General features: G+C 38.9%; 12 protein-coding genes, 2 long non-coding RNA genes and 3 pseudogenes across 58 annotated transcripts; 9 read left to right on the forward strand and 8 right to left on the reverse strand.

Annotated features, from left to right (window-relative positions):
- Positions 1-2,973: 2,973 nt before the first annotated feature.
- LOC112866347 (large ribosomal subunit protein eL30 pseudogene) lies at positions 2,974-3,407 on the forward strand (annotated as a pseudogene).
- Positions 3,408-72,709: 69,302 nt separating this feature from the next.
- AGPS (alkylglycerone phosphate synthase) lies at positions 72,710-217,856 on the forward strand. The gene is made up of 20 exons (XM_025935115.2): positions 72,710-73,085; positions 107,595-107,684; positions 116,757-116,847; positions 119,383-119,503; positions 119,595-119,669; positions 122,614-122,685; positions 124,037-124,116; positions 129,112-129,192; positions 144,341-144,466; positions 147,188-147,296; positions 158,257-158,384; positions 167,974-168,025; positions 172,977-173,053; positions 175,646-175,758; positions 183,184-183,253; positions 185,389-185,450; positions 190,338-190,427; positions 196,033-196,132; positions 198,358-198,415; positions 212,191-217,856. Exons 1-20 carry the CDS (start codon positions 72,733-72,735, stop codon positions 212,310-212,312), a joined length of 2,070 nt encoding a protein of 689 aa, XP_025790900.2. The 5' UTR covers positions 72,710-72,732; the 3' UTR covers positions 212,313-217,856.
- Positions 217,857-222,962: 5,106 nt separating this feature from the next.
- On the reverse strand, positions 222,963-226,037 carry IFT70B (intraflagellar transport 70B). The gene has a single exon (XM_086718965.1). The coding sequence runs from the start codon at positions 225,813-225,815 to the stop codon at positions 223,818-223,820; it is 1,998 nt and encodes a 665-aa protein (XP_086575091.1). The 5' UTR covers positions 225,816-226,037; the 3' UTR covers positions 222,963-223,817.
- Positions 226,038-233,747: 7,710 nt separating this feature from the next.
- LOC147578561 (uncharacterized) lies at positions 233,748-251,250 on the reverse strand. Of its 2 annotated transcripts, none has more exons than XM_086718962.1 (3): positions 251,169-251,244; positions 248,726-248,846; positions 233,748-233,941 (listed from the first exon to the last, which is right to left on the reverse strand). In XM_086718962.1, exons 1-3 carry the CDS (start codon positions 251,241-251,243, stop codon positions 233,811-233,813), a joined length of 327 nt encoding a protein of 108 aa, XP_086575088.1. In that variant the 5' UTR covers position 251,244; the 3' UTR covers positions 233,748-233,810. The 2 variants fall into 2 exon arrangements, 1 of the variants encoding a protein (XP_086575088.1); XR_015255342.1 differs by lacking the exon at positions 233,748-233,941 and adding an exon at positions 245,680-245,817 and having other exon boundaries at positions 251,169-251,250.
- Positions 251,251-262,561: 11,311 nt separating this feature from the next.
- On the forward strand, positions 262,562-290,321 carry LOC147578562 (uncharacterized). 6 transcript variants are annotated; one of them, XR_015255347.1, is made up of 5 exons: positions 262,562-262,662; positions 262,762-262,860; positions 264,352-264,436; positions 285,606-285,819; positions 290,111-290,321. It is a non-coding gene; the product is annotated as an uncharacterized LOC147578562 (long non-coding RNA). The 6 variants fall into 6 exon arrangements; XR_015255349.1 differs by lacking the exons at positions 262,562-262,662; positions 262,762-262,860 and adding exons at positions 262,937-263,121; positions 278,311-278,469; XR_015255350.1 differs by lacking the exons at positions 262,562-262,662; positions 262,762-262,860 and adding an exon at positions 263,106-263,121.
- LOC147578563 (intraflagellar transport protein 70B-like) lies at positions 281,090-283,804 on the reverse strand. Its single transcript, XM_086718964.1, has one exon. The coding sequence runs from the start codon at positions 283,580-283,582 to the stop codon at positions 281,585-281,587; it is 1,998 nt and encodes a 665-aa protein (XP_086575090.1). The 5' UTR covers positions 283,583-283,804; the 3' UTR covers positions 281,090-281,584.
- PDE11A (phosphodiesterase 11A) lies at positions 288,231-702,725 on the reverse strand. 3 transcript variants are annotated; one of them, XM_086718963.1, is made up of 20 exons: positions 702,550-702,725; positions 607,825-607,983; positions 522,074-522,163; positions 516,160-516,300; positions 498,392-498,456; positions 473,115-473,247; positions 457,015-457,090; positions 454,209-454,276; positions 453,374-453,466; positions 427,613-427,663; positions 382,066-382,212; positions 381,716-381,823; positions 367,299-367,408; positions 359,619-359,709; positions 356,144-356,244; positions 341,017-341,094; positions 335,746-335,809; positions 329,648-329,722; positions 324,200-324,283; positions 288,231-293,906 (listed from the first exon to the last, which is right to left on the reverse strand). In XM_086718963.1, the coding sequence occupies exons 2-20, from the start codon at positions 607,918-607,920 to the stop codon at positions 293,751-293,753; spliced, it is 1,827 nt and encodes a 608-aa protein (XP_086575089.1). In that variant the 5' UTR covers positions 607,921-607,983; positions 702,550-702,725; the 3' UTR covers positions 288,231-293,750. The 3 variants fall into 3 exon arrangements, 2 of the variants coding, with proteins under 2 accessions (XP_086575089.1, XP_025789326.1); XM_025933541.2 differs by lacking the exon at positions 702,550-702,725 and adding an exon at positions 662,809-664,065 and having other exon boundaries at positions 293,191-293,906; XR_015255343.1 differs by lacking the exons at positions 288,231-293,906; positions 324,200-324,283; positions 329,648-329,722; positions 702,550-702,725 and adding exons at positions 348,648-348,798; positions 662,809-664,065 and having other exon boundaries at positions 335,777-335,809.
- Positions 680,943-694,637, reverse strand: LOC112866368 (cytochrome c, testis-specific). Its single transcript, XM_025929300.1, has 3 exons — positions 694,608-694,637; positions 693,625-693,803; positions 680,943-681,093 (listed from the first exon to the last, which is right to left on the reverse strand). The coding sequence occupies exons 1-3, from the start codon at positions 694,635-694,637 to the stop codon at positions 680,943-680,945; spliced, it is 360 nt and encodes a 119-aa protein (XP_025785085.1).
- Positions 702,726-707,107: 4,382 nt separating the features above from the next.
- On the forward strand, positions 707,108-758,153 carry RBM45 (RNA binding motif protein 45). 9 transcript variants are annotated; one of them, XR_015255353.1, is made up of 12 exons: positions 707,108-707,555; positions 711,889-712,011; positions 714,354-714,480; positions 716,572-716,694; positions 717,471-717,650; positions 720,128-720,257; positions 720,424-720,508; positions 720,719-720,882; positions 722,376-722,576; positions 724,975-725,006; positions 729,226-729,265; positions 757,926-758,153. XR_015255353.1 is itself a non-coding variant. In XM_086718969.1 (11 exons), the coding sequence occupies exons 1-9, from the start codon at positions 707,250-707,252 to the stop codon at positions 722,566-722,568; spliced, it is 1,431 nt and encodes a 476-aa protein (XP_086575095.1). In that variant the 5' UTR covers positions 707,108-707,249; the 3' UTR covers positions 722,569-722,576; positions 729,226-729,265; positions 757,926-758,153. The 9 variants fall into 9 exon arrangements, 5 of the variants coding, with proteins under 5 accessions (XP_086575095.1, XP_086575093.1, XP_086575094.1 ...); XR_015255352.1 differs by lacking the exon at positions 757,926-758,153 and adding an exon at positions 747,575-747,649 and having other exon boundaries at positions 724,961-725,006; XR_015255351.1 differs by lacking the exon at positions 757,926-758,153 and adding an exon at positions 747,575-747,649.
- Positions 742,039-742,137, forward strand: LOC147578564 (U6 spliceosomal RNA; annotated as a pseudogene).
- Positions 758,154-779,055: 20,902 nt separating the features above from the next.
- OSBPL6 (oxysterol binding protein like 6) lies at positions 779,056-992,604 on the forward strand. Of its 18 annotated transcripts, none has more exons than XM_086718971.1 (28): positions 779,056-779,224; positions 875,331-875,522; positions 881,399-881,529; positions 900,697-900,955; positions 922,131-922,223; positions 927,892-928,014; positions 930,590-930,643; positions 931,940-932,053; positions 932,170-932,340; positions 935,402-935,534; positions 942,908-943,011; positions 943,587-943,679; positions 948,575-948,649; positions 953,930-954,095; positions 957,611-957,744; positions 958,594-958,617; positions 967,237-967,344; positions 969,289-969,426; positions 978,654-978,741; positions 979,236-979,489; positions 980,237-980,374; positions 980,739-980,802; positions 982,826-982,904; positions 984,741-984,885; positions 987,604-987,748; positions 989,154-989,280; positions 990,492-990,614; positions 991,665-992,604. In XM_086718971.1, the coding sequence occupies exons 4-28, from the start codon at positions 900,854-900,856 to the stop codon at positions 991,771-991,773; spliced, it is 2,904 nt and encodes a 967-aa protein (XP_086575097.1). In that variant the 5' UTR covers positions 779,056-779,224; positions 875,331-875,522; positions 881,399-881,529; positions 900,697-900,853; the 3' UTR covers positions 991,774-992,604. The 18 variants fall into 18 exon arrangements, with proteins under 18 accessions (XP_086575097.1, XP_086575098.1, XP_086575099.1 ...); XM_086718972.1 differs by having other exon boundaries at positions 900,737-900,955; XM_086718973.1 differs by lacking the exon at positions 881,399-881,529.
- Positions 893,515-893,619, forward strand: LOC112848996 (small nucleolar RNA U3; annotated as a pseudogene).
- Positions 992,605-1,005,813: 13,209 nt separating the features above from the next.
- On the reverse strand, positions 1,005,814-1,009,856 carry LOC147578565 (uncharacterized). The gene is made up of 2 exons (XR_015254308.1): positions 1,009,714-1,009,856; positions 1,005,814-1,006,019 (listed from the first exon to the last, which is right to left on the reverse strand). It is a non-coding gene; the product is annotated as an uncharacterized LOC147578565 (long non-coding RNA).
- Positions 1,009,857-1,029,802: 19,946 nt separating this feature from the next.
- Positions 1,029,803-1,053,340, reverse strand: PRKRA (protein activator of interferon induced protein kinase EIF2AK2). 8 transcript variants are annotated; one of them, XM_025934999.2, is made up of 8 exons: positions 1,053,122-1,053,338; positions 1,052,401-1,052,570; positions 1,048,770-1,048,851; positions 1,046,591-1,046,669; positions 1,045,415-1,045,532; positions 1,043,817-1,043,911; positions 1,034,122-1,034,296; positions 1,029,803-1,030,522 (listed from the first exon to the last, which is right to left on the reverse strand). In XM_025934999.2, the coding sequence occupies exons 1-8, from the start codon at positions 1,053,184-1,053,186 to the stop codon at positions 1,030,365-1,030,367; spliced, it is 942 nt and encodes a 313-aa protein (XP_025790784.1). In that variant the 5' UTR covers positions 1,053,187-1,053,338; the 3' UTR covers positions 1,029,803-1,030,364. The 8 variants fall into 8 exon arrangements, with proteins under 8 accessions (XP_025790784.1, XP_086575118.1, XP_086575120.1 ...); XM_086718992.1 differs by lacking the exons at positions 1,052,401-1,052,570; positions 1,053,122-1,053,338 and adding exons at positions 1,049,492-1,051,421; positions 1,051,653-1,052,382 and having other exon boundaries at positions 1,048,721-1,048,851; XM_086718994.1 differs by lacking the exons at positions 1,052,401-1,052,570; positions 1,053,122-1,053,338 and adding exons at positions 1,049,492-1,051,421; positions 1,051,653-1,052,379.
- Positions 1,053,341-1,053,709: 369 nt separating this feature from the next.
- PJVK (pejvakin) lies at positions 1,053,710-1,061,860 on the forward strand. 2 transcript variants are annotated; one of them, XM_025912213.2, is made up of 6 exons: positions 1,053,710-1,055,580; positions 1,056,434-1,056,629; positions 1,057,180-1,057,321; positions 1,059,213-1,059,330; positions 1,060,737-1,060,835; positions 1,061,053-1,061,860. In XM_025912213.2, exons 1-6 carry the CDS (start codon positions 1,055,370-1,055,372, stop codon positions 1,061,343-1,061,345), a joined length of 1,059 nt encoding a protein of 352 aa, XP_025767998.1. In that variant the 5' UTR covers positions 1,053,710-1,055,369; the 3' UTR covers positions 1,061,346-1,061,860. The 2 variants fall into 2 exon arrangements, with proteins under 2 accessions (XP_025767998.1, XP_086575115.1); XM_086718989.1 differs by having other exon boundaries at positions 1,053,711-1,054,972.
- A 2,404-nt stretch (positions 1,061,861-1,064,264) lies between these two features.
- FKBP7 (FKBP prolyl isomerase 7) lies at positions 1,064,265-1,076,411 on the reverse strand. 4 transcript variants are annotated; one of them, XM_025912449.2, is made up of 5 exons: positions 1,075,613-1,076,411; positions 1,074,368-1,074,910; positions 1,072,915-1,073,066; positions 1,068,258-1,068,391; positions 1,064,265-1,064,589 (listed from the first exon to the last, which is right to left on the reverse strand). In XM_025912449.2, exons 2-5 carry the CDS (start codon positions 1,074,574-1,074,576, stop codon positions 1,064,428-1,064,430), a joined length of 657 nt encoding a protein of 218 aa, XP_025768234.1. In that variant the 5' UTR covers positions 1,074,577-1,074,910; positions 1,075,613-1,076,411; the 3' UTR covers positions 1,064,265-1,064,427. The 4 variants fall into 4 exon arrangements, with proteins under 4 accessions (XP_025768234.1, XP_086575124.1, XP_086575125.1 ...); XM_086718998.1 differs by having other exon boundaries at positions 1,074,368-1,075,315; XM_086718999.1 differs by lacking the exon at positions 1,075,613-1,076,411 and having other exon boundaries at positions 1,068,258-1,068,388; positions 1,074,368-1,075,555.
- Positions 1,076,412-1,076,553: 142 nt separating this feature from the next.
- PLEKHA3 (pleckstrin homology domain containing A3) lies at positions 1,076,554-1,101,266 on the forward strand. The gene is made up of 8 exons (XM_086718997.1): positions 1,076,554-1,076,927; positions 1,080,952-1,081,068; positions 1,087,148-1,087,303; positions 1,089,450-1,089,586; positions 1,091,005-1,091,169; positions 1,094,179-1,094,222; positions 1,096,199-1,096,314; positions 1,099,229-1,101,266. Exons 1-8 carry the CDS (start codon positions 1,076,888-1,076,890, stop codon positions 1,099,354-1,099,356), a joined length of 903 nt encoding a protein of 300 aa, XP_086575123.1. The 5' UTR covers positions 1,076,554-1,076,887; the 3' UTR covers positions 1,099,357-1,101,266.
- The last annotated feature ends 16,874 nt before the right edge of the window (positions 1,101,267-1,118,140 follow it).

Genomic DNA, 1,118,140 nt, shown 5'->3' on the forward strand with positions numbered 1-1,118,140 from the left:
TGATTACTAATTTCTGCAGTAGCTTTCCATAGTTTTGGGAATTGACTTCTAAATTCAGGGAGGAATGATAATTATCCTTGAAAAATACCCTAAGTCGCTCAGTGATGGAACAGAATGTTGCTTCCTCAGTTGAGCAGCTAATGAAGTAGTTGTGTTTATAAGCCATGTTATTTAAATGCAAACAAACAAATATAAAAGGTTTTGTTAACACTAGAATCACACTCCGCATGACTAGATCCTCAACGCGTGAAAAGCACATGAGACCAGAAATGGATCAAATTCATATTACTTCCTTCATATTTACTTTGGGTTAAGTTTGAGCTAACTGAAAGGAAGGTAAGGCAGAAATCACCGTACCACTTAAAAGGTTCTCACTTACTCTCCCCTCCTCTTTTCCTTCTCTCCTTTCCCTCTTTCCTTTATTCTTTCTCTTTTACCACCAACTCTACTAAGGTTAGGTGAATCCTAGCTGAGGTAAATGCTAAATGTGATGCTACTGTATTAATACATTTGCATCTATCCTTCAGTAATTTTGAGTTATAAAAATACATACATATTAATGAAAACATTCAAATAGTACAGAAAGTACGAAATGAAAAGTAAGAATCTTTTTCCATCTTCTCGTCTCATTGCTTGGATTCTTTCCACTTTGAGAGAAGGAGTAAGCCCATTGGAAATGAAGCTGGGGGCAGGGGGTACTTTTTGCACTCTTATAAACTGTGTTCTTTGTGAATGTGTGTTTTAAAATTATTTTAATGGGGTGCGCGCTCTCTCTCTCTCAAAATACATAAATAAACTTAAAAAAAAAAGTGCACCTGGGTGGCTCAGTTGGTTAAGCATCCAACTTCAACTCAGGTCATGATCTTGCTGTTTGTAAATTTGAGCCCCTCAAGGAGAGAGGGATTCTCTCTCCCCCTCTCCTTCTGCCCCTCCCCTACTTGTACACGTGCTCTCTCTCTCTCTCTCTCTCTCAAAATAAATAAATAAGCTTAAAATAAAATAAAATAATTTTAGTGGGATTTGGAGAGCAAGAGGGGATTAAATGCATATTCTCAGTCTACTATCTTGAACCAGAAGCCCTTTAAGAGCTTTTAAAACCATACTTATATTCACACATTATTTATCTTATAAAATTGGAACCATTGAGTACATATTGGTTGTCACTTGTGTTTGTCTTTAAAAAATTTTAGAAATCTTTATCAAATTAATAAATATTTATCTATAACATTACATTAAATACAAATAGTACACATCATCTGGATGTATTTAGCTAAACTCTTATTATTGGATATGTAGTTGCTTTTACTATTCCTGTATGGTGCATATTGCTTCAATGTGTTCCAGGTAGTTTCACTATAAACATCTTTGCTGGAGACATCTTTGCATTACCACACACATTTTCACTGCATAACTAATGGACTATAAGGCAATTCTGTCATAAAATATAAAATAATGAAAAAGAAAAAAGGGATATTGAAAAGGACATAATGAGACAGGAAAAAACTAATAAAATTATGTATTAATTTCTTCCTTCTTTAAGAGAGGTATCGGTTTTCCAAACACTAAGATGTATATTTGTAACTGAGCTTTGTATTGGGTTGTGAAAGCCTTCTACATGGATGTTCATTCTTCACCTATTGTCACACGTCCCTTGATGGATGTTCCAAAGTTCCATGGGAAATGTGGAAGAAATGCTAACTCTGGGATGCATTTGTAACTGAACTTTGTTATCATTGTAACTGATATGTAATCATTTCCTAGTAGTGTAGCATGCAGTCTGGCTTTATACTCTCTTATTTCACACTTCTAGTAAGTTTTGTTACCATATTTTCTAATAAGGCGATGTATGTATTTATCATCTACTATCTTAAGACCACTATGTCTACCCATCACTCTTCAGACCATCATGAGAGCTAGCCAAGATTTATATAATATAAAAATGGAAACTTTGCCAATGGAGAAATGAAACCAAACTGTCAACCAGTTATTTTATTTTTCATGGCAAAATTGCCTTATAGCCAATTATTACAGGGCAAAAATGTTGGTGGCAAAGATGTCTTTGGCAAAGATGCTTATGGCAAAAAATACTGGACATAATTGAGATGATCTGCCTGGTAGTTCAATCTTTGCATATATGCTTAATTATTTCTTTTTCTTTTTCTCTTTCTTTCTTTCTTTCTTTCTTTCTTTCTTTCTTTCTTTCTTTCTTCTGAAAGAGAGAGAGAGAGCACGTGTGCGTGTGTGAGTGGGGAAGGAGCAAAGACAGAAGGAGAGAGAATCTTAAGCAAGCTCCAGGCCCAGTGCTGAGCCCAATGCAGGGCTCAAACTCACCAATGGTGAGATCATGACCTGAGCCGAAATCAAGAATCTGACACTTAACCGACTGAGCACCCCCCCAGCACCCCAATTTCTAAAGATAGAGTTCTGAAATTTAAATTGCTCCCCAAGAGATACATGCATTTCTAAAGCCTTTGAGTGTGCTGGGTATTTACTGTTTTTACATCTTAACTGTGTACTCTAAGAAGTTAATTTAGCTTATTTTCTAGGGTGGGACACTACTTCAAACTTTTTTCATGTCAAGATCTGCCTCATCTTCCAAAATGGGGAGTTCCCAGCACTGGCCTTGTGGGAGTGGAAGCATGATCTACCTCCTTCCAAAAACTGGAGGGAGTGATTTATCAGCTTTCTTTTCTCCACCTTTATATCCCCTCCTTTTTTTTTTTTTTTTTTTTTTTTAAGAGGTAGAATTCAGCCTAAGGGTTCCATTGGATTGGAATTGGAAAGATGTATCTGTTCTAGGTCACTCTTGGTTCCAGATTGGAACTTATCTCGTCTCTTAAAACAGCATTCTTAAGGTAAACTCTTATCTAATGGCTAATTTAAGATATCTTAACCAATTTAACAAAGCAAAATGAAATCTCCACAAGTCCATGAAACTATTAGCAATAAAAATGGCTATTTCAGAAAATAATAATGACCCTTTCTCACTCCCAGCCATCTTGGCTGCTGCTCTTGGTTGGGGCCATCCCACACCTAAAGCAGGAAGATGGTGGCCACCTAGAAGACAAAAAGTCAGTGGAGGTGATTAACTCTAGGCTTCAATTCATTATGGAAAGCGGAAAGTATGTGCTGGGGTACAAGCAGACTCTGAACAGTCAGACATGGCAAAGCAAAACTGGTCATCCTCACTAACAACTGCCCGGTCTTGAGGAAATCTGAAATAGAATATTATGCCATGTTGGCCACAAATACAGTGGGAATAATGTTGAATTGGGCACAACATGTGGGAAATACTACAGAGTATGCACACTGGCTATCATTGACCCAGGTGATTGTATTATCATTAGAAGCATGCCAGAACAGACTGGTGGAAAGTAAATCCTGTAAAATTTTTCTTTAATAAAACCAGCCAGAGCTTGTTTAAAAAAAAAAAAAAAGTGAACTGAACTTGCAATGGACAGTTATTTTGGTGGTAAGATTAATGTGAATTCTGATAGCTGGGTAGATTGCCCATCTAATTTGTGTTCATTTCCCTTTGAACACAGGACAGCTTTCACAGAAAGTCTTGCGACACAAAGAAAATCCAGCACAGGGGACAGCACACACACACTCCCCACCACTCATACTCCTCTTTCTGTTTTTCTTGCTATTGCTACTATCTCCCACTATCATCAAATTCTAGCAATGCTTTTTTTTTTTTTTTTAATTTTTTTTTTTTTCCAACGTTTATTTATTTTTGGGACAGAGAGAGACAGAGCATGAATGGGGGAGGGGCAGAGAGAGAGGGAGACACAGAATCGGAAACAGGCTCCAGGCTCCGAGCCATCAGCCCAGAGCCCGACGCGGGGCTCGAACTCACAGACCGCGAGATCGTGACCTGGCTGAAGTCGGACGCTTAACCGACTGCGCCACCCAGGCGCCCCGCAATGCTTTTAAAATAGGTAATGGGGTCATTATGGCTGGTCAGTGCATTTTCTAGGTTAAAAAGCAAAGGAAATATAAAAATGAATTTTCAAAATCTGTAGTGGTATATACTGTTTTAAATTTCATAGAGGAGTTTCACATAACTCTTTTGATCTTATAATATTCCTGTTAAATAGGTATCAAGACCCCCTTTCACAGATAACAAAACTGAGGTGGATGGAGACTTAAAAATTACTCAGGACAAAGTTGAAGGTTATCCTCCATTTCAGTACTCTCCCCTTCCTGCAGATTCTGTGCTCAGGGATCTCATCTTACTGAAATTGTTCTTCATCTGAGGAGGAAGCAATAAGATGAACTGATCACTCTCTGGGATCAGGAATTTTATGTTTCTTCTTATAAAACCCTGACATTCTGCTTTCCATCAGGATCATGGACTATTTGAGCAGGCTCCTGAACCAGACCTACATGACGGAGAGAAGCAAATGGTTCTGAGTTCCCTTTCCCTAGGACTAAACTCATGATCACAGAAATACAGAATAAAATGTTCCAGTAAAACTAGTTTCCACAGTAGGTCACCTTACATTCAGCTAATGGGGGATTACTTTTGAGATAAATAAGTGTAATAAGAACTCTGTAAAACACTTCTGTAAAGTCTTAAATGATTCCTACCAGAGAGCTCTGTTTTCCCTGAAGTAGCTAGAAGCACTAATTTGCTTAAGTTGAGAATTGGTGTCCAGAATAAAACATCTACTTCTGTCTAAGAATAGAGAAAATATCAGAAGTTTCCTTTTAAAGTGGCCAGGCTTCAGGGCACCTGGGTGGCTCAGTAGATTAAGTGTCCAACTTGAGCTCAGGTTGTGATGTTACGGTTCACGAGTTTGAGCTCTGCGCTGGGCTCTGTGCTGACAGCTCAGAGCCTGGAGGCTGCTTCAGATTCTGTCTCCCTCTCTCTCTAACCCTTGCCTGCTCACACTGTCTCTCTGTCTCTCAAAAATAAACAAACATTAAAAAAAACAATTAAAAAAAATAAAGTGACCAGGTTTACAACTTAAGGTATCCGAGAAATGCAAAGAATTTAACATGGTTTATAATCAAGGAGTGTAACCAGATTGGATTCCAAATTTGTTTTGGGGGAATATGTTCATATTTTCCCATAAAGAGCTTATATTTAGTGGTTAGGTTCCAGAGTCATCCCTAAAACCTATCAAAACTACATTGACTCTAAAATGGCACTTTGAATTTCTTAAAGATTTCATCCTCATTCTAATCCCTATGGAAACCTTGAGCATATTAGAGAGATGGAAAATTGAGACTTGAGACCCACTGGACCCTGAGGAGGACTGTGGGTGGAGGTGGGCCCTTTGGGGTTCAGTAGCTCTCAAATGAGCATAAGAGAGTTATGCTACATCTGGGACATGACCCAGAAGAAAGAACCATCAAAAACAACAATAGCTGTTTGTATGTTTGAGTCCCAAGTGTCAAATTAACAGTTAACGATTGAAGAGCTAAGGTTTCTTTCTAATTAAATTAAATTACAGTTGTATTTCCTATGAAAGGGACTCTTGTATTTCTTTTGCACATTAGTCATCAGAATTTATGTTGAACATATAGCTGCTGCCTAGAAATACTTGCTTCGTGAATTGAATAAGGAGATTAACTAAGATGACTGGCGTGTCTTGCTGTGCTGGGTCTTTGCAAAGATAAATTTGAAAGCAAGTGGAAATGATAGCAAGAGGTTTCTCTCAGATCTGAGAGGCAGAACAAGAGTGGGAAAATGAATTATTAATGAGAATTCACACAAAAGAGTAAAGAGAATCAATCCGCAGAGAAAGCTTTACCCCTAACAAGATAGGAGAGCTTTGAGCATATTACCTAACCTCAAAGTCCTCATCTATAAAATGTGGATAAAAATAGGTACTATCATATTAGATTATTATGAGGATTAAATAGGACAATGCATATAGTGTAATTAGAGGAGTGCCTGGCAAATGGGAATTGGAAGAACCTAGAATGGCTGTCAGGTGCATCTATGCAGTTGGTTAAAACTCTAGGGGACCCAGAAACAACAGAAGCTTCTTAGACATAAAGGGGCCATGGGACACCTACAACATATATCAGTCTTGGACATATCATTGTGAACTAATTAAGCACCAGCTAAGATACCCATCCCATTCTAGGGGCCATGGCACTATGTAAGATCTTGAAACTGTGTAGTCTGGTTTGGAAATGACCATTTCAGTGTGTTTTGAAATGACCAGTGTTAATTTTCCTAATGGTCCAGAGATATTAGGACATGAAATAGAAGTTGAGTTGAATAATAAAAGAGTCGTATTTCACAAGCCACTTCACCTGATATTATTAGGGAACAAAGGATATATACAAACGTCAAAGGGAAGAGCAGGGATTCAGGCACAAGGTAATTGAGAATTTTGCTTTAGACATATTTTATTGTTCTAGTGGCCACCCCATAATTTCCAGAGAAGGACCCCACGGGGAGAAGTCTGACTGTACGAAAGCTAGGGAATTGGTTTTAAAACCTCCTTTGTATAATACTGTATATCAGATTGAGACATCAATTGCTCTACATGAAAAAACAAACTTCAAGAGTGGTTGTGCCTATAAGCAGGGAGAGGTAATAGCATTAAGGAGCTTGTTTAACCCACTTGGAAGAACCCACTTTTCCTCAAGTCTTTTATTTATTTTTTCTCAGTATTTTTGAGATATAGTTGACATACATCATTGTTTAAGGTTTACAGCGTGATGGTTAGACTTACACACATTGTGAAATGATCACACAATAAGTTTAGTTAGCATTCATCATCTCATATAGATGTAATAAAAAGCAAAAATATAAAAATAAAAATATTTTTTCCTTGTGATGAGCCCTCTTAAGATTTACTCTCTTTAAAACTTTTATATGCATCATACAGGGTGTTAACTATAGTCATCATGTTGTGCATTACATTCCTAGTACTTATGATCTTATAACTGAAAGTTTCTACTTTTTGACCACCTTGCTCCAATTCCCCTCTCCTCCCTCTCTGCCTCTGGTAACCACAAGTCTGATCTCTTTTTCTTTTCTTTTCTTTTTTTTTTTTTAATTTTGTAATGTTTATTTTTGAGAGAGAGAGAGAGACAGAGAGCAAGGGAGGGGCAGAGAGAGAGGGAGACACAGAACCCAAAGCAGGCTCCAGGCTCTGAACTGTCAACACAGAGCCCAACGCGGGGCTGGAACCCACTAACTATGAGACCATGACCTGAGCCAAAGTTGGACACTTAACCAACTGAGCCACCCAGGTGCCCCCTCTGATCTCTTTTTCTATGAGGTCTTTTTTTTTTTTTTTAATGTTTATTTATTTATTTTGAGAGAGAAGGAGGGAGGGAGAACACAAGTGGGGGAGGAGCAGAGACAGAGGGAGAGAGGGAGAGAGAGAATCCCAAGCAGGCTCCGTGCTGTCTGTGCAAAGTCCAATATGGGGCTTGATCCCATGAACCGAGAGATCATGACCTGAGCCAAAATCAAGACCTGGATGTTTAACCAACTGAGCCACCCGGGCGCCCCCTGGCCTTTTTTTTAAAGATTGTACATGTGAGATCATACAGTGTTTGTCTTTCTCTGACTTTTTTATAAATGTTTTTATTTATTTTTGAGAGAGACAGAGACAGAGCGTGAGTGGGGGAGGGCAGGGAGAGAGGGAGACACAGAATCTGAAGCAGGCTCCAGGCTCTGAGCTGTCAGCACAGAGCCTGACATGGGGCTGGAACTCACGAACTATGATATCATGACTTGAGCTGAAGTTACACACTTAACTGACTGAGCCACCCAGGCTTCTCTCCGACTTATTTCACTTAGCATAATGCCCTCTAGGTCCATCTGTATCTGTCACAAATGGTAGGATTTCTCAGTTTTTATGGCTGAATAATATTCCATTGTATATTTATACCGCAACTTTTTTTTTATCTATTCATCTGTTCATGAACTCTTAAGTTGTTTCCATGTCCCCAAACCATTTAGGACAATGACCTGTACTTGACCACACTTTCTTAGAATGGCTAGTAAAACTACATTTCTTTACAAGTATACTGACATTCACATTTACCCACCAAGTCTAACTCTGGTCTTCTTTTCATTTATTTGAAAGCAGATCAAGTCTTGCTACAATTTCTGAAAAAGACCACAGTGCTCGACCACAGTAATGACATTCCAAGAGGCGGGGTAAGAAAGGAGAGGCAAAGCAACTGCCTGAGGTGGATCGCTAACATTGGGGAAGGGTGGAATGTGGGAAATCACTATCATAAAAGATCACATTTGAAAAGAGGTTCAGGAAAATTCACAGTCTGGAGCTACCTATTTTACAGTGTAAAAACTCACCAGCTCACTGTGTCAGACATGGTCTCTTGGCACTCATCATTTATTTTCACCACCTTCCATAGATACCCCATTCCCATTCTGCAATATTACAGGAGATGGAAGGCTTAAAACTATATTTCTTACTTTTCTTTTTTTTTTTTTTTAAGTTTTATTTATTCATTTTGAGAGAGAGAGAGAGAGACAGCAGGGCGCGGGGCAGAGAGAGGGAGACAGAGGATTCCAAGCAGGCCCTGAAACCAATGCGGGGCTTGATCTCATGAACCATGAGATCATGACCTGAGCTGAAATCAAGAGTCGGACACTTAACTGACTGAGACACCCAGGCACCCCTTCCTTTTCATCATACACAAAAATCAATACCAGATGAATTGTAAATCTAAATGTGAACAGTAAAACAATAAAGTTTTCACAAAAAAACATAGGAAAATACTAGAGTGATCTTGGAGTCAGCAAAGATTTCTTAAATTGGATACATACAAAATAAATGATCCATAAAAGAAAACATCTGATAAACTGAACTACATCAACATTATGAATGTCTTCATCAAAAGACACTACTGATGGGGTGCCTGGGTGGCGCAGTCGGTTAAGCGTCCGACTTCAGCCAGGTCACGATCTCGCAGTCCGTGAGTTCGAGCCCCGCGTTGGGCTCTGGGCTGATGGCTCAGAGCCTGGAGCCTGTTTCCGATTCTGTGTCTCCCTCTCTCTCTGCCCCTCCCCCGTTCATGCTCTGTCTCTCTCTGTCCCAAAAATAAATAAACGTTGAAAAAAAAAAATTAAAAGACACTACTGAAGGGATGGAAAAAACAAGCCATGGAGTGACAAAAGGAGTTCAACAAAGGACTCCTAGAATAAAGAACTAAAAAGAAGAAAAAGTCAGACAAGCCAATAAGAAATTGGGTGAAAAACAAGCATTTCATAGAAGAAGACACCCATATGGCCCATAAACATATGAAAAGGTGCTTCACTTGTTAGCCATCAAGAAAATAAAAACCAAAACCACAATACAATTTCAATCCATTGCATTAGACTTTCAACAGAATAGCTAAAATGTAAAAGAAGAATATACAAAGTTTTGGTAAGGATATGGCATATCCATCACTTTGGAAAATTGTTTGCCAGTGTCCAATCAAGCTAAACATACGCATCCCCTATAACCCAGAAATCCCACTTTTATATATCTACCTGAAGTGTATACATATATTCACCAGTGTCCATAACAACACTATTTGTAACAATCCGCAAATAGAAATGACCCAAATGTCCATGTGCAGTAAAATGTACAACCAATGTTATAGTTATCCAAAAGAATGCAATATAGCAATAAAAATGAAGATGCTATCACTATATACACTGTATGAATCACACAATTATAATGTTGAGTGAAAAGAGCCAGTCATAAAAGAGTACATACTGCATCATCCCATTTTGTCTAAGGCTCGAAAACAGGCAAAATTGCTCTATGGTGTGAGAGACCAAGATTGCAGCTACCTTCTGGAAATATAATGCCCAGAAACGAGTATGAGGAAGGCTTTCTGGTGTGTAAGTGATTTCTGTTGTCCAATCTGGGTTATAGTTACATGGGTACATCTGCTTTATAAAAATTCATCAAGCTGTACCTGATTGTGATTTGTGCATTTTTCTGTAATTATGTTATACTTCAATAAAAATTGACTTTGAAGGAGTGCTTGGGTGGCTCAGGCAGTTAGGCGTCTGACTCTCGATCTCAGCTCAGGTCTTGATCTTTGGGTCGTGAGTTCAAGTCCCACGTTGGACTCCATGCTGGGTGTAGAGCCTACTTTAAAAAATTGACTTTAGAAAACCCCAACAACGTTTCTTAGACTTCCCTGCTAATGGGATTCTGTTTACAATTTACATTTTGCCAATCAGGTATAATGATGTGAGACTGGAAGGTAAAAGCAAAATGGAAGCTATTTTCCCTGCCTGTTAGTTTTCCTTTGTTAGTTTTTGATGAGCATGCTACATGAGGCGTGATTTTCAATGATCAGACTTTCTGTGCCTCTGCAGTAACACCAATTCTATTGGTGAGAAGTGGCTGTGATGCCAGCTGTGTGGTCTCCATAGGTTCCTGATCTCTATCTAGGTTGTTGCTGTGTGGTCTGACTTGGAAGCGGAAAGGCAGCCCTCTTAGCCTCTGTTTTTCCAGACCATCTGTTTTGTAAGCATCTAATTCCTTGTATTCAATACCTAGAGTGGTGTCTGCGCCGAACCCCAGTTGATACATGAACTCATAACACAGCTGATAGGCAATGTAGGGTCCAGGTTGGTTTTAAAGATGTTTGAAAAACGAAATTTCCTTGGCAATCCTATCACCTAGGATCATCATTATCATAGGATCTGCTTTATTTTTTTAAGTGTTTGTTTATTTTTGAGAAAGAGAAAGAGTGTGAATGGGGGAGGGGTAAGAAAGAGTGGGGACAGAGGATCCGAAGCAGGCTCTGTGCTGAGAGCAGAAAGCCCAGTGTGGGGCTCAAATTCATGAATCATGTGATCATTACCTGAGCCGAAGTCAGACGCTTAACTGACTGAGCCACCCAGGCGCCCCATAAGATCTGCTTTAGAGCTAACCTAAATCCATTCTGATGCCTTGATATGCTGCTTTATGCTGCCATTCGAAAATGATTCTTAAGGTATCCTTTGTCCCCTTTGCACAAGCTAAATAATGCCAGTTCTTTGAACTTTTCTTTGTACATTCTGCAGCTCTTTCCAGTGGTGGCTATTTGAATTAAGTATTCATATAAGGACTGCCTATTCTGGTAGAATGAACTGTCGTTTTCTTTTTCTTTCTTTTTTAAAAATTGAAGTATAATTTATATACACTATATTAGTTTTAGGCATACAGTATAATGATTTACTAGTTGTATATATTGTGAAAGTGTCACCACAATAATTCTAGTTATCTGTCACCATACACAGTTACAGATTTTTTTTTCTTGTAATGAGAACTTTCAAGATTTACTCTCTTAGCAAATTTCAAATATGCAATAAAATATTAACTATAGATAATGCTGTACATTATATCCCCCTGATTTACTTATTTTATAGCTGGAAGTCTGTACCTTTTGATTCCCTTCACCTATTTCCCTTCTCATACCCCCCATCTCTGTGTTCTTCTATCTCAAGATTGCTTTGGCTATTCAGGGTCTTTCGTGTTTCCACACAAATTGGAGAATTGTTTGTCCTATTTCTGTGAAAAATGCCATGGGAATTTTGATAGGGATTGCATTGAATCTGTAGATTGCTTTGGGTAATATGGACATTTTAACAATATTAATCTTCTCATCCATAGGCATAGCATATCTTTCTATTTATTTGTGTCTTGTTAAATTTCTTTCATCAGTGTCTTATAGTTTTCAGTGTACAGGTCCTTCACCTCCTTGGTTAAATTTATCCCTAATTGTTTTCCTCTTTTTGATGCAATTGTAAATGGGATTGTTTTTTAAATTTCTCTTTCTGTTACTTTGTTATTAGCGTACATAAATGCAACAAATTTCTGGATACTGATTTTGTATCCTGAAACTTCAATGACTTCATTTATTAGCTCTAACAGGTTTTTTGGTGGCATCTTAGGGTTTTCTATATAGAGTATCATGTCATCTGCAAATAGTGATGGTTTTACTCTTCCTTTCCAACTTGGATGTCCTTTCTTCTTCTTGACTAATTACTCTGGTGAGGATTTCCAGTACTATGTTGAATGAAAGTGGTGAGAATGGGCATTCTTGTATTGTTCCTGATCTTAGAAAAAAAAACTTTCCTCTTTTCAGTGGTGAATATGATGTTAGCTGTGGGCTTGCCATGTATGACGCTTATCATGTTGAGGGATATTCCTTTATACTCACTTTACTGAGATTTTTTTTAGAATTTTTATCACAAATGGATGCTGAATTTTGCCAAATGCTTTTCTGCATATATTGACATGATCATATGATTTTTCCCTTCATTTTAAAAAAAGGTTTTATTTAAATTCCAGTTAGTTAACACACAGTGTAATATTAGTTTCAGGTGTATAATACAGTAATTCAATACTTCCATATAACATCTGGTGTTCATCGCAAACATGCTTTTTAATCCTCATCACCTATTTAACACATCCCCCCACCCACCTCCCCTCTGGTTCTCTATAATTAAGAGTCTATTTCTTCTTGGGCACCTGGGTGGCTCAGTCAGTTAAGCATCTGACTTAGGCTCAGATCACGACCTCACTGTTCGAGCCCCATGTTGGATTCTGTGCCAACATCTCAGAGCCAGCAGCTTGCTTCAGATTCTGTGTCTCCCTCTCTCTCTGCCCATCCCCCACTTATTCTCTTTCTGTCTCTCTCTCAAAAAATGAATAAATGTTCAAAAAAATAAAACAAAAAGTGTCTGTTTCTTCTCCTTCATTTTTTAAATGTAAGGTATCTTGCTGATTGATTTTGGGATGTTAAACCATCCTTGTATCCTGGAATAAATCTCACTTGATCATGGTGTATGATCCTTTTAATGTATTGTTGAATTTAATTTGTTAATATTTTCATAAAGATTTTTGCATTTATGTCCATCAGGGATATAGACCTCTAATTTTCCTTATGAGACCCAGGAATGTAAGCCCCCCTGGCATCTAGATCCAGACAATCAAAGGGTGTCCCCTGGGTGGTAGCTGCAAAAACCAGGTCACTGGATATAAAAACTGGGGCATCAGATGTGTGTAGTGTCTCCCTGCTGGGAGATACTGGCACTCTGGAGAATGGCCGAGGGAGAGTGCCAAGTGGTGCTCACTGGTTGGAGCAGGGCAGATGGAAAATGCAAAGATGGCACCTGCCAAAAAAAGGGCAAACAAAGAAAATAAAAAAGAAATAGAAAAAAAAAGTAAAGAAAAAAAAAAAGATGGCACCACTGGTTTTAGCAAGGTAGAGGGAGAGTGTGCAAGATGGCACTTGCCTCCAACCATGGAGAGTTACCCAGAAGGCCCCTGTCCCTTAGACCAGTGCTTTAAAATTAGGAAATAAGTCTCTTTCACATAAAGTCTGGGCCCTTTTTAACGGGCTGTTTCTGCCATGGGCCCTGGGCAGGGAAGCCTGCATGTAGGCCCTTTAATAGATGTTTCTTAGTTTACCACAGATCCATGGGCCTCCTGGGCATGAACCCCAGTGGTCTTCAAAGCCAGGTGTTTTGGACGCTCATCTCTCAGGTGCCGTCTAAAAGGTCGGAGTGCCTCTTGTGGGGTTTGAACTCTTTGCTCCTCAGGGAGAAGCTCTGGGTTTTAGTTCACTCCCAGTTGTGGGTTGCTATAGCAGGGATGGGGTTTATGGCAAGATTGTGTTTCAGCCCTTCCTAACCCCCTTTGATGTGGTTTCCTCTTGTTTGCCTGACGTGAAGGGATTGCTCTGCCAATTTTTCCATATACAGCTGTAGATTTGGTGTGTCCCTGGGAAGAGGTGGGTTCAGGATCTTCTTATGTCATCACCTGGAACTGGAACTAGCTGTCCCTTTCTTTTGGTTATACTCTCAGGTTCATTCTTGCTTATCGGACCAAAGTCTTACACTGCTGACTCAAGTTTAGGTTCTGGTCTGATAGTAAGTTACTGCTAGCCAAAATTTTTCATGGATTGATATAGACTTGTAGAAGGTTGAAAAATAAAACCTGTCAACCTTAAGCAAGAGTGTTTTTCTGGCTTTCCAATACAGAACAATATCCAACATAACCACTTATAAACAATGAGAATCAGGAGGCTAAAGAAAAATTAGCTAACAGGCAAAGACGGATTATTTAATTGTGGATTCATACATTTAGAAGGGACTTTAGAAATAGGCTGTATATACTAGGAAACTGAAGCTCAGATATGTATTCAGGCTTCTAGTCAGTGCTGAATACTTCTGAATACTCTTGTGACTCAGAGTGTAGTCCTCAGACCAGCAGCATCAGCACCATTTGGGAGCTTGTTAGAAATGCAGAATCTCAGGCCTCAAGCCCCACCAAATAAGAATCTGCATTTTAATAAGACCCCCATGTAATTTGTGTGCATGTGAGTATTTGAGAAGATACTGTATAGGCAAAGACGCCCCGGATTTTTGTCCTGCTATTTAAAATCTTGCCTAAATCACATTACATACAAAATGTGATCTCTTTTGGGCAAGACCTGTATTATTACAGGTCCTGGTCGAATACATTATTTGAAAAGCTGGATTAAATAAAAAGAAAAACTAATGATCTCTGGAAAAAGAGGCATCTATTTGAGCTGTGCTTGTTTTTAATGTACCCATTCAGATTTTAATTCCCTAGAAAAATTAATAGCCTATTTGGTGGTAGCATGTCCTGCAAAAAATAAGTGCAATAAAATGAAAGTATTTAAATGGATATTTAAACTATGCAGTCATCAGTGATTTAGTTTTCAATTACACAAAGGTAATTACGCTAGAATCCACCTCATTCACCCTTCCGTGAGAAAATGCTGGAGTGTTGTAATAAGCTGATGCTTTCAGGCAATGACTGATCTCCACTCCTTGTTGGCCAGGATCTGAATTCATTTACTTTAAACAGTTTAGGGTGTATGCTAGGAATATAAATGATGGAAACACCCTTTGTGACCCTTCTTACAAAGAAAGTCACATTACTAGTAAGGGGGCATGTGAGGCCACAGGCCCAGCCTCTCAGATTGGGAAGGGCTCACACAGCATGCAGACTGGGTCCACGAGAGAAAGGTGGGACTGTGGTAAAGAGGGCTGCATTGCTGGGCTTTTCTAACAGTGGTTCTGAAAGTTCATGTGTGGAGGAGGGTTTCTGGGGTGCTGGTAATGTTCTGTTTCTTTATCTGGGTGCTGGTTACATGGGTGTGTTCAGCTTATGAAAAGTTGCTGAGCTGTTCACTTGTAATAAAAATAATTTTCTAGGGGCGTCTGGGCCGGCTCAGTCGGTTGAGCGACCGACTTCGGTTCAGGTCATGGTCTCACGGTTTGTGAGTTCGAGCCCCACATCGGGCTCTGTGCTGACAGCTCAGAGCCTGGAGCCTGCTTTGGATTCTGTGTCTCCCTTTTTCTCTCTGCCCCTCCCCTGCTCATGCTCTGTCTCTCTATGTCTCAGAAATAAATAAACATTAAAAAAATTTTTGAAAAAAATAATAATTTTCTAAGTGTGTGTTATACTGCAATAAAAAATTTTAAAGAGCTGAAAGTTAGGGGCACCGAGGCAGCTCAGTTGGTTAAGCATCCAACTCTCAATTTTGGCTCAGGTTGCAGTCATGAAATGGAGCCCCACGTCGTCAAGTCCCATTGTCAGCACAGAGCCTGCTTGGGATTCTCTCTCCTCTTCCCTCTGCCCCTCCCCTCAAAAATAAATGAATAAATAAAGTGCAGAAAGTTAGAGTTGCATAAGAGTAACTTTCTGTCCTCTTTCCCTCCTATTCAGATGTAGCTAGTCTGTGTCCCTTACTTTGAGAAATACTGCTTAGAGCAATCTAGGGGGCTACAATCAGGGAAAACTAATGAGCAAGCTTCATTAAGCCACCATATTCATAGAGGGGGACAAGTAAAACCAAACAAATAATAATACATAACGCAAGGTGCACTATGTTCTAGGTGGTATGTAAATATATTCTTTTGGTCTTCATAACATCCTTGAGAAGATGATATTATCTTCATTTCACAGATGAGGCAAATGGTGTTCACAAGAGGCTAGGCCAAAAGTCCATGGCAGATTTATCAGGACCAAAGTTTATTATCTTATTTCCACTAATGCCACTACCAGGCAGCTTGAAGGAGCAAATAAGTCACAAGGACAGTCTGAGGGAAGTGAGAGTGGACAGAGAAGGAACACAGGACTCTTTGCCAAGGTAGGAGATAGTCATTAAGTAGGCATCCCTGATCATTTTAGAATCTTCTGGATAGGCATCCCTGATCATTTTAGAATCTTCTGGGAAGTAGATGGCTACCTCTCAGAGGCCAAACCCATGGGACCTCCAACCTCCTGGAGAGAATCCTGGACCGTATCCCAAAGTTGGTTGAATATCAGTATCACCTTGGTAAGGTTTGAAACATACAGATTCACCGGCTCTACCCTAAAGTTCCAGATTCAGTACCTCTGCGGTGAAGCCTGAAGACTCTTTAAAAACCACCCCAGGAAATTCTGATGATCAGCTAGGCTTAGGAACCACTACTACAGTTAATGCCGACTACATGAAAGAGTAGTAGTCAGACCTGGACTGACCTTGGTAGTTGTTCATCACAAGCCAACCAGGGGAGAGCAAAGGGCACATATGGGGCACCCTCAAATTGTGTGACTACAACCAGATGTCAGGCAGGAAACAAAGCAGAATAAAAGGAAACTTGCTATTGTGAGAGGGGAAAGTCGTGACTAGTTTACGTCTGCAAATAAAAAGCCTGTTCCTGTTGTGTCTTAGGCATTTACACTGAACTAGAGTTTTTCCTCTGTCTTGTTCATAAGGAGAGCATCTAAAGGGTTAACTTTAAAAAAAAAAATTTACCTGTTGAAAAATTAAGATATAATTGACATATAGCATTTAATAGTTTTTAAAAAGATTATATGAGGATTTTAAAAAGTATTATAAAAAGGAGTCAAAAGGTACGAACTTCCAGTTATAAAAAAAATTTGTCATGGGGATACAATGCACAGCATGGAGATTATAGTTAAAACTGTAAAAAAAATGTAAACAGTAAGGAAACTTAATATCTCACATCTCAATATGAAATCCTTGGTCTAGGCTGTTTTTATTTTAGAAGTTTGAGGAATTGAACAGAGCAAAAATGGACTTTGCAAAATTTAAGGAGACAGTATTGCAAAGGAAACAAGATCCAAGGGCACCCTCTTCCACCCCCATCAACCTGAACTGGTTTATTCTAGATTTAAACGAGGACCTTGAACAACCTAGACTTCCATTTGACCCCACTGTTAAGTGGTAAAAGTACAAGGTGATTATGTACAGTCAATAACTTCCCTATCTCATCTGTCAACTAGAATAAATAGCTAAAACTGATAAGTTGATAAAGTACTTTTTTTTTTATTGGAGAGTTAATAACTTACTCTGAAGTAGACTTTAATTACTGGACCTTGCTAACAACTGACATATGAATTAATTACCTTAAATCATCGCCAAGTTTAATCCCTAAGCAAGTTTAAAGGAGAACTTCACAGTACTCAAACCTAGAGGAAATATTTATGATATAAATGATAGAAAACAATTCAATCCATTATTCATCAGTATAAATGGGAACAAAATACAGTAAACAATAACATAAGCCTAGAATTGAAGCTAACTGGGTTTAAGAAAACCATCTCAATCCAAAAATGTTCTCATCCCAAACCCTGTCTCATTTGAGGAAACAACCCTAGTTCCTCATGTAGGAGAGTAGAGGCCCATGTTTAATTTCTTCCAACTGTGAAAGTGTGGGAAAGGGATGCCTGGGTGGCTCAGTTGGTTGAGCATCTGACTTTGGCTCAGGTCATGAGTTCAAGCCCCACATTGGGCTCTGTGCTGACAGCATGGAGCCTGGAACCTACTTCGAGTTCTGTGTCTCCCTCTCTCTCTCTCTGCCCCTACCCTGCTCTCTCTCTCTCTCCCTCTCTCTCTCTCTCTCTCTCTCTCTCTCTCTCACACACACACACACACACACACACAAATAAACATTAAAAAAAAAAGTGTGGGGAAGAGATCTTTGAGCCAAGAAATATATTCTGGCCCCAAATACTAGAGAGATGATCAATCTCCATGAATTTTGTAAATGGTTAATATTACTCTTCTGGATAAAAGAAAAACGAGGACAAAAAGGAGAAAATAAGATCCTTAGTGTGTCCTCAGTTTCCAGGTTTAAAAGATCTCTGTTTCCTCTCTGGGTAAAATGCCTCTAAAGAGAAAGAATGTTTTAGCTGCAAGTAGACTTTTCTAAATAGCTCTAGGGGAGCAAAAACAATTGTTAAAGTAGTTTCTTTCTTTCTTTTTAACGAGATTTTATTTTTAAGTAATCTCTACACCCAACATGGGGCTTGAACCCAGAACGCCAAGATCCAGAGTCACATGCTCCACCAACTGAGCCAGCCAGGCACCACCCAAGTAGTTTTTAGTGCAAACCTTCTGATGTAAAAGAGTCATAGAAATCTGAGATATGACCTATTGCATATATCTTTCAACGTTTTTTTTTTTTGTTTTTTTTTTTTTATTTTTGGGACAGAGAGAAACAGAGCATGAACGGGGGAGGGGCAGAGAGAGAGGGAGACACAGCATCGGAAACAGGCTCCAGGCTCCAAGCCATCAGCCCAGAGCCTGACGCGGGGCTCGAACTCACCGACCGCGAGATCGTGACCTGGCTGAAGTCGGAGGCTTAACCGACTGCGCCACCCAGGCGCCCCTGCATATATCTTTAGAAAAGAAATTATAGATCTCAGAAAAGGGGTATTTTAAAAACTCATACATCCTCATACTTAGGGTCAATTGATTTTTGTCAAGGGTTCCAAGATAATCCAATGGGTAAAGAACAGTCTTTTCAACAAATAGTTTGGGATAACTGAATATTATATGCAAAAAAAGAAAGTTGGACCTTTACCTCCTCTCAAATATGAAAATTAACACAAAATGGAGCAAAGATCAAAATGTAAGATCTAAAACTCTAAAACTTTAGCAGAAAGCACAGGTATAAATCTTTGCGACTTTAGTCAATAGTTGGTTAGATATGACACCAAAAGCACAAGCAACAAAAGAAAGCATAGATAAATTTGACTTTATCAAAATTAAAAAACTGTGTTTCAAGGGACACCAACAAGAAATTTACAGAATGGGAGAAAATATTTGTAAATCATGTATCTGACATGAGGTTTGTATCTAGAATACTTTAAGAATTTTTACAATTCAATAATAAGAAGACAAACCAATTTAAAAATGGGCAAAAGATGGGGCACCTGGGTGGCTCAGTATGTTAAGCATCTGACTCTTGATTTCAGCTCAGGTCATGATCTCATGGTTTGTGAGTTTGAGCCCCGCGTTGGGCTCTATGCTGACAGTGCAGAACCTGCTTGGGATTCTATCTCTCCCTCTCTCTTTGCTCCTCCCCTGCTCTCTCCCTCTCAAAATAAGTAAATACATAAACATTTAAAAAATGGGCAAAAGATTTGGATAGAAATTTGTCCAAAGAAGATATATAAATGGTCAATAAGCATATGAAAAGATGCACAATATCATTAACCTTCAGGAAAATGGCAGTAAAAATCACAATGAGATACCACTTCATACCCACTAAAATGGCTAGAATAAAAAAGACAGCTAATAACAAGTGTTGATGAGGAAGTACAGAATTTGGAACCTTCATACATTGCTAGAGGGAATGTAAAATGATGCAGCCACTTAGGAAAACAATCTGGCAGTTTCTCAAAAGGCTAAAACACTGAGTTGCCATATGATCCAGCAATTCCCTTTTTAGGCATATAACCCAACATAAATGATAACATATGTCCGTATGAAACTGGCCTACAAATGTTCACAGAAGCATTATTCATAACATCTAAAAAGTGGAAACGGCCCAAATTCCATCAGCTGATAAATGGAAAAACTAAATGTGTTATATCCATACAATGGAATATTATTTGGCAATAAAAAGGAAGTGTCGATACATGCTGAAGCACGGGTGCACCTTGAAAACATTATGCTAAGTGAAAGAAGCTAGTCATAAAGAACCACATATTATATAATTCCATTTATATGTAATGTCCAGAACTTGCAACTCTAAAGAGATAGGAAATAGATTAGTGGTTGCCTGAGGCTGGGGCAGCGGGTCTTAAACTAGGAGTTACTCCTAATGGGTACTTGTTTTCTTTTGGGTGTCAAGAGAATGTCCTAAAATTGACTGTGGTGATGACTGCACATACCTGTAAATATACTAAAAACATTCACTGATTCTTTTTACAAAATTTACCCTAAATATGGACATTAGCAAATCAGGGAAAGATACTCTATCAAATGACTTCACATGATACCAAAAATTGGGAAAAGTGCTTAGGGTACCAAAACTTTTTAGAAATCCAGACAGGATTTTTAATAGATTTCTATTTTTTACTATCTGGGATACATTTTGGACCTATCATGTCAAATAAACCTAGGATAATAATTTTGAAGAGCTATACTTCACAACAGGTACGTAATATATTGCAGGAGCCAGGACCGCCCCTAAAATTTGTGGGACCAAGGGCAAGAGTACAAATGGAGGTCCATATTCCATATGTCTAACTACATAAAAGTTATAAATAATTTATGTCCTGTTTTCCTAACTTGATAACTTTGTCTCCCTAATGACCTAAAGGCCAAGTGTGAATATATAATTCTTGGACACCTTGGAATTCTGCACCAGGACATGAGGGCATGGGAAGAGCTGAAGCTGCTCCCCTTTTCTTCCCAAACCCAGCTCTGACTGAGAAAGGCCTGCCAGGCATGTGTGCGTGCCCCGGCCCACATATCCACACTCTGTGCATATCCCTGAGGCTCTGCTTGGCCGCCTTCAGGCTGGGGAGTGCATACACTAGTGGTATCCCTGGGGAGGATAAGACTGGAGAAGAGTAGGCAAGCCTTGCAAGTGGACTTGGGGCATTGAGGCAAGGAATTCTAAGGTGGTCCAAGTTATCCAGACTGCGGTCTAGCAGTGATCAACACGAGTTCTGAGTGGGTACGTCCCCTTGGTCCTAGCCTCCTTGCTCTGTGGTGGGGGGCTCAGCCAGGAAGGGTCAGAGCAGGGCCCTCTAGAAGCTGAAAGGCAGTATCAGCAGGAGCTCCACATTGTGGAATGTGATAATTAGTCTAAGACACGGAATCCTGGCGCATACCTCAGGCCTGCTTCAGCAGGAGGAAGGAGGCCAGATCAAGCTTGTCCAGACAGGGAAGATGGATCATGCCTCACTCACCCTGGAGGGTTCGCAGAAGCTTATCAATTCTTGGCAAAACAGAACAACCCAACCTGGGAGAGTCTGCCCAGATTTGAATGCCAGTTTAGTTAATGATTCAAAGAGGCACTCACTTTTCATTTTATGGAGAAAATGTCTGGAAGATTCTGATGTTATTTTTGTAAGGGCCACTGAACTCTCTGTTTGTCCTTCTCCATGTTGTGACTTTTGCTCTCTCACCCACTACTGTTCTCATAGTGCCAAGAACCCATCAGCCCTTGTCTTCCTCTCAGCCCGATATTAGCTTTGATGATTTCTGCAGTGACCCTCATCCCTTTGGCCCTTCATTCATTCCTGTCTTCCTAATCCCTACCCTGGATGAAATCCACCATGTATTTTCTGTATTTGCTCCCAAGCAGAAGATATTACTGGAGAAAATTTAGAAATCTGATCCAGGCTATGTCAGGTGACTGCTCCCAGCTCAGCCCTTATAACTAACAGTGATTCTTTGAATTTTTAATCAAGGTGTGTGCCTTTCTACCACATTCTCCATTGCTCCTTTTCTAAAGCTTTCCTATTTCCCTCAAGTGGCAATCCTACCTCTTGCATATCACTCTCCCATCTTGCTTAATGGAAGAAATTAAGATTCTACAACATAAGCCTCCTCTTTCTGTTTCTCTTCCCCTCCCTACTCCCTTCCTCTCTTTCTGCCTTCCTCCTTTCCTCCCTTCCTCCCTCCCTTTTTTTCTCCTTCCTTCTTTCCTTCCTTCTTCCCTTCCTTCCTTTCTTCCTTCCCTTCTTTTGCATTCACCAAAATCTGGAATGCACTCTATATTCCTCTCTTTATTTTCTACCCCAATCAAATTAGTAACCACATTCTGTTGAGCTTCCCTCCTAAACATTTCCTAAACCCATAATCCCCTCCTCATTTTGTCATTTTCTTAATTCAGGCCTTCATCAATTCTTCCTGGCCTCCCTCAATTGTCTCCTAAATGGTATACTGATACTAACCTCATCTCTTTCCAATCCATCCTGTAAAATCTCCCCAGAGGGATATTTCCTTAGAGAAGGAAGTAGAGGCTGAGTTGGGGGTGATGGAGCAGGGCGGAAGGGAGAGTCAAAAGGGAGGAAGACCCAACATGTGGAAATCAAAGAGAGACATTGAGGGGACACTAGAAATGCCTGCCATTTAAACCCACTCTGTCTCTTTATAAAATCTTCAGTCAAATCTACATAAATCTACATTGCTCACCTCTGCTTTGTGGGGTTGGCTTATGTTTAGAGAAACACAATGAAGTACCGAGTCCTGCTTTAAGGTGAAAAACAGTACACATGAAGCCAGCTGTTATCTGGGTTGCAAGTTCAATTTATTCTTCATTCATTCATTCATTCGGTTGTTATTTAACAAATATTTAATGAGCACCTACCATGTATCAGACACATGTTAGGGGTTGGAGGGTGTACAGTGATCAAGATAGAAACAATCTTTCCCTGAAAGCATTTATAGTCTAGTCAGAGAGCAGAAACATTAAAAAAAAAAAATTAAAATATGATAAGTGCTATGACCTGACAAAGTTGTGGGAGTACACAGAAGTGACACATCAAAGTCAGGGGTGGGAGGAAGGTCAAGGAGGACTTCTGAGGAGCTGGCATTTAAGCAGAGGAATGCGTAGGAATTAACCAGGCATAGAGAAAAGTTGGAGAAAAACTTATAGAAATGTGAGAAAGTCCAGAGGCAAAAGAGAGCATGGTGAGCCCAGGGAACTGAAAGAAGAGGGAAAATTGTGGGAAATGAATTGGGAGAGGTAAGCTGGGAACGGATCTTAGCTTGTAAGTCAAGTTTAAAAGTTGAGATTTTATCCTTAAGGCAATGGGAAGGTACAGACAGGCTTTTAGCAAGTGAATGACCTGATCAGATTTATGATTTTGAAAGGACACGTGATAGGATGATATGTGAAGTATTAATGGAATGTGCTCTCTCTGCTCATCTTCTTGGGTGCTGGGCTGCCAACCTGTACCCTGACACAAAACCAACACTCACACAAACACACACACCACCACCACCACTACCACCACCAGACTCTTATTAGTAAATTAATTCTTGTGGAGATAATCTGATGCTGAGAGAGACCCAGACTCTACATAATAAAAATGAAATACAAAGGACTCTCCTCTTAAACTCCGAGATTAAACTGAACTTGAGAGAGCTTTAAATAATCTTCTATTATTTGAAATTAACGCAATTCACACATGTGAGTTAGTGAGATTAAACACTTTATACAAATGTATAATTATGAATCGATTTTTCTTATCTGTGCTATGAGTGGAGAAGAAGTAACCTGATATGGAAGGGGATACACTGGGCAAAAGGAAGAGATGTTTCTGAATTGCTTGCCGGGGTTCTGGGGAATGTGGCTGCCCCTCTGCAAGATGAAGCTACATGGGGCCTGTATGTACACCCCACCAGCCCATCACCATCCACCAGAGCCAACAGGGTCAAAAACCTAGAGGGGAGGCCACCTGGGTGGCTTAGTCGGTTAAGGGTCCAACTCTTGATCTCAGCTCAGGTCTTGATCTCACAGACATGAGTTCAAGCCCTGCAATGGGCACTGGATGTGAAGTCTACTTAAAAGAAAACCACTTGTATATATAAAACAAACAAAACACCCCCCCCCCCCACGCAAAAAACAAAAAAACAAAAAAACCCTAGAGGGCACACTGGGCCCTTCTGGTACTCACAGAGTAGGCAACAGTGGCATTAACAACTCATGCCAGCATTCGGACCACCCAGATGAGACTAGATGAAGAGCTTAGACTTCATGACAATATGCAGCCAATCATACATGGCCATCCATCCTCTTTCCACCAGTCAGGGATGATACACAAGTTTCTGGCTGCATCAGTGAGTCTGTGCTCACCACTCATAGGGGAAATTCAGGAAGAGGTACATGTTTGAAGAGAAAATGAATTCACTTTAAGATGCCAGTAGAACCTACAGGGTGAGCTGACTAAAAGGTAGCTCTTTGGGTTTGAAGCTCAAGGGAAAGGTCTGGGTTAAAGAGATATCCAGGAGCATGTAGGTGGTGTCACAGATGCCCAGGAAAGAGAAAGCACCAAGAACAAGAACATGTCAAATGCTGCATAGGGTCAAATAAAGAGAACTGACAAGTGTCCCTTGAGTTTAGCTACAGGGAGATCACTGGTTATCTTAGAGAAAGCAAATTGGGAGAGTGAATGGAAAGTAAGGAAGTTGAAACAGTGAGTGGAGATAACTTTTCCAAGAAGTTTAGCTGGCAAGGAGAGAGCAGGCTATAGATGGAGGAGAATGTGGCTTTTCTTTTTTAACCTGAGGAGGAAGGAACCAGTAGAGAGGAAGTAGAGAGGAAGTAGAGAGGAATATATAGAAAAGAGTGAGAAGGAATAACTAAGAAATCAGAAGGAGATGGGACCCAGAGCATGGGCCAAGAGATGGGCCCTAGAGGGGGGAGGGCACATCTTTCATAAAGAGGCAAGGTTGAGGAAAGAGGTGAAGTGGGCAAAGATGCAAGTTGATAGGTTGTCATGGTACACTGAGGCTGCTCCCATCTCATAACTTCTATTTCACCCCCTTGGTAAGTGGAAAACAAAATCACCTGCAGAGAATAGTAAAGAAGGCAAGCATGGGGGTTTGGAAAGAGAGAGGAATTCTCAAAATAGCTGCTCTGGTGACTCAGAAAGAGCGAGCAAGCAGGTCAGGGGAATGTGGTAGGATTGCAGGCAGTACTGAAGTCCCACTTAAGGTTGCTGAACATGAATTTAGGGCAGCCCGATCTGTGTGACCATGTGGTTTTCTCCAGCAGTGTCCAGCAGCCCAGGCAAAAGAATGGCCAAGGCAAACAACTAGATTCAAGTTTTGTCAGGAATATGAAACAAAAGAATAATGGAGTAATGGACTGAGGCCATAGGGCTAAGATTAGAAAGCATGGAATATTTTCTGGATAGAGAAGGAAAAGGAGACAGCAAATGGATGACAGATAAAGAGAAAACAGAGTTCTTAGTAAGTTTCAAAAAAAAAATCAATAGAGTAAAAATAACCAAAGGAGAAGAACTAGAGGAATAGAAAGTCATGGGTTCAGAGGTGCTATGGTTTCTTGATGACCAAGTCTGGAGTGGTCATGGGATTGGGTGACTGAAACAGAGTAGGGAAGGAAACCAGAGATGGAATCAAGGAATTGAAAGAGGTCAACTATGCCTCATGGACATACCAAATGTGCTACACTGTTAGCAGAATTTGGAATGAAAAGGGATACTGGGGTTCGTTGCTAACGTCTCTAACAAACATAGGGCATGGCTAGGCAGTCAGTAGATGACAGGTGGGGTAGAGAGTGTGACCTGATAGCTATGTGGTCTGGGTCTCAGAGGGCAGAGGACTGAGACCCCTGGAAATGACAGTGTGTGACAGAAAGAACCCAACTCAGCAGCCTCCACTTGTAAGGGCTGCAGGGGAAGCAGTGAGCTTGCAGGGAAAGCCAGGTTAGGGTTAGAAAGCTAAAGAATGTCCAGTGAAGAGGTTAGGAGTATCAGGGTTTTTGTTGATGATGAATGGGATTTCTGAGGTCACAGAAGAGAAGTTTAGGAGGAAAAGGAGGAGTTGGAAGCTGAATCAAGTATGAAGATGATGTTTCATAGAGGGTATAACTCCTTGAAAGGGCTTCCCTCTTGGGCACACATCAAGGATATCAAGGGTCTCAGGAATGGCGGGTTTGGCGGCTGTACAGATGCAACAGAATTAATGGGTCAGGACTCTCAGGATTCATCTTTGTGCTGGGTATGTGACACCTCCAAGAGTCCTGGGTCTCAGAAGGAGTAACCTGGGTCTTGGCTGCACGCAAACTCCCAGAGCTGAGGGCTGTTGGCCTGCAGCTCTGGATGGTGTGGGATGGTGTGGCCCTTGAGATGTATGCAGGCCAGTGACTGGGTCACACTCAATATGCCAACTTCCTTCACTCTCTCATGTTCTGCATTACCTCAGTACTTCTCCATCTAGTCATTTTAGGACTCAGTTTTGTCTCTAAACCTACAGCCCAGGGAAAAGCATTCAGCAACCTTAGAGCACCAGGAGACTCATCATAACTGATTATAACCTGAGGAATATTAAAAGGTATTCCTTCAAGGAAAGATGTGGTGTTCAGAGTAATTTTCTGGAATGTTTGCTTTCATTAAGAAAGAAGAAAAAGAAGGAGAAGGGGAAGGAGAAGAAGAAGGAGGAGGAGGAGGAGGAAGAGGAGGAGGAAGAATTTAAAAAGGACTCTGATACACTGCAAATAGATTTTTTTCTTGGATGTGAATGACAATCTACTTGGCCTCGGGTTGGTTTATTTATGTACTATAGTTATGTTCACTCTCCATGGTGAGAGTTTTTTGTTGTTGTTTAAATTTTTTTAAATGCTTATTTATTTATTTATTTATTTATTTATTTATTTATTTATTTTTGAGAGAGAGGGAGAGAGAGAGGGAGGGAGAGAGAGACAGAGCGTGAGCTGGGGAAGGGCCAAGAGAGAGGGAGACACAGAATCTGAAGCAGGCTCCAGGCTCTGAGCTGTTAGCACAGACCTCAACACGGGGCTTGAACTCGTGAACCATGAGATCACAACCTGGACCAAAGTCAGATGCTCAACCGACTGAGCCACCCAGGTGCCCCTGTTGTTGTTTGTTTAAAGGCACAGGTCACCTTTTAGCTTCTATCCAGGTCATTGCACATGAACAATTTAGTGTTCTTTAGTGTACTCTTGAGCCCTTGAAATGCCATGTGTTGAAGGGGCACCTTCCCTATGTTATGTTTTTTTGTTATCAACATCTTGCTGGTAGACCCCATTGTTAAAAAAAAGAAACAGCAAGCCCAAAATGGAGTCATTTGTGCTAAGCCTACATCACCAAACCAATACTTAATACCTAACCTAACTGCAGTTTCAGCCTCTCCCAGGAATGTAATCTTGAATCAATCAATCTGAAATTTCCTGGTTAGCAGTAGTGAGGTAATCCACCTGATAGACCCCTTCCACCCCGCCAAAGAAAGATAAGGTAATCTGCCTTTTCCTTTTCCCTGCCCCTACAAAAGCCTTCCATTTTGTATAGCTCCTCAGAGCTCCTCTCTATTTGCTTAAATGGGATGCTGCCCATTCATGAATTGTTGAATAAAGCTAGCTTGATCTTTAAATTTACTCAGTTGAATGTGAATGTTGTTTTTTTAACACCATGAGGAATAATGTTTCAAAAAACCTTAGTGGGGCTTTGATGTAAAGTATAAAGGTCTGTTCCACTTCTTTTCTCTTCCATTATTAATTCAACCATAAGTTGCATGCTTTTAATGAAGTGTTACCTTCTTGCTAACTTCTTAAGCTTCAGTGCAGCATCTGGTGACATGGTGATCACTTTACAGCAGATTCAAAGCATCGGTTGACAAAAGGGTCAGTAAATAGCACTGTTTATATCTTAAATGAATCCAGTACTCACAGCAAAGCAAGTGGCTTGGAGCTTGGCTGTATCAGATGCCCAGTGTCATGACACAAATGACCATGCTTATATGACATTCTCCATGACATAGGAACACTGATGACATTATTGCTGAGATACAGAAAATACAACTATATGGGAGAGACGTTGCTAAGTGGTCAGTTCCTCATTCACTGATATTAGTTTGTCATTAATTCTTTACATCCCCATGTCACTGATTATTTAAAAAGATTAAGTGTAATCATCATACCTTAGATTTCACTTTAAAAAAAAAAAGAAGGGTGAGCTGAGGGTAGGCAGTTGATAGCTGCTTGTTGCTCTGGAAGTCAGTTGGCTCCCAGCTTTTCTGGCATTTTTTCATCTGTGCTGCCATCTAGAGAGGAGAATTAGAAATACACAAAGGTAAACTGGAAGTCCCAAGATGGAGTTGTAGGAAAATGGATTCTGTGTATTAATTTGTAGAAAACTGTAAGAAACATCAGTGACATTTGGGGGTGATAATTATATGTTTTTTTCCCTCTTTCTCTGTCCCTCCCACATACAAAACAGGACTTGGATATCTGTTGATTGGTTTTTATGACAACATTCCAGGCATTGCTGGGGAACCACTTCCTGGATTCAAACTGACTTCTTACATAAGTAAAATTCAACTGTGTTAACTTTCTGGTACTTCCAGACTGGTGTCTTTAGTTAAAATATTCCCGAAAATGCCCACATTCTCAGTCCTGTGGGATTTAGAGATAAAATGCCAGGATTTTTGTATGTGTGTGAATCAACAAGGTAAGGAAGTCCTTTCAACACTGTGGGGCAGTTTCCTGAAGTCAGTGTGTTCCATAGAAACTACTAGTTCTGCTTATATGTGAAACGTTTGCCAGATAAATTCAGGGGAATGGTAGGTAAACAATTTTAAACACTTTTCTTTATTATAGGCAGGACTTCTGGTAAGCTTTAATTTACCAATGTACACTGTGAACTTTCAAGACAGGAAAATGCTGGGCAAAATTTCCCAAAGTTATTTGACCTTGAAACCCTGGGCTTTTCCTAGAACTGGCATTGTGTGGAGCAAACTTTAGGAAATATTCCAGCAGAGAAAGGAAGTTGGCCTGCTGCATGCACACCATTTACAAACATACCCATTCTCTCCTGATCTGCCTTATTCCTTTTCTCTATGTCTAAATACTCTTGAAGCTTTGCTTTGGCTTGAGTAGAGATTGGGGAATTTAACTTTTTTTTTTTTCCTAGCAGAAATGTTATAGGAGTAGAATTTGTTTGATAATTGCTATTTCTAGGTGAAACAAAGTAAGTTTACCTAGAATTTAGGCCAGAGTTTCTCTTGCAGCTTATATGTCAAATAGCACATAATAAGATATGGTCTTCTTAGCCACACTTAGCATGCTCTAAGTCTATGCAAAGTACCAGTGGGTGAAGAGAACAGGGAAAGCTGAGTTCAACATGATTCCTGTCTTTGTCAAACCATTACACAGGTGGAGTGATAAGGTTAGATACAATTTACTAAAAGATCCCTTATAAATAATGGTAATACCAGATTTATTCATCATAACTGAAATAACAGGGCTTTGTCTCTGTGGAACGAGGACATGTTCCCCCATAGAAGAAAAGAGCCTTAAAGAAATACTGTTATAGTAGCATCCACTGTTAGAGGATTTTGCCTTATTATTATTATTTATTATTATTTTAAGTTTATTTATTTATTTTGAGAGAGTGTGTGGGAAGGACAGAGAGAGAGGAAGAGAGAAAATCACAAGCAGGCTCTACACTGTTAGCACTGAGCCCGACGTGGGGCCTGAACTCACAGAGTTGTGAGATCATGACCTGAGCCAAAACCAGGAGTTGGATGCTTAACGAACTGAGTCACCCAGGTGCCCCTTTATTATTTTTTTTCAGTTAAAATGTCAGTGGCCATGAGTGTATTTCTGTATTAATTCTGAAAAGTGACATTCTTGGTGAAACTAAGTGAACAATATTAATGTTTCTCTTCCGATAATTTTTCTGCACTTTGGGAAAAGAAATATATAATTCATGCTTTTGACTTAAGAAGTAATGCCTCTGTTTAGGTATTAATAAGGATAATGATAAACTGTCATCATTCACAAGGGATACTTATTATTTCATTTAATAGAAGCAACTGGGCCCCAGAAATCAGTTTGTCTAATTGCTTATAAATTGTGGGGTTGAGGTTCAATTCCAGTCCTGTTTGCCCCAAATTCTAATTGTTTATGTCCCTTATGGTGGGGCAGAGTAATTTTAGAAAACGTTTACATACCCTGATTTCCATAACCTAAAAATATGGCTTGCCGGGGCACCTGGGTGGCGCAGTCGGTTAAGCGTCCGACTTCAGCCAGGTCACGATCTCGCGGTCCGTGAGTTCGAGCCCCGCGTCAGGCTCTGAGCTGATGGCTCAGAGCCTGGAGCCTGTTTCCGATTCTGTGTCTCCCTCTCTCTCTGCCCCTCCCCCGTTCATGTTCTGTCTCTCTCTGTCCCAAAAATAAATAAACGTTTAAAAAAAAAAATATGGCTTGCCAAACTTAAATGGGAAAAAGTTTTCCTGTGATTTTAAAAATTACACACATACATATGTATGACACTGTAGGCTTTATGAGAGCAGAAACCACGGAATCATATCTGTTCTCTTTACCATACTAAACCCAGTGCTCAGTACCTGCTTGGCCTATAGGTCCTCAATAAAGATTTGCTCAATGAAGTACACACAAATGATAACGTTTGGGATTGGGTGGTAGGCACACATGAACACCTTCAATATCCAATTGTCATTTTTTGCAAAAGAATTCACAGTGATGGGTCTGTAAAGTCTTCTCTTTTCATGGAATGATCTGAACCTGGTCAAGGGCAGTAAACACATTTGCAAATGTACTTTCCAATCAAATCTCAGTAATTGATTAATCACATTGTGAGTCAATTTGTGGATGACTGAGAACCTATCCTAGCATGGTTTACGGTCAGTCTAACAAATCCAGTCCCTGAAAATGGATAAAATTAGTGGGCTTGAAAGAAAACTAGATTTGAAGGCAAAGACTAAATATTTTTATATTTGTATTCTCAGTGCCCTGCTACATAATAGGTGTATAGCACATGTTGAAAAAGAAGGAAAAGAGCAAGCAAGCACGTGACCGCCTTGCGGTGGGGAGGGGATAAAAGGATGTTGAAGAGAAAGAAAAATGAGAGTTAGGAATCTTGGATTTAGGCCTTGGTTTGGCCATGTAAACTTGGGCCAATCATTTCTCCGTTTCGTTTCTCAGTTTGCTTATCTGGAAGCTAGAGTGTTTACCTAAGTTGATCACTAAAGCCTCTTCAGATTGTTTCCTGGTATAAGCAAGACCGTGTTTCTTTGTGTCCACTAGGGGGCACTGTAGTACTTGTGCAGTGGCCACCATCTTCCAATTTATCCAATTCTGGTAATTTTTTCTTGAATTTACTCCCCTTAGAAACATTCCTTACCTTTAACTTTCAAACTCAAATTTATACTACAAAGTGTATGATTGAATTCAGTAATAGATGCTGGATAAACCTGGGAAGGATTTAGCTCAATGGTTCGTAATTTTAGTAGGAAAATTGGAATTATAGAAGGATTTGCATCATAAAATTATGAGATGTTGAGATTTTGCTTGAGCCAAAAGAAGGGCCTCGAAACTCTTAAAGGAAAATTAAATGGAACAAAGTCTAGCCACCCTAACAACAAAGACATAAACTTAAGAATTGTGCCAAATCTGAGTTAAGACAGCTACATAATTATCCAGGAGTATAAAAGAAGGCTTAAGAAAATAGAGACATACCATGTTCTTGGATAAGAAGATTCAACAGTGTAAAAATTTTAAATTATTCCCCACATGTACTAAGAAAAATAATACAATTCCAATTCAAAATCCCAATGTGATATTCTTGGAAACTTGATAAAAGAGTTCCAAAATTCATTGAGAAATATTAAAATGAGAAGAGCCAAGAAAATTTTTCTAACCTTTTGAGTTATCAGATGTTAAAACATATTATACAATGTCTGCAATTAAAGCAGTTTCATAGTGGCAACAAAATAAACAGCTCAATAAAACAGAATAGGAAGTCCAGAAATAAACCCAAGTATGGTGGCCTGGCCGTGTGTGTGCGCGCCCGCGTCCGCGCGCCCGCACGCGCATGCGTGTGTCAGCTATCTACCATCCCAACACTTTTCCCAGTATGGAAACTGAAAAAGAGCAGATCTTTACTCTTCTAGACAGCAAAGGTATCAGGATGTAGCTGAGGTTTTTTGAATGGGATTCTGACACCGAATCCAAAAGGATTGATACAAAGGTTCAGGGACTAGCAAGTTATTTACAGAAATGATAGTGATCCCAATCATCCAGGAGAAGAGAGTGTCTGCCGGTGGCAGTGTCACTGAAAACATTCTGCCTAACCTCTTCCTGTAACAACTCTTGGCCAAGCTTTGGCAGCATTCTAACCAGACTGTTCCTAGAGGTTCTTGGCTGAGTTTTCTGTTGCCAGCCTCTTTTAGCTTCTATCTGTTTTCTGAGCCTGGTTTTTAACTTTCCCATAGATTTTGTGAGCCCATGGTACTCTTCCATCACATTCCATTCTGTTTAAGCTACCTAGAGTTGATTACTAATGCTTGCAAATATGAATCCTGACTTATAGAGAAACAGGTGATGGGGAGTTGGTTAAAAACAACAGACTCTTGAGGAAATGATGAGACACTAGTTATGCAGACTCATTATGTTTGAAGATAATAAAAACCCAATTAAAATTCAGAGATGGGATGCTGGAAGTCCATGTCTTGCTATAGTGAAACAGCTAAGGAAATTAATGTCTGTTGACATTAGGACTAAGGTGGGCATTGAAGACAAGACCATGGAAGACCTAACTGTTGTTGCCATAGAACAGCATGAAGAATATGAGGAATTCAAGAGCTGTGTGGTGAGGTTAGTTGTTTCCATTGAAGAGAATGACAAATGGAAACCTCAAGATGCTCATTTTTAAAACATGAACTGAGGGGCACCAAGCATCTGACTCTTGATTTCAGCTCAGGTCATGATCTCATGGTTCGTGAGTTCAAGCCCTGCATCAGGCTCTGCACTAATAGTGTGGATCCTGCTTGGAATTCTCTCTCTCCCTCTTTCTGCACCTCTCCTGCTTGTTCATGTGCTCTCTCTCTCTCTCTCAAAATAAAGAAATAAACATTAAAAAAAGAACATGAAATGAAACCCAAACTGTGAACTTGTTAAAGGAAATTCTTATAGCCCTAGGACTGAGATAGCTGTAAACCAATATTTGTTTTTGCTGATTGCTTACAAATCAGTTGAATTCACCTCCTTACCTGTGTTATATGAACATACACTAAGGTGCTGATCCAGAAAGAGTTACAGCTTTAAAGTTAAAATGCTACATAGGAGAGAATTCGGAGAACTTAGATAACTGTCACCCCTGAACTCCACTGAGGCTCCCTTGCTGGCTGAAGCAGTTATCTCCTTTTGCTTATGAGGCTGTTTGAACTTTGTCTGATGATACTAAAGCACTCTAGCTTGAGGGAGTTACCTTTTAAGAGGAGGCCAGTTCTCTTATGTCCTACTCTTACTCTGCATACCTGCAGATCTTTAATTCGAGTTGAATTTTAGTATGTTTCAAGAGGCCAATTACAAAGTGAAATTCAGGAAGAGGTAGCTCAAGCACCAAAGGAATTGGAAAAGTTTTGCTAATTAATCTGTGGAATGTGGATTAGAATAGATTTTAAGAATGCAGAATGAGGAAGAGGACACAATTGTAGCATGGATGGATTTTACAAATAGGGCTCACAAAAGACTCTGGATTAACTGTTTTAGCTTCAGAAGCTGGGGGTAATTCTATTTGTTCTGCTAAAGGTTAACTGAAATCTGGATATAAGGGTGACTCACGTAAAATGAAGTTGAGATGCAAATGTCTTCGATAAAATGTAAAAGAATGAGTTTAACAATTTCAGGAGACAGGAATGATGGCATGGATTGATCATTTCTGACCCAACCACTCACCTCACCTGTGTCTTTCAAAAAGGTCCAAAGCCATTCTTCACAAAGGCCTTTAGAAACAAATCTATAAGGGGAGGTCAGCATTGTTGAATGGGCTTTGGAAAATGTTCCCTGTAGACCAGGAATGATGGTGAAAGAGGCTAGAGCTGAATTTGGCTTACAGAGTTACATGGGACAGGAGGATCCCAGAGTGGCAGGGTCAAAGTAGCAGGATTTAATATTCGCATGTGGCTAACTTGAAAGTAGTAGAGTCAGTGTGAAAATCAGAATGATGTAAGCCATAGGTGACTAGCTGGTTATGGAGTCCCTAAGACGGAAGTAGATGGGCAGCCCACTAAGGTTCTTCTGGATTTATATATCAAAGAAGCAAACAAAACCCCTCAGGTCTAGAAAAGAGAGACAGTATCCAATTTCCAGACATAAATCCGTTCTCAGGCACAGCTTAAAAAAAATCTGAGTACCCTTGAAGTGCCTACTTGAATCTTCCTTCTGCCATGCAAAGGGACATGTGGCCGTTTATTATGGTAATTGTAAATGATAAGGCAGAAAAAGTTTGCTTTCATCTGATATGGGCAATAGTGTATGCAGTTTTACCTTCTTGCCACAGGATTATATCACCTTTGAGGCTATGGGCCACAATTAGACAGAAAGCTTGCTTATTTCCTCCTTACAGGACATCACACTGACTTACTACTAGATTGTTAATAGGCAGGCTGGGGGCAAAAGAGTAAAAGTATTATACATCTTTGAAATCTTGAAAAAACATGTAAGATCAAGAGAGTGGTAAATTTTCAAGGATCCAGTGGTATACAGAATATGTGTGGTTGTGATTCTAACGTGAGAGAGAGGGGTGCCTGGGTGGCTCGGTCGGTTGAGTGTCTGACTTCAACTCAGGTCCTGATCTCACAGTTCATGGGTTCGGGTCCTGCACTGGGCTCTCTGCTGACAGCCCAGAGCCTGGAGCCTGCTTGGATTCTTTGTCTCCTTCTTTCTCTGCCCTTCCTCTGCTCACACTCTCTCTTTCACTCTCAAAAATAAAAACATTAAAAAAATAAAAATAAAATGAGGGAGAAAGCATTGTATCTGAGCCCTTGACCAATATGAAGAAGCACTATTTTGGTGGACCTCTTTGGATTTTTAGAGGCTTGCTACTGGGTCCCTGTGCAACAATTAACCTTGAGACACCAAGTGACTGCAATCTGAATTGCTCATCATGATCCCGGTGTTATCTGAGACTCCTGGCCCAAGTTGAAAACATAAATATAGAACCAGGCCTGACTGGCCAGACTGACTCATGTCAGAATGCTGTCCCTTACATATATCACCTCATGGGAGTAGTCACAATGACCAATTAACTTAAGTGGAAAAAATTAAAACCATGGTTTACAAATGTTACTTACTGGCTTGAGGTGGATTACTCTAGCATTTACAGCTCACTCAGACACCAGAAGGATAAAGGAAAAGGATAATCCTCACAATGGGCAGAACTTGAACTAATATACTTCATTGTTCAATTTGCCTGGAATCATCAGTGGCTAACGATTTGGTCACCTGACCAGCAACTTGGGAGGAGTAAGAGTAAGACTGGTGACAAGGAAGTTTGAAAAAATGGTATGTGAAAGAACCTTTAGGAACGGACCAGGAGATGTGAATATATCCTATATAGTTGAAAAGAGAAGTAGAGATGACTAAATTCCCTGGTTATAATATGTAAAATTTTCATTAGCTTTGGAGCTTATACTGAAGATTGATAATTGAAACAAACTTGATCCGGCAGTAGTTGAGTGCGGCGGGGGGGGGGGGGGGGGGGGGGGGGCGCGGGGGAATGTGTATGTGTGTGGAAAATATCACTTATTTCCTCCTCACTCTTCTCTTATAATCCCCTAAACGAATCTAGTCCATCCTCATTGTAGAGATGAGAAAATGTCCAAAGAATTTGCTTGACCTGTCTCAGGCCATACATTAGTGGCATAGCCAAGATGAAACTCAGTCTGCCTTTTAAGTTAGTGCCTCTCCAGAACAGCATATTAATTCTGTAATTGGTAAAAGTCCCATTGGGTGGCTGCTCCATTCTTCCCTGTTACCTAATCTGTAACTCATCATGACAGAAAAGCACCACCATTTACCATTCTTTAAAAACTGGAAAACAGAATGGCAGGGGCAGAATAAAAAAGATGAAATATTTGAATGCATATTTGTAATATGTATGTAAGCTTTTCCCCTCAGACTTGAAATGGCCTTCCAGCTATAAGTGGCAAACACTGTGCGAAGCATGTTGTAGTCCTCATGTAATTTAAAGGGAAGGCAGATTAAGTCTTTTAAAAGATGCTGTCTCCAGTTGTAACTTTTCTCTTACCCAAGATTGTACTGTCCAATATGATAGCCAGTAGCCACATGAGGCTACTGAGCACTTGAAACTTGGCTAGTCTGAACTAAGATTTGCTGTAAATGTAAAACATACACCAGATTTTGAAGTATAAAAAAAAAGAATGTAACACATTTCACTAGTAATTTAAAAATACTAATTGTAGGGGTGCCTAGGTGGCTCAGTTGGTTAGGCATTGGACTTCGGCTCAGGTCATGATCTCGCGGTTCATGAGTTTGAGCCCCATGTTGGGCTCTGTGCTGATAGCTCAGAGCCTGGAGCCTGTTTCTGATTCTGTGTCTCCCTCTCTCTCTCTCTGCCCCTCCCTGCACATGCTCTGTCTCCCTCTCTCTCTCCCTTTCTCAAAAATAAATAAAAACATTAAAAAAAAATACTGATTGTATGTTCAAATGATAACATTTTGGGAAAATTGGTTAAATAAAATATATTATTAAAATTAATTTCACACATTTCTGTTTACTTTTTTCTTAATGTATCTACTAGAGAATTTAAAATTACATACATAGTTTGCTTTAATTTCTCTTGATCAATGTTGATATAAGGAAATTAAACCAAACCGAGGGGAATTTGCCCAAAGTTCCTGGTAGTTCATTAGACTTGTCAGAATTCTAAAGATATCAGTTTATTCCTGTGAGAAATAAGCCCACCGACCCAATCAAAGGAGAGACGTGGAGATTCAGAGCACAGTGAAACGAGGCTTGCTACTTGCAAGAGTGGGTGTCATAGCCGGCAATTTATCTCCTAGTGTGCAAGTCCCTCCCCTGATTCCTCATTGGCTAAGTACTGCAGAGGTTACAGCCTTACCTGGAAGTCGCCTATGCCCATGTAGGGCAAAAAGTACATTCATTGAGGTGATGCAGACTTCAGTTCTTTGGCTCATGCTCATTGGCAAGCTGGAGAAAATAAGCGCTCGAAAACAAGCCCGCGAAATGGAGAGGGGAAGAAGAACCAGGAACTGAAGTGTCTAAGGACTTGGGACTCCATTTTGGGGGGTGGTGGTTCATACATATTTCCAATAAGTTGTAAACCTATTGTTAACTAGACAGCACTGCTTTTATTTGTATTTCTGAAAATTAATCATCTCACTTACTTCTCACAATTCCCAAGTCTATGAGCTGCTGAGTTTTTACTGTTGACAAAATTGCCATTCACAGATTGGAATCCTGCACTTTTCAGAAAATATTGGAATGGCAGTGAGCAAGTCGGGGCAGTGTCTAATTCTGTTTTTAACACAGAACAGATTACATTGTTGGCATTTGATAATTTTGCTTTAGAAATCAGGTAGATAAGAGCTCTTTAGCTCTCCTGGGAAGGTATAGTGAAAATGTGCCTTCTGGTTAATTGCTTTGAACACAGAAATATTTACACTGAAAATTTGAGCCTCATATCAGTTTATTATATTCTTTCCAATTTTATTTCACTATAAAATTTTAATTTGTCTGCCTGTAACCATGAACGCAGAGTAGACAATCAATTTATGGGATTCTTTATGATGTGTGATATACAAATTTTAGGTTGGCTATAATTATTCTTTTAGTTATATTCACTAAATAAAACCAATAAATAAATAGAATATACTATCTTAGATATATTACATATAAAATATATTATTCAGGGGCGCCTGGGTGGCGCAGTCAGTTAAGCATCCGACTTCAGCCAGGTCACGATCTCGCGGTCCGTGAGTTCGAGCCCCGCGTCGGGCTCTGGGCTGATGGCTCAGAGCCTGGAGCCTGTTTCTGATTATGTGTCTCCCTCTCTCTCTGCCCCTCGCCCGTTCATGCTCTGTCTCTCTCTGTCCCAAAAATAAATAAACGTTGAAAAAAAAATTTTTTTTAAATATATTATTCCAATACACACCAGCATGACAAGACCACGGTTAATGCCTTCCTTATCAGAGACCAAATAGGAATCCTAAATTTCCAGAATTTAATGACTTTCTTGGCCTCCTACCTTGTGGAGGGATTCCAATAAAGTACAAACAACCTGCCAAGATATAATCATACTATGATTGTCTTTGAAATGAGAGAGATTGTGAGTGTTACATAGGGACAGATCAACCACATCTTCTAAAATGGACCATAAAGGTCAGTGGTGATGTTCTGTTAGATTAGTGTCTTCTCAAATCTGTTCCTCTGCCTTCTCCTGTGTTGATGGTATCTCCATTTACTCACAGTCCTTCTGTACTTCCTCACTTTCATTCCCTGTGTCCAACTGGTCCTTCAGTAGTGCCACGTCTACTCCTGAAATTTCTCTTGAATTCTTCCCTTTTTCAACCAGGTGAGTCCCTTATCAACTTGGCCTCAGATATCTGGAATACCCTTTAAGTGATTAGGTTTCCAGAATAAGGACCTAGAAAACTACTTTCCCGTTTTAAATGAAGTTGCACACTGCCACCAGGATACCCCAAAGATCCAAATGCATCACTTCCCTGCTTGAAAACCTTCCAATTAGACCTCTACTACTTACAAGTTGAAGTCCAAACTTCTTAGCATGACATTTAAGGCCCTACATGTCTAATTTCAGTCTCCTTTTCCAAACTTATGTCCTGCCTTTCTACCACATCCCAGACTAAGAAAACCCAAGTTTAAAAAAAAAAAATCACATAATCAAAAATCCATTAACATTCTGAATTTTTTAAATTGATGATAGTGGGGAACTGAGAGGATTTATATGTAGTGTAGTGAAACTGACATTACTCCAATATAAATCTATTACTTACAAAAAACTTATTCTATGTATTGCCTTTTGTCAAAGAAGTGAGAGTTCTTTTGATAGCAATTGACAGAAATCTAATTTCAATTAGCCTTGGTGAAAATTAGAAATAATTGGCTTATGGATGCCAAGGAAGCATTATGAAGCTAACCTAAGAGATGGGCAGGCTGCCGCTGGCCCCAGGAACAACTGCAGGAACTCCATTGCTGTCAGAATTCCTTTTCACAGTTGGTTCGGCTCTCCTCTGTGTGTCAGCTCCATCTGCTCTCATTGCAGACAGGATTTCCCCCCAAACCAGAAAACACAGACAACAGGTCTTTGGGCCAGTATCTTTTAAAAACCATATAACTGACTCTCTTTCTTGACTCCAGCTTGAAAAATCCGCAGGAAAGCTTCTGAATGTACTGGCTGAGGCCAGCTGCCTATCCCTGGACCCATCAAGTGTGCCCACGGGAGTGGTGTCAGGTAGCAAAAAAAACTTCTGCTTATAGCCATGTGATGGTAGTGGGGAAGGGGGATACCGGTTCTTAGGAAAGAACTTTTGGGGAAGGCAGCATCACTGACATCCACTATGGTAATTCTTCAGTGCTTTGAGTGGAATTAAATCAAAACAGCTGAAATCGTAGAATTAATTACATTGAACTTCAATTATAATTACTAACTGATCTAGGCCTGTAGCTGGCTCCACCATTTGTAGGCCTGCTTGCCTACAAATCTGTGTTCCTAATTTGCTTATTCTATCTAAGATTTTCTGTTTGTTTTGTTTAGGGTATCCAATCATAATGGTTTCAAATACTGTTCATTTTATTTCCTAATAGTTATAACTTGTGTTTCTGTTTTGTTGCTTCTTTTATAGGCCAGAGCTTCCAGAATCATATAAAATAATCATTTGTATAATCACTAAAAATTTGTAAAATTTTCAGATATATGTATAAAAGTCTAACAGGGTAAGGAACCAGGAAAAGGGTATCTCAATTGAGTGATGTATAGTTTCCTGTTGGAGCTAGAAGGGAACTCAGATACAAGATACCAAAGCTTAACACAAGCCAGGATGCAGAATATAGCATTCCCAGTTTTTAAAGTGTTGGAACAATTTTATATGGGTTGGTGAATGGCTCATGCCCTGAGATATTATCCCTTTACCACCTCTCCACAGTCCAACAACTAAAGGCTTATATCATGGTATAGTAGGTGGATGACTGGTTCCAGCTGGCTGTTTAATATTTTGAATACAGTGATATTAAAACACAGTGTTTAATATGACTCCTGGTGGGAATATAGTACCAAACCCCCCCACAAAACAACAACAACAACAACAAACACACCACCACAACAAAAAACCTACAAAAAAAAATTTCAAATTATCTTTAAAAACCAAATTATCCATAAAAATTCTGAAAGCATTAAAGTACTCTAAAAGGAGGGACCAACATTTTTAGAAAAAAGAAAGGAATACAACTGGAAAATCAAAGAAATAAAACTCTGTATTCCTAAATTTGAATTGAAAATATCAGTATGAACTCATAATGCATTTTCCTATTTCTGTTCACTGAAGAGGCCCAGAAGTGAACAACTCCATAGAAGTGAATACTATTACTGCCCAGATTGTGATCCTTAGGGATTCTTAGAGAAATGTATGATTTGAAATCTGGGGCAAGAAATGTATAAGATGAGGCTGGACATCTTGTCATACAAAAAGTGAAGAAGCTGTCAAAGACTACTCCAGGCCAAAGGACTCTGGAGCCAACTTGAGGAGGTTCCTATAATTTGAGCATCAGTAAGAATAACTGCAACTGATCGAACAGATCAAATGTGTTAAACTCCTGAGATCATAACGGTATTTAAAAAAATAGTTTCATCAGTCACCTTTGGAAGATGATAATGAACCAACTCATTATTCTGAAAATTGGTTAGTAAAGGGAGAGAATCAAGCATTTAACCTGACTTTCTTTTATAAACTGTATCTCATGTTTATAAATAGTAGAGTTCAGGAAAGGTATAGAAATAGATATTATAGAAATAGTATAGCTATTAAATGAAGAAGAAAAGATATAACTAGAACACTACTATTTTGCAAACCCCTGATGGAAATAGCGGAATTAGGCAATTAGCATCAAGGATTGTTAACAACAACAACAAAGACAATTAGACATCACTGTATCCTGATGGAGATACTCATAACCCTTGTGAAGCATTTTTGTAAAGAAAAAAAAAAATCTAGTCTGAACCAAATCAAGCCTCTAGACTGCACTAGAAGGTTACAGGTGAGAAAGGGAACAGAGAAACATGTTAATCAATGCCACAAGAATGCAATCATCTCCAGATGTGGAAACTCTTTAGGATGAATACCCAGTTTCTTCAACAAATATATTGCAAGGGTAACAAAGATGGGGGACATGAGGAAACCACAGATTAAAAGAGACTTAAAACACACAGCAGCCATATACAATATGAGGACTTCAGTTTCTGATTTAAACAAACCAATCATTAAAAAATCAGGGAAATTTAAACACTAGGTATTTATGATATTAAGAAATCATTGGAGGGGTGCCTGGGTGGCTCAGTCAGTTGAGCATCTGACTTGGGGTCAGGTCATGATCTGACACTCATGGGTTCAAGCCCCGTGTTGGGCTCTGCACTGATAGCTCAGAGCCTGGAGCCTGCTTCAGATTCTGTCTCCCTCTCTCTCTGCCCCTCCCCCACTCTCACTCTCTCTCCCTCTCTCTCTCTCAAAATAAATAAACATAATAATAAAAAAAATTTTTTTAAAAGAAATCATTGTAAATATCTTAGATGTGCTAATGGTATTGGGCTATGTTTTAAAAACTCTTTCTCTTTAGTGATAAATACTGAATGACTTACAGATCAAATAATATATTTAGACTGTTCCACAAGAATCCAGTGGGCACAGGGATGGGGGCGAAAGTGGGTAGAGAACAGATGAAGGGGAGGGGCTGAGAGGGGCTTACTATTGTGGCTGGGGGATGGGTCACTGGTCTCGACTCTTGGGCAAATTTGAAAATTTCCATAATGAAGAGTCAACAAATAAGTTAAATTATTTAATATTATCAATGGATGTCACATAATTCCCCAATTTTACAGATGGTACAAACTGAGGTCTAGAGAATTCAGTCAGTGGAAAAAACATCTCACTTACTCTACTAGCTGTGTGACCTGGGGTGAGTTACATAACTTCTCTGAATCTCAGTTTTGTCATCTGTATAAAAGGCTGATAAAATTTATCATGAAGGGTTTTGTGAGAATTACAGGAAATCATATCCGTAAAGTGCCTAGCACAGTGAGCAGAGAGTAGGTGCTCATAAGTGGCAACTGTCACTTACAGCACCTAAGATCACACAGCTTGTAGTGGCACAGTCAGATCTAGAGCACATGATTCCTAACTGATAGTTCTGCCATATTATGTTATTTCTTTTGAGTAACAGTCTTTTAATAAATACTAGTTGAACTGGCGGCACCTGGGAGGCTCAGTGGGTTAAGAGTCCGACTTCAGCTCAGGTCATGATTTCGCAGTCTGTGAGTTAGAGCTCCGCATTGGGCTCTGTGCTGACAGCTCAGAGCCTGAGGCCTGCTTCAGATTCTGTGTTTCCCTCTCTCTCTGCCCCTCCCCTGCTCACGCTCTGTCTCTCTCACTCTCAAAAATGAATAAATATTAAAAACAATTAAAAAAAAACCAAGCTGAACTGAAAAAAAACCCACCAAAATAGAAATTAATTGGGAATTGACAAGACGTTTTACCTGAAAAAGATTTATTTCTCCAGATATCATATCATATCATATCATATCATATCATATCATATCATATCATATCATATCATATCATATCATACCATACCATACCATACCATATCATATCATATCTTTGATAGTGGCAAAATGTAGTTTCTCACCTGACAGTCATGGCCTGACAGAGTCCTTCCACAAGTCCACACCTGATTCCATGAGGGCTGGTTTAAATAAAAGAAGTTCCTTTAGGAGGCTTTCTATTTTAAAACGTGTAGCATGGGGCAACTAACTATAGATGGTAATCTGACTTGCCCAAGTCACTGTGCTAGACAGGGGCAAAAGGGATTAGAATGTGTTCCAGGTCTATATGTTTGGTTTCAGTGAACATATCATTTTTAGATGTTGACACGTTAGGGAGGATGCCAGAAGCCGAGCTATCCAGCCAGCCTGATGGCAGGGCCTGGGTGTGGACGGATCAGGACTGCAGGGCGGCCCACCGACAGTGAAGCTTCTTGTACTCCTGCTTTTATGTAATTTGGCCTTAATAAAAGTACCTGGGGAATTGTCTGTTGGGAAACTGCCCTCGACAGGCCCCCTGGGAAAAGAACCATTGGGGAAGGAAATAAGGTTCCGCAAGGAAACTGTGCAGCCCTACATCTAGCCCTTGCCACCCCCTATAAAGACTCCTCTACCTAAAGGAAGGATAGCCCCATACATTTCCCAGCCAAGGAAGGAATAAATGGATTTAAAAGCCCCACTCCGGCAACTAAGGAGTGAATCTGTGGGCACAAGATACTCCAACCCCTAGGCCCACTTGGCCCCCAGGAGGCATTCCAGGTGATGACTGAACCTAGTCGGTTAAAGTACAGAATGGTTCATTAGTTCCTAGGTGCATTGTCTCTCTGAGAATGCATAAGGCGTGGGTTCCTAACGCCCTCTTGGCCTCCTCCTCACACTCGGACCAAGGCGAACACTTGTTCCTCAAACCACAAGTGGTTCAGGAAAACAACTAAGAGGTCATGTCCTGTAACTGTTCCACTTGAGGTGTTGAGAGATAGATGACCTTTCATGAAAACAGCAAAGCAAATGCTTTATAGATTATAGTTAAATGTAGATACATAATGAACATAATGAAAATAAAGTAAGAAATTAATCAATAAGCAAAGGGCAGGAGGGAATGTTATGAGAAAATAACCATGTTATTCCTTAAAGGGTGATTACACATAGGAACATTTTTAGAATTAGGTAATGCCAGAAAACATAGGTGACGCACGCTACAAAGAAATTGCTAACAAATATATAATGCCACGTTTGCCACAATAAAGTGGCCAGTCCAACACACTGCTGTTGTCTGTGTCCATTTTTTTCATTTTATTTTATTTTCACTTTGTTGCCGACGCCATTCATCCTTCAGGAACCCCTGGACCTGCTGGAGCGGGATTCCGGCAGGAGGATGATTTCCATTGCAAAGCATACCATGCACATTATTATCCTTCTAAGAATCAACAATAAGGCATGTTCAATTTATTGGCACACAGGTTACTTCTTTTCCTTCTTTTTTAAAGATATTAGTTTTAGCAGATGCCCCTGCTATTTTAAACTTATCACTTTTTTTTTTAATGTTTATTTATTTTTGAAAGAGAGACAGAGAGACAGAGAGTGAGCCAGGGAGGGATAGAGAGGGAGACACAGAATCCGAAGCAGGCTCCAGCCTCTCAACTGTCAGACCAGAGCCTGATGTGGGGCTCAAACTTATGAATTGTGAAATCATGACCTGACCTGAAGTCGGATGCTTAACCAACTGAGCTACCCAGGCACCCCAAAACTTCTTATCATCTGATTTGGGAAAGAACAATGGGACTTTAAATGTGCACTACACCCAATGTTATGTATTTATTGGCATACTTGGTTTGTTCTGTAGTTTTATAAACTTCTTCTTTCTTCTTACCTAGTGATTTTGGCAACCGTTTGTAAGAAGGGCAAAGAGGACAGGATGTCTCTATTCTCTGCAGTTCTTTGTGGTAGTGAAGGAGAACACATGATGAAATTGATGAACAGAACCGATAAGGCTAAAGAATTTTGCCCCAGTCTATCACAATGGAAAAGATCAATTTAGTTTAATAGACACCTAACATTGTGTTAGATAGATACTGAGATACAGAGAGGATTCAGACAATATTTTAGTTCAGTGTACCTGCCCTCAGCACAGAATTTAGAAGGTTAGGTAGATGGGGATCAAAACAACTGTGATTAAAAAACAAAACGAAACAAAACAAAACAAAACCAGAATATAACTGCCTAACAGGGGTAAATACAAAATGCTTTGGCAAGAAGAGAGAAGCTCTGACAAGATTAGGTGGGATTTCAGAGAGAAAGTGGCATGTGATTGGGACCGTGACAGACCTTGCTTCATCTGCCTGAGAATCAGAATTCAAGACCTGCCACCCAAAACTCTTAGTGATTTCAGTATATAAAGAACTGAGAAATGGCCGTGTGCGCTCTGAGAACACTGGTATCGCTGCAACTGCCAGCTGCAATTCCACCCGAGGGCTCTTTCTTGCCTTTTGGAAACAAAATATAAAGCACAGAGGATAAAAATTAGCAAGCCAAATCAAAATTAAGAGTAACAACACAGGGGCGCCTGGGCAACTCAGTTGGTTAAGTGTCCAAATCTTGATCTCAGCTCAGGTCTTGATCTCAGGGTCATGAGTTCAAGCCCCATATTGGGCTCTGTGCTGGGCGTGAAGACTTCTTGAAAACAAAAAAGTAATAACAACAGACGATACAATAAGAACAGGGTGGTTTCTCTCTGCTCAGAACTAGTGTGTCAGGAAAGGTGCTATGTCCATCTGTAGGACACAAGTGTGGCCATTCATTCAACAAATATTTAACAAGCCCCTCCTTGTGCTGGGCACTGTGATAGATACAGGGGATAGAGCAGTGAACAAGACCACCATGGTTTCTGACTTCACTAAGTTTATACTCTGACTAAGGAGACAGTCTTTAAACAACAGCTAAGTATAGAATTGCAACTGTAATAAGCATTGTGAAGGAGAAGTGCAAGATGTTAGGAGAGCTTCTGACCTCCTGTATTAGGGAAGTTGTCCTGAAGAAGTGACATTTGAGCTGAACCCTGAAGAAAAAGCAGGGTTGTGGGGGCAGGGGGAAACAAGACTGGTGGTAGCACCAGTGTGGGTGGCCCACAGTGAGAAGTCTAAGGAGGTGGGTGAAAGCCTCTTTGTGCATGGCACTGGGGGCCACACCATGATTTGGGTCATTACCCTTGCACACCAGGAAGCAATGCATTTTTGAAAGGTCGTTCTGAGTGCAGAATAGAGAAAGGACCAAAGTGAGACAGGTTATTGAGGCCTGCCTGCTAAAGTCCAGGCAAAGAAATGAGGGTGATTTGGACTAGGGTGAGAGACAGTGAGATGGAGAGAGAGTCCAGAAGAAAGGGAGGAGGATGGCACGATCTGAAGAGAGCATGGCTTGACAAGGTCAGATAGTGTATGTGTATAAGTCGGGACCAGATTTTATATCAAGTCTGCACTGTTTTTAGTTATACTCTCCTTCTCTTCATGCCAGAATCCCCACACTCCCCAAAGAGCCCCCAAGTCAGACCAGAACTTCAAGAATCAGTCATTCTTTTCCTAATCCCCATATACAGAAACTGTGCAAGATTTGGCTTGTGGGGTCACACCCTAGGCTTTCTCACTCCTTTCCCAGAATCTTGTGCTCAACTTTATTTATTTAATATAATTTATTGTCAAGTTGAAGAACATACAGTGTATATAGTGTGTTCTTGGTTTTCGGGGTAGATTTCTGTGATTCATCGCTTACATACAACACCCAGTGCTCATTCCAGCAAGTGCCCTCCTCAATGCCCATCACCCATTTTCCCCTCTTCCCTGCCCCCCTCATCAACCCTCAGTTTGTTTTCTGTATTTAAGAGTCTCTTGTGGTTTGTCTCCCTCCCTCTCTGTTTGTAGCTAATTTTTCCCCTTCCCTTCCCGCATGGTCTTCTGTTAAGTTTCTCAAGTTCCACATATGAGTGAACATATGATATCTTTCTCTGACTTATTTCAATTTTGTGCTCAACTTTAAACAGAAGCAATAGTCAAGGATGCTAGGAAGATATAAGAGGAAAAAGGAAACCTGCGATCAGCTAGAAAGAAAACAGAAGCTAAGTAAATGTGGGTAAACTGAATGCACTGAGTTGGAAAAATGTATTAATATGAGTTCCCCAGCCTCCCTGTCTTGAGCGGAGATGAAATCACCCTTTAGAGGGAATGTTAGCTGCAACCATGGTTGAGGCTCTTATCTGCTGGAGCAACACCTAGTACTAGGCTTGGACCTTGTAGTCACTTAGTTAATATTTGCTGAATGGAAGCATGATTACAACAAAGTGTAAAGGCTGCCCCAAGATCCTGAAGGCTATATATTCTCAGCACAATTTACAGTCCTCAACTCCTATCATTTTATGGTAGAAAGGAGAAGGAAATAGGGAACACATAGAAGCTTGGTTGCTGTTGTGGTAACAGGAACTTTGTGGCATATGAACTAAGTTTTGGGCCAGGAGTTCTAGTAATAACTAGCTGACCAACTCTGTGTCTTTGCTTTCTTAAAGTAAGGAGATTTTATCAAATGGGCTCTAAATGTAATGTTTAGTCTAATGTAGTACAGAAAAGAAGGCCCCAAAACTCACTATATTGGGGAGGGTAAAGAAAAGAAAGCAAACCAGTTACTGGAGGCAACTAGAGAGGTTTCCTTCCTATATTTCAAAATGCTCAAGTGAGTATTCTTTTTTTTTTTTTAATTTTTTAATGTTTATTCATATTTGAAAGACAGAGAGAGACAGAGCATAAGCAGGGGTGGGGCAGAGAGAGAGGGGGACACAGAATCTGAAGCAGGCTCCAGGCTCTGAGCTGTCAGCACAGAGGCTGATGCAGGGCTCAAACTCACAAGCTATGAGATCATGATCATGAGCCAAAGTCCAACACTTAACTGATTTTTTTAAATAGAAACTCTTATCTGAGGAGTCAGCAAGCATAATTCTCAAAAAGGGATTTTGACAAAAAGCCTTTAGGTAAAAATGTAATTATCATGGGGTGCTTCAGTGGCTCAATCGGTTAAGTATCCAACTCTAGGTTTTGGCTCAAGTTATGATCGCATGGGTTTTTGAGATCCAGCCCTGCCACAGGCTCCAGGCTAACAGCACAGAGCCTGTTTGGGATTCTCTCTCTCCCTCTCTTTCTGCCCCTTCCCAGCTCTCTCTCTCTCTCTCTCAAAATAAATAAATATGAACTTTAAAAAAAAAGAATAGACAATAGCCATAGTCTCCTCATTCCATTGGTCAGAAAAAATTATGATTGCAGGGCATCTTTGGTCATCAGAAATCCTTTCAAGATCTTCTGCAATGAGGGTTGACAACAGAAACATGAAAAACTCCCAGTAGACACAAATTTAAGAAACCAGAAAGCATTAAACTGGCTTTATTTGGATCAGGCCTATTGGAGTCTAGTTAAATAGCGATATACTGGTTTGCCCTAAGTTTTTCCAATTGGGTTTCCATGGCAATTCTGCAAATTTTCTGGTTTGTCAATAGCAACTGCCTTTGAGTTGACAATTAATGTAATTACAATGGACCTGAAATTCTAAAGACATATTCACCCTACTTGGATGAAGTTCTCTTGTCAGGGTCAGAATAGGGTATTTGGCACCAAACCAGCTTCCACAAAAAATCATCTAGAATTGTGCTAATATCATATCCATTAGCCAAATATAGCTTTTTAAATTAAATAAAAATTAAATAAAAATTAAAAATTTGGTTTCTGAATTTCAAGTGCCATATTTCAAGTGTCCAATAACCACATGGGGCTAGTAGCTAACTCCTGGGCAGTGTAGTTATAGAACATTTCCAACATCATAGAAGTTTTGTTGGATAGCACTGATCTAAAAGAATCCTTTATTTATAAATATATCAATTACTAATTCAACCTGTAATTCATTTAAATTTAGCCTCACTTTTAGCCTCACTACAAAAACTGAAAAAAGCACCTCTCCACCTCTTAAAAGGGTTCATTAATATTATATCTCTTCTAAGGCTTGTAGTAATTGGAATGGTCTTTCTGTAAGTTGTTAAAAAGTTAAAACTATATTCAAATGTAGCTCTAAGTAGAGAGAGAAGTAGTCCTTATTAGTGAAGGTTGGGGAATGCCCATATTAAAGACATAAACCACATTGTTCCTGAATTTGAAAGACTCCCAGACAAAGGCTCTCTGTACCTCGTATTAATTTAGGGAACTGCAGAAGATCATTTTGTCTTGCTTTAAATATGCCTTTTCTACCTACTTATTGATGTATGTTCCTTCAACAGGGAGAAAAAGCTTTTATTAAACAATTACATATAAAGATTTAGTACAAATATCCTTGGGAGAAATACTCTAAGCTGTAATGACTCCTATCTACCATTGGAAATGGAAGAGAAAATTCAAAGTTACTAAATTCCTAGATTGAGGTGGAACGATTGAGAAGAGAAGGATCAGAAGAATGGTATGGAGTAAGGATAGGTTTTTATTGCTCAATTTTGTGAAAGCTTGGCCTTTGACATTTAGGGAATATATAATGACAACTGAATTGACAGAGTATTCAGCTCTGGTTTCTGTTTGCTTTGAAAGTGGGGTCCTCTTAGACCCTCAAGAAATTTACTGATTGTTCTCAGCATGAGAATGGTCAACACTGGTTTAGGGTGGGATCTTAAAGATGCAGTTGGCTCTTGATGACATTATATTACAGAATTTCAGAATGAGGAATTTTGGGTAGCATCTGGTCTACTCCATTAAACCAAGAATTTGCAAATTCTATTCTTTTAAATCTCAGGAGGCATTTCAGGGATATCACAGAATTTTACCTGAATTTCATTTCTAAGTTGTAAAACCCAGAAGACTAGACTAGATACTTCCTACGTGTCATCTCTGGTCTCCACCACATGGCAAAACACCTACTAATGTTTGTGGAACTGCTGAGTTACAGTCCCCTACTTTAAAGATAAAGAAAATGAAGGCTAGGGAAATTAAATGCTACCCCTAAGGTCACAGAGTTAGGTAACAGTAAGACAGTAGTAGGACAAAATCTCCTGTGTGTACTTTCCACTCCACTCTGCTGATTGCTCACGACTGCTTTCTTTCTTCAAATACTTAGTTCTGGAGCCTGGTACAACTCCCCACACTTTAACTGGGTGCAATTATTGTTTCTCTTCTATTTTTGCATGTTTTATTCATTTCTTGTTCAGCAGTGTTGAAATTATCAAATGACACTGTTTTTCTTGTACTGAACAAACAGTGTAACATTAAAGAAAAAACAAATACTAGAAAGGAATACAACAAAATATTATCAGCATATCTTTCTGGATGGTGAAATTATAAATTATTTTTATTTTCTCCCTTGTCTTTTTTGGCACATTCCAATTTTTCTATACTGAACATTAATTTAACAACCTCTTCTGGAAGAATCTCTTCTGAAAGCCACTTCTTGGGGCGCCTGGGTGGCACAGTCGGTTAAGCGTCCGACTTCAGCCAGGTCACGATCTCGTGGTCCGTGAGTTCGAGCCCTGCGTCAGGCTCTGGGCTGATGGCTCAGAACCTGGAGCCTGTTTCCGATTCTGTGTCTCCCTCTCTCTCTAACCCCTCCCCCGTTCATGCTCTGTCTCTCTCTGTCCCAAAAATAAATAAACGTTGAAAAAAAAATTTAAAAAGAAATGAAAGCCACTTCTTAGTAACTCTAAGAAAGGGGGTTTCAGGAGGCCCAAAGCAGTCAGGGAAGGCTTTTCCTTCATGTCTCCCACTTCCCTGTGCCCCTGTCTCTCCATCTGTTGTCTCCATTTTTCTTTCTCTCTTCCTCCCCCTCTTCCTTCTCCTCTCCCTCTGCTCCTTTTATTTTTACCACCTTTTCTCCCTTTCTCCCTCCCTGCCTGCTATTGAATTTAGTGATGTAACAGATGGATGGGCCCTTTAATGTTAAGATCTTAGTATATAGCCCTCAGGGATTGTACCATGAGACTGTGGGAAAATAAACTCCTCACATTTACTACTGTTAATAACAATTTTTACCACTGCTACCAATAAAATTATTGTAACTATAACCATTCCTTATTTTCATATCATGATACTCATAAGATAATGTTTCCATCTGATATATATCTGGTTTGATGTAGGGCCACCTTATGAAGAAGGGGAGCAGGTATTATTTCTATTTTTCAGATGAAGAAATAAGACTCCAAGCGGTTGGCCTGCCTACAATAGCACAGGTAGCTAACAGTAAGTTTGGGACTAGGACCTGAATTCTGGTAGCTGTTTTCTTTTTTTTTTTTTTTTTTTTAATTTTTTTTTCAACGTTTATTTATTTTTGGGACAGAGAGAGACAGAGCATGAACGGGGGAGGGTCAGAGAGAGAGGGAGACACAGAATCGGAAACAGGCTCCAGGCTCTGAGCCATCAGCCCAGAGCCCGACGCGGGGCTCGAACTCACGGACCGTGAGATCGTGACCTGGCTGAAGTCGGACGCTCAACCGACTGCGCCACCCAGGCGCCCCTAGCTGTTTTCTTTTAGATGGAGTTGAAACTGGATTACTGTCATTTTAAGTTATGGTGAGCGGTGTCCAAGAAAAAAGGTTGTGTTTAAAAATAAGTGCAAATGTAGATAAAGGAAGTGGTGCCTAACCAACAATTCTTTATACACTTGGCAGATGTGGTTGACGTGGCTTTTGTCTCATCTCACCTCTATAGGCTATTCCTAAAGTAGTCTTTGGTTGCCTCTACACGTTTGAGGCTTTTTTTTTTTTTTTTTTTTAATTTTTAAAGAGAGACACAGCATGAGCAGGGGAGGGGCAGAGAGAGGGGGAGACATAGAATCTGAAGCAGGCTCCAGGCTCTGAGCTTGGTCAGTACAGAGCCTGACCCCATGAACTGTGAGATCATGACCTGAGCTGAGGTCAGACACTGGACTGAGCCACCCAGGCGTGCCACACATGTTCGAGTTTTAAGATGGAAGCCTGGGATTTAATCAGGCAAAAACATACACAGGGAATGGAGTTTACTATAAAACAATAAAAACAATAAAATATATATATATACATATATATATTTAATTATTTCACAAATTTGTTACTCTTGGGTTTCTTTATGTTAAAAATAGCCTTTTAGGGCAAAGAGGCATAAGTGAGGCAATGTCAGTGAGTGAAGGACAATGAAGATGGCAGAGGTTAGAAAAAGGAGACAGCATTGGTGCCTCAGGGCCTTGCCCAATCATCTTGGCCTTACTACTGTGTGGGGAAAAAAGCTTAGGAATTCCCTGAGCTTGCACCAATGGGTTAACAAGGCATAAAGAAATAGAAAGCCACAGGATGTACACATCCCAGATTAGGTAAAACAGATTAGGTGAATAGGGCAAAGGTCCCCAGTATAGGACAAAGGTATAGGAATAAGAAATCTCAGGATGGAAACATCCAAAATTAAGTAACCAAGATTAGGTACTAAGGGTGGAAGTACACCCCCCCTCCCCCCCCCCCCCCCACCAGCAACTTAGTACAATAGCAGAAAGCTGCTTTCACAGGAAGGAGGGACCAAAATAGGCAAACAGGTAAACAGGGCTATAGACCACAGAAGGGCAAAGTTGCCCAGAGCAGAGCTAATTAGCAAAAGAAAGGTGCTTTGTTGACCCTGAGGTAGCATGCTCTGTCTTGTCCCCTAGGCTAGCTAAAATAAAATGATGTGGCACCTCATGCCTGCAGTAAACAACCAGCTGCCTGGCACCAGGACTTTGTTTTGTATTGACCCAAACCCCTAACATTGCATATGTTAAAAATCCCCTTTCCCCCACGCGCATGAGTTAATGTTCACGATATCATTGTCTCTTTGTGCACATCCATCACACTTATAAGCCTTCTGATCCTAATAAAAACAGAGCAAGGACCCTTACTCGGGGCTCTTGTCTCCTCCTGGGTATTAGCCTCTCTTGCATTTCAATCCTGCGTCTGCTCTCTTGCTGGACAAGAGAGAACTCCAGACCCAGAGTCTACGACAGATATTGAACCTGGAATAATTTTGCTGTAATCTGTGAGGCTGGCTCCAGGCAAGTTTGAGAAAGAAGGAAACGTTTGTTATTTTGTAGTTTTTCCAGGTACTACCTCCCTCTATATAGCCAGAAATCCTTTCTAGACCCCTTATGCAATCTCCTAATCACTCCTAAGGGCTCTACCAGTAACCCTTTATCTACTCCATGCCCTGAAAGTATTTTAGGCCTTTTCTCCTTTTCCATCGTGGTTTCACTGCCAGAGAACTGAGCTCCAGTGCCCAGTGGTACCATTGTGTTACTCTGATTATACCTCAAGTGGCTGTGTTATCTTTATGCCCGTATTTGTAGGAAACTGTGAGATAGCTTTGTGTTCTCTTTCTACTTTCTCTGTGTGCCAGTAACTTGGTGTGTACAATCTTGAACGATTGCCTTCAGGTGGTAACTTTTAAGTCCAAAATCAACATGTCTGGAAATTAGACTTATGGTTTTCACCCAAACTTGATCTTCCTTTTGTGGTCTGTCAATTCATTTCTCAGTAGAGTAGGCTTGATATTTGCTCAATTTTATATAGCAAGAGCCATATTTCCAAAATTTCCCTCATATCCCTAGATTTCTCCAATTCCCTCAATTGGAATGAATCGCTCTCTTACCTCTGTACCTTGGAGCCCTTTGCTCAGATCTATAGGAGAGCAAACCGAATTGTATCTACTGGTGGTCACTTCTGAGGATGTGTGCATCTCTTCTCAAAGAGCCTGCAAGACATAACCTATCTTTTCTCTGCCCTGTTATCTAGGTCCTAGTATAGCAAGTGGGGGAGCTGGTAGGATGGGCTGGAGTGTCACAGGTTATAGGAATTAGTCTCTAGTAAAGCTTGTTCCTCAACTTAGCTAGGCTCTCAAATGTGTCCTTAGGAAGAACTCTCCCCCATTCTTCTCTGCAGGTATTCCGATTGTGAGTATGCTGTTCTTTAGACATCCCTACCTGCCACTCCCTGGCTTACTCTCAGGAAATAGCCTTGCCTTCATTCTGAAAATTGAGAACACTGAGGAAAAACTTCCTTCCTAGACAGTACTCATTAGGCCAGAGATTTTTTTTTTCTTTTTTTTTTTTTTTACCCAACTGTGCATCTTTACTATATGATGAGATGCCTTTTCTCTCTCTCTGTAATTTCTTCATCTGTAAAATTGAGATAATATTAGTGCCTTTTCTAAATGGTTATTTTAAGGATTGAATGAGACAACCTATCTAAACTACTTAGCACAGTGCCCGGCACAGTGAATATTAATTAATGTTGCTACTAATAACTTTCTTTCTTACCACCTACAACTTTTTCTCTTAGCCCATCTTTTCTTCTTTTTTTCTCTTTCTATCTGGGGCTAATTCCACCTCACCTGTGATTTGTTCCCTACTCTGTCTTCTCAGCTATGAAGCACCTCTCACCCCACTGCCCTGTTTCTTAATCTTTCCTCTCTATTGACTTCTCCCTCCACATACAAAAAGGTTCCAATTTCTTCATCATAAAATAACCCTCCTTCAATGCTGCAACTCTTTCCCCTCTCTGTATTACTCCCAACCTTTTCCAGCCAATTTTCTCAAAAGGCCAGTCTACACCTACTGTCTCTACTTCCTGACAGTCTCAATTCACTGCAATCCCAATTCCTTCCATTTCCTTGATAACACTCTTGCCAATGTCCCTAATAACCTCATGATTGCTAAATCTGGGGGCATTCTAATGTCTTCCTCTGGAGTTCTGATGTTTCTGGTCAACCCATCTTTGAAATTCTCTCTTCTACCTCTGCTTCTGTTTTTCCACTTTGTTTGGGGTTTGCACATCCCTGCCCAGTTCACCTTAGTCTCCCTGTGGGCCACTCTTTTTCTACTCCATGTTTAAATGGAGAATCTTCCTTGTTCTTGGTCCCCGTCCTCTGTTCTCCCTCCATTCCTCAGTGACCTCACCTATCTAGAGGTCTCAGCCACTACTTTTCTCCTGATGACTGGAACATCTCTATTTCACATCTGAGGTTCTCTACAGGTTTCTTTACCACACGACTCCTCTAAGACATCAGTGTGCTAATAAGCTTTGTGGCTCTTTGGCAGAGGGAATGACAGTGTCCAGGGTTTCTCATTTATTTGACCATGAAAACTTTTTTCTTTTTCTTTCTTTCTTTCTTTCTTTCTTTCTTTCTTTCTTTCTTTCTTTCTTTCTCTCTCTCTCTCTCTCTCTCTCTCTCTCTTTCTTTCTTCCTTCCTTTCTTTCTTGGAGAGTCTTGCAGACTAGTGCTCTGGGAAGCACACTTTGAATGATGTTCCATTCCTTACTATTCCCAGTCTGATTTATCGGTGTTTTCCTCTGGGTGCCCATAGGCATTTGCACACATTCTATTCTATCCTCACCACACTGTACTTCTTGGAATCTCCCACCAGCAACTTGAAGGCAAGACTTGTATCTCTTTGTATCCATTGCACAGTGCCTGGCACACAGTTTGCATGAAAATACCTGATGAGTGAATGATGCAGGAATGGATGGTAACATACTTCTTCCTCCTGTAGCACAGAATATTATACAGCACATTGAAGGTGGTACTAATTGGGCAGTACTTGATCCTGAGGGTTGGTCTTGGATGAGTCTTGTGTTAAAGGCTATAGCAGCTGAAAGAAAATATGAGACAAACTCTCTTTCCTCAAGGAAGGCAAAATAAATTCAAATAAAGCCATGTGAAAATATTTAAGGGTTAACCTGTATGGATGTAAGTATTATGGGTACTCTGAGTTTGTAGAGGTCACTGAAGTCTGGAGAAGTCAGAGTTGCTAAAGGGTTTTATATATGGCACCTTAGTAAGATTCTTCTGGCAGTAATGTAGGTAAGAATAATTAAAAAGTGGGCACCTGCAGAAAGTTATAATGACCAGGAGTGAGGAGATGTGGCCCAGCATAAACTGTGGTGGTGGGAATAGTGAAGAAAAGGCAATTCCTTTGCTGCTATAACTTGGTGATGGTTAGAATGGAAGTAGAAGGACTGGAGACAAGTAAAAGATGGTTTTCAGGTTTCTATCTGAGCCTGAAAAGAACAGTGGCAGCACCAGCAGATTTGAAGAAATTATTTATTGCGGGTGCAGCCAATGCATGCACTTGGAAGTTGCAACTCTAGAATATAGTGAGAAGATTGTAAAACTAATTACTATACAAGGTATAGACCATACAGAGATTGTAAATGTAACGAGTATATCCAAGAAGTGAGCTGACATCACTGACTTGATAAGGTCTGTAGAAAATAATGACTAATAGCTGGCATAAATTTCAGACCAGGCTTGCTAAAAATGTCATGCATGACAAACCATGAAAACAGTAATGAGAAAACAGTTCATGATTTCACATAAGCAAGCAGTAATCCATTTTGTGATCCACTAATCTTGCTGTTTGCTGCAAGTTCTCTGTCTCCCCAGCCAGGAGAGAGATTAATAGAACAAAACATGTCTTGACCGGATATGTCTTCAAAATACTTGGTATTTCCATGATAATTCAGTACAATGAAATCTGCTGGCACTGTAAGTTAATACTTAACAGAACTACTCGAGTAAATTAATGAAACAAAACCCAGTATGTTTTAAAGCCCAAGACACAGGTTAAAAGCAATGCAAGTGAGGTCTGGCTTTGCTGGAAACTCAGACTTTCAGAGTCCTGAATTGAACCTTATTAGCTCTGACTTTGCGCTTTTCATCTAAGCTTCTTTTTCATCGTTTGTTGAACACCCCCAGCATGCTTACACCCACTAAGAGCATGCCAAGGATGCAGTCTTAGAAGGTCACTTTCTAAAAAAAAAAAAATGGAAAAATGTACAAAGATGGTTCTTTCCTGGATTAAAAAAAAAGCTGAAAGAGGATAGTGAGGATTATTCATGAAATCTAGGGTGGGAAATTTATACCTAAACTCATAAAATTTACGTATAAAATCTGTCCATTTATACAAATATGACATTGTGTTCAATTTTGTCTATAATGTTGTTGCCGATTCAAGTAAAATATCAAGGGCAGAGCTGTTAATATCTCATCCTCCACCATATACAACTTTCCTATCATCTTCTCAAATGAGAAATACAGGAGTACCTTTGGAAGCATCGTGGTTCTTTCCATGTGCTGAGTTCCTTCCTTCCTTTCGCTTTTCCAACATTCTTATAAATCTGTACCCCTACCCTACCTTCATCCTAACCAAGAAGTAATGGACGCGTTGCTTCTTCTATTCTACCATTTGTATATCATCTTTAATTCTCGTTCTTTCATGCAGGGAATGAGCTCACAAACCTTGGTCACCCATCTTGATTATGGGTTCCACGTATAGAAACACTGAATTTATATGTGTACATTGAGTGTGTGCAGTAGGTTTTCTAGGTCTGTTTATAAGGGTCAGTTATGCACAACTGACTGAATTTATGGCTAAGAGAAAAAGGTTTGATTACACAGATTAAGCTTTAGTCTCATATTCAAATGTTAAGAATATGCTCCCATGACCTTCATCCAGGACATTAATAATTACACTTCAGATTGACCATTTTGGGCCACCATTCACCAAATTATTCATTAATGATCACTGTTCTTTGGGTGCTGGCCTTGGTTATTCATATCTTGAGCACTTACTCTATAGGACCTTAAAATAAAGTCAATGTATCCCAAAGGGATATAAGTAGGTGTCAGGGGAAATCATTCTATGGATGAACACACTGTATTATACAAAGTTGCAAAGAATTTCAGAACCTTTAATAAGTAAATGGGCAATGTGACTTTTCAAGGCAGCAGAATTATAGTGGGAAGTGTTTCCCAAATTTATGACAGGAGAACTATATAAACATGCTCTGTCCCCAGAAGAACTAGCATCCTACAGAATTTACACTGGGAAACCTCCAACTATCTAAATTTCCAAAGTGGCAGATCCCTGCAATCCATATTCTTTTCCCCTCTTCTGCCCAAGGGAAAAATGTAGAACATTCCATAGGCCTCTGGAAAATGCCAAATGGTTGTTTGGTGTTGGGCCAACTTTCAGTCAGGCACCAGAACCAGATGTGTAACTACCAAACTGGAATGGTCACCTATTTAATTAGTTCTAGGGGAGAATGAAGGAATCCAGACTCAATGTAGACAGTTTTATCAATACACTTGGGGTGTGTGTGTGTGTGTGTGTGTGTGTGTGTGTGTGTGTGTACTTTACAACTGTATGGAATCTTCAACTTAAAAAATATTTTATATTAAATTTCCCACTTAGGGGCGCCTGGGTGACTCACTCAGTTAAGTGTCCCGACTTCGGTTCAGGTCATGATCTCACGGTTCATGAGTTCAGCCCCACATCAGGCTCTGTGTTGACAGAGCCTGGAGCCTGCTTCTGATTCTGTCTCCCTCTCTCTGCCCCTCTCCCACTTGCACTCTCTCTCTGTCTCTCAAAAATAAATAAACATTAAAAAAAATTTTTTTTCCATTTAGCACTCTAGATACTTCAACACTCTAGCTTAAGGCTAAAGCCAAAAGCTTTGTCTAAACCAATTAGCAATTATTAGTCATAGGCTGAGAAAGGGAATGTGAAATAGAATATAAAGCTTTATTAGTTTTTCTACAATCATATTAAATATTTGTGAGCATTTGAACTGTGGCTGAAGCAGACTTACCTTTATTTTTCTCTTATTTGGATATCCTGTTATTATGTTATAAAATGAACCTACTTGGTGTCATTTCTCTTGAAGAAGCCATTTTAATTATTATCTTAGCAAGGAATTGGTACTTTCCTGATGGGTTAATATATTATTTTATTTTATTGATTTGTTTTAGTATTATCATTTTTTTTGAGAGAGAGAGGGAGCAAGTGAGAAAGGGACAGAGAGAGGGAGAGAGAGAGAGAATCTCACAAAGGGCGGGGGGGGTGGGGAAGTGGGGGAGAGGGAGAGAGAGAGAGAGAGAGAGAGAGAGAGAGAGAGAGCACGAGAAGTGGGGCTCGTGTTCACCAAAGCGGAGCTTGTACTCACCTGATGGGGGACTTGAACTCACAAACTGTGCATCGTGACCTGAGCCAAAGTCAAAGGCTTAATGGACTGAGCCACCCAGGCACTCAGTGTTAGTATTTTTATGTATATCAAAACTAAAATAAACTGGGATTGTCCTTTCTCTTCTTTTTAGCGTTAATAGCCTTTTGCTAGTTTTAGGAAGCCTTGTTTATCTTCCAAGGGGTAAAATAGAATGAACACAACATGTTCTTAGGAATACTGATATTTTTACAGGACTATTAACTTTGAACAGTACTTTCATTTGCACTACTTCAACCGAATTTAACAATAGCCCAACAGGGAAACAAGATTAAGATCTCTACCCAAAAGGTAAGTACTGTGAATAAAGGTAAGGAAAAGAAGAGAGCACAAGCAGTACTCGTGGAGCTTCAATCCAGGTCTTCTGACTCAGAGTTTTGAGTTATCTCTATAAAAACACGTTTCTTTCCCTCTCTAGTATTGCCAGCTGTATAACATCAGACCCTCATGCTAAATATAATCAGCAGTTAAAAATAGACATCAGCCATTGCCACCCCTGATCCAATGTTTGCTTTCTACTCTATTTCACCAAAGCCAACTGCTGTACCTAACTAAATTATTTTAAGATTTAGAGATAAAGCAACCACCACCTAGAAATCATTAAAAAAGAAAAACAACATGGTCAATTATAATCACTTTTCCTTCTTTGTTTTGGGGAGTATGTGTGAGATTTTCCTCTCTCTTCCTCTAATATATACAATTGAAGAATGCTTTTCCTCTTTATATCCATTTTAAATTGCATCTCATTTCTTACTTATCTTTCTCTCATTTTTTTTTTTTTAATAAAATGAAAACCATCCTTCATGTTACTCAGGCAGCTCAGCCTCAAGGAGTCTTGTCTAGGTATCAGAGAAAATTACCTAAAATATAACTGACTTTACAATTAGGTTTTATTAAATGAAAAAACAAGGAAAAGAGTTTTAATGGGTTGACAATAGTTTTGAAGTCATAAGATGAAGGAAAATTTGCATATATCCATTTCGATTCCTCTGGAAGTCTTTGGGGAGCTCTGTCCTTAGGCAGAACCTGGATAAGAGAACAGGACTGATCTTAGATGTAGGTATGTTCTACCTGAACTCTTAACACCCTCCTAGGTGTCTGTGTGCTTGTGGTATCTCTATTTCTGACCTATCAAAATTTGCTGTTAGGAAGAATCTGATATTAACCACTTATTCGCTGGTGAGATGTTACCTAGCTTATTCGAGGGTTCTCTTTCATGTTTGTTTAAAACAAGATTTGTTTCCTACGCTACCCTCATTGTCACTTCACACACACACACACACACACACACACACACACACACACACACACACAAATCATATAGAATAAACTTCTACCTATGGTTAAGGATAAGCCAGTCTGTGGGAGTTCTTCAAAAATAAACACATGAGAAAGGAATTGGACCTACTGCTATGATCAACAACACTGTTTTTCCCTGGGAAAAAGTGTCTGCTAAAGTGAACCTAAGAGGAAAACCCAAATAATTTGGCTGCATAAACATAGTTATGCATACAGTATAAATCAGAGAGGAGAGTCTTTTCATCCTAAACTATTTAATTCTCTGTTAAAGAATAAAAAGTATTTCATGGTGGGGGGGATGTAGTAAATACCTTATTCTTAGAGTGGTACCAAAAAACACCAAAAAAACAAAACAAACAACAACAGAAACCCCAAATCTCCTGTAAAGAGATACCAATGAATTACCCTGACGGGAAGAAAATATCTTCAATATACAACAATACACAACAATATAATTCCACATGTTCTGATAACATCAAGAGGACTCAAAAGGAATCTGTACCTCAGAATTGTAGGATATTGCGAGAACCATTGGACTGGGAGGAGATAATGATTAACAGTGACTATTAGATTCAGAATGAATAGTCATATGCATCAAACTCATTCCATTAAAAAGAGTTAATTATTCAAATGATTGTAAAAATGATTAAGTCTCTTTTACCAATGAGTAAAGTTATCATAAAACCTATTTCTTTCATGATAACTATTATGAAAGTGAGAAGATGTCACTCATCTGTCCATTTTTCTTCTACTATAGTTAAATAATCGTTCTTTGATTTGCACAGTTTATCAATTTTAGAGTTACTTTTGAGTATTAGTTTTTATTTTATTTTTTTTAAAGAAAGAGAGTGTGTGTGAGCAGGGAGAGGGGCAGAGGGAGAGAGAGAGAGAAACAGGGAGAGAGAATCTCAAGCAGGTTTCACCCGCAGTGCAGAGCCCAAGGCAGGGCTCGATCCCACAGTCCTGGGATCATGACCTGAGCCAAAATCAAAGTCGGATGCTCAACCAAATAAGCCACCCAGGAGCTCCTAGTTTGTTTGTTTGTTTTTAAAGATTTTTATTTTTTTAATGTTTGTTTATTTATTTTTGAGAGGGAGAGAGAGAGAGAGAGAGAGAGAATGAATCCCAAAGCAGGCTCTGCACTGTCAGTGCAGAGCCTGATGTGGGGCTTGAACTCACGAATAGCAAGATCATGACCTGAGCCAAAACCAAGAGTGGGACACTCAACCAACTGAGCCACTCAGGTGCCCCAAGACAAGGTAATTTTAATAATCCATTTCAAAGCTTGGAAGCAGAAATTTACCTGTTGTCCTTATGGACTGGTTCTAAGAAAAATGTGTTTTTATTTTAAAGCAAGTTATGTAACCTATATTTTATGAATTCCTGTAAGGCAAAATGAAATTTTCACATATTTTATGGTGGCTTTATGTATTCATATCTGTAATTCTGGGTTTCTGAAATTTTTTCCTGCATTTTAAGATCATAGATTGGTTATAATAAATAAACTCCCTCAATGATGGAGTAGTCTTTAGAAAATCACGGATAGAACTTGGGATGCTGACTACAAATGTACTTGTAGCTAAGTAGCCAAAGGGCAAATCAGTGGGCACGTCTTCAGATACTGAAGGCTGATTTCCCTGACCTGTTAAAATCACCATCCAAAACTAGCATACAAAGTAGCTCATTCACTGAAATATCTTCACCTCCCTTAGGCTGATGCAGGGCCTAGATGTCTTCATGATTATTATTACATCTGGTGTCATGTTTTTCCAGCTGGTGCACTGTCTCCCTATAGGAGGGTTCTTGATGTTCACTCCTCTACCAGCCTCCTGCTTGCTCTCTGGAGGCTCACCCTATGACCCTATTCTACATAGGCAACCTCTTCTAACCTCAACTGTGATTAAATAGATGGACTTAAAAGCTGCTTACGAACCATATGGCTCGCCATAAAAATAAAGGGCCAGAACTGACTACAATTAAAATTTCAGTTATGTGAGTTTCAACTCTACCCCATCCTCAACCACACATAAGCAATTACTTTTGATCCAGTAGCTTTGGCCATTTTCTTTCTTTTTCTTCCTATCCTTTTTCTTTTTTTTTTTTTTTTTAAGAAATAAGAAATGAATCACCATCTTCTGATATTTAAATCCCTTCAAAAGGAAAATGGGAAATTATCTAACATTTCAAATGCACCATTATTTTGCACACCAGCTTAAAACAAGCTGGATCAGAGGATACATTTGAGGACTATATTCAGAGGGTCAGACAATGTCCTTAAAGAGTGTATTTTAAAGAGGTTGCCCTTTAGGGGCGCCTGGGTGGCTCAGTCGGTTGAGTGTCTGACTCTGATCTCAGGCTCGGCGATTGTCATGATCTCATGGTTGCTGAGTTTGAGCCCTGTGCTGATAGCAGGCAGAGCCTGCTTGGGATTCTCTCTCTCTCTTTCTGCCCCTCCCTTGCATGAGTGTGCTCTCTCTCACAATAAATAAAGAAAACATTTTAAAAAGTCCTCCTTTAACAGAATTAGTTGGCCTCCAAACAACCATCCTCACATTTGTGCCTTGCAGTCTATTGGTGGTTCTACTGAGGGCTCTATTTTGAGGTGTGTTTCCTGACTTCATTTCTCTTAGGGGGATCTCTTGACATTAAATCCCTTCAAAAGGAAAATGGGAAATTATCTAACATTTCAAATGCACCATTATTTTGCACACCAGCTTAAAACAAGCTGGATCAGAGGATACATTTGAGGACTATATTCAGAGGGTCAGACAATGTCCTTAAAGAGTGTATTTTAAAGAGGTTGCCCTTTAGGGGCGCCTGGGTGGCTCAGTCGGTTGAGTGTCTGACTCTGATCTCAGGCTCGGCGATTGTCATGATCTCATGGTTGCTGAGTTTGAGCCCTGTGCTGATAGCAGGCAGAGCCTGCTTGGGATTCTCTCTCTCTCTTTCTGCCCCTCCCTTGCATGAGTGTGCTCTCTCTCACAATAAATAAAGAAAACATTTTAAAAAGTCCTCCTTTAACAGAATTAGTTGGCCTCCAAACAACCATCCTCACATTTGTGCCTTGCAGTCTATTGGTGGTTCTACTGAGGGCTCTATTTTGAGGTGTGTTTCCTGACTTCATTTCTCTTAGGGGGATCTCTTGACATTAGCTTTGGTTATCTTCCCATGACTTTTTCTCATTTTACTGGACCTGAATACTTTGTGTCCAAACTTCTTTTTAACTCTGATTATATTGACTTAAGTTGAAAAACAAAAGAGAAAAGATGGTTTTAAAAGAAAGAAAAAAATACAAAGAGGGTTGTTAAAAAATTAGGAACAAAAAATAAGAGCATGAAGAAGCTACCAAATATCTTTGTTTGAAAATACAGTCATTTAATATGTCAACATTTTAAAAAGCAGATTTCAAAAACAGATAGTGCTCTTTTAAAAGCATATTAGGGGTGCAGTGGAATCACCGCATGGGTAGTTAGAAGATCATTTTAAGTATTTGATTCAAAGTAGCTTCCATACCTCTTCAGGCTTCAAGGAGATGTGATTGCTGGTGTTGGGAGGTAGTGCCATGGTTCAGTAAGACTAGAGGGAAAACTTCTTTAACTGTAAAAGGGTAAGGAAAGGATGACCATTAGAGGTGTGTACATCCCTAATACACTCACAGTAGCTTTCTTACAGAATAACCTAAGGCAGTGGGGGGTAAAGATGGCTTCCCCTTTCAGGAAAGAAAATAATGGGACAGGGTTGAGTGGAGAGTGAGAGCTGAGGGACACATATAGAGGGGTAACCAGGACAATTATTTCCACTATAAGTTCTTCTGAATATGGAGTAGGGACTCCTAAAAAAGTATACAATCCTGAAGCAGCCAAAGGTAACTTAGCTGAGTTACAGGTGCCTGGAAACCACTGACTTTTGCCACAATAGCCTCAAACCTGGCTCTCTTTGGGGTTCTGGAGGAGTGTTAGTGCACTCAAAGACTTACTTCATTTCTTTATCCCCAAAGAATATATTTGAGCAATGCAAAAAAAACAATTCCCACCATACCTGAATTACAACAGAAAAGACTTTCCTTTGATAATGTCTCTTGCTCCTGGGTGCTTAACTGCTATTGTTCATACAAACAAATAGGCTAATGAGAAAGGCTTAAGAAACCTGCAAGTATGAAAAGGTCAAATGCTAGAATTTGCAAATCAACAATTTCCGATTTCCAAGCTATGATCTCTGCAGCTTTAGAAAAAAAATACCTTGGGAACAATAGGCCCAGGACACCCTTACTACTGATCTAAATGCAATGATCAAAATAACTGCATAAGCCTAAAATTAGGATTGAGCCTGAATTTACAAGGTAAATCAATAATTTAATTAATCAAATTAATGATTAACTAATAAATCACATTAGTCACAAAGTCACATTAAATTAATTTACCCCGGTTATAAGAATTAGGTTTCTTTTAAGTTTTATTTTTATTTATTTTTGAGAAAGATACAAAGAGCAAGTGGGGGAGGGGCAAAGGGAGAAGGAGACAGAATCCTAAGCAGGCTCCACACTATCAGCACAGAGCTGGATGTGAGGCTCAAACTCACGAACCATGAGATCATGACCTGAGCCCAAATCAAGAGTTGGACACTTAACTGACTGAGCCACCCAGGTGCCCCATAAGAAATAAGTTTCTGCTCACACATGAATTGGATGTCAAAATTTGATTTTAAAATGTAGGAATCACTTTCAAAATGTTATTGTATGAAATTTAAAAATATATATTTCATATGGAATGTATCAAAATATAAAATTATGACTTAAATATTTTTGACAACTTTGTTTTATCAACAGTGGCACTGCATATTACTTTATGGCAATAGAACTACTTCTCACATCCAGTTGTCTAGGGCTTACCCAGCAAAGATTTTAGCAGACATCTATAGAAATACTGTACTTCAGAACAGCAGTTCTTAAGATGTGGTCTGGAAACCCTTGTGAGTCCCTGAAACACTTGCAGGGCCAAAACTATTTTCATAGTAAGACTAAGATGTTATTTGTCTTTTTCACTCTCACTGTCTCACAACGGTAGAGTTTTCCAATAATTACATGGCATAGGATATCTCAATGGATAGAATTCAGAAGCAGATAGGAAAATCCAGCTGTCTTCTATTAAGCTAGATATTAAAGAAATTTGCAAAAATGTAAAGGAATGCCATTCTTCTCAGGTTTTTTTTCTGGGAAATACAGTTATTTTTAATAAAAGTATTTCATTTAGACTCATACATATTGGTTTATCATAAAATAATCAATATTTTAAATATTTTTTCAATTGTAATATCTAATATAGTATAAGTAGATAGGTAGGGAGATATAAATATAAACACAAGGGGCACCTGGGTAGCTCAGTTGGTTAAGTCCGACTTTGGCTCAGGTCATGATCTTACAGTTCATGAGTTCAAGCCTCACTTTAGGCTCTGTGCTGACAGTCTGGAGCCTGCTTCGGATTCTGAGTCTCCCTCTCTCTGTCTGCCCCTCCCCTGCTTGTGCTTGCTTGCTCTCTCTCTCTCTCAAAAATAAATAAACATTTAAAAATATACATATAAACAAAAACTCTTGGGGGGATATCAATTTTAAAGATCATAAAAAAATCCTAGATACTTTACTTAAAAACTTAAAATTTTAAAAGTTTACTGCTTTAGAGCATTAATTGATAACTATCAGATTTTAATTTTATATGTACCCAAGAAAATAATTATTTTATTCATTTACTTATGTTTTGCCAATTAAAAAAATTAAATCCAAGGTAGTTAATATATAGTATAATAATAATGGTTTCAGGAGTAGAATTTAGTGATTAATCCCTTATATATAATACCCAGTGCACATCCCAACAAGTGCCTTCCTTATTGCCTGTCACCCATTCAGCCAAAGAAAATAATTATTTTAAAGTGATTTTGACTTTGGTTTCCAAAATGTTTGCACACTTATTATTTTATAACAAATCTGAGAGGTAGGCAGGTTAAAAATTACTCCTACCTGTAATATGAAGAAATCAAGAAATAGAATTTTAGATTGCATAGTAAGATAAATAACTTCATTCATTCAGAGGAGTAAGAGAATATAAAGTACTTTCAACTCTACCCTAATGATTTGGCTAGTTAAGTCAGTTTCTCCTTAACCTGTTTAATGAGATTGTGACATCCTGAAAAGTATTGCAACATACATGCAACCACTGGAAGCCTATTTCACATTAAATATTGTCACTTCCTGAGCTAAGTCAGTCTCCTTTAATGGAGCAGACAGCTAACCATAGCCCAATGCTTTCCTGTCATTCAGAAACATTGTTAACCTCTTTTGTAGTTCTTTAGGTCTTCATCATTTGCTGGTACATTTCTTACAACTGCCAACAGGTCTTCAGGTATACCCAATAGGCTGACTTCCACTTGAGAATGAATTCCAAAGTAGTAGACTTTCCCATGCTAATCCCCTGTTCAAGAATTTATAATAGCTCTCACCATATCAAGTGTTTATCTTCCACTAAGTTTTATTTTCTTTTTTTAAATTTTTTTTAATGTTTTATTTATTTTTGAGAGAGACAGAGTGTGAGCCAGGGGAGGGGCAGAGAGAGAGGGAGACACAGAATCTGAAGCAGGCTACAGGCTCTGAGCTGTCAGCACAGAGCCCGACATGGGGCTCAAACTCGTGAGCCATGAGATCACAACCTGAGCTGAAGTCGGATGGTCAACTGACTGAGCCACCCAGGTGCCCCTCTTCCACTAAGTTTTCAATGCTCTGATGATTTGGTCTTATATTACCCATTCAACCTTATTTTTTCTTCCTCTCACACCTATTGTATTTTCTAGGAAGACTGTCATCCTTATACCAGCCTATCTTTCACTTCTATAATAACAATTAAAATTCACTATATTTTTGCTCATTAATCCTTTAATACCCCTGGGAAGTAGTCATTACCATTCCAGTTTTATTAGATGAGTAGCCAAGCCCAGAGATTTTAATATGACAAGCTCAAGACAACATATCTGCTCAATGATAGAGCCAATATTCAAATTCAAGTCTGTCTGGCAGTGAGGCTAGTGCTCTCAGCCATTATACCAAATATATTAGTAAGTCAATTAAACTTAAATAGGCTAAGTGACCCAATATTTTATACTCAGACTGCTTAAAAGAAATCACCTAAGCTGTTTACAGAAGACATATTTAAATATATATAGATACAGAAAGATTAAAAGTTAAAGGATAGGGGGGCACCTGGGTGGCTCAGTTCTTTAAGTGTCCGGCTTTTGGTTTTGGCTCAGGTCATGATCTCACAGTTTGTGGGTTCGAGCCCTGCATTGGGCTCCATGCTGACAGTGCGGGGCCTGCTTGGAATTCTCTCTTTCTGTCTTTCTGCCCCTCCTCCATTCATGCTCTCTCTCTCTCTGTCTCTCTCTCATGCACTCTGTCTCTCTCTCTCTCTCTCTCAAAATGAATAAATAAACTTTAAAAAAAGTTAAAGGATAGGACCACAACACATGCTAATGTAACTAAAGTTAAGACAAAAATCATTATTAGAAACAAAAAGGGATATCTGATAATTATAAAAGGTTCATCAGGAAAATATAATTTTGACATGTCTAACATATAGTTTTAAAGTACAGAAAGCAAAGATTAGCAGCAGTACAAGGATAATTAGATAAATCCATAATAATGGTGGAAGATTTTAACATACTTCAATAACTGATAAAAATAAGTAGACAAAATACCAGTTAGGATATCAAAGATTTGAACAAATGATTAGGTCAAATTTGTATTTGGGAAACAAGTACCCCAAAACAAGAGCAAATACAAATCATTCTTTTCAAAGACAAATAAAAACTACTTGAAACAAAATAATAATGAAAATACTGTTATCAAAATATGAATGAAATTAATTACTTAGAGAAAAATTCATAGCCCTAAACACATATATATCAGAAAACATACAAAAAAGGTGAAAAATCAAGGAGTAGGGCATTCATTTCAAGAAATTTAAAAAATAAAAGGTGGAGGATAGGAAACAAGAAGGAATATTTGCAGAAATTAATGAAAGAGAAAGCATACATATGATAGGATCAACAAAGTCAAAAGTTGGCCCCTTAAAAAAGTATTGGGAAAAATTTTCAATTAGCAATAATCACACAGTGGATAAACTTCATTGGCTACAATGCTGCCACCGTGTAAAACTGGTACTTTAAAAAGGTAATAAGGGGCGCCTGGGTGGCGCAGTCGGTTGAGCGTCCGACTTCAGCCAGGTCACGATCTCGCGGTCCGTGAGTTCGAGCCCCGCGTCGGGCTCTGGGCTGATGGCTCGGAGCCTGGAGCCTGTTTCCGATTCTGTGTCTCCCTCTCTCTCTGCCCCTCCCCCGTTCATGCTCTGTCTCTCTCTGTCCCAAAAATAAATAAACGTTGAAAAAAAATAAAAAGGTAATAAAACTGATAACTGTCTGGCAAACTGATAAAAAAAAAGAGTAGAATAACTAATGTTGGGAATGAAAAGTGGGACATTACTAAAGATCTTACAGCCATTAAAATGGTAATAGGACATTCTATAAAAACTTTATGTCAATACCTTTGAAAAAGTAAATGAAGCAGATAATTTCCTACAAAAACACTGTCAAAAACTGAAACAAGTAGAACCAGAAAATATGAATAACATTAAACTATTTAATCTATAAATAAAAACCTTCCCATAAAGAAAACTCTAGGTTCAGACCATTTCTTTGGTGAATTCTAATGAACATTTAAGAAAAATAATGACCAATTTTACACAAACTCTTCCTGAGACTTATAAAACAAAGGAGCCTGGTTTCACGAGGCCAGCAAAAGCTGACCTGTTCCTATTAGAAGAATAATAGACCAACCTTACTATATACAAAATTTCAACAAAATTGTATTCAGTATTCAGTAATATATAAAAAGCGCTATACTTCATGACTAGATTGGACTTATGCTAGCACTGCAAGGTTGGTTGACAGTGGAAACCTATCCATGTAATTTACTATACTAATGGAATAAAAGAGAAAAATCATTTGATCATCTCAACAGATGCAGAAAAAACGTCTGACAAAACTCAATATCCATCCATGATAAAAACTCGCAACAAAGTAGGATTTGAAAAGGAATTCCTTAATCTGCTAAAAGGTTAAAAAGAAAAAAAAGAAAAACCAGCAACCCGCTTTGAACAATAGTGAAATGTTAAGAGATTTTCCTTTGAAATGAGGAACAAGATAAGGATGCTACTTTCACAACTTCTATTCAACATTGTACTTGAGGTCCTAATCAGCTGGTGTAAGGCAAGACAAAGAAATAAAAGGTATGAGGATTGGAAATAAATCAACTATTGTCATTAACAAATGATATAATCTTATGCAGAAGATCTAAAAGAATATATGATAGTTAAGACAGTGTGATACTAGCATAAGATAAATACATCAATGGAATAAAATACAGAGCCCAGAAACAGACTAATGTTATATGGACATCTGACTTATGACAAAGATGGTTAATGTAGAACACTTTTCAACAAGTGGTGCTAAGCCAGTTGGCTACTCACATGGAGTATGAAACCTGATCTCTACCTCATAAATAAAAATCAATTCCAGGTAAACTATAGGCGTAAATGTGAAAGGAAAAATAATAAGGCTTCTAAAAGGCAACTTAGGAGATGTATCTTCATTACACATTCACAAACGATGATATCCAAATGGTCAACAAACATATAGAAAACACCCTTGATCTCATTAGTAATCAGGAAGATGTAAATCAGAACCACAATTAAGATAATACTATATAATAGCTAAAACTATACTGACAAGAGTATATAGTAGAAAATGGTAATTCTCATATGCTGCTGTGGTAGATTTTGTACAATCTCTTTGGAATACAGTTGTCATTTCATTATCTATTAAACAAATGTATACTTGGTGACCTAGTAATACTACTCTTAAATGGATACTTAACAGAAATTCATCTACATGTCCACCTAGAGACATATGCAAAAGTGTTCATAGCAACCTTATTCACAATAGTCCCAAACTGGAAACATCTTGAATGTCCATTAATTATAAACTCTGGTATATATATTTAAAGGAATACTATGTGGCAAAGAAAACGAATGCACTACAACTACACACAATGTGGATGAATATTACAAACAGAATGTTGAGTGAAAGAAACCAGACACAAGAGAACATACTGTAAGATTATACAAATTCAAAAAACAAGTAAGGGATGTATGCTTAATTGTTAGAACCATAAGAAAAACAAGGAAATGTATATTATAAAACTCAGGATGGTGCTTACCTCTGGCAGGTAGGGAGGGTAAAGAGATTGAGAGGGCATAGCAGGGATTTCCAGGATACTGGAAAAGTTCTGTTTCTTGAACTAGATGGAAGTTACATGGGTGATCAATCTGTGATAATTTATGCTTTGGTTCACTTGTCTGTTATATTTTGTAATAAAAATGTATACAAATGCAAGAATTCCTTAATTTGGGGATAACTTAGCAGCTCTGTAGGGAAGTAATGGGAATCAGTGCAGTAAAGAAATACGGTGCATGTGTCAGATACTAATCTGTCCTATTTAGACTTTTTTTCTTCCTCATATTGGAAGAGAAGTCATAAATGCAAATATAAGTCATTCCATTTAAAATTCCTCATGTTCTTGGGTTCACCATGCTCATGTGGTCTGCTCTCCATTGGGATCCATGTTATTAAGGACTAAGTCAGGACTCAGAAGGAACAGGTGTGTTGTGATGGCCCTCCTGAATGTTATACTCACTGAAGTTTTGCTTTATGTGGGAATCACAAACATCTCAATGGACCACACTTCATGTGAAGCATTCCTTCCTTAAAATAAATTTCAAGACACTCTGCTTGGCCTTTGCTCTTGTAAGGAGAGGGGGTGGGGGCGGGGGTAGGAAATACTTCACCAAGGTCACCCACATCACACTTATTTCATCCAACAGTATAATATAGTGCCCCCCCACACACACATATATCCCAACTCCTAATCAGCGTGGTTATGCCATGTAGATGAGGCATTGACTTACATACTTTCCATCTCATAGCACATAGTAATGAATTAGGTACATAATAGGCTCTTAACAAACGCTGTTACTGCCTGTATTTCATTACTGTATACATATTTGAAAAAAAAATCAGTTTTTCCACTGGTATATAATTTTGATTTACATCAACCTTTTCATCACCCAGGAGAACAGGCTTTTTGTTATTCTGTTGATATGTGCAAAATTTATAAATTTTGCCTCCTGAGAGTTGGTGAGAAGCATATTCATATTTTAATTTGGACAACACTGAAGAAGTCAGTTAACTATTCACTAGTGTTAGGCTAAGCTCTCTGGGAGTCAAGCAAAAATTAATAGACCAGTCTCATTCTAAAACAAGTCTGAGAAAGTTGTTGCTTATAATAGCATTTTGGCAAGAAAAATATGAATTTTGCAATTGCAAGCAAATGTGCTAGTTGGTATTTCAATGCTGTTCTAGTAACATCTAAAAAAGGTGTAAGAAGCTTGAGGATTAAAGTGGCTAAACTCTCAGACTTCAGGAGATTTTCTCTTTCAGGCACTCAGCAATTTACTCCTTTCTGTTTTCTTAGCTCCTAATCCAATCTGAAATAGCCAATGGAGAAAAGTAGCAGCTACACAAGAGTGGGGCTCAGTGATTCTAGAGCTAGACTGGATATTTAATGCTGAACTATCTCTTAAGATCTGGAAAGCTGGCATTCAAATCAAGTCCTTCTCATTGTTGCCTGAATTTTTCAGAACTATTAAATAGTTCTTTTGTATTAGTCCAATTAACTCCTGGAATGTCTTTCATAGAGTCTGTGTTATAAAGGTGATTATTTGGAAAGGTGACTTTATTGGGCTTGGAAAGCTTATGACAACCCTTTTTCTTACCGTTCCCAAGACTCATTTTTGAATTGCACATTATGCAATAAGGTATTTTATTTCTATGGTTAGGTCTTTAAGGTGCCTTATAAAAAGTCTACCTAATCCACTGGCTGAAGATGGTTGTGGAGCACTGCCTTTTGAGATCCTATTTTCACCAAGTGCCATTCTCCATAAAGTTAATTTGTAGACAAGCGAGAAGTTCTAAGAACAACTGTTAGGTAATTCTATCTGTAGCAATAAAAAACTTTGCCTCCAATAAGGTAAATAAGGGAGTAGCATTCAGTAATGAAAGAGAATCTCCGTTGCAACTCAGCTTTACGCCCTCAGGCAAGTTCATGTCTCTGAGCCTCAGTTTTTTCAACTGTAAAATGGAAATTACATGAGAATCTCCAGGCGCGAAGTAGGCGATGAGAAAATGATAGCTATTTTCTCAAATGGTTACAGACAACGAGTCAGTTTCAAGTTACTTTAGTGACGCTGCTGGGAGGGGAACATAGGGGAGCAGCAGGAGCTCCTTCAGGAAAAGGATGGCCCTGCTTAAGTTGTCAGGTCCAGCAGCACCCTGGTCCTAGGCGTCTGCCCCAGAAACCTACTCCAGAGGCCAAGGGGACACCCAACGACACCACCCAGGGTATTTGGACACCTCGCGGACACTTGTGGTTGGGATTCTGGTCCAGCCTAGCTAAGTCTGAGCCAATCCGGGTGCAGCTCAAACTCACCTGCTTGGCAGGTGCTCGCCGTCCGAGGCGTGACCGCGGAGGGCGGGCGGATGTGGTGGGCGGGAGCAGAGAATGTGAAGCTCCCGGCGCATGGCACCCGCCGCCCAGTCGCCGCGGTGGCTGCCGGGATGCGCCGCAGCGAATGGTCGCGCCGGGCCGCCGCTCTAACTGACCTTTCACCCGCGCCCAGCGGTCCCGGGCGGCGGCACAAGGCGGAAGCCATGGCGGAGGCGGCGGCTGCAGCGGGCGGGACGGGCGTGGGCACAGGCTGCTGTTCTGCAGCGGACCGGGACCGAGACCCGGACCCGGATCGAGACCGTGCCGGGCGGAGGCTCCGGGTTCTCTCCGGTCATCTGCTGGGCCGGCCCCAGGAGGCTGTGAGTACCAATGAGTGCAAAGCGCGGAGAGCCGCGTCGGCGGCCACGGCGGCTCCCACTGCCACTCCCGCCGCGCAGGAGTCGGGCACCATCCCCAAGAAACGGTGAGTAGCGGCTCTGTGGCGCTGGTTGGCGGCGGGGGACCAGGCCAGGCCTGTGCTGCGGGAGGACATGGGCAAGGTGGAAAGGGAAGTGACACGGGTGGGTGGAAGGCACCCTGTTCGCTGAAAGTGAAGACCCATCTCTGGAGGGAGTGGACGAGACCCTGGACCCTGGCAGGAAGGGGGAGGGATGGAATGGTGGGTTTTGGTCAGTATTTGAGAATAACAAATATGAAGAACTCTCACTGGGGAAGGCTTTAAGGGGACCATTTTTCTTGGATTCTTATTGAATGCTAGGAATTCATTATCTTGAATTAATACTTGGGAGATAAGGTCTTCCATTGGATAGAAAGGATTCTATTATGATCTTCCAAGAAGATTTGAGTTTGTACTAGATGATGAATTTCTTCTAATTTACGCGTCTCGATGCGGTGCGGGGAGAAGTGATGGTTTTTAGAAGAAGGTGCTGACCGGTTTGCAAGGGGCAGGTTTCCACTTGCTCAGGGGCATGGTCTTTGAGTTTGAGGGAGGAAAGGGATGGGCAAGAAGCAAAAGACTTGACACTAGTTAATGATTCTGCTTGCTCAGGGGCATGGTCTTTGACTTTGAGGGGGGAAAGGGATGGGTAAGAAACAAAAAACTTGGCACTAGTTACTGATTTAGGCGGTGGTGCTAGTTACTGAGCTCTGTTGTAACCAGAAGCTGAAAGACCCTTGCCTGTGGATGAGGATGTTTTTAGGAGATCTTGACTTCCTGTTTTTTGGAGAAATCTTAAGTGCTGATGGAAGCTACTAGGAAAAACTTTTCTGAGACGTGGCTTTGTCAGGTGGATGAACTTCGAGAGTGAAAAAAAGTGTTGCTAATGTTTAATGTGTTCTGTCAATGTGCCAGAAACCATGTTAAGTCAGTTATTTCTTTTACTCCTTTCCAAAGTCTGAGGTAGGTGCAGTTATCTACAGATGAAGAAATAAAACAGATTTAGAAGCCTGCTGCAGATGTACAGGTTAGAATTCCAAAGCACATCATATTAACTTTAGGGCTAAGTTCTTAACCTTCACTATGGTGAATTCATTCACTAATTCCACATTCATGAGCCCTTCCTCTGCTACATGCAAAATACAGTATTTAAGGAACTAATAGCCTGTGATAAGATATTTAGCTGATAACCATAGCAAATGGTCAGTTAACCCAGTTTTAGGTATGTATTTGTAAAGGGGAGGGGGCTTCCCAGAGTAAGAATTGAGTAAATCTTGAAGTTTGGGTTAGAAGTAACCTGCCAAAGGAGAAAAGTGTTCTTGGGAGAAAAATAGTGTGTTCACAGGTAAAGCAGTGAAAGACAGATTAGAAAACTGTTGGGAGTTCAGTATGGTGGGACGGGGTGGGAATGATAGAGGAAGAGGGCTGGTGGCCAGTCTTGTTTGCAGGATTTTATGTGGGGAAAACTTGAATGCATTTACCTTTTAGAAAGGTCACATTGGGGGCTGAATTGAAGAAGGTTAAGCAGTTTAGCATGTAATATCTGGAAAGGAAGACCTGAGTTTGAATTTCCACTACATAATTCCAGTTGCATGACATTGGACAAATCACTTCACCTTTCTTAGAGCATCAGTCCTTTGTGAAAATGAGGACAGTAATTCCTGTTTTGCACTATTGCTGTGAGAATTAAAAAATAGAGAGTTAAGTGATCAAGTGCTTAGTGCACTGTCGGTTATATAACCCTTCACCAAAATGAAATGGTAGATGCAATTTTCATGGAGTCCAAAGACAAGGAGACAAATTAGGAGACTATTATTCTGATGAGAATTACTGTGATTCTGAACTAAGGCATAATATTGGGAGTAGGCAAGCCTGTTAAAAAAATTTTAGGACGTAAGTTTTTTATAACTTGGTTACTGAATAGTGGGGGAAGGGAGGAATCAAGGATCCCATCTTGGCATCAGGCTTCACTTGATGTTGTATTAGCCGTCATTGGGTTTAAAACTTTTTTCTTCCTAAATGGCTTCATGTATGTAACAATGGCTTCCTTTGTATGTTTCTGTACATTGATATGATGTTCACATTCTTAGAACTAAGTAGGTAGGTCAGGTGTTCCTCATAGTTGGATTTAGGGGCCTTGGTCTGCAGCAGTCAGAGAAAAATAGTAGTGTTTATAAGGCACACTGGCCTAACAAATGAGGGTTCCCATGGCTAAAGGTGACTGGTCTGTGACTACTCCTTAGAAGACACACCTGTAACCTCTTGTTGGCATAGGTTTGGTTCAGACTTAGGTGTGGCTAGTGGTAAAATCTAGTCCTGTATAACTGTTTTGAAGTTTGACTCAATATATGAGGGAACATAAAAACTTTCATTAAATGCAACATCAAAAGCTCTACTTAACGTATTGTTAATGGGGAACCAAGGTCTCCCTTCTACTCCCTCCTGCTTAGGTGGGCCTCAGTTTGCCAGCAGCAAAGCTGAGTCTAAAGGGAAGATAAATGGAGCAAAGAGCCAGCATGTAAATCTAATAAAGTGTGAGTGTGACTGTATGTCACTTATTTTGGAAGCATTTGGTGATGCATATTATTTGTGTAACTCCTTCTCTCTGATTACCTTAGATGATGTCCTTGGTTGTAATTCTTCTATCTTATGACTGGTTGCCATTATGGAATTGGATGAGTGACTTCTTTTTTAAAAATTTTTTTTTTCAACGTTTTTTATTTATTTTTGGGACAGAGAGAGACAGAGCATGAATGGGGGAGGGGCAGAGAGAGAGGGAGACACAGAATCGGAAACAGGCTCCAGGCTCCGAGCCATCAGCCCAGAGCCCGACGCGGGGCTCGAACTCACGGACCGCGAGATCGTGACCTGGCTGAAGTCGGACGCTTAACCGACTGTGCCATCCAGGCGCCCCGGATGAGTGACTTCTTGAAACTTCATGTTTTCATTTCCTTTACAGGATACTCATGCATATGTTAATTTATTTAATGTTTATATAATACTTGCTTTATGACAAGTATTGTCCTAGACACTGAAAATAGAGAGATGAATAATAATCCTTGGCCTCAAAGAATTCACAATAGTAAGGGAGATACACATTCTAGTACATTTTGAATAGAGCTACTATAAATACAGGTACAGATATAGCACAAAGGAAAGAAAGAGCAACTATCCAGGGGGTCAGGGGAAGCTTTCTGGAGATGGTTTTAAAATACGGTTGAGAGTATAGCAGGTTGATTGGATGGTGAAGAGAATTCCAAGCAAAAGGAATAGCATATGGCAAAGCAAGGGGCATGAAAGTGCGTATTGTATTTAGGTAACTAAACAATTCATATTGTAGAGGTGGGAGTGAAGTAAACAGAGGAAGGCGCTGGCAGGTCATGGAAGCCTTTGGCCTGTAGGTCATCAGTCAGTTAATTCATTCACATATTCACTCATGTGTGAATATTTCAGTGCTTACTGTGCAACATAGCAGTGAACAAAAACTCTGCCCGTATGGACTTATATTTTAGTTGGAGCAGGGATAGCAAAACAAACAAGTAATATGGTATGTCAGATGGTGATAAATGTAATGAGGAAAAATGAAGCAGCGAAGGGGGTTTAGGTAATGGCAAACCCTTGAGGCAGTTAAGCTGGGAAGAGATTCAACTAGATTGGGTTTGGGTTTGCATCCAGCTGCAGTATTAAGAATGGATTGAAGAAAGATAAGGATGTACATAGGAAGACCAGTTAGGGAGCCGTTGTAGCAGTACAGATGAGAAATAATGAAGTATTAAACTGAGATGGTGGCCGTGAGAATAGAGAAGGGAGGATGGATCTGAGTTTTGGAAATTAGTGCATCAGGGGATACTTAACATTATGTGACTATGTGCCAGGGGAATTTGGAGACCATGAAGATTGAAAAAGGATGATAAGAGTCCTGACAAATGTGGATATTTAAGATCGCAACCTGTTGTACTTGTCACATTAGTCTCCTGCGAGTTGGTTCTGATTGCTTCTATCTGGGAACATATATGCTTATTATTTGAAATTACTGAGCAGAGTTTTGAGAGTGATGGTTTACTTTTGGACCTTCTGTTTTTAAGTGCACGCTACTCCATGAACAAATTCTTTTTGGTCTTGTTACTGGATGCAGTTTTAGATTCTTAAAAATCATTGTAAATACCAATTAAGTGTGTGACATTTTTATGCCTTGGTTTTGGATTTTTTTCAGTTTTTAAAAAAGCTATTGTAATGCTACGAAAAAGAGAAGAAAAAATCCCTTGTGACATCCGTTTGTCCTCACTGTTAACGGTTTTCCCAGTTGTGGTTTGGGTTAGTCAGAACTGTTGGCAATTTTTACAGAGGTTATAAATTCTTCTGTTCAGATCAAAAGAAGATCTGATTAAGAATGCTACTAATTGTTTAATTTACTTATACTGCCATTTATAAACACAGTTCTTTAAAAAATAATGTATATTTAACATCTACCAGAAGCCTTGGTAGGTGCTTTCCAGAAGGAAAAAGGCTGAGTTAACCTCTTCTAAATGTTTCCTAAGAACATTTTGTCATGCCAGGTTTCAGCCTTTTGTGATTAAAGAGATGATGATCAAATACAGTGTCATATAGTTAAGGCATTAGTTTATATTGTACTTAATGAATTATAAAATATTGATCCTATCAAAATGCAATTCATAATTTAAGAGAATGTAATGCATGGTTTAAAAAACAGACCAACCTATTTCCTTCTGTGAGTGAATTTTCCTGTTTGATTTGTAGGAGAAAACAATGTTGAGAATAAAAGAGAAACTTCTCTTAGGTGGCAAGTATAATTTTGGGATAGACCACATTTTCTGCAAATAGATTTCTTTATGTCAGGAAGTTACTTAGTATAAAGCCACCTACCCCAGTCACTTAATAAAAATATCTAGAGATAAAATAAGTGATCTATTTTTAGGCTGCAGAGAAATGGAGTGCTCTTGTAGTCAGAGGAGATATTTTATGGAACACTTTAAAAGCAAGTACTAAGCAAATATTACTCCTGTCAATTTTGTTTTCTTATTATTTTTTTTAAACATTTTTTTTATGTTTATTTATTTTTGAGACAGAGAGAGACAGAGCATGAACGGGGGAGGGGCAGAGAGAGAAGGAGACACAGAATCGGAAGCAGACTCCAGGCTCCGAGCCATCAGCCCAGAGCCTGAAGTGGGGCTCGAACTCACGGACCGCGAGATCGTGACCTGAGCTGAAGTCGGACGCTCAACCGACTGAGCCACCCAGGCGCCCCGTTTTCTTATTATTAAGAAGAGAATTTCTGTTGTTGGACAGATTAGTATGTTAATTCAACTCTAAACCAAAACAAAGTATCCTGAGTAGAGTTTATTCTTTTGACATAAAGTACTAATCACACTCGCCTCATTAGTACTCTCTTTATTTATTTGACTTTAGGAGTCATATTTAATTATGTCACTGTCTCACATCCAAATTCAGAATCTGTTGAGAAGACACAGAATATAGATAGATGGAGGTAAAAATGTCAGCTTTATTACAAATAAAGCTGGCTGAAGAATGTGGCTTAGATTTGAAGTACCTAATAATTACCCTGAATTGGATAGACTCAGTGACAGGTAGTGCTGAACCACAGAAGGCCTCCCCTGGGAGGGCAGAGCCAGCTCCAGTAAGCCTTATGCATGGCCCTGATAGAGACTGGAGTATAACCACTCTATAGATGGATTCTAAGGAGAGAGAAAAGGCTGATTCCAGATACTTGGTGCCTGTTCTCCGAAGTTACTAATGAGGTAAATCACTCCTCCCATGGGAAGGGATGACTGTGTGACGGTTGGGGAGAGGTGGCCAGGATAGTTACTCTTCTGAAGTCCCTCCAGATTGGAAACTGGATGTCAGAGAATGGAGGTATTGCTGGTATATTTTTGGAGAAATTAAGGGAAAGGGCTGAAAACTTTGTAGTAGGTAAAAAGTCTTCTACCTCTATCATTTGCATGTCTCATCCCCATTGTCTAACGTCCTCCAGGAGAGCAAATCAGGCTTTCTAGGCCCCTTATTTCCTTGATATCTACTATGTACTCTAGCTACACCCCGGAATTATTGCTATTCCTGGGACATGCCCTTCCTTTCCCCTCTTCTTTCTTTGATATGTTAGTGTTTGGAAAGCATAGTGTACATGGCACTGATAGTCCTGGGATAATTTGGGGTGGTACATGATTACAATCTCACTTGGGTAGTTATAAGTGTTTGTATACATACTCACTTTTTCAAAACTTTATTGAACTATTATATAATTTATTAAGAAAGTAAATGTGAAAATCATAAGTTTTCAGCTTACTTTCCACAAAGTGAACACATCCATCTTATCAGTATTTGGATTAAGAAACCACATTACCAGTCCCCAAAATACTTCTTCACGTGCCTTTCCAATGCCTCCTCCCACCAGGATAACCACTCCCTTGACTGAAGTTTATATTTGCTTGTTTTGAGCTTCATAGTAATGGGATCATGCAGTGTGTATTCTTTTGTGTATGTCTTCTTTCCCTCATCGTCATATTTGTAATACGCATCCATGTTATGTGTAGTTGTATTTTTTTCATCCTTCTTGCAGAATAGTATTTCATTGGGTGGATATATACCACAATTTATCCATTCTGTTAAGGATGAACATTTAGGTGGTTGCTAGTTTTAGGTCTGAACAGTTATTTATTGATTTTAATATGGAGTGCATATCTAACTAGTGTTTTTATAGATATTGCTGTACAGAAATAGGCTAAAATAATTAAAATAGCATTTAGTGTATAATATGTTCAATTTTCTTAAGTATTTCCCTTGTCTGAGGTAATAAAATGCTTCTAGGTACTAAATCATTCATGTGAACATTAAATTGACTTTTTAAATACCATGACGTGTAAGTCTTTGCAGTGTTCAAATATTATTTATGAACTTACAAGATTTCAGCTTAGGGGCACCTGGGTGGCTCAGTCGGTAAGGCGTCCAGTTCTTGATTTCAGCTCAGGTCATGATCTCATGGTTCATGAGTTTGAGTCCTGTGTCAGGCCCTGTGCTGATTGTGCAGAGCCTTCTTGGGATTCTCTCTCTGCCCCTCCCCTGCTTGTGTTCTCTCTTTTTCTCTTAAAATAAATAAATAAACTTAAAAAAAAAAAGATTTCAGCTTAAAATCACAAGTCTAAATCTGTAACTTAGTTACACATTTTAAATTTGTTACAAGCCAGTCATAAGACAGATCCTCTTAAATTTTGTAAGTATATAAAAGATCAATTTTTGCATAGCTTTCTTAAAACAAAAACATTAACATCTGACTTTGATTTCCTTCTTAAGAATTTGTATATTTAATTCTAGATCTTTTTATAGTTGAAATATGTGTACTCATTAAGGAAGTCCGCTACCATTCTAGCTAACTGCAGTTACTTTTGACAAGGAGTTTTGCTTCTTGGATGAGATTTGGAGCTCTGGGTATCTTATCACTCACTAAGAAAACTATTGTATTGCATGTAGTATTTGCCCTTGGTGGCATATCTGAATTTACTAACCAGAGATTTGAGCCAAGATGCTGACCAAATTCTTGTCGGCAACTTCATTGGGCCTCTCCAAACTCTATTTTTAGTTGCCATATCAGTGACCACATACCATCAACTGGGGAGTGTTCATGTATTCCAGGACCTTGTAATCAAATAATATGAATAATTTCATTTGTTATATTCACAGTTTACAATCCCTACTCAGATTATTTATGTGGTTGGTTTTGCACTTCTTCATCCTGAACTTTCCAGGAATTCAGAATCAGGAATATTAAAATGACACTCGCTTGAATTCTATTGTGTCAACTCAAAGTTTATAAATCAGCACTGCACTAGAGCTTTTTGTGATGATGGAAATCTTCTGTAAGCTGCTGTCCAATATTGGTAGCTACCAACCACATGTGGCCGTTAAGCACTTAAAATACGGCCATTTTGACCAAGTAGCTGAATTTTAAATTTTATTACATTTTAATTAAATTTAAATAGGCACATGTGACTAGTTATACCATGTTGAATAGCACAGCTGTAGATTGAAATCTAACTCATTATCTGCCCTTTCTCATTTCCAAATGAAGTTACTTTTCTGAGTTTTCTTACTTCTCTTAGTGTTGGTATTAGTCCCATGGTCACATTCTTCAGCCCTTGCTCTTGAACTTCTTTTCATTTTTTTCTTTGAAGATAGAACTCCCTTTTGAATTAGTTTGTTCAAGTAATTAATTCTGTAGTTACTTTGTTTCTGTGTATACTTATCTCATCTGATCTTCACAACCACTCATTTTACAGATTAGTAACTGAAGTTCGTAGATGTTTGCCAGAAAATAGTCACTTGCTAGCTAGCTAGTTAGTAAGTGGCAGAACCTAGATTTGAATCTAGATCTTTTATCTCAAGTCGAGAGCTTTTTCTTTGATACTGTGCTGATATCACCAATCCTGGTCATTTTTTCTTCACAATCTTTCTCAGATCCATTTTGTGCATTAAACAAATTTTTATTGGTTGCTGTATTCAAGGTGCTTTGGCTACTTCAGTTAACAAAATGAACAAAGATCTCTTCTCTCATAGAGCTTACATTCTAATAGGTGAAACGGATAATTAACTACCCATAATAAATAAGTCAATTATTAAGTGTTAGAAAATGATAAATGCTATGGAAAAAAGAAAAAGAACAGTAAAGAGGTAGGGTTCACATTTTAAGTAGAATATTACTGGAAAACATGACATTTAAACAAATATTTGAAGATGAGTGTTGAGCTGTATGGATACTAGTGGATGAGCATTCCAGGCACAGGGATAGTGTGTGCAAATACCCGAAGGGGAGGTACATGTTTGTTGTGTTAGGAGAGTGGCAAGTGTAGCTGGAGTCAATTCATAATCCCCCCCAGCCCCACAGTTTAAACTGTGTACCTTTGAAATCTCAGCTTCTCATTCACCTGTCTCATGTTTTAGTTAAGGTCTCTAATCCATGCTACATTTTCTAGCTTCCACAACTTTTCTTTTGCCACTCTCTGGAAGATCCTTGCTTGTTTGACACCAGGCTTCAGGGTCTGTGTGTTTTGGGGATCTTTTATTTTTATTTTTAAATAGTTTTTTCTTAATGTTTATTTATTTGAGAGAGAGTGCAAGTAGGGGAGGGGCAGAAAGAGAGGGAGACAGAGAATCCAAAGCAAGTTCTGTACTGTCAACCCAGAGCCTGACACAGGGCTTCAACTCACGAACTGTGAGATCATGACCCGAGCCCAAATCAGACATGTGAGCAATTGAACCTCCAAGGAGTCCCTCTTTTTATTTTTGAGAAGAGGTGATATTGGGCTATTGTCTGTTGCCTCTTCCCCATGATTTCTCATATTATGAATTGTAACTCTAAAATCATTAAGTTTCATGCAATATAGTATCTAGGCCTGGAGACTTTAATTCATTTAAATCAGCTAGATACCCTCTTGGCATCTTCTCTCCTGTTTGAAACTTCATCTACCCAAGTTTGTTGGCAATTTATTCAGTGTTTTCTTTGTGCTAAGCACTGGGGAGGATTAGCACATAGTTTTTGCCTTATGAGGCTTGTAGGTCTACTAAGGAAGACTGATTTGTCTTCTGTTACTGCAGGGTGCTAAGTGCTATACCAGAGGCATGGGAGGGGAATGAAGACAGGTACAGCAGTGGAAGGGCATTGTCATTTCAAAGAAACATAGATGAGAAGGGTTGAGGAGTACTATTCTATGTTACGATGCTATGTGAAAATTCTTACACCTCAAGGTAAAAACATTGATGAGAGCATTTGGATGAGAACTGAATCAGATGATTATAATAAGAGAATGTGGACAATAAAGTTTTGGCTGTAGTGATGATGGGGACCTTCAGCTACCTGGATAGCTTTTAAAAGTCTTACTCTGGTAGCAGGATATCTGGCAGTTATTTTACCATTAAAAAAAAATGGGAGGATAAATAATTGATGCTGAAATGTTATACATTTTTATTGAAGAAAAAACAGAAAATAATAATAAAAATGAAGATTTACATCAAAAGTAATTAAGAGGTAACCACTACAGCATCTTGGCATCTTTTAGATATGCTGTAATGATGTGTTGAAACTACCATTTTTCACTATCTCGTGAATAACTTTCTATGTCAAGAAATATTAATGGGCAACCTCATCTTTAGTGACTGCATGATATGTAGGTACTACAAGTTCAATCAGTACAGTATCACTTTTAATTGTTTCCAGTCTTTCCCTATTATAAGGAATACTATGATAAACTTTTTGCAGTTAAAAGCCTAAAAATTTCCTTAAGACATATGTTTAAAAAGGGCTTAATGAATTAAAGAGCATACTGGAATACATTATTCATTCATCTCAGTGGGCAGAGGCAGCAATAAAGGACAGCTGCTTGTTTGTATTTAATTTTGACCAAGAATAAAGAAATGGAAATTATTGGAATCCCAGGAGAAAGACTGCTATCATGTTTGAGCAGATTTATGTCTTACAATTTAGGAACACATCTTTTCAGAAATTCATATAAAAGGGAATGAGATGTTTTGGCCTGAGCTGTTAAGGGGAAACCAAAACATGACCACAGAGAGCCTACGAAATATTGCTTAACTTTGCCTGGGCCTTGGAGGTGATCAGGGGAGAGAGCTGAGGCAGCTGGTTTCGATGTTCCGTTCAAACCACTTACTGTTAAAAGTAGATACTGTACATTGCGTGCTTGTTCAGATGTTTTGTGCTGTTTGGTCATATCTTTCTACATGATGTGATGTACCTTGAGGATTATAATGTGAGTAGTTTTCTTTTTCTAACATACTATTTGGAAAAAATTTAAACATTACAAAGTTCAATTTTATAATAAACAATTTCATACCCACCACCTAGATTCTACTGTTAACGCCTTGCTATACTTGCTTATCACCTATCTGTCCATTAATTTGTCTTTTTCTCCATTCTATATTGTTCTGTCTTATTTTTGGTGCATTTTATTTTACGATTTTATTTTTTAAGTGTTTATTTATTTTGAGGGAGAGAATCTCAAGCAGATCCATGCAGAGCCTAACACGGGGCTCTGTGCACAACCATGAGATCGTGACCTGAGCTGGTATCGAGAGTCGGGCGTTCCAACAGACTGAGCCTTTTTGATGCATTTTAAAGAAAATTAATAGCTTCATTTTTGAAGTAAAATCTCCTGTATTAGCTTTCACTACTATTAGGGGAACTTTTAAGTTAATACCTCTAACTCTTCAGTCTCCATTTTCACATTTTCAATTATTTGGACATTTTTATCTGGGAATGTCTTGGTGTTTTGACATGGTGGTAATCTCTTCTTGAAGTAAAAATTTAAAAATCTATATTTTTGAAGCAAACGGTTCTACTTTTGTTCTTATATATTGGTCTTGCTTTCCGGATAGTATTTTGTTTGCTGTGTCTTCACAAAATATTTGTAGCTTCACAACATAATTATTAGACCGCTGGTCTGATTTTGGTTTTATTTCCAAGTTCTTACCTGCCATCTGCTACTATTTTCAGAAAGTACATTCTAGTTTGCTATGCCTATGTTTAGATTTTATACAAATGGTAACCTTTCTTAAGAATGAATTCTTGTTAGAATGTGTGTTAATTAGGACTTTTGTTTATAAGTATTAATTAATTTGAGCTTGGTGAAAACAGGGGGAATTTATTTTAAGAGTACAGGGGCACCAAAGAACTCCAGGGCAGGAGTGGAGCTTGGCCTCAGGATGAAATTAGAACTAAAAACCAGAAAGCCGTCAGGTTTCTTGCTAGCGTCACTTCTTGCTAGTGTCTGCTGCATGTTTCTTTAAGCAGACAAGCCTTTTTGGCTCTTCTGTCCAAATGGTAAAATATGGCAACCCCACTCCTCCAGGATACTCAACCAGTAGCAATGAATAGTTGAACCCTCTTGTTCCCAACAACTGGGGCACATGCCTACATTGTTCTAATCAGCTGTTGCTTGGAAAGGAGTGGTGGTGATCTTAGTACAAAAATAGCTGCCCAGGCAGTTAAATGAGCTGAACTAACTCTGGTTATCATGCTTTGAAAAATGTCTTGGGGCGCCTGGGTGGCGCAGTCGGTTAAGCGGCCGACTTCAGCCAGGTCACGATCTCGCGGTCCGTGAGTTCGAGCCCCGCGTCAGGCTCTGGGCTGATGGCTCAGAGCCTGGAGCCTGTTTCCGATTCTGTGTCTCCCTCTCTCTCTGCCCCTCCCCCGTTCATGCTCTGTCTCTCTCTGTCCCAAAAATAAATAAATGTTGAAAAAAAAAATTTAAAAAAAAAAAAAAAAAAGAAAAATGTCACAGCCAGATCATCTGCTCATCTTTTTTGATGCTTCCTTCCCCAGAATCTTACTCCATGAGTTATCCTTTTGCTTTCCCCCTGTGTCATCAGTTTTTTTTTTTCCTTTTCCTAGTTGATGAATATTTTTAAAATTAAAGTATAATTAACGCAGTGTTATATTAGTTTCAGGTGTACAATATAATGATTCAATTCTGTACGTTATTCAGTGCTCATCAAGATAAATATAAGCTTAAGCCCCTTTATTTTATCCATGCCTCTGCCCACCTCCCCTCTGGCAACCACCAGTTTGTCCTTTGTATTTAAGAGTCTGTTTTTGTTTGTTTGTCTCCTTTTTCTTTTGTTTGTTCATTTTATTTCTTAAATTCCACACATGAGTGAAATCATATGGTATTTGTCTTTCTCTGGTTTATTTCACTTAGCATTTTACCTTCTAGGTCCATCCATGTTGTTGCAAATAGCAAGATCTCATTCTTTTTTATGGCTGAGTAATATTCCATTGTAATAATATACCCCACATCTTCTTTATCCATTTATCTGTCGATGGACACTTGGGTTACTTCCATATCTTGGCTATTGTAAATAATACTTAAGTAAACAGGGGTGCATATATCTTTTAGAATTAGTGTTTTTGTTTCTTTAGGTTAATACACAGTAGTAGAATTACTGGATCATATGGAAATTCTATTTTAAAATTTTTGAAGACTCTCCATGCTGTTTTTCAAAGTGTGTGCTGCACCAATTTGCATTCCCACCAACAGTGCTCGAAGGTTCCTTTTCTGCCACATCCTTGCCAACACTGATTATTTTTGGTATTAATTGATTAATTCTTGGTATTTTGATTTTAGTTATTCTGACAGGTGTAAGGTGATATCTCATTGTGGTTTTGATTTGCATTTCCCTGATGATTAGTGATGATGAGCATGTTTTCATGTCTGTTTGCCATCTGTATGTCTTTGAAAAAATACTTATTCAGGTACACTGGCCATTTTTTAATTGGATTATTTGGGGCGGTGGGTTGATGTTGAATTGTATAAGTTCTTTATATATTTTGGATATTATTATTGGATATATTATTTGCAAATATCTTCAGTAGATGCCATTTTGTTTTGTTGATAGTTTGCTGTGCAAAAGCTTTTTACTTTGATGTAGTCACAATAGTTTAATTTTGCTTTTTTTTTCCTTTGCCTGAGGATACGTATCTACAAAAATGATTCTTGGGGCGCCTGGGTGGCGCAGTCGGTTAAGCGTCCGACTTCAGCCAGGTCACAATCTCACAGTCCGTGAGTTCGAGCCCCGCGTCAGGCTCTGGGCTGATGGCTCAGAGCCTGGAGCCTGCTTCCGATTCTGTGTCTCCCTCTCTCTCTGCGCCTCCCCCATTCATGCTCTGTCTCTCTCTGTCCCAAAAATAAATAAACGTTGAAAAAAAAATAAAAAAAAAATGATTCTATAGCCAATGACAAAGAGATTACTGCCTATGTTTTCTTCTAGAAGTTTTATGGTTTCAGGTCAGAATTTTAGGTCTTTAATCCATTTTGAGTTTATTTTTGTGTATGGTGTAAGAAAGTGGTCCAGATTCATTCTTTCACATGTAGCTGTTCAGTTTTCCTAGCACCATTTGTTGAAGAGACTGTCTTTTCTTCACTGTATATTCTTGCCCTTTTGTCATAGATTAATTAACCATATATGCATGGATTTATTTCTGGGCTCTCTATTCTGTCGATCTGTATGTCTCTTTTTGTGCCAGTACCATAGTGTTTTCATTACTACAACTTTGTAGTATATCTTGTAATCTGGGATTGTTATACCTCCAGCTTTGTTCTTCTTTCTTCATATTGCTTTGGCTATTCAGGGTCTTTGTGGTTCCATGCAAGTTTTAGTATTATTTGTTCTAGTTCTTTGTTGGTATTTGGGGGCAAGTGGTTCAGCTGGTTAAGCATCCGACTTCGGCTCTGGTCATGATCTCACGGTTTGTGAGTTCGAGCCCTGAGCCTGGAACCTGCTTCAGATTCTGTGTCTCCCTCTCTTTTTGCCCCTCCCCAACTTGTGCTCTGTCTCTCTTTCCCTCAAAAATAAATAAACATTAAAATTTTTTTAAAAAAGAGGAAAATGTTGGTATTTTGATAGAGATTGTATTGAATCTGTAGGTTGCTTTGGGTAGTATGGACATTTAAAAAATATTGGGTCTTTTGGGGCACCTGGGTGGCTCAGTCAGTTAGGCGTCCAACTTCGGCTCAGGTCATGATCTCACTGCTCATGGGTTTGAGCCCCACGTCAGGCTCTGTGCTGACTGCTCAGAGCCTGGAGCCGGCTTCAGATTCTGTGTCTCCCCCTCCCTCTGCCCCTCCCATGCTCATGCTCTGTCTCTCTCTATCTCTCAGTAATGAATAAATGTAAAAAAAAAATAAATATTGGGTCTTCCAATCCATGAACACGGAATATCTTTCCATTTGTTTGTGTCATCTTTAATTTTTTTTCCATCAGTGTTTTATAGTTTTAGGAGTACAGGTCTTTCACTTCCTTAGTTAAGTTTATTCCTAGGTATTTTATTGTTTTTAGTGCAATTATAAATAGGATTGTTTTCTTAATTTTTCTTTTTGTTACTTCGTTATTAGTCTATAGTGTAGAATTGCAAGTTTTTTGTTGTTTTGTTTTTGTATTCTGTGACTTGACTGAATTCATTTATTTTGGTGGAATCTTGAGTGTTTTTTTTTAATGTTATTATTTTTTTATTTTTGAGAGAGAGAGAGGATAAGAGAGAGAACGAATGAATAGGGGAGAGGCAGAGAGAAAGGGAGCCAGAGAATCCCAAGCAGGCTCTGCACTGTCAGTGCAGAGCTGCATGCAGAGCTCAAACCCATGAACCAGAGATCATGACCTGAGCTGAAATCAAGAGTCGGCCACTTAACCAAATGAGCCACCCAGGTGCTCCTTGAGTGTTTTCTATATATATTATCAGGTCATCTGCAAACAGTGGAAGTTTTACTTCTTCCTTACCAATGTGGATGCCTTTTATTTCTCTTTGTTGTCTGATTGCTGTGACTAGGGCTTCTAGTACTATGTAGAGTAAAAAAAATGGTAAGAGTGGACATGGATATCCTTGTCTTTTTCCTGATCTTAAAGGAAAAGCTCTCAATTTTTCCCCATGAGGATGATGTTAGTTGTGGGTTTTTCATATATGGCCTTTATAATGTTGAGGTATGTTTCCTCTAAACCTACTTTATTGAGAGCTTTTATCATGACTGGATGTTGTAATTTGTCAGATACTTTTATTTGCATCTATTGAGATGATCATATGATTTTTATTCTTTCTCTTGTTAATGTGATTGTGTCATGTTGATTGATTTGCAAATATTGGACCACCCCTGTATCCCTGGAATAAATCCCACTTGATCAGGGTGAATGATTTTTTTAATGTATTGTTGGATTTGATTTGATAATATTTTTGTTGAGTATTTTTGCATCTGTATTCATCAGAGATGTTGGCTGGTTTTTTTTTGTTTTTTTTTTTTTTGTTTTTTGTAGTGTCTTTATCTGGTTTTAGGGTAATGTGTCATTTGGAATGTTTCTTTCTTTTTTTTTTCTTATATTTTTTGGAATAGTTTGAGAAGAATACATATTACCTTTTCTTTAAATTTTTGGTAGAATTCACCTGTGAAGCCACCTGGTTTTAGACTTTTGTTTGTTGGAAGTTTTTTGATAACTGATTCCATTTCATTGCTGGTGATCATTCTGTTCAAATTTTCTTCTTTCTAATGCAGTATTGGAAGGTTATATATTTCTGGGATTTTATTCATATCTTCTAGGTTGTTCAATTTGTTGACATATAATTTTTGATAATATTCTTTTATAATCCCTTGTATTTCTGTGGTGTTGGTTGTTATTTCTTCTTCAGTTCTGGTTTTATTTGAGCACATGTGCATTCTCTCTCTCTCTCTCTCTGTCAATGAGTCCGGCTAAAGATTTATTAATTTTGTTTCTTTTTTCAGAGAAACAGCTCCTGGTTTCATTGATCTATTTTATGGCGTTTAAAATCTATGTTTCATTTATTTCTGCCTTTATTGTTATTATTTCTTTTTTTCTACTGGCTTTGGGCTTTGTTCTTTTTTCTAGCTCCTTTAGGTGTAAGTGTAGCCTGTTTATTTGAGATTTTTCTTGTTTTTTAAAAACATTTTTTAATGTTTATTTTTGAGAGAGAGAGAGAAAATGAATATGAATGAGTGGGGGAGGGGCAGAGAGAGAGGGAGACACAGAATCTGAAGCAGGCTCCAGGCTCTGAGCTGTCAGCACAGAGCATGATGCAGGGCTTGAAATCTGAACTATCCAGGTGCCCCAAGGTTTTTCTTGTTTCTTTCTTGAGGTAGACCTGTAATGCTGTAATCTTCCCTCTTTTTTTTTTTTAATTTTTGTTAATGTTTTTTATTTATTTTTGAGAGAGAGAGAGACAGAGCATGAGCATGAGCATGAGCAGGTGAGGGCCAGAGAGAGGAGGCACAGAATCTGAAGCAGGCTCCAGGCTCAGAGCTGTCAGCATAGAACCCAACATGGGGCTTGAACTCGTGAACTGCAAGAACATGACCTTAGCTGAAGTTGGATGCTTAACCAACTGAGCCATCCAGGTGCTCCTCTAATATTCCCTCTTAAAAACAGCTTTTGCTGTATCCCAAATACTTGGGACTGTTCTGTTTTCATTTTCATTTGTCTCTACGTATTTTTTAATTTCCTCTTTGATTTCTTGGTTGACCCATTCATTGTTTAGTAGCATGTGAATTTAGTCTCCATGTATTTGTGTTCTTTCCATATTTTTCTTGTGATTGATTTCTAGTTTCATACCATTGTGGTATGAAAATGCATTATATGCTTTCAGTCTTTTAAAATGTATTGAGTGGCACTTGGGCGGCTCATTCAGTTAAGCATCTGACTTTTGATTTTGGCTCAGGTCATGATCTCATGTTTCATAAATTCAAGCCCTGAATCAGGCTCTGCGCTGACAGCACAGAACCTGCTTGGGATTCTCTCTCTCCCTGTCTCTCTGCCCCTTCCCCACCTGCTTGCTCACTCGCTCTCTCTCAAAATAAAAAAAATAAACATTAAAAAAATTGAGACTTGGTTTGTGGCCTAATGTGATATGTTCTGAAGAATGTTTCATGTACATTCCGCTATTTTTGAATGGACTGTTCTGAATATATCTGTTAGGTCTAAGATGTCATTTAAAGCATTTCCTTGGTTTTCTGTTTGGATGATCTATCCCTTAATGTAAGTGGGTGTTAAAGTCCTCTACTATTATCTTATTACTGTCAATTTCTTCCTTTGTATCTGTGTCTGTTGATAGTTGCTTTATGTACTTAGGTGCTAGCATATTAGGTGCATAGATATATGTAATTGTTATATCCCTTTGTTGGATTGTTCTCTTGTTACGAAGTATCCTTTGTCTCTTTTTACAGTCTTTGTTTATTTATTTATCTATTTATTTATTTTACTTTTTTTTAATTTTTAAGTAGTCTCCACACTGGGATGAACACAGGGCTTGAACTCACAATCCTGAGATCAAGACCTGAGCTGAGATAGAGTCAGACACTTAACCAACTGAACCACCCAGACACCTCAATTACAGGCTTTATTTTAAAGTCTATTTTGTCTGATATAAATATTGCTACCCAGCTTTCACTTGCTTCCATTTGTATGCTGAATGTTTTTTCCATCCCTTCACTTTTGATCTGCATGTGCGTTTAGGTCTGAAGTAAGTCTCCTGTAGGTAGCATATAGATGGATCTTGCTTTTTTATCCATTTAACACTCTATGTCTTGCTTTTTTATAATTTAAAAAACTACAGCATACTTAACCCTGTGTCTTTTGATTGCAGCATTTAGTCCATTTACATTTAAAGTAATTTTTTTTTTTTTTTTTTTTTTTGAGAGAGAGAGAGAGAGAGAGAGAGAGAGAGAGAGAGATCATGCACATGCGCAAGTTGGGGAAGGGCAGAGGAAGAGGAAGAGAGAGAATCTCAAGCAGGCTCCATGCCCAGTGCAGAGCCCAAAGTGGGGCTCAATCTCATGACTAGGAGATCATGACCTGAGCTGAAATCAAGAGTCAGACATTTAACTGACTGAGCCATTCAGGTGCTCCTACATTTAAAGTAATTATTGATAAGTATGTACTTATTGCCATTTTATTACTTGTTTTATGGTTGTTTTGGTAGTTTTTCTCTCTCTCTCTCTCTCTCTCTTTCTTTCTTTCTTTCTTTCTTTCTTTCTTTCTTTCCTTCTTTCCTTCTTTCCTTCTTTTTTTAAAAATTTATATCCAAGTTAGTTAGCATATAGTGCAACAGTGATTTCAGGAGTAGATTCCTTAATGCCCCTTACCCATTTAACCTATCCCACCTTCCACAACCCCTCCAGTAACCCTCTTTTTGTTCTCCATATTTAAGAGTCTTTTATGTTTTGTCCTCCTCCCTATTTTTATATTATTTTTGCTTCCCTTCTCTTGTGTTCATCTGTTCCATGTCTTAAAGTCCTCATATGAATGAAGTCATATGATATTTGTCTTTCTTTGACTGACTAATTTCGCTTAGCATAATACCCTCTAGTTCCATCTGTGTAGTTGCAAATGGCAAGATTTTATGCTTTTTGATTGCCGAGTAATACTCCATTGTATATATATATACCATGTTTTCTTTATCCATTCATCCATCAATGGACATTTGGGCTCTTTTCCGTGCTTTAGCTATTGTTGATAGTGCTGCTCTAAACATTGGGGTGCATGTGCCCCTTCGAAACAGCATTCCTGTATCCCTTGGATAAATACCTAGTAGTGCAATTGCTGGGTCGTAGGGTAGTTCTATTTTTAATTTTTTGAGGAACCTTCATACTGTTTTCCAGAGTGGCTGCACCAGTTTGCATTTCTACCAGCAGTGCAAAAGAGATCCTCTTTGTGTTTATCCTCACCAACATCTGTTGTTGCCTGAGTTGTTAATGTTAGCCATTCTGACAGGTGTGAGGTAGTATCTCATTGTCGTTTTGATTTGTATTTCCCTGTTGATGAGTGATATTGAGCATTTTTTCCATGTGTCGGTTGGCCATCTGGATGTCTTCTTTGGAGAAGTGTCTATTCGTGTCTTTTGCCCATTTTTTCACTGGATGATTTGTTTTTTGAGTGTTGAGTTTGATAAGTTCTTTATAGATTTTGGATACTAGCCCTTTATCTGATACGTCGTTTGCAAGTATCTTCTCCCATTCTGTTGGTTGCCTTTTAGTTTTGCTGATTGTTTCCTTCGCTGTGCAGAAGCTTTTTATTTTGATGAGGTCCCAATAGTTCATTTTTGCTTTGGTTTCCCTTGCCTCTGGAGACGTGTTGAGTAAGAAGTTGCTGTGGCCAAGGTCATAAAGGTTTTTGCTTGCTTTCTCCTCGAGGATTTTGATGCTTTTCTGTCTTACATTTAGGTCTTTCATCCACTTTGAGTTTAGTATTGTGTATGGTGTAAGAAAGTGGTCCAGGTTCATTCTTCTGCATGTTGCTGTCCAGTTTTCCCAGCACCACTTGCTGAAGAGACTGTCTTTATTCCATTGGATAGTCTTTCCTGCTTTGTCAAAGATTATTTGGCCATATGTTTGTGTGTCCATTTCTGGGTTCTCTATTCTGTTCCATTAATCTGAGTGTCTGTTTTTGTGCCAGTATCATACTGTCTTGATGATTACAGCTTTGTAATACAGCTTGAAGTCCATCTGTTCCTTTCTTCTTTTACTCTCTTGTGTTTTGATAGCTTTCTTTTAGTTATGTTTGAATTCCTTTTTCTTTACTTTTTGTGTATGTATTAAAGGTTTTTGATTTGTGGTTACTATTTAGGTTTACATATAACATCTTATGTGTGTAGCAGTCTGTGTTAAGTTGATGGTCGTTTAAGTTTGAACCCATTCTAAAAGCAGTAAATTTTACTACCCCCCCCCCCCGCACATTTTACGTATATGATGCTATACATCCTTCTATTTTGTGAAGTCCTTGGTGGATTTATGTAGCTATAATTGACTTAACTGCTTTTGTGCTTTAACCTCCATAGTGATTTTATAAATTACTAATCTACTTTTATTGTATGTTATCATTTGCCTGTGAATTTTTTTCCATTTATAATTCTTACTACTCATTATGGCCATTTTTTTTTCCACTCAAAGAATTGCCTTTAACATTTCTTGTAAGGCTGGTTTAATGGTGATGAGCTCCTTTAACTTTTGTCTGTCTGGGAAGTTCTTTATCTCTCCTATTCTGAATGATAATCTTGTTGGGTAGGGTATTCTTGGTTGCAGGTTTTTTCCTTTCAGTACTTTGAATACATCATACCCTTCCCTTCTGGCCTACTAAGTTGCTGCTGAAAAATCAGCTCATAGCCTTAGGGGTTTCCCTTATATGTAACTTTTCTTTTGCTGCTTTTAAGATTCCCTCTTTATCATTACTTTTTTGCCAATTTAATTATGTGTGGACCTCCTTGGGTTCCCCTTTCTCTTTCTCTCTTCTCCTTCTGGGGTCCCTATACGGGAAAGGTTATTACATGTGATGATGTTGCTGAGTTCCCTTAACTTATTCTCAGTTTTTGCTATTCTTTTGTTATTCCACTTAGTGGCTTTCCATTACCCAGTCTCCCAGAATGCTGATTTGTTCTTCTGCCTGCTCTAATCTGCTGTTGATTCCTTTAGTGTATTTTTAAAATCAATTTATTTATTATTATCATTTTTTATGTTTATTTATTTTGAGAGAGATAGGCAGCATGAGTGGGGGAGGGGCAGAGAGAGAGGGAGAGAGAGAATCCCAAGCAGGCTCTGCACTGTCAGTCAGAGCCCACTGCGGGGCTCAAACTCGCAAAACCACGAGATCATGACCTGAACTAAAACCAAGAGTTGGATACTTAATCAACTGAGCCACCCAGGTGCCCCTAAGATTTTTTTTTTTTTAATTTTTAAGTAATCCCTATACCCAGTTTGGGGCTCAAACTCCCAATCCTGAGATCAGAAGTCACAGTTCCACTGACTGAACCAGCCAGAATACCCTCTCTTGGTATATTTTTAATTTCAGTTACTCAGTTCTTAATCTCTTTTTATCTATCTATCTATCTATCTATCTATTTTTGTTGAAGGTCTCACTGACTCTTTTCTTGAATCCAGTGAGTATCTTTATGACTGTTACTTTGAATTTTTTTTTTTCAGGCATATAATTTATCTACATTTCATTTAGCTCTTTTGTTGCAGTTTTGTCCTGTTCTTTCATTTGGGACATATTCTTCTGTCCCCTCATTTTATCTAATTCTCTGTGTTTGTTTCTGTGTATTAGGCAAGTCAGCTATGTCTCCTGATATTGAAAGTAGTGGCCTTATGAAGAAGAGGTCCTGTGGTGCCCTGCAGCTGAATGCCCCTTGTTCATCAGAACCAGACACTTCAGGTGTCTCCTGTGTGGGTTGTATGTGCCCTTTTGTGACTGATCCACATTTGCCTTCAGTTCAGCTGGCTGCAGTGGTCCACTTTGCCTGTTGTGGGTGCACTGGGCAGCGTTCGGCCCCTGTGCTGCTCAGGGGCCAATCTGGGGCCACTGTAGGCTTGTGGTGGGTAATGTCTACAGTCAAACCAGATGCCTGTCCTCAGCCCATCTGCTGGGGCTGCAGTCATACTGACCTGCAGGGTGTTTTCCCTGTATTCTCTCTTGAGAAGCTTTCATTTGTGCACAGGGTGGGCTGTCAGACCAAATGCCTGCTCCTAGTCCAGGACTAATTGGGAGGGCACATTCTCTGCACTGCCAGCTATAAGGTTTGCTGCTAGGACTGCAGGCACACAGGTATGTGATTATCTTCCCCTTTTCCCAGGGTAGGAGTCTCTTTGGAGTAACACTGGTCCCTGTTGGGGTTGCTTGTACGAAGACTTAGGGGAGGAGTGCTTTGAAGTGACACCTGCCAACTGGGTCCGGTTGGGTAGGGTGGATCTGAAGGAGAACATTTACACGGTGTCCAGTGCTAGCAGGATAGATGGAGAGTGTTCATGCTGGTTCCTGCAAGTGTCTGGCTATCTAGGTTTGCGCAGGGGGAGAGAAATGGTGCCTGCCAGCATTTTTGTTCTTAGAGAATTCTCCTAAGTATCCCTGTCTTTCCAGTGCACTTCAGAGATTAGCAAATAAAACCTCCTTCAGTATATGCCAGGTGCTTTTCAGGCTGCTGCTTCTATTGTATCTTGCTGGGTTATTTGTTATGCTGTCTCTTTAAGGGTGGGGACTATTTTTTAATCTCCCTCTGGGTGTCTCCTATAGCTAAACCCAGTTATTTTTAAAGTACCTGGAGTTAAGCCCTGCTGATTGCAAAAACTTCCTAAATTAAGCCCCACTGGTTTTCAAAGCCAAATGTTACAGGATTTGTCTCTTTAGGGCCAGGTGTGGTCTGATCCTTCCACTTCTCTGTGCTTGTGATGTCCCTCCTGTTTGTGGTTAGTCCTGTGGAGACATGGGTTGGTGGGGATGGTGGAGAGGATGAAGGGTCGAGGAGAAGGAGTGGGGATGGGGAGCAGAGTTTGGTTCCCAATCACATCTCTGCCTATCCTGCCCTTTTTGATGTGGCCTTCTCTTTACAATTAACAGTGGAAAGTCTGTTCTGCCAGTCTTTGGGTGATTTTCAGAGTTAGTTGCACTTTTGGTAGCTGTTATCTCAGTGTGTCCATGGGACTAGGTGAACTCAGGATCCTCCTACTTAGCCATTTTTTCCAGAACCTCATCAGTTTCTTTTCTTTGTTGACTTTGCCTGCTTCTTAAAAACACACTCAAATAACTTACTGAAATTGTTTTCAGCCTATAACACTCTTGTGAAACAGTTGTTTTAAAAGCCATCAATAATCTAGGTATAAAATCCTTAAGTCATTTTCTTGACCAGTTCCCAATACCTGGTACCTAATATTTCCTTCCTTAGCTCCCATGTCATACTATCTTGGTTTTCTTCCCACCCTACTGGCCATGATTTTGCTGACTTTTCTTCCTTCTGCTTCCTAAATTTACAAATTCTTAAGGTTAATTTTTAGTCCTTTTTTTTTTTTTTAACATTTTCTTCCTTAATAACTTCATCCACTCAGACTGTATTAGCTTTTACCACTGTTGGGGGAACTTCTAAGTTAATATTTCTAACTCTGTCAACTTCCATTTTCACATTTTAAATAATTGCACATTTCTATCTGACTATCTTGCTAAATTCTCCAATCTAGTATGCATGTATAAGGCTGTTATTTTAGCCCTCAATCCTACTACTCCATTATTTCTGTTTACTTCTACTGTTATTGAAATACACAAGCCCAATGTCTCAGTCATAAGGCCTTGCCGAACTCCATTCTCTCTCCCTCATCCACGCTGTTGACAGAGCAGATAGATTCTAAAAAAAAAATTTTTTAATGTTTATTTTTGAGAGACAGAGAGAGAGAATGAGGAGGGGAGGGGCAGAGAGAGAGGGAGACACAGAATCCGAAGCAGGCTCCAGGCTCTGAGCCGTCAGCACAGAGCCCGACGCAGGGCTCAAACTCACGAACCGCGAGATCATGACCTGAGCTGAACTTGGACGCCCAACCAACTGAGCCACCCAGGCGCCCCCAGATCAGGTAGATTCTATTACTTGTGATTGTCAAGACACTTTTGTTTTTCTCCCATAGATGCCAACGTAGATGAAATATATATTTTTTAATATTTATTTATTTTGAGAGAGAGAGAGCGTGTGTACATCTGTGCAAGTCAGGGGGGAGGGGCAGGGAGAGAGAGAATCTCAGGCAGGCTCCACACTATCAATGCAGAGCTCACAGACCGAGAGATCATGCCCTGAGCCAAAATCAAGAGTTGGACACTTAGCAGACTGAGCCACCCAGGCGCCCCTAGATGAAATCTTCAAATTGTCTCACATCTGTTCTGGTCTTCCTTTATTTTTTCCCCTTCAAATGATTCTCCATTCCATTACCAGACCAATCTTTGTTCAGAGAAAGTGTGAGTGCATGCTGCCTGCTAGTGCTGTGCTACATTCTGACACTGCAAAACTGATTGACAGTTCAGTAGAGATACATAGATAGATATATAGAAGGTATGACATAGTAAATGCTACAGTCAGTGTGTGCAGAAGGAACCATAAATTCTTTCTGAGGAAGATAGGAAGGCTTTATAGGAAGAGTAACTTTTGGAGTGGTTCTTGATGGATAAATAGGAGTTTTCTAGAGAGAGAAAGGCATTTCAGACAAGGGATATATGTATATATGCAAAGACAGGCAGACATAAAAGGTCATGGTGTGTATAAGGAATTGTGATAACTTTTAGTGTGGCTGGAAGAGTAGTTGTTAAGGAAGGTGAAAATGTAGTTTGGAGCCAGATTGTAAAGGACATTGTATGCTATGTTAAAGAATTAGAATTTCATCCACACTGGAGAGCAGCACAACTTTAAAGCAGATACTGTTAGATTTTTTACTTTTGGTGACGGCATGGTACATAGAAAATACTGTTTTGATGAAATAAGGCTTAATCCCTATAATTTGACAGCTCTGCTGTTCTCCATGACTTTCTTGCATATGTTCTATGCTTCAGCCAATTTGGGCTATTAGCATGGGAAAGTCCTTGTGCTTTTCTGCCTCTGCTTGATTATTGAATTTCTGTCATCTTCCAAAGCAACTAGAATGAAGCCTTCTTCTCTCAGCTAGAGATGAACACTATATTCTCTGGGTTCTTGTAATACTTCTTACTCCATGTGTGGCAATCAGCAAGTGTATTAAAATCATAGCTTAGTAGTTAAGGAGTGTTGGAGCCAGAAGAACAAGATTTAAATCCTAGTTGTGTCATGTACTGTTTGGACAAGCTACTGTTTATCTAAGCTTTTGTATGTTTAAATAGGAATAATAACACCTACATCATCAATCTCACAAACATTGATGTGAAAAGGAAATGAAGTAATGATTGTAAAATCATTAGCTTTATAGTATTATACAGTATATTCTATTGCAGTATACTGTATAGAAAGCATAAGGAAAATCCAGTGCTGAAATAGTGTCTGAAGGTGAAAGCATAAGAAGTTGGAGGTCCTCAATGACAGCCATGACATTTTAATATTGAGAACAGGTTTCTAATTAATACCACCTTATGCGTTAGGGAGAAAAGGAAGAATGCAAAGAATGAAGAGAATTAGCAATTGCTTGTACTGCAGGGTGCGCTGATTGTCAGTGTCTTGTACACAATAGTCACCATTGTGCCACTTGGCATTTGCACGCCTTCTTCAGTTCTACTTGGTGTGTGGCGTTGGTGAACACATGTATTGAAATTTGAATAAACATAATTGTGCTAGAGATAAATTATTCGATAAGCCATCGCCTTTTTAGTTTTGTTACCCTTTTAACATGTATAAACTAGGAACATTTCCATAACAGATTGACTTTCTACATTTTGGATCAGAAAGTATTATTTCTATATAGCCTTCATTCGCCCTTATTGGATAATCCTTTGTAAAATTGGGTACGCACCTGTCTACCTCTGCTCTCATGGAAAACGAATCTCCATTTCCTGTTACCCTCTTTCCCGTCTTCCACATTTCTCACTTTGCGCTCTTGCTGCCTTGTTTTGTCACAGAACTCCACACTGGTCCATCCTGTCCTATAGTGCAGTGAATTTAAAGTTATCGCCCTTTCCCTGCAGTTCCAGTCCCTTCTGATTTTCATAGAGTTTGGGTGAGAGCAATTTTATAAACCATTTACATTAATGCTTTGTATCTCTTTGTGGCTATTCAACAGATGAGGCTTCTGCTGTCAACTTTACCTCGTGCCTCAAGGCAGTGCTTACACAATTAGAGTCTGTGGATGACCTGCCCCACAATTTTCTGGCTGGGCTTGTTTAAAAGGTTTAGATTCTAAGGCCTCACTCTCAAAGATTCTAATCATTGGCTAGGTCTAGAGTGACATCCAGGACTCTGCTTTTAACATGAATTCCCGAGGTGATGTTTATACTCCCAAGACGATTGGGAATTTCAATTGTAATTGTGATTGGGCCTTGGTTTTAATATATATATTTTTTCCCCTCCGAACTTTGTGGGGTTCATTTTTTTCCTGTGGCTTTTTCAGAAGCAAAGGTGAAAACTCCAACAACCTGTTCATTTAAAGTAGAAGGGGCTGCTGCTTACTATTGTATTAAGTCAAAAAACAAACAGAAAACATTTGTTACAAGAATACTCTATATCAAGCAGATATGGATTTTAGTCTTGGCTTTTGTAGAGTCTTGTCAAGATTATTGGGTTGTACCCTGGAAGACAGCTGGAAAAGGGAACTCAGAAGCTTGGTTTCTGTTGAAAAATGGCATACAGACTTTTGGAGACATTCATGTTTCTTTGTTGTTTGCAGAAATGTAAGACTGTACCAGAAATGGTCTTTGGTCACTTACAGATTGGTCAATTCAACATGCTTGTGATACGATTCCTATTTCAATTACTAGCAAACAGGGAGGAAAACAATAAAAGTGAATTGGCATTTTCCAGCTGGTGGTAGACAGTCTGGAATTCTCTGCCTAAATCGCCATATTGATTAGATTTCAAGCGGACAGTAGAGGGAATAATTTAAAGTATAGATGAGGAAGCTCACGTGGTCAAGGGAAGTGTACATCCTTGTTCTTTGTCTTTTGCCAAGACAACTCCCTGATACTAATTAGTACTTTTGTACTTGTTACATAGACTAAGACATGAAGGTAAAAGACAGGAGGATAGTTGTGTCTTTCTAGGCCTTCAGAATGGCAGGTACCAGGCTTTTGGGAATATGTGCTTATATAACATGCCTGCCCTAGCATGAAATACTTGGAATTTCTTTTTTAAAGAGATTTTTCAAACAATAATGAATTTCCAGTTAGAATTTGGTGTGTGTGAAGAAAGATTGGGGCGTAAGGGAAGTCATCCCAGGAGCCTCAGTGAGTAGTGAGTGCCAGATTATTCTGTCAAGGTGTAAGACTGGCTTTGCCTTATTTGCCCCAGACCTCCCTTCTTTCCCTGCTTCTTTGTGCCTCTGTCTATAAGGTTCCTGCCCCTCTCCCCCATACTTATACATTCCTTTTTCTTCCATTCATTGATTCATAGCAAATGTAATAGGATTTCAACCTTGGGGACACATTTTTTGACCCTTGAATTCAGGTTTTGAAAAGTTTCTTCTGAGAAGTACCACTTTTTTATGAACTCTAAAGAGTTGACTGTAGCAAGTTAAATACATACTTGGTTTGCTGAATATTTGAAGCTGATTCATTCTGAATGGAATTCTATTATTTAAAAAAAAAATGTGGGGATTGCTAAGAAATCCAACAGTGGGTTTTATAATAAACCATCATGGAATATCTATGTATATGTGAAAGAAAGAATTGTTTTCTTGAAGAGAAACTGCACTGAGATTCAAGGGCTGAGCAACATATTTGCTTCAGATACAGAGTTGCGGTAATCATACCTTTTTAGTCCATGGTATTTGCAAATAGTATAATACTATTAATAAAATGCTAATAAAGTAGCATAACACTGTTTAATCAAATTAAAAATACATACACAAAGTAACACTGCATATTTTACAAAACACATACACATATACTCGAGAACATTTATGGATGCCCATGGAAGGGGGCAGATAGGATTAGAAATCAGAGATGGAGGAAAAGAAAAGAGAGGCCTCTTTTATCCATAGACAAATGCCATGAACTAAAAAAAATAGTATGTTGTAGATCTTTTACCTGTTTTCTCCTTTTGTGTTCTCTGCTGTTTAACCTTTCTATGTTTCTGTGTATGTATCTATTGCTTTTGATTGCTGCATATTCTTTCACAGAATTTACTTAACACTTATCCATTCCTTTAGTGATGCCTCTAGCTACTCTTACAAATAATGCTCCAGAGAATATATCAAAGCTATTCCCTTATGGAACTGTCTGTGAATTCCTCCTGAGTATAAACCCAGGAGTTGTATAGCTGGGTCATAGAAATGGCATTACCTATGAAAACTTAGCACATGATTGATCCATGGAGTAGTTTATAAGTAATGCATTTGGGTTTCCTTCTCCATGTTCTTGCTAACAATGTTCTCTGTCATAAATCTTATATTTAGTCCATTTTACACTATCACATTGGAAGAAATTAGAAAGTTGATTAATAATTTATCACGTGCAAGGACCAAATTTTTATTATGGCCACTAGAGATTTAAAACTTATAATGAGGATGTGGAAGGAAGATTGAAATTCATGTTGAAGTTTAAAGTGTCACAGAATCATGTCCATGTTTTGCAAGGAGAAGGTATACTGTCTAGAGGTAAGGGATATTATCTTGTTGAACTGTCCAGAAGCCTAATCTTGTCAGGATACTAGAGTCAGTCATATTCAGGTGGTCTGTCTTGTGTAAACTATCTTCATTAGTGACCAAAGTTAATTAGAATGCCAATAGACTAATTCATGGTGAAAAAGCAAAATTGTCAAACCTGGTAATTTATTTGGTTTATTTGGTTCAGTTGGCCACTTTTTCTTGGTAGAAAATAAAATATAATCAGAAGAGTTGGTTGGTGAGTTTTATATCAGGACAAAAGGAAGTATTCTGTGATTCAGATGTTTGATTGTATCAAGCTATCGAAGCCTGATGACATCTATTTTCTAAGTCAAATGTTTTAATAGTCTTGGAGTCATGAGATTTGTAGCAGTGTTAAGTGACAATAATTTATCCATACCTTTTAAAAATTTTTTTAAATTTATTCTGTGAGAGACGGGGGCGGGGGAGAAAGAGAGAGAAAGAGAGAGAGAGAGAGAGAGAGAGAGAGAGAGAGAAAGAGAAGCCGAAGCAGGCTCCACACTCTAAGTCCAGAGCCCAATGTGGGGCTTGAACTCACGAACCCTTGAGAGCATGATCTGAGACAAAATCAAAGGTTAATCATCTGAGCCACCCAGGTGGCCCTTCTATGTCTTTAAAAAAAAAATTTTTTTTTAATTCTTTTTTGTAAACGGGCTTTCTCTTATAGTATACATAAATTATTATACTTACAACTAAGTTACTTAGATTAACAAAAGAGAATTAGTTGCACTGTTAGATTGAGGCAGTAAGTATTGTAAATGGTTTTACATAGTTTTGCTATTGAATTTTTAGAAATAATTTTGTAGGAATTATAGAATAGACATGATATTTAAATTTATTTTAAAACATGTACATTTTAAATTAAATTTAGAATTAGTGTTCCATAGTTTTTCTCCCTCATTAGGCTTTTATATTTCTAATGGTAACTTAGCTTCATTTTTTTTTTTTAATTTTTTTTTTTTTTAACGTTTATTTTACTTTTGAGACAGAGACAGAGCATGAACAGGGGAGGGTCAGAGAGAAAGGGAGACACAGAATTGGAAGCAGGCTCCAGGCTCTGAGCCATCAGCCCAGAGCCCGACGCGGGGCTCGAACCCACAGACCGTGAGATCCTGACCTGGGCTGAAGTCGGACGCTTAACCGACTGAGCCACCCAGGCGCCCCGCTTCATTTTTTTTTAATAAAAGAAGTCAGGATTATTATTTCATTTATAGGGATATTTTTGTAAAAGATCTTTTTAGGGATATATTTGTTGATCAGTTCTTGGTATCTCAACTCTTTATTTACTTCACTTTCATGATTTCCTTTAGGTTATCTTGATCCTAAGGTAATTAAGCACACAACCTGATAGTAAGGATTTTTAATTAGTACAAAAAAAATCCTGAAAGTTTTTTTAATTTTTAACTTCTACATTTTGTACTACATATGGGATTAATTTGAATTTATCTGATGCTGAGCATGGTTTGTTAGAAATCCAGCATTGAGGCTTAAGTTTCATACTTCAGTTTTTATTTTCTAAAAGCTCTGAGATCATAGTACCTTTTTCTCATTGTTTGAATTAGAAATGATAGATAAAAATTTGATTTTCATCAGAACTAAGTAATGAAGTATCTTTTATTAGAATTTTGATTATTGGAATTATATGGAAAAAATTCTTTTTTTTTAGTTATCACTTAACTGAGTTTTTTACTGCTGAGCCAAAATAAAATTAGGTTAAAGCATGTTTTCCTTTTCCTTTTTTTCTAGTGAAAAGTATAATTAGAAATAGCAGTGGTAGAAACCATGCATTTATATCAGGATGCTTGAAATTTATTAGTATTAGAGGAGTAGTAATCTATGTGTATATAGAGACTTAAAAGTGGACATCTCCCAATTTAAGAAAAGATCTCTGGTTTTCATAATAATAGTGCTAAATCTAAATACTTCAGTTAAAAATTGTGCAAACCACAGCACTAGGAAATAATATATATATCATGGGAGAATACTGCCACCTTGTGTATACATGATGCTACATTATGTCTCCATTTTCTTTTGTTATGCCAGCTAAAACAAAGTGCTTCTTCACCATTTGGTACTGTGGTCAGATATGTAAATGGGTAAAACATTTGTTTTATTTTTTTCGTGTAACAAAATCAAACGGACTTATCTTTTTTCTTGGCAGGAGGAAGGGTCTTATATTTTGAAGACCTTAAATTTAGTGTAAAGTTAGCTCTAAGAATTGGAAAGTCTGAGGGATCAGTCTGGTTAATTGATCTTTGGGGTCAGTAGAAAATTGAATCTTTTTAATTGAATCTTATGGAATGTTGATATTTCTTTGATCATTCCTCATTTTAGTGCTTGCCATGGTTTTGGGATCATTATTCTGAATGCCAGAATTTATATACTATACATAAAGGAAGTGAGGGCACTGGGGTTCCTGACGTCACCATAGTCCTTGATTTTCAAATGTTTCGCTTAAGATCAAGTGCAGAAGAATGGCTATAATAATAACATGTAATAGTGCTTTGAAAAATATTGATGTCAAGGAAAAAGGGTTCCTTTAAATCATTTTGGTTACTTGAGGGCATGATTTGGTGGGTTTAAGACATTACCTTTCTAAAGAGGAAGAGTCACAAGACTGGGTGTTCACTTTCTGATGCTTACAACTAGCTTAGCTGTGTAATCATGAGAACTTCTCTGGGCACAAGTTTCTTCATTTGAAAAATGAGCAGTTGAACTAGGTGATTTCTCAGGATCTTTTTTTTTAGTTTTAGAATTCTGTGATTGTGTGAGGTTTTACTTTTAACTTTTTTAAAATGTTAATGCTATAATGCCCTTCAAGTTACTCATTATATTTTCTGTATAAGAAGTTATTTTGAAAGTTTAATGTAATCACATAGTTGTGTTTAACGGTCATAGAATATATTAGTAATTTGAAGGGATACCTGTGTACAAAAGTTTAAAACCAGAAGCCCGGGAAATTCACCTACTTTTTTATTTAACACATGGGGTACTTGAAGATATCAGAAGATTGATTTTGGGGTAACCTAGATTTTAAATATATACTATTTTAAGCAACATAACACTGTTTTGGGAGTGTGGGGGGTACAAATGGATTCCAAATGCTTACATTTCAACTTCTGGGATGGCTCTAAAAGTTGTTACAAATATGGTAAGCCCATATCATGGGCAGAATTTTCTAATTGAGACGAAAAGAGAGAAAAAAGTAGCTTTAGCCTATAGTTGAAAACTTGGGAATTCTTTAGGATATTACCCAACTGAAAATTTAAGGCCAGTGATTCTTCAGAATGTAAATCTTTTCATTTTTGAGTGCACAGCAGCAGATATTTCCTGCTTCCCTTGATTCATTTTTCTTGTGCAGTGCCAAGAGTGAACACATGTAGTCAGGTTTTGCTTTTTACTTTGAGGCCATATGGGAATAATTGTTTAAAATTCTACACATAATTTTAAGGCAAAGGATTCTCATTGTTAAGTTATGTAAACATGCCAAATTTAACATCTGTACTGGAATGATTTCCCAGTGCCTACTGATTGTAATACCAAAGCAAAAGAACTATATTGGTATTTTTGCATTTATTTTGTGTAACACCAAACTGTTGTTTTATAGAATACAGCCTTCATGACAAATGTTTAAATTCAGTATTAAAATGCATTTCAGAAATGAAAATTTGTGCACATATTATAAAACATTAAAGATATTACTTGGGTGCCTGTGTGGCTCAGTTGGTTAGGCCGCTGACTTCGGCTCAGGTCATGATCTCGCAGTTTGTGAGCTCGAGCCCCGCGTTGGGCTCTGTGCTGACAGCTCAGAGCCTGGAGCCTACTTCAGATTCTGTTCTCCCCCTCTCTCTACCCCTCCCTTGCTCACGCTCTGTGTCTCTCTGTCTCTCAATAATAAATAAATGTTTACAAAAATTACAAAAAAACATTAAAGATGTTAATTAAAATGTACATATATATCATCTTCATGTAAATTATTATGGAAATATAATAAAATATTAAGTGAATTATATTTCATAAAAGTGAAGAGAATTATGAAAAAAGTAAAGCAGATGATATCTTATTCAGTTTTTAGAAAATGTAATCTTAAGAAAATGGGTATGTTAGTGGTGATATTAGCCATGAGGTTTTTCTGTAGAGATTTTTCCAAAGCTTTCTTCCATAACCTCCCTCTACAATGAGGAATGTGAAATTAGAAGAAAATATTGGGCAACAGTTCATAACAGGCTCATCTACAAATCCAGTCTCTGGATTGATATTCTTGAGATATTTTTGAATAGTTTGTTTTTATATAGGGACTATAGTTTTTATTGATAGCAACTTTAGTTTTAACGAGATTATGCCTGGTCTCTAATTTTCTTAATCTTATGTATGACCTTTACTTGGTTCAGTTTTGTTATGTTGGTGTTCTACTTGTTTGAAAAGCCTTTGAATTGGATGAAGAATTATGATTGTAATAAAAAATTTGCTTGTCAGTTGTCATTTTCTTCTTCCTTGGGAATTATAGAGAATTAAAATGCTTTCTAATGAGTAAATCTTTGTTATTTTGACATTAAAAAAACTGAGATATAATTGACATGTAATTAATTTCAGGTATACCACATAATGACTCAAAATCTGTATATATTGTGAAATTATCACCACAGTAAGTCTGGTTAACATCCATCACCACACATATTTACAGGTTTTTTCTTGTGATGTAGTTTGAAATTTTATTTTTTTTTAATTAAAAAACATTTTTAATGTTTATTTATTTATTTATTTATTTTGTTTATTTTTGAGAGAGAGAAAAAGACAGTGCAAGTGAGGGAAGGGCAGAGAGAGAGGGACACAAAATCTGAAGCAAAATCTGAGCTCCAGGCTCTGAGCTGTCAGCACAGAGCCCGATGTGGGACTCAAACCCACGAACCGTGAGATCATGGCCTGAGCTGAAGTCAGACGCTTAAGGGACTGAGCCACCACCCAGGCACCCCTATTTTGAAATTTTAATGCAGCAAATAATTTCTGTGTAGAGAAGAGTTTTCTTTTCTTCATCATAGACTGCATAATTGAATTTGCAATAAGATTTGTTATCAGTTTTGAAATAACTGCCCAGATATACTAGGGCACCATGCTAAAACACAGCATTAATAATAAATGCTGACAGAGTACTTCAGTACTTCAGTGTGGTTGCTTATTGTGTTCTGCACAGGTCCAGATCTTATGTAATGTTCAGAATTGAATCAATTATTGATTTGGATGAAAATGCTTTTTAAGACAATGAAATTCAAAATACCATATTGTTTTGGAATACTAAAAACTGGTATAGTCATTAACTGTTAAATTAATATGTAGGTCAAGGTAGAGATTGGTGGTTACATGGAAATTGAAGGATTTAGAATGTTTGTAAACACATCTCAGATTTTTTTATATACTTTATTAAGTGTCTACTACTAGTAGTGCCATTACTAGTGAACTTATTCTGTAAATTGATCTTTTCAATATAGAAGATTAATAATTGTGATTTTTCTAATATGTGCAAAAATTTGTTTCCTATTCAAGTGAGTTTTATTTTAATTGCAGAATTTTTTAGACTGTCCTATTATGTAAACTAATAACATGTACAACATGAAGCATATTTGTACTCTAATTATATTTTTCTCCCTTGTTCCTTCTTTTTCCTTTGAATTCATTAAATTTAGTTGTTGCCCTTTGTGAAGCAGGTGCTGCTCATCAGAATGATTCTGTATTTGAAATATTAATACATGGACATTTTGATGCATATTCATTCTATTTAAACTGATATACTGTTAGTGGGATCAGGTCTTTTAAATGATTGTGAAAGTTAATATCAATGATATACTATTCAGTTTTGAGATATTTAATGTAGTCTAATTTATGGATTTTTTTTTATTATTAGGCAAGAAGTTATGAAATGGAATGGATGGGGATATAATGATTCCAAGTTCTTCTTCAATAAGAAAGGCCAAGTTGAGTTGACTGGGAAAAGGTAACTGGTTGGTTTATTCTTTTCCTTTTTTTCCTCTTTCTTTCTATAAAAAATTTTAAACATAAATAACAAATGTATGTCATGTTAAATAACATACATAGGATAATATAATGACTCCTCCCTCGATTTAAAGTTATCAACATTTTGGGGTGCTATCAACATGTTGACATAATTGCTCCTTCTTTTTTTGGTAGTAAATTCCGTTGTGTCACTTCTAAATATTTACATATGTCTCCTTTGAAAGTGTAAGGATCTAATATTAGCTAATCATAATAATATCATTATCATATTTCCCAAAATAAGACAATTTTATAATATCTGATTATCCAGTCCACATTTCCCCTGATATCTAAAAAAATGCCATTTTATAGGTAGGTAGTTTGAATCAGGATCCCAAAAATGACTATAATCATCCTACCACCCAATTTCCATGCCACTGACTTGTTCAAAGTAACTCCCAGTTTAAGACTGGGAATTTAGGGGCACCTGGGTGGCTCAGTCAGTTAAGTGTCTGACTCTTGGTTTCAGCTCAGGTCATGATCTCGTGGTTTTGTGAGTTCAAGCCTTATGTCAAGCTCTGGTTGGAATTCTCTCTCTCCCTCTCTCTCTGCCCCTCCCCCACTTGCACTGTCTCTGTCTCTCTCAAAATAAGTAAACTTAAAAAATTTTTTTAAAAAGACTGGGAATTTACTTTTGGGTGTGGGTTATTATGGATGGTGAACAATTTTAGGTCTTTGTGAGTATAAATTGTATTTTTAAAATTAATTTTCTGAGACACATTAGGGAAGAAGTGGTGAAGAAAGAACAATCATTTGTGTGATAACTTTCACATTTCTGAAATGTTTTTGGGAATGTGTTGATAAGAATTCTAAAGAATATTTGTATTGTTACTGTTCCAGATGCAGACAGAATTGTAAAGTAAGTTCTTAGTTGATTTTAAGAACCAATCCTGCCAAAGCTGGTATTTTGGGTTTGTCTGTTGAAATCGTTTTGGAAGGACAGTGAGTATAAACACGTAAGATTTGAATGCTGGCTCTATAAATTAAAAATTGAGAGTAGGTAAAAAATAGGATCAGATTTTTTTTAAATCTGTTCCAGGATTGTGTTTTGACTTAAAATCTATTGGGGATTAATATGATTAGGTTAATATTCTTAAAACTTACATGGTATGTCAATATATTGAAATACTAGTGAGAAATGTTTTATTCCTTTGGAGAAATTCTTTTTCTTTGCAACATAATCATTCCAGTTTTCTGACTTGAACATACTTTGTAACTGAACAAAACCTCGGGAGTAGTAATTAGGAACTAATTGTAATGAAGGTGTGAAATGTACATTTGACACTTGCTTTTTTTTTTTTTTTTTTTTTAAATTTTTTTTTTTTTCAACGTTTATTTATTTTTGGGACAGAGAGAGACAGAGCATGAACGGGGGAGGGTCAGAGAGAGAGGGAGACACAGAATCGGAAACAGGCTCCAGGCTCTGAGCCATCAGCCCAGAGCCCGACGCGGGGCTCAAACTCACGGAGTGCGAGATCGTGACCTGGCTGAAGTCGGATGCTTAACCGACTGCGCCACCCAGGCGCCCCGACACTTGCTTTTTAATAGGAAAAATAAATATTATACGTATTCTCATTCCCATCTTTAAGTTTGACTGGGAAGCATATTGGTGGAGGCTTAGTTAAGAAATTGTATAATTCGGGTAGGAGGAATTTCTGGTTAAAATTAAATTTACCAGTGTTCTAAATGTTGAACGTCCCACGTTTTAAATAGAATAATGTCTAATACAGAAACTTATCAGTGTAGAAGCTGGTTTTGCCAAATCTTCTGAGGAGAAAAGAAATCTTCTGAACTTAGAAAATCAACTTCCTCTCCTTTCAGATACTGTCCTCATTTCTTCCTTTCTTTGGATCTTGAGAGAATAGCATCTTTATTTTATGGGAGGGGGCAAATAGTCCCTTATGCACAGTGCTGTTGAAAGCATTAGACACTTACTTCTGTAGGGTACTGTAGGCCATTTAGTGGTTTGTGTTGGAAGCGTATGTGTTTGAAATGAATGATGAGTCACAGAAAATATCTCAAGTAATTACATTTTTGTAGTGCCATGGGTTCAGAATCTGGTTCTTATTTCTGGTGTTCTGACACTTGATTTGTCAGTTTTCACAGAGAGGATCAGGTTTTAGAGGTCTGACATGTGCCACACTCATGGTACACTCATTGAAAACATTAGAACCCAGTGTATTTATTCCTGGTTAGATTATTCCTTTTTCAGTGTGTAGAGCACTTGTTAATGCCCTTTCTGATTTTAAGATATATAGAATACAAAATTTGTAATTCAGATGTTGTTCAGAGAGCATAGATTAAGAGCAAAGGAGATTCAGTGGTCTTAAGAGAGATTTTTATCCAGGTTGTAATAGAACCGGAGAATTTTATATGTTTGGCTTGAGACTTTGGAAGATTGCTGCTGCTGCCATTCTAACCAGAATGAGTTCCTTAAAGGCCTCATTTCTTTGTATTAACTCCTGAGTTGGGTCCAGTGGGAGAAAGGGGAATAGAATGGGGTGCATCCAACTGGCAGAGCCTAGAAGGGAGACCAGTAAAGTAGATATCAGGTACATTTGCTTTAGTGGAAGGTAGCCTTTGCTCCTCACCACGACTCATCCGGAGGGTAGCTCTCCAAATACAGAAATGGAATTTAAATGCTCTAGGATTAAATATGTACTACATAAACTATTTAATAACTAAAGCCAATAACTAAATAATATTCAGTTCCCATTTTAGTGCTGCCAGAAGTACCATTACCACAGAGGATAATAACTGGATTGAATTGGATCATAGCTTTCTGTTAACCTAGTCTAGTTTCCTGGGGATAATGGTTGAATTAGTAGATTTCTCTGATTTGTATCAGAAAACATTTAAAAACATTCTTAAAGATAATAATAGCTATTTCTTAATTGAATGGCTACTGAATTATCTTAAAATAACCCTAAGATGGGTAGTCATATTTTCTTAAAAATAATTAGGGGATTGAGGGTGAGAGAGGTTAAATAGCTTACGTGAGGTCACCTGCTCAGTGGAAAGTTGTGAGTGATACCCAAATGTTTTTAAGCTTCATTCTTGTGCCGTTTCTGTTGTATTGTGCTTCTGCAGATAACCATACTCATTCATTGTATTGAGCTTGTTTTCTCTCCAAACTCTGGGAGCACTTTATGGTAGCCTTCTCTACCCCTATACAGTAGCACAGTAAAGCTAGTCATCTTGTAAAAAATTACCCTGTGACAAAAATTGCTGTTGTTCTAGTGGAAGTTGCTCTAGTGGAGCACTTTATGGTAGCCTTCTCTACCCCTATACAGTAGCACAGTAAGGCTAGTCATCTTGTAAAAAATTACCCTGTGACAAAAATTGCTGTTGTTCTAATGGAAGGCAAAAGAAGGTTGTGATATTCTTCAAAGAGAAAATGGAATTTGTGATTAGAAAGGATGAGTTATAAGAAAATACTGATTTGAACTGAACAAATCTTTGCTCTCTATAACTGCATAGAAAACATGAATAAAATACCCAAGAATGAAATAAAACAGAGCTGGGGAAAAAGAATTCTTAGGTGCCAGAAACCAAGAGTGAGTTTTAATGAAAATTTATGGGATTCCATTTCCATTATTTCTGATCCAAATAAATTTTTATAAGCAAATGTGGTTGATTGTATGTAGTTTGGGGAGGGCAACATTGACATTTCAAACCCAGCCAAAGAAGCAATTATTATAAGCTGTTCTAGATCTTTGGGAAATATCAGAAGTTTTTTCCTGAACACAGTCTTATCTTTTGAACATATTTGTAATTTGTCAGTTTATAAATCCTTAGGTTTTTTTTTTGTTTTTTTTTTTTTTTTTTTAAGTTTATTTATTTATGTGGCAGGGGGGTCAGAGAGAGAGGGAGAGAGAGGAAATCCCAAGCAGGCTTTGCGCTGTTAGCACAGAACTCCATGCGGGACTCGAACTCACTAACCATAAGGTCATGACCTGAGCCAAAATCAAGAGTCTGAGGCTTAACTGACTGAGCCACCCAGGCACCCCTAAATCCTTAGATTTATAATCTTGCTATTCTTACTCCTTCTAGATATAGATGAATTGAGTCCTCATGGGTTTAATCAGCAGAAGGCAATACTTAAGAGCTAATGCTGTAGCTTTCTACAAACTAAAATTTTTGAAAAGTGTCATTTTTCTTGGACTTTAAAGGTATTATACATTAATTGGTGCTTACAAAGCACAAGTTAGTGTTTAGATGGAGAGACTTTGTTTGGGTTTGTTGTACTTTATATTTTCAGTGGTATTAAAGTTTTATCTGATTATAAAATACTTTTAAATTGCTTAGCAATTGTGGAACTTACTCTGGGATAGATAGTTGTGTGTACTAATATTTTGCTGCCTCTGTGCACTGCCGCAGAGTGAGAGGACTTTGTCTTTAGTCACAGTAAATCTTGATGTGCACTTCATTCTTGGATATTTATGTTCACAGAATTTTCTTTCCACACAGTGATTTCTTTGGTCTTAAAAGCTTCCCCTGGTTCTATATCTTCTACAATATAGGTCAGTTCTGTCCTGAGGAAAGGTGGTGAGTTGATCTCACCTTATATTTTACAACAAGAACTATTTCTTTTTTTTTTTTTTAATTTTATTTTTAATGTTTATTTTTGAAACAGAGAGAGAGAGAGCATGAGCAGAGGAGGGGCAGAGAGAGAGGGAGACAGAATCTGAAGCAGCTTTCAGGCTCTGAGCTGTCAGCACGGAGCCCAACGCAGGGTTTGAACTCACAAGCCGTGAGATCATGACCTGAGTCGAAGTTGGGTGTTTAACCAACTGAGCCACCCACGTGCCCCAACAAGAACCATTTCATAAAGTTTTCAAACTAATCTTCAACCATGAGTAAAGATCCATTTAAGAGTCACCTGTTTCAGGGGCGCCTGGGTGGCGCAGTCGGTTAAGCGTCCGACTTCAGCCAGGTCACGATCTCGCGGTCCGCGAGTTCGAGCCCCGCGTCGGGCTCTGGGCTGATGGCTCAGAGCCTGGAGCCTGTTTCCGATCTGTGTCTCCCTCTCTCTCTGCCCCTCCCCCGTTCATGCTCTGTCTCTCTCTGTCCCAAAAATAAATAAACGTTGAAAAAAAAAAAAAATTAAAAAAAAAAAAAAAAAAAAAAAAAAAAAAAGAGTCACCTGTTTCAATAATTGGTACAGGCACCTTGCTTTCCTTTTATCACATTTCTGGCAAAATTTTCCTATTTTGTGCCTATATATTCATCCTATCAATTAAGTGTCTTTGTAGCTTTAACTAAACTAGATTGTAAGTTTCTTAAGAACTAAAGTTATAATATTAATTCTGTGTGTCCTACAGTGCTCAGTACAGTCTTATATGAATGTTATATGCTTTTTATAATTCTGGATATATATCTAAACTATTTACTGTAATAATCAAGTTGTTCCATAGCTGTTTCTTCAGTTAAATACTGCTGATTCCTTTAACTTTTCTTATAATGTTTCTTTTCAGTCAATTTACTTCTTTGATTTCAAAGTTTTAATTTTTACTTCATGATCTTTTGTGAGATTTTTGGAACCCTTGGCAGTATGCTAGGTTTATGATTATGAAGTCAGGTTTCTTTTACTGTTTTTCAAATCCTGGGGCATTAGATGCAAGAAAAAGTACAATTGAAAAATTTACATTCTGACACAGATATCTTGTATGTTTTGTGCTGGACTTGTAGTTAATGGAGCAAAATCTTAAATAGAATATTCTGTGCAAGATACTTCTTCAAAGTCTGAAATACTGTGCATTCAGATGTAGAAGTATATTGTGTTTATCTTAGTGGTAGAATGTAGTTTTAAATTTTACACGAAACAATAACACCAATTCTATCTGTTCATTCAAGTATCTTGAAGGTGGTCACCTTTTTATTTTATGGGTAATGTTATTTGTTAATTAAGGAATTCACAAAGGTCTGATTCTGTCATGAAAATCAAGGTTCTAATAACTTTTACAGGGACTCAAATTAATTGTACATTTAACATATAAAGATCCAGCATTAAAACCTAATAGTTAACTGGTCTTTTTGGGGAACATAACTAACACATAGCGGTGGCATATCTGTTATAACCAGCTTTCCAGAATTTGTACTGTTACCTCAGCTGAAATGAAGAAAATTTTATATGCTGAATGACTATCTTTAGTTGTTTTAGCTATGAGTCTTATACTTTCTTCCATTCCAATTTCTTTAGATTTATGAAAACATATTATAGTACCTCAAACATACCCGTTCAGTTTGATTTTTAGCACTTGTGATTTTTTTTAGCATGAAAAGAAACTTAACTAGTTAAAGCATATGTGTTCCTTATGTATTTTTTCTCCTTTCCACTGTCATTTTTGTTTTGTTAATGTTTATGTAAAGACTATTTGAACCCCTCTTACACTGTTGGTGGGAATGCAAACTTGTACAGCTACTCTGGAAAACAGTGTGGAGATTCCTCAGAACGTTAAAGATTGAACTGCCCTAAGACCCAGCAATTGTACTACTAGGTATTTATCCAAAGGATACAAAAATACTGATTGGAAGGGGGCACATGCACCCCAATGTCTATAACAGCACTATCAACAACAGCCAAATTATGGAAAGAGCCCAAATATCTATTGATTGATGAATGGATAAAGATGTGGTGTGTGTATATATGTATATACACATATACATACATATGATGGAATATTACTCAGCCATCAAAAAGAACGAAGGCTTGCTGTTTGCGACAATGTGGATGGAACTAGAGTGTATTATACTAAGCAAAATAAGTCAGAGAAAGATAAATATCATATGATTTCACTCCTATTTGATATTTAAAAAAACAGATGAATATAGAGGAAGGGAAGGAAAAATAAAATGAGATAAAAACAGAGAAGGGAGTACCTGGAGGGTCAGTAGGTTGAGTGTCCAGCTTTTCATTCGTCTTAGGTCATGATCCTTGGGTTGTGGGATGGAGCTCCATGTCAGGCTTGGTGCTGACCATGGAGGCTGCTTGGGATTCTCTCTCTTCCTCTGCCCCTACCCCTGCTTGTGTGCTCTCTCTCTTAAAAAAGAAATAATAAAAACACCATAGAGGGGGCAAACCATAAGACTATTAACTATAGAGAACAAACTGAGGGTTGCTGGAGGGGAGGTGGGTAGGGGGTGGGCTAAATGGGTAATGGGCATTAAGGAGGGTGCCTGTGATGAGCACTGGGTGTTATATGTAAGTGATGAATCACTAAATTCTACTCCTGAAACCAATATTATGCAATATGTTAACTAGCTTGAATTCAAATGAAATCTTGGAAAGAAACAAAAAGTAATAATATAAAAAGAAAGACTGATTTGAGAATTTTATTTTATTTTATTTTATTTTATTTTATTTTATTTTATTTTATTTTATTCTTTCTTCAAGAAAAATTTTTTTTAATGTTTATTTTTGAGACAGAGAGAGACAGAGCATGAATGGGGGAGGGTCAGAGAGGGAGACACAGAATCCGAAGCAGGCTCCAGGCTCCGAGCTGTCAGCACAGAGCCCGACGCGGGGCTTGAACTCACACCGTGAAATCATGACCTGAGCTAAAGTCGGATGCTTAACCTACTGAGCCACCCAGCAACCCCTCCTTACAGCTGTTTATTATTTCCAGGATTTCACTGTTTTTGATGAGAAGCCGGTCATAATTTTTATTGTTACTACACTGTATGTAATGTGTCATTTTTCTCTAGATGCTTTTAACATTTTTATCCTCCTTCTCTTTCTCTCTCTTTATATTGGAATTTGACCATGATGTGTGTAGTGTGTTTCTTGGCATTTATCTTCTCAGTGTTCTCTGGCCTTCTTGAATTTGTAAATTTATGTCTTTCATCAAATTTGGAAACTTTCTGCCATTAATTTCTTCAAATACTGTTCATTTCCTTTCCCTTTTTTTTCTTTTGCTTAGGACTCTATATGTATGTTATGTATATGTTATGTTTTATGTATGTTAGTCTTTTGCTATTGTTCCATAGGTCCTTGAAGCTCTGTTTATTTTTTCAATCTTTTTCTTTGCTCTTCAGATTGTATATGTTTTATTGCTCTGTCTGTAAGTTCACTGACATCTCCAATCTGCTCTTGTGTTCCTCCAATGAATTTTTCAGAGTTTTAATTATAGAATTTCTATTTTGTTCTTTTTATAGTTTCTGTTTCTCTGCTGAGATTTTTTTCTTTTACTCACTGGGAACATCGTTTCCCTTTTTCCCTTTAACATAGTTATAGCTGTTTTAAAATGCTTGTGTGCTAGTTCCAGTATCTTAGATCATCTTAGAGTCAGTCCCTATTAATTGCCCTTTTTCTTGATTATGGATCATACTTTCTTGTTTGTCTTTTGTCTAGTAACTTTGGAATACATCTTGGACATTGTTAATGGTATGTTGTAGAAACTCTGCATTCCATTATATTCTTCCGAAGAGGCTTTATTTTTTTAACATCAAGTAATTAACTTGACTGTTCCTCAGATTCCCATTTCTTTCCTTTTGTGGTGGTGAGCAGCTGGGTTCTTTTAAACTTAGTTGGACTGCCTCGAGTCTGCTCCATACGTCAGACATCTGGAGAAAGTTTATGCATACATCACTCTCTGACTCTCTCCTTCCCTGTGATTTCTCTATACTCTTCCCAGCTGTTGTGTTCACTGCAAACACTGCCTTCTGGTTCTTCAAGGCAGGAAGACTAGAGGTTTTCTGTATTTTTGTTTCCTGTTATGGCACCAGCGGGGGCTGTCCCTCAGGCTAAAACTTGTTTTAAAAATAAAAAACATCTGGAAGGTATACTTTTCTAAATGTATCACACCTCTTTATCCCCCATTGCCTGTTTTTGTCTGTCTGTACTGCCTTCAGAGTTGGGTTTTGTTTTTGTTTTTTTTGTCCAGAGTTTATAGTTATATGTGAGAGGGTCATTTTGGTAGGAACTACTTGACCATTACTAGAAGCCAATTTTAAGATTTAAATTTAAATGAAGATACCTTACTCCAATGTTTTATTTTCTTTGCAATCTTAGGTACCCTCTTAGTGGCATGATTTTACCAACTTTTAGAGACTGGATCCAAAATACCCTTGGAGTAAGCCTGGAGCATAGAACTACCTCTAAAGTAAGAAATAAGAATGATTACTAGCATACTTAACTCTGTGTTGTGTCTCTGTGTGTGTGCACGTGCATGTGTTTAATCCTAAATCAGTTAGAGTTATCTTTGTAATTTGTTATAATTGCTTTAATACATTTGTTGTAATTTTTTTGTTAAGAAGTTTACTGGTTTAATTGGCCTTGCTAGGTTTTCTAGAGATGGCTTTTCAGCATCACAGATATAGATCCTAATCTCAGAATTTATCTGAGAGTTGCCTGGCAAACTTTTTATGTTCTCTGAGGCTCAGTTACCTTAATTTGAGAAGTGAGAATAATAACTGTCTGTTCTATGTCTCTTAGGGTGGTAGTGAAGTGCAAATGAATGCATTCTGTGAGGGACTGCTACAAAAGGATAAGTTGCTATCATTTTTAGGATATTTAATGAACTGACAGTAATCCAGGATTAATATAGGATAATTTGAAATAAAAATGTAATGTTACTTTTAATATCAAAACATTCAGAATTTTAGAAGACTTACAAAGTAAAAATTTGATTAAGGTATGAGTGATAGAGAACTTTGGTCTGTTCATGTAGTTTCATTTTTCTGTAGTTGAGGTTAAAAAACTTTAAACTGTATTCATATCAAACTAATGAAGTAGCATTTCTCTATATTATTATGATTTTCATTATTTATTGTTGTTATTATTTCTATGGCATGGTATTCTGCATGTCCCTCTAAATTGGGTTTAAGTTCTATAAGTGCAGGGACTATGGCTTACACTGTATTCTTTTTTTTTTTTTTAAGTTTGTTTTATTTATTTTGAGAGAGAGTGTGCATGTGTGTGAATGGGGAGGGGAGAGAGGGAAAGAGAATCCCAAGCAGGCTCTGTGCTGTCAGCACAGAGCCTAATGTTGGGCTCAATCTCACAGCTGTGAGATTGTGACCTGAGCCAAAAATCAAGAGTCAGACACTTAACCGACTGAGCCACCCAGGTGCCTCTATGCTATATTCTCTGCTGTATCCAACACGCTATTGAGGGCTATAGGTATTTAGTGAGTACTTGTTTGCTTTATTTATAAATCCACTGTTACATGTCATTCTACTAAAGAAATTATGTGAACAGTTAATTCCTACCCCTCTGAAACCAAATTCTTTGAACTTTTCTTACAAGATTTCTTTTTTATTTCCTCAGTTCTTTCTTTTGGCTGTTTATAATTATCTTTTTTTACATTGATGTAATATGTATACCATTTTCAGAAATTTTACCAGTTTTCCATGTACTTTTTTCTGATTTTGAGCCCTTTTCAATTTTTAATAACTTAATAAAATCATAACAGTGTATCTTTTGTTGGGGTTCTCTGGTCATTTCCTCTCACTGTAATGTAAATTCCATGAGGCCAAGGATTTTTTTCCCTGATTATCTCAGTGCTATATCCCCAAGGCCTAGAATAGTGCCTAGTATATAGCACACACTCAATAAATATTTCTTATATAATTGGATATTAAATACAGACTCTTTAATAAGATACTAACACTACATAAATATGTATTTTTTACACATCTTTTAAATGTTATTATAAAATATTATTATCAAATGTTTATTTTGAGAGGGAGGGAGAGAGAGAGAGAGAGAGAGATAGCAGGAGAGGGGCAGAGAGAGAGGGAGAGAGAGAATCCCAAGCAGGCTCTGCACTGACAGCACAGATCAAGGTGGGGCTTGATCTCAGGAACTGCGAGACCATGACCTGAGCCGAAATCAGGAATCAGCTGCTTAACCATCTGAGCCACCCAGGTGCCTCTTTTACATATTCTTATTTTTTCTTTTTTCCAGATACTGTATCATAGCTTTTTTTAATAGCAGATTTTATTTGGCCAGCCTTTTCTCTGTCGTAGGCATGGTATTTGGTGCTTTTCACAAAAATTACCATCTTTTGACCTTTCTAATTCCTTATGGTAGCTGTATAAGTTTAGTGGTGATAATCTCACTTAACAGATGAAGAAGCCAAGGCTCAGAGAAGTTGGGTGATTTGCCCAGTGTCACATAGCTTTAAAGTTGAAGATTTATTTTTCAGGTTACCTGTTAGTTGAAACTAAGTTATCAAATTATAATATGTTGTGAGTTTTAAAGCAGTTCTATAAAAATAGACGAGGTTTCTTGTTGATCATTTTAAAATGGTAATTGAAATCTAAGAAATGGTAAATTTTATCTGCAGGTGAAAATGTAGATGATGCAAAAGTTAAGTAGCTTTTCCCCAGTTTCCTTGATCTAAAATGGAAGATTTGAGACTTTGCCATCTTCTTTGTTCTTGATTGCAGTCTTCAAAAATAATGAGAAGGTGGGCCAAAGATGTGAAAGAGGAAACATAAGGCATCTATTACTTATACAGAGTATGATTAACCAGACCATTTGTAATTTGTTATTGTCACAGAGTTCGTATCTGTATGGGTTGTTACTTTTCCATGCTTTTGTCTCAGTTACATTTTATGGTCACTGTCTCTAATCAGGTATTCAAAAGTTATGTTTCTAGAAATAAGTCAAAGAAACCAATTTTATTTTCTAGGCATCCTTAAATCCTAGTGATACACCTCCTTCTATTGTAAATGAAGATTTTCTTCATGACCTTAAAGAAACTAATATTTCATATTCACAAGAAGCAGATGATCGAGTATTTAGAGCTCATGGTAAGCAACTTTATATAAGCAGTGTTTTTAATTTTAAAATTTCTTATAAATTAAGATGTTTTTAACATGTTCTTTTTTAAATACAAAACAGGTCATTGTCTTCATGAGATATTTTTGCTCAGGGAAGGAATGTTTCAGCGAATTCCTGATATAGTTTTATGGCCAAGTAAGTTTTTTTTTTTTTCCTTTGCATCATTAATTTAGTATTGTGAAATCTTAAATAAATTTAGTTTTGGAAATACATACTTGTAAACATAGGAGTTGTAAAAAGTATAGGTAACTGTATTTTTAGTGTACCAAAAGTTGTGTAATTCTTGATCGGATCATCCTGAACTATTGGTTTTAATGATTGATTCTTTTGTTGCTGATTAAGTCTTCATTTTAAACATAAATATCATATTGGAAGGTGGGTAGCAAAATGTATTTTTGGTTAGTTTGAAAGCTTAATGAAATTAATATTGATCAATGATAAATATTCAGATATAAAGAAACTCTTAATTATTGATTACTATAAACTAGTAAGTAATTTGTTGATATCACTTCATGGGCTAACAAGCATTGTCTTCAAATGGTGAAACAAGTTGTTTAAGATACCCATTGTCTTTGATATAAACAGTTAAATTCTGAAACATTAATTTCATTCCTGATTTTGGCTTGAGATAGAAGAAGGATGAGCTTTGTGTTGTTATTTTGCTCTTGCTGATGATTAGGCAGTATATTTATATATATGATTTTTGTACCCATCTCTTTTAGTAGAAAATTTAAGGTAGAATTGGTATATTTGTACCTTACTGTCCATAATTACCTTTTACAAAAGTTCCAGTGATCTGATCCTTTTTCCTCTTCAAACTCCATAAAGGAGTATAGGGAGTATTTTATTTTTCAAAATATTGTCTCATCTGTTTTTAGTTGTGATCCCTCTACTTCACAGGGAATATCTGAGGGGAAAAAAAGCATACTTTAATATGGAGGTAGGAGGGAGGTGACATATGTAGGGGGAAAATGCAAGAGCCTGTGTAGCTGAGATTAAATTACTTTGTTGATACCTGTGGGGTATGTTCTTCTAGTGTTCTTTTAGTAGCTTTAGGCTACTTCATTACCAAGATTTGGGCAAGATTTATTCCATTTTTTTACTGGAAAAGAAAGCAAAATTTATCAATTTTTGCTTATCATAGGAAACCTTAATAGACAATCTTTTGATAAATCTTAAGTAGAACTTGGAGTGTGCTTTCTAGGTATGTTCTTCATGTGTCTGAATATTAAAGTACTGAGGATTTACCATAATGAAAATGTATGTCTTACTTTCGAAAATACAGATATTTCTAAAAATCCAGATTTAGGAAACATGCAGAGTTAGTTGTTGTACAAAAGTTTCTTTGTTCTATAAAATCCGTTCTGTATGGCAGTCCCTACCAACCTTGTCCTTCTATTTTTATTTTCCATGTTAGTTTTCAAACCAGGCCCTTATCAATGCATAGCTGAATTTTCGCAGCAGTCTATAATGTTCTCTCTCATACCTTGAGTTTCTTGTTCTTCCAGGTCACCCTATATATATTCTTGAGAGGTTAGTTTTTCTAAAATATTCCCTTTATCATCATGTTTCATACCTCAAGAATCTAGGTGAGCAGTGGGATGAAGGAGTGCCATGTCAGATAACGTGGTCAAAGAAACCTTTTGATTAGTTGACAATCCTAGAAGTAGTTTTGCCTTGTTAAAGGTTTTTGATAGTCATGTTTGGGTATTTTATTAGTTATTAATAAACTAGGATTCCATTTAATACATTTTTTACCACAAATAGTAAGTTTTATAAATTTAATCTGAAAGCTTGAAAGTGAATCTTCATTAAAAATTGGAATGATACAAATGACATATTCCTAGCTTTAAACAAACCTGAGAAATGATAACTTTTATAGACCAGTATTTTTACTTTCATAAATGGATATTCATTTGTATATTTTACATCCTTAAATTTCCCTTTCAATCCCTTAGCAAATAATACCTGATTTTTGCATAATTTCCTTGCCTCAAGTCTTTTTCTCTTCCTTGCCATTCCATGTTATCAGGAGATTAATCTTTCTCAGATAGTTTCTTTGCCATGCCAGCTCCCTGGCTTAATGCCCTCTTGCTAGCCAAATTGAGGTTTAGCATCTTATGCTTTGTATTTAAAGTCGCCTGCTGTCAGGTATTTGTTACTTGTATAGCTTACACTCTGATAAAGAGTACTCTGCCAGTTGTGTACAATAGAAAGGAATATATGTGGTGTATTATGTATAGTATTTTAAAATTTGTTTAAAAGCAGAATGAAACACCATCAGTGAATGCAAAAATAAGTGGGTGAAAGTATGATGAGAAATATTTATATAGATTAAGTGTCTCCCTACAAGATACTTACTAATTAAAGCATTCTTATAGTAGAGAAACCTGGCAGATTTCTTTATAACCAAATGATGAAAGTTAACATTACCAGAAATGAGACCTGTCTGTATCATGTGCCTCTAGATGTAGCTCTTAAGAAAGGCACAGCATCACTTCTGTGGAATTCCTGCCTAACTGTGTACCTGAATTTAACCATGAGGAGACATAGAAACCCAAATTGAGAGAGATTCTATGAAATAACTGACCTGTGCTTTTCAAAAGTGTCAAGGTCATGAGAACCAAAAAATAGACCAAGGAACTGTCTTAGATTAAAGAAGAGTAAGGAGATGTGGCAGCTAAATGCAGCGTGTGATTGGCAGTTCCAGAAAAGGGGGCATTAGTGAAACAATTGGCAAAATTTGAATAAGGTCTGTAAATTAGTTAATAGTATCGTGTAAGTGTAAATTGCTTGGTTTTGTTAATTGAACTATAGTTATGTAAGTATTAATATTTGTGGCTGCTGGGTGAAGGAAATTTTTTGTACCTTATTTGCAACTTTTTTGTAAGTATGAAATCATTTCAAAACAAGAAGTTAAAAAGATAAATAATAAACATTTTGTTTTAATGTAGCCACTTAATGAAGAGTACATAAATGATGAAAAAGACACTAAAGAACTTAATAGACCCTCATTTTGCAGGGTTACCTAGCGTTTACTCATGTCCCTGTGATTAATTTATTTCCCTTTTCTCAACAGCATGTCATGATGATGTAGTTAAGATTGTGAATCTAGCGTGCAAATATAACCTTTGTATCATACCAATTGGTGGTAGGTATTATGCCTTTTGAATTTTAATATTATGTAAATGTGTTGTTTTAAATTTAAGATATTTATATTCTAAATATTTGTGCCATCCCTTTGAAAGCAAACATTCTTGTAATTATGATATGTTTTTTCTGAAAAATTGGTTTATGTTGCTCATTTTATAGTAGGTCTGTTTACCTGAACTGTTTGAGCCATGTTGCTCATGGCTTCTTTCCCATGTGGATGCTAGTTGACACTGTGACTTAATGCTTAAACAAGAAAATGTTCCCACTTTAGCAATTACTTTATAACCTTTGTCTTTATGGAGTGAATGTTATTTTTCAAAGGCTAAATATACCCAGTGTATACTTTTGGGGAGGAATGCTATGCAGTGTGAAAGATCAACTAAGGCAATGATGATCAGATCACAATACCTTTTAATGTTGAAAAACAGCATTGCTTTGCATTTAAAGACAAATTTGATCTCTCTTGATCTTTTATGAACCACATTTTTTTAATAACTTACACAAGCCAAAGGAAATTGCCTTCACTAACTCAGTTAGCATTGATGGAATGGAAGTGGGACCCCAACAAATCAGGAGCTCCAGATTCCTTCTTCCGCTTATAAATTGGGTTGAATTAAATTCATGGAGAAAAGGCCCTACAGTGTCACTTTCAGGGAAATATTTTTCTGATATCAAAGGACTGTGATAAGCAAATAGTGTTTACTGAGAACACGGTATTATTTTGTACTGGTATTAAGAAAGCATTTTTCGTTTGATAACAAATGTTAATGTAAAACAGGAGTACTTTGTTTACATACTTCTATATATTATTTATTCTATATTAAAATCATCTTTTCACTATTGACACATAAATTTGTTTGAATATTGTGTAATCCAGGCAACTTTAACTTGTTTATATTCTAGTTTATTAAAGTCTTTTTGTATGAGAATATATTATTTCAAATGATAAATGAATCTCATAATTAAGGTAAGGTGTCTTTAGTTGAATTAGGAAGGGTATTTTTTCTTTTAAGCGATATCTCCACAGTAATCTTTAGCTTAGAACTTTTCTAATCATGTTTTTGGAGTTTCACAAATTGCTAGGGGCTTCACTTGAGTGTGCCCAGGGGATGGAGCCATATCCCATTGCTTTCAGCTCCATAATATTTCTTCATTTTGGCATGCAGCATAAAATAAAGGTGAGTTTGCTTTTAGTGTGTTAGCATTTGCAAATTACATTTTGCAAAGTAGAAATAGGTATTACTTTTCTAGTGGGCCTATTTGTATACTTTGTATTAGGAATTTGTCCTAGAAACTTAGCTTAAAAAATAGAATATTAAACATAGCGTTGTTGTTTCCTATTTTGGCAGGAGGAACAAGTGTATCATACGGCTTAATGTGTCCTGCAGATGAGACAAGAACAATTATTTCTTTGGACACTTCACAAATGGTATATGAAAATTTTAGACTTACTTGAAGATAATGTTTGGTTTAAAAAACTCCTTATGACTCAGTCTTAGTTGTCATTATAAAGGTATATTTTTCATTTTGTTTTAAATTTATTTCATCATTATATTTTACCCTTGTCTTCAGGTCCCAGAAAGCTTAGTTCACTCACTTTTAGGCACAGATATTGGTGGTTTCTACCAAATTAGCCTAAGAAATTGATAATTTGAGAGTCATGGATTGGACTATTGATATAGTAGATGACCTGATTTGTATTGTTAAAAGCAAAACACATAACATTGGTTAAAGTTAATTTGGAACACCAAAACTTGTCTCCCCAATTTGTTTTTAAAGTTTATTTTCTTTATTTATTTTGTGAGAGAAAGGGGGTAAGGGCAGAGAGAGAGAGGAAGAGAGAATCAGAATACCAAGCAGTCTCTCTACTCTCTCAGCACAGAGCCTGAGGCTAGGCACAGGGCTCGACCTCACAAACCATGAGTTCATGACTTGAGTCAAAATCAAGAGTTGGATTTTGACTGAGCCAACCAGGCACCCCTGTCCCCCCAATTTTTTAAAAATATTTTTAGATGTTTATTTATTTTTGACAGAGCATGAGCAGGGAGGGGCAGAGAGAGAGGGGAAACACAGAACAAAACAGGCTCCAGTCTCTGAGCTATCAGCACAGAAGAGTCCGATGCGGGACTCGAACTCACGAGCTGTGAGATCATGACCTGAGCTGAAGTCGGATGCTTAACTGACTGAGCCACCCAGGTGCCTCCTGTCCCCCCAAATTTTAATGCTGTTGCATTTTTGCTTGTGGAAGAATAAAGAGCTAATTTGAATGATAGGATTATTTTGTGACATGTTGGCTGATGGTGGTCCAAGAGTTGGACATTGTGCCATGTTAAAGCTTTAATTTGGCGGGGCGCCTGGGTGGTGCAGTCGGTTGAGCGTCCAACTTCAGCCAGGTCACGATCTCGCGGTCCGTGAGTTCGAGCCCCGCGTCAGGGTCTGGGCTGATGGCTCAGAGCCTGGAGCCTGTTTCCGCTTCTGTGTCTCCCTCTCTCTCTGCCCCTCCCCCGTTCATGCTCTGTCTCTCTCTGTCCCAAAAATAAATAAATGTTGAAAAAAAAAAAATTTAAAGCTTTAATTTGGGTATGAATTTAATCTTTATATGAACAACAATATTCATGGTTGCATATTCCTTCATTAGTATAAACAGGTTTTTAAAATGTAATTAATTAGAAATTTTTTTCAAATGGCAAAGTAAAATAGTATATCCATTTTCTAGATTAAGGAATTATTAACATTTTGTAATATTGGCTTTATCTTCCTTTGTTTCTCTACTATTTTATTTTATTATTTTTTCCCAACGTTTATTTATTTTTGAGAGACAGAAACAGAGTGTGAGTGGGGGAGGGGCAGAGGGAGAAGGAGACAGAATCTGGAGCAGGCCCCAGGCTCTGAGCTGTTAGCACAGAGCCTGACACTGGGCTTGAACCCAAGAGCCATGAGATCATGACCAGAGCCGAAGGTGGACGCTCAACTGACTGAGCCACCTAGGTGCCCCCGTTTTTCTACTATTTTAAAAGCAAATCCTGATATTATGCTACTTACAAGTAAATATTTCTGTGTATCTGTTTTTTTCCTTTCGTAACATTTTATTATGAAAATGTTTAACCACACAGAAAAGTTGAAAAAAATTACAATGAACAGTCATATACCCACCACCATCATTCTTTCCCTCTGTCCATCCATGAACCTATCTTATTGTTGGATATTTTTTTAAAGTAGTAGACATCACTACCATTCCCCCCAAATACTTTGGCTTGTATATCATTACTAGGATCGAAAGTTTATGATTTTTTATAATTCTTTTTTTTAGGTAAAAGACATGTTTACATAAAATACACACGTCTTAAGCGTACATTTCCGTGAGTTCTGACAAATGTCTACACCTGTGCTAGTCAAATCTCTATGACTTCAGAAAATTCCGAACAAATCCCCAGCCCTCTTCGATCACCCAGAGTAAATCACTTTTAGTTCTAGAACTTCATATAAACAGAATCATATACTACATACTCTTTGGTGTCAGGTTTTTTTCACACAGTATAATGTTTTTGAGATTACTCTGTTCCTGAGTTTATCACTAGTGCATTTCTATTTCCTGTTGAGTGATACTGTATTATATAACTATACCATAGTTTGTTTATCCATTTTTCTATGGATGGACACCTATGCTCTTTCCAGGTTTGGCTTTTATAAATGAAGTTATTATGAATATTCTTGAATAGGTGTTTTTGTAAACATAGGCTTTCATTTCTGTTAGGTCAATATGTAAGAGTGGAATTAAATCATAGTAGGTACATGTCAGTTTTACAAGCAATTTCCAGGTCTTTGTTCAGAGTAGTTGCACCATTTTACACCCCCACAAACAATGATAGTTTTAGTTATTCTGTGTATCTGTTTTTAAAAGAACATTTTCTCACTATATTATTGTTGCTCCTGTCAAACTTAAAAACAGTTCCTTGTGTCATTTAACATAGAGTTTCACATTCAGATTTTACAGTGGTTTCAAAATTGTTTTTATTTTATACTTCATCTGTTCATATGGGGATTGAGACAAGACCCACGTTAGCTTTTGGTTGTTTCCTTAAGTCCCATTTTATCTTTCTTCTTTTTTGAATATTGCTGACTTTTGGAGGAACTAGGTGATTTGTAGTATAAATTATATCATATTTTGAATTTGCCTGTCACTTCATCTTGGTATCATTTAACTCTTCCTCTAGGTTTTGTATGTCCTCTGACCTGGAAGTTAGATATAAAGTCTAGTTAGATTCAGGCATAGCTTTAAAAGTTTTTTTCAGCAAGGATATCTTGTAGATGATGACATATTTTTTTATGTCATGTCACATCACACATAATATCTGTTTGTCCACTTTAAGTATTGCTAAAATTAATCAGCAGGTTCAGATGGTGATAGGCTGATTATTCTGTAAAGTTTCCCATTAACCTTTGTCCTTATCTCTGAGTTTAAGAGAAGAATCTTCCTTAGAAGATTACCTAAGAGTAGCCTGTTCTGGAATAGACTTTGGAATGTTTTTGAATTTCTGTGTACTGTGTACAAATTTACCACTAAATCTGTTACTGAATTTGTAAAATAGTAATAATACAGAAAGTAATTTTGAAGATTAAATGAGATAAAAGTCTTTACATTGAGTAGATAGATGCTGAAAATTCTGTAGCAGAATTTTAAATGGCAGAATTTTAACCATTTATTTTGTAGAAAAACCTTGTGTATTCACTGCCTTTAATGTTAAACTCTCCTAAATATTGTAGTGGATGGATGGTACTTATAATTGTGATTTGCTTTGAAGTTGATAAGGTATGTGTGCAAGATTTTGCACGAGTACTTCTGGTACAATGTATACAAAATATGATAATTAGTAATGCCAGTTTTCTACTTAAATATCTACAATAATACTAAGACCTATTGATCTCAAAGTTTTTATTTTATCATTAACTTGTATTGGGTAGTGTATACTAGATATAATAGGGTATCCTATATATTTTCTATAGGTTTCTCTATGAGTGCCCATAAAGGTGTTTGTTTGTTTTTCTTTGCCTCCTTTCAGTTTCTTTGATCTACCAAAAATATGTTGGGACCACTGGTAGATACAAGGTGTATAATTACCACAAGCATGTAATCACTTTAACAACCAGTCTACTAGGGGAGAAGTGTATAAGTTATTCAGATTACTGGATTCTGTCTTTTTACCTTACAGTTTAGTATAGACCAAAAGACTCATTTGCCATAGTTATATTGAAATTACTATGTCTTATTGTGAGAGTATAATTAAAATGATAGCTTTACATAACATAAAACAAAAATTACATTCACATATGTCATCTTATTTAATGTTTATCATAATCCTGTGAATTAAACAGTGCAGTTATTTGTATGTGTTCAAATTTGGACTACAAGACAATTTTCATATTGTCTATTGCGTTCTTTCCTTTTTGTTATTAGCTAGACTTACCTGCATTAGTTATTGGCATGAAATTGAAAATATCAAAGTGCAAAGAAAGCTTCTGTGGGATCCAGAAGAAGGTCTATATGTTAATCTGTTTGCTCAGCCAAATAGAAGGGAAAAGAAGTCTGACTTTAATAGTACAAAGTAATTCATACATATAAAAAATTAGGTCAAATAAGAATGTCAAAAACATTCTGTAAACATTTTGTAAGTTGAGCCAGATGATATTCAGTTTCTTCTTTTCAAGTAGGAGGCAGGGGTGTGCTTTGTTTCCTACCCAGAGCCTCTGGCCCTATTTCGGATTAAAAATATAGTAGGAATGCCATTTACTATATGCACATGTCTTTTTTTAATCTCACAATGGCCATCTTCTGATATTCTTAAATTAGATATGATTTATAACTATTAATAGTAGTGCAGATGGTATTTACAGAATGCCAGGAACTTTGTATGCTAAGACTTTTTTTTTTTTTTTTTTTTGAGATTTTATTTTAAGTAATCTCTACACCCAGTGTGGAGTGCTCAAACCCACAACCCCAAGATCAAGAGCTGTACACTTCACAAACTATTCCAGCCAGGTGCCCCCATATGCTAAGCTTTTATGTGCAGCATCTCATTTAATCCTTACACCAACCTTATGAGTAGTATTACTATTCACACTGTACAATGAGGAAGCACTAAAAGTAGACAGTTAAATAATTTGCGTAAGGTAAGTACAGTTTAATTCAAATTGATAATGAATAAAGACAGAATCTATCTTTTAAACCAACTCTTGTGCAATATACTGCCTAAGTTGCTATGTCTGTCATGTTTTATAGTCTGGGATAAATGGAATTTTGTAGTGAGGGTAACCCTACTTGCTTATTTTCTGTCTTGTAACTTGCTACCTTGAATTAGGAAGCTATATTTCCTGAGAAAATGTCAATAGTTCATAGAGATGAGAATTTTTTCTTCATTTGCAACAGAATCGAATCCTCTGGGTTGATGAGAACAATCTGACAGCTCATGTAGAGGCTGGTATAACAGGACAGGATTTGGAAAGACAGGTATGTTACTTCCTTTAATTAACATTTTCAAAATTGCTATATGTCCTCTCTATGAATGGGGTACCTTTCACAGTACATTCACTGAGCAAATTTGTTCAGCTTTTATTGTGGGTCAGGCATTGAGCTAGATACTGAGGATACGGTAGTGAATAAGACACCATCCCTTACCTTTGGAAAGCTTACATTACAATAGAAAATTAGATAAATAGACACTTATGATTCAGAATGAGAATTGCAAGGTGAAGGCTGAATGCAAGGTATTATGGCTCATCAAATGGGGTTAGGAGGGAAGGAACTGGACAAAGAAGGTATTGCAGAGAATGCAGCTTTTAAAATGAGACTTCAGGATGAGTGAAAGCAAAAAAGTTAATGGGAGTGGAGAGAGCAATCCAGTCGGAGAAAGCAGCAGGTGCAGAGACTTTAAGGGCAGCTGTTGCTCTTGGGGACCTGCAGACAGCTGAGTGTGGCTGAGGTCTAGTGTGTGTGTGTGGGAGAACACACATTCTATATGTTGGGTGGGTGTATGTATAGCAGTGGTAGAGGATGAAGCCAGTTAAACATGAAGAGATCAGACTATAAAGGAGCCTTATAAAGCCCCTTCTAGAAGTTTGAACTTTACCTCTGTATTCAGGTAGTTCTGGCTAGCTCCTGTGTGGAGGATAGATGGAGGGGCACATGAAGGTGGGTAAGAGGCTCTGGCATAATTCAGGCAAGAACTGATAGTGACAATAAAAGAGTAGAAATGGAGCAAAGTGAAACATATTGGACATAGAATTCTCAGAAGTTGATGATAAATTGGATCAACTGGGTAGATGTTGGTATTTGCTATTAATTGAACTTTTTAGTGCCTAATTTCATTGAAAACTGCCCATCTCATGAATTAGTCAAACTCTTGGAGACTTTGTAACACTTTTTGGTATCCTGATGAATTTTTGGAAAGCTTGAGGTTCCTTTCATGGATTCTAAGCATGTAATTATTAAAATGTATTGATTTTCAACCTACGCAAACATGGTCAGGATGACTATAACTCAGCTGTTGTAAATAAAAATCAGAAAGTTTAATTTGTTGTTAATAATACTGACCACTTTGTTCTACTTGAGTTACAGAGACTCCTCCCTTCTACATTTTAATGGGACATGGAGATGAGATGGTTGTCGATCTTTTTTTAATTGTCTTTTTCCTTATTTCTTGGTAAAAAGTTGAATGAAATTGGTATGCCACTGACCATTTCTGGATGAAAGGCTTTGAAAAAAATATTAGATTATTATCTTTATTTTTGATTTAATGAACTAAGAACTGGATGAAATTGAACATATTGGTTGAGGCAGTGTTAAAGATCTTCAATAAGCCAAGGTTTTATAGAAGTCAAAGTAATTACCTTTGTTAATTACTATAGTTTATAATATAATGAACTTAACACACACACACACACACACACACACACACACACACACAAAATGAACTTAAGTGGGGCAGAATAATAGTATTTAATGAAAAAAAACCTGTAAAAAGTCCTGTATTAGTCTCCCATTATGTCTGAATGAGGCCCTAGCAACACAGCAATTTTTTTATAACAAAAAGTGGCCTTTCATGTCTCTAATTTTATGTCTTTGATTATAGCATTTGATGTAGTATTTTAACCTTTCCAAGTTTTTTTTTTAAAGGTTAGAATTAAAATTCAACGAACATATTTCCTTGAAATTTAAATGACATTTTCCTAGACTAGGAGCTTCTGATATTTTACCTACTAGGTCATTTCCCTAAATGCCAATATAGAACTTTCTTTTTTGCCTCCAGTAGACTGTAATGTAGTTTCTATAGCTGTTTCAATCCCAGTTCAACTTTTTCCTCATTAAACTTCTGTACCCTTCAGTTTCTTAATCAGCTGAGGTAACCAGCTTAAAACATCCTGCTTTTTCCTTCTAGAAATTCTTTTTTTTTTTTTTAATTTTTTTTTTTTTTCAACGTTTATTTATTTTTGAGACAGAGAGAGACAGAGCATGAACGGGGGAGGGGCAGAGAGAGAGGGAGACACAGAATCGGAAACCGGCTCCAGGCTCCGAGCCATCAGCCCAGAGCCTGACGCGGGGCTCGAACTCACGGACCACGAGATCGTGACCTGGCTGAAGTCGGACGCTTAACCGACTGCGCCACCCAGGCGCCCCTTTTTTTTTTTTTTTTTTTTAATTTTTTTTTTTTTTCAACGTTTATTTATTTTTGAGACAGAGAGCCTTCTAGAAATTCTTAAATGACACAAATGTATTAGCTGGGTAGCACAGGTTTTAATCTCTTCAGCTTATAGATTTACACTGATTTTAATATATATAAAATTTAAGAGAGGTCATTAATATGTCAATTGTGGATTTGGGAATTTGTTTCTAGGCTTATTAAAGTTTTGGCTACTGTATTTTATTAGTTAATAGTCTGGGGATGTGTGACTTACGTTTTTACTCCCAAGGACTCGTTTCCCTGTGCCTTAGTTTCTTTATCTATGAAATAGAGGTAATAATTCCTACTTTATATATATTTTAGGAAGAAATAAGTTAATCATGTAAAGTGCTTAGAACTTTTATTCATTTCACTAATTTTTATTGAGCACTATCTGTACTTCATTGAAGCACAGCTGACTTTAAATATTCCTTTTATGTGCCAAAGACTTCTATATTTATAACATCATCTTAGAGTTCTTTCTTGAACTCTATAGAGACTTATATTTTCAGTTGCCCTGTTGATGTCTCCACTTTGCATATATAATAGACATTTTAAACTCAATATTTTAAAAATTGAATTTCCGTTTTCCCTTCACAATTTGCTTATTCTTTATCCTTCTCATTCTCAGTTGATGGGAATTCAGTTCTTGTGCAGCTTGGGGCAATATCCTTGGAGTCATTTGTTCTTGTTTCACTTTATAATAATTTCACTGAGGTATAATTGGCATACAATAAATTCCACTTATTTAAAATGTACAACTTGATATGTTTTGGTACACAAGTATAACCATGAAACCATCACCACAATCAAGATAATGAACACATGTACCAAACCCAAAGATTTACTCTTGCTTCTTTATAATCCTCTCTATCCCAGTCTTACCCCCACCCCTGGCAGTCATTGATCTGCTTTCTATCACTGTAGATTTGTTCAAATGTGCTACAGTTGTACTAAATCTAATCATGCACTCTTTTTGAGGGTAGATTGAGGGTATGACTTCTTTCGCTAGGCATAATTGAGATTAATGAATATTGTTGCATGTATCAATTAGTTTATTCCTTTTTATTGCTCAGTAGTATTCCATCATATAGATATACCACTATTTATCCATTCACTTATTGTTGAATATTTGGATTATTTCCAGTTTGAGGCTGTTACAAATAAAGCTGCTATGAACATTCATGTACAAATCCTTGTATTGACGTATACTTTCATTTCTCTTGGGTAAAAAATCAAAAAATGAAATGGCTAAATCAAATGGTAGGTACATATTTACATTTTTGAAAAACTACCAAACATGTTCCCAGAGTGCATCATTTTATATTCCTACTAGCACTGTGTAAGAGTTCCAATTTCTCTACATCTTCTCCAATATTTGTTAATGTTTTAGGCATTCTAGTAGATGTGTTACAGTATCTCATTGTGGTTTTAATTTGTATTTTTCTAGTTAGTAGTGATGTTGAACATCTTTTCAAGTGCTATTTGCCATCCATATATCTTCTCTGGTGAGGTGTCTGTTCAAGTTATTTGCCCAATTTTTAAATTGGGTTGTTTGTTTTCTTACTGTTGAGTTTTGAGAATTCTTTACATATTCTGGATATAAGTCCTTTTGCAGGTATATACTTCAGAAATATTTTCTCCCAGTCTGTGGCTTGTCTTTTCATTCTCTTGACAGAGTCTTTTAAAGAAAAGATGTTTTTTATTTTGATGAGTTTCAAAACATATTTAAGTTTTTACTTTATATATCATGCTGTTGCTGTCATGCTTTGCTTTAGCTTAGGATACAAAGATTTTCTCCTATTTAAGTTTCATAGTTTTTATTTTACATTCAAGTTTCTGATGAGTTTTGAAGGTTTTTGAGTTAATGTTTATGTATGTTGCAAAGGATGGATTGAAGTTCTTTTTTTTTTTTTCTTTGCATATGGCTATCCAGTATTTTCAGCACCATTTGTTGAAAAGATTACCCTTTTTTCATTTGACTTAGCACCATCATAAAAAGTTTGTTGTCCATATATGCGTGCATCCTGGGCTCTATTTTGTTTCATTGATCTTTTGTATATCTTTATGCCAGTACCAGATAGTTTGGATCACTGCAGCTGTATCATAAATCTTTTTCAAAGTTGTTTTGGCTATTTTAGGTTATTTGTATTTCCCTATGAAATTTATAATCACCTGTGAACTTTTGTTTAAACAAAAAAAGCTTGTTGAGATTTGATTGAGATTGCATTGACTCTGTGTCAATTTGGGGAGAACTGACCTCTTAACAATATCGATTCTTTTGACCCATGAACATGGTATGTCCCTAGTTTTTTTTGTCTATAATTTCTCTTAGTAGTATCTTGTGTTTTTTTTGTAAAATCCTTCATGTTTTTTAAAATAAGCTTTATCCCTAAGTATTATATGTATTTTTTATGCTATAGTAAATGGTATTTAAAAAATTTGGCATGGGGGGGACACTTGGGTGGCTCTGTTGGTTAAGCGTTTGACTCTCGGTTTTCGCTCAGGTCATTATCTTGCGGCTTAATGGGTTCAAATCCTGCATTAGGCTCTGTGCTGGCAGTGTGGAGCCTGCTTGGGATATTCTGTCTCTCTCTCTCTCTCTCTCTCTTCTCCCCCCCACCTCCCGTTGCTCCCTCTGCCCCTTTCCCACTCGTGCTATCTCTGTCTCTCTCAAAATAAATGAATAAACCTAAAAAAATTTTTTTTCAGTTTCTGAATGTTCTTTACTAATATGTGTAAATACATTTGAGAGTCTAGAGATTACTAAAAAAGTACACAAGAAAAAAGTGTAGAAATACAATTGATTTTTGTGTACAGATCTTATATCTAACAACCTTGCTAAATTCATGAATTCTAAAAGTTTTCTTATAGCTCCTATTGGATTTTCTATATATATGATCATGTCCTTTCTTAATAAAGACAGTTTTACTTCTTTCCTTCCAATCTGTATGCCTTTATTCCCTTTTCTCACCTGATTGTGGTGGTTTGTGCTCTAATACAATGTTGAAAAGAAGTGAAAGTGGACATCCTTGCATTATTCCTGATTTAGGAGAAATGCATTTAGTCCTTTACCATTAAGTGTGATGTTAACTATAGGTTGTTGTTGTTGCTTTGGTTTTGTAGATACCCTTTATCAAGTTAAGGAAGTTTTTTCTGTTTTAGTTTTCAGAGTTTTTATTAGGAATGGATTTTGTATTTTGTCGAATTCTTTTTTGTGTGTTGGGGGGAAGATAAGGTAATTTGAGGCCATTCCTCTTTTTAAATAAAGCTGATTTTCATTACTTTAAATTTCCCCCAACTACTGCTGTAGTGGTATTCTACAAATTTTGATATGTCTATTCATTTTCATTCATTTCAAAGTACTGTATTTTTCTACTTCCTTTTTGATTTTTTTCTTTGACCATTGGATACTTACAAGTTATTTAATTTCTAATTATTGGGGGGATTTTTCCAGGCATCTTTCTGTTACTGATTTCCATGTTAATATCATTGTGTTCAGAAAACATTTATATGATACGAATCTTTTCAACTTAATTGATATTTCTTTTATGGCCCACAGTAAGGTCTGTCTTAAGAATGTTCTATCTATACTTGAAAAGAATTTGTCTTCTGATGCTATTGGTTGAGAGTAGTCTACAATTGTTGATTAGGTCAAATTGATTTACAGTGTTGTTTAGGTCTTTTATATTTTTTCTTATTTTCTGTCTACTTGTTCTATCATTTATTGAGAGAGGAGAATTAACCTATCACCTATCATTGTAGACCTGTCTTTTTTTTTTCCTTGCAGTTCTGTCAGTTTTCTTCTTTTCATCTTGATTAATGAACCATTTTCTTTCCTCTGAAATCTGCTTCATCTAATATTAAAATAGCCATTCCAGTTTTCTTTTGATGGTTGTTAACTTGGGATATCTTTTCCTTTTTCCATTCTTTTAACTGATTTTTATTTTTATATTTAAAAATTTTCTTGTAGACACCATAAAATTGGGTCTTTTCCTTTTTATCTAACCTGACAGTCTCTACCTTTAATTGGGATATTTAGACCATTTACCTTCAATGTAGTTTATTGATGTGGTTCAGTTTAAATTGTCATTTTGGTATTTGTTTTCTGTATTTTCCATCTGTTTTTTTTTCTTTTCCACTTTTACTAACTTTTTGGATTAAACATGTTTTTTGATACCATTTTATCTGTTTTGTTTCTTTTTTTTTTTTTTTTTTTTTAAATTTTTTTTCAACGTTTTTATTTATTTTTGGGACAGAGAGAGACAGAGCATGAACAGGGGAGGGGCAGAGAGAGAGGGAGACACAGAATCGGAAACAGGCTCCAGGCTCTGAGCCATCAGCCCAGAGCCCGACGCGGGGCTCGAACTCACAGACCGCGAGATCGTGACCTGGCTGAAGTCGGACGCTTAACCGACTGCGCCACCCAGGCGCCCCTGTTTTGTTTCTTTATTAGCTATAACGTTTTGTTTTGTTTTATTGTAAAGGTTGTTTTAGGGTTTATAGTATATGTCTTTAATTTAAAACAGTCTATCTTCAAGTGATAATACAACACCCCACTTCAGAGTTTAGTAGAAGAACCTTACAGTATTATATTCATTTTCCCTTCATCTACTTTGTGCTATTGTTGTCATATATTCTTCTTTTACATATGGTATAAAGCCTACAATATATTATTACTACTTTTGTTGAAATAATCAATTATCTTCTTTTAAAGATATTTAAATAACAAAAGAAAATATCTTATATATTTATCCATCTAGTTACCCTTTCCAATGTTTTTAATTCCATTTGATGTTATTTTCCTTCTGTTTGAAGGACTTCTTTTATTATTTTTTTGACAGCATTGTATTTATCTTTAAGTAAGCTCTACATGCAATATGGGTCTTAAGCTTATGACCCTGAGATCAAGAGTTGCATGCTCTACTGACTAAGCCAGCCAAGCGCTCCCTTCTTTTATTATTTATTATTTTTATTTTTTTAATGTTTATTTATTTGGGGGGGTGGGGAGGAGGAGTAGAGAGAGAGGAAAACACAGGATCTGAAGCAGTCTCCAGGCTCTGAACTGTCAGCACAGAGCCCAACGCGGGGCTTGAAGCCACAGACCACGAGATCATGACCTGAGCCAAAGTCGGACATAAACTGATTGAGCCACCCAGGTGCCCCTCTATTTTTATTGTTTTAAGTTTGTTTTAATTCCAGTATAGTTAATATGCAGTGTTATATTAGTTTCAGAGATGCAATACAGTGATTCAGCAGTTCTGTACATTAATCAGTGCTCATCATGATAAGAGTACTCTCAATACTCTTTACCTGTTTCACCCATTCCCTCACCAACCTCTCCTCTGGTAACCATTAGTTTGTTCTCTATAGTTAAGAATCTGTTTTTTGGTTCATTTCTGTTTTTCTTTGTTCCTTTGTTTTCTTTCTTAAATTTGAAGGATTTCTTTTAAATATTTTTAGTGTGAGTCTGCTGTTCATGAATTCTTTCTACTTTTGTTTGCTAAAAATCTTCATTTCATTTTTTTAACACTTTATGGTTTTTTAGAGAAGTTTTAGGTTTACAACAAAATTGAGAAGAAAGTACAGAGGTTTCCATATGTACCCTGTCCCCACCCGTAACATAGCCTTCCCCATTATCAACATCATTCACCAGAATGGTGGGGTTTTTTGTTTGTTTGTTTTACCAAGGATGAACCTATGTTGGCACATCATAATTACCCAAAGCTCATAGTTTATCTTAGGGTTCACTTTTGTGTTGTATATTCTATAGGTTTGGACAAATATACAATGACATAAGTATCCAACATTATAATATTATATAGAATATTTTCACTACCCTAAAAATCCTCAACTCATCTCTCTCCCTCCTACTCCTGGCAACTTCTGACCTTTCTATTATCTTCATAGTTTTGCTTTTTCCAGAATGTCTTATAGGTGGAATCATAGAGTATGTAGCCTTTTTAGATTGGCTGCCTTAATTTAGTAATAATTCATTTAAGGTTCCTTCATGTCTTTTCATGGCTTGATAGCTCATTTCTTTTTAGCACTGAATAATTTCCGTTGTCTGGATTTACCATAGCTTATTTATCTATTTACCTACTGAAGGACATCTTGGTTGCTTCCAAGTTTTGGCAATTTGTGAATAAGCTGCTATAAACATTTGTGTGCAGGTTTTTATGTGGACATAAGTTTTCAACTCCTTTGAGTAAATACCAAAGTGGAGAATTTCTGGGTGGTAAGAGTATGTTTAGTTTTGTAAGAAACCACCAGATAGTCTTCCATAGAGGCTCTGTGCCATTTTGCATTCCCACCACCATTATATGAGAGTTCCTGTTGCTCCATGTCCTCATCAGCATTTAGTGTTGTCAGTGTTCTGGATTTTGGCCGTTCACATAGGTGATATCTTGTTGTTTTAATTTTTGTTTCCCTGATGATATATGATGTGAAGCATCTTTTTTTATGGCTTATTTGCTATCTTTGGTGAGGTCTGTTAAGATCTTTGGCCCATGTTTAAATTGGATTGTTTTCTTATTGTTGAGTTTTAAGAGTTCTTTGTATTTGAGATAACCATCTTCTATCAGGTGGGTTTATTATTATTATTTTTTTTTTTTTAATTTTTTTTTTCAACGTTTATTTATTTTTGGGACAGAGAGAGACAGAGCATGAACGGGGGAGGGGCAAAGAGAGAGAGGGAGACACAGAATCGGAAACAGGCTCCAGGCTCTGAGCCATCAGCCCAGAGCCTGACGCGGGGCTCGAACTCATGGACCGCGAGATTGTGACCTGGCTGAAGTCGGACACTTAACCGACTGCGCCACCCAGGCGCCCCTGGGTTTATTATTTTTATCTTTGGCAATTTTTTTTTCCAAGCTTGTGGTTTGTCTTATAATTTCCTTATATTATTTTTGCAGAGCAGACATTTTTAATTTTAATGAAGTCTAGCTTATCAGTTATTTCTTTCACGGATTGTGTCTTTGGTGTTGTATCTAAACATCGTATCCAAGTTCATTGCACTTTTCTTCTTTGTTATCTTTTGGGAGTTTTATAATTTTGCATTTTACATTTAGATCTATGATCCACTTGAATTCATTTTTGTAATGGATGTTTTTATTTTATTTTATTTTATTTTTAATTTTTTTTTTCAACGTTTATTTATTTTTGGGACAGAGAGAGACAGAGCATGAACGGGGGAGGGGCAGAGAGAGGGAGACACAGAATCGGAAACAGGCTCCAGGCTCTGAGCCATCAGCCCAGAGCCTGACGCGGGGCTCGAACTCACAGACCGCGAGATCGTGACCTGGCTGAAGTCGGACGCTTAACCGACTGCGCCACCCAGGCGCCCCTGTAATGGATGTTTTTAGATTCATTTCTTTTTTTGCATGTGGATGTTTAGTTGTTTTAGCAATATTTATTGAAAGGCTATTTTGTTCCATTGTATTCCTTTGCTCTTTTTTTTATTAAAAAAAATTTTTTTAATGTTTTTATTTATTTTTGAGAGAGGGAGAGAGCATGAAGCAGAGGAGGGGCAGAGAGAGAGACACACAGAATCTGAAGCAGGCTCCAGGCTCTGAGCTGTCAGCACAGAGCCCAATGCGGGGCTTGAACTCATGAACTGTGAGATCATGACCTGAGCCGAAGTTGGACGCTCAACTGATTGAGCCACCCAGACACCCCTTGTCTTTGCTCTTTTATCTAAGATCAGTTAAGTATATCTCTGGGCTCTCTGTTCTGTTCCACTGATCTATTTTTTGGTTCTTTCCCCAAAACCACATTGTTTTGATTCCTTAGTTTTGTAGTAACTCTTGAAGTTGGGCAGTGTCAGTCTACTTCCTGGCTCTTAGTTCTCCTTCAAATTGTGTTGGCTATTCTGGGCTTTTTTGCCTTTCTATATAGACTTTAGGATTAGTTTGTCAATATCTATAAATAACTTGGGATTTTGGTTGGCATTGTTACACTGAATCTATAGATCAATTTGGGAAGAACTTACATCTTGATAATGTTGAATCTTCCATGAATATGAAATATCTCTTCATTTATTTAAACCTTTGATTTTATTCATCAGAATTTTCATCATAGATCTTGTACACATCTGTTAGATTTATACCTAAGTATTTCATTTTGGGGGCTCTAATATAAATGGTATTATGTTTTAAATTTTAAATTCCACTTGTTCCTTGTTGGTATATAGGAAAGCAATTGAATTTTGTGTATAAATCATGTATCCTGTAATCTTGCTTTAATTGCTTATTAGTTCGAGGTCACCACCTGTGTTTTCAAAGATATTTTAACTGAGTGTAGAATTGTAAGTTGACAGTGTTTTTCCTTCAGTAATATAAAGATGTTGCTTTGCTCTTGTCTCACTTTACTGTTTCTGACAAGAAATTAGATGTTACCCTTATCTTTGTTCATATGTACATTCTGTGTTTTTTTCCTCTGGTTGCTTTTAAGATTTTCTTATTTCTGGTTTGAATATTTTGATTGTGATGGACTTGGTGTAGTTTTTTGTGTGTTTCTTATATTGAAGATTTGTTGAGCTTCCTTTATTTTTTGGTTTATAGTTTTCATCACATTTGGAAAATTTTTGGCTATTATTTCTTCAAATATCTGTCCCTCCCTCCCTTACCTGACCTTTAGGGACTGTTTACTCATGCATTAGGCTGTTTGAAGTTCCACAGCTCACTGCTGCTCTTTTCAGTTTTTTCTTTAGTTTCTTTTGCTATGTCTTAGAGTTCACTAATCTTTTAGTTGCTGAGTATATTTTACTCTTAACCCCATCAAGTGTATTTTTTTTTTTTTTATCTCCAACATTGTATTTTTTACTTTTTTTAGATGTTTAATTTGGGTCTTTCTGTGTTTTCTGTGTCGACTCTTTGAACATATGGAATACAGTTAAATAACTATTCTGATGTCCTGGTCAGCTAATTATAACGTCTGTTAGTTCTAGGTTGGTTTTGATTATTCACCTCATAATGATTATTTTCCTCATTATAGGTTGTGTTTTCCTGCTTCTTTGTATGCTTAGTAATTTTTGTATTAAGTACCAGACATCATGAATATTATCTTACTAGGTCTTAGATATTTTTCAATTCTATAAAAAGTATTTTTTAGCTTTTTTCTGGGATGTAGTTATTTGGAAATAGTTTGATCCTTTAGTTATTGCTTCTATGATCTTTTAGGTGGATTCAGAGAAGTGCTCAATCTGAGACTAATCATTCCTCATTAGTGAGGAATGACCATCCTGGGTGTTCTACCTCATGTTCTGTGAAGGAAAAGTATTCCAAGTCAGGCTGGTGGAACAGGTTTCTGGCCCTGTATGAGTCCTGGTACTTTTCTGTAATCAGTTTGGATTATTTTTTCCTCGGGTCCTGGGTAGTTTCCTCACTTGTATGTGCTTTTCATTGCTCTGCTGACTACTTGAGGGGGACCATCTGCCAGTCTCCAGGGTTCTCTCTCTGTGCTGCTCTCTTCTCTTTGGTACTTTGTCTTGTGAATTCTAATGCTTTGGTTTTCCACAACTCCAAGCTCCCATCTCCTCACCTCACAGTGTTTTCCAGAGTTGTGCCTGGATTCCCTTTCTCTGCATTGCAGCCGGGAGTTAAGCCAGGGACAGTCATAGTGTTCGTTTCCTTTATTTGCTTTCTCATAAGCAGTCCTTTGTTACCTCATGTCCAGTGTTTAAAGACTTTTGTTTGGGGTTTTTTGTTTTTTTCATGTGAGAAGGTAAATCTAGTTCCTTTTTGCTTCAACTTGGGTAGAGGCAGATGTCCCTGCTGTACTTTTAGTTTTTTCATTACACTTCTAATTGTTCTGTCTTAATTTAATTATGTTTCTTGTTAACTTCAGTCCCTTCTTTGTATAATAACAAGCTCTACAATCTAGGATTTGCTCTTAGTAATATTTCTGAGGCTTAGAGCATAAGGAGTCAGTAAATATTTGTTGTCTTAATATTGAATGGGGTACAGAAGTAAGATAATATTCTTATTCCTTTTTATGGCATACAGATGGAGAGGAGAGGTGATTTTGTTCAAAAGGGATATTTGGTTAACTGTATGAGTTAAATCTGTAAATCTTTCTTCAGATTTTTCTTAGCAGCTAATGGCATTAACAAAGACATAGCAAAGGCACAGACTTTTAAAAGAAGTGGCTGAATGTATATGATCAGAGATACCATTAATTAAGCACTTAACTATATGCCAAAAATTGTTTCTTATTAGTGTAGTGTAGCATGCAAATTTTCTGGGAAGCATAATAATAAATGACAAGTTTCAAATTCAGCTTCTTAACCATTCACTTATTCACTTACCTAGTAGGCAGGTTGTTAGGTTTTAAAGAAGTAGATTTAAAATGGTGTGCTGGGTAGAGCTCCCTGAGCATAGAGACAGTCTTTTTTCTCCCTCCCTCCCTCCCTCCCTCCCTTTCTTTCTTTCTTTCTTTCTTTCTTTCTTTCTTTCTTGTATCCTCATTTCATAGCTTTACATGACTTTATAATTGGAGAAGGTAATGAACTAGCCTACCAGACATAAGAGGCATATTATTACATCTAATATTGATGTACTTACAGAGGCAGTATAGATTTAATTTGCTTTGGTGTAGGTAACATGGAGATTTTGTCATGAGAATATGTGAAAACTCCCTGTTTAGTGCTTAGGGCATCTAAGGGCTCTATTGCCGGAGTCCAGCTCCAGCAGGTTCCCGAAGGATGAACGGCGTTGGCGAAAAAGTGAAAATAAAACAAAACAAAAATAAAAGTGGACACAGACAACAGCAGTGTGTTGTTTATGAAAGCAGGCCACTTTATTGTGGCAAACGTGGCATTATATTTGTTAGCAATTTCCTTGTAGCATGCGCCATCTATGTTTTCTAGCATTATCTAATTCTAAAAATGTTCCTATGTGTAATCACCCTTTAAGGAATAACATGGTTATTTTCTCATAACATTCCCTCCTGCCCTTTGCTTATTGATTAATTTCTTACTTTATTTTCATTATGTATCTATGTTTATCTATAATCTATAGAGCATTTGCTTTGCTGTTTTCATGAAAGGTCATCTATCTCTCAACACCTCAAGTGGAACAGTTACAGGACATGACCTCTTAGTTGTTTTCCTGAACCACTTGTGGTTTGAGGAACAAGTGTTCACCTCGGTCCGAGTGTGAGGAGGAGGCCAAGAGGGCGTTAGGAACCCACGCCTTATGCATTCTCAGAGAGACAATGCACCTAGGAACTAATGAACCATTCTGTACTTTAACCGACTAGGTTCAGTCATCACCTGGAATGCCTCCTGGGGGCCAAGTGGGCCTAGGGGTTGGAGTATCTTGTGCCCACAGATTCACTCCTTAGTTGCCGGAGTGGGGCTTTTAAATCCATTTATTCCTTCCTTGGCTGGGAAATGTATGGGAAATGTATCCTTCCTTTAGGTAGAGGAGTCTTTATAGGGGGTGGCAAGGGCTAGATGTAGGGCCGCACAGTTTCCTTGCGGAACCTTATTTCCTTCCCCAATGGTTCTTTTCCCAGGGGGCCTGTCGAGGGCAGTTCCCCAACAGACAATTCCCCAGGTACTTTTATTAAGGCCAAATTACATAAAAGCAGGAGTATAAGAAGCTTCACTGTCGGTGGGCCGCCCTGCAGTCCCGATCCGTCCACACCCGGGCCCTGCAGTCAGGCTGGTTGGATAGCTCGGCTTCTGGCACTCTATGAATGTTTTTTCTTTTTCTTCTAATTTCAGAAAAATTGAGTAATAGTGGTCTTTTTTTTTTTTTTTTTTGAGAGTAAATAGTACAAATATAGATTGGGAACTAGAAAGAAATATAAAATAACAGTCTGATAATCTTCATTTTAAAATTGTTCATTCATGTATTTAAGCTCCTTATTTATGAGTAGTTAATAACCTCTTAAAATTAAATAAACATTTTGAATATTTAGTGAAAATAATCTATTAACAGTTGATGTCTTTCTAAATCTTTTTTTCCTAGCAAAACAATTAGAAAAGATAAATAATTTGCAACTTACCAGGTTCTCTCACATTAGATCACAACTTTTACACCATACTTAACAGATACAAACATAGCTGACATATTCTACATCTCTGCATGGCTTACTTGAAAAATAGAAGCAGTTGCTTAACTGGATGACTATCAAAACGGTCAATACAGATTGATGGGCTTGAGTGCAGTAGACAGTGGATGTGCAGATGGTGGTGTCTGTACCATTTGACATGAGATGGCTGAGTCTTTAAAATGATTTCAGTGGAATGGCTTTGGTGGTGTTGCAGTAAAGGGCATCCATTCAACTTCAGGTGCTGTGCAGATGGCAAAGCCAAGCTAATATAGAAAAATGAGAAACAAGTGACTATTTAATGTACAGGAATGCATGATCTGCATCACAAATAAATGATGGTATTGCATACAGGAAACCTAGCCAGATGGCTGTACATTAAAACACATGACTCCTTGAGAGAATTAAGTACAGGCAATTTGCTTAGATTTTGTGCAGGCCTGCTGCATATTATATTAGGGTAGGGAGATCAGGAGATTAAGTGCTTTATTTATTGAAAGTGTTTAGGTGAAGTTGGCAGTTACTTAAGCATTATCTGGTCTCCATAAGTACTTAAGTTGTGTCTTTGTGGTTAAAAACAAAGTAGGGAGAGTAGTTGGTATTTTAAAATAAAAGGATCTAATGAAGAAGATTGGCTAGCAAACCTGTGGAATTGTCTTTTGCTCCACATTTTTCAGTTTTGTAAGGTTTTCCACTAGGCAAAAGCTTAAAAATTGTTTTGGATGAGCATGACAAAAGTATTTCTTTTTCTATATAGGTTTTAATGAGTCCAAATACCAGTGACAAGTAGACATTTTAAAGTGTGAAGAGTTAATGTGTTGAGTGCTGTGTTAAATGGGATCATTTTCACTAGTAAAATATTACATTTTTTTTGTTTTTCAGCTTAAAGAAAGTGGTTATTGTACAGGTCATGAACCGGATTCCCTGGAATTCAGCACTGTGGGAGGATGGGTATCTACTCGGGCATCGGGCATGAAAAAGAATATCTATGGCAATATTGAGGACCTGGTAAATTTTTTTCTGGTTATTATGTAATAATTGATTAGTCTATTATTATAAAGTGATTAAAGCCTTTTTTTTAGAGTTGGATGGTAGAGCCCTACCAAAAGTATACCCTTTTTGATTATAGTAAAGTTGACTATGTATAATGGAGGCAGTTAAAAGATAAATGTGGTCATTATTTACGAGTGCTCCTTTTCAAGTGACTGATATTTAAGCTTTGTAGATGCTTCATAGTATCAGTTGTAAAATGTATAAATATTATATTATAAGCCTCATGGAGCCTCAGTCTTCAGCTACCAAGGTTTTAGTCTATTTAGGTGATCTCATCACTGCTACTCTTTTTGTGCTTTAGGAGAGTTTATACTTAATTTTCTTAAAAATTGTTTTCCGTATACAATTAAAGAGCCTGATTGAAAATGTCCTAGTAGGTGGCAGTATCACCAATAATGGTTTATGTGCACCCCATTTTATTTTAGCTCATCTGGTACCAGTGGTCTTGGAATTAGTGCGATAATAATTTAACTATGGGCATCCTGGCTAGGGATTAGGTATCATTTGTTCCATCTGTAGCTTTCCCAGTGAGTAGTTGTATGATCTTGTACAAATTGGATCACCTTTCTAAATTTCAGTTTCCTTTTCTGTAAAGTAGAATGACATTCACTGCACAGAATTATTTTAAGTGTGTATTATAAACACTTAAAATGTTTGCACTACCTTGTTTTTTTTAAATTGAGGATATTTTAGAAATCACTATTTTTTTTTTTTTTTTTTGCAAATTCAATTTCAGAGGAGAGAATTTAATCCTTTTGCTATTGGATTGTTAAAAACTTTATCATAGTTAAGCAAACATTTAGTACTGCTAAAGCATGTAATTTATTTTAATCCTTTTTTTGAAAATCCTTAAGATCACAAATTATAAGCACATATCCTAATGTGCTTATTTGCATGTGTATACCTAGCTTTTAATATAAAAAAGAATGATGCTGTGTTTGATCTAGTCTTTAAACTGTTATCAGTATGTTAACTTATAAATGAACATAGATGTACACATCATTTTTAGAATGCATATAATTCTTTTACCAATAATTCATAGTTTATTAAAGTAACTCCCTATTAATGAATGTTTAAATTATTCTTGATTTTAAAATTGTAGAAAATAAAGGGGAAAGTATCCTTTTTAGTAATTTCTTTAGTATACATCTTTTTAATCCCTTTCTTTGGCCAGGTTCCTAGAGCTTGATTTGTTGCATCAAGATGTTTATGTTTTTGTGTCTTTGGGTCTTTATAGCCAAGTTGCTTCATAGAAATTGTTAATCAACATTCCCACTAGCATTATGAGAATCTTTATTTTACTGGACCTTTTATTTATATTTTTGTCTTTTAATTTTTTATTTATTTAATTGCTTCTGAACGTAAACTTTTAAAGTGTGCTTATTGGTGATTTTTAGTTTTTGTTTTGTGAATTATTGATGTCCTCTGCTCAGTTCCTTAAATAATAAATAGACTATTTTTGTTTATCTGTCAAAAAGGCATTGCAAAAATGTGTTGGATTTTCACTTAACCATTTCCTGATTTGGATCTCTCAGGAACTATTTTTGAGTGACCCTTCAATATGCTTACTTCTTTAGTGGTGTGAGACCTATACTACACACATATCTCTTTTCTACTCTTTTTTTTTTTTTTTTTAATGTTTATTTTTGAGAGGGGGAGAGAGAGAGAGAGAGAGAGAGAGAGAGACACAGAGCATGAGTGGGGGAGGGGCAGAGAAGGGTGAGACACAGATTCTGAAGCAGGCTCCAGACTCTGAGCTGTCCTCACAGAGCCCCATGCAGGGCTTGAACTCATGAACTGTGAGATCATGACCTGAGCCGAAGTCAGATGGTTATCTGACTGTGCCACCCAAGCACCCCTCTTTTCTTCTCTTTAATTCAATCACATCATCTCCCTCTTCATCCCTTTTTACCTGATCATAATTAATATTTCATTCTTTTCACTCTTTTCTACTAAGTGGGCAAAGCAAATAAGTTGTGGGTGGGAATAAGGCAAGAATAAATTTTTTCTTAGAATTCTAAGCATCTGGATCAGTGCTTGATGTGAATAATAGTGCTTCATAAATATTGTTAAACAAGTGAAGGAATGAACCTGTTAAAATATGACCATTGCTTATTTTTTTTCATCCTTTAGTTCTTTAAACCAAACTAAATTTGGTTTAAAGAAAAGTGCTTTTTGGGGCGCCTGGGTGGCTTGGTCGGTTAAGCGTTCGACTTCGGCTCAGGTCATGATCTCACGGTCCGTGAGTTAGAGCCCCGCGTCGGGCTCTGTGCTGACGGCTTAGAGCCTGGAGCCTGTTTCTGATTCTGTGTCTCCCTCTCTCTCTGCCCCTCCCCTGTTCATGCTCTGTCTCTGTCTCAAAAATAAATAAACGTTAAAAAAAAAATTTTTTTTTTAAATTAAAAAAAGTGCTTTTCATTTTTTAAGATGATGAATATACCCAAACCATTAATATTATTAGAATGATTTCCCCCCCTTTTAAAGTTATATAAAACTTATTTTTAGTCTAAGAATTATTAGAAGGTACTAGAATTCTGAAGGGTGTCATCATTTATCACTTAATCCAATGTTTTTAAAAGTAGAGTTTTTTTTTAAATATATATGGACGTGTGTATACACACACACACCATTCACTGACAAATATGTAGAATTTATATCGTGCATTGTATTAAACAGGTGGTTCATATAAAAATGGTAACACCTAGAGGTATAATAGAAAAAAGCTGTCAAGGACCTCGTATGTCAACAGGCCCTGATATCCATCACTTCATCATGGGATCTGAAGGTAAATATAACTAAATTTATTATGAAAAAATAGAGGTTAGTGACTAGTTTTGTGAAAATCTGTGATATTGTGATATAAGATCTTTGAAAGAAAGGCATGTTTTATGTATTTAAAGGTGATTTTTTTTTTAGTTTTATTACTTTAATTTAGTACTTCATAGTAGTTTTTATTATGAGAACATCTTATTAAACATCCTTTTACATTTTGGTTGTTTATAGTTTTAGAGATAACTTAGTCTTTTTGGTATTTTATTTTTATTTTAGACGTTTCAGTCCATGATTTTAGGAAGAGTAGCTGTTAAGATTTAAAATGTTTGCTTTAAAATTTTATATTATTCTCTATTCTTGTCTGAATTAACAGGAGGGAAGGGACTGAGAAAGTATTGTGTTAGTATCTTGTCTTTCTGTAGTTGTATCTTTTGTTACTTGCTATTTGATTCTTTGAAGAAGTGGAATTTAAAATTCTGTTGATTTACATATCTTTTAAAACTTGTTTTTTTTGTTTGTTTGTTTTTTTTTTACTACTTAACTAGTATTCTTTGCTTGGTTACTTAATGCTGGGTGAACTAGAATGTAGTTCTTTATCTTATACAAAACATTTCATTCCTGTACTGATCAGGAAGAAACTAACCTTCCTTCTATATTGCAAACTAACTGTTATGTGGTGAATTTTATGGATAAGATGAACATAGTCTTTATTTTTCAATTTGTAGAATGGTAGAGAGGGATATCCCTTAAATTCGGAGAAATAAGATAAAACTAGTATTTCTAAATTAATGGAAGAACTCATTACTAATTTAGAAGGTGGTACAAGCTAAAAAAGAGATAGACTTTCAAAACATTTAGCTTATTCATGGATACGAGAGCAATTATAATAAACTAAGGTGAAAGGGCATAAATTTCATCTTTTGATAGTAATATCAAGGAGGGAAAAAATTAAACTGTGTCTCAGTGACATGGTAGAGGTCACCATTGATTTGATGACCAGTGGTACAGCTTAGATATTTTTTCATAATAATCAATGATAAACCTTTGTCAAGATGTCTCAACAGTTTACTCTCATTCCTTTTCTGATAAGTATACTCTTCTATGAAACAATAGAACTACATTTTTAATAAAAAATGTTAAATTCTCTTAAAATAATACAATTCTTTGATAAATATTCTATAACTTTTCATACTAACACATCTAAAAGTTAACTAAAATATGTAACTTTTTGCTATCAGGTGTCAAATTGAATAACAAATAGGTATTAAAACTGATAGGTATTTTTAAAAATATATTTTGTATAATTTTTTTGTTTAATTTCATTTTTGAGAGAGAGTGAGCTAGAGTGAGCAGGGAGGGACAGAGAAAGAGGGAGAGAGAGAATCCCAAGCGCTGACAGCACAGAGCCCGATGCAGGACTCCATCCCACGAACCATGAGATCATGGTTATGATCTTAACCGACTGAGCCATCCAGGCACCAAAAGTGATTGTTATTAATTATACTGTTGATGCAATTGGAGTCAACTTTATACATATATATTATCTTTTCAGGTAACCATATCAAACATTTTGTTTTTCTTCCATCACTTAGTATTTTAAAAATTTTGGGGGGCGCCTGGGTGGCGCAGTCGGTTAAGCGTCCGACTTCAGCCAGGTCACGATCTCGCGGTCCGTGAGTTCGAGCCCCGCGTCGGGCTCTGGGCTGATGGCTCAGAGCCTGGAGCCTGTTTCTGATTCTGTGTCTCCCTCTCTCTCTGCCCCTCGCCCGTTCATGCTCTGTCTCTCTCTGTCCCAAAAAATAAATAAACGTTGAAAAAAAAAAATTAAAAAAAAAAAAAAGTCAACAGGCCATGGGGAGCCTGGGTGGCTCAGTCGGTCAACAGCAAAACTCCCCAACTATATCTCATACATCCTATGAGTGTGCCTTCATTAAAGAAGTATTTTAGGGGCGCCTGGGTGGCGCAGTCAGTTAAGTGTCCGACTTCAGCCAGGTCACGATCTCGAGGTCCGTGAGTTCGAGCCCCGCGTCGGGCTCTGGGCTGATGGCTCAGAGCCTGGAGCCTGTTTCCGCTTCTGTGTCTCCCTCTCTCTCTGCCCCTCCCCCGTTCATGCTCTGTCTCTCTCTGTCCCCAAAATAAATAAACGTTGAAAAAAAAAAAAATTAAAAAAAAAAATTTTGGTTGCTAGGTATTATGCTGGCATACTAAAGGACACAGGTAATAATTGACCTTTATTATACAGTATGATAAATTGTGTGATAGAAGTAAATATAGGAGAAATATAGACAAAGTTTGCATTGATGGATGCTTAAGAAGACCTCTCCAGAGGGGCCTTACCTAAAGCGGTCCTTGAAGGTTGATAAGGAGTTGAGGGAATAAGGTGGGGAGGGAGTTGCCTACAGAGAGAACTGCATGGCAGACTTAAAAGTGAGAACAAGCTATGTCTGCCTTGTGAAGCTGTGAATTTTTCAATATAACTGGAACATAAGATCCAACTGTAGGGTGGAGTAGGCAGCAGGTCTAGGGGTAGAGTGGTAAGGATTATAGGGTGGCTGGAGAGATAATTTGGTCTTTCATGCCTTTTAAAATAGTTTAAACTGGATCTAAAAGACTGGACTACCTCTCTCAATAGTAAATTATCATATGAATTTAAGGAAGGTAAACTAATAAAGATAAGAAATATGATTTATTAAACATATATGCTAGGGTAAATTACTGTATTTAAATGAGATCTTATTATAAATATACATGTAAAATGCCACACTGATCTAAAAGCATAACATGAAATCTTTCAGATCTGGATTTCAGTCCTGGTTCCACCACTTACATTTCGTTGACTTTGTGTCAGTTAGGTAATTCTTTATGCTAGTGTCCTCAGCTATAAAATGGGGATAATAAAAGAATCCATCTTCATAAGCTTTTTGTGAGGATTAAATGAGATTATGATAAGCAGTCTATAAGCATTTAGTAAGTTAAATTTATTACTATTGTTATTGCTGTGTATTACTTTGGCATCAGTGATCTTTCCAATGTGTTTATAGTCCCTAATCTCCATCTCTGTTTGTATGTGGATATAGAGTCATCTTAATATAGGCCAGGAGACAGCATGATTGGGAAAGTAAATTTATGCAAAATCATTTTTTTTAAGTTTTATTTATTTATTTATTTTTGAATTTTATCTTTTTAATCTTTTTATTTAAATTCCAGTTAGTTAACATACAGTATAACATTAGTTTCAGGTGTACAATATAGTGATTCAACACTTCTTTGTATCACCCCGTGCTCATCACAAGTTCATATTCTTTTATAATATGTATTTTCATCTACTATTTTGAACTATCTAAATAATAACCTGCTGCCTTAAGCGTGTCATAAGTTTTTCCTCAAGCTTTAGAAACATTTTTTCTTGCTACAGTTAAATCATGTGATGACAGCCTTGAAAGTATTATCGTTCAAAAATGTATTTTCCTGATCCTACTAAGTTGTACATGTGACTAACCATGTTAAATTTAACGTTTTTGTCTTGTTTTGAGTTGTGAATTTTTCATAATGATTTTTTTCAACAAGCAGCTTCTTCCCATTTTAGATGCTAGAATGTGATCAATATAATGAAAATTATAATAAATAGTCAAAGCATCTGAAGTGCTTTGCATTTTTTTTCTGGTGTATGGAATTTACTAGTAACTTCAGATAGCTTGCTCTTTTATTTGGAAAATGGTTAAAAGTACATTTGTATTTTTTAACCCATGACGCACCCTTGTTTTAGCCTTTGCTCTGTGTTGAAATAAGTAAAATGCTTACTATCAGTCCTTTTATGTAATTTTACTAGTCACCTTTTGGTTAAATAAAGCTAACCCTTTACTAGATTCCTCCAGAAGGGCACATTGTGTATCTCGTGAGTTCTAGAATGTTTTAAACTGTTTTCCTCTGACCTGGATACCAGCAGGACAGCTTGGGTGGATATAACATCCATGGGTTGCACTTTCTTTCCTTGTTTCTTAAAAATGCTGCTCCAGTGCTGCCTGGTTTTATATGTTGTTTTAAAGAAATCTAATGCTAGCTCTTTTGCCTTGTAGCTTCTTTCCTTTTTTTTTTTTTTTTTTTTTTTTTTTGCCTGGGTGTCCTGAGGATTTTTTTCTTTATTATTGAAGTTTACTACTTTTATAGATCAGAGTTGATTGTCCTAGGTTGTTTCGCGTGGTACCCATTGGACCCTTTCTGTGTTTATATTTAGGTCTTCTTCTATTTTGGAAAGGTTTTTTTTATATTATAGTGTCAATGATTAGGGGTTTTCTCCCAGTGTTTTGATTTTTCTTCTTTAGGGCTATAAGTTCTATTTCAGCCCCTATTTCTCTGACCTTTTTTTTCAACTTTTTATTTCATTTTCTTTCTATTGGTTATTTTCTTGCTTTTCTTCAATGCCCTTTATTAAGTTTTCATTTGAATCTATTCTTTGTTCTCCTTTGAATATCTTATAACTTAGCCTTCATTTTTTATATGTTTTGTTGCTGTTGTTGCTGCTGTTCTATTTCTTCCCTGAGATCGGTCATCTCTTGTTTCATTGCTTCTTGCTTTTTGTCCATTTATGTTTTTAGTGTTTGTGTTTTTTTAAGTATATTATTTTGAGAGAGAGAGCATGCATGTGCACGAGCAGGGGAGGGACAGAGACAGGGAGAGAGAGAATCTCAAACAGGCTCTGCATCCTCAATGCAGAGCCCAACATGGGGCTTGATCTCATGAACTTTAGATCAAGTCCTGAGCCGAAATCAAGAGTTGGATACTTAACTGACTGAGCCATGTAGGCGCCCCTTTAATGTTGTATTTCTGATTCAAGTATTGTTTTTAATATCCCCAAATGCTTGCTTGACAATACTTAATTCAGTTTGAAATGTTGTTTGACATTTTTTTTTTTTTCTTCAGGATCGTGGTTGGTTTAGGGGAGAGACTTTTTATTAGCAGAAAAGCTTTTATTTATATTTTCTGACTTACTGCAGTAGTTTTTGTGGATTTGGTGTGCTTTTTTCTGTTGCTATTTATTACTTAGAAAGGGTTCCTAGTTTGGAAATGTCCTTTTCTGTCACTCCTCCTCTCTTTTGTGCTACTTGTTTTTGGATGGTGGTATTGTTGGTGGGAGAAGGCATGATGGCACGTCTTCTTTCTCTCTTATTTCTTTAGGATCTTTAATTTTTTCTATTATACTTTCCCTTCATTACCTTTTCTCCAAGGAATACCACACTTCTCTGAATATCATGCTCCCCTTGCTTCTCTAAGGCTGCCATTTCTGGTTCCTCCCATTTTCAATCCCCTCTCCACAGCCAGGGCCTGTATAGCATTTTGTCATTATTGTTGCACTTTTGCTTTCTGTAATTCTTTCTATGCTTTCTTCAGGTCCTCTGATACCCTCTTCCCTTTCTTATGAAATCTTTTAAGCCTCCCATTATTTTCTACCCTTACAAACTTGCAGCAAGTAGAAGGCCGTAGAAGGTCTTTTGGAATTTTTTCACTTTATTTCTACTTCACAGGTAATGTGAAGGTCAAAGTGTTTTTTGTCTCCTAGTAGTATTGAAGGTTTTATTTCAAGCCATACAGAGAAAGACAGATACCATATGTTTTCACTCTTATGTGGGTCCTGAGAAACTTAACAGGAACCCATGGGGGAGGGGAAGGGAAAAAAAAAAAAGAGAGAGAGAGAGGTTAGAGTGGGAGAGAGCCAAAGCATAAGAAACTCTTAAAAACTGAGAACAGGGGCGCCTGGGTGGCTCAGTCGGTTAAGCGGCCAACTTCGGCTCAGGTCATGATTTCGCGGTCCATGAGTTCGAGCCCCGCGTCGGGCTCTGTGCTGACAGCTCAGAGCCTGGAGCCTGTTTCAGATTCTGTGTCTCCCTCTCTCAGACCCTCCCCTGTTCATGCTCTCTCTCTCTCTCTCTCTCTCTCTCTGTCTCAAAAATAAATAAACGTTAAAAAAAAAAAACTGAGAACAAACTGAGGGCTGATGGGGGGTGGGAGGGAGGGGAGGGTGGGTGATGGGTATTGAAGAGGGCATCTTTTGGGATGAGCACTGGGTATTGTATGGAAACCAATTTGACAATAAATTTCATATATTTAAAAAAAATGATAGCCAAAAAAAATGAAGGTTTTATTTCAGCATTATTTGTGGTTTTGTTTTACTTGTTGATTTTTATGGGTTTTTTTTGGGGGGGCGGGGGAGTAGAGAGGGGAGAAGTTTCAGAATCAAATGACTGCCATTTTCTTAGTCCTGAAGTTACCTGAAAGTATATTTTCAAATTACAAAAGATTTTATTTACTTTAAGCAAATACTTGCATTTTATATCAAGTAGCAATTGAAGCTTTTAGTTTTCTTGAGAACAAACATTACATTTGAAAATTATAAAACAGAAGATATTTAAATTTATTGCAACATATTTTGGATAAAAGAGAAAGAAAAGTGAATGATATATAAACCTCTATGATGTCATCTTGCCATGGAGTTATCTATAAGTAATAATACTAAGTAGATATAAAATATGAAGTGTATAAAGTGGTATAATGTACATATAATCAAGTGATAAGTAGTCCAAGTCTTTCATATCACTCCATTGACAATACTCCCAAAACAAAAGAATCAATAAATACAATAAAACAGAACAGAAATGAGCCTTTTGATTAAGTGAATTTAGATATATCCATTTGTGATGGGCTAATTTGAATGTAAATCTGAATGGAAGCTGCCCTCCTTCAAACTGTGTCTGAGACCTAGATGATTTTGCTTTCACAGTGGGACCCCCTGTAGAGCTAATAGCTAGATAGTTGCAGAGACTCACCTTAGGCATTTCACTATCCTTACAATAATGCAAAGTCTCACTTTACTGATTATCATCTTTTTTAACCTAACTTATAATGTTATGGTGGATTTTACTACTTCAGAGTGCCTGCTCTACTACATACGAGGCAGTACAGGTATATAGGGGTTTAAGGCATAGTCACTTTTCACTGGTACCTTAGAATTTTGATGTAGAATTTTAAAGGAAGTTTGCTAATGTAAAGGTATATATATTTTAAAATCAACTTTTTGAATAATTACATGTACAAAATTAAAATATGGACAAATGTACAAAATTCAAAAGGTACTGAAGGATGTACAAGGGAAAATCTGCCTTCTATCCCTGTCTTCCAAGCATCTCCCTTGTTCAGAGTAAACACTTAACTGCTGTAGATCAGTATATATGTATACAGTTTTAAAAACACAAACAGGAGTTTACTACTCTTTGCTTTACACTTCATTTTATAAAGCTGAGTCCATGTAAGTATCATTACATTTAGAGCCACTTCATTCTTTTTGACAGCTACTTGAATGTATACCGATGTATTTAACCAGACCCTCATTGATTGGCATTTAAATGGTTTCTGGCTTTTTTTCCTGGGTTATATTTAGGTTACGTTTAGATTATATTCTATAATTCAAAGAAATATTTTCAAATGGCTTCACTTGTCAGATGTTAAGGAAATATTTCACAAAAACCTGGGAACTTGGAGTTTAGTTTTAAATAGATGTTTTCCTGTCTACAGTCAAGGCTTATATTAACCTTTTCCTTAATGAATTTCAATCTGGTGACTGTTGAGTTTCAGCAAGTATTTATTAAATTTTTCTGTAATCTGTGGTCAGATTAAATAGAGGAGATGATTCCTGTGTTTAGGAGTACATGCCTGTCAAATTTCAATTTATTTGTAGAAAGAACTTTTAGCATCAGATGTTAGTTCCAAGGCTATAGAAGCTTCTAAAAATGTTGAAAAGAGTTGAAAGAATTACAAATAAGTTTAGTGATGGTGTCACTGTAGTAGTAGGAAGATTAGCAACATTAAAAATTAAAGTAGTACTACTTGTATTGGTAAGAAAGAACAGGTGTGATAGAAAATTCTGTGCTGGTGGATGAGGAGACAGCATAGTATTAATAGTTTACCTGTCAGCCTTTTGCCTCTTTGGCAAAGGTTTAGAAGTTCTCTTAGACTCTTTCTATAGTCTAAGATATCTATTTCTTAAAATTTTTCTATTTGTAAAATGCATGATGGTTAGTTCCTTATTTAAGGAAATAACTCTGAAGTTTCATTTGTAATTCATTTGGAGAATTAAGTTATAATGGTTATTTTAAAATAGCTTTATTGAAATACAGTTCACAAACCATAAAATTCACCCATTTTAAAGTGTATCCCTTAGCAGGGATAGTTCCTGAGATTAGTGTTTGAGAGTCTTTTCTGAGCATGGTTGGGGTCCTTCCCACTGTTTCTATACAGGCAAATTAACTGGCCTACAGTCTTGCCTTTATTTTCAATAAATTAACCTATGTCCTCCCAGTTGCCTTTTACCAAATCCTCCACTGTTTTGAGAGTGTTTTAGGCTTGAACTTCTTCATGCTGTGTTGCAAACAAAGTAATTTTCTTTGGAAAGAGATTAGGAGCTATTTTTTGGTTTGTGTTCCCTTACCCCCTCCCTCCTCCACCCCTGTAAAATCTCTGAGCCTTGATCCTGGAGGCGAAGGGAGGAGAGAGGAGCAGCAGAGCAATGGCATGCTTTTCTCTGAGGACATCACTGCTTTAGTAGCTCAGTGCTAGGGAGAAGAGAGAAGGAAAACACATCTTCTTGGTTTGCTTCTCCTGGCAAGATACCAACTCTTTGCAAGCCAGGCCAAGGGTGATTGGGATCCCAGTATTAGTATAACACTCCAAGTAGAGCCTCTGCCCCACCAGCTAAGGTTGGGTACTAGAAGTGAGCCAATCTCTTCCCCACTTCTCCCACATCTTGGTGGTATGTGCCTGGAATGTAACTTTAGGAAAAGGTAGATGAGGGCAGTGTTGTTATATGGAAAAGGATCACAGGTTTTTCTGAAATGAAAAAAGTCTTCACGTATATATTTCAGAGAAAAGAGAACACACATCCACACAAAAATATGTGTGTAGATTTGTATATATATTCACAGTAGCATTATTTATAGCAGCCAAAATGTGGAAACCTATGGAACTTTCAGCTCTGCGAGGGGAGAGGGACTGAACATTGAATTAGTGGTTCAATCAGTCATGCCTCTGTGATGAAGCTTTCATAAAAATTACTAAAATGCAGGTTTTGGAGAGCTTCCATGTTGATTAACACATGGAAGTGCTGGGAGGGTGGTGCATCTGGAAAGGGCATGGAAACTCAGCCCCTTTCACCATACTTTGCCCTCTGCATCTCTCTTTTTTTTTTCATCTTAACTCTTCCTGAGTAGTATCATTTTATATTACATTGACAAGCTAGTAAAAAAAAAATGTGGAAACCCAAATGCCCATCAACTAACGATGGGTAAACAAAATGAGTTCTGTATACATTGGAGTAATAGTTCATAATTTTAAAAAAATGGAAGTACTAATACATGTTATAACAGGGATAAACCTTGAAAACATTATCTAAGTGAAGCCAGTCACAAAAAAACACATATTGTAAAATTCCATTTATATGAAATATTCAGAATAGACAAATTTGTAGAAGTTAGTGGTTGTCTAGGGCTGAGTATGTATGTGGGGATGGGGGGGTGATGGAGAATGACTGTTTCATGGATATGGGGTTTCTTTTTTGGGGTGAGGAAGATGTTCTAAACTTAGATTTAATGATAGTTGCATATATCTATGCACATACTGAAAAACATTGAGTTTTACACTTTAAATGGGTGAATTTTATGGTCTATGAATTATATCTCAATAAAGATGCTAAAATAAAAGATAAAGTCTAGTCACTTGTTATCTTTTAAAATTTACAAGATATATCTACTTTTTATTCAAATACTAATCAGGCCAAACTTGCAGAGTTTCTGTAATTTTACAAGTCATAATGGGGTCATATTTGCTATCTCCATAGGCAGTCATTTGTATATGTGAGGAACATATTGTGATCTAATGTAATTTACTTTTTACATAGTAAAAAGTTTCATAGTTTTCTATCTTGTATTCTATACTGACATTTTGAGTATATTATAAATTTATTGAACGCTTTTTTTGTGATACTATTTATTTATTTATTTATTTATTTATTTATTTCTAGTGTTGTCATTAAGTTCTCCAATTCAAAGCTTTCCGTCTTTATTCTTTTTTTTGTGATTCTCAGAAAATTTACTGCTAGTGTTAATAATTTCTAACATTTGTACATCAGAAATCACTGATTTGAAAAGTGTGACATTGTGAATATAATAATTTTTAACCATGTCTCTTCAAATATTTTAGTATAGTTATTTAAATCATGTAGAATATAGTTTATATTTAACTTGCTATTTTCCTCTTTGATTTTTCTCTCCTCTGTGTAATAAAGAAAAGAGCATTTGTTTCACTAGTGGTTCTCTTGTGCTAGATATTTATAGTAACTATTTTGTCTCTGAAATATCTGTTTTTTTTTTTCTTTTTGTTTTGTTTTTTGTTTTCTGTTTTACAAGGGCATCCCAGTGTTGCCTTTGTCATTGTATGAATTCTTAGGAAAAAAGGCGAGATAATAATAGTCCCTCTAATTTCTTCTATCATTTTAAATTCTCATAGAGGTTTCTTTTTGCCCCAGTAAATTGTTCTCACAGTAAAAGTAGGCACAAATATCAAAATATAGTTTTGTCTGAATGTATATGAGATATAAAAACCTGTTGTTTTAAAATTTGTTTTCTTTTAGTAGGTTGTAATGCTTTTCAAATGATTTAAAAGTAACCTTGGAGAAGGGTTACCTTAAAAATGTCTTAAAGTATTTATATATAACATAAGAAGAATGTATTCCAAAAACTTTTTTCAGAAATTATAAAATGTTTGTTTTTCTAAAAAGACTTGAGTAGCCATTATTCCCCACATAGAATAGATTAAATAGATTTAAATATGAATAGAATAAATTAATAGAATAAATAGATAAAATAGATTTAAATATGACTTAGAAAATTGGCATGTGATATATTGGATTATTCCCCCTTCTTTTTCAGGAACTCTTGGTGTGATAACAGAAGCTACAATAAAAATCAGACCAATCCCTGAATACCAAAAGTATGGCTCAGTAGCTTTCCCTAATTTTGAACAAGGAGTAGCCTGTTTAAGAGAAATTGCAAAACAGGTAAAAACAAACAAACAAAAAAGAACAAAAACCCACCCATATATATTTATAGTTTAAAAATTCTGCGTAACTGATTTTGTATGTCACATATAATCTTCATATTTAGTTGTGTTATATATGTGGTTTTTCCCCAGTTCTGTATGAAAAGGTAATGTAAAATCATCCCTGTAAGTGCAGTTGCTATTTCTTTATTTCTTGGTTTAAAGAGTGCTGTGTGATTTTAAGCCAAGGTAAGGTATATACTTGGGTTGATGGCTTTGAATGACTCTGCCTTTAATGAATGTTATGTTTTCTTAAATTATTTTTAGGTAAGATATTTTGTGATTAATTTGAAGTAATATATAATTTTTCTTAAACTAAGACATTTATTGAAATTAAAATAAATGGCTGATTGTCAGTGATCAAAAATATAGAAATTAAATATAGGTAATCAAACTTTATCAATACTTAGAATATGCTACTACTAGACCCTACTTTGTTTTATAATAGTACCTAGGCTATAGCTTAAGTTAAATAACATAATATAACATAATATATTTAGCTATAAGTTAAGAAGAATTCCCATTTTCTGTTCCCTTATTTAAAAAAAAAGATATAATATTAAGGATTTTTAAAAGACTAGGTAGTATCAAGTAATTTTATTTCTGTATTCTGTGTATCAGTGTAGAAATTCTTGCATTTCTTTAGGTATTTGGTTCATTATTTGAACTACGATGGTTTGTGAAAAATTCTCATTTCAGCATTTCACAGTGGGGAGGAAATCAAGGGAGTATACTGCAGCCTGTTTCTTCTTGCTTTCTCCAAACTCCTGGAGTTCTTTAGTACTTCCCATCAGCTGTATGCAACTAGAATCTTGAGGCAAGGGACCTTTCCAACCTGACCCATATAGGTCAGCCTCCAGGTATATCATGAGCAGAGTGAAGCGAGGATCTGCTGAGGCAAAGGAATGATATCCAGCAAATACTCCATATTCATTGTGGACTCTTTCAAGTACGGAAATGGAAAGTGGTCAAGAGTCTTATCTTCCCACCATTCTACGACATAAATGTCTTAAAGAAATTTAAAATAAGCAAAAATATTTCACAGTTACTCACATATTTACCATTTTTAGGGTTCTTTCTTTCATATATTCAGTTTTGCTTTCTGAGACATTCATTTTTTCCGTTAGTTTTCTGCTTGGAGGAGGTTCAGCTATATGGTCACTTAATCTAACAGTTGACAAGGATAATTTCTGTAATTTCCAGGTAGCTTCAGTTACTTATCAGTAAAATTGCTTCCTGCATTAAGATTTAACCATAGGCCCCTTAGTCTTGATTTCTTCCTGCTGGGTGGGAGAATAATTTAAAAAAGAAGTATAGTCCTAGAATGAACATTCTTAAACTACTGGCAGGTTACTTTGGTGGTGGTAAAGCAAAAACAAATGTTAATAGTTGAAACTTTTACAAGAAGAGCTCCTAATTCCTAGAACCTTGGGGATATTATGTTATGGTTAGGGTGCTAGAATATATAGTTAAGTATTATGCTATTTGCTAAAATAATGAGATGATATAATATTTAAATATTATTTTAATATATAAATATGTAATATACATTACATATTAAATATCAATATACATCATATATTTAATGTAATATTAAATATTATATTTAAAAGCAGGACTACTGAATAAAGGAGAAGTGGAAATAAGTTTCAGGAGTAAATACTATTTGTTATTCTGACATGATATCTGAGCACTGAGTAGTAAAGTTCAAGCGTGTTCTGATACTTGTCACTAAAACCTTCCACATTTAAAGGCAAAGGAAGAGAATTTCAAATTTAAGATAGCCTAGATGTTAAGGAATAAAAGAACTAATTGCAAAATGTTATGGTTTTGCCTGTGAGTTAAAACCTAGAAGAATGGAAAGCTAAGTTTTCATGTTGTTTTTTGTTTGTTTGTTTTGCTTTGTTTAGAAAATTACTGTAAGTAAGTTCACCTATTAAAAATCAAACCAAACATTTCCCATTATTAGATTGTATTTCTTATCAATTTCAGTCTCCCTTAATGATTTTTTTTAAGTGTTTTCACCTTGTATTATAATTTATTCTTGGTGTTAAGTACTTTTATTTGTTTCTGTCTTTGTTAAGCTTTATTATTTCCCCTCCCCAAAAAAGCTTTATCATAAAATTTATAGTTCGTAGTATCTCTCTTTTTCAAGTTTTGAATATGACATCTTTTTAATTGGCTATTGTTGTCTCCATTTTTTATGGCAAAATAAGCAAGAATGCCACATTGGATTTTTAAAAATAATTACAGAATCGATAAAACTATCTGATTTATATGTATTTTCAACAAAAGATCTTTGATGAGGTCACATTCAGTCTATGTTGGTCAAATCTGCCCCTTCACAAGCTCTCCACTCTGTAGAACACAGATTTAGTAGACTTGTGAAAAAATGTTGCTAGGTGATCTTGGAAGTAAAGGTAGACATATTTATGCTTTCCTCTTTTCTGCATTGTAAATATGTAAATATATCTTAGGTTTCATTAATGAGAAATGATGTACAAATGTATCAGAATCCTAAATTTATAATTTTATTAAAATGGAAATATTGGATTTAAACATAGTTGCTATAATCTGATGCAGTTTTTGTTACAATTTAATATATGCCCCTGATAGAAAGTAATAGAGAACTACTTGTGCTAATGAAAAGCAGGGGGTGAAATTTTCCTTCATCCTTGCATAAGTCAGTAAAAATTGCGCTTTTACTCGTTTTAAAAAATTCTTTGGATATTCACCAGTGACTGTAATCTAAATTGACTACACAAAACTGTATTGGGTATGTAGTTTGGAATAAACAAAGGTGATAGCTGATAGAAAGTGCTACCCTGTGGTTAAAGACCTTAAAGGAAAGCTCCCCTCTAATCTATAGTTTTAATAAATTGGTTCTGTGTACTTGGTAATAGACAGTTTTTAAAGGCATACATACCACGTGACTAGAAAGTTTGTCTTTCTTGAAACTGATTAAAAAGCCTAGATAGATACTATTTTATTTTCAAATATTACTTGTATGAATGAAACAATTGCTAAGAATAGTTACTGTGATTTGGAGATATTCCACTGTTTGAGGAACATATATATTTTACTTCTGCACAGATAGATAAGTATGAATGTTTACCTGCCCTGGAAATGGGCAAATGCTTGTATTATGGCTTAGAGACATTTACATATTAGTTTACAGAATGTACAAATCTCATATGTCAAGAATGGAACGACGTGTGCTGCCCTGCTTTGTAACAGTATTCTCAGGCAGAAAAATTGAGAAAATGATCAGATTTTGGCACTAGTTGTTCAATTTGCAATTTGGAATTTCAGCTGATAGGAAGAGAATTAAGATCCATTAAAATAGATGATACATGGTTTATGATTGTGCCAAATTCTTGATTGAATAATGAGTTGGCTGGTTGTAATTCCTCACTGTCACTTCATAGCACTTCCATTTTTACGGTATTTTCAGACTCAAGTTGCTTTTGAAATGGGAAACTGTATTTTGGATATATATCTTTTGGAAAGGAGTATACATGATTGTTTACAAATAGCAAAGTGGGCTCTTTGTATATTTTCATCACTGTTCTTACTGAAGGAAATAAATTAAGCAACTTTATACTGACAGCAGAAGGATTCTACTAAGGTCTCTCATCTAATCTTTGTCCACGTGAGGATTGTCCTCTTTCAATACTTCACTGCCTTGTGAGGAGCTAGAAAGGAAGATTTAGTAGAAGATTAATGTGATTCTATCTAATAAATGGCAGTCCAGTATAATCTCCAACTTAACTCAGTAGATGGGTAAGTAAGTGATTTTTAAGACTTTGAGAAAATAGATTTCTTACTGTAGCCTCTCAGGTGAGAGGAAATAGTGTTTTTTAATCAGAATATCAGTTTCAGGTATATTTTATTATTCTCTTATTGTTTGTTTAGAAATAACAATGATATTTTTATAAAGTTTTAAGGGAAAAAAGGTTGAAATAAGCTCAAATTGAGCAGTTTTTGAAGTCTGGGATTTTCCCTTCCCAGTAAAAACTTAAGAGTTATGCCCTGTAGTATTGAGGGAGGACCATATGTTCCATTAAGAGGAAACACTGTATGTGTGGCACATTTCCGTATGCATTCCTCCGAAAACTGTCTTTCTCAGTATCAGAACTAGGTTTGTAGAATTACAGATTGAAAAGGGAGGTTTTTCTCTCCCTGTCTTTTGGCAAGGTGTGGCCCATTCTACCTACCATCACTTTTATTTTAAACAGTTTTAAACTGATAGGGTGTTGTCGTTTTTTCTAGAGAGCTTAGACCATAATTTGGAAAGAAATACATAGTTCATATTTGACACCTCCTCAGACTATTATGTCTCAATTCTGAATTGTTCTGTCTTAAACTTGACTTATCCTGGAGGGGTTGAAATAAATTGAAAGGAGTTAGGTTTAGCAATTACATTATAAAATAATTAAAACTGCTTTATATTCAGTGATAATTCTTGGAAATAATAATTTGTTATGTGTAGAAAAAGGCATTGTTATTTTAAATCATTATGTGTGTGCATGCACGTGTGTGTGTGTGTGATGCTTTTCTCCCTCTGAGGCAGAGAAAATAACCTAGCCCCTAGGTAAAAGTTTGATTAATTGGATTCTTTACTATGTGATCCAGCAGAATGTGTTAAACTTGAGGACAGTTACAAGACATGCTTTTAAGCAGGAGCTACTCAGAACAAGTCATTATACATGTACAAAGTGAAAAATGAAAATGATGAACCAGAGACTGTTTGGCATTATTGGCTCTTCCCTTATATAAATGGAGGGAAATATCTACTGTATAATATGTAGCTGTAAGCCAGTATGTGACTTCCAGCAGGACTAACCAGTTATACGAATAGCCTTAAATACTGTCTGATTTTATCTGTGGTACCAGCTCTGAGGAAGAACCAATTATCTGTCTACATTTTAAGTTTTTATATATAGAAATTTGCAGTTAGCAGAATTCTTTTCACATATCCTTTTTTAAACATTTTTTTGTTTATCTGTATGTAAGATAGTGTGCTCTTAACTTTATATTCAACAAAGTATATTGGATATTGTGTAAGTTAAATAGACATGATTCCTGTCTTCTAGTAATCACTACAGATGTTGCATATCATGATAAATTTTATGTGTTTAAGCTTTTGTATGGCTAGGTACAAGGAGTTTGGTATTGGAGCTTTGGCTTCTGATATAGTGTGAGGTTACTAGACTATCTCCAAAATAGACTCAAGGTTTAGGAGTTTGGGCCATTCTAGAGTCTACACTGAATGTGTGATTTACTTCTTGAAGAAACAAGCCTTTTCAATTCAAAGGTGTTAAACAAGGCACCAAAGATATAGGACTACCATTCACTGCTTATATTTTATGTTTATGAAGTTGGAATAGTAGAAATCCCGATGCCTTTTGAGATATGTTAATATCGAATTTCTTTTGCTAGTATTTAGTAAACTAAGCGAAACCCTCACAAATAATGTGTCACATCTGCAGTGCAAGTTCTGGTTTTCTCTGTGATAAGAAAGAGATACGAATTAGGTCCATAAAAACAGATTTTGCAGAAATCTTTTGATGTGTTTCTTATAGGGACTTTTTTTTTTTTTTGGAGAAAATGGTTAGATTGAGAAATCTGTTGCTTTTTTTAAGTTGTTAGTAAAGAGAATTGTACTCAGAATTAAATAAGACTAATGAGAGTGGTTGTTATTTATTTTTCAGGTTTATATATTAAATTCCTGGTTGTAACATCATTAAAGGGAAGAAATTGTCAGCAGTTTGACTTAGTCAGTCTCGTACTAGTGCTTTGAGGTCAATGTGATTATTTATTTCTTCTTTGCTTGGGTAAAACAAAGATAATTGATATTTCCTTAAGGTCAATAATGAGTTTCTCATATCTTTGCAGACTACTTATTACATATAAAGTATACTTGGGTACAAGTCAGATGACATCAGATATTCTAGTAAAAATAAATTTATCATAGTAGGAAATAAATCAGTTATTTTATTAACTCCATTTTGAGTAAACAGTTTTTGTTTGATGTTCCTTAAATTCCCTGAATGTATTATTAACCCACCAAAAAAATTACTTGGTAAAACTATTCTCTCTCAGGTTATTTCTGGTCCCATACCACTAGGGGTCACTTTAACTCAAGAACCCTTTTCCCCCTTTCTTCATCTATGGAATACTCAGTATAATTGAAAAGCATGGGAGTGAATTTAGAGCTCAAATTCTCCGAATTTGTGATGTCTCTAACTTTTAAAGGAAATATTTTTAGGTTTTCAAATTAGTTTCATAGCAATTGAAACATAATGTAGTCTTAACCATAGGTAGTGTTACCCAGATTGAATGTTATTTTTTAAGAATAGAAACATTATTTTGGTCTTTCGATTATAGGAACTTACAATTAGTGATACTGGCAGGTTTTCATATAAAATTCTAAGAGACTTTTCTGCTTTTTTTTTTTTAGAATGATGCACAGTGATTTGCAAATAATCAATGGCCAGAGGATCATAAAACAATCTAGATACTGTTTTTTAATTTGGGTGCTTTACTTATGAGAATTTACTTGTGATGATAACTAAAATACTCATTTACTGACTTTTTAAAAAAAATGACACTATTAAAACATGAGACTTAATAAAGCTGTGGTTTCATTTTGATCATTTTTAAAAAGCCAGTATTGAAAACTAATATTTATTATCTACATACACCAAATTCTCTTTAGCTTTTTATTCTTTTTTGATAAGTGTTAGTAGTTATTCTCATTTGATAAGTGTCTGTAACCATCTACTCTGCCTCAGTACAAATAGGAATAGTCCATGACTGACTCAGCTTTATATGACTCAGCTGTCAAGTTAAAATCATATTCAATATTATTGAATATTGGTTGTTATGTGTACCACGTGTCCTGAAGCTTCCTTACTTATTTTTCCAACTTTTTAATTTGAAAGTTTTAAGCATACAGAAACTTTGAAAGAAGAGGATGGCGATCACTTGTATGTTTATCTTGTATATTCAACAATTGACTTTTTCTTATGTTGTTTTAAATGTTTCTGTATGTGTTTTCTGGGCCATTTAAAATTAAGTTGCAGACATCATGGCACTTGATCTCTAAGCATTTAAACATACATCTCCTAAAAATAAAGGTGTTTTTCTTCACAGCCACAGTACTATTATCATGTCGAAGAAAATCAACAGTAATTTCTTTAATGACATCCAGTGTTCATTCTATAAACAGATTATTTCAGTTACCCAAGATGTATTTTATGGATAGTCTTTTCAAACCAAGTTTTTATCAAGGCCTGCATATTTATTGTATTTTAGTTGTTTCAGAGATTGATTTCCACTACAGATTTATTGTACTAAACATACTTTCCCCCATTTTCTGATACATGTGTCTCTGTGCTGAATGTTTTCCCTAATAACACTTGATATAGGTACAGGGGTAGTAGAAACTAGGTGACTGTAGGAGATGGAATTTACAAGTTGGTACAAATTTAAAAGTTGTTTTTGGGGAGGGTAGGTGCTTGGCTGGCTCAGTCAGTAGAGTGAGGATTGTGAGTTCAAGCTCGACATTAGGTATAGAGAATTTAAAAATACAATCTTAAAAAAAAAGTTTCGTTTTTTGTTTTTTGTTTTTTTCTAAGAATGACAGAAGGGCTCTGAATTCTTTTGCATATGTTACTGGTGTGCTTAAGCCAAAACATATAAATATATATGTAATATGATATTGTTTATTTCATGCAGAAAAGAAACTTGGTCTAATTAGGCATCATATGTGTTATTAGAAGTTGATACGCCTGTTTGAATAAGAGCATTTTACGAAAATTGATTTTTCTGTAGTATTTTGGAAACTGGTTTGGCTTTTAGAAGCACAGCCTGATTACAAAGATACCCTTATACCAAGATTTGAAATTACTCAGGTTGTGTGTGTGTGTGTGTGTGTGTGTGTGTGTGTGTGTATAATAACTGTATAACACATAGTTTTCATGTAATTTTTGTTTCAGGTATGACTTTAAAGCTCTTTGTGTTGTGTGTGTGATGTATGTATGTGTGTGTTAGGTGATTTTTTGGGAGGCTTTGTGGTCTATTTGAAATATTCCTCATCCAGCAGTCAAGATATCTTGGTCCTAGTTTGTCTACTTAACAGTCATATGACCTCAGACGAGTCTTTTAATCTCTCTGGTTCTTATGTCCTCATCTGAAAAGTGGGGATAACACCAGTTCTGCTACCCTGATGGGGTTATTTCTTATATTAGAGATGTGAAAACAACCTGGACATCACAAGATTCTATAAAAGTAAGGCAATAGGTTATTGTTATGGTATATATGTAAAATTACCTAATACTGTTTTCTTTAGATTTGGCAGTGACTTTTTAAAATATAGATTGAATAATATCACCTTTAGTACCAAAGGTGAGTAAATTGTGTAGTGCTCAAAATAAGAATCTACTCGGTTATTTTGTTGGATGAAATAAAATGTGTATTGTGAGTGGTTTTATAAAATTAAGTATTTGTTCAATTAAAAGTAAATGATAGCAAAAATGTTGTAATGCGCAGTTATGTGTTAAGTTTTGTTCTTTTGAATGATCTGCATATATCTTAATGTTGTATGGATACAAATTTTATTTATAAATGTTATTAGCAGAAGATAAATGTTTAAAAAGTTTATGACAGTCAAAATTTTGTCATGTGAAAGCAACCTCTTGGTAGAAGTTTAACCATGTTAAAAATTTGCATAGAAAATAAAATTGTCGTTAGGATGCATCTCACTTTAATACTATGGAAAAGCTGTAGCTAACTTAAATCTTGCTAGTGTTTGTATTGTAGTATTTCAGCATACAAAATTTATATGACTATCTGTTCTCATTTTTCTTTCCTTGCAGCTTTTAGTGTGGTGACTAGATTAAATTTAACACTGGTGGAGTCCTAGATACATAATGTTACCCTTCAGAATTTTGTTGCTATTTTCATGCCTTGAAAGATTTTAGAATTCTGGTCACTGATAGTTTTTCTTTTTAAAATGGATTATTGAAAGGGATAAAAGGAAAACAACAGTTCTTAGAGTTATGTATGAAGACATCACAGATAATTTTTTGAGGTGTTTTTGCTCAGAAAAATTCTACCATCATCTTCTTCATTTTAAAAGTATATAAGAATCTGAAGATACATTATAATTCACAAATGGTGTAATGTTGATTGTAGTCTTTGCAATTTCTACTTTGTTCTAAACTAATCTACTTCAAGGCCCAATGTTTCTTTTAGGTATTTCCATAGATCTTTGCTAGGCATTGAGAAGATCTTGTTGCTGACAAAGATCTGGCAACATACATGTGTGTGTATTATATATATAGATTTCTCTTCCAAATATTTTATAGAAGTCAGTGATGTTTTATCATCTTAAAATTGTATAAAGTTAAGATTTTTTTTACTGTATATATTCTTAGGAACTAAGCTCTTGATGTCACATACAGAAAGATGGCATTTACATTCTACCTGTGTAGCTTCTTTACAGTATTAAATTTGTATCACATTTTTTCTTTTTAAAATAGAGATGTGCTCCTGCATCTATTCGCCTCATGGACAACCAACAGTTTCAGTTTGGTAAGTAAGGAATGGTCATTTTAAAATCTGCTCATGAAGCCCCAAAATTTGTGAAACAGCTGTTACATGCCAGGAAGAGTACTGAATACAGAGCTAGGAAGATGAATGTCATAGTTCCTGTCCTTCAGGAAGCCCTTAGTCTAATGGTGACAGACAATTACAGAAATGAATGAGTGCAGGATTGTTAGAGATGCTATGAAAGAAGAGTGCACTGGATACCCTGGGTGCAAATGAAGGAATGGTTGAACCTGCTGGATTTTGCTGGATGTCAATATGGGGATTCAGGAAAGATGCTTTTTTTTTTTTTTTAATGTTTATTTTTTAAGATAGAGACAGAGTGCAAGTGGGAGAGGGGCAGAGAGAGAGGGAGACACAGAATCTGAAGCAGCCTCCAGCCTCTGAGCTGTTAGCACAGAGCCTGATGCAGGGCTCGAACTCATAAACCACGAGATCATGACCTGGGCTGTAGTTGGATGCTTAAACGAACTGAGCCACTCAGGCTCCCCTAAGAAAGGCTTCTTAAAGGAGGGTAATGCTTACATTAAATCTTAAGGGGAATAGAAGTTTGCTTGGGATGTTTTCCTCTTCCCTCCTACCAAATTTGTTCACTCATCAGGAAAAAAATATGAAATTGTGAGACCTCAGTGGCATCTCTGCACTTCAAGTAGTTCGATGTGGCTCAAATAGAGGGTGGGTGAGAGTTGTTACAAGAGATGAAGCTGGATGGGTGGAGTAGGGCTTTGCAGGATTGACTTGGATTTTACCATGTCAGCAAAGGGATTTACATCTGAGAATGCTCCATTCTGCTAGCATTATGCAGGGTGGAGTAGAATGGTGCAGGTGGGGAAGAGGAGTGGAAATGGTTCAAGGGGCCAATTTTGGGGGCCTTGATCAAGGAAGCAGCGATGGAGATAGAGAGTAAGGCATAGATTTCCTAGAGCTCAGTTTGCCAACTAGATGTGGAAGGTTCCATAAACAGAAGGGTTGAGGGCAACTCCAAGATTGCTGATTTGACTGACTGGGCGGACTGATGAACAGTCTAGGAGAGAGATGATGATTTGGGGGAAAAGACATTACAATGGGTTGTTTTTAAGGTACTGTTGGAATATTCAGGTAGAGAATTGAGTACCAGGTAACCATGTTTCTTTTTCCCCCTTTTTGCATTAAAGTATTAAACTTTCTGACTCTGTTTATCATCTTTTCAATTCTCATTTTATTGCTTTTATATTTTTTTCCATATGCTGAAATTGAGTTTGGAACTTACGTTCATAGAATTTAAGTATCTTCAGAACAGTCCCTGAAATTATAGGAATGATTGCTCAGTAGTAAACACTAATGGCTAAGATAGGCAGACTTTTGTTTGTTCTATTTAAGAGTAGTTTAGGTTTTAATTTAGGGAAGAGTGATTATATAGTATAGAAGCTGAAAGAAGTCAGGGGTGCTTGGGTGACTCAGTTGATTAAGCGTTCCAACTTCGGCTCAGGTTGTGATCTCACGCCTTGTGAGTTCAAACTCCAGATTGGCCTCTGTGCTGACAGCTCAGAGCCTGGAGCCTGCTTCGGATTCTGTGTCTGCCTCTCTCTCTGCCCCTCCCCCTCTCACACTCTGTCTCTCTCAAAAATAAATAAACATTAAAAAATAATTTTTTTAAAGAAGCTTATGGAAGTCATGTTCATAATATATCAAGAGTTAGTTTTAAAATTTGATTCTTTTAAGTCATAGCTGTTATTTCTTTAAATTATTTTCAAAATACTATACTACTGGTAAAAGTTTAAGATAAGTACATCCTTTAAATAATTAAATAGTTAAATCAAATGGAAATCAAGCCTTCTGTGTTTTGGCCTGCATTTAGAGATCTAGGTCTTAAGAGAGCCATGTATCTGATTAATAATGCTTTTGCCCATTTATATGCTATTATTATAGTGTGTTATAGTCATAAACACCTTTGTAAAATTAACTATAATTTGACTAGATTTTATTTATAATTGGGATATATAGCAATTTAAGATGAAGGTTTAAAGAAAATGTCCTTCTGGCTATCTCTCATCCCTGTTCCACATTCTCATTGCTGTATCTAGGAACATGCTTTAAGGTAGGCTCTACCCTCTCCATCTTGACTATATCTTTTGTCTCCTTCCACCCTTTACTTGGCCGCCAAAGTCATTCTTTGGAAAGACAGATCTGTTCCTGCTTCTCAGCTATCTATAACCTTTTTGATTTCTCACTACCTGTTGAAGCCTTGCCATCTACATATCTTGCCATGGCTCCATGATCACGCAGCTAAACACAGCAAGGGATGTCCAGGACTTTGTACCAGCCATATGGCTTATTGGCAGTGTTTGTACCATACTCCTTAACAAATCACAAGCCTTATTATTAGATGTTAATATTTTTAATTTCATTCCTGCCTCTTGACACAACCCTTATTAGTTCATTATACTGAAATGATTTGTTTTCAGTGTATTGAAGTGATAGGTATCATTGAGTATATTGAAATGATCTGTAGAATTTCCTCTGAAACACTAAATTTTGTCAAATTTAGGGATGTTTTTTATTCATTTTTATATCCCCTGCACCTGTCATATGACAGGTACTGACATGTTGATTGACTTAATCATCTACTTAGCCAAAGAGGATGAATAAATCTTGGAGAGCACATAGTGTAGTCCTAAGCACAATGTCAATAGCACAATTTATCAAATACTCCTTACAGCTGTCCCTAAAAGTAATATTCTCAGTTTAGAGATGACTCAAAGGCTAGATATTTCAGCCCACAGGTCATATGTCGTAGAGCAGGAGTTGAATCCAAATCTGTCAGACTCCAAGGCCCAAAACTTTTGCCACTGTTTGAGATCATTTCTTTGAAATGTAGATATTTATTAAATAATTTAAATTAAAAAAAATTTTTAATGTTTATTTTTGAGAGAGAGAGACACAGAGTGTTGAGCAGGGGATTGGTCAGAGAGGGAGACACAGAATCCAAAACAAGCTCCAGGCTCTGAGCTGTCAGCACAGAGCCCAACGCGGGGCTCAAACTCACAAACTGTGAGATTATGACCTGAGCTGAACGGCCGCTCAACGGACTGAGCCACCCAGGCACCCCAATAATTTAAAATTTTAAAAGTAACACTGTAACAACACAGCATTTACTAATCATACTGTTTAGTAAATCTGAAAACTTAGTTCCTTCATTTACTATAAAAAATAAAACACAGTAGTCAGAATATATTTAGAACGTAATTAATTTGAAAGACAATGTTAATTTAATAAGTAAAAGATAATAATATTCCCTTAGGTTAATACTAATGCTGACCCACTTAAAGTTAGTATCACTTTTATAATATTATTCTTTAGAGCTAATTTGTCAACTCCATATTTGGGATACAGGTGACTAAGTCCCACTAGTGTTAATGGAAATTGTGCAAATGAATTTCCATGTGTTACGAACATTTACCCTTAAGGACTATTCCACATCAGTGTAGTAACATTTGGAGTCCTCATACATGGTGTAAAGATGTGTGGATCAGAAGGATCAATTGTGGATCAATTTCTTGCAAGAACACAACTCACACACTCATACATTTATGTTTATGTATTTCCAGTTGTTTAAGTAGGATGAATTCTATTTAGGACAGGAAGTGAATATTTTGATATGTTATTTCTAACTTTATACTTATTAGAAATGGTATCTCTTAAGGCACTGATTATGTTGGGAAAGCATTTTTTGACAGGTTACAGTAAAAGAAAAAAATTTTCCAAACATCTTGCTTGTGATCCAGGTACTCAAAAAGATTTCTGGGTTGATCTCTATCTAATCTGGCCTTCATTTGTCTTTTGTTTTTTGTTTTGTTCAGTTATAGCATGGATATCTAACTCTTAATCTCTGGTTAAGACTTATGTTACTTGGTCTTTTATATCACACAGTTTCCTGTTGTAGTCAGTAAAAATGCAATAAGTATTGCAGATTCAGAATCTAACTTAAAAAAAAAAAAAGAATGGGGGGGGAAGACTACATACAAATCATAGTCTTTTCCCCCTAGAAATCTACCCTCTCACCCCCAAAGAAACTAGTTTGCTATTTGCACCAATCTTAAAGAACAGATCTATACTTTAAAAACAAACAAAATCCCCAAATCTTAAAGCTTGTTAAAAAAATAAACTTTTTACTTGGAGATAATTTCAGATTTACTAGAGACTTTAAAATTCTTTATAAAAATTCTATATAAATGGTATGCCCCATTTTTCTGAATTGGCCTTATAGCACTAAAGCCAGATGTATCTGACTCTTAAATCTAACAGTCACGGGAGTTAAGAAGTTGCTCTGAAAACAATGAGAAAACAGTAAAAGACTTTCACTCAATTAAACTCAATCCGCAGGCAAAGATGTTAATTTAACAGACTCTGAGACACCGTTTATGTTATTCTGGCAATTTTAACTCTCTGGGTGTGATTAAGGAAGCAATTACTAGTTTTATGCCAAGAATTCTGGAAGAATTAGGAATTAATTAAGAAACAACCTTAAACTTGGCACTGACTCCATATTTGGTTATAGTTCTGAATGGTTTCTGCATAATTAAAAAAAATAAAAGTAAAACCAGCCACCATTGGGTGTTCTTAATGAAATAAAAATTAATGAAGTGATTTTACTATGTATAAACTATACCACTGAAAGATAACCTAAACTATATGTAGTATTAATTACATGTGGTAATTTGAGTTCAAAAAGAAATGAGAGGTTTAATAAACAAATAGTTGTGACTTTTGAAAGAAGATAAAGATGAAAGATGTAAATCTTAATATCAGTATGTTATACATAAAACATAGGAAGATTTTTAAAATTTGGAGTCATGAAACATTCACTTTTTTTAGGATACTAAATTAAACTAGCCTCTTAATCTTCTGAAAAACAGAATTTGCTATTAATTTAAAATATGAACTTTTCTCTTCTTAGGTCATGCTCTTAAACCTCAGGTTTCCTCTATTTTTACATCATTTTTGGATGGCTTAAAAAAGTTTTATATTACAAAGGTAAGAATTTTTATTAAATGCCAAAATTTTAAATGCTTATGATACTAATTTTGTCTCCTGCCTTCTTACCCTTCACATGTACCTATTATTATGTTTTTTCATGAATGTAAATTTCATAATAATTATTTTTCATGTTGGAATAAATATTTTATTGAGTAAATCAGTTATTCATTTAATTTCAGAAATTTTCATTTTTTCCCCAGATTTGAAGTTTCTAAAAATAACAGTACCTTAAACAGTTTCATGCATGTACAATTTTTTATAGTTTGATTTTTTTATAGCAGATGTCAATATCTAGTGTACTAAGAGTATGGATTTTTTTTTTTTAATTTTCACTGAATTCCTTTTCTAAAGGGTTATACCAGCTTACACTCTCATGATACACAGGTGCTGTTTCTTTGTTGCATCCTTGCTATTCATGTAGGAGTTTTGTTTTTGTTGTTTCAGATTTACTGAATCCAGGGGGAAAAGTGGTATTTTTAATGTTTCTCATTGAAACTCCAATGAGACTTAATCATTTCCTTGTATTTCCTGGATGTAGTTTTTGTGTGAAGTAGTTGAATGTGATTATTTTGCCAGGGGTGGCAGCTTCATGGTATTTTTTTCTTGGTGCTTTGCTGTGTACCCTTTGAATAATGGAATGACTAGATGCCTTTGTTACAAATGTTGTAAATAATTGAGTCAAGTGACTCCCTTTTTTAAAAATTTCGTTTAATATTTATTTATTTATTTTGAGAGAGAGAGAGAGAGAGAGAGAGAAAGAGAGAGTGAGCAAGTGCAGGCACAATCGGGGGAGGGACAGAGAGAGAGGGAGACACAGAATCCAAAGCAGGCTCCAGGCTCTGAGCTATCTGGACCGAGCCCATCGTAGGGCTCAAACTCATGAACTGTGCAATCATGACCTGAGCTGAAGTCGGACACTTAACCTACTGAGCCACCCAGGTGCCCCCAAAGTGACTCTGTTTTTAGTAAGAGTTTTTCTTTTTGGTTCAAAAGTTTCAAGTTTTTATATATTTTTCTGTGATTATTTAATCACTTCTTTTTTTTAATGTTTGTTTATTTTGAGAGAGAGAGAGGGAGAGAGAGTGAACTCACACATGCGGAGTGGAGGGCGGTTTGCAGAGAGAGGGAGAGACAGAATCCCAAGCAGGCTCCCCGTTGTCTGGGTGGTCAGTGCAGAGCTGGATGCAGATCTCATCCCATGAACCGCAAGATCATCACCGGAGCCGAAATCAAGAGTTTAGATGCTTACCTGACTGAGCCACCCAGGTGCCCCTATTTAATTACTTGTAAGCTTAGAAAAGTCTCCCTTTCTCCAGAGCTATAATTGGGACCGTTTCTTCTCTCTCTTGGGTTTTTCTTAAGTATGAATTTAAAATTTTTAATCTTTGTTACTATTTGAATTTATTTCAATTTTATGGTGTGAGATGAAGATCTGAATTAAACTTCACTTTCCGCTCCAGTTGCTAACCAGTTGTAACAGCACCATTAACTTCCTTACTTTGCTTACAATTGATTTGTCATGTCTAAGACATCTTCTTATATACTTACTCAAGAAGTGGACCCCATTTTAGTGTGTCAAATACTGTATGATCTCTTTTACATAAAATCTAGAAAAAAAATATTAAAAAAACTAAGTTCATAGATACAGAGAACAGACTGGTGATTGCCAGAGACGGGGTGAAGGGTAAGAGAAAAAGGCAAACTTTTTGTTTTCAGGGGTGGAGGGGTAGAAGGAGCGGGTGAACTGTTTTTGTTTTTGTTTTTAGTTTAAATAAATTGGATTTTAAAAAAGGTATCACTTTTTTAAAATGAGTTTTTATTCTTGAAAAATTAAGTGGATTTAATTACTATAAATCTACTTGGTTTTTAGAATTTTTCTTGTTACCCATCATTACCTACCTGTTTATCAACATAGAAAACTTTTAAAAACTCTTCACCATTTTAGGGAATCCGTTAAGGTTTCTATCAGAATTGGAGTAAATCTGTTATATTAGTTTGAGCAAGAATTCACAGATTTATTTACTTAGTTCAGGCATTCTAGAACATTTTAGACACATTTTCCTAATGAGGTTATGTATTTTCTTTTATGATTATTCTCAGATATTTTTCATTTTAATTTTATATGTAAGATCTCCTTTGAAAATGTTATTAAGAAGTTATAGTTGGTATGTAAGAGAAGAAATGGTCCCTGTTAGTTTTTACTTTTATCTACATCCTATATCTTGCTAATTCATTATGTTCTATTATTTTGGTATTTTTATTTGATTCTTTATTGCAGTTATGATTCTTACAAGTTATTTGCTCTATTACATATCAATATGTCATTTCTACTGACACCATGGCATACTTTGAAATTAGGTATTTTCTGTAGTTTTGTTTATAACAACCTGAACAGGTATATTAAACATTCTTTTTGATTGACATGTGAAGTTCCAAAGCTCGATTTTTAGAGTTGGTATGTTTGAGCCCAGGTCAGAAGGACAAAAAGAGCAAAATGTTTTTGATTTACTGTTTCGCAGGTAAAGATTTATCTATCTATCTATCTATCTATCTATCTAAGTATATGTCTTTTTTTTTTGTATTTTGTAGTTTAAAGGATTTGATCCAAATCAGTTAACTGTTGCTACATTACTATTTGAGGGGGACCGTGAGAAGGTTCTTCAACATGAAAAACAAGTGTATGACATTGCTGCAAAATTTGGGTATGGCTCTAAGTTCATAATGCCAAGAGAATGTTAATCGAAAATTCTGGTATCTGTAAGCAGTTGTTAATGCACCCCTAAAGGATTAAATTTGTAGCAATATATGATAGTCAACTTAAAATGTTGTGTTGGTTACTTCCAAAATTTGCAGAAAATTTGATTGGTATGTTGCTCTTACTTGTGTAAGCATATATATTAGGATATATTAAATATTTTATTACATTTTTCCATTAATTTTATAATATTTGCTTTTGTTATGCTAGAGTAAAATATGAAAAAATTCATAGTCATCTTACTATTTAACGGTAATAGTATATATATATAAAACATGTTATTAGTATGTTTGTGAAAGGAAATTTTTTAAACAAAAGAATTTGATAAATTATCTATACTCCACCCCTTGTCACTTACTGTTTTCTTCTGGTATAAAGAAACAGAAAACATTTCACATATATAACCAACTGAATAATGACTGGGTGGTTTCTGTCTGTCTGCTTGATGGATTATGAGATTGATCGATGAGAACTGTAGTGAAAATGCCATTTATCAGGACTACATTTTTCCCTTCCCTTTTTAAATACGTAAACTAAGTTTCCTGGATACAAGTCGTCGTCGTCGTCTTCTTCTTCTTCTTCTTCTTCTTCTTCTTCTTCTTCTTCTTCTTTTTCTTTTATTATAATTTCAGAGTTTAAAATATGTATGTATGCTTAATCTGAGTTCTTTGTAAATATTTACTTTAGTTTCCCTTTTTTGCTATTTATGAGAACAAATGAGCACTTAATTTGTAGCCTTGTGTTTTAGAATGCCTCACTTTTATATATTTTTCTCACTATGATATTCAGCTCTTTATTTTTAGGATTTTCTGAACTTTGTGTTTAAAGTACAGAATTCTTAGAAAAAGATCTAATCTTTGGCTTAAGTTTTGATTTACTTTGGTACTGTGTTTGAGTATTGCAAATCAGCCTCTCAGTTTTATTCTTACCTTATTCTGAAATTGGCAAGTCGAATTAGTAAAAGATGAAATTCACTAATCTTTTACTTTTCCTCTCTCAGAGTACCTTTTTTGGGAATTAACTGATTTTTTTAACTAAATTAATTAAGAGTAATTGTGCCATAAAAATTCATTTAATAGCCAGAAGACTTAGATTTCAGGTTAATCTCTGAATTTATTTTTGAAATATACATGTACCTATTTTTTAGTTTCTAAGTTATGTGAAGTATATATATAATTTGATTTTTAAAACATTTTTCTTAAAATCCATGGTATTAGAAATAATTAAGGGGATTTAAATTAAAATCTTTTATATATAAATTAAATCTTTTAGTTTCTGTTATAGCCTTAAATATTAGAGGCTGAAACTTTTAAAAATTGTTTTTTATATATTGAAATATTTAATTGGGACGTCAAAATTATTCAGGAGCACTTGTAGGGAAATGGATGCTATAATATTTGAATTACTTTATATGAGGTTAAATTTGCTTAGTTTCACCTCAGTCCCCCCAGTGACCCTTCCTGCCTCCAGCATACACACCAACACATGCATAGAGATGCAGAGAAATTCCACTTTGTAGTACCTCTAATTGTAATTAAAATTCAGAGTAGCCAACAAAATCATTACTAGTTAGTAATGTGCTACGTTTCCTCTTGGACTGGGGTAGGATGATGACAAAATGCCTTTTTGTGTGAGGTAAGACGTAATTCTTCAACTGTCTCTTCTTGGACATCACTGTTGATGCCTGGTATATACTAGACACTTAATTGAACATTTGTTGAAAGAATTAATGAAACTGAATGTCATTCCCTGACATTTTAAATTCTATTTCATTTATGTCTAACTGCTGTGCCACCCTTAAAAGAGCATATTTTAATCTTTAGGTATTTATTAGAGCCATTTTGTCAGTTTTAAGTTGAGCCACCAACTGTCATGAACTCCCTTGTCATGTAATGTAAGTCTTGTTTTTCTCAAGTGATTCCAGACATTTACAACTTAAAAGTAAGAATGAACTTCTTTAAGGTGAATCCAGGTCTTTCTGGATACGGATAGTGAAGCCCCAGAACTCTTGATTTAATTCCAGCAATTTGTTTATACCAAACAAAACTTATATCAAATTCATCCATTAAAAATAGGTTATAGTAAATGAGATACCTATTTAAAGCAGGGGCAAAGCATTAAAACTCAGACTCTGATTGAGGTCTCATTTTTTTTGCTGTTGTTATTTGCTACTTACTAGTTATGTTATAATTATAATTTCTTAATATGCTTTCATCCTGTCTTCCTTCATTTAGATTGCAGAAATCTTCTGTACTGATAATCCAGGCTGTAATTAGATGGCTTAGGGCTATTTTGATTTTGATTTGATACTTGGAAATATCTCCATGTAGTTTTCTAGCACTCTTGGTTTTCCTCATGTTTCTCTGTACACACTAGTTCTTGGTTCTAATCACTGAAATATTCAGAAATATTTTTCTTTTCTTTTTTTTTTAACTTTTTTTTTTAATCTTTATTTTTGAGAGAGAGAGAGAGCACGAGCATGGGAAGAACAGAGAGACAGGGAGACACAGAATCCGAAGCAGGCCCCAGGCTCTGAGCTGTCAGCACAGAGCCCAACGTGGGGCTCGAACTCATGAACCGCGAGTCCATGACCTGAACTGAAGTTGGACACTCAACCCGCTGAGCCACCCAGACACCCCTATTTAATTTATTTTTAAAATTTGCATCCAAGTTAGTTAGCGTATAGTGCAACAATGATTTCAGGAGTAGATTCCTTTAATGCCCCTTACCTATTTAGCCCATCCCCCTCCCACAACCCCTCCAGTAACCCTCTGTTCTCCATATTTAAGAGTCTCTTATGTTTTTGTCCCCCTCCCTGTTTTTATATTATTCTTGCTTCCCTTCCCTTGTGTTCATCTGTTTTGTATCTTAAAGTTCTCATATGAGTGTAGTCATACAATATTTGTCTTTTTGTGACTAATTTCACTTAGCATAATACTCTCTAGTTCCATCCACATAGTTGCAAATGGCAGGATTTCATTCTTTTTGATTGCCGAGTAAAACTCCATTGTATAGCTATACCACATCTTCTTTATTCATTCATCCATCGATGGACATTTGGGCTCTTTCCATATTTTGGCTATTGTTGATAGTGCTGCTCTAGACATTGGGGTGCATGTGCCCCTTCAAAACAGCATCCTTGTATCCTTTGGATAAATACCTAGTTGTGCAATTGCTGGGCCATAGGATAGTTCTATTTTTAATTTTTTGAGGAGCCTCCATACAGTTTTCCAGAGTGGCCACACCAGTTTGCATTCCCACCAGCAGTGCAAGAGAGATCCTCTTTCTCCACATCCTCGCCAATATCTGTTGTTGCCCGAGTCGTTAAGGTTAGCCATTCTGACAGGTGTGAGGTGATGTCTCATTGTGGTTTTGATTTGTATTTCCCTGATGATGAGTGAAATTGAGCATTTTTTCATGTGTCAGTTGGCCATCTGGATGTCTTCTTGGGAGAAGTGTCTATTCATGTCTTTTGCCCATTTCTGCACTAGATGTTTTGTTTTTGGGTGTTGAGTTGGATAAGTTCTTTATACATTTTGGATACTAACCCTTTATCTGATATGTCATTTGCAGATATCTTCTCCCATTCCGTTGGTTGCCTTTTAGTTTTGCTGATTGCTTCCTTCACCGTGCAGAAACTTTTTATTTTGATGAGGTCCCAGTAGTTCATTTTTGCTTTTGTTTCCCCTGCCTCTGGAGACATGCTGAGTAAGAAGTTGCTGTGGCCAAGGTCAAAGAGGATCTCCTTGAGGATTTTGGTGGCTTCCTGTCTGACATTTAGGTCTTTAATCCATTTTGAGTTTATTTTTGTGTATGGTGTAAGAAAGTGGTCCAGGTTCATTTTTCTGCATGTCACTGTCCAGTTTTCCCAGCACCACTTGCTGAAGAGACTGTGTTTATTCCATTGGATATTCTTTCCTGCTTTGTCAGAGATTAGTTGGCCATACGTTTGTGTGTCCATTTCTGGGTTCTCTATTCTGTTCCATTAATCTGAGTGTCAGTTTTTGTGCCAGTACCATATGGTCTTGATTATTACAGTTTTGTAATACGGCTTGGAAGTCCGTCAGACATATTTTTCTTACTTACGATGCCACTGGGCCAACCCTTGCTCCCCAATGATTTCTTCTACATAACTAGAAGGAGGAAAGTACCACTGAATTCCTTTCTGCTAAAGTTTCATAAGTTAGTTTAGCTCATGTATTTTATTTTGAATTAGGGCATTATTAATCTATCCTTTATTTTCTGTTCTTTAGTTTTATCCTCTGTTCTACCCCCTCATTAACTCTGAATTGATTGTTTTTAAATAAACTACTCCCAACAGTTTAGACATTTTTATGTGTCATTTCAGCCATTTTCCTCCTTGTCTTCCACCCCTACCCTAACACTGTTAAATACCTTTGAATACATATGATCCAGTGGAAAATAATAGGCAAATGTTGAGTAATCATACTTCGGTTGTTTATCTATGCTTGCTAGTAATATACTTTAACTTCTCTAAGAGCTAAACAGAATAAACATTCCCTGTCAGCAGTCATGACAGATGTACTGACATTTACCATAGAACTTAAGGTAATGTGTTATTGTTATTTTTAAAGTGTGTGCTTAAGTTGTTTAATGTAATTCAACATGAGAGTGATTAGGTTCACCAGATGGCTCTTTTATATAAAAAGATTGTCTCTCCTTCCTCTTTCATTAGTCTTCCCAGCCCTTTCTCATGAAACAGGTTTAAATTTAAGAATCTTGTTAATTGATGTTTGAAATTTGCGACGGGGAGCAGAACGTAGGGAATCGATGTTGCTACTTTAACATAAAGCAGTTTGAATCTTCGTATACCTTTTTGGAGTGGCTGCTATGTAATTGGCAACTTAGAAGCATTTAATTTCAATGCCCTACTATTGTTTACATGTTGTATTTTAAGGCAATCCTGTCTAGAAGATGGAGTTCTGAAAGTTAAAAATGTAAGACAGAGAATAAGTGAGAAAGAAGTTACAAAAAGCTAAATTTGCAGGGAAACCTATGATTCACAAAAGCAAGCCCAGAATGACTTTCCTTCTCCTTTGGGGTTTGTTTATTTATTTATTATTATTATTATTATTATTATTATTATTTTAATGTTTATTTATTTCTGAGACCGAGAGAGACAGAGCATGAGTGGGGGAGGGGCAGAGAGAGAGCGAGACACAGAATCCGAAGTAGGCTCCAGGCTCTGAGCTGTCAGCACAGAGCCTGACGTGGGGCTCGAACTCACAAACCGTGAGATCATGACCTGAGCCGAAGTCGGTCGCTCAACTGACTGAGCCACCCAGGCGCCCCTGGGGTTTATGAATTTAGAATGGACATCAATTTCTTCCTGTTTGGGATAAGAAAATGCATGTTTCTGTGTGGTTTGTCACGCTGAATTCCAAAGTGGAACTGATCCTCCTGACCCCTTTGCTCCACCCCTCCCTGCTCCAAGAGATTCTAGAAGAGTATCTAAAGAAAAATGGCTTGACCTGGAACTGCAAGAAGGACTTTTTCTCATCTGATATAAAAGAAGCCTACTAAAGGTTCATATCTGTTATTTCTCACCAAATATCCGCTTAGAATGCACCTTCTCAAGGATTTCCCAGCGCAGGTCTCTTGCACCATTTGCTGGTCTTCACTCTCTTTCTACCACTAGGCCCAGAATGAATTGTTCCTATTTCCCAGCTCAGTAGTGCTTTTTCTTTCTTGGACTCAGTATCTGACTGCTTCATATCTATGTGAGGTATAGGCTCAGATATTTTCCTCCCGGTTCTTGCCACAGCAATTTTCTGACTAGTTGCCTTTTTGTTTTGGAACTTTGACTTCCTACCTCTCACCTCAAATCCATTTGTATCCAACCCAGAATTATATTGTTGCTTCTTACTTTTCACTCGCAACTGCTTGACTAGGTTCTGTCTTCTTTGCTCATTAACATTCTAGTAATACGAACAACCCCTCTTGTTTCATCTCTTTGCACCCCATCTCCAAGTGGTTCTAGACTAGAGCCGCTTCCATCAAGTGTTTGCCACTTCTCTGGGTGATACTGATTCGTGTGTATGCAGCTATAAGGATATCTGATTTGGCCTATACATCCTAGCCTACAGTTGCCTTACATTATTTGTATAGCACAAGGGCACATCTATGTTGTTCACTTACTATGTTTACTTACTGCCAAATCCAAGCAAAACTTCAGGGGAAGGAAGAACTTCACCATAGGTGTTAACTGAAGTAATAAGAAAAATGATTTTTCCGGAAGAGGTGTAACTAACAGAGGCTCAAGACCCGAGTCTTGAGCAACACCATGGTTAAGGGTTCAGCATACTGAGGTGAAGGAGGAGCAATTAGGGTACTGAGGGGAGAGGCATGGAAGTTAACCATCCATTATGACCCAAGAAAGTCACAGTTTTCTATCTGGTTTTATTGAGGGATTTTTTTTTGGTAGATACTTTGGGAGTTTGTGGTAAGTTTTCTTTAGTTGACTAAGAATAGTTAAAATTTAATTTCTGCCTGATGATGAAAACAAGCAAAATTAAAAGCTCTTTACTGAAGGTAGTAAAATCAATAATCATTTTTAGTCTTTTAACATAAGAATGACTTTCACAAAGCAAAGTGCTTGGACTGAATTATATGTTATATGGGATTAGTTCTAATTAGATCACCAAATATAATTTCTGTGGATAAAACTACTTTCAAATTGAAATGGATAGTTGATGTGTTCATAGTAATAAAACCTTACCTCTTTGTCTGGTACTTATCTGTATGCTGCTTCATAAACTTTAATATTTCTGTGTAAGTATGTTTTGTCATACTTTTCATATTTTCATAAAATAAACAGTGTGTCTAATACTTCATATACTATGTACCCAGGTATTCAGAAAACTTCTTGGTATTTGGAAGATATAGTCAATCATTATACATCTTTAAATATGAATAGGGCTATAGTAACACATGAATATATGGATAAAATATATGAATAAAATAAGTATTTTAAGTATCTTGGTATGCTTGTAAAGATTATTAAAGTTTACTTAAGCTTGTTTCTCATGGCTAGTTCTCTGTACTTTTGTCAATGTTGGTAGAAGTAGTTGAGTTCATGAGTCAGTTTTATTAGTTTGATGGATGCAAGTTTGAAATTAATGACCAAACTGAAATATTAAAAGTATCTTTAGGTTTTTGTTCTCCAAGCTTATTCTTTTGACAACTCTTTGATATATATCTGATAAATTAGATTACAATAAGAATGAGATGCAGTATAATATATGTTAATCTGTTAAACAGTTACCTTGAGGTGTTATATTAGTTTGGTTATTTTTGTATATTTTTCATAAATACATATGAAATATATTAACAGTTTGTTCTTTAATTACAGTGGGTTGGCAATTGGAGAAGATAATGGACAGAGAGGTTATTTGCTGACCTATGTCATTGCGTATATTCGAGTAAGTTATCTCATATTTCCTTGTCAGTTTATATTGCAAATAATCCTTTTTCTTACTTTGAATGAATAAAATTATTTTCTTAAGTTTTAACCTAGTATGATGTAGCACATCATTTGACATGAATGTAGGACTAGCTACAAACCTTCAGAATCCCAATTAAATCTTCCATATATTGCTTTTGAGGAATTTGAAGATTATATAGATCATTCTCCTCTTTAAAAGAATGGTGACTTTCTCTGTCTGGAAGTTGAACATGCCATTCCTAACATTGCTTGGTTAGAATCGAGCTGTCTTATTTAGCACCATTTCTCACTTGATTCATAATCAAGTTTTAAATATGTATAATCTTTCTTTAACTCATTAAAAATTGGTATTTAACTTGATTCTAAGTAGTAGTTGGTTCACTGGTGATGATTACTATGTAGAATTAAAGAAATAATTTGTCTGTATTTGGGCTCTAAAATTTTTCTAATTCCACATTTTCTACTTGTGAGAAACTTTATTAGTCCAAGAGTCTACTATACTTGTTGATATGAAAGTATTCTTTCAAAAGTTTATTTACTTATTTTGTTTTTCTACCTTGGCTGTAATAAACTCAAGTTTCTTAGTTGTTTTCTGCTATTGTTAGGGTTATATTTTTTAAATATTGCTTGTTTATGTAATTTGAAAGGTCTTATTTTAAAACATCATTTCTCAGATATCCTATTGAGAATTTGACTTTCTCAAATACTGCATTTTCTAATTTTTCACTTGGAAATTGTTCTGAAGGAAATACTTACATAAACTTATATAAAACTTGTTTTTACTTCTCTAGAAAGCTTGAATTGTATTCTTATTTCAAAACTAATCTTAGGTAAGATCTAAATTTTAGGTTGCAGTGAATTTGAAGCATATGCATTTTTCTGGGCACTCCATTCCCCCACGCTGATAAGGGAAATTACATTTATTGCTTGTTTGCTATGTTAAAAATTGTAATTAAGAGATTTACAGATCATGAAAAGTAATAGATGATTTTAGGTCTTACAATAATGTTTACCTCCATAGACTGTTACTACCTCAGGGTCTCCCATAGTAAGCATTTTGGTTATCCACAAGTTTTTGTTTGTTGAGCATTTTCTAAGTATATTGACCATTTTCCCATATTACTAAATTCAGAATTCTAGAAAATGATGTGTTACTGTAACAAATACAGCTTACACACTGTTAAAACTGAATCAGAAGCAGTATTGAGATGGGAGGGATTGTTTTATTTTTTATTTTCCCAGTGCTTAATACCTTTGTCACCACATATGTGTTTACTGCGTAAATGAATGCACAAGAAAAAAGCGACACATTTTAGATCAGTAATTTGGGGATTTTTCCTGCCAACCAGTGGTAGAGTTGAAGTGAATCATCTTACTAGAAGTGAAAACTTAACATTTATTGATTTTTCTGCTTATAAAATATTCTTTCTATCTTTGCATCTCGGGTGGCTTATGAATTGCTCTTTCCAGTTTTGATATTAAAACAGAATTGTATTCTGGGTATTATAAGTTACTTATCATATAAGCATTATATCTTATGTGGTATAAAATATATTTTCCTAGCAGAAGTGCTTCCAGATATCCTATCTTATTTAGTTACTACAAAGAGAGGCACTATATTTTCTAATTTGTTTTTTAAAGAAAAGTTGATTTCAGGAAAGGGAGATCTACCTTCTTCCTTTAGTCCCCACTGCTCCTACTTTCCTGCTGCCCTGGTCCTTCCATCCTGATGACCACTTTTTAGTGTTGTTTAATTTACTATTTAGGCTCCAAAAAAAATCTGTTCTGCTAGTATCCTCTACATGTACATAGACAGTTCTCAGAGGCTCCATTCCTTGGAGAAATATTTGAGTTCCTGCCATGTATCAGGCACACTGCCTGGTGCCAGAGATACAAAAGAGAACAAGACAAAGTTCCTGTCCTCCTGGAGGTTGTAGCTCACACTCAAGGCCACTTACCATTGCTTTTATGGGGTGGAGAGTAAAGAACAGTGGAGGTTAAATTAGAAACATGTGATATTAACAATTACGTGAAATACTAACAATATGACAGTATTCTTGATTCTTCTGCATCTGTTGTAATTTCTTGATTTTTGTGTCTTTTTTTTAATAGGACTTGGGTTTGGAATACTATATATTAGGAGAGTCTTTTGAGACTTCTGCTCCTTGGGACAGGTAAAATATAATAAAATGTCTCATATTATGCTATAGGAGTTATTGAAATAATATATCTTTGTGCACAAATATACAAATTTTAAAATTTTTATAAAGAAACATTGAAACAAGGTGATCACTTTTATTTATATTAACACCTTCATCAGAATGTCATATTTGCCAGCTTTTTTTTTTTTATTTAGACAGATTTGTCCATGTCCCATAGAAGGAAGGTGTTATTGAAGTCTATATTTTAAAGAATCTTAGTGAGCACTTAAGTGTCAGTCTATAGTTTTACTAGCTTTGATTTAAATTCTTAAATGCTTAATATGCTTGAAGGTTCTCTAGAACATCCCCCAAATATAAACCCAGTGTTAAACTTCTTTTGTAATATATGATTTAGCTTTTGATTTTGGATGGTTACTATTAAGCAAGATCTTAACTTGCATTTAAGTGATTTCTAAAAGAAATCCAACTTAAGATATTATGTATAATTTCTATTTTTATGTTATGCACATACACATATACACAAATGTTGGTATACAAATATTGGTTAGGGAATTAATAATAAAAACCGATGAGGAAATGTGAAGTGGTTTTATTAAAAATGGACTCATAAGGGACGCCTGGGTGGCTCAGTCGGTAACGCATCCGACTTTAGCTCAGGGCGTGATCTTGCAGTCCCTGAGTTTGAGCCCCGCGTTGGGCTCTGTGCTGACAGCTCAGAGACTGGAGCCTGTTTCAGATTCTGTGTTTCCCTCTCTCTGACCCTCCCGCATTCGTGCTCTGTCTCTCTCTGTCTCAAAAATAAATAAACGTTAAAAAAAAAATTTTTTTTTTTTAAATGGACTCATAAGTTAACTCAGTAATAAAAGCTGTTAAGATTGTTAGTACATTTTTATTCTGGTATGCTTTACATTTTATGTTTTCTTTATAAAATTTACAAATTAGGGGCGCCTGAGTGGCGCAGTTGGTTAAGCGTCCGACTTCAGCCAGGTCATGATCTCGCGGTCCGGGAGTTCGAGCCCCACGTCAGGCTCTGGGCTGATGGCTCGGAGCCTGGAGCCTGTTTCCGATTCTGTGTCTCCCTCTCTCTCTGCCCCTCCCCCGTTCATGCTCTGTCTCTCTCTGTCCCAAAAATAAATAAACATTGAAAAAAAAAATTAAAAAAAAAAAAATTACAAATTAAATCAGTAATAAAGTACATGACAAATTCCCATGAATCTACCTTTTAGATATTACATATCTTAACATTTTTGTTCTACCCTAACTCTTTTTTTCCCTTCCCCAGAGGACTTTTTACTTTCTGCATTCATTCTTTGTCTACTATGGGTTATGACTTTTGGTGCATTGATGTTCATATTCCATGCATTGTAAAACAACAGTTTATAGTATCAATCTGTTATTCACAGTTTTTGATAACTAAATTTTAACAAGGGGATAAATCTTGTAAAGAAAAAAAATTATCAACTTACTGACATCTGACTGTTTTATACAGGTTATATATTTGGTTTCTTTTCAATTAAAACAACTTCATCAGCTAAATTTTTCATAAATAAAATGAATGGAAAGCAGCTACATTCCTGATAGAAACTTTACTTGTTACCCATTTAACAAATTGTTTTTTCTCTCTAACATTTACCTAGGTAGAGACCATGTTTAGCAGAAACCCATGGAGTCAGAGTCTTCAAGTCTCACACGTTATTAGGTTGCTTAGCCTTTTCATGTATAAATCTCTTAAGGGGTTATTTGCCTTACTAGTTTTTGTGTATTTCTCAGTAGTCCTACCAAAATAACTGTATCTGTTGAGTGCACAATGAATATTCTGAATAGACTCCTATGAATGAACTTGGGAATAATGTAAGAATGTAGCCTATAAAATTAGCTGTCTAAACAGTCTGAGTTGGAGATTTAAAGATTTTGGAGACATTAGCATGAGGCTTGTGATTAAAACCAAGGGAGTAGATACAAACCCTTATAGCTAGTATGGATGAAGAAAAAAAAGAGGACCTAAGAAGGAAGTCCAGGGAACCCCAAAATTTATTTTGTTTGGATATACAAACAAGAGCTAGCAAAAGAGAATAATATCTCGAGGATTTGGAGGAAAACCAGTGATGTGAAAGAAGCCCAGGAAAATTTTTTTCAAGTAGGGAATTGTCAACAGGGTTAAATTTGCCAATAGGTCAGGTGAAAAGTTAAATGTATACACAGTTATGTTTATCTTACATAGAATGGTCCAAGTGGACTGTGTTGGCTTTTGTACAAGTTCTATGCCAGAATACTTCAAGAACTCCCCTCTGGGGGCACCTGGGTGTCTGAAGTCAGTTAAGCATTCAGCTCTTGATTTCGGCTCAAGTCATGATCCCATGACCATGACCAGAGCCCTGCATTGGGCTCTGTGCTGAGCATAGAGACTACTTAAGATTCTCTCTCCTTCTGCCCCTCTCCCCCAGTCTCTCTCTCTCTCTCTCTCTCTCTCTCTCTCTCTCTGAAGTAAAAAAAAAATTAAGAGAAAAAGAACATCCTCTGTACAAATCATTTCTAGAAAGTATCCTATTAAGGGTTTTAACCATTTGGTCATGTTATTTGTTCCATCTCCTCCTCATTATTATTGTAAATTATCATATATTATTATGTAGCACTTAAATTCCACTTTCTAGAGTCATGATAAAGAACTTATTTATAAATTTATAATATTCATTAATCCCTGTAGCTATTAAAGCTTACTTAGTAGGTTTTATTTATGTTTGAAGTATTTGTTTTACAAGTTGGATTTTCAAAATAAAGACACAATAAATTCCAATAATCTAAATACTTTAGTAGGAGATATTTTAAAAGCATGCATCCTTACCATTCCATAGGTGAGGCATAAATAACACTGATAAATTGTATTTGTCTACACTCTCATAGAATTAAGCACAATTTAACTGAAGAGAATTGTTTTGTAAAATTAGAATTTATAAAACTTTCAGACACATATATTAAAAAAATAAAATTTGACATGCTAATAAAATAGCTAACAAACCATTAAACCCCTTTCCATATTTATATTTTAACCATATATTCTTTGTTCTTATTGGAAATATGGATAACTTTAATGTGTCTTATAAAGCATAATCCATGTAAATGTTATGGTTTTTATCAAATTGGCTCTCACACAGTCAAATCAGTCTTTAGACTAGAGATGGCCCAGTCTTTTGTGCTTCTTTGTTACCTTTTCCATTCTCCTGATTCTAAACAGACTAAGATTTGAAACACAGAATCAGCGTCAGTATGTTGTCAGGATGTTTATTGAAGAATTAGATGGCTTATATGTACCTTAGGAGTTTTATTTTCCAAATGAAACAATATATAGTAATAACAAAATATTACAGCTCACATTAAAAAATAGATTAATCTTTTGTCAGCCAAATCTTTTGTCTCTGCATCTCCAACCTAGAAGCTGTGATTGACATCTGTTTTCCATTTTAGAACTTTTTCCTGAGCATGTTCCCAAAGTATGAATGCATCACTATTAGCTCTCTTGCACTCCAAAATAGGGCCTTAAAAATTATATCAAAAACTAAACAACAAAAGAAATCAGATGCCTTTATATTTTAAAACAGTGGTATCTTGGAGTCAAAATTAAATGGTGAAATATAAATAAAGTGTTCTAGTTAATAGTGATGTCCTGAAGTCAGTTTCTTAGTTTTGACAAATCTGTCATGGTTATATATTAACATTAGAGGAAACCAGGGAAAGAGGAACACTGTCTGTCTTTGTGACTTTCTGTATCTAAAATTATTTCAAGGGGAGCCTGGGTGGCTCAGTCGGTTGAGCGTCTGACTTTGGCTCAGGTCATGATCTTGCAGTCTGTGAGTTGGAGCCCTGCGTCAGGCTCTGTGCTGACAGCTCAGAACCTGGAGCCTGGTTCAGATTCTGTGTCTTCCTCTGTCTTTGCCCCTCCCCCACTCATGCTCTTTCTCAAAAAAATAAATAAACGTTAAAAAATTTAAAAAATAATAAAATTATTTCAAATAAAAATTTATTTAAAAGATAGAAAAAGGGGGCGCCTGGGTGGCGCAGTCGGTTAAGCGTCCGACTTCAGCCAGGTCACGGTCTCGCGGTCCGTGAGTTCGAGCCCCGCGTCAGGCTCTGGGCTGATGGCTCAGAGCCTGGAGCCTGTTTCCGATTCTGTGTCTCCCTCTCTCTCTGCCCCTCCCCCATTCATGCTCTGTCTCTCTCTGTCCCAAAAATAAATAAACGTTGAAAAAAAAAAAAAAAGATAGAAAAAGGATTAATATTATTAAATATTATCAATCCCCCCATTCCCTTTATGAACTATTTCTTACTTATCTGTTTTCACTGACTCTTAATACCAGTCTAGCACAGCTTTTTACATTGCTGACATCCAGTTAACATCCAGTAAGTCTTTGTTAAAGTAGATTTTAGCTCAGAGCTTGACAAAAGGCTATTGAACATTTGGTATAACCTCACGATTATTGACTAAATTATTTTTATATTAAGGGAAATATCTTAGACATGGACACAGATTGGTATTCCTGTAAACCCAAAATTGAATTTTCATTAACATGTTCATTATAGCTTTTTAAAAAAGCTTTTAAAATCTTGTGATTAAATTAATTGTGAAATTGGGTTTACCTAAGTGTAGGAAACTGCCTTCAGGAAGCTTGAGTGTGCTCTTCTGACTTCTGTCTTTTCTATGGCAAAAAAAGGGAGAACTTTGCCCCTTTGAAGCTATGAATGGAAGACTCAATTTGAATGATCAACGCTCTTGTTCATTCTTGACGGAATAAGTATGAAAGTTTCTTAGAATTTCTGACTTGAAAGATGCCAGATAAACTAACATTTGTTAGAATTTTGTAATTTATTTGAAAACTTAATGTTGTATTCAATTTTGTTTTCTAGGGTTGTGGATCTCTGTAGAAATGTAAAAGAGCGAATAACAAGGGAATGCAAAGAGAAGGGTGTTCAGTTTGCTCCTCTTTCTACATGCAGGTGAAGTTTTTTGTTGTTGTTACTCTTTTACTGCTTATTCTGGGGGGAAAACATATTTTAATTAATGGAGAAATGTAATTCACGCCACCAGAAGAATAGCTTCAGTCTGTTCCATTTAGCAAGCTTTCCTTTCCTAAACTTCACTTTTGCCACCTTCTTAGGGTTGTGCCACTAGGGTTTTAGAGCAGTCCTGAGCCCTTTAGGAGTAGAATACCCTTCCATAAGTGAGCCTTCTACCCCTTCAGGACAGCAGGACAGTGAAAAGCCAAACCTTGGAGCCCCAGGAATAAGTAAAGGAGTGCCTTTTAATTCACTGAAATTATAAATCATGTATATATTCAGGAAACTATAATTTAATACATAATCAACGTAGCCTTTTCTTCAATAGACAAAAAGCACTTTAACCACTTTATTAGTTACTGATTCAATGAATGGGCATGGAGTAAAGGAATGAGTAGAGCAAAATATGCAAATGAAGATTAACTCTTTGCTTTCAATAGATCTTTCTGCAGTAATGGAAATACTCTTTATTTGTCCTGTCTGGTATTGGTGCCACAAGCCACATGTGGCTGTGGGGCTGTCGAAATGTGGCTAGTGTGACCGTGGCACTGAATTGTAAATTTTATTTAATTTCTAATAATTTAAATTTAAAACACTGCATGTAGCTGGTATCTTCCATAGTGGACAGTTAAACTGCAAATCTTGTCCTCTTTGTTAAATGGCAGCAGTCCAAAAGGAGGTTTTCTTGCGAAGGAGCACTTTGTATTCAATCACCTGATAATTAAAAGACCTGTATAAACACAAGAAGATTAAATGTATCAAGATTAAATCAAACATATGACTTATCTATAAAGTTATAGAATTAATTGGAATGGAGAATAAAGGGAAATCAGGACAGATTATGTGAAGGGGATCTTTAAAGTAGATGGTTCAGTCATAATCTAGCACTTTAAAATTTATTAAACATTCTGTGTTGTATAACTGCTTTTTTTTTTTTTCCCATGTGTCAGGGAAGGGGGTTTCAAGAATATAACTCAATTAATTTGTAGAAACAAAAAATTTTCAGTATAAGCACAAATGCAAATTAAGTAATTTGGGAAATAATATAATATCTTTATTGTTAAGTGCACCAGATGCTGACTCTGAAACAGCAGATATGCCTCACCAAAATGGCATTTCTACGTATTTCTGTTCATGATGCTTGTTCTGATTTGCCTGGGATCACTTAATCTCAGCCTAAGAGGGCAGACTTGGGCCTCTTTCAGCCCAAGAACCAGGCCTTGCTGGCCTACTGTATTACAGTGGCAACTGCCTGCTTAGTTTTTGAATTTCTTTGTTTTGTAATACTATATGTGTCTGAAAAGTGAAAGCACTGTTTTGCTGTTTATTAAGAATTTAATCCCTTTGCGCTCTAAGTTGATTATTAGTAAAGCAGTGGTAATACCATCTACTTGATGAGACTCTTGTGAGAATGAATTGAGAAAGCATATGAAGGGCTGTATGAATGTCATTTTATTATTGTGAGGTCATTACATTAAACTTGAGGTAGACAACCTATACTAGAGCTAGTAAAGGAAATCTCAATATTTTTCTTCTCCAATGACAAATCCTCATGAAGGTATCCAATTCTTAAGTCTTTGATATTTTCATATAGCATGATAATTTGCATGTATTTGCTTTGCAAGACCAGAAATGTTTCTATATTCTTCAAACTACTGTCTCTTCTGATTTTTTTTTTTTCTTCTATCTTTTACACCCTCATCTTGTACTTCCCTGGTACCATATTGTGTTTCTTAGTTCTACTTATTGCCCCCATTGGGACAGATACCTTTTAGAATTTGCTAAATTTTTGTGCTTCCATTGGAGTAAGAGAGCAAAACTCTAACAAATGTGAGGAAATCATCTTTCGTATACATTAACTGTTCATGTCAACCAGAAGGATCTCTTTGAAATTGTGTTTTTTGCTTCTGTGTGGGAGAGACAGTCAGGGTTTAAAGAAGTATATTTGAGGTTGAATCTGAGAATATGTAAGCTAAAAATGTGGACTTAGAGATTATTGACTGGTCATTTGATATATCTGAAGGATGAGAAAATAGGGGTCTTTTTTTATGCTAAGTGAAATTAGTCAGAGAAAGACAAAAATCATATGACTTCACTCATATGAGGACTTTAAGAGACAAAACAGATGAATATAAGGAAGGGAAACAAAAATAACATAAAAACAGGGAGTGGGACAAAAACATAAGAGACTCATAAATACGGAGAACAAACTGAGGGTTACTGGAGGGGTTGTGGGAGGGGGGATGGGCTAAATGGGTAAGGGGCACTAAGGAATCTACTCTTGAAATCATTGTTGCACTATATGCTAATTTGGATGTAAATTAAAAAAATAAAAAATAAAGCCAGTTAAAAAGAAAAAAAAAAGAAAAGAAAATAGGGGTCTTGTTCTGTACAACGAAAAGCTTATAACTTGGTAAACCTACTAGTGGCTTAGGACTAATCTTGGAGAGAACCTTTCCAAATAAAGGTGTAAGAATGTACATGTTCTTTGTTTTTTTGTTCCTTTCTTTTTTAATTTGGAGATATATTTAAAAATAAACCTTTTATTTTAAAGTCTAAGAAAAAATTTTGTGTTTGTTTATTATGAACCCAAATTGATACTTAATTCTTCTTTTGACAGTCTAGTCTGTCAGGCCTCTTTACTATAGTTCAGAAAACAGATCAGGCCTAATAATCCAAGTCATTTGTTACAAGTAAAATTTGAAACGTTTTAAATAGTAGAATCTATTTTTGTGTAGCTGAGGATTTTTTTATTTTTTATTAAATAGCAATTTAACAGATTTTATCCCCACTTTCTCTTTCTGCCCTATCTCCCTGTTTATCTCTCCAGACTCCCCCCCCTTCCATTATCAGAATATCATTGTGATAAACCAGTACTTATTGAACATTATTGGGAAGTAAAATATTCTGCCTCAGGACACCTTCTATAACAACACAAGTCTTGGTTTTTCAGAAGGAGCTCATAAAGTCTAAAATAAGGATCTTCATTATGTATTATAGGTAGATGGACTTAGAGTAAATTTGAGATATGTCTTTTATTCAGTAGCTATTTTTTAAGAATGATTTTCTGATAAAAACTTATATACTCAGCTTTTATGATCATTTTATAAAACCAAAATTTTGAATGTACACGGTCTAGTTATTTGAATGGTTTTAATAAATGGGAGCTTTAAATATAGTTCTTACATCTCATACTTGATAAAAACTAGCATTTCACCAGAGTTTGATTTTAGTTTAGTTTGATTTGAGCTGCTTAATAGTGTGGCCAAGGAGGTTATTGTGTGTTGAGTATAAATGTTGAATATGTGAAATCCATTTTGTAAACTAGTTTTTAAAAAGTTATTCCAAAACTGACTTGAAATAATTCTAACTCTCATTGAAATTGAAGATCCCAAGGAAAATAACTAGCTGTAGGGTGCATTTATTGAGTTCATTTATTTCATTTTCATTTATTAAAATGTATTTTGTATATTGGAAGATAAATTCTAACCCAAATTTTCCGAAGAAGTTTTATGGGAAGGAATTCCTAGCTAGTGTGTCTAACATAAGTAAAGTACTCCAACAACCTGTTAGAAATTAAAGAATAATACTATGACTTTCGTAGCCATGCTATCACTTGTCCAGATGATTTTTGGAAGAGGTTGGTGTTAAGGGTCTTAAATGATAAAACTGATCTATTGAAAGGTGTTGGATTTGAGTCACTTTCTGAAGTACACCCAAATTGAGGTTTTCCCAAAAATGTTTTTGTATTATTTTTACTTTATCTTTTCTTGAGATACTGATCACTGAAGCTTTGTTGTAACTTTTAAAAGCCTGCTTATCGGGGGGCACCTGGGTGGCTCAGTCAGTTAAGCGGCCAACTTCGGCTCAGGTCATGATCTTGCAGTCCGTGAGTTTGAGCCCCGCGTCGGGCTGTGTGCTGACAGCTCAGAGCCTGGAGCCTGTTTCCGATTCTGTGTCTCCCTCTCTCTGACCCTCCCCTGTTCATGCTCTGTCTCTCCCTATCTCAAAAATAAATAAAACGTTAAAAAAATAAAAAAATAAATAAAAGCCTGCTTATCTATTGAAAACTGAACTCTTTGGTATACATCCTGGATTTGTTGGAAGGTAGCAATGCTTTCTTAATATTGACTGCATTTTCTGTTTATTGATATTGATTCAAATATAAGTGATATATATTTTACTACTTGCTATAAATTTGTTTCATTCAGGTATCCTTTCAATTTATTTATATTTGGTTATTCCTAAATGATAGTGCCCGCATAGTTAGGATGGTTCTCCAGTTTTTCTTAAACTTTGTAAATCTGGTACTTAAAATGTAAACATTCAAGGGATCTTTTTTATGAGTGTGAATTAACACTAGAAGAAAAACACAGCTGGCAAATTGACAGTAGCATTGTTAAACAGTTCATTTCTTCTGTTCTGAGGCACCTAACATTTGGCCTAAAAGGCCATTAAAATTTTAAATTAGATTCTATTTGTATTGTTGTAGTAAAAAGAGTATTTCCTCTGTATTCTCTCCTTCTGTTAAATTAAATTCTTCGTAGGAACCTCTGTAAATTGCATTCACAGATTTGACTATGATTATTTTGGCACTCTTCTCCATTTTTTCTCGAATGTTTATTTATTTATTTTGACAGAGAGAGCATGTGCACAAGCTGGGGAGGGACAGAGAAAGGGGGAGAGAGAATCCCAAACAGGCTCTGTGCTGACAGTGCAGAGCCCTACATGGGGCTTGATCTCATGAACTGTGAGATCATGACCTCGGCCAATATCAAAAGTCAGACACTTAACTGACTGAGCCACCCAGATGCCCCTGAGGCTCTCTTAAATGCTTCACCTAATTGCATTTGGAAAGCCCAAGTATATATCATATATATGATTTAATAATCTAATGTTCTTGATGTCTTTTGTAAACACACATACAACATGCACACATATGGGGCCCAGAGTGTAAAACCTTCAGAGACAGTACTTTAAAGCCATATTGCTGCATTTAATATGATCATTAAATTTGTTTCCAAAGTCCTTAGTAATTATTAGTGTGAAGTTGGAGAAGATGCTTTATTTATTTTACCGAGCCTGATCATTTTTGATATTTGAACATTTCTCTTGTTTCTGAGTTTGAAGTTCTCATGCCTATTTCTGTTGACTCAACGAAGTTTAGAAGACTTATAATGTCCCATCTAGTCTGTTTGGGGCTTCTTTAACTTTGCTATCTATTTCATTTAAAAAAAAAAAAAAATCCTCTGAGGAGGTTGGTTGTTTCAGGCCAATTAGAGAAACATTTACATTGTTTTTAAAACTTTAAACTCTTTGGGTAATAATCCAGACTTACCTCAAAAAAGTTGTTAAAAACAGTACAAATAGTTCCTGTATTTCTTTCAGCCAGCCAATCTACATTCCTTCCATGGAATTAAGAAGGTGGGTAGAGAATGAGATTACGGTTTAAGCAAATCAGATGATTTTGCCTTTAAAGTTCTAGATGTTAAATCTGATTTCACTTAACTTAAAGCCTTCTGGGGATTGTCTGTTTGTTTTTTAGGGTGACGCAGACTTATGATGCAGGTGCATGTATCTATTTCTACTTTGCCTTTAACTACAGGGGAATAAGTGACCCACTGACTGTGTTTGAACAAACCGAGGTAATTTTGCATACATAAATATATTCTTACATTCTTTTATTAATTTAAATAAACTTTCCTATCAATTTATGAATTTTAGTTCAACTCTGTTTAATCACTCCATGACTTACCTGGTTGATAGTCAATAGAAATTAGAAACATATTTGTTGCATTGAGTCGTATATTGACTTGTGAGTCTAAAATTAATATTATCTGTAGATATTAGATTTAATATTCTAAAATTAATATTCTGTAACCTGTGATTCTTTGGTTGTTACTTACAATTTATAAGACCGTATTAAATAACAAAGGACTATAGGAATTCTTGATATCACTTTGGCAGTTCACCCATTTCCAGATGCTCGCTGCAGTTGAGGTCAGCAGCCCTAATGTTCTTGGTCTGTGTTGCTGTAATATCCTTATTCTGGGTTCATAATTGTTTGATTGTTATAGCTATACATAGACTATAGAGGTTCATTTGCTACTAGTTTCGTTACATTCCTTAACTGGCCTTAAGATTCCAGTTTTTATAAAGCCTTCTGTTTGCTGGTATTTCTTGTAAGTATGCCTAAAGTTGAAGAGACAGACTGGACTGGAGGAACTGGGAGGAGACTGAGGTTTGTTAAAACCTCAGGTGTCCTAGTGTTTAAACTAGTGTTTAAAACCTAGTGTCTTAATGTTATTGCATGCCTGCCAAAGGCAGCACCATGTGGTGATTTCTTTTTTTTTTTTTCATGTGGTGATTTCAATGGCACACTTTTAGACTCAAAGCACAGACAGGGTTTGGTTGGCTCCCTCCTATGCCTCATCACCCCCCCTTTTTTTTTTACAGCTTTTTTGAGGTATATTTGCAATACAAGTAACTGCACATATTTAAAGTGTACAATTTAATGAGTTTTGCATATGTATACACCCAAGTCAAATATCACTCCAATTGAAATAATGAACATATCTGTCACCCTCAAAAGTTGGAGTACTTACTTCCCCATCAGCTTAGCCTTTCAGTGTTTTGGTTGACCTCTGGCTACTCAAAGGGCTGTATTCAAAGGCCCTGTACTACTATAAGAGTGAGATTATTCCTTTTTCCCCAATCCAAACTGCCATTCTCTAAGTACTACTAATTTCAAGTAATTGTTGCTTTGTTTAAAATCATTTGTTTAATTCAGTAATTTATTAAATTTAAAATAATGTTATTTAAAATAATTTGTTAGAAGGTACAACGCTGGCATATATTTGATTCATTTGAAAAACCCTAAATCCTAAGTGATGAATGTTCATATAAGTTACTTTGCTGTGAGATGTGGTCCATCTGTCCTGCCTGAGCCCTGTTACCCTGGTCTAACTCCTGTATATACACCTGAGTAATTGAGAGGTTCTAGGCACTCTAGATACTTCACCTCATGGCTGATATATACTCATGAACTGAATGTAATTCTACTTCTGTTCCCCTTTTTTTTCCACTCTGCACTTTAGTCATTCTCTGTTTTGCTGTAAGTGTTTATTTTTCTAACCTTAGTTGCTCTATAAGGAGCTTAGGACCTAACATGTTAGGAGGAGAAAATAAGGTTTGTTTGTTTTTTTACACTTCGATATCCATCGGTCTGACAAGTAACTTGTTCCAAGACATTGACCTAAGAAATGGTCTCCATAAGGGTTTTTATGGTTGATCTCTGATAGCTTTGCAAGGAATTTTGGGTCCAATACCCACTTTATGATATTTAGGGAGTAATTTAAACATCTAAGCCTCATTTTCTTTGTGAAATAAGGATAATTGCAATTATTACACAAGGCTATAGTATAAAATAAATAAGTTACTACAGGTAAATTGCTTAGTACTTTTCTGCATATAAAATAAGCAGTCAGTACATGTTAGTTACTAACATTTGTTGGTGTAGAGAGGTGTTTACTTCAGAGTAAGACATGACTATCTTCACAAAACTTACTATTAACGATTCTGTGCTGCAGAATAGAATAAATTTGATCATTTTATCTTCTTTTTCTTTTCTAGAATCTTGAAGTGACTGTTGTAGACATTGTGACCATTCACTAGAAAAAATGTATAAAACTAGGCTGCATATTTTAATTGCGTTTTAAATGTACTTAACCAAAGGAAGATAAAGGAAAATTAGAAATCCAGTTTGTAATTTAACCTAGGAAGGACATGCCTCCTTGGGGGCTTGGTCTTAACTTTCACTTCAGAGTGAAACCTAAGTAGCAACTATTTGTTGTGTTGTTTCCAAATACAGGCAGCTGCTAGAGAAGAAATCCTTGCTAATGGAGGGAGCCTCTCACATCACCACGGAGGTATTCTTTTTGGGGGTAGAATTTCTACTGTACCTACTATTAAAAAATAATTGGTTTGATAAAATGTTGGGGAGAGCCATAGTACATAATTTGAAGGCACTTGATATTTCTTGAGAGTTTTTATGTCTGTTACTGAGGTAGACTAAGTTGTGGTAGTAACCAACAGAAGAAATACTAAACATTACCATTTTTATTTTCAAGTATAAAACCTCTGTTTCTTTAATTTAGAAACGAAGTTAATTATTTGCCCTGCTTTAGATGGTAAAACAGAAATGAGTCAACATTTTAATTTTTGCATCACAGACCTTTCCTTTTTTTCTGTCTTGCATGTAAATCAGTTTGACTTTCTGGTGGTTTTTATACTCCCTGGTTGTAAGTTTCTAACATGTTGGCAGTATCAGGTAATAAAACAAATATAGGTCAGATCATGTTATGATAAGACTTCTAAAACTTATGTGCATTTTCAGGTTCTAGGCCTATTGGTCTTTATTTGTTGAAGACTCCAAGTTTGATGAAATGATATATTTTTAGAAATTATTGGCTTGAACTTGAATGTATCTAGGTTTGATTGCATATTAATTTATTAAGAAATTCTGCCTCATTTAAATAGAAATCTTTTACTTCTGTTGTATTTCTCATATTTTTATTTTCTATGTGGTCAGAAATATAACTGCATAGAAACGAACTCTAAACTACCTGGTTTCCTCCATTGCCTAGAAAAAGAAACTAGGTAAGCCTAAATACAAAATATATTTCATGTGTGCTGGTAAAATGAAGATGCTTTCCCTTTGCCAGCTTGTCCTCTTCTAAACTGGTAAATATTGGTGGGCTCCGGGGCTTGGCGCTGAGCCAGTCTGTTCTTCTGTGTTCACTCCCTCAGTGATTACCTCATTCCCAGGTTTAAAACACCAAGTATATCCTGATGACTTTCAAATACCAGAAAGCATCACCACCATGACATTCTAGGTCAAATCACTATTTCTTCCTGCTGAGTCTTCTGCAATAGCATCTTAACTGCTCTGTCTGCTTTCGTTCTTGCTCCCCTCAGGCCATTTCTGTTACTGCTAGAGTAATCTTTTTTATAAAACTCAGTGTTTTCTCCTCACAAGGCAGAATAAAATCCAAACTCCTTATCAGGACCTTCAAGGATATACATGTGTCTATCCGTCTGTATCTCTTACTACTTTTTTACTCTAGCGGCATTGGCCGCCTTGCTATTCCTCAGACATACCAACCACCTTTCCTCTGTAAGGCCTTTGGTGTTTGTTCCCTCTTTTTCTGATGTTCGTTCTCTTGTCCCCCCACCCCGCCCCCCAGATATTTGTATGGCTCACTTTCGCCATGATTTAGTTCCCTGATAAAAATGTCACCTTCTTTGAGATGTCTTCCCTGTTCTCTTGTTTAGTTTCTGTGTTTCTCATTTGAATAAGTTCGATGAGGTTACTGACTTTATCTTATTTGTCACTGTGTTTCCCAGTCCCTAGAACAGTGACTGTCTCTTTCTATATAGGAAATGCTCAATGAATATGTTAAGTGAGTGGGTAAGGGCCCAGGTGTTCACAGAATTTGGGGCAGTTTTGCAAATTCTTAAGCAGCTCTGAGTCTTTCATATTGGAATGGCTGTAGTCTCATTACTAATTTAGCTTCAAACATTTAATAATCAGGCCTTGTTTGAATATAGGGTCATGTTTAATCGTGGAAAGGCTCAGTTTGTCCCATAATATTTCTGAGAAAGTATATTAGAGCCAGTTATTCAGTAGAAAAGTAGGGTAAAATAATGTGCATTTCTCTACAACTGCACAACAGCAGCCATTTTAGTGTTCTTCCATAGATGCATTATGTATGTAAGATCCCGTTCAGACTTTGTCTTAAAGCAAATAAAAGGTCAAGAGGCTTATACACAAAGGGGAAAGAACATAGGCTGTGGAATCATATCTGTATTTGACTCCTGTGTCTTCACTTAACTAGCTCTGTGACCTTAAGGAAATAACTTCTCTGAGCTGGTGTTCTCTTCTGCAAAATAGGAATAATAGTACCTACCTTGTATATTATTATAAGAATTAAATGTAATAGTGTACGTAGAGCATCTAAAGTGCCTTGCATGTTGTAGGTACTCAAACAAAACAAAACAAAACAAAACAAAACAAAAAACACAGTAGCTTAAAAAAAATAACAATAGACAACTCCAGGTGGAAACTCTGGCTTGTATTCTTAACCATTGAAGAAAAGGTTACTGTTTATATGAAAAAGATTCATACATTCAAGGGATATGATACAATTGTCTTAACATGTTTTCAACTGTAACCTGCAGTTGGTCTCGTTCTATAGGAAGTTCTATTATATATATGAAAGAGAAATAAATTTCCTTCACACTCTTGGCTACAAAATATACTATAGAAAAATGTCTATTTTCATAAATGCCTCTCTGCTTAAAGTTAATCATCTAATTTGTAAATGTCAAATACCCTGTGCTATTCAGTATAGTTTCATAAAGCAGAAACCTTTCTATATAAATTTGAAATAGAATGGATTTAATTGTCCTGCTAAACTTAACTAATGATAGAGCTTTTGAGAGATCACTTCTTTTTATGTGAAGAAAAGATTTTCCTTGATTTGCATCCGGAACTGAAAACTCAAGTTGACCTCTTAGTGTCATCTTTATTTACTGACCTTCAGGCAGTGTCATGACATTCTCAGTACCATTTTTGAGTTTGAGAGTAGAAGGGCTGGGGGTTGGGAGAATATTGATGCAATTTCTCTTAGAGGGTTTGGCCTGTAATTGTGATTAATAACAGTTGCTTTCACTATCTGGAAACAGACAGGCTGGTTTGTCTGCCTACAATCATGCTGTGATAAATGGAGCTATTTTAACTCTGGTTTTGTGTATCAAAGAAAACAGATGTAGTCTGGAACTGGAGGCTATAGGAAATATAAAGCCTGTTTAACTTAATCTTCGTAGTGCTTGTTTATGTAACTGACGAGCTGGTCAGTTTAAAGAGCAGAGTTTATATCAGCCACGTATTTAATTTCAATTTATGACTTTTTTAAGTTGTTCATTGGCTAAATTTATACCTAAGTCCTTGTCAGAAAGTAAAATTCTTTGATTGGATATAACCAGCCCTAGTTTAAATATTGGTGTCTTTGCCTAACCAAAATTATTTTTTATTGTTCAGAGAATAATTATAGGCTACCTCTCCAAAATTTTTTGTAATATTAACAGAAAGCCAGTAGTATCAGAAACTTTAAAAGTAAAAAGAGACTTCTCAAAAGAATGAGGAAAATATTGGCTTTGAAGCCATTTGTTAAAACCTGTAGTGTGAAATAAAAGATATATATTGGAAAAGAAGAAATAAAATTGTTGCTACTTATAGATGACATGATTGTCTATGTAGAAATCCCAAAGAATCTACAAAAACAAAATTAGCAAGATTGCAGAGTTTAAGAGCACACACAAAAATCAGTCACATTTCTATTATTAAGAACAAACCTATAGAAACTGAAATTTAAAATACAATACCATTTCCAGTTGCTCCAAAGAAAATGAAATGAGCATATATCTAGCAAAGTGTGCACATACTTAGGCATAAATATAACAAAATATATACAGGATCTGTGCTCTGAAAATTATAGAATGCTGATGAAAAAAGTCAAAAAAGAGACCTGAATACATGAAGAGATGGTACTGTGTTCATGGACTGATAAAAAACTAGACATGGTGAAGATGGTCATTTCTCTCCAGATTGATTTATTTATTTAATACAATTCCTATTAAAATGTCAGCAATAATGTTAGTAGGCATAGAAAAGATGATTCTAAAATTTATATGGTGAGGCAAAGGAACTTGATAGCCAAAATAATTATGAAAAAAAAAAAGGCTAAAGTCATAGGAATGTATCTACCTGATTTTAAGACATTATATAGCTCCAATAATCATTACTGTGCTATTGGAAGAGAGAGACATCAGTCAATGGAATAGCATAGAAAACCCCCACAAAGAAGTCCAACTGATTTTGACAACAATACAGAAACAATCCAATGGAGGAAGTGTGTGTGTGTGTGTGTGTGTGTGTGTGTGTGTGTGTGTGTGTGTGTGTGTGTGTGTTAACAAGCAGTGCTGGAGTAAACAGACATCCATAGACTCAAAAAACCAAAAACAAACAAACAAAAAAATCCTTGACCTAAATCTCAAATCTTCTATCAAAATTAAAGTAGATAATGGGCTTAAATGTAAAACATAAAATAATTAAACTTTTAGAAGAAAACAGGAAAAAATCTTCAGGGTCTAGAGCTAGGCTAGGCAAAGAGTTCTTAGACTGGTCACCAAAAGTACAGCCCATTAAAGGAAAATTGATAAGTTGGATCTCATCAAAATTAAAGACGTTTATTCTGTGAAGGATTCTGTTAAGTGGATGAAAAGGTAAACTACAGAGTTGTAGAAAATATGTGCAGGCCACATATCCAACAAAAGGCTGATATATAATATATATATAAAGAATTCTCAAAACTCAAGAGTAAGATACAAAACAGTCCAATTAGAAAGTGGGCAAAAGATATGAAGAGTCATTTCACTGAAGAGGATATACAGATGGTAAATAATCACTTGAAAAGAGGTTCAACATCATTAGCTATTAAGAAAATGCAAATTGGGGCGCCTGGGTGGCGCAGTCGGTTAAGCGTCCGACTTCAGCCAGGTCACGATCTCGTGGTCCGGGAGTTCGAGCCCCGCGTCGGGCTCTGGGCTGATGGCTCAGAGCCTGAAGCCTGTTTCCGATTCTGTGTCTCCCTCTCTCTCTGCTCCTCCCCCGTTCATGCTCTGTCTCTCTCTGTCCCAAAAATAAATAAACGTTGAAAAAAAAAAAAAAAAATTTAAAAAAAAAAAAAAAAAAAAGAAAATGCAAATTAAAACCACAAGGAAAATCACTACACATCTATCAGAAAACTAAAATTAAAAAATGACAATATCAAATGCTGATTGAGGATATGAAGAAACTAGATTAGTGATACATTGCTGGTGGGAATGTAAAGTGGTACAGCCACTCTGTGGAGGCTTTGGCAGTGTTTTATAAAATCAAACATGCAGCTACCATTCAACCCAACAATTGTACTCCCGTGTATACCAGAGAATTGAATACCAGAGAATTGAAAGCTTGTGTTCACACAAAAACCTGTGCATGAATAATCAGAGCAGCTTTACCTGTAATATCCCCAAACTGGAAACAGCCCAGATATCCTTCAACTAGTAAGTGGCTAGACAAACCGTGGTACATCTATACCATGGACAACTCATCAGCAATAAGAAAGAACCAGCAATCAGTGCATGAAACAACTTGGATGACTCTTCAGGTAATTGTGATGAGTAAAAGAAAGCCAATCCCAAAAAAGCACATACAGTGTGATTCTATTTCTGTGACATTTTTGAAATGATTTACAGAATTACAGAAATAGAGAACACAATGTTTCCAGGAGTCCCTTGTGGAGAAGAGGTGACTGTAAAACAGGCAACACAGGAACCCTTGTGGTGATGGAATTGTTCTGTATTTGACTATGTCAATATCAGTATCCTGGTTGTGATTTTGATCTTTTGATGCCTACCAGATGAGTATAGCCTTTCCAATATTGAATATCAGATTACCATATTATAGCAGAAAGTTTGTTTTGTCCTTTAAATTAATTTTTTTCCTTTGGTTTCTTCTTTGTGGCTGGCTTTTTCTCACGAAACGTATTAGTTGATTATATTTTTCCACTGAAGCAGTGTTGTAAATAGATTCCAAGACCAGACTGTAAAAGCCAATTTATCCCATAATTTAGCTTAACATTTAACTATTAAAGCTATATCCTCGGATTAACAGATTTGAAAACTGACAGAAAATCTGTTTTTAAAAATGTATTAATCCCTGCACATTTCCACATATGCAATTACAGTTGTCCATGTGCTATACTTGTAGTAGCCTCCAGCCTCAGGTGTGTCACTGGAGTAGAAGAAGTGGCTTAGATACTAATACTTCTCTTTGGTTTTTTTGTTTTTTGTTTTTTTGTTTTTTAAATATGAAATTTATTGTCAAATTGGTTTCCATACAACACCCAGTGCTCATCCCAAAAGGTGCCCTCCTCAATACCCATCACCCATCCTCCCCTCCCTCCCACCCCCCATCAACCCTCAGTTTGTTCTCAGTTTTTAAGAGTCTCTTATGCTTTGGCTCTCTCCCTCTCTAACCTTTTTTTTTTTTTCTTCCCCTTCCCCATAGACTTATGTTAAGTTTCTCAGGATCCACATAAGAGTGAAAACATATGGTATCTGTCTTTCTCTGTATGACTTACTTCACTTAACACTCTCCAGTTCCATCCACGTTGCTACAAAGGGCCATATTTCATTCTTTCTCATTGCCACATGGTATTCCATTATGTATATAAACCACAATTTTTTTATCCATTCATCAGTTGATGGACATTTAGGCTCTTTCCATAATTTGGCTATTGTTGAGAGTACTGCTATAAAATTGGGGTACAAGTGCCCCTATGCATCAGCACCCTGCATCCCTTGGGTAAATTCCTAGCAGTGCTATTGCTGGTCATAGGATAGATCTATTTTTAATTTTTTTTTTCAACGTTTTTTTATTTTATTTTATTTTTGGGACAGAGAGAGACAGAGCATGAACGGGGGAGGGGCAGAGAGAGAGGGAGACACAGAATTGGAAACAGGCTCCAGGCTCTGAGCCATCAGCCCAGAGCCTGACGCGGGGCTCGAACTCACAGACCGCGAGATCGTGACCTGGCTGAAGTCGGACGCTTAACCGACTGCGCCACCCAGGCGCCCCTATTTTTAATTTTTTGAGGAACCTCCACACTGTTTTCCAGAGCGGCTGCACCAGTTTGCATTCCCACCAACAGTGCAAGAGGGTTCCCATTTCTCCACATCCTCTCCAGCAACTATAGTCTCCTGATTTGTTCATTTTAGCCACTCTCACTGGCGTGAGGTGATATCTGAGTGTGGTTTTGATTTGTATTTCCCTGATAAGGAGTGATGTTGAGCATCTTGGACCTCTAAAGAGAACTTTTCTTCCCAGCAATTTTATGTCCAAGACTCTTTTCAATAAGATGTTTGTTTACTCTAAGAATGTCTGTACTACATTATTATATTGTTAGAGAATAATTAGTAAACAGATAATGCTAATTAGCAAACAGATAATGCTAATAGATATTTTCAGGTGTGAATCTATAAAAAGTGACTTTAGTTACAATTTATTTATTTCAAAATTTATTTTTAATGTTGTTCTGTGTTACCTAATACAAAAGCCACTAGGCTACCTGTGGCTATTTAAATTTAAGTCAGTTAAAATTAATTAAAATTTAAAATTTATTTTCTCACTTGCACTAGCCACATTTCAAGTGCTCATATCCTCATGCAGCTAGAGGCTACTGTGTTGAATAGTGCAGATAAAGAACATTTCTGTCATCATAGAGATTTATATTGGATAGTGCTGTGAAGCTTTATTTCACATATATTTATGTGAACATATATATTCATATTCATATTTATATTCACCCATTGTCTAGAAAAATGGCCCAAAAAATGACCTATAAGTTTTTTTCAGTAGATACTAAATTCAAGTTTTTAGGAATTAACTTTTATTTTATTTGTTTTGAGAGAGAGAGCACATTTGCAAGCAAGCAGGGGAGGAGCAGAGAGAAAGGAAAAGAGAGAATCCCAAGCTTGACGTAGCAACATAGGGCTTGAGCTCACAAACCATGAGATCATGACCCAAGCCAAAAATCAAGAGTTGGACGCTCAACTGCCTGAGCCACCCAGGCTCCCAGGAGTTAACTTTTAAAATAAAGTAGCATTTGAAAAAAATAAAGTAGCATTTGTCGTTAATGGAATGGTTGATGTTCTCAGATATAACTCCTATCTACTCTACCACTTTCTCCAGAATTCCCCTCTTTGGTCAGTAGCCTCGATTTAGAGCAAGTTCACCTTGCAAATGGCAGTCAGCCATTTGCTGCTAATTTAGTTGGTTGTAGCAGTGAAGTGAAGGTATGTTGCCTTTATGGAAATTGTTTGGGCTTCTAAGAGATAGCCCTTTGGAAGCACATAGGCCAGGATTCCTTCATCTTAGCACTGTTGACATTTTGGGTCAGGTAATTCTTTGTTGTGGATGTTTACAGCATCCCTGGCTTCTTCTACCCATTAAATGCTGGTAACATCATCCCAGTTATAAACAACCAAAATCGTCTCTAGACATTACTAAATGTCCTCTGGAGGGCAAAATTGCCCCCATTGAGAACGACTGATACAGCCCAAAGAGTCCTAGAGATTTGAAGGAAAGAGTTTTAGGTTCTGTGCCATACCTTCTGTTTTAGCTACTGTAAAATAGCTCTGATTATATCCAACAGATAATGTCAGAATACAGGGAGTACAAGGCAAATAGAAGCAAAGGAATTAAGGAAACCCACATTGCTTTTCCTAGATATTTGAATTTTGCTCCTTACCTAACATGACTTCTACATAACCATGGCTCAATATTTTTTAGTTCAACTAACATTTATTGAATTCTTACTGTGTGGCATACTGTCTTGAAATTGAAATGCAAGAATGAGTGAAACATGGCTCTAGGCTTCAGGGAGCATATGATATTGTCTATCCTTTTCTGACCTTATCTATCGCATGTTATTTCACCTGTTTACTTGCTTTTTACTTTACTCTGTTGTATATGCAGTAATTGCCACTTGGGTTTAAATATCAAGTGTGTCAAGCCATCTTTTGGGGCGTGTAGCAGAATTAGCACTTCATTGTGTTCTGATGACAGATCTCCTGTGATTGCCCTAGTAATTCAAATTTTTATTCTGTTTCATAATCATTAAAGACCTATTCAAAGATCTATAAGATCTTAGAGCTATTATGTGAACTGCACGGGTGAAATTTTAGCATGAAGAAAGTTGACATTTTAAGTTATTTAATAAGATAAAAATCCCATTAGATTTTAATTGTTAAAGTCTGTTGTAGCCATGAATTTGTCATCTCAATATCAGAAATTTCATTTGTAGAAAATAAGTCAAATGACTTAGTAAAGGAATGGAAACATGACTTTAAGCATCCACGAAGCACTAAATTAAACTCTTAGGTAGGTATAGTCCCAACTCATATGCCTTTAAAGCCTGGATGTTAGCATTCCTGAGTTGGTGATCTGTTGGCCAACATTCAGCATGTACCCCTACCAGAACCAAACATACAAAAATGTGCTGTAGAGCACAAACACATGGACAGCTACATCCTCTTTTCAGCTTGAAACCTCCCTCTGAAGAAGCATCATTGCAGTCAGATCACCTCAAAGAGTGGAAACTACCCATGCTCTCTGTTCTTACCACTACCTAACAAGTATCATGGAGCCAGAACCTCATCTGGCAAGAGGTTGTTGGGTGTCCTTCCAACTTTAATTGGTTGGATCAATTAAATCTTGAAATACAAAGTTAATGCTCAGATCACTCATACAAGCAGCTAAGTCTAGATTGTCTTTTTAAAATCTGACCAATAGAGGTGCACCTATTGAGAAGGTGGCTCAGTTGGTTAGGCATCCAACTTCGATTCCGGTCATGATCTCATGATTTGTGGATTCGACCCCTGCGTCAGGCTCTGTGCTGACAGCTCAGAGCCTGGAGCCTGCTTCAGATTCTGTGTCTCCCTCCCTCTCCCTCCCTCCCCTCCCCCCGAAATAAATAAACATTAAAAAAAATTGAAAAAAATAAAATCTGACCGATAAAATAGTGCTAAAGTGATATCCAGGATACTCAAACTAGAACTTTCAAACTGTAGTTGTTATAATATTGGTTAGGTGCTTTTTGCTTTGGCTAAATTCTGCTTTTGAGCTCCAACTTTGGTAATCAAAATATATAATCTGTTTCATAGTTTGTTTTTTAAATAAGCATATAATCTTTTCAACCTTATAATTAAATTCATAATTCAAATTCAAAGGTTTTTAATTTATCTAGCTAAAAAGAACTCTGGCTAGCAGACCCCAGATTTTTCCCTTTTAAAACAGGACTCTTTGGTAGCTTCTGCTAAGTTTTCAGTCCCTTAGACCACAAAGAGTAGCTCCAGATAATTCTTGGTGACTAGGTTGGCTACCATGTCCACATATCTCGCACCCAACACTCCCATCACTGCCCGTACACATCTGTTCATTCGTACCACAAAATGCATACATGTAACACACATGTGCACAACTATATTGTAGCTCCAGAGCTACACAAAGTTAAGATAGGGATCTTGTATTCCACAATTCACAATTATTCTAAATATATGATGCCCAAAGTACTTAAGCCAGGTGTTCTTTCTTGAAGCCGTTAGCATCCAAAGGGGACTGTTGAACCTGTGATTTCAAAGACTATCCCTGAAGCATCCATTTCCTCTGTTCGAAAAGTAATTTTTTTTAATGTACTGTATGTTGTGGAGGAACACAAAATATTTGTCTAATATGTATATATATTGTTAGATATTAAATTGTAAAAAGGTGAATTCTACTTTTAATTTAAGCAGAGAAAGAACTTTTCCCCCTGTTAGTTTCTGTAATGTTCAGTATTTGGTCTATATTTTTTGTATCTCTAAAAATATATCTGACGCTCTTAAATATCTGGCTTACGTACTTTGGGCATCATATATTTAGAATAATTGTGAATTGTGGAATACAAGATCCCTGTCTTAACTTTTTGTAGCTCTGGAGCTACAATATAGTTGTACACACATGTGTGTTACACGTATCTAGATCAGTATAGTCAGCTAATGTCTAAATGCCTATAAGTGCAAATAAGGATTGTACAAAGGGCATTATTATTGTTATTTAGCTCTAGAATAAAGGTCTTCTACTTTGAAGTGGGATTCTCTCTTTGAGATTAGGGTCTTTGGTATTTTGTTGCTGTTGTTACAGTTTATTGATTCATCAGAGACAGCCACCAAAGGTTCTTTAGCATTTTATGAAGACTCTTTCTTTCTTTTTCTTTCTTTCTTTCTTTCTTTCTTTCTTTCTTTCTTTCTTTCTTTCTTTCTTTCTTTCTTTCTTTCTTTCTTTCTTTCTTTCTTTCTTTCTTTCTTTCTTTCTTTCTTTCTTTCTCTCTCTCTCTCTCTCTCTTTCTTTCTTTCTTTCTTTCTTTCTTTCTTTCTTTCTTTCTTTCTTTCTTTCAAGTTTATTTACCCACTTAGAGCACAAGTGAGGAGGGAGAGAGAGAAGGACAGACAGAATCCCAAGCAGACTCTGCACTATTAGTGCAGAGCTCAACATGGGGCTCAAACTCACAAACTATGAAATCATGACCTGAGCTGAGATCAAGAGATGCTTAACTGACTGAGCCACCCAGGCACCCTTGTGAAGACTATTTCTGATAATCATCTTAAAGGCTTAAAAGCCTCATTGAAGCATTTTTACTTAAATTGTGTTTTCTGTCTGCACTTCTGTAGTTGACTTAAATTGTCAAGCAAAACCGAAAAGATTCCTAGTTGCTTTATTAAATAGGCCATGATTTCTGACCTCAGTTATCACTGATGGAAGCTCACAAACCTCTGCCATCAAGGGGTTAAATTCTTCCATTAAATATGTTTATGAGGGGCCACAGCCATGCTGCCTATACTGTCTTGTCTTTTTTTTTTTTTTTTTTTACTTTCTAGTTCACTAATCAAATGTATGTTAGATTGATTATTGTAAAAGTATAAACCATAGAAAATTTGACAAGATAGATGTGTAAATTATCCTTCTGACAGAACTAATGATGCACTCCAAGCACCTTCTGTTTTCCAGCGCTTGGTGAGCAACTTCATTAAATATGCAATGGCTGTTGGGTGGCTTCTCAGCCGATGGTTCAGTTCCTTGTGGAATTGCATTATTACTAGAGGTGTAAAACCAGTCAGACAAGCTAGCTGTTGGGCATCCTGCTGAGGTTCTAATGTGCTCCATCTTGTTGGAGCAGTTGTTTGCAGTCTTTTCAGGACAATTACATCCATAACAACAGGACACATTCAGTGAAACTATATTACAGATAACAGTGGAGACTAGCATTGACTGCTCTTCACCCCTGTCTCTTGAGCTACCTCATTGTGGGTAGCTAGTAATAATGCCACTTCTGTCACTCAGAGAGTAGTTGCTTTTTTTTTTTTTTTAATCCCTTGGAGCAAATCTGGAAATAACTGATTTGCAGCTTTTTTGAGTGCTTAAAATCATAGGCTATTTGAGGTGAAAGACTTCATAGACTCCAGTCCCTTTGAAGATGAGAAAACCAAGGCTAGAGCATTGTGGTGAGTTGTCCTTTTGAGAGACAGGAGGAGGACCAGGTAGAACATCTTGTAGGTAGTAGAGATTGCATGAGTAAGAATTTGTTCTGGTTGGCTTCCAGTTTGAGCGCTCTTTTAAACGTTACTTTCTTTTTGAATTTAAGATTTTTTTCTTCTGTACATCATTCCCCCCCCCCCCAATATTAACACAGCAAACTCTTTTATTTCTAGAAGCCAAGCAGAAATATCTTGCTTTCTAAGGATTTCATGCTATAATTTTAATGACAATTTGATGGCTTCCTGGAGAACTGGACACAAAAGATGATTTGAGTTGAGCCTGAAATGGTATTTAACGTTCCAGATGGCAGGTGCTACAGTGTATCACTGCAGCTTGATAAATGGCAGTGCGTTTTAGAATGACAGGCAGAATACTTTAATGAAAGAAGGTTTCCCATTTCGGTTGTCCAATTAAATCACTGTTGATGACTTTGGATCATTAATGAACATTTGTGGAAAATGACCACTTGAATTCAATTATTACAATATGTTTGAAAAGTAGTAGCCACAAAGAATCCTATCTGTAAATTAAAAGATTTATCCATTTTGCCACAGATAAATTAGCACATTGCTTTGCATACTGCCAAAGCAGGTTAACATTTCACTTTTTTTTTTTTTTTTTACAGGTTAAGTACATATCCTTTCTTATGAAAGTTCTACTTAGAAAAGTTTGTTTTTTATTGGGTGCCTTTTAAAATATAATTTATGCTACGGACCATTATATTCTCAATAAAATATTAATTTATTCTCAATAAATTAGCAAGAGCTAGGAACAACGAAGAAGAACATTATACAGTGTATAAAAGTATAAGATTAAGTTTAAGATGGATTAGGTGTTTGATTTATTTAGTGCCTAGGAAGAATCTCTAATTCTAGAAAAATAATAGGAAGAATTATTTGGGAGCATGCAAATTTATTTAAAAGTAATATGAAAGTAAAATGCAAATAAAAGTTTTATAACCAGGTTTTTTTCTTAAACCCATTAAAGGTTCAGATTTTCTTAATTATTTTAAGCTTTAAAATATTTTGTGGATGTATATCCTGCCATTTTTGCTATAGTATACCCAACAAATTCATCTGGATATGTTTTTCTTTAGTTAACTTCATTTTCTCTGAAACTTTGGCACGTTTTGGTAGTTCAGACAGGGGGTGGGTTCTTTTCAAATGCATGTTTTTCTCATTTTGTTATTTGTAAAATGGGCTGCAATCTCAACCCAAGCTTCCTTCATCTCCATTTCATAGTTTCTAGAGAAAGGAGACACTGGAGCACAGGCTTCCCCTGGGAATACATTGGGCTTAATGAGCTTGATAGTCTGGTGGGCTCAATAAATCAAATAAAGCAAAACATTTCTCATTTTTGAATAAAAGCATTTATCACACAGTGTTTGTTCATTCATGGTCACAAGATTGATTGGTTCCCAGCATCATAGTGTATATTGAAGCATTTTTTATTTTGTTTTTCCAGTGGGCAAGTTACGGAAGCAGTGGCTAAAGGAAAGTATCTCTGATGTCGGCTTTGGGATGCTGAAGTCTGTCAAGGAATATGTGGACCCCAATAACATCTTTGGAAACAAAAACCTTTTATAAATCCATTACTGTTGTTACAAAAAAAATGTCACTTTTTTTTTTTTAAGTCTTCAACTATGGTTATACCAGTAATCAAATATATCATGGATTGTATTTCAGCAAAATTTTTTTGTTGGTTTTAAATAAGTTGTTTCTGTATTTGTTTTGTTTCTACATCTATGGATTGACAGATGGTATTCCTAAATCTCTCTCATTGTAGGTGCATCAGTTTACAGCCAACTGGTTGTCATTTCAAATTTTAGTTGGGTGGCACAGGGCTGCTAGTTGTTATTTCAGAGGAAGATGCTGCCAGCTGTTTCGTGTTGATGCTTCCCCTTGGGAACAAAGGGAGATTTTGATGTCATCCACTACTTATCTAGCCTCCCTTTTAAGGACGTTTCTGGAAAGCAGTTATCTGGGGAAGGATGCCACTGAGGAGTGATAACACATGTATGTTTTTTAAGAGTGCATTCTAGTGTGAGTAGGTCATTAAGAAGAATACTAATGAAAGAATATAGGCAACCTGTTATTTAGGATGCCTTCAGTTCGGTGAGATGCTTGGCCTACATTTTTCTTTGAAATTAGTATACGTTTATAAAACCTGAGATGAGCAAAAAGTTATTGTTAGGGGACATGTTTCTATTCTCCACGTTTCTGTTTCTACTGGGGTATGAGTTGAATGTGTATCACCGAGATAGATAACTTCTTGTTATATCCTAGTTCCTTCGTAGTATGTTTTGTAAGAAAGCTGACTTATCACTCATTGTATGTGAACAGCAGGTTTACCATGAAATGAATGCCTTTATTTAGCTTAGAATCCTAATGTTTCTGATTTCACATTCTTGTTGCTGAGATGCAGAAGAAACTGCAACCGGAGTAGAAGAAGGAAGACTCCTTACACTTAATGTCTCCAGTTTGAAGAATTGTTTGACTAATGAAACACACTTACCATTTAGCTGTTGAATTTGAAAGCCTCAAGAGTTTCAATGACAATTTTTTTTTTAATTAACCCAAACAACCTGATAAATTGTCATATAAAAGTAAAGTTTCAATTTAGTTTTTAATAGTGGTTTAATGCCTTTTTTGAATTACTGGTTTAACCTAAATTTTGAAAATATGTAATGTATTAATACACAAACCATAATCAAAAGTTTGAAATATCATATTTCTTAAGTAATAGGGAGAACATTAATCACATTTCACAAACATTTTTACATTCAAGCCTGGATGTTACAAGAAGTGAAATGATTACTTTGAATCACTGTCTGTCAAGGTTCATGATTCACATTTCGGGATGGATTCTTTTCTTAATGCAATACCTAACTTTTGATAATTTTTTTAAATTAATATTTGATCAGATAATGTACGTCAAGATGAAGACGATCCTTTAAAAGGACACACTGTCTGTCTATGTAGCAACAGCTCCAAAGTATTTTGGGGCAGTTTGATACCTTTTATATCTGAAGTATACTTAACCAGAAAAGTAAAAATTTAAATTGACAAAACAGTATTTTTAAGACTTCAAAATGATAAGCAATTTTTAATAAAATTGGCCTCAAACTAATAAACTTAAAATCTGTAAGCAAATCAAAATTAAATACTAGTTTAACAACAAAAACTAAATATTTGTTAGAAGCTGCCTCTCTTCATTGGTGATTTATTTTTAGTTATAAAAATTCCAGCAAATCTTAGCATTAAAAGCCCTTGATATTTGAAATAGTTGGATGCTTGATGAGGAAATTACACTTGCCTCTAGAATTATAAAAAAAAATATCAGCTTTATAAAATGGATCTATTCATGAAGGTAATTTCTCTAACTGGTGATCAAAATGTAAAATTTAATACAGTACTAATATCTCACTGGAGTGTATACTTGTTTCTGAGTAATTTTTTTTAAATAAAATTTACAGATTCATAAGCAGATCCATTCCTTTGCAAGTGATTGTTATAACATTCTTTCCCAGGGAGTTCAGATTTCAACAACCTCAGAAATCTGTATTTGGTATTAGGAAACTATAAATGTCACAGCTGAAAGTTGTGTTCACTGTTCTACATGAACCTTACGGAAATTAGTGATTTATGTCTTTGTTTTTCTTCTTCCATGTATGCAGAACTCCCCAATCTTGATTTTATAGTGATGACTACATTCTGTTGTTGGAATCATTTCTACAGGGATCATTTTGAAACACACAAACACTCACCAGTGCTGTTTCCCTCTGATTTAGTAAACCAGAAGGCCTTTTCCCCACTTCTCACACCTGCATCTGAGAGGTACCTCGGCATGTACTTAGTTTCCGTGGAGAACTGAGTTCTTGAATATGCACAGAAGCACTTAAACCTTGCCTCGTATTTCTGAAATATCTGAAAATGGCTTCATAAAAGTTAAAGCCTGGAGAACATTGTTTATGTGAGGCTTTTAAACTCATTTTGAATAAGTTTGTTTAAAATTTTAAAAGCTCATATCCTATCTGGTTTTTAGTACTGCATAAACGTTGACTTGTCTTTCTTAAATCAGTCATATTTCTAATAATTCTTTGATGTCACATTTGGGTTGAGGTTTTAGTGGGACTAGGAACTTGCTGCTAGTGAGAAGTGGCATTGCATACTAAAGACTCAGTATGAACAGGCTTTATTGACCCTTAGAGAAACTGTTGCCTTAATGTGTGGTGCACAAGTACAGGCATAAGTGAATTTTGTCTTATAATGAGTAACTTGAGCTTTTTTAGTTTCATAAGAATTGTAGAAGCCACATGTTTATTGTGCCCAGCATTTTACCACAGAGAAAGAGGATTGAATTCTTTCCTCTTCGGAGGAATTGGGAGTTTGCTTCCTAACTGCTTACAGATTACACTATTACTTAAGAGTTATTTATGAAGCTGGAAGCTTTCTAGTGCACATAGTTGTGTTGACATATTTTGGAAAACAAAAGTGCAATAAAGGATGAGCTTCCATCAGTATGTGTACTGTGTCAGATACAGATGGTTGCAAGGAAACCTGTGTTTCAGAGTATTTCCTTAGTAACTGCTAAGTCCTAGCTTGCATTTTTGAAAATGCCTTTCTGCATGTTGGCTCCAGAGATATTTCTTCGTCATTTTCTTTCATAGCTACAACTTCTTAACCATAGCTAATCAAAGAAGTCCTGTAGTCTCAAGCTGAAGTGTGTAACCTCAGCTGTTAAAAATGGGACTGGGTTTGGTTGAACATCTATTCTATTATAAATGTAGAAACACAAATAGTTATTTATTATGGATTGATTCACAAACTGCATGTGCTTGGTATGTGAAGCAGCCAAAATGGAATGCTGTGGAAAGTGTTCTCTACATTTTAAGAAATACTGAGATGGGCATTAAGGACAGCTTTAATAGCTTTTCATTTACCACTTGATCTTTGGTAACTTTGATTTTAATTACGGCTTAGCTCATGGTGGGAGAAAAGCTGAAAACAAGTGCCAGTTTCAGATTGAAGAATACAGAATCACCGTTGGCTTTACAAGTTAGGGAAGCGAGGCTTTGCTCAAGGCTCCAAATGAGCCATATGTCAATATATTCATTGAATTCTTATTAATTTCAGTGTCCTGAATTAATGTATACATTGATGCTAAAATTCAGAAAATGTAAGTCTTTTTCTTAACTATTGAATAGGGTGTCTACTATGAAGGATGTAAGTTACTCGGCTTTCTGCTTCCTAAGCCACAGTGTTTGTCTTTAGCTTGGAATTTGTAAAAACTACTTGTAACGTCAACAGGTTATATTAACGTATATTATTAATAAAATGCACCCGGGTCTAAGAGATTTTGTTTTCTTCAAAGGGAGTGGGAAGCTCACTGTTCTGTTTGCATATGGGTTTTTCTTTCAATTTTCATTTTTCATCTTCATATTTCTGATTTGAAAACAAAATTTTTATAATTTTATTGATGAAGCATAATCAAGTCCCTTTAGAGTATATTGTTAGCTAGGTTTTATCACTCTAATTATTTTTTAAATCAGTGTTCTATTTCTTGGAGGTGTTTAGTCTCCTGTGAACCTGAAGCATTCCAGTTTGAACCTAGAAAGCTCCTCAGAGAATGAGCACTGTGCTCTTCTGACCACAATAATTCCTTAACAAATGTCAATGAGGACCACTGACAGATGGAACACTCAAGCCAAAGAACATCACAGAATGAAAGTAACTTTAGTTCAGTGAACATAAAAAGATTTCTTCTTTGGTTCCCAAAGGAGATTGTCTTACACGTTTTTTTTTTTTTCACAAGGAAGAAAATAATATATTAAGCATCATTAAGAACATTTTTCAGAGACTGAACTTCCAAATCTAAGAGGGAAAGAGGAAAGAGAAGGGAAGAAAATGCTTTAGTGTGGATTTCTAAGCAGCATGCATACCTGTTTTTCAGGCATCTTATTGTTAGCAGTGTTTTTCATGAACATGAGCACCCTTGAAAACATGTTGTGTAATCCTTAAAGTAACCTTGTTCACATATCCATGAAGGACATGAAATTCTTCTACTGGTATACGGCTTCTAAAATTATTTTTTGGGCTACTTAAAGAATATCCCCAAAAGTTCACAGTGCCTTGTTGGGATTTTTTTTTTTTTCCGTGAAATAGCCATTATTTAAAATGGGTGGGAGAGGATAAGTGTTTAAAGACTGAGATTGTTTAGTAGTTCAGGGCTGTTCCTCTTCAAGAATATGTCAGGAATTAAGTAGTTACATGTAGAAACACTGAAAATCCTTTCCACAGTGTGGGTTTGGATCACCTATTCTAGTATGTTTCACTAGTTATATGGTGAACCTGTACTCTCATATATCTGTTCAGTCAATGGGATTTATATGTACTTTCATTCTTAGATTTTCATTCCTACTGTCCCAACTTCGTAGCCCTAAGATGTGGCTTAGTGGATGTGGCATACTCACTCAGTCCCTGAGACACCCACTATATGCTTCTGGATGTTTGCTCACACAGCTCCTGTGGAGCAGAGCCTGTGGGGGGAGGGGGGGTTCTATTCCTTATGTTGTGTGTCAGTCCTTTTTTCTGTGATGGTGCCTTCAGAAAAATGAGTATCTCTGTTCCTGGACAATGATAAATCTTATGAGAAATATGTGTAGATTATATTTCTTAATTTTTGTCCTTTTTAGCTAAGCCTGTGGAATACTTTGGCTCTGATACAACTTGACTTGAATATCTTATCCTGAGTCTTCCTCCAAGGCAGTACATATTCCTGCCAGTACTGTAGTAATCTTTTGGGAACTACATGTGGGTAAGCTCTTGTATGTAAGCCATTATACTGCTGTAACTAATGCATACAAACAGTTCTTCTCTTTACATTTATGGTTTAAACATTGGTATGTAGTGGAAAGGGAAATTCCTGAGAGATCTCAACATAGTTTTGTCAGTTCAGACTGAGCCATGTTGTTTTCCACAAGAGCTCAACACATGGTCTATATACTGTGCTTTTGGTGTATGTTTGGATTCTCCTTTTATTGCTTTTCCTAGACTGTACTGTTCTATAAGCAAATGCCCATGTGTGATTTTTAAGACGTGCTGGGAAGAAATAAAACAATACCAAAACCACTCATTGTTACAGAAATTGTTGCTTATTTCATGTTAATTCCATGTAACCTTTGTTGGCAGCATCATGCTATACTGACAGAGAATGGATAGAATATAATCTGTACCCATGAGTAGCCTCTCTGTTAGTGAAGGACATGTGCACAGATACTGGTTTTGTCCCTGCCTGTGGCTCCTACGCTAGAGGGCGGGTTGTAGTTTTCTGGGCTCTGAAATGACTGAACTTTGTATTGAACCTAGTCTTACTTGGTACATTGAAATAATCACTTGTGTCACTAAGATTTTGGCTCTTACAGTAATTAATTAAAGAAATTTTCTTCCTGGCTCATATAAACTTGGACTGAAAAAACCTTAGAAATCATCTCATCTTATCTTTTCCCAAACATAATTGACTACTTTCTCCTATCCCCCAGGCCACAGATAACTAGTCTTCCTGAACATTTGTTGTGACCAAATGGGAGTGTATTGCTTATCTGGGAAGGCTTTTCCAACTTGAAATCTTAAGAGGTTTTAAGGTATTAAAGAGGTGTTAAGAGGTTTTTGTTTATTGGATTGAAATCTGTTTCCTCTATCCATTGATGTAACTTTTGTCTTCTGTAGTCATAAGTTACTGTCCAGTTGCTCTAATGAAAGGCGGCTCTTCCAGTGTTTAAAGGCAGCTCATGTTCCCCCACATTTCCAGCCTTTGCTCCTATGAGTTCTAGATCCTTCACCATCCCAATCGCTCTTTGTATGTGCCTCTTTGATGTTCTTAAAGTGAGGTATCTAGGCCTGAATGTGCCAGAGTAGAGCCAATGATTCCCTTTTTCTGTCACTAATAAACGCATTTTTGATGGACACATTGCACTATCACCTCACACTGAACTTGAATTTCACAAAGCTTGTCTTTTCTGCATATGCCGTTTTGGCCACACCTCCCTGGAAGCTGATTTTTCTTTTTATTTTTTATTTTTTATTTTTTTTTAATGTTTATTTATTTTTGAGACTCAGAGAGACAGAGCATGAATGGGGGAGGGGCAGAGAGAGGGAGACACAGAATCGGAAGCATGCTCCAGGCTCTGAGCCATCAGCCCAGAGCCCGACGCGGGGCTCGAACTCACAGACCGTGAGACCGTGACCTGAGCTGAAGTCGGATGCTTAACCGACTGAGCCACCCAGGCGCCCCTGGAAGCTGATTTTTCAAAGCCCCCTTACCTATATCCTTACTAAAATTTGTATCTTACTGGATTTATTTCCAGATTTTCAAAACTCTAGATTCTTGACTCTTCTCCAGAATATTTTTTGTCCCATCCAGTTTTAGGTCCATGGAAGTGAGACATATTATGTCTGGATTCCCTTGCCAGTAATGGCAGATAGCTATGGTACACAAGGGCCTGCCCAACAACACATCCGTGAGAGAGCATTCAGGGCTCAGGCAGCTACTCTTCCACTTGACATGCTGTTGTCTACCTTACTTACATGTTTACATTTTGTCCACAAATAAGCCCTTTTTTCTCAATGATGAGTCAACTATTAAGATAACATTAAACATGCAGTTTCACTTAACACTGTCAGCTGCCAGAGTGAAATACTTTGGTAAAGCTTGCTGGTCCAGCTTCTTACCCTATCGGGAAAGCAAATGAGGTCTTACTGCCAATCACATTTACTTTTGCCTGTGTTTGGCCTCAGGGATATGTCTCTTTCTTTGCAATAGTACTCATAAACCCATTTTCTGATGTGATTTGTTGATTGGGTCTAGTGTTGGCTGATGGACAAGCTCTTTAATTCATTCTTACACAATTCTGTCACATCTTTGGTATCTCACTGCGTCCGTATTACACCTGGGAAGGTACTTCTTAAAAACAAATTTTGTCACAATAAAGCTGTAAAATAAGCGAAGATGGAGTTCTAAAGTCTAAGAACACAATGGAAAGAGTTCTAGAATTTTGGGTGTACTCCATTTTTCTCTTTTGGACCTGATTTCTTTTTTATAATGAAAATCTCTAAGGTTCCTTCTAATTTGGTCTCAGTGATTCTGATTAAGTTTAGATATTTTTGCTGAATACTACCCTAAAATGACTATTGCATTAATAATCTTTTTAATTCATTCTTTATTAGCTAGACACTGTGCTGAGCATTTAACCCTAGACAGGAGGTCATGTCACAAAATGTGCTGTTTGACTAATACTATGGGTACAGCCCAATAAGTGAATACAAAAAAGCCCAGATGTCACTTTAGTCCCAGTGATAGGTCAACAAAAGCTAAAGGCAGTTAGGGAATGGTAGATAGCTGTAAGTCACACCATTTCTAGGAAGCTACTCCGTGTGTCAGAGAATACCATCACGAAACCACAGTCTCCCACATGTTTCCAGATCATCCATAGCCATTAAGAAAAGGACGAGGGAACCTAAGACAAAAACTTACATTCAAAAATGCTGGTGTTCACCTGAAGTGAAAGATTTCACTTTCAGAAAGTTATTCCTTTAAAGCTTCCCCTCCAAGCCATTTACCTTTTCTTATCTCACATTTCCTAGTAAGCTGATTTATTTGGGCATCACCCCACACCCCCATAGCCCTACATACACAAACAAACAAATTGTTATAATCTTGGGCCACGCCTATCACTGGCAGTTCTACATGAATTCCATCTGAGGTGCTCTTCTGAGGTCTGAGAGGCCATACCTATATATTCCTATTTCACCCTGCAGGAAGGGAGTATCATCTAGGATTTCATTGCCCAATGACCCCACCCTTTCAGTCCCCACACTCCCAGTTCCCAGTTGTCTGCTTCTTATGAATGGATCAGAGATGGCCACTGTACACCTGACCTCACAGATGGAGTTAGGGTGAACGTTCGTGCCACAGCTGAGGCCAAATTCAAAGAAGGGCTGGCTGGAGGAATAGGAATCCTTTGACAGTCTTGTTACTGATCACAGGAGTCTCTGCTCGTCGTCCTGGGAAGATCAAATTGTTACTCATGTCTGAGAAAATGGAAATAACTACTTGTTTACAAACATATGCTTATATTCTGGACATGTGTGAAGATGGGGGTTTGACTAAGATCACGAGATACTAGATTTAATATTTGATCCCTTTGAAATACACAGTGCAGGGGTGCCTGGATGGCTCAGTTGGTTAAGCGTCCCACTTCAGCTCAGGTCATGATCCCGTGGTTCATGGGTTTGAGCCCTGCGTCGGGCTCTGTGCTGACAGCTCAGAGCCTGGAGCCTGCTTCAGATTCTGTGTCTCTTTCCGTCCCTCCCCCACTTTTGTGTGCTCTCTCTCTCTCTCTAAAAAATAAACATTAAATAAAAATAAAAGACACCATGCAGATAGAATGAAAAAGGAGTAAAAGCTTTAGAAATACACAGAAATCTTTTTTTTTTTTTTTTTTTGTCAAGAACAGTGCCTTAGCACTGAACACATAATGTTCTAGGAGCATAGAAAAAAGCTTTTCATCAGAACTTTAGGGATGAAAGCCTTTGGTTAAATGGCAAAATATAGAGTCTGTTAGTATCATAGTATCAAAAAGCAGAGCTAAGTACTTCTGAAGGTGAGTTTAAAAGAACTATATCCTAAAAATAAAGGACAATAAGTTTCTGGAGAGTTAGGAATGTCCTCACCCTTCAGTCTCCTCAAGGACTCAGAAGGCTAGGCAGCTTCGTAGGTGTGGTTCAGGAGTCTTTGCTGTTGCTAGGCAACAGTCAGTCTGTCACTCTGAGGGGGTGCCTCTCCAGAGAGCATGGGTAAGGAAGGGGACAAATGCCTTGATTGACCTTTATTCCTGTACTCAGTGTTAGGAGCAGTCAGGATTTCCTGATTCATTGCTAACCAGGAAATCCCAGCTGCCCAGCGGCAAGGGGTTAAAAAACAGTTCTGAAAAGCTTTTTATGTTCTGGAGAGCAAAATTACACATACATGCAAACCACAAACACATAGCACCTGGGTAAATAAAATGTGGCTGAATAAAGGCCAGGCTATTTGCAAAAGGGAATCTGGAAAACATTTGCTTTTGGGTGGTTAACATTACTTACACTTTATGCATTTTTTTAAGAAAAAAAATAGAGGAAATGTGCAAAAAAAAAAAATCAGAATTTTAACATGGCTGTTGAAAATGAGATTTCAGTTCATTACTTTCCAAATCCTAAGGAGTGATGGAGATTGAGAGGGGCATAGAGCTACTACTGCACAAAGAAGTAGCAACACTTTTAGCACAAAAGTTGTTGAACAAAGACCATTTCCCAGAGATAGAATTGTGCTATGGGATACACTGAAGAGGTCATTAAACACTGTCCTCCAAACCTGGGATCAAACGTCAATAGTAAATAGCAGTAAATAGTAAATAGTGAATGGTATCAGTGTACATAATAAAGACTAAAAATGCTTAGAAATTCAAAACCATTGGACTTCATGATAAGTCAGATTTTCTGGTATGACAGAATTTGAGCACCCAGGAGTTCATGCTAGAGGATTTATGTTGAGCATAACTTGTCTGGGAACCTACATGCCTAAGTGATTTCTCCTTGAAGGAAAAAATCATCATCTCCTTGTGGGAGGGGTTCACTATCAGTAGAAAGCTATTAGACTGAACCATAAGAAATTGCTAGTTTTGTAGGTCGGTAACTTTCAAGATCAGCAATTTCACATACTTCAACCTAAAACTTTTGTTTTTTTCTAAGCCATGTCAAGTTGGGGTTCACAGTTACATTTATGGAGAGAAAGGGGGTAGGTGAGCAAATAGTTTTTATATAGTTCAGAAAATAAAATGCCTAAGCAGAATGAGCGGAGTTCTAATTGGGAATGTTGCAGGTGTGAAACCAGCATTCTGAATCTACCAGAGAAGGTTTCAGAACTTTTCATCTGTAATAGAGGTAGAAGTTTGGTGGCGTCATGGGAATAAGGTAGATTTTTCCATAACAGAGCGGTGACAACACAGAAATAACTCCAGCATTAACCTATCCTAAGTGGCAAACACAAAAGTAGGAATTAAGAACTAAGTTCTCAGGTTACCTCTGCTATTAGTTGCTATTTGGAGATAAATGAGAGCAGAGTTACAAAAAATAGTAACAGTACATCTTGTTCATATGTACAAATTATTAACAATTGGAACAAAAGAAAACTACATAAAGTTGTTTCTTAAACAATTGTTTATTGCCTTTATACCATAGCACCATAATTTTGTTAAGGGCACAAGACTGCCCACTGAATCTTGCATTTTAAAAAAACAAAACAAGGAACCCAAACATTTACCACCTAAGGAATTTGGGGTTACATTAAGTGTTACCTCTATGTAGAAAAACCCTGCTAAAACATCTTACACTCTATGCAAAATGTGTACATTCCAAATAAATAGTGAGAATAGAGCACAATCTCTAAACCTCTTAAATGCCTAGAAATCCTATATGTTAACTACTCTGTTCTGGACTTGATAGTGCCAAGTCCCTGTAAATTGTAATCCGTGTGCAAGGGACTCTCCAAATACAACCAAGCACAAGTGATAACAAAGGAGAGGGAACATAGGCACTACAAGTTCTAATAAACAGAGAGTCCCAATTCAGCTTTGAATTTTTCGTATCTTTCTAGGTTTCAAATTTTCAGTATTTGTGATGATTTTAAAAATAAGGTTTATGATTTGCAAATGTACAAAGTTTAACATATGACAAATGTAAAAATGCCAATGGCTACATGTATTTATTTATTTTTATTACTGTTTTTTATTTTTGAGAGAGAAACAGAGCATGAGCAGGGGAGGGGCAGAGAGAGAGGGAGACACAGAATCCAAAGCAGGCTCCAGGCTCCAAGCTGTCAGCACAGAGCCCAATGCAGGGCTTGAACTCTGGAACCTCGAGATCATGACCTGAGCTGAAGCCGGACACTTAACCAACTGAGCCACCCAGGTGCCCCGCCAATGGCTAAATATAGATAAAACAATACCAAATATAGATATATAAAGCTATTATGATAAAAGATATTATCAGGCATCTCTATATATTCCACCCTATAATCTCATAAATCAAAGCTTTTAGCTGTCTGGATTCATATGTGACTGTATTCTTTCCAGTATGCATTCTTTCTTCTTCCAGAGGTTGTTCAATCACGGCAGGTATGTTCCTGCCATAAAGTTCACATTGTTCTAGAAACTGGACACATTCTTGAATAACACTGTCACGAAGGACGATCGTGTGTTTCGACATGTTTTCTAATAAGGACAGGAAGCATCTTTTGGCATAATACCAGGTATCAGTTCCCAGTTTCTTATGATAAGGCTCCAGGCTTTTGATCACCCGAGAAATACCAAAGTCATAATTTCCTTTGGCACAATAAAGTGTGCCTATCACCAAATTCACAATGCAGAGGTGGTAGATTTTCTTATTGGGGTCATCATAGGACAGCTGCTCTTCCTCCTTTTCAATCTTCCTCATCAACTCCTCAGCTTCTTCATTCTGACTGGTCATAATATATGAAACACACAGGTTAGCCAGCACAACAGCACTGACATTCAGGATGTGGTCATAATGCTTCTTGACTATGGGTTCATAGAAACCTATAGCTTCTTTGTATTTGTTTTCCTGCATGAACAGGACATGAGCCACGTTCAACTTCCACACATCATGGTCATTACAGAATTCCACAGATTTGCGGAAGATCTTTTCCACCATTGGATAATTCTCAAGGTTCCAGTAGATTTTGGCCTGGGCCATCAACACAGGAATGTACTTCTCCAGAGTGTCATCATATTCATTCACTGCCTTTTTGACAGCTTCGTCGTCTCTATGGTGTCTTGCTTCCTGTACTTGTTTGGTGAGTCTCCGGAGCTGTTCAGTCAGCATCCCTGCTAGCCCATCAAGCTTAATGAAAGCCTCTTCAGGGGCTGTCTGGCAGGTGATCAAGGCATCCAAGAAGTCATAGAGATAGGGTGTGAGGAACTTGTAAGTCAAGTGGGCATTCTCGGCCAGGACATCTGCTGCCAGGTCGAAATACTCATACTTACAGTAGAGCAGCAGCAGGTTGCCAAAGGTCTCCGGGGGAAAGGGGTTCTGTTGGAGCAAAAACTGTAGCTTTTCAAACCCTTCTGTAGGCCTGGCATCCATGTTCATTAGCGCCTGGTTGTGCAGGGTCACGGGGTCTAACTCTTCTTCTGCCCTAGGTGGCATGTCAGTGAGGGCTTCCTGGGCCGCCTCATAGTTTCTCAGTTGGTATTCTATGGCTGCTTTGAGGTTGAAGGCTTCCACCAGGGCAGTCTGGTGAAGGACTAAGGTGTTGCCAACACTTCGAACATCGATGCCCTCAGTGGTCATGCCCACACCTAGCTCCGGGTGCTGGCGGATGCCACGCTCAATAATGTCTGCGATGTGCTTCAGGGCCGGGGCATAGTGCCGGCTACTGTAATAGGCCAAAGCCAGGTTGTAGGAAAGGTCAGGCCGGTAGCCCGAAGCCTGGAGGGCCGCAAAGAACTTGGAACACGCGGCCTCATACTGTCCCTCCTTGTAGAGCAAACACCCCAGGTTGACCTGACCATCGGGCTCGTTCTCGCCCCCACTGTCCTCTCCCCCTTCCCCGCCCAGTAGCTGCTCCACCAGGCTCTTGGCCCCGGGCAGGTCGCCCTCGCTGTACTTGATCGCGGCTTGCAGGCGGAGGACGCGGTTGTGGTAGGCGGGGTTGTCCAGGAGGAGGAAGGCGACCCGGGTGGCCTCTGGATAAAGGCAGGCCTTGTACAGGGCCTGGGCCTGGTACAGGCGGTACTGCTCCAGTTCCGGGTGCAGCTGGCCCAGCTGCTCATAGCACTCGGCCGCCAGCGCGAACTCCTGCAGGCGGTAGTAGCAGTAGCCCAGCAGCGACAGGCCGGCGCGGCTCCTCGGGCTCCGCTGGAGCTCGCCGCCCAGCAGCTGCACGGCCTCGGCGTAGCGCGAATCCCGGATGAGCCGGTACACGACGGCAGTGAACTCCCCATCGGGGATCTGCGCGCCGCTCAGCCCGGCCATAACCGCCAAGCTGGTGGTGCGTGCTGGTTACCATGGCAACAAGCCCACCGGAAACGGAAGACACAAAGATTATTCCGGGTTTATATTTGTTGGTTTGCGTGCTCCCAAAGTTACTTTGCTGGGGGAAGACCCGACTAGGGTTGGAAAGGAATCACTAATGTGAGGGTCTCATATATGGATTCGTCCCCGAAGACTCCAGAGTGTGAGCGGCGTTAGCAAAGAGGAAATTCCTCCGGTTATTCAGTGACCGAAACTCCACTTCCCGGCATGCACCGGCCAATCGCGCAGCTGCCCAGGACGCTGCCGCTCTGCATGCTGGGAGGCGTAGTCTCTGCCGGAAGGATCTGCGGTCGTCAGAAGGTGAGAGTTCAGGGACCTTTTCTTTTTACAGACAGCAGGATTACTGGCTCCCTGTTCTGTCACTTAGGTCTCTGGCGCGGAGAGGAAGGTTTAAGGGCTGAAGTCCCTTGCGTTTATGAGCCTTTATAGACTATGTGGTGTATATCAGTAGTTTCGTTGCAGGTTGTTTTAGTGAAAGAAACGGGAACTGAAAAGGCGGAATGTCAACTTGGCATTCTCCAAATAGAGAAGGTTCAGTTTTCAGGCCTCATTGAGGACATAATAAGAGCAAAATAGTGCAGCGACCAGGAGTCCTTATTTTGTTATTTCCAGAGGTTCACAGAAGGAAAGAGTGCTGTGGATCTTATCTGGTACTGGGGAGGATTGCCTTTAGTTCCAGGTGTCTCCCTCTTAACGCTACTCCCCCTTTTACACGACGACAAACATTATTAAGCACATATTGGCGTTTAAACCTGGCCCTACACCTTGCCTTACTCCAAATTTCACTACCAGATGGAGACAATGGAAAAATCCATGACCTAGTCTTTTCCAAGGTGGAGTGGGAATAAAAGCACGACCAAAAGTATTCTCTTCTAACTCTCCAAACCTTAGTTTGTGTGTGCTTGTGTATGTGTGATAGAGGGGGGAGAGAGAGAGAGAGAGAGAGAGAGAGAGAGAGAGAGAGAGATCGATCCAGCCTGTACTTGTCAGGCTTTAATGATGTTTGGGATATCACTGAACTGATAAAAATTGGATTTTCTTTTAGTAAAAAGAAAAAGAAAATTTCCTACACTTTAATTTTTGCCCCTCAGATTCTTAGTTTGAAGATCTCTGGAAATTTGCTACTGCACACACACACACACACACACACACAAATTCTGAATTTCCTTTTGTTACTTTGTCTATTTGGAATAGATGCTCTAGATTCCGTGTTACAACCTCAGAGCTATTTTGTATAAATCCTTTTGAATTTAATAGTGCACCTCATAGAACAGTGGAAAACTAGGGACTTAGTTATTCTATAAAGTTATAATGGATTACTAATAAAAAACATACCCATAATTTAGATGTGGAGACTCTAAAATTTGTGGGGGATGAACACAATTTTATCAGTCAAGAATTAGAAAAGTAGACAAGAGGGGCGCCTGGGTGGCGCAGTCGGTTAAGCGTCCAACTTCAGCCAGGTCACGATCTCGCGGTCCGTGAGTTTGAGCCCCGCGTCAGGCTCTGGGCTGATGGCTCGGAGCCTGGAGCCTGTTTCCGATTCTGTGTCTCCCTCTCTCTGTGCCCCTCCCCCGTTCATGCTCTGTCTCTCTCTGTCCCAAAGATAAAAAAAAAAAAAAAAAAAAAAAGTTGAAAAAAAAAAAAAGAAAAGTAGACAAGATAGCAGAAGACAAAACTGGCTTATCCCATTGAGGTAGTGGCAGTTCTTAAGATAATAAAATTAGCTATAACTTATGAATATAATAGGCAGTACCTCTGCTGGTGGCCTAAGGTAAGGGGGTTTTCTTTCATAGCCTTCCACAGTCTTTCAGATTTCCATTGGCCTTGGTACAATCCAAGATAAACATAGTCCAGGTAAAAGCGTGTCTTTGCTATATAATTCAAGAATTCAATGCAAATCTCTTATTGCCTCAATAGTGTTGCAGCCCGTAAGTCTTCTCTATAAATAAATTTTGGTGCCAATATCAACCATATTATAGGGCACTCTATTAGACTATTTACATATATTTTTTCTAAGCTTAATAAGAACCTGTATTCTGCTTAGTAGATAGAGAAAAGAAACAACTGGACCATGATATCCAAAAGCTAAGTTATTAGGAAAGAGTGACTGTTGAATTAATTCAATATATGTTTATTAGCTAAGGTCTTAGTTTTTCTTTTTTTAATTTTGTTAATGTTTTTATTTTATTTTTGAGAGAGAGGGACAGAGTGTGAGTAGGAAGAGGGGCAGAGAGAGAAGGAGACATAGAATCTGAAGCAGGCTCTGGGCTCTGAGCTGTCAGCAGAGAGCCTGATGCAAGGCTCATACTCACGGACTGTGAGATCGTGACCTGAGCCAAAGTTGGACACCCAACTAACTGAGCCACCCAGGTTCCCCTTTAAGGGCTTAGTTTTAAGGGAATACTAGTACGTTGGTTTTTTGGTTGTTATTTTCCCATTACAACAACCACCTTGGGGTTCCTGAGTGGCTCAGTTGGTTAAGTGTCCAACTTCGGCTCAAGTTATGATGTCATGGTCTGTGATTTCCAGCCCCGCATCAGGCTCTGTGCTGACAGCTCAGAGCCTGGAGCCTGCTTCAGATTCTGTGTCTCCCTCTCTCTCTGCCCCTCCCCCCACTTACACTCTCTCTCTCAAAAATAAATAAACATTTTAAAAAAAACCCAAAAAACAAGCCACCTTGGTTAGAGCAGTAAAGTGTGAACTTCCTGGCCTGAGATGCATCTGTAAGTAGATGTTAAGAAGTGATTGGTGGATGGCAGCATAGTTTCTAGTCACCTATTATAGCTAAAAAGAGATTTCAATAAGGCATCTGGATGCTATACTATCAAGAAACTGATTTCATCTATTTATACATTATTCTCCCTTGCTGAGAAGTTTGTCAAACTTGTGTTCTTCTAGATGGGACCGGATGAGGAGCCTTCTGCATGAGTACTGACAAAAGGACAAACTCCACCCATTTCAGAGGAATTGAGGGGGACTCTGGGCCACTCAAGATTTCCAGAGAAAGCAGCTGAGGAAGACCAGTATAACCCTACTCAAAGACTTCTTCCAACCCAATCTCTGGCTGCAGTCTTTTCTGGTCTTCAGCTAAAGGAGGTACATGATTTGAGGGATGCTAGCTAGTGTGCCTGAGTAATCAGGAAATAGGGTGCCTTCTCTTTTATGACTGCCTGATTGACACCTCTTGGGAAAAAAAATTAACATCCACAAGACTCAATATTTAAAAATCCTAATGTAGTTTAAATTCTTATGTATTAAGCTGTTACCTTTGGTAATTTGCTATTAAATCAAGGTAAAATGACAGAACATGGAAATTGGAAATTGCCTTTTATCTCTTTAGTCTGTTTCAGAGTTGTATCATGAAAGCATTCACCTTCAAATGGTTTCTTGGAAATGTATGAAAAACTGAAGAACTGTCTTCCCCAAATTTCTCTGATCCCTTCAGGCATCAGTTGGGGTCCCCTCTTTGTGTCAGTATCTATCTGTGAGTGTGGCAGCTAGTGGGGGCAAGAGGGATGCCATCCTATGTTTTCCCCCTTATTTCATGTGCTGCTGTTCCCGAGGCCTGGCTTGAAAAAAGGAGGACATTCGGCTTAGACAGATGGAGGGCAGGGTCATTTTCAAAATGAAATGAGTGCACAAATCACACTGTGAAATTGGCATGACCATCACTGCTGCTGTGATAGACTGACTTTTATTTAGTCTATGATGGGCAGTTGGGGAATAGATTAGTTTGGGGGGAGGGGCAGCAGTGAAAGAAGGCCCTTTAATTAATGAAAGAAATTCTGGAAAGCAATAAATGGGGTGGAATATTATAAAATGTCATAAAGGACCGTTTTGTTTCCAACAAAATCTTGAAAAATTGGAGCATGTATCAAAAAGTAAGTGTATCGTACCATTCCTAGCAATAAGAAAGCATTTGGTGGTTACAATGAAATGATTTAGTGCCTTATTGAAAGGATTTAGGCTTTGACTCAGGGTGGATTTTGCTACATAAAGGGCAGCATGTTCACCATATAGAAGAATTCCATTCAGGCAAAATGTGTAGGAGCTAAAAGCATGATGTTTGGTTCTTCATATGCTTATGTTTCTCCCTGCCAAAACAAGAGGTGATCAGATCCCATCTCTATTGGCATTCTCTTGTAAAGCTAATTGGAAATGATTGTTTCTTACTTATCCTGTAAAAATAGCCACTTCCTCTTAGTAAACACTTTATTTATAAGTGTTTCAACCTTAGCTCTGATTAAACATTTTCCTTAATAAAGGAAAACCATCTGCAAAACCATTTGCCAAGTTATTATTTCTGTTTCCCGTCCATTCCAGGCCATTTTCTGCAGGATGGCCAGATTGAGAGGCTCAGATTCCTTGCTTCCTCTAGAGTCCAGCTTGATTTTTTTGTTCCTCTGTGTCTATTGATGATGATAGAACTGACCCTCTTTCTACCACCTCTCACCTCTTATCTGTAAATAGGGAAGAAAAGAATAAATTACTGCCAAATTTGCAATGTAGTTCACTGACCTTTAGGGGCATCTGTTCAATCTTTTAAGACGTTTGGAAAAGATTGTATGCTGAATCCACACCGGGGAACATACACGCTCAGATGGTGAGAAATTTAACCTCAGTGAGACTTAATCTTTTTTCTCTGGTAGCTCCAGCTCTATTAATATTTTATATAGTAATTAATATGTTTTCTTCTTCATATATCTTGCTTTTCATCGAATAGTTTCTATTTTGAGGTTTATGGTGTTATTATCCAAACTAATTTATTAGGCAGAACTCAAATAACACGGTTTATAAAAAGGAATTAGTGGAGTAGACACAGTTGTGGTACTGCCATTGAAAAATGTATTCCCCACAGCTGGAGTGAGATGTGGAATGCACTGCTGGGGCTGGTGCCCACATCACTTCATTTGAGCATTTAAACTGAATGGGAAAGGTCTGTGAAGTCAATGGTCAGAGGAGGATATTCTTTTTTTTTTCAATTTTTTTTTAATGTTTTATTTATTTTTGAGAGAGGAGAGAGAGAGAGAGGAAGCATGGGAGGGACAGAGAGAGAGAGGGAGACACAGAATCCAAAGACAGGCTCCAGGCTCTGAGCTGTCAGCACAGAGCCCGGCGCGGGGCTCGAACCCACGAACCGCGAGATTATGACCTGAGCTAAAGTTGGACGCTTAACCAACTGAGCCACCCACGTGCCCCTCAAAGGATGATATTCTTAAAGTTGTTATCAGCCTCAGAACACATTTTCTGACTTGCAAAGCCCCCAAACTGTTTTTCTACCAGGAGCCATCCATGATGGTTTTGACAACCAGCCATCCAATTGTCTCAAAAGTACAGTACTCTTTTTTAAGGCTTTCTCTGCAGAAAGTTGTGGAATGTACTCCTAGGTCCTGTGCTGGTGGACTAGGAGACCCAACTCAGAAACGCAGCCTCTCCTTCAAGCCACCTGCTCCCAAACTCCCCATATCCAATAAGTACACATCTGACAGTCTGCCTTTGAAATATATTAACTCTGTATATTTCTCTCCAAATTCCATTACTTGCCCTGCTTTCTGCCACCACCATTTCTCTTCCAGATCTGCAAGAAGTCTCCTAAATGACTTCCCCTCATCTCTTCCTAGGGCCCTTACAAAGATTTCAAGGCACTTTATCTCCCTTCTTTATTAAGGGTTTTACTCTGGGGATCTCCTTGTGCAAAACAGAATTCCCACTGGCTTTGCTTCCTCAGTCAGAGTTTCTGTCTCAGGTGTGTAATTGTTGTCATTCATTTTAGTGATTCTTGCTGCCTGAATGTAGGGGAATGTCTTGGGACTGAGACTCCAAATGGTTTTGAAGGGATGGTTGCTATATGTGGTAGTAGAAGTTGGGAATGATGTAGAACTTCAATTGATTTAATCACCTTCTCCTACTGAATAATTTAATAACATTATTTTGTTTTATAAGCACATCAAATGCTTTTCTTACCTCTGGACTTCTGTGCATAGAGTGGTTCTTTGCCTTTTCTGTGACTATAGAAATGATTTTATTCTTCTCTAGCCTCAGCAAATGGAACCCTGCAGACCTTGCCTTTTATCTGTAAAGTACCCTTAAAAACAACAACAGCAACAAAGAAATAAAAAACTGAATGAAGACATAAATAGGTCCCCAGGTGGCATAACACAGTTGAAAGAGGCTACTAGTTCAGCATAAAACCGTCTGAAGTCAAATACCTGTCCTTCCATGGTCAACAGTATAGCCATGGAAAAGATTCTTAACCTCACTAAGTTGCAGTTCCCTTATTGGCAATACAGGGACCAAAATAATTTCTTTGTTCAAGATAATACAAAGCATCTGGCTCATAGTAGGTACTTAATACATTTTAACAGTTTTTGTTACATAAATGGAGATATTGAGATTCCTTGGGATTCTTATTAGAGTATCTTAAGCTTAAATAACTATAGGTCAAAACTATTAAGTTGAACGTTTGCATCCAGGAGTGGACATTCTCCTGACATTTCAGATGCTGTATTCCTAAGAGTGCCTGATAAACTCCAGAAAGTGGAGGAGCTATTATCTGTTGTTCTTCACTAAACCTGCTTCTCTAAGAAATTAAAGCATCAAATTTAATAGTACAATTTGTTCATTCATCAAATTAGTGAGTGTTTACTTTACCCAAGGCGCTGTGCATTGTGGAGAATCCAGAACCTTCAAGAAACTTACAGTCTAGGGGAGATACTATAAGTACATTAAAAATTTGCAACCCAGACAATATGTGCAGTGCCTCATGAGTGGTAAAACATGACATAGAGGTTCAGAGTTTATAGTAAAAACAAACCAGCATTTGGCTAGGGCAGCAGTTTATAACTGTATTAGGTACTTTGCTTCTCCCTTTTATAGCAAATATTTTCCAAGGCCCTCTTTATTGTTTTGAAATGAAATTTATATACGATATATAGCATCCTATGCACATAATTTCTCTTCCTTCTTTCCTTCCCTTTTTTCTTCTTTTTATTTTTTTAATGTTTATTTATTTTGAGAGAGAGAGAGAAAGCACATGCGTGGGAGGGTCAAGGGGGGGGGCGTGTAGAGAGAGAAGGAGAGAGAGAATCCCGAGCAATCTCCATGCTGTCAGCACAGAGCCCAATGCGGGGCTCAATCTCAGGAACTATGAGATCATGTTCCGAGCTGGAATCAAGAGTCGGACACTCGACTGAGCCACCCAAGCACCCCGTGTTTTTTCTTCTTTTAAGGAAAAAAAAACCTTAGGTTCATGAACTGATCAGTCATAATCCTTGATCACCCACACAATCTCCATTATTGGTCCATGCATGGTCCTCTTCTAGTCTTCTGCTTATTTAGCTATTTTTTTTTTTTTAATTTTTTTTTTTTCAATGTTTATTTATTTTTGGGACAGAGAGAGACAGAGCATGAACGGGGGAGGGGCAGAGAGAGGGAGACACAGAATCGGAAACAGGCTCCAGGCTCCGAGCCATCAGCCCAGAGCCTGACGCGGGGCTCGAACTCACGGACCGCGAGATCGTGACCTGGCTGAAGTCGGACGCTCAACCGACTGCGCCACCCAGGCGCCCCTAGCTATTTTTAATAAAGTAAAAACCACCAGTGGTGCCACCACTCAAAATAAAAGGTAGGACCTTTACCATAATCTACATCTGACTCTGGAGAGGTTTTCCAAACCATCCTCCTGTCTCTCATCCTGATTAACCAAAACCTGAATCCCATGTTTGGTGTTGTCTTGCTTCCATTTTTATACAGTTTCATTGAATCTATATGAGTTTCTTGAACACATTTTTATTTTAGCTTTATGAAAAAGATTCACATGTATCTCTTTTGTAATGTTATAATTCTAAGATTCATCCATATTGTTGCACGTGTCACTGTGGTTCACTGGTTTCAACTACATTGTTGTATGCCATTGTGTGAACATTCCATGGCTTACTCATTTACTGTCCTATTGATGGGCATTTGGGTTGTTTCTCGATATTTGCTGTTTCGAAAAGTGCTGCTGTGACATTTTGATGCATACTCCTTGGTGTAGGTGTCCAAGACTTCTTCTGTATATATGCCTAGAAGTGGAATTGTTGTGTTGTTAGAGTATTTGGATATTTAATGTTAGTATATAAGCCAAACTGTTTTCTACAATAGTTGGTCTTATTTATATTCCCACAACAGCATATAAGAGATTCTAGAAATCTACATTATTTCTAATACTTCATATTGTCAGAATTCATATTTATTGGCCATTTATAGTTTCTCTTGTGGAAAGCCCAGTCTTACATTTTGCTCATTTTTTAAATTAGCTTATTAGTGTTTTTCTTATGATTTTTAGGAGTTCTTTGTATACCTATGATAGTAATCCTTTATCAGTTATATGAGTTGCAAGCCTCTTCTCCCAGTTTGTAACTTTTCACTTTCTTTAAGATAAAGTACTTAGGGGTGACTGGGTGGCTCAGTTAGTTAAGCGTCTGACTTCAGTTTAAATCATAATCTCACAGTCAGTGAGTTCAAGCCCCCCATCAGGCACTGTGCTAACAGCTCAGAGCCTGGAGCCTGCTCTGCATTCTGTGTGTGTGTCTTTCTCTCTCTTCTCCTCCCCTGCTCACACTCTGTCTCTCTCTCTCAAAACTAAACATCAAAAAAAAAAATTTTAAAAAGATATAGTACTTAAGTTTAATGTAGTCAGATTTATTAATCTTTTATAGTCAATGCTTTTTATGACTTCTTTTTAAAGCTTCTTTATTTCATGGCTACATTATATTCACGTGTATTTTTTTTTAAGTTTATTTATTTTGAAAGAGAAAGAAAAAGCACAAGTACAGTAGGGGCAGAGAGTGAGGGAGAGAGAATCCAAAGCAGGTTCCACACTGTCAGTGCAGAGACTAATGCGGGGCTCAAGCCCATGAACTGTGAGATCATGACCTGAGCCAAAGTCAGACACATAACTGCCCCTATTCATATATATTTTTTAAAGTTTTGTTTCTTTATTTAAAATTTTAATGCATCTGGAATTGATTTTTGTATATTATGTGAGGTAGAAACTCAGATTTTTTTCCAAATGGAAACCTTTTGGTCTCAGCTCCATTTATTGAACACTCTCTCCATTTACCTCAATTTGACATGCCTTCTCTGTAGTATACAAAGTTCCATATGTATACAGGCCCATTTTGGGGCTCTCTATTCTATTCCATTGTTAGTTTATCAAGTTTTGGACTGATGCATCATTGTCTACAGTTCCATCATAAATCCAAATATGGCTGGGTAAATACCCTTTCTGTACTTTCCATTTTCAGAAGTGAAGTGTCATGGCTACTCTTGGTCCTTTACTTTTTTCTTATATGTCTAATTTTTAAATCAACACTACCAACATAATGTTCCTGCTATAATATGAAGAAGACATAAAAGGAAAATTATTTCTATAAAACAGTATGTAGTTTAATATACATATAAATGCTAGGACATGACGACACCAGAAAAACATCCCCACAGATATTCAAAATGCCCCCTTAGAGTAGTGCAGCCCCCACTGAGGGCTGACAGGCTAGGGAAGTGGGGTGATGCCATCAAGGAGCCTTCAAGGACGGGTAGGATTTAAGTTTGCAAATATGAGAGAGAGAAAGGTAGGGTTCCAATGCAAAGGTAAAAAGCACAGGTATGTTTATAAAAAGCTCATCCTGATGAAGTTGGGAGTGAGTTGGAAAGATTTTTTGGAATGCGTTTTGTTTGGGAGTGGCTGGCGTGGGCCAGAGGTAGTACCTATATCACAACCCCTTGGCTAGTATAGTCTAACGCCCAGCTGACCCATCTGCTTTACCTTTGGGCAAATCATCTAGAGACTAAATTAAATTCTGGGAACATAAACCAATAAACCAAAGCAATAAATCCAGCTTTAATAAAAATGAAATAGGTTCCCCACATTTCACTTTAAGCTATGAATTTAAGTGCATTTACCTTGTATTTTATTAAGCACCTTTGTAATAACCTTTTTTTAATTGGAAAATATTTCCTATTGTTTCACTTTGCCTCTGTGGATGGCTTAGATCTTTTTTAAAACAAAATTTGTACATTTTAATAGTGTGATGATTGTTGCCTGATAAGGCTAGGTAGTAGGAGAGTGGGGAGAGGGCCTCCAACTTGGTTATTTGGTGACTAAGCTAGTTGAGAATTGCAGTCTTCGGTAGGTAGGGTCCCCAGGCTGCATTTCATTCTGTTGATCCTAAAGGTAGGAAGTCAAAGGAGAGGCTATTGACTTGCCTCTCTAGGAATTGGTTTTTCTTTAAGCTTAAGGGTCTAAGTAGCAATTCCCTTGAAAGATAAAATAGCTGTTTTTTAGACATATCAGTAAGACAGTCATGTTAGGACCTCCTTGATGGTCTCATAGCTGGTGTTGATGTTGCAAGGATATATTCAGATTATGTGTTTCATAGTGAAAGGGCTTTGAACCTGATTCTAAATACAGTACCTTTGAAACTATACAATATTATTTAACCCAGATGTTCACTGTACCCAAATCATACTCTTCTGTGCCATTTAAAATGGTTTTTCCTGCTAACATATTCAGCATCCCCCTACTCTAGGTTTGCCAGCTTTTGCAAATAAAACTGCAAGACATCTAGTATAAGGAGAAGTATATTTGGGATATATATTGAAAAGTCACCTGTTTATTTGAAGTTCAAATTTAACTGGGCATTCTGGATTTCAACTGACTAACCCACCCCCAATGTTTCATACTCAGATTTTTCACTCCCACTGACTTTGAATTATTGCTTTTCATTGCATATCCTCTCTTTAAATCTAATAGCTATACAAATATGGAAGCCACTCATTTTCTTTCCCCTCTCCCCCGTACCATTCCCACTAGGTACTGAGTAGGAGTAACATTGGCTAAGGCGATGTATGTGAGAACGATTGTGTTAAAGAGAAGCAGTTAAACCCTATTTCTTACCCCAGGTACAATATATAGCTGTGTATAAAAAAGAATTTCAGTTTATTTGGGTGCCTATATATATGACATGTTTTGATATATTGAGCTAATTAAAATGGTCTTCATTAATTAGTAATGATCTTCATTATTTTTAAACCTACTGCTTGTTTCATTGAATGGATTTAATTCAGCTCCTTTTAATATAAGACTGGTGTCCATGACAGAATAAACAACTTTATATTGAAAAGATTAGCTATTCCTATTCTAAAAAGTCCATCTGTCATATTCTGCACTGGGGGTTTCTCACTCACTTTGGCTTCTCTTGAGTCACAGACTCCCTGCTCTCTTCCTGGGTCATCTCTTCACATCACCTCTTCTCATTTCTCCTAGTTCTCCCCTTTCTCAGGCCCCATCTTCTTCCAGCACTGCTCCTAGAAACTCAAAACTTCTTCTCACTTTATACACCTTCTTGTCTCATTCAGCTCATCTCCTATGGACCATCTGTAGCCTATCTGCTACAGCCAAAGTGGCTCATCCAGATGTTTTGGTATACAAAAAATAAGTCTCCACCAGATGAATTCTGCTACTAGCTCCTAAAACAATATTCCTCTCTCTGATGCTGTTACTAAAGGGGAAAGAGGAGGGGATTTAAAAAAAATGTCTGTTGGGCCAGGAGGATAAAGAAAGGAAAGATCCTCTGTGGTCCTTTGGATTAATTTTGAGATCAGAAGCTGATGGAGTCGCCCAAGAGAGACTTCACTGGGCCTGAAACAGGTGATAAGGTGAGGGTCTGAGGGGATAGGACAGGAGGAGGTCTTGCTTGATCTTCCCCAACTTTCTTCTCATACCTGGAGCTTAAGAAATCTTGCTGGCACCCAGGGACATACAATGGCATTCCTCTGATGGGCAGTGTCCTCTTCAGCCTGGGTCATAGGCAGCTGAAGGGGGTACCATGACTGAAGAAGGATGGGGGACTGCTGTTAACAGGCTTGTTGTAGGACTTCTATGAAGATGCCTTTTGGATTGCCCAGTAATAACTAGGAGACACTATGGCAAGTGACAAGACAGGTCAAGGGAGAAATCATACCTGGTTATTGGGTCTGTAGAGGAACATTAATTAACTAGAAGGAATTCCCAGAAGGCAGCCTTACTCTAAGAAGTAGCATCTGTTATGTAAAGAGAAGTGCATCCATGGTTTTTTTTTTTTTTTTTTTAAGTTTATTTATTTATTTTGAGAGAGAGCACACTCAAGCACATGCACACATGCGCATGAGCGGTGGAGAGGCAGAGGGAGAGGGAGAGGGAGAGGGAGACAATCCCAAGCAGGCTTTGTGCTGGCAGCATGGATCTCAGGAACCTTGAGATCATGACCTGAGCTGAAATCAAGAGTTGGATGCTCAACTGACTGAGCCACCCAGCCGCCCCGCATCCATGGTTTTTTTTTTTAGTATTGTTGTTACTAGCTAATGGGATGTGACTTCCTACTAAGAAAATGATTGCATTACTTTTAGTAGATTATGATAGATTTCTTCCTCTATGTTTTTAACAGATAGGTTAGTAATGTTGCTGGCATACAAATGAAAACACTTGGGAGAATATGATGGACTAGCCCACTAAGACAGTGACCATGGGCCCTTTTAGATTATTCTATGTTCATGGAATCAAGGAGTATACAAACTTTTGATGTTCCACAGAGAATATTCTTTTTTTTTCAATTTATTTATTTAAATTCAAGTTAGTTAACATACAGTATAGTATTGGTTTCCAGAGTAGAACCCAGTGATTCATCACTTACATACAATACCCAGTGCTCATCCCAACAAGTGCCCTCCTTAATACCCATCACCTATTTAGCCCATCCCCCTACGCACCTTCCCAGAATGTTCTTTAAAAAGTCACCTCCCAAAGAGGAAACACAAGCAAACAAAACTCCCACCAGCATAGAAAAAGACAAATGACAACCAAGACATGTCTCTGAGGGTCATAGGAGCAGGGAGTCTGTCTCCTCTCTTTTGAGAGCCACATTCATTACAGCTCCTCGGGTGACTCTAACCCTGTTGCTTAGAACCTTAGTGAGGTGTGTGGAGGAAAAGCTGCCAGCGCTGGGTGGCCGCATGGAAAGCAAATCCATTTGGCGGGCGGACATTTTTAAAACCTGCCACATATGTTAGCTATTTTTTATGGCAATTAAATTGTTGGGGGGATCTGTGAGGTGAATGTGCAATAAAACCCTTCACAATAAACCATGTGGAAAATCGTCTAATCCAACCCCTGGAGGTCAAAAGCCACAGTAACATGTTGCTTTATTCCATGAAGAAGAATTAAGACTCTTTAGACAGCTTTCTTTTCCCTTTCTTCTTTATAGATCAGTGCTCCAGATTTGGGGTGGAAGGTACATTGTGTGAAATGGCAGTGGTGGGGCTGGGGGAAGGTGGGGAGGCCTCCCTTGTGAAGTTGAGCCTCGGAAGTGCTTTGCCGGAAACCCTCAAAGCAGCATAATTTCTATGCTACCCTTTTGCCAACCTCAGGAAGGGGATATTCTTCCCAAGGGATATATGGAGGGTAATAAGACAGGAGGTAAGGCATATAAGTCAGAACAGGATTTCACAGTGAGAGGACCTGGAGTTTGGCAGGTATAAAGGAGGCTGTGATCATGTTTATTGAGTCATATGCATGGGAATACAAAGTTTCAGAACTTTGGGGATGCCTTTTATTTTCCCCGGAGGCAATGTAATAGTCTAAACGAAAATAAAAACTTGTAAGAGTTCTAGGACACTTTCTTACTGATTTGCACTTTGAGAATTTAAGCCTAAGTCATTTAGCTACATGAGAGTCTAGGAAGTCATTATAGCTAAAAGGAAGTCTTGGGGCTAAGAAACATTTGAAGTTTCACAGTAACTTCTCAGAAATGATTAGTTGAGTTTATTTATCCCCATTTGAACTTCATTTTGAAAACTGTCATTCAAGTTTATTATTTTTATTTCCTAAAATAGGCTCCTAATGAAGTTAGCATGCTTTTCAGTCCTCTTTTATCTTTTCTACCCAGTTGTTTTAAAATTTGAGATTTAGAGCACATCTGAATAGCATGAAATGCATGGTTAGAAATGTTTACAAAGAAAGAACACGATTGCTGTTAAGAATCAGAATACCATGGGGCGCCTGGGTGGCGCAGTCGGTTGAGCGTCCGACTTCAGCCAGGTCACGATCTCGCGGTCCGTGAGTTCGAGCCCCGCGTCAGGCTCTGGGCTGATGGCTCAGAGCCTGGAGCCTGTTTCCGATTCTGTGTCTTCCTCTCTCTCTGCCCCTCCCCCGTTCATGCTCTGTCTCTCTCTGTCCCAAAAATAAATAAACGTTGAAAAAAAAATTTAATAAAAAAAAAGAATCAGAATACCATCAGATGTCAAATTCTCATCTCAAATAACTGAGAAACAGTCTCACTCTCATTCTCACTGTGTGATGGTCTAAGGTCTGCCTGAGGAGTGGCACAGACCTTCAGGCCATGCTCAACTGACCTCAGGTGCAAATCCAGGCTAATTATGGATGAATAAAGGTATGAGGATAGTGTTCTGTCACCCTGTTCTAAATACCTTCACAATGTAGTTCATTTCATTGAAGGATTATTTCTGATCAACAGAGGATATTCAGTCAAACAACCAATCAACAGATCACATTTTTACTTCTTGGCTGTCAAGTGTGATCCCAGAGACCTGAACTATACCATTCTCAGAACAAACCTTCAAGATCTTGGTTGTGGCCTCTTTTCTGGACTGGATCTTAGGAAGCATTTAGCACGATACTATTTTACAGATGACAAAGCTGAAGTTCAGAGAGGTGGGGGGTGGGGGAGGGTGGCTTTTCCATTCAATAAACTAGGGCAAGAACCAAGATTACCTGAATTCAAACCCCAGGTCTTCCACTAAACAGTTTGGGGCCAGTCATTTCCTCTGAGTCTCTTGCTTCTCCTATAAAATCAGGTTGTTGGATGATTTAATATATTGCCTCCTGGTCCCAACATTCATGTGTTCTTTCCATTGTACTGTGTCTTTGATGTCATTCATTTGTTTGTTCATTTATTCATTCATTCCGTAATAAGGAGTGATTGTTTGGAAGCAACTGCCCATCAGAGACCATATTTATCAGTCTGCTCCCCTTGCTCTCTCCCCTCTTGTATATGGCTGGAGCCACTTGTTACCAACGGGATGTGATTGGAAGAGAAGCATGTCACTTCCAGGCAGAAGTGATTAGGCAAGAGGTATGTTGTTTCCATCCTTTCTTTCCCATCTGCTGACTAGAATAGCACTCTAAAGCCTTAGTTAGGGGTTGGTGGAGCCACAGGTGGAAGGAGCCTGAGTTCCTGAATCACCCCATGGAATGCTTCTTGCCAAACAACTGCACTGGACTGTTATATGTACGAGGAATACACTTCTTTGTCCTACATTTTATTGTTGTTTGAAACAATTAGTATGATCCTGACTAATGCAGTCAGGCAACAGGTGTTAAAATGCTTACTGTATGCATGTTATTATGTTGAGTAGTAGGGATCCATCAGTGAATAATACTCAGTTTCTGCCCTCAAGGAGTTCAGCCTGGCAGGAGAAGACCTATAGGTATACCAGTTGCCTTACAGTGTAAGAAGTACCATGATAAACACAGGATGATGTACGAGAATATAGCCTTGGGCATTTTGGGAAATACTCCCAGCAGAGGTAGCATTTAAGTGAAGTCCTGAAGCAAAGCCTATTTGATAGTGGAATGGTGTTAGGAACTGAATGTTTGTGTCCCTGCAACACTCATAAGTTGAAGCCCTAAGACCCAACGTGAAGGTATTTGGAGACAGAGCCTTTGGGAGGTAGAGTTGGATGAGGTAATGAGGGGAGGACCCTCCGGGTGGGATTACTTTCCTTATAAGAGGAGGAGAAAGCGATTTCTCTACACCTTGTAAGGACATAGTGAGAAGGCAGCCGTCTGCAAGCCAAGAAAAGAGTCCTTATCAGAACTTGACCATGCTGGCACCCTGATCATGAACTTCCAGCCTCCAGAACTGTGAGATATAAATGTCTGTTTAAGCTGCCCAGTCTATGGTATTTGGTTATGATAGCCCTTGCTGACCTTAACATATGGGTATTTCTTCCCAAGTGACCAGTCTTTGCAAAGGCCCAGAAATAAGGTAGAGCATGACTTGTTCAAGGAGTTTGGTGGCTGCCGATGAGGATTGAGAGATAAGCTAAGGTTGGATCTGCAAGGAGAGAGCCTCCCATTACACTGAAGCCTTTGAATAAGGTTTCTGGGAAGATGGCTTCTGTCAGGCACATGCCTTGCAGTAGCACCCAAGGATGATGGGAAGATCAGAGAGGAACCTGGGAGCATGCTCTAAAGGTTAAGGAGGCAGAGAGAAGAAAAGGATTGGCCTAGAAATGGTACTAGTGGCATCTATAACATCTTTCATGAAGAAAACATCCAAATGCTATTGGCTTGCAGGTCAGTTGGATTTGACACAGTTTGGCAGCAAAGAGAAAAGATAAGCATCTCCAAAAAATACAGTTCACTTATCAGTAATGTCATTAAACAGACACGGGCTTCAACTCTCAAATTCATGGAATGGAATACTGTGTGGCCTGTAAGGTTGGCTGTGAAAGCAAGTGCTTCAGGGCCCCAGCAGGACTTTAGGTCTAACACTAATGAATTCCTCACTCCAGAGAGAGAAGTCATTATTTGCATCATGATTTCTGACTTGGCAAATCACCAGAGGGAATCAATCTGAAATCTCCCAACCCATTTTCCAATGAGCATCATCTGGTGGGCTTTTTTTTATTATCTTTATTCTAGGCTTTTCCTCACCCTCAAATCTTCACAAAAGAGGGAAGAAAAACAACAGAGCCTCCCTTCTCTCAAACCTTGTCTAATCCTTTCATAATTCAAGATCACAGAGCTGCTGTAAAAACCCAGCCTCACTGCTGTGCTTATTCCCTGTGTGCTTGGCAGAGCAAGCAATTCCATTTACCAGCACTCCAGTGAGCATGTGGTGATAAATAAAGCTGCCACCCTCCGCTTTGCCCACTGTGTTTAAAATGACACATTGGACAAGTGGGTCTCTATTGCCTCCACTTTTTTCATAAAAAGGCTAAAAATGGTCTGCAGATGCAGTAAATCTTAATTTCTAATATAAACTCCAAACACAGAAAAAAATCATAGACCCGTTTACACTGCAATGAATTTGATGATCAGATAGTGGGGATTTGAATACTAAAGACATAAAGCAATCTGAAAACTAGTTCCAGTAGCCTCTTGAATGTGTGGGGTTTCTCCTTTTCTCTCCTTGAAGCAAGCTTGCCTTCTCCCCCTGCAACTTTATTGGAAACTAAAAACACAAATGCAGGGAGAACAAAGTCAACATGAAAAAAGCTAAGTTTCTAACTGCATAATCCCAGAATTTCAAAATGACCTCTTCTTGTGGTTATGCATACTAATAATTAACCTTTAGTTGAACACTTACTGCATGTTAAGTGATTCCATGCATATCTCACAGAACTTCTGATTCTGTGAAGTTTCTTTTCCAATCTTCCAATCTGGTATCAAAGGCATTCTTTTTCCTTTATTACCATTAACAGGAGAATTGACTTTGAGTTACCCATTTAGCACTAAGTCCCGGAAAGATGATATCTAACATGAATGGGTCAACATGAAACCATCTTGTTGATCTACAATAGTAGATCCCTTTCTCTTTCAGTCAAAGCCTTCCTCAGTCTTGTCCAAACCTACCTGGGAATCTTATTTCCAGCCCCTCTGTTTCATCTCCTCTGTGCTCTAAGCTCATTGTACAATGTTCTCTTTCCCCACGCACAATCCATGCTTTTCCAGCTCTCTGCCTTTGCCCTAGGTCAGTCGTCTACTTGGATTGCCTTTTTCCCCATCCTCACCTCATAAGTTTTATCTGACCACCAAGTCCAGCTCAAATTCCATATGTGCCAGGAAGCCTGGAACATAATCTTCCTCCCCAGGCTGAAAGTCACCTTTTCTCTTTTGACCATCCAATCCTCTTTATTAAGTTCAGAAACTATCTTTGCAAGGATGTTCACGGCAACATGGTTATAGTAGCAAAAAATGGAAGTAACATAAATGACCATCAATGGAGTGTCAGTTAAATAAGGTATTGTGTTCTTTCTTGTACATTGTGGAGAACAATACAACTGTTAACCATGGTGATAAAGATCTATATACTTATTGATTTACAGAAATATCTACTCTAGATTGATAAGTTCAAAAACAGGTATGATCTTATCTTTAAACACAAAATAATTTAAATGTCACCTGCTTCAGTCTTCAGTAGCTGAAAGATTGGACCTTAGAAGTGGCCCAAAAATTGTTTCTGAAAGTCTGCAGAGGTCAGGGAGGGAGGTTCACAGATGCCCAGAGCTGCAGTCACTATACCATGTCTACTCTTAGAGGTGCTCTAAGAAGTTTCATTGCTTTCCCTTCTGATGAAGCCCATCATGAGACACCGAATTGCCCAAAGCCATCAGTCTCTGAACTGGCCCTGAGTCCCTCTGGGTGCCTCAAATCTTCCTGACTGCTCTTCCTCTGTCAGGGCATGATCCCTGTTCTGGAAGGGCTCTCAGATTGTCCAGGCTCCTATTCCAAGTCCTGCTTGGAAGTTCTTTTGTAGTCCTCTGCTAGCTGCTGTAGGGTAGGCAGAGTGGACAGTGCTGAGAGAGCAGATCTGGGTTCAAATCTAGATCTGCCATTTACTAGCTTACCATCTTGGGCAAGGCATTTTCTCTGAGGCTTAGTTTCTTCATATAAAATGGTAATGACAATATTACTTACCATATAGCTTTGTTGTGAAGGATAATGGAAATGTGAATATCAATGTTATTCATACATCATAAAAATCTAGAAAGGCCACTTAATGTTTTATAACACATACTTAATCCTAACCCTACTTCTCTAATCCCTAATGAGGTATCTATCAATTCATAATACTTCTGAGAATTTTTCAACTCTAATTTTTTTTTAAGGCCCAGGTTCGGAATGACACCTGCTTGACTTTGCAGATCTGACCTTCAGCTGAGCCCCTGACCTCCGCTGTGACCTTGATTCAGGATGTTTCTTATTATGTTAAAGGTACCCAAGGTGACAGCACCTCAGTGGCCCAGCAGCTCTTGGTAGGAACTCACAGCCCATCCTCAAGTTCTCATCTAGCCTCCCAGGTGGGATTTAGAAACCCACTATCTCACATATCAAAGAGGAGCTCTTCACTGAAATACAAAAATGTGCATTCCCAGGATTTGAATGGACAAATCACACCCAGGAATGTTGAGGGACATTAAAAAAATGTCCCTGTATTCTTTTACTTCTTCACTGCTGAGCCTTTCTGGGAAGAATTGTCTGTTCTGCTCCAGAGACTGCGATCACTTCTGGGTGTGTGGATTATCATATGTTCCCGCTGTGGAAGGGTCTCTTTTGTGGGTGTCAGTTAAGTTATGAGGTGTTAACAGGCTCCTGGAAGAGCCATCACATCAAGTAGAAGGTGTTGGGTTTGATTTCTGGCTGTGGTTCAGGTTTATTTAATTTCTGTCTCCTTTCCCCACCTCCCTACTCTCAACCTATTAAGATTTGAACCCTCAGGCCCATGACTCCAGTTGTCTTATTTATATCTGTTTTAGGGCTGCAGACACTACCATGCTTGCCCTTTACAGGTTTGGAAAGAGCCTTTTCTTTCCATGCATGAAGAGGTTGAGCCTTGATGGGAAAACCTGCCATGTTCAAATACTTGTGCTCTTTTGATTCTTTTCTCCTGGGAGTGGACGAGAACTGAGCAGATCCTTAGTGCTAAGGCCCAAGTGATTGACTTAAAAACAACTTGAAAACAGCACATGGTTTTATGTTCTCATGTGCACAGTTTTAATTTTAACCCAGATGTCCCCCAACCACTCTTCAGAAGCTCACTCTGGGTCAGATGTTAGGGAGGTTTACCAGCTGGTCATTTTTCATCTTGATAAACCCAGACCTTCGATGGCAACTCTGTTGATGGAAGATCATTCTCTCTTACGTCTTTGATTTAAAAATAATACATCTCTATTATAGAAAATTTAGAATATAGAGATACATAAAGCAGAACATAAAATTATCACACATTAGCTTGTCATCCTGAGACAACTACTGTTAATAGCTGGTATGTCTTTTGTCTAAGATTGAATAGAATTGGGACCATCCCATTTATGCTCTTTTGCAAAATACTTTTTTTTCACTTAATATATCACAGCCATGTTACTGTTCCTGTGCTTGGTCAAGCATCACTTACTCTCTTTTTTAAAGATTTTTAAAAATGTTTATTTATTTATTTTGAGACAGAGCATGAGTGTGAGTGTAAGCAGGGGAGATGAAGGGAGAGAGAGAAGGAGAAAGAGAATCCCAAGCAGGCTCCACACTCAGCACAGAGCCCGACACAGGGCTCAATCTCAGGACTGTGAGATCATGACCTGAACTGAAATCAAGAGTCCAGTGCTTAACCGACTGAGCTACCCAGGTGCCACAAGCATTCTCACTCTTAGACATAATTCTTCATGGCAGTGGAACACTGGGAGCTCTTGTCTGCACCAGCTCCCTGTGTAGACTTCCTCTGGCTCCTGGGTTGGAAGTAATGGCCCAACTCCTAGGGCTGGATACAAGTTCATTGGAGCCACTGTCCCAGTTCTAAATATGGCTATATACTCACATACAGAATAAATAATAGCATAAAAATGTAAAATATTTCTGGGGCACCTGGGTGGCTCAGTTAGTTAAGCGTTCAGCTTGTGATTTTAGCTCGGGTCATGACCTCATGGTTTGTGGGTTTGAGGCCCAAATCAGGCTCTGTGCTGACAGCGCAGAGCCTGTTTGAGATTCTCTGTCTCCCTCTCTCTTTATCCCTCCCTCTGTTCATTCTCACTTGCTCTCTCTCTCTTTCAGAATAAATAAATAAACTTCTAAAAATGTACAATATTTCCATGTCAAAAAGAACCTAAGAAATCTGATCAGGGCCTTAGCTGAGAAACTTACCTATCAGATCCACTCCTTTCTTCAAGTGTTCACAGGTTGGAATGCCATTTTCTCTTATTTATTCATTTGTTTGTGGCTTTATTCTTTAGAGTTTTAGGTTCACAAAAATTGAGCAAAATTGAATAGAAAGTATAGAGAGTTCTCATTTACTCCCTTCCCTGCCGACCACCAGCCTCCCCCACCACAAACATCTCTCAGCAGAATGGTACATTTGTTACAGTCAGTGAACCAACATTGGCATATCGTTATCAATCAAAGCTCGTAGTTTACATTAGAATTCACTCTTGGTGTTGTACCTTCTATGGCTTTTGACAAATGTATGAAGACATGTATCCACCATTATGATATTGTACAGAATAATTTCACTGCCCTAAAAATCTCTTGTTACACATATTCATCCCTCCCTTCCCCTGAGCCCTTGACAGCCACTGATCTTTTTACTGCCCCCATAATTTTACCTTTTACAGAATGTCGTATAGTTGGAATCATATAACATGTAGCCTTTTCAGATTGGCTTCTTTCACTTAGTAATATGAATTTAAGTTTCTTCCATGTCTTTTTTATGGCTTGATAGCTCATTTCTTTTTACTGCTGAATAATATTTCTCTTGCCTGGATGTACCACAGTTTATTTATCCATTCACCTACTGAAGGACATCTTGGTTGCTTCTAAGTTTTGGCAATTATTAATAAAGCTGCCTTAAAAACATCTGTGTTCAGGTTTTTGTTTTCAACTCCTCTGGGTAAATACCAAGAATACTGGAATATATATTCCAAATACTGGAATGTATAGTAAGAGTATGGTTAGTTTTATAAGAAACCGTCTTCCAGAGTGGCTGTACCATTTTGCATCCCCAGCAACAGTGTATGAGAATTCCTGCTGCTCCATTTCCTTGGTGTTGTCAGTATTTTGGATTTTAGCCATTCTGATATGTAGTGGTAACCTTTATTCTTTTTCTTTTTTTGTTAAAGATAAAAGCCTTTCCTGCTTGGAATAGCCTAAAAATGAGTGTGTGAATATCAGTCTAAGTTCTCTCCTCTCTATTTTTAAGCACATGTACACTAACTTCTGAGAGCCACGCAGTTTGCCCTTTAGCCCCTCTGTTTCAGCTTGGCACCCTTTATGTGTTTAGAAAGTGTTTGCTGATTGCATAGCTCTCAATGACCTGGCTACCTCTGCTTTGTAGAACCATAGGGGTCTATTTTTTTAAATTTTTTTTTTCAACGTTTATTTATTTTTGGGACAGAGAGAGACAGAGCATGAACGGGGGAGGGGCAGAGAGAGAGGGAGACACAGAATCGGAAACAGGCTCCAGGCTCCGAGCCATCAGCCCAGAGCCTGACGCGGGGCTCGAACTCACGGACCGCGAGATCGTGACCTGGCTGAAGTTGGACGCTTAACCGACTGCGCCACCCAGGCGCCCCAATAGGGGTCTATTTGGAGAGATTCAGACCAGCATGTGGGCATATGCACACATGTGCACATGCATACACACACACAAAAACCCCAGGTACTCTTCTATACCAGCTTGGGACCACATTGCCTGGGCTTTCAAATCCTAGACTCTGAGGACCTCCAAGTGTTGGCCTTGGTCTATAAGTGATAATAAATGACGAATATTTTTGGTTATGTTTTATTTTGGTCAATAATCAGGCCCATTATTGTCTTTGGGTCTCAGACAGTGAACGAATTACTCTTGCTATTGCAGCCCACATGAATCAGTCCCAAACCTGCATCTGTGAACACTCCAATCCTGAGGTGATAGGAGCAAAGGCTGATGACAACTGTGTTCATTATCCTTCCTTTTTTTCCTTCCTTCATTGTTCCTCCATGAGGGTTCTTGGAAGCAAGGAGACCTAACATTTATTGAGTCCCCTGGAGGTAAACTTACCTCCATTTCTTGTGCTTCCATTGTGCTGATTCTTCACTACTTGCCTGGCACATGATAGGTGGTGATTAATGTTTCTTGAATAAGTAATGACCTTTGGTCTGATGCAGAAGTCTAGAGTTTGCTAGTAGAGAACCACATAACATTGTTAAATTCATTGTTGGAACTACTATTGCAGTTCCTTTGCAATAGCAGAAGTCACTACACATTTGCCCTCATGTGCCCATGTCCTTGGCCAAATGTGGAGCCAGTACTCCCAACTCCCCACCTCCTGCTTATTGTCAAAAACACACCACACATTGTAGCAATCATATTGCCAAAGCTTTATGGCATCCATAAATTGAAAATTACTGCCTCTGACAGTTATGGGCCTGTGTCAACACCAGATCATGTTGACTCTCCTGGAATGTGTTTGTGAATGCACCATGCCAGCCTTGGAAGCTGTTGACATCAGAGGCTCTAAGTTAATTGGATGTGGCCCCAGAGCACTGTGGGCTTTGCTGTCTAGGAGGATTTTAACTTTTTTTCTTAAATTCCTCTCTTCTTTGGTTTGGTCTCAGTGCAGGAGCTATCTTGGCTGCCATGTTTGGCAGACAAGAAAGCCAGTTTAGAGGAGGAGTCCACATTGCTGAGCAAGTGATAATGATGTCAGTGAACTGCTTCCCTTTCTTCCCCTCTGGCAGATTGCGGTATGAATGGCTACAGATAGTGAGAAATGGTGCTGGTCATGACTTCTGCTGTGAAGGAGAGACACAACCTGCACAGTCTGTGTGTTCTGAGCAGGTTTTGTCTGATTCTGCTCTGCCAGGGAAGCCATCTGGACATGATGTTCATGAGACCTATGTTGTGACTCCACTCTAGTGGCGGTGCATACTGTGGGCTCCCTGGCCTGTGTGCCTCTGTGCGTGTGTGTGCATACATGTGCACACATGTATATGTAATGCAGTTCCTGAGAGGACACCCAGCTCTTTGGAGGTCCTCTTGCTGTTTTATTTTTCCTCTCGGCTCTAACATCCTTGTCACTCACAAAAATAAAAAGAATCCCCACTAGTTAGAATATGTTTCAGAGTATGTGTATGTTGTGTGTGTGTAGAAACTGTATATACTATGTACACTGAATATACATACATATGTATATGATAAACTATATATATACATATACATATATATGTATATGTGCATATATATGTATATATACATATATATATACATATACATGTATACATATACATATATATGTAGTATATATATTATATATGTATAATATATACATACATATATATGTAGCATATATACATATATATGTATGTATACATATGTATATATACATATGTATACATACATATATATGTTTCTCTATTCTGGAGAAATCAAGAAAGAAAGAAAGACCTAGCCAGTTCTATCAAGCTTCAAAGAAAATGGCTGCCTTCTGACACCTTCAAGACTTGGGTCCTTCCCCCATCACCCTGGTGCAGGGCATCATCCTAAACTGACAGATCAGCACAAGTGCCTCAGCCTGCAGGACCCAGACAGAGGCACAGAAAGAAGTGGGGATCTTGGGAAGTGGGAAATGAAGCCAGCAAGGTCAGGGAGAGCCCCACAAAGCTGTTCCCTGCCAACTAACTTCCTTGCTTTGGTCAGTATTCCTTGAGTTCCCTGTGCAGAGCACTGAGCAAGACCCAGTAGGAGACAGAAACCCATTTTGGCCTTCAGGTAGTACATTCTAGTAGTGGAAAATATACACTCCTATGCAAAGGCAAGGAAATGGGAATGAAGAGGTATGTTCAGGTAATGGGGAGCAGGTGAGGAAGGAAGGTGAAGGGAGGTGGGGTAGATAAGGCTACAAGGATAAAAAGTCCCTGAGGGCCGGGAATTTCATCCCTTGAATTCACTCCTGGGAATACCTAGAACCAGTTCACTTTGTTGACTATTACGGAGAAATAAATTGAGGCTGGAAACCAGAAAAGCTTAAATTCCTCCGACCTAGTTCTCCACATATGTGGAGGATTGGGGTAGCATTGTGGGTGGAGTGAATACCCCTGGCATTGCTATGCAGAGTGATTAAAGAGGGGCTTGCTTTTAGGCCACTGTCCTAATTAAATAAATGATAATTCAAGCATGAGAAACTAAGGGGCTCTTCTACGTTAGAGAGAGCTCAGAAAGGGGGTTTAGTGGGAGAGGCAACAAGGGTTTAGGGAGCAGGCTCACCGATGCAAGTTGCAGAAATCTCAGGAGACCCTCTGAGCCATCCCCCCACTTCTGTGAAGCAGCTCAGTTGCTGCTGTCACCTTTAGCCACAGAGACTTCACGTTTCATCTTTGTGAGACATTTCACATTTTTTCACTATCCCTAAGAATATCCCACAGAAATAACTGCTGCTTTATAAACTCATTTGTGAGTTCATTCATTCATTCATTCATTCACTCATTCATTCTTCCACATTTACCAAGCATGTACTTTGTGCTTCTCCATCTTCTAGGCCCTGGGGACATGCCAATAAATCAGACCTCCTCCCTGCCATCAAGGACCTTACAATTATGTAGGGTCAAACATAAACATGCGTGCGAGTAATAAAGGGCTGTACATCTGCAGAAGGCATAGTGAGCACACAAAGGAAGATGTCCACGTTGAGGTGTGATGCCAGGAATATTTTAAAAGCAGAAGCAACAACTAAATTTTGCTTTAAAGAGTTCACCAGTTGGGCAAAAGAGAGTGGGGAGAGCATGTTCTAGCAGAAAACAAAGTGTGCAAAAGCTTTGAGGAGAACAGCTGATGTGGGCTTTGAAACTGCTGGTGGAATGGGGTGTGGTGGGCTGGGGATACTAGAAGTCAGCAGATCACTATGGCCTGATTCACTGCATATGTCTTAAAACTATATATATATGTATATTATATATATATAATATATAATGTGTATATGTGTGTGTATATATATATATATATATATATATATCAAAATAAATATGACTATTATGAGACAGAATGCAAGAATACCAAAACTTATTCTAAAAAAAAAAACAAGACTTCAAAGAGATGTCAAGGTTTACATGGATTCTTTCACAATTTGCCCCTTAGCTTTGGCTGCCATGACAAAATCTCACAGACTGGGTGGCTAAAATAACAGAAATTTCTTTCTCACAATTCTGGAGGCTAGAAGTCCCAGATCAAAGTCTGGCAGGGTCAATTTGTGATGAGAGCTTTCTTCCTGGCTTGCAGACTGCCTCCTTCTTACTGTGTTCTCGCATGACAGAGAGAGTTCTGGCCCCCCTCATCTTATAAGGACACAAATCCTATTATTTTAGGGTCTTACCCTTATGATCTCACTTAATCTTTATTACCTCCTTATAGGCCCTTTCTTCAAATACAGTCACACAGGGGATTGGGGCTTCAGCATATGAATTTGGAGGGACACAATTCAGTCCCTTAAAATCTAGGCAATGTGAAAAGAGAACTCTTTTATCCACCTCTTCAATGCAAACAATTAGCCAGCACTAATAGTGCTTCAAGAAACTTCATGTGAAAGTTGTGAAGAAAGGAGAAACTTACAAGAAGGCTGAAGAAGTAAGCTGGAGACTAATCAAGGGACCCTGTGTGTGTGCCAAGTCTTTCCTGAATGCAATGGAAGCCCCTGAGAAGGAGAGACATGATCAGATTTGGGTTCCCAAGAGATCTCTCTGGCTGCAGCATGAGAGAGTATTAGAGGAAGCATCCTGCAGGCAAGGTGATGGATTAGGAGGCTCTGGCCCTGGGCAGATGAGAGGCTGGAGGCCTGAAGAGTTGTGTAGAGATGAGAAATGTTCAGGGCATAAAGTGAAAGAACTTGGTACCCAATTTGATTTGGAGGGAAGAGGAAAGAAGATGGAAGCATCTGGGTTTCCCCCAAGTTTCTGGCTTGGATGAATGAACTTTGATTCAGGTTTTCAAGGAAGTAGAAACAGTTCCAAGACTCCCCTGTCAAAGTTTATTGGACTTGCCAACAGTAATGGGTGCTTTCCTGTCCTTGACTCCCTTACCTCCTCCACCATATTTCTCACAGTAAAATCCATTTGGTGGCAAGTTAGAGCAAATGTGGGAGTGAAAGAAAGGGATTCTTTGGGTTTGAGTGATGGACACCTGTTGCTTTGGGCCACCCAGTAGTTGACCAACTTTCTCCTGGAAAAGCTCTTATTTCCCTTTGAGGACAAGCCCTCCCCTGTGCTCTGTGAGGTCTTGGTAGGTCTCTTCATTACTGTGTCTCTCACAAGTGAGCTCCTTGTCAATCAAAGTAGGCCAACCTGATTGGCTTTGTTTAGGTCACTTGATCCAAGGAAAGCCGATAAGATTCACCAGTAAAGTTGAACAGCTTGCAGCTGGTACAAAAATGTTCTGAAGGGATTAATATGTGCTTATGTCTTGTTACCTTGATCCCAAGACCTTACCTTTTTCTGTCCTTTCTAAGACTAAGCTAATCAACCTCTTCTGCTTTGTGAGCTACCCTGTACCCTTTCAGCAAATCCCTTTTTTAAAACTTAACATACTTTGTTTCTGTTGCTTGCGACTAAAGAACTGCAGCTGACGCCCAGAGGGTAACAAGAGAGGCCCTATATGGCACAACTATCTCTGTTCAGTCTGCCTTGGACTACAGAAGAGACCTGAGATCACTCCTGCTGCCCCGTTGTGAACATCTCATGTTCTGCCCAGGCCCCTCTACCCATCTGTGGTAGGGAGTTTGGTATGTGCACTGCATTCTAAACCATTTCCTCTCCACTCCAGTCTTAGCTGACAACCCTTATGGGAATTACTTCAGCTGTCTTGCCCAGCTGTCAAACTGTAAGGAGGAGGGAGTCATAAACCAGGAGACAGTAGGAGACCATCCACAGACCTCTCCCCAGTGAGGGCATGGAACGGACAACAGAGGCTTGGACCACTAAAGAGAAAGTAAAATGGAGAGCCATAAAGAGAGGGGCTGACAGATGGAGGTGGCCCCAGGTGAGCTTTGCCAGTGCGACATTAGCTTTCTCCACAATTTTTAAAGTTACTATTTCGCAGGTTCTGCTGCCAGAACTTTCTGAAATGCCAGGCCTGAGTGCCAGGGCAAGCTAGAAAGCCAGCCAGCATGGGCTACAAGTGCCAGAAGATCACAAACACAGACACTAATAGCAGCTTGCCTGATATCTCAGTGCCTTTTTGTTTCTGCCAAATTGATGTGGCCATCAAGGTAATCTTCCAGGCCTCATGGCCCAGGTGGTGTACCCAGAAAGGCAGCCCCAGCCCGGAACCCTGAAACTGGCTTCTGGTAATGGTTTGGGGGATCTAATGAATGGCCTTCCTGGTCACATTCAGGCAGGTTTGCACCCACCTGGGAACTTCAGCTCCCAGAGTCTTCAGCAGCCAAGAGCGATTGCAGAACATCTGTCGGTAGTTGGATCAGGACTCACTTCTATCTCTATAAGCCTTTGAGTTTCCTTTACAAAGAGGCCTCCCCCACTTCTGTCCCCATCCACACCCTGCCAGATGTTTGTGTTGTATTTCTACAAAGAAATATCAAAGGGAGCAATAACAATAGCCTTAGAATTGCCCAGAGCAGCTCTGCACTGACAGTACAGAGCCTGCTTGGGATTTTCTCATTCTCTCTCTCTCTCTCTATCTCTCTCTCTCTCTTTCTCTGTCTCTCTGCCCCTCCCCCTACCCTCTCAATAAATAAATAAACTTAAAAAAAAACAAAAAAAGGATTGCCCAGAGCAGGCACCTGCTACCTATCCCAATATGCATGCCTGGTCTAAAAATCAGACAATTTATAGCCTGAAGTGTGAATTTGTTTTATCATTAATTGAGCATGTACTATGTTCCAAATATTATGATAGGTGCCATCAGGAAAGCTTTTGAGGAACTTGGTTGTCTTTGTAGTGAGGGGCAAGATTATAAATAGACAAGGTTATAAATAACTGACCTCAAGGTCTAAAACTCAGCTCAAGTTCAGCTCAAAACATAGAAGTTGTGGTGGGGAAGGGCCGATTTTAAAATCTCTGTGCTTGGTAGTAAGATGTTCAGCTCATACTATCAGAGTATTGCCTGTGCCACTCTTTGGCACTTATCACACACCTCCTTGGATGGTCAGTTCCCTTTGTAGGTATGTGGGTATCTTTCTGTTTACAAGGGAGAGAACAGGGAGACTAACCTTTAATCTCATGCCTTGAAAAGTGCATCATGATTGATGGAGTAGTTAGCTGAGGCAAACTCAGGCATCACCAGGAGTCACTTTAGGGCTCTTTATCCATTTCAAAGTTCAAGGCAATGGCTTGGTCAACTGTCACATCATTTAACATGTGGGGTTACCCAAACCCTGCTGTTTTAATCCATAGTGCTTAAGCATGTTTGCACAAGACAAAAACCATATGAAACTCCAACTAGCCTTGTCTTGTATTTTATACAAAGAAGAACCAAACATGCCCCCAGTTGGAGTACAAACAGTATATCTTCTCCTTACTTGATACACATACATTATAAGAGTGATTCTTATCAGTGGGGAGAGACTTGGTTAACCAAGGTTAGGGGTCCTATTATAAAGATGAAGGCCAAGCTGCAAAAGTGGATATTAGCATTATGGTCTATCACTGGGAACCACCAGGCTATATGTAGCTTAGTTCTTACAACAGTCCCGTAAAATAGGTGATGTCCTTCCCATTCTGTTGTTTGTGAAACTGAGGCTGAGAGAAGTCAAGGAGCCTCATCAGCTGTAAGTCTATTGGGTGAAAGAATCAGGATATTAATGCTTATGTGTCTGACTCCTTTGTGGAGAAAAGGTGAGCTCTCCTATATTCACACTCCCACAGATCTCAGTTGGGTAGGGAAGAACCTTCCAGATACCAGTTTCCATCCCCCCACCCCCGGACCTTTGAGTTGGTTAAGATCTTTGTCCCTTTGTGGTATGGGGTGGTAAAGATTGGCATCCTGGGGTACTCTCTGGAATGGGAGGTACAGAGGGCCACCCCTGATGGGAACCTTAGCTGCTTGGCCAGCAGGATGTCATGGTAGGGACTGAGGAGGGAGTCAGGCAGGAGTCAGGAGCTTGCCTGTGGGAAGGGTGAAGATGAGGAGACCATGAAGTCAGCCTTGGTTGGGCTTCCCACTGTGAGGTCCCAGAGGCAGGTTGAGATTCTAGGGATTTCCATGGCTCATTGCAACCTGGAAGCACTGGTTGCAGGTCAGCACCCTCCCTAGATTAGCACTTCCTGCAGCTCCTCCAAATGCACCACCCTCCCCCCAGTGTGGAATTTGGTGGAGAGACTAGAGCAGAGAAGTACAGAGGCTCCAGACCCTGAGAGCTGTAGTTCAGGAATGTGGTCAGATTTCATTCCTTTACACTAACAGGCTTGGAATGAAGGTAGTCTTTGTTTTGGCAGCCCAGGTGTTTGCTAAGGTAATTAATAGGAATCTGATGTCAAGTCTTCAGAATATCTATAGGTTGATATGCACAGGACTGAATAAGTGGCATAGGAATCTTGCTTTTTCCTTAATTAAGAACCTGGCCTGAACTTTATTCAGAAAAAAAATGTTTTTAGTATCAGTGACAGTCTATGTATAGAATTATCCTGTAGGAGTGCCTGAGTGGTTCAGTCCGTTAAGCGTCAGACTCTTGACTCTTGATTTCAGCTCAGATCATTATCTCTTGGTTCATGAGTTTGAGTCCATTGTTGGGCTCTGCACTCACAGCAGGGAGCCTGCTTGGGATTGTATGTTTCCCTCCCTCTCTGCTGCTCCTCTGCTTGCTCATGAGTGCATGCACTCTCTCTCTCTCAAAATAAATAAACATTAAAAAATAAAAAAAAAAATTAGCCTGTAACTCAGACTCGTTTCAAGTAAATTAGTGAGATTTTAGAGATATATGCTTAGGTTGTCAATGAAAAACCAAACCTGCTTCTTCTCTTTCCTAGACCCATTTGTTTGGGATTTCTGGATGAAGAAGTGGGGTGGAAGTCAATGCTCACATGCTCCTACTTGACTGACAGGGCAGGCACCTTTCAAAAACCAGAAAGTGGGACTGATTGGGAAATAAGAGCAAGGTCTGTGTATAGTTTATAGCTAGATGATCATTTTAGCACCATATCAAAGCATACAGTATGTGTCATTCATTTATTCATTCATAATTCATTTATTATTTCATTCAAAACTGTTTAATAATGAATAGTTTACATTGTTTATAGCGTGTATTTTGTGGATATATCAAAGTACAAAAGTGCATCTATAATATGAACTCTTTATTTTTTTTTTAAAAAGGATATACATATTCTAAACAAGCTTATATGGACATGGAAACATTTCTGGAAGGATACATAAGAAACTGTCAAAGTGCCCTTCTGTGGGGGGGAGTGGGATGGGTGGCCAAATGGATATCCGTTCAGGAAGGACACATTTGCATTTTATACATTTTACATTTTATACCCTTTTTTACATTGACATTCTATACTCTTCTGTAATCTCTGAGTTTAGTTAAATACCCTTTAATCTCTAGTGCCTGGTACCACTTGATTCAGTAAAATTGTCACTGGTTTGTATGATGAAATTTACAATGAGAGGGAGCAATTTTTTTTTTTTTTAATTTTTTTTTCAACATTTATTTATTTTTGGGACAGAGAGAGACAGAGCATGAACGGGGGAGGGGCAGAGAGAGAGGGAGACACAGAATCGGAAACAGGCTCCAGGCTCTGAGCCATCAGCCCAGAGCCTGACGCGGGGCTCGAACTCACGGACCGCGAGATCGTGACCTGGCTGAAGTCGGACGCTTAACCGACTGCGCCACCCAGGCGCCCCAAGAGGGAGCAATTTTTAATGGTGTTCTATAAGTAGAACTATGAATTCTGGGTACCCTATTAGAAGAACATATTTGAGCATCAGTGTATTAGCGGGACCAGGCAGCTCAGATGTGCTTCTGATATGTGAACAAAACAAAACAGGGACATGACAGATAAGACTAGTTTGGTTTCCTTACCAATAACAAGCAGCCTTTAAAAACTGTGCATTCTAGACTAGTAGTGGTACCAGAAACCTCCTTTCCTATGCAGACAATCTTTGCTAGCCACCTTCCTAGCTGACAGCTGTAGAGTCCTGTCCCTTGCCATTCTCTCCATGTTTTTCTTGTCCCCAAACAGGGAAGACCCCACAGGACAAGGTGGGGCGTTCCAGGTTTCCTCAAGTTCAGTACAGTGCACACTTCCCTTAGTTTTGTTTAAAAGTTTGTATCAGGCTTTATCCTTGAGAATCTTGGCCCAGAAGAAGCTGCTCATTCTCAGAAGACGACTTATAAACTCAGTCCTTCCCATGGTCTTCACGATAGTGCCTCACTCCCAGCGGACCTTTCACTTCTCCCCAAAGAAAATGTATGTCCAACCAAGGCCAGTACAGGGTTGGATAGGAGTTCAGCAGCTAGAAAATGAATGCAAAATCACAAGGACACACCCCCTCCAGAGCTGTTATTATTAGCTGGGCACTGAGGAAACAGGCAGAGGTGGTGTGGGCTCGAGAGCAGGCCGTTTGAATCCAGACTGTACCAGCTGTGGGACTTAGGGTAACTTATTTACTTAACCTCTAAGTCTTAGTTTCTTCCTCTGCAAAATGGGAGTGAAAATACCTGCCTTGCAAGATTATTGTGATGATTTGCAATAATTCATCCACAGTGATCTGATTAATCATTCATTCATCCTTCAAACACTGCATTAAGCAGGGTGCTAGGCACCAAGAGAGATTTCAAGTATTAATAAAACATGGCCCTTGCCCTGTAGGGATTCAAGTCTAGAAGAGAAGATGTAAAATTTAACAAATACACTAAATCAGGGTGATAAATGCAATAATAAAACACATTCCAAACTCATTGGTGTTACAAAAGGAGTGAAATTCAGAATTTAGAAATTACTGTAACAGGTAGTGTTTTGATAAGTAAGATGGTTTCTTTCTTTCTTTTTTTTTAAAGTTTATTTATTTATTTTAGAGAGAGAGTGAGAATGAGCAGGGGAGGGACAAAGAGGGAATCCCAAGCAGGCTCCACACTGCCAGCTTGGAGCCCAATGAGGGGCTTGAACTCACAAACCATGAGATCATGACCTGAGCTGAAATCAAGAGTTGGATGCTTAACTGACGGAGTCACCCAGGCGCCCCAGTAAAATGGTTTCATTACAAAGGATTGCTGATTATGCTTCATTTATTTATTGATTTATTAAACAACTTAGATGCTCCTTATGGGCAGGAAATTAAGGGAGAGATCCTGCCCCCTTTCAGATTCCCATTACTTCTGCCTTGGCTCAAGTTAGTGTTGCTTAGAGGTGGCGACCTGCAGCCTCCTAACTGACCTTTTTACCTCCAGATTTTCCTACCACCAGTCCATGTTTTATTAATTGCTTGGTGATGCTAGTGAATAATCTCTCATACCCGTGTTTCACCCATTTACAAACTCTTTTCATAAATGTCGACTAAAGTGGTCTTCCCTACAAATGAGGTATGGGGAGGACAGAAGGGATTATCTTTATCTTAAAGCAAAAGGAGGGCCTTACAGGTCAAGTGACTTGTTCCAGGTCAAACTCAAACTCAAACTCACCTTCTGGGTGTACATCCAGTACCTTGCAATCCATATCTCTCTGACAAGGGCACTGGACTGTTAAATAATTTTATGGCTTCTTGTTCCTTAACATAGTTGACCACTTTGTTAGTTGTTAGAGCTCAGGAGAAGCATCTGGTTGATGACAGACTTTTGATGCTCTCAGCTACTCTTGTCAAACCCAAGATTAATTAGAGAGTACAATTAAAGTCCTCTCCTATTCCAGAGGCCTTTTGGGTCAAACCCCTGTCATTGACATGGGGGTAGTTTTCATCGCCAGAGGAAGGTTCTGGGTGAAACACCTGGCACACAGGGTTTTCCTTGCTCACTTTCCAAGAAGGCAGCCTGCAAGGGGAGGGTCTGGAGGCCAGGAACACAAGATTGTGCCAGGAACAGCTCTGGTCCTAGAGGGCTGCTGAGTGGTGTCCCAATTCCTTCTTGTCCTGGTGTTAGACTAATTGTCTTCTGAATAGCACTTGCTTCTGCTTCATTAATTTCATTTATTGCCTCACATGTTCATTCATGCAATTTATCCATTCATCAAACATATATGTAGCACCATATAAGCATTGGGGATGCAAGTAAGAGTAAGATATGGTCCTTGCTTCTTCTTTCTTTCTATCTTCAGAACTGTACTGGACATATTAGTCCTGTGCCTACTTCACTGATCCCCACCATCATCCCCCAAGGAAATACCATGATCACAGTCCTCCTGTCAAGGTGCCCAAATGTGGTACCACCAGTTTCATTGATCCAAGAGGCAAGTTATCATTTAAAAATCTCATGGAAGGATTCCAGTTAGTCCCAGTTGGATTATCTGTCCACATCTTGAAAGTAAGTGTATATGTTGCTATGATTAGGCCAAACATGTTCCCACTCTTGTGGCCGTTGGAGTTTAACTCTTTCCAGAAGGCAGGGTATATTTGGGGAGAAAAGTACTGAGTAGATAAGTATTTAAAAGATAAAAACAGTGGACCCCTATGGCTTTCCACAGCATAGGGTAGCTGGCATGACTGCATATCCACCACTGTGTATCCCCTCATCTTGAGGCGACACAGTCCTTCAGTTAACCTTAGAAACATTTCAGCTTGAAACCATTCTCCTGGTCTGGTATATGATCCAGTTCTTTCATACCCATACATCTCATGAGCTTCGTCTTTCCTCAAGGCAGCTTTAGACCTTATCCTCAAAATCAGTTCCCCCCATAAAGAATCTAACATTAATCCATGGATGTGGAATTAATGCATGCAAAGGAATAGTCAGGCACTGCAAGATGGTAGGTTTCTAACAGGAATGTTTCCAATTAATCATCCTCATGTCTCAGATGGGGAGAGGGCAAAGAGCCACTGAGAGCATGTCAGCACAGGCTTGCTACATGGCTTCCAGTTAATGGCAGGTGCTGTTATGTGAATAGCCTGCAACCAGGATTCCACCTGCTTGTCAGTGAGTGTGCAACTGAGTTGAGTGTTTCTGGGTGTGAGAGTTCATAGGGTCATGAACTGCCATTCACTCAGGCTGCCATCCAGGGATCAGTGGATCTGTGTGACAGCCTGAAGCTGGGCCTCAGTAGGATTTTACTGGAGTACAGATTTGTGTTTAGGCAAAGCCGAAAACTTAGACGCAGAGGCAAACAATTTAGGCTGGCTTCTGAGCTGACTGCACTCACTGCAATCCAGGCAAATGTGGAAGCAGGTGTGGAAACATTTGCCTTTTGAGCCAGAGTTTTTTTTTATCAACTAGCTGAGGGGCACTGGTGATGGTGGACAGAGGAGATGCAGCCTGCTCAGAGCTGTTAGCTAGCTGAGTGAGGCTTAAGCAAATGGGTAGGAACCTTTCAGCTCTTCATTGATCTTGAAAGAAGATTCCATTACCAGGCTACTGGCTGAGTAGAAGTGATCGTCCAAGACATCCTAGCTCTCAGAGCTGCCTGTGCTTTGGGACTGGCCCCATTAAAATTATGTTTCTTCTTTCCAGGCCACACACTTATTTCAGGGCCACATCTACCACCAAACTGCTGGGAACCACCATTTGGGCCTGGATGTCTTTTGTTATAGAGGGAACCATATTGATGAACTGTGTTTGTCAGAAAATGCAGAGCTTTTCTTCCAATATTAGCAAATGATTCTAGTTTTTCTTATTCTGCACCCACACGGCGGTGAGTACTTTACCTGAATCTCACTTCTTTAGAGCACCTTAGTTCTAAGTTCTAGATGGTCAGTTCTGCCAGATTCTGTACAGGTCATTTGTAAAACACTCTAAGCAATTCATCAGATGTGGACCTTTGCTCAGCCTTTGTTATAATCAGACATTCAATTCTCTTTAGCTACTCAAGTTTGACCAAGATCTTATTTTTATTCCCTATAACTTTCCTTTTTCACTTTCATTAATTTCTAAACTTTAAGCTTCAAATATTTGTTTGAAGAGTGTCTGGGTGGCTCAGGCGGTTAAGCGTCCGACTTCAGCTCAGGTCATGATCTCATGGCTCGTGAGTTTGAGCCTTGTGTCGGGTTCTGTGCTGACAGCTGAGGATCCTGGAGCCTGCTTCGGATTCTGTGTCTCCCTCTCTTTCTGCACCTCCCCCGCTCGTGCTCCCTCTCTCTCTCTCTTTCAAAAATAAACATTAAAAACATTTTTTTAAATGTGTTTGATAATTGGAGTATGACTGCAATATTGTAATATTGTTCAAAATACCTCGCTGCTTCTCTTTGGGGCAGAATTATACTTCTTCACCCTATTGATATCAGACCTGGTCATATAACTTTCTTTGGCTAATGAAATATGACCGGCGTGACACATGCTACTTCTGAGCAGAAGGTCACAAGGACATTTGCGTGGCTTCGCCATGTTCTCTTTCTTCTTTTTCAGGGAAAAACTGAAAACTAGTATTGTAATCACTGAATAGATCCCTTATGATGATTATTTTTAAATGGCATATCCAGGATTTTATATAGTGGGATAAGCTCTCAAAACCTAATCTAGTTCTGGTTCCTGTTTTCCTCCCGCTTTGTCCCAAAGGCTCCTAATCCAGATGCCATCCTGAAATGAGATAAGCTAATTGTGGGAAGAGGGGAGAGGGAAGCAAGTAGGGGAGGTCTTAGTAAAGATGTCGCTCCAGAGGACCGGAAGTGAGAGCAGCTGATTACATTACAGCATGTAGGTTTCCCAAGTGCTGTGTCTGGCAGCCCTCTTGTGCCAGCACAGAAGTAAAATCTGGTTAAAGGGGGAGCAGGGAACTTTTATGATGCCCAAAGATTTCCCCAAGGCAGATGTTTCTGCTTTTGGCAGCCTATTCCTGGAGGGGAAAGCAGAGAGATGGACTTGCTGTCATTTGGAATGACTCTGTCCCTGTGGTGAAGTTGGCCAGCCAGGACTGGTAATGTATTGAGGGGGCTTCCTAGTTTGGTTAGGTTCCTGGAAGTTGAAAGCTTCATTTGTCTGAGAATGTTTCTCTTTTATTATTGTGCTTTTCCAGTGCCCCAGTCTTTGGTTTTATCCAGCACAGAACAATTTGGGTACCAGCCCCAAAGAGGACTCCCAACAGTGTGTATAAGGACTCCAGTTCCTGAAATTGGTATGTTTCTCTTCCTATCACCTCTATACCCACACATTCATATGACATGAATTTGAAATGTCCTATTCATATAAAGACTGCACACTGTTTCAAGCCATCCCAACAATGGGTGAAACGCATTTAAGCTGTCCCTTTTAGTGCAAAAGACAGGGCCTTGCTAAGCCATGCTGTAATTAGCTTTGTATGTTTCTTGTCACAACCACAGTCTGCCCACAGTGAGACCAAGATGAAACGCCATTCCTGCTGACTTTGTGACTGTCTGTGAGTATGTGTGTGTAGGCACTTATTTAAAACATAACCACAGGCCAACGTGCCTTTATTGAAGCACATGGAGATCATTACTGCACTTGCATTTTGGGTTGTAAGGAAATACAGCAGTTAACTACCTGAAATCTCAATAGTAAAAGAACACCATAAAGTCCTGCAACTGTGGGACAAAAGATTGCAAAATGGAGGTTTCATTAAAAAAATTAGGAAGTAAGTTATGTTACAAACTTGAGCACTTTTGCCACGGTAATTAGAGCTTATTATGTGTGACTAGAAGATACCATTTCCACAAAGCAATGAAGAATTAGAAAAATACCAGTTGGTATATCTTTGATCCCAATTTTTTAGTTTATTTATGTATGTAAATTTTTTTAATGTTTATTTTTTAGAGAGAGAGACAGAATATGAGCAGGGGAGGGGCAGAGAGAGAGAGGGATACACAGTATCCAAAGCAGGCTCCAGGCTCTGAGCTGTCAGCACAGAGCCTGACAGGGAGCTTGAACTCACGAACCGTGAGATCATGACCTGAGCCAAAGGCCAACGCTCAACAGCTCAACCGACTGAGCCACCCAGGCACCCCATAAGTTGATTTATTTTTGAGAGAGAGAGCACAAGTTGGGGAGGGGGAGAGAGAGAGAGAGGAGACAGAGAATCCCAAGCAGGCTCTGCACTATCGGTGTAGAGCTGGACTTGGGATCTAATTCATGAGTGGTGAGATCATGACCTGAGTCGAAGTCAAGAGTCAGATGCTTGACCGACTGAGTCACCCAGATGCCCCATTATTACTAATATTTTGAATTTGTGTTGCTAGTCTTTTGCCAGCAGCAAAGATGACCACCATTAAGAGTTGTGTCCAAAGTCTTCCTCTTGATTAGGTGCTCCACCAGACTCATTTTCATGGAGAAAATCTCATTCAGGTCCTGGAAAGATTAAAGCACCTTAAACTTTAGTTCTAAATTTAGCTCCTCTGAGAAGCAGGTTGAGATCCAGAAGTCCTGAAGGAAGCCAAATGCTTTGGGAGACAGCTTGAGTTGGCTTAAATTAAAGCTTGCTCTCTTGAGGGCTGTAGACACCACAAACAAAGCTTTCTCTACTGTGTTCCGCTACTGTATTAATGTTCCTAGGGTTTCCTAAATGGCCTAGAAATAAAGCTAACAGAAGAGGGCAATATATTTCACTTAACTAACTTTAACAATATAACCAAAGTTATTTCTTTTCAAATAGCTCATGAAAGGCCTTGGTCAGAATTTTGGTGGCAATAGAAATACTGGAACATTAATCCATCAGCTGTCTTCTAGATCACCAGACTGTGAGTACATTAAGAATGATACACCACCCTGGATGCTACAACCTTTATAGGCCTGTATTTCTTTTCCAAAAAAATAGAAAGAACAAAGTCGCCACTCTCACAACAACTGGAAGAAAACTCCATAGAAACTCAACACTTTTTTTAATGAGAAATACCTGATGTCATATATTTTGTTTAATAAAAACGGAGCTGGTTGTACACTAAGCCAATTTAAGAATGTGATCTGTAACTCACAGTCTTAATTACATGGAGCAAAAGTGAATGGGTTCATTAATGCTGTGAAAAGGAACAGTGACCTATCTGCCAAGTGGCAAGGTGGAAATAATTAATCTGGTCAATTAAAAAGAAACAGATAATTTAAAATGCAAAGCCTTCAAGGTGGTGCATTGAATTCTGCTATCTGGAGTTGCAAATTCTTACTGTCAGTTTTTGGCTTTCTCTGTAGACTTTCCTTGTCCTTTTTCTTTTTTTACCATGGCTCAAATCTAACAGAAAAATCTTTGTAAGCTATAAATCATGACCTGCTTCTTTATGTCTTATGTTCTAAAATATTTATTTATACTAAAATGTACTGTAGAAATGCTCCAGGGGGTTAACAAGTCCTTAGTACCATCTCCAGGATTCTTTTGTCTCCCTGTTGAGGGTCTGTTATGTCTTACTTTCCCTTCAAAATTGTTTGCCCTTGTTCTGGGGTTTTAATAATATTTTAAAAGTGCTAGAGCGTGAGCCACACTGTCTGGGTTATCTAATCCCATTTATGATCCTATAACCTTGAAGCTTGCCACAGCCTGGCTGTCAGCACCAGATTCTAAATGCATAGGGTAGTGCATTTGCTCCATGGAACCGGAAATTAGTCAAACAGTTACTTTTCTACAAAGGTTCATAATTCCTCTTGACATTTACAAGCAAGTACTAGTTCTTAGACCTCAGGTTGCAGCGAGTGGCTACCTGCAACAAAGCACCAGGGCAGGTATTTGTGCAGAGCAGCTGGGCACGCCGCTACCTCGGCTCCCTGCCTACCACCGCCCTCCCCTAACCCACCCCCCGCCCCCCGCCCCCCGCCTCCCGCCTATCAGTCGCTGGAGAGACTCGGAAAAAGGACCCTGTTCGTAGCTTAATCCTTTTCAGCTGGTCCAAACCCAGTCCCAGGACAAATATTAATATCATGTTCATTTTAACCAAGGCAAAAGCTTTATAAAAGCAGCATCAAACAGCTCAGGGGAACGCTATTTTTATGGTGAGAGTCGCCTGTAAATTTCTGGTTGCTACGGAGGAAAAAAAAATCTCATCTAAAAAAACCAAATGCTGCTGTGGTGAAGTGCGACTTGAAAGTCTCTATTTCCTAGGTGTTAGACTTGGCAAGTTGGAAATATCGAGGGAGGCGAAAAGACGCTTTTCCTTGATGTGCCCAAACAAAGCAGTACATATTGTCAGCTCCGCAGGAGGCGCGTGGCGGCCATATGTGCGTCGCCCAGCGAAATGGAATAAACAGCTGCTGCCAGGAATCCAATTCCTGGCAAGGAAGCAAACCCAAGTCCTCCTGTTTCCAAAATAAAAATCACCAGAGGGATTCCCCTTCCTGCAGTTCCAGCCAGTAGTTTTATAAAAACATAAAACATCGCTGTATTGTGGTTTATAATAATCCCTTACATTTGTAGAGCATTTTACAGTTTACAAAGCGCTTTACATACATTATCTCATTTGAGCTTCGTAATAGCCCTGGAGAGTACAAAGCACAGATATTGTGATTCACTTTTCACAGATGGAAAAAGGAAGGTTCTGCGTGTGATGATGAGGTGAGCTGGGTGCCTTGCCAAGGTCTCCTCCCACCTGGCCCGGGGTGGGCCATGCAGAGACCTCCTGGGGCTCCACAGAGGTCCTCAGGGAGTCAGCAAGGCAACGTTTTTGTGCAGTTGAAGTGAAGCTACAACTTCACTTGGCTTTATTTCCTTTGTGCAAGCAAGCATCCATTCACTCTTCCCGAGGTAGTCTTCTCTTGCACTTTTTGAAGCAGCAAGGGAGGCAAGTAGGTTGCAAGGAAACAAAGGGGAGAAGGGAAAAGCTACTCTGCTTGCTGAATGTGAATGTGGTCTGCCCTTACTGGCCGTCAAAGCCACTATTTCATTTTAAACATATACTGCAGAGATCACCCGAGGTCTTTCTGAGCTTCAGAACTGCAGGGAGGAAAAAACTCAGGTACTGTTCAATTGTTCTCAGACACTCCCACCTCTGTACAACTCTTTGCAGAAAAACAGGCTTTTCTCCTGGAACTGCCTGGCATATGCTCAGTGTGAAAGTAGATTTACAGAAAGGATTTACAGAGCTTTTTATATAGGAATGCCCTCTAACCTTATACTGGTGCAGAATAGCATGTCCTATAGGATAGGGGACATGGTGGGTGGATGCTGTATGGGTCGTCACAGGCTACTTTCCTTCCGAAATAGAGGACTGCTTTCTGGTAGAAACTTGGAGACTTCTTTAAAATAGACCTGGTTTCCCGGTCAGGTCTCACGGGGCCTACTACCATGCCTTGGGATTTTGTGCTCCTTGGTTCTAGCTGCAGAATTTGGCATTAAAACATAGCTGCTGGAACCAAATGCCAGGCTTATCGGCTTGCCAACTGTGTGAGCTTGAATGAGTTTCCTTGTGGTGGCAGAGATGTGCCTTACTTGAAAACATGGGGCTATTAATAAAATCTGCTTCGTGGGGTTATTGTAAGAATTAAATGATTATTATTTGTAGTGCCTGGAGCTGTACCTGGTGTGAGGTGAGGTGAGTGTTCCATCAGGCCTTGTTGAATCTAGGAAGGCTGTGCTTTGGGCAGCAGACCAGTTCCAGCCGACCCCCTTTTGCTCCCTGAAGATGTCCTGGTTACGAAGAGTGGTTGGTGATGTCCTTCCTTCCTGTGTTGGCTTTGACCCAGATGTGCCTTCCCGGGATCCTCCACAGAGATACACAAACCAAGAGACACTTTACCTCATTGATCTTTCATCTGCAAAGCAGTCAGGGTTTGCAGGAACACAACACATTTTGGTTGACAGTATTTACACAGTTGGTGTCAAAGCAAACATCATGTGGGCCCAAGTTAAACACCTGAGGAAGACTTTATTCAAGGCTGTTACAATAGGAGAGAGAGGCCAGAACTCAGTCTGAGCTCAACTTCACTGAAACAAAGGGTGGTAGACTTTTCAAGCATTGAAAAGAAGACAATGGGCCATCCGTGTTTGCTAACTGGCTTGCCCTAAGAAAAAGTAAATTTTCATATCTTTACAACAAGTTGTAGTTTTACGACTTGGAGCATGGTTTCCACAGCAGTTGGGCTTTCACTCTCCCACAGGAACCAGGGGACTGGGGTGCTATCTCCTTTGATGATTACATTTCCAAAGGTTGGTCAAGCTGAGGGAAATGCTAAGGTCATCTTTATCATGTGTGTTTTAGAAATTGGATGGCGATTTGATGCAGAATACTCCTCCCACAGAATTCATTTTGAAAGTGAACAGAAGCAGTGCAGTTTCCCTGTTAGGCCTGGACAGTGGGCCAGTTTCTTTGGGTTACCTGAGTGTCCAATCTCAGCACTTCTCTCTTTCAGAGGGCACTGATGGGGGAAGGAGAGAGCCTCATTTTACCTGCTATTTTTAGCCCTCTGTGTCTTGGGCTACTTGATAGGGTGATGTCCCTCCCTTGGGCCAGATATTGACACTCTGTCCTTGAATCCATCCAAGGTTCTATGGTTTTGAAAAGAACCACATGTTGAAGGGGAGCTGAATATGCCATCCCAAAATGTGTCACTTTGGCATGTGGATTATTTTGAGCCAAAAGCAATGAAGACCCAACAGACTCAGGAAGAACTTTTGCCTCTCCCTTAACTGCCTAAAGGAGTTAAGATAGGGGGCCTGGCTGGCCCAGAAAGAGAGCTTTACTGGAGATAACTTTATCTGGCCTATCTGTACGGTCATGGCAAACACCTAATTACCACACATCTGCTCTTTTTATCTTCCTGAGAATTGCCCTCATCCTCTCTCAAGCCCCAGGCCCCTGTCCAGCTCCTTAGCTCAGGATGGCATATAAGCCTCAATTGGCTGACCTGCCTTTGAGTTTCATATTTTTATGGGGCTTCCCCATACACACAATTAATTTTTTTTCCTGTTAATCTATTGTCAATTTAATTATTAGACCAGTCAAAGAACCCAGGAGAGATAAAGGGAAAACTTTTCCAGCCTTTCAACAGCAGAAGAAATGGCAGGACTTTACCTAATTTGGACTTTGCCCTGAATCTCAAAGGGGATGTACTTCAAAGATGAAGGCCTTCTCACAGGAAGAAAACCCCTTATAGATTCGTACTCCCAACCTGGGTCACAAGTAGCTCACTGGCCCTCAGGTGCACACCCATTTCCTTTGGGAAAACTCCATTCCCATCCACACCCTCCCATTTGGTCTACAGAAACCATCTGGGTCTTCACAAAATGGTTAGCGACTCCGGTTGCTGTTTAAGCCTCACAAAACAGCCAGAAAGGAGGGCTCCTTGTTGTGTGGAGAAGGGTAGTAGACCTGAAGTCAACTGGTCAGATTCATTTTCCATTATTTCTACCATGGTGAGCTACAAGAATGCTCATTCCTTCACCTCTTACATTGTGTTTGCCAGTGTTACCCAATGGCCACATTAATTTCTGGGATGACACAATGTAAATTGATATTGAGAAGTGTTTCCCAAATTTGCAAGATGTGTTTCTTCCTGTCTTCCACTTTCTCCCACTTCTCCCCTTCCCCTTGAGGCAGTAAGCCCCATTTCTGTGCACAGTGGTGTTTTGTTTCTTTCCGGCTCTGCCCTCAGTTGTAGGAGGAGAAGACTGCCGGAATAGTAAAGGAGCTATATTACCCCAGGGCTATTCCCATCCCCCTCAGGCCTTTTGTATGTGGATGGGGTGGGGAGGTTGCCAGTTCCTGCAGTAGCCCATAGATTTTTGGCTGCAGAATAGTCCAGAGTTATCATTAAATCATTGTATTTTAGCCACTTGAAGGAACCACTTAAAGCAGATTCTGACGTGCAGAAGACCAAGTGTTAAGGATCAACAGAAGTGTGAGCAAGATTCAGTAGCACACTGGGCCTTTTTGTTGTTTGCCACATACAGGCCTGATTAAGGACAACATGAAGCATTCAGAGCAGCAGTTTACACTAATCTTTGCCCCTGTGCAAAATCTTAAAAAACACCCAACCGTTTTTAATGTTGGTTCTAGGAGGGTAGTGTATTCATAGAGCACCCACATAGAAAGAGCATTAGACTCTGGAAGGTTGGGGAAGAGATGAAAGGCATGCTGGATGGTGTGACAAGGAACAGGCTCTGACCTGGATATTTTGAGGACGAGAGGATGAATCCCCATGGAAAAGGCCCACAGGCTGTATATGGAACATGCAGGAAGACATAGGCTCTCAAAGTCCATTAGGTCATGATTAAGCATGTCAAACATTTTGATCCTGGAGCAGCAACCCAAGAAAAGAATGTAGTAGTATGAACAGCCTCATAAAGATGCCCAGCCAAAAACCACCTACATCCGTTTTGAAGCCCAGTGCACAATGAAAATGTGGGGGTCCTTTGTTCATAAATTATTAAGAATTTGAAAACAGTGACAGCAGAGGATTAAACCAAGCACCGGGACCCTTCTGTGTGCAGAGCCTTGTGTGACCACATAGCTGCCTATGAAGTTGGCCCTGTGTCTCCAGTAGAGTTAATCCAAATGTATAGGGTGCTGAATCATCAGAACTCTGCTCATTCATTTTACGTAGCAGTCAGACAGAGGATTTTGCCTTCTCCACAGAGCAGCATGGCAGCAGGAGAAAAGGGTGGGCTGGACCTCCCTTGGGTCCACTCTGAACAAAGATGTCTTCACTCTGTGGTGGAGACTATTTTCCTGTTCCTCTTCCTTCCTCTCCTTCAGGGGTGGAGTCCCTATTTTAAGCTATCTGCTAGTATCTATGCCTGGTCTGGAGCTGCCTTGGTTCTGTGAAAAGGTTTCCCTTACACATGATTTCTTTCCCGCCTCCCTTCTTCCTAGCAAACACATAGCTCTTTAAAAGATTCTGATTTTTTTTTCTTTTGGCAAGTTCTGTGGGCTTTTATTAGATATACACTGTAATTCCAAACTGTGATTACATGATGTCTGGCTTTCCCTGAACTCAAATTTAATATCCTGAAAAATGGGAAGCTTTATTGCAAGGCTGAGGTATACCAGGAGTGGGGGACCCGGGGGTGAGTGCTTGAGGGTCTGCTGATTGCTTTCAGTTCACCTCCTAAAATCACTAGCTGGCTGTGGTTTGATACTTGTTAACCTCAACTTTGCCTTTTAGATGGACTTTTTCATCCTCTTGAGTTTATTATACAATGGTTGTAAACATTTTTCTAAAAAGACAAATTATTCATAGCTCTACAACTTTAATACTCCAACTGTTTTCACTTTTCTGTGTTCTCTTATTGTCTGGGATTATATTTTTGATTGTTACATTCACAGTGGAGTTTTAACTTTTTGTTCTGTAGTTGAGTTTTAATTCCTTTTACACTCATAAAGGTAAAACACATTTATAAACTTAATGAAGATGAATGAACAATAAAGCACACAAGAAGCCTTAGAATTGCCTGCAAATGGAAACCAAAGCAATAATCATTTAGAGGCAGAGAGCCTAATAAAATAGAGCTGAAGTGATCTTAGCTGTTACCTGGTTCTGTGCCTTTATTTTACAGAAAAGGAAACTGAGACACAAAGGTTAAATGACCTGCCACACAGCTCCTAGGGACAGCCAGGACTAAACAGTCGGCAAATGACTGTCTTTTCGTTTGTTTGTCTTGTTTTGTTTTTTTACATACGCTGAAGAGTCCTATTTCTGCACTAGTGTGGGACGTAAGTTCTCTGAGTGTCTGTCCTTCATTTGTGATATGAGGGAGTTGCAAGAGATGCTCTTAAAAATTCTTCCAACTCAAAACTTTGAATTCAGCTCGAAATGAACACAATTGGACCCCTGCTTAGTCAGCCCAGAACTGCTATTACACACATCATGAAAAATGTGGTACCAGTTATAACAGTCACTATTTTAGCTAGATGTGTTGTACAGTGGCTCACCAGATCCTTAGGAGAACTTAAGACTGGATCTGAGACAAACGTGCCAGCACGTCTGCTGCCAGACTGCTCCATGAGCCAGTGGCGTCGTTTTAAAATTATTTACTCAGAGAAAAGCCACAGTCTTAAGCAAACAAATGGAGGGATGATCCTGTTCTGAGTGGAGCAATCATCCCCTTTGGCCTTGCAGAGCACTTTTGTTTGAATATAACTTACTGTCAAGTTAGCTAACACACAGAGTATACAGTGTGCACTTAGATACAACACGCAGTGCTCATCCCAACAAGTGCCCTCCTCGATGCCCATCTCCCATTCCCCGCCCCCTCCTCATCGATCCTGTTTGTTCTCTTATGGTTTGACTCCCTCTGTAACTATTCAGAGCACTTTTCAAGCGGAGAGAGGCCCCCTCTACTGGTGAGATTCATCATCCACCAAAAAGTCAGAATTTGTTAAGTTTATGAGAGATGGTGGCGGGACAAATCAGAGGATCAGAACAGATTAGAGTTGTAAGGAAATGTGAATACCTAGTCTAAATTCTCAACTTTTCAACCAAGGAAACAGAGATCTAGAACGTTTAAACTTCTCATAAATGTGTTAGGCAACATTCTACTGAGGAAATTTTCACAGTAGGTAGCAAAAATCTCTGCATTCAAGTGTGAAGTTAGGTTTCTGAAAATAGAAGCCCTTGACAAATACTACTGAATCAATTATAGGTAAAAATCCCACTTTTTAGAGGGAAGAGGGGAGTTCTTCCACACCCTCACATGGAGTTCTGTGCTCCATTTGTCTAAACTAGGTATCTTAAAACTCTCGTCATTCAAGTACTACTGACATATTCTTGCCACAGCCAACTCCGTGCTGTGTCTTATTTAATATTTTTCTTTCAATTAAGTTGTTTTTTATTTTAGCCTCATCTCATGCAGAATTCATGAAATTTTGATGTTTGTGTGTGTGTACACGAATGCAATAAAATAAATATATGGCTATTAAAAATATTCTTCTGTGTGCCAACTAAATTCATCTCCTCATTTAATTATTGTGTGTGTTTACCACGCTTTACGAAATACTGAGATAAATCTACTTCATGTTTAAGTCATGTAAATACAGTAGTCATAATTTCATGTTTTCATTAAAGGCAACTTTTTTATTTTCTTTCTTCGCCAGGTCTTTCCTTCATGCTTTACCCTCTGTCATGAATCTTCCTTCATTCCCATTTCCATTCTCTCAAAGTCCTTTGGTTCAATATTCATATTTCCTCTTCCCCAGTGAGGTGAGGAAAACTTTCCCTCTGTATTGCCCACTGGGGACCCTGCTTCATTTGATACGAACTCCAGGAAACCGTATTGAAACAAACTGGTAATTGACAGAAGTAATAAAAAGACCTTTGTATTCTTGTCTTTTTCTAGGAATTGGGACTTGAGGAATATTGAAAAGTGATGTTATTTCTATTTCATCCTTAGAGTCAGTCTTCTCTGAGGAAATGGCACATAAACACAGAAAGTCCAATTTATAAAAACACATTTAATAAATTATTCCTTGAGGAATATAATGGAGAGTCTGTTTTTGTTTCGGGCACTGCGAAAGCTGTAATACCTGTAGGGGAGAAGGAAGATGAGAAAAAGGCTGATCTTCATGAAATCTTTTCCCTTATTAAACATTCCTGTGTTATTAATTCAAGCTTTGTTTCTTCAGTAATAAAGGCGACCATTATACATTTATTGCTGAGTGAATACACTCAATTCCCAGCTAGTTATAGCTTGGTACCATTGTGAACCTCCTGTTATTTACAGTGGATTATTTGTATTGAAGGTGATCCGTATAAGATCTCGATTGAAACCTCTTGTCATTGTAATCATTTTCTTTGCTTTAACTTATTATATCGTTTCTGTTGGCCCTTATTGAAAAGTGAATAAATAGCCTTTTGACACATAATTTAAATTTTGGGGCAACGTTATCCCTAAAGATCTCAGAAAGAGTTGCCTCAAATGTAAGCTGTTTTATAAGGATTTCACTACATAAAGTTATAAAAAAAAGTCTTCTTCCAAAGGAATGGATTTCAGTGACTGAATTCTCCTTTTGGTAACATTTGCAAAGTAGTTTCAGAATCATATAGAAAATTTATACAAAATAGCCTGTGAGAACCCACAAAAATGAAAACTAAAGTTACAGCAATGTAATTCTATATACCTTCTTATTCTGGGAAAATTTAAGCACTATTCAATCCTAACAACAATTGATCTTAAAAACATTAAGACTCCAGAACCCATAGGGAGGAATGGGTGCTCTGCATTTACTGTGGCTCCCCAAAAGGTTCTTTCTGATGGCAAACAGATGGGAACCCCACAGAGAGTCAGATTTCCGCTGCAACTATCACAGGGCTATACCATGCCTTTGAAATGACATCAGCCAGGAAAACAGTGACTAGAGTTTCAGATTTCATAGAAGGATTTTGCCTTGCTCTGTGTAGGCCCAAAGATAGCAGGAGGGGGCAATAAATTCTGTCTGAGAACCTCTCCTGGTAGATGTTTAAAGAGATTATATGAGTAAATCAACTGTCTCAATCCCCCAATGTGATATGGACCATCCGATTTGAATTTGAATTTTCTCCGTCTTCCTTCTAGAGAACTGATGTAAGCCAACAACTCAGGATAAGTTGGGCCTGATGGGTGGAATGCTGTGCTGTGGAGATTATAAAAAACTAAAGTATTTATTTTTTATGAAGCTTTTCCTATAACGAGGTTTATGACTGGAAAGGGCCAAAGCTGAAATAGTGCAGTACCTGGATTAGCATTTCTCACTGGAAAAAAGATTAGGTTGCCTCACTTTAACACTTAGGTTTACTATATATGAATAAATGCTGCCATTGTTTTCATTTTCATTTTTATTCTATTATTATTGACCTTTTCCTGAAACAACTTACATGGATGTGGAGGAAATTCTAAAATTGAGGAATATATTTTCTGTATGAGTCACGATATGCATTGGTGTTTATCTTGTGGTTCTGCCAAGAAACAGTGAGCAAGCCTTGGACTTAGGGCAGCTCATTTGGGTAGAGCAATGTAATTCTCCATTTACTTCTACCTAAGTGAATGCTCTCCCAAGAATAGCACACCCAATCTCATGAGTAGCTGCTACAATTTTCAAAAGACTGCATGAGCATTTAATACTAATGAAGGCAAGTTTTCAGGCAATTCTTTACAAATGTTGACTAACTTTGTCCCATTCACTTGAATCTAAGGAGGGATGTTGGGTCTCAAGGAAGACTCGATGACTAAAGTGTTGGCAATAAGCATAAAAATTCATCACCCCCTGAATAACACTCAAATTTGTATGACCTAAGTATAGGGAGTATGGTCTGGGTGCCCTTAGGCAACAGTAACAACAACAACAACAAAAATCGGACTCAAGTTTAAACGAGAAGATAATCTATTTTCCATTCTATATGAGACCCAGAGGTACTTCAGGTTCTAGGGGAGGTAACATAGTGGCTCAAAGATATAATCAAGGACTGCAGTTCTTTTCTTTTTCCTTGATATCTTCAAAGTCCCCTTCATCCTTAAGTTAGTTTCTGTCATGGTCATAAGATAGTGGCAGCAGATTCAGATTAACAATGCCCAGAGGAAGAGAGAATCCTTCTTGTATCATTTTTTTTAAGGTGAAGGAAGCTTTCTCAGCAGCCCTTCATGAGACTTCTGTTGCCTTGATAAAGACTGGACCACATGCTTACCCTTAAATTAATCATGGCAATGGGGAGTTATAACAATGGGCTTAGACCAGGGATTTTCAACCTTGGATGCATTTTGAAAGTTGAGAAAAAACTGATACCTGGGTCTTACCTCTAGAGATCCTGGGATGCAGCCGGGGGCACTGAGAGTTCTAAAAACTTCCAGGTGACTCTAATGTGCAGCAAAGCATTTGAGAACCATAAATTTAGACCAAATGTCCGGGGAGTGGAGACAGAGTAGGGGTAGGAATGGATAGTGGATTATAAATTACTATAGCCACTACATATTGTTGTATTTTTAATGTAAATTTTGCACACATGGGATTGGAGTCAGGTTTGGAGGAATCCATGTCTATAGGGAGACCAAATGAATGTGGTCTATATTAGAAGGGCAAATTTGGATGCATCCAAAGCCAATCAAAACCACTTCTGAGCATGGTTTTGATAATGCACTTAAAGAGTGATTTTTGACTTCTGTAAAGTATAGTAAACTAAGAAGTGATGACAGTAAATGATATGAATCTTTCAAGAAAAAAAGTATGAGAATACTCTTAAATTCTGGTCACCCACTTAAAAAAATATCCATTACCAAATAGTTCTAGAAACTTCAGTATTTTTCACATTCCCTCTTTGAAAGCCAAATATTTCTTAAGAATTTTTGAATGCATGATACTAAAATTCTTTTCTTTTATTTTTTGAGAGAGAGCACATAAGTGGGAGAGAGGCAGAAAGAGAGGGAGACAGAGGATCTGAAGTGGGCTCTGTGCTAACAGCAGAGATGTGAGGCTTGAACTCACAAGCAGTGAGATCATAATCTGAGCTGAAGTCAGATGCTCAACCAGCTGAGCCACCCAGGTGCCCCCTAAATTTTTTTTTTTAAGTTTCACTACAATATGGAGGGATCTAGAGGGTATAATGCAAGGTGAAATAACAGAGAAAGACAAATATCATATAATTTCACTCATATGTGGAATTTAAGAAGCAAAACAAATGAACAAAGAAAAAAAGAGACAAAAAAGCCCCAGACTTTTAAATACAGGGAACAAACTGGTGGTTGCCCGAAGAAGGGAGGGTGGACGATGGGTAGGACAGGTGGTGGGGATTAAGAGTACACCTATCATGGTGGGCACTGAGTAATGTAAAGAATTGTTGAATCACTATACTGTCCACCTGAAACTAATATAACACTGTACATTACTTATATAGGGATTAAAAAAATAAAACTAAAAAAGTTTTCATTGGTTTAAAAGCTGCATGCAAATAAACCAGAATATCCCAGACTGAATGCCTTAAAAAAATTCAGATGCTCTTTTTCCAGTTATCCACTTTATATAATCTCTTTAGGTTGCATATCCAGATCATTTTATTCTCATACAGACTGTACCCCACTCCCCCCACCCCCATATGTCCAGCATGTGGCATCCACGTGGTCACTGTTATGTTTGTACATGTGGAACAGTGGTCCTCCACCTTGGCTACATATTAGAATCATATGGGAAGACTTTTAAAAAACTGACCCCTCCCTTCCATTCCCATCCCCATAAGTTGAAACCAAACCTTTAGGGGTTAGAGGGCCTAGGCATCTCTATTTTTGAAAAGTTTACCAGCTAATTCTGATACGGAGTGAGGACTAAGAGGTATTAGTGTAAAGGGGAAAAGGAGGTAGATAACAGTTCTCTTGTTCTTAGCTTGCTTTTAATTTTTCCTCCCCCAAAACTAAGCTAACCCGAGTAAGCAATCTTGTGGGAGAGTGTAAGCCTTTAAGGTCTTGGCTCAAATGGATTTTGCAAGTAAAGGTAAAGCTTTATGGAGCCTCGAAAGTCTCTGGTAACACTCTGTAAATACCTGTGGAAGCAGCTGGCCCTTTACTGTGATTTCTGAATAAGTACCTCATACGTAGCCCTTTGCACTTGAGGTGCAGGGAAGCCTTCTGACAGCTGTTTTTACTGTGGTTGGTGGCTAGAGACCATAATGGAGAGAAGAAAATCACTACCTTGGAGAAGGATCATAAAAAGTGACTTTTTAAAGAGCTGATGAAACAACAGGTGGGTCAATAATCTTTGTGCCCAACCCAGATTGTACCACAGCTAGATTGTACCACAGCTAAATCTGTGCCTGCTGCAAACAATATGTGGTGCCCACCCATGTCCCCTGTGGCACACATTTGGAAACCATAATTTAGGCTGACGCTGGAATGTGCTCACTGAGAGTTCTTTGGGAAAAGCTTATTCTACCACCCATTAAATAATCAGCAACATAAGTAATGAAAGTCATAGCTCTGGAAAAAGAAATGCTTCGCATTGATAGTGTCAGAATAATTTGGAAAATAAACCCTAAGAGGTGGAATGTGGTAAAGTAGAAAGAGCACTGGAATTGAGCCAGTAGCTGTGGATTCGGATCCTGGTTTTCCACTATTTGGCTGTGACCTTGGGCAAGACCTATTATGGTCTGCGAGCCCTGGGCTCATTGTTGCGGATGCATTCCAAATTTTTATCATAATACCCAATTTGTAATTTAAAAAATCTATTAAGTCATGTCTACAATATCATAGAAGAGTCCATTTATGATTTTCCATTTTATATTTCACATGATTATTTCTAGAATAATTTTAAAATTTTGCCAATCATCTCATTATAAATCTTACATTGTCAGAAAAATAGTTCTCCTTAGTTTCTGAAAAGGGTTAGTAACTACTTTCAGTGTCTTCGTCAGATTATGGATAGCTCACTTTTGTTTTCCGGCAGGTTGTCAAAACAGTTTAAATGTAATGAATAAGTACAAAAACAAAAGGCCAGGAAACAAAAATGCTGTATTAAATATAGAAAAAGTTTTGCCTTTCTAATAAACACACAAAGAAAGGCACTCCTTAACATATGTGGGCATGTGGTTTTAGCTTATTATAGAATCTTTTTTGGAGAAGTGTTTGTTATGATTTAATTCCTGAAGCTTTCTTTTGCTTTACAGTGTTAGGGTGTGATAATCTCTTGCTATAAGTATAGTATTTCCTGACTTAAAGATGAACTAAACATCTTATCTTCCTCAGAGTATATATTCTCCTTTCCATATATGAAGTGCATAAACCCTAGGACATGGCTTTGTCAAATTGTGAGTAACTAAGACCAAGAGGTTGAGTCTTCACAGAATAATAGCCTCTGACCTTATGCAGCACAGACAGAAACACCAACCAGCCAATAATTTCCTGGTGAGTCTTGACAATCTCTTCAAGAGTCTGTGGACACTTTGTGGACATACATTTTACAGCAGTTGCCATGAGTGCTGGGAAAACTTTTAGTGATGTGTCTTTTATCTTAAGCATTTGCCTCTTGCACTAAAATAACTGGAAACATAATAGCAATAAATGTTTTTTCATGCACCTTATTAAGGTCCTGTTTGAACAGTACAATTTTAGTCATTTGTTATTTTGAACTGAGGGATCCAGTCATTGGCAATGATGTGTTTAATTTCACAAATGTGCAAATTCACTCTTAACAAGGACTTGGATTCAGTTTATATGTCCACCCAATGATATTTACAATCAAGTTATTGGCAGGTCCTATTTAAACTAATAAATGCATATCTTTCATTCTAGAAATGTATACAGAACTCTATTTTCTAAAAGTTTTTCCCTATGAAGGCAATTCCTTTTCTAATATATACACATTAGGAAGTTGTAGACAGGATTTCAATATGTGATAGGTCAATCTTGGCCAATATCCAAGGGAGCTGATTTTATTAAATAACCAAAAGAACCTCAATTTCTTTTGGATTCAAGTGTAAAGCAATCACCTTGTAAAGACTCATACCCTCCCCTCCCCCTTGCAAGGAGAATATTAAAACAAGACCACACTATGCCTATGACCAATTAATTACCTTCTGGCTAATGCCTGGCTCTGTTTTTCAATATAAAATGAGTATGGCTACAGAAAAGTAAGTTTCCTTTAGAGTTAAGAATCTATTTAATTCCCAATTGTCACAGAACATTTTTTAGAAAATACTGCACTCTTTAAAATTTCTGTCACTGTGTTTCTATTGCTGTCAAGGAGAAAAAGGTAACGATTACTGCAAGTGTACAAATAAAGCTCATTGCGTTCTGCAAATTATACAGATCCAGTGTTTTTGGTGAGTCCTCTTAAAATTTTCTCTGGCTTTATCAATTTGAGAGTCACTCTTTATAGATAAGTGTTGTCTCAGTTTGCAAAAAGGCGTGGTTATGGTTTCCAAAGTCACTTGGATAATCACAGTGCTACCTACCTGACACTTAGTGCTAAAGGTTGGTAATCTGCTTGTGGCTTCAGCTGCCAGCTATCAGAGAAGTGTTCCTGTAATTGACAAAAGGGAGAAAATAAAAGATAAAATAGGGAAAGAAAAGGAGGGCAGGAAGGTAGATAGATTTTTCATTTCTTATCTTGTGATACATTCTGTGGCAGTAAACACAACTATCTCTTAAATAGACCTTTTGAAGGCAGAACAAGAAAATACTCCAAGAGAAAGGATTAAAAACTGGAGGTTGTCTTCCTTTTCATTGTGGCTTTGTCCTTTTGGAAAGTCTGCATGACCTCTCCTCCTAGTATTAAATAAAACACGGGTGTGAGGACTGATGATTCAATTTGGTGAGTTAGTTACAGAAGTAGCTCTGGCATCTGTTACTTCCACTCTGTTATCCATTACTTCTGTTTTCTTAATGGCAGCAGACATTTGATTAACTACTGAGATTTGGACACGAAGGGGATCCAAGGTGGGTTGTGAAGTAAGTCACATAGCTGCATCTCTGTTTCCTCTTTACCTCACCTGGCCCTCTGGCTCCAGAGCTCTGGCAGACTGGCAGCTGGAGGCATTCACCTCGGGCTGGAGAAGCTCTAATTATTTCAAGAATAATTGATTAAAAAATACATAATAGCCTGATAATAAAACTCCTGGAATATGTATCATTTATACATCATTTTTGGTATAGTGGTTTTGGGAAGAATGAAAAGCAAATCTCCCCTTTCCTGCCAAATATATAAATTAGTGGGTAAAACTAAAAGGGTAGGGAATTAAGTAATGCCTAAATATTTACAAAATTCTTAATTTATGCACAACCATAGCAGAGAACAAGGACTGCCTTTTATACATTCATAGTTAAGCGTTATAAGAAAAAGCTCCAAGTAGAAAAAAGGCAAAAATCCAAATTTCTTAGCAGTAATCAATATTTTATAGCATCCAACAAAAAGTAACAACAAACATTTACCTTATGGATTAAAATTACTGTAAGCCAAAATACCAGAAAACATTCACTTAAAATAAGTATTTTTTTTCCCAACTCACTTAAGTATCTATAGCAGTCAACTTTCTTCTGTATGGCTGTACAGAATCAGATGTTACACCCAGAAGTAATTGTGAAAAAGCATCTAGTAGTTCAAATGATTGTGGGGCCTCAAGGGGTAAATGAATTTCTGAAGGTAAAACTTGACTGTGGAAAGTCTGGAACTCATACCTTAGTCTTTTCATTGTCAGTTCACTGCTTACTTTTTCCTATGCTGAACACATTAGAAAGATTTACATTTGATTATTTGTCACTATTCACAAGGAGGCACAATCAGTCCTGGAAAATAAATAATAGAAAGCAAGGGGAAATAGTGTATAAAATTTAAGACCAACCAATCAACCAAATTATGGAAGAAAATTTAAGCCACAGACCAAACCTTGTAACCTGAAAAGAACCAAGAAAATAATTCTCACCCATTTAGTACCTGTTCTTTTACAAGACCTTAGGCCAAGGTCCAATTTGACTCTGTTGAGACCCAGAGGTTATAGGACTAAAAAAATGGAGTGGAAGTATACAGTTAAGGTCAGATTTGGTTTTATTGGATAGCACAATCTATCCTGGGATGGCACAATGGACCTGTCTTTATTTGCTGATTGAAAAAGTCCAGCCATGGCCTAGCAATCATTTATATAGCAGTCACCAGAGGAAAGCAAACATACCCACTCTAACAATTCATTGGCTCTTGCCACCTTTTCTACAGCCTAAAATTACGATATAAACTGCTATTGAGGGTTACTTGCTTATACAAAGATGTTACTCTAGCAATTGTTGCTTGAGGGCAAACCTGGTGACTACTGGCAGAGGGAATACAAAAGTGAGCTAGCTTATACATGGGCTCCATACTTTTCTTAATTAACTGGAAAAGTCCCTCCAGCAGAATATTTGTTATTATAATTTTAAGTGTTCAAGGCTCAGTGTGTAACATGTGAAGATGCCAAAGATAAATACTGATAAACTGGAAACCAAATCTAAATAAAGGCCATTTTTTGATAAAAGACATTATCAGACATCACTATATATTCCACCCAATAATCTCATAAATCAAAGCTTTTAGCTGTCTGGATTCATATGTGACTGTATTCTTTCCAGTATGCATTCTTTCTTCTTCCAGAGGTTGTTCAATAATGGCAGGTATGTTCCTGCCATAAAGTTCACATTGTTCTAGAAACTGGACACATTCTTGAATAACACTGTCACGAAGCACGATCATGTGTTTCGACATGTTTTCTAATAAGGACAGGAAGCATCTTTTGGCATAATACCAGGTATCAGTTCCCAGTTTCTTATGATAAGGCTCCAGGCTTTTGATCACCCGAGAAATACCAAAGTCATAATTTCCTTTGGCACAATAAAGTGTGCCTATCACCAAATTCACAATGCAGAGGTGGTAGATTTTCTTATCGGGGTCATCATAGGACAGCTGCTCTTCCTCCTTTTCAATCTTCCTCATCAACTCCTCAGCTTCTTCATTCTGACTGGTCATAATATATGAAACACACAGGTTAGCCAGCACAACAGCACTGACATTCAGGATGTGGTCATAATGCTTCTTGACTATGGGTTCATAGAAACCTATAGCTTCTTTGTATTTGTTTTCCTGCATGAACAGGACATGAGCCACGTTCAACTTCCACACATCATGGTCATTACAGAATTCCACAGATTTGCGGAAGATCTTTTCCACCATTGGATAATTCTCAAGGTTCCAGTAGATTTTGGCCTGGGCCATCAACACAGGAATGTACTTCTCCAGAGTGTCATCATATTCATTCACTGCCTTTTTGACAGCTTCGTCGTCTCTATGGTGTCTTGCTTCCTGTACTTGTTTGGTGAGTCTCCGGAGCTGTTCAGTCAGCATCCCTGCTAGCCCATCAAGCTTAATGAAAGCCTCTTCAGGGGCTGTCTGGCAGGTGATCAAGGCATCCAAGAAGTCATAGAGATAGGGTGTGAGGAACTTGTAAGTCAAGTGGGCATTCTCGGCCAGGACATCTGCTGCCAGGTCGAAATACTCATACTTACAGTAGAGCAGCAGCAGGTTGCCAAAGGTCTCCGGGGGAAAGGGGTTCTGTTGGAGCAAAAACTGTAGCTTTTCAAACCCTTCTGTAGGCCTGGCATCCATGTTCATTAGCGCCTGGTTGTGCAGGGTCACGGGGTCTAACTCTTCTTCTGCCCTAGGTGGCATGTCAGTGAGGGTTTCCTGGGCCACTTCATAGTTTCTCAGTTGGTATTCTATGGCTGCTTTCAGGTTGAAGGCTTCCACCAGGGCAGTCTGGTGAAGGACTAAGGTGTTGCCAACACTTCGAACATCGATGCCCTCAGTGGTCATGCCCACACCTAGCTCCGGGTGCTGGCGGATGCCACGCTCAATAATGTCGGCGATATGCTTTAGAGCCGAGGCATAGTGCCGGCTACTGTAATAGGCCAAAGCCAGGTTGTAGGAAAGGTCAGGCCGGTAGCCCGAAGCCTGGAGGGCCGCAAAGAACTTGGAACACGCGGCCTCATACTGTCCCTCCTTGTAGAGCAAACACCCCAGGTTGACCTGACCATCGGGCTCGTTCTCGCCCCCACTGTCCTCTCCCCCTTCCCCGCCCAGTAGCTGCTCCACCAGGCTCTTGGCTCCGGGCAGGTCGCCCTCGCTGTACTTGATCGCTGCTTGCAGGCGGAGGACGCGGTTGTGGTAGGCGGGGTTGTCCAGGAGGAGGAAGGCGACCCGGGTGGCCTCTGGATAAAGGCAGGCCTTGTACAGGGCCTGGGCCTGGTACAGGCGGTACTGCTCCAGTTCCGGGTGCAGCTGGCCCAGCTGCTCATAGCACTCGGCCGCCAGCGCGAACTCCTGCAGGCGGTAGTAGCAGTAGCCCAGCAGCGACAGGCCGGCGCGGCTCCTCGGGCTCCGCTGGAGCTCGCCGCCCAGCAGCTGCACGGCCTCGGCGTAGCGCGAATCCCGGATGAGCCGGTACACGACGGCAGTGAACTCCCCATCGGGGATCTGCGCGCCGCTCAGCTCGGCCATAACCGCCAAGCTGGTGGTGCGTGCTGGTTACCACGGCAACAAGCCCACCGGAAACGGAAAGCTGCTCGTTCTGGGATTACTTTGTAATGGAATAAGCTCAATGGGAATAAAAAGTCATCACTGAAATTCCCGTTACTAATTTCGTTCTTGAATACTTTAGGCTTCTAAGACCGGGAGTCCTGCAAGACCAAACAAACGCTTCGATGCAGTTGAGATACGAAAACTCCACTTCCCGGCATGCACCACTGCAGTCGCGCCGCAGTCGGGAACGTGCCCGCTCTGCCTGCTGGGAGTTTAGTCTCGCGAGACCGATTCATAAGCATTGGGAGAGGGAGTTTCACAGCCCTGTTGTTTGTATGTTAGTGGGGTTTGCTTGGTGTCGTTTGCATCGTTTCGGTGTCTGACTCGGGAGAGGAAAGTTTATCGTCTGAAATCCCATGCTTGTCTTAGCTGTTTACGGTGCAGTATATACAAACAGTGTCGGTTCCTGTTTTGTGCTTGTAAATTAGTAGGAAGGAAAAGGTGGACTGAATCCTTGGTAGTGCCCTGAAATTAGAGTAGGTTCTTTTTTGAAGCCGCCCTGAGGGCATATTTCTAGGAAGTAATATGAAGAAACCAAAAGTCTATTTTTGTCGTTTCCACAGGTGGTGTAGCATAGGTTTTGTGAATCATAAATGGTACTGTGAGATCCTCAATTTTATTTTTGTTTATTTATTTTTCATTTGCTAGATTTAATTTAATTTTTTTTTTTTTTTGAGATCCTCAGTTTTAGATCCAAGGGTCTCCAATCCTCTCTTTTCATGAACAATTATTACTGAATAGATGGTGGCATTTAAACTGGGACTCCTGCCCTGGTCCTCTAACTTTCAGTACAAAGAAGAGACCATTCTTTCTTGATCTGCCTAGATCTCCATTGGTCGTCTTCTTTTTTTAATGTTTATTTTTTTTTAGAGCGAGAGAGCATGAGTGGGGGAGGAGCAGATAGAGAGGGAGACACAGAATCCGAAGCAGCCTCCAGGCTCTGAGATGTCAGCACAGAGCAGATGTGGGGCTCAAACACACCCTGAGCTCAAGTCGGACACTTAACTGACTCAGCCACTCAGACGCCCTTCCACTCCTCTTCTACCATTTGCATTGGCCTGCCTAGTCCTTAAGATAAACTGTCAAAAGCATATCTTTGCTATATACTTAAAGACTTCCATGCAAGTCCTTTATCACCCTCCTTTATACTTTTGCTGGCCATGCATCTTTTCTATATATAAATTTTAGACCCAACACCAGCGATATTGTATGCCATATTAGACCATTTATGCACATTTTTTCTAATCTTAATAACCACCCCTATATTCTATGTATTACATGTAAGGTAAGTTTTGCGTACTGGAAAGTTTTATGTTATTTGCCTAAGACCACAGAGCTAGGTAGTTAGCAGCTGTGCCAGGATATCCAACATCTATTTTCAGTAGGAAATAGCGACTGATAAATAACTCATTCCATATATCCCTTATAGATGAGTTTCAACGTTTTTATTTTATTTTTGGGACAGAGAGAGACAGAGCATGAACGGGGGAGGGGCAGAGAGAGAGAGGGAGACACAGAATCGGAAACAGGCTCCAGGCTCTGAGCCATCAGCCCAGAGCCCGACGCGGGGCTCGAACTCACGGAGCGCGAGATCGTGACCTGGCTGAAGTCGGACGCTTAACCGACTGCGCCACCCAGGCGCCCCTATAGATGAGTTTCTAAGAGCCTAGTGTTTGGGGCCAAGTTGTATAATGGAAGATTAGTTTCCTTTCTCCATTCAACCAACCAACCAACCAACTTGGTGTGGTCAGTAGAAATTTGAACTTCCAGATCTAAATTTTAGCTGTGAGCAGATGTTAGGAAGTAATTAGTGGGGGTGGTATAGCATCTAGTCGTCTGATAGATCTAGGCGGAGACTTCTGTAGGTGTGTGATTGTTCATAGCAGAAAACAACTGACTTTATGTACTCATTCAGTCTTCTCTCTTGCTGAAAAATTGGCAGCGCTGTGAACTTCCGAGTGGGACCAGAAGAGGAACTTGCCACTACATGAATAGCAAGAAAGGAACAAACTGCGCACATTTCAGAGTGTTGAGTGGGCCTCTGGTCCACCTAAGATACCCTGAGAACATAGCCAATGAGGATCACTCTAATTCTCCTCTAACACTTCTTCAACCCAATGTCTTGGTGCACCCTTTTAGGGCCTTCAACTCAGCAGGTATGTGGGTTGACAGAGGTTGGTTAGTGCTGCTCAGTAATTGAGGGTTGGGTGTGGGAGGATTTTCACCCTTATGGCTGCCTGACTACATTTGTCCCTTGGAAACTCAGGCTCAGTATTTAAAGACCCTTATGTATGAACCGTTACTTTGGGTAAGTTACTGTTAAATCAAGATAAGACAACAGAACTTAGAAATGGGAAGTTACCTTTTTATCTTTCGTCTGTCAGTTTTTCTTTCAGAGTTATATTTGTATCATGAAAGCGTTCACCTGCAAATGGTTTCTTGAAAAAATGTATGAAAAATAGAAGGACTATCTGCTCTCCTCCAAATTTCTTGGATCCCTTCAGGCATCAGTTGGGGTCCCCTGTTTGTGTTAGTACCTGTCTGTGAGTGTGGCAGCTGACGAGGGCAGGAGGGAGGCCGCTCTGTGTCTTCCCCCTTATTTCATGTGCTGCTGTTCCCGAGGCCTGGCTTGAAAAAAGGAGGACATTCGGCTTAGACAGATGGAGGGCAGGGTCATTTTCAAAATGAAATGAGTGCACAAATCACACTGTGAAATTGGCATGACCATCACTGCTGCTGTGATAGACTGACTTTTATTTAGTTATGATGGGCAGTTGGGGAATAGATTAGGTTTTTGGAGGGGGGAGGGGCCGCAGTGAAAGAAGGCCCTTTAATTAATGAGAGAAATTCTGGAAAGCAATAAATGGGGTGGAATATTATAAAATGTCATAAAAGACCATTTTGTTTCCAACAGAATCTTGAAAACTGGAGCATGTATCAAAAAGTAAATGTATCGTACCATTGCTAGCCATAAGAAAGCATTTGGTGGTTGCAATAAAATGATTTAGTGCCTTATTGAAAGAAACTAGGCTTTGAGAAAATGGAGTTGGACTCGGTGGATTTTGCTGCAAAAAGGAAGGCATGTTCACCATGTAGAAGAATTCCATTCAGGCAAAATGTGTAGGAGCTAAAAGCATGATGTTTGGTTCTTCATATGCTTATGTTTCTGCCTGCCAAAGCATGAGATGATCAAATCCTATTCTATTTGTACATATAATCTGTCTGGCATTCTCTTGTAAAACAGTTGGAAGGTATGATTTCTTATTTATCCTTTACGTGTGATCATGTCCTGTTGGTAAACCGGTCATTTCTGAACATCCCAACTACCACAGCTGTGGTCAGACATCTTTCTTGATAAAGGAAGACCTTCTGAAAAAACCACTTTTCAGTTGTTATTTTTTTTCCCTTCTCATTTCAGGCTATTTTCTTCAGGATGGCCAGTTTCAGGGGCTCAGTTACCTTGCTTCCTCTCAACAGTAAACAGGGAAAAATAATAAATTAGTACCAAATTGGTAATGTAATTGACTTTTAGAAGCATCCCTTCCATCTTTTAATACTTTTGGAAAGGTTGTATACCACATCAATACTTGGGGACATGTATGCTCAGACATTTAACCTCATTATGAACTCTCTTTTTGCTGGTGGTTTCAGCTCTATTATTTTCATTAGATTTCTTTCTTGGATATACCTTATTTTTTTTATCAAGTAGCTTATATTTAGGTGCTTACAGTGTTAGCACTGTTACCTAAACTTGTCAGGGAGAACACAATAGCATTATAGTTTATAAATGGAGTTAGTAGGGAAGGCACAACTGTGGATACTGGTATTTGAAGAAAGCGATCCGCCATCCAAACAAAGAGCTACTCTAAGCCTTGTGTTTATACAGTACTTTCTGTACCAGGACCAGGTCCTGCTTTGCCTAACTTCCCTCATTAATCCTCACAGCCCTTCTGTGAATTAGGTGACTCTTATTTTTGGCCCCACTGGAAAACCACGGACTGCAAAGCACAAAAGGAAGCCTGTGGTTGCAGCAGCCCGCCCGCGGGGGCTGGCGATTGCTTAAGCTGGCCAGTAGGGGCCACACTGCACCTCTTCCCTCTCTCCCCCTGGGTACCTCCTCTCCAGTCCTTTGAATTGGCTTTGGATCATTTGCTGCAGTTTGTTCTAATAGAACAGGCACAATGGTGTAAGAATTTTAAAGTTTAAGCACCGAAGCCGTTGTGTAATTGTATGGCGTCAGTGTGGCCGGCAGCCCTGCATTGATGCGATCCCCCTGTGTAATTGCCCATGCAAATTCGAGCGGTCTGTAAGGGACGCAGAAACCCGCGTTTGGCTACAGATTCTTCTCCCCCAGAAAATCTAATAACTCGAAGAACCTTTTGTCATCTTTAAAATGCACCATGGACAGGGATGTCTCAGTATCCCTCTCATAGGGGCAGACATCACAGATCAAGGTTAATGGGCTAAATTCACAGCCAAAATTTAAATTGTAGGTAATCAGATGCATGCTTTCCTCTTTCAGACTTTAAATCACCCTTCACAAGAGAAATAAAGATTATTCCAGAGGTTTAGTAAAACTTTAAGCATTTTATTAAAAACCAAGATAGTTAGGTCTCTTAAAGCAGACTGTTTCAAACTCATGAATTAGTTGCCTGTGAAATTGCTTGCAATCCGTAATGTAGTATTACAATGAAACATCAGCCTGACAAATCTGTACAAAGCCAGTGACTTCAAACAATTCAGCTGAAGACATATTTCCCTCCTTTTGTGTAAAACAATAGTAATTAGGAAGCACATCCAGAGGGGATCCTTTTTAGATTATTGTATATCAAAATGAAATGGCAAAAGCAATTTTCTCTCATGGGAATGAGACTTAACAAAACCTCATCTCTTATTTCCGTACTATGCCCTTCCTTCCTCGTTCCCTCCCTTCTTTCCTCTCTCCTTTTTTTCCTTCCTTCCTCCCTTCCTCCCTCCCTTCCTTCCTTCCTTCCTTCAATTCATGTAAACATGATTTAATATAAATCTAAAGAAAACAAATTGAGGTTCTAATACACACATATATACATATAGAAAATGAACACAAAGATAAATCATGGCCTCAAATAGCACATTTTTATCACAGAAAATACTTCATTTACCTAATAAACATATTTCTGTACCAGTGTATACATTGAACAACATTGGTATAGATACGCTGCACAGAAACAATTAATCTTTAGCCCTGTTGAGAGATGTGCCAAATATGCAAGAACATTCATAATTAAATTAGGGAAGATGTAACCCAAAATTGATAGCTGAGGAAAAGGTAGTAACGCAAACAATGTAAGCAGGACACCGGGCATTGCTGAACCTGTGCTCATCGTGACATTCCCTGGACACGCTTCATCTTGTTTCTGTCCTCCCTGTGTTTTAATCTATTACTGCTCACTTATGAAACTTATGAAATTCTGGCTTTCTTGTAGCCAGACCCAACTTTTAAATTTCCTGCTACATTTGAGTTTTGGGAGTTCTTTACAGCAAGTGGCAGAACAGCTGTTTCAGAGACTGTTATTCTGAAGCAGACAGTGAGACTTCACGGCACTGGCATTGCCGGAGTTTTTAGGGTCCTAAATTAGGTTTTGTTCTGTTGTTTAATGAATTCTCTTGGAGTTTTTATTTTTTCTCGGCCAGAAATTTTTCTTTAGATTTAAATCTTCCCTAAGATGTTTAGATTTCTGTCTTGCTTGAAGGGAGTTTTTCCCACTATTACTGGGGGTGAGATGTATTTTACCTTTCTGCAATTCATTAAGAGTCAGCAGGAGAAATGGATTTTAAAATAATTGTACTGCAAAGCAAATTGAGCAGACTCTGTTTAATGACCTAAGGTAAGTGGATAAAGTATGATAAATTTTGATACATGAAAAAAGCAACTGAATTCCTGTAGCATTAATATTAGATGATATGCTATTGCCCTAACAAAAATTTAAAGATTATTTCTAACCCAACCCAACGTGTATGCAAATATAAAATACCTGGAAATGTATAGACATCTCAGATTTTAGAAATAAAAAACACATGCAATTTTAATTTCACTTGATTCACTTTATAAATTGACTTCTAAATTAAACCAACTGCCATTTATGGGATATCTAGCTATGAGATAATCTAAAGTTGTCCCTTATGAAGTAAAAGGTACATTTTTAAAAAGCTGTACTGACAACCATATCTTTCATGATCACTAGAGGCAGGCTCAGACATATATGTGGTAGGGGCGTTTTATATCTACCTCATATATGTAACTTTTTATTTTGTCTTTGGAGAGAAGATGACCTCTTTAGGTTTGTTCCTATTGTGTTTGAGAAGAGTAAGTAAGACAATTATGTGGAAAATATTTTAAAAATTAAATACAGGTTGGTCCTCTGTTGTAGAAGTGAACCGAATAAAGCCAGTGCTTTTATTTTACAGGTGCAAAACCCAAGACCTGGAGGGTCCCAAGAGAACAGGTCAAACTGGTGGCCAAGTCGGGGGCCAGGGCCCGTCTACTGTGCATCCTGTGGTGACCTTTGTAGTTTGCACGTGTTCTCTCCTGGCCAGTATCATAAGCTACATTGTGGGTTGTGCATGTGTTGTCTACATATCGACTACTAAGAAAATAAATAACATGTCTGGAAAAACATATCATGTGGAGAAGGTAGGATGAAGTCCTTTCAGCCATTAATGCCAGGAGCCCCAAGGAAGCAAACATAGTCTGGTCAGCTGAAGGTTTTATAAGAAGGCTCACATTTCAAATCCCTTCCTCCAGTAGGAAACAACCATTAATGATAAAGACTGAGAAAATGTCTCTTTATTGTAGGAAAGCAAAATATATAGATAATCACACATACCTCTCAGTCTTGGAAAATCATGCCTTATTTAGAAAAGGGCTTGAAAATATCTCAAACACCCAAGTGTTCAGCCTCTCACCCCTGGGGTTGCACAGGGAGGGTGCTGCTGTCCTTTTCCACTGCTTCATGGTCTCCGAGGAATGGACCCATGGCATTAGTCAGCAGTTTCTGAATTTTGACCCACAATAGGAAAGATACCTTAAGACAGGAAAAATAGATGGAGGCAATTACAAACAGCTACTTGATTGATGGTTGACATTGTCAGGGCTCCAGTGTATGGCAGATTGCAATGGTGTTGAACTCCCCTTGCTACCAGTGGATGTTGCTATTGGCAACCGTGCAGTGAAGCCAATAAAAAGGCAAGAGAATGAGACGAAAGCTCAACCTTAGTGGAAGCCGTAGGGTTTGTGCTATAAATTATGTTCCCCTTAGCAATGTGTAGCATCAACGTTCAGGGCGGCTCGGGTGCTCATAGCTGCCTGCAGTCTCCATCGGACCCTGGGTCTAGTTTTATCATAAAGCACATGCTTTAAAATTTTGCTCTAGATAGACTGGCATCCGTCTGTCTGGGCTATTTATTTATTTATTTATTGTTGGGGAGGATAACAGATGTGGGTTCATCTCTGCCTCACATGGGCTGATTTTCAATTCCCGTTTGTGATATAAACATGGTGTGCCATAATAGCTGGAAACACCTGCAGTGCTTCTGAGCTGCAGACACATGACCCAGGTCTGTCCCCAACTCCACCCCCTCTTTGTTCCTCACCTGAAGGAGGGGAGACAGCCGGGCAGAAGCTATTTTCCTTTAGAGCAGAGCGATTCAGAAAACTGGCTTAATAAAATCCATAAATCTGAGCAGCCTCCTCTTACCTGCTCTGTGAAGGCACTTTTTCCTACACTCGTTTTTTTCCTCTAGATTCTCCAGTCTTCGCTGCAGAGACAGCTGTAAATGGTGGCCAGGAACATGAATTTTTAGGTTCCCACTCCCTCCTCTCTTTTGTCAAACCCCTCCCTGCTCAAATAACTCTCTTTTCTAAGCAATTGATGACAGGATTCTGTATCCTCCTTTTTGGGGTTAGAAGCACCATTTTTCTTTGTTTGGATTGATGTTTACCTGGCCTTTGGCAGTTCTCTTACCATCTGCCTCAGTCTCTGTCTTTTCTTTTTTGGGTGTCTTTTGCTTCTCATCCTCATCTTCCTCTTTTTCCCCCACTCTTTGCCTGGTTTATAATTTTCTTTGACTTTGTTTCTTGCCGCATGAAATCTTATGTCTTCCCTACAGATAGATACCTGTTCTTCCCTCTCTTTGGTTTTGGAACCTTCCTTTGCCCATTCTTTTTTTTTTTTTTTTTTAATTTTTTAAAAACCTTTATTCACTTTTGAGAGACAGAGAGGGGCACAGAGAGAGGGGAGACACAGAATCCGAAGCGGGCTCCAGGCTCTGAGCTGTCAGCACAGAGCCCAACGTGAGGCTCGAACCCACAAACCGTGAGATTGTGTCCTGAGCCGAAGTTGGATGCTCAACCGACTGAGCCACCCAGGCGCCCCTTTCATTTACCCATTCTTAAAACATTTTTGGAATGTCTACTATGTGCCAGGGAAGCAATACTCCTTGTGTAACTTGGCCCCTATTTCCTTAATATTTGAGTAGTCAAGTTAATAACTGATACTGACTAGTAACCATAAGAACAAAAATGATTTGTGAACTTTAGATTTTTCAGAGCTGGAATGGACTTCACCGTTCATCTAGTCCAGGGATGTCCAACTCCTTGGAGCTCCTTTACGGACCACCATGTCTGTAACCAAAGAGGAGAATTTGCAGGTTCTGGGTCTCCCAACCTGGCTTCAAACAGAGAATTTCAGCTCTTAGATGTTTTATATCTCGGAGATTCCTTGTAAGATTTTTTTGAACAAAGAGTTCTAAGGTTAAACATGTTTGCAAATCACTTCTAATGTAATCTCATTCAGCAAATGAGGAAACGGGCTGGGACAAGTTAGGTGTTTTGTCCAAAGTCACCCAATGACTGGTGCCAAAGCCAGAGTCGTAGGTCTAGCTTCTAGTCCAGCATTCTTTGGACAAGTCAAACCATGTCCTCAATCTCTCAGGTCAAATGGGGAGCAAAGCAGTTTTCTAGTCATTGCATCGATTTAATATAGTTTATTATTATAAACCTAGCCTCCTAGAGCGTATTTGTCCCCTGGCCAGACTGTTATTTCTTTCTTATACTTAAGGAAAAATAAAAAATTTGGCAACCACCACGTTTGGCTTTAGGTTGGTATCAGTAGGAGCTTTCGATGGTGTATAAAAACCAATCCCTAAGAAAACTCAAGGTAGTCTGTGATTATTCTCCGCGGCTCTGCTGTGGCCTGTAAAATGTCTTCGCGGTTGGAAATAGTTCCTAAGTGTTCATGGGTCACTTGTGGTGAATCCAGCTGTGGACTTCCTTTCATCCCTCCTTTAATTAAAGCCTATTAATCCATTCCTTCTGGGAGAAGACTTGGTCTACAACAAAGGGTGAATTTTTAAAAAGTGGAAAAGGGGGCCGCAATCCCAATGCAGTGTTACGAATCTTGTATAAATACCAGTCACACAAACAAATGCATTTGTTATCTTCCTACTATGGGCCTTTTTAGGGGAAAACTAGGACTGACCAGTATTGGTAAGGATGCTATGGTTTATTTTTTAGGTAGGCAATTCTAAAGGCTCTAATCCATCATTAAGAAGCTTTAGGATAAAAATAAAATACCTCTACAGGATACAAACTGCGCTTCTTGGAACAGTGTGGCACAAAAGGGCACTCAGGAGAGGATGCAAAGGCAGGCATTGCTTGGCTTGTAACAAATAGAAGAGCTGGATACAAAGTGAAGCAGCGCTAATGGCGCGTTCCCTGCTCTGGGCTCCGTCGGCCACTGGGCTCGGCATGAGCAGGGCCGGGTGTCCTCTGGTGTGGGGTCCTCTGCCCAGCACCTCTCCCACGTGTGCTCGTGCGCTTGTCAGGGGAAGCTGAGCGCCCTGGGCCGGGCTCCCTCCCCACCTCCTCTGTCCTTCCCGTCGCACTCTCCTCCGCGGACCACACTTAAAGGTGGAAGCCCAGGCCGTGCTTCCCGGTGCAAACCAAGAGACTCTGCCAGAGCTTAAAGGAACAAAAGGATGACGTGGGCTGGCCCGAAGCTGGCCCTTCAGGATGCAGTCATTTTGCAGCGGCAGCTAAGCTGGAGGGTTAGTTCCTGTCTTCCCCAGCGGCCACGAGGCTGGCAGACGAGGGTGAGGCGGCTGGCACCAGCAGCCTTTTCTGGTGCAGCTCTTCCCACTTACTTCTGTTCGCTGCCACCGAGTCCAGCATGGGCTTCAGTTTCACGTTGACCTTCACCAACGCCTGAAATAAAACAAAAAAAAAAAAAGGTGGAGGAGAGAGGAACCCGAGTCACTGACATGGTTTTCTAGCTTTCCCTTGTGAGGAGAACGGACACTGGCTGCAAGAAATGAAATGTGATGATTATTTTGGTAAACCCGAGCTATTGGCAAGAAGTAAACGCATGTAACACCATCGTGCTGCATTAATAGAGCCTGTGCAGAAAATGAAAAAAATAAGACAGGGTGGCTGTGTACTACTCCCAGGGTGCTAGCCCATTAGATTATGATCCTGTTCTAAATCTATATCCAGACAAGACAGGACACAAAATACTCGGCTCACACATGCCTACTTATGTATATTGTTGCCTGCTCTGGACACTCCAGATCTCAACAGACCATGAACTTAAAGCTTTACTAAGCTACACCTACCATTGGCTCCACCACGGAGGAGGGGAGGGTTCTGGGTGGACTCATCTGAATAAGAAAGGCCAGATAACATCCCAAGAGAAGAGAAGGTGCTCATTTTTCAAGCTAAGGATCTGGGAGCTGTGCTAAATGAACAGACTGGCATGTGAACATGTATGAAGATGGACGCGAGACAAGAGAAAAAGGAGTGGGGAAGAGAGGGGTTGGGCTGCAGCGAGGGGATGGAGGGGGACACACAGGCAGAGGCCAGAGGCCAAGAATCCAGGGGCTTATTTGCAGGAGACTCTCCTAAATGTTTTCTTTTTTACTTAATTTTGTTGTCTTTGAAAAAGCGTCCCCTACTCCCTAATAGTATAATTTTCCAACCGCTGTCGTGGAACAGAGCAATGAATAAAGCAAGGGTCATGGAGTTGTGCCGGTATTAGCCCATGGAAAGGGAATGCTCCCACTTAGTGCCTTGGGTCTGTGTTCTGTGGCCACAGATCATAAACACTTGGTCCTTGTAAACACTTGCAGGTGTGGCGCATTCATCCCAAGGGGAACAAATCCACTGCAATGTCAGCACACCTCCTGAACAATCTTCTCCAAGCAGGGCCTGTGGTTAGGGGGTGGTTGATAGCAAAGCCTCCCAACAAAGAACAGCCCTTCATGTTGAGGGCGTCACTAGAGGTGACCAGGGACGCTACTGAGCTGTGAGCCCTCCAACCTGGCCGAAGTGGTGACCCTTCACACTGATGTCTCTTAGAGCATATTCCTCAAGAGTGACATTTATCTCACCAACCAACATTTAATTTCAAATCAGATGTATTAGTGAAATATGAAAATATTTCATATATGAAAATAAAATTCAGGTAGTGATCAAAATCCTCTTTATTGAGAAAAATGCAGGTGACTGTTTTCTATTCATTGCACAGTGTTTTTATTTGGATGATAGTGTAGGGTAGCAACGAATGCCATGGTTTTATTTAGTATAGTTTGGCACTGGCTCCTCGTCACTCTGATCGAGCCTTTTAATTAAACTGACTACTATAATTCCTATGGAAATTAGTGTTTATATTATTTTCCTGCTACAAAAGCTTTTCTCTAGAACTTATTTTTTTTTTAATCCCAGGAGCACAAATTGGAATTTTTTTCTGCCTGAAATGTAATTAAAAACTCATTTGATTACTATATTTCTGGCTCTGTTTTACTTATTAAATTCCTGTAATCAGTTTTCTTTTATGAAGCTGCTGGGAAATGATCTCAAAAGCAACACATTTTTCTCTTCCTTGGCAGGTTCCCGAGCATTTACTAAATTACATTCATAGCACCTGCCCATGATTCGAATTACTCCACCAATTTATTCCTTAAACCATTTAAGTTTATTTGGCTTAGCCCCAAACAGACATTTCTTTCCTTTATCTAGCTCTTTGTTCTCCCTCTTGCTTCCTTTGTGGTGAATACAAACAAAACAAAACAAAACAAAAAACTCCAAACTTTTGGGGAGGTACATATTTCTCAGAATTCTTCCTTCCCTTTATTTCATATTCTCTTTAATTAAACACAGAATTGCTATACTAGAATATCATTTTCCTCTGGCAGGTGCTGGGTCTAGGCAAAAGTAGCAAAAATCCCATCCTGTGCCATCAGTAAGATAATTGCTCCCACTATTTAGAAAGATATGGATATTCCTACAAACTTCTCATCAGCAAGTGACACCTGATGAGTTCTGTGCAAATGCTAACATCTGTCTCGTCTGACTTCCTCATCACTTAGCAAAAGAGAAAGGGGACACTTATCACCTGTCTGCTCAGTCTCCATATACATGCAGAGCAACTAGAAAGGTTATGTACATTAGTTATGTAGATGTACATGGTGCCATCAGCCGGGGATGCTGAATCTCTCCTGTGGCATTCCTGCAGTGTGACCATTGCAGTGTTTAAACATGCCCACAGGCAGTGAACTAACTACCTCCCAGGTTGTTCTGATTTTGGAATGTTGTTCTTATATTGAAGTGAAATCTATATCCCTGTAACTTCTATCTAATGGTCCTTGAAGCCAGAATGTACTTGAGCAGGGTAGGACTGATGACTCATGTGCTGCTCCAAGTGTAGGTCAGCGTTGAGACCGACCTAAAAACCCAATTTGGGATGTGCTGCTTATTATCCTTGGGGCAACTATATGGCTATCACGGGGGCTCCCAAACTCACGTCCACTCTGCCTGGCCCACCACAGACACCTTGGGTACTTACTTGCCTGCTCTGGGACAGCCCTGGGCATCTAGTCACCTAAGTGACTGAGGGACCCCACTTTCTTCATGATTCCATTCACACTCATGTAGGGTGCCCAGCATGTAGGGTTTATTCCACATTTTATTTATGTTTTGAGTAAGTGATATGTTCACATAGTCCAATGGATACAAAGGGTACAAAAGGTACAGTGTAAAATATCCCTTCATCCCCTGCCCCCAGACATTTAGTTTCTTTCCCTAGAGACAACCAAACTTAGTGTATTCTTCAAGAACCATTTTATGTGGAAGCCATATATGAAAGGCCCACAGCTAGTATCATCCTCAATGGGGAAAAATGAAGAATTTTCCCCTAAGGTCAGGAACACGACAGGGATGTCCACTCTCACCACAATTGTCTACATAGTGTTGGAAGTCTTAGCCTCAGCAGACAAGCAAATGAAATGAAAGGCATCCAAATTGGCAAAGAAGTAGTCAAACTTTCACTCCTCGCAGATGACATGATACTCTACATGGAAAACCCAACAGACTCCACCAAAAAACCGCTCGAGCTGATAAACGAATTCAGCAAAGTCACAGGATATAAAATCAATATACAGGCATTGGGTGTATTTCTATACACTGATAATGAGTCAGCAGAAAAAGAAAACAAGGGATCAATCCTATTTATAATTGCACCCAAACCCATAAAATACCTAGGAATAAACCTAACCAAAGACATAAAAGATCTGTATGCTGAAAACTATAGAGAGCTTATGAAAGAAATTGAAGAAGCCACAAAGAAATGGGAAAACATTCCATGCTCATGGATTGGAAGAACAAATATTGTCAAAATGTTGATAATACCCAAAGCAATCTACACATTCAATGCAAACACTATCAAAGTAACACCAGCATTCTTCTCAAAGCTAGAATAAACAATCCTAAAATTTGTATGAAACCACAAAAGCCCCTGGGTAACCAAAGTAATGTTGAAAAAGAAAACCAATGGGGCATCTGGGTAGCTCAGTTGGTTAAGCGTCCGACTTCAGCTTAGGTCATGATCTCACACACTCCATGAGTTTGAGCCCCATGTTGGGTTCTGTGCTGACAGCTCAGAGCCTGGAGACTGCTTCAGATTCTGTGTCTCCCTCTCTCTCAGCTCCTCCCCCACTCATGCTCTGTCTCTCTCTCTCAAAAATAAACATTAAAAAAGAAAAAGAAAACCAAAGCTGGAGGCATCACAATCCCAGACTTTAGCCTGTACTACAAAGCTGTAATCATCAAGACAGTATGGTATTGGCACAAAAACAGGCACATAGATCAATGGAATAGAATAGAGAACCCAGAAATGGACCCATAAATATATGGCCGACTTATCTTCGACAAAGCAGGAAAGAGTATCCAATGGAAAAAAAGATAGTCACTTTAGCAAATGGTGCTGGGAGAACTGGACAGCAACATGCAGAAGAATGAAACTGGACCACTTTCTTACACCATACACAAAAAGAAATTAAAGATGGATGAAAGATGTAAATGTGAGACAGGAAACCATCAAAATCCTACAGGAGAAAACAGGCAGCAACTTTTGACCTCAGCTGCAGCAACTTCTTACTTGACATGTCTCCGGAGGCAAGGGAAACAAAAGCAAAACTGAACTATTGGGACCTCATCAAGACAAAAAGCTTCTGCACAGCATAGGAAACAATCAACAAAACTAAAAGGCAACCGACAGAATGGAAGAAGATATTTGCAAACGGCATATCAGATAAAGGGTTGGTATCCAAAATCTATAAAGAACTTAAATCAAACTCAACACCCCAAAAAACAAATAATCCAGTGAAGAAATGGGCAGAAGACATGACATTTTTTAAAGAAAATATCCAGCTGGCAAACAGACACATGAAAAGATGCTCAACATCACTCATCATCAGGGAAATACAAATCAAAACCACAATGAGATACCACCTCACACCTGTCAGAATGGCTAACATTAACAACTCAGGCCACAACAGATGTTGGCGAGGATGTGGAGAAAGGGGAACCTTTTTGCAGTGTTGGTGGGAATGCAAGCTGGTGTAGCCACTCTGGAAAACTGTATGGAGGTTCCTCAAAAAATTAAAAATAGAACTATCCTATGACCCAGCAATTACATTACTAGGAATTTATCCAAAGGATATAACAATGATGATTTGAATGCTGACTTGAAGGGGCATACACACCCCAATGTTTGTAGCAGCACTATCAACAATAGCCAAATTGTGGAAAGAGCCCAAATATCCATCAACTGATGAATGGATTAAGAAGATGTGGTACACACACACACACACACACACACACAGGAATACTACTCTGTGATGAAAAAGAATGAAATCTTGCCATTTGTAATAATGTGGATGGTACTGGAGGGTATTATGCTATGGGAAATAAGTCAGGCAGAGAAAGACAATACTCATGTCAAATTTGAGAAACTCAACAGATGAACATAGGGGAAGGGAAGAATAAGTTACAAACAGAGAGGGAGGCAAAACATAAGAGATTCTTAAATACAGAGAACAAACTGAGAGTTGCTGGAGGAGAGGTGGGTGGTGGGATGGGTTAAATGGGCGATGGGCATTAAGGAGGACACTTTTCGGGATGAGCACTGGGTGTCATATATAAGAGATGAATCACTGGGTTCTACTCCTGAAGCTAAGACTACACTGTATGTTAACTAACTTGAACAAAAAAAAAAAAAAAAAAAAAAAAAAGAAAAAAAAAAAGGAAAAGAAATGTTTTATGCGGTTGCCTGAGTGGGTCAGTTGCATCCAACTCTTGATTTCGGCTCAGGTCAAGATCTTGCACTCTCTGAGTTTGAGCCCCACGTTGGGCTCTGTGCCAACAGTGTGGAGCCTGCTTGGGATTCTCTCTCTCTCTTTCTCTCTCTGCCCCTTCCCAATGTGTACACAGGCACTCTCTCTCTCTCTCTCTCAAAATAAATAAACATTAAAAGTGAAACATTTTATGTATATGTAAGCACATATAAAAAATATATACATATGCATATGTATATATGTATACATATGATACTTTATACATATGTATAATGTATATGTGTGTATGTGTATAATTAAGTTGATTTTCCTATCATTTCAGATGTTTCTTTCAGAGACAGAGTGAAATAAAAACTTTGTGGAAAATTATTATGATGCTTGAGTGAGCACAAGGGTACTGTGTAGAAATTAGTACCTGGAGTATAGAGAGGAGAGGGACCAAATTCTAATTTTCTATTGTTATGACACTGAATGTTTCTTCTGCAGAACTTAATCTGCTGTGAATCCCATTTCTTGTAGTTTTCCTCTGAAAAACTGTAGTTTTCATTTCTAGAAGTTTGAGTTAGGCATTTTTTATATCTTCCATGACTGTGATTATCATGCTTGGTCTTTCCTCTACCCTTTGAACATATAAAACATAATAAGTGTCTTAATGTCCTTCTCTATCAATTCTATGATCTGTATCATTTCTGAGTCTGTATGGATTGGTTTCTCTCATTATTACAGGCCAAGTTTTCTTGCTTCTTTGCATGCCTGGTAATCTTGATTGGATATTAGGCATGGTGAATTTTATGTTGTTGGGTGATGGATTTTTATTTGCTTATCTATTTATTTATGTTTGCATTTCTTTAAACATTTTTCAGTTTTGTTCTGGAATGCAGTTAGGTTACTTGGAAATTATTTGGTCCTCTGAGGTTTGCTTTTAAGCATTGCTAGGTAGGTCCAGAGCAGCCTTTAGTCGGGTTAATTTGGGTCCACTACTGAGACAATAACCTTCTGAGAACCGGACCCAGTACCTCATATATTTCAATGTTTTTCTTTAATATTCTGCCTGGGGGAGCATGGACGATTCCCCAGCCTGTGGGAGCTCTGAGGATTATTCCATTTGCTCCCTTTTGCTGTTCTTTCCTCAGCCTCAGCAGTTTCCCCGCATGCATGTAGTGAACAGCACTGAAGACTCATAGGGGTGCTCTGCAGATCTCTGGAACTCTCTCTCGTGTGACTATCTCTTCTCTTGTCCTCTTCCCTGGGAACTCCAGCCCCTGGGGCTCCACAGGCCCCTGACTCTGCCTCCTCAACTCCTTGAGCCCACTGGGCCCTGGCTGGGATTCTCTCCCTGTGCTGTTGCCTGGAAGCTGTCTCCAGTAGTAAGGAGTAAGCTAAGATCATCGTAGGGCTCACTCCATTCGTTCCCCTCTCTCAGGAATCTCCATATTGTGCTGCATGCTGCCTGTTTCCACTGTCTGTAGAACTTAATCTGCTCCATGGTTTCCCCCCTATCACTCTATCATGGCCAGCGGTGGAAATCCCTTATCACTGGTTTTAAATAGCTGTTTTGAGTACTCTCCCATGACCTCCCATGGAGAGTGGAAATAAGGCCTTTTATCTTTGTAACTCTAGTTCCTACCACAGTGACTCCAGGGAACAAGAGTCTTCCCTCTCTGCCCACAGAGCAGTGGCAGGAAGAAGGGGTGAGTCTAGGAGAGCGGCCAGTGGCTGAGAGCAGGGTCAGGACATTCTGACCTGATACAGAATCCTGCTGTAAAAACAAACCCAGAATGACCCTCTTGGGAAATGAATATAGTATTTTCTCTTATTACCATTATCCCTGGGACCATGTTTTTATCAGCTTGCCAAGTTGCTGGGAGTCAGATTCTGGCCCTGTTTTCCCTCAGCCATCATGATCCACGTCTGCTATCATCTGGCCCAGTGTGTGCTTACTCTTGACCACAATCCCTTCTTAGAACCCAACTGCTGGATAGGTGGGGCACATGGGGGACAAGGGAATAAACAAAGAGAAAGCCACATTCTTAGAACAGGTCACTACTCCTATACTCTGTTACTGGAAGGGGGCGGGGAGCATAAAGGAACACCAGCAAATTAAAACCACATTTGTCTTTGAATTTGAAAATGTCCAACTATGTCATTAGTACCTTTTCAAAACTTTGAGGGAGTTACCTGAGCTGACTCTTCATTTATTTTTTTGAAAGGCCAAAGAGAGATGTTTTCATGTCCTGTGGTCAAATTGTATATATTCAGAGTGCTGGCACTAAGAGTTAGTATTTTCTGCCTTCCCCCATCTCCACCTTACCCAAGAGAAATATTCGGAAACTAAGGAGTACAATACATGGTAGAAAACAATGAATTTAAAGGATTTCTTTAATATCAATTTTTGATAAAATATAAAATTAGACTTGGAGCCCATCTTGACTACCTGAGGTGATATCCCTGTCATGAAGATATGATCACTTTACTACCATGATTATTTACTTTCTGAGTGAAAATGTCCAAAAGCCCATTTGGGGTTGGTGTTTTGAAATGGAAAACCACTGGTGATATGACCAGTTGGTGCCATCTCTGCTCAGACCTTCTCAACAGGAAGGGCAAGAGAGCACGCAAGTGGTGGCAGGCCCTCAGACTCCCTTGAATTCACGTGCCTGGATGGTCACACGTGCAAAGAGCGTCTCAGGAGGAACAAAGGAGGCTTCTCCTTAAGGTATGTGACTTCGGAAAGAAGTGGCCAATTGTGGGAGCAAATCCACACTCTTCAATTGTTCAGCCGCTACCTTTCTGGGCCCCCAAAGGTTAAGATTATTCATGATTTAACCTGACACATTCCTGAATTTTACATGCCGGGCTGCACTGTGGCAGTTGGCTAAGAATCGTCTTTGGCTTTGCCAGCCTCCTACTCTTCTATCATGTTGCAAGGGTCAGAGGCAGTGAACTCTTTGTCCAGAACTGAACTCATCGCCTTCCTCCAAACCTTCCTTTGCTGTTCGGTTTACTGTGTCAGAGAGCTGAGCATCATCACCTCCACCTAACTGCTCAAGATGGAAATCTATGGGTCATCCATGACATCTCCCTCTTCCCCCCACATCCAAATGGTCACCGAGTCCTGTCAACCCTGTGCCCAAAGTGTCGTTGTGTGTCAGTCTCTTGCCATGTCTACAACCCTGGTTTAGATCACCATCATCTTCTCAACGGCTCTAACCTGGCTGCCTGCCCTCCCCTTCCTCCTGTCCAATTAACTGCCCACATTGTAGCCCCAGATCCCAGCTCATCACTCTCTACCCTGAGCCTTTCAGTGGCTTCCATTTGATTTGACTGTGCTGGAAGGACCCTACCTGAAAAGAGAATTATGGTATTAGAAGAGAATAAAATCTAGGAACAAAACAGAAGAGAGAGAGAGAAAAAAAAAAAAAAAAAACTTCATAAAACCCAAGGAAAAGCTTGGGTTATGCTACGAAAGCAGAGTTTTGAAATGCCAAAATAAGCCCATCAAGTTTTCTAGAAAACCTGCAGTTCACATCTATGCATTTTAACGTTTTCCTGAGTAGAAAATCGTAAGCCGAACTCCGCATGGTATGTTTGGCAGGGGAGTCGCCGAAGTGTTAGTTACTACATGTGAGAGCAGATGGAGCTGGCTGTGGGGTCCAGATGGGAGGCAGCAAACAGATTCCTCCTAAACCCCACTCCTTCCCTCCCAGTTCAATGGCCTCTGAAACTCAAGGTTGTGTAAAAATTAATTTGCATTAAATTGCTTAAGATAATGTATTAACTGCCAAAGGAGGCTTCCAGCAGTTTTTAAAACTTGCTTTGAAAAACAAATAATCAAACAATGATGGTGAACACAGAAGCAAGCCAGGACTACTTTGAATAAATGTTTTTAAACCTTCACATTAAAGACACCAGCTTTAGGGGCGCCTGGGTGGCTCAGTCGGTTAATCGACCGACTTCGGCTCAGGTCATGATCTCACGGTTTGTGAGTTCGAGCCCCGCGTCGGGCTCTGTGCTGACAGCTCACAGCCTGGAGCCTGTTTCAGATTCTGTGCCTCCCTCTCTCTCTGGCTCCCCCCACCCTCTCATGCTCTGTCTCTCTCTTTCTCTCAAAAATAAATAAACATTAAAAAAAATGATACCAGCTTTAAAATAAATCTTTAGTGTGTAATTTGCTCAAGTCAGAAAGTTAATAATAACCATGTACATATGTTATACACATACCTATGCCAGGCACTGTGTCCTACTGGGTTCTTCCCAGGCTAGAATGCAATGGTCTTCAAAGGGCTCTAGCCTTATGACTTTTGCCCCCAGAAATAACCTGAGATTGAAACCCCCTATCAGACTTTGAACTGATGGCTGGCATAAGGAAGTCTCAGCTTCCTCAGCACACAAAGTTGCTGCTGACACTCACTGGGCAGTACTCTTTACCCAAATTAATGAGGGCCAGAGATCAGCTAGCAGTCATCTCCATTCTCTTTGAACGCCCAGAGTCTGCCAAAGAGACTCTTTAAAAGGTTGGTCATTCTTAGCCTGCCATGTTATGGGGACTCAGAGAATGCTAACAGTAGATGCCAACTCTCTCTGGTGGCAAAGTCAGCAGGCCTATGGAATTTCAGCTTCCAAGAAAGGAATACTCAAAGGAATTGGGAGGCGGCATCCAGACAGCCTGCATTTTCCCTGTGGACCAGGTAAGCTCTGACAGAAAGGACAAACAGCAACTAACTGTTACTCCCTCCTTAATGGAAGTTCAATATTACTCCATGTTTGTCATGTTGGGTGAGATGTTTTTTCCATTTGGAAAATCTTTTTCTATATATGTGATACCTACTCTGTAGATTTGTTATTATTCAGCAGTAACAGATTGGCTGTGTCCAAATTTTGCAAATGCCAAAAAATATTGTCAGATCTTTCTGAAAAATTTTTAGTGATATTTGAGATCTTAAAACCTAAATAATGTGAGGCAGTTACCCGAATAGCAGTAAAGATGATAGACCCACAGAGGTAATGCTTAGTATGAGGGCATGCGAGCTCATTAGAATCCAATGTAAGAATGATTCAGATCTGTAATCAGAATCCTAAGGGCACAGTCTGGCCAAGTGATAACACTGATGTTTGTAGCATTGACGTCTAATATCCTGAGAGCTAATTACAGTACTAGTAATAACTTAGAAAGAGATCCTTTTCTTTCCAAGGTGTGAGGCAGGTACCTGTAAAAATGACAATGCAAAAATGCGTGATGCAATTTTCTCTCTCTCTTTTCTTCCCTTTTCTGTCGTTTCCTTCCTGACCTCTCAGGTTACTTGTTTTGCTTATTTTACTTATATGCTCAAGGGATTCCTTTGTGGAAAATGATATTTACAAATGACATTAACATTCTGAATTAATGAGGCAGGAATTTTAGTCTCCTTGGACTAACAGCATTGTTATTTCCATTATATAGGGCAAGAGTCTTTTTTTTTTTTTTTTCCAACGTTTATTTATTTTTGGGACAGAGAGAGACAGAGCATGAACGGGGGAGGGGCAGAGAGAGAGGGAGACACAGAATCGGAAACAGGCTCCAGGCTCTGAGCCATCAGCACAGAGCCCGACGCGGGGCTCGAACTCCCGGACCGCGAGATCGTGACCTGGCTGAAGTCGGACGCTCAACCGACTGCGCCACCCAGGTGCCCCATAGGGCAAGAGTCTTAAACATCTACAGGGCCAGGCCAGGACTGTTAATGAGAGAAATGGGCTTCACGAGACAGTTGGAGGGTGAGGCCAATGGCAAATGGGATGTTTTCCAGTTTTTAAAAAAATTTTTTTACGTTTGTTTATTTTTGAGAGAGAGAGACAGACAGAGTGCAAGTGGGGGAGGGGCAGAGAGAGAGGGAGACACAGAACCAGAAGCAGGCTCCAGGCCCTGAGCTGTCAGCACAGAGCCCAACGCAGGGCTCGAACCCACGAACCACAAGATCACGACCTGAGCCTAAGTCGGACGCTTAACCGACTGAGCCACCCAGGCACCCCAACATTTTATAGTTTTAAAAACAGTGTTCAACTGAATGAAACATGTCTGCGGGCTGAATATATTCTGTGTGCTGTCCATCTGCCTGCTGGGACAGACAGTAAGACCATCTTGCCAAAATGAACAAACCCCTGGGTACTGAATGTGTCCCATGCTCCAGGCTCCACACGAGGACTTCCCCATACGTGGGCTGATTAAATGTCACAACAGCACTGTGAGATTGGTGTTGTGGATCCTGTTTTGACAGATGAGGAACCTTTGACTGGGGAAATTAAAGGAGCCAAAGTGTACATGGTGAAAATACAGCAGAGCTGGGATGTCAGTAGTGGCCTGCTTGAGGACAAAGTCCACGGTATCTTCCCACGAGGGACCTCACTGGGACGCTGGTATTGACAAGTGTCTCTTTCACCTAACTGCAGTGTCAGGAGAGTGGAGTGACTCTTGTTCTGGTGTTCGGGACACTGTCTCAGGACCAATCCACAGGAGGGAGACAGCTTCACTGGGGAATGAAGAAACACCACCTCCCAAACATTAAGTGTAGACAGTGAATCTTTTATCTGTGACTCATCTACTCTGCCCTGCCCTGGGAAAATAAAACAAGGGTTTTAAGTAGTAAATAACAGGCAGGCTCAAAGACAGCTTGCGTAAATGGGAGCAAGGAGAACCCGTCTCTTCTGTTATAATGAGCCCCTCTAGGATACTGTCCTAGGTTATCCTGTTGGTTGAGTTTTCAGAGCACATTGGTAGCTAATCAATCATGTTTACTGTGTAGGCAACATCTGACTTGGAAGGAACAGCTGCTGACCCAGAAGCCACAGCCTTTGATGAATGGGGCTTCATATAAGAGGTGGTTGGAACGTGTAACTAAAACACAGCCACATGGTAACAATCCACCTCTCCAGGCACCAGAATGTTTTCTGGTAAAACCGTGCCACCTGAGATTTTACAGAAATATATAAAGTCTATTAATTTTTTTTTTTGCTAAGTTCAATGTGTAAGAAAGATCATTTAAACATTTTTAGTTTCTTGAGCTACAAGCATTTGTTTACTACACATTTTGTGTAGGCTTCTCATGTACCTTGAGTCCTAGAGTTCTCCAAACATAATGGATGGGGTGCCTGCGTGGGAGAGGGTTGTACAAATACAGAATTGCAATTCCATGCCCTTGGTGTGAATGGTGTTCTGAGAAAGGTACTATGGGGCCTTCAAGAATGGATTCTAGAATACTCTAGTAATATTTGCTCTTCTATTTTTTAGCTCATATTTAGGAGTCTTAAAAGATTCAAAACACTAATTATCAGTACTGATGAACTGCTTAGTGAGCATCATGCAGATGAATATGGGACATTTCTTGTGAGGCTTTAAAGGTGGTTCTCATGCCCAGTACCACATAAACTCAGGTTTGAGACAGGGAGGAGCTCTCAAAGCCTGTGCACCCCAGTGTCCTAGATCTACAGAGGACCGGATCCACAGCATCCGTGAGAAATGCAAGATCATTGGACCAAAAATCCTCTATTACTTTGGTGGTCTCTCTCCATACAGTAAGAGAATCTTCTTTTTCTTAATTTTATAAGATAATAAAGAAAGTGAGATTTCTGGAGAGAAAGAATAGGAAGACAAGAAAAGGAGTATTTTACACACACCACTGAGTGTAGGAGGAGAATGGTGTTTCACTAGCTGGCCTTCTCCTTGTCCAAAGAAAGAGGCCAATCTGTCCACTTAAAGGCCTGGTTGAGGGTATGTTATTGTGGCTCTTCTTTAATTACATTGTTCAGTTTCCAAAAAGCTAACATATGGAAAAAGTCTGTATGTGTGGGGATGGCAGGACCAAAACCCTGAATATTTTTTATTACATTATTAAGGTACAGTTTAAGGATGGGAACATTAGAATTTTATAAATAGAAACTTTCTAATGAGCAACAATTTTTTATCTTTTCAATGTTAGTGAGTTTTACAGTAATCTACCTTTCAAACATTGAGCATTTAAAATTAAATAAGCATCCCAGGGGCACCTGGGTGGCTCAGTTGATTAATGCGTCCGATTCGGCTCAGGTCATGATCTCATAGCTCGTGAGTTCGAGCCCCGCATCGGGCTCTGTGCTGACAGCTCAGAGCCTAGAGCCTGCTTCAGATTCTGTGTCTCCCTCTCTCTCTGCCCTTCCCCTGCTTGTTCTCTGTCTCTCTCTCAAAATAAATAAACATTAAAAATAAATTAAAAATAAATAGAATTAAATAAGCATCCCAAATAAAAAGACAAACTAAATTTGTTTTTGAACTAAATTCTAAAGCTTCTATGGAAAGATAAATAAAAATGCTTAGAAAATACTGAAAGATTAATGCTGAAGGTGACACTCGGCTTATCATTAAAACATTTAATTAAAGTAGTATGACTAGGTGACAGATTGATAGAACAGAATGGAAAGACTAAGAATAGAATTAAATTCAAAGGAATTTAGTATATGATAGAGGTGACCTTTTATTATTATTTTTATTGATGTTTTTATTTACCTTTGAGACAAAGAGAAAGCAGGAGCTGGGGAGGGGCAGAGAGAGAGGGAGGCAGGAACTGAAGCAGGCTCCAGGCTGAGAGCAGAGAACCCGATGTGGGACTCGAACTCACAGGCAGTGAGATCATGACCTAAGCCAAAGTCAGAGGCTTAGCTGACTGAGCCACCCAGGTACCCGTAGGTGACCTTTTAAATCCTAAGGAAAAAGACTAGTCAAAGCTGATGGGAAAACTGGGGGGCCATCTGAAAACCTAAAGTTGGATCCTGAGCTCAAACTTTACATCCAACAAAATAAAATACAACCAGATGAATCAGAGATACAAATATATATATATAGACACACACACACACAAATATATATATATATATATATATATATATATATATATATATATACACACACACACAGACACACATAAAACATACATAAAATACTAAAAGACGGCCTGAGAAAAGTTTTTAAATTTTCTCATTTTACAATGAGAAAATAATGCTACATAAGACATAAAATCCAGAAGCCATAAAAGAAAAGATTCATGAATTTGGCTGCACAAAATCAATGTATTTCTTTATCGCATAAATAAAGTGAAAAGGTAAATGACAACCTGGGGAAAATATTTGCCACTTTGGCTACAGATAAAGGTATATTTCTCTAATACATAGTGAACCCTTACAAATGAAAAAGAAATGACCATCAGCTTACAAGAAAACAGAAAAATATGAAGAGATTACAGAAAAAAATACAAATGGCTCCTAAGTAAGTCTATACTAAAGATATGATGAGACTCATTTATGAGACGGAAAATGCAAATAAAAACTACAATGAGATAGGATTTACAGTATCAAATTGGCAAAATTCCAGAAGTTTGAAAACACAGTGTATTGGTAAGGGTGTGGAGAGAGAGGCATCTCACATATTGGTGGTGGGAATGTAAATTGGTTTGTTCACACTCTCCAGAGGAAAAGTTGGAAGCATCGATCAAAATTTCAAATGCCTGTATACCAAATGGCCAGTAATTCTACTTCTGAGTATGTATCCTACAAATAAAGTGTGAAGATGTTGCATTCACAAGGATATTTATTGCACAATGAACTATTAGAAACTATTAGGAATGACATCAGTGTCCTTAAATAATTAAGTAATTATTGGCCAAATATTTTATTCTCCATCTTTAAAACCTAATACTCTGTGACCATCAAAAAGATGGAGGCAGCTGCTGTATGGGCACCGAAAAGGAAAATCTCAAAAATATATATTAAGTGTGAAAAACGAGATACGGAGCAAGACATACTTATGCTCACATATATGTACACATGCATATATACACATGTACACACACATGTATATACATATATATGAGCAGAGTGTGTGTGCATACATACTGTATTAGAAAGCACGGTGTATGAGCATTACGTATAAAAACAGTGTAGTTTGAAAAAAAAAAAAAATTTAAAAACAGTGTAAAGCCCACTGTACTTATGCTTTCCTACAGATTGATTTAGATGCATATACGGGAAAGTTGGTTAAAGGTGGTGGCCCTGAGGGAGGTGACTGGGAGACAGAAGTGTGAGGAAGGATCACTTTTCTCTAATACGTCTGTGCCTTTTGAATTCTGTTCACTGGATGTGTATAAACTCTTTGGCAGTAAAATATTTTATTCAAAAATTTTATCATGAACCGATAAAGGGAGCAGCAACCTTTGATCATGTGTTGGAATTATTAAATAATAGGTCATCCACCTGACGGTTAATGGTGAAAGAAGGCCTATAAGTACAAAGATAAAGAAGAGAAATGCTTACATGAAGATCAAAATAATTCAGTGTTTCACCACCACACTTCAGAAATTATTTCAGTACCTTAATTATACGTCACCCTAGTGTCATGTGTCTATTATTCGACAGTGTGATAACCCCTCCCCCACCCCACTCACCAGTCCACATCACAGATAAGGGCCGACTACCTCATTGATCCCAAACATTTCCTCTGAGAAGCGATCAATGTCCCCTGCCAGGCCATTAAATAGATTTTGAAAAACTCTTCAATCCGTATCAGTCTCATATCCTTATTTAGTTGCTCAAATTTGCCCTCAGCTGGGAATTGTCCAGGCAACTGTGATTCTGTTGTGTTCGCCACTCATTTGAAGGGCCCCATCCATCATCATTTCTAGGCCTTTTCTGATGCAATGTAGCTTGTTCTTTGTCTTTCTTAAAAACTGAATGGCTGTTAAATTATCCATTTATCTTCCTTCAGATTTTCTGTTCAGTTTCTCAGGCCCTCTCAGGGCTGTCTTTTCTACCTTGTTTGCTGACTTTTCATTCCATTTCCCCCGTTCTCCCAGGCATCTTGCTTCACCATGCTGTCCTTCCAAACAAACTCCCTGGTTTGATCTGCTTTCTGCTTGTTTGCAATCTGCATCACTACTCAGGTGGACTTCCTTTTCAACTTTTGTCCCTTCAGGATAGCTTTGAGAACTTTGAGATAATATGTTTCCAGTTTTCCCCGTAGATGGCAGGGTGTATTGGACAAACCATAATCGAAGGGAAAAGTCTAAACCAGCTTTGCCACTGTTAAGTTGGGTCACAAGGGACCTTTCAGGGTTTCACCTTCCCGACCTGTAGATGATCTGCAAGCTCACTTCTAGTCAAGTGTCTTCGGATCACAACAGCATCTCCTTTCTGTGTAGGTAAGGTGGACCCACTAAGGACGTGAGGTTTGTGTAATGTTAAGGCTCACACACACACTCCTCAGGGGCAGCGAGTGGGAACCCAGATTTGGAAGCAGAAAGAATCTAAGCTCTGTCACTTAATATCTGTGTCTTTTCTCCAGCCTCAGCTTCCACATCTGAAAAGAGGACAATAGTAGTATCTGGCTTGATATCACTAAGAGGATTAAATCAGGTGATGCTGGGAAAGTCTGGTGCCTGGCACACAGTAAGTGCTCAGGAATGTTGTTAGTGAGCTAGGCAGTTTGGCTGTTATCATCCAAATTTACAACACAGGCCACTGAAGCTTAGAGGTGATATTAATGGCAGTAACAATGTATGGAGTGCTTTAACGTTTGATGTTTACTCTTCCCAAAGCATTTCCACATGCCTCAGCTCCTTTGGTTCGGACTCTTGGAAAGGGTGATGTTAACTATCACCAATTCCCTTTGCTCCAAGAAGAGAGTTACTTTGCAAGGCCAAAGACGTTTAAAAAGTAGAGAGTGGAGTTACTCTCAGTCAAACCTACAAACCTGTGGAGATCACCATAAAAAGAAGTCTGAGGATAGCAAGCTTTAGGTTTTATGAGTGTAGAGGGCAGATTTGAAAGAGGATGGTTATAAAAACACTCAGCATCTCCTGCCTCGTCTTAGGTCTCATTTCTGTTTCCCTCCGTCTCTTACTTCTCTGTAGGTCTCTGTGGCTCTTTCTCCTTTCCTGTTTAGTTTTTGTTTGGTCAGGGCATCTGTCGCACTAAGATTACAGACGACGTATTAAGTCAAGGACGTGGAGAATTACTCTTCCTTTTCCATTATTTTATGGTTCTATAGTTTATCCCTCCCTTTGCTTGTAGGAGGCAGCCGCTCATACGCTGAAACTCCCCCTAATTCACTGGGGCGATTGCGAACAGCAAGTATAACCTCCCTAGTTTCTCAGGCGTGAAATAAAGACAGAAATGCTAACGCCCGCCACAGGGCAACTCCGGAATGGCGGGTTATTTCAGGGTACGCCGAAAGCACCAGATGCGGAGGGAACGCAAGATCTTCCTAGCGGAACCCACTCTTTCCCATTTCCCCGTACCCTGGATGTGTTGCTCAGGCCGTCCCGTGGGGGCTCCAAGCAGCTGAGTAACAGCTTGCACCAGAGCGGAGGTGGGTGGCACTGAACATGCGCTGGGCACGACTGCTGAGTAACAGAGACAATGAACGCAAGTAAGTCTAATGTGCCAATAAAGGAAAATGCAAAGGGTCCTCCGGAGCTGCGGTATCTACCTCCTGGGAGTAAAGAGGGGTTTACCGGGAGCCTGTCATCCGAGCAGCTTCCTAAAGTAACAGTAGGGTTTTCTGGGGGAGAAGACGGAAAGGTACATGTGGCAGTGATAGCTGTGCGAGCAAAGGCACAGGGTGCGAGCGTGCATGCACGTGCGCGCGCGCATGTGTAACGTCAGTGGAGAAGCACTTTGGGAAATGGCTGGTGGCCAGTTACATCCAGAGCACAGGGAGTGAGAGGTGAGCACAGGGAGGTCAAAGGTACCAGCTTAGAGTTTTTCCTCCAGTGATGGGGAGGGAGGGTCTGAAGGACCCACAGCCAAAGCTGCTTTAGGAAGGTAAATCCAGTGTTTATTTGGAACATCGGACCAAGGGGGTGAAGCGGGAGAGCGGCTGCTGAGCCTGACAAGGTCTGAGTGGTGGCAGCTGGCAGTGGGGACAGTTTGGAGAACCCTTCTTAGTAGAGGGTCCAGGGGAGGGAGAAAAATCATGATGTGGCAACTGGAAAATAATAACCCGCATTTGGTTTCGTTTTAGAACATATTTCTTGTCTTATTGAGATATTAGGGTTTTTTGAAGTTGGCTTTTTTTTTTTTTTGTATTTACTGTTTATTCTGAATTCCTTTTTGCCTTCGTGTTTCTTGATTTGCTTCCATTCCATCACAGTGGAGGCTTTCCTGAAACGTACTGTGGCCCTTACCTGTTTGCATACTTCAGAGCAAGGCACTGAGACCATCCACGGCATTGTGCCCAGTGGGGAGGAGAGGCAGGAGAGGCTGTCGCTGACCGGTGGGCTTCATTTGAAGGGCATCGTATGGGGGGAGTTGACTCTTTCACTGAGAGCATCCCAGGTGCAAGTACATGAGGATCTTTTCTCTGAGGCCACCGTTTCCCTAAAAAGGAATCCTACTTTGCTGCTTCTGGACATGTTTGGCCGCTGGTGTCCTGGGTACAGGGGATGGGGTCCAGCCAGTCATTCAATAGGCTTTTAATTTGAGCCACGAATTCTCCAAATGAGGGCTCTGTGGGAAGAGCTCTCTGGCCTCCTGACTTGACAGCAGTTGCATGGGTGGTTTGCCTGGCTGTGAAGGTAATGAGAGGTTCCTGAGACTCCATTTGCCAACTTCTAACCTTTCTGCTTATTTCTAGGCTCATGCCTCAACCTCACTGCTGTGGATCAGATTGTATCCCCCTAAAAGACACTCTGGTACCTGGAGATGTGACCTTTTTTGGAAATAAAGTCTTCACAGATGGAATCAAGTTAAGATGAAGTTATATTGGATTGGATGAGCTCTAAATCCAATGGCTGGTGTCCTTTCAGAAGGTCATGTGAAGACACAGGGACACGGAGACACAGGAGAATGTCACGTGAAGACAGAGGCAGAAACTGGAGTGATGTATTCAGAAGCTAAGGAATGCCAAGGATTTCTGGCAACCACCAGAAGCTAGGAGAGAGGCATGGAACAGATTTTCTCTCAGAGCCTCCAGAAGGAATCAACCCTGCCACACCTTGATTTCGGACTTCTCACTTTCAGAACTGTGATATTTACTGCTGTTGGATGCCCCCCAATTCGTTATACTTTGTTAGACAACACTAGGAAACTAATGTATCTTCTCTTGACTTTCCTTGGCCCCTTTGAGTCCTGAGTCTCTCAGGAGCTTCTTCTTTTTTTAAATTTTTTTTTTTCAACATTTATTTATTTTTGGGACAGAGAGAGACAGAGCATGAACGGGGGAGGGGCAGAGAGAGAGGGAGACACAGAATCGGAAACAGGCTCCAGGCTCCGAGCCATCAGCCCAGAGCCTGACGCGGGGCTCGAACTCACGGACCGCGAGATCATGACCTGGCTGAAGTCGGACGCTTAACCGACTGCGCCACCCAGGCGCCCCTCTCAGGAGCTTCTTCTGAAAGACAGATCAGCTCACTTCTGTCTGCAGACATTCTGGGATGTTACTGCCTTTCCAGCTTTCGATATTTGAAGAGATCTTATTTCCTCTCACATTCTGTTGTCCTTGGGAATTTTTTTTTTTAAGAAGTACAACTTCATTATTTCTAATCCCGCTTGGTAGTATCAAATAAGTCAATAAAATATTGAACAAAGGTGCTCATTTCAGAATTATCTCTTTTAGCAAAAAGAAAAAAATTAGGTAATGACTGAATAAATTATGACAAGTCAATTGATTGGAATTCTAGGCTGCTGTTTCAAAGGATGGCATGAAAATTACGGTTGGAATGAACCTCACGTTAAGTCACCACATCACAATACTCTAGTATCTCTGGGTAAATTTGTGTTTATGTGTGGATAATAGTGTAGAGGGGCATCACAGGAAGAAGAGAGTGTGAGGTCCTTATTTCTACTAACAACCTGCTCTTGACGATTCAAGTATTCTGTAAGGCAATGTGTTTTCTCTCCTGTGTTCCTTCTTTCCTCCTGAGTCTTCACTAGCAGAGTCCTTAACATACCTACTTACATGAACAGTCTGTTCAAAATCTAGGTTTTTTTTCTATCATGTTCCTCAAAAGTTTTTCACCCTCTTCTCATTACCCAAGAATGTTTATATCTTTAAAAAAGTTCCTCTATTATTATATTAATAGAATTCTCTGAAGGATGAGGAGATAAACTAATGAGGCCAGTCTGCCACATTTTATTGACAATGTCAACCCACTTTGCCAGTGAAAGTGTCAGATCAAGGACAGCTTGACATAACATACTTCTGAGAGAGTTTTCTGTAGTAACCAGTGAAACAGAATCCATTAGCCCATTTGGTCTTCTAGGAATTGCTCTCCCTGGAATGTCTACTCTGGCCCCTATATCCTTCCTTATGAAAGATTCAGGGTTTTATTTCGTAAAGGGGAAGTTTACAAAGGTAGAGCACTCCTGGGCAGAATGGAATTGCCTTTTACCTCCTCAGAGCAGTGCAGTGAGAAAAAGCCATAGATGAAGGCAGAGAGGACTTGGACTCAAATTTCTGGCTCTACCCTGTAAAAAACTGCTTCATTCGGATTAAGTCCATTAGCTTCTCTAGCTTTCACTTTCCTCACATGTTAACCTAGACCATTAGATATTATAGGATCCAGAATGAAGTTTTTTCTTCTTTCACAGTTAGGATCAAATTCAACTGTATATGTAAAAGCACCTTGTAAACACAGTATCCAATAAATGTCTGCCTTCTGAAAAAATGTGCATAAGGATACCCCCATCCATGTCTGTCAGGACTCTAATACTGAACTTCTTTTCCAAGTGCTCAGTCTGGTAGAAGTCTTTAACTTCATTTTAGATCATGGCTAACAGAGTCAACTGTTGGGACGCCATATTGGTTGGTGCATGAGGTTGAGAGCCTGGCCCTCTCTGGTCACATTGCCATAGACCATCTGCTTGCTAGATAAGGCAATGTGCTCTGAGTGACTTAATATTTTTATGGCTGCAGCTCAGATAATTAAATATAGGAGTGGTGATGGCTGAGCATCCAGATAGTCCTCCTTGAATTCTCTTAGGAAACATTTAGAGTAGTACAGAAGACTCTGTTTGGCAATCGCATAATAAGAATGCTTTATGTTTATCTCATGCCTCACTTCCCAGGAGCTCAGGCAATGCTGACCTTCCAAATGCACATTAAATTGCAGAAATTTCGGAGAGGCACTTACAGTGCAAAAAACAATCTTTAAAAGAGGCCTTGATTCATCTCCTGGTAGAAGAATGCAATTTCTCTCTCTCTCTCTCTCTCTCTCTCTCTCTCTCTCTCTCTCTCTCTCTCTCTTCCTCCTTCCCTCTCTCCCTCTCTCTTCCTCTTTTTTTGAAGAGATCCAAAGCAGAAAGAGCCATGAAAAGGAGGTAAATCAGCTTTTAAAATATGTTTTGTAGAGGAGCTGAGAAGCAAGGTAAGACAGCATTCCAGGCCTTGTGTGGACTTGTGGCTAAGTCATTTTCAGCTTCACGATTCCAGAACAGAAATACTTTTAAAAAGAGTTATTTATGCTGGCCAGCCAGATAAGGAGAAGTAGATCTTATCTTAAATTCTACCTTCAAAAGCCTTACTAGGTAATATATTATCTATTTTTTTTTTTTGCCAGATTCCAGCATTTTAATATGGATTCATGATGGCAGTTTTGAGTTTACCTGACACCTGTCATGCTCAATGCAAGCAGTGACATGAACTTGAATGCTCTTCTACCAGTAAGCCCTCTCTGCTGTTCAGCACATGATGATGTGATGCTTGTAGTGGTAACTGTTTGGAGATGTAGGATCTAAAAACTCTTCTAAGTCAAAGAAAGATTACATTTTAATCATAATAAAGTTACCATGTTTTATTATAATTTCATGAAATCACATTAAAGTACACTATAAGTTCTTGAAATCCATGTACATGTGCTAGCTCTATTAAGGGTGAATATTAAAATAACTAGGGGCATCTGGGTGGCTCAGTTGATTAAACATCGTACTCTTGGTTTCAGCTCAGGTCATGATCTCATGGTTTGTGGGATTGACCTCCACATCGATCTGTGCTGTCAACACAGAGCCTGCTTGGGATTCTCTCTCTCTCTCCTCTCTCTCTCCTCTCTCTCTGACTCTTCCCCCGACTCATGCGTGCGCGCTCTCTCAAAATAAACATTTTAAAAAAATAAAATAACTAGAGGACTATATTTTCTGCCAATGCAGGGTAAGAGAAACTTTCACGTATTTCCTAGTTGAAAAAGTCGAAGCCCTGAAAAATTCATGGCTATAAACTAGCCTTTTTATATTAGAATTAAGGGCCAATTCAACCATGATGAGAACTAACGACTTTCTAAAAAGATATCATAGGCCATATACTTCAGGTTATGGGCAGGGATAGAACGGTGCACACTCGGATGAGAGGTTTTATATATTTATGGATGATAATGTAACATGACGTTGTAACTCTCCTTCACACATTCCACTGCTTATAATTGATTCTGTGGTGCTGCGCTCATCATTCACTCGGTTTCTTCATTCACTTGTTCCGCAAACGTTTACGGAACAGTTCTGGTAAACTCTGTGCTAGGCACTGCGCTGGGTACGAGGAATAGGGTGTCCCAAGAAACTCGTGTAACGGGGGGAGGGAGCCAGCCAGTCAGCCAATCACAATACGAGTGTTACGTGTGATTATGAGAAGACAGAGCTCCGCAGAAATGTCGAGGTGGGGGAGGGGTTAGGTTTTCCAGGCAGAAAGGAGCAGAAGGGTAGCCAAAGGCAAGGGAAGAGAGACAAAAGGGCTGTGAGTCCTGTGCTTTGGGGCAAAGGCAGCCTGCGTGAGGAAGAGGGTAGGGTGACAGCAGATGAAGCCAAGAGGCAGGGGGCCTCAGCGAAGGTGGCCCTGAAATACCAAAGTGAGAAATCCGGAAGGGATCTTATAGATGCTGGTAGTACCTGAGGTTTATAATCAGGGGTGCCATGGTCCAATATTTATTTATTTATTTTACAATTTATTTTAGGGGCGCCTGGGTGGCTCAGTGGGTTAAGCATCTGACTTCAGCTCAGGTCAGGATCTTGCAGTCTGTGGGTTTGAGCCCCATGTTGGGCCCTGTGCTGACAACTCAGAGCCCGGAGCCTGCTTCGGATTCTGTGTCTCCCTCTCTCTCTGCCCCTCCCCTGATCGTTCTCGCTCTCTCTCTCTCTCTCTCTCTCTCAAAAATGAATAAATGTTATAAAAAATTAAAAAAATAATAAAATCTATTTTATTTATTTTGAGAGTGTGTGTGAAAGCGAGCAGGGGAGGCGCAGAGAGAGGGAGAGAGAGAATCCCAAGCAGTCTCCGTGCACTTAGCGCAGAGCCCATTGTGCGGCTCAAACTCACAAACCGTGAGATCGTGATCTGAGCTGAGATCAGGAGCCAGATGCTTAACTGGCTGAGCCACCCAGGCACCCCCATGATCCAATTTTTTTTTAAAAGGAAGTTCACTTTGCCAAAAGTTTGGAGGACAGGCCATAGTGAAGGGGCTTAGAAACTACATAAAACTGACACTTTCAAATGTTTACATTTCTCTTCCATTCATATCTGACTAATAGTACATGGAAAATGTTGAAGTAAACAGGTTTTACTATCAGCACTCAGATTTGGGAATGGTGTATGTGACAAGGACAATATTTTGAACATATTAAACCAATGTATATTTGTTCTGCTTGAATCGTCACGCCTATGGTTCCCCGCCCATCAACTCAGTAGGCTTCCCTCCTGCAGGCAAATGGTGGATCCCGTTAGAAACAGCAAGCTGTGATCATTCAGCGTTGAGAGAGAATAACCCTGAATGCCAACTTCGTATGGTGAGAAAGGGGGTTTCTAAATTCCAGAATTCTCCTTTACCTATTAAGAACCAAATCTGGCCAAGTCAGATCATCACATCTGGCCACAAAGCTCTAGTGCGGACAGCACAGGGGACACCATATAAGGATAGTTCCCATTAGACAAGGAAAAGGAAATTAAAACACTTTCCACTGTGGGGGTGAGGGATGGGGACGGGGGAAGAGAGAAAAGAGAGAGAGATAATGGACAGAGACAGAAAGGGAGGGTGGGGAGAAAGGGAAAATGAGAAGTGAGTTCCTTGTTCCTTCCCTGTTCGTTGGGAGATGAAGCCTGGCGGGGGGTCAGGGGAGGGCTTGTCTCTTGAATCTCAGAGCCTAATTCCGAAAAGCGATAGAATTTACTAGAACAAGTTGGCACTACCCAGGAGGCTTATTAGAAAGTGCCAAGGAAATTGTGTGGACAGCACGGCGAGGAGAAAGTAGCTGGGAGTTCACCGGTGGCCCACAGGAGCTGAGCACTCAGGTGAGAAAAGCAGGTGACTAGATCTGACCAGAAAGCTGCTAGGGGCTTGCCACGAGAGTTTCCTACCAGGACCACAGACTTCAGCAGCCAGAGCAAGTGGCCAGGCCCTGGGCGGAGTGCATATCACACCCATGGTCACCTAGAGGCCAGCATGGCATCACACCGAGCCCTGACCACCAGCTCTCCATGAAGCCGGTGAGACCTAACAGGCAGTATGTGTGTTTGGGCCTTTCTCCCCAACGCTTACAGAGTGTTCACAAGGATAGGGGAGGGAGCCCCACCCCCACCCCCGATGCCTGGATGGCAGCTGGGGAGAAGACATAGCTCTGATTTGGAACTGTTCACATTTCAGTCCTCCCAAAGATCTGTTCCAACAAGAAAAAACTGTGATACCTTAATTGTCAAGTTTAAGCGCAGTCCCTGCATGCCTCTCCTCCCCACATCACCAGGAAAACGTGGAGCCAGATAGATAAATTATAAAGAATATAGGGACTTATTTCCCTCGCTTTCCTTGAGGCTTCTTGAGTTATACATGATGTCATTCCTTGTAAAGACAAGAAATTAGCCCCAACTATTTCTTCCTCTCATCCATAAGAATGCTAAATATTGTAGAGAAAGCATTGATAGAAAACCTATTTGGGTGGTATCCTTTTTAAAAAAAAGTATCTGATGCAATTGTTCTTCTCTGGATCCACATTCTATCCCTTGTAGGTTTTTAAGAGAAGATGATGTTATATTCTAACTAGTGACTCAGTAGGTCATTACTTATTCTTTTTTAAAAAACTGGACACAAAGCATGAGCCATTTGGGGAATATTAAGTTGTGTTTAAAGAACTTCTACTGGTGTCCAGAAAAATTGTCTTAGCACTTTACATCCTCTTTTCCAATTTACCAATTCTAATTCCCAGTCTTCACAATCTCAATTATAAAGATTCTTTTCTCTCTCCCTTCAGAGAGCTTATTAATTGCATCAGGTGAAGGTATTTTTCAAAACGACTATTACAACTGAAGGCAGAAAAAAGGTCAAAAGTTACTGTAATCAAAACATCAGAAGCCCTGCCTGTTGCAGAAACTCCTTGGCATTTTAATAAAGAGGCAATACGCTTGCAGAACTAGACAGGGAATTGTTCCAGCTAGATCCTGTCCAGGTCAAGCCTTTTTGAAATATCTGTGGAAAAAATCCACCTCCAAGTCAAGAACCTGTTTGGGATGGGCTGCAAATGCGATTATGTTCATAATAACAATTAAATCCCTCAATCCTTAACAACAGAAGATTTATAATGCCTCTATGCATCATTGAAATTCTAGGTACACTGAGGTTTGATTAAGTCAAGAATGAAAACAAAGGGCAAAAACTGAGCTCGCTATTGCAAGAGAAGCTCAGTGTGATGCTGTCACATCAGGCTTTCTGTTTATCCCTAAGGCTGGTACAGCAGTGGCTTCAAAGTTTGATGGTGTCTTTTTTTCTTTTTCTTCTTTCTTTCTTTATATTTTTTTCTCCCTCCAAAGATGTTGAGCAGCAGGCTAATGGATCCCAGCAGGGTGCAAAGACAGCAGAAAGCATGGGAATCAGATGTCAATGTGTTCCTCCAAGATACCCTGCTAGGACGGAGCTAACTAACTGGGCTCTCGTCTTCTCTTGGGGCACACGCTCTGATGGGTCCCTGCCCACTCTTGACTTCCTATATGCTTCCTGATTGAAATGCTGTCACAGATAAATCATGACTTCTGCCTGTTAGGACCATTTTCTATTTTTTTCAAAGAAAAGTTTGGAGCCATCAGATTAAAAAGACAAGCAAGTTCTGGAGAATTATATACTCACACGTAAATATTAGTGTTGCATCTCTCTACAATATAACTATCTGTCAATCTGGGAGTGTTCTGGGCATGCTCCTTCTCCACGCACCACTTTGTTTATATATTTTTATGTATTTTCTGGCAGTCACTTCCAATCAATCACTAGATTACTTAGGTAACTTCCTAACGAATAGATTTTAGGAGGATTGGAGGAGTTGGCCTGCTTCTCCTTCAACATTGGCCCTACCTGGAAGTTGAAGTTGTCTCAGAGATAAGAGTTTCAGTTTTAAATGCAGTGGGCATCCAAAATGTAGTTTGTGTGAGTTCCCACCTAGCACACAAGTAAGTAGCCCTTCAGGCACCCAAGACTATCGATAATCTACCCTTGGCTTGGAGGAAGGACAAAACTCCGCAAACTGGAGTGAAAGAGGAAAGTGCCTGATCTATTTTGAAGTTTGACGTATGCACAAGCTTTTCAACACCATGAAGGGAAACCACTTCACCCAGTGAAAGTCAATGAAGTCAAAAAGCTGTACTAAAACCAAATTTGTATCCACCACTCAGCTCCCTCTCTACCCTGCTACTAAACTCCTTCCGCATTCCACCTTCAGGCCATCAGCCCAGTGCTTCGGTGAGCTTCCACCCTCGCTAGAGGGCGCTCTCCACACTGCTCCCCTGCACGAGATCCCAGCTCTCTCCATGAGTATCTATCTGCCTCAGGTTCTACATGAGGTTTCCAGCCACCCAACCCGCTCCACCTTGGGGGCAGGGTCCTGGCCATGAAAAGGAACAGTCTTTGTCTCATCTGTACTATTCTGTATCCTCTTCCCCTGCGCCCAGACTGACCTAGCAAGGCCACCCTGGATTTCTACACTCTACATAATTCAGACCATGGCATTTCAGATAATCCCTTTTTGAGATTCTGGCCACCTGCATACTTTCCCATCTGCTTTCTATTTTCTCAGGCTCTTTATGACTGCACTTTCATGTTTGAAACCTCAATCTTCCCTTTTGGCAACAACCTGAGTTCCTGCAGACTTTTGCAGGAACTAGTGTCATACCAGTGACTGCTCTTGCTTGGTGAGTTACTTCCTCAACGTTTTGTATCTTTGCACTAATGGTGATTCCTGCCCACTGACTGATTCCATTTCAGCTCCAGGGCGCAACAGTGAATGTCAGATTGCCCATTTAAATAACGGACAATCCCCTTCTCCCCCAACTGTGTGAGATGGAACAAAACAGGGACTCTCAGAGAGGACACTTAAAATCATTCAGCAAAGTTTCAGTTTGAGGGCTTTTTGAAATACTGGTTTCAAAGACTTATAAAGAATTTACAAATAAAATCTGTGTTATTTTTAAAAATAAGTGATGATAAGACATTTAAAATGAACATGATTTTCATACTTTGCTAGCTGAGAAGACATAGCAGCAGAAATGAACATACTTAAAAAAATCTTTTTAATTAATTAATTTTGAGAGAGACAGAGACAGCATGAAGGGGGAGAGGCAGAGAGAGGGAGAAACAGAATCCCAAGCAGGCTCTGCACTGTCAGCACAGAGCCTGATGTAGGGCTCAAACCCATGAAACCACGAGATCATGACATGAGTTGAAACCAAGAGTCGGACGCTTAACCAACTGAGCCACCCAGGTGCCCCTGAACAAGAACTTTTATAAACAACTCCTTCTACACTCCTCTTTACAATGCCATGATTCTCTCGTTAGTTTAATAAGAAAAGATTGTGGAAGAAATACCCAGCAGAGGTGGAATGGGTGGTAGAAAGACCACTACACCAAAACCAAGGCCACGGATATGTGGGACACAACTCTAACTTGGTGGGAATGTCACTTAAAACTGCTCTATGTTAATTTTCTGTGGATAAAAATAGCAGGTGTATCTAACCTCACAGACAGGGAGTAAAGTAAAACAGATGTGGAAAATCAAGAATGATAGATAATGTGATGTGGTATTACTCCCTAAATTCTGGAAAGTGCTAGTTTCGATTTCAATTTCAAGTAGTTTCCTTTTTAACCTGAAGATTTCAAAGTACTTAATAGAAAGTATAAGATAAGCCCAAAGAATTGAGAATCAGACGCAAAACAATGAAATTAGCACGGAAAAGCCCATGAGAATCCTTGCCAGCATTTATTATAACCAATCACATAGGAAGGATATGTGGACTTTGGGTCCATTCCAAAGAAGCTTTGCAAACTAATACGGAAAATTTATCAGTCCCACAATTACAAGTCTTCGTCCTCCTAAGCTTTACCCACCGTAAAAGGAATTTACTAATTGCAAAAATTCATCCCATTTATTGCCTCAGTGGGCACAGGAAACTGAATAAATTATAAATAATTCAACATGGGTAGTCAAGGCGAATTTAGCAAAACAAGATATATCTGACCCAACGGCTGTGGGCTTTGTACCTGGGCACCCAGCTTATGCAGAGATACCAGAGAAGCAAGGGTGGGAGAAGCAGACAGGAAGAAAAGAAAGTCAAGAAGCCTCTTATAATAAAGTGTACGTTACTCTTGATTTTTTCACCCAAGTTTTCATTATTAAACAAGAGCATTATGTGCCATTTATAGCTAAAATAATGTACTTAAGATTATTTTAAAACTTTGATTTTATGCTATCATGTATTGAATGGTTCATGTAAAACAAAGATATGAATTTTGGTGTTTTTTGCTGTTGATAGTCATTAAAAAGTTTCATTTCTATCTTCAAGATAGTATTCTAGGATTTTTTTTTTTTTTTTTTTTTTTTTTAGTGTAATGTGACAGGGCTCAGCAGCTCCTAAAAGTGTTGAAAACGAAGTGGTAGATAAGCCTGAAACTTAATGGTTGTGAGGTCCTTAAAAACCAATACTGTGTTTTTAATGGAGTTACACAGAGTGAGAAACTAACGCGGTTTTGCTTTCCCTGCATGTGTTTCTCACTTTGAAGTTGGAAAAGCAGCTCAGTCTGATTGAGCGAGGTAGGGGGTAAAGAACTCGACAGGTTTTACACATGAAAGCAAATGCTTAGTAGCAGAATTAAAAGCCAGTGAACACTAAACCCTTAGTGTTAACTGGTGCCGATCCTAATCTGTACTCAAAAAGTGGAGTGTGAACATTCAAAGCCCATGACACTTGTCTCCTTGCCAGAAGCAGGGTCCCGACCACCAGGCAGCGGCATTTGTCACATGCGTCTCAGAGAGAGGCAGAGCTTTCCCATGGAAGGTTCTTTCAAAACTCTGTGGCCCAGACCATGCGATCAGGACAGAAGGCCAGGTGTCATGGTTTCATGGAACTCTTGTGTCTCGTAGGATATTAGTAAAAGTGAAAGAAAACTTGTAAAACAAAAATGAAGTCAAATGTTTGAGAAATTTGGCATTGATCAAAGTTGAACATGTTTCTTTCCTGAAGGACTCCTCTGAGCCTTCAGGTTCCCTAGTTGTTGGGCCTGAGAGCTCTTTTTGAAGAGATATCTTTTAGGCTATGGCTGGATACTTGTGTTCCACAGGGCACAGCTTGGGAAATACTGAGGTAAAATATTTTTAATCCTGGTTTATAGATGGGGGCATCAAGGCCCATGGAGATTATGTCCTAGAAGGAGAACTCAGGTCTCTGGCCTCCTAGCACTAACTTTTCCTAGGAGACAGTCAGAAATCTGAGAAAAGATTGACCACAGCCAAAGTTCTTAGCAATACACTTACCCTGGAAAGGTCTCCTAAAACTAACGTTTCTGAGAGTACATACACTCTTCTTTCCTGGCTCAGTCAGGACATGCACCGCCAACTCCTTCCCCCCACCTCCCAAATCCTGAGTACCTGATACAAAGGCATACAGATGCTATCAATCCACTCCAATTGTAACCGAGGCAGTTCATCTTTCCGGTTCCGGTCAAAGATAGCCTAGAATGGGGGAGGAGAAGCTTGTCTTTATTACTCTGGAGTATTTTACAGGTGCTTTGTCAACACTTTGCCACAGTGATCCAATTTTTACCAACCGAACACTTCACAAATCACAATCAATCTTTACATGTACTTTCTTTTCCTTTATCTGTGATGAGAAAGAAAGTATTTTCACCTCTTTTTATGAGATTTGTAAGCGAATTTATCTGAACTTTATAGCACGCAACTCCTTGGGGCCAAAATCTGTCTTCAGATACAGATAATGGCCACTAAATCAAGTCATCAGTTCACTGGGAATTGGGTATGAGTCAAGGGGAAGGGGATATGTTTCATTGCCAAAAAATAATGCAGGCTTTTATTTTTATAGTGAAAGAAGGTGGGATAGATGAGAAAAGATCTTTAAAAGCAGTTTCATTTTAAACAGAAACTATTTGTATTCATTTTTCAGGGTGGGGTGTGGGTTTGACAACTGTGTTTTTCTTTTTTTTTTTTTTTAATTTTTTTTTCAACATTTATTTATTTTTGGGACAGAGAGAGACAGAGCATGAACGGGGGAGGGGCAGAGAGAGAGGGAGACACAGAATCGGAAACAGGCTCCAGGCTCTGAGCCATCAGCCCAGAGCCCGACGCGGGGCTCGAACTCACGGACCACGAGATCGTGACCTGGCTGAAGTCGGACGCTTAACCGACTGCGCCACCCAGGCGCCCCGACAACTGTGTTTTTCGATAAGCTTCTGTCATTAATAGATTCTAAATTTTTATCTATCATTGGATGGATGATGGTGGCAGGTACCCATTCTCTCCTCACTCCCAGGCTTTAAACTTCATGATATTACAATGTTTAGAAATTTTAGGTATACTTTTTTGAGAAAAAGAAGGGACATATATCTGTTGGGCAGACATAAAAAGGGAAACAATCAGTTGGAATTGGGGGCTAAGGGGGATTCTCGAACAAACACTGCCAGTTCTACTCCCTTAAGAATGTCCCTGTCTTTGCTATCAAAGAATAAGGCCAGGGTCTGAGAAGCGACCTTTCCCTGCATTCCTGTCTTAGAGTAGGTTTGGTCTTTACAGAGATAGTGGGTGACATCCACATCATCTCAGCATTCACACAGGTCATGAAGGAAGATCCAGGACTTTCCCTTCGTCTGGAGATGTTGCACAATCCAGCACCCTTCAGACTTATCAAGGAGGGTGGGAGTGGGCAGGACAGAAATCACCAGCTGCCAGGGCTCACAAGAAGACATAAGAGTGCTGCTGAGGGAAATATCTCCAAAAAAATCTCCAGTCAGAGAAGGTCACTGACTCCCGCAGGCTCTTCTCATCCTTGTCTTGCAACATGAAATGTGAAATACCAGGAAAGAGGACTAGGGTCTGCTGGGGGAAGGAGTGGTTCTTGTGAACTGCACGAGTCTTTGTCCAAAATGTTCCTTTAAAAATATTATTCTAGGGACGCCTGGGTGGCTCAGTCGGTCAGGTCATGAGCTCACAGTTCATGGGTTCAAGCTCTGCATTGGGCTCTGTGCTGACAACTCGGAGCCTGGAGCCTGCTTTGGATTCTGTGTCTCCCTCTCTCTCTCTCTCTGCCCCTACCCCTGCTCATGCTGTCTCTCAATTTCAAAAATAAATAAATAAATATTAAAAAATAATATTCTGTTATCTACTCTTCAGTGCTCATTGCTATCTGAAATTTCCTTATTTACTTAATTACTGTTTCTGGTGTATAGAATTGTGTTTTTTTTTTTTTTTTAATTCAGTGTCAGTGGTTTTTAGTATATTCACAATTAGTTGTGCAACCATTACTATAGTCAATTTTAGCACATTTTTATCACCCCAAAAAGAAATCTCGTATCAGTTAGCAGTCACTCCTCAACTCCCCCAAGGCTCTACCCTTAGGCAACCAGTGATCTGTTTTCTGTTTGTATAGATTTGGTTATTCTGCACATTCACATAAATGGAATCGTATGATACGTGGTCTTTTGTGACAGGCTTCTTTCACCACGCATGATGTTCTCAAGGTTCATTCCTGTAACATGCATCAGCACTTCATCCCTTTTATGGCCAAATGATATTACATTTGGTATGTACATTTGGTATGTATGGTATAGATCACCATATTTTATTTATCCATTCATCAGGTGATGGGCATTTGGGTTGTTCCCACTTATCGGCTATTATGAATAATGTGAACATTCACATACAAGTTTCTATGCAAGTGTATGTTTTCATTTCTCTTGGGGATATACCTAGAGGCAGAATTGCTGGGCCATGTGCTGAAGCCAATGTTTAATGTTTTCGTTAATTGTCAAACTGTTTTCCAAAGCAGCTGCATGACTTTATGTTCCCATCAGCAGTGTGGGAAGTTCCAGTTTCTCCACATCCTCACCAACACTTGTTTTTGTCTATCTTTTTAATTGTAGCTAGTCCCTGTGAAAGTGGTGTCTCATTGTGGTTCTGATTTGCATTTCCCTGATGACTAATGATTTTGAGCATCTTTTCATGTGCTTATTGGCCATGTATGTATCTATATATACATATATAGATATTCATTGGAGAAATATGTATTCAGATCATTTTCCCTTTTAAAAAATTGGGTTGTCTTTCTATGAATTGTAATAGTTCTCTATATATTCTAGATACCAGGCCCATATCAGATAGATGATCTGCAAATAATTTCTCTATACTGTAGGCTGTCTTTTCATTTTCTTGATAGTGTCCTTTAAGATGCGAAGTTTCACAGAGGGCAACGGCTCCTGCATCTCCTCCTTTTTGTGTACTCCACTCAGTTCCTACAGAAAACGGACACCCAGACAACTCCCACCCCTGGCCTGGCATCAAGAGACCGCCAACAAGAGTTGTGGCATAGGGCAGTGGTTCTGGTTTAAGGAGACTGGCCAGGGCCCTTCCTTGCTCCCCCACCCCCCTCAGTCTCCCCCCACTCCCACCTTGTCATGCATTGTGCGCTTGTCTTCCTACACTCTACTCAGCGGTCATTGAAGGCAAACACTCCCCCCACCCTCCATTTTCCCCACTACTGCAGCCACCTCCCAGCCTGTTGCTATAGAGCCTACCTGTGTCAATAAACAACAGCTGAAGTAAAAAAAAAAAAAAAAAAGATGCAAAGTTTTAAATTTTAATGAAGTCCAATGTATCTATTTTATTTTTCAGAAGATTTATACCTTGTTTTCTTCTAAGAGTCTCATATAGTTTTAGCCCTCACATTTAGGTCTATGATCCACTTTGAGATTATTTTGAGGTTTGGTGACAGGGATCTAGCGTCATTCATTTGCATGTGGATATCCTGCTGTCCCTGCACTATTTGAGAAGACAGAAGACTGACCCCATTGAATTGTCTTAGCATTCTGTTGACAGTTGGCCATACTGTAAAAGTTTATTTCTAGACTAGTCACTTCTCAATAAATGTTTTTGAGTGCAAGTGTGAGATAGCACATTGATTGTCCTGTGCTTTCCTTTTACAGCCTTTTGCATCTTGTAGTTGATTATAAGTGATTATTTATATAATGTCTATCTTTCCCTCAGTTGACAGCTTTGCTCATGGCTGGATGCACAGTGCCCAGCTTCACGCTCGCTACCCAGAGGTGCTCGAGCATGTTTTACTAACTGACTCACTGCTTCTACTATTAACCCTTGGCTGTGGTCTAGATTAGCCGTTGTCTTCAGAAAGTTACCCTGATGACCTCTAGGACCGTGACACCAGATGGAGGGATTCCCAGACAATTTTCTCCCTAAACATCAAAGAATAAAAGACACACAACTGGTGTCACCTCTGCGTGCATGCATTTCCAGACATCTTTGGGAAAGGACTAATGAGAAATACCCCTGCCACAGCAGCCAGGAGACTGTCATTGGCCATGTTGAGTAGCCTTTTGCGAGGAGAGAGTAGCATTTAGTGCTATGTTTCCACCGCAAAATTAATTTCATTTATGTGTTCAGCGAACGCCTTACCTGAGTGTACAAAGCCTCCTTAGTGCTGCGTCACTGCACTTGCCAAGTCGCCAATGCTGGCAACCGACTCATTTTTTTTCCCACTTAATTAAATGACCTGTGGTATTGCTACATTATAAACCCTTCAGACAAAGCCCCTGAAACAATTTTTAAGTGGAAGAAAGCTTTCATTTGAAAATAAACATGTAGCTGAGAGGAATTTGGGTTGTCACTAGGGTTTTACACATTAACTATGTACCCCAAACTGGTATCACAGCCAAATCTGCTGATACCACCAAAAAAGAATAAAGGGATGTTCTGGAAACAGTATAAGTAGATACTGCTTTGGAAACTAAAATACAGGGTGAGTGTTTTAGCCTATGGAGTCTTCTGACCTTTTATAGGTAGGCAACAAATTAAGAATAGTTAAAATTAGTTAAGGCTGTGAGGTCTGACTTCAGACAGGTGAAGCTCTTTGACTAAGAGCTAGCTCTCTGGCTTTTCCTTACTTTTAAATGCTCGCAAAGAAAGGCGTCCTAAAACTTGAAGATCTTACAAGTAACCTCCAAATGTTCAGAACTCGGTTGACTTGAATCCTCATAAACAGACATTCCTGACAATTCAAACATTCCTTAAGCCTAATGAATCTATTAATGAGCCTAACTGTATCTACTGTGCTGTACCAGCTTCACAGTACTTTGTACCATTCTTTGAGTTGTGAGGTGACAATTTGTAGCTAACCATTCCTTAAGAATAGAGGCCACCCCCTCCTTGTGGATGAGGCATTTATGTCTTTTGTCTTGTTTGAATAAAAACAGCATCATCCTGAGCCTACGGTAAGCATTCTCAAATAATAATTGAATGGGTGAATCCAACAAAAATAGCATTTCAGTCAACAGAACCTAGTTCCCCAAGTGAGACTTTTCATTTTGCAAACAAAGGAAAGAAACAGAGACTTGAAATGATCTGGGTTTGGGATTTTAGAAAGCCCCAAACAGGAAAATAAAACCCAGAACGACCATTATTTACTGCAGTTGTCTGTTCTAAGCTCCTCAAGGCTGGACAGCCTGCCTTTGACTTTTGTCTGTATTTCTCTTCCAAGGTAGGTACAGACCACTCACTTATGTAATGCCAGCACTGGGCTTTGAGCTACTCCAGTGCCACTTGGTACATCCTCCCTTGTGCCTACTTGTCTTACCATGTGAGCTCAGGAAGTGCTTGTTAAGTAGCTCACCACTCTTAATCAGAAACCTGGGAATAGGAGTGTTTAGCGTCTAAGTTTAATTAAAGTGTTAAACTTTCAGGAGTGCTTTCTTAAATCCACTCTCAGTCTTTCCCACTTTCAGGGTGTGATTTGGAGTTGCTTCTGAAAATGTCATTCCAAAGGCTAACTGTGTCATAATAAAAGGATGGGCTTACTGAAGGAGTGAGTTTGAGTTCTGATCTCTCCCGATCTCCTTGTTCAAAGAACTCACTGGTTACAAGTTCAGCCACCTGGAACATATAAATATGTAATTTATGGTTATGTGTAATTTATCATAAGACTCAGAAGTTATTTCTGCCTTACATGTATGGTGATTATCTTCAACATAGATAATAATTTAAAAAGCTTTTGAAGGAGTACATTAACCTTTTCTGTTTCAACATATTATAGAACTTAATCAATGAAACTGATTTCCTTTTAATCAGAAGAACTTGTGCAGGGTATCTTCAGATGCCTGCCAGTAGATGATCTCTGACCGTGCAGATTCCATATTCCCAATGAGGCATGGGGTTGCCAGCTTCAAAGTAGGAAATGTTCTTATTATAGAAAAATGAGGCAAATAATCCCTAATCATAATTTCTGTTTCCGTATTATAATATACTTGCAATATTTTTGCTAACCTTTGGTTGTGTCAACCCAGATTCTTTACTTTGTTGCACACTTTTATCTTAGCTTGGCTTCATTGGCCATCCCCCAAACTCCTTAACTGACTCACCCTATCAATAATTGTGTGGACTCTGGAGAGGATAACCCCAGGGCACACCTCTGCTTCTTACTGTAGCAATTAGTTAAGGGGCAGGACTAATGCTAGATTCACTGTTCATACCAGTTTTTTTGTTTTGTTTTGTTTTGTTTTTTACAGTGTGCCATGATACAGTTTGAAGAATGTTGATTTGGTCTTCAGCTGTCTTAATCTATGTACTAAAAGTATTGATTTATGGTAGGTTCTAGTTGGTACAAGCAAATGGTAGAGATTTTTCCAGAGTAAGGACTTCTATTTTTTTTCACTTTTCATCTATTAGCATGGATGATCAGAAGTTGATGATTGATCATTGTTAAGCTACAGAGAAGCTTCTCCAAGCCCTGTGCTTCTAATGATAGCTTATGGGAAGCATAATGATATAACAGGTAAGTGTTAAACAGGTATTTTCAACAATACTAAGGAACAAGATCTAGGAAATCTCTCAGATGAACTGGCTGGATTTACAAAATTTGGACGAGCAGAAAACAAAATTTCAGAAAAGTTGAAGGCAAGAAGGTCTAGATCCCCCGACCAGTTTTTCCTCTATTCCAGGATCTTATGAAGATGAGATTCATGGTCTGGAAAAGGCTAGAATGGTTTAATTTTTGGTCAAGTGGATATAATCAACATAATTTACCTAAGTGTATCTCTCAAGAGATTTTGTCCACCATAAATCATAACCATTGATAAAACATAAAAACATCTCTATCTCTTACACACACACACACACACACACACACACACACACCCTGAGAATAGCAAGTATGTAGCTCATATGTAAAGAAATAGAATATCTAGTCAGTCCAGATTTTAAACATTTCTTATAAGGAATATGGGTACCTTTAAAAAATTCAATAGCATAAAAGTAGTTGGAGCTGGCTCAATTTTTCTAGGGCCTGATTCACTTCTCTCTCTAGTCTCTGCCACATTAGCACTCCAGGCCTCTCTTTCTGTCTCTGGCCTTCCTTTAAAAAAGAAATGGTCCCCTAAGGGCCTGGCCTCATTTATTCAGTCCCCAGAACACTCCCTCAGATTGCTCTGAGGTGGGTCTTTTGCACTAAAGAATACAAATGTGCACATCAGGTCACCCCCAGGTAGGAGTCCTACACAGGTCTATCACCCCTGGAAAGCAAAGAAATTAAAACACAATCCTGTCCTTGATCTTTCTAAAGTGGTCCTGAGTATCTCCCCTGAGCTTCTTTCACAGTTCAACTTGTATCACTGTTTCATTTGTACTTAAAAACCCAATCAGGAACATTAAGTGGCTCCTAATTGAATTTTTTATTAAAGAAGGAAATTGAGATGCTAATCAGGCCTGGGGGGGGGTCACTGGGGAAACCCACATGCTTAGAGTCATGTTTGTGAGGAAGTAAAACTGGAATAGACACCAGTAAAAAAACCCATTTTGCAAGGAAATTTAAAAATATCAACCTCTAAGAAATTAGAAATATATTTATATTTTTAAAAGAAGGTTCTATTGGTTTTGTCCAAATGTTTCCTAAAATCATAGAAGTATGTTTTTGAAAATGTTTTAACCTATTCAATTTGGAGACAAACACAAATGAGATCTCCAGTTTAGAGCTGTGGCATGATTTCTGATGCAAGTGTTTGGAAAAACATGGTTTTGTGCTTTATTTCCCCAAACTCTTGAGTTTTTTTCTGCACTGATCAGCAGAACTTCACATCCTAAAAATAAAATACTATTTACATCAATGACCAAGAGACCGGCCAATAGGCCTCCCAAGTTGGTCTACAACATCAATGCAGAACCTTTTTTTCTTGTTAAGTACTTTGTCCTGTCCCTTTCCCACTCCCAAGTGGGCTACTGCTCCTTTAGTTGTTGACATGCATTTCACTGGGGTTTCTGAAAGTCCCGGCATATCATACCTCATCCCACTCTCTTTCCAATCTTCTCTATTTTCCCCCTGGTCCCCTGAATTTTCTTCTGCTCTCTACCCCTCCACTTCTTTCCATCCCAATTCAGGAGGCCACCCCACTACTACAGTTTTTCCTGATACCTGGAAGATACCTATCTCTTCTCTGGTCCAGACTTTACTATAGGGGAGGCTTCCCACACTGGGGAAGTGAAGGGTGGGCAGAGATATAGAAATACGCTACTCAACCAAGCAAATTCCTCCCTGTTTTAATGTAACTTCAAGTGTGAAGTTGAAAACCAAAATGAAAACCAAAGTTCAATTGGAGGAGAGCTGTTTATTGGAGAACTTTATAGGAAATCTGCATTGGACTGTGATAGGAACAAGAAATAAACTTTTCTTTGAGTAAAGAAACTGAAATTTGAGAATATATTTGTTATTGCAGCAAAGCCTAGCCTAGTTTTGACTCACACAAAAAAATGGTATGGAAATGAGGTGCGTTCTTTTTAGAAAGAAAGAAAAAGAAGGAAGAAAAATAAAAAGACCCTAAAATATGTAGCATCAGCTTAGGGGGCATGTGTAAAACAGTGAGGAAACGGCTGTTGGAGGCTGTACCAAGGATGACACCCATGGTACACAGTAGCAAAATATTTTGTACAATTCTCTTTGAAATAAAGCAAATAATATATCTAATGAATTTATAGCCTTAGGGGACGATACTGGAAAACAAAATGTTGGTAGCATGTGAGAATTGCTATTGACTGTGTTTTGCTAAGTATTGTAAGAAGTGAGCTCCGAAAAGGATTGGCAGGTTTACAACCAGGAATGAAAGGGAAAGGAGAGAGTCACAAATTCAGAGTCTTCATCTTCAGGGATGGAAGACAGAGCTGCTTTTTAACCCCAAAGTGTAAAAATAAAAATTGAGATATGTTTTGAATGACAAAGGCTGATCAAGACCCAGCCTTACAACTAGAATCAAAGGTATGGCCAGTGCATCCACAGTTAAAAACTGAATGAATTAGGCGGTACACAGGATATCCCTTCAATTGGACAAATGGCCCAGAAAAATCATTAGGCCCTGAATACTAGGAACTGGATCATGAAAGAGGAAGAAAGAAGTACATATGCTAATTTTCTTTGTTCTTTAATACAAGGAAGCAAAGAGATAGAGCAGATCTAAGAAGTCTGTCTAGAATGGAACTGTGGATGTGGTTATTGGCAAATGGAAGTGACTAGGAACAAAGACATAAGAAGCTGACTAAATGTTTAAGAGAGTTTGGTGCCAAAACCCCCCTAAGACTGTGACTACTTAAAACTTGAAACAAGCCTTGGGTCCTCAATCTTCTTTAGGTGGGAAACAGGCTGAGAAAACTGCCTGGCCATTGGATACAGCCAAGGAAGGCAATGGAAAAGGAATAATGTCCCAGGGTGGATCTAAGGGCCATGGACAATGATGACTGGGGAGCGTCTCCCAGAGAATCAGGGTCTACCACAGAGTGGATGGCCTTCCAGTGAATGCCCAGTGGGATTTTGGAATTGCCATGGCCTCCTAACTGCCAAATATTGGTCATCTCTTCCCCTTCTGAATGGGAGTGTTGTAATGAGTGTTTTGTGGTTTGAGTGTAAGTCAAATGCTGTGTTTGGGGTGTGTGTAGGTCTTTAATTTGCATCCAGACCTGATGTGGAGACTGGCATAGATCACCCAGAGATCCTGGACTTGAGCTTGATACCATGACTCTTGGGACATTTGGGTCATCTCCCTTGGGGACAGGATGAGTATATTTTGCCTGAGGAAGGAGAGTGAATCACATTTTTGGTGATTAGAAGGGCAAACTGTGGTAGTCACGTTTTCATCAACTATTTCTGGCTTTCTACGTTCTGGGCACAGGAAAGGATTTTACTTCCTGGTTAGGTGGGGTCTTGTGACAAGTTCTGGCCAATGAATTTCTGGGGATTTATTTGCATTTATTTGCCAGTGCAAGACATGCTAGGGCCTCTGTCGGAATGATCCAAATGGTAGCTGCTCCCTCAGTCGCAGTCCAAAATGAGGAATGGTACCAAGCTGGTCCTGGATGCACATGTTCATAAGCAGTGTGTTGTGTTAAGCCACTGAGGCTGAGGGATAACAGCCCATTCTGCTGACACACTGGCATCATTTAAAAATGCCAACTGGTATATCTGGTATAAGAAAGAGTAGAAGTGCTGTAAAGAACGAAGGCTTTGGAGACTACTCTGTTGGGATTTGAATACCTAGCTCTATCAACTTACTAGGTGTATCACCTCAAGCTACTTATCTTTTCTAGGCTTCATTTTCCCCATTTGTGAAATAGGGGTAATAACTGTATAAGTTTCCCAGCGTTGCCAGAAATGACCACAACTTGGTGGCTTAAAGCAATAACGAATCTGTTCTCTCATAGTTCTGGAGGTTGGCAGGTCAACATCAGTTCACTGGACAGCAATCAAGGTTTTGCCAAGGCCGAGCTTGCTCTGGAGCCTCTAAGGGAGAATCTGTCCTTTGCCTCTTCTACTTTCTGGCAGTTACCAGCTTTCTCTTGTTTGTGGCCACATCACTCTACTTTCTGCCTTCTCTTCACATCCTCTTCCCCTATTCTGAATGTGTAATCTCCCAGTGTCTCTCTCTCTCTCTTTTAGGAGGACACCTGTCATTGAATTTAGGTCTCACCTGGATAATCCAGGATAATGATGGCCCTTAACTTAATCACATCAGCAAATACCCTTTTTCCTTCTAAGGCAATGTTTACAGGTTCCAGAAATTAGCATCCAATATCTTTCAGTTGCCATTATTCAGCCTACTAGACTAACTATACCTAAATCAAAGTTGGAGGATTAAATGATATAATACATATAAAGGAGTCATTTAAAATTAGATATTTAGTCAATAAATATTAGTTATTTATTGTTATATGAGTCTACTTTATTTTCCTTAAAATGGTGAGACTTAAGATACCAAGTTACTATTTTAGACCCCACACAGTAGGTGTGCCACATGAAAATTAAAAAAGAGTTTAATCTCCAAATACTATCAGTAATCAAGGATCTTAAATTGTGTGGTTACTGGCTTGAAACCTGTTCTTGCTCTAAACTAACACTTTTAGCAGTAAGACCAGATAGATGGTAAAGGCACCATTTTTGGGGGGTACAAATTAAATTTGGATATTACACACTTTGGCCACCGTGATTTCATCTCCAAATAGTCTTTAAATAAAAAGAAAATTTCCTTTTGACCTCCTTGGTTTGTTTTTTTCTTTTTTTTCTTTTTTTTTTTTTTCCAGATGAGAAAAAAGTGGACCTTGTGCTAAAACACGATTACCTATTTAAAAACACTATTTTTGAAACTCTTGCCTTAGGAAATGGTCAATGCGTTATTTGGATTTAGAGTGTTAACAAAATCTTACAGAGTCAGAAATACTATTATTCAGTGGAAGCACGTTAAAGAAAGGCTGTGCAATAAACTATGTCGTGCCCAAGCCTCCCGCTATTTTTTACACCATGTTAATACTGATGCAAATTGACTAGGGTTTCAGTGCCTGGGAGTCTGGGCTCTGGGAATATTGTTCCCCCCGCCCCCCTCCCGCAGTTCCTCCTCTGCTGAGCCCTGCCATTAATCACCACTTGCCTGTCTCGAGATCTCCCATGGTTTGGTCACGGCTCCAAGGTCACAGGCTGTCATTAACATTGATCTGAAAAACAGAACCAAACAAAACAGGCTGAATAATCTTTTGTTGCATTCCGAAACAATCCCATCCTGGATACATAAATAAATAAAATGGGACTAAGGCCAACTCACATGTCTTTCCCTCAACAAGGGAAGCACTGTTTACCGTCCCCATGTTTAGCATCTCCGTCTTGTGGCCACACTGCTTAGGAAGACAAAGCTCACACACACCCTCCGGTGCCCTTTTGTTATGTCTGCAGCAGATCAAGGAAGGCAAAGCACTACTTTCTCTGTACCTGAGCTAAGCAAGTTCTGCGTAAACTAATCTCTAATGGACGGATGGACAATGCTTTTTATTCTTAACTATCAGCAAGGGAATCAGTATATAATGCCACATACACAGCTGATAAATCTCTTTACCAACTTATCACTGATTGATGGGAATGGACGGAAACCTATAGCAGAAGGCAAGGCGCTTGCCACCATAGGAGCTCCTTCATTGTCACCTGCCTTACAGAGCTCAGATTTACTGGGAGAGCCACAGTGTTTCACTCCAGTTTATTACCTGGCTGCAGCCCTGTTTTGTCAGCATTATGAAGAAGAAACATATTCAGCTAAGCTTTCATTAATTTGAGCACATAAGAAAGCACAGGAACATCTGAACCAGATTTTTGGGGGACAGATTTCTACTGGGTTTAACTAGAATCCATCTAACCATGGATATAAGAACACAGGGAACAATTGAAATTGTGGATAACTCTGGTGCTTATAATTTGATGTGGTGGGAAGCAGGAAAAACAAGGCACACTCCTTGTCCAAAATTTGCTTTCTTTGTGCTAAAGCCAGCAGTATGTGATGAAAAGCAATGAAGGATTGGAATTGGGAGACCACATCTTGATTGGCTCCTTTTGGAAGAAAGGGGTGTGCTGTTGGAGGTCAGAGGGCTGTCCTGATGTCGGGTGTCAACATTTCATACTCGAATGCCTTGGAAACATGTCTGCTTCCCAGATGGCAGAGCATGCCTAGATGCTAGTGGGGTTTGTGTCACTTCCCCGGGCAACTCCTCCAGGGAACAGGGCAGGGTAGCCGGTAACAATAGGTCATTCAGAGCCACCAGGCACAATGGTGTCAGAACCCCCCTCCAGGAGTCACGTAACATCTAATCCCAAGCATCCCTGTGTTAAGCACTATGCGGAACAACAAATCAGAGCATTCTTCATATTTGATCTTTTGTAACAAGCAGTCTAGTGTTTTCCTCCCTCTGTACAAAGTGCTTTACCAACTAACTACTAACTCAATGAATCATCTGAACCCACTGGTAGGGGTCATTATTCCTATTTTTTAATGTGTTTTCTTATTTATGTAATATTTATTTATTTTGAGAGAGAGAAAGAGTGTGCAAGAGAGTGAGGCAGGGACGGGGAAGGGGCAGAGAGAGAGGGAAAGAGAGAATCCCAAGCAGGCTCCACACTGTCAGCACAGACCTGATATGGGGCTCGAACCCACAAACTGTGAGATCATGACCTGAGCCCAAATCAAGAGTTGGATGCTTAACTGACTGAGCCACCCAGGTGCCCCAAGTAGGGGCCATCATTCCTATTTCATGGAGAGGTAAATGATTAAAGATTAAGTAACTTTCCCAAAGTGAGTAAGTATTCAGGATTCTGTGATTATCAAAAAGATACCATGGGGCACCTGGGTGGCTCAGTCGGTTGAGCTTCTGACTTTGGCTCAGGTCATGATCTTGCAGCTGGTGGGTTCAAGCCCCCTGTCGGGCTCTGTGCTGACAGCTCAGAGCCTGGAGCCTGCTTCGTATTCTGTGTCTCCCTCTCTCTCTGCCCCTCCCTTGCTCATGCTCTGTGTCTCTCTCTGCCAAAAATAAATAAACATTAAAAAAAATCCAAATAAATAATAATAATAAAAAAAAGACACCAGACCCCCTCTTGTTACACCCTGATGCTTCTCACTTTACATTCTGCTGGTACCAGAGTGAGACAAAGCATTGGACTTTTCAGTCTCTCTCCAGAGTATCTGATACTTGCACCATTTTTTTATTCATACTTCTCCTCCATATGCCAAATTATTTCAACAATAATCTTGTGTTAATCATTATTTTCTCAATTTGTTTTCTAATTTTAAAACAATTAGCAGGGGCGCCTGGGTGGCTCAGTTGGTTAAGCGTCTGACTATTGATTTCAGCTCAGGTCATGATCTCACGGGTTGTGAGTTTGAGCCCCATGTCAGGCTCTGCACTGACAGTGTGGAGCTTGCTTGGGATTCTCTCTCTCCCTCTCTCTCTCTCTGCCTCTCCCCCACTCACGCTTTCTTTCTGAAAATAAATAAACTTTAAAAAAAGAAAAAAGAAGACAACGAATAAATTTTAATTTAAAAATATTCATATTCAGTAAAATAGTTCACATATGAACTGAATTTTGCATTTACCAAACAAAAATCACACTTCGCACTTCGCCCTCCGTTTCACTATTTTAAATTTGAAACACAAATAAAAAGTCCAAATAGTCAACGTAAAATAACAGAAGTGAAGTAACTCCAGTTGTTTTTTATCCTTGCCATTACTGTGCTACCCTTGTCGGATATGCTGTTTAAAAGCAGGACTGTGAAACTCTGCAGGGTCAGAAACATGAACTATCTCCAGAGCAAGGGCAAAAGGCTCTGAAGCATCAGGAACTTGCACTAAGGTGTGGACTGCGTCCACCTGTGTCAGGGGCTGGTTAGATAATGGGGCACTTTTACACTTAGCTTACATGTACGAGATATGTACGACTATAGGTAAGTAATAATGTGCCAATTGGGAGCTTTCATAGCAATTATTCTGATACTCAGCAGTAGTCTCAGCAACTGTTTAGAGCCTATGCCAACAAAAGATTTTTCTCAGGGAGAAGTAGCTTATCATTGACATTGTTTAGACTGCAGGCACATGGTGGTGATAAAAAGCAGGCCAACTTTTAGTTGGTTTTATTACTATTTTGAAATTCTCTAAGACAGTGTTCCCCTAGAGCCCCCCGGCCCTTTCTGCACACAGAGTCTAACCATGAAATGGGGTGGGGGGGGAGGCAACGATGGGGGCCAGTGGAGAGCTCCTGGAGCACCTGTTCCACATACTGAGCTTCCAAATAAGATTTTTCTTACATTGGGGATTCCCAACCAAAAAAAGTTTGAAAACCTCTGCAGGATAACACCCAGGTGGAGATGTGGAATGGGCACTGGCATTTTAGGAGTTGTGCTCAAAAGAGAGGCCAGGCTCCAGACATGGGGTGGGAGTCATTTGAGCAGAGATGGTACTTAAAGCCACAAGCATGCATGCTGAGGAAAGTAAAAACAGGTCCTTGGAGGTCCTTACATTTTAGGGGGACGGGGGAGGAGGAAGGGCTGAAGAAGAACAAAGAGGAGAAGCAGGAGTCAGAAGAAAGCAGAAAATCTGGAAGAGCTTGGCTTTGCAGAATCCAAGGCAGGAGAGAGATTTAAGAAAGGAAAGGCCAGGGCAATTAGGGGTGTGACGAGATCAAGGAAGAGAACAAAGACCCTACGATTTGATCCTTGGGAGGTGACTGGTGACTTTCAAAAGGAGCAAAAATCACATTTCATAGACCCAATTCCTCAGTAGAAGAATGGCTAACTACTCTGTGGTAAATCCATACTTTGGAGAAGTATGCAACAGTAAAAGATAATGACATTTGGACATGGAAGAAATTCCAAGGCATATAGTTGAGTGAACAAGCAAGTTCAGACTGAGATATAAATATATAACTTACGTTAAAACAAACAAATCCACACTACACAGTATTTTTCCTTAGAATATACACATATATAAATGCTTTGGAAATGTTGGAAAGGATACAACAAATTGTGTAGCTATATGTCAGTATGGGACATGGGAGTGAAGCCCAGGGGGGGTCTGGGGGCCTGTCATATTTTGTTACAGAAAAATATATCCCTGTAATTACTTGTGGAACTAAAAATTATTTAAAAAGAAAAACACTGCCTTCTGAGAAGTTAGGAGGAGTGTGAATCAAGTGTGCAATTGAAGGGAAGAAGGGGGCATTGATTGGACTTTGAGAAGAAGGAAGATTTCAGGGATGAATTTTTTTTTCCCCCTGAGGAGTTAGAAGAATATCTTTAGGCCTAGAATGATCATGACGGAAAAACAGATTCTGAAAATGCAAGCAATTAAATGCAATGTAAATGAGTATAATCGATATAGCAAGTTCAGGAGGGGGGGGCAGGCAGGAGGAGGCAGAGGCAACAGAGTTAGGACACAAGGGAAGAGCTAGCTTAGGACACAAGGGAGGGTCCCCCTGCTTCTCTGTACAGGAAGAAGAAAAAGGTCTGTAAAGATAGCAGAAAGAAATATCACTGTGGGAGGGGAGAAGTCCTCTGGAAAGTATGAAGCGTGGTCTTGGGCAGAGGGAGGGGCAGGCAGCCCTGTGTTCTGAAGCTGGAGGGGGCTGGGGGCAGGGCTTGCATGGCAGGTATGGGGCAGCCACGACCGGGGTGGTGCTCTGGGTGATTCTAGCAGTTGTGGAGCAGATACAGCGAGCCCACAGTCCTGGCCTCACGAAATTTTCCAGAAATACAAGCTTGGCACAGGAATAAGACAGCAGAAGTCTCGGGGTGAGTGAGGCAGGGACAGTGGAGGGACAGGATATGAGAAAAAGAGTAGTGCCTAGCTGTCTGGATGGCTACAGTCAGGGGGTTCAAATGTGCCACGTAAGGATAGTGGTTTGCTGCTGTCTTTTCTAAACAATTAGGAAGAAGTCCAGTGAAAAGTGTAGAACAGACTCCTTATTTCTGCCACCAACATGGTTCCAACTGGTTTTCTGTGTATAACATCTGTTGTCTCTAAAGAAAAACAAAAGTTCATTCGCCATTTTGTTTTTGGTAATGATGTTTTCTAAGGTTCAAAAATCCTCTCTCTCCTCAACTTACATACTCTGCTTCCCCAGGAAAAACAGGAAGTCACAGCTTGCTGAAACTGAATCAATTTGAACACCATTTTCTAATTCTGAAGGCAAATTTATGGTGAGGGGGCAAAAATATAATGAATTAGAAGATGGAAAGACACCCTACCTTTTCTCTAATTATTCAACTACTCTCTGAATGTAAGCTAAGATTTGTTACTTCAAGAATCATTGTGTGCCCTTAGCACTGTCAGAAAAGCATGACTAAATCTTCAGATAATGAAAAAACACATAAACAAGAGCTGCTTCTTACCGAAATATATCACGATGGTTTTTGATGTTCCAATCATATTCTCCTTTACTGACAAGTTCAAAGAATTCAGTTCTCCTCCTGCACGAAATCAAATGAAGGAAGAAAGAAAAAAATCTGGAATGAAATTTCTCAGTCTGCGGGGTGACATAAACACATTTATGGGAAAATATAAGATCACCTGAACCAAGTAACTTAATATTTGAAATCATGAGGCTAAAGCACTATCAAAATAAATCACTTTTTAAAAAATGTTGAGGCTTCAAGAAAAAGCCACAATCATTTCTGAATGCATTTACAACACAGGAAATCATTGAGCCATAAAACAGAAAACAATGTGGCCCGGCATTTAGGATTACTTGCTGTGAAGTCCTTGTGACACTTACCCGAAGTCAGAGGAGGGAGGCAAGGACAAATAAAAAGCAGGAACAATTTTGGAATACCCTTTTATCATTCAACATGGAACTGAGCTGTATGAGGATCTCAGATAAGATAAACTCCCTGGTAGTAAATTCAGGGCAAATACTTTTTTTCTAGGGTAGAAAATAACTATTTCAGCATTTCAGTGCTTAAATACATAGTCTGTGGAGTCAGAAATACCTGTGTTTAAACAGTGGCTCAGTCACCTACTTGCTGTGCAAATTGGTAAGTTACTTAAACCCTCTGAGCCTCAATTTCCAAATCTCTAACATGGGAATCATATTTGTTAACTCACAGGGTTATTGTGTGGGTTAAATGCAAAGCAGTTAGCATAGTGTCTGCACGTGCTAAGTCTGGATGCACACACACACACACACACACACACACACACACATATGGATACACATTTGGAGTTATATAGATACGGAAAAGACAAGAACAGGATATTCTCAAGTTGTGAAAATAAGGGTGATTTATTTTTATTTTCACAACTTTCCTTTAATCTAGTTTTAGAACTTTTCTTTTTTATAGTGAAAAAGGAAAAAAAGGAAGACATTAACATTTTGATTCCTTAAGAATAATTTCCCAAGGTTTCACCTTCTTGGCACTTTCTCCTGAAATACTGTCTAAAAGATCCTGACACACAGCTTCCCAGAGTCCATCCCATGTGGAGGTACTCCACATAAAGGGATTCCCTGGCCAACTGGGTTGGAGAAATGCTGCCTATAATCTACTTCCCTTGGAGATTCACCACCCAGAGCTTTTGAAACCTCTGAGAAATACTGACAGAAAATCCTGTCGGGGCACCCCAACCGACTGTTGGCTCAGTTGATTAAGCATCAGATTTCGGCTCAGGTCATGATCTCACCGTTTGTGAGTTTGAGCCCTGCATCAGGCTCTGTGCTGGTAGCTCAGAGCCTGGAGCCTGCTTCAGATTCTGTGTCTCCCTCTTTCTCTGCCTCTCTTCTATTCGCTCTCTCTCTCTCTCTCTTTCGAAATTAAAAATAAACATTAAAAAAATAATAATAATAAAAGAAAATCCTGCTTAAGCTTCCTTGACCACAGAATTCTATCGTACTGACGTTTCAAGAAGTACACTTTGGAAAATACAACCATGTCTCTCATGGTAGAAATCAGAGTAGGATCTTAGACATTTAGCACTGACCCATTATATTCTGGGGACAAAGAACATAATGCTGGATGCAGTTGGTTCCTTGTTTCTGATGTGGGGTGCCTATCACCAGCTGCCCAACTGTATAGACTTCTTGTCATCTGGTCAGACTTAACTACTCAATTTACCCGAAAGGAGGCAGGTCAGGAAGACAAACATGTGGCTCTCTTATTTGAGACACACAGACAGGTCTTCGATTTACCCCTTCAAGTGGATACAGGTCAGGGCCACACCACAGTGTAGGATAATCTCCACAACAACCTCATAGCAATGGTCAGAGATGGCATTGCACAGTGATATGGAAGGGCCCGGCCACTCCCCTCCCCTTTGGGTGTTCAGTGTGTGTCTATCTTTTCTTTGTATAACTTCACCATCTTCTTCATTTGCCTGCTCCCTTCTCTATGGCCACAGTCATGCCACAGTCTGTTCAGTGACAGACTATACACTGAAAGAGAAAGGGAGGTGGTAGAATGCAAAGAACCCAAGTCTGTACTCACACTGACCTGGGTCTAATGCTGACTGTCACTTACTAGCTGTGTGGCCCAGGGCAAGTGATTCCACATTGCTGAGCCTCAGTTTCCAGCTTTGTGGTGAGAATTTGAGATGAGGTGTGTTAAGCATTTGACTCTAGTAGATACCCAATACCTGACGGCTGTGGTTAATATGTAAATAATATTAATAGTATTACTGACAATAATAAAATACAATGGACTAATCGTACTACATGAAACTGAAGAGGTCAGCTAGTTCTCTTTTCTCACTGAATGAAGACTAGTCTTCCTTTGAATTATTGTGGAGCAGAAAGTTTGGTTCAGCCACTATTTCTTGAACACCTGCTCTGTGCCAACTCTTAAGGCTTTAGAGACACAAGACATAGATGGAATCTTTAGACATCTCTGAATTCAGCAGGGGCAATCAACAAATAAATAGGAACTTCCCTTCTAATGTGATACCAATACTACTAATGATGCTGGGACTAGAGTGAGGTAAGAGAGGCACTCACTGTGGGCGCAAAATTTAAGTGGGTGCCCAAAAGCTCAGTTATCAAGCTAAACAATATTTTAATACAATATTTAAAACAACATAAATGCAGGAAAAATCCATGATGAATAAAGTATTAGGATTTTAAATTTTTTAACATTTATTTATTATTGAGATACAGAGAGAGACAGAGCATGAGCAGGGAAGGGGCCGAGAGATGGGGAGACACAGAATCCGAAGCAGGCTCCAGACTCTGAGCTGTCAGCACAGAGCCCAACGCAGGGCTCGAACTCACAAACCGCGAAATCATGACCTGAGCTGAAGTCAGACACTTAACGACGGAACCACCCAGGCGCCCCTAAAGTATCAGGATTTTAAATAGGCTCTGACACTGCATGTGCATGACCTGCTCCCACTCCTGGTCCCCCCACCCCCACCCCCACAGCGTGAGGTTAACATTTATTGGGCCCTTACTACTATGGTCACTTACTACCCACATGACTGACCTCAAGTAGGTTACTTAGCCTCTCTGGGTTTCAATTTTCTTATTAGTAGGAGGAATAGTAACGGGATCTGTCTTGTAGGGTTGGTATAAGGATTAGATAAAATGATTTATGTAAAACACTTAGCAGAGAGCCTGGCACATAGTAGATACCCAATAAAGATTAGCTAGTTATTAAGCTCGAAAGGGTTGAGTTAACTGGTCCAAGGTTGCACAACTGGTGAGTGGCACTGCTGGGATACAAAAGCAATCTGTTGAAAATATCAGTTTCCCTGAGTGACAAGGGTGTCCTGGGGCACAGAGGAAGGCACTGAGCTTTGCTTGGAGGGTTGTGGAAAATCATGAAAGTCTTTCTGAAAGAGCTTGCCTATCATCATCCTTGTTGTCATGTGTACCTGATGTCACTTCAATCCGCTGAGTTATTCTAAGAAATCACTAGAAGGCAGACTCTGTGAGGACAAGGGCCTGGCCTCTTTTCTTCACTCCTGGATCCCTGGTGTTTACAACAATGCCTGATGTGTAGGAGTAAGTAGCTCAATAAATATTTGTTGAAGTGATGAATGAATGAAAATGATTCCCTCAGAAACCTATTCATTTTATAAAATAACTCTCCAGCCACTGGTTTCACCTCGATTCTAATGGTATAGGACTATTCACAGTTGCCATTTGGAGAGATTGAGATAAGAGAGCAACATAAAATCGATCCAAGGAAAGCTCTGTTAGATTCTTGAGGACTAGATTCCTACCAGACCAAGAGGCCAACAAAACACGTTGTGGGAAATTTAAGAACATCATTCCAATCTGATGTCTGACCCTCCTGCCACTGATACTGTTTTATCTGCTGAGAGTATGCTCAGTATATGATACATAACATCTCTGATGCAAAATGGAGACATATTACCTAGGCGGCTAACTCAATGCAGAAAAGAATTTTTTTAAAATGCAAATCTGTGACAGAGCAACTGAACAAAACTGTAAGGGTAAATTTCCCAGCTATGGAAACCATAATAGCCACAGTTGCTGGTGTGAAAGCCTTAAATCAACTGAACCCAAAATAGGTTATAGGCTTCACATCACATTATAACAAAATTAGATTCCATTGCATCAGGACAAAAGGGATTATCCACGATCCCTGGGGGATGGTGGGTAGAGGAGAGGTGGGAAGAATCTGTAGGGCAAGGAAAAATGTGGCATACTAATTTTATTTTTCCTCCACTGCCTAAAGTATGGCTATTTCTTGATTATTTATTCTGGCCTCCCAAGGTTTGACTATGACCTCAGAAGGTAATAGGACTTTCTGCACACCATAGTTTTGTTAAGTTTAGTCACTGGTGGAACCATGTATATCATACATCGGGTAATATGTTTGGTTACACAAATAGTCATATGCTTTAAAGTTGAAAACAAAATACATTTAGAAAATTTTTAAGTTTCTGAAAATTAACTAGTTTGAAAGATCAGGAGATCGGTTAAATCATTTTCCTAAGGCTGCAAAAAGGATTTTGAAGTAATGATATGCAAAGATGATATGTGACAAGTTTATTATTCATGCTTAAAATGTTTTAAGAGGTATGAAAATTTCACACCAGAGATAGAAAATGTATCCACCTCTCCACCATCCAGCCCCAAAATAAAGATTTCCTCGTCCCGTCGAGGCCCCTGAGCATCTCTGTACTCTTGCTTTTGCCTCCCTCCCTCCCGCCACAAGATGGCTATTTTCTAAATTTTGTATGAATCATCTTCACATACATCCTTATAATTTTACTAGGTAAACTATCCAAAGTATTGCTCTGTGTATTTTAAAACTGTATAAATGGTATCATTGTAATCTATGTATTCTTCAGCAACTTGCTTTTCTTGATCAATGTTTGTGACATTCACCCATGTTGTTATGTAGAGTTTTAGGCCATTCCTTTTTAATCCTATGTGGTTATTCCATGTATTATTAAACCACTATTTATTTATGTATTTCCTGATGATGAAGGTTTAGATTGTTTCCTTTTTTTTTTTTTTTTGCTATTACATAGTCCATATACTGCTGCTATGAACATCCTTATACATGTCTCCTTGTGAATTTGTGTGCATTTTCTCTCTCTCTGCCTCTCTCTATGTGTGTGCACACACACACAAACATGCATATATATACTTGCTGGGTCATAGAGTGACTTTGTTTTCTATATGTGAGTTTTCACTATAATTATAGACTGTTAGAGGTATACAGGTACCTTTGAGAAACGTGCTGTTTCTCTCATGTTTTATGTGAGCAAACTATAAGGTGAAGGAAGGTGATTCTGGTGAAGGAAGGTGATTTTTCCAGGGTCCCATGGCAGTTATGGGCAGGTCTAGGTAGATTCTAAGCCCCCAGCCTCCCAGTTCTGGCCTCTGAGATCATCTTTGTAAACTGGGTGACGCATGAGCCCTGTGGACCAGATAGTCTTGCATGCTGAGACAGCCCTCATGAGATGTAATGGCCTTGCAGCCTGCTGTGCCAAGGAAGTGCCAAATACCAAGCACCAAGCCAGGCACCAGACAGAGATCCTTCCATCATCAACAAGGGGATGCTCCACAGAAAAGCTGCAAATGGCCCAGGCCAAGTTGGTGGTTCACACTCCAGGTGGGGTGTATTTCTGACCTTCTCCTTAGCGATGATCATTACAAAGCAACAATGTGAAATCCACTGACTGTGCTTTTGAGAAATGAATTTGCCCACACAGCTGCTCCTTTCAGCATCTATATGTGTGTGAGTATATAGATTATACAGACTCAGCAGCATGAGTATATGTGAAACTGTTAGAAATATGAGCACTTTTAAAAACATAGGACTCCTAAAACGAACATTTGAAAATCTACAAAGTTATATAATACTCCCTGGATCCAGACTCTTCTGTCATGAGGAGCGATATCATTAACTTCTCAAGCAGATCATTGGGAACCTTGGTTTTCAAGGACAATGGCAAATACCTCAGCTAGTGAAAAGCAACTTACTGGAAAATCTCATTTATAATCAGATATGTTTTTATTAGGCTTTTATCCTGCTCTCCTGACATATGCTCCACTTAGAAAAATAGCGGTCTTTAAAAAAGCATCATTTGAACAGAACTGCTAAAATTACCCTCAAAAATAATTCTAAAGATCGGTTACCGGTCACCCATCACTACACTGAAAATCTTTCCGGTTTGTAATTTATCTGCAAGACACCTTTTATTTATAAAGTGAGAAATCACCATTTCTGTGTATATGCTAATCAAATAACTTTGGGGTAAGTTTATATATCTGTACATGTATATATGTACACATATTCTTCATCTATCTATTCATCTCACTGTTCTGAATCTACTAAAAGTGCATGAAAGTTAGGAAGGTTTTACTCCCAAAATGGCAAATCGTCATTGTGATCTTCTGTAATTCCAGCCCCAGAATTATCAGGCAGGGGTGGTAAGAGTGTGGGGGCCTGGTGGGGGGGGAGTGCAGGGGGGAAGAGATTTGTTCCTTCAGTGTTCTTTAAAAACTTTTTTTAATGTTTATTTATTTTTGAGACACAGAGCGTGAGCGAGGAAAGGACAGAGACAGACAGAGACACAGAATCTGAAACAGGCTCCAGACTCTGAGCTCTCAGCACAGAGCCCAATGTGGGGCTCGAAATCGTGAACTGGGAGATCATGACCTGAGCTGATGTTGGTCGCTGAACTGACTGAGCCACCCAGGCACCCCTCCTTCAGTGTTCTTAATATTCACTCAACAGGCAAATCATATGTCTACAGTTGATTGCTAAATGTAAACTCTGGAGAGATTTCTGGAATCTGGGTGTTAAAGCATCAGAGAGGAATAGAAAATTAATATTCAGATGTTAACTCTAGTAATTATGACTGATGGACAAAAGTCATATATTCAATTTTGAAGCTGCATTGTCTCCCGGCTTTAGACTAGCACTGATAACACACATGCCAGCTAAGAACCTGAATGAAATTGTTTGTCTGATGCTGTGCTTCTGTTGCAATGAATAAAACTGGCAAAATGCAGGAAATAGACTAGAATGACTGAATGTTGAGAAGTGCAGAAGATGAGATAACATAGGTCCTAACAGTCGGTTGAGTCCAAGCAGAATTGCCAGGCCACGAGGTGGTTTAGGTGTTGCTGGATGGCACCCTCCCTAGTTGCTCCTGTATTTCTTTGGCTATAGCACTCCTCACGCTGCGGCATTACTGTTTTTCTCTCTTTCTTATGGGCACAGAGCCCCTGGGGTAAGAATTCTGAGGTGCATCCCCAGAAACCAGAACAGTGCCTGGAGAAGTACATAAAGAAGGCAACAATACGTGCTAGTAGATGAATTTCTCATGTTTTATTTAGTTGCAATATCTGTGGATGGGGACACGGGGATGAACCTATGTAAAAGTGTTTCAAAATGCATCAAGAGATGCCAAAATATTTCTTTCATCAACCTGCTGTGGTGCCTGTTCTAGCAGTAGAATAATTTCAGTGGGTCAGTTCACTAGGCTCTGTTCAAGTGTAAGAATAGGTTAAGCCTTATAAGTCATTACACCTTACTGTGCGTTCATTTACCTTTTTTCTTTCCAACATGGTGGCTAAGTTGAGTGCAGGCAACTGTGGAAGTTGCAAACACCAAACATAGTGGGCTCTTAATAAACATCTGTTGAATGATGAATGAGTGAATATTCCTGTCCGCATAGTAGCAGAAACATTTGTTCAGTTCCTATTGTATTTAAAAAATGAATTGTTGTAGATATTAATCTAATTTTAAAAGGATGGTCAAACTAGAACTCCTCTAACAATCTAAGATAATTTAGTACATTTTGCTGTCATTATCAGATGCTTTTGAAAAATGTTACTTATTGCCTCCCTTTGGAAAGACAAAGACAGAGATACCATTAGATTGGGCATTTTCCATAATTGCTGATGAATGTTTGTAGAGCACAAAGGGATGGGGAGATTTTTCAATTTGAAGATCAGTCTGATTAATTTAGAGAGCCAACTGGAAAAGCACTGAGCATCCAAATGGATTTATAAAATCTGAATTGTTGGATAATTCTTGGTTTAAATAGTGGTTGAGGCAATGTGGCACGGAGATATGAGCGCAGACAACTTGATGACTTTGGGCAAATTACTTACCCTCTCTAAGCCCACGCACCCTTATCTATAAGATGCAGATAATAATATCCACTTAGGAGGTTGATACGAGAATTCAGTATCAAAAAGTTCCTATTTTGAGACATCGTTGTGTCAGGCGGTGTGTCAGGTTTGGGGGCTCTAAGAGTGAGATGTCTGCATTCACGAGGCTCCCATTCTGGAGGCAATACAGGGAGATACTATAAGGCTGCGAAGGTGCTGGGCACGGAGCAGGCCCTGCTGGATGACAGATAAGAGTGTTATGTGATCACAGCCTTTTGGGCACGGCCGCCACACTGCTATTGCCGCCCAACAGCAACGCCCTCCATAACCGTATTAAAGCTAAAGAAAGAGTTGCCAACTTCTGATGCCCCAGCTTAGCTCAGGTGCAAACAAGGAGCCTCTCAATGAAGTCTCAGCCCCACCAGACAGGCTCCTGTGCAGCTCTAACCTGAAGCCTCTACTCCACTTGTAACCGGCTTGTGTGCTTGTAACCGGCCTCAGGCATGGGCGTACTCAAGATACTGCTGCCCCTAATGTCTGCGTGTTCCCAGGACTGGCCTCAGTTCCAATGGTTCTATAACCGCAGAGAGAATGCCACAGTACTTACAAACAGTTTGGAGTCCAACTTCTTGGTTCAGATCTCAGCTTTCCATTTGGCATTGTGAGGAATTTACTGAATCTCCCCAAACATCAGTTTCCTCCTGTGTATTAGGAGGTCAACAATAGTGCCTATTCTAATAGGACTGCTCTAAGTATCAAATGGGATAATGTGTACATAAAGCTCCTAAGGAAGCACTCAGGAAACTTTAGTCATTGTTTTTATTAATAATCATCTCTTTTGACTTACATGCAGACAAAAGGAAAGGGCATTACGTGACTTCTCTTTGAAGTTTCAACACTTATAATTTTGGACCTCTTCCTCTGCTCCCCTCCCCTGCCCCAAAGCATCATCTTTTATGGTGAAACTTTTATTTAAGTGTTCTGGCTGAGTGATTCTTTTATCAGTTACTTTAAGTCATCAAAGTTATCAAATTTCAATTATTTAAATTTACATTATTTAGATTATTGAAATCTTAATTATTTAAAATACAAAATTATCTTTCAAATAGGTAATCTCCTTTGACCACCACAAGGACCTTAGGGGTTTGATATGGGTAATATGTCTGTCCCCATGTTGCTAACAAGAAACCAAGGCAAAGAGAGATTAAGTGACTCCCTCAAAGTCGCATGGCTGGTTACTGATAGGGTACGTCTAGGTCCTGCTTGAGATGCTGAAATTACTATTTAATTATCAAAGCCTTATTTACTGGAGGGACTCAGAAATAGGCACAGAAATCAATTTCTGAAAATCACTCAGCAGAAACTGGAAAATGTTTCAATGAGTTGGAAAATGAGACTGAACAATTAACCCCCAGGCTTGGGTTGTGAAGCCTAGAAATTCACACTAAGGTTTTTTTGTTTGTTTTATTTTTGTTTTTTAAATCTGTGAATTCTGCTTTTATCTGTCACTTATAGTATGGAATCCCAAGAATACCTAAAACCATTAGAAATTAAATTTACAAGTTTTTGTGGTCATTTTTAAAGGGGTTCCACATTTCTAGGAATCTTTTTTTCCTCTTTTTGGCGCATGGCAGGAGATCTCGCCTGTAGGAATGGATCATAAACTTCCCTTCAAAAGGTCCAGAAGAGCATCTCCGTGCCTGCACTGGCTCTTTCCAGAGTGCTTTCCCTTTCCTAGGGGAGGAAGGCAGTGAGTCTCTTTTTTGATTGACCTCAATAGTATCATGACTTTCAATTTGAGTAGCTATGGCAGAAGAACCAGTGATGCCCCAGAGTCTTGGAGAGAAGTTGTGCCAGGCCACCCCACACCCTCTTGGCCCACATTTCTCTAGCCATTGCTGCACCAAGTTCCTGCCCAGGCTCCTGGTGCATTGCTTACTTTCTGCCGGGGTGCTGCTCACTCCACGTGTGGGATGAGGACTGCTGGAGAATCCCCAGCTCTCAGGCGTGCACATCCTGAAAGTCCCAAGTCCTAGGAGTTAACACCCATGGAATAACCTTTGCTGATAAAGAATGGAGGTGGGTGGATAATTTTGAGGTGCAGCATCTGAGACTTTTCAGACAGTCCCTGCAGGATCAAGCCCAGGTGACCACTGTAACTACCAACAAGGAAACCCGTCCTGGCAATAGCTTTCCTACCTCCCTAGTCACTGTCCCAGAGCCCTGCTCCTATTCCTGACGCCACTTCCAAAACTATGCTACCTGCACGCAAGCCCTTGACTCTAGCTCTGCTTTGGGAGAGGGCGCAGGCAACCCATGCTGGTTTGCAAATTAAACTGATTGACATACACCCGGGAAGGTCAATATTCCATAAAAAGTATCTCCAACTCGAATGATGACTATTTCTTGATTCTTCCATTAGAGGAGGAATACAGTGATTGTGGAAAAAGCCCTGAAAGAGGAGTGGTTTTCAGTTTAGCCATTAATTAGTTATGTGACCCAAGCTACACTATTTAACCTTTTGGAGCTCAGTACCTGATCTACAAAATAAAGGAGATGAATTGGATTACATCATTTCTAACATCCCTTCTAGTCCCACCATTGTATATCTGTGAAATAAATGCATCTGGGTGACAGTCTATAGTGGCTGCTGTTCTCCTCATTAACCCTAGGGATTGTTTTGGCTAAAAATATGGCAACGCTTTAATGCAACTTTAAACAGGCAAGTGAATCAGCCTCCTGAAGGTCTAGATTAGGGAATGAGCAAGCTATTCGGAACCTCAGAAGACAATAATGCTGACAAAAAGAGAACAAGCCGACTTCTTTGGGAGTCAGCAAACAGCAGGGGCTGCAGCGTTAAGATAAGAACAGAGTAATGAGAAAAGGAGTTGCAACCAACTTACTTGGCCGCATCCCAGCGGTCACTCAGTGATTCGACACGTCCCTAACAGGCCTTGATAAATGGACTCCAAGTGTGAGATTTTTTTTTCCCCCTTAGAAGTTACTTGGAAACTTGGCTTGGGAAAATGTTTCTACTTTGAGAAAAATAACACAAAATCCTTAAGTGCCAGAGACAGGAAATAAAAACATTAAAGGGGTATAGGCCTCCATAAATCCCAAATCAAGGAGCATCATTTCAGAAAAAGATCAGCATAGTTAAGTCAATCATGAGGGTCAGAAAACATGCAAAATAAACGGGCTATAAAGCAATGAGATTGTATACCACCACTTATAAGATATACAAGGCATTTATGAGATGTAAGATGTTTATAAGACAGATAACATAGGTATTGTTATCTCTATTTTACGTATGAAGAAAAGAGGCTTGGAGAGGTGAATAATTTGTCTGATAACACACAGCCAGGTAGTGGCAGAGCTGGGATTTTTGTTTTGAAACTATATATTAAAATTAATTAAAATTTATATTTATCAAGGTATTCCATGCACATAGTTAACAAATCAAACAATCCTAAAAAGCACATAATGAAACAAAACAATATTTTCCATATTGCTGCCTGTTTGTCCTTTGACTGTATTCCCCAATGCCTTAATTTTATTTATTTTGGCTATCCTATTTTTATTTTTTTTCTTTTAATTTTTTTTTCCAACGTTTATTTTATTTTTGGGACAGAGAGAGACAGAGCATGAACGGGGGAGGCGCAGAGAGAGAGGGAGACACAGAATCGGAAACAGGCTCCAGGCTCCGAGCCATCAGCCCAGAGCCCGACGCGGGGCTCGAACTCACGGACTGTGAGATCGTGACCTGGCTGGTGTCGGGCGCTTAACCGACTGCGCCACCCAGGCGCCCCTTGGCTATCCTATTTTTAGTATCAAGAGCTTTTTCTTCTGTGGTTGTTCCTATTATTTTTTAAAGCATCCTGTTCTTGTTTCATGGATGCAATACATTAGCTGTCTAAAGATATTAATAATCGCTTTGGGGTTTTGTTTTCTTTCTCTCCCTGCTTTCTCTGAATTTCATTTTTTCCCATTTGCTTTCCCATTTCATATGGGAGTCTTTCACAAAGTGTTCTGTGAGCCTTGGTATCTCTTTGTATGTAATGGTCAGGCATTAAAAGGCTGAGCAGCAGTTGTATGTATGTGTCCTCCACACACATTACATGGGACATAGCTATACTAAAAATTGTTCCTTGTTTATATGAAATTCAAATTTAACTAGGATTCTTGTATTTCTATTTGCTAAATCTGACAACCCTGGATTTATGGCATATGAACTCCTAACTTCTGGGTGACTGGGCTATGGGTTTTCAATCCAGAGACTTGTTCCATTTCTTTTTATCCCCTGTTCTGGCTCTGTATCTCATTTCTACCTTGTATTTCCCTCAGTCCAGAGTTTGGTCTTTTATTTCTCTAGGGAATAAACCTCTGACTATCTCCAGGGGTAGAGGAAAAAAGCTAACTGACTATGTTGGGGAAGGACTTTGTGGGCTCTGAGTGTTACATAAACTGACTTTCTATCAATCTTCTTGTCTTAAGCTTTGAGAGTCATATCCCCTTTTCATGGCATTTTTTTTGTCCCTGGGCTCCTAAGAAAGGTCTTACAGGGCAAACTATCTTGCTTCTCAGAGATGTTTTCCTCTGTGGGTCCTACTTTTCACTTCTGCTCTGCTAAATCAGTTACCATTTGTTGGTCAGTCTTCCGTTTTCCACTTATGTATTGACATCTCTTTTCAGTTGTTGGCGTGCCCTCTCTCTTGCAGATTTATGCTTTTATTTTTCTTGAAATTTATTTGGTGTCATTTCAGTGGAGTTTCAGGAGGGAAAGGACACAGACACTTGGGCTCAGTCTACCAGGTTTAAGCAGAATGCCAGAACGTGATTTAAATCCAGACCAGTATACTTCCAAAGCCTTTACTCTTTCCACAATACCATGCACTAACTCATTCAGCAGAATCCAACAATAAATACCTAGGGCACAGATTGTTAGTTGTCTACTCCAATATCCCTCCTTCCTTTATTAATAATAGAGCCCCTACTTTTCAGCAGGGCACACAGCTACCCAAAGTAAAGACTTCCTTTCCCAACCTTCCTTCAACCTAGGTTTGGCCAAATGACTAAATTCTGACCATTGAAATGTAAGTGCAAGAATTATGTGGAGTTTCCAAAAAACTCTCCTAAAAGATAGCTTGCATCACCTTTTGGCCCCTTTCTTTCTTGTCCCTTCTTTCTTTCTGCTTGTTGAAATGTGGACATTCTGGTTGGAGCTTAAGCAGCTATCTTGGACTAAGGTCAAAACCATGTGCTGAAGGTGGCAGCTCGGAAAGATAAAAAGAGCACTGAGTCCCTGATGACTTCATATAGCTACTCTACCAGCTCCAGATGGTGGATCTCCAGATTTCTTCTACGTGACAGAGATGTAGTCCACTATTGTTTTGGGTTTTGTGCCCCTTACAATTGATTCTAATTCTAACTGACACAATAACAAAGGGCAGTTAAGATTTCAAAGGGAGTGAAACAAGCTTCCTAGAAAAGGTGATGGAGGAAATGGACCTTAAAGGAAAATTCAGCTGATGAGGAAGGGCAGGGACAGGATTTCATGCAGAAACAGTATGATTCGGGCATCAGGGCACTGTGCGAGATGTTTTCAAAGTGTAATATGTAGACCAGTCTGGTTAGAGAAGACAAATCATGTAGGAGAGAAGTGGAAGATAAGAAGGAAAAAAGGTTAGGGGCAGATTATGGAGGTCCTTGAAACTTGAACTAAGCTTCCAGGTTGCTTTGAAAGCAATGAAATCAGTGAAGGTTTTTGAGATGGAAGTTGGAGATATGTGATTAGAATGTGATGGTTAGACTGAAGAATTCCAGGGCCTTCTACATACCTATACAGGTTATATGGAGATGAGGCTAAGGGAATAAATCTGATTTGAGAAAGAATATGGGTTCAAGAACTCATATGTAGGAACAAGGAGAAAAGAAACCTACAAAGAATCCAGAAAAAGAGGGAGAAAAGCAGCTGGATTTGGGGAAGAGAAGAGGGTAGAAATTGACAATAAGAAGACTGTAAACCTTCAGAGGTCTCAAAGAAGCTAGACAATATCAGAAATGGGTAAAGGAGGACCCTGAATTTGAGGACAAGGAAGTTTCTGGTGACCTGTGAAAGAACAATTTTTGTAGAATATGAAGGTGCACATTGGTCTTCAAAGCGTAAGCAGGTGTTAGGAAAATGTGTTCCATTTATTTATTTTTTTAAATTTTTTTATTTTTCTGTGTTCCATTTATTTTGAAAGGTAGGCAGTAAAAGAAAGGTAAGTTGAAAAGCAATTAAAGATCTCCATCAGATCAAGTGGAAGAATTTTTTAAGGAAGGGAAACCGGTCTTTAAGAGGAAACTATGCATATTGGCAAAGGAAAAGACTTTCAGGCTGCCAAAAGAGGTGGTTTTGCTCTGGTGGAGCAGGTATCAGGGGAAATAAGAGGGATGGAATTTCTAGCTCAGATGGAGGCTTGAACTTTGGGAAAAAGGAGGACAGCTCTTCTGAGAAAGAGAGATAGAGTAGAGGCAAGAAATGAAGACTTGGATTTCAAGTCAACCTTTCAGCAACAAATCTTTCATTAGCATCATCAACACCATTTTGGATTTCACCAGAAATAAAATAACCAAAAATAGCAATCTTAGCAAGTGTCTAAAATAAAAATGGCCATCACCTAGTTTCAGAGTCAAAAGTTTCAGACAAAGTTCATTCAACAGAAGACAGCTATAAATCACGTGATGGTAGCCCTGATTTTCTTGTCTTACAGATACCACCTTAATGAAGTTCATTTAGATAAGGGAAAATAACAAAAAGTTTAGCTCATTTACACATTGATACCAGTGGTAGAATAACAGGCGACCCCCAATATGGACTTGAAAATTAATTACAAGATGAAATTTTAGATATCCATTTGTCAAATAGATCAAATGCCAATACCTACTCAAAGTACAGCGTGAGGTCTGTTGCTAATATTGACTGCTTCAAAAGCTGCATAAGGTCACTATATTCCTTGGAGGACAAATTAGCAAAGATGTTGTGACCCTGTAATGAGAAAGTAAAAAGTCACAAAAGACAACATTAAATCTGAGGTTGTCAATTACACGTCTCCTATATTTAAAAAAAAAAAAAGTATGGGAACATGATAAAAAACATTTTCTTAAAAAATTAATGAAATTTTGTGCAAATACAAACAGACCCTCTGGAAAACAGCAAAGCCAGAGAGTGCAACCATTTTTGAGGACAACCACCAAGAGGCACTTTATTATTCTTCATTAGTCCTAAATAGAAGACTCTGAAAATGTTTAAACTTGTGTTACTATGGATATGTTTGTGCCAATAACTCCATTTGGCTGCCATTTCCTGTGGAATTGTTGAGCGTAGAAATTGACAAAATATTTGAGAATCTTTCTGACCCTAAAATGAATACTAGTTTCACTAATAAAGACTTAAGTTGGCATTTTGGAAGCACTTGCTATGACAACAAATTACTTCACGGAGGAGAAAGAAACCTTAGACCAGTGGTTTTTAACTGAGAGTGATTTTGGCAATATTTAGAGACTTTTTTATCATCACTCTGGTTGGGCATGCTATCAGCATCTGGTGGGTAGAGGCCTGGGATGCCACTGAATCTCTGACAATGCATAGGCTAGCCCCCACAATGAAGGTATACCGGCCCAGTGTGTCAACACTGACGAGTTTGAGAAACCCCGAGTTAAATTGTGAAGATACATCCTAATGAAGTGTGTGGTAGATTAAATTCAGTATGTAATTACTGAGTCGCTAGAATGTATAAGATAGTGTTATTGGCATAGTTCTTGGGACTGCTAAGATGACTTTTACCTAGGAAAATTTGTACCTGTATCTCCATACCTTTGGAAAGCACACTTCTTTTCATCAAAATTTGTTTTAGCTATATTAGACAGCTCTGCGATATTTTTAGTAAAGTGAAACAATCCTGTAAATTCACTTAACTTGCTTTGAAAGTCAGGGGCTTTTCATTTATCAAGTTTTCTTAGCATGGGTTATGAACTCAAAAACATGTGGCCTGGGAACCGGAGGGGTTTTAAAGTGGGTGCTGAGAGCCAGAAGATAGTATGGAAGGAAGGGGCAGATGACTGCCTGAGAATAAACTATTTTCCACTAAGAGGTAAATTAATTCTTTCAGGGAACCAGAATATCAATTAGCAAATTACTTCTTACCAGCTACCAGATGATAATCTCCTTCCCTGAGTTAATTTATCTCATTGGGTGAACCCTCCACTCCTTTGAGACTAGAGTATATTGGTTCCACCTGGGACCAGGTCCAATATTAATAATAATTTTCAAATGAACTCTTCCAGACCCTTAATTCAGCCATTAAGAAGAAGACAAGTAAGTAAAGGTAGACCAAGCCATAATTCTGCCCAGGTTTCTTCGCCTGAGCCTTCCCCCATGGATCAATCATAGGTTGGTGCTCTGGGGCCTGGAAGAAAGTGGTTGGAAGCTGTGGAAAAGTCATCACCTGGATCCAGACAATGGCTAGCATCTTCCAGTGAAAGAAAATAGCTTTATGAGTAAATTACAGTCAAAACTATGTGGAGTTCAGGAGAAAGCTGGTCTGAATTTGAGGATCTTGATCTTTTTGTGAGAGAGTGCGTTTTAACAATTTTAAAGAACATCTAGTAACTGACACAATTTACAGCTAACAGAGTGATAAAGCTAGCCAGATAGGCTTTGATAAAACAAAACAGTTAATTTGCAGTCAGTGTATTGTTTACATGCAAATTGGCCTTCTACAGTGCCTCAAGGGTTAGGTCCCTGAAACAGATTTGTGTCCCTGAAATACTGCTTCTACTGTCATTTACATTTATGGAGGAGTGGTACTGATGAAAAGAAAACCAAGTGTGGAGGGAGAAAGGTCTGGAGTAGCTTGCCTCAGGCCTCTGCCTCATTTAAAAAGCAGGGTGGATTTTTGCCTTTCTGATGCGCAGGGCAGGGGTGTCTGTGGGATAATAGCCAGACCAGAACCCACACAACAGTTGCTCAGGATGAATTTCCATTGTCATTATTCTGTGTTCTTTACAGAGAACCCCGGAGTGAAGGCCAGCCAATGTGTTTTATTTGTATGAAGACAAATTCTGAGTTAGTGGGGTTTGTTTTTCCCAAGGAGACAAACAAATGACCTTCCAAGAAAACCCTAACATCCTGTTTATAATCCCTGTTATTACAAAGGTGAGAGTTTCTGGGGTCTGAGGTGTAAACTCATCATATTGCCAGTACAGAAAAGACAGTCTGCACCCAAGCTCCAAGCTCCTCCTAACCCTCCCTCCCTCTTCCATAGCGCTCAGCTCAAACATGGCTTCCATAGGAAAATTCCAGAGCTGCAGAGGCTGGGATGATGGTTTCTGTCAGAGTTACTGAGAGGCTAACTCTTGATGTTTCATTCCCAACTGAAAATACATCTCCCTCAGCGGGTTTGCCCTTCCCCAGTTGCATTCGGGTTCCGGAGTGCTGACTCTCCTTTATGGGGTCGAAGAAGGCTTTTGTGATATTGCAAAAGACATGCTTTCTCAAGATAGGCTGGAGGGAAAAAAACCCTCCATATTTAATGATGCTATTCCAGCGAAGCAGGGCCTTAATGATGATAATAATAATAATTAATGGCACAGCTAGAGAACTGACAAATAATGGGGAACAGATGATCCCTTCTTGGCCTCAAAAAAAAAAAAAAAAAAGTCTGTACGCCTGCAGAAAATTAAACAGATCCTTTCCTGGCAATTTAAAACTCAGATGCCTCAGCCGGAGTCAGTTAGTGGTTTTTCTTTTTCTCTGTGGAGAGCTAAAAGTACACAAGTCCAACTATGTCTAACTCCTGCATTGCGACATGAAGCAAAATAAGGCATATGGCTTTAGCCTTGGGTCTCAAGTTTAGCAGCAATTCTCACTTTCAGACTGCTCCGACCAGCAATTTTGGGTTCTTTTTATCTTTCATAGCTTTCTCAATTGTGCTAATAAAGTGTAATTTTCTCACCCTGTTTCTATTTCTACCATCTTGTAAAATGGCTTCGACTTTTGCAAAATGGGAATGTGGGCCACTCACTACTTGGGTCAAGTCACTCTGCCAGTGGCTTCTGTGCTCCTTAAAGAAAATAAGCCCATGCTCTGGTGACAAGCTATAAGCCGTCTTTTCTGCTAAGTGAATCTGAAAAGTCTCCTTACCAATCATGAAACCCAAATGAATCAGCTCAGGAAGAACTGAATAAGGTTCTTGGTCAGGCATCTGAAAGGATTTTAAAAAGCCGCCAAGAAAAGCAATAGTTTCGCCTAAAAAAACTTGTCTCTTTTCTCTGTATCTATGTGTGGCACTACAAAGAAAGATGTAGCAAACATTGTTGTATTGGTTTTCTGAGAAGGGGAGCAGAGTATTAGGCCTGTACCTCACTTTGAAGGATCATCACAGCATGGTTAAAATGGTGATGCTCCAGGGTAGCAGAAGTTCCATACAGTTGGGCCAGGGCAGAGCCGCTCCTGAAAGAGGAGAGAAGCGTGAGTGACCAGGGCCCTCTACCCGCCAACGATTCTCCCATGCCATTTCTTTGGATCAGACTGCTTTTCCTGCTTTGGCAAAGGAACACGAGCATATATATTCTTAGGAAACCGGGTACTTCACTCATCCACGAAGTAAACTTTTCGAAAACCTTCTATGTGTTAGGCTAGATCCCGTGGATGATAAAATAGATAAGACACAGGCCATGTGGCTAAGAAATTCAGATGAGATGTGGTCATAAGATAAATAATGCACATAACACAAATACCATAGAAAGCGTTCCATGTCCAATCGAAGTGCTTCAGATGTTCCAAGGACAAAAGACAGAATTTGTAGCTTAGGGGATCAGGGTGCACTTCATGAACTAAACTGTATGTAGCTTCCGAGTGTTCACAACAACTAACTGTCCTATACCCAATGTATTTGCCTTTCCAGGGGAAAAGCCCTTGGGAATATTATGCAGAGTCCATTGAACCACTTTACAGGTAAGGCTGACAAGCTTCTCCTATGATTTCCCAGCTCACAGTCCCACTGTATCTCAGAGTAGAACTGGAAAGTTCCCTGGATTTGGAATCAGACCCTAGCTCTTGGAAAAAGCTTTGGACAGTTACTTGGGTGCTTTAAGGCTCAGTTTCTTGGTCTCTAAAATTGTGAAAATGCTATCTACCTCCTGTTATTTATGAAAATGTAATAAAATACTTGGAAGTGCTTATCATAATACATGACATGTAGTAGACTGCAGTCTATTAAATCAATTAAAACCCATATCAATTTCCATTTTAAATACTTGAAAAAGTTACTTTGAATTATCTGTAAATTCTGCTTATGCAGAACCAGTTAATTCTCAATAATATCAGTTCAGCAAAGTGTTCATTGGACATGTTCAAGTGTGTTCATTTCCAGCTTTTGTGGAAGGATTAGGATTTAGAGCATCTTAAGAGTCAAGAGAGATCCAGAGAATCCTATGGTGTAAAGGGCAATCACGGCAATCAGAGTCCCTGTGTTCTTTCCTGCTCATTCCAGGGAGTTTGGACATCAAAAGGGCAATTTGGCCTTTTCTTGGAAATGCCGGAGACTGACAGCTCACAGTCTGCACTGCTAATGAGAGGAGCCAAGAACTGCATATACGTGCAACGTGAAGGATTTTGGTCCTAAGCTGCCCTCCATCTCCACTGTGAAGCAGCCCAAGATCACAGCCAGATCAGGGGCCCAGGGGCCCATAATCTTGGAGAGACTCAGAGCTGACGACATGCTGGAGAAACACAGGGTTAGGTTCCATAGGTATCATCATGAATAGAGTTGCTAAGGGGGAGGGTGGTAACTACATTTTAATCAGGTATGTGTTGTTTCTTTAAATCTTACCTTCATCTATACCATTTAATAAGTGCAAAATTGTTAGGCTAATCTTAGTAACCAGTGATCAATTAATATTTAATTTTAGTTAACTATTTTCTATCAGAGTTCCTTTTTATGAAAATACATTTTTCAAAATGCACACTGGGTGCCTTTGTTTTGGATTTTGAAATTCCAGGATGTTTTATGTGCATATCATAGCTGATTGCCTGGCATGGAATAGGTGCTTAAAAAAATATTAGCTACTTGGTGGGGCGCCTGGGTGGCTCAGTCAGTTAGGCATCTGACTTGGGCTCTGGTCATGAACTCATGGTTAGTGAGTTTGAATCCTGCATCAGGTTCACTGCTGTCAGCGCAGAGCCACTTTGGGATCCTCTGTCCCCCCTCCTTTTTTTCTGCCCCTCCCCCACTCTCTCTCAAAAATAAATAATAAATTTAAAAAATATTAGCTGCTTGGCTAATAAGCTTACAGTAGTATGGCTAGAGATTATAGTTCAAACTTGAAGGTTGGCAGCAAAAAGTATGTTACCATATATATATATATATACATATATATATATGGTATATATATATATAATATATACAAATTGTATATATATATGTGTGTGTATATATATATATACAAACTGTCGATACATATATATCTCCAAATTGTGGATATCCATATTATATATCTGAATTTCATGAGCACAGGAATATTTATACATGTGATTGTTTATGAAGCTCATTGTTGATTAGGTCATCCCAACATACTGAAGACTTTCATTTGTGGACAGGTGACACACCGAGAAGAGACTTATTAAAAAGAAAAGTCAAAGTGAAAATTCTTTCTGTACAGGCACTTTGCTCAGGCACCAAGAAATAAATGTGCAAAAACATGCATAAGTTCTCCAGATATGGCTTATGGGAAAGTTTTAAAAGGAAAACTATGAAAGGTAATTAGGAAATTGAGAATTGCTGGGAGGTGGTGAGGAATGGGATTAGGCTGTCATGGCAGATTAATGTGCCCCAGGATTTCACTTCTGGGACCTGGCCGAAAGCGACAAGATGGGTTTTCATTCCCAATAAATGAGTATAAGAGATTATGCTAGAAATGAATAGAAGAAGTCTCCTAGGAGAATATACTACAAAGCTGCTTGGTACTGATATTTAATCATCGGGGGCAGCTGTAATGGAGACGGGGGGGATGAGTGGGAAATGCTGTCCCTGGAGAAAACGGGAGAGAGGTGTTCACAGAGCAATTGCTAAGCATGGTGGTATGGTGGCCCTCTCTACCTATTGATCATTCATTGCACGTGCTCCAATACTTAAAAATTAAGAATAAAATATGAAAATGCAAAGGTTCACTCATCAGAAAGGCTAAGAGAATAAATCATATTGTGCTATAACTAAAGTCACAACTTTTTATTATAGAGGCATTTTGCATTTTATATAGTAATTTGTCCCTTGCTAAATGTCTCTTGTTTCTTTATAGCCTTATATATGAATAAAAGGTACTGTATGCTTTGCCACGTAATAACTGGTGCATTTAAATCTATTTCCAAATCACTTGAAAGGTTGGAATTATACTGTGACTACTTTTAGGGAAGGGACTGTTTGTTATGCTCCTTTATTTCTCCCACAATGCCTAGCACAGAGCCTTGCACAAAAACAGCACTCAATGATTGTGGAATAACAAAGGAAATAAGGACTAGATTTCTTCCTATGGCTTTTCTAAACAATGGCACGCTTACTGAATAAGTGTTATTCTAATCAATAAAAAGGTAACCCCTTCACCATGATTTAAAAGGTCTCTTTCAGTATTCGCTGTTGAAGGACATTTTAACAAGAGGGTGGGTGGTGGTGATGTTTGGTATCCTAAGTTCAAAAGGAACTCTCTTAGGTAGAAGCAGGGCTGATAGACATCCCGTGAGCTGGTTAAGTTGTGTACGGGATTAATCGTCTTGAGGAAACATGTCAGACTGTCTTGGAACAGTAGATTTTGATCATGTGGTATAAGGATGCCAAAAAAAACCCCCAAAACCCAAAACCCCCGAACTTTGAATTCTAATATCAGCAATCAGCAACTTAACCCTTATCTCATATGTTGAAAGTTGTTTAATCTTACACCAGTCACTTGAGACTTGGGAACTGTGGTGTTCCCACATAGACATGGGGTGTCTATCCGATCAGATGGGGCCCCCAGATGTGGGGGGATGAAAGGTGGAAGCCAATGGCGTTGGTGGTGAAAGAATTCACCTGAGGCTGAAGAAAGGATAGAAGTTTGTTGGATACACTGCAAGACAGCAGAGGGAGAGGCTGTCTGCAAGGAGGCAGTGGGTGGGGGCTGTTTTTAAAGGGGGAAGATGAGGAATAATGGTAAAGTATGGAATTCTCCCTTTTTTGGCAACGGTGCCTGGTTGTAAGTAGCCCATTGGTCAGTTAGGATATTTGCAGGTGGGTCGATCACCTGATGGGATGGTTTGCATTCAGCCGGGTGGTCACTATGGGCACTTCCTACATTCCATTGCTCAAGCCTGTTTGCCTACAAGTGGCCTCTACAGGGACCCCCCAGTTTCCATTTTTGTAAAGTTAAGGTGTTGAAAAATATGACTACCAAGGTCTAGTTCATTTCTAGGATTTTTTATGGCTCTGTGTCTTGATTTGCTGGATGTCAAAATATATTGTAGTTTTCCAGAGCTCACATATATGGCAAGTCAGCTAATAACCTGGAAGCTTAAAGGCCCCAAATAAATAATACAAAGTCATGAAAGGGAATATGATGCGGTGGCTAAGCAATGGCTTTTGGAATCAGATAGCCTGGGTCCAAACACTGTTGTGCCACATTCTGGATGCATGAATCTAGGCAAGTTACTTCCCTGAGGCTCAGGCCCTCCCGGTTAAATGGAGACAAAGATATCTACCCTACAAGTATGTTGGTGAGCACTGGAGGTAGGATACAACAAGTACATTGTAGTACTTCTCATTGTCTCAGGCACTGTCAGTTGCAAAAAACAGAAATCAATTAGAAGCAGCTTCATTAAAGAGGTTGATTAAATGATAAAAGGAACTTTGAGGGAACCCAGTTATCACAAGTGTGGCTGGGTCTCCTGGCAATGGAGTAGAGATGTGGAAAGCCAGGGATCAAGTCTGCTTTTTCTGTCTCCAGGGTTGTATAACCTTTTTTTTCTGTTTCTCTATGAATATTTACTTTCTTCTTCTCTTCTCTCTGCAGACTCACTTTCTTGTTTCTCTTATCTATTTCTGTCATCACGGCTTTCCCAAAATGGCAGCCTACAGCTCCCAAGTCTCTGTGATCCACAGCTTGGATCTCAACAGATAACTGAGTCAGTATCATGGTAATCCAACTCTGAATTCCTGGTATATGAAATATGATTAGCTGGTTTTAATCAGGTGTATATTCTTGGTCCAAAGACCTGAGAGGTCAATTAGCAAAAAGGGCCGCCTTTCTCAGGGTGACACACAGGGTCTCTCTGGAAGGGGATGTTGGTATCTGAGAACAAGTATTGTGCACTTGACTCTTAAAAGAACCCACAAGGTGCTCAGTCTGGCTTTATGAACATAATTCTAACACATTTATCTCCTCTTTATGCATAAGTGGCAGAAAGGTAGGGGGCTGGAGACAGGGGGCTAAAGGAAGAGACACTGACTATGATGGTACCTCAGAGATAAAACCCAGGGGGTGATGCTTTCGGAGGAGTTTGGGGCAAGAAGGAGAAGAAGGGCATTCCAGGATAGAGAAGCAGCATACCCCGGAGCAGAGAGAGGTGAACTAACATGACCCCATTGAGGACACCAATAGCCCCTGTGTCTGGGACACTGATGCATTGATGGGGGGTGGGGGTGGGAGGAGTGGGTGCTGGGCCAGGAAAATGGGCAGGAGCCCAACTGAAAAGGGCCTTCAGGGGGGCTAAACCAAGTAATTTGAACATTATCCTGAAAGTCACAGGAGGCCAGTGAATGTTTTTTAAGCAGGAGAGTGACTTAGTCAGCTTTGTGAATTACAAAGATTATTCTTGAGTGCCAAGGGGGTAGGGGGGAGACTGGAGGAGGGAATATGGGTTGCTTGCTGTAGCAACCCAGGATGGGTGCAAAGAAGCAGTAGTTACCCAACAATGCAGATATGTCAGTTTTGGGGTGCTAAGGAGAGAATCTGGGTGACTGGTGGGTTTCTGGCCCTGCTATTCACTAGGATAGAGGAAAAGAGAGACGTGTAGAGGCAAAGACTGAGACTGAGATGGCTGTGGGGCTCCAATAGGAAGACAGAGTTCCTGGAAGGAGGGAGTGACAAAATGTGGCTCATGGCAAGAAATGTCAAGAAAGAAGGCCAAAAAGAGTGTCCATCAGCTTTGGGAACAGGGGCCATTGGTGGGCTCCCCTGGGAAGGTGGAACTGGACGGCCATGTAGGAGGCGGGGGTTGAGGAAGTGAAGACAACAACAGACAACCCTCCAAGAAGACTGACTAGAAAGTAAGGGAGAGAGAGAGAACCGAAGCCGGAGGGAGAAGTAGGGTTGGAGGCAGGCTTCTTCAAGATGGTGGAGAATTGCTGACATTAACAGGATGCTGAGCACTAGTAGGAATGGAAAAGAGACACAAGGCAGAGGGAGGAAGATTGATGGAGCAGGGTCCCACGGGAGGGGGCAAGGAAAGCCCCCAAAGCTGAGGTGGAGGGATTAGTCTCAGACAGGAGACAGCACAGCCCTTTGGTTGAGATAGGACAGAAGGGTGAAAGGATGGGGCCAGACAGATAAGTTTCTACATGGCAGGGGAGGAAATTGAGGGAGGGCTCAATTGATGGCCTCAATTTTCTCGGTGAAGGAGGAGGCAAGGTGATCTGCTGAGTGGTGTGGGGGCAGTGGTAGACAGGAGGTGGTTTAGGAAGGGAGAACAGTTTGGTCCACATAACTGCTAAAAGCAAGTGGGGACGGAGCTGGCTAGGGACACAGAAAGATCTGTGGGGAGTATAGAGCCTCCAGCTGAGCTGGGACAATACATATTTGGCATATCTCAGACTCTCGCAATTGTGACATTTTCTCCCAAAGCCTGTAAAAGTCTAGGTAGAGTAGCAAGAAACTGAATTGTTTGATTGTATTGGTGCCGAGCTTTTGCACAGTGGATGTCACAGAAGGTTAAGAGGGTCAAGAAATGGTAGGATATTGAGAAAAGAGGGTTAAAGTGAGGGGTTATAATAGGATCCAGGATGCAGAGAGAAGTTTATAAAATCAAAATTCATTTGATTGGGAGGATATGCAAAGAGCCAGGAGTCCAAGGCCCCAATAGGTCAATGCTTGGGGAACAAAGGGAGTGATGCTGTTGACACACAGTGGGCTATTGATGTTCACGTTATGGAGGCAGACCTGTTCGGGGGCTTGGAAATCAGTTACCTGACAGTTAATCTTACCTCTTTGCTGAAGCCTTTCTTAACTTCTCCATCCCCAAACGTTTTGCTCCAGCCCCTGAACCCACGTGTCATTTTGTTTGCAAACAGATAGTAAAACGAACACTAAAACTGGACCTTCAATATAAGTCAGGAGACTGGGGTTTTGGTCTTATTTCCAAATAAGACCACAGTGTGAGCCACCAAGTAACGGCTGGTTATTTCGACCAGTCCAACTTGCTTAGGGGCACATTATTCTGTCTGTGCACATTAGGTGCTCACACGTTCCCAGGATTGATGCAATTCCTTTGTTTGCTTCCCACCTTTCTGTGGGCGGAGGGATGGGAACAGCAGAGACCGTATTCCTGCGTTGCTTTAGTTCACTGCAGTTTATACAACACCCACCATTAAAGAACCTGCAAGAGAGTCTATTGGGAGAAGAAACATATTCTGCTTCATAAAATTTCCGAAGGCCACTTTTATTTTAATAGTCTCAAAACCTGATTTTGAGAGTAGCAAGTCCAAGATGCTTATAATGCCATGAAGGCAAATACTCCGGAAGGAAAAAAAAATAGGCCTTTTAAAATCTGAGCTTTGTTATCTGACTGAGGTCAACAGAGACAGACCAAATCAACAAGCATGACATGAAGGGCAAATTTGCAATTAAAAGAAGAATAGGGAATTATAAAGATGGATGAGCCCCATGACATGCACACCCAAGCCTGCATGGCCTTGGCCTCAGATGCCAGAAATTAATGCTTTACTCTTTAGCACTCGTCACCTTTGGCTCTGAATAGAAAGGCAAATGCATTAAAATAACAACAATTAGAACACTTACTTAGCTTGGAAGGCATTGTTGGTTCCCCTGTGGTCGAGGTCATGACACAGGCATCCCACAATCACTGCTAAAATTTCCACCTCGGTCAGAATCTCTTGAAACCCTGCGGTCTGGGAAGAAGGGGAAATGGCCACAGTCACTACTCAGGGCAGGGAGAATGGATAAGGTTCGTCTGCTGAGCAACAATCAGCTGTTTCCATACTCACATCATTTAAGGAAATGATTAACTGCCACCCCCCTTTGACGGCAGTCAGTTGGGTGGTCAGTTGCACAGCCTAAGGTCCCCACAGTGATGGATTAGCTGGCTGTCATGGTGGCCCACACTGGCACACCAGGACAAAGTTCAGATTATTTTGTTCCCTTTTTAGAGAGGAGATTGCACTATCCAGATACAGTGACAGTTTGGCAGAGGCCCAGAGCAAAATGTGTTTTGTGATTCTACATTGCAGTGAGGAGTGTCTAGTGGTAGGAGGAGAAAGGGGGGCTGTGAATTTAGAAGCGGATGCTATACCCACCAGCTACTACTTAAATGAGGGCAGGCAAAAGAGAACACCTTAAAATATATATATACACACATATATATATTTATTTAAAGAAGCAACTTAAAAGTACTCAAATTGTTACATGATAGTATTCTAGAAGTTGTCTTATGAATACCTTAATTCATATTAGCTTGGAGGACAGATTAAATTTATACAGATAATAAGGCAGGTTATATCTTGAAAACTAGGGTTTGGGAGAGGATTTGGCAACCCAGGTTGAGAATCAGGTAGAGTATCTTATTACACAGAATCCTTTTTTTTTTTTTTTTAATTTATTTATTTTTGAGAGGGAGAGAGGAGAGAGAGAGAGGGAGAACCTGTGAAGGAGCAGGGGAGGGGCAGAGAGAGAAAATCGCAAGAAGGCACTGTGCTGTCAGCTTGAACTCACGAACCGTGAGAACATGACCTGAGCCGAAATCAAGAGTCCGACACTTAACTGACTGAGCCACCCAGGTGACCCTAGAATCCGTTTTTATTGGCCTCTGGTAGCATGCTTATGAAATGCCTAGGCTCAGTGTGAGATATTTGGGGAGTAGTGGGATATAATTACAGAACCAGGATTCTTTGGTTCCTGCTGTCCTTTGGTTAGTTTGGAAGAGACAGTAAGCCTCTGGAAACACAAATCTATGCATTTTCTTGACCCAAAGCCTTTATGTCTTCCCCCTTGTACTTAGTTAAGTCTCCCATTTCATTATTTATTAAAATCTTTATCAGAGGGCAAGAGGAAGGGAAAGTAGGGTTCAAACTGCTTCCTTTCTCATGTATATTTTTTCCCCAAACTCAGGACCACTAGATAGTATCTCTTCTCTTAGAGCAATAAAAACTTTGTTTTTTAATTAATTATGATTTTATTGCAGAAATAACTGAATAAGTTTCTGTGTTGACAGTTTTATTTTTAAAAATTAAGTTGGGTTCTCTGCTACATTCAGAAATACACGTAATTTCACTAGCATAGCAAATAGGAATGTTAGTAAATTGTTGATGGGGGGAATGAAGTAGTCCATATCAAAGCTGTGTGTGCCCCTTCATTTTAAAATTTGGAGTTGGCTGTTGGTTTTAAGTTAATTTTATTTTACTTTAATGTATTGCCTGAATAGTTAAAAAAAAAATAAAATCATAGTAAGAGACTTAGGATCAAAAACAGTAGTCCCTCATCCTTCCCCTTTCCTGATTCCCAAAGGCACCTAATCTTTTCCTAATTTGGTAATTATTTTCTACCATATTTCTATATAGTATGTACATATTATTAGCACTTGGTTAGTCATTAAGTGCCTATACAGTCCTTCCTATGTGCCGACACTCTCCTAAGAACTCTACAACTGTTTAACTGACTAAATTCGCATCACAGCCGTGTGAGGTAGAAACCACAGTTATCCCCAGGTAAGAAGAAACAGAGGCACAGAGAAGCTACGTAATGTGCCTAGGGACTTAGAGCTAGTACGTGGCAGAGGCGGGTCAACTCCCAGCATACAGGTGCCAGAGTTTGCTCTTAAACACTGATGTCTTGTGATGGGTGAGAATTATCTTCACACGTACTCTCTTCCCTCCCCCACACTCACAATGCAATCCAGATACAGCGCTTTCCTGATCTGCACTCTATTCATAGACACTGCTGAGCCAACTAGGATCTGGGGCTTGTTTCCCTTCTGATGTGAATGTTTTTATTTCCTGGAGTGAAGATTTCTTTGAACATCTGAGTCTTCTCACATCCTACACAGCTCTCCAAAGGGGCACACCATTTCTTAGATGCCTTCCCATCCTGGGGACACCCTGTGGTGGCCTGGTCCTGCTCTGTGGTCTGGATTCTCTGTCTGCTGCCAGCTTTTCTCTCCCAGGGTTGACCTCCAGGCTCTTGCATCCCACATCTCTGTCCTTCATTTCCCCCCTCATTTCGCAGGAGCACATCTGCCAGTGGCGTCGTGAGAAAGGGTATTAACTTTTCAACACTGGGGGAGTGAATTAACTTTTGAGGCTTTGCAGGACTGAAAATGTCTTCATTCAGTTGTTAGCCTCCCCTACGATTCTGGGTTGCAACATTTCCACTCAGAATGTTGAAAGACTGCTCTATGTTTTCTAACTTCTGAAGCCGTTTCTGAGAAGTATATGCAGTTCTTATTCCTAACACTGTATGCTATTTGATTTCCTCTCTCTTAGAATCCTCTGTCTATCCCTAGGGTTTGGCAATTTCTCAAAGATATGCTTTGGTTTGGGACTTTTCCCCCATCATTTGGCTTGGTAAGGCTTTTCCAACATGGAGGCTCAGTTTCTTCAGTACAATATTTTTGTAATCTTTCTAAAAAATAGTTTTCTTTTTACTGTTGTGCCCTCTTGAATGGAACTCCAATTGAATATTGGACTTCCTGTATTGATTCTTTTATTTTCTTGCCTCTTCTTTCCCACATTTCCCCCCTCTTTCCAGGAATAATAATATTTTTAATTTGTAAGCATTTTCTTGCCTGTTGCTCCTTTTCTCATAGCATGCTATTCTTTTCTCATTACAGTCTTTTATCTCTTTGAAGGTAATTATAATTCCTCTGAAATTCTCTTCTGCTCCTTGTTACCTGTTTCCTCTAAACTCCTTTTCCTCTCTGTTTGCTGGTTTCCCTCAAACACCTGATATCCTTGAGTGTCTACTAATCTAAAAGTATTATAATGTTTGCCACACACCAGTGTTTGGGGGTGGTGTCTGTAGATTTCTGGGCCTTCCCACAAGGTGAGCAGATGGCCAGCTGGTCTTTTGTTGGGAGCCTCAATTGTCAGTATCTAAACTCCTGTTCTGTGGACTTCCCAATCTCTTGCTTGGAAATGGTGTAAACATGGATGTTGACATTATGAGAAAAGAGACTTGTATCTTCTCATCTTTGAGAATGTAGACTTTCACTTAATTCTCTCATTTTTGGGATGTACTTCACCTTAACTTTTCTTTTGCTGGTGTCCCCAAGTCTGGGGTTTAGTTTCTGCAGCAAATATTCTATCTCCTGCATAGGTGAGAAGAGTAGGCCTCCGATTATATGGAGAAGGGGTGGGGACTTAGTGTTTTCATCACCCCCTCCCTCCACTTCACCCCATTTTTGTGTTCTCTAATGCCTCTGGATCCTAAACCTTGATAGGTTCTGGAGGGGATGTTTCTCACGTGTACCACTTCCTCCATCCCCTCACCCCAAAGGCACTTGGGTTAGATCTTCCTTTTCTCTACTAAACTATGAACATCCTCCCTCCATTTTCTGCCCTCATACATTATGGTTCCATGAAAGGTGGGATGTGTATCCATTTCTTGTTCCCTTCCTATTTTGGTGTGATTTTGAAGGGAGAAGGGATATAAAGGTCTTTGTCTGTCATCTCTGTCATCTTGAAACTATAAGTCAGTTTTGCTGGGTTTGGATCTTGCTAATAATAAGCCCTGAAAGTCTATCAAATATGAAATAATTATCCACAATACTGTGGAAATCAGTGCTGTAAACAATAGAACTGCACTAAAATTTAGAGAGGTTTGCCTGTGAAAATGTTATTGATTAGAATGAGCTGATGAATTAGAACAGTAAGAATAGGGATAATGTTAAAATAAGGTAATTAGATTAGATATTTAATTGGGAGTTGAAACCAAATGCCTCTAATAGGCTCCAGATCAAAACCCTGAGTCATTTTTAAGCCATCAGTTATCACCCATTATATAAAATGATGGGATATATTTTACTGTGATTTTCTATGCAGCCACTTTCCTCCCCGCCCCTTCCTAGGAATCCACATTGAGCTGTTAAACTATTTGGATCATGGATACTTCTGAGAATTTGATAAAAGTCATGGCCCCTCTTCCCAGAAATTATTCTATAATGTTATGGTATTCAAAGACCATGAAACCCAACTCTAGATCATCAGAGTAAAGAATCCCTGAAGTACAGCACACACACAGTCACACAGAACATATTTACCTCTCTCAACTGTGATACCTGAGTTACTGAAGCAGCACCTATCTCTTGACTGTGATTTAAAGCTGCCTGGTAAATGGTTTCTAGAGAATCATCAGGCTTGAAACGTGTCCACCTGCCAGTAAATGTCCGTTTGCCCCTCCCCCACCCCATCCATCTTCCTTCAAACCGTCTTCATTCAGACCTACACTTACCCGTGTCGAGGAGAAAAAGTCAACTGCCTGCTGAGGACGATATACTATCAAAAGAACACAGTGGCAGTGGAAAGTATTATTTAATGTATTTATCCCATGCCTGACTCTATTTTATTCTTTTATTTTCAAATACAATGATATCTTTTCTCTTCCTGACCCAATAATTCTGGGTTTTATTGACCTTTAAATTAATCTATTTTCTTACCTATATTTCTTCACAGTCCATATAAAAACTGTAAGGCAATGGGTACAATACATCTAAGTAAATTGACGGTCAATTCATATAGACTTAGTTCTCACATCACCCTTTCCAGAAAAGTCTGTGGCTACTCTCTGAGCAGGCTTCCAATAATAGTCCTCTCTTGGCTTAAAACGTATGCGGAGATAATCCTGCTTCTGGCCACCAAAGCATATAATCAATGGGATCCAAAGAACCCAGAAAATTAGATTGATTCACGGGGTACCCTAGGCTATCCAGTAATTTCCTTTCATCTGGTCACCGTAAAATTTAAACCAGCTAGGATATATGACCATTTCAAAGCTGATCCCATACAACACTAGTGAATGGAGGAATATCATGGGCAGAGAAAAATGACTGTTGCTTTGTGGCTCCGCAGAATCCAAAAAGGCTTAAAAAACAATAGCCATAATATCAACACAATATAGATGGTGCTACAGAGGCTTCATTCATTTAACAAATGTTATTAAGTGCTTATTATGTATCAAGCAACTGGTATATCTGAGAAAAGGCTTGGGGTATTATTAACAACAGCTAACACTTCCATAGTGCAGTGTATGCCAGGCACTGTTCTAAATACTTCAAACACATTAACTCATTTAATCCTTCTAAGAACCGTCTAAGGGAAACACTGTTCTTATCTCCCTCATTTTACAGATGAGGATATTGAGGCACTAAACTACACTGTTAGAATGTAACAGAGGTGGATGAGAGCTCAGGCAACCTGGCTCCCGAGTGTGTTCTCACCCACTGTACTATTCCAGCCACTAGGGTGAGGGTGTGGGTACAGTTATGCAGCTTTTATATATTCTTGTGATGATAGAGTGCTAGGTGACATGGCTCTAAAGAATCAGTTGGTGTGTGCTTTATACCATGAAGGATGTTATTCTTGAATAGTAATAGGTTGATATTGCAGAACCACTGGACATCTTGAGCCTAACATAAGCTCTGGTGCATGAAGATATAACTGATAATAAATAGTGATTTACAAACGAGGGTTGGAGAGAAAAGAGATATAATGGTTTATATGTAACATCCCAACTTTATAAAAATTCTCAATATACGCATAAAAAAAGATTGTAAGTATGTACATCAAAACGTTACCAGTAATGGGATCACAGGTGACTTAAAAATTTTCCTTTGCATCCAAAATTTCCATAAAGAACGTGTGTGTGTGTGTGTGTGTGTGTGTGTGTGTGTGTGTAGGTAAAAATATATATATAACAGTGTGCTCAGCCACCCTGCTGTTTTTCTGGAGAAGGTAGATTACGGACTGCATGCTCCTTGTCATATGTGTGAACTGGCATGGGAATCTGAGAAAGTGATGCCAGAAATTCTGCCTTCACATTTGTTTTTGAACCTTGGGTGTCAGAGATACTGAATGATGAGGGATTTCTTGAGTTCATCCTGTTGGTTTCAAGATCTGCCACGTGGCAGACTAAGGAGGGAGGGAGTCCAACGATCTACTAGAAATTCCTAATGGTCACAGAAATTCCAAAGTGAAGGTTCTTGGTTCTGAATGTTCCTCCGTGGATGCTGACAGCCAGGCACAGAAGCAGAGTCCTCAGTGGATTGGCTAAGGTTGAGGGAGAGTGTGATGGGTTTTTGTAGAGTCTTTCTTCTCCCCTTCATCGTTGTCTCTTCGGGGTAAGAAGAGCAATGAGGCCTGCTCAGACCATTCCAAGGGGTTTTGACGAACATGGTTTTTCAAGGAAGTGCCCTTCTCGAAGGGATATCTGCACACCATATCCCTAATTTGTGTCATGTCTCAACGGACCTACAGATGACTTCAACTTGGAAGTGATGTGAGCTTAGGACTGAAACGCAGCATTTAAAGAAACAACATTTAATTTCTGGTTTTCTTAATTTCTGGTGTGCAGAGTGTTGCAGGGTCACTGTCTGGGGTCTTCGTTTGGTACAGTATTAAAATCAAATTTGTTTTAGCCAAAGAGCACTCTTTGAGGGCTTCATTGTAAATGCCACATCCAGGATGCTCATGTCTATCTGTGAAACTTAGATCTGCGAACAAGAATCAGAGGTGCTATGAGAAGGGTGGCTTCAGTCACCCTCCCAACTGAGCACACACCCCAGTGTGGGTGGAACAGCGTCGTGAGAGTTGTTAAGGCACATGTTTGGGCTCCATGGGCATGCACAGCAAACCCAGCATGTTTCCCTTTGGGGCTCTGTTTTGTTTGCTTCAAGAAGGAATGGCTACCTCTCAACATACAAATCCAAGGGGCAGGCTGATGGGCATCAACCTATTCAGTTGCTCCAAAGCAATGAGTTTAGGCAGAGGACTTTCTCAAGCTTTAAGGTGGAAGCAGATTTCAATTACTTACCAAGAGCGCTTACAAACTAACGGATGCTACTTGATGCCATATCCTACCTTCTTTTAAAAATAGAATCCTATTGGGGTGCCTGGGTGGCTCAGTCGGTTAAGCATCCGACTTTGGCTCTGGTCATGATCTCGCAGTTTGTGAGTTCGAGCCCTGCATGGGGCTCTGTGTTGACAGCTCAGAGCCTGGAGCCTGTTTCAGATTCTGTGTCTCCCTCTCTCTCTGCCCCTCCCCTGCTTGCACTCTGTCTCTCTCAAAAATATATAAACGTAAAAAAAAAAATTAAAAAAAAAAAAGAATCCTACCTTTGTCAAACAGGGAGAGAAGAGGTGTTAATAGCCACAATCCTCTACTAGGGAAAAAACCCTACTTCACAAACCAGAGCATCTAGATTTAATGGTTATACCCCTCTGGTATTTACAGTAATATTTACCATAATATTTACAGTGTGCTGAGCTGAAAAAGAGGCACTTCAGTCCTATTTTTGAGGTCCAGAGACCAGAACCTTTCCAGCTGTTAGGGGACCAACATCCAGCACTATGTTTATGTGTCTCTTTAACCAAAGCATGTAATGTTACACAAACCAGTTGTAGTTTGTCTAATTATCCATGGGAGTGGGGTAGTTTGATCAAATTTGCTTCTCTTTTTCCTCAAGATGAATGCAGCCAAATACTGATTAAGTCTACAATGACCCTTCCCTTACCAAGCTAAGAGTTGGGAAAACCTTACAGTCTATATTTAAATACTTTCTGTTAAATACTTTCTGTTACAAGCAGAAGCCTCTGAAGGCACTTTTCATCAAACTGTAAAGCCTAAGTCATGTTTTGGACATACTGTGACTCTTAACCTAAAATAATGTGGCAAATGTTTGCTCATGTAAGTCTGAGAAAGGCAAAACTTAGTGGTCTGTCTGGTGTAATTACGTGTGTTGAGAAAAACGCTTGGTGCATGAAAAAAAACTGGGTTGATTTTAATAAATTTTTTTGGGTTATTTTTTAACCACTCCCAAGACTTAATTTTTAATCTACTTACCACCATAATTTAAATAATTTATTTTGGCAAGTTAAAAGCATACACAGACTAGAATACTATAATGACCCCCACATATTCATTATCTAACTTCAACAGGATCCATGGTTTGCTGGTCTTGTTTCACCTCCGTGTTCACATGTATTGTTTTGTTGGTTTGTGTGCTAGAGTCTTTTAAAGCAAACCTCCAGCATGTGTCAACACACTTTGTTTCATTCTCAAGAAGATCTGATGTAGTCAAAAACTGGCCAAACACCTCTGCTCTCATACTTTGATAAAATGTGTAAAAAGATATACAAATGGTATAATTATGGGAATTTTCAGGTAGGTATCTTAACAAGGCTTGAAAAAAAAAACCCAGTTTCTACTTCAATTTAGATAATATAAGAAATACATCTGCATGCATGCAGCACACATTGTATTTCAAGAAGAAACAAGAAAAAGCATATTTGATTCTTAAGGACTTAGCTTTCAACACTAAAAATATATGTGCTTTGCAATATTTTGAGGGCAGAAATTTTTTTTTGTTCCTGTTTGGGAAGATAGTTTATAGTTTATGATAAATTACTACTGAACTGAATATAATACAACATGTGGTTTGTGAGTACAGAAAATGAGGCCGATTACTTGGCAAACATTAATTGTGCAGAGATAGACCTTTCCGAGTACAAGAGGCCAGGCTGATGAATTTCAAGAATATGATGGCTCTTCAAAGATTACCCAAATTTGTATTAGCCATCACTGAGCCAAAATTGAACACGGGACTCATGAAGAATTAAAACTTTTTAAAGCTCCCAACTTGACACCCTGAAGTGCCAGTTTTCAGCCCCAAGAAAGTGCCATCACTAAGTTATAAACCGTGGAAAATGGAGGCTGTGATAAACGATCCTGGCTCTGCTGCTGGGTCTCCCTGACCTGGAGGACGCGGCTGGTGTCATAAAACACAAAGCGACAGATTAAGCAGTTTACCAACACCGTAAAAATCTCAAGAATAAATTCCCTTTAATCAAAAATCCTATATTGTAACTAGGCAGCCCCAACCCTGAAACCACATTCATTTCCTTACCAGCCTGTGTCCATAAGCAAGAGCTTATATGTTCCCCGAAATGCCGGACGTGATTATGTTCATACACTTTTACAATTTACATGTCCTAAGAAAAATACCCAGCTCTGGCTGATGGTGCGGGAGAATTTATTTTCACTAGAAAGGGAATGACCCATAACTCATGAATGGCAGCGCTTAAAGTGAGTTATGGAGGTTACTCTCCTGTGTGAGGAAATGGATTGGATTATCCTTCTGCCCAATTGTATGTTTGGTTATTAGCACACAGGTTCTTAATTATGTGTAGCTTTGCCTTTTCCCTTTTATAAAATAAATGTGGATAAAGGGAATGTCAACTAGAAGCATGGAGTGCCTAATTGGGGCTCTCAGAGGTGGCCAGAGAGAATGAAAATAGAAATGTTCTTAAATGATTAAAAAGCAGGAGTCATAAATGTAATTTAAACAGTATTCAAATTGATTAGCTCCATAGTTAATTTATAGTGCCCAGTACTGATAATCTGCAAATACATTGAAAATCACTCTTTTCTTAAATTAAATATTTACCATCTTTTAAAGTTACACTGGAAGTCAAGACATACCTACATGAAGATTAAAGAACTGGCTTTTCTAACATGCAGATTTTATTGCATTATTATGATAATGCTACCATTTATTTTAAGGTAGGTAGAGTAGTTACTACTTACATTGAAAAGGAAATACAATGATGTTTGATAATTATAAACATGATTATTGTTTGTCACTTTATTATACACAGTTACAGAACAAAACAGGTCTTTGTACCTCACAATGTTACGATTTACAAAGAAATTAGATTCCTGTTGAGATTGGGATTCTGGTTACTTAGTGAAAACAATTTTATTCAAAAATTAAATTGGTTCTAAAAAAATTTAATTGGTTCTGTCCTTCTTGGGAGGTTGGGGGTGGTGGGGTGGTGGGGAGGAGAGTTCTAATTGTGCTTCTCAGATCTCCTTCCAGAATAAATTTTCTATCTCAAAAATCAAGGACTTCTCTGAAAATGGCAGACAGCAGACAGCACATTATCCTCAAGCTGGTGAATAGGACGGATTTTTCTCCCTAAACGTCCCTTCTGCTTTCTAGTTTGAATGATCAATAAAATGCCTTGGCTTATCTCTGAAAATAACCTTGTTGACAACACAAATATGGACTTAAACACGCTACCTCCACATTTAAGATTTAAGAAGCCCCCAGTAAATGTCAGGGGGTGTCAATGTGTTTGCTGTGATACTTGGTTATTATTAGTGTTTAACTGCAATCCCCCACCAGCGCCACACTGCCAGCAGCACCATAAATTTTAATGTGAAGATGTGCTCTTCTCTTTTCATATCCAGTGAATTCTGCAGGATCATAATATTCTATATGAACCCTAGCTGAACCTTAGTGTGATATGAAGGAAAAACAAGATTTCTAACAGTGATAGTTGTTCATCGTTTTATAGTTTTTTAAAAAACTGGACACTAAGCAACATGAATAATATCACTCTCAACTAAATCCACTCATTCAAATGAATCTCTATTGAGCCCTACAGGATGCAGGGCATGGCCCAAAGTGCTAATGAGTACATTTATGGGATAGTAAAGAACACTGACTCTTGAGGAAACCTTTTTCTCCCCCCGCCCCTGGAGAATCTGTCAGAACTCATACATCATTTATAAAACCAAAAAATGTCTCTGCAACCTTAGCACCACCACATACCTTTTATTTTACAGAATACAAACAAAAGCACAGCCATTTTCTTTATCTGGTCTGCATGTTAATATAAGAAATGCATTCTCATCTTTCATTATGTATGTGCTTAATGGAATATTTATTCTACAAGCTTCCACAAACAAAGAGAATTTGTATAATTATTCTTGATCTGCAGGTTTTTATTCCTTGTTTTAACCACAAATATTAGCTGGCACTACATGCTGTATTTATTCAAGGAATCCAAAATATTTGGTAAATTTTAACTATATAAACATCTCTTTAGAAGCAAAGAATAATATTGAAGCTTTCATTTCAAAATTTGGAATTTCAGGCCAGAGGCATGGAATAAATTAGGAAATCATTAGTAGGGTTCCCAGTGAGCTAAATTTCCACCCTTTTACATCAAATCGCCTATTCTTCAAAGTGGTCCATTCTTTTTTTTCTCCCCTGCCAAAGGAACAAAACCTATTCGTTACCTAGACATGCGGTTGAATACTTTTGCAAAATGTAATTCTGAGTCAGTAAGTTTATTTTTCATATTCAAAATGACTTCAGGGTTAAAGGTTTGGAAGCTGCTGCGTATATTTACAATTTGCTTGTCCTGTTGTACATGGTGTCATAATTTGCTCAGCAATGATACAGGACTATGCATCTTCCCACTCTCAGAGACAATGGGCTTAGAAAAATACACACACACCCACAGATGTAAGGTCGCATGTATTATTCCTGCTAACAGCTGGGTGGGCAAGGCAGTCAGAATACAGCTCATCCTGATAGGAGGGGCTCTTTTTGGACACACTGGTTCTGTTGGTGCCTCTTTAAAGAAAAGAGTGCTGCAGTGTGTGCCTTATTATCTCTTGTCCTAGAAGAAAAGAAATACTTTGAGGGAAGGTTGGGAAGGTTTTTTCCCTCTTCTTTCCTGGCAACTGGCTGGGAAACTTTGCCTTGGAGCGCCATCTAGAGGAAAACTTAGCATATGTGCGCCATGCTCTTCTGGCTTTGGGACTCAGGCCAAATCCAGTGGTGGGTGCGTGGTGATTTTTTTTTTTTTTTTTTTTTATATTAAGAGAGTATCTTGTTTCTAATTCAACACATGGAAATGCAATATGAGATAACTCAAATGCAAATACAATCACTGATGAGAACAAAACAGCGAAAGCTCCTAACGGTCTTCAGGAGTGTGAGGAGGTTATCATTTTGCCATAGGCTGAGGTTGTATTACAGAAATTAGAATTGATGAGTAAATTAAATTCACCCTTTTCGTCACTGACCAAGTAATCTTTTTTTCATCTCTATAATTATTTTCTTAGTTAAAAAATTCTCATTAACCAGGCTGCCCATGGTCAAGTTGAAGAGACGGCTTGTGTTAGGGACAGAAGTTGACATTTTCAACCTATTGTAACCCCTAGTCAAGTTCAGCAAAATTTAATGAGCAGGAAATAATATCTTTTCCAGATGTGGCTTCTCAATTCAACGTGAGGGAGAAAAACTAACATTCACCAATGTATTCTTTTCAAAGTCAGGGTGGGAACGTTAACAGAGAATGCTCCTCTTTTTGAGCTAGCATTAATACAAAAACAAAACTGAAAACCTCTCACACAGTGCTACTCTTCAAGGTTGCTGAGCAGGCTTGCAAAAATAACTATACCCTTGGAATATTCTGGAAGTATGAATACCCCCATTGTAGAGACAGAGTTTGAGAGTTCTGCTTTCTTCAAGTTGTTGAAAAGGATCCAGATTGTCTGTATTTTGGAAACATTTACTGAAGAAAACTTGTATGTATTTCCTTCTACTCCTAAGTGTCCTCCTCGACGCCATTGCTCTTGCTAACTTCCCCCATCCCAACTATTTTAAGGCTTGTCATAGAAGTCTGTTTCTATCTTTGACATCTCTAACTCACAGTATCAAGGTCATTCCTTTTTTCCTTCATTGAACAAGGCTCCTGCTTACTTATTTTTGGCAATCCACCATAAATCCAGAGGTTCTCCAAAATAACACGTTAATTTCTTTATTGGATGTCTTCTGTGAGCTAGACACATAAACTCTGCACACAGAAAATTATTCTTTGTCTATCGAGATCTGATACGGAAAAACAAGATGAAAGTGGTTAATTTATTTTTCTTAAAGCAACATTGGTCCTCAAGCAATTAAGGCTAATAGTTCAAAGCATCTTCCTCCCTCATTTGACTGACCAACTGCTTTTATGGGGTACATTACAGAAGAACAGGGCCAGTCCAGTTTTTCTAGGCCAATCTGCTAGTCCTTAAGCAGTTGAGGACCCCAAAACAAGTTCTCAAGTATAAAAGTGAAGACATTTTGGTCCCATCTTTTCATGCTATATGCACACTTGAGTTCAAGTTGATCTAACACACATCTGTTGAAAACGTTCCAAGTGCATGATTGCATGCAAAATGCTGGTGAGGCCCTCAATAAACAAATGTTGGGCAAGCAAGTAAATGTTGAAAGAATAAGAAATTGTCTCTTTAGTTTCAAGCTGCTGATTCTATAGCATGAGAATGAGAGATCTGTGACTTAAAACACACAGCAGAAAGACATGTTGTACTAGACAAAGTGCAGAGACAGAAGTAATTATTGATGTTTGGGGAGAAAGGGGAAGACTTTGGGAAAAAACTGGCATTAGATCAATGCCTTAGCGGAGGAGTAAAATTTTAATAGGCAGAGAACGGGGCAGAGCACTTCATAAGGAAGGTGCAGATGGTCCTTATTCATCTGGCCAAAGGAAAATGTATGTCATTTGGAGTTCCCTATCTTGGGTTTCAATTTTAGTGTGGTTACAAAGATGGAAGCTACTTAAATTTATGTTATAATAATCTGAAACTTGTGTTCTATTTTATACGGTAAATATGTTAATACACATACACATATAGAGTCAGCAGCTTGAAAGTAAACATATATGTTTACATGTAAATACTTATGTTTTGCCATCTTCCCTGGCATTCTCTCAGGACTTCCATGTGCCTGTGGGTAATGCTCACACACCCCTACTATGGCTTTCCACCAGCCTAGAGAGTCTTACCTAGTGATCTCTTTGTTCTGTTACTCATACCCATATCCTCTGCAAAAAGATTACTTTGAAAATCCAAGCATTTCTTTTGTAAAAAGAACCAGTTTCCCGAGATAAAACATTGAAAAGAGACTCAAGCAATCATTCCAAGACTACACCTGCTTCAAGGTGTCAGTGATTTTACAGTTTTAAAGTTCAGAAATTGTTGTGAAATATATACTCCCATAACCAGGGCAGGTAAGTTCTAGTGTAAAATAAATCATATGGCAATTTGTCAGAGAAATTGAAATATGAAGGAGAAGGCTGTAGGTCCATACAAATGACAGACGACCTTCCACCACCACTGAACACACTTACTGTTAACATTGCAAACATCAGCTGGCACACATTGAAGGCGTGTCTCCAGTTGTGGTACAGAACCATTCGATAATTTTTCCTCACTGTCAAGAGCCACCTACATAGTGTCTGAAATGAGAAGGGAGAGGTTGTATCAGGCAGTTGTATGTGTCTCCAGTGGGCTGTCATCAAAACGATGCCTTCTGTCTGAGTGATCTTCAACAACCAAAGTCCTCCCACAAAGCTCCCATGATTCTCATGGCAATCCCATGAGGTGTGCAGGCTGAGTATTATCACACTCAGTTTGGGAAACCTGGCTACCATGTTGTCCCATGTACACTCCTGGGGTCACCCAACATGGAACATCTTACCTCATAGTCAATTTTAAATTTCTGTACCATCCCCAGCTCCATGAACATCCGCAGGGCAGCTGTGATCATGGCGTCAACATCAAGAGAAAAGTCATCAAAATGTATGTCATCGATGGCAAGTTCTGACACCAGAGGGATGTTGGCTGCCTACAAAACAGAAGACATAAGTCAAGCCAAGTTCACCAGCTTTTCCAAAACCCTCATCTTGTTCTCCTTTCCTGCTTATCAGACATGCGACATAAATCAGACCTGACCTGCACTTACACTCTGATACAGCTAAACTCTGAGCTGGAAATGTCTTTTGTTTCTGAACTGCAAATGCCCCAAGCAAATGAAGAGGGTGGGAGGGGGGAAGGAAGCTAATCTGAAGAAAAAATATACACACTGGATCTAGTCTGCAGAATTTAGAATACAAAGCTGCCTAGTTTACTGAAACTGCAGCCATACAATATATACTGATGCATATTACAAAGCACTAAATGCAAGAAACATCTGGGCAGCCAGCAGCTGTGAATTTTAATTGCTGCTATTCAGAGGAGGACATGGGAATACACTGCTTTGCCTTGTTTCTTGTATTCTTAAATCCTTGTTTCTTGTATCCTTATATCCTGTAGCTGTGCACATGCACTTTGTTACCATGTGTTCTGTATATTCAGAAGGATGAAAAGGATCAGACATCACATCTCTGGCACAAAATGTTCTCTTAATAAAATATAATTGTTTGGAGGATCAGCACAAGCATATGTTTCATCAAAAGAATAAATTTACAATATCATTTAGTTTCATTCTATATCAACATCACAACGTTAATTACAATACTGGTCATACGTATTCAGGGTTTTCAAAACACTCACATTAGGCAGCTGTCAATCAGTTGCTCCACACAAATTTAAAGGGAAGAAAAAATCCTTGGGGATCATTTTCATGCTGATTTCATTGAGTTTAACCATATCCTTTGGGCCACTCTTGGTAAGGGAATCATTTCCACCTTTTCAGGTTATCAGAGACATTCTGGATTCATATTTCTAGTCTAATTTCTGGGTATAAATTATGCAAGGGGTAATCTGTACCCTGGGATTATTTTGGCTGAGCAATGAAATCCAACTCTGGACATTCTAAACATTCTGGAACTTCCTTCCCAACTGCATGCTCCTCCATAACAGCTTACATTTCTAGATTAAAATCTAAACACTGGTTATTCCCCACAACACAGAAGAACAATAATAAATACAGTACAGTATTATCTATATGCACATGGTTGTACGATAGGCATCTAGAACTTTTTCATCTTGTGTGATTGAAACTCTGCACCCAATAAACAACTCCCCATCTTCTCTCCTCTCAGGCCTCTGGCAGTCACCATTTTATTTTCTGTTTCTATGAGTTTGATTACTATAGATACCTCATATAAGTGGGATCATGTAGTATTTGTCTTTCAGTGATTGGCTTATTTCACTTAAGCATAATTTCTTCAAAGTTCATTCATGCTGTACCATATGACAGCATCTCCTTCTTTTTTACGGCTAATATTCCACAGTATGTGTATGCAGCTGACCCTTAAACAACATGGGTTTGAGCTGTATGAGTCCATTTATATGTGTCTTTTTTAAAAAAAAGATTTGTAAATGTTTATTTATTTTTGAGAGAGAGACACACACACACAGAGTGCGAGTTAGGGAGGGGCAGAGAGAGAGGGAGACACAGAATCTGAAGCAGGCTCCAGGCTCCAAGCTGTCAGCACAGAGCCTGACATGGAGCTCGAACCCATGAATCATGAGATCATGACTTGAGCCAAAGCCGGACGCTTAACTGACTGAGCCATCCAGGCACCCCTGTATGTGTCTTTTTTCAATAAGTAAGGCATAGTACTGTAAATGTATTTTCTCTTTCTTTGATCCTCTTTAAAAAAATTATTATTTTTTAGTTTATTTATTTTTAGAGAGAGAGAGTGTGTGTGCAAACAGGGGAAGGACAGAGAGAGAGGGCCAGAAAGAATCCCAAGTAGGCTCCACGCTGTCAGCACAGAGCCTGATACAGGTATGATCTGAGCCAAGATCAAGACTCGGATGCCCCTTTCTTATGATTTTCTTAACAAAATTGTAAGAATACAGTACCTAATAAATACAATATACAAAGTATGTTTAACCAACTCTTTATGGTCAACAATAGGCTATTAGCAGTTATGTTTTTGGGAAGTCAAAAGTTTCATGCATTATTTTGACTGCATGGGGGTTGGTGCCCCTAACCCCCATGTTATTCAAGGTTCAACTGTAATACATTTTCTTTATCCATTTATTTGCTGATGGTTTAGTCTCTGTCTCAATCAGCTTATCTTTTGAGCAATCATTTTCATATATTAGAGGCTTTAGAGTGTTAGAGGTTTTCCTTAGCTATGTGGTCATCTTTGAATTTCAGTTTACAAGTCAGGCTCTATAGCTCCTGTTAGAGCTTCTGCTGCCTTCTCTGGAGGGGGAGTCTAACTGACCTGTTTCCTTGGGAAAGCCACCAAATGCGGGTACCTTTAGAGCTTTGCTCTTTAGCTACTCAGATTCCCCAGAGAAGAATCTTGTGGGTGGAGCCTGGCTGGGAAGGGGGTTGGGGGAAGAGCCTCAGCATGGGTTCCTAGCTTTTCATTCAACAGTGTCTTCAGCATGCACTCTTACCCTCAAGTTCCATGCTGGTGTCTTCCGAACCCCAAGAGCAGCTATTATACCATCTTAAGCCAACACAGCTCCCAGTGTTTATGAAGTGGGGTGTGAGGCAAAGGATCTGGAGATGTCACTGCTTCTTAGATTCCCTGTTTTCCTGTACATAGCCCCACCTTCATCCCCACTTCCAAAGGCACTTAATTAGCCAGTTGTGGAGCTATCTAAGAGGGGCTCTGTGGTATAAATTGGTTTGCTTCTCAGCTTTTCCCATTGCTGGTTTATTTTGGCTTTCTTGGGTTTGCTAAATTACTTAATACTCATCCATCTTTTTTCTAGCTTTCGAAATTTTGGTATTGTCCAGTCCTCTCCTAATTTCTTTGCTTTTGAGAATTTATGCCTTAAAAAAAAATCCCTTTATTGTTTTTTAGTGGGGCCCGAGGAAGGAACAGAAGAAAATGAGTTTATTCTACCATTGTCCAAAAATTATTGGAATTATGTTTATTAAATGATGCCTTAAATGATCAGCCTGGAGAACTCAGAAGTAGGCCAACCTCTGGTTTTTAGAAACCTTTGTTTCTCTGTGCATGGGCCTGGCGGCAACCATGCACACCTTTCTCTTATTCTGTACCCCTGTGTGCTCACGTGTGTCAATCCTGACCTTGCCTTTTAGGCTGTAACAATCTTAGAGGTGGCTGCCGTGTTTCTTTCTTGAGGGAAACGCCAGAAGGATGCTCTGCTTCCACCACATGTTTCATGGATGTCTATGTACTTAGAGTATCTGTGCTTGTTGTAGTTTGTTCAAGTTCAAACCCTAATACAACTGGAAAACCACTTCCCAAGAGGGTCGAAGCCTTGTCCCAAAAGACACAAGTTTTTCTGCTCCCAGGGGAAGAGTCTGGTTCTGAGTTGGCAAAGGAAGTCTAACCCCCCCCCCCCCACCCCTTGCAGTTGGTTGCTGAGGAGCATAAATGGCAATGGAGCCTGTGCTGCTTTCCAGGTGGCCTCTGTCTTGTAGATTATTAATAGTATATTCCCTGACGCCATTATAAATCCTCTACACTTCAAAGGCACTAAATTCACTTAATTATCTTAAAAATTAAAGAATATAGGCATTTTTTCATTATGAAATGTTAATGGAAAGGAAATAAGAACATTAGGTTGAAAAATGTAGGGTGACCTCTGGTTCACCAAGACCCATACTTATTGACCTTGTCTTTTTTCCCCTAATAGGTTGATTGATCCACAGTTAAATCATACCAGTCTATAGATCACCCTGAGCCCTGTCGTAAACCCTTGCTGGCACTTGTAGATGCAGAGAAAGTCCCAAGCCTTTTAGAAATGACCAGTTGCAGCTATTTTGAGAAGTACAGATAGTTTTCATCCACATTCCTGGTTTCAAGAGCAGCTTCTGGAGGAAATCATGAAGAATTAAGAGTAGTGTGTGTCCTGAGCAGGTGTGCATGGAGATCTAGTTTGCAAAAGATTTGGGAAGAGCCTTCGGTTGCCAAATTTCCTTGTTATAGAAACACAAGCTCTGCATGTCTTTTGATAAGTTGAGAACGGGACCACATCTTCCAAACCTATAATTACTGTAGACACGGGATATTAACAAAACAAATCAAAGTCAATTTCTCCAAGTGTCAGTCTTCAACTTTTAAATATTTATAAGGCACCATATCCCTAAATCAAAGAGGAGTGCTACAATCCAAAATAACTACTGAATTAATAGCCAGGAAATAACATTTGGATAAAAGAACCATTTACTTTACTGCAGCAATAAATGAAAACACAGAATTATGAGTCCTGGAGCTAATTTGAATAATGTTCAAGAAGTGGGACTCTAGCTGGCTGGGAGTACCTGATATCCTTTGACCATTCCTCTTCTTTGTTTGGGTCTTAATAGTTAAGTGGTTATCAAAGGGACTCATAAAACTGCCTCCTCTAAAATTGAAAAGGTAGCTTTACAAAGAGGCTGTAAAATGTTAAAATACAATCCTGGATCCCCTGACACATGAATATTACATTTTGTGATGCTCAGAAAATGGGAAGAAACAACAAAGTGGGTGGTGGTCCAGCCCAAGCATTTCAAAGGAAAAATGACTTGTTGCCAATCCAGCCCACTCACTCACTGCCCCCTATGGACAAGAGCAGAAGGTGGGGGCTTTAGGATCCTGGGATTAATGAAGACAGGAGACTGAGCTGTGGTGATGTGGAACGGATCACAAAGCTCTTATATTGCCACACTTTTATAGCTCTTACTACATTCCAGGCACTGTTCTAGCACCTTACGCATATTAACTCATTTGCTCCTCACAAGCGTCCTAAGAAGGAAGGAATATTTTTAATCCCATGTTATAGATGAGGCAACTGGAACAGACGATAGGCAATCTGTTCAAATTCACACAGTTGTGATTGGCAGAGGCAGATTTGAACCCGGGGCATCTGGTTCTAGAGACTGGCTCCTAACCACTACACTGCCTCTAAAAAATGGGCTGATATCAAGCCAAGAGGGTCCCCCATCCCTGTTCTATGCAAGCTAATTTGGATGTACCAGGGTAGTGTTTGGGATTTAGATCCAGATAGCTATCAATCCATTTTTCATGATGAACAGCCTTGATCCCCTTGAGGGGACCATGTTTCAGACATATGAACTCGTTTGGGAAGTCTCTAAGCTCACAGCTGCCTTAGGAATAGCCTCAGTTGTTAGCTTTGTTTTGATTAGAGGGAACACAGAGTCAGCTCAATACTCACAAGACCATCCTGAAAACAAAAACTAATCTTCTGAAGGAGCAGAAGAAGACTTCAGGCAAATGACTTTAGCTTCCGACTGGTCAGCAGAGCATTCATGGGGCTGATACTACCCTTGACCAGGCAAGGTAAGTGTAGAGTAAGGGAAGCAGCAAACAGGGGAGATGTTGGGTATAGAGTAGGAAGATGAGGGATCCTTCTATCTAGATGGGATCCTTTCTGTCAGAAATTTGGGAAGGTTTCTCTGACATTTGGGACACAGGTGAGAAATGCTTAAAACACACACAGATGCACTCAGGCTTTAGAGGGATTAACGGTACTAGAAGTAACTAGTTGTTTCCATAGTATATAGTCACATTTCCAGCGGTGAAGAGTGACATTTTAACGAATTTCTGTTTTTGTTCGGGGGTGGGGGAGTGGGGGGAAGAGGACACAATTTCTTATTAGTACAGAATAGTGTTACTTTCCTAAATCAACTTCTAAACAGGGAGGCTGGGATATTTGGGAACCCACAACACGTGAACCATGTGGGGAAAGATGCAGAGTTCAAAGGAAAGAGGGCTACAAAGCCCCAACAGCGTGCGGCCCACAGAGAAGGTGCCGGCCTAGCACATTGGCAGGTAACACCCACTCACTTGTCTGCAAAAACACCACCAGAAGCCACAAAGTCTGTGAGCCAGCTGGTAGCCTGTGCGGCAGTGATGTGAAGATCTGAGTCCTGTTCTTGGGGCCAGACAAACAATAGTGAGATGATCAAACACTGCAGCTGATGGGCTCAGTTTATATGCGGAACAGAAGAACGAATATAAATGCCTAAGAATTGTCCAGAAATATTTTTAAAAGAATTGTAAGGTCCTATCTTATCTCAGATTAAAATATAAACATATTTTAACATGTTTATGTATTAAAACATAGGCTTTATCCCTTTAACTCAGCCTACACCATTTTTATCATGTAACTCCCTCTTCAAATAACTGTAAGTGTTCAATGTGGCCTGCTGAATGAAGTGAAATTCCTTAGCTCAGCATTCAAGGCTCTTCATAAACATTGCCCATCCAGTGTTACAATCTTCTAGCCTTGTATGTAAGCATCAGGTTGGGCATTTCATCATCCTTATTCTCATCTTTCCCTCCACATTTCAGATTATTCTACCCCTACTCCCCCATTAGGTTTGACTTCTTTCTTACTCTGTGCCAACAGAAATTCAAACCTCAACTTCTTTACAAGTTCAGTCCCATTCATTCATTCCTATCTCATCCTATAGCAATGATTTCCTTCTCTGCACTGATATAAATCACTGTAATATTTACAATCACTTTATCTTCTAGAGTTTTTAAGTATATACATTAAAGCAGTAAGTAGGTCCCTGAAGCATGTGTGCAACTGGTTTGAATGTGATTATTTGTGATTTGCGGAGGAGGGTCCATAGCTTTCTTCTAACTCCTCTGTAGTTTAACATGGGTTCTGTAGCTTGGCAAACTCACCAGGTGATCCTTACGTACATTCAAAATCTGTTATGTACATGCTGGCAGCTGTTTCCTCCCAGAATCTTGGTACACATGAATACCTAAGCTTCACCTAAAGAGGGCCAAAGCTTCCCATTACATAGTAAGTCAAAGGGCATCTTATGTACTTGTCTTTATTAAGTGCATAAAAGCAAGGAAAATTGGTAGTCAAAAATCACTGTCTTGAAAAAGAGAGGAAAGTTTAAAGAAATACTAGCTCCTAGGTACAAAATATGTCCCTTTTCTTACTAATATTTAATTATCCTCAATTATTGCTTAATTCACTTTGGTTTTCTAGACTCGAGTAGACCTATAACTTTGAATCTCTTAATAGGAGAATGAAACTTTTATCATCTCTTAACATGAGATTTTCAGAAATTTCACCAGAAGTTAAAAATCTTATGGCTTTTCTTTTATTTCTGTTTGAGCAGTCCTAGTTAAACAATCTTAGCTATACCTGTTTTCTATTGATCTCAGGAAAGATCTTTGTTTTCTTTCATGCAACAACATAAGCCTTAGAAGGCATGGTTCCTACAAATTTTTCTTGTCATGGTGAGAACCAAAAGTAAAAGAAACATCAGAGTGACCGTTACCTTTTGAAATAGAGAAACTTTCTTTTATGTGACTGTCTTTTTAACACTGGCTTTTCATATTTCTAATGTGCCCTTATTATTTATGTTTGTGAATTAAACAGTCTCCATTGCAGCACTGAACATTTAAACACTGCATTTCAAAGAAACTTGTCATTTTAAAGGAGATTTTATTTTTTTGTAGTATGTGGCATTTAAGAAAAAAGATAAGTTTTTTTTTTTTAAAAAGGTATCAAGTATTTCTTCTTAAACACATACAGATATCTCATGTCAGTTGGCACAGTATTTGTTTATATATTACTATGTTTTCTGTAGTTTCTTTACTAAAGAAAATTTTTTAAAAGTAAGAGTACAAGATTAATCCATCTTGCATCAAGTACATTACAATGGTCTTAAAGGCAGGGGGTAAGGTGAAATAGAATTAGCACTGAGAGATGATGATGTGTTCAGTCTTTAATATAAAATCAAGCCTGTGGTCCCTAAGTGAGGTGAGCACTCTGAGGCAATTTTTCTTAAAAATTTTTTTTCTGTTAGAAAAGTTTACTACTTTCTTAATAAAGTTTAGTCAATGTGGTATATCAAAGTGTTGTTTTGTTGTTGCTAGTGGTAGTGGTATATACATAAACTTTATTCCAAAAAAGGTTTAATGTGGATTACAAAAATCTATGCAACAACAAAGCATAAGGAAAAATAAAAATAGGCCAGAAGGACAAATCAAAGGGAAGCTAAGGATAGGAATATAAATCACGATCAGAAGTGAAGTTACTAGACAAAATGCATGCCCTAGCATCAAGACATTTGTAAGAATAGTCAGAAATTTGTCTGTAAGCATCCCAGCAACCACTACAAAGAGAATCTGGTATGTTAGATAATTTACAGAGTTCACAAGATTTTTTAAAAAGACAAGGGCTAAGGAAACCCATGGAGACACAGCTATGTTATCTCTGAGTCTAGAGAGAAACATCTCTTGTGGTTTTCAGGGAAAATTTCCCCAAGCCAGTAATTCTCAAAGTGTGGACTCCAGACCAGCTACATCATCACCTAGGAGCTTGTTAGAAATGCAAATTCTGGGGGTGCCTGGGTGGCTCAGTTGGTAAAGCATAGACTTTGGCTCAGGTCATGATCTCACAGTTCATGAGTTCAAGCCCCGCATCAGGCTCTGTGCTGACAGCTCAGAGACTGGAGCCTGCTTCAGATTCTGTGTCTCCCTCTCTCTCTGCCCCCTCCCCCACTCACACTCTGTCTCTCTCTCCTTCAAAAATAAATAAACATTAAAAAAAATGAATGCAAATTCTGAATCAGAAACTCTATTTGTGTTTAACAAGCCCTCCAGGTGATTCTGATGCTTGCTAACATTTGAGAACCATTGTTTTTTTTTTTTTAACAATTTTTTTAATGTTTATTTATTTTTGAGAGACAGAGAATGAGCAGGGGAGGGACAGAGAGAGAGGGAGACACAGAATCCGAAGCAGGCTCCAGGCTCTAAGCTATCAGCACAGAACCCGACGCGGGGCTTGAACTCACGAACTGTGAGATCATGACCCGAGCTGTAGTCAGTCACCTAACTGACTGAGCCACCCAGATGCCCCGAGAACCATTGTTGTAAACATTATCCCTTCAATAAGTACAGCAGTGATTTACTCAGAGATGGAGTGGCTCTGGGTGGTGAGCAAATTTGGGGGATGGAAGGCAGAATACAAGGGTTGCCCAATTAAGTGAAAAGCCACTGATTGATGAGGGTTTGCTATGCAATTCTTTTGACTTTTTCTATGTTTGAAAATTTTCATAATAAAATGTTGGGAAAAAATAATTCACTGCCAACAACTGATAGGACATCAACCTAACAATGCTATCCTTTAAGAAAAAGGTTTGACTCAATCAGGGTGTTGTACAGTGATGTTTCCAAAAAAGTGTGGTTTAGATTCTAGTAATTGTTTTTTCTTGAAGCTACTTATTCAATTTATCTGGTAGCTGCCTAGAACCCTCTTCACAGCAGATATGGGCTCTAATCCTATCCCCGACCCTACTTGTTAAGTGGTCATGGGCAAGAAGCTGAAGTAAGCCTGAAATTGAGCATCCTCCATGAAGACATAATAATAAACCTATGTTGTGCAGTTGCTGTGAGGAGTAAATGAAATAACATCCATGAAGAGTCTAGCACAGTGCTTGAAAATAAGAAACACTAAGTAATAGTGACTGTTATAACTATGGTTGTTGTTGGCATGTTGCTGTTATACTTGTTATTATTATTATTTTTTAAAGTTTTTATTTATTTTTGAGACAGGGAGAGACAGAGCATGAACGGGGGAGGGTCAGAGAGAGAGGGAGACACAGAATCCGAAACAGGCTCCAGGCTCTGAGCTGTCAGCACAGAGCCTGACGCGGGGCTTGAACCCACGGACCGCGAGATCATGACCTGAGCCAAAGTCGGAAGCTTAACTGACTGAGCCACCCAGGCGCCCCAATTTTTTTATACTGATATTAGCCTCAAAGAAGGAAGGAGTGGACATAAAGGATTTTGGTGACTAGACCCTGAAAAATCAACTCTACCTGCTCCCTTAGGAGACCTCTGAATTTAGTTCAGTTTCATTCAACACACCTGTACTGGGTGCCTAAGCCTACGACAGGCGCTGCACTGTGCTACAGATACAGTTATGAAATCAATGTGGTCCCTGTGCTCACAGTCTGTCAGGGGACACAACGAAGCAAACAGGCAATGACAATACAGTGTGGTAAGTGCTGTGATGGGGGAAATACAGGGCACTATAGGAATCCCTGGGAGAGTTTGATGAAATATGTCTAGTTTAGTACCACTGCCTTAATTTTAAATCATCGTGAAACTTCAGCTTTATAAAGTATATTTAGAATAATTTAAAATGTTAAAACTATTTACTATGATTAAAAGGTTCTCAAGGTCATAAAGCTTGTATTGAAACCTAAGAAAAGATGAAGACTCCATTCCTGAGATGCCCATGGTCTATGCAGGGAGGAAGAAGAGTGAACAGAATAATTAGTGAAAAATTAGAAGCATCAAGTTCAGAGGCAACAAGAGGAGGGAGCATATAGGAGGCCTCCACTCAGTGGAAGAGGATCAGTTGATGTAGGCACTGAAGGAGGAATACAAATTCACCAGGAGCATTAGGAAACATGGACTATTCCAGGCAGAGCACAGCATGGGCAGAGTAGAGTTCCCATCTCGCCTGAAGATGGCATAATACCAGGACGCACAGACCTGCAGGACCCCAGGTTGATGAAAATGGCTTGAGTCAGGACTTGCCTAATCAGCCTTTAGAGCCTGTGAGGTACCAGCTTGGCCAAGCTCCCACTGGAGTCTTGGACCACAGCCCAGGAGCCTGCCTTGCCTGTAATTCCAGGACTGACTCCTCCTCACTGTCCACCAGCCTGCTCTTGTACCTGGGCGGTAACCATGCTCTGTCCTTTGTGGTCAGAGCTCCCAGAAGCCCTCTTTCAAAGCTCTGGTCACAGTTTTTGTGGTGGCAGGTGATAGATAGAGACTCTTCATATGGAAAAACACTGTCTTTGTTTTTCCCTTTCTTTGCTTCACTCAGCAGCAAACCCTTCCCTTTCTCTTCTGGGGAATATGTGATTGTCAAGCAGCCCTCTGTGTTCTCCAAGAAAAGGCACTTGTTCTCAGTGGAGTGGGGCTCTGATTCAATGGGCCATCAGGATCTATTTTGAAAGAACCAAAGGAGCTCCTGGGGGAGAAAAGAAAGGGGGAAGGAAGAATGTCACCACCTCACAGAGGTCACGGAATGGGGTAAGAGAGGAAGGAGAGAGTGTCTGGGAGCCTGGCAGCTGATCCCAGTGCACTTGCCTAGGATGTAGATGCATCTAGCACAGGACCGCCATGGAAGCATCATTTGAGCTCCCAGGAGCACCTAGTAGCTGAATCAGGTTCTACACATGGACTGTGCTGCCTTTGCTCAAGTGGAAACCTCCCATTGTTTGCACTCAAGGACTGACCAGCTACTCCTCCCATGGGGGACTGGTGAAGACTTTAGCTCATCAATGTCAGCACCTAACCCACTGATCACTCAATGGGAGTGACACTTCTCTGGGCAGCAACACCTCTGCTCAGTCCCCAAATACATAATATCTAAGGATACCAATAAAGCCAAGAAAATGGGGTAGGGTCCTACATACTTACAGAAGTGCTGGTGGGGGAGCCGCACACCTGAACTTAGGTGGGAAGCTCCAGCTTACGGCTCCCTGAGAGAGTTGGGGCAGTGAATAATGACATCCCTGCATCATCAGTAATACATTATGTAATTATTTGTTAAATGTCTGATACAGGAAGGTAGGGATTGTGTCTGTCTTCTTTACTTTTGTGTCCTAGGTGTCCAGCATAGTTTTTACTATTGTGGGCTGTGCCTGGCACCTGGAAGAAACTCACGAAACATTTATTGAATGAGTGGATGGAGACCTGATAATCTCATGGAAAGTTACTTTACTAGTTCGCTCCAAGCCATGCCACAACATCCTCTGGTGGATTTGAGCTTGTGGGACTTTCTGCCAACCACTCTTGTGACTCCTCCACACATAGACACACATGTATGCAGAAATCCAAGATCAGGCAACATATGTGAGTCAAGTAGCCTTCTAATTTTGAGTGAACCTAATGCACTATTTGTTTGTACCATCACCAGAGCTATTTGTAGACGGAGACACATAGAGAGGCCCCTGACCCCTCCAGAGAGGTCCTGGAGTTGAGGCTCCAATCTGAGCTCATTGGCCCTGTGACTCTGAGTGGCAAGATAGCCTGCTTCATCCCTCTAAGGAGGAAGTAAGTCCCTAAAGCAAGTGCTGCCCATCCAGCATGGTCTTTCTAGCCAGCAAATTGCTGCCTTTCTCCTTGGCCCTGCCAGAACCACCTATCCCCTCTGTACGGTGCTTCTCTGATTCACATACTTGGTTGGAACTTAATAGCCTCTTGCTCACCTCAACCACAACTTACTGCACTGTGAGTGTTGCCTGAGTCCTTGCTGCCCCTCTCTGCTGCAGTATTACCCAAAAGAAGGAAGGCACAGCCACTGAGACTTCTTCCACACTCCACGGTGCCCGGCAGCTTGTAGGACACATAGCAGGGACTCTGTAATTGTGTGGTGAGTGATGATAAACTCTACATTCACTGGCAGTTCATCCAAGTCCCTAAGTCCACCTGATGAGTACTCAAAGATGAATATGGAATTAGACAATATTACAAAAGAGATATATAGAGGATAACCTAGGAAATAATAATAATAACCTTTAGGAAATAATAGAGATCCTATATCAAATAAAGTAGATTTGATCAACATTGTTTCTACCTAAAAGAAAAGGACACTTCAAATGTCAGCTTCTTATAGCTTAAACACCATCTACTCTAACCAGTACCCACTCTGTATTAATTTTTGGAACAACCCAGGCATCTTAGAAAATAAACAAAACAACTTCATCTGACACTGTTAACTTTTCTGCTGTTAGCCTTGGCATGCTATAATTTTTTCAAAGGTTTGGATTTAGTAAGGTGTTTGGGTGGTTCAGTCGGTTAAGCATCTGACTCTTGATTTTGGCTCAGGTCATGATCTGCTGGTGGTGGGATCGAGCCACGTGTTGGACTCTGCACTGACAGTGTGGAGCCTGCTTGGGATTCTCTCTCCCTTCCTCTCTCTGCCCCTCCCCCACTCTCTCTCTCTCTCTCTCTCTCTCTCTCACACACACACACACACACACACACACACAATAAATAAATAAACTTAAAAAAAAGGTTTGGATTTAGTGAGCAGACTTAGATGTTAATTTCACAAACAAATTTGCAAAAGACCGTCAGAGATTCCTAACTCTTGGGGCACCTGGGTGGTTCAGTCGGTTGAGTGTCTGACTTTGGCTCAGGTCATGATCTCATGATTTGTGGGTTTGAGCCCCAAATCAGGCTCTGTGCTGACAGCTCAGGGCCTGGAGCCTGCTTCAGGTTCTGTGTGTGTGTGTCTTTCTCTGCCCCTCCCTCACTCATGCTCTGTCTCTCTGTCTCTCTCTCAAAAAATAAAATTAGAAAAAAAGAAATTCCTAACTCTTGGCAAGAATAATGCAAAGAAAAAAAATGCAACTTCATGCACAAATATGATCTCAACATGGATTTAATGGATAACTGCATACATGCCAGGATGTGGGGGTAGATCTACAATTCCAGGTGAGCTCTCTCTCCTGCTTGCCTGAAATATCACCATGATGTGATATTTCAAGAGGCAAGGCTGTCTGGGACATCAGCTCCTGATGATGGATCAGGGTTTAGAAACCAGCAATAGGGACCAGGTGGGTTGGTTCTGCACTTTATTAACAAACCACTAAAGTCTAAGGAACATCATCCTCCCTTGTTTCTGTAGCTTGAAATTACGGCTTATCAAAGGATTTCCACTAATAACAATTCATAGAAATAAACAAACACTAATGCTGAACCATGACGCCTAAGGCACCTGGAGGTCTGTGAATGATAGAGAAGGATAATGTTGGGGGATCAAAGAGAAATGGAAGCTCAACTTCCAGTTTTGGTAAAAGTCCACCTGCCCCTGCCTTATGTGTGCTGGGATGATGGGTCCCAGTTATAAAGTTCCACACTCCCTCATGAGAAGAGAGTCAGGGAGAGGAAAACCTGAACACTGGCATTAAAATTAGAAGCTAAGGGCAACAGTGGGCCATACTGGGGGTGAAGAGGATGGTGTGAGCCACTGACCAGGACATGGTTCGGTTTGGGTTTTCCATTCATGTTACTGGCCTGATCCCATGTTCTCTCCCTTTGTTCCATACTCTTCTTGGCTTGCTAATTGGAGTTAGGAATGTAATCTGTCACCATGGGCATATATGTGGCTAACCACCCAATCATCACTTTCCAGTGAGCTGATCAGAATAAATATTTCAGTATTCATGCATTCAATAGAAACTATTTCCCATCCTGTGCACCCAAAAGTATAGTAGGGCCTCTTTGTCACTTCTGAAACTTAAGCATTTCTCTGCTCTTGCCTCAGCATGTCGTTGGGTAGCTTCTTGGAGAAAAACAGACTCAACTTTCCATGTTTTTCATGGCTCCTCTATGTGGCAAGATAAATAAGAATTTATATACTTTTACTTATAGATCCAGTAAATATTTTTATTGGTTTGTGCCATAAAAGCACATGAAGCATTCTAAAAAAGTTTCTACTCTTAGGGCTGAATAAAGCAATCACCTGCAGTAAAGAAGCAATCTATCAAGTGAGGCAGAGACGGATGTGGGGCCAATTCCTCAGCCCCAATTCCATGTCTTGAATCATACCTGGATTTAGTCTCAGATGGACAGAGGTGTTCCTGAAAACACATTCACATCCATGCACACAGTGTCCTGTGCATGCATGCGCGTGCAACACACACACACACAACACTTCACTTTTAATTTGCTTTTTGACTTCTATCAGATATCTTATTAATTTTTGTCCTGCCTTTCTGTCAGACCTTCCCCCTACATTGGTGAACGTCTTCATTTGCCCAGTTGTGGTGTTGGTGGTGTGCGCTGCTATCTGACTCAAGCTAAGCATACTGGAGGACAAAAACACTTTGGAAAAAGGGGCCTCTGAGTGGCTCAGTCAGTTAAGCATCTGACTTTGGCTCAGGTCATGGTCTCGCACTTTGTGAGTTCAAGCCCCGCGTTGGGCTTGTGCTGACAGCACAGAGTCTGGAGCTTGCTTTGAATTCTGTGTCTCCCTCTCTCTCTCTCTCTGCCCTTCCCCCATTCGTGCTGTCTCTCTCTCTCTCTCTCAAAAAAAAAAAAAAAAAAAAAAAAAAAAAGCTTGGGGCACCTGGGTGGCTCAGTCAGTTGAGCGTCTGACTTCAGCTCAGGTCATGCTCTCGCAGTTCGTGAGTTCGAGCCCCGCATTGGGCTCTGTGCTGACAGCGCAGAGCCAGGAGCCTGCTTCAGATTCTGTGTTTCCCTCTCTCTGCCCCTTCCCTGCTCATGCTTTGTCTCTCTCTGTCTCTCAAAAATGAATAAACATTAAAAAAATATTTTGGAAATGAAATTGTATTTAGAAACCCACATATAAGGGTCAGTGAAAATATTAATAAATTTAATAACAATAATTTTCATTTAAACTATTAAGAACTCAACCATGTTCAAACAGATTGGCTATTTTTGTTAGTACTTAGTAGCATACACATTAGAAGAATTATTTTTTTTTATCACCATGATGTACTTATCAAGATGTACTGTGTACCAAATATCATGCAAAGTGTCTTATGGTATCTCATTTATCCTCCAACAACCCGATGGGTAATGTTCTATATTAATCCTATTTAGCCTCACCTAACGTTAATGAGGACACTGAAGTTAAGAATGTAAGGAACTCCCCCGAGTTCATATAACTAGGAAACTGCGGAATCTGTCCCCTGTCCCCTGTGTGATCATTACCCTATGTTATCTTCACAATCTTCTGAATGCTTTCCTAGCTTACATTCACAGTGACATTGCCATGGCATTATTAATTCCAGATGTTCTCATCCATGCAGTATGTATGTATGTATTTATCTTTGTAAGTCTGTCTCTTATCATTTATAAGTTCCATAGGGAAAAGATTAAGATTCTCAAAGGCTAGCAATCATTATAGTCTAGTACTTCTTTCATGGCTAGTACTTACTAAATGTGGGTTGCTGGTATGTTATGTGCACAATGTCAAAGCCAACAGTTATGTCTTTGAATTTGAGTTTCACCACTTACTAGAGCTATGGCTTCGGGCATCTACTCTCTCTTCTGAAAAAAAAAAAGAACGTAAAAATAACTCTCATAGCATTGAAAGTGTTAAGTGAAAGCACAGTGCTGGGCTCACAGTAGACCCTCAGTAGATGACAGTGTATTAGTTTGCTAAAGCTTCCACAACACGTGGAACAGAAATATATTTCTTTATGGTACTAGAGGCTGCAAGTCCAAGATTAAGGTGTTGGCAAGTTTGGTTTCTCCTGGGCCTCTATCCTTGCCTTGCAGATGGCTGCCTACTTGCTGTGTCCTCACATGCCTTTCCTGGGTGTGGGCATCCCTTGTGACCCTTCCTTCTTTTCTTTAAGGACACCAGTCATTTTGGATTAGGGCCCCTCTTAGGATCTCACTTAGCCTCAATCACTTCTTTAGAGGCCCTGTCTCTAAACACAGTCACATTCTAAGGTACTGGGTGTTGAATTTCAACATATGAATTTCAGGGGGGGTGTGAATGGGGTGGGATACAATTCCATTCATAACAGATGATTATCATTTTGCAGATGAATTGAATACTAAATTTCCAGAAATTCAAAACAAATTATTTCTGTCAGACTCAAGTGTGGTAGTCCCCTTCAAAAGTATCCTGAATACAACCCCAGTCCTTCCTTTGCCTGGTTTCTTAGAGAAGACAACCTCGAGAGGCTTTCTCTCTCTAGCAAACTGTACCATATTCGCTCTTGGAAAGAAATATATTCAGTGCTGGGGTATCCAAGATACACTGGAGGAAAATATGATTCATCAAGTTCAAGCTAAACATCTCAAAAAGTAAAGATCAGGGGAACTGTAAACTTGTGGACTGTGAAATCAGCTTGCCTTTTCTGCTAGGGAAGGTGATCCTCTTGTGGAGAGCCGGCAACCTGGTCATTCTTTAGCCTAGTATCTTGTTGAACAAGCCCTCACCATCCCTGTGTTCCTATCATTTTACCTCCCTCATGTAGAAAATTACTGCATGGCGGTGCCATTGAGAAAAAGTCAGGAGAGATTTTTCATCCCCAGAAAGCCTTAGTGCACCAACCTCAATCTGTCTCACCCCGCGGGACCCCGTTTCTTATCTGTCTCCCCTTATGAAGCCGTCCCCACTGTCTCTAAACACTGGCAGCCTCTCCCAACAATTCTCTCAGGATATTTTGTTCTCTTCTCTTCTGTAGCATTTACCATAGCCTGCTCTCCATGAAAGTTACTGTGTACTCACTCTTTTGCTCATTCATTCAAGAAATCCTTAGTGAGGGCTTACTGTGTGCCAGGTACTTTACAGAATGCTGTGTCTGAGTTCATTTATCCTATCAGACAGGGACTCTCTGAGGGGCGGGACAGAACAGAATCTGTGTCTGCTTCATTTCTGTACCACCCAGAGGGCAGCCAGTTGGCAGGCTTTCTGCAAATGTTAGCTAAATTCGATGGACAGATGTAAGAGGATACTTTCTCTGAGAACACTCTCCACAGAAGGAAGAGGTGGTTAAGAAAGTAAGAGGTGGCAGTTTCTTGAGGTTTGAAGAACAGCTCCATTTCCAAAAGACAATAGGAATAATAGAGGTTTCAACTCTCAACCTCTACCCTGAGAGAGAGGCCCCCAGGTGAAAGGGATCATGGTAGAGCCAGCATGATGGGAGGGCTAGGGACCAACCTTATCACAGGGGAATTACCAGGGAGCTCAGTATCAGTTGCTCTTCACTCCTTGCCAGCTTCTGGAATTTGTGGACAACATGTTTTTGAATTCATGTCCTGCTTCTACATAAACAGCAGGTTTACATAAACAGATTTAATGATGTGAAGAGTCGTTTGATGAAGCTGTTTATAATTGTTTTTCTTTCATTCTCCTTGGAACAAGGAGAGGGACAGAGGAATCAAAGCTTAATACAGAGGCTTGGTTACAGACACCAGAAGTAGAACTTAACTTTTAAACAATGGTCCTTTGCTATTTTCCTTATTTCCTGTTAAACTCTCATAGTCTCTGATCATTGGGATCATTGATTGTTAGCCACACACAAGAGCTGAGCATGCAAATACTGCTCTCTTGGTTTCAGCTGTGCAGGAAAGGAGATTAGAATAGGACATGTGTGGAGGGCATGGGGATGACAAGGTGGGGGGCAGAGAAGAAGGGACGAGGGAAGGAAACTGGGCCACCATGTGCTCACTGTACTCTTTGAATTGAGCAAATATCGGAGAAGAGCGCTCAGTGTAGAAATGCCTCCCAAATCAACCCCACCTGACTTAGGTTGGCCAAGGAAGAGTTCTCTCAGATCCTTTGAAGAGAAATAAAAAGAAAGGAGCTAGCATCTTCTGAGTGGATCCCACCACAGCTAGTTTCTCTTTGAATATTCATGCTTCTGTGAGGCTCAGAGACGTTGACCAACTTGCTGGTAAGAAGCCAGAGTAAGTTCAGAAACATGAGAGCTCTGAAGGAAGAAGGGAAGGGAGGGGTGCAGTAAGAACTCAACCAACTTTATCACTCTAACACCCAGGAATCAGGGAAGGGTTGCTGAAGAGGCCCTATGCATGAAATTCAAGTTGGAAATGAGAGAACATGTGAACAGGAGAGACTAAATCTATGTCAGCCTTGTCCGTGTGAGATGGCTTGTACTTTTCAGGCATCTGGATGATTCAGAAAGAAAACTAAGTAGCTTCCATGTGGGGTCCAGCCCACCATGGGGCTTCCGCCTTCCCCACCTCCTCTCCTGCCCCTGCCCAGCACTGAAACCAGGCAAGAGAGGCTGGAGACTTAAACATTTCTAAGACTAACGTGGGGCTCCAGCTCAGGAAACACAGGGAAGAAGGAACCTTGAAGGGCTAGAAATGGAAAAAAGCAGAGATCCTAGGGGAGGAAAGGAAAAGAGTATGTGGGAGAGCTCTGAGACAAGGGTAGGAGGAGAGATATACTCTGGTGACCTGGCAGGACCCTCCTGAGGTCTGCCGGTGGTCCTCTGTGCTGGTGGAGACTGCCGAGGAGCAGGACCACTCCGAATGTTCCAAGCTTTTTTTTTGACTATGTAACATTGCATAGACTGGTATGAACCTAAAGTGCGTTCAAACCTTCTTCAAATTCCTTTTTGCACATTCACACTGTGGGAAGCAGGAGAAGAAAGAACATCCCTGTTTCCAGAATCACGGAGTACCAGAGATCAGCCAGCCGGAAAGTGCAGTGGGCCAGTGGTCCAGATTACGTTATTCAGTCACTGTCTACCAGGTGATTTTCCTGATTGGGCCTCTTTATGGGGATAACTTCTGAAAGGGATGCTCAGTGACTGTGATGAATGGAATTATTATTCTTTATTATTTGCTTCTCTCCATGTGAGAAGATTCTATGTGATCCTATGCCTCCTGTGGAATGGCAATATTTCCCTGTCCACTGACTTCAGGCTTGGCCATGACTTGCTTCGGACCATGGAATGTGAGTGGGGATGACTGTACACCATCCCATCCCAGCTACACATATGGGGAGCAAATCTACAGGGCCCATCCTGTGGTTGGCCAGCTCTCTAGCTCACTTCCTAGAATTAAGAAGATGTGTAGAGGGAACCACAGAGCCATAGCTGAACTATAGCTGACATATATTGAGATCTAGAAACGTCAGTTGTGGTTTTTTTCCCAACATAACCTAATAAAAGTTGCTATAACGACCCTTTCCTTTGTACACTCTCTTTATTTTATATTGTTCTGACTTTTTAGGTCTAGTGTCCACAGGAAAGGATAAGTGTTCCCTTTCATAAATACATTTCCTTCTTATCCTAAACTCTAGCAGACTTTGTTTTTGTTTTTTATTTTTTTTTAATGTTTATTTTTGAGAGAGAGAGAGAGAGAGAGAGAGAGAGAGAGAGCACAAGTGGGGGAGGGGCAGAGAGAGAGGGAGACACAGAATCTGAAACAGGCTCCAGGCTCTGAGCTGTCAGTACAGAGCCCCACGTTGCTCAAACCCATGAACCGTGAGATCATGACCTGAGCTGAAGTCGGATGCTTAACCAACTGAGCCACCCAGGCACCCCTGTTTTTTTTTTTTAAGTTTATTTATTTTGAAAGAGAGCAAGTGTGAGAGGGGGAGGGACAGAGAGAGAGGGAGACAGAATCAGAAGCAGGCTCTGTACACTATCAGCATGGAGCTTGATGTGGGGCTCGAACTCACAAACTACAAGATCATGACCTGAGCTGAAATCAAAATCTACCTCTTAACCAACTGAGCCACTTCAGGCGCCCCTAGCATACTTTGTATGTGACAGAAATATCATGGTATAAGAAAAGGAGAAAAATCATGGTATAAGGAGAGGGAGGAAAAATAAAAAAAAAAAAAAAGAAGAAGAGGGAGAAGAACTTGCCAGAAAAAGAGACTAAATGTATCTCAGGTCTTTGGGAGACTTGGCACCCTTGGATATAAAAGCACGATGGCCAGAACTCTCCCCAGAGCACACAGCCCCTATCAACACTAGAATGGGCTCCAGCTTCCACCTTCAGTCGGTGGTTTTGATACTCAGTTCTGTTCCAGATCAGATGGGTAGGTTATAAATCCAGATTTCCAGGCCCTACCTTGAAATTCGCCATCAGTATGTCTAGGATGCAGGCTCTGGAGTCTTTATTTTCTAAGCATTCCCCAAGTGATGCTGATGAGATGCCATGTTGGGAAGTCACTGGCAGTTTTGCAGGACTGTGAGGGTACCAGAGAAATCTAGACTCTGCCAGTTTTCTGGTCAGAAGGCTACTGGTGAATACTGGCCTCTCTGGGCCCAGTAAGACCCTGGGTACAGCACTGGATATCTCTGGGATTTTAAGGAACACTTAGCCCCCAATAGTCCTTCTTGGAGGGGGCGGCAATGGCATAAGTGACTGTATATGTTCTCGTTGGTACCTCCTTAGCCTTTCTCTGGCAAGCTTATCAGGTGAGCTGAGTTCTCCTCCACTAGTGAGAAGCAGCAAGTTGAGCAAACCAGAAGCCAAGGTGTCTTCTGCTGTAGTCTGTGTAGAGGTTAACAACCTACCTGTTGGCTCACTGCTTACTCAGGGGGGCTTCTGTGTCTTTTCATGTTCCTTGGACCACTACCACTGAAGTCTCCTAGGAATTCGACCTGACCTCAATGAGCAAAGGAAAATAACAATGCATAGGAAGGGATCCAGCCACCAGAGAGAAATAGAGCTGCTAAAGGAGACAGAAGAAAATTTGCAAATCAGCATCATCTAAGGATTATAGCAGGAAAAGGGGACAAAAAATGTGATTTTTCTTTTAAAAAAAATCAGTAGAGGGGGGCGCTGGGTGGCTCAGTCAGTTAAGGGTCCGACTTTGGCTCAGGTCATGACCTTGCAGTTTATGGGTTCAAGCCCCATGTTGGGCTCTGTACTGACAGCTCACAGCCTGGAGCCTGCTACATATTCTGTGTCTCCTTCTCTCTCTGCCCCGCCCCTGCTTGTGCTCTGTGTCTCTTTTAAAAATAAATAACTGTTAAAAATTATTAAAAAATTAAAAAAAAATCAGTGGCTAAACTGAAGAAGATAGATTTTGTTTAGATCCAAAGTAGTGAGTCAGAAGATCAAGTGAAAGAAATATTTTGAAACACAAAGAAAAACATAAATATTTGGAAATCTAGGAATCTGGAAAGAAATCTAGAAATCTGGGAAGAAAAGACAAAATACATGGAGGATAGATCCAGGAGGAAAATGAGCAAACACCACGAATTGCAGGAGGGGAAAAAGTAACTTACTGAAGAGAGGGAAATAATTAACCAAAATATGCCATTTCCCTAAAGTGAAGAAAGACTGAAGTCTGAAGAACAATGAAAAATACCCCACATCCAGGCACATTCTGATACAATTCCTGAAATCTAAGGTAGAAGGAAAGAAAATCTACAAGTTGCTAAACAGAAATAATGAGAAACTTAAAAAGGGAAAGGAATCAGGCTGATATTTGATTTCTCAATGCAACCTTGAAAGCAAAAGGTAACATCTTTGCACATGTGAGAAGTACTGGAGCCCTAGATTCCAATGCCCAGCAAAGACAGGCTTCACTTGCCAGTGTGAAGGAAAAATATTTGTGGCTAGGTAAGGATTCAGAGCTTGTCACCAAATGAGCAAGCTTGGACAGAGATTTTAAGAGAATGGAAGATGAAGAGGACAGGGAAAAAGTGGGGGATGAGGAAACTTACAATATAGAGGGCTAAGTAAATCTAAATGGAAATAGCAAGAGATAGACTGGAATTATCTAATATGAGTGTCAAATAAAGACTACTGAAATAAGAGAGATATTGACTGCCAAGGGGAGCCTCATAATCATCTAGAAGAAAAAGTATTAGACTTTGGCAGCAAGACTGAGGGTTGGGGGGTAGACATGAGGTGAGTGAGCACATGAGAGGAGAAAAGAAGGGAAGGAAAACACTCCATGATCTCAGCTCGTTAGAGATGGAAGTAGAAATGTTCTAAAGGTGCAAGAGAAAGTGGGGAAATGGTTGACTCATTGCCTCCATATAACAGCAGGGTGCTCTGTGGGAAGAATTCTCACCCGTGGAGGTAGAAGAGCAGCTGGGGAAGCTGGAGAAGCACCAAAGACTTTGTCAGGGATCTGCTTCACTGATCCTGAAATAGTACCTGATGTTCCCTCAGCTGCACTCTGTTCTGACAACTTGGCTCCCATTTCTAACCTTGTCCCCGCTCTGGGAACTAACCTGCTCTGACCTTGTGGAGTGCTCCAATTCTTAATCATTTACTTTGGGGCCTGAGCTCCTGGAAACCCAGGCTCCAGCCCTTCACGGACGTAAGTCACCACACTTCATTGCTACATGGGCTGAAGGCAGCACTAAGGAGTTTAGGCAGCTCATAGGAAGTTTGCTAAGGAGGGTCTGGGTGGAGCCCCAGATGGCTCAGGATCTCTGAGCTCTGGAAAGAAAGAATGGAGGTTGACTCTGGAGGTGTTCTAGCATAGTATTTTAAATAGCTTCTTGGACCAGTTTAAATCCTTTGAGAGTGCTGGAACTATTCTACTCACCTTTCTTCTTTCCTGTCTCACCCAGACTCTTTCTAATTCTGAACTCCATTTTGAATCGTTGGGCTTTTGTGTCTTTCATTGGATTGCCTGTAGCATTCAGGGACTTCAGGAAAGCATTTGAGAGACCTTTGTCTTATCCTCAGCTCAACTCATTAGAAACAAAGGAGAATAGGTCTGGGCCCTGTGGGTATCACTTGGAAAGTCCAAAAATGATTGAAGGCTAACACCTTCTAATCTAATGCCAGAGAGGTTGAATAACTTGGCCATGGTTAGAACACCTGTTAGTGTCAGAGCCAGGATCAGGATCTCATGATTCCTGGTCCAGGGCTTTCTCTAACAAACCCTGCTGCCCCTTCCAAGTCCCCCTTCCAGTTTGAGGCAGAATTTACCAACATTCAGGTAATGCATTCAGATGATGCATTTTAACGTAATGATCATATTTTTACTTCTGTACCAAGAAAATTCTAGCACATGGAAGCATTTTTTAATAAATCTAACAAATGATAAATGATATAATTTATTCAAGAGACAATGTTCTTAAAATTGTAATTACCACTGAGAGGAAATAGCTTTCCTTTCTGATGATTTGATTAAATGGAAATTTTAGATTGAGTGCATTTTATGGACTCATATAGTAGAACTGTCTGCTAAACAATCTAAGAAAGAGAGGGGACAAGATTATAAATTTCTATTCTGAAAATGAATCAAGTCATATTTCTCATCATTCCAGTTACTTTTATAAAGATAACACCAGGTAAATAAAGCCCTTTTTCTGTCTTACCTATTCATGTCTTATTAAATACTAAGTTCAGCAGTGTCCTCTTCCTTGTCACAACAGTATACGCATAATTCTTGGAAGAGTCATGAACCACAGGGTGCAAGGAAAAAGCTTCTTGCTCTTGCCTAGTGTTGCTGGATATAAACTATGGGCATGAGACAGTAGTTATTTTATTATTCCTCTTAAAGGTCACAAAGGATAAATGATTACAATAACATTTCACCCACTGACTCTAGGTTTTTACTAGTAAACCCTGATATTGATTTTAAAGGCTGCAAATCTCTTTATTCAAATATTTCTGATCGGGCCATAAATCCTCTAAATTCAAATCTTTTTCTGAATGAAAGAGCTATGAAAAGAGATAATGGATTTCATGGGCTGTCAAAGCACAAAACATTGCATTTCATAGTTTGTCATTGAGAATATGATATAAAACGCCTGAAGGTAGATTATTTATATTGATAAAATCATTCTTTGACATTGGAAACTGTTTTCTGGGGAGTAAAATAAAATGTCGAAATAGCTTTTTTTCTTTTTTGCCAGAACTAAAAATGTTCTGCCTTTGAATTAGGCAGTAAAAAATAATGTGAATAAATGTCAAAAGCTATTTTCTTTGAGTCAAATGCAGAGTATACTATTGCAAATATAGGCCAGAGTGGACTACCTTCCCATTAGACACAATATATTTTAGCAACCATCTAAGATGATTTTTACTGGATATATAGGAGTTCACTTTTAACTGCCCTTTGTTTTGTCTTGCTTGTTTGTTTTTGGTTGTTATTTTATTTTTTTTACACTTCATTCCCAGAGGTCACCAAACATTAGAGTCATAGTTCAGACAAATTTAGTACGTCAGAATTATTCTTTGCTTTCTGGGTGATGATTGTGGGATTTGAGAAGCCAGTTAGCTTTGTTATTTTCTGTGGCTACAGACAGTGGTCCTTACCCCAGCCATCTATCTTATCAATAAATGTGTCGTGAAGGGGCTCATTAAAGGAATGTGGCCAGGTAAAGCAAATCCAATTCTTATATCTCCCCAAAGAATTAGGAGTTGATGTGTCACAGAGATGGGTCTGGAAAGTCATCTTTCCATTATAAAGACATCAAAGGATGCTCACTAGACAAAATAAAAACTGGCATATGTGTATGTACATCTATGTATCTAAATATAAATATATACATGTCCACTCATCTGCTCTTTTAAGCCTCATAAATCATTTTGCAAATGAGGACTGCAGTTATAGGATACCAACTTTTAAAAGTTGAAAAATGCTACAAAAATATTTATATTTCGAGACTGAAGTCTCAATATAGTGAAATTGTTCACATATAAAGTTATAAACGTGTAGCATTTTCTGTATTGTCATTTCCCTTAACTAATGGAACAAAGTATACCATACATTTAAGAGAACGGCTTACTACAAAAAGAATTTATAGACAGTAGTTTCATCCTAGCTTCGTGCTGACTTGAGCAAGTGATTTTATGCCTCTGAGCTGCAGCTCCCCATCAGGTCAAGGAGGCCCAAATCACTAATCTCAAAGAGTTATTCTGATGATTAAATTAAGATAACACATGTAAGGTGCCTGGTACATAGTAGGTCCTCAATAGATGATAGCTAGAATAATAGTAGTAGTAATAATAATAATAATTGTCATTACTATTATTTTCATTACGCCTAATTTGAATAAATTCTACGGCTCTTGGCCATTTGGCATGGACTATGGTCACTATTTTACTGTGACTTAGAAACTGCTGATGGTTACAGATTCCCGACTACAAATGGAAAAATGATGAAGTAGCTGGGAAAAGGAATAGGTCAGATAATTCAAAGAATGTCCTGGGCAGAAGGTAAGATGCAGGCTTACAGAGCTCCCTTCTCCGATCCTGAAAACTGGAGTTTAGGTTTCATTTACAACAGTACATATAATCTCAGCCGCACATAAGAAACCTTGCCACCTCTGCCCAGTAAAACACAAATCACTGACTCCCCATTTTTATTTTAGGCAGTTAGATAGTTAGTACATCGTTAATTCCTGCACATTCTCAAGCTCAATATCATTGTCAGTTCCATTTTATTTCCACCTCCTTTCTCAGATCCCTGGTTGGAGGTAAAGACCTGCTCTCTGAGTGTCTTTGGGTATTCTAAGGCAATATGAATCTTTAGGAGCGCCCCTTCTTTGAGGCAATTTACAACTCAAAACAGCAACACATTTTCTTTTCAGGGTGGAAATACCGACAATAAAAATGGAGCAGCTTTGAAATATACATTACTGTAATTAAAGTAACTTGATCTTCGGAAATTTCTGAGAGAAGTCTTTATGGCAACTATTATTTAATGATGAGCATGGTAATTAAAGGCTCAATCTCAGAATACTATCAATGCCAGGATCTGGATGTCCTGCAGCATTTCAGATCACAGAACGTGGCCGCTGGCAGATGCCTCTGCTTGTCCTTTTTTTTGTCTGTGCCTTTCCTTTGAGGACAGCATGTGCTGAGAATGGTGTTCCCTGTTACAGAAGCCATTCACAGATGGGCTTTGAAAAAGGTGTGGTCAAAAGTGGCTGGGCAAAGCTGACACTCTACCATATGAGGCACAATGCCCATAAAGGCATAGGGTCTCAGAAATGGTGCAGTAAAGTCAGCTTTTTAGCATTATTTAATCGAGTAGTTACCAGAACACTTCGTGTGGGTGTGTGGAACATTATTAACATTTTGTGGAAAGGTGTTCTAATGAGACACCAGTTTGGAAAACATTAGTTACAGGTATGGTTTTCATTCCTAGCTCCATAATAGAATCACCTGGGAGCTTAAAAACACACACACACACACACACACACACACACACACACACACACCCCAATGCCAGCCCTTTGCCCGCTTCTTTTCAACCAGTCTGGGGGTGATACTCAGATATTGGTATTGTTTTTAAAGGCTCTCTTTCCTGGGTACGTCTAATATCCAGCCAGGGCTAAGAATCTCTGATATAGGCCTACCACTTATGTCCCCTGGTTGTCCCCTTTCTGGTGCACAGAACCATAGTGAGTATGAGGGAAAAAAAAAGAAAAAAAAACCTCCAAAGCTCTAATGTGTGAGAGAAAGAAGTTTTCTCTGGGATCAGATCTGGATCACTAATTGACTTTGAAGTTTTAGCTGATATGTTGATTTGCTGGTTTCACTGGCCCACTCCCTATCACACTTCCTTCTCCTTGGTAGTTGCCATTTTCAGCGGGAAGGAACAAGCTGCCTGTTTTATCCAGAACTTTCTCTGAAAACCTGTATCTGCTAATATCATGACTTCAGGTTAAGTGAGGAATTGCTCTTCCTCACCAAAAATGGTGAGAACCTCTGTCGTAGGTAAACCTTTTAAGACTTCTCTATGACTTACAGTAGCCTGTCTCCCACTTGAGCTAGTAAGTGATAGAAACCCCCAAAATGTCCACCATTAGTGCAGTATACTTGGGAAATGAAAGCCAGTGCAATAGCCTGGTGCCTGGAGCCTTGGAAAGCCTTGTCTAACATAAATTTCTAGCTCAAATTTTCACCTTGTCTCTGAGCTTTTCTAAAGTCTTACTGGAATAGAAAATAATTCTATTCTTACCGGAATAGAAATGGTTAAATAAGGAGCCAACATTTGCTGATTAAAAAGTCCAGAGAGAAAAACTGGATAATTTTATTGACTCCTTTTATAATCCACTACACAAATGTGATTCTTCAACTTTTTTGTTTAAGGGTATAAGAGAACGAGAGAAGAGATTTAATATTTATCAAGCTCTGCGATGTGCTAGGATAAATACAGTTCTCTCCATATTGTCATCTCATTTCATCTTCACACTACCACTTAGGATGGTTCCTGTTAGCCCACTTTTCTGACAGTGGAAAGGGGGGTTCGAGGGGTTTAACTCCTTTGTGGGCACTGCCCACAGTTCCACGAGCTGTGCCTTGAACCCAGGTCTCGTGATGGTGTTGGTGATGGTGACGGTGACAGCAAAAGTGGCCCAGACCAACATTTCCCCACCTCTGCAGAGCCCCCCACCCCCCCACAAGAAATAGGCTGGGACTCCAATCTGAGCTGGATGAGCTGTTTAGCACTCAGAAACTTCCAGGTTTTTCATTCATCCTGCATCTTGACTCTCAGTTTATTGTGTGTCATCTCAAAACTGGTATTTTAATCTCATAAGTCTTTTTCCTTCAATGTTCTACTCTGCACTTTGAAACAGGAGAAGCAGCTATGCGGTACAGAGGGACAGCATGTCCTGTCCATGGGTTCATATTTCAATACTTAAAAAACACACAGGTGTGTAGGCAGCCTTGCATAATGGTAAGAACATGAACCTTGTATTAGACTCAGGTTCAAATCTTACTCTTGTGATCTACTAACTCTGTGACCTTAGGAGAGTCACATTACCTCTTATCCCTCAGTCCTTCCTCTATAAAATGAGGTAATGATAAAATCTATCTCATAAACTCATTACAGAACAAGATTACAACTCAGGTCTCCTAGTTTAGTTTCCATTAGATGCATAAATCCAAACATTTAAAAGATAGAAATGTTTCACAACATTCCAAGGCAAGAGATATTTTTGACCGCCTACCATATACCAGGCATTGTGTTAGGCACTGAAGATATAGCAGTTTTCAAGTAGCTTAGAGTCTAGCTAAGGCAAATTTGCCTGCATCATTTTTTATACCCATTAGAGATACACAGAGATGATATTCACATACTAATTTATTAATAGGAGTCTACAGAATTAACATGCATGTAGTAGTATTGGATCTACAGTTAATATGTTGCCCACTGTTAATTATAATTACCATTAATTATGGTTAATTTCCAACCTGACTTAACTCTTGGCAAAGCGGACAGACAGCACCTTCCTTCCATTTTCCTGCTTTAAGCAGGCAAGAGCAGCAGCTCAGTGAATCGGCAGGGAAGTCTACACTGAATGCTCTTCAAGTAAACGGCCTCTTCTGCATTAGACCAGTGACAGGATAAGTATGTGCTCCTGGCATCGAATCCTTGAGTTTAACTGTTTGTAATTATTGAGAGTGTATGCCCTCCCATCATACAGCTTAAAGTGACAAGAGGCTGGGTTCTCAGCAAGGACTGGGCACCACCAGTTTAAGTATTTTTTTTCCCCTTGTCCGGCTTACAATTCCCCAATTGCTTTGATTTCACATACGCACCCAGTCAATATTAATTTTCTGCTCTATAGAACAATAAAAGAGTAAAATCAGAACGAGGAAACCCTGTTTTCCTCTATAGATAGATTGCATGGGAACAGTCAAAGGAGAAGTCAGAGGACGTGGTGAGATAGCCTGTTATTCAAAAACTGGGCTACCTTGACTTATTCCTGGGTTTTCTTGGAGAGTGGGGCAGGGATCAGCCTGAAGAATTTAGGTAGAACTTTTTTTTTTAATTTTATTAAATGTTTATTTATTTACTTTTGAGAAACAGAGAGAGAGAGAGAGAGTGAGCACATGTGGGGGAGTGGCAGAGAAAGAGAGAGAGAGAGAGAGAGGGAGAGAGAGAATCTCAAGCAGACTCCACACTGTCAGCCCAGAGTCCTATGTGAGGCTCGAACTCACAAACCATGAGATCACTACCTGAGCCAGAACCAAGAGTCAGACGCTCAACCGAGCCACCCAGGTGTTCCTTAGGTAGAACTTTTTAAGCGCAAGATAATTCACAAGATCAGCTATTGATAAAGTAGCTCGTGGGATTGATTTGCATTTAGAATATGCACTATACATGGCATCCTCCCTCTAATAGAGGAACGCTTAATTGTTTCCGCAAAAAAAGCTCTAATTTATTTCTCACTGGGACTCCAAATTCAGCAGCACTTCCTTTGATCAGGCAGATAAAACTGGGAGCCAAGATTGATCTTTTATGCATCCTATGACACTGCAGATGAAAGCTACCTGCCCTGTTACAGCGCTATTCTTTAACATTTTATTTTTTTATTTTGGGGGGGATGAAATATCATGCTTTACACAATACTTACAAAATATCACATTGGCCACTGAGAGGCTCCTGTGTTCAAACATCTAGCCTCCCCTCCCCGCTGGTTCCTGCCCCTCTTCCAGTGTCCCATCTTGATCTTCACAGCTGAAGTCCATCCGGATTGTCCTCCTTTCTAGCTGACAGCAAGAGAGCCAATGAAAAATGCCTTTTCCTGTTGCTGGGTGACTATGAACATTTTGAAAATATGCCCCATAAATGCAGCAACTTACAAGCTTGCCATTGGCTGGCTGGGGACCCTGTGCAATGCTGACGCATGAGGCGGGCAAAAGAATGACAGGTGGGAAGGGCTATGCAAATATATTACCAGCCTGATGTTCCACTGGAGAGGAAAACTATTTCAAGGCTGAGTGACAACTATAACATACCCTGTTAGAAGAAAAATAAATCTCCCTGCGTCTACATTTAGGCATCTGAAGAACAGTTATGGGAATATGGCAGAAAAAAAGAAAAAAAACTCAAGGTTGTCTTACCCTCACATATCCGTTTCATGGTCTGATTAGCAGTTCTACCTGTCCTAGAAATATATGTGTATTTCTACACACCTTTTGCAGTTATGTATTGACGCATTTTAGAGTCCAAACTTGTTTATCCAGGGAAATAATTTTAAACAATGTCAAGGAAGCCTTTAAAATTTTTCTTTGTCTCCTTGTCTCTAGTGTCCTCTCCTTCACCTTCCTCCCCTGACCTCCAAGTCCCAACACCCAGCAGCCGCAGGATGTGGTCAGTGTCAGCGCAGTACTGACTGCATTTTATCTCACTCTGTCCACTTAAAATATTTGCATCCTGGTGGGAGGATAAGAAAAGTCTTGTCTAAACAGCTTTGGGATTCTTTTGGCAGCCGGAGAAAGCTGTTTGGATACAAGTAACTGCTTTTGCTAACACCAGGGTTAACTGTTCATACACAAATCTGCCAGAGAGCCTCTAGGAAAGAATGCCCTTCTCCTAACTGAATTCTAATGAGGCCAGGAAGTAGACTAGGACTTGAGCTCTTACTGTGAGTTTCAAACATCAGATCTAGGGATGTTTGGCCTCTCGATCTGCTCGATTCTCCAGTAAATCCTATCTAGTTCATGAAGAAATGGCCACTTGAGAATGAATCTGTGGGTTATTGGTTGATCTAGTTGAAAGGGGCTTTCCTGGTTCTACATTAGCACCTCCAGGGCAGAAAAGCGATAGAAAGATGTGACTGTCATGTGATCAGGTGAGATAATTGTTAATGAGGAGTTCGTGGGCCGATTTATATTTATTTGCCTTACAAAATTCGGGTGAGTTTGAGAGCCAAATCAGGGTGACCATCAGTGGGGATTAGCTGTGGAAATAGAAATGCCTTAAGGATATAATAATACATTCTTTTCAATAATGCGATCCAGACAAAGTCACTTAGGAAACCCCTATGGCAGATAGGTCAGATAGACACTGGTGTCACTTAGTGTCTACATTAATGAATTATGAAGGGGGAGTTGTGAGCATCTCACCTGTGCTCCAGGAATTGTGTGCTTTCCACAAGAGAGGCCACAATAGGTTGGATAAGGACCAAAAGTCACATCTTAAAGTTCTGTGCATGTATACCTCATCTGTGAAGGACAGCTATAAGACTATCTACCTATATCCCTCTCCTTTCAAGGAGACCATGCATTCTACTCCAGCCAGGTGTTTCCACTCTGGACCTGACATATTGTTCTAGGACTATGCCCCTGTCACAGTTGGTTGTCACAGTTGGTTGGTCCAGGGATCAGCACTTGACCCAAACTGGACCCACTGGCAAACTTCCCTGAGATTCTCCAAACTGCAACTTAGAAATAGTTCTTTCTGGAAGGGATTGCTGAAAGATGAGAAACTTAGGCCTTGACACAGGCCACGTTTAAACCCTTTGTAAGGAAAGCCAGACTGCACTGAGCATACCCAGGGGTTCCATGCTACATGCATGTATATGGCTCTGCACATTTGGCTCAAGGGGCCCCCGGGTGCTTGTTGCTGCCAGCTCTAGGAGTGGCCAGGAGAATCTGCCTGCAGTGGTTGGCTTTGCAGGAGTGCAATCGGTGGGGCAGGTTGTCCTGCATTCTGGGACCTGGCAACCACTCAGCCCTGCCTTCTCATGAGTGAATCACGATGCAGTGGGAGCAAGAGCTCACAGAGAGAGAGACGCCTGATCACAGCCTAGTGCAGACAGGGACATTCCTAACAACAGCATACTTGGACCTTTGGTTTTTTAAGGGGGTTATCAAAATAATCAGCCTTTGCTCTCACACATAACTCTTCAGAGAACCAGAGGAACGCTGTTTTCAAAGGGATCACTGATGGTTTGAAAGATATTCTAAGCAGAAAAATAAGTTTCTCTCTGGTTTTAAAGGGAGGGTGAGTTCTATGATTTTTCATATTAGAGCAAAGTAGTCATAGGGAGCCTCTCTCCCTCTTGTCTTTCTTGTCTAAATTCTAGGGCTTTCCTGCTGGTGGTGAGGGGGAGAGTGCAAAGTGTCCTTCTTTAAAATCCAGCTTAACATTTCATGTTTGACAAATTTAAGCCAGTGGTGAGGATGGCCACCTGTTCCTGCAGAAACCACCACAAAACTTGATTTTCACAGAACTCCCTTCTGTCTCTGGAAAGGCCCAAGATTAATTATAATGTATGTTAGGAAAGTGAACCTAGTATACAGAAGAATGGGATCATTCAGTACGAGAACTGTTTGGGATTTACCCTTTGAGGGGAAAGATCACTTTTAGATCCTACAACCTGTCCCTTGATGTTGATATTCCAGAATGCTGAAGTCTGAGAATACACATCTGCTTAAGCAGTAGTCCTGGATTGTCTCACCACTATGTAACCTTGAACACACACACACACACACACACCCTTAGTACAGTCTGTTGAAATCTGAACTTGTCTATTAAGAACCTAAGCCTTAGAATTCAGAAGGGCTCATAACCAGACCAAACCAGGACCAGAAGAATGTAAAGCAGGAAGGATTCCATGTCTGTTATCACAGAAAGGGGATATCACAAATTCAGCATGCTTATCCCTATCTCGATTTCTTAATTTGTAATATAGGGAAGGCACTGAAAACACACCTGGCACCTGGTAAAATGTTCATTAAATGTTTGTTATTTTCCAGGTGACCGTCACACCGAGTGAACTGAGCACATACTGGGTAGGAGAGTCCCAAAAAAGGACCTCAGCAGCAGGAAGTGAGGTCTCCAAACTGGCAGTATGCAATGTCCCTCAGCTGCCTGGTCCATAAACGGGATAAAGTCACTGATGCCTCCTTTAAAGGCTTCTGTTAACATCCAATGAAATAAGAGCTGTGAAAGCACACTGAATCAGAAGGAACGCTGTGGCTATAAAACACTACTCTTAGCGAGTAGCAATATTTAAAAGTATATAATGATTGGTATCATGTTATCCTACAGTAAGCCCAGAAAATGTATTTGAAAGTCCATCCACCTGTAGATGGTTAACTGTGGAATAGTGTTTAAGCCTTTTATCCCTGGATAGGTTGAAAAAAGCCTACCCTTTTTAAAGTCTCACCAGCCCTTCTTACAATCTCCTCTTTCATGGGTGTGTGGGTTTGATTACAATGAGACTAAAGGAAGTGCCTGTAGGCCCTGCTATGGGCCAGCTTCTAGGGCCAGCTATGAGGCCATTCTACACAGCCCCCAACCTGGGGGTAGGAGATAAAATCTATTTTGAGCTTGGAACCCTTCTACAATGTGGTCTTGTAGAAAGGACTGTAGAATTTTCTTTTATGGTGTGACTATAACAGATTTTCAACTTTTATTGAAATTCTTACTTCTTTACTAATTTCTTTCAGTCCCAATCATATATTTGAGGTCCTGGATAGAAACATCAGCCTGTATTGCCTGACAGCCTTAGAATAGTCTCTGTGGCTATTCTTGTTCATAATGCTGAGTTTAATTTCTCAGGTTTATGTATATTGGCATCAAATCCAAAGATAGCAAAATCCTGCACAGATACTGTGTCATTGACTATGGACGTTCTAGTGCCTGGGTAAGGTGTTGTTTTTGCAAACTCCATGAATTGCTTCTAGGGTAACAAAAGGAACCCCAAACAGAGTTAGTATTCCTCCGGCACCCATCACCAGCATTCCTGCTGAAGGGGAGAGTGCTGAATGGCTCCACCAGCTCTAGCAATGACAGGAATGCATTCAAAGGCACAGGGCACAGCCACACAGATGGCTGGGTTCAAGTCCTGTTTATACACATACCGCAGTACACGCAGCAATAAAAATAATTAATGGCGCATCCGACCTCTGGATACCCACCACACCACGTTGTCATCAGCTCCCAGCGCCTCCACAGCGGCTCCCCTGTACCCGCTAGCTGGTTCCTTGGGATCCAGCCAGCAAGAGGGCTTTGCTCAGGCTTTGTTGATAAGGCTGAACCAGAGGGGAGATTTCCCCAGTCCTTGCACCTCGTGCCTCGGCAAATGAATAAGCTGCCTGTGTCATTAACATATTCTAGGTCATGTGCGCACACAAACATTATTATATCTTGAAATTACTTTTAAATTACTGTCTTTTGGGTTTTAAACATTTTTCCTAGAACTGTGGCTCAGTAAATCCTTACGTGGAGCAAGGATGGCACCCAGTGGCCAAAACGTTTCATCTCAGATCTTGTTTTCTCACAGATTTTCCATTGCTTGTCTCTTTGGAGATAACGAACTGCCATAAGATCTTTTTTCCAAAGCCAGAGTTGAAACTCTACATCACTTGACTATCCCTTTAAGCTAAAGCACATGCAAGCACACGCGCACGCACACACACACACACACACACACACACACACACCATACATATTCACATATACAAACTGAGGCAATATACAGAGGTTAATTCAGAATCATAACTTTCAAAAATCCTTAAAAAGACCTTAGAGTCTTATGTTAAAGTCGTCATATTTCAGATATGCAGATTACTGCCCATGATGTCCCTAATAGCATGTATTGCTATAGGAAATATTATACAAATATAAACCCAATCTCACATTCTTCACTTCATATCTTTCCCAAAATAGTCTCTAGTTCATGAGTTCTCATGCCTTAAACATAAGACTTTATCTCCTGACAAGTGCTTTATCCTTAAACGGATGTTCACAATCTCACATCCTTGTTATCTGTCTTACAAGGTACTGGGCAGGCCTGGAGAATACAGAATAATAAAGTGGGACTGCTCTCTTTCCTTTGAGCTTTCCAGATGTCGAGAGATTTCTATATAGCTAGATAGCCAATCAGACTATAAGGAAGACAAGCAAGATGTCAGAATAATGGATCATATACCTACTTGCTAAGAATGATGCAATATCTCCATAATGTTTGCTGTTTCCAATTTCCTTAGGTTTCTAAGCAGTCTGAAAGCCCAGGGCGAGAAGTCACATGGATAGCACAACCATAATACAAAAAGAAGTTTCTAATAAAATAGCATTATGTATCAGTTGCCCAAAGAGTACCACAAAAAGCCTCTTTTTAAATGTCTATGTTAAAGTTCAGCCTCAAATTCCGTTTTTCTCAGACATCAACCCCATTCAGGCTTATTTGGCCCCACAAACTGTCAAAATGCCACAGTTTCCAAGAATAACAGTTACGTCAAAAGAAATGACTTCAGGATAAAATTCCATGCTATTGCTTACATTTTCCTCTTCAGTACTTGAAATGAAGCATTGTCTTCAAGGTCAAAACAAAACACTAGAGAGAAAACAAAGCCAAATACACGCATTTTTCTTGCTGGTTCTTTGGTTCTTGGTCACCTTGTATGTAAATTGGAGCTATAATGACCCTGCCCTCAACAAGAGGTTGTGAGGCTCCAGTGAGATAACTGGTAGGAGAACGTTTTTTATGCTCCGCTAAGTAGTATCATTTAAGGCATTATAATTATTTAAACATTTATAGGTAGCCTTAGTGTATAGTTTCTATACTGATGAGATTCAGATCCTTGTTCTACCTAAAATAATCGCTTATCTTTCTCATGAGTATCACTGTAAAATGTTACCTTCAAATATAATGTAGCCACGGTGGGTTTCGGAAATCACTTATTATATGTAATGACATCAAACTGAGCCAAGTCTTCCACCAAATACTCCAATTTTTTAAATAGAGCTTAAATTTAAAAGCTTTGGGTATTCAGAAATTATAAGAGCCCCAAGATATTTTGTCAACTTTATGTTGCTTTATGTTTTATTTTCCCCTTCCCTCCTGGAGATAAATTTTATAGGCTCATAAAATTATAGCATTTTATAGCTGAAAATGGCTTTGTTGTGAAGATGAGGAAACCGGAGGTCTAGGAATTTTATTACTTTTTTCTTTTTTTCCTTTTTTTTAGAAATTTTAAATGAACTGAGAAGTCTGGTGGCTGTTTTGTCTACTTCCATGTTTGCTCTCTCTTGTCTTACTGTGTCTGTGGCCTTCCAAAGGCTGCTTAAAAACAGACAGCTCTGGCAACAAAGACGTTGTCTCCTAACTTGGCATTTCATATTGTGCCCTGAGATCAGTAGAATCATGATTTATGCACATTTTTAAGATTTTGGATGGATCCACTGTCAACTGAGAGAAAACACGCAAAACTACCAAAGCAGCACACAATTTCAAAAATAGGTAGAAAGGACAGGAAATGGGACCATACAAATGAAAAAAATTAGAAAGACATCCTGAGATTCAAGAAAATAATGGTTTCGACAAACGTAGTCATCAGGATGGTGGTAGCAGGACACATGAGTGAAGAATCACATCTAATAGAGGCATGCCTCATTTTATCGCACTTTGGTTTATTGCACTTCGCAGGTACTTCGGTTTTTGCAAAATGAAAGTTTGCGGCAGCCCTGTGTTGAGGGAGTCTATCAGTGCCATTCTTCCAAAAGCGTTTGCTCACATAATGTTTCTGTGTCACATTTTCCTAATTCTCAATCCACTACAAACTTTTACATTATTAAATTTGTTATGGCGATCAGTGATCAGTGATTATGACTTGCTCAAAGCTCAGAAGATGGTTAGCCACTTTTAGCAATAAAATATTTTTTAATTAAGATAGGCACATTGTTAGACATCATGCTATTGCACAGTGAATAGATATAGCAGAGTGTCAACAAAACTATTACATACGCTGGGAAACCAAAAAATTCATTTGACTTGCTTTATTGTGGTATTTGCTTTATTGCTGGAACCAAACCCTCAGTGTTTCTGAGGTATGCCTGTATTAAAGAAATTGCTGAATCAACTAAGAATGACAAGGGGCCTTTGCCCAAACTAGGGAAGGACAGATATTGACATTACTGAACACTCCAAAGAGAATATGCTAAACAAAGAAAATGAATCCCTTTCTTTTCATATAGTTCAGGCTTCTTAGGAGACTAGTAAACAAGAACCTAAAACAGGTGTTGAGAAAGAATTTGCGACACTCTTAATGTCATAAATCCTTACTCCAAAATTGACTCACATGTTGTAAACACCTCTGCCATCAAAACTGCAAACAGTTCAATGAATTTGGTAGAAATTTCTCCAGCACCCAGGTGCAAGCGGCACTTTAGGAAATATAAGGGTTACAAAAATGACTAAGACAAGGATTCACTCCTAAAAATGCTCCTGGTTTAACCAGGTGATTGGGCAGGTGCATAAAGATTTACATCGCAAGGTAGAGACTGATATGTATAATGAAAAAATGGCAAACGAGCAGATCACTTCTGCCTGAATTACAGTGAGAACGACTTCATGGAGGGGGCGGAACTGAGCAGAAGCAGATTGTCAGGCCTCTATGCAAAGATAGAAGCAGGAATGGGAGCAGAGATAGAGAAGGGCAGAGAATGGACAGAAAATATCTAACATAGCTCGTGGGAAGGGTCGGTCAGGGGGAGTATGGGAAGCCAGATGGAGTAGTGAACTGGAGGTGAGAGTTCAGAGCAGTTTTTAAAAGTATCATTATAATGAATTTGGTTATTTAGTTAAACATTTTTTATTTGAGTATAGCTGACATTCAGTGTTAGATCAGTTTCAGGTGTACAACACAGTGACTCAACTTCTCTATACGTTACGCTGTGCTCACCATGAGTGTAGCTACCATCTGTCACCATACGCTAGAAATGTGTCATTGACTATATTCCCTGTGCTGTACCTTTTATTCCCATGACTCATTCATTCCATAACTGAAGCCTGTGTTTTCCACTCCCTTTCACTCATTTTAATGTCCAACTGAAGAATTTGAAATGATGGAATCATAGATGTTGAGCTCTTTGAGAAGGAAGACTGGCACCAACAGAAGAGTACTGTTAATCTGTCCACTATGCACAGGATGAATTTGGGAATAGGTCTTAAGAACTTACTTTAAAAAGGGAGGGATGGGGCACATGGGTGGCTCAGTCAGTTAAGTGTCCGACTTCGGCTCAGGTCATGACCTCAACAGTTTTTGAATTTGAACCCTGCATCGGGCTCTGTGCCGACAGAGAGAGAAAAGGTGGCAGGGAGACCAGGTAGGGGGGCATGCAAACAACTGTCTGAATGAGAAAGAATGAGAGTCTGAGCTGGTGGTAACTGTGAGGATGGTGGTGGCATGGGAGACATTCTCAAGTCCTCTGTTCCATGAGGGAACAGCACACGGGATTGACACATATGAGGACACAAAGGTGACTGGGTAATTATGTCAAGTGTGCCCCTGGAGAGGAGGGGGAGGGAAGCTCCTATGTATACTGAAGGAAATGCAGAAGAAAACCAACCATTATGACTGCCAAACCAAACCCACATCATTGAGGTGAGGGAGCATCAATTTCCCAGTTCTGTACCTACAGTCATAGATGGCTTTAACTAGAGGAAAACCAGAGAGAGGGGAGAGTGAGATAGTCCGAGCTGCCCCAGGGTTCTGGAAAGGTCTGATCCCTCTGGCCTCTATAGTTGCCTTCATTGTTCAGGCATCAGTGCTCCAACAGGGCCACACTATTGCCCTCCACTCCTGTCTTCCCTGGGCCTTCATGACTCATCACTGCTCCGAAACCAAAAATGAACTGCCTTTTATTTCATTCCCTCAGGGTCAGACTCCCTGGGCCTTCATGTGTGCCACTCAAGGAGTGCAGGGGACCAGCTGTGTTAATGTGTGGAAGCAAGAAAGCCTTCCAGGCGCATCCTTCCTCCCAGGGAAAGTAAACATCCACTGTGACCTTTTGGAGACAGTGTCCCTATTTTGTTTCCAAATGGAAAGAAGTGATCAATAATGTTGTTTACGCTGACCTGAAAGGAGGTCAGGGTCACCACAGGAGGGCCTGGTGGGTTCTTGAAGAGCCCTCAACTCATAGCCACGTAGTTCAGCAGTAGAAAAGGCCAGCCTGGACTTGCAGCCCCAGTTCTCCTCACACCACTCCCCTCCCCACTACTTTCCATACTCAAGAGTGAGAAAGTGTAACCATCTTTTTTTTCTGAGCTAACATTTCATTAAGACACTACTCATAAAGAGAAACCCATATGATCACACGGACATTTGGACACAGAGCACTCCACATATTTATGGGCATGTCCCAAGTGGTGCTGGCTGCACGGCTCAGTCTGCTGCCTTAGGAGCAGGAGATGCCCTTTAGGATGCTGATCCAGCTGTTTCCCCTGCAGCCAATTTCCCACTGAAGGTTCAATAACTTTCCCTGATTAAAAAAAAAAAAAATCTTAGAAATTAAACTCAGCATAGCTACTATTTAAAGTAAAAACAACCCCCTAAAGTTAAGAGGTGAGGACAGGAGAGGAGACAGAGTAGGTTAGGTGTAAGATGAGTCCCAAATTCCATTTATACTGCTGCGAGGTCATCTTTTTAAACAACCTTAGAAGTATGCCAAGGTGAACTGGAAAGTTGTTGGTTGTTGAGATTTCCAAAGGTAGCATTTCAGAAGACTGTGAGGGCTGAGGCTAGAGAAACAAGAGAAAGCTCTCCTTCCTCCCGGGCACCCTGAGGTCCTGAATCACCCCCTGGACTCTGGGGGTGTCTCTGTGGGAGCACCCGGCCTGTAGGATAGGAGCTAGAAGGTGCTTCCTACTGACCGCGGTCGGGAACATGGGCTCCCCAAACCTCTGCCCTACCTTGCTCCTCCCTGCCTTGGCAGTTGCCTCATTACTTGGGTTTGGGTAAGTGCCGTGGTGTTGTCCTCTGTCTACCCAGGACACTTTTCCTCTGCAAGAAGCTGCTGCAAGGACTGGACTTTTCCACGGCTTTGCAAATAGAGTTGGCAGGGCAGTGGCCAGCAGATGTCCTGTCTTTGTGCAATCAGAAAAAGGTGCATCCTTTGGGAGGTCAGTTACTAAAAGGTATGCCATCACTTGACCAGCCAAGCAGGGGTGAGCCCCACCTCCTGCCTCCTCAGGGACACCCCTCGTGCAGGGACTCTTGTGCAGGACCTGTGACAAACACATCGACCGGCACGACTGCCACGGTGGTTCTGAGTGAGGAAGCTTCTTATGATAACATTTGAATATTTCATGGATCAAAGATGTCTACTCAAACTTAATTACTTAAAAAAAAAGCCTAGTATATCCCATCTTATTGCCCTGCCTGTCCCCTGCCCTCCATCTCACAGAGGAGACCATAAGGTCCTATTTTTGATGTAGCTATGTAAAGGCCACAAGGAGTACCTATTCCTTGGCACTTTATTTTATTTTATTTACTTTACCGGGATGTTAATTTGTGGCCCAGGCATTAACATTGATAACTTGAAATATGCAAGAGGTAGTCCAAACCCAAACACCCAACATGAGTTATTGGTGTTTAATTACTGAGGCAGTTAAATAGTGCTGTAAACGAGTTCATCTCTGATTGCAGCCATAACCCATGCAGTTTGGAATTGAAAGAAGAGATGATAAAAGGTGGCAATATAACATGAGAACGTCCATGAGTTGATTTTAATTGGTAAACTGGCATATATAGTGATAACTGTTTGGTCTGTCCACCGCATTGGAATCTTAGGGAAGTGCATAAAATTACAGGAGCATATAATTGGTGCACTAAACTCATTTTCTTATGTTATCACAGCTGGCATCTTCAGGTTATTAAAAGCCTTTAAACCAGTCATCTTCAAAGAGATCTAATTGTCAATATGGTCTTTATCCATTATTCCTGTTAGCACCAAGCAGAAGAAATATAAACAGGCACTAAAATCTGCACAAATTTTCTGTGCACGCCTTTCTTATTTCAAGTTCAAGGAAGATCAGTAAATGTTAATGAGGATAAAAACCATTCTTTAAATCCTTCTTTCTTCATTCAATGCACAAGGCAATCAGCCCGTAAAGGATAAATTATTAATATTATAGCCTCAACCAGACTTTTAAAAAGTTAATTCATTAGTTCCAGGAAGTTCTGTGATCATTTTGTGTATAAGTGGTTCTCCAAAATCCCAAGGTATAAATAATATGTCAGAACCATAAAAATAAGCTTAGGTTCTGACATTCTTTGCTGAGCAGTTATATGTTGTTTCATCTACTTACTCTGGCTAGATAATCCAGGAATTCTTCTAGAATGGTTTTCACATTCTGAGCACCATTCACCTACCTACCACCACACACCCACGGAGGAAATTTTCCCAACTGGAGAAATAGAGTTAATAGAACAAAGCAAAACAAAAGTAAAAGCATCTTCTCCCTCTCCTATGGTATTTCACAATAGGAAAAGAAATCCCCAAGCATGGACAGGTGTGAAATAGGAAGATAAGATATGAAAAAAGGTAAGAAGCTACCAGCCTAGCATTAATGATGATTAAAGATTGACTACAGGTTTATCATATATGAAATCTGTGTTCCTTTAAACCATCCCGCCTAGGAGTACAAATGGTAGTGAATTGAAAACAATTAATGGTATGTATTATCCTCTCCAATAGGATCTCCCTCTCTTCTACTTATTTCTGAGACATCCCTGGGTATATCTTATTTGTCCTTAAAATGTGACCACTCAGCCTGAATTCATCCCTTTAGCCTTTGCTGGCCATTTTGGTAGAAGGTGCCTTGTTTCTGGTCTATCTGAGGCTTCCTTCCATTGGGCTGCTGCTTTCTTGCATTCTACTGGCACTCTGGAACCCTCATGCTCTTGGAGTCATTTATTGTACTGAAACTGTACTAAGGGCCATACCTTTTGTGTCTACTCATGTTTTTAGCTGAGAAGATGAATCCATAGGAGGCTGTGGTAAGGGACAGATTCAAGAGACAAACCCCATGCTGAACTTGGAACCATCCAGAGGCCTCAATTTCCACCAAGAAAAGTTCTTGCCTAGGAGGCCTCCTAGTCTCTTGCGTAAACAACCACATCCCACTGGCGTTCTCAGCATATCTGAATCCCAAATGCAGTGTAGTTTCGGCTGTAACTGGAGTCTGACCTGTATTTGACCTCCAGATCCTTCTCAGTACTAGCTGATGACATTTCTTCCAAACCCTGACTTAATCTCTGAATCACTGATCACTAGCTTGGTTCCAGCTGCACATAATCCATCAACTCAGCAATCCTTGCACTGATGAAATCTCATAGATAACTCTGAATCCAGATTTCAAATCTCTCTCTCTCTTTTTTCTTTAATATCTCTGCTAAAAATTACGGTAGGTAGCAAAGTTTATTACATATATACATTTTTTACATACTTATTTTGAGAAAGAGTGAGAGAGAGAGCAAGAGCACCTCAAGTGGGGTAAGGGAAGAGAGAGAAGGAGAGAGAGAATCCCAAACAGGCTCAGTGCTGACAGCAAGGAGCCCAACACAGGGCTTGATCTCACGACCCATTGAGGTCATGACCTGAGCCAAAATCAAGAGTCGGGATGCTTAACCCACTAAGCCACTCAGGTGCCCCTACAGTATATTTGAATGTATGCATGGTTTAGTTGTACATATTCGTCAAAACAAAGCATTTATTTATTGCTATTTAGTTACAATGTTAGGAAACTGCCATTGCACATATTCCAGTGTGAAATTTTAGTAAATACTTTTCAGTGTCTATGTGCAGGATTATTTTAAGCTCACTACATTTTAATCTTATTGCTGCAGTTACAAGACATCAGCTACCAATTATGATAATGTTTTGTTTACTTTATATATCAAGAAAAAAAGCCATTAGGTTAAAATTATCTACTATATCTCAATTACATTGTAATAAGATACTTACCAATATCTTTCAGGATAAAATCTGGAATAAATTAGCTAAGTTAATACTCTTGATAATTTTAAGATGAAATAACCCTTTGTTCTCAAATTTAAATACTTCATATTTTTAGTATGTTTGTGAGCTAACAATAGAAAAGCAAATTCCAAGACAATAGTGTTTTCCTTACTCTAAGGAATTAAGAATTAAGGCCGAACAAAGGGCAATACCTTCAGAGAGTACAGAGCTATTGATTTTGGCCTGCTGTGATTCTGGACATGTCCCATCAAATAGCTCCTGCAGTCATATTTAGTCCCACTGTGAGCTTTGCTGTCTTTCTTCCTGCCTGTCCCTTCCTTCTTTTAGAAATGATGATAGTTATAATAGCAGTAAAAATATAAAGTATAAAACAGTAAGAACAGTAAAATATTTGTGGCAAGTTATTTCCATAAATAGGATTTCTAGGTAACTAAATTTCATTAAAGTACAAACACTTTAAATATTTTTGATGGACATATTTATAAAATATAAGACATAAAAAATAATTATATGTAACCATGGTTTTAACATTTTCTTAGTGAATAACTGTTTTGAGTTACAGAACACTGATGCTTTTTGGATTCATTCATTCATTCATTCATTCATTCATTCATCCATCCATTCAACAAATCATTACTGAATACTACTGTGTCCCCAGAGCTGTAGAGATAGAGCACTGAACACAACATACAAAAAGTGCTACCCTGGGGCCCCTGGGTGGCTCAATTGGTTAAGCATTCAACTTTTGATTTTGGCTTGCTTTGTCATGATCTCATGGGTTCATGGGATGGAGCTCCGCATTGGGCTCTGTGCTGACAGTGCAGAGCTTGCTTCGGATTCTTTCTTTTTCCTCCCTCTCTGCCTCTCCCCTGCTTGTGCTCTCTCCCTCTCTCTCTCAAAATAAATAAATAAACTTAAAAAAAAAGTGTTGCCCTAATGGCACTCACATTCTAGCTGGTATGTAGGATGCTTCTCTCTATAACAAGAAGGCCCTGACTGCCATGGTTTGGGTTGTTTTGTCTCCTTCCTCTGCTGTCAGCTGTCACCTCCTGCTGGCAACATATCTCTTCCTGATCTGGGTTACCACTGCATGTCTTTTCCTAAGCCTCTCATCAAGCCAATAGGACCATATCCCTGGATGGAGCCCATGCAGCTTACTTTATGCCCACACTAGATGGGCTGCTCCCTGCCCTTCTGAGCAGTTCCCTCATCCCTACTCTGAATTTGGAGTCTTCCCTTGTTTCCTTTCTTTATCAGTGTGACTCAACTCTAATGATCTGATTCAACGATCAGGTACAAAGGTCTCTGTGCCATTCTTCCATGAATGCATGTATGTGTAAATGAAACTCCTAATTAGAAGACTAGCCATCATCAGTGTTATTACATACTAATGTGTATTGGTACAGCACAAAACACTATCTTTCTTATGGTTGTGGTGGTTAACCCAATAATTCTCTGAACCTCCACAAAAACAAAAAGGCAGACATCATAGCCTTCATAAGGGAGCAAAATCAGGTTTCCCACGCTCTCATATATTGACCATGGCTGGTTAGAAGTGCGGGGAAAGGAACAAGAATTCTGGGCTGCCTTTAAGGGAACAGTGGTGACTGAGGTGAAAAAGAATATCTAGGGGCACCTGGCTGGCTCAGTTGGCACAGCATGTGACTCTTGATCTCAGGGTTGTGAGTCTGAGCCCCACATTGGGTGTGGAGATTACTTAAAAATAAAATCTTAAAAAAAAAAAAAGAAAGAAAAAGAATATCTAAGACTCATTCACAGACTTATCCAATGTTGGAGCTGGAAGAAGGTCCCACTGAACAGCAGTGAACATGGTAGTTAAGAACTCCAGTTCTGGGGCTGCATTGCCTGGCTATAACCCTTACAATCATTTGATCTTGGCCTATATACTTAACATCTCCATGCCTCAACTTATTCATCTGTAAAACAGTATACTTCACAGGATTATGAGATTCAAATGAATTAATGCAGGTAAAATGCTTTGTGTTGTGCCTGGTCCATAGTAAGTATTTGACAAGTGTTAGCTAGTATTGTCCTATTTTTTGCAGATGAAAATACACAGATTTTAAGTGAACAGAAAGTTGGAGGAAAAACCAATGCCAAAGCCAGGTGTTCTGATTCTTACCATATTACACAGATTTTTTTTCCCTAATATCCCACCTACTTGGCAAACGGAAAGAAAGAAATAAATGATCATGAAGAGGCTGCTCTATTATATTTAAATCCCCTTTACCCTCTAAGACTGAAATATCCAAGCACACCTAGGCCCAGTTCTATTCCTTAACACCTAATGGGCGGGAGTGATTCTACAGAGGCAAATGACGAAGGATCAGAAAGCTGCGTAACATTATGTACTGGCAAGGCACTCTTTGCTTCCTTACCTTAAACTTGTCAACTTCAGCTTTTGAACATGTTGCATGGTATGACAGCACCTGATTCAGAAGAAAAGGAAAAAAAAACCCTTTAATAACTAGACGTGACTCTATTTTCTGAAATTCTCCTGGCTTAAAAAGAAACTCAGCTCATTATATCACCATAATAGTGAATTTTTTTATTGAAGAATAATTGACATACACTATCCTACTAATTTCAGGTATACATCACCATGATCCGATATTTTCATACATTACAAAATGAGCCTCATGCTAAGTTTAGTTATCATCTGTCACCATAGTTATTACAACATTATTGACTGTATTTCCTATGCTGTACATTATATCCCCAATGACTTATTTATCTTATAACTGGAAGTTTGTGCTTCTTAATCCCCCTCACCTATTTCATCTCCACTCCACCCACACCTCCCCTCTCTGCTGACTAACAGTTTGTTTCTTACATCTATGAATCTGCTTCTGTTTTGTTTTATTTGTTCTGTTTTTGTTTTTAGATTCCATTTATGAGTGAAATCATACAGTATTTGTCTTCCTCTGCCTGGCTTATCCCATTTAGCATAATACCTTCTAGGTCCACCCATGTTGTTGCAAATGGCAAGAATTCATTCTTCTTTTTAATGGCTGAGTAATATTCCATTATATATATATATATGTATGTGCATATATATATATATATGTATGTGCATACATATATATATATATTTATCACATCTTCTTTATCCATTCATCTACTAATGGACACTTAGGTTGCTTTCATATCTTGGCTATTTTAAATAATGCTGCATAGAGGTGCCTGGCTGGATCAGTTGGTTAAGTTTAACTCTTGATTTCAGCTCAGGTCATGATCCCACGGTTCACAGAATTAAGCCTTGCAGTGGGTGCTGCACTAACAGCTTGGCGTCTGCTTGGGATTCTCTCTCTCCGCTCGCTCTGTCCCTGCCCAGCTTATGGGCTTTCTCCCTCTCCCTCTAAATAAATAAATAAATAAATAAATAAATAAATAAATAATGCTGCAATAAACATATGGGTGCACATATCTCTTTGAATTAGCATTTTCATTTTCTTCAGATAAATACACAGAGGTGGAATTGCTGGATAACATAGTAGTTTTATTTTTAATTTCTTGAGGAACTTCCATACTGTTTTCTGTAGTAGCTGTACCAATCAATGTACATTCCCACCAAAGCATACGACGGTTCCCTTTTCTCCACATCCCCCCAACACTTGTTACTTTTTGTTTTTGTTTTTGTTTTTGTTTTGATAATAGGCAATCTGACTGGTGTGAGGTGGTATCTCATTGTGGTCTTCATTTGCATTTCCCTGATGATGAGTAATGTCAAACATCTTTTCATGTGTCTATTGGTCATCTGTAGGTCTTCTTTAGAAAAATTTCCATTCAAGTCCTCTGGTTGGTTGTTCTTTTGATATTAAATGGTATAAGTTCTTTATATATTTTGGATATTAACCCCTTATCAGATGTATGATTTGCAAATATCTTCTTCCATTCAGTAGGTGGCCTTTTTATTTTGTCTATGGTTTCCTTTGTTGTGCAGAAGCTTTTTAGCTTGATGTAGTCCTATTTGTTTATTTTAGCTTTTGTTGCCCTTGCCTGAGGAGACTCTTCCAAAAAGAAATATCGCTAAGACTGATGTCAAAGAGCTTCCTGCCTCTGTTTTCTTCTAGGAGTTTTATGGCTTCAGGTCTTACATTAAAATCTTTAATCCCATTTGAACTTATTTTTGCATATGGTGTAAGACAGTACTCCAATTTCACTCTTTTGCGTGTAGCTGTCCAGTTTTCCCAACATCATTTATTGAAGAGACTGTGTTTTCAATGGTGGATTTTAATGGACACGAAATTTCCCATAACTGTGACACAGACTGTTATCCATGCAATTGCAGTGGAATCTATTATAATGCTAAATGGAGCTGCAGTCCACATGAAAGGCTAAGTATTTTATACCAGGATGTTTTTATAGTTATTTCATCAAAGGGACATGATGTGGCTGGCTCAAGATCACAGCTCCCAAAGGACATGAATATTTGTCCTGTGAAATGCTCTGGAACATAAATAAATAAAAAGGCCGTGGGTGGTGTAGGTCTCTGTGTGTGTTTGTGTGAACTGTGGCAGACACTGTATATTGCTGACTCAACTTTAATTTCTGGTCTATTCTCACTTGCCTGCTTTTATTATGTAGGAAAGATTGTGCTGATATGCCCAACCATCTGCAATGTCTTTTGTAAGAGGATTATATTTCCCTGCCTTACTGACAGCCTTAGTATATGACTGGCATTAGACAATGCAGTGCGGCAGGGGTGGGGGGGGGGCAACAGATACCATCCTGAAGCACTCTTCAAGAGCCTTATACGGTTCTGCCATCCCCTGTTTCCTTCCACCATGGGAAGTGTGTAGCCCAAGAAGGGCTGCTCTCTCAGCCTGGACCCCAAAATGAAACAGGTACATTAGGCACAGCCACAGCCACCCCACAGCTGTTGGTGTGTCCTGTGAGCATGAAATCAAGCTTTGTGGTTTATCACTGCATTGCAACTTACTGAATCAGAGGCTTAAAAGTCAAAAGTCCAATTCACAGGCTCCCTGTATCTGGGAGAAGTCCTGTGGAGTGGATGTGTGATGCTCCTCTGGTCAGTGAAATGTAAGTGGGAGTGCTGGGGCTGCCTCTTGACCTTTTCTTTGGCCTCAGAAACAGCTATAAGGCTTGGATAGTCTGTGCAGCAGATATACGCAGCAAAATCTGTGCAGCAAAGTCTGGTGTCTATGAGGTGAAAACTATGAATGACTGCTTGTTATGGCTGGTAGAGCAGAATGGGAAGGAGAAATGAATCTGGCCCTGGACTGCCCTGCCTCAGACTTTTTGTTTCGCAAGACAAATAAACACACATTTGCTTAAGTCAGTATTGGAATGTTACAAGGTGTAACTATATATGTCTCTCTAGATCTACACACACACACACACACACACACACACACACACACACACACAACTTGCAAGTTACATATTTTATACTACCAATCCCATGCTTAATCTATACAAACTTCAAACAAATAAATCTAGGAAATGCTAAATCATTTCAACTACCAATCTTAGAGAACTGCATTATACATTTGGTTCTGAAAAGTAAAGTAACACATTTTCTTTTGTTAAATGCAGCATTTCCCAAATCTAATTAGCCACAGAACTCCCTTTTAGATGATACTGTATATTAATCTAGTAACATTCCAACCTAATAGCCTATTGGCCAAAAACTCTGAGAAATGTTGATGAGAAATATACACCATCTGTAGCAGGGCCACAATGGAGACAGTGTCACAGGGGGCAGATCACAGCCTCTGGAGCCAGCTTCCCAGGTATGGGAGTTTGGGCAAGTGTCTTAGTCTTCTCTACACCATTTTGTAAAATGGTATAATACTAACACTAAACAGGTATCTCCTGCTTAACATCAGTAAGCTATTGCTGAAAATCAGGTTCCACCTGAAAATGCCAACAGGGAGCCTGTTTTCCATTATTTTTAATTGAAAAAAATTATAATGCATTATAAAACATGCAATGACATCCTGCAACTTAATGAAAACACAGTAAAATTAATATGTATGTATGCAACAAGAAAATGTGAGGTTAAAAATGGCTTCAAGTGTTTATTTTCTGATAATAACCAAAACAGTCTTAACAAAAAGTTGCTTTATATTCAGTGGTGTCTTCTCTCCCATCATAAACACCTTGATCTGTTAAGTTTCTCAGGATCCACATAAGAGTGAAACCATATGGTATCTGTCTTTCTCTGTATGGCTTATTTCACTTAGCATCACACTCTCCAGTTCCATCCATGTTGCTAACAAAGGGCCATATTTCATTCTTTCTCATTGCCATGTAGTACTCCATTATGTATATAAACCACAATTTCCCATGGGGGAGGGGAAGGAAAAAAAAAAAAAAAGAGGTTAGAGTGGGAGAGAGCCAAAGCCTAAGAGACTCTTAAAAACAGAGAACAAACTGAGGGTTGATGGGGGGTGGGAGGGAGGGGAGGTGGGTGATGAGTATTGAGGAGGGCACCTTTTGGGATGAGCACTGGGTGTTGTATGGAAACCAATTTGACAATAAACTTCATATATTGAAAAAAAAATAAACACCTTGATCACTCACTTCTTTTCCCATAGTTTTCTCAATGTCTTTTCATCTTTGGGAGGGACTCTTTGTCAAACACTACTAAGCAAAAGCCAGAGCTAAATGTTAGAGGCTTGGTGGTGACGCATCGGGAGAAATTGCATCTCAGTAGCAGCAACAACCAAGATGCACAGCCTCATTGTTAAATTCTGCGTGGTTCTCAACGTGTCTACAAATGATTTGGACGTTCTTTAGACCAATTCTATCTAGAGTATAAATCAAAATTTTTCCCACACCTCATTTTGTTTTTTAAAAAGTTATACAGAGTTTTGTGGACAAAAGTATATTTTCCCCCCAGTATAAACAAAGGCACAAAAATGCTGTACTGAGAAAGAAATATGTTCTATGAGATTTGGTCATAAAAAACCAAGAGATTTTCTACTGGGGAGATTCTGTGGTGTGGGCCTGTACTTCACACAGTTCTTGGGAAGGTTAATGGGATAAAACATGTCAAAGACTTGGCACTCAAGTCATCAATTTATAGTTCTTACATTAATATTTGGCAGAATATTGTGTCATCATATATTAGCATCATTGGCTCATAATTATTTATAGGTATTTTCAATGCCTATAGTATTGGTTTAAGGAGTAGAACCCAGTGACTCATTACTTACATATAACACCCAGTGCTCATCCAAACAAGTGCCCTCCTTAATGCCCATCACGCATTTAGCCTATCTCCCCACCCACCTCCCCTCCAGCAACCCTCAGTTTGCTCTTCGTATTTAAGAGTCTCTTATGGCTTGCCTTCCTCTCTATTTTTATCTTATTTTGCCTTCCTTTCTCCTATGTTCATCGGTTAGATTTCTTAAATTCCACATGAGTGAAATCATATGGTATTTGTCTTTCTGACTGACTTATTTCGCTTAGCATAATACATTTTAGTTCCATCCACAATGTGGCAAATGACAAAATTTCATTCTTTTTGATTGCAAAGTAATATTCCATTGTATATGTATACCACATCTTTATCCATTCACCAGTTGATAAACATTTGGATTTTTTCCATAATTTGGCTATTGTTGATAGTGCTGCTATAAACATTGGAGTGCATGCGACCCTTCGAATCAGCATTTTTATATCGTTTGGATAAATACCTAGTAGTGCAATTGCTGAGTCGTAGGGTAGTTCTATGTTTAATTTTTTGAGAAACATCCATACTGTTTTCCAGAGTGGCTGCACCAGTTTGCATTCCCACCAACAGTGCAAAAGTGTTCTCCTTTCTCCGCATCCTTGCCAACATCTGCTGTATCCTGAGTTGTTCATTTTAGCCAATCTGACAGGTGTGAGGTGGCACCTCTTTGTTGTTTTGATTTGTATTTCTTTGACAATGAGTGATGTTGAGCATCTTTTCATGTGCCTGTTAGCTATCTGGATGTCTTCTTTGGAAAAGTGTCTATTCATGTCTTCTGCCCATTTCTTGACTGGATTATTTGTTTTTTGGGGAGTTGAGTTTGATAAGTTCTTTATAGATTTTGGATACTAACCCTTTACCCAATATGTCATTTGCAAATATCTTATCCCATTCCATTAGTTGCCTTTTAGTTTTTTTGATTATTTCCTTCGTTGTGCAGAAGGCTTTTAACTTGATGAAGTCCCAATAGTTCATTTTGCTTTTGTTTCCCTTGCCTCCAGAGACATGTCTAGTAAGAAGTCACTGTGGCAGAGGTCAAAGAGGTTGCTGCCTGTTTTCTTCTGTAGGATTGTAATGGTTTTCTGTCACATTTAGGTCTTTCATCCATTTTTAATTCATTTTTGTGTATAATGTAAGAAAGCAGCCTAGTTTCATTCTTCTGCATGTCACTGCCCAGTTTTCCCAGCATCATTTGCTGAAGAGACTGTCTTTTTTCTATTTGATATTCTTTCCTGCTTTGTCAAATATTAGCTGGCCATACATTTGTGGGTCAATGAGGTGAGGACTTCTGAGTTTTCTATTCTGTTCCATTGATCTATATGTCTGTTTTTGTGCCAGTACCACACTTTCTTGATGATTTCAGCTTTGTAATGTAGCTTGAAGTCCAGAATTGTGATGCTTCCAGGTTTGCTTTTCTTTTTCAACATTACTTAGGCTATTCAATCTTTTCTGGTTCCATACAAATTTTAGAATTATTTGTTCTAGCTCTGTGAAAAATACTGATGTTATTTTGATAGGGATTGCATTGAATGTGTAAATTGCTTTGGGTAGTGTCAACATTTTAACAATATTTGTTCTCCCAATCCATGAGCATGGAACATTTCTCCATTTCTTTGTGTCTTCTTCAATTTCTTTCATAATCTTTCTATAGTTTTCAGCATACAGATCTTTTACTTTTTGGTTAGTTTTATTCCTAGGTATCTTATGGCTTTTGGTGTAATTGTAAATGGGATCAATTCCTTGATTTCTCTTTCTGCTGCTTCGTTATTGGTGTATATAAATGCAACTGATTCCTATACATTGGTTTTATATCCTGTTACTTTGCTGAAGTCATGTATCTGTTCTAGCAGTTTTTTGGTGGAGTCTTTTGCGTTTTCTATGTTGAGTGCCATGTCGTCTGCAAAGAGTGAGCATTTGATTTCTTCCTTGCCCATTTGGATGCCTTTTATTTCTTTTTGTTGTTGGATTGCTGAGGCTAGGACTTCCAGTATTATGTTGAACAACAGTGGTAAGAGTGGACATCCCTGTCATGTTCCTGACCTTAGGGGGAAAACTCTCAGTTTTTCCCCATTGAGGATGATATTAGCTGTGGGTCTTTCACATATGGCCTTAATGATGTTGAGGTATGTCCCTTCTACCCCTACTTTCTTGATTAAGTTTGTTTTTTGAGAGAGAATGGGAGAGAGAGACAGAGAGGACAGGGGAGGGGCAGAGACAGAGGGAGAGACAGAATATGAAGCAGGCTCTGTGCTGTCATCAGAGCCTGACGTGGGGCTCCATCTCATGACCCTGAGATCATGACCTGAGCTGAAATCAAGAGTCAGACGCTTAACTGATTGAGCCACCCAGGCGACGCCCCCCACCGCTAAAATTTATCTTTACTTAAAAAATAAAATAAAATCCCACAAAAATTCAAGCTGAAATTCAAAAGCTCTGCCACTAGGTTGTGCTTAGCAGGCTTTTACTATTTCAGGCATACTACCCACTCGACTTGTTATAATCAAATTTTCCCACATCCTTTACCATTTGTTTAAAAAAGGAGCTATTTAATTGCAACTATTTGAATCAGTGAAGCAGACAATTATTACAATTAGAACGTTTTGTCCACTTTACACCACTTACCACAGTTGGAGTAATTAGTTTGCATCACCTACCTTCCCCACTAGACTGTAAGCACTATGAAGATCAGATCTGGTTTTGGTCACCAATGTATACCCCATTCCTAGGAGTGTGCTTGATACTTAGTTCACACTCATTTGATGAATTAAGGAATAAAAAATAAAATGATCTTTAAAAAAAAGACTCTCTCCATTTCCCATATGCTTCATTGCTTGTATTATTAGTGGCCTTAATTGGTATCTTTTCCTCAGAGAAATCATAATATGTCTTAGAGCATAAACTGAACAATGTAGTAGGGTTGCCAGATTTAGCAAATAAAAATATAGGCTACCCGGTTAAATATGAATTTCAGGTCAACAATCAATATTTGCAAAATTGGGAACATACTTATTCTAAAAATATTATTTGTTGTTGATACGAAATTCAAATTTAACTGGGTATCTTGTGTTTTTACCTAGAAACCTTACTTCTACTCTCTCTAAATTAAAAAGTCTAGAAACAAATATGGAAAACTCTAGGCCACATCTCAAAATATTCATGTTCCTTCCCTACCTTCACCCTACAACATCTCCCAGTGATCTTTTCCTAACAATATTTTATCTGCAAACCTACCAAATGCCTTGAGTCTGGAATCTTTCAGCAATGCTAAATAACCTCATTAATTTATGATCTGTGACAAATCTATGGATGGATGCCACTGAAAGAAATAAAACAAAAGTAATTCCTGATTACTTTTAGCAAAGCAAGTATTAAAGAGAGAATCATTATAGTTATATATATATATATATATAATATATATATGTTTTACATATATATTATATATATATATCCTCTTAAAAAAAGGAAAAACCTCTAGGTCATGCCATATATATGTTATATATGGCATGACCTAGAGGTTTTTCCTTTTTTTAAAAAAAAAAATTTACTATTGAAGTATAATGACATACAATGTTATATTAGTTTCAGGTGTCCAACGTATTGATTCAACAATTCTACACATTACTCAGTGCTCACCATGGTAGGTATAGTCACCATACAATCCTATTACAATTTTATTGACTATACTCCTTATATTGTATTTTCCATCTCTGTGACTTACTTTTTTTATAACTTGAAGTTTCTACCTCTTAATCCCTTTCACCTATTTTGCCCATCCCCCCCACTCCTTCCACTCTGACAACCACCAATTTGTTCTCAACATTTAAGAGTGTGGGGTTTTTTTGTTCATTTCTTTTGTTTATATTCCATATGTAAGTGAAATCATATGGTATTTGTCTCTATGTGACTTCTTTCACTTAGCATAATGCCCTCAAGGCCCATCCATGTTGTTGCAAATACAGAATTTTATTTTCTTTAACTACTATTGTGAGACCCTCTTGGATAAGTGAACACTTCCTCCATGATTCCAGACTATGTTAATTTTATAAGAATTCCATAAACTGTACATTTCATACCAAGAATTTAGGTATCCATTTTTGAGTAATAATACCTTTGAGTAAACATGCTTTAATTCAATGCACTGTAATAGTTTCAAGAAAGAAGCATTTGCAAATGTTAATTATATAAACGTCTTCCCTATGAGGAATATTGTTAGGTTATGAGTTTAGCCATAATAAACACACTCATCAATTTTTTTTGACAGCTAAATAAAATTTGTATGAAGCTTACATACAAAAGTAAACAACTGATCCACAGAACACTTAACAAATATTAAACTTTCACAAGAAAATTTTTATCTCTGATGGCTTTATCTTCTGTGTCTATGAAGTTAGAAAATAGTTAAAAGTAAAAACTAGTGACTCAGTTTTGTTGGTGAACTCTAACTTGAGAAATCTTAATAGTTTCAAAAATAAATTACTATTTGCAAAACCCTACCAACTTCAATTAACTTTTGGATTGAACTTTCTCCTAGCAAAACAAAAAAGAGCAAGAAAAGCAAGATAAAGCAATTATCAGACCCATGAACAACACAGTAAAGAGCTCCTGTTTTTGTGTCGAGTTTCTACAGTAGGAAAAAAAAAACAACTGCATTTCAAAGGAAAAACAATGAGCAGAGCTATGAAACAGGACAGCCCAGCAAGCTTTACTCTCTGCCACATGCGGTTCAAGACCAGAGCCAAATGCTTGCTTTCAGTTCCCAGGAACTGCCCCTCACTAGTTTACTGTAAATCTCTCATATCAATAGTTTTCAATATTAATTTATTGTAGATCTGGGCAGCCATTTGCTCCTGAAATGAGAAATGGGCCATTACAGATACTGGCTGAGAAGAGCATGCATGTAAAGAACTACTTAACAGGGAAGAGGAACACAGACTTCACGGAAGCCGCAGACTGGTTGTCTTGGGCAGGAAACGACTGCGTAAATATTTACTGATATGTTTATGGCTCTGGCGGCAAAGTCGCACTTCGTGGCACTTGGAATCTAAACTGATATCAAAGTTAAGTTAAGCTGATGCAAAGTAAAATCCCAAATAAATTATGGGCATTTCACTTGACCATTAACCTCCTAAATTTCAGCCTCTCTTCATTTTACTGGCTACTCTCCAATGTATCCTTCCCGTTTACCTTTTCTCCCTTCTCCCTCCATTTCAAATGTTAATTAAGAAAATTCTCTCCCTTTCTCACACAGAATAGTTTTTCACACCCTCTAGTTGCTGGTGGCAGTCAAAATCTATTCCCTCACGTCTTTACTACCCCTAAGGGGGCTTATCAAGGGTTTTCCCATGAAATGCTGGCACCTATAGTTAGATAATACTTCATCCATGTTGTTAGACATCATGGATCCTCATACACATCCTATGTCATGCATTAGCTCAGTGGTTCTCAAACTCTTGCATGCATCAGAGCACAGATGGCTGTGCCCTGCTTCCAGAGTTCCTGGGGCAGCAGGTCTGGGGTGGGGCCAGAGTATTTGTATTTCTAACAAGTTCCCAGGTGATAGAGACCCTAGAATTGGACCCACAAATGTATGGCCAACTAATCTCTGACAAATTAGGAAAGAGTATCCAATGGAGGGAAGACAATCTCTTTAACAAATGGTGCTGGGAGAACTGGACAGCAACATGCAGAAGAATGAAACTAGACTTCTTACACCATTCACAAAAATAAACTTATAATGGATGAAGGACCTGAATGTGAGACAGGAAACCATTAAAACCCTAGAGGAGAAAGCAGGAAAAAACCTCTTTGACCTCAGCCACAGCAATTTCTTACTCCAAAGGCAAGGGAATTAAAAGCAAAAGTGAACTATCAGTACCTCATCAAGATAAAAAGCTTCTGCACTGCAAAGGAAACAATCAACAAAACTAAAAGGCAACCAAAGGAATGGGAAAAGATATTTGCAAATGACATATCAGACAAAGGGCTAGTATCCAAAATCTATAAAGAACTCACCAAACTCCACACCCCAAAAAACAAATAATCCCATGGAGAAATGGGCAGAAGACATGAATAGACACTTTTCTAAAGAAGACATCCAGATGGCCAACAGGCACATGAAAAGATGCTCAACATCACTCCTCATCAGGGAAATACAAATGAAAACCACACTGAGATACCACCTCCTGCAGGTCAGAGTGGCTAAAATGAACAAATCAGGAGACTATAGATGCTGGCGAGGCTGTGGAGAAACGGGAACCCTCTTGCATTGTTGGTGAGAATGCAAACTGGTGCAGCTGCTCTGGAAGACAGTGGGAGGTTCCTCAAAACATTAAAAATAGGTCTACCCTATGATGGGCACAGCAATATCACTGCTAGGAATTTACCCAAGGGATTCAGGAGTGCTGATGCCTAGGGGCATTTGTACCCCAATGTTTATAGCAGCACTTTCAACAATAGCCAAATTATTGCCCATCAACTGACGAATGGATAAAGAAGATGTGGTTTACATATACAATGGAATACTACTTGGCAATGAGGAAGAATGATATCTGGCCATTTGCAGCAACATGGATGGAACTGGAAGGTATTAGGCTAAGTGAAATAAGTCAGGCAGAAAAAGACAGATACCATATGTTTTCACTCATATATGGATCCTAAGAAACTTAACAGAAGACCATGGGGGAAGGGAAGGGGAAAAAAAAGTTACAGAGAGGGAGGGAGGCAAACCATAAGAGACTCTTAAATACTGAGAACAAACTGAGGGTTGATGGGGGGTGGGGGAGAGGGGAAAGTGGGTGATGGGCATTGAGGAGGGCACCCGTGGGATGAGCACTGGGTGATGTATAGAAACAATTTGACAATAAATTATATTTAATATTAAAAACAAAACAAAATAAAATGCAAAAAAAAAAAGAATTGTGTTTGAAATTGGAGATGAGTCTGATGTATGAATTCTAGCATATGAATTTTATGGTGTCTATTCAACTTTTGCTTATTTCCTGATTCTCTTCTGTGTTTCAAAGAGCTGTATTTGGTAGGCAGGATCTTCAAATAATGGCATTACAGTATATGCTAATTAAATATCCTTTATATTTAACATATATAGTACATGTAGTATATGCTCATTACATATTTTTGATTTGACTAAACATATTCTGATACCTATAGAAGAAAATTATTTGTAAGGGAATGATTATGACTGGCATTTTTTGGTTGTTATATAGCTTTAAGGAATTGCTTAGTTACTAATTTCAATCATTTCAACGACCGTAGTGTGAAATGATATAGGAACACCCTAGGTCTTTTGAAAAGTTATATGTGGTAATAATTATTCCAAGTTTTAAAATTTTTTTAGTAGTCTCTCATTAAAGATCTCAGTCATTAATACTTAAATTAAAAAGATTTCTTTTGGACTAATTCTTAGTGTGATTAAATATGATTCGATATATACACATAAAGGACTATAATTTATAACTGCTTCAAAATAAGTGTTCCTTTCCCACAATCACATTTCTCCCCACATTATGTTTTGACGTGAGGCTGCTTTTCTTAATCACATAGGTTATTATATGTATTAATGTTTCACAAATCCTTTTCTAATGAACTCCTTCTTACTTGTTTTTCTTTTGTTAATTCGAATTTCTTTTGTTAATTCGAACAGAGGAGAACATAACATTTTTCTAGACTAACTGAGCAATTTGGATTGGTTATTATTGTGTCTGAAACAACTATAGTATGTGCCAGTGGTTTTTCAAATCTATAATTTACATGTCTGGAACTATTAGTAGTCTGATTTCACTTACTGGAATATTTTTAAGTAGCCCTTTATTGGGGCTACTTTATTGGGTATTTATTGGGTAGCCCTTTATTGGGTATTTATATATATTCATTTTCTATCTCCCTCACTTCATGGTTTTTGCATAATCAAAAAGACCACTGTGGTTAGTGATTTGAGAGAAATATATGTTGCTTATTTTTGGTGGTTATGCAAGAGCCATGGAGACTTTATATTTGATGCAGCATGGTTTTGCTAGGAGCTCCCTCTGGAGTAAAAGGAGTAAAGCACAGTTTGAGACACTGTTAACCTGATTGGGGTCACAGGGATAACTGGCTGCCATGGAGGAAAGAGAAGTCCAAAAGTAAGACTAAAAAGGACGGTTTTTAATCTGACTCAGATAAGGTTGGTGGTGGCCATTGAGATCAGATTAGATTTTCAGGAGTAAGTCAGAGAACAGCATTAATGTAGTTGGGATGTCTAAATCATTAGTCATTCATTCAACCAAGAAATATCTATTGAGGATGTAATTTGTGCCAAGCTCTGTGCACATGGTCCCTGTCTTAATGCAACTTCTGTTTCAGCAGTAAGGAGTTACTAAATAGGCAAATATATTCATTGAAATAATTGCTACAAAGTCAATTGGCAAGATGCTGAAAGACAGTGAGGGTGGGTCAGGTATGGGAGGTGACAGGAAAATTGGTTAGAGACAGCCTTGCTGAGATGATATTTAAGGTGAGACCTAAAAAACAAAAAGGAGCTAGCAAAGCCAAGGGGTGGAGGGAAGATGTTTTGGGCAGAAGGTGAAGGTGCTTCTCAGGCTAATGTGAGTAAGGCAGGGATGGCCTGAGATGAGGTGGAAGTGCTGGGCAGAGGCCAGGCCATCCAGGGCCTTGTAGGCCAATAAAGGATTTTATTATAATCAGTGGGAAGACACTGAGGGGTTTTAGGCAAGAGACTGACATAATCTGGTTAGCTTTTACATCACTGTGATTTTGGAAGCCCTTTGTGTACTTCTCAATTATACCCCTTTCTAGAAGTGACCACCACTCTGACTTCTGAAGCATTCATCCTCTTGGTATATTATGTAGCTTTGCCTGTTCTTGAACTTACAAAAAGGGATCCTCATCACATGTTGAACATGATCCTTGTTGCTGCATAGAGGATGGACTGGAGGTGAGCAAGAGTGGATATGGAAGAGAGAACAGTGGCTGGCCTAAGACAGTGGAATTGGAGACCGAGATCTGTGAAGACAATGCACAGGGATCTGGAAAGAAGAGCCCTGCCCAGGGAGAAAAGGACCAGAACCACCAAATTCTCAGCATTTGTCTGTATTGCTTGAGACCCTGGCAACCCAAGTCCCCAGCCTGGGCCCCACACCTTGAAGGGCTCCACTTTGGCCCTTTTGAGGGATTCAATAGTATGTAAGTAGTCAGTGAGGGAGGCTCAAGGCCAATCACAAAACCTTGCCAGTTGGTAAACACTGAAGTCCAAGGGAAAGGGGACATTCTGAGAACTCAGAGAGAATATACCTCGGGTAGCATTTCATGCAAGGGCCATTACCTATCAGAAATCTTATGCTTTGTGTCTTCAATAAAATATAAGAAGAAAGAGCCTCACTGAAACTAGACCAGAAAACCAAATAGATAAGATAGGCCCGGATGAAATATTAAAAACAAACAAGCAAAGAAACAAAGAATGAGATAACAAAGATCAACTGTCACTTTCTTAAGGTGGGGCTCTCCCCCAATTGCGGGGCATCTGCAATAGCCCCAATTTCTGGTCACTCTTCATTACAGCATCTTCCTTTGTTTTCTTTATGATACATCATCATGAATTTATCTTGCTAATTTATTTGTTTATTTGTCTATGGCTTGTTTTTTCCCAGTAGAATATAAGGTCCATGAGAATATGATTATTTCTTCTTTGCTCACCCCTGAATCCTCGGCACCTAGAATAGTGTCCACCACAAAGTAGCTCAATGAATACTTGTTCAGTGACTGAATACAATGCCAACAACATGCAAATGGGATTGGCTAACATGGGAAAATTTCAAGGGAATCCAAATTATAATAGCAGAATTGAAATGCTTATTTGAGTTAATAAATACGTATTTTTTTAATACAAGAGTTCAGGATTGACAAATCACTGGAAAAGAATAGACCGGCCATAAGTGGACCAACACTTACACAGTTATTTGTTTTTCAACAAAGGTGCCAAAGTGATCCAAGGAGAAAAAAGAACTTTTTAATAGATGGGACGATGATAAAATGAACTTCAACTGCTACCACATACGAAAATCATTGAGCTAGATCACAGAGCCAAATGTAAACACTAAAACGCTACAGCTTTTAGATGAAAACATAGGGGGATATATTCCTGATTTGTGGGTAGGCAGAGGTTTCTTATATCACAGAAAGAAGTAACCTTAAAACTAAAAGAAATGACAAATAAGACTTCATCAAAACTAAAAACAACTGCTCATCAAAAGACATCATAAAGAAAATGAGTAAGCAAGGTACAGATTTGGAGAAAACATTTACAATACATATATCTTACCAGGATCAGTATCCAGGCTATGTGAAGAGAACTCCTACCACTCAATAATAAAAAGGCAAGCAATCCAATTAAAAGAGGGCAGAAATTTGGACAGCTCACAAAAGATATACAAATAGTAAATAAACACATGCAAAAATATACATTATTAGTCATCAAGGAAATTCAAATTAAAACCACAACGTAATATTTACCAAAATGGCTAATGTTGAAAACAGTGATGGCATCAAGTATCGATGAGACTGTGAAACAACTATAACTTTAATAATTACTTGGTAGGAGAGTACAATGGGACACCACATTGGAAGGAAAACATATTTGGCAATTTCTTATAAAACTAAATACACACTGATCTTTTAAAAAATGATTATTTATTTATTTTGAGAGAGAGAGAATGTGTGAGCATATGCACGCTTGCAACACGTGCATGAACAGAAGATGGGCAGACAGACAGGAAGAGACAGAGAATCTCAGGAAGGCTCTGCATTGATGTAGGGTTCGGTCCCACCAACTGTGAGATCATGACCTGAGCCAATATCAAGAGCCGAATGCTTAAGTAACTAGCCACCCAGGCACCCCTGCACACTGACCTTTTGATTTAGTAATTCTAATACGAGGTACTAACCCCAGAGAAATAAAAGCATACGTTTATAAAAATACTTGTACAAAAATGTTCATAGCAGCCTTATTCATATAGCCCCAAACCGGAAATAGCCTACATATTGATCAATGGGAGGATAGGTAAACAAACAAATCGTGGTATAATCCCACAATGAAACACTAATCATCAATTAAAAGGAACAAACTTATATACCCAATACGGGTAACCGTCAAATGGATCGTGTGGGTTGAAAGAAGACTTAAACAAAAGAGTTCATACTGTGTAATTTAATTTATATGAAATTCTAGAATGGGTAAAACTAATCTATGGTGGAAAAGTCAGACCAATGGTTATCTCTAAGGGTGGTGGTGGGTGACTCTGGGAAGAGGCAGGCGGGAACCTTCCTGCAGTGTCAAGGTGTATTAGTGAAAAATAACAAAATTGTTGTTTTAAAACTATTAAGTTTTGGGGCGCCTGGGTGGCGCAGTCGGTTAAGCGTCCGACTTCAGCCAGGTCACGATCTCGCGGTCCGTGAGTTCGAGCCCCGCGTCAGGCTCTGGGCTGATGGCTCCGAGCCTGGAGCCTGTTTCCGATTCTGTGTCTCCCTCTCTCTCTGTCCCTCCCCCGTTCATCCTCTGTCTCTCTTTGTCCCAAAAATAAATAAAAACGTTGAAAAAAAAAATTTAAAACTATTAAGTTTTGAGGTGGTTTGATGGACATGATTAGGGTACCAAAACAAAAACTATGTCTAAATAAGTATTAAAAATACAGTTATATTAGTACTGAAAAATATGAGTAGTACTTTTAAATACTAACTGCACTGTATAAATTTGACAGTTTGCTCATGATAATGTAATTAAAATCTTATAATGCATAAACAAAACCAGGCAACTGAGGGTTAAGTGCACACAATTCATTTTCCTGCATAGTAAGGAGTTAAAAGATACTGGCTCATTTTTGTTTTTAATAATTATAGAAATCTTGACTAAAAAATGCTTTTGTGAAAGAAGCATAATAAATAACTTCCACTTCGTTGGAGTCCAAAATCAAGCCAAATAGAATCCACATAGTAAAACTCAGAAAAAAGCAAAACATAAAAAAGTATAAACTCAGGACAAATAAAGTAACATATGTAAAATCAAATCCTTCATCAAAAACAAAGATTCTCATACTGAATTTAAACATTAAATTCAGATGTATGTAGTTTACAAGAAATATATCGAAAACAAAATAACCCAGAAGTAATAAGAAGTTGTTAAGAGCAGTGAGAAATAGAGACACGTTACATTTAAGGGAACAAGAAGAACGATGGCAGGTTTTTCATTAGTAATAGTGAAAGCCAGAAGACAGTGATCTCTTAAAAGTGTTGAAAGAAAAATGAAAATTGTCAACCCAAATGATAAGGTGCTTAGTTCTAAGCACTGGTTACCACTGATTTTTCAATTTCTTCTCATAAAAACATTCTGCATCTTCCATAACAATAATACTTTGATTTAATAACATTAAATAGCATCTTTTTAAAAAACATTTAAAAAAGAACAAGTAAAAAAATATTATCTTATATGGGTCATACTTAGTATAGAAAAATCATAAGAAAACTATTGGACTAATCTTTATCTTCATATAAGCTACCTACATTATCAGTACCATGTTTTTACTAGTCTTTGTAAAATATTTATACTTGAAGATCAACTAACACAACAGCGATTTTATGCAAAATAACCTTTTGTAGAGATTAAAAGGAAGGAACCATCACATCTGTTGGGAGCAGATCAGGAAACATATATGGAAAAGATGAAATTTGATGTTTGTTAGAAGGTACTTTAAGCAAATGGAGAAAATACCCAGAGTGGGAGTCTTGGGATATTTTTGAGAAACACAAAATAACAGACTTTTTTCTAGAAGATGGAAGTGAGAGCTGAAGCAAAAAGATTGCTGTCAATAGTGGAAAATTTTGAAAGCTCTAATTTGCAGGCAGTAGGGAGCCACTGATGGTTTCAGAGCACAGATATGATCAGTATTGCATTTTAGGAAAATAAATCTGTATGTTGAGTGTACCATGGGTCAGGAAAGAAGAAACCCGAGCCAGGATCCTCAGCTTGGGTGTGCAGAATTAAACCAGGGAAGAGGAAATAAAGACCTGAACCATGAACACAGAGGCACAGCAAGAACAAAACTGACTGGGACTGGTAAGTGTCTGGATGTGAAAAGCCATGGAGAGAAGTTAAAGATAAACCACGATATATGAAAACATCATATCAGTATTCTGTTAATAACATATATTTGTTTTTTAATGGAGATTGTAATTGCTAGATATGTTAAGTCTAAACTTTTGTAGGTACACAGAAGAACCAAGAATTAGCTGGAATAAAAGTCTGCTACCAAAAGTAGCCAGTGGAAAAGTGGAAGCACACACTATCCACTTAATTGGTCTTTACTGTGCTACACATCCAAAGAAGAAGTTCAAGAAAGTTGGCATGATTGTTCTCTTAAGCCCCTTTTGACAGCCACAATTATTTGATCGTAATTTATAAACTAGCTCAGTAGGAGCCCAGAATTCTCACAGAGAACAGCTTCCAAAGTGTTGTTTGTTTTTAAAGTTACTTAAAATGTAGTAGTGGCTACAATGGGGAACTAATAACCACATAACCATTTGAGGGAAGTAGTTCATTTGGGTTTCCTTTTTCTCCTTTCTTCAAAAGAAGTGTTTACATAATGCAACGTATTTTCAGTAAAGAAGAATTTACATATGGGAACAATTCCACTTCTGCTGATGTTTTGAATTTGGTCTTGTAATTGATAACCTATATCCGTTGAACCTGCAAATAAACAAGGATTTTCCAAGGGTAGACATTTATCATTTGGACAATCACTGGATCACGTTCTGACAGTAACTTGGTCTGGAAAGCCATTTTGGTATATAACAGCATGTTTACTTTTTAATTATTTGTTTAAAAAATGTTTATTTATTCATTTGAGAGGGAGAGCACAAGTCGGGGAGGGGCAGAGAGAGAGAATCCCATGGGACTTGATCTCACGAACCATGAGATCATGACCTGAGCTGAAATCGAGAGTCAGATGCTTAACTGATTGAGCCACCTAGGTGCCCCGATAACAGCATGTTTAAATGGGACTCTTTCTGTCTGACTTTATAGTTGAGAACAACAGATACTACATTCTAAAAGGAGGGGCTAGACCATCTAGGCTACCAATACAGGACTTGGAAAGAAGATGTCCCAAGCTAGTTCTGCTACCTTCAAGCTAAGGTGCTTTGTTGCCCATCTCTGCATTGTGTGAGACAAGGGAGACAATTCAGGAGAGAACACAATATTAAAAATTAGAGTTTTTTGAGGGTTCTTTCCAGAAAACCACTTATAGAACTTAATATGTATTTCCCCAGAGTGTGGTGTGGGACCAGTTACTGATTCATGCCTAAAAATTCTAAAGGTTAGTGGGCAGGAAGAGAGGGCTGCTTCGTGCAACCTAATGGTCCAACACATGTGGCTGTCCATGGGCCAAATGGATCTGTGAAAGATGCACAGGCTTAAAAAGACTCAGATCAGGAAGCAATGAGTGGATGAACAAAATATGGTATATTCTTACAGTGGAATATTATTCAGTCCTAAAAAAAAAAAAAGGGAAATTCTGACACAAACTACAACATGAATGACGCTTGAAGACATTATGGTAAGTGAAATAAGTCAGTCACAAAAGGACAAATACTGTCCTTACATGATACTGATTCCACTTACATGAGGTATGTAGAGGAGTCAAGTTCATAGACATAAAGTGGCTGCCAGGGCTAGAGAGGGGAATGAGGAGTTAGTGTCTCATGGGCACAGAGTTTTAGTTTGGGAAGATGAAATCGTTCCAGAGATGGGTGGTAGTGATGATTGTTCAACATTGTGAATGTTATTTAGTGCCACTGAACTGTACACTTAAAAATGGTAAATTTTATGTTGCGTTTATTTGACCACAATAAATAAAAGAGAAAAACGTGGGCCACCAGAAGCCAGGGCCCGAGAGACAATTATAACCTGTCAGTCAGGAGGGGTAAACCCACATCAGGGACTGACAACGGGAGATTTCTAGGCTCCAGAATTCTCTGAAGAATTTATGAAAGCAACTCACAATTTAAAAAAATGTTGGTGCTTGACACAGAGGGCCTTGAAACCAGGTTAAAGTATGAGTTTGCTCTTTATCCTACTTCCATCTTGCTCTCTACGCCTGTCTTGGGGAGGAGGTAAAGTGAAGAAGAATAAGGAAGCCCACTATGACCTTTTCCTGATCATAGCTTCTAATCTCAGGGAAGGAGAGGAGCTCGGAGGCTATTTAACACCTGAGTGTGTCACAAGAGCCATGTAACGTACCAGAGAGTTCATCCAAGAGTAGGGAGGTTTGATTCTAGAGAGTAGGTCTAAAGGAAGAGGGATGAAAAATAATGGAGTGACATTCTGTTGGCATCCTGAGTCTAGCTGTGTCAATCACCCAGTTAGAGAAAATTTTCCCCTTGGAGCTTAGGAAATTACACACGGTAGAATCATGTCTTTCACTTCTCTCTTTTTTCCTTATCTTCAGGAAGCCAGGTTGGCTCCTTAATCATCATCGAAAGGAATACCTGAGGGGAGGTGATACCTTGGAAGAGATCCCCCCTAAAATAAGTAAACAGAAAAGATTGGTCCTTATGACCTATAAAGGAGAAAGGGAATACAGAGGTGTGCTATGCAAGTCTGTGGTCAGCAAGACTGCCAATAAGGTGACTGCCACCTTTTCCATCACAGCCTAAGCTTTTCCCTTTTGGAAAGCTGATACGGCAGCCCAGAAACATTATTTGTGGCTGTAAGCATTCACTTATTCAATATACTTTTGGTTTTATAGGCAAACCACCGAAAGGAATAAAGAATAGATAGCAGAGAATAGATAGCATGTTCTAGCAGAGGAAAACATACAAAGTCACAATTAACGATAACATAGGATGAAGTCAGGAGCAAGTAAGCATGGGATTAGAAGATTTATAGAAAAGATTACATTTAAGTTGAGCTTTGAATGACAGAACAACTTTGAGGGGAGGCAGCATAATTGGAACAGAGAAAAACTGAAGCAGGGAAGGTGTTAGAGATCAGATGGCAGAGAAGCAGGTGGCTGATCTGTGGACTATGATGTAGGTGAGTTTGTAAGTAGCACAGAATGCTCTGAAAAGAGAAATGAGAGCCGGGGGCAGGAAGACAGTTTGATATGAAATTTCAAAGGGCCCCGAGGGCCAGGAAGTTGGTACTCTGATAGATAATGGGGGAATAATTTAGGATCCATGAGTGGGTGAGTGATGCAATGTGAAATACGCTTTAGGAAGAACAGACAGGTGGGTATTACGATTGTTCCGTCAAGAGGTAAGGAAGCCCTTAAGTAGGATGGCTGCTATGGCCATTGGAAAGGAGGAAATGGATGGGAGAGGCTTTGGGGAGGTAGAATAAATGGGGCTTGACTTCTGACTACATATGCCCTTTCTACACCCTCTGTCTGACCCTCGTCCCTTTCCTCATCTGGTCATAGAGGGGTATTAGGTGTCCCTTAATACACTGACTTATATTTTCCGGAAAATTTCTCATCAGCATCCAGCAAGGCGTCATTTGCAATATCTATAAAAGACACCCCAAAGCACAATTCTTGGTGTGCAAAATGAAGAAGTAATATTCTGATTTCCATTCATGTTGTATTTGCTCTGTATTCTGGAATTTCAGGTGAAATTTCCCTCTTTTATCATGGGATTCTTACACTCAGAAAATGTGAACATACATTAGTATACTTCCCGTGAAGCTCTTGGCACTCAGACAGAATAGAAATCAGGATAAAACAATTAAAGTTATGAAAAATGATAGTAAATTCCCCTCTTTGTTCCATTATTCAGCTTTAAGAGCATCTCAGCTCTCTAAGAGTCTTAGAGTATTAGTTTTATATACTTAGGAAACAGACTTTTAAATACAATTACGTAACTAAATTATAAGAACTTAAGAAAAGCAATAATCAAAATAATAGTGCTTTATAATTCAATTGTTAAACAAAATCCAGACAATGTATTAGTCACTTCATTTTTTAAAGGCCAAAAAAGTAGAAAGCATATTTATGTTTATATTTTTATTTTTCACCATTTGTGGATTAGGTTAAAATGAGCTGAAGTTGCCAGTATGTGGCAACGGGTAAGAGACCCCATAGCATGGGAGGTCTTCTGGGGAGGCTTTGCCCTTGGGGATGTACAGCTTTTGAAGACCTGCATAGCTATTTTTAACATGGGAAATTCTGTATTTACAGTGCCTGGTCTTTTCTGTAGAAACATATAGGGCAGTGGGAAGCAGAGGCAAGCAGTAGGGCAAGGAGTAGGGGGCAATGGCGAGCAGCGGCTCACTGCAGGCCAGCAGCTATAGCTCCAATGCTGCTGGGATGCTCAGTGGTGGAACACAGGATGTGCCCAGGATCTGGGAAATTGGGGATCTGTCTTCAGCTCAAACTTTAAGCAGGAAACGATCTTCCTCATAAAACGGGCAAAAAATTACACCTCCTCCCCAGCCCCTCAATCAGAGCAGTTTTATAAGCAATTCTTGGGCAGAGCATTCAGAACTCAGTGCAGATTAAGGGCAGCAAGCGCTCTGGTTAATAGAACAGCCAGCTTTTATTACGTGCTAACTGTAACTAAACACTCTCTAAATACTTTTCCTGCAACTGTTTTATCACCCTGTTAAAACACCTTTCTTACCAAACCCATCTAACACGTGCAACAACTGAGATTGCGAAGTTAAGTAGCTTCCCTAAGATCCACAGCTACTGAACACAGATTCAGTCCTAACTAGACTGATCAGACTAATGTAAAAGACAAGGCTCTAAATCTTTTCCTCGCATTGCCTCTCGCTCAGATAAAGCCAGCAGCTTCCTACAGGGGATACTGATACACAGCAAGATGTGCCTTAGAAGTGCACTTCCTGTGAACCCTGGACACTTCGGCAAGTATCCGTAAGACGTAAACTTCCCAGAGAACAGGGGAAATACTTCCAGAGAACGCACCAAGGTAGTATTTTTATTAAAAATGCCTGAGAGAAAGGATTCTTAAAAGACAAGAGAATGCTGTGCTATCTCTCAAGAGTCTCCTGAACACACAGGAAAAAAATGTACTCACATTACCTCTCCAGGCCATGAAATATGTGTGCTCGCTTTCTGGGGAGGGAAAGCCTTCTGGGGTGGTTATTGTCACTGGGGGCTGTGGGATGGATTACTTCCCCTCACTCTTGTTGCCAGCTGAAAAAAACACACTGCAAAAAGATTATGGGGATGGTAAAGCTACACTTAGACAAAGATCTTATGCAAGATCAAGCAGAAAACAACCTGAAGAGAGTAAGTAAAAATGAGACAACACGAGTGGAAGAGGAGCCTGCCCAGATCCAAGTGAGGAATCTTCCCTTAGCCACAATGGAAAAAAAGGGGAAGGTCACCCTACGTTCTTGGGGAGAAGGAGGAGATGATATAAGGATAGCACTGTGTGTGGTTCTGTCCCCTCTGGTTAGTGTGTTCTCTCTCTCTCTCTCTCTCCCCTCTGTTATTGTTGCTGTTGTTATTATTATCATCATCATCATCATTACTTTACCTTAAAACATTTGTTGGATCATTTACATTCCTATCAAGTAGCTTAAATCCTTTATTGGAATAGGCTGGTTATAAATACATACTTTTAATAGAAATATGCACCTTAAATTATATTATTCACATGCATCTATAATATTTATAAATACATAAATTTTAAAAATATATAATCATTCAGAAGCTAATGTATACTATAGTATAAGAAGATGTCACTCCTGAGTTTGGGTTTAGTAGTTCTCAACAAATCATTTTTTGTCTTTGTAAAGCCCTGAGATAAGAAATCCTTCCAGATATTCTTGCATATGCATTCCTGGATGAGGGAGTGGGGTGGATGCCACCCGATCATTAGAGATGGGAATGTGGTATCTGGTGGGGTAGGGGTTGAGTGGAGCAGGGAGGGAGGAAACCAAGATGGCAACACCAGAATTCTGATCGGGAAAGCACACAGAACATGTAAGTCCACACATACAAGCAACTTCTGAAAGGGTGAGACTACCACAATACTTGGGCTGGAAATTTGGGAGTGTCAGTAATAATTTTTGTATGTCAGGGCAGAAGGTGTTAGAGTGGTCTATGAACCCAAATGAGCAATTCATGGGTGAGGACACTGTGGCTGTATTAGAACTTTCTAGGTTGAGGACTAGCGGTGGTGCCAGTCAGAGAGTGGCCTCTCCTTGGTGAATGGCAATTCCTGCTTCAACCCACTGATTCCACCCCCTTCCCAACAGGATGGAGACCCACCAGGAGGTGGGCGAGGAGTGCGTATGTGGGTATATATGAGATGCTCTGTATGTGTGAAGTCCAACACGACAACATGAGGTAGAGTTTGTGTGGGACTAGTGTATAGTGTGTCCTTTTTTACAGATGCAGAAACTAAAGTTTTTAAAGAAACAAAAGCTGAGTGAGGCAACCCTGTGGAGGTCAAAATTTGAAGATGGTGGAGTCATGACAACATTTGCTGTTCCAAATCCCTGTCCTTTGTTCTTTCTCACAGTCTATGGTGATTTCTCAGTAATAAACACATTACTGCAAGTAATAATATAGCAATTTTGTCATTACTGTAATTTTGTTGATGGAGTATTAAAATCTTCTCTTATCTCATTTAATTCTCACACTTGAGGTAGGTGACGGAGTCAGGATGTGAAAATACTTCTGCACATAGACCTAATGGTCTATTAGTGATTCTTATTCGTTGCATATCCACAGTTCATTTACTTATTAATTCATCCTGGATGTATTATTTTTATTCCTTGTTGTAAAGATATTACATATAAACAAAGCAGGACTCCGAGGGAGAGCCAAAAAAAAAAAATCCTTTTCGTTGGGCAGGGGAATCTCTTTCTTCCATCCTTTCCTTCCTCTTTCTGTCTCTTCCTCCCCTCCTCCATCGATCCCCAAACCATTAAATAAAAGCATTCTCTGTGCTAAGTGCCCTGCTAGGCACTAGGGAATAAGATTATAAAAAAGATAAAATCCCTGTGCTTCCACGGTTCATGGCCTAATTAAGGGTAGAAAAGTATATCGGTAAATAACTAATTTTAGGTCTTTTAAATCTTAAATCAGAGTACTTCAGGTACCACTGTGTTGCTTACTTATCCTCTCCCTCGGTTTTATCTTTCTACCAATATCTCACTTGTTACACAGAATACTTTGAAGACTGTACATGTATTATATTATCATGTTCTAGATAATGTCACATATCATTGATATTTTATCTGCCCTAGTTAAGAAGTATTTCACAGATAGAAAAAAAAATCTTTGATAATGGCTATAGACTAGAAGTTGGGACAATAGGTCTTGGGTCAAAACAAGGAGATTCAGGGGAGAGCACTATAGTCTTAGAACCTAGTCTGAGAGGAGATGCAGGTCAGGCCTGGGAAACAGGTCGGAGCTCTCGGTGGGATGTATACATGTGTAGTGGGGGAGCTAGATAATACCCGGAACAGCCTGTCCCCACCTGGGTCACATGTCTTTCTAGTGAAGTTTTCTTCTGTGGTATGAGAAGTTGTGCATTTCCAGACTATCTATACATATTCAAAATAAGTTCATAATGCATTTAACATCCTGACAATTTATTTTTTGGATCATCCCTTTTAATAAACCTAACACATAAAATCTGTATCTAACTGTACAACGTATATGGATGGCCTTCAAGGAATCTGTGCACTCCCTAAAATTGCATGCAAAATTGTGAGCATATGAGCATTGTTAAGAGTGGGTCTGGCTTTCATCAGAGCCAAACCCATGACTCTAGAATAATTAAAGCCCAATGAATAGGTAATTAAAAATTGAGAAATTAAGGCCCATAATAAGGGCTTTTTTTCTCTCATAAAATTAGGGCTTTTTAGCATGTGATTCGGACATAAATACTGACTTACATCAAGAGCCACAGACTGTTTGGCCCAGGACTTCTTCACTTGATCATACATAATTGTGTTGTTGATGCCAAGGCCACAGAAGATGACAAAAGCCTAGGAAAGAGAAAGCCCACTAATTAAAAACTGCAATAACTCACTGGCATAATCTAATATGAAAGCAGGCATTCATCAGAAATGGGTCTGAAAATATAATTTTATTGTACACAGAGGTAGGCCTTGGGGAAATATGCACATTAAAATTCTTAATTACTATTGTCATGTAACAGCTTTATAGCTCACATTGCACATGAGAAAAAATTGTTAATTTCATGTCATTGTGGAAAAAATGACTTTGTAAATTTAAAAACATACTTACAGTCTTACCAAATGTGTTCTTAATTCATTTAGATCGTGGACTGATTTTAGTAATTCCATTCCATTTAACTAAAGCAACCTCTTTTTAGTGGCTAGGGTGTAAAATATTTTGATGAGGAAACCAAGTGACAATACCCATGAGGTAAACGTGAAAAGGAAGGAAGGTAGATTTAGAACCAGTTAGTAAAGAAGCTGTGAGATGTTCTTGGCTAGAGAAAAATAATCGTGGGAGTTTCATGTTGGTTATTTGTTAGTGCAAAGTTTATAGGGAAGCCTGTTCCAGGCCAACCTTTCCAGGTAGAGGGCAGATGGGAATATATGGAAGCTTGAAAACCCAAGGAAGGTGATGGCCATACAGCCGGCAGAGCTGGCTCAAGGTCTCACGACTATATATAAATGCTTGACAAATTTTGGCAAATTGCTACCAGGAGACTATAGATGACTCAGCTATAACCTTTGGTTCACAAATTTATTTTCTTACCTCAAAAAGTCGTTGATCTGCGTCATCAAAAGCTTTCCCATCAAGTCTATTTAACACCTGAGCCACTCCTGTGGGAAGAGTTTGGTTTATGTGGTCAGTTTCAGCACTGCTCACTGTGTTACCACAATATAATAAGCCCCGGCTGACTCCATACCTCCCCTAGGTAACTTCAGACACTCAGTTTAATCTCTGGTCTCCCTAGTGCCTGCTGTCTTTAGGAGAGGGGATCTGAGGTATACAGCAATGCAGTCGATCTTCAAGGTTGTGATATCCAAACTGGCTCACAGTGAAGCCTAAAGCTCTACCAGGCATCAGTCTGAATCCTTGAAAATGTTTTTCAAGATGACTGTGCACAATCACTCTGATCTATCGGACACATATATACACATGGACATACATATACATGCAATTAGATACATAATTGAGCTTAACTGTGTAAATACACATGTGTGTGCATGTATATATATAATTTTTTTTATTTTTTCAATCCCCTGGAACACAGTGCTTGAGTGAGGCAGGGTAGCATAGTGATTAAGAACATGGGCTCTGGTGTCACACTGTCTCAGCTCACATTTCAACTCCACCACAGCTGTTACCTTAAACAAGTTACCTAACTTTTTTAGCACTAAAATTCTTCATCTGTAAAGTGGGAATTAAAACGTTAACTATCTCAGAGGGTTAGGAAGATTAAATGAGATAATGTTTGGGGGCGCCTGGGTGGGCTCAGTCAATGAAGCATCTGACTTCAGCTCAGGTCATGATCTCACGGTTCGTGGGTTCAGGCCCCGCATCAGGTTCCCTGCTGACAGTGTGGAACCCGCTTGGGATTCTCTCCCTCTCTCTCTGCCACCCCTGACTCGTGCTTTCTCTCTCTCTTAAAATAAATAAATAAACTTTAAAGAAAAAAATAAATGAGATAATGTTGGAATGTTTTAAAGTGAACATTAAAGAAGTTGGGAATTAGGACACCGTCAATCTTCAAAGCAAGGTTAGTTCTGCTTCTGCTACCAATGAGGTACATACAGTTCTAACAAACTTAATTTACGTACACTTCCTCTTTCCAAAGTTCATTTCCAGCACTGTGCCAGATGTCTCAAAACATACAGCTCTAACCAGAAAAACTGAACAATCTTGAAAAACATTCTCCTGTGTCCCCATTTAGTACAAACAAAAAAATAGCTATAATTCTAAAGCATGGTTGTGTTTTTTAAAATACCTAACTTCTCACTAGGGAGGTAAGTCATCATATGCTAGAAGACATATGTAATGAAACACAAATCTTTTAGCATGTAGTAGGCAAACTGCAGTCTTAGTTTTGAAAGTATAACAGATGTTTACTGTTACAAATGAAAGCTATGGGGCACCTGGGTGGCTTAGTGGTTAAGCGTCTGACTCTTGATTTTGGCTCAGATCATGATCTCTCCTGGTTCGTGAGTTCGAGCCCTGAGTTGGGCTCTGTGCTGTCAGCTCAGAGCCTGCCTGGGATTCTCTCTCTCCCACTCTTTCTGTCCCTTCCCCACTTGCCACCCCTCCTCAAAATAAATAAAAAATAAAAATAAAAGTTAAAAAGAAAGGAATGAAAAGCTAGGATTAGATTTGAGATTGCCATTGGACACTAATCTTAGAATATTCTGTGTTCATTAATATATCAATATTTTTCTATAAATTAAGCAAATGGATGAAAAAATTCTGTTATGGCTCAAGTCTTGACAATATTGACAGAATACTAAGTTCTTGATAAGCAGCAGTGTCTTTCAGTTTAACAGGCAATGTCAGGGGGAAGCGAAGAGAGGCAAATAGATGCACTAGTAACTAGTCCCCTAGGAAAAAAAATCATGTTTTAATTGTGTTTCAATAATTTTAACTAACTCCTTCACTCTTTATGACTTCTCTAACCACTGACTTCTTCCTTAGGTTTGATACTTTCCTGACTGAGGTTTTGAGGGGAGGGAAAGAAGAACAGGAGGTAGAGAAAACTTAGAAGCTCCTTTGGACCACAGTTCCATATTCCGGGTCAAGTACAGCCTATTTTAGAATCATCCAAACAGAAAGATGCATGCTCAGTATATGTCTAATACTACATGTTTTGGGGGTGCCTAGGTGGCCCTGTCAGTTGAACATTTGACTTCGGCTCAGGTCATGATCTCGCCAGAGATGAGTTCGAGCCCCGGGTCAGGCTCTGTGCTGACAGCTCAGATTCTGGAGCCTGCTTTAGATTCTGTGTCTTCCTCTCTCTCTGACCCTCCCCTGCTTGCATTTTGTCTCTCTCTCAAAAATAAATAAACATTAAAAAATAAAAAAAAAATACATGTTCTTTTTCCTTTGCACGTACTTTGTGTGTAAAAGCATAGATGTAAACATAAAGATGTAATGGAAAGTCTGTATAGGAGTTAGGAGCCCTGACTTTTAATCTCTACCCTGCTACCGACTCCCTCTGTGATTTTATTCTGGCCTTTGCATGATACCCCCACCTCAATTTCTACAAGGTAAGATACGAAAGTCCTATTAGTTGATTTCTGAGATCTCCTCCAACTTCAAAATTATTGGTCCTTGGTTAAAAGAATAAATATTTGGTCATTGTTCGGATTAATGTTGATTCACTAGGAGTCTGCACTTATGAGATTAAACAAAAGAATGAAACATAGGCTGACGAGTCCTGGACATAAAAGAGGGGAGCAGGTATCAATCCTTGGTCTTTTCAGTAAGATCAAGTGTAAAAGGGGCGAGCAGGTAAAAAAGATAAGGTGTATTGTAATGTAAATTTGTCTTTATAAAAGAAGTTTGAACTACTTAGGTAATGTCTTACCAATTATTTGGTGGTTGCTATTCCAAATAGGGACACAGAGAACAGATCTTATGTGAAAACCAGATATCTGGTCAGCCTAGGATATAAGAAAATAGTTAATTAAAATTAAGCAACATTTACCCATTTCTGACTTACAGCTTACCAATCTTCATAATAGACATTTTAAGATCACTTTTAAAAAGATACATTATAATCTATTTTTTAATGCATACACTCGCCTGTCTCTTTTAATTTAAAACATCACTATGAACATCCTAAGGGGATCAAGTCCCTACCAAATATGAATCAACCGAATGACCCCATGTCAACACCACCTCCCCCAATCCCTGCAGCCACAGAGAACTGAGTGTAAAACTCTTGATCATGATCATACTACCAGACAAAAATTCTGGCAACTGTTTCCGCCCTGAGTATAAAGCATTTTAATTAAACCAGTGGTCAATGGGCACATCTGTTAGTAAAAGTGTTTTGAGCCTATAATGCTGCCATATGTATAATTAGTTTTAATACTCTATATTTTTAACATCACTAATTTACTATGTATAAAATAATATACAAAAAATTGAAGTTGCAAAAATATACAATAAATGTAGAGGTTCAGAGATCTTCTTTCTTCTAGAAGGCTGTCAGATGACATATTTAAAATATGAAGGTATAGAAACCAGGATCAACAAACGTCATTCAGTAAAAGCTCCATGTAATATTAAAACTGATGGTCCACATCTAAACTGTTAGATAAGAGCTACTAAAGACTGACAGGGCATTGGTGAGTTCATATGACCTTGAGTTCTAGTGAGAAAGGTCATCCTGCCATCCCAGTACTATAGGAAAAACAATAAGATATCAAGGTTTTAGATCATGATTATTGGGGTAAAAAGGTACTGTAATATTTTAAAATATTCATTGTAACACATAAGAGCTACACATTTAAAACATTTGAAATTGGAAGTTAATTTACACACCTAAATTTTATGTTTGGATTGTTTTGGTTTTCCTCTGAGAAAATAATCTTCCAGATGTCTTCTATTCTTGATACCAATATGTAAGTTTCTTTTTTTAAAGTACTTTTTTTTTTTGTTTTGTTTTGTTTTGTTCAGGAAATCTTCCTCTGCTCCTGGACCATGAAGATATTCTCCTATTCTTTTCCTAGAATCTTTATAGTTTTACCTTTCACATTTAGATCTGCAATCAAACTGGAAATGATTCTCGAGAATAGTGTGAGCTAAGAGTCAAGATTCTTCCAGTATCTATTTATCTACCACCTCCTATGCACCAGACACATTGCTGGTGTGGATATAAAAATGAAGTTGAGGATATAAAAATGAAGTTAAACAGTTGCTTGAGGAGCTCACAATGTAGAGTGAAGATAGAAATAGTTAAGATAAAATAAGTGTCCAAGTAACGAATGTTCAGAATACTATAGAAAAACCAGCAACTGACTCTGTTTAGAGAAATCAAGAGCAGCTTTAGATCCTTACAGGTGAGTCTTCAGTGACAGGGATGACAGTGACGATGATGAGCTAACATTTGCTGGGTGTTTGCTTCATGTCCGGCACCCTATTCGGCACCTTCTCGTGCATTATCTCATTTACTTATTAAAACAACCTTACAGGTAGGTACTGTTAACATCCTCCCTTTCAGATAAGACTCTGATATCTGCCTTGAAACTGGAGAGACTGGTTCAAAGGAAATCAAACAATAAAAACACATCCATCAAAGTTACCCTCCAAAAGAAACAAAGTGGTTTTCCTCCTCTCCCTGAGGCTAAAAGTCTGAATTACAGCGATGCTAGTGAGCAGGAGGAGATTGAAGTCGATTTTCGAGGTCTAGGAGGTATAAGCTACAGACTTGGACTGGCCAGAGCAGCACTGGAATGTGTGGGTCTGTTTTGCTAATGGACACACAATTGTCGGGTGTCCTGAACCGGTGCTGAGAAGGAGGCACGATTGCTCTGCCAGCTCTGGGACCACCATGGCCCCACTCTAACCCTTCCTAGGAGATCTGAAGCAGCTGAGGAGAGAGGTCATGGTGCAAGAAGACAAGGAACATGCAGTGAGTGAAAGAAACCAGGACAGAGACGGCTTGAGAGGCTGGTGGGGAGAAAAACAAACCCTAGGCTGTTTGCCAGTGAAATAAGCAAGAATTCTGTTTACCAAAAATTATTGTAGTTCCCCAAAAGAAGTTTTTATTCTGGGGAGCTGAGAGTATGTGTTCTTCCATCCCTCCTGAGGATAGCATGGAAGTCTCTGGTTTGAGTAAGAGTGGCTGGAGTCCCTTGATGTGGGGAATACAGGAAGTTTGAGTAAGATGATCCTGAGTTCAAGTTATAATTGAGATGGCAGGGGAGAGGGCGGTTAGGGACTCATCCTGATGTCATCAGCCTCTGGTTCTAATTGATTGAGTAAAATCACCAGGGAAGAACTTGTTCAAGGAAGACACAAAAGGGCTGAAAACTGAGACATGATATTTTGGGCAGAAAGATGAACACAGGGTCAGTGACAGGGAGGAAAAAGAACTCCAAAGCTCATACTCTTAATCTCCATGCTTTGTAGCATTTCTAACGTGTGAATACATTGCTACAACTTTTCTGGAAATAGATTTACTGATGTGTATCCAGAGTCCAAAATGTATAAATACCCTTGACCAATTCCTAGGTCTAGAAATTTATTCTATGGTAATTATCATAGCTATACACAAAAGTTTACATATAAACGTGTAAATCATACCATTACCAATGATAGTGATATATTAGAAATAACCTGAATACTCAACTAGAGGGAGTAGGTTGAGTAAACCATAGCACATCTACACAGTGGAATATTATCCATCTAATTTAAATCATGCTATAGAAGAATATTTGTTAATGTGGAAAATTTTAACATATTAAGTGACAAGAGTGTGGGTGTCTGTGGGTGTACAAACACTTACTATATACATTGGAAAATCCTAGAAAAATTATAACCAAAGTAGTCCTCTCTGAATTGTTTGCCTATGGGAGTTTTTGTTTCTTTACTTTAAAAATAATCTTTACTTTTTAGAACAGTTTCAAGTTCACAGCAAAATGAATGCAAGTACAGAGAGTTCCCATACATCTCTTGCCCCCACACATGCACCTCAACATCTCTCAGGACCAACATCACTCACCAGAGTAGTACTTTTGTTCGTACTGATGAAACCACACTGATACATCATTATCATCCCAAGTCCACAGTTTACATTAGGTTCACTCGTGATGCTGTACATTCTATGGGTTTTGACAACGGGGTCATGACATGTATCCACCATTAGAGTATCATACAGAGTAGTTTCAGTGCCTCTCAAATCCTTTGTGCTCCACCTGTTCATTCCTCCATCCATGTTCAGATCTGGCAACTACTGATCTTCCCCCCGCCCCAGCTTTACTGAGGTAAAACTGACAAATTTATAACATGCTTAATGTGTACATCATGATGATTTGATATATGTATACACTGTGAAAGTATTCTTTCTTTTTTTTTTATTTTTTAAGTTTATTTATTTTGAGAGAGACAGAGTCAGCACGAGTGGGGGAGGGGCTGTGGAGAGGGAGAGAGAGAAAATCCCAAGCAGGCTCTGTGCTGCCAGCACAGAGCCCGATGTGGGGCTCAAACCTACAAAGTTGCGAGATCATGACCTGAGCTGAAACCAAGAGTCGGACACTTAATTGACTGAGCCACCCAGGCGCCCCTGTCTTTGGGAGTTTTTAAATTACTATGTGCGGGTGCCTGGGTGGCTCAGTCAGTTAAGCGTCTGACTTCAGCTCAGGTCATGGTCTCACAGTTCATGGGTTCGAGCCCCACAACGGGTTCTGTGCTGACAGCTCAGAGCCTGCAGCTTCCTTCAGATTCTGTCTCCCTCTCTCTCTGCCCCTCTCCTGCTTGTGCTCTGTTTCTCTGTCTCCCAAATAAATAAACATTAAAAACATTAAATAAATAAATAAATTACTACTTGTGTTTTCTAAATTTTGGATAATGAATTACTTTCCCATAAGGGAACAAGTTATTTTCTAAATAGAACTAGAGTGGAACAATAGTGTCAAATTTTGCAGAATAGTCAAACAGGATAAGCACCGAAAATGGGTTCTTGGATTTAGTAGCACAGAAGGATAACTGAAGGCAAATATAGTCAGGGCAAGAAGGGATGGGATGAGGATCAGAAGTCAAGTGGTTAGTTCTGAAGGAGAGGGAGGCCACAATGAGAGTGCAGAGCTGCATGGATCCAACATTAGAGGCTTGCATGGGCTGAGCACAACAGGAGAGGAGAGGCAACAGAGGATGTTGAAGACGTCTTTTTTTTTTTTAATGTTTATTTTTGTGTGTAAGAGAGAGTGTATGTAGGGGAAAAGCAGAGAGAGAGAGAAAGAGGGATACAATGATCGGAAGTGAGCTCTGTGTGGACAGCAGCGAGCCCAATGCAGGGCTTGAACTCACAAACTGTGAAATCATGACCTGAGCCCAAGTCAGATGCTCAACTGACTGAGCCATTCAGGTGCCCTGAGAATGTCTTTAAATCGTTCTCACTGTGGCTGAGGGAAGGAAGTGAAGCTGGGACTAATTGGCTATGAAAATAAGGAAGAGAAAGCAGTAATGATCAGCATGCTTGAAGAGCCCAGCAAGATGGGAGAGAGGGAGGGGAATGGCAGAGTATGATGAGGGTGAACTTTCCAAATTGAAGATCATTAAGGCAATCCCCCCACTTGTCTATCTGTAGCAATGCTGTTGTTTCTAGAAAGTTCAACTAATCCAGGTTGATTATATAACCATATGAAATGGCAAGGACTGGGAGCACATATCATCCCCTGCAGGGACTGCAGGAGAAGAGCACAAAATGTCTGAAGAATGAATACCAAACAAGGATGAAGAGGAATAAGAAAGTATGAAGGAAAGAATCATCTCTGTTCATCAAAGAATCCCAGGTCTCCAGATCATATCAGTCAATGGCGCTCAGAAATATTTACTGGCCTCTCAACCCCGACCAAGGCACTAGAACTCTCTGTCTCAATTTTGTCATCAATATTGATCTTGTGCACACCAAAATGTCAACATTGGCTATCTCCAGATTTTGGTATTGTAGCTGATTCTCATCTTTTTTCCTTTGTGCTTTTTCTTATTTTCCAAGTTGTTTTATAAGAATATGAGCATGAAAGGGTTTCAAAATTTGTAAGGTGTCTTACAAATGTAAATATTACTAATACTGAGAGGAATACCTGCCCCCAAATATCCACCCCACTATTCTACAAGGTCCCCACTCCATCATTCTCAGTTTAAAACTCACATCATTTGAGTCCTAATTGTTAGACCATATGAGACTAAGCAGCCTTTCTAGAAGGTTACAATTAAAATAAACATACTATCTGGTAGTGCCTACTTCTTTCCAATTAAAGATCTGCATACCTAAAAATTTTGTCTAGTCTGTGTCCTGATTTGGTTTTTCCAGTTGATGGATCTACTCAGAGCCATAAAAACACACTTGTTACATTTTCCAGCCTCTCAAAGGTGGTCAAAGGAAATGCTAAATGAATCGGTGATAATGTAACACTATTCTTTAATATGTTTCCTTTCCCTATAAGGATATGTACAAGTTAAGCTATAATCTAAAGCAATACTTTATCCCTCAAACATCAATCTACCAGAAATTCTGGTATTAGGACAAGCTGAGGGAGACGTTCTGAAGTCAGTCCCTTCATTTTCCCAAAACTAAGTAGAGAGGCAGTTTCTTTTTGTCTACCTTACCTACACATAGGATCAGTCCTAATGGCTTCTAGAACATACCTACAAATGATTCCTTAAATTTCTGACAAAAGTACTCCTAAAGAAATAACTGACCTTTGGGCTTAGAACTGAGGCATTGTCTTCATCACCTATGTAGCAAAGTCTGTTGTACTCTTACAACCATGGGACCCCTATACTGGTCTTCATTCAGCAAAGCTACCCCATTCTATACCTTAATTCAAGTCTTTGTAATCCTCCTGACCTTTTTGCTTTCCTGGTCATCTGGAATTCTTATATCCCACCATCCAATCTTCCCTAGCAAACCTTACTCCCAGGAAAGGATCTCAAACTGGCTTACACTGAGTATCAGCACTTGAGAGGTTATTGGTAGCAAATGCATTTCAGCAGGTCCACAGAGCTCTATCTCTTAATGGTTTCAATTTTGCACATTTCCCTTTGTCAGGAGTAGCAGAGCTGATAGACCATAAGGCGTTATAGAGAATAGACAATGAACTGTCCTCCTGGGCTAGCACTCAGCATTTCGGATTGTGGGGGTGCTTTGCTATGAAGATCTGACAGGCAAAATGGGCTTTAAGGCTTTAAGTCAAAGGATCTTAGAGCCCAGAGTCCCATTATCCTTAAGTGCTACATGACGAGGGCAAGAACTATTGAGTTGTCTTCAACAGGCTTTGATAAGAAAAAGAAAACAAAACAAAACAGAGAAAGAACCTCATGTGGGAAAACTCATGGGATTGAAGCGTGACGGACTTAGGGCCATGACACCTTAGATTTAACTGTGTAACTGGGCATCAGCCACCATGGTAGAGGAGATCTGGGTGCTGATGGGTTTCCTACTGCTCTTAAATTTGTAACAAATACATTTGCCACCAAATCATCCATGCAGAAGGCGTGTCCTACATTGTAGTTATTTTCTGCCATCTCCCCCGTGCCAAACCTTTTCTATTCAGATGTTGGGTCCAATTGTTCATTCCTGCTGCAGGCAGAGGACAAACTTTGCATGTAATGGCTCTGAAAATTCTCCCCATAACAATAGAAATGGGAGGAAATACTAAATTAAGCAATAGAATATTATATCTTATAATGACTAAATAACGGCTTGTTGTGCATTAGTGTATTTGTTTTAGGGTATTCTTTTGAATCTAGTATGAAAAGAAGGGCAGAAAGCTTCGCAGATAATGCACTAGAGTGCAACTAATTATTGGAGGATGAATTCATAAGCACAATGCCAGCTAAAAGCAAGACCAGAATAACTGTTTCAGGGTATTTGTAAATAGAGTATGCGCTCTAAGAAGCCACCTGATACAACAGCAGGTCATCTGAAAACGCACTTTATGTACATGCTGTTGGCACAGTCTCAAACGAGTATCTTAGGATAAAATCCAAGCAACACTCCATGCTGACCAGGGCAATAGAAAATAATCCATCTAAATTCCCCAAAGATACAGTAAGACAAGTTAATTTACTTAGATCTTACATTATTTCAATTCTGGTTTTGAGTAATAGTGTATAGTTTTTAGAGGGCTCACAATAGCCTGGAAAAATATAATTTCACATCAGATATAAAGGGTCTAAAATTTTAAAATATCTCTATAATTTTGCCTGATTACAAAAACAATACAAACCCTTGGGAAATTTTTAAGTAAAAATAAAATCAAAAGCTCTAATCTTTCCATCTCTATCATGGCAACTATTGACAGTTTAGTATAAGTTCTTGCTGATCTTTTCCTACAAATATACAACATGCTTATGCATCAATTTATGATATATTCAATAACATATCATATATTCATAAATAAAATAGATAAAATGTTCCACAACACAATAATAATGACTATTTTTTTTTACTTCTTGTGTGTCTATTTATTTATTTATTTATTTATTTTAATATGAAATTTATTGTCAAATTCATTTCCATACAACACCCAGTGCTCATCCCAACAGGTGCCCTCCTCAATGCCCATCACCCAATTTCCCCTTAAGTACTAAACATTGTTCCAGTTGTTGGGGAGATATCAGTGAACAAAACCAACAAAATTCTCACCTTCATTGTGGTTACATTCTAGTGAGACAAGACAGATGGCAAACAATACAAAAAAATACAGAAATAGATTACATGTTAGGAGGTGTTAGGAATTACAGAGAAAACATAGAGCAGGATGAAGGGGACTTAATATCAAGGCTGCCAGGCTTTACTAACAGGTAACATTTGAAAGATGATTTTAAAGAAGTGAGGATGGGAGCACGCAGATCCTGGGGGAAGAGAATTTCAGATGAGGGAATAGCCAGTGCAAAGGCCCTGAGATAGGTGTGTGAGTAGCATGTTCTAGAAATAACAAAAAGACCAGTATGGCTGGAGAAGCAGGAGTAAGGGCTGGGGCTAGATAAGAGGTGCTAGATTGTGTAAGGGCATTGTAAACATCTGAAAGAATTCTGAGTTTGGCTTTTACTCTAGTGGCATACGGAGACTTTGAAGAGTTTGTGAGCAGACTTTTGATACGCTATGATTTGAAATTTAAAAGCATCTGGTTATCTGGCTATTGTAATGAGAACAGAGTGCAAAGGAGAAGAGTGGAAGCAGAGATTAAGAGGCGATGGCCATGAAATAGTCCAGAGATGAGGGTGGCTTGGACCTGGGAAGTAGCAGTTGAGTGGTGAGAAGTGGTCAGATTCTGGATAAATTTTGCAAATAGAGCCAATTGGACTTCCTGATGAGTTACATGTGCCAAATGAGAGAATCATGCCTATAAAATTTTTATCGTAAGCGTCAGGAAGGATTGAGTTGCCTTAATAGAGACAGGGAAACAGAGAGAGGAGTAGACTTGGAAGAAAAAAGGTTGTGGGCTCTGTTTTGGACATGTTAGGTTTGAGGGGTCTGATTGAAAAATATGTGTATATATGTGTATGTATATATGCACATATATCATTCTATACATTATTCTATACACACTTCTTTGTGTTTTTTTTTTTTTTACTTGTGGACATTTTTCCATATCAGGACATAGGGAAGATCTTATGGGATAGAGAGATTTTGTGTGGGTGCAATTTTCATCATTATTATAGTGTGGTAGGCAGAATGCTAAAGATGACCTCTAAGATTCTCACCTGCCACCTTCCACTGTGTACATATCTGGCATAATCCTCTCCACTTGAGTGTGAGCAGGACTTGTAAATATGACAGGATAATCACTTCCTTGATTAGGTTATGTTATGTGGCAGAGGTGATGGGACAGCCACTCTGGTGATTATGTAAGTCACCCCCGACATTATGTAAGCCTCTGTCACAGCCAACTGGAGTGAGATTCTCCTGTTGGCTTTGAGCAGGTGAGCCGCCATGTTGTGAGAGGGCCATATGGCTAGTACCTAAGAGCAATCTCCAGGAGCTGAGAGAGACTTTTTACCAGCAACCAGTAAGAAAATGGAAACCTCAGTCTGCAACTGCAAGGAACTCAATTTTACCAACAACCTGAATAAACTCTGAAAAGTGCCAAAGTACAAACGAGAATGTCACCTGACTAACACCTTATTTTTAGCCTGTGAGACCCTGGAGCAGAGAACCCAGCTATGTCACGCCCAGATTTCTCACCTACAGAAGCTGTGAGATAATAAGTAGGCATTTGTTTTAAGCTGCTGAATTTGTGCTGACTTGTTATGTGGCAACAGAACATTAATATACATGGTATTCTGTCCAATATCTTTAGGAGCCAAGCATGGGTACCGCCTCGCAAGGAGAAAATGACTGGGAAAACTACAAAGCCCACCTACATGATAACCCATGAACATGAGTGTTTCTTCAGGCACTATAAATAAATATAATTAGGTATATATACATATTGGTCTTCCATTCTTTTCATGGAGGATGTAACAGAGTCTCGTAACAGGATAAACATATCACAGTCTTCATAAGGTGGCAGAATTTAAAGCTCAGAAATTTAGTTCTGGCTCTGTGAGTATCTTATATAACCATTCTGTCATAAATTTCCACCCATAAACCAAAGAGTCTGGCCTTACAATCATGCATGCTATCAAGCACAGCAGGCGCTACTCCTAAGAGTCAACTCAAACAGGCAGACAGAAGGCAAATAATCACTGTGGCTTGCCCTCTAAGTTGCTCTGTTTCCCACAAGGAGGGAACTCCATTAAATATTTAATACAATCACAAAGAGAACACCCAGCAGGTGGACAACTATGATTATTTGCCCCATCGCCTTCACAGCAAGCTGCTGCGGCACCTGGGATGGGCTTTATATCACATTAAAGATCCCTTTGTAGTTTCTATTAAAAGGAAGACCAACAGTTTCGAAACTGAGGTTTCAAAATAAAGATCATTCTCTTGCTGTCTACCTTTGGGCAGAGTTTGTGAGGACTTCCCAGAAGTTATTATAAGGCATGAAAGACACCAAGATTGGAAATCTAGTTTCCACTTTAGCTGTACAGCTAAGGCAAAGCTTGGTAGAATAAATTCTCTTATTAACAGGAAATAGCCACTGGCGTCATGAATCTCCAAACTGACAAGCTTCCCATGTTAGTCTAAATTGGAGAAGAAACTACCAAATGCACACAAGAGGACGTGCTGCAGTTGGCACCCAGTTAGAGATCTGAAGAATCCACAAGATGGTTCCCGGGGAGAGTCATTCATCAGTGCTCTGGACAGTTTCATTCAGGGAGTAGGGAACACTTCCCTAGCCAGTGTCAATGATCAGGAGCATCCATTTGGGCTTAACATGAACAAAAACTAAACTCCTATTGTATTATGCCATGGAGATTTTGGAGTTTATCTATTGCCTTAACTGATACAGTGGTTTGAACATAGGTAACAGGGCTATGTTTGAAATATACCAGTGTAATTGGCTTTTTAGCTATGTGTTTTAAAGATTGGTGGGTTGTTGGGGATTGGACTGTGTGGGGAGCCCCTGAAATTTGATCATCCTTAATGTGCCTTGCAAATCTGGCCTCAGGATGTCTGGCCATTCTTTTGAAGAGCCGTCTTCATATTGCTGGCTCCTTTAGGGGAAGAGATGATGACCATCTCCCAAGAGGCATCTCACAAGACATGCATCTAGCCGTCACCACTTTGTAACTAATGCCTATTATTGTTCCTCCTCTGAGAAGACAAGAAAAGACCTGGCTGTCTTGAAGACCTACAGGTTGTCAGATTAGTGCCACCATCTCTTCTTCACAGTCAACAAACAATCACCCTTAACTCTCCTCTTTGGCTACAGACTTTCATCTTCCTTCCCCACTGTGCCTCCAGATGAAGAGGATTGAAGTTGGCTTGTCTTTATTCAAAGTCTGCTGGTCTGCAGCTCTGTGTAAAGGCACCCTCATTTAGAGAAAAAGACCTGCTACTAGCACCCCACCCCCACCTCCAAATAAGAAACGAGTCCTTAATCACATGAGTATCTTCACTGACATTACAAAATATTGATATAGAATTTTGCATGTTACAATATATACTCAAGTAGTATGCCCAAGATGGCTCAGCTGGTGAGGGGAGCTTACAGGACAAAAAGTTAAGTCTGCTGGCCAACATTCATGTACCTCTGTAGATAGAAGAAAGATGGAGTGGTGATTCCATTGCCCAGGCAGCCCCTTACCAGCTTAGGGAATTGAAGTTCCTGTCGGTTTTGTGCCCTGCCTTGAGGAAGGTGTGTGGCCTTAGGTAAGTCACTTTAGCCCTCTGAGTCTGCTTCCTCAAGTGTAAATTAAAGAAACCTCAAAGATTCCTATTAACTGAAAGCTGACACATCTACAGTATGAAACCTCAGGATAAGGCCAATCCAATTTTCAGTGTTCTATCCCAGGACATTATATTGTCTGATGAATTGGGTCCTTCTTCATGTTCAGTGAAGAGATTTCAGGTTGCCAGAATTAGCCACTGAGCCACTGAGAACTTTAGGATAGATAAATGTGTTTCTGGCAAATTTAAGTTCATTATATAGACTTATGTTGAGAAAATATGTAGGAAAAATAGGAAATGCTTTGAAAAAGATTACCCATGCTACCTCTCTGCAAAGTATCATTCTTGTTAACCAGCTTCAAACTACTCAGGGAAGTCAGTGAATATAGAGAACCAAAAAGCAAGCACTTTTTCCAGTGAAGAAAACTCTGGGAGATGCTCCCTTAATCCTGGCTTAAAAAAATCATTTCCTTATATCCTATCAGTGATAAGTAACTACTCAATTATGATTACTGGTAAAAATTATGGATCCACATGCTAGCAGACCAAGAAGAGAGGACTCAAACCTTTGCAGGAAGACAATGCAATTCTAAAAGTTACCCTCTACCTCTTTGATGATTACAGAATTACTGTTAGTGCAAGAATGAAGCATATTCATTTTGTCATGGTAATTTTTTATCTTGAGGAAAATACTTAAAACATTAATAAAAAATATTTATCTGAAATGGTTGTCTTTATCTTATGATCTACACCATCTTACATCAGGCTTCATGGGGAGAAGGTTGGGGCCTCTTAGCCTCTTGGCACTGTGGCTGCGTCTGGAGTCTCATTCATTATTAACATAAACAGTTGACACCTGTCACTGAGGCAAAATATACTTGAGAAAGGAGGAAGCCTAAGCAGATAAATAATGTTGCTTTTCTTGGTATGATACATAACACACACATGCATACACACATGTGCCTACATACACACACACACACAACACAACATACACACAAATTTGTAGGACATATCTACTAAATGCCTCTCTCTCTCTCTCTTACCTCCAACTGCATTAATTCCTTTCTATCTTTTTCCTTAGCATGAGAAGGGAAACATAACTTTAAATTCCAGTACCATACAAAGAGACCATATAAATATCATATATAATGCATCTCCAGATTTGCATTTGAAATTTGGTTATTAGGTGTGTGACAGACTGAAAGCATTTTAGGTGTAAGGACAAGAAATAATGATGGTCTAAGTACATGCTTTATTTTATCAGAGGGAAGAATGTGATTTTACTAAATAGTCACTGCTTAACCTACCACAGTTTACTGCCTTCAGACATCATTGCTTCTAACTACTGGATAAAAGCATGATATTTTTGGGGCGCCTGGGTGGCTCAGTCAGTTGAGCCTCCGACTTCGGCTCATGATCTTACAGTCCGTGAGTTCGAGCCCCGGGTCAGGCTCTGTGGGACAGCTCAGAGCCTGGAGCCTGCTTCGGATTCTGTGTCTCCCTCTCTCTCTGACCCTCCCCCATTCATGCTCTGTCTCTCTCTGTCTCAAAAATAAATAAACATTAAAAAAATTTTTTTAAAAAGCATGATATTTTTTTATGCCAAATCTCACAGAACTAACTGTTGCATTTTTGCTCAAGAGTCCACCTTGTTCTTTTTATAGATCAGTGGAGTAGGCTGCCTTATTGGAATGGACTATAAGCACAGAGAAAAATGTAAAATGGCTGTATCACTAATCAGGAAGAGTTCTGGTAAGAGTCTGACTGTAGACATAAGAATATGGTCTATCCAAGATCACTATTTTATATAAGCAAGAAGTTTTCTTAAGATAGTAAATGTGCTTGCTACATGTGCTGTTTTTGTAAGAAAAAAAAAAGGGCAAGGGCACCTCTGTGGCTCAGTTGGTGAAGTATCCAACTTCGGCTCAGGTCATGATCTCATGGTCTGTGGGTTCGAGCCCTGTGTGGGGATCTGTGCTGACAGCTTGGAGCCTGGAGCCTGTTTCAGAGTCTGTGTCTCCCTCTCTCTCTGACCCTCCCCTGTTCATACTCTCTCTCTCTCTCTCTCTCAAAAATAAATAAACATTAAAAAAAAAAAAGAGCAATGATTGGACAAGAATTTTTCCTTCCCTGATAGAGGTGAAGATAGCCTATGACCCAGCATATCATTCTCAAGATATAGACACTACAAAAACTCCTGTATGTGTGCACTAGAGACATGTACGAGAATGTCCCTGGCAGTTACGTATGTAAAAGCAAAACACGGAACCCAAATGTCCATCAACACTATAGTGGATAAGTAAAGTGAGGTTTATTCATACAGTGGAATACTTGGCAGCAGTGAAACTAAATGAATGAATTACAAACTCCTATGACTCAGGAACATACGTTGAATGAAAAAACAAGCCACAGAAGAATACATACAATATAATTTAATTTCTATAAATTTCAGAGAAACACAAGACATAATGACATATTTGGCATGGAGTCAAACATATGCAATGAACCTACACAGAAAAGCAAAAGAGTGTTAAATTCAAATTAGGACAGTGGTTACCTCAGCAGGGAAAGTAAAGGAGAAAGTACTAGAGAAGATCAGTACAAGGATTCAAAAGTAATCATCCTGTTCTTTTCTTAAACTGGGTAGTGGGTGTTCACTGCATCATGTTTTGTTATACCTTAACATACGGCTAATGAACCAGCTTTTTAAAATGGTGTAAAAAAAATAAAATGGTGTAATTTTTTGATTCCTTTTGCTTCCTCAGAATTTGACTTCACGGTTCAAAGCTAAGAGCAGAATAACATAAATCCATACCAAATTTAGTACTATGATTTGGGGTAGGAACCAACCCATCACCCCTTGACATCTAATCTCACATGATGGCTTGGTAACAAAGGATTGGTAATGAATGATTTTTCTGCATAGCAAGGCTTGTAGTTTGTTCAACTATTACTGATGTCAATAAGAGGCTACTGAGAGCATTCCTTCATAAAATTGTGTTTAGACATCTGTTCTTCAGTATTTTCTCTCTAAAAGCAAGGAAGAAAGAAACATGGCCAAAGGCAAAACTTCATCGAATTAGTCCTAGCCCAATCATAATGCTAAAGTATACAAATATTGAGCTCTATCAATCATTTCTGCTCTGCTAATCACAGAACCAAGGTGGTGTTATTCTCCCTCAAAGGAGGACAACTAAAGGAGCTTTGGGCTGTGTACTTCCCCGAGGAAGGTAACTCAAAGCTCAGAAATAACGCATCAGAACTGAAGAGACCTAGAGGGTGGTCAGCATGGGGACAGCTCAGGGGGAGCATGCTGCAGAGACACCCAACCCAGACTGGGAGTTCATGAAAGGATTTGCAAGGTAGGAGCAGCTGAACTCTATGCTTAAGAATTAATAGACACTACTAGAGGACATAGCCTGGGGGAAGAAAGCTCCAGGCAGCTACAGAGAGGTGCTGAGTTTTGGGGAATCTAAAATCTCCCTGCAGAGATCTGAAAAGATGACATGACTAAAGTTCTAAGTTTGGTTTAGACTGAAGCCCCCTGCCACATCGTGACCCACCCCAGATGTGGGACAGCACAGGGCAAGGCTGAGGGGGAGGGCTCTGGAGTCCAGAGACTGAGACTGAATCCCTGTCTGTCTCCAGAGTCATCAACCAGCTCTCATTTCAGCTAAATGTTCAGTTCTTATTGCTAATGTATCCTCCGTGCTGTAGCCACCGAAGTGGTGTGATCTTCCTAAAATACAACTCCTGTGTCTCCCTGATTAAAAACTCAACTACTGATTCCCCGTTGCCCAGGATAAATACTCAAACTTCTTAATGCAGCTTTCAGATTGGAGCAATCTGGCCCCTGCTTCCCTCTCCAGCCTCATCTACCTGGTGCTTCAGCAGCATTAACCCGCCTCAGCCCCCAGCCCCCAACCCCCCAGCACCCCCATCCCCCGGGCCCCATGCTCTCTCAGCTTTGCCTAGAACACATCTCCACCTAAAACTCCTGCTACTCTTTAGATCTTCACTTGGCAATATAGAATAGGAAACGTGTAATTTATTGAATACACACACACACGCACACACAAAGATATTTTATAAGTTCGTGTAAATTTGTCTGTATGATACTGTAGATACTTAGAATTTAAACACCTGCAAGTCTAGGTTGCTTTAATATATTCTGTATATAGCAAAATGTGCCTTCAAAATTAACATTAAACAATAACAAACCAATTTACCATTTCTTGGGAGCAATTTTTTAAAACATGGTAATTGTTCTAGCATCTGTTGGGAAATAACTATGTTATATCCACATTTTTATTAATAACTATTTCATAGTTTAATATAAACTATCTTTAATATAAAGTGTTCATGAATTAATGCATGGGTACATGCAATATAATATGTACCCAATTGTAAAGAGCATCAAAGTAATACATAATAGATAGCCATTTTGCCACAAATCAGAGTAGAGAGAGATTTTTCTGTTACTCAACAGTAGACAATGCTAAAAATCTGATCACAGGGGAAAGACGCAAAAAAAAAAAAAAAAAAAAAAACCTGCCAGTAAACTCAGGGGTGACTGTGATGTATACAATGTCCCTTTTTTGCTTCAACCAGCAAACCATCACCAGTGTGACAACTGAACCTTAAGAGTGCAACCAGAGAATTCCTCTTACCTCGGCATCAAAGCGAGGATCCTGGTAGGCATCGCTGATGTTCACCGGGAGGCCTGTGGAAGCCACTAGCTCAGCAACACTGTTATTTATAAGCCAGTCGGAATATGAGGATTTCTCCATGCTCTCTTTGAAACTATCAAAACCAAAGAAGGCAGTAAGAAAACAGAGAAACATAAGTTTGTTTGAAAGCAAATCTTATAAAACTATACTCATAGTAGGATTATCTATCCTCCTTAAGAAGGGATAAGTGACTTCAGTCACAGAATAGCAGGGTAATTATCAGTAGCTACTTCAAAGAACCTTGCCCGGGATGAACACTGGGTGTTGTATGGAAACCAATTTGACAATAAATTTCATATATTAAAAAAAAAACAACCTTGCCCACTGTAATGTAAAATAATCAAATCCATGGGAAGACATAATAGATTCTCCATGACCCAGAAGAACAACTCTAGGCTTTATTTAGGCCAAAGCAGACAGACATAAAGTAAATAGTCAAGTAAGGACCAAACCTGACTTGAGGATGCAAAAACCCTGGAATAATAAATTCCCCTGCCCTCCCCGGCCCACACCCCTTAACTAAGTGGACTGGACGTGTGATATCAGGAAAAATTAAATCCCAGAATGGAGAAAAATCAGGAAATAAGTTGAGAATTTACAAAATTGTAAGTGCAGCAAAAGAGCAGGTCTAGACCATGGGTAATCTTAGTACTTATGTAAAGGTTTTTGTAGCATGTCTCAGAGTTTCTTAACAAAAGCACATTTCTACTTAACAAAATCTTGCTGGAAAACCTGTTTTAATTCTACTGACCCCTAACAGGAATAATTTAAATTATATCCATATTTGATTTCAACAGGAATTTTATGCTAAATGATTTTGTGAACTTTCCCTTGTATCACTTTCACTATAATTGCCAAATTTACAGAAATGCCATAAGAATTAGTAAGATTCCCTACTCCCTCTCTCCTGTCCATCATTTCTTCCCCCAAATACATACTGAGCACTTCCAGGAGCTATGGAATTGCAAAACTGAGTACTGTTCAAATTAGCAATATCAAGGAAAATTTGCACGGAGAATATTAGATTTGTGGCTTTGCAGGTGATAACTGAAATTACATAAATGAATGCCGGTATACCAGGGCAATGTTTTCCCAGCTTGGTTCTGTGGAACCCTGGGTTCCAGGATATGTGAGTGAGTGTACCACAATGAGAATAATAAGAATTCTACTGACTTTTTAATCTAAACTACCTTATATGGAAGGAAAACACTAAGCCCTGTAAATAGTCATTGTTACTATGCAGTAATGTGCCTGCATGGAATTTGGGCCCTACCAAGAATTTGTGGCATGGAGAGGCCACCAGATGCTTGAGGAAGTGGCAAGCACAGAAGTTCTTTAGCAACATTAATAGGTGCCATCTGTGATGACGGCTGGTCTGTGTCTGATAAATGTAACATGTATTTGTGATGATATTCATCCCTTATTGCATATCAAACATTACTAACACACACGTTTATTCCCTGTGAATCTCTGGCTGTGAGAAGTGGAAGTTTTAATGAAAAGCTGGGTCTTATATTTCTCATATGGTGCCTAAATCAAAGAAACGAAAAGACTGAGGACTTCAAAGATAAGATGAAGCCCTTATTTCCTAAAACAAACAAAGGAGCATCAACAAAGTCCATGTTTTATTTTCTTTGCTCTATTATACCTGTGAGAAGGGAAATTTTATGTTGTGCTGCAATGAAAACAAAATATAGGAGGAAACATGATAATGTACCTGATATGAGGTTCCAACTTAATGAAGCCATTTCTAAGTTTATAAAAGTGTGTGACTGAATGCTTCTCATTTCTTACAGCGATTAGTTGGTCTATGAACTCACTCTGAACTATCTGGGTACTTTATTCCATTCTACAGTTTTTAAAAGCGTTCTGTGATAAAATAGTGTGGAAAGTGCTGACCTGGAGTGCCCTGGGCAGAAGGGGTGCAATGGGACCCTGGGGATGAGCCACAGAAGAACCAGAAAGAAGAATGGTTGGGGCAGGCAAAGGGGCCAGTGGTGAATGCTCTAAGGAAGGAACCAGTTTCATCAAGTGTGAAAACCTGTAAGCTGGGTCTTCCAGGATGAGGAGGAAAGCGCCCGAGGAGGAGGAAACAGCAAGAAGAAAGATACGAAGGGAAAAGAGTACAGTAAGTACAGTAACACTGAGTAATCCCTTAAATGAATAGGTCAGGGCTTAAAGGTGGAGGCTTTGACCAACGGGCTTCAAACTTAGTCACAGGCAATGGCAAGCTGTTGGAGAGTACTGAGCAGGGAAGTGACATGATTTGAGATGTGACTTCAGAAAGCTTCAGGAAGCTTAATCCAGGAAGCTTAAACAAGGAGCAAGAAAAACTGACTGAGAGAGATGGAAGGTAGACCAGCGAAGTTGTGCCGATGGGAGGTGATGATGCTGGCCCCTCAGGAGATCCTGCAGAAGACTCCGCAGGGCTTGGTGGGCAGACAGCTTGGCTTACGTTCTGCTTGTGTGTGTCTGTGGCACTATTAGAAGTGAGTTGGTTTGAGAAGTGGGAGATGGGGAACAATAACAGACCTTTTGTGAACCTGCAACATGTTACTCATTGTTGAAACTCCAGGAACAAAACCCATATAAGATCCTCAGGACTGGAAATACTATAGAGTTGGGATTATCTTCGAGGAGAATACAATGGATGAGATTGACCAGGGAGAGAATATGCGGGAAAATCTGTATCTAGGGGAAGGAAGAAGAAGAAAGGCAGTAATAAAAGTGGAGGGGAGAGAGAAGAAAGAAAAAGGAGGAAAGCAAATTTATCATCACCCGAGTAGGCTAACGGCCTTGCTGGATGCTTTACCTAATTAATTTGTTTTGTTTTCACATAAATCTATGAGATGGGTACAATTCTCTACATTTTACAGATCAGAAAACTGAGGTTCAGAGATGCTAAATCATTTTCCTAAGTGGAGATAGAATTTTCAGCTAAGCATGACTACAGAGCCTCAGATTATTCTGTTTATCCTGTCGCCTCTCAGGGAAGGAGTCAATGGGTAGGAGTTGAGCAAGAATAGTAGGTTGTCACCTAAAGAAAAGAAGGGGGTGGCAGTCAGCATCACGGGGAGTTTAAAGGAGACACTGCAGATCATAAACACTTGAGTCTGAGACTACATGCAGTCAAAGGAAGAGGGAGGAAAAGACATTGGCTTTGATCATCCAGAGCTGTAGGTCACTGCTTAACAAAATTCCCAAGGAAGATGTTGAAAACTTACTGAGCAGGGGCTCCTGAAAGACTCATCCTAAACCTAAAACATGCTTAGAACTGGGGTTAGTTTGGGCTGCATATGTATTGCAATCACTCTAAAATTATAGGACAACATGGGGTGTCTGGGTGGCTCAGTTGGTTCAGCATCTGACTCTGGATTTTGGCTCAGGTCGTGATCTCATGGTTTGTGAGATCAAGCCCCAGGCATGGAGCTTGTTTGGGATTCTCTCCCCCTTTCTCTGCTCCTCTACCACTCATGCTTTCCCTCTCTAAATAAATAAATACATACATAAATAAATAAACAAACAAACATTTAAAATTGTAGGTCAGGGGCGCCTGGGTAGCTCAGTTGGTTAAGCATCCGACTTTGGCTCAGATCATAATCTCATGGTTCATGAGTTGGAGTCCCTCATCGGACTTTCTGCTGTCAGCACAGCAGACTCTCTCCGCCCTTCCCCACTCTCTCTCTCTCAAAAATAAATAAACATTTTAAAGAATAAAATAAAATTGTAGGACAATGTAAATGGGTCAATTCTGTGCAAGGCACTCTGCATAAACAAAGTTGAGGTGGTTTCTAGAAAATATAAACTATGGTCTCTGGCCTTACAGAGGTTGCCATCTACTTGGGGAAATGAGAAATAAACATACTGACATTTGCACAATGCACAATTTAAATGCCCAGTTCAAATTTCAAATGACAGGGGCGCCTGGGTGTCTCAGCTGGTTAAGTGTCTGACTTTGGCTCCGCTCATCTCATGGATCCTGGGTTCAAGGCCCACGTTGGGCTCTGTGCTGACAGCTCAGAGCCTGGAGCCCACTTCGGATTCTGTGTCTCACTCTCTCTGATCCTCCCACACTCACACTCTCTCTCTCTTTCTCTCTCTCTCAAATATAAATAAACATTTAAAAAAATTTGTTTTAAACCCACAAATTTCTTTTTTTTAATTTATTTTTTATTTTTTTTTTAACGTTTATTTATTTTTGAGACAGAGAGAGACAGAGCATGAACGGGGCAGGGGCAGAGAGAGAGGGAGACACAGAATCAGAAGCAGGCTCCAGGCTCTGAGCCATCAGCTCAGAGCCCGATGCGGGGCTCGAACCCACGGACCGCGAGATCGTGACCTGAGCTGAAGTCGGACGCTTAACCGACTGAGCCACCCAGGTGCCCCTAAACCCACAAATTTCAAATGACAAATTTGTCACATGGCTGTGTCGACTAGTTGCCAAGTCAACTGTACCAGTCATAAATGCAAACGAAATGCAAAAGAAGTGAAGGGAGGAAGAAACCACCTCAGCCGCTATAATCGAACTAAGGCTCCAGAGGGGAGGGGAGATTTTAATCAACCTATAGCTGCAACAGTGCGAACAGATTTTCTGAAAACCACCTCTCCATTTCTTCAGTTTAATGTTACACAGGTACATAAACTGAGGTGCAGGGCGACAGAATAAACTAAGGTGCAGGGCTCAGAGAGACAGTCAGGAAGGATGATTGTCACTCAGTAATTATATCACATTCTGGCTTTTACACCAATTCAACCTTCCAAATCAACCTTCCAAATCTTAAGTTTTTACTGTAATACAGAATCATGATGTTGAGTTAGAGCTCTCAAAACCTTGCTTTTTAAGATTTATTAAAAACATTTTTTTAATGTTTATTTATTTTTGAGAGAGAGATTGAGACAGAGCATGGGCAGGAGAGGGGCAGAGACAAAGGAGACACAGAATCTGAAGCAGGCTCCAGGCTCTGAACTGTCAGCACAGAGACCAACACGGGGCTCTAACTCATGAACCGTGAGATTATGACCTAACTCATGAACCGAAGTCTGACACTTAACTGACTGAGCCACCCAGGTGCCCCAAACTTGCTTTTTTTTAAAAGATGATTTCTGTTTTATGAGTAAGACCATGAATTTTAGATCAGATATATCTAATTTTAGATTAGGTATGTCTGATACCTGATTTTAGATTAGATGTATCTGATACCTATTTTGTTACTTCCTAGGCAGTGATCTCAGACAAGTTACTTACACTTCATCTGTTAAATGGGTATAATACTCCTACTTAGTTATTGCTCAGATTAAGGTAATAATTTATACAAGTGTTTAACATACTATCTAGCCCATAGTAAACAGTCTTTTTAAAGTATCAACTTTTTAGCAACTTCTAGAGTAAATTCTGCATGTGACAGTACCCTTTGTACACTTCAGCAACTAGGTATTGTGAATTTAATCATAAAGGAAAGGGCTCAAGTTGTTTCTTTTTCTTGAGGGACACATTTAGCTTAGAGGATCAGTTCTTTCATAAAGGTCCTGTGGGTCAACTCCTTCTGATTTATGCAGGTCCTTTTATTTTGTGTGGTTTCCTTTCCTTTGATTGATTTCTGTTGGAGCAGAACATGGTAAGATGGACACAGCCATGTGTGCTAATGCAGGTTCTGCCCTGCATGGGGGTGCCCTGTACAAGGAATGAAGGGAGAGTGCCATCTAGCCTAGTTGTGCATGTTGGCTTTGAACTGCATCCATCTAAAGGAAGTACTTTTTCTATTTTCACAGAGATGCTGTATGGGCTGACAATGGTCTCATTTCAATCTCTCTGACAAATGGACAGCTAATATTAAATTGATTACCTTTCATGACCGGGAACTCATTACCTATAAAAATATTCCATTCCATTTTGTGGCAGCTCAATTTACTTTCTAATAATCATCCTTTGTTCCCAGTCCCATGGTTTGTAGATCATGGATCTCATTACCTGACAGCCCTTGAAATATCTGGCAATAATAACATGTTCCCCACAGTCTTCCACCTAAGATCATTCTTTTCCAACCAGCTCCAATTCCTTCAGGTACTCCTGCTCTGGCATGCCTTCCTTATTCTCACTATCCCAGCCCTAGGTGTATCCCTGCAGATTAATTGCCCTTTGGAGTATGAAATACAGTCTAGAATAGTCTTATACATGGGATCTGAGTAGGATAGAGGTGGGATGACCATCACCTTTGTTCCAGATCCTGTTCCCCCCAAGAAGAGTCAAGGTTGGTAGTTTCTAACAGGTCTTATTTTTTTTTTAATTTTTAAATTCATTTTCTTTATTTTTGAGGGGCAGAGAGAGACAGAGCACGTGTCGGGGAGGAGCAGAGACAGAGGGAGACACAGAGCCGGAAGCAGGCTCCAGGCTCTGAGCTGTCAGCACAGAGCCCGATGTGGGGTCCGAACTCACGAACCATGAGATCATGACCTGAACTGAAGTCGGACGCTCAACCGACTGAGCCACCCAGGCGTCCGTAACAGGTCTTATTTTTTTAATAGGTTGTTGGAAGCTTAAATTAATATCCAAAATTGAATTGACCAATTTTATAGGGCCCCCTGATGTGACCAGAGATATCAAAGGCCAACAAATCCAGCACTAAGATTTTCAATTTGGTCCAGGACCAAGATAAGGAGAATTACTGCAGTTTACAAATACATCAATAATTTGATTACTCTGTAGTTTGTGGGTGCAAATGAGATCATGCCAGTTCAGTGGATCTTAGCTGCCATGTGAGTAACTGTAAGACCACAGACACCTCCTAGTCCTCTCCCTACTCCTAGTCTCTAAGGAGACTTATTCTTTCACTCAAGGCCCCTTGTCAAAGCCTTGGAAGCCACTTAAGGGAAGCCAGACACTTGAGGGTACTAAAGCTTCATGGAGTGAAGAAGGAATCCTCTCCCCCAAGCTCTGATAGCATTTAGGCCCCTAGGTCCTAAAGCCATACTGCTTATGTCTACACTGTCACAAGTTTTCTCATTGGACAGTCCCTTTAGTTTCTGCCCATACCTTTCTCTGTATAGGCAGGGAATAGGGCTGGGATGACCCTTCTTTTGGCAAAAAGAAAAAGACACTTATTGATCATCTTATGCAAGTGGATGTCTGGTGTGACTGTCGGTGGATTTGCAAATATTTTGCCAAGACATTTACTGTGCACCAACCAGTGCACCACAGAGAGAGGAAAAATGTCTTAAAATTCTATATGACATTCATTTGTTCTTGAAAAATCAAAAGTTTTGATAGACCATTAAAATATTTACAAAGTTTGTTTGTTTTAATATCTGTCCGTGTTTAATAGCTTCTGGTATGCAAGTCATAACACTAGTTTGACTCCTTTGGTGGGGATGTTAAAATAAATTCTGACTTAAAGAAAAAAAAACAGCAGACAAAACAAGTCTTTGAAATAAGAGTCTTAGAAAAGAAAATAAATACCTAGGTTATCACCTAACTTCAGTGAAACTTCCTTAAAAGGTAAAAATTAACCACTAAGCTCATTTTAGCTCTTTAAAAAAGTAGACCTCCCTAAGATCAAAATTTGTTTAAAATAACAGGAAAATTGTAAAGAGGTCCTTTACTTGTATTTTTCTAGAACCAGGTGCATAGGAAGATGCAGGCTTTTAAGTGAGTTTCCTGCCAAGGGATGCAGTTTAGTCTTCTTGCCCAGTGGTATCTTGCTTCCAAATATGAGACTCCCACTGACTTCAAAGAGAGCTTCATGAGCTCAAATATTGACTACGGAAGGATAAAAGAGAACTGCCCTATTATAGAAAACACATAATTCCTGAAATGCGGCTGCTCCTAAGTGAGGGCCAGTGAGGTAGATATAAACCTCAGGATAACAGGTTGAAGGGTAGTGGAGGAGGCAAATCAATACAAGTAAAACAAAACAAGACAAAATAAAATACCCCTAGACAAGTAACTTCACCATCTTCACTTGTCTAAAAAACCTATCTTGGCCAAAGATTCAAACACGGAAAATTATATGAAAATAACTCAAGACTATTTTTCAGAATTAATTCTCAAAAGGAGTCTCTAAAGTAGAAGACAAAATATCTGAATAAAATAATGTTAATCATTAGACTGTATCTGTATTGACATTTTTGTTCTCAACACTAGAGTTTAACCTTCACTAGAGACTCCCAAGACTTTGCTCTTTCAAGAATGACCATGGGCTGGGCCCCTACTAAGTGCTGGACAATTCTGGGGCAAGTCTGGCATGAACATACCCATAAGAGTCTTTTCCTTTTTGCTTAAAGAAGTTGGCAGTGGGAACCCATCTGCATATGGATGGTCAGCTCAGTACTGCCCCTACATAAACAGAAAGAGGTTATAGGAAGAAGCTAAAGGGGTCACACCTTTGGGGAGCTCACAAACAATGACAATGGTTTGTGATAAATGCCCCAAAGGAAAAATACACAAAACATTACCAGACCTGAGAAAAGAAGGATCAGTTTTGTTTGCGTTGGGAATGGTATTTGGAAAATCACTTCCCAAAAGGAAGTTGGTCTAAGCTAGTTTTTGAAGTAAAAGGTCATCTGGAAGAGGAAGAGGGTAAAAAGAATCCAGACAAAACCATAGCATGAGGAAAGCTTTAGAAGTGTGAGGTTTTCTGTATTGATATGATAAATATTAGAGCTAAAACTTAGGATACATGGCGGAAGTGATCACCAAGGCTACAGTGGCAGAGGCCAACACATATACTGTGTGGTTCCATGCACATACTTTGTATCCACAACCAAATATATACTGATGATCTTCGAATCTACACCAGCAGCCCAATGAATCCTGACATCCCTACATACATATCCAAGCATTTTCTGGACACTTCTTCAAGGTCATCTCCAGGCACCTCAAATTTAACATTTTCAAGACTACACTAATACATTCTCCTTGACGTGCTATCAATGATTAATGAAAACTGTGACCATTAACTAAAAATATATCACTAAATATATAACTAAAAATATATATTAGGAGCAGAATGTTTCAACATAGACACAGTCTATTTTCTCATTGTCAAGGGATTGTCAATTGCCCTCTGATACCTTGAGTATTATCCAGTGGGGGCAGGATTCAGAAAGGCGGAGAGGCAGGAATTCCAAGAACTCTTTAGGACAGATATTTCTTTTTTATGCTTTGCAAACAAAAATTGATTTTTGATCTGTAGGTCATGCCTGGTACTATTTGCCATTTTGCTTCACAGGCTAGAGGTCGTTCTGAACTTTGGATCTCAAAGAGAAACTCCATTCCTTACTTTTTCTTTTCAGGTAAATCTATCTAACCCTGGGTCCTTCCTGAAGCCTCGAGCTCTGCAACATTATTTGAAGTTGTCTTTCAATTAGGAGATTAAGGAACTAAGTCAATACCAGTGGGACTCAAAGCTAGCACCCCAGCAGGAGAGTCTTGAAAACCCAGAACTGGGACATGAATAATCCCCTACTGGCTTCAGTGTATCTTTGAAGGTTACCAAACAAACCTTTTAGTCACAAAAAGTAGTGGGGGAGAGTGTAATTAGCAAGCAGAGTTAGCCTGTCAATTCTCGCAGTGTGGCAGGAGAGGAAGATGCTCTAAGTTGCAGAAGTCCCTGAAGCTTATCGTGACCTGCTAATGGACTTACATTTATGGTCTTGCCTAAGGACACTTCATCACACTCCCATTTCTCTCATTTTAGGCATTCCCCAGTTATTAGAAATTAAGACATGGTAACCAAAGAGTACATTTTCTTTCATTTCTTCAAGTTGTACAATTAGAATGATGAAATTTATCACCCCCAGGAGTTGGTGTCACTTTGGGGAAGAGTCTTGTGACTCTTGGATGGGTGTCAGATGGCATCACTGTGAGTGGCTGATGTCTACAATTTAGCATCGTATAGTGACAACTGCTTGGTTTCACAGCCAAGCAAATCTGGAGGGGGGTTTTCATATCTTGGTCTAACATTTCGTAGTTGTAAGACTACAGATAAAATTTTAATGACTCTTAGTTTCCATAATGGAAAATAGAGGAAATAAAACTCATTTTACAGAGATGGTTTAAGGATACAATAATGTAATGTTGAAGAATGCATGGCACACAAAAAGCTCTCAATAAATATCAATTCCTTCTCTCACATAGATTTTTCTTTGTGATAGTGTTTTATTAAATACATCAAGGTGAGACATGCCCTGTTTATTTAACTGCTTCTTTCCTGGGTCAGGGGAGATGTTAACTGTTTTTGACTGTGTCATCATTGTCATATATGGAGACTTGCTGAAGAGAAAACAGCAAAATTGTTGATAATAGAACTAACAGTTAACAATCCTATCCAGCTAGATGTTTCAAGTAGCCCCATCACATTTCTCTGTAGGGGAGCTGTGGCCAACTCCATCTATCTGCTCTTCCATCTTTGAGGGCATACCTTCCCAACAAGTCCCGGGCAAATGTCTGCATGGCAAGAAAGGAGAAGTGGACTCAATGTGTTAAAATATTAACTCAAGAACGTTAAATAACAGACATACAAAAGTAAGTGAGTCAAACATAAAAACCAATAATTAAGGCTTTCAAGTTGCCAAAATTCTGTTTACTGCATAGCATCAATCTAAGAGACAGCTGACCTACATAAGTTACTTTATTATGCTTGATCTCAGTACTTATTCATGTGCCTTGTTGTTCATGGAACATTTGTATAGCTTTCATTCTCCTCTGTGACAGTTTTACTAGAGTGACAAGCCCATTGGTCCAAAATAAACAGGGGTAATGATAGGGTTTGTCTTTTATTTGAATCTTCATGTTCGAAGGCAGGAAAAAGAAAAGACAGAAATTACATATGTTTAAGAGGTAAAGGCTAGATACTTGAGAAATATGTGTCCTTGACTTTCTTAAGATTTTGGAAGATACACAACTTCATTACAAATGTTTCCTCTCTTTCACTGATACTTAATTCTTATAATTAGCATCATGCAAATGGTGCATGGACACATACAAGACTAGGGTCATGGAGGGTATTTATAAAATAGGATTTTTGAGGGGGAAACATGCAAGCCCAGAGGTATCAAAGTGACATGGCTCCCTGAGAGGTATGCTGAGGTCAGGCATAAAGTGTTTCAGAGGAAACACTTTAATCTCATAACACTCTGCTTATTTTTAGAGAAAGGAAGCAGGAAATATATAGCTGATTCTGTAATAATAGAACTTCATGGTAAAGAACTGGTCTTGATACCAAGAGAGAGCCTCAGAGTTCAGTCTCTGGTACCAGTCTTGTCTTCAACTGAGCTTAACTCAGATATGCTGAGACATATCCTCACTAAACAACAGAAAGGGGATAAAAATGAGCCTCCTGGGTTATCTGCATCTTTCTTCTTCAATTAGCAACATTAAATATTGGCATGATGAGGTTCAGCAGCCCTGAATTTGCTAGACAGTAGATATTAAAGAAGAATGCCCTAAGGTTCTTATATTAAAGGAAGTTAGTTATACAGCAAGAACAATCAAACCAAATCTTGCTTCTGTTCCAGGATGACTGGTGGTTCTGTTTTAGTTTTTAACATTTTAAATGTTAAAATTTAACATTTTAATTTTTCTTCATTTTCTTGAATTCAGAATAGGTATCATATTCTTATTTATGCAAAACACCTATTACAGGCTTCCTGGCACATGCTTTCTAGCAGAGAAGAAGGAAAATCCATAAAGAAGAAAGCAGGAAAACAATATATTCATATTCATCACATACTATGGAAATGTTCTGTCTTACACCATTGTGTGAATTTCTCTACCATTCCCTATCACTGTAGGTAACAGAGATTTAAAAGAAGGTAAAAAGAAGAGGACAGCCTTCCAAATTGGCAGATTAAGGACCACTGACAATTTGTTCCTCCACATAAAAGCAGTGAGAACACTAGCAAACATTGTCAAAATAAACATTTTGAGAACTCTGGCAATTAAGGAAAAGACTTGCAAAAATCTGAGGAGTGTTTATTCAAGAAAAACAGTTGAACCTCTGTAAGGACAGCAAGTTTTGGGGCATTTTAACTGACTTTGCTCCCATCTTCCACTCCCCAACTCTAGGGTAGCCAGGAAAACCAACAGTCACATTATCACGTGAGTTGTGAGAGTCAGAATCCTAGCACCGGCTGGCAGAGAAGGAAGTTTGAGAGCTCCCTAAAAGTCCTATCCTCAGAGAATTGTCATTATTTGACCTGTTTGGCAGCTCCATTGGAAACCTTCACTCACAGAGTTTGTCTTTATTTGAACTGACTTGGGGCTTGCTCACTGAGAACAGCCTTCACCTCTGGGGCATTTGTGGAAAAAACCCAGCAGCAATTGTTTAACACTGCAACTGCTGTAGGCAGGGATAACAGTTGCAGCTAACAAGAAGTGGACCAGAAAACTTAAAAGAAGCATGGATAGAGTGCCTGGGTGGCTCAGTCAGTTGAGTGTCCGACTTTGGCTCAGGTCATGATCTCACAGTTCATGAGTTCGAGCCCCATGTCGGGCTCTGTGCTGACAGCTTAGAGCCTGGAGCCTGCTTCAGATTCTGTGTCTCCCTCTCTCTGCCCCTTCCCTGCTCATGCTTTGCCTGTCTCTCAAAAATGAATAAACGTTAAAAAAAAATTAAGAAAAAAAGAAGCATGGAAATGAGATATTCCTAGAGGGGTTTTGAAAAGCTCTGACATATTCCTCAAAATCTAGAAGGGCACACTCATTTGCAGAGTTGTATGTGTGCCCAGGAAAGACCCCAAGAAGGCCCAAGGTTATCTCTGGCTGACCTTGAAGCTCTGTGTAAGCAGAAAGTGAAAGCTACATAAACTTCCTGTCAGAAAATTGAAGATATCACCCACATGCATACAGATCTCCTCAGCGAGGCTGGAAGATTTACTGGTTCAAGGCTTTTAAGGAAATCTGTGTCTAGTCATGAGTTCACAACAAGCTAACCAAGCAGAGAATTCAGTTGCCAAACATAACAAAAAATAGTTCAGGAAAGTCACTAAACAACAAATAGCAGCAGCGACAGTAAGAGCAACAAATAGAAACAACAAAGTGAATGGTAAGTGGATCTGATCTCCAGAGTTTCCACACCATATTATTTAAAATATTAAGTTTTCAACAACAACAAAAAACTTGAGACATACAAAGAAACAGGGAAGTACGCAGGAAAAAAGCAATCAACAGAAACTGTCCCTGAGTAAGCCCAGATGATGGACTTACTAGACAAAGACTTTAATTGAGCTATTATAAATATATTCAAAATAACAAAGAGAACTAAATCTAAAGAACTAAAGGAAAATATGAGAACAATGTCTCACCAAATACAGAATATCAAAAAATAGTTGGAAATTATTAAAAAGAACCAAAAATTTAAGTTCTAGAACTGAAAACTACAATAACTGGAATGAAAAATTCTCTAAGAGGGTTCAACAGAGGGGTTGAGAAGCCAGGAGAAATAATTACCAAACTGGAAGATAGGTTAATCAAGAATATCTGATTTGAGAAACAGAAAGACAAAGAATGAAAGAAATTGAATGTCTCGGAGACGTGTGAGACACCATCAAGCATATGGACATATACATAATGGGAGTGTCCAAAAGACAGGAGAGAGGAAAAGGGGCAGAAAGAATATTTGAAGAAATAATGGCTAAAAACTTCCCACATTTGATTAAAACAAATATTAATGTATACATTCCAGAAGTTCAACAAATTCTAAGCAGGATAAACTCAAAGGGACCCACACATAGACACATCCTGACTAAACTGTTGAAAGCCAATGACAAAGAAAGCATCTTGAAAGCAACAAAAGAGATGTGATTCATCACATACAAGTGATTTTCAATATGATTAATAGCTTCTGTTCAGAAACCATGGAGGCCAGAAGGCTGTTGAATAACATATTCAAAGTGCTCAATGATGGTCAACCTTATCAACAGATTATGTAACACATTTCATTCACTTGCCCTAAATAGTGGTATAAAAAACTTACACAAACATAACACTCCCCAAGGTGCCAAATTTGAAGCACAACATATATTTGAGTGAAAAAGTTCTGGAATGTTTGGGAAATATATTTCATACAACCACCATATTAAAAAGTAACAAATATAGGCATTGACTGAGGCCACACACACTACATGTATAAATCAGACAAGGCTTATGAGTCTAAAACTGTTTCTCAAACTGTGGGTCACAACAAAGTAGTGAATCATGAAATTGATTTTGTACATTAGGACAGCAGTTTTTTTGTTTTTTGTTTTTTAAAGATTAGAATATATCAGAATATACATACATAGTAAAGGTAAGTATAGTTTCATAAAACTTGCTTTTAATAAGCATGTGTGCATTTTTTTGTGTATATTTATATACATTAAGTAGATCTGGCTATCTTTTGTTGTCAAAAAAGGTTGAAAGTCACCATCTAAAGGATACCCAAAGAAACTCACACAGTTAGGATTCATGGTGAAGACATTTAGCAACTTTCTCCAAGGTAGGGACAGAATTTCTGATTCCCAAATGGCTCATCAGGGCTGAGTGGCAATGTCCAAATGAAGGTGACTTACATCATACTTTCTGGAAGCATAAGCCCAGAATCATATTCATAATCTGGTTAGGTGCTAGAGATCATCTTGCCTGGGCCAAGTACATCTCAGGGTTATAACATGTACAATATGATTGCAGGGTGTAATCACAATAAAGTGAATAAACAAAATCCTCCCTCATCATACTTTAGTCTCTCCAGGCTAATATGGTCTATTCCACATTTATTCCTGAATATACCATTGTTGCTGGACAAAAGTAAAGAACATCTCTGGGAATCTTATTTACAGACTCATGAAGCAATTTGAGAGCTCATCTGGTACTTTTGTCTCATTACAGTCACATATCATAGAAGTCCGTTCCCCTTTAAAAAATGCCCAAATTTGGGCCATAGGGGCTAGAAGCCTAAAGGAAAGACTTACAGAGAGATGAGGAATGGTTACAAACCACTGCTGGAAAGAGTAATTTGTTGGCAAAACTAGATTCCACACAGAATTGCAAGGAAAGGAAAAAAAATCAATAAGGCATTGAAACGTAAGTTTCAACATTCTGACCTAAAAAATGCAATACAGAAAACTAACTTTGAGAAGAATCATAGGGCTGTCCAATCTAAAAACTGAAAGAAACCCTAAAGGTCCCCTAAGGTGCTTCTCAAAGTTGAGATATATGTACCCTCAGGGGAAAGAAGGTGTAAATGAGCTGACAGGTGGAAAAGCCACAGGAGAAACAATGTGTGGAAGGGTCATATTATTTCATGGACTCTACAATACCATGGAATGTAACATGCACTATTATTTTTGAACAGCGAAGAAAGAGAAAAAAAATGCTGAGGCAATTTGTTCTTATCACTTGCAATATTTGAACCTTATTTTAAAATTATTTATTTCAGATTAGACATAAATTTTATCATATACCATTTGTGAAGGAAAATTTAAACTATACAAATTGATTATGTATAAAAGGAAAATTTGTAAGCAAAATAAATTGCCTAAGACATTTCTAAAATTTCTTCAAACTCAGTGTCACTCTTCTGAATCACTTTTCAATATGGAGTCATCGGTGTTTGCAGTTATCATCCTCTGAGCTATCAGGATACTGAGGATGCAGCATCTACTAGAAGAGTGCTCTACTACTATCTCCAGGACTCTCTTCCAAACTGCCAGCACCCTCCTACAAGTTTTGCTGCTGCTGTTCTATTGAACTTAGTAAGAAGTGTCCCTGGGAAAGTTTTTAGCCAAACCAGACTGATATTCTTTCCTGAAGTGATCTCTAGTTGGTGTGTAGACAGAAATTTTAAGGGGTTGTTGTTGTCCAGCCATACCACCAGCACTTCTTTAACTGTGCGCCCACATGTCTAAAACAGCATCAAGGGGCGCCTGGGTGGCTCAGTCAGTTAAATGTCTGACTCTAGGTTTTGGCTCAGGTCATGCATGATCTTATGGTTCGTGAGTTTGAGCCCCACATTGGGCTCTGCACTGACAGTGCAGAGCATGCTTGGGATTCTCTCTCTCCCTCTCTCTGTCTCTCTCAAGATAAATAAATAAATTTTAAAAAATAAATTAAATTAAATTAAAAAATAAAACTGCATCAAGACCTAACATAACTTGGAAGGTTATTTGGGCTCCTGGTCTTCTATTGTACATGGCTGTACGTTGCTCATTCATATGCTCAGCTGCCATATGGCCCCTTCTATAATTAAGCCAGCAATATGTGTCAACCCCTACTTGTGCTTTAAACCTCTGACTTTCCCTATCTGCTACATCTCTCTGACTTCCCTTTCTGTCCTCAACTGGGAGAAAGCTCTTAAGTTTTTAAGAGCTCACAAGCGTGAGGAGACTGGGCCAGCTAGATAATCCAGAATAAGCTCCCCATTTTAATGTCAATTGATTACAAATGCAAGTTTCTTTGGCCACGTAATGTAACATATTCATGGATATGACAACTGAAGGTGAGGGCCCGGGAATTCTGTTTCCCACATTTAGTTTGATTTTATTGTTTAAAATTAAATACGGTGGCAAGTTTTAACCATTTGACATTACACATGGCATCATGTTGAAATGCTATATTTTATAATATATGTACTTTTTAAAAAAAGTTTTTTATTTATTTTGAGAGAGAGACAGAGAGATAAACAGAGATAGAGGCAGAGAGAAAGAGAGAGAGAGAGAGAGAGAGAGAGTGGGGGAAGGGCAGAGAGAGAATCTTAAGTAGGCTCTGTGTTCTCAGCACACAGCCTGACGTGGGGCTCAATCTCACAAACCATGAGATTATGACCTCAGCCTAAATCAAGGGTTGGATGCTTAACCAACAGGGCCACCCAGGCACCCCTGTAATCTTTGTTCTTCATGTTGATTATTTTAGCACTGTTGGCATTGACAGGCATGTCAAATGACACAGGGATTTTCTTAGCATTTTCTATTTGACTAAGTTCATAGTTTCCTTTTTTCTTTAATTGAATCACTTGTCCCTGGAAATTCAACAGCTTCCAAAACATTGCAAGCTTTTAATAAAGAACAGCCTCACATCATTCATGAAGTTGGTTACACCAGCCTCTTATTGTATTAATTTATTGTGAATGCTTTGGCAGTTTTTCTTGTCTTCAGTTGCATGACTTGGCATTGATAAGTGATCCTTCAGTATGCATTTCAGTAACAAAACATAGCTTCACTTCACCTCCTTATGAGTTTCTTCAGTTGTTGCTTTGCAAGAACATCTAGACTTGTGTCCAGTTTCCCAACAATAAACATTTTCATCACTAATATCAAATTTACACTCCATTTCTTGTTTCCTTGTTTTTCTTTGAAACAGTAACTGTTTATTTCAATGCCAGATCATAGTATAATCTTGTTAAAGATATATTAAACAACATCTAAACCCAATTAGGGCCTTGGTCTTAGTAGAGTGAGCATTAGATGGCCAAGAGAATTTCTTCCAGACAGAAGCCTGCAGGAAGGCAGGGAGCACTGCCAGTAGCATTACTCTCACACTAAAAAATCCAACACTTAGTAACCTGCAAATGTGTGCAAATTACTTAACCTCTCTGAGCCTTAGGTTCCTCATTTGTAAAATGAGAACAATAAAGTCTAATTCATTGGGCATTCATGAAATTAACTTAAACAACACAAATGTGACATATGAGTCTTTCAATAAGTTAGTTCTCTTTCCTTAATTGATAAAAAAAAATCACTATAATGCACAACAGTTGATTCATAGACTCATAGCCTCCCAGAACTTTGTTACTAGAGACATTTACTAGCCATTATTTCATCTTCCTCATTTAATGAGTGTATTAGGGCTGCCATAACAGATTGTTACAAACTTGATGGTTTCCAACAGAAGTTTATTCTCTCACAATTCTGGAGGCCAGAAGACCCAAATCAAGGTATTGGCAGGGTCATCTTCCCTCCAAAGGCTCAAGGGGAGAATCTTTCCTTGCTTTTTCCAGGAACAAGTGTTCCTAGACTTGTATATATCATTCCAGTCTCAGCTTCTGTCTTCACATGGATTTCTCTCCTTTGTCCCTTTATGTCTTCATCAGTCATTGGATTTACTGCCCACCCCATATCCAGCAAAATTCCACTTCAAGATCCTTAATCAACCCATTCTAAGGTTCCAGATGGACACAAATTTTGAGGCAACACTATTCAACCCACTGCATTAGGGAAACAAGTTTTACTGAAATTACATTTAAAAGAGAGCAAATTTCTAACCTTAAATATTTCTGAGTGTTCAAAGATCTCTTATTTTTTCTATCTTTACATATTCAGAAGTGGTCTATAAAAGTATAACTTTTTAATTTTGTAGGGTAAGAGTGACTGAACATAAGAGACTTTGGATTAGACACCAGAGTTCCAGTAACAACTGAAGACAGTAAGCAAAGGACAAAGTGGGTGTAATATTTTAAAAATGAGCACAACATATAGACAAATCTTTTACCTGTCCCATACTTGGGAATTCCTCACTGGCCATGTTTTCCCCACAAGTTTCAGCCTCTGCCCATGTTTCTCAGTCTCCTTAATTCTTGAAGACATGGTTCGCCTCTCCTTACTCCTTCATTTTTTTCCTGAAATTTCTTCTTCTTGGACTCTCTTTAAATTCAACCCTCTATATTGGTTTCCTATTGATATTATAACACATTCCCACAAACTTAAGTGCCTTAAATAGCACAAAGTTATTATCCTACAATTTGTACCATTCTCTAGGGGAGAATCCATTTCCTTGCCTTTTCCAACTATACACCTTGCCCACATCCTCCATGTCTCATGGCCCCATTCTTCCATCTTCAAAGCCAGCAATGGCAGGTCAAGTCTTTCTCAGACCACATCACTCTGACCTCTGCTTCTGTTTTCACATCTCCTCCATTTATAAGGACCCTTTGGATCACACTGGGCCATTCAGATAATCCAGGATAATTCTCCCCATCTCAAGAGTCTTAATCAGACTTGCAAAATCCATTTTGCTGTGTAATATCCACAGGTTCCATGGATTAGGAACTGGATATCTTTGTGGAGCCATTATTCTGCCTGCCATTTGTCCCATCTTTTCAAACAGAACATTTTAGCTCTCCACTCTCCAGGCTGACCTGCAATGCTGAAAGGCTCCTTAAACCAAAGATCTTGCCCTTTAGCTGTTCCAAGACTTCTAGCTTTATTTTTCTTCTCTCCTTCCAGTCACAACAAATGAAAAAATACAGCATAAAGATTAAATTGAAAAAAAAAAAGGATTGCTTCCCACTAAAATACATTTTGTCCCCGCAACTCCCCTATTCTCAGAAGGCAAAAGTGGCTACAGACCTTCAGTTTTAAATAACAATATTTCCACTATACTCCATTAAATGTGAAAAATTCCCCTGTAGTCAGTTGTTACCTTCTAGAAATTTTAGACATTGACTTTTTGGGTTTTTTAAATACCTTAAGTAGCATAGCTGTGAAAGTGCAATTTCCAAAGCAGCATCCATATTTATACCTAGGAAAACATCAACAGGATCCAGCCAAATATATTTCAAACTAAATACAAACTAAATACAAATATGGTTAAGATGACCATAAATGTTCTTTTCCATTTCTTTTTATTTATTTATTTATCTCAAAGTAAATAATAAAATAAAAGACAGAAACAGCATGAGTGAGGGGAGGGGCAAGAGAGAGAGAGAGAGAGAGAATCCCTAGCAGGCTCTCTGCTATCACTCTCAAAATAAATAAATAAAAAATAAAAGACAGAAACAGCGTGAGTGAGGGGAGGGGCGAGAGAGAGAGAGAGAGAGAGAGAGAGAGAGAGAGAGAATCCCTAGCAGGCTCTCTGCTGCCAACACAGAGCTCAATTGCAGGGCTCGAACTCACAAAGCCATGAGATGATGACCTAAGCTGAAACCAAGAGTCGGATGCTTAGTCGAATGAGCCTCCCAGGCACCCCTCTTTTTCTATTTCTATGGTACACATGATCATTCACACTACGTGTTCCCACTGAGGATAGAAAAGAGGTTTTTAAAGGTTGGATAAGAGATTCAAGAAAGTTTATTCAGGTTGATTCACTAAATCTTCTTAAATTAGGCTTCATAGGAAAGGTTCTAATAGTGAGATCTGAGGAAGAGGAGCATCGAATGGATCAGATAGGATCTTTTTTTTTTTTTTTTTTAAGTCAGCATTGACAACATCAGTGATTGGAAATAATCAATGCATTAACAGTATTGTATTGTGAAAAAGCCAGGTACATATCTCTTTCTGATCTGTTCTGATTCTGGAAAAAACTGGAAAGTCATGTCCCATTCTGGGAAACAACATGTTAAGAAGGACTCTGGCAAGATGGGGCACATACAAGGGAGAATAAAAAGGGTGGCAAAGAGTCTGGGGACCATGAAATAGAAAAATTGTCTAAGATTAGCAATTTCTAACATGGAAAAGATAAGGGCAGCAGATCCGTGACAGTCTTCCAGTACTGAACCATTGCCACTGTGGTGAGGTAGTAGATTTAATCCCCTGGTGGCTTTAGTTTACCATTCCTCTAGTCCTTCATCCACTCTACTGCCCAGATGATTTTTCAAGACACAAATCTCAATGTCACTGTCTGTGATTACTCCCCTATGAGTAAGCATGTAGCCAATCTCCAGGCCAAGTAAAAGGGTTTGAGCATTTCAGAAGGATCTGATAAGACTCTTGCCCCAAACAGACGGCATTCTGGGCAGCTGGATGCCCTTACAAGGAGTTAAGGGCCATCACCATCAATTATGATGACCTTTAGGACAACAGCTCACAGCCCAAATTAAAGATCCTGTGCTTTTGTTTACAATGTTTCCTCCTCCTGGAAGTTAGTTGTGTCACTAACTTACCATTACTCTACAGGACCTAATTGAAGATTCACCACATCCAAGAACTTTCCCTGAACATCAGCTTCCATTTTTACCCAGATGAGTTGGGTGTCCCTCCTCTATATTAAAATGCCACCTTACACAAACCTTTTACAGAAAGCACTGAATTGCTTTGCAGTCACCAAGTCTACTTGATAGTAGAACATAAGAACCTAAACTGAGATACATCTGCATATGAAAATGCATTTATTTGCACAAAATAATGTGCACGGAGAGAAAGGGACTGTGAGGGGGAGGTTTTGAGCATCTAAACCTGGTGGCCAACATGGAAGAAAGGTGGGGAAACCAAGAGAGCAACTTAGTGGCTGGCCCTCAGTCTGGGTTCCAATTCCTAAACCTGGCCCCATGGACTAAGTCCAAGTCCTATGGAGAAATAAGGGCTACACACAAAAGCTTTAGTAACTGAAAGATTTGGAAAAAATGAGGTACATGCAAGACTGTTTGGAGCCAAACCACAAACTATAACACATGGTAGGGAAAGTGAGCCCTCTTCCCACTTTTACACTCATTACCCAGATTTGCTCAGGTTTGAAAAGGCCACTGGTGCATCTGAGACAGTGCAATGAATTCTGGAGGGGGCAAGGAAGCCCCTGCCCAGAAGATGCTGCTCTGTTATGTCTATTTAGGAGTGGACACTTGGGAAAATGATGCAATAAAATTGTTTTGTTTTTGTTTGTTTAAATCTCGGGGACTTCCAGAACTACTTCAAGAGTGGCTTTTGCAAGGGGCTGGGTCTTACACTCAAGGGAAAAATGACCAAGCAGGCAAGTAAAAATTATCACTGTTAATGTGACTCTATTTACAGCTATGGTATGGAGGCCTGATGAAATCTATTTATGGTTATATTAAATTCTTAAGCTACTCTTACACCCATTCATTGGCCTTGAGATCCTTGAAGGCAGAGACTGCTGGTTTTTAAAAAACTCCTGTAGCCCCACTATCTATCTGAGTTCCCACCACAGGGTAGGTATTCAACATACGGCTACTGAATGAAGAAATAAAACTAGTGAAAGAAGAACTATCTCTAATGGACAAATTTAGGACACATAGGTAGAAATCACAGGAATGCAAAGTGCCTTTGTAACAATTAGAAATCTCTATCAATCAATCAATCAATCAAATTAAAAAAAAATCTATCAGTGGGGGGCACCTGGGTGGCTCAGTCAGTTGAACATCCGACTCTTGATTTTGGCTCAGGTCATGATCTCATGGTGCAGACTCAGCATGGAGCATGGAACCTGCTTGGAATTCTCTCTCTCCCCCCACCTCTCTCTCTGCCCCTTCCTTACTTGTACTCTCTCTCTCAAAATAAATATATAAACTTAAAAAAAAAAAAAAAGAAATCTCAATAAGCTTAAAAAGCTCAAGGTGACAGAGTGTGAATTTTATCACTGGAGGAGTTGTCAAGGATGCCCCTAGACGAGGTACATGCCTCATGGAGAGAAATGGATCAAATCATTTCTAACTCTGAAACTACTTGGTATTAGTTACATGAAGACAAAGAGGAGTGGGGCCATGACAAAGGAGGTAGCCCTACAGGGCAATATGTAAAAATGATGAGTCAGCAACAAAATTGGTTTTTAAAAGAAGTCATCAAGGACTGTCTATAAAAATCAGCAAGCCTTAAGCCAGAATTCATCAGAATTAAACAAGTATCCTGAAACACTGTTGCATTGTGTCATAGACATTATCTTCAAAAGTTATTCTATTATAACTCTGAATGATGTCCAGAGGACTAAGGTGTCTAATGGACATTATCTATAGTGAAGACGCTAAGTGATGAAAGGTTAAAGGAAAGATTTACAACGTATTGAGAGCAGGCTGTGATTTGTAGACTCATAGCCTGTTTCAATGACTCTTCTACAGCCTCTGGCAAAGTAAATGCTAGAGCCACTTGTCTTTATACCTTTAACTTCCAATAAATGACCGAAGGATCCCACATCTACAAGAGGGAAATTACTAGACAATGCAGAAAAGGTCTTCAGAGATAAATGAAGATTCTACAGTAATTTAAAGGCCACAAATAGAATGATGGAGAGTACTATTTCATAATGTCAAAGTTCAAAGGCACTTTTCAAATGTCTTTTTAAAGAAAATCTGACCTTTCTTTCTCCACTTCTTTCTTTCTTTATTATCAGAAAGTTAGCCAAGGGCAGTCTGGGCCTTGGGTCATTTCATTTTGACATGGAAATTCTTTCAGCATTAAAAATAATCAGAAGATCAGAAATATTTAACTCTGCAGTGGCCAAGAGGACACATTCAGTAGCATAAAAAAGAACAACATCGAAGCACTAGGATTTCAAAGCTTGTGTTTTAATAACTCCATAAACCTCCCCCCACCCCGCATATATATGAGGGAGAATTTAATGAGGCCATTACTAGCTAAAGGAGTAAGTATGAATACACATTTTTTTTCTAATGTATTTCATGTTATTTTACATGAAAATTTTAAGAAAACTGCTCAGGGGCGCCTGGGTGGCTCAGTCGGTTAAGCGTCCGACTTTGGCTCAGGTCATTTTCTCGCAGTTTGTGAGTTCGAGCCACGTGTTGGGGGCTCTGTGCTGACAGCTCAGCCTGGTTCAGATTCTGTGTCTCCCTCTCTCTCTGCCTCTTCCTTGCTCTATCTCTCTCTGTCTCTCAATAATAAATTAACGTTAAAAAATTAAAAAAGAAAGAAAGAAAACTGCTCAGTACACCATTAGTAACTCTATCTTTTTTAGATGTAGATTAGATGACATGAGATATAGATGCAGACATAAATATGTTTTCATGAAAACAAAAACCTATTACAAAAGGCCCCCTTTCCCCCTTTTTAAGGTATAGTTTACAGACAGTAAAATTAAGTGTACAGTTCTACAAATTTTGATGAATGCAGTCATAAACCACCACCACAGCAAGATATAGAATAATTCCATCACATCCCCAAATTCCCCTTTGTCCCTTTGTAGTAAACCCCTCTCTCCGTCTCCAGCTCTTGGAAACTACTGGTCTGCTTTCTGTTTCTATAATATTGTCTTTTCAAGAGCGCCCTATAAATGGAATTATATAGTATGTAGCAAAGACCTCTTTTAAATTTCATGCACTGAATAAAAATTAAAGTAACTAAATGAAGTGTCGATTTTAATGTACTGATTTCTATTTCCCAAACTTAAGGCAATAATAGATATATAAAATCAAATTACCCTTGAATATTACATCTTGAAGCAGGTAGTACCCAGGGAACCTTTTGAATACATCTAAAGATCTTTAGGACTTCAAATGTGACATATTGAATCAAATCTCTCAGTGAGGGTTCTGAGAATTGTTTTTATCAAGTTCTCCAAGCTTCATTCTGACTGATCAGCCAGATTTGGGAAACATTAACCCAACAGACATTCACTATATGAGATTAAGTACCAGGCAGTAAATTATGTGTGGCAATGGGGTTAAAGTTCAGAGGCTAGGAGAGGTTTATCTAGGTGACCTTGTCCTTGGATGTGGCTACCACTTATTGCCTACAGAACCTTTAATAAGTCACTTAAACTTGCTGAACCTTAGTTTTCTCCTCTGTCATGCAGGAGCAATGATGCTGACTTCATAGAATTATTTTGGGGGATTAAATGCATATAAAACTTTTAGATAGAACCTGGCATACTTAGTACTCAGTGAATGGAAGTGATTCAGTGATGCACATAGCATTGTATCAGTATTAACATCATCATTATCATCATCATGCTGTCATATAAATGCTTTACTTGTCTTTCTCCACATTTCTGCATTTTGGTCAATTTCACTATTGTTTAGCCCTTCGTCTAGAAGTGACCAAAGTAAACAGAATCCTCTTTTGTAGCAGCCCAACTAGTGTTCAGGGGAGTTCAAAGCTAACAGAAATTCACTGACTGTCCCCACCCCTCACTTTTACCTCAGAGATACCAATGGGAACAAAAATGAATTACGGGATTCACTCTCCTAAGGGTATATTATTGGCCAAATATAAGCAAACAAAAGGGAAGGAGAGAAAGCAAAGGGCCAGAATAAAGCAGAAAATTAGGCTGCCTTTGTAATTAGGAAATATCTAAAACTTGACTTCATTTGTTTGCAGTTTTATACTGCAGTGTATACACATGTATTTTTCAGCCATAGTTTCTTAAAAATTTTTACTATTGAAGAATAGTTGACATACATAGGCAACAGTTTTTATTTAAGCCATGAAATATAGAAGAGTGATGATATTTGGCTGCATTTGCTGATCTAAAGAAACAACTCCTATCCTCACAGGATTACACAATGCTGCCAACACCAAGGACCAAAGACCCGGGGGCAAAAGACAAACCTGAAACTCACAAGCCCTACCTGTTCTCAGCATCAGCGCTGCACTTTGGGGACATCAGTTCAAAGGATTTGGTAAACTTCACCACCTGCCACACAAAAAGACATAAATCCAAGTCAATTAAAGCTTTCTTACAGCTTAAAATAATTCAATAAGCAGTTTTCATCTTTATAATGATGATTACAATAATTGGAGATTAAAGAGCAATTTTAAGTAGAGAAATCCCAAGGGACAGAAGAACAAAATTCTATCTTACATTTTGTATTGTATGTCTAACATGGCTTACATTGACAGAGTTTTATACAATTTACTAAATATGTGTATCTGTTTTTTCAAGTTTTTATCTAAATTCCAGTTAGTTAGCATACAGTGTAGTATTAGTTTCAGGTGTAGAATTTATTAAAAACTTCCATATAAACACCAAACACAAGTGCACTCTTTAATTCCCATAACCTGTTTAACCCCCACCCCTCTGCCACCTCCCTTCTGGTAACCATCAATTTGTTCTCTGTAGTTAAGAGTCTGTTCTTGGTTTTCCTCTTTTTTTTCTTCCCAATGATATGTGGAATTTAAGAAACAAAACAAATGAACATAAGAGAAAAAATTATATGTATGCATATTTTTTTTTAATTTATTTTTGAGAGAGAGAGAACAAGTGGGGTAGAGGCAGAGAGAGAGACACACACACACACAGAATCTAAAGCAGGATCCAGGCTCTGAGCTGTCAGCACAGAGCCCAATGCAGGGCTTGAACTCGTGAACTGTGAGATCATGACCTGAGCTAAAGTTGAACACTTAACGGACTGAGCCTTCAGGCACCCCTACTATGTATATATTTTTACAATGAGGTGTATACTATCTTGTGGCAGTCCTGCCAAGGGATATCTCAATTGAAAACATTAAAAAATTTTTATTGCCCTTTGAACAATCCAATCACTATCCATAGAGGAGAAAGAGGAGACAAAATACCACTCGAAAAGGATGGCCTCCATCAACCCCAGGCTCCCAAAGTTGCCTTCCCTGGTTTACCATTGTTCTCAGGTGAACATTTTGTTGCCACCAACCCCCGCCACCTCTGCTCCAAGGCTAAAGAAGAGAAAGCTATCTTCTTCAAAGATCATTCCTAGTGTGGACACTTCCTCCTTCACCTGTCTCATGAAATTGGCATACTCGGTGCAAGAACCTGGTCAAGACTTATTACATTGAAAGAAAATTATGAACACAGAAAAAGTAAAGGTAGTTTTTCTTATTATTAGCTACTATTGACTTCTTACTATAAACCAGGCTGTACATCAGAAACTTCTTGGACTATTTAAGTTCCTTATTACGATTCTAGAAAGCAGAGACTTTTATCGTCAGTATATAGAGGAGGAAACCTCCCCATAATTTTTTTTTTGAACGTTTATTTATTTTTGGGACAGAGAGAGACAGAGCATGAACGGGGGAGGGGCAGAGAGAGAGGGAGACACAGAATCGGAAACAGGCTCCAGGCTCTGAGTCATCAGTCCAGAGCCTGACGCGGGGCTCGAACTCACGGACTGCGAGATCGTGACCTGGCTGAAGTCGGACGCTTAACCGACTGCGCCACCCAGGCGCCCCGTCCTCCCCATAATTTTTAAGAAACTTTCTGAATTTCACACAACTACCTGGGGCACCTGGGATTAAAGCAAGTCTGCGTGATTCTAGAGTGCCAGCTCTTTCAACAGCACTAAAAATTTTGGGTGGGAAAAGCACCATTTCTGGCCTTCTTTTGACAAGCTATACCACATGATAGAAAAATGAGTCTCTTACACTGAGAGGAGTCATCTGAATGTCACTGGATGCTTCCAAGGTTGACATTTAGACTTGCCTTAGCTAGATGCAGTCATGCTTCAAAGGCCTTTTAAATTAGCCACTTATGAGGAATTGATGGGCACCTGAGAAAATGATTTGGAAACTGGGAATAGATTAAATATTAAAATAGCTTTATCAGTGAGGTAATGAACCCAAACTAAGAAAATGCAACATTAGGGAAAAGATAAAAGAAAAGCCCATCACAAAGAAAATTGTGTGTGATTCATTGAATGCAGGGCAGTGACAATAGAACAACTACAAGCAAATACCCTTGATAACTACAGAACACATTTCTTTTCATATACTAATGTGAATTGGGCCTCTACAAAATCATTCATTGCGACCAATTTTATTTTCTAAAGATGGCCACAACAATACCTTTTATCCCACACTCTGCTACGATATGACCCTGCCACCCTCTTAACCAAGTGGTAGGGTCTATGTTCTTTCCCCTTGAATCTAAGTGGGCTTCTGACCACTTTGACCACTAGAGTATATAGGATGGATGTGGTGTGGTCTCTAAGACTGTCATAAAAGCCAATATGGCTTCTGCATTATCTGATGGAATACTTAGGCCGAGAGGCCTGAGGTACCATGTAAGAAGTTCAGCTACCCTAAGGCCACTATGCTGAAAGGGAGCCAAAAACCACATAGAGAGGTATGATATAGATGTTCTGGCAAGAAGCTCCAGTCTTCAAGTCATGCCAGCCTAGGAATAAGACATATGAGTGAATAAACCAGATGATTTCAGTTCCCTGCTATGAAGTCACCCCTGATCTCCATGTTTTCCCAACTGTGGCCCCAGACAACCTGAAAAGAGGCAGGCCATCCTTGTGATGTCCTCTCCAGATTCCTGATCCATGGGACCTTTGAGCATAACATGATTGGTTTAAGCCTCTAAATTCTGGGTTTATTTGTTACACGGCAAAAATAACCAGAACATTTATCTGAATTAAGGACTTAAACAGAAACCAATCACTTAGAAATCACCATCCAGTTGCAATACTCTTGGGTTTCAAAAGTTAGCAAGCTACAAAGAAACTATTTCCTATCACCAAATAATAAATCCCTCAAACTATACCCCAAATAATTTTTAAAGTTAAAACAATAATAAGGTAAATAATAGTAACATTTCATTTCTGTTTGCCTAATGGAAAATTGTCACAGATTTTAAAAGGAGAAGTTAGTCCTCTGTCTCTGCTTTGATCTCTCATCATATGTGATTTCTTTCCATTATTTTGTTAGATGATAGAAAATTCATGTCCTATTTTTATCATGTTTATGGACTGTATGTTTGTGTCCCCTAAAATTCATAGGTTGAAGCCCTAATCCTCACTGTGATGGCATTTGGAGATGGGGCCTTTGGGAGGTGATCAAGTCAACAGGTGAAGCCTCATAGGCATTAGTGCTTTTATTAGAAGAGGCAAACACAGCTTGCTTCTCATTTTCTCTGCTGTGAGAATACTATGAGAAGGTGACCATCTACAAACCAAGAAAACTGACCTCACCAGACACAAGATCTGCTAGTACCTTGATCTTGGACTTCCCAGCTTCCAGCACTGTGAGAAATACATGTTTGTTCTTTAAGCCACCCATTCCATAATAATTTGTTATAGCAGCCTGAACTAAGACAACTATATTTTACCTTTTTGCTGCAAATGTGTATAAGGCAATTTGCCCAATTATGACCAATCCTTTATGTAGGTATCAATGTTTACAACATACTGGTAAGGTATATATTATTATCCTCACTTTATTTAAAGGAAATTAAGGCTCAGAGAAGTTAAGTGGTTTCCTGGAAACCATATAACCAATACCCTGCAGAATTGGGATTTGAATTGTATCAGTCTGATTCTACAGCCCCACTCTCCCCACTACTCACTGCTTTTGTAAACATGAGCAAGTGGTATTGTGGGGGCACTTGGGTGGCTCAGTCAAGCATCTGACTCTTGATTTTGGCTCAGGTCATGATCTCATGGTTAGTTTCATGAGTTCAAGCCCCATGTGGGGCTCTGCACTGACAGTGTGGGGCCTGCTTGGCATAGTGTCTCTCCTTCCCTCTCCCCCTCCTGTGCTTATTTTCTCTGTTTCTCTATTTCTCTCTCAAAATAAATAAATAAACATTAAAAAAAGTGGTATTGCAACACCACATTATTGGGACATGCCTCCTTCAGAGCCAGAATACTTAGATAAACTCTGCCTTTATTTATCAATTCTATAAATATATTTTGAGTATCTATTAAATGCCTGAATTTGAATAAACAGACTTAAAGTAGCTTGAAGTAAAATACTTGGCCTAATATACAACCAATCAAATTACCAATAAACTATTAACCGTTTCTGCATTTGGAAATCAAAAAGGAGATACCTTTTAATTCCCTGACCTGACAGATGAGATTAAACTCTCCAACATTACTAGGAATACTTCATTTGGCTTCCTTTTTACTATTGATTAGAATACTCTGCAACTCTAAAAGGATAGATATTAATTTCTGAAAAAGTGACAGCAATGCAAATTGGGTTGTAATGGGGAGTAAGTCCCCCTTGTGGGGTTATTAAGGATCACTCTGACAAAGCCACAGAAATTATACTTGGAAAGGCATGAGAAATTAAAGAGTTTATCACAGGTCCTAGAGAGCGTGGTATGCTCAGAGGGTCACATAAAGTCACCCAAAGCTAAAAGTTTGGTCACTGCATGCAGAGAAAGAACACAGCAAGGACTCGTGGGTCCGTGCCTTCATTGGAGTCAGAGATAAAGTAGCTTGTGGCACTTGGGAAACCTTTGGATAATTTGAATGTAACTGGGTCAACATGGAGAGGAGGGAAGGGGTAAATTGGGAAAGTCATCAGGAGGCTTACCACTGAAACACACAAGGTAAGGATGGGCACCCAGAAATGGGCAATAACTAGGTAAAAGTTAAAAACAAGCAGGGTGAGTGCAGGCACTCAGGGAGTCATTGAGGCCACAAAGAACAGCTTGACAGTACACGAATGAATTTTCTCCGGGTAGAAATACAAATGATTTCTGTGCAGTAGAAAAGCCCATAGTTACAATTTTATTGTCCTGGATGATAGTAACCATTTTAGAAATCTAACCTAATAATCTTACCCCAGCAATTTTTCAGTGCCTATTTTAGGGCTAACTTTACTATCTCACTTGGTTTCTCTCTTTAATGAGTGAACAAATCTTTGATACATGCTTGCTTTAGATTTATGCAAGAGTTAGGTTTTTAACTTTTTAAAAACTGTTCTTTGACACAACAGATATATACCGAGTATATGTATGTGTCAAATAAAGCAAGGCACTGGGGGCACATGTGGGAAAGTAAAACAAAAAAATCTCTGCATGCATGGAGTTTACTTTACAGTAGGGAGCTTAATTTACCCTGGGCTCCTCGAAACTAGTGCTTCCTGGAATAAGAAGTGAACTTCTGCTTTCCACATCTTAAGAAAACAAACCTGGGGGATGTTCAGAGATTAAAAGAGAATAAAGATCTTTAAAAAATGTTGTTGTTTTTTTAAAAAAAAACCCCACTGAAAGATAGCACTTAAAAGAAATGGAATAGAATATCTTGGAATTTTAAAGCTATAAAACTTAGAGATCTAGAATGACAAAGAGAATGGCTAAAACAAACAAATACCTCTAGATGAAATGTCCGTGTTTGAACTCCTGAAATGTATAGGACTTTTTAAAGCTGCCAAAAGGAAGAAACGCTTTTTTCTAAAATGTTGAAACTTTTTATTTCAATATAAATCATATGCTATAAAGAAGAACAGGGTCAAACATTTTGTTTTATTTTATTTTATTGGTTTTATTTTCTAAATTAATGTTTAATGAATAAAGGGAAAGTCAAGGATTATCTTTCAAATTTAGCACTCCATATCATGGAGAGTACTAGTTGTGTCCCCCAATAAACCAGTCCGTGGCATCCTGATCAAAGCAGACACTGGATTCATGAACCATAGTGTTGACCGTGTGTAATAAAGAATTAACCTTACCCAAAGAAACTTCTTGCTTTTGTCCTCAATTGCTGGGAGATAACTGCTAAGCCCTTGGAATGTCCAGCCTTTATAAAAGTGTCTCTGTTTACCTGGACACCTTAGACCAGCCAGTTAGTAACAATGTAATTGACCCACACAAAGTGGTGGTAGTGGGGGGGGGTCGCTTTGGGTCATGTGGTATTAGCTCACCTCTGGAGGGAATGGAGACTGAGGTCAGTTATGTAGGTTGTCAAATATGTTTTGGTGATTAAGCCCCAATAAATACCTCTGGATACCAAGGCTTGGGTCACCATCCTGGTTGGCAATACTTCATGATGTACATTGTCACATATTATTACCGAGGTAAGGTAATGATATCCATGACTCCATGGAGAGAGGACAACTAGAAGCTCCACATTTAGAACCTTCCTGGACTCTGCCTATGCATCTCTCCTTTGGCTAATTTTAATCTGTATCTTTCCCCATAATAAATCATAACCATGAATGTAACAGCTTTCAAGGAGTTCTAGGAGCCCTTCTAGCAAATTGTTGAGCCTGAGTATTGGGAACCCTTGAACTTATAATTGGTATCAGAAGTTAGGGCAGCATTATAGATTATGTTCCCTTACTTTGTACCTTATATGATAATTCATAGGTTCTCATGTCTGTAGGAGAAAAATGAGAATAATATCGACTGGTCTTCGGTTAAATATTGATTACCTAATACATATCGATGTGTACTGGATGACAAACAGATATGAAAAATAGTAAATAAGGTCTCTAACCTTTAAATAATATGTTAAAGGGGTAAAAATTTTAAACTTAAGGGTCAGGAAAATTTCCTTGATCAGTTGACATGATTCCTTCTGCTAAACAAACAGAATTATAAAATGTATTAAGTTTTTTGTTTTTTTTTTTTACCTTAGCTATTAGGAAGCTCAGAGCAAAGCTTTAGTTTCAAAGTTTTATCTTTTTGCAGCATAATTTGGTTTTGAGTTTGTTGATTTTGTTTGTTTTTGCTTATAACATCTACTTTCTCTTTCTCCCTTTTTATTTGAAATTTTGCATTTCATTTTGTCATGTGTCTGGTACCTAATAAGCACTCAGAAAATATCTGCTCACTATGAATTTTCGCATTTTTGCTGAAAGGTGGCTTAAGTGCTCTTCATAATTAATTGAGTAAAAGTATAAACAGACAGGAGATAAAGTACTTACATACTTGAAAAATGTATACAGTGTATAAAAATATTTTACACATGAAATAACATAAACTTGCTTATGTAAAACTAATTACATTTGAACATTAGTATAAGAGAGGATTTTTCAGAGGCATAGGAAGGGATTCTGGAATGGTGGGTAAGAGAAATACAATATTTAAGGGCCTCCAGCTGATAGCAAACAACGCAAGAAAAAAAGAGAAGGAGGCTTGGATCACATCCAGACAGTGGTCAAATATGAACAGAGCACTGAAACTGTGAGGACAAACCCACTAATCACTGTAAGCCAGATAAGATCAAGAAAGTAGTGAAGCCCCAGACCCAGTTCCATAAGGTGTATAAAGTTAGTCTGGTTCCAGGTGACCTGACTATAAAGGGCTCCAAGTCCATTTTAGAATGGATTTACCTCAGAAATCCTAGTCTAGACCAAACTGTCGGGAACCTAGGGCTGCCGGTGGAATCTCCTTACAGATTTTCTAAATTTAGGTCAATTTGAGATTAGACTCACCCATCCATGAACCCTCAAAGTCATCAGAATAGTGGGTCCTTATTAAGGCGACATGCACATGCACCTTGGTCCATGCTGAGGACAGCAAGATGAAGAGCAGGCAAGTGATACAATTCTGGAGATGCCGACTGATCAGCGTGCTTCTCATTCCTCTAGGGCAGGAGTGGGCAAGGGAGTCTGTGGGCCAAATCTGCCCCACCATCTGTTTTTATAAATAAAGTTTCATTTTAACAGAGCCCATCCATTAATTTAAATGTTATCCATGGCTGCCTTTTGCTCTAACAGTGTAGTTGACTGCTTACAACAGAGACCATATAGGCCACGAGGCCTAAAATATTTACTTAGCTGGTCTTTCATTGAAGAGTTTGCTGACTCCTGGTCTAGAGCCATGTCTGGACCAGGTCACCTAGTTATATTTTGGTACACTGTTAATGGCTGGTGATAGATTAATGTATTTATATTCCTATATAATTTATCCATAATTTAGAATGTGGGTCCCTGGAGTCAGAATCTTCACATCTGAAATAAGACCGTAATGATGGAAATTTTAGACACCATGGTAAGTGGTGGGGGATATACTTGAGGACATGCATATGTGCCAGTTATCATGAACTGCCCACTTTTATAAAGCTTATTGTCCTGATACAATTATTAAAAGTGCCTCCTTTTACTCTCAAAAAGTATCTTTGTTTGAAAAGCAAAACTCTAGGCAGGCATGCCTCAAACAACTTCTATATTTAAAACATATTTATTAAAAATATAATACATTCAAGTAGAAAACAATTTATGGTCAGTCACCTGGATTTAAAAATGAAGCAGTGGGGCGCCTGGGTGGCTCAGTCGGTTAAGCGTCCGACTTCGGCTCAGGTCACGATCTCGCGGTTCGTGAGTTCAAGCCCCGCGTCAGGCTCTGTGCTGACCACTCAGAGCCTAGAGCCTGTTTCAGATTCTGTGTCTCCCTCTCTCTCTGACCCTCCCCCGTTCATGCTCTGTCTCTCTCTGTCTCAAAAATAAATAAACGTTAAAAAAAAAATTAAAAAAAAAATGAAGCAGCAAAAAAACAGCCAAAATATTTCAAAGCAATTTAATGGGATATACAGTGCCACTGTGGAGATTATGACCAATAAAAAAAAACAGACAAAAGCATAAAAGGAGACAATAAAACCCATGCTTTATTCTTGACTTGGACCAATGGTATAGTTCTCAGTTTCATTAATTTTTTAAAATTTATTCTCCAAATCCAAGTCTGATTTTATAATAGATGTATTAAATGAACCTAGGTTAAATAAATAAATACACACATTCACATCCACTAAGCAAAAAGTGAGTCTTACAAGAGAAATATCAGAAGCGGTTTATAGGTCAATGAAACTGAACAAGTGGTTCCAAGCTCTGCTGGCTGTTGATCAGCCCTGATTATCACACCCTGGGGAAGGCAGTACCCATGCCACAGTGAAGTAAACAAAATATCCCCAAGCATCTCTGCCTGTTCTTTGGAAACACTCCACGGACAGAAGACTTTTTGATTTGGATATTTATCAAGCACTAGTTGGTCTGGTTTCTCTCTGTTTTTTTTTTTTTTTTTAATTTAAAAACAACTTAAAAAATAAATACTGTGCTCAAATAGATATTCCTGCCACCAAAAAGAAAATGGGAATGATCTAATAATCACCATTTTTTCATTAGTTTTCTTAATCCATATTTTTTCCACAAGAAGACTATTCTATAGGGCAAAAGACTGTAAATGATCATCCACTGCCATCCTTCTTGATAAATTTCTCACTTATGCTGAAGAGTAATTTACTCTAATCACTTATTCACTCAATCAATATTTATCAAATACTTAGTGTACAGGCACTCTTATGGGCTTGGAAACACCAAGGGGCATAAATCATGTCTTGTCTTTTGATGGACCAACAACATAGTACAGAGGAGGAAATAGTTCACAAAGGTATAATTTCATCACAATATATGTTCAAATTTCTACAAGCGCCCAGAAGAAGATGTAGAAGAAGACTTTGCGTGAACTATGTCTTAAAGGGTTGGCAGGCATGCCCTAGGCAGAGTAGCGGGGGAAGCTTTCCAGGCTGAAGGACTAAACAGGTCAGAGTTTGAGCTGAAAACAGAGAGAACACTCAAACGGGTTTAACTGAACCTAATTCAATAAAGGGACTAGTTACAGAAGTGTGGGCAGGGTTAAAAGAAACCAATAAGAAATTGTGACGTTCCCAGGAACTAGAAAATTTGGAAAGCAGTTAACATCTCTAGGTCTAAAGGAGCAGTAAACACCCATAGGTCACAGGGATTAAGGGAGAGAAGGAAGATGGCAGGAGGGAGGGAACAGTGTTATTGCTGTTCTGAAGACGTTAGAGCTATGGAGAGGGTTCTTGGAAGAATCAAGCCACCTCTACAACTGGCAGAGAAAGAACAAGAGGAATAATTATTTCTCTCTCCTCCAGCCTTTATACCTTCTGCTGATCCCTCTTGTTTGTCAAACTCAACTGGAAGCCAGTGGACAAGAAAGCCCACTGCCTTCAAGGGCACTGAGCTAAAGACAGAAAGATCAATAATAGATGGAGGGACAGGCATTTGCAGAGAATATTATAGAGTTGACAATGTTGAACTTCACCTGAGCCCTGCTTCCCAAAACACAGTAATAGTAAAGAAATCCTCCCTACCACTTTGTCTTCCAAAATTGGCTAACCTCAAAGGACCACCCTGCCCTAGCATATTCCAAAATAACACCTGTCTCCATCCTTCCTTCCTTTTCTTTGAGATGTTCCTCAGAAATGAATGCTCTCCCTATTGCAATACCTGGATGAAATTATCTCCCTAAATTGTCTGGTGCATTTTCTCTTCCACAAGAACGATATGTACAAAGACACAGAGACAAATGTAAGCATAGGCTGACCATGGAGGGGGGTGGTGATAGAGAAGGAAGAAAGGGATAGGGTGAGGCTGAGGACCAGAAAGGACCTCCAAAAGGTAAGTTGGGGAGCAGAGGAGATGAACTTGTTATGTTGGGCAGTTTGAACTTTATTGGGTAGGGGGTACCCGGGCGATTCAGTTGGTTAAGTGTCTGACTTTTGATTTCGGTTCAGGTTATGATCTCGAGGTTTGTGAGACTGAGTCCCATGTTGCACTCTGCACTGGCAGCTTGGGAGTCTCTCTCCTTCTGCCCCTTTCCAACCCATGAGCACATGTGCGCACTCTCTCTTTCTCTCTAAATAAATAAATAAATAAATAAATAAATAAATAAATACTTAAAGAAAACACAAAGCTTTTGAACTTTATTGTGTAGGCAAAGTTACCAAATGTTCTGAAGCATGTAGAGGCAGATGCATGTTTCAGAAAGAGAACTGGAAGGAGTATGAAGAATTGATGGAAAGGAAGACTACCCTATTTACAAGTGAAGAAATGAGTCAAGAGGAAAATGTGGAGGTAAGAGATTAGTAAAGACAGAGTAAAGCCAGTGGTTGAAGAGGTGGGAGGAAGGGGCTAGAAACAGGGTTTCAACATAAAAGCAACAGAACTTACAAATGGTTGAATATAAATGGTAAGAAATACTTAGAGGCCACTGTGTGGTTTTTAGCTTGAGTTACTTACTACATGATGATGATTCTATTAACTGAAATAGGAAATCTCAGAAGTGTTAATGATTTGGGACAGGATGTGGTAGACATGGTCAGTGAGGATTGAAGTTCAGAAGTTGGATGGGGCGCCTGGGTGGCTTGGTCGGTTAAGCATCTGACTTCGGCTCAGGTCATGATCTCACGGCCCATGAGTTGGAGCCCCGCGTCGGGCTCTGTGCTGACCGCTCAGGGCCTGCGGCCTGTTTCAGATTCTGTGTCTCCCTCTCTCTCTGCCTCCACTGTTCATGCTCTGTCTCTCTCTGTCTCAAAAACAAATAAACGTTGAAAAAAAAAAAAAGAAGTTGGATACACACACACACATTTAACACATATAAATGATTAATGATTTGAGTTAATACATTGATATAAAATTATTAATAAAGTGAGTTAATATAACAAATATATAATGATATATTAATGATTAGTGATGTAAGTATATATATGTATACATATATACATACACATATACATATACATAAAACAATGATTCTTTGGATAATCATCAGAGTTTTTTAGTTACTTCCTATTTTGCACTCTTGAAAAAGCACTTGGTACAAAAATCAAAAAGAATTTACATTGGCTTCCTTATAGGGAAAAGGAAAGTTAAAGAAAGGTGGGGAAAATGGAAAGAAAGTGAAATAGAAAGGAAAGCCTGAAGCAATTTTTGCCATCCACTTCAAATGGAGGGGATTGAATTAATTATAGGCTGTTCCAGAGCAATCAGATAATGATTACCTCCATCTCTTTCTCTCAAGTGTTGGATTCAGGAAGATCATTTAGTTCAATGGCTTAATTGTGCATGTATTTACATAAGAACCAAGAAGTTAAGGAACATGTTAAAAAATAAGGATAGCTTATGCTTCATGGTTTAGGAAGTGAACTCCAGAAACGAGCATCATAGTTACAAGCTCAGTTATAAAGTACTTGATGGAGTTCTGCTTGTGCAATAGTTGAGCCATCAGGATGATCCATGAAAGAACACTTGTAAATACTAGTGCTGAGACAGTGCCTTAGGACTTTACGATTAAAATGTCTGTTTCTTGCTTTCCTTGACTAAGCACAGAAAGAAATAGAGATAATAGTAAATATATGAGCTAGAAAGAAACTAACAGAAGGGATAGGAATTGCTTAGCCAGGTTCATGGAATGGAATAACATTACGCACAGAATATTCAGTTCGAGGGACTAAATGTTTCCTAATGTCGACAGTAGCTAGAACAATCTTTCTGTTTTGCAGTCTAATGGAAAATACCATTGACAAACTCACTTAAAACTGATTGACTAAAACACTTAAGGGAAGCAAAAGAGGGTAAAATATTAATTTTGGCAGGAGAAGAGGCTGGAAAGGCATTCCTTGTTTCTATTTTTGGCATCCACTGAGTGAACTGGCCAGTTAACACCTGCCTACCCAGTTTAAAGACCATGAAGGCAGGGGCTCCTGGGTAGCTCAGTCAGTTAAGCATCTGAGTTCACAAGTTTGAGCCCCACATGGGGCTCTGTGCTGTCAGCATGGAGCCCGCTTTGGATCCCCTGTCCCTCTCTCCCTCTCTCTCCCTCCCCTGCTGATGTTCTCTCTCTCTCAAAAATAAATAAACATTTAAAAAAAAAACACACAATGAAGGCATCTCTAAACATTGAGTTAAAAGCTTGATGAATCAAAGCATCTATAACTAGATTTCAATTTTCTTTCTTCCTCTTTCCCGCAAATGAAGAAAAGGCCAGGAAGTAGCATACATCTGCAATAACCAGCTTTTTAAATATTCAAATCCCAAGTCAACAATTAGAAGCTTTGTTTCCAGGAATGATTCTAATAAAATAGAGAAAAGCAAAATTTATTTTTAGACAAAGGAAACTTTAAGCAGAATTTTTTTTTTCCTGAAATGATGCATTTTTCCCCCGATTGTAAAAGTAGTATATGGACTGCCAGTAGAGATGTCTAGAAGTTAAATGTTTTGACACATCTGTTCTCTTCCCAAAACAGAGCAAAGATTGATAAAATACAGAAAGAGAAAACAAGAAAGACATGTAGAGGTTAAAAAGCAGAAAAAAAGAGAAGGGCAGGACGGCAGAGTATAAGGAAAAGAAAAGATCTCTAAAGGGCCAAGCCCGAAGACAGGCCTACTGCACCCCAAATCCAGACACAGGCAGGCAGCAATGATCGGAATTTCAGCTTCTACTGGGGTTGGGGAACTAAAAAGGTTCCCTTGAACCAGGTGACCTATCTTTACCCCCAGAAAATGAACCACGTTGCTTCTGGCTTAGTGTGATATTACCACACAGCAGGAGACCCGACATAAGGCCTGGTTCTTGACTAGAGGCCAAGGAACTGCACAGACTATTAGACATGGAGGGAAGAGTATAAGAGAGAACCAAAGAAAACAATGGCACAAACAAACAAACAAAACACCCTCTCATCAAAATGAGCTCCAATCCCAAATTCAAAAACACATGAACGGTTCCTATTAATCGACAACCTACAGAATCAGACAAGAAGATGCTGATAAATCCCAGTTATGCCGAATATTTGAACACACCTGTATCAGAGAATGAAAGGGGAAGAACAGAAAAATATTAAGAATATGAATGATTTGTTCTCAACCAATGGATCTCGAGGGAAAGTCAGCTGGAGAAACCTCTTCTGGAAAAGACTTTCTTCCCTGAGAAAAAGAAACATGAACAGAAGTTTTCCTTTTCTCTTCTCCTGGGACACAGTTACATGAAGACATACTGCCTGGAGCTGGGCCAGCCTCCTGGATCATGAGGATGAAAGCCAGTCGAGCACTGAGACATCCACAGGAAAGTGGACAGAGCTACCTTGCTGATTAGATCATCAGGCTACTGCACCACCCGCAGCCACCTCCTGCAGACTTCTCATATAAGACACAGACGTTCTCATTGTTTAAGCCATTTTCCCCTTATATATTGTATTACTTGCAGAAATCGCCCAAACTGGTATGTAAATTAAAGCAATTTCAATCAGTCTATAAAGAATTTCTCACAGAACTTGATAACCTGCTCTTAAAATTTATATTAAGGAGCAACAGGCCAAGAATAAGCAGGCCGATTTTAAAGAGAACAGCACTGAGGACTTGTTCTCAGATATCAAAGTGTATTACGAAATTACAGAAACCGAGACAGTATGATACTGGTGCAGAAATAGACTAGTGAGCTCAGAAACAGACCCAGGTATATATGGAAACTTTATATAATACAGAAGTGTCATTACAGAGTGTGTGTGTGTGGGGGGGGGGGGTGACACAATGGGTTATACATATAGGGCCTTACACTATACACAAAAAATAAATTCTAGATGGATATGAAGACCATAAATACCAGATGGGTTAAAGAAAATATAAGACAATGTTATTATAACATGGAGGCAGATAATTTTTTTAAACAAAACTCTTAAAGCACAAATCAAAAAGGAAATTGATAAACTTGACACATTAAAGTTAAAATATTCCTGGGGTGCCTGGGTGGCTCAGTCAGTTAAGCATCTGACTTCAGCTCAGGTTGCGGTCTCACTGTTCCCAAGTTTGAGCCCCGAGTCGGGCTCTGTGTGACAGCTGGGAGCCTGAAGCCTGCTTCGCTTTCTGTGTGTGTGTGTGTCTCTCTCTCTGCCCCTCCCCACTCAAAAATAAATAAACATTAAAAAAAATTTAAGGTTAAAATGTTCTTCACAACCAAGATACCTGTTGGGAGAGGCCAGCCTCGTGAGCCCTGAGTGCACAGTCTTGCTTTTGTTTGCTGAATTGTGCAGCATCAGATTTTGGCACCTGGTACCAGTTCGGTCTGGCTTCTCCTTCTGTACTTGGCATGACCGTGTCTGGCGTCCTTCCCGTAACTGCTATCACACAACCAGGGGGAGTCTGACGTTTTGAGAAGTCTTTGGTGGGAAGTGTGCTAAAGAAGAGCATGGCACTGATGGGGTTTCTACCTGGTGACCCACATGTATATAACCTCACTCCTGCCTTCACCCCTCCCACAGCAACCCAGGCAGTCCCTTGTCAAAAACTCTTTATAGCTTTTAAAACAGTACCAAGCAGATTAGTCTCCTCTTTTTGCACATAGCTGACTTTTACCTCTAGACCTTGGCCCTCTAGATTAGAGGAGCTCATCCTCACTTTCAAGGGGAGGGGATGGGCAAAGAGAAGAAATCGTGTAGAGTGGCCTGGAATTTTCTGCTCTAATCCCACCATTACAGTCTGAGAATTTTCAGCTGTGGTAGCAAAAAAGTCTTTTTAACTTTCAGTAATATATCAACACCTTTAATGCTGACACCATCTACTATAGATAGTTGGGATTTTTATGTTTATTTATTTATTTTGAGAGAGAAAGAGAGAGAGCGAGCATGCAAGCAGGGAGGGGCAGAGGGGAAGAGAGAGAGAGAGAGAGAGGGAGAGAGAACTCCAAGCAGGCTCTGTGCTGTTAGTGCAGAACCCAATGGGGACTGAAACTCACGAACTGTGAGATCATGATCTCAGCTGCAATCAAGAGTCAGATGTTTGACCGACTGAGCCACACAGGCGCCCCACAGAGTGGTTTTTGACACCCACCCCCTACACTGTTCCTACTCTTCCTTCCAGCTCTATCCCCACCTTCCATATCCACTTCTGTCATCTGTACTTTTTCATCTGATGTGCTGAAGAGCAAGGCCACAGCACAAAAACCAGTCTCTGTTAAAAGATTAGCAAGAGTGGCCACCCTCAGCTGGTTTTAGATTACTTGCAGGTCTGTTTACAACTGAACTAGCAAACAGTGAGCTTGTCCTTGTCCAGATTCCACCTGGCCCTCCAGCCACTTGCCCTCACAGGGACCCAGGGGGTGGTTCAGGGAATCCTGGCAGCCGAAGCCCCAACAGCTGTCTCTTCCTGCCTTTGTTTAGTGACAGCCTACAGCCTGCCTGCACCAACAAGCACCACCAGCCCCCCACCCCCATTCCTTTCTGAGGCTTCAGAGTCAGGGGGTGGGGTGGGGAGGGAGGACTCCAGCAAGCCACTCAACCGTCTGAGCCTTATTTCCTGCTCAATAAACTGAGATGATAATAATGCCTGTTTCATAAGGATGAAGGGGAAGTAAGTGAACTCAAGTGATTCACAAAAGCATCTGGAAGCATTCCATATAGGTTATTGGGTCGTGTGTGTGTGTGTGTGTGTGTGGTGTGTGTCCCCTCCCAAAGTTCCACTGAGTTTTACACAATCACAGGATAATGGCAAGGTTATTGTTTGTTTAATCCACACTTGCTAAAATAGAAATAACCCCCAGCTCTGCTAAATTATAGGCAAACACCCCTAAACATTTTATTTTTTTTTAAATTTTTTTTTTAACGTTTATTTATTTTTGAGACAGAGAGAGGCAGAGCATGAACGGGAGAGGGTCAGAGAGAGAGGGAGACACAGAATCGGAAGCAGGCTCCAGGCTCTGGGCCATCATCGCCCAGAGCCCGACGCGGGGCTCGAACTCACGGACCGTGAGATCGTGACCTGAGCTGAAGTCGGACGCTTAACCCACTGAGCCACCCAGGCGCCCCACACCCCTAAACATTTTAAACAAATATAGATTTTTTTTCACACTTCATGTTGAAATTTTACAATACTTATTATTAAATCTCCCAGATTTACCCTAAGGTTCTTATTCTTTGAAGAAAACAAACCTAAAGGCAAAGATAATAACCTCTTCTAAGTACAGTAAAATATCATCCTCTGAGGTATTAAAACAGCACTTAAATAGCTAGACAATTCCTGGTCTTGGAAGACAGTTCACAGTAAAGATATTAAATTGCTGCTAAGGGTTTAGACATTTAACTTTCAAGAAGTTAGATTGATGATGATCATTATTTTCAATACTGTTGTGTGTTTACCCAGTGGATTTTCCCCCAAAGAGCCAAAGGGCTCAACAGAAACCTGACAGCTGAGGTGCTGCAGACCTGAGGCCTTGAACTAGCTTGCCACTTGCCTTTGGAGTACCAGGACCCCCTGCGGTGAAGAGCAGGGAGCCTCCTCCACCTGCCCCATGTTCTGTGCAAGTGTCCCCAGCTCCAAAGCAACTGTAAGAGAACTTGGAGACTGCAGTTCAGACCTTTGCTGCAGAGCACAGCCCAACTGAGGCTTGTCACTCCACTCAGCTCAAGTACAATCTGCCCGAGCTCCAAAAGCAAAGGCACTGCTTCTCCAGCATTTTTTTTGCTTCCTCCTCCTGATAAGAGGACTGTGGAGCATCATCTGGACTGCAATCCACACCCATAGATGCCAAGGGCCTTCTTCGCACTGGGTGAATACGATAGGAGCCTGGCACCTAAGCTAATGTCTATGCATCTGGGAGGGACAGGGCAAACCATCCAACCCCTCAGTTCCCTCATCTGTAAATACTCGGGACTGGGATAGACCTCTAAGGGCCCCACCAACCTAAGAGTCCATGTTTCTAAGATGATGCAACACAAGACTGAAAATACATGTAAAAGAAATTAAAAAATTTTAATTTTATAAAAAGCCATCTCATGGTTAGAAGAGTCATGAAGGGAGTGGTTCGAGTCATGATTTCACAAGCTGAATTACAAACAAACTACACTTTATTCCATTAATGCAGTCTGCAACTCTAGGTGACAGATAAAAAATGACTTACTGGTGATTCAATGTCCTCCAGGAGTAAAACAGAACAGCGTTCACATTTCAACAGAGTTTGGGCCCGATGCATTATTTTCTTGACAATTTTCTCCAGGTCAGTCTGTTCTTCAAATAGGTCATTAACAACCTCTAGCAAAGCCTAGGAAAGATGAAATGGATATATCTAGGTGGGTATAGGACTGAATAAAAATGTTTTTTTTTCTCTCAAAATTCCATTTTGTCTTTGCTATAATAAAATATAAATATATTTGTGTGGCTAATTAAAAACATGTTTTAATGTTTATTTATTTTTGAGAGAGAGATAGCACAAGCAGGGGAGGGACAGAGAGAGAGGGAAACACAGAATCCAAAGGACAGTCTGGGCTCCGAGGTGTCAGCACAGAGCCTGAACGTGGGACTTGAACGTGGGACTTGAACCGCGAGATCATGACTTGAGCTGAAGTCAGCCACTTATCCAACTGAGCCACCCAGGTGCCCGTGTGGCTAATTTTTAAAGCATTCATGATTGTTTTGAAATATTCCATCATTTTGTTTTATCACAGAGTTTTGAGCTGGAAAACACAACTTGAAAATAGTGCCAATCCATATAATCCCATATGAATCCTACATATAGCTATAGAACTATTTCCCAAGTAGCTAATGACTACACAGTCCCATTTAGTCCTTAGCTCTCAGCTTTCCTCCATGCCCCACTCCCACCCTCTCCTGCAGTTTTTCTGCAATGTGACTAGGTATAAACTCAACATTTTATGTTATATCAATACCTGATTCTCTCTAAAGCACATTTATTTCAGAAAATTACAAAGCAGCTCTTCCTCACCATCAGGAAGAAATGGGTTCATGGTCAAACTTGAGACATATTTTCCCTAGTATATACTTCTCACAGAATTCTGAAGGAATTATAGTGGTGAATGCTAATTAAGCTTCAGAGCCATATATATATATATATATACACATATATCCCCCACTAATCCATATATATATGGATTAATATATATTACACATATATATTTTATGTATATAAAAATATATATTATTAATTATTATATATATATATATATATATATATATATATATATATATATATATATATATAAAACCCTCATTAATCCCTCTACACAAGAAGTATTGTTTCATTCCACCTGCACAGGAAAACATTTAAATACTATTATATATCTCAGGAAAGAAAGTACCATTAAAATTTCTGTTAAAACAACAGAATGAGGGGCGCCTGGGTGGCGCAGTCGGTTAAGCGTCCGACTTCAGCCAGGTCACGATCTCGCTGTCCGTGAGTTCGAGCCCCGCGTCGGGCTCTGGGCTGATGGCTCAGAGCCTGGAGCCTGTTTCCGATTCTGTGTCTCCCTCTCTCTCTGCCCCTCCCCCGTTCATGCTCTGTCTCTCTCTGTCCCAAAAATAAATAAACGTTGAAAAAAAAATTTTTTAAAAAAAAAAACAAAAAAAACACAACAGAATGAAAAGCACACAAACTAAAGAAAAAAAACCTTAAAATTCTAACTTGAAAACTGCATACTCATTTAAAATCAAATTGCAATAACCTGTTATTTTATCCAGCTAAGTTAACTTGCAATTTTTGCATTGAAATAATATTTATTTGGACTTTTTAATTACATGGCTCTTTCCAGAGATTTCAGAAAAGTGGGCTATGTACAGGTAATAGATATTATGCTTCTATCAGAGAGCAATAAGAAAATTACACAGCCAGTGAATTGTCCAGAGGGTGCTTTGTTCAGTAGAACTTAATGAGATGTACACTCTCAGGTCTGACCTCTCACAAAAGGATTTTGTGGGTTTTCAAATTAACATCTATTCAGGTAGATGGTGTTGATGATCATCCCAGGGATATGACCAATTGTCAACTTTAGTAATGAATTTGATTTGTCCTGAAACCATTGGAAACATGTGAAAATTTCTTCTCTGAGTCTGTTCAGGTAGAAAAGCATTTGAATGAGTTAAGAGATCCATGAAATGAGTCTAGTTCACTGAGCATCTAAAAGAGGATCAAATATCCTTGGTAGCATTTTCTCTAAAGAGAGCTTGTGAATGTGGCTAAAGGCCCTGGGTAGCTCTATGATCCTGATGTGGAGAAACACCAGGAGGTGAAAAAAGTTTTGAGTGTATCCTGACTGTTTGGCATTTGGACAGCAAATTGCTGTTAAGAAGGCAATGTGCAATAATTTCATACTTAAATATAACATTAAAAATGAGGCAATTGTCTAAATAATTACCAACACAATTCCCTGTTATTAAGGGGGAAACCATTATTTCCTTAATCATCTAGACTATTTCTTCAGATGGATCATATTAACTGAACAATTATTTAACTTTTCAATTTGTTGTGACTGCGTGGATAGGGCCTCTGGGACCCATATACAAAAACATTTATCTCAGAGGAAAAACTAATTGTGCCTTGAGTCTTGCACTGACAAAGCACATCATAGTAATTTTACTGTTTCTAATTAAAAATTGCTGCTTTACTAACAAGTGATAAAAGTTTCACAAATAACAATACAGACTAGTTCCACGATGGGAGAAAAAGAGAAGGAAATCTAGGATGATAGGCAATTCAATAGACATTAAAGGCCATTCATACAGCTGAACACTCCCCATTTCTTTATTTCACTTGTATTTCCCCCTCCCGCTCCTTCTAGTGCCTTCTTTTGTTCCTGGGCTCATCCTTGGACCTCTTCCCTTCTCTTATCCACATATTCTCCTCCAGATTACCCAAACTGGTACCCTCCTTTTAAATGCCATCTATATATACTGATAGTTCTTAAATATGAATCTTGAGTCCTGACATCTCACCAGACCTTTAGACTCCTGTACCCAGCTGTTTACTTGCCATCTGTACAAGCCAAAAGTCATTTTCACTCATTTCCCACATCAGTAAGCTTTGTACATTTCACTGCCAATTTTGGGAGGAATCTCTCACTTTTCACTGCCCTAATTCCAGCCACATTATTTCTTTTTATCCCTAGCTCTATTAAGATATAATTGAAATATAACTTTATGTAAGTTTAAGGTGTACAATATGATGGTTTGATACAGGTACATATTGTGAAATGATGACTACAATAAAGTTAGTTAACACGTCCATCACCTCACATAATTACAATTTGCAAGTATTCTCTCCCATTCCATAGGCTGCTTCTTCATTTTGTCGATGGTTTCTTTTGCTGTGCAGAAGCTTTTCAGTTTGATGCGGTCCCACTAGTTTATTCTTGTTTTTTTTGTTTTGTTTTTGCTTGTGCTTTTGCATTAGAGTCAAAAAATTGATGGAGTTTTTCTCCTATGTTTCTTCTAGAAGTTTTAGTTTCATGTCCTACACTTATATCTTTAATTCAAGTTAATTTTTGTGAGTGGTGTAAGGCAGGGGTCTGATTTCATTTTTTCCATGTGACTATCTAGTTTTCTCATCACCATTTATTAGAAAAACTATCTCTTCCCCATTAAGTATTCTTGCCTCTTTATCCTATATATGTTAACTTATAAGCATGGGTTCATTTTGGGGCTCTCAATTCTATCCCACTGGTCTTGTGTCTGTTTTTAGTGCCAGTACCATATTGTTTTGATTACAATAGCTTTGTATTATAGTTTGAAATCAGGAAGTGTGATGCCTCCAGCTTTGTTCTTCTTTCTCAGGATTGCTTTGGTTATTTGAGTCCTTCCTCTCTACTCTCCAGATGCATGGATCAAGCTTTCACCTGCCGCGGTGCCTTTCCACTTGATATTTCCACCATCTGGAATGCTCTTCCCTGATCTTTGTGTGGTTTTGCTCCTTCATTTCATTTAGGTCTCTGTTCAAATAACATCTTATAGAGAACTTCTTGATCATGATCTGAAATAAACATCCTCCCAAACTATCCTTCAGTGACCAATCCTATCCCTTTATCTCATTTCACTTGTTATAGCACTTATCACTACCTGATACTATATTATTTTGTATTTGTTTGCTTGCCTACTATCGTTTCCACTAGAATAGTAAGTTCTGAGGGCAGGGACTTCGGACACACAGTGTCTGAAGAACGTCACACAATAAATGTGCTGAACAGGTAAATAAATTGTGCCAAACGTGAGGATGTAAAGATCAATAATACATGAAGCGTCCCTTAGAAACTTCAAAATGTAGGTGGAGAAGAATGCTACCAATAAATATTATACAGTGTGATAAGTGTCCACAAGTAGAATAATGGCGATATATACAAGGAATGACGAGAAGAAAGGAAGGGAGGATTAACTAGAAGGCTGAGCTGGGTCCTGAAGGATCTGTAAGGCAGGTGGTGGTGGGAGGAAAAGGTGGACATGATGCACTGAAGGCAGAGGGAGGAATGTGGCTAAAGGTATAAGAAAGTAAAGTAACAGGCTGTATTCTGGCAACAGGGGACTATTGCTGGAGTGCCAAATGAAAGGAGGAAAATGGTAAGCCATGGGGCTGATGACAAAAACAGGATCCAAGTCAGAGAAATGGTGTGGTATGCTATGTTAAAGAAGATGGCTATAGTAATCTGTTGTGTGCATCTGTTGGCTGTGAAATATTCATAAATCATAATGCTTAGCCAATGAAACTTTTAGTCAATTTGATTACTAATTAGCTGAGGATTTCTAACTTTTTGAAACCTTGTTAAATAAATTTCTAAGTTGTGGCAGTAATCTCCATGTATTTAAACGTATAACAATGGGGCACCTGGGTGACTCAGTTGGTTGAGTGTTAGACTTCTACTCAGGTCATGATCTCACAGCTCATGGGTTCGAAACCTGTGTCAGGTTCTGTGCTGACAGCTCAGAGCCTGGAGCCTGCTTCAGATTCTGTGTCTCCCTTTCTGCCCCTCCCCTGCTCACACTCTGGTTCTCTCTCTCTCATAAAAATAAAAAAACATTAAAAAAGTTATAAATAAATAAAATAAAATAAAATAAAATAAAATGAAATAAAATAAAATAAAATAAAAGTATAACAAGTCCCTGGTCAGTGGCACGGACATCTCTTCATCTCTCAAGTCATAAGTTTGAGTCTCACATTGGGTGGAAAGATTACTTAAAAATAAAAAATAAAAATTAAAAAAAAGGTATAATAAGCTTAATATAATTTAATCTCTATTTGATAGTTTAGAATTTTTTTTGAGTATCGGCCCACCTGCTATTCCTCTTTCTCTCCTCCTTCTTTCCTCTCTAACTCTAAAGCTGGTGAAGGTATAGGAGATCAATCCCTCCTTGTGTGTGTCTTTATAATCCTATAAAAGTGTTTGCATTATTGTCCAGCCATCTTGTGATGCTCTTCCAGAAAAACTTTGAATTCAAAAGCAAAATTTATGAGATGGAGTGAAGTCATTTGTAACATACCTTGCTTCTTAAAGGAACTAAATTGTACAATTTAGTGTGTTATTGTCTCAAAGCCATAAGTAAGAATATATCTGCTGCCTTACAGTATAGATGTGAATTAATTTCATTTTTTTTTAAAGATTATTTATATATGTTGAGAGAGTATGCGAATGCAGGAGGGGCAGAGAGAGGGAGAGAGAGAGAATTCCAAGCAGGCCCCATGCTGTCAGCAGAGCCTGATGCAGGGTTCGATCTCAGGACCCGTAAGATCATGACGTGAGCTGAGATCAAGAGTTGGACACTTAACCAACTGAGCCACCCGGGCTCCCTGAAATTAATTTCATTTTTAAAAGAAGCTGGTACTATTTCCCCAAACAACAACAGAAAATATGTATCCACTTCCATTTGGACTTAATGCTTATAGGTATCTTCAACCATAAATTTGAAGGATTAAACAAATTAAAAGGATTCCTGGACTATTCAAAGATCATCTGCTGTTTTTAAAAGACATGATGACTCACAGACACTTGAAAGTCAGAGAGCTTTGAGGATTGTCAACAGTGTTTCTTTCCACTCACCCTGCTTCTTTCATACTCTTTCCTTGAGGCAGCAAATAGCTGAGCATTAGATATGGCAATTCCACAAAATGGAAGATACATCTGCATAACCTGGGGGCAAAGAGAGTGTTAAAAACATTAAAACATCACTGCACCAAATTCCACATTCCCTGCATTGGCCTGATCATAATACTTTGTTTTCAATCAAAGAAATTGAGTATGGAATTGTTGATACTAGTATTTTAACTTTGGAAAGGATATTTTTCAGAGTTAACTATAACATCGTCTCAGTGAAGCTTTAACCATGGACAGTCACATCTATGAGCATATAAAGTGAAGCAACAGGCTATGATGACTATGATACAGGAACTGTATCTACATCATCTGTACATTCCTTCTCTGATCAATGAAAAAAGAATAAATGAATAAATTTATATATCTAGAATCTAAGGCAAGTGCCCACATTCACATTTGGAGGCAAGCAGGCTGTGAGTCAATTTCTTTGCACATAAGTTATCTGTAGTGGGGATCTCAGCTTGACCCTGGCAATGTCAGCTACAGATTGAAGTTTGCAAGGGCCCAGTAGGAATTTAGCAACCTGAGGGCCTAGTAGCCTGAAGCAAAAGAGCTCAAAATGTGCCCACCGTTCTGTTGACATAACTGGATTGAATGCAAATTTGTGGGATGTCCTACTGAAGCCTGTTTGAGGAAAGGCTGGGGATTCTTTAAGAGAACACTTCTCTGATGGGAAGAAACAGCTAGGTGTGGTGGGCTCGATCCCAACAAAGACTTTCTCATCATTTCAGTATCACTGATTTTCAGTACTGCCTGGCACTCTCACTCAAATTCATTCCAGAATCTCTGATTCCAAAGGGAGAGAAAATACCCCAAGTAAAAACCAAAAGAACTATTTCCCTAAACTCTTTACAACATAGCACATTGGGACAAGTAATATTGCTTTGGGACTCCTCTAAAGCAGATAGAAAAGTGCATGTTTCTTCCTCCCTCTGTCTCCTTGTTTGTCTGTCTCTCTTTCTCTCTCTCAATCTCTCTCTCTCTCTCTCTCTCTCTCTCTCTCACACACACACACACACACACACACACACACACTACAAGGTCCTGTGAAGGGGTACTCTAGAGCAGTGACAAAACAGAGCAGCTCCCAATTCCTAGAAGAGTTTACCACAGGCGAGGGATAAGAATGGCAGGAACAGTGTGAGACACCCCGGGGACACCCAGAAAAGAATTACCCAGAGTGGGAGGTGTTTTTGCAGCAGGCTTGAGAAAGACAAAAGATGAAGAACAATCCACATTCCTTATCATTGCTTTCCTATTAGATCTTGCTTTGGCTACCTGGGCATATTCAGCTGTGACCTCAGGTCCCAGAAAGTATTTCACAAGGCCGTAGAAGCCAATGCTGTGACACCACTCTTACAGAAAACAGAGAAATGATGGAATTGGTATTAACCAGAAGTACAAAATCAGTGAGCTGGCTGATTTTTACAGATCTTTCCTGGATAAATTCCTTCAATGAATTTGATTCCAACTTCTATTTAATGAGGACCTTCTATTTAATGAGGTGCCAAACACTCTCACTTCATTTCTTTATTTGAATGGCACATCAACTTGTCATGGAAAAATTTTAAGTACATTTTAGAGATCAGGAAATTCAGTAACTTGCTCAAACTCACACAGGAACTCAGGTCATCTTATGCTACACCTCATGATCATGTCCTACAACATGGTGCCTCCTAGAACTGGATGCTATTTCTGTCGCCCCCTCATTCCTCTTCATTACTACTCCCCCTCATGCCTTAGGAAGTTTGTTGGTAAGCCAGGATAAAGCTGTTGACATAAAGCTGCCAGATATTCTGCCAGAATTTCCCTGCCTTTAGCCAGAATGGGACCACTTTCAACATCACCTACACACACAGCACTTTTCTTGTAGTTTCCTGTTGTTGTTGTTGTTGTTGTTGTTGTTGTTGTTGTTGTTGTTTTGACTCTGCTCTGGAGACAGTGACTATGATGGAGGTGGAGGGAAGGAGGGGATACAGGTTATTTTATTTTTCTCCTTTTCTTTCTTTCTCTTTCTCTCTTTCTTTTTTCTTTCTTTTTCTTTCTCTTTCTTTTTTTCTTCCTTCCTCTCTCCCTCCCTCCCTTCCTTCCTCCTTCTCTTTCTTTCCTTTTCTTTTTTTCTTTCCTTCCTTTCTTCCTTCCTTCCTTCCTCTTTCCTTCCTTCTTCTCTCTCTCTTTCCTTCTTGACTTCCTGACTTCCTTTCTCCTTTCCTCTCTTTCTTCCTGTATTTATCTGCCTTCAGGGGCCAAGTTTAAGGTGGTTCAGAGGTCAAGCAAGTATGTAGAAGAGAATGACCAAATAAATATGTGAAATGTTTTCTAATATATCATAGGCTTGCTTCAATTCCTTTGTAATGCCAATATTTATTGAGCTCCAAGCACTGGGTCTCATTAAAAATTATGTGACTATTAAATTAGATGACCATTGTCCTTTATATGGCTGTTCTGTGTGAAAGCCAACAAGTCACTTAACCTTTCTGAACCTATTTCCTTATCTGTAAAATGCCTGGTTTCGCTGGGTAATCTTCCTAATCCTTTTTAATTCTAATACTTGGTGATAAGTAGAAACATCTATGAGCTGTAATATTCTACTTGCTGGAGAAAACAAAGAATTCAATAAACATGCTCACATTTTACTCAAGAAATAATCATTTATAGTAGTAATCGATATTGACAAAGTCCTTGGATATGACATTAAGCATTTTATACATACTATATCATCTGATCCTTGTAACTACATATGCTATACCATTCATTTTATTTTTCAGATAAGAAAACTGGGCTTTACAAACTTATCCAAACTTTTTGGGAGATATCTCTCCATGGATCTCTCACATTTCTGCACAATGTAAAAACAAAGGCACTGCTCTATATTTCAAAGGTGTTTGTATAATGAATGGCCTTGGAAAAAAAGTGTCTTCTTCCAGAGCAAAGAGCAGACTTGTTTAATATAAAGCATAATTAAGATAATATTCTCTGGAGTAGAGGTCAGGCAAGCTTACTGTCCATTATGAAAGATCTGTGTTCTCTATATTTGAGGTTCCTCTGCTATAATCCATGTCCTGTGTTATCAAAATGATGCTGTTACTGAACACTTTATCCCAAGCCAGAAATAGCTGTTCACATATCAGTAAGACTATTTTATTTTTCATTTGTCCTGTTGGTATATTGATATGAACTCTACAACATAGTTACTTAGTAGTTGTAATTGTAAAGTAAGAGCCCAGGAGAAATTACTAAGATCCATGGTAAATTTATTTATTCCCTTTTTATTGAGCCAGTTGCTATCGATTTTATTTTCTCATTCCATTGATTCCCCTCCCCCACTACATTACATTTCTTTTATTTTAGTGATTAAAACTAGAAAGTCTATGTGCATACTTAATAAAATCTAATTTTAATATCTTTAGCCTCCTTCCAAATAAGATAAGAAGGTTGAATACTTTAACTTTCCTGTTATACATGTTACTTTTTTGCTTTTTTTACTTATACCTTGTTTTGTTACTGCAAATTGGACATTATTATTATTACCTAATGCTTTTTTAGATTTACCCACATGGTTCCCAATTTTTTCCTCTTTGTTCCTTCTAGCCTCTTCTTGTTTCCTTCTAAAATAATTTTCTCTTTTCGAATCCTTTAGAACATCCTTTAGTATTCGTGGTAAATGTGTTTTGTTTGTATAGAAAGGTCTTTATTTATGATCAATCTTAAAAGGTAATTTAGTTTGGTATACAATTCTAGATTGACCACTGTCTGTCATATTATTCCCCCATCATGTGCAGCTGATGCTGCTAAAATGTCCACTGTCAATCTAATTCATTGTACATTATCCATCTTTGTCCCTGGCTTCTCTTAGAAACTCTTTATATCTTTGGTGGCCAGTCTGTACTTTTCCAGCCTCAGTCACAGGCTTAACTAAATCATATAGAACTCTAAATATATTGAGCAAATATTACTGAGGATGGAGACAATATTACACCTTTTTGACACATTGCAAACCGAGAGGGGAATCTTTATTTACAAAGGGAATGCTCTACCTACCCTGTGTCATTTATCAGTACAACAATTCAGCGCTCTGAGGCCAGAATCAGTTCCACTATGGATACCTACATGACAATATAATCATAGAGTTTCTAAACAAATGTGCAGAAGAATCAGATAAACACATTTTGAAAGGAGGAAGTAAGAAGAAGCAGAAGCAGTATGGATATAGGAGATGATGAAAAATCTTAATCTTTTTTCCAGTCCCAGTGCAACAGATGTCTTTTTTTTCAAAAAAGAAAGAGGGATACTATTCTATTCTGCTCTTTTTTAGGTCCCCCTCCTCCAAGAAAAAATACGAATTTGGCCTTCACTGTCTAGTTTCTGAATGCCAAAAGGTCTAAAAAGCCTTAATGACTAAGAAGCTAATGAGTCTGCACACCCTTGTGCAGTACTTTTCAGCTTGAAAGCACTTTATGAACACTGGCTAATTAATCTTTACAACATCCCACTCAGAAAGAGAGTTAAACTGAAAATCATTAAATAGCGTGGAAAAGTCCCTCTAGCCCTGGAAACTCATGAAAAGTATCACTAATAAGCATAAAATGTGAGCACTGGGACCTTCCATCAATGTCCTAAAGAAAGACAGTAGATACTGAGCCTTTCAAAACTTACAGATCACAGAGGAAGGCTGTTAAAGCCTCCAGAGCTGGTCCCGTCCAATAATACATCATTAAAGGACACTGGAGGTCTACATTGGAGATTCTGTGAGGGGCCTGGGGCCACCCCTTTATGGACTCCACTCCTGAAGGCAAATAGCTTGAAGAGCCACATCACTATCAGCTAAGGTCACGGGTGAGACAAGGTCTTCCCACCATCATGTAGCATCTCCTTTCTCTGTGCAGACCCTGTAAGTTGCACTAGCAGGTCCCTTCCGCCCCCTCTGGCAGTGACTATAAGGCAAAACTTCACTGAGCTGGGTGGGGCCACCTGATTGGAAACCGGGAGTGTTGTAACTCAAACACGAAATAAGCTCTTCAAGTAATTTGGAAAATAAGGTATCAAAATATGGATGTGGTCACATTATTCTCACATTATGAAATACTTTCCATATATTTTAGGAAGATAATATTTAAAAGAGTAAAAAAATGAGTTTGAAGTTTTCTAGAGTCTCCAGAGGAAATTCCTGCTTCCAGAGGTATAGTTTGGTTCACTGCAATTTTGTTTCTAAGCAAATTCAATAAAAGCAATAGGTCAGGTGTTTATTTCAAGAATAAGAATCCTGCATGAATCTTGTCACCTCACATCAAAGTATACACACTTGGCTGAAGCATGCCTTTCTCTTATCATGCTGTGCCCTCTTTGAAGAAAAGAGCCTCCCCAAAATAAATAGAGACATACATAAAGTACCAACTTTTTAAAAAATGTTTTAATGTTTATTTATTTTTGAGAGAGAGTTGAGTGGGGAAGGGGCAGAGAGAGAGGGAGACACAGAATCCAAAGCAGGCTCCAGACTCCGAGCTGTCAGCACAGAGCTTGATGTGGGACTTGAACTCATGAACAGCGAGATTCTGACCTGAGCCAAAGTTGGACACTTTACCAACTGGGCCACCCAGGCACCCCAAGTACCAACTTGGTTTAAAAGAACATTGGCATGGAATAGACAATCCAACACATACTTTTGGAAACTGTTCGCTTTAAGTATAAACACTCTAGGGACACCTGGGTGGCTCAGTCAGTTAGGCATCCGACTTTGGCTCAGGTCATGATCTCACCATTCCAGAGTTTGAGCCCCATATCGGGATCTGTGCTGACAGCTCAGAGCCTAGAGTCTCTTTCAGATCCTGTGTCTCCCTCTCTCTCTCTGCCCTCCCCCACACTCGTGCTCTGTTTCTCTCTCAAAAATAAATAAAAATAAACAATAAAAACAATTAAAAAAAAGAACACTAAAGAGAATGTGGGGTGCATTTTATTCACAAAAGATGAGGAAGAGCAAGGCAGCAAATAAAGGAAAAGGAGAAACTTACTCTTCTGCTTTCCATTCTTAGGAGAGGGGGACATAGGTGTTTCTGCTTCTGCCCTGGTGGGTATCAAAGTGGGGGACCCCAGGGGAACTGGAATGAGTACCCTTCAGCTATCTTACCTCTCTTTCTGAGGCTAGTATTGGCTAAAATATCCCTAAGAGGCCAAGTTCATCCAAGGGTAGACAGGCTGAGGCCAATTCCTGGTAGGCAGCCTGGTAGGCATACCTGGGGGTATGTACTAAAACTGATTTATGCTGATGGTTGCACTACTCATGAAGTTACTAAAAATCACTGAATCGCTCTTTGAAATGGGTGCATTTTATAACATGTAAAATATACCTCCATATAGCTGTTAAAAATTATCATTCAAAAATCCCACTCATTGTGTGAATTAATATTTTTTAGTCAATCATCTGCTGGGCATTTAGGTCATTTCTAACTTTAATAATCTTAGAGTTAAACATTCTAGAAATTAAATGTTTGCACATCCCATAATTATTTTCTCAGGATAAAGCCCTAACATTTGAACTAATTTATTTAATTTAACACACACTTACATAGCACTTTCTCTGCACCAGGAAATATTCTCAGTGCTTTACTAATATTAATTCATTAATATGTATGTACATTTTTAAATAACTCCTAACATTACACAAATTTTTAGTTTTTGTTTAAAAAATCAAACAGTATAGGGGCTCCTGGGTGGCTCCGTTGGTTGAGCATTTGACTCTTGATTTCGGCTTGGGTCATGATTTCACGGTTTGTCGTACTGAGCCCTGCATCCAGCTCTGCACTGACAGCTCAGAGCCTGCTTGGGATTCTCTCTCTTGCTCTCTCTCTGTCTCTCAAAAATAAATAAATAAACTTAAAAAAAATCAAACAGTATAAAAGTGTATACAATAAAATAACTACAGATGCCTCTTCATTTCCTATTCTGCCCTACTCCTCCCCCAAGGAACAACCCTAAGAGGCATTCACAGTGCATTCTTCTAGACCTTTTTTAATTAACTGCCAACTTAACAATATTTAGTTCTGGGGGTGTTTGTAAACATAAGTGGGATCACACTGTAAGTTATGTTTTATACCTTCCGTATCACTTGGCAATATCTCTTGGAAAACTTTACGTGTCAGTTCAAAGAAATCTACTTAACTCTTTTTCATCTCTGTGGAATATTCTATGAGGAGACATTCATGTTGCTTCCAATTCTTCTCTATTACAAATAACACTGCCATGAACTTTCTTGTAAACACATCTTTGTGCACTTGGACAATACTTCTGTTGGACAGATTCCTAGAAGTGAAATTTTGGTTGAAGAAAATTTGCATTAAAAAAACATCTTAGGGGCGCCTGGGTGGCGCAGTCGGTTAAGCGTCCGACTTCAGCCAGGTCACGATCTCGCGCTCCGTGAGTTCGAGCCCCGCGTCGGGCTCTGGGCTGATGGCTCGGAGCCTGGAGCCTGTTTCCGATTCTGTGTCTCCCTCTCTCTCTGCCCCTCCCCCGTTCATGCTCTGTCTCTCTCTGTCCCAAAAATAAATAAACGTTGAAAAAAAAAAAAAATTAAAAAAAAAAAAAAAAAACATCTTAGGGGCGCCTGGGTGGCGCAGTCGGTTAAGCGTCTGACTTCAGCCAGGTCACGATCTCGCGGTCCGGGAGTTTGAGCCCCGCGTCAGGCTCTGGGCGGATGGCTCAGAGCCTGGAGCCTGTTTCCGATTCTGTGTCTCCCTCTCTCTCTGCCCCTCCCCCGTTCATGCTCTGTCTCTCTCTATCCCAAAAATAAATAAACATTGAAAAATAAAAAATAAAAAAAAAAAAAAAAAAAAAAAAAAAACCCAAAACATCTTAACAGCAACTGCCAACTCCTCCTCCAAAAATTCTCTACCAATTAATACTCCCACTAACAGTCATCAGAGAATTCATTTACCTCTACTCATACAACATTGGATATTATTATTCTTTTTAAATCTTGTCTGACAGATTAAATCAGCATTTACTTTTGCATTAACTTACATTTGTTTGATTATTAGTGATACTGATAATAATTTCATAATATAATATTTGTTGGTTATAATTTCCATAATTTCTTAGCTATCTGTTTTTAACATAGCCTCTTTGTGTCTTTCACTTATCTTTTACTGGACATTCTACTTCTTACGGCTTAGTACGCACTCTTTTTATTCTAAAAATAATAATCATCTTCCATTTTCGCAAATCATGAATCTTACTCGATAATTAACAATTGGCATCTCTGTGATACAGTCCAACAGCCCTACAAGCTATGATTGCTTCATCAAAGATAAGTAGATATTACGGCTCAGTAAACTTGGCCTACTCCCTCTCACTGTATAAAGAAATTTTACAACAATATCTATCTGTATAACTCTGTCAAGGTTATTTTTATACACAGGTTGACCTACATATTTCATCCTGGCTATTTGTTCCATCCATTTTTGTAACTTAGAGTTTGTGTAAGAAGTCAATTTGAGCTACAGTTTGATCCAGGCATTCTTGAGTTTTAGCTTTTAAGGTCGTTATGATTTCCCCAATTACCAAGCACAGGTATAATTGCAGAAAGCTGTACTGCCTAGTAATTTAGTGTTGGTATCAACACCTCGATGCTGGAAAAATCCTATTATATCATAATAAATGTATGAACAGAAAAATTCTCTAAGGCTATTTTCTGATGAGAAATACATTAGTCTTTCTTTGAATTTGAAACATATTCACACTATGTCCTCCTATCAGTAGCAGGATCCTTCTTTCACCATCTTATTTATCTAGCTCTTTCTTTTGTATAACTCCTGGTTCTTAAAGTAGTAGACATTTCATATAAATGGACTCATATAATATGTGGCCTTTTGTGTCTGTCTGCTTTCACTTATAATATTGTTTTCAAGGCTTTTCAGTCTTTTTTTTTAATTAATAGACTTTATTTTTTAGAGCAGTTTTAGGTCACAGAAAAATTGAGTGGAAGGTACAGAGATTTCCCATAGACTTCCTTTCCTCCCCCCAAAACACACAGTTTTCCCTAGTATTAACATCTTACATTAGTATGGTACATTTGTTATAATTAATGAGCCAATATTGATATATTATCACTAACTACAGTCCATAGTCTCATTAAGTCCAAACCTACATTAGGGTTTACTCTCTGTGTTGCATAGTCCAAGGGTTTTGACAAATATATGATGACATGTATCTACCATTACAGTATCACACAGAATCATTTCAGTGACCTAAAAATTCTCTGTGTTCTGCCTATTCGTCCCTCTCTCTATCTCCCCAAACCTTTGGTAGCCAGTGATCTTTTTATTGATTCCATAGTTTTATCTTTTCAGGAATGTCATATAGTCAGAATCATACGGTATGTAGTCTTCAGATTGGCTTCTGTCACATAGCAATATCCACTTAAGGTGACTTCATGTCTTTTCATGACTTGACAGCTTTTCATTTATTTTTATTACTGAAAATATTTCATTATATGGATGTACCACAGTTTGTTTATCCATTCACCTATTGAAGGACATCTTGGTTGCTTCCATGTTTTGGCAATGATGAATAAAGCTGCTGTAAACAGTCACATGCAGGTTTTTGTGTGGATGTAAGTTAACAATTCATCTGGCTTAATACCCAGGAGTATGATTGCTGGATTGTATGAAATGAGTATTTTAGTTTTATAAGAAACTGCCAAACTGTCTTCCAAAGTGGCTGTACAATTTTGCATTTGCACCAGCAACGAATGGAAGTTCCTGGCGCTCCACATCCTTGTCAGTGTTTGCTGTTGTCAGTGTCTTGAATTTTAAACATTCTAATAGGTGTTTCATGATATCTCATCATTGTTTAAATTTGCAGTTGCCTGATGACATGGGATGTTGAGCATCTTTTAATATATTTATTTGCCATTGGTGAGCTATCTGTTCAGATCTTTTGCCATTTTTAAATCAAGTAGCTTGTGGCTTATTGTGTTTTAGGAGTTCTTTACATATTTTGGATACCAGCCCTTTATCAGATATATATGTTTTGCAGAGATTTTCTCCAGTACGTGGATTGTCTGTTCATTACATGTTATTTTTGTGTAAAGCTTAACTAGACTTTTTACTTGTTTCTGTTCTGATTTCAGAGAACTTTAAGATAAATCAAAGATTTTAATACATTTCCTCATCTATTTTCAATCTTAGCTCAATATCAGTGTACCTAGGACAGTATCCTTTTGTCCAGGCTCAAGGAAAAAAGCATGTTTTTTCTGTGGAGGTAAACCCTGTACTAGGGTTTTTCATTTGTGTCATTTCTGTGGGATCGTGGGGCTCTTCCTGTCCACCATCATTGTTTCTATCTCCTGTGTCTGGATCTTCTCTTCTCCACCAGAGGAGAATGTTTTCCCTTTCATTTGGTATTGCTGTTTCCATCTTCACCTGCATCTGCTTACCTTCAGGTCCTCACCCCCTGTCATTTGGATTACAACCTGCAATCTACAAGAATGGCTCACCGGAAGCTTGTCTATGACTTCCCGATCAAAAAATCACAAAATCAACCAACTAATCTAAGTCCTTGTCCTTTTTAAAGCCTTTAACACTTAATCACCAGCTGGATATTAAATATTTGGCTAACATACACTATACATTCCTATCTCTCCTTCTGTGTTTCTGACACCCCTATTCAAGTTAATATTCCCAGATTCAGTCTTTGGCCTTCTAGCCTTCTCTTTCCACATTCTCCATCTAAGGATGTATTTATTCTCATAATACAAGAACCCTACAAAATAAAGCAGGTTGGCCATCTAAGAATTAACCTTTGAGCAAAAGTCACCTAGAAAAGAGAGCAAATTTCGTAGGGCCAGATATTTAAGCAGCCAAGAAACTTCCTTCTTCTGCTTACTCACTCCTCCTGCCTCACTCTTGAATGTTGGTCCATCTTTAATTCCCTTTGGCTCTGAATTCACACTTCTATGTCCCTAACCACACTTCTTCTCAGCCACCCTCTGCTATTTTTCACATTCAGGTTTTAGAGTTTCTCATCCTAATCCATCAAGTTGAGCTCTGGAAACATTTGCTTCCTCTATCTTACAGTCCAAGTTTCTCATTTCCAGTACTAAATTGAACTTGAACTCTGAATTCAACTATTAACTAGACAGTTACCAAAATCTCTTCCTTTTATCTGTGTAACTTCTGGGACGATTCTCAGAGATGGCTCTCTGGTGCTGACTTTTCTCTGTGCTCTAGCTCCACATTGGAGCTGCCTAGAGGACACTTCAACTCGGAGGTCTATATACTACCTCAAACTCAGCATTCCAGAACCAAGTTTATCATTTCAATCCCCTTCTCCTCCTGAAGAAAGAGAGCTTCTACTAACTAATTTGGATGTAAATTTTAAAAAATAAAAAATAAAATAATAATAAATCTCCAATCCACCAAGGGGAAAAAAAAAGAGAGAGAGAGCTTCTAAAATGCTCTATATGTGCCAAATGGATAATTTATGTTCTATTCACCCAGTTCCAAACTCTTAAAGCCATCTTTGATTGCTGTCCATATACTCGCTAAGCACATCAAAGCAATTCAGTAGCTTTGAGGTCTCCATCCCCATACCGCTGAGTTTCTGTGGCCTAGCATATTCATTCCCCACTATCTCTAGATTATTATAACAATAATCAAGACATTCTCATCCTCACAATGTCTCAAGAACTCATTAATTTTTGCTTTCCCATCCAGTATAAATTTAAACATACTGACTATCCCAATGTGCCCTGTTGTCACAGTTAAAGAATGTAAGAAATATTATAAATGCCTTACACATAATGAAAACTGTTTTTGCAAACTACTATTATCTGAGTATTTTTACACCACATACAGTATTTTTTAAAAATCTCATTAGAGGCTCATCAGAAAGTATCTCCAATATTTAAGACTATGGCTTGGTATTTTATAGATGCTTGTGGAAGATACGTAATAATCCTAGGAAAAATAGTGAGGAAATATAAAATTGCTATTCAGAGGAATACACGAGACCCAGAGGGGATTCTTCTACTTATATATCTTTTTTTCATTTTCCAAAAATAATTTATCATCAAAATGCAACACCAATGACATGGATAATAAACCATACTATTTTTTAATTTCCAGCAATATTCTCCAGTGGAGAAGAAACAGAGAAGGCTATGAAAAATATGCTTAGAGCATTAATATTTAATTAATGTAATAGGACCCTAAAATGAATATTATAAATGTAAAAGCCTTGATCAAATCCATAAGTTTTGTCTATGCAAGTAAAACACTGAATTGGTACCTACTAAATTTAAGACATTCTTAACAGACAACCTGGAAGGCTGAGCTTAAAGTTTTGCATAAAAACAAATAGAACTTTGTGAAGGGCTAATCATTCACAGGCACACCTCACTGTATTGTGCCTCACTTGTTGTATTTTGCAGATATTGTGCTTTTTAAAACTCAGGATTTGTGGCAACTCTGCATCCAGCAAGTCTCTCAGTACTATTTTTCCAGCGGCATTTGCTCACTTCACGTCTCTGTGTCACACTTTGGTCATTCTCTCAATATTTCAATTTTTTTCATTCTTATTATATTTGTTATATGATCTGTGATCAGTGATCTTTGATGTTATTATTATAATTGTTTTGGGGTGCTGCAAACCATGCCCATATAAGACAACAAACTTGATCAGTAAATGTGTGTTCTGACTGGTCTACCAATGAGCCAGTCCTCCCCAGACTCTCTCCTCTCCTTGGGCCTCCCTGTTCCCTGGGACACAACACTGTTGATATTGGGCCAATAAATGACCCTACAATGGCCTCTAAGTGTTCAAGTGAAAGGAGGAGTTGCACGTCTCTCACTTTAAATCAAAAGCTAGAAACGGCTAAGCTCAGTAAGGGAAGGCATGTTGAAAGCTGAGATAGCCAAAAGCTATGCTTTCTGCACCAAACATTTAGCCAAGTTGTAAATGCAAAGGAAACGTTCTTAAAGGAAATTAAAAGTGCTACTCCAGTGAACATACAAATGATAAGAAAGCAAAACAGCCTTATTGCTGATATGGAGAAAGATTTAGTGGTCTGGCTCAAGTTCTAACCAGCTGCAAGTCTCCCTTAAGCCCAAGCCTAATCCAGAGCAGGCCCTAGCTCTCTCTGATACCATTAAGGCTGACAGAGGTAAGGAAGCTGCAGAAGAAAAGTTGGAAGCTAGCAGAGGTTGGTTCATGAGGCTTAAGGAAAAATCTGTCTCCACAACATAAAAGGACAAGGTGAAGCAGTTAAGTCCTGATGTAGAAACTGCAGCAAGTTCTCCAGAACATCTAGCTAAGATCGTTAACGAAGGTGGCTACACTAAACAACAGATTTTCAATGTAGATTAAACAGCCTTCTATTGGAAGAAGATGCCATCTAGAACTTTTATACCTAGAAAGGAGAAGTCAATGCCTGGCTACAAAGCTTCAAGGTACAGGCTGACTCTCTTGCTAGAGGCTAATGCACTTGGTGACTTTAAGTTGAAGCCAGTGCTTGCTCACTAACCATTCCAAATATCCTAGGGCCATTAAAAGTATGTTAAATCTATTGTTTGTGCCCTATCAGTGGGACAACAAAGCCTGGATGACAGCGCATCTGTTTATAACATGGTTTACTGAATATTTTAAGCCCACTATTGAGGCCTGCTGCTCAGAGAAAAAGATTCTTTTCGAAATATTACTGTTCATTGACAGTGTACCCAATCACGCAAAAGCTCTGATAGAGGTGTACAATGAGAGTAATGTTGTTTTCATGCCTGCTAACACAACATCCATTCTGCAGCCCATGGACCAAGGAGTCATTTCAACTTTCAAATCTTATCACTTAAGAAATATATATTATAAGTCTAGAAGCTGTCATAGATAGTGATTCCTTTGATGGATCTAGAGAAAGTAAACTGAAAACTTTCTGGAAAGGATTCACCATTTTAGATTCTGTTAAGAACATCTGTGTTCATGGGAATAGGTAAAAATATCAACATTAGCAGGAGTTTGAAAGAAGTTGATTCCAACTCTCGTGGGTGACTTTGAGGAGTTCAAGACGTCAGTTGAGGAAGTAGCTTCAGATGTGGTGGAAATAGCTAAGGAACTAGAATTAAAAGGTGGGGGTGCTGAAGATGTGACTGAACTGCTGCAATCTCAGCATAAAACTTGAATGGATGAGGAGTTGCTTCTTATGAATGAGTAGAGAACGTGGTTTCTTGAGATGGAATCTACTGGTGAAGATGCTGTGAAGATTGTTGAAACGACAACAATTTAGATAGAATGTTACATAAACTTAGTTGATAAACCAGCAGCAGGGTTTGAGAGCACTGATTCAAATTTTGAAAGAAGCTCTACCATGGGTAAAATGCTATCAAACAGCATCACATGCTACAGAGAGTTTGTGAAAGGAAGAGTCAACTGATGTGTCCAACTTCATTGTTGTCTTATTTTTAAAAATCGCCACAACCACCCCAACCTTCAGCAACCAGCACCCAGATTAGTCAGCAGCCATCAACATGGAGGCAAGACCCTCCACCAGAAAAAAAGATTAGGACTTGTTGAAAGCTCACATGATAGTTAGCATTTTTTTAAACAATAAAGTATTTGTTAGTTAAGGTATGTACATTATTTTTTAAGACATAATGCTATTGCATATTTAACAGTCTGCGGTATAGTATAAACATAACTTTTATATGCACCGAGAAACCAAAAAATTCATTTCGCTTGCTTTATGGCAGTATTTGCCTTATTGCGATGGTTTGAAACCAAACCCACAATATCTCCGAGGTTTACTTGTATTACCAGCGTCGGGTAGAAATCCAAAGAGGTGAGGGGAAAGTTTCCTATGGGGTTCATTGGTGATTCAGCAAGTTTCCTCCTTATGTATCTTAGAACAGTCTAACTAACAAGCTAGGAAGCTATCTTCAAAGCCAAAATGCTTTATTGCCCGCATCCACACTTTTCATTCTCCGGCCAGATTCAGTCTGTCAGCAGTATAGTCTCATCAATTGCTTTAGGTGTTGTTTCTTTTCATAGTTCAAATATTTATTTTAAGGGCTAAATTACATATACAGTAAGAAAAAAGAATAAAAATACAGGCTCAAAGAAAGCAGAAGGAGGTATTAATAAAAATAAAAGTTTAAAATAATAAATGAGAAAACAACCAGTAAAAATGATAAATTACTCCAGAAAGAGTTCTTGTAGGGAAAATCAATAAGACGAATAAATCACTGGCTAGTTTAATCAGAGGGAAAAAAACCCACAAATGAACTAAAACAGAAGTGATCAAGAAAATATAATCACAGCCACAGAAAAAAAAATTTAAAGAATTATAACAGACTTCTTTGCACAACCTTAAGCTTATATTTTTGAAAATCTGATGGAAATTTGTGCATTTTAAGGAAAATATAAATTAATGAAGTTGAATCAATAAGAAAGAAAATTTAAGTAAACCTATCACCACAGAAATAAATAATGAGAGTTGTAATAGAATCATTCTCAGAAAAGGTGCCAGGTCTAAATGATTTCAGAGGCAAATTTTTTCAAAGCTTCAAAATCAAGGTAATTTCTATGTTATTCAAACTATACTCAAATCCAGAGAAAGATGGAAAACCTTCAAATATTTTTTGAAGGCACAATAATACTCACAGCACAGCCTAATAAAATAGTATAAAAATTAAGTCTAGAAAATAAGTCCCTTATGAAAACAGATGAGAAAGATCCTAAACAAAAACATTAGAAAATCAAGTACATATATTTGTACATGGGAAATTGAGTTTATCCAAATAATAAAAAATGGACATGACCAAGAACTTCTGTTCATTGAACTGGTGATTTAATATTGCAGAATCAATTATTCCAAACATTCATATTAACTTGTAAAGGAAAATATATGATCACAATATTCTAAAAAGTCATTTGATAAATCCACTACCTATTGGCTTAGAATTTTTTAATAAGCTAGGAGGATATTAAAAAGTATTTTAAAAATGGAGGAACATGTCATATTTCTAAATGAAAGGACCCAACATTAAAAAGAGATCAATTATCTTTCTAAATGACTCTATAAATTTTATTCTAGTGAAAAAAGAAATGATACATTTGGAATTTGAAAAAAAAAAAAAGGTAATTCTAAAATTCAAATGAAATGTACAATACTAACCAGCATTGAAAGGAATATAGAAATAAGGAGTAAGTAAAGCTATGATGACCAAAATAGAGTAGTACTGGGGACATAATAATCACACAACATAATGGAAAAGAGGTCCAGAACCAGTGTGTGTAACAAATTAGCATTGACAAAGGTGATTTCAAATCAGTGGGAAAATATGGTTTACAACAAATCACACTGGGATAAATATTTCACCATTTGAAAAAAAGAAAACAACTAAAACTTAGAAAATCTTTTTTTTTAAAAAATCCCAGAGAGATTAAAGATAGGCTAAAAAATAAAATTGCAAATTTTCCACCAAATGTGGAAATCATATGAGAGACCCTGGATTCGTAGGCAGATGAAAACATTTGTATCTCAAGATATAAATTGATACGAGGAGACAAATTGAACTGGGAAAAACGATTTGCAATGTTTATGATAATTGTGAATATTCTAAATAGGAAAAGAATTCTCTCAAAAGAATCAGAAAAGAAAACATCATAAAAAGGATTTTAAAAACCCCAGAAACAGGGGTGCCTGGGTAGCTCAGTCAGTTAAGTGTCCAACTTTGGCTCAGGTCATGATCTCACAGTTCATGAGTTCAAGCCCTGTGTCTGGCTCTGTGCTGACAGCTCAGAGCCTGGAGCCTGCTTCAGATTCTGTGTCTTCCTCTCTCTCTGCCCTTTCCCCACTCGTGTTCTCTCTTCTCTCTCTCTCTCTCAAAAATAAATAAACATTAAAAAATTTTTTTTAACCAGAAACAACTAAAAAATATATGATAAATGTTTAGTATACCAACTACTAAATGAATATAAATTAAGATAACAATAATCATGTTTTTCCTAGTATAGCAACAAATTTGATACAATAATATTACAATTAAAGTTAATATCGAGGGCTAATAATAATGTGGGAAATAGGCATATCCTGAAGGAGATGAACTAGTGTAACATTTCTGAAGAACAGTTTTGCAAAATATAGCAAATGCTTTTAAAAAGAACAGGCCCTTTGTGCTTACATTTCCATTCTTAGAAATTTATCCTAAAAGAATAATCTGACAGGTTTACCCAAATGTGCTCATGTCTTAATCAGGAGAAAATTCACATTTTGTAAGACCTGAAACTTGCACATTTGGGAAGGGAGTTCTTTAATACAAAAATGCAAAATTATGAAAACAAAATTAGTTATAAAATGAATATTTATTTAGAATGAGAAAAGCATAATATATTACAAATTTTTTAAAGTTGACAAATATCCCCCCAAAATAGTATAATGTTTATATTCATTTTTCTAAATTTTTGACAGCATGCTTTTTGATTGCTTCTGCATGTGATTACAATTTTTAATTTATTTTTCTATAGGCATACAGAAAAAACAGTTGTCTGCCCTAGCATGATCAATCAAAATTTGTTTTATATCATTGATGGTTAAAATGCCTAATACAACTAACTCCACCGAGAGACATATTTCTTATTTGCAGTGCTAGTACAGGTTTGTGTCATACAAATGCATGAATTCTGGTCAATTCAATTTTGCATAATTCCCACCTAACAGTAATAAAAAAGAAAAAAAAGAAAGCCTGATGTGTTTATCACTGTAGATGCTGCATTACTGAATATGCTCCTGACAGGAGAGAACTTCTGCTTTCACTAGGCATCTATGAAAACCAAACTTTACGTATCTGATGATTAAAATTTTCCATAGGCTAGCATCTGGCTCCATACATTTCACACTTTACTTCTCCTCCACTGGGCATACTTCTAAGGCCACATACTATAGAAAGAATTCATATTATAGTGTGTCCTCTGGCCTTGAACATTTGTGTCAAGATGCTGAGTAAGCTGGGATAGTGGGTGAAAGAGTATTTAGGGAAGCCATTCTTATAAGCCTAGCAACAACTTAACTCTTCACAAAAGGGATTGAAAACCATATAAATGTATCTTACTAAAATCAAACTAAATGCATCCTCAACTTGACTTCTTCTCTGGGTCCCAAAAATGTGGCCCCTCTAGCAACACTTGACAAATGGGTAAGTGTGGGAGATGCAGGGGAGAAGCATCAAAGGAAAAGACTTCAAAAGGGAAGGGCTGGAGAAGGTGCAAGGCCTTAGGACATGTTTACATAGATGAAGGCAGCTGTGGCTCGTAGCTGTGGCTGGTAAGGAACGGAAGCCTAGAGCCATTAACATTGTCCAAGGCCGGATCCTCCTTCGTATGTGACCTTTCCTAGTGTTGTAGAAACCAATTAACTCAAAATTCAACCTTGGAAAGCTAAACCATTAGATTGATTAACACACTTGCTTAGCTGACTTTATGCACATAGTCTTTAGCAATTATCCTAATAAAAAGAAGCTTCATTCTGGGGGGCCTCATTTTGACTGAGTATAAGGACCTTCACTTAACTGTACTTTGTTTGTGGACTCATCTTTTGCAACTCCAGCCATACTCCCTGCAACAAGTGAGTGTGACAGATAGGAAGTTGGAATGGAAAAAGAAAGTTGTCTCAAGTGAGCACTATGAAAATATTTTACATTTTCTACCCTTAGAAGACTTTGTTCCTTCTCATTTTCTTTTGCAATTTTTTTTTTTTCCATCTGACCCTTACTTGTTATAGTTCCTTAAGACCTGATCCTGGGACTTCCTATCCCACTCACTTCTTTCTAGGAAATCTTATCTGCAACACCGGGTCAAATTACTATCTGCTTACCTATGACCTCCAAACTTGTACTTCTAATCCAGAATTTCCTTTGAGTCCTAGATCCAACTGCTAACTCAACATTTTCACTTAGATTATCTCAAAAACACGTCAAATGCCTTATCCAAGATAGAACTCACAACTGAGCACCCTTGACAACTTATTTCTTTTCGAGAGGAATGTGGTGTCCTAGCAAAGGCACCACCTTACAAACAAGGGTTGAATACAAAAGCCTAGGAGTTTTGAATACAAAAACCCAACACATCACCAAGTCTTATTGATTTTACCTGTTAGTTCTCTCTCAACATTGTCTGTCTCCCTTCATCATCACATCACTTCCAACTCTCTCACCTGCACCCCAATCCAAGCTACCCTCATAGCACTTCAATGTCTTCCTACTGCCTAGAGGACCTGGCATTCAGACCCCTTCACAATCTGGCCCCAACATATTTTTTCTAGACTTATCTTCCATATTCCTTGTATGCTAGCCACAGTAGATTACTCATTCCTATGCATAATAAAGTTTTATACTTTGTCCCTTCCCATTATTATTCCCTCATTCTAGAATGCTCTTGCCCACTTTGTCCATGTGTTAAACTCTACTTATTTCACAAGACCCAGATCAGATACCATCTGGATGAAATCTTCCTGGACCTTTCCTTTTGCTCTACCATTTTCTGCCCCTCTTTCCAAACAATCAGTACTCCATCATGCTTTTATAGATCTTTGTAAATACCGTTAGTACAGCACTTTTATACTGTAGTTCATTTGTACCAATATCTATAATGGATAGATTATGAATTGCTTGAGTGCAGAGAAAATGGCTTACTCATCTTTGTGTCCTTCTGCCACTTGGCATAGGGCCTAGACACAAGGTAGGACCTCAATGTATGTTTCCACAGCATATCTTCAAATCCTTCTGTTACAAATCAACAGGGTCCCAACTGATCTGGCATAAGCAGAAATAAGACATGTATCTGCTCATGTAATAAAAAGTGCAGGGGTAAAACTAGTTCCAGCAGGTGCTGAAATAACCCTCAAATGAGGTCATAAAATGCTGTCCCTACTCACCTCTTATCTCTGTTCTCCTTCATGTGGGCTTTATTTTTAAGCACCATAGTAACTCTAGACCATTATTCAAGATGAAATTTGAGCAGTATAGTGAGAGCGTCTTTTCCCTGACAGTTTGCCCAAAAATGCTGAGCCTGGCCCTCGTTTACCTAATTGGATTATGTGATCATCACTGAACCAATCCTGGAGGCCAAAGAAAACTAATCATCTCATAGGTGAGATCTGAGCCATATGTCCATCACTGAGCTTGGTGTGGAAACAAAGACTAAGAATAGGGTAGCTCTCTAGGGGAAAATCAAGGCCCTGCTACCAAGACGTTGAGGGTTCAAAGTAAGTGTACACAAGTAGTTTATAAAATTCTTGGAAAAATTATCATTAACCTTTCTTTCAGACAGAATTCTCAGTGCTACATCATTTATTTGAAATTTCATAAAATTTGAAATCTATCCTTAAAAATATTTCTAGGTTCTTAAGAGCATTACGTTGATGTTTTTGAACATCTGGCATAATACCTAGCATAGCATATATGTTATGTGCTAGGACATGTATGTTAAAAAATAAAAGAATGACTTAATAAATACACAGTCTGTAGAAGAATGTATATAATATATAGAAAATGTCATACACAAATGCATACATTAACCAGGACAAGAAATAGAGATCTACTTTACCCTAAAGTATAATTCATTATTTCACAAGTGACCAAATAAAAACCCCCCTTCTTTTTCTTTTCTCTTCCTTTGAAAGAAAAGTTCAGAAAATGGGCCATTGGTTTAAATTCTTGTCTTTGGTCACTGAAATCAACTGTTACAAGATCATGTATGAACCCAAATTGTATTTTGGATTTATATCTATATGTTAAGGCATCCATGACAACAATCAAATCAGAGTCTTGTTCAGGCAGATACTACAGAAATGCTAACTACCAAGTAGAGTTCTGCCTGAGCTAAAAGCAATAATGCTATTTGTTTTGGTCTTAAAGCACAGAAATATATTTCCTTATAAATATATCTAGCAGACCTACTCTACCAAGTAAGATTGATTTCGTGACTGCTCTAATCCTTACCCATTGACCATGAGAGCTAGACGTGGCTGTCAGCTCAAGGAATTTATAAGATCCAACGTCAAATCCACAGAGAGTGAACCCCTTCATGTCAGTCAATATTTTATTCATTTTGCTATTCCTCTGAAACAGGGCACAAAGTATGACACAAAATTTTCTCAAAAAATAATTCATGAATTGATGTAAGCATACATACACACACAAATATATGTTTCTTTATGGTTTAATGTGTTTTTTTTCATTTCAATCTACTGTCAAGCTTCCTTTTAGATACATTTCTTTACCAAGAGAGGCTGGAACGCCATTCTTCTCATGATATACAACAAGCAGGAAGCTTGGTGGGGCGGGGGGGGGGGGAATGTGTTGGAAGGGATGAAGAACCAACTTTTAGATCATACCAGCTTTTCTTGCTTTGAGAAAGAATAGGGGGACAGCAAAAATTCTTTTTTCCCCAAATTTTTAAGTTTTTAGTTAACATACAGTATAATATTGTTTTCAGTATAGTATAATATTGGTTAGTGATTCATCACTTACATATAATACCCAGGGCTCATTACAACAAGTGCCCTCCTTAATGCCCATCACCCATTTAGTGCATTCCCCCCCCCTCCACTTCCCTCCATCAACTCCTCAGTCTGTTCTCTGTATTTAAGAGTCTCTTATGGTTTGCTTCTCTCTCTCTCTGTCTCTCTCTCTTTCCTTTCCCCCTTCCCATATGTTCATCTGTTTTGTTTCCTAAATTCCACCTATGAGTGAAATGATAGAACAGCAAAAATTCTTTCTAAGTCTCTATCAATTTACAAAGTTAATGAAGATAATAGAAACCAAAACAAACAAATCATCTCTATCACTGGAAGCACTATTTGTGTGAATCATATGTTACGTAGCACTAATTTCATTTTGCCTACATATAGAACACAGCATTAATAAATAGCTTCAAGCTAACTTCAGAGTATCTTTTTCATTTTCTAAGGGAAAAAAAAGAATGCTTGATTTATCACCTGTACTTCTACTAAATATTTTTTAAAAGTTAAAAGGAACTCAAACATTCTTTTCTTCTTGGTTTCATGACACTTTAGGGAAAAGTTTGTAGCAAAATATTAGCTTCATATTTTCTTGTTAGAAACCCTCTTACGGTCTAAGAAGTAAACTGTATATCTAAGAGAATCAATTTAAGGCTACAGTAAGAGCAACATTTTGATTCATTGATATATAATTTAATATCTCCTCAGTGTTTGCATTGTAATTTTAATGACTACAACCCCAACAAGCAAGTAGGAAATTAAGGTACTGAGAGTGAACAACTTCAGGCAGTAAAGTGTGGTGCCCACGAAATAGGAGACACACCAAGTTCCAGTTTTTGATGTCTGAGCAGTTTGAAGAAGAGTAGTGGCTCTCAGAAATATTCCAAAAGAGAGCTGACAATTTTGGAGTATTCTATGGCTTCTTATCGATTTTTCTAAGTCCATGATGTAGTGGGGACAACATCTTATTCATTATTTATCAGCTCTCCTTTAGAGTTTGTTCCTCTACTCAGTCTACCCATCCTCACATATGTTTGGACCTTTCTACTCAGAACTGCCCACTATGAGGACATATAGGGCTGGAACCTTTTGGTAGCTTTTTTACTCCAAGTCTCCAAGTCCTAATCAACTTTCACCTGCATCACCAGGAAAATCTCTTCATGGATTCATGTCTCTCCACTGACATTTCCCCCCTCTCTGCCAACATTTATTCTCCGGATCTGATTATGTACTCTCCTGCTTCAATGACCTCAGTGGCACCTAATGCCACCAGGTCCAGGTGCTCCTGGCCATTAGCAGTCTGGCCCCAACATTTACATATCCCACTCCAATCTTCTACTGGCCCTCATACAACTGTCCCCGATCCACACCTATGAAATATAAAGCCAGACAATATCTCCCTTCCTGTTAATAATCTTTAAAAAGGCAATGACATGATAGCTAATGGAACTTTTCAGGCCATCCTTTGCATTTGAAATGTTTTTTCTTTCTTGGTTATTTATATTCATATTAGAAAATTTTGCCTTCATGCATAACCTGTCACTTCTGACACTTAAGTCAAATTAGCAAATATTTCTTAAATACCTAATCTTCAGCATTGATTTTTTTTTCTATGAAAATGTGAAGAGGATGAAAATGTGCCTCTTAACCATTGAGATTATGGATGAGAACAAGATCCTCCAGAGTACCACCAGATTGTTGGTTCACACTGTCAAAGGTGAAATTGCTCTACAGGTAGCTAGTAAGTAATAAAAGCATTGAGGGACACCTGGTTGGTTCAGTTAGTAGAGCATGCAACTCTTGATCTTGGGGTTGTAAGTTCAAGCTCCACGTTGGGTATAGAGATTACTTAAAAATAAAATCTTTACAAAAATTGAAAGTTACATGTTTAGACAGAGGAGTTCTAGAAAAACACATTTTCCATATTCTAATAAGTCCTTTGCTGATAATATATCAGATTAATGATAAAAATGGAACAATAAAATAACTATTTCAGTATCTCAATCTTTGCATTAGTCTCTTCACCTTTGAAAGAGAAATACTAATAGTAACTAATTTCTTAAATTAAAGGAATAACTTAAAGCTCTGGAGTTATGATTTAAAATGCTATAATACCAGGTTCATCATATATTATTATGGTGGGTTTTAAAAGAATATAAGAACTCTTACCATATGATCCAGCAATTACACTCCTTGGTATCTGCTCAGATTAAATGAAAACATGTCCACCCAAAAAACCTTAACATGGATGTTTATGGCAGCTTTATTTGTAACCGCCAAAACTCGGAAGCAATCAAGATGCACTTCAAAAAGTGAATGGATAAGCAAACTGTGGTACATTCAGACAATGGAATGTTATTTAGTGATAAAAAGAAATGAGCTATCAGGCCATGAAAAGACATGGAGGAACTTTTACATGCATATTGCTAGGTAAAAGTAGCCATTCTGAAAGGCCATTTATTGTACGATTTCAACTACATAGCATTTTAGAAAAGGTGAAATTATGGGGAAAGTAAAAAGATCATGGTTGCCAGGGGTTGGGAGAAGAAGGGATGGACAGGTGGAGCACAGGGGATTTTCAGGGCAGCAAAACTATTGTGTATAATACTACAGCGGTGGAAACATGCCATTGTACATTTGTCAAAATCCATAGAATGCATGACACCAAGAGTGAACCCTAAGGTAAACTATAGACTCTACATGAAATGATGTGCCAATTTATGTTTACCAGTTGTAACAAATGTAACATTCCAGTGCCAAGTGTTGATAATGGGGATAATGCATGTGTGGGGATAGGGGGATATGGGAACTCCTTGTACTTTTCACTTGGTTTTGCTGTGAACAGAAAACTGCTCTAAAAACTAAAGTTGATTAATTTTTTAAAAGAACATTAAGATAGAGGAGATACCATTTAGTAAATCTCATCTAATGAATACTTACAAAGCTACATGACAATCACTTGACAGAATGTCGAGATTTTATTTTCTGTGATCCTAAGAATAAATTGTAGAAAATTATAATATAGGTTCAATATCTTCTGTTCCTGTATAAGTTCTTATCCTGACTAAAACCAAAGAATTAACTTTGTTCAAATAACAGAATAATCTAGAAATAATTTTGAAGTTATGTTTTCAACTTGTTGTTTCTCAAAATAAAGGCATTTGAGAGCATTGAAAACCTAAGCTGTGTTCCTTTAGGTCAATGTGGAGGGATGAATAGAAAAAAAAAAAAATAGCCTAGAGCAAAAGGAAATCTTTTTTTTCTTCAGGACACTTGCTGGCGTTTTCAAGGAAATCTGACTGCTGAAGATGGGGAAGACTAAGGTGACCCAACTGCTCTTAGTGTCACCAACCTGGGTTCTCATGGCCATCATCTTCTCCATTCTCTCCCCAAGAACAGTGGCCCCAGCCCACACATCTCAGCTCCCTATCTTGCTTTCCTGCTCACCCTCCATGAGGACTGCATACTCTCTGCGGTTTGGAGACCATATGTGAAGAGACCATTCTTTAGTTCACTGAGACTCTTGATTTGCTGGACAAGATGTTCAGGAACACTGATTAGAGGTCAGTAAGATCAAAACAAAATGGATATTTAGTAACTACATTAACCTTGAGAACTGAAGACTGCTATACTTTAAATAACCTTATCTTAAAGTTGTATTTCAAAGATGGCATCAGTATTTTAAAGCCTGCTAGGATGAACTTGAAGCTTCATTTGTTCAAGGACAAGACTCTTGTTTCAGTTCATAATTCCTATGAGCAGCTTCTGTGGCGTGCTTTCTCTTTAATTTAACATACGTATGCTTGATGTTCTTGGGTTTCTTTTACATTTAATCTCAAATTACTTCAAGAGGTTGTATGTGGGTGGATATGGGGGTGTTGGGAGAGACAGTTAATTCTGTAGTCGAATAAATTCCGTTTAGAATTGCATAAAGCTTCCCCCCATCTCCCATCAAACTCTCAGCACAGAAATCACAGTGTAAAGTGTTCCTTTTCCTCCAGCCTGCTTTTATGTGGGAATCTAAAGACAGCAATAAGATTTGTAAATAGATAATTGCTATTTGAACAATAATCCCACTTTTGTACAAGTTATTTACTTAAAAAACCAAAGTTCTAGGATAAATATGATTATAATAAACAAAATAGACCCCCTGATAAGAAACAGGAATGAATCACCATTTACAAGTTTGATAGAATAAGAGTGGGCTGTTCACTTTGTCAGTCGATGTATGTGGCTTGGCAGTTAATACTTTAGATTTCTCTTTGCTCAGTTTGAAGCTTATTCTTTGAGGTTTAAATCGATCAATTAATTATGTGCAATTCAATAGCTATCTCACAAAATTATTATATATTTGTACTGCTAGTCATAAAATGACTAGTGTTTCTGAAGCCAATTTTTCTGATAAATTTGAGGTGTATTAGAGGCAAATTTACTGTTTAAACAAGTTCCTCAGTGCATGCAGTAGACAAATCACATATGCTTCCAGAGTGAAAAGTTTGCATCCAAGCAGGAGGCCAAGCTTGTATTAGCAGCTGCACAATGCCTACCTTACAGGTAATCAGCAGCCATATCCAATACCTGGGTGAGTAGTCAATGAACTAAAACCAGATCAGGAAAGACAAAAAGCAGGCATGAGCCCCAGTATCTGTCCTAGGGAAGCCCAGGTCAAAGGCAGAAGCACCAATCAAGTTAAAAGTAGAATACTGAATAACTACCGAACTCTGGGGTCCAACCCTTTCTCTACCTGGAAATGAGATGCAAAGAAGAGTAGAAAGGGTAGGGAATCTCATTCCACAAGTATTCATAGGGAAGCTTCTACAGGCACATCGACCAATACAAAGCCCAAAATCACTTTGGGAAGACTGAATAAAACACAAACATTGGTCCCTCTGATTACTTGACCTAAATCCTAAGGAGGATCCATGAACCAGCGGGGACCTTGTAAGGATCCACAGAGGGCTGGATTCTTAATTGGTCCATGAAACTTAACTGAAAAAGTTCCAGAACTTGAACATCAAAGAGAGCCCTGCACTGTGGCTTCTTAGCTGGGCTTATCTCCCTGTGGGACTCATAGTCAGCCATGGGCTAATCCCCCGACTCCCATGCTCTTCACCATCAGGAACACCTTTAGTTATTTTTTCTGATGATGGGCACCAGCTGCTAAAATCTTCATCTTTCTCTAAAATTGCTATTATTAATAAAACTTTGTTTCTCATTGTCTTATTCATCAGACATACATATTTAAGTGCAAATCAGGTCTTCTGATAAGAATATTGATGAAATTCCCACCAAAAGACATTTTAAAATCTTGTTTTGTTTAATCTGTGTAGACTTCTGGTTAATTAAGCATGTTGTCTCTGTGAGTCTTTCTGCATTATTTAAATTATTCACGGATTCTGCTTCTTACCAACCACTTCCCACTGCCCCAACTCTTACGACCACTACTTACTTCTTAGACAGCTAGAGGTCAGGAGTCCCTATTGTTGGCAATCACAGGCTAGAACAGCTACAAATGTACTCAGGTTTAGAACACCAGAGTAGCTCGGATGTAGTGAATGAATGGTGTTGTGAGGCACTGTTTTACTATGTTGATCTAGGTATGATATTTTTGAGGTAATGCTTTTGCTTTTGGTATCACCAAAATGGATCACCTCGAACTGGCATCTGAGCCCATGGCAAGTACACAGTTGCATGTGTCCACAGGCATAGCACAACAAATGAACAGACAGTACCCAAGAGATCTCCTGAGTCAACTGCTCCTCCCCTCTTTCCACATTCAAGGCAGGGCCCCTCCCTCATCCCCTACCAGCCTGAGGCCAGGTCCTCAGACCCCCAGAAGAAGGGGCAACCAGAGGCAGATCTGTTGTGGGGTGGGGCGGCGGGAGGGGGTGGGGCGCTGTTCAGGGGCATGCTGATGGAATGAGCTGGAGGTGTAAAGCCAGAAGATCTGGGTTTGAGTTCCGGCCCTGAGCATAACACTTACCAGAAATGTGACATTTAGTAAGACTATTAACATCGGCTTAGTGGAGTAATAAGTATCTCAGTCCCACCTCCCTAATCTCAAGCAGGTGTCAAAAAGACCAAAATGCCTAATTAGCTATCAATCTTCTCCGTTTTGTGTCTTGGAATGTAAAATACTTGTCCATATGTTGTCTTACCTTTATATAATTTTCTTTTATTTTCTCCTAGCACGCTTTGGTCAATTCAGTTTCTTCTGTAGATATCCATGTATGGATCTTCCTACTATCATAGGAAACCACAGAATAAAGATGGATGGGGTGTCATTTGAGGAGTGTGAGGTTTTGACAGAAAAAAAGGCAAGTGCGCATTTTCTTAGGCAGATTGAAGTTTGAAAAATATTAGTGAGTCTCAAGCCATAATAAAGAATATTCTTTTACCGGTTGTTTTTCCCTTGCTCTTCCAGAACATACTGTTAATGTTTTCTAAGGCTGGTCTATTTTGAGCTTGGTTGTATTTTGGCATTTGTGTGACAATGTCAGAGCCACAGCCTGTCATTTCACATTCTGCTAGTGACACTTGGATCTGTTTTTTGTTAAGTTTCTAGAAAAAAAACTGTCGCTCTACCTCCGTGGTTTGAAGCCAGGAGCAGAAAGCCATCCACGTGCCCTTGGTGCAACCTAAACAAAGCATTTTGTAACTCACTCCTTACTCATTTCTCTACTGCTCACAGATCTCCCCTACTGTGGAAACATGCTGACAAGAACATGTTCCTAAAGTTGTTCCATCTCAAGTGCCCTCTCATGGGTTAGGGAATATTTGAAAAGTGACTTGGATTGGAAATTTATTTATTTATTTATTTTTATTTTTATTTTTTCCAATATATGAAGTTTATTGTCAAATTGGTTTCCATACAACACCCAGTGCTCATCCCAACAGGTGCCCTCCTCAATACCCATCACCCACCCTCCCCTCCCTCCCACCCCCCATCAACCCTCAGTTTGTTCTCAGTTTTTAAGAGTCTCTTATGCTTTGGCTCTCTCCCACTCTAACCTCTGTTTTGTTTTTCCTTTCCCTCCCCCATGGGTTTCTGTTAAGTTTCTCAGGATCCACATAAGAGTGAAACCATATGGTATCTGTCTTTCTCTGTATGACTTATTTCACTTAGCATCACACTCTCCAGTTCCATCCATGTTGCTACAAAGGGCCATATTTCATTCTTTCTCATTGCCACGTAGTACTCCATTGTGTATATAAACCACAATTTCTTTATCCATTCATCAGTTGATGGACATTTAGGCTCTTTCCATAATTTGGCTATTGTTGAGAGTGCTGCTATAAACATTGGGGTACAAGTGTCCCTATGCATCAGTACTCCTGTGTCCCTTGGGTAAATTCCTAGCAGTGCTGGAAATTTATTTATTTATGCCCCGGGTTTTGAAATTAAGGAATACCTTTATTAGACTGTTTTGTATTTTGAACACCTCTCTGATATTCCTAGGAGCTGCAACTTTCTGAGAGTTTGGACTTCTGGAGGGACCATTAGCGCTAATTTTCATGTCCCTAAAATACTTGTGAGGCATCTCTTTACACATTTCTACAGAGGGAAATGGTGAATGCCTTCACAGTACTCTAATTGGAGTGAACGTACATCACAGGTGGCCTGGGAGATCTGGCTTATGCCTGTGGACCCATTTCCTTTGATTTGCAGAAGTGTCCCAATTTGGATGATAAGTTATACGGTCACCCTACCTCTTATGCACTTGGTTATAGAAGTCAACCCTGAGAGAGACATAAAAGACAAATGATTGATTAAACACAGAAAAATAATAAAGCAAAAATTTAATTGGCAAGAAGGTGTGGCTCTTTTCTTATAAAATTTACCTATAAAAAGATCTAAAGTTGCTTTCCATCTTTTCTTTCCAAAAAGCTGTAATGGAGCAAGCAAAAATAACACTTTAACTTTGCCTTGAGCTCCGAGACGAAGAGAAGATTCTGTCTAGCACAGACAGGAAGCTGATTCACCTCTCCCATGGTATAAGGGGTGCATCTAGGAAATAGAGAGAGTACTATACATTTTTTTTCTGAAGAGCACCCCAACCACCCAAAGGACTTTAGCATTATCACTAGGTGCAATGAAAAAGAGAAAAGTACATATATGAAGACAGGCAACAATTACAAATTGTTAGCATTCACAGTCTTTTTCTTTAGCCTACAACCATAGGGGGAAATAGGAGAGGAGTAACTGGAAAGGTTGGAAAATTTAGAGTCGAAAGGAAAAAAAAAAATCCCTATAAGGATGAAAAGAAAGGGAAGAGGAGGTTTGGAGGGGAGGAGTGAAGACTAACATGAGCCGGGTCTGGAGTGGTTGAATGTGTGGGAGACAATTCAGGGACATGTCACTGAGGATGCCTGCAAAATCAGGAACAGAAATCCAAGCTAAAAGTGCCCTTTAAACTAAGGGAAGATTTATCATCACACATAAAAATTACAAAGCAAGGAAGCAGAGTTGATTAATTCAGATTCCACAGTCTCTTCCAGGACTTCCATCCTTGTGCTCTGCCCTCCATGTCAATTTAAATGTTTTGTCAACTAGCCAGTTCAGCCTGCTTCCCCCATGTTTCAGTAGAAGAAGCTCTGTTTCTTCTCATGTGTCATCTTTTTAATCAGTGAGGAAAACCCTTGTCAGAAGATTCCCAGCTGACTCTCTCACATCTCACTGCCAGAACGGCGTGTTATAACCATGCTAAGATCATTCCCTGGCAAGGAAAATAGGACCAACATATGGCTTCGATCAATCATATTTCACCCTCCTGTGCTCAGGATGAAGCTTCCTTTCCCTGAACCTCATGGTAGTCAGGCATAGAGGGGAATTACTGTTAGAAAGGACAAAGAGAAATAAGCAGGATTTGGTATGTGCTATGAGCTAAATTTTGTTCCCCCCAAATTTATATGTTGAAGTCCTAACCCCCAATACCTGAGAAAGCAACCATATTTAGTCTTTAAAGAGGTAATTAACATAAAATGAGGTCAATGGGTGGGCTCTAATCCAATGACTGGTGTCCTTAGAAGAAGAGATGAGGACACAGACAAATAGAAAGGGAAGACGATAAGGAGATGCAGGAAGAAGATGGCCTTTTACACACCAAGGAAAGCAACCCCAGAAGAAAAAACCCTGTCACCATCTTGATGTCAGACTTCTAGCCTCCAGAACTGTGAGAAAAGAAATTTCTATCTTTTAAGGCATGCAGTCCGAAAAATTTGGTATGGCAGCCTGAGTCTAAGAGAGTATGCAACCAAGAACATCTGCAACAGGGGAAGAAATAAGAGAAGGGAAGGAATTTTAAAGACATTTTGCTAATCTAGACATTGTCAACAACTGCTAACATCACAAAGGATAGAGAAACAGACATTATGTACCTCCTGATGTAAATGTTCGACACTGTAACCAAAAGGGCAATCTTGCCAAGGAAGGAAGGAAGGAAGGAAGGAAGGAAGGAAGGAAGGAAGGAAGACTGAACCTGAATTTAATCAAAACACTAGACTACCAATTCACAAAAATAGAGAGGACAGAGGGAACATGTTGTCATGGGGATGCAATCAGTAAAATCCATATTGTGGGGACCTTTGTAGAATAAATAATCCCAGCTTGAAGGACTTCCCAGAACACGAGATTTTCAGTGCTAACATAGGGAAAGTTATGGGCAAACCAGGACAAGTTGGTCACCCTAGCCATCACTTCAGCAAAAAAACTACAAGAGGGAAAAAGGAAATGGAGAGGAAATCCATACTTGAAAAATATTTAAAAACATATCAGCCAATCATAATATGTGGACCTTAATTTGAACAAATTAATGAACTGGTAAAAAACTTTTTTAGGCAAATGAATACTGTTAATTTTTTAGTATGATAATTAGTATGTTATGTTTTTTTATTTTTATTTATTTATTAAAGTATAATTAACATATAGTGTTATATTAATCTCAGGTGTACAATATAATGATTCAATAATTCTATACATTACTCAGTGCTCATCATGATAAGTGTACTCTAAATCTCCTTCACCTATTTCACCCATCCCTCCACCCACTTTCCCTCCAGCAACTATCAGGTTGTTCTCTATAGTTCAAATCTGTTGTTTTGTTTGTCTCTTCTTTTCTTTGTTCATTTGTTTTGTTTCTTAAATTCCACACATGAGTGAAATCATATGGTATTTGCCCTTCTCTGACTAACTTATTTCCCTTAGCATTACACTCTCTAATTCCATCCATATGTTATAAATGGCAAGATTTCATTCTGTTGTATGGCTAAGTAATACTCCATTGAATATATATACCACATCTTTATCCATTCATCTATTGATGGGACGCTTGGGTTGCTTCCATAATTTGGCTATTGTAAATAATGCTGTAATAAACATAAGGATGCACATATCTCTCCGAATTAGTGTTTCCACTTTTGTTGGGTAAATAACCAGAAGTGGAATTACTGGTTCATATGATAATTCTATTTTTAATTTTTTGAGGAACCTTCATACTGTATTCCACAGTGGCTGCACCAGCTTGCATACCCACCAACAGTGCACAAGAATTCCTTTTTCTCCACATCTTTGCCAACACTTGTTGTTTGCTCTGTTTTTCATTTTAGACATTCTGATAGATGTGAAGTGATACCTCATTGTGGTTTTGATTTGTACTTCCCTGATGATGAGGGATGTTGAGCACTTCCTTATGTATCTCTGTTGGCCATCTGTATGTCTTCTTTGGAAAAATGTCTAATCATGTCTTCTGCTCATATTTAATTGGATTATTTGGGGTATTTTTGGTAAGTTCTTTATATATTTTGGTTATTACCCCTTATCAGACATGGAATTTGCAAATATCTTCTCCACAAAATACCCTGAATAGCCAAAGCAATCTTGAAAAAGAGGGGTGGCTGGGTGGCTCAGTTGGATGAGCGTCTGACTTCAGCTCAGGTCATGATCTCACAGTTCCTGGGTTCGAGTCCCGCATCGGGCTCTGTGCTGACAGCTCAGAGCCTGGATCCTGCCTCAGATTCTGTGTCTCCCTCTCTCTCTGCCCCTCTCTTGCTCACACTCTGTCTCTCTCTCTCTCAAAAGTAAATAAACATTTTTAAAAAATTTTTTAAGAAAAAGAAGAACAAAACTAGAGGTATCACAATCCCAGATTTCAAGGTATACTACAAAGCTGCAGTAATCAAAACAATATGATGCTGGCACAAAAACATACACATAGATCCATGGAACAGGATAGAGAACCCAGAAATAAACCCATGCTTATATGGTCAATTAATTCACAACAAAGGAGGTAAAAATATACAATTGGGAAAAAAAACAGTCTCTTCAACAAATGGTGCTGGGAAAACTGGACAGCCACATAGCAAAGAATGAAACTGGACAACTTTCTCATGCCATACACAAAAATAAACTCAAAATGGATAGACTTAAATGTGAGACTTGAAACCATAAAATTCCTAGAAGAAAACATAGGCCATAATCTCTTTGATATCATCAATAGACACATTTTTCTAGGTATGTCTCCTTTGGCAATGAAAACAAAAGCAAAATTAAACTATCAAGACTACACCAAAATAAAAAGCTTTTTCACAGTGAAGGAAGCCATCAGCAAAACAAAAAGGCAACCTACTAAATAGTAGAAGAAATTCCTCAGTGATACTGTTATGCTTTTTAAAAGAATGAATCTTTCTCCTTTAGAGAGCTATGACTGAAATATTTATAGATAAAATTGAATGGTGTTAGAAGTGTGCCTCAGAATAAGATGGGAGGAGGGGCGCCTGGGTGGCGCAGTCGGTTAAGCGTCCGACTTCAGCCAGGTCACGATCTCACCGTCTGTGAGTTCGAGCCCCGCGTCGGGCTCTGGGCTGATGGCTCAGAGCCTGGAGCCTGTTTCTGATTCTGTGTCTCCCTCTCTCTCTGCCCCTCCCCCGTTCATGCTCTGTCTCTCTCTGTCCCAAAAATAAATAAACGTTGAAAAAAAAAATTTAAAAAAAAAGAATAAGATGGGAGGAGGGGATGAGTGTTGCTGGGTGAGAATGGTGTAAAGGTACAATTGGCCAAGAGTAGTTAAAACACTTGCGATTACTATACCATTCTGTCTAATCTGTACAAGCTTTAAGTTGTCCGTAATAAAAACAGTGTTTTTTTTTTTTAAAGAAAGATCTTTTTTCTACATATTAAAAATATATTCTCCAATTTAGTGTTTTCTTCAGAGATATAATAATACCTGAATCAACTGAAATCACCTATTCATTGTTAAGCTATGTTTCCTCAAAAGCATCTGGTCCAAAAAGCAACCTTGGTTAGACTGGAACTGTACTTGAAAAAGTACATGAAATGATAATCAGGACATAATGGGGTCCTGGGAATTTATGCTATTTTATTTATTCCAAAAAAGCTTTCTAAAGGAGGTGAGACTTCAGCAGCTGCTTGAATGAAGGATGCAGGTCCTATTTATAATCATTTGCCTTATTAGCCCGCTGTGCTTGTAGCTAATACCATTATCAATTTCATTGAGATAGTACACATTATGGCACATTAAAAATTATTTTTTAAACATGAGCAATTCTCTTTGCAAATAAGAATCATCAAGAAATTACCCTAAAATGTCTTCTGAGTGATATTAATAAGGGTTCTGCCAGACAAGTTAGGAATCACTTAATTAAACAGAATGCCCAGAATGCTGGGCAGGACTTCTCATACCTTGCATTGTGCATCTCTAACGAGAGCACACAGGGAGTCAATCCTCCACCCTCCAGATTCTAAAGTGAATGATGTTTCATGGCACACCCCCAAACTTTCTATCTAGTAAGGGGCAACGGTGAGATTCTACCGGATCCAACTCCATGTGTTTTTCTAACCCTCCTACCAAAGGATTCTCCCACCAGTTAAATTCCTAAAACCCTTGAACACTTTTCTTGATGCATGTGTTTTATAGCCTCAGGGTAATTTTTCCTCGAATGTTTCAGGTACAGAAATCCAGATTTTTTCCCCCAAAACACTGAGTGCTCTAAATCATATTATACCTGCCCCCACCTGACCATGATAATTTTAAAAAGCACCATAGAACACACACATAAAATTTGCCACCTTCACCATTTTTAATTGTATAGATCAGCACTGTTAAGCATATTCACTTTGTTGTAAAACAGATCTTCAGAATCTCTTCATCTTGCAAACCTGAAATTAACTACTCCATTAAACAACTCCTCTTTTCTTCCTCCTCCCTCCACCCCAGCTGCTTGCAACTACCATTCTACTTTCTGTCTCTATGAAATCTGACTACTCTAGTTACTTCATATAAGTGGAATCATACACCGTTTGTCTTTTTGTAACTGGATTATTTCACTAATTAAAAAGTCTTCAAGGTGTATCTATGTTGTAGCATGTGTTAGGATTTCCTTCCTCTTTAAGGTTGAATAATATTCCATGTATATCTTCATTTTGTTTTTCCATTCATTTGTTGGTGGACGTTTGGATTGTTTCCCTTTCTTGGCTAACTGTGATAATGCTGCTGTGAACAGGTGTACACATATCTCTGCAAAACTATGCTTTTGATTATTTTGGATATATACCCAGATGTGGAAACGCTGAATCATATAGTAGTCCTATTTAAAAATTTTTGAGGAATCACCATAATGTTTTCCAGAGTGGTTGTACCATTTTAGATTCCTACAACAATACACAAGAGTTCCAGTTTCTGCATATCTTCACAAATACTTGTTATTTTCTGGTTTGATTTTGTTTGCTTTGGTCTGGTTTTGTTTGTGATGGTAGCCATCCTAGTGGGTATGAGGTTTTATCTCATGGTGGTTTGGATTTGCAATTCTCTAATGATTAGGGATGTTGAACATCTTTTTATATGCTTCTTGGCCATTTATATGTCATCTTCAGAGAAATGTCTATTCAAGTCGTATGCCCATTTTTTAATCAGGTTATTTTGTTGTTGAGTTGTAAAGTTATTTCTATATTCTAGTATTAACCTGTTATGAGATCTATGATTTTTAAATATTTTCTACCATTCTGTAGGTTGCCTCTTCACTCTGTTGGTTGTGTACTTGATGCACATATGTTTTTTTTTTTTTTAAGTATGCTGTAGTCCCATTTGTCTATTTCTGCTTTTGCTGCCTGTGCTTTTAGTGTCTTGTCCAAGAAATCATTGTCAAATCCAATGCCATGACTTTTTCTATGTTTTCTTCTTTTTTTTTTTTTTTCAACGTTTATTTATTTTTGGGACAGAGAGAGACAGAGCATGAACAGGGGAGGGGCAGAGAGAGAGAGGGAGACACAGAATCGGAAACAGGCTCCAGGCTCTGAGCCATCAGCCCAGAGCCCGACGCGGGGCTCGAACTCACGGACCGCGAGATCGTGACCTGGCTGAAGTCGGAGGCTTAACCGACTGCGCCACGCAGGCGCCCCCTATGTTTTCTTCTAAAGAGCTTTATAGTTTGGATCTTTACTCCATTTTGAATTAATTTTGGTATACAATGTAACGTAAGGGCCCAACTTTATTTTTTTGCATGTGAATATCCAGTTTCCCACCACCATTTGTTGAGAGCCATTTTTAAGTGGTCTCCTGTACACATTTAGAAGTTAGTATTGTTTGTTCCTTACATGTATTTAGGGTATGTTGTCAGATGTTCTCAAGGAAATGCTCAGAAGATGGGACTTCCCTTGCCAGTTCTAAGGCATGAATTAGCCTAGACTTTAAAGGACAGAAGATGGTATGGAAAATAAAAGCAGGCTGCTAGTACACAAAGGATTAAAATAAATATTGAGCCCCATCTCTTCCTCACAACCTTTAGACAGAGACAGGCAAAAAGTTTTTTACCTGAGGGCAGGAGAAACTTTGGATTAGAGGATATGAAAAATATACCCAAATTGTCACAAATGTGTAACTGAAACAACCTTCATCACATCTTTATGAAAGACAGAGTGCCCTCTAACTTGAGGTAATGACAAAGCAGATGACCACACTAAGAATTCCTGTTTATGTGAAGTTACTTTTCAAGATTCTATGTCAAATACTGACAATAAGCAAAGTTTTATTAGATCCATGCATTGCTTGACTTTTTATACAACCACCTCTATAAATATATCTTCACTTCAAAAGTCTTCATCTTATTTTTTTACATTTATTTTAAATTTTTTAGAGAGAAAGAGCATGAGTGGGAGAGGGGCAGAGGGAGAGGGAGAGAGAGAGAATCCCAAGCAGGCTTTGTGCTCAGGGCAGAGGCTGATGCTGGCCTCCATCTCTCATGAGATCATGACCGAAGTGGAAATCAAGGGTCTGACGCTTAACTGACTGAGCCACCCTATATACTACTTTTTTGCTTAATATATCATCAGCATCCTGCAGTGTTACTATAAATTCTTTGAAAACATGGCTAATGTCTGAATTGGGATATATAATTTATATGATTCTTTTCTAGTATTGATTATCTAGGAAATTCCCAGTTTTTTGGTTTTATAAAACACTGTTGTCGTTAAACCTTAATATTTGCATCTAATGTTGCCTTAATGCAAAATCCTAGAAACAGAATTTTTAGAGCAGAAAATGGGGGAATTTTAAGGATCTGATATACTTTATCAAATCCTTATCTAGGAAAATTACACTTATTCCAATTTATACTTTCACCTATAGTATCCATTCCAGCTCTCCCTCTCAAACTCTAGGTATACTTATTATTTTGAAATCTTTGTTAATTTAATAGGAAGAAAATAGTGTCAATTTATATTTTCTTTCATACGTATATTAGTCATCTAAATTTCTTCTTCTGCCAATTCTCTACCCGTACTTTTGTCTATTTTTCTATGGATTTGAATTATTTAAAAAATTAATAATAAAACATGATTACCTATGGGATTGAGTGCTAACCTTTTCACATGACCTATGGAAATCTTTCCTTATTTCATGTCACTTCTTAACACTCAGACTTCCTCATTACACAGTTTATTTCCACCATACTAAATTTCTTGTCATTATACGACAAGGTCCTCTTCCATGACTCTGTCTTTGTTTATTCTATGGCCTCTATTTAGAATAACATTCCTCCATTTTCTTCCTAAGAGAATCTTACTCCTCCAAGGATTAAATATCCCTTCCTGGAGTAGACCTCTGTTATTTTGCTTAACAGCATCTATCCCATCTTCTTTCAATAGCAGCACCTTGATTTTCTTTTGGGAATTCCTCTTCTCCCATTGCACACAGCCTTGACTGCACTGTCAATCAGTGTCTTGTCCTGCTCCAGCTAAGGAATAGGCACTTTGCCTGCACTGGGCCAATTAGACATTCATTCTCTTGGGAATTGTGTGTGTGTGTGTGTGTGTGTGTGTGTGTGTGTGTGTGTGTGGCATTGTTGAGATTCGGAGGGGGTTTTAAATTACGTTTTTAAATTTTAATTCCAGTATAGTTAACATACAGTGTTATATTAGCTTCAGGTGCACAATATAGTGATTCAACAATTCTATACATTACTCAATGCTGAAGATAAGAGTGCTCTTAATCCCCATCACTTATTTCACCCATCCTCCTCACCTGCCTCCCTTCAGGTAACCACCAGTTTGTTCTCTAAGAGTTAAGGGTCTGTTTTTCTGTTTGTCTTTTTTCTTTGCTTGTTTTGTTTTTTAAATTCCACATACAAGTGAAATTATGTGGTATTTGTCTTTCTCTGACTGACTTATTCCACTTAGCTTTATACTCTCTAGTTCCATTCATGTCACTGCAAATGGCAAGATTTTATTCTTTTCTATGGTAAATTCCATATGAGTAATAGTCCATTGTATGTATATATAAATGTACACCATATCTTCTTTCTCCATTCATCAATCAATGGACACTTGTGCTGCTTCTATAATTTGGCCATTGTAAATAATGCTTCATCTCTTGGAAATCTTGAGAGGAGTGACACAGAGACAGAAAATATCCGGAGTTGACTCATCCCTCAGCAACTCCCTTTAGCAACTGTCCTTCAGTTTCTTCCACTTAGAAGCTCAGAACTCTTTAATTTAGGTCCTTTTTGAGGCCTGTTCTTTCATGCTCCCCACCCCCGTCTCTCTTTTAATCCATCAGAAATGCATTTCTTTCTAATAACTTGATCTCTGTCTCTTCTCTTTTGGCTTGATCCTGAATCAGTTTCTATTACTTGTAACTGCCCTCTCTGACTTTTACAGAGATTTTTGTCATCTCTCTGTGGTCTCACCCTGCATATTATGCATACAGCATTATACCATAGTTATTTGTGTTCTATTCTCCCCTCATATGTGATTCGCTGGCAGGCGTTCACTGTTAACCCTGGAATGCCTAGCACAGAACCTGGAACATTTTAGGCACTCATGCGCTCAGGCTGAATTAGAATGACTAGGAAACCTTCACAACCCAGGGAGTCATTTGTCTTCTCCAAAAGAGAAAAAAATATTTTGAACTTTTGGTAAATGTACTTGATTATGTTGGTTTGGCTTAAAGTAAGAGTGAAGTCAGGGGTGCCTGGGTGGCTCAGTCGGTTAAGTGTCCGACTTTGGCTCAGGTCATGATCTCGCAGTTTGTGAGGTAGAGCCCCACACCGGGCTCTGTGCTGACAGCTCAGAGCCTGGAGCCTGCTTTGGATTCTGTGTGTATCTCTCTCTCTGCCCCTCTCCTGCTTATACTCTGTCTCTGTCTCTCTCTTTCTCTCTCTCTCAAAAATGAATAAATGTAAAAAAATTTAAAAAAAAAGAGCAAAGTCTATCAAAATGACTTAAATGGGCAAATCATTCATGAACTCAGATGTGGGACTTCTTTTTGCAAGCCAGAGAAAGAAGGAAATATCAGACAAAGGTGTGAACTGTCACAAAACTGTAGCCTCCACCAGGAAAAAAAAAATTCAGTGCCAAAGAACATCAGGAAAAAGAGCAATTTTATCACAGAGCCTCCTGTTGAGGGTCTTCCAATTAAGCAATCTTTTGTAAAGATTAAAAGCATTAATATAACCTACATGCATTTTCCATTTCAAACAGTAAATCACTGTTTATATATATTTACTAGGAGACAACTGAGAAATCTCTTAGCTAGAAAAGGTTAGAAAAGTTAGTATCATACAAGTTATATTACATCCTTCTGAATATTTATAGAGAACATTGAAGCATTAATACTAGGAAAATAAACAGTTCCAATTTTTTTTCATTAGTGTTGAGTGCAAGCTGCTACTTCAAAAATATCTTCATCAGATTTAAATTATTCTGTAATTCCATTCCCATCCCCCCAAATGATGTTAAAGCTAATTTATCATTTTCTAGAATGCATTCTCATGATCTTGAAGGAAACTGTGATTAAATTAACCTTTGGTGAATTCATTCCAGAGAGGTAAATAGGAACCGAACACAAATCCCACTAATTCTCATGGAAATCCCCAAAATGAGATGAGTGCTCACATTGCCAGAAATCTCCTTTACAAAAGGACAATACACAAGTAAACTCTTAGGCTATTTTTCAAGGGACTGGCTGCAAAATCTAATGCGCTAGGAATGATTCAAATACAAAATGGAAAAATGTGAATATATAAAATTCTGCATCAATTTGTGAATATGAATTAGGAGAATTCTTTATAAAGCGGAACTTTATCATAGATTTCACTTTCTTTGTTTGATGAAAGGCATTACTAGTGACTGTAAATTATGCTCAGTCTACATACTCTTTCCTCTTCTCTTTGGAGTCCTGAATCCTACGGATTCTTATTTGTCCTTAAGCTTTCAAAATGAGCCTCATAAAGGAGACCAAGAGAGAGGTCCCTTTCAGATCTTTTGTATTTGGAAAATCATTTATAATATAAAAACTCAGGAAACTTTTCTGAGATGGATCGGTAATTAGAGCAACAGATAAAAACTGGAAGATGCGATAGTTCTTGAAATCATTTCCAGATCTGAACAACTTCTTTACACATCAGCCTCTGTTTGACATGATGAAGGAAGATAGCATAGAGGACACATATATAATGATATTCCAATAGAAAAAGGGACTTCAGAGGCACCTGGGTGGCTCAGTTGGTTAAGTGTCCAACTCTCGATTTCGGCTCAGGTCATGAGCACATGGTTTGTGAGATCCAGCCTTGTTTGGGGCTCTGCACTGACAGCACGAAGACTGTTTAGAATATTCTCTCCCTCTCTCTGCCCCTCCCCTGCTTGTGCACTCTCTCTCTCTTAAAATAAATAAGTAAACACTAAAATAAATAAATGAATGAATGAATAAAACTATCCAAAAAGAATTAAAACAAAATGAAGAAGTAAACAAAAACAAAACCCAGTAAGCCTGGTTCTCACTCCAGACAGAGGTTGTGAAATTCTGATACAATTGGTCTAGCGTGGGATGAATCTAATATGCAGCTAGGGCTAAGGAGCACTGACCTAGGAATTTGAAATAATCAAAAAGATAGAATTAAGGAACACAATTCATACATGGAAAAAGTTTATCTTCTCTAATTACCTTAAAGTATGCAGGACCTGTGGGAACCAAACAGGCAATTTTCTCTGAACCTAAACACATCAAGACCAGTGGAGTGGAATTCAGTTTTGGGGAACTAGGAAGCTGCTTCCAAAAATTTCTCATCTCTGCAATCAACTTTCTGATTAGTTTGATTCTTTTTATTAAAACAATAGGAAAGACTTATTGGTGTTTTCTCCTAGGTTTTTCCCAGGAAAGGATAATAATTCTGTAATTCTCCTCCACCTTTCAGGGCAGAGCATGGTATCTACATGGTTGGCTTTTTTTTTTTTTTTTTTAATTCATGGGCATTTAATGAAAGCTGAATATGCATATTCACACATAATTTTTATGTGGAATTTCAGTGGGTTCACAAATAACCACCTATAACTAACTTTCTTCCTTCCTTCCTTCCTTCCTTCCTTCCTTCCTTCCTTCCTTCCCCTACAACTCTTCATAAGAATCTACAGATCCCTGCTTAAGAACTCCTGCTTTACAGTCTTCTCTATGAGGCAGGGGTTGGGGAGAAGAGAATGAGGAAGGGCAGTAAATGAAGCAATCTGGACCTGGAAACTCCCAGGTATACGAAGATGCTTGTCAATTTCTGTGTGTAAGAATGGCCTGGGGATCTGTTAAACTGCAGGTTCTGATTCAGTAGGGCTGCGCTGGGCCTAAGAGTCTGCATTTCTTTCTAACAAGCTGCTGTTTCATACATCAGATCTGAAGGAGCAAGGTACTTGGAAGTATGTCATCAACCTCACCAGCTTTTCCTAGCACCTAAAAACATAAATGTACAAATATTTCCTCCTTTCTTGAAAACCCAATATTGTATGTAACATATGCTATCTGTCCCCCCCCCAAAAAAGGATAAAAGAAGATGGCAAACTTAATTCTTTATTTTCAATGGTCTCAGATCTCCAATTGTTAAAACTGTTAAATTCAATACTGTTTCCTTTCATGGAACCAAATATCGTCAATTCAGTGGAAGTAATTTTTTTAATCCTAAAAACAAAACAAAACAAAACAAAACAGAAAAACTTCCCCTGGGTGATGTTGCTCAGGAAGAAATGAAATTCCATTATGTAGTACAATGTGGTTTTTATACCAGTTTTGTCTGGAAAAGAATTATACCTCAAAACAGGTATGACACTGAAACCAGCTTTCCTGAGCCAGAAAAATAACACAAAGCCCGCTGAGCTGCGTGATCCTCCAGGTTATTAGCGATAAGATTTGGAAGCTCAGTGACATACACAGAGAGGTCACGTGACCAGAGGCCTGGGTGCTCACAGCCCACCTGGGGGTTTTAGCTCCAATAATCTTTCTTTTAAAGAATATTCTTTTTTTCTGATTATGAGAGGAATAAAAATAATAACCAAAAGTAATACATGTTATATTAAAACTTAGAAAATACTAAAAGATACAAAGAAAACAAAAATATCCATAATCCCAAAACTATTTATTGAGGACCTGTGTATTGTAGTTTTCCCTTCCTGTTTTTTTCAACGCATTTTATTTTTTATTTTTTTAATATATGAAATTTATTGTCAAATTGGTTTCCATACAACACCCAGTGCTCATCCCAAAAGAGGCCCTCTTCAATGCCCATCACCTACCCTCTTCAATGCATTTTAATAATAATTAGAAGCCTACAGTACATACAGTATTACAGTATGCTTTTTTCCCCCTGGTAATACATGCAAGGGTTTGGTTAATAGGTTTGGTTAAATGGAAGGAGGAGTGGAAGTGTGCAGCACAAAGGCATCCCCAAATCAACCTAAGCCCTCTTTGAAACTACTATCATTCTATCTTTATTTACTTTAAATTTTTGTGCAACTTTACCTAGTTGTTGAATAAATGTATCTTATTTTGGATGTGGAGAGAAAAGTCAGACTAACAAATCTTTCTACAAGAGAAGGAAGATAAGGTTGAGAGGGGTAAATGATTCCCTTGTAATTTTAAAGAGGCAACCATGAATACCATTCTTGTACACACTGGGAATGATTAATCTCCCTCTTCTGATTTCTGTCTCATGAAAGAAGTGGAAAGAACAGCTACCAAAGGAGAAATGTTCAAACCTCTGGTGAATTTCAACAGAATCAAGCCATTAAGAAAGGACATAATTCCCCCAACTGAGCAACTCTCAAAGCTGGGTTTAGGAGAACAAAGAGCTATATTTTTCCTGTTTCCATATAATTTCATTCTACAGTTAAATAGAAACTGATGCAATAGTAAGGGCAAACAGAATCTCAGAGAAAGAGCTAAAAGTTTCTCTCCTTAAATTTACTAAATGAAAGGAAGGAAAAATACTGAATTCATAAACTGGCTAACTGAACAAAATTTATTGAGTCTCTATTATGTTCCAGACCCTGTGCTATTTACTGGGAATGAGTGGCTCCTATGAAGGTAAGTTTGCTGTTCTCATGTAGCTTATATTCCAGAAGAGAGGAGGTGGAGACAGACAATAAACAAACAGCGAAGTGAATGAAATAATTTTTTGTTCCCTGATAAGAGTGACTTGAGAGTGGTGAAACTAATATAATGGAAGGGGCATCTGATTGACAAGAAGCTGATCAGGAGACTGAGGTTCTCAAGAAGAAGGATGAGGAGGTGTAATATCCTCCTGGATTTGGAATGAGGTTGGCACAGGCCAGGAAAAGAAAAATCCCTGTGATTGGAGAGTATTGAATATGGAGGGCAGCAGTAGAAGCATCTCAAAAGGAAGACTGGACCCAGATTGTATATGACCTTGTAAGCCACAGCTGAGAATCTGGATAGAGTGAGAAGACAAAGGATTTTACTAGAAGGGTGCCATGACCTGATACACATTTCTAACTGATCTCTTTGGCTACTGTATGGATAACAGATTGCTATGCAGCATTAGCAGATCAGGAGGACCTGCTATGAAGCTATCTCAGTACTCTGGGCGAAAAACGATGGTGGCTTGGATCAGGACCAGGATGGTAACTGTAAAGATGGAGAGAAAGAAGAGATGGGTTGTTTTGAGCCAACAGGACTTGCCTACAGATTGACTGAATTTGAGCAGTGAGAAAGAGGTTTAGGGGTTGAATAACTAGCTGGATGGTAGGGTCATTTATTGAAATAGGGAAGACTTAGGGAGAAATAGGTTGTAAAGAGAATAAAAATTTTGGTTTGGGCCATATTAAATTTGATGTATCAATTAGAATCGCTTCTCAGCCTTTTGGCTAAGATCAAGTGATATATCAATTAGATATCCAAGAGTCAAATCAAGTAGGTAGTTGGATTTAGGTAGGTAGAAGTAAAGATACAAGTTTATCAAGTATTGACAAGAAGGTTAAATATATATTTTATTTCTCTAAATTGTATTTAGTTATAATGCCTTTAAGTTTTTAGGTATTAGGAATACTAATTGATGTTTATGATTAGAATAAATCATTATAACTGATGATGGTAACATACTTTGAATAGAGTAATTGAGTAAAAACTCTCTTCTTTTTCTAAGTAGCCAATTCTTGACCCCCACCAAAGAGTGACGGCCTTGCTTATCTTATATCACAAAAGGTTTAGTAATTATCCCAACACCTCCTGACAGGGGTAATGAGCAATTACTGTCATTACTGCTTTGATCTCTGGACCACTGGAGAAGTACCCCATAAGCTTATAGTTTTCATGATCTTTTTCATCTTTATTTTACACTTTCAAAGTAGAGAACAGATATAAAAAATAAAGCAGATTTGCTGTAGTTGAAGATCAGAACCCAAAGTTCTCCTTCTCACCCACCCTATAGGACAGAAAACAATTTGCAAATAGTTCCACTTTGATACCAAAGTGGTATCTAAGAAGCTAAAGATACCCTTTTGGAACTCATTTGGAATGAAAAAAACTTCAACAGAATAGCAAATTTAGTAATGTTTTTCATTATTTATGAATTTGTCCCCAAGCTGAATTTCATTACAAAACATTAAAGTCATTTCATGCTTATTTTTTAAAGCTAAAATTTTATTAAATATACTATAGAATAAACTTACGAGAATTTTCAGGTTGTTGAAAATGAACCCAAAGCCTGCTCCAAAGTAAAATCACCTGAGAGAACTAAAGGAAATTATGTAAAGGAGAACTTGAGATGTGCCACAGTTATGTATAACTGCCTAAAACAGAAAAGCTGCCAAGTGTAAAAGAAAAGAAGGAAACACATAATGGTAAATCCAGTAACATGCTTTTGCAACTCTTTTACCTGTACCACACTGCCACACAGAGAAGACAGGTCAGCCCTAAGCAAAAATACTGAGATAAAGCTATCTTGGGCTGCCCAGCATTCCATATTTTGATGCCATTCTACCTTTAAATGGATCCATATCTTAATGTTGCCTTCTGACTAGAGGCTTTTCAAGCTACTGATTGCTATAGAACCATAATCATTGGTAAAGGAGACATTACCCCTGGACAGCAAATCCTTCAGTAAAGACAATGCTGAGAATCTCATGCTGGGAGATATATATGTGATCCAGAAGGCTTTTCAGAACCTTCCTGATCATCCCTCCTGGATGGTGGCTCCACGTGGAACAAAATGCTTCCCCTTACATATAAACAGCAAGTACAGTCTACATTTCTCAGCAGAACATTTCAACGCCCTGTACCATCTTCTTCCATCCAGCCCTCATTTTTAGACTCACATCCCATCCTCCCCTACACAGCAACTCCACTCTTTCCCTGCCCCGCAGTATAATGTGAATTCTGGCCTCTATGTTCTTTTATCACTGTGAGAGCCTTGACCCTGTTCTCCCTCTTCTCTATCCAGTCTTAAATCCTTCCTTCTCCCAGATGCCTTCACTCCCCTCCAGCCTGTGGGGACCTTGCCTCCCTCCAGGACATGGGCCGCATTGATGCTAATACACCTTGTTACAAAATCACTGTACACATTTCTGTTACCAGTCTCCCAAATCTCAGTATTCATGTATCCTTCACTATTTTTCCATACCCACATACCACCTGTTATGTTTTCATCTGCAACATTTTCTTAAAACAAACTGCCATATTTTTACTCAATATATTTAATTTTATAGGATATTTTAGATCATAACCATAATGGAAAGCCAATAACACTTTACATAAATTGAAGATAATTGTAAATAGATATACAATAAAAATATAACCATTAATGTAAAAAATGTTTGTCTGTGTCTGCTACCTAAAATTATCTCACATAACACAATTTGGGAGATGCTACTTTATGCTGTTGTCTCATGTTGAAATTTGTCTCATATCATGTAACTCTTTATGTGTTTATATCTATTTGCCCTAATAAATTGTGAGTTCCTAATGGAGATCATTTATTATACTTTACATTCCCTAGTGTTTTTAGCCCAGTGTCTGGCACATGGTAGGCATTAAATATTTGTTCAGTGAGTAAATGACCACAAATATATCAATACCCTCTAGTCATAGCTTGTAGACATAAAATCAGTAAAATGAAGATACTCAATCCTTCAGTTAAACTTAACGAGGCCATTTAATTATATACAGAATTTATATGTATATCTAGTACACTATCTTGGATATAAAATACATTGTAAATAAAGAAAAACTCTACATTGCTGTTAGTAGTAACTTATGCTAACCACAGGAGATTCTGGATTTTAAAATTTTAAACTGATAGCTCCAGATTTTATGAGAGCAATAAACAGGAATAGATCCAATGGTTAATTGATGTGCCTTGATTTAGACAGACCTAATAGATAAAAATCCAAGCATACATCAAAGATAAATTAAGGTCAAATAGCTTACAGTGCAAAATAAATTTACAATAGAAGCTATTTAAGCAGCAAATCCTTACTACATCTTAAATACGGTTTGATTCCTATTTTAGAAACATATTTATTAGATAAACTAGGGTGTGCTTTATCATAAAAATAAACACAAATAGATGCAAGGTAGAGAAAAGGCTGAAAAATAAAATCCCAGAAATTTTCAGATTTGAACGGAGATTTAGTTAATATTGTATCTATTTTTTTTTTTTTTAAGTTTTGAACTGTTACTTCCCAAGGGGCAAGGTTTTAGTTTTCAAAAAGAAAAAAGCTGCTTACAGGAATTTTAAAAACTAAATAGAGAAACTGTCTCAGGGTCTTGGGAATTATTCCAGTTTCCTATGCCTTATGTGGGAAAAATAAATAAAATTTAACAACCAGCTTTCTGTATCTATGCCCTTTAATTATCTCAAATACAAAAGAATAAAGTAAAATCTACTGCCTTGAAATTATCAAATAATCTTCTGCTAAATTTATAAGGGTTCCTGTTCAATTTCATCAATTGTTCCCTGGCCACGCCACTCACTATTTCTGCCATTTCAGGATAAGCTCTATATGGAGGGGAACCAACAGGAAATGTGCATGGGCATGTGCAGCTGTAACCTTGCATTCCAAATGTCCACAAATACATATTATTATATAGTGACCTACCTCCTCCTGCATGGAGAATCATGAAATGTCAGAATAGGAACAGATCTTGAAAATCCTCCAGTACAACTCTTTCAAATATGAAAATTGATCCCAAAGAAAGGAAGTTATTTCCCCAACTTTGAAAGATGAGCTCAAGTTGAGTGAAGTTAAGAGGCCCACTCAGACCACAGTCCAGCTACCCAAAGTGTCCATCTCCCCTTGTCTACCTACAAGGGTCCAGAGAAATATCTAATGCCTTATTGCCCTTTTCTCTGCTCCTCTCTCAGAATCTGTTTTCAGAAATACGATATTTAAAGTAGCTCTTACTATAAAGCACAAGCATAGGGTAACTTTCAAGAGACTACCTAGCCAGCCACAAATACAACTTATTGATAGGACGGGGGGCTGGTTGGAAACGGGAGCCATTCTGCAATCCAAGCTTCAGAGGTTTCCAATGGCCTCCGCCATGCAGCCCTATCCCTTCATACTGGTTAGGTGCGAGGGAAGTACCTGCCTCAGGATTGTTTTAAGTTAGAAGCACCTAGCACAGGGTCTGACAGAGAGCAAGTGTTCAATAAACCTCAGCCTCTACAACCTGATCCCAACCCACCCTCTCTCCAGGCTACACACACCATTCCAGCACCTCTTCTGAATGCCTGCCAAACCAGACCAGTCACTTTCCCCAGCTTACTAGATACATTAGGTGTTGGGCTTTGTGCTTAGCAGTATACTTGCATTGTATCAGCTAATTCTCACTGTTATGACTGTCTTACTACAAGTAAATTCAATGAAGGTCAAGATTTTTGCCTGTTGTGTTCACCGTTATTTCCCAGATTCCTAGAGCATGAGTTTGCACATAATACTTGCTCAATAAATATTTTTTGAATGAATGAGTGCATATTTTATGGATGAGGAAAGTGAGGCTGAGAGAAACGAAGCCATTTGCCCAACATCAGAATCACTATACGGTGAAACCAGGATTCAAACCCCAGGCTGGCTGATGCCATGCCCATGGTCTTCAACCACTCTACCACATCTTCTCAAATGGGATAGTGGTGATTGAGTCAGACAAGGTGCTAATTTTGACTCATCCCACTTAGACTTGCCACTGCAGACTAAAAAGGCAGAGAGACCACATTTGTTCTAATGCTTAGCTGTAAGAGATTATTTTGTCTCCTAAAAAAAGTCAAGGCTTATCAATGTATACGTTTACTTTTATACCAATACTAATGAAATGTCCTTGTGATTTTTAAAACAATAAAATAATTCACTCAGGCAAACCCACTTAAGAAGACAAATATTTCTCTCATTTGGTAGATTTACTTTGATCGACAACAATTTAATCTGTATCATGGAATTATTCTAAGAAAGAAATTGTTTTTTCTATAGCAAACTGAAAAAGATTTAGAATTTTGGTGCTCTCCTAATCAATGCTGACTGGTTGAGGTCAAAAGAATTATTACATACAAAGCTAAATAAACTGAAGCTTCAGGATATAGCTGTTTCAAAAAACAAATTATTCAGGTAGAAATACTTTATTCATCCACAGTCAAGTAAATTCTTATAGGATGAAACAACTTTTCAGCTATTAAAGACTCTCTAGTGTTTGTATCATAGCCTTAATTTCATTGTTAATTATGATATAGATTTAAGCCCCAGTGTTTTGTGTGCATTATATTGGGAATCTTTGCTACCAGAGAGCAAGGAACAGATATGTTACCTGTAATATATGATACTAAAACTTGAGGGTCCTCTATGTATAAAAGCTCATGTGGAGAAAAGTTATAAGCAAGCTCATTACTATAAACATTCAATCAGATCTTAGTGACTACTAGAGTAGTTTGCAACTATTTATGTCAGCACCAATCTTGTAAATAGCTATTCTCCCCCCAGTGAATAACAATTCATGCTGGTGGGTAGTAAAGAATGCTGATTTGATTTCTTTAACTGGTTATTTCACTACTTTGTGTTTCCTAGGAAAAATATAGATATTAAAAATACATATAACAATGCAGCCTCTTAATTCTTTAATTTTGTTTCAAAGTAGATATTTCTTGAGTACCTAGGATACTTCTGGCATTCTGCCAATTGCTGGAAACATAATGAAAAAGATTTGATCTCAAATTTTTAATAAATGTTAGTGACTTTAACTGAATTCTGGACTGAAGGAATGGAAAAAGCAAGGATCAGGAGACAGGAAGATGCATTGCGGATCCTGTAAATGGCAAGAGTTCCAGTGTGACTTAAGTGTGAACAATGTTTGGGCTATGTGTTTAGAAATGAGACTCAAGAACTGGGTTGAGACTCAATCCTGAAATGATTCAAATGCCATCCTAAAGAGTTTGCTTTTTATGCTGGAAGCAATAGAGAGTTGTCAAAGACTTGAAGTGAGTGAGGACTGTCACATGAGGACCGTAAAAACCTAACCTCAGCAAGAGTACTCCAGAGAAAGAGCAAGAATCAAGAATGTGGAGATATAAACTATCACTTTTATTTTTTTAAGTTTATTTATTTATTTTGAGAGAGAGGTAGCATGAGTGGGGTAGGGACAAAGAGAGAGGGTGACAGAGAATCTCAAGCAGGCTACACACTCTCAGTGTGGAGGCCAACTTGGGGCTTGAACTCACAAAACCATGAGATCATGACTTGAGCCAAAACCAAGAGTCAGATGCTAAACTGAGTAAGCTACCCAGGTATCCCTAAACTATCACTTTTAAAGGTTACAGATCCCAAAGTCTTTTGTAAGTAAAACTGATAGAATTTTACAACCAATTGGATATTGGACATGAAATTAAGGGGAGGCATACAACCAAGGATGATGGCAAGGTCTCTAGCCTGGTTGCTAAAAGAATGGTGATTTCATTGAATAACTCAGACAACTCAGAAGGAAGACTAAAGTCAGGGCACCAGTGCAAGATGGTAGTGGGTTTGGTGTAGAATATGTAGCATTTGAGACCCCAACAAAAGATACAAGTAGAAATGACCTGTGGAACCTTGGAGCTTCAGGTTCAAGAAGTTTAGTGACCTATACTCAACATGAGGGTAAGAATGCTCTAATGAGATTCCAAAGGGATAGAGTGAAAAACAGAACACAGAGCAGAAGATAGCACCTTTGGAGAGGACACCACTCCAAGACCAAGAAAGGAGATGAGGCACAGCGGGCACAAGGGAAACTGAGGCAGCCTTACAGCATGGAGTCATGACCGCCAAGGGAAGAGCTTCAAGCAGGCAGGGATGGTAGACCCTGTCAGCTGCTTCAGGGAGATTTAAAAGGATGACTAAGAGACTTGATACTTAGAGTATCAGTATTTATTGAAGCAAATGTTTTTCCTGTTGTTTGATCGAATGGTCATCTAGGGAATATCCAGTCATGCACGAGTAATAAAGCTGTCAGAGGGATAAAAGTCACTAGATTCTATAAGATTGGTCAGCTGAATACCAAAAAAAACCCTACTGCTTGGTGGGTGTTGCATGCTCCAACAAACATTCATTGCTGGACACACAAACCATCCATTAGCGAGGCTTTAGGCAACTCACAAAACAGCAGCTATGCATGCTGAGTATTGAGCCGGCTATCTTACAACACTACAAGAATAGCAACCCTCTGCAGTATATTTCCTTTCACTTTTTCATTTAAAATTTTTTTTTCTCCTCTTTTCTCTAATGCAGTGTCTATAAAGTAGGGAGGAAGAGTCAGGACTCTTACATATTTGGAGAGCAGAACTCATACAGGTTTGGTGACTTGCCTAGGGCCCCATAGCTAGTAAATGGCTATAACGGTGAGGCTAGGTAGGAAAGCTCCAGAGTCACAGCAATGATTGTGCCCCCGCTGGTCCTTTCTGTGTTAGGAGGATTTCACAAAGCCCTGGATTTCCATCCTGCTATCTTGCCTGGCTACATTAAATTAAACTTAAACTAAATTAAACTAAATGGCTAAAACACAGAGCTGTCCTGAGTTGAGGAATGTCAGGTAGGGACATCCTTTACTGACCAGTTATCAGCAGCCCAGCACGCACTGGCATTTATAACTGAAACGTCACAAAATAGTACTTCCCCTTACTATGGTCAAAGCACTCTGATATTTTTTTGCTCCATTTTTAATTCATTTATAAAAATGCTCTGTTCAAATCTCAATAGACTTTGCAGCCCAACTAGTGGGTCAGGACCTGAAGTTTGAGAACCACTGCCTTTGGGCCCTCCTTGAGTGTTCCAAATCACAGTATGCACATCTGATGGACCCGCAGAACCTGTCTGCTCTACCTGATACCTATCCTCCTAAACCATCTTCTCCTCTCTGGCTCTATCCTGTCACTACCTGAGCTGAAGCTTTTCTCATCTGTCATCCAAACTATTACAATACATACACCGCGTACCCTCTCTCTGACCACAGTAACAATCCAAAGCTTTTCTTGTCTCTGTAAGGCCCTCACTAACCTCTACCTTAGTCATGTTCAGTGATAACTGGCTCCTCAGTCAGAGAGAAAGTATCTGGCAGGAGCTCTCACCTCTAAAATTACCTGCTGTGATGCTGGTCCTTACTTCTTACTTCTATCCCAGAGATGTCCCTCCTCATCTATGCTGGACCCTTTGCCCACCCACCTTCCCTTTGCTCACTTTTCCCCTTTATAAAATAGACTTCTTTCAATTCAGCTTTTCTTTTTCACTCCTCTCTCTCTTCCTTCCTGTCAGGAACAAGCATTTTAAAAGATGGCTCTACCCTGATGTGGCCACTCCATTCATTTCTACTTTCTCTTCACCCTAATTTAATTTGGCTGTCTCCTCACCACTTCACTGAAAGCTTTCCCTGAGGTTGAGGGAAAAAGCTCTCTGCCAAAACCCAAGGCATATTTTGAATCATCAGTGCTTGATGTCAGAGCAGTAGCTGATAGCTTTGATTCTTTCTGCTTTCCTTCTCTCCTTGTTCTCTTGCCATCTCTCAGACCATCCTTTCTTTGGCTCTTCTTTTTCTACATATGCCTTCAGCATCAGAATTCTTTACATAATCATCTTCTAATCTTGGTCTACAAACAATTTTTAAAATTATCTTTTCCATTTCAGTGGCATTGCCTACCGCTTTTACCTTAAGATTCCTAAATTGTCTCTTTGAGAAAGAGAGAGATAAAGAGCATGCAGGCAAGCAAGGGAGGGGAAAGAGAGAGGGAATCCCAAGCAGGCTCTTCGCTCAGCACAAAGCCTGACTCAGGGCTCAATCTCACCACTGCGAGATCATGACCTGAGCCTAAATCAAGAGTCCAAGGCTTAACCGACTGAGCCACCCAGGTGCCCCCTAAATCTCTCTTTAGGGCTCTGTTCAGCTATGATGGAAACCTGGTTTTGATGGATTTAGTTTTTACATCCTACTGCTAATATTGCTTTTAACTAAATTATAAATTAGGAAGACATGCAACAAAGTGATGTATGTTACTTGCTTTCCTGTGAGAATCTCGGCATGTAGATGGTCCTAGTGTCAGCAATCCACAATGGAAAGTTATTACTCAATAGTCACATGGCCTCTTTTACAACTGATTTTTTTTTTTTGGTCTTTCTTAGACGTTCCTGTTTTCTAGAATTTTCTCTTTGAATTGTCCAAGTGTGACCTACCAGCTCTGAAATAAATTGAATGACTGGCATTATTGTCATTTTTCCTGCCATTTTACTAATAGGCAAAAAGAGAAATATCCTGGTGACCTTAAATAATGAGATTTATAAAATCTCGGTCTCTTTTCCCCCTACCCTCTCTCTTTTTCTCTTTTATTTTCTATTTAAAATTTTTTTTCTTAACATGTATTCATTTTTGAGACACAGAGAGAGACAGAGCATGAGTGGGGGAGGTGCAGAAAGACAGGGAGACACAGAATTCAAAGTAGACTCCAGGCTCAGAGCTGTCAGCATGGAGCCCGAGGTGGGGCTCAAACCCATGAACTATTTAACCTGAGCCAAAGTCAGACACTGAACTGACTAATCCACCCAGGTGCCCCTCTCTTTCTTTATAGATAGTTGATGACCAATCAATAAAGGATGTCCCTACCTGACATTCCTCAACTCAGGACAGCTCTGTGTTTTAGCCATTTAGTTTAATTTAGTTTAAGTTTAATTTAATGTAGCCAGGCAAGATAGCAGGATGGAAATCCAGGGCTTTGTGAAATCCTCCTAACACAGAAAGGACCAGCGGGGGCACAATCATTGCTGTGACTCTGGAGCTTTCCTACCTAGCCTCACCGTTATAGCCATTTACTAGCTATGGGGCCCTAGGCAAGTCACCAAACCTGTATGAGTTCTGCTCTCCAAATATGTAAGAGTCCTGACTCTTCCTCCCTACTTTATAGACACTGCATTAGAGAAAAGAGGAGAAAAAAAAATTTTAAATGAAAAAGTGAAAGGAAATATACTGCAGAGGGTTGCTATTCTTGTAGTGTTGTAAGATAGCCGGCTCAATACTCAGCATGCATAGCTGCTGTTTTGTGAGTTGCCTAAAGCCTCGCTAATGGATGGTTTGTGTGTCCAGCAATGAATGTTTGTTGGAGCATGCAACACCCACCAAGCAGTAGGGTTTTTTTTGGTATTCAGCTGACCAATCTTATAGAATCTAGTGACTTTTATCCCTCTGACAGCTTTATTACTCGTGCATGACTGGATATTCCCTAGATGACCATTCGATCAAACAACAGGAAAAACATTTGCTTCAATAAATACTGATACTCTAAGTATCAAGTCTCTTAGTCATCCTAAGCCCAATGTCTACGATCCCTGCCTCCTTAAAACTCTTCCCCTGGCTGTTGTGGCTATGGGCTAGAGTCCAAAACTTTAAAACCTACAGCTTTAATGTGGAAGACTGAGTGGAAGTTGACCCCCTAAGTCAACAATAAGAGTACCAGACAATACAAAGAGACAATACAGACAAGGAGAAATTTTAGGGATTAACAGTCAAATATAACCTGAGATTTCTAATTCTCTTTGTATATCTAATGAGCTAATAGAAATCTAATTTGATGGCTTTAGCTTTGATATCATATGACTAAGGTATAATTAACTGTCTGTTTTGCTTAACTATTGGTCTAACTAGAATTCCTTTTTAACTGCATCAATCCACGGCACTGCTATAAATTAAACTTATTTCTTGTTTTCCTTTGGATCAATGAGTGGAATTAAACTGTAACAGAAATAATTATTAACCAAAAAGGTACTCGTTCTGATATTTCAAAAAACAATTCTGTTCTCAGAATGACAGGATTAGTTTCACTGATGACATTTTGGGTTTTAAGTGTTAGCCCAGTTTTGAGTATCTCTGATATACACAGTTCAATGCAGGTTTATTTAGTCTTTGACAAAGACATTGGTTGGATTTTTTTAAAGAAATTCTTTTGAAGCAGAAAATTGACTCAATGTAGATTTTTCACTCCGTTACACATATTAAACTACATTGATTTGGGTGATGGAAAGAGGTGGAAAGAAATGGAGAGGTGTGGGAGAAGAGGCCAATAAGGTTATAAATTTCAAATTACAAAGAGACAAGAGACTATTCCCAACCTTTTATTGTCAGAGAAATGGTGTCTTACTCATGCCCTTGAAAGCAGAGTGTTGGGTTGTCAGTGAATGCCAAGAGTAATCCTGTTACAAATGGAGGTGACTGGTTCTAGATGAGACATGAGGATGGTGTGAAAGTGGCTGCAGCCCTAAACAACCCAGTAAGGAGAACCAGATTCCTGAACACACACACACACACACACACACACACACACACACACTCACACGCACACGCACACACGGCAAACTCTAGAGTTAAACCGACCTGGCTTCAAATTCCAGTTCACTCACTTATTAACCATCATCTTGGGCAAATCATTTAACCTCAGTAAGTTAGTATCTTTATCTGTTAGCATCTTGGGAAGATAATAATAGACATCTGAAGGTTATTATTAGGTGTAAATAAAGCAATTCCTGTAAAGTGCTTACAGGACAATGCAGTAAGTACTAGTTCAATATTATGAGTGCATTAGTTTCCTCAGGCTGCTGTAAGAAAGCACCACAAATTGGGTGGCTTAGAAAAACAGAAATGTATTATCTCACAGTTCTGGAGGCTAGAAATCTAAAATCAAGGTGTTTGAAAGGCCATATCCCTGTGAAACCTATAAGGGAAGGATCTTTTGTCTTCTAGTTTCTGGGAGCCCCAGACATTCTTTGACTTATATCAACATGGCTCCTGTTTTCACATAGCATTTTCTCTGTGTCTCTTCACATAGTCTTTCCTCTGGGCATGTCTGTTTCTGTGTACAAATTTCCCCTTTTTATAAGGACACCAGTCATATTGGATTAGGGTCCACCCTAATGATCTCATTTTAAACTGATTACATCTGTGAAGACCCTATTTCCAAATAAGATCACATCCTAAGGTACTGGAGGTTAGGAATTTAACTTAATCTTTTGAAAAGACTACCAACCCATAACAATTATTTACAGATATTTTGCTAGAGATATTTTGCAAGAAATAGGTTAGTAAATAAAGTACTTTAAAATTGTAGAATATCCTTCTCTAGTGATTCATTTTCTGTTTCTTTTTCTTTTTAAAGTAAGGAATACTTGTTTGTTTTCGTTTTTTGTTTTTTTTTTTCATGTAGTGACTTTGATATAAAGAAGTGAGTTTCCTGCTCTTAGCTGAATCTGGAATAACTGGGTGTTGACTGCTCTGTCATCCTATGGTTTCCTGGTCTTGAGGAAAGGAAAATTGCCACAGGCGTCCGCAGCTAGGCCTGCAAAAGTATATCCCACAGAAAAAGGGCATGTACTTCTGTTCTGAACCATTTGTTAATCATATAACAACCTCAATTATGCTCATCACAACTGGAAGAGAATCGCTCTTCAGTAGAATTTAAATGAGTATAAATTACACACTTATTAATCAAAATGAATTCTTTTCAACCAATGTCTTTTTTTTTTCCTCTTTAATATGGACTTTTTGTGGTGCAGTTTTCTCTGCCATAACCCTCATTCTAAGACCATTTTCATCATGAAAAATAATACCCAAACATTACACATTCATCTCTACCTCTTCATGTGCTTTACAAAATGATACCTATTTTTGGGGCGCCTGGGTGGCGCAGTCGGTTAAGCGTCCGACTTCAGCCAGGTCACGATCTCGCGGTCCGTGAGTTCGAGCCCCGCGTCGGGCTCTGGGCTGATGGCTCAGAGCCTGGAGCCTGTTTCCGATTCTGTGTCTCCCTCTCTCTCTGCCCCTCCCCCATTCATGCTCTGTCTCTCTCTGTCCCAAAAAATAAATAAATATTGAAAAAAAAAAATCAAAATGATACCTATTTTTGCCCCAAACTAGAATGTACTATGAACGTTTGATCTCCTAACATGGCAGTCATGGGTACACCTATAAAAGGTTCCAACAAGGCAACAAAAGAAATAAAAATAGGAATATTTGAGGACACAGTGAAGGCTAGTAGAACATACAGCACCTTTGTTTTTTTATTCAGGCCCATATTGATCCACATTCATTCAAATGTATCAATGACTTCCTCTCACAGAATGTGTAGCAGAGAAAAAAAGATTCATATGCCAATGTGAAGACAAGAATGCAAATAGAGAAGAGAAATTAGTTAATTATATTACAATTTAACAAGATGAAATTTCAAGCACCAAAAGTTTTTGCCCTCTAAAAAGTACTAGCCAAACATAACTTAATAGTGCCCCTGACAAAAAAAGATGAAAGAATCCAAGTGTAGACGTACCTCTATTTGTACCATGCAAGTGATCATGAAAATGAAATTATCAATCAAAACTTCATACAGCAAATCACATTTTCCCTTTGATTCCATCAAATAATTCAGAGATTATTTGTTTTAATTTTTTAAAATAATTTTTTAATGTTTATTTTATTTTTGAGAGAGAGACAGAGTGTGAGCAGGGGAGGTGCAGAGAGTGAGGGAGACACAGAATCCCAAGCAGGCTCCAGGCTCTGAGCTGTCAGCAGAGAGCCTGACGCCAGGCTCAAACCCACAAACTGTGAGATCATGACCTGAGCCGAATTTGGACACTCACCCGACTGAGCCACCCAGCTGCCCCTGTTTTAATTTTTAATTTGTCTTCAATGATAGTCAATTCTCACTTTAACTATGGTTTGTCTTTACCTCAAAGACAAGTAGTTAACTGAAAATAACATAATCCCTATATGCACTAGGGATACATTTGGCCCCAACTGGGCCTGCAGTTATTGCTAATGGCACAGTAATGGATCAAGGCCACAAGATGGCACTATAAGCAATGGGCTATTGGCGGTTATTTTAATCTGCATCTACTCTAAAAACTGATCCTGTCTAAGGGGCTCTAAAGTAAACTGAAAACCTCTGAGACTGCAATGCAGAATAAATATGAGTACATATTACATAAATGGAAAGAAAGTAGCTAAAATGATTACATAGAAAACACTCCACATCTTCTACTACACATAAGAAGCCACTTTAAAGACTCCTATTATTTACTGTGATGAATTAGTTACTTGAAAAATGAAACATGAATTCATAAGGGTTTATTATTTTATGGGCTAAAGAAAACTTTTCCATGTGTTCTAATTTCCTTAGTCTTTCTTATTTTTAAATACATGGCACCAGTAAATTTATAATTGAAGCACAGACAGAAAACTAAAAATTATTAGTTCACTGGTTATAGCCATAACATAAACAAGTTTAGTCATTAAGTCTGTGTAATCTGATTGTTTCAGTCAACTAAGCAAGGCAACTGACATTGACAGCTTAGAAAAGTGACCTTCAGATAAAGAATTCTGAAGCTGAAGAGGGGCTCTTATGGAAGTGGAAGTGCGTGACAAAGCCAACTCCCAAAGTAGCACCAATTAGTGAAACAAATTAGCAACATATCTTCTCTTTAAGACACTGGCACTCATCTTTCCTTCTCTGGAATTCTTTTACTTAGCAGCTGTGCAATTGTTGGAGGGCTTGGAGGGGCGGGGGGTGGGGGAGCAGTTTACATAAAAATTTGAAATGTGCCCATCACTGGGAAAGATCTACTGTAATTGAGAGTGTCTTAATACTATGCTGATTTTAGATTGGTGCTGAATGAAAGAGCTAAAAATGATGCATAGCAAAAAACACATGAAACTGGTTGCTAATCTGAACAGATTACAACAGCAGGGCAAATGAAAAGCTAGATAGTCCACATATAAAAATCTCGAATTAATGATCTTGTGAAATCAATAGCATACTGCTGCAGGTATGGACAAACAGCATATATACATGTTTAAAATTTGGATGTAATTAAGTTATAACATTATATTAGTTACAAGTGACAACATAATGATTCCATATTTGTATATATTGCATGTACACTTTTAACTGAGCCAAAGCGAACCCAGAAAGAAAGCAAATCAAAGTTATACCAGTAACTCCTTTGAGCATTTTCAAATTATGGAGTTTTTTTCTTTATGCTTTTATTGCTGATTCTACATTAATTTACACCTATTTATATGTTTCAGTCCCTAATTAAAATCAAAAGCTCCTTGGACTTAGTAATGTATCTTCTAATTCTTAAGTCCCCCACAATAATAATAATAATAATAATAATAATAAAGCCTACCATTTTTTAATTTCTTATTAGGTTCTAGGTATTGTGATAAACAGACATCACTTCACATAAGCCTTGCCCAAAAATCCTGTGAGATTAGTACTAATGCTCTCCCTGTTCATAAAGAGGAAACAAAAGTATAAGTTCATTTGCCAAGTTTACGTAACTACTGAGTCATAGAGCCAAGCTCTGAATCCAAGTATACTTTATGCCAAAGCCCCTGGCTTGCCTTGTGGAGTGGACGTAGAGGCATGATGGTTGGCAATGCATTGCCTGAGGTCTACCTGGCACCTAAGCTGACCGGCTCTATGGTCTTGGCACATTACTTCGGCATTCTGTGTCCCAATTTAGTTGTTATTATACTACCCTGAAGCTCATATAGTAGAAAGTCAAAAACTCTTCTTAAGAGCCTTCAACTTCCCTCAGGTACCTCCATACTGCAAGTAAACCCTTTTGTGAAACACACTCCAGTTGCTCTAATAAATTCATAAAGGTACTGGCATTTGATATAACTGAAATAAAGTGCATATCTGATTTTCAGTAGTGGTCCTCCCTGGCTTCTGATAGGTGCCACTGTGCTGTGCTCATTAGCATTTCAGGCTATAATAGCTAAAGTAGTGCTTTCTTTCTTCAGCAAATCTACTAAAATGTCTGCATGTCAACCAGGGTTGGTAATTGAAATGGACAGTGTAGATGAATAGTAAACCTTTTTGGGAAAACAATCATTTTGAGTACTGAATTTTAACATTACTAAATCTTATTAATGGATTGCCACAGTTTGTTCCCAAACCTGTTTATGTTACATGGCTAAGAAGAAGGGAAGGGAATTAAGAGTGGATTAGCTCAATGGTAGGAGCTTGAATTCCCACTTCCCTGAATGTCTCAACGTGGAAGATGACACAGACATACCTATGGCATGCTGCAAGGCTGTGGCCAGGAACCCAATACTCCCGCATACACCGGCTCCCACTAGCTGTGTTTGCTTATCAAGTGTCAACTGTATTTGTTCTCAAACCTGTTTAGGTCTGTTGCTCTTGTTATTGTAAGTTCAAATATGTTTTTACTACATAAACAAAAAAACTAATTAAAATATTTTTAAATATGAATACAAAATTTAAAAATAAATATAATATAAAATATAAAATGTAAATATAAAAATTTTAAATATAAATATTTAAAAAATAAAAAATAATTATTTTTTTCTAAGAAAATTAAGTTGAAATCCAGAGAGTTTGATAAGAGCTCTCAAGTTACATGTGGATAAAACAGTTGTAAAAAATTAGAGAAAAATCATAAAAGTCTACAAGGATTCTACATCTCTTAAGATTTCTTCACAAGTTCCTCTTAACTCTAGCTCCATTTGAAATCAAACTAAATGGTCAATCATAGATAATGCATTATGGGTGTGGTTTATCTAAGGAAAACAAAGTGATTTTCTAGTTAGTGGATCCACAAAGAAAATGCTTGTCCAACAAGATAAGATTATCCAATGAATATGCATTAATTTTAAATTAAAATAAAATGTTTAAGAGGTATATAATTACATCAATGAACTTTGGGTGTGACTAACCAATTACCAGTCCTGACTGTATCAGGTAAGAAGCCTTCTTCTATATTATGGTGATCCTGTTTTTTACCTAATCTAATATAGTCCTATCTTTCAGATTTTACAGAGTACACAAGCACTTTAATTTTACTGAAGAACTGTAGTTTGATAACTGATTCAAATCTTGGAAATTAAAATGTTAACTTTGAAAACTGAAAATAATACTTAGTGTCCAGTTTTTTTCAATAAACATTCCTAAAATTACATCCTTCTGAGTATATTTGCAAACAAAGGCAAATTTACCCGTTGATATCTGCTTACATAGTAAAATCTCAAGGATTCCACGAAAATCCTCTGTCCCCTAAGTATATCCCCACCAGCTTGCAGATGTCTATGCTCCTACAGTTGATTCAATTTTCTTTATTATTTCTGACAGCAGCTTTTCCTACAGTCAGTACTGAGGGCCACAGAACCTTCTAACTCTCATGGGGAGGAAGAGTGGAAAGGGCAAAGAAAAATTATATACTCCAAGTTTTCTCATCTTCCCTAATGCTTGATAAAATCAAGCGTTTCCCCAAGTATTCGACTATCACAGAACAACTTACAGAATCACTATTCTGAAGAACATTCGGTAGTAAAATGTTTACTGTTTGAACCAAATTTTCCTTACCTCTAAGTGCAACAATGAACAAACTGGGTAGTTGCGTAAAATAGAAATGCTACATACAAAGGTGTCTAACACAGTGAGTCATTCCATAAATGTTAGTTTCATATCCCTGCATGAGCTATTTTTTTCTCATCAGAAATAAATAGGTGTTTTATGTAACTGTTAGATAAATAGAAAATGAAGGGGAAAAGAAAGAAAATAGACTATTGTCTCTAGAATTATTTTGTTTGGAAACAAATATTCTATGTGTAACTATTGCATTAAAAAGATAAGGTCTATTTTCTTCTTATGGAACTTTAGAAGAAATTTCTCTGCTGTGTTTTAATTTTTATCATTTATTTTATGTTTTTATTTTTTGCTTAATACTTTGTATTACTGCAAAAAGAACCGGGCAATATTCTTTTACTAGCTTTTCAATGGCTCTAGAACATTCCCTCAGAGAAGTTAATGCTTTTTCCTCCTTTGTCACAGTCCACCCATTAAAAACTGACTGGCTGTGTAAAATTAATCACTAGTGAGAAGAGTAACTAAAACATGATTCCTAGTGAGTTTAAGCATGAGAAGTCACTGGGTGCCACCACTGACACACACCAAATCTTGTGAGGCAATGTTTTCTCATCTCTTCTAAGTTTTGTGAGAATCTTCACTCTAGGGACGTCTGGGTGGCTCAGCTGGTTAAGCATCCAACTTGGGCTCAGGTCATGAGCTGCTGGTTCATTAGTTCAAGCCCCACTTCGGGCTCTGTGTGGACAGCTCAGAGCCTGGAGCCTGCTTAGGATTCTGTGTCTCCCTCTCTCTGCCCCTCCCCCACTTGTGCTCTGTCTCTCTCAAATAAATAAATAAATAAATAAATAAATAAATAAATAAGAATCTTCACTCTAGGGGCGCCTGGGTGGCTCAGTTGGTTGAGCGTCCAACTTAGGCTCAGGTCTTGTGAGTTCCAGCCCTGCGTCGGGCTCTGTGCTGACAGCTCAGAGCCTGGAGCCTGCTTCAGATTCTGTGTCTTCCTCTCTCTCTGCCCATCCCCCGCTTGTGCTCTGTCTCTCTCTTTCAAAAATAAATAAATAAATGTAAAAAAAAAAAAAAAGAATCTTCACTCTAAAGCCCTAATGAAAGCAAATCAGCCATAAACAAAACATTGACCTTCAGCCTTCTATGATTATCCCAGGAATTTGAGAACGTCACCTATTCTCAAACTGAGCCTCAGGGAGTCACCTCTCAATGCCTCCATGGCCCTGCCTGACCTGGAGGCTGGCACAAATAAGAAATAATTCGATCTATCCTGCAAAACTTCTCAGAAAACAAGAGTTTGCTTCTACTACATAAAGGAGTGCAAATCACCATCATCCACCTTGGAAATTCAGTCATTTCCTTAAGTTTAATATTCTGAGGGAAGCCTGGGTGGCTCAGTCAGTTGAGCATCTGACTTCGGCTCAGGTCATGATCTCGTGGTCCGTGAGTTCGAGCCCCACATCGGGCTCTGTGCTGACAGCTCAGAGCCTGGAGCCTACTTCAGATTCTGTGTCTCCCTCTCTCTCTGACCCTCCCCCGTTTATGCTCTGTCTCTCTCTATCTCAAAAAATAAAATAAAAACATTACAAAAAATTTTTTTAAAAAGTTTAATATTCTGAGATGCCATAAACAAAATGTATCCATTCTATTATTGCTTCCTAAACTCTGTAAACTGAAAGCAAATCCCTTTCTGTCTGTATTTCCAGACCAATGAGCTAGGCCAGCTTCCCGGACATGCAACCGGTGCAGTTGCATAGCACCGCATGCTTACATGAGTCCTAAGCTTGGTTTAATGCTCTATTGTCACATTACTAAGAATTCTTCATAAAATTATTAATAATGTTTTTAACAAGAGGCCAATCATTTTCATTCTGCACTGAGCCCTACAAATTCTGTTTGGCCTTGCCACAGAGTCTGAACTGTCTAGGCCTCATGCGGGAGTCCATGCTCTCTTCACGGTCTGTGGCTCTAGGATTAAGACAAGAATTAGTGCTAGAAGTCAAAGGGCTAGCTGGTCAAGCTGAAGTTCACAGAGAGCAGCTGTGGAGAAAGCCTGTTCTTACAACAAGCGTGCGGGCAAGAAATGTAATGAAGTTAGAGTCTCTGAAATCTTTTTGATTTCCGTAGCCCCATCATTTTTCCCTTGCTCAAAACTAACCAAAGTCTTCCAGATACACCAGGGTTAGTGCGTTCTCTGTACATATAAATGCATCACTTCTGCTTGCAAAATTTCAGTATGATATCTCAGGGAGGATGGCAAAACAGGCTTGCCCACTGAACTTTGGTGCGCTCAGAGTCTGATTCAGTTGTTCTGCACAGCGCACTGTTCAATGGTCCTCAGTATCCATCAGACAGTCTAAGGCAGTCAATAGCCTTAGCACCTCTATTACATCAGAAAATACATAAAAAAGACAGTAAGATCAATTCACTCTGCTTCAAGAAAGATAAGCAGTTCACTAGAGATGTGGAATGCTGTTTCCTAAAGCAGTATCAATTCTTGATGTGGTTATGAGAAAAAGCTATTAGTCATAGCACAGAATGAATGAATTTCAGAGGAATACTCTGCCCAGGGCTAAATCTTCTTATCACACCCCAAGGTAAGCTATGAATAAGAAAGGAAATGAAAGCTCATTTCCTCTGTAAAACAGAGGATTTCTTTCTCTGAATTCCTTCATGCATAAATCAGGGACTTACACATTTACACAGTGTGGAAATGGATCCACTAACTGACCCACTAGGGCCAAACTCCTAACAGTAATACTTACACATTAGCAAGGCTCTTCATTATAGTTGATGGATTTTCCCACTTTGAGAAAGTAGCTTTCCTGGTTGGCAGATCACAAAACGTTTTATCTCTTTGAATAGTGTTATTTGTTCTCTGCATTCTCAGTAAGTCACTGCCTCTGGTCCAAAGTTCCTTCAACCTGAGAACAGGTTGCATCTATCTCAATACTAGCAGTTCACTAGAATTCTCCAGTCCCATATCATGTCAGAAAGATGGTGGAACAATGACACATTTTGGTCAAGACCGAATGTAGTCAGAAATTACTATAACATCCAAGCAGCTTGAGACCTTATGTTTCCCAAAATCTGCATTGAAAAAAGAGCCCTAGAGAATTTCCAGCTCATTACCTCATCTGGCAATGAGACTTTTATTCACATCCCACTATTTCCCATCAGTTGTCTCAAGTCCTTTAAGGAACAAGATGCAGAAGGAGGGAGGGAGGAGAGAGACAAAATCAACTGTGTGACATTTTGATCCAACCTAAAACACACTAGTAGAGTTTCAGGTTTAAAAAAATTAAATATATCATATATAATGTAAGATATAATAATTATTATATATATAATATTTATAAACAAAATATTTTTTCTCAGGTGAACTTCATCCCAGCACCAGTGGAGACAGGTGAGGCTGGGGGTAAACTTAAACTACAACAAACTACATATGGTTAGTAATCATGCACTCATCTCAGAAGGAAACATGAACTATTCCAATCAAATAACTATTCAGTCAATGAGAATTCACTTGTATGTTGAGTTTTCTGCATCTCAGACGTTGTGATTCCACCTTTAAAGTCACAAAAGTGACACTTTTGCCTTTTAAGTCATGGAGTTGATGAACAACACAACTTACGATTTTTACTATAAAAATTTACAGTGGTAATTTTCAGAGTTTAAGCTTCTGAGAGAATAGTTTGAAAAAACATTTAAAATATAATATAGTTTTATATTTGGAAATGAAAATATATGTACTGTTTCCATAAAACAAACTGTAGAAATGCTCATCCAGCATTATCTTCCTGGCCAGTCAAGTAGGATTCTTGTAGATTCTTAGTAAGGCATGAGTTTTTTTAAATGCTGCAAAACATCTACCTAAAGGAAAAGGATCATCTTCTTCCTGTAAGTTTCAGGAGTTTCTTTTTCAATTGAGTATTTATTAGAGAGATGGGGGAAGGACATTTGGGTTATAATAAAATCTCTTATTCTCAACTTCAGACTGCACAGGAGACCCTAATCAAATTTCTAACTCTTCTGTAAATAACACCTTACACTTAGAATAAAACTCATTTATAATAATGCTTTTGGGGACATATCTGACAACCCGTTGGAGGCTTCCCAGTTATAATACACTAAATAATATTTTACTGCTTTTCCCCTAATTTTAAAATAATATGCTTGAATAATCTTTTTTTTTTTTTAATTTTTGAGACAGAGAGAGACAGAGCATGAGCAGGGGAGGGGCAGAGAGAGAGGGAGACACAGAATCTGAAGTAGGCTCCAGGCTCTGAGCTGTCAACACAGAGCCCGACACAGGGCTTGAACTCACGGACTGCAAGATCATGACCTGAGCTGAAGTCGGACACCCAACTGACTGAGCCACCCAGGCGCCCCTTTTTTTGTTTTTTGTAAATAATATGCTTAAATAATCTTAATAACAATAGTAGAGTTAGAAATAGTATGAAAAAGCTATACATCAATTCCATTTATCAAGTGCTAACTAAACCTAGCAATATATCAAAACAATAATACACACCCAAGCAAGATTCATTCCAAAAATAAAAGTAATACAAAGTTTAAAAGTTTCCAAATAGTATAAAAATTAATAAAGTGGAAAACAAAAATTTCCCAGAATTGGGATGGGGGCTAAGGGTAGAACAAGATTCCAGGGTGTCTTCTGGCTTTAATTCTCCCAAAATGCCTGCAGAAAAAACACTTGAAACAAAATGTTTTATGTAGTGAAATGATAAAGAGAAGTTACTAAAATATTCTTAACATTAATACTATTTGCCTTTCCAATAAACATGTGCCTCCTACTTATCCATAGCCCATTTTCACCAATACTTCTGTTTCTTATAGTTCTTAAGAGTACGTTCCACATAGAGTTTTATTCCAGAGGTTCCTTTTACTCTTAAATACATTGTGTTAACTATCAAAAATCAATGTTCACAGTAGATAGTTAAATAGTTGCAGCACCCTTTTGAGGTTAAGCCAAGCAGACTACTGATTTACATACCAATTTTTTGAGGATTCCTTACTTTGACACAATATAACCTTGCTCTATCCAAATATCATCTTAAGAGTGTCAAAAAGGGGCGCCTGGGTGGCGCAGTCGGTTAAGCGTCCGACTTCAGCCAGGTCACGATCTCGCGGTCCGTGAGTTCGAGCCCCGCGTCGGGCTCTGGGCTGATGGCTCAGAGCCTGGAGCCTGTTTCCGATTCTGTGTGTCTCTCTCTCTCTCTGCCCCTCCCCCGTTCATGCTCTGTCTCTCTCTGTCCCAAAAATAAATAAACATTAAAAAAAAAAAAAAGAGTGTCAAAAGTATGCCAGTCTAAAATCTCACCTAAGTATTTTGATGTGATTCCAGCATGACTGAGATTGTTATAGAACATGACAATATGTACTTTACTTCATTATTGACTGGAGAACGGAGATTCTTTTTTTTTCTTCACCTTTTTTTTTTTTCATTCTCAGCTCTTGGGGCTGAAATATATAGATGATTCTCCACAAATCTTTTCTATTGTGGAAGCAGAAATACTGTAGGCTCCTACATCTGTGAGAAGACAGGCAAGGAGCACCTGGGAGACATTATGCCACTGATATACTAATTGTTTCTGGGGACACTCTTCAATAAAAATTTTCCTACCCATAAAATAAAGCTACCCATGTGGTATTGCCCACCAGGGTACCAGAGTTGAATGGGACCACCAGTGTTGTCTGACCCTCTCCCCACAGACAGCCAAACAACAGTATGGCATAGAGTAAAGCCCAGAAACATCAGAGTTTGAAGATACAGATTCAGCTCTTAGCTCTGTCATTTTCTAATCATGTAACCTGGAGCAAATAATTTAAAATCTCCGAATTTCTCTCTCTTTCTCCCTCTTTATCTCTGTCTCTCGCTCTTAGATGTAAAATGAAAGTTTGAACAAAATAATTTCTCAAGTATCTTTGCTCTCTAAGATTTTCACACATTCAGAGCAGATGGTTCTTAGCAATTTTCCATGAGGATTAATCAGGTAAGATTCTTATGTCACCTTTATGTCTTTAACAACTCATTGTTCATCATACATGAAGAACTGTGATTTCATTTTTATGATCTTCCATTTCCTACTGATTAGTTAGGTATACATTGTGGCATATTAAATATCATAATTTCTACAATTAACCCAACAGGAACTCTTTGCTTTGAGCTGTCCTCTATAAATAGTGAGAATAGTCAATGCACTGTTTACAAAAAATGATAAGCCAGGCAGAAGGAGAGAAAAGCACATTAACGTCCCAATTCCACTATTAATTTCTTGCTAGATGGGACAGGCTGCAGTCACCTCATCTGTAACAAAAACTTTTTAAGTTTATTTATTTACTTTTGAGACAGAGAGAGTGAGTAAGCAGGGGTAGGGCAGAGAGAGAAGGAGACAGAGAATCTCAAGCAGGTTCTGCACTGTCAGCACAGAGCCCAACGCAGTGCTGGGATCCATGAACCGTGAGATCATGACCTGAGCTCAACCAACTGAGCCACCCAGCAGCCCTCATCTGTAATAAAAAATTTAACAACTGTCTTACCTATCTCATAAGAATACTGACAGAACCATATGGGTTAAAGTCTCTGCAAATGTAAATTTTGATGTTACTATAACGATTGATGTTGCCAACAGCTTCTAAGATACTAAACGGAATGAAGTGGCATGTATCTTATCAACTTCCAGTTGACTGTCTTGCTAAATATAGCACCAGACCACAGGTCTGTCTGTTGGATAAGCTCCCTGGCTTTAGTGCCCATAACAAGTTCAGTATAAACATTGTACATCGTTGAACCATGAAGAGCAGAGAGAATTTTTCCAAAGTATTTTTCTGGGAATAATGTGAAGGATCATCTTCTATGTGAATGGCTGTGACCTTGTACTTCCAGCACAAATAGAACTATGTTTTCTATACTGGTCCTAGTGAAGATGTAATTTCAAGGAGAATGACTTATTACTTCTGTGCATGGTAGGGGGAACAATAACCCTTGCTTAACCCAGTGATCTGTGCATAATCTTCCCCCTGGCAACAATTTAAAGACATGAAAGGAAGAAGCAGTTTGGATTCCAGTTTTCATCTAGTTAAGAAATCCATGCTGCAGACCAGAAGTTTGCCATAATTTACACAGTTTTGTTTTCAACTGGATGGGTCTTTAAAGCTAAAGCAACAGAAATTCCCATGGCAACAAACCACAAGTATCAGAATCAAATCTTGAAACAGTGGTCATTCTGGATCTAGAATAAAATGAATTTATTGCCAGTCTTAAAAAGACAATAATAATTCTATCACCCTGTCTCAGAGGTTAATAGAAGAGTAACAGCAAACTCCCATCAGGTCTCATGACTATCCAAATCATGAAAGCATCACGTCAAATTGCTAAACTGAGGCTTTAAAATAAATTTAGAGTCAAACACTGAAAAGGAGCAATGGACACTTAAAGGTTCATCCAAGGATTGTGATTCTCTGTCTTCACAACAGGAGAGAATAATTCACAGCTTGTTTTCAAACCTCATTCTGTGTTTGGAAATAGAAAGTTGGACAAAATGCCTTGAACAAATTTCAGTTACCTTAAACTACAAGCACCATTTAGAGACCATGACAAACAAAATTAATGTCAGTATTAAAGGATTTGCAAAATTAATTAGAAATGCATTTTGGGGTGCCTGGGTGGCTCAGTCAGTTAAGCGTCCAACTTCGGCTCAGGTCTTGATCTCGTGGTTCTTGAGATCAAGCCTTGTGTCGGATTCTGTGCTGACAGCTCAGAGCCTGGAGCCTGCTTCGGATTCTGTGTCCCCCCGCCCCCTCTCTCTATCTCTCTCTCTATACCCCTCCCCCACTCGTGTTCTGTCTCTCTCTCTCTCCCTCTCTCTCTCAAAAATAAACATAAAAAATTTTTTTAAAGGTATACTTTTTTTTTTTTTAAGAGACAGAAAGAGGGGCGCCTGGGTGGCTCAGTCAGTAAAGCGTCTGACTTCGGCTCAGGTCATGATCTCGCGGCTTGTGAGTTCAAGCCCCATGTCGGGTTCTGTGCTGACAGCTTAGAGCCTGGAGCCTGTTTCAGATTCTGTGTCTCCCCCTCTCTCTGCCCACCCCATGCTCATGCTCTGTCTCTGGCTGTCAATAATAAATAAATGTTAAAAAAAAATTAAAGAGACAGAAAGACAACTGATATGGACAGGTTTTTGGAAATGAAGTATACCAAATAGTCAAGCACTGAAAATGGAACTAAGACTTCCCAGAATGCCATGGTGGACATAATTACCCAGTGCTACAAACTAGGTGGCAGCTTTAAAGAAAAGGTATTGATTTCCCAGTCACTTATTATATGCCACAGACAGTAATTCTTCCAAAACACCAAACACTTTTCAGACAGACAAGCATGTTCCAGCTTTCTGATAGTGTCAATTAATTCTGAGGAATCATTTTAAATTCTCTCCAGTGAGAGACTTTTGTTATTGCATTTTAGTTTCATTTAAACCCCTTTTCAAGAACTGTGTCTAATAGACCTTCAGAGCATCTCTGGGCAGCTCTAACTTACATAACCTCATTTTTCAAAAGTGTTCATTACTTTCTCCCCCTCTTAACATGCTCTCACTCCAGCTCAGGGCCTCCCCGGGGGGAATTTGCTGCCTGCTTTGGTAATATAGTAGTGCCTACCTTTGAGACTTTTTCTCATTTCTAAATGGAGTGTGCAGAATATGAAGGGGGTGGGGACAATGCTCCTATTGTTGCTGATTGGCAATGGAATCAGAATCTGCCAGTGAAAATAGCCTACAATCATATCTAGCCAGGATATTATCCAGGGCACATGTGGGAGAAATAAAAGGAAATAATGGAAAATGACAAAAAGAAATGGCTTCATTTCTACTTCCAATACAGAAAAAAAAAGAAAGAGAAAAGAAAGGAAAAAATAAATATCCAAGTATATTTTAAAAATTAATACATTATTTAAAGTAAAAATTATGAAGTGTGCTACAGAGTCATCTTATATTCCATTTGAAATTCTGCAAGAATATAGTGTAGCTTCATTTAAACAGCATACTCCACAATTTTGCTAAACATTAAAAAAAAAACCCTCTCAGCTAGAGATAATTCACTGGAACACCTCACTTTGCTGCTCAGTGAAATTGAACACTATTTGCAAATTCTCACTTGCAAAAAGCAAAAGAAAGCTATAGTCATACTTATCCTCACCTCTTTTTCATCCTGAGGAGGGAAAAAAGTACATTAAAAACCATAAATGTAAAATGTTTTCTTTATCAGTGAAACAGCAAACTGGAGTAAAAGGAAAATATTAAAGTATCTACTTCATAGTTGTATGTGTACAAAGTCACCACTATTTTTTAATAATTCTCAACTCATTAGCCTGTTAGTGTTTTTATTTTTCTTCCAGACATAAAGCTTAAACTTGGTCACAGATATTTATGAAAGGCCAGAATGCCTCCAGCACTGTAATTTAGAAATCATGTTTTCCTCAGTCACACACTCTCCCTGAAATCTATTAAATATGTAGAATTTCACATTGATTTAACCACCTATGCATGTACATCAAGTACAGCTCTATCTATGCATTCATGAGTCTCCAATGCAAGGATGCCGTAATACAAAAATAATAAGGGTCCTCCAAGCATTCCAATGTGCCATAAGAAGATGGACAGGCAGAGACAATGCCCACTTCTACTACTTACAAACCAAGTGATCCTGGACACATTATTAAAATCTCTCACATTTCATTTTTCCATCCATAAAATGAAGATGATAACCACTACCCACAGGATTGTTGGAGATTAAATGAGATAATGTATGCAAAGCACTAATCACAGAGTAGGCACTTAATAAATGGTTTTATTTCCTTGTTCTCTTTCTGAGGGAAAAAAAACAAACAAACACTGAGAGATACTCCATGCTGTTTTGATGTCTAAAATGTGCTTTTCCTTTAGCAAAGATAATGTGAAATTATGTGCATGTGGAAGGGAACAGGTTTGATATGCCATTGAAGAAGAGACAGTTGCCCCATCAAGAATTCACCCTCCAAGGTAATCAGAAAGCCATACTCCAAATGTGTCTATTACAGGTGCTCCAGAGAGCTTTACCTGCCATTAATAGCATGGTGCTTTGCCAATGTTAAAAATGGAATTTTACTGGTGAAATTAGAAATTAGCACAACATATATAAATATGGATGATAATTACTGAAATGAGTGGTATGCAGGATGTGTGTATTGGTAATAATATTCTAGAGACATCCCTCCAACTCTTTTATTAATAAGGTATAAAAATCTAGAAAATTCCAAACTTGTATTCATTGGGATGGACCCTGAGGCTATCCAGTCCTGCCATCCATCTGGTCAAAGGATTCTGGTTGCCTGATGTCCACCACAAAAGCAACTGGATTCTGCTTTTGAAACTTGCAAGTGGTGTTTTGATCACCTAAAATGAAGAGAACGTGGACTTCATAAAGCTTACTGAACAGTGTCTGAACTATGTGACCTGACTTGTAATAAATTTTTTGTTTAAATAAATGTCTTGATATGCAGCAGAATTTCGTCTGAGATCTGCTTTCATTAAAACCAAGCAGCAAATTTGCAAAGTTATTTGACAGTTAGTAGTCAACTCCAACTCCTACTTACTGCAAACTTTTTGGCAACTATTATGATGTACCTAGGTGCTATTATGAACAACCTAATAGTTGTGTGTGACCAAACAAACTTGGGCCAGTTTGCTTCATGCTAGCTTTTTTTTCTAATTAAAAAAATATATTAACTTAGATCAATGGCTAATTAGTTTATTGTGGAATGCAAACACAGAATAAATCAAAGGAGTGGAAATAAAGTGAAATTAGAAATCAAAAGAAACTACTGGCACCTCATCAAGATAAAAAGCTTCTGCACAGCAAAGCAAACAACCAACAAAACTAAAAGGCAACCAATGGAATGGGAGAAGATATTTGCAAATGACATATCAGATAAAGGGTTAGTATCAAAAATCTATAAAGAACTGAGCAAACTCAACATCCAAAAAACAAATAATCCGGTGAAGAAATGAGCAAAAGACATGAACAGACATTTTTCCAAAGAAGACATCCAGATGGCTAACATACACCTGAAAATCAGGGAAATACAAATCAAAACCACAATGAGATACCCCCTCACACCTGTCAGAATGGCTAAAATTAATAACTCAGGAAACAACCGACGTTGGCAAGGATGTGGAGAAAGGGGAACACTTTTGCACTGTTGGTGGGAATGCAAACTGGTGCGGCTACTTGAAAACACTTCAGAGGTTCCTCAAAAAATTAAAAATTGAGCTACCCTATGACCCAGCAATTGCACTACTAGGTATTTACAAAATGCTGATAGGAAGGGGTACATGCAGCCCAATGTTTACAGCCACACTATCAACAACAGCCAAATTATGGAAAGAGCCTAAATGTCTATAGACTGACAAATGGAGAAAGAAGATGTGGTATATATACATACACACACATACATGGGAATATTACTTGGTGATGGCGATCAAAAAAGAATGAAATCTTGCCATTTGCAACAACATGGATGGAACTAGAATGTATTATGCTAAGCAAAATAAGTCATTCAGAAAGACCATTGCCGTATTTCACTCATATGTGGAATTTAAGAAACAAAACAGATGAACATAGAGAAAGGGAAGGAAAAACAAGATAAAAACAGAAAATGAGGCAAACCATAAGAGGCTCTTAAATACAGAGAACAAACTAAGGATTGCTGGAGGGTGTTGGATGGGAGGATGGGCTAAATGGGTGATGGGCATTAAGGAGGGCACTTGGTGGGATGAGCACTGGGTGTTATAATGTAAGTGATTAATCACTAAATTCTACTCCTGAAACAATCATTACACTCTATGTTAACTAACATGGATTTAACTACAATGAAAAAAAAAGAAATCAAAAGAATGTAATTTGTAAAAATTATAATGTCGAAGCTGGTAAAGTTTCAGTGAGTTGACATTTGGCTATTGGCATCATAAAGTAACTCCATTTTCTGGAGAGAAAAATGGGTGACATTTATCATGAACCTTAAAAATAAATGTTCTACCAATGACCACATTAAAAGATGCTCAACATCACTAGCTATCAGGATAAGGCAAATCAAAACCACAATGAAATACCACTTCATACCCACTAGGATGGCTCTAATCAAAAACACCAATAATAATAAATACAGGCAAGGATGTGGAGAAATTAGAACACTCATACATTGCTGGTGGAAATGTAAAATAGTGCATCCATTTTTGAAAACAGTCAGTTCCCCAAAAGGTTAAATATCAGAGTTGCCATGTGACCCAGCAATTCCACTCCTAGGTACATTCTCCAAGAAAAATGAAAACTAGCATGCAAACGTTCACAGCAGTATTATTCATAATAGTTGAGAAGGAGAAACAAATGTCCGTCAACTCAGGAATGGATAAATAAAATGCATATATCCATGTAACGGAATATTATTCAGTCACAAAAAGAAATGAAGTAGCACTGATATATGCTGCAACGTGGATAAATCTGAAAACGTTATGCTAAATGAAAGAAGCCTGTCACTGAGGACCACATATTGTATGATTCCTTTTTACAAATTGTCAAAAATAGGCAAATCCATAAAGCCAGGAAGTATATTGATAGTTGTCTAAGACAGAGAGCTGGGGGCAAATGAAAACGACTACTAATGGGTACAGGGTTTCTTTTGGAGTAATAAAAATTTTCACAAATTGAGTGTGGTGATGGTTATACATCTCTACAAATATTGCATGCTTTAAATAAATGAATTGTATGGTATGGAATTATCCCACAATAAGGTTGTTGTAAAAAATTATTAATGTTCAAACTCCTTGACCCTGTAACCCTAAGCATCAGTTTGAACCATAGAAAATTACCAATATTTTTGGCCTACAAAACAGCAATCCTAAGATGGAGTCCAAGATTTATTTATAAAGAAGTTCATTAGCTGCAATTTTATTATAACATAATTTTGGAAACAATCTAAACGTCGAGGGGGAAAAAAAGATTAAACTATTGTATAGGGGCACCTGGGTGGCTCAGTCAGTTAAGCGTCCGACTACGGCTCAGATCATGATCTCACAGCCCATGAGTTCGAGCCCCGCATGGGACTCTGTGCCAACAGTTCAGAGCCTAGAGCCTGCTTTGGATTCTGTGTTTCTCTCTCCCTCTCCCTCTCCCTCTCTCCCTCTCCCTCTCCCTTTTCCTCTCCCTCTCCCTCTCCCCTGCTGGTATTCTGTCTCTGTCTCACTCAAAAATAAATAAACATTAAAAAAAAGGCATTTTAAAAAATTAAACTCTTGTACAATTACATGGTAGAACATAATGCAGACACATAAATTACCTTCTTAAAGAATTGTTTAAAGCATGATAAAATACCATTATACCCCATGATGCAAATTTGGAATTATATCTTTATTTATAGGCAAAGACAAGTAAATATAAGGAAATACACCAAGAATATTAACAGAATTATGTGTAAAAGTTAAGATTTTGGGTGATTTTAGTTTTCCCTTTATTTTTGTACTTTGCAAATTTTCTATGATAAGCTTGCATTACTCTTACAATTAGAAAATAATCTTTCATCAAGAAAGTAGGGATGGAAGGATCATACCTCAAGTTCATAAAAGCCATATATGAAAGATCCAATGCTAATATCATCCTCAATGGGGAAAAACTGAGAGCTTTCCCCCTAAGGTCAGGAACAAGACAGGGATGTCCACTCTCGCCACTGTTATTCAACATCATATTGGAAGTCTTCGCCTCAGCAATCAGACAACACAAAGAAATAAAAGGCATCCAAATTGGCCAGGAGGAGATCAAACTTTCAGTCTTTGCAAATGACATGATACTTTATATGGAAAATCCAAAGGATTCCACCAAAAAATTGCCAGAACTGACCCAGGAAGTCAGCAAAGTTGTAGGATATAAAATCAATGCACAGAAATCAGCTGCATTCCTATACACCAACAATGAAGTGACAGAAAGAGAAATTAAGGAATAGATCCAATTTACAGTACACCAAAAACCATAAAATACCTAGGAATAAATCTAACCAAAGAGGTAAAAAATCTATACACTGAAAATTATAGAAAGCTTACAAAAGAAATTGAAGAAGACACAAAAAAAAAAATGGAAAAGTATTCCATGCTCCTGGATAGGAAGAACAAACATTGTCAAAATGTCAATACTACCCAAAGCAATCTACATATTCAATGCAATATCTATCAAAATAACACCAGCATTCTTCACAGAGCTACAACCAAACAATCCTAAAATTTGTATGGAACCAGAAAAGACCCCAAATAGCTAAAGCAATCTTGAAAAAGAAAACCAAAGCAGGAGGCATCACAATCCCAGACTTCAAGCTGTATTACAAAGCTGTAATCATCAAGACAGTATGGTATGGGGACAAAAACAGACACTCAGATCAATGGAACAGAATAGAGAATCCAGAAGTGGACCCACAAACATGTGGCCAATTAATCTTTGACAAAGCAGGAAAGAATATCCAATGGAATAAAGAAAGTCTCTTCAGCAAGTGGAGCTGGGAAAACTGGACAGTGACATGCAGAAGAATGAACCTGGACCACTTTCTTCCACCATACACAAAAATAAACTCAAAATGGATGAAAGACCTCCATGTAAGACAGGAAGCCATCAAAATCCTCGAGGAGAAAGCAGGCAAAAACCTCTTTGACCTTGGCCGCAGCAACTTCTTACTCAACACATCTCCAGAGGAAAGGGAAACAAAAGCAAAGATGAACTATTGGGACCTCATCAAAATAAAAAGCTTCTGCACAGAGAAGGAAACAATCAGCAAAACTAAAAGGCAGCCGACAGAATGGGAGAAGATATTTGCAAACAACAGATCAGATAAAGGATTACTATCCAAAATCTATAAAGAACTGAGCAAACTCAACACCCAAAAACCAAATCATCCAGTGAAGAAATGGGCAAAAGACATGAATAGACACTTCTCCAAAGAAGACATCCAGATGGCCAACCGACACATGAAAAAATGCTCAACTTCACTCATCATCAGGGAAATACAAATCAAAACCACAATGAGATACCCCCTCACACCTGTCAGAATGGCTAACATTAACAACTCAGGCAACAATAGATGCTGGCAAAGACCCAGAGAAAGAGAATCTCTTTTGCACTGCCGGTGGGAATGCAAACTGTTGCAGCCACTCTGGAAAACAGTATGGAGGTTCCTCAAAAAACTAAAAATAGAACTACCCTACAACCCAGTAATTGCACTACTAGGTATTTATCCAAGGGATACAGATTTGCTGTTTCGAAGGGGCATATGCACCCCAATGTTTATAGCAGCACTACCAACAATAGCCAAAGTATGGAAAGAGCCCAAATGTCCATCAATGGATGAATGGATAAAGAAGATGTGGTATATATATACAATGGACTATTACTCAGCAATCAAAAAGAATGAAATCTTGCCATTTGCAACCATGTAGATGGAACTAAGCGAAATTAGTCAGTCAGAGAAAGACAAAAATCATATGACTTCCCTCATATGAGGACTTTAAGAGACAAAACAGATGAACATAAGGGAAGGGAATCAAAAATAATATAAAAACAGGGAGGGGGACAAAACATAAGAGACTCTTAAATATGGAGAACAGAGAGTTACTAGAGGGGTTGTGGGAGGGGGGATGGGCTAAATGGGTAAGGGGCATTAAGAAATCCACTCCTGAAATCATTATTTCACTATATGCTAACTTGGATGTGAATTTTAAAAAACAAATAAAATGGTGAAAAAAATAAATAAAAATAAAAATTTTTTACTTTAAAAAAATGAAAAGAGGGCCGCCTGGGTGGCGCAGTCAGTTAAGCGTCCGACTTCAGCCAGGTCACGATCTCGCGGTCCGTGAGTTCGAGCCCCGCGTCGGGCTCTGGGCTGACAGCTCAGAGCCTGGAGCCTGTTTCGGATTCTGTGTCTCCCTCTCTCTCTGCCCCTCCCCCGTTCATGCTCCGTCTCTCTCTGTCCCAAAAATAAATAAATGTTGAAAAAAAAAATTAAAAAAAAAAATGAAAAGAATCTTTCATAAAAAGAAAGGAAAATAAAACAAGAAAGACCAAGATGCTTAATGTACTTGGAATTCAACTAAATTTCACTTTTACTCAAAAAAGAATTTAAGTTTTCAAAATTCCAATTCAAGTATTTCAGCCTTAAGGTGAAAAGAAGAAACCTTGCTGTTTTATTCAGACAATAACACTAGAATAGTTATTCAAAGAAGACAGTTATCTGTCTTAATTTGAAATCTTCACTGAACAAGAATCCACAACACCCTGTTCTTGTTCTTTAGTAATCATTCTTCCTGCCACCAAGTGCTTATTTATTTCTGATCTGTGATTGTGTATCATCCTCCCTTGTCCAAGCCATGTATAAATCATAGATAGAGTTTATAAGACAGTTTTCTGTCATTTTCCACTTTTATAAGTGGCTTGACTAGTAAGAGTACTTCATGTTCTGCCAGCTAATAGAAGCCATGGATGTACTGGTCCCTGAAAACCAAAATGCACTAAACTCCTTCACCCCTGACCTTTCCCTCCCAGATGCCCCTAGAGTCTTGTCCGTCCAGCCCTATATATCTCCAGCCTGGTGGGGTCAGATTTAAGGTCGTCAAGTCTCTTAATGTCCCCAGTTCAGGTGATGGTAGATAACAAGATTACAGCCTGATACTCATGAGCAGATGCAGCACAATGATACTTGAGGCGAGCACAATAAAAAGACAATGGTGTCTTGTACTTCAAGGTTAGCACCTAAGGCAGCCTAGAGGAACTCACACCTTATGTGAACACCTGGAGTTCAGAGGAGAAAAGATAGATTCAATTGAAGAGTCCATCACAATTTATCATAGTTATTTGAGAAGAAGCTTTGGATGAAATCTTGCGCTCTACTAAAAGCCATTATTTTGGGGCGCCTGGGTGGCGCAGTCGGTTAAGCGTCCGACTTCAGCCAGGTCACGATCTCGCGGTCCGGGAGTTCGAGCCCCGCGTCGGGCTCTGGGCTGATGGCTCAGAGCCTGGAGCCTCTTTGATTCTGTGTCTCCCTCTCTCTCTGCCCCTCCCCCGTTCATGCTCTGTCTCTCTCTGTCCCAAAAATGAATAAACGTTGAAAAAAAAAGCCATTATTTTATCATAAGCCCTTGTGATATGTAAGCCCTTACTCATGTAAGCCCTTGTGATATGTAGCCCTTACTCATGTAAGTAAAAGGTACAGGAAAAAATTGTCGAATTATCTAAATCATAAAAATTATACATCTAATCACTACTTAAAGCTACATTATATACCTACATATATATTTCGCTTATTGTCTGTCTCTACCACAAGAATTAAGCTTGGAGAGAGAAGAAATCTTTGTCCGTCTTAATCAGTTTAACCCCAGTACTGGGAACAGTGCCTCAAACATAGTAGTGTTCTACTAAGTAGAAACTCAGTAAGTAGCAAATGAGTGAATAGTTCCTCCACATGGTGAACACTATTCAGCTGGTAAGAATAATGTTTGGATCAATGATCACTCAAAATTCTCTCCATTCTGCATTGGAACAGTGATAGCCCTCTGAATTATCTAGTTCATTTATTTTGTGTCCCTGCTATTTCATGTTCCTGCTAAATGCAAACTACCTTACAATGTTTTGCAAAGTATATGGAAAGACATAGAAGGATGTCACATCCAAGCACGTACCATTTCCTTGGTAACTCTCAGAAATTGAGAAACCAAGAAAGTAAGAAATTACAAATGCTGGGATTATCTGAAGACATCAGAATTTTGCAAGAGGCTTATAAATTTGCAAGCATGCCAAGCATTATTTGCATCTGAAATGCAAAATGCACCATGTAGTCACTGTCCTTCATTTTGTCAATTGTTGTATTACTAATTTTTTTTTTACTTCCTGATAATCTGATCACTGCATATTCTCTAAATTAATTGTTAGTCAAATCCAACTGCAATCATTGAGGACATCTGAAAAAATGTTAAACTATAAAATATTAGGAACCACTATTAAGGACAAACGATAATCACTTTTGGAGTAGTGCCTACTTAAATCAGAGATGTCAGAATAGGACTTAAACCTCAGAAAAGTATTAAGAAGATGAGACCTTTTGCAATTAGATATGAATATAAGTAAAGCACAAGGCCAAATCCGGAATAGAGTGACCATTTTCTATTGAATGCGAACCCTTAAACAGGTCCCCGACAAGTAGACCTGACTTCTTACCCCAAAGTTAGACTGCCTATGCAAGAGGCAGAGAATAGAGCCAGAAGTCCACAACAATATTTCTCCAACCGAAAAAATTCCCTGAAGTTTAACCTGAGTTCTGACAAGGACTGTGTTGGTAATGGTTTTCATGCAGATCTTGCTTGTTTCTGAAACTCTCAGTCAGATATAGTCCAGGGAACACTTAGAACATGAACAAATGAGTCTCTGAAGCTCTGGTAGTTTCACAGTGATCATATGGGACCTGGGTAATAGCTGTTAAAAGGCAAACAGTGCAATGACTAGGCAGTTGAAATGTAGATAAAGTATTGCAATCAACAAATTATGAGATTTAATCTAAACTTTTCTAGGACTGAAATCTTATTGATCAAATATAACTTGAAATCATGAGCCATCTGCCAGGAATTCTAAAATCTTTTTGCTAGGCACTGATTTTTAACTATAATTTTATTGCAACAGGTTTGAAAATCTAACTTAACTGGAGTGGAATATAGGTAGAAAAGGGGCAAAATGAGGTAAGAACACAAAGGCCACTTCTTATAATTAGTTAATTCACTGTTTGTTTAGCATTTGAGTGTCCAAAAGACAATAGAACATTAATAGAAAACACATAAACCTGCCTGGCAGAATTGCAATACCACTAGCCATGTATACCAGGAGATTTTAAAAAAATGTTAACTTTTTGAAAAGTACCTTTGTGTAGAAACTAACTCTTCAGAAGACGACAGAAAAAATCTGTCCATCTTGCTTCCATTAAGTCGATTTTATTAAACTCACTAGTTGTTTGGGGATTAGCTATTTTGGCAGAACTAAAGCTTGTGGCCATGTCTACAGACTTCCAAAAAAAATCAATTTTATGCCAGTCAAATTCCATGCAAGTCACACATCTGTGAGCTGCATTCATTCTTCTGGGACCCCCAGTTTTTCACTCCTATCAGCACAATGTATTCAACATCTCTCTTACTACAGTGAACTGTAATACCTTTTGCACCCTTGACATCGCACCATGATCTTAAACATTAGCCTTTGCACAATCAAGAATAGCTAAAAAATGTAAAGCCAAGAGCTTATCAAATCCTTCCCATTATTTGGCTGTGAGGCTCAAGCCTGTTGCAAGTAACAAAGCTCCAGCTTCTGCAAGTCTTATTAGCATCATCTGTGCACCATCCTCAACACCAATTGGTAGGGCAGCATCACCCATAACGGATTCCTGGAATGTGGCCAGTCCCAGCAGCCAAGTTCAGTTGGCTGCATCCCAGTTCTGCAGGGTGTCTGAACATGCTGGCACAAAGAAGAGCAGCAGGGTAGCTGAACACTCTGAATCATGAGTTGGAGAGAGGTGACCATACGCTGAAGAAACCCTGTAGAGATTAGCCAAAGAACTTCAAGCCACAACTGCTTATATGTCAGCTGTTGGAAAGTAAATGCAATGGACATATTCTTTATGCAACATTGCAGTAAGAATGGCTCCTTTGGGGACCAGGTATAGGCAAGCTGGGAAGGACAGAGAAGAGCCCATGTTCATTTTCATACCCCAGGTTTCATCAGGCCTGCCCTTACATCTTGATAGATCACCAATGTTTGCTCCCATCCAACTATCATTATTTTATTCTGCAAAATAATGCCTGTCTTTACTCACCCAAGAATAACAAAGTGATAAATTAATTAGATGCAAGGAGTGTAGTCATACCATTTAAATCAGCTGGCTTATACACATCACTGAAAAACAGGGACATTTGCTAGAAACCCATGAAGTGAACCAAGAAATTCCAATCCTCTCATTTGTATGATCTGCCTTTGTGTGCACTTCCAACGTGAATTACCAAACTAGTAATTTGTCAGTATGTAATTTAAATTATTAATATGTTCTTATGGTAGACTATTATTTCACTTAAACTCTAACCACTGCTGATAAAATTATTGCTAATTATGCAAGCACTTTAAAGAGTATGATGATTTTAAAGTCATTGAAAGGGAAGTTTTTAGGCAGAGTCTGGATGACCACCTGTCAGGTAAAGATTCCTAAGGATGAGGGCAAGGTTGGTGGGAAATGATCTTGATGACCTTTCCAGCCTTTTCCATGAATATGATACAGCACAGCCATTGAAATACAGGCATAGAATTTTCAAGAGACACAATATGATCCTATGCACAATTATGTTAGATACATAAATAGTCCAGAAATGAATATCCCACATTTAATTTTCAATTTATCCCAGGCAAATAATTTACTGATTCTCATATCACAAAATGTTTGGAATTACACCAAACACAACACAACTGATAGTCTCCAGAAGTTGACATTTTAAGAAATCAGGAGATACAAATCATATTAGGCTAAATATGCAACAAATTTACCATGACCTATATGAACAATGACATAGCAGTTATGTGTATAAATAAAATAACAAATAGATTCAAATTATTTGTTTGGCTTTGAAATAGATGACGAGATTTCATGAAGTTCATTTGCTGTAAGTGCTACCTTAAGCGCTTTACACCAATAATCTATTTTACCCTTCACAACAACGCTATTATGGAGGTTCTGAGGCCAAGAAAAATTGAGCAACTTGCTGAAGGTCACTCAGCTAGTAAGCAGCAGGGCAAAGACTTGAACCTGCCTCAAATGCTATCGTATCAGGAGCCCCCTACCCAGCACTGAGCACTGGGCTTCCTTGTTTCCTTACTTGCAGGCAATACTGAAACTAAGTTTATACCGGTGAATATGGGAGGAGGTTGTCTGAAGCCTGCCTAACAGACCAAAGAAAACTAATTTGAGTTTTAAAATGTGAATTGCACAAAGTTGGTAGGGCTCTGCAAGCAAAGGTATATGCATGCTACTACTATTATAAATAGGTTCAATATTCCTGAAAGCTATCTGTATCTTGGAATGAGAGCTATAAAACTTTTCTTGCCCTTTGACTCAGTAACTTCAGTCTTTGGAATATACCCCAAGGAAATAACACAGAAGAAAAAGGTAATTTGTTCAAGATGCTCATTCAGGAGCTCTTTGAATTAGTGAAAAACCAGAAACAACCCAAATTTCCAGTAATGGGACAATGATTAAGCAAACTATGCTATGTAGAAAAAGAAAAAAAAAACCTCATAATCCCTAAAAATGGCAAATATAGACTACATTCACATGTGGACATATATGTAAGAAATAATTCTACATTAAAAAGTAGACTACAAATTAGTAGAAGCATTGTCTTGTGCCAAGACTTTTTTTTTTTTACTTGTGCCAAGTAAAATACTATGTGCATTAACAATCCCACAAGACAAATGTGAATTTATAAAGAAGTAGATTCTTCATTTCATTGTTGTAACTCCAAGAGTGGAACTGGCATATAGGCTATCCATAATAAAAACTTCTAGACAATTTATATGGAACTAAATTTTTAACTGAGACCAGACTGTATCTCACATGTATTAATGTGTTGTCAGTAAGAGCTAATTTTTTTTATGAGGGCTCACTATGTGCTGAGCACTCTTCCAAGTTCTATCCCTGTATTCTCTCATATAATCCCTCTATAGCCTCATGAGATAAGTATTATTATTATCATCTCTCTTCCTAGAGGAGGAAATTGGAGCACAGAAAAGCAAAACAACTTGCCCAAGGTTACACAGGCTATGGCGGAGTTGGAGTTTCAACCAGGGTAGGCTGTTGCCAGGCTTATCTGCAGCCATTATGCCACAATGTCTTCTCTTATTTGAAAGAAGTATCTAGATCTTGTTCTTTCCCATTAATCACTTATAGATTTTTTCTGCTTTTTTCATGTATAGAATCCTTGTAGGGAAGAACAATATCCAGACACACAAGTTGAGATAAAATATTCTCCATCTAGTGTCACCTGTATGAACATAATTAACTCGCTCAAACTGGTAAGACTTCTTCCAAGAAATAAGACTAGAGTGGGGTTTTTAGCTTTAACTTTTGTAATTTTTTTTATTTTTAAAAAATTTTTTTTTTCAACGTTTATTTATTTTTGGGACAGAGAGAGACAGAGCATGAACGGGGGAGGGGCAGAGAGAGAGGGAGACACAGAATCGGAAACAGGCTCCAGGCTCTGAGCCATCAGCCCAGAGCCTGACGCGGGGCTCGAACTCACGGACCGCGAGATCGTGACCTGGCTGAAGTCGGATGCTTAACCGACTGCGCCACCCAGGCGCCCCTGTAATTTTTTTTAATGTAGGGTTTTTAAATCAGGTGAGGGAATTATAGAGACTAAAAAATAAAATGCTATTCTGGACACATAGGAAAATTGCAAAGGATAAAAACCTAACACATGGAGCAAATGTAATATTCAGTTGAGGTTGAATCTAAGAGATAAGTTGCCCGGGAATAAGTGACAAATACAGAAGAACATTTAAAGTTCTTGGAAAAATGATAATTTAGAAATAAGAATTTATGTTTTATATTTACCTAGTTTCTTATATTACAAAGTATTTGTTATTTACGATCTTATTGAATTCTCATGCTGTAAATGGTGAATAGTATAGTTGACAGAGGAGAGAACTGAGAGTCAAAGATTAAGTGTCTCACCCAAAGCAGGGCACTGTCCTTAGCGGGGCTGGAACTCCATCCCAGCCCTCATTCTCAGTAGAGCTAAACGCGGATGCTCTTCAACACAAAGCCCTGGGCAGACCTTCCCTCTAAATCATTCAGAGCTCATGAAGCCTTAGGCCGTAAGTATAAATCCACTGAGAGAAGTCCAGAAAACAAATCTGACAGAAGTGCAATCAGAGATGAGAATGAAATATACAAGAGGATCCTTTCAAGTGAAGGAGGCAGAGTGAAGGCAGGAATACCATCCATAATCTAAACCATTTGCGAGATGTCGTGGGCAGGTAGTGGGATGTTTGAAAAAACACAAAACTCTAATCCTTTTGTCTGAATCCTTATAAGAGGCACATGATTATAAGATTCTGTCACCGTTGGTGCAAATGCACAAAGTAACATTTTTGCTTTATCTGTACATTCCATGGAAACATTTGCTTAGTGAATGAGGTAGGCTACATTTTATACATCCCTAAATGCCCTCACCTTCTCACCTGACTCTGTCTTATGAAAACCTATGCTTTCTTGAGAGGTCAGATCAAATGCCACCTCTTCCAGAAGCATGTTATAGATCATCTTACTGATAATCTTGCTTTCTGCCTTGTTCACTCCAGGATGGCATTACATATTTGGGATTTATCTTTGTGCTTCCTACAGTCCCAACACAAGTGCCCCCACACTGTAGTTTTTCACTGAATCAGTAGGAAATTATCTGAGGTCCTATCATACTCTCAGGGTTTATAAACCTTTTCTTGGATATGGGTTATTCAAATTCAACTACAGATATGACCTCAGTAAAGGACCCTCTTCACTTAAAAATCTTGTCTCCTTATAATCATATTTTATGCTGGCCTTTTATACCAGAACATTTGCATTAATGTAATGCATTACTAATTAGTACTAGCAAATAGCAACTTCCCATCTTGAAGGCTAAATTATATAAAGTGTCTTTTTAATCAAATACATGTATGGCAGTCATCAAACTTAAACTAATTTGAAGTTTGCTTTTACCACAAATATTATAAATATTCCACCAGATTCTATTCAATATGAAGGTAATAAGAGCTTCAAAGCCAGAAAGAACTTCAGCTTTTTGAAGAGTCTCCTTTTTAATATGAGCTGGTGAATAAGCTACTGGTGAAAAACTTAAAAATTTCAGAACAAAAATACATTACTTCTACAAAAGTCAACTGCTCTTCAGGGACAAAAATAATGTTCTTTTTATTAGCAATTTGGAATAACAATTAAGTAACATTCATTTTATTGAGATTTTTATATAAGAACTGAGAAAACAATTCTTTGCAGTAGTTATGAAAACACAAGAGGAAGTGCTGAGTTTCCAAAACACAGTTTTGTTTCCCATCATCCCTATCTTCCCTTGGGTCATATGTGGTGGCAGTGTGACCCTCAATTAAAAAAGCTTACGTGTAAGTAAGATAAAGACCAGGGAAGGATACTACTGAAGCTTGCAATGCTTCACATTCTATGTACCACATTCAATGTACCACATTCTATGAAATATTCAAAACATCTGCTACATTTTGTAGAACACAAGAAAGGTTCTTTGATCCATGAATGGGTTAATCCAACAGCTATTCATGCAAGTCCTGTCCTTTTCAGGGAGAAGAGCAATCGATGATCAAGAAGGAGAGTACAAGTCACAAAAGCATGAAAACTTACTTTTTCATCATCTTCTGTAAATGGAGCACCTTCAGGAATCTTATTTATCGCCTGGGCCACACCAATAATCTCACCATCGCTGCTTCGGATAGGCATGCACAAGAGTGATTTTGTCTTGTATCCAGTTAGTTTATCAATTTCATCATTGAATCTTCGATCCTAAAATAAGACAGAGAAGGCATTAAATGCATGTGCATTGTTATCAGGAAGAAAGGGAGATAAGTATATTTCTGTGTATGATATTTTATCACTAGGAACTTTACCCAACGAATTTTTTTTTTTTAATTTTTTTTTTTTTCAACGATTATTTATTTTTGGGACAGAGAGAGACAGAGCATGAACGGGGGACGGGCAGAGAGAGAGAGGGAGACACAGAATCGGAAACAGGCTCCAGGCTCTGAGCCATCAGCCCAGAGCCCGACGCGGGGCTCGAACTCCCGGACCGCGAGATCGTGACCTGGCTGAAGTCGGACGCTTAACCGACTGCGCCACCCAGGCGCCCCTACCCAACGAATTTTTAATAACAATACCAGATTCAATTTCATGCTGAAGTCACCAAAAGAACATAAATGAAAATAAATCATGGCCGTAGTTGTTAACCATGGTAAATGAAGAAAGAAGCTTTAAACCTGACTACAACAACATCTCAAAGTTGGTGAAGGGGCAAGTGTTTTTAATGGAATTCTATACTGTGGTATTTATTAAAATATTTTATTTAACATAGACAACAGATTATGAAGTATCATATAAGAAAAATACATAATAAATATATATTAGCCACTTTGAAAAATATGCAGAAAAGCACCACTTTACTTCTGGTCAAAATGTCCTATGAAAAAAGAACCTATGAGCCCATAATGATACTTTTAAAATATTAAAGCAAACGAACAAAAAAAGCAGGCTTCTTTATAGCATGTCAGCTTAAAAAATGTAGAAGTAGGGCACTTGGGCGGCTCAGTCAGTTGAGCATCTGACTCTTGTTTTCAGCTCAGGTCATGATCCCAGGGTCTAGGGATCAAGCCCTGTGTCAGGCTCTCTCTTTCTCCCTCTGCCCCTCTCTCCTGCTTGTGTTCTCTCGCTCTCTACCAAAAAAAAAAATAATAATAATATATATGTGTGTGTGTGTGTGTGCGCGCGCGCATGCGCGCGTGCATGCGTGTAGAAGGAGTGGTAAATTATATAATATCTATTTTGCAACTACCAATATAATAACATATACAAGGATCACCAACAGATGTTAATACCACCAGGTAAAAGGTTGTTGTTAAACAGAATATTCACATAGTCTCAGACTGCCACCCCAAAGATTCCCTATTAAATTCAAAGAGAAAAAGATATCTTTATCATGAAAATGTCTAGTGGAGATCACCTTAAACAAGTAAGCAAACTTAGCATTACCACTAATGAGACAAAATAATATCATGTGCCTTCTGATGGGATGCAATGTGATGAGGACACAATATCATCAAAAACATGTTGTGTTCTTGTCAAATGTGTAACATAAATATGATCATTCAGGAAAAAGTAAAATTTTTAAAAATGCAGATTATTGGTCATTCTATCAGAAGCCTGACCTGAACCCTTCAAAAATGTCAATATCATGAGAGACAAAAAATTTTTAAATAAAAATAAATAGGGCCATGGGAGCTGTACTGGTTTAAAGAAGACTTAAGAAACTCAAAATCTAATGTGCGATCCTTCATTGAAAATTGTTATGCAATTTTTAAGGGGGATGACAGAGAAAGTTGAACATGGACATTATATTAGGTAATATCATTCTATTAACATAAAATTTCATAGGTGTGATAGTGGTTATTATAATTTTGTAGGAGAATGTTCTTTTTTTTAATGTTTATTTATTTTTGAGAGACAGAGGACTAATGGGGAAGGAGCAGAGAGAGAGGGAGACACAGAATCTGAAGCAGGCTCCAGGCTCTGAGCCGTCAGCACAGAGCCTGATGCAGGGCTCGAACTCATGAGCCATGAGATCATGACCCGAGCCAAGTAGGACTCTCAACCGACTGAGCCACCCAGGCACCCTGAGAATATTCTTTTATTAGGATATACATACTACAGTATTTGGGTGTGAAATGTCATAACACCTTCAACCTACTTTCAATGATAAGAAAGAGAAGGAAGGAAGGAAGGAAGGAAGGAAGGAAGGAAGGAAGGAAGGAGGGAGGGAGGGAGGGAGGGAGGGAGGGAGGGAGGGAGGAGAGAGAGAGAGAAAGAGAAAAGAGACTGGCTCCTGAAAAGGTAACAGGGACTAAAAATGTTCCAAGGAAGATGATAAACTAGATCCAGGCTCAATGCTTCCAGCAAGGGCCTGAGTGAAATGAAGCTTCTCCCAATGACCTCAATATTCTTTCTTAAAAGATGCTTAAAATACAAAAAAGCCCTGCTGTCTACCACCATCTAGAGCTATGAATTTCACCTGCCTAAGAGCCAAGGGAGACTAGCTGTGGACAGGGTGATAGCCTCAAGACCAAACATTGTTAGCTTTCTGATGAGGTCTGTGTTATCTTCAGTATCACAAGGACAGAGCCTTTAAAATCCATAATAAGGCCTGGTTCTGGTCTGGGACTCATGTAGGCTAACCTAAACCCTTAGGAAAGAAAGAGCCCTGAAGGAGAGAGGGAAATCAAAACCCAAACAAAATCAAATCACCTGCTCAAAATGAGCCTGCAACCAAACTTTCAGAAAAACACTAAATTTGTATTAATTTTTTTTTAATTCACCAAGATTACGACCCAGCAATGGCACTACTAGGTATTTATCTAAAGGATACAAAAAAGCTGATTTGAAGGTGCACATGCACCCCAGTGTTTATAGCAATACTATCAACAACAGCCAAACTATGAAAAGAGTCCAAATGAATTAAGAATGAATAAAGAAGATGTTGTATATATATACAAGGGAATATAACTCAGTGAACGAAAAGAATGAAATCTTGCAATCTGTAACAACTTGGATGGAATTAGAGTGTATTATGCTAAGTGAAATACATCAGTCAGAGAAAGACAAATATATGATTTTACTCATATATGAAATTTAAGAAACACAACAGATGAAACATAGGGGAAGTGAAGGGAAAATAATATAAAAACAGATAGGGAGGAAAAACCATAAGAAACCCTTAAATACAGAGAACAAACTGAGGGTTGCTTAGAGGGGTAGTGGGTGGGGGGATGGGCTAAATGGGTGGTGGGCATTTGTTGGGATGAGCACTGGGTGTTGTATGTAAGTGATGAATCACTGAAACCAACACTACACTTGAATTTAAATAAATAAACTTAAAAATAAATAAATTAATTAATTAATTAAAATAAAAAATTCACCAAGGACCCATTCCGTGTCAAGCTGTGAGCTAGAAGATACAGCAGGAAGCAAAAGAGGCACCATCCCTGCCTTCACAGAACTTGTAACGTAATGTAATGCAGGTGAGGCAGATGACATTTAAATGTATCACCATATACTGTAGTAAGTAATACTAGGAAAAGAGCAGAATGCCATGAGAAAGACTTAACAGGAGGGACCTATTTCTATGGGGATCAAGAAAGGTCTACCTGAAACCAGGACAAGTAACCTGTGGCTTGCATCAGGAGTAAGAGTTAGCCAGTCAAAGAAAACTGGGAAGAACTTAACAGGAAGCTAGAACAAGGCATGTGAAAAGTCCTGACGCAGGAAAATGCTTAGTAAGTTCCCCAAACTCCAAGGTCAGTGTGGCAAAAGCACAGGGAGCCCCAAAGAGAAAGGAGGAGGAAGGCAGGGGTCAGATGGTGCCAAGTCTTACAGGCTTGGAAAGAAGTTATTACATTAACCCTAAACGCAGTGGAATATGATTGAAGATCTTGAAGCAGAAGGATATGACTCATTATCCAGCACTTAGCATTCACTGAAATCATCTTATTAGTTTACTTGTTTTCCGTCCAGTAGTACATAAGATCTAAGACAGCAGACATTTGGACTCTCCTATTGACTGCTTCATACTGGCATATTGTAGGTGATCCATAATTGTTTTTTTGAGTGATCAGATTATTTTTTTAAGATTCCTAAATAAATAAATAAATAAATAAATAAATAAATAAATAAATAAAAGATTGTAATGCAACTATGTAAAACAGAAAAGTTAGAAAGGCCCTAAGGGCCCATATTTTACTCCTTGGCATATGTTTAGAGATACTTTTGCACAAGTACAGAAGAGAGATATACAAATGTAGACTATCGGATCAATTATGAAAAAAAAATTAAAAACCATTTCAATATCAGTCAATAGAAAAATAAACAAATTATGATCTCTTGTCCTGATAACATACTGTACAACAATTTTAATGAATAAACTAAAGCTACTTGTATTAACATAAACAAATATCAAAAACGTTAAGTAAAACAAATAACCTATAATCTGATATCATCTATACAATACTACTAATATTTAAAAACAATACTGGGGGCGCCTGGGTGGCGCAGTCGGTTAGGCGTCCAACTTCAGCCAGGTCACGATCTCGCGGTCCGTGAGTTCGAGCCCCACGTCGGGCTCTGGGCTGATGGCTCAGAGCCTGGAGCCTGTTTTCGATTCTGTCTCCCCCTCTCTCTCTGTCCCTCCCCCGTTCATGCTCTGTCTCTCTCTGTCCCAAAAATAAATAAACGTTGAAAAAAAAAATTTTAAAAACAATACTAAACACTATGTATGAATTCAAATACGTATCAAAAGTATAAAGCATAATGGGAATAATAAACTCTAAATTTATGTAAGTGGTTACCTCCGGGGAGGAAGGGAGGAAATGGCATCAGGGAGAGGTATGGAGGAAGCTTCAACTCTACCAATAGGTTTCTTTCTTTAAAAAAACAAACAAAACTGTGAAGCAAAATAGTACAATGTTAAGATTTTATAAACCTTAAGGGCATATTTACATCTAAATGTTTGAAGTATTTTATAATAAAAAGTTTAAAACCATTTTTTTAAAAAATTAATAACTTTGTGCAAGATGATACAGGATTGGAATATGATAAACCAATTAGGAAATTTCAATGATTGAGACAAGGTAAGAGGACGGTCTGGGTTGACAGAAAGGCAATGAAGGTAAGACAGATATGCTGGAAGTTGAATCTACAGTACTTCCTGATGGATTGGTTGAGGATGGGGGACTAGAGAGAGAAGAGTATGGGTGGCTCAGTCAGTTAAGCGTCTGACTCTTGATTTCGGCTCAGGTCATGATCTCACAATTCATGAGTTCGAGCTCCACATCTGTTTCTGCACTGACAGCATGGAGTCCGCTTGGGATTCTCTCCCTCTCTGCCCTTCTCCTGCTATCTCTCTCCCAAAATAAATAATTAAACATTAAAAAATTATTAAGAGTATATCTCAGGCTTTAATTGGAGAATCTATGTCACTCATATGTGGAATTTAAGAAATGAAACAGGGGTGCCTGGGAAGCTCAGTCAGTTAAGCATCCAACTCTTGACTTTGGCTTAGGTCATGATCTCATAGTTTGTGAGATTGAATCCCACTTTAAGAACAGCACAGAGCCTACTTGGAATTCTCTCTCCCTCTCACTCTGCCCTTCTCTCACTCTCTCTCTCTCTCTCTATCAAAATAAATAAATAAACTTAAAAAAAGTATTTAAAAATAAAGAAATGAAACAAATGAACATTGGGGGAAAAAAGAGAGAGGCAAACCATAAAAGAGCCTCTTAACTATAGAGAACCAAGGGTTGTTGGAAGGGGACGTGGGCAGGGGATGGGCTAGATGGCTGGTGGGTATTAAGGAGGCACTTGTTGGCACAAAAACAGACACTCAGATCAATGGAACAGAATAGAGAATCCAGAAATGGACCCACAAACATATGGCCAATAATCTTTGACAAAGCAGGAAAGAATATCCAATGGAATAAAGAGAGTCTCTTCAGCAAGTGGTGCTGGGAAAACTGGACAGCAACATGCAGAAGAATGAACCTGGACCACTTTCTTCCACCATACACAAAAATAAACTCAAAATGGATGAAAGACCTCAACGTAAGACAGGAAGCCATCAAAGTCCTTGAGAAGAAAGCAGGCAAAAACCTCTTTGACCTTGGCCGCAGCAACTTCTTACTCAACACATCTCCAGAGGAAAGGGAAACAAAAACAAAAATGAACTATTGGGACCTCATCAAAATAAAAAGCTTCTGCACAGAGAAGGAAACAATCAGCAAAACTAAAAGGCAGCCGACAGAATGGGAGAAGATATTTGCAAACAACATATCAGACAAAGGATTACTATCCAAAATCTATAAAGAACTGAGCAAACTCAACACCCAAAAACCAAATCATCCAGTGAAGAAATGGGCAAAAGACATGAATAGACACTTCTCCAAAGAAGACATCCAGATGGCCAACCGACACATGAAAAAATGCTCAACTTCACTCATCATCAGGGAAATACAAATCAAAACCACAATGAGATACCCCCTCACACCTGTCAGAATGGCTAACATTAACAACTCAGGCAACAACAGATGTTGGCGAGGATGCGGAGAAAGAGGATCTCTTTTGCATTGTTGGTAGGAATGCAAGCTGGTGCAGCCACTCTGGAAAACAGTATGGAGGTTCCTCAAAAAACTAAAAATAGAACTACCCTACAACCCAGCTATAAACAATAGCTAAAGCATGGAAAGAGCCCAAACGTCCATCAATGGACAAATGGATAAAGAGATGTGGTATATATATATATATATATATATATATATATATATATATATATGTGTGTATATGTATGTGTACATATATATGTATATATATGTGTATATATGTATATATGTGTGTATATACACACACACACACACACACACACACACACACACAATGGAGTATTACTCAGCAATCAAAAAGAATGAAATCTTGCCATTTGCAACTACATGGATGGAACTAGAGGGAATTATGCTAAGCAAAATTAGTCAGAGAAAGACAAAAATCATATGACTTCACTCATATGAGGACTTTAAGAGACAAAACAGATGAACATAAGGGAAGGGAAGCAAAAATAATATAAAAACAGGGAGGGGGACAAAACATAAGAGACTCTTAAATATGGAGAACAGAGGGTTACTGGAGGGGTTGTTGGAGGAGGAATGGGCTAAATGGGTAAGGGGCATTAAGGAATCCACTCGTGAAATCATTGTTGCACTATATGCTAATTTGGGTGTAAATTAAAAAAAAAAGAAAATAATTTGGACTGTGAACTTTGCAAAAAACTTTTTCAATAAATACCAAGGTAAAAATGTTAAAAAAAAAAAAAAAAAGGTGGCACTTGTGATGACCACTGGGTATTATTATATGTTAAGTGATGAATTGCTAAATTCTACTCCTCAAACTAATACTACATTACATGGTAACTACAATGTAAATACAAAAATTGAAAAAATAATTTGAGAAACTGTGGATGGAAGTGCCATTTACTGAAATGGAAGAGATTCAGATGAAGGTGAAAGTCTGCAAATAAAGAAAGTCAAGAAGATTAATAAATGAGGTTTTCAAGGTTCCACCTCAAATAGAATCAATTCATATTAGGCATTGGTATTTCTTAAATGCTCATAGGTGATTCTCATATGACAACAACTGTCCTAAATGATGAAGAGATTAGTCAGTAGTGAGATCCATAAAATTCATTGATAGGGAGAGCCTTAAGATGGGAAGGAATAGGGAGAGTGACACATATTCTAGTGGTTACATATCAGTGGGGTGGACCCTGTTTGATTGGACTTGAAAATCCACTCTGGAGTAGACATGGCCCATCTGCTCTTATTTTTGTGGTAGTTTGCATTTCTTCACCAAAGTCCAACCCCTAAGACTGAGGGGTGTTTATTATCAAACTATCCAAAGCCACATGAGAACAATAGACAAAGGGATGCTTCAGCATGACCTGGGGCACAAAAGTGTTATAAACCCTCCCACTATCTCTGCAACTCTCTGCACTCATCTGATAAACTTATAACTCGAGGAGAAAAAATACTTATGTTCATACATGTGGTAAATGTTAATTTTCCAATGTAAAAGCTTCAAAGAAAGATTTATTTCATTAAGTTTTAGTGTTTTTTTTTAAATAATTCATCTTAAAATATGCTTTGTCCAAGTCTTCATTACAGTACTTATGGGATAATTCTCACAAACTAACTCAAAAACTTGATATAATCCATGTAATGGGAGGTCAGAAGAGCTGATATAATGGCACACTTTCCTAATGTACACTAAACTCTAGATTAATTATCCAATTTTATTAATTTTTTTCAACGTTTTTAATTTATTTTTGGGACAGAGAGAGACAGAGCATGAACGGGGGAGGGGCAGAGAGAGAGGGAGACACAGAATCGGAAACAGGCTCCAGGCTCCGAGCCATCAGCCCAGAGCCTGACGCGGGGCTTGAACTCACGGACCGCGAGATCGTGACCTGGCTGAAGTCGGACGCCCAACTGACTGCGCCACCCAGGCGCCCCTAATTATCCAATTTTAAAAAAATGAAGAAAGTTGAGCTTAAAACTGAGGTATAAGTTAATTATAGGAGATGAAGAAAACTATGGAAATACTTATATAAAGAAACATCTTACTCTGCTATTTTACAGGGAAGAAAAGTTTAAGAACAGAAGAGAGCAAAAAATAAATTTCACTTGCCAAGCAATGATCACAAATAAGTGTAGTAGTAGGAAAAACATAGGTCACTGTGGAACGCATAGCTGGAGGCCACATCCAATGTAAGGTCAGAAAAATATCCCAAAGAAAGTGAAATGTTTAAGCTGACACCCAAAGGATCAATGTCTCAGGAAGAGAAAATTGTATCCAAAACCCAAAGGCAGTAGAAAGCTGGAAAGTTTGAGTAACTGAAAGAAGTTGAAGGTAGCTCTCAAGGGAAGAGACGGGACAGGAAAGACCAGTTGGAGGTTAACGAAGGGGTGCCTAATGACCAAGTTTAGAATTATAAATTTATCGCAGGAAGGGGAGAGCACTAGAAGGTTTTAAGGTGGGTGGAAGTAGGGGTGCCTGGGTGGCTCAGTGGTTTAAGCATCTAACTTCGGTTCAGGTCATGATCTCACGGCTGGTGAGTTCAAGCCTCACGTCTCAAGCCCCACATCTCAAGCCCTACATCGGGCTAGGTGCTGACGGCTGGGAGCCTGAAGCCTGCTTCAGATTCTGTATCTCCCTCTCTCTCTCTGATCCTCCCGTGATCACACTCCATCTCTCTCTCTCAAGAATAAATAAATATTTAAAAAGATGTTTTTTAAAAAGAAGGTGGGTGGAAGTAATCTAAATGATTCTTCACTTTAGAAATACCACCCTGGCTTACATGTAAAAAAAAAAAAAATGGATTGAAAACAAGAGATCCAGATGAGAGATAAACCATCTCTGGACTGAGATGGTGGTTAGTGATGGTGAGGGTGACGGGAATGGACTGAGTTAAAAGATATTGAGGAAGTAGAATCAACAGGGCTAACTGATTAATTTGATGACAGGTTGTTAAAACTAGAGGAATAAAAAATGACTCCATATATCGGATCCAGATATCTGGGTGAGTGGTGGAGTGATTCATGGAGTGAGAAACATAGGGAGGGAGGGATTCGGAAGTGGGAATATGAGTTCCCCTGTATACATTCTGTATACATTTTGAGGTTTAGTTGACTATGGGCCACCCACATGGTGGTATCGCCTCCAAAGAAGTGTGAGAGATATAATTATATATATATATATATATATATATATATATATATATATATATATATATACAGAAAAAGTACTTGGCATGGAAAATAGAGACTTTTTAGGTAAGAATGAGAAACTCTGATCAATTACTTTTAACCTGAAGTCTTCAGAAGTTCATCACACTCACTAGAAAATCTTCACAGAAGTCTAAGGAAGGAGGAAACAGAACCAATAAGAGAAACATTGGGTCTATTTGTCACTGAAAATGGCAACTTGAATAGGAAACTAACAAATGCCTCTAGGTCTATAATGAAATATCACATGGAGAATGATGTCCAATTTTTACTCATCTCCCTTAGGACAAAAGAACAAGAAATGATCTACAACAGGAGATATTTCTAATAAATTAAAGTAAGGGCTTCTTTAATAAGGCTGTTAAAATCTGGAATGAGTTTCTTAAGATTGTGGTAGACTTTTCTCGCTTCAAGTATTTTTATGTCATAATATTTTTTCTATTTCAAATATTTGAAGTATAAATGCTCTTATAAAAAGAAACACAGGGATCTCCTCAGTGCCTTTTTGTGCAGACTTATTTTTTGCATGTGACAGTCAGCTATGATTTTTAATATTTAAAGAGACAAAATCTTAAGGTCAAAAGCAATTTTTACATTTTAGCAATGGAAGTGAACTGTGCTCGCTACATAGAGAACAGTAATTTGATACATTTCTAACTCGGGATCCTTACAGTTGGAGCCTATTCTGCAAAGTTCCTCAGTTGAATATGATGCCACATAGCACACCCAGAAAATGCGTCCTACCTACAAGACCCGCTAAGGCTGTAGAAGGAATGAACTTCTGTAGTCTGAGTTTTCAGGTCCTTGAGAAAAGAGCTATGCTATGTTCACTGCACTCAAGAATCCCAGCCAGTCCCAAAGACACCTAATTTAGAGACCCATAAGGAGCCTCAAAGGAAAAGGGAGTCCATCCCTTCCTTAAATTTTCTCAGAGAAGTCACTCAAGGCTCTTCAAGTCAGGACCCAGAGCTAAGAATATTCAGGTCTTAGATTCATGACAAGGATGGGTTACATAAGATCTCTTTTATCCTCTCTGTATTTAAGGCTTCTCTCCCCAAAACTTCATAATAAAATTTTCCAGGGCTCACGATTAATTCAAGAACTGGTCTTGACCACCATTTAACCCATAAAGGTGATTGTTTTAACCACAATCTCAATCCTACCTTAGGTTCTTCATAGCCAAAATGATCAAACTCTCCACATGATGGTAATCTTGTTTTCATAACATACATATGAGGAAACATGTAAATGCAAAAAGCCCCTATTAATTCCATGAAATGTTTAATAAAATTTTATCTGACTTATCGTGTACATAAATTATAGAGAAAAGGTGATACAAGATGTGTGTATATATGGCATTTCTTTCTTCTACAGACACTATTATGTATTCATAGGAATAGAACATTGTTAACATTGGAATCACTTGGGAGCTTTAGGGCTGATGCCCTAACCCCACTCTGACCAATGAAATCATATGGGTGAGAGAAATCATATGGCTGGACAGAAGATATGACTTTTTAAGTCAGGGTTAAGAACCACTAAATTAGATGTCCTTTAATAGATCCAAGGCCTCCAGGGGTCTGAGGGGAATATACTGTAACCCTCAGCATATTAGATTTATTAGAGTTTTCAGGACAAGTATATTTGTTAGCTTTTGTTCTGTTTTGTTATGTTATGTTTTCCATACGCTTTCTCCAGCACCCTACTATCTCACTTTTGCAAAGTTAAGTCCCGCAATTCATCTACATCTTTTAAAAATGCCTTATGGAGTTACAATGTAGAGAAGCTAATGGAGATACAAAGTATAAAAGGAAAAAGCCATAGAAACTCAAACTGATAGACTGCCAAACTGTCTGAGGCTTTAAAAAATTGCTTTTATTGGTACATCGATTAGTAACACTCATTTAATTCTAATCCATAAAAGCATCTTCTTACATTTGTGACATCATCAACATCACTTATTTTCCAGAAAATTCTTTAAAGGCTAAGCTCTTGAAAACTTTGATTTGTCTCTAAAGATTTCAAATGTACTATTCTGCTTTTCTCCATACCAAGAATGATAATTGTTCGGAATTGATGCAAGGCTTGAGATTATATTGCATAAAAACAAAGCCATGGTAACTGAGAGCTAATGCTTTGGCCCTAATTCAATGCTTGCTGAGAAAAGTACAAAATTTTCACTGTAGTTCTTAATATGTATTCACAGAATGTCATTACTCTACAGTAAACAACAATCTTGTCTCTGAATTCTTTCACAAAAAGTCTCTTAGAGTTTTGAATAATACAAAATATTACAAAAAATATGTATGTTTTTGAGGTTTTATTCTTTTATGGACCTTAAGTGGTATGGTGGGTAGTGAAGCAGTTTGTAAATTCATACAGGTCAGCTCTCTTTGGGAAATGTTTAATGGGCACACTTTCATTTGAATTGTCCAAACTTAATTAGTAGTTAACAGATGCCATAAAGAATTTAATATGAGGTTTCAAAACCACTGTTATTATCATTTGAACTACTATTATTCAATGTCATTGTTATTACCAAGTTGCTTGGGAGGTTATCCATTTTAAAGTTTATTTATTTATTTTTTAGTAATCTCCACACCCAACGTGGGGCTCGAACTCATGACCTTGAGACCAAAAGTCACATGCTCTTCTGGCTGACTCAGCCAGGTGCCCAGGAGGTAATCCACTTTAGTTATGTTACTAAACTAAACTTGGTTTGCTGGTGTTATTTCTTTGTTCTTCCCTTCTTAGTTGGCACTTTTCTTTGGCCCTTATTGTAGTCATCATGGCTATTTTTGCTTATCTTTCTTACAATAAATACAAATATATCTCAAGACAAATGACACAGGAAAATGGAAGAGCTACAGCACAGTTGAAACCAAAACTGCAGGTAATGTGGTACAAAAGAAAACGATGAATTCTTAAACTTCTTTAATATCCCTATTACAAATATATTGTGAATGTGCAGATACATTGTAAGTGGAATTAAAATGCAACTCCATGGTCTATAAGCTTTATTGTGTGTAATTAAAATGTCTGAGAAAAGACCAGTACATGAAGAGCAAGCTATGGAAAGAGTGGTTTAGCCAGGGACACCTTCCTTCCTATCACAGAGTGGACATCTAAGAACTGCAGTGAATCAGGGAGGCGAGGCTATAAGGTAGAACCAGGAGGGTCAAGAAGTCTGTAAATATGAAGAAGGGATGGTCAGCATAGAGTTGTGGTTCAGACACCACACAGGAACCAGGAATACAGGGAAAGCCAAGGTCAAGACGGTGAGGTATGAAAATCCAGGTCTGGGTCAGGAGTACAAATGTAACAGTGATACAGTAGGAGACTTGGTTTCACCATTTGTTCGTTGAAAACGAACAAAGACTACTTCCAACAGAAACCCTCCTGCACTCTTCAAGCCGTGGCCAATTGAGACAGCCTGAAAAGTGGCCCCAGAATGTAACTCATTTGTTAGCAGCTATATCAGTCAGGTCCCAACCTTTCCCATATTTATAGCAAATACTGTAATCTCTAGTAGCATAGCAAATATATATTAATTGCATATTTTATTTAAGTTTTATCATTAATATGTGGAAATTACTGTTTCTGTTTGACAAAAGTTTAATGTTAAAAAGTAATTTTAAAATTTGCTTTAAAAAGTTCTAAAAATTTTTAAACATTTTAAAACACATTTTAAAATGAATGTTTTTTAAAATATTTAAATCATTCTTTCTTGTGAGAACATGATGATAAAAATACAGTGACTACCTGATATTAAAATATACCTCAAAGCTATCATAATTAAAATAGTAAGACAGTGTTCTAAAAACAGAAAATTTAGGAAAGAGAATAGAAAATGTGTATATGTGTGTGTGAATAAATGCATTTAGTTAATAAGAGTAGCATTTCAAATCAATTGGAAAATCAATTGGAAAAGTATAGGCTATTCAATTAGTTAAATGTTTTGAAAAAATTAAATTCTTAAGTCATAAGTCAAAATTAAATTCTGAATAAGAAGTTAAATATACTCATCTTCTGGTGAATTGCAAAAGTAGGACAGATTTACTCAAATCCATCCAAAACACATTTCTTATGTTAATGTGAAATTCTAGGAGAAAAAAATTGAGTATTAATTATCCTAGTCAATATTATGAGAATGCACATATTCTACATATTATCAAGTGAATCTTTTTTTTAATATTTATTTATTTTTGAGAGAGAGAGACAGAGTGTAAGCAGGGGAGGGGCAGAGAGAGAAGGAGACACAGGACCGAAGCAGGCTCCACGCTCTGAGCTGTCAGCACAGAGCCTGACACAGGACCCGAACCCACGAACTGTGAGATCATAACCTGAGCCAAAGTCGGACGCTAAACCAACTGAGCCTCAAGTGAATCTTAAGTTTGCACTCAGAAAAGTCAATGGCCTTATGTTCAGATATCAGCCTTTTCCCCCAAACCGTTAACCAAAGGAGGCAATAAAAGTAAGATCAATTCCCTCAAAAATAAATAAAACATTTTTAAAAATTAAAAAAAAAGGGGGGGGGCGGCCCTGGGTGGCTCAGTTGGTTAAGCATCCGACTTCGGCTCAGGTCATGGTCTCGCAATTTGTGAGTTTGAGCCCTGTGTCAAGCTCTGTGCTGACAGCTCAGAGCCTGGTCGGATTCTGTGTCTCCCTCTCTCTCTGCCCCTCCCCTGCTCATCCTCTGTCTCTCTCTGTCTCAAAAATAAATAAAACATTAAAAGAAAATTTTTTTTAAAAAAGTAAGATCAATTCAATTGCTTTCATTTATTCTATTTCAGTTATAATTCTTATCAAAGGGCAAATGGTCAAAAGCTTTCAGTCAGAATGAACAATGACATGACAAAAAAAAAACTAAATCATCATTTACTTTACTTGAAAATCATATTAAAACATTTATATTATTTAAAAATTTAAATATCAAAAATAAAATAATAAAAGAGTAGAAGAAATATAACTGAACATTTGTCTGATCTCAGGAAGAGAAAATCTTCCAATGCATAAGTACAAAAGAAGGAAGCACAAAAGAAAAGATGGATAATTTGATTAATAGAAATTTTAAATTTCAGTACCTGAAAAATAATACAAACAGAATTAAAAGTAAAATAAAGTTGGAAAAATATTTTTAAACGTAGATGGTTGACAAAGTGTTAAATTCTTCACACACAGAATTCTGGCAAATCAATGAGAAAAAAAGCAATAGGTAGGAATAAGAAATTAACAGAAGAAAAATTCTTGATGGGCTATAAATATGTGAAAACTGTCAAATTACAACAACAGTTATAATTTTTTCTATAAAATTGGCAAAGATTAAAAATTTAAGATGTCAAAATACAAGGTACTTTACTGAAAGTTTTTATGAAAAGTCTACTTTTATCATTGCTGGTGAGAATACAAAGTAGTGTAATATACATGGGGGACAATTTGGAAATAAATAACAAAAACCTTTACAATGTTCATACTTTTCAATAGAGTAATTTCATTTCTAGAAATTTATGATAAGGAAAAATTAAAAAGTATCTAAATATTCAATAAGAACTTTATTATATTAAGGTGCATCCACGCTACCACTAAAAAAGTGTTATAGATTATTATTACACATGAGTGCTTTTATTACATGAGAAAACGACATGAAGAAAAAAAGTTTATAAAAGCAGTACTACTTAGCAGTTACCTCGGGGTGATGGGATTACCATCAAGGACAGCACTATAGCTTCAAAAGTGCTTTCCAAAAAGATAGAAATCATCATACTAACTGATTGCTAGTAAAATAGATAGGCAAGATACACCAAATGACAGCTATCAAAATGGAAAGGGGTCAATTCTCATAAATAATATAAATATGTGAAAAATAGTATAGCAGTCTTCACTTTTAGCAAGTTATAGTACTAGTCTACCTTGTGCCGTTATTTTTTTAAGCCATTATCATCCTCCCTATAAAATCTGTAACCATAAAAATTCAGCCCAATTGAACTGCTACACAGAATGCCAAAGGGATTTGATATTTTCTGAAAATCCCAGAGAACTAAGAACAAAAGAATCACCAAGATATTGTAGTTGGGCAATGTTCTGATATAGATGGAGTCTTCAACTCTTTTAGACTCTGACCATCTCCATATTTATTTGTTAAACACTGCAACATCTTTGTGGCACAGGATATATAAAATATAATATATATTATATATAGTACATATAATGCTGAAATTATATGTTATATATATATAATTTACATATATAATATATATTATATATATAATGCTGAAAAACATCTTGATTTTCCAAAAGGATAAATATTAGAAACCAAAAAATTATTAGCCTGATATTGGTTCACAAAACAAAATTCTCAAACTATTAAACTAGTAGATGTTAAGTTTGAAAGAAAATTATAAGAATAAATCTTCCACCCACAGGAGTGTGTTCAACTTTGAAAGTCCAGATTAGAAAAGATCAGGCATCATCCACTGGGAAGAGGACTTAGAAGCAGCATGTCACTATTTCCCAATGACTTCCAGGTGGATCTCAGGGGCTGGTTGGTTCCATATACATTCCATTCCTTCTGTAAGCCACTGTGCCCCTGAAACCCTTTTTTCCCATCCCTAGGCCAGGCTCTCTATTTCGCTGGTGCTCATCGTAGCTTGGCTACAAATTAACAGCATTGCTGAGAGTACTTGGACCCCCTCCAGAAGTTCTATGGCCATGTGCTCCACAAAACAGTGGGGCATGAATCTCCAGCCCTCCAATATGAGACAAAGAGCCACGTATTAAGCTGAAGTTGTCAATATGTGCTTAGGTCTTTCAGGGGTCTGTCTCCATCAGCACAAATCATTCATAGTCTGAATAGACATGGTCGTGGGCTCAGCACTCAGGGTATCTTTTCCTGGATAAAGCACCAACATGCTTTCTAAGAAATGCTTATAAGAAGGAGCCTTCTAGACAGACACACTGGATTTTTGGCAGTCTTGTCTAAGCTATTCCACCTTGGATAGGGTTAGTTAGCCCCTCCAGAAACTGGTGTTCTGCCTTGTTCCAGATATCTCCTTGGCCAGCTGGCAGAACACTGCAATGGCCTTTTTACAAACTAGATCAAGCCCTTGGCAGAGTCAAGCATTTACACTATTCATCATATTTTTAAGGCCTGGGTTTGGCCAGGTTAAAAGATTGGACCTAATCAGTTAGCAATCACTCTCATAGAAGCAATAGGGTCAGGAACCATTCTATAACTCTCAACTCACTTCTGTGATGCTTTAATAAAACAAGCAATCAATTTAACCAACTATAGTTCTTTGCCGGTTTAGGATACACATAGAGTGGAACAACAGAAGCATAAACTACAAAAACCCTGGGTTGCTCAAATCTATAAGACTCCCACATGCTCCTTTGGACAGAGCAATAATAAACTTCTGATATTAATGGAAAGTCCAACTTTAAAGCTTCATAGTGTCCCAGTCCCTCTGTTGACTTAAAAAGAAAGAATATCTTGGGGCGCCTGGGTGGCGCAGTCAGTTAAGCATCCGACTTCAGCCAGGTCACGATCTCGCGGTCCGTGAGTTCGAGCCCCGCGTCGGGCTCTGGGCTGATGGCTCGGAGCCTGGAGCCTGTTTCCGATTCTGTGTCTCCCTCTCTCTCTGCCCCTCCCCCGTTCATGCTCTGTCTCTCTCTGTCCCAAAAATAAATAAAAACGTTGAAAAAAAAATTTAAAAAAAAGAAAGAATATCTTGTAAGCATGTTCCCCCACCAAAACTCAGCCACCAACATGTTCATATACAAGCACAACTGATACATCTGGCTACACACTACACCAACCACAGGACACGTCATACCATTGGTGAAGTTGACATCAAGCATTTAGGAAAACTGACAAAAAGCTAGGTCATCAAGCCAATCGATTTGAAATCACCAAGTCTAATCCCTGGTATCATGCAGAACATATCACTTAACCACAATGCACTTTAGTTAGAAAAAAATAACATAGAGAAACAAAATATTTGAAAATTTAAAATACATTTCTGAACAACTTATCAACCAAAAAAAATCAAAATGGAGGGGCGCCTGGGTGGCTCAGTCGGTTAAGCATCCGACGTCTGACAGTTGGTGAGTTCAAGCCCCGCATCAGGCTCCCTGCTGTCAGTTCAGAGCCTGGAGCCTGCTTCGGATTGTGTCTCCTTCTCTCTCCACCCCTTCCCCACTCGTGCTCTGTCTCTCTCTCTCTCTCTCAAAAAAAATTGAATAAATGTAAAAAAAAAAAAATTATAAAAAAAATCAAAATGGATATTATAAACTTTTTATAAAATATTTAAATAACAATATAATGATATAAACATTATGTACCAAACCTGTAGGACACAGTTATAGAGGTTCCTAAAGTTTTAGTCTTAAACGTTCACATTAGAAAAGAATGAAAAGTTCAACTTAATGAAGAGAATGTCCCAACACAAGGAATTAGAAAAAAAGAACAGCAAACTAAACTCAAGAAAATGAGAGAAAATAATAAAAATAAGAGAAGTGAATGAAAAAGAAAATAAACATCTAATGAAGAGAAGTCAACAAAGGTCAAAAAAAGGAATAAAATATACAAATGTAGAGAAAATAATCAAGGGGGGAAGAGAAAGGCATTAAAATTTTTTAAATCAGGAATAAAAACAGGTGAAGCTACAGTTGCTATAGAGATTAAACAAATAAAATGTTATAAACAACTTTATGCCTACAAACTTGAAAACTTAGATGAAATAAACAGATAAATAAGGTTAATAAAAACCATCTCTTTAAAAAAAGAGAGAACATACAGAAGTGCTAATGCATAGGGGCACATGTACCCCAATGTTTACAGCAGCACTTTCAACAATAACCAAATTATGGAAAGAGACTAAATGTCCATCAACTGATGAATGGGTAAAGATGTGGTTAATATATAGAATATATATTTATGTGGTTTATATATAGAATACTACTTGACAATGAGAAAGAATGAAATCATGTCATTTGCAACAACGTGGATGGAACTTGAAGGTATTATGCTAAGTGAAATAAGTCAGTCAGAGAAGGACAGATATCATATGTTTTCACTCATATGTAGATCTTGAGAAACTTAACAGAAGACCATGGGGGAAGGGAAGGGGGAAAAAATAGTTACAAACAGAGAGGGAGGGAGGCAAACCACAAGAGACTCTTAAATACAGAGAACAAACTGAAGGTGGATGGGAGGATGGGGAGGGGGGAAATGGGTGATGGGCATTGAGGGTGAGGGCACTTAGGATGAGCACTGCGTCACTGGGTGTTGTATGTATGCCAATTTGACAATAAATTACATTAATAAGAGAAAGAAAGAAAGAAAGAAAGAAAGAAAGAAAGAAAGAAAGAAAGAAAGAAAGAAAGAAAGAAAGAAAGAGAAAGAAAGAACACAAAGAGTCTTATAAGCTTTAAAGAAATTGAATCAGTAGTTTAAAATAGTCCCATTATCAGGAAACCATCAAAACCCTAGAGGAGAAAGCAGGAAAAAACCTCTATGACCTCAGCAGTAGCAATTTCTTACTGGACACATCCCCAAAGGCAAGGGAATTAAAAGCAAAAATGAACTACTGGGACCTTATGAAGATAAAAAGCTTCTGCACTGCAAGGAAACAACCACCAAAACTAAAAGGCAACCGATGGAATGGGAAAAGATATTTGCAAATGACATATCGGACAAAGGGCTAGTATCCAAAATCTATAAAGAACTCACCAAACTTGACACCCCAAAAAACAAATAATCCAGTGAAGAAATGGGCAGAAACATGAATAGACACTTCTCTAAAGAAGACATCCAGATGGCAAACAGGTACGTGAAAAGATGCTCAACATCACTCCTCATCAGGGAAATACAAATCAGAACCACACTCAGATATCACCTCATGCCAGTCAGAGTGGCTAAAATGAACAAATCAGGAGACTACAGATGCTGGAGAGGATGTGAAGAAACAGGAACCCTCTTGCACCGCTGGTGGGAATGCAAACTGGTGCAGCCGCTCTGGAAAACAGTGTGAAGGTTCCTCAAAAAATTAAAAATAGATCTACCCTATGACCCAGAAATAGCACTGCTAGGAATTTGCCCAAGGGATACAGGAGTGCTGAATGAAATATGGCCTTTTGTAGCAACGTGGATGGAACTGGAGAGTGTTATGCTAAGTGAAATAAGTCATACAGAGAAAGACAGATACCACATGTTTTCACTCTTATGTGGTTCCTGAGAAACTTAACAAAAGACCATGGGGGAGGGGACGGAAAAAAAACAGTTAAGAGAGGGAGGGAGCCAAACCACAAGAGACTCTTAAAAACTGAGAATAAACTGAGGGTTGATGGGGGGTGGGAGGGAGGGGAAAGTGGGTGATGGGCACTGAGGAGGGCACCTGTTGGGATGAGACCGGGTATTGTATGGAAACCAATTTGACAATAAATTTCATATAAACAAACAAACAAACAAACAAACAAAATAGTCCCATTAAGTGCATGCCACAGCACACACAGAAAGATAGATGGATGAATTTCTAGAAAATTCTACCATTCAAGTATTAAGCAATTCTAATCTTACAAAAACTATTCCATACAAGGGAAAAGATTCATTTGTACCTTTCTAAATCTGACAGGGGTATTATTAGAAATGAAAAATATATCCCAATCTTACTTAATGAGTGAATATAGATACAAACCCTGAAAATAAACATTTTTATAAAACGAATCACAGTGTATATAAATAGGATAACTTATTAAGACTAAGTTGGTATTTACTAGGAATTCTACATTGCTTTATCATGAGAAGATCAATTAAAGTCATTCAACACATTAACAATTTAAGGTGAAAAATATTATATCTAGACAGAGGCAAAAAAAATGGATAAACTACTACATCCATTTGTGATTTAAAGAAAAGAAGAAAGGGGCGCCTGGGTGGCGCAGTTGGTTAAGCGTCCGACTTCAGCCGGGTCACGATCTCGCGGTCCGTGAGTTCGAGCCCCGCGTCAGGCTCCGCGGTCCGTGAGTTCGAGCCCCGCGTCAGGCTCTGGGCTGATGGCTCGGAGCCTGGAGCCTGTTTCTGATTCTGTGCCTCCCTCTCTCTCTGCCCCTCCCCCGTTCATGCTCTGTCTCTCTCTGTCCCAAAAATAAATAAAAACGTTGAAAAAAAAATTTTTTTTTAAAAATAAAGAAAAGAAGAAAAATAATCTCCTTAACAAACTGGGAATTGAAGGCACTTTCTTCACCCAAAAAAGGGCATTTCAAAAGATGCACAGAAACCTCATACCTAACAATGAAACTTTGAAAGCATCCTCTATAAAGCTCAGGTTCTAGGATGCCTATTTTCATCAATCTTATTCTACATTGTACTGGAGGTCCTTGCACGGTAAAGCAAGAAAAAGTAATAAAAGGTAAAGGATTGGAAAGAAACAAAAACCTTTAGTAGTTGTAGATTATATGATTTTTTAGAAAATCTAAAAAAAAAAATCTTAACACATAGGGATTACTTAATAAATGTTTGCTGAGGAAATAAGCAATAAAATAGTTATGAGGATTAAGTGAAATAAACTGTTGATTATTGGGCACGTAGAAGAAATTTAAAAAAATTCTAATTTCCTTTCCCTTAAAATTTACTTTTTAGGTATCTATGCCATGTGGGAAAAAATTTTTTAAGTAAAAATGTAAATTAATAAGAGAAATGTTAGAGTCAAATCAATACAGGGAAGTAAATTATATTTCTACATACCCACAACAATTAGTTAAAATGTAAATTTTTCAAACATGCAATTTAAAATAGTGATAAACATGGGGCACCTAGGTGCTCATTCAGTTAAGTGTCCGACTTTGGCTCAGGTCATGATCTCACAGTTTGTGAGGATTCAAGCCCCGCATTAGGCTCTATGCTGACAGCTCAGAACCAGGAGCCTGCTTCGGATTCTGTGTCTCCCAATCTCTCTGCCTCTCTCTCTCCCTTCCTCAAAAATAAATAAACATTAAAAATAAATAAACAAATAAGTAAATAACATAGCAATAAACATTTTTAAATATGTAGGATAAAGAAAAGAATATTAAGCCTTCCATAGAGAAAACTAAGACATTAAAGAAGATTAAATAGGAAGATCTATCATATTATCAAGGAGGAAGACTAAATATTATAAAGCATATCATAATTCTCTCCAAATTGATCTATAACTTCACCACAATCCTAACAGAAACTCATCAAGTTGATTACAGAATATACAGGAAAGAAAGAGGGCCAAGAAAAGACAAGATACTCCTGAAGAACAAGGTTGGGGGTGGGATTGGAAGATTCTCTCTACCAGAAATCAAGACTCACCATAGCCCATGGAAATTAGGGCAGCGTGATACTGGTGCAGGCATAGACTAATAGAGCAGAGGAAGAATAAATAGCCTAGTAATTAAACCCGTGTTTATATGGAAAATGAATTTATGACAAAGCAAACATTACAAATCATGAGAAAATGTGATCTAATCAATAGATGACACAAGGTCAATTGTTTATCCAAATAGCAAAAAAAAAAAAAATTTGTATCCCTGTTTTACACTGTAACACATAAACTAATTGAAATTAAATACTTGACAAAAAAAAGTTATAAAATTTGCCAAAGATGATACTGAATATTTTACTTTATAACCTTTTGTTTCTTAAACAAGAAGCAAACAATGAAACATTTCATAAGAAGATTGATAAATTATATTAAATTAAGAATTCGAGCTCACCATTAGAAATGAAAACCAAGCCACAGAGAAGAAAAAGATATTTAAAATACATATAACTGTTAAGAAGGTTTGTGCTCAGAAGAGAGAGAGAAAGAGAGAGAGAGACAGAGAGAACTCTTACAAATCAGTAAGAAAAAGATACTCAGTAAGAAAAATGGGCAACCGACATGGACAAGTATTTCACAAAAAAGGTGCCCCAATTTTCCTCTTTAATGACCAGGAAAATAAAAATTGAAACCACAATGAGATACAATATTCAACACACCAGACTGGCAAAAACAAAAAATTCTAGGGGCACCTGGGTGGCTCAGTTGGCTGAGCATCCAACTTCAGCTCAGGTCACGATCTCATGGTTCATGAGCTCGAGCCCCGCATCGGACTCTGTGCTGACAGCTCAGAGCCTGGAGCCTGCTTGGAATCCTGTGTCTCCCTCTCTCTCTGCTCCTCCCCTGCTCGTGCTCTGTCTCTCTTTCTCTGTCTCAAAAATAAACATTAGAAAAAAAAATTTTTTTTTTAATTCTAATAATATCATGTGTTAGCAAGAATGTGGAGCAACAGAAACCAATACACATTGCTAGAGGGAGTTTAACTGGTGCTACCCTACTTGGGAAAAAAGTTTGTCATTAATAGTAAATTTGACATGTGCATTAACTATTACCCAGCAATTCTACTTCTACAATTCTCTTACACAAGTGTATTAGTTTCCTATTGCTACTGTGTAACAAATTACCACAAATTCAGTGGCCTAAAACAACACAAATTTATTCTCTCGAAGTTCGGGAGGTCAAAAGTTCTAAAATCAAGGTCAGCAGGGCTGTGTTCCTTCTGGAGTCTCTAGGGGAGAATTCATTTCCATATCTTTTGTAGGCTGTCTACATTCCTTGGTTCATGGCCTAATCCCCATCTTCAAATGCACTTCCAAGGAGCACACCATTTTCCAATCTCTCACTAATTCTACCACTCCTGCTTCCTTTATTACTGTGTATTGGGCCCACCCAGATAACCCAGAATAATCTCCCCGTATTGAGATCCTTAACTTAATCACACTTGAAAGTCCCTCTTGTCACATAAGGTTACATAGTCACAGGCACTGAGGATGAAGATGTGGACATCTTTGGGAAGCCATTATTCAACATATCACACAAGTAAACCAGGGGACATGTACAAATGTTTATAGCAGGAAAAAAAAAAAACAACAACAACCTAGAAGCAACTCAAAAGTCTATCAATGGTAGAATAGAAAAAGTGTGATGTATTTATTCAAAGGGATATTATACAGTGGTGCATATTATTACTATGCATCTTAACATGAATTAGTCTTAAAAATATACTGTTGGGTAGAAAAAGCAAGAAACAGAAGAATATACATAGAATGATTCTATTTATACAAAGTTAAAAAGCAGATAAAACAAAATTGCATCTGTATAGGAAAACACACATAGGTGGCAGGGTGCCTGGGTGGCTCAGTCGGTTGAGCGTCTGACTTTGACTCAGATCATGAGCTCGCTTTCGTGGGTTCGAGCGCCGTGTGGGGGCTCTGTGCTGACAGCTCAGAGCCTGGAGCCTGCTTTGGATTCTGTGTCTCCTTCCCTCTCTGCCCCTCCCCTGCTTGCACTCTGTCTCTCTCTCTCAAAAATAAATAAAAATTAAAATAAATAAATAAACATACATAGATGGCAAAGCCATAAAAACAAAACAAAACAAACAAACAAAACCAAGGAAATAATAGATCACACAATACCCAGGGAGGTTCAGGAGGCATAGCGATATAATTATGAAGGGACAGCAGAAGACTTCAGTACTAATTACTATGTTTTCTGTTTTAACCTGGTATAAGTAGAAGAATGTCTAATTTATAATTATTCTTTATGCTAGACATATACATTTTCTTCTCCCCCTTGGATAGATAATATATTTCACAGTCTTCAAAAAAGGCAAAGGACAATACAGTGAAAACTGAAAGGCCAGAGCTCTTGTCACTGCCAGTATGTTCAGCACACATTCTGTTTTTCCTTTCATTTTCAGAGTTCTAAAGGGTATGCTTTGGCAACGTACATGAGCAGTGAACAACCCAATTCTCACTATGTTAATGGGAACACTGTGGTTAAACCACTAAACTAAAACTTTACTCTATGGGATTACTGGTACTAAAACAGAATGTTTACTCCAAGAACTATACACTTCAGTTTGTTAACTTTTTCATCCTTGTATAGTGTGTTGACATTACCGTGTATTAAAGATAAACTGCTAAAAAGGATTACCTTCCTTCTCTACCGTCCTTTCCACAGTGTTTTGTCAACATAACTTTTATGACTTTGATACTGCTGACATTTACTTTTTTTTAAATTTAAATTCAAGTTAGTTAACATATAGTATAGTAATGGTTTCAGGAATAGAATTTAGTGATTCATCACTTACATATAATACCCAATGCCCTGTTTGTTCTCTGCATTTAAAACTCTCTTATGGTTTGCCTCCCTGTCTGTTTTTATCTTATTTTATTTTCCCTTCTCTTCCCCTATGTTCATCTGTTTTGTTTATTAAACTCCACATATAAGTGAAATCATATGATATTTATCTTTGACTGACTTATTTCGCTTAGCATAATACACTTCAGTTCCATCCACATTGTTGCAAATGGCAAGATTTCATTCTTTTTGATCACCAAGTAGTATTCCCTTGTATATCTACATCACATCTTCTTTATTCATTTGTCAGTCGATAGACATTTGGGCTGTTTCCATAATTTGGCTATTGTTGATAATACTGCTATAAACATTGGGATGCATGTATCCCACTGAATCAGCATTTTTGTGTCCTTTGGATAAATACTAGTAGTGCAGTTGCTGAGTTCTAGGGTAGTTCTATTTTTAACTTTTTAAGGAACCTCCATACTGTTTTCCACAGTGGCCGTACCAGTTCGCATTCCCACCAGCAGTGTAAAAGTTTCCCTCTCTCTGCATCCTCGCCAACATCTGCTGCATCCTAGTTGTCCATTTTAGTTGTTCTGACATGTGTAAAGTGGTATCTCAGGGTGGTTTTGGTTTGTATTTCCCTGATGATGAGTGGTGTTGAGCATCCTTTCATGTGTCTGTTAGCCATCTAGATATCTTCTTTGGAAAAGTGACTGTTCATGTCTTTCGCCAATTTCTTCACTGAATTATTTGTTTTGTGAGGGTTGAGTTTGCTCAGTTCTTTATAGATTTTGGATACTAACCCTTTATCTAATATGTCATTTGCAAATATCTTCTCCCATTTCATCAGTTGCCTTTTAGTTTTATTGATTGTTTCTTTTGCTGTACAGAAACTTTTTATCTTCATGTGGTCCCAATAGTTCATTTATGCTTTTGTTTCCCTTGCCTCCAGAGAGAGACATGTCTAGTGAGAAGTTGCTGTGACTGAGGTCAAAGAGGTTGCTGCCTGTTTTCTCCTCTGGGATTTTGGTGGTTTCCTATCTCACATTTAGATCTTTCATCCATTTTGAATTTATTTTTGTGTATGGTGTAAGAAAGTGATCCAGGTTCATTCTTCTGCATGCTACTATCCAGTTTTCCCAACACCATTTGCTGAAGAGACTATCTTTTTTCCATTGGATATTCTTTCTTACTTTGTTGAAGATTAGTTGACCACATAGTTGTGTGTCCATTTCTGGTTCTCTACTCTGTTCCATTGATCTCTGTGTCTGTTTTTGTTAGTACCATACTGTCTTGATGATTACAGCTTAGTAATACTGCTTGAAGTCCAGAATTGTGATGCCTTCAGCTTTGGTTTTCTTTGTCAATGTTACTTTGGCTATTCAGGGTCTTTTCTGGTTCCATACAAATTTTACAATTGCTTATCCTAGACCACAAAGCTATGAAACTTGAAGTTAACCACAAGAAAATATTTGAAAAGACTACAAATACTTGGAGGTTAAAGAACACCCTACTAAAGAATTGCTGACATGTAATTTTAAGTTAAAAAACTAATCAGCAAATATAGATTGATAATAATGAGCAGTCAGGCATATTTTTTAACTATGTCATTTCTCCAAAGAAGTATTAACCTCTACATGAATAAAACCTACAATGAGCTCTTTTTACATGGAAAAAAATTTTTTTCAAAAATAGCAGAATCCAATATTTACTTTAAGTCCATGTGCCAATAGTTCTCCAGTTTTTCCATAATACTTTATATGACAGATGTCATTGTCAAGATACCAAAACACTTAAGTCCCCTTTTGAAGTACTATCTGTCCAGTTTCACACCTTCCCCATATCCTTTCTGTAAGAAAAGACAGTATTTAAAGCATTATCCCCCTAAATGTTACATTATATTTAGCTGAACCTGTCTGTGAATTCAAGGACTCCCTTGAGCATAAGTTTGTCATAAGATTTATATTTATTATCTGATAGAAACTTCAGATGATCACAAAAATAACTTTCCCACATTAAGGTTTTCCTGGGGTGCCTGGATGTCTCAGTCAATAGAGTACCCAACTCTTGATCTCAGGGTCATGTGTCCAAGCTACATGGATGTAGAGATTGTTAAAAAAAAAAAGTAATTTAATTTTTTTAAAAGAGCACCTGTATCCCTGTTAAAAAAAGTTTTTCCTTTCTTTTCAAAAAACTTTAAAGAAATTGTATAAATCTTACTATTCCTTTTACCTATTTCTGTACGGGTCTAAGTGATGAGCATGCTGTCTTGTATGAGCAAAGGAGATTATTAGTAAATGGGGTCATTTTCTGACATAGGCTCAGCTGGCTTCACATACCACATAAATAGTGTCTGTGCAAGAATTCTAAAGATACATATCATTAATAAAATCCATATTAGTTATATATTTATCTATTTTTATATTATAAAACATCTAACTTTCACTTATATATACAATTTTAAAGGGTAAGTGGCTAACCAAAATTAGCAAACTTGTATGAATACTGGAAGAAATTAAAGTGTCGGTAATCAGTTTTACATTATACACCTTCCATTCTCTCTGAAATGGGCCTGAGTATGTGATTTTGTTAAGTAATATTAAGAATTGTAAGACTGATTTTAAGATCCTGAAAATATAGGATATTCTGCAATGAAATCTCAAAAATTACTATCACACATAGAAGTTTTTAAAAAAACAACAGTTAGGGGAAAGAGGACTGTAACCAAAGCATTGCTTCTTGTTACAAAACTGCTTTGTATCAACATCGTACTAAGTCACTGTAGCAGGCAACAAGAGATTTAAAAATTCCAAATAATTCACCAACATTGAACCACAAAGTTTTCAAGCAAGTATAACACCCATCTCCCCCTTGGCTGACATAATATTTTGACCAGGAATGAGGTATCCTTTTGACTCCACTTTTTGTTATTAAAGATGTATTTTGTGGGCTTAATTGCAACGCAACTTTGACAGTAGGGGCTAACAAAGGATTTAGGCTGCCTCTATTTTGTGGTTCAGGGTACTAAAGAAATATATCCAAAACACCAATGACAGAAGATTCTAATGCCTCCAATGGCTCTGCTCTTGTCAACTGGGAAGAACACCTTGGGAACTGCACAGTAAGTATTTTACATATATGCAAATTAAGGTAATGAGTAGTTAAGCAATGCACCCAAGGCCATGGGCAATAAGTGACTCGGTCTGGGTATTAACAGAAGGCTGCTTGATTTTTCAAATCCATACAACACACTATGAACTCAGGTTTCATATGCCACCTCATCTGATCCTTAATTATAAAAATTGGAACCAACTTTGGTCCAGATCCACAAAGGGTAGTAAAGACTTACAATCAGAATAAAAATTTCCCTTATTTCACCCTGTGCTTCTGAATTTGATCTCGATTGAGGTCTTATGGATGTTAAGGCCCTTAGTAATTTATCACAATTGACTCCAATTGTAAGATATAGAGTGACATGTTGAGGAACAAAAATCGGCCTTATTTCCTTGACCTGTCTTCTTGGACCACCCACCAATAGGGCATCTGACACCATCTTTTCAGATTGGCCTCTTCCATGAAACAGGATCATGGAAATTCTTTAAACTCAACTTCTTTAAAAAAATTCTTTAAACTCAACTGAGATAAAAGCAGATGAGAAATAATCCTGATAATCCATATTTTTGCAAATAACTGATTTAGAGGTATACCTGCTGCAGTAGTGATCTGAGATAAAACAATCTCCTTAAAACCATCATGAGAAGTAATTACCACAACTAAAATATTCTTCTATGATCCTGCAAAAATCAGTACGTCTTGGTCAAGGTTTCTTAATAAATTTCCAAGGAAAGATAAGTACTTTTGATAGGTCTTGACAGGGACCCTAAGCCCTATTTCTGTCTCCTCTAACAGTCAACTAAAGGCTCAGGACACTGGATCTAAATCATTGTGTGGTACATCAGATGCCTTAGTTAGGTGTAAGGATGTGCTATTCATGAGGTCAAAATGTGGAAGACAATAGCAAACATAGGTAGCATTTGAAGAGAAGACCAAATCAGAAAACAGAGAAGAGTATGTTTAAAAAAAAAAAAAAAAAAAAAAGTCAATCAGAGGAGCAAGGAAGAGAGAAACAATCAAAGTATAATGTTTGAAACAAAAAGACTGGGAAGTTCTGAGTGCTTGGTGGGAGGCAATGCCTGAAACAATTTCCTGACATGAAAGGATAAGGGCCCCCTTGTGTGTGGGTAGTAAGGAACCCATTTAAGATGCTGAAGGGGAAGATTTTATGGTTTATTTTTTCCTTTTACAGCATACAGATGAATTATAAGCCTTTAGACACAGATTGTAACCAACACTGTCATAAAGACCATTTCTGGTTATGGTTCATGCAATGTGGCCTTACTATTACAATCATACCTAGCTGATTTTAGGTATATTAGGTATTACACATTTCTGAAGCAGAATTTAATAAATGACTTTTTGATGAGAACCAAAGCTATTTTCCTCACAAACAGTATCCATCATGGCAGATGATTCACACTGATGCCTTATAAATAGCATGAATTCCTTAAGAAATTTCTCCATTGGGCCCTCCTTTCATACTAATTTCAAGATATTAGCCAAACCCAGCTGGGTTTGGGTGGCTCAGATGGTTAAGTATCAGGCTTCGGCTCAGATCATGATCTCCCAGTCTATGAGATCAAGCCCCATGTCTGGCTCTGTGGCAACAGCTCAGAACCTGGAGCCTGCTTTGAATTCTGTGTCTCCCTCTCTCTCTCACCCTCCCCAACTTGTGCTCTGTCTCTCTCTCTCTCAAAAATAAACAAACATTTAAAAAAAAAAACTTAAAAAAAAAAAGATATTAGCCAAACCCTGCAGTGCTAAGTGTGTGTGTGTATGTATGTACATATGTATGTATGTATGTATATGAAGAAAGGTCAGGGTTCTACTGACATTAACATTTGCCTTGAAAAGGGCCACCTGGGTGGCTCAGTTGGTTGAGCGTTCTAACTCTTGATTTAGGTTCAGGTCATGATCCCAGGGTCGTAGGACTGAGCCTCATGTCAGGCTCCACACTGAGCATGGAATCTGCTTATTCCCTCTCTCTCCTTCTGCCCTTCCCCTCACTCTCTCTCCCTCTCTCTCTCTCTCTCTAAAATTAAAAAAACAAAACAAAACAAAAAGTAAAAACCTTGCCTTGAAGACAGAGAAGCTACATAATACACAATCAGGCTTTGCGGCAGCAGACCAGCAAATAGTCCATGACTTTGGTCTTCAAAGCCAGTAGACAAGCATCAAGTAGACAAAGTATACCAATTACTCCAGCATTGCATGTGTAAGTTAGTCTTTAAAAGAGATACTAAATGAGGCTTGTGATCTGTTGAAATTATAAAGGAATTAAGGTAATTATGAAACTGATTCATCAGATAATAAAAATGATGGTGATCATGTACCAAGAGCCTACCATGGACCTAGTATCTGTCCCAGATGTTTTAGACACATATAACATTCACAACAGCCATGCAAAGTGAGTATTATGAGTATTATTGGCCCCAGTATGAACATGAGGAACCTGAGGCTAAAAGAAGGTAAGTAACTGGGGCACCTGGGTGGCTCAGTCAGCTAAGCATCTTACTCTTGGTTTCAGCTCAGGTCATGATCTCACAGTTCATGGGATCAAGCCCCTCACTGGGCTCTGTACTGACAGCGTGAAGCCTTCTTGGGATTCTCTCTCTCTCTCTCTCTCTAATAAATAAACATAAAAAAAAAGGAGGTAAGTAATTTACATGATGTAAGTAATCTACCAATAACTGAGCTAGAGTGCTGACTCAGAGATGCCTAGGTCTAAAGTATGGGCTCTTTTCATCATACTATGCTAATTTGAAGAGTTAGCTAGTTGTGCTTATGGCCACTGCCCATGTTGTTGTTAAATGCAGCTCCACAAAAATAGAGAGATCTGTCAGTGGTAATAAACAGTAGTTTATATTCAACTTAATGTACTAGGACAGAGTCAGAGTTAACACTGCCATTCTTCTTTTTCACAAATTCAACAGGGTGGTCACTTTTTTCTCAGCCTATGTTTAAATATATTAGCAAAGGTTGACTTCTGTAGAAGGAAAGCACAGAATAAATCAAGTATGCTTCCCAAAAGCTTAAAGCTCATGCTTTGTGAAGAGCAGGCACATCATGAATTGTAAATATCTGTTCCCAGATGCAACCTATTTCATAGAAATGATGAAATGACCCAAGAAAGTGAAGCTAGAATCCTGAGTTTATTTTCCAAAATCTGAAAGTTGATATGCAAGTACAATGTATGATTTCCTGATATATTCCCTTGAGTTAAACCTGTTGTGATCATGATCATGATCATAAAGGAAGTTTGTGGAAGTACAAAAAATGCTGGATATGATGCCAAAGTCCTGAATTCCCTGTCCCAGTTCTGTTACTATTTAGCTCCAAAATTCTGGGCCATTTAACTTCTCTAAGCCTCAATTTCTTCATCTTCTAAATGGGGGTAATGATTTCTACCTTTCACAGAAGTGAGAATGAACTGAAATAGTATAGACTAAAGCATTGTATAAATCATAAAATGCTACACAAATATGCCACCACATTCAGAATACAGAACAGGATTCAGACTAGGAGCATTAGGAACTCTCCATTTGAAAAATCTTGTCCCCACAAGGCTTGCTTAACTTCCTGTCTCAAGTTCTGTGAGATTTCCCTAGATGTTATTTCCGGGATGTTATCCCTCATCCCACTTATTATATTTGATTGCTTCAGTGGGTGTCTGTCCCCAGCAATCAAACCAATCCATGACTAAAGCAAAGAACTTCCCCTCTGGCCCAACAGAAAAGAGCTGTTGGACCAATAAATCACTGTCATGGCTATTACTTCAGTGCCTTATTTGCAGTTCACCTACAGCTTCCAAAAGTTTCACAGTAAAGAGAAATGCATAATTTATTCTAGGATAATTTTTTTGCTTATATACTCTGGAGCTCCAGGTCTTTTCTCAGAGATGTGTACATGTCCTACTTTAAAATGACAAGGGGTGCCTGGGTGGCTCAGTTGGTTAAGCATCCGACTTCTGCTCAGGTCATGATCTCATGGTTCGTAAGTTCAAGTCCCGCATCGGGCTCTGTGCCGACAGCTCAGAGCCTGGAGCCTGCTTCCGATTCTGTGTGTGTCTCTTTCTCTGCTCCTCCCCAGCTTGCACTCTGTCTCTCAGAAATAAATAAATGTTAAAAAAAATTCTTTTAAATGACATATGCAATGATAAAGAACAACTTTATCTATGAAAAACAACTCTATCTCTTCATCTACAAAAAACAACTCTATCTCTTCCTTGCAGATTATGTCTAAAATAGTGTGGGGAAATTTGTTGACAATTTCCTCCTGTTAATTCCTAATGACACAAACAGATTTTCTTAACAGGTTTTGATACTGACTAGTTATGATGAAAAGTGAAAGGTTTTCATTTTTAAAGGAACTATCGGTGTTGCACACTCACAACTCAGCTTCTAGAAATATCAACTGTTTAGTCCATGTCAAAGTTGTATCACAACTTCAGTAAAGGGCATTGTGAAAAGATGCTGCTAAATAGTTCATTGCTCATTGTTTATACAGCACAACAGGGGCAGCAGGTCGTTGTGCTGAAGAATACAAATTGTGGGGGCACCTGGGTGGCTGAGTCAGTTGAGCGTCTGACTCTTGATTTTGGCTCTGGTCATGATCTCACAGTCATGAGAAAAGGCCGATACACACAATCTCACTCTCTCTCTCTCTCTCTCTCTCTCTCAAAACAAAACAAAACAAAACAAAACAAAACAAAACAAAACAAAAAACAAATTGTGGCTCCAAACAGCCTGGGTTCAAACACTAGCTCTCCAACTTATTAGCTATGTAATCTTAGGAAGTTACTTAAACTTTTGATACCTCAGTTTCTTCAATTATACGATGGATTGATAATTAACCCATCACATAAAATTGCTGTGTGTAATAAATGAGTTAATATATGTAAAATGCTTAAGACAATGCCTGGAACACACTAAGGTCCTTTTAAATGTTAGCTATTACTACTATTATTATTTTGCCTGCACTGGCATTAAGGGGTTATATTGCATGCAGTGAAGTTTCCTGAGGTATCTTGTCCCAAACTCTCCAAACATGATGCAAGTGCTGGAATCACTACATGTAAATAATCGATATCATCTGACATCAGCAGGTGTGAACTGCTAACACAGCTTCTGCAAGGCATTATAACATTTCCAAATTTCCAAATGTCAAGGAGCTGCCTCCTTTCACAGACAGGACTGATACAACCTCGAATATGTGATCAGAACATGAGTATAATCCCTAATATCTCCCATAGTAGTAAAAGTATAGAGTCTAGACAAAGTCAGACAACATGGATTTGCATCCTGGCTCTGTCACTTACTAGCTGTGAAAACTTGGACAAGTTACTAACTCTCTCAAAGTCCAGTTTCTTCATATGTAAAATGTGGAAAGTAATAGTAACTATCTCATAGAACTCTGTGAGGGTTAAATAAGATAAATACATCTTAGCACAGTGCCTAGTACATATACTCAATAAATGTTATCTATTGCTATTATATTTTCTTTGGTTTGGTTAGTCTAGTTGATATAAGTTCTTGGCCTATATGTTAATCAAAAAACAAATTATAGGGGCCACTGATGCTGTAAGGCTTATAAAATGTAAGGATGAAATTTTACCGGCAGAAGTTTTTTCTTGTGCCATTATAATGTTGAATTTAGTTCACTTAAAGATGCATTTTTGGGGGCGCCTGGGTGGCTCAGTCGGTTAAGCGGCTGACTTTGGCTCAGGTCATGATCTCACGGTCCATGAGTTCGAGCCCCGCGTCGGGCTCTGTGCTGACAGCTCAGAGCCTGGAGTCGGTTTCAGATTCTGTGTCTCCCTCTCTCTGACCCTCCCCTGTTCATGCTCTGTCTCTCACTGTCTCAAAAATAAATAAAACATTAAAAAATTTTTAAAAAAAGATGCATTTTTGGAAGATTTTATTATAAACCTTACAATATCGAGCAATCCTATAGTTGTCGTCTAAGTAATTTATGGAACTATGTGGAGAAAGTAGTTGACCTCTGTAATATTATCATCAATGCTTCCTTTCTACTGAAGCTTTTTGTTTGTATAATTTAAGAATTCAGATCAGAACTTCAAAATAATAAAATCAAAGAGTTAAGTCAGAGGATATCTAACCCATCAAAGTCAGGCAGACATGACTTAAACCTGGTTAGCCTTTGGCAAACCTGAGCTAGTCAGTTCATCTTTGGTTCCCTTGTAGCTTTCCTTTACTCTTCTCAATTCATGAACCTTTCCTGGTCCCATTATTGTTCTTACCATGTGGTAGTTTACCTCTGCTAGTGTTTATTAACTAACTTATTCGCTGATGGACTTTCAAAGATATTTGGAGATTCTTAAAGTTGGAAAAGTCAGAAATACTGAGGGAAATGAAGCTACAATAGTAGAATTATAGATTGTAAAGTTGTTAGTGTGCGGCAGAGAACACTGCCTGATATCTTTTTGCCCACTATTCCTATGTCTAAGGCCTCTCTTGTTCATGTGGACTCATTTGTGTTCTTAGATTGGAATAATTATGCTGAAAACTTTCTTTTTGACTTGAAGACAAAGAGGTTCAGATCCTAAGACATAATAGTTGGCTATATCCTCTACTGCAATTGATGGGAAGACCCAAAAGCAAACCTGAACCCAAATCATTTCTTTCTTAAAGATATCACCCAATGGCTATACCAAGGAATGGCTTATCCCCAACTTTCCCACAGATATATAAAGACATGTTGCTACTCAAATACAGCTCTATTACAAGTCCCCTAGTCTACACCTCCAGTCAGATGGCAGCGTTGAGCCACTCCCTATAACATACTGGAGCGGCCACTGGTAATAGTTGAGTGACTTGGACATGAAGCTCATTCAGCACTAAGCATACCTTGCTAAAAAAGGTACTAATTTTACAACTCTTGGGAAGAAGTATTTTGTAAGGTTTTTCCTCTTCCTTTCCACAATTAACATGAAATTTTAGAACTGAAAATCTTAGAAATCATTTTCCTAGCCCTCTCATGTTACATATGAAGATTCAAGCTCCACAGAGAGCAGGTTATCTGCCCAAGTTCTCATGGGTGATGAGTGCAGAGCAGACCACATCTGTGTCCCTCTCCTGCTCACAGGCCTTCCATGGTCCATTGTCTTCAAAATGGCTCTTGCCCCATCCTCCTATCTACTGCTATCCAGGATGAACTCCTTGTTGCCTTGTAAACATTCTATGTGGAAATGATTAAGAGCAGAATTAGATAGTTTAGAAGACAGATTCAATAATGTAGGTGAAATATAATGGTGACTTGGACTGGTGATGTGGCAGTAAGGTAGAAAAAAGTAGAAAGACTTGAGATGGCTTTTACAAAGTAAATCAAAAGAACTTTCTGATGGATTTAATATGGTGGGTGAAGAAAAGGTAGGAATCAAAGAGGATGCCTAGATTTCTGGCTTGGGTAACTAGGCTAAGGAAGATTAGACAGGGGAAGGAGAGTGTTGGGGGATGAGGCAGTAAAAGAATTCCTTCAATGTTTCAGGTAAAATAATCTATTTGAGAGGTGGCATGGCCTATGTGAGAGAGGGAAAAACTCCTCCCCCTTCTCTTGATTCCATGAGGACAGACTTCCCTTAACCTTCCAGACTTTGGACCCACTCCTTGCTCTTCCCTATAGAGGCAGGGTAGAGATTGGCAGGTATTGAGGCAGGTATAGAGGCAGAGGATGGTAGAGACACTAATTGGGTAAACACAGCCTCACCCCTTGTTCCCCTTAATCTTCTGGAGTCAGGCTGCCCACAGAAAGTATTCCCCTGCTCTGTTTCTCAATGCTCTAAGTTCCAAAAGGACAGGCCCTTATGTGGTGAGGACTGTGGGCATCTAGCATTGTTGCATCTGGGAGAATAGGTCTACTTAATTCTGGAGGTATTATAAGCCTATAAATACAAGCCCATACCCCAGTATCTGCTCAACAAGTTACAAATGTGATATTTTGATGTCCCGCTTCCTTTTTTGTCGTATCTCTCATCTCAGCCAGCACAGGGCAGGAAAGAGAGATGTTGTTTACTGGGTCTTAACAGATCCCAAGAGTGGGAGAAACAGTGATAGAGGAACATAATCACCCTGACTCTGACACTTATGGCCCTGTGGCCTCAGGAGAAGGCCTCAGGGCTTGCTTCTTAATCTACAAAAAGAGGGATAATAACATAATTCATGAGATATTCTGTAAAAGTGCCAGGTTCAAATTAATATTTAAATAGAGGAATCATTAATTTTAGTTCCAAATGCACCAACAAACGTAAGGATGGAATTTCTACAGAGAAAACAAAAATAACAGACACACTAATATTTCTATTGTAATAATAATTATTATAGCTATTTTACAATACACGTCTCCTTTGGCAAATGGTGGTTTATCAAAGGTGACAGCCAACCAAGAAAAGAAAGAGAAAAAAAAGTAGTCTAATAATCATTTATTCAAGTTTTCTTATTTCAAATCTTGAAAAACTGACCTATTCTTTAGCTTTGTACATTTACAGAGAATTTGAGAATTAGAAATGCATTCATAATAAATGGAAGGGAAAAAATATCTTTTATAAAGCTGGAGTGATTAAAAAGAAATACACTTCCGCACACAAGCCAGGCATTACATTCTGCTAAAAATAATGAAGCAAGATGCAGATGTTAAGGTTCAATGTGGTTTTCAGTCAAGAGAAAACCTCAGCTCTAGGAAACAGGGCCACACAGCTTATAAAGTTTGGTTAACTTTCCCTTTGATGGATTGTCACGGAAGGGCAGCAAGTCCTGTGGCTGAATTTTACAAGTGACTAAGCAAGTTTCAGAGCGTTGATACATTGGGGGGAGAAGCAATATAATAACAGAGGTGATTAAATCCCACATGCTTCCTGGTGGATTCAGAAGGATGGAAAATATTTCTTTTCTGTGTACAAAAGGGAAAAAAAGAACCCTGCAGGAGACTTTCACATCAGGAACTTCAGGTTAACAGAGACAGGACCTCAAACAAGCAATCAGCCTGAGAAGTGCTAGCATGGGAACTTCCGTGTTGCCATTGCAAAAAATTCCTGCTGGATACTAAACTAAGAGATACACCAAAGAAATAATATTTATCATTGTTCTGATTTTAATAAAAGCCTGGAAGCTATATACCAAATATTTAAATACCAATTTCCCTGTCACTTGTTCTACTTAGAATGCACTCAACGGGCAAGGTCTTTTTCATATTGCAAGGCATTGACCCTCATGAAATAAATTACGACCAAGGACCACATGGGGTAGCAGTTTGAAATGTAATTAAAATTGTGTGTTTTAAAAAAATATATTTCATATATGTGATTTTAAAATTACAAAGAAAGATACAGTCACAGGCCACATGGAAGTAAAAAAGGAAACCTGGTTGTTTTCTGAGGGAGTCCTATGAGATTTAAAAATTTGATTTGATGGGGTGCCTGGGTGGCTCAGTGGGTTAGGCATCTGACTTCGGCTTAGGTTATGATCTCTGGGTTCATGGGTTCAAGCCCCACATCGGTCTCTTTGCTGACAGCTCAGACCCTGGAGCCTGCTTGGGATTCTGTCTCCCTCTCTCTCTGCCCCTCCCCTGCTCATGCTCTGTCTCTCAAAAATTAAAAAAACATTAAAAAATTTTTTTTCAATTTGATTTGGAAATTAAAAACCAGAACAAATACAGTAAAACCTTGGTTTGTGAGCATAATTCATTCTGGAAACATGCTTGTAATCCAAAGCACTTGTATATCAAAGCAGACTTCCCCACAAGAAATAATGGAAACTCAGAGGATTTGTTCCATAACCCAAAAATATTCATGTAAAAATGATTACAATACTGTAATATAATACAAAATAATAAAGAAAATATAAAATATAAAGAAAAATAAACAAATTAACCTGCACTTTCCTTTGAAAACCTTCACGACTGGTGTGAGGGAGAAAAGAGAAAGGAGGGTTATTGTGTAGGACAACTTTCACTATCACTAATGAATCACTGCAATCCCTTGACTCAGTGGAATCTTTTTCTGCATGGGGGTCATTGTATATGCTCACATGGATGTTGACTACAGTACAATATTAATAAACTCTTGTCATATACTACATTTAACATAACTGGCAATAAGGCAGCAGAGGAAAGGGTCAATATCTGCAGGCAGCCTGACCTAAAATGAAGCAAAGCATTCCTAAGCTTACTCTTGTATGGAAAAGCAAAGGACTATCCATAGGTGCTTTGAAGTGACAAAAATACACTAGTGCCAGTTGTGGACACTTTCCAACATTCTGAGAAATCACTGATTTCTGCCAACCCTGTGGCCTGAGACCGAGCATCTGAGCCTGGGAAAGGATCACCCACAATCCCAAGTAGGTTTGAGACAGAGAGAGAGAGAGAGAGAGAGAGAGAGAGAGAGAGAGAGAGAAGAAGGATTGGCTCAGTTGTGATCATGTGACATTCAGCATCACGTACTACTTGTATTGCAAGACATCACTCGTTTATCAAGTTAAAATTTATTAGAAATGTTTGCTTGTCTTGCAGAACAGTCACAGAACAAGTTACTCTCAATCCAAGGTTTAACTGTATTTATTTTCATGTTCTATCCATTTTATGTTAAGGTCAGTAATGCCAGTGAAGGCCAGAAGACAGGAAAAAGAGAAAAAGAATAAGGAAAAGGGGGACAGGCAGGATGAAGGTCAGGGTGGGGGCTGGGGGGAGACAGAAAAGGGAGGAGGAAAAGAGAGGGAAGTTGGGAGGAGCAAGGGGAAGCAATTATTCAAAAAGAAGACAGGAGTGGAATGCCAGAAAAGAACAAATGGAAAGCATAAGAAAGAAATGGAGAGAGGAAAGGAAAGCCAATGGTTAAGAGGACTCTGAAATATGCTAGGTAAACTTGTTTGTTGATACTATTGTTCCAATGAGCTTCAGAGCAGTAACAATTATGACTGTGATCTCTGTCTTTAGAAATGTCATTTAACTATTTAGCACAACTAGTCACAGATGACTTTAGAAGAACTGCACACTTCTCAAAGGACTCTTTTCTAGGGTAACAATAGATAATCCAAATAAAAATATCTAGAGTTTAAAAAAGAATCTGACAATCTCAGAGGATGCTCCCTGGAAACAAGTACAGACTAGAGAAACATGAATACTTGTGGTTCTTTGGGGGGAAATAGAAATGATAGTGGTATTGGTGCATATGCTTTCATCAAAGGCTTGGTGCTGGGCTCTCCATATACATTAATTTGGTTTAAACGACCATCCCTATATCAGAGAGCTCCCAGTGTGACCTTTTACACTCTCCCTAGTGAATCAATCTACCTTGCCTAAAAGACATCATTACTGCCATTTATATAGCCACATGAAAAGAAGAATACATCTCCTTTGCTAATCACTATTTTCCCAAAGCCCCAGGCCTATTATACTAGTCATAGTTGATACCTTTTTTTTCTCTTGCTCTCACCATCCCAACTTTGCTAAGTCCTCTTCTCTATTGGCAATAGACAAATTGCTTGGTTCCCTGTGCCTTCACATCTCTAACATTCACAGCCTGGACCACAATGGCCTTGTACCTGACTGCCTGGCCTGGAAACCCAACCCATACCTATGTACAAGAAAATGAAAGGACCCTTGGCCTATATATTGGCTTAGCTCAGCATTATCAGCTAAACCCCTGTTCTTAATATAACCTTACAACCTAGTACTAGTACCTAGGCAACTTACCCTAGTGACCAAATTCTCGATGACCATCCTTTTCCTCACTTATTCACATAACAAGCATTTATGGAGCACCTAACTACTACATGCTAGGCACTGTGCCACACACAGGGAGTGGTATAAAGTCATAGCATCTGGCCTCCAAGAGCTCACAGTTTAATGGAGAGAAAGACAGGTGAGCCAAAATTTAAATTACCAAAAATGGAATAAATAGCAAGAGTCATATGGGTAGTGTTATGAAGGCAGGTTGAAAAATAATAAATTTCCATGGAGAGTTTGCAATCCTCATTATTCTTACAGATTAAACCATAGTATAGACATCACCCTGGAATGGCTTTATGGGTATGCATCCAGTACAGTCACACTGAGCCTCACGCTAAAAAGGGCCCGCTACACACACACTTGAAGTTTACGTTGAATTTGTGTTTTGTTCATGAAGTCTGATGGAGCATGCCCCAGGGGCTCATACAGTCCAGCTTCCTGATGGGTTCTCAGACTCCTGCTCCCTGCCCTGGCCCCATGACCTCTACCTCTTTCCACCCAGGGTTATAACAGGGTCAGGTAGATGGGGTTTGCGATGGGAAGGTATCCACATTCTGCTGTTGCCCTCCATTCCCAGTGAGGCGTGGGCATGGGGATGATGAGAATCAGAAGCCCGCTCTGTCTCGGGGTGGAGCAAGACTCTGGCTGTGTCCGCTGCAGGCTGACAGTACCATAACATGTTCATTCAGCAGCTCGGTGTTGGCCTCTCACCCACCCCTGATCCAGGTATGATGTATGTTCTGGCACAGAGGTTGCAGTCCTTTGGGGTTGTCCATTCATTGTGGGTGGGGGCTGGCTAGCCTGGAGGGATGACTTCCTGACCTCTGTCAAGAACCCCGTTTTGATTTCTCACTGGGTCCACAAATTATACAGCCAGGTCTAGTCCCATCCCTTATAACCCTCAGACCTTTAAGCTTAGAGGCAACAATCTCTTTAGCAAATTTCCTGTCTATAGAGTCCTATTCTCCAACCCATTCTCAACAATGGAAACTAAAACAGCAATGATCCTCTCCCATGTCTTCCAGGTCCCTTCTCCAAAGCCCAGCTAATTTTTCCTCTCAAATCTTGTTGTGGGAAATTAATCATGCACATGAGCTCCAGCCTGTGAACACCAGGGGGACCTGCGGGAGAGGACGGGAGGAGGTCTTACGCTTCAAGCCGCATGCCATGACTGGTTGGCTCTTGGGCTGGGATCCACTCCGGGGTGGGGCTGAGTTATACCTCCCTGCAGATAGGTATGGCCACAAACCCAAGTTCTAGAGTCTAGAATGACAACAAAATCGCAGCAGGAAATAATGTGTGCCACTTCCAGACCTGACCCACAAATTCTCCCCAGTCATCTGTCCATTTCTCTCTCCCCTCATCTGCCGACCACATGTTGGAAGCCCTGTGCTGCAGGTATGGAGGCACAGGCAGGCAAGACTGACCTCTTGGAGGAAAGCTACCCATCAATCAGCAAGAGCTGTGCTGAGCTTCCCAAGAGTTAGAAATAAGTTCCTGTTGTGTTTCCATTGAGTTTGTGAGGCGTATCCATTAAAGCAACTATAGTTACTCTCTTCATAAATACATGTGTGGAAGGTTTTGAAAAATACATAAAAGAAAACACAAAAGAGAAGAGAAAAACAAGCCCACCTCTATTAATGTTCTGGCAAATCATCTGCCAGCTTTTTCCCTGTGCGTTATGCCAAGAACTTTTTACTGAGTCCTCACAATGTAACAAACAGCATGTTAAACACTTTGCATATATAACATCACTTAATTGTTGTCAGGATTAACCTTTTAAGATAGTTATCATTATCTCCATTGTAGGGTGGCAGAAACTAAAAATTGCAGAAGTAAAATATGGTAACTCTCAAGGGGTTCGGACTGGGAATCACATTCAGTCTGTTTCATTCTGAATTCAACCCTCATTCAACCTCATGCTTTTGTTGTTGTTATTATTTCAAGAAAACTGAGATGCTGTTGTTTTATAAATATGCTTTGCTTTGTCCACTTAATATTTTGTGGGCAACTTCCTCTAATTAAATATTCCATTTTATGATGTAAATAATTTATTTATCCAAACATTTAGTTGGATGCTTGGGTTAATAAGCTTACACTATTATAAATAACACTACCATGAGTATTCATATACACAAATACCCATAAAAATTTCCTTGGAATGATCTGGAATTGCTAAATCTGAGGTTATGACTATTTTTTTAATTTTTAATTTTTAATTTTATTTTGAGAGGTAGGGGAGGGAGAGAGAGAGAGAGAGAGAGAGAGAGAGAGAGAGAGAGAATCCCAAGCAGCCTCTGTGCTGTCAGTGCAGAGCCCAGTGAGGGGTGCAAACTCACAAACCATAAGATCATGACCTGAGCCAAAATCAAGAGTCAGAGGCAGTACATGTTTATTTCCAAACTGTCCTAAATCAATGATTTCCAAAAGGGAGGGGGAGGATTTTGCCTCCAGGCGACATTTGGCTATATCTAAAGACATTATTAATTGTCACACCCGAGCAAGCATCTGGTGTCTAGAGGCCAGGGATTCCAAAGTGTCCAAAATGTCAACAGTGCTGATGTTGAAACACTCATACTACATAATGGTCTCATTAGGGTGTGTCACTCTTGAGACAAAATAAAGGCTACAATAAGGGCTCTTCTATTCATTCAAACATGATTCACCAAGTACCTACTTGGTGAATATGCCAGATACTGTAGTAGGTGCTAAGGTAGCATTCAGGGAGGAGGGTCAGAGCAACAGTCAAGAATAAAAGGAGGAGGTGGAAGTAAACTGTAGCTTCACTTGATGGAGAGAAAGCACATCTATTTCATTTTATACCTTCATATGTTTCCATATCATTCTCATCAAACGACTTCCATATCATTTTGCATTAAATTATATGGTGTCACAAAGCTGCTACAAGAAGTGTTGTTATATTGCTACATACATAGCGATAATAATATTGCTATATTGCTACATACGTAAATGCTTGATCCTTCAAGGTTATCTCTAAGAATAAAATGGTTGTTTCTTCAACAAAAATCCCAAGGTCGTAAGTATAAAACACCCTTACGATGACAGTGGCTCCGCTTTTCCCAGCTGACCTTTTTGTTCTTTAATTTAACAGAGCAGATCATCTCAATTTGGTTAATTCAGAGGTGGAAAAATGTTGTCCTGCCCTTTCCATTTGAAATTAGTAGGCACTCCCTGAGCGCCAATTCATTTCTGGCTATTCAATGGGAGTCACAGCAGGCATGGAAAAAATAAAGGGACCAGATCAGAAGCTGCTCCTCTGTTTCCTCATTTAAGAAATAGACGGCAGAGAGAGAGAGGGGAAAGATGCCTTGGATCCCAGCTGAGCTATCAGCCTCCTGGCCAGAGGTTCTGGGTTCCTCAGCCTGTTTGGTCAGTGCTGGACACATTCACTGCCACTGACTCCTCTCCCTAGCTTCTGTGACAACTGATCTCTGGGCTAGGATAAAAAGGAGATGCCATGACTGTCTTGGGCTTTCAGAGCCAGTGCTCAAAGAGAGGAAGTATAAGGTGAATCCGACCCCAGTCTCACGTACCTGAAGACAGAAAAAGGAACGAGCCTTAACAGTTGCATAAAGCATATACCCTGTCACTAAGCAGTTCTCCAAAAGCAAAAAGCAGCAGCAGCTAAGGGGGAAATGCGGATTCTCCATAAAAGTGGCCATTAGAGATGGGATTATAGCTTCACCTTTCCAGAAGAATTTATGCAGAAAAACCTAGACTGGTTTCCTTAGCAACCCTGGAATAATCTTTCCACAATGTCCCAAGCCTACAGTTCTTAATTCCATTACAGCTGTTATTAAAACTTTAAATATGTAATCATGCACATTAAGTTGCCAAATACCCATAAAAACTATTAGCTCACTAAACTGTATACAGCCATTTAAATGAAAAAGGAGCAACATCTAATTTCTTTAAATTGAAAAAAGTAAAGGTTAGACATTCCAACAATCTGATAAATATAGGGGGCATGAGTGCAAGGACAATGCATAGTATAAAATTAACAACACATCCCAAGAGAAAAACATAAAATAAGGAAAGCTTATCTTTTATTTGGTGAATAGTCAACACATTTAAAACAAAACTGTGTCATAGATTCCTCCTAGCCTAATAAATTATTAGAGCCTGATTACAAGCACCATGATTTAGTGTTCATTTACCCTGTAATGGCAGCTGTGACAATTTTTTTCAGTTTACAAATACTAGACCCAAATACTGTCATTTAAAAAAATCTTTAGGATTTCAAGAATAGAAGTACGAATGGTCAATCTGGAGACTTTATGGGAGAATTTATAGCACAGAAACCCAATTCATACTTTTGGGATTACATATTATACTAGAAAAATAGGCATATTCGTCAGTTGTAAAAAAAAAATTATGCTCGTCAAATGAAGAATATGTATTATGACAAGTAAATCCTGACAGTCTAAAGTAAATTTAATGCATTTGATTACCTTACATTTTAAGTTAATCATTACCTATGCATAAGGCATTATATACATACGGTACTATCCTAAAATACACCTGTGATTTGTTTTAATCCAGTAGAATACTTAGACATGGAAATGGTTGTCTTGAAGGAGGAAGGTTATGCTCACAGATCCCTAAACACAGGTGGCACGGCACACCATGCAGAGACACATGGGGACAGACCAGGGTCAGGCAGGAGGCAGAAAGGGAGAGGGCAGAACATGGTCCAAAGCCTTTATTGGGGTTCCCTCAGGAAGGAATGGAGGAGGCAGGGTAGGTTCCCTGGGTCAGTTTAGGATTGGACAGTTTGAATAATTTTGGTAGGCTCTGGACTATGGCGGGGGGGCGGGGAGGGGAGGGGTGGTAAGGTGTCCAGTACCTAGCCCTGTCCAGTACTTTGGCCTAAGCAGAGGAATTTTGGCTTGGCCTGTGAGAGTTTTTTTTTTTTTTCAACGTTTATTTATTTATTTATTTATTTTTTGGGGGGGACAGAGAGAGAGACAGAGCATGAACGGGGGAGGGGCAGAGAGAGAGGGAGACACAGAATCGGAAACAGGCTCCAGGCTCCGAGCCATCAGCCCAGAGCCCGACGCGGGGCTCGAACTCACGGACCGCGAGATCGTGACCTGGCTGAAGTCGGACGCTCAACCGACTGCGCCACCCAGGCGCCCCATGTGAGAGTTTGATTAAGGAGATTGTTGGGAAAGTACATTCTGGGTTGGTTGGTTTGCACATCACAGGTGCACTTGCAGGGGCGTCCTTTGCTCTATGAATTAGTTACCCCTGAGAGGAGCAGTATCTGAGCCCCCAAAACCAGAACATCAAAAATATGGAAAATAAGAAAATACAGTCAATATAGGTACTACCATATTTTAAATCAAAGTTCTCCTTTCATGCACAAGGACATTTCCAGAGCCAGGCCCTGTGATTAAAGCCTGCTGGACTCTGCATTTAAAAAGGTGAATACAGTCTTACATTTCTGACTTTATCCTTTTGAATATTCTTTCCCGTTATCTCATTAGAATCTAATGTTTGATTTAATAATTAGATCCTTTTGAAATACTATGGGGCCGATATGTCTGGACATATTATCCCTATGTTACAGCTGAAAACACTAAGGTAGAACTGGGAATAGAACCCAAGATTCCTATCTCGAAGTCTGGAGCATGTTCTATTACAGGCTGATGGCTTTCACAGTTTCCACAAGATAATTAGTAATTGATGAGTTCAATTCTCAAATAAATGGGCCTCATCAGATTGTTTATGGGGAAAAGTCCCATCAACTAGACCAGTGTCTCTCTTTCCTGTTAGAGGTGTGTTTGGTCCAGGCTGTCTCCTATGGAGTTTCTTCTGGAAAATAGCATATTGGGAATAAACAAAATTACTTGGACAGAACAAGACAGTCAAATACCAATATGGCATTCTGAACTCATTTCCAACAGATTTCAATCACCATTTTCTATATACTGGTGAAATTCAGTGTTCAAATAAAGATGGATACTCCTACTTGACTTGGTCTCTACACACACTTACATTCCTGGTGAGTAAACTAATATCCTGTTGACTCTGGATATCCCCATTTGGCTCTCCAAATGCTCTTGCTCTGCGCTACTCTGTTCTGTGCCAGGAGGCTGACTCCAATGAACTGCTCTGCCAGGGAAGGCTTCCTTTGCCTTCTTGGTTTCAACCAACCCTGGGTTCAACCAATGAGTGACGTTGACAGGAGAAGAGGGTGTGAAGAGGGTAACATTTCCTGGCTCCCTCTCATCCAGGTCATGTTCATCAGTGGCTGAGTTCCTCTCCCTCAGGCCATAGCTCTGGCTGGGCGGCCCCTCTCCCATAGCTTTAACTCTCTCTCAGGTTCTGGTAGTTGCACCCCCTTCAGATGTAGGTTCATTTCTACATAACGAGAGTAGTTGTATTGTTTACCATTAGAGACCTCATCACTTCAGCTGGGAGGAGGCATGGGGGAGAGGTGTAGCAACCAGCCCCGCTTACAGGGGATAACTATAGGGAACAGAAGGGAAAGAGATGGCTCTCACTTGGACATGCCACATGGACATCTAATAGCTACATCTTGGAATGAGTAGTTCATAAATGTAACCATCTCAGAAACTGAATTTTTTGAGATCTTTTGAGAGTATGTGAAACGTAAGAAATGTAATCAATAAACTTGAAAGTGCAATGTTCCTGAAAAATAAATAATTGCAAGGTTGGCCAATGTAATCTCTCATGTCTGAAAAGATCTTCAGAGAAAAATTCTAACATTTGCAAGACCTTATGCTGGAAGGAGTGTTTTACCTTCAAGAAGTTACACTGCATCAATGGGGTAATCATGAGAAAACTAGAAAATTCAGTTAGCCAGAACAGTCATGCTCCATCCTCTGCTTTTGCCTAGAAGAAGCTGGCAGTGGGCTGTTGCTAGTTTAAGTGTTTGGTTAGTGGCAGTCTGCTTTCTCCATAGTTTCCACATGGAATAAAGTAAAATTTTTAAAATGAACAAACAAAAACAAAGAGGGTGGGGAGACAGGGGTGCAGCAATTAATATGAAGATTTGATTAATGCAGACAAGCAATTCAAATAATTAACCAGTTATCTGGGCTTCACAAGCCTTATTTTTAAAAAATCTACAAAACAAGGTCTAAAGAGTAAAAGATGTGCTCAGAGGATGTACTCCTGGTTTAGCTATATATATGGCCTGCACAGGCTGAACTCTGTGCTTAGAGGTGGTTGAACTGACCACATGAAGGGTATAATTACTCAGTTGAACAGATTTGCATTAATTCCTATGTGATCTACCATAGCAAATGTGAAATGAAGAAGTTATGATCTTGATCTTGAGGAGTTCACAGTCAAGACGTCACATGGTATCCAAATGGTTCTAATAGTATGAAAATAAAAAGAAGCACATTAAAGCATTACAGAAGATCAAAGGAGGGAGAAATCATGTCAGTTTGGGTGGGATGGGGCAGGGATTAGCAAGAGCTTCGTGAAGAGGGGCCTAGAGGGCTGAGAAGACTTCAACTGACAGAGAAAAGGAGAAGGCAAAGGGACAGATGTGAGTGTGCATACAACAGTTAGTGGTCTGTAGAGGTCACATGGAGGGGTGGTGGGTGGGCATAAGGCTCTCCAAAGATCTCCATTTGAACCCTAGCTCTCACATTTGCCAGCTGGGTAACTCTGAGCAAACTACTCAACTCTTTCAAGCCTCAGTTTCTCCTTTTGTAAAATGGTGTTGGTAATAGCTACCTCTGGGGATTGTTGAGAGGTGTCAAAGAGACAATGCTTGCTAATGACCTAATGCCTGGCTCATAATTAGTGCTCCATTAATAATAGAGTTATTGTTAATCCACAGAAGAGCATCCCTTTCCCTTCTATCATTATGTTTAAATTCTTAAAATCTGACACCCTTAAAAAGCTCAAAGCTTCCTCATTTTTTTCATTTAGATAACAAAGATTTCTTGTACTAAATTTGCAACAGCCTAAAGCTATATTTTATGATAGGAAATATAATTTATCATTAACGTATAAACCACACTGTTCAGTCGTTGAAACCAACCAATTAATAAGAAACCATTGGAATTATAGAAAATACACCTTTTTTAATACCAGGAAACCTTCTTTACTATTTTAATCCCCAAAATAAATAAAAATAAATTTAGCCTGAATGCCTATAAATTCCCAGGAACCAAAGTTTCTCCTAAAATATTAGAAGCCCAACCCACTCTCTTATGACTAAACAGCTTCTTTTATGATTCAAATTCCACTTTCCAAAAGAATGTGGTTATACTGCAAAACACCACCCTTAAAATAAGTAACTAAAGTAGCAAGTAGTGGACGTCAAGGATCTTATTGACTTTCCTGTAAAACAACTCAAAGCTATTTCAGAGGAAAGCTTCATATGACTTTTCAACACTATATTAAACATGGAACACTAACTTCCAAATTAAGCCAGCCTTGTAAATAAACAGGTGACCCAAACCTCAGGAACCAAAATAAATTGGTCAGATTAGTAAACATTTAGCTTATGGGCTGGGAAAAAATTAAGTTAACCTTAAATTACCTCCCCATGATTCTGTAGGAACTGTACTTCTCTGTAATCTATCCTCATGTAAGAGCAGCAAATGCAATTTGTCACTCTGTTTATCATGATCATGTGTCTGTCAGGAAAAGGGGCTGAAACAGCAAATGTTTCCTGCTTCAAGAGCAAAATCAATTCTGGTTCTGGGCTAGTGAACATGTTTGTGGGCTTAGGGGAATTTTTAAAACACTGTGCAAGGCTGAAATAAGAATTCATAAAACTCCTTTTAAGACTAGTGGTGGGGTGGGATCAACATCTGCCTTTTAAGCAAATCTCAGCAATTTAATCACAGGACCATAGACCCATGTCTGTCAGCACTGGCTCATCAGGGAAGGAAGCATATTCCTCACTGAGTTTTCCAGACACATGAAATTAATCCCTTCTGAAGCCAAACACATTTAAATGTAGTTATTTCAGTGGAGATTATTCTAAAATGAAATTCAATGAAAGTGAATTTTAAAAAATCATTATTTATATTCTTATTTAATATATATATGTATATATACATATATATATAACAAATATACCCATATAGTAGAATGCATTCTTAAATAGAACTTTGTGTATAATTTTTATTTGTTTTCCATCTCTTCTCTTCAAGGATAAGCAATCAGCTCTCCCTTCTTATGTTATGAGAAAGCACAGCAAGAGTTGAATGACAAAATATGGAGAAAGAGTAGTCCTGGCAGAAAGGATGAAAAGCCCGGAAATAGAAAAGCACAATCCAGGCAATGAAAACAGCACATAATTTAATTAGGATGGAGCTGAAAGGAAGCAGTAGACACTAGCTGGAATAAAATTCAACTTCTCCACCTAATACACAAAATGACTCCGACTCAGGACCAGTTTCATGGACATGTGACTGGTGCAGTTGCATACGGGCCCCCGGCTTCAGGTTTAATGCTGTGCTGTACGAAACTCTTAATCTTTACCTTTGAATTTGTGCTAACTGAAGTCCAATGGAACAGTGGCATATGAGCTCAGACCTTGGAGTCTTGGCTCACACTCAGTCTTCCCTCCCACTGCCTTCCCAGGACTGGTGCTTGGTCATATATCCATGCTCTGTATGTCCCGGGCCTCATCTGGCCTACCGCCTACCACCTACTCACCCCTCCCTTGACACCAGGGGTTACAACCAGGTCACATTAGTTGAGTGAGGAGCCCACACCCTACATCTGCCATGCCCTACAACTGCCCTCTGCTCCTCGTTGGGGTCTGGGTGGGAGCATGGGGAGGGTCAGGTGCACGCCTCATGCCACATTGGGAGGAGCAAGGCTGTGGTCATCCCCACCCAAAGCTGGCAGCATTATGACCAAGTGGCAGGCAACTCAATGAAGAGCTCTTACCTACCCCCAATCCAGGTACAGGGTTTTTCAACATGGAGCTTGAAATCACTAGGGGGTTGCATGGCTGCTGTGGGATAAAGCAGCAGGTCCTTTAGAAGAGAAGATTAACTTCTCCACCTCCAACTAGGCTCCTGCTTTACCTACCACTTTGCACCACACTCCACAAATTATGTAGCTGGCTCTACTTAGAATCTTTACTCACCAAGCTTTTTTTCTTGTTACTGATAACAGAGTTAAGCTTCTCCACATCACCCAGGTTATTATCAACTCCCTCCCTTCTAGCCCAAATCCACCCTTGCAGTACATCTTCCATCTGTCCCCTGCTGCCCATTCCCACGGTTCCTGCTTTAGTTCAGCTGTTCATCATGGCTCTACTAGACCATCATAATAGACTCCTAATTATTATTATTTTTTTCCTAGAGAGAGCAAGAGCAGGGGAGGGGCAGAAAGAGAGGGTGAGAGAAAATCCCAAACAGGCTCTGCACTAATACCACAGTGGGCTTTGATCCCACAAACTGCAAGATCATGACCTAAGCCGAAATCAAGAGTCAGACGCTTAACCGATTGAGCCACCCAGGCACCCCACAGCTTTGAGCCTCCCCCTGTTCAATCCATTCAGCCACTGACACCAAGGTACCAAAAACACCACTCTGATCCTACTAAAATGTCTTTAAGGGCTCCCTGTAACTGTTAGTCACTGACTAACCGACTGTTAATGAAATTCAAATTCTTTAGTCAGGCATTCAAGGTTCTTTCTTCTTTTGCCCTCATGCTACTTTTGCGTATTCAATCTACAGCATGGGCAATACTTTGTCCAAATTAAAGCACTCACTGTCCCCTGTACACATTTTGTGCTCGCTCATTACTGTGTCTCTGATGCCATTTTGCTACACCTGGATCACTCCCGCCAAACCCACAACCATCTCCAATGGTGAAATCTAACCCCTTTTTCAGCTTGAATGGCATCTCCTCCATGAAGTCTTCCATCATGAGCCCAATCATAATGTGAATCCATTGTCTACTGAGACTAGTCATTTAGTTTGTAACATTTATTAAGTATAGTGCTTGGTATTTATTTGTGTATAGTATATGCCTCTCAACTATAAGCATTGGGAGGGCAAAAAACATGTTCTCTCACCTCTGTATGCTCGCAGTCCCCCTACCCAGGCTTTAGGTATAATGGAGCTCAGTGTATGTTTGCTGGAACTAACAAATAAGTAAATCTGTTGTGTAAACAGATCAGGTTTTCTGAAAGCCTGGCACACCTGTAACCCTGCTGTGTCATCCCCTTTCCTCCTCCCAGTTCACCTAACAAAACATCCTGGCTGCTTTTCAGATCCAAAGCCCATCAAACACCTGTATCATCATTATCAACACCAACAAAAATATCATCTCACACTTTTTATTAATGTTTAAAGTGCTATATTCTGAATGCTTAGAATAATCTCAAAGAGAACACCTGTTACTTGAGTGCTCTTATTTTCAACCTCTTGAGGGCAAGTTTTTCATTACTATATTAAAGTGGGCTGTTTAATAACTTATAACTGTCAGGGAAAAAAGGTAAATTGTAGTCACTATGATCCATACTGGATACTTAAAATGAATTTTTTTCCACTTGCAATTTTTTCTTCTAATTTCAAGTCTGTTTTTCTAAATGTTTGTTTATTTATTTATTTATTTATTTATTTATTTATTTATTTATTTATTTATTTATTTATTGAGACACACACACAGAGTGGGGGAAGGACAGAGGGAGACAGGGAAAGAGAGAATCCCAAGCAGGCTCTGCACTGTTAGCATGGAGCCCAACGCAGGGCTCAATCTCACAAACCATGAGATCATGACCTGAGCCAAAATCCAGAGTCAGACACTCAACCAACTGAGCCATCCAGTGCCCCAAGTCTTTTTTTTAGGACTAATTGAAGAAGTAATGAAAAATAATGAAATAAACTAAGGAGGGTATTTTTGCTGTCAAAACTTTTATTCAACGTTAGTTTTCATTAGTCTATTCTTGACTCCAGAATTCTATGCTTATTACCATGATTTCATTAGTATCTTTAATGCCTTTCTCTCACCCATATTGTGAACCCAAGAGGATCATCAGTCTAATTTTCAAATGATTAAATTTTTAAACTCTGTATGATAAAAAATTTTTACTTCCTGAAAAATAAAAAGAACACTAGTTGAATCTGAGCAAGAAACACCTTAAAAACATACTAGGTAATAAAATATCAGAGGGAATGGTTATATTTTTACAAAGAAACTTCAGAATGTTCATGTATTATCAGAATTACAACAACATCATGATAAAAGAACATGCATTTGAAAGGTTGTCAGTTTCCATTCATAGAAAAATCTGTAAGAGTCAGAAATGGAAAGGATGGGGAAAAATGCTAAAATGTAGGAAGGAGGCAACATTAATACAACTCCATAAAAAATCTATATAGTGTGAGTTCCTTAAAGGCACAAAGTATAATACTCTTGATAGGATAGGATAGGGTCAATCATGTGTTATCAATCACATTTAGAGAAATGTAGAAGGGTAGATATTTCTATATTCCTCAAATGTAAAGACAGTTCTAAAATACTTAATTTAAGAATAGAACATGGCTCAGGGAAAGAGTAGGTTGGTCAAAATGTGCTGAGTCCACATCTCAGTCCCAGATAAGGAGAAAAACAACTGAAAATGAGATAAAGAAAAAGAATTCTAGTAGACTTGTGTCATCATTATCATCATAAATTGATACCATTTCCTGAGTAATTGCAATGTGGCAGGTACTGTTTTAGGGGCTGTAATGCAATATTCATTTTATTTTCCAAATAATTATCTTATCTTTGTCACATACATGTTCTTATTCCCATTTTGCAGGTAAGAAAACTGAGACTCAGAGATTAAGAAGTTCTCCCAAAGGGGCACCTGGGTGGCTCAGTTGGTTGAGTGTCTGACTCTTGATTTTGGCTCAGGTCATCATCTCCCAGTTGTGAGATCAAGCCCAGCATCCAGCTCCATGCTGACAGTTGTAGAGCCTGCTTAGGATTCTCCCTCCCTCTCTCTCTCTCCCTCTCTCTCTCTCTCTGTGTGCCCCTCTCCCTCAAAACAAATAAATAAACATTAAAAAAAAAAAAAAAAGAAATTCTCCCAAGGTCACACTAATGGTGACTGTAGTGTATCATAATAAAGCAAAAAAAAAAAAAAAAAAAAAAGTAGTTTTTCTGAAGAAAAGTGGCATTAAAAAAATGAAAACACACACCAGGTTAAAAATACAGAAATATACAGTAGAAGCCAATGGTGAAATAAAAGAGAAACTCTCTGTCCAGGATGAAATGAAGACCAGGCATAACCCAGATCTCCAACTCAGCCTATATAATACCTTCCCTTATGTTCCCTTTGCCAGTCCTCCCAACAACCTGGTCCTCTTTACAGCTATTGCTACCACCCTGGGGACTTTCCCACTGTCAGTTTCCAAATATCAAAGGCAACTTTGCTTTACACTCTGCCTTCAGAGTACAAATAGGGCCCAGAAGAAATATCAGCTGTTGAAAATCTGATTTTCTGTAACTCTGACAACACCTCTAGCCACAATTCTAGGCAGCAGGAAGACAAGTAAACTGCTGAGGAAGCTGGAATTCTGCTCCTGAAGAAAAGGCAGTTATGTGAACAGTCTTAAATACAAGTTAGGAGTTGAAGGAGAGCAAGAAATAAAAGCTACAGAAATGGGAAAATATCAACTGGGGAAGAATAAGAAAAGTAAAGGCAATGAAGAGAATAGACTGCAATTCCAAGCTCTAACAAGTGTCATCCAACTAGGAAGGGATTTTTTTCTTTTTTCTTTTTTTTTTAGCCCAAGCTCACAAGAAGAATGTGGAAGTAATGGGAAACAAAAGACTGTGATTGTTCAACTTCTTACAGAATCTTCACCATAAAGATTGTTAAATGTTTTCACTTCTTTCTATTGCTTTCCAAGATTATAGAGAAACAGACACTTGCGAAAGTTCATTCATTGGTTGCTTGACCTAAAACTATCTCTTCAAGAAGGATATAATGAATAACACACCTAATCAATAACAAAAGGTGAATGAAAATGGTTATTTTGACTGGCATCCCTTACTATGAAAGTGTTATACTGACAGACATCACAAAAAATGTGAAACTCGGTTTTAGTACAAGCTAGTCAATTTTCTATGTAAAATGGTCAACTTTCAGATAAAATAAAGAAAGTTTTACCCTCAGTGCCCCTCCCACCACTTTTGCTATTCGATCAACAGCAACCAAACTCTCGAGAAACAGGTGGCTCTATTAGATGCTGGAAGACGTGCTCATCAAATGACCACAAAATTTTCATAACCAAGGCTAAGAACTTTCAATTCTTATGAACCCCGAAAAGTCTCATAGAAAGTACATCCAGTCTATCACGTTCAGTGAATAGATACTGAAGAATCAGAACTGACTAGCTTTCAGATCTGGTACCTAGTATCACGTTCAAATCACTATGAAAATGAAACGCTTAGAAATACCAGCAAACAGCATGTTGTGTTTCCTTTTCCACTTGAAACTAGCATGTGTACCCTACTGACTGCCTTTGGAATTGCTAAAAAATTATCAATTTTTGTTCATTTCACAAACTAAAAGCCTACTTGTTCAGTCCTATCAAAAGCTGGCTGCAGATAATGCTGTATTCAAACCCAAAGATAAATAATCCCTCTATTTTGTCCAGCCTCTCTAAACTCAGTAACAGAAACAATTAAAAAGCCACAAATAAGCCAGAGGCCCATTCTTCCCCTGATTTTCTTCCTCTTTTCCTCTTCCTCCCTACCTTGAAATGCATGCAACTTTAAGCTAGGTAAAGGGATGTGAAAGTAGTTCAGTACTCTGTTCCCTGTCCAACCCTGAAAGAGAATGAAATTTATTACAGTCCCAAAAGACATCAGAGACACCAACATGCCATTTTCTTCAGACTAACACTACTATTCTGGAGTAGACACTTTTTCCTAGCACCTCACAAATCCGTTCTAAAACCATACACTGATATTCTTAAGGACAAGGAATCTTGACAGAGAAACATGTGATATTACTGACTGCAAAATGTAGTCCTTGTGATATATGAAATGTTTACAAGCCCTGTGGGTTAGGAAAAGACCATTATATCAACGATGGTGTAGTAACATTCTAACTGGTCTAAACTCAGAAGGAATTTAAAAGTAGCAAGATTAGTGCTGTAAAGAGTCTAAATTAATGTGTTCCTGGATGCCAAGGGGTAACAGAAGGTTTAGCTTCCAAGCCAGTGGGGCTCTGGAAGGGGGACAATGCAAAGTCCTACCTGGTAGGCATCAGGAATGTTGACCGTTTCTCCATGCTCCCCGACATAGCCAATAATGCCTTTGCCCCAGGGGACCTGCACTTCGTTTGAGTTCTCTGTGCTGCTGCAGGGCAGCAGTGGGGTTCCTGCATGCACATCAAAGAATTTGGAGACCAAGCTCTTCTTGCCAGCAGCTGCCCCTTCCACCAGGAAGAGAGAGCAGCGGTCAGCGTCCACCATGAGGCAGACAAAGATGAGGATCTTGTAGCTCAGGCTGGTAAGGTCAAGGTCATTGGAGATATCCTTGACCAGTTCCAGGAAGAACTGACGCTCATTATGCTTTTTGAGGTGGCACTTGTAGTCCATGGCCGTAGGGGGGTACTGAGGCAGATTCACCCTGGATTCCAGCAGGGCACTGAGAATGTGGGCTGTGGTGGGGGGCAGGGAGCTGGCCTTCCGGAGAAGTGCCCTCCGCCGCACACTGCTCAGGGGCTCCTGGGCCCGGGAGGTCACCTGTTCATCGTAGGTCCTGTTCACGTGGATGGCCTTGGAGCGAGCAAAACTCTTCCTTAGCTCTTTCTGAGAAGCTCTCCGCTGCAGGCTCCCATCGCCCCCGCTGCCACTGGCCCAGCTGGGACTCAGGGGAACCCCACCACAGTCCCCGCCGCCCAGAGTGGGCTGGCTGTTGGCAGAGCTATTTGGTCCAGGGCCAACACCAACACTGCCGCTGCGTCTGCCACCGCTGTGAGCCAAGCTGTTGGTGCTGGCCACTGCGGGCCTCGGGCCTACAGCCCCCTGACTCTCACTGTGTCTCTGCAGCCACTTCTCCACCATCTCCTGCTTCCCCTTCCGCATCAGGTAATCTTCAAATAACTCTGGGTGTCTGTCCAGGAAAGTTTCCACTTCCCCAAAGTCCAGGTGTGAGGCCGTCATGGTCCCAGACACAGCTTCACTGCCACTCTACGCTTGGACCTAATGTTTACCTACCCCAGCCCTCTAGCTGGTCCAGCACATGTCTGTCCCCACCAGTATTCCCAGTTCGGTGAGAGATTCTGCTGAGCACTGGAATCTCAGCTGGGAGGTGCCCCTTCCTTCGGGCTCAGAGAGTGGCTGGCAAGAACCCCACCCCCTCGCCCTGCTACTCCTGCTTCGCACAGGTGCCCCCCACTGAGCTGTTGCCGTGGCCACAGTTCCCGTCTGGAAACCCGGAGCTATCGCTGTTCGTGCTCAGGCTGCTGCTGCTGCCGCTGCCGCTGTAACCGGATGAGTGGACCACTGTGAAAGGGAGGTAGGGCAGGACACGCCCCTGAGTGAGGCACGGAGCCCGGAGGGAGGGAAGAGGTGGGAGGAGGGAGGCTCCGGCGCCCGGACCAGCCAAACTCCACCGCCCAGGATGCCAGGCGGTTCCTGGAATATTCTCTGGACCGCCGGAATCGGAGTCCGGGAAAAGGGCCGACTCCTGATTGGAACACGATTAAAGGGGGAAATGCACCTTGTTCCTTCCCCCTCCTCCCTTCCTTACCTCCCTAGCCCTCCCAATTCCCCACCCCTTAATCCTCCCGGCGTTTCCAGGAGGCCCCAGGGGAGCCCAGTGGGAGCCCAAGTACAGGGAAAGTGTTGGTGTTTTGCAGGGATCAGACCCAGAAGCTGACTCCAAGGAAATGAGGATGCTCAGAGACAGGGAAGATTATTTTCCTGTGATGCGACTGTGCACTGTTGGTTCCTAGGATTCCTGGGACTGCCCACTAATACTGCCCAGCTCCTTGTGGGCGTTCAGTAAATATTAATGGAACTGGATTTCCCCGAAATTAGCAAGTGAAGTTTCCCATCTGACTTACGACTTTAACCAAATTCATGGACCTGACTGAGGAAGTGGAGAAAGGTGGTACATGCAGGGAGGGTGTAAAAATACAGCCCCTTGGATTAGGCGGACCCTGCCTAGCAGGGGGCACATAGCAAGGTGGGCTTCAGGGCCTCAGGGGGCTTCTTTCCAAGCCAGTCCTGCATACTGGGTGGTTTCTCTTCTTTTCACGAATGACCTACCATCTCTTCCTTCTTTCTCCACTCAGTCTGGCAAAGCCACCAATGCTTCCTTTACTCCCAACATCCTAGGTCTTGTGGGCAAGGATTTCTCTTCTGTGAGAGGCTTTTCTTTCTACAGACCCAGGGATGTTCCAGATATGGCTTGTCTCTGCTAGCTAGACTGAGAATAACATCAAGTTTCCCTTGGGGCTTTTCTAAACCTAGTGGTTAAATATAGGTGATTTCCCAGGAAAGAATGGCAGGCTGATTACACTTTCTTGATGCTCAGAGGTCTCCTCTTTTGTGAGAAGCAAAAGCAGACTAGGAACTATCCAGTTCCCTCTGACAGCAGGACAATCTAGATGTGCTCTTACAGAATGCTAGCAATTAGGGTAATAGAATAAAGAGCTAAGTAGTGACTTTTTACAGTTTTCCACATGGCAGGCTTATACGGGTGACTTACACGATAAGTAAAGATTACTGCCAGAAGATGTCCTCAGAGCTAAGAAGACAAAGTGTATCAAGCACTTACTATGTATTGATCACTTTATTATTTTTTTCTTAAGTAGGCTCCACACCCAACATGGGGCTTGAACTTATGACCCTGAGATCAGCATGCTGTACCTACTGAGCCATCCAGATGTCCCAGCACTGATCAGTTTATTTTATTATTTTTTTAATGTTTATTTTTGAGAGGGAGAGTACAAGCAAGGGAGGGGCAGAGAGAAAGGGAGAGAGAGAATCCCAAGCAGGTTCCACAGTGTCAGTGCAGAGCCTGATGTAGGGCTCAAACTCACAACTGTGAGATCATGACCTAAGCCGAAGTCAGACACTTATCTGACTGAGCCACCCAGGTGCCCCAATCACTTTAAATTAAGAGATTAATTTAATCCTCAAAACAGACTTATGAGATGGGGAATCTTCTCCCATTTTAAAGATGGAAAAACTCTGAGAAGTTGGGTATTAAACCCAAGGTGCACAGATAGTGGGTGCCAAAACTGGGATGCAAATCCATTTAGTTTGGCTCCAGAGTAAGGCACACTCTTAGCCACATCACTGGATTGTCTTCTACCTGTGCCAGCTGAGTCTCATCTATGGCAGGATTTGGACTAGTAACAGAGATGCAGGGACTAGGGCAGAATGTTCTCTAAACATTCCTCTGATAGCACCAGGAGGAGCAGACAGGGGGAAGAGAGGCCCTTGTGCACAAATTCCACACTTCCCAGCTTAGTCAGCATGATTAAGAACATGGCCTTGGCATTTAAAATGCAACAGTAAACAAAACAAAGACCCTGTCTTCATGGAGCTGACATTATGGTGGGGAGACAGCCAATAAACAAATAGGAAAATAAATATAGAGAATAAGAGAACATTGGCACCAAGCACTGTGAAGAAAAACAAAACTTGGCAAAGGATTAGATAAGGGATGAGGTAGTGGAAAGACCTTTCTGAGGAGGGGACACCTGAGTGGAGATCTGGTGGAAATGAGGCAAGGAGCTATGTTGATATCTAGGGAAAAGAATGTACCAGGTAGAGGAGGCAAGTGCAAGAATTGTGAGATGCGATGCATTTGGAGTAATTAAGAAGACAGTGAATCAAGCACAGAATATTGGTAGTTTGGAGATGCAGGCTACTAAGGAAATAGTGATGGTCAGGAATTAAATTTTAAAAAATGATTAGCACTGTACCTGATACATAGGAAGTGCTCAATAAATGTTGGCTGTTGTATTACTTTTATATAATCATTGTTATTATCCTAAAGTAATAGTGTATGGAAACCTCACTGCATGTGATCCCATCTCTGGTAACTTGAGTGAAATATCAGTAAAGATGGTCAAGGTAGTATGCTGGAACTGGCTTGCAGGGGCTCACAAGAGCCTATTTTATTTTAGCAGCTCTTTCCAACTCTATGTTCAGTGACATTATGTAGCTTGCAATCAGCCATGAAGGGCTTATTTACATGATGGAAATCAACAAGTGCTACACATCAGGATTTTTTTTTCCAGATTCCTAGCTGTTAAACATTTACCAACATTCAGTGAAAACAAATTTTGTCCATTAACTGATGAATGGATAAATAAAATGTGTTATATCCATAAAATGGAGTATTATTTGGCCATAATAAGGAAGTATACATGTTCTGATATGCTACAACTTAGATGAACCTTAAAAATGTTAAGCAAAGTGAAAGCAGCTACTCACAAAGGACCACATATTGTGTGATTTCATTTATAGGAAATGTCCACAATAGGGGCGCCTGGGTGGCGCAGTCCGTTAAGCGTCCGACTTCAGCCAGGTCACGATCTCGCGGTCCGTGAGTTCGAGCCCCGCGTCAGGCTCTGGGCTGATGGCTCAGAGCCTGGAGCCTGTTTCCGATTCTGTGTCTCCCTCTCTCTCTGCCCCTCCCCCGCTCATGCTCTGTCTCTCTCTGTCCCAAAAATAAATAAACGTTGAAAAAAAAAAAAAAAAGAAATGTCCACAATAAACAAATCCAAAGAGATAGAAAGTAGATTAGTGGTTGCCAGAAGGTGAGGGGAGAGAAGACAGAGAAGAAACAGATGACCACTAACCGGGAGAGTTTCTTTTTGAGATAATGAAAATAATGTTCTAAAACTGATTGTGGTGCTGATTACAAAATTCTGTGACTATACTTAAGTCCACTGAATTGTAAACTTTAAATAGGTGAATTATGTGATATGTGAATTATATCTCAATAAAACTTACAAAACAACAACAACAAAAACCATTTACCAACACATGACTGGCTATAATACAGCAGCAATGTTGTACATGGAAGTAAGAAAAGCACTGAGCATCCTCAAAGAAGGAAGAGAAGTAGACCAGTCCTGGTCTGTCTGGAAATAGAAGGTTTAATAAGCAGTCATCTCCTTAATTCTATCTTCTATGTTTTCATTATAAAAGCAGTTACTTAGCATTTATCATATTCCAGGCTCTGGGGACAAAAGAAGACTAAGACAAAACCTCTGCCTTTGAGGATTCCATGGTCTACAGTACCAAGAGGAGTGGCAGTAGAGAAAGAATACTGGGAAGAGTGGGAAAATTAATTGAGCATATCAAGCTTGGTTTTGAATTGGCTGCAGCCTTATTCCCTGCTTGATTTATGGGATCAATGAAGGAGTCAATGGTTGAGGAAAGAAGCGAGAAGGTGACCAAAAATACTCGTAAGGTAGTCCAGAAGGCTGCAATGGAGGGCTGCACGATAAGATGTGTGTTGATGTGGCCCCAGTTGCCATTTCCTTTTCATTCTCAGTTCGTAGAATAGTATGTGTATTAGTCATGGTCCCAAGAGAAAAACAGAGCACAAAGTAATTTCAAGAGGGTTAATTTACAAGGAGAATGATTACCAAGGTAGAATATAGACAAACCACTGGGACAGTGAATAAACTTGGGACTTGCAGCAAAAGAGAAGTCACCATCCCCAGACCTAATGGGAGAAGGAAGAGGAAGTTCACCAGGACCCAAAGGACAGGGGGCTTATATAGTAGCAACTGCCTTCAGAGGAGTAGTGACAGCTTGTCAAAGGACATCAACAGCTCAAGTTGACCTCAAATACCTTGAACTCGTTTTCCCTCCCTCCTAGCATGACCAGACCCAACTACGAGCTAGAGGGTGCTAGAGCTTGTTGATAGAATCCATATAGGTCATCCTTTCTAGGCAGAGAATAGCAGGGACAAAGAAGGATCTGTATAAGCTATGGGGAGACAAGTAGAGAATATTTGGCCCAGTATGGAACCTTGAAGAAGTCCCCTTATCAAATTCTGGATGCTATAGCTCCAAAGAATCTTCTGTAATTCTGCCCTGTTTTCTGTGTAAGTCTGCTAATTCCATCAAAACTGTCTATAATAGATTCTACAACAACATTTGCAGTCAACAGAACCCTGAAGGGCACTAACCCTGAAAAGGTATGATATTGTGATGATAAGTCAATCAGTTCAAGAAAGATGCTCTGTTGACTCCCTCTCTAGCCACCCCTTCTCTTTCTACCAAGCTGTATATATTGACCAAGTAGCCTCTCATTGGAGAATGGAAAATATAAAAGGGCCTTCCTATTTGTAGTTTTCAAGAACAAGGGCTTCTTTTTTGATCCAACTATTCATTACTTTATCACTGCCATTGTCAATTAGCATTTATTGATCACTCATTGGCTTCCATACAAGATAACTTCTGTTATTCCAAAGGGAACTGTTATATTTTAGCATTAGGTGGAACTGTAGAGATCATCTAATACTCCACTTTCATTTTCCACATGTGGAAACTGAGATCTAGAGCAGACACATAACTCCTCCAGTCATCTGCTAAGCACAACCTCTGATGTGCTCCTGGTTCCATCCCACCCTTACCAACATCCCAGAACTTGAAACCAATCTCTTGACCCAATGAACTTCTGTTTCTTAAGTGTGTCTCCTAATCATTCCATCTCCTAAAACAGACTTTCACTGTGTGATCAATAGGCATCATCAGATAGGTTGAAGCAATTTCCAAAATAAAACACTCACTTCAAAAAAGTTAAAATTGGCATATTATTATTTTAGGAGATAGAGGTCCACAGGATCAAACAAAAGAAGGGTTATTCCAATTCCAAAGATTAAAAGTCTCTAAACTGTAAGTTCCACAGAGATATTTATATTTATCTTTATAGGAATTTAACATCAGAAGTTGGTCATGTTCTATGTCAAATCCAAAACCCAAGGAGCTGTATTTGGGATTTTCTAGAGAAACAGAACCAATAAAACCAAAAAGTAATATATCCGTATCCATCCATCTATCCATCCAGAGAGAGAGAGAGGGAGATTTATTATGATGGACTGGCTCACATGATTATGGAGGCTGAATCCCATGATCTGCTGTCTGCAAACTAGAAATCCAGGAAAGCCAGGGCGCCTGGGTGGCTCAGTCAGTTGAGCATCCGACTTCCGCTCAGGTCATGATCTCATGGCTCGTGAGTTCGAGCCCTGTGTCAAGCTCTGTGCTGACAGCTCAGAGCCTGGAGCCTGCTTCTGATTCTGTGTCTCCCTCTCTCTCTGCCCCTGACCCACTCGCATTCTGTCTCTGTCTCTCTCAAAAATAAATAAACATTTTAAAAAATGTAAAAAAAAAAAAAAAAAAGAAAGAAAGAAATCCAGGAAAGCCAAGTGATGTAATTCAGTCCAAGTCTAAAGACCTGAGAACAAGGGGACTAAATAAGGTAAATCCCAGTCCAAGGGCAGGAGGGGATGAGATGTTCCATCTCAAGCAGTAAGGCAGGAAAAGAGTTGAGTTCCCTTTTTTTCACCTCTTGTTCTATTCAGGCCTTCAATAGAATGAATGGATGGTGCCCAATCACACTGGAGAGAGCAATCTACTGAGTCCTTCAGTTCAGATGCTAATCTCATCTAGAGATGAGATACCCAAAACAATGTTTAATCTTAGTACTCTGATCCCTACTCAAGTTGACACATAAAATTAACCACTGCAGGTGCCTTACCTGGTTTTAAATTTTGTAAGCACCTTCTTCCCCCATTCTATTTGTGTAGAATTTCAACATTTATCTATGTTTAAGTTGTTATTCCTTATCCTAGTAGTGATTTCACGTTAGTCCAGTATAATTTTATAACCCACAGTAACTCACAAGAGAATAATAAATTTATAAAGTAACTGTGTGGATGCCTATATGCCACACGGGGTAAATTACATTAGCAAAATGGTGAAAGTTACTTTCTCCTTCATATAAAAAGTGCTGCTGCCACATTGCCCTTCTGTACAAAGGCTTATCAAACTTGCATCATACTTGGTAATGTTCCATTGGCCAAAGCCAATCATATAGCCAAGTACAGAGTCAGAGGAGTGACAAGAATGTGAATACTCACAGGTGTGGTTTATTGGACACCACTGATTTAACAGTTAACCACCCAAGCTCCCTCCTAAATCCCCAACCTACATTTCCAACTGCTACAAAGCACTTGCTCTTATATGTCTCACAGACAACCCAAATTTATCATTCCCAAGATCACTCTCATTCTTCCCCATCTTACACACTCAATCTGAGGTATACTTACCTCAGAAATTTCTTTTTGAATCTAGCCTCTCTTCTCTAAACTCACTTGACTTAATTCAAGTCTTCATCATTTGTCCATTTTCTACCAGTGTCATCTTCCACATAATAAGTGTAATAATGGCACAGCCTTGCCTATAAACTTTTATTTATAGGATTAAGTCCTTGTCAAAGACATGTAGTGGGTTGAGTGATAACCCTCCAAAACATGTATCCTCCCAGAATCTGTGAATGTGATCTTATTGGGAAAGAGGATTTTTGTAGATATAACCAAGGATCTCAAGATTATCCTATAATCAGGAATCCAATGACACTTTTCCTTATAAGATATAGAAGAGAAGACTGAGACACACAGAGAAGGCAATGTGAAGACAGAAGTAGAGGTTGGAGTGAGGAATATCAAGGATTGCTGGCAACTACAAGCTAGGAAAGAAGCATGGAATAGATTCTCCCTCAGAGCATCCAGAAAAAAAAAAAAAAATCAACTTTCCCAACATCTTGAATTTGGAGTTCTGGCCTCTGGAACTGCCAGAGAATAAATTTCTGTTGCTTTAAGCCACCAAGTTTGTGGTAATTTGTTACAACAGCCCTGAGAAACTAATGTAAGTTCCTTCATCACTGTACCTCTATTGTCCATCTCTCTTCTTTTCCTTCTCATCTTCTGCTATTCCCTGCTGTATACTCTCCAAGCATGCAGATCCCTTCTCTCTTCTGGGCTTTCTCCTGAAATGCCCTTCTCCCCTTTCCTGCCTCTCAAACTTCTTTTCTCCAATAAAACCTATTTGAAGTGTCACACCCTCTATGAAGTTTTATCTGCTTTCATAGAATGAAGCTGTGTTCTGTCTTCCAGTGTGATCTGTCCTCCTGCTTCCACACATTTTGGTCAAATATCTACTATAAATCATTTAATACTTGGTGTTTACTCAACCCAACATGATGTATTTCATTCTCCATTAAAAAAATTTTTTTACAGGGGCGCCTGGATGGCTCAGTTGGTTAAGTGTCCGACTTCGGCTCAGGTCATGATCTCGCGGTTCGTGAGTTCAAGCCCCGTGTCAGGCTCTGTGCTGATGGCTCAGAGCCTGGAGCCTGTTTCAGATCCTGTGTCTCCCTCTCTCTCTGCCCCTCCCCCGTTCATGATCTGTCTCTCTCTGTCTCAAAAATAAATAAACGTTAAAAAAAATTTTTGAAAAAAAAATTTTTTTTTACATTAAAGCACATTTCCTTATTCTTTATCTCTTCATCTTTTTTTCAATTTAGAAATTGAAACCACTCAGAGCTATAAGCCCAGTTGCATTCATTGTATTAAAGAATAATAAGTACCTATAAGGTAAATTTTTTAAATTTCAAAGATACCTAGGTGAACAGTAATGACCAATGAAGGTAGAAAAATAAGCTTCATATGATAAATTAGACAAGTACTGCATGATATCGCTTATATGTAGAATCTAAAAAAGTCAGACATATATCAAAAAAAAAAAAGAAAGAAAGAAACAAAGAGAGAGAGTGTGTATGTAAAACAGTGGTTACCAGTGGTAACAGGGGAGGGATAAGATTGATGGTGTTAAAGGGTACAAACTTATAAGAAGTACTAAAATAGCCACAGATGTAATGCAGTTTACTGAATAGACAATAATATTGTACTGTAAGTATGTAATATGATAAATATCATTACAACTACAACCATATTATAATATATAAATATATCAAAGTAACATGACGTACCCCTTGAATTTACACAATGTTAGATGTCAAATTTACTCAAAAAAAGTAAAAAATATGCTACAATATCATGCCATAAGTGTTTTAGATATTATTCTTCTTAAAATCAATAGATACTTTATCTGAGAAGAAAAACTAGCAATAATCAAAGTATCTTGCTGAAGAATGATTTGTTGATAAAATAAACTGATTGGCTTTTAACTGTTTCAAACTATTTTCTCTACATTGAGAAACTCAAACTTAGAAGAATATGAGCAGATTCAATATTTTAAAACCATCTTGAATCTTTATAAAGTAACTTACCTACAAGTATCTTAAACAGCCAATAGCTGAGTTAGACACTGAAGTTATAAAATAACGGAAGGACATCCCTTTCGTCAAAGAATATTTACAGTCTAGCTAGGGAGACAGAATATTTATACTAAAATACAGATGACAATACAAGATGCTATTTCTTGAGTATAAAAAACAAAAAAATCTATACAAGAAATCACAAATGTTCTTAAATGCCACATGATATTGTTTGCATTCAATAATAATTCACAATTAGTATTAATATTGAAAGTGTAGATCTAATATCAGAACAAAAGGAGGGAAAAAATTGAAGGAAAATTTCACAATGAGTGATTTGGTTTTCATGCAAAGAACTAAAATAAAAGGAGGGTGCAAATCAAATTCAGCAATACATTGAGAAGATCATAAACCATGATCAGGTAGGACTTATTTCAGGGATGCAAGAATGGTTCAACATCCACAAAGTAGTCGATGTGATATACCACATTAATAAAATGAAGGATAAAAATCATACAATCATCTAAACAGATGCAGAAAAAAGCGCTTAACAAAATTCAACATCCATTTATGACAAAAACTTTCAACAAAGTAGGGACAGAGGGAATGTACCTCAACATAACAAAGGCCATACATATATGACAAGTCCACAGCTAACATAATATTCAATGGTGAAAAGCTGAAAACTTTTCCTCTAAGATCAGGAATAAGACAAGGACGCCCACTCACTCTTGCCACAGTATTCTGGAAGTCCTAACCAAAGCAATGAGGCAAGAAAAAGAAATAAAATATATCCAAATTAGAAAGAAAGAAGTAAAACTGCCACTATTTGCACATACAATGATATTATATATAAAACCCTAAATATTTCATCAAAAAACTGTTACAACTAATAAATATAATAAAGTTGCAGGATACAAAGTTGGTGCACAAACATCTTCTGTAGTTAAATACTCTAATAATGAATTATCAGAAAGAGAAATGAAGAAAACAATTGCATTTACAATTGCATCAAAAAGAATAAAATACCTAGGAATTAATTTAACCAAAAAGGTGAAAGACCTATATGTTGAAAGCCACAAGACGTTAATGACAAAAATTAAAGAAGATATAAATAAACGGAAAGATAGTCCATGCTCAAGGATTGAAAGAATCAGTATTTTTAAAAGATCCATACTATACAAAGTAATCTACAAATTCAATGCACTATCAAAATTCCTATGGCATTTTCATCCTAAAATTTGTGTGGAATCACAAAAGACCCTGAACAGCCAAAGCAATCTTGAGAAAGAAGAACAAAGCTGGAGGAATCATGCTCCCTGATTTCAAACTGTATTCCAAAGCTGTAGTAATTAAAACAGTATGACACTGGCATAAAAACAGACATATAGATCAACAGAACAAAATAGAGAGATGAGAAATAAACCCATGCATATATGGTCAATTAATTTATGACAAATGAGCCAAGGGAAGGACAGTCTCTTTAATAAACAGTGTTGGGAAAATTGAACAGCCACATATAAAAGAGTAAAACCTGACAACTATTTTACACCATACACAAAAATTAACTAAAAATGGATTAAAGACTTAAATGTGAGACCTGAAACCATCAAACTCCGAGAAGAAAATATAGATGGTAGGCTCCTATCATCTCTAAGACATATTTTAATATGACATGAAAAGCAAAGCAAGAAAAGCAGAAATAAACAAGTGAGGGGCACCTGGGTGGCTCAATTGGTTAAGCATCTGACTCCTGGTTTTGGCTCAGGTCATGATTTCATGGTTTGTGAGTTCGAGCCCTGCATCTGGCTCTGTGTTGACAGTGCAGAGCATGCTTGGGATTCTCTCTCTGTCTCTCTCTCAAAATAAATAAATTTAAAAAAATAATAAATAAATAAATAAGTAGGACTATATCAAACTAAAGAGCTTCTGCACAGCAAAAGAAATCATTAAGAAAATGAAAAAGCAACTTACTGAGTGGGAGAAAATTTTCGCAAATCATATAACCAATAAAGAGCTAATAATCAAAATTTCTAAAGGATTTGTATAACTCAATAGCAAAAAAACAAAAACAAAAACAAGAAAACCCACAAACAATCCAATTTTTAAAAATGGGTAGAAGATATTTTTCCAAAAAAGACATACAGATGGCCAACAGGTACATAAAAAGGTGTTCAACATCATTAATCATCAAGGAAATGCAATTCAAAACCATAATTAGATATCACCTGACACCTGTTAGAATGGCTATTATCAAAAAGACAAGAAATAACAAATGCTGGCGAGGATGTGAAGAAAAGGGAACTCTCATGTACTCTTAGTATAGCCACTATGGAAAAGAGTATGGAAGTTCCTTAAAAATTAAAAACAGAACTATCATATCATCCAGCAACACCACTTCTGGGTACTTAGCCAAAGAAAACAAAAACAAGAACTTGAAAAGTTGCACCCCCATTTCATTGCAGCATTATTCACAATAGCCAAGATACATAAACAACTGAAGTGTCCAGTGATGAATGAATGGATAAAGAAAATGTGGTATATACATACAATGGAATATTATATAGCCATAGAAAAGAATGAAATCATGCCATTTGCAACAACATAGATGGACCTTGCGGGCATTATGCTAACTGAAATAAATCAGACAATGACAGTACGATCTCACTTACATGTAGAATCTTAAAAAACAAAACCAAAAAAACCAAGCTCATAGATACAGGGAACAGGCTGGTGGTTGCCAGAGGCAGGGGGAATGTATGAACTGGGTCAAAAGATACAAACTTCCAGTTTTAAAATAAGTCATGGGGATGAAATGTATAGCATGGTGACTATAGTTAATAATACTGCACTGTACACTTGAAAGTTGTCAAGAGAGTAAACTTAAATATTCTCATCACAAAAAAAAAAAAAGTGTAACCATGTGTGGTGATGGATGTTAACTAGGCTTGCTATAGTGACCATCTGCAATATATACATATAGTTGAATCATTGCATTTTACTCCTGAAACTGACATAGTATCAATTATACCTCAACAAAGATAATTTTTAAAAAATAGAGCAAAGCTAGCACCAAGGGTGTGATTGGCCCAGGCAACAGGTAAATAAAAGAGCAAAGAGGCTGGGCCAAGAGAGCGACTGTTTGAAGTGAAAATATGAGAAAAGGAAATGCTTACACATACTTATGGTAGGTGGTATCTTGTTTGCCATTATTCACTACCTCTTCCTTCTAACAGTATGACATACTACTGTTATGTGACTTGACATTCCTCCTGCAGGGAGAGTATACCTCCTCACCTCACTGGCTTTGGGCTTGGCCACTTACATGTTTTGGTCATTAGAATGTGAACACACGTAATATATGCCACAGCTGAGCAGAAGCTTTATGAAGAAGCTTCTTCCAGGGCTTTAGATCTTTCCCTCTGTCACAAGAATGGGAATGTCCCATATAGGTACTTCCCCTTTAACCTGGGTCCCAGAATGTGAAGACACTTAGAACAAAGCCACAGCTGACCACAGGCTACACTTCCTGTGAATGAGAAATACATGTTTTGTTGTTGCAAGACCATAAGGTTTTGTTACGATAGCAAAGTTGACTAATACAGAAAATGAGACTAGAAGTAGGGTGCTGCTCTGTAGACCTATCTTCAGCACCACAGAGTTGGTGGAATGGAAACTAAACTGTTATTTGGAGCTAGAAAAAAGTGACCTATGTTACATAGGGATCAAACACTTGGGGAAATTGTCACCTGCAATTACTTGAACATCAGGTAATAAACCTAATGAATTTGACTTTGGGTAAAGTGAAATAAATGGTTCTGCAAATAAACTATACTGAAAGTGAGAGATCTGCCCCCCCCCCAATTTTATAAATAGTGCCCCTTTCTGCACTCCTTCCTCTGCCTTCTTAGTGCCTGTCATCAGCTCTTGTGCCCTTATGCAACACCCCACCCCTACAGTGGGTGTGCCCCACTCACACCTGCCTCTACTACCATAATATTCTGTGCTTCAATGAGTCCCCAGTTTGTGGAGAAGGAGGAATTAAAGCTGAAGAACTGCATGAAACTGTGATTTCAAACTCAAAAGTAGATGGTAATGATCACTGAGTGACAAATATAGAGAAGGAAATTTGATTCTAAATTCTTCCCCATGTTAATATTTTAGAAGAATGTGACGATGAGGGAGAATAAGCAAATGCTCTCAAAATCATGCTGTATTATACACAACATCGTGTGAGACACAAGGGCTTAATTTAAAAAATTACTCTTCTTGAAAACTAAATGGTATGTTGTTTTCCAAAAGAACCACTGACTAGAGGTTTTCATCTAGAAAGTACTTTACTAGCTAGTATAAAAAATTTTAAGAACAAAGCAACTAACAATGTTCCCTGCTTTCTGAAGAGTTCCCTCTGTTCTATCTGAAACATGCAAACAATTGCCAAGTTAACTGATCTAACATTTTTACTTTAATTAAATGAAACCATACTTTATTCTTCCAGATCCTTATCAAGATATATATTAGAACTGTCTATGCTGAAAGTGATAAATATACATCTTATATAATCATCCAACTACCTGTAATACTTCTCAAATATATTTTTGTTGATATGCGATCAGCATAACATTTCCTTTCTACTGATGTTTCCTGGTTCCTGTTAATGGCCCTATAAAACAAGGATACTTACTTCTTTCAGATTACATAAACATAGTAATCTGTTCTCTAATTAACATGAATCTTTTTTTCTATTGAATCTTTAATTCAAGTTTAGGAGACAATAGCAGACTTCAGTAACCTGACAACCTTAGATGGTTGTAAAGTTCATTATTCTTTCCTTTGCTTTGTCAAGGCACCCCAAATTTAGGTTGGAGAGTACCTAGAGAGTAATTCCCTTTGAGGTTCCTGTTATTCATAAGGAGGTATGTTGCACTGATATAGTATCTGTATCAGTTAGGATTTGACCAAGGATTCAGGGCCACTGTGAGTGATGTGAATAAGGGAGTTACTAAAGGAGACCTTACACAATTTGGGAAGAAGCAGAGGAATACAGGTCCAGAAGGGAGCATCTAAAGGATTAGAGCAAAGTCTCTAAGATCACAAAGGAGAGTTGGGGAAGGCTATGGAAGTTTGTGGGCTCTGATTTCATGATGGGCTTACAGTTACTGTAGGTTAGCAGGGCAGATAGTGAGGAAGGAGAGCGGGAGCAAAGTAGGTAGAAGAAGGACAAACTCGGTGAGGCAGTGAGGACAGACTGGTACTGTTTTGTCTATTTCTCATCTATTCCAAACCTTTATTATGTGGATGGCCCAAGGCTCAAACTGAAAGAGATCTGGTAGGAGCTGGGAGAAGCTGAGTCCACTTGCTGCCCCACCACATGAAGGCTGCAGTCAACAGATTAGCGACAAGTATAAGTTGCACCTGGGGCCCTGCAGCAACCTGACAAATGTAAAGGCTTTTGCCTAACTCTGCCCCTTTCCAAATCTCAGGCAGGTTTCTCACATGACCAGCCTTAACCAGGAACCACACAGAGAAGAGAACTCTGGCAAACACAGCTGATAGAGAATAAAACGGCATAGTGCCCAGACATCCCTTCATGTAAACTGACCCTAAGATGGAGTTAAGCCTCTCAAAGACAACATATATTCATTTGATAATAAAGCCTATCATAGTACAGAATTTTAATGACTGCATTTATTTGCAAATTTTCCTCCAAACTTTTTTCTAATACCAGAAACATCACTACCAGCAAAGAGGTATTTATTTTGCTCTTACCAAGATAAACATAAATGTAAAACAACATTCAACATCTTATCACTGTTTGATTTTTTAAATGGAAGAAATCTACTTAATACTTCTCTATTCCCACCGAACTGCCCTTTACCACCTCAGCTCTTCTCATACTATCTTCTTTCTGCTTCTCCTAGGTCAAAAGTATTTAAACTCCAAACATAGGGCCTTCCTTCTTGTTCCTCCCTGCAATGTGGCCTTTTGTCAAAACCACCAAGGCCATCTGTCAGAGTCGTATAAATCTAAGCTATAATTATGAGTATGAATTTAAGTTCAAGTCTTTCTTACAGAGTTTTCTGTCCCATATAAATTAAAATATGAAGTATGTCACCAAATTCTATATCCTTGCAAACCCAACTCAGCTCTGAGACTGGTAACATCCCTAATACACTCTTGGAGTCCCTACAGATGTCTCTGCCCTCATCAAAGAATTTCTCCAGGGAGAGTAACAAGCTCAACTTCGTCTGAAGTCTTGGTCCCCAGGGACACATTCTTCCATACAGTAGTGGCACTGAACTCCCACTTGCCAGAAGCATTAAAATTGGGCCCAAGCACTTAGTTGACTTAATAGAACCTTCTGGAGATCACAGCTTTTTCAATAATGTTCCCCTCACTTTGGGAATTTTCAGGTAGGGTAACTTCTCAATAGAAGCATTTGCTAATAAGTTAACTCATTAACATATTATCCCTATGATATGGTAAAAAGTCACCAGGAATTGGGGCAGAAGATCCAAAGGTTGGTTCTAGCACAAGTCCCAAGGAGAAGGTAAAATCCACCTTCTTTTTCCCTGATGTTTATTTTTGAGAGAGAGAGACAGAGAGAGAGAGCATGAGCAGGGGAAGAGGCAGAGAGAGAGGGAGACAATCCGAAGCAGGTTCCAGGCTCTGAGCTATCAGCACAGAGCCCAACATGGGGCTCAAACTCATAAACCATGAAATCATGGCGGAAGTTGGATGCTTAACCGACTGAGTCATCCAGGCAGCCCTGAGAAGGTAAAATCCATCTTACAGGGGTGTTGTTGTGAAGTGGAAATTAGAGAATGGATATCCTATTCTCACCCATAATGACCCCTGACCGACTAAGTCCATTACCCACCTTTTTGGTAAGGAAATACCTTCCCTTTCCTGCATTGGGCCCTACATTTGGGTAATGGAGTGTTTATAGGACTGCATAGCCAATTCAGGGGCCACTTCACACCACACAGAGCCACCATTCCCTTGTATACAGGCCCTGTGGTGGACCTGCTCCACCATGACTCATAGCCAATTCCTGTGAGGTGGGAGGCCTTTCCACACTAATGGTGAGGGTTGTCTTTTTTCTTCATCCTCTTTCTCAAAAGGGTACATGCTATCCCTCCCTTCAGTCCAGCCTCACATTACTCAGGATTAAAAAGGTACCCTAAAAAGATTAATGCAAACATATTACATGTTATGTGACATAAATGCTTATTAACATAGAACATGCTTTTCTCCTTCTCTCTAGGTTTTATTTTATGTCACACATGGTCAACAATTTGCTTTTTGTTCCAATAATATTCCTAAGATAAGACCAAATATTTGACTTCAATTTCCTTATTTTTTCTTAAAGTTACTTATAATGAAGTTATAGCTATAAATATAATAAAGATATAATAAAAAGCAAACAAATAACCAAACATAGCTTAATGAAAACTAAAGCTAATGTCTGCTACATTTACATTTAAATGATAGAGAAGTAAGTATGTGGAAATTATCTCCATCATCAATAGCAGTTGCTAGGCTTATAAAATATTTTGTGCATGTAGAGACTACTGAAGCACAATAGATTTCAGTTCTCTTCTCTCTCTTCCTCATGCTGGCCTTATCAACATCCCTAGTCTGCAGACGAAAGTCAGTTCTGACTCTGAAGGGCATTTGATCATAGATTACACACAATCAAAAATTTCAACTTTTATTTATTTTTTTTAAATGTTTATTTATTTTTGAGACAGAGAGAGACAGAGCATGAACGGGGGAGGAGCAGAGAGAGAGGGAGACAACAGAATCCGAAGCAGGCTCCAGGCTCTGAGCTGTCAGCACAGAGCCCGACACGGGGCTCGAACTCATGGACCATGAGATCGTGACCTGAGCTGGAGTCGGACGCTTAACCGACAGAGCCACCCAGGCGTTCCATCAACTTTTATTTTTAAATGTTAAACTTACTACAGGCTGATCAAAAAAGATCAAATATGACTTCCTTAAACATGCAATATTTGAAACTGGAACTATTGGTTTATAACTAGTATTTTTAAGGTGCAAGAGCATTTCATGAAGATGTTGCCTGTTTCAAATACTGAATAAGATCATCTCTCTCACTCTTCTTTTTAAGACCAGCAAAGACCATTTTAGTTCCAGGGATATATTCCTTTGGGTTCTCTAAATATTCTATCAGAGTTTCCTCTCCCCAGATAATACCTACAAAGGTGAAAATAAGTTTTAAGTTTGTGTAGTTAAATTTGTAAGGTTTCCTTTCTGATGTGACCCACATATTTGAACAGAAGATTATTCCTGGATTCAATAGGAAAACTATTACAACTGGGAATACTTACAGTTTCTGATCTACAAGAAAATTCCAAAGTTAGTCTTTGGTGTTCTAGTCTTAGGGTTCCCTATAGAAATCTAATACTCACATGCTATTTAGCATGGCCCAAGGTACAGGAATAAACTTCCAACCCCAGACATGTTGGACATAAGCAGTACCCTATTCTCCTAGAATCAAAGTTCCTTCTAGAAGAGGCCTTAGAAATTAATCCAACCCCTCATTTTGAAGATGAATAAATGACCCAAAGAGAGAAGAAGAACTTGCCCTAAGATACAGACTATTTAGAGTTAAGAATGGTGACTGCTAACTCATTTTCATGTTTTTTCTTCCAATCATAACAAGTTGCCTCTGTCCAAATCTCTATCAAAAACCTATGGTTTCAGGAATCCAGTTTTATAATGAGACTGAAAGGCTGTCTCTTCTTTTTTTCCTTTCTAAAACCAGTCAAAAAGAATATGGACAAAGAGAGACAGAAATACTAACTCCACTTTTGATAAAATTTATCAAACTTAATATAATTAGAAGACTACCAAAAATACAAAACCTGGACGGAGTTAAGAGGACATCTGTCACTAATGATCTCAAAAGAAGAGTTCTCCAAAGTAGGTGGTAAATCCTAAGGGGTAAGTCATAGTCCTCTATGAAGCTGGATGTGAAAATCTTCCTAAATTCAATTTGACACCACGAAGGGTCGGTCAGAGGAGCCAGGATTAAAGAAGAAAACACAGTCTGCCTTTTGATTTCCATTTGCATGGAATATCTTTGTCCAACCCTCCACTTTCAGTCTGTGTATGTCCTTACATTTAAAGTGAGTATCTCTTGGGGCACGCGGGTGGCTCAGTCGGTTGGGCGTCCAACTTTGGCTCAGGTCATGATCTTGCAGTTTGTGAGTTCAAGCCCCGCTTGGGGCCCTGTGCTGACAGCTCAGAGCCTGGAGCCTGCTTCAGATTCTGTGTCTCCCCCTCTCTCTGCCCCTCCCATGTTCATGCTCTGTCTCTCTGTCTCTCAATAATAAATAAACATTTTTTTAAAAAAATGTTTTTAAATAAAGTATCTGTTGTAGGCAACATATAAGTGGGTCTTAATTTTTTTTATCCATTCAGTCACTGTATGCCTTTTGATTGCAGCAGTTGGTTCACTAACATTTGAAGTAATTACTGATTGGCTGCATACTTATTGCCATTCTGTTCATTGTTTTCTGGTTGTTTTTACAGGTCTTCTCTATTCCTTTCTTGTTTGCTCTCTTCCCTTGTAGTTCGATGGCTTTCTTTAGTGTTACATTTAGATTCTTTTCTCTTTATTATTTTGTGCATTATTACAGGTTTTTAATTTGTGGTTACCACAAATTCAGACAGAACATTAGATTCACACAGAACAGCTTATGTGTATAGCAGTCTATATTAAGTTGATGGTCCCTTAAGTCTAAACACATTCTAAAAGCATTAAATTTTTACTCTCTCCTCCATGTTTTTACATATATGATGTCATATTATTTTTGTTTTGTGTATTTCTTGGCTAGTTTTTGTAGATATAATTTATTTTTACTACTTTTGTGTTTTTTTTTTTAATTTTTTTTCAACGTTTTTTATTTATTTTTGGGACAGAGAGAGACAGAGCATGAACGGGGGAGGGGCAGAGAGAGAGGGAGACACAGAATCGGAAACAGGCTCCAGGCTCCGAGCCATCAGCCCAGAGCCTGACGCGGGGCTCGAACTCACGGACCGCGAGATCGTGACCTGGCTGAAGTCGGACGCTTAACCGACTGCGCCACCCAGGCGCCCCACTACTTTTGTGTTTTAAACTCCATACTGGCTTTGCAAGTGATTAATCTACTACCTCAACTATATGTTTCCTTTTACCTCTGAAATTTTTTCCTGTCATAATTTTTAGTTATGATATTTTCAATTAAAGAATTCTCTTTAATACTTCTTATAAGGCTTGTTTAGTGCTGATGAACTCCTTTAACTTTTTTTTTTTTTTTTCAGTCTAGAGTTTGTCTGGGAAACTATCTCTCCTTCTGTTCTGAATGATAACCTTACTGGGTAAAATATTCTTAGTTGTAGGTTTTTTCCTCTCAGCATTTTGAATACATCATGCTACTCCCTTCTGGCCTAAAAAGTTTATGCTGAAAAAAATCAGCTGATAGCTTTATGAGGTTTCCCTTATATGTAACTGTTTTTCTTTTCTTTTGCTGCTTTTAAAATTCTGTTTATCAGCACTTGTCTCCATTTTAATTATTTTGTGTCTTGGTGTGGACCTCCTTGGGTTCATCTTGTTAGGGGCCCTCTGTGCTTCTTGAATCTGGATGTTTGTTTCCTTCCCCAGGTTAGGGAAGTTTTCAGCTATTATTTCTTCAAATAAGTTTTCTACCCCTTTCTCTCTCCTCCTTTTGCAATCCCTATAATGTGAATGTTATTATTCTTGATGATGTTGCAGAGGTTTTTTAACCTATTCTCCTTTTTTATTATTCTTTTGCCTTTTTGCTATTCAGCTTAGTGGCTTTCCATCACCCTGTCTTCCAGATGGCTGATAGTTCCTTTGCCTCCTCTAATCTGCTCTTGATTCCCTCCGGTGCATTTTTTTAATCTCAATTATTGAATTCTCAGCTCTGACTGCTTCTTTTATGTTTTAAACATCTTTGTTGAAGTTGAAGTTCCTGGAGTTAAGCCACTGATTTTCAAACCCAGATATTATGGGGATTTGTCTTCCAGTTCAAGTCCTCTGTGCCAGGAGTGCCTGGTGTGGAGTCTGATCCTCTCACATCTCTGTGTTTGTGATGTCTCACCTATTGTGTGCTGGGTGTTTAGTTCCCAATTGTGTTTCCACTCCTCTTAACCTTTTTGATGTGGCCTTCTCTCTATGATTAGCTGTGGAAGGTCTGTTCTGCCAATCTTCAGGTTGTTTTCAGAGTTATTTGCATAGATATAGCTGTTATCTCAGTGTATCCATGGGATGAGGTGAGCTCAGGATCTTCTCACTCTGCCATTTTCCTAAAACTCCCTGGGTTTGACTTTTTAAGATTCCACACATAATTGATATTAAACAGTATTTTTTCCTGTAACTTATTTCATTCAGCATAATGCCTTGAAGGTTCATCTAAGCTTTTGTAAATGGCAGGAGTTCCTTCTTTCTCATGGCTGAATATTCCAATGTATACATTTACCACAATCTTTTTTCTCTATTCATCTGATGATAAACACTTAGGTTGTTAACCAGTATTATTGTGGATAATGCTGCAGTGAACGTGGGGGGCAGATACCTCTTCCAGATCCTATTTCATTTCCTTTGGATACATACCAAGAGATGAGATTACTAGATCATATGGTAGTTCTATTTTTAATCTTTGAGGAATCTCCACACTGTTTTCCATAATGGCTGCACCAATTTATACTTTCACCACCAATGCACAAGTGTTTCCTGTTCTCCACACCTTTGCCAACACTTGTTATTTCTTGTCTTTTTTGATGATACCAATTCTAACAGGCATGAGGTGATATCTCACTGTGGTTTTCACTTGCATGTCCCTGATAATTAGTGACGTTGAACACCTTTTCATGTACCTGTTGTCCATTTATATGCCTTCTTTGGGAAAATGTCTATTCAGTTCCTCTGCCCATTTTTTTATTTGGGTTGTTTGCTTTTTCACTACTGAGTTGCATCAGTTCTTTATAGATTTTGAATATCAATCCCTGCCCATTGTGTGCTGGGGTTTAGTTCCCAATTGTGTACATATAACTTACAAAGACTTTCAGATAAATAATTTACAAATATTTTCTTCCATTACATAGGTTGCTGTTCATTTTGTTGACTGTTTCTTTTGCTGTGCAGGAGCTTTTTAGTTTGACACAGTCCCACTTAATGATTATTGTTCTTGTTGTTTGTGCTTTTGGTGTCATATCCAGAAGATCATTACAAAGATCAATGCCAAGAAGATTTTTCCTGGAGCACCTGGGTGGCTCAGTCGGTTAGGCATCCGACATCGGCTCAGGTCATGATCTCACGGTTTGTGGGTTCAAGCCCCGCATTGGGCTCTGTGCTGACAGCTCAGAGCCTGGAACCTACTTCGGATCCTGTGTCTCCCTCTCTCTCTGCTCCTCCCCCACTCATGCTTGCTCTCCCTCTCTCTCTCTCTCTCTCTCTCTCTCTCTCAAAAATAAATAAAGCTTTAAAAAATTTTTAAAAATAAGATGTTTTCTTCTAGGAGTTTTATAATTTCAAGACTTAAATTTAATTAAGTCTTTTACCCATTTCAAGTTAATTTTTATAAGTGGTTTAACATAGGAATCCAATTTGATTCTGCTACTTATTATTCTTATGTAACCAGTAAAACAAATAGGAATATTATATCCCCAAATAAGTCACAAATATTACTTAACTGATCTGACTTAGGGAAATTTTATTTCTAATTCTTAAATAATGTTAAAGCCAAACCTTCTTTTTTTTTTTTTTAAATGTTTATTTATTTTTGAAGGAGAGAGAGACAGAGTGTGAGTGGGGTAGGGGCAGAGAGGGAGGGAGACACAGAATCCAAAGCAGGCTCCAGGCTCCGAGCTGTCAGCACAGAGCCCGACGCGGGGCTCGAACTCACAAACCGCGAGATCGTGACCTGAGCCAAAGTCGGCTGCTCAACCGACTGAGCCACCCAGGCGCCCCAAAGCCAAACCTTCTATGCAGCTTTTAATCTTTGACAACAATCTATAATAGATATATTTGTAGTAAGTTTTAATATTATTTGTAATCAATGCTAACAAGCAATAAAATTGGCAGCTAGAGAAATAAATGTTAGGTTATAACTAGTCTACAAGTTAGGACTCAAAAGTTGAGTGCTCTTATAATGTGATAATAAAATAATAAAATGACACTATAGGAAGATGTTACTTTAAAAACTAAAGAACCACATTCAAATAATAAATCTAAGTTTCAGACTTATTTATTCAACAGTCTATCAATGAGAAATCCTATTGCAATAAATGCAATTCAACTCTGACACTTATTGCCTGGAATTAAAACTGACTCCAGAGTCCCCAGCAATTCTGCCCTCACTTCAGACACCACGTACAAGTTTGGGGTCCCAGGCCACCCAAAATTCTAATCAACTGGCTATAAATTAGAGGGTTCTCAGGATCCTCTCAAGTTTGATAACTTGGTAGAACAATTTTCCAGAACTCAGGAAAACACTATACTTTTAATTACAGGTTTAACATAAAGGATGCAAATCAGGACCAGCAAGATAAAGAGATCCATATAATGAAGTCTGGGAAAGTCTCAAACACAGAGCTTCTGGGTCCTGTCTCTAGAGAATCAAGACTCATCACTCTTCTACGACACTGATATGCTCACCAATCAGGAACCTCAACCAGAGCTTCCAATTAAAGTGTCCAGAGCTTTTATGGGGGTTTTATTATGTAAGAATACCTATTGAGGGGTGCTTAAGTAGCTTGGTCGGTTAAGTGTCCAACTCCTGATTTCATGATCTCATGGTTTGTGGGATTAAGCTCCAGATCAGGCTCCACTCTGACAGTGCAGGGCCTACTTGGGATTCTCTCTCCCTCTCTCTCTCCCATGCTCACACTCTCTCCCTCTCTCTCTTAAAATAAATAAACATTTAAAAAAAAACAAAGAATACCTAGTGAAACATTAGCCATGTGACAGAACTCAATTTGCAGCAACTATCCCCTAACCCTGGAAGTTAGACTGATATCACCTAGCCCAAAGCTTCAACTCTCTAATCACATAGCTGGTCTTTCAAGTTTGGCCACCCCCATCCAGAAACTCTCCAGGAGCCTACCATAAGTCCCCTCATTAGCATAAACTCAGGTGGTGGTCCCAGGGCCCAAACTTGCATAAAAGAAACACTCCTATCACTTGGGAAACTCTAAGGTTTTCAGATTCCCATCTAGGAACCTGGAACAAAGACCAGACAAATTCTTTATTATAGAATACCTATTAACCAGTATTTTTGCACAACAAACACAATGATATTGTGTTAAAAACAATTACAATGATGTTTAAAAAGATTCTAAAGCACCCTTGACCAAAGATTAAGTTTTATTCTATTTTGTTTTAATATAAATTTTTATCATTATCTATGTATTTATTTTATATGTATATATGGGTGTTCTCTGAATAAAGATACGCTGAGGTCCTAACCCCTACTACCTCAGAATATGGCTTTGTTTGGAAATATGGTCACTGCAGCTGTGATTAGGTAACTTGAAATGAGGTCATACTGCAGTAGGATGAACTCCCAACCTAATATGATTGGTATCCTTATAAGATAGCCATGTGAAGACAGAGACACACAGGGATCATGAAACGACAGACATTGGAGTTATGCAGCTGTAGACCCAAAACACCAAGATAAATGACAAATTACCAGAAACTAGGAAGAAACAAGGAAGGATTGTCTTACAGGTTTCAGAGAGAGTATGGCCCTGCAAACATTTTGTACTTCTAGCCTTTTGATTTTGTACTTTTGATTTTGTACTTCTAGCCTCCAGAACTGTGAGAACATAAGTTTCTGCTATTTTAAGCCACCCAGTTTATGGTACTTTGGTACAGCAGCCCTAAGAAACCAATATAGTCCTCAAGTGTTTACCATATATTCTCCACCCCACTTTACCCTGGCTTGCTTGGAAACCCAAGAGAAGTCTGGGACCAAGGGTTTTGCTAGCTCTCCATCCTACTAAACTGTATTGCTCCCAACATTTCAGAAAGACAAAAAAAAAATATCTTGTTTTCACCAAAAAAGCTGTGAAAACCCTGCATGTGCTAATTTTGTTTTAACCAAACCATTTGAGTATCCACAGGTCCCTTTTCCCAATATTCTAGATAACAAAAATTTCACTGTATCTCACCTATCTGCAGTGTAAGCACCTGACAATTAGCTTTTTTGACTATAATATAAATGCCTGACATTAAACTTTTGTTTACCATGGCATCCACTTCAAAAACATCCAGTTTGAGTAAACACATTGCCAGTTACGTGAGTACATAAAGAGCCAGGGTCCTCCACCCATGAAGTTAACCCCCCTTTTTATTTTTATTTTTTTTATTTTTTTTAAATTTATTTTTTTTTTCAACGTTTATTTATTTTTGGGACAGAGAGAGACGGAGCATGAACGGGGGAGGGGCAGAGAGAGAGAGGGAGACACAGAATCGGAAATAGGCTCCAGGCTCTGAGCCATCAGCCCGGAGCCCGACGCGGGGCTCGAACTCACGGACCACGAGATCGTGACCTGGCTGAAGTCAGACGCTTAACCGACTGCGCCACCCAGGCGCCCCAACCCCCCTTTTTAGAAAGCTCTGGTAGACTTAGATAACTGCATTTGAGGACTGCTTGTTTTTCCCTTCCCATGCTTTAATTCCCACCCTTATGTTTTAAATTCACCAATAGTGAGCCTTCAAAACCCTAGGCACCCCACCCTTGACTCCAATAAAAGCAGAACGCTAGACCTGCTCACTAGCTTGCTCTCACTCTGTTTCTCTCGCGTGCTCTCTCTCCTCTCAACCTCACTGGGTGGTCCCAGGCATCCAATCCAACCTCCAGGACTTGTGAGTAATAAATCTTGTCTTTTCAAAGTTCCCTGATAGTTGCTAATGAGGTGTGTCTTGCCATCATAATAAGAACCACAAGGCCTGGTCCAGCCACATTACCAACTTTGGCTGGGGAGATGTCTGTAGGGGCTCACTACAAGTAGTATGGGCCCAGGTGAGTGTCCCCAGGCATTTCTAGTCAATAACATCACTATAGATAGGCTAAGACCAACCCAAGACACTATCTTACTAGAAATATTAACATAGGTTAAAATAAGCAAAATCCCTCTTTTGACAAAATTAAGCTATTACATGTGCAAACAAAAAACATTGTGCACAAAACGCCAACTCCTCTCTTTAAACCCTTCTCCTACAATATAGTCCACAAAGCTCAATCAAATAAGCACAATACAAGCACTATAAAACCCATTAAGAAATTTTAAAATACCAAATTCAAATCATGTACGAAGAGTACTTACAGTTGCAATAATCTGTATTTTATTTTATTTTTTTTTAATTTTTTTTCTCCGTTTTTATTTATTTATGGGACAGACAGAGACAGAGCATGAACGGGGGAGGGGCAGAGAGAGAGGGGAGACACAGAATCGGAAACAGGCTCCAGGCTCCGAGCCACCAGCCCAGAGCCTGACGCGGGGCTCGAACTCGTGGACCGCGAGATCGTGACCTGGCTGAAGTCGGACGCTTAACCGACTGCGCCACCCAGGCGCCCCGCAATAATCTGTATTTTAAACTTCTCCAAACACCAAAGCCAGACAAAGACACCACAAGAAAACTACAAACCAGTAACTCTTATCACTAATGCAAAAATCCTCAACAAAATACTAGGAAACTAAATCCACCTCACATTAAAAGAATTATACACTATGGCCAAATGGGATTTATCCCAGGAATGCAAGGATGATTCAATATAAGAAAATCAATTACCTTAGCATAACACATTAATAGAGCAAAAGGAAAAAGAATAGATGATTGTTTCAATACCTGCAGAAAAAAAAATTGACAAACTCTAATATTCTTTCATGACATAAACACTCTGTAAACTAAGAATAAAAGATAACTTGCCTAACATGAAAACAGGGATTTTTGGAAACCCCCAGATAATATCATACCCAAGGTGAAAAGCTAAAAACTTTCCCTCTAAGATCAGGAACAGTTTTACCAGTTCTACTCAGAATTCCACTAGAAGTCCTAGCCTGAGCAATTAGGGAATAATAAGAAATAACAGCCATCCAAATTGGAAAGGAAGAAGTAAAACCACTTCTATTCACAGATGATATGATTCTAAATATAGAAAATCCCAAAGGAGCCACAAATTCAGCAAAGCAGGGTGCAAGGTCAACATACAAAGGTCAGTTGTGTTTTATATACAAGCAATGAACAATTCAAAAAGAAAATTAAGAAAACAATGTTATTTATAATAGTTTCTAAAATGATAAAATACTTAGGAAAAATTTAACCCAGGAAGTGAAAGACTCATACACTGAAAATTACAAAACATTGCTTAAAGAAATGAAAGGAGACCTAAATAAATGGAAAGTCATCCCATGTTCATACATTGGAACATTAGTGTTGCTAAAATGGCAATACCCCCAAAACAATCTATAGACACAATGCAATCTCTATCAAAAATTCCAAAATTTTTGCAGAAAGGAGGAAGGTGATCTGCAAATTCACAGAATTGCAAAAGGCCCTGAACAGTTAAAATAATATCAAAAAAGAAAAACACAGCTGGAGGGCTCAACACTTCCTAATTTCAAAACTTACTACAAAACTACAGTAATAAAAACAGTAATAAAAATAGAATTGAATATGCAGCAGCAAGCCCCAACATATATGGCCAGTCTGTTTTTCAACAAGGGTATCAAGACCACTCAACTGGGAAATAATCATCTTTCAAGAAATGGAGTTGGGATAACTAGATAATCACATGAAAAAGAAAGAAATTGAACTATTTCCTCACTATCAAAAATCAAATGAATATGGGTCAACAATCTAAATATATGAGCCAAAACTATAAAAGTATTTGAAGAATACACAAGGGTAAATCTTTAGTAGGACCTTAGATTTGGTGATAGATTCGTAGATTTGGTACCAAGAAAATACCAACAAAAAAATAGATAAATGGACTTTATGCAAATTAAAAACTTCTGTGCATCAAAGGACCTTATCAACCAAATGAAAACAAACTACAGAATAAAAGAAAATATTTGAAAATCTCCTATTCGATGAGGGTTTAGTATCCAGAATACATAAAGAACTCTTACAAGAAAAAAGACAAACACTTCAAATAAAAAATAGGCAGAGGACATGAATACACATTTTTCCAAATATACAAATGGCCAACAAGTTGTTAAACAGAAAAATTTCAACTGAGTGAATTTAAGGATCAAATTGGCTTTTATTCAATGATTTATGAATCAGGCAGCATGTAGAAAGGAGTACAAAGGGCAACAGAAAGGGAAAGGTTTTTAAAGGCAGGAAAAGGAAGTCATAACAACAACAAGGAAGAATTATTTCAGGCAAGGTCACCTCCTTTTGGGGAACAAACCAGGTGGATTACCTTACCAGTGCCCACCAGGAAATTCCAGACTAACTGGTTAAGATTACATTCTGGCAAAGGTTGAAACTACAATTAGGTTAGGTACTAAGCCATGGTTTGGTGTCCTGTGCCTACCACAAGTGACTCCATTTTGGGTCTGTGGTTTTCTTTTTAACAAAGCACGTTAACACATGTTCAACATCATCATTCATTAACAAAATGCAAAGCAAAATTGTGAGATACCACTTCACACCCACTAGGATGGCAATTTTATTTATTTTTTTTCATTTTACTTATTTTTTATAGACAGAGAGAGACAGAGCACAGTGGGGAGGGGTAGAGAGAGATGGAGACTCAGAATCCAAAGCAGGCTCCAGGCTCCAAGCTGTCAGCACAGAGCCCGACGTGGGGCTCGAACTCACAAACCACGAGATCATGACCTGAGCCAAGCTGAAAGCTTAACCAACTGAGCCACCCAGGTGCCCCTAAGATGGCAATTTTAAAAAGAAAAGAAAAGAACAAGCATTGGAGAGGATATAGAGAAACAGGAATCCTACATTACTGATGGGAATGTAAAAATGGCAAAGCTACTGTGGAAAACAATTTGGTATTTCCTCAAAAAGTTAAATATAGATTTAACAAATGACCCACCATATACATATACATATACATATACATATACATATACATATCCAAAAGAACTGAAAACAGGGACTCAAACAAATGCTTATTCACAAATATTCATAGCAACACTATCACAATAGGCAAAAGGTGGAAACAATCCAAATGTTCATCAACTGATACATGGATAAACAAATTGTGATATATACATTCAATGGAATATGATTAGCCACAGAAAGGAATGAAGCACTGATACATGCTACAACTTCAATGAACCTTGAAAACATGCCAAGTGAAAGAAGCCAGATACAAAAGCTCATATTTTATGATTTCTTTTTTAAGACTATGCAGAATAGGCAAATCCATACAAATAGGAGGCAGATTAGAGGTTGATTAAGGGTAGGAGAAAATGGGGAGTGATTAATGGGTACAGGAGCTCTTCTGAAGTAATGAAAAAGTTTTGAAACTACAAAGAGGTGTTGATTACACAATATTGTGATACCCTAAATGTTACTGACTTGTACACTTTAAAATAGCTAATGTTGGGGCGTCTCGTGACTCAGTCAGTTAAGTGTCTGACTTCGGCTCAGGTCATGATCTCGCAGTTTGTAAGTTTGAGCCCTGCATCTGGCTCACTGCTATCAGCACTACTATAGTGCCCACCTTGGATCCTCTGTCTCCCTCTCTCTCTGTCCCTCCCCACTCACGTTCTATCTCTCCCTCTCTCGCAAAAAATAAACAAACATAAATTAATTAATTAATTAAAAGACTAATGTTGGGGCACCTGGGTGGCTCAGTTGGTTGAGGATTTGACTCTTGATGTTGGCTAAGGTCGTGATCCCATGGTCATGGGATTGAGCCTGGGGTCAGGCTCTGTGCTGAGCATGGAGCCTGCTTAAGATTCTCTCTCTCACCTTCTGCCCCTCTCCCTGACTTGTGCAAGCTCTCTCTCTAAAATAAAAATAAATAAATTTTAAAAATGGCTAATGTTATGTGAATTTCACCTCAATAAAAATAATAAAAAGGAACAAAAACAAAATAAAATAAAAACCTTTCCAAATAGTAGTGTTGTACTGATCTGAAATTTGGGCCAGTAAGAAATTGCAAGCCTCCAAGAACAATTCAAAAAAGAGTTACAGTCTATTTCGAGTTATACCCTATTTTTGAGGTGAATGTTAATGATATGTATGTATGTACACATATATCTGGGAATAACAAATTTCTTTGCAAAGATATTATAGTCTTTTCTAACCATTTTTAATTTTAACCCTAAAATGCTTTCTCATGTTAACTGCCATCCACCCACTTTCCACCAACAAAGAAATCACGGAATATACTTTTTCAAACTATTTTATAACATCCTCCCACTACTACAAATAGAAATCACTACTACAAATAGAAAACTACCATTATGCCATTAAAATATGGTTTGATCTTTTTAATTTAGCTCATGCTTTTCAACATGGATGTACTGCATAAAATGAAATACCTTGTATAGGTAAAAACCTGTGTGATCAAAAAGAAACCAGGTATCTAAACACAGATCTTATGATATAAACCAGTATTTCAGTAATATAAACATGATGATTTTATTTTTAATGCAGCAAACTAGAGAATTCTATCAAATCATGTCTTTTCTCTTTGCTACAAAGTTTCTAGTTCTCTGCCACAACTGCCTAGTTTTTCTCTCTGTTTTTGTTAGCATCGGAAAAAGAAAATCCTGGTGCTTGTCCTGTTTTTCGTCCAGGGCCAGAAAAGCCCCAGAGATTTGGACCAGTCTTGTGTTTTCCACCTTTTTCCACTGTGTGGCACTGAGCACATTTCTGAATAAAGATCTTCTCACCTGCTTTAGCATCTCCCCTTCTATACTGCAATGAAACATTAAACCACACACCAACGTGTGTGTGTGTGTGTGTGTGTGTATGTATGTATATATACATGTATGTATATATATATGTATATATATGTATATATATATATACGTATATATATATACATATATATATATACGTATATATATATATACGTATATATATATACGTATATATATATATACGTATATATATATACGTATATATATACGTATATATATATGTATATATATACGTATATATATATATGTATATATATACGTATATATATATATATATATACACACACACCAGATTTGCAAAACTGGGAAAAAAAATTCCACCATTTTAAAATGAATACTAATTATATTAAAAAAGGTAATTTAAAGTATGCATCATTTAAAGTCTGACTGCTCAAAACCAAATATACTCTAGCACCTAATTTTATAAAGACATCATCTCACGTAACAGGTTTATTTTAAATTTCTAGCTATAGCTACTTCAGGAACTTATACTATGGTATAAGCCTGGTTTTACTTCAGCCTTCACACAACTATAGTGATTTATGTAGGTCAATTATATTCTATTTTTTTCTTTTCACTTCCAAAAAGGGCATGTGCAAAAAATGATGCAAAGCATATATTTCTAATTTGGTATTCCCCTCATTTAAAAATAAGGATAGAACAAAGTGGAAAGGTGTTTAATTGTGATATTATAAGCACTTATATGCCTGCAATAATAGATAAAACTGTAAAATTAAAAATCATACAGAAAAGAATGAGGCCACAGCAGGCTATATGTAACACATAATTTCTCATTTACTTTACTCTCAGCTATAAACACATCTACCATGTTAGACCAAGCATTATCTCAAAGCAATCAAGTAATATTGAGTTCAGTCAGCATTTGTATGTGTTTAACACCAAATGCAGTGCAAAATATACAGTTGCAAATAGGGAAGATTTTATTTTATTATACAGTGATAGACACATACAATAAAATTTGTACAAAGATATTTTGGTTAAAAGTACCCAAAACTTTGTTACATAACTAAATAAATGCCTCCTCTAACTACAATTATGTAAAAATTGAAATAATTTCAACTTGAAAAAAATATGGAGAGGAGCCAAGATGGCAGAACAGCATGGAAGTTTTTTGTGTGTCTCGCATCCATGAAATACAGCCAGAACAACACTAAACCATCCGACACACCTAGAAAACTGATTGGAGGATTAACACAACAATCGGCACAACCTGAACTACAGAAGTCAGCAGGAATTCATCCCAAAAGAAAGAGCATGAAGAAACGACAGCCAAGGATTTAACCAACACAGATACAAGCAAGATGTCTGAACCAGAATTTAGAATCACGATAAGAATACTAGCTGGAGTCGAAAATAGATTAGAATCCCTTTCTGCAGAGATAAAAGAAGTAAAAAATAGCCAGAATGAAATTAAAAATGCTATAACTGAGCTGCAATCACGGATGGATGCAGCGGTGGCAAGGATCGATGAGGCAGAACAGAGAATCAGTGATATAGAGGACAAACTTATAGAGAATAATGAAGCAGAAAAAAAGAGGGAGATTAAGGCAGAAGAGCACGATTTAAGTATTAGAGAAATCAGTGACTCATTAAAAAGGAACATCAGAATCATAGGGGTCCCAGAAGAGAAAGAGAAAAAGATAGGGGTAGAAGGGTCATGTGAGCAAATCATAGTGGAAAACTCCTAACCTGGGGAAAGACACAGACATCAAAATCCAGGAAGCACAGAGGACCCCCATTAGATTCAACAAAAACCTACCATCAACAAGGCATATCATAGTCAAATTCACAAAATACTCAGGCAAGGAGAGAATCATGAAAGCAGCAAGGGAAAAAAAGTCCCTAACATACAAGGGAAGACAGATCAGGTTTGCAGCAGACCTATCCACAGAAACTTGGCAGACCAGAAAGGAGTGGCAGGATATATTCAGTGTGTTGAATCAGAAAAACATGCTGCCAAGAATTCTTTATCCAGCAAGGCTATCATTCAAAATAGCAAGAGAGATAAAAAGTTCCCCAGACAAACAAAAATTAAAGGAGTTTGTGACCACTAAACCAGCCCTACAAGAAATTTTAAGAGGGACTCTGAGGGGAGAAAAGATGAAAATACATATATATAAATAAAAAAATACCAAAAGCAACAAAGATTAGAAAGGACCAGAGAACCCACTAGAAACTCCAACTCTACAAGCATCATAATAGCAATAAATTCATATCTTTCAGTACTCATTCTAAACATCAATGGACTCAATGCTCCAATCAAAAGACATAGGGTAACATAATGGATAAGAAAACAAGATCCATCTATATGCTGTTTACAAGAGACCGACTTTAGACCTAAAGACACCTTCAGATTGAAAATAAGGGGATGGAGAACCATCTATCATGCTAATGGTCAACAAAAGAAAGCCGGAGTAGCCATACTTACATCAGACAATCTAGACTTTAAAATAAATACTGTATCAAGAGATGCAGAAGGGCATTATATCATAATCAAGGGGTCTATAGACCAAGAAGACCTAACAATTGTAAAATTTATGTGCCAAATGTGGAAGCACCCAAATATATAAATCAATTAATCACAAACATAAAGAAACTCATAGATAGTAATACCATAATAGTAGAAGACTTCAACACCCCACTCACAGCAATGGACAGATCATCTAATCAAAAAGTCAACAAGGAAACAATGGCTTTGAATGACACACTGGACCAGATGGACTTAAAAGATATATTCAGAACATTTCATCCTAAAGCAGCAGAATATACATTCTTCTCCAGTGCACATGGAATGTTCTCCAGAATAGACCATATACTGGGACACAAATCAGCCCTAAGTAAGTACAAAAAGATCGAGATCATACCGTGCATATTTTCAGACCACAATGCTATGAAACTCGAAATCAACCACAAGAAAAAATTTAGAAAGGTAACAAATACTTAGAGACTGAAAACCATCCTACTAAAGAATGAATGGGATAAACAAAAAGTTAAAGAGGAAATTAAAAAGTATATGGAAGTCAATGAAAATGATAACACCACAACCCAAAACATCTGGGACGCAGCAAAGGAGGTCATAAGAAGAAACTATATAGCAATCCAGGCCTTCCTAAAGAAAGAAGAAAGATCTCAGGTACACAACCTAACCTTACACCTTAAGGAGCTGGAAAAAGAACAGCAAATAAAACCCAAAACCAGCAGAAGACAGGAAATAATAAAGATTAGAGCAGAAATTAACACTATCGAAACCAAAAAAAACCCAGTAGAACAGATCAATGAAACCAGAAGCTGGTTCTTTGGAAGAATTAACAAAATTGATAAACCACTAGCCAGTTTGATCAAAAAGAAAAAGGAAAGGACCCAAATAAATAAAATCAAGAATGAAAGAGGAGAGATCACAACCAACACAGCAGAAATAAAAACAATAATAAGACAATATTATGAGCAATTATATGCCAATAAAATGGGCAATCTGGAAGAAATGGACAAATTCCTAGAAACATATACACTACCCAAACTGAAACAGGAAGAAATAGAAAATTTGAACAGACCCATAACCAGTAAGGAAATCGAATTAATAATAAAAAATCTGCCAAAAACCAAGAGTCCAGGGCCAGATGGCTTTCCAGGGGAATTCTACCAAACATTTAAGGAAGAGTTAACGCCTATTCTCTTGAAACTGTTCCAAAAAATAGGAATGGAAGGAAAACTTCCAAACTCTTTCTATGAAGCCAGCATTACCTTGGTTCCAAAACCAGACAGAGACCCCACTAAAAAGGAGAACTATAGGCCAATTTCCCAGATGAACATGGATGTAAAAATCCTCAAGATATTAGCCAACCGGATCCAACAATACATTAAAAAAACTATTCACCACGACCAAGTGGGATTTATACCTGGGATGCAGGGCTGGTTCAATACCCACAAAACAATTAACGTGATTCATCACATCAATAAAAGAAAGGACAAGAACCATATGATCCTCTCAATAGATGCAGAGAAAGCATTTGACAAAATACAGCATCCTTTCATGATAAAAACCCTCAAGAAAGTAGGGATAGAAGGAGCATACCTCAAGATCATAAAAGCCATATATGAATGACCCAACGCTAATATCCTCCCCAATGGGGAAAAACTGAGAGCTTTCCCCCTAAGGTCAGGAACAAGACAGGGATGTCCACTCTCACCACTGCTATTCAACACCGTATTGGTAGTCTTAGCCTCTGCAATCAGACAACACAAAGAAATAAAAGGCATCCAAATCAGCCAGGAGGAGGTCAAAACTTCACTCTTCGCAGATGACATGATACTCTATATGGAAAATCCAAAAGATTCCACCAAAAAACTGTTAGAATTGATTCATGAATCCAGCAAAGTTGCAGGATATAAAATCAACGCACAGAAATCAGCTGCATTCCTATACACCAACCATGAAGTGACAGAAAGAGAAATCAAGGAACTGATCCCATTTACAGTTGCACCAAAAACCATAAAATACCTAGGAATAAATCTAACCAAAGAGGTGAAAAATCTATACACTGAAAACTATAGAAAGCTTATGAAAGAAATTGAAGAAGACACAAAAAAAATGGAAAAAGATTCCATGCTCCTGGATAGGAAGAACAAATATTGTTAAAATGTCGATACTACCCAAAGCAATCTACATATTCAATGCAATACCTATCAAAGTAACACCAGCAGTCTTCAAAGAGCTAGAACAAATAATCTTAAAATTTGTTTGGAACCAGAAAAGACCCCCGAAGAGCCAAAGCGTTCTTGAAAAAGAAAACCAAAGCAGGAGGCATCACAATCCCAGACTTCAAGCTATACTACAAAGCTGTAATCATCAAGACAGTATGGTACTGGCACAAGAACAGACACTCAGATCAATGAAACAGAATAGAGAACGCAGAAATGGACCCACAAACGTATGGCCAACTAATCTTTAACAAAGCAGAAAATATCCAATGGGATAAAGACAGTCTCTTCAGCAAGTGGTGCTGGGAAAACTGGACAGTGACATGCAGAAAAATGAACCTGGACCATTTTCTTATACCATACACAAAAATAAACTGAAAATGGATGAAAGACCTTAATGTAAGACAAGAAGCCATCAAAATCCTTGAGGAGAAAGCAGGCAAAACCACTTTGATCTTGGCCACAGCAACTTCCTACTCAACATGTCTTCAGAGGCAAGGGAAAGAAAAGCAAAAATGAACTACTGGGAGCTCATCAAAATAAAAAGCTTTTGTACAGCTAAGGAAACAATCAGCAAAACTAAAAGGCAACCAACAGAATGGGAGAAGATATTTGCAAATGACATATTAGATAAAGGGTTAGTATCCAAAATCTATAAAGAACTTATCAAACTCAACACCCAAAAAACAAATAATCCAGTGAAGAAATGGGCAAAAGACATGAATAGACACTTCTCCAAAGAAGACATCCAGATGGCCAGCTGACACATGAAAAAATGCTCAACATCACTCATCATCAGGGAAATACAAATCAAAACCATGATGAGATACCCCTTCACACCTGTCAGAATGGCTAACATTAACAATTCAGGCGACAACAGATGTTGGCGAGGATGTGAAGAGGATCTCTTTTGCATTGTTGTAGGGAATGCAAGCTGGTGCAGCCACTCTGGAAAACAGTATGGAGGTTCCTCACAAAACTAAAAATAGAACTACCCTACGACCCAGCAATTGCACTACTAGGCATTTATCCAAGGGACACAGGTGTGCTGTTTCAAAGGGACACGTGCACCCCAATGTTTATTGCAGCACTATCAACAATAGCCAAAGTATGGAAAAAGCCCAAATGTCCAACGATGGATGAATGGATAAAGAAGATGTGGTAGGGGCGCCTGGGTGGCGCAGTCAGTTAAGCGTCCGACTTCAGCCAGGTCACGATCTCGCGGTCCGTGAGTTCGAGCCCCGCGTCAGGCTCTGGGCTGATGGCTCGGAGCCTGGAGCCTGTTTCGGATTCTGTGTCTCCCTCTCTCTCTGCCCCTCCCCCATTCATGCTCTGTCTCTCTCTGTCCCAAAAATAAATAAAAAACGTTGAAGAAGATGTGGTATATATATACAATGGAGTATTAGTCGGCAATCAAAAAGAATGAAATCTTGCCATTTGCAACTACATGTATGCAACTGGAGGGTATTATGCTAAGTGAAATTAGTCAGAGAAAGACAAAAATCATATGACTTCGCTCATATGAGGACTTTAAGAGACAAAACAGATGGACATAAGGGAAAGGAAACAAAAATAATATAAAAACAGGCAGAGGAACAAAACAGAAGAGACTCATAAATACTGAGAATAAACTGAGGGTTACGGGAGGGGTTGTGGAAGGGGGATGGGCTAAATGGGTAAGGGGCACTAAGGAATCTACTCCTGAAATCATTGTTGTGCTATATGCTAACTAATTCAGATGTAAAATTTAAAAAATCAAAAATAAAATCAAAAAAATAAAAATAAAAATAAAACAAAAACAACAAAAAAGGAAAAAATGTAGTTTGAAATGCTAATGAATGCAGTACCCAGGTTTTATTTACCTGCTCTTTGAAGAATGGGTGCAAGAGAGGTGAGGGATGGAGTTTAAAATGAGTGTTACTATTAAAGAAATCATGAAAATACCTAATTCTCTGCCAGTACAGTTTTAATCACATTTTCTCTTTATAACTCTACTGAGAAATTGAAAATGTTTGTGTCATTCTGATGTTGAAAAATACAGTATTGTTTAAGTAAAGTTAGCTATTACTCAGAGAGAGACTAGTACTTCCCATACAGTAACCTGCAAAGTTGGTATCTCCCTAATTTTTTTAAATCTATGTGGAAACCCCAAACAATGTCAATAATACACCTAAAGGGAAAACAAAAATTTTCTTTGGGTCAACTAACAACTAAGCTATTAATAAGTGTTTTCGATCTGATATAAAGCAGAGTAAGGAAACTCACTTTATCCAGGAGAAGCTTACTTTTAAATTCCAAACTTCACTCAAAACACTGCATTCAATTTCTACTTATATGAGTTCTATCAAGTCTCTGTATAGTCACAGAATTCAGTGAGCCTTTAAACAGGGTCCATAGAGAAAAGAACTTTAGTCACAAATACAAACTTACAGACTTTTAGCAAAATGCATTCACAATAATCATAAAGCTCATTTTTAAATACAAAATGTCATCTATGTACTAGCTAAAGAATCATTTCCAATTTTTATATAAAGTAGAAAAATCAGGTTGATTCTTATTAAATGTTACTGATAACTCAGGAAATCAGACATTTTTCTTAAAAAGGAAAAAAAAAAACACTCTTTCCTCAAATAGATTTCACATGCAAGTCACTTATAAGAAAATTTCCATTGTCACTGCTCAAACTACCAATATTTACTACAGTTAAGACATTCACTGCTGCCATCTTCAATCACTGGTGGGCCAGTACCTTCAAAGTGTCTTGAAACCAATAGATTCCACAACAGTAGTAAGGGAGGGGCAGGAAGACTAGGAAGGATATCAAGGGAATCCATTTTGCATCTAGTAACATTTAGTTACTAAGAAGAAATATAATGTTGTACACTTGAAACTTTTATAATGTTACACGCTAATTTTACTGAAATGGGCAGAGATGTGACACCTGGTATGAGAATGATCGCTCTTCCAAGAATGAAGTCATTCTAATGATAAATAGGATTAGAGTAACAAACTCATACATGCTTCTGTGGGCCAGGCATAGTTAAGTGCTTTATATATTATTAATATTTTTATAATGTGAGAAAGATACCGTTAATATCTATTCTTGCAGATGAGGAAAATGAGGCAGACAGAAGTTAAGTGGCTTATTTGAAGTCACAAGTTGGTAAGAAGTGGAGAGAGATAGTGAAAGAAGAAGAGCAATTTTAATTCTCTTTTAACAATTCTCTTTTAAGAACATCTAAGCAACCCTGTGTTGAACAAAATGTATGATACAGTGAAGATGCTTAAAGAGGAGTAAGTAAAATGCTTTTAAATACTGGTATTTACCATTTAAATACTGGTATTTGCCATTTCCAATTTTGCCCATAAAAATAGGGATGTGGTAAGAACAATCAAGGCACGGATAAAGCTTTCCAGATTTACAAAACCCACATAACTGAAGCAATAAAGCAGGAGGAGGAACTCATTAGAATATTTGGAGCATGAGTACTACACAGACTAAAAGATAAAGTGGGATTCTGCTGCTGTAGCGGAAAAAGTACCGCAGTGGAACGTATCAAGATGAAGTGATCCTGGGTAAATCACTACAGGTCTATGAACCCATCCCCCCACCCCCACCCCCAGATGTCTATGGCCTTTCCCTCTTTGAATCTGCCATGCCTGAATCCCTAAACTCGAGTAAGAATCCAGCTTTCCAAACTGCCAATCTGGGCTCTTCCATGCCACCACGCCCATTTTGAGGCTGACTTCTGCCAAACGTGGGTGGGAGGCTCGGGTCAGAATCTGTTCCACACAGAAATCACAGAAGCTGCAGAGAGGCCCCTCACTAGAAACAGTCTTACGCAGCACTTAAGGGACCTAGACGCCACCAGGGTAGGGCTAAGGGGAGCCTCTTACTAGCAGCACGGTTGGCTACTCCTCTTTGGGTGAACCCTAGCCCAAACTGCATCCGCCCGTAACCAGTGAGCGCTCGGATTACAAGACTGCGGTGCCCACTCCTTCTCAGCCAGTCTCATACCTACCACAGGGTCAGCGGCTCCGCCTACTACCTCCCTGGCGAACGCTTGGCAGTCATTCAGGCCGCTGCTGGGCCAGAACCCGCCCCGCACGTTTAAGGCTGACCGTCCCACAGTAGTGCCTCAAACACCTGAGCTAGAAGGCTAGCGGGCATGTGCTTCCGGTGGGCGCCAACCAATGGCAAGCCAGGCTCCATCCGCACTGCTGATTGGCTCCCATATCCCGCAAGGTGGCAACTCTCGCAGGAGTTTAAACACTGGTACATGCTGTGCCGTTACTGACTGAATCAAAGTGGGACAAGAGTGAACGTTCCTTAAGCACAGATATGCCAAGCCCATTTTTTTGTTTAACTTTTGCCTAATCGAAGAGCTAAATTATCTATGTATATTGACAATGTGTCCCAGTTCTTGTTTGAAATAGGAACTCAATGTTTTATGAATGGTCCATTAGCATTTGATTGCAGGAATCCTATCGCGTCAACAAAAGAATAAAACAAGTGCTTACTATGGGCAAAGCACTGTGCCAAGCACCTTGGACAAAAACTGAACTGCAGCTCCAATTTTCTGAGTTACAATTCAACTGGGAGAAGATTTAAATACATTAAAAGTTAAATCATTATAGGGGCACCTGGATGGCTCAGTCGGTTAAGCCTCCAACTTCCATTCAGGTCACAATCTGCCAGTTGGTGGATATGAGCCCCACATTGGGCTCTGTGGTTACAGTTCAGAGCCTGGAGCCTGCCTGGGATACTGTGTCTCCCTCTCTCTCTGTCCCTCTCTGCTTGCACTCTTTCTCTCTCTCAAAAATAAATAAACATTAAAAAAATATTTTAAGTTAAATAAATGAGCTACATTTTAAAAAATACAATAATGTAAGAACTGACAGCAAGGTTGCAAGTTCTTTGCTAATTGCCAAAAATGCGGAACAAAGTATGAATAGAAACAGAGAGAATGAGAAATGAAGGGGCCAGGAAGGGAAATATGGAAGGAAGGACTGAAAAAGCTACAAGATGACGAGGGTATTGAAGGCAGAAAGGTGTGAAAGTGAAAATTGTATTTACGAAAATGTGAGAAGGGAAAGTAGCTTACCTGTGGTTATGCAATTACGTCTGTGAGACATGAGTGGTAAGGAGACAGAGAAATAGGAATATTAAAATAATTTTTAAATTGTTCAACAATAAAAATACTTGTAATAGTGAAAATTCTGTGTATTAGATAAGTGGGAGGTTTACCCACAGTCTTATTCTTCAGAACTCTGTACAATACACCTTTCTGCCATGATTAAAGTGTTCTGGGGGCGCCTGGGTGGCGTAGTCGGTTAAGCGTCCGGCTTCAGCCAGGTCACGATCTCGCGGTCCGGTCCGTGAGTTCGAGCCCCGCGTCAGGCTCTGGGCTGATGGCTCAGAGCCTGGAGCCTGTTTCCGATTCTATGTCTCCCTCTCTCTGCCCCTCCCCTGTTCATGCTCTGTCTCTCTCTGTCCCAAAAATAAATAAACGTTGAAAAAAAAAAAAAAAAAAAAGTGTTCTGTGTGGGCACCGTCCACTAGCCACAAGCAGCTTTGAGCACTTCAAGTATGGCTAATGCAACTGAGTAACTGACTTTTTATTATTTTAATTATAGTTAATTTAATTAACTCAATGGATTTTTATTTTAATTTAAATAGTTGCAATTACCAGATGGTTGAATGAAACTATTCTAAGTGGTACCTATGAGTCTGTTCTACAATCAACATATTTAAAAGATGTAGGTCATCAAGTTGAATGAAAAGGACCAGGTCTACAGCAGGGCAGGAGGGAATATCAGGTGTTACATATTATTCTAAAACTCAAACAAAGACACACAAACTCAAGAAAAAGAAGGAGTATACCATTTCTCAAGTACCTACCACATACAGGCTAGGTGCATGAATACACTATCAGTAGCCAGTAGCCTTACAGCTGGGAAAAATGGAGACTCTGGACCTTTATCACCAATAAATATCAGTGATAAAACCTATTTAAAAATTTCAAATAAGGCAAAACATTTTTACTTATATAATGTATGAAGACTAATATTGATAATCAGTAAATATTGTAATTATATCACAGTTTTAGAAATTTTGGAAAACAACGACAAGAATTTACTATTTTCTCCTTGCATTTCAAAAGTAAATTACAATATCATCTCTTGTTTTTTAAAAAAAGAAATTTATAAGAATTTTGGAAGAAAAACTTAGGGGAAAACTGGATTTCATGTGAGATAAACATAAATGTTTATCATTCTAATAATTGTGCATTAAAGGTTACATGTTTTAAAGCCTTGAAAATTTAAAAATTTTTTAATGTTTATTTTTTGAGAGAGAGAGACTGAGTGTGAGCCAGGGAGGGGCAGAAAGACAGGGAGACACAGAATCTGAAGCAGGCTCCAGGCTCCGTACTGTCAGCACAGAGCCCAATACCAGGTTAGAACCCACAAACCATGAGATCATGACCTGAGCCAAAGTCAAATGCTTAACCAACTGAGTCACCCAGGTGCCCCTAAAGACTTGAAAAATTTAATCTGCAAATGCACAGCACATCTTTTCTCTAATATTATACCCATTAATATCATTCTTTCAAACCTCAGAATTTTAGTTGTTTTAGCTACATGTGACTCATGTTCAAATATGATTTTATATGACTTGAAATACGGCAAAACTGTTATTGTTGAGTGATAAAAAACATCTACGGTTGGTTGTGGTGATGGTTGCACAATGCTGTGAACATACTAAGAACCATTTAATTGAACATTTTAAATGGGTGAATTGTATGATGTATGAATTATATCTCAAGGAGGCTGCTTAAAATGATAAGACATAAAGAAACTAAATTTCAGGACACCTGGCTGGCTTGTTCAGAAGTGCATGTGACCCTTGATTTAGCCCCATGCTGGGGTTTGAGCCCCATGCTGGGTGCAGAGATTACTAAAAAAAATCAAACTTAAATTAAAAAAAATAAAGAAAGTAAATTTCTTATTTTGCTTACATATGTGGTATTTCATTTGATTGAGTGATAAAGAAATTTTGCTTTCTTAGCATTTCCCAATATTTCTGTTCCTGGTTTTGTTTTATGCAATCTTTTATCTCTTCTTTAAGAAAAAAATGAACTACTCTAATTATCAGCTTCAAATTTTCAGTATATCAATCAGTAATTTGTATTACAAATTACTCTGTTATTTGTATTACAAAGAATAAAAATTGCCCAGTCAATGCAGTTCAAAAAAATTATACATTTTCCACTAGATGGCACTGGTGTGCAAATAGCGTTGCTAGAATCTGCAGATTCATCTATTATTATTACTACATTGTTTTCATTCACTTTGATTGGTCTGGGTAAGATAAAGAGACGTGGAAAGTTAAAACAAGAGACTTCCTTTGCTTACTAAGCTCCTGGGTAAACAAAGTCCCCATTTTAAAGATACAAGATGTAACACAAGGAGAAATTGTCATAATCTTGTGCTAAAGCTAGAGTAAGAACCCACAATCCCTGACTCTTAATTGCTATCATACAAGTATACAATATCAAGAGTGGGGAAGTGGAAACGCTAGTCAAAAGGAACAAAAAACTTTATTATCTCATTTTATCCCTAACTATAAAATCCTAACTATACAAGACCAATCTGTAAACTTCATAAAGGAAGAAGAGTGATCATTTTGTTTAATATTATATCACTTGAGTATAGCACAGTGCCCAACACATAGTAGACAGTCAAAAAACATTCGGTGTTTAAATAAATGGATAAATTAATTAAGGTTAACAACAACCCCATGTAGTAGGTAATATTATTTCTACTTGCAATTGAGGAACTGAAGTTGGAAATATGAAGTAACTCATATTCACAATTCAGTGGCAAAAGCATTTTGCATTCTTGAACATTCAAAGAGGTCTGCTCCTGGACCACCTCTGGTTCATTCTTTTTACTTCATTCCAACTCCACTACGAAATCCTGATCTTGTTTCCGAATTTCTTCTAGCTTTCCGATGACCTCTTGTCAAGTCCCTTCAACAAGAAGTCTTAGAAGTCAGTATGCATTCCCACTTTGTTTGCCATTAAGACTTTTCCTAGTGCTACAGTTGAACAGTCCACCTTTTCAGCCCTCAAATCCCCAAGGTTTGTGGGAGTCGAGCAGATCAGCAGATAGATTCTGGTTTGGGCTGTGTTATTTGTATCTCTATAGTCTCTGGCATTCCAAGGGCCTCAATTTCCTCATCTCAATTTTCTCAACAAATGAGGCTGGAATTGGATGATCTCAAAGGTTCTTTTTAGCTCTGAGACTATATGGTTTTTAACTTTATCCTAGAGTGGTCCTCTATTGAGTTTATGACTAAGATGGCAAGTTTTAGAGGAAGAATGCTTGGGCTCTAGGGTTGGGAAGGCTGTGCGCCAGACGGGCCTGTTCTGGCCACAGAGAATGAGGATTGCACACCCGGCGTTTGTTTCAGCGGACTGCTAGACTGACTGGGTCGGCCTACCCCACCCCGAGCCGCTAGGGGGCGCTGGAGGCCGTTCCCCGGAAGCTGGCACTCTGCGCGGCCGCACAGCGCCCGGCGCGAGACCCTTGCGTCTTCCGGAAGCGGAGCCCTGGACGCGCAACGGCTGGGTGTGCGACCACGGTGGTGGCTGGCGCGCCTGAGAAGACAAGAACTGAAGGGGACCTGGGCCTGCCTCCCGCGCCGGGCTGGAACACCATGGACGAAGCAGGCAGCTGTGCGAGCGGCGGAGGGTTCCGCCCGGGCGTGGATAGCCTGGACGAGCCCCCCAACAGCCGCATCTTCCTGGTGATCAGCAAGTACACGCCCGAGTCGGTGCTGAGGGAGCGCTTCTCGCCCTTCGGCGAGATCCAGGACATCTGGGTGGTGCGGGACAAGCACACCAAGGAGTCCAAGGGCATCGCCTTCGTCAAGTTTGCCCGTAGCTCGCAGGCCTGCAGGGCCATGGAGGAGATGCACGGCCAGTGCCTCAGCCCCAACGACACCAAGCCCATCAAGGTGCAGGTGCCCGGGTTGGGATGCCCGCGGGAGCGGGAGGGGATGGGCCTTCCTGCACCCGAAGCTGTGTCAGGTGGGGTCGAGGTAGTACATCCGCTCCCTGGAGCGGAGTGGGCGGCGCCTGGCATTCCGGGGGCGGGAGGAGGGGCGGGAGGAGGGGCGGATGGTGTTCCGCACAGGGTTTCTCGGGCCGCCCGGCCCGCGAGGCAGCCCAGAGGTGCGGCAAGAATATCGGCCCCGACTTGGGCCGCGGAGCTATAGTGACTGAGCCTCTCCCCTACTCCCGCCATCTCTAGTCCAGAGCTCTGGCTTCCACGACCCACCTCTGGCCCTCCTCTCTCATAACCCCGTTTACCATGTATGAAAATAGATTAGTTTGCTTTTCCTCAGGGTGGTACGGAGCTTAGCAACTTGATAAACATACGTTAAGTGTGGCCTCTCTGGTGTTGGGCGCTTTCCCAGTGCCACACGAAAGTATGCATGTATATAATATTTGAGTGGAGGTGACTCAGACTGCTGCTGTTGTAGATTTGTCACACCGTTGTGATTTTTTAAAATCATTTTAATTAAGCCCTCTTTGCGAAACTATAATTGGCAAACGTTTTGTTACTGCCACTTTTCTTTGAAAGCAACCCAAAATAAACTGCCTTAAGAAGAGCCAAATCATTGTGATGGTAGTGTAGTTGTGCTATTATTGTTTCTTTGCGTACTCATAGTTCACCCTGGAGGTCTTTATATTGAGTTTCCAGACTTGTGTAAAAGTAACAAAACTGACACGTGGCAGGAAGGGTGATTTTGACGGTTATTCGTTTTAACCTATGCTTTTAGCACAGTGCTCGTCACATGGTAGACCCCGCGCATAGATCTTGGTGGTCATTAGTAGCCAAAATGTCCTTCCTTACTGGCTGTGGACTGTGTTCAGGACCCAGTCCTGAGGACCTGACAGTTGCTTAAACTGTACCCCCGCCCGTCGTGTAGAAATAGTTGCTGTATATGTAACTCTGTTGGAGCCTTCCACAAAATTCTTTTCCCTCAACTTTTTCCTTCTTGTTTTCTTCCACTTACAACAGAGAACTGATAAGAATACTACTAATACTGACTTTTATAAATGAAAGACGGAGAGAGAGTTCAGTCTCTGGAGGTCTTCCCTATGCCTCCATCCACAAAAGAGAAGGAACATAGGAATATACCAACAACACAGTAGACCATAGACATGCCCTTTACTTCCATCCCCAACCTTCTGAAATGGAGCAGAACAGATCATCAATAAGATGAATTGTAAGGCCACGGCATATACTAGATCAATGGCTGACAAACTTTTTCTGTAAAAGGACAAATAGTAAATATTTTAGGCTTTGTGAACCACATACTGTCTCTGTCACATATTTTCTTTCTTTTTTTTTTTTTTTTTTTAAATTTTTTTAATGTTTATTTATTTTTGAGACAGAGACAGAGCATGAACGGGGGAGGGTCAGAGAGAGGGAGACACAGAATCTGAAACAGGCTCCAGGCTCTGAGCTATCAGCACAGAGCCCGACGCGGGGCTCGAACTCACGGACCGCGAGATCATGACCTGAGCCGAGGTCGGCCGCCTAACCGACTGAGCCACCCAGGCACCCCTTTCTTTCTTTTTAACAGCCCTTTAAAAATGTAAAAACAATTCCTAGATCATGGGCTATTGAAAAAGAGTAAGCTGTGGTTTGTTGATTCCCTAGATTGATTTAATTTTTATCTCCTTCCAATTAAATTAACAGAGAAGGTTTTTATACTTTCTGAATATAACCACAGAGATCTGTTGGTAACCCAAAGAAATGCTCCAGATCTGAAACCTATAGAATCCCCTTTCCTTGATTAAATTCCTACAAGAGAAGTAAAAGCCCCAATACTGGGACCCTCCTTTTTAATCACAGAAAAGTTATTCCCCAAAATAAAGTTGAAGTTCTGTTTTTCATATTTTGGTTCACTCAGTTTCAGACAGAGGATTGTTAGACTACAAGGCCTAGCTAGACCAAGTTCATTCTTCAGCAGGTTCAGCTCTGTCTGTCTTCCACTAGAATGTGGTTTTTTGTTTGTTTGTTGTTACTGTGGTTATTGTTTTTAGTATTTCCAGTTAAATTAACACAGCTTCAACTTTTCTCATGTAGTTTGCTTTCGCAAAGTTCCGTAGTATCTATGAGACAAATAAGAAAATTATAGGCCTAGAGCCAGAAAAGATTGACTAGGTAAGAATTATTTTGTGACCAGCTACATTACCTGGAGGAAAGGGGTAAACCTAAAATGTAGAAAAGTCTTGTTTTCTAGCTTTTCAAGAATGCCTCTTTAGAGCCTGTAGTCTGAACATAAATCTCAGGAGAAATCATCCATTAGGTGGCTAATTATTATACATGTGTTCTGCTCAGACACTGCTTGCCTTATTGGAAATTTGAAACACTCCGGTCTTCTAAAATTTAGAAATTTGTGATTTGATGACACCTACAACCTCAAATCTTACTTGAGATTCTTTTTGCCCCCCAGTGTCTTCCCATATTCTTAAATGTTTCCTATTTTATTTTTCTATTGATCATCCATTACCGATACATAGACTTTCTAGTGGGTCATTTCTGTATTACTCAATATTCTATTACTAATACCTCATACATTGTTTGGCAGGTAGTGTAAGTTTATTGAAGGAGTAACAGTGGACTCTGTTAGGAGACATAGGAATATGTCTCCAGCTATATCTTGTAAACAAGGCCCTACACCTCTATGACAGCTGTTTTCCAAGCGAACATAATGACTTTATGTTTTACTACTTCTAAAATCCCCTGGCTTTATAGGTTTTCTATCCTTTTGGTTGCTGCCTCCTACTCTAGAAATCCATAAGTTCAGGTTTTCTCATACTCAAATGGTATACAGCTCCCCCTTTAAAGTAGAAGAAAAAAGAAGCCTTAAGGGCTTGTGGTGATTTATATTAATTTTATTACATGTCTTCAAATTATAAAAAACAAACCTAGCCATTAAAGTTCTTATCCTTATGGCTCTATAAAAAAATCCACAATCCTAGTTAGAGATTTTAAGATTCCTCTAGAACAATATAAAACCAAAACAATTTATATTATAAAGTAATAATCTAATGTCATAATCCAAGTAATGATAATCTAAGTAGTCCAATGTCACAGATGATGTTTTCAGTAAAACTAAATAGTAGAAAATGCTAACAGTAGAAAATGGAGCCTCAGGTAGTGCTATGCATTTTCTTACATAAATCATTTGGGTGGTCACTGAGACAATCCAGTAATTATGGTTGTGTTACCTTTTCTTAAAGGTACATATTAGAAAGAAAACAATTAAAAATATGACATCCTAGACTTAAACCCAACTGTGTCAATATTACATTAAATATTAGTAGGCTAGACATGCCAATTAAAAGGCAGAGATTATCAGGATTTGTAAAAAAAAAAAAAGCTAAATACTATGTACAAGGGATACAAAGCAGTTGAAAGTAAAAGGATAAGAAAAGCTGGTGTGATGTTGTACAAAATGGTCATCAACACAAGGAGTATTAACAGATAGGGTAATTTCATAGGAATAAAAATATCAATCAAAAAGTACATAACAATCCCAAATGTTTATGCAGCCAATAATACAGCTTCAAAATACGTGAAGCATGATTGGTAGAACCTGAAGGAGAAAGATAAATTCACAATCAGGTATTTAAACTCCTTTCTTAGTATCTGATAGAACAACTAGACAAAATTTGCAAAGATAAGGAATATTTTAATAACACCGTTAATCAGCCATGAAACTGACATCTATTGAACGCTGTACCCAGCAGCTGCAGAGTACTTATTCTTTTTCAGTGCACTGGCTTGCCCTTGGTAAACAAAAATGCAAAAGTAAAAATGTATTTGGGGGGGCGCCTGGGTGGCCCAGTGGTTAAGCGTCTGACTTCGGCTCAGGTCATGATCTCGCGGTTTGTGGGTTCAAGCCCTGCATCAGGCTCTGTGCTGACAGCTCAGAGCCTGGAGCCTGCTTTGGATTCTGTGTCTCCCTCTCTCTCTGCCCCTCCCCTGCTCACACTCTGTCTCTGTCTCTCTCAAAAATAAACATTAAAAAAAATATCTATATACCTATATAGATATAGGTATAGATTTGGAAAAACAGTGCAGAGATTGTTATTATCTCATATAAAAAGTCATTGTAGTAAAAATTGCTTTAAAAAAACTTTTTGATAAGACCCTATTACATTGTGTTTAACCTAACATGCATCTCATACTAATAATGAAGTAAATGTACTTAAGGAATAGGAAAACAGTTAACTGATTTTTCACATTATTTTTGGATTATGTTTGTTGCTTAGGTTTTCATTGCTCAGTCCAGATCATCTGGAAGCCACCGAGATGTTGAAGATGAAGAACTTACAAGAATATTTGTCATGATACCAAAGTCCTACACAGAAGAAGATTTGCGGGAAAAATTTAAGGTACTTATGTTTTTTAATCAGCCAGCATCTATGATAATTTACAATCCTAAATCGGTTGTATGGTTACTAAATCTTGTTCGAGTTAGATCGTTAGGTTGGTGGTGGTGGTGAATTAAATAATTGTTTCTAAGTCATCTATTTCAATCTAGTTTTAAAATAGTAAACCTAGAATAAACTAACTTTTTAAAAAACATGAAAATGATGAAAAACATATTAATGATGATGTTTTCTGCCATGTAAGAAACATAATGATGATATTTTCTGCCAGATTCAGGAAAATGAAGTCTAAAGCCCAGAATTTTAAATTAGGTCACATACATAGTAGGTGGTGGACCAAGATTTAAACCCAGGCTGCCTGAATCCAGAACCTGCTCTTGGTCTTTACAATTTCAAAGCACCCTCTTACCACTCTGTTGCTTTCATGTAGAGGTAAATGAAGCAAGCCTAAGTGTGTGAACTATATTATCTATTTATATACAAAGCCTATGGCATGTTGATCTTGTACTTATTCACAGAAAGGCTCATCCTTTACAGAATTTTTGTTCTAAAGTTAAGGACTTATATTTAAAGAAAAAATCTACAGCTCTGAACTATATATATAGCAAGAGCTATGGTAATGACTGATAGTGAAATTTGAAGATCATTTTAAATCTCTTTATAGACAATGACTTTTATATGCAATGATATACTTTCACTAAAAATTACTAAAAAGCAATTCTCAAATTGTTATGAGTTGTAACTTTTTATCCATTATCTACTAATTTTCCCAATACTATGAATTAGGTGGGCAACAAATAAGAAAGAAAATAGTCAAAAGTAATTTTCAGACTTTCTCTCTCTGAAAATTCAATTGAGAATTGAATAAAATACCTCAAAAATTGGGGCGCCTGGGTGGCGCAGTCGGTTAAGCGTCCGACTTCAGCCAGGTCACGATCTCGCGGTCCGTGAGTTCGAGCCCCGCGTCGGGCTCTGGGCTGATGGCTCAGAGCCTGGAGCCTGTTTCCGATTCTGTGTCTCCCTCTCTCTCTGCCCCTCCCCCGTTCATGCTCTGTCTCTCTCTGTCCCAAAAATAAATAAACGTTGAAAAAAAAAAAATTTTTAAAAAAATACCTCAAAAATAACAAATACCAAAAATACATAGTCCATACTTCCTCCAAAAGTAAGAAAAAAGTTGTTACCTTATATATTTATAAATTCTTATCTTTTTCTGAGCAAACAAATATGACATTTTTATCCAAATGTACAATAATTAAGTTGCTAATTGGGTGCATGAGAATTTTATGAAATAAATAATAAACGGGGCACCTGAGTGGCTCAGTTGCTTAAGCATCCTGCTCTTGATTTAGCCTCAGGTCATGATCTCATGGTTGGTGGTATTCAAACCCTGCCTGGGGCTCTCTGCTGACAGTGCAGAGCCTGTTTAGGATTGAAATTGTCTCTGCCCCTCCCCTGCTCATGTACTTTCTTTCTCTCTCAATAACTATTAAAACAAAATAAGCCCTAAGAATTTATATCCCATATTTCTCCCAACATTAAAAATAAACTTTTACCCATATTTTTCATGTGGAGAATTGACTGAGTAAACCTGTGTGTTTTAGTTATATATTTTGTGAGGCTTCTCTTCAAAAGAATACACAGTTATGTTCTGTTAGAAGGCAGACGACTATAACTATAACTAATGTTTAGTGTGTCCCAAACTCTATATAAGCACTTTAGGTGTATTAGTTCATTTAACTCTTAAAATAACCCTATGAAGTAGGTATAGCTATTAGCCCCATTTAACAGATAAGGAGACAGGCTCAGAGAGGATAAATAAACTGCCCAGTTAATAAGGGACTGAGCCAGGTTCGAATATGGAAGGTTCGATTCCAGCTTGTAATCACCACTAAGACTTTGGAGCTTTCCAAACCATGTACACATTCTTACTCTCCCTCCATGACTTAGACAAGTTATTTGATTTCCTCTCTAAGACCCAGTTTCCTTGTCTGTGAAATAACTTATATATTATACACACACACACACACACACACACACACACACACACACACACCTTGAAGGATTGTTTTAACAGTAAGGAAATATATGTAAAGCAAATGCTCAGAAAATGAAAATCATCATGATTTTGATTATGTTATTTGCTTATATCATTATTATGGTTTTTTTCTAGTGCCTCATTAGTTTGTGACATTTTGATTCGATTATTAAAAATGGCTATATATTCTAATTCTTATTTCTAGTTTTGCAAATAAAGGGTGAAAATAAACAAATTTTAAGTTGTGAAATAATCTGTTCACAGTTACTGATTTTGACTCCTCTAAGATCGTTTCTTTTAACTCTCATAGGTGTATGGAGATATTGAATACTGCAGCATTATTAAGAATAAAGTAACTGGAGAAAGTAAAGGTTTGGGCTATGTTCGATACTTAAAACCATCACAGGCTGCCCAAGCGATAGAAAACTGTGATCGAAGTAAGGATGTGTTCATTTAACATGTTGAAGACTTTCTTAAAACTTTTAATTATTCTAAATAATGGAATCTAATACTGGTTTTTGCTAATAACCATACCTGCTAATTTAATCTTAGCAATGGGAGTTTAAATATATATATACCTGGGATGAAAAGTATTTGAGGGCTGTGATTAAGCTTTTGTTGAGGCGCCATCTTGAAGAAAAATATGGGCAACTACATTAACTTAATAATTGAAAATACTGTTACCATATTTTGGTTATTACTTCTAAGGTTTGGGGGTTTATTTTAATATTTAAAATTTTTAAGTATTAAATTGACTTACCCTTTCAGGGTCAAAAAAATTTTTTTCTTTATATTGAAAAAACTCAAGTTTTCTGTAAAATTTGTTCATATTTAACCTAAACCCTAAATAGAATTAAATTTACCAATAAACATACAGGTTAAGGATGGGGTTTAGTGTTATATATGCTCATATAGGTAAATAAATATACATTAGGTTAATTTCAAGCTAGAGTGACATTAATTGGATCTTTTGCTGTTGGTGTACATAATGAAGAATAAGAATTTTAAAGAAGCCAAGGAAGATATTCTTTGTTGTCATACTTCTAGTTATATTGACCTTTAGAAATGATGAATACTCTAGGTTTTAGGATATTATGAAGATCTATATGTACTGAAGAATTATTGCTAATCACTAGAATTCTTAGGTAAGCCTAAGATATATACCAAAATTTTCTCTCAGATCCTTCTAAATTTCTCAATCAGCCAGCACTAATTGAGTACCTATGGTATACTTGGCAATATGTTAAGTAAAGAGGTACAGAGGGAATATATAGCTTTTAAGGAGTTTAACTATATTGGGTAGCCAAGATCTACTAGTAAAAAATTGTTAAAGAATATTGGGAGAATTTTTTAAAAGGCTCTTTGAAAGTAGGGAGTATGTTTTATGTTTCTGTCTCTGTTACTCCTTCTACCTAGTACAGTTATAGGCCCTCAGTAAAGATTTATTGAGATTTCTATCAAAGATACTGCTATTTATAATAGACTCAGTAAAAATTTGCCAGATGAGGAAATGTTCAAAAATGTGTGCTATGGTCCATCAGTGGTGAAAAACAAGTGCACTGAGAGCACAAGAACACATCTAGAAGTGAGATTTACATTTGGTATAAATTAGGACAGAAGGTGAGATCAGTGTTTGCAGAGGCCCAGAGATAGAAATAAACATGTCTTTGCTTAATGCTGTGAAGGCAGCAATCTGAATAAAACATAATATTGTTGAGAAATTAGGAGACAATGTTAAGTACATTGGCACCATACATGGGAGATCACGAAGAGTTCAAGCTTAGTCCATGTTAGGATTCTGTTGTAGATTGTTTTAAAAGGAGAAAAATAATTGTTTCTGGACAGTTGATCTAAGTACAGTATCAAGGATGGATTTCCAGAGAAAGAATTCAAAGTGGCTGGTTTTATCCTTTTTAGAGCCACTGAATAATATGGTTGAAGCTACAAACCTCCTCCTTTGAAATATGCCCATGTGCACATATATAAGCATTTTGTTTAAAGTTTCAGAGGGCTCATGGAACCTTCCCACCTTTTGAAGCTCATCCTTGAACCCATACTTAAAACCTTTGCTCCATAGGCAGACCAGTTAGAGTTGTTGTAATTAATTGAAGGGAATCTAACTTAGAAACAAAGTCAGGGAAGTTAGAATAAAAGATAACATTTCCTAAATACATTTTAAAGGAAGAATCTTGCTGACATGTTGAATGTGAAAAGCCCTCTAGGATTTTAATGTTGACCCAGGGAGAATGAATGATGATTTTACTTGGTAGTAGGGGGAGATTGGAAAGGATGAAAAAGAATTGCTGATTTTGCATGTCTACATTGACCCATAATTTGGGGTTCTCGCTCTATTTATTTTTTGCCATCTTCCAAAAAGCAAAGAAGTAGGTCTGGTGCAGGTGGCCTTTGTATATATTTTGTTTTATGAAATTATAGTTATAAAGCTAAGTCAAGCACTGGCAATAATGTATCTTTGCAGGTATGTTAAATTTGCTGTGAAGTTTGAAAATGATAGATTCTTTTTTCAGGTTTTAGGGCAATCTTGGCTGAACCTAAAAATAAAGCATCTGAATCCTCAGAACAAGACTATTATAATAACATGAGGCAGGAGACATTGGGACATGAACCTAGAGTAAATATGTTTCCATTCGGTGAGTAAGCTATTCTTTATTTTAATAGTATAAGCAGTATATGCAATCTGATTTGGATTTTATAAAATATTCTTTTATCACTAGTCTGTAAATCTGACTTAGTGAATAAAAATTAATGTAGTAGGGTTTTTTGAGAAGTTTGTCATGACTTCTCATGTCCTTAATATGTAACACTCATTTAACATATTTCCAATTGTAGTTTTCTGTGGTTAGTTATGTATCTAGATATTAAACTATGTCATGCCACTTTTTTGAGTGAGCTTCTGCCTCTGTGTAGCCAACCAGAAAGTATAAAAGACATCTACTTCTGTCCCCTCAGTATGAGTCCTAAGATTTTTATCCCTAAGATACTGCTGCTTTCAAACTAGGGCTAGAGAAAGGAGAGGAATGACAAAAGTAGAAGCCAGATGAAGGGGGAAATAATTGATGAAAGTAAGACATGTAAATGTTATTTGGCATAACTTTCTTTTAGATGAAACACTTGCCATATTTTGTAGTTTTGCATACTAAACCTATTCCTGTGAAGTTAGACTACACATTTCTACTTAACTTTCTGTGTTGAAGGCAGGGGAGTGGGAAGAATTCTGTTTCCTCACCATTGGTCCCTTCTGATAGTGCTAATGACCAGGAGCATATGACAAAACACGGTTCCTTGTCCAATGCAATGGACAAGTTCTAATGCAATGACAGTGCATCTTACTTTCTAGTACATAAATGTTAAATGAATTCTCAACTGTATAGAAATTTAAAGATATACTTTTTTTATGTTGTTGGAGAACAACAATCTGAATTTTCAAGTTTTGACAAGAATGACAACAGAGGCCAAGAAGCTATCTCCAAACGCCTGTCAGTTGTATCAAGAGTTCCTTTCACTGAAGAGCAGCTTTTCAGTATTTTTGATATAGTACCAGGATTGGAATACTGTGAAGTTCAACGAGATCCTTATTCTAATTATGGTAAAATAATGACTATTATTTTTAAATATACTGTGTTTTGATAAAATGTCTTTTCTCCAGTGGCACTTTTGATGTCAGTTACTCTGTGTGTGACAATTTTGTTTTCTTTTTTCCACTTTAAATTTTCAAATACAGCGATACCTTAATAAATAACCCCCTGGGATTATAGCTCCTTTAAACAAAGTCATTTATTTTTTAAAAATATTTTAGGGGCGCCTGGGTGGCTCAGTCAGTTAAGCGGCCGACTTCGGCTCAGGTCATGATCTCGTGGTCCGTGAGTTTGAACCCCGCGTCGGGCCCTGTGCTGACAGCTCAGAGCCTGGAGCCTGTTTCAGATTCTGTGTCTCCCTCTCTCTGATCCTCCCCTGTTCATGCTCTGTCTCTCTCTGTCTCAAAAATAAATAAACATTAAAAAAATAAAAATATATATATATTTTAACGCTCATAAAATAGAGCATTCTCTGTTTCCATTTGTGCAGCCAAAATGGAGTCTCTGTACTGCTGATTAATGCTAGACAAAGTTATAAAACCCTTAAAGTTTCCTTCTCATCCCTAAATCTTTTTCTTAAGCTTATACCTCAAAAAAACTCCTTCCCTTCATTTCAAGTATCTAATTGCTCTCTTTCTCTCTCTACATCTTCCCAGTCTTAATTGAAGCAAGGCTCTACTATCAGGCATTTGAACTTGTTACTTAATCGGTTAAACCTAATATCTCATGTTAACCATCTTTGTAATTTTTTAAGTTTTTTTTGTTTTGTTTTTTTTTGTTTTTTGTTTTTTAAGGCTTTTAAGAAATGGAGTCATTGTGGCACAATGGAAAATGGTTGGCATTCCATTTCGCATCTGACTCAGGTGCAAATGAAATCCCAGTGCTGGCACGTAGCTCTGAGACCTTGGCAAATTGCTTATCCTGTCTGGGCCTTTCTTTCTTTATATGTAAAAGGGGATTATTAATACTATCAGTACCAGGGTTAGATAAGAATTAGAAATACTATATGTAAAATACCTAATGCAAGTCCTGGCACATAATAGGCACTCAGTAAGTCTAAGGGGCTTGTCAGTTTCTTTTAAAGAATTTGAGGTAAGGGGAGTATAGAGAAGTCATACTTGGCATCTGTTCCTGGCGTATAGATACACTTGATGTAGTGCTTTTAGGGTGCCATGGGTGTGAGCATAAGTGGGAAGGTGTTAGGTCATATAGGCTAACGGGCCTGGAGCAGAGTAGTGCCACTCTTCACACATGCTCACTATTACTCTTCCCAGCCCTGGTCTGTTAGCAGGACTGCATCTGAACCTACTTCAGACCATCTTCAACCTCTTCTTTATTCTATTTTGTGTGCACACATTTTGTGTTTTCTGGCACATTTGTTGTTATATGTAATTTTATTTGTTCTGTATTTCTGTCCCTTTTATCTGTTATGTTGAAATGTATTTGTTCCTTCACCTTCTATATTGTTTCTCTGGTTGAATGTGTCTGGTAAATAAATACATGTGTCATTGGAACACTTTTTTATTGATAGAGGAATCGTCATATAAAGTTCTATCTGAATTGGTTTTATATATTCATTTGCTTTCTGAGTTTTAATTTCATTAAAATGTTGGGATGCTTGGGTTTAGACAGGACCCTTAAATTATAGCAGTGTTTCCCCCTAAGTGGGTTGTATTGTAAATATATTATGGAAACTTTTTTGGTTGTGTTATAAGCTCCTGGGCTTTCCATGTAAGGACTCCAGTATAAAATTATCCACCCCCACCCCCACCTTCAGCATCATCTTCCTGAATTAAAATCTGTTTCCATAGCTGAAAGCTCTCAAAAAGAGTGTGTAATCTGTGACTTCTAATCTAAGATCCTCTGTTCCCTACCTTTTGTTTTTCATACATACCACTTTTTCTTTCTCTACCACTGTAGCTAGCCAGATGACTGTATGTTCTTATCAGATTATATATATTCCCCTCGTTTCATTTCCTGCTCAGTGTGATAGGGAAAATTTTAGAATTTCAAAGTATATTTCAAAGAATAAATAAGTATGATAGGGAAAATTTTAGAATTTCAAAGTATATTTCAAAGAATAAATATTTAAGAAAAACTGCTTGGTTTTAGGTGTATCTGTCATATAAGAAGCATCAATATTCTAAAATTAAATTCATTGGAAAAAACTTACACTAGTAATTTCATTTTCCTTAAAATATCATGTTTATATTGTTAACAAAATCTGGTTTAGACTTTGTAGGAACACAGCTGTTGCATATATATATGCGTATATATATATATGTGTGTGTGTATATATATATATATATATATATATATATATATATATATATATATAAGAACGTTGTTTTCTGACCCATTTGATTCTGTATTCACCGGTTGTGTGATACTAGGGTATTTCTATATTGTTTCATTTTTATGGCAACACAGGCTTTAGGTATTCTCTTTGTTTTTTGTTTTTAATTCCTGATTCTCTACTTTGTTTTAGGTCATGGAGTGGTTCAGTATTTTAATGTAGCATCAGCTATTTATGCAAAATACAAGTTACATGGATTTCAGTACCCTCCTGGGAACCGGATAGGTGTTTCCTTCATTGATGATGGGAGTAATGCAACAGAGTAAGTACCATCTCAGGAGAGTCTAAAGCAGGGCGTACATAATATGACTTGAAGAATAAAAATAGAAAGCAGTTGACCTCTTGGGTGAGGAAGTCACACAAAACAAGTTACGGGTAAGAGACTAAATATCTCTAGTTTTCTGTAAATTATCAGTTCTTATCTTTAGTCTCCTTAGAAAAATGGCAACGCAGATGGTAGCAGCACAGCTTGCATCAATGGTGTGGAATAACCCAAATCAGCAGCAATTTCTGGTAAGTAGGGAAAAATTTAACCTCTGTAGTACATCAATAGGGTATGTAATAAATGTGGCCTCTGTTTGTTACCTAGGAAAGAAAATTTTCAGAGCTGTAGTAAAAGATCACATAGGAGCCGTGATATATATATCTTTTTAGCTCTTGGCTTTAAAATCCTTAAAGTGCAGTTTTTCTTTTTTCTTGTTTTTGTACCTAACTCTTCAACAGCAATTTGGAGGAAATTCTGGATCACAGTTGCCTCAAATCCAGACAGATGTTGTACTTCCATCATGCAAAAAAAAAGCCCCTCCTGAAACTCCTGTGAAAGAAAGACTTTTTATCGTGTTTAATCCTCATCCTTTACCTTTAGATGTATTAGAGGATATTTTCTGGTAAGATTTCAATTCCACAAAGTTACGTTTTATAATATAATTTATTTAAACTAGTAATTTAAGTCCTCTCACAATCTTGAAACTTCTATATCCAATACTTAATCAGGTAGAAATGATTTGTTTTGCAGTTTAGAAAAATTCCTTATTTATATGACCTTTTAAAATATATGATGATTTCCTTCTCTACTATTTACATATCCTAAGTCTCCACACAGAATTTCCGATTTTCTTTTAAAGACATAAAACATACAGTATTGTTTTGAAAAGTTTCACGCATAAAATGGACAAATCATTTGTTTCTTGGTAAAAAATAGACCTGTCCTTTAAAATTCTTGTTACATATCTTTCCCTTTGTAGTAGTATTTCACCTGAACAGTTTACTAAGCATCTTCTATTTTGTCCACACTCTCTTGGAACCTTAAGAATTATATTGAGTAAACAATTACCTGATTGTAAGGAAGAGTATATAATAAATATAGAAAAAGGGAAGGCACTTGTTAATTTTTGTTTTTTTAATAGAACTCCTTGAATCTTAACTTTTTTCTTTTTGGTCTTTTTCCTGTTTGCCTTACAACAGTGTTAGTGAATTAAAAAAAAAACACCAGGAAACTCATTGAACAGCTGCATAAAATATCAGTAGTTCATTTAACTGATTCATGTAGTTTATTTCTTGAGCATCTCCTTTGTGCCAGGTGGTCACCATGCTGTGTGCAAGAGACATTGTGTAAACAAAATGTATTATGTAAGACATTATGGTCCTTGTCCTGTGAGAGCTAATCTCATATAGGACACAGACAAGTAGGTAGGATATTACAGCCTACTGAAGTTGGTATTGTTACAGCCTAGTGAGGTTAGTGTTGTGAAAAGGAATGTGCAGGCTATGAAATACATGAGAGGAGCATCTACTTTTAAGACTCTGAGAAGACTTCTTAAAGAAGCAAGGTATAACGGAGACCTGATAGACAATAATAACTTAGCAATAGAAGAAAGGAGGGCGTTCGGATGGTTCTTCCTACAGAGAGAATGTGAAAGGAGATCATTAGAATATGGAATTTGAGAGACTGTGTGGGAGGGTGAAGCAGGAGAAAACAAGGCCCATGTCAAGAAAGGCCCACAAGCCACATTAGGGAGTTTGTCCTTACCCTGGAAGGGAATTTTGGGGAGGAAATGATCGTATCTGTATTTTAGAGAGATCACTGGGAAGACAGGGTAGAGAATAGATTGAAGAGGGACAAGCCCAGGGTGCAGGGAAACAAGGGAAGAACGTGTTTGAGTATTCCAAGGAAAAGATCATGACTGGCTGAATGAGGATGGGGAACTGAGTGAGAATGAAGAGAACTTGACTAATAGAGGACGTGCTTGAGAAGGAGGATTGGCTTGCAGATTGGGTGTGGGGAGAGGAATGGAAAAGGAGTCCAGAATGGACCCCAATTTTGGGACCTACGCAGTTGTATTTTTTACCAATTTCGGTTGATTTTTTTACTTTGTTTCAGTCGTTTTGGTAACCTGATCGAAGTTTACCTTGTGTCAGGAAAAAACGTGGGGTATGCCAAGTATGCAGATAGAATAAGCGCCAATGATGCCATTACTACTTTACATGGAAAGATCCTTAATGGAGTCAGACTTAAAGTTATGTTGGCAGATTCCCCAAGGGAAGAATCTAACAAACGACAGAGAACTTACTGATTCTTGAGGTAAGCCCTTTTTACTCTGAATTTTAAAAACATACCGGCTAAATATTATAGCCAGAGGAATACGTATAGAGTTTTCTTTTTAAGGATTTGGAAGCTATCAGTTAAAAGCCTTGTGACTTAAAAAAGCTTGGCTGATAAAACCACAGCACAGGTTAATTTCACAATATATTTTTTAAACCTGAATTTTGTAAACTTAAAACAAATGTTTTTGATGTTTACTGGGAGAATGTTTTTGCCCTTCTATAAAATAAAATCAGATTTCAATATAGGAAATTAAATAGTGGCTTTTTTTGTTTGTGAATGTCTTAGATGTTAAGAATTAGACTTTTATATGCTTATGTAACTTTTTAAAATTGAAATAGTTCTAAAGATTTTTTAAGTTGAGGGATTAATGTCTTGAGTTATAAATTAATTTATAATAGCCTTTATAAAGAGTGTTTTTGACATCTCACTAGTGTAATACCTTAAAAGCAATATCAAATAATACGTGTTTTTGGAACTTTTGAACTTAAATGTTGGTTTTTTGTGGACTTTTAAATTTGTGAGTTTGTGCATTAAAACTACACATTCAGAAAGTATTCTCATATGCATATTTGTATTAAAAAAAGAACCCAGACAATTTACCAAAAACTCTTTATCTATTATAATGGTACATACAGCCATATGAATTCCTTTTTCTTTAGTTTTCAGAATCAAACTTAAATTTCTTTTTCTGTGATAATTCAACTCACATCTCCATGGCTTAGGGAGACATTCTTTAAAGTAGAAATGTTCAGCTCTTTCACTTTTTTATTCTGGAAATGAATTCTGAGTTTCAGGGGAAGCTGACAGTTTCCCTGTTTACACACACGCCAGCTTTCCAAGTCCACTGCTGGTCAAATGATAGCAGTTGGCAAGCACTTTAGATTCACTTTGAAGGTACTGACTTGAAAGCAGATTTCTTTTTACATCAATTTTCTTTCCGACCAATTATGGCAACTAGCAAGTATCAGAATGGATTGTCTCATGCCTTAGTGCTGATGACCTTCTAATATAGAGCAAGTCAGGTGATGAGTTCCTCCTACCTAGAAGGCATTTGGCAATATTTGGACCCATTGTGAATAATCCTAATTTAGAAATGTCTTAAAATATTTTATCTAATTATAAAATTCATTCCCATTACCCCATATAATGTAGAAATATTAAAATGCCAGTGAAAATGACTTAGCAAGTTCTTAAAGCTGTTTTTTTATGTTTACAAATAAAATGTTAAGACCTGAATTCTGGTTAGCCAGCTGTCTTCTAAAATAGCACACAAAAATGTGTTTGTGTCTTTGGATATTTTAATATGTAGATAACAATTATTTTATTCAAAGAATCTTTGTCCTTAAAAAAGTACAATAATACTATGTTTTTATTATGGGGAAAATGTATGAATTACTCTTGTGGATGAGCCTTTCCTGGTGATTATTTATATAATACAAAAATATTATACTTAAAAATCAGAAGATCTGGCTTGGAATTCTAACTCTGATACCTGACTGTGATTGGACAGACCTCTTCACCTTCCTGAGTCTGATTTTTTTAATAGGGTTAGTGAGAGAAATGAATCAGCAGAAGTCTTTATAAAAATAATGTTTTGCAAGTATGAACTAAAACTGTTGCATTGGTGATTTCAGTGAAATCTTTGAGATGTTGTCTCATCTAAATGGTCAGAAACTAAAAGTTTAATATACAGACTGTGGGCATTCAGTGCTATGGGAATGAAGCTTTATCATACCACATTTTTCCCTGTAAAAGTGGCGTACCTTCATCCCATTCCCTGCATTATAGAGGAAGTGCATATACTTCAGCATGACTCTTCATAAAATATAAATCTGTCCTTTTTCCCTTTATTGAATTGTACTTATTCAGAGCAAAGATAAAATAGGGTCAGGTTAGCTGGAAATAGTGGGAAATAATCAGCTATATTAGCTTTAAATGTTTTTAAATTTATTTTTGCTGTAGATTTCCTATTTACTGTGGACTCCAGTGATTCTCCTCCTTTGTTGGTATATTAAGTAAATGTACATATTTTAAGGTTCAATAAAATAATGAGAAAGTTTACCAAGTTTTACATGAAAATTGAAATTGAAATTCTTGGAGGGGGAAGCATTTTTTTGTTTGTTTCCTTAATTTCAAGAAGACACCAGTACCACTCAAAGGTTGGTTCCTTTTATCTCTAAGGAATAGGCCTAGGATTAGGTGAGCTACACCTATAAAATAGGAAAAACTGAGTACAATTTTGAAAGTAATTGAGTTCTATTCTGAGCTGGGTTTGATGTGCAAAATATGTTTCTCTTTCTATTTGAGGAAAATAAACATTTTAGTATTTCAGAGCATCCTGATTTTATATTAATTCACAGCATTTTCCCTCCAGAAATTCAGTACCTGTTTACATCATCCTTCTGAGTAAGTTTGGTTTTGCTTATTTTGGGGCGTCTATGATTAAGTAAGCAGATAACATTGGTTACTTTGAAATACAGGAAATTCCTAACATTATAATTATAGGAATACTATATACAACAGCTGTTTCCTTTCAGGTGATGATTTTCATACTTGTGTTGTGTTCTTTCTACAGAACAAAGACTAAATAATGACATAATCCTCAGCTGACTGACTGAAAATGTGACTGGACGCACTCCCTGTGGACAGTTGACAGCTTTTTTTTTCATATACCTGATAGTCTGTGCACAACATTGTTTTGTCTGGGGAGCACGAATTGTTGACATGAATTTTTGAATCCACACGTCAGTGCTAAAACTAATATAATAGTTGTTTCTTAGAGCAATATGTTGTTATGTGTAGCAGAAATAAAGTTTTCTTTGCTTGACTAAATCATGCCTTATTTATGTGAAAGAAGAGAATAAAAAATAAAACAGTGTTTAGAATTTTACTAAATGACATATTTCATTGATTTTGAGATGCACATTTTTTCACATTTTTACACTTCTCAAATTGGAAACATCTTAATACCGATTATGTGCCATACTGTAGTTGACAACCTCTTTTTATTTCTCAACAGAACGCAAAAGTGCTTCCTTCAGTCGGTTGCATCTTAGATTCAATAAAATATGGTAATTGCTCAACCTACACATCCAGATTGGCTACTTACACTTTAAGTCAAGAACCAAAATACATTATTAGAAATATTTTAGACTATATTTTATAGTTACACCAAAATTTGTTGGTAATTTTGTAAAGATCTTTTAAGATTATAGAGCAACGGTGATTAAAAAAAGTTTTAAGTTGTTGATAAGTTTAAATAAATATCAGTGGCCTTGCGGGAGGGTGGACATTTTCCCTTTATAAATACAAGATATAATGGTCACTGCAAAAATATAACATGTAATTTCAGAACAGATTATGATAGAATAGTCATTTCAAAAAAAGATTAAAGATTAAGACCCTACTATGCTTGTATTTTGAAAATCCAAGGAAAATGTTTAGCTGCTATTGAGGTGAATGATGTGTATCAAAAAGGTGTATCTAAATCAGAAACTCAGCATCTTAAAGATATTATAAATGGTATGCAGTTATTAAAACCATTGAAGTACCTCCTCATGCCTTCCACATTCTGAGTTAAACTAAAAATAATAAAAGATTAAGTTCACTGGGCGTAATAGAGTATTGCATAGTTTGACATCTCTCCATTTAAAAGTTGAAAATTCTTTTTTTGAATTGGTAATTTTAGTAAATTGAGATAAAACTTTCAATCTCCTCTTCCCAGGCAGGGCTTACTGAATGAGAATGGAATCTTTGTGAACCAAAGAGCATATTTTTATTTATTTTGAGAGAGAGTATGTGTGAGCACATGCAGGAGGGACAAAGGGAGAGAGAATCTTAAGGAGGCTCCACACCCAGCCTGGAGCCCAGTGCGGCGCTCCTATCTCAGGACTGCGAGATCATGATTTAAGCTGAAATCAAGAGTTAGTCGCTTAACCAACTGAGCCACCCAGGCTCCCAAAGGGCACATTTTATAAAGGAAGCAGATATTCTCATTCAAAATGAAAAACCTAAGTAAGGAGAGTTGATTGATTATGAACAAGTAGACTTATTCATCCTAAGCTCATTTACTGCACGCGTAGTTCCATTTTCATGGATTGGAACCAAATGGTGCCCTACAGGTTATCAGTCTCTACCACTCAAGTGATGTTTGAATATTCCCAGAAATATTCCTGCCAGCTGGTTAATCTAAACAGTGTAAAAGTAGGAAGGGAGTTCTCTTAAGTCATACCTGAGTCCATTGCATCTTTGGTTAATCCTCATAATTGACAAAATATGATTCCCTACAATTAATCACCTATTAGTCTTTAGGTTTTTCACTGGGTCAAACAGAAGAAGCTGAATCTTTCAGGTGATTCAGCTCTTTCAGCTCTCACACCCTCCTGCCCTCCAGATTTTCTATTTGCATTAAGTAATTCCAACTTGTCCATGCTGCATTTAATGTCAGCCAGTTTCAGCAAACAGTTGTGGTTTCAGTAAAGTGTCTTATGCAGATATATTTCCTTGATTCCTTCATATTAATTCTAAAGAGACTTGGAGAATTGTTCTCTGCCTACGAAACACTGCTTTTACAGTGCAACCGTCTGTTGTGTTTTCCAACTGCATGTCTCAGTTCTCTTGCAGGTGAGCCCTAAAACTTTATTTTGAAAAGTCAGAATGTCACGTTTTTCTTAAGATGAAGTTCTAGAACCTAAGAAATAGCATTTAATAATCTAGTACTTACGTATTCACTTAAATGTTTACTTCTCAAATCCAGTTTGGGTATAAGAACATAATACTATATTCAGATCCTTAAATGCGTTGCATATGTCAGTTACTAAAATTGCCAACATAGTGGAGTTTTTATTAGGTGTGTATTTCTTTAATTTAAAAAAAGAAAAAAATGTTAAGCAATTCAGATCAATAAATTTCTCTTTCAAATATGTGGTTCAGATATAAATAGCATTTAAAACAAAGCCTGATCAAAACTTTCTTGTAAATTCATTGTCAGGTCTTTTACTGTAGGTTACAGATGCTGAAAGCAGGTATCAGATTTGTTGTTTCTAGAGCATCATGTCCAAGCTATGTTCCTTGAAGTACTAATGTCTTCAGAGAAGTCCGTTATTCTTTAGGGAAGAAGTTTTCATGGTCAAATACATTTAGAAAATAGTTATTATTGCACAGATTTTTTCGATCGTGAAACTTCCCAGAGGCTTTAATATGCTAATATGTTCCGTCCCTGTATTTCCAAAAGAAGAGCATAATTTGCACTGTGAAATGTGTTTTTGGAGGCACACAGGGCAATGATATAACAACGGATGTGTTTTAGGAAAGTTTCTTCTAGCATATATACTGTTTTTATTCAATGGTAATGGTGTGGTTTTATTTATAAGTTTACTTTTTATGCTCTGTTATCCCACCATAGATGAAAAATTAATGCAAAATACTAAGGAAATTATTACTCTAAAATTTTCTCATTCCCTGAATTTTATTCTCTTTTACTTGGTACCTATGTGATATCAATGAACAGATAGGAGGTAAAATAAGGGATTTTACCACTAGGTGGTGATAAACATTGCCACTCAGAAACAGTGAACTACAGCATTCAGATGTTATTTAAGGCCCTGAGCATGAAATGACAGGATTTGTATTGGGTAAAGCAGTGGTTCTTAAACTTAAGTGTCTACCAAGAATACCTCAGGTATTTGTTTAAAATACAGGTACACTGAGTTTTCAGGTTTGGGGGTGAGTGTCTCAGTAAGCTCCCTAAGTGATTTTGAAAGGGTAGTCAATGACATTGTCTTTTCAGTATACTAGCCTAAAGAGATTCCATATATTGGACATTAAGTTGGACTATTGTAAAAGTAAGACGTTGAGAAGTTCCTAAGTCTTTTTACCTTAAGCATTTTTTAGAATTAAGCATCTGCTTTAATATCAGTTAAACATGAATTACAATGAGAAATTGAAAAACAGTCTTACAAATAAGGTATCAGGCTGGCTTTTTCATATTAGCAAATATTTTTTGATATTTTTGCATAGGATGGTAATTATTTGCTTTTTGCCACCCAAAGCTTCTACCTAATTTTATTTTTTATTTACTTTTATTTTGAAGTGAATTATTTTCATAAATTACCATCAAAGATTTTGGCTCTAAAGAAATATGGGTATATATGTCATTCTTTTTAAATGACAAAGGAGCATGAAGGTGATGTCCTTATTGATCATGAGTGTTTAAAAAAATGAAAAAAGAATGCTCACAAGAGTACAGAAATATATGTGTATGTATCTGAGTATTTTTACAATCCTAAAGTGAATCTTATTATAAAATGAATGTTTTTTTGGTGCACCCAAAAACTGTTGATTTATAGGTGCAGTTGAATTTTCAGTAACTTCTTATTTGCATAAAACTAAAATTCAATGAGGTCAAGAATAAATTAAATATTTATATAGCCTTTCCATCCAGAGGTATAGCCACCTGCAAGTTTGATCTTTTTTGTATGTGGTTAGTAAGCTCTATTAAAATCATAGCAACTAGCTTTACATATGATTTCAGTAAAGAGAGATAACATAAAGGTCATCCTTATTAGGTAAGTTTCATTTCAGTATCTGAATTCTAATAAATGGATTGCATTATTTCCTTTTCTAGAAACAGTAACTCAAGAACACTTGGATCCTGGGAACTGAAGGTATGGTATAACCAGGGGATCAGATAGAAATATTTAGTTAACATATGAAATTGCAGTTCATTCATTATACTGACCATGTTTTCACTATATTTAAGGTAGAAAAGACTTGTCCTCAGTAGAATATGGAGGACCCATTATACTTTGAGAAAGTTACCAGGCCCTATGAAAATCCATTTGAGTGTTTATCACAGGAGAAGGGAATCCTATGACTGTTTCCTATGAATTGCAGCCAATATCAGATGTCAAGGTCCACGTGAGCTGGTTAACCTGCCAGCTGAGTAAGGCTGCAGCCACTACAGCACCCTGGAGACTGCCTTTCTGACAATACTGCTGCAGAAGTGGTGGAAGGAAGGCACCAGGAGACTGTTTTAGCAATATCATTTATATTTGAAATACAGAAATCAGGAACTGTGTGAAAAAACGAGTACTGTTTTCTTTAGAAATTGAGAAATTATTGAGCACTAAAGGGTAACCAAAGTACTTACAGATACTCCTATGAATCTATACTCTTATTTTCCTGCTTCTACTCCATTTCTGATTTTGTAGGTAAATGCTGTTGCTGCTAACTGATTTTCTTGCTTCCATATTACCATTTTTCAGTGTTAGTAATACACAGGTGGTAGCATTCATTAGCACAGAGTTCTTAAAGGGTTTTTGTGTTGGTTCTGTTATTTTTTGTTTGTTTAATGCTAAAAGAAGAATTAAAGTAATCTAAAGTCATCGAATTAAAATCACACTTATTTAGTGGAAGATCTGCTGTATAAAAATACATCATTTAATTTTTTCTGTTCATCCTTGGTAAAGTCTGTTATATCAGGTTTTGGCACTAGAAGATAGTTTTTACATTCTTAAATTATTGATCCTTTGGCACAAGAGACTTCCTTCCTCTTCTACATTAGTACATTAGTAACTTAAGAATGTGACATTTGGGGGACAGTAGAGAAGATTACGATTTGTTACTTGTAGGACTGACTTTAGGAAGAATCTGAAGTAGTTGCTGAAAACTGGAACTGGCTGACCTGCATTGGCAATGTCAGAAATGGGCCAACAATGGCAAGAAAAGAACATACTTGGAGATATAGTACCCATCTCTGTTTTACTATCACAAACTCCTGCTAAGGCCCATCTACCATTAAGTAGTGTTTTGGCTTAATCCTTCCCCCAGAAACTCCTAGCAGGTTTCATTCCCTTTCACATTTACCCTGAATCTTGGAATCCTAGGCACTGTAATGCAGTCTCATCTTTCACCTAGCCGGGTTTTATTTCACTGCTGTAACTCAAGGAAAGTATGGGGGGGCGGGGGGGGGGGGGTGGAATGAAAGTAGATTCCCTTTATGTCATCCTGAAAGATTAGCAATGTACTTCTACTTAGTAACTTTCAGTTACTTGTAATATAGGAATGTACAATGTCTTCTAGATTTTTTTTTTAAGTTTATTTATTTTGTGAGAGAGCATGAGGGTGAGCGGGGGGGGGGGGGGGGGGGGGGCAGAGAGAGAGGGAGAACAAGAATCCCAAGCAGGTTCCATGCTGTCAGTGCAGAGCCTGACACGGCTCAATCCCATGACCACAAGATTATGACCTGAGCTGCAATCAAGTCGGATACTCAACCAACTGAGCAACCGGGCGCCCTGATCTTATTGTTAACTCCAGTTCCCCCAAGAGCAAGTTTCATACATTATACCAACATCACCTTTCTGGACCTGTTTTCTCATCTAGGAAAAAAAAAATAATAATAAAGGCAGTATAAATACAAACACCTGCAACACTCCTATCCCAGTTTTCTGCAAAAATACCCGTGAAACATTCAAATAAAAAAGTTAATGTTATTCATAGAAACTTGGGTAAGAGTAGTGGAAACTAGAAGGAATTTTTACCAAGGAAAGCTATAAGGGGTGGAATTTTAAAAAACGGCTGACTCAGAATCCACATCAAAACAGCTTGTTGGTAAAGCAAGATGACACCTTAGCTTCTCATCATCTAACGTTGCTTATTATCCTATGTATAAGAAGGCTGTACTAATCATTTGAGACAGCTACTGAAAGCCCCATTCGGATTCTTAACTGGTGGCACTAAAGCTGTACTATCTTGGAGCTTTTCCTTAACCAAGAGAACCACAGCTGTCATTCACCTAGGGGTGGGGTGAGGGGGTGTAGTCATAAAAGGGAAGAGTAATGACAAGGGCAACAAAGGGATCCAAAAAGATCTCTTAGCCTCTATCCATTAGCAGATGTAGAATACTTAGAGCAAGATTCTTTTAAGAAAGGTGTTCTTTCCAGCCATCTTTCCTAAGAACTTCGGTCGTATTTTAAGGAAATTCCTTACCTTCATCTACACTAATCCTATGTCCGATGGACTTAGTTGGGTTTTCTGGAGGAATTAAATGGGATTAACGTTTCTGACCACCAGCTGGATCAGCATTGGCACCTGAGTGGGCTGAAAAAGACCTGAAAGCAATCCTCAGAATTGCAATCCTTGGATTCTGAGGATTCTGCAATTGGCCTAACTGAATATGTCCTCGTTGAGAAATGAGTAACTAAAAGGACAAGAGATATGAGCCAGTGTTTCACAAAGAAGGCCAAGAAGCGATCACAGTTTTTTTGCGTGTGTTTGTTTTGTTTTGTTTTTTTTCTGGCAGAGGAAGGAAGAATTGGGTAAATTTCTAATCTTTTATAAAGATAACATTAAAATACTCTTTTTTACTTTGACAGGTAATGTAAATTTAAGAATAAAATTTAAATCTGTTAAATGTCCAGCCATATTAGTCATCAAGGAAATGCACATTAAAACTCTACAAAGATATCCTTACAACTGTTTAGCAAAAATTAAGATATTGACAATACCAGTGTTGGTGAGAATTTGGAACAGCAGGAACTCTCAAACTGCCAGTGTTACTGTAAATTGGTTCAACCACTTTGGAAATGCTTGACAAATCCCTACTAATGTTGAAACATACAGCTACCTGCAACTCAGTAAGTCTACTTCTAAGCATGTAAGCAACAGAGATAAGAACATATGTATACAAAAAAATAGAAGGATATTCTTAGCATTATTCATAACCTCAAAGTGGAAACAATGCAGTGTCAACAGAATGCATACATGAGATACTACTCTGTAACAAGGACATGAGCTAATTTGCTACATGTAATAATTGGGATGATTTTTAAAAAAAAAATTTTTAACGTATTCATTTTTGAGAGACAGAGTGCGAGTGAGGGGAGGGGCAGAGAGAGGGAGACACAGAATCCGAAGCAGGCTCCAGGCTCTGAGCTGTCAGCACAGAGCCCAATGCAGGACTGGAACCCACGAACCTTGAGAATCCTGATGTGAGCCGTAGTCAGACACTTAACTGGCTGAGCCACCCAGGTGCCTCAATAATTTGGATGAGTCTTATAAATATGATGTTACTAGAAGAAACAAGCCAACAAAAAATGTGTATATGATTCCCACTATAAAACACTTCAAAAACAAGCAAAATATACTTTTAGGCAGAATGGAGTGGGAAGGGGTCAGAAAGGGGGTTTATGGTGTGCTGGTAATGTCTTCACCAGCGTGGCGATAACTTTGTGATAACTTTTTGAGCTGTACTCTTAATGGCTTATGCATTTTTAAAATGTATCTTCTACTTCAATTAAAGTTTTTGTTTCTTAAATGAATTAAAGCAAGATCAGCATGAGGCTAATGGGGCAGACACTTCTGCAGTATGAGAGAAGAGCAATATCCTGAGGCACTTAGAATGAAGGGCTTTCTTTGTTTTTCCAGTGCATGTATAGCAAGAAATACTAGAAAATATTTGCTTCAGCTACCACCCTGGTGCAACAGAGCATTATGATGATGAGGGTGGAAGAGTAAGAGAGTAAAGAAAGGGAGAAGCCATATTAAAATTTGTGTCAGAAGCGGTAAATAAGGGGTGCCTGGGGTCTCAGTTGGTTAAGGGTCCAACTCTTGGTTTTGGCTGAGGCCATCCATTCATGAGTTCGAGCCCCACATCAGGCTCTGTGCTGATTGCAAAGAGCCTACTAGGGATTCTCTCTCTCTCTCTCTCTCTCTCTCTCTCTCTCTCTCCCTCCCCCTCCCCCTCCCCCTCTCCCTCTCTCTCAAAATAAATAAGCATTAAACATTAAAAACATTAAATAAATAACATTTTAAAAAGACAGTAAGTAGCCACAGTGCTAAAGAAAATTTAGCCTTAAATGAAGACCAGTGAATATCCCACTGGTTTTCAGAACCCTGTGGGTTCTCATGAACCAACAAAGGAAAGATGGAGGGGGTTCCCCACCACTTGTTTATCAACCAGATCAGAGCTGCCTTCAGTGTTCTATATTGTGCTTAATAAGCTTTCCTTTAAGGGATTCTGCAGCTTAAAGATGTGACAGTAAACCAAAGCACCAGGGTAAAAAGCCCTTTCAGATGAGTTCAGTGACAGAGAAAAAGTACAGATTTAAAAGGCTGGTTACAAAAATTTATCCTTTGAATAATAAGTGTTCCCAAAGAAAACAACAAAACAAATTAGGTAGTAGTTTTAATAGGAGAAATCTTGATCTAAAAAAAAAAGGCTCAAGTCTAAATGAAGATCCTGTTTTATACATTAAATGCCAGCTGGAATGGAGCAGAGTTTTTAGTTCAGGATTTCTCCAGTCATCCACATGTGAAGGTAACAAAAAAAATCTGTGGTCTGCAATTCACTACTTACTTGCCCTTTATAGAAAAAAATTATTTGAATATAATCACTCCATTACCAAAATGAACCAAAATTAAGAAGAAAAGAATGAGGGAAGAAAGTTGGTGAGTATTAAAATCAGTAAAACTACTAGGATAATGCAGATAATTATTTTTAAAATATATTATTTATTAAATGATTATTCTCAAAAAATTTTAATGGGGCTTATTAACTCCAGATTAAGTTAATGAAGAACCAAGAAGGGATCACAGTTTCTTTTTTAGGAGGTGAAATGAGGGGTAAAATCCAAACTTTTGTGGAAAAACAACAACTTGTTTTTTACTTTGAAAATGTAAGTTTAAGGGGCGCCTGGGTGGCGCAGTCGGTTAAGCGTCCGACTTCAGCCAGGTCACGATCTCGTGGTCCGTGAGTTCCAGCCCCGCGTCAGGCTCTGGGCTGATGGCTCAGAGCCTGGAGCCTGTTTCCGATTCTGTGTCTCCCTCTCTCTCTGCCCCTCCCCCGTTCATGCTCTGTCTCTCTCTGTCCCAAAAATAAACGTTGAAAAAAAAAAAATTAAAAAAAAAAAAAGAAAATGTAAGTTTAAGAGTCTTCTGAAATCTGTTAAGGTGATTAATAATAAAATTATTAACAGAATGTTTCCTGTCCAAATCCTTGAAAAAGAAAAAATGGAATTGCATATTTGACAAAAGTCAAAAGAAAAAGAAGAGCACTTAAGACCAAAAGTGTTTAAATTCTAAAATCAGAATGAAATGATTTGCTTCTTCCAAAACACTTACCTTTAAATCAAATTCTGCCACATACACCTAACATGAAAAGTATTTCAGAGTACAAGAAAGTATAAGTAGCATATTTACTCCTAAAATTACAATTAGTAGTGAAGACGACAAACCATAGAGTTTATATGCAGGATAATATAGGATTAAAATGCAGAAATACAAAAACCTTTAATGTAGAAATTGTGGGAGATCTTAACACATGTTCTGTGAACTATAACAAATCAAGTAGAAGTGAGATCTAAACGGGAAAAAATAATAAAGCAGAATTACTACATAGAAAAAAGAGGATATAATTTTTTTACTCAAATGGAATTGTTTACAAATCGATCAGATAGCAACATTGAATAACAGGCAGCGTAAGGGACCCAGAAACATGTCTTAACTTCTGCCCATCAGCTCATAATATTTACAGCCGGGATCATAAAACCATCAAACTAGTTCTAAAGTGTGTTTAGCCTCTTTGTTCTAAAGACAAATTGTGAGGAAATCATGTACCTTCTATTCTAAACCTGGACCCTCTGGGCCTCCTTCATTCCTGGAGGAATGAAATGGATGAGCATTTGGTGCCCATCTGCTGGGCATTACGTCAGCATCTGAGCGGACTGTAAAAGCTGAAAGCAATCCTTGCAGCCTGATAATTCCCTTGAAGTTCATTTTATAGGGCAGAAATTCTACAGGCTCTGTTCTTTGATCACAAAGTAATAAAACCAGAGAATAAAAAGCACAATCACTTGGAAAGTGATTTTAAAGGCCTCTTCTAGTTATTTTGTCAAGAAAAAATGCAATAAAAGAAGAGCGAAACAATGGGGAAAAGGGTGGGGGGGTATGTTTAAAGCTATGCTAAAGGGCATATTAATAGCCATTGTTGCATAGAGAGGGAAGATGGGTGAGTAAAACATAACACTAGAAAAAGTAACAATAAAGATAAGATTAATTAGAAATAAATTAGAAAAGGGGCACCTGGGTGGCTCAGTCAATTGAGCGTCTGACTTCAGCTCAGGTCATGATTTCGTGGTTCATGGGTTCGAGCCTCACATCTGGCTCACTGCTGTCAGAACTGAGCCTGCTTCAGATCCTCTGTTCCCATGCCCCTCCCCTGCTTGCACTCTCAAAATTAAATAAACATTAAAAAAAGAAAATTAGAAAGTAAAAAGGCAACCTGGCAAATGCATTTTTTAAAAATTCAAAATCAGAAATAAGGTAATGAAAAAGCAGAGGAAGATTAAAATAAGTGCCATCAATTATATATTTTAATTAAAACATTTGTTATGAAATGTTAGGTACACGAGTTTAGAATATCCAATCAACAAAAATTAGAAAACCTGACCAGGTCAATAACCAAAGAAAAAATTCAGGTAGTTATCAGTGAATTTTAGATCCTCAAATGAGCCCCATCACTTCTAAATTCTTCCAGACTTCAGAAGCACATTATTCCTGTGGTTTATAAGTTTTTCCATGCAGCCAGAAAAAGGTGAGAATATATATTGATTTTGCATAAATAACATTGCCCTGACAGCAAAACTTAAAAGGCAGTGAAAATCAAATCCATATATTGTTAATTTACCCATGACTATGGATATAAATAAACCAAATAAAATATTAGAAAGTGCAGATAATATGTCCCAAGAACATTTCACCATTGCCTAGTAGGGTTTATCCTTTGGTGAAAAAGCAGTTTACATGAAGAAAAATTATTACTGTAACACTTATTTTCATAGGACCGTACTAAGATCTACAAGTTGATTACTTACCCATTCTTGTGATTGTGCAAATACTGTGGACAGTTCAGATTATATTTGGTTTACTTGAAACAGTCACTAGCTGGAGGAGTGGGATTAGTCTGATGTATGTATGAATCAGTGTCTAACCCTCCCCTCTAACTACATGATGGCTAAATAATGGAGAAAGTATGGATGAATATTAGTGAGGGAACCAAAATGTCTAAAACTGCTTCTTAGAAAAATAGCTAAATTTATTGAGCCCTCACTATTTGCCAGGCATAAGGTTAATTGCTTTGCATACATCTCAAAACTTATGAAGTAAGTACAGTTTTTCTTGTTTTATTGAAAGGAATCTAAGGTGCTTTGAGAGAAATGAAGTAACTTGCCCAAGATCACACAGCCAGCAAAGGGGGAAGCTGGCCTTCAGATACAGATAGTCTTCTTTAAAATCCATGTTCTTGGGGCGCCTGGGTGGCTCAGTCGGTTGAGTGTCCGACTTCAGCTCAGGTCACGATCTCACGGTCCGTGAGTTTGAGCCCCGCGTCGGGCTCTGGGCTGATGGCCCAGAGCCTGGAGCCTGCTTCCGATTCTGTGTCTCCCTCTCTCTCTGTTCCTCCCCCGTTCATGCTCTGTCTCTCTCTGTCTCAAAAATAAATAAACGTTAAAAAAAATTAAAAAAATAAAATAAAATCCATGTTCTTAATCTGTACACTAAATGTCAACAGCTGTGACAAAGAATTCAGAAACCACCACACACCAATTGAATATTATGCAACAACAACAAATCCTTCCAAAACTATGAGACAGCATGGGAATACTATATCCCGTACAAGATTGAGAAGCTTTTGTGAGCAAAACCTGTTTATTTTTGTAACTTCCAACCCAGCTATGCACTTTATACATAATAGGCACAAAATGTTTATTTGGATTACAACATAAAGGGTTCTATGCATGTCTTTTACTACAGAGATTCCATAAACAAATCCATATTTTCTATAAATATCCTAGTAATTGTTCAGACGCCATCTTTTAAAATTGAGACCCTACTTACTAGGCTGAGTTTTAAAGATTTAATTTCAATTTTATGTTTCTGTTGTTTTTCATAAATGTATTAGTGGCTAAATCACAGTCCACGTACAAATCTTGGTGGTATTTTAAAATAACAGGTAACATTTATTGAACTCTTGCTAAGTCAGTACTGCCCTAGGCACTCTAAGGCATTTTCCCATTTATCAGTCCTAATAGTTGTGTGGAATTGAGGTTAAATGACTTCTGCCAGGACACACAGCAAGCAAATAATGGAGCTAATAGTCACACTTAGGGAGTATGACTCCATGCCTTCGCTTAAGTTCACACTGTGTAATTCAAGTGCTGTTCTCTGTTTAAGAATGAAGTATAAAATCTTTGTTGTAAAAATAGAGCATGTAATGAAGAGATAATTTCATTCCATTGTGTGGCCCCTTGAGAGTGTGGGGTGAAGAGAAAAATATAACTGAGATGAGAGGAAGTGCAGAAAGCAAGAGAGAAAGGAATAAGATGGCAAAATAAAGAAATGATGACTCAGTGGCTTTGTGGTCAAAGCATTGGTTCCTTTTTTTTACCTTGGTTGTACGAGTTTAACTAACAGCTCTATTAAGCACCTGTGTACTGAGTGCCAAGAGACATGATGGTGAGAAGAAAAAAAGATAGCTTCCTTGCCTTTATGTAAATTAGTCTAATTCAGATTTAGTTGAAAACTATGAGGTCAGGGGCGCCTGGGTGGCTCAGTCGGTTAAGCGTCCGACTTCGGCTTAGGTCATGATCTCGCGGTCCATGGGTTCGAGCCCCGCATCGGGCTCTGTGCTGACAGCTCAGAGCCTGGAGCCTGCTTTGGATTCTGTCTCCCTCTCTGTCTGCCCCTCCCCCACTTGCACTCTGTCTCTCTCTGTCTCAAAAATAAATAAACATTAAAGAAAAGAAAAGAAAACTATGAGGTCAGCTATCACTTGGGTTAAAGCAGGCTGGCTCCTCCTATACCTAGCTCTTTCAAAGGATTCACCAAAACAAAAGAATTCCCCTTTTACTGTCCCTCCCCGAATTTGTCCACACCTAATTCTTTTTGTTTTACAGGGTTTTTTTGCTCTATTTTTGAGGCAAAAACTATAATGCGGTGTGCAAATAATAAGTATTAAGATTCAATAAATTTTGACAAATGCATATATACTCTGGCAACTCACTGTTTGAGACTGTTTCTGTGTGTCTTGAAAGGAGAGACTCTCTCTCTTCAGGAATGTTTTTATCGTGAACAGTCTTGGAAGATAGTGTCTCCCTCCAGAGCAAAAGGCAGGTTTGTTTACTGTCCAGTATAATAAAGGTAATGTCTTCTTCCAGAGCAAAGGGCAGGCACAATTACTGCCCTTTATAAAAGATTTAGGTTCCTGAAGCTTGAAGATCTTCAGTTCTGACACAAGTTTACTGTATACACAGCATCTTTCTGGACCCCTCTGTGTTACCTGTTTAAGGCTTCGGGAACAAGAGGAACCAATGCAAACACATCCAAACTGCTTATTGTGCTATGGATAATAAAGTTCTTTGTCTCTGACCCAGGAGTTTTGTGTCTTCTGCCAGCATCCACAAGACTGTTAGGCTAACTTGCTATCTTGCAAGTAGGGTGAAACGTCAGACCCTTCACGGTTCTTGACAGCCACCCTCCTTCAAGATACAGACTTTTCCATTGGAGCAACAAGTTCCCTCACGGCTCTTTCCCATCAGTCTCACGAGACAATCCTCTTTCTGATTTTCACAATAGGTAGTTTTGCCTTTTCTAGAACTTCACATACATGGAATCATACAACATATACTCCTGTTTCTCTGCTGCAATCAGTATGTCTGTGAGATATATCCATGCTGTTGTGTGTATCAGTGGTTCATTCCTTTTCATGTCTGAGTGGTTTTCCATTGTTAGAATGGTCCTCAATTTATCCATTTCCCTGTTGATGGACAGTGGGTTGTTTCCAGCTTGCAGACTAAAGCTTCTGTAAACATCCACAGGTTTCTGTTTAGTAATGTTTTATTATACACAGGAAATCGGGAACAAATCATGTAGAGTTGCTTTTGAAGATTGTTCATTTTTGTTTCAGAAGACACTTATCTGATCTAGACCCAAATTTCCAGCTCCATCTCTTTTGCAGTGGGCAGCAGCTGAAATTTCTGTCACAGTTTTCAGCCTTCCATCTGTTGTGTTTCACCTGCCCCCTTGGAGTCTCTCCTGCACGAGCACAGCTAAAGGAGTCAGCTAAAAATTGGGGTGAGGTTTATAATAGATTTAAGACTCTGTAGGTTGTGACTCTTTCCCTTTTTGATTATCCTCCCTAACTTCAAAGTTGCTTGGGCACCTCTAAACCCAGCCAGCCCATTGACTCCTCAAGCCAGTATGACTGCATTTTTCTGCTTGAGTTCTAGCATTTTTTCACTCAAGAGGATGTGAGAGTGTCCTCCGGCAAAAAACTTTATAAACACAAATCTCACCTGGTGTGATTCCCAAAATGTTTATTCCCCTCAGTTTCTGCCTGCTTTTGGTCATTCTCCAGTGCCTTCAAATAGCTGTTTTTCAATATGTTGCCCAGAGTTTATAACTGGTATAGAAGATTTAGTCAATAAAAGCTTCTTTACCATTTCCAGAAGCAGAATTCTGCCTAGTATATCTTTATCCCTTATTTTAAATCTTCTGTGTCATCTTACTTTGGATATATCCCTTATAAGCAACATGGAACTGGTTTTATATTTTATGGAATCTGATTCTGTTTGCCATTCAATATGTTGGTTTAATTGTAATTTACGTTTATGTGATTAATGGCCTCTGGATTTAGTACCATTTTATGTGTTCTGTTTACCATTATTTACATTTGCTTCTTTGGTTCTGGTCTTTCACTAGATTGAACAGATTTTCCCCCCACCCTTTATGTTTTCCTCATTTGGAAGTCATAATTGTATATCTCTTCCTTATGTATATATATAAAATATATATACATGCATATGTATATAGAAAATATTTATGTCTATATTTCACATATATATCTAAATATACTTCTATAAAATTTTTACCAAAGTCTTCAATAGTTCTGTCTTCCTTACAAACTGGAAAAGAACATTAGTTCCTTTTATTTACCCTTTTATTATTGTCTAAAAATTTAGCATCAACTTTTTTTTCTTTTTGGTGCAATTGTAAATGGGATTGTCTTCTTAATATCTTTAATTACTTCATTGTGTAGAAATGCAACAGATTTCTATATGTTAATTTTGTATCTTGTGACTTTACTGAATTCATTTATCAGTTCTAGTTTTTTGGCAGAGTCTTTAGGGTTTTCTGTATATAGTATCAGATCATCTGCAAATAGTGGAAATTTTACTTCTTCCTTACTACTTTGTATGTTTTTTTTATTTTTTTCTTATCTGATTGCTGTGGCTAGAACTTCCAACACTATGTTGAATAAGAGTGCAACCTTCAGTGGTTATTCCAGTGAGATGTATTTAGGAGTTTTGTTTTCCTTTTTTCTGTAAATGCCTTTATTTTGCTTTTACTCTTTGGATGATAACTTTTGCTGAGTATAGAATTCTATATTCAGAGTTCTTTTCCCCTCAGCAATTTGAAGCTGTTATTCCATTGTGTCCTATCATTTACATTTCCCATTTAGAAATCTGATATTACTTTAATTCTTTATCATGCCTTTATAGTTAATTATTTTTTTCCTATTTGGTAAGTACCTTGTCTTTCCTGATATTAAAGGAAAAGCTCTAAGTTTTTCACCACTGAGTATGATGTTAGATATGGATTTTTGCATATATGACCTTTATTATGTTGAGATATGTTCCCTCTAAACTTACTTTGCTAAGACTTTTTATTGTGAATGGATTTTGTACTTTGTCAGATGATTTTTCTCCATTTATTGAGATAATCATATGGTTTTTATCTTTTCTCTTGTTAATGTAATGTATCACATTAATTGATTTGTAAGTATTGAACTACTCTTATATCCCTGGAATAAATCCTACTTAATCATGGTGAATGATTTTTTTTTTTTTTTTTGAGAGACAGAGAGAGAGACAGAGCACACACAAGTAGGAGAGGGGCAGAGGGGGAGAGAGTGAGGGAATTTTTTTTTAAAAAAGATTTATTTATTTATTTGTTTGTTTATTTACTTATTTAGAGAGTGGGGGGGGGGGGCAGATAGAGGGAAAGACAGAGAATCCCAAGCAGGCTGTGCGCTGCCAGTGCAGAGCCTGACCCAGAGCTAGAACTCACGAACCGTGAGATCATGACCTGAGCTGAAATCGAAAGTTGGGCACTTAACCAACTGAGCCATTCAGGCATGCCAGGTTTTTTTAACATGTTGTTGGATTCAGTTTGCTAATGATTTGTTGAGGGTTTTTGCATCTATGTTCATAAGAGATAGTGGCCTATTGGTTTTTTTGTTTTGTTTTGTTTTGTAGTGTCTTTATCTGGTTTTGCTATCAGGGTAATACTGGCCATAAAATGAGTTTGGAAGCTTTCCTTCCTCTTCTATTTTTTTTGGAAAAGTTTGAGAAGGATAGGTATTAACTCTTTAGGTGTTTGGTAAGTGATTGCTTCAGCAGCACATACACAAAATTGGAATGATAGAAAGATTAGCATGGCCCCTAGACAAGGATGACAGGTAAATGGTAGAATTCACCTGTGAAGCCATCTGGTCTTGAACTATTATTTGTTGGAAGTTTTTTGATTACTGATTCCCTTTCATTGCTAGTAATCAGTCTGTTCAAAATTTTTATTTCGCCTTGATTCAGTTTTGGAAGGTTATGTGTTTCTTGGAATTTATCCATTTCTTGTAGATTGTCCAATTTGTTGGCATATAATTTTTCATAATATTCTCTTACAATCCTTTGTATTTATTTAATGTCAGTTGTTATTTCTCCTCCTTCATTTCTGATTTCATTTACTTGAGTCCTCTCTTTTCCTTCAAGAGTCTACCTAAATGTTTATCTTTTCAAAGGACCAGCTCCTGGTTTCATTGATCTGTTCTATTATTTTTTTCATCTCTATTTAATTTATTTCTGCTCTAATCTTTATTATTTCCTTCCTTCTACTGGCTTTGGGCTTTGTTCTTCTTTTTCTAGCTCCTTTAGGTGTAACGTTAGATTAGCATTAACGTTTTATGGATTTTTTAAAAAAATATTCAAATATACCAACATATTTATGCTCACTATTGTTTCTTTTTGTTAAAATAACAACTTAATGATATGTCATTTATATGCCATAAAGCCACCATTGTTTTTTGCATTTAACTTCTTTCTCTAGGGTTCACATTTCTTCTTGCAACCTTCAGTGGTTATTCCAATGAGATGTGTTTAGGAGTTTTGTTTTGCTTTTTTCTGTAAATGCCTTTATTTTGCTTTCACTCTTTGGATGATAACTTTTGCCTGAGTATAGAATTCTACATTCAGAGTTCTTTTCCCCTCAGCAATTTGAAGCTGTTATTCCATTGTGTCCTATCATTTACATTTCCCATTTAGAAATCTGATATTACTTTAATTCTTTATCATGCCTTTATATTATTTCTTTCCTCTTTGGTAAGTACTTTTCAGATTTTTATCTATATTTTTCCTTAGTTTTGTTAAAAAATACTTGATGTATATCAGTGTATTAGGTATGCAGCATGATGGTTTGATTTACTGTGTTTGATATCTTGCAGTTTACCATGATGTGTCTAGATATGAATTTATGTTTATCCTGCTCAATACAGAGTGCACTTTTAATTTTAGGGGTCATTATTCAACTTTGGGAAGTTACTTGGCACTATCTCTTCAAATATTTCTTCTTTGTAATTTCTCTATTTCCTTCTTTTGGAAGTTCCATTAGATAGAGTCTCTCAGTTTGCCCTCTGTATCACTTATTTTCTCATTCTTATTTCTTTTAATTTTTTTTTTTTTTTAGCGTTTATTTTTTTTTTTTATTAAAAAAATTTTTTTTCAAAGTTTTTTATTTATTTTTGGGACAGAGAGAGACAGAGCATGAACGGGGGAGGGGCAGAGAGAGAGGGAGACACAGAATCGGAAACAGGCTCCAGGCTCCAAGCCATCAGCCCAGAGCCTGACACAGGGCTCGAACTCACGGACCGCGAGATCGTGACCTGGCTGAAGTCGGACGCTTAACCGACTGTGCCACCCAGGCGCCCCTTTTTTAGCGTTTATTTATTTTTGAGACAGAGAGAGACAAAGCATGAACGGGGGAGGGCCGGAGAGAGGGAGACACAGAATCTGAAACAGGCTCCAGGCTCTGAGCTGTCAGCACAGAGCCCGATGAGGGGCTCAAACTCACCGACCGCGAGATCATGACCTGGGCTGAAGTCGGCCGCTTAACCGACTGAGCCACCCAGGCGCCCCATCTCATTCTTATTTCTTAAAATCTCTTTCTGTTATGGGGGTTTGGGAGGCTTGGTTGGTTAAGCATCAACTCTTGATTTCTGCTCAAGTCACAATCTCACAGTTGTGAGATCGAGCCCACTTCAGACTCTGCACTGAGCATGGACACTACTTAAGATTCTCTCTCTCCCTCTCCCTCTTCCCCTACCCTGCTTGTGCTTTCTGTCTATAAATAAATAAATAAATAAATAAATAAATAAATAAATAGTCTCTGTTTCATTCTGGATTAATTACTCAGTAATGGTTTCTAATTTGGATATCTCTCTTCAACTATGTGCAGACTAGAATGTCCATTGAGTTTTCTATTTCAATAGATATATTTTTCTAAAATATGTATGCATTGCTTTATCTTTTTGAGTATATGGGACAGTCTTTTTCTTTAGATTGTCCTTTTATTTTTATTTAATATGAAGCAAGTTATTGTTCTGATTATTGATTTTATGGCAGTGTTTTTTAATGGTAGATGTCTTCATGTGCTTTGGAACTTTGATTTTCATTTTCATTTTGAATGGGAAAGGTTGCTTTGTCATCTACACCTTTCTAAGGATTTTTCACTTGGCCAACAAGTTCCCAGGGTCTCGAGTCTCAAACCAGGTCTTGCATTGACAATTTGAGGTTTCTCCTCTGTGTTGATTAGTTATTGCCAATACAGTCTCAAAATCTCAGTGGTACACAACAATAAGCATTTATTTTGCTTACAAGTCTATGGGACAACTCTTAATTCAGACTGTGGGTCTGTAGTCACCTGGGACAGTTCCATGTGTGCTCATTGTTGAGCCCAGGCTGAAGGAAAAGCAGCTATCCAGGGGACGTTCATTTCATGATAAAGGCAGGAGCACAATAGAGGAAAGAATTTTGCAAACCATTGTGCAAGCATTTCAAACCCTTGTTTATGTAACTTCTACAAACATCAGTTGACCAAAGCAAATCCGATAGGCAAGTCCCCAGTTAAGGAGCAATTTCTTCAAAGTTACAAGGTGAAGGGTTAACACAAAGAAGGGTGAAGGATCAAAGTCAGGAGTCATTTCGGTCAACCACAGTCCACCCTCTTGGCCACAATTATTTGTATGTGTCCCACAGAAAAACAGACTCACCCTTAGCCCAAGACCTCCAAGAGCCTCATCTAATCATGGCATCATGATCAATATTCAGTAACTTATGACAGAATCAAATTTGAATGTGGCTCCCATTGATCTGAAAGCCTATGAACTAAGATAGTGAGGGGGAGTGTAATCTTCCCCCACCATTATACAACATGGAATGATGGGACTGGGATAGGATAACTACAATTAATTCCTAGTCAAAGGGGGGAGATTAAAAGGCATTAGCATTCACTTTTTCTGAAATACCATGGGAAAAATGTACTCCTATTCTGAGAAGAAGGAATTTTCCTTGACTAGACCCTAATTCTCCCTGGCAGTGTGTCTCCAGTCTGTCGTTCTCTACTGTTCTTGGCTTCACCCTCCTAGAAGGTGAATTCTTTAGATTTCTGTCTTCCCACTTTGGTCACTTCTGAAATGGGCATTGGGAAATACGCCCCTTGTGGTACTAAGAAGATTTCTCAGCTACTTCCTGCCTATGAAAAGCCTTTGGCCAGACATCTTTTTATATCTCAGTCTCATTCCCTTTTAGTCTTAGCTGGTAGTTTATCACTAACAACTCTCTCAAAAATGGATTTTCTATGCATTTGTTTTCAGTGAGTTCTGTTTATCAGAACCATCCTATGATTCTTTTTGGGACATGCCTCTCATTCTAGACTTCATTATGAGAAACTTCCACCCATTAGGCTTCTGAGGGACCCCTGCCCTTAAGTTTTCTAGAAACGTGTTGGTCCAACTGAGAGGTTCTACCAGGCATCTCTTTAATTCTTTCAGATGTCTTAACAAAGGAAGTTGCAGCAATGCCCTTGGTTTAATATCCCCCCCACCCCCGACCCAGGCTGAATCTGAGACTCTCTTGCTGGCTTGAGATGAAGAGTTTTATTTGCCAAATAAGCAAGTTCTGGGGGCTAAATTCCTCTAAACTCTTCTTGCAAGTTGGAAGGTTTTTTTTTTCCCCCTGAACTTATCTCTTTCTTATAGTACCTTATAAAATAGAATTAAAAGTAACTGGCTCATACTTTGAGCACATGCCTAGAAATCATCCTGCTATCTTTTGTGTTACCACTGGCAACACTTTTATGAAATACAGGTTGCCATTTTTCAGCTTCTGTAATAGTTTCCTTACCATCCATCACCTGCCCTCTAAACTAATACCACATATTTTTAGGCTTTTATTACTTAGCATCTCAGTATTAGGCTTTCTGCACCAGCTAGCTATTGCTGTGTAATGAACAACCACAAAATGTCAGTGACACATAACATTAAGCTTTTAATTCTCTAGTGGGTCTGCAGATCAGTTACAGCAGCTTTAGGTATCAATGGCTGAAGCAGCTCTGCTTTATATCACGGGTCTGTGGGCAGGTGGGGCAGCTCTGGTCTGCAAATACTCGTGCTAAGGCCCAGGTTGAACAGTGGCAGTTACCCCAGGGAAAGCCCTTTTCACTGAGGTGACAGAAGTACAAGAAGGTAAGCCCCGTGAGACAAGCACATTCCATCACATCTACTAATATCCCACTGGCCGAAACAAGTTCCATGGCTGAGCCCTAAGTCAAAGGGTGGAAAAGTATACTGCCTTCTGTGGAAAGACCTTCAAACTTAGTATAGTAGAGGATTTGGGTACAGAGAGGGGAGAAGCATTTGGGCCAGTAATTTATGTCACCCTCCATGGTCATATGTGGGACTGCACTTCTGCTTCCAGAAGCATGCAGCTTCCCATGAAGTAGCCAGCAGCAGTGTTTTAAAGTTCCCCTGTGGGAGAGTGGAGGTGAGTGAGGATCACCCAGCCCAGCACCTAGTTTTAGGCAGCGAACCTGTCCTTGATCTCCATCTCATCTAGGGCACTTTTATTCTCTACTCCCCCAAAACGTGTTGACTCTCAGTTGCTTCTGCCTACTTCACAATCCAGTCCAGCAGGCCCATGGATGGCTCCTGGCCCCATTTCTTTATTGTATTTCTTTTCTGTTCCCACCTCACAGAAATGTTTATCCTATTGAACAAACTCGTGTCTCTTTTTTTTTAAGCTGTATATTTTTTCTTATGTATCACAGTCATGGATTTAGAGCAGGGGAAACATTGAACCTTGAACTTTAACAGCATTGCCACCCAAAGTTGTAGAATACCATGTGAAGTTTCTCTTTTATTTGTGATGCTTTTTAAAAATAAAATCTGTTTTGACATCTCTTGGCACTTAAATATGCCTAAATTTAATACATTACAAAATATAACCAGTTTCTCAAAGGATAGACATCAATATTGGAATTCAGTACGTTTGGAAAAATGATCAGGCTAATTGTATAAAAGGAGAACAGGAAATAGTCCTCTATTCTTAACAATAAATCTGATCATTAAGATAAACTACTTTTAAATGTGTATATTAAATATTAGTATATTTTATCACAACCCGGTTATCGCATTCTCTGTTCTAAGCCTTTCCAAATTTTTATCTCTTCTTTGTTTTTTGACTTTTTACTATATACAATGTATTACAGAAAATTTCAAATATATAATAAACACAGCATAGTTTAATGACCTCTATGTACCCATTACTGAGCTTCGTAATTATTAATCATGGCAAACCTTGTTTCATTCATACCAGGGTTGGAGAAACTATGACCCACAGGTCAAATCCAGCCTGCCGCCTGTTACTGTAAATAAAGTTTATTGGAACACAGCCATGCAGTTTGTTTAAATGTTGTCTCTGCCTGCTTTCATGCTATAATAGCAGAGTTTTGTAGTTGCAACAGATTGTATGGCCTGCAAAGCCTAAAACATTTATTATTTAGGATTTACAAAAAAAAAAAAAGTTTGCTGACCACTATAGTGTCCTCTGACCCACCCTCCTTAGCAAAAGTATCTCTTTCATATTTCATTTTAAAATATTCCAATATGTATTCTAAAAGATGAGGACTCTAAAAAAACAATACCATTCTTATCCTAAATAAATAGCAGTAATTTATAGTTTTGTTTCTTCTACGAGTGTCTCACTGAAGAACAAGTGAGAATTCTATAATATTTCTTTTTCTTCATAATGTGTTATCCAGATCCACCGTAGTCCACCCATAGTCTAACAAACCATTTTGTTACCTTTGAAATAAACTGCAGACTTTTTATTGTCATTAGTAGTTCATTCTCAGTAATTTTAACAGTTTCACACCTTACCTGTAAATGACCTCAAAGAACAAAATATTCTGAATTTAGCAAAGCATGTGAGAAAGTTAATAAGCAATAATAGCACAGTCACCAGAGAGATTTCAGCAAAACTGCAATTTGAGATATACTAAAGGTCCTATGAAAAAATACAACATATAAGGGCACCTGGGTGGCTCAGTTGGTTGAGCATCTGACCTCGGCTCAGGTCACAATCTCACAGTTTGTGAGTTTGAGCCCTGCATCGGGCTCTGTGCTGACAGCTCAGAGCCTGGAGCCGGCTTCGGATTCTGTGTGTGTGTGTGTGTGTGTGTGTGTGTGTGTGTGTGTGTGTGTCTGCCCCTCCCCCACTCACACTCTATCTCTCCTTCAAAAATAAATAAACATTAAAAAAATTTTTTTTAATACAGCATATAAAGGCAATCTCACATTTTTAAAAGCCTAATGTTAGTAGAGTTTTTTGGCACACTGGTTTTTCCTTTCTTGAGAAAACCAAGGAATTCCTTTCAGAGATTTTAACATTTAAGTGATTGTTAGCATTTCTAAATAAAATTTTATATTAAAATAGCCTTTTTTTCCAGTTTACATGGCAATTTTACAGTAGCTATGTCATTTAGTGTTTACAGCAACCTAGTGAGGCAGAGCTTCTTTTCACATAAAATGATTCCACTGAGACACAAACCCATGTCCTCTGCTTAAAGTCCACCACGGGTGCTGCTGAACTGGCTGTCACAAATCTTACCACAGAGCAGTTTTAAACAGGTTTTATCACCCTTTACAGGCCTTCGTTCTAGAAATGTCCTATGTTATGCAAAGTATTACTAACTACATTACCTCCTAGCTATGCTAAAGATATATTTATACACGGAAGATATTGCAGTAAACTCTTAGGGAATCTGTACCTTTGGAGCTAGGATTTCAAGCACAGAGTGTTGTATCTTTCAAATTCAAAGAGCAAGGAACAATCTATTATATAGCTTTTATAAACTCCTCTTTAGCATTTGTTTTACATCCTTGTGATGAGTCCACACATTTCTATTGGAGAGCTGGTCTTAGAGGCTTGGAGAAATGGCTCATTCTGGGGTTTGGGCAGAGGAAGTACAAATTGAACCTGGAACATCTTCTTGTGTTAGAAATTAAGGAAATGCATCCCAAAATGATGGAGGGGGGTCATGTCAAAAGGACATAGCCATCAGCTTGAAGTGAATACCACTAGAAAAACTGGGATGATTTGGGCATTAAAATAATAATAGTAATAAATTCTAACCATTGAATAAAATATGAATCCACAAGTCAGTAATGATATAAATAAATTGTATGTTTAATGAGAATGAGATAGTTACAATATCTCAAAGTATCTCCCTACAAAATACTTATGGATTAAAAAGGGATATGAGGTTAGTTTATAATAGTAGCGCTTAGAAGACATCATTTTATTTACTTATTTATTTAATGTTTATTCTTGAGAGAGAGACAGAAACAGAGTGTGAATGGGGGAGGGGAAGAGAGAGAGGGAGACACAGAATCCAAAGCAGGCTCAGGCTCCAAGCTGTCAGCACAGAGCCCAATGTGGGTCTCAAACTCATGAACCGTGAGATCATGACCTGAGCCGAAGTCAGATGTTTAACTGACTGAACCACCCAGGTGCCTCTAGAATACATCATTTTAATAGATTATCCAAGTGAACAACACCCCAGTAGTGAGCTAAATTGAAAATGTGGAACCTGCACCCACCCAATAGGATGTAATGAGAATACTTCATCACTTCTGTGAGATGTCTGCCAAAGGAGCATGACCTAATTGTTAGGTAACATTAGGGCTAAACTGGGGAACTTTCTAAAAATTACTCACCTAGAGGCACCTGGGTAGCTCAGTCAGTTAAGCATCTGACTCTTGATTTCTGCTCAGGTCACAATCTCATGGTCATGGGATCAAGCCCCACGTTGGGCTCTGTTCTGACAGTGTGGAGCCTGCTTGAGATTCTCTCTCCCTCTCTTTCTACCCCTCTCCTGCTCATGCTCTCTCTCTCAAAATAAATAAATAAACATTTAAAAAAAAATGACTGACCTATAATCTTCAAAAGTGATAAGGTCCTAAAAGTCAACAGAAGATTGAGGGACTATTTGAGACTGAATGAAGACTTCTAAGGAGACATGAAACTAAATTCAGCACTTAATTCTGGACTAGATCCTTTTGCTATAAATGGCAATGGAACATTTGGCAAAACTTGAACAGGGTATAAGGATTCAATGGTAGTAATGTGTCAATGTTAGTTTCCTGATCTTGGTTGGTTGTATCATGGATAGGAGAATGTCCTTGTATATAGGAAATATACACTAAAGTATTAAGGGGTAATGGAGCATCTGGTCAGAAACTTGTTCTCAAATTGTTCAAATAACAAAAGTTCCTTATACTATTTTTGTAAGTTTTCTGTATGTTTGACATTGTTTCAAAATGGAAATGTTTTACAAAAATGCAAAACTAAATGCACATAAAGTTAGGGCAGATTCTCACAGATGTCTCTTACATAATGCCATTTTCCTTGGCCACAGGTACAGTTCCGTTACAGTTTTTGCCAGTCTTTCTACTTGACAAAAACTTACATCAAAGGCAGTTGTTCGTCTGTGAAAGCTTTAATAATATCACATTTGTTTTTCTTTGGGAAGGGTGAGCAATTTGAAAGGCAGAACAAGAAAATTCATCATTTCAACAAATGTTTCTTGAATAACATATCAAGCTCTGTGGTAGGTACTAATTTTCTCTCTGTGGTGGACACTGGGATACACTACCCAAATCCCCTTTCACAACTGAAGGTCTTATTCCCCTACCTTTTAGGGATGTTGCAGACAACTCAGCTGTCACCTGTCAGCCCCCTTCAGGGATTGCTTCAAGTAAGAGAGTGTCCTTACCTTCACATGGTGTTCTACATCTGATCACTGGTCAATGTGAAGGCATAATGCCTGGCCCTCTTGCCCCACTCAACTCAACTTTTCTTAAAAGGGTCAAACTGTCTAAAGAACATTCCAGAGGGTAAAGGCTTTCATTGAGGATCTATCACGGCTCAATTTCTCCCTCTGTCAGTTCTTTTCCCTTTTCTTTGCCTTCCCTTACCCTCATGTAGGCGCTGGTCCCTAGAACGCTCTTCATGAATCTCCTGCCTGCTAATCTCTGACTCAGAGTCTACTTCTTAGGGAATCCAAACTCTGCCAGCTTCTCTCAATGATTTCTCTCTGCAGCCAAAAAGGATTGTTACTTTTCAATATTTTACTATTAAACACAGCTATAATTTCTAAGATTAAAATTTTATGACTTTCCTTCTTTTTCCCCATATTGAAAAAATTCATGTGTGACCTCTCTTGTCCCCTTCGCTTTCTGTTTCTTGATCAGCAAGCACGAAATGGGGAGATACAGAGACTAAGCAAATGGAAATAGAAAGACCACAGGTGGAAGCCAGAGTCTGTTTTGGGAAGGCAAGATTCAGATACAGGACAAGTTTGTCTTAGCCTGCACCTCTCTTTTCTTTGCTATTTATTCCCTCTTTCAACCCCTGCCTCCCAGGGATCCCTTGTCCAAGGTATTCAGATGACATGGCTCCTCCTTTCTCAAGAAATACCATTATCAACAATAGCCAAACTATGGAGAGAACACAAATGTCCATTGACTGATGAATAGATAAGGAAGATGTGGTTTATATACACAATGGGATATTACTCAGCCACCAAAAAGAATGAAATCTTGCCATTTGCAACAACATTGATGGAGCTGGAATGTATTATGCCAAATGAAATAAGTCAATCAGAGAAAGACAAATACCATATGATTTCATTCATATGTGGAATTTAAGAAACAAAACAGATGAACATATGGGAAGTGGGGGGAGCGGGGGAAGAGGAGAGAGGTAAACAAACCACAAGAGACTCTTAATGATAGAGAACAAACTGAAGGTTGATGGAGGGAGGTGGGTGGGAGATGAGCTATATGGTTGGTGGGTATTAAGGAGGGCACTTGTGATGAGCCCTGGGTGTTGTATATAAGTGATGAATCACTGAATTCTATTCCTGAAACCATATTGTACTGTATGTTAACTAACTAGAATTTAAATTAAAAAAAAAAAGGTAATTCATTCTCACTGAGGTGTTAGGATGAAATGTGTCATTCTCCTTAAAGAGTTTACAGTAGAAAGAGTCTTGTTTTTTGAGGCTTACTAAAACTCAGAGTACTTTCACTGAATGGTGAAAGGAAAGCAGCAAATCTATTGACATTAGTAAGATGGATGGTTTTGGCACTCTACTGAATCATCCATATAGACAATCCCCTTCTCCATTTACACATCAATTGAAGTTCTCTTATACTAAATCGTTGGGGAATTATTTTGGGAAAAGCTAGTATTTGGAACCACTCCTATTTGAAAAACTGCTATAAATCCTTTACCGTAAGCATTCGTAGATTCAGTCATTTTTTGAAGAAAGGGTGAGGTTTATAAATTCTTAGTAACATAAATTAGCTCTATTTTGTTTGTTAATGTCTATTTTTAGCAGACCATGGGCCATACAAATAAATGTTTAGGTTAAGAAAATGATAATCTATTTTTAGGGCTGGTGAGTTTTAAAATTCTTCCAAAGTAGGTAGTTTTAGCTATCACTATTTTTTTAAGTGTTCAAGTTATATAAATGCGATATGCAATCTGTTTTATTATAAAGCACATATCCTTATTTCTTTTTCTTTTTTTTCTTTACTGATATAAAATGTCATTTGAATGCTATAACCTAATGCTTCAAGGGTCTTGTTTAAACAAAGAAATTAAGTCTTTGTTGGTGTTTGCCTAATCTCTTTTCTGTTTCCAAAATTGATCCTTTATTGGTCATTTTTCAATCTTTACATATGTGCCTTTTTTTTTTTTTAAAGTAATCTCTGTACCCACTGTGGGGCTTGAATTTAACAAACCCAAGATTGAGAGTCACATGCTCTACTGACTAAGCCAGTCAGGTGCCCCAGTGCCCTTATTTTTTGACAAGACATAAAAGTGGTAGTAATGCTTCCACTATGATAACTAGGTCCTGTGTGTTTTTGGTAATCAGGACATGAGTTTCATCAAATCATAGACCTCAGAAATCAGTGATCTAAACCTTTGTTGTAGTTTGAAATATAAATTAGCTTCAGCTCTTTCATTTTGAAGGTTATACCCCTAGGTCTATTTAAGAATTGGGCTTATTTGAATCTTCTTCTTTCCATGAGATTTAAGATCTATTCGTGTAATCTCTGGTATCACATTGATTTTTATATTCTAGGACAGTTCCAAAGGAGCCAACTAAAGATGGACATATTTTTTTCTCCTCTGTTAAAGAGTTATTCATAGTATGTTACCATTAGTTTAAAGAGAAGTGTCAAAGACCTTTCCCCAAAGAGTTTCCATCTATGTGGGTAGGTAGAATCATATGTACAGTGCAGAATTAATTTGTAGTACTAATTTTCAGAGTCCAAATGAGTCACTTTTAAAAAGTGGATTTTCAGAGGGTTATAGGATAGAAAAACGTGTGTCACTGGGCATATAATATATACACTAAAAGCATTCATAGAGAAAGGATTGGAATTAAAATGAGGATTAAGAATGGGGTTAGAACAGAAAGTGGTGATTATGGAAATAAGGTGGAAATTATGGAAACGGCAATTATTGAAATGGAATGGAAAACAAAATAATTTACCTTCAGATAACTTTATAATCTTTTCATGTTTCTACTCACTAGTAGCACGAAAGTCACATTTAAATCTTAACTTCCATTAGCAGAAATGTCGGTAAAGTCACTTTGTTTTACCAGGTAATAAGATGACTTCATTTTCTTTTTTTTCTTTCATATGTGTTGTGTCTCTTAGAATGCCAGAGAAAAAGAATTTTGGGGTGTTTTAATTTTTGAACATATTGTAAAAATTAGCAAATTAAATTTTATAATTTTAGATCTTTTTTTTCTTTAATCCTACATCATTCTTCTGGGCTTGGCTGATTTGGAAGATCCATAAGCATTTCACTTACTACACTATGCCAGAAAGCGTCTATAATCCATTAGAAAAAAACACTGTCAACATTTTAATGCATGCTTTTTTAGTCTTATTTTTCTAGTTTTATATATTATTTTTAATATATAATATATAGATAGATACTATTTTTTATACAAGTGATACACTGCTCATGCAATTTTTTAAAACCTTTTATTTTAAAAATTTTTATTTAAATTCTAGTTAGTTAACATACAGTGCAATATTGGTTTCAGGACTAGAATTCAGTGATTTGTCACTTATATACAACACCCAGTGCTCATCATAACAAGTGCCCTCCTTAATACCCAACCCCACTAGCCCATCCCCCACCCACCTCCCTCCATCAACCCTCAGTCTGTTTCCTATCGAGTCTCTTATGGTTTTTTTTTTCCTTCTCTTCTCTTTTTTTCCCCCTTCCCATATGTTCATCTGTTTTGTTTCTTAAATTCTACTTATGAGTGAAATCAGATGATATTTGTCTTTCTCTAACTGACTTATTTTGTCCTATTGTTGGATCCTTAGTTTGTTTTCAATTCCTGACTATTATGAACCACACTGAGATCAACAATGAAAAAGCTTATGGCTAAACATTCAGGCTACAGGTCTATTTCTTTAAGATAAATTCTCACATGCAGAATTGATGGATCAAAGAATGCACAAATTTTTCAAGCTTTTGATATATGTGACCAAATTACCTTTCAGAAAGGTTGTGCCAAATGATACTCCCATGAACAATGTACAAGAGTACCTGTTTTCATACCTTCACCAACATTGAATTTCATAATTTTTCACAATCTTTGGTGAATGGCAGAATGAAGGGGGAAAAAAAACAGTGTCTCATTTTTCCTAATTAAAAATTACTCATCAGATTTCCTAATTACAGAAAAATAGTTTGTTAAAGACAAAAAAAAAGTAGTCCTAATGCCAAGATCAACAGATAAGCAGCATTAAGACATTCCTTGTATATATAGACATTTTCTGTTATGGTTTTTACTTTTGACATCATACTAACATTAGACAGATTTTTACCTATGTTTTCATCTAATGCTTTTAAGAAGTTACTTAAGTAACTTCTAATTGTAGTAAAATACACTAACATAAAATTCATACCTTAATCATTTTGTAAGTGTACATTTTAGTATTGTACAGTTTAGTATTGTTAAGTGCATTCACATCATGGTGTGATGTATCTCCAGAATTTTTTCATCTTGAAACATTGTAACTATTGCCATTAAATAATTCCTCATTTTCTTCTTCTCCCAGCCATTTGCAACCACCATCGTACTTTGTGTTTCTATGAATCTGACTACTCTAAGAACCTTATATAGGTGGCATCATATCTTATCTGTCCTTTTGAGACTGGCTTATTTCACTTCACATAGTATCTTCAAGTTCATCCATGTTGTACTACCTGTCAGAATTTCCATCCATTTTAAGGCTGAATAATACTCCATTGTATGTATATACTACATTTTGTTTATCCATTCATCGTCAGTGGACACTAGGGTTGCTTCCACCTTTTAGCTATTTTGGATAATGCTGTTATGAACATGGGTATACAAAATTTGTACACGGCCCTACTCTCACTTCCTTTGGGTATATACCCACGAGTGGGATTGCTGAATCATACGGTATTTCTATGTTTAAATTTTTTGTGAAGAACTGCCATATTGTTTTCCATACTGGCTGCACCATTTTATGTTCCCACCAGCAGTGCACAAGAGTTCCAGTTTCTCAGGGTATCTGGGTGGCCCAGTCGGCTGAGGGTCTCCTTTGGCTCAGGCATGATCTCATGCTTCGTGCGTTCAAGCCCCACATTGGGCTCACTGCTCTCAGCACAGAGCCTGCTTCAGATCCTCTGTCCACCTCTCTCTCTGTCCGCCCCCCCCCCAAATAAATAAACATTTAAAAAATAAAAGGAGTTCTAATTTCTCCACATTCTCACCAACACTTTTTTTTTTAAAGCGGCCATCCTGATGGATGTGAGGTGATGATTTAAATTTTTTTTTGCCTCTCTTTCTCTCTCTTCCACTCCAAATCTTGGATCTGCTCTCTGTTAGCTTTATAATCAGGGGCCTAATATTCATATAAAATTAGAAACATAGCCTCCGGTGAATCCACACTCATCATGCTCATAGCTTAGCAACAAACAGAAATAGAGGTGCTTCCTCTTAGCCTCAACTTGGAAAATATCAGGGAAGGACACTTACTGGCATAAACTAAATCACACACTCATGTGTTGGACCAATCACAATGGCCAAAGGGATGTACTCTTTTTTATTTATATGTATATATTTTTGAGAAATGGAGGTTACTCTGTGATGGGATAAAGCCTCCCTTCAGAGCATAGAAAGGATGAACAATTCCCTCAAATGAAGGACGAGATGAGTAGGACAAACATGGCCATTTGGAGAGTCATTCTGAGCTGGGTAGTCAACCCAATGTGTGTCTGCTGCACAAAGAAGCCTTGATAAGCATGTCTGCTACACGTTTGAAACCTTGATAGCTAGAGTTTGAGTTCTTTAGTCCCTGCTGTCTTATTTTTCTCCTCTTTTCCACAAGAGAAATGAGGTGGGGCGGGGGGAGCAGAATACTTTTATAAATGATTTCTTTCATTTCAAGCTGTCTATCTTCTTTCAGACCCATTGTCTAAAGACAAGGCCTACACTTGATGAGAGACATACTCTACTTTAAGAAAGTTTTTAACTAGAAATTGTGTATTCACCTGCAGCATTTCGAAATTCATGGTGTTTATACTCTTGTTCATGTACTTTTCAGTTCTATCTTCTCTGAGAAGGTCAAATATTACATACCATCTGTTTCTGTGAACAGAAAGAGCATTTTCTGATGAACAGAGCTTTTTGTAACTAAGAAAATATAAGACTATGATTTTTAAGTATCATGACTTAAAACCCCCATAGTAGGAGACTAACTCATATGATTTATTGCTAAATGAACTGGAGAATATATTTTCAACAAAAACAAATGCTCAAAGATGGCCCTATCATTAATTACATCTTCTTTTTAGACATTTCAATTCAGTGTAACCAGAGTTCTGATCTATGATTAACCTCGTATCTTAGCATATGACAATTATGAAATTTATGATTACAATTACCGTTTATAATTAAATAAATAATATTGATTCCTATACTGATTGTTTCTTATCCTATATTAGTTATGCTAATTCTAAAATAAATTGCATTCTACATTTCATTCCATCGTTATTGTGATAACACTGCCACGCACATTCCGAATCTGTATATGTGATGGGGAACACCATCCCAGCTGAGATGTATACAATGCCTTCTCATTAGTTACCTAACTCCTACACATCTACTCAAATAGCCAAGATCAAATAGTTTCCTAACACACTATGTTGGAAAGGGGTGGGAAAACAGACACTCTCATCCTTAATAAGTATACGTTGATGCAAACACTTGGAAGACAATTTGGCAATATTTATCAGAATTTTAAAAGTGCACACCAATAGACTAGCAATTCCACTATGGAAATTTATTTTATAGATATGCATTCATGTCTGTGAATTAATTTATGTATTATGATACCCGTTATATTAGCTAAAAATTGTAAACAAATGGAATAAGCACAAGTGATAGTTAATTTTATATATCAACTTGGCTGGGCCAATGTGCCCAGATATTTAGTCAAATATTATTCTGGATGTTGTATGAGGGTTGTATGTTTTGGATGAAATTTTCATTAAATCACTGGACTTTAAGTAAAGCATATTGCCCTCTATAAAGTTGGCGGGCCTCATCCAATCACTGAAGACCTGAATAGACCAAAAGACGGACCTCCGTCAAACAAGAAGGAATTCTGTCAGCAGATGGCTTTTGGACTTGAACTGCAACATCACCTCTTCTTCCCAGTTCTCCGCCCTTGCAACCCATCATTCAGATTTTGGACTTCCTAGCCTCCATAATTGCATGAGCCAATTCCTTAAAATAAATTTCTCTCTGTTTACATATCCACACTATTTGTTCTGTTTCTCTGGAGAACGCTGACTCATACAAGAATTGATTAAATAAATTATGATGTGGAAAACAGTATTTCTATAGTCATTAAAATGGAATATCCTTCAGGAAGTATTCTTCAATTTAAGAACTTCAGTATCCAACATGTATATAATGATACTGTTACATAATTTCTACTATTACATTAGCTTCTTTGCATATTGAACAACTCTAGAAAGACACAAGAACCCGGACCGAATGGTACTGCCAGGGAGGGAAACTGGATGTTGGCAGCAGGAAGAGAAAGATTTATTTTTACTTGATCTTTTTTCAACTTTTGGATATTATAAAGTGCTTGCATCAAGTATTCAGGAAATAATTGATTGTTTTAAAATATTCTTATTTTAGTTTAAGCTGAGTGTATTCTTCATTACCTATTCTTTGTTATGTTGCTTTTGAAAGGGACAAGGCACAGAAACCAGTGTTCTAGATCATTTTAAAAATATTTTTTTAATTTAATGTGAATCTGAATCATATTAGCATGTGTTGTGACATGCAATAATTTATGTTTTGCATTTGAAACAACAGTATAGTCATTTTAATCTTTTAATTTGGCATATGCATTACCTGCATTCTTTATAATACAAATGCATGTTTTTCTGTGAAACTTTCATATTTGTAGTTTAAAGTTTGAGTCATTAAAATGCAAGCAACAATTAAATTATACGCTTTCACAAACTCAATGTATTTCATTTTCCTTAATTATCACTATAAATGCACAATTTCTTTTAACCCTTTTACCTTTGAAAATGCATCATAAAACTTTTAAATGGTAACTGTAGTTAACAATGTTGTAGCATATATTTGAAAGTTGCTGAGAGTATAGATATTGGAAGTTCTCACACACAGGCACAAATTGTAACCATGTGAGGTCATGGATGTGTTAACTAACCTTATTGTGGTTATCATTTCACAATATATACTGATATCAAATCCTCATGCTGTGCACCTTAAACTTACACAATGTTATATGTCAATTATATTTCAATAAAGCTGGAGTAAAAAGAACTTTTCAGATTCTCATCCCAACGCCAGTAATACTTGCTAGAGATAAATACCACCATGAAATCCATCAAAACATGCTACCATATTCTTCCTACATACAAATGATATCTGTCATCTCTCCACTGTTGTATTACTGTAATGCAGTCAAGTCAGTTGTGGATCATAAAGGTTCTATTTTCAATCTATCTTAAAGAGTTACTGAATTTTAATCTAACAAAGAATAAGCCGTTCTGAAGAAGAAATTCTTAGTCATCTCTCAGATACCCAAAGTAACTTATTAAAAAAAAAAATCTTAAAAAAAAAATCTTCTCCACAGTATGCTTCTAAACACAACTATGATAATTTGTGTATTTGAAACTCATGAATACATAATCAATACAACATAATTACTGCTGTTGTAAAAGCCATTTGGGATAAAATGTTAGGCTTTTGGGATAAAATGATAGCTGTTAGGCTTTAAAAAATATTATTTTAAACTTACATCCAAGGAGAATGAGAGTAGTTGAAATATAATAGCATCCCGTTAATGAGTAAGGCATTTGGGATCCAGTCATCTATAATAAACCAAATGCTGTATATAAAAAAGTTATTGATCTCAATGATGTATATAAAAAAAGTTATTGACCTCATAGATTCCCGCATATTCAACATCCTTTATATAACCGTGTAGCAGAAGCCCTTGGTACATATACGCCCAGATACATCAATGTCCCTTTCTTAGAGAATTCATCTGGATAAATTCATGTGCCAAAAAAAAGGAAATCGGGGGGAGAGGAGGCAAGAAGATGAAAGGAATAACAGCATTTTATGACTGTCAGGATTTGAGAATCAGTATTTCATTTTCAATCTCGCTAGAGGAAAAAACAAAACAACCCCAGCACTGTTACTATCCTTTCTGGCTTCTTTCTAAATATGTTTGTTTAGTAACCACTAAACCATTGGTTACCGTCCATCTTATGAGAGGAGATTAGCAGCAGTTATTAATGTTAAGAACATAAATATCTAATCATTCTTTGGCTGAGTAGAAATTTGTTTATTGCCTACCCAGCATATATTCCTCCTTCTCCCTTCAAACAGCACTTGGACTTTCTTTGGGGGAGACTGCCCATGGTGTTTGAGTGGGATTTACCTCATTTGTGACTGCAAGTGTGTTTATAAGATTTGACTAGCAGTGTAAATCCCTCCCTTTGCCACTCTGACTGGTTTAGGGACAGTGATTCGTTTATTGCTGTATACTAATTTTGTAGCTAATAACTTACTTTATTGTATTCTTTTACTGTTTAAAGATTTTTCTCAGGTTTTCCAAATATACAATCATATCATCTGTAGATCATGGTAACTGTACCACATTGTATCTCTTGTGTTTTTCTAATTGCATCAGCTAGTACCTCTAACAGAATGTTAAATAATGTTCAATATTAACCTCTAAGCCATCCTGAACTTGTTCCTGACTTTTTTAATGTTTTATTTATTTTTTGAGAGAGCGTGAGCTGGAGAAAGGCAGAGAGAAAGGGGGACAGAGGATTCAAAGCGGGTTTCACCCTGACAGCAGTGAGCCTGATGGGGAGCTCAAACTCTATGAACTCTGTGAAATCATGACCTGAGATGAGGTCAGATGCTCAACTGACTGAATCACCCAGGTGCCCCTGTTCTTGCCTTTAATGAGGATTTTTCTAGTATTTACCCATTTGGCAAGATGCTAGTTTTAGGAATTAGGTAACTATATCTTATCGTGTTCAGGAAGTTTGCTTCTATTCCTATTTCGTTAGGAGGTTTATTTTCCTACACCAATAATGGCATATACAAAAATTGTTTTATGATTTTTATCCTTACATTTACTAATGTAATTGTTGTGTCTTAGATTTCTTAATTTTAAATCATTCTTGCGTTTTTTGAATAAACCTTACTTGGTCTGGTATATATGGCACAACTGAATTCTACTCGCAATTTTTTTTTAAAGAAATTTTGCACCCATAGTCATAAATGAGATTGGTTTGTGGGTCTTTTTTAATGCAATCATTGCATTTCATTAAATTTACTTAGGGGTTTCCTTGCTTTAATGCTCTGAAACATTTTAGGTAGCATTAGACTAACTGTTTTCCTATGAATTTTCTGTGAAAACTGTGGACCTGATTTTTTTTTTTTTTTATCAAGAGCAGGGAAAAGATGAGGTTTTTCATTATGTTGTTTCTTCTGTGGGAATTGGTCTATTTGAATTTCCTGTCTCTTCTGCAGTTAGTTTTGGTAAATTATATTTACCTGGCTATAGTACTATTAAATATCATGAAAAAGATGGTCCTTATTATTACATCAAGGATTATAACTTCTTTGAAAATGTCCATTCATCTCTGCATCCCTGTTTTCAACTTTCTTTTCATAGATTATAAAGTTATCTCTGATAGGGTTAAGCTGACTCACGATTCTTTTGATTTCTTCTGCGTAAGTCGATTCTTTTCATGTCTTATTTTTTGTGTTTGTGCTTTCTTTGTCTGATATTAAGATTAATTAACAGTTTCTATTATACTGTTACTATGTCTCTCTTAAAAATAATTTTTGCATATATGCACTAGTTTTACTATTTTTAAATTTCCAAAATTATTGATTTTTGACTTCTCTATCAGCCTTTCTCTTTCCTTAACATTAATTTGTGGTTAATTTGCTAACTTATTAATTGATATATTTTTATTCTTTCTTCTTTGTTAATGGATGTATTTTACAACTATGAAGTTACCTTTTTGTACTGCTTTATCTGTGTCTCATTGGTTCTGATTTAGCTTTTCATTGTTGTTTTTCCTACATAGGATCCAAATTGAGTTTGAATTTCATTAGCACCCAAGAGCCAAGAGCACTCCTTCTTTTCAAATTTCTACATAGTAGTAGTGGTAGAAGTTTGTGGAATCTGGGTTTGCTATTAATTTTTATTCTTACTGCATTGCTATCAATCAACGTTGTCCAACTTTTTCCTTTCTGTAATTTATTGAGATTTTCATTATGGATTAATACAGTCAATTTTTATAAACTTCCTATGGACACTTGAGGATATGTTTTCTGTTTAACCATAAGGACTATCTCATGATATTATTTGTGTGCAATAATTTTACTTATTTTTTGTCTTCTTCATCTGTTGTGGACTGAAGTGATTAATTTCCCACCACTAATGTGTTTTCATTTCTTATCGTATCACCTTCTTTTTTTGCATTTTAAATGCTAATGCTATTTTACTTGATAATAGATATAAATTATTCATTTTTTTTTCCTATGAACTGTACCCTGGAATGTTCTAAAAGGCTGTACTTTTTTCATCTGATAGTTTTTGGCCTGAATCCAACCTTTTCTGGTATAAGATCACCATCTCTGTTTCTTTTTGTTTGCATTTGCCTAATTTACTTTGCCTCATCCTTTTATTTTTACCCTTACTAAATCACTTTGTTTTATGTATCTCTCTTAGATTCAGCACTGAATTTGATTTGTGATAGAGTCAAAATGTACTTTTCTTTTAATAGGTGAGTTTAGCCCATTTATATTCATTGATTTAACAGATATATTTGGGCTCACTTTTTTGTTTATATTTTTAAGTAATCTCTACACCGAAAGTGGGCCTTGAACTTAAAACCCTGAGATCAAGAATTACATGCTTTACTGAATAAGCCAGCCAGGCGCCCCTAGTCTCAATTTTTTAATGTTATTTTTGTAATTGCTTTTTCATATTTAAAAAAATAAGTCACTAGCAGTCACTTTTCTATGATTTTTTTCCTTATGTATTTCTTCTGCTAAATAGGAAGACTTGTATCATTCTAGTTTTTACCTTTACAATTACAACTCTATATAATGTCCCATCCTTTGTTTATTGGTATCTCTACTATTTTCCTACCATAAGCATGGATTAAATGAATATTTTCTCTTCCACCCCCTACTTCTTCTCTACTACACAATTTTATATTGTATTTATCCATTGACTTTGAGCGATTAAAGATAAGGAAATCAGCATATTTACATGCACTTTACTTTTTCTTTTCCCCTTGTGACTTTTGTTAGTTTTTCATTTTTGCATTGTCAAGCATGTAAGATTTGTATTTCGTTCTGTTGCCCTAATCCCCATACTGTTTTACTCTTAGATAAATATATTCATTGCTCCCTGCCAGTCCTCTGTAGTAAGTAGTCTCTTAGATCATCTTTTGTTTCACCCGTGTTTGTCACCTGATAGAATCATTAGGTAGCACTCAAGGGAATAATATGCATGGTCAAAACTTTGTTTTATACTTTCATATTGAGCAACAGTCAGATAACATCTTTGGATGCTGATTTTTGGAAGCTTTTCCTTTGATGGTTTTCTAACATTGAATATTGCAATGTAGAAGTCTGAACCTAGCTTTATATTTTCCTTTTCCTTGAAATTTAGTAACTTTAATAGGCTCTATCTGTTCTGGGGGAGTTTCTCCTCGGATATATCGAGTCCTTTGAAGATGTAAGTTCAAGTATTCTTTTATTTTAGGAAAAATTTCTATAGTTACATCTATAAGTATGATTTTATTATCTTTGTTTTCCTACACTTCAATTATGCAATTGGTTCACCTTTGCTTGCCTTTTATATCTAAAATTGCTCTCTAATCCTTTAAAAATGCTTTAAATTTCCATTTCACTTTGCTTACTTCCTCATTTCCACTCAGTTATGTCCTTTCCTGTCTTTTCAGCAGGCCCTATTTGCCCATGTATTCCTTCACATTTTCTCTCATTTGTTTTCTTTTTTTTTTTTTAATTTTTTAATGGTTATTTATTTTTGAGAGAGGGGAGTGGGGCAGAGAAAGAGGGAGACACAGAATCCAAAGCAGGCTCCGGGGCTCTGAGCTGTCAGCGCAGAGCCCGATGTGGGGCCCGAATCCACAAACCATGAGATCATGACCTGAGCCAAAGTCAGATGCTTAACCAACTGAGCCACCCAGGTGCCCCTGCTCTCATTTTTCTGATGGTTACATTTTTTTTTCTTCTACTCTTCCATGAGCTCAATCAGCTCACATCTCATTTCTTTCTGTTGTGTTAACATCTGTTCCATGAGCTCTTGTATCTCTGCTTTATGCCTTTTCCTCATAAAGGAGATTCATTCATTCTGTTCTAAAGACTCATGGTAAAATATTTGATCATAATTTTCAGCTGTTTTACAGAAACATTTTTCTGACAAGTGTACTTTATTGACCCTTTGTTTTCTCTTTTCTTTGTGTAGCATCTTGTATAGATACTGTGCATATTCCATTTTGATTACTTATCTCTGAAGCAGCTGAGTTTTTCTATGCTACCACTATACCTGCAAGAAAGACCAGCACCAGTCATAGGCTAGCTGAAATGTTTTTATAACATTGATTGTGTGTACTTTTGTTTAGCTTTACTTCTCTTTAGCCAATGGTGACAGGCAGTGAATTTTCACAATGCATTTTTCTTTCTCCTGCTCTGCCAAAGAGAAATACTGCTTGCTGCAAATATAGCCTGTCTCTATATCTCCTCATTTAGATCCTCTTCTCCTGCTTCTCAGAACCAAACCAGGGCTAGGGTACTCTCATGGCCAGCATGTGGACCTTGTCTCTAGTGTTATAAATAAGGGATTTCAGTTTTGGAAATAAAGGTGTACCTGTCACCTTTAAAAAACATTCTTTTTTGTCTCTAAGATTCACATCCATAGACCCTCTCACCACTTTTGCCAAGCGTACACTCCTGGCATGATCTCTCCTGCTTTGGAGGAACCATTCTACTTGTTTTATAGTTTGGGATTTTGGCTGTTTCCTTCGTATAATGGGATATATAGCTTGTGAGTTTCTTTCTTTTCTTTCTTTCTTTCTTTCTTTCTTTCTTTCTTTCTTTCTTTCTTTCTTTCTTTCTTTCTTCCTGCTTTTGTATGGTTACCAATGAGAGAAAAGAGAAATGACAACATCACATGGTATTTTTAAATTTTTTTTTAAGTTTATTTATTTATTGAAGAGAGAGTGTGTGTGGACAAGCAGGAGAGGGGCAGAGAGAGGGAGAGAGAGAGAATCCCAAGCAGACTCCACACTCTGCACTGAGCCCAATGCAGGGCTCGATCTCAGGATTGTGAGATCATGACCTTAGCTGAAATCAAGAGTGTCGGACGCTTAACTGACTGAGCCATCCAGGCACCCTACACTGACATTTTCGATACATTTTGAAGGTAAAAACAACAGGACTTCATGATTGATTAGATAGGAGGAATGAGATTTCTGACTTGGGCAACTAAGTGGAATGTGGTGTCATTTGCTGGGATAAGAAACCCTAGAGCTTTGGTAGTACAAAAATCATTGAGTTAAGTTTGAAATACCAGGAAACATTAAATGGAGATGTGAAGTCAGAAGTTGGAAAACAATGTCTATAGCTCAGAGAAGTTTGGACTGGAGGGATTACCTAAGAGAAGAGAAGCACCTGTGGCCCTGGATGAAAGCATAGAAAACACCATCATTTGGAAGTCAGTAAAAAAAGGAGCCATGAGGAAATTGAGAGAAGTGGGTCAAAAGGATAGAAGGAAAATCTCTCAGAAATCAAGAAAGAAGACTGAATGCTTCAAGAAAGAAGTAAACTTGTCAAATGCAGCTAAAAGGCCAAATAAGATGTAGATAGAAATGTGCGCATTGGATTTGGCTACATTGAGGTCACTAAAAACAACCTATAGTACTTAATAATAGCAGTCTTTGTGGACTATAGGGCAGAATCCAGATAGAAGCCTGTGGAGAAAATAGGAAATTTAGCTATGAAAACAAACAGAAAAGCATACAGTATCTGGAGAGGTGATCAAATCAAGAGATGCTTTTCAGAATGGACAACACTAGAGCATGTTTATATATTATTGAAAATGATCCCAGAGAGAGGGAGTGGTTGATAACTCAAGGAGCAAAGTCCTTGAGGTGGCTAGGGCACCTGGGATTCAAAGCACAGGTAGCATTGGCCTCTGATAGGAGGCGGAATCCAGGATTGTAGATGGGTAAAGTTGGAAAACAAGAAGTTCCTGTTTGATGGCTTCTATTTTCCTCAACAAAGAATGAAGCAAGATTATCAACTGAGAGTTTTGACATGGTATGAGGTAGCACATTTAATGATGGTGAAGAAAGCATTAAATAGTATTTTTGAGAGCCAAAAACAAAACCAAAAACTCCAGGGATAGTGGTATGGTATGATGGCTGTGTTGTATGAAGGACACTTTTGAGGACTGAGATTCCCAAGGTAAAGTTGAAGCCAATGTATAATTTTCTCCATCAACATTTAGCTGCTCAGGTACAGAACTAGAGAAGGTCGGGTAATTGAGTTCTTCCCGGGCTGGAATTTACCCAATCAGGGAAAGCAGCACAGGAATTGGAGATATTTTATTGCAGAATTATCAAGGTGAACCCTGGAACATAAACTGGACAAAAAGGAGATGAAGAACCAGAGGGCACTGAAGGATAGTGAGAAAGTGAGTGCTGGATGGGCAGAATTGGTAGCTTGTTATTGTTTTGGCTTTGTTGGAGAGGCATCTTCCATGTTTGGAGAGGCAGTTAGGAGCACATTTCTTTCTTTCTTGTCTTAATCAAATTCTGCTTATTTCCCTGTGGCACCTAGACCGATGTGAACTGAACTTTGCATCTTTGCTTCACCACAGGCCTAAAGTAGTTTTGCTAAAGTCTACCTATAGTTGAGTGTAGAGGACTGGAAGATACATGATCATCCAAAATATGTTATGAAGCATGGTATGTCACGAGGTGAGGCCGGGAGACTTCAAAACTGATCGCGTGTATGTGTTTGTGTGTGTTTCTTGATTTCATTATTCAAGAAAAGAAAAAAAAAAATACCACCCTGCTTCTTACAATGAATCAAGTTCTGGGTCCTTCATCATGACCAGTCTACTTCTGGAACAGATTTGTGTCTGGCTTATTCTGCAATAGGTTTAAAAAAAATGCCCAGATCAAATGGTTCATGGCAGCCGAAAGTGCAGCTAGTGATAGTCAATCCTCAAAAGAATCAATTGCCCACACAGAAACCTTTGCAAGGATGAATGAGTTAACCAAATCTGACATATCTGAACTACATGACATGGGAATATATTGTTAAAGGTGACATAAACTAAGTAAAATAATTAAAACTAGGTAACATTAAATGTAGGCCTATCTGCTTTATAAGATTTCTTTATATTTTTTGTCTGCTTTCTTCAGAGCTTCAATGTTCATAAAGACCTCTCAGCTGATCTCTTTGCCATCCTAGAACATGCTCTGATATTGCATATCATTTTTCTCTATACACAATTTTGCTATGTAATTAAGCACAGTTCTAGGCAGCCAAAAATAAAAGACATGTACCAGGGTTCAGATATTAATTTATAATTCTCACTGAAAAACTTGCTAGATCTCTTAGCCAGATATGGCTACTAAGACAATCCTATCTGTTTTGGTCTAGTCTAATCTCTTTTTCCTGATTCTGCCAGTTTCACCTAAATCAGCCTGTGTTGAGCCTCCACTTTGTAACATCAGGCTATTTATTTTTACTCTCCATTTATGCACCTTAAAATTCACTTTAAGCATAAATTTTCTTTCCTATCCATTGATTGTTAAATAGGTAGTTCTTCCTTCCAAAAATGCTCAAAATGTCCCAAAACTTGTTATGTAGTAAATGAAAGAAGCTTCCATTTTTGTTATTGAGCCCTGCAGTTTTTATCTTATTCCTGAGTACTTCGTTTTCTGCCCAGAATTGTGGTAACAGGAAAAATGTTTTAAATTTTATTCCTTTTTAGTGGCAAGAATATCTTCTGGATCAGTGCCATCCTATAGAACTTGCCATGATGAGGGAAATGTTCTCTTCTGTGCTGCTGGCCAATAGAGCTATGAGCCACATGTGGCTACTGAGCATTGAAAAGTGACTAGTGCAATTGTGGAACTCAATTTTAAATTTTATTTAATTTTAACTAATATTAATTACAATTTAAATAGGTACGTGTGACTAGTGGCTACTCTGTTGATCAGTGCAGTTCTAAATTATATTCCACTTTAAAAGTAGATTCTGACTGGTCAGAAAAAGAGAGGGCTATTATCCTTGTTTTGTAATAATGTTAAATGTCCTCCCTGGGCTGCTGCAGTAATTCTGAGTATTTCTCTTTCAACTATTTTAAGCCAAAGGCTCATGCGGGCTACACTAATGTTATGCTGATGCCTGCACATTGTTCTGTGGTCAATATACCCTCCTGGGTGGCTGATAATAGATGAGTTCATTGCCCATTGCCGCGTATTTGGGGAAAGGAGAAAGGTCTCTTCTGAGTTCTTCAGCTATAGAGTTGATCACTGAAGTTTATCTATCAAACAAAGATATCCTGACAATGAATTTCACAAGAGATTTTTCTTTCCAACTGAAAACAGAGCCTGTGTGACAGGTTCCAAGGAAATCCATGACCATGCACCTGGGTATTTGATGCACATCCTCAGGACAGGACTAAATGGATGATGACATTATTCCTGGGGAGTTTAGGAAGACGAGGTGATAGGCAGACGCCCCCAACAAAGACAGGCAGGGAGCCCTTAGGGAAACAGACCATGAGAGCTACCTGGGAAATTGTAACCTGCGGGTGTTAAAATGCAGTTGAGTAACTGAGGACCAGAAACCTTATTCTGGAAGCAAGGCCATATTTAAGTTTTTTGTATTTTTCTACAACTATTTCCATTCCCCTTGCCCTACTCTTTAGTGAAGATATTTTGGAAATGTCAGCACGTGCCCCTCTGCTAAGTGGAACCAAACAAGAAAACTTTGCGTTTGGGCCGAAATTCCTTGGAGTCAAGTGTGGATAGGTCAAGGGAATTGGAATGAGAAAACCCAGGGAAAGTGAGTCTTGGAGAGACATATCCAGGACCCTTCCCTATATTGACACTTATTTCTGGACCTCTTAAGAAAAGCCTGGAGGGTATGATACATGGTTTTGCTCACCTACATATATTTAGTCTTCAGATGTCAAAGGTACACCTCCCTAAAGGGAAATTGGCCTTCATTTGTTTAGTTTGTGAGTTAGATTGTGGGGGGGGGGGGGGGGGGTTGGAATCAGTATTTTATGAATTACTTGTGGCAATTTCCTCTCGGTATCTTATATTGAAGAATTTGACTATCACTGTTTATCAATATCTCCAAATCAATATAAAGCAATAGTTTCTTTGTTTTGCAAGTTGAGATATATAGAGTACCTTGAATATTTTTACGGTTCTGTAATGATGGAATGGAGTTTAATAATAAAGTGGGAGGACTGTGAGATTCTACAGCTATGAGGCATCAAGTTTAAGAATTTTTCTTCCCAGGAAATACTGAAATTAAAATGGAATTCTAAGTACAGACCAGATCTGTCCTTGTGAAAGCTGACCTCTTGGTCATTGGACATTGCTCTGGGCCCTGTGATTTAGAGGTCCGTCAGGTCCTCCTCTGAGCCAGGTGTCTCCCCTTCAGTCATGAGACGCACAGGACCCAGGTGGCATGCCCACCGGAGCCCTTGCCCCTCTTCTCTACTGCACTCAGGACAATCAGGACCCTGTGCCAAAGGGCAACTGTTTGAGGGAAGTATAAACAGAGCTTAGGTGTAGGGGCTGGATCGTCCTCCTGTGTGAGCACAAAGATCCTTCCAGGATGCATTAGATAGAGCTGGGGGTGGGGAGAGAAAAGGTGCAAGACACAGGCAGGAGCCAGGGGCGTACTTTCCTGAACCACTAAGTCATCTGGTTAGAACTACAGGGAGTTTAAAAATTCTGAATACCTGCCAGGTCATTACAAAGGTATCATTGGTAAGGTAGGAGAATAGAACGTATTTTATTAAACTCTTTGATTTATAACTTTTGAATATTTAGGTATACTGGGATGTGGGTCTCCATTTGTATACCTGCTTAGGTCTCCGAGGCAGTGTAACTTGTCGGGGAGTGGGAAAATGTTTGAGGCCAACAACAGAGTTCTAGAACTCCCATTAACGAGTGTGACCATGGGCAAGTCACATTCCAGTGTCTGTTTCCTCTTATGTCAAATGGATATCTTACCTGCATGTTTCACAAAGTGAGCACATAATGAAATGAGAAAATGAACTTGAAATGCTATATCTAAATAATGCCACATGTAATCTGTGGAGCAATGCATACTGCTGCTGCTTTTGGTATTACCCATATACCTAACACGACTACATAACCTCTTTTCTCTATGCTGCATATCAGGCAAGAAATACTTACAACTCATGAACTCGTCTGATATTATGGTACAGTCTTAAGAGATGTATCAACCTAAACATATCTTGATAACCAGCTTTGAGAATATAAACCAAGGGCCATATAATGCTTTCATGTGCCATTTACTCTAGTGTTTCCCAACCACTTTCAGTGCCAATATTCAATATTAAAAGCAAACGAACAAAAAATCTGTGGACTCGTTCATGAGAGTATCAGCTGAGGAAAAACATCATAGCCAAAACCTACTATGAACTTAGTCATACTTTTAACTAAATTGTTTTTTTATTAATCTCAACACCATAGGTCATATTGTGTGTGAGAAATGATTCTGTTTAGGGACAGTACCTTATGTGTGTAAAGATTCTCAGGCTGTGCACTGATGAATCAAAGGCCTGCCTGCCAGTGCTTGTCAGCAGACAGGTTGACTTAAGGTACATGTGTTGGGCACAAGTTTATCACTGAATAAGTGATTAACTGAATTCAGTTAGTGGAATATATATTAATCATCCATGATATACAAGGCTTTGGACAAAAAGCTGCCCTCATGAAACTTATAATCAAGTAGAGGTAACAAAGTCTAAAGCCGAGAAGAACAACAGAACATAGGAAGAATACAGGAAGCAGTTCTGTGGAGATGAATGGTCACATTCAAACCTGGTCGGGATTAGGAAAAGTCTTATGAAGATCATGACATTTGTGTTTCATCTCCAAGGCAGGATGGGCTTTCAGGAATCAGAGATAACCCAAATATTTGTGCAGAACTTTCTATACAGGATGTACTTTACATATTACTGTGACAGCTCTCACCATAGAGTTACTAGGTTTGGAAAATTTTTTCATCTCTTTTATAAAGGAAGAACCTGGGGCTGAGACAGAGCTTCAGAAATGTGTTCAAAGTCAAACAGCAAGGAAAGGTTGAGACTGGGTTTAGAAGCTCAGCCTTTCTGACTTTGCTCTTTTGAGCCCCACATCTGGCTCTCTGCTATCCAGGCACAGCCCGCTTCAGATCCTCTGTCCCCCTCTCTCTCTGCCCCATCCTTGCACACTTTCTCTCTCTCTCTCAAAAATAAATAAACATTAAAAAAGAGTTTTTAAAACAAACTTTATATCACAACTGTATCACAAGCCGCAAACATAAAATAACTCTAAAAATAAATACAGTGAAGACCAACAAATAAAACATCATTAGGTTCCAGAACCATGCTACTAGAATCAAAGGCCCCAAGCCTTGGGATCTGTTTCCTTTTTGTTAAAATAAGAGATTTGCAAGGATTAAACAGAGCTATTAAAAACATATAAGCCCCAAATTAAGCCTTGCTTCTTGAGATCAACCTGCCCCCCTCAACAAAAAAGAAAGAAAAAAGAGAAAGCAAGAAAGCAAGAGAGCAAAAAAAGGAAAGGAAAGGGAAGGAAGGGAAGAGAAGGGAAAGCAAGAGAAAGGGAAGGAAGGAAAGAAGGAAGGAAGGAAGGAAGGAAGGAAGGAAGGAAGGAAGGAAGGAAAGAAAGAAAGAAAGAAAGAAAGAAAGAAAGAAAGAAAGAAAGAAAGAAAGAAAGAAAGAAAGAAAGAAAGAAAGAAGAAAGGAAGGAAAGAGAGAAAAAGTTATTTTCTTGCTCTGTGATTCAGTGTCTTTACGTGTGTGTCTGAGAATCAGCGAAATCATCTCACCACACCTTTGGTACCTGCCTCCTTCTTTGTAGTAGTAGGAGTTCTAGAGGTAAACATACAGCAATAACCCTTTTAGGGAATTGGAAGAAAGATATCAAGTGCCTCAGATTAGCAGCACCCATCACTATGTTAGTTATCCTTAGAGAACTCTCAGCTCCCTTAGCATCCTTGCCCATTAGGAAGGTTGGGTTCTTGCTCTCTTAGCCCTTCTGGAAAGCAGGTAGGCCTGTGCAAGTAATAATAAGGGTATTTTAAGGATCTAGTTCCCCCAAAAGGCCTGAGGGCTGAGAAATTATGTTCTGGGTCTGAGTTTGCTTACATGAAAGTCTTGTTTTCCAATTAAGCCCTGGGACATGAAGCAGTGGGATAAGAAACACAAAGTGTGTTCCATTTTGCTAATTTCATCCTACAATTTTGGGGGGAAACTTCATTTTCAATTTTAATGCTCCTAAGGGGTTTGTTGTGTGTACGTCCAAACAGTCCACTTTTCCATGTGGACGAATCGTATCTTTGCATGTATGGGTTTGTGTGTGTTTTATGCAAACCCAAATCATGGAGCACTGTTGTGTTGCTGATACCATTATCTAATGGTATTAGCGCTTGTAATGGTCCCTTTCAGGCATTAGGATCTTTGCCGTGATTAGCACTCGCCAATATCTAAAGGCCACAGGGCCCTATGTTTCCTCCCCACAACCTCACCAAGTGAATAGTATAATAAAATAAGCCTCATTCATAACTCATGCAAAAATCCTGTTGGCTCTACCTTTTTATTTTATTTTATTTATTTATTTATTTATTGAGAGAGAGACATACAGAGCACAAGCAGGGGAGGGACAGAGAGAGGGAGACACAGAACCCGAAGCAGCTCTAGGCTCTGAGCTGTCAGCACAGAACCTCATGTGGGGCTCAAACTCACAGATCAGAAGATCATGACCTGAGCTGAAGTCAAACGCTTAACCCACTGAGCCACCCCGGTGCCCCCGTTGGCTCTACCTTTAAAACGCATGATGAATTTGACCACTTCTTACCACTCCCCTCTACCACTTGGCCTTGAGCTACTGTTGTCCCCCACCAGAGGGACGGCTTCCACCTTTGTCCCTCTAAGAGCCTATCCACGGCACAGCAGCCAGAGGTCTTTTAAAACATTAGCCACATCATTTTACTCCACTGCACAGGTCTGTGATCAATGCCCATCTCCCTCAGAAGAAAATTCAAAGTCCTCACTATGGCCTGCAGGTTCCAAGTGATTGGGCCCCCATTACCTTTCTCTTTTCACACTGTCTCCTGCTCTCATTCTATTCCAGGCACTCTGGCCTCCTTGCCCTTCCTGGAACACATCAGGCATGCTCACTCCATTGGCTTTGCAGTGGCTGGTCACCGACTGGAGTGGGAACTTCCCATTCCCATACATCTGCCTGACTGACTTCCTCACCTCCTTCAAGTCTTTGGTCAAGTGCACCTTCTCAGTGAAGAGCACTTTATATAATATTGCAACATGGCAGGCCACCTCTATTCCTCTTAAAATTTTTAAAATTTTTACATTTTTTTATTTTTGAGAAGCAGAGTGACACAAAGTGTGAGCAGGGGAGGGGCAGAGAGAGAAGGAGACACAGAATCCGAAGCAGGCTCCAGGCTCTGAGCAAGTGGTCAGCACAGAGCCTGATGTGGGGCTTGAATCCACGAACTATGCGATCATGACCTGAGCCGAAGTCAAAGGTTCAACCGACTGAGCCACCCAGGCGCCCCTCCATTCCTCTTAATGTGCTAGACTTTTATGCTTCTCTGCATTACTTAGGCTTTCTAACATGCTGTATAATTCACTTATCTTTAGGTCTATGTTTATTGTCTGTCTCTCTCTGCTGGAACGTAAGCTCTATGAAAGTAGGCTCTGTTTTGCTTACTCATATCTCAAGCACCCAGAATTATGCCTAACACATAGTAGATACTTCATAAGCATGTATTGAATTAAATGAATAAAATAGGTATCAAAAACCCCAAGCCCCCTGCAACCAATAAGCCTAACAAAATCCCAATTCTTTCCATCCTTTCAGACACCCTGATATGCGCTCTGAATGAAAGGTTCACTCTGAAGTGGATGCAACAACATTCTCTGGGCTATATCAACAAGTCATCTGGGCCGATCCTGACAGTGTGGGAATGAAGGGTATAGGACCAAATGGGGTTCGGGACCTGGAGGTTTGGCTTCTGACCTTGACAGATATTTACCCAGAGGTTCTTGATAGACAATATTCTTGGTAAGAAAAGTTCCAATAGCATCGGTGATGAAGAAATTGGGGGGAAAAGTGTATGTACACGTTCAAAGGCAATGCCAAGAGTGACAAAACAGGCTGAAGGTAAGGGTATGTGAAGGCCCCTCACCCTTAAAACTAACATTGTACCCTTCCTGCAAGAACTCATTGCTACAAAGAGTTTCCCTTTTGATTTTCTTACTGTGTTCCTTTGATCTTATAAAATGGTAAATTTATTTTTTTTTTAAATTGACTTTACAAAGAGTGAGTTACAAAAAGGAATGCTCATCTTTATGTTCACAAAGTGAGAAACTCAGGTAGGATGCTTCCATAGCTGGGGGAAGATACTGGTCAGAATTTTCCAGCTGAGATTTGGTTTATTGTTTTCCACTCAAGGAGCCAAAATGATGTCTCAAACAAAGGTTAAAAAAAAAAAAAGCCACTGTTCATTCCAGTTTATGAGAATGATTCACCAAAGTAGGTGAATTTAGTAACACTTAAAACATTTTCAAGGCTGAACACTGTCAATGAACAAATACAAAGCAAAATTATGAATAGTTTTGCTGTTTGTATAGGATGCCGCTAGAGTACTTCCTCAGATTCTCTTTGCCTCACATTTCTCTAGGTTTCTCAGCTACTTGGCCTGCCTCAATTGCCCACAGGTGACTGACCCAGTGCAAGCCTCCTGGGGCAGATGAGCCACAAGCTTAAGCCCCTGGCAGACAGGGTTCAATCAGGGAAGCAGAAGCACAGTAAGTATGTTGAATAGGGACTTTCCTGTAGCAATTAGACCTCCACATTTGTGAGAGGAGCTGGGGAAGGAAGAATCTGGAAAAGGGTTGCCAAAAGATCAGGGACTAGCCCTCACAGAGGTGAAGCAGTCTGAATTTTCAGGGGAATGTGGAAGCACATCCACCTGCTTCAGTGAGGCCACCAGGAGGGTTGGTGTAGAAGTCCACAGAAGGTTCTGGCCTTTGTGGACACCACCTCTGGAAGAGTCTATAAAGAGCCTGTTAGCCCAGCTGTGGTCATACTTATTCTGCAGAGGAGAACACAGAGCATGGAAGAGTGAGAAGGAAGGAGAACCCTCTTGCATGTGGATATTTGTCTCATATCTAACCAATGACAACTTTCAGAGTGTAATTGGGCTGCTTCACTTTGGCCTCCCAAGTCTCCGGCAACTTCAGCTTTTATCCATCTGGACACATGTAGACCTGGAACATACAGAAAAGAGGATTCTGGGAAACACAACTTCCAGCATAACCAAATTGTCTGTGGAACAATTCAGCACAGATCCCATAGCATGGTTCCAGAGCGTGGATTTGTTTTTCAAGTAGCTGCCAGAGGAAAGAGATGATTCAACCTGAAAGCTGGGTAGTTAACAACCAGTGGGATAAATTTTGACCAATGGGAAATAGGAGATAAGAGGGAGATTACAGGTCAATTTCTTCTTTGGTCCTCACTTTGATAAGCTGTTCGTATTCACAGTGGCCCACTTCACGTGGCCCAGCAACTGTGCTTTTTCAGGTTCATGAAGAATGGCCCAGGTTTGGAACATATCATGTATTTGCTTCCCATTCTTTCCTGGTGCATATCCTCTTTTCCTTGCTCTTGATGCCCAGGGGTTGCATCTTTCAAAGAAGCATTAGCACTTCACCCTTCTTTTTTTATTTTATTTTATTTTATTTTATTTTATTTTATTTTATTTTATTTTATTTTTAATATATGAAATTTATTGTCAAATTGGTTTCCATACAACACCCAGTGCTCATCCCAAAAGGTGCCCTCCTCAATGCCCATCACCTACCCTCCCCTCCCTCCCACCCCCCATCAACCCTCAGTTTGTTCTCAGTTTTTAACAGTCTCTTAAGCTTTGGCTCTCTCCCACTCTAACCTCTTTTTTTTTTTTTTTCCTTCCCCTCCCCCATGGGTTTCTGTTAAGTTTCTTAGGATCCACATAAGAGTGAAACCATATGGTATCTGTCTTTCTCTGTATGGCTTATTTCACTTAGCATCACACTCTCCAGTTCCATCCACGTTGCTACAAAAGGCCATATTTCATTTTTTCTCATTGCCACGTAGTATTCCATTGTGTATATAAACCACAATTTCTTTATCCATTCATCAGTTGATGGACATTTAGGCTCTTTCCATAATTTGGCTATTGTTGAGAGTGCTGCTATAAACATTGGGGTACAAGTGCCCCTATGCATCAGTACTCCTGTATCCCTTGGATAAATTCCTAGCAAGCACTTCACCCTTCTTAAGAACCCCAGGCTAAGGGGTGCCTGGGTGGCTCATTCGGTTGAGCATGGACTTCGGCTCAGGTCGTGATCTTGCGGTCCCTGAGTTCGAGCCCCACGTCAGGCTCTGTGCTGACAGCTCAGAGCCTGGAGCCTGTTTCAGATTCTGTGTCTCCCTCTCTCTCTGACCCTCCCCCGTTCAAGCTCTGTCTCTCTCTGTATCAAAAATAAATAAACGTTAAAAAAAAAATGTTAAAAAAAAAAACAGCTAAAATAGTGCCCATAGAAAAACTGTAATGACGGGTGCCCGGGTGGCTCAGTCAGTTAAGTGTCTGACTCTTGGTTTTCAGCTCAGGTCATGATCTCACGGTTCGAGAGTTTGAGCTCTGTGTTGGGCTCCATGTGACAATGGGGAGCCTGCTTGGGATTCCCTCTCTCTCTCTCTCAAAATAAATAAACTTAAAAACATTAAAAACTGTAATGAAAATGAAGTGCTGAGAGCTGTATGTATTGATGGTGGGGACTATGATTCATATGAAGCTCAGTTCATTTGTATGTGATGAAATTATAGCATTAATATTATTAGTATTTTAAGAAGATCATTAACTTCCTTCACTGAAAACGCCCATGCACGAATAAAAGGAATGAATCAGGGAGCAGAGATCCTTTTAGTCAACCTAAGACTCATGACCTGAACTCTTAGCAAGAATATACACTTCATGAAAACATTACTCTCTGGCAACTGCTGAGGTAGCTCTAAAAGTGGCGAAAAGCCTGTTATTCATATTCATATATCTATGCCAGTCTGAGTTTCCAAACTATTGTGATGCAGAGTGGAGAAGCTGCCTCCATAGCAATGGTGGCTCTCTTTAACCTGCCCGTTGCCAAGGGTGTAGTGCCATCACATCTTATTTGATCATTAACGAGACAGGTAGGAGACCTTTTCCTGATACTTCCACCTATTTTTAAAATAGCAAAACACACAGAGATGCTATGGACTAGAGTGAAAAGTGTGCAACATTCTTAAGATAAAAGGAGTTTCAGTTGGGGTAGCTCCTCTCCCCCACCCCAGCAGTTCCTGGTTCTCTGCTACTAGGAGTGAAAACCGTCGAGAAGCACTTCTTTAGGTTAAGGACTCTGCGTGGGTTCTCTCTCACCTCCTCCCACACTTGTGCATTTTCTTGTATGGGGTTTGACTTTTCCCTTCTTTGTAGCTGGAGTGGTTTCCGTAGTTCCTGTCAGTGGAACCCCCGTGGAAGGAGTAAGGAGGTGGTGGTGATTCCGAGAGGGTCAGGGATCCAGTCGCTCGTTCCCTGGAGGAGAGTGTCTTCACAGGGGAGGCGTTAAAGCGAAACTGCCATGTGTCACAGAGTCCAGCGCCTAGTATTTTATAACAGGACAGTATGAGAACAGTAAAACGCCGTCACTGAGTTGCCTCTGTGGGCAGCAATATCTTCAATTTTTGAAGCCTGCCCCCTCCCGGTCCCCCTTCCAATCTGGACGCCTAGATAGCCCATAGAGCACTCCAGCGCTGTTTCTGTAATAATTCCTATTAGGCTCAATCAGTGTTGTCTGGATTCATACCCACCCCCTCACCCCCGCCCCCCAAGATGGTGATGACAGAAATGTCTTGAAATACTTTTGTCATTTCCTCGGTCATCCATTTACAGAAGAAACGTCTGTGCAAATATTTAAATTACCCCGTCCTTGGAGCAAATTTGCCTCCCGATTAATGTACCCTAGGGCACAGACTAGGAAGGGTCTAAAGGTGGAAGAGCTCAAGAGAGTGGGTAAGCGTCGTCGTACGGTGGGGCTTTAGGCAACGGATATATATGTTTTCACCGAACCCAAGTGTTTCTCTGGGCCTGGGAAGTTTGGCTCCGCAGTGTCAGGGACCCGGCGGTGGGGAAGTCGGGGCGGGCAGGCACACACAGTCCTGTGTGTTTATTGACCAGCCCGAACGTCCGCCGGAGACCCCGGCTGGACAGCGCCTCCGGGGAGGCCGCCGGGCTGCTGTCTCCTTCTGATCGGCTCTCCCCAGGAGCTCGGAGCGGCTGCGCTCCAGGCCCCCAGCGCCGGGGCCCTTCGGGGTCAGCCCTAGAGAACCGCGGCCGGCCCGCCTCCGCTGGCCTGGGCAGGCGGGGGCGCTTCTGTGGCTCTCAGGCCCGGAGATTCCCCGCCAGGGTCTCCGCGGCGGTTATCTCTGGACCCCAGGGGTCCCCAGGGGGCCGGGCCGGGGGTGAGGCCAGACAGTGGGATCCCGCGCGTCGGAAGCTCGGCGAACCCGGCCCGGAGCTCAGCGGGCGGCGCGGAGAAGGGGGCCGGCGGGGCGGGCGCGCAGCGGGAGAACCCGCCGCCCCCGGGGCCGCTCCGGCCTGGGCGGCTAGCGGGAGCCGGGGGCGGGGAGCCGGGAGCGCCGCCCCGCCAGCGCGCCCCGCCCGTGGGAGAGGAGGGGCTGCGGCGCGGCGGACCACTGGAGGCGCAGCACCGCCGCCACCGCCGCTGTCGGTGCTGGAGTCCGCGGCTCCGCGCAGGCGGCGCCCGCGCCTCCGCTCCCCGGCCAGCCCGCGCGCTCGTCCGCCCGCCCGCCCGCCTGCCCGAGCCGCCTCCCGCCGCCGCCGCCGCCGCAGACTCGGCGGCGCCGCTGCTTGCCCTCCAGGTAGGTGTCCTGGCGCAGGGGGACCCCGGGAGCCGCCACAGCGGTGCCCGCACCGCGGCCCGGGGGCATTGTGCGCGTCCGGAGGGCCGAGGACTCGGAGGGACGCGCGGCTGGGCACCCGGGCTTTGGGCCCTCGAGGCGTCGTCGCCCCCTGGGGGTTTCCCCGGCCGGCCGGTGGGCCCGGGCGGCGGGGGCGGCGATGCCTGTCCGGCCCTATGGCCAAGGTGGGAGGGGGTGTCTGGGTCAAGGTCCCCGTTCGCCGCCCTCCCTTCCCCCTCGTGGTTGGGGAATTCCGGCCGCCGGGCTCTCACGGCCGCATTCCTCCGCGCTGCCCCGCGCCCCCGCTCCCCCTCGGCTGCCGGAGATTGAAGCTGGGGCCCGGAGAAGGACTGATGTAATTGTCAGCGGAGAACCGAACCCGCGCGGTGAGAGCGCCGGCGCCCGCGCCTGCTCCAGCTAACGCCTACGCCGCACCTCCCAGCGAATCCGGGCAGCCGAGAGGAGCGGCTGGGGAAGTTGTGCATTGGGTTTTATTGTGCGCGTGCACTGCGGACTGCCCTCGCGGGGCACCCCTGTCCACCCGCTGCTGGCTCCCCTGCAGCTTTCCCTGCAGCCTTGGTCCACACCTCCAGCCAGGGCCGAGTCTGCCTTCCCTGGTTCAGACCGGGACAACGTTTGCATTGCAGTTAAGACGTGCTTCCCCTGCATCGAGCCGGGAGCTGCCCGCAGATCGTGTCGCCGGGGATGGTGGGGGAGGAGGGGTAGGGAGACCTGGGGAGGAAGCCGGGAAGAAGTCATGACACCAGCAGATTTTTCAAAAAGCCTCTACTGTTGTAGACACATTTGCGTGACACCTTTGAAGATGGTTTTGAAAGTTATGACCAGATCCTGATTTTGTGGCAATTCTGTGATATACCTGAACGGTAGCTTAAACATAGAGACCTAAAGCTGGGGAAAGCATTACATAATGGACATGAAGCAAATGACACGAAACTAAGTGAACCCACTGGGTTGCCAGATTCTTTCTTTCTCCAAGACGCAAAGTCCTATAGGTTGTTTCCTCCATATGAATTTCCTTTTTTTAAATCGCTGGACTAGTTTTGGCAAATTGTTATATTCACTTTTGTTTTGTCTTGTTTTGTTTTTCCTAAACAACAAAATCATTTTTTCTTGGACATCTTTTCTTAATTAAAAAATAAATTGCCTGCCAGCGGCTAGTTGTAGATCACAGAGCTGATTAATAAATGCAGTCTTTCTTCAAAGGTGAAATTTAAAAACATCCCGTCTTCATGTCATTAACTTTTTTTTCCTCTTGGTTGTGATTTTTCCTCCCTCCTCCCCTCCCATTTGTTTTTTGGAAGCATTTCTACAGTTTTGGGTACTGCAGGCTCACAGTGTTGATAGTCCTCAGCAAAGCTACAGCATTGCAGATACAAAGACTAATAATAAATGAAACGGGAGACCTCGCAGTAACTCAGAGTGAGCAGAGTTCCCAAGGTCGGAGGGAAGCTGCAGTGTAGCTCCCCTCTAATCACCTATGGAGACTCCGCATAGTCCTCGTTGAGTTAGAAGGAAGGCCCTGATTGGTGGAATAGTATTCCGGTTATTCTTTTACCCCGGGATTTCCTGTGTTTCCCCCTAAGAAGTAATTTTTTTTCCCCCTCAGAGTGGAAACAAAATATTTTCTAATGAAAATCTTTGCTTTTAGAAAACCTAAAAATCCAGTTTTTGCCCATAGTTTCAACTTTGACGTTGATTGACTCAATTGTACATTCAGTGGCTGGATTCCTCTTGGGATGTCTCAGTTTCAAATCATGGTGGTTCATCAGATGTCTCTTGGTATAGTGTCCTGTGATTCTGCCGAACTTTTGCAGGATCTCATAAGTTTTCTTGTCCCTGGATTGCTTTACCTTATGTTACCTTACTCCAAGAAGAAAGGTGAAGTCCTTCTAAGATGAAATATGTGTGGTTGGAGATCTGTAGTACCATTGCAGAAATAGAATTAGGTTAATGCATAAGTAGGTAAAAGTTTTATGTGACTTTATTCATGAATCTGCTGGATGAGGGAGAAGATTTAAATTTCATTAAAATGCCTTGTTTAGGTAGCATTCAGTAGTCACTCGATGGATAATAACTTATTGAGCATCTACCCGTTCAAGACATTGGTGTAGGCACTGTGGGAAATACACATGAGAAATAAAGATGACTCTGCCTTCAAGAATTTGTAGACTAGTTTGGGCAGATAAGTCATGAATTCTCAAAAGAAAGATTTTTTTTTTTTTAATTGCAAAGGTTAAGTAATAATTATAATACTTTTTTTTTTTATTTTGTTTTTAATCTTCCAAAAAAGGTCTCATACTACCCATTGACTTCTGGTAATTTTTTTCCATTGAACATATTGTCACCAAGATTCATCCATGTTGTATACAGCTGTAGTTCATTCACTTTCATTGCTGCACATTATTCCATTATGTGTCTATAGTAATATGTTTCCCTGTTCTTCCAATGGCCTTTTTTTGTTTCTACTTAAAAAAAAAATTTCTAGGTGTGCTTCTCTGATCATTCATGTTTCCCAGGGCACAGTGCAAGTGTTTCTTTTGGGTAAATACCACTGTACAGAATTGTTGATTTGTAGGATGTGTGAGTTCAACTTACTAGACATTGCCAAATTATTTCCCAAAATTGTTATACTAATTTACACAAGCCAGGGAAATAAGCAAACACAAATCATCAAATACAAACAAGCATTTATATATGTGTATGTGTTGAAATGCATGTTAGTTACTTAGTTTGTTTTAAAGCAAGAGAATGATAAACTTAAAACCTAGGATAGCAGTTGTCTTCTGGGAGGACCAGGCAGATGTCATGAGGAGGAATACACAGATGGATGTAAGTTATTGGTAATGATCTAATAGTTAGAGTTGGTGGTAAGTTCTTAAGTGATCATTATATTTTTTTTTTTTAAAGGGGGTCATGCATAGATCAGTAATAACTTAAAATTCTAAGGAGAAAGAAAATAAGGACAATATAGAGTTAACACAAGGCAGAACAGGCTACTGTACTAAAAGACCCACGAGATGTCAGCTGAGGGACAAGGAAGCAGTCCCTGTGCATAGGCATGTATTGCATAGAGTTCACAGCAGAGGCTTACAGGGAAGATGAGCAGGAAGTGGCCTTGCTGAGAAGAGGAACTTCAGCCATCTTGGACAGAGGAAATGAACACAAGTGGAAACAGCCATGGGAAATTTTCCAACAGTGAACCACTCTAAGAGTTTATTAAAAAGTCTGGAAAACTGATAGATTGGCAGGTGGGGGTGGGAGGGGGAGAGATTCAGGCAGGATACTGGCTAGGAATATCTGGCTGATTGAGATGAGAGTTCTCCACTTGGCGAGAACTAAAAGGAAAGAATGGATTTTAAAAGACACTGGGAGGAGAATCCAAGACTTAAGATCCTAAGTAAGAAGAGGAGGAAGGAGTCAAAGATGTTTCACTATAATTAAAAGAAATAGAGAAGTTGTGGTAGGAGATTTTAATAGGATTTAGACGTGTCAAGTGTGGGGTAGTAGATATTCAAGCTCATGTTTGAAAATGTGAGCATGGAGCTGGTGGGCAGTTAGGACACTCACAGTGAAGAATGTGATTTTCTTTTTTTTTTTTTTTTTTTTTTTTTTTTCAACGTTTTTTTATTTATTTTTTTTGGGACAGAGAGAGACAGAGCTTGAACGGGGGAGGGGCAGAGAGAGAGGGAGACACAGAATGGGAAGCAGGCTCCAGGCTCTGAGCCATCAGCCCAGAGCCCGACGCGGGGCTCGAACTCACGAACCGCGAGATCGTGACCTGGCTGAAGTCGGACGCTTAACCGACTGCGCCACCCAGGCGCCCCTAGAATGTGATTTTCTAATGATGTATCTGTTGCACGTGGAAGATTATCTGAGAGGGAAGAGTACATAAAATTCATCTGTGTAATTTTTTATTTACTTGTGTAAAGGAGGTTAAGGATTAATGGTTTAAGGTGTGAAGAAGATGTTTTGGCATTGGCAGTGAGTAGGGTTCATGGAATTGAGAGTGTACTGGCATCACAACCACAAGGGTTGAAATCAAATCTTTCTGGACAGTTTACTAGTTGTATGTAATTTGGGGGGAAAAACCCCTCTGATCTTCAGTTATGGCACATCTAAAATGAAGATACTAATGGCCACTTCCCATGGGTGCAGGGAACAAGATGTGATTGAGGGACTAGAGTCTTTAGGGCTCATGTTTGCTTTCATGCTATTTGCCATCTAATGTTGGAAAGTAATGGCGCATGCATTTATATTCTCTGATATATACTCCATTGAAAAAGATAAAGGGTTTCAATCTTTTAGGTTCTCTTCATTATAATAAAGAGTTGCTTGTGCCCTCCTGTGGGGACAGGATAAGGCTTTTTATTTCTAGGGCTATTCTGGGATAATATATAGGGTCACTTTGATTGAATACTATTTTAGCTGGCATTTTTTCTTTTTTCTTTAATTTTTTTAATGTTTTTTAATGTTTTGAGACAGAGAGAGACAGAGCATGAACAGGGGAGGGTCAGAGAGAGGGAGGCACAGAATCTGAAATAGGCTCCAGGCTCTGAGCTGTCAGCACAGAGCCCAACGCAGGGCTTGAACTCACAGACCGCAAGATCATGACCTGAGCCGAAGTCAGACGCCCAACCGACTGAGCCACCCAGGCACCCCATAGCTGGCATTTTAATTTGTAAATATTATGATAGGTATTCAGCATTTTCTCATCATATTTTAAAATTCCTTTTCTGATTTTACATATATTTCTTGATGTCTTCTCATCCTCTCTAATGTTATTTTCTCACTGATTTTGCACCAGCTGATACAATGATTAGTGGCTGTATAGTTTTCTCCAAGGCAATCTAGTCCTCAATTGCCTTTCCTTGGCATAGTGATTTGGAGAACATCTTGACATCTTGCTGGTGGTTCCAACAGCAGTTGAATGGAATTGTGGCAGTATCTTAAAGAAAAAAAGAAAAAGGAAAAGATAGACCTTCCAAAGGAAAAAGGTTGTTGCTTACCATTATAGTCAGAAATGATCCAAAAGCTCCTAAGAGAGTAAAGGACTCTCTCTTTACTCTCTCATGTGAATGATTAGTCACATTCCTTGCTTCAGCTACACCTTCCCCACATCCCCTCAATAGATACAAATATTTAATGATTTGAAAACCAGGGTGGACTTAGTAGCTTTGGTCAAAACAATGAGCTAAAATTAATTTTAGGGATAACTGACATGATACACATCTCAGTTAGTGAAATTGGCATGGTTTCTGGCATGGTTCTGAGTTTCCAAGAACTTTGGAGGCAGTTTTGCATCCATCCATTCAGTTACCAAACCCTGAGCTGATCACTTTCACAGAGAAGTGACCAGAGTCTGTGGGTCTTATGTGAAGGTGACATGGGCCATCAAGTGCCTTTCTTCTTCATTCACGTAGCCTTTACTGAGCACCTACTATGTACCAGACACCATATTAAGTGTTGGGTCGTAAACCTTTCTGCCCTCAGGGACCTACCCAAAACAGAATCTACCAAAAACAAGTCACTATTGAATATGTATGCATGTGTGTGGGGTGGATCTGGCTTTGGTTTTAGAATTTGCATGAAGTATCTATTTTTTCTTTTGTTCCTTAAACTTTTTCCAGATTTATGTTTAGACCTCCTTGAATTGAGAGTGCTATGGGGAAAAAAAAATGCAGTGCCTGCAAAGAACAGTTACTTTAAATGTACTTCTGTTTTATCGGCTTTTTAAAGCAGAAGGTTTTAAACTCATGGTAAGTCCTTTTGTCATGGACACTTAAATGTTGTCAAATAGGAGAAAGGGATCAGGAAAGGGAGAGCTGGGTGAGTGAAGTCAGATGTGTAACGAATGGAGTGTGTCCTAGTGCTGAATTGGTTTTTAAAGGGAAAAATAGAAAATAGACAAATATGAATGTCTATTAAAAGATCCAACATAGTATTATAGGGAATTGAATATACTGAATCATGGTGGTCTCAAGATGATGTTCCTGTTGAATTATATGAACCCTTTCTCTTTGAGTTTATGTTCACTTACTTGGTACAGTAGTGTAGTTTTTAAAATCAGTCCTTTTTTTTTTTTTTTTTTTTGAAAGTTTATCTCTGTTTCTTAGTAATCTCTAACCCCAACCTGGGGCTTGAACTCATGACCCTGAGATCAAGAGTCACATGCTCTTTCGACTGAGCCAGCCAGGTGCCCCTTAGTATAGTTTTTATACTAGAATAAATTATAATGTAAATGTTAAATATCTGTAAACTGTAAGGATTACATTAACTAAAGAAAGCAGAACAATCCGATGACTCTTTCTGCTACTGCTTTGACAGTTTATGAAAGTAAAACCTACCCTTTGTGATGGTATTCCATCTAACAAGGCCAGTGTCTCCAAATCTGCAGTAAGCTGTCAAACAGCAGAGCTAGAGAGGAGGCCAAGCCAAGTAGCTGAATATCCAGGACTATCTAAGGGAAAATTGGGTTAGAGAGAGTGTTAAGTAGGTGACTAGGTTCTTAAACTTCAAATAAGTTTAAATAAGTAAATATGTAAACAAGTTTACGTAAAAGTAAGTTTAAATAAGTACCTTAAAAATTTTTTTTAATGTTTATATTTATTTTTGACAGAGAGAGAGAGACAGAGAGACAGAGCATGAGCAGGAGAAGGGCAGAGAGAGAGGGAGACACAGAATCCGAAGCAGGCTCCAGGCTCTGAGCTGTCAGCACAAAGCCCGACACGGGGCTCAAACCCACAGACCGCGAGATCACGACCCAAGCCAAAGTCGGATGCTCAACTGACTGAGCCACCCAGGCACCCCTAAATAAGTACTTTTAAATAAGATACTGGCAGATTGTACTTTGAATGTGTTTCACCAGTGTTGACGCTGGGTGCAAAAAATTCATGATTAATACACCAAGAATTATCTTCTGCTTTAGAGACGATGGATTATATTTTTCTCTACTCAAGAAAACCTATATATGAATTTATAAAATATATGAAGAAAATACTCAGGCACTAGAAATACTTATCTTTGCTTGATGTGTTGCTGCTTGAATGACCTTCATATTGATTCATAAGATGTTAGAGCTGAAAGAAGTTTAAGAGGTCTTCTACTCCGGGGGCACCTGGGTGGCTCAGGTGGTTGAGCATTCAACTTTGGCTCACGTCATGATCTCACGGTTTGTGAGTTCAAGCCCTGCAATGGGCTCACTGCTGTCAGCACAGAGCCTGCTTCAGGTCTTCCGTCCCCCTCTCTTCCCCTTCCCTGTTTGTGCTCTCTCTCAAAAATAAATAAATCTTAAAACAAACAAAAAACATCTTCTTTTCCAGCCTCTCCTGTTTTCCAGGTGGATAACCTGAGGCTTAGAGATTTGCCCAGTGAGGTGCAAGCCCCATGTACAAATATAGCTAGAAGATAATGTGCCAAAGAATTTGCTTCTGTTGGGGATAACAGGAAATAATGCTTTTCCCTAAATTATGGGTAAATGAATGAGAAAATGAACCGATAGCAACCTCTCCAGTGGAATTTTAATCCTCTTTTGCATCATTCTCCTTCTTGAATGTCTGGTATAGAAAGTGAAATCATACATATATCCATTTTTAATTTTTGGGGGGTGGGTTTAGAAAAAAGACTTTGTTCTGAGGGTATGATGAGAAGAATGAACACTACAAATATCATTATTCAAAAATTTTGGCTGTTTGCTATTTTGATACTCATAGCTTTGTCTTTTAACTCCATGGACAGGAAAGGATAGAGAAAAATTAAATTATCCAGTGCTGTGTACTTTTCTATCTCTTTTCCTTTGTCATTCTCTTTCCATATGCTAATATAAGAGACAATCAACGTGTGGAGGGAATGGAGTCAGGAATAGAACATTAACTTCTACTTTTTGATCTTGCATCATATTGAGGCAGTTCTCACCATAGATCTTGAGACAGACCTACCCACCTTTTGAAAAGAGTGTGGAAGTAGAAGGGAGAACAACAGCAGTGTATTTTTAGAACCTTTTTTTTTTTTTCCAAAAGTCAAACCTAAAATAAACCTGGCCTCAATTTTTAGCCATAGGTTTATTTTACATCTCCTATACAGTACCTAAGTTTTATCCTAATTTGAACAAGCTACTTTGATTTTTTGTATATTGTACAATGTTGCTATAAGTAACAAACTATCATCAATGACTAAAGTTTCAAGAATAAAGTATGTAAAGGAACACAAAAAATTAAAAAAAAATTGTTTCATGTCATTTCTGGAGATGAAGTCTGATTTTTTTTATTTTAAATTAAGATAACATTTTTGCTTTCTGTTTATCTGTAGCAGCTAGACAATCTTTTGCATATTCGCACCCCATCAGGCAACAATCTGAGCAGTTTTTGTTGTATAATTTTCCTAGAATAGAAAAAGCAGCACAGTTTGAATGGCATGTTGATTATGAAAAGACATTAATGAAATTCTTTTTGATCTCAGTAAACTTCAAATGGAAGCAAGAACTATAAAAAGAGTGTGAGCTCCAAGGTAGGCCAAGCAAATGTAGGGTTCACGTGAAACTCGGTGAAGAAAGTGAGAGAGCAGCAAGCAAGGTCTGAGAGAGCTCAGGGTGATGGAGGAGGAAGGTCAGGGAGGGAAGGACATGGGTATTCTATCCCAGCTTGTCTTATAGTCTCATTTCAGTCCCAGCTGATGGAAATCAGATACAAGGGAAGATATCTGCCTCTACACTTAACAAAAAAATCAACTTCGAACTATCTTGAAGAATGCAGAATAAGTAAGATAAGTGGTGATAAATTAAATTCCATTTAAGGAAAAATATTATCTGTACAGAGAGAAGATAAACATGGCCACATGAGAAAGAAACTGTATCATGTCACAGACAAGGCTTAATTCCTCAATATCCAAAGAGCTCCTATAGATCAACAAGAAAAATAACTGTTAATCTAACAGGAAAGAGGGGGCAAAGGAACAAACAAATAGTTCACAGAAAAGGAATTACAAATGGTGCTTAAAAAGATGAAATTAACTCATGATAAGAGAAATGCAATTTTAAACTATTTAACCTATTAAGTTGGCAAAGATCTTTGATGTTTATTAATCCCTTATGGTGGCAAGGCTTTAGGGAAGCTGAAAGGCTCATATACTATTGATAGGGGTACAGAATGGTACAGCATCTATGGATACCAAAATTAAAAACTCACCTACCTTCTCATCCTGGAAAATCTAAGAAATTTTTTTTTGTTCTTTTTTTATTTTATATTTTTAATTTATTTGTATTTTTTAAGCATTTATTTTTTTATTTTTTTATTTTAATTTACATCCAAGTTAGCATATAGTGCAACAATGATTTCGGGAGTAGATTCCTTAATGCCCCTACCCATTTAGCCCATCCCCCCTCCCACAACCCCTCCAGTAACCCTCTGTTTGTTCTCCATATTTAAGAGTCTTTTATGTTTTGTCCCCCTCCCTGTTTTTATATTATTTTTGCTTCCCTTCCCTTGTGTTCATCTGTTCTGTGTCTTAAAGTCCTCATAGTGAAGTCATATGATATTTGTCTTTCTCTGACTGACTAATAAGAAATTTTTCTATAGTTCTACTTGTACATCTGAAACAAATTTGCACAAAGATGTCCATTGCAACATTGTCTGTAATGGCAAAAGACTTAGGGAAAGCTAAATATCTATTCATATGGGATTGGTTAAAAAATTATGAGCAGAAACAAAACTAGGTAGCTGTTAAAAAGAGTGAGATTATTTTATATTTGCTGATATGGAATGATCTCTAAGATATAATAAGGGAACAAATCAAGGTACAGAGTGGTATATGGCCATTGGTATTAAATATGAGTTTATAAATATGTGTTTATGTGTAAAGACTATGTCTAGGGCACCGGGGTGACTCAGTTGATTAAGTCAACTTTGACTTTGGCTCAGGTCCTGATCTCACAGCTTGTGAGTTCAAGCCCCATGTCGGTCTCTGTGCTGACAGCTCAGAGCCTGGAGCCTGCTTCGGATTCTGTGTCTCCCTCTCCCTGCCCCTTCCCTGCTTGCACTCTGTCTCTCAAAAATGAATAAATGTTACAAAAAAAATTTTTTTTTAAAAAGACTGTCTCTGGAAGATGACACAAGGAATTGCTAACAGTGATTGACTCTGGGGAAGAAAATTGGACGGTTGGGTGGGGATGAAAGGACACTTACTTAGGACACTTATTTAGTATATCCCTTACTTTTGAATTTTTAAGCATATGAACATATTATCTATTCAAACCAAGTTAATTTTAATATTTCTTTAAGAGGTGCAAACTTCAGTTATAAGATATTTCAGTCATGGGGATGCAATGTACAGCATAGGGAATATAGTTACTAATATTGTAACAGCTTTGTATGGTGACAGAAGGTAACTAGACTAATAAGTGGGATCATTTCATAATGTATAAAAATGTCAGATCATATGATGTACACTTAAAATGAGTAGTATATTGTCTGTCCGTTATATTTCAGTAAAGTCTTGAGGATCACTTGTACTGATCAAGAATGTTGAGTAGTTGTAACCAATAGCATTGCTTTGGAAATGTGGGGCCCATTCTGGACTGAACATGGTAGTTGCCATGAAGACTCACCCTTACTACTACTCTGACAGGCTACAGTCCAAAGAGGAGGGAAATCACAAGTGGTTGCCCTTTGGGACAGAGTTGTCATGCATCGGTTTGCTTGGTGTCCCTGGTCTTGCCACTGGGCTCCCAGCTAACTGTTCTCACTGGGAGGGAGACCCAAGGAACGCTGATTAGGAACAGGGTGCAGATGAGAGTTCAGAGAGAGGAGACATTGAAGGAGATGGTGGCAGAAACCTGAGGCTGCAAGAATGCAGACATGGAGATGGTATTAATTGCTACTCTGACTCCCTCAGAGGTGGTTTACAGTGGTAGTACAGAGAAAAATGTTATGTACGGGTCGCAGCCATTTTTCCTGAGGTGTGATACGGTGTCTAGGAATATGCATTTTTATTTTTTTAAGTTTATTTGAGAGAAAGGGAAAAAGGGGGGAGGGGCAGACAGAGGGAGAGAGAGAATCTCACGCAGACTCTGCACTGTCAGCGTGGAGTCTGATGCAAGACTTGAACCCACGAACTGTGAGATCATGACCTGAGCCGAAACCAAGAGTCGGACACTCAACCGATCGAGCCACCCAGGTGCCCCAGAATATGCGTTTTTTATTTAAAAAAAATTTTTTTTAACGTTTATTTATTTTTGAGACAGAGAGAGACAGAGCATGAATGGGGGAGGGTCAGAGAGAGAGGGAGACACAGAATCTGAAACAGGCTCCAGGCTCTGAGCTGTCAGCACAGAGCCCGACGCGGGGCTCGAACTCATGGACCGTGAGATCATGACCTGAGCCGAAGTCGGACTTTTAACTGACTGAGCCACCCAGGCGCCCCCAGAATATACGTTTTTTAAAGTGCCCTTGGTTTTGGGAGCTCGTTCTAAGAATCACTGGTCTCTTCCACCCTCCTTGTTGTATAGATAAGACTCTCCCCTTCATACCTTGAAATATCCATTCCTCAGAATATTTTTATAATCTCTAAAACCTTTTCTGGTGCTCTACTGTTAAACACATGCTTTCTTTAGGGGGATTGTTTCATCATGCCTTTGCCATCTTAGAGCCCACAAAGGGATGCTGAATATTAAGGTAGAGATTAGTAAGACGGAGAAAGCCAAGGTAGCAACTGAATAGTTAGTGGGTCATAGCTTTGGGAGGAACAATAATATGCTGATATGAATTTAATAAGCAATGATATGAATAGTTATGAGTTATACTAAAGGAAAGGAAAACTTTGGTGATGATCGTAGGAATCATGTTGCAAAATACTTTTTCTAAAAATTGTTACAGGGGCGCCTGGGTGGCTTGGTCGGTTAAGCGTCCGACTTCAGCTCAGGTCATGATCTCACGGTCCGTGAGTTCGAGCCCCACGTCGGGCTCTGTGCTGACCGCTCAGAGCCTGGAGCCTGTTTCAGATTCTGTGTCTCCCTCTCTCTCTGCTCCTCCCCTGTTCATGCTCTGTCTCTCTCTGTCTCAAAAATAAATAAACGTTAAAAAAAAAAAAATTTAAAAAAATAAAAATAAAATAAAAATTGTTACAATCCTTTTTAATTATCATTATTATGGTTCTTTGAAAATTAGTTTGTTAACTAAGTAGAAAATCCGGATTTCTAACCAACTTGGGGTAAAGCAGCCCTCAGTCCCCTAGGTCAGCCCATCTCTGGCTGTTGCAAGGATGCTGCCCTTCCCTCTCCCCACCCAGTGGCATTTTGTCTCTTCTCAGCTTCCATCACCGGCTCTTGCCCTTGCCACACACAGGTCTCTCTCTCCCATCACTTCCTTCTTGCCCCCTCTTACCTTCTCATTCCTGAAACCCCACAGCAGTCACTGTCCCCTACAACTCAGAGGCTCCTTCTTGTTCCTGTTCCACCATGGGTCTTCCCTTTGGCCGCCCCTTGCGGATTTTGTCCTCCCAAGTAAAACAGCAGCTTCTTTTTTAGGGCCAGTTTATACTTGCTGAGAGTGTGGGAGGTGAATGGTCATTTGGCATTCTTTAATCCTGTCATCTTTCTCAAGGTCATCAATTTATTTAACAGAATATTTCTTGATCACCTACTGTGTGCCAGGCTCTGCTTTGAAGTCAGAAAAGGCCTCTTCGCTCATGAGGCTGATGTTCTAATGAAGGAAGGCAGTCAGTAAAAGTAACTGAAAAATAAAAGACAGTCATTTGCCGTTTTAGATACCATTGAGAACTGTAAGGACAAGGAAAGTGACTGATGGGTCAGAGAGCAGTTAATAGTGGTGGTGGGTATACTAGTTTCCTAGCCCTGCCGTAATAAAGCACCAGGAACTGGGTGGCTTAAAACAATAGAAATGTACTTTCTCAGTGCTAGATGCTAGAAGTCCAAAATCAAGATGTGTCTCTCCTTGTCTCCTCTACCTTCTGGTGACCCCAGGCATTCCTTGACTTGCTGTGGCATAACTCAGTCTCTGCTTACCTTCTTCCCATGGCCTTCTCTGTGTTTGTGTGTCTCCTCTTTGAATAAGGACACTGGTCATGATGGATTAAGAGCTAATCCTACTCCAGTATGACCTCATCTTAACTACTTACATTGCAACAATTTTATTTCTGAATGAGGTCACATTCTGAGGTATGGGGAGGGGGGGTTTAGGAATTTGGCATATCTTTTGGGGGGATACAATTCAATCCATAACAATGACTTATTTGGGTGAACTGTCCAGGCAGAAGGCCTTGCTAGGTGGAAACATTTGAGCTGGACTTGAGGGATGGGAAAGAGCAGGTTGTGAACAAATCTGGGTCCAGATCCTTTCCTGCCAGGATTTGTTTTGTGCTTTAGAAAGAGAGCACGCTGGGGATAGGTAGAGAGAGAGGGAGAGAGAATCCCAAGCAGGCTCCGTGCTTTCAGTGGATGCAGAGCTGAACCCACAAACCATGAAATCATGACCTGAGCCGAAATCAAGAGTCAGACGTTTAACCAACAGCCACCCAGGTGCCCCTTGGCAGGTTACTTTTATGATTAGTCAATAGGATTTTACTTTTGAATACTCTTGGATGTTTTTACTTTTGGTGAGGCAAAGGCTGAAACAATTTTTCTTTAAAAATTAACTGCTGAGAAATCAGACCTACAAGCAGTGGCTTATGATATTTTAAGAATTTTGTTCATTAAAAGTTTGTTTTGCATTTTAATAATAGAATTCTCTACTATTTTTGGATTTATTAACCTAAAAGCTCTAAGTATAACATCTGGGAATTAAGCAGACTTTGTAGTAATGGAGATTATTTTCTAGAGGTAAATTAATTAAGGCTAAGTATAGCCTTTAAAAATCTAACATCATATATTAAATTGTCATTTTCAGCAAGATTATAGCATTATTATAGTTGTCCTCTGTGACACTAATGCTAAGAACCATTAGTGTGATTTATGTTACATATTCATGAAAATTCTTAGTTTTCTTGAATTTAAAAATTGATTCAGAATACAGAAAAATCTATATGAAAATATAAATTTGCCAGGATACTCAAGAATATTCCGTGTTAGATTGGTAACATTCAGAAGTTAAGATGAGGTAACTTAAAATATTGCACTATTTAATGTGAAATTGGTACTATGATACTTGCATTAGTGTATTGTATATGCATATTTTAGCCAGAACTTTGATGTGGTTAATACAGATATATTTATTTATATTATAGAAAAAAATATGTTATTTATGAATAGCAAGCTTCTGTAAAAGTTTGAGATGGGTTAAAAAATGCATATGTAAAATTAGATTGTTCCAGAGAGTGGCTGTTTAGGTAAGGCTTAGTGTTAATAAGCACAGACTGGGGCCAAGGCTGCCTGGGTTCAAATCCTGGCTTGGCTTTGTCCAGTTGTGTGACTTTGAATAAAGTCCATTGGCTCTTCTTTGCTTTAGTTTCCTAAAATGGAAAATGTAAAAATAGTGCCTAACACAGAGGATTGTTAGGAGGATAGAATGCGTGAAGGCATATACATTTCTAAGAACAGGGTACATAGTAAGTGCTACGTAACACCATGTTAATGGAAAATTAACTACATTATTCATTAGTTAGAAACTTACTATGTAAAATGTAAAAACAGTCATGATGTCTTTTATGCCTTGTTACAGATCAAAAGCTAATTTGAGAGAGATAAGAAAATTGCCAACAGTATTTCTAAGGCTCTGTTTTAATGTTACTAATCTGTTAAAAGTATTTTATATGCTTACCCACGTAGTTACTGATAAAAACGACTATGTTCAAGAGGTTTTGTTAGGTCTAAAGGGAGAAATAAAGATGATTTAGCTGTCAATCCTGCTTTGAAGAACCTGCCCTTCCAATATGGGAGATAAGATATAACTTAGTGTAATATCAAATGTAATGAGGTTAAGTGTCACACCAAGAATGTGATTTAGTGCTGTGTGGTATCCCAGGAGGTTTTGTGGTTAAGAGGGGCATGGATAAAAGTTTAGGAACAGATGACATTTTTAGGGAGTGGGAAGACCAGAAGGAGAAGTCTGGGGTAGAGGAGGAACAGATAGATGGATAGGTGAAAGACTGAGAGTCATGTCCCTGAGTCAAGGCAGGGAAGAACTTTTAGGAAGAGAAATGGGCTATCACAAATATAACAGAAGACTCACAGAGAAGGAGGTTTAAAGAAAGACCATGAAAAGCATTCCCTCCTCATCCTTCCTGGGGTCAGAGAGATTTGGTTGGGGATTTATTGACTTTTCTTGACAAAATAGCATATAATAGAATTTCTGGGACATGACATTAAACCAAAGGAAGCACCAATTCAGATAAGATACATTTATTTATATTGATGTGATTCATATATAGTAAAATTTCTAGTTTTCTTTCTTTCTTTCTTTCTTTCTTTCTTTCTTTCTTTCTTTCTTTCTTTCTTTCTTTCTTTCTTTCTTTCTTTCTTTCTTTCTTCTCTAATTCTCTAAAGGGCACTTTTAAGACTAGCTACCATTTGTTTAGCATTTTTTGTCTGGCAAGCATTCTCCTAAACATTTGAGATGATTATCCTCTTGTTTAAAGCCTTGCAGATGCTCTTGCAGTAGCTATTGTTACTTCCATCTTATGGATGAGGAAGCTATGGTCCAGGCAGGAGGTAACCAACTCACAGTCCACCTGCAGAAAGTGACCAAGGTAGAGTCAAACCTCTCTGGCTCTGAAGCCTGGGCTCTTAACCAATTTTAAATAATAATTGTTCAGTAGCTTCAAGGTGTTTTAGATGCAGAGCTGTGAAGACCCAACTTTTACTGATGACCAGCCACAGTGACCTTGTTGCTGTTCTTTTAATAAACCTGGATTAGTCCCACTCCATGGTCTTGGCACTTGTTCTTTTTCTTCCTTTAGAACACCTTTCCCCCCTGGGCTCCTCTTCACCTTTCCCATGTCAGCTCGAATATCAGAGAGGCCCTCTGCAGCACTCCGCTGATGTCTGTTTATCACACCCCCGTGCATCCCAGTCTGAGAACATCTTCCTTATATGTTTATTTGGTGTTTTTTTTTTTTTTTTTTTGTCTCCTAACTTTCATTGTCTAGCTTAGTTATTGCTGTATTCCTAGAACCTAGTTCATGATGGGTGTTTAATATTTGTGGGATGAATGAGTACATGATAGCTCAAAGATACAGGATTTTATGTCATTGGTGAGATTCTGCAGGTTTGTGGAGATGTTAGAAATGTCAGTTTATGTCAGTGATTGTTCCTTTTCTATTTAACATGTCTTTTTTCAATAACTTTGAATTAAAAACTAGGTGACATTTTAAAGGAAAGTACTAAAACTTTCTGCCATATTTAAAGTGATGCAAGCTCATTGTAGAAAATTTTGCAAATACAGAAAAACATATTTAAAAATCACCTTTAAGACTGTTTCTAATGGCACCTAGGTAGCTCAGATGGTTGAGCATCTGACTTTGGCTCAGGTCATGATCTCACAGTTCATGAGTTTGAGCCCCGTGTTAGACTCTGTGCTGCCAGCTCAGAGCCTGGAGCCTGCTTTGGATTCTGTGTCTCCTTCTCTCTCTGCGCCTCCCCTGCTCACACTCTGTCTCTTTCCCTCTCAAAAATAAATAAACATTAAAAAATTTTTAAAAATACCGTTTCTGGGGGCACCTGGGTGGCTCAGTTGGTTAAGCGTCTGACTTCGGTTCAGGTCATGATCTCACAGTTAGTGAGTTCAAGCCCTGCACCGGGCTCTGTGTTGACAACTTAGAGCCTGGAGCCAGCTTTGGATTCTGTGTGTGTCTCTCTCTCTGCCCCTCCCCCGCTGATGCTCTCTCTCTCTCCTTCAAAAATAAGTAAAAACATTAAAAAAAATTTTTTTTTAAATATCATTTCTGGAAGCAAAATTTTAACGTTTGGATATATGTTTTTACTTCTTTACAGATTGCTTTCTTTTTTTTTTATTAAATTTTTTTTTTCAACGTTTTTTATTTATTTTTGGGACAGAGAGAGAGACAGAGCATGAACGGGGGAGGGGCAGAGAGAGAGGGAGACACAGAATTGGAAACAGGCTCCAGGCTCTGAGCCATCAGCCCAGAGGCCGATGCGGGGCTCGAACTCACGGACCGCGAGATCGTGACCTGGCTGAAGTCGGACGCTTAACCGACTGCGCCACCCAGGCGCCCCCAGATTGCTTTCTTTAACTCAGCAATGAATCGTGATTATTTATCATCTCCATTCTTCTAAACTTAATTTTAAAAATAGACTTTACTTTTCAGAACAGTTTTGGGTTGACAGCAAAGCTGAGCACAAAGCATAGAGATTTCCCATATACCCCCTACCCCAAATAAGCCAAGCCTCCACTATCAACACCCTGTACCAGAGTGGTACATTTGTTAAAATGGATGAATCTACACTGACACATCATCGTCACCCAAAGTCCATAGTTTTCAGTAAGGTTCATTCTTCGTGCTGTATATTCTGTGGATTTGGACAAATGTATAGTGACATGTATTCACCATTATAGTTTCATACAGAGTAGTTTTACTGCCCCCAAGTCCTCTGTTCCACCTATTCATCCTTCCTCCTAACAACCCATAGCAACTTCTAATCCTTTCACTGTTTCGATAACTAAACTTAAAATTTTTTTTTGTTTATTTATTCACTTTGAAAGCAGGGGAGAAGGGACAGAGGAGAGAGAGAATCCCAAGCAGGCTCTGCGCTGTCAGCACAGAGCCTGATGTGGGGCTGGAACCCACAAACAGTGAGATCATGACCTGAGCCAAAATCAAGAGTTGGACGCTCTAGCTGACTGCCAGGAGCCCCTGGCTAAACTTAATTTTTAACACTGCAGAATATTCCGTTTTATGCACATGCCATGTTTTACTTATTCTAGTTGGGACAGCCAGGTGGTTTTTCTGCATTATAAATAACCTGATGAATGGCGTTGTACATAGATTTTTGTTTACAACTCTATTCCCTAAAATGGCCATATTGAGGATAAAAGGATGTGAACACTTTAAGGCCTTTGTTACATGTCCTCTAATAGCCCAGTCCTTCAGACACTTTTTAAAATCATTTTTCACTCCGGCTAAGAATGTATGAAAGGGCTTAGTAGAAAGAATTGTCCTATTAGCTGTGAAAACATAGACACAATAATAATAGCTGATGTTATGCAGTTCACTAGGTGCTAGCCATTGTTTTAAGTGCTTTTCTTGAATTAACTATTAAATCCTCACAACAATGCTACTGGTTAGTATTATTATTAGCTCCATTTTAAAGAAGAGAAAACTAATGCACAAAGGGGTTAAGTAACTTGCCCAAATGTTTTTCTTCCCTGTAATGTAGGCCCTAAATCTCAGGTTATTGTGTCCAGTGTTTTGTGCTTTTCTGGCCCATAGTACACACTGCCCAAATGTCACCCGAAGTATTCAGGATGGGAGTAGGAGCATCCCAGACGTATGAGAGCTGAAATGATCATAGTGAATTTAATTGGCTCTTGTTTTTCAGTTAATGGATAGTTACTCAACTAGAAATTTCCTTCAGATTTCGACCTTGTCTAACTCACTCGGCATTTAATACAACATTGATGTTAAGTAACTATTATTTAATGACAGTTTATAATTTTTTAAAATTTTCTGAAAAGAGACTGGATGTAGCATATGTCCCTTGGTTGCTTTGCAGTCTTAACTCTGGCTTTGCTATTTTCAGTATATAAGTAAATGCTATCTGGCAAATAGTAAAATATGACTAGAATTACTATTTTTTGACCAAAATTATTAATCCCAATTGGTAATTAAAAGAAGGATAGGCAAAACCCTCACTTAAAAAAAAATTTTTTTAAATATTCATTTATTTTTGAGAGAGAGACAGAGTGTGAGCAGGGGAGGCACAGAGAGAGAAGGAGACACAGAATCCAAAGCAAGCTCCAGGCTCTGAGCTGTCAGCACAGAGCCCGACACAGGGCTAGAGCTCACGGACTGTGAGATCATGACCTGAGCTGAAGTTGGACGCTCAACTGACTGAACCACCCAGGCGCCCCCAAACCCTCACTTTTCTTAAAGCACATGAGAGTTGCCATGTGACAGCATGTAAAGGCAGCATTTTAATTTTTAAAATCACGGTGGAAATGCTGCGTTAAATAAAAGAAAGATTCTTTTCCCTCCTTTCCACTGTTCTTCCTCGACCATTACCCCTTCCACACATTTCATATTTCTGTTGATTTGGTCCTGAGGATGCTTGATATTTGCTATATTTGCTGCTGAGTGCTTTTCTGGGTCTTTTTAGAAGAAGGCAGACTGGTTTATTGCCTAGGTTTGGGGCTGTATCCTATGGTTTCCTGGCTCACTGAGATATTGAGTCTTCAACCTTTCACTGCCTTTCAGTGAGTGCTGAGATGTCATGGGGAGCCTCAGTGGGACTGATAACCATTAAGGGTTTTTTTATTTTCACTTGGTAAATCCCCACAACTAATGCTATTAAAGAGCTTTTCATAGAAACAGAAAGCTCCGTCTATTCATCTTTTTAGCTCCCATGTCACATAGCTTTGTACATAGTGGGCATTCAGTAAGTGTTGTTGAATATATAATTTTTGTTAATTGGTTCATATGAAATTATACTGTACATTGTTTGCTATTAGAAACACTAATTATGGGTTTATTTAATTTGTATTTATACTCTGATCTTTGAGAGCATTGAATAAAAAGGTTCTAGAGTTTTTCCTTTAAACTTTAAAGGAAAACACGTATTTGGATAAAAAAGTGCCATACTTCTATTCTGAAATGTCCATTTATAGGGTAGCCAGCTGACAATTATTTGCTTCTCTGTGTAAGAAATATATAAGAAAATACTTTGAGAAAAATTCCTAATTGTTCTTTGTAAGCAGGCCACATATGTGAAGTGACAGGTTTAGGGATAATAGTTTTCAAAGCCAACAATAAAGTAAACAAAGGTTAGCATGCATTTCTTTCAGTTGAAGACGCTAGAGCTTTTTAATTGCTTCCTTTTGGTTTAAAACAGTCCATTTCACATTTCTTTGCAAAGCAGTAATGTATGAGTTAAATGAAAGTAAGGTTCTGTTTCTTGAGACACTTTATTTTTTTTTTTAAATTTTTTTTTCAACGTTTATTTATTTTTGGGACAGAGAGAGACAAAGCATGAACGGGGGAGGGGCAGAGAGAGGGAGACACAGAATCGGAAACAGGCTCCAGGCTCTGAGCCATCAGCCCAGAGCCTGACGCGGGGCTCGAACTCCCGGACCGCGAGATCGTGACCTGGCTGAAGTCGGACGCTTAACCGACTGCGCCACCCAGGCGCCCCTCTTGAGACACTTTAAAAAGCTATCCACAAATCTTTTTCCTTTCGCCTCTTCTGGTATAGGTATGATGACTGTGTTTACAATAGGAAATTAGCAATCTCTTTTTGAGGGTGGTGATAGAACATTGACTTTGACAAGTTAGTTCACATCTGCCTCCAAGTTTTAGTTTAAAAATGCAACTTGGATGATAATATTGCATGTAAAAGTACTTTGTACCAAGATGTGTTGTGGGGAGAGGGAGTTACTTGGTAATTTTGTGTGGTTTTCCATGATTCCTTTGAATTTTCTTTCTAAAATGGATGGATTTTCTTTAGGAATTCCAGAAAACTTTTAGAAGAATGTTCCTAAAATTGTATGCCTCACATACATTATTATTTTTTGAGGATTAAAGTTAAATTCATCTCTCTGATTTGAAGAAACTTAAGAGTCACGGTTAGTACTCTGTCTAAAGAAAATATTGATAGCAGTGTTGGGAGTTGGCAGGTGGTGGACAGCTGATTTTCATAAAATCAGAATGACAACTTGAGAGGGAAAGAATGACCATGCTTCAGAATAATGTTTTTGGGGGATTACTTTGAGACTCTTTTGTGACAGATGCCCAAAGTATCTATCATTATATTTTCTTGTTGTCTAAATACCTAATATTTAACTAGGACATTAGCCTATCCAGCATTATCCAAATCGTAGAAAGGACCTTAGAAACTTCTGGTCTACCTCTCTCATTTTGTAGATGAGGAAACTGAGGTTTCGAGAGGTTCAGTGAAGTGTCCAAGCCAGTGCCAGTCTTACACTTATCATCAGACGTCTGGCTGTTTTATCCAGACCTGGTGCAGGGCAGACATTAGGGTTGGTTTGCAAATATGTATACAGATGTGGAGAAAGTGCTGATGGGACCAGTGGTATTCTTTTCCATCCTGAGAAGTCTGTCCGCTGATTAGGATTCATGGTTCTTCATCATCAGATATGATGTCAGCTTTAAAATCAAGTCACATGGTAGGCATGCGTAGATCAATGGGTTTCCTATAGTTCTGGGGGCTGGAAGTCTGAGGCCAGGGTTCCAGCATATTCGGTTCTGGCGAGGTTTTTTTTTCTGGGTTGTAGACATCTCATATCCTTACATGGCAGAAAGAGTTGTGGTTTTCCTCATGTTTCTTGTGCTTGGGGTGCATTGAGCTTCTTGGATCTGTGGGGTTTTAGCTTTCAAGAAGGTTTGACAAATTTACCCCATTATTTCTTCAAAGCTTTTTTTCTAGCTTTTCTTTACTCTCGTTTCCTGTGGGAGTCTGTATTTACCTGCATATTGGACTGCTTCAAGTTGTCTTATAGCTCACTGATGCTCTGTTCATTTTAAAAATTCTCTTTTCTTTCTGTTTCACTTTGGATAGTTACTATTGCTCTATCTTCAAGTTTAGTAATCTTTTCTTTGGTGATGTCTAAAATATTGATCCCATTGAGTGTATTTTTCATCTCAGATCTTGTAGTTTTCATCTCTAGAATTGATAGTTGGGTCTTTTGAAATATCTTCCATATCTCTATTTAACTTTTTGAACATACAGAATACAATTATAGCTGTTTAATGTCCTTGTCTGTTAATTCTTATATTTGTATCAACCCTGGGTTGAGATTGATTGATTTATGTCCTTATTATGAGTCATATTTTCCTGCTTCTTTGTGTCCCTGATGATTTTTGATTGGATGCCATGTATTGTGAATTTTGTCTTGTGAGTGCTGAATCTTTTTGAATTCCTATGAATATTCTTCAACTTTGTTCTCTGATGCAGTTAATTTACTTGGAAATGGCTTGATTTTTTTAGGTCTTATTTTAAGATTTGTTAGGTAGGTCTAGAACAGTGCTTAATTTAGGGCTAATTATTCCCCAGAACTGGGTAAGATCCTTCTGTGTACTTTGTCTAGTGTCTCTTGAATTAAAAGATTTTCCAGTGTGGCATGTGGGAGCAGGCACTGTTCTTGATTCGGTGTGAGTGCAAGCATAGCACTATAACCTCTAATCCTTTTTGATGTTTTTTTTTTCCTTCAAACCTCCTTAATTTCCTTATACCAATGAGCAAGACTCAGCTGAATTCTCGAGGAGAACTCTCTGCATATCTCCATATGTCTCTCTGTGAAGCTTTCTCCTTTTCTTTGAACCATAGCTGCTTGGTCTTCTGGACTTTCAACTCAGTAAGTCTGCTTGTACAATCTTAGGACTCACCTCACTTTCCCATCTTCCAGAGATCACTGTTCTTGTTGCTAGATGGTGTCTTGAAAACCATTTCTTCATATGTTTTGCCCACTTTTTGATTGTTTCAAATAGAAAGGCAAATTTGGTCCTTGTTATTTCATCTTGGCCAGCAGTGGAAGTTTCCCCTGGGTCTTTGGAAAGTCAGAAGGCAGAGAGAGGGATGAAATAGAGACCTTGAGAGGTTGTAGTAAAGGTTCACATAGATGCTCTGGTGAATGGGAAAGCATAGCTGAGGTGGTAAGAGTTTGTTCAGCAATGTTCAGAAGCTCTGTTGATTGGCTACGGCTTGATTGATTGATTGATTGATTATTCTTCTTTAGTCACTGTTTATGTGTTTGTTTGTTTAGTGCCTGCTTTGTGCCAGGGCCCTGACATACATTATTTCTCATTTATGCAATAGGCCTGAAAGGTGTTCTTATTGATAATCCTTCACCCCACTCTGCCTTCTTCCCACCCTCAGTCCCAGCTCTTCTCAATATCAGAGATGAGGAAATAGAAAGCTGAAGTGACTGCCAAAGTCCCACAGCTCATAAATTGTATAATCAACTTTCAAGCCCTGTTCCTTATAGCTTCCAAACTAATTGGTCCATATTACTTTCTCCTTGCCAACAGTGAGATTTGTGTTAAGGGAGTGTTTGGAGAATTGAGCATGCTGAAAAGGAAGAGGTTGCAGGAATAGCTCCTGACTAACTAGATCAGGAAAGGAGAGTGTCAAAGATGAAGGCTGATGGTTGGGAAGAAGAACAGTTTCAGAGTCCGTAAGGTCTCTGTGGTATTGACAATGGCTGCGATGACCTTAAAGGAATAAGGGAGCATGTGGTTAGCCCTGGATGATGGCCATGAAAGTGATATGGAAGGAAGAAGTCCCCAGAATTGTACCTGATCTTCTACAGGCATCACAATCCCAGACTTTAGCCTCTACTACAAAGCTGTAATCATCAAGACAGCATGGTATTGGCACAAAAACAGACGCATACAGTTCCAGATCTCCAACAACAGTTCCAGATAGATTGTAGATCTGAAAAAGGTAAAACAATGCTCCTAGAAAAGAAATAAGAAAAGTTTTTTTAAAAGACATAAAGAGTACTCATCATAAGGGAAAGCATTGTTAAATTTGACTGTAGTACAGTTATTTTATAAAAAATGCTGGCAGAGAGCAAAAGAGCAAGCAACAGGGTAGAAGATATTTCCATTATGTATTTTCAAATCATTTTTAAGTCAGTCACTTGGACAAATGGGAAGACAAAGGTGGTCATTTATTGAAACACTCAAATGTTTTATTCTATTAGAAATTCATTCACAAACACAATGGCTTTGTATATTTCCAGAATTGTTTGTCTAATCCTCTTAAGAGCATTATGCCACTAAGCACAACTAAGTGTTTGATCAGTTTTAATTAGAATGATCATTTGTCACACTTGAGAAGCCTTTGGCTCTTGGCTATAGAAGTATCAGAGAATGGGCAAAGAAATATTAATTCTGCCATCTTTTAAAGTTATATTTAAAACTGTTAAAACTAGTTACAATTGAATCAATATGGAACCTTCAACCATTCTAGTTTATTCAGTATGCTGATTAATCAGATTATGCATCTAATTTTCCACAGTAATTTGTTGTTAATATGTGAAGGCCATGTGGCTAGGATTTATCTTATTGGCTCTTTTGAGGAAGTTACCATCTAATTTTTGTCTTGTATGAAGGCCTAGAGTGTTTTCCAATAGGTATGATGTAATTTAAAAAAAAAGTCCTTTTTGGGTTCTTGAATGGGTGAAAAGCTATTGTATATTATGTCAACATAGAGAAAAATCAAGAACTCCCAGATTAAGTGAGAACTCAGGGACTATAAGACTGAGACTGGGTCCACAAGCCACATGTGAAAACAGTGTCACTACTTGATAGTTTCCTTCCATAGACAGCAGACCAGTGGGACAAAATGTCAGAGCATAAAACCATGAGGCCAAAGGTAGTTCGCCCTGTATACCAAGTGATATTACTATTTCTTAAGGTTTTTAAGGTGAAGAGGGAGAAAATTTGATTCATGTTGAATCACTTAAAAAGGATTTAATTCAGTTACCAAAGGCTTTTTTAACATCTTCACCAACTTTCCCTTATAGGTGTTGGGTTGTTTCTTTTTTTTAATGAAAAAAAAAAATGGTATAACTAGTGGGTCCCTGCATATAAAGGTGTGGGCCCCTGTGTGTGCTGGCATAGCGTGGTGGTAGCTTAGTTTCCTATGGCTGCTATAAAAAATCACCACCAACTTGGTGGCTTAAAACAATACAAATTTGTTCTCTCATAGTTCTGTAGTCCAGAAGTCCAAAATCAGTTTCGCTGGGCTAAAATCATGGGGTTGGTAAGGCCACTCTCCCTGCAGAGGGACGAGGAGAGAATCCCTTCCTTGCTTCTTCCAGCTTCCGCACTACCAGCGTTCTTTGGTGTTTCTTAGCTTGTGGCCACATCTTCCTAAATCTGTCTCATCTTTACATCACCCTTTCCTCTGTCTCTGTCTTCTCCTTTTATGTCTTTCAAAACTCCCTCTGCCTCTCTCTTCTAAGTATACCTGTAATTGCATTTAGAGCCCACCCAGGTAATCCAGGATAAGCACTTCTTCTGCATATCCTTAACTTAACCATATATATTTTTCCCATATGAGATAATATTCTCTTTGGCCCTATAAGGTAACATTTACAAGTTCTGGGGATTAGAAAGTGAACATATCTTTGGGAAGCCATTTTATAGCCTGCCACAGTTGGTTTTTCCAGCTGTGAGTGCACCTGCCACCAGGAGATGCCTGCAGAGGTACATTAGCAAACATCTGGATACCGTGAGAATGCAAGGGAAGTCACCTGTGAGAACCCCAGGTGTGCTGGGCTGGAGTCATTGCTCCTGGGTGTGTTTGAGGAGAGGAAGAGATGGAGATGGAGTGAATATTTATTTGGAAAGAATCTTCAGGGGAAGATATCAAATGTTCAGGGAACTTTCTAAAGCTATGTAGTAACTTCTTTAAGACAATCTAATTTAAGAGATAATGACTTTCAGCTGATATTGAGAGTACTTTTTCTTTCTCAACTGTTTGATGATTAACAAATATCAACCAAGATATGGAGATTGGGTTTAGAGAACTTGTATTGATGAGTAGCTAGGTTTTATCAGAAGCAAAGCGTTATCCAATAGAGTACTTTCACCGTTATTGCTCAGTTTGGTCTTAAACCTTTTTTAAAAATTATTGACATGCACTTAAAAAAATGTGCAGGCTTAGGGGCGCCTGGTTGGCTCAGTCAGTTAAGAGTCTGACTTTGGTTCAGGTCATGATCTCGCAGTTCCTGAGTTTGAACCCTGAGTCGGGCTTTGTGCTGACAGCTCAGAGCCTGGAGCCTGCTTCAGATTGTGTCTCCCTCTCTCTCTGCCTCTCCCCCTGCTCCCACTGTGTCTTTGTCTCTGTCTCTGTCTCTCTCAGAAATGAATAAACTTTAAAAATGTTTTTTTTTAATGTGCAGGCTTTGTTCTAGGCACTTTTTTACATTTATTAATTTACATTTATCATATTTTATTTATTTTTAGTTTCATTTTTAAAATTCATAATAACCCTAGGAAATCAATAACTATTATCCCTGTTTTACAGACTGATGTGTAAAGAAACTGAGGCTCTGAAAAGTTAAGTAACTTGTTCATGGTCACATAGTTAGTAATGGATTACTAGTATTTGAATTCGGAATCTATAATCTTAACTACGTGCCAGAGGTTGGCGAGATTTTTTAAAAAGGGCCAGATGGTAATTATTTTAGGCTTTGCTAGCCATAACATCTCTATTGCAGCTATTCAGCTCTGCTGTTGTAGGAGTAAAGCAGCCATAGATAATATGTAAATGAATGGATATAGCTGTGTTCCAATAAAACTTTATTCACAAAACTAGTCGGTGGGCCAGTTGTGGCCTGTGCTCCATAGTTTTCAGCCTGTGCACTGTGCTGTACAAAGATGTTTTTTTGTTTAGTGTTTTAATTTCGTATTTTCAAATAACTCTAGACTTACAGAAAAGTTACAAATGTACAGCAAGCTTTCCTGGTCAACCAGGAAAAGCTGGTTTAGGAGGAAAAGTTCCTCCTAAAGTCAGCATCTTACATCACTATAGCATATAGATGAAAATAACATTGCTACAGTGCTACTAACCAAACTATTGGAATTTCACCATTTAAAAAATGTGCTCCTATCCCAAAGGCAACTCCGTTCCCCAAGGATGGGTCCTTCCCCCATTCCCCAGGAACGACATCTGGGCAACAGTCCTTAAGCTGCATTAGTAAAGATGCTCCAGGAGTGTGGTCCGGCCAAGGCTCTTTCCAGCTCTAAATACTAGTGATGCCACGATCTTCTCGTGCTGTAGACTAAACCACAACCTCTAAACTCCATGTGGCATTGCTCTACCCAGAAGTTACGTTTTCCTTGAGTGCTGTGTCCTGGCCAGAGATCCCTCTTGAATCAGGAGATTAATGTGGTTCTTCAGGAAAGGACCTAGGTGAACTGGGGTTATTACCACAGAAAGTGACCTTGGTTCACTGAATTTGCCTCTGTTTTGAAGGGGCTTGGTTCAGAGTGACTTGTTAATTTACTCTTTAACTTCCTTGTGTGGTGATGGGTAAGTACACTCCATACACTCGACACAAATGTGCACGGGGTAGACTTAGCCCTTCCTCCAGTACTGAGTGTGAAGGCAAGCCTTGATGGAAATTACTCTTTACCCTCCTTACCCAAAGAACCCTCTAACTTCTAGGAGGAAAGGTCAGAAATGCTTTATCTTTGGTTTTATGAATCCCACTTTTGGTGCAGCTTGAGAGGCTGCAGACTGGGCTGCCAGAAAAGCTCATAGCCTAGTCTGGTAGTCATGTGGAGAATTTGGAAAACCTGTATCCATATTGGATTGTGTTTTAATGGATAATGGCTGCATTTTCCCATGTTAGAAGGATCCTAACAAAAACACCTGTTATTTAAGTTCCTGAAGATCTAGTTGTTCAGAATCCCCAATGATTCTGAAATGATTAAGAAATTTATCTTAACCTCCTCAGGTCACATTGTAGGGGCCGGTATAGCTGTGGAATTTTCTTAAGAACTCAAACTTTTAAAAACACCCATGTAGTTAAAGTTGGGAGGAAAGCAGATAAAAATAATAAAATTTATTTTTTTATATTCATTAATAAATGCTATTGTGCCTGGGAATGATCAATCATAACATGTCAGGGTTTTTGTTTTGTTTTGTTTTGCTCTTTGTCATTTATTGTGTTATTTATATTTCCAAAAAGCTAAATAAATATCATTTTTATTTAAATAAATAAATAAATAAATAAATAAACAAACAAACAAACTGATCATTTTTCTGTTCAGAGATCCAACCTGGGATCCTCTCACATGGCATTTGTTATTATGCCTCCTCCAGTCCGTGACAGCTTCTTTGTCTTTCCCTATCTCTGATTACCTTGACACTTTTGAAGAGTACTGCTCAGATATTTTGTAGGATACCCTCCAATTAAGGATGGTCTGAATTTTTCTGAAGATTATAATGAGGTTATGAATATTTGGCAAGAATACTATAGAGGTGATATTATGCCTTTCTCCGAGCATGATATCAGGAGATGCTTGATGTCAGTATGTCTTATTATAGGTAATGTTGACCTTGATCACTGGATTAAAGTGGTATCTGCTGGGTTTCTCTGCTACAAAGTTGCTATTTTTCCCTTTGTGATTCCTAAGTAGCTTGGGAGAGATAGTTTGAGAGTAGGCACATATCCTGTTTCTCTTTAACCTTTTTCACACTAATTTTAGTATCCATCAGTGGGTCTTGACTACAATAGTTATTACTGAGGTGTTCCCCTAATGTTGAGAAATGTCTCCCTTCTGTGAGAAAGAGTTGTCCCTTCTCCCTCACTTAAGTATTTATGTCAGTATAGACTCTTGGATATTTACTTGATTGTACAGGTTATAATTCAATTCTAACATTATTTACTTTGTTTCTCAAATTGTTGAAACTTTGGCCACTGGGAGCTCTTTTCCTTTTTGAGCACTGCCTTATAGTTTAACCAAAAATAACAATAGTTTTCTTTTCTCCTCCATCCTGTTGCCTCCTCCTCAGAAACAATCACCGCCACCCCGTTTAGTTAATTATTTTGATATTACTCCCCATATCTCTAAGTCAAATATATTACTAATTTATTATTTTCTCATTGTAGGAATTACATATTAATTTCTTACTATGGAACATTTGTATTAACTTTTTCCTAACACCTTTTGCCCACAACCAATTTCCTATGGTCCACCGTTTCAGTAGAGTTATATTTTAGTTAGATCAGTATTCAGTATTTATGTTACTATGACTATGAAAACACACTTTTCACACACTTGCTGAGCCATGGAGTAGACCATGATTACTTTTCTCCTACAAAATTTTTGTTTTGCTTTAGTTGATAATTATGGTTTTTGTGCCTTGCTTAGTCTTCTATGTATCTATTATGAATTTAACCCCAGGTTATCATCAGTTGTCAAGGCTTTGCTTCTCAAAGTGTCATTCTTGGCCCACAGGCTTGGCATCACCTGGGAGCAGATTAGAAATGCAGAAACTCAGGTTGAACCTGACCATCTGTATTAGAATCCCCATTTTAACAAGATCCCTTCCCACATTAAACCGTAAGAAATCTGTTATACATTTCCTCTAAAGATATTTATTTAAATTGCCACAACTTTCTGGTTTTTACTTGCCTAGCTGGGCTGCCTTCTATACTCAGCAGGACGCATCTGTCATCCCATTTTTCTCTTTAGTGTTTTCCAGGGACTCCCCTGAACCTCTCTTTTTCTCTCCCTCTTTCTCTCCCTCCCTCCCTTCCTCTCTGCCCTCCCTCCCTCCATCTTTTTTGACCTCCTCCAAAGATTTAATACATACAATATGAAGAACTGTTTCTAACAATGTGAAGATACTCAAGTCTAGTGCTAAAAGGATACAGATTTCTTAAGTATATTGTGCAGGTAAATTCTTAGTATATTTGTCTGCTTGTTTTTCATCTCTGACAGAATTATGTTAAAATCTCCCACTGTAATTATGTATTTGTCAATTTCTCCTTCTATTTCTATCAGTTTTACTTTATAAATTTTATTTATTTATTTATTTTTAATTTATTTTTAATGTTTATTTATTTTTGATAGAGAGAGACAGAGCATGAGTGGGAGAGGGGCAGAGAGAGAGAGTGATACACAGAATCCAGAGCAGGCTCCAGACTCCGAGCTGTCAGCACAGAGCCTGACACGGGGCTCAAACTCACCGACTACAAGATCATAACCGAGCCAAAGTTGGACACTCAACCGACTGAGCCACCCAGGTGCCCCATTGCTTTATAAATTTAAAGCACTATTATTGGGTACATACAGTTTATGATTGTGCTGTTTTATGATGGATTGACCCCTTTATCTGCAAGAAATACCTTAAAAAAACCATTAATGACTTTGCCTGTAGGTCTATTTTGTGTGATATTACTCTAGCTAAACCATTTTTTTTAATCCAGACTTTTATGTTCAACTTTTCTGTGTTTAAATTGTATTTTTTGTAAGCAGCATAAAGTTAGGTTTCTTTTCCATTCTGAAAATCTTTGTCTATTAGTTTGAATGTTTAATCCATTTACATTTTAAGTGATTACTGATATATTTGGAATTATGTCTATTTTTATGTCTTTTTTTCCTCTCTAGCCTCCTTTGCATTAATCCAGTATTTTTTTACTGTTCCATTCCCCACTCCCCTCCATTTCTTTTTGATGTAGCATACCCCTTCATTAGTTTCCTGAGGCAAAGTTTTGATACTTTAAATGTCTGTAAATATTTTTACACTATTCTCATTCTTTATTGCTGGTTTGACTGGACATAGAGTTCTAGGTTGGAAATAATTTCTTTTCAGAATAATCTGAACCTTGGGAGATTGTCCTAAGTCCCTTAGGTTCAAATGTTTCTGTTAAGAAGACAAAAGCTATTCTAAAACCTCATTTCTAAAAATCTAATCCCACTTTACTTTCTGTCTGGCAGTTAGTAGTATTTTCTTTTTATGAATCCATTTTTTTCTGAGTATTTGGTGGGCTAGTTCATTCTGGAAAGCTCAGGTCCTTACATCGGAAACATCCTTAGTTCTGTTGATGATTTTCTTCCCTCATTTTTCTCTATTCTCTCTCTCTCTCTTTTTGGAATTCTTTTTATTTGACTATTGAGCTTATAGAAATCACTGGTTCTCTAATTTTCTTATCTTTTCTCATATTTCTTCATTTTTAATCTCTGTGCCCTAGCTTCTGGAGGATTCCCAAAGCCTTATTTTTTTAGCCCTTCTGTTGAATTTTTTATATCTTGATTTCTTTTTTTCCTTAACCATACCTTTCTTGTTTTGTGGATATAATATCTTCTCTTACTCCCTAAGGATGTTTCCTTTTCCTTGTACAACCTCTAATTCCTTCATATTACTTCCCTTATGCTTGCTTGTTGGTATGCCTTTCATGTTAAGAGCTTTCCCTTAAATATCTGGTGATGCTTGATTATTTACTCTTATTTAATAATGAGTCCCCAGGGAGCTGATTTGGAAGCTCCCAGAACTCAAGTGTGGCTTCTAAAGTGAGGGCTTCAGACAGAACCAGTTCAATTTCTTGAGGAAGCATGCCCCAGAACATAGCAATATCTTTAGGTTTTTCCTGTTGGTCAGGACAGATGTTATAGAGGACAATCTCCCAAGGTTCTACTTGAAAGCCTTGGCCTGGCTGCCATTTCTTCTTTTGTACTAAATAACTTAAGTGGCTTTTTATTTTTATTTATTTATTTAATGTTTTTTAAAAAATTTATTTATTTTTGACAGAGAGAGAGAGAGAGAGAGTGCGAGCATGAGCGGGGGAGGGGCAGAGAGAGAGGGAGACACAGAATCCGAAGCAGGCTCCAGGCTCCAAGCTGTCAGCACAGAGCCTGACGTGGGGCTCAGACTCACAGACTACGAGATCATGACCTGAGCTGAAGTCGGACGCTCAACCAATTGAGCCACCCATGTGCCCCTTAAATGGCTTTTTAAGACATAATGCCTTCAGCCTCTTTTGTCCCTTTCCATATTATTGCTCTATATAAATATAACACTGTATTAACAAGTAAAAACTATAATAAATTTAAAAATAAAAAGAGGAGACATCTGGGTACTTACTCGGTTAAGCATCCAACTTCAGCTCAGGTCATGATCTCATGGTTCATGGGTTTGAGCCCTGTGTTAGGCTCTGTGCTGACAGCTCACCACCTGAAGCCTGCTTCAGATTCTGTGTCTTCCTCTCTCTCTGCCTCTCCCCTCCTCATGCTGTCTCTCTGTCTCTCAAAAAATAAATAAACATTAAAAAAATTATTTTTAGGGGCGCCTGGGTGGCACAGTCGGTTAAGCGTCCGACTTCAGCCAGGTCACGATCTCGCGGTCCGTGAGTTTGAGCCCCGCGTCAGGCTCTGGGCTGATGGCTCGGAGCCTGGAGCCTGTTTCTGATTCTGTGTCTCCCTCTCTCTCTGCCCCTCCCCCGTTCATGCTCTGTCTCTCTCTGTCCCAAAAATAAATAAAAAACGTTGAAAAAAAATTTTTAAAAAAATTATTTTTAAATAAAAATAAAAAAAGTCAACAAAGCCTTTTAAAACCTTCTCCTAAAATTAGGACAGACTAGTATTTTACCGTTAGATGATTCAACCTAAGGATATTATTTGATGGCCATCTTTTGAATATTATGGCTTGATAGATTTTCAAATTTGGCTATCAATTTAGAAGACTGATGTAGGGTTTAGAAGTCTAATGTAGGGGCATCTGGGTGGTGCAGTTGGGTAAACATCCAACTCTTGATTTCAGCTCAGGTTATGATCTCATGGTTCATGAGATCGAGCCCCACGTTGGACTCCACACTGACAGCAGGGAGTCTGCGTGGGATTCTCTCTCTCCCTCTTTCTCTGTCCCTCTTCCTCTCTCTCTCTCTCTCAAATAAACAAACATTGAAAAAAAAAAAAGACTAAGGGCACCTGGGTGGCTCAGTTGGTTAAGCATCCGACTCTTTTTTTTTTTTTTTAATTTTTTTAACGTTTTATTTATTTTTGAGACAAGGAGAGACAGAGCATGAACAGGGGAGGGTCAGAGAGAGGGTGACACAGAATCTGAAACAGGCTCCAGGCTCTGAGCTGTCAGCACAAAGCCCGATGTGGGGCTCGAACTCACGGACCATGAGATCGTGACCTGAGCCGAAGTCGGCCACTTAACTGACTGAGCCACCCAGGCGCCCCAGCATCTGACTCTTGATTTTGGCTCAGGTCATGATCTTACAGGGTTCGTGGGATTGAGCCCCATGTCAGGCTCTGTACTGACAGCATGGAGCCTGCTTGGGATTCTCTCTCTCCCTGTCTCTCTCTGCTTCTCCCCCACTCACACACACACTCTCTCTCAAAATAAATAAATAAACATTAAGAAAAATTTTTAAGTTGAAACAAGACTAATGTATATACAATATGCCTTATGTACACTGGACATAGAAATGACCACTCTCCGGGGATAGAGCAGAGGCTAGGATAGGGAGTGGAATGAAGACCGTTATCTGGAGCCAAGCTGCCAAGTCTAAATGGGGTGTGACTATATGGATAGACCAAGATACAAAGTCCAGGAAGTTCTGAACCTAGTAAATCCTAGGAAGGTTGGACAGAGGAACTGCCTGTGTACAAATTGGGGAGTAGCTGCATAGCTTTTTATATGGCTTCAGAGACTTTGGCTAGCAGTATGTCCTGAAAGCCCAAGGGTCTGCAGTCTTTGATTAATATCTGACCTTACTTAGGACCCACCTTTAGGTTGTCCCTGACTCCAAAACTACCTTTCCCCTCAGGGCTCTTGCCAGAACATGGTTGCTTCCAGCACCTGCTACTTAACCTCCTGTCCACAGCCTGATGTCATTTTGGTAGGGAATCCCTAACCCTCCTCTATCCCTATAGCCCTGCCAGGGCTTGAGTCTTTGCCTTAGCCTACTCTCAACTACCTCCCACATCCTTATCTTTGGATTCAGTGTGTTACATGCAGCGACTGGTCCTGACTCCCAGCTGCTGCTCTGCATTACCATTCTGCCCAGCTTCCCAGTTTGGAACCAGATGGATTCTTTTCCTGTGGCTCTTGGTCCATTCTGGGACTGCTGCAGAGGAAATATCCATTCTTGAATACTAAATTGTGCTCAATGTATTTTCTTCACAAAAGCGTTGTTATAAATGGTGGGTAGGAACTCTAGTTATACACTGTTATGGTTAGCACATGGCCTGGGCTCTACCATTTATGACACATTTTTTAAGGAAAAATATGTTTCAAGTTTTAGGTAAGAGACTTGAAAAACCAACTTTTTGGCACAAGTCCTATTGATAAATTGGGGACTGCCTTATAACAACGTGCAAAGGAGAAAAATGTTGTTATCAAATATTCATTAAGTTCCCACTTGTGCATCATGCTGTTGTGACTGCCGGATCTATGGGCCTCTGCTGGGCCTGTTTTTATAAGCTATAATAAGGCCGCCTTACAAATTGCCCTCTGAACCTCAGCACATTGTAGAGCTTTCTCTGACACATCTTGTGTCGTACTAATGGGAAGGATTAAGGCAAGAAGTGTTCCTAGTCTGAATATGTGCAGTTTTAATTTAAATGCGGTCTTTCCTAGAGCCTAAGTTCTTTTAGTCACTGAGCCTGCACTAATTTGTGTTATTCTTTTGGGCGCTGGGGCACTCTTAGAACTTTTTTAAATTAGTACTTCCTATCGGCTCAGTGTTTTCTTTCAAGTGAGACACTCTTAGAATAATGTGACACAAAGCGATTTTCAAAAGATTAAAGCAGTGTGTTCAAATGTGAGCCTTACAACTAATTGCCTGAACTAATTATACATAAAGGGCCAAGCCATTAGTGTTAATAAGAAGTGACTTTGGGAAGTACAGTTTGACCCAAGGACTGAATAACTATTGCAAACAGTAATCAGTGAGGTGGTATCCAATGAATAAAACACCTTTAGCTGGAAATTATTCATGTCCATTCCAATTGGGTTTTTCTTAAGTTGTAACTCTTACACTTCGTTATTTCCTTGTCAGTGCAAGTGGGTACTCTTCTGAGCATGGAGGCTGAGCTAAAATAGCTCACAGAGAAGTCTTCGTATAAATAAATGTGTACTCTGTGAATATAGATCTTCTTGATGTCTCCTCTTCAGGCTCTTTTTCCCCACCCACTTGAAATGTCTGTGCTCCCAGGGCTCTATCCTGGGTCTTCTTCCCACCCTATGCTCCTTCCCTGTTTGACCTCATCGTGTTCTGACTCTGTGCTAGCAAATTCCCCATATAAATATGGGGAATCTAGACCGGGTATCTTCTGGATTCCAGATGCAGATTTTCATGGGAGTATCTTGTAGGAATTGCAAAACTGCAAGCCCAAAATAGAACCGCGATCTCCTCTCCCAAATCCTCCCTCTCCCCCCATCCTGCCCCCTCAATGTAGGAAGTGATCCAACACAACTCCATGTTTTGTTGATTCTCTTTCAACCATTTTTGTCTATCCCCATCACCCTGCCCTTGTCCATGCCCCCATTTTCTCCTTCCTGCACTGCGGCAAAAGCCTTGTAACTGGTCTCCTCAAATGCAGTTTGCCTCCTTCCAAAGTATACACAGCTGCTAGCAAAGTATTAAGGCCCAAATCTGATCATGTTGTTATCTGCTTCAAAGTGTGAAGTGATTACCCATTGCTGAAGGTCAGTGTCTTTCACTAGTGTGGTCGTTTGATCTTGTACACTCTTCAGCCCTAATTCACAGCAGCTCAGAGTTGCTGGCCATCTTTCAGGTGCTTGAATTCACTCAGAACCTTCCCTGTGCAAGGCCTTTGTATTCATGGCTTCCTCGGCCTGGGCCGCTCTTCCTCTTGTGCTCTGCCTGGTTACTGCCTACTTGCCCTTCTAGTCTTAGCCTCAGTATAATTCCTCAGTGACGATGTTCCCAAAAGCCCTCCCCAGTTGGTTAAATTCCCCTGTTTAAATATGCCAACAGCATCCTGTATTTGCTAGCACTCATCATGATTATAATTAAATGAGTATTTGTATAATTACTATTTTGATGCCTGATTATCCTACTAGCCTGTAAACTCCCTGAGAGCAGGGACCATGCCTGTCTGGCTCACCATTCTCTCCCCAGTGCCTTTCATAACAAATATTTGCCAAATGAATGTATAATGAATGCAGTTGGACAGAAGCCGTGGCATATGTTATGTGTATTTGTACTTATGTTTGAATATGGGGTATCTGATGTTCTAGGACTCAAACACTTCCCACTCCATAATGAGCAATACTGTGAAAGCCTTATTTAGATCTTGTTAACCGTTCAGCTGTTGCATGCTCTTTCCCCTTTTATTCTGGGAGTAGACCGTATCGGTCAGGGTTCTGCCAGAAAAATAGAACCGGTAGGAGAGAAAGGATTTATTGCAGGAATAGGCTAATGTGATTGAGGGGGCTTTGAGGCAAGTATGGAATCCGTAGGGCAGGAGGTCAGGAAAGGCAGGCTGGAACTCATGGACATGGAGGGCAAGGCTGCTGTTCTAGGTGGGAGTTCTTCAGGGAACCCTCAGTTCCACTTTTTAGGACTTTTAATGGATCGAAGCAGGCCCACCCAGATTATCTAGGCTCATCTCCCATACTTAAAGTCAACTGATTATGTTCTTCAATTACATCTACAAAATGCCTTCATAGCAACAACCTAGATTAGTGTTTGTTTCAAAACTGGAGACTATAGCCTGTATCTCAGCTGACACACAAAGTTGACCATCAAATGTTCTGAGGCAAAACACCAGTTTAAAAACAAAATGAACCTTCTAAAAACAACTTGGCACTCCTGGAATTGAGAATGGTAATTAAATACTTATTCGGTGGGCTTATCAAGTATGGAAATAATGGCTGTTTTAAAGAGATTTTTGCCTATTCTGCTGAAGTATGCCCAGTAACCTAATTACTCTGCTGTTCAAAACAGATGTGTGACTACTTCAAACGTGAATCAGTAATAAAATCCTAGGAAAATGGGCTTTTATGTGTAGTGCTTTTAATAAGTGGACAACAATGTCTTCCATGGGTGCCTTTTCATTTATTAACAGAGCAAACATTTGCTGAGCACAGAGTTGGGCAGCAGAGATACAAGACAAGGCAGAATACCACCCTCTACTTTGAGGCGTTGCAATGGACAAATAAGTCAACAAGTAGACAGATAGTTAAATCATTGCAGGCCTGGAGTGTGGTGTGGTTGTAGTATAGAATGTGAGGGGGTATGGTCTGGTGGCAGAGCATGAAGTACCTCGAGCACCAAGCTTGGGGATCCAGCTTTATTCTTCAATGAGAGAAGAGGTTCTCTCTGTTGGGGAGTGCCATGTTTATATCACCTAGGACGAGGAATCTGAGGTGGAAGGTGAAGTGAGGGGGGAGAGAGAGTGTTAACAGCAGGGGTACTAGAGGCTGGATTCTAGCACTAGCAGAGTTTGTGTGTTGAGGAAGAGGGAAAATTTGAAGATGAAACTTGGAGGTTTATCGCTTCTAAGATGGGGACCATCCAAGACCGGTAATGGAGGTGGTGGTGTCGGAGGAGGAATGGATGTTTAGTTCTGAGGCAGGTAGGAGGACAAAACTAACACGATTTACCGAGCATCTATGCTGGGTCTGGTGCATTGACACACATCATCTCATGTCAGTGGAGATACTGGTGTGACTTTTAGCCATATGAGATCACCTACGAAGTATCCTGAACCAAGGGAGAAGTTTGAGGAAGATGCTTAGTATTGAAGATTGTGTTTTAGGTGTTCAGTCTTTTTATAAAGGATGATATAGGTGCTTCATTTTGAAAATTACCCAACATTTGATTCTAAAAGGGTATAATTAGAAATGAATGTCAGCTGGTAGCTATTGAGGAAAAAAAAAGGCTAACATCTGTGAGTGATTTCTGTGTGTTGTCTTACAACTCCCAAAGCAAATTGAAAAAGCAGAGTTTTTTGGCCTTGAACATGCGTCTTGGTACATGAAATTGTATTCACTAGATCTGCTTTCCAAAGAGGCAACTGCAAGGGGCTCTCAGTGATCTAATCTGGGAAAATGGCAGCATCCAAATAAATAATGATAATAATGTGTTATAAACCATTAGATGAAATAAGATTCAGTGCATCTATATTGATTAATAAATAAATGGGAGGAGGGGAGAGAAAGCTCTTCCTTACGGGAGAATGCCAACAAATAAATATAGAAAGAGTGAAAAAAATAGAAAAATCACCATTTGGGAAACATCACAGTGATGGTTGACGACGACAGGAGTTGTCCATGGGTGGGTGGATGTTTGATGAAGAACAGGGTGTTGGCATGGGCTTATGGTATTTTTCCACCAAACACTCCTAATTACAAAGAAGGCAATGGTGACTCTATGGGGAAGACTGGCAGATACAAACTTGTCCAGGTGATCAAGGTTAGCACCGTCAGTGATGGGACAATCTGGCTTCCTGGGCCTCCTGGTGTGATGTGCTAAGAAGAGTCTCGCATCATTTTTGGGGTTGTCTTGCTACGAGTACATGGCCTGAATGTGGTCATGAGGAAACATCAGATGGATCCAAATTAGGGTGACCCAGGTCACCTGAGGGAGGAAAAGGTTTTGGCTCTTTAAAATTGTCAAGGATGAGAGAGGCAGGTGAAGACTGAGGAACCATTCCAGACTGAAAGAGACCTATGATCGTTCCGTAAAGTGTCCTTGTTTGGAGCAACACATACTGGGGTATATGGGAGTGAAGGGACTCCACGGTTACTCTGGTTCGGTGAAGTAACCACGGTTACTCTGGTTCAGAAAAATACTGAACAATTGGGTGTCTAGGTCAAGGGGAACCAGGAATTCTTCGTGTTGTTCCTGCAGCTTTTTTGTGTGCTTGAAATTATTTTAAAATAGATTATTTTTGATGGGTATTGAGGAGGGCACCTTTTGGGATGAGCACTGGGAGTTGTATGGAAACCAATTTGACAATAAATTTCATATATTGAAAAAAAAATAAAATAGATTATTTTTAAGAGTTATGAAACTCGAGGGAGGACCAAGGGGCTGTTTTAGACTGAAGGAGACTGAGAGACATGGTAAATACAATGAGTGATCTAGATTGGATCCTTTTGCTGCAAAGGAAATCATCGGGGTAGTTGGCAAAAATTTCAGGAGGGTTTTTAGGTGAAAGGTTGTGCATTCTCTGTACTGTTCTGGCAGTTTATCTGTAAGTTTCAAATTGTTTTGAAATAAAGTCTTTTAAAAGTGCAAGAAGGGCTTTTCTGAAACTCAAACTAACTTTGATTTCCTTTTTCTTTGATCAGAATAGGATAGGATTTGTTCCTGCCTGTCAGAGGCCAGACGGTGCTTTTAATGACAAGATTAAAGAATGTTCAAGATGTTAAGAGTAGGAGATGCCCGAGTGAAGGATCTGTAGACAAGTCAGCCTCTTGATTCTTTGTCCTCAAATGTAAATCCAGGGTAACAGTACCTGCATGGCCTGTCATGCAGGGTGGGTCCTCCTGAGGGCAAAATGAGACAAATTTTGCCTGCCCACTCCCACATTTCCCTGCCCACTCCCTTGACTTGCTTCTCTTTTTGTTGTGGCCTCGTGAATTCTAGATACAATGTTTCTATTTGCCTTTATTCAAGAGGAAGGCCCATCTGAATTAGATTCCTAGCAACAGACGATTGGTAACAGGTGAAGTTTTGTTAGTAGCTACTATTTACTGAATGTATACTATGGGCTGAGAATTGTTGGTTACATTATCTTATAGTCACAATCCTCACAACACCATTTTAGAGTAGGTGTTTTTATTATGCCCATTTTATGGAATAGGAAACCGAAGCACAGATGTTGAGCAACTTACCCAAAATAAAAAATAGTAAGTGGCAAAGCTAAGCTTCAAAACACAAGTGAATTTCAAAACTCATGGTGCTTCACACCCACAGTATAGCCCAAGGATATCAGTTCCATACCTTTTGGGTTCTACAGGTAGTGCCTTTGGGGTCAAGGATGACATTTAGATGAGTATCAAAATGGAGCCAGGGATAACCATCTTGTATTGTTTACAGTAGTGGTGAGGAGAGGCGAAGCTCAGTTGTAGGTCAGCATCTGAATGGCTGGTTCTTGGCAAGTCATTATTTATAATCGGTGCAGGTTGCTGCTGAAAGCAATCCCCTTGGACCCCTTTCCAGAAGGGTTCTCCTTTTGGAATGTAACGGGAACTAATTACGTGCTATTAAATCCAGGACCTGTTTCATATTCGGAGGTTCCAGTGGTAAGCCTCACATGTCAGAAGCAATTAGTGACATTGTGACATGTCATCTTCACTACACTGGACTTGGATCGTTTTCAATAACCATCACCACGGTGCCATCTGAGGAATGCTGCTTCAAGACAACACATTCTGGGCATTCGCCTAACTGGTCTTCTGGAGACTTGAGAAATGTGAGAATACCGTTCATTCTGACAGTTTTCAGATTTTGAGTGCCCAGGAAAGGGGCTAGAGGTACTGGGCAGGGGGCAGAGCCATGCTGCACGGTCTGCGAGCTGGTCTTGGGGGCCCTGCTCTCACGCGGTTCTGGTGGAATGACTGCTGTGCACCGACAGCACCTGGGCACCCACATAACCAAACGCCAGGATGTGAAAACAGGCTTGGCTGAGGCACGAGAAGCTGAGTGCTGATGTGCTAATTCACGACCTTGGATTAATGGGAAGTATATAGTCCACCATTTTTTTTAAGCTAAAAAATGAACAGACTTCTAACTGGAATTTGAAATTCTTGCTTATAAAATATATCTTGTACGTATCAGGTCCCAATTCTACTTTATAGAGAAGAATGCGAAAGACAAATGTATTTTTCCTTTGGAAATACGTAGCAAAAGTGTCATCGGTGGAGCTGTGTATACAGCCTGCTTTGTAGTTCTGCCTACGTTGCTGACATTAGGATTATCTCCTGAGTGGGATCTTCCTGTTGATTTTGGATTTTTACCATGTTGCTGAGACACTGCATGGGAAAATGCAGTGACTGGATTTTTTTTGCTAGAGTGTAGTGGGGCCGTGAAAGCATCTGGAAAAAAATTGCCCTCTTGGGTTAACTGGACTGTGTCCATTAAGTCAGGTTCTGCCCCAGAATGCCCAGAATGTTATAGGCTTAGCTCACAGGTGATTGACTCTTCAGCACACTGAGGCTGCCCGAAGACTCTCTGTGGTAAAGAACCTCTTTGTTCCCGCTCCATTCTGGGGCTTGGCTATTTCAACTAGATTATTCATATTGACTGTAAATTTTAACCATGGCAAAAAGGTCTCTGGAAACCGAACTGGCCAAACTTAGAGGTGGCCCCTTAGCATATGCCTTAAAAAAAAAAAAAAAAAAAAAAAAAGAGTAAAGAGGAAGAAAAGAAAGAAGAAATATAAAGCTGAATAAAAATAACTTGAGGGGCATTGACTAAATTTGGGTGGGCATGATGTTGTTTATTATTTGAGTGTAGGGTGGAAACATCACTAGGAAACCTGATAAACACACGATACTGCATAAAGGGATGTATTGTAAAGTAAGCATACTTTAAGAAATAAAGCCCTTTAATAAATGAACGTGTCATTATTGAGTGAAATGGAAATAAAACACCCTGCAAGGGAAGATGAAGCTATGAATGTGATTTTTGGGAAATATACGTTAAGTTCTAAAATTATTTGGTCCTAAATCTATTTAAGGTGTGTGTGTGTGTGTGTGTGTGTGTGTGTGTTATGCGTGATAAATTTTTCACTTGTGTTTCCCAAGTAGTAAACTTCTACTAAATATCCTCGCCATGATATTAACTGACCTTCAGTTTTGAATAAAAATAACAAGCAGACTGGACTGTCCATCAGTCAAGTACCGTCTGTTCTTAACAGAGATGTGGATTGAGTTTACAAAGGTGTGGCTTTGAATAGTAACTGATACTCAGAGGATAATTGAGTCAGTCAAACAGCCAAGTTTTGGGGGGTTTGGGGGCTGGTTTCACAGTTGAATATACATGAAGTAGCATGCTGTAGATCCTTTTATTTGGCTGACCAGGTATAAATGAATGGATTTTACTTTCCTGAGCTGACATTGTCAAGTGACCCCTCACAGACGCAGTATTTAAATCATCCCCACTGGAGTAAACCACCACAGAGCTCTATATTTGAAGAAGTGCACATTCTTACATCCCATATTCCTGTTGTACTGTTGGCTTTTCTCTTTCTTTGTGTGCATTGGGAATAGTTCCTGTCCAGCCTTGGGAAGTTCTGATTCTGTGATTGTGTCAGAAGCAGCCCTAGGCCACAGCTTTCCTGGGTAACCAGCTTGGCTTCCAGGAATTGATGCTGGTGATGCCATTTTAATCTCTTGTGCGTCTGTTTCCCTAAAATCCATAGTTGTTTAAGGACCTTCTATATTCTAATTTGTAGAGACTCAGATATTGCAGAGATGTATAATAATCTTGGCCTAACACAAAAGTTTGTTGACAAAATAAAACTTTTGGTATGCATGGAAATTAAATACAATTCCTTTTTTTTTTTTTTTTTTTTTTTTATTTTTTAAAATTTTTTTTTCAACGTTTATTTATTTTGGGGACAGAGAGAGACAGAGCATGAACGGGGGAGGGGCAGAGAGAGAGGGAGACACAGAATCGGAAACAGGCTCCAGGCTCTGAGCCATCAGCCCAGAGCCTGACGCGGGGCTCGAACTCACGGACTCACGGACCGCGAGATCGTGACCTGGCTGAAGTCGGACGCTCAACCGACTGTGCCACCCAGGCGCCCCTAAATACAATTCCTTTTAACATTTCAGAACTAAATGTTGCTTTGGGAAGTAGTATTTGTTCATGGCAGAAAAAAATTAAAGTAGAGCCTCCCCTAAGAAATAAAAATCACCTATAGCCCATTATCCAAAAATAAATAGCACTTGGTGTCAAATACCCAGATTTTCTTCCCTAGGATTTATATTCCTATAAATAACATATATATGTTATATATATTAAATATATTAATATTATAATATCAATATAGTAGTACTATATTAATTATATATTATGTAATAATATATAATATAATAATATTAATATATAACATATTTCAAATATATATTAAATATTATATATAAATATATTAAATATATACATATTCTTATAAATAACATATATGTTATATATGTTTTATATATATATATATATATTTTTTTTTTAACCAAAATGGAAACATGCTACTTTATAAATCTCTCCCTTTCCTTACCTTTGCCCCAACCAAAAAAAAAAAATATTTTTTTTTGAGCCATTTTTGGCTACTATATATTTACATCATCATTTAGAATGGCTGCAGAGATTTGCTGGACATGTAGGTTGTGTCCTGATTTTTTGCAAGGCAAAAAATAATAAGCAATACTTTGATGAGCATCTTTGTACACACGATTGGGCACTTGCTTGATTATGTATTAAGGTAAGTGTTTAAATGTAGTAGAATGTATTAGACCAAAGCAGAACATATGTTGAAAGCTTGTGAGACTTGTTACTATGTTACTTTCCCCAAAGTTTATTCTGATTCCTTATCAGTTATGTTAAAAGTGGTTTCTCATTGTTTTGAATTGTATCTTTTTAGGCTGAGCATTTCTCTGTCATGTGCTGGCCACTTAAATTTCCTGGTAAATTGGCTAGTTTGCGTTCTTTTCCCATTTTTCTGTAGAGGTGTTTCTGTTTTGGCTTATTGTTTTGTGAGAGCATTTTATGGCTTAAGGACATGGATTTCTTCTCTGCTTTGTAGGCTTTTGCCCAGTAGATTGGAATTTTTATTGAGATTTAATCAAAGGTAAATTAATGAGTTTAGTGGGTATGAGCATATTTCTCAATATTGAGTCTTGCTATTTGAGAATAATATCTCACACACTTCTCATGTAAGGACATTATAAGGACTAAACATGTGGAGTGACATTTTCCCAGGCCTTTCAGTTTGTTGCCTTGCTTCAGAGTAGAACTGCTTTTAAATTATTTGAGAAACTGAGTAGCTTAAGTGTTTTTACCAGCTAAGTGATTGGATTCCATCTGGTTGATTTTTGAAGTATTCTTTTTAATGATTTTAGCACACTCACCTATTGTTATTCCTTTTCAAAGCTAGTATCTTTGGCTCTTTGAAATAGATTGTTCACATGGGTCTTTATGGCTTTGGGAGTCTGACAATTTTATGATTATGCAAATGTTATTGAGCTCATCTTGATGGATGTTCCCTGAGCCCTTGGCTGATTGCACAGAGACTGCGCCTTTAACTGTCACAGGGTTGGCTAGTGTGACCTTCACATCAGGCTGCGTAAAACATGCTTGCCAGGCATCCTAGGACAATTTGGAGCGGTTGCCTGGGCAACCTCACTTGCTTCTAATCAAATGCCCAAAGGATAACCCAAGTCCCAGTGGGAATGCCTCATCTGAAGAGAGGAACTCTGTCCTTAGCAGTGGAAGTGCATTTGTCAATTTTAGGGCACTTTGCTAATGTTGGGGAGAGATGAGGTTATGCCATGATCTGACAATGAACTTGGGGGAGGGAGAGGATGAAGGAAAAGTGCACCAACAGAACAGGGATAGAGGAGAAGTTCGCATGGAAGTAAGTGGTAGAAATCAAAATAATAAATGCCAACATAAAAAAAAAAAAAACACTATAGCACAGGCACTGAGAATGAATACCAAAAAGTTATGTTTAGTGAAAAAAAAATTCCATGGCCAGTAAATGAGTATCTGGAGAGGGAATAAAGAGTAGTGAAGACTTCTGAAAAGCATACAGTAACAATATGTTTTTTTTTTTTTCCACTGAAAACCATCTAATGTGTTTGGTCAGCCCTGGTCTAAGGAACTAATATTGTTTTCACCTTGTACTCTTCATTGTAGCCTGAGTAAATCACGAGTGATTTTTCTGGAATCAGAATGACACCACTCAGAATCATAGGACACTTTTACTTGTTAATTCCATGTATCAGCACTGTTACAGATTTGAAACTGGTGTAGTTAAAGTCAATTTGGTTTTTCTTTGAAACAAAACAAATCTACAGTCTACCAAGCTGGTTATCATGACAGGTGTGTTTTAGCTGCTTGGATATGCAGAATGCAGATTTGAGCAGAAAGGCATTGCGTAGCCCTGGGTTGGAAGCCTTTCTGGGGAACATCAGTGAGCCGACCATTCCCTATTCTCAAAACGGTTAGGTGCTTAATTCATCCCATTACATAAAAAACAAACAAGCAAAAAAAGTCTGTGACTCACTCCGAAAATACCCACAACTGCTCTTAAGACTCCCTTTTTTGAAGATCTCAACCAGGTCCAAGAGAGATGCAAACTTTAGTCAAAACTGGCATACTCAGTACGCGATAAAAGGTGCTGTCCAGGGTAGTTATTCAGCAAGCGTTGGACAGGGATGATATTGTCCAGATGTCAGACTCTTTGAAAACGTTAAGTTTTGCTCAGATATTTTCTAGAGATTGGATTTCGTGGTTGCAGAAACCTGTGGTTTCAGTTAGAGTCCTGGCAGGTAAGGGATGGCATATCCTAAAGGTTTACCTGGAGAGTATTTAATGAAGGAGTGATTTAAAGAGTTGAGGGCAGGGCTCAGGGAACCCCCAGGTGATGGTAAAGCACTCCATGGGTGGCAGAGGTGGGATCCAACACTGTCTCTAGGCCAGAAGGAATGAGGGAGGAAGCAGTGTGCCTGGGACCCAGTGAGAGCCATGCCCCTGGAGCTGTAAATGTAGATACAGCTACAGGCTGGACAGGGGCGGGCAGGGAGATGGGGGTGAATGCAAATATGTTGACTCCTCTTCCCTCTCTTCGACTCTCCAGTCTCCTGCTGGTGTCTTTTGTTACCCAGATCCATCTGGGAGCTAGAGTAAGGGATCCTGGGTGATGCAGTTTATAGAGGTCAGTTTCCTAGAGCCAGAAGGGCAGAGAAGGCTGGATTATGGATCTGGGGCGGGGAAGGGCAGATGGAGACTAACCAACAGAGTATATAAATCTTCTATTCTCTGAGGATCTCCTTGCCCTTTGGAAGCATAAACATTTGGAAGAGAAGTTATTTATAAAAGAATGTCTTTTACAGGAGATGTGTAGCAGATCAGAGACACCAGTGAGTCTTATGACTTTCCCAGCTGATGACTTCCTTTTTTGTGCTCCACTGAGTCTAGTGCATACTGTACAATTACTGTTATTTCTTTATATGTGCATGTCTCCCTCTCTAGACCTCAGGTCCTTTATATTACAAACTTCCTTTTATATGTCTTAGTTTCCCTGCATCTAGCCTAGTGCCTAGCATTTAGTAGAAACTTGTGTGTGTGTGTTTTGAGAGAGTGCATGTGAATGAGAAGTCATGGGGGAGGGGCAGAGGGAAAGGGAGAGAGAGAACCTTAAGCCAGCCCCACACCCAGCTCCGAGCTCAGCCCACTGCCGAGCTGAATTCAGGGCTCCATCTCAAACCGTGAGGTCATGACCTGAGCTGAAATCAAGAGTTGAATGCCTTCTGGATATCCCAGAAGGATCAAAATTTTTTTTTTAATTTTTTTTTAACGTTTATTTATTTTTGAGACAGAGAGAGACAGAGCATGAACGGGGGAGGGTAAGAGAGAGGGAGACACAGAATCCAAAACAGGCTCCAGGCTCTGAGCTGTCAGCGCAGAGACCTACGCGGGGCTTGAACCCACGGACCGAGAGATCATGACCTGAGCCGAAGTTGGCCGCTTAACCGGCTGAGCCACCCAGGCGCCCCAGGATCAAAATTTTAAATGTCAGGAAGAAAGCTTTAACACTTGGGAGTAGGAAAGGATTTCCTAAATGTTTTCATACTTTTAGTCTTTAGAGAAGGTTTCTTAACATACAAAGAAACATTTAATATAAAAGAAAGATTGACAAATTGGACTCTATTAAAATTAAGAATTTTCTTCATTTAAAGAAGACTTACTGAAATTACATGATGCCTGAGATTTGCTTCAGTATAATTTGTGGGAGGGGAAATAGAGGTATAGATGAAACAAGATTGGCCATGAACTGATCGTTTTTGAAACTGGGGGATGAGTATATGGGGTTCATTATACTAAGCACACAGAAGATGAAAGGATTAATAGAATATACAGAAAAGTCCTGCTGATCAAAAGGAAAAGCATGGTGGCTCAGTCGGTTAAGCGTCCGACTTCGGCTCAGGTCATGATCTCACAGTTCGTGAGTTCGAGCCCCGCGTCGGGCTCTGTGCTGACAGCTCAGAGCCTGGAGCCTGCTTCGGATTCTGTGTCTCCCTCCTCTCTGCTCCTCCCCCACTCATGCTCTGTCTCTCTCAAATAAATAAATAAATAAATAAATAAATAAATAAATAAATAAATAAAAAGTGCTAGGGCAGATGGAGGCCTAGAGGATCTCACACCTGCTAGTAGATTGGTGCAAGTACCTTAGAAAATAATATTGACATTATCTCATAAAGTTGACCACATTTCCAACATTTTACTCCTAAGTATATTTGTAAAAGAAATTGTTGCACATATGCACCAGGAAATATGTGTGGAAGTATTTATGGCAGCACTGTATATGACATCAAAAGCCTGGGAACACCCAAAATGTCTGTGGGCAAGAGAGTAGTTGAATGAACTGCAGTATATTCACCCCATGGGACACAATTCGCAAGTAAAGCATAATGGAAGAGTTACAACATAGATGAGTCTTACCAATATAAAATGAAAAAAATATTACATACAGTTCCTTTTCTGTAAATTTAAAAAGAACTAAAATCATAACTATATGTTTTAGGAATACATATAGATGAGATGAAAATATATAGAAAGGAAAGCAGTAGAATATTGAGGACAGGAGTCAGGATGGTTGTTACCTCAGGTAGTGAGAACCAGGAAGATGAGACCAGGAGGGCCATTTGGACAGATAAGTTACTGTCGAAGTCTGAGTTTTATGTCGGGTGAAGGGTTCATGGTTGCCTATCACAGCATTAGAAATGAAGAATGAGTGAATGGAGGCAGCGTGCATGGCCCAGAGATGTGAATGTGTCTCATCTCAAGATGGTGATTAACCCAGTTCTGTGCAGTTGAGGTTGAATAAAACAAGAAAGGAGGATTAGGATGAGTGGAAAGAGAACAGCAGCATAGTACATTTACCACTAGGAATTTGGAAATTATACATTTTGCATAGGAGGATAATCAGGGGTTAGGCTAAATAGTTGTTACAAAGAGACACAAATGAGATGAATTGCCCAAATAAGATGGGTAATCTCTTTCCCATTTCCTCTCCCTCATTCACATAATAGTTTAGAACATACTGTTCATTAAATATGTGTGAGTCACATATGTCACAATATGAGATTTCTTAGTAGCCATGTTAAAAAGGGAAAAAGAAACAAGTTTACATTAGTTTTAATAACATTCTTTTTAACACAATATAGTCAAAATGTTATTTCAACATATAATCAGTAGGAAAAAACACTAATGAGATATGTTACGTTCTTTTTATCTTACTAAGTCTTCAAAGTCTGAGATATTTTACACTTATAGCGCAGCTCAGCTTTGACACTAACTTTTCATCAGAAATACTTGATCTGTATTTAGATTTCATGATTTAAAGTTTTATATTTTTTATTTTTATAATTTTAGATTTCAAAGTTTACAGTTGAAAAAAGTAGTGTCATATATTCAAGATGTTCTAAATATACTTAAGGTTGTCATTAAGTCAAGTATTGGAATTTAAGTTGATTAAAATTAAATAGCATTAAAAATTCATCTCTTCATCTCACTAGCCACTTTTCAAGTGCTCAGTAACCACATGCAGCTAGTGTCCACCTTAATGAAAGAGTGCACCTGGTTTATTGGCTATCAATATGTGCTCCCCAGCCTCTTGCACCAGATCAGCAGTGTTAATATCACTTGGGAACTTGCTAGAAATGCAAATTGTGAATCAGAAACTGTGGAGGTGGACCCAGCCAGGTAACTCTGATACACACTAAAGTTTGAGAACCCTGGGTATAGAGGTCTTCAGAGACCTGGGCTCTAAAATGTTCCTGTACCATCATAGTCTTGCCCTCATCTGTAGGGTAGAAGCTGGCTGGCTAGGACCCCTTTTGAATCCTACCTGTAGGAAGGTAGGGGACTAGGGAGGAGGAATGCAGTGGGCAAGCACTTTCCTTTTTTTAAAGTCTGAGAGCCAAAAATGCATACCTTCTCACATCCCTTTGAGTAGAACTAAGCAGCCATTACCTAGCTGCAAGGAAGGCTGGGAATTATAGACTAGCTGGCTGTGTGCCAACTAAAACTCGTGGGAGGTAGTTCTGTTTCTGAAAGGAAAAGGTGGAGAATGGACCCTAAAGCAATCTGCAATCTCACCATAATCGTTGGGTACAGTTTGATTTATTTTGCCACCTAGAGCTTAGCCTTGGTTTTATTATTTCACACTATGTGATCCTCATTGGTATATTGGTTTCTTGGAAAAGTAAAATAGACAAAATAGGGATACATATAATGCCTGAGGAAGTCTTAAAGGTGCTATGAATTGTGTGTAAACTCGAAATGTGCCAGAGAGAAGTCGAGTCATTAAGATCAGCCCCTGACCATCCTCCTTTGAGGCAGAGGCTAGGCACAATGTGGTACATTCTGTGGACAGCAGAATTTACCCCTAGGTGAGATATTCAAGGGCAAGTATATGATTGGTTCTATTCTACTCCATAGTGATAATAATCATTGACTAAGTTGCCTAGTTTCTTGCTCTCAGGGTTTAAATAACATGTTACATTTTGTTCTTGTTTCTGTTGTCTTGAAATCACCTGGGTGGGGCTCCTTATTCCCAGAACACTGAGTTTCCACTCAGCCCACCACTTTATTCTGGACTAACAGCTCCCAATCGGTCTTCCAAAAGTAGCCCCAGCAATACCCCTCCTCAGTTCCTTTCCATGCTGTGTGGTGGAGGTGGGGCCCGTCCTGAGCCTCAGGTATTCTTGTTTAACTGCTCTCACTAAGAAACAGTGCACCGTGACTCAGCATGTGTGATTTTTAAAAATTACCACATAATGCGTAATTGTGACCGACATCGGATAGCAAATAATTACATAAAGAGATTTCCTAATGGCTTGAATAGAAACAGCCTATGGTATACTGCCTGGAATGTATTCATTTTCATAATATTGAAAACTGTAAACTCTTTTATACTCTTTACAGTTCTCCAAGCACTTTGAAAACAGCTGATTCAAGACATGTTTAATATTAAGAGTGTAGAAATAAGAAGCGTTGCTCCTTCATTCTTTGGGTAGATGTGAAATCAGGACCTCTCCTGTTTAAAAAAAAAAAAAAAAGGCAAGAAAATACAGGGAATCCTTGAATTGCCTTCAGCAATGAAATACACGGTAAAAGTGAAATTAGACAACAACTAGTTGTGTTGATGAATTTCTTATTCCCATAAAATTGCCTTGCTCTCTTGAAACTTTGGCCATTTCCATTGGCTTTGCTTGGCCTTATTTTATCATGGCTACTTCCTCAGAATTGGCTAAGGCTTCTCAATGGGATATGAGTGGGACTTCTTCATTTCTGGCAGTTCTGTTTTCAATGTAAATTCATCCAGAAGAATTGGAATTATGGTGAATATTATTACTTGCTTTAGTTGGTCGTTAAAATGTGTAGTGTCAGATTAAAAACCTCATCAAGAACCCTGGACCCTTAATTTCTCTCACATTCTCAGAGCAGTCCTGGAGGACCCTTGCCCTCTGGGAGGAAAGGTGGTGATGACATGTGGGAGCAGAGATGGGAATTGAATGTTCAGTAGTTGGCGGCAGGAGTTTTGGCCTCATAAGAGATCTGACCGTGGACAAGCTAATTAAGCTCCCTATTTTCCCATCTTTCATAACAGTACCTACTTCATGGGTTGTTGTGTTAAGATGATCCACTTATGATAAGCTTAGCATAGTATCTGACACATGTAAGTACAGTACCTTATGAGTACCAGCAATTAATTAGTATTATTATTCACAGTAGGTGCCGTTCTAAAGACCCTGAAAGTACTCTTGCTGGTACACTTTATTGAGACAATAATAATTCTCTAGGACTAGTTTTTCTCCTTTTCTCTATAACTTACTTTACTCAGCTTTCTATAGTCTTATTTTTAATTTTTTTAATGTTTATTTTTGAGAGGGAGAAGGAGAGCGAGAGAGAGAGAGAGAGAGAGAGAGGGAGGGAGAGATTATGGGTGGGGGAGGGGCAGAGAGAGAGGGAGACACAGAATCTGAAGCAGGCTCCAGCAGGTCTGAGCTGTCAGAACAGTTTGACATGGGGCTCGGGCTCACAGACCACGAGATCCTGAACTGAGCCGAAGTCGTCGGATGCTTAACCGACTGAGCCACCCAGGCACCGCCCCCCCCCCCAACTTTCTACAGTCAAAAAATAATGTTCACTCAGTATTAGATTAATAGGAGGAAATGCATATTTTCCTAACAGTTCTTAATGTGAATTATAATATATATTTGAAGTCATATCATTTACTCAGTTTCTATGGTACATGTCATAACACTGCTTTGGAAAGTAAAACAATAATGACGACAATAACAACGATCGCAGCTTTTGCACTTACATCTGAATTCTTATGGAACGGGAGGAGAACACGTGTCCAATTCAGGTGAACATTGCTGAAGATTTCACAAGTTGTGAATTGTCGACTTTCCTGGATGTCAGTCCTGTTAAATAAATAGTATTTCAGGCTATAGTATAACCCACTGGCATGTTACCAAAGTGCTATATAGCTGCAGATAGTTACTTTTTTTTTTTAAACTTTTTTATTTGAGATAATTAGAAATCACAGAAAGTTACCAAAAAATGTACAGGAGGTCTCGTGTACCTTTCACTCAGTTTTCCCTTAAGGTAACATCTTCCCTAACTATAGTACAGAGCAAAACCAGGAAATTAACATTGGTACAATCCATAGAGTTTTTCAGATATGCAGGTATTTTCTTTTAGTATGTAACTTGTCTTTTCATTCTATTCATGGGATATTTTTGTAGAGCAAAAGTTTTTAATTTTGATAAGGTCCCATTTATCAATTTTTTTTTCTTTTTATGGTCTAGGGTTGTATTTCTCAAAAGCATGTCCAAACAGCTGAGAACTAACCTAATCAACCTAAGATCTGAGAACTACTGATTCAGAGAGTTTGGCCTTGAGTCTTTTTTCTTCTTTCTCTACTTTGTCTGTGACTCCCCCCATTCATTCTTAACACTTGCATTATCAAATACATGTGGATAACGTCCACACTAACCCTCTGATGAACTCTGGATTAGGTGCCCTGCTGGATACTCTCTGCTGCTGTACAGGGAAAGTCTTTAATAAATGATTAAAGGATTATTGGTTAGATGTTACTTTCCTGGACCCCTGTTAATAGGATGCAGTAGAATAAGGGCCATCCTAATTATTATTTATACATTGTCTGTCAAAAAGGCAAGACATTGGTCCTGATGCTTGAAATTACTTAGTTATATCATATTTGGGGAGAGGCGGGAGAGGGGAGGGATGTGGTTACATAAGTAATCTTGGGATTATTTGTTTCTTTTGCTATTTGGTCTTATTTTTTACCTCCTCTTCCTTTCATTAGAGCAGATAATTTGATATAACCTCTATTTGGAGAAAAATTCACAACACTTGATGAATACCAAGATTTCTGTCTTTTAACAACCTAATATTTAGATATTTCGTTGCTTTTTAAACATTTTTAAAGTATTTTTTTCATTAGCATAAAGAACTATTAGTGGGATGTCTCTAATGGCCCTCTGAAAAATGGCAGTTTCATGTCTGGATATTTATTTGATTTTGGAATGTAATTAGAACCTTATTAAAATATCAGTTTTAGAATGTTTCAATTTTATATCATTTGTTTGAAGTAGTTAGGCCAGTTTTATTTATTTAATATTTAATAAATTAAACTCTCCTTTTGTGTGTTCTTCTGAGTCATTTGCTCTATTCAATCCATGTTTCTGTTTGCTACAGTCCCTTAAAAATTGAATTGTCCTGGGGCACCTGGGTGGCTCAGTTAGTTAAGCATCCAACTCTTGATTTTGGCTGAGGTCATCATCTCATGGTTTCATGGGATTGAGCCCCGTGCTGATCTCTGCACTGACAGCACGGAAACTTCTGGGGATTCTCTCTCTCCTCTCTCTGCCCCAGCCCGTTACTTGTGTGCATACTGCCTCTCTCTCTCTCTCTCAAAAAATTAAATTGCCCCTTTAAAATTACAGGGCATGCTGTAACAGGCCTTGTGCTAAAACATAGCAGCTGAAATGATGGAAAAATATAAATTTGTTTCTTGTATCTTGATCTTGGAAGAAAATGCTAAGTTTAGGAAATAGCCCTTACCGGTGTTTGTGTCTTCAGACAGTATGATCAATTAGAGTTTAGAGGCAAGAATGAAAGCTAATTTTGTCTTGGTTGTAAAGTTGGATTCACTTGTTACCACAGTAAAGAATAGTGATAGCTGTAGGCCATGATGTCCATCCTGTAATAAGGACTATTATGTGCTACCATATCATGATAGAATCTTTTTCAATGTGCAACTCTTAGAAGAGTTTGATGTCAAAGAGATTTGATTTCTACCAGCCAGCCCCGGTGACACAGTCTTTACTAACTTCATATGGTCACGTCACTGACATGTGCTGTGGGATGTACAAGGGGACCTAGTGACAGTGTGATTGGTGCACCTAGACAGAGACCTGTTGTTAAGTGGCCACCAAAAACTAACACTGGTAGGAATATATTAAGGATGGTGCGATATAGGAAGCTCGGGTCCTACCTGCCACCCTTAGATGTCAAAAATAGTCTACAGCCATTTACAGGCATGCCTTTGTCTTGGACCTCATCATGATTTGAAACAATTTATCATCCAAGATCTGAGACCTCAGAATTACCATCTTGACCTTGGCTTCCTATCACTCCTTTTCTGTTCAGTCTTCCTCCTACCCAACCTGTGCCCAGCCTCCTTTCTGTCTTCTCAGTTCATCTGGTTTAGATTTCATTGCCTTGGTGTGGACCTCAAGTAAGCCAGTTCAGCAGAGCTGTCTAGTCTATGTTACCTTTTGTCCTCTTCTTGAGTTATCTGGTCAGTCCTGGCCTTGAGAAAACCCTGATGTTACTCTCTTATCTTTTGCTCCAAGGATAAATGACTTTTTTTTTTTTTTCTGTAAATATTCAGGAAACTGAGTTTTTTGTTTTGTTTTTTTTCTCCTACCAATTCCTCATAGGTACTTGGTAAACCTTTTGTGTTCCTCTAACTGCTTCACCCACATAGGGGCTGTTCCAAGTGTTTTTTCCTCTCAGGATCCTACTTCCACCCCCATATTATGCAGAGTTCCTGCTGCTTATTTTTCTAAGGAGATAGATCAAGGCCATCCAATATGAGTTCCCTCAACTTTCATCTTTCATCTTTTTTGTCTCCAATCTTCTGTATTTACTGTTGTCTCTGCTTCCATTCCCTGTTTCAAACAACTTGGGAAGGTCTTCTCTTTTCCAGTGCTCATCTACCTGCTTCTGCCCATAATCAAATACCTTCCACTCTTTTGAGACCCTGATTTGTTATTACATCCTTCCTTTTTTTGTAACTTAAATTTCATAGCTTCTTACCATGTGAAAACGCTCAGATCTTTCTGATCTTTTAGAGTAGGATTTCTCAGTGATTGGCCATTGATATTTTGGGCAACATCAACATTTTGTGCTGGATGATTCCTTGTGGTAGGGGTCAGTCCTGTGTATTGCAAGATGTTTAGCAGCAACTTTGACCGTTACTCACCAGATAGCCAGTAGCACTCTGGAGTGTTCCCAGACATTGCCAATATCTCTCAAGGGGCAAAATTGCCCCTGGTTGAGAACCAACACCTAAGAAATTCTTGCAACCAGGCCAATCCATCCATTGTTCTTCTGCTCTTCTTTTCATTTCCATCGTCACCAAGTTTCCCTGTGGACCACTCAATTCTTATCTCCACCCCCTCACCACCCAGTCAGACCTGAATCAGACTTCTGACACTACCCCTTACTGACAATGCTCTCAGAGGAATGAAGTGACCTCCTGGCAGCCAAACCCAGTGAGTGGCCTTTTCTCGGTTCCTCAGTTTTCTGAAACTTTTGACACTGTGTCCTCATTTTTGGTTTCCATTTTATGTATCCTTTTTGGCTTTCTTCTTAGCTCCCTGTCTCCTTTAGATCTCCTTTCTCCTAGACTTTCTAAATATAGGGACTGCTCTCTGTGTAGGCCTCTGCTGTATTCTTTTTCATGGTTCTTATCCCTTCTCATGTCTCTTCTGGTCACTGCTATGCAGATGACTTCTAAATATAGATTCCGTCTCTCAGCCTCACTCTAGGCTTACATGTCCTTTTGCCTTGTGGGTGTGTCCATCTGATCTTCTACCTGCCACACTAACTCAATATATTTCAACATGTTCAAAAACAAGCTCCTTGCCTTCCCTCCTTTCATTGATTCCCATTAATGGGACCACAGTCCTTTATATTAGTGGCTCCCCAAATGCTTTTGGTTGTACACCACATCACTAAAAAGTTTTTGTGCATGTCATATCCAGAGTATGATATTTATTAATAAATTTTATGCACACACATAGTATTAAGTTTTAGAACATGAAGTAGAAATTTTACAGAGGTTAGGAAAGATGAAGTTAATACTTAAAATTTTACAATAAACCATTGTTCTTTTTTTTTTTTAAGCTTATTTATTTATTTTGAGACAGAAAGCTCAAGTCAGGGAGGGGCAGAGAGAGAGAGACAGAGGGAGGGAGGGAGGGAGAGGGAGTGAGTGAGAGAGAGAGAGAGAGAGAGAGAGAGAGAGAAAGAGAAAGAGAATCCCAAGCAGGCTCCACGCTGTCAGCACAGAACCTGATGTGGGTCTCGAACCCACAGACTACGAGATCATGACCTGAGCTGAAGTCAGATGCTTAACCGACCAAGCTACCCAGACACCCCAAAACTGTTTTGTTCTTTAAAACATTAATAACTTAATATACTTCATTTTTAAAATCGAGATTTAATATTTGTTATACTGAAATCTAAGTACAGTTTATTTAGATTCTTGATTTTAATGTTGTCTTAGTTGAAAAAGATACCCTGCAAACATGTGTGGATTCAAATAGAAGAAGTATATTATTGGCTATACTTATGAAATCATAATTCTTTTTTTTTAAGTTTATTTATTTTGAGAAAGAGACAGAGACAGCATGAGTTGGGGAGGGACAGAAAAAGAGGGAGAGAGAGTAGCCAAGTAGGCTTTGCACTGTCAGTACGCAGAGCCTGTGGAGGGGCTCGATCCCACAAACCATGAGATCATGACCTGAGCCAAAATCAAGAGTCAGACACTTAACTGACTAAGCCACCCAGGTGCCCCTGAAATCATAATTCTTAGGTAGTATGGTGGTTGTTAGGGATTCAGGAGAGAAGGGAATGGTGGGGGGGATATTGTTTAATGGGTACAGAATTTTAGTTTTTCAACATGAAAAGAGAAGGTGGATGGTGGTGATGATTGCCCAAAATGTAAATGTACTTAACACCATTGTACCATATAATTAAAAATAATTTAGATGGCAAATTTTATGAGCCAGAGCATGAGTGGGGGAGGGGCAGCGTGAGAAAGGGACACAGAATCTGAAGCAGGCTTCAGGCCCTGAGCTATCAGCACAGACCCTGACATGGGGCTCGAACTCATGAGCCGTGAGATCATGACCTGAGCTGAAGTCAGATGCTTAACTGACTGAGCCATTCAGGTGCCCCAATAATTGCTATTATTATTTCTATACCACTGTCATTCGTAATTGTCCCCATTGGCCCATTCATATTTGTCAGGCAGTGTCCTCATTTGGGTTCAGTAACTGATTACCTTACTGTGCCTCACACAGTTCCTAATACAACATAGTAGATACTCAAGGAACACTTTTTGAATAAATGATGTGACAACAATGGATTACAATCACCTGTTGCTTTGCTTTACTTCAGGGATTTAGTTCTATGAAAATGGACATGGCTCATGAGTAAATACTTAATTCATTTTTATTTGATGCCTTAAATGTACTAATGGCATTCTGCATGGATGGTTATTCATGGTAGAAGCTTATATTTAAGGCAATTAAACACATATTGCACAGATACACTTTTTACCCTTAGAAATTTACCCTTACACATACTGTGTATTGGCCATATAAAAAGTTTTATTTTGTGACTTTAAAAAGATGTCTTATCAAGTTGTGCCAAGTTAGCCTGATTGCTTGGACAAAAGTGGGCTTAAGATGTTTTTAAAGTATATCTTTTGAACGTGTGACTGAGAAGCTGTGTTTTTAAGTGGGTTCGATGTGGGAAATGTGCACTCAGAGAAGGAAAAGGGAACACTTGGTCTCAGTCTTTCACAGCTAAGACTGTGCCTTCTGCTTGCCTGCTTAACCAACACTATTTGACTCTTCTGATCTCATTTCACAAAATAGCTGCCTTTCCTTTCTTTCTTCATTGGCTACCAGTAACCTTTTTGAGCAGTTGTCCAGCTCAGCATCCTACTTTCCAGTAAAATGTAATCACAATTCCCATATCGCTCCTGGCTTCACTGTCTGCTCCTCCTAATACCCCCCTTTCCGCGTGAATCAGCAGATGTGGATGACGTCATCTTTTTATTTGGCCGTCTTGCCTGTGTTAAATGTCGCCCTGCTAGAAGTTGAGCATGGTGAGCCTGCTTCTGCAGTTTTTCCTCTTAGGAAATTGGTGGAAATTTTGAATGAACAGAGAATTTTGAATCATAGCAATCTGGTTGAAAAACAGAGGTCAACGCAGGGATCAGATATGGGCTAGGAGTCCCTTACAACCTGAAACCATGAATCAGTGCTTGATACAATAAGTGATTCCATACCATCTTGCAGTGCTTTTCAAAATACTACAAGTTGGCCAAAATGTGAGGATATTGATGCCCTAAGTTTTTATCAAAGAAATAGTACATGAACTCATTTAATCTAAGTCTTGTCTTAAATGTTAAAAAATAATTTTAAGATTTTATTATGATAGCTGTGAAACAATATGCATAATATATGAACCACAGAAAGTCTTCAGAAATGCATGTGTATTCTCTTATATAAAATTTATTTATATAAGAATATTGTTGAAATTATTTTCATATGTATTTTGTGTATTTTATTAATATATTCATATAAGTATATACTTTATAAGATATATGAAACTGATTGCATATATAAAAGTTTACAAAGTCTGTAACACTTTATACTGGGTTTGTTACAAAGACTTCTCTGCTTTCTTAGAATGTAAATTGCTATAATTGAGAATGAGCACTGTTCACAGTTCTTAGGAAAGATCTGTTTTCCCCTCTCATTGGCCTGCTCCTTGGCATGGTAATGGACTGTATCCAGAGGCAAGTAAGAAGGTGGGAATGACTTGTTCCAAGAAGGCTGGACAAGTTGAGCTACTAATCTAGATTGTCAAGAGTGAAATGGCACACGCCTTACATTTCTGTTTCATTTAATCCCACCACTTACTTGACTTTCCCGTCTGGAGGTCTCATTTAACTTCTTAACATTTTGGTCAAAACCAGTCTTTTGATCCCTTACTTAGCAGCTAAGCCTCTGCCTCCCACTGGGTCCCTGTCTTTGTATGAGACCTGTATTCAGTCACTTGCTCCAGCCAGAGACAGGATCACCTTTGACGCCCCATTCCCTCCCACTCTCCCTGCCTGTATTGAATAGTCCTATCCATCCATCTCTAGAATGCATCCCAAACTTATCCTCTTCTTAGAAAACAAAACAAAACCCAAATATTTCATTTGATTCCAAATTATCTGGCTCTTGCCTACAACTACCACCTCATTTAGTGTCTTCCTCTCCCTCGTACACTCCACCCAAATGCCACTGGTCTTTTTTTCGTCCTTGGTATGTCCAACTCTTTCTTGCCTGAGACCCTTTGCACCTGCTGTTCCCCCTGTCTGGAGTATCCTCTCCCTCTTTGACCTCAGTGTTAGCATAAATGCTAGTTCCTCTGAGAAGCCTTCTCCTCCTTTCAAGTTAAGTTAGGTCCCTCTCATTTTTTTTTTTTATAGTAGTATAACTTTTTTCCTTCTAGCATTTAAAATTTATAATCATATGCTCAGCTATTTATTTATTTATTTATTTATTTATTTATTCATTCATTCATTTATTTTGGTCTCTCTCATTAGACCATAGGTCCGTGAGAGCAAGGACAAGTCTGTTTTAACACCACATTCCCAGCTCCTAGCACTTTGTCTGACACATAGTAGGGGCTCAGTGTATTGCATGAATGAATACATGAGTGTCTTTTTATAATAAGAGAATAATAATAATATCACAGTCCTAACATTTTCCCTTTGGGTGTAAAAAGGAAGTAGGTAGCTTTCTTGAATTGAAGGTGTTCAATAGATGGTGCTACTACTATTTGCTTTTATACTTTCACGTGATTCTGAATATCCGGGTGTTTGCTATTCGGAGGGAGACTACTGCTTATGCTTATTTCATGGTTCCTGACACTTGGTTAGCAATTTAATTTTAAATCACTACTGAGACTTGCCGCGAGTGGAAAAAAAGACTTTATCTAGGTTGTTTAAAATGTATGAACCTTACTGTACTATGTAGTTCAGCAAAAATAATTTGCTTCTTTGGTAGTGAAAAAAATATATATATTTTCTCTACATGTGTAATCCTCCCCCCACCCCAACCAAAGTGCTAAGTTACAGGTGTAATATTATCTCTGTAATAAAAAGATCTTGATCGAATCGTAGGTAAGGCTGTATCAGCCATATTAAAATGTACTTTTCCAGAGTATGCTCCGTTTCAGAGGTAACGGGGATGCAAATGAGACATGACATGATGGATTTGACTGCCGCAGCTTCTTACTTGATGATGCCACAGAATTCAAGCTTGTCTCCCGCTGCCAGCGGGTTTCTGTGGAACCATGTGAGAGCCATGTGGGCAGACCCTGCCTCCTGGCTCGGCTGGGATGTGGTGGTTGATTTTCTCTAGGTGCCTTTTCTAGATGCAATGGCTACGTGCACTTGGAACATGATATCTTACTGTTTTCTTCTTAATTAAAAAAAAAAAATCAGTGTAACATATGGCAACCTTTTCATAATTGTACTTGTGCTCATTTGGAAATGCTGTTACAAAGTGTATGTAGTTGAACTCCGTTTCAGTGTGCTAGGAGTCTTCACTAAAAACTCGGGCTGGGAACCTACCCCAGGTTTAGAGATGATGGTTTCATGTGCCGTGGTGTGGGACATAGAAAGCAGTTCAGCCATATGCCCTTCATGAAGACAAGGTTGGTTCTTAGTTCAAGTGTGTGATAAACACCTGTACAAAATACTGTGTCAGACCCTATGTGGGATGCACACAGAATAAGTAAATATTACCTCTAGCAAGAAACAAGTGTATGTGGAATAATTAGATCCATTAATTTATGCCACAGGGCTGGTCTGCCTTCAGGGTACATCCACACAAATAGCGTGTTTGGAGACCTCACACTGACACTATGAAGTAGGTCGGGGTGTGTGTGACTGGTATTGTCACACCTAATTTACTGATGGGTAAACTGAGCTTCGGATAAGTTAGGATGTGTTTGTTCCCAGGGGAACAAGTGGGGAGTGTCAGAACTGGCGCACCCAGCTCTGTCTTAGACTCTAAGCCCCCAGCCTTGAATTCCACAGTACACCCTAGAGGGATTCAAAGAAGGAAAAGCCATTCACGTTGCCACTGGGATGCTGGCCTAAGTGAGGTCTCCACACGGCATCTGCACTCCTTGCTGTCACAGTTTTGGAAGGGACCCTGAAAGCTACCTTTGCAGCATCCATTCTGACCGTGGCTCCTTCCTGTCTCCTCGCTCTATCACCTATCTCCTCTTTTTGGTATTTGTGCAGTTTTGACCTTACCACTGGCCGTTCTGTTTTTCTTCCCTTCACTGTGAGTGCATTTCCTGATCCTCCTTTTTGAATGCCATTCACTCCTCAACCTGAAACAGTTTCTCAGTAGGGTCACCAGTGGTGTCTGAGGTTCCTGTTTTTGAGCCCTCACTCTCTGTGGTGTCTGTACAGTCTGCCTCTGGGGACCAGCTGCCATTTCCAGAATGTCTCCTCTGGTGGCTTCTGGGCACCTCCTCTTTTGGCCACGTTCCTGCTGCTATTTTTGTCTTCCGGTACTCTTCCTCCACTTCCGCCCCTTAAAATTTGAAACTTCCAGAGTTGTTGCATGGTCCTTGTAGACACGAGCACTCAATTACTCATGGTCCATTTCTAAATGTCCAGCAGCCACCCCATCACCAGAAAGATGACCACCCCCAGGATCTCCAGTTCCTGCCCCCTCCTACAGTCCCACCGAGCCTCTAGATCATATCTCGCAGTGCCCAGCATGGAGCAGAAATTCTTTCCACCTACTATGGAGCCATTCTCTAGCTTCCCAAAATAGAAGCTTTGGTGTCTTCTTTGCATGGGATCATCAGGAAACCTTGATGCTTTTATCTCAGAATTATTTATTACGGCCCGCTAATTAGCCTCCCTTTCAGTCTCGCCACACTCTATAACCTCTTCCATTCCGCTTCTAGAGTTACCTCCTGTACCGTTTAGTCTGATTATATCACTCTCCTTACTAAAGGTCCCCGACTCCGCATTTGTCTTCCCTGCAGGGCGAGAGCCATTGCCATTGACAGCCACCAGCAACTGTGTCCTCCATGCTTAGATGCTCAGAAGTGTGTGCGGAATGAATGAATCCAGTTCCAGTCTCGCTGATCAACTTTATCCCCCTGTGACCTGCCCCTGTGCTGTTGTGTACCCAGCTCCTCGCCATTTATCACGCATGTCCATTTCTTTTACTTTGCTGTTTTTAGATTTTTCTTCCATGTTCCTTATTAAATTTCAACTCACATCTATTTTCTCTTGGGCACCTTAGAACTTTTCAGTTCTGACGAAAAAGTTCTTCTGTCTCTTTCTTTACTTTCTTTCTTGAATTCAGTCGACTCTCCTCACATTTCTTCCTTTTCTGTCCTTGTCCATTTCTGTTGTTAATTTTTGTATGTCTGATTCTAGGTGTGTTTTCAGTTCTCCAAATGCTTGTGTGACGAGTATATTTAATTCGGTTTGGAGTGTTGCTAGAGTTTCCTTCTGCTTCCTGGTTTTCTGTGGGGGGAATTTTCAGCAGCTACGTGGTTTGGTTCTGACATTGTTCTATTCCTAAGCATTTCAGCGGTGCTTTTCTTGGTTCAGGAGCTCTCATTTCTGTCAGAGGGGCTGTTTCTTCAGTGTGTGATGGTGGTGGTGGATGGTGTGTTGCAGGATTCTTACTCTCTCTCTGTTCCTTCTCTGCCATAGCAGACGCACAGAGAGCCTCTAGTTCCTTCTCTCCCAGAAGCAACACTTCTCTGAAGCCTGTGGTCTCTCTCACCTAGTGCTTTCCTCACATGGAGCTGGTGCTGAGAACTCCCAGGTCTCAGGCCTGTGTGGGATACGTGGAACTTGGTACAGGACTTTCCCTCTTGGGGGGGTGATGTTGTCTGGGCTTCATCAAAGTCTTCTCTGTGCCCCTGTTTTCCTTTTCACAGTTGCCTCTCCTCACACTCACTGGTTTGCAGCAGCAGAAGAAGCTCTTTTTGGAAATTGGTATTTCCTTTGACACTTACGGGTAATTTGAAGTATGTGGTATTTTGCGTCCCTAATCGTAACAAATGGCTTGGGTCTTGTGAGGAGGTTTGTCATCTTGTTGATTTTGTAGTCTTTTGGGAAGAAGGTGTAGAGAGATTGGGATCCATGCAGCTGCCATGGTCCTCTAAACTGGAAAGCTTCTCAGGGAAAGTTACATTCCCCCCACTTTTATTTTATTTTATTTCATTTTATTTTATTTTATTTTATTTATTTTTTTAAATGTTTATTTATTTTTATTTTTGACAGAAGGAGAGTCAGCTGGGGAGGTGCAGAAAGAGAGGGGGACACAGGATCTGAAGCGGGCTCCACAACGACAGTAGGGAGTCCCATGTGGGGCTTGAACTCACAAACCTGAACAGAGAGATCCTGACCTGAGGGGAAGTCAAAAGCTCAACCCACTGAGCCATCCCAGCACCCCTCCCTCTACTCTTAGATGAGAAAACTGAGACTCAGAAAATCTAAGTAACTTGGTCAAGATTGCACAGATACCAAGAACTAGGATTTAAGGAGAATTTCTTCTTTTGCTTACATCAGAGGAAGTTTAGTCTGCTATTATGAAGCTTATTTATGGTTTATTTTTTTTTTAATTTTTTTTTTCAACGTTTATTTATTTTTGGGACAGAGAGAGACAGAGCATGAACGGGCGAGGGGCAGAGAGAGAGGGAGACACAGAATCGGAAACAGGCTCCAGGCTCTGAGCCATCAGCCCAGAGCCTGACGCGGGGCTCGAACTCCCGGACCGCAAGATCGTGACCTGGCTGAAGTTGGACGCTTAACCGACTGCGCCACCCAGGCGCCCCTATTTATGGTTTAGCAGAGAGGCGATGTAAGTTTTCTGGATAAATTTTTAAAGTCCTGTGGGGAAGTAAAGGCCCTCTGAAAATATTTAATGTTTCTTTCAAAGAAATTTCAGGTTCGGTCGTGACTGTGATGGTGTGTAAATATGTACAGACTGAAGTTTGTGTGGCTTTACCTTCTTATAATGAAATGAAATTTTTCCTGTGATCGTCTCTTGGTGCATACTGTTGAAGATTCAACAAAGAATGTTATCTATTTTGTAACTGTGATGTTGGTTGTTTTAGTCTTAGAAAAGCATAGCCACTGGTGGGGAATGTTTCATTATGGAAGGATCAGTAAATATCGCTCTCCATGTATACAACGGTGTCGTGTTCCTTTTACTGTGAGGGTGGTGATGGAGACATTTGTATCAAGACTTCAGTCTTAGGGGCGCCTGGGTGGCGGAGTCGGTTAAGCGTCCGACTTCAGCCAGGTCACGATCTCGCGGTCCGTGAGTTCGAGCCCCGCATCAGGCTCTGGGCTGATGGCTCAGAGCCTGGAGCCTGTTTCCGATTCTGTGTCTCCCTCTCTCTCTGCCCCTCCCCCGTTCATGCTCTGTCTCTCTCTGTCCCAAAAATAAATAAAACGTTGAAAAAAAAAAAAAGACTTCAGTCTTAGAGTTTTTCATGAGCATTTCCTTTGGAGATTTGAGGACTAAAAGTGTCAGGTATTTTGGAGGGAGAAATCAGAGTTCTCTGGTTTGTTTTATTTTCTGTCTACACAATTAACATTTACTCATGCTGATATTTTGGAAAAAAAAGTACAAAAAAAGAAAACCATCTGAAATCTCATTATCTAGAATCAACTGTTATTGATTTTCTGGTATTGTTTGCTCTGCTGATTTTTTTTTCTATTGTATATTATGCATACTAGTTTGTAACCTACTTTTCTGGCCTGCCAGTAAAATGTGAACATTTTTCCAATACATTATCTATGGGATTATGTTTATTGCTATACATTTTTCTTTACATAGATGTGCCATACTTTACCTAAATCAGTCTGCTATTATTGATTTAGGTTGCTTGAGGTCATTTTTGCTATTATAGCATTACAATGAATGAATATCCTTGCAAACATATCCTTGTATATACTTCAATCTGTAAGGTGTTACTCTCTTTTTTAAGATTACCATTTTTCTGCTTGGAGAAATAGAATAAAATGTACAGATGCTTTTTATGTCTATTTACTTTCCTTCAACTTTTCATCTTTGTTTTGTGTTTAAGTAACTCCCTACAGGCTCATTCCTTGACCCCTCTGTTTTCCTCCCTAAGAGTTCACTTCTGCATCAAATTACTCTATCTAACTCTGGGTACCATGTATATGCTGATGATACCAGATACTGACCTTTTAGTCAATTTATAAGTAAATCTCCAGCTGCTATTATAAAATCTGTAATAAGGTGTTTGATTCATAATCTCATAGCAGCACTGAACATTTATCATCCCTCCCACTCTCCCAGCAGGAGAGAGTTCTGAGCTGTGGAGCTGAGCTATCTAACTGCCTACTGGACATCTTGCCAAGGTCACTGGTAAGACATTTCAAACTTCCAGTGCCAAAAAAAAAAAAAGCCCTAGCTGCTAATGTTTTTGTTTGTTTGTTTGTTTGTTTTTACATTACTGTGTGCCAGGAATCATGCCAAATGTTTTAAATGCATTTGCCCTTTTTATCATCACAACAGCCACATGGGTTTGCCCTAATTCCCATTATACAGGTGATGGAAACAGAGCATAGAAGCTAGGAGAAGCTGGTAAATAGAAGCTAGTAAATCTTACTGTGCTCCTTACAGGTAAGCTGTGTGGTTTATGAAATGGAATTCTTGATGCTTCACCCTACAGTGTCTTCCCGAAGCATTTCTTATCTTGGTAAATGGTGCGTATCTACCCAGGAGCCAATGCCAGAAAGTTGGGAGGCGTCCTTAGTACCTGTTTCTCCTTCATTTGTCAGTATCTCCCATTGATCCTGTTTTCCAAATATAGCTTGAGTCATGCCATTGTTCTGCACACTACTGTGCACCCACCCCACCCCCCTGCCAAACCAGGCCACTGGCACCTCCTTCCTCAGCCATGCCTAACCCTGCTTCTGTTCCTGCCCCTCTGGACTAGTCCTCACCCACAGGGTGGTCTTTTATTATTTATTTTATTTTATTTTTTATGTTTATTTTTTGAGAGAGAGAGCGAGAGCACGTGAGAGAGTAAGCAGGGAAGGGGCAGAGAGAGAGAGAGAGAGAGAGAGAATCCCAAACAGACTCCACGCTGTCAATGCAGAGCCCCACATGGGGCTCAGACTCGTGAACTGTGAGATCATGACCTGAGCCGAAATCAAGAGTCGGATCCTTAATAGACTGAGCCACCCAGGCACCCCAAGGATGGTCTTTTAAATATGCAGATCTAATCCTTCACTGCCCTGTTCGCAGCCTCCCATTGTACTTAAAATGAACAAAACCCCGTACTTTGACTTAGAAGGCCACCTCTTCTCTTCCCAGCCTCACTCTCACCTCCCTTGACTAGGCCACACTCTCTCTTCCTTGGGGTGCCTGCACCTGCCCTTCCTTCTGCCCAAACTGTTCCTCAGCTCCATTCTTCACCTGAAGATCTCCTACCCCTGGTTTCATTTTAAATGTCACTTCTGTACAACAGCAGCTTCCCCAGATCCTGAATGAGGATCCCCCTTTATATTCTCAGACTCCTGCTATTCATACCCTCACGGCACTGAACACAAGGTATAGACTCATAATCCTAGACTTAGACACATCTATAATATAAGCTGACACTCTGTGGGATTATTTATCTGATAACTGCCCCCCCCCCCACCATCCCCTCACCTGTCAATGCTCTGAGAAGGTTGCATCTGTGTCTATTTTTTCACCCTTGAACCTCAACCGGAAGGACTATCCTTGGCACATGGTAGGCATTCATCAAATATCAGAATTTAAAAAGGCATAAACATATTGAGCTCTGGCTGAAAGTGAAATGAGCTGGGATGTCTCTCTTCTGTCCAGGGGTGTGGGCTTGTGGTTGATTTTCTGTGTTTTCCAGCAGGAGCCTAAGAACCTCAGGCAGGGACCCACCTTTACGTAAACAAGGGAGTGGTGGGCTCAGGGAGTGGGCGATGGTACACAATGGAGGAGTAAGATTCAAAGGATGGAAGAAAGAACCACAGTTCTGCTTCTGTACCAGTGGGAGCCCATTGTGATCCCTAAGAGGGGTGGAAGGATTGAATTAGTCCCAGTTCTTAAAGTTTTTATTTGGTAAACCATCTACTCTGTCAATATTGTGAAGTCAAACTTAGCACCAGTTACTGTGAGTTTTTTTTCCTTCCTGCTCCTCTCAACTAGAGGACTATCTGTGTTTAATTTTCTATGGCATAAAATTTCATTAACTGTGAGTGTGCCATTTCTGCTTACAAGGGCTTTCCGTGGAGCAGAAAGGAGATTACAAGGGGCCCTTCATGCCTGATTACTGCAGAGGAGGTGGTATTCAGCAAGGGCCTCTCAGAGACCATAATATGTCATTCTGGCAGTCTGTCCTCCAAGGCATCTATGGAGGGCTCTTTTAAGGCTCAGAGTAGTTTCGGTTTTGAAGGCAGTTGTTCTTTCTGATCACGCGCCCTTCCTGCCTAAAGCAGCGAAGTCACAGGAGAACTGTGTTGATTTAAATTCTAAATTGCTACAACAGCGACAGTACCTTCATAGGCGCTGGCACCAAATGGAGACAATTTCTGTATTCCTGCCCCACTGCATTTTCCTCATCACACCACAAATAATGGTGGTGGCAGCCATCCTGTGCACATGCTTGTCATGGTGTAGTTTCATGTTGTGAAATGCTCGGAGCAGAAAGTCATATGCTTTCTCATATGGCCATGCTTGTATGTTTCTCCTTTGGATCTTCAAGAATGTGTGAGGCCGAAGAGCGGTGTCCTATTGGAACTACTCGTGGCCATAGGAGCTCCTACACCAAAAATGCTCCCTGGACACTTGGAGACTGCAAGGGATTAGCAGAGATTGGCAAACTCTGTAAAGGGCCAGATAGTAAATATTTGGGGGTTCATGAGCCATATGGTCTGTCACTAACTACTCACCTCTGCTGTTGTCGTGTGAAAGCAGCCATAGACAGCACATAAATAAATGGGCATGGCTGTAGCCCAGTAAAACTTCTGTTACAAAATAAGCAGAGAGCAAGATTTGGCCCTTGGGCTACAGTTTGCCAATGTAATTAGCGTAATTGCCCAAACCAAAACATTTAAAGCAGGGAGGATGATTTGGGCGAAACAAAACATGGGAGACATTTGTTCTTATATGGTCAGTGGTTTTTGTTAAACACATAGGACTGAGTTAAATGCAATCTGTAATCACAGGGAACGACATTGGTTACTTGAGGCTCTTTGAATAGAACCAAATTTGGATATACAGAAGGACATAAATCTTATCCCATTTCTTATAATTAATGTTAATACTTCTAGGTTGTCTTTGGTCAGCATGAATTAGAGGTCTGCTGTTCCTTCCTTCCTTACTTGATAAGATCATGACACAGCTCCATCTTAGAATAGATTTGGATATTCTGCTAAAATAATATGACCTTTGGTAAACAGTACAATAGGGATCACCACATGTGATAATGGCCCCTGGTGTGATCACTATGAGGGACCACTAGTTTCTGCAACCTTGAACATTTCTGCAAGAGTAGACTGTGGCCAGAATCAATAGAAGGTGGCAAATATCGGTGAACATTCAGGCCACTGTACAGAGAAATTGTTATTATTGCTGAGTTTCGAGAATATAGGTTTCAGGAAATGCTTTTGTTCTTTCTTTCTTTTTTTTAATGTTTATTTTTGAGACAGAGAGAGAGAAAGAGAGTGAGAGTGAGTGAGGGGCGAGGGGCTGTCAGCACAGAGCCTGACGCAGGGCTCAAACTCATGAACTGTGAAATCATGACCTGAGCCAAAGTCAGATGCTTAACCAACTGAGCCACCCAGGCGCCCCTCAGGAAATGCTTTTGAAAGAGAAATAGAAATGGATGACAAATTGAGTTGATTGGGGTTTCTGGGGTTTTTTTGTTTTGTTTTGTGTTTTGGTGAGGAAACTTCCTCCAGGAGACATGAGAATTTCAGATATGGATGATTAACTTTGATATAGGTGAAGGCTTGTAAATAATTCAGTGGTTTGATGGAATTTTAGATCTAGTTCAACCCTTTCCATTTCACAGTTGCAGAAAGGGAGGTTATCCCTATAATGTCATCCTGCTTATTCTCACAGTTTGTTCTGTTAGCTACATGCTGTATATTCTAAAGGGATAAATTCAGAGCCAGCAAATCAAAAGAGGCTATAACAGTTAGTGTGTTCTTTATGTGCATGTCGATTTTACTCATCATCATAGTGGAGGTGGGGCTGCGAGTTGCCATATTTAGTAAATAAAAATATAGGACACCAACTTAAATGTGGATTTCAGATAAATAAGGAATGGGTTTTTTAGTATAAAAGTTTAGTACAAAATGCAGTATTTTTTGAGACATGTTTATACTAAAAGATTCCATGTTGAATTGACATTCAGATTTAACTGGATGGTCCTGTATTTTGTTTGAACTATCCAAGGGCAATATAAACTGGGAGAAATATAAACTCAGAGCCTAAGTTTAATGGTGAAGGCTTTTACAAGCAGGGTGCTAGCTGGAATGAGAGTTTTAGCTTGAAGCCTTGATTTTTCTTCAGATGACCAGTACTTTTGCTACTGTGTTATATAATGTGTTCTACCATAACAAAAGAATAAGAAGTGAGCAGTTTCAATCATATTTTTGTTTAGTAATTTCATAAACAGCAGCTCAGATGGTGTTCCTTGGGCCATTCTGAAACCCAGCAGTTGGCAGGGTAGGCCAGCACTTTTTAGAGAAGTCATGTGGAAAAAAACAGACATGGCGTTTGAGGCTGCCTGAGGAGGAGTGCACCAGGTCACTTCATGCAGAGTGGAAAGGCCAGGCTGGAGAACTTACATGTAGGGAGCACATTCACCTAAACCGGCACTGGGAAGATGTTCGAACACTGAAAGTAGGCACTTGGTACGTATATCTATTATTTGAAGATAAGATTAATGCAAAAGTTGGGGCGCCTGGGTGGCTCTGTCGGTTAAGCATCCGACTTCGGCTCACGTCATGATCTCATAGTTTGTGAGTTCAAGACCCACGTTGGGCTCTGTGCTGACCGCTCAGAGCCTGGAGCCTGCTTTGGACTCTGTGTCCCCTCTCTCTGCCTGCCCCTCCCCTGCTCATGCTCTGTCTCTCCCGAAAATAAACATTAAAATTAAAAAAAAAAAGATTCATGCAAAAGAATGTATCTAAGTGACTTTCTTGTAAAGTATATTTTTTGAGTTGGAATGTTCTTGTTAAAACATCACTCTGGCATGCTTATTTACTTTGAAACTTGAACCAACAACAGCACACCAGGCCAACCCCTTAGTGTTTTCAGGGTACACACTGACTAGACTATACTGGGACATTAGGATAGAATTACACCACCTCTCTCTATCTCTGTGTCTCTGTCTCTCTGTCTCCATTTCTCTCTGTCTTTTTCCCAGTACAGGTTGTATTTTGTGATAATTGTAACTGACTAAGGGTAGCATAACAGACAAGTTAATAAAATAAAGGAATGGTCCATATGTCTACCGGGCTTCCTTGGGTTGAATAGTTATGTGCCTTAACATTGGAGAGCCATATGTTTAGCCATATGTTTAGAAGTCCAGCTTTCTAAGTATCATTAGATTCACATTAAGAATGTACTGTTTCTTGTCCCTAATGTTATGATTTTATATGAGCTCATGAACATTATTTTGGATGGTCAAGCTTCAGTGGGTTATGTAACAGTTGAACCTCGATTTTAAACATGTGAATTATCTATATCGTTTGAGTTCCTAAACCACCTTCCTTCTGGAGTGTGCTTTTAAGGTATCTTCTCTCAGCCATCAGGTTGATGTTGGTATAAGACACTCAAACTTTTTCTAAAGGCATAAATTTTTGCATTATTAGGGAGTTATGCAAAATATATTTTCTCGTAAATATAAATGACACTTATGTTATCTATCCTTTTGATTTATCAGTTCTATTACTATTTTTTCAAGCAGGAATTATTATTTTTTTTAAAGTGTGACTTATTTACGTGACCCCTGCACCCAGCGTGGGGTTTGAACTCACAACCCTGAGATCAAGAGTTGCACGCTCCACCAACTGAGCCAGCCAGGTGCCCCAAGCAAGAATTACTGAGAAATGAATAGCTATATCTCATGTTTCTGTTGAAAGAAAAATATTAATGATCTCCTCAAACATTCTAGAATGGATTGTAATCTATTAGTAATTATAAATCTTCATTATTATTTTGTTAAATTTATGTATTACTTCACAGCTTAGGGAATTACTTTTATTTCCATTGCCTCACGTGATACTTGGCAACAACCCAGAGTTATTTTGAGTGAGGTGTACAGGGATCATCATCCTCAGTTCATAGATAAATAAAATGAGATTCAAAAGGTTGAGATTTTCCAAGCACCCAATAGCTATTAAGTAGTGGAGAGGGGATTAAAGCTCTAGTCTTTTTTAAAGAACATTAGCATGGAAATTTTTAAACATATACAAAGTAAACAGAAGAGTATGGTGAACTCCCATGTACCTATCCTCCAATCTCAACAATTATCAGTATTCTGTCATCTTAAAACATCTATACTTTCACTAGCTCTTACCCCCACATGATAGTTTTTATATGATGATAGTTTTTATAGTTTTTTAAAGTTTATGTACATTGGAAAGCACTAACCTTAGCTGCATAGTTTTAACAAATGGGTCTACCTATGTAACCTACACCTCATAAAGACAATTCCATCTTCCTAGAAAGTTCTCTCATCCCCCTTCGTAGTCAGCTCCTCACCCTCCCTATGTAACCACTGTTCTGGTTGTTTTGTTCTTGTTTTTTGTTTTTTCCCACCAGAGATTAGTTTTGTTTGTTCTTGAGCTTGCTAGGAGTACAATCACTCAGTACATACTCCTTTGCATCTGGCTTCTTTCCTTCAGCATCATGGCTGTGAAGCTCTAGTCTTTTGACCCAGAGTTAGGTACTTTGTTCAGACTGGAGCTATATTCCTATCTCATCGCTACAGAAAGATGATTCCCTGAATGATACCCTGAGAAAACCCAGGTCCTGGCCTCATTGCATCACTGCTTAAGCTCACATAGAGAGTTGAACAGTTTTTCTTTACATACGAAGGATCTATCATTCCCTCCAGCAAGAGCAGATTCTGTTTGGAAGGTTGGTGGTGGAGGAGGTGCTGCACCCTGAAAAAAATTTGCCTGTAGCTAGCCAAGTCATTTGCTTATATGGAATGTTTCCCCACCTCTTAAGTCCCCTCCCCACCAATTTCCGCTGATGTATCTGCCTACATGTTTTTGGAGTCCTCTTGATGAAATTCCATTTGAGCTTGTGCTGATTTTTTAAGGTCAAGTACTGACAGTTGTAAGATTCAGAAAGCCATTTACCTGTCTTGTCATTTTTAATGGGATTATTTAATGGTTTAGTTTTGCTAATTAAGTAGAAGAGGAATGATCAAAATAGTGGTTAAATTACTGTACCCAGAACTTGAATTTCATTTCATTTCATTTAAAAGAAATCAGTGAGGACTCAACAGTAGAATTAGATCCAAATGTGTTTTTCTTCTGTAGGGAATTTTCTTTGAATTCTTTAACTCGATTATCTCTGTTTTCGGTTACAGAAGGACAACAACAGACCCAAAAAAATAAAAACAGAATTACCCTTACTTGTCACTTTTAGGGGATATATGTGTAAGAATTTGTCAAGGAAAGGCTCATAAGTAGAGCGGTGAACCCAACGATGAACTCATTTATAGGTGCCTCTGGCTCCTTTGGCAAACAGTTTCTTTCCCAAAGAAAGTTTATACACTGATGTTGTTGAATTATTCATAGTTTCTTTAACTGATTGGGAAGAAGACAGTCTGAAAGGTAAACTTAACTTTGACTTTATTCTATTTGCTGTTTGTATTAAGTCAATAGTGGATGATTCATTTCCCCACGAAACCTTTGAAGGATGTGGCTGGCTTCTGGTGATCGTAGCACTGAGGACTGTTGCCGAGATCCCATGCACTCATTAGGAGGTGCCACAGGGTGATCTTCTAACTCTAACATTCTTCTTTATTTATTAGCTGGAGTGCTTGCATAAAGAGAAACTCTTCTGTATCGAGTTCTCACTCATCCTGAGGAGCAAGCTTGTAATAGAAAAGCAAGATAAATGGTGATTCTTTCCCTTTACTTTACCAGTTTCAAAACGAGTTGGTTAACTGGCTTCCTCTAAAAGTGACCAATAATTTTTTTTAATGAATTTATAGATTTAAACACATTTGATGTGTTTCAGTCCATTTGCAATCATTATTCTGTTTGATGATCAAGTTGCCCAATTTTTGGCTAGGGAGGCTTCTTCTAAGTGGCTTCTGAACTGTGTGTATAGTATGTATGTATTTGTGTACATATGTATGTATGTATGTATGTATGCATACGTGTATTAACCATCCACTTATCTTTTTTAAAAAATTTTTTTAACATTTATTCATTTTTGAAAGGCAGAGACAGAGTGCAAATGGGGGAGGGGCAGAGAGAGAGGGAGACACAGAATCGTAAGCAGGCTCCAGGCTCTGAGCTGTCAGCACAGAGCCCGACGCAGGGCTCGAACTCACGGACCGCGAGATCATGACCTGAGCTGAAGTCGGATGCTCAACCGACTGAGCCACCCAGGCGCCCTTATCTATCTTTTTTTTAATTTATTTAAAATGTTTTTGAGGGACTCCTGGGTGGCTCAGTTGGTTGAATGTCTAACTCTTGATTTTGGCTCAGGTCATGATCTCATGGTTTTTGGGATCGAGCGCCATGTCGGGCTCTGTGTTAACTGTGGAGCCTGCTTAGGATTCTCTCTTTCCTGTCTCTCTGCCCCTCCCCACTTGTGCCCTCTCTCTCTCTCTCTCTCTCAAATAAATAAATAAACATTAAAAAAAAAAACCAAAATAAAATAAAATGTCTTTGCTAGACAAGATGTTCCAGGCTCATTGTACTTTTTGTTCTCAGACCTCAATTCAGCCATTTCTCCAAGGAGATCCGGCTCCTTTTGATGGAAATAGTATTTCAAGACACAGAATGAACACTAGGGGTGGTGATTGCTGCTGGCTTGCCATTATTTTTAGGTCCTTTCAGAGGACAAAGTTAGGAAATTAAGTAAATTGCTTCATGAGTTCAGACTGATACTTCTAATTCAAATTGAAGATTACTAAAAAATGATGATTGTTTGGAAGAGTATGGAGCAAGTAACCAAGGACTGTAGAATAATGGAGAAGGAGCTATGGAAATAATTATAAAATTACAGAAGGTAGAACTGCAAAGGAGATCTTGAAATATATGATCTGTTTTTCTGCCTACTTCTTTGCCCTTTTCATAAAAGCTACATTTGAACGTGTCTGAGTAGAGAAGAGGTTCAAGAAGGTGAAGCTTAAATATTAGTCACTGGTGTCAGCCATACAGGAAATGGCTGGACGCCTTGATGTGAAGTGATTTATGTGAAGTGAGGAGATCAGAAAACAGATTATGGCAGTTCAAATGGAAAACTTTCTACTGAGCAAATTTCAGCTTCAGTTGACCCTCCTTCAACTGTTTTCTCACTTTGAACTTCTTGGAAAGGGCTCTTATCTCTAGAAATGAGATATTTGGTGTGTGAAAACAAGGCAAAATTCACTGCCGACAAGCCCCTCGTACCCATGGTGGTTTTGCTTTTCCTTTATAGTCAAGAGAGCCCTATGCATCATTTTTGTCAGATTTCTCCTACTGATCTTAACTTCGATGTTGTTATTTGTGAGGCAGTGTGTGAGACATAGTATTTTGTATTACACAGGGTGGAGGCAAGAGGACCAGGCTTCAGTGTCTCCTGGCAGGTCTGGAAGGTATATGGGTTCATGTACCCATTCAAGGTCTAAAGCAAAATAGTACACGTATGCAGGTTATTATCATAATTAGAGATGCAAACAGGAATTATTTTACTTACTCCAGAGGGAGATTCAGAATTAAATGCAGAGATAAAATTTTGTTCTTTGCAAGAAATACTCTGCTTATAAAGGTTTAAAATGCCAGTCTCTGTTTTCAAATTGAGTATCTACAATAAATGAAGTAAATGTGTTAAATGTACCCAGTTGTTTTAGTATTAATTTTCTTAAATGCTTGTTGCAAAAGGGAGTTGTTTTTGATGGGGGAAAATACAAATTTACCAGCTTTTAAGGTTAGTATCAACATGTTAGCAAAACTGTATTTCATTATTATATTCAGAATCTGTCTCCAAGGGAAGCATTTCATGAATCAAGATACATAAATGAAGTGTCATTTATGTTTATTTTAAACCTAATATTCATTTTTAAAGAGCAAATGTTAATATTTTGAAATAGACATCAATGAAATGCAATGTTGTAAGGACAAGTTTCCTTTTGATATTTCAACAGAAAATAGCTTAATAGTCTCCCTCTCTAGGACTGTAGGTTCCAATGAATTAAAGGTGGAAGAGGCTGGCCTTCATTGAAATTAAAAACACCACAGAAGGACGCCTGACTAGTTCAGCTGGTTAAGTGTCTGACTCTTGATCTCTGCTCAGGTCATGATCTCATGGTTTGCGAGTTCAAGCCCCGTGTTGGGCTCTGCACTGACAGTGCAAAGCCTGCTTGGAAGTCTGTCTCTCTGTCCCTCCCCTGTTTGCTCGCTCTCTCTCTCTCTCTTTCTCTCAAAATAAATAAATAAACTTAATTAATTTATTTTTTTTATTAAAAAAATTTTTTTAATGTTTATTTATTTTTGAGAGAGACAAAGACAGAATGTGAGTGGGTTGGGGCAGAGAGAGAGGGAGGCACAGAATTTGAAGCAGGCTCCAGGCTCTGAGCTGTCAGCACAGAGCCAGACATGGGGCTCGAACTCACAAGCTGTGAGATCATGACCTGAGCCAAAGTTGGACGCTCAACCGACTGAGCCACACATGCGCCCCAATAGACTTAATTTAGAAAAATAAAAACTTCTACTCTGTGAAAGACAATGGCAAGAAAATGAGAAGGCAAGACACAGATTAGGAGAAAAGATTTATAAAAGACATAAAGGGTTGTTATCCAAAATATACAAAGAATTCTTAAAACTCGACTATAAAAAAAACCCAAGCAACCTGATTAAAAAATGGACCAAAGACCTTAACAGACACCTCACTAAAAAAGTGGTATAGATGGCAAATAAGCATATGAAAAGATGCTCCACACCATATGTTATCAGGGGAATGCAAATTGAAACAACAGTGGGATACCACTGCACTCCTATTAGAATGGGAAAAATCCAGAACATGGATAATACCAGTTGGTGAGGATGTGGAGCAACAGGAACTCTCATTTGTTGCTGGTGGGAATGCAAAATGGTATCGGCTATTTTGGAAGAAAGATTGACAGTTTTTTTACAAAGCTAAACATACTCTTACTATATGATCTGCAATCACACTCCTTGGTACTTACCCAAAGGAGTTGAAAACTTATGTTCACCCAAAAACCTGTACAGGGATGTTTGTAGAAGCTTTATTCATAATTACTAAAACTTGGAAGCAACCAAAATGTCCTTCAGTGAGTGTTTCAATGGAATATTAGTCAGCACTAAAAAGAAATGAGCTGTCAGGTTATGAAAAGATATGGAGGAAGCTTCAGAGTATATCACTGAGTGAAAGAAGCCAATGTGAAAAGGCTACATACCGTATGATTCCAACTATATGGCATTCTGGAAAAAGGCAAAACTATGGAGACAGTGAAAAGATTAGTAGTTGCTCATGGGTTGGAGTGGCTGGGCAGGGAAGGGATGAACAGATGGACACAGAGGATTTTTAGGGCAGTGAAAATACTCTGTAAGTCACTATAATGGTAGATGTCATTGTACATTTGTCCAAAGCCATAGGATGTATAACAAAAAGAATGAGCCATAATTTAAGCTATGGATTTTGGGTGATTATGATGTGTCCCTATGGGTCCATCATTTGTAGCAAATATACAAGTCTGGTGAAGAATGTTGATTACAGGGAAGCTGTACCTGTGTGGCTGCAGGGGGCATATAGGAAATCTCTGTACTTCCTCTTCAATTTTGCTGTGAACCTAAAACTGCTCTAAAAAAGAAAATCTTAATTTAAAAAAGTTTGGGGGGGCAGAAGGTGGTAGGAAAAAATGGAATTATTGGGTTTCTATATCTCTCAGTGTTTCTAAGAATTCATAAATTGGGAAATATGGGAATAGAGGTGAAGAATCAGAATTGAAATTCAGAGTTGGAGAAAGTATGTCCAAATCCCATCTATGTCTCAATATACACAGCACCTGATACTTTAGTAGCTCTTGTCTTATCAGAAGCTCGAGACTCAGTCTTTTGTAGATGTAGTTGCAAGTTTATAATGGAAATGGAACGTGTGTTAGTATGATCCTGGACAAAAGTACATGTAGAATAGACTGTCAGAGCTGGAAGGATCTTTGTGATCATTTGGTAGCCTAACATCCTCAGTTTGTTTGTTTGTTTGTTTATTTATTTATTTATTTATTTATTTATTTATTTATTTATTTTTTAACGTTTATTTATTTTTGAGACAGAGATAGACAGAGCATGAATGGGGGAGGGTCAGAGAGAGGGAGACACAGAATCTGAAACAGGCTCCAGGCTCTGAGCGGTCAGCACAGAGCCCGACGCGGGGCTCGAACTCATGGACCGCGAGATCATGACCTGAGCTGAAGTCGGACACTTAACTGACTAAGCCACCCAGGCGCCCCTAACATCCTCAGTTTATAAATAAAGAGACCAACCCCAGTGATGCTGCCCAGTGGCTTGCACAATGACACATTTCAAATCAGCAGGGCTATAACTAGAAACCCAGACATCCAGCTCCTGGTCAGTGTATTTTTCAGCTGTCTTGGGATGCTTGGTGATTGTGCCTTTCTCTCTCTGACCACATGTCTTAGTTAGGAAGCCTGAGTGCTTGCAGAGATGCTCAGGTTATAGGTATATGCGTGTTTTACTCGTGAGGCACAGAAAATTCTTAGTACCTTCCAAAATGATAATGAGTAATTTAAAGTTGGCCTCAGGATATCCTTGAAGCCTCTGACATTGTAGCCTTTTGCCAAGAGCTTTTTCCTTTTGCTGGCCAGAGTCACACTAAGCCCATATTTAGAACAGAAAACAGGACTGTGGCCTGGTGACAGGAGGCTCAGGGAGCTGTCCAGGGTGGGGCCTCCTTTCATTATGACCCACACAGTTGGGCTATACACGGAACACTATTCTAACACTGTTCTAAGTCATGAATGCTAGTTGCTTTGTTCCTTAAGGTCTTCCATTTATTTTTGAATTGTGGAAGTTAACCAGAGAAGAGTAAAATCCACATATATGATGGGGCGCCTAGGTGGCTCACCCGGTTAAGTGTCCGACTTCAGCTCAGGTCATGATCTCATGGTTTGTGAGTTTGAGCCTCATGTGAGACTCTGCGTTCACAGTGCAGAGCCTGCTTGGGATTCTCTGTCTCTCCTTCTCTTCCTCCCCCTCTCCTGCTTGCTGATGCTCTCACATGCACTCTCTCTCTCTCTCTCTCTCGCTCGCTCTGTCTCAAAAATAAATAAACATTTAAAAAATTTTGGCTCAAAGTAATAAAGGCCTATTTCACATGTGGACCTTTTCCATCGGTGCCACGGGAAATAGGACCAATTTAAGTAACTACTAAGCTGCGTGACTTTGAACTATATAAAGTATGAGGACAAACATAAACTTTCATGGTTTTCAACATGGCAATAATTGGGCTTTCATGCGTTCAATCTGCAGGTAGTACTTGGTTCTGTGGGTGCATGTGAGCCCCTCACAACAATTACATCATCTCCAACGGGTCCCTAGGCCTTTAGGTAAGGAGTCATTGGTGCAGGCCTCAAGGGGGTGTGAAACATCAAGAGTATTACCAGTGGACCACAGTGGTTTTTCAATATTTTACTTTTTTATAGTTTGGTACTGATTGTTTCTGTTTCAAAAGTGTGTGAATGTGTGTGTATGTATATAAAATGACTAAATATGGTCCCTAAAGTTTGCACAGAACAATTTAGTTTAGTTCATGCTGTTTCAAGCTCTAGGACTGAATAATTTTCCCCCAGCTGTGTTAGAGGTCATTGAATCTTTCCTAGTGGCTTTGACTGGAAAGATTTAGGCCAGCTCTTGGAAGTGTGGCAACCTTTTGGTGGTGAGTGTGACCAGGTCAGCATGCTTCCCCTACCACTGGCTTCCATCTGATGAGACTGAAGCACATATGCAATAGACCGAATTCCTCCCCAAATTCAAATTCCTAACCTCCTCCCCACCGCCTCCCCACCACTGCAAAATGGTGGTATTAGGAGGTGGGGCCTTTGGGAGGTAATTAGGTCCTGAGGGTGGAGCCCTGATGAATGGGATTAGTGCCCTTATAAAAGAGAGCTCACAGAGCTCCCTTAGCCCTTCCACCTTGGTTAAGCCACCAGTGTGTGGTATTTCAGTATGGCAGCCCAAAGAATGGACAAAGTCAGTGACTGTGTCCTTACATCTTTCTCTTTAACTTTGCCTCTTGCTCCCCTTTCCTCCTCTACCCTTTTCATCACCTCTCTCCCTTCCTTTTTACTTCTTTCCCCACTTTGTTCTGCAGATACTTGAGAACCATGTAGCTGTGGGAAGCTTCCAGACCGGTGGTTAAAACGTGTGCCTACAGAGATCACAGAAATCTCTCTTTGCAAACCGTGACATCTGCCGCAAGGACGCGGGGTGCTAGGAGAGCATGATAGAGGGAGGCCCACCTGCGGGGTCAGAGAATGTGGGGGACTGACAGGTGGGCCAAAGTGAGGTTCACTAGATGATGAAGAAAGGGAAAGAAGTGTTATGCAGGCAGAGGAAACAAAATGCACTTCAAGAATTAAAAGGAAGGATGTCTTGGGGTGGGGTGGGGCAAGGACAAATCATGGGAAGTTTGTAGGACTGGCTGCTTGGAATTCTTGTCTCAGTCCTAAGAGTCGGCTTTTTTCTCTGAGATGCTTCTTTGTGCCCAGGTGATTGAAGGACTGCACTAGACTACGTATATGTGTTCAATGATTTTTACGATTGTATTAGTCAGCTAGAGCTACTGTAACAGAAACCAGCCACATGCTGGGTGACTTCAGCAACAGATATTTATTTTCTCACAAGTTCAAGACCAAGGTGCCATTGGGGTTAGTTTCTCTTTCTGGCTCATGGACGGCCACCTTCTCACTGTGTCCTCACATAGCTTCTCTGTGAGCTAGAGTGGGTGTGGGAAGGAGAGAGATTGATCTCTGCCGTCTCTTCCTCTTCTTATAAAATGTCAGTCCTATCTGATTAGGGTTCACCCTTTAACCTTAATCACTTCCCTAAAAGTCCTATCTCCAAATGTTAAGCATTGGAGCTTCAACATATGAATTACGTGGGGACATAATTTTTAGCATACACTGACCTGTCCTGACCTGGAGCATGACTTCTGATGATTGTTCCCAGGACAATACCTCATGAATTACAGTGGGCTGTTATCTCTGAGGAGGATAGAAAGAAAAGCCCTGCGGCATTTGGGCTTCTCCCTTTGAATACTAGTGAAAGAACCACACAGAAACTGATTCTGTTAAATCAGCATGCCCTATCACGGAAGCCACAGGCTTGTGGTTGATCAACTTGCTCAGTCTCTGAAGTGGGCAGAGCTCTTGGGAGGGGGCGGCTGGTGCTCAGTTGCTGCGATGCTGCAGGTCAGCAGGAAACTCAACATGAAGCCTTGACACGTGGAGAGAGTCTGAGACTTCCAGATGCAACCCTCAGTCTTGTGACTTCAGGCTATAACAGGTCGTTTCAAGAATCACATGAGGCCTGCTGTATGTAACAAGACCACAGAGAAGGAAATTATGAAACTCAAGTTGTTCATGGTTCTAAGATCAGTGGTAATTATTGATCAATGATAAGGCTTATCTTTTTCTGGTACTTTTATACTAGTGACCCTTTGAAAAGTCATATTTAAAAATATATATATATTGGGGCTGGGGTGCCTGGGTGGCTCAGTCAGTTAAGCCTCCGACTTCTGATTTTGGCTCAGGTCATGATCTCACCACAGTCGTGAGATCGAGCCCGATGGTTGGGCTCTGGGTGGAGAATGGAGCCTGCTTGGAATTCTCTCTTTCCCTCTCCCCCAACTCATATGTGCATGTGCTCTTTCTCTCAAAATAAATAAATAAATAAATAAATAAATAAATAAATAAATAAATAAATGTGTGTGTGTGTGTGCGTGTATATATATATATATATATATATATATATATATATATATATATATATTACATGTGCTGGGGACATGAATAAGCATGGCATCCTACACATCATTCTCTAGGGTGTTTTCTGGGCGTGTGGATACATATGGCATCAGCAGGACCATGAGCACTGTGGGAAGACTCAGCCAGAGAGGGGTGGCTATTTTTGTTTTTCCTAGTGTATCAAAAGTCATCAAAGTAAGATTTATCATTTTCTCCTCGATGACATGATTCTATTGATTACATCTGTACTTTCCCCACTTTACCTCTTCCATATTCTTATTATAGGATTCTATAATAGGATGAAATTATATAGGATGAATTTCTTTCTATTATCAGATGAAAGCGTTAATGCAAGAAAGAAAACTTAGTATAGCATAAACGACGTCCTATACTCTACTAATAGATAGAATTTATGTAAATATAAACTGTGTATTTTCTGAAGTGTTTGATAGATTTTCAGGCTTTATAGGTGGCAGAAAAAAGTGAAAACCTGGAGAAAAGAGCATTGGCCAGGAAACCTGAGGCCGAGAGAAGCACTATGGTGTGATAGATTGATCAACAAGAAATTATTTAAAATGTGCTCTATGTGAGACTGTGCTTGGCATTTAAGGGCATAGAAAGATTTAAAACAGCCGAGGAATTTATATTTTAAGTTAAACCAGACATAAATATAAGCAAAATATGAAATTATCAAGTAATTGAAAAAAAGTACAAGTTCGAGCCCCGCGTCGGGCTCTGGGCTGATGGCTCAGAGCCTGGAGCCTGTTTCCGATTCTGTGTCTCCCTCTCTCTCTGCCCCTCCCCCGTTCATGCTCTGTCTCTCTCTGTCCCAAAAATAAATAAACGTTGAAAAAAAAAATTTAATAAAAGAAAAAAAGTACAAATGAGATGTCAGAAGGTGGTATATCATTTATTGCCAAATAAATAGTGGTGCCAGTAAAGTGATTTTCTCTACCAGCATCCAAACTCCATAACAATGAGGACCATGTACGTTATGCTTGCGATGTTTAGTATAGTGGTAGGGTTTCATTAATCAGTCAAGATGAGGAACACTTAACTTTCTAAATTAAGGATGTTTTTTGCTTGTTTGTTAATAAGGTATAACTTACGTACAGTAAAGTATGCAAATGTTAAGTGTAGGCTCAGTTAATTTTCTATATCTTTATCTATGCACAAAACCACCTCTGGATAAAGATCTAAAACATTTCTAGCAAACTGGAAGGCTCTGTCACGCCTCTTATAGTCTGTACCGACCAGCAGTAACCACCATTCTGACTGCTGTCACTGCACTTTAATTCAGCCAGTCTTTGAACTTCATATAAATGGAATTATACAATGGTCCTCTTTGTGTTGAGATTCGTCCATGTTGTTGCTCGCTATTGCAAGCATCAGTAGTTCATTCCTGTTCATTTCTGTACACGGTTCTCAATGGATATTTGCGTTATTTCAAGTTTGGTGCTTGAGCAGGTTCACATTTGTCTTTTGATGGACATAAGCACTCACCTGTCTTGAGCATATTATCCAGGATTGAAATTGGTGGGTCACAGAGTATTATTGCTACCTTTAGCAGATATTGTCAAACATGTTTCCAAAGTGGTCATACCAACTTACATTCCCCCCAGCAATGTAAGAGAATTTAAATATGGATTCTAAGTTGTTTCAGTAAAGTTCATTCAAAATGTATAAAGACCCTGGTCATTACAACCCAGAGAAGTGAGGGAATGAGTTTTTCCCATTGTTAGGATTGCTCATATTTCCAGATTCTAAGCTCTCAGGGCCAGAGCACAATGTAGGCATTCAGACAGTATTTGAATGGATTCTAAGGTGGGTTCAGAGTTTAGGAAGAAACATGAATATGAGAGCAGAGCATAGTGACAACCAATTATTGAGTTCTGACCTTTACAGATATCAAGGCTCCCAGCTGTATCCCTTGCCAGTTTCATGATGTCACTCATTCTGCAATCCTAATTGAGAGTCTGCTCTGTGCCAAGAACTCTTGTCCTACCGTTGCTGCTGAATAACATTAAGGATGTCAGGCAAGGCCCATAATAACACAGTGGCTGGTCCAGAATGGGTTGGTGACTGAAGCTTTCCTCCCTTCCCAGAGTAGGACATGTTTGTGGACTACACCATGGTAAGGTGAGCCTGTGATAGGGTCCTGCAGCAGGGCTGGGGGTAGGCTCAGGTCAGGTCTGTACCAAGTAGGACAGGAATCAGGCAATGAATGCTTTCTAAGAAATTCTTCTGTGTGGCTGTCTTATCAAGGAAGTTCTCTTGTTTTCTTTTTTTGTGGCGAAAGATATGAATAGGAGGAACCACCAAGCATGACCAGGAATAATTTGAGTCTGGAAATATGTGCAGTGTGACTTTTGGCCAAAGCTGTTTTATTTTATTATTTTTTTAAAATCTTAAAAAAAAATTAAATGTTTATTTTTGGAAGAGAGAGAGAGAGAGAGAGAGAGCGCGCGAGCGAGCATGAGTGGGGGAGGGGCAGAGAGCGAGGGAGACACAGAATTCAAGCAGGCTCTGGTAGCACAGAGCATGATGCGAAGCTTAAACCCATGAACTGTGAGATCATGACCTAAGCTGAAGTTGGACGCTCAACTGAGCCACCTAGGTGCCCCTGGGCAAAGCTGTTTTAAAAGCTCACACTGAGTGCCTCCTACATACCAGACATTCTTCTTTACTCATCGTTATAGCCCTATGCAATGAGTACTCTTACAGCCCCATTTCAGATAAGAAAACCAAGGAACAGAGAAAAGACAAGCTAGAGAGTGCCAGAGTAGGAATTTGAATCTAGATGCTTCCAGAGACTGGGCCCTTAGCCACTCACTGCACAACAACTGCTTATTAGTTAGGGTATTTTAAACTTTTAAATATGTAATCTTTATTTCTGTGAGCCTCATAAAAGTTGGGTGTTTGACAAGAACATTTCGATGATTTTTTTACATGTAAATTTTGCATGTAATTTCTTCCTGGAATGGTAAACTTGTAGCCTGAAGACAGTTTGGCATATAGAGGTGTTAGAATAATCCAGGGATCTCAGTTTTTGAAAAGACTAATTCTAACCTAATATTAGTTGATCTGTATCTGAAAATTTGTGAATTAGCAGCCAATCATACATTCAATAATGTCTCTGTGTTTTTGCATAAACAGTGTATGCCGTGAGAACTAAAGAATAATTCTGGGGGTGCCTGGGTGGCTCGGTTGGTGAAGCGTCCAACTTCCACTCAGGTCATGATCTCACAGGTTGTGGGTTCGAGTCCTGCGTCCCGAGTCCCCCTCTATGCTGACAGCTCGGAGCCTGGAGCCTGCTTTGGATTCTGTGTCTCCCTCTCTGCCCCTCCCCTGCTCACACTCTGTCTGTTTCTCTCTCTCTCAAAAATAAATAAACCATTAAAAAAAGAATAATTATGAAATCCAAAAATTTGAGAGTTAAAAAACCCTTATATTCAGTTACCACTTGAGCACATGTCATGTGGTATGTGCACCTCTAGGTCCTGAATATGCATGTCTGTAATCTCCAAAGCAGCTTGAACTAGGTTTTATTAGATTCCAAACCCCCACTTTTCAGATGAGGATACTGAGGGACAGATAAGCTGAATAAAATAAGCTGCCCCGTTTTATAGCTAGAAAACGTCACCTCAGGGATTTGAACTAAGCCTGTTTGACTCCAAGACTCCATGCTCTTTCCATGATACCATAGGCTGCCACGTGTGCCCAAAGGAAGCACTCAATTTCAAGGAAGTTGCCGCTCTGTGATAACATGGTCCACCTTGCTTCCCCATCCTTTTTTGTTTGTTTGTTTTTAATCAGTCTATGGCATCAAATTAAATTGCCAGAAAAAGTTTTGAATTGTAATGGATGGCATTGTTCACTGTCTTAGCATTTTAAAATTTGTTCTGATTTTACTGACAATACTATATCTATCTAAATACAGGAAACTTTAGTCATAAGAATGCTAATAGGCCTGATTTAGTTGTCTATTTTTTTGTGGTCTCATGAGCAAACAAGCAAGTTACTGTGGAAACCAAATAGAAACCTAGATGAATTGATACGGTAAGAGGCCTAAGAAATGGGGCAGCTTGAAATAATTCCATCAAAGTGGCATAGGGGATAAAAGAGAATGCCTTGAAGATAAATTAGGCCAGGGTTATTCAGTTGAGCCATATATATGGAGTATACAAACCTTATATTTGTTTAGGGTCTATTTTATCATTTAAGCCATTGTGTAATTTATGATGATACCACTGACGATATTTACTTAATTTGTTAAAGTAAGTTTTTAACTTTATTTTGACTTCAGTTTGCATGTGGTAGTTATATTTGTACTTTAAAAGAACATATGCAATAGTAAAGGCAAGTAAGATAAAACAGAGTCTCCTGCTATCTGCCCCAAGGATTCAGTTGCCATTCCAGTAATCCAAGAGACGCTGGCAATGTGATATTGGAGACTCAGTGTTCCAAATGTCATTGATATGAAAGCCATATCAAATAGAGCACTCAACAGAAATTTCCCGTTAGCACAACTCTGAGTCAGGCCATCCCTGTAAGCCTGTTCTTTCATGTGGGTTTAGGGCTTGGGTCACATACTCTTTCAGGATTTGGGGCTTAGGAAAATTACTTATGTCTAGGAGTGCGTGTTAGAACTCATTTATGTAACAGTTTGTAAACTGAGTAGGCAGAGAAATGTCATCTGTGAAAGAAGGACTGCAGACAGTAGGCAGCTGTCCAGAGGTCTGGCAAGAACGCACGGATCAGCACAGCCCTGCAGCATCAGCCCAGAGCGAAGTCAGCCTCTCCTTTGTGATCCAATAAGCATTTGACCTAATGCCATCCAAGTGGCCTGTTAGGACTAGTGAACCTGTGCCCAAGCAGTATCAGACTGCCAGGGGTTTGTTCAGGGGCTCCTTCATTAATTTTTCCCTCTCTTGGCATTTTTTGGGTTCTGTTATGTATCAGATTCTCTGATTTTTGCATTTTGGTCCTTGAATATTTCCCATTGAAGGCATATGAGATAAGACAATTGAAATTATCATTATATACACAGGTCTTGAGAACTCTTTAACCAAAGCCCATAGGTGACCAGTGTTTTGAGTCTATAGTAGAAGAAACACAGAACTGACTACCTTGTGATTTCTCTAACTTGAAAGAAAGTACGTTATCAGTTACCTGAGTAGAAGGGAAGCTTTTAATGTACTGCTGTTAGTAATTGTAGGCAAGTCGCTGGATGGTAAGTGTACATGGTGGTTTCTTTGCCCTAGGAGTAGCATTAAAATTCTCATCTCTCAACTTCATGAGAAAACAAGGCTTGCTGCATATCTTTTAAACTGAAGACTTTCCTTAAAGCTTGTCTGAGTATGTCAAAGTATGTTCCCATCCATTTGGTGTCAATGATCAATCACAAGAAGCTTTAGCAAAAGGTCTGAGTTCCTGCCATGTGCAGATGTGCCATGGTGCAGTTGGGCTTATGAAGATGAGGGAGGTGTGGATATTGCCCTCAAAGAACATCCAGTTTGGGGAAGAAAAGACACGTGTCTCAAGAACTCTGATCAAGATGGACTGAGGAAAGTCTAAGAGGTGCTGAGCAAGGACTATGAGAGTTAAGAACCTGGAGAATTACTTCTAGCTGAGCCATAGGAAATGACTCCATGTCACCCACACAGGGTTTAAAGGAAGGATGGGATTGAGGTAAGGGGAAGACTGTTTCAGTTAGAGGAAGCACACAGAGTGGGTGTGCCTGGGAGGGGGCGGGGGAATTGCTAGGAGTTCTTTTTGGTTGAAGATTTCAAGAAACCTGTCATGGAAGATAAAGCCAGAAAGTTTGTTGGAATTGGGTCATGGAGGACCTTTAATGGTAGAATAAGGAATTTGGACTTTATTCTCTTTTTCCTTAGTTTCAAATACTTACACAAGTGTGTTACTTTAAGGCCCAACTCTTAAGTATGATTATTAATAAAGAGTAAAGTTATCCTTTTGGCAGTTTGTGGGAAAATGCAAAAAGTGCTGTTATACAATTGCATATTTGTGGTATGGGTCAAAATAACTTTTTTTGGCTGAAAAATTTCCACAGAGACAGTGCTAAATATATCACATAATCCTATAGCTAAGGTGGAAGCCAGCTACATCACTACAGCATGCCCTTATTTTGATTCCTCCTTAGGTTCAATGATGTTAGGATCTACATTTCACAGCCTTTTTTTTTTTTCGGCCAGGTGGGTGGTGCTAAAATGTCTAATACCCCATTTCTCTGGCAAACAAGCTGATTTGTTTGAATTATGAGTCATTAAGCTCCTTTATCTTTTCTCCCAATTTCCTACTTCATGCTTTCCCTTCATATTGGGCACTTTGTAAGCAGTGAGGTGTTTCATTGATTTGCTGCCCATAAAAGAGTAGCTCTGGTCTTTTTTTCTATTCAGAGGAATGATTTTAACCTACCTGTGATGTGCCTTGGAAATAGTCTGAGCTGGTACTTTTAGCTATTGGAGGCTAACAGGAAAAAATATCTGAATTTTATCAGATAGTTTTGAAACACTTTTCAATTGATAAAAACATTAGTGAAAAGGGCTATCTTTGTTAGTATTCTCTGGCTAATTAACTCTTGACTAAAGCTTGAGGCTTATATGGCAAGGTCAATTAGTTTTACTCTGTGATGATCTTTTGGAACCTCTGGTCCTGGCCATTGCCATTGATTTCAATAAATAATTATAATAATAGCAGGCACTTATATAGCTTTAACTGCTATACGTATAGATTTATTTAATTTTCAGAATAATCCTAAACAGTAGGTACTGTTACTGTCTCCATCCATAATGGGTCATGAAATTGAGAAGCTATGTGACTGACCCAGGGTCCCCTTACTGGTAACTGAGCTGCGATTCAAACCTAGGCACTTGGACTCCAGGGTCTTTATTCTTGATTTCATTACAATCCAAGGACACCCAGCAAGCATGTCCGTAGACTTAAGTAAACACAATATGTGTCTAAACATTTAAGGCTATTTATTTTGTATAGTATGAAGCTTTGAATTTAAGAAATTTCAAACCAGTGTTATGATATACAGACACCACAAATCTATTTAGTGTCTCTTTTGTCATCTGCACAACATAGTTGGACCCTTGGGCGAGTCTTCATGGAAATCACATTTGAGACCTGAGCCAAGACTTCAAATGTTCAGGTGTTCAACAGGCAGAAAAGAGCACCACAGGTAGAGGGAACAGCATATGCAAAAGTTCAGAGGTGAGATGGCATTCAATGTGCATGTTTGGAGGATGTGCATCCAAAATAGGATGTCCGGTGTATCTAGAACAGGGTGGAAGATGAGCAGAGTGACTAAGATACAGTGGAAGCCTGCAGATTGTACTCCGCTGAGGAGTTGAAATTGTTCTCTCAGACGATGACCTTTGTTTTGATCAAGGACTCACAAATTTTTATATCATTTCAGAGGGTTCCCAGATGCTCTGATGCTTACCAGTAGGTCCATAGACCCCTTTCCCCCAAGCCATAGAGATTAATTGAGAATCAGGAAGTGTCTGTGAAGGGAGAGTGGTAGGAAGCAGAGAAATGAAGAGGCAGATGCAAATAGTCAAGGCCAGAGATCGCTGAGATGGCTAAAGAAGGTGAAAGAAGGTAGGAAATAGAAGTGAGCAGGCTTGGGATGAGCTACACGGGAAGGTTGCAAATGGAATGGGTAAAAGAAACTGCAGTTTCTAGCTTGGTTTAAGAATAGATAGTGATGTCACGAACAAAAGCTGGAGACAAGAAGAGAAAGGGTGCAAGAGTAGGAAGGTAAGGGGTGCAATTTTTAGACCCATGGAGTTTCAGGCGCCCGTGCTACATTCCAGTGGAAATGTCCAACAGACAGTTGGAAATGCAGTCTGGAAAAGTCAGCCTTGGAGAGAGATTTAACTGTCTCCATAGCAAATGGTAGGTTGAAGCCCTTGGAGTTAGGGCCACCCAGTGAGAGCCTAGGAGAAGGCAAGGGCTCCTGAAGAGCAGCAGTAAGGCTGGCTGCTGAGAAGAGACTCAGGGGAGCCACAGAAGCATCACAGCACGTGAGCGCTTCCCGTGCGCTGAGTTTGTTCTGAACCCTTCACATGCCTTAGCTTGCTTCATCCTCTGCCACCTCTGTGACAGAGCCACATTTCACACATGCAGAACCCAAGACACAGAGAGGTAAAGTAACTTGCACAAGGTCTCACAGAGTTAGTGAGTCACCTTCAATGCTGAATTAGTGGTTAGCATCATCAAACTGATGTAACTGAGTTAAGATAGTTTTTGTCATAACTTTTCTATAGATTTAAATATAGCCTGGTAAGCTTCAAAGACAGTATTTCCTTACTTTTCCCCTGGATCTAGGAAGTAAATATAGTATGATCATCAGAATTCACGGAGGAAGCATGATCTGAGACTTCCATAAATTTCCAAATTCCCTGGCTTTCTCTCACATGAATATTCTGTTAAGAGTCATGCATTTCTTAAATATTTTCTTATTTAATAGGTAAAGCTTTCACTGAAGTTTTTTCTCCCAGGGAATGAGCATTTTGGGCATTGGTTGGAGCATTTCCTGAAATGGTTTCATGAGTCACATTTTCATATTTCCTCTTAGAATATACATTGGTCTCTCTTAGGGTGATCTGGGATTATCACCAAACTCCCCATTCCTATTCTAATGTACCCAAAATGTCTCTTGTTTACTTAATTCCATCACTGCTTAGAACCTCTCCATTTTGTTTTCTTTTTCATCACTACACTAGTAGTAGAGATTTTCTTTGGAGCCCATTTTCTCAGAGTAATTTTTTTTTTTTTATCACTTCATCAGACTTATGTACATTGAGGAACAAAAAACAATGAAATCACACCAAATTGCTACAGCTGGGCTATCTGCTAGGCAGGGGTCAGCAAACTACAGTCTAAGGACTGAATGGAATCCACCAGTTTTTTGTAAGGAAAGTTTTATTGGAATATAGCCCTGCTCTTTCATTTACATATTGCCTCTGGCTGCTTTCCTGCTGCAATCACAGAGTTGATTAGTTGCAACTGTGTGACCCACAAAACCTAAAAGTCTAAAATGTTTACTGATTTGGACTTTCACAGAGAAAGTACTGACTCCTGCTATATAGCATACTGCTTTTGGAAAATCAGAATATGTCCAAAGCACATTTATAGTGCTGTAGAGTTTCTAAATAAAATTTTAGCCAACTGAATAATAGAACCATTGAGTGGCTTCTGTGATATTTGTTTTTCAGATATAAAACAGAAGTTGGGCAAGGGAATAATAAAATTGAAGACTCCTTTAAGTAATACATCATTAGAATTCTTACCTGTATAATCAGTCATCTGAATTTTTGTCAGTATTGACAAAGCTGTTAATTTGGAAAAAAAAAATTTTTTTTAAATGCTTAATGGATATCAGGTCCTTAATTGTGCGTGTCCTTTGGGGTTTGGAAAAATAATGCTTTCCCTATCCTCAGAGAAATACATGTCAATTTATATTTTATTTATTTATTTTTTTTCAACGTTTATTTATTTTTGGGACAGAGAGAGACAGAGCATGAATGGGGGAGGGGCAGAGAGAGAGGGAGACACAGAATCGGAAACAGGCTCCAGGCTCTGAGCCATCAGCCCAGAGCCCAACGCGGGGCTCGAACTCACGGACTGCGAGATCGTGACCTGGCTGAAGTCGGACGCTTAACCGACTGCGCCACCCAGGCGCCCCGAAATACATGTCAATTTAAACCAAGTTAGATATAAACAAACAAACAAAAATCTGGAAAAATTGGCCTAGATCATTGAACTATAACACATTGAGAACATGTGTCAAGTGGGGCACCTGGGTGGCTCAGTTCGTTAAGAGTCCAACTTCGGCTCAGGTCATGATCTCACCATTCATGAGTTCAAGACCCACATCAGGCTCTGTGCTGACAGCTCAGAGCTTGAAGCCTGCTTCGGATTCTGTGTCTCCCTCTCTCTGCCTCCCCCACTTACACTCTTGTCTCTCTCTTTCTCAAACATAAACATTAAACAAATTCTTAAGAAAATGTGTCAAATTATTTCAGTTAATTAATGTTGACCATATATTTCTTCAATGATATCTCTGAAAAAAATGGATGCGTTTTATTCCCCCTTGTTTTACTAAGACAAGAAATACATGAGGCCAGATAGGATCACATTCTGCTCTGTCAAATACAAGTTCCTCGCTTGACCCTCCTGAAGGCCCATTTTCCCAGGTAGCTCCACCCTCCTTTTGGGGCTGCTGATGTCTTCTGAGGTCCTCTCTTGCCTTTGGGTTCTCTCCTCGAATGTGTTCTCCTGGATTAGCCCCATTGGTGCATCATCTCATGACTCCCAGCTCTGAACTCCACTTCTGTTCTCTACAGCTCACCTGATGAAATCTGGTCTTTTACTAGTACTGAAAACCTTCCACAGAGGCCTTTGTGGAAAGTCATAAAGGTTCCACACCCCCTCCTTTTTTGTGTACCTTAACTCTGAGAACTGGAACTGCAGTCTACCCTTTCCCATCTGTTACTTTTCATACACTTTTCCTCACTGTTTGAAATGTCCTTTATCCGTGTCTGCTTTTGTCCATTTCTTGCCTGAATCCATTCGTCTTTCAGATGCCTTCTCTTTTGAGCAGTTTCCTCTGGTCTGCTTTCTACCTACCTCATAAATTCCAAGCTAGAATTGATATTTTCATGCCATGAATATCCACAATACATTTTCTGCTTTTGTAACTTAAAAAGGATAATTCACATACCTTCTCCTGTTAATGGCTAAACTCTAAATTTCTTAAGGGAAGGAGCTTTGTTGATTGTTTATTACACTTCTACATTTTCTTTAGTGTCTGGTTTGACTGTTTGTATATAATAGCTACACAATCGACTTATTGTTGAGTGGATAAATCAATCAATGCTTAGTGGCAGATATGAAAACTGTGTTATATCAAATGGTGAATTTTACTTGTTTGATATATGGTAGCCCTAATGAGATGAGATAAATTTTCCAAGTTATAAATCAGCTTTTCAGTTATTGACAGGAAAACCACAGTAGTTACTAGATGAAAGTGCCTAAAGATTGTTTTTCATCTTCAGGAAGTTATCTCAGCACAGCCTGTTTTCATAAACTCTATTGGATTGTGGCACTAAAACTATTCTCCAGGGGTTTAGACACAGTGTAAAAATCCTCAGTGTACTTGGGATTATCACAGGTAAGAAGAGGAAAATCAATTTCTTGTCTAAACCTTGCTGCTGGTGAAAATAGCAAATGGCAAGATCTTTTTACCAACTATTTAGTGCAGACGGTAGACAAAGTAAACAAGATAATGAGAAAAGGTCTTAATACCACATTTGAGGCTAGTTTTCCGGGAAAACAATTTAGGACGTTTAACCCTAAATTAAGACCAATTCTTCTTTGTGAAAATGATACAGGCATTGAATCAGAACAATGGGCCACCTAATGTACAGAAAATAGTCAATAATGTCTCATCACTTATTTTTGTTGTGAAATGGACTTTGCTATGTAGACTGCTTTGTTCAAATACTCTTCCGGTGGTCTTTCTGTCTTTACTATTTTAAGGTTAATTAATTAATTAATTAATTTTTTAGTATTTTATGGAATGGTGGAGCTCGCTTTATCTTGTCTCCATTTTGCATTCTATGCATTAACTTAGTAGCTACAGAAGACAGTCTGGTCTTCTGTAGAATACGTCATATGCTCTGAGGGGCTTGAAGAAGAAATGAGTGGAATGTGTGGGGAGTGTGCTGGACGAGAACATGGTGTATAGTGGGCAAAATTCAGGCTGTGGGAGGATTAGTCATAACCTACAGGAAAAATTCTGTTGCAAAGATAATGGATCATTTGCTTCCTGAATGAGCCATTCAGAAGGAACCTTTGCCAAATTCAGTAAACTCCCTGATGAGATTCTTCAGAGACTCCTACCCAAGTATTGGTTGATATAGAAGGCTTTGTTTGAATCAGCTTTCCCAACCTTTACAACTTTTAATTTACTAATTGCTTAGGTGGAGGGTGTCAGGAGCCTTTTTGGTTTGCAGAATGTATCATTAAATTAGAACATGATTCTTTTTGTGTGTTTTGATAAAACCCAGATATAATTTTTTTTTTAAATCATCCATTTTGGTTATAGTTTTAAAAAGAAATGACCTCTTCCCTTCTCTGAGTATATTTTTAGCAAGAGTTTTAAGAATTAATCTTCAGTATGTGTTGTCACAAGGAGTAATCAGACTTGAACTTTATAAGCTTAGTGCCTTTGAACTTCTGCCCTGCACACAGTTTATATATAAGAGAAGATAACCCTGTGTAGTTTCTTAATTAAAATAAAGTTTAGTTGCCACTTGGTTAACTTCTTGGTTTCTTAATAAAACAATATATTTTGTGAGTCACCTGTAATTTGTAACTTGAATGTGATGATATAAATCTTTCTGTCCTAATCAAGTTTTTGAAGCTGAATTAAAACAATTCCTAATATATCTGGCTTCAGTAACTATCAGGGATGATTGATTATATCTGAACCACGTATTGATAGAGTGCTAATTTTTTTTAATATTTATTTATTTTTGTGTGTGAGAGAGAGAGAGAGAGAGAGAGAGAGAGAGAGAGAGAGACACGAGTGGGGAGGGGCAAAGAGAGAGGGAGACACAATCCAGAAGCAGGTTCCAGGCTGTCATCACAGAGCCCAACACAGGGCTCAAACCCATGAACCACGAGACCATGACCCAAGCAGAAGTCGTACACTTAACTAACTGAGCCACCCAGGTGCCCCAATAAAGCCAATTTTTTTTAGTGTTTTTATTTATTTTTTAGAGAGAGAGAGACAGAGTGGGAGAGTGGGGGGGAGAGAGAGAGAGAGAATCCGAAGCAGAGCAATAGAGCTAATTTTTAATCAGATTGGTTAGCTCCCACAAAGGATGTCTTTCGGAATTTGCACAGAATGCCCATATGAACATTCATTATAGTCTCAGAACAATTCAAAAGCTGGGGCGCCTGGGTGGCTCAGTCGGTTAAGTGTCCGACTTCGGCTCAGGCCATGATCTCACCGTCTGTGAGTTTGATCCCCGTGTCAGATCCGTGCTGACAGCTCAGAGCCTGGAGCCTGCTTTGGATTCTGGGTCTCCCTCTCTCTCTCTGCACCTCCCCTCCTCATGCTCTTTCTCTCAAAAATAAAATAAAAACATTTTTAAAAAGTTAAAAAAAAAAAGAACAAGCCAAAACATTTATTCCATGACCTTGCATACACACTGTATGCAAATAGACACTTTTGCACAAAAGGAACAATAATAGATTCATTTCTTACAACATACATATAAATAGAAGCATTGTAAGTTTCACTTTTTAACTCACACTTACTTTGTGCAGGGAACTAAGGTCCAGTCCTTGCTCCTCAGAGTCAATACAGTCTGATGGGGGTGGGGGGAGGGTAAGAGGTGTAAGCACCAGGTAAGATCAAGACAGCTGTATACCAATAAAATTGACCAAAGTACCAGGTGTGATGAGAAGTTGCTTCTTTCTAGTAGAGAAGATCAGCAAAGGCGTTGATTGAGAGTTGTGGCTTTGAGCTAGGTTTTGAAGGATGCGTAGGCAAAGAGATGGAGAAAGAGACGAATGAAGTGCAAAAATGCTCCTTGGGCCAAGGTCTGAGTTACATAAGCTGGCAACAAGACACACACACTGTTTGGGAATTCGTTGAGTATGGTTAGTAAGATTCACCTACCTTCTCCCTGGCCTCTGCAGCAGGACTGGAGGAAGCAGATGGAGAGGAAACCTTGATTTTACCCCATGGTCATCTGTTCTTCTTTACCTTCCTACTTGCCCTTACAGGATGGTAAGAGGTGGAGAAGAAGACTAGGGAAGAGGACTGGGGGAGGGGGGTGTGGATGAAAAGAACTGCAGTGTAGCACAGGGGGCTCTTCGCCATACTTTTCTTCTTTCTTTTCGTTTTTCAGTGTTCCCTCCTTTTCCAAAGCTTGGCGGAGTCCACCATAGAAAAGAGCAAAGAAAAGGTGGGCAGGGGATTTTCTGTAGCTGACCATATTCAGTCTATCTATAATTATATGGGATTAAAGAGCATAGGGACTCCTGGGTGTCTCAGTCGGTTAAGTGTCTGACTTCGGCTCGGGTCATGATCTTGCCACTCCTGGCTTCAAGCCCCGCATCGGGCTCTGTGCTGACAGCTCAAAGCCTGGAGCCTGCTTCAGATTCTTTATCCCTCTCTCCCTCTGCCTCTCCTCCGCTCATGCTCTGTCTGTCTCTCTCTCTCAAGAATAAACATTAAATTAAAAAAAAAAAAGTGTAGATTGAGTAGTGTTTGCAGAAAATAAATATGTCATGCTGAACATACAAAAATAATCTTGATGGACCCTGGCTTTCGTTCTCTTATGTCCTCATTACAGACATCAAGTAAATTTTATTTAGGACCTACAAGATGCATGGAATTGTCTTACAACATAATAGAGATTTAAAAATCATTTTTTGTAGAGATGTAGGGGGATTTAGGAACCCCCCCCCTCCCTGCCCCACACACTTTTTTTTCCTAGAAAAATAATACTTGCAGGAGCTATCACAGCATAGGATCCTGAGTAGACATCAATCTTTTGCGCTTCCGTGAAGACGTTGTCTTTCAGAATGTGTGTGTGTGCATTTATTTTTTCCTTTTCCATAGGTAAAAAGAAAACTAAACCTGAGTGACAGAACAGGCTTGAAAGATAATCAAACCTGGGGAGTAATTTTTAAAGCTAACTTGTGAAGAAACGAGCTTGCTAGAGAGGTTGCTCAAAGGAAACTGCTGTCACATTTCAGGATCAGAGTGACTAATTTAGCTTCTACTTTAGAATAGGTCTGTGTGTCTGTCTTTCTATCTTCCTTCCTTCCCTCCTTCCTCTTTCTCTTTTTCCTCCTCTACTTCCTCTTCTGAATCTCCTCCTCCTCCTCCTTTTTCTTCTTCCTCTGCCTTAAAGTGAACATATTTTATATTCTTGTAAAATATTCTCTGCCTTCTGAGAAATAATGTCAAGTTGAAAATTGTATTCTTCGGTAGTATAGTCAGCTCTTTCACTAGAGGATTGTTGTAGGAGTTTGGCAATTGTACTCTGTAAGGCAAATTGCAGACTATTAATGAGTCCTTATCAGGGAACAGTGATAGTGCATTTATATGCTTATATGGTGAAACCACTTCATACTTACTGGTTTTTAAAAACTAAGGCTTACATTTAAATGGAGGGTTAAACATGTTTCTGGAAAATATGCTTTGTCCCCTTTTAGAAAATATTTGCTATATAAATTGAGAGTTTTCATGCTCCAGACTCTGGGTGAGGTGGGAGTTATGAATGTTACTGATGGCTGAGTTCAGTGACTACATCTTTGAGGTTACGTAAGACTGAGCAAAGGAGGTAAAAATCTGAGACACCATCCTTAATGAACTTTCACCTCAAAAGATAAATTGGAAGGAATTTCCTGATTGGTCATTGGCAGCCCCCTGAGAAACTCATGCGGATTATGTGGAGTTGTACTATGTGAGTGTAATCTCTCTTTTTCAGTTCTGCCCGTTGCTGCAAAACAGCAAGAGAAAGAAATCAAGGAGCCTCTCCTGTCATTGACCAGATAACCCCACTGGGGTCAATAGACAGACGGAGTTCCCAGGGGAAAAGCTGCCGACATCAGAGGATAAAACACTTTGGACAGCTTTTACCTTAACGCTGACCTGGAAGACTTTGACACCTGGTTACAAGGTGAGTTAGGAGAACACAAGCTTAAGATCAAAAATGGGGTTAGATTAGGCAGTAATCACATTAAAAGATTAGTGAGACATTACCAAATGACAGGAAGTTATTTCTTTATATCTTCTTTTGTGTATATCTGATCTAAAAGCAATACAGAGTAATCCTGGTTATGTGTAGGCATCTTGATAAAAAGTTCTACTGAAAATTTTTTTAAGGATAGGAAGTAGAAAAACATGCTAAAGTATTTGTTAACTTTTTTCTATCTGCAGTCTGGCATCATGTGGAAATAAGACACTCCCCTTCCCTTCTGAAATAATAAAGCTGCAGATTTCAGCCTAAGCAATGAAATGACAACCCTGCTTGCATTATATATGTATATGCAAATACATTCATGCATACACACGTTCTTAAAATGCATCCATTTTTTATAATCTTTCATAGTAAACAAGTAGGTTTTTTCCCCCCAAGAGACTGAACTATGATACCAGCAATGCTTACTATGGGCTCCTTGTCATCTTTGATATTTGCAGTTATTATTTTCAGAGCCACTTCACACATGCTATTTGATATGTTAGGCTCAGTGACTTTGGCCTTCACAATTTGGACACATTCCTCCCAGTTAGGCAAAGCTTTCTACTTTCTTGAGGTCAGTGACCCCCAGAGTGGGAGGGTGTACCATGAAAGTTGTTGGGAGGCTCTCACAAGCTGTGTGTCCTCTTCTCAAACTCTTATTTGCCCTGGGACACAGGGGTGGTGGTGGTGATAATGTAGACATCTGTAATTTGGAAACACCATGGTTATTTTGATATCCTCCGACCCTTTCTTTGTACAGACTGGTTCTTCTTGGTAGAGCAGAAACCAAGGCTCAGTAATTTAGTGTCGTCATTGTTCTGTGAGAAGCTTTCTGCTTATTACTGCATTATTTAAAATTACATTTTAGGGGCCCCTGGGTGGCTCAGTGGGTTGAACATCCAACTCTTGATTTTGGCTCAGGTCATGATCTCAGGGTCATAAAATCAAGCTCCAAATCAGGCTCCGCACTGAGCGTTGAGTCTGCTTGGGATTCTCTCTCTCCCTCTGCCCCTCTCCCCTGCTATGCTCGCTCGCTCTCTAAATAAATAAATAAATAAATAAATAAATAAATAAATAAATAAATAAATAAATGTTAAAATAAAATAAAAATAAAATAAAATAAAGTAAAATAAAATAAAATAAAATTACATTTTAGTGCAGAGCTTGCAAACTGCTGGCCCATAGGTCAAATTTTAGACTATAATCTCTTAACCTGTAAACATTTTCTTTTTTAAAATTGAATGAATTGCCAACATTGATCGGTCTGGAAACTTCATAGAAAAAATCAGATACTTGGCTTCTCTTGAAAGATTAAAAATCTGGTTTTGTTACTATTCCAAAGACTGAAGTTTGCTAATCTTTACCATTCCTTACATATTTAACCCAACCAGCCTTACAGATTTATGTTACCTGCCTGGCATCTGTAGGCTTTTGCTGTCAAGATTCCTGTTTTAGGCATTAGTTTCTTCTCTCCTTTCATGAAGTCACTGTCATGTACTTTACACATCACACACTGTTAGTCTTTATTCTTGTTTGGCATTTTATTACTTTATATAAAATGTGTGTGTTTTGCGGGGTGCCTGGCTTAGTTGGTTTTGGTTTCAGTTTAGGTCATGATCCCAGATTCATGGGGATCAAGTCCTGTGTCTGGTTATGCATTGAGCATGGAGCCTGCTTAAGATTCTCTCCCTCTTTCTTTCTCCCTCTCCCCCTTAGCCCCTCTCCTCCACTTGTGCTCTCTTTCTCTCAATAAAATAAAATAGAAATACAATACAATACAATACAATACAATACAATACAATGTGTGTGTTTTAAAAATAGTGGTTTTCTGAGGTTAAGCTGATATCTCCCAAACTTGCCAGTGAAGAAGGAAGACTTTTCCAAAATCGGAATGGTGCGTTGTTCTTAATTTGGAAATCTCATTTGCAAGGTGATGGGGTTTGAATCTTTCTTTCTGTACCTTCAGGGTGTCATTTCAGAGTCTGATATTTCATGACCCAAGGGTTCTATCACCTAATCTTTCTGTTTCGGTCCCTGGGAGGCAAAACTGATTCATTGATTTGGCCTCTTTTTGAATGACACCCATAGGAATTAGAGTCCATTGACCAGCTCCCTACTCAGTCTGGACACCAGAGTGATTCAGTGAGCAAAATGCTGTGCCATCTTCTTGTGTAGGACTTTTGACATTGAGAAATCTCACCATCAGAATCAGATGTACCCTCAAGCACATTGGTTGTAGTTCATCACAAAGTGTCTCTTTCCCCATCTTTGATCACTGTCTATTGTTAGGAGCTGAACTATTTACAGGGGTATTCCTGTTAATTTGATACTGAATCAAACTTTCGTACGGTAATAAAGAACTTTAGCCATGAAGATATTTCAAATCATTGGGTCCTTTTCTGTCTGCATTAGCTAAACTCAAACATGAATTATTTGATCAGAGTTTACAGATGGAGGAAACTGATTTTGATCCTAAAATAGCAGTTCTTGTCCCAACAACTCAATTACCTTCAGACAGGTAGTGCTGTTACTTAAACAGATTTTAGGCCTCAGATTACCGATTTTTAATGTTGAAGCAAACAGGAAAGAAGGCCAGCTGGTTTGGATGTTTATTTTGAGTGGTTTAGTGGCCTGGCTGCATTGCTTTGCTCTGTCTTATGGAATCTCTTAGGTCAGTATTGCTTAGGATCTCTTGATACTTGACCACAAGCAAAGATGAAATGTACATGAGTCCCTTTGACTGTCAGGTTTAAGTTCCTGGAAATAAAGTAAGTGGAAATCTGTTCCCACACATATTTGCCAAGTTGTGCGTTGACTGTATAAGACGGAAATTAAACTTTTTTTTTAAAAAGGGAAATGCAAGTGATCAGCATCTCATTTCCTTTACGAAATGTGTTTATCTGATATTGTTCTTTTGTCACAGGAATTAGTTTGTACGCATGTATATTCAGGAAAGCTTTCAGAAAGCGCCTTTGCCTCTTTTTCTTGGAGTTCCTGGTATCACCTCTCTATTCCCTTTCACTTAATTCCCTGAGGAAAGGGCAACCAGCACTGAAAAAAAAAAATGGAGTAGGGGGTGTTTAGAAGTCATTATTGACATAAAAACAGGTTGAAATGTTGTGAAAAAGGTAAACTCAATAAATCAACTAATCAGTCAGCAAAGAGAACATGGATAGAGGAGAAAGTATTCCACTTTTTGCTGATGTTTGTTCCCTTTTATCTGTTTTGAGGGTCTTGAGACTCCTCCCTCAGGTAGTGGCAATGGAGAGACTATCCAATGAGAACTGGTAAGGCGGATGTCATTTTACCTGTCCCTTTCTTCCTCTCCTGGGCTTTCCCTCCTCTTCTGTCTCTCTGAAGGAGGTCTCTCCTGCTCAATAGGCATCTCATTCTAAAATGCTGAAGGGGCCAAGGCGAAGGGAGCAGGCCAGTAGCCAACTGGAAGAGGAGTGAGAAGAACCTCAATGAGATGACAAGAATGGAAACAAAGGATCAGGAAAGAACCTTTGTCCAGGGATAAAGGCCATGCCCTAGACCAGTCCTCCACCTGTACGTTGTCTTTCTCATTCTGCTTGGTGAAGTTTTAGAAAAATGGTCACCCCCTTAATCTGAAAAATTTAGACCAACTTTGAAAAATAAGTTGTATGTTAAATACATATTCAGTAAAATTGGGAATGAAGAAAAGTATACTGTTAATATCAGAGGTTTCATAAATGAAATGGTAGGGAAGAAGGAAATTTTGATTTGTTAAGAATCTTTTCATCTTTTGCTGTTTTTTTCTCTACTTAAAAAAATACCTTTCATTGAGAAAAATTTCAAATTACACAAAAGACAGTGAATAGTATAGTAAACTCCCATACACACACCCAGATTTGTCTATCCATCTCCCTTTTATTCTGAAGCTATTAGAAGTAGACATCATGTATTTGGATCAACTAGTATTTTACCCTGAAATACAGTCATACAGGAAAAAGCAGAGTAAGTGCTTAATACTTCCTTTTTAATAGACAGTTTTAGAGTTGGTACTTTAGTTTTTTCAAAGGGTATTAAAGAGTTTCCTTTTTTTTTTTTTTGAGTATCATTATATATTCATGGATTTAAAAAATATTATGTTTTAATTAGTTGCGGTGATTTTTTTTTTTCTGGATGCTCAAGTACAACCTTGGTTCACTGGGATCCCCTTCAAGTTGGCTCCTGTGTATACATAAAGAAAAGAGAGCCTCTCATAAGAGAATCACAGTGAATTTTCACAGACTGGCCAGTTCCATATCATCAGCAACCAGATCAAGATAACAGAACATCCCAGAAGCACTCTTGTCCTGTTAATTTCTTTGACCCTACTTTTTGGACAACAGGATGCTTCTCTTGTACATTTCATATCCCAGTCTAAGTATCAGCCATTCTAAGAAGCTCTGGTTCTTTTCAGTAGGTAATGGAATTTAGAAACTAGAGTCTAGGGGCACCTGGGTGGCTCAGTTGGTTAAGTATCCGACTCTTGATTTCAGTTCAGGTCATGATCTCACAGTTCATGAGATCGAATCCCATGTCAGGCTCCCAGGCTAATGGTGTGGAGCCTCTCTCTCTTTCCCTCTCCTCTGCTCACACACTTGTATGCTCTCTGTCTCTTTCTCTCAAAATAAATAAACAAACATTAAAACAAAATAAAATAAATAGAAACTGCAGTCTAGGTCTTAGGAGGGCTTATTCCTGTGGGTTCTCAGTGATTCTAGGCTTTTTGGGGGGCAGGGTAGAAACTATATACATTTAAAAATAATACATATGAGTTCATACTGGTTTTTTCAAGCTAACTTTATGGAATTTTAATGTTGTTTGATTTTATATTTGTATCTCTTTTCTCTTACACTGAAGATCTTGGTTCCAAAATCAGATTACAAACTTATTTGCTCTATTCTTTATTTTTTTAATTTTTTTTCAATATATGAAATTTATTGTCAAATTGGTTTCCATACAACACCCAGTGCTCATCCCAAAAGGTGCCCTCCTCAGTACCCATCACCCATCCTCCCCTCCCTCCCACCTCCCATCAACCCTCAGTTTGTTCTCAGTTTTTAAGAGTCTCTTATGCTTTATTCTTTAAGTACACAGAATACTTTCAGATGAATAAGCTCAGTCAGCATTACTACTACTAATTATTATTCTGTTTTTATGCAGAGAAAATATGTAGAGTTTTATTTATCCTTTTTTTTTGGTCATTATTTTTGGTCTTTTAAAATTCATGCATGAGGTTAGAAGATGAATGTTTCCTTCAACTCCATTTTTAGTATTAATGTTGATACGTTTCTTGGCAGTGAAATTCAGTCTATTAAATCTTTAGTTTACCAGATAATTTGAGTTATTTGCAACTCATTACATCATAAGCAGGAGATGTTCCAGAAGCGACAGTGGGATTATTGTTCTCTCTGGGTGGTAGATCGATTTGTGCTGCATTGGATGCATTTATTAGTGTCTACCCTTCCTCATAGTGCAGGTCCAGCGATAGAAGAAAGATAAACACTCTAAATGAAGCAGAGAGCCTGAAAGTGCCCCAGGATTTTTGTCTTCTTGCTTCTTTTTATTTGATAGATGGTTATTTGATGGGTGCATATTTTGGAATGCCTTTTCGCCCCCTTGGTTGGTCAAGTGATCAAGTGCTTTGACTTTTGGACACATTTTGTAATATTTGACCCTGGGATAAATGTAAGCATTCATAGAGAATATGGGTGTAGGTAGTCTCTCCCACCTTCCTCCTGTCCATCCTTCCTTTCTGCCAACCATCTATCCTTCCTTTTTTTTTTTTTTTTTTGCACACCCAGTTAATTCTTGGACCCCGAGCCGAGGGCTGCACAAGGGAGGAATAAGGAGAGCTACATCACTCCCTATTTTGTCTTTTAAAACTTTTAACCTGTCTTCTCAAAACCTCTTATTCTCAAACCACCTCCGTAAGGTATTTGAGTTCTTTCCAATATATTTTTACATACAGAAGAATGATTAATACTGTAATTAGTCTAACTGTGAGGTTGATTTAAAATTATTTGTTTATTGGCTTTTTACATCAGATGAGTAATGCTAGGAAGTACTGTGTGTATGAACCCACAAGACACATCGCTTTGAAAGGTTTGGCTTTCAGAGAACAAGGATGTATTGGAGTAACAATTCTAAACTTTGCCCCAGTAAGAAATGATTACAAAGATGATGGACTAACACATCGACTCCCCAAAACTTCACTGTGTATGGCTGGTGGTAGACTTTTAAAGGTTTGAGATTTCAGAAACAATGGTGTGTCTTTTCTCCTGTGCCTTATAGCAACCCTGCTGTATCTGAAGTGTTCACTCATTTGTGTAGGCATTTGGTCATTCATTCATCCATCCATGTAGCAAAGTCTCTGGAATATCTATCTATCAATATGCACCAGTCACTATTTTGGACCCAGGAATGATAACAAAGAGAGCAGGAATCATAACTGGTGAAGTCTCTGGGAAAAGATAATAAGCCAATAAACAAATAATGTAACTATTGAATGAGGTAAGAGCTGTGAAGGGAATGAAAAGAACATTGTGCTAGAGAGCGACAGAGATGGTGCCTATTTCAAGGCAACAGGAGCTGAGAACTGAAAGATGATTTGCTGACTGCATGTTCATGTTTGGAGTACTGAATTTAGAAGCACTGTACAATTTACTTAAACAATACCTGACAAATTCAGCATGTGAATTTATTTCCAAATGTCTTGGGTTTTTTTTTGTTGTTTTTTTTGGTCGGTACTTTAAGGTTAAAATCTCTTGTTTTGTCAGTTTATAAAAACTGGAGGAAGTCCTTGGGGGAAGAGTATATATGGGAACTTGCTGTGGTGTATTTGTAATTCTCTGCAAATCTTAAATTGTTCCAAAATAAAACACTTAAAAGAAAAAACTGGTGAGGAAATACCAAAATTTGTAGCAAATCAAACACAGTGTTGCTTCGATTTGCAGAGATGAGGTAGCTAGGTTTACACAGGAAGGTCCTGTGCAGAGAGTGGCACGTGTTGAGAATTTATTACTTAAATGGTCTCGTACTTGTCCCATCACTCATTTTTGGACTGGACCAATTTCCCCCCGGTTTTTGATCCTTAATTTTATCTTCTTAAATTTCAGAAATGTAGCAAAACTTACCAATAAAGTTAATTTACATTTTTCCTTTTTTAAAATAATTCATGCATTTTCTTGAAATCGTCTTGGACTATGTAGGGTGTTATGTTTCAGTTGGATATTAGCAAATCTTTTTCACGTGGGGGTTTTGGTAAAAAGTTTACCCTGATCGAAGTGATCCCCTCTACCCTTTATTCTATTAATATTTTTCAGTTTGTGTATTTCTAAACATAAAGTATCTTCTTTTTTACATGTTAGGGGAGATAGAGAAATCTGAAGTTGGCAAGAAGCATTAAATTCAGAATCTCCTCTGTGAATGCTTGCCAGCTGCAGTGTGGATTAACAGCCCTGCCATGGGAAGCTGTTGGGGAATCTACAATCTTTAAAAGTACTTTGCAGTATTTGGTCCCAAGAATGCTTACTCATCTTCAATAATCTAGTTCAAGGATCAGCAAATTATAGCCCACAGGGCAAACCTGGCTTGCAAGCCTGGCTTTATAAATTAAGTTTTAGTAGAACATAGCCGTGCTTATTCATGTGCTCATTTTCTATGGCTGCTTTTCCACTACAATGGCAGTGTTGAGTAGCTGCGGTGAGACCGTATGGCTCATAAAGCCTAAAATATTTTGTTTGGCCCTTTACATAAAAAGTTTGCTGACCTCTGATGGAGTCAGATGGTGACTGGATTATCTCTGCCCATTTCGGAATCTGGGATCCAAAAAATGTTGCAGTTGCAGGGATTAGTAGACAATAGAGTCCTGTTGGGTTATGATAGAGCTTTTTGCTTTATTTTATTTCATTTTTTAAAATGTTTTTATTTAGTTTAGAGAGAGAGCGAGTGCGAGTGGCAGAGGGGCAGAGAGAGAGGGGGCAAGAGATCTGAAGCGGGCTCTGTGCCGACAGCAGAGAGCCCAATGTGGGACTTGAACCCACAGACTGTGAGATCATGACCTGAACCAAAGTCAGACGTTTAACTGACTGAGCCACCCAGGCGCCCTGCTGTATCTTCTTTTTTATTCATAGGTAGAGATACTGTGTTTGTAGTAAAAATACTTTTTCATAAGCTTTCTAATGTTTTTAGTAACAGTTTTGTAGCATGAAGCCCATTTCTATAAATGTTAAATGCGAAACACCTTAGTTATCAGTTGAAATTCTTATTATATATATTTTTGAATTGCTGAGGAACAATTTTAACAATTCCTTATTTTTGAGGCTTTACATCTATTACTTGGGAGTGACTGTGTCTAATACTATATTATTATTCCCTAGTGTTAGTGTTAGGTCATCGAAGAACAGGGCCCAGCTGGCGATCCTTTACACCTGTGTCCAGAGTCAGGCTTGTTGAAACAGAGTGCTGGACAGAGTGCTCACAGGTTTTGACCCACTAGTATGGACAGGCGCAAGAATTTGCATTTGAAATGAGTTCCCAGGTGGCATGTTGGTCCTGGATCACCTTTCAAAACCTCTGTAGTAGACAGCACTGGTATTTCCTAAGCTTGGGATTTGGGGAAAAGTAGCTTTTTTCATCTCAATTCAATATCAGGTGACACATTAAAACTTCCTTTGAATTTCTTAAACTTCCACTCATCATCTTTGTGGCAGGACTCACTAATGAACCAGGTATCATTTTACTACTTTTTTCTGTTTTCCAGTCCCAAACTTCTGTTGCCATTGCCTCCTGGCCTCACTGCTCTTGGGTTTTACTTTTTAAAAAAAGAAAATCTCTTTACTGATGTTTTCAGTGGAATTTTGGGATGAAACAGATCCTGTCTATATTCAGTCTGCCAGATTTACCCCAGTGTGGTGTGTGTGTGTGTGTGTGTCTGTGTGTGTGTGTGTGTGTGAGTGCACATTTTAAAGTACTTCTTTCTTTTCTTGATTCTCGTAAAATCCTGTGAAGTGAGTTGGGAACTCAAGTCTTTTCTCTGCATAAAAGAAACCAAGGTCCTGAGACACAAGATCTTGTGATCTGCTGGAAAAGGAAGGCTCCAGCTCAAGCTTTTTGACTGACATCCATTTCTTTGTTAGTTGTACCATGAGTTTGACACTATCTGGACCTCAAATGTAGTTTGTCAAACTATTGGGACCCCTATTATTTCACTTCATATCAGTGTCTCAATTATTTTTGATAATAAAATAATCTTAAGTGTGTTATTTGATCGTTCTTTTATATTTAAGTGTGGGCTTATTTTTAATAAGGATATGCCCCAAATCCATTTAAATACATGAACTGGTACATCAGTTTCTATTTTGTGGATTTTTGTTAAATTATGCCCCCTCCCCAAATACTCTTGATCCTTTTGATGGAAAATTAGCAACCTTTTTCATAGGGGCTTTTAATAAAATAGTGTCATGGATCAAACCAGTCTCAAAATTAGTACTCTGGAGACAGGTGTCCTGAACCTGCTCATGGAGGAAGTTGATGTTCTCGTGGGTACAGTGTGTCCTCAAATCTGCTCCCTGACAGTCATTTGGAGGAGGGGCTCAGAAGAGGATGCATAATAACAGTAACCATTTTACACAAATAATGGCATCTGCTTCTCACAACTTCATGAAATAGATATTTTTATCCCTGTTTTTAAGTTTATTTATTAAAAAACTTTTTAAACATTTATTTATTCTTGAGAGAGAGAGAGAGAGAGACAGAGTGTGAACAGGAGAGGGGCAGAGAGAGAGGTAGACACAGAATCTGAAGCCAGCTCCAGGCTCTGAGCTGACGCGGGGCTCAAACTCACAAGCCATAAGATCATGACCTGAGCCAAAGTCGGACGCTCAACCGACTGAGCCACTCAGGCACCCCAATTTATTTTTAGAGAGAGGAGAGAGAGCGGGAAAGGGGCAGAGAGTGAGGGAGAGAGAGAATTCCAAACAGGCTCCTTGCTGTCAGTGCAGAGCCTGATGCAGGGCTCAGTCTCACGTACCATGAGATCATGACCTGAGATGAAATCAAGATTCAGACGCTTAATCAACTGAGCCAACCAGGTGTGCCTATCCCTATTTTATAGATGAGGAAATTGAGGCATAGAGAAATAAAGTAAATTGCCTGATGTTTGATAGCTAGGAAATAACAGAGTTGGGATTGGTTTCAGACCTAGGCAATCCATGAATTTTTTTTTTTTAAGTGTAAAAATAGAAAGAAAAAACAGCACAGGATATATGCAGTGGAGTACTGACAAACATTTAAAAATCAGCTCTCTAAAAAGGGGGAGGATGCTGATTTGCATGGCTTACTTCTATCATGGCCAATTTCAAGTTCCCAAGAGGATGTCCCTGGAGGCTGGTCTGGCAGGCAGGGGGCTCCTGAGCCTGTGTAAGCTCGCTCCAGCCCACCACCAGGTGTGTGCGAAGATTACCACACCCCAATTAAATGAGTACATGATGCTGAACTGCCTGGGGCCTGGCAGCAAATCCTCAGTTATTGTCAGCTGTTCCTTCTCTCCTGTGGCAATGAATGAGCAATAATTGAAACTAACACTCATGCTGAATACCCGATGCAAATAGAAGTATGGGCACCCTGATATGTAGGTAAAGGTCTACATAAACATTGCTATTCTGGAGGGATGACAGTTTTTTTAAAATTCTGCTTAAGGCTCTTAATCATGAAATATTTGCGATTAGGTAGATAATGGCTAGTCAATTAGGTAGGTGGCAGGTGCGGTAACTCTGTGCAGCCAGGCTAATTCATCATCCGTATTGAAAGAATTACACTACTGCCTCTCTTCCTATTCCTAATGTATGACTCGGCACCAGGGAGAACAGAGCAGATAATGCCCCAGGCCCCTAGAGTACCATTAGCAGGTTGGTGGGTCTTTTTTTAGGAAAACCCAGAGGTTTCCCCTTGGGAATGTTGAACTCTGTACAGTCTTTCTCTCTATTGAACAGAAAGGGAACTCCACTCTGCAAATCATTTGGATTATTTTTGGGTTCTCTTTGGGCAAATATAATAAAATCCAAGACCTGGCATGAGGGGGTTATCTCAGGCAGCCTGTGAGCACAGTCAACTGTATTTAATGTATATAATGAGGGCTTAGATCTTAACTGAAATGATAAGCCCAGCAAACAATCTGAGTGGTTTTTGTGGTCCCTGATATCCGACTGCAACGATGAAAGTGACATAGTCCCCACCCACGAATATTATACAGAATCGGTACAAATAAACAGTGCGGTGGTATTCAATAATATATGCATGCATAAATATAGAAGTAATACAGATTGCAGTGGCAATTCTAATTGATTAAGAAAGATTTTATAAAGAAAATGAAACCTGAGCACAAAATAACACAGAAGTGATGTCTGCATATTATAAAAGTTATTACAGGTGATAATACAGGAACTTTTTTATTTTTGTAAAATATACATAAAATTTACCATTCTAGCAGTTTTTAAATTCTTATTTCAGAGGCACTAAGTACATTCACATTGTACTATAACCATCACTATGGTTTGACTGTTTGTGTTGCAACAAAATTCATATGTTGAAATCCTTATTCCTGAGGTGATAGTATTTGGGGAGGTGATTAGGTCATGGGTGGGTCCTTGTGAGTGGAATTAAAAGAGACTCCAGAGAGATCCCTTCCCCCCTTCTGCTATGTGAGGACAAAACAAGCAGATGACCATTTATGAACTAGGAAAGTGGGTTTTTACCAGGTGCCAGATCTTCTGGTGTCATGATCCTGGACTTCCCCCAGCCTCCAAAACTGTGAGAAATAGATGCTTGTTGTTCAATTTTTTCTTTAACATTTATTTATTTTTGAGAGAGAGAGAAAGAGACAGAGAGAGACAGAGCGTGAGCAGGGGAGGAGCAGAGAGAGAGGGAGACACAGAATCTGAAGCAGGCTCCAGGCTCTGAGCTCTCAGTGTAGAGTCAGATGCAGGGCTTGAACTCAAGGATCATGAGTCATGACCTGAGCTGAAGTCAGATGCTAAATCAACTGAGGCCACCCAGGCACCTAAATCCTTGTTGTTTTTAAGCCACTTAGTTTATGGTATTTTGTTAATAACAACACAAATGGATTCGGACAACCACTTTTTAATTGAAGTATAATTGACACAGAATATTAATTAGTTTCAGATGTGCAGCATAGTGATTAGCAGCTCTTTGTGTTATGCTGTGCTCACCACAAGTGTAGCCAGCACCTGTCAGCCAGTGTCCCCATGCTGTACCTTTCATCCCTGTGACCTATTTTAGCTGGAAGCCTGTACTACTCGCTCCCCTTTATCCATTTTGCCCAGCCCCCAGCGCAGACAACTACTTTCTTTCTCGAGAACTTTTTCATCTTCCAAACTGAAATTCTGTACTTACTGAACCCAAACTCCGTTTCCCCCTCCTCATGGACACTGGCAAACACCCTTCTATAAATTTGACTCTGTAGGTACCTAATATAATTTGACTACTGTAGGTACCTAGTATAAGTAGAATCATACAATATTGGTCCTTAGGTTACTCAGCATAATGTCTTCGAGGTTCATCTGCATTGTAGCATGTATCAGAATTTCCGTTCTTCTTAAGGCTGAATTCTATTCCATTGTACAAATGTACCACATTTTGTTTATACGTCCATCTGCTGATGGACACTTGGGTTGCTTTCACCTTTTCCCTATTATGAATAATGCTGCTCTGAATATCAGTGTACAAATATCTGTTCAAGTCCCTGCCTTCCATTCTTTTGGGCGTATACCCAGAATTGGAACTGCTGAATCATATAGTAATTTTATTGTTAATTTTTTGAGGAGTCACCATACCATTTTCAATAGCAGTCTGCCATTTTACATTTCTGGTAGCAATGTATCAGAATCACTTCTGGAACATTTTTAACCTAAACCATTTTGTCGGCTTTAAGCCAACTCTTCAGCATAGCTCAGTACAGGAAATTCCTCTAGAGAACAGGACATTTGCCGCTACTCAAGTCATTTGGTGTCTCAGTAAAAGTTTATACACACTCAACATGGATTAATGAATTATTATTTAAGATCACAAGGCAGAGGCAAAATCTTTGATGTTTCCTGCTGTTGCCAAAAAGTCCCCACTGTGCTGACAATCAGTACTTATTAGCAGTCATGGGAACCATAATTCCCAATATTATCTTTCCTGTTAAAATATGAATTATGACATTACCAAGCTTCCTTTCAAAACATGTTAGCAAGAGTCAGAAACCAAATAATGAATGAAAAAGTGGCTGACAAATCTTATAAAATTAGCATTGGCAAAATTATCGAGGTGATGGTACGAAAATGGCCTTGTCAAAACAGGCTGTGGCACATGCTCCCATCAAAATCAAATGTCCTGTGATCGCGTTATGTTAAATATGTTGTACAGCTTTTGTGCCCATGGATTGTCTTTTAACCTGTACTGGTAAGAATCCTTTTAGTAATATGAACTCCCAAGGATGTACTTTTTTTAGCCTTTTGATAATCCGATGAAAGGTATTGAATATCTCCCTAGGAAAATATCATGCTTGTATGCCCCATACATTTCATATCATTTAAGAACCTCTATAAATTTGTATTATACATCAGTAATGTACCATCCTGTAAAAAAAAAAAAAACACCAAAAAACTAGAGTTCTCATTTATTCATTGATTTATTAGTAAAATAAGGGTAAATAGCAGTGAAAGAATTTGTTTCATGGGCTTTGAGGTCAAATAGATTTGGAAACCAAACTAAGGACCCTGTTTAACAAACCTCCTAAATCCTACTTTTGTCATCTATACACTATGAATAACAAAAGAGTTCTTGGATGGGAAGTAGGACATCTGGCCTGCTGGGTTTTTTGTTTTTTTTTTAATTTCTCTTTTTATTATTATTGTGTTTTTTGGTTTTTGTTTTTGAGAGAGAGAGAATGGGGCGGGGGGGAGAGGAAGAGGGAGAGAGAGAATCCCAAGCAGGCTCCATGCTGTCAGGGCAGAGCCTGACTCAGGACTTGATCTCATGAACCATGAGATCATGTGCTGAGCCAAAATTAAGAGTCAGTTGCTTAACCAACTGAGTCACCTAGGCACCCCACAACCTTCTCATTTGATTCTGTACTTGAAATAGACATAAAATAGAACATTTTAACATGTTTTATTTCTATTTATCCAGAGTTTATATGTCTTTATTATTTGTTTTTAGGTTTATTTATTCATTTTGATAGAGAGAGAGCACAAACAGGGAGGGACAGAGAGAGTGAGAGAGAATCCCAAGCAGGCTCATCACTGTCAGCATGGAGCCTGACACAGGGCTCGAACTCACGAACTGTGAGACTATGACCTGAGCTGAAGTCAACATTTAACCAACTGAGCCTCCCAGGCACCCGCTAAAACTTTATTTTAAAAGCAATTTTAAGTTTACAGCAAAATTGCAAAAGGTAAAATTGCAGAAAGTACAGAGGATTTCCACATCCTTCCTGCTCCACACACATAGCCTCTTCCATTGTCAACATCCCACACCAGAGTGGTACCTCCATTACAATCAATGATGAGCCTACACTGACAGGTCATTATCACCTAAAGTCCATAGTTTACGTTAGGGTTTACTCTTGGTGTCGTACATTCTGTGGTCTGGACAAATATATGACACATATCCACGAATACAGCATACGTAGAATAGTTTCACTGTCCTAAACATCCTTTGTGCTTCACCTATTTTATCCTTCCTCCCACTCTCCCACTCCCAACCCTGGCAACCACTCATCTTTTTTTTCTGTCTCCATATTTTTGCCTTTTCCAAAGTGTCATATAGTTGGGATTATATAGTATGTACCATTTTCAGACTTGCCATTTTCACTTAAAAAATGAAGATGGATGGATGGATGGATGGATGGATGAATAGATAGATATGCAACCAGCTACATTACTGAAAGCTTGCTTTCTTTTCACCCCTTCTGGTTGACTTTCATTTGATTCTCATGTGCATTTAATTTTTAAAATCTTTTTTATTTTTTACATTTTATTTTTGATGGGGTTGGGGGGAACAAGTGGGGGAGGGGCAGAGAAAGAGGGGGACAGAGGATCCAAAATGGGCTCTGCACTGACAGCAGAGAGCCTGATGCTGGGCTTAGACTCACAAACCATGAGATCATGACCTGAGCCAAAGTCAGATGCTTAACTGACAGCTGTCCAGACCCCCCTCATGTGCATTTCAGATGAACGATTATATTGTTCCCTGGTTAGCATTCTCAGAGCACAGTGTTAACAAGGTAATAACCAGTATGATTATTTTGTTGTTGACATTGACGAAAATGGTACTGATGTTTCACCATTGAGCCTGATGCTAGATTGATTTATGTGTCTGTGTGTGTATGCTCATGCGTTTATATATAAACAATAGCACATAGAAAGGCAGCTATTCCCAGGTGCCTGAGTAGCTCAGTCAGTTAAGTGTCCAACTGTTGATCATGGCTCAGGTCATGATCTTGTGGTTCGTGAGTTTGAGCCCCACATCAGGCTTTGCACTGCCTGCTTGGGATTCTGTCCCTCTCTCAGTCTCTCTGTCTGTCTGTCTGTCTGTCTCTCTCTCAAAATAAATAAATATAACAACAACAAAAAAGAGGTGTGTGGGTGGCTCAGTTGGTTAAGCATCTGACTTTGGCTCAGGTCATGATCTCAGGGTTCGTGAGTTTGAAATCCACATTTGGCTCTCTTCTGACAGCACAGAGCCCACTTCAGATCCTCTGTCCCCATCTCTCTATGCTTACCCCACCTCAATATAAATAAACATTAAAAACATTTTTTTTAATAAAAATAAAGGCAACTATTCCAATATTTGTTCAGAGTTGTTAAATATTTGGCAATGGATATTAAATGGTGTACTTTTTTTTTTTTTTTTTTTTTAATTTTTTTTTTCAACGTTTTTTATTTATTTTTGGGACAGAGAGAAACAGAGCATGAACGGGGGAGGGGCAGAGAGAGAGGGAGACACAGCATCGGAAACAGGCTCCAGGCTCCGAGCCATCAGCCCAGAGCCTGACGCGGGGCTCGAACTCACGGACCGCGAGATCGTGACCTGGCTGAAGTCGGACGCTTAACCGACTGCGCCACCCAGGCGCCCCAAATGGTGTACTTTTTAAATCAAGATGATTGTAGAATATTTAGCCTTTGGATTATTATTAGTTTTAGTTATTTATTATAGATTGCAACAATTATCTAATAACTTAGTGTCTTCTATTCCTTGGTTATATACTTTTTTAAATTTTTTTTTTTCAACGTTTATTTATTTTTGGGACAGAGAGAGACAGAGCATGAACGGGGGAGGGTCAGAGAGAGAGGGAGACACAGAATCGGAAACAGGCTCCAGGCTCCGAGCCATCAGCCCAGAGCCTGACGCGGGGCTCGAACTCACAGACCGCGAGATCGTGACCTGGCTGAAGTCGGACGCTTAACCGACTGCGCCACCCAGGCGCCCCTGGTTATATACTTTTTATAACCTCCTTTCTGTACTTATGGTTCCTGTTTTTCTACATATTTAGAAATGAAAGTATAAGTAAATAATGTAAATTAGTTGATAAATCTAAGATGTTTATTTGTTTATATTTTTCTTATGTTTGGCTTTTCAAATTTCATAAATTATAAAATTAATGCATTTTTGTTTGTTCATTTATTTATTTATTTATTGAGTAGGCTGCCCACCCAGCACGGGAGCTCAACGTGGGGCTTGAACTCATGACCCTGAGATCAAGACCTGAGCTGAGATCAAGAGTTGGATGCTTAACCAGCTGAGCCACCCTTGAGATCTGTTTTTATTCTTTTGTGTTTAATAATGGAAATGATTAAGACCATGAATTTTCCTTTCATTATAGCTGTAGCTATGTTCAACATTTCTAACATATTCTTTGATTGCTTTTACCCTAGTCTTTCACCTGTGAGTTAACTGGACAATGCACTCCCATCATTCAGAAAGAAAGGGGAGGGAGGTGAGGGACAGGACTGAATGCTTTTGGTTTCTGCTCTGTTTTCAAATGTTCTACAATATCAATGTGCTTTATTTTTTCTTCAACCTAAGATGTACTTAGGAGAGTATATTTTTGAACTTTTTCTAGGATTAACCCCTGCTTGCTTCCAATGTTTCATTAATATTTAACTTATTGAATTGCTTCAGAGAGTGATCGAAATTCAGCAGTATCATTAAGATCTTATTTTGATTTGCTTTTTACTAATTTTGCCTGATAAAGATTTTTTTTTATTTTCCAGATAAAGATACTTATTTATATTTTTAAAGATTTTATTTTTCAAATTGAAGTCTTCCTTATGTTAAGGAATATTTTTGAATACTATTCCTTTTCTCTTTTGGTTTTTGTCTTCAGGGCGATCCATATCTGTAGATTCAGGTTCTGTTATCTGTTAACTTTTCCTGCCCTTTTTTCCATTTGCAAGATGATTTCCTAAACTTTATCTTTTAAACCTACCTCTTGACTAGATTTTTCTGCAGAAGTGTTCAGTGTTTCATTAATATCATTTTAATTATTTTAAAATGATGGTGTCATCATTTGTTGCCTTTATTTCTTCCTTACCTTTACTAGTTCCCACTGCTTCTGAACCTGTCTTATTTCTTATTCAGAGAATTTTTTTTTTTTAATTTGTGAAAGTGTGAAACAGTGGTGCTCTAAAGCTGCCCTCTCTTTTACTAGGATTAGCATTCCAGATCAGCCCTCTAGTTACCTCTTGCACATAGTAATTTGCTCTCCTATTGGGGGAATATATTTTATAGTGTTTTATACACACACACTTTTTTTTTTAACTTTATTTTTCTTTAAATGAGATCTGTTCCTTGTCAAAAGAATATTTATGCCAGTTATCCTTTGCTTCTTTAGTGTTTAGTTAATTAGCATTCAAAGACTATACTTTCAGGGATCATTTCTATAGTTCTTTACTTAATTAGCATTCACATCCTCTGTAAACTCACCCTGGAGGTCTAAGTGATGTTGTAGAATGTAGGTCTGTCCTGTTCATTTCCTTGGTAAAGGATCTTAGGAGAGTGAGTAGAGAGTGACCAGAGTTTTCATCAGTCACAATGAGAAGTCTGTTTGTATGCTCTTTTCCTCGTTAGTTTTTTAAATAAGTGCGCCAGAAGCCATCTTGGCAGGGAAAGCTGTATTTTGGGGGTGCTTTGGAATATGTCCATGATGCTCTTTGGAAGCCAGGACCAAGGAAAGCAGCAAAAGATAAGGCAGGGCCATGTTCTTGAGTGCCAGGAGAGCTGTGCCTCCAGGCCTAGGAACGCTGTTAATCTGTGGTGAGGCTTTTCCCTGGGCTTCTTGCTCCTCGCCTCTCTTATCTAGAGAAAATAGGTGGAGTTTGCCCGCCTTTCTTCTTTTAACACCACTTCACTGTCTTAAGAAGGGAGATATATTTGGTTTCATACATCATGGTTTGGTTGTGAGTAAAGTGATTCCTTACATTTTATGGCATTTATTCTTTTTTCTTTTTAAGTTTGTTTCTTGAGAGAGAGAGAGAGAGAGAGAGAGAGCGTGCACAAGTAGGGGAAGGGCAGAGAGAGAGGAAGAGAGAGAGAATACCAAGCAGGCTCTGCATTGTCAGCCTGGAGACCAATGTGCATCTCGAACTCACAGTGAGATCATACCCGGAGCTGAAGTTGGACGCTTATCCAACTGAACCACCCAGGCGCCTCATGGCATTTATTCTTTAGTGAAAGTACTTGATTTTTTAATTTTTTTTAAAATCCTTTTAGCCTCTGCCTTTTAGTCATTTTCTAGGAAAATGTTTATCAAATATCTTATACCACCATTTTTTTTTTCTTTTAGAAGTGATTGGTTTATCTTCATGAAAGCATTCCTTGATTTTCTTTTTCTTTTTGTGCGTTAATGACCTTAGAAATAAAAAGATTCCCTACCCTCTCTCTATAAGGGAGAAAAAAAAAACCTAATGTAAATGACATTGTAATGACTGTAATATATAATGATGATAGGCATTCATTGCTCTGGTGATGATCTTGATTGGAAAACTAGTTTATTCCATCCAGCAGTACAATGACATTTGCACTGATAAGATCAGTTGATGATAGGATTGCCCTGTCCCTGTGGCTTGTGCCACATCTACTGTGGCTCCTCTTGATTCTCTGTAAATAGTCATGCAGATGTTGAAAAAGACAAACCATCAACAACCCAGATACTAATTTAAAACACAACCTAATGTCAAAACCATGAAGGACTAGACCCTAATTTTATGAAGGCTGCATCCCAAATTCAGGAAAATAGTGACTGAGCCAGGTCTTGATAGTGGCAAACCTCAGCTGCTGTTGCAGAAAAGGAGGCTATTTGAGAAAGAGCAGAAAAAGTATTACTTAATTCTTCCAGGCTGTCTTCACACTTGGAGATTCTGGTTGGCCCCAGTCAGAAGTGGTATCAGCTCCTCCATGTTGTGTTAGAATACTAAGTGTAATTCTCTAAAATTTCAAATTAAATCACCAAGATTGGGAAAAGGACTAGGAAAAGAAAGTTTTGAGGTAGGGTGGTGTGGGGGAGGTTTTATATTGCAGGGGCTACTAGAAGGATACCATTTTACTCTTGACTGTCACATACAGACTGTAGGTTCCAGCAGGATTTAGAGAAACTTGAAGGGAAACAGAATGTTACAAGGGAAATTTTATCTTTCACAGTAATGGCAAATATAAAACTCAGTTAAAACCATCTTAAAATCAGTATTATAAGGAAAAGCAGATTATAAAGGAAAAGCCATCAGGCATTGAAAGAAACAAAGAACCATAAAATAGGAAGTGTAGCATGATTTGTCAGGGATAAGGCCGACTATTAGTTATAATATTAAATGGAAATGGGAAAAATCTCGCTAATATTAGATTTTTTTTAACAACTCAACATGATCTTTACTACAGGAATACATAATACAAAGTGATACAGAAACTTTAAATGTAAAAGGATGGACAAATTTCACTAATCACTTGCAACCAGAAAGAGAGCAGATGATACCAAATAAAGCAAAAAAGTATTGAAATGAATGAAGAGGATCATTTTATATAATAATCAAACGCAAACGGAATTATTATGAACTCTCCCGTGATAAATTTCATTGTTTCAAAATATACAGAATATAAACGTATCATGGTATATCCGTGTGGTGGCCTCATGCGTAGTGATTAAGAGCCATGATACTAAAGCTCCTTTGTTCACAAAGAAGGCTGTTACCAATATATTGTTGGTTGAAAAAAGCATATTGCAGATAGATTGGACATTATTTTCCTACTTTGGTTAAGATAGAATCAAATGTTAACTAGGGTTATTTTTAGGTTGACGAAACTAGAGTCAATTAAAATATTTATATCTGAGCTTAATCTTTTTCTATGGTGAATATAGTAGATTATTGTCCCAAGTATTTTTTGTTGCCTTATATTGGATGCTTTATACTTTCATGCATCGTCAACCTCAGTTTGGCCATGTGACCTGTTTTGGCCAATAAGATGTGAGTGAAAGTGACATGTTCCACCTGCACCTAAGAACTGTCTCATGGTTCTACCTTCATCACTTGGGGGTTGATACAGGGTAGAGCTGCAGCTGAACTCTACAGGACATGTAAATAAAACATGTAAATAAACCTTTCTTGTAAGCCCTTGAGATTTTGTGGTTGTATATTACCACGTCACAACTCAGCCCCGCTGACATAGTCAAGTTCCAGATGTTTTTCTGAACACATACAATTTATAATGCTTGTGAACAGCAGCTTGTAGAAGTCTTCCTTGCCACCTCATGCTTTAGTCAGGTCTCTAGGTCATAAATCTGAATTTTATGTCACTCAGTGTAAATGCAAATGTTATAGCACTTACAAACAATTGTAGTGATCCCACTGATATGAATGGGGAAGAAGACAGGAAAATCAGATGTTCAGCTCTTGTATTGCTGTTATTTGCAGCAACAATATTTTTCTCATAGAGTATAGAAATTATGTTGGTATTGATTTTAAAATCTATGGTCTTTCAAAAAACTAAATAAAATAAAATCTATGGTCTTTCTTTACCTTGGGATTTTGTTTAGGCAATTTCTGAAAATGTGCTTTGATAGAGATGAAGTAATTTTTTTTAATGTCACACTAATACTTTAGGAGTAAAGAGTAAATAGGTATAGCCTACTAATAGAATTTAGACTTACTTTTGTAATACACTTTGAAATAGAGCAGGTGATTAAACACTTGATTGATAATCAGATTGGAATGAACTTTAAAGGTCATCTCACTCAACTTTAGGTACTCAAAATCCTCTTTGTTAAAAAAAATCAGAAGTTAATAAAACAACAGTAATGTCAAAAATGATTCTTAGGGCGCCTGGGTGGCTCCATCCGTTAAGCGTCTGACTTCAGCTCAGGTCATGATCTTGTGGTCTGGGTTCAAAACCCGTGTTGGGCTCTGGGCTTACAGCTCAGAGTCTGGAGTCTGCTTCTGATTCTGTGTCTCCCTCTCTCTCTGCCCCTCCCCTGCTTGCTCTCTGTCTCTCTCAGAAATAAACGTTAAAAAAATTTTTTTTTTTTTAATGATTCTTAGAGTGAATTAAATTCTCTAAATCGCCTTTTCTTATTCTTGGTATTCTTCAAGATATTCATAATGGTAATTCAACCAAAAGATTGCGTTTTCATCATCGACAACTTACCCTGAAAATGTCATTTTAAATTAAAAACCAAGGTATTAGCATTTGGTATGTATTAATGGGGAAAGTGCAGTTGGGAGTTGGGCGCAGTTAAGAAAAAGAAGTTCAAGGGGAGCCTGGGTGGCTCAGTCAGTTAAGTGTCTGACTTTGGCCTAGGTCATGATCTTACGATTCATGGGTTCGGGCCCCAGCTTGGAGCCTGGAGCCTGCTTTGGATTCTGTGTCTCCCTCTCTCTCTGCCCCTCCTCTGCTCATGCTCTCTCTCTGCCTCAAAAATAAATTAAAAAACATTAACAAAATTTTTTTAAAAATCAAAAGAAAAAAGTTCAAAAGAGGAAATGTTGGCTCTTGATGTAGCTTGGGTTGAATTTACTTCCAAATGGATAACAGTCTAATTGGTTTGGTTGTTTCAACCTCATCCCTTGGGGACACGTGAATACCTCACAGAACCTCCATACTTTTAGCTCAAGTATCAGCGGCTTGTAAGACATCTTGGACCAGAAAGTACTTCAAGTCAGAGACCTGAGCAGTGTTCTTGCTTTCTGTTTGCTGGCATCACAGCTCGGCTTGAGAAATTTCAGTCACGCTTTAATTAGACTACCTTCACAAAACAAAAGGATTGGATGATCATCTATCGCATGTCGGTATATCACTGCCTTTTGACAATACTCAATGCAAGCTGATCTCCAGCCAAGGAAAGAGCACTGCAGCTCTTTACATTTCTGTTAGTCCAAAGACTAATTTTGTTTCCAGAGAAAGTTTTCCAATTTGGGGGATAAGTGGTGGTGATAATGAAGTTGAAATCTGAAGAAAGGATTTTAAGTTTTATTCGCTAGAGAGTCCAGGTCTCCCAATTTAAAATAATTTGCCTTTTAATTATTGGGATTGTTCTTTTGAATCTTCTCTGTAACCAGGTGCCATTAAAATCCTGATTAACACATTCAGGGTCACATAATCCATTAACGTACTGTTGCAGATTTAGAAAATAATAACTATTTGTAGGCCTGTGTAAAATGTACCTGCACTTGCAGAGTTTACATGATCTGTACATAAATCATACAACACATTTATATCAGAAACATAATCTTTAAACATTTGTCTATAGCCTAAATTTCTCTGAGCTAGGGACTACATTTCCAAGTGTTTATCTCCATTTGAATGCCTCAGTTATACCTGAAACTCATTGGGTTGAAACCATACTCGTGCCTTTCTGCCAATCCTGATTTCCTTTGGCCAGACCTCACTCAGAATACCAGAAACCTAGGAGTCTTCCTCAACCCTGTCTTCTCCTCTTCCCCACTGCCCCCCTTCATACCCTGTTACAGCTGACAAGACTGGATGCTGAATTTCTTGCCAGCTCTCTAATCCATTATCTCTTGCATCCTGATTGGGTCTCCCTCACCCCCTGTATTTCCCCAATTTGGTTCTCCTCGTGGCTATCAAAGTATCCTTTTATTTATTTATTTTTTTAAATGTTTATTTATTTTAACAGGGGTGGGGGCAGAGAGAGAAAGAGAGAGAATCCCAAACAGACTCCACACTGCCAACACAGAGCCCAATGCAGAGCTCAAACAAACTCACGAACCACAAGATCATGACCCGAGCAGAAACCAAGAGTTAGACACTTAACCGACTGAGCCACCCAGGTGCCCTTCAAAGTATCCTTTTAAACACACAAATCTGGTTATAGCACACTCCTTTATAGCTTCTTATGCCTTAATGATAAAAATAGAAAAGTTGAACATGGTTGACAAGGCCTTGCCCCTGCCTCTCTCTGACCCATCGTGCCACTCTCTGATCATTATGGGCAGCACTAACTTCTTGATCATACCAAGCCAAATATCCAGGCACCTGCTTAACTCGTGCTTCTCCTTCAGACCTCAGCTCAAACACACTGGATCAGGGATACCTCAGACCTCCAGACCCATTGAGTTCCTCTCACCATGTATCCTCAGACATCTTTATTCTTTTTTGATTTCTTGATTGACTGTCTCTTCCTCTGGATTCAAATTCAGGTCCCATTTTTCTTTAGCCTTAAGATTGCTTTCTGATCATTGCCAGGAGCTTTCTTTTCCAACCTGCACTATAGAACTTACCGAAGTCTTCTGTGCTTCCTTCAAGGAGTACTATCATTAAAATAGGGGCTAGAATTTGGTTTTCTGTTTTCTTGGATGAAGAAAACTTTGGGTAAGCTTTTCATCTTACACCATCATGCTTACCTTAAATTTTTTCTTTTAATTTTAGTTTATTATTTTTTTAAATGTTTATTTTTGAGAGAAAGAGCATGAGTGAGGGAGGGGTAGAGAGAGAGGGAGACGCAGAATTCGAAGCAAGCTCCAGGCTCTGAACTGTCAGCACAGAGCCTGATGTGGGGCTGGAACCCACAAACCACTAGACCATGACCTGAGCCAAAGTCAGTCACTTAACCGACAGAATCACCAAGGCGCCCCCCCCCCCCTTTTTTTTAATTTTAGAGAGAGAGTGTGTGAACAGGGGAAAGGGACAGAGGGAGAGAGAGAATCTTAAGCAGGCTCCATGCTCAGTGCAGAGCCTGATGCAGGGCTTGATCCCATGACCCTGGGATCATGCCCTAGGCAGAGATCAATAGTCAGACACTCAACCAACTTAGCCACCCAGGCTCCCCTAAAAAATTAGTTTTTAACAACCTGTGTTGCCAATTGAACGATGCTTCTTTCAGGCATAAGTTTTTGGTCCTACTACTTACAATGCAGGCTTTCTTTATTTGAATCCAAGTGAAAAATGAAGTGGCTCTTGGTTGAGGATAAATGGAAGGAAATCTGAGCATTATCCGGTTTCAGAACATGCCTGTCAATCTGTAGGTACTTGAAAGCTTGTTGTTTTCTGAGCTGAGAATCATATGTAGATGTGCTGTGATCTTGAGGTGCAAATAACTGAGTGTGTGTATTCTTGATCCTTCCTAAATGCTGGATCACACAATGCATAAAATGTGTGAACCCTTTTTTGCCTTTTGTATCTGTTTTGTGTTGGATTTAACATCACATACATGACTTGGCTGAACTCAACTGAAGACAGACATGGGCTGAGCTCTTATGATCCATTGGGCATGGAAATTTAACTTTCAGGGGAAGAAACTGACGTACTTTGGGTACTTTGGCCTGAGGGACCATGTAATCTGCTTTAAAACAAAGAGAATGGTAGGGAAGAATATGACCTTGGCATGTGGTTTCTTTCCATTTTCCTTGTTGACAGCCTTCTTTTTCATATTAACACCTTTAGCCTCCACGTAAAACCTAGAGGAAGAAGAAGTATTTCCTAATGTGTCAGAGTTCTTCCTCTCACTACGTGTTGGTAATTTTTCCTAAATATAATGACTTTGTATTTGTATTTTAATTACATGAGGTTTTCTTGCTTCTTTTGCTTGTAGGTATTTTGGACGCCTTCACTATTTGCCTTCTGTTTTCTAGTCAAACCTGATTCATGAAATGGAACTGAAGCTGAAAACTCATCTACTTCTTTGTCTGTGAATTGGAGACACGACTGGGATGGTCTTAAGCGCATACAACTAGACTCCAACTGCAGCTATGAGTTCAGACGAGAAGGGCATATCCCCTGCTCATAAAACATCCACTCCAACCCACAGAAGTGCCTCTTCTTCAACACCCTCCCATAGGGACAGTCGGCAGGTAAGAGAATATGGTCCAAAGTGCACTTTGTTATCTTATTCAAATACAGTACCATTAGGATATGGTGGGCTTGCTGATTAATCCTGAAATTTTGTTGTGAAGATTTTTATTCCACAGGAAGGCTCACTGTTTCCTGTAGATCTACGTGATGATGCCATGAAGATCCTGTTCTTGTTTCTCTGTTATTTAGGATCCTTTTTGAGAGTGTAGACCACAGGCAGGGTGGCTAGGAGAAGCCCTGCTTTCCTCCTCTCTGGGCACCTGAAGAGGGGGAACTGCTTCAGAACTTAAATGCTCTGCTGTCTATTCGTGGAGGTGGAAAGGGATGTGAGCCTGCCAAAGGCCTTCTTCCTACAAGTCTGTCACTGGCCTGTCCTGCACAAACTTCTGTTTGGGTTTCGTGGAATCTGGTTAACAGTCAGATTCAGGAATTAGGATACAAATAAAATTGTAGCATTGGGGAATTAAGAGCAGTGAGAGCTCAGGTAATGCTTAGAGCCAATAGAGAAAATGAATTCTTATTTAATTATCCCATTGAGCCAATTCTGTACATTGTTTTTGTTTACGGAGGTACTTTGTTGCCACGTCAGTGGCTGTTCTATGTGCCAAAGTTGTGGGGGAATCGGCCATATGGATTTTCTTCATTTCCCAAACAGGCAGCTGTTTTGCCCAGCGCATGTCTCAGTATTGCTCTTTGCCGTTATGACATTATCTTGTGATAGGATTTTTTGTTGTGTAACTGGAAATTCACAGTAAACAGGTTTAGTTAACTGTTTATAAAAATTTCCCTTGTGAAGGATATTCATTGAGTAAATTATTCTTGCAGGAGTTTTCCTCCCTATTCTGTGTGTTCAAGGTATATTGTCTAGTTTGTAGCACTATGAACATGAGTTCATTCATGGTCCATAGCATAGACTTGGGTCTTGAGATAGCCAATCCAGGTGTGAATTCATTCTTCTAGATGGTGGGGAAGCACTGTTGAGGGAGTGGGGTCCCTTAGGGAACTTTCAGTCTGTCTACCTTCCCAGCACCCCCTCCTCCCATTTCTAGCAAGAGATTCATGGGGAATCTGTAAGAATCAGAGATTCCTTACATGTGTATCTTTCATAGATTCTAAGGCAGATATTTCTGCTGCAGATATTTTTGACACTGGTGCCCCGCGTTATAGAGTTCAAACAGGACATCTACGTTCTGTTCATGAGAAGCAGTTATAGCATTAACTAAATCTGTGATTACACCCAATTATACATTTACTGCACTGCATTCGTATAGTAAAAGAAAGCAAAAGTACCATGAATGAAAGTACATTTATATTAAATAGCAACTACATGTTGAGATGCTTTCTAAGTTTGCAATTCCAGTTTATCCTTTACCTGCCTCTCTGTCCTTTCTTGTTATGGCTTCTCCATTTTTTCCTTGCCCTGGGCATTTCAACCAAGAGACATTTTAAGCAGTGTGGCCTTCCTGGCTGCTGCGGGAAGGACGGGATCGACCCAGGTCACCCTGGAGAATTGTGGCAAATGGAAAAGACTGATGAGGGCTGCGGAAACATCTGTCATGCATTGTTGATCTGCCTGTTGCACCTGAGCTCCAGGGCCGCCGTGCAAAACAACAGGGAAAAACTGAGACCCGAGGCTGCAGAGGGAGTCTAAAGGAAGAATCTGGGACTCCTGGCTGGCTTGTGAATGATAAGTTTTATGATGGGAATAAAGTAGCGTGACTGTAAATTGATAATGAATTTTAGAAAAGTAAGAGACAATGTTCAAATGGTTGTTGTCTTTAAGGAGAGTTTAGTTTTTGTTCATCTCAGTGCAAATTCTCCCCAAAATACTTTCTTCTCTGCTTCCTTCCTGTCTCCTGTTTTGTGTCTTGTTCATCTCTCTCAGGGGAGAGAATAAAGAACAATTGTAGTTCTGTTTTTTCTTCCTTATCTCAGTCACTTACTAACATCCAGGTTTTTATGGAAATCGGAAATTCGAGTGATCCTGTGATGTAATATGAGGCACTGGTTTTTATATGCACCTCTTTTTGTGTGTGGCTGTTTTCATAGTGAAGGGACATAGAGGAGGTGTGATAAATTAGTCTTCATTAAATGTTACCATTCTCCTGGTTTAACTGACATCTATGCAAATGAAGGCCATCATTCATGCAAATGGATCGTATAGGACATGATCTAGCACATAGCTGAGAATTCAGCGATGCCTTAATGCACATTGCCTGTCATTCCCAAGTTCTGGTTCTAGATCACTAATTAATTGATTGGGCATTTCTACCTTTATTTACCACTGCATCTTAAATTAATACATATAAGCCCGTTTGCTGTCAGGATAATCATTCTCTTGTGGGCCCAGGGTCAAAGCCATTCCTTTCTCCTTTGATTCTCCCACATTCAGTAGGTGAACAAATTTTATTGATTATTTCATCCTTTATAATGTGATCATTTCTTTCTATTTGCACTGTCCACTCGCTAGCCCAGACCCTCATCACCTCCACCCAACATCCTGGAGAGTACTCTGGCCTCGCTGTCTCCCTTATGGCCTGAGGTTGAATTTCCTTAACATGGCAGATTTATGCTCACAACCCTTTAAAGACTCTTGTTTACCAACATAGTTAAGGTCGGATTTCCTTACTTGGTATCCCATGACCGCCAAGATCTGATCCAGCCTCAGCGTCCCATTGTCCTCCTACTCTGTACAGTCTCATGTGTGCACCATTCCTAAAACTGCCTTATCTCTGTCTCTGCCCTTGTCTTTCCTGCACGGAATATTCCCACTACACTTATCTTGACCTGATACCTCCCTGTGCTTCAAGGACTGGCCCACGTGAACTTCCACTGACCACGTGACCTCATGTTGCCCTCTCCCTTCTCTGAACTTTTATAGAACTTTTTGACAATATTTGATATTTTCATATTGTTTATCTTTTTGTGTACAGATCTCCTAAACTGTGTTGCAAACTCTTTTAAGCAAAAGACACACTCTAATTCTTCAGAGACAAGCCTTGCACCTCAAATATTTTAATATATCCTACAAAATATTTTTAAAGGCTGCAGTGGTATTAGTCTTGTCTTCGTACTACAGATTTGCCATTCCAGATTTATTTGTCCTCTCCCTTCTTCCTTCCTCAGAGATAAGTAAAACAAAGAACATCTGCCAAGTGCATAGTAGTAATTGGCTATCCTTCCTGTGGCAAAATTATGTAGCACAACAGGTGAAGGAGGGAGAGGAGCTAGGAAATGAAGTGATTCGTTGCCCCTGTGATTTCACTGAGTGTTTCTTCATCAACACAAGAGGGTCAAGACTCCACTTAGTATTTAACAAGTTGGAAGACGTTAGTAAATGCTCCATTTACATTTCATTCCAGACTGATATTTGATGTTAGAACATCTAACAAAATTAACTGTATGTGTGTGTGCAAGAGAGACAGAGAGGGAGAGACAAAAACAGAGAGAGAGATCAATAATGATTCATAAGCTGCAAGAAATATATGCCCTAAAATTTTCAAAAAGGATATAAAGGAGTTGCTTAGGACATCTAGGTTTTACATAGAAACCAGCATTTCCCAGTGTATGCCAAAGAATGCTTTCCCCTTGATGTTGCATGAAAAAGAGAATTTTATTGTCAAAGAAGTTAGAGAAATGCTAAACATGGTCTCTTTTTGCAATATGCGTTAATAAATTAATGTATATTAATATACATCAGGCAGCTAATGTAACGAGTGAGTTACAACTTTAACTGAATACTTCTAGAATATAGTAGGTTGTGGAACTTTTTTTTATTTTCCGAAGATTTAGTTGTTATTCCAGATTCTTCTTTCTGTTAAGAAATTGGAAAATCTAGGAATACTGAGCCCAGATTGCAAATGGCAACACTAAACTGGGCTCAGGAGTAGCTTCCCCTTTAGATGGGGCATATACCCTCTGATCAGCCACAGTCCCCTACCTCTCCTTATTGTATTTCAATACGTATGTTTCCTGCCTGGCCCCAGAAGGCATTTGAATTGCCAGCCCTGATCCTGGATATCAAGTCAACCACAGTGCTATTGAAGTTACCAAGGGTGATCTCCACTTGGACGTTAAGAAGGCATCTCGGGGTGCCTGGGTGGCTTAGTTGGTTAAGCACCCAACTTCGGCTCAGGTCATGATCTCACAGTTCGTGGGTTCGTGCCCCACGTTGGGCTCTGGGCTTATGGCTCAGAGCCTGGAGCAGGCTTCGGATTCTGTGTCTCCCTCTCTCTCTGCCCCTCCCCCGCTCATTCTCTCTCTCTCCCTCTCTCTCTCTCTCTCTCTCTCAAAAATAAACATTTAAAAAAAATTTAAAAAAAGAAGACATCTCACACTTAACATGTCCAAAACTGAATTCCTAATTTCCCTCTCCAATCTGCCCCTTCCCAGTCTTCCTTATCTCAGTAAGCAGCAACTCTGTCCTTCCTTTTGGTACAGCCAGAAACCTCACCAGGAGTCATCCTTCTTGTTTTTTTCTCACACCTGCTTCCAAACCCTCAGTGAATCCTGTCGGTTCTACCTTCAGATGTACCTGGGTTCTGACCACTGCTTACCACCTCCTCCCTCTCCACTCTGGTCTGAGCTATCATCATTTCTCACCTGGATGATGGCCATAGTCTTCCAGCTGGTTTCCCTGCTTCTACTGTTGCCTGACGTACAGGTCATATTTTTACAGAGTAGTCAGAGTGATCCTTTCAAAACCTAAGTCAGAGCAAGCCACTCCACTGCTCCAAACCCTTCATTGGTCCCCATCTGTTTCTAAATAATACTTAAATTGCTGACCATTGCCTACAGGGTCATTCATTATCTGGTTCTGCCTACCTCTCTGATCCCGTTTCCTGCCTTGTTCTCCTTCACTTAGATCTCTCTAGCATTTTTCCTCAGTTGTGCTCCCACCTCGAGGCCTTTATGTTTTGGACCCTCTTAGCCTCACTTGCTTTTCATTCCAGGCATCCCCAGGTTTGCTCATACATTTGACTCATTTCCAAATGTAGCCTTTTTGCATAGCCTTCTCTGACCTACCCTGCATATCTTCATCACTCATTGTCTATGTACCTCATTTTATTTGTCTCTAAAGCATTAACCACGACCTGACAGGTTACATATTTATCTGTTCATATCTGTATCCCCTTCCTCTCTTGATTGTCACTGACCTGTAAGCTCCCTGAAAACTGGGATTTTATTTCATTCAATAATGTACCCCTAGCACCTCCCACAATACCTCACATATGGTATAGCTCAGAATATATTTGAATGAATAAATGAATGAGGGATTGGCATGGAGAGGCAGATTGGGAACCAGGCTCCAGAGGTCTTGAGAACTATGAAGGAATAGTCATGAGGTTGGGAGGTGACAAAGAAAGTAGTGTAGTGGGGAGCTCCTTGTCTCCCAAGAAGAGTAGATCTTGAGAGTGGAAGAGGGATGGTCCAAAGGTGGCAGGGGGGAGCTAAGAACACAGACTTTTCTGCTTGCTGCTGATGGTGATTATATGGTGGAATAAATGACTTGAGGCTTATGAAGGAAATGGCATCAGACAAAAGCAAAGCATTGGCAGTGTCCTGCACACATATTAAAAATATTGTTGGGGGTGGGAGGTAACATTTTATTTTATTTTATTTATTTTTTATTTGAGTATAGTTGACACACAATGTTAAATTAGTTTCAGGTGTACAACACAATGATTCGACAACTTCGTAAATTATGCTATGTTCACCAGAAATGTAGCTACCATCTGTCCCCATACATTGCTATTAAAATCATTGACTGTATTCCCTATGCTAGGCCTTTTGTCCCTGTGACTTACTTATTCCACAACTGGAAGCCCGTGCCTCCCGCTGGCCTTTGCCCATTTTACCCAATGTCCCACCCCACTCTTCTCTGGCAGCCATCAGTTTGTTCTCTGTACTTATAATCTCTGATTCTGATTTTTGTTTGTTAATTCAGTTGGGGTCTTGAGTTTTTTTGTTTGTTTCTTATGGGTTTTTTTTTTTTTTTAGATTCCACTTATGAGTGAAATCATATGGTATTGGTCTTTCTCTGTCTGGTTTATTTCACTTAGCACAGTACCCTCTAGATTCATCCATGTTGTCTCAAATGGCACAGCCTCATGCTTTTTACGGCTGAGTAATATTCCATTGTGTATGTATGTAGGTATGTGTGTCTGTGTATGTATACCGCATCTTCCATATCCATTTGTCTATAGATGGACACGGGTTGTTTCCATGCCTTGGCTATGTAAATAATGCTGCATTAAACATAGAGGTGCATATATCTTTTCAAATTATTGTTTTCAATAACTTTTTAAATTTTGTTTTTAAGTTTATTTATTCTAAGCGGGGGGGAGGGGGGGGCAGAAAGAGGGAGAAAGAGAATCCCAAGCAGGCTCCGTGCTACCAGGGAAGAGCACAACCTGGGGCTCCATCTCACAAACCATGAGATCATGACCTGAGCCAAAACCAGGAGTTGGACACTTAACCAACTGAGCCACCCAGACACCTCCAATAACTTTTTTTTTAAAAACAGGAGTTACTATTGCCCAGTCATATTACTTATTTTAAGGTAACATTATATAATAGGCTAAGTTTATGACCAGCTGACTGGATTTTATTTGTTTGTTTGTTTTGATAATTACTCTTACATTTACATATTTTAGAGAATTTTTTTTTACAATATATGAGACTGAGACCACCCTGTTGAGACAGTTTCTGTAGTTCTGGGATTAGGCCCAAGGATCTACATTTTTTTTTTAAATTTTTTTTTTTTCAACATTTATTTATTTTTGGGACAGAGAGAGACAGAGCATGAACGGGGGAGGGTCAGAGAGAGAGGGAGACACAGAATCGGAAACAGGCTCCAGGCTCTGAGCCATCAGCCCAGAGCCTGACGCGGGGCTCGAACTCATGGACCGCGAGATCGTGACCTGGCTGAAGTCGGACACTCAACCGACTGCACCACCCAGGCACCCCAAGGATCTGCATTTTTAAAAGTAAGGCCTCTAGGGTCACCTTAGTGGCTCGGTTGGTTGAGCATCCAACTCTTGATTTCAGCTCAGGTCATGACCCAGGGTCATGGGATCAAGCCCTACATCAGGCTCTGTGCTGGCAACATGGAGCCCGCTTGGGATTCTCTCTCCCTCTCCCTCCGCCCCTCCCCTGCTCTCTCTCTCTCTCTTTCTCTCAAAACATAAAAATAAATAAAGGTGAGGCCTCTGTTTGGAGCCATTGATTATTTTTTATTTGTATCATTAACAGGTCATTTCAGAAAATCAGACACTATTGCTCTAAGAATTTAGGATTTGGAATGCATAATTACCAGATGATAGTGTCTGTTATCAGTGAATTGTTTTAGCTCTACCAGGTTAGATATTGCAAATGCTTAAATGAGTCAGGCTTTTTAATTTAATGGAAAATCAAAGAGGGGCGCCTGGGTGGCGCAGTCGGTTAAGCGTCCGACTTCAGCCAGGTCACGATCTCGCGGTCCGTGAGTTCGAGCCCCGCGTCGGGCTCTGGGCTGATGGCTCAGAGCCTGGAGCCTGTTTCCGATTCTGTGTCTCCCTCTCTCTCTGCCCCTCCCCCGTTCATGCTCTGTCTCTCTCTGTCCCAAAAATAAATAAACGTTGAAAAAAAAAATTAAAAAAAAAAAAATCAAAGAAAAAAAAGCATTAGCCATTCCTTATAATGATTTAAAGTTCGCCGAAGCTCAGAGATCATAAAATAAATAATTTTTAAGGAAAAAATTATATTATGAATAGGTCATAAGAGGCTGGGAGTTAATCTTCTTGCCAGTTTTTATGAAATATATATTTAGTATTGGAGTCGGTCTTAATGAATAGAGAGTGTCAATTACATGGGTGTCTAATGATGTTTCCTACACATCATTAACAACAGTACACCCCCCAGCCAACCATGGCCCCTTCTGTTAATGTCCATGGATGACGAGTGAAAGGTATCCCCAGCAGAGGTTCTGTGGGACTCACGTCACCATGGACTGGCGACATAATCTCCCAGTTCTGGTAGCAGCAGCATATGCTACATGTGCAGCTTTCATTGTAAGTGAAGAAGATGCCTAAAAAACTAGAAAGTGAAAGTGTTCTTCATTAACGTTTATACTTTATGTATGGGTTTTCATAACAACATTTCTCCTTAGACAAACAGGCTGATAAAAACATCCCCTAGCATCTACGTGAACTGAATTGGAATGTGTCTCTCCCAACTGAACCTCTGACACATCTTCTTCAAATAGCTTTATTAAATGAAATAACCAAATCACTGCTTTGAAATATAGTATGTCTACCTGCTGAATATGAAACCTATTTCCATCTTTGAGTTGAAAAAAATAAAATATTACCTCAAACAAAAATATTCTAGTTCTTAGAGGGGAAAAAAAAAAATCAAGGCTTCCTGATTTAATACCAAACCTCCAATTTAGCCTTTTTGGGATTCCATTCATTCCCTGGAACTTAACTTCAAAGACTTAGGACCGAGGTCAATAGGAAAAAAAATAATTTCTTACAAAAACACACTGTGAGAAACTTCTGTGATTTAGATGCATTTTGTAAACTGGGTGTTCTGAAAAGTTTAAATATTAGGCAAAGTTCATGAATAAACAAATAGAACAACACCAGCAACAGCTAGTGTTTCATGTGTTCTCACTGTGGAAGGTTGGGATGGTCATCACCTTTTTTTTTTTTTTTAATTTTTTTTTTAACGTTTATTTATTTTTGAGACAGACAGAGACAGCATGAACGGGGGAGGGGCAGAGAGAGAGGGAGACACAGAATCGGAAGCAGGCTCCAGGCTCTGAGCCATCAGCCCAGAGCCCGATGCGGGGCTCGAACTCACGGACCGCGAGATCATGACCTGAGCTGAAGTCGGACGCTTAACCAACTGAGCCACCCAGGCGCCCCGGTCATCACCTTTTTTAGAGACCTAAACTATGGCATAAAGTGGTGAAATGTCTTCCCCACAGCTAATGAGCAGCCTAAGACAGGGTCTGCTCCCTGGAAGCCTGATTCTGGAGCTCCTAAAGTTCTTGACCACACCACTGTTAGCTCTGTTGCAAGGTTTGACAAGCTGAATGTCCAGGAGAAGGGCCTTCTGTTCACTTCTAAGCAAACTCTGTAAGCAGCATTTGTCAATTATTTTGAGTTATGTTCACCTCCTCATTTTTTCCCTCCTTAGCAACAGTGATTTTTTACATCCTTATTGGCCGAGGAAGCAAGACCAAATGATATATAGACCACTGTATTAATAGTTTTTATCGTGACCTACTGTTCTCAAAGGTGAATCACTCTCTCTGTGCTTTCCTGAATTTTCTGTATTTTCACTACAGCTATTGCCTTTGGAACGAGAAGTTTTGAGCATTTGTTCATTGAGAACTGTGATTAGCCTTTTCCGTGAAATGAAATGAGCATCCCCATAGTTTTCTTGCTGTGCCCACCCTTTGGAGACCACTGTCACCGCTGCTTGATGTTTACAGTGTGTGCCCAGTCCATGTCACAGGTGCTGAAATTGAGATCATTGGAAAGAAATTTGCCACCTGTCATTCAGATGCTCATTATCCACGAGTAATTCAGAATTTGGCATTATTTGAGAATCTGGCCACTGCTTTCCCTGGTGTGTTTGCAGAATCCTTTGATTTTTCTATGACTGTTTTATCAGTGTCTCACTGAAGAAGTGATCTCTTATTACTTGAGCTGGCTGGTTTGGGATAGCATTTTCATAACAACAGATTTGTCTCCAGACTCAAGATTAACACTGCCTGTTCAGTTCTTAGGCATAACACCAAATGGAAAGAGCCACAGTATAATCAGTTAGTGAACCCCAGAGGATCTCATTCGTAGGTCACTGAGGGGGCCTGGGAATCTGTCATATATAGAAGCTTCCCTAGGAGACTGTTATTTACCCAGATTTGGAAAGCATTGCTCTTACAGGATACATTTATAGGTATTTCTGAAGGACTATAAAAACATCGTCTCAAAGGATCATAAATTCTACAAAAACTGCTTTATTTGATTTTCAGTTTTGACAAATAGAAAATTTTACCATCCCTTTGCCCAGTAGCCACTAAAAGTGGCTATGCTCTAAGTAAAATACTGTCACAAAGGTAAAGGCAAGGAAAGCCCCATGCATGTTGTGTACTTTAAAGTTCCAGACTTCTTGACTTCAAATCCTAATTAAGAGGTGATTTTGTGATAGTGATAATAGCCAGTGTTCATGAGGTTTGAGGGAAATGGACATTCTCATGCACTACTGCTTAGCATGTTAAAGGATTCTACTTTTCTGGAGGGAAATTTTATAATGCATATCTAAAGACTTTTCAAAGGTCATCCCATAGGACACGGTAACTCAGCTTCTGAGAAATGTATTCCAAGGAAACACCAAAGATACATGTAAAGATTTTTGTGCAAAGACCTTTATCAAAGTATTTTTATACTATTAAAATATTAGCAACTGCCTAATGTTAAACAAGAAGTTATTTAAATAACCTATTTTGGGACGCTTGGGTGGCTCAATTGGTTGAGTGTCTGACTCTTGGTTTCGTCTAGGGTCACAATGTCACTGTTCATAGATGCGAGCCCCACAGTAGACTGCACTGGCAGTGTGGAGTCTGCTTGGGATTCTGTCTCTCCCTTCTCTTCCCTTCCCCCACTTGTGCTGCCTCTTTCTCTCTCAAAATAAATAAATAAACTTAAAAAAAAAAAACAAACCTATCTTAGGACGCCGAGATTAAGCAGTGGCTCAGTCAGTCGGTTAAGCATCTGACTTCGGCTCAGGTCATGATCTCACGGTTTGTGAGTTTGAGCCCCACATTGGGCTCTGTGCACAGCTCAGAGCCTGGAGACTGCTTCGCTTTCTGTGTCTGCCTCTCCTCTTTCCCTGCTCACACTCTGTCTCTCTCTCTCTCTTTCTCTCCCTCTCTCTCAAAAAAAATAAAATAAAATAAACATTAAAAAAAATAACCTATCTCATAGTCATGCAGTGGAATATTGCACAGCTGCTGAAAATGTTTTTGAAGAATTTTTCATGCTGTGAGAAAAATGTTACATTGTTAATTGAAGAAAACTGGCTATTAAGAATTGGGTGGATATATGAATTGAAAAAAAGCTGAAAGCAAATATACCAAGATATTGAAAGAGGTTATCGCTGGTGTGGTAGTTTTTTTTTTTTTTTAATTTTTTTTTTTCAACGTTTATTTATTTTGGGGACAGAGAGAGACAGAGCATGAACGGGGGAGGGGCAGAGAGAGAGGGAGACACAGAATCGGAAACAGGCTCCAGGCTCCGAGCCATCAGCCCAGAGCCTGACGCGGGGCTCGAACTCACGGACCGCGAGATCGTGACCTGGCTGAAGTCGGACGCTTAACCGACTGCGCCACCCAGGCGCCCCTGGTGTGGTAGTTTTAATTTCTTTTTTCTTTTCTGTTCCCCCCACCACATTTCTGCAATGAATGTTTATTGCTTCTATAGTAAAAAATATATGTCATATTTTGTGAGTCATTTATTTTGTGAGTTACTGTGCATATGTATGTAGGTTAAAATAGTATTTTGAGTAGAGTAAATATAAGTGTCAGCCATTTTAATAATAAAATTGTAAGCCTTAACTCCATAAGATTTACAAATAAATGAATATGTAGGATGTGCTACAGGGGAGACTTGGAACAAATTTTTAAGACCATCTTTGAGGTACTGAGGCAGAAGCTGGGCCAGCTTTTCTCCTCTTAGCGACCTGTATTTATCTCGTGCCAACTTAATTTGTTCTTTCATTCAGCAAAGACTTATGGGTACATATAGGCAAATTATAGATATATCTGCTCTGAGTTCACACGGGTGATCACAGCAAATCAACTCTGTCTTAAGTATACATATGTAAATGTTGAATAGATACATATAGGATTTTTTTTTTTTTTTTTTTTTTTACTTTTATTGCTAACAAAATCACGTGAGTGATTGTCCTACTAAAATCCTTTGTCTGTTCTGGGCCATTTGAATAGCCTTTTAGAAAATTACAAATTACCTTGACTTTAGTGTTCTTTTCCAGTCACACATAAGTGCTCTCCTGCCTTTTATATTAACTCTTCATGTTCCGGAGCCTTTGCTCTTGAAGTGACCTAGTACTTGTCTCCATTATTCACCATTTATTTACAATTGCTGAATGGTCATAGTTGCTGGGGTTTTCGGTGATCTTATTAATGTGTTTGTGAGTATTAGAGTACAGGGGAGTAGCAAACCCGCTCCTAGAAGCAGTAAGTTCTGCTTCTAGTGCTACTTGAAGGCAATCATGGGAATTAAAAAGCTGTTTATTCACATGCCTTTTGCCACTTCATAGTCAAGATTGCTGAAATGCTCTCGGCTATAAATGGGCCACTTGATGGGTCCTGATGGCATTTCTTACAATGCAGTGTTTCCAACAATAGGCCACTTCAATGTGGGGCCAAAGCTGTTGGTTCTTAGGAAGTTTTCATGTTTGTACACACACAGAGTCAAGACTGTGGTGACTGGTACTGCTCCCTTTAGGGTTTTCCAGGTGTGCTGTGTGGAATTTTTCCAGCCACTGTTTCTAAAATTTTCTTTCATTCATTTCAGTGGCGCTTATGTAGAGATTTATTATTAATGCAATTCTTCCATCTTTCAGTGAGAGTAAGACAATTGCTACTATAAAGAAAGTAGTAGGATTACTACATATTCAGTCATGGCCTTATGGCTTTCATGATTTTAATATTTTATGCTATTCCAATAATAATATTTCCTTGAAGGGAGTTATTAAGAAGACAGCGACAAGTCCATATGCCTCTTCTGCTGCGCCATTCTGGGGGGGTGCAGGGTGGGCATTGCCATTCAGGAGGGTGCAGGGTCGGCATCTCCATTCAGGAGGGTGCAGGGTCGGCATCTCCATTCAGGGGGTGCGGGGTCGCATAGCCATTCACAAGGTTCAGGGTCGGCATCACCGTTTGGGGTGGTGTGGGGTCAGCATCCATCTGCTGCTCTTTGTCCTGCTAGCAGGTGTTTAGGGCATCTGTGTCCACTCATTCTGTCAGCTTCCTCAGTAAGTTCTGATGCTCTGTTCGCAAAGTAGTGCCGACTTTGGTTACTAGGTTGACCAGGTAACATGATGATCATGTCAAGTATGGATTCTTCATTTTCACTTAAAAATATATGTTTATTTTGAGAGACAAAGATAGAGAGTGAGCAGAGGAGGGGCAGAGAGAGGGGAGAGAGAGAATCCCAAACAGCCTCTGCACTGTCAGCACAGAGCCCGACCAGGGCTCGATCTCACAAAAGATGAGATCATGACCTGAATCAAAACCAAGGGTTGGATGCTTAACCAACTGAGCCACCCAGGTGTCCCTGGATTCTTTATTTTCAGATGTCACACCCCAGCAGGGTGTTTGGACACATCCTTCTATGGCAATAAAATCGCACAGAATTCCTAAACGTTTATTCTTACAGCATTACCACTGGGATGTTAGCTACCATTTATTAAATGCCCATGGTGTGCAAGGCCCTGGGCAGCACTGTGTATACACTGGGTGCCAGCTCTGTGATTTGCAGTGTCTTCTAAGGTAGATGTTACTATCCCCATTTTATAGATAGAGGACACTGAGGCTGAGAGAGGTTCATGATTTGCCCAAGTCACATGGTAAATAGCAGCATGAGGGTTGGTATGCTCATCTTTGTGACTTCAAAAATTACATTGTTTTCTCTGCATTGGACACTGGATCTCTGAAGGAAAAGCTAGCTGGCTTGCTCTTAGTTCTTGACTTGGAAACACCATAAGGCTGTACCATATTTAAGAGTGCTGCAATCCTGTTCTGTTTTACTCATTTCTGCCTCTCTGCTTCCACAAAAGCCTGTGGTAAGAGGATGGCTTTTGATGTGTTCAGTTAGTCTTGAGGGAATACACTGCTTGAAATTACTATCGTTTCTGCCGTTTACCGTCAGCTTTAATTTCAGTAGAAGGCAGTACTTAAAAGCTCGGATGCAGAGTAAAGTCTCCATTCACATTCCAACTCCAACACTTACTGACTCTGTGTCATTAATTTAACCCCTCTGTGCCTCTCCCTGTTCAATCGGCCATAAAATAAATGTCATAGTCATTACTCAAAGGCTTTTTGTGGAAATGGAATGAAATAATCCATGTAAAACCTGGAGACAGGGATATAGAGAACACCAAATATTAACTGTCTCCACCATCGTTGTCATCAGCACTATCACATGAAGGTTACGAGCATCACTGAAATAGTGTTGCTGTGTTAGAATTCAGTGTCACTAGAAGAGACACATGCCTAGCAACCAAAAGCTTGAAGGAGAAAATCCTTTAGAGGTTTAGAAATTATTTTCGGTATTTTTCTTTGAAAATATTTCATATAGTTGATGATTATAAAAATAGCTTAGAGGGGCGCCTGGGTGGCTCAGTCGGTTAAGTGGCCGACTTCGGCTCAGGTCATGATCTCGCGGTCAGTGAGTTCAAGCCCCGTGTTGGGCTCTGTGCTGACAGCTCAGAGCCTGGAGCCTGTTTCAGATTCTGTGTCTCCCTCTCTCTGACCCTCCCCCGTTCATGCTTTGTCTCTCTCTGTCTCAAAAATAAATAAACGTTAAAAAAAAAATTTAAAAAAAAAATAGCTTAGATAGGATCATCGGATAATTTCAGCAGAGTTAACATTTAGAGAGAGGTGAGCCAGTTCTCCTTTTTACTCTGCTAAACTTGTATGAAAAGTGAATCTATACAGAAATTTGTAGCCATGGCCTGAAATAGTTATAGCAGTTCCTATATGTCTTTGAAATGAAATGAGTAAACGGACAGACCCAACAAACCAGGAGAGCTGTTCAGATCTTGTGCACTCTCATGTTAGAGTCACGTTCCCCTCTGCAGGAGTTGCACTGGATGAACTTTTACCAAATTAAAGAGCTGTAGTGGCATGTTTGTCCTGGACTCCTGGCTTTAAGTGAAATATACATCAGTTCTCTTTGAGCAGGAGGAATAACGGTTAGCCAAGTAGTACTTCCCACCTTCTCTGCGTGTGCTAATAAGTTCCCTAGAAAACTGACCTGTAACCAAGCTAGGTTCATCACTATCACAAATGTACCACTCTGGTGGGGAATGCTGACTCTAGGGGAGACAATGCCTATGTAGTATATGGGCCAGCGGTATATGGGAAATCTCTGTACCTTTCTCTCAGTTTTGCTGTGAACTTTTATAAAACTACTCTAAAAAAAGTCTTTAAAAAAAAACCCCACTGACCTGAAAATTAAGTTGTAATTTTAGGATTTGAAAGGAAACTTGACTTTAAAAGAATAATTAACAGGGCGCCTGGGTGGCTCAGTCAGTTGAGCGTCCGACTTTAGCTCAGGTCGTGATCTCACGGTTCTTGAGTTTGAGCCCCGCGTCAGGCTCTGTGCTGATGGCTCGGAGCCTGGAGCCTACTTCAGATTCTATGTCTCCCCCTCTCTCTGCCCCTCCACCGCTCACACTCTGACTCTGTCTCTCAAAAATAAATAAACATTTAAAAAAATTTTTTTAATAAATAAAATAAAATAAATAAATAAAAGATAAATACATACATACATACATACATACATACATAAAAGGGTTATGTAACCCTTTATTTAAGCTCCTTATCTAATATGTATAACACCTTGACAGTATTTCCACATTACCGTGAAAGAATGTGAAAATAGCCAGCTTGTAAAGAAAAGTACACAGAAGTATATAGCACAAATTATGATCTTAAGGGAAACCTTATGAAACAGATTCATTTTTGTTACTGAAGATGTTGCTACATTAAATTTTACCAACCATAGCTTTAAATCGAATAAACAAGAGCCCTGAGGTTAATCCACTGGATATTTCGATTTTAAAAGTTAAGTTCTTTAAATGTTTTCAAAAGTTCTAGCCTATTGGAGCTGTGATTTTTATAATTCCAAGATGAAGCTAGAAGGCAGTTTTATGCCTAGTCATGTGTCAATAATTACTGAGGGACTGTTCTCTACAAATTAATCAGAGAGCACTGAAAAATTCCAGAAATTTCTGACCGGCTACAATTTGCACGGACTTGTGCCAAGGGTGGGCTGGCAGTAGAGGAGGCAGGTTACCAAGATGAATATGAGCTTGTTCCCCCGCAATCTAACTAGAGTCCAACACCGAGTATGGTTAAATTTGAAAACTATCTTCTTTTTTTCCGCCGATGTTGAAAATGCAGCATTCAAGTATTTAGATAGTTCACTACAAATAATGAAGCGTTGTGTGTAATTATATAACCTCAGGATATGCTTTTGACTTTAAACACCATGAAGGCAATTCTTAAGGTAGTGGATTAATTTTTTATCATGGGACAATAATAAATAATTGGATAGATAGGTGTCTATAGAAACAAAACTCATTTTTATCATACTTTAAATATCCTAAATTGATCTTCTATAGGTCTGTGGCTTGGTTTGGAAATTAGAGGATTTAGTTTCCTTCCCCTGGCTAAATTCCTGAGTTAATCCTTTATTTCCTGCCTGCATAGTTACTAAGGTCAAGTTTTGCTTCCCTTACCATGTTTATTTGACAGGGATGGGGTGGGGGAGGCAATGTATATGTGTTCTATTGCTCAGCAACCTGCAAGGATGAGGGCTGAGGAGGGCCCTTAAAGAGAAGCTCAAGCCAACGATATTTCCCTAGACAATATGAAATAAGTAAAAGCAGTAGCCGCATGGAACAGGGTTAAGGCGCAGGTTTATAAAAATTTGTTCAGCCTTTTTTGGTCTTTGGTATAAGACCTCTCTCTAGAATATAATCATTAGGAGCAATTCTCTTGTCTATTTTGTTCTCCACCACCCTGTCATCTGCTCCTAGCACAGTACAGGGGCCCAATCACCAATAGGTTATTTGGTGATTAATTGAACCACTGGATGGATGAATGAATTACAGGTACATTTCACCGGCAGACAGAGTTCATTGACACCTATATATCTTTTATGCTCATGGTTGTTTTTTTAGAAAAACCAACTCATGCATTTAAAAAATACTTCCACGGTTTTTTTTTTTTTAATCTTTATAGAATTTACAATTAGGGAAGGTTTTCTCAGATATATTTGAAGAGTACATGAAACATGATTTGGTTTCCTCTTACCGGTTTATGTGATGTGTCTGGACAGTTTGGGATTGTTAATGAGTAGATTTATATAATTTAGTTTGAGGTAGATTAAGTAGTTGTAAGTAAATTTTGAAATATTAGTTTTTTTTTTTAAAATGCTTTTCCTGAAAATAAGCTTTATGAGAAAAAGAATAACTTAGGTGCAAGTCAGAATTCTCCATTTTAATAACCACAAAAGTTTTATAGTATTTTTTCTAGAATAGCAGTTCTCAGGAACCCTTTACCCTCTTTAAAACTAATGAAGACCTCAAAGAGAGTTGTGTATATGTGGATTATATCTGTATTTACTGTATTAGAAATTAAAGTGTATAAAAAATTTAATATTTCTTAATATATTTATTTATTAATTAAAAAAAAATTTTTTTAAACGTTTATTTATTTTTGAGACAGAGAGAGACAGAGCATGAACGGGGGAGGGTCAGAGAGAGGGAGACACAGAATCTGAAACAGGCTCCAGACTCTGAGCTGTCAGCACAGAGCCCGACGCGGGGCTCGAACTCAAGGACCGCGAGATCATGACCTGAGCCAAAGTCGGCCGCTTAACTGACTGAGCCACCCAGGCGCCCCTTAATATATTTAAAAATAAAATAGACTCACCACATGCTAGCCTAAATAACATTTTTTATTTTAAAAAAGTATTACCGGGGCACCTGGGTGGCGCAGTCGGTTAAGCGTCCGACTTCAGCCAGGTCACGATCTCGCGCTCCGTGAGTTCGAGCCCCGCGTCGGGCTCTGGGCTGATGGCTCAGAGCCTGGAGCCTGTTTCCGATTCTGTGTCTCCCTCTCTCTCTGCCCCTCCCCCGTTCATGCTCTGTCTCTCTCTGTCCCACAAATAAATAAACGTTGAAAAAAGAAAATTTAAAAAAAAAAAAAAAGTATTACCGGGGCACCTGGGTGGCCCAGTCAGTTAAGCATCTGACTTCAGCTCAGGTCATGATCTTACAGCTCGTGGATTCAAGCCCCATGTCGGACTCTGTGCTGACAGCTCAGAGCCTGGAGCCTGCTTCGTATTCTGTGTCTTCCTCTCTCTCTGCCCCTCCCCCACTCAGACTCTGTCTCTCTCTCTCAAAAATAAATAAACATCAAAAAAAATTTTTTAACAATATTACCAAAATTAATTTTAGTGAAAATTATAATGTTTTACATTTTTGTAAAAAAAATTTCTGATGTTTGTAGAAAACAACTAGATTCTCAGTCGGCTTCTGTTTAATATGTTATAATACCACATGTTATGTATCCTCCAAAAACCTCCACTGTACATTAATGAGGGAATGAGAATTAAAAAGGCAAGTAACTTCTTGGCTTTATTATAAAAGGAGTTTTCACCTCTCAGACCCCCTGAAAGAGCCTTAGGGACTCCCAGGTTCATGGACTACCTTTTGATAAATCACTGCTCCAGAAGCTAAGGGGTAAAGTGATGAGCAGCAAAGGAATGGGAGGTTTGACCTTTTCTGTATTTCTCTGTTGTGTTTGAATCTTTTGTAATGAGCGTATATTAGTTTTGTCATTTTAAAACATAAAAATAAAATGAAAGTTGGGAGAGGGACATTACCTCCCAGAAGAAGGTAATAACATTCTTGGGGTTGTTTTGTTTTGTTTTGGCGGGGGGCGGGGGGTGGGGAAAGGACAGGGAGAGAGAGGATCCTAAGCAGGCTCCATGATCAGTGCTGAGCACAATGTGGGGCTCAATCCCATGACCCTGAGATCATGACCTGAGCTGAAATCAAGAGTCAGATGCTCAACCAGCTGAGTCACCCAAGCGCCCCATAACATTCTTGTTTCAACAGCAACAAAATTCTCATTTTAGTTTCTAATTATATGCTCTCAGAATACATCTAAAATTTAAATTTAGCTGATATGTTTTGAATAGGATCCTATCCAAAATATCAATATGCAAGTCCTGAGTCTTTTGCTCCCTTTTTGTCTAAGATCTGAACACACACCACCAGGTTTTCACTCCATAAGATGCCTTTGCTTTTGACTATCTCACAAAAGGCACTGACACAAATATGGATGCTGAGCTACATTCATCATTTTTCTCTGCTCATTCAGATAAATCCAAAAATGGGAAGAACAGAGTCCCAGCTAATGCTTAGATTGTCCTTGGACACTATAGGTGTCAGGTTAGGAATTCTTGCTGCCCAACTTTATATTTGGCCCCAAAATATCTGTTCTTTTCTCATTTCTTATATTTCCTCAAAATTGGAGAAATGGGGAACAGTTTATAAACTTTTCACTGTAATTATTCTTTGTTTTTTTTTTAAATTTTTAATATTTATTTATTTTTGAGAGACAGAGCATGGGTGGGGGAGGGGCAGAGAGGGAAGGAGACAGAGAATCTGAAGCAGGCTCCATACTCTGAGCTGTCAGCACAGAGCCCCAGGTGGGGCTCGAACCCATGAACCATGAAATCATGACGCTTAACAGACTGAGCCACCCAGGTACCCCAATTATTCTCTAATAAATGATTTTAAAAATGCATTTGGGGAGGATTTCAAAATCTGTAATCAGACACTTTATTCTCAAGGTAATAGAAATAAACAAAAGCTTGGAAACTTACCAAGAAATTAGAATAATTTGGCTCAGGTTGGAGTGTAATTTTTTCTTGAAAAAGCAAATATTAACCTAAAAATTTTCCAGTGAGATATCAAAAAACAGAGGCCTCAATAAGTAAATAAAATACTGACCTCATTTATTGAAACAGTGAAATGTTCCCACTAGAATAAAAAAGTTACTTTTCATTTTCAGCCTACACCTAAATATTAATTCCATTGAGTTATTTCTTTGATGTCTTTCACGTTTATTCCCCCATAGAAAATACTTTTTCCCAAATACACAAGTTATATCTACTTATTGCATTAAAAAATAAGAAAAAATTAAAAATACCTATAATTCTATCCCCTTTATGCAGCTGCTGTGAACATTAGGGAACATGTTTTGATTATATGTATAGTATCATATTCTACATACTCTTGATAGCCTGATTTTTCAGTTGACAGAACATCGGGGGTATTTTTTCCATATCAGTAGATACAGATCCACATTGTCATTTTTGATCACTGCATGGAGTTGCCTTATAAGTCTCATATGTGTTAGATGTTTTTTACTATAGTAAAATAATAGTAAGCTGTCTGTCCTTATATCTTTGTATAGCAAATCTGATTCCTTCAGGGTAAAGATTTAGCTATGGGATTGCTAGGTCAATGAGGCATGTTCTTTTTCCAAAGAGTTTTTTTTTTTTTTTTTTTTTTTTTTTTTTTTAAATAAAACGGCTCCTCTTTAGAAAGATCACACCCGATTTATACTCCCTTTCTCCCATCTGATCTATTCTTGAATCTAATGGTTTTAAAAAAAAATCATTATTTGGTTTTCATTTCTTTGAATACTTCTGAGGTTGAGGTTGAACATCTTTTCAAATGTCCTGCATGAGTTGCCTGTTAATGTTCTTTGCTATTTTTCTGTTGGAAAGTCACTGATCTGTGAGTCCTTTTTGTAGTCTATAACACACATCTACTGTTTTGTATTTGATGAATCATTTTCTTCTCTGCTCATTTAAGAATTTTTGTAAGATACTATGATTACAATGATTTCATAAGGATTATAAGAAACTCTAGAGACTAAGTGGTATTAAGGCTCTGGGATTTTTGATGTAGACCTTCCCTTTTGTCTGTTGCCCTCAGAGAGAGGTAAGCAGATATTTTTATGTAAGGCTAATTGTCTAAGTGGTGGATATACATTCTCATAAAGTAATAAATATGTTGAGGCATGCTCTGTGGTTTTTTAAATGTGTGCAATCTCTGACTTTTTCTCGAAGACAAACCAGCTGTTGTAGAGCATATCTGGAAGAGGGGAAAACAAAATCCCGTGCTGGCATTTTTCTGACTGTTGCTGCTGCCTTTGGTCTCCTCAGGAAGTTGCCATCGTTACCATGGCTCACTGTGTTTACTGTAGTTCACTGTGTGACCTCGCCCCTGTGTCCATCCATGTGAAAAATGGGCTGTCTCACCCTGGGATGTATTTCCATTTATTTTCAGAGTATCCACGTCTTGGAGAGGACTGCTTCCTCCAGCACCGAACCCTCTGTAAGTCGGCAGTTGCTAGAACCGGAGCCTGTCCCCCTCTCCAAGGTCAGTGGTGGAATGTGGTGCTTTCTCAGACGGCTTGATGCCTGCTGTGGGCCAGCTGGATCGTAAACAGCCCTTACACCTGACTCCCCTGAGGTGGCTGTGATACCTGTTGTAGCACTGTGCTACCACGTCTTTCTGCCTCCAGTATGTAAGGTTTCTCTGCCCTGTGTAAGGGAGGAATAGATGAAAGTATATTTTGCTGCAATTTGCAAGGTTACAAAGATCCAAAATACTCTGGAGTTTAAAGGAAGAGAAAGTATTATCGTTCCTCTGTTGGAGACATGAGCAGATATTTCTATGCCAAGCTAATAGGAAGAAAAAAATCACTGGGTCCAACAGAAAAAAAATAAAAATAAAAAATAACACCACCACCACCAGCAACACCACCTGTTACCATCATGGCCCCTGCACTGTGCACCAGGCATTGTGCCAGGTGCTTAAATATATTATCCCATTTAATATAACCCTTGCAAACAGCTCCATGCAGTGGAGGTATTTATTACATTTACAAATATGGAAACCAAGAATTAGTAACTTGCTCAACGTCTGAAAAAGCAAGCAGAAAGTAGAAAAAGTAGCAGAGCAGGGATTCAGACTTAGACCATTTCAGTGCTAGGCCACCTGCAGATAAAATAGTACCTACCTGAGGGGCTGTTGGACGTGAGGGTTCCAGCCTTCTCCTTATATCTGGCCTGCCTTGCAGTGAGCTCTTGGAAGAACACTGCAGATTATTAAGAGCTCTTCATTTAATGGAAGCCAGCATTCCCTCCCTTCAGCCTTGTCTTTCATGGACTAGGGAAACATCTAAATTTATTTATGTCTAAAATACAAAATCCTAAAGAAAAGCTGGGGAGATGCCATCCTGCTCACCCCTACCTCTTGCTCGACTCCTGCGATCTTCAGTGGGCTGCCTGTCTTGTGGAGAAACTCAGCAAATAGACTGCATGGGGATTTTGAGTTCAGATATAAAAATAGCACTTTATTTCCCCCAAACGACTTTGAAATATGTTGAACTGATTCTTCTTTGCTTTCCCTGTGTTAAACAGAATCCTTTAAGGAAAGAACACTTTCCTACCCTAGTGGTATGGAAAATATGTGCTTGTACTCTTCATATTTAGAAGATATTACAAGCTATGAAGTTTGTGTTATTGGACAGGAGTAGACTGCTAATCTAAGGAAAGGGGGTTACTAAACTTAAAAAATAATTTAGAGAGAAATAGAAAGGAATCTGATTTCTATTTGAATGGCAAACAGAGAATGGTGACTTGGTAAATACAACTGGTAATCTCTTTGAAAATATCAGCTCTCTCTTACAGGCAGCTAACAGAGAGAGAGAATAAATAAATCCCGGGGCCATGGGAATGGCAGCTAACATTTATTGGGTGTCTACTTTGTCTCAGACATTGGATCAGTACATATAGTCTCTCACATAATCAGCCTACTGGATGAGGTAACTATTGACGTTCTTCTCATTTTACTGATGAGGAAACTGAGACTTGGCGCCTAAGTAAGCTAGTTGTCCGGAGTCAGATAGGTGGTGTGTGACAGAGACCAGGATGGTGAGAGATACACAGTGAAAAGAGAACGACACACAGAAACGACAAGGAGAATTGCTGGGCTGAAAACCACAAATAAGGAAGAACTTCCTGGTCGGTGAACGTGGGGAGGCACTGGAGGATTGGCACCCCTGCAGAGGGCATGGAACTTCCTCACCCTTTCCCCGTACCTTGTCCTCTGCATCCCTTCCACCTGGCTGTTCCTGAGTTGTATCCTTTTACAATAAACTGGCGATCTAGTAAGTATAATAATTAATAATAATAATAATAAGCAAACACACACAAGACTTGCTTGGGTCCTTCGTCCCCCACCAACTGCATCTCGAACCTCCATGGCATCTCACTTTACACTCCAGCTACATCCACCTGCACACAGTTCCCTACACTGGCCATGCGCTTTCTCTCCTCCACTGCTGCATGTCTGCTCCTTCTGGAGTGCCCCTAGCTGAAAGCCCTACTCTTCTAAGTCAGGCCCACAGGAATCCTTCTTCAGATGCTGTTTATCACCTCCCTACCCCAATGCACCCTCCGCCCCAGCCTGTCCCTGCACTTACCACATCTGTTACTTTATTTTACATCCTTTCTTACATCGGGTCCTCTAGAAGGAAGACCTGAGACTGGGCTTAGGGTGTTTGTGGCTCATTATGGGAGAGCCCTCAGGAGAAAGGGTAAGAGAAGAGGTTAGGACAGTGCGGTGCTGGCAAGAAGTGGTTTTGGCCGGAGTCTACCTTCAGCCCGACTCCACGGTGAGCCCTGGGCATGAATTGTATCACAGTGTTGCTGTTATTCTGAGGCAGGGATTTTTGTTCCGTCAGCTGTTGGTATTCTTGTGTCCTTCAGCAGTTGAGAGTCTTGAGGGAAGGAGATGCTGAGGTGTAGATGCCCCAGCCATGGAGGAGGGAGATTCATGCCCAGGCTCTATGGCCCCAGCTTCAGTAAAAGGCGGTTCACGGTAGAAGGAGGGAGCCTCTACCGCTGGGGCGTGGATCCACTGGGCTCTTACAGGCATCTAGGTAGGGCACCAACTGTATCCACTTCCCATTACTCTTCCACGCTGTTACCCGCTTGGATCTTGCTGTAGGACTACACTATTGTTGTTGTGTTTTGTATTAATACCACATTGCTCAGGGCCTCATGAAATCAGAGGGTCCCATCCATTCCAGATACCAGAGCATCTCACCATCCCTTTGAGAAGAGATGGACTTCCTGGGCCCTGGTTGACGGTAGAAGAACATTGTTTGAAGTACACATTGTCCTGTCTCAGGATTTGTCGAAATTCTTAGTTTGGTTGATGTAGCACCCCACCCCCATCCCTGACACTCATGCCTCTGGAGTATACCCTTGAGAAAGGAAGTGTCTCAAATGAACAGATGAGGGCTGTTACTAGGTTACTTTCTGATTTTAGTTGTTGTTATTAGATTAAAAGTATATTTTAAATTTCTGTAATAGCAAAAATGTTTGTGTATCTGACTCAAGTCCCGATATGATCACATAAGGGCTTTTGACTGTTTCCATTACAAGTGTACCTACAAAAATTGGAGACTTTTAAGCAGAAAATTAATATCCATTGAAATTACAAAAACTCCTTCAATTTTCAGAAAGTAATTTTAAGTTCCTTAAGATAGACCTAGTCTACTAAGCATAGAGGTGGGTCCTATTAAAGGCTGAGATGGGCTGTTTTCATTTCTTACACACCTTATTTGTAACATTGTCATCTGCAGTTATAATTGAAATAGGGAGGATGTTGTTTGCTCTGGATTTACCTTTTTGCCTCTTTGTCAGTTGGACAGCTTATTTAACTATAAGAACTGTATTGGGATTCTTTTCAATTTCTTTGGGTTTAATAATATTGAATCAGAGCAAATAGAGTTATTTGTTTGGAGTTACTGCATTTATGTTTAAGAAATACATTTTAACCTTTTGTCTTTTCTGTCTTATCCCTTTATTTCCCTCCTCTGTAGTTAAACTAAGAAAAATACTATTGTGATAGAAATCAGTAGCCATTGTGCCACAGGAACAAGCTGGTATTATGGTCTGAGTTTAATTAGAAAAAAAAAATCCAAAAAGCTTATCCAAACACTTATTATTAAATGTTTCCATTTTTACAAGTTATCCAGAGTATTCTTCATCACATGTATATGTGTTTACTTACGTATACATGTATACATATATACCTATACATATGTATATATATATATATTCACACACGTACACCATACAGATCATATATGTATATATACACACAGGCCACACATAATGGCCACACATACATATATAATGTATATATATATACACCCACATACCACACATCATATATATGTATGTGTACACACACACACACACACACACACACACACACACACAGAATAGATGAAAGATGAACACTAGCCTTCAAATGAGAACTAGTTGAAAATAAAAATGTTATTCTAGAGATGCTATACATGGATAGGGCTACTAAAAATAGAAATGTCATTAAATACAGCTGATATCTAAGAACAGAGAAAGCTCTAATGAATATATTTATATATATACAGAGAGTTATTCTTTAATTATGTGATTATATCAAACTTTTAGAAAGAAATCAGTAAAAATCCATCATTTTTATGAAATTTTTTGTCTACTTTCTTTGGTGAAAGTAGAAACTAGTATCTTCTCTGATGATTGCAACATTATTCCTAAGCAATGCTCACTTGTTGAGGTGCAATTCAGTATTTTATTTTATTTTATTATTATTTTAATGTTTATTTATTTTTGAGAGACAGAGAGACAGAACATGAGCAGGGGGGGGGGGGGGCAGAGAGAGAGAGAGACAGAGAATCCGAAACAGGCTCCAGGCTCTGAGCTCTGAGGCCCAAGGTGGGGCTCGAACCCACAAACTGCAAGATCAGGACCTGAGCCGAAGTCAGACGCCTAACGGCTGAGCCACCCAGGCGCCCTCCAGTTCAGTATTTTAAAATGGGAATACCAGAGCACCCCAGTGCTCTGAGGCACTGGAGCAGGTTACACCGAGAGATTGTGCTTCCCTGCACCGGGGGCAGGATCATAGCAGTTGTGAATGGGATGTGATGTTTGCTCCTGCCTCTACTGCTTGCTTTGTGACCCATGCCTGAGATCTTGAATGGGAGTGTTTGCCAGGTCAGCGGTTACTTCAGGGTGGCGTAGGCCCGTAGGAACCGCCCAGTCCAGGGATTTGAAAACCCAGGATGTCGCTAAGGGTTGGGTATCTAACACGGAAGCAGGTCTGAGGGGGGCCGTGACGAACTGAACATGTCTGGACACCCATCCCTTCAGGGCAGACCCAGTGCTGCCAGATATGATAGACTTTAGCAAAACACTCAAAATTCAGATTTTTTATACCTGAAACCGTCTGACTTTTAAATGTTGACAGCTCATTAAAAAATTTAGACATCATAGACAAGACAAAACGTGTCTTATGAAATAGGAAACCATGATTTGGCCTGTTTTTAACAGAGGAGGGTGATAGCATAGCCTCTAAAATCCAAGATTTCTGGCTTTCAAGTCTGGTGCTCTTTACATGGGCACCCAAGGGTGAGTGTTTCTCAGGATGTGTGTCTCTGAAAGCATGGACTTCTGAGTGTCCTGTGGCAGGCAGGGCATTTCACGAGCCCTCTGAAATACGTGCAGCCCGTAGCACTGCTTTTAGCTGGGTAGGTGATGGACCACTCAGACCACTGCAGCCTTTCCATTTTATACAGGAGCCCAGGTCTCCACACTAATTGAACATTTGTCATCAAAACAGCCTTACTTTAAAACGTTAAAGTGCCTTTGTGCCCAGAGATGAACTGTCTGGAAAAATGCATTTTAAATCTTCTGAGTACATGCAATCAAAACTCCATTCTGCTCCAGCCCCCAGCACCCAGCCCCCAACCCGTCTCTGATGGACCTGCATGCATCCAGGTCTACTGGAAACTCATTTTAACTTCACTTATAAGTGCGTCGCTGTGTCTGATGTTAGAATTTGCTTCAGAATGTGGTTCAGACTTCCGGTGTGTCCAGTGTTGTTTCAAAAGCAGCTTCTACTTAAGAGTCTGCTTTGACTGTGTCATCAAACACCGAGAAATACGTGATTTGTTTTTCTTCTTTTCTCTCAGGAAGCTGACAGCTGGGAAATTATAGAAGGGCTGAAAATAGGCCAAACCAATGTCCAGAGACCAGACAAACATGAAGGCTTTATGCTGAAGAAAAGAAAATGGCCTTTAAAAGGCTGGCACAAGGTACCATTTTCATCATATTCATCTCCAGACCTTCGTCGTCAATAGAGAAGATCTTATTTGGTGTCATTAGGTGGGAAACGAAGAGAATGGTTGTATGTGTAAAACTAATTTTCAAAGCCTTTTTTGTTTAACTGTGTGGGCTCAACCCATTATACCCATTTAAGTCTGAGATACATAATATCTGTATGCAGGGAAAAAATATTTTACATTATATTTAAAATCCAGTTTGTACATGTTGTCTATTCTACTTTTTCATTTAAAAATAATATGAATATAGAAAAATAATAACATGAATGTATGCTTATTAAATATTCTCTGAAATAAGATGTTTTTAAATGCATACATATGTTCCGTTCCATTGGATGGATTTATGCTATATATCGCACCATTATTGAACCAATTCCCTATTGCTGCACATGTAGGATATATCTAACTTATTTACTATAATGCTGTTGTGATGAACATCCTTATACACAAATTTCCATTTAAGTCCTTGGAATAAAATCCTGTAATTACTGTTACCAGTGCAAACTAAAGATGGAAAATCACAGAAGTCTGTTTACTGCTCTTAAAAGTATGTGATTTATTCCTCTCTCCCCTACCTCTACATCCTTTCTCCATCTTCCAGTTTTAATTATGGAGAAAATATTTAGTACTACACCAATGCAGTTATCTAAGTAACAAGAATTCTGTGAGGCTAAGAAGGAGAAAATTATCCTCCATTTTCAATATAAGGCCTTCAACAGACCACCAGTACCTTCTCTGAAATCACTGGAAGAACAAGTTCATGTACTTGCCGCACCTGCTGATGGATTTCATCTCAGAGCAGATGGATCTATTGGCCCAAATGACTGGCTGGTGACTCTCCAGTGGCCCAAAACAGGGATGTTATGGATTATAGCATCTTTTGCAAACACATTTTTTGCGATTTAAGGGGAAGACTTAAAAATTAACCGACGGCAAATGCCCTACTTCCCAGTCTCTGTGCGTGAAATAAAAATAGCTCAAAGAGGCTTCTAATGTTCCTTTCAGAAGCCTTCTCAGTCTCCCCTGAACCCATAATATTATCCCAATACCAAAATTTCTGTCCACCCTTGTTCTTCCTTGGATTTTGGCCAGCTGGCCGTACTGCTTCCTAGAATCACCTTTTGCTTTTCATTCTGGCTTCACCACTTTGCAATTCCTCGAATCACTGGCCTTGCTAATCTCTTCCCCCATGATCACACAGTAGGTTATACCTGCTAACATTCTTTGATAGGTAGAAATGGAAAAGTAGAGAAAAGAAGTCAGAGAAACCAATGTTACATGAATCACTAACTTTAATTTAGCATTCTCAGGTCCACATCTCAGTGGTTCAACAGCCATTCTTTCTAGGCCATACCTTTGAGCATTTTTCTATATCAGTAGTAGGAGGTTCTCAACTTGGATTGCCTTTTCTCCTGGTCTTTAGCGCCATCAGATATTTAGTCAAGCATCAGCATATGTGATTGCCCGTGTCTTGGGTGATTGAGTAATCAAGTGTTTTTCAGCTGTGGGGATACTTTCTTCTGGTGCTTTCTTATTGCCCCCCCAGTACCTGTGTCAAAAGGGTTTTCATGGCTTTCTGTGAGTTCTGTGCAGAGTATCCCTGGGCTTGACCACCTGCTACCTCAGCAGCTAAGTGGTCCCAAATCACATAAAACCTTCCCAGCAGAGTAATTTTCCAGCCATAGAAAGACTCCTTGCACTTTTAGAGACCATAGGAGGGCACTGGACCCGTTGTTTGAGTGGGTCCTGAGAATTGTTTGTTCCCTTGTGAATTGCCCATGGAAAGGAAACCAGCAGAGTCTTCCTGAGTGTTTGTGGAGCAATAATGGCTAGATTCGTTTGGAGTGGACCAGGAGCTTCTTGAAGGAGACAAAAATTGCCAAAAATCCCTCTCTCTCTCTCTCTCTCTCTCTCTCTCTTTTAACCCTGAATGTAATTTAGAAGTATTTTTAATCTCTTTTAGTGAAATGCAAGCATTTTGCTAAGTGGAGATAACAAATATATTGCTAAAGCTCCTTCGTAAATGTTCCAGATAATTTATTACTCCTAGATCTAGTTCACTGGCTTCTGTAACAGACTTGAGCATTTTCAGGAATTTTCCATGGTATCCAGGGAAATGCAGGAGTTTACATCCAGAGTGAACAATTCGCTGTAGAGAAGCTCCTTACAGAATCACTGTGATCTAAACTGAGTTATTCTCATTTCTCACTTTCAAAGACACCCTGATGTGGTTCATTCAAAAGTCTTGGCTGTGGGTCCTGAGACTCCATCCCCCAGGCCCACTCCCTTCAAGGAAAGCATGGCGAGAGATTCGCTCTCCATCAGATTGTGTGTAAAAGAACCCTAGTAAGCTAATAGTATGGAATTCAAGCTCAGATTTCCTTACCATTTAATGTGACTGACTATGGCCAGGTACACTGAATTCATATAAGTTAAAATGATCAAACATACTGATTACTTAGTGCCAAGCAACGTTAGACCCATGCTTGTGAATGTTTTATAGAATTCAAAATGTAGACGGTAACTGGGCGTTGTTTGGTTTTTGCAGCGGTTTTTTGTCCTGGATAATGGCATGTTAAAGTATTCCAAGGCACCACTCGATGTAAGTAGCACACAGGACATGTTTCAAAGATTGTTTTAAAGTGAGTAAACACCACAGTTGTGTAAGCCTTGTGACATAGCTACCAGCTTTGTGCTCTTCTGTGCCTGTAAGATTTAATAAGTTACCCTGCTCACTTAGGCAGCACATATATTAATAAGTTACCAAACTTCCATGTCCCATGGAAGATGTGTTTCATGCTTATGCTCAAGCTAGCATAAAAATCTCAGATGGGAGCATGAAGATTTAATTTAACAATTGTGATGTGTGTTTTTCAAAACAGAAGGTTACACCTAAAAGTGATACACTAATAAAAATCACCCCTTCTGTCTTGGAGAGAAAACCCAAATAGACTTTTTTTTTCTTATGCATCTCTCAATGAACTATGCTTTATGTGCTTTTTTTGAGATTTAAAGCAACCTTTGTTCTTGTCTATATCCTTTTAAAACCTATCTTATGAACTTCATTTGTGTTTCATGCATCCTTTTATCTTGGGAATCCCAACTCAGTAAAATTATTACAAATTATTTTTCTTTAATATAAGAAGTAGTTGTTTGCATGTAAAACGGGAAAATGCCATCCTTCTTATCATTGTGGTGTAGGGGAAATAACAGAAGGCTCAGATTTCAGTTTTGTCCCCGTCTCTTTCACTGAATCATCTGTGTGTCCTTGATCAGACAAAGGCAGCCAAGAGGGAGCCCTGGCTGCTCTGTGCTCTCAGTCTCAGCTGCCTGGTTCTGCCTCAGCAGCTGTCTTCTAGTTGATTACTTGGGGATGTTCTGAGTTGTGGGTCAAAGATTGACCATGGTTATTTTAGGAACCACTAAGCCTATCTTTTTTGGGATATAAGCTTTGCAATCTAGAATTATGAAGATTAGCATTATACATTGTGCTAGAGACAGGACTAAGAAATGAATAGTCTTAGGTGCCTGGCTGGCTCAATTTGAAGGGCATGCAACTCTTGATCTCAGGTCATGAGTTCAAACCCTCGCTGGGTGTAGAGATTACTAAAAACAAATAAACTAAAAAAAAAAAAAAAAAAAAAAAAAAAAAAAAAAAGAAAGAAAAATAAATGAATAGTCTTGTTTATTGAAATTGGTGTGAAGAGGTCACAGAAACTTCACCTGTCCTCAGATTAAGGACCTTAACCTCAGAACCTTAACCATTTTTCTTTGTGTAAAGAAGGTGTGGTATTCCCTTTCCCAAAGATAAATTAAAGATTACATTAAGCTCATTTCAGTACAGAAACACATCAAATCATATATCCTTCTAGCCTATTTACTAGTCTTCTGACTTCAGATTCAAAAGGGGAAGGTCCATGGAAGCATTGATGTTGGACTCTCGGTCATGTCAATTAAAAAGAAAGCTCGGAGAATAGACCTTGACACAGAAGAGCATATCTACCATTTGAAGGTAAAGTCACTTCTCAATAGTTTTTCTGCCTTTATCAGGGGAATTCACTTGCCTGTGCCAGTGGTAAACAGGAGATTGGTTTCACCATTACCATCTCCTCTTGTTCATTGTTTTAGGTGAAATCCCAGGACTGGTTTGATGCATGGGTCTCCAAATTGCGCCATCATCGATTGTATCGGCAGAATGAAATTGTCAGATCACCAAGAGATGCTAGTTTTCACATATTTCCTTCAACCTCCACAGCTGAATCCTCACCAGCTGCTAATGTTTCTGTTGTGGATGGAAAGGTACGACTCTGTTATATAAAAATCAGCCCAGAAATTGCTTGGAAAATTATGTAGGCACATAACTGAGTGTCATTTGACAAACCAGGAAGAGAAGATTTATTTTGTAAACTAACCCTCAAGACAACAGTGACATTTGGCATCAGAGTTAATCACAAGTATAGGTTAGGTAGAATGTGGATCACCAAGAGAATTAATAGTTACTTTTCCTTTCTATGAATGGACCATATCCTAATTTTATATGGCTTTGTAGGGATATTAGGAAGTAGAGTGAACATTTGGCTAATCAGCCCCTAGAAATTGATATTTTCCTGGGTGGTAATAAGAAGACCACAACGTTTTGAAAATTAAATTTGCTTCTCTACCTTGAATATATTACACGTGTAATATATTGCATACATGACTCAGAGAGATACCATTGAATTTGCCCATGAAGTTAAGGTAAGTTGGCTAAAGAATGTGACTATAATATATGTAGTAGACTATTTGAGTGATTAACCATTGTGTTAAGCATTTGACACTCATCTCTAGTTTTTAATATAGACTAAACTCAGAGACAGTAAAAAATTTTTTCAAAGAAATGACATAACCATTAAACAGCTGAGCCAGAATCCAAATCCTCATCTCTGTGTTTCCAAAGTCAGTGCCCTTTCCACTGTACTAAGTACCAGATTAAGGCAGGCTGAAGTTGTTCTTTGGCCTGTATTAAGAGTTCATATTTTTCATGTGGCTGAAAAGCTAGAGGTGTTGCCTGTTAAAAACTGAAGTGAGGACAAGAGACAGGGAGACGGTTGTTTCTGCCTTTGATTCAGTAATTAAGTTTTCTGAACCATAGCCACATTGCAGTGCCCAGGGGTGTTCCAGCTTCCCACTTGGAACCTGATATTGAGAACACAGACATCTGTGAATGAATAACTGGCTGCCATAAAGATTTGGGTTTAAGAACCTTTCAGTGAAGATTCTGCTTTTCTCTGCTTTCTTATTTAGGGATGTATGTAATATATATCCAAGTGTCCTTAGCAAAACGTTGAAAAACCCCATGGAATCTGCGAGATTACTCAAATCAGATTACATGAAATACTGCTGTATTCACTATTTACTATTTTTTTTAAATGTTTTTTATTTATTTTTGAGAGAGAAAGGCAGCGCTCACATGCGTGCCCATGAGTATGAGAGGGGGAGGGGCAGAAAGAGGCGGGGACAGAGGATCTGAAGTGGGCTCTGTGCTCACAGCAGAGAGCCCAGTGTGGGGCTCAGACTCACAAACCATGAGATCATGACCTGAGCCGAAGTCAGATGCTCAACAGACCAACTAAGCCACCTAGGCACCCTCATTATTTACTATTTCAATGGGAGTCACTTAAGTGATTTTTGTTAAATCCCATTAATTATGTTTCACAAGGCTCGTAAACCTTGTTTCATTCTGGTGGTAGCCTTGCCAAGAATTGTTTAACCAACATCTTCCTCCTAGGACCAAGGTATTGGGTTAACCCTCATACTATCCAGTTCTGAAGTGAAAAAGAAGGAGGTCAGAGGGTAGGAAGTAGAGCACTTACTGGGTGACCCAACACACAATGACTAAGACAGTCCTCAGGTTTTCCAGGCCCCCTGAGTTCTCACCACAGAATAGAATGAATCCCAGGGTTAGTCCAAACTAAACAAGAATTATATCCCAGATGGATATTAAAAAAAATTTTTTTAACGTTTATTTATTTCTGAGACAGAGAGAGACAGGGCATGAGTAGGGGAGGGGCAGAGAGAGAGAGAGGGAGACACAGAATCCGAAGCAGGCTCCAGGCTCTGAGCTGTCAGCACAGAGCCCGACGCGGGGCTCGAACTCACAAACCGTGAGATCATGACCTGAGCCGAAGTCGGTCGCTCAACCGACTGAGCCACCCAGGCACCCCCAGATGGATATTTTAAAAATATGAACATTTAATCCTTTAAGATGCTTCTGCCTACATCTTTGGCATAGACTATTGATAAAAGATGTAGTATTTTCATCCCTGTGTTAGTTATTAAATAACTTGGGTGATACCCGAGAATGGAGAACTGAAGCCAGTTCTTCTCCACTGTTTGCCTTGGTATAAGAAGCTCTTTAGCTCTGGTTTTCATAGAAGATCTATTGCTGTAGTTACGAATGACACACCTCTAAGATTGAACTTGGTGAAAGATCTCCGTGACACTTAGCAGAACGCAATAAAGAGTGAAGAGAGTTTTTTGTCACTTGGCTTGCATTCTAAGTATCAAATTATGAGAGTCCTGAATGTTAATTGGTATGTGGCCCCGTGTGGGTAATGAATAAGTCTGGGTTTGCTAAATACGTGCATCTTTCACTTCATGATGATTTAGGACAGACACAATCAATTGTAATTGAATATGAAAGTCAGATATGGAGTTTTGACATTGTTTCAGCTTTTTCAAAAGTAAGTTCCTGCTTTTTCAACTAAGTGTTCACTGAACTCATTGCGTTATCTCCTTACTATACTTCCTGCAACTTCATTTCACATAAAATCCCTTTACGGGAAAGTCTATCAGCTGTAGATAATGATAGTTTGCCAATGCTGACTTTTTGTATATTACAGTTTTTAATATGCATTCAAAGCAGTGCGCAGCTGCTGGATGGTGGATAATGCATTTAGGAATCACATGTGGCTGATGAGGCCTTGAGCTGATCATAAGGAAGTAAGAGCTTCTGGAAAGGAAAGGCCTTCACTCATGAATTAGAAGTCCTGTAATAAGGACCCCATGCCCAATACAACTTGCTGAGCAAATTAAATTTTTTGGGAATTTGAGCTGGCAGACCCTTAAGATATGAGATATAACATACATCAGTGTTTTCCACTCCTCATATGGTGGAGATAGCGGCTTAATGAGTGTTATCACTTACGAATTTCGGCTTCACTGAGCATGTACACATTTAGCCCCGAGGCTTCCTCCCTATTTCCAGGGTGGTCTTTCTTCTCTTTTTTGATGTCACTTTGAGGATATCTCAAAAAAATTGTTTAAATCACTTAAATATACTGTTTCTGCTTAACCATCCATTTCCTCTTGTTCATTGTAGGTGCAAGCAAACAGCTTTCCATGGCAGTCCCCTTTACCGTGCAGCAACAGCCTCCCCGTTACCTGCACGACCGGCCAGAGCAAGGTGGCAGCCTGGTTACAGGACTCGGAAGAAATGGACAGGTGTGCAGAAGGTTAGTTCTTGCCCAGGGCAGGCTCTCAGGATAAGCCATGAGAACAGAAACGAAAGAGGTGAACTTGAACTGTGGATGCTGCTCCCTTCCCCCTCCAGCCTCCTTGTTTGCCTCCACCTTTCTAGTTCTTATTTTTCTGCACCAGATCCTTCCCCTTCCCGTGACTCCATCTTCCTACCACCTGTTCATTCTCCTGCACCCTCACAACTACTGAATCTTGTCTCCCCGTTCCCCTGCCTTTCACCCCTTTCCGCTTTGGCCTTGCCACCTCCTTCCTCACCACCAGTCCCCGTCTTTCTTCATTAGCCTCCTACCTGCCCCACCCCACACCCTGGGGGCAATCTCACAGCCCAGTACAGCCCCCGGGATACCTCCACCCTTGCTCTCCACTGCTGCCAGGTCACTTGTACAGCTTCCTTTGCTGCTTCAACTTGTCCTAGAGCAGGTGTATGTCTCCTGACAACCCGCAATAAGTAGCAAAATTATATGGCATTTCCTAGCCACACTTAACCTGTTTTGGTGTTCCACCATGGGACAGTTATTAACCATTCTGAACATACACACAATTCCCTCACTCTGCCATTGTGGAGCCTCTTAATCTCCAGAAACTTTTCTATTCCCTCGTAATAAGCCTGACTGAGCATTTTGGCCCAAACTGCCACAGACCATTTCCATTCTATGAGATAGTTTTCATTTGACCTAAGCTGAGAAAACAAGGATAACATGGCAAGGATTTTATAAAGCTAAATTGATTTAATTTTTAAAAATTATTTTGTGATGATATTGGGCCTAACTTATTTATATTAAATTATTTTCTCTTATGGAATTATGGTGAAAGTAGATGTTGGATTATTTTCTTATGTCCTCATTTAGAAAAACTGAAGTTTGGCAATTCATGTTGATCCCAACCCCCAAAAGTATATATATATTTTTTTGTTCTCTGTATGTGTGAACTCAAAGTCTACAGCATTTTGATTAGCCCTGGACACATCCCATACTCAATCTTTATGTGAAAATATGATTTTACACAGGATGTTATATTCATAAAGCATGTCCAACTGACATTCCATTCAAAGGCTTGTACTTAAATGTATTCACAAAACACACAGATATTCATCTGAGTATGTGGTCTCCAGGTTGGGGAAAGAAGCCAAACCTCACTGTCTTAAAACACTGTAGTCTCGCCTCAGCAGTGGTTCTAGATGTTTCCACCTGTCTGCTAACTTCACAGTTTTGTAAACACGCATGGTATTTAACCTGGCTGCCTCCTTTGCCGACAAGATTGACACCATCCACTGGGGCAAAATCCATTCATCTGACCAAAGTGAAGAGACATTGGCTTTGATGCCAGGAAAGCCCCTGGCTGGTGGGGCAAGAGGGATGCGTTTGTCTCTCTGTGTGCTCTAGAATACTCATGGCCCTTCCCTGTGCCTCCTCTCCTATCTTGGGGTGCTCCTGCTTCTTCCCACCCTGACTACTCTACCTGTGTCTTCTATCCTGCCTCTCTGTTTCCTTCAGGATTTAGTGCAATAACTACCCCTTCTCTGGGAGACAGCCTTATCTTCCATTCACTTCTACTCTCTGTCCATAGACTCCAGCTTCTCTCCGTAATTTGATGTTTGCCCCTTTCGCTCAATGAAAAAGGCATTCTTAGTAGCAAGAGGTCATCTGATCTCCACTCTGTTCTCAGACCTCATCTCTGACCTGCCCTGTAGGACCTCCTCTGTGAGAACTTCTCCCTGAGACCCCATGAAGTTTTCCTTTTTCTCCAACTGCTCCTCCTCCGTTTCCCTGGATTCTTGTCTGGTCAGCGTCAGTTGTGGGGATCGATCAAGGTTCAGTCTTCTGCCTTCGGCATCTGTAATAGTAACTCTGGTTGACTGGGAGCTCGTTAATGGGCCAGACACTGAACTGGGCGCTTTACATACGTGGTTCATGTGAATCTTCACAGTAGTACCAGGCAGGAGTTAGGAACCATGTGTTTATAGATAGGGAAACCGATGCTTCGAGAGGTCAAATACCTAGCCCGTGTTACACAGCAAATACTTGGGGAGAGCTGGAGGCCTAGGGCAGGCCAACTGGATTCTAACGACTACGCTCTGCACTTCGGAGGTGACAGGCATGCGCATAGTGTCAGCTGGAATCTCTATTTTGATGAGATAGTGGTGATGGTGATGGGAGTGGTGGCGGTGATGGTGATGATGAGGGGGGTCGGTGGCAGTGATAATAGCAGCAGCTAACAGGTATCAGGCTCTTCCTGTGTGACAGGCACTGTCCTAGCTGTTTTGTATGCATCAACTCATTTGATCCTCTCAGAGCCGTTTTACAGATGAGAAAACCTAGATTCAGGGGAATCAACTCACTCCGACCAAGTTCACACAGCTAGCGACGGTGGAATTGGGGTTCAAGCGTGGGTGGTCTGACTCCAGAGCACATGCACCATAACCCTCTCAAAAAGACTGAAAACTGCATAAATCTCAGCTCCTCATCCAGCCTATGTTTTGTTCCTGCCGCCTCTCCTCGCCATTGGCTCCGTCTGTGTGTACTCTCTGTCACGCCCCTCCTCGGCCTGTCTGAAACCAGCCTCTGTCTTCTCCCGGCAACAGCCCCAGCTGCTGGGCTCCCCTGTTTTTGTCAGTGCTGCTGTCATAACCACCTCTGAGACCCGAGAGGTTTTTTGACCCTCCCACTCTGTTCATCTAGCCCAAACTCAGTTCTGTTATTTCTTTGAAAACACCCACCCTTCCCCCTGCCCTCATCTGCCCTTCCTCTCAAATTGCTTCCCTCCTCAGACCCACCGTTCACCTAGTCTCTGGCCGGTCAGCAGCCTTCTGGCTGGCGTTGTCGTCCTCAGTCTCCAGCTCTGCTGTTCACCTCTCATAGGCTTTTGGGAAATTGCCATTATGGAACATGTTAGCAACTCTGGACTGGCATTTCCATGTTTTTTAATGTTTATTATTTATTTTTGAGAGTGAGAGAGAGAGAAACAGAGTGAAAGCGTGGGAGGGGCAGAGAGAGAGGGAGACAGAATCCGAAGCAGGCTCCAGACTCTGAGCAGTCAGGACAGAGCCCGACAAGGGGCTTGAACCCACAAACCGTGAGATCATGACCTGAGCCGAAGTCAGACGCTTAACCTACTGAGCCGCCCAGGCCCCAGGCCGGCATTGAGCAAGCCATTGCACTCAGCCATGAGACGCAGATATTACTAATCCCCACTTTGCAGAAGAGGAAAGTGAAGTGCGTGCAAGTTAAGGAATTTGCTCAAGATCACACAGCTGCCCTGGTGAAGATGTTTGACTAACCCTGAAGCCAGTTCTTTGCCCATGTCATATACTTCTCCCTTCAAGACTGACATATCTTTAAATAGCTTTTATGCAAAAAAATCCCTTCAGGTGTTTCTCCATGGGCTCTGCAGCCCAAACTACTTAGCCCGGCATTTAACATCTACCCTTCAGGAGTGCCTGGGTGACTCAGACGGTTGAACATCTGACTCTTGATCTCAGCTCAGGTCTTGATCTCAAGGTCTTGAGTTCAAGCCCCATCTTGGGCTCTGCACTGGGCATGAAGCCTACTTAAAATAATAATAATAATAATAATAATAATAATAATATCCATCTTTCAGCTTTCAGTCCCTACCTACCTTTTCGACTTTGCTTTCCTTTGGCCCAACTGAACGTATTTGCTATTTCCTGAACACACTTGCATGTTCCCTCCTCCATGCTTTGGTGTGCATTGTTCTTTCCCACCTGCAGGGCCCTTTCTGCCCTTCTCCACCTTTCTCTTTTGCTGAATCCTTTCCATCAATCCTCCAGACCCAGAAAAGATTCCAGTCTCTCTTTTAAGTGTGCTCTGATGATATCAAACCATGATAACTCTATTTTCTAAATTCCCACAACACTTTTATTTTTAGTCTCTCCTAATCATTTCATAGAGTCCCCAGTATTGAGGTTTATATTTCAAAAATTCATCATGTAACATCTTGAACCCATAATATATCTGATTTATAGTGCTAATACTCAAAGTGGTGAACCATTCATAGATCTGAACTTACTTACATCAGTCCAGATCTCAATTACGTAAGGGAATTGTTTGGCTCTTGGAAAGTATTTTTCCCCCATGGAAACGAAATGTTAAATTAGTATTCTATATGCCAGTGTTGAAGATGGATACTTAATAGTTTAACATACAAATTGTTTGCAATTTTTTTTTTTTTTAACCAGAATGTAAATTCCATGAATCTTACTTGATTGCTATATTCCCTATACTTAGAACTGTACTGGGTACCCAGTGTCTTCCATCAGTGGTATCTAAATGAAATAATAGGTTGATAACTTTGGACATACCGTAATTTATTTAACCATTCCACAGTTGGACGACTTGTTTCTTTTTGGAGCAAGGTAGAACATGATGGGAAAATAAGTACATTGCTAGATATTTAAGTTTTTAACTGTTCACTATTATGAACTATCTCAGCAGTTATTTTCTCAGCATACTTTTCCTTTTCCCCATTGCTAAAATTAGATTTAATCTTAGTTAAAGAAATTTTAGAGATTTCTTTTTTTAAAGATACCTCTGTTGCCTTTGGCAAATCTTTATAATCCTTATGTACATCCAGACTTAGGCAAGCAGTGAAATCCTGCCAAGGAGTTCATCTCTCCCATATTTCAAGCGATAGAAGTGGTGAGGACGGGTGCAGCTTGCTCTAAGTTAAGGCCATGCGGCATGATTAAACACAGTGTGATCAGTACTTTTCTGGGCTTCATAGCGTTTTCCCATCTACCACCTCAGTGGCTACTCTAAAGCAGGAAGGGAAGAGGCGGGTATATTACTGCCACCACTTGGCAGGTGAAGAGACTGCAACCCGGAGATGTAAAGTCAGTCCGTGTCACCTGAAGCTTAGTTTTAGGTTTCTTGCCTTGAATCACTTTCATTCACAAAGATCTCTTTCCATTCTTCTGGAAAAAGAATGGATATTATTTTGATGGTTTGAAGCCCCATTTCCAGATTCCTATGCTACCTCCATACACCGTTTGTGTATAATAATCACACTTAGTAAGAAGCATGGATGTCATATTCACTAGATGGAAGGCTCAATGCATGGATAATGTGAAAAAATGTCCCTGCTAGCATGGTGCTTATGATACAGTTTTGTTCTTTAAAATGCAAATTAGGGGTGCCTGGGTGGTTCAGTCAGTTAAGCGTCTGACTCTTGATTTCGATTCAGATCACGATCTCACAATTCGTGGGCTTGAGCCCCGTGTCAGGCTCTGCACTGATGGTGCAGAGCCTGCTTGGGATTCTCTTTCTCCCTTTCTCTGCCCCTCCCTTGCTTGTGCTGTCTCTCTCCCAAAATAAATAAATGAACGTTAAAAAACATATAAATAAAATGCAAATTAAAATGTAGGCCCTTTCTAGCCCATCTCCCTTCTCCTCTTCCCTCTAACCCTCCTTCCTTATTTGCACTACTTTCTTCCCTCTTTCTTTTCCTTTCATGCTCTGTATTTCCTACCCTCCTGAACCAGTGGACCCTTGTTTTCTTCATAGGGAAGAGGATGGGAGCACAAGGGCACGGCCTCCCCTGAAGGTGGTGGCAGGTGCTGTCTTCTTCAGTACTGTCCTCCACACACCTCCTCTCTGAAGGAGTTTAAAGGCACTGATGGCCAACGGTTCTCTGAAGAACAACCATTGCCCTTGAGCAGCCCATCTGGGCTCCATGCTCAGGCAGATGCTGTGAAGAAGAGGGTGTGGCCTGGCCCTATAACTGCTGCTACCCTGCTCTCCATAGAGTGTGCAGTGATTGGGAGTCCTAGAAAGACCCTTGTAGTAGTAGCTCCTCTGGTTTTTTGTTTTTAACGTTTATTTATTTTTGAGACAGAGAGAGACAGAGAATGAACAGGGGAGGGTCAGAGAGAGGGAGACACAGAATCTGAAACAGGCTCCGGGCTCTGACCTGTCAGCACAGAGCCCAACGCGGGGCTCGAACTCACAGACCGCGAGATCACGACCTGAGCCCAAGTCGGCCACTTAACCGACTAAGCCACCCAGGTGCCCCTAGCTCCTCTGTTTTTATATCCAACAAAAGAGTCAAAAATCCCCCAAACACAACTCCCTGTGTTATTTGGCCCAGCTCATCTTGAGCCATATTTAACAGCAATATTTTGCTGCCTGTACTATATCTGTAAAAATGCAGATCCTTGAGACTTAATGAGAAACAAAGAAAATATAAATGAAATTTCCCACCAAAATTTGACTGACTACATACTCTAACCACTTTATAATATAACAGATTTATAGATGTGTCCTGTTGCGGTCTCTTTATAAACAGTATATGTCCAAAAGTAATCACATAACTACCAGCATGTTCTAAATATTGATAATTGTGTAAGTAATACTAATAACTCAATACTCTTGTACCAAAATTCAATTTTTAAGAGTGATGTTTTATTATGCAAATCTTTAAAATTCTCTCTTGTTCAAATATAGCCAAAAATTAAAAATAAAATTAAAAGCCATTTCTTCATTAAACATTCAATAAGCTTCATGCCCAGGTGATTCTCATGCTGCTGGGCCAGGGAACACACTTCGAGAATCTTTGGTTGTGTTTAGTATAACATCCCTCAGAGGTTTTAAAGAAATCATTCATTGCAATATTGTTAGTGATCTAAACCACAGAAAAATATGTCTATCTGACTTTGTATTCCATCTTATTTTCCTGAACTTGACTTTGACTCCATCTAAATTCCAGGTAGCCACCTTGTAAACTATGTTAGGAGTAAGTAGACAGGTTCCTAAGACTAAAACCATACATACAGGGGCGCCTGGGTGGCGCAGTCGGTTAAGCGTCCGACTTCAGCCAGGTCACGATCTCGCGGTCCGTGAGTTCGAGCCCCGCGTCGGGCTCTGGGCTGATGGCTCAGAGCCTGGAGCCTGTTTCCGATTCTGTGTCTCCCTCTCTCTCTGCCCCTCCCCCGTTCATGCTCTGTCTCTCTCTGTCCCAAAAATAAATAAACGTTGAAAAAAAAAAATTAAAAAAAAAAAAAATAAAACCATACATACAACTGCTGAAGTTCCCTTGAACGTGCTTCCCATGTAACAAGGGCCACCTGAACAGGAAAGTGAACACACACAATTTCACTGAGATTGTCGTGGCTAGCTGTTAACTCGTAAGTAGGCATTGACTTCATTTAATCCTCAATGCTTTTAAGGTGCTAATCTGGAGAAGGGTCTGTTTTGTTTCATTTGCCAGTATCATCATTATATGAACATGGTTCTACCTAATCATACTTGCCATAATTTGGATTGACTGTCTTTTATTGCCATCCCTGCCCCTCCCTGCCCAGTTCTAACATATTTTTATTTCTGATTTTTCTTAGACCTTGCACACTGCCAGTCAAACCTTGTGGAACTTAGCAAACTCCTGCAAAATTTGGAAATACTTCAGAGAACCCAGTCAGCACCTAACTTTACTGACATGCAGGTAAACATTACCAAAAGGACTTTAAGTCATTAACACAGAATTTTTACTGGATTGTTCTACGAATATATAAGGTAACATTTAAAAGAAAATGACTAATACAGTACAAATTAATCTATATTCTGGAGTTATCCTAATATTTTTGAATTCATGGTGTCATTGTGTTAAGATATCTATTTTGACATCTTAATGTATATTTTATATCTAAGTACAAACTCATAGAAGAAATAAATATGTGAATTATTCTTCCATGTTTGTGTCACATTAGAAATGATAGCTTTGAAGATACAACTTAGTCTCAGAATTACTGCCATTTTTTTTATGTAGGAAAAAAATGCTAAAGATCTGTAATCCCGTTTTCCTTTTGTATAGCAGACAGATATATTTTATGATCAAGTTCTTATCTCTGCTTTTTATGCCCACTGTGCATCAGATATGACTTTCTCTCCTGGCTGGTTTGCTTTAGGGTGGCTAACAAGGATTCTTTACTAACATGCTATGCTCTGTTTGTCTATATCTGTATCATCTGTGTGAACTTAATAATACTTTGTTGCTTTTTAACTATTTGTGTAATGTAGGCTAACTGTGTAGATATTTCAAAGAAAGACAAGCGGGTCACAAGACGATGGAGAACAAAAAGTGTCAGCAAAGATACAAAAATACAACTGCAGGTACAGACTTTTCCTTCATTCATATTTTTATATGATTTTAAGATGTTAGTCTTTATATATCAATTCATGGAAGTTAAGAAGTTTAAAGCAGCTGAAATGCTTTAAAGCCAGGGCTTTACAGACTGAGTTATACTATCTAAAATAGCGAGAAATCTATTCATCTTACTCTGGAATAAGTAAAAATAATTTAAAAGAAAGGTTAAAATGATTTAATAGGACTACAAAATGCCATTTTCCTTCTCACTTATGGCCTTTGAATCATTAAAATGTAATTTAACAAAAAATTACCTTAAAAATCTAGGCTAAAAATCCAGTGTGTTGTAATGAGCACTCATTTATATACACTTGATCTTAAAAGAGCCTTTTATGTATTAGCTTTATCCAAAATTTTATGTATCAATAAAAAAGGATGAGGTCTGCAAAAGATTGGAAGTCAGCAAACTCAGGCTCTAGTGTAATCACTGTGATTTCCTGGCAGTATAATCTCGTGCATTTCTATTAAATTTTCTAGGTTTCCATTTGCTCCCGGGTAAAGTGATGGAGTTAACTTAATTATCTCTGAATTCCTTTTCAACTCTAAAACTCTATGATTTGTCAAACAGAGGTATTATTTGACGATCAATAATCACTTTTAAAATCTGTATCATGAAAGTCTTAATGACTCATGATAAATTTACTTGAAATTTATTGTAAGTAAGTTATTTATTTGAATGAGTAGTTTAAAATTTTTCAAGTAAGAACATCTTATGTTATTGCATTGAAGTGATATGAAATATGGTAAATGCCTAAAACCTCTTGTGTCATAATCATATTATTTTCAGATCTTTAAACTAGAATGTTTACTATTCTGATCCTAGCTATATATTATCTAAAAAACTCTTGCCCCAACAATCAAAATCAGACTTAGGATTTTGCTTTTCTTTTTATTACACCATAAATCAATTTTTGGTGTATTCTAAATATTCTAATAAAAGGTAAAAGGAACTGCTTTCCAGAAATCTTCAGTGTCTTCTGAGTGAATAATAATTCTTTAATTCTGACCATATTGATATTCTTTGTGTTGTGTGTAAGTAACAAACTCTTTGGTGCTTTGCTTGCTAATAGGATATATTTGAAAATAAATTTTCACAAGCACTAAAGATTCATGGTTTTTTTAGTTAGACTGTCCACATTCTATGAACACAATTTATTGTGTTCCTTTATTCAGTATGTTTTTGTGTGTTTTCTATTCAGAACGTTAATACTGTAGAAGACATATGTGCCAGATGACTTCACGAAAAATTTACCTCAAATTGCTTTTGGTAGTTTCATTTGCTTTGAGCACGTGATTGTCTACTTTTGTGGGGCTTTTTAAAACATGTTATCAATGGTTCTCATAGCCAAGAAAGAAAGAACCATTATAAAAATAATTGAAGAAGGCCGCATCATATGAACGTATACATTTGTAGACAGATATTGTTTCGATCTCGTTTTTATGAGGTATGCCATTGAACACATTGCTGTTCACAGCCGTTGCCTTGAAGAGGCTGGCTGGTCCTCAGAGAGTCTGAGCCGGATGCCCGTGGCTGCCCTGCCGTGGCCGTGAGGCTCACCGTGGTCCCTATTATCTCTCGGTTTTTCCTGGAGGAAACAGAATGCAACTCTGAATAGCCCTTCTAGTCACAGGCTGTGCTTTTCTGTATGAGGAGAGTTTATGAAGATGTTTTTGAGTCATCGGAAGAAATTGGTCAAAAAGCAGGAAAATATTCTTCATTCGTGCTTCTGCCGCATATTGGGGTAGTTTGCTTTTAAATGTTTATTTATGCTTTGTTTTTGTTTTGCCAAAGAGTAACAAAATGGCCCTTGTGATTCCAGTTCAATTATTTTTGAGGGAAACTGAAACCACTTCATCCCCACACTCAAAGAAAACGTTAAACTTTCAAAAGTAGAAGATTCAGTTCTGACTCCAAGTGGAAATCACTAGGCCTGGAGGTGGCAGTGAGCTATTTATTACTCCCAGAGAAACCCTGCGCTCAGTTAGATTGGTAAAACAAAAGGTATTATAGAGTGAATGCTGCAGAATTTGGGACTGTCCCTGCACCTATGCTGCTTACCCAAACCAGCAGGCCTTCTAGCAGCCCTTAGGATGCTCATTATTTTTTTTTAATTATTTTTCACATTTATTTATTTTTGAGAGGCAGAGCATGAGCAGGGGATGGGGAGAGAGAGAGAGAGAGAGAGATACAGAATCCGAAGCAGGCTCCAGGCTCTGAGCTGTTTGTTAGCACAGAGCCTGACGCAGGGCTCAAACCCACGAACTGCGAGACCGTGACCTGAGCCAAAGTCGGATGCTCAACCAACTGAGCCACCCAGGCACCCCTGGGTGCTCATTCTTTATTAACAGGAAGTTACTTGGAAGTTTCTCCAACATACACACTTGGCTAGGAAACCATAAAATTAGCCGGGGATGCCTATGACCAATGTAAATGTCTTTACTCGTCATTGTTTTACTTACAGAAAGACATAGCATTTATCTTTATTTAGTGGATGAAACATACCTACCACCTTCTCCCACCCTAATACACAGGTTGTTCCCTCGTTGATCACAGGAGCCGAGGGCAAGTGTTTATTTTGAGCCCACTGTCATCTCCCTTCTTGAACCACTTTCTGTGTCATGGTGGCAGTCAATGTGAGAGGCTTTGTAGGGAGTGGCTCGTTTTTCAACCCCTCTGTTGTTTGTAACTTGTGGTGCACCAGCCCTTTGTGGAGGAACCTCGACGGCCTGGTGGTGGTAATGGTGCTTGTTGTCACTGCTGCTGTTACTGGTACTGTCGCACTGACCTTTGTATTCAGCATTCTGCAGTAGTTGTTGTTTTGAAATGATTATAAGACAGGTCATTTAGAAAACTGACCTCGGGAAAGTAGCAGTGAAGAACGTGTTACACTGTATGTTCGGGATCTTATTCTTCACATGGGTTAGGTTGTGCTATTGATTTGAATATGAAGGTTAAATGTTGGATCTGTATGACCGTATTTCTACTAGAAGCTGTTGAGAAGCTAGCCTCAGAAATCCTTCATGTGATTCATCGAAGGCATTTTTTCTGGAAGGCTCTGTGGAGATTACCTTTTAGAAAAAGGACTTTCTCCCAAACTTCAGGTTTCGGGTTCTAATAAAAATCTCATTATAACCATCACACCGTAACAGTTTGGCTGTTTTCAATGAGGTAGAGGAGGGCGAGAAGGGACTGGTTTGTGAAGGGTTGCCACAGACCCGAGAGCTGCTGGGTTTCCTGCATGACTAATCGCACAAATTAATACCAGATCCCTAGTTGTTGGAGAGAATGAGGACTGGCAGGAAGCATGGAGAGTAGCAGATAAAGGATCTGTTGTCATTCATATGTAGCTGTCCTAGACCTCACAGGTGCTCAAATTATACTGAAGGGTAAAAATGAGTTCTTCCTCTTTTTACTTACTACATGAAAGATGAAGGGGTTCTGTATAGAAAACTTTTTGTGGAAAGCACATTATACAGGCATATGTGTATCCAATAAATATATACGTAATGCATGCAGATTTATGAACGTGGAAGAGCAATGGGAATGTCACGTGGAAACTTCGAAGAGGATTAGAGAGATAAAAATTTAAAATATTTTTCTGTTGTTCCAAAAAGGCTTAAGCAGTCATACTGCTTTTCCTTAATCTGCACTGTTAGGTGGTATTAAGTCCCTCTCGGGTCACCGGAATTGAAATTACTGCTCACAATCACGAAGAGTGAGGGTCTGTCAGATGGATGCAGACTTGAGTGGTTAGAAGGAAATATCATTCTCCCATAATCCTGGCCACCAAAAAGAGACAGAGAAGAAAGCTCCGGTATTCTTCTACTAGTTTATGCATAGATGCACATCACTAAATGAAACCCATGCTTTCAGGTTTCCATAGTTGATTTTTGTAAGCACTGTGCCAACACACTGAGGACGTTGAGTGTTGTGTTGTTTGTTTGTTTTTTCTCTATGCTGTGGGGACTGGCTTCCTCCTTGAAAAATTCTCCAACCTGAAAATCCCAACACCATTCCTAATGTTGAATCCCAGTGAGCTTTCTAGTAGGGGAATAAATGGGAAGCTGAAGATTCCTGGTACCCTTGCTTGTGTACTTTTCCTCCCAGTAAGGAACAAAAAAAAATTCTGCCTGGCTGACGGGAGACTCCCATTACAACTTGTTGGTTTTGGCCTTTGCACATTATTTATTTAATCATTTTTCCTGAACTTAGGTTCATCTTTGCTTCCATTGATTGGAAATGCCGTTGGTTTCATACAACGTGACATTGCATGGGTAAAACAATATGCGCATTTATTTTACCATAAAATCACAAGCTGTTCATCACTTCATAATTTCCCATATCCCTTTGGGGTGGGGTTATATTCAGCAACTAGACTTAAACGTTTAGGGGTTCTGCAATGAAAACAACGAACTTTGGGGAGCCTGGGTGGCTCAGTCGGTTGAGCGTCCAACTTCGGCTCAGGTCATGATCTCGTGGTTTGTGAGCTCGAGCCCCACGTCGGGCTCTAGCTTGGAGCCTGGAGCCTGCTTCAGATTCTGTCTCCCTCTCTCTCTCTGCCCCTCCTCCACTTGCACTCTGTCTCTCTCTGTCTCTCAAAAATGAATAAATTAAAAAAAAAAACAAAAAACTTTTCTCACAGCATTATGAATGCCCCTTTGAGCACTTGTCAGGGCTACGATTTAGGACAAGTCAACTCCACTTAAAAACTCTCCCTTTCCCTTGTCCGATTATCTCTCACCCTCCTGTATCCTGTCCTCTCCTCCCCCGCCACCGTGTCTTCCCCTCCCCGCTCCCCGTGTCCTCCTCCCGCCTCCCCGCGTGGCCTCTCCTCCCTCCTCTTCTCTCATTCACTGTCAGGAAGGGCCATCTGCGAAGGGCCAGTTCAGCACCACTCGGCGCCGGCAGAGGCTAGCGGCAGCAGTGGCTACAACAGTGAGTGGATTTCAATCTCAAGTGGACATTTAATAAGAATGAGAAACTGTCCAAGCGTCACCTTCCCTGTCCCAGTGGTGCCCCTTCTGTGTAGCCGCATCAACTGTAACCCACTCCCGTGCTGGCCTAGCTTTTGCATGCTCTCTGGCTGTCTCTGCATGGCAGGTGTCGCACATGGGTATTCGTGTTTGCGATGGAAAACTACTCCCTGATCCAGTTCTTCAACTGTCCGTGTAAGAAACCATGTAAATTCGAGGTTGCAAAACTGAGTAACCTGTTACTGATACAGAATTTCCTAAAATGATATTGTTATCTACCTATCTACTTATTTATATTTTTTATTTTTTTATTTTTTGGTCATACTGATATCAGAACCCCTGCTAACTGATTTCTGTTTTTCTAAGAAAAGTCATGTTACTACAGACATAAATTGTGCTTTTTTTTGTAGCATTGTGACTATTTGAAAAGGATGTGAGAATAAAGAAAAGAGAGGGTAAGAAAAGGTGAATTTTGATGTCATTTCTAAATGGCTACCCAAATTACACCTAGCGAGGGAAAATTGTTTTCTGGAAAGATTATTGAGCTGAAAATCAGAAAATACAGTGTGGAAAGGAGAAAACTACAAAGTTAAATAGTGCTTAATGTACATATATAGAGACAGGTTGGTTTGTTTTGGTTTTAAGAGAAAATACGATGGGTATTAGGAGGATAGAGTAAGTATTGAAACAGATGAGGCAAATAACCAAAATTTTAAATTGAGTAGAAGCTGTTTAGAATAGTGAATGGTGCATTCTGAATAGAAAATAGACTATGTAAATACAAGAACCCTTTGCTGGATAAAAGCATATCATAATATTTGCTTACTCCTGACATCCTGTCAACTTTTTAAAATACAGAATACTGAGTTCATAGCAATCATGGATGTTAGGTTTTTCTGGCTATTAGGTAATATTTTCTGAATTAACAATAGTCTTGCCCTTGCTGATGGTGGAATATACTTGAAGGCTAGAATTGCTGAAAAACATGAAAAGGTTTTGGTTGCATTGTAAGAGACTGGATACTCATGCAAGGATTGTTGGTTTTCTATTTTTGATTAATAACTGACTCCTGCCTTATATCTGGGTGCTTAGCTGGATCTTTTGAGAGATAGAATTGCTTTTGATTATGAAATGAACCAGTGGCTTGGAGTTTATCAAGGAATTGATTCTTAAACTCAGTTTTGTGAACATTTAAACAAATCAGTGAAACTGATATATGATTAATCTGTATCTTATGCATGTATGCATAATATGTGACACCATAACAGATTATTACAATAGAAAAATGTAAAATTAGGTAAGTAGTTCTTAATCTTTCATTTATAAAATTCAGAAATCCAGATGACTATCAGAGAGAGAACAGTACCTCAGTATGGAAAGGAAAGGTCAGTCCTCTTGTGAAAATACCTGTGGTTCCTTAAATAATGTCCTTCAAGAATGCATGCAGGGAAGTGATTGTGTTTCTACTGTGTTCATCTTTCTAACTGCAGATATATATATATATATATATATATATATATATATATATAGAGAGAGAGAGAGAGAGAGAGAGAGAGATAGTATAAGAAAACTGGGATTAGAACCTATTTAAATAGAATGGGAAACAGAAAAGAAAAAGCTTTTAAAAGCAGAGAGTATTAACGCCCACCTCTCAGGGTAGCAGTGACCACAGAAGTTAAGAATAACTTCCAATAATTCCAAGCATCAAATGACAAAAGCTGGCTACATTTAGTAATTATTCAGAAATAAAGGGAGGAAATAGTTACTCTAAACCTTGTAGGATTTATAGCTTTGACTCCATAGCAAAGTATAACACCATCTAGCGGGACTTTCAGCTTGCTCCCTTGGCCCCCTCATTTATATCTCAAGTGATCTGATGCTGGTGACTCTTAGTCAGTGTTCCTCTGAATTTCCTGTCTTCCCTCTTCCCAGCACTAACTCATCCTATACATTTTGAGCGTGTCCTATTTTACCTAGAATTCTTCCAAATGATTCCTAGCTACTTACTCTCCCTCAGAGAGAAGGAGACCCATTCAAGTGTGTGGGGCCGCTGAGATTGCTCCCAAAGAAAAGTATACCCAAAGGAGATGTTTCAGAGATGTATTCTTGTCGGTTCCTAACACTGGAATTTGAAATGGTTCACTTATCACATCAGCCAGACCCAACAGAACAGGAGTTTGGGAAAAGAGACACACCGGCCCCTCTCCTCAGAAGAACACCGAGGGCCCCCAATGCGATCGGTTCTCCACCCGAGGCTCCCTGTACGCATGAGGCAGAGGAAGGACAGCAGGACACTTTCCACATTTGCTCCATCAGTTGTATATGCTTAGGATCTTAGACCTGCTTTTGTGTCTTCCTTTCCTCAGTTATGTTTACCATTGCTGTCGTTCCACTATCGGTCATTTCTCTTTTAACTTCTTTACAGACAGGTGTTCAAAGTACCTCCTAACACCCCCATTCCAAACTGCAGTTAGCTGGTACCAGAATGTTCCAGGATCAGGCTTCTTCCCTGGCACAGGATCTCAGGGAAGGCTTGGACTTCTTTCCTGAGCAGGGTGTAAAGTCTGCAGCCAGCACTGAGGATTCTGGGGCACAAACCATGAGACCTGTCGACAGCTCCCATCCCAGCCATCACTGACAGAAGACCTAGCTACCACTTCAGTTTCTGAATCCCATAATACTCAAATTGATGAACACAAAACTGAAGGGGCTGAAGAGGCATTCAGTTAATACATCTCCATTTGTATTCTCAATTTCACGTCATGAATGCTTCAGTTAAAATGTCCATTCCGTATACTTCTTTTAACAAAAAGAGTACCAATAGAAACATTTTCAGCCAGAAGTATATAAAAATTAGGTTCAGTTTCCCAGGGAACTGTCTGATTGCAGTTGGAATGGAGCATTCTGAGTGCTTTTCCCTGGGGGCTATATACAAGATCATTTTTACTGTTTGCTTTTTAGGTTTTTCTGTTTGTTTCATTTTGACTGCTTAAATTACCAATTTAAACTTCCATTATGTTCAAGAAAATAAATGTGTAATGTGTTTTTCTTCTCAGCATATTATTCCAACTTTTAATAGACAGGCCATTATCTCAGGGACAAGTCTGAGCCCTCACTGGAATGTCTGGGCCTTTATTGCATTGTGGCCTCCACTGGCCTCCCTGCCTCCCCTCCTACTTCATGCCAGTCCTTGGAGTGTTGAGGGCACCTGGATGCAAACAGAACCCTTTTCTATGATCCTCAATGTGTTTCATTCTCCATCACCAAACACCACCATTTCTTTTTCTTAAGTGCTCTTCTAGATCTTTGTGTCCAGAAACCATCTCCTTAAATCTGAACACTCCCCAGTCTACCCATTTGCTCAAGTCACAGTTTCTCCCCGTGACTTCCTGATCTCCACCAGCCTTCCCATGGATTCTCTGTGTCCCTCCCAGAGGGCTATGGGCTTACTGCTCTTTCTGGATTTAGCATCCTCACAGTTAAGGTCACAAATGCCCTTCATCTATCTTCGAATATTCTTCTACATCCTTTAGAGACATCCCCAAAAGACCTCAGTCATTATCACAGAGTTACCTGCACAGGTTTCTAGCACATTATGGAACTCAAGGATTCCATTTTCTCAAATGGCTTCTCTGCCACTTTTATGTCTCTTCTCTGGAATAACCAGGAATTCTGATCTTGCCGAGATAAACCAGTTGTAGATGTGTCCCAACCCAGTGTAGCCAAGGTCCCCATGAAGGACAAAGTAGAGCTACTTGGTAATTCCAGGTACCAGATGCTTTGGATATCATATATGAACGTGCTTAGCTTAGCTGAGTTTAGGGAGAAAGCTTCATGCCCACTTCCTTCCCCAGTAAGTTTTGGATATCCTTGGAGATAATAACTCCTTGCCACTGCCATGGCAAAGCTACATGCAAAGGACCCCCTCCAGTCCCAGCTGCCCTCACTCAGGGCCACAGACTGCCATTCAGCCTAGGTTTTTTGGTTTGCTCCTTGTCTTCCATCTATCCTCTGTATCCTCAGTACACATGCGCATGCCGTTTTCCCGTCCTCTCCTCCTTTTTTTCTGTCTCACGCTCTCCATCTCTCCATCTCTCCCTCCCTCCCTACCCCTCCCCCACTGTCTCTCATTTTCTGTCAAGAACTTTAAAGCTAAATCAAAATGTGAAAAAAAGGAAGTGGCTCTGATATACATATACATCAGACAAGCATATTTCCTGTTAGCTAGAAGGTGTGAACTACCTCTTAATTTATATAAAATTCAGCTCTTGGAGGAGTCTAAAGAATGATTCTTGAAGACATCTGAATGAACATCTGTGCAGTAAGAATTAGGGGAGATTACTGGTGATCTGATTTACGGTAGGAATTGGTATTCTCATTTTCTAAGAATGTTTGGCCTATGGCATTTGTAATAGTCAGGTATAACCTTCCAGAAGGAGAGGGAAAGGTGCTTTGCCCCCACACATCAGAAGGCTAGCCCAGATCCAGCATGAGCAAGAAAGTACCTCTAGCCATTTGGGAAAATCTATAGTAATATGACTTTTTTTACTTAATGTTTTTCAATATTGGCCAGTTTGTAAGCCACATTCATATGTGTAACAGTGTTGTATGTAACAAAGGGAAACTACAGTAATTTATTTCACTTACAAATATATTTGTAATAAATCAATTTCACTTACAAATATATATAATATATATTTCACTTACAAACATATCTTAATAAATCAATTTCAAATTTATTTGTGTCCCTTTAAGCCATTATTGTATTTACTATTAAACTTATTTATGTTTTGTCTGATGGCCACGGAGCAAGTAAATCTGTCTAGGTGCCTCTTGAATTTTTACCTGTTCCGTAAGCTCCTGTTCCGGGCCCAGAAACAAGTGAGCATAAAAAGCCCTGTGACACGAGTACCCAGACTTTGTAAGAGAGTTCAGGCTACGGTTTCCTGCCAGCAATTTTTTAGACACAACTGTATCGATGCCTGTCCTTCCTGTCATTCTGTAGCCCTCTCTCCCTGTAACGGGGAGAGGCCAGTGAGTCCACGGGCAGTACCACCTCAACCATGGGGAGTGAGGCTCTTTCCCACCGCAGCCACCTGCAAATTAAATAAGTCCTGAGTGTCTCTGCGTGTATCATTGGAGAGGAATCTAGTATTTTGAAGAAGGGAAGAGATCTTTCCTGTGTAAGAGAATGTGGAACATGTACGGTTGCTCTTTTCTAACTGGTGTCTTGCCCTCTCAGGTCCCTTTCAGTGCTACCATGTCGCCAGTTCGCTTGCATTCCTCCAACCCCAACCTGTGTGCAGATATCGAGTTTCAGACGCCCCCTAGTCACCTCACAGACCCTCTGGAAAGCTCAACGGATTATACAAAGCTTCAAGAAGAATTTTGTCTAATTGCACAGAAAGGTAACAACAAACATAACGTGCCCTTTATAGAAGCTCTCTTCTTTGGTGAGAGATTACCATTTACTCTCTCATCCTTGCCTAGGTGGTCATGGTAGAAAGATTAAATAGTGCATATACTGATTGGAGTTCTATATAAAGAATGCAGTGGGGTATCATGCCTGCCTCTTGGGAGTACACGCATCATAGGTTTACAGTTTTGACTGAACAAATAAAGTGTCATGAGTGGGGAGAAAAAGGAGGAAAGACAGAAAGTTTTTCTAGGTAGGCCACCAGGACACTACTACTCAGCATCTTTTTTTCGGTGTCTTTTAGTTATCATTTCATACCTACTTGTGGGTTATCCTCACTTAGCAAGGAGCTCTGTTGGAATCTTTCTTTTCCTTTATTAAATAACACTCATGGATTGTACCTTACAGTCTGTAGTTCAGGCAGGGCTCGGGTAGGCAGTTCTTTTGTGCCATATGGCATTGCCTGGGCTCAGTGGTATTTGGCTGGAGTCTGGATTGGGCTGAAAAGATCCAAGGTGGCTTCCCCTGTGTTCCTGGCATGTTGGAGGGGTGGTTGCAAGCTTGCACATAACTGTGTCCCTCTTTCTCTCCATGGCGGCTCGGGACTCCAAGGGGATAGAATAGACGGGGATAGAAGCTACCAGTCCTGTTCAAGGCCAACTCTGGGATTGGGACAGTCACTTCCACTGCACTCTACTGCTCAGAGCCTCACAGGCCAGTTCAGATTGGAGGGGAGGGGAAGCTGACCCCACCTTAGAGTCACTTTTTTTAATATTAAATTTTCAATAAGGTGCGTTGCATAGGTTCAGTTATTGCCATCAGCCATAGAGAGCAGGGTGTAATAAATAAGAGTCAGGGCAGTAGCTTGTAGGTGGATTGAGCAGTCCTATCTGTGTTTACCAAGAGCCTGGGTTCCAAATTACCATCCTCACTTTTGCTACAGTATTTAAGTTTCAGTCACTGAAATTCATTTTTTGATCTAAGATAGTGCCTTCCCAGGCGTTGTCTTTTAAAATGCATAATCTCAGGGTGCCTGGGTGGCTCAATCGGTTAAACATCCGACTCCGGGTTGCAACTCAGGTCAGATCTCACAGTTCATGGGTTCGAGCCCCATGTCAGGCTCTGCACTGATGGTCTAGAGCCTTCTTGGGATTCATTCTCTACCCCCACCCCCCCGCTCTCTCTCTCTCTGCCTCTCCTGCCTATGCTCTCTCTCTCTCAAAATAAATAAATAAAACTTAAAAAGAATAAAATGTATAATCTCTTAGAGAAAGATATACATTATGTTGTTTTCAGTCACTAACATCTTACTGTAAATTAATGACATTTATCTACCCTGGGGCTATTGGTAATAGGTTAGGTGCTAAAATATTTTGAAAATGTGTGCTAAATAGAACATCTCAAGGGCCCAATAATGCCCAAGAGCCTGGTAGCTCAGGAAAAGAAGGGGCATGCACTGAGGGCATCTCTAGGAATGTTGAAGTCCACAAAATTTTATACTGTGAAACTATCAGCAAAGATGTACTATGAGATATTTCTTCAGTTCTATAATCTGGAAACAGTTAAGCTAAATCATCTCTCCGCTTTTTTTCTGTAGATTTCCCAATTGCAATTCTGTAAGGCCAACTCTCTTTCACCTGCTATTTTACTCCTGCTATTTTTTTTTTAAGTTTATTTATTTTGAGAGAGACAGTTGAGTAGAGGAGGGGCAGAGAAAGAGGGAGAGAAAGAGAGAATCCCAAGCAGGCTCCACACTGTAAACGTGGACCCCAAGGCAGGGCTTGAACTCATGAGCCTCAAGATTATGACCTAAGCCAAAACTGAGTTGGATGCTTAACCAACTGAGCCACATAGGTGCCCTATTTGCTAGTACGTTTTTATTACACTTCTGAGCCAGATGCTAATTATGTCAATGTTATTTTCTGTATGTAACAGCATAGGATTATGGCCAGTAAAGCCAGTACCTTTTACTTCTAACAGCAGGGGCAGGAGGTGGTTGTAGGAGCAGGTAGAATGAGATAACAAATGTGTGAATTAAGTGTGTATAGCACAGCCTCTAAAAGGAGATGAATAAATTTGAAGATAGCCCCAGGAAAGTTTTGTGTATTCAGTTGCAGTCCTGAGGTTTTCAGGAAATCCATGTTTCAACAGGATTTTAAAGCCCCTGTTGAAACAACATATTTTTTTCTAACTATGCTAGAAAAAAGGGCTTTTCTATGACTACTGGTTGAACTCTTTAGAAAGAATTATGGATTTTGAAGTGTATGAGAGTCTGCTTATAGAACTGCCAGTGGGGTTAATGTATGCCAGCTATCAAGTTAGTAACTTTAAATTGATGATGACTAGAATATGGCACATAAATCAATAGATTTTGAGTCCCTTGTGATCCCACTGTTTTTCCCTCTTAATTCAGGCCAGTGATTTTGCTAAGAATTTCCACTTCTTTTAAAAACAACCATTCTTAAACAAGGAAATTCCTATTTTAGAAGACTGCATATTATAGAAACTGTTATTCTAAAGATAGGAGTTGGAAATTCAGCCTTCTTGTATTTCGGAATTAACGACAGCCTCAGATTTTACACATGTAGGTTATTAGATGTACAGAAATGGGGGGGGAGGAGTTGTTTTTATTATTACATTTATTTTGGGTGTTTTTTTGGTAGCTGTACTGATATGTTTGACATATAATATTTCATAAGTTTAAGGTATACCTATTGATTTGATACACTTGTATATTACAAAATGATTACCACTGTAGCATCAGCTAACACCTCCATCATGTCACATAATTACCATTTCTTTTTAGTGGGAAAACATTTAAGATCTACTCTCTTAACTTTGAGGTATGAATACAATATTATCAAATATCACCAAACTGGTATATTTCCAGAACTTATTTGTTTTAAAACTGGAAGTTTTACTCTTTGAAAGCACTTCTCATCAAGGTATTCCTGGCTGAGAGAGTAATTTAAGTATTATTTTCAAGTCCAAATCATTTCCTACCTCGAAGAGAACTAGTCAGGACTTCTAAATCAGCCTGTTTTATTTTGGCAGGATTTATAAAATGTTCTTTTTGAGTACCTGCTTTCGGAAATAATTACTGGATAGTTCTAAATGATTTGCATGAGAATTCATTGTACACAGAACTGTTAATATTCTTATCAGCCAGTGCAGAGTAAAACTTATTCCTTTTTCTTCATAGGAATTATAGAATAATTTTTTAAATGTCGATATTTAAGAATTAATATCAATTTATTTTGTATCCTGTTTCTAAGTCTTTTCTGGTAGGAAATGCTAGAATTTCCACCCTGATTAATTACCATTACTGTATTTGTTTTGTGTATCGGTATTTTGAAAGATACCATTGTAAGGCTAACTTGTATTAGACTGTAATGTCATCTTTCCAGACAATGTCTATACATGAGTTAAAGTGCTAAGAAATGTATCATTTTGTATATTCTTTCTGGATGCATTTGATCTTTGTTTCTCACTTTTTTCCCCACCCAGTGCATTCTCTTTTGAAGTCTGCATTTAATAGCATAGCTATAGAGAAGGAGAAGCTTAAGCAAATAGTTTCGGAACAGGATCATAATAAAGGCCACAGCACGCAAGTGGCACGGCTCCGGCAGTCACTGTCTCAGGTAAACGAGGGTGTTTGTTTCACCGTCTTGACACATTCCCCACCCTGTAAGGCAAGGATAAGGGTGGAGGTGGTCCATCATGGATGGCATGTTCAATTGAAAATCCCCTAAGACGTTGCAGTTGCCTGATTAAATTTTTAAATTAAAGCTTAAATTAAACTTTTCTTGCAAAAAAAGTCAAGGTAAGAGCAAAAATCAACCAAACTTGCTTGTAAACATATAATTGCTATTTCAGCTGATTGAATACTTTTTGATGCTTCTCAGTGGCCATTGATAAGGCAGTCCCTGGTTTTAAAAGAAGAATCATGCATTTATACTTGGCTTACTCTTTTTAAAGTATGTTCTAGAATATATTCCATCCAGTGTTCAATAGAACAGAATCTACTAAATCTTCCACACTTACTATTTTTTCTCACTTACACTGCATCTTAATCTGTTGAAAATTACTGATTATTATTACCTTTTGTTTTCTTTTCTGATTTATACTTTTAGGATTTTCTTCCTATCTAACTTATACTCCCTGAAGCTAGACTCATATATTTCAAGACATATTGTGCATTATAAAATATATTATTTAATATATTCATTATATATTATTCAATATATATTATATTGATTAATACTAATCAAATCCTTATATATATCAAAGTTGATATTTCTGATAAAAATCCTTTAAAACTGTATGTAATGCTTTTTTACACTGAGCAATTCCTCTGAAATAATTTCTTCATTCAGTCTATAACTGCACTTTTAAAACGCCCTTTGAGATCTCAATGTTGTTATGTGATTTTTGTGTGAGAACTCAGTGTTTATATAAAATATTGTTCACTTCCTGGTGCCTTGGATCAGAGTGAAGGAGCAAGCAAATCCTGGGTAAGTGGTTTTCCATGTGGATAAGCTCCCGCTTGAATAGTTTCCCTCCGTCCCTGAAAATAGACTTGAACTGTCTCACCATGTTTTATGTACCTGAACCGTCAGCTAACTTTCAGTGTTAAGTTTCATGCTACTGTGTATTGTTACCTGGGCCACACTTTTGTTACCCGTAAAACACTGTCAGTTGAGGTGCATATTCTGCTTCCCGTGCAAAACTGGGGGACTCAGGAGCATGAGCATTCAAGCATTCAAAGCAGCAACTGTTGTGCCAGTCTGCGAAGGGGTTTCTTCATAAGCATATTTTAATGGTTTGCCTTGGGCTCCTTATGTCATGTATGTGTTGAATCCTCGGTCTGTGTTAATTGATCTTCTGAATCATTATTTTAAAGTATTACGAATCAGAAAGATCAAGCTAATGGTTAGGTAAATGTACAAATGTCATCCTGTAAACATGTAAAATATACTTTTATCCCCCTAAATGTTGCAATGTTTCCTTTAGATGTATTAAACGATAGAGGCTTAGTGGTACAAGCTTATGCTAAGAAAAACAAGAAAACGTATTTTTTCTTTCTTTGCACATTTTTTAAAAATTTTTAATTGTAATTACCTGGTGCTCACCACAAGTGCACTGCTTAATCCCCATCACCTATTTCACACTTCCACCCCCCTGCCCTATTCATCACCCCTCTGGTAACCAACAGTTTGTTCTCTATAGTTAAGAGTCTGTTCCTTAGTTTGTCTCTCTCTCTCTCTTAGTTTCTTCCTTGTTTGTTTTGTTTCTTAAATCCCACATATGAGTGAAATTGTATGGTATTTGTCTTTCTCTGACTGACTTATTTCGTGTAACATTATACTCTGTAGTTCCATTCATGTTGTTGTAAATGCCAAGATTTCATTCTTTTTATGGCTGAATAATATTCCATTGTGTGTGTGTGTGTGTGTGTGTGTGTGTGTGTGTGTGTGTGTATGCCACATCTTTTTGTCTATCAGTTGATGGACACTTGTGTTGCTTCCATATCTTGGCTGTTGTAAATAATGCTGCTATAAACACAGGTGTGCATGTATTCCTTTGAGTTAGTGTTCTTGTATTCTTTGGGTAAATACCCAGTATATGACTGCTGGGTCGTAAGGTAGTTCTATGTTTAACTTTTTGAGGAACCTCCATACTCTTTTCCACAGTGGCTGCACCAGTTTGCATTCCCACCAACAGTGTAAGAGGCATCCTGTTTCACCACATTTTCACCAACACCTGTTTGTTGTTCCTTGTGTTTTTATTTTAGCCACTCTGATGGGTGTGATATCTCATTGTAGTTTTTATTTGCATTTCCTTGATAATAAGTGATGATAAAGCATCTTTTCATGTGTCTTTTGGCTGTCTGTATGTCTTCTTTGGAGAAATGTCTATTCATGTCTTCTGCCCATTTTTAATTGGATTGTTTGTTTTTTGGGTGCTGAGTTAGGTGTATCAGTTCTTCGTGTGTTTTGGATACTAACCCTTTATCAGATATGTCATTTGCAATTATCTTCTCCCATTCCATAGGTTGCCTTTGCCTTTTAGTTTTGTTGATTGTTTCAAAATGTATTTGTTTCTTGCTTGCTTGCTTTTTTTGTTGGCAAACCAGAGAATGAGAAATAGAGATATGTTTTGGGGCATCAGATGAAGTTAGAAATGATGATAAAGAGAAATTTCTAAAGTGATTCATTTGTTCATTCATTTATTTGTTATATTTCATTTAATTGATGGTATATTAGGTATAGTGCAAGGTATGGAACACCAAGATGAAAGTAGCCCTGGCTATGTTCCCAGGAAGCTTATGATCTGGTTAGTGAGATAAGCAGTATTTACTAAGGAAACAGTTAAATGGACCATGTGATAGTCCTTTCAGAGCAGCATATGGGTGGTGCAGATTTCCAGAGCTCTGGTTGTTCAGAAGAATGGGAGATCCCTGACTTCTAAGCAGAGCCACAGATCAGAAGGAACTGAGCCTTGAATGGGACCTAAATAGACAGCAACAGTTCACAAGGAAAGACCTGATGCTAACATGATAAAAGCAAAGTAAAGCAGAGTTACATCAATTTTATATTTCCTTCTCTTATCAAAACATAATTTACTTGCCTCTAAACTTAAAGTTAAAAGATTTTTGTTGGGTTGTTGTGGGGTTTTTGTTGTGGGGTTTTTTGGGGGGGTGGGGTGGGGGCTGTTATATATTTATTTATTTTATTTTATGTATATTTTATGTATACATTTTTTTAACCAGACCACTCAATTTTATCCTCACAAAATGTAAAAATAATCTGGTACTATAATGATAGTTTGTTATACCCTATTCTCTAGAGAATTCAGGGCTTCCAGTTGTGTGCCATCATAGCATTTTGGCTGCGTTCACATTCTTGTGTCTGTCCATACCCTCCCATTGGGCCAGCTGTACCCTCACTGGCCATCTGTACTCATCTCCCCTAAGGCTGGATGGACTGTCTTTTGGAACCAACCACAGCTTTTGCTTAGGCATTTTAGCTTACTGACAGTTCACTCCTTTCTAGGGAATCACTATCCATGGCTAGACCAGTGGAGAGGTATCTGCAGAACGGGAGTTAATTCATAGTGCCTGAAGCATGGGTTGCACAAGGACGAATTAATCTAGAAATAGCTAAGTAAGTGGGTGGGAACCAGCTCATCGAGGACCACACAGAGGAGTTTAGATTTATCTCATCACTGCTAGGGAGGCCTTAGAGAATTTTAACTAGTGAGTGATAATACCAGAAATTGAAAATAATAGTGTGTATATCTGTATATTAGAAAGATTAATCTGGTACAGTATGGAGGATGGATGGAATTAGGGCAAAGCCAGTTGGACAGTCTTAAGGTATTTGAAGTACCAGGTTGGTAGAAGGAGGGGATGAGTTTCAAAGACTGGGGAGGGGAGGGAAAGGGGAGGAGGGGGTAGAATCAGCATGGCTGGTTATCAGCTGCATGTTAGAGAGAGACAAGGAGACAGAATCAAGACTTCTTGTGTAACAGAGTAGTGACGGTTCTTTTCCCTGAGATTGAGAATACAAGAGAAACTGATTTTTCAGGCATAAATAGTGAGGTTTGTGGAGACTGAGGTGTCTGTGGGCCATCCATCAGACAATCAGATATATAGATGTAGATATATAGATGTAGATCTGGTCTAGAAAGAAGGGTGTGGATACCCTGGTACATCGGTGAAGTTGCAGATACTGATAAATCAGAACAAAAGAGGGTCAGTGGTGCTGCCATATAGAACATTAATAGTTAAAGGACATTAAAAAAAAAAAAAAAAGGATCCTCTGATGGAGACTCAGGGGAAGCAACCAAAGAATTTAGATGGTGTTGACCATTGAGATCAGAGGTAAAGGGCTTTAAGAATCTGATTTAGCAGTAAACAATATATGGACTGAAAGTCATCCTTGAACTTTGGTAGTTGTGGCAGCTTGTTCATGTCATGAAGGGAAGGACGCAGAGGATGAAGATGGGGGGGAACAGTGAACTGATGGGGCCATCCTGGTTGACCAACTCTGTTTTCACTGCCCCTCTTTTAACATGGCACTCAGAATTGAACAAGATACTAAGTAGCATACATTGAGACAAGTGTTCTGAGTATGTCCTTATGTTAGCATAACTTCACATTATAGTGTCATTTTAGATGACAAGCTTTGATCCATATTCAAGTGTCATCAGTTAAACCCCTAGATATTTTTTTATGACCAGTTAAGTCTCTCCATAGGGAGGGAAGGAGAGAGAGACTGTTTAAATAACTTCTTAAATAGTCTAACATTTTTAAAGTATATTTTTTATTTGTCATAAGTCCTGTGTGATATATGTAAAAATTTCAAAATGCTGCTTTTCAATAAAGTTTTTAAGTATATCAACCTGGCAAATTCCATCATCTTTTTAGAAGGCACATAGCATATAAAATACATGAAATTAGCATTCTTTACTACCTGCTCAGCATAAATTGTTACCTGCCTTAGGCATGTAATAATTTGCAAGGCTGAACAGTATAATGAATTCCTCTTCCAAAGTGGTATTTCTTCCCTGATCTATGAGTACACAAAGGCATACATAATTCTGTTATTTTACCTCCATGAAACTTTAAAAGTAACTTTTACACCTGAGAAGCAGCACAGATGTTGGATTTGAGCCTGTAGGACAGGGCATTGTATATGGTCTCTCTCCCTTTATAAATGACTTTATTTCACACAGCTATAATTTCGCTATCATTCTATTTAATGTAGTATCCTGAACAACAAAATCAAACAGTATATAGGACTAAAGTAACTTCAGTACCCCAGGTTTACTATAATAATAAAATATTTGACTTCACTTGAGTCTATCCTTAATACATTACACTTTGACACTGTTACTAGTTTGATCTCTGGCCCCAGAATCTATGCACAGCTTATGTCAAACGTAGTGGGTGTTGGGTCCATTCAAATGTGAGCGGCAGAATATGACCCTTGTACTCCAGCTAGAATCACCATATTTCATTAAGTCAATATACCACAGATTATTAGATGCACCATCATTATGTGCATTACTAAAAAAGAAAAACAAAAACTTTGGTCAATTAAATTGACAGTGCTTCCGAGTTGTTAAATGTAGGGGGAAATGTGCATCTTAGAATCAATGAAACATGGTACGTATGGACAGGTAAGCGAAAAATTGGCTTAAGGCACATAGTATATGATTAAAATCCCAATTGTAATATTTACCATCCTTCCTGTGTACAACATTTCACATACACAAAATAAATATTCTGGGGTATTTATTGAGATAAAACTTCCAAGAGTATTCCTGAATTCGAGTTCCCTGAGACTTGGCAAAATTTGTACGTGAAGATACTCTTCATAGAATTGTTTATATCTCTTTTTAGCTATCCAGTAAATGTAAATTGATGTAATTTTGGACATAATTTGGTAATATTTCTTAAAGCCTTAAAAAGATTTTATCTTTGACCCTTTGGCCTGTGGCTGAGGAAGTAATGCTGAATGTAGAAAACCATTATGCATATAAACATTCAGGGCAGCATTACTTATTCTAGTAAAAATCAGTAATACCATAAGTATCTAATAATAGAAAATGATCACAACCATTAAAGTCATATTTGTGAAGCGTTTGCACCATAAAATAAATGTTTATATGCAAAGAATGAGTGGCAGGCACAGACGTAAAGTATGCAACCATTAAATAATGTGGAAAATGTATGGGAAAAAGCTGGAAAGAAATATACCGAGCTACCAACAGTTGGTTGATTGGGTAATAAGGTATGAATTTAAATATATATATATATTTTACTTTTTGCATTTTCCAAATATACTGTAATAGCATGTACTAAAATTAAAAACACAAGGTAATTTAAAGAGATTCCCAGGATTTGGTTCTTGATAGCTCTAGCTTTGACAGTTCCTGTACCGATTTTCTCACTCCTTTTGAACTACTAGTTCTGCTTTTATCCAAAGGATTTAAGTCCCTGATGATTCCATCTTGCCATATGTTTCATATCCTTCTCCAGCCATCAGGCTTCCATATTTCCTTCCCAGAACTCACAGTTCTGTTCAGTAAAATGTATATGCCAGAGTCTCACCCAGTCGAAGGTAATTCTTACCCACTGTCTGCCAGGGGATAATGGTAGTTAATAGTCAACTCAGTAGGGATTTGGACACTCCGTCAATTCTGGCTCAGGACTTCAAGATGGTCACTTCCTTTTTAGATTGGGATGGAATGGTGTGTTTTTTGGATATATTCAGCTTGAACGTATGAAGGACATGAGGTCTGGGGAAATGAGAATACTTTATAGAGAGTTTTTGTGTAGTCCAAGCTCAGTAACCAAAACAAGTGGTGAGAATAAGCATACAACCTGCCTGGTAAAGAATCCAAGGACAGTTCCTATGCCTTGGGGTGCTTCCTCCCTGGTAGGCCTTTGGTCCCACGTGTCCCTGAGAGAGCAATGTTATTACTAACTAGTCTCCTTAGCTTTTCTTGCTCGTTGGCTGGTATGAGTAGCTGATGATCCACCTCCTTTTTCCTTGCTTCTGCCCTGTTCATGATCCTTGGGTACATTCTGAACGTTGTTTCTGCCATCATCTGGGCTCTTCTATGGTAGTTATCACTAATAGTGTCATTTCACTGAAAATACCTATATTCCTCAGTGTTCCCAAGATTTCCATGATACCATTACGGAGAAAATAGTTGAGTTTCAGGGTGGCCCTAAGCACTGCCAGAGAGCACTGCACCCCAAAGCTCATGGCACTCAGCTGTAGCAAACTTCAGAAACAGTCTGTGTGATCAAGGCAAAAGGAGGAGCTGCCCAGGGAAGATGTGCAGAAATGGACTGTTTCACGCTTAGCTAGCTGTCTGCCTGCTTCCACCTTCTGCCGCTGGGGCTGCCAGAGTTGGAAGAGTATTTATGTTCATGCTTTCGGGGCTATGTGACAACAACCTGCTTCTACCACTGCATATGTATTATTAATAAAAACTTTCCTTTTGAACTTTTAGGTCACCCCCTATGGATATTGTGGCTACAAGTTACCTTGCGTGCCTTCACACACACCTGTAGGCAGAATTACATTTAATGAACATTGGATGAGATAAGAGCTTAAGTGAGAATTTAACAAAATATCCAGAGCAAACAATAGTGCAAGTTGTGTTATAAATGGCAAGCCTGTATTGAAAACTCCTCCTCTGAGGAAAACCGTTATTTTCCCCTGCCATTGAATTTTGTGCTGTTGTGTTGTCCAGCAACAACAAAAGGTATCGTCACTTTGGAGAAACCCTCTGCAGAGATTTGTCTGAAACCATCAGGTCAAGACTATGATTCTGCAGTTAAAACCATCAAAGAGCCCATCACAAGCCTTCCTACTTACAAGACAGTAAAATATATCTGATTCCAAATATTTCAGTAAACAAGACAACTTTCGATATACTTGTGGGCAAAGATATAATGAAAGAACAAATAAGCATAGGTGAAGTGGTCACAAAGGATAGAAGTAATGAGGTTTGTTTTTTTATTTTGTTTTCAAATACCAAGTGTCAGAGACCTTGCTCTAGGAAAAATGATCCTGAGCACTTTTGCAGAATGTAAAGATGTTAGCACTCTTCCTTTAAAGTACATAGTTTATTTACTATAAAAGTGATCACATTTTATCTAACTAACACATCCCTGTTTTAGGAACTAGACACATATTTCCTTCCATCTGTAAACGTAACAATTGTAAGATCTGTACCCACCTTTAATCCATCAATACTTGGCAGCCCACCAGGCCAGGTGTGTTATATTTTACACATATTTTACAAGCTGGTTATAAAGACTTTAAACAACAGCCAAAAGCTGTAAGTGAACAATTTTCTCCTCAAAAAGCCAAAGTCAGGTTGAAGGGAGAGAGGAAAGGCTGTTCTATGCTCCATGGGCAGAGACTGTGTACCACTCAATGCAAGTCAAGTTCAGCTTGACTTTGTAATTTATCCTGGTTGTTTTAATGGATACAGAGTTAGAATTATATTATGTTTGTATATGTGTTGGTTTGCTACATCCATACACTCCATATGAAGAAAGCAGTAGTCTGTTCCCTGGGGAAGATGCCTTCACAAGTCTGACATTTATCTTCCACCTCGTAAGGCATCCACCTCCATCTTCTAATTGCTGATTTTAATGCGAAGCAAAGGAACTGGCCAGCATTTCGCTGGGCTTTGTTCTCCCATGCCCTGATCCTTGATGTAATTCCAGTTAGCTACATCTGTCTTATGTATATAGAACATGTTCCCATGCATTGATGTGATGACAGTACCTTTGTCCACAGGGCACCTGTAGGGAGACCATGCTTATGTAAAGCTATTCTCTTCCTGCCACACATACTAAATTGTTGTGCCAGGTAGTGCTTTACTGATGCAGACTCTGGGTATGTTGAAAGTCGTGTGATGCTGATAACTTGGAGTTTGTTTCCTTCCGGTGATGTGTTCTTTATTATGCTTGTCAAGGTCTACACTGCTCAATGAAGGCACCTTTGGGTCTGTACATGAGTTAGTTCTTCCATACTGTCATATGCATGTGCTCCTAGGAAATGAAAATACAAGTATTTTTTTCACTGGAATAAAATATAATTCTATAAATTAAAGTCAGGTCATTGTTCCTTCCATTTCCAAATAATTTTTAGGATAACTATCTGGCTCTGAGACAAGTTCCAAATTTTAGAAACTAGAACAAAAAAAAAATGGAAAGAATCCATAGTTTTTATCCCAGGCTGTAAAACATAATATATATGTGGTGGTAGATTGGGTTTGGATGTAATGGACCTGACTCCAAAGGGGAGATAATTCCATGAATCATTTTTTTTTTTTAATGAAATCTGTGAACTCTTTAACCCACTAACCTACTAAGCAGCAGTATTATTTTACCAAAAAAAAAAAAAAAAAAAAAAAAGAATACCTTAATTCTGAGCCATTCATTTCCTTCTTAACAGTAGGATCTGGCCTATGATGACTCCACAAATTATAGCTAAGAACATCCTAGACTTTGTTGTCTAATGTGTATTTGTGTGCTTGTTCTGCTTTATGCTTGCTTATTAACTTGAAATTACATGTGCAATTTTTGTTATTTTAAGGCACTCAACCAGAATGCTGAACTAAGAAGTCGGTTGAACAGAATACATTCAGAATCTATTATTTGTGATCAGGTTGTCAGTGTAAATATTATTCCTAGCCCTGATGAGGTAAGACTCATTTTTAATAGATGTCGAGTACTTATTTTATGGCATCTAATTCTACTGTATATTTGGGGGTGGGGGGTTCTTTTTTACAGTTCTTACAATGTTAAGAAGATTCTCTGCATAAGTATTTGTGTTGTTGACAGTTCAGTGTTCTTTAGAGTGAGGGATGTCCATAAGCTCAATATCATTTCTTCTTGGTGATCAGTGTCTATTTTTTATTTATATCAATGTTCATCTGATGCTACTGAATATTTAGTTTGTATATCTACTCCAGCTTGTGAATTTCCTGTGTCTGTCGCAGTCTTCATTTGAAATGTTCATTATCATCAAATGACCCATGAAATGTTGGGGAAAAAACATTTTTAGCTGAGAGGGTGCTAAATGCAAGTTTTCTTAAGATTTATTTTGAAAGCCCCATCTTAGGAAAGAAATTACCTAACCTTGCTAAAATAATACTAATAATGCTGTTGCAGTTACTAAAAGTGATGATGATAATTAATAATTAGTTGCTAACAGAGGTCAAGTGAATGAATGCTTACCGTGCGGTAGGCATTGTGCTAACAACTTAACGTGTGTTATTTCATTTGACACTCCCAATGACCTCTGAGGTGGGTGCTATTATTATTCCATTTTTCAGTAGAATTTTTGAGGTATTAGTAAAAGGATAGAAAAACATTCAGTATTTGGGCTAGACTTAGTATATAATTCTGTTTATAACCCTTTATAAAATTATGACTTTATAACCATGAGACTTTATACTTTTCAACAGTAATATTAGAGCCTTATATACAGTAATATATGTAACAAGTAAGGGTTTTAACTAATGTGAAGGTCATATTTACAGAAGCACATTTTACTAAACATCTATAGGTGCCAGGATTCTATCATCTAATTGCTTGGGATATGCCATCCCAAGACAGCTTCTCTTTTTTTAATGTTTATTTTTGTATTTTGAGAGGGAGAGAGAAAGAGTGAGAGTTAGTGGGGGGAGGAGCAGAGACACATACAGAGAGAATCCCAAGCCAGCTCCATGCTGTCAGCATAGAGCCCAACATGGGACTCGATCTCATGAACTGAGAGATCGTGACCTGAACTGAAACCAAGAGTTGGATGCTTACCCAACTGAGACACCCAGACACCCCAAGACAACTTCTTTTTGACTTAAATTTCCCACCCTATGTTCACTCACCTTCATGCTGATATCACATGATATCTGGTGATACTCACGCTCACTCACCTGCTCAGAATCCAAAATTATTTCCAAAACTTGATCATTCAAAAATTGTTAAATCTTAGTTTGAATCTTAGTCTTAGTTTGAATCTTTCCAACCTGAAATGTGTACTATTTTACACGCACATGCGCACACACACACACACACACACACACAGTTTGACTTACTGAATAAAAATATAATTTGACATAGGTTTAATACTCTAGTCCTCTTATCTCATTGGTCAAAATCCATGATCAAATTGGAAAATGACTTATATATTCTGTATCAAAAATTAGTTTTACAGATTGTTTTCTTAGCATATCTAGAGGCTTCTACAAATATGTCTTGAGATTTAGTATACTGGTTAGAATATGGCTAGTAACAACAGATCTAAGTATATGAGAATGAACCTGTCTGCACAATCAAATCGGGGTATTGATAGGGGTTCAAGCTGTTAAACTCCACTTAATATCCATTGAGCATAGATCTGAAATCGAGTCACAGTACCAACACCTTTCAACTATGCCTTTCAGATTCTTTAGACATATTAGAAGGAAACTTATGCAATGGTCATTACTGAGTTGCAAGTGAAAATTACTTGTGGTCACCACTCTTTTAACATATGGTGTGAATTTCTCTAGAAATCTGGCCTGGCACATGATGGTCTAATTTCAACAAATAGCTTTTCTTTCAAGGGAAAAACAATGACAGCAAGTGCTTCTCTCCTCTGTAGGCTGGTGAACAAATCCATGTCAGTCTCCCCCTGTCGCAGCAGGTAGCCAACGAAAGCCGCCTGTCCATGTCAGAGTCTGTCTCCGAGTTCTTTGATGCCCAGGAGGTGCTGCTCTCTGCAAGTTCGTCAGAGAATGAGGTAAGGTTTTTTGATGTGTCAACTCCAACTGCTTCTGATAATGAGTTTGGGTTAAAGAAAGTAAGACTATGGGACTTTTTTTTTTTTTTTTTTTACATCATAATAAGATTCTCAAATTGTAGGAAAGCCAAAACATGTAAACTACATTGGTTCTCATTTACTTAATACTTTTGGGTGCTAACTTATTACTTACTAAATTGGATGAATAAAAGGAAAGAATCTAGCATTTATTCAGACGCTTCTGTACAATTTGTATTTTGGGGTAAGCAAATAGTTGATGGCAATTGTTTTTGTAGAAGGAAACTAGTTAAATGTAGAAAGAATGAGAGAATTTGAATATCACCATTTATACACCTGTGTGTGTGCATGCATGTGTGTGCACACACATACACACACACATACATCTTTGCCAGAGACACGAATTTGAGCTTCTTTATTATTATTATTATTTTAATGTTTAGTTATTAGTGAGAAACAGAAAGAGAGACAGAGCATGAGCAGGGGAGGGGCAGAGAAAGAGGGAGACACAGAATCCAAAGCAGGCTCCAGGCTCTGAGCTGTCAGCACAGAGCCTGACACGGGGCTCAAACTCACAAACTGCGAGATCATGACCTGAGCTGAAGTCGGACGCTTAACTGACTGAGCCACCCAGACATCCCAGATTTGAGCTTCTTTAGAAGGAGAATGTCTAACATGAAAAGATGCTCAATATCGCTCATCATCAGGGCAATACAAATCAAAACCACACTGAGATACCACCTCACACCTGTCAGAGTGACTAAAATTAACAACTCAGACAACAACAGATGTTGGCGAGGATGTGGAGAAATGGGAACCCTCTTGCACTGTTGGTGGGAATGCAAACTGGTGCAGCCACTCTGGAAAACAGTGTGGAGGTTCCTCAAAAAATTAAAAATAGAATTACCTTATGACCCAGCAATTGCACTACTAGGAATTTATCCAAAGGATACAAGAGTGCTGATTCATAGGGGCACATGTAGCCCAATGTTTATGGCAGCACTACAACAATAGCCCAGTTATGGAAAGAGTCCACATGTCCATCAACTGATGAATGGATAAAGATGTGGTTTATATATACAATGGAATACTACTTGGCAATGAGAAAGAATAAAATCTTGCCATTTGCAACAACATGGATGAAACTGGAGGGTATTATGCTAAGTTAAATGAGTCAGAGCAAGACAGATATCATATATTTTTATTCATATGTGGAATTTGAGAAACTTAACAGAAGACCATGGGAGAAGGGAAAGGGAAAAAAATAGTTTCAAACAGAGAGGGAGGCAAACCATAAGAGACTCTTAAATACAGAGAACAAACTGAGGGTTAATGGGGGGTGAGCAGGAGGGAGGGAAAAATGGGTGGGCTTTGAGGAGGGCACTTGGTTGGGAGGAACACTGAGTGTTGCATGTAAGTGATGAATCATGGGAATCTACCCTTGAAGCCAAGAGCACACTGTACACACTATTTGTTAGTTAACTTGATAATAAGTTATATTTTAAAAAGAAGGATGGGGCACTTGGGTGGCTCAGTCGGTTAAGCATCCGACTTCAGCTCAGGTCATGATCTCACTGTCCGTGAATTCAAGCCCCACGTCGGGCTCTGTGCTGACAGCTCAGAGCCTGGAGCCTGTTTCAGATTCTGTGACTCCCTCTCTCTCTGCCCCTCCCCCACTCATGCTCTGTCTCTCTCTGTCTCACAAAAATGAATAAATGTTAAAAAAAAATTAAAAAAAAAAGGATAATGTCTAGAATATATAGTTGGGTAATTATGGGTTTTGGAGGTTACCACTGGCTAACATAAAAACTTTTTTGTTGTTTTGTTTTTTACTGAGGTATAATTTACATACAGCCTTATTTAGTTTCAGGTGTACAACATAAGAATCGATTTTTGTATGTATTGCAAAATGCTCACCCCAGTCCGTCTAGTTAACATCTGTCACCATGCATAGTTACAGAATTTTTTCTTCTTATGATGAGAACTTGTAAAATCCACTCTCTTAGCAACAATCAGATATGCAGCACAGTGTTATTAACTATAGTTGACATGCTGTACGTTACATCCCCAGGACTTACTTATTTTATAATTGGAAGTTTGTACCCATAAAGGTTTTTTGGATTGTTCTTCATGCTCCTAAGTCTTGGAAACAGAGTTTTCCTTAATCATGTTGCAGAAATTGATCCTTTAACTGAAATTTAGAAATTTAGTTAAGCATACTTTGAATTTTCTTTTTTTCTCTCTTTTTGTCTCTCTTTCTTTTGTCTTTCTTTCCTTCCTTCCTTCCTTCCTTCCTTCCTTCCTTCCTTCCTTCCTTCCTTCCTTCCTTCCTTCCTTCCTTCCTTCCTTTGAATCTTTCTTTTGGCATGGGAGAAGCAGCCGAAGCTCTTTCCCACACAGTTGATTAAAACTTTTGTCATTTGAAGTTGCAGATTTGGTACTGCATTTTTACAAAAAGGAAGTGAAATAGTTGCTAAATAACAAATAGTTGATAAATGTTATTTCCATATGCATAGAAAATAGATTGGAAGGAAACATCCTGACAATTAGTTGTAGTTGTTTTTGGATGTTTGAAATTATGAGCAATTTTAGAAACAAAAATAAGTGGAGAAGAGAAAGAAATAATGAACACATCTCACTTTTATAGTGGGGGAGAGGTAAAATAGAATTCTTGTATCGGGTACTGAATTTGTTACCACACCAAGCCATGCACCTGCCTCTCAGATTGCTAGTCATATGTTAACAGATTCACAGGGACTCCCATGTACAAGCCAGAGTACTAGTTTAATTATTCGTAATGATAATTGATCAGATGCTATCAGATGGGCAGAATAATCATGCTTGCTGATTTATATCTCTTTCCCTAAGGCCAACCCACATGGGAAGCCTAACTCTAGTCAGCACATTGCTTGGTGAGCAAGGAACCGGAGCAGGAAAAGTGATTTGAAGGAACCAAAGGCTGGGAGGGCTGCAATGTAATAGCCTCCCGCACAGCTTTGTCTCGGTTATCGGGCTACTCTGCCACATGGACGGGGTATTTGCGCATCTCCACACCCGCCAGGGACCACCATGCTGGAGGCATGCTACCAGCATTTTCTTTTCTGAGTCTCTCTTTTCTGACCTCCCGTTGCTGACCACCCTTCATCCGTCATCAGTCAGGTTACAGTCAAACTTGGCTCCATGTTATCTGAGCTCTGACCCATCATCCGATGACTTTGTAGCTTATCCCTCTGTAAGCAACCTAATTTCCCTATTTTCAAGTTCTTGGAGGCACACTGACTGGGTGCCCAAGTGCCACTTGTCACAGACACTGACAATACAGAAATGAAGAGGACGTGAAGCAGGTTATTTATGTCACAATCCAAAGCAGCATGGTGGTACCGGCTCTGGGGGAAGAGTGAACCTAGTGGCAGAGGGAAGGATGGGGGCACACGGAGATGATGCATTTACTTTGAGGCATTATGTATTTATCAGACCTCTCAGTGGAGTTATCTGGCCAGCATTTGGGTATTCAAATCTAAAGCTAAAAGAGAGGGGTGCCTGTGTGAGTCAGTTAAGCATCCAACTTTTGATTTTGGCTCAGGTCATGATCTCCCGGTTCATGAGTTTGAGCCCTGCATTGGGCTCCGTGCTAAGCATGGAGCCTGCTTGGGATTCTCTGTCCCTCTCCCTCTGCCCCTCCCCTGCCTCATATGCATTTGTTCTCTCTCTCTCTCTCTCTCTCTCTCTCTCTCTCTCTCTTTCTCTTTCTCTCTCTCTCTCTCTTTCTCGTTGTCTCTGTCTCAAAAACATTTAAAAAACAAAAATAAATAAATAAATAAAGCTCAGAGAGAGAACAGGTCTGAAGAGAGAGCAAGAGTCAGCTCAGGATCCACATAACCAGCTGCCTGTGAGACATTGTCACCTGGGTGTGCCACACAACCTCTCAGCATGTCCAAAAATGGATTAATCAACAAACCCCTTACACACACACATATCCCAAGTGGGGAGAATCCTGCCCATACTTCTCATATTGCTTATCTAAGTGCTCTTCTACCCAAGTGTTCACATCAAATACCTGGGTATTGGCCTTCACCCCATCTGCCCTACTAGGACTCACCACATTGATTTCCTCCTTGGCTCTGTAACATTTGTCACCTAAATACTACCAAATCCATACATTTTCCTACAGCTTCACTGCCACTACTCCGATTCAACCCTCCATCATCTCCCCACTGGATTACCTGATCAATCCCCATTACTGCTTTTCCTGCCTTCTTTCTTGCCCCTCTAATCCATTTTCCACTGGACAGCCTGATTAATCTTTCTGAAATGGAAATCTGATCATGTCCCTATTCTCCAGGGTCCTTAACATAACTATCTAAACTCCTTAGTTATCACACAAAGACTTTATAATCTGCTCTCTCTTCTCAGCTGCAGCCTTTTGTAATTTCTATTCTTCTGGGGCCTTTCAGGGGCCAAATATTTGCTAACTGAATGAAGGAATGCTTATAGCACTTTAACACATGATTAATCTGAGAAACATCTGGGCATTAGCTATCTTACATTACCATTTTCCATGAGTGGGGAAAAAATCTGCTTTGTGTGATATCTACCCATGCACTTCATTTAACGAATGTTCAGCTCCTTAAAAAAAATGCTCTTCTTGATCCCAGGATGATCTATGTCCTTTCCTCTACTATTAACTTGTTTCCACAATACTATGTGCCTGGTCACGTATAGAAAAATATATATATATTTCCTGAATTCTTTTGAATCCCTAAGCTCTTAAAGAGAAATATTTGTCCCCAGGACTTCTTGACTATTGGGAAGAAAATGAATGTATATTGATTGTTTTATTATAATACTGCAGAGCCTTAACTTTATATACAAGATAATGTACATGGACCACAGCCAGACTGCCCAGCCTTAGCTATTCCTCACACATATGAGAATGTAGGTCTTTCTCAGGGCCCACTGTCATTGTAGAATTGTTTTACATTCTACATGGACCATTCATTCTAGAAGGAAATGGGTATTGGACCATTTTTATCATGGATTAGCTTGGGAGGGATTAGAAATTCAAGAGAAATGGGCTGTTTATAGCTTTTTGTAGGATAAACATGAATGTTATCTTAACAAATGTTCAAACAGTACATAAGCATGCAACACGAATTTGGCTTAAGAAGGCATTTGTCTCCTCTAACATAATTAGGTGTGATTAGCTTTTTAAAGAGAAATCATGTGGAAGACTTTGATTTACTCTTTTTTTTTTTTCTATCAAGCTTAGGAAGGTGGCTTTCATGTGCCATGATGATTTAACCATCAGCTCTTTTACAGTCAATAAGAACTGGAAACCAGTTGCAGTGGGAAAATGTGAATCAGGAAAAGACTTTACTTTTAATTTGCCATCTTTATAGACTTGCTCAGTGTGCAAAGCAAAACCATCATTCTTCATTTATATATACAGTAGTTCTATCATTGTTCTCCATAAATATATTAATCCTCCTCAACTTTAATTTTTAAAACAACAGCAAGAAAGCCTGAAACCTTAAAGGCAAAGACTGATTGATTTTATTATCTACAAATTTAAAACTTTTACATGGCAAGAAAAAAGCTAAAACCACATTAAAAAATAAATTTCATACTTGCCAAATGCACTCTGTATGACAAACTAAAAAATGTGTGAAAGAAAACAAGTTTACAGATTAAAAATAGAACTACCCTACAACCCAGCAATTGCACTACTAGGTATTTATCCAAGGGATACAGGTGTGCTGTTTTGAAGGGACACATGCACCCCAATGTTTATAGCAGCACTATCAACAATAGCCAAAGTATGGAAAGAGCCCAAATGTCCATTGATGGATGAATGGATAAAGAGGATGTGGTATATATATATATATATATATATATATATATATATATATATACATACATACATACAATGGAATATTACTCAACAATCAAAAAGAATGAAATCTTGCCATTTGCAACTACGTGGATGGAACTGGAGGTTATTAGGCTAAGTGAAATTAGTCAGAGAAAGACAAATATCATATGACTTCACTCATATGAGGACTTTAAAAGACAAAACAGCTGAATATAAGGGAAGGGAAGCAAAAATAATACAAAAACAGGGAGGGGACAAAGCATAAGAGACTCATAAATATGGAGAACAAACAGAAGGTTACTGGAGGGGGAGTGGGGGGGGATGGGCTAAATGGGTAAGGGGCATTAAGGAATCTACTCCTGAAATCATTGTTGCACTATACACTAATTTGGATATAAATTAAAAAATTAAAGTAAAAAAAAAGATGTGTGTGTGTGTATATATATATATATGTGTGTGTGTGTGTGTGTGTGTGTGTATACACACACACACACACACACACACAATGGGGTATTACTGGACAATCAAAAAGAATGAAATCTTGCCATTTGCAATAACATGGTTGGAACTAAAGTGTATTGTGCTAAGCAAAATTAGAGAAAGACAAATAACATGACTTCACTCATATGTGGAATTTAAGATACAAAACAGATGAACATAAGGGAAGGGAAGCAAAAATAATATAAAAATAGGGAGGGGGACAAAATATAAGAGACTGTTAAATACAGAGAACAAACTGAGGGTTGCTGGAGGGGTTGTGGGTGGGGGGATGGGCTAAATGGGCAAGGGTTAAGGAGGACACTTGCTGGGATGACCACTGGGTGTTATATGTAGGGGATGAATCACTGGATTCTATCTCTGAAATCGTTATTGCACTATATGCTAACTAACTTGGATGTAAATTTTTAAAATTAAAAAAAATTTTTAAGGAAAAAAAAGAATGCAAATTTAAAAAAAGATAAAATGCAGAATTTAAAAAGAAATTTTTCTACATAAGGTAAATAGATACTAAAAAGGGACAGTGTTTAAGTGGGTGTAAAGAGATGGATGTTTTTGTCTGCTGCTAGTGAGAACAAATTACTACCATCTTTCCAGAGAGCAACTTGGCAACATGTGTCTAAAGCCTAAATGTGACCCATTTGATCCAGCAGTTTCACAGCTAGGAATAAATGTTAATGAAATTGCCAGACAGAATCACAGAAATATACTTACAATGATGTGCATCCAAGTATTGTCAGTAATAATAAAAAGTTGGAAGCCATTTTTTTTAAAGTATATTTATTTTGAGAGAGTCAGAGACAGTGGGATTGCGGGAGGGGCAGAGAGACAGGGAAAGAGAAAATCCCAAGCAGGCTCCACACTGTCAGTGCAGAGCGTGACAGGGGGCTCAAACCCACAAAACCGTGAGATCGTGACCTGAGTGGAAACCAAGAGTCAGACCCAACGGACTGGGTCACCCAGCTGCGCCAAAATTTGGAAACCATTTAAAGGTTGGCTGAGTTCCTTGTGTTATACCTGTATAATGAATTACGTTGACTTTCCAAATAAAGATGAGAGGTGTATTTATTATAATGGAAATATATTCAGAACACCATAACACAGTATATAAACTGACCCCCTTGTTCAGTATCTAAAGATAAATGTATCAACATGTTTTTATAGGCATTTCGAAATTGGGGGTAATATCCAGATGTTAGAAGCGGTTTCCACTAGGTGATGGAATTATGGTTCATTTTTATATAATCTGTTTACCCTCACATAATTTCTAATTTTTACAATAAGAATGTTTTGTTATATATGCAGAAAAAAATGTAGCGTTATATCCATTTTCAAGACAGTAAGTATGTGTATCAACAGCTTTCTTTTTTTTTTTAATTTTTTTTTTTTAACGTTTATTTATTTTTGAGACAGAGACAGAGCTTGAACGGGGGAGGGTCAGAGAGAGAGGGAGACACAGAATCGGAAGCAGGCTCCAGGCTCTGAGCTGTCAGCACAGAGCCCGACAGGGGGCTTGAACTCACGGACCATGAGATCGTGACCTGAGCTGAAGTCGGACACTTAACTGACTTAGCCACCCAGGCGCCCCAACAGCTTTCTTGTCTACAGTAGACACGTTGGTTATTCCCATTTCTGAGTGGCTCTATTGTCCTGCTCTGTTTTCTTACCTGATCCATTTCTAGCTCCCCATATTAGTACATATGTTGCCCCTTAACTTTATCCCCATGCAAATTTTGGTTTCATTTTATGACATGATTTTCTCTTATACAGAGGGGCGTAATTCTTGATTTCCCCCATCCCTGGATCTTCCTCTCTCACTCCTAAATAATCTGCCAAATTTTGTCCATTGTCATCAAGTGTGGCTCTCAAGCAGCTTTACTTCCAGATCTTCACTGTGGCCGTCTGAACCTAAGCTGTCAGTTATCTCCTACGCAGATCTATGTAGTATCCTCTTAGCTGAGCTCCCAAAGGCAAAGCAGCCAGGTGTCTTCCTGAAAACTAACAGTGACTCAGTCATCCCCTTGCATGTAATAACTCTGTGGGATTTTATGGATCCCTTTATGTTGTCATGAAACGCCCTTCACAGTGGGACCCTCCTCCTGTTCATCCCACCCTCTGTCACAGCCCCTCAACTCCTGAGCATTCCTAGAATGGAATGTTTCCCTCGTGTTCCTTACCTGTGTACATTCTCCCTTCCTCCTGTGCTTCTTCCCTTTCTAAATACCTCTCCAACACCCAGTGCCAATTTTATTTCCCCTGAGCAGCCTCTCCTGACCCCTCTAGGGAGGAGTAGAAGCCCTCCTATTTTTTTGCATGTTCTTATTGTATTATGCTGAAATACACCTGATTATGTACTGGGCTCCCGCAGCCTCTCACCCTAACTAAGGCAGGGAGCTACTTAAAGACAAAGGCTGCTTTGGGGGCACCTGGGTAGCTCAGTTGGTTAAGTGACTCCTGGTTTCTACTCAGCTCACGTCTTGTGGGTTCAAGTGCCACATCAGGCTCCACACTGACAGTGTGGAAGCCTGCTTGGAATTCTCTATCTGCCCCTCCCCTGCTCTTTCTCTCTCTCTTTCTGTCTCTCTCTCTCTCAAAATAAATAAATAAACATTAAAAAAAATTTTTTTAATAAAAAACAAAGGCTGCTTTCGAGCAGTGCTATATTCCGGCTGATGGCACACACTCTCGCTCAAGTGTTCATTGCATGTAGGCCAAGCCCATTTCTCCCTGTGACCCAGGCTATTTATTTGGACAACAGTTTGTTCTTAATCATTTGATTTTTTGACCTTTTGAGATGAAACAAGAATTCTGATCCTTTCTGTGTGCTTTCCCTTTTTAGGCTTCAGATGATGAGTCTTACATCAGTGATGTGAGTGATAATATATCTGAAGACAACACCAGTGTTGCAGACAACATTTCTCGGCAAAGTAGGCATCCTTTGAGCTTCCAGGTTGTTCTGTCTTCTTGCCAAGTTAGAACCCTGGTGATTCAGTGAATAATCATTTTCTCTCCTTACTAATTGTTTCTTCAATACATTTTATGTTTGTACAATCTGCTGAGGTAAATGGTTGAAAAATCTGTTAGGTAGATGAAAAAATTTTACTTCTTGTTTAAACCAAAAGTTCGAGTCTTATTAACTCTATGTACTTTTTAAAAATTTGACTTATCTTTTCTGGACTATTATTTGAGTTTATTTAATACCTTGTTTTTAAAAAAAAAAAAACTATACGTTGACATTTTGTGCATTTATTAGCATCCCTGTGTTGAAATAATTCCATTCACTCTTGAGAGAGTATAGCGAAGGCGTAAGAAATGTATCACAATCATAATTATTTGAAAGAGTTATTTCCTTCCTAGATGTGATGAAATCAAAATAGCGAAGTATCTTTTATTATGATTCTTGTCTTTCTCTCTCTTCCAGTCTTGAATGGGGAGCTTACAGGAGGGGCCTTCCGAAATGGACGTCGAACATGCCTGCCAGCTCCCTGTCCTGACACCAGTAACATTAATCTGTGGAATATCTTGAGGAACAACATTGGTAAAGACTTGTCTAAAGTCTCCATGCCTGTGGAGCTGAATGAGCCACTCAACACGCTGCAGCATCTCTGTGAGGAGATCGAATACAGTGAGCTTCTGGACAAGGCTTCAGAAACTGATGACCCCTATGAGCGCATGGTAATAAATAATAGAACAGCGCTTTTTAAGGATTCGTCAACCCTAGATGTGGACTAAGGCAGTATTCATTAGGATGGAATCTTTGGGTTTTGCGTAACACTCTCACCAAGCAGTTCGCATAAATTGGGCAGGGCCGTAAAGTTCCAGATACCTCTATAGAAGATATATGCTTTGTGACTTATCTTTGTCATGAGTGTTTCTGAAGTTAGGAGGTAAAGGTATCACACTCCTTATAGGTCTGAAGCGTTACACGGCCTTGCTTTATTAGCTTTTCCTGAAAGCCAAGAGAGCCCATCTATTCAAGAACTTGGGTCAGAAAAAATAGCCTCCTATTTGTGCTCTGCCCTGGCCTCTACTCCACATGACTGTGGAAAACCTGACTGCCCTCTGGAAAGAAAGCACCAGCAGCCACGAGCCTCCTGCACATGGCACTAAGCTATGCAAATGACATAACCTATAAACTAGGTGTCAGAACCATTGAACTCTGTGACACTCCAAAAACTGGGTGACAGGTGAATGAAGAATACTTGGCCTCAGTTGCCTGCTGTTTCCCACCCAAGTTGAGCCTCATTTTCACTCCTTTTTTACCCATGAGTTTATGAAGAGCCTGTGCAAATAATAGAGAATTAAAATGCTGCCAAATCAGCCCCCATTGACAGGGGGGTGTAAAATCTAGAGGAATGAGGGACGAACAGACCTGGAAGTAGTCTCTCCTATATTATTTTCCTTTCTTAAATGTTTTAACAGGTTCTTATTGCTGCATTTGCAGTTTCAGGATATTGCTCCACCTATTTCAGAGCAGGAAGTAAGCCATTCAACCCTGTCCTCGGGGAGACTTACGAATGCATTAGAGAGGACAAGGGATTCCGATTTTTCTCAGAACAGGTAAGCCCAACTGGACTCAGTGAGGTTTCTGTGCAGAAACTATAGGAAGACAGTTTGATGATGAAAACAGCTTTTTTGATAAACCACTGCTTTCAGTGGGGTATGATACCAGCTTCCAGAAAACTCACTTTGCTTATCTTTTAATGTATGTAACTTCTCTAGAGAGTGTTTATATAAGCATGAAGTCTTAAAGTGACCGATTCAGTAATTTACTTACACATTTTGAAAATAATTCAGTAACAGAGATGGATGAGTTGACTAGTTTTTTATTTGGGGGTAGCCTGTATATGTTGCAAAAAACTTAATCATTTATAGAAGTTTTAACACTGATGACATTGCCTTCTTTTTTGTTTTTAATTACCAGGTTAGCCACCATCCACCCATTTCTGCCTGTCACTGTGAATCCAAGAATTTTGTGTTTTGGCAAGGTTTGTATTTCAATTATAACTTCAAAATCCAATGAAACAGTTTCTGCTTTCTAAATGTACATTATGCTCAGGTTAGATTTCTGCCTTTGGAACTCGGAGAATGTTAGTAATTGGTGTGGAGTTGAGTTTGAGAAGTTAGATTTCCTGGCTTTAAATATGAAACCATCTGGGAGATGAAATTGTATACGTAGGCAACAAAGCCCTAGGGACAGCAGAGCTCCATGCCCACTGTGCCAGCTCAGGGCTATCACTCTACCTCATTATGCCTCATTATCTGCCCTCTATAATATGGAGGTTCTAACTGCTGCCTTCTTGTTTTTTGAGTGTGTTCAAGATCTTAATTGTGAAAGAAGTTTCTGTGGCACATCATCTATGGCCACAGTCTATTTAGGTATGTAAACATTGTGCTGATTTGTGGTCTTTAACTCACTGAGGCTCAGAGATTTGAAGTCTCTACTTAACCAGAATGTTTAATCACAATGTTACAAACTTACCTGAAATTACAAGTTTCAGAACCCCTGTTGATTTTTAAAGTTTATTTATTTTTATTTATTTTGAAAGAGAGAGAGAGAGTGCATGCGCATGAGCAGAGAGAGTGAGAGAGGGAGAATCCCAAGCAGGCTCTGCACTATGAGCTCAGAGCCCAATGCAGGGCTCAAACTCACAAACCACTAGATCATGACCTAAGCCAAAATCAAGAGTCGGACACTTAACCGACTGAGCCCCCCAGGTACCCTTCAAAACCCCTTTAGAAAGAAAACTATACAGTTGACCCTTGAAAACACTGGGGTTAGGGTGCTGACCCCCACAGTCTAAATTTCGTGTTACTTTTGACTCCTCCAAAAACTTAACTACTAACAGGCTACCATTGACCTGAAGCCTTAACAATAGCATAAGCAGTCAATGAACACATATTTTGTATGTTATATGTAGTATGTACTGTGTTCTTATAGTAAAGTAAGCTAGAGAAAAGAAATTGTTATTAAGAAAATCATAAGGAAGAGAAAATATATTTATAGTACTGTACCCTATTGATCAAAGAAAATCTGCCTATGAGTGGACCCATGCATTTCAAACCCATGTTGCTCAAGGGTCAACTGCATATGTACGTTTAACCATTAAGTATAAATTGTTCCTTCATGTTTGGAAGGGAGCGTCATTGCTCACAGAATGCCTCTTCTCATATGCACTTTCTCAACCTGGAAACACACAAAATGATAGAGTACTATGACTGTATTTGATTGCAAAATGAGAAAATAAGTCATTTCTTGGTCATAACAAAGAGTCAGAAATTTTGTGGAAACCACACTAAGCTCCCTTACTTACAGTCCATCAAAATGGGGCCAAGTGGTTATTACAAATGCACAGGCAAACCTGAGTGTCCCCCAGTAACACATAAAGCCATCATGTGAGATAAACATCATATGAGCCCTGGGCCATATCTTAACAACCAGCATAGGAACATGTTCCTTAGGTTAATTTCATTTTCTCATAAATCTTACTTTCTGTATTAGAGATTTTCTTTTTTTACTATTTTCCCAAATCATATAACTTTTCAAATCAATATGTAAATAAATCCATGGTATTGCCATACTGCAATTATTTTTATTATACATCTTATTTTTAACATGTATGTTAACTGTTTCCACCATTTAGTTAAAACTTACAACAACATTTATCTAGACATTAAAGCACAGTAGAGTCTATGTATATATGTGTACGTGAATATTCATACACACATGTGTATACACATACTGTTCTGAGTTTTTCCCAGTTGTATTAGTTGAAACAGATAAGGAACATGTGTCATGGAGAGACATAGACAGTAGATTTTTTTGGTTCACAGTTAATCTTTTCACCGTGGGCCATCCCCAGGTACTTGATATGTTAAATCAATATAGAATCAATTGTGATTGCAAAAGTTCTTTGTGGAACGTAGAGTGTGATACACATGTTAGGTTTTTATAGAATAAATGATTAGATATGGAATATATATTTCCTCTCCTCTGCCTATGTTGTTTAGATATCAGATGGAAAAACAAGTTCTGGGGGAAGTCGATGGAAATCCTGCCTGTTGGAACACTGAATGTCATGCTTCCCAGGTAGGTTGCTCTCATCTTCCTTTTGGTCTCTTACCTGCTTTTCTAAATCAGAAATGGGCCTTTGAAACTCTAGAAGGTGCCAACAGTCCATTTCTATGTATGCCCAAAGCTTCTGTTAACATCTCCAAGGTTTTGAGAATGGATCCCCCCACCAAAAGCAAATGAGGACTTTAGCATCTGTATCAAAGCTCCCTACTTCTCTCTGCTCATCCTCCGTTCATCAAGTCAATACCAGCCACCTACCTGTCCCAGTCACCATGTTAGTTTGCATTTTACATCAGAGGTTCTTTTTAGCCACTTTTTTTCTATATAATATATGTTTTCACTTTTGAATTCACCTTAGATCCAGGGACTATTTCTAATGTCTAAGTTATTGAGGAAGAGTGATGGAATTCTTTTATGGTATTTTTCTAGAGGATATAGCCTATAAATTTTTTAAATTAATTGAAGTTTTCATTGAGGCCAAAGGCTTGATTGTTGTTTTGTTTCTTTCTTCATTTGGTTGGTGGTGTTTTGTTTTGTTTTCTTTTGTTTTTTGCTTATTTAATGACAGAATTTGCTGGTGGATGGGATATGAAAGAAGGTGGGGAACGGGAAGAATTCCCAGAACCACAAAATAGACTTTATTTGCAAATTCATGAGAAGAGTTTTCCCTCTGTATACACCATGGTGTATATAGAGTCCACATGATACCAACTCATAAGTCTTCTTAGAAACTTAGAAGTGTTTTATTTTATTTTGAAAAATAGATAAATTTTATTAGCCTGGGTGGCTCAGTTGGTTGAGCATCCGACTTCGGCTCAGGTCATGATCTCGCGGTTTGTGGGTTTGAGCCCTACGTCGGGCTCTGTGCTGACAGCTCGGAGCCTGGAACCTGCTTTGAATTCTGTGTCCCCTTCTCTCTCTGCCCCTCCCCTGCTCGCTCTCTGTCTTTCTCTCTCTCTCAAAATAATAAATAAATGTTAAAAAAATTAAGAAAATATAGATAATGTGTAAACTTAAAGGCAATCTGAAGCTATGTCATCTCATTCCTTGGCAGAAACTCTGTCCCAGAATTTGCATTAGGTACGTGCTGTGATCATTAGTCTTTTCTCAAAGAATTATTCACATCTTTGGTCTTAACTCAGAGTATGAAACAATGTGCTGAGGATAATCTTACTTAAAGTCCCATCCTACCATGCCTATCTCCTCCTTCAGATCCTTCCACAGTGGCGCATTACCTGCACTGTGAATCCAGCCAGACTCATTGGGACATCATTGAAGGCTTTCCCTGATCCACCTTGCCAGTCTTGCCACCCACCATACCCGCTCATGTGTGGCACACCACTGGCAGGCCCCCAGATGCACCATGCTATTCTGACCTCTGTGGCTTTGTCAATGCCTTTCCCAGCCTGCAGCACCCTCCTTTCCACCCTCTAAGCTTAGACTGAACCCAGCCTTCTCTAACAAATCTTCCTTGATATTTACCGCACGTTCCAGGCAGATATAAGGACTCCCCTTTCTCTGTTCTCATGCTACTTCCTCATCATATTTTATTGTAAGTATTTGTTTCCATGTCCATCTACCCCTACCATACTGTTGGCTCCAAGAGAGCAAGACACAGGTCCTATTCAACTTGGTAGCTTTAGCACCTGGCCTACAGGAAGCACTGAAATGTTCCTTAAATGAATAAGTCATATCATAAATATCCTTGACTACATAGAAATGTTCAACAAAGAAATGAGAGGGAAAAGGAGGGAAGAGAGAGCTTTGGCCAAATAATATTCTCAGTAGTAGAAACAGTCATAAATATTTGTAACCTTCATTGTTTTTAATCAATGTTGTATTCTTCCCTAGGTATGGAGATTGCTATGTATGGAATAAAGTCACCACATGTATACATAATATTCTCAGTGGGAGGAGGTGGATAGAGCATTATGGAGAAGTAACCATTAGAAATACCAAAAGCAGTGTTTGCATTTGCAAACTCACATTTGTTAAGGTAAATAATATCACACAACAGTCAAGAAAAAAACAAACAATATAAAGTGCTTTGTAAAGGAGAAATAAAACAGTTACCTTAAACAGCAGCAAGTGAATCTCTCCTGTACCATTGATCCTTACGGGCATTTTAGATAAGAAAGCAGAACCTACTGGTAGAGTTACACAAGGCATCTAGACTTCTGAATGTGTGGAGGTCAAAAAAGGCACCATCTCAAGACAGAAGAAATACCCTTTCCAAAGAATTTTCTTTTTAAGCAGCCAGTCAGCACCCATTAGGTAAAATTCCAGAAAACACTTCTTGCCTATAGCGAGTCCTCTGGTTTCTATTTCTATTCCTGCTTGATTGCAACACAGTCAAGTGATCTTATTTTAGGGAGCTAATTATAATGCATTTGTCATTTTCTGAGGATGCGTGTGGATGATAGCTTCCAGTCACCACAAGCTTATCCAACTCTGCCACTATTATAATCCAAATACATTCAAGAAAAAAACATCACCTTTATTAACAGGAAAAGATTCCTGGGATAGAAATGCTTACACAATATCATTTTCCTTTAGTGTCTGTGGTCCGAAGAGGAACACACAGTATTGCCCTCTTGTTTAGGCATGCTACAGAACTCATCATGGTACAGAGATCCCACCAGCCCCTTTATCTGTTCTACTCCTGATCTCATTCTGTCGTGGCAAAAGCGGGTAACATATTGAAGTCTTAACACTCAAAAATGTTCTCTTAGTAAAATCCTTTGAAGCCATTTGGAAGGTCATATTATTAATTGAAGGTCTTTATTTTTACTCAAGATGTTTTTTGCGTTTTCCTTTTTTCCTTGGAAAAAAAGCTACTCATTAGGTGCCTCAGAACTGAAAAGCCAGGATCATTAGTTGGCTCTGGTTGGGTGGCGACAGCAAATGTGTGCAGTTAGTTTTGTGGGCCACGAGAAGCTTCGATTTAGGCCTGCCCCTAATATTTCCAGAGCTCAGAGCAAGAGTACAAATGGGGGCCCCAATTCCATATGTGTAAATATTTAAAATTTGTAGATCAAACCTACAGTCTGTCAAATAGCTTACATTCTGTTCTTTGACCTTGACAAATATGCCTTTTATAACAAAACCCCCAAGGCCAGATTGGACCCTTTAGAACTGTGAGCTGGAAACCTGGCAGCACAGGAGAACCAGACCCGATGGATGGCCTTCCCACTTCCCCCCCTCCTGCAGCTGGCTCTGTCCTGCCCCACAGGGGCCTTGCCCACACATGTGAAGGCAGTCCAGCTGCATGTCTGAGCTCTGTCCACACTCGCCTCAAACACCACTGGCCACCCCTCAGGCCTAAATTCACACACTGGTGGTGGATGGTCTGCCCTTTGGATGGATGAATCCAAAGGAAAGGCCATTGCGGACTGTGGAATAAGCTTAGAGTTGTTGGGAGGGGGAATTCTAGCACCTGATCTAGAAGGGGGCCATGGGATCCAGATGGGTAAATTCCCACAGACTTCTAGTCTCCTGGGGAGAAGCATGGCTGGAAGAAGGCCAGACCAGGGTTTTCCTGATGAAATCTAGCTATTTGCTCACACTATAAAAATTATTTCACAAATGACTTCTGCAGCATCGCCCATTGAAACTCATTAAAATCCATGAGCAAAGGAAAAATTTGAGATAGGAGGATCTAAGGAAGAAATTACTAACCTGTAAATTAATTTTAGGTTATTAGGATAGAAACAGAGTCTTTTCTGCCCTAGCATAGAGATTATCCCTTTCTTTAAAGAATGAAATCCTGCCTTTTGCAACAACGTGGGTGGAACTGGGGAGGATTATGCTAGGTGAAATAAGTCAGTCAGAGAAAGACAGATACCATATGTTTTCACTCATATGTGGAACTTGAGAAACATAACAGAAGATCATGGGGGAAGGAAAGGGGAAAAAATAGTTTCAAACAGAGAGGGAGGGAAGCAAATCATAAGAGACTCTTAAATAGAACAAACTGAGGGTTTATAGGGGGCGGTGAGGGACAGGGGAAAATGGGTGATGGGCATTGAGGAGGGTACTTGTTGGGATGAGCCCTGGGTGTTGTAAGGGATGAATCATGGGAATCTACCCCCAAAACCAAGAGCACACCGTATACACTGAGGTTAGCTAATTTGGCAATAAACTGTATATGTATTAAAAAAAAAAAAAAAAGATGGGTAGGGGGTGGATGGAAGAAACAGGTGATGGGTATTAAAGAGGGCACTTGTGATGAGGGCTACGTGTTGTATATGTTGAATCACTAAATTGTACACCTGAAAAGAATATTACATATAGGTTAGCTAACTGGAATTTAATTAAAAACATAATTAAAAATTAGAAAATAATAATAAACTCAGATCCCCACATCACACCACATACAACTAATTTGAGATCGATCAATGGTGAGTGGCAAGTCCATAAAGTTCATAAAAAGAAAAAAAAAAGACTATCCCCATAGCTTGGAAGTAATCAAGAAAATGTACTAGCCATACAGGTAAAAACTGATTACTCAAATTTCATTTAAAAAATTAAAAAAAATAAAGTTAAGCCAACTAACACTTAGAAAGCCAGACTTTCCTATAAAACATTTTGAGGTAGATTTCTGGAAGTGATTTGAATGAGTAACTTCAAAGTTAAGAAAATTTTCCTTATGGAAATTATAGGGATTGGTGTTATTAAAGACATCGGATGTTTTAATTGAGTTTGGTTTTTCCAGGTGAATTACTGGAATTCTAATGTGAATGAAGTCCAGGGGGTTGTAATGGATCAGGAGGGGAAGGTGGTCCACCGGCTATTTGGGAAGTGGCATGAAGGGCTCTTCTGTGGCGTGGCCCCTTCTGCCAAGTGCATCTGGAGACCAGGTGAGATGGGTATGGGTGTCTTGCGTTAGGAGGGCACCTTGGGAATGTCACATCTCATGAAGTTCCCCTCATGTTTGTTTTCTTTAATAGTGAGATTAAAAACATAGATGCTTGGTGGGCCTGGGTGGCTCAGTCAGTTAAGCGTCTGACTCTTGGATTTGGCTCAGGTCATGATCTCACCGTACGTGGGATCGAGCCCTGTGTCAGGCTCTGCACTGACAGCTCAGAGCCTGCCTGGGATTCTCTTTTTCCCTCTCTCTGTCTCTGCCCCTCCCCCATGCTCGATCGCTCTCTAAAAACATAAACAAACAAACCGTAAAGAAAACCGTAGATGCTTAAGACAAGTATAGTTATATATTTTTACCTAACATATAAATTAGGTAAATCCCAACATTTGATAATAAGGAATTATAAAATTTAAGCCAAATCAGACGTGTGGTCAGAGATTAGGCTTCATGTAAAGTCATTTTAAATGTAATGCCCACGTTCAAAAGCTAGGTGTATTTATTAAAGAATTCAGATAATTGAACTGTACAAACTAAAATCCTTATTTATTCTCTGTTCTAATAAAACAAGGGAAAGCCTGCAAACATCTATAATCCACAAATTCAATAACTTAACCAGAGTAAGTGATCTCACTTGAGCGGCATAAAGCTGCATTATGTTGACATTTAACAAAAAGACATCAAGAGAGTTCTGGTAATACACTAGCAATACTTGAATATCAAGTGTAAATGGAGTAAGTGTCCACCTTACATTTATTTTCACTGGAATTTTGTCAGTTACTCCTAACTTTAAAATTAGTTGTTGGTTTTCTAAGAAGTCCCAATGAGTATTTAAATTTCCTGTTAGTAGAGTGGTCAGTTCATTCAATCAGCTGCTATTTATTGAGTAGTGACTATGCATCAAACTTTAAGGGCTTGGAATACATCAATGAGCAAAGCAGACAAAGATCCTGACTTTGAGTTTAGTTAAAAAGTGCCAATAAATATTAACGTAGACCTGTGCCTTTTTCTTTTTCCAAAAGGAAGTAAATTGTCAAGTGTTTCTCGTGAAGTCTTAATGTTCATAGTTAATCACCCTGGCATTTAGTTACCCAATTGAATATTTGGGGGAGAAATCATGGCATAGTTTAGCTAGTGAAGACTATTATATGCACATAGTTTTATGTTAAAGACTGTATTTTATTAAATATATGAATCTACCACTTCTGATAATTAACAAAATGTTTCCTATCTAGCAAAATACAGCCAAGTTAATGCACTTAAGAAAAATCTTAATCTGATATTTATGACTATAAATTTAGTATTAGTGTGGGTATTAATTAAGCACCTGGGTTAAGAAGTCAGCTTCTGCAAGCTTCTTCCTCTTTGCCACTCACAGTGGTTTATTGGCACCGTTCCAGGTTCCATGCCAACCAACTATGAACTCTACTATGGTTTCACAAGGTTTGCTATTGAGCTCAATGAGTTAGATCCTGTGCTGAAAGATCTCCTTCCACCAACAGACGCCCGATTCCGGCCAGATCAGAGGTGAGCATGGCATTGATATTTGAAATGGACACTAGATCATGGCACGGCGGCACTATAGATGTCATCAAGGCTTATTTTCACCACTATCTTTTATTAATTGAATCATTCACTCATTCCCTCATTCGCCCTGCAAGAGTTGAGGCTTCTACCCTAGCTAGCATGATATTCATGGGTGATCATAACAGATACTTAGCACAACAAAAAGCTTCCCAAAGAAGATAACACAGTTTTTAACAAAAGGTTTCCGCCCCCAGCCCCCAAGACATCAAAAGTATGCAAATTCACGAACTCAGTCTCCACTAAAACCTCCTCCAGTGTTTTTACCTCTTTGTTTCTACTACTCTTTAACATGGAGTATGTTTTAACCTGAGGAATAAGAAGATAAGCTACAGAAATGCTTTGAGTCAAAGCCTCGTGTTTACCCAGCATGGTTTTGACCCCACAGGGTATGAGATGTATTCAAAATACAGTACCCAGTATTGAATGTCCTACTCTAGAACATGAAGAGTTTAGAACATGAAGTCTCTAGACTCTCTAGAACATGAAGTCTCACTGTTTGACATTCACACTCATCAACACACTTTCTGTGTGCATCATATTGAAGTTTGCTTCATTTTGAAATTTAAATACAGGTTTTGTAAATTGCCATTGGGTCTGCTTTTTCTTTTCGATTCTAGTCCAATATTCCCTCACTTATGACTCCTTTCCTTTCTGTGGCCTTTTGTAATTTCCTCTACTATTATCTTTTCTTTTTTCATCAGTTTTACTCTCATCAATAAGACAGGGACACTCCTTCCCTCTCACTCTGCTCTAAAAGTAGATGGAGAGCAGCCAGCTACCATCCTTCCTGTGGGCTTTAGCACGTGTTTTTTGGATAATACGGAGAAAGAGTACATCTGGTACTTCACGTTGTCCTAAGCCTGAGAGAGCACAGAAAAGTCTTCAAGGCCAAACTGCTCACCTTTCACTCCTAGCTTTACATTGCTGTATGCGATAATTCAGTTGGCATCCACAGCAAGTAATGTTAATTGGTGGGCGGTCAGACAGAGGTAGCGTGGCCTGGGGCGGGAGCCAGGGGACATTACCAGAGTATGACTGTTCGCCATGTGATATCCTCAGCAGCCAGAAGGTAATCTTATACAAAATGACACTTTTTTTTTTTTCTCAGAAAAGAGGATAAAATATTAAAGAGATAACTGTGTTCTGCTTAGGTTTTTGGAAGAAGGAAATTTAGAAGCTGCGGCAGCAGAGAAGCAAAGAGTAGAGGAGCTGCAGAGATCACGCAGGCGCTACATGGAAGAAAACAACCTTGAACATATACCAAAATTTTTTAAGTAAGTCGGTTCATTCCCAACAGGTGCACACTTTGCAAATTATTGCCACAAGCAGTGAGAAACTCCAGGTGAAAAAAATAAAGTGAGAGATAGTTTAATGTCCAGGGAACTTCAGATTAAACTGATTTTGGTCACTCTGGTTTCGGTAGTGAAAATATTGAGCCAGATTTTGCACTTGTGAACAGTTTGGAACCATAAAAATAAATTCTCCTCAACAGCTCTTTTCTTTTCGTGGGCAGCAAAAAGGTTGAGAGTCTTGTACAAAAATGTTGTTTGTCCTTCAACTACACCATTTGGAATGGTGGAACCTTGCTTCCACCCCCTCACTCAGGGCCACGATGGGACCCCCACTGCCCTCAAGGGCATCCTGGCTTCATTAGTATTTCATTTTATTTCTATCATACGGGGCTTATGTCATTCAGATTTGGCCTTTCTATGGTGTGTTCATGGGTGATTATTACAGGATTATTTGCAGGATCATGTAGACATCACACAGAGTAAGCTGTATTTTCCAAATCCGTCTGTGGCCCTCCAGAGCCAGGCCGTTATCAGCCCAGAATAAGCTCATATGCTTTCAAGGCGCCATCTTGTGACTGTTCTGGGGAGGAAGGCAGCCGTGCCCTTTAGGTGTCGAAGGTGCACTCTGGGCGTGAGCCTTGCAGAGGCTCACGGAGCTACTGTGGTTGTATAATTTTCCCCACAAGTGAAGCACAGACTGTTCTTGTGTGGGACCTGAAGCTCTTAGTACAGTACCTGCATGTGCTTTTTTGGGCACTGTTCACTTTCTAGCCTTGCCTGGAAGTGATTTATTTGTGCCCTTAACCCCTCTCCCCAGGACCCCATCCACTTCCATTTCAACCAAACAAGAGGAACAAATATAAATGAGTTTCTTTTTGGTCAAAAATAGTCAAGCCATCAATAAGCAGATAGGAAACTAACTGGCTCACGAAGTACCACTTATACATACACATCTCATCTACAGGAGAGGGTCCAATTACCAGGTCATCTTGATGTGATTGGAGTCTAATGTCGGTTTTTATATTTCCACAGAAAAGTTATTGATGCCAATCAAAGAGAAGCCTGGGTTTCTAATGATACCTACTGGGAGCTGCGAAAGGACCCTGGGTTTAGCAAAGTAGACAGTCCTGTTCTTTGGTAAACTGGGAATGTAGAGCTAGCCAACATATCACGCTCTGAATGAATAAATAACTATGCACAATTATGTTTCCTAGAGCTCCGCGTGGTTTCTGGGTCGACTGAAAACCGACCATTTGCTTTTCTATTCATCTTTATAATGGACTTTCAGAAGTGCATTAGACAAGGCCCCTAACCACTTTTGGATCCTTTCTGTTTTGCTGCAACCATATCCCTTAAAAAACATCCACGCCCTCCTTGAAAAGCAGAAAAAAAGGAGCAGAATATAAAATCCAAAGTCTGAAGTGTCTGTGAAGAAAACAAACTGTAACTGGTGCTTAAAGCTGATCCAGAGAGTTAAAAGCAACATGACGTCTAAACCACGCGTTTGGTCCTTTGTCTGGAAGCACCATCCCGTCCTCAGAGAAGCTCCCGGTCCATGGCAGCTGGTCAGCTCAGACTTCGAGTGTGTCTATTTGATGTGGTGTACTTGTGCTGACCTTGTCAAAAAAGATGTGATACTTCTCAGAACCTGTTCCATCTGTACGCCATTGTTCATGCCTTAAGAAATGCAAAGATGTACAATAAATCATTTTTTAAATGTGTGCTCCTAGGTTTATGTGAAGGACAGCTCTTTTGAATCATGGCATGATTCACTTTCTGGGATCAGAACAATTAGGAGACTAACACATGGATTTTTGCAAAGTAAACGACACATGCTTTACTTTGATCTGTCAGCTACTGTATCATATATCCGACGGGCAAGAAGGAAAAGGTGTGCTCAGTAGATCTCTGTATTCACATTGCTCGTCAAGTTCCTGTCCTGCCACCCGATAATAAACCCTCTTCGACCTAACCTCACAGTGTGCCCTGTTATTTGGCAATATCTGTATTTGATTTGAACACTTGGCATCAGTGTTAAAACCCTAGAAGGAAATAACAAAAAGCATGTGGAATTTTGTGTGGGCTTAGGAGTTACTGTAAACATAAATTGTTTCTGAGTGGAGCACAATGTAACCCCCATGTCGGGCTTGTGCCCAGCCCATTGGCACGAGTGGAAACCTGCTGGGAACAGAAGCAAGAATACTAGGGGCTTAGTTGCATTGTTTCAATGAGTTCTATGCAAAATCATACTTTATATTTTCATCCAGTGATTCTGTGTAATACATAATGACATATTAGGCATCTATCTTGCCTTTGGCAGAGATAGAAAACAAGCTCAAGAGTTTATCCATCCCAACAAGAGGGAGGGGGAGGGAGGAGGGAAGGGCAGAAATTCGCTTTGCATACTTCAGGATTTGGGTTTTTTTCCAGTATTCAGAGGCTTTTGTAAGAAACTTGCATCAGTGTTCCTGAGTTTCTGCACGTAGATGACTATATAAATGCCTGTATGTTTAAAAAAAAAAAAAATCTCTTTAGAGATTTTCCTAGAGAATTATAAAATTACATATATTTTATTCTTAGAGTCTTACCATCGGATTTTAAGTGTTACTTTAAACTCTGATAACAAGGTTATTGACATTTTACATTTTGTTATGAGGTATTGATTGTAGTGTTCTTTCTCCTCAGCAGAGCATTCTCCATAATCCACTCTCAAACCAGAACTGCCACGGAGAGCAGAAGGAAACACTCTGGAGTCTCCACTAGGTGGAGCCATGTTTTAGTTCTGAAATCCCTCCTTCCATCTGAGTGCCTGTATCCTGTGTACCCTATGGTTTTAAGTGAAATTTCCTTCTCAAGGGCGCCTGGGTGGCTCAGGTGGTTATGAGCCAGGTCATACTTCGGCTCAGGTCATGATCTCGCGGTCCATGAGTTCGAACCCCTTGTAGGGCTCTATGCTGACAGCTCAGAACCTGGAGCCTGCTTCAGTTTGTTTCCCTTTCTCTGCCCCTCCCCAACTTGTGCGCATGCGCTCGCTCTCAAAAAATAAATAAACATAAAAAGTGTAATTTCCTTCTCAAACTCCCTAATCCATCACCAGATGTATGCATCCCACTGAAGCAACACCCTCCCTAGGATTCTCAATGCCTTTCATTCCCATTTTAAATCTATAGGTGGCTTGCGTCGAGATAGTAAAATTCTTCCCTTGTTATTGATTCTTTTGCTACGCATTCATCTTGACGTCTTTTTATCAACATCCCGAGCTACATGCCTTTCATTTTAATTAAAACGTAATTAGAATTCGGTTGTCTTTCCCATAGGAGTCTGTTCACCCACAGTTGGTAAAGCTTTAAATACCATTTAAAGTGGTTCTGGTCTGTACTTACTAGCACTTTCCTGAATAGTCTCAAAATATTTAGCCTAAAAATAAGAAGAGAATTCTGCAAAGCAAATACACTGCAAGTAGAGAAGTAGGAAGATGAGGTGTGACTGTGGATGTATCCGTTCATGCAGCTGCAAGAGGACTCAGGACCCACCAGGGAAGTGACTGCTGTAACCTAGCATTCAGGCTGTAACTGAGAAGAAGAATAACCACCAGAGAGGACCTTCACTAGATAATAAGTTCAGGCTACAAATCAGATAGGTAAATATTCATCAGAGCTAACCTGAAAAGCACTACAATGTATAATAACACCTTGCATTGAGAATCTCTTTGGAGATTCAGATATCCTTAAACTCCCAATTCAAGTGATCAATTCAATTTCAGTTAATATTCCTGTAATGCCTCATTCATAAATCTCCCTATTAAATGTTCATGCTGATGTAATGGCCTCACTCCCCCCGTCCCCACTTTTTTTTTTTTTTTTCTTTTTACTAATACCATCCATGGTTTTAGAATTGTGAGATACATTCAGTCTGGAATTTTCATCTGCATAATTTGGGGCTTTTGAGACTAGTTTAAAATGCAAAAGGAGAGAATAAATATTAGATCATTCCTGATGTAACCTGACTTATTTCTTAGGATTTTATATAAGCCTTTTGTGTTTCAAGGGTACTTTTCTTATTTGTTTTTCCCTAAAACAATCTAAAATAGAGGAAGACTTAATATATCTTTATACCTCCCCTGCGATTTATTCATAAGCTTCTTCATCTTTTTGAGCTGGTCATTAAGGAAAGCAATAATAAGTGATGATGGTCCTGTGGATGCGGCTAGACTGAACAGATCAATGGCACACGCCAGCACTCAGAGGCCGACTGGAAACTAATTATTTTGCTCCCATATGCTGCCACCCAGGGTGCAAATTTACTCTCAGATTTTGCTGTTATTGTTTTTTTTTTTTTAATTAAGTCATTGTTTTTCATGGGTTACTTAAAAATACCGCATAATTTCCAGGCAGTTGTAAAAATAAAACTCATTTAAGATACCTTTTAATATTTCCTATCAATTTATATGTGACATAAAAACTACCAAATCTATTTTCTGAGTAAGAGGTACCAAGGGGTCGTCAATACACAGGATGCCTGGTTGTTGATTTTCCAAACCTTTTGTTCCTCTTCATTATTCTGGTCCCCGTGCCTTTCAGCAGTCCCACTAATCAATCATTAGCTCCTGCCCCAAAGAGCACTTGGAGGGCAGGGGTTAAAGAAGAAACTGATCAACGGTTTGCTTAGTTCTGGTTACAGCTGTGGCTGGAGATGACTTTATAATACTAATCTAATGTAAAAATTTGTTATTACAGAAATTAATTATCCATCTTGTCTAATCTTGTTCCCTATCATCCTAGATAATGAAGTGTTTGTGGGAGTAGAGCTCCTCACACACCAGAGGGTGTAATAAATGTTTGCACTTGGCTCAAGTTGTTATATAATGAATGTGGCACAGTAAATAGAGTTTGTGTACAAAATACTAGTTTATTTCTATGGGAGCCATTCTGTTCAGGATATATATAATGTATCTAATTAAACAATTATGAATCTATTTTGTGCTCTAGAAATGTTCTTTTGGGGGGAAGATGGAAAAAATGTAATTGGAGCTAAGATTAAGCTAAGTTTTGTTGGGGGTTGTTTGTTTTCAAGACTTCCCAGTCATGTAGAAATACTGCTTATCAAAACAGGATTAAATCCTATAAGTTTTAACTGAATTTATTTTGTAAAGTTGATACATTTAAATTGTACATTGCATGAATCATTCTGTTAAACCTGACTTTGTTTAGCTTTAATACATAACTGAGAACATACCTTGCATACTCATGTGAGAACATACCTATGTGACTGAATCGTAAGACCTTTCTTGCAGCCTTTGCTATTAGAGAAAATGGTAAATTGTTTAAGGGGTTAGTTTTAATTCCTTCCAAATGAGATCTAAAAAGGAGTTCTTTAAAAATCATTGGGATGAAATAGCACGCCCAACATTTGAAGCAAACAAAGCCCCATGATTAAGGCAACTTACAGATGATAGTTACCTGTCTGTTACATGCATCTTTCTGTTTCCCAAAACCACTCTCATTTTTTTTCTTCCTTCTCGTCCTGACATAGTGAGGGACAGGGATACACATGTCTATTCTTTTGCACTGTGTCAACTGAGTATGGGGAAAATATGCAATATGTATGCACAATTGCAGGGTAATATATCAATCCTGAAACCCCTGTATTTAGCCTCTGTGGAACACTATTGAATGTTTGTGGATTAAAAATTGCCCCGTAATTACATAGTATTAGTTTCCTTGGCATCTTCAGATTGATAGGGGAAAAAAACCATAAAACAAGAATGTCTTTATTTTCTGCAATTTTTTTTCTATTATACTTTCTTTCTAAATATAAACTAGGGCTATTGTGATGAGAGGATGTTGAGTTTTCAGAAAATGAGGCATAATTCTATTTGAGTTCACCTGTTTCTTCTTCCTTTAAGTTCAATAAGATAAGCAACAACTTAATACTGTTAGAGAAGAATGCTAAAACCATTTTTTAACGTGTTTTTTTGTTTTTGTTTTTGTTTTGTTTTGTTTTTTTTTTTTTGAGACAGAGAGAGAGCATGAACGGGGGAGGGGCAGAGAGAGAGGGAGTCACAGAATCTGAAACAGGCTCCAGGCTCTGAGCTGTCAGCACAGAGACCGACACGGGGCTCAAACTCCTGGACCGAAGTCGGCTGCTTAACCGACTGAGCCACCCAGGCGCCCCTAAAACCATTTTATTTTAGGCACCAACTTCCCCACACCCTCTAGTTATCCTCATCTAGTTCTTTGAGAAATGGTGTGGTTGCTGGAAACTTCCTTCAATCATTTCAAGCTTATTGAGGTGTCACTGACATAAACTTTACATACATGAACAAGTAATTTGATACATTTGATGTATATGTACACGTCACACCTTCACCGCGATCATGACAATGAGATCCATCACCATCAAACCTTTGCGCTGCCCCTTGATAATCCCTTTCCTGCTCCTCCCCATCCACCACTCCAAGGAAATCATTGTTCTGCTTCCATTACTTCTTAAAACCCAGATATTTTCTTGTATTTATTGCATCTGAGACTTTTCTAGAAGGGTGTGGTGCACATGGGGAGATGTGTGCCTCCAAACTCCTCCCATGCCACTACCCCAGGATCCAACATCAAACAGTAACACGTTACAAAAGATCTTAAGTTCTAGGTCAGTAGCCCAGTAGAAATTCTAGATTTTAAAGGGAAGACAACTCTTTCATTTCAAAATAGCAATGTAAGTTACTAAATTCATTTCCATCTTCAGAGAGGGGGCCAAAATAATGGTAACACCGAAGTTGTTGGCAGTACTGTGGGAAGCATTTTCCTCTTGTTTGTAAGGAATGACTCCCCGACAAAGCCATGGGAATCTAGAATTACTGCTCTTGAAATGATGGCATCTTGATGATGATGAAGGAAGTAGCCTTTGCTGATTCATTTATTATTTGCCACCTTAGCCCCACTTTTGAGTCGCAAACATTTGGAAGCTCCAGTGTTCAAGAAGGCTGCCTTTCCATCCTTTCTAATGCACACACTCCCCATCTGGAGATAAGGTTGTTCAACTCTGAAAAAGACATGGAAATGAAGTAGCTGCAGTCCAGGGAGCTTCCTGCCATTGACAGCCCTTCAAGTTGAAAGCTTATTCCTGATTTCCTGCCCCTCAAAGCCTGTTGCTCAAAAATAGAAAACTGTTCCAGAGACTATCAAATACAGCATGCTTGACATTAAGTGCTAATGAGGAGTCTAGAGTGAATAAAAGAGAAATGGAATCTGAGAAAGAAAATTAGGCTCCCTAAGTGACGCAAGGGTCATTCTCCTTGGGGGTGTGTGGATGGATCCCCGGAGGCCGAGTTATCGCCTTGGATGTTTATTTACACACAGATTTCTGAGCTTCCCTCTGAAGATTCTGAGTCCAAAGAGCTAGAGTATGGACCAAGAATCTGTATTTCACCAACCACCTTTGGCCCCTAGGGAATTCTGAGACAGTTGGGAAAGCTCCATGAGCATGGGCTGGCCTAACCCCCCACTCCCTGGTCCCTGCTCCAATCTCAGGATCTTGTTTGTTGTCTCATGACGTTTGGGACGCAATAAGAAAATCTAGTTGAAGGAATGAAAACCAACTAGAGCTTGGTGACTTGTGACTCACTCTGTCATGTGTGGCTTTTTGTCACTTTGATGACTTCTGTCCCAAGGCCAGTGCTGTGATATGGAAGTGGGGAGGAAGGAGGACAGAACCCTGAAACCTGAAAGATGAGACTATGTTAAACCAGAGACCATCAAAGGGTATTCTTGAAGCATTCTAGCCAGCCCAGATAACCAGAACTTCACCCTTCAAAGCCATGGCTCAACCTCTCCTACTCACCTTCCATTTCCCTCTTAGACCTGGCTTATGCCTCTAAGGGAAGTTCTAAAATTAGGCTGATGGTATGCTCCTGGCTGGTGGAAGCCACAAGGAAATTCTGTGGTAAAGCACGCTCCTGATTACCTGACAGATTTTCCTAGCGACGTAGAGCAGCAAATTCTTTCTCCATGACAGCTTCTTCCCTGAAAATAATATATTTTTAAATGTTTCACTTGAAAAACCTCCACTGTGAAATTACTCTGCTTATAATTGGACGTGTAAAGGCCATAGTCATATTGTAAATTGGCATACGGTCATTTTGAGATAGAAAAATTAAATTTTATCTTATATGAGGGATAGACTTTCAAGCAACTTTCTACAGAACAGTAGCTTGTAGTTCAATTTCCTGATGAACAAGTAATTACTCACTGAAGAATATTGTCTAATCTGTGCCACCTCAAAATAAGAATTGTGTCTCTTCAATGAATGTTGTATACCAGAATGTTACATTTGTAAGAGCACAGGAAACTGAATAAATTTTAAACTGCATAAAGAGACTTGAGTTTTGTGTGCAATACATTCTAATGACCTTCTCACAAAATGCGTAAATATCTGTATCTCCAGGAGGAGACTTCAAGTTGGATATAAAGAAAATTGAATACTTACTCTGACTTCCATTTCCAGCTTTTTTCATGTGGTAACAATGTAGAAACTGTTTTCAAATCAAATTCTGGAACAAAGGATTTCTCCCTGAATTTTGAACTTATTTATATGAAGATTTAGAGAGCTGGTTTCAGGTTTCTATTTTGTTTCTAGCTTATAGAAGTAAAACTATATATGGTTCTTAAAGGTTGCAAGGAACTCAAGATCTCACAGATTCGTTTTTTCCATTGCCGGGCTCTTGAGAAAGCCACTAGGGATTAGCTTTTCCTCATCCAATTGTCTTCACTCAGGAGAGTGTTCATAGGGAATGCTTTCTGTCACTGTTGAAAGCCCTGCCAAATAGTGACAGTGTATTTATCAGAAGATTTATGACAGATTTATGACAGATTTGTGACAGAAGATTTATCATTCTTGACCTCCAAGTCTCTAATTTCTTATCAAGAGGTGGAGGAAGAAATATTTTCAGAGGCAGTGTCAAAGCAATATACCAAACCTTTGGTCACCAGAATCCCTAAATCAGTTTCTTAAAAATATTGGCAGCCTGCCTATTTCAATCCTGCTAGAATATGTTAAGCACATAGGCCCTGGGGTTTCAATAGCCCAGTTCACTGTGGAACGTTCACGGGGTAGCGCCTTATCCAGACACTGTCCAAACACGGAGATGTGAGGGTCTCATCATGGCATTTCCAGGGGATGGGGTCCTAGGATTATACTGAGAAACATCCATGTGGTTGGCAAGAATGCACGAAGAAATCTTTCTTCCTTGTGTCCTTTTCTCCGTACATACCAGAAGCTCTTAGCTTGGAGAGATGGAGGGAGGAAAAGAGGGAGAGAAAGACTGAGAAAATAAGAACTCAAGATCCCAAAGAAATGCCCTCCTCTTGCTGTATGTAATAAAGCAACAGGAAAGCAAATTGAAAATAAGTAGCAAAGAGACACAGTAGATGAGACTTTTAGTTGCATAGTTTGTGATTATATAAACATCACTTTCCTGGTCCAACTATGATATCATGCCAGAGAATTAACCTCTTCTGAGTACACATAGTCCCAGTTACATACACTATTGCTGGTTTGTAGGTAGTGATTTCTTGGTTTACTTTTAGCTTCCTGGGTACAAAATTTAGATGCAAATTGGGATAAATACAAATGATCACCTAACTAGGCGGCTACAGGGCATCTGAATGCATGGGAGGACAGCAGGGCTGGGAGCTCTCCCAGCATGGCTTTTTAGATCAGTAATGTTCAGGTTTGTAGGATCAGCCCCGAGAGTTCAAACTCATTTTCTAAATTCCTCACAGTCTTACCAAACACAGTTAATGATATTTAGTGGAACATTCTAAACTTATTTTGTTCAGTGAAAAAGATGTTTTTCCACAAATAGTCTCGCTACACTGATGAAAATGCCTACAGCTAGCATTGTTAGAACCCCTTATATTATTCATTTAGACGCTTTATTTTTAATTTGTTAGCATCTGGGACAAATCCTGACAACAAATCTATGTGAGTGTTATTATCCATGCTTTAAATTTGACAATTCTGGGAGAGCTTATCTATCTCCAAAGTACTATCTCACATTACACTGTCTTCTCAATAGATTTGGGGGAACCATAAGAGAGAATTTTTCTTTTTTCTAGCCAGTGGGGGAAATTTGCAAAGCTGCTAATTTATGGACAACACTGATGATTTTAGAGACATCCTAAACTCTACTTCTATAAGTTACAATTATGAATTGTCAAAACCGTAGGCCTGTAGCTGTATGAATTGCCTATTGGTGCTCTAATGAATTACCATAAACTTAGTGGCTTAAAACAATGGATATTCATTCCCTTACAGTTCTGGAGGGCCAGAAGTCCAAAATGAGACCTACAGGGCTAAAATCAAGGTATTGGCAGAGTGGGTTTCTTTTGGAGGCTGCAGGGGAGAAATCCATCTCTTGCCTCTACCAGTTTCTGATGGCCGCCTGCATTCCTTGACTCATGGCCACACCTCTCTACTCTCTGCTTCTGTAGTCACACTGCCTTCTCCTCTTGCATAGTCAAATCTCCCTCCTTGCTTTTATTAGAAAACTGTGATTACATTTAGGGCGCTCCCAGATAATCCAGGATAATCTCCCCATTTTAAGATTTCTAATATAATCAATCTGCAAAATCTCTTTGTCACATGAAGTAACATTCACAGATTCCAGGGATTAGGACGAGGACATCTTTGGAGGGCCATTATTCATCCTACCACGATGGATTGACCTAGCAGGAGGAGGTGAGTTGCAAAATGCAAATGCAGAGGAAGTAAAAAACCTCTCGCTAAATAACATAGAATGTAATAGTTGCTAGAGTTGAGACATCTAAAATGATTCACAAATCTATCATCTTCACCTAAACCAGTGCTTGGCATGTTGTAGGTATGCAAGAAATATATTTTTTTAATTTTTTAATGTTTATTTTATTTTTGAGAGAGAGAGCACAAGCTGGGGAAGAGCAGAGAGAGAGAGGGAGACACAGAATCCAAAGCAGGCCCCAGGCTCCGAGGTTTCAGCACAGAGCCTGACGCGGGGCTTGAACTCACAAACTGTGACATCATGATCTGAGCTGAAATCGGCTGCTTAGCAAACTGAGCCACCCAGGGACCCCAAGAAATATTTATTGAATGAATGAATAGATGAATACAGCTCCCCTTGGAGATTGCAGACAGAAGAAAATGAAAGTATCTGTAGAAAATAACTTCAAATTTTTTTTTCATTACATTAAAACCAAATAAGTATGTTTGAAAACTTTTTTGTGAAAAGGATTTTCCATTTCCACAAAAGTGACCAAATCTGCTCATTAAATGGGAAAATCAAATAGGTAACAATCTGGGATGGGGGTCATCAGTAAGCATCGATCCCTGGGTAGACTCATTCAGTGAGGCATACACCTCTAAAGAAAGTGGGAACAAACCACATTTTAAATGGGACCATTCCTTAATTATGGCCTGCCTCTAGCCTTTTCTTTGGGTTCTCCATCATACTGTACTTCATCTGGCTACTACTTTAATAACAGTGGGTGACTAAAGGGGGCGCCTGGGTGGCTCAGTCGGTTCAGCATCTGACTTCGGCTCAGGTCATGATCTCGCGATGTGTGGGTTCGAGCCCTGCATGGGGCTCTGTTGACAGCTCGGAGCCTGGAGCCTGCTTCGGGCTCTGTGTCTCCCTGTCTCTCTGCCCCTCCCCTGCTCATGCTGTCCCTCTCTCTCTCTCAAAAATAAAAAAGCGTTAAACAAAAAATTTAAAAGAGTGGGTGACTAAAGGTATCATTCTAAATTTAGACTCAGGTCAGCACAATGGCTGGACAACTTCAGCTGTTTCAATTGGTACTAAATGGATCTGACTTTGGAATAACCAACTCCCATCCCAATTAAATCCTGGATTAAACCAGTATGAGAACCAGACTCCTCTAACATACTTAACTTGAAAGGAGAAGAACTGGGGCACCTGGGTGGCTTGGTCAGTTAAGCGTCTGACTTCAGCTCAGGTCGTGATGTCACAGTTGGTGGGTTCAAGCCCCACATAGGGCCCTGGGCTGACAGTTCAGAACCTGGAGCCTGCTTTGGATTCTGGGTCTCCCTGTCTCTCTGCCCCTCCCCCACTCATGCTCTGTTTCTCTTTGTCTCAAAAATAAACAAACATAAAAAAATAAAAAAGAAAGGAAGGAGAAAACGTGTGAATTGGAGAAGTCCAGTTTGTAAATTATAAAATGCTTCTCTCAGCCCTTCTCTCTAAACAAACGCACTTTCTATTCTCATTGACATATGAACTTGTTGCCTAATGAGCCAATTGAGATAAAAAGGTCACCCCCTATCAATCTCACTCTTGGGGAGCAGAAGGAAAATATCACAAAAGAGCCAGTATGAATTTTAAATAAAGCCGTCGTAACTGAGAATATAAAGATAGTATGGAAACTCCCTGGGAACAAGTGTATGCCTGTACACTCTATTGACGGCATTCTTACACAAACAAGAATTGACAGGGAATGTGTGTTCTGTGCTGAGGCCACAGCCAGGAGTGGTTCATGTCAAGCAAGTGGCATCTGTTGTCTATCACCAGCAGCAGAAATCTGAACAATTCTGCCAGTACAAGTGGGTTTTGTTTTGATACCGTGTTAGTGAAACAAAAGTACTGATGTTTCAACATAGTGGGTTTTTCCTCTTATGTTTTTCCCTTGGCAAAAATCTAAACAAGGCAAGAGCCTTAGAAAACCAGTGTTGTACTTTGTCTTGTTCTGTTTTAGAGAGAGAGAGCATGGGCAGAGGAGAGAAGCAGAGGGAGAGAGAGAGAGAATCCCAAGCAGGCTCCCAATGTGGGCTCGGCACTGAGACTTGGTGAGGAGTCAAAACATGAAATAGGATTTTCCGTTTCTCCGGAAATTTGATGAAAAATATATAACTTGAACAAAATGTTTATCAACATTTATCATCCACCATGGGCGATTTCATCCATCATGAAATCAATAACCACATTGTGGAAGTAAATGAGGACCATCCAAATGAGAACAGAAGCTATTTATCCAGAGCTTGGTTTAGCAAGAGAGCCACCATCACTTGTGTTTGGCAGGAACTGACTCAAAGGCAGACAGGGGAGTAGAAAAGTGCTATATTGAAAGAAATCTCAGATATGCTTAGATGGAAAGCTGTTGGCACGGGCAAGATGGAGGCAGGCTCACTCGAAGCAGAGCTTGTTTCTCTTGGGAAGCATGTTTGGCTTTCTCTGGTCCTGAGTTGGAAACTGAGACAAAAATACGGAAGCCGGAGCCATTGACTAGGTCCTGACACTTCTGGGCCGATTGAACCAATGGCTGCAGAGGTTCTGGGTGAGAGCTCTATTGTCATATGTGGTCTGGCCATTGTCTGTTTGTACATTCAGTCTTTCAACATGAAAACCAGAATGTTAAAAAACAAAACAAAACAAAACCCCAGAAGGTTTAAGTCTGCTGAAGAGGCATCAGCATAGACTTGAAAGTTAGTTGTTAAGAACATTGTACCTGAAGGGGCGCCTGGTTAGCTCAGTCCGTTAAGCATCTGACTCTCGGTTTCGGCTCAGGTCATGATCTCACAGTTTGTGGGTTCGAGTCCCACGTCAGGCTCTGCGGTTCTGTTGGGCTTCTCTCTCTCACTCTCTCTGCCCCTCCCCCACTCATGTGGGCTCTCTCTCTCTCTCTCCAAATAAATAAATAAACTTAAAATATACATATTATGGTCTATCAAAGAGAAGCAATTGAAGATGTTAATAATCGTAAATAATCTGCAACTTCAAAGAATACTGTAGGCAATTTTAAGTGAAAAAAAAAATTATGAGACCATACTAAAAAATACACACTTCAGAAAATGCCAGTGACACAATTTTAGAAAGAGAGATGTTTAACAAACTGATTAATGTACACAAATATATGCCAAAAATAATTATTCTGATGGATTTTTTAATGTGCATATAACCAATATGAAGACATTTTTAAATTTGTTTTATTTTAAAGTATTTAGATACATATTTTATTGTAGAAAAAATGTTTATAATTTTTCTGGGTTTTTATTTTTAATTTTTTTTAACGTTTATTTATTTTTGAGACAGAGAGAGACAGAGCATGAGTTGGGGAGGGTCAGAGAGAGAGAGAGGGAGACACAGAATCTGAAACAGGCTCCAGGCTCTGCACTGTCAGCACAGAGCCCGACGCGGGGCTCGAACTCACGGACCGTGAGATCATGACCTGAGCCGAAGTCGGACGCTTAACTGACTGAGCCACCCAGGCGCCCCTCTAGGTTTTTATTTTTAAAAAGATTTTTTTCTGAATGAAAATTCTAAAAACTTTTACAAGTTTTAGTGTCATAGAAAATACTTTTTATAATAAAAAAGCCTGCATAAACTATGCATGTAGAATTTAATGACAAATATGATTTTAAAAATTAAACAGAGACATTCTGGAAGTAAATGCACAAAAATATCAACCACGATTTTCTTGGGCTGGTAAGATTACTTTTTTAAAATTGTTTTTGAATAGAACTATTTTATAGGTCCACCAATATAATAAAATGAATTTGTTGGTCAATAGATAAAAATTTCAATGAAACATGTAATTGTAACTTTTAGGACCCCCATTTCAAATATGTCTTGGTTTGGACAATAAATTTTATAGTTACCCTATGTATCTGTATTGCCCACTCTTTCCAAAATTAGGTTCCTTGAAACCCTTTTTTCCTGATGGCCTTTGGTTTTCTGAGGATTTAGGTCTAAAAAAAGGACTTTTAAAAAATAAGGAAGGAACCGACAACTCAACAACAACAAAAACACCACCTGATTAAAATGGGCAAAGGACTTGAATAGACATTTTTCCAAAGAAGTATACAAATGGCCAACAAGCACATGAAAAGATGCTCAACATCACTAATTAGGGAAATGCAAATCAAAACCACAATAAGATGCCTCATCATATCTATTAAGATGGCTACTCTAGCACAAATAAAAATAAAAACAGAAAATAACAAATGTTGACAGGGATGTGGAGAAATTGGAAACCTTGTACATTGTTGGTAGGAATATAAATGGTGCAGCTGATATAGAAAAGAGTATGACCGTTACTTAAAAAAAATAAAATGGAATCATCATATGATCGAGCAATTCCACTTCCGAGTATATACCTGTAAAAGTTTTCTGGGGCTGCCATAACAAAACACCACAGACTGGTGTCTTAAACAACAGAAATTTATTTTATTTGCTTACAGTTCTGGAAGCTAGAAGTCCAAGATCAAGGTGGAGGTGAGTTTGGTTTCTTCTGAGGCCTTTCTTCTTGGACGACAGATGGTCTTCCTGTTGCTGCTTCTTCACATGTTTGTCTCTCTGTATATTCACGCTCCTGTGGTGTCTCTCAGTGTGTCCAAATTTCCTTTCTAAAAGGAATCCAGTCAGATTGGATTAAGGCTCACCCTAATGGCCTCATTTTTCTTAGTCACCTGTTAAAAGGCCTTCTCTTCAAGTACAGTCATATTCTGAGATACTGGGGGTTAGAACTTCAACATATGAACTTGAGGGGGACACAATTCAGCCTCTAACAACACCCAAAATAATTGAAATCAAGGTCCCAAAGAGATATTTGTGTGCCCATATTCATAGCAGCATTATTCACAATAGCCAAAAGGTAGAAGCAACCCAAGTGTCCATTGATCAATGAGTTGATCCACAAAATGCTGCATATACATACAATGGAATGTTATTCAGCCCTAAAAAGGAAAGAAATTCTGATATATGCTACAACATGGATGAAACTTGGGGACATTATGCTAAGTGAATTAAAACAGTCACAAAAAGACAAATAATGTATTCTACATATATGAGGCCGCTGTGAAGTTCATAGAAACAAAAAGTACAAGGGTGGGTGCTAGGGGCTGAGGAGAAGGAGGAATGAGGAGTTGGTGTCTAATGGGTATAAGGTTTCAGTTTGCAAGATGAAGCAGTTCTGGGAATTAGTTGCACAACAATGTGAATACACTTAACACTACTGAAGTGTACACCTAAAAATCGTTACGATGGTAAATTTTGTGTTATGTACATTTTACCACGATTTTAAAAATTTTAAATGATAAGGGACCCCTGGGTGGCTCAGTCAGTTAAGCGTCCGACTTTGGCTCAGGTCATGATCTCACAGCCCGTGAGTTTGAGCCCTGCATTGGGCTCTGTGCCGACAGCTCAGAGCCTGGAGCCTGTTTCATATTCTTTGTCTCCCTCTCCCTCTGCCCCTTCCCCGCTCATGTTCTGTCTCTCTCTGTCTCTCAAAAATAAATAAACGTTAAAAAAAATTTTTTTTAATTTAACTAATAAAATGACATAAATGTATACACACATACACAATTTCCATTGTTAAATTTCCTTGTTTTCATATGGTACTATAATTATGTAAGATGTAACCCTTTAGGGACACAGGGTGGATAGAGGAAACCTCTCTGTATTGTCTTTGCAACTTCCCATGAATCTATAATAAACCTCAAAGCAAAAAGTTGTTCTTAAATCGCACTTTTGTGTTTAAGAAGGAAGTTATAGACTGCCAATTCAATCTCTTGGACCAGCATAACAGAACTTCACAGAGACAAAGATTAAAGAGTTTATTTAACCATAGCCTGCCCGTGAGGGTAACTTTGATCAGAAAGAAGGTCACAAGCTGGGACCCAGCAGGACCAAGTAGCCCATGTAATGATTATTACAAGTTATTAGCTGTCAAAGGAAAGAGAATCAACATGCTTTCTCTTTGGTACTGGGGCCTTGGTAATGGCTTCCAACTGAGAAGAGTTCCCAACAATAATTCTGCATGTCGAATGCCTCATTTACCCAACAGTAAACTATGAAGTATAGCCCAGATTCTCTTCCTGTATATCACTCAATATCACACTGTGAGGGCACAACCGACAGCATTGTTTCTAGCCAAGGCCAATTTGTAGTGGCAGGTTTTTGCCTCCAAACTCAGACATAAGATTTACCCCTTCCCTTGAAAAAAGATTGGTTTCCCTTCCCCCAAACTGGAGTCTAGAAACGTGTAAACGTTATGGGTGCAATCTGTCTTAACCACCAATTCTCTCTTTTTTTAAAAAAAATTTTTAACGTTTATTTTATTTTTGAGAGAGAGAGAGAGACAGAGTGTGAGTTGCGGAGGGGCAGAGAGAGAGGGAGACACAGAATCCAAAGCAGGCTCCAGGTTCTGAGCTATCAGCACAGAGCCCAGTGTGGGGCTTGAACCCAAGAACCACAAAAATCATGACCTGAGCCAAAGTTGGACACTTAACCTACTGTGCCCCTCAAATACCAACTCTCTTAAGGAAGTCCCAACTTTTTTAATGACAAATTTGGAGGTGATATCTAGAACTTTATCTAGTTCTTTCGCCTATGATTCAAATCTCAAATTTTCCACTGTAATGACTGCCTCTAGAAGAAATATTTTTGTTGCCTGGCTCTGAAAATAACTCACATAAGGCTAGTTAGAAAGAAAACTAAAGGAAGATCTCTTCTTTCAAGGTCGTGTAACCAGGGTGGTTTCATAAGCTTTTTAAAAAAAATTTTTAGGGGCGCCTGGGTGGCGCAGTTGGTTAAGCGTCCGACTTCAGTCAGGTCACGATCTCGCGGTCTGTGAGTTCGAGCCCCGCGTCAGGCTCTGGGCTGATGGCTCAGAGCCTGGAGCCTGTTTCCGATTCTGTGTCTCCCTCTCTCTCTGCCCCTCCCCCGTTCATGCTCTGTCTCTCTCTGTCCCAAAAATAAATAAACGTTGAAAAAAAAAAATTAAAAAAAAAAAATTTTTTAATGTTTATTTATTTTTGAGAGGGGGGCAGAGAGACAGGGAGACACAGAATCTGAAGCAGGCTCCAGGCTCCGAGCTGTCAGCACAGAGCCTGATACGGGGCTCAAACTCACAAGCTGTGAGATCATGACCCGAACTGAAATCAGACACTTAACTGACTGAGCCACCCAGGTGCCCCTATTTCATAAGATTATAAAGGAGAAACATACTTCCCCATTCACCAAGAAAAAACATCCCGTAAAGTGCCCAATACCAGGGCCTAACAAAGACAAATAGATGACACATCTTTTTTTTTTTTTTTAAGTTTATTTATGTATTTTGAGAGAAGGAGAGAACGCACGAGGAGGGGAGGGGTAGAGGGAAAGGAAGAGAGATGGAATCCCAAGAAGGCTCCATACTGTTAGTGTGGAGCCCAACTTGGGGCTTGAACCCAGGAACCGTGAGATTAGTACTTAAGTCAAAATCAAGAGTCACTTGACTGAGTCACCCATGTGCCCCTTGATGACCCACTTTGTGTGATCTTGGAGTGCCATAGACTGGATGTTTGTGCCTCCCCCCACCACCCAAAAATCATGTTCATTACCGGTGAGTCTGCTTTGTGTGAATGGAGGTCCTGGTCCTTGGATTCTCCACAAGAAGATTTACATGGGGATCTGAGCTCAGAATAAGCCAACCAAGTGTAACTTGCCCCTAGGTTGTTTGGGGATTGGATATAATTGGGTCTCTCTGGGAGGAACTGTGAGGTCCAGTGGAGTGGTCTCTAATGGAGGCTGTTTTCCAATCATTTGGGAAACTCCTCCCACAGGTTGGGAATGAGGGGTTGACCTGACAAGGTTTTTACCAAACTGTCATGGAAGCCTTTCTCCATGGGGCAGAGTGGAGAGTGGGGTGTATCCACAATGCATATGCATTATAAATTTTTTTTAATGTTTTCTATTTTATTTTTGAGAGAGAGAGACAGAGACAGAACACGAGCAGGGGAGGTGCAGAGAAAGAGAGGGAGACACAGAATTCAAAGCAGGCTCCAGGCTCTGAGCTGTTGGCACAGAGCCTGATGCAGGGCTTGAACTCAGGGGTGGTGAGATCATGGCCTGAGCCAAAGTCACCAAAGGAGCCACCAACTGAGCCACCTAGGCTCCCCAATGCATATGCATTACAAAGAGTCTAGGGGCTACCCTGGGGCAGAGGTGAAAGAGGAGAGGGCATGCACTGCACCTGTAGCTCTTGCTCTGTCAGGCCCAAGGTCTTGGAAGCCACAAGTTCAAGATAGTGAGCACCCTGGCTTTTAAAGTGTAGCTTACTTGTAACCGTCCTGGCCTCCAGCTCATGTCTCTATCGTTCCCCTTCAAGGACTTGGAACTCTGCCTTGGGGCATTCCTTCCACTGCTGTGTCTAGCTTCTACCTAATACGTTGAAACCAATTCCCCAGTGATGGTATATGAGGGGGGGCCGCTGGGAGGTGATTAGGTCAGGAGCGTGGAGCCCTCACTAATGAGATTAGTGACTTCACAATGAAGAAGCAGGCTCTTGGCATCTTGGTCTTGGACTTCCCAGCCTCTAGAACTGTGAAAAATAAATCTGTTGTTTATAGGCCACCCAGCCTATGGTACTTTGATATAGTAGCCCAAACACGTAGCCTACATCAAAACAAAACAAAACAAACCCCAATAATATTTGGACTCTGATCACAGAATAAAAACTAATTCTTGTGTAAGTGTTCAAACTAAATACTATGAAATTATTCTAAAGCCATTTTAGGGCCTGTCACAATAATGTGAAGTAGGCTTCCTTATCTTTCCATCTTCCAAACTATGTTCCCCCATAACAGCATTCAGTATGTATAGAATAATATTAATGATTGTTAAAAATCTTCTCTGCAGCAGGTACTTTAAAACATTAGCTCTAATGTTCTAACAACATACTCAGGAGGTATCATTAACCTGAAGTTATAGAAACAGAGGCTCAAAGAATTAAGTCACTTGCCCAAGTTCCACAGCAGAAAAGATTTCAACAAGAAAACAAATGTGGGCAGTAGTGAAGGAAAATAGAATTTTTAAAATGATATGTATGGATATGGTTGCAGCAAAAAGAAGGAAAATCATAGATATAAAAGGAAACTAAAATTTTAAGTGTAAGTGATGGCAATTAGGAAAGGGTTTTAGTTTTCCATTGCTGCTAGAAAAAAAATTACCAAAAATTCGTGGCTTAAAACAACACACATTTATTATCCTATAGCTTTGGAGATCAGAGGTCCCACAGGATCTCACTGTGCTAAGAACAACATGTCAGCAGGGTTCATTCCTTTCTGGAGCCTCTAGAGGAGGATCCATTTCCAGGTTCTAGAGGCAGGCCTCTTTCCTTGGCTCATGGCCCCATTCTTCCATCTTCAGCTGTCAACATTAAGCCAAATCCTTTTTATGCCACCACCTCTCTCTAGTTCTTTTTCTTCTGCCTCCTTCCTCTTTAAGTCCCCTGTGATTACATTAGGCCCATCTAGATAATCCAGGATAATCTTCCTATTTTAAAATCAGCTGACTAACAGCTGATTCCATGCGCAACCTTAATTCCCCTTTGTGCCTGTCGACATCCTTGAGTGGCGATTATCCTGCCTACCACAGACAGGTTTGAAGACTATGGGATCAATTCATGCTACACAGACAAGTGTGGGCCTTAGGAATTCACTTTTCCGTTCTATCAGTATATATTGTGTGCTTACAAAGCATCGGGAACTGTTCTAGGTGTGAAACCGGTAACCAAAGGGTTAACAAGAATACTAAGTGCAGCTGCAACTTCTTACTCAGACCTTTTCTCTTTTGCCTTTAAAACACCTGGACAGGGGCGCCTGGGTGGCGCAGTCGGTTAAGCGTCCGACTTCAGCCAGGTCACGATCTCGCGGTCCGTGAGTTCGAGCCCCGCGTCGGGCTCTGGGCTGATGGCTCAGAGCCTGGAGCCTGTTTCCGATTCTGTGTCTCCCTCTCTCTCTGCCCCTCCCCCGTTCATGCTCTGTCTCTCTCTGTCCCAAAAATAAATAAACGTTGAAAAAAAAATTAAAAAAAAAAATAATAAAACACCTGGACAGATGGATATAAAGGTAGGGCCAGAGTAAGCTTGTGCTTTTCAAGCAGTGCTATTACATCAGGATGAAGGAGTCCTATCAAAGCTGCCTGAAGAAGTCATTGGAAAGGTAGGACAGGATGGTGGGCCGATAGGAAGCCAGGATGAGCAAAATCAGCATTTCCTTGACTCTCCTTCTTCCGGGAGGCTTGCACTCCCGTCTACTTGTTAGGCTGCGTTTCATAAATAAACATATTCCTTGCTGCATCCCCCATGTCTCAGAGATTGGTTTTACAGCATGTTGGGCATATAAACTTGGGTTCTGTTACAGGTGCTGCAGATAAAATAGAAAACAAGGCAGATTGGTTTGTGTTTTCACTGGGTTTTCAGTATAGCGCCCATATATTTATATTACATTAAAAAAATCTGTTAAGATGAAACAACATAGCAATATAAATGACTTTCACTGAATATCTTTAGCCCTGTGGGTTCATAAGAGAAATTGTCTATTACTACCTTTTCTTAGTCTGTCCTTATTTGATTTGGTTTCAAGGTTATTTAATAGTAGTTCCCACAGTTTGCATTCCTTCTGTTTTCTGGAATAATTCATATAAAATACGAATTATTTCTTTTTTGAAAATTTGATTGAACTCATCTCTAAAACTGTTCAGGCCTGGGTTTTTGTTTTGTTTTGTTGAAGTTTTCATTCCCAATTCAATTTATTTAATGGTTATTAATCTATTCAGATTTCTGAGACTTTATGTTTTGAATATTTGTCAATTTCATCCAGGTTTTGAAGGTTATTATTGCTGCACCATCATTCATAATGTTGGTTTATTATTTCTTAACATTTTCTGTGTCTATAATTACTTCTCCCTTTTTATTATTCATTTTGTTTCTATGTATTTTCTCTCTCTGGGTTGGTTTGTTGGCTTTTCTCTTAAATTCTGCCAGAGGTCTATTAGGATTATCTTTGGTTCCATTAATAATCCCCAATATTTTTGGTTTTATTAATGGATTTTTTTGCCCTTATGCTTATTACTTCCCTCCTTGTTTTCTTTGCTGAATGTGTTGGCCTTTTGTAATCTCTTATTTCCTAGCTTATTTCTCTTGCATTTTCTTTTTTCTTAATTTTTTTAATGTTTATTCAGTTTTGAGAAAGAGAGAATGTGAGCCGGGGAGAAGCAGAGAGCAAGGGAGACACAGAATCTGAAGTGGGCTCCAGGCTCTGAGCTGTCAGCACAGAGCCCGATATGGGGCTCAAACCCACGAACCGTGAGATCATGACCTGAGCTGAAGTCGGACACCTAACCAACTGAGCCACTCGGGTGCCCCTGTCTCATGTCTTCAGTAAAATATACTTAGAGCTGTACATTGGTCTTTAGGTATTGCTTGTTGTGTTGCACAAATTTTCACATATGTTACTTTCATGTCATCTGTCCTAAATATTTTGTGATTATTCTCCTAATTTTGTCTTTAACTGAATATTATACTTTTAAATTTCCAGACTCGTGGGGTGCTTCGGTGGCTCCGTCGGTTAAGCATCTGACTTCGGCTCAGCTCATGATCTCATGGTTCATGGGTTCAAGCCCCACGTTGGGCTCTGTGCTGGCAGCTCAGATCCTGGAACCTGCCTTGGATTCTGTGTCTTCCTCTCTCTCTGCCCCTCCCCTGCTCACGCTCTGTCTCTCTCTCTCTCTCTCAAAAATAAATAAACTTGAAAAAAACTAAAAATTTCCAGACTTGTGAGATTTGTCTCTCAACCTGATGTTGATTTCTAATTCTACTTCATTATGGTCAGAGAGAATAATTTGCATGATGTTGATTCTTTGGAATTTATTGAGGTGGGTTTGTGTGTGTGTGTGTGTGTGTGTGTGTGTGTGTGTAATCTAGGTCATAGAAGATTTTTGTGAATGTCTCACATGTAATAAAAAATGTATATCCTTTCTGGGCTGCAAAGGTCTAGATATTTCTATTAGTTTGTGTTCATTGTAATTATATTAATATTATCAGTTATGAATTGATTTTTCTATTTGAGTTTCCGAGAAGGGGGCTATACTACAAATAGAATTAATTTATCTATTTCTCTCTATTGCCTTGTCAGCTGTTGCTTTCTATATATGTTTATACATGTATTTCATGATCATTTTATCTTCTTGATCAGTTACTCTTTTTACTTGCATAGTTTGCTTCTCTTTATCCTTTCTGATGCATTTCACCTTGAATGAAATAGTGTCAGTTACTAAAACAACTTCTCTCAGTTTCTTATTGTGCATAAAATCTAGGATAGCCTTCTTAAATCATTAAATTCTATCTTTTTGTATTCTAATATTTTAAATGTATCTTTGTAGATTCATATTTCTTCTTGGTTTCTTAATTAAACTGTCTTAGTTTGTGAGTTTTAGCCACTTAATTTTTTAAATAGCTGTTAAAGTTTATTTCTAGCTTCTTATCTTTATTTTTTTTTTACCTACTCTACAATTTTAAAATTTACCCCCTTAGTTCAGTCTTCTGTATTTCTTTTACTTTCACATAGAACATTTCATTTCTGACCCTTCTGGGCATCAAATGTGTGGGATTTTTCTCCACACCAAGCAATCTGCAACACCAGCTGGGTGCCCTACAACTTAATTCTGATACTGTCTACATGGAGATAGCATCGGATCCCACAGATTAAGGGCTTAGTCTCATTAGACTGCCCTCTCACTTTAGATGCCAATCATAATTAGTCCTCCAGTTATCCACAACTTCCATCCAACTTGGTTACCTACCAGAGGTTCTCATGGTCTCCTCCCCCTTGGATTCAATTATTTGCTAAAGTAGCTCACAGAACTCAGGAAACATGTTTACCGGTTTATTAAAGAATATAATAAAGGATACAGATTAATAGCCAGATGAAGAGATCACATAGGGCAAGTTCTGGGAGGGTCCCAGGCACAGGAGCTTCTATCCCAATGGAGTTGGGGTGCATCACCTTTCTTGGACATGGATGCGTTCAGCAACCTGGAAGTTCTCCAAACCCTGTACATTTAGGGTTTTTATGGAGGCTTCATCACATAGGTATGATCAGTTATTAACTTCATTTCCTGCCCCTCCCCTTTCTAGAGCATTCTGCTTCTAATCACATCTTGGTCTTTCTGGGGACCAGCCCTCATCCAGTAGACCACCCAGAGTCATCTCATTAAAACAAAAGACACTCCTATCATCCAGGAAATCACAAGGGTTTCAAAAGCTCTGTGTCAGGAAGTAGGGTCAAAGACCAAAAATTAGAACAAGAGATGTTCCTGGTGTTCTCATTACTTAGGAAATGGCAAGGTTTTTTTTTTTTTTTCAATATATGAAATTTATTGTCAAAATGGTTTCCATACAACACCCAGTGCTCATCCCAAAAGGTGCCCTCCTCAATACCCATCACCCACCCACCCTCCCCTCCCTCCCACCCCCCATCAACCCTCAGTTTGTTCTCAGTTTTTAAGAGTCTCTTATGCTTTGGCTCTCTCCCACTCTAACCTCTTTTTTTTTTCCTTCCCCTCCCCCATGGGTTTCTGTTAAGTTTCTCAGGATCCACATAAGAGTGAAAACATATGGTATCTGTCTTTCTCTGTATGGCTTATTTCACTTAGCATCACACTCTCCAGTTCCATCCACATTGCTACAAAGGGCCATATTTCGTTCTTTCTCATTGCCCTGTAGTATTCCATTGTGTTATATAAACCATAATTTCTTTATCCATTCATCAGTTGATGGACATTTAGGCTCTTTCCATAATTTGGCTATTGTTGAGAGTGCTGCTATAAACATTGGGATACATATGCCCCTATGCATCAGTACTCCTGTATCCCTTGGGTAAATTCCTAGAAGTGCTATTGCTGGGTCATAGGGTAGGTCTATTTTTAATTTTCTGAGGAACCTCCACACTGCTTTCCAGAGCGGCTGCACCAATTTGCATTCCCACCAACAGTGCAAGAGGGTTCCCGTTTCTCCACATCCTCTCCAGCATCTATAGTCTCCTGATTTGTTCATTTTGGCGACTCTGACTGGCGTGAGGTGATATCTGAGTGTGGTTTTGATTTGTATTTCCCTGATAAGGAGCGACGTTGAGCATCTTTTCATGTGCCTGTTGGCCATCCGGATGTCTTCTTTAGAGAAGTGTCTATTCATGTTTTCTGCCCATTTCTTCACTGGGTTATTTGTTTTTCAGGTGTGGAGTTTGGTGAGCTCTTTATAGATTTTGGATACTAGCTCTTTGTCCGATATGTCATTTGCAAATATCTTTTCCCATTCCATTGGTTGCCTTTTAGTTTTGTTGGTTGTTTCCTTTGCTGTGCAGAAGTTTTTTATCTTCACAAGGTCCCAGGAATTCATTTTTGCTTCTAATTCCCTTGCCTTTGGGGATGTGTCGAGTAAGAGATTGCTACGGCTGAGGTCAGAGAGGTCTTTTCCTGCTTTCTCCTCTAGGGTTTTGATGGTTTCCTGTCTCACATTCAGGTCCTTTATCCATTTTGAATTTATTTTTGTGAATGGTGTGAGAAAGTGGTCTAGTTTCAACCTTCTGCATGTTGCTGTCCAGTTCTCCCAGCACCATTTGTTAAGGAGACTTTTTTCCATTGGATGTTCTTTCCTGCTTTGTCAAAGATTAGTTGGCCATACGTTTGTGGGCCTAGTTCTGGGGTTTCTATTCTATTCCATTGGTCTATGTGTCTGTTTTTCTGCCAATACCATGCTGTCTTGATGATGACAGCTTTGTAGTAGAGGCTAAAGTCTGGGATTGTGATGCCTCCTGCTTTGGTCTTCTTCTTCAAAATTACTTTGGCTATTCAGGGCCTTTTGTGGTTCCATATGAATTTTAGGATTGCTTGTTCTAGTTTCGAGAAGAATGCTGGTGCAATTTTGATTGGGATTGCATTGAATGTGTAGATAGCTTTGGGTAGTATTGACATTTTGACAATATTTATTCTTCCAATCCATGAGCAGGGAATGTCTTTCCATTTCTTTGTATCTTCTTCAATTACCTTCATAAGCTTTCTGTAGTTTTCAGCATACAGATCTTTTACATCTTTGGTTAGATTTATTCCTAGGTATTTTATGCTTCTTGGTGCAATTGTGAATGGGATCAGTTTCTTTATTTGTCTTTCTGTTGCTTCATTGTTAATGTATAAGAGTGCAACTGATTTCTGTACATTGATTTTGTATCCTGCAACTTTGCTAAATTCATGTATCAGTTCTAGCAGACTTTTGGTGGAGTCTATTGGATTTTCCATGTATAGTATCATGTCATCTGCAAAAAGTGAAAGCTTGACATCATCTTTGCCAATTTTGATGCCTTTGATTTCCTTTTGTTGTCTGATTGCTGATGCTAGAACTTCCAGCACTATGTTAAACAAGGAAAAAGCTCTCAGTTTTTCCCCGTTGAGGATGATGTTAGCTGTGGGCTTTTCATAAATGGCTTTTATGATGTGTAAGTATGTTCCTTCTATCCCGACTTTCTGAAGGGTTTTTATTAAGAAAGGGTGCTGAATTTTGTCAAAGGCCTTTTCTGCATCGATTGACAGGATCATATGGTTCTTATCTTTTCTTTTATTAATGTGATGTATCCCGTTGATTGATTTGCGAATGTTGAACCAGCCCTGCATCCCAGGAATGAATCCCACTTGATCATGGTGAATAATTCTTTTTATATGCTGTTGAATTCGATTTGCTAGTATCTTATTGAGAATTTTTGCATCCATATTCATCAGGGATATTGGCCTGTAGTTCTCTTTTTTCCTGGGTCTCTGTCTGTTTTGGGAATCAAAGTAATACTGGCTTCATAGAATGAGTCTGGAAGTTTTCCTTCCCTTTCTATTTCTTGGAATAGCTTGAGAAGGATAGGTATTATCTCTGCTTTAAATGTCTAGTAGAACTCCCCTGGGAATCCATCTGGTCCTGGACTCTTATTTGTTGGGAGATTTTTGATAACTGATTCAATTTCTTCCCTGGTTATGGGTCTGTTCAAGCTTTCTATTTCCTCCGGATGGAGTTTTGGAAGAGTGTGGGTGTTTAGGAATTTGTCCATTTCTTCCAGGTTGTCCAATTTGTTGGCATATAATTTTTCATAGTATTCCCTGATAATTGTTTGTATCTCTGAGGGATTGGTTGTAATCATTCCATTTTCATTCATGATTTTATCTATTTGGGTCATCTCCCTTTTCTTTTTGAGAAGCTTGGCTAGAGGTTTGTCAATTTTGTTTATTTTTTCAAAAAACCAACTCTTGGTTTCGTTGATCTGCTCTACAGTTTTTTTTTTTTTTTTTTAATTTTTTTTTTTCAACGTTTTTAATTTATTTTTGGGACAGAGAGAGACAGAGCATGAACGGGGGAGGGGCAGAGAGAGAGGGAGACACAGAATCGGAAACAGGCTCCAGGTTCCGAGCCATCAGCCCAGAGCCTGACGCGGGGCTCGAACTCACGGACCGCGAGATCGTGACCTGGCTGAAGTCGGACGCTCAACCGACTGCGCCACCCAGGCGCCCCTCTACAGTTTTTTTAGATTCTATATTGTTTATTTCTGCTCTGATCTTTATTATTTCTCTTCTTCTGCTGGGTTTAGGCTGCCTTTGCTGTTCTGCTTTTATTTCCTTTAGGTGTGCTGTTAGATTTTGTATTTGGGATTTTTCTTGTTTCTTGAGATAGGCCTGTATTGCAATGTATTTTCCTCTCAGGACTGCCTTCGCTGCATCCCAAAGCGTCTGGATTGTTGTATTTTCATTTTCGTTTGTTTCCATATATTTTTTAATTTCTTCTCTAATTGCCTGGTTGACCCACTCATTCTTTAGTAGGGTGTTCTTTAACCTCCATGCTTTTGGAGGTTTTCCAGACTTTTTCCTGTGTTGATTTCAAGCTTCATAGCATTGTGGTCTGAAAGTATGCATGGTATGATTTCAATTCTTGTATACTTATGAAGGGCTGTTTTGTGACCCAGTATGTGATCTATCTTGGAGAATGTTCCATGTGCACTCGAGAAGAAAGTATATTCTGTTGCTTTGGGATGCAGAGTTCTAAATATATCTGTCAAGTCCATCTGATCGAATGTATCATTCAGGGCCCTTGTTTCTTTATTGACCGTGTGTCTAGATGATCTATCCATTTCTGTAAGTGGAGTGTTAAAGTCCCCTGCAATTACCACATTCTTATCAATAAGGTTGCTTATGTTTGTGAGTAATTGTTTTATATATTTGGGGGCTCCCGTATTCGGTGCATAGACATTTATAACTGTTAGCTCTTCCTGATGGATAGACCCTGTAATTATTATATAATGCCCTTCTTCATCTCTTGTTACAACCTTTAATTTAAAGTCTAGTTTGTCTGATATAAGTATGGCTACTCCAGCTTTCTTTTGGCTTCCAGTAGCATGATAAATAGTTCTCCATCCCCTCACTCTCAATCTAAAGTTGTCCTCAGGTCTAAAATGAGTCTCTTGTAGACAGCAAATAGATGGGTCTTGTTTTTTTTTATCCATTCTGATACCCTATGTCTTTTGGTTGGCGCATTTAGTCCATTTACATTCAGTGTTATTATAGAAAGATACGGGTTTAGAGTCACTGTGATGTCTGTATGTTTTATGCTTGTAGCGATGTCTCTGGTACTTTGTCTCACAGGATTCCCCTTAGGATCTCTTGTAGGGCTGGTTTAGTGGTGACGAATTCCTTCAGTTTTTGTTTGTTTGGGAAGACCTTTATCTCTCCTCCTATTCTAAATGACAGACTTGCTGGATAAAGGATTCTCGGCTGCATATTTTTTCTGTTCATCACATTGAAGATCTCCTGCCATGCCTTTCTGGCCTGCCAAGTTTCAAAAGAGAGATCAGTCACGAGTCTTATAGGTCTCCCTTTATATGTGAGGGCACGTTTACCCCTTGCTGCTTTCAGAATTTTCTCTTTATCCTTGTATTTTGCCAGTTTCACTATGATATGTCGTGCAGAAGATCGATTCAAGTTATGTCTGAAGGGAGTTCTCTGTGCCTCTTGGATTTCAATGCCTTTTTCCTTCCCCAGTTCAGGGAAGTTCTCAGCTATGATTTCTTCAAGTACCCCTTCAGCACCTTTCCCTCTCTCTTCCTCCTCTGGGATACCAATTATGCGTATATTATTTCTTTTTAGTGTATCACTTAGTTCTCTAATTTTCCCCTCATACTCCTGGATTTTTTTATCTCTCTTTTTCTCAGCTTCCTCTTTTTCCATAATTTTATCTTCTATAATTTTATCACCTATTCTCTCCTCTGCCTCTTCAATCTGAGCCGTGGACGTTTCCATTTTATTTTGCATCTCGTTTAAAGTGGTTTTCAGCTCCTCGTGACTGTTCCTTAGTCCCTTGATCTCTGTAGCAAGAAATTCTCTGCTGTCCTCTATACTGTTTTCAAGCCCAGCAATTAATTTTATGACTATTACTCTAAATTCACTTTCTGTTATATCATTTAAATCCTTTTTGATCAGTTCATTAGCTGTTGTTATTTCCTGGAGATTCTTTTGAAGGGAATTCTTCCGTTTGGTCATTTTGGATAGTGCCTGGAGTGGTGCGGACCTGCAGGGCACTTCCCCTGTACTGTGGTGTATAACTGGAGTTGGTGGGCCGGGCCGCAGTCAGACCTGATGTCTGCCCCCAGCCCACCGCTGGGGCCACAGTCAGACTGGTGTGTGCCTTCTCTTCCCCTCTCCTAGGGGCGGGATTCACTGTGGGGTGGCGTGGCCCGTCTGGGCTACTTGCACACTGCCAGGCTTGTGGTGCTGGGGATCTGGCGTATTAGCTGGGGTAGGCAAGGTGGGTAGGCAAGGTGCACGGGGGCAGGAGGAGCAGGCTTAGCTCGCTTCTCCCTAGGTGATCCACTTCAGCAGGGGCCCTGTGGCAGCGGGAGGGAGTCAGACCCGCTGCCGGAGGGGTGGCTCCGAAGAAGCACAGCGTTGGGTGTTTGCACGGAGCGAGCAAGTTCCCTGGCAGGAACTGGTTCCCTTTGGGATTTTGGCTCAGGGATGGGCGAGGGAGATGTCGCTGGCAAGCACCTTTGTTCCCCGCCAAACTGAGCTCTGTCGTCCCGGGGCTCAGCAACTCTCCCTCCCTTTGTCCTCCAGCCTTCCCGCTTTCCGAGCAGAGCTGTTCACTTATGACCTCCCAGATGCTAAGTCCCGCTTGCTGTCGGAACACACTCTGTCCGGCCCCTCCGCTTTTGCCAGCCAGACTCCGGGGCTCTGCTTGGCTGGCAGGCTGCCCCTCCGCCCCGGCTCCCTCCCGTCAGTCCATGGAGCGCGCACCGCCTCGCCGCCCTTCCTACCCTCTTCGTGGGCCTCTCGTCTGCGCTTGGCTCCGGAGACTCGTTCTGCTAATCCTCTGGCGGTTTTCTGGGTTATTTAGGCAGGTGTAGGTGGAATCTAAGTGATCAGCAGACGCGCGGTGAGCCCAGCGTCCTCCTATGCCGCCATCTTCCATGGTTGAAATGGCAAGGTTTTTAAGAGCTCTGTGTACAGGACATGGGAAGAGACCAATACAGATATTCTTTATTGTTTCATGCCTCCCTTCCTGCTGCCTTCCACTGGATGCAGGGAAATTCATCCTGCTGGAATGAAGTTATGGATTCTATTTCTACTCTTCTGGTGGTTTCCCCTAATTACTAAGACCCATTCTTTCCCCCATCAACTTCTCTATATATCTCTTTTTCATCCTCTCTTCCCTCTTAATAGGCATGCCAACCACATCAAGTACAGTAAAACCTTGGTTTGCAAGCATAATTCGTTCCAGAAATATGCTTGTCATCCAAAGCACTCATATATCAAAGTGAATTTCAAGAACCATTGGCTCAGTTGTGATCATGTGACATTCAGTGTCACATACTACTCATATTGCAAGACATTGCTCCTTTATCAAGTTAAAATTTATTTAAAATGTTTGCTTGTCTTGGGGCACCTTGGTGGCTCAGTCGACTGAGCGTCCAACTTCAGCTCAGGTCATGATCTCAAGGTTTGTGTGTTCGAGCCCCATGTTGGGCTGGTCGCTGTCAGCATGAAGCCTGCTTCAGATCCTCTGTCTTCCTCTCTCTCTCTCTGCCCCTCCCCCATTGGCTCGCTCATGCTCTCTCTCAAAAATAAATAAAAATTAAAAAAAAATGTTTGCTCATCTTGCTGAACACTTGCAGAACAAGTTACTCGCAATTCAAGGTTTTACTGTATATTAGTTCCCAAGCAGCTTACTGCTCTCAGCTCCTCCACCTCCAGGCCCTTGTATCCTAAATACACCCTCCCAATTTCCCCAGGGCAAGCCTCAGGATCCTGGCTCAACCCCATAGCACCAGCAGAGATCTGCCTCCCAATCTGGACAGACCCACCATGGAGCCTGCCAGTACTCAGGGGTCGCCTCCCTAGGGCTGGTGTTGTGGGGGGACAGTGTGGACTTTCAGATCCCTGCCAGCCCCGGTTCTGTGCGCCAGCAGCATTCCTCCAGGTGATGTCACGTGGTGGTGGGAGGGTCCACTGTCTCTGGATTCCCATTAGCGCATGTCTCACCCAACTCCCTCTTCCTAAAGCAGCTCTTGGTAGGGATGATCCGGACACCATCGCACAGACCCTCCCTGTCTGCCCCACACAGCCCTGGGCTGGACTGTTGGGAGCTTTGTGTGAGACCTGTCAGGACATCACACCCTGCTCTCAAGTCAAGGCCCTCGTGATCATTTTCATCTTTTGTTGAAAAAGGGAGAAGAAAGTTGCACGCGGAAGAGGCAGGATTGTGCAGTGGTGGCTGAAGAGTGGACAGGAGCTTGAGTTTCAGTTTTCTTATGAGAAATTTTCCAGAAAGAATATCTTCACTGTGAAATAAAGGCAGAAAATAGCAATATTGTCCTGACAATAGCAGATCACGATAAAGAAGTATCAGTAGGGGTTTTCCTTCAGATTTTAGGACACTGTACAAAGGGCTAATACCAATCCTTCAATGGGAAGATACTTTAAAAAGGTACCTGTGTGGTTGTTGATTTATATAGTTAGGCATAATACCTTGCCTCACCTAACTTGACTGGTGTTGACCCTCTCTGGCAGGGCTTACCTCAGCTTGCCTTATAGTGAAGCACTGATAATAACTATCCTTAAAAGGTTGAAGTTCTGACATGAGGAAAGAGGAGATTTGTTTTCTGATTCATAGAGCACAGGAATGATCAGTGACTTGAAATACAGATATTTTTACTTTACTATGAGAAAGGATTTACCATTTAAAAAACCCTTTCATTCAATGATGTTGGAGGAAAGACTGACTTCTCTTTCTATTCTGTCTATAGAAAGTATTACCAAACTGTGGTCATTCATTGGGTTATTTCTGTGAGGGTTCAAATGGAGTCTGGGAGATTTGATGGGGTGTGGTAAAGTGGAACCCAAACATCAGATGGGGATTGCACCTGATAACCTTTAAGTTAATAATTAAGAGTGCTGGCTCAGAAATAAGACATACTTGGTCCAAATACCAGCTCTTCCACTTTCTATCATGTACAGTTTTAAACTTCATGCCATGAAAGTTAGATACTACGTACATTGTTATTCTTAATTTTAATTGGAGTGTTAAGTCACTTACGCTTAATGTAAGAATTGATATGGTTGGATTTAGTTCTGTAATTTTATTCTGTGTTTCTTGTTTGTTCCATCTGTTTTTTGTCCTCTGTCCCTCTTTGCCTTATTTTGGGTTAAACATTTAGCCAAATACCACGCTGTGTGGGTGCAAGGTGAGACTCTGCCAGGCCCAGCAGAGAACATCTGTTGGGGAACAGTAAGCTGAATAGAGATTCCAAAGGTTCTCCAGGGCTGGGAGACATAGGCACTTGGACCAGCCAGAATGGGGAGACCCCACAAAGCACCAGGCATTTAGTTGGCATCTTGGAGGGACTGTACTTTAGGAGTAGGGTTACTCTAGGCTTTAGAAAATGGCTATTTTAGACTCATGTTAACAAACTAACAGCCTCAAAAGAATGAAGGTGATTGATTAGTAAATGAACTGCCTTCCAGGAAAAAAAAAAAAAAAGGCATGACTCTCAAAAGGAAGACAACAAAATCCAGACTCAACATAGAATCATCCACGTCCTGTGAGAAATGCAAAATGTTGGCATGAACAATTTCGTCCAGCCACCCAACCCCCTTCAGTGAGAGACTTGACCCAACTTCATCATGACTTCTAGCCATGTCCCTGGGGCAACCCAACAGGACTCAAGTCCCTGTCTGGGAAAACTCAAGGCTGCCAAAAGAATTTACTGTTTGTTCCAGCTGACACCTGGGATAGGCCTCTGACCTCCCTTTTCTGAGAGCATCCACTTTAGAAAATGTACAATGATTGATTCTTTCTCTGTGCCTTTGAGACGGACAAGAATCTTCTAACCCCCAGAGATGTCTTTTTCAAGGACCTGAGAGCCATTCCTTTGAAATGTAATCATCAAGAAGGATATGGCCCCTGCCTCCCAGGCTCTGTGACAGGATAGGGGCTGATGTTGGCAGACACAGATGGCTTAATTACACCCTTTGACCTCCTTCTGTGTTTTGCCTTTAGCACACTCCAGCCTTTAAAGGGCCTTCTGCCTTTTGTTTCAGAGGAGCAGAGCTCAGGTTACACTGGGGTCTCCCTGCTACTGCAGTAGTACTGAATAAAATCTGTCTTACAGCCTCTAACTAGTGTTTGAGACAACAGTTTAACAACTAGCTTTGTTTCTCTTTGATAGCAGCATACCATAGATAAAAAATTATGAAAGAGGCACACACACACACACAAAAGCAGGAAATCGTGACACATTCTGAATATGTGTCACATATTCAACACAATGTTGATCACGGATGATTGTACCTCCCAGCACTGGAGGACCTCTGGAATCACTGTTCTCTGCTGGGCCTCACGAAATCTTACCCTGCACACTTATGCCTTAGTGTTTGGGGTCCCTGGGCAGGATTTGGAGGCTTCTTTCTACAGCTCCCTTCCCTCTGGGACCTGGCCCTACACATTCTCACCAATGCAGTATCTCTTATATCTCACAGATTCTACTTTTCCACACTGCAGTCTGGAATGTGCCCTAGGCAAAGAGCTACTAGAGCACCTGGGGGCTTCCGTCCTGTGTTTCCCCTCTCTCAGCTTAACAGTCCATGCTGTGATCCCATGTCTGAAAATAGCCTTGGGTCTTCTGTGCAGTTTTGCAGTTGCTTACAGTGGGAAGGCTAACCTAGAATCTGTTATGCCATCATGCTGAAAGCAGAAGTCAATTACTCTTGTATTAGAGATGAGAAAATGGAAGAATGATAAGGTTGAATAACGCATCCAAAATCACACAGCAGTTTAAGTATCAGAGCTGGAATTCAGACCCGGGCAGTCTGACTTCAGAGCTCCTCATTTAATTACTGAATGAAAAATGGCCTCTATATACATGCAAGCTGTTTGGTTCAGTGTCAGGAGCTTAGTATGTCCTTAACAAAGTGTAGCTGATTATTCTTAAAGACCCTAAATTATGAATTGGTATCAATCCTAGCTCTTCAAAACAGAAGATGGTCAATAGGACATTCGCACCACCACATGAGTTGGGATTCTTGATTAATACTAATCTTTACTACCGTCCTACCATTAACAAATGAAAAATGGGCATTTGCTGAAGTCCTTTATTGCTTAAGTCCTGCTTATTTGCATGCACAAAATATTAAATCCTTAGTCGGCTTTTTTGCCATTAAATTCTACCTTTATTCATTAGAAATATAAAGCAAAACAAATAAAACAATCCAAGCAATCAGGCATGGATGGGGACTCCTATCAATTTCAAATCAGTAGCTATTGTGGAGTAATACCCCCATCTGGCCATAAAGCAGATTGCAGCAGAATGAGGGCACAAGTTCACGAATGCAAGTATTTGTAATAAAACCCTGCTCTTAATCTACCATCTAATATTTAATTCTTTTTTTAAAGTTTCTTTTTAGGGGGGGAGGGGCAGAGAGAGACAGAGAGAGAGAGAGAGAGAGAGAGAGAGACAGACAGAGAGACAGAGAGAATCTCAAACAGGCTCTGTGCTCAGTGCAAGGACCAATGTGGGGCTCAAACTCATGAACCATGAGATCATGACCTGAACTGAAATCAAGAATTGGGCACTCAACTGATGGAACCACCCAGGCACCTCTAATTCTTAATTCTTAATCTACCACCTAAATGAGTCTAATTTTCCATCTTCTATAAAAATTGATAATGAGACCTCTTTAAGCCCATGCCTTTCCTTGGTTTTAGCCCATATGCTTGGAAAAGTTTGCCTCTGTCTTCTGCCCCTCCCCGCCCTTTTACTGAGATCTGTTAATTTCTTTCAAACTTCAGTTCTCTCTACTAGCACAGAATGCAATAGACACATGGCAGTTGTGCACTCACTCTGATTAACACAGGAAGAAGAACTAGTTTATTCAGATCATCTTTCCACTCCAATCTTGCCCCGGACCAAAAAGGCCACACAAGTAAACATGTATATATTCCATTCTATTGATGTGATATTCAAATTAACTGAGTAGCAGCTGGCAGATCATTGCACATGTTCTTTGTAAATGACCCTTTTGATAAATCCTAACCTTAAAAAACTTACAAAGGGAAATGACAAAATCAGGAAAAGGTAAATTAAATACATTAAATCAAGGCTTGCTTTACTGTTACCTTCCAACAAGCCCAAACCTTCCCTTCCTTTTTTCCTTTGCTCTTTTTAAAATTGGAAGTATCATCGATATATAGTATTATATTCATTTCGGAAGTATAACAAATAATTTGGTATTTTATGTATTGTAAAATGATCACAAGTCTAGTTAATAAGATTAATAATCATCACACATGATTACAAATTTTTTTCTTGTGATGAAAACTTTTAAGATCTCCTCTCTTAGCAATTTCAAATATAGAATTCAGTATTCCTAACTACAGTCACCATGTTGTATGCTACATTCCCATGACTTATTTTATAACTGGAAGTTTGTAACTTCTGACCCCCTTCATGCATTTCACCCACACCCACGGCCCCCCCACCCCTGGCAACCACCAATCTGTTCTACCTATCCATGAGTTGGACCAAAATTCCTTTTTTTGATATCAGCTTTACTGCTGGGCAGAAAGCCATCATCATCTCCTATCTGTGAATAATTCTGAATATGCTGTCAAGCTAGTAAAATGTTCAGAGTGGACCACATCTTCAGTAATCTCCACAAGTTTGCAATTTTTCAGGTAAAGCTGTACTTTAATGTGTCCAAATAAATTCATTGTTCTCTCAATCTAATAAAAGCTTTTCTTTGTTCTAATACTCAGAAGGTGTCAGGCTGTGAATCTATACTTTTTAGAACTCATATTACAATATGGGGCTTTCATGATTTTTAACTGTTCTTCGGCCCTTGAAGTACACTGTTATTCTGGATGTAGGCTTACTCATGGTGGGCTTTGTCCTCACGTTAGGGTAATTTATATTTCATTTCTTACATATCTTTTAGATATCAAGAGGAATTTTTTCCAAATGCAAATATGCCTTGCCATGGGAGCACATACACAGATCACCCGCAGAGGCCCACTAAAAGAAAAAACTACCTACAAATTCATAACCAATCCTTTCTCTAGAATTATAAAAGGCAAAAGATATATCTAAAGAGAAACCAGAGTATTCCAGAGTTGTAATTTTGTATGATTTATAAATTACATGATTAATCTGATTTTTTCTATTAATATCTTTTCTCACTAAGCTATAGTCTATATCTTTGGTTGGGCTCCCGATGGAGCAGACGGAGAAGGAGACAGTGGGATTGGAGCAGGAGGTTTATTTAGCAAATGTTTTTGGGATCCTCATCTGCGGAAAGAATGGGAAGAAACAGGGATTGAGCGGAGGAGGAGTTGGTTTGTGATATAATCTCAACCAAGTTCTCACCTGACCCCATGGGAATCTCCGAAGCTGAATGGCCCTTCATAATTGTCCCAAATTAGAGTAAGAGGGTCAGATCTTTGTTTGCCTGGCATTGGATTTAGCCTGCCAGAAGAAGGGGATGTGACTGACTTGAATGAAGTGACTCTTCAATTTCTAAGTTACTTCCAAGTTCTGACAGCCAGGGCTGGCATCGTGGATGTGCAACTTGTGTAGTTACACAGGGCTCCAAGCTTAGAAAGGCCTCACTCTTAGTTTAATACTCTGCCATCTTTGTCTTAAAACTCTTAATTTTTTTATCAGGGAGCCCCAGATTTTCATTTTGCATTGGGCCCCACAAATTATGTCATTGGTCCTTTACAGGGTTCTTCCTCTTGGGCACCCAGATTCTCTCCTTTCAGTCAATGGGTCTGGGTCCAACAACTGGCTTGGGTCTGGAAACTGGATGAGGGATCATTTTTATTGAGGTGTTTGCCGTCAGCCTACTGATCATCCATCTTGATTTGACTGTACAGATAGAGCAGTACCCTTGCTAACTGACCATCTGTGTTACCATGTTCTATAGACCCTCTCCATATCTTTCAGGCTGGCATGCTGGACTGGCCACTTATCATAATTGCAGCCGTCAGGTTTCTAACAGTTATGTACTAACAGTTATGTACCCTCCATTAATTGGGGTCCTATCATGTCCCTTGCTATCAGTGAGCCCAAATGGGTATTTATTACATAATGTAATGTGGGTCAACACTGTATCCCAGAAGGCTGTTTTAGTGCTGGGCACATTGGTGTTCATAATTTATTAAACTCATATTATCATATTGGGCTATTGCTACCTTCGTCACTCTTCTATTCATCACTTGATGCCTATCATGTGTTAGAACTGATGCCTTGTTAGAACTGAGGCTATGGCATTGTTGCCTGCTCAAAGCCTATTGGGAAATCACCTAATGTGGTTAACAGGTAAAACTGATTATATGGGTTAAGAGCTTAAGAAAATGGTGAAAATGTTATTAAAGATCACCTGATGGTGCAGCTCACTCCCTAGCAAGTCCCAACAGAGGGGACATTTGAACAGTATCTTTAAAATTTTTTTTTTTTCAATGTTTATTTATTTTTGGGACAGAGAGAGACAGAGCATGAACGGGGGAGGGGCAGAGAGAGAGGGAGACACAGAATCGGAAACAGGCTCCAGGCTCTGAGCCACCAGCCCAGAGCCCGACGTGGGGCTCGAACTCACGGACCGCGAGATCGTGACCTGGCTGAAGTCGGACGCTTAACCGACTGCGCCACCCAGGCGCCCCTGAACAGTATCTTTAAAAACACATGCTTCCTCCAGATCCAGAAAGCAGCAAACAGTCAGCAGGAGGAGTAGGATTTCTGGGCACCTTATACTCAGACCTCATCATTTCATCAGTACTATTTAGAACCAAATTACAGTCCTTCCCGTCCTCCTCTCCACCACCACCCCCCCCCCCCAGGATCTTTTCTTTTTCCAATGCCTTATGAAATCTTTCCTCAACTTACCCTCTTCAAAGTCAGCATTTTGCTGTGCAGAAGTCTGTCATCTCTAAAGTTCATTGTGCCCCTTCTATATTCCAGAGCATTCATAAAAACCTAAAGTAGTCTAAACTTAATGACCCACAAGTTCCTGTTTATGCCTAAATTTGTTTCTAGACGGTGTATTCCTTAACTTCATCAAGAACAGATCCTTAGAATTCCATGGTTTAACTGATATGTATAGCTATAATATGAAACAGTGTTCTTTACAGTTTTAAATAAGTTACATGCATTGGTTTTCCTTTATTGTTTTGTTCTTCTCAAAGGATTCCACTTAGGTCTGATTTTTTCCCAGACAGAAAATACTTGTTACATACTTCCTGCTAGATTATCACTTGAGATTGTCAAAACCTACCTTTATCATTCAGCGCTCTCTTGCTCTGAAGCTTTCCCTGAGCTCTGAAAACAGGCCTGAGACTTCCATCTAATCTACAAAAGGAGCACTATCCACTGGTGCTGGCAGATGGACCGCTTGAGGTGTTAGATGATGACATATGGAAACATAAAAGGCAAAATTAAAATTTGCTCATGAAGCTTCTCTCTTAACCTTTCAATCATTCATTGCTTTGTTTGAAACATTCTTGCAATGGAATTGAGTTATAATTCAATTTTTAAGTTTTTGGGTTTTTTTGGTAATCTTACTAATGCTTTTTCAACTGCTAACTCATCTACAAACAGTTATGTTGAGGAAAAAGACCAACTTGCAGTTGCTTAGAGAAAATATGGAAGTGATTCATCACGTATACATTTGTAAATTTTTGCTCAGGCCATAGGTTTTTTCCTCAACTTTGATCTTCAGAAGTACACTAGAGATACTTAAATAACAGAATATCCACATTATGTCACTCACAAGAATGGCTAAAAAGAAGGGGCCAAAGTCAGGTCAGTAACACTTTAATAAAACGAACAGAAATCTGTTATAACAACAGCTTTTTATTACATGGATTCAAATGAACAGCAGACCAATCATGTTCCCTGAAATTCAACACTCACATTCAACAGAGGCCTGATAGTGCGCTCCTCAACGCTTGTAGTTCTAAGGGGCTTCCTTCGAATTCCCTTTACAAAGCCTTGCGCAAAGAAGAGGTTAAGCACCAGTAAGAAAGACTGTTGCTAGCAGTAGTTTTAGTCTTCATCATCTTCATCATGGTCATCAACAACAAACATGCAATTTCTTCCTTCTATGTACATGGCATTGTAAAATGGGTGCTACACTCTGCCTATGGTACAAAGTTTATAAATACAATATACCAATACAAAGTTGAAGCCATTAAAAAGAGCTTAATAACTACCAGGAGATAATTAAATCTGGGGTGTTGATGGACTCTATGAAGAGATTTAGAAATGACACACAAACTCAAACATAGTAAACATTTTACTTGGGAAGGGGTGAAAGGAGACTTCTTATGTGCTACGGGGGGTTTCAAAGTTGCTTCAGGCTTACTTTCTTTCTGCTATTATCTTTAAATACTGTAAAGCATTGTGAGCTGCGTCACTCTGGGCATTGCCACAGGAGATCCCGGAGCCATGACAGACTGTGATGGGACTGGTGGATAGTTCAGCGAGACACTGATACTGTCCATTGGCACTCAGCTCTTCTGCAATGACATTCAAACCGCACAGTTAAGACCAAGTGGATAGAAAGCAGATTCTCTGTGAAAGCAAGTTTTTACTATTGTCTTCCTTTATAGACCTATGGTATAGGACTCTGCTTCCTCCACATCTTTATCATCCTTATACAAACAGACACCAAAACACAACTGATCAACTCTAGTAGCTCTCAAACACAACTGGGCTTCATAATCACCTGACGGAGCTCAAAAGAAATGCAGGCTCAATCAGACACACAGGACTAGGGGTTGGAGTAGCCAGATTCTTGCATTTCCTCTTAAGAGCTCCCAAGGCAATTCTAATGTGTCTAGTTGAACAGTGTTTGCAAACTGAACCACAGTGACTTTTTTAGAGAGGAAAAAACCATTTGCTAGAGAACTAGAGAGATTGTCTTCTTCCCTATGAAATCTAGAGTTACTTTCAGTAGACATCTGAACCAGGAAATACAGGGTTCAGAGCAAGACTTCTCTCTTGCCTTCAATGTTCTTTTGTTATACATCTATGCAGATAGTCTAGTTCCATACTGCATATGGGTTAGGGTGTTTTAAAAATACCTAAACTCAGGAAACAAATGTTCTTCTCATCAATGGATCAATCACTGTCACTAAAGACGGTTAGATGACACAAGGGAAAGAGGTAGAAACAGGTGAGTTACAATTTGTTAAAAGTGGTCATGATTAAACGCTATTTCAGCTAGAGTCCATATAACAGGAAACATCCAGATACAGTGGAATGACTTCATGTGTGAAGAGGCTTTCTAGTGCTGGCGTTGAGACTCTTTTGTTTTCTTTTAAATTGAGGTAAAATTCACATAACATAATGTTAACCATTTTAAAGTGAACTATTCAGTAGCATTTAGTACGTTCACGATGTTGTGCAACCACCACCTCTCACTAGTTACACAACATTCACAACATTTCATTTCCCCCAGAAGAAACACCAGATACATCAAGCAGTTGCTCCCTGTTTCCCCTCCCCTGAAGCTCCTGGCAACCATCTTGGATTAACCTACCCTGGATATTTGATATAAACGGTATCATACAACATGACCCTTTTGTGTCTGGCTTCTTTCACTTAGTATGTTTTCGAGGTTCATCCATGTTGTAGCATGTAGCAGAACTTCACTTCTTTTCATGGCTGAATAATAATAATTGCATGTATATCCCATGACTGATTTATCCATTCATCTGCTTATGGACATTTGGGCTGTTTCCACCTTTTGGCTACTGTGAAAAGTACTACTATGAACATGTGTGTACAAGTATTTGTTCGAATACCAGTTTACAATTCTTTTGGGTATATACCTAGCAGGATTGCTAGGTCATATGGTAACTCATTCGAAGAGCAGCAAAACTCCTGTTTTCCACTGCAGCTCAACCATTTTCCATTCCCACCAGCAGTGAGGAATGCTACAATTTCTCTACATCTTTGTCAACATTTGTTATCTTCTATTTTCTTCATCATAGTCATCATCCCAGTGGGTCTGAATTAGTACCTCACTGTGGCTTTGATTTGCATTTCCCTGATGACTAATAATAGTGAGATCTTTTTGTATGCTTGTTGGCCTTTTGCATATCTTTTTTGGAGAACATTTAGGTTTTTTGGAAGGTAACTGCATGGACGTTAGGCCAAATTAGGGGCACCTGGGTGGCTCAGTTGGTTGAGTGTCCAATTTCAGCTCAGGTCATGATCTCATAGTTCATGAGTTTGAGCCCTGTGTCAGGCTCTGTGCTGACAGCTCGGAGCCTAAAGCCTGCTTCGGATTCGGTGTCTCCCTATCTCTCTCTCTCTCCGCCCCTCCCCAGCTTGCTTTCTGTCTCTCTCTCAAACAAATAAACCGAATTAAAAAAAAAAAAGGCCAAATTAGCTGTGGTTTTTTAGATTGCTGTTCTATATTTACAAGAACTACTTAGTTCTTAAAATTGGTAAGATTCGTTTTAAAGGCATCATTAATTCATAATCTCAAAGGCCATCTTAAGTTTCCTTCTTTTCCCAGATTCAAAACCATCCATAGTCCTATTCATAACATGGCTTATTCATCTCTGTATCTTAAACACTCAACAAAGTGTAGATACTTACAAATATGTTTGTGGGAGATGCAGGAGAGAAGCATCAAAGGAAAAGACTTCAAAAGGGAAGGCCTGGAGAAGGTACAAGGCCTTAGGACATGTTTACATAGCTGACCACTGCTGCTGCTGCGTAAGGAATGCCTAGAGCCATTAACATTGTCCAGGGCGGATCCTCCTTCACACCTGACCCTTCCTAGTGTTGTAGAAACCAATTAACTCAAAATTCAACCTTGAAAAGCTAAGCCATTAGATTGATTAACACACTTGCTTAGCTGACTTTATGCACGTAGTCTTTAGCAATTATCCTAATAAAAAGAAGCTTCATTCTGGGGGTCTTCATTCTGACTCAAGTATGAGGACCTTCACTTTAACTGCACTTAGTTTGTGGACTCATCTTTTGTGACTCCGGCCACACTCCCTGCAACATATTTATTGAATGAATTGTCTCCCATCAGCCATCTTTTCTGACAATGTGTCCATACTAAATTCCCAGGTTCTGCATCATTTTCAGTATATTAAGATACTGCACTCGGGAAGTAGCAGACAATCAGAAGTTCTTTAAGCACCTAAACACCACAGCTAACAGCTCCTTCAAGCTAGGTCCCCATAGCCCACTGGGGATGCTATAAGGGATATCAAATTCTTCACATATTACACATGTTAAGTCAAGACACCAAAGGCACATGCACACAGGCCACAAACACAGGCCGGCTTTATAAAGCTAATTAAAATCCAAACTTTCTATGTAATTTGTCCACGTTTGTCTATCTAAGTGATTAAGAGCTCGAGGAAATCTAGAGTAGCTGGGATGGAACAGAGTTATAAAGTACTTGTCCCCACTGATCTCCTTGAATGGGCATATGGTGACAAAGTGGAGAGAAGGGGTCTGGCCCCCACAACCTTGGTACTTATTCTAGAAATGTGGGTGCCTTTTTATTTGTCAAGCTCTCCATCAGGGCTAGTTTAATAGACACTGTATCTGTGTCTGGGGGCCAGACTGTATCTGTGTCTAGGGGACTCCTCCCCTAATCTGACTCTACCACTAACTAGCTGTCATCTCAGGCAAGTTTCTGAACCTCTCCTGTGCCTTACTTTCTTTCCTTATATGTAAAAATAATACACCTATTTCACAGGATTAGTTTGAGAATTCAGTTAAGTTGAAATATGTAATATCCCCACAACAGTGCCTGGCCTATAATAAAACTATAAATATGAGCTACTGTTTTTATTATTACAACTGTATAGATGATAGCTATTAGCATTATTTATAAGAATAGGACAGACAGATCAATGATAAATATTACTATTCTAATTATATATATGTATAAAATATGTATTTATTATAAATAAAAATGTATTTATAAATGTGTGTGTGTGTATATATATACATATATATATATATATATTTTATATTTGTAATCCCTGGTCAATAAAATAAATTATAACACAGGTTTTGTTTTTCAAATACATTTTAAAAAGAAACAGGTTTTGAGGTAAGCTAAGGAAAAAAATCATACCTATATCCAAATATGTTATATTAAAACCTTGTTCCTTGGCGATTTCACTAAGCAGCTGGATGTAATCTGTATTTGGAATACTGAGGAGGCTTCTTTTCAGTAAGTTGATCTTTTCACCAGGAGAATTCCTCAAGGAATGCCAAGTACATCCTAAAGAATGTCCTACTACATTTGTCTGAAAAAAGAGATGAAAATTAAGACTTTTAACTCTGACTGAGCTCTAATGCTATGGTATAATTAAAAGTATTTATTAGGCACATTTAATGCTCTCTACCAGAGAGCGTGTTTAAAAGGATACCATTTGGTTAAATTTCCCATTTAAAGTAGACAACACCAACAAGGACACTCTTAACAAATACCACAATGTTACAGAAGAAAGAAACACATACAATAATATACTGGAAGTATTTAAAAATACTTTTGTGTAGGACAAAGGTCTCTCAGCCAAATTTTCTGATGGCCACATTAAGATGTATGTTAAAAAAAAGATGTCTTAAGAAATTTAAGAGCAGTATAAACCAACCTGCAAATAACTGAATCTGCCTAATGGAGCAATTTACAAATTAAAATAAAAACCAATGTTCTTATCTTCATGATTTCCTGTATTAAATACCAACCAATCACTGTAACTAACAGCTGTAGAGCAGAAAACAAACTGTAGAAAAGGTGTGATGTGCAAGTTAGGTTTGAGAAGAACAAGTCATTCAAATGAAAGGAAGGACGTCTAAAAGTTCTTATCAGACTTTTCCCAGATCCCAACTGAGTTTATGGTTTTTGTTTTCTTTTTTCCCCTTTTCTTTATTCTCCCTTATATCCTTCCCTTTCTACCATGTTCGTTTATTTTTCTCAAATTGCTTTCATATCGTACGCCAAAAACAAAGTAGGGCAAGCTATTCTTAGTCTTATTTATTTTTAAAATTTTATTAATATAACTTGTCAAGTTGGCTAACATACAGTGTATACAGTGTGCTCTTGGTTTTGGGGGTAGATTCCTGGGATTCACTGTTTACATACAACACCCAGTGCTCATCCTAACAAGTGCCTTCCTCAATGCCCATCACCCATTTCCCCCTCTCTCCTATCCCCTCCATCAACCCTCAGTTTATTCTCTGTATTTAAGAGTCTCTTATGGTTTGCCTCCCTTCCTCTCTGTTTATAACTATTTTTTTTCTCCTTCCCTTTCCCCATGGCCTTCCGTTGTTTCTCAAGTTCCATATGAGTGAAAACATGTATCTTTCTCTATTTCCCTTACCATAATATCTTCCAGTTCCATCCATGTTGCTGCAAATGGCAGGATTTCATTCTTTTTTATTGCCAAGTAGTATTCCATTGTATATATAATCACACCTTATCATTTCATCAGTTAGACATTTAGGCTCTTTCCATAATTTGGCTATTGTTGAAAGCACTGCTATAAACATTGGGGTACATGTGCCCTTTCGAATCAGCACTCCTGTATGCTTTGGATAAATTCCTAGTAGTGCCATTGCTGGGTTATAGGGTAGTTCTACTTTTAATTTTTTGAGAAACCTCCACTCTGTTTTCCAGAGCAGCTGCCCCAGTTTGCATTCCCACCAACAGTGCAAGAGGGTTCCCATTTCTCCACATCCTCACCAACATCTGTTGTTGCCTGAGTTGTTAATTTTAGCCACTCTGACTGGTGTGAGGTGGTATCTCAGTGTAGTTTTGATTGGTATTTCCCTGATGATGAGTGATGTTGAGCATCTTTTCATGTGTCTGTTGGCCATCTGGATGTCTTCTTTGGAAAAGTGTCTATCCACATCTTCTGCCCATTTCTTCACTGGATTATTAGTTTTTTGGGTGTTGAGTTTGATAAGTTCTTTATAGATTTTGGATACTAACCCTTTATCCAATATGTCATTTGCAAATATCTTTTCCCATTCTGTTGGTTGCCTTCTAGCTTTGTTGATTGTTCCCTTCACTGTGCAGAAGTTTTTTTATGTTGATGAGGTCCCAATAGTTCATTTTTGCTTTTAATTCCCTTGCCTTTGGAGATGTGTTGAGCAAGAAATTGCTGCAGCTGAGGTCAAAGAGGTTGTTGCCTATTTTATTCTCTAGGGTTTTGATGGTTTCCTGTCTCATATTTAGGTCTTTCACCCATTTTGAGTTTATTTTTGTGTATGGTGTAAGAAATGTGGCCCAGTTTCATTCTTCTGCATGTTGCTGTCCAGTTCTCTGAGCACCATTTGCTAAAGAGACTGTCTTTTTTCCATTGGACACTCTTTCTTGCTTTGTCTAGGATTAGTTGGCCATACATTCGTGGGTCCAATTCTGGGTTCTCTATTCTATTCCACTGGTCTATGTGTCTGTTTTTGTGCCACTACCATACTGTCTTGATGATTACAACTTTGTAGTAGAGGCTAAAGTCTGGGATTGTGATGCCTCCCACTTGCTTTCTTTTCAACATTACTTTAGCTATTCAGGGTCTTTTGTGGTTCTGTACAAATTTTAGGATTGTTTATTCTAGCTTTGAGAAGAATGCTGATGCTATTTTGATTGGGATTGCATTGAATGTGTAGATTGCTTTGGGTAGTATTGACATTTTAACAATATTTGTTCTTCTAATCCATGAGCATGGAATATTTTTCCACTTTTTTGTGTCCTCTTCAATTTCCTTCATAAGTTTTCTATTGTTTTCAGCATACAGATCTTTTACATCTTTGGTTAGGTTTATTCCTAGGTATTTTATGGTTCTTGGTGCAATGGTAAATGGGATCGATTTCTTGATTTCTCTTTCTGTTGCTTCATTAGTGGTGTATAGAAATGCAACCCTCAAGAAAGTTGGGATAGAAGGAACATACCTTAACATAAAAGCCATACATGAAAAGCCCATAGCTAATATCATCCTTAATGGGGAAAAACTGAGAGCTTTCCCCCTGAGATCAGGAACATGATGGGGATGTCCACTCTCACCAGTGTTGTTTAACATAGTGTTAGAAGTCCTAGCTTCAGCAACCAGACAACAAAACGAAATAAAAGGCATCCAAATTGGCAAAGAAGAAGTCAAACTTTCACTTTTCGCAGATGACATGATACTCTATGTGGAAAACTTGAAAGACTCCACCAAAAAGCTGCTAGAACTGATACATGAATTCAGCACAGTTGCAGGACAGAAAATCTTAGTCTTAATTATTAGTGAGCCTGACAGAGGTTAAAGAATTTTCAAAAAGATCACAGGGATGCCCAGTATATAGAACTGAATAATCTACAAAATTTATTAAATAGAGGTTTTTTTTACTAATAAAATTGTAATTATTTTAAGTTTTTATTTAAATTCTAGTTAATACATAGTGTAGTACTGGTTTCAGGAGAATTTAGTGATTCATCATTTACATATACCACCCAGTACTCATCCTAACAAGTACCCTCCTTAATAGTCCTCACCCATTTAGCCTATCACTCAACCCATATCCTCTCCAGCAACCCTGTGTACTTTGTCTCTTATGGTTTGCCTTCTTCCTCTCTTTATATTTTTCCTTCCCTTCCCCTATGTTCTTATTGTTTCTCAAATTCCACGAGTGAAAAAATAGGATAGTTGTCTTTTTCTGACATATTTTGCTTAGTATTAACACATTCTAGTTCCATCCATATTGCAACTGGCGAGACTTCATTCTTTTTGAATTTTGTAATTGTGTACACACACACACATCTTCTTTATCCATTCATCAGTCAATGGACATTTGGGCCCCTTCCATAGTTTGGCTATTGCTGATAATGCTGCCATAAACATTGGGCTACACGTGCCCTTTCGAATCAGCATTTTTGTATCCTTTGGCTAAATACCTAGTAGTGCAATTGCTGGGTCATAGGGTAGTTCTACTTTTACTTTTTTGAAGAACTTCCACACTGTTTTCCAGAGCAGCTGCACCAGATTGTATTCCCACCAGCAGTGCAAAAGTGTTTCCCTTTCTCCACATCCTTGCCAACATCTGTTGTTGCCTGAGTTGTTAATTTTAGCCACTCTAACTGGTGTGAGGTGGTATCTCAATGTGGTTTTGATTTGTATTTCCCTGATGATGAGTGATGTTGAACATCTTTTCATGTGTCTGTTGGCCATCTGGATGTCTTCTTTAGAAACGTGTCTATTCATGTCTTCTGCCCATTTCTTCACTGGATTATTAGTTTTTTGGGTGTTGAGTTTGATAAGTTCTTTATAGATTTTGGATACTAACCCTTTATCTGATTTGATGTTTGCAAAAATCTTCTCCCATTCCATAGGCTGCCTTTTAGTTTTGTTGTTTCCTTCACTGTGCAGAAGCTTTTTATGTTGATGAGGTCCCAATAGTTCATTTTTGCTTTTGTTTCCTTTGCCTCCAGGGACATGTCTAGTAAGAAGTTGCTGTGGCCAAGGTTGAAGAGGTTGCTGCCTGTTTTCTCTAGGATTTTGATGGTATCCTGTAGGTCTTTCGTCCATTTTGAGTTTGTTTTTGTGTTTGGTATAAGAACATAGTCCAGCTTCATTCTTCTGCATGTTGCTGTCCAATTTTCCCGACACTATTTGAAGAGACTTGTCTTTTTTCCATTGGATATTCTTTCCTGCTTTGTTGCAGATTAATTGGCCATACATTTGTGGGTCCATTTCTGGGTTCTCTATTCTGTTCCATGGATCAGTAGGTCTGTTATCATGCCATTAATATACTATCTTGATGATTACAGCTTTCTAAAACAACATGAAGTCTGGGACTGTGATGCATCTAGCTTTGGTTTTCTTTTTCAACATTATTTTGGCTATTCAGGATCTTTAAATAGAATTTCATATTCCTTAGTTGGAAATTTAAAATTTGGTTTTTAAAAAGTATCATTCTTTGATATAGTAATTGCAATAGGAACAAATATATAATGAAAAATAGTCTCTTTTGCTTACTATCTCTACCCAGGAAACTTATGTTGCCCTCCCCAGAGGTACTTAATGTTGAAACATTTCTTCAATATCCTTCTATAACTGTTCTAAATTCAAGCACACACAGTCTTCTTTTCAAACAAAAATGATAGCTTACTCTTCTACATCTTGTTCATTTTTCTCATGTCAATGCACATATATGCACTATATTTACCTTACCAGTCTTCAATTATGGGTTTTAGGTTATTTCTGATTTCTTGCTTTTACTAACAATGTTACAATAAAACTCTTTTGCACTTGGATGTCTTTACCTGTAGGATAATTTCTAGAAGTAGAACTGAGTCACAGAACATGTATGCTTTTAATTTTGATAAATACTTCCAGACTGATTTCTAAACCAATTTATACCTCCATCAACATTCTTGGAGGGTGCTTGTTTTCGGATACCCTCACCAACAGCAGGTGCTATCGAACTTTGTAGGTTTCATCAATCTAAAAGGTGAAAATTGTTATCTAGTTTAATGTCCATGAATGAAGCTGATCATTTTTTTTTTTTAACCATTTGTATTTCTTCTACAGAGTTATCTTTTTTATTGATGTGTAAGAGCTTTTTTTTTTTTTTTTAATTTTTTTTTTTTTTCAACGTTTATTTATTTTTGGGACAGAGAGAGACAGAGCATGAACGGGGGAGGGGCAGAGAGAGAGGGAGACACAGAATCGGAAACCGGCTCCAGGCTCCGAGCCATCAGCCCAGAGCCTGACGCGGGGCTCGAACTCACGGTCCGCGAGATCGTGACCTGGCTGAAGTCGGACGCTCAACCGACTGCGCCACCCAGGCGCCCCGATGTGTAAGAGCTTTTTATGTGGTACAGAAAACAGTCCATTTATAGATCAGTGTTCCAAATAATTTCTTCTTTCTTATTCTTAGTTTTATTTACAGATTTTACTGCCATATAATAATAGGTTTTGTGTAGTCAAATTTATAAATCTTCTACTACTTTATAGCTTATAAGTTATACTAAAATGTTTTTCCCTATGCTAAGAATTTTAAAAAGGAAAGCTCTTCCAAGTTTTCTCATACTTGGTTTCAATTCTTATGGTCACACTTTTTTTGTTTTTTTTATTTTTTTTTATTTTTTTTTTTACACATTTATTTATTTTTGAGAGACAGAGAGAGACAGCATGAGCAGGGGAGGAGCAGAGAGAGATGGAGACAGAATCAGAAGCAGGCTCCAGGGTCCGAGCTGTCAGCACAGAGCCCGATGCGGGGCCCGAACCCATGAACCGTGAGATCATGACCTGAGCCGAAGTCGGACACTTAACCGACTGAGCCACACAGGCACCCCATGGTCATACTTTTTTTTTAATGTTTAGTTTTGAGAGAGAGAGAGTGCGAGCAGCGGAGGGGCAGAGAGAGAGGGAGATACAGAATCCAAAGCAGGCTCCAGCTCTGAGCTGTCAGCACAGAGCCTGTCAATTCTTATGTTCACATTTTGATCCATCTGAAATTTATTTAGATATAAGGAATAAGGAAGCAACCTAAATATGTCACACATGCACAGGTATATACAGCTTCCTCTCCCTTCCTCCCTGCAAATGTGGCTGTTAAGTTACTTCTACATTATTTATTGAATAATCCATCCTCTTGCCCATTGATTTGAAATCTCACTGTTATCATATCCTATACTCCTATATGATTATGGTCTATACTTGGGTTCTCTATTTTATCCTTTGTCTATCCTGTACTGGTACGTGTTTTATCACTATAGATTTACAGTATATCTGGTAAGGTATAACCCCACCTTCGGCACTCTTTCTTTTCAGTTTTCTTGGCTATTCTTGAGAGTTCATTTTTCCAGATAAATGCAGTAAAGCTGTATTGAGATCCAAAGTGAATTCCAGTAGATTTTTTGTTTGCTTGTTTGTTTGGTTTTTAAAGTTTATTCATGTTGAGAGACAGAGGAGAATGAGCAGGGGAGGGGCAGAGAAAGAGGGAGAGACAGAGAATCCCAAGAAGGCTCAATGCTGTCAACCCAGACCCTGATGGCTTGATCTTATCAACAGGGAGATCATGACCTCAGCCCAAATCAAGAGTCAGATGCTTAACCAACTGAGCCACCCAGGTGCCCCAAATTCCAGTAGATTTTGAGACTACATTACCTTCTTAAGTACTATATTAACAATATTGAGTCTAACTATTGTTAATAAAGAAACAGCTTTACATATATTCAATTTCTGTTAAATCCTTCAGTAAAGTTTTAAAGTTTTTTTCACATGGGTCCTGCACATTTCATTTTACGTTCATTCCCTGGCACATTATCCCTTTTCTGTTGTTGAAAATAAGATCTCTTTTATTCTACCTCTTAATATCTATAAATAAACTGTTGATTTTTTTCAAGTACACTTTAAAAAAGATTTCTATTTTACTATAAAATGATCAATGTTACCAAGCTCCATAACTTTTGTTAAGTAATACACACACACAACAAAAAGTCAAATAGTACAGAATTATAAAAGCAATAATCCTGAGCTTTGCTCCATCCCTACCTTTGGTCCCCTTTCCAGAAGCAATTTTTAAGTATCCTCTTTAATTATTGTGGTGGTTACTTTCATAACTGTAAATAATATGAAAAGCTATTGATTTTATATATTAATTTTATGATCAATTACCTTGATAAATTCTCTTATTCTAAAAGATTTTATAGGAACACAATCATATTATTTGCAGTTAATGATCATTTATATCTCCTTTTTTTGATTTTCAACCTCTTATTGTTTTCTCTTGTCTAATTATATCGATTGGTACCTCTATAACAAGGTTTAAAAAATGCCATTAGTGGATATCATTGTCATATTTATGAAATTAATGGGAAGGGATGTAATAAGTACATACATAACTATGATTTTGATTTTTTTTTGAGGTATATATTTTGAATCACAATAGGGATATGTTAATAGTGTTTATCAATGATTGTCAAATATCTTTTTGGCACCCATTGGGAAGATTGTTTTTCTCTGACCCATTAATGTGATTAAGTATAGTAACAGATTTACTAACCTTGAAATATCCTTGCATTCCTGAAATAAACCCAACCTCTCTATGGTATATTATTCTTTTATTGTTCCACTGAATATATTACTAAGGTTTTTCACTATAAGGGAGATTAATCCATAATTTTTTTCCACCAGGATTTGCTATTGTCAGGTTTTGGTGTTAGTGTTTTTGTTGTTTTTGAAAAATAAATTTAGAAGCTTCCCCTATGTTATAGACGTATTGCCTGGAAGAGTTTAAATAGCATTGGAAATTACCTCTTCCTTGAAGATTTAACAGAATTCACCTATAAACCAATCTGTGCTTTGTGATTCTGGTGTCATCTCTGATCCAATTGTAAAAGAAGTGGATGCAATGTTTTATGTTTTTCTATTAAAAAGGTAAAACCAAAATCATATTAATGTGTATGTCTTTGACTTTTTTTCTCTAAGAATGAGCCCTTATTTTATCATAAACTTGGCACTGCTATAATCTTCACTTCTCATTCCCTACCTCATAAACACTCAGATAATGAATGTACCACAAGATGTATCTATCTCTAAATATCAGAATCGCAAGTAATATGTCACGTGTAGCCTAACCTCTTAAGCTTTACATTTGTTTGCCCAGCTGCCTACTATCTTTACTTAACATATTCTACAAACATTTCAGATTCAATACATTCTGCATTTAACTTACTATCTTCTCCCCCTTAAATCCCACTCATCTTCTGTGTTCCCCATATTACTAAATGGTGCCATCATCTACTCAGTTGCCAATCTAAAAATGTTTATTTCCCTCATTTTCCTTACTCCCCACATCCAATCAGTTACCATGCCCCATTCACTTCGGTTTTCGAAATAATTTTTACACACTGACCATTTCAACTGCCACCAGTGTAGTAGAGGCCACCATCATTTCTCATTCGTTTTCTGTAACAATATTCTAGCACGTCTCTAAGACTTAGTCACTCACCACAGTGCAGCCGGTGATTCCACTTCTAATCCTGTCCTTCCCAGATTAAAATTCCTAATGATTTTGCTCTGCCCTCAGGATAGAATTTAATCTCTTTACTATAATAGTCCCTTCCAGATTTAATCCCTCTTTGCCTCTCTGGCCTGACTGTTTGAGACACCCTCCTCCAAATTTATGCTCTATCCACACCAAATTATGTAGAGTTCCCGGATGGCATATAATGTATTACTCCTAGGTGTCTGTACGTGCTTTTTTTTTTTTTTCCTTTTTGGGTTTCTTTTCTCCTGTTCTCATCCTAAGGTCTTGACTTAGACATTACTTCCTGCAAGAAGTCTTCCTGAAACCCCTGGTCTTGGCTGGATCCTCCTCCTACGTTCCCAAGCACCCTCTCTATGGACCAGTTTGTTGGGGTCTTTTCTCTTTCAGTAGGCTACAAATTCCCTAGGGGCAGAAACTGTCTTATTCACAGTATGCACAGCACTTGACACAAAGTTTGGCACACAGTATGAGCTCACTAAATGTTTGCTGAGTGGATAAATGAATGCATGAACAAAGGTATGGGAATGCATTGTTAATTTGAAGGCAAAAATGGCACTACTGGCCTATCATTTTAGAATCCATCATATGATTTTGAATTTGTGTCTCCCAAGCCCTCTTACCTAGTCACCCCGTGACAACTAAAACTGGGGTGGTGTAGAACTGAACAGTAAGGAGATTTTTAAAAATTGCAACTCTGAGGTGTCTATACAAGAAGGAATCTAGGGAAGTTTCCTACAGTAAGAGCTACTTAATCACATTGACATCATAGGTGTCTTGATCATTACTCACTAAAGAAATGTGGTTCTCCGGAGAAATATTACTGAATTTGGCAAGAAACTTCTCAGCAGCGTTTCTCTTGGCTTGTTTTTTTGATGCCCCCTTTCCTAAATAATTAAAAAAAAAAAAAAAGTAGGTTTAGGAAAGAAATTAATGTCCACAGAGAATAATCAGATGTATAAAATATTGTTTTTGATGATTTTTATACACTATTCTTTTGCTGACCTGCCATCTTTGCTTGTTGTACCTCATACAACTGTTAATTCTTACATTTCTGAAGGCACTTCTTTGGCAGTTTATCTTTAATAAACTTTAACTATCTTTAATAGTTATACTTTGTGTTTGGAACAGTTCTATTTCCCTATGCCTAGCTTCAATGAATCTCATTTGGTTTAACTGTGACCAAGCATTCACATTTATCAAGGTACATTTGAATTGTAACTCTTATCTCTTGATGTCGACTTCTTGCTTGTAACCTTCTATACACTGACAACTGTGTGGAATTTTTTTAACATGAATAAAAAGGGCTTAGGGAAGATAACTGCAGTTGAAAGACATCATAAGTATCATCTACTTCCATCTTGTTATTTTATAGATTTAAAACGTGAGGCCCAGAGGGATTAGTGATAGGCCTACCTTTGCACACCAAGGACTGCATCAAGCATGGGAGCTGAAGTTCCCACTTCTGGTTCAGTGCTTTCTGCATTGGTCCACACTGCCTCTCAAGGGCAAACAGTTGCTTACTATTTGAAACTACTATCTAGCCAAGGTAAAATTTCATTTCATGCCATTTTAAGAATGATAGAAACAGGCTGCAGAAGTGAAAATAGGAACCCTCACTAGTGCTCTATTAAGAGACTTTTTCCTTGTAGTTTCTGGCCTTTACAACATGGAAGTTGCTAGCATTCAAAAGGATGATTTCTACTTTATTTTTATCTCACGCTAGTTTTTGCCACCTAGCCTCTTATTAATCATCTTGTCTTCAAATGTGATCTTCTTCTAGTCCTCCAATCTTCTACAATAGTTGTTGAAACTCCCAAGAGGTTCACTATTGCTTTTTTCTAAAATGATTTTTAAGTCACTAACACATCAGTGCAGACTGTGTAAAGGGTCAATTATTTGCTAGTTTCCATTACATGATTTTCCATGATTCTGAAAAATATCAAATTAATAAGTATAAGAATTCTTTAAAAAAAAATTTTTTTTAAGTGTTTATTTATTTTTGAAGGAGAGAGAGACAGAGTGTGAGCAGGGGAGGGGCAGAGAGAGAGAGGGAGACAGAGAATCCGAAGCAGGCTCCAGGCTCTGAGCTGTCAGCACAGAGCCCAGCACGGGGCTCGAACTCACAAACTGCGAGATCATGACCTGAGCTGATCATGATCGGATGCTTAACCGACTGAGCCACCCAGGCGCCCCTGAAGTATAAGAATTCTTAAGCCAAATATTTAACTTAAGTTCAATTGCAGAAAGAGACAGTAGAACAGGAGTGTATCAATTTTTCCCCACAGAAATATTTGAAAGGAAATCACAACAGAAATTTCTATAATCATTCATCATGTAAAAGTGTTTCAAATGTCTTCAGTTTTAAGAGAGTAAAAAGAAGTAACTACCAGTTTCCATAAATGACTCGAGCCTGCAAATTGTGGTATATTCTCTCTTGTGAGCAGGTCCTCCCTCTTGGGAAAGGGTATATTCAGGAAGTCTCCAGCCATGATGAATAGCCAATTCCTAGAAAGTGGAGATGCGGCTTTAGTAGTAATTTTTCTATGCAATGGCTTAATCACATAAACGATATTCTTTCATGATTTTGATCCCATTTCTAAGTTTGAAAGGAATAATGATATTCTGCAATGAAAAAATGGGGGAAGACCCTACATTCCCCATAAATACTCCAGCATTTTATATCTTGCAAGCCCACAATACTAAAACTGAAGCAGTTTACCGCTAGGATAGGAATGGTGTTCTTCCATTAAGCCATAGAGAGCCAATATCAAAGAGCTCATAGAGAAAGAGGAGCTACTATTGCCCTCTCGGGGAACATCAGTGAGGACATCTACAGGTCTCACTGTCATTCAGTTCCTAATGCCTCTCTTTCCTAGTTATAGACTTCCTGCCCACAGCTAGCTAACTACTGCATTGCAACAACAGCAAGATGAGCAGAGGCGGCAAACAGACAGACTTGGACAAAGCTGAGGAAAGATCAGGGGAGCACACTATGGAAAAACTCAGACAGCAAGAAAGGGACCAAAGGACTGGCTGGGTAATAGGGAGGGGAGCTGTCCAACAGAGCACATGGATAATCTGCAAGAAGGATATTCCGCATGCAGAAATTCAAAGCTGAGGTTTTTTGTTTGTTTGTTTGTTTTATAGAATAAGCAAATAAACTACTTCCCCTTTCTTGGGTTAGGCTACCCGATTTGGGTTCTTTATAAAGTCTTCTGTTCTAAACAGAAGTAGAAAGAGGTTTGTCACAAGAGTGGCAAGAAATATTCTTAAAGTATAAAACACTCTACCCATGTGCACTGAGGTCCTGTTGATCTCAAATGAGAATTCCACAAACCAAAGGCAGATACTGTATATGGAAGAAAATCCAAAACGTAAATAAATAGGAAAATAATTTCAAGTTAGTGCTGTAATATCTAATGATCACAACTGGGAATACAAAATATCATGCCATCTTATCTCTAAAATATTTATTCCTTATTTCAGCCCTTGTGATATCATCAATACATGACATCTTTCTTCAATAGACAACATGTTAAGTAAGGAAAAACTGTGCAACGTACCTGTAATGAACCAATAGGATTAAGCTGGTTCTTTGGTTGCTTAGAAGGGTCGGGCATTAAGGGGTCAGGAACTGCAAAGCTAAACATTTTTTTAAAGTGTTATAAAACAAAATACTTTTCCCCAAACTATTAAATAAATGACAAGCATTTCCTATTTAATCCTCTATGCCTTTGCTCTTGCTTCTTCATGGAATGCTTTTCTTTCCCACCTGAATGAGAACATGATTTATCTATTATCCGAGATATATCTCAAATGCCACTTCCACTAAGAAACCTATCCTGTTACTCCAATGAAACATAATCTCTCCCTCCTTAGAACTGTTGACATTTGGGTTGACCCTTTCTTAGGCAAATTATATGACCATAAATTATACTCTTACAAATACATGTAATTTGTCCATCCCTCACCACACCTCTCCTGTGTTCAGACTGTCAAATCCTTGATGGTAGGGCCTACGGATTACTTACCTTCATAAGCCTTGTAGTGCTTTGTATATTATGTGTTCAATAAAAATGTATTTAAATAAAGCATACTAATGTTACAGCCACAAAAAGGGAAGACTAACAATTAGGCAATTTAGCCTGGTAAGGTGAATGATACAGGTCATAAAGTTGTTTTTTCCCCTCATATAATTATGGAAGAAAGATTTGTTTGATATATCATCTGCTCTATGCTAGAATGATCCTCCTAAGACTTACATATATCCTGCATAAAATAGATGGCCTGCATGAATCTGGTTCCAGCATGTGGGGACTGTAATTAGGGAAAAAGAGAACAATCTCTTCTAACTAGTTTAAATTTACTAGTTAGTTGGGGGATGAGTGTGTAACACTGAATAAAGCTGCATTCAAGGTTACTATCACCTACAAGGCTGAAGAGTCATTTCTTTGGTGACAAAAAAGGTTCAGTTATTGGCACTTCTTCAAGTTTCCTTTCCACCTGCCAGAACTTCAAGCTTTACATAGGCTGATGAGATATGAATATTCACTTACAATGCTGCACGCCGAAGCTACCCAAATAATTGTGATGGAGAAGTGAGAAAGTCTCTGTATTAAATCAGGCCACTTTAGCCCTGATTACAGCTTAGTAATTCCCATCTTATCTGTCAAGAAGCACAAATATATAGTAAAGTTTGTTAGCCTTTTTTGCTGACAAAGCGAAGTGCCCATGTGCAGAAAGGACACTACGTACACTCATTTCTACAAATGTACTCAACACTTTGGGTTGACCTTTGGACTGCACAGAAATAGCATGGTCACCACCAGCGAGGGGAGAATCCAATACCTGCCATGGCATTTGGCATGTCTAGAAAGCCAGCATAAATCAACTATAACATATGACCCCAAAGAATCAAGAATCATTTTGTGAGATCTGAAGTTTGTCAATGCTTCATTCTAAACTACTCAAATGGTCTGGAAGAGCTTAGAAATGGGAGGAGCACTGCATGAGGACCTAAGTACGTGCTAAAGCAAAAGTTTTGAGGCTGGAGAAAAACTCATCCTAAATTCCCATGGGCCTCTGCTGTCAACTATGAGCAGATAAACCAGACTGAACTCCAAGAATAACTGAGTGCACGTAAAGAGAATCTGAAGGCTCAGCATGCCCCAGGACGTGTCCATCAGAAACCAAAGGACATCATCCAATGATACATGAGATGCTCCGGGACCAATACTCTCCAAAAGCACCTGAAGTGATAACACAAATTCATTTTGGAAAAATCATGCCAAGAATTAACATCCCCCTTAACATCTTCTTGTATTTGTTATACATTCCATAATAAAAGGAAATCTCTTTGTCTCCTTCTAAATTAGAATTCCTAAGAGTATTTTCCACTGATCTTTTTCTACTTCATTCCTTGTTTTCTGTAGTACAGAAGTTATTAAAGTCTTAATACAGTAAGATACTCGCCAGAAAAACTGGGGTTTTGTATTGTCGCATCCCAGTGAGGGGGGAAAACGCCTAGTTCACGAGAGCTTTCATTTAACAGTTAATTGGTGGAGTGAATTTCTTAAGGATAAAGTTGTCTTTAATGGTGACAAGTTTTCACAAGGAAATAGAATTTTAGAGCTAAATACTAACAGCCGTTGACTTTGTTGCTTTTGTGACCATGTTCAAAATTTTAATCTTACCTCAGCCACGATATTTTTGAGCTGCAGAATACAAAGAAATTTAGCTCACCAAATACTTGCATTGGCTTTCAAAATGTTTATGGCAGCCTCTGCAGCTCTATGTTTCGCCAGCTTCTTACTTGTACCTTCACCTGAATTAAGGTTAAGAAAAAAATGTTTTTATATGCTGTGAAAATATGAGGCTTGCATAGCTGTTTGCATAATGCAAAACAAAGTCAGTACAGTTTTTGTATATATACACGCAGGTAATAAAAACATACTACATACTGTAACAAAATATTCACCATATGAAATTAATATATGAAAAACCCATGATTTTAAACATTTTACCTATTTAACTTTATGAATCCCTATATTAAAAAAAATCTGTATATGTTTATTACATAAAATGGTAATGAAGTAGGCCATGCCACACTTTATGAAAAATACAACTTAGTATTTTACTTTTCCTTATTCCTAGAGAGAGAGGAAATTCTTCTGTAGCAAGAAGTTTTCTTCAAAGGAGCAGAGCTACTTATATCAACCCTATTTGACAGCAAAATGTACACAATTTTATTCTAATCATCCATCCTATACTGGATTAAAGCCCTGACTGGCTAAGCAGTCCTAGATACATGTTGGGTACAGTGGGAGAAGGTTTATACAGGTAAGATGAGAATTTATGTTATGTGTCTTTGATATAATCTGTATCTCTTAGTAGTCAATGGGGTGGCAGGGGGTAGGCCTGACTAATCACTGAAATTGAAGCCTAATTTCAGTAAGAAATCACACCTGCTAAATAGTAAATCCAACTAATTTCCTTCTGAGTTCAAACTAGGTGTTGAGAACCCTTCAAAAGTGGTACCAAAGTGCTGATGTCCATTTCTTCACTGTGGAAGAAAGAAAAGGGATATGGAATGAATTTCAACTGTGACTCTCAAATGTCTGAGGACATACAACCCATATGCCTTTATCCACTAACATAGTTATGAGGGATACGGTGGAATATGAAACAGAATCCCTGCCCTCAAAGAGCACACAGCCCAGTATGGGATTTCGCCTGTAAATACGAATCTGAAATACAGTCGTATGTGTTACAACAAGCCTAAGTGCAGGCTGGAGGGGAAGCACACAAAAGGGGTAGCTCCTCTACTTGGGAAGGATTCAGAAAGTTTTCATGCAGGAAGAGAGAACTCAATGAGGACATAAAAGATTAGTAAAAGCTAGTAATGTGAAGAAAGTTGGGGGTTAGGAAGAGTATTCTAGGCAGAGAAAAGAACACCTGCAAAGGTTCAGAGGCGAAACAGAGCATGGTGTTCTCAAGAGCTCCAATCAGTTGGTAGGTGAATGCTTAAGGAGATGAGTTTTGAGATGAAAGGCTACAGAGTTGGAGGGTAGGAAGGAGATCAAAGAACAGTCTCCGAAATCTGTGCTTCTCAAACTTTAATGTCCCTAGTAATTGCCTGGGAATTTTGTTAAAATGCAGACTCTGATCCAGCAGGTCTGGCATGGGGCCTGATATTCTAGAGCAGTTGCTTCAAGTGCCCAGGTGATACTAATGTTGCTGCTGATCACACATTTTGAGAAGCAAGGCTGTTAAGTCCTATTAAGAAACCTGTATCTATCCAGAGGATGATGGGCAAACCACCGAATGGATTTTAACAGCAAGAAGGACACAAAAAGATTTGAATGCCAGTGTCCTTTGAGGAATGGACAGCCTGAGACTGGAAGCTGAGAGAGCAACTGTGAGATAGCAGCTGTGGCCCAAGTGCGCGAAGACAGCGGCCGAGACACCAGCAATGAAAACAAAAGGGAAGGAGGCAGGTACCAGAGACGCTTAGGAAGTAAGACTTAGTGGAAGAGTGGCCAAGAGGCAGAGGGATGGGAAGGAGTCAAGAAAATGAAACCCAACACTCTACTATGAGCGAATGGGTGATGGTGGTACCTTTACTGAGCTAGGGAATAGAGGTGGAATAGATCTAAAGGAAAAGAGATGGATTCAGTCTGGGCCATCCAAGTGAAGATGCCCAGCAAGCACAGGTTGGATGACTGTTCTGTAACTGGGGCTGGGTTGAAGACGGATTTCAGAATTATCAACCTTTAGATAGTATTTGAAGCTGTGGAGGCACATAAACTTGCATAGGAAGACAGGGCAGTGTGGGGAGAGTAGGGGACCTACACAGAATAGTTGGTTGCCATAGGCTGTTAATCTTAAAGGGAAAAAGACCATTTCTTTTCTTAAATTTTCGCTGAATATTTAAAAATAGATCTGCTAAAGGAGGAATGTGATGATTGTATGGTTCATAATGAGTAAACTTGTAGCTGGCATTTACAATCCACCTGTCTCATATAGACAAAAAAGCCTCAAGATTTTCTTAAAGCAGTTTCAAGGAAAATAGTGGATTCCAGATTTTCAGGGACCTAAGCAAATGATGCCTTTCATTTACCAGATGGTGCAACTCCAGCCTTCTTGTGGAATTGTTTTCTTAGCATTCTTCCAAATTTAGTATTCAATATTTTTTGTGTTTGCAATTAAATATACATAAGAAATAGAATGCCTACATTTACAAATGGGCAACTTCAGTTATCATTTGTTCAAGCTCACAGACCATAATAAGGGGAGTCTGAACTCTGAAACTTCATTGCTATGTGACTTTGGGCATGTTACTGATAATCTCTCTGAATCCGTTTCCTCATGTATAAAAAGGGAGATGAGGGGCGCCTGGGTGGCACAGTCGGTTAAGCGTCCGACTTCAGCCAGGTCACGATCTCGCGGTCCGTGAGTTCGAGCCCCGTGTCAGGCTCTGGGCTGATGGCTCAGAGCCTGGAGCCTGTTTCCAATTCTGTGTCTCCCTCTCTCTCTGCCCCTCCCCCGTTCATGCTCTGTCTCTCTCTGTCCCAAAAATAAATAAATGTTGAAAAAAAAAAATTTAAAAAGGAAGATGAGGGGCACCTGGGTGGCTCAGTCAGTTAAGCCTCCCACTTTGGCTCAGGTTGTGATCTCATAGTTCCTGGGTTCGAGCCCTGCATTGGGGGCACATCGGGCTCTGTGTTGACAGCTCGGAGCCTGGAGCCTACTTCAGATTCTGTGTCTTCCTCTCTCTCTCTGCCTCTCCCCTGCTCGTGCTCTTTCTCAAAAATAAAATAAACATGAAAAAAACTGAAAAAAAAAGATGACATCTTACTAAAACCTGTACAGGGTCAGGAACTAGAAGGTGCTATGAAATGCGGTATTTGAGGCTTCTGTCTTCCTCATTTTGTTTGGATACAGAATCAAGTGTGGTACAAGGGGCCTAAAGTCCCAGATGGTCACTATGGACAAAGAGAAGAGGCTCAGAATATTTTGGGATCAGGTCTCTTGGCATCTGCTATAATCTATGATACTATGAAACTTGTCAGCACCTACTGACCCAGCTATGGTTGCTCCAAAAACCTTTCCTGCTTCTAATTCTTGGAAGAACTGTAGGAGGATCCTAAGGTATGTTTCTAAGCTTCTCTTGGTGTCTGGAGAGGAGAAAATGAAGGAGAGAATCAGATGAAGTTGGAAAGTCCCCATGACCTGAGATGAGAGGTCTCAGTTTCAAGAGCCTGCTCCTCACAGCTGTCCCTGGTTTAAAAAGGGCACTTTTCCGAACTGAAAAGCAATACCAAGTCTTGCCGGCCAACCCACATGGTCATCGGGGTTAACTGAGCACACAGACCTGTGCAGGTTATGTCACCAACGGTTACTCTGAAGGTGAAAGTGGGTACGTGTATTTGCACATCGGATCTTTCACATTCATAAACCGGGATGTTCTTGGTCTTCATGCCGTATTCGTGTAATACTTGAATCGGTGTTTTCCCTGGCTTAGCTGTAATCATCTTCCCCAAACTGCAAAAACCAGAAAAGGTGTGCCTTGCATGCCAAAGCGGAGAGGGAAGCAGAAGCATACAGAGGCTAGATTTGACTGCTACCAACAGTGATGCAGGAGGCGCCGAAGCTCCCCTGCGGCCAGCACCAGCGATGGCGAAGCGCACCAGTCTCCCAGCCCCGCTGCGGCGGGCAACCGGCAGGGTGAAAGGGGCTGTAAGGAGACAACTTAAAAGCGGGTGGGGAGGATTCGCTCGGGTCTTGGGTGCTGTTACCGCTCAGGACCAACCCCACATAAACCCCCTCCCGGGCGGCAGCCGCGGGCCATCTCCGCCCACCCCGCGCGCGCACCGAGACCGCAAGCGGGGCGGGGCCAGGCCGCAGACCCCGGCCCGCGCGCCGCCGGGAGGGCGGAGCCGAGTGCTAGCGGGTCCGCCCGCAGCCGCGCGGGCGAAAGCGCCGGGAGGGAGCTCTACCCAGAATGCCGCTGGAAAGCGGGCTCTCCCGCCCCGCCTCTTGTGCCCACCACTCCCGGCCCTGCCCGGCTCGGCCCCGACCGTTCGGGCGCTGACCTGAAGGTCCCGCTGTCCTCCCGCTCCAGCGGCGGGGCCGCAGCCCGATGCCTGCTCTGGGACATAGCGAAGAAAGGACGGTCTGGCGGCAGGCGGAAGAGCGGTGCCGAGCGACGTCCTCGCTCCCCGGGTCAGCCGGTCCCCGAGAGGAGCGCTCCAGCGGTGCCGCCTCCTCCGACTCCCCCTTCCCTCCCGGCTTGCGTCCCTCTTGCGAAGGGGAGGGGCGAAGGCGGAGCCTCGGTGCAGCAGCGCCGGCCACGCCCCCTCGCTGTCTGGGCTGCGGGTCTTACTCTAAGGTGGGCCCCGCCTGCCGATTCGCGGGTCTCCTGGGCGTCCTTCCCGCCCCTTTTCTTTCAGACTCCGCCCCTCTCTCGGTCCCGCTCTGTCCCGCTCGCTCCCGCCGGTACCCTGCTGTAGTCCCGCGGCTCCCGGGTTCTCGTTTCTCCGCTCCCCCCATGGCCTTGAGGAGGCCGCAGTTTTGTGTCCTTAAACAGGCGGTTTCCGGCCCGGAGAGGCGGCTTGTCGGTCGGCGAGCCTCACACTGTGTGAGGACTGAGCTCAGCATTCTTGGTGGTGGGGCTGGGGGAAGTTAAGAATTGTGGTTGCGTCACCTTATGAAAAAGATTTCCAAATTCTAAATGCAAAATTGCTACGGAGCGTCCCCGGGCCTGGCCCCTAAGCTTGCGATTCGCGGTCTATCCGCCCCTGAGGGCTTCGGTGGGCTCTCCCGATTCGAGGCCTGCCTGGAGGAGCTTTCAGGAATGTCCGGAGACCCCCTCCCGCCGGGTAGTCTCCATTGTCTCTAGGCTTTCGTCTGGAGAGGAATGCGGGGCTGGCGAATTTGAGCAAGGCCCGTTAGGTGTAAACGAAGGCTTTTGTGTGGGCTCCTATTAAATGCTGTTTCTGCACACCTGTGTTGCTAGTCGTAATTGCGATCGCCTGGGATGCACCGCCTTTGGTGGAGATCAGAGAGCGACGGTGGAAGTGTCGCTTAGGGGTTTGCTAGGCACTTGGGAAATGACTCCCTGTGCTTTCTCTGTGTTGAAGATTGCACTATGCTTTTCACACAAAGGGACATTATTAAAAACTTTTTCTTTTTGGTTTTGTTGGGTTTTTGTTTGTTTTTTGGTTACATGTGAGCCCTGGATGCTTGAAAGCAAATGAAAAGTGTTTAGGATCTAATCAAATTGATTTATATTATTTGAGGCTTGAATTAAGTCTATTCTGTCTTCCACTATCCCCTCTGTATATGTATGTATAGCGATTACTACTACTGTTAGGTTTTAATGAGTATCTTACCATAAATATACATAGCCACTATTTCAAAATATATTAACATCCCCAAAATTAGGTCAATACAATATTTCAGCACTCAGATTTGTTCCTAAAACTTATTTTTCGCCATGATATCCTAAGCCCAAACTTTATTCAGCTCTCTTTAAGGGTTGAGTAACAGATAATGATGATGAAACAAAATAAACGCAGTGCTATTTCAGAGTTGTCTATGTGCCAGCCACAGAGTGAGAAACCCCTAAGTTGTAGTTTCTAGTTATTTATATACGTGTTAGAATTCTAGTTATTTATGCATATATTATATATATTTGTACATATATTTATGCATATATACAAATAACAAACTTTGTATACGTAGTTGTCTGCATACAGTTGCTTCCCTATATTCAATGAATTTATATTAATTACTTGGTTTTGTAGCATACAAGAAAGAAAATGAGTGAACTGTATACCATAAGGATTCAAAATAGCACCTTACTATTGCCAACATTGGCATGGCAAACTTGTGAAGGAATTCCCTTTGGACTAGGTCCACTAAAAATGGTGTCCAGGGCTAAGGTGAGTGCCTAAACTGCCTTTTTCCCAGAGGACTAGATGTTTCCTCAAAACTGGCAAACTACTATCAACAGTAACCCTCATCAAGGACATTGGTAGTATTTTTAAATGGTTAGTTTTCTGTGTATATTTTAGTGCTTATAGACCGCAATTCCAAATTGACTGCTTTCAGTATATCATTTTACGCGGTTGATCTATAATTCATTACCTGAGCACACCAGGGGAGGCAGTGTTGTGAACTGTAACTGGTAAGCTACTTGGTGAAACCAGGCTTTGTATTTTTAATGTGTTTAATTATATTTAAAATCAAGGAAGGCTTAGGGTTGTGCCTGGTTTTCTTTGAAAATATGGATTTGTTATCTAAGGGTTGCAGTTGATGACGTTTTGATGTCATATTAATATGTTTGCTGCTGCTACCAAGAGCTTTGTCAAGCAAGTTGGAGATGGAGGGAGATTAGTTCCTGTTCCAAGCCTCAGTGAGGCTGACAAATACCAACCTCTAAGTCTGGTGGTAAAAAAGAAGCGATGCTTTTTCTTTCCCAGATATAAATTTACTTCAACACCTTTTACACTGAAAGATATTCTTCTAGGAGACAGAGAAATTTCAGCTGGTAAGTTTTAATGTCTATTTCAGAGCGACTGCTCATTGGCTATATTACAACAATCTAAACAGGTTGTATGTACTACTTATTTTGTAATATTTACACATTTTCATTGATAAAAGCAACTTATGATGGTAGTAATAAGATTAATAATATCTAAAATTTGTATAGTATCAAATCTTATTGGTTGAATAATTTTCCAACATATTTTGTAAAATCTTTTATTGTATAATTTTATTTCACTTATCTTATAGATTGTTTTGACCAAATAAACTTAGAGTATGACAAAATAGATTATAGATTTCATCTATAAAATGAGATATGACTTGCCTATTTACATGGTCACATGAGATGAAACTAATTTACATTTATTTCTTATGGCTCAGTTATTGCAGTTGGTAAACTGAAATGTATCTTATTGTCATGTGTTACTCATTCCCAGTCCACCTTAACTAAAAGTAAATCCAGGCAGGTCTAATACAAATTACAAAGTATGCTCAAAAGCCATTAACAATCTGCCTCTCCTTTCTGTTTTCTTAAAACAGATTAGAAAACAAATTGACATTTTGGCAAAGTGTTTCTTATAAACACTTGTTTTTCTTTCAACCACTCTGTGGATATTAAAGCTTATAGAGTTCTGTTGGTGGAACGAAGAACTTGAGTTCTCTTTTAAGTACTCTATTTTTGTTGTCAAATTAATGTTATTTTAAATCTTGGCTTGACACGTTGCCTTTCTCAACATGTAACGTGTCTTCTTCTCAACGTGTGATGAAGTCTTACATAGTAAATTAATGCATTACTACATATAACATATTAAATGAATTCAGGACATTTAAAAAATATTGATTTCCTTTTCTTAAAGGTATTTCATCTTATCAGTTACTGAATTATGAAGATGAATCAGATGTTTCACTCTATGGAAGGCGAGGCAACCATATTGTGAATGATGTTGGGATTAATGTCACTGGATCAGATTCTGTTGCAGTGAAAGCTTCATTTGGTGTGGTGACCAAACATGAAGTGGAAGTATCGACATTACTCAAGGAAATTACTACACGGTCAGTAGAATAATACTTAATGTACTTGAGTGTTTACATAATTATGATATTTAACGAAAACTTCGTTATAAACAATGCTTAAAACATTCAGGTTCTGTATATTGTCTAATGTAATTTAATTCTTTCATTTGATTGAAATACTACAAATTAGCAATATATCCAGGCTTTAGATAAGGGTGGATATCCAAAATCATTTGGTTTAAACAGAATTTTTGATTGTTCCACAGAATTGCTTTGGTCCTAAATTGCTCCAAAATTGCTTTGGTGCCAAATTATCAGATGAAAAGAATGTACTAATCTGCATGCAACGAATATACTAAGGGGGTCTCCTCCAACAGAATCCTATAATAAGCATGTTTTAAGAAAACAGAAAGGAGAGGCAGATTATTAATGGCTTTTGAGCATACTTTGTAATTTGTATTAGACCTGCCTGGATTTACTTTTGGTTAAGGTGGACTGGGAATGAGTAACACATGACAGTAAAAATGTACTTGATGATATGTAATTAGATGTGACAGGTTCTTGTGAATCTTTTTTTTTTTTTTTTTAGAAAAATTAATTTTGACCACAGCTTGATACGTCAGACAAAAAGCAGCAGAAAGGCAGTATTGTGTGTGGTCATGGAAAGCATTCGAACCACACGACAGTGCTCCCTGTCTGTGCATGCTGGAATTCGTGGGGAAGCCATGCGGGTAAACCACACTCATTAAGTTTCTCTTACTAAAAAGCTGCAATGGGAATTTTTACATAGTACTCAATTTCTAATGAGACATGTGTATTTTGTCAAATGTTGAGATTAAAGAGCTGCAAGTGTATATAAGATTTTGCACAGTAATGGTTTTGTTTGAGAGTTTTAAAAAAATCCAAGAAAATTTGGATTCTAAATGTGGAACATAATGCAAACAAAACGCTAATCCTTATGAAATAACTTACACTGAAGTCTCTCCTATTGTTATTTAAATGAAGTTTTAAGAATGCTTATGTTGGGGCGCCTGGGTGGCGCAGTCGGTTAGGCGTCTGACTTCAGCCAGGTCACGATCTCGCGGTCCGTGAGTTCGAGCCCCGCGTCGGGCTCTGGGCTGATGGCTCGGAGCCTGGAGCCTGTTTCCGATTCTGTGTCTCCCTCTCTCTCTGCCCCTCCCCCGTTCATGCTCTGTCTCTCTCTGTCCCAAAAATAAATAAAAAACGTTGAAAAAAAAATTAAAAAAAAAAAAAAGAATGCTTATGTTGAATTCTTGATTTTATTTTTTAATGATTTTTTAAAATGTTTATTTTTGAAAGAGAGAGAGCATGAGCAGGGGAGGGGTAGAGAAGGGAACAGAGGATCTGAAGCAGGTTCTGTGCTGACAGCAGAGAGCTCGATGTGGGGCTAGAACCCATGAACCATGAGATCATGACCTGAGCTGAAGTTAGATGCTCAACCGACTGAGCCATCCAGGTGCCCCTTGATTTTATTTTTAAGTGATGTACTTTATACTTGAATTTTTAAAAGTTGATTTTATATTTTTATTTTAAGTTTTCTAAAATAACATTGTCAATGGCCAAACATGCCTCATTCAATGTTAAATACTTTTAAAAAACCTCTTGGAACTTGTTTTTAGTTTTTAAAAAGCTCCGTATTATTTGTCTTTGTCATTCACATAATAATGACACATAATAACTTGATTGGTTTTATTAAAACCATTGTTAGGGTTCAGTGAAAAACTTTTAAGGTCTTTGCAAATAAAGGTTCTGTTCAGTGGCTATGTTTAGCTGCCTACTGAATTGTTTAACATTGGATCATTTCAGGGGCACAAACTGAAACATTTAATTGTCGGAGATAACTTTGGAAAATAAGTTGATGATTGCTTTGGAAAGCTGCTGAAAACTCTGGGGGCTTTAGAACAATAGACAGGGTAGGCTAAAAACAACTGTAGCACTTAAACAGTTGGTTTGTGGTTGAAAAGAAAAGGTTTCTATGTTAGAGAGCATTATTGTTGTAGCACTAAGTGCCAGTGTTAGTGAGAAAGTGGTGAGTGGTATTTCCTAGATCATGAGACCCCATTGGACCACTTGGACCTCTGGTTTAAACAGTTAAATTCAATGGGATAATTTGTTTTTAAGTTTGAATTATTTTATTAATTTTATTATTTGTTTTTGAATTTACATCCAAATTAATTAGCATATAGCGCAACAATGATTTCAGGAGCAGATTCCTTAATGCCCTTTACCCATTTAGCCCATCCCCCCTCCCACAACCCCTCCAGTAACTCTCTGTTTGTTCTCCATATTTAAGAGTCTCTTATGTTCTGTCCCCCTCCATTTTTATATTATTTTGGCTTCCCTTCCCTTATGTTCATCTGTTTTGTGCCTTAAAGTCCTCATGAGTGAAGTCATATGATACATGTCTGTCTCTTGACTAATTTCGCTTAGCATAATACCCTCTAGTTCTATCCACGTAGTTGCGAATGGCAAGAGTCATTCTTTTTGATTGCCAAGTAATTAGTTTTTGTCTTAATGGTAGGATTGTATGAACTGTTTTCTTCAAGAAGCTGTCTTTATGTGTTATGCTCCTTAATAATGTTATTTATTTATTTACTATAGTTTCATTTTATGGATGAACAGAATCCCAAGGGAAGGGACAAAGCTATTGTTTTTCCAGCACACACAACCATAGCTTTCAGTGTTTTTGAACTCTTCGTTTACTTGGATGGTGCCTTTGGTAAGTGAATGATTTGCACGAAACGCTGAAATGATTATATTTTTAAGAATTTAATGGGAAACACACACATACATTCTCTATGTGACTGTAGAAGAATGATACTCTCAACACTGTCAATCATATGCTTGGGTAAAGTAGCTGGGAAAGACCCTCTGTCTTTATTCACCCACTACCTCTTTTCTGCCTGGTGAAAGCTGCAGACACCCCCCACCCAACTTGCAATTATAGATAAGAGCTCAAGTGCAATGCCATTGGCAAAGTATTCCTTGAGTTACATAGAGAGATAATAAATGACCTTCTAATAAGTAGTTTTTGATGATGGCAAATAGAGGAGTGGGTAGACAAGATGCCCGCAGGGGTCAGTGCCCAAACTAGGGTACCCAAAGACAAATTCTTTTCAGTTTTACCTACCATAGACCAGCTTCACCCCGACTCTCTCTAAAAAATAACTTTAATACAAATACTTGCCTTAAAATTGTCTTTATATACTTTATACAATACTTTATATACCTTACATGATACCTCAGTGCAGTTCACTGTAGACCGCTAAATTTCACAGGTCTTTAAGATTAGGAGGCCAACCAGCTCAAAGCACTAGGCGAGGGAGCCCCCTAACCATGGTAATTTATAAACATTTGTAGACCTGTTTTTGTTTTTGCAGTTCTGTGGGAAGAGGGAATAGGGAATCCAGAAATGTGACAAAACATGCTACTTACAGCCTATTTGGGACGCTTCAGATGTAGGTTTTTACCGTTATTGTGATTGTTAGGAGCAGTGTCAACTGATAGAACTGATATATCCATCAAATGTAAAATGTGCACATCCTACACTTTTAGGAATTTATCCTACAGATATACATATGCAAAGTGATATAAGGATATTCAATTTGTAATAGCAAAAGATTGGAAATACCCTTAAGATCTACGATCAATAACTAGTTTAATAATGATGCATATCCACAATACAGAACATTATGAAGCCATTAAGAAGAATGACGTAGCACTAGGGACCCTGACATGGAATCCTAAGAGATATTTTAAATAAATGTGTGTAGTGTTTAACTATTTGAGCCTAAACAATTTTATGTGCATACATACATCATGTATATTCCTTTATGCTTGTAAAATATATGGAGTATTTGTGGAAGTATACTCAAGAAATTTAACAGTGGTTACTTCTGAGGTGGAAAACTGAGGCTGGGATCCAGACTAGATGGAAACTCATCACTGTATCCCCCTTTTGTTCTCTAGATTTTGTACCATGTGAATGTTAGCTTTTCCAAAAATATAGAAAATTTAACTTAAAAAATACAGTGAATGACATGTGCCAGAATTCATCAACCCCAACTAAAACTCCCAATAAAATGTGAGTTGTTCCAGTAATAACATCTAAAAATTTTCTTACAGACCTTTGTGTCACTTCAGTGTCAAAAGGAGGTTTTGAAAGGGAAGAAACTGCAACGTTTGCGCTGCTCTACAGATTGAGGAATATACTATTTGAGAGAAGTATGTCCGTTGAAAAGTATTTCAATTTTTTTTTTTTTTCCTTCTCAGATTAACACTTGAGTTTATCTGTTCAGTACTCCTGTCTGCTAAGGAAGAATTACAATCTAAAAGTAAAATCATTTCATGACTGATGGTTTAGATTCACGTATTTATAAATGCACTTTGGTTATATATTTTTTATTTGACCTGTAACACATTTCTGTTTTTGTGCTTTTAGATAGAAGAGTGATGGATGCCATTTCTCGTTCACAGCTTTACTTAGATGATCTTTTTTCTGACTACTATGACAAACCTCTCGGCATGACTGATATTTCTCTCAAAGAAGGGACTCATATCCGAGTTAACTTACTTAATCACAACATTCCAAAAGGACCTTGCATACTCTGTGGAATGGGGAACTTCAAAAGGGAGACAGTTTATGGGTGCTTTCAGTGCTCCGTCGATGGGCAGAAGTATGTGAGACTTCATGCAGTTCCTTGTTTTGATGTTTGGCACAAGAGGATGAAATAAAACAAAAATAATGAACGTACCTTGCTAGTGTTTTAGGTGCACCTGTGCCACACACCTTTCCAAAATTTTCTAGGTTTGCTTTGATGAATTGTGGCAAAGTAAAGAGGGAGAGGAAAGAGAAATTAACCTGTTTGGGCATCATTTTCTTCATCGATAAAAGGGAAGATAATAGTTTCTATCCTATAAATTGCCATAAAGGTTAACATTGTTTATGTGAAAAAGGTTTAAATATTCAAAACATAGCGATTCCTTCATAAAATCTGCCAGTTACTTTAGAAGTATACTTGGGAATTCAGTCTATCATCTTAACTTTACACAGCGATTTTTCTCAATATCAATTTTAGTTTTAATTGGCTTTTAAGTCAACATTTAAGAATGACAAGAGGTTAAATGTGGTGACTTTATGGTGCCTTACCCACTGCCTTAGGTCTGGTAAAATGAGAAAAATGTGTTAATAATTTAATGTAATCCTAAATATTTAATTGCGGTATCAAATTAAAAGCACACTGAGCTCAGTGTGGGGTTTTGTGTACACAGTTAACAGGGAGACTGTTAGTGGTAATGGGCTGCTGTCCTGTATCATAAACATGCTCCCTAGTTTTGTCTTTATAAAAACTCACTGCTGTCAAGGTAAGGCAGCTAGAAAAAAAAAATAGTTAAGGCAACTAGGACACCTTTATCTTTCACCTTTGAAAATGTTTAAAATATTTAACATATTTAGTTCTGAGAGCTCATTTTCATCTACTGTGTAAGACATCTGAAATTTTTCATACACAGACAACCTAAATTATTAATTTACTCAACACCCTCATTAAAATAATTGCAAAAGTGATATTAAAATTCTAGAACTCAAAATGTAGTGATACTAGGTATCTACTCGTATATGCCTGTGAAAGCATAAAACAATCATGGAAATATAAAACATCTGATGCCTGTCTGCACGTAGAATGATTAAAATGTTACTGTTTACTTAAATGTGACTAGGGTTTTTGAATCAATCTTCATTTAATATCATCTATAAATTTTAAAAACATAAGTTTAAAAGCACTTTGAAAACAATGGGACAGGATAGAATTGTGAATAGTTTGTATAAAGGGATGATTTCCTTGTATATCTTCCTTCCACAGTATTTTTGTTTTGAGCAGAATATGTGAGTCAAGTGCAAATACGAGTATACTGATGGCAAAATATTCTAGTGACTTTTTTTTTTTTTTTAATTTTTTGTTAACGTTTATTGATTTTTGAGACAGAGAGAGACAGAGCATGAATGGAGGAGGGTCAGAGAGAGGGAGACACAGAAGCTGAAACAGGCTCCAGGCTCTGAGCTGTCAGCACAGAGCCCGACGCGGGGCTGGAACTCACGGACCGTGAGATCGTGACCTGGCTGAAGTTGGCCGCTTAACCGACTGCGCCACCCAGGCGCCCCTCTAGTGACTTTTTTTGTATGGATATAGATAATGGGAGTTGTTTCCAATGGAGGTTTTCCTGAGGGAAGTCAAAGAACAAGAATTCGCGATTAGCAAGTAAAGAGTTTACAAAACCGGGTACAGGCATGAAGAACTGGGAGGAAAAGAAGATAGTGAAGGTTTTGGTTTTATGAAGTGTCAAACTCTGTGCTATGTATCTGTGATATCCATTAATCTGGTGATTTTTGTGTTACCCCTGCACTTTTAGGTAATAGAATTTCTGGCAGTGTATCGATGGTTTGGAAAGGGCAAGTTTCAGAAAATGGAAAAAGCTTTGTTTTGAACTCACATGTCTTGAGCAGAGCTATTTACTTCCTGACCATACCTTCCTACATATGCAGTAGGCAAAACCTTACATGTTCCGATAAATAATGTGCCCTTTCTTTGGCACCAGTGTGATCTTCTACAGCATCTCTTACCTCCTGTTCTCAACAAATTGGATGTCATGATTTGACTGTGACACGGAATTGCCATGGCAGTGTATGTTCCCATTTGTATCCTCATTTGATATCCTCACGTATCCTTATGTGTAAAATAAATTCTACACATTTTCAAAAATTTGATGGCATATGAGTTTGTAATGCTCATTCATGATCAATAACAAGAACATTGTAAAATGAAGTGACTGACATAGGCGCCCCGCCATGGCATCAATTTAAGACTATCAAGACAAAACATTAGGGATGATAGATCTAAAGGCCTACAGGAGGCCAGAGGAAATAACACATTTATAATGATGTCTGAAAAAGTACAGACTCAGAGCAGTATAGACTTTATTATGTCTGCTATAAGAGACACAGTCTTTGGTCTGATCAAATACCTTTAAACATTCCCCACTGGAATAATGACCCAAGGCCAGAGCTTGCACCAAACAGTACAGCGACGGTGTTAAGGCTCTCTGTGGGACAGAATTGTACAAGTAATATTTTCCTATATGCATACCAAAGGAAGATTTGTTCAATCCTGTCATTTAAAAAAATTTTTTTTAATGTTTATTTATTTTTGAGAGAGAGTGTGAGCAGGGGAGGGGCAGAGAGAGAGGGAGACAGGATCTGCAGCAGGCTCTGAGCTGTCAGCACAGAGCTCAACACAGGGCTCGAACTCACAAACAGCGAGATCATGCCCTGACCTGAAGCCGGTTGCTTAACCGACTGAGCCACCCAGGCGCCCTAGTCCTGTCATTTTTATATTATCCTTTCATTTGTAATGCTATGAAATGTATCAGCAAGTGAAATGTTAATTCCTGGGTCCTTATTGAATATTTTAAAAATTGGATATGTATACATGTTATTAAAGTTAGAACTGGGAAGAACCTCATCGATTTTGACATAGGTGTTCTCCTATCTCCTGAAGGGGGAGAACTGCCTACTGGAACAAAGAGGTCTATTTCATGGTGCCACTATTCATGTTCACAGGATAAAGCAACCGGAAACAGAATTATCTTTCCTGAAAGTTAAATCTGCAAAATAACACATTTATTATGCCAAAATTACATGTATTGAGGGGATCAAAATATGTTCTCATGGAGGGAAAACAGAAAATACAAGTTCTAGAAAAGTAACTCTTTTATATATAAAGTACAGGAAGTAGCTAAGAAAATTTAGAAATAAAATACACTATAGTTCATCATGTTGATATACATTGTATTCCTTGGAAGAAATGAAGCCATCACCATCATGATCATTCTTCTTAAAAATATCTTCTAAAACTGCATTCTGATATGACTGGTCACGAGGCTTCTCATCTTTTTCAAATTCCCTTTTCAGGTAATTATTTATCTAGAGGGCCAAAATATGTCTTTAATAAAAAAGTACCACAGTAAATATCCAGTAACTTTAAGGAAATGTTTACATAAGGAAACTGAAATCTACTTACAATAAGTGATAAAAAATTGTTAAAAGCTATTTGAGGTTTTATTTTTTAACCTTTAAAGCAATTTTCTGAAAAGAAACATCTTCAAATTAGCTTCCCCTGAGGTTACAGATGTTAGTTGTACATACTCAAAGATTAACATCAGAATTGAATTTTGTTGAAACTTAAGTGTTTTCTAGTAATCTACACTGTCCACATTATGAAAGGAAAATCATCCTTAAGGATTTCTATTAGTGAATAAAATCCAAATTGGCATTTTTATAATCTCTAAAATTAATATATTCTATTATCAATAAAACTCACCCATAATTTTTGAAATAAAATTTAATTTTCTTAATTTTTCTACGTTTCTATAACTCTCCTTCAAATCCATACATATGACAATCTCTATATAATAATGTCAAATAAAGAACAGATATTCTTTTTTTTCTATGTTTATTTTGAGAGAGAGAGAGAGAGAGAGAGAGCACGTGAGCAGGGGAGGGGCAGAGAGAGAGGGAGAGAGAATATCCCAAGCAGGCTCCACACTGACAGCACGGAGGTGACATGGGGTTCGATCTCATGAACCATGAGATCATGACCTGAGCCGAAATCAACAGTTGAACACTTAACTGACTGAGCCACCCAGGTGCCCCTGAAGAAAAGGTATTCTTAAGTATTCTTTCTCTGTATAATATGACATTTCTACTAGCCACATGTGACTACTAAGCACTTGAAATGTGGCTAGATCAAATTGAGATATGCTACTACTATAAGGGTAAAATACACAACAAATTTTGAAGACAACAAAAAATATCTCACTGATTATTTTTGATTTCATGTTGAAGTGGAAATATTTTAGATATACTGAGTTAGACAAAACATACTATTAAAATTAATTTCACCTGTTTATTTTTGTTTTTTAAGATGTGGCTACTAAAAGTGTTTAAATTATGTACATGACTTGTGGCACACAGGTGGCTCAGTCGGTTAAGCATACCACTCTTAATCTCGGTTCAGGTCATGATCTCACAGTTCATGGGATCTAGCCCCACGTTGGGTTGTGCACTAACGGTGTGGAGCCTGCTTGGGATTCTCTCTCTTCCTCTCTCACTGTCTCCCTGCCCACCTCCCCCCACCCCAAGCTGTCTTTCAAAATAAACTCAGAAAAAATAAATTATATATGTGACTCAATTGTATTTCCACTGGCAAGTGCTAATTTATATAATAACTATAGAAAGCAGTGTGTAATAATCTGGAGATAATGTCCAGCAAGGCTGGGCACTTTAAAAAAAAATTTAATGTTTATTTTTGAGACAGAGACAGAGCATGAGCAAGGGAGGGGCAGAGACAGAGGGAGACACAGAATCCTTAGCAGGCTACAGGCTCTAAGCTGTCAGCACAGAGCCCGATGAGGGGCTTGAACTCATGAACCATGAGATCATGACCTGAGCTGAAGTCAGGCATTTAACCCACTGAGCCACCCAGGCATCCCAAGGCTGGGCATTTTAGAGGAAAGACTATTTTTGAAAGCTAAAGTTAAACTCTGAGAGGTATTTAGCAGTACAGATCCCCACTCAATCCATCATGAGTAGACTTTATTTTAGAATGATCAATGGATCTTAATGAAGTATATATAAACTGTTCTCAAATGGGACTTAAGTCCTATTGAGGGAGATACATTTTTATTCCAGTTGAGCCTCAGCAATCCTATGAAGGTGAAAAGAATTTTAAAGAACCTCAAATCTTCCTCAGTTTCTAAGTAAATATACTGACCCTCAAAATGTACTTTTCTAGTACACTGTAGTGGAGAGGTACAAAATGGCAGTGGGTAAGAACATAACCTTAATGTAGTGTATTCCCCTTCTCTCCCACCTTATACTAAGGAAATAATTGACACAATCTGATGATGAAGGGAGGAAGTTTCTTTTAGTTCATATTTCAAATCCTGGTTTTGTCATATACTGGTTGTGTGGTCTTGAACAGATAACGTCTTTGAACCTCAATTCTGTCATCTGTAGAAGGAGGGAAACAGTACCTTTATGGTAGGATTGATGTAAGGATTAGAGTAATATTTATAGATGTCAATAAAAGATAGCTATTGTTATTCAAGCATGTGAAAATCACTCTGACCATCTAGTGATAATGCAGGCGATACCTGAGAGACATCTGGGCAGATGGTAGCTAAGCAGGTCACTGTTTTTGGACTTTCTCTACTTTTATTTTCCCGAAAAAACTAAAGATCTCATAAGGTCTCCTGAGGGAGTGTTCATACCGCAGAACATGCCTTTTTGGGTGCAGTTGATAATGAATGGTCTGTGTGCATAGGCTGAGCTCTTGGGTCCCATGTGAATTCATCTGCTGCTGTTCACTCTACAAGTCATATGGAGTCAACGCAAAGCACATACTGGGATGAATTTTCCAGCCCTCTAATTGTCCTCCTTCTTCAGGAATGGGGTATGTTCACATTCACATATTCCTCTTCCACTGGTGAGCAGCAAAGGACCTTTAGGAAAAGGTCCTTGCTAATACCCTGGAGGAGGAAGTAGCATCAGGGTGGGGGAAGGACTAGGGATGGAGAGGAAAAAAAAAAAAAACCCGAGAAAGGGGGCTTACTTGTCTCCTGAAATCAATGACTCAGGTACCTTTTATCACTTAGGTGGTAGAGCCATGCCTGTTAAACTGTTTTCAAACAAGAGGGCAGAAAATTGGGTTACTCAATTTAAGGCAAAAGGGTATAGTCAGTGAGACTAGGTAAGGCACCAGTCTTCAAGAGTACAAACACTAGCCCTGAAACATCTGTGCTGGAAATTCCCTGAAAGAGGCAGGTTAGGCCATGGTTAAGAGCACAGAAGTAGAGCCAGACTGCTGAGCTGCAATCTGAAGTCACTTACAGTGGCGTGACCTTAGCCAGTTCCTCAACATCATTTCCCCCTTCTCTAAATAGAGATAATGACAGGTGTCTACCTCATAAGTTGTCATAAAGATGATGCTTGCTAGCCCTTTTCAGAATTTCATGTAATCCCCACAATCCTGTGAGGTAGAAATTATTTGCCCTGTTCCAAATTCCTATGGTGGTGCTTGAATGAGATTTGTTCCTGTAGTCTAGAAACTGGGGATGCCCTGTAGAAATTAGCTTGGTATTTTAATGACCCTCTGGCAGGGAGAAAGGCAGCTGAACAGGATGACTCAGTTACAAGTTTTATACTCAAAAAGCACATTTTCTTCTTGGAGCTTAGATTTTTTAGTAACCAGCTCTATTTTGTTTCAAAGTTTATTTATTTTGAGAGAGAGAGAGCAGGGGAGGGACAGAGAGAAAGGGAGAGAGAGAATCCCAAGTAGGCTCCTCTCTGACAGCACGGAGCCCCATGTGGTGCTCAAACCCAGGAACTGTGAGATCGTGACCTGAGCTGAAATCAAAAGTTGGACGCTTAACCAACTGAGCAACCCAGTGGCCCCTTAGTAATCAGCTCTATTAAAAGCAATGTAATCAGCCCATGCTTGGTAGAGCTAGAAAATAACAGCTGTAACATGGATGTCTTTAAATTGTGATTGAAAAAACGAGACTGTACACGTGGAACTTAGTTTGAATTACCTCAGTTTTAGAGAGTTGCCTATCATTGTCCATGTCTATCTGTTTAAATGTTTCAATGCTTCGTGGTCCTTTGGTCACAGCATAAAGTTCAATCTCAAAAATCAATGTTGCATCAGGTGGAATCTTGCCTTCTGCTAAAGGTATAATTTTTAACAGTTTAACTGATGAAGATAAAGTTCACATATTTATTCACAAGTAGCCATTATAACATCATGATTATATTATTTCATATTTATAAAAACTACCTACTTGGCTTACTTTTAAGGAGGTATTTTCCATGTTTTTAAACCAAATCAGTTCTAAGGACCTCATGGGCCCTTATTTCCTGGTTAAATTAAAATATAGATTGTGTAATTTTTATTAATTTACCCCATCATTATACAGGAGGGAGCTGGTGCAGAGAAGAAATAAATGGGCAGAAAAATTTCAAAGTGTAAATCAGTAATCTTTTAAAAAATGATATTGTATAGTTATTTGAAAGCATAAATAAAACATTTTTCCATAGACTTATCTTTCCACCCCTTTACAGACATCAAAACATAAGTGCAATGACAGAATAATCCAGTAACAATTTTATGAAACAATTTCTAATCATAATAAAGAATTTTAAGTATTAAGTTAAGTAGTCCTCTTTAATAAAGTTAACCTATTAACTGATATCACAGATGATTTTAACAACCTATGGGCTATTTCAGATGACTGTTTCATAAAAATAACCTACTGAAATGACTTGCTAAGAGGCAGCAGTTAGCTTGTGTCACCAGGATATTCCAGAGTCTACCAGGGTCTCATCCATTATAGGCAGTCAAATATTTGTTGAATGAATGATCCCTCTGGTTTATTTTTAAAATGGCTATTTGTTCTTTGAAGGAAATAGTGATTTCTTTAATGAAACAGTGAAGAATTCTTGCTAAAGTATTTATATAACCCAAAGAGAAAAGAACTTGAAAGTTATAGCCGAAAGAAGTGAATCAGTCATCTTCAAAGCCAAGACAGAAAAATCTACCTCTGCATCATCACGTGACTAATGAAGTCCCACGTAATATATCACATACCTGACATTAGAGTAAAAGAGCTACAGATTAATTCCATGATCAGTTTTACAAAATCCATTCCTATTCTGTCCAGTTACAATCTCCTTATGACAGGAAAATAACTAATCATAATAATTAAAGATAACCTCAAACACAAATTCAACTTAAGAAAAAATATTGCACGTACATATGAAGTTTCTGAATAGCTCTGCTGTAAAAGCAGAAAATATTGCCAATTAGGTTTTCTCTTACAAAGAAATTAGAGCAGAAAGAAAATGAAAAAGGTAAGTTTGCTATAGAATGACTTGTATTTAGAGAAGCAAATCAAAGACACAGGAGTTAATGTAAAGAATCTATACATACCACATGTACTGTTAATTAAAGTACTAAAAAGTCACATGCATTTCAAGACATGCAAGGGTGCTCTGTGACATGAAGCAAGGATACCGTGCAGAGGGAAGCCTTCTTCAAGTACTACCTAAAATAAAGTTATAGCTGGTGTTAGTAACATAAGTAACTTATGCAAGTAACTTAAAAATGAGTAATAACTTATTTTAAAAAGCTTATTTGATCAAGAAGTTGTTTGTTAAGCAGTTACTTACATCTTCACTACATCTTTTAAGTACTCTAATCCTACATATCAGGCAGGTAACCAGCAGTTAAGTATGCTCCAAAGAACATACTTTTGTTGGGCCTCAGTTTCCTTATGTGTAAAACAAGAGTGTTGGTGGTGTTACTAATGAGATTCATCATTTTTATGTGTATTGGAGAAACCTCAAATTAAATATGAACTAACTTCTTCAAAGTTAAACTTGTGTATCTCTACAGCAGGGGTCTGGTTTATTCATAGCTTAGGCAGCCAGGGTAGTCATTCATAGTTAAGCATAAATTAGTTTCAGAAAAGGAAACCTAAGTGGTCATTTGCTGAGGGGTAAGGGGGCTCAGTAGGATGGATGAGCACCTATTGATGAGGATGTGGTTAAAATGAGATTAAAGAGTCTGAAAGGCATACTCTGCCTATATCATTTTGCCTCGAATTGGCCTTGACCTATGACAATAATTGTGGACAAGTATTGCATTCAATTTATCTCCAATTTTTTTTTCTCTCCCTCTCCCAGATTCCTCTATGACTAAAAACAGGATATATAAATTGTGGTTCCATGGGAGCTATTTTGATGGGACCAAATGATTGGCCAAAAGCATCGAAAATGAAGTTGGAGTTACATGGAACTGTCTCTAGGAGTTTTAAGTCTGGGTCGGCCTTGCACCACTGACATGTTTCTAGTCCACTTTGGTGCAGTGATCCCCTGCTCTTACTGGAAAGAGGTGAGGGAATTACTACTATTAATGAGGTAACCAAACAGCCTCAAAGAGGTTGTGCCATTTCAATGAAATATTTGGGAGTAATGACAGTATCTCATCGTAGAAAACTAATCTTTAATGACTTTCATTATATACTAAGTATTTTAAGTAGGTGGGGTTAGCAAGTGTTCTAAATAGCCTGAGGAAGGAATGATTCTGTCTTCCTAGTCTTTACACAGCAACAGGGAGCAAGGACCTAACTGAGAATGCAAAGTAAAAACTGCCTCTGCCAAGCTGACCATTTTCCCCTTTTAAAAACTGTCCCTCTTTATTTAGCTCCACCTTTAATTTTAGTAATTTAAAAGATTTTCAATTTTTGAAAAATTGATACATATGCATGGTAAAAGATTTAAATAGTACAACATACTACAGGGTAAGAAGGAATCTCGTCACCCTTGACCCTCAGGTTTCCTTCTCAGGAACACTTAATGTCGTCAGATGACTGTGTATCCTTCCACATATAATCTGTGTAGATACATGATGCATATGTGAAAACGCCCCCCTCACACGTAAGCTCTTTGAGGATAGGAAATTGTTTCTTCTATGTATGTTGCCTTATGCTCAGTGCCTAGAACTGGCCCTGGCAGTTGATGCTCAAGAAATACTTGTTGCATGAATACGTTCTATCCCATTTTATTTTTAACATACTAATACATATGGCTCTACTGCATTCTTTTTACTGGCTGCATCATAATCCATTGTATAGATATGCCATAATTTAACTAAAATAATTCCTTATTAATGGATACTCAGGTAGTTTCCAGTCTTTTGCTACCGAATAAAAGTCTGTATGAATGGTTTTTTATATATACCTTTGTGTACATTTCTATAAATGGAGCTATTGGGTCAGAGGATATGTGCTTTTAAATTTTGATAGAAATTGCTAGCAAGGTCACATCATTTATATTCCCAGCAATAAGGCATGAGACTGCTGGTGTTTCCATACCTGTGCCAACTTTTATGCCTTTGATAATCTGATGAGTGAAAATGGTGAATCACTTTGTTTTAATTTCCCTTTAATTATTTATGAAACTAAGTACTGTCATAGATTTACAGGTTATTTGTATTTTTTTGTTAGTGGGCTGCTTGTTTATGAACCTATCCATTTCTAGGGCTAGGTCATTTTTATTATTCGTTAGTAAGAGTCTTCATAATAGTTGCAAACATTTTCCCCATTTACCAGCTCTTCCCAGGTTCTCAGGTCTAATTGTGAGATTTCAAATAAGATATTGAAGCAAGCAGTTCATTTCTTCTACATTTCAAGGCTTCACCTGAATTTGGGTACCAGTGACTGACAGTTGTTATATTCAGATGTTCTTTTTTTCTATGTTCTAGTACTGTCCTTTTACTCTAAAATCATATGTTTCAGTTTCCTGAGTTTTATAAATTTGACTTTGGTACTGCTTACCAAAGGCATATACTATAGACATTTATGTAATAATAAAATAACATATACTAAAATACATAAAAATGACAAAGGCAGAGCCTATAGAATATACAGGATCATTATGAGTACTGCCATTATGTGAGGGAAAGAACTCGCCAGAGATCTGTCTCCCAACAATGTCTTATTTTCATTCTATGTAAAAAGTGGGGACCAAGCTGGTCTGGACTAGATACAGCTAAAGTTTATTGGACCCAACAGTTCTGTAAATATTTCCTCTGTGATGTTTTATTTGTTTGTTTTAGTGATTCAAAAGTTTTTAATTGTGGGATATACATGTAACAAATAGTTACCACTGTCACCATTTTAGGTTCAGTACAGTTAAATACATTCACATTGCTGTGCAACCCAATCTCCAGAACTATTTCATCTTGCAAAGCTGAAACTTTACATCCATTAAACAACAACTCCCTATTCCACCCTCTTCTCAGCTCCTTCTTTGAATTTGACTATTCCATGTGCCTCATATAAGTGCAATCATACAATATTTGTTTTTGTGATTGGCTTAGTATAATGTACTCAAGGTTCATCCATGTTGTAGCATGTATCAGAATTTCCTACCTTTTTAAGGCTGAATAATATTCCACTGCATGTGTATATATGTTGTTTATCCATTCATCTGTCAATGGATATGGGTTATTTCCACTTTTTGGCTATTGTGAATGGTGCTGCTATGAACATGAGTATACAAATATCTCTTCTAGACCTTGCTTTCAATTCTTTTGGATATATATACCCAAAGCTATGATTTACTTATTTTTTAGCTATGATTTATTTTTAAATATAACTTAAAGATATAAATATTAAAATACTTTACCATAACCTTCCTTTCCATATGCAAATGAAGGGGGTATAATCACTTTTCGCTTCTCTCCAGGGCACATATCCATCATCGCAATGTCTAGGCCTTTTATGACTTGCCCAACACCAAGAACAAACCATTTGGGGTGGCCTTCATTTTGTGTGCGGCTATAGTAAAAAAAAAAAAACAACACTTAGGTAAACTGATTCTAAGATCAGTGAAATCAAACTTTAAAATACATCTGGACATTTAGTTATAATTTAAAATAGGAGTCCTCTCTGACTCTTTTCCCACATTAACACTCATTCTGAACCCCCTGGTGGAGTGTTTGGCTCAAACTTCTTTCATAATAGCCAGAAAGAAGTATGATTTGCCCAAAGCTAGTCATTAGGAACCATCTCATCTTTTTTATTGCCATCTTTGCAGAAATGATTCAACAGTTACTTTTTTAATGGGTCTCTGGCCACTAACTAGCTGCATGGCTTGTCCAAATAACTCATTTAAACTTTCTGAGTTTGTTCTAAAAATGACGGTACAGGTTTAGCCTCAAAAAGTCATTTGAACAAAAATTAAAATTTGTATCTTTACTTATTAAATTTATCTATTTTCTTCTAATATTTATTTTATTTTTGAGAGAGAGATATACAGAGTGTGAGCAGAGGAAGGCCAGAGAGACGGAGACACAGAATCTGAAGCAGGCTCCAGGTTCTGAGCTATCAGCACAGAGCCTGACACGGGGCTTGAACTCAGGAACTGCCAGATCATGACTTGAGCCCAGGTTGGATGCTTAACCAATTGAGCCACCCAGGCGCCCCAATCTATTTTCTTCTAAGTACTAAGAACTTTCTCCAACCCTATCTTCATAGGATAATAGCACAGATGAAGAAAAGCCATTCTCCTTCTGAGTAATAAATGATCAATTAAATCAGAGTAGGCAGTGGTGAGATGAGGGAGGAGGTGGGAGAACACAGGGCCCAGAAGACACCAGGGAAGGTTATTGTTGTGGTTTTTTAATACAGTTGCAAAGTGGCCCTCAGCCTGTAAGTGTCGTGCCTCTGAAGGCCAGTTAAAATCACTTAAACTACCCTACCTAATACTCTGTAAGGAGACTCCAACATACGGAGAAAAAAAAAAAAAAAGTGAACATCCTTACAGACAGCTCCATAACTGACTTCTACAGATCCCAGGGGTGGGGGCGGGGGTCGGTGTCTGGAGGTAGTGTATTTCCGATAATCTCTTGGGCCAACATCATCAATTTAAAAAGTAATAGTTCAATAGGGAACTAAGGCATATCAGTAGGAATCCCCCACCCCCACCCCCGTCCCCCCGGCCCCAGGAATACAAGGCTCAAACCTTACTGTTACAAGAACAAACCAATCAACCAACCACTTAGGCTTCTGGTTGGTAGAGAGGGAGGCTAGTTTTCATGTATCAACTGGATGCGGGAGTAGTTCACAGCATTTCCTACCTGCAGTAGAATTTCGAACCGTCTTTAGCCAAGTAGCCGTCGTAATGGGCATTTAGCAGGTCTCCCTTCTTGCTTGTCTTGGAACAGTTTTCTGGACGATGCACAACTTCTATTTTCACTTCCTCTGTGCTCTCCTCTTCCTTTTGTCCCTGAGCCCCCCAAATGCCCCATACATAAAAGAAAACGATTAACCTGAATAAAAACTGCATGATTCCTGAAATTGGCCCCAGATGACAACTGCGTTCCTTCACGCGTGTCACTTGCTTCCAGAGGCAAAGGCAGCCCAGTTCCGACTCGTGGCAGGCATTGTTCTACGTCACAAAGGGCCGGGGGCGGGGCGGCCGATGGCTCCGCCCCCTCCGGGTTGCGCGCTTAGCCTCAGAATTTTCTTCCGTCCGGCGAGGTCCTGTCCCTCTGGTACTCGGCGCTTTAGATGGCTGTCATCAGTCGTTGAAGCAGTACTGAGCACTTGCACCGCTTCTCGTTAAATATGCACATTTTACAGCCGGTTTCCTCAGAGTTCTGTAGTAATGCTCGCATTTCCTAAAATGAAACCGGCAAAAGAAATAAACAGCCTAGGAGTGGGATGTTGTAGCTAGAGAATACGGATGTCATTTTTGGGAGTAAAAGGTTTCTCCTCAGACCCCTAGGGAACAGCGGGCATCTGGCGAGGCAGTCTGCTTCTGCGGTGTCCTTGAAAGCACCTTCTCGGGGTGGAGTCATGCCTTAAGAGGTTCCAGGCTAAGCCTCATACAATCTGACCGCCACCTGGTCGCGAGTCAAGAAAGGTCCCGCTGCTCCTCGCCCCTTTAGATGAGTTTCCCAGGAGTCAACTCCCGCGGTTTGGGCGGGGCTGCTAGTTGGCGCTTCTTTCCCCCACCGCTCGGGGGCCGCCGTTCATGTGAGGGCTCTGGGGAGTTGAGGAAAACTCTTGATGGTGACCCTTTTCTTACCATCCACGGTACACAGATGAGAAAATGAAGTAATTTTAGTATTCGGCTTTTCCCCCAAAAACCTAATACGCAGCAGGGATTTGTCCAAGTCTGACACAAAACCACCCTTCATCCCACCCCCAAACATTTTAGGATGAAAACTTTCAAACATACAGAAATACTGAATTTTATTACCTCATCGCCGCGGCCTTCCAACCACCACTTGGAGTCTATCGTTAACATGTAACTATATTCGATTTATTATCCACCCATCCATCCATCCATCCATCCATCCATCCATCCAACAACTCACCTTATTTCCAAGGGAATACCCAAAGACTTTTTACCCAAATCAGAAAAGCTTCAGCACAGGCCTGGATTCGGTTCGGGAAAGAGAGGTGTTACTCTATTTGGTGATGCTAAGCAAAACTGCAGCACTGAGCTTGCTTTGCTTAAAGATCCAGCATTTAGTAAACCTGATTATTGTCATTAGGTAAGATGATCATTTCCAAACAGGATTTTTTTAAAATCATAAAAGCTAGGGGAAAGCCCTTATTTCTAGAATAAAATAAATTCCAAAGTTCGGTTCCATGTTTTATATTCTAAATGAAGTAGTGGCTAAGGTTAATTGTCAGCGTGGTGACAGTTCCCCTTGGGGCCCCTCGCGGTTCCTTGCCGGAGGATTTTCAGCGCCACACTGCCTAACTAGGAGATAGTTTCTTGGGCCCCCTGAATGTGAGGAGGGTACGAGGGAAAGATAAACGGGTAATCTTTTATTCTCCTGAAACACCACCACCGGAAGGACCTGAGGAAAACCCGAGAGGCCTACGAGACGTAGGGACTTGTGCTCCTGCAGCGAGTCCTCGGGTCGGCCGGGGGCTGCGCGCGCCGCGGAGTCCGCCTGCCGGGCTTAGGAGGCTTTAGCCCCGGGGCACGGTCGGTCCGAGCCTCCCCGGGGATTGGGGTGGGGGGGGAGAGAATGTGGGGAGCCCCGGGACCGCCGGCCGAAGGCCAGAGGAAGAATGAGGCGGAGTCAGGTGCCCAGGCTGGGAGGCCAAGGGTGCGCCGCGCCCGCCGGCCCCCTCACGCAGCCTCCGGCACCGCGGCTGGGCTGCAGGCCGCGCCCGCTCTTCCAGCCCCGCCGCCGGGGAGGGGTTTCTTGGGACGAGCCGGCCCCTTTCATCCAGGAAGTGAAAGCGACGTCGGGGTCAATGAAAACAAACGGGGAGCCCGGGGGGAAGGAAGGCGGGCGAGGAGGAGGGAGCGCCGGGGCGCGGGACGGAACAGCCGTGTGGTGGAAGCGCGAGCGGGAGGCCGGTTGCGGTCGTGATCTTGCCGCCGCCGCGGCTCGCCCGGGGATGTCTGAGCCCGCGCCTCGCGGCCCTCGAGCTCCACGCGGCGGCCGCCGTCCCGGCCTCTAAGGGCCGCCACGTCCCGGCGGCGCGCGCAGGCTGAGGGCGGCTCGGTGCCGGCGGGGTTGCCCGGGGAGGGCCCGGGCGGGCCGGGAGGGGCTGCCCAAGCTCCGCGCCTACCCCAGCACCGCGGCCGGCGCCCGGCCAGGAGGATGCGCGGCGCCGGGCTCTGAAGCATGGAGGGGGTTCTGTACAAGTGGACCAACTATCTCACAGGTCAGAGGGCTCGCGTGCTCCGAGGGCGGCCGGGAGAGGCCGGGTGCTTGGGCGGGTTTAGGTGGGAAGGCTGCGGAAAAGACCGTTCAGGGGCCCCTCCCTCTGCCTGGCCTGCGGTGACCCTCGCACGGAACCGGCCCCTTCTGCTTCCGAGGCTAATCCCTAGCTGAGTCCCGTGTTAGATCTGGCGTCTGTAGGGGCGGTTCGAGACTGCGCACCTTCCTGAGGGTGGGAAGTGCGCTTGACCACTTCTTTGCCCCTGTAATAATACTTGTTTCCTCCTGTAGCTTCCGGGACAATTCCCAGTTACTCTGCCCGTGGTGCTGTCTCCATCCTTATTCACACTTAATTCGGCATTTTGCTAATAACTGAGTTGTCAGGGTATAGGAATAGAATGGACCTTGTAAGATCAAGATTTAATTTTAAGAAATCTTTTTTGTATTTCTTTTTAATTTCCTTAGCAACACGGTTTACTTTTAAAAGTTCTCTTGTTGAAGTTGTTCAGCATAGAAAGCATGGTTTTCTGGGAAATCGTCCCCAGATACCATTCTCTTAAAAGGTGGTTGGCAATGAGATATCTTTATATTTTGGAATTCAGGTAAGTGTGTGAGAAATAGTGGAAGACAGTGCAACACACAGAAGTGGAAAAGGCAGGTCAGCATCACCCATGAAGTGGGTTGAAAGGAAAGACTCTGAAGAGCTTTGTGTTTCTGTAGAAATGAGAGGCCAGCAGGGAAGGGTCTTTTTCCACGACACCAACAGCCTGGCTTATTAAAAGAGACTTAATTCTGAGTTGCAGTCCCATCTCTGCCATCATCCAACAGTAAAGACAAGTCACTTACTCTCTCAAGATCTCAGTCTGGGAAGGCCAGGATGAGCAGTTAGTTTATCCTGAAGGGGTCTTCCAACTTCAGAATTCTATGATTTCACCACATTAGACGAAAGGAAATGAGTTTAAAATAAGATTAAATAACAATCATTTCTTGTTCCAGTGTAATAGGAAAATCTTGATTTGCTACCCATTTATTTACTCTGCTCAAAGTACTGAACCCCTTTGTAACTGCATAGTACACTCAACTTGTGTCCACCTGACCTTGTGCAAAATCTGCACATAAACTCTTTAAGGCATAAGCATTGAGCTACAGTTGCCCCTTCCTTCCTTCCCTCTTTTTTTTTTTTTTTTTATTAATTGGAATGCTAAAGCCCAATTTATAGCAGCAAATGCTTTAACACTTGTATGCATGCGTGCTTTATTTTGCTCACATTAAAATGTCAAACAGTTTGTTTCTATAAAGGATATATTTTAGCAGGAAACATTTAAAAACGAGGTAAATATTTTTTCTTAAGCATTTCGTTTGGGCAGTTGTGAGAGCAGTTATGCTGTTTAGTTGAGATATGGTATTAACTTTAAAGACAGTAGTTTCTATGCTTTGATAGGCAAATGATCATCTCATGGCACACATTCATAAGCATAGTGTCCACAGTGTCTTGGGAGGAACCACTTATGCCTGCAATAGAGCAATTGGTGATTACTGAGATGAGTCATAATTTATTCCTGGAGCATACTGTGGTCTTGGTGGCCATCTTTCTTATCTCCTCTGGCACTGAGCACTGTAGCCACTTGTGCGCTTAACGCTTTTAGTCTTTGCAGAGCGTTTAAGTAAACTGCTAGTATGTGTTGTAGGAGCTTGCTGCAATGAAATCTTTTGTTTGGAAGAATTCAAATTTAAATTTGACTCTGGCATCCTGATTATTAATTTTCGTTCATCTTAGGTCAGAAGAATGAGCAGCTGTTTGTACTGGATGATCTTGAAGGAACCTTTCAGTTTCATGACAGTGTTCTTTGAGAATCCTTTGTAGAGAACAAGGATTTCAGTAACATTTGGTAGTTTGAGATAAAAAGAAAGTGTTTTGTTTTTTTTTTAAAGAATGCCTATGACTCTTTTTCACAGATATAGCCCTCTGTTATATAAATGTGTGAATCAGTTAGAGATTGTTTTAATTAAATATTTCTTTAAAAATGTGTGTAGAGATAACTTTCTTAATTATTTTAATCTATTTAATCATGGTCACCTTTCAAGTTGCTACAAATTGTTTAAAAATTTTTTTTTAATGCTTATTTATTTTTGAGAGAGAGAGAGAGAGAGAGAGAGAGAGAGCAAGTGGGGTAGGGGCAGAGAGAGAAGGGGACACAGAATCCGAAGCAGGCTCCAGGCTCCAAACTGTCAGCCCAGAGCCTGACACGGAGCTGGAACTCACATACTGAGAGATTATGACCTGAGCCAAAGTTGGAGGCTTAACAGACAGACTGAGCCACCCAGGCACCCCTAAGTTGCTACAAATTCGAAATAAGTCATTTTACTCATTATTTGTTTTAAAGAGATACTGAATCACAATAATACAGGCTTACAGAATCCCAATTTGTCTTATAGGCACATAGGACCTCGGGTGGCGTGGAGTGTACTTTTACCACCCTGCTTGTAATTTGTTTGCCAAGGTGAATTAGTGTTTGGAAAGATAATGTTTTCATCATTTCTATGCATGCTGATATACAAAATACTCTTGTGGATATATTGCATATCTTTACTGTCATGGATAACATGTAATATCTCACTTTTCTGGTATTTAATCACTTGAGAAATACATTTTGTTTTAGCACCTGTTATGTGCCAGGCACCATTCTAGGTGCTGGGAATGCAGTGACAAACAAGATAAAGTTCATGTACCAAAAGAACTTACCTTTTAATTTGCTAGGCCTCATTAGGGGCTATAGTGTTTCATAATAAGAATTTTCCAAGTATTTAAAACTTGTTTTAATTATTTTGGGTATCCGTCTTTCTGAACTGTATTGTGACATTCCCTGTTGTGAAATTTAACCTTTTTATGATGACTCCATGCTGTCATTTCAAAAGTATTACAGGAAAAGCCTTTGAGGAGATAAGTCCTGGGTCTTATCAGCGTGTAAGAATGATTCTCCCATCTGCCACTGTTCTGGCACTATTTGGCCCTTGAAAAACTGAATTGATTAAGCAGATAGTGGGCTACATCTAATGTGACCAGACTGAATTATGATTTAATAGTTACAGAAAGAACAAGGACAGTCACACTGCCTTCAGTGAGGCACCCTGGTCATGGTCACTGTGTTATTAATCAGTGAACTGTTGTAAATCAGTAGCATGCTTGATAAGATTTTAGGGAACACTGAGTTTGGCTTGCAAGGGTGGCAGTTGAACTCTGAGGAAAGCCATCAACCTCATCCTCATCTTTGCCTGAGAGCCAAGTCTATGATAGTTGTGTGATCTAGTCACTGAATAAACACAAATGAAACGAATGATTGCAGTTTCTAGCATTTCGGCCTGAGTTGGGCAACAGCAGTACAAGGAGAGAGGTATTAGGGGCAATGCAGGCTCTCACTATAGTATGCATCTTCTGTGGAAGAGACTATACTTCATTCAGCACCCACTTGTGCAAGGGAATTTGCCGAGGCAACTTGTAAGAGATGGGAAAGTTGCACTGCAGAATTAGAGGGCTGAGTGGCACCTGAGAGGTCACCTTTTTCAGTCCACTCATTTTTGAGACTGGGAATTTTTTATATTTATTAAAGTGAAAAGATTGGTTTCAGCTTATCTAACTAAAGAGTTAGAATAAAGCGGGGGCTAGAATCCATGTCTTTTAACATTACATCAAAACCCAACTCTGTTCCCTTCAGGAAAAGGGCAGTCATGTTGCATCCAGTATAGGTTATTATTGAGCATGAGTCTCATGGGTTGTTAATGAGAAGGTTGTGAACCAGATTAAAGGTATTACCCCCTATATTTATGCTGAACTATAGATTTCTCCAGAAATCTTTCCCAACAAAGTGGGATTGATGCAAGAACAATTTCGGCAAGGCTTGGCCATTAGAAATTTCATTGTCAGAATGTCACCTTAGAGCCAAGAAAACATGGATGGCAAATTTTGAAATCATACTTTTCTCTGTGATTAAAGTAATTTCTTACTAATCTGTTATTTATAATCTTTGCAGGTTGGCAGCCACGTTGGTTTGTTTTAGATAATGGAATCCTGTCCTACTATGATTCACAAGATGATGTTTGCAAAGGGAGCAAAGGAAGTATAAAGATGGCGGTTTGTGAAATTAAAGGTAAGTGAGTGCATGGAATTAGAGAAATTTGAAGTTAGGTAAGGAAAGCATTCTTCACTACAATGCAAAAAGAGGAAAAAAAGCATTTCTAGTCAGGTAGGGATCTTCTAATGCTGTTTATTTCCTTAGCAATTAAGAGTGGCACTTAACATTGTTAAGCACAGTTGGTTTTTTTTGTTTTTTGTTTTTTTTTTTCCCTCCTTCTATTGAAACTCAAAATCTTAGGGTTAGTTTTCTAACTTGGACCTGAAAAACAATTTTTGTGGTTGCTACTTCAGTGTCCTTATGGAGTCCACAAGTGTTCTCTTTTATACTCATTATGAAATAAGGTATTGTAAAGATAGGAAGCTGAGCTTTAAAGGTGATGAGGTGCGGGGCCTAGCTGGCTCAGTCAGTAGAACATGAGACTCTTGATCTCAGGATCATGAGTTCAAGCCCCACGTTGGGCATGGAACTTATTTGAGAAAAAAAAAATAGTTGAAGATTGTAGAGAGATGGGGCCTAAAGGTGCGGTGACGAGAATTGGAAGCAAGGGGCTAAGACTCTCCAGGAGCCGAAGCACCGGTCCCCTAGCTCGAGCCTCTTTTATTTTTTGCAGTTTGTCTGATAACAGCGAGCACATACAACATAGTATTTGGCATCTGGACAGGTCATGCACCTGCAGTGTATTCCATACTGGGTCATGAGTACATCTAGCGCCAGACAAAACAGTCTTATCCCTGGCCTGGTGCCCATATGATGTCCTTCTGGAGAGACGAGCAGTCCCAGCAGCTTTCTGTTCCTTGCTGCTCTGTCCCTTTCCTTCAGAACATTCTTACAGTGCCTCCAGCTTCTTCTTCTCCAACAAAAGATGATCAGGCAGGCTCTGCAGGGTTTTGCTAAATGAGTCAGTTTTGCTAAAACATGAAGTCAAAGGCATAAAACTCTGGTTCTGAATCGGAGGTCAGCTCTTCTGGGTGATAGAGATGTTTTCCTTTTCTTTCAAAAGAGAAGAACTAAAGCAATAGGTCATGCTGTAATTTTCATGAAAGAAGGTTTCATGGACCATTGATTCATTTGTGTATGTGGTTGGGTTGTGTGGGGTGGAGGCAGGCAGGGGAGATCAGACAAAATGATAATGAAAAGTACTAAGTTCTTCAGAGAATTGAAGGAAAAACTAAAGCACTAGAGGAGCCAATATCAAGCACCTACAGGCCTTTTTCATTTCTCCTCTATGTCTTGAATACTTGTCCTTCATGATGGGTACTTCCTTTGACATGGTGAGTGCTTGGTCACAGCTGTCAAACACTTGAGAGTAATCTTAATGCTCTGTGTATTTTCTTATTTAGATTAAAGCAAAGCAGCAGCTAGTGCATTATCTTATATTTTCCAGGGCTGGATTGCTAGTTTGGTGTAGTTTTGTGGTAGTTCTTAGTACGATTTAGCTATGGAGACAAAATAGAATTTTTCTTTGCTGCACATCTAATTCTTCACATTCGTTTAGGGTTCTTTCCACAGCAGTGATTTATAACTTGGGGTAGATAAGTGTCATGCAGGGAGCTTTCTCCAAAATGCACATAGCTGCCATGTGATTGTAACATGCCCCCTTTAGCTGAGAATTAGTACTGTTCTAATGGAAGGAAGTCATGGCTATCTAAGATACAGAAACACTTCAGCCTAATGTATTGTTATTGCATCGTCCCTGAAATATGTGGGGCATAGTTTTGTTGTTTATTTTAGACAAAAGTACTGAAATGTATACCAATTAAGTATTGGCTTTCCAGGTACTCAGTTTTATATATTTATTTTTAATTGCACCATCATCCCCCATAACTCTTTAGAACTCCTATTTTAGAATTGCCTTATAAACCAGTTTATAAATCACACAAGAAAAGCACAAAGTATGAGTTTTTATTTTTTTAAAAATTGATGGTTTTATCTCATTTTATTCCCCAGATTTGATTCCAAATGATATTTGGTGAGAGTCAGAAATCAAACTACACAGTTCAAAGATTTGCCACCCTTGAGGATATTTAAAAGACTGTTAGTAGCAGAATCCTAAGGCACTTGTAAAATGTTTCAAGATGTGGCAGCATTTTTACTGTTGTTGTTTGTTTGAAGTAATCATTCTATTCAAGAATAAAATACAGAAAAGGGAGCAAATCTTAAATATTCAGTTTGAAGAATGTTTACAAAGTACACACACTTGTGTCAGTATCAACCAGATTAAGAATTAGAATGTTGTCAGCCTTTCGGATACAAGGATATTGTCATGTTTCCTCAGCCATTAATCCCTTTAAAAAGTAACCATTAATTTGACGTTTATCACCATAGATAAATATTGCCTACTTTTGAATTTTTATAGATGGAATAAATCAGTATTTTCTTTTGTGTTGGCTCCTTTCACTCAACATTGTGAAATTCATCCATGTTGTTCTGTGTAATAGTAGTTCAGTCATTCTTACTGATCTGTAGTATTTCTGATGTTATAAATATCCCACAACTTGCCTATTCAGTCTAGTATTGATGTGAATTTTTTTTTTCTTTTTGTTTTTGTTTTTCTATTTGGGATTATAATGAGTAAGTAAAGCTGCCATAAATATTCTTATTATATCTCTTTTGCTGAACATACATATGCATTTCTATTCAGTATATATCTGGAAGTGGAATGGAATTGCTGAGGCATTGATACTCATACTTTTAGCTTTAACAGAATTAAGGAGAAAATTATTCTTGACACTTGCTAATAAGGCTGACTTTATTCAAGTCTCTCATCATAGGTATAGGGACTACTGCATTGGGCTTTGTAGTAGGGGAGAGAGATTGGGCTCAACTCCAAATATGATAAAGAAAAGTGGGAATTTGCAGCCAAGCAGTAGAGTGGGCGGATTGGTGGATGGAAAATTACTAAGAGGAAACATGAGGGATTAGGGGGCATTCTGGGTAAACAGATTCTTGCTGAAGGCAGGCCAGATATGACCTGGGGGATGTTGGGGCTAGAGGAATTTTTTTGGATATTGAGGGTAATCATATATTGAAGGTAGAGGATTCTGGCTAACTCTGACTTAGCAGAGTTCTTACTAAGATTGGACTCTACAAGGACAGAGAAGGAAGCCCAAGGTCGGGCATAGTCATGCAGAGGGCTCAGAGGAGCCTGACTGAAGTTTGATCAAGGACAGAATCTTTGTCACAAGAAATGCCAAACTGTTTACCAAAGTGGTTGTATCAGTTTATTCTTGAACTAGCAGAATATGAGTGTTCCAGTTGCTTTGCATCCTTGCCAAAACTTGCATTATCAGTTTTAAAATTGTGAATATTTTTAGTGTATATGTTGGTATCTGATGGTGGTTTTAACTTGTATTTCTTCAATAACTAATGATGAATAGTTTTTCAGGTATTAATTAGTCATTTGAATGTCCTCTTCTTTTGAAGTGTCCTTTCTAGTCTTTGGCCTAATTTCTAAATTGGGCTGTCATCTTTCATGTTGTTTGTGGGAAGTCCAAATGTGTGTGTGTGTGTATGTGTGTGTGTGTGTGTGTGTATACATATATATGTATATATATGTACACTATATATATATATTCCAAATATATGTATATATGTATTTTCCATTTGCACACACACACATATTTGGACTTCCCACAACATGAAAGATGACAGCCCAATTTAGAAATTAGGCCAAAGACTAGAGATACATAAATATTTTCCAAATATATGTGTGTGTGTGTGTGTGTGTATATATATATATATATATATATATATATATATATATGTATTATGTATATATATATATGTGTATATTTATGTAGTCCAAATGAGTCTTTGTATTGTATCTTCTTCCACTTTGTAGGTTGCATTTTCTTTCTGTTAAAGGTATCTTTTGATAAGCAGAAGTTATTAATTTCAATAAAGTTCAGTTTTTCAATATTTTTAATTAGAACTTTTTATGTCCCGCTTAGGAAATCTTTTTTCTTCTTGAAGGCTTATTGTTTTACCTTTTATATTTAAGTCTGTATTAGGTCTGTGATTGACTTAAAATTTATTTTTATATATGGTATCAGCAGGGGTTAAGATTCATTTTTTTCTCATAGGGATATTCAGTTGACTGAGTATCAATTATTGAAAATATCAACCTTTCACCTACTGCACTGTAGGAACATCTTTGTCACAAAGCAAATGACCGTGTACATTGGGTCCTTTTCTGGACTGTCTTTTGTTTCATGGGACTATTTCTCTATCCTTGTGCCATTATCACACTGTCTTAATTTCTTTAGCTTTATACTTCTTAGTATTTGATGGTCTAAGTCTTCTAACTTTGTTTTTTTTCAGGATTGTCTTGGCCATTATTGGCTCTTTGCATTTTCTTAACACGTTTTAGAATCTGCTTGTAAATTTCCACAACTGTCTGCTGGAATTATGATTGGAATTATATTGAATCTATACATCAATTTGGGAAGAATAGTATTCTTGACAGTGTTGAGTCTTCTGATCTACTAACATGGTGTATTTGTATATTTAATTAGGTTTTTAATTTCAGTAATTTTTTACAGTTTTGCATATAGAGTTCTTGTCCATTTTATCTTGAGAACTTGATGTTTGGGGAGTCTTGTTCTTAAGTTTGTTGTCTTAGGTGACTACTTTGTAGGGGACACTCTTGGTTAATACATCAATCTTGGTATGTTTAAAAAGGAGTCATCTTATTTTCATTTGTAGCAGCATCATTGGTAATTAGAGCTTTGTTTTCTTTTAAGGTAGTTATTGATACTTTCACTAGTATTAACAAGCAGCAAAAAAAGAGTTACTCTTGGGGCCTTGGGATTTCAGTAATTTTATCTTGGCTTGGAAATCTTTGCACCCATCATTGATTGTTGCATGTTTGTATATTTCACTATCTACCTCTAAGAATGGCCTTTCTAAATAGAATAATAAGCTAGCAAAGCTTTTGTGGCACTTATTTGCCATAGTACATCTGGTCAATATTTTTGGTAATTAATCATATAAATTAGGGCTTCTGCCAGACTTGCAGAGCCCCTGATAATTTGGCTCAACTCAGCTTGTCCAATTGTGAATATTATTACTATGTAATATAACACAAGGCTTTATTTACTCCTGATACCCTCAGTACATATTATGTTTATTTCCTCATCTAGGCCTTTTTTAATGCAGTTTTTCTCTTAACTAAATCCTACTATTGTCAAATCCTTCTTCAAGAAGCCTTATTTCCCACCTCCTCTCACCTTTCTCCCATCTTAATTACACATGAAGTCACTGTACCAAAGAGTTCATCATTTAGGTGTTTTGATTATTTTTGTTGTGTCAGTTTGTTTCCTTGGTTAAATTGTCAGCTCTGTTAGAGCAAAGACTCGTTTCTTTCTCCCCTTGTGTCTTCCCCCTCTACCAGCACTTCTCTGAGCTGAGTGAATACTTCTTGATTAAGGACAGTGTAACACAAATTTATGCTTACAACAACGATTGAGGATTGGCTCAGTATAATTCTTGGTTAGTTCTCTTTTGTCAGAGTATCAAGGTGGGGGGTGGTTTAGGAGAGGAGGAGGAGGAGGAGGAGGAGGGGGGTGGGAAAGAGGAGAAGGTCTCCAAAATACTCACACTTTCTAGGTGATTGTGATGTGCCCCTTAGTTGAGGGCTGCTGTTCTAATGGAAGATGGCCATAGGTACATTTATTCATTTATTTATTGTGCTGCTTCTGTATGCTAGGCACTATCCTAGGCTTGGAGGATACTAAGACGTAGAGTCTGTTTTCAAAGAAATCAGTAAAAAAATGTGTGGTAAGTGTGACAGTGCGTGTGTATTTAAAGTAGTATAGGCAGCCCCAAGAGAGGGAGTTTTTAGTTTTCATTGCTGTTTTCTCTTCCTCTTGCCATCACCACTTTAGCACCTCTGCCAGCATGAGTAGATGTGAGAAGGTGGTTTTGAGGGTGCTACTAGATAGCCCTTTAGGGAAAGTCAATGCCTGCATCTTGAATCTCAGTTTCTTGTTGTAGGTGTCTGTAACATCTAATACTGCGTAAGAGTGATAGTTTGATTCTCCCCAAATTACTTAGGTTCATGACTGTATTTCTCCTGTGTTTATCATCATAGTCCATTCAGCAGACAACACAAGAATGGAATTAATCATTCCAGGAGAGCAGCATTTCTACATGAAGGCAGTGAATGCAGCTGAAAGACAGAGGTGGCTGGTTGCTCTGGGGAGCTCCAAAGCTTGTTTGACTGATACTAGGACTAAAAAAGAAAAAGGTAACTATAAATTTTTCTTTGGTGGTGAGAATATTTTCTTAAACATAAATGTTAATTGTCTTGTCTACTTTTAGGAATCTAGCCTCAAGAAATATCAGAAATGTAGATGAAGATTTACGTGCATGACATTCATCATAGTAAAAAAACTTGTAAACAATGCAAAAATTTAAATTTAGGGGAATGGTTCAGTTACCTCTAGGCTGGAATAAGCTGCTCTGTAGCCAGTAAAATGTTTACAAGGAATTTTAATAATGTGAGAAAATGCCCAGTGTTAAATGATAATTGTAGAAAAGCAGGATTCAAAATTACATATCCATTCATTGGCCAGCTCAGGAAAGATCTATGAAATCAGTCAAGTTGTTACCTTTGGAAAGGTAATTTGTGAGAAGGAGACTCACTTTTTACTGTATATACCCTTTGGTACCTTTGACTTTACCATGTTCATATATTGCCAACTCCAAAGGATTAAACAGAAATCAAAAGCAAAGTAAATAATTTATGGTATTACTTCAACCGTATGCAGATACAGTGCAAAAATAATAAAATAATTTATGTCTTGCCAGTGAGTTTGCGGTTGTTTTGATTTTTCTTTTCTATATATATTTTTTGATTTTCTGAAAGTTTTCATTGAGTGTATATTACTTTTTATAATTAAAAAATGATAGAAGTTATTTAGATTAGTGACAATGACTGAATTATGGGTATTGAAAATGAAGGTCCAAAATTGAATTTATAATCCTTGAAAAACATATGAAAGAACATCATGCATAGAGTATGGCTACAGGTAGGATAAGAAGGAATGGAAATTCATAATAGCCAAAAGATAAAAACAACCCAAATGGACATAGACAAAGAAATAGGTGAACAAAATGTAGTATTATACATACAATGGAATATTATTCAGGCTTTAAAAGGAAGGGAGTTGAGACACATGCTACAATGTGGGTGAATCTTAAAAGATAAGTAAGTGAAATAAGCCAGTCACAAAAGGACAAATACTGTATGATTGTACTTACTAGCATACCTAGAGTAGTCAGAGTCACAGAGACAGAAAGTAGAGTAATGGTTGAAGGGGCTAGGGTGTGGGGAAGATGACAGAGTTCTGGAGATGGATGATGGTGTGGTGATTGTAGGACAATGTGAATATACTTAATGTCACTGAACTATACACTTAAAAATGGCTAAAACAGTAAATTTCATTACATATTTTGCACTATAATTGAAAGAAAAGAGGGAATGGACTTAAATTTGAGTAGAACCTAATTCAGGCTAGGTCAAATAAGCAGATAGAGCTTGTTTGGTCCACTGTGGCCAGAGTTGCTTTGTGGCTAGTATCACTAGCCACTGACTAGTGGCTCAGGGAATATGGAAAAACGCCAGGATCTGCTACGTGTATTTTTCCTTACTTGTGCTGTTTATATTTCTACTTTAGAATGAATTGTATGGCTGGATGTTTAGTGTGTCTGGACGTATTAAATAAAAGAAAGTAAGCTCTTAATAAGACAATTGTGAAAACAATATAATGTGAAAATGAAGTTATGAAAGGAACAGAAGAAAGCAGATGTTTAATACAATAGTTTTAATGACATAAAAATTAAAAACTTCTCTGCGTTAAAAGGTACAATAAAGAAAGCTGAAAGAGCAGATAGAACTGGAAACATACTTGCAGTATATAGGACAGGGGAAAGATTGCTATCTTTAGTGTGTAAGAACTTTTATAGATTAATTTGTATATTATTAAGAGAAAAACTGAACATCAAAATTGGAAAAATATGTAAAGGACAGAAAAGACAATTTACAAAAGAAGAAATATAAAGCACTTTTCAAATGAAGAATGAGCAATGGAATGGAAATGTCCTGTATAAAACATCCAGTGGTCATCATATTGCATCTGGAAATTAATCTACCTAAGCTTCATGTCAGACATATGACTTCCATTTTTTCCCCAATTATTTGAAGAGAGGGTATTTCCTCAATATCCTTGTATCTGTTTCCAAGGGCCCACACCTCTTAAGCTATAGGTATTTATATCTATTCATATAGGTATTTATTATCTATTGCATTACTTTTAAATGATTCCATTTTGTTTTATTGCTGAAAGAATATGAAAACAATCTGACTGAATGTTTATATATATTCCTTTCAGAGATAAGTGAAACCAGTGAATCTCTGAAAACCAAAATGTCTGAACTTCGTCTCTACTGTGACCTCCTAATGCAGCAAGTTCATACTATCCAAGAATTTGTTCACCATGATGAGAATCATTCATCTCCCAGTGTAGAGGTATATATACAAAGATTATCCCTTCATGTCTGATTATGCTTTGTAATACACTGGTGGGTGAGGTTCTTCTCATAAGGTGGCAGAGAAGCTATTTTTAGCTCTTCTGGGCAATCCCTACTCCAGACTCTGGAAATCTCTAGGATCTTCTAGATTGTATCTGTGCAACCAGAGTAAAGCAGGAAGCAGCACACTGCCCCAGGGAATCAAGGCTTATTTAATCAAGGGAATCAGCCAATCTGATAATTTGGAGGTTGGGGTGGGGAAGAAGCATTCCAGGCTTTGTTCTCTGGGCTAGCTGAATGAATCATTGGACAGCTGCTCTTCTCTTTCTTTTTGTGATGAGGTCCCAGTTTCTATGACTCAGAGTTGATAACTTAGCTTTGTCAAATAACTTTTTAAAAAAGTCCTTCTCAGAACAGTAATGCAGTAATCAAATTTCGAATTTGTGGGACCTGGCTATGAAATAGGTTCACACTTTCTGATAAAGGAGGACCAGCGGGCCCAACTGTTCTCTGGGTGAAAAGCCAGCATGGTTCCCAGTCACCTTTTACCTAACTTAGGAGAAACGGGACAAGAAATTTTCCTACTTCTGTGGCCTTCTCCTGGTGGGGAACAATCTTATGTGAGGTCATATTTAGTTGTAGGTACATTAGACCCTCAGGGCACTCACTGTTTCACCACAAGCTCTCTGGAGGTGGGTGCCCTCACATTTGCTCCAGCGGCTCAGTGACAATATCAAGGACCTGGTCTTGCTCCAGCCTTCCACTCTGCCATTCTTGGTGTGTTGGATTTGCCCCCTTATGTGCAAGGCCAAGGTCATACAGAGGCAGGAGGCAGTGGGGTAACCAGGGTGGAAAGAGACTTTCTTAACTTGCTGTCCTGGGCTTTTATCTGGGAACAAAAGTCCCAGAAACTCCTTAACAGACTTCTCATCTTTTTTTGTCTGGGTCAGTGGAAATTAAGAAATCTCAATATTTGACAGAGGGTCATGGAATAGCCATGAGTGGCTTCCACCAGTCAGGAGAATGGGTTTGGAGTAGATATGAATTGTGCTTGCCACTTAGTAACGCTCAGGGTGTTCTGCTGTGACCACCTTCAGAATTTTGATACTTAGAAAATTACTGTTTAGGTTAGGTTTATCTAAGATAAATTTTTGGATATAGTTTTTCAATATGATATTTGGTTTAAATGCAAAATTTATTTTTTCATGGAATCTAATTTCGTACACTGTTTGCCTGATAGACATTTCTTATTTATATATTGCTTTAATTGTCTAAGGTAGTATATTTTAAATAGATTTGCACGTAACCTAGTAAGGTGTCTGTTGTTAGGTAAGGTTTAGTTACGTGATTATAATGTGCTGCATGATTCCATATAATTGTGGTTGAATCTTTTCAACTCAGTGTGTAATTTTTCAGAACATGAATGAAGCCTCTTCTCTGCTTAGTGCCACATGTAATACATTCATCACAACGCTTGAGGAATGTGTGAAGATAGCGAATGCCAAGTTTAAACCTGAGATGTTTCAGCTGTCCCATCCGGATCCCTTGGTTTCCCCTGTGTCGCCTTCTCCTGTTCAAATGGTTGGAACTTGTTTTTCTTCCAGTGATGTTGCATTTTTGTTTTTGTTTTTGTTTTTGTTTTTAAAGATGGAAACTGGCAGTGGAGGGAAATGGTCAACAGATAGAATATTCTGTATTGGAGCCTCTTAGCTCTGTGGGCTCAGCATGTGCCAAGGTCCTGTCCTCTTCCCTTGGAGGGACTGTGCCATTTACCCCAGAGTGCCAGAAATATATTATAATGCTCTGTGGGTGTTGTGACACAGAAAAGGTTGGGGACAGTGCTCTACTCGGTAAAAACATCACAATGGGGTAATGTTTTACTCACAAAGGAATAAAATTAAGCAGATCTTTAAAGGAGTTTGACAGGGGTTTGAAAGAACATGTTACAGGGAAAACAGTATTTTATAGCCCATATTTGGACTTGAGCCCTCTGAGTAGGCAAGTTACTTAATTTCTCTGGACCTCATTTTCTTCATCTATAAAATAAAAGGTCTTCTCCATCAGCAGGTCATTGCAAAGGAGCTGATCTGTGTAATGCAGGTGCTTCATGTCAGTTTCTTTCCTTGTGATCGCTCTGAACGATTACCCTTTGCCAGGGGTGGTGAACTCCTTGTCCTTTCCAGGTTAATAAACTTGCCCAGGCAAGCTGTAGGGAACTCATAGGTGAGACAGAGTCTGATGAGACTTTACATTTCTTTCATCCAAGTGTTTTCGGGAGCCCTTTTATAGAAGGAACAATACCACTTGGCTACTACTTTAGCAATTACCTGAAGGCATATTTGTTAGAAGAAGGAATTGGGTACAACTCATTCCGAGGTTCTCTTAACCACGCCAGCCAATTTAGTTATATGAGATTTAGTAAAGATTATTACCTACGTTTATTTAGATCATCATTTTCTTTTTTTTTTTAATTTTTTTTTTAATGTTTATTTATTTTTGAGAGAGACAGAGAAAGAATGCGAGTGGGTTAGGGGCAGAGAGAGAGGGAGGCACAGAATCCAAAGCAGGCTCCAGGCTCTGAGCTATCAGCACAGAGCCTGATGCGGAGCTCGAACTCACAAGCTGTGAGATCATGACCTGAGCCGAAGTCGGATGCTCAACCGACTGAGCCACCCAGGTGCTCCTAGATCATCGTTTTCTAATCAATGTATGATGGGCTAATAATGTCCTCTGAGACAGGTATACTATGAAAATGAGTTTTATGGGCAGATTAGTTTGGGAAGTTCTAAATGGGTCTGTCACTGGACATCTTAGAATCTCTTCTATGATAATGTGTATTATGAATCTCTGAGGAGAGGTGGTGTGCATTGTTTCTGAAATTTATTTGACAAGTGAACCCTTCCTGTGTATTTTTAAATAACAGCTCACAAGACTGTGGTGTTCAGTAGAACATTTTGACAATATTGCCTTATAACACAACTGTAGATACGTTATGAACTGTGAGATAACCTGTATGGTTGAATAACAAGAAAAGGTCTTTTGAGGTGGGTGTATATATAACACTGTGTTCCTGAAGTTGATATGTAAGGTGTCAAATACAGACTTCACTACAAATACTACTATGTTTGACCTTATAGAATCAAATGCAATAAAGCCACCTCAAAACTGCCTGTTTTTGTACTGAATTTCTGAGGAAAATGCCTTCTGTTATAAATGCTCCATAGTCCAGAGAGGTCATATGTGTATTTTATGCATAAGAAGCAATGATAACTGTTTCTTTTAAACCAAAACTTTTTATCAGTAGCAATGTTACAGGAAATCCAATAGGTTAATCTAAAAAATACTGGTTAGAGGCTGTTTATTTTTCCTTGCTTTGTTAATAATATGAGTAAATGGGAAATAAACCTGAAAGATTTGAGAATTCTAAAACTATTAAAACTCATTGTTAAACTACTTTATGTAGCTAATATCACTGTGTCCCTCTTAGAATAAATTTGCATTCAGTCTTATTTCAGGTCATAATGGAAGTTCAGAAAATCATCATTTTGACTCCAGACTGAGTGATAATTGTAGTGGGGATATCATTGGATTAGTAATCCCGAAGGGAGTGACTTCTGTTAAAGGAGATGTTAATGTCCATTTGTATCTTAATGTCAATCATATTAGATGTTCTGGACTACAAAATGGGTTGGTCATATCTGTCATCATTTCAGCTGGGATTTCTCAGAGCTATTGTTGGCTTACATTACAAATACAGCAGCCACTTATTTACATAACAGACTTTAGACTTGGACTGGTAAGACCCTTGAGCCCCTGCATATAAATATAAAAGCAACCTGTAGTATAAACTGTGCTTTTCTGCTACCTTGCTAAACATTGAAATAATCTGTTTTAATTGGTGGTCTCTTTCTATTTTTTTGGTGGAGTCATTGGATCTTTTAAATTGTGTTTAGTATTTGTCATATTTATTAACACTCTGCTCATTCAGGTTTTTTAATTTTTAAAATGTATGTTTTAGAGACTTGAGACTTAGGGTTCTTCTGAGTTCTTAAAAGACTCAGATTATTAATGCTATCTTCCACAAAAACCACACTTTAGAACATCTGTATAACAGCTACCTGAATAATGAATTACAAAGAGAAGCTTTGCTACCAGCCTCTTTTCCTGGCCTTTAAGAAAAAGAGAGAGGAAGATATTTATTAGAATACTTTCTGGCTTGCTAGATACTGCTTTAAATAGTATGATTTTTTTGGATTAGTTATATATTTTTAAAATATTTTTATATACATGCACTCACATATGCACACATATATATGATATATATGTTATGTATATGATGTAAAATTTGGTTTTTAGTATTGAGAAAAGAATCTAGCATATTTTTGATAGGTGTTGAGAAAGATTCCAATTAATTGTTATTAGGGACAAAGCTTGACATTGTGCTAATAGTGTTGCTTGAGTCTGTAAAAAATAAATATCTTGGCTAGTCATCTTTTTTTCGGAGTAAATTTGTGTTAATTATGATAATGATAATAAGAGCTGTATTCTACTTCGCATACTAATTATGCTTATTTTATTTTAAATTTCTAGATGAAGCGTTCTGTCAGCCACCCTGGTTCTTGCAGTTCAGAGAGGTAAAATAATCTTTTCTTTTAACCAAGTACTCTCAGAAATTTACCTACTTAGGGAAATTCTTTGGGCCTTTAACGTGAAGTAGTGTGGAATGGAAACTCTTTTTGAGCAGAGCTTGGTTCTGATTTGCTCAGCATTATATCTCTTAGTTACTAGTTTAGGGCCTGGTCCTAGTAGGTAGTCAGTAAAGATAAAAATGAGTGGATGAATTAACCAGCAAGGTAAGCACCTTGCCGACTATTGTACCTTTTTCAGATGTTTGAAATTATATCAAATGATGGTAAAAAAAATCCAGTTTTGAGGTGAGCTTAGACTCACTTTACTACAGCTTTTTATAGTCACATATTCATGCTGATCTGTTGTTTATGAATTAAAGATCTTACTGAAAAGAGAGAAAAACCAATTGATATTTTAAAGTATATATGCATATGAACACATTAAGACATTTGCCTTCTAGATAGATCTCGCCAATATCCCAGGTTATTAAAATGTTCATTATCTTAGTAGATAATAGTCTTTCAAGTTGCCCTAGTTGTCATATTTGGTTCTTCGGAAAATGATGAAATTGTAGTGACATTAGCTTTATTTCTCTTATGTTAAGACTAACTGCCGGGGCACCTGGGTGGCTCAGTCAGTTAAGTGTCCCGACTTTGAATCACATCATGATCTTGCAGTTCGTGGGATCCAGCCCCGCGTTGGTCTCTGTGCTGACAGCTTGGAGCCTGGAGCTTGCTTCAGATTCTGTGTCTCCTTCTCTCTCTGCCCTTCCCTCATTCTCTCTCTCTCTCTCGTTCTGTCTCTCTCAAAAATAAATAAACATTAAAAAAAATTAAAAAAAAAAAAGAGTAAGTGCGGCACCTAGGTGGCCCCAGTTGGTTAAGCATCTGACTTTTGGTTTCTGCTCAGGTCATGATCTCACACTCATAAGTTTAAGACCCATGTCAGGCTCTGCACTGATAGTGTAGAGCCTGCTTGGGATATTCTCTCTTTTCCTCCCTCTCTGACCCTCATGCTCATGCTCTCTCAAAAAACAAAAACAAACAAACAAAACTCTTAAAATAACTGTTAACTGAGCCCTTACTGTTGTTTTGTCACTGCCCCCCCCCCCCACCTCCATGATTATGTAATCTGTGATTGGACTATTATGTGCACAGAGTCCAGTGATGAATATATGTATCCAGTCCTGTCAGGGAATAAAGAGTTTCACTAGCTGAATTTTCCAGAAAAATAGAAGCTTGATTCCTTTTATAAACTTTCATTTTTATGATAGAAATTTTTGTGAACTGTATTTTATCTTTTCTACCTAATTAGATAAAATATAATTAGAGTTAAAAAAATTTTTTTTCGTAATGAATCAAGATTATCATTAAGAACAGTAATGTTGGGTTTTTATACAGTGGTAGCCAAGGTGCTGTTGAGTGGTGGTGGTTTATTTCTATATTAAATATTTTAGATTGACTTGTCTACTTTTCTGATTTTCTAGACTGTTTTTTAAAATAGTTTTTATGGCCTCCATTTGCCACATTTATTTGTTCTTGCTGCTGTCAGTGAGTTGACCTCTAGCATGTTCCTAACCTACTTGCCCACCCCCTTCATTCTGCTGTTTTTGATGATATGGATTGACACTAGATTCATGCACTTGTGTAGGTCATAACTTCTAGTTTTCAAACATTTGTTAACCATCTGGTATATCTAATGTCTTGGTGGACCCTTCTGTATAAAAGAAGTTGCTTCATGGTTCCCCCTTTCCATTTAATTCGGCTCAGAGGCCATATTCTTCAGGTTACCGGCTGGATTGTGAATGATTTGACTTGCCTGTGGCGTGACCTTTGAAGGAGTCAAATGTTGCTAAAATAGAACTTTGGGCATAAAAATAGTTCTCTTTCATTTGAATAAGTCATGTAAAACTACAGGTAAGTTCAGGGTGTTATCATTTGTTTAAGGCCTTATGATGCAATGCTTTTTATTTAATTTGCAGGAATAGCCACTCTGTAAAAGAACCAATATCTACACTTCACCGACTCTCCCAGCGACGCCGAAGAACCTACTCAGATACAGACTCTTGTAATGATACTCCTCTTGAAGACCCAGACAGTAAGTTAAATGGGCCCTCTCTCTTTCTTTGGCTTATTCCCCCAAATTGTGGTGGGACTCTATGTGTGTTGTAGTCAATGAAGGACACTGACAGTGAACACTGTCTTTTCCCTTTGGATTAATTCCTTAATTCAGAGCCAGGCAAATAGCACACAATCAACAGAAGCTCATAATATCCTCCTACAGACACCTTTATTATTAACTAAGAAGTGCTGAGTAACTGTGTAAATGCCATATCTTAGATTAATATGTATAACATCAAACTGTTTTCTTCCCACTATATTTTAGTAATCTCTTAGTAATGTTCTACTCCCACTATATTTACATTAAAAAAGCGTTTTAGAACAAAGCATCAATTGTGGTTGGGATTCTAGGGGAAAATAAAGGCAAGTTCTGAGTGCAGAGAAAAAAAAATCGGTATTATTGCTTAAATAATTTGAAATGGCCAAGGAAAATAATTTTTTCTGGTGGTGGTGGTGAATTAGGGTAGCATTTATTCCTATGCCCTTTTCTCCTTTTTTCTTTAAAGAGCAGCATCCTGTGATTGAATACTTTAGGCAAGGTTTTATGATTTAGGTTAAAATTTATTTTTCTCTTCCAAGAAAAAGCTTTGAAAATGTGTCAGAATATCTAGTTAGACAGTAGTGACCATGATTTCCAGTGAACACAAATAGAGTCTTATTATTACAGCTCTATTAATATACTTTTGCTTTTCAGGGTCTTTACTATTGCCCATGAAGCATGTGTGATGGAAATTACATAGAGTTCCTATTTGGGGGGCAGGTTGTGTTCCAGGAGTTTGTAAGTCTGTTGTTGGGAACAGATTTTATTTCCCTTGTGGAAATGGTGTGATAAGTGGTGTTTAGATTCTTTAGGTTGTCTAGAAGAGCTCAGCTAATTCACATTGATTAGGATAGAATTGTTTCACTGAACCAGAAGGTTAAACAGGTTTAATTAGAGGAGAATGTAGAGTTCACGAAAATGGTGGAGGTTGGAGAGGGCCTGCTGCCCATTTTCAGATTTTTAGGAGTTGATGGCATCTTTTTTTTTTTAAGTCCATTTTCTTCACAGAACTATTTATTGACATAGAGGACTACTCTACACTCATTGCCATTTTTAACTCAAGTTGAGGAAATGGGTAAAAGAAATGAAGGAAGGAAAATGGGTGAGGGTGGGAAGGGGAAGGGAGAAAGTAACTTTCCTGGGCCAATTTAGTACAACTTGAAAGAGATAAGAGGAAGAGGGTTAGGGGTTAGGTGTGGGAAGAAAAATTACTGGGGGCAGGTAATGTATATTCTGATATACCTTGTTCTTTCTGCCTTGTATACATGACCCTTTTAATCTAGAGCCCATGAAAGAGCTCTATATGCTGCCTTGTACTTTTCTCTGGATGCAGCTCTTTTTTACTTTATGGGGATCATTTTTATTTGTGACAGTGAAAATAATTTTTTTAAAGCTAGCCATTTTTCTTTGCTCTCTTTTTAAGCACGCTGGTTTTGAATTTTTTTTTTAAGTTTATTTATTTATGAGAGAGAGACAGAGAGCAAGCTTGTGGGGGAGGGGCAGAAGGAGAGGGAGAGAGACAGTCCCAAGCAAGCACCATGCTAAGTGCAGAGCCTGAAGCAGGGCTCAGTCTCATAATTGTGAGATTATGACCTGAGCCAAAAATCGAGGTGGATGCTTAACAGACTGAGCCAGCCAGGCGCCCCTTAATTTTTTTTTTTTTTTTTAAGTAGGCTGCATGCCCAATGTGGGACTTGAACTCATGACCCTGAGATCAAGAGTCGCATGCCCTACCGACTGAGTCAGCCGGGCACCCCTGGCTTTGAATTTTTGAAAACAATTTTTATAAGTTCTGAGTATGCATGCCTTATTCCATGTAGCATTCCCCTAGTTAGCTGCTAAGGAGTGTAACAAAAGTAGTCACACATATCTGCACAAACATACACACATGCATACATATTTATATACATACATGTGTCTCAGTTCTCTAGAACTTTTTTTAAATTGGGAAGTGTAGCCTAGGTCAGAAGTTTTATCCTTAGGTTTCCTGCTATTTATCCTAAAGTTTAGTGTCTCAGTTAGTTGACAGAGCAGAGACTGAATTACTGTTCTTCTTTACAAAGTACATGTTTTACAGTTGGGTGGTCTTAGTCCGAAGCCTTTATCCCCAGATATTCTTTTCCTTGAGAGATAAAACTGCTTCTATTATTTATTAACTGGATTTTTAAAAATTATAGAAGTAATAAATGTTTATGGTAAATTCAAATAAATATGTACATATAAAAGTGCAATTGTTTTGCAACAGGGCCATGCCAGTGTGTTTAACTGTATTCAGTCGGAACTGCAATGATAGTTCTGTCAGCTGCATTCCAAGTGGAGATATGGGACCTTTCAGTGTGAAATACCTTGTCAGCTCTGCTCAGAAAGTCTTGTGGTAAAAAGAGCAAACCTGAATTAGTCCTAGTTCTGTTACCAGTTGGGTAATCTTGGATTAGGCATGTAACCTTTTTGGGTCTTTTTTTTTTTTTTTTTAACCCTAGAACACAAGGAGGATACGGACAGCATTACAACAAATCAGGCCTGAAAAGCAATGGTTAGCTAAGAAAGACTACATTCAGTTCAGCACATGTTTATTGACTGCCCATTACATGCCAACCGTGGTTCTAGCAGTGAACAAAACCGTCTCTGCTCCAGATAGCTTCATAAGTTATTTTGTTAACTCCGAAGCTTCTCCTTATGACTGCCAATAGTGGGAAAGTTAGATTTTTCTCTATTCAACGGTCAACCAAAAAATTAGTAGGAAGCTGAAGGAATTTCATGTCCCTGAGTAGGAAATTTAAAATTGTTTTTTTCATAAAGAACTGGAGTTATATTGATAGGCTGTTTAACCTTTTAATTTATCTCTGAATAGGACCTGTTCACTGTTCAAGAAATACACTTAATGGAGATTTGGCATCAGCAACCATTCCCGAGGAAAGCAGACTTATGGCCAAAAAAAAATCTGAATCGGAAGATCCTCTTCCATCCTTCTCTTCCTGAGGAAATGGAAGTGTCCAACTTCCTCTAAGTATTGCTATGCAAAAGCTGCTGTAATTAAACTATGTTCTAGGGAGTAGTTTTTCCCTTAGGATTTCTCTGCACTTTATAGAATACTGTAAAACAAACAAACAAAAAAACAACCCACATACCTTTGAAGTGTATTTTATCTTTATATAGTTTATTTGCAAGAGTATTTTCCTAATAACTTCACAGTATGAATGTGCATCTTTTTTTTTTTTTTTTTTTTAAACAAATGATGGTGTAACATTTTGACATCCATAAGGACAAATGTAGATATTTTTCTAAAAAACTGTGAGGGACTGACAGCTTAGTCAGGGTGTATTGTAGCTTATAAACATGAAATCTTATAAACATAAGGTTTCAGTTTGACAGACGTGTGATATATGTAACTTGTGCCATGGACCAAATGGTCACTTTACCCCAGCTAAAAATGAGTTACGATAGCAGCTTGATGGTGATTCTATTGTATTCTTTTAAGCAAAAGGAGACATTTAATATTCCAAATATTTTTAGCCCAAATACCGTGACACATTGAGGATTTTTTAAAAACCAGACTGTGCTGTCCTTCATATGTGAAGTTGACACTACTGATTTGTCAGTACCAAATGTTGGGTTAAAGTATTTAACTTTTATTTATTTATTTTTCTGTTGCATCAAAAAATGATTGCATCCTGACTTTTATGACCTACCAAATTTAAGATGTGTATACATTTGTTATTTACATTGTTCTAGAAAAGAGGTTAATGTTGTAGTGACCTTGCTCACTTACACCAGAGAAATAAACGCCTTTCAATGGAAGAGGATTTTAGTGCTTTTTTCCTAAAATAGACATTAAGCTGCTGTTGTAAGGTATTAATGTTTGCAGCTCTTTAGACTATCTAGAGACATTTTTTATTTATGACTATTTATACAAAAAAGGAATTCTGTCAAAGTGACCACTCTACATCACTTGAGAATGGCATTATTTAATTAAAGAACAAATAGCATTTTTTGGTAGTGCCTGTCCATACCTATTGTCAGTGTTTGCCTTGTAAACTGTTTTTTTAAAAAAATTCACTTTGGAGTGATGGTTTTGTCCAAGGTCTTGGATGAGGAGCACTTTAAAACAAACTGGTTTGGTGTTTTTAAGTTAATCACATGTTTAATAAATATATGGTTTTTGCATTCAAACGTATCATATAATACATTGTATTTTTTACATTGTTGATATTCTGTCTGATCTTTATCAAGTGCTATTAGTATTCTTCATTGCTTTGATTTTGTTTGTATATTTGGACCGCCTAGTGAATACACAAATGAGTCATATTTTTAGTTTTGTTGCCTATGAGCTTAGAATAGTGTGGCCTGTTTCACTTTAAATTTCTCTTGTAGGTTTATGTGGGAAGTTTTTTTAAACAGTTAATATTTGGTATTTACTTCACTAAAATAAATCTGTAATTGTAAGTTTAAAATGGGCACAATCTAAATACATTAATATGCATTTAGATAAACTGTATGCTGCTTAAAAGTATTTGTGATTTTAAGTAGCACACAGGTCATTAGGCTAGATTAAGTGGAATTTTTCCATTCGTATGTTGTACTTCATATGTTGAATTTGAGAAAAGTTTAATAATGTAGTAAGTTTCATGTTGAGTGAGTAATCAGACTTTTTCCTTTTTTTTGTGGTAGTAAGAATTTGCATAGTGACTAGATAATGAAAGTCAAGGTGCTACTGATAGGGAGTTTTTCAGGTAGGTACTTTTTTTGAACCAGTAGGTTTATAATGAAAATACTATAACAAGCTTTTGAACTCATAGGAAACAAATCCATTTTTTTATTGCTTTATCCAAAAAGATGAGTTCCTGAACAGTTTTCTGTAAATATTTTTTAAAATAAAATGCTATCATTTCTGGTTTGTATCATTTTTTCCCCCTTGAAACAGGTGCTTTGAACAGGTGTGCCATATTCCTAAGTATGGCTTTTATTGTTACTGGGACCTGCTTTTTCCCTTAGGAACCAACACATTTGTGAAATCATTTTTTGGGAGGAGTATAAATGTATCTTGAATTATGTCTAGGTTTTGATTAGTGAATTGATAGCATGAAGCAATCGATAAAGCTTTAGTGAACCTTGCATTTTGAGGAGCCCTGTGTATGTTCAAGTGTGCCTGACTTTTCTGAATTTTAAGAAAAAGATAAGCCAAATAAGAACAATCCTGTAAGAATTTTAGCTTGTCATAACTTTCTCTAATGTATAGGTAGTGGTTGTTCCTTTTTTGCTTTGTCTAGCTAGGCCTTGGGGTTATCGAGAAATTTGGAGACTGTTGGTATGTCATTGATCTTCTAACCAAAGCCAGTGCTTGCTTTTCTTTTCAAGTGCCTGATTTCCGTTGTGTGGGAATCCAGGCCTCCATGGTTAAAGTGACTTTGATGAGAATTGTTTTATAATTGGACTATTTTTGAATTCTCTTACATTACATTGAATTTATTGTATTACCTTCGATCAGGACAAGTTGAGAAATGGATGTTGTCACTTGAGCTTAAATTCTAAAGCAGGAGATAAAGTATCTTCATTTGATAGTCACCATGGAACCTTTAACCCTGAATTGTAGTTTTTCACTGTGTATTATTACACTTAGTATTTAGAAATCACCATTAAGATCTCAGGAAATATATCTTTGTAATATATTAATATTATACTGCTGTTAACACTAATTCCACATACATTATTATATCATTAATTTGGACTGTACCAATTCTTCACTTCTTTTATTAAATGAAGTGCCTCCATGCCTGTCCTTTGAGCCTTGCTATTGCCACTTGGTACAGAGGGAGTGTTCTGGCCTGAAAGAAAGCCTGGTTAGACTGCAGGAGATCCTTCCAGGAGGTCGTCTTTTAGTAGCCCAGGTGGGGCAAGGAAGTTGTAGCTGGTAGATAGGGTTTCCTTTTCATGTTTTTCCAGGTCCCCGGTTCTCCTTTCTTTCAATTCATACTGAATTTGTAAATTAAAAAAATTTTAGAAAAACTTTAGTTTTCTTTTTATTAAAGTAATTCATGTACATAGTTTAAAAAACCAAGTAGAACTAGAAGGCTTATAAAAAAAAAAAAAAGTCCTCCCTCTCCCCAGCTGAGTGTCCAGAGATGAGCACTTTCAACTCCTAGTGGTTTGTTCCTATTTGAAAAGATATTGTGTTACTTTTTCTTGATTTATCAATTTCAGAAATGCTTTCTTGAGTTCCTTTCATGTTAGGCAGGATTTTTCTTTTTTTTTATTTAAAAAATAATTTTTTTTAACGTTTATTTATTTTTGAGAGACACAGAGAACGAGCAGGGGAGGAACAGAGAGAGAGGGAGACACAGAATCTGAAGCAGGCTTCGGGCTCCGAGCTGTCAGCACAGAGCCTGACATGGGGCTTGAACCCATGAACCGTGAAATCATGAACTGAGCCGAAGTCAGTTGCTTAACTGACTGCCACCCACGTGCCCCAGGATTTACTTTTCTTATATCCCTACCTCTCCCATATTTCTTTCCCATCTCTCCCACTACAAGTTAGCCACAGGTTTTTGTAAAATCAATAGCTATACAGTCAATTACACCCTCCCCCCCCCCCCCCCCCCCCCCCCCCCAGCCAAATCCGCTGCTTTGCTTTCTGTGGTTTTGCTTTCTTTGGTTTCAGTTACCTGCAATCAGTCCCGGTCTGGAAGCAGATGATCATCCTCATACCATCAGGTCAGTAGTAGCGTAATACTTCATCTCAGCGCCTGTTTCATTCACCACACTTTGTCTCATCATGTAGGCATTTTATCATCTCATGTCATCACAAGACGAAGGGTGAGTACAGTACAGTGAGATATTAGAGAAAGGGACCACATTCATACAACTTTTATTACAGTATATTATAATTGTGTTATTTTATTATTAGTTATTGTTGTTAATCTGTTACTGCATCTAACTTATAAGTGACACTTTATCATAGGTACGTATGCATAGGGAAAACCTAGTATATAAAGTGTTCAGTACTATCTGTAGTTTCAGGTATCCACTGGGGGGTCTTGGAACATATCCCCCAGGGATAAGCTGGGGAACTACTCTAAATGTTGGTCACTAAGGAACCCCGTGGTGAACTATCATTATTTCCTCTCAACTATAACCTTATTTTTCCCTGAATTAATAATTACCTGATTTTAAAATTTGCTTAGTTTTTTATATTCAATTGCAAAGATTATTCAAAGGGTTAAATGCTCCAAAACATCATATAATCTATCAAATTCCTTTTTTTTTTTTTTTTTTTTTTGACCTTCGGGGACCTTTCTTCCACAATCCTTCATCTTCTGCCATCTGGACTGTTGTTTTCTAGGCCTGTGCATGGCTCAGTGGTCATTCTGGGACCTACTTTGTTTTTTAGTTTTATGTTGGATTTCCCGTTTATTGGATCCTATGACTTCCTATTTCTTGATTCACTGCCCCTTTTTTTGCCAACGTGTATTCACTACTGAAAACTTCCTAGAAAAAAGTATGGCAAGCTAAAGACTTTGAGGCTTTACAGGTCTGAAAATGTCTCTACTCTTGAATGGTTGGTAGTTTGGAGTATATGTCGAAAATAATTTTTTCTCAGAATTTTAAAAGCAGTGCTCCATTGTCTTATTGCATTCATTATTTCTGTGAGAATTCTGAAACTATTCTTTCATACAGACCTGTTCTTTTACACTCTGGAAGCTTTCAGAGGCTCCTCTTTACCCCTGACATTTCATGATGTTGTGTGGGTCTTTATTCATGCCAATGGGTACTCAACTTGGTGGAGTCTTTCAATTTGTAGACTTGTCTGTTTCATTTCTGGGAATATTTCTGTGTTATCTTTTTCACAATTTTCTCTCCTCCAGTTTCTCCATCCTGTCTTTCTAGAATTTCTATTATTTGAATGGTGGAACTCCCAGATTGATCCTCTAATTAAAAAAATTTTTCCTCTCCGGTTGTTCATTGTGTTGTATTATATTTGTTCTTTTTGTTATCATCCAGCTCTTCCATTGATTTTTTTTTTTTTTAGCTATGTATTTTAATTTCTAAGATTTTTTTTTTTCTCTCTGTTCCTTTTTTATGATACCGTTTCATTTCAGTGGGGATCTTTTCTTTGGAGCCATTTGGTTTCTCTAGAAAGGACTCCTAAGTTTTGGTAGGGTAGAAAAAGAGGGCTGAGGACCCCAGAGTTTATATGGTGGCTTTTCCTTAATCTCCTACTTTCAGTGTCCCTATGTCCTGACCCGCCCCACTCCAGCCTTCTGTGGATGGTGACATCCACATTCAGTTTCTCATTCAGTTTCTTCTGTGCATAGAGGTTGGGTGGGTTGTCTGGCTGTGGAAAGTGGGAAGAAGACGTGGGGTCCAGTTGCTTTTTATACAGATTTCTAGTCCTATATTCAGCTGTATACTTCACTCCCTTTTTCTGTAACACCTGGTACTTCCAAGTCCTGAACTTATTAGGTGCTAGGTAGAATGTATTTGTTGGCTTCTCTCTTCTGGGGACTAAGGCTTTAACTTCCTCCATTCTGCTAGATTAGTTATCACACCTCCTCTTGTTTTCTATTTTTATGAACTTTATTAAAATCTCATGGCTGTATAGCCTGTTTTCTTTGTCTTTATGGATTAATACCATTTATATTCCTTTGATCTCTTTTTGGTGGGGTTTGGAGGTAGAGAAAACAAATATAAGTGGTCAGTCTACTGTATTTAACTGGAAGTCTAGATTTCAATTCAGATAGTGTGTAGAAAATAAAACTGTGTGTGTATTATTCTGTAATTTATTGTTTCCACTTTCTAATGACTTTTAACTAATATGATTCTACTGTACTACCTACCTTATAGAGTTGTTGTGAGGATTAGAAGAATCAATACATCTGAAGCAATTAGAACAGTGCCTGACACTTGGTGTGTGTTAAATCAGTGTTAGCTATTATTAATATTGTTGCTACCATTATTATTTTTACTACTATCACCCTTATTTCAGTAATCCATTAGATCTAAATTAAAATGTTTTCATCACAGGAAGAATTATTGACATATGGAAAAATCTAGTGTTTGATAATATTGACCCTCATTTAACTAGACTTCACATGGAATGTTCAGGGGTTAGATGTAATCTTTCGAAGATACATGAAAGCCTTAAAAAATCCAATCAGTAGTGATTACTGCATAAGATTTTAAAAGCATATAATAACAATTTTGATGTGTTTTTAAGCTTTATTGGTATTGTGTTTTGATCATCTAAATGTGAAGTATAGAAAATAAATTTATGGAGGTGATGTTTATTATGCCTTTCCTACAGCCAGTAAATGTATACTCTTTGAGTATATAGAGTATAGAAATGGACAAACAGTGGACTCCAGTCACTGGATCTATGACCTTGTCAGTGGTTGTATAGTTTTCAGAAAATGTTGTGAAGTTATAAATCAAAATGTCTGCATTTGCTCAGTTATTTAAAGTATCTTCTTTGTATCTAGATTGAGTGTATGATAATGCTGAATTCTAATTCTTAGAAGTGAAGTGGCATTAGGTGCTCACACTCCTCTTTTTATGGGTAGAGAGCTGCATACTTTGGGGAAGTTTTTTTATTTATAAGGAAATTTGCATTCTCTCTCACTGAAGTAGAGTCCCATGGTTGTGACAAATGGCTGTAAATATTAGTACTATTAGAGGTGAGAAAGATTTCGTTTTCTTTTTTTAAAGATTTTAGTTTTAAGTAATCTCGACATCCAACGTGGGTCTCGAACTTACAACCTTGAGATCAAGAGTTGCTCGCTCTACCAACTGAGCCAACCAGGCACCCCGAGATGAGAAATTTTTCTACAAAAGAAATAGCCAGTTACTTAGTGTGAATAAACTTATTTGCAAATTATCAGGTTGACTTTGCTAGTATAGAATAAACAGGGAGACATGGCCAGGGTTAAAACCGTGCCTGCTATTAGCTTGATGTGGGCATTTTCCTCTTTCCCGATGGGAATATTATTGTGTGCCCTTACTATTTGCTTTGATATTTCATCTCTGAAGATTTAATGTCTACAGCTTTGGAGCCCTTATGCTGTCTTTTCTCCAAATGCAGTAACTAATCTTGTATATTTTCATAGGATAGAATTTTTCTTTTCTCATAATGTGCTTTCCCCAAAAGAGTATTTTGTTGATCTCTGTGATAATAAAACATTTGTAACACTATGGGCCAGTTGCTTTACCACATTATAGCCTTGTAACAAAGATATTAAAGTGCAGGCATACAAAAACATCCAAAATATGCAGAACCAGGAGTGTAACTCATACATGACTGATCAGCATGATGAATATTTTGTTACTATATCCTGAAATACTGTTTAAATTAATGTTTATTAAAAATTTTTTTTAATGTTTATTTATTTTTGAGAACGAGAGAGACAGAGTATGAGCAGGGGAGAGGCAGAGAGAGAAAGGGAGACACAGAATCTGAAGCAGGCTCCAGGCTCTGAGCTGTTAGCACAGAGCCTGACGTGGGGCTCGAACTCACAAACTGTGAGATCATGACCTGAGCCGAAGTTGGACGCTTAACCAACCGAGCCACTCAGGCACCCCTAATCTGTTTATTTTATTTAGTATTTTAGTTTATATGCTTTTGGGCTACAGTTAGTTGCTGAATAAATAGCCACACACAGAATTTACAGCAGGATATATTAGCTTTTTATTAACTGTGATAGATAAATGAATCAATGTACAGGGATATTAGCAAATTCAGAAATTCCTTTGACATCAGTGAAGGATAGTTTATATGGGTGATGTATTCAGAATATCAACGATGAATAAAATGTCTGACTATAATGAATTCCTCCTTAGTTTCATTCTGTCCAAGTGAGAGGAGGATGCTGTTGATACTCTTTGTGCTTTTGAAAATTTGTCACAAAGACTGTTTTACCCACTGAGCTTTCAGTATAAAGTATATTACCAGGTTTGGTAGCACGGGGACAGTCAGCAACAAAGGAGAGAGAACAGTGTCACGAAGGGAGCCATAGCCACCAGGAGCTATCCCCCCACACTCTTTTCTTTCCCATCTGCTCTCGGCATTAGCAGAGAGAAGTTGTCATTTTGGATGAGATGTAGCAGTTTGGGAATAAAGACTAATGAGTTATGTGCAACGAAAAGGAGGCATTCTAGGGAAACTTGTCAGCCTCACTCAGTCCCGCCATCTTCTCTCAAGACTCTAGACTTCAAATTCAGAGAGCTGGGTTATTTCCCACCCTTTCTCTTATTTTTTTTTTAAAGCAGTACCTGAGTATATTCTCTCTTATTAAATAATCATTTAGACTATGAATAAAGCGAAAGTTCACCTTGACACCCCCACTCCCCCTGAGATAACCACTCTTTTCTGGTGGGTATCCTTACAGACCTTTCCTATGCATTTTTTTTAATATGAAATTTATTGTCAAATTGGTTTCTATACAACACCCAGTGCTCATTCAACAGGTGCCCTCCTCAATACCTCAATACCCATCCCCTCCCCTTCCCCCCCACCCCCATCAACCCTTAGTTTTTTTTCAGTTTTTAAGAGTCTCTTATGTTTTGGCTCCCTCCTTCTGTAACCTTTTTTTTTTTTTTCCTTCCCCTCCCCCATGGTCTTCTGTTAAGTTTCTCAGGATCCACATAAAAGTGAAAACACATGGTATCTGTCTTTCTTTCTATGACTTATTTCACTTAGCATAACATTCTCCAGTTCCATCCACGTTGCTACAAAGGGCCATATTTCGTTCTTTCTCATTGCCCTGTAGTACTCCATTGTGTATATAAACCACAATTTCTTTATCCATTCATCCATTGATGGACATCTAGGCTCTTTCCATAATTTGGCTATTGTTGAGAGTGCTGCTATAAACATTGGGGTACAAGTGCCCCTATGTATCAGCACTCCTGTATCCCTTGGGTAAATTCCTAGCAGTGCTATTGCTGGGTCATAGGGTAGATCTATTTTTAAGTTTTTGAGGAACCTCCACACTGTTTTCCAGAGCGGCTGCACCAGTTTGCATTCCCACCAACAGTTCAAGAGGGTTCCCGTTTCTCCACTCCTCGCCAGCATCTATAGTCTCCTGATTTGTTCATTTTGGCCACTCTGACTGGCGTGAGGTGCTATCTCAGTGTGGTTTTGATTTGTATTTCCCTGATGAGGAACGATGTTGAGCATCTTTTCATGTGCCTGTTGGTCATCTGGATGTCTTCTTTAGAGAAGTGTCTATTCATGTTTACTGCCCATTTCTTCACTGGATTATTTGTTTTTTGGGTGTGGAGTTTGGTAAGCTCTTTATAGATTTTGGATACTACCCCTTTGTCCGATATATCATTTGCAAGTAACCTTTCCCATTCCGTTGGTTGCCTTTTAGTTTTGTTGATTGTTTCCTTGCAGTGCAGAAGCTTTTTATCTTCATGAGGTCCCAGTAGTTCATTTTTGCTTCTAATTCCCTTGCCTTTGGGGATGTGTCAAGTAAGAAATTGCTGCGGCTGAGGTCAGAGGTTTTTTCCTGCTTTTTCCTCTAGGATTTTGATGGCTTCCTAGGCATTTTAATGTGGGTGTATACGCAGTCACTCAGATTAGCTCATTGACAGCAAGGTGGCACATCTGTATGGTGCAGCTGGTGACACAGAAGGAGGTAACTCTATATATCTTCACAGGTACTTTTGACCTCTGCTGTTGTTGACCTGACTGACATTTATTTTGGCTCTTTTATTTTCTTTTTAATCCTCCTTTGCAAGGGACTGTGAATTGACTGCCTCTTTCTTTCTTTCTTTCTTTCTTTCTTTCTTTCTTTCTTTCTTTCTTTCTTTCTTTCAGATAGCTAGAATGAGGCCATTTTCTTTTGAAAGGCAGTCCTAGGATTTCTAGTGCTTTTCTGTAATCGTGCATACATGAATGTGTTTGCATGTATGTCTTTACATATAGTTTCTTAGTTGTGGACCATGAGACCTGGAATCATTTTGTTTTCAGATACATACATACAGCTTTACATTTGTTTTCACAATTGATTTTACAAGTTTACCTACAAAAGATAGAACACGTTTGCTGGAGAAATTACTATGACTCAGTCAAAATAGAGTTGTATTTTTTGTTTGGCAGCAATCAAAAGTGTGGCCTAGAGGCAGTAAGCATTAAGCATCCAGATTTCTGTCTTGGAATGTATACATGGCCATGTGATTAAAACTTTATTTGACAAATTTATATGGTAGATGAGCATACAATAAATGTCTTTGAAGTCTTACACCAGAATCAGACTGTAGTTGAGTTAAATAGGAAATTTCTAGACTGTGCCCTTTTCTGTGGTATTTGTGGTTGCTGGGACTTGCTAAGTTATGCAAGTGTTCCAGCACGCCCAGAAGACTGTCTAGAGTCCCTTGCTACGATGTCTAATTTTGGTGAGGCTTTACAGTACAAGTAATATATACAATTGCTGTTTGGCTTATTATTTTTTGTTTGTTTGTTTTCTTGTTTTGCAATGGTTGGCCAGAGAGAAATGTGTGGCAATAAATACCTGTGGTTTAGTATTGTGACCATGGATGGCATACTGCCTTTTTTTTTTTCCTTCTGTGCCAACTCTGATCAGTTAGCTGTAGCTTCCAGGGATTCTGAGTTTGAGGCTAGGATCAGCAGAGAATAACCCACCTACTTGATTAATGATGCCCGTCATGGGTTTGGTGGTAAGGTGTGGGGAATGGTGGCAAGGGTCATCCAGAATACAGGGCAATGATTGTGGTCTGACTTTGCACAACTTTGCTATGTTACATTTTTTTAAGAACTCAAAGTTGAACAACTCATAATTGATTCCTTATTTTAAGTTTACACTATTATACTAGGATGAACTTAACCATATGTATATATTTTCAAGGCAAACAAAACTAGCCATCGCCTATTCAGGCCAAGTATATATGTGTGCATAAGTAATACGTACCATTCACTTACTAACATTGCTTTTGTGGGTTCGAAGACCTTTGCAACCTTGACATTGGTGCTCAGGAAAAAAGACCCCAAATAGTGCCATACTTTTAAAAAACTTTAAAAAGTATGAGTTTAGCAAGTGAAATTCGATAGCATACCAGTGTTATATAGAAGTCACCTTTTGTGTTTCATTGCCCTTGGTCATCTCTTGAGAGACCGTTTTTTAGTTCATCTGCAGTTATACCTAAGTAGCAACCCTCCGTAGATGAGTTGTCCTTTCTCCTTGCTGCATTTTTAAAATAGAGGCCATGGTTTTGGTGCAGGGGGTGGGGCAGATGTGCAGATTGAAACTTTTTCTTTCTTGCTTTTGTGAATCAGGCCACGTTGGCCACACAGTGTCCTTGAATATGGCTTGAGTCATGAAGCCTTGCAAAATGTACCGGTGACCTACCATTTTTTGACCTCATAACAGTATGTTTTTGGGGGACACATGGCTTCCTTTACCATAATGTTTGTATCTGTATCTGCATCTCTCAGACTCAACTCCTGCAGGTGTCTTTCTTTCTTCTGGAGGAGAATGAAGGGAGTGAGGGAGTAGATATAGTTTTAGATGAGGTTTTTAATAGTTCAGATTCATTACTAGCTTGACCAAGAGAATAGGAAAGACTCACTGTGTGATTTTTGCCTCTGGTTTTCAAAATTCTGTATGTTATTTCAACCTTTCCTTTCTGCCAGCTCTGAAGAATTCATGGTTGTATGTTATGTTATAAAAATCATGGTTGAATGTTAAAAGTAAATTTCTAAGAGCTTTCCAATATTAATCTAGCCAAAGAGAAAGTCATAGGAACTTTGCTCATCCTACCTTTCCTTTTTTAAAATTCTTATTCACTTTATCTTTTTGTCCATTTTTTAATGGCTCAAACAAAATAGAAAATTGAGATATAATTGACATATCACATTATGTTAGTTTCAGGTGTTTACACATAATGATTTAATATTTGTAACTTTTTCTCCGTGTTTAATTAATAATGTAGAGTCTCTTATAATAGCCTCCCCAATATTTCCATATTTGGTGAAACTGTTTTAGAAAACAAAAGAATCACTTGGGAAGAGTGGAGAGTTCAAGAGGGAATTTAAATTTAAGATAGCTTAGGGGCACCTGGGTGGCTCAGTTGCTTAAGTGGCTGACTCTTGGTTTCAGCTCAGGTCATGATCTCAGGTTCATGAGCTCTAGCCCAGCATCAGGCTCTGAGCTGACAGCTACTGAGCCTGCTTGGAATTCTCTCTCTCTCTCTCTCTCTCTCTCTCTCTCTCTCTCTCTCTCTCTTCTTTCTTTCTCTTTGTTTCTGCCCCTCCCCTACTCACCCTCTGTCTCTCTCTCTCAAAATAAATGAATGAACATTAAAAAAATTAGGATAGCTTATATATTTATCCAACTTAAAAAATTTGTTCAGTCAATATTCATTGACTGCTAAGTGCCATTTTGTTAGCATTCTTATTTGCTGTATAATTCTTGAGTGCACTGAAAACTCACTGCTTTATTTTTAATAGTTTAGATAAATTGACTATCTTAAATTTAATTGGCTGTCCTAAATTTTCACTTCTTTTAGTTAACTAGTTGAATGGTATTTATTATTCACATTTGCACACCAACTATTATTTTACCAAATGCAAATAAGCAAGCATTGGAAAATATCACGGTCGTTTTAAAACAGCTGTTTATTTATGTATATAAATATTATTAAAAACATAAGCACCTGATTTTTTTGCTTTTGAAATGTTTTTATTTTGGGTTAGTCATAACTAATACACATAATGGTTTTTGCAACAAGTTTGTGGGTACTTAATGAACAATTTGTAACTTTAGAAGTTAAATAAATTGGAAATACTGAAAGTGATAGAAAAGCTAGTCTCTAAAAAAACTTAATAACCTAATAGCAAACATGGCTTTAGATTGATATAACTAAGCACTTTAATATTGAAACATTTTCAGAATAGGATTTTTGTTCCCAGGGGAAAAATAAACTTGATTTTAAAATATATGTATACTTCGTTTTTTTTTTTCTCTTCCCAATGCCAAAAGGTGTACTCTCTATTTTTGTTATGAAAATGCTGCTTGTTTAAAGTATTGTAGCAATTTTGTAAATCAATAAACAGAACCATGTTAACAGCGTGGGGGAAGCTTTAATAAATTTGCCATGTCACTAAGAAAATTTAAGGGCAGCATGTTTTGAAAGTTTAAGGAAGGGTAACTCTTTGCTTTTAAAATAATGTGACAGTTGGTTTGCTGCACACTTAAATGTAAAATCTGATTGGCTAAATTAAAATTAGTGGTGTGATGTGAGAACAGATTGTAGGAGAAGTAATAGTTGACCTTTAAATGAAAGCATTAAGTGGATCACCTTGTTTGGCTAGATCAGGGGTTCTCCACCTTGGCTGTACATTAGAAACCCCCAGGAGCATTCAAACTTCCTTATGGTTGGCCCAGACCAATTACAGCAGATTTGGTAGGGGTGGACCCAGTTCTTGATATTTTTTAAAGCTCCCCCACAATTCCAGTGAGTATCCAAGGCTGAGAACCACTGAGCTAGGTGGAAGCTCTCACTCCTGATTGTTGTATTTAGGAGGTATATTATATAGCATTCAAGTTTGGGGCCATCATCTAACAGCCAGAAAGTCCAAACATTTTTCAGGTCCTTAGTAGCATGGCCTGATGATCAGCAGCATTGGCTTCACTTGGAAGCTTGTTGGAAATGCAGAATGTCAGGCCCCTACCTCAGGTCTACTGATCCCCAGGTTATTCTCAGGTATTTTGGAGGTGATATTAGGGTAAATGTAGCTCTTGATACATCCTGCCTTCAGCTTCTGTCTCTGGTTGTCTGTCCTAGGTAAGTTGTGATATTTTCATACAGGGTTGGAAAATGAAACTAGTGCTGTGTGCTCACATCAGCAGGTTACAAGCTAGAGATGATTTTTCTGATCTGGAGCACATGTAAAGGAAATGACACCCACTATGACCATCAGCACCAAACTGCACTCTCCCCAAAATGGGGAAGAAAAAGACACTGAAAGAATGGTCACTGGGCTGAAGGCCATGTGTGCTCTTTCACTCCCTGCATACAGCTTTCTTCCGTATTAAGGAAAAAAAGAAGTTATAGTCCTTGCAAGAATACTTCTTCATACACATCTTTATTTTGATAATTCTTCTCTGCAAGAGAAAGTTCCTTTTCAGTAAGAAATTTACTCATCCCAGTCTCAAATGGAAATGAAGAAAATCAAATCCTCCAAATGCTCTGGAGTGTCTGTCCAGCACCCAGCTCTCAGAAACCTCCCTTATCATGGCTGCGGTCCCCTACCTTAAACATTCCAGGAACTCTCAGCTGGCTTCCCTGTGTCTAAACATGCACTGAGAACAAGGCAGATTACCTCCTTCCTCTAAAGTTGGAAAAGTTCTTTTCTATTATTTCTTCAGAGCCCATAACATGGTTTACAGAGAGCTTTGGCTCTCCCATCCCTGTCTGTTCACGTGATATGTTGGGTTAGATAAGCACCCTATTTCCAGGTTTGGAATTGCAGATGGCAGTGAAGGGCTCTAAGCTTTCTGAGAAGAGGAATTGACTACACTGGAACTGAGAAGCCTCTTTATGGGGAGTGACCTGAGGGGATTTTGCTGTCTGCCCTACCCTGGAACCATAATGACCCTGAAAGTAGAATAGAATCCTCTTCTCTCTAAAGAGGCCCTGCCTCTTGCCCTCTCGCTCTCCAGCAGGTTTGAATTTTGGTGTTGTGAAAGGGTGGCAAGACCACACTGATAAGTGGGGACCTGGGTTCTAGTTTCAGCTCTGCTACTAACTATGTGGCTTTGGGCACGTTATTCAAAGACCCTGGGTCTCAGTATTCTCTCCTTGCAGCTTTCTTTCTGGTGAATATCTCCATTAGGGGCCCCTTAATTGTGGTCCTTCCATTTAGGGCATCAGCCTCCCATCTGGTCTTGGCCTGCTGGACCTGGTGATGTCCCTTCTCTGCATCTTCTTTGAGTTGTTCTAAGCAGGGACATAAGGGTAGAGGAGGTACCCAGCCTCTCCTATAGATGGTGGTGAGGTTCTCAGCGGATTGGGGGAGGAGTACCCGTGGGCCTCACCTGACTACAGTGCCCTTAGACAGAACTGGCAGCTGTCAACAAAGAGCTGATTTTGTTCATGTGTTAGAACTGCAGGGAAGAATTCTGTCTTCCTGTTCCTCTCGAAGTCTGAGACTGGTGTCAGACAGGGTCCCCTCAATATCCCTAGAAACTCCGCCTATAATTCAGGATATTTGTACCTATTACATCCTTCGCAAGAAGCATTTGGCATCCTGAGCAGCAGAGCTCTGGAAAGGTTTTCCAAAATGGGGCCTATCACTGCCTCTTTCTATGGGGAGCTATGAGTATTTCTCAGATAGAAGATGCCTTGGCATCTATCTGCCTGTTCCCTTTGAAACATGTAGGGCAGTATTTCTTAAACTTTTTGAATCACTGACATCTTTAAAAATGAAATGAAAAGTAGGAGTCATGTCCCTAAAAGATACACATAGGCATAATCTCGGTATGCTTATGGACCCCTAAAGATACGAGGATAAGCATGAATTTCAGGTTCGGAGTCCTGACTTTGAGGACATGCTGCCTTTTCCACAGGATTCCTGACAGATTTGAAAGCTCTGGTATGTCTGCTCTCTCCTCTTACTTGCTTCTTACCTTTTCTTAAAATGTAGTAGGAGTGAGTGGGAGTCATCCCCATGAGCCACATTCTCAACACGGCATCCTCAGGGGAGCTCAGCTTGCTGGGCTGGACTGTCCTACCTCTCCACTGCCAGTTCCACGGCAGCAGTCATTGTCACTGGGAAGGCCGTGGGCACTAAGGTGCCCTCTCTTCTCCACAAGTTCCCTCTCTCCCACACCTCTTATGTGCCCAGAGAGTCTACCAGCCTGGCTTTATTACTGTATTCTTAAGACCCCAGACAACCTTAAGAAAGACCTTTCCATGAATGGTTATAAAGCCCTGGAGCCTTAATAATAATTTAATTTTAATAATTTACAGGACCACTATGGGCTAGAAATTTGGTGTTAGGTCAAGGTCTTCCTGTGAAGTCCTCCTTCCTTTCCAGGTAGAAATAAGCTCATTGATGTAGAATGGCAAACATCATAGCTTTCTAAGAATAGCTAAAGACTTGTAAATCTAAAATTTGATCAAGTAAGTACTTTGCTTGAATCTCTTTCATGCTCCTCCTTAACCTCTTAGGGAAAAGCCCAAACTGTATAATGTTTCTGAGGCTTTTTGCAGTGCTGCCTTTCCTCTTGCCCCCAGCCCTTCAGAAGCTATTGTACCAGCCTTACTAATCATTTTTTCTACTTTTTTGAAAGCCTCTGCAGGTGCAAAGGTCCTCTGCTTGGAAAGCCCCACCCTGCTTTTCCTTATTCTGCCCACACTTTAGGTTGAAGTTTTGACAGGGAACTTCCTCTAACCTGATTGTTCTGCATTTCTCTGACTGGATCAGATGCCCCAGCGGTGTGGTTTTGAGCACTTTTTTTTTTTTTTTAATGTTTATTTTTGAGAGAGAGAGACAGAGCATGAGTGGGGGGAGGGTCAGAGAGAGAGAGAGGGAGACACAGATTCTGAAACAGGCTCTAGGCTCTGAGCGGTCAGCATAGAGCCTGACACAGGGCTCGAACTCCAGAACGGCAAGATGATGACCTAGGCTGAAGTTGGATGCTTAACCAACTGAGCCCCTGGAGATATATATATATATATGTATATATATATGTATATATATATACACATATATGTATATGTATATATATATGTATATGTATATATGTATATATATAATGTATATAATATATATATATTAACCATAGCCACTAAATTTCATTTCTTAGATGATATCCAATTCCTCCTACGAGGATATAGTCCTGTTTACACCTTCCATGTTTCAACCTGCCATAGCCTGGCTCAGCCTGCATCAAGTGCAGCACCCGTGAAAACTGTTCCATCATCAAGTTTAGGAAGCACTGTTCTGGAGAATCACAAACACATTTAGCTCATCAAAGACTCTGAGAAGTCCTGCATAAAAAAGTACAATTATCCATGTCCTAAGTTTATCTGGCTGTGAAACACTTTTTTTCAAAACATCTACCAACATCCTGAGAAGAGAGCTTGGGAAATATTGACCCAGAGATACCAAAAGGCATAAAATTAAGCTTTAAGCCTTCACTTTTTATAACCTTAGACTAAAAATTGGGCCAATCTGTTTTTAAAAATTCTGTTTAGCACTCTTTCCTCCTTTTACAAGGAAACTAAACTCTTTCTGTTTGAATTTTTCAAAGTTATATTTGGGGCAGAGTAAACAAATACAAATTACTTTCTCTTTTTTTGGAGCAGTATCATAAAACATTATTCTTGAATCAGTCTCCATAGAGACCGTCATTTGAATATGTTATTTTACCTGCTGTTTGTGATTTACCTCTCTCCTTACCTCTACATGGCTCCTCTATATAATCAGCTACTATTGAAAACAGGTAATAAGTTCACGTGGCTGCCCCATGTTGCCTGCCTCGGCTGCTGCTTCTGCTAAGGCATAAATAGAGGTCAGACCTTGCCTCTGGCGCAGGTGTTCTTGGCTAGATAAACCGGTGCTCCTCCCCTCTCCCCTCCCTCAGTGCCTGCCAAGCCTGCGAGCTGCAACTACAGGAAGTATGAAATCTTTGCAGCATGAAGAGTTCTCCTGAGCATGGACTGTAGTACATGTGAGGATATTAGCATGTTGGGGCTGGGAATCATCCTCAGGAACCACCAGTAAGTTCTGCCTCTTATTTTAAGGTAAGGATAGGTATTTAAAATGGTTACCTGACATAGTGGATGCTGTTGGTGCTACCCAGATCCCCCAGGGTACGTGTACCCCACTGGGTTTCTTGAGTGTTGGCTGTTTAGCTACCCTAGTCTGCAGAGACTGCCCTGGTCAACAGGTACCCCTCCTTACCTGGGAGATTATTTCCCTCCCCACCTTCCATCCCCCCAAACTCACAGCCTGTAGCTGCTGGCTGGTAAGGGGGTACAAAAGGTCAGCCCCCTTGTTCCAAGATGGAACCAACTGTGGTACAATTTATGTTCCCTTGTGGGATAGGGCTGATGTCCCCACTGAGAGTCTAGCTTAACCTTCTTCCTCTGTTCTGCTTCCCTCACTCCCTTTTTTTCTGAGATGAGATCAACTGCTTCTGTAGGAATCCCTGTCTTGGGCTCTGTTTCTAGGGAATCTGACTTAAGACAGAATACTTGCTGAATAAATTAAATACCCCAATTTTGTTTTAGAGAATAGAAGTTGACAGTATATGTACTTAAGCTTTGGCCACTTGTATTGACATTTAGAAGGCAATTGTACTTACATTTAAGAGGTAATTCATTAGGCCAGTAATCATCTTTATTGGTTTACAATTATGATTAAAGTGGATAAATACAGATTTTTCTGGCACTAGGTATTTTATTAAGTATAGAATAATTGTTTAAAAAAAGCATGGTAGGAGTGTACCATTGAACATGTGTTTTTTAGTTTTGAGAACCTTTATTCTGTCTCAACTTGGAGTTGCAGTAGGGGATATGGATTCAGTTGCACAACATCATTTTCCCTGAAGTTATCATTTTCTCTTGACTGCCTTCCTTTGAGGGATAGGGTCTGTATTATCTTGCTCAGTTTTGTGTCGTTCCCTATGGTGTCTAGCACAAAATAGTGTGAATTGTAGATGTTTGGTATTTTTGATGGATTTAGTTGAATGAGTTCCCCTAAAAATATTTTTCTTGATAAGTTTAAAAGATGTAAGCTGTT

The sequence above is a fragment of the Puma concolor genome, chromosome C1 (assembly GCF_028749965.1).
Source record: "Puma concolor isolate L17-30 chromosome C1, mPumCon1.1.hap2, whole genome shotgun sequence".
In the NCBI taxonomy this organism is placed as follows: Eukaryota; Metazoa; Chordata; class Mammalia; order Carnivora; family Felidae; genus Puma; species Puma concolor.

Excerpts from the sequence above, each read along its gene's own strand:
- AGPS (XM_025935115.2), top strand. The coding sequence starts at position 72,733 with ATGCGCCGCAGCGAATGGTCGCGCCGGGCCGCCGCTCTAACTGACCTT. Across the intron at positions 144,467-147,187 it reads ATGGCAATATTGAGGACCTG|GTGGTTCATATAAAAATGGT; the intron begins GTAAATTTTTTT and ends TGTATTAAACAG. Across the intron at positions 196,133-198,357 it reads CTGTGTTTGAACAAACCGAG|GCAGCTGCTAGAGAAGAAAT; the intron begins GTAATTTTGCAT and ends TTCCAAATACAG.
- IFT70B (XM_086718965.1), bottom strand. The coding sequence starts at position 225,815 with ATGGCCGGGCTGAGCGGCGCGCAGATCCCCGATGGGGAGTTCACTGCC.
- LOC147578561 (XM_086718962.1), bottom strand. The coding sequence starts at position 251,243 with ATGGCAGGGAGGAGGTCTGATTTATTGGCATGTCCCCAGGGCCTAGAA. Across the intron at positions 248,847-251,168 it reads AAGCACAAAGTACATGCTTG|CAAACTCTAGACTTCTGCAT; the intron begins GTAAATGTGGAA and ends GTTCTCTACTAG. Across the intron at positions 233,942-248,725 it reads TGGAAGCACAAGAAATGGAG|GCATATATACAGAAGAAGTC; the intron begins GTAAGTTTACCT and ends TTCCACTTCTAG.
- PRKRA (XM_025934999.2), bottom strand. The coding sequence starts at position 1,053,186 with ATGTCCCAGAGCAGGCATCGGGCTGCGGCCCCGCCGCTGGAGCGGGAG. Across the intron at positions 1,043,912-1,045,414 it reads CGAGTCATTTATGGAAACTG|GAAAGGGGGCATCAAAAAAA; the intron begins GTAGTTACTTCT and ends TTAATTATTTAG. Across the intron at positions 1,034,297-1,043,816 it reads CGGAGAACCACATTTCTTTA|ACAAATGTAGTAGGACATTC; the intron begins GTGAGTAATGAT and ends CTCTTTTTTCAG.
- PDE11A (XM_025933541.2), bottom strand. The coding sequence starts at position 663,720 with ATGACGGCCTCACACCTGGACTTTGGGGAAGTGGAAACTTTCCTGGAC. Across the intron at positions 427,664-453,373 it reads AACAGTCTGTGGCTCTTGAT|GTGCTGTCATACCATGCAAC; the intron begins GTAAGTCAGTAT and ends CTTCTGAATCAG. Across the intron at positions 293,907-324,199 it reads TCTGTATGCCTTTGTATCAG|GCGTTGGTGAAGGTCAACGT; the intron begins GTACTCAGGATT and ends GTTTTATTTCAG.
- OSBPL6 (XM_086718971.1), top strand. The coding sequence starts at position 900,854 with ATGAGTTCAGACGAGAAGGGCATATCCCCTGCTCATAAAACATCCACT. Across the intron at positions 932,341-935,401 it reads TTTCTGTTGTGGATGGAAAG|GTGCAAGCAAACAGCTTTCC; the intron begins GTACGACTCTGT and ends TGTTCATTGTAG. Across the intron at positions 984,886-987,603 it reads GCAAACTCACATTTGTTAAG|GTGAATTACTGGAATTCTAA; the intron begins GTAAATAATATC and ends TGGTTTTTCCAG.
- PJVK (XM_025912213.2), top strand. The coding sequence starts at position 1,055,370 with ATGTTTGCTGCTGCTACCAAGAGCTTTGTCAAGCAAGTTGGAGATGGA. Across the intron at positions 1,055,581-1,056,433 it reads AGACAGAGAAATTTCAGCTG|GTATTTCATCTTATCAGTTA; the intron begins GTAAGTTTTAAT and ends CTTTTCTTAAAG. Across the intron at positions 1,060,836-1,061,052 it reads GAATATACTATTTGAGAGAA|ATAGAAGAGTGATGGATGCC; the intron begins GTATGTCCGTTG and ends TTGTGCTTTTAG.
- PLEKHA3 (XM_086718997.1), top strand. The coding sequence starts at position 1,076,888 with ATGGAGGGGGTTCTGTACAAGTGGACCAACTATCTCACAG. Across the intron at positions 1,094,223-1,096,198 it reads GGTTCTTGCAGTTCAGAGAG|GAATAGCCACTCTGTAAAAG; the intron begins GTAAAATAATCT and ends TTTAATTTGCAG. Across the intron at positions 1,096,315-1,099,228 it reads TCCTCTTGAAGACCCAGACA|GACCTGTTCACTGTTCAAGA; the intron begins GTAAGTTAAATG and ends ATCTCTGAATAG.
- LOC147578563 (XM_086718964.1), bottom strand. The coding sequence starts at position 283,582 with ATGGCCGAGCTGAGCGGCGCGCAGATCCCCGATGGGGAGTTCACTGCC.
- FKBP7 (XM_025912449.2), bottom strand. The coding sequence starts at position 1,074,576 with ATGCAGTTTTTATTCAGGTTAATCGTTTTCTTTTATGTATGGGGCATT. Across the intron at positions 1,073,067-1,074,367 it reads GGTTCGAAATTCTACTGCAG|CCGCACACAAAATGAAGGCC; the intron begins GTAGGAAATGCT and ends TTTTTACTATAG. Across the intron at positions 1,068,392-1,072,914 it reads ATATGGAAAGGAAGGTTATG|CAGAAGGCAAGATTCCACCT; the intron begins GTAAAGTATTTT and ends TTATACCTTTAG.
- RBM45 (XM_086718969.1), top strand. The coding sequence starts at position 707,250 with ATGGACGAAGCAGGCAGCTGTGCGAGCGGCGGAGGGTTCCGCCCGGGC. Across the intron at positions 712,012-714,353 it reads ATTTGCGGGAAAAATTTAAG|GTGTATGGAGATATTGAATA; the intron begins GTACTTATGTTT and ends TAACTCTCATAG. Across the intron at positions 720,883-722,375 it reads GTATTAGAGGATATTTTCTG|TCGTTTTGGTAACCTGATCG; the intron begins GTAAGATTTCAA and ends ACTTTGTTTCAG.
- LOC112866368 (XM_025929300.1), bottom strand. The coding sequence starts at position 694,637 with ATGGTAGATGTGTTTATAGCTGAGAGTAAA. Across the intron at positions 693,804-694,607 it reads TGTTTATAGCTGAGAGTAAA|TATAGAAGGGGAGATGCTAA; the intron begins GTAAATGAGAAA and ends GTTTCATTGCAG. Across the intron at positions 681,094-693,624 it reads TCCGATGCTAACAAAAACAG|AGGTATTATCTGGGGAGAGG; the intron begins AGAGAAAAACTA and ends TTTCACCTTTGT.